Source organism: Suillus fuscotomentosus (genome assembly GCF_016647785.1).
Source record: "Suillus fuscotomentosus strain FC203 chromosome Unknown F5891scaffold_7, whole genome shotgun sequence".
Classification (NCBI taxonomy): domain Eukaryota; kingdom Fungi; phylum Basidiomycota; class Agaricomycetes; order Boletales; family Suillaceae; genus Suillus; species Suillus fuscotomentosus.
In genome coordinates this window covers 1-1029713 of record NW_024539519.1, presented here as the reverse complement: position 1 = coordinate 1029713, position 1029713 = coordinate 1, and the positions used below count along the sequence as shown (strand labels likewise).

General features: G+C 47.6%; 331 protein-coding genes and 2 non-coding genes across 333 annotated transcripts in view; 176 read left to right on the top strand and 157 right to left on the bottom strand.

Moving 5' to 3' along the window:
* Positions 1–345, bottom strand: part of F5891DRAFT_1126233 (Cullin) — a gene marked incomplete at both ends in the record, with an annotated part of 3100 nt that extends 2755 nt beyond the window's left edge. Inside the window, 2 exons of the mRNA XM_041364066.1 lie at positions 1–64; positions 332–345. The exon at positions 1–64 is cut by the window's left edge and continues 336 nt beyond it. Of these exons, the coding sequence (XP_041231078.1) occupies positions 1–64; positions 332–345 (78 nt within the window). The remainder of the gene's footprint in view (positions 65–331) is intronic.
* A 59-nt stretch (positions 346–404) lies between these two features.
* Positions 405–4563, bottom strand: F5891DRAFT_1009630 (armadillo-type protein). The gene is made up of 13 exons (XM_041360603.1): positions 4150–4563; positions 3935–4038; positions 3453–3881; positions 3078–3403; positions 2884–3024; positions 2665–2829; positions 2442–2616; positions 2130–2385; positions 1521–2076; positions 1320–1472; positions 1087–1270; positions 781–1040; positions 405–727 (listed from the first exon to the last, which is right to left on the bottom strand). Exons 1-13 carry the CDS (start codon positions 4380–4382, stop codon positions 512–514), a joined length of 3198 nt encoding a protein of 1065 aa, XP_041231077.1. The 5' UTR covers positions 4383–4563; the 3' UTR covers positions 405–511.
* A 1503-nt stretch (positions 4564–6066) lies between these two features.
* Positions 6067–8643, top strand: F5891DRAFT_1009625 (uncharacterized protein). Its single transcript, XM_041360602.1, has 4 exons — positions 6067–7066; positions 7117–7475; positions 7526–8346; positions 8367–8643. The coding sequence occupies exons 1-4, from the start codon at positions 6149–6151 to the stop codon at positions 8543–8545; spliced, it is 2277 nt and encodes a 758-aa protein (XP_041231076.1). The 5' UTR covers positions 6067–6148; the 3' UTR covers positions 8546–8643.
* Positions 8644–8914: 271 nt separating this feature from the next.
* Positions 8915–12743, top strand: F5891DRAFT_1139595 (uncharacterized protein). Its single transcript, XM_041364874.1, has 14 exons — positions 8915–9465; positions 9519–9565; positions 9616–10058; positions 10107–10489; positions 10536–10659; positions 10712–10773; positions 10826–11086; positions 11137–11248; positions 11307–11381; positions 11433–11669; positions 11720–11850; positions 11900–11997; positions 12048–12199; positions 12253–12743. Exons 1-14 carry the CDS (start codon positions 9037–9039, stop codon positions 12633–12635), a joined length of 2937 nt encoding a protein of 978 aa, XP_041231075.1. The 5' UTR covers positions 8915–9036; the 3' UTR covers positions 12636–12743.
* Positions 12744–12818: 75 nt separating this feature from the next.
* Positions 12819–13455, bottom strand: F5891DRAFT_1170499 (uncharacterized protein; the record flags this gene model as incomplete). Its single annotated transcript, XM_041365509.1, has 4 exons — positions 12819–12890; positions 12985–13204; positions 13267–13283; positions 13339–13455. The coding sequence occupies 4 exons, from the start codon at positions 13453–13455 to the stop codon at positions 12819–12821; spliced, it is 426 nt and encodes a 141-aa protein (XP_041231074.1).
* Positions 13456–15083: 1628 nt separating this feature from the next.
* On the top strand, positions 15084–15674 carry F5891DRAFT_1126230 (uncharacterized protein; the record flags this gene model as incomplete). The annotated part of the gene is made up of 4 exons (XM_041364065.1): positions 15084–15214; positions 15263–15359; positions 15406–15544; positions 15604–15674. 4 exons carry the CDS (start codon positions 15084–15086, stop codon positions 15672–15674), a joined length of 438 nt encoding a protein of 145 aa, XP_041231073.1.
* A 337-nt stretch (positions 15675–16011) lies between these two features.
* F5891DRAFT_944237 (uncharacterized protein) lies at positions 16012–17474 on the top strand (the record flags this gene model as incomplete). The annotated part of the gene is made up of 9 exons (XM_041374531.1): positions 16012–16315; positions 16371–16419; positions 16470–16522; positions 16575–16591; positions 16641–16962; positions 17017–17034; positions 17088–17163; positions 17215–17370; positions 17429–17474. The coding sequence occupies 9 exons, from the start codon at positions 16012–16014 to the stop codon at positions 17472–17474; spliced, it is 1041 nt and encodes a 346-aa protein (XP_041231072.1).
* Positions 17475–17827: 353 nt separating this feature from the next.
* Positions 17828–19930, bottom strand: F5891DRAFT_1009612 (aquaporin-like protein). The gene is made up of 10 exons (XM_041360601.1): positions 19392–19930; positions 19309–19336; positions 19191–19250; positions 18996–19140; positions 18872–18947; positions 18681–18818; positions 18535–18629; positions 18455–18489; positions 18233–18400; positions 17828–18178 (listed from the first exon to the last, which is right to left on the bottom strand). Exons 1-10 carry the CDS (start codon positions 19620–19622, stop codon positions 17988–17990), a joined length of 1167 nt encoding a protein of 388 aa, XP_041231071.1. The 5' UTR covers positions 19623–19930; the 3' UTR covers positions 17828–17987.
* A 2449-nt stretch (positions 19931–22379) lies between these two features.
* On the top strand, positions 22380–26159 carry F5891DRAFT_1009596 (uncharacterized protein). Its single transcript, XM_041360600.1, has 15 exons — positions 22380–22718; positions 22771–22951; positions 23011–23233; positions 23329–23663; positions 23717–23793; positions 23845–24064; positions 24185–24325; positions 24383–24862; positions 24937–25005; positions 25062–25179; positions 25233–25408; positions 25459–25561; positions 25613–25648; positions 25700–25828; positions 25890–26159. The coding sequence occupies exons 1-15, from the start codon at positions 22660–22662 to the stop codon at positions 26000–26002; spliced, it is 2460 nt and encodes an 819-aa protein (XP_041231070.1). The 5' UTR covers positions 22380–22659; the 3' UTR covers positions 26003–26159.
* F5891DRAFT_1253798 (uncharacterized protein) lies at positions 25957–30027 on the bottom strand. The gene is made up of 4 exons (XM_041369925.1): positions 29477–30027; positions 28663–29411; positions 28546–28610; positions 25957–28493 (listed from the first exon to the last, which is right to left on the bottom strand). Exons 1-4 carry the CDS (start codon positions 29842–29844, stop codon positions 26259–26261), a joined length of 3417 nt encoding a protein of 1138 aa, XP_041231069.1. The 5' UTR covers positions 29845–30027; the 3' UTR covers positions 25957–26258.
* A 372-nt stretch (positions 30028–30399) lies between these two features.
* On the bottom strand, positions 30400–31841 carry F5891DRAFT_943915 (uncharacterized protein; the record flags this gene model as incomplete). The annotated part of the gene is made up of 2 exons (XM_041374511.1): positions 30400–31286; positions 31340–31841. Coding segments are annotated over 2 exons (1389 nt in total), but the record flags the coding sequence as incomplete, so codon positions are not given.
* Positions 31842–32138: 297 nt separating this feature from the next.
* Positions 32139–32767, bottom strand: F5891DRAFT_943552 (uncharacterized protein; the record flags this gene model as incomplete). Its single annotated transcript, XM_041374489.1, has 3 exons — positions 32139–32350; positions 32409–32553; positions 32606–32767. 3 exons carry the CDS (start codon positions 32765–32767, stop codon positions 32139–32141), a joined length of 519 nt encoding a protein of 172 aa, XP_041231067.1.
* A 2770-nt stretch (positions 32768–35537) lies between these two features.
* F5891DRAFT_1009575 (uncharacterized protein) lies at positions 35538–37091 on the bottom strand. Its single transcript, XM_041360599.1, has 4 exons — positions 36977–37091; positions 36829–36914; positions 35806–36778; positions 35538–35755 (listed from the first exon to the last, which is right to left on the bottom strand). Exons 3-4 carry the CDS (start codon positions 36769–36771, stop codon positions 35678–35680), a joined length of 1044 nt encoding a protein of 347 aa, XP_041231066.1. The 5' UTR covers positions 36772–36778; positions 36829–36914; positions 36977–37091; the 3' UTR covers positions 35538–35677.
* Positions 37092–37777: 686 nt separating this feature from the next.
* On the top strand, positions 37778–39549 carry F5891DRAFT_1126219 (uncharacterized protein; the record flags this gene model as incomplete). The annotated part of the gene is made up of 10 exons (XM_041364062.1): positions 37778–37933; positions 37986–38154; positions 38202–38238; positions 38291–38487; positions 38540–38682; positions 38733–38773; positions 38837–38979; positions 39030–39184; positions 39238–39289; positions 39347–39549. The coding sequence occupies 10 exons, from the start codon at positions 37778–37780 to the stop codon at positions 39547–39549; spliced, it is 1296 nt and encodes a 431-aa protein (XP_041231065.1).
* A 1590-nt stretch (positions 39550–41139) lies between these two features.
* On the bottom strand, positions 41140–42329 carry F5891DRAFT_1183437 (uncharacterized protein; the record flags this gene model as incomplete). The annotated part of the gene is made up of 4 exons (XM_041366280.1): positions 41140–41300; positions 41357–41384; positions 41436–41997; positions 42055–42329. 4 exons carry the CDS (start codon positions 42327–42329, stop codon positions 41140–41142), a joined length of 1026 nt encoding a protein of 341 aa, XP_041231064.1.
* A 3532-nt stretch (positions 42330–45861) lies between these two features.
* Positions 45862–47895, bottom strand: F5891DRAFT_1183434 (uncharacterized protein; the record flags this gene model as incomplete). The annotated part of the gene is made up of 6 exons (XM_041366279.1): positions 45862–45933; positions 45994–46230; positions 46286–46506; positions 46561–46897; positions 46950–47795; positions 47842–47895. 6 exons carry the CDS (start codon positions 47893–47895, stop codon positions 45862–45864), a joined length of 1767 nt encoding a protein of 588 aa, XP_041231063.1.
* A 1125-nt stretch (positions 47896–49020) lies between these two features.
* F5891DRAFT_1126217 (uncharacterized protein) lies at positions 49021–53211 on the top strand (the record flags this gene model as incomplete). The annotated part of the gene is made up of 9 exons (XM_041364061.1): positions 49021–49165; positions 49628–49845; positions 49898–50113; positions 50232–51087; positions 51237–51622; positions 52445–52635; positions 52687–52778; positions 52859–52975; positions 53009–53211. 9 exons carry the CDS (start codon positions 49021–49023, stop codon positions 53209–53211), a joined length of 2424 nt encoding a protein of 807 aa, XP_041231062.1.
* A 989-nt stretch (positions 53212–54200) lies between these two features.
* On the bottom strand, positions 54201–55862 carry F5891DRAFT_692512 (ribosome biogenesis protein Sqt1). Its single transcript, XM_041372820.1, has 5 exons — positions 55263–55862; positions 55139–55211; positions 55017–55091; positions 54584–54963; positions 54201–54535 (listed from the first exon to the last, which is right to left on the bottom strand). Exons 1-5 carry the CDS (start codon positions 55746–55748, stop codon positions 54296–54298), a joined length of 1254 nt encoding a protein of 417 aa, XP_041231061.1. The 5' UTR covers positions 55749–55862; the 3' UTR covers positions 54201–54295.
* Positions 55863–55893: 31 nt separating this feature from the next.
* Positions 55894–57816, top strand: F5891DRAFT_1009559 (protein disulfide isomerase). Its single transcript, XM_041360598.1, has 11 exons — positions 55894–56114; positions 56169–56183; positions 56240–56252; positions 56303–56435; positions 56489–56564; positions 56615–56793; positions 56846–56874; positions 56931–57143; positions 57193–57383; positions 57444–57658; positions 57708–57816. The coding sequence occupies exons 1-10, from the start codon at positions 55987–55989 to the stop codon at positions 57598–57600; spliced, it is 1134 nt and encodes a 377-aa protein (XP_041231060.1). The 5' UTR covers positions 55894–55986; the 3' UTR covers positions 57601–57658; positions 57708–57816.
* A 74-nt stretch (positions 57817–57890) lies between these two features.
* Positions 57891–59211, top strand: F5891DRAFT_1009554 (Endonuclease/exonuclease/phosphatase). The gene has a single exon (XM_041360597.1). The coding sequence runs from the start codon at positions 58079–58081 to the stop codon at positions 59108–59110; it is 1032 nt and encodes a 343-aa protein (XP_041231059.1). The 5' UTR covers positions 57891–58078; the 3' UTR covers positions 59111–59211.
* Positions 59212–59530: 319 nt separating this feature from the next.
* Positions 59531–61006, top strand: F5891DRAFT_1009550 (uncharacterized protein). The gene is made up of 7 exons (XM_041360596.1): positions 59531–59666; positions 59726–59778; positions 59825–59838; positions 59964–60138; positions 60195–60224; positions 60276–60363; positions 60421–61006. Exons 1-7 carry the CDS (start codon positions 59596–59598, stop codon positions 60542–60544), a joined length of 555 nt encoding a protein of 184 aa, XP_041231058.1. The 5' UTR covers positions 59531–59595; the 3' UTR covers positions 60545–61006.
* Positions 61007–63952: 2946 nt separating this feature from the next.
* On the top strand, positions 63953–66982 carry F5891DRAFT_1253720 (uncharacterized protein; the record flags this gene model as incomplete). Its single annotated transcript, XM_041369924.1, has 18 exons — positions 63953–64016; positions 64076–64156; positions 64205–64264; positions 64311–64348; positions 64400–64541; positions 64592–64662; positions 64713–64767; positions 64816–64927; positions 64987–65029; positions 65102–65316; positions 65366–65413; positions 65463–65511; positions 65565–65661; positions 65714–65761; positions 65824–65954; positions 66005–66082; positions 66131–66200; positions 66253–66982. The coding sequence occupies 18 exons, from the start codon at positions 63953–63955 to the stop codon at positions 66570–66572; spliced, it is 1722 nt and encodes a 573-aa protein (XP_041231057.1). The 3' UTR covers positions 66573–66982.
* A 226-nt stretch (positions 66983–67208) lies between these two features.
* Positions 67209–69267, top strand: F5891DRAFT_1126212 (major facilitator superfamily domain-containing protein; the record flags this gene model as incomplete). Its single annotated transcript, XM_041364060.1, has 12 exons — positions 67209–67329; positions 67403–67478; positions 67528–67598; positions 67656–67864; positions 67926–67982; positions 68035–68238; positions 68359–68412; positions 68464–68536; positions 68586–68809; positions 68869–68951; positions 69010–69126; positions 69186–69267. 12 exons carry the CDS (start codon positions 67209–67211, stop codon positions 69265–69267), a joined length of 1371 nt encoding a protein of 456 aa, XP_041231056.1.
* Positions 69268–69725: 458 nt separating this feature from the next.
* On the bottom strand, positions 69726–72428 carry F5891DRAFT_1170484 (glycoside hydrolase family 13 protein; the record flags this gene model as incomplete). Its single annotated transcript, XM_041365508.1, has 20 exons — positions 69726–69984; positions 70042–70084; positions 70138–70228; positions 70273–70343; positions 70394–70455; positions 70506–70532; positions 70583–70586; positions 70642–70784; positions 70829–70889; positions 70921–70988; positions 71050–71118; positions 71169–71231; positions 71289–71413; positions 71464–71500; positions 71552–71590; positions 71640–71756; positions 71801–71929; positions 71981–72010; positions 72070–72204; positions 72258–72428. The coding sequence occupies 20 exons, from the start codon at positions 72426–72428 to the stop codon at positions 69856–69858; spliced, it is 1614 nt and encodes a 537-aa protein (XP_041231055.1). The 3' UTR covers positions 69726–69855.
* Positions 72429–74844: 2416 nt separating this feature from the next.
* On the bottom strand, positions 74845–77205 carry F5891DRAFT_691895 (uncharacterized protein). Its single transcript, XM_041372819.1, has 6 exons — positions 77053–77205; positions 76385–76999; positions 75979–76335; positions 75781–75924; positions 75264–75728; positions 74845–75202 (listed from the first exon to the last, which is right to left on the bottom strand). Exons 2-6 carry the CDS (start codon positions 76994–76996, stop codon positions 75095–75097), a joined length of 1686 nt encoding a protein of 561 aa, XP_041231054.1. The 5' UTR covers positions 76997–76999; positions 77053–77205; the 3' UTR covers positions 74845–75094.
* A 1599-nt stretch (positions 77206–78804) lies between these two features.
* F5891DRAFT_943750 (acyl-CoA N-acyltransferase) lies at positions 78805–79590 on the top strand (the record flags this gene model as incomplete). The annotated part of the gene is made up of 1 exon (XM_041374500.1): positions 78805–79590. One exon carries the CDS (start codon positions 78805–78807, stop codon positions 79588–79590), a length of 786 nt encoding a protein of 261 aa, XP_041231053.1.
* A 123-nt stretch (positions 79591–79713) lies between these two features.
* Positions 79714–80490, bottom strand: F5891DRAFT_943893 (uncharacterized protein; the record flags this gene model as incomplete). Its single annotated transcript, XM_041374509.1, has 3 exons — positions 79714–80131; positions 80181–80260; positions 80320–80490. 3 exons carry the CDS (start codon positions 80488–80490, stop codon positions 79714–79716), a joined length of 669 nt encoding a protein of 222 aa, XP_041231052.1.
* A 428-nt stretch (positions 80491–80918) lies between these two features.
* F5891DRAFT_943943 (Alpha/Beta hydrolase protein) lies at positions 80919–83007 on the top strand (the record flags this gene model as incomplete). The annotated part of the gene is made up of 9 exons (XM_041374513.1): positions 80919–81213; positions 81266–81349; positions 81410–81439; positions 81496–81863; positions 81916–82046; positions 82102–82212; positions 82272–82452; positions 82512–82651; positions 82716–83007. 9 exons carry the CDS (start codon positions 80919–80921, stop codon positions 83005–83007), a joined length of 1632 nt encoding a protein of 543 aa, XP_041231051.1.
* An 891-nt stretch (positions 83008–83898) lies between these two features.
* On the top strand, positions 83899–84804 carry F5891DRAFT_1009506 (uncharacterized protein). The gene is made up of 5 exons (XM_041360595.1): positions 83899–84098; positions 84149–84211; positions 84263–84336; positions 84388–84473; positions 84527–84804. Exons 1-5 carry the CDS (start codon positions 84054–84056, stop codon positions 84571–84573), a joined length of 315 nt encoding a protein of 104 aa, XP_041231050.1. The 5' UTR covers positions 83899–84053; the 3' UTR covers positions 84574–84804.
* A 126-nt stretch (positions 84805–84930) lies between these two features.
* Positions 84931–86348, top strand: F5891DRAFT_691771 (ribonuclease H-like domain-containing protein). The gene is made up of 6 exons (XM_041372817.1): positions 84931–85223; positions 85283–85376; positions 85427–85547; positions 85600–85861; positions 85914–86037; positions 86094–86348. The coding sequence occupies exons 1-6, from the start codon at positions 85004–85006 to the stop codon at positions 86206–86208; spliced, it is 936 nt and encodes a 311-aa protein (XP_041231049.1). The 5' UTR covers positions 84931–85003; the 3' UTR covers positions 86209–86348.
* F5891DRAFT_691764 (uncharacterized protein) lies at positions 86093–87920 on the top strand. Its single transcript, XM_041372816.1, has one exon. It carries the CDS (start codon positions 86543–86545, stop codon positions 87806–87808), a length of 1266 nt encoding a protein of 421 aa, XP_041231048.1. The 5' UTR covers positions 86093–86542; the 3' UTR covers positions 87809–87920.
* F5891DRAFT_1009500 (cytochrome P450) lies at positions 87830–90391 on the bottom strand. The gene is made up of 13 exons (XM_041360594.1): positions 90018–90391; positions 89821–89956; positions 89578–89766; positions 89374–89525; positions 89208–89323; positions 89036–89153; positions 88962–88975; positions 88723–88912; positions 88610–88666; positions 88538–88562; positions 88361–88488; positions 88159–88297; positions 87830–88112 (listed from the first exon to the last, which is right to left on the bottom strand). The coding sequence occupies exons 1-13, from the start codon at positions 90226–90228 to the stop codon at positions 88034–88036; spliced, it is 1554 nt and encodes a 517-aa protein (XP_041231047.1). The 5' UTR covers positions 90229–90391; the 3' UTR covers positions 87830–88033.
* A 383-nt stretch (positions 90392–90774) lies between these two features.
* Positions 90775–93795, top strand: F5891DRAFT_1009496 (SART-1 family-domain-containing protein). The gene is made up of 10 exons (XM_041360593.1): positions 90775–91022; positions 91084–91107; positions 91178–91365; positions 91418–91519; positions 91576–91757; positions 91815–91920; positions 91977–92035; positions 92090–92303; positions 92352–93249; positions 93305–93795. Exons 1-10 carry the CDS (start codon positions 90862–90864, stop codon positions 93693–93695), a joined length of 2325 nt encoding a protein of 774 aa, XP_041231046.1. The 5' UTR covers positions 90775–90861; the 3' UTR covers positions 93696–93795.
* A 1059-nt stretch (positions 93796–94854) lies between these two features.
* Positions 94855–96565, bottom strand: F5891DRAFT_1009492 (uncharacterized protein). The gene is made up of 6 exons (XM_041360592.1): positions 95956–96565; positions 95528–95898; positions 95397–95479; positions 95315–95347; positions 95204–95263; positions 94855–95148 (listed from the first exon to the last, which is right to left on the bottom strand). Exons 1-6 carry the CDS (start codon positions 96486–96488, stop codon positions 95062–95064), a joined length of 1167 nt encoding a protein of 388 aa, XP_041231045.1. The 5' UTR covers positions 96489–96565; the 3' UTR covers positions 94855–95061.
* A 659-nt stretch (positions 96566–97224) lies between these two features.
* F5891DRAFT_943717 (cytochrome c oxidase assembly protein CtaG/Cox11-domain-containing protein) lies at positions 97225–98128 on the bottom strand (the record flags this gene model as incomplete). The annotated part of the gene is made up of 4 exons (XM_041374495.1): positions 97225–97360; positions 97415–97581; positions 97638–97955; positions 98006–98128. 4 exons carry the CDS (start codon positions 98126–98128, stop codon positions 97225–97227), a joined length of 744 nt encoding a protein of 247 aa, XP_041231044.1.
* Positions 98129–98445: 317 nt separating this feature from the next.
* On the top strand, positions 98446–100040 carry F5891DRAFT_1009479 (DnaJ-domain-containing protein). Its single transcript, XM_041360591.1, has 7 exons — positions 98446–98640; positions 98691–98767; positions 98932–98993; positions 99178–99386; positions 99448–99551; positions 99617–99780; positions 99845–100040. Exons 1-6 carry the CDS (start codon positions 98495–98497, stop codon positions 99703–99705), a joined length of 687 nt encoding a protein of 228 aa, XP_041231043.1. The 5' UTR covers positions 98446–98494; the 3' UTR covers positions 99706–99780; positions 99845–100040.
* A 647-nt stretch (positions 100041–100687) lies between these two features.
* Positions 100688–101836, bottom strand: F5891DRAFT_1183412 (uncharacterized protein; the record flags this gene model as incomplete). Its single annotated transcript, XM_041366278.1, has 5 exons — positions 100688–101199; positions 101258–101332; positions 101387–101478; positions 101537–101577; positions 101636–101836. The coding sequence occupies 5 exons, from the start codon at positions 101834–101836 to the stop codon at positions 100688–100690; spliced, it is 921 nt and encodes a 306-aa protein (XP_041231042.1).
* Positions 101837–103244: 1408 nt separating this feature from the next.
* Positions 103245–104342, top strand: F5891DRAFT_1126221 (uncharacterized protein; the record flags this gene model as incomplete). The annotated part of the gene is made up of 5 exons (XM_041364064.1): positions 103245–103412; positions 103469–103509; positions 103558–103649; positions 103700–103774; positions 103828–104342. The coding sequence occupies 5 exons, from the start codon at positions 103245–103247 to the stop codon at positions 104340–104342; spliced, it is 891 nt and encodes a 296-aa protein (XP_041231041.1).
* A 149-nt stretch (positions 104343–104491) lies between these two features.
* On the bottom strand, positions 104492–106500 carry F5891DRAFT_1009452 (uncharacterized protein). Its single transcript, XM_041360590.1, has 4 exons — positions 106412–106500; positions 105907–106362; positions 105716–105855; positions 104492–105666 (listed from the first exon to the last, which is right to left on the bottom strand). The coding sequence occupies exons 1-4, from the start codon at positions 106484–106486 to the stop codon at positions 104553–104555; spliced, it is 1785 nt and encodes a 594-aa protein (XP_041231040.1). The 5' UTR covers positions 106487–106500; the 3' UTR covers positions 104492–104552.
* Positions 106501–106568: 68 nt separating this feature from the next.
* Positions 106569–109644, top strand: F5891DRAFT_1009450 (acyltransferase ChoActase/COT/CPT). Its single transcript, XM_041360589.1, has 7 exons — positions 106569–106880; positions 106934–107508; positions 107570–108155; positions 108287–108516; positions 108586–108925; positions 109142–109361; positions 109419–109644. The coding sequence occupies exons 1-6, from the start codon at positions 106589–106591 to the stop codon at positions 109339–109341; spliced, it is 2223 nt and encodes a 740-aa protein (XP_041231039.1). The 5' UTR covers positions 106569–106588; the 3' UTR covers positions 109342–109361; positions 109419–109644.
* Positions 109645–109731: 87 nt separating this feature from the next.
* F5891DRAFT_691004 (AAA domain-containing protein) lies at positions 109732–110734 on the bottom strand. Its single transcript, XM_041372814.1, has 5 exons — positions 110640–110734; positions 110502–110594; positions 110294–110444; positions 110073–110244; positions 109732–110017 (listed from the first exon to the last, which is right to left on the bottom strand). Coding segments are annotated over exons 2-5 (558 nt in total). The 5' UTR covers positions 110504–110594; positions 110640–110734; the 3' UTR covers positions 109732–109784.
* Positions 110735–112813, bottom strand: F5891DRAFT_691003 (uncharacterized protein). Its single transcript, XM_041372813.1, has 3 exons — positions 111865–112813; positions 111652–111816; positions 110735–111598 (listed from the first exon to the last, which is right to left on the bottom strand). The coding sequence occupies exons 1-3, from the start codon at positions 112648–112650 to the stop codon at positions 110921–110923; spliced, it is 1629 nt and encodes a 542-aa protein (XP_041231037.1). The 5' UTR covers positions 112651–112813; the 3' UTR covers positions 110735–110920.
* Positions 112814–113597: 784 nt separating this feature from the next.
* On the bottom strand, positions 113598–116350 carry F5891DRAFT_1126194 (P-loop containing nucleoside triphosphate hydrolase protein; the record flags this gene model as incomplete). Its single annotated transcript, XM_041364059.1, has 7 exons — positions 113598–113861; positions 113906–114061; positions 114111–114259; positions 114457–114758; positions 114810–115402; positions 115457–115621; positions 115673–116350. The coding sequence occupies 7 exons, from the start codon at positions 116348–116350 to the stop codon at positions 113598–113600; spliced, it is 2307 nt and encodes a 768-aa protein (XP_041231036.1).
* Positions 116351–116546: 196 nt separating this feature from the next.
* F5891DRAFT_691073 (uncharacterized protein) lies at positions 116547–117390 on the top strand. The gene is made up of 3 exons (XM_041372815.1): positions 116547–116713; positions 116768–116962; positions 117020–117390. The coding sequence occupies exons 2-3, from the start codon at positions 116796–116798 to the stop codon at positions 117168–117170; spliced, it is 318 nt and encodes a 105-aa protein (XP_041231035.1). The 5' UTR covers positions 116547–116713; positions 116768–116795; the 3' UTR covers positions 117171–117390.
* Positions 117391–117500: 110 nt separating this feature from the next.
* Positions 117501–118424, top strand: F5891DRAFT_943751 (S-adenosyl-L-methionine-dependent methyltransferase; the record flags this gene model as incomplete). The annotated part of the gene is made up of 5 exons (XM_041374501.1): positions 117501–117547; positions 117603–117668; positions 117716–118167; positions 118222–118288; positions 118340–118424. 5 exons carry the CDS (start codon positions 117501–117503, stop codon positions 118422–118424), a joined length of 717 nt encoding a protein of 238 aa, XP_041231034.1.
* Positions 118425–118434: 10 nt separating this feature from the next.
* On the bottom strand, positions 118435–121536 carry F5891DRAFT_1183404 (uncharacterized protein; the record flags this gene model as incomplete). Its single annotated transcript, XM_041366277.1, has 13 exons — positions 118435–118743; positions 118796–119065; positions 119121–119216; positions 119268–119518; positions 119570–119712; positions 119762–119858; positions 119906–120154; positions 120213–120341; positions 120393–120463; positions 120513–120615; positions 120669–120891; positions 120941–120981; positions 121035–121536. The coding sequence occupies 13 exons, from the start codon at positions 121534–121536 to the stop codon at positions 118435–118437; spliced, it is 2484 nt and encodes an 827-aa protein (XP_041231033.1).
* Positions 121537–121682: 146 nt separating this feature from the next.
* On the bottom strand, positions 121683–123949 carry F5891DRAFT_1009397 (uncharacterized protein). Its single transcript, XM_041360588.1, has 4 exons — positions 123926–123949; positions 123665–123854; positions 122460–123608; positions 121683–122409 (listed from the first exon to the last, which is right to left on the bottom strand). Exons 3-4 carry the CDS (start codon positions 123523–123525, stop codon positions 121895–121897), a joined length of 1581 nt encoding a protein of 526 aa, XP_041231032.1. The 5' UTR covers positions 123526–123608; positions 123665–123854; positions 123926–123949; the 3' UTR covers positions 121683–121894.
* A 148-nt stretch (positions 123950–124097) lies between these two features.
* Positions 124098–126488, top strand: F5891DRAFT_1126220 (uncharacterized protein; the record flags this gene model as incomplete). The annotated part of the gene is made up of 12 exons (XM_041364063.1): positions 124098–124243; positions 124309–124461; positions 124515–124887; positions 124952–125069; positions 125130–125183; positions 125233–125413; positions 125465–125555; positions 125608–125714; positions 125771–125975; positions 126036–126180; positions 126248–126414; positions 126474–126488. The coding sequence occupies 12 exons, from the start codon at positions 124098–124100 to the stop codon at positions 126486–126488; spliced, it is 1755 nt and encodes a 584-aa protein (XP_041231031.1).
* A 2482-nt stretch (positions 126489–128970) lies between these two features.
* On the bottom strand, positions 128971–131997 carry F5891DRAFT_1139499 (uncharacterized protein). Its single transcript, XM_041364873.1, has 6 exons — positions 131702–131997; positions 131510–131640; positions 131393–131453; positions 131221–131332; positions 130159–131167; positions 128971–130100 (listed from the first exon to the last, which is right to left on the bottom strand). The coding sequence occupies exons 1-6, from the start codon at positions 131892–131894 to the stop codon at positions 129291–129293; spliced, it is 2316 nt and encodes a 771-aa protein (XP_041231030.1). The 5' UTR covers positions 131895–131997; the 3' UTR covers positions 128971–129290.
* Positions 131998–132379: 382 nt separating this feature from the next.
* Positions 132380–133692, bottom strand: F5891DRAFT_690761 (uncharacterized protein). Its single transcript, XM_041372812.1, has 3 exons — positions 132629–133692; positions 132501–132575; positions 132380–132448 (listed from the first exon to the last, which is right to left on the bottom strand). The coding sequence occupies exon 1, from the start codon at positions 133570–133572 to the stop codon at positions 132709–132711; it is 864 nt and encodes a 287-aa protein (XP_041231029.1). The 5' UTR covers positions 133573–133692; the 3' UTR covers positions 132380–132448; positions 132501–132575; positions 132629–132708.
* A 481-nt stretch (positions 133693–134173) lies between these two features.
* Positions 134174–135492, bottom strand: F5891DRAFT_1253588 (uncharacterized protein; the record flags this gene model as incomplete). Its single annotated transcript, XM_041369923.1, has 7 exons — positions 135283–135492; positions 135064–135230; positions 134656–135010; positions 134471–134602; positions 134398–134415; positions 134329–134373; positions 134174–134281 (listed from the first exon to the last, which is right to left on the bottom strand). The coding sequence occupies exons 1-7, from the start codon at positions 135421–135423 to the stop codon at positions 134174–134176; spliced, it is 966 nt and encodes a 321-aa protein (XP_041231028.1). The 5' UTR covers positions 135424–135492.
* A 1470-nt stretch (positions 135493–136962) lies between these two features.
* On the top strand, positions 136963–142688 carry F5891DRAFT_1009382 (uncharacterized protein). The gene is made up of 6 exons (XM_041360587.1): positions 136963–137839; positions 137892–138126; positions 138176–138667; positions 138720–138826; positions 138879–140985; positions 141033–142688. Exons 1-6 carry the CDS (start codon positions 137075–137077, stop codon positions 142292–142294), a joined length of 4968 nt encoding a protein of 1655 aa, XP_041231027.1. The 5' UTR covers positions 136963–137074; the 3' UTR covers positions 142295–142688.
* A 12-nt stretch (positions 142689–142700) lies between these two features.
* F5891DRAFT_1126185 (uncharacterized protein) lies at positions 142701–146696 on the top strand (the record flags this gene model as incomplete). The annotated part of the gene is made up of 12 exons (XM_041364058.1): positions 142701–142753; positions 142811–143021; positions 143072–143184; positions 143241–143966; positions 144021–144277; positions 144326–145239; positions 145297–145722; positions 145782–145835; positions 145891–145973; positions 146026–146113; positions 146169–146403; positions 146437–146696. The coding sequence occupies 12 exons, from the start codon at positions 142701–142703 to the stop codon at positions 146694–146696; spliced, it is 3420 nt and encodes a 1139-aa protein (XP_041231026.1).
* A 212-nt stretch (positions 146697–146908) lies between these two features.
* Positions 146909–147484, bottom strand: F5891DRAFT_1183396 (Ndufb8, NADH dehydrogenase 19kDa subunit; the record flags this gene model as incomplete). The annotated part of the gene is made up of 3 exons (XM_041366276.1): positions 146909–146941; positions 146994–147209; positions 147269–147484. The coding sequence occupies 3 exons, from the start codon at positions 147482–147484 to the stop codon at positions 146909–146911; spliced, it is 465 nt and encodes a 154-aa protein (XP_041231025.1).
* A 49-nt stretch (positions 147485–147533) lies between these two features.
* Positions 147534–149933, top strand: F5891DRAFT_1009359 (uncharacterized protein). The gene is made up of 9 exons (XM_041360586.1): positions 147534–147718; positions 147776–147978; positions 148035–148173; positions 148224–148324; positions 148381–148462; positions 148513–148530; positions 148595–148633; positions 148690–149486; positions 149551–149933. The coding sequence occupies exons 2-9, from the start codon at positions 147818–147820 to the stop codon at positions 149738–149740; spliced, it is 1527 nt and encodes a 508-aa protein (XP_041231024.1). The 5' UTR covers positions 147534–147718; positions 147776–147817; the 3' UTR covers positions 149741–149933.
* Positions 149934–151679: 1746 nt separating this feature from the next.
* Positions 151680–152694, top strand: F5891DRAFT_1009336 (phosphoribosyltransferase-like protein). Its single transcript, XM_041360585.1, has 2 exons — positions 151680–151828; positions 151880–152694. The coding sequence occupies exons 1-2, from the start codon at positions 151734–151736 to the stop codon at positions 152532–152534; spliced, it is 750 nt and encodes a 249-aa protein (XP_041231023.1). The 5' UTR covers positions 151680–151733; the 3' UTR covers positions 152535–152694.
* Positions 152695–153809: 1115 nt separating this feature from the next.
* Positions 153810–155699, top strand: F5891DRAFT_690130 (peptidase M24, structural domain-containing protein). The gene is made up of 7 exons (XM_041372810.1): positions 153810–153980; positions 154050–154209; positions 154265–154325; positions 154384–154661; positions 154719–154879; positions 154934–155148; positions 155200–155699. The coding sequence occupies exons 1-7, from the start codon at positions 153900–153902 to the stop codon at positions 155429–155431; spliced, it is 1188 nt and encodes a 395-aa protein (XP_041231022.1). The 5' UTR covers positions 153810–153899; the 3' UTR covers positions 155432–155699.
* F5891DRAFT_690149 (transcription factor Pcc1-domain-containing protein) lies at positions 155378–156222 on the bottom strand. Its single transcript, XM_041372811.1, has 3 exons — positions 155944–156222; positions 155751–155870; positions 155378–155694 (listed from the first exon to the last, which is right to left on the bottom strand). The coding sequence occupies exons 1-3, from the start codon at positions 155967–155969 to the stop codon at positions 155565–155567; spliced, it is 276 nt and encodes a 91-aa protein (XP_041231021.1). The 5' UTR covers positions 155970–156222; the 3' UTR covers positions 155378–155564.
* F5891DRAFT_1139479 (cytochrome P450) lies at positions 156101–159142 on the top strand. The gene is made up of 16 exons (XM_041364872.1): positions 156101–156455; positions 156512–156594; positions 156656–156743; positions 156800–156838; positions 156901–157060; positions 157111–157200; positions 157253–157367; positions 157415–157584; positions 157642–157822; positions 157873–157909; positions 157960–158078; positions 158134–158200; positions 158247–158350; positions 158409–158433; positions 158485–158601; positions 158659–159142. Exons 1-16 carry the CDS (start codon positions 156452–156454, stop codon positions 158877–158879), a joined length of 1620 nt encoding a protein of 539 aa, XP_041231020.1. The 5' UTR covers positions 156101–156451; the 3' UTR covers positions 158880–159142.
* A 1158-nt stretch (positions 159143–160300) lies between these two features.
* On the top strand, positions 160301–160729 carry F5891DRAFT_943802 (uncharacterized protein; the record flags this gene model as incomplete). Its single annotated transcript, XM_041374504.1, has 1 exon — positions 160301–160729. A coding segment is annotated over one exon (429 nt), but the record flags the coding sequence as incomplete, so codon positions are not given.
* Positions 160730–161604: 875 nt separating this feature from the next.
* F5891DRAFT_943832 (uncharacterized protein) lies at positions 161605–162003 on the top strand (the record flags this gene model as incomplete). Its single annotated transcript, XM_041374506.1, has 1 exon — positions 161605–162003. A coding segment is annotated over one exon (399 nt), but the record flags the coding sequence as incomplete, so codon positions are not given.
* A 240-nt stretch (positions 162004–162243) lies between these two features.
* On the top strand, positions 162244–163017 carry F5891DRAFT_1183389 (uncharacterized protein; the record flags this gene model as incomplete). The annotated part of the gene is made up of 1 exon (XM_041366275.1): positions 162244–163017. One exon carries the CDS (start codon positions 162244–162246, stop codon positions 163015–163017), a length of 774 nt encoding a protein of 257 aa, XP_041231017.1.
* A 218-nt stretch (positions 163018–163235) lies between these two features.
* Positions 163236–165959, bottom strand: F5891DRAFT_976372 (uncharacterized protein; the record flags this gene model as incomplete). Its single annotated transcript, XM_041376601.1, has 8 exons — positions 163236–163285; positions 163447–163549; positions 163742–163767; positions 163811–164209; positions 164402–164882; positions 164969–165592; positions 165654–165826; positions 165935–165959. 8 exons carry the CDS (start codon positions 165957–165959, stop codon positions 163236–163238), a joined length of 1881 nt encoding a protein of 626 aa, XP_041231016.1.
* A 517-nt stretch (positions 165960–166476) lies between these two features.
* F5891DRAFT_931245 (uncharacterized protein) lies at positions 166477–167251 on the top strand (the record flags this gene model as incomplete). Its single annotated transcript, XM_041373961.1, has 4 exons — positions 166477–166506; positions 166558–166737; positions 166792–166988; positions 167044–167251. Coding segments are annotated over 4 exons (615 nt in total), but the record flags the coding sequence as incomplete, so codon positions are not given.
* Positions 167252–175310: 8059 nt separating this feature from the next.
* On the top strand, positions 175311–175577 carry F5891DRAFT_943546 (uncharacterized protein; the record flags this gene model as incomplete). Its single annotated transcript, XM_041374487.1, has 1 exon — positions 175311–175577. One exon carries the CDS (start codon positions 175311–175313, stop codon positions 175575–175577), a length of 267 nt encoding a protein of 88 aa, XP_041231014.1.
* Positions 175578–177135: 1558 nt separating this feature from the next.
* On the top strand, positions 177136–179701 carry F5891DRAFT_1183385 (uncharacterized protein; the record flags this gene model as incomplete). Its single annotated transcript, XM_041366274.1, has 5 exons — positions 177136–177589; positions 177643–177667; positions 177720–177933; positions 177983–178744; positions 178802–179701. The coding sequence occupies 5 exons, from the start codon at positions 177136–177138 to the stop codon at positions 179699–179701; spliced, it is 2355 nt and encodes a 784-aa protein (XP_041231013.1).
* A 1768-nt stretch (positions 179702–181469) lies between these two features.
* On the top strand, positions 181470–182225 carry F5891DRAFT_1183384 (uncharacterized protein; the record flags this gene model as incomplete). Its single annotated transcript, XM_041366273.1, has 1 exon — positions 181470–182225. One exon carries the CDS (start codon positions 181470–181472, stop codon positions 182223–182225), a length of 756 nt encoding a protein of 251 aa, XP_041231012.1.
* A 168-nt stretch (positions 182226–182393) lies between these two features.
* F5891DRAFT_1183383 (uncharacterized protein) lies at positions 182394–184018 on the top strand (the record flags this gene model as incomplete). The annotated part of the gene is made up of 4 exons (XM_041366272.1): positions 182394–182424; positions 182500–182949; positions 183000–183148; positions 183200–184018. 4 exons carry the CDS (start codon positions 182394–182396, stop codon positions 184016–184018), a joined length of 1449 nt encoding a protein of 482 aa, XP_041231011.1.
* Positions 184019–184696: 678 nt separating this feature from the next.
* Positions 184697–187149, top strand: F5891DRAFT_976368 (uncharacterized protein; the record flags this gene model as incomplete). The annotated part of the gene is made up of 9 exons (XM_041376600.1): positions 184697–184786; positions 184807–185179; positions 185230–185377; positions 185512–185591; positions 186084–186314; positions 186386–186409; positions 186491–186648; positions 186703–186846; positions 186901–187149. 9 exons carry the CDS (start codon positions 184697–184699, stop codon positions 187147–187149), a joined length of 1497 nt encoding a protein of 498 aa, XP_041231010.1.
* A 4340-nt stretch (positions 187150–191489) lies between these two features.
* On the top strand, positions 191490–192050 carry F5891DRAFT_976366 (uncharacterized protein; the record flags this gene model as incomplete). The annotated part of the gene is made up of 1 exon (XM_041376599.1): positions 191490–192050. One exon carries the CDS (start codon positions 191490–191492, stop codon positions 192048–192050), a length of 561 nt encoding a protein of 186 aa, XP_041231009.1.
* Positions 192051–192124: 74 nt separating this feature from the next.
* Positions 192125–192671, top strand: F5891DRAFT_943457 (uncharacterized protein; the record flags this gene model as incomplete). The annotated part of the gene is made up of 2 exons (XM_041374482.1): positions 192125–192373; positions 192426–192671. Coding segments are annotated over 2 exons (495 nt in total), but the record flags the coding sequence as incomplete, so codon positions are not given.
* A 4805-nt stretch (positions 192672–197476) lies between these two features.
* F5891DRAFT_1183378 (uncharacterized protein) lies at positions 197477–200510 on the top strand (the record flags this gene model as incomplete). The annotated part of the gene is made up of 3 exons (XM_041366271.1): positions 197477–197556; positions 197607–198538; positions 198586–200510. 3 exons carry the CDS (start codon positions 197477–197479, stop codon positions 200508–200510), a joined length of 2937 nt encoding a protein of 978 aa, XP_041231007.1.
* A 2057-nt stretch (positions 200511–202567) lies between these two features.
* F5891DRAFT_1009314 (acyl-CoA-binding protein) lies at positions 202568–203663 on the bottom strand. The gene is made up of 6 exons (XM_041360584.1): positions 203481–203663; positions 203396–203417; positions 203273–203339; positions 203154–203226; positions 202751–203104; positions 202568–202702 (listed from the first exon to the last, which is right to left on the bottom strand). The coding sequence occupies exons 1-5, from the start codon at positions 203565–203567 to the stop codon at positions 203051–203053; spliced, it is 303 nt and encodes a 100-aa protein (XP_041231006.1). The 5' UTR covers positions 203568–203663; the 3' UTR covers positions 202568–202702; positions 202751–203050.
* F5891DRAFT_1009308 (uncharacterized protein) lies at positions 203664–205978 on the top strand. Its single transcript, XM_041360583.1, has 4 exons — positions 203664–204099; positions 204167–204475; positions 204532–205134; positions 205206–205978. The coding sequence occupies exons 1-4, from the start codon at positions 204004–204006 to the stop codon at positions 205653–205655; spliced, it is 1458 nt and encodes a 485-aa protein (XP_041231005.1). The 5' UTR covers positions 203664–204003; the 3' UTR covers positions 205656–205978.
* Positions 205979–206774: 796 nt separating this feature from the next.
* Positions 206775–208890, top strand: F5891DRAFT_976361 (fungal-specific transcription factor domain-containing protein; the record flags this gene model as incomplete). Its single annotated transcript, XM_041376598.1, has 5 exons — positions 206775–206885; positions 206973–207074; positions 207128–207371; positions 207423–207536; positions 207602–208890. 5 exons carry the CDS (start codon positions 206775–206777, stop codon positions 208888–208890), a joined length of 1860 nt encoding a protein of 619 aa, XP_041231004.1.
* Positions 208891–210236: 1346 nt separating this feature from the next.
* F5891DRAFT_689769 (fungal-specific transcription factor domain-containing protein) lies at positions 210237–212045 on the top strand. Its single transcript, XM_041372808.1, has one exon. It carries the CDS (start codon positions 210656–210658, stop codon positions 211940–211942), a length of 1287 nt encoding a protein of 428 aa, XP_041231003.1. The 5' UTR covers positions 210237–210655; the 3' UTR covers positions 211943–212045.
* Positions 212046–214683: 2638 nt separating this feature from the next.
* On the top strand, positions 214684–216991 carry F5891DRAFT_689707 (fungal-specific transcription factor domain-containing protein). The gene is made up of 5 exons (XM_041372807.1): positions 214684–214778; positions 214823–215048; positions 215097–215481; positions 215533–215646; positions 215703–216991. Exons 1-5 carry the CDS (start codon positions 214762–214764, stop codon positions 216914–216916), a joined length of 1956 nt encoding a protein of 651 aa, XP_041231002.1. The 5' UTR covers positions 214684–214761; the 3' UTR covers positions 216917–216991.
* A 1551-nt stretch (positions 216992–218542) lies between these two features.
* F5891DRAFT_689685 (uncharacterized protein) lies at positions 218543–219876 on the top strand. The gene is made up of 4 exons (XM_041372806.1): positions 218543–218856; positions 218914–219012; positions 219062–219686; positions 219738–219876. The coding sequence occupies exons 1-3, from the start codon at positions 218764–218766 to the stop codon at positions 219524–219526; spliced, it is 657 nt and encodes a 218-aa protein (XP_041231001.1). The 5' UTR covers positions 218543–218763; the 3' UTR covers positions 219527–219686; positions 219738–219876.
* A 6-nt stretch (positions 219877–219882) lies between these two features.
* On the top strand, positions 219883–220537 carry F5891DRAFT_689620 (uncharacterized protein). Its single transcript, XM_041372805.1, has 2 exons — positions 219883–220119; positions 220170–220537. The coding sequence occupies exons 1-2, from the start codon at positions 219934–219936 to the stop codon at positions 220308–220310; spliced, it is 327 nt and encodes a 108-aa protein (XP_041231000.1). The 5' UTR covers positions 219883–219933; the 3' UTR covers positions 220311–220537.
* A 1170-nt stretch (positions 220538–221707) lies between these two features.
* Positions 221708–224118, top strand: F5891DRAFT_1102966 (armadillo-type protein). The gene is made up of 6 exons (XM_041363609.1): positions 221708–222036; positions 222093–222598; positions 222657–222737; positions 222787–223393; positions 223450–223581; positions 223638–224118. The coding sequence occupies exons 1-6, from the start codon at positions 221785–221787 to the stop codon at positions 223908–223910; spliced, it is 1851 nt and encodes a 616-aa protein (XP_041230999.1). The 5' UTR covers positions 221708–221784; the 3' UTR covers positions 223911–224118.
* On the bottom strand, positions 224003–225503 carry F5891DRAFT_689594 (uncharacterized protein). The gene is made up of 6 exons (XM_041372804.1): positions 225302–225503; positions 225115–225242; positions 224911–225068; positions 224823–224860; positions 224575–224765; positions 224003–224524 (listed from the first exon to the last, which is right to left on the bottom strand). Exons 1-6 carry the CDS (start codon positions 225359–225361, stop codon positions 224233–224235), a joined length of 867 nt encoding a protein of 288 aa, XP_041230998.1. The 5' UTR covers positions 225362–225503; the 3' UTR covers positions 224003–224232.
* Positions 225504–226241: 738 nt separating this feature from the next.
* On the bottom strand, positions 226242–227113 carry F5891DRAFT_1009278 (uncharacterized protein). Its single transcript, XM_041360582.1, has 3 exons — positions 226802–227113; positions 226420–226736; positions 226242–226370 (listed from the first exon to the last, which is right to left on the bottom strand). The coding sequence occupies exons 1-3, from the start codon at positions 227076–227078 to the stop codon at positions 226305–226307; spliced, it is 660 nt and encodes a 219-aa protein (XP_041230997.1). The 5' UTR covers positions 227079–227113; the 3' UTR covers positions 226242–226304.
* A 475-nt stretch (positions 227114–227588) lies between these two features.
* F5891DRAFT_1183367 (DnaJ domain-containing protein) lies at positions 227589–229391 on the bottom strand (the record flags this gene model as incomplete). The annotated part of the gene is made up of 5 exons (XM_041366270.1): positions 227589–227658; positions 227708–228307; positions 228357–229123; positions 229180–229245; positions 229296–229391. 5 exons carry the CDS (start codon positions 229389–229391, stop codon positions 227589–227591), a joined length of 1599 nt encoding a protein of 532 aa, XP_041230996.1.
* Positions 229392–230993: 1602 nt separating this feature from the next.
* F5891DRAFT_1009261 (uncharacterized protein) lies at positions 230994–232762 on the bottom strand. The gene is made up of 4 exons (XM_041360581.1): positions 232460–232762; positions 232342–232404; positions 232075–232295; positions 230994–232015 (listed from the first exon to the last, which is right to left on the bottom strand). Exons 1-4 carry the CDS (start codon positions 232538–232540, stop codon positions 231175–231177), a joined length of 1206 nt encoding a protein of 401 aa, XP_041230995.1. The 5' UTR covers positions 232541–232762; the 3' UTR covers positions 230994–231174.
* Positions 232758–234751, bottom strand: F5891DRAFT_1139452 (uncharacterized protein). The gene is made up of 2 exons (XM_041364871.1): positions 234470–234751; positions 232758–234415 (listed from the first exon to the last, which is right to left on the bottom strand). The coding sequence occupies exons 1-2, from the start codon at positions 234668–234670 to the stop codon at positions 233102–233104; spliced, it is 1515 nt and encodes a 504-aa protein (XP_041230994.1). The 5' UTR covers positions 234671–234751; the 3' UTR covers positions 232758–233101.
* Positions 234752–235123: 372 nt separating this feature from the next.
* F5891DRAFT_1009254 (uncharacterized protein) lies at positions 235124–236079 on the top strand. The gene is made up of 4 exons (XM_041360580.1): positions 235124–235334; positions 235382–235478; positions 235536–235560; positions 235615–236079. The coding sequence occupies exons 1-4, from the start codon at positions 235271–235273 to the stop codon at positions 235672–235674; spliced, it is 246 nt and encodes an 81-aa protein (XP_041230993.1). The 5' UTR covers positions 235124–235270; the 3' UTR covers positions 235675–236079.
* F5891DRAFT_1009253 (uncharacterized protein) lies at positions 236080–237303 on the top strand. The gene is made up of 6 exons (XM_041360579.1): positions 236080–236454; positions 236507–236634; positions 236692–236758; positions 236808–236879; positions 236933–236942; positions 236991–237303. The coding sequence occupies exons 1-6, from the start codon at positions 236151–236153 to the stop codon at positions 237073–237075; spliced, it is 666 nt and encodes a 221-aa protein (XP_041230992.1). The 5' UTR covers positions 236080–236150; the 3' UTR covers positions 237076–237303.
* F5891DRAFT_1009246 (P-loop containing nucleoside triphosphate hydrolase protein) lies at positions 237304–239421 on the bottom strand. The gene is made up of 11 exons (XM_041360578.1): positions 239331–239421; positions 239203–239283; positions 239112–239149; positions 238985–239058; positions 238842–238934; positions 238685–238787; positions 238350–238636; positions 238052–238292; positions 237709–237991; positions 237514–237659; positions 237304–237460 (listed from the first exon to the last, which is right to left on the bottom strand). Exons 1-11 carry the CDS (start codon positions 239371–239373, stop codon positions 237437–237439), a joined length of 1413 nt encoding a protein of 470 aa, XP_041230991.1. The 5' UTR covers positions 239374–239421; the 3' UTR covers positions 237304–237436.
* An 82-nt stretch (positions 239422–239503) lies between these two features.
* On the top strand, positions 239504–240583 carry F5891DRAFT_1009245 (uncharacterized protein). Its single transcript, XM_041360577.1, has one exon. The coding sequence runs from the start codon at positions 239587–239589 to the stop codon at positions 240574–240576; it is 990 nt and encodes a 329-aa protein (XP_041230990.1). The 5' UTR covers positions 239504–239586; the 3' UTR covers positions 240577–240583.
* On the bottom strand, positions 240584–253601 carry F5891DRAFT_1162188 (uncharacterized protein). Its single transcript, XM_041365285.1, has 22 exons — positions 253423–253601; positions 252014–253370; positions 251658–251961; positions 250203–251604; positions 250057–250145; positions 249227–250025; positions 248329–249167; positions 247415–248279; positions 247264–247359; positions 247010–247211; positions 245332–246960; positions 244224–245277; positions 243466–244172; positions 242905–243415; positions 242770–242850; positions 242503–242713; positions 242340–242446; positions 242146–242289; positions 241686–242093; positions 241548–241635; positions 240811–241497; positions 240584–240755 (listed from the first exon to the last, which is right to left on the bottom strand). Exons 1-22 carry the CDS (start codon positions 253501–253503, stop codon positions 240720–240722), a joined length of 11697 nt encoding a protein of 3898 aa, XP_041230989.1. The 5' UTR covers positions 253504–253601; the 3' UTR covers positions 240584–240719.
* A 981-nt stretch (positions 253602–254582) lies between these two features.
* F5891DRAFT_t33 lies at positions 254583–254662 on the bottom strand. Its single transcript has one exon. It is a non-coding gene; the product is annotated as a tRNA-Ala (tRNA).
* A 558-nt stretch (positions 254663–255220) lies between these two features.
* Positions 255221–257664, bottom strand: F5891DRAFT_1009228 (glycoside hydrolase family 17 protein). The gene is made up of 15 exons (XM_041360576.1): positions 257365–257664; positions 257001–257195; positions 256714–256948; positions 256642–256664; positions 256571–256591; positions 256473–256517; positions 256245–256420; positions 256143–256195; positions 255951–256087; positions 255753–255902; positions 255546–255703; positions 255454–255488; positions 255376–255396; positions 255301–255324; positions 255221–255246 (listed from the first exon to the last, which is right to left on the bottom strand). Exons 1-11 carry the CDS (start codon positions 257458–257460, stop codon positions 255605–255607), a joined length of 1230 nt encoding a protein of 409 aa, XP_041230988.1. The 5' UTR covers positions 257461–257664; the 3' UTR covers positions 255221–255246; positions 255301–255324; positions 255376–255396; positions 255454–255488; positions 255546–255604.
* Positions 257665–257704: 40 nt separating this feature from the next.
* On the bottom strand, positions 257705–260040 carry F5891DRAFT_1162186 (Rho GTPase activation protein). Its single transcript, XM_041365284.1, has 11 exons — positions 259587–260040; positions 259505–259522; positions 259389–259482; positions 259311–259333; positions 259170–259255; positions 259019–259105; positions 258937–258969; positions 258872–258887; positions 258669–258821; positions 258279–258620; positions 257705–258189 (listed from the first exon to the last, which is right to left on the bottom strand). The coding sequence occupies exons 1-11, from the start codon at positions 259675–259677 to the stop codon at positions 257963–257965; spliced, it is 1170 nt and encodes a 389-aa protein (XP_041230987.1). The 5' UTR covers positions 259678–260040; the 3' UTR covers positions 257705–257962.
* A 302-nt stretch (positions 260041–260342) lies between these two features.
* On the top strand, positions 260343–263509 carry F5891DRAFT_688831 (uncharacterized protein). The gene is made up of 13 exons (XM_041372802.1): positions 260343–260818; positions 260881–260959; positions 261013–261140; positions 261200–261217; positions 261270–261291; positions 261345–261428; positions 261480–261691; positions 261821–262055; positions 262104–262371; positions 262424–262626; positions 262681–262749; positions 262806–263127; positions 263176–263509. Exons 1-13 carry the CDS (start codon positions 260578–260580, stop codon positions 263236–263238), a joined length of 1944 nt encoding a protein of 647 aa, XP_041230986.1. The 5' UTR covers positions 260343–260577; the 3' UTR covers positions 263239–263509.
* Positions 263258–265131, bottom strand: F5891DRAFT_688842 (S-adenosyl-L-methionine-dependent methyltransferase). The gene is made up of 7 exons (XM_041372803.1): positions 264872–265131; positions 264674–264820; positions 264504–264614; positions 264222–264452; positions 263820–264170; positions 263665–263770; positions 263258–263611 (listed from the first exon to the last, which is right to left on the bottom strand). Exons 1-7 carry the CDS (start codon positions 265040–265042, stop codon positions 263364–263366), a joined length of 1365 nt encoding a protein of 454 aa, XP_041230985.1. The 5' UTR covers positions 265043–265131; the 3' UTR covers positions 263258–263363.
* A 33-nt stretch (positions 265132–265164) lies between these two features.
* Positions 265165–266477, top strand: F5891DRAFT_1009187 (eukaryotic translation initiation factor 6). The gene is made up of 6 exons (XM_041360575.1): positions 265165–265263; positions 265318–265358; positions 265416–265598; positions 265656–266008; positions 266072–266192; positions 266250–266477. Exons 2-6 carry the CDS (start codon positions 265349–265351, stop codon positions 266318–266320), a joined length of 738 nt encoding a protein of 245 aa, XP_041230984.1. The 5' UTR covers positions 265165–265263; positions 265318–265348; the 3' UTR covers positions 266321–266477.
* A 115-nt stretch (positions 266478–266592) lies between these two features.
* On the top strand, positions 266593–268834 carry F5891DRAFT_1009183 (uncharacterized protein). The gene is made up of 4 exons (XM_041360574.1): positions 266593–266667; positions 266732–267235; positions 267277–268104; positions 268168–268834. Exons 1-4 carry the CDS (start codon positions 266605–266607, stop codon positions 268819–268821), a joined length of 2049 nt encoding a protein of 682 aa, XP_041230983.1. The 5' UTR covers positions 266593–266604; the 3' UTR covers positions 268822–268834.
* Positions 268835–269961: 1127 nt separating this feature from the next.
* Positions 269962–272983, bottom strand: F5891DRAFT_1009179 (P-loop containing nucleoside triphosphate hydrolase protein). Its single transcript, XM_041360573.1, has 10 exons — positions 272475–272983; positions 271727–272427; positions 271604–271659; positions 271501–271550; positions 271467–271472; positions 271210–271412; positions 270989–271158; positions 270741–270930; positions 270497–270689; positions 269962–270440 (listed from the first exon to the last, which is right to left on the bottom strand). Exons 1-10 carry the CDS (start codon positions 272958–272960, stop codon positions 270177–270179), a joined length of 2319 nt encoding a protein of 772 aa, XP_041230982.1. The 5' UTR covers positions 272961–272983; the 3' UTR covers positions 269962–270176.
* A 1219-nt stretch (positions 272984–274202) lies between these two features.
* F5891DRAFT_1126161 (Indoleamine 2,3-dioxygenase) lies at positions 274203–275635 on the top strand (the record flags this gene model as incomplete). Its single annotated transcript, XM_041364057.1, has 2 exons — positions 274203–274490; positions 274544–275635. 2 exons carry the CDS (start codon positions 274203–274205, stop codon positions 275633–275635), a joined length of 1380 nt encoding a protein of 459 aa, XP_041230981.1.
* A 1559-nt stretch (positions 275636–277194) lies between these two features.
* Positions 277195–278793, top strand: F5891DRAFT_1009168 (uncharacterized protein). The gene is made up of 4 exons (XM_041360572.1): positions 277195–277684; positions 277747–277764; positions 277816–278090; positions 278153–278793. Exons 1-4 carry the CDS (start codon positions 277550–277552, stop codon positions 278442–278444), a joined length of 720 nt encoding a protein of 239 aa, XP_041230980.1. The 5' UTR covers positions 277195–277549; the 3' UTR covers positions 278445–278793.
* F5891DRAFT_688643 (phosphatase inhibitor-domain-containing protein) lies at positions 278784–279534 on the top strand. The gene is made up of 2 exons (XM_041372801.1): positions 278784–279089; positions 279140–279534. The coding sequence occupies exons 1-2, from the start codon at positions 278870–278872 to the stop codon at positions 279391–279393; spliced, it is 474 nt and encodes a 157-aa protein (XP_041230979.1). The 5' UTR covers positions 278784–278869; the 3' UTR covers positions 279394–279534.
* A 26-nt stretch (positions 279535–279560) lies between these two features.
* On the top strand, positions 279561–281563 carry F5891DRAFT_688503 (uncharacterized protein). Its single transcript, XM_041372800.1, has 2 exons — positions 279561–281327; positions 281379–281563. Exons 1-2 carry the CDS (start codon positions 279676–279678, stop codon positions 281479–281481), a joined length of 1755 nt encoding a protein of 584 aa, XP_041230978.1. The 5' UTR covers positions 279561–279675; the 3' UTR covers positions 281482–281563.
* An 81-nt stretch (positions 281564–281644) lies between these two features.
* On the bottom strand, positions 281645–282198 carry F5891DRAFT_944238 (Plectin/S10 domain-containing protein; the record flags this gene model as incomplete). The annotated part of the gene is made up of 3 exons (XM_041374532.1): positions 281645–281852; positions 281901–282084; positions 282147–282198. The coding sequence occupies 3 exons, from the start codon at positions 282196–282198 to the stop codon at positions 281645–281647; spliced, it is 444 nt and encodes a 147-aa protein (XP_041230977.1).
* A 333-nt stretch (positions 282199–282531) lies between these two features.
* On the bottom strand, positions 282532–286185 carry F5891DRAFT_1009154 (uncharacterized protein). The gene is made up of 2 exons (XM_041360571.1): positions 283097–286185; positions 282532–283028 (listed from the first exon to the last, which is right to left on the bottom strand). The coding sequence occupies exons 1-2, from the start codon at positions 285764–285766 to the stop codon at positions 282822–282824; spliced, it is 2877 nt and encodes a 958-aa protein (XP_041230976.1). The 5' UTR covers positions 285767–286185; the 3' UTR covers positions 282532–282821.
* A 1313-nt stretch (positions 286186–287498) lies between these two features.
* Positions 287499–290145, bottom strand: F5891DRAFT_976338 (uncharacterized protein; the record flags this gene model as incomplete). Its single annotated transcript, XM_041376596.1, has 7 exons — positions 287499–287777; positions 287821–288171; positions 288231–288569; positions 288619–289095; positions 289133–289427; positions 289531–289693; positions 289821–290145. The coding sequence occupies 7 exons, from the start codon at positions 290143–290145 to the stop codon at positions 287499–287501; spliced, it is 2229 nt and encodes a 742-aa protein (XP_041230975.1).
* A 385-nt stretch (positions 290146–290530) lies between these two features.
* F5891DRAFT_1126157 (uncharacterized protein) lies at positions 290531–293905 on the top strand (the record flags this gene model as incomplete). The annotated part of the gene is made up of 10 exons (XM_041364056.1): positions 290531–290848; positions 291174–291366; positions 291431–291732; positions 291819–291962; positions 292101–292178; positions 292229–292404; positions 292452–292522; positions 292599–292978; positions 293234–293459; positions 293493–293905. 10 exons carry the CDS (start codon positions 290531–290533, stop codon positions 293903–293905), a joined length of 2301 nt encoding a protein of 766 aa, XP_041230974.1.
* Positions 293906–295854: 1949 nt separating this feature from the next.
* Positions 295855–297930, top strand: F5891DRAFT_1183345 (uncharacterized protein; the record flags this gene model as incomplete). The annotated part of the gene is made up of 7 exons (XM_041366269.1): positions 295855–296174; positions 296230–296358; positions 296408–296520; positions 296568–296725; positions 296942–297122; positions 297175–297265; positions 297318–297930. 7 exons carry the CDS (start codon positions 295855–295857, stop codon positions 297928–297930), a joined length of 1605 nt encoding a protein of 534 aa, XP_041230973.1.
* Positions 297931–299852: 1922 nt separating this feature from the next.
* Positions 299853–300856, bottom strand: F5891DRAFT_976335 (uncharacterized protein; the record flags this gene model as incomplete). The annotated part of the gene is made up of 5 exons (XM_041376595.1): positions 299853–299985; positions 300099–300315; positions 300358–300555; positions 300582–300715; positions 300777–300856. 5 exons carry the CDS (start codon positions 300854–300856, stop codon positions 299853–299855), a joined length of 762 nt encoding a protein of 253 aa, XP_041230972.1.
* Positions 300857–302716: 1860 nt separating this feature from the next.
* F5891DRAFT_1183341 (uncharacterized protein) lies at positions 302717–303050 on the top strand (the record flags this gene model as incomplete). Its single annotated transcript, XM_041366268.1, has 2 exons — positions 302717–302845; positions 302898–303050. 2 exons carry the CDS (start codon positions 302717–302719, stop codon positions 303048–303050), a joined length of 282 nt encoding a protein of 93 aa, XP_041230971.1.
* A 9-nt stretch (positions 303051–303059) lies between these two features.
* F5891DRAFT_943997 (uncharacterized protein) lies at positions 303060–304110 on the top strand (the record flags this gene model as incomplete). The annotated part of the gene is made up of 4 exons (XM_041374517.1): positions 303060–303107; positions 303144–303604; positions 303663–303815; positions 303870–304110. Coding segments are annotated over 4 exons (903 nt in total), but the record flags the coding sequence as incomplete, so codon positions are not given.
* Positions 304111–310725: 6615 nt separating this feature from the next.
* F5891DRAFT_943881 (uncharacterized protein) lies at positions 310726–310875 on the top strand (the record flags this gene model as incomplete). The annotated part of the gene is made up of 1 exon (XM_041374508.1): positions 310726–310875. A coding segment is annotated over one exon (150 nt), but the record flags the coding sequence as incomplete, so codon positions are not given.
* Positions 310876–310908: 33 nt separating this feature from the next.
* F5891DRAFT_943969 (uncharacterized protein) lies at positions 310909–311376 on the top strand (the record flags this gene model as incomplete). The annotated part of the gene is made up of 1 exon (XM_041374515.1): positions 310909–311376. A coding segment is annotated over one exon (468 nt), but the record flags the coding sequence as incomplete, so codon positions are not given.
* Positions 311377–317450: 6074 nt separating this feature from the next.
* Positions 317451–318992, top strand: F5891DRAFT_688469 (ketol-acid reductoisomerase). The gene is made up of 4 exons (XM_041372799.1): positions 317451–317688; positions 317742–318177; positions 318225–318345; positions 318394–318992. The coding sequence occupies exons 1-4, from the start codon at positions 317464–317466 to the stop codon at positions 318662–318664; spliced, it is 1053 nt and encodes a 350-aa protein (XP_041230967.1). The 5' UTR covers positions 317451–317463; the 3' UTR covers positions 318665–318992.
* Positions 318993–319171: 179 nt separating this feature from the next.
* On the top strand, positions 319172–322393 carry F5891DRAFT_1126154 (putative atypical/PIKK/PI3K protein kinase; the record flags this gene model as incomplete). Its single annotated transcript, XM_041364055.1, has 15 exons — positions 319172–319245; positions 319296–319382; positions 319432–319533; positions 319582–319725; positions 319783–319903; positions 319959–320045; positions 320097–320198; positions 320229–320465; positions 320522–320803; positions 320854–321120; positions 321172–321521; positions 321556–321660; positions 321693–321742; positions 321830–321904; positions 322020–322393. The coding sequence occupies 15 exons, from the start codon at positions 319172–319174 to the stop codon at positions 322391–322393; spliced, it is 2457 nt and encodes an 818-aa protein (XP_041230966.1).
* Positions 322394–322515: 122 nt separating this feature from the next.
* On the bottom strand, positions 322516–325251 carry F5891DRAFT_1253461 (ribosomal protein S5 domain 2-type protein; the record flags this gene model as incomplete). Its single annotated transcript, XM_041369922.1, has 11 exons — positions 322516–322881; positions 322941–323099; positions 323192–323332; positions 323436–323534; positions 323622–323810; positions 323848–324002; positions 324063–324176; positions 324251–324495; positions 324601–324899; positions 324978–325108; positions 325160–325251. The coding sequence occupies 11 exons, from the start codon at positions 325249–325251 to the stop codon at positions 322862–322864; spliced, it is 1644 nt and encodes a 547-aa protein (XP_041230965.1). The 3' UTR covers positions 322516–322861.
* Positions 325252–326287: 1036 nt separating this feature from the next.
* On the top strand, positions 326288–327475 carry F5891DRAFT_688280 (uncharacterized protein). Its single transcript, XM_041372798.1, has 5 exons — positions 326288–326472; positions 326565–326676; positions 326732–327148; positions 327204–327221; positions 327277–327475. The coding sequence occupies exons 1-5, from the start codon at positions 326444–326446 to the stop codon at positions 327388–327390; spliced, it is 690 nt and encodes a 229-aa protein (XP_041230964.1). The 5' UTR covers positions 326288–326443; the 3' UTR covers positions 327391–327475.
* Positions 327476–328060: 585 nt separating this feature from the next.
* Positions 328061–330983, top strand: F5891DRAFT_1170427 (uncharacterized protein; the record flags this gene model as incomplete). The annotated part of the gene is made up of 4 exons (XM_041365507.1): positions 328061–328451; positions 328501–328704; positions 328775–329910; positions 330012–330983. The coding sequence occupies exons 1-4, from the start codon at positions 328358–328360 to the stop codon at positions 330981–330983; spliced, it is 2406 nt and encodes an 801-aa protein (XP_041230963.1). The 5' UTR covers positions 328061–328357.
* A 1045-nt stretch (positions 330984–332028) lies between these two features.
* On the top strand, positions 332029–335484 carry F5891DRAFT_1126147 (fungal-specific transcription factor domain-containing protein; the record flags this gene model as incomplete). The annotated part of the gene is made up of 20 exons (XM_041364053.1): positions 332029–332137; positions 332310–332409; positions 332537–332591; positions 332643–332920; positions 332958–332997; positions 333045–333395; positions 333445–333602; positions 333656–333724; positions 333777–333936; positions 333984–334101; positions 334158–334390; positions 334443–334579; positions 334628–334651; positions 334708–334844; positions 334936–334987; positions 335015–335048; positions 335070–335084; positions 335112–335247; positions 335291–335345; positions 335397–335484. 20 exons carry the CDS (start codon positions 332029–332031, stop codon positions 335482–335484), a joined length of 2349 nt encoding a protein of 782 aa, XP_041230962.1.
* Positions 335485–335849: 365 nt separating this feature from the next.
* Positions 335850–337314, top strand: F5891DRAFT_1253426 (NADP-dependent oxidoreductase domain-containing protein; the record flags this gene model as incomplete). Its single annotated transcript, XM_041369921.1, has 10 exons — positions 335850–335876; positions 335930–336076; positions 336145–336188; positions 336244–336342; positions 336368–336424; positions 336478–336495; positions 336550–336630; positions 336678–336770; positions 336824–336977; positions 337026–337314. The coding sequence occupies 10 exons, from the start codon at positions 335850–335852 to the stop codon at positions 337251–337253; spliced, it is 948 nt and encodes a 315-aa protein (XP_041230961.1). The 3' UTR covers positions 337254–337314.
* A 226-nt stretch (positions 337315–337540) lies between these two features.
* F5891DRAFT_943581 (uncharacterized protein) lies at positions 337541–339163 on the bottom strand (the record flags this gene model as incomplete). The annotated part of the gene is made up of 3 exons (XM_041374492.1): positions 337541–338150; positions 338202–338443; positions 338492–339163. 3 exons carry the CDS (start codon positions 339161–339163, stop codon positions 337541–337543), a joined length of 1524 nt encoding a protein of 507 aa, XP_041230960.1.
* Positions 339164–339407: 244 nt separating this feature from the next.
* On the bottom strand, positions 339408–341417 carry F5891DRAFT_1009106 (uncharacterized protein). Its single transcript, XM_041360570.1, has 15 exons — positions 341222–341417; positions 341082–341174; positions 341004–341028; positions 340871–340952; positions 340784–340816; positions 340714–340725; positions 340638–340651; positions 340480–340588; positions 340287–340429; positions 340178–340235; positions 340056–340123; positions 339992–340002; positions 339812–339941; positions 339705–339737; positions 339408–339651 (listed from the first exon to the last, which is right to left on the bottom strand). The coding sequence occupies exons 1-15, from the start codon at positions 341245–341247 to the stop codon at positions 339559–339561; spliced, it is 930 nt and encodes a 309-aa protein (XP_041230959.1). The 5' UTR covers positions 341248–341417; the 3' UTR covers positions 339408–339558.
* A 1604-nt stretch (positions 341418–343021) lies between these two features.
* On the bottom strand, positions 343022–343733 carry F5891DRAFT_943739 (uncharacterized protein; the record flags this gene model as incomplete). The annotated part of the gene is made up of 3 exons (XM_041374499.1): positions 343022–343260; positions 343342–343549; positions 343656–343733. 3 exons carry the CDS (start codon positions 343731–343733, stop codon positions 343022–343024), a joined length of 525 nt encoding a protein of 174 aa, XP_041230958.1.
* Positions 343734–344922: 1189 nt separating this feature from the next.
* On the top strand, positions 344923–345781 carry F5891DRAFT_1126144 (regulator of volume decrease after cellular swelling-domain-containing protein; the record flags this gene model as incomplete). The annotated part of the gene is made up of 4 exons (XM_041364052.1): positions 344923–345131; positions 345190–345401; positions 345458–345612; positions 345671–345781. The coding sequence occupies 4 exons, from the start codon at positions 344923–344925 to the stop codon at positions 345779–345781; spliced, it is 687 nt and encodes a 228-aa protein (XP_041230957.1).
* Positions 345782–345912: 131 nt separating this feature from the next.
* Positions 345913–352060, bottom strand: F5891DRAFT_1183323 (uncharacterized protein; the record flags this gene model as incomplete). Its single annotated transcript, XM_041366267.1, has 8 exons — positions 345913–346609; positions 346661–346752; positions 346801–346934; positions 346986–347220; positions 347270–351231; positions 351280–351711; positions 351765–351921; positions 351977–352060. 8 exons carry the CDS (start codon positions 352058–352060, stop codon positions 345913–345915), a joined length of 5793 nt encoding a protein of 1930 aa, XP_041230956.1.
* A 352-nt stretch (positions 352061–352412) lies between these two features.
* Positions 352413–353742, top strand: F5891DRAFT_1275219 (SH3-domain-containing protein). The gene is made up of 4 exons (XM_041370197.1): positions 352413–352845; positions 352897–353214; positions 353271–353310; positions 353359–353742. Exons 1-4 carry the CDS (start codon positions 352495–352497, stop codon positions 353397–353399), a joined length of 750 nt encoding a protein of 249 aa, XP_041230955.1. The 5' UTR covers positions 352413–352494; the 3' UTR covers positions 353400–353742.
* Positions 353743–354126: 384 nt separating this feature from the next.
* Positions 354127–355590, bottom strand: F5891DRAFT_1009080 (transcription initiation factor IIF, beta subunit-domain-containing protein). Its single transcript, XM_041360569.1, has 4 exons — positions 355447–355590; positions 354781–355332; positions 354484–354729; positions 354127–354432 (listed from the first exon to the last, which is right to left on the bottom strand). The coding sequence occupies exons 1-4, from the start codon at positions 355573–355575 to the stop codon at positions 354313–354315; spliced, it is 1047 nt and encodes a 348-aa protein (XP_041230954.1). The 5' UTR covers positions 355576–355590; the 3' UTR covers positions 354127–354312.
* A 2356-nt stretch (positions 355591–357946) lies between these two features.
* F5891DRAFT_1009071 (glutathione S-transferase) lies at positions 357947–359221 on the bottom strand. Its single transcript, XM_041360568.1, has 5 exons — positions 358759–359221; positions 358506–358702; positions 358341–358455; positions 358187–358284; positions 357947–358124 (listed from the first exon to the last, which is right to left on the bottom strand). Exons 1-5 carry the CDS (start codon positions 358927–358929, stop codon positions 358067–358069), a joined length of 639 nt encoding a protein of 212 aa, XP_041230953.1. The 5' UTR covers positions 358930–359221; the 3' UTR covers positions 357947–358066.
* A 151-nt stretch (positions 359222–359372) lies between these two features.
* F5891DRAFT_1009069 (uncharacterized protein) lies at positions 359373–360654 on the bottom strand. The gene is made up of 2 exons (XM_041360567.1): positions 360350–360654; positions 359373–360296 (listed from the first exon to the last, which is right to left on the bottom strand). The coding sequence occupies exons 1-2, from the start codon at positions 360470–360472 to the stop codon at positions 359649–359651; spliced, it is 771 nt and encodes a 256-aa protein (XP_041230952.1). The 5' UTR covers positions 360473–360654; the 3' UTR covers positions 359373–359648.
* Positions 360655–360672: 18 nt separating this feature from the next.
* F5891DRAFT_1162167 (uncharacterized protein) lies at positions 360673–362191 on the top strand. The gene is made up of 2 exons (XM_041365283.1): positions 360673–360832; positions 360900–362191. The coding sequence occupies exons 1-2, from the start codon at positions 360685–360687 to the stop codon at positions 362042–362044; spliced, it is 1293 nt and encodes a 430-aa protein (XP_041230951.1). The 5' UTR covers positions 360673–360684; the 3' UTR covers positions 362045–362191.
* A 1458-nt stretch (positions 362192–363649) lies between these two features.
* On the bottom strand, positions 363650–365116 carry F5891DRAFT_943771 (DHHC palmitoyltransferase-domain-containing protein; the record flags this gene model as incomplete). The annotated part of the gene is made up of 9 exons (XM_041374502.1): positions 363650–363797; positions 363847–363894; positions 363950–363975; positions 364023–364205; positions 364256–364337; positions 364383–364444; positions 364537–364602; positions 364656–364924; positions 364984–365116. 9 exons carry the CDS (start codon positions 365114–365116, stop codon positions 363650–363652), a joined length of 1017 nt encoding a protein of 338 aa, XP_041230950.1.
* A 927-nt stretch (positions 365117–366043) lies between these two features.
* F5891DRAFT_1126137 (Mis12-Mtw1 protein family-domain-containing protein) lies at positions 366044–368108 on the bottom strand (the record flags this gene model as incomplete). The annotated part of the gene is made up of 4 exons (XM_041364051.1): positions 366044–366764; positions 366826–367222; positions 367301–367891; positions 368018–368108. 4 exons carry the CDS (start codon positions 368106–368108, stop codon positions 366044–366046), a joined length of 1800 nt encoding a protein of 599 aa, XP_041230949.1.
* Positions 368109–368390: 282 nt separating this feature from the next.
* F5891DRAFT_943530 (uncharacterized protein) lies at positions 368391–369334 on the bottom strand (the record flags this gene model as incomplete). The annotated part of the gene is made up of 3 exons (XM_041374486.1): positions 368391–368890; positions 368947–369039; positions 369097–369334. The coding sequence occupies 3 exons, from the start codon at positions 369332–369334 to the stop codon at positions 368391–368393; spliced, it is 831 nt and encodes a 276-aa protein (XP_041230948.1).
* A 107-nt stretch (positions 369335–369441) lies between these two features.
* On the top strand, positions 369442–370724 carry F5891DRAFT_687548 (uncharacterized protein). The gene is made up of 5 exons (XM_041372797.1): positions 369442–369669; positions 369728–369923; positions 369975–370137; positions 370204–370301; positions 370353–370724. Exons 1-5 carry the CDS (start codon positions 369544–369546, stop codon positions 370583–370585), a joined length of 816 nt encoding a protein of 271 aa, XP_041230947.1. The 5' UTR covers positions 369442–369543; the 3' UTR covers positions 370586–370724.
* A 2011-nt stretch (positions 370725–372735) lies between these two features.
* Positions 372736–373095, top strand: F5891DRAFT_1126135 (uncharacterized protein; the record flags this gene model as incomplete). Its single annotated transcript, XM_041364050.1, has 2 exons — positions 372736–372877; positions 372935–373095. 2 exons carry the CDS (start codon positions 372736–372738, stop codon positions 373093–373095), a joined length of 303 nt encoding a protein of 100 aa, XP_041230946.1.
* Positions 373096–374512: 1417 nt separating this feature from the next.
* On the top strand, positions 374513–375980 carry F5891DRAFT_687454 (uncharacterized protein). The gene is made up of 8 exons (XM_041372796.1): positions 374513–374619; positions 374832–374901; positions 374973–375042; positions 375114–375183; positions 375255–375324; positions 375396–375465; positions 375537–375606; positions 375678–375980. The coding sequence occupies exons 1-8, from the start codon at positions 374586–374588 to the stop codon at positions 375749–375751; spliced, it is 528 nt and encodes a 175-aa protein (XP_041230945.1). The 5' UTR covers positions 374513–374585; the 3' UTR covers positions 375752–375980.
* Positions 375981–376123: 143 nt separating this feature from the next.
* Positions 376124–377630, bottom strand: F5891DRAFT_943549 (uncharacterized protein; the record flags this gene model as incomplete). Its single annotated transcript, XM_041374488.1, has 8 exons — positions 376124–376244; positions 376298–376452; positions 376567–376710; positions 376750–376882; positions 376935–377125; positions 377178–377286; positions 377343–377471; positions 377530–377630. The coding sequence occupies 8 exons, from the start codon at positions 377628–377630 to the stop codon at positions 376124–376126; spliced, it is 1083 nt and encodes a 360-aa protein (XP_041230944.1).
* Positions 377631–379235: 1605 nt separating this feature from the next.
* Positions 379236–380850, bottom strand: F5891DRAFT_1183312 (uncharacterized protein; the record flags this gene model as incomplete). Its single annotated transcript, XM_041366266.1, has 5 exons — positions 379236–379856; positions 379918–380124; positions 380181–380473; positions 380534–380756; positions 380812–380850. 5 exons carry the CDS (start codon positions 380848–380850, stop codon positions 379236–379238), a joined length of 1383 nt encoding a protein of 460 aa, XP_041230943.1.
* Positions 380851–381713: 863 nt separating this feature from the next.
* F5891DRAFT_687431 (DNA-directed RNA polymerase N-terminal-domain-containing protein) lies at positions 381714–383975 on the bottom strand. The gene is made up of 4 exons (XM_041372795.1): positions 383112–383975; positions 382377–383062; positions 381888–382329; positions 381714–381837 (listed from the first exon to the last, which is right to left on the bottom strand). The coding sequence occupies exons 1-4, from the start codon at positions 383510–383512 to the stop codon at positions 381825–381827; spliced, it is 1542 nt and encodes a 513-aa protein (XP_041230942.1). The 5' UTR covers positions 383513–383975; the 3' UTR covers positions 381714–381824.
* Positions 383976–384266: 291 nt separating this feature from the next.
* Positions 384267–386105, top strand: F5891DRAFT_1183310 (uncharacterized protein; the record flags this gene model as incomplete). The annotated part of the gene is made up of 8 exons (XM_041366265.1): positions 384267–384323; positions 384375–384408; positions 384460–384486; positions 384553–384878; positions 384933–384986; positions 385070–385172; positions 385231–385715; positions 385770–386105. The coding sequence occupies 8 exons, from the start codon at positions 384267–384269 to the stop codon at positions 386103–386105; spliced, it is 1422 nt and encodes a 473-aa protein (XP_041230941.1).
* Positions 386106–389708: 3603 nt separating this feature from the next.
* F5891DRAFT_1008997 (P-loop containing nucleoside triphosphate hydrolase protein) lies at positions 389709–392662 on the top strand (the record flags this gene model as incomplete). Its single annotated transcript, XM_041360566.1, has 9 exons — positions 389709–390030; positions 390153–390304; positions 390326–390893; positions 391080–391124; positions 391161–391783; positions 391839–392119; positions 392165–392257; positions 392311–392465; positions 392515–392662. Coding segments are annotated over 8 exons (2065 nt in total), but the record flags the coding sequence as incomplete, so codon positions are not given.
* A 771-nt stretch (positions 392663–393433) lies between these two features.
* Positions 393434–394592, bottom strand: F5891DRAFT_1183308 (uncharacterized protein; the record flags this gene model as incomplete). The annotated part of the gene is made up of 4 exons (XM_041366264.1): positions 393434–393636; positions 393859–394183; positions 394287–394517; positions 394581–394592. The coding sequence occupies 4 exons, from the start codon at positions 394590–394592 to the stop codon at positions 393434–393436; spliced, it is 771 nt and encodes a 256-aa protein (XP_041230939.1).
* Positions 394593–394803: 211 nt separating this feature from the next.
* On the top strand, positions 394804–399005 carry F5891DRAFT_1008982 (uncharacterized protein). Its single transcript, XM_041360565.1, has 18 exons — positions 394804–394973; positions 395035–395059; positions 395118–395246; positions 395298–395390; positions 395441–395584; positions 395631–395876; positions 395928–396115; positions 396165–396756; positions 396807–396905; positions 396954–397196; positions 397247–397798; positions 397850–397912; positions 397960–398053; positions 398106–398148; positions 398202–398425; positions 398480–398621; positions 398670–398732; positions 398790–399005. Exons 1-18 carry the CDS (start codon positions 394833–394835, stop codon positions 398889–398891), a joined length of 3183 nt encoding a protein of 1060 aa, XP_041230938.1. The 5' UTR covers positions 394804–394832; the 3' UTR covers positions 398892–399005.
* A 2332-nt stretch (positions 399006–401337) lies between these two features.
* Positions 401338–404481, top strand: F5891DRAFT_1008974 (kinase-like domain-containing protein). Its single transcript, XM_041360564.1, has 6 exons — positions 401338–401730; positions 401792–402014; positions 402202–402318; positions 402386–403032; positions 403090–404182; positions 404244–404481. Exons 1-5 carry the CDS (start codon positions 401503–401505, stop codon positions 404173–404175), a joined length of 2301 nt encoding a protein of 766 aa, XP_041230937.1. The 5' UTR covers positions 401338–401502; the 3' UTR covers positions 404176–404182; positions 404244–404481.
* Positions 404482–404800: 319 nt separating this feature from the next.
* On the top strand, positions 404801–406810 carry F5891DRAFT_1008968 (PLP-dependent transferase). Its single transcript, XM_041360563.1, has 9 exons — positions 404801–405018; positions 405075–405382; positions 405429–405487; positions 405551–405594; positions 405642–405745; positions 405793–405886; positions 405943–406130; positions 406180–406388; positions 406447–406810. Exons 1-9 carry the CDS (start codon positions 404859–404861, stop codon positions 406685–406687), a joined length of 1407 nt encoding a protein of 468 aa, XP_041230936.1. The 5' UTR covers positions 404801–404858; the 3' UTR covers positions 406688–406810.
* Positions 406811–406966: 156 nt separating this feature from the next.
* On the top strand, positions 406967–409970 carry F5891DRAFT_943983 (uncharacterized protein; the record flags this gene model as incomplete). Its single annotated transcript, XM_041374516.1, has 5 exons — positions 406967–407635; positions 407687–408274; positions 408324–408441; positions 408489–408976; positions 409023–409970. 5 exons carry the CDS (start codon positions 406967–406969, stop codon positions 409968–409970), a joined length of 2811 nt encoding a protein of 936 aa, XP_041230935.1.
* Positions 409971–410575: 605 nt separating this feature from the next.
* F5891DRAFT_943774 (P-loop containing nucleoside triphosphate hydrolase protein) lies at positions 410576–411497 on the top strand (the record flags this gene model as incomplete). The annotated part of the gene is made up of 7 exons (XM_041374503.1): positions 410576–410606; positions 410655–410735; positions 410799–410842; positions 410915–410977; positions 411034–411062; positions 411118–411193; positions 411243–411497. 7 exons carry the CDS (start codon positions 410576–410578, stop codon positions 411495–411497), a joined length of 579 nt encoding a protein of 192 aa, XP_041230934.1.
* A 247-nt stretch (positions 411498–411744) lies between these two features.
* On the top strand, positions 411745–414576 carry F5891DRAFT_1008946 (P-loop containing nucleoside triphosphate hydrolase protein). Its single transcript, XM_041360562.1, has 10 exons — positions 411745–412138; positions 412188–412411; positions 412458–412556; positions 412602–412902; positions 412952–413205; positions 413254–413339; positions 413997–414022; positions 414075–414131; positions 414181–414334; positions 414385–414576. The coding sequence occupies exons 1-10, from the start codon at positions 411836–411838 to the stop codon at positions 414495–414497; spliced, it is 1617 nt and encodes a 538-aa protein (XP_041230933.1). The 5' UTR covers positions 411745–411835; the 3' UTR covers positions 414498–414576.
* Positions 414577–414944: 368 nt separating this feature from the next.
* F5891DRAFT_1126150 (tRNA synthetases class I-domain-containing protein) lies at positions 414945–419027 on the top strand (the record flags this gene model as incomplete). The annotated part of the gene is made up of 20 exons (XM_041364054.1): positions 414945–415011; positions 415069–415233; positions 415279–415501; positions 415553–415717; positions 415764–415845; positions 415896–416015; positions 416067–416181; positions 416232–416320; positions 416373–416591; positions 416645–416748; positions 416807–416888; positions 416937–417095; positions 417148–417318; positions 417371–417749; positions 417801–417928; positions 417976–418131; positions 418182–418385; positions 418435–418546; positions 418593–418771; positions 418827–419027. 20 exons carry the CDS (start codon positions 414945–414947, stop codon positions 419025–419027), a joined length of 3120 nt encoding a protein of 1039 aa, XP_041230932.1.
* Positions 419028–419520: 493 nt separating this feature from the next.
* F5891DRAFT_943912 (anaphase-promoting complex subunit 10) lies at positions 419521–420453 on the bottom strand (the record flags this gene model as incomplete). The annotated part of the gene is made up of 6 exons (XM_041374510.1): positions 419521–419593; positions 419644–419745; positions 419794–419972; positions 420024–420084; positions 420139–420262; positions 420333–420453. 6 exons carry the CDS (start codon positions 420451–420453, stop codon positions 419521–419523), a joined length of 660 nt encoding a protein of 219 aa, XP_041230931.1.
* Positions 420454–420771: 318 nt separating this feature from the next.
* F5891DRAFT_1183300 (uncharacterized protein) lies at positions 420772–422749 on the top strand (the record flags this gene model as incomplete). The annotated part of the gene is made up of 5 exons (XM_041366263.1): positions 420772–421223; positions 421273–421354; positions 421440–422233; positions 422289–422426; positions 422464–422749. 5 exons carry the CDS (start codon positions 420772–420774, stop codon positions 422747–422749), a joined length of 1752 nt encoding a protein of 583 aa, XP_041230930.1.
* A 25204-nt stretch (positions 422750–447953) lies between these two features.
* Positions 447954–448768, bottom strand: F5891DRAFT_1183292 (uncharacterized protein; the record flags this gene model as incomplete). Its single annotated transcript, XM_041366262.1, has 3 exons — positions 447954–448154; positions 448202–448498; positions 448553–448768. The coding sequence occupies 3 exons, from the start codon at positions 448766–448768 to the stop codon at positions 447954–447956; spliced, it is 714 nt and encodes a 237-aa protein (XP_041230929.1).
* A 171-nt stretch (positions 448769–448939) lies between these two features.
* On the bottom strand, positions 448940–452353 carry F5891DRAFT_1253325 (uncharacterized protein; the record flags this gene model as incomplete). The annotated part of the gene is made up of 8 exons (XM_041369920.1): positions 448940–449214; positions 449271–449652; positions 449701–450071; positions 450160–450746; positions 450800–451117; positions 451186–451340; positions 451397–452059; positions 452246–452353. 8 exons carry the CDS (start codon positions 452351–452353, stop codon positions 448940–448942), a joined length of 2859 nt encoding a protein of 952 aa, XP_041230928.1.
* Positions 452354–466342: 13989 nt separating this feature from the next.
* On the top strand, positions 466343–466729 carry F5891DRAFT_944127 (uncharacterized protein; the record flags this gene model as incomplete). The annotated part of the gene is made up of 1 exon (XM_041374527.1): positions 466343–466729. A coding segment is annotated over one exon (387 nt), but the record flags the coding sequence as incomplete, so codon positions are not given.
* A 4520-nt stretch (positions 466730–471249) lies between these two features.
* On the bottom strand, positions 471250–474496 carry F5891DRAFT_1008934 (uncharacterized protein). The gene is made up of 15 exons (XM_041360561.1): positions 474050–474496; positions 473886–473994; positions 473633–473834; positions 473499–473583; positions 473208–473432; positions 473071–473148; positions 472900–473019; positions 472807–472848; positions 472684–472753; positions 472566–472660; positions 472360–472507; positions 472256–472305; positions 472022–472202; positions 471872–471969; positions 471250–471762 (listed from the first exon to the last, which is right to left on the bottom strand). The coding sequence occupies exons 1-15, from the start codon at positions 474365–474367 to the stop codon at positions 471496–471498; spliced, it is 2088 nt and encodes a 695-aa protein (XP_041230926.1). The 5' UTR covers positions 474368–474496; the 3' UTR covers positions 471250–471495.
* Positions 474497–476187: 1691 nt separating this feature from the next.
* F5891DRAFT_685947 (uncharacterized protein) lies at positions 476188–477291 on the top strand. Its single transcript, XM_041372793.1, has 2 exons — positions 476188–476535; positions 476590–477291. The coding sequence occupies exons 1-2, from the start codon at positions 476330–476332 to the stop codon at positions 477083–477085; spliced, it is 702 nt and encodes a 233-aa protein (XP_041230925.1). The 5' UTR covers positions 476188–476329; the 3' UTR covers positions 477086–477291.
* Positions 477292–478024: 733 nt separating this feature from the next.
* Positions 478025–479441, top strand: F5891DRAFT_1126123 (uncharacterized protein; the record flags this gene model as incomplete). The annotated part of the gene is made up of 5 exons (XM_041364049.1): positions 478025–478115; positions 478168–478260; positions 478322–478810; positions 478862–479182; positions 479230–479441. The coding sequence occupies 5 exons, from the start codon at positions 478025–478027 to the stop codon at positions 479439–479441; spliced, it is 1206 nt and encodes a 401-aa protein (XP_041230924.1).
* F5891DRAFT_685923 (uncharacterized protein) lies at positions 479225–480921 on the bottom strand. The gene is made up of 6 exons (XM_041372792.1): positions 480413–480921; positions 480198–480358; positions 480012–480147; positions 479836–479961; positions 479609–479785; positions 479225–479559 (listed from the first exon to the last, which is right to left on the bottom strand). The coding sequence occupies exons 1-6, from the start codon at positions 480549–480551 to the stop codon at positions 479552–479554; spliced, it is 747 nt and encodes a 248-aa protein (XP_041230923.1). The 5' UTR covers positions 480552–480921; the 3' UTR covers positions 479225–479551.
* Positions 480922–481051: 130 nt separating this feature from the next.
* F5891DRAFT_1253312 (galactose-binding domain-like protein) lies at positions 481052–482096 on the top strand (the record flags this gene model as incomplete). Its single annotated transcript, XM_041369919.1, has 6 exons — positions 481052–481252; positions 481317–481345; positions 481405–481498; positions 481550–481653; positions 481706–481814; positions 481870–482096. The coding sequence occupies 6 exons, from the start codon at positions 481052–481054 to the stop codon at positions 481972–481974; spliced, it is 642 nt and encodes a 213-aa protein (XP_041230922.1). The 3' UTR covers positions 481975–482096.
* A 36-nt stretch (positions 482097–482132) lies between these two features.
* On the bottom strand, positions 482133–484069 carry F5891DRAFT_685848 (uncharacterized protein). The gene is made up of 4 exons (XM_041372790.1): positions 483194–484069; positions 482941–483145; positions 482414–482881; positions 482133–482356 (listed from the first exon to the last, which is right to left on the bottom strand). The coding sequence occupies exons 1-4, from the start codon at positions 483937–483939 to the stop codon at positions 482219–482221; spliced, it is 1557 nt and encodes a 518-aa protein (XP_041230921.1). The 5' UTR covers positions 483940–484069; the 3' UTR covers positions 482133–482218.
* F5891DRAFT_685858 (uncharacterized protein) lies at positions 484070–485484 on the bottom strand. The gene is made up of 6 exons (XM_041372791.1): positions 485104–485484; positions 484843–485031; positions 484612–484791; positions 484497–484562; positions 484335–484443; positions 484070–484286 (listed from the first exon to the last, which is right to left on the bottom strand). The coding sequence occupies exons 1-6, from the start codon at positions 485299–485301 to the stop codon at positions 484201–484203; spliced, it is 828 nt and encodes a 275-aa protein (XP_041230920.1). The 5' UTR covers positions 485302–485484; the 3' UTR covers positions 484070–484200.
* Positions 485485–485544: 60 nt separating this feature from the next.
* F5891DRAFT_1008903 (uncharacterized protein) lies at positions 485545–486523 on the bottom strand. Its single transcript, XM_041360560.1, has 3 exons — positions 486409–486523; positions 486291–486359; positions 485545–486233 (listed from the first exon to the last, which is right to left on the bottom strand). Exons 1-3 carry the CDS (start codon positions 486483–486485, stop codon positions 485810–485812), a joined length of 570 nt encoding a protein of 189 aa, XP_041230919.1. The 5' UTR covers positions 486486–486523; the 3' UTR covers positions 485545–485809.
* A 160-nt stretch (positions 486524–486683) lies between these two features.
* On the top strand, positions 486684–489258 carry F5891DRAFT_1008900 (P-loop containing nucleoside triphosphate hydrolase protein). Its single transcript, XM_041360559.1, has 10 exons — positions 486684–486908; positions 486962–487012; positions 487063–487223; positions 487273–487542; positions 487599–487676; positions 488374–488471; positions 488524–488707; positions 488763–488854; positions 488902–489026; positions 489079–489258. The coding sequence occupies exons 1-10, from the start codon at positions 486707–486709 to the stop codon at positions 489114–489116; spliced, it is 1299 nt and encodes a 432-aa protein (XP_041230918.1). The 5' UTR covers positions 486684–486706; the 3' UTR covers positions 489117–489258.
* A 457-nt stretch (positions 489259–489715) lies between these two features.
* Positions 489716–490617, bottom strand: F5891DRAFT_1008894 (isoprenoid synthase domain-containing protein). Its single transcript, XM_041360558.1, has 3 exons — positions 490428–490617; positions 490221–490372; positions 489716–490166 (listed from the first exon to the last, which is right to left on the bottom strand). The coding sequence occupies exons 1-3, from the start codon at positions 490557–490559 to the stop codon at positions 489893–489895; spliced, it is 558 nt and encodes a 185-aa protein (XP_041230917.1). The 5' UTR covers positions 490560–490617; the 3' UTR covers positions 489716–489892.
* Positions 490618–492299: 1682 nt separating this feature from the next.
* On the bottom strand, positions 492300–493901 carry F5891DRAFT_1008888 (heterokaryon incompatibility protein-domain-containing protein). The gene is made up of 5 exons (XM_041360557.1): positions 493631–493901; positions 492753–493608; positions 492606–492731; positions 492452–492566; positions 492300–492424 (listed from the first exon to the last, which is right to left on the bottom strand). The coding sequence occupies exons 1-5, from the start codon at positions 493699–493701 to the stop codon at positions 492405–492407; spliced, it is 1188 nt and encodes a 395-aa protein (XP_041230916.1). The 5' UTR covers positions 493702–493901; the 3' UTR covers positions 492300–492404.
* A 120-nt stretch (positions 493902–494021) lies between these two features.
* Positions 494022–495224, bottom strand: F5891DRAFT_1139330 (kinase-like domain-containing protein; the record flags this gene model as incomplete). The annotated part of the gene is made up of 6 exons (XM_041364870.1): positions 495112–495224; positions 494944–495055; positions 494638–494892; positions 494551–494581; positions 494457–494494; positions 494022–494390 (listed from the first exon to the last, which is right to left on the bottom strand). The coding sequence occupies exons 1-6, from the start codon at positions 495135–495137 to the stop codon at positions 494022–494024; spliced, it is 831 nt and encodes a 276-aa protein (XP_041230915.1). The 5' UTR covers positions 495138–495224.
* Positions 495225–496390: 1166 nt separating this feature from the next.
* On the bottom strand, positions 496391–497109 carry F5891DRAFT_1183277 (uncharacterized protein; the record flags this gene model as incomplete). Its single annotated transcript, XM_041366261.1, has 3 exons — positions 496391–496824; positions 496876–496997; positions 497066–497109. The coding sequence occupies 3 exons, from the start codon at positions 497107–497109 to the stop codon at positions 496391–496393; spliced, it is 600 nt and encodes a 199-aa protein (XP_041230914.1).
* A 723-nt stretch (positions 497110–497832) lies between these two features.
* Positions 497833–499637, top strand: F5891DRAFT_685537 (NUDIX hydrolase domain-like protein). The gene is made up of 5 exons (XM_041372789.1): positions 497833–498257; positions 498310–498484; positions 498556–498939; positions 499058–499162; positions 499240–499637. The coding sequence occupies exons 1-5, from the start codon at positions 498094–498096 to the stop codon at positions 499426–499428; spliced, it is 1017 nt and encodes a 338-aa protein (XP_041230913.1). The 5' UTR covers positions 497833–498093; the 3' UTR covers positions 499429–499637.
* A 235-nt stretch (positions 499638–499872) lies between these two features.
* Positions 499873–501270, bottom strand: F5891DRAFT_1126119 (uncharacterized protein; the record flags this gene model as incomplete). Its single annotated transcript, XM_041364048.1, is given in 6 exon segments — positions 499873–500388; positions 500408–500535; positions 500591–500742; positions 500796–500979; positions 501027–501144; positions 501205–501270. The coding sequence occupies 6 exon segments, from the start codon at positions 501268–501270 to the stop codon at positions 499873–499875; spliced, it is 1164 nt and encodes a 387-aa protein (XP_041230912.1).
* Positions 501271–501753: 483 nt separating this feature from the next.
* F5891DRAFT_1275187 (uncharacterized protein) lies at positions 501754–503702 on the top strand. The gene is made up of 2 exons (XM_041370196.1): positions 501754–501827; positions 501892–503702. Exon 2 carries the CDS (start codon positions 502018–502020, stop codon positions 503440–503442), a length of 1425 nt encoding a protein of 474 aa, XP_041230911.1. The 5' UTR covers positions 501754–501827; positions 501892–502017; the 3' UTR covers positions 503443–503702.
* A 400-nt stretch (positions 503703–504102) lies between these two features.
* Positions 504103–505189, bottom strand: F5891DRAFT_976287 (isoprenoid synthase domain-containing protein; the record flags this gene model as incomplete). Its single annotated transcript, XM_041376594.1, has 4 exons — positions 504103–504358; positions 504414–504565; positions 504661–505092; positions 505148–505189. The coding sequence occupies 4 exons, from the start codon at positions 505187–505189 to the stop codon at positions 504103–504105; spliced, it is 882 nt and encodes a 293-aa protein (XP_041230910.1).
* Positions 505190–506524: 1335 nt separating this feature from the next.
* F5891DRAFT_1275185 (uncharacterized protein) lies at positions 506525–508831 on the top strand (the record flags this gene model as incomplete). Its single annotated transcript, XM_041370195.1, has 4 exons — positions 506525–506624; positions 506676–508088; positions 508140–508284; positions 508335–508831. The coding sequence occupies exons 1-4, from the start codon at positions 506541–506543 to the stop codon at positions 508829–508831; spliced, it is 2139 nt and encodes a 712-aa protein (XP_041230909.1). The 5' UTR covers positions 506525–506540.
* A 3848-nt stretch (positions 508832–512679) lies between these two features.
* On the bottom strand, positions 512680–513636 carry F5891DRAFT_1183270 (uncharacterized protein; the record flags this gene model as incomplete). Its single annotated transcript, XM_041366260.1, has 1 exon — positions 512680–513636. One exon carries the CDS (start codon positions 513634–513636, stop codon positions 512680–512682), a length of 957 nt encoding a protein of 318 aa, XP_041230908.1.
* A 2166-nt stretch (positions 513637–515802) lies between these two features.
* F5891DRAFT_685334 (putative aminoadipate reductase) lies at positions 515803–520427 on the bottom strand. Its single transcript, XM_041372788.1, has 14 exons — positions 520408–520427; positions 519669–520352; positions 519256–519616; positions 518893–519200; positions 518618–518836; positions 518462–518568; positions 518197–518412; positions 517981–518142; positions 517764–517928; positions 517179–517713; positions 516854–517132; positions 516649–516798; positions 516342–516599; positions 515803–516286 (listed from the first exon to the last, which is right to left on the bottom strand). Exons 2-14 carry the CDS (start codon positions 519957–519959, stop codon positions 516068–516070), a joined length of 3270 nt encoding a protein of 1089 aa, XP_041230907.1. The 5' UTR covers positions 519960–520352; positions 520408–520427; the 3' UTR covers positions 515803–516067.
* Positions 520428–521189: 762 nt separating this feature from the next.
* Positions 521190–522489, bottom strand: F5891DRAFT_1170387 (isoprenoid synthase domain-containing protein; the record flags this gene model as incomplete). Its single annotated transcript, XM_041365506.1, has 4 exons — positions 521190–521664; positions 521720–521871; positions 521967–522398; positions 522454–522489. 4 exons carry the CDS (start codon positions 522487–522489, stop codon positions 521409–521411), a joined length of 876 nt encoding a protein of 291 aa, XP_041230906.1. The 3' UTR covers positions 521190–521408.
* A 515-nt stretch (positions 522490–523004) lies between these two features.
* Positions 523005–525845, top strand: F5891DRAFT_685266 (pyridoxal phosphate-dependent transferase). The gene is made up of 5 exons (XM_041372786.1): positions 523005–523294; positions 523351–523477; positions 523538–523646; positions 523699–525474; positions 525534–525845. The coding sequence occupies exons 1-5, from the start codon at positions 523125–523127 to the stop codon at positions 525752–525754; spliced, it is 2403 nt and encodes an 800-aa protein (XP_041230905.1). The 5' UTR covers positions 523005–523124; the 3' UTR covers positions 525755–525845.
* Positions 525845–527519, top strand: F5891DRAFT_685286 (uncharacterized protein). The gene is made up of 5 exons (XM_041372787.1): positions 525845–526176; positions 526231–526467; positions 526529–526964; positions 527012–527132; positions 527181–527519. Exons 1-5 carry the CDS (start codon positions 526015–526017, stop codon positions 527449–527451), a joined length of 1227 nt encoding a protein of 408 aa, XP_041230904.1. The 5' UTR covers positions 525845–526014; the 3' UTR covers positions 527452–527519.
* An 822-nt stretch (positions 527520–528341) lies between these two features.
* F5891DRAFT_976280 (uncharacterized protein) lies at positions 528342–530639 on the bottom strand (the record flags this gene model as incomplete). Its single annotated transcript, XM_041376593.1, has 7 exons — positions 528342–528521; positions 528580–528723; positions 528793–528871; positions 528996–529102; positions 529160–529363; positions 529418–529711; positions 529764–530639. The coding sequence occupies 7 exons, from the start codon at positions 530637–530639 to the stop codon at positions 528342–528344; spliced, it is 1884 nt and encodes a 627-aa protein (XP_041230903.1).
* A 3203-nt stretch (positions 530640–533842) lies between these two features.
* F5891DRAFT_943560 (uncharacterized protein) lies at positions 533843–536774 on the bottom strand (the record flags this gene model as incomplete). Its single annotated transcript, XM_041374490.1, has 5 exons — positions 533843–534222; positions 534272–535532; positions 535641–536027; positions 536076–536363; positions 536409–536774. 5 exons carry the CDS (start codon positions 536772–536774, stop codon positions 533843–533845), a joined length of 2682 nt encoding a protein of 893 aa, XP_041230902.1.
* Positions 536775–537518: 744 nt separating this feature from the next.
* F5891DRAFT_976278 (uncharacterized protein) lies at positions 537519–540265 on the top strand (the record flags this gene model as incomplete). Its single annotated transcript, XM_041376592.1, has 7 exons — positions 537519–538072; positions 538362–538565; positions 538617–538978; positions 539035–539153; positions 539202–539559; positions 539606–539829; positions 539876–540265. The coding sequence occupies 7 exons, from the start codon at positions 537519–537521 to the stop codon at positions 540263–540265; spliced, it is 2211 nt and encodes a 736-aa protein (XP_041230901.1).
* A 1583-nt stretch (positions 540266–541848) lies between these two features.
* On the bottom strand, positions 541849–543281 carry F5891DRAFT_1008794 (uncharacterized protein). Its single transcript, XM_041360556.1, has 6 exons — positions 543024–543281; positions 542757–542971; positions 542539–542683; positions 542327–542479; positions 542112–542274; positions 541849–542060 (listed from the first exon to the last, which is right to left on the bottom strand). Exons 1-6 carry the CDS (start codon positions 543064–543066, stop codon positions 542027–542029), a joined length of 753 nt encoding a protein of 250 aa, XP_041230900.1. The 5' UTR covers positions 543067–543281; the 3' UTR covers positions 541849–542026.
* On the bottom strand, positions 543282–544784 carry F5891DRAFT_1162140 (uncharacterized protein). Its single transcript, XM_041365282.1, has 6 exons — positions 544422–544784; positions 544355–544371; positions 544266–544304; positions 544131–544213; positions 543765–544078; positions 543282–543708 (listed from the first exon to the last, which is right to left on the bottom strand). The coding sequence occupies exons 1-6, from the start codon at positions 544710–544712 to the stop codon at positions 543385–543387; spliced, it is 1068 nt and encodes a 355-aa protein (XP_041230899.1). The 5' UTR covers positions 544713–544784; the 3' UTR covers positions 543282–543384.
* Positions 544785–544887: 103 nt separating this feature from the next.
* F5891DRAFT_1102806 (telomere stability and silencing-domain-containing protein) lies at positions 544888–545851 on the top strand. The gene is made up of 3 exons (XM_041363608.1): positions 544888–545275; positions 545328–545536; positions 545590–545851. Exons 1-3 carry the CDS (start codon positions 544899–544901, stop codon positions 545748–545750), a joined length of 747 nt encoding a protein of 248 aa, XP_041230898.1. The 5' UTR covers positions 544888–544898; the 3' UTR covers positions 545751–545851.
* Positions 545852–545868: 17 nt separating this feature from the next.
* Positions 545869–548302, top strand: F5891DRAFT_1162138 (uncharacterized protein). Its single transcript, XM_041365281.1, has 2 exons — positions 545869–546191; positions 546244–548302. Exons 1-2 carry the CDS (start codon positions 545968–545970, stop codon positions 548171–548173), a joined length of 2154 nt encoding a protein of 717 aa, XP_041230897.1. The 5' UTR covers positions 545869–545967; the 3' UTR covers positions 548174–548302.
* Positions 548303–548962: 660 nt separating this feature from the next.
* On the bottom strand, positions 548963–551186 carry F5891DRAFT_1008785 (Trimethyllysine dioxygenase). The gene is made up of 11 exons (XM_041360555.1): positions 550970–551186; positions 550711–550910; positions 550571–550655; positions 550454–550514; positions 550309–550405; positions 550160–550259; positions 550018–550114; positions 549875–549969; positions 549505–549821; positions 549366–549451; positions 548963–549314 (listed from the first exon to the last, which is right to left on the bottom strand). The coding sequence occupies exons 1-11, from the start codon at positions 551084–551086 to the stop codon at positions 549115–549117; spliced, it is 1455 nt and encodes a 484-aa protein (XP_041230896.1). The 5' UTR covers positions 551087–551186; the 3' UTR covers positions 548963–549114.
* A 130-nt stretch (positions 551187–551316) lies between these two features.
* On the bottom strand, positions 551317–553726 carry F5891DRAFT_1008780 (putative 1-pyrroline-5-carboxylate dehydrogenase). The gene is made up of 12 exons (XM_041360554.1): positions 553390–553726; positions 553325–553338; positions 553075–553275; positions 552917–553020; positions 552808–552858; positions 552725–552752; positions 552306–552675; positions 552091–552259; positions 551850–552039; positions 551687–551799; positions 551541–551635; positions 551317–551492 (listed from the first exon to the last, which is right to left on the bottom strand). Exons 1-12 carry the CDS (start codon positions 553503–553505, stop codon positions 551444–551446), a joined length of 1500 nt encoding a protein of 499 aa, XP_041230895.1. The 5' UTR covers positions 553506–553726; the 3' UTR covers positions 551317–551443.
* Positions 553727–555342: 1616 nt separating this feature from the next.
* On the top strand, positions 555343–556678 carry F5891DRAFT_1162135 (uncharacterized protein; the record flags this gene model as incomplete). Its single annotated transcript, XM_041365280.1, has 5 exons — positions 555343–555469; positions 555503–555741; positions 555791–555910; positions 555964–556414; positions 556465–556678. 5 exons carry the CDS (start codon positions 555343–555345, stop codon positions 556548–556550), a joined length of 1023 nt encoding a protein of 340 aa, XP_041230894.1. The 3' UTR covers positions 556551–556678.
* On the bottom strand, positions 556655–557769 carry F5891DRAFT_1008771 (uncharacterized protein). The gene is made up of 4 exons (XM_041360553.1): positions 557506–557769; positions 557354–557456; positions 557178–557300; positions 556655–557146 (listed from the first exon to the last, which is right to left on the bottom strand). The coding sequence occupies exons 1-4, from the start codon at positions 557659–557661 to the stop codon at positions 556998–557000; spliced, it is 531 nt and encodes a 176-aa protein (XP_041230893.1). The 5' UTR covers positions 557662–557769; the 3' UTR covers positions 556655–556997.
* Positions 557770–558658: 889 nt separating this feature from the next.
* Positions 558659–560905, top strand: F5891DRAFT_1008767 (uncharacterized protein). The gene is made up of 7 exons (XM_041360552.1): positions 558659–559062; positions 559113–559166; positions 559222–559241; positions 559293–559581; positions 559636–560000; positions 560055–560320; positions 560379–560905. The coding sequence occupies exons 1-7, from the start codon at positions 558804–558806 to the stop codon at positions 560539–560541; spliced, it is 1416 nt and encodes a 471-aa protein (XP_041230892.1). The 5' UTR covers positions 558659–558803; the 3' UTR covers positions 560542–560905.
* Positions 560906–561385: 480 nt separating this feature from the next.
* F5891DRAFT_684655 (uncharacterized protein) lies at positions 561386–562711 on the bottom strand. Its single transcript, XM_041372785.1, has 2 exons — positions 561575–562711; positions 561386–561517 (listed from the first exon to the last, which is right to left on the bottom strand). The coding sequence occupies exons 1-2, from the start codon at positions 562625–562627 to the stop codon at positions 561443–561445; spliced, it is 1128 nt and encodes a 375-aa protein (XP_041230891.1). The 5' UTR covers positions 562628–562711; the 3' UTR covers positions 561386–561442.
* A 797-nt stretch (positions 562712–563508) lies between these two features.
* On the bottom strand, positions 563509–565257 carry F5891DRAFT_1008759 (WD40-repeat-containing domain protein). Its single transcript, XM_041360551.1, has 6 exons — positions 564910–565257; positions 564637–564856; positions 564275–564584; positions 564135–564217; positions 563959–564083; positions 563509–563906 (listed from the first exon to the last, which is right to left on the bottom strand). Exons 1-6 carry the CDS (start codon positions 565125–565127, stop codon positions 563645–563647), a joined length of 1218 nt encoding a protein of 405 aa, XP_041230890.1. The 5' UTR covers positions 565128–565257; the 3' UTR covers positions 563509–563644.
* F5891DRAFT_1008756 (uncharacterized protein) lies at positions 565258–568028 on the top strand. The gene is made up of 7 exons (XM_041360550.1): positions 565258–565521; positions 565568–565849; positions 565908–566259; positions 566309–566323; positions 566373–566494; positions 566552–567333; positions 567386–568028. The coding sequence occupies exons 2-7, from the start codon at positions 565579–565581 to the stop codon at positions 567626–567628; spliced, it is 1785 nt and encodes a 594-aa protein (XP_041230889.1). The 5' UTR covers positions 565258–565521; positions 565568–565578; the 3' UTR covers positions 567629–568028.
* Positions 568029–568398: 370 nt separating this feature from the next.
* Positions 568399–569622, bottom strand: F5891DRAFT_1183251 (uncharacterized protein; the record flags this gene model as incomplete). The annotated part of the gene is made up of 11 exons (XM_041366259.1): positions 568399–568486; positions 568553–568578; positions 568635–568675; positions 568738–568814; positions 568907–568995; positions 569069–569146; positions 569178–569254; positions 569305–569337; positions 569394–569424; positions 569483–569511; positions 569568–569622. The coding sequence occupies 11 exons, from the start codon at positions 569620–569622 to the stop codon at positions 568399–568401; spliced, it is 624 nt and encodes a 207-aa protein (XP_041230888.1).
* Positions 569623–572051: 2429 nt separating this feature from the next.
* F5891DRAFT_1183250 (uncharacterized protein) lies at positions 572052–574120 on the top strand (the record flags this gene model as incomplete). The annotated part of the gene is made up of 7 exons (XM_041366258.1): positions 572052–572328; positions 572387–572735; positions 572786–572800; positions 572850–572980; positions 573038–573562; positions 573585–573817; positions 573875–574120. The coding sequence occupies 7 exons, from the start codon at positions 572052–572054 to the stop codon at positions 574118–574120; spliced, it is 1776 nt and encodes a 591-aa protein (XP_041230887.1).
* F5891DRAFT_684572 (uncharacterized protein) lies at positions 574073–575522 on the bottom strand. The gene is made up of 2 exons (XM_041372784.1): positions 575146–575522; positions 574073–575091 (listed from the first exon to the last, which is right to left on the bottom strand). The coding sequence occupies exons 1-2, from the start codon at positions 575388–575390 to the stop codon at positions 574449–574451; spliced, it is 888 nt and encodes a 295-aa protein (XP_041230886.1). The 5' UTR covers positions 575391–575522; the 3' UTR covers positions 574073–574448.
* A 1924-nt stretch (positions 575523–577446) lies between these two features.
* Positions 577447–579531, top strand: F5891DRAFT_684345 (actin actin-like protein). Its single transcript, XM_041372782.1, has 9 exons — positions 577447–577565; positions 577616–577642; positions 577701–577986; positions 578042–578506; positions 578566–578721; positions 578777–578902; positions 578951–578994; positions 579047–579086; positions 579137–579531. The coding sequence occupies exons 1-9, from the start codon at positions 577510–577512 to the stop codon at positions 579230–579232; spliced, it is 1296 nt and encodes a 431-aa protein (XP_041230885.1). The 5' UTR covers positions 577447–577509; the 3' UTR covers positions 579233–579531.
* Positions 579452–580882, bottom strand: F5891DRAFT_684448 (uncharacterized protein). The gene is made up of 4 exons (XM_041372783.1): positions 580672–580882; positions 580510–580619; positions 580390–580457; positions 579452–580323 (listed from the first exon to the last, which is right to left on the bottom strand). The coding sequence occupies exons 1-4, from the start codon at positions 580735–580737 to the stop codon at positions 579617–579619; spliced, it is 951 nt and encodes a 316-aa protein (XP_041230884.1). The 5' UTR covers positions 580738–580882; the 3' UTR covers positions 579452–579616.
* A 1620-nt stretch (positions 580883–582502) lies between these two features.
* On the top strand, positions 582503–585449 carry F5891DRAFT_944020 (uncharacterized protein; the record flags this gene model as incomplete). The annotated part of the gene is made up of 11 exons (XM_041374519.1): positions 582503–582562; positions 582616–582716; positions 582766–583391; positions 583443–583554; positions 583604–583701; positions 583752–583962; positions 584014–584338; positions 584392–584616; positions 584669–584735; positions 584789–584856; positions 584907–585449. The coding sequence occupies 11 exons, from the start codon at positions 582503–582505 to the stop codon at positions 585447–585449; spliced, it is 2436 nt and encodes an 811-aa protein (XP_041230883.1).
* Positions 585450–585715: 266 nt separating this feature from the next.
* F5891DRAFT_1102778 (acyl-CoA dehydrogenase/oxidase) lies at positions 585716–588361 on the bottom strand. Its single transcript, XM_041363607.1, has 17 exons — positions 588275–588361; positions 588195–588215; positions 588052–588142; positions 587791–587993; positions 587675–587740; positions 587568–587620; positions 587434–587521; positions 587303–587372; positions 587025–587256; positions 586963–586974; positions 586719–586913; positions 586583–586660; positions 586397–586535; positions 586310–586341; positions 586133–586253; positions 586043–586082; positions 585716–585990 (listed from the first exon to the last, which is right to left on the bottom strand). Exons 1-17 carry the CDS (start codon positions 588320–588322, stop codon positions 585920–585922), a joined length of 1560 nt encoding a protein of 519 aa, XP_041230882.1. The 5' UTR covers positions 588323–588361; the 3' UTR covers positions 585716–585919.
* A 119-nt stretch (positions 588362–588480) lies between these two features.
* On the top strand, positions 588481–590573 carry F5891DRAFT_1008696 (uncharacterized protein). The gene is made up of 2 exons (XM_041360549.1): positions 588481–588674; positions 588738–590573. The coding sequence occupies exon 2, from the start codon at positions 588743–588745 to the stop codon at positions 590438–590440; it is 1698 nt and encodes a 565-aa protein (XP_041230881.1). The 5' UTR covers positions 588481–588674; positions 588738–588742; the 3' UTR covers positions 590441–590573.
* A 10-nt stretch (positions 590574–590583) lies between these two features.
* F5891DRAFT_683982 (uncharacterized protein) lies at positions 590584–592830 on the top strand. The gene is made up of 3 exons (XM_041372780.1): positions 590584–590790; positions 590849–590908; positions 590963–592830. Exon 3 carries the CDS (start codon positions 590974–590976, stop codon positions 592633–592635), a length of 1662 nt encoding a protein of 553 aa, XP_041230880.1. The 5' UTR covers positions 590584–590790; positions 590849–590908; positions 590963–590973; the 3' UTR covers positions 592636–592830.
* F5891DRAFT_1139270 (CoA-transferase family III domain-containing protein) lies at positions 592739–594383 on the bottom strand (the record flags this gene model as incomplete). Its single annotated transcript, XM_041364869.1, is given in 8 exon segments — positions 592739–593036; positions 593054–593400; positions 593450–593599; positions 593656–593696; positions 593745–593765; positions 593813–593826; positions 593879–594189; positions 594246–594383. 8 exon segments carry the CDS (start codon positions 594273–594275, stop codon positions 592739–592741), a joined length of 1212 nt encoding a protein of 403 aa, XP_041230879.1. The 5' UTR covers positions 594276–594383.
* Positions 594384–595424: 1041 nt separating this feature from the next.
* F5891DRAFT_976257 (uncharacterized protein) lies at positions 595425–596681 on the top strand (the record flags this gene model as incomplete). The annotated part of the gene is made up of 8 exons (XM_041376591.1): positions 595425–595437; positions 595486–595553; positions 595602–595612; positions 595692–595779; positions 596022–596068; positions 596192–596250; positions 596385–596456; positions 596503–596681. The coding sequence occupies 8 exons, from the start codon at positions 595425–595427 to the stop codon at positions 596679–596681; spliced, it is 537 nt and encodes a 178-aa protein (XP_041230878.1).
* Positions 596682–600064: 3383 nt separating this feature from the next.
* F5891DRAFT_976256 (uncharacterized protein) lies at positions 600065–601057 on the top strand (the record flags this gene model as incomplete). The annotated part of the gene is made up of 5 exons (XM_041376590.1): positions 600065–600298; positions 600348–600388; positions 600441–600482; positions 600535–600614; positions 600654–601057. The coding sequence occupies 5 exons, from the start codon at positions 600065–600067 to the stop codon at positions 601055–601057; spliced, it is 801 nt and encodes a 266-aa protein (XP_041230877.1).
* Positions 601058–602438: 1381 nt separating this feature from the next.
* F5891DRAFT_1008683 (uncharacterized protein) lies at positions 602439–605152 on the top strand. The gene is made up of 7 exons (XM_041360548.1): positions 602439–603273; positions 603324–603461; positions 603512–603896; positions 603949–604060; positions 604114–604130; positions 604184–604850; positions 604909–605152. The coding sequence occupies exons 1-7, from the start codon at positions 602562–602564 to the stop codon at positions 605053–605055; spliced, it is 2178 nt and encodes a 725-aa protein (XP_041230876.1). The 5' UTR covers positions 602439–602561; the 3' UTR covers positions 605056–605152.
* Positions 605153–605356: 204 nt separating this feature from the next.
* Positions 605357–607407, bottom strand: F5891DRAFT_1102766 (uncharacterized protein). The gene is made up of 2 exons (XM_041363606.1): positions 607286–607407; positions 605357–607234 (listed from the first exon to the last, which is right to left on the bottom strand). Exon 2 carries the CDS (start codon positions 607102–607104, stop codon positions 605818–605820), a length of 1287 nt encoding a protein of 428 aa, XP_041230875.1. The 5' UTR covers positions 607105–607234; positions 607286–607407; the 3' UTR covers positions 605357–605817.
* Positions 607408–607637: 230 nt separating this feature from the next.
* Positions 607638–608706, bottom strand: F5891DRAFT_683784 (uncharacterized protein). The gene is made up of 2 exons (XM_041372779.1): positions 608532–608706; positions 607638–608470 (listed from the first exon to the last, which is right to left on the bottom strand). Exon 2 carries the CDS (start codon positions 608465–608467, stop codon positions 607673–607675), a length of 795 nt encoding a protein of 264 aa, XP_041230874.1. The 5' UTR covers positions 608468–608470; positions 608532–608706; the 3' UTR covers positions 607638–607672.
* Positions 608707–610720: 2014 nt separating this feature from the next.
* F5891DRAFT_1126095 (peroxisomal hydratase-dehydrogenase-epimerase) lies at positions 610721–613291 on the bottom strand (the record flags this gene model as incomplete). The annotated part of the gene is made up of 15 exons (XM_041364047.1): positions 610721–610863; positions 610916–611111; positions 611162–611314; positions 611350–611390; positions 611447–611525; positions 611578–611771; positions 611823–612024; positions 612079–612109; positions 612166–612212; positions 612261–612422; positions 612475–612647; positions 612696–612844; positions 612891–613020; positions 613079–613173; positions 613227–613291. 15 exons carry the CDS (start codon positions 613289–613291, stop codon positions 610721–610723), a joined length of 1860 nt encoding a protein of 619 aa, XP_041230873.1.
* A 917-nt stretch (positions 613292–614208) lies between these two features.
* F5891DRAFT_1126094 (cyclin) lies at positions 614209–615970 on the bottom strand (the record flags this gene model as incomplete). The annotated part of the gene is made up of 5 exons (XM_041364046.1): positions 614209–614400; positions 614513–615052; positions 615106–615642; positions 615701–615883; positions 615953–615970. 5 exons carry the CDS (start codon positions 615968–615970, stop codon positions 614209–614211), a joined length of 1470 nt encoding a protein of 489 aa, XP_041230872.1.
* Positions 615971–616249: 279 nt separating this feature from the next.
* On the bottom strand, positions 616250–617874 carry F5891DRAFT_1139252 (uncharacterized protein). Its single transcript, XM_041364868.1, has 2 exons — positions 616613–617874; positions 616250–616551 (listed from the first exon to the last, which is right to left on the bottom strand). The coding sequence occupies exon 1, from the start codon at positions 617760–617762 to the stop codon at positions 616632–616634; it is 1131 nt and encodes a 376-aa protein (XP_041230871.1). The 5' UTR covers positions 617763–617874; the 3' UTR covers positions 616250–616551; positions 616613–616631.
* A 19-nt stretch (positions 617875–617893) lies between these two features.
* Positions 617894–619987, top strand: F5891DRAFT_683420 (uncharacterized protein). Its single transcript, XM_041372778.1, has 8 exons — positions 617894–618059; positions 618112–618186; positions 618256–618328; positions 618472–618653; positions 618708–618890; positions 618946–619075; positions 619130–619233; positions 619290–619987. The coding sequence occupies exons 1-8, from the start codon at positions 618042–618044 to the stop codon at positions 619692–619694; spliced, it is 1170 nt and encodes a 389-aa protein (XP_041230870.1). The 5' UTR covers positions 617894–618041; the 3' UTR covers positions 619695–619987.
* A 249-nt stretch (positions 619988–620236) lies between these two features.
* Positions 620237–620636, bottom strand: F5891DRAFT_943693 (uncharacterized protein; the record flags this gene model as incomplete). The annotated part of the gene is made up of 3 exons (XM_041374494.1): positions 620237–620353; positions 620418–620528; positions 620592–620636. 3 exons carry the CDS (start codon positions 620634–620636, stop codon positions 620237–620239), a joined length of 273 nt encoding a protein of 90 aa, XP_041230869.1.
* Positions 620637–624781: 4145 nt separating this feature from the next.
* Positions 624782–627316, top strand: F5891DRAFT_1126091 (acyl-CoA dehydrogenase/oxidase; the record flags this gene model as incomplete). Its single annotated transcript, XM_041364045.1, has 18 exons — positions 624782–624829; positions 624887–624907; positions 624960–625050; positions 625103–625305; positions 625360–625425; positions 625476–625532; positions 625624–625671; positions 625726–625743; positions 625793–625844; positions 625903–626134; positions 626254–626278; positions 626333–626502; positions 626554–626631; positions 626683–626821; positions 626880–626911; positions 626968–627088; positions 627150–627189; positions 627246–627316. 18 exons carry the CDS (start codon positions 624782–624784, stop codon positions 627314–627316), a joined length of 1512 nt encoding a protein of 503 aa, XP_041230868.1.
* Positions 627317–627924: 608 nt separating this feature from the next.
* Positions 627925–629289, bottom strand: F5891DRAFT_1253162 (uncharacterized protein; the record flags this gene model as incomplete). Its single annotated transcript, XM_041369918.1, has 5 exons — positions 627925–628690; positions 628747–628821; positions 628876–628961; positions 629022–629062; positions 629116–629289. 5 exons carry the CDS (start codon positions 629287–629289, stop codon positions 628185–628187), a joined length of 882 nt encoding a protein of 293 aa, XP_041230867.1. The 3' UTR covers positions 627925–628184.
* A 1351-nt stretch (positions 629290–630640) lies between these two features.
* On the bottom strand, positions 630641–632012 carry F5891DRAFT_683139 (uncharacterized protein). The gene is made up of 3 exons (XM_041372777.1): positions 631436–632012; positions 630754–631377; positions 630641–630687 (listed from the first exon to the last, which is right to left on the bottom strand). Exons 1-2 carry the CDS (start codon positions 631916–631918, stop codon positions 630943–630945), a joined length of 918 nt encoding a protein of 305 aa, XP_041230866.1. The 5' UTR covers positions 631919–632012; the 3' UTR covers positions 630641–630687; positions 630754–630942.
* An 11-nt stretch (positions 632013–632023) lies between these two features.
* F5891DRAFT_1008590 (autophagy-related protein 17) lies at positions 632024–634169 on the top strand. Its single transcript, XM_041360547.1, has 9 exons — positions 632024–632304; positions 632360–632422; positions 632482–632805; positions 632857–633097; positions 633149–633227; positions 633281–633407; positions 633458–633650; positions 633717–633880; positions 633931–634169. The coding sequence occupies exons 1-9, from the start codon at positions 632098–632100 to the stop codon at positions 633985–633987; spliced, it is 1455 nt and encodes a 484-aa protein (XP_041230865.1). The 5' UTR covers positions 632024–632097; the 3' UTR covers positions 633988–634169.
* A 410-nt stretch (positions 634170–634579) lies between these two features.
* Positions 634580–635974, bottom strand: F5891DRAFT_1170355 (uncharacterized protein; the record flags this gene model as incomplete). Its single annotated transcript, XM_041365505.1, has 5 exons — positions 635591–635974; positions 635433–635556; positions 635290–635376; positions 634954–635143; positions 634580–634875 (listed from the first exon to the last, which is right to left on the bottom strand). Exons 1-5 carry the CDS (start codon positions 635680–635682, stop codon positions 634580–634582), a joined length of 789 nt encoding a protein of 262 aa, XP_041230864.1. The 5' UTR covers positions 635683–635974.
* Positions 635975–636063: 89 nt separating this feature from the next.
* Positions 636064–637406, top strand: F5891DRAFT_944096 (hydroxysteroid dehydrogenase; the record flags this gene model as incomplete). Its single annotated transcript, XM_041374524.1, has 9 exons — positions 636064–636330; positions 636385–636464; positions 636516–636667; positions 636725–636821; positions 636876–636903; positions 636967–637018; positions 637069–637141; positions 637191–637264; positions 637321–637406. The coding sequence occupies 9 exons, from the start codon at positions 636064–636066 to the stop codon at positions 637404–637406; spliced, it is 909 nt and encodes a 302-aa protein (XP_041230863.1).
* A 725-nt stretch (positions 637407–638131) lies between these two features.
* On the bottom strand, positions 638132–640576 carry F5891DRAFT_944011 (calcium proton exchanger; the record flags this gene model as incomplete). Its single annotated transcript, XM_041374518.1, has 18 exons — positions 638132–638220; positions 638270–638335; positions 638392–638477; positions 638533–638555; positions 638606–638800; positions 638855–639150; positions 639200–639221; positions 639281–639423; positions 639480–639545; positions 639594–639620; positions 639669–639714; positions 639770–639788; positions 639847–639854; positions 639909–639983; positions 640034–640065; positions 640120–640168; positions 640222–640256; positions 640312–640576. 18 exons carry the CDS (start codon positions 640574–640576, stop codon positions 638132–638134), a joined length of 1542 nt encoding a protein of 513 aa, XP_041230862.1.
* Positions 640577–641901: 1325 nt separating this feature from the next.
* On the bottom strand, positions 641902–644235 carry F5891DRAFT_1126082 (uncharacterized protein; the record flags this gene model as incomplete). The annotated part of the gene is made up of 4 exons (XM_041364044.1): positions 641902–641976; positions 642029–643336; positions 643392–643537; positions 643599–644235. 4 exons carry the CDS (start codon positions 644233–644235, stop codon positions 641902–641904), a joined length of 2166 nt encoding a protein of 721 aa, XP_041230861.1.
* A 1839-nt stretch (positions 644236–646074) lies between these two features.
* On the bottom strand, positions 646075–646882 carry F5891DRAFT_1008532 (Erg28 like protein-domain-containing protein). Its single transcript, XM_041360546.1, has 5 exons — positions 646814–646882; positions 646627–646761; positions 646479–646569; positions 646306–646424; positions 646075–646250 (listed from the first exon to the last, which is right to left on the bottom strand). Exons 1-5 carry the CDS (start codon positions 646842–646844, stop codon positions 646198–646200), a joined length of 429 nt encoding a protein of 142 aa, XP_041230860.1. The 5' UTR covers positions 646845–646882; the 3' UTR covers positions 646075–646197.
* Positions 646883–646902: 20 nt separating this feature from the next.
* On the top strand, positions 646903–650307 carry F5891DRAFT_1102727 (uncharacterized protein). Its single transcript, XM_041363605.1, has 2 exons — positions 646903–647496; positions 647548–650307. Exons 1-2 carry the CDS (start codon positions 646960–646962, stop codon positions 650092–650094), a joined length of 3084 nt encoding a protein of 1027 aa, XP_041230859.1. The 5' UTR covers positions 646903–646959; the 3' UTR covers positions 650095–650307.
* Positions 650308–650316: 9 nt separating this feature from the next.
* Positions 650317–652401, top strand: F5891DRAFT_1008528 (uncharacterized protein). Its single transcript, XM_041360545.1, has 7 exons — positions 650317–650441; positions 650494–650505; positions 650563–650613; positions 650663–650722; positions 650775–651209; positions 651263–651426; positions 651490–652401. Exons 1-7 carry the CDS (start codon positions 650394–650396, stop codon positions 652184–652186), a joined length of 1467 nt encoding a protein of 488 aa, XP_041230858.1. The 5' UTR covers positions 650317–650393; the 3' UTR covers positions 652187–652401.
* On the top strand, positions 652307–653354 carry F5891DRAFT_682592 (uncharacterized protein). Its single transcript, XM_041372776.1, has 2 exons — positions 652307–652651; positions 652705–653354. The coding sequence occupies exons 1-2, from the start codon at positions 652426–652428 to the stop codon at positions 653238–653240; spliced, it is 762 nt and encodes a 253-aa protein (XP_041230857.1). The 5' UTR covers positions 652307–652425; the 3' UTR covers positions 653241–653354.
* A 114-nt stretch (positions 653355–653468) lies between these two features.
* On the bottom strand, positions 653469–655555 carry F5891DRAFT_1183223 (uncharacterized protein; the record flags this gene model as incomplete). Its single annotated transcript, XM_041366257.1, has 8 exons — positions 653469–653846; positions 653897–654023; positions 654080–654144; positions 654194–654568; positions 654628–655010; positions 655072–655134; positions 655195–655438; positions 655496–655555. 8 exons carry the CDS (start codon positions 655553–655555, stop codon positions 653469–653471), a joined length of 1695 nt encoding a protein of 564 aa, XP_041230856.1.
* A 4673-nt stretch (positions 655556–660228) lies between these two features.
* On the bottom strand, positions 660229–661530 carry F5891DRAFT_976237 (uncharacterized protein; the record flags this gene model as incomplete). Its single annotated transcript, XM_041376589.1, has 4 exons — positions 660229–660296; positions 660347–660401; positions 660459–661019; positions 661255–661530. The coding sequence occupies 4 exons, from the start codon at positions 661528–661530 to the stop codon at positions 660229–660231; spliced, it is 960 nt and encodes a 319-aa protein (XP_041230855.1).
* Positions 661531–662631: 1101 nt separating this feature from the next.
* On the bottom strand, positions 662632–662716 carry F5891DRAFT_t32. The gene has a single exon. It is a non-coding gene; the product is annotated as a tRNA-Tyr (tRNA).
* A 3600-nt stretch (positions 662717–666316) lies between these two features.
* F5891DRAFT_1183219 (uncharacterized protein) lies at positions 666317–668354 on the bottom strand (the record flags this gene model as incomplete). The annotated part of the gene is made up of 5 exons (XM_041366256.1): positions 666317–666494; positions 666548–666708; positions 666778–666975; positions 667227–667643; positions 667695–668354. 5 exons carry the CDS (start codon positions 668352–668354, stop codon positions 666317–666319), a joined length of 1614 nt encoding a protein of 537 aa, XP_041230854.1.
* Positions 668355–669862: 1508 nt separating this feature from the next.
* Positions 669863–671310, bottom strand: F5891DRAFT_1008518 (uncharacterized protein). Its single transcript, XM_041360544.1, has 7 exons — positions 670982–671310; positions 670904–670923; positions 670791–670850; positions 670717–670739; positions 670589–670659; positions 670380–670538; positions 669863–670323 (listed from the first exon to the last, which is right to left on the bottom strand). Exons 1-7 carry the CDS (start codon positions 671053–671055, stop codon positions 670155–670157), a joined length of 576 nt encoding a protein of 191 aa, XP_041230853.1. The 5' UTR covers positions 671056–671310; the 3' UTR covers positions 669863–670154.
* A 247-nt stretch (positions 671311–671557) lies between these two features.
* On the bottom strand, positions 671558–674543 carry F5891DRAFT_944228 (PRMT5-domain-containing protein; the record flags this gene model as incomplete). Its single annotated transcript, XM_041374530.1, has 12 exons — positions 671558–671914; positions 671976–672175; positions 672234–672479; positions 672527–672702; positions 672751–672873; positions 672923–672966; positions 673021–673098; positions 673150–673335; positions 673392–673558; positions 673610–673997; positions 674096–674181; positions 674234–674543. The coding sequence occupies 12 exons, from the start codon at positions 674541–674543 to the stop codon at positions 671558–671560; spliced, it is 2361 nt and encodes a 786-aa protein (XP_041230852.1).
* A 686-nt stretch (positions 674544–675229) lies between these two features.
* On the bottom strand, positions 675230–676370 carry F5891DRAFT_1253005 (ankyrin repeat-containing domain protein; the record flags this gene model as incomplete). Its single annotated transcript, XM_041369917.1, has 4 exons — positions 675230–675824; positions 675881–676008; positions 676066–676198; positions 676269–676370. The coding sequence occupies 4 exons, from the start codon at positions 676368–676370 to the stop codon at positions 675471–675473; spliced, it is 717 nt and encodes a 238-aa protein (XP_041230851.1). The 3' UTR covers positions 675230–675470.
* Positions 676371–676804: 434 nt separating this feature from the next.
* F5891DRAFT_1008489 (uncharacterized protein) lies at positions 676805–679955 on the top strand. The gene is made up of 5 exons (XM_041360543.1): positions 676805–677286; positions 677432–677624; positions 677675–678234; positions 678288–678966; positions 679036–679955. Exons 1-5 carry the CDS (start codon positions 677061–677063, stop codon positions 679637–679639), a joined length of 2262 nt encoding a protein of 753 aa, XP_041230850.1. The 5' UTR covers positions 676805–677060; the 3' UTR covers positions 679640–679955.
* A 326-nt stretch (positions 679956–680281) lies between these two features.
* F5891DRAFT_1008479 (uncharacterized protein) lies at positions 680282–682124 on the top strand. Its single transcript, XM_041360542.1, has 8 exons — positions 680282–680557; positions 680615–680829; positions 680883–681051; positions 681108–681182; positions 681238–681384; positions 681433–681519; positions 681569–681738; positions 681793–682124. The coding sequence occupies exons 1-8, from the start codon at positions 680423–680425 to the stop codon at positions 681809–681811; spliced, it is 1017 nt and encodes a 338-aa protein (XP_041230849.1). The 5' UTR covers positions 680282–680422; the 3' UTR covers positions 681812–682124.
* A 793-nt stretch (positions 682125–682917) lies between these two features.
* Positions 682918–683547, top strand: F5891DRAFT_1126074 (60S ribosomal protein L17/L23; the record flags this gene model as incomplete). The annotated part of the gene is made up of 5 exons (XM_041364043.1): positions 682918–682933; positions 682984–683190; positions 683249–683319; positions 683369–683446; positions 683500–683547. The coding sequence occupies 5 exons, from the start codon at positions 682918–682920 to the stop codon at positions 683545–683547; spliced, it is 420 nt and encodes a 139-aa protein (XP_041230848.1).
* A 1510-nt stretch (positions 683548–685057) lies between these two features.
* F5891DRAFT_1008473 (uncharacterized protein) lies at positions 685058–686838 on the top strand. The gene is made up of 6 exons (XM_041360541.1): positions 685058–685268; positions 685322–685519; positions 685572–685661; positions 685711–685832; positions 685883–686523; positions 686572–686838. Exons 1-5 carry the CDS (start codon positions 685110–685112, stop codon positions 686508–686510), a joined length of 1197 nt encoding a protein of 398 aa, XP_041230847.1. The 5' UTR covers positions 685058–685109; the 3' UTR covers positions 686511–686523; positions 686572–686838.
* Positions 686839–686901: 63 nt separating this feature from the next.
* On the bottom strand, positions 686902–687898 carry F5891DRAFT_943732 (Metallo-hydrolase oxidoreductase; the record flags this gene model as incomplete). The annotated part of the gene is made up of 2 exons (XM_041374496.1): positions 686902–687512; positions 687571–687898. The coding sequence occupies 2 exons, from the start codon at positions 687896–687898 to the stop codon at positions 686902–686904; spliced, it is 939 nt and encodes a 312-aa protein (XP_041230846.1).
* Positions 687899–688076: 178 nt separating this feature from the next.
* F5891DRAFT_681801 (uncharacterized protein) lies at positions 688077–688502 on the bottom strand. Its single transcript, XM_041372774.1, has one exon. It carries the CDS (start codon positions 688390–688392, stop codon positions 688123–688125), a length of 270 nt encoding a protein of 89 aa, XP_041230845.1. The 5' UTR covers positions 688393–688502; the 3' UTR covers positions 688077–688122.
* Position 688503: 1 nt separating this feature from the next.
* F5891DRAFT_681858 (thiamine pyrophosphokinase) lies at positions 688504–689898 on the bottom strand. The gene is made up of 6 exons (XM_041372775.1): positions 689733–689898; positions 689387–689662; positions 689254–689341; positions 689114–689209; positions 688923–689063; positions 688504–688879 (listed from the first exon to the last, which is right to left on the bottom strand). The coding sequence occupies exons 2-6, from the start codon at positions 689596–689598 to the stop codon at positions 688646–688648; spliced, it is 771 nt and encodes a 256-aa protein (XP_041230844.1). The 5' UTR covers positions 689599–689662; positions 689733–689898; the 3' UTR covers positions 688504–688645.
* F5891DRAFT_1183210 (uncharacterized protein) lies at positions 689780–690759 on the top strand (the record flags this gene model as incomplete). The annotated part of the gene is made up of 2 exons (XM_041366255.1): positions 689780–689827; positions 689887–690759. The coding sequence occupies 2 exons, from the start codon at positions 689780–689782 to the stop codon at positions 690757–690759; spliced, it is 921 nt and encodes a 306-aa protein (XP_041230843.1).
* A 1008-nt stretch (positions 690760–691767) lies between these two features.
* F5891DRAFT_1126069 (Sodium/calcium exchanger protein-domain-containing protein) lies at positions 691768–694438 on the top strand (the record flags this gene model as incomplete). Its single annotated transcript, XM_041364042.1, has 5 exons — positions 691768–692614; positions 692680–693657; positions 693740–693930; positions 693988–694089; positions 694142–694438. The coding sequence occupies 5 exons, from the start codon at positions 691768–691770 to the stop codon at positions 694436–694438; spliced, it is 2415 nt and encodes an 804-aa protein (XP_041230842.1).
* A 2173-nt stretch (positions 694439–696611) lies between these two features.
* Positions 696612–697659, top strand: F5891DRAFT_1008454 (uncharacterized protein). The gene is made up of 2 exons (XM_041360540.1): positions 696612–697215; positions 697269–697659. The coding sequence occupies exons 1-2, from the start codon at positions 696937–696939 to the stop codon at positions 697398–697400; spliced, it is 411 nt and encodes a 136-aa protein (XP_041230841.1). The 5' UTR covers positions 696612–696936; the 3' UTR covers positions 697401–697659.
* A 94-nt stretch (positions 697660–697753) lies between these two features.
* Positions 697754–700215, bottom strand: F5891DRAFT_681742 (uncharacterized protein). The gene is made up of 5 exons (XM_041372773.1): positions 699574–700215; positions 699361–699525; positions 699163–699306; positions 699068–699112; positions 697754–699018 (listed from the first exon to the last, which is right to left on the bottom strand). Exons 1-5 carry the CDS (start codon positions 699975–699977, stop codon positions 697854–697856), a joined length of 1923 nt encoding a protein of 640 aa, XP_041230840.1. The 5' UTR covers positions 699978–700215; the 3' UTR covers positions 697754–697853.
* A 1502-nt stretch (positions 700216–701717) lies between these two features.
* On the top strand, positions 701718–704990 carry F5891DRAFT_1008451 (phosphofructokinase domain-containing protein). Its single transcript, XM_041360539.1, has 9 exons — positions 701718–702025; positions 702085–702355; positions 702410–702837; positions 702883–702976; positions 703028–703216; positions 703269–703539; positions 703607–704240; positions 704315–704386; positions 704440–704990. The coding sequence occupies exons 1-9, from the start codon at positions 701919–701921 to the stop codon at positions 704840–704842; spliced, it is 2469 nt and encodes an 822-aa protein (XP_041230839.1). The 5' UTR covers positions 701718–701918; the 3' UTR covers positions 704843–704990.
* A 369-nt stretch (positions 704991–705359) lies between these two features.
* F5891DRAFT_1162098 (uncharacterized protein) lies at positions 705360–707147 on the top strand. The gene is made up of 5 exons (XM_041365279.1): positions 705360–705540; positions 705588–705652; positions 705702–705725; positions 705779–706770; positions 706822–707147. Exons 1-5 carry the CDS (start codon positions 705471–705473, stop codon positions 706844–706846), a joined length of 1176 nt encoding a protein of 391 aa, XP_041230838.1. The 5' UTR covers positions 705360–705470; the 3' UTR covers positions 706847–707147.
* A 1441-nt stretch (positions 707148–708588) lies between these two features.
* On the bottom strand, positions 708589–709521 carry F5891DRAFT_681614 (uncharacterized protein). The gene is made up of 4 exons (XM_041372772.1): positions 709305–709521; positions 709140–709251; positions 708977–709086; positions 708589–708918 (listed from the first exon to the last, which is right to left on the bottom strand). The coding sequence occupies exons 1-4, from the start codon at positions 709424–709426 to the stop codon at positions 708828–708830; spliced, it is 435 nt and encodes a 144-aa protein (XP_041230837.1). The 5' UTR covers positions 709427–709521; the 3' UTR covers positions 708589–708827.
* Positions 709522–710211: 690 nt separating this feature from the next.
* F5891DRAFT_1008424 (uncharacterized protein) lies at positions 710212–712556 on the bottom strand. Its single transcript, XM_041360538.1, has 16 exons — positions 712424–712556; positions 712081–712371; positions 712018–712027; positions 711928–711947; positions 711830–711862; positions 711680–711776; positions 711584–711612; positions 711494–711524; positions 711403–711435; positions 711271–711347; positions 711163–711217; positions 711008–711103; positions 710824–710937; positions 710735–710775; positions 710476–710686; positions 710212–710419 (listed from the first exon to the last, which is right to left on the bottom strand). The coding sequence occupies exons 2-15, from the start codon at positions 712204–712206 to the stop codon at positions 710636–710638; spliced, it is 813 nt and encodes a 270-aa protein (XP_041230836.1). The 5' UTR covers positions 712207–712371; positions 712424–712556; the 3' UTR covers positions 710212–710419; positions 710476–710635.
* A 1377-nt stretch (positions 712557–713933) lies between these two features.
* On the top strand, positions 713934–715573 carry F5891DRAFT_1102687 (uncharacterized protein). Its single transcript, XM_041363604.1, has 3 exons — positions 713934–714179; positions 714226–714412; positions 714435–715573. The coding sequence occupies exons 1-3, from the start codon at positions 714132–714134 to the stop codon at positions 715463–715465; spliced, it is 1266 nt and encodes a 421-aa protein (XP_041230835.1). The 5' UTR covers positions 713934–714131; the 3' UTR covers positions 715466–715573.
* Positions 715574–716079: 506 nt separating this feature from the next.
* Positions 716080–716386, bottom strand: F5891DRAFT_1008390 (uncharacterized protein). The gene is made up of 2 exons (XM_041360537.1): positions 716241–716386; positions 716080–716183 (listed from the first exon to the last, which is right to left on the bottom strand). The coding sequence occupies exons 1-2, from the start codon at positions 716376–716378 to the stop codon at positions 716106–716108; spliced, it is 216 nt and encodes a 71-aa protein (XP_041230834.1). The 5' UTR covers positions 716379–716386; the 3' UTR covers positions 716080–716105.
* A 1019-nt stretch (positions 716387–717405) lies between these two features.
* Positions 717406–718373, top strand: F5891DRAFT_1126064 (Mss4-like protein; the record flags this gene model as incomplete). Its single annotated transcript, XM_041364041.1, has 3 exons — positions 717406–717409; positions 717532–718279; positions 718331–718373. 3 exons carry the CDS (start codon positions 717406–717408, stop codon positions 718371–718373), a joined length of 795 nt encoding a protein of 264 aa, XP_041230833.1.
* A 1115-nt stretch (positions 718374–719488) lies between these two features.
* Positions 719489–721722, top strand: F5891DRAFT_1008379 (uncharacterized protein). Its single transcript, XM_041360536.1, has 5 exons — positions 719489–719772; positions 719862–720186; positions 720235–720342; positions 720395–720891; positions 720950–721722. The coding sequence occupies exons 1-5, from the start codon at positions 719615–719617 to the stop codon at positions 721461–721463; spliced, it is 1602 nt and encodes a 533-aa protein (XP_041230832.1). The 5' UTR covers positions 719489–719614; the 3' UTR covers positions 721464–721722.
* Positions 721723–722297: 575 nt separating this feature from the next.
* F5891DRAFT_681149 (uncharacterized protein) lies at positions 722298–723069 on the bottom strand. Its single transcript, XM_041372771.1, has 3 exons — positions 722990–723069; positions 722868–722928; positions 722298–722806 (listed from the first exon to the last, which is right to left on the bottom strand). Exons 2-3 carry the CDS (start codon positions 722919–722921, stop codon positions 722474–722476), a joined length of 387 nt encoding a protein of 128 aa, XP_041230831.1. The 5' UTR covers positions 722922–722928; positions 722990–723069; the 3' UTR covers positions 722298–722473.
* On the bottom strand, positions 722944–723941 carry F5891DRAFT_681136 (uncharacterized protein). The gene is made up of 3 exons (XM_041372770.1): positions 723743–723941; positions 723477–723675; positions 722944–723427 (listed from the first exon to the last, which is right to left on the bottom strand). Coding segments are annotated over exons 1-3 (471 nt in total). The 5' UTR covers positions 723745–723941; the 3' UTR covers positions 722944–723157.
* Positions 723942–724294: 353 nt separating this feature from the next.
* Positions 724295–727324, top strand: F5891DRAFT_1008363 (uncharacterized protein). The gene is made up of 10 exons (XM_041360535.1): positions 724295–724654; positions 724885–725094; positions 725148–725264; positions 725320–725561; positions 725609–725803; positions 725855–726249; positions 726406–726472; positions 726536–726749; positions 726820–726951; positions 727014–727324. Exons 1-10 carry the CDS (start codon positions 724454–724456, stop codon positions 727041–727043), a joined length of 1803 nt encoding a protein of 600 aa, XP_041230829.1. The 5' UTR covers positions 724295–724453; the 3' UTR covers positions 727044–727324.
* A 345-nt stretch (positions 727325–727669) lies between these two features.
* Positions 727670–731320, top strand: F5891DRAFT_681082 (uncharacterized protein). The gene is made up of 7 exons (XM_041372769.1): positions 727670–728049; positions 728105–728358; positions 728418–728458; positions 728512–728643; positions 728698–729320; positions 729376–730528; positions 730581–731320. The coding sequence occupies exons 1-7, from the start codon at positions 727886–727888 to the stop codon at positions 731004–731006; spliced, it is 2793 nt and encodes a 930-aa protein (XP_041230828.1). The 5' UTR covers positions 727670–727885; the 3' UTR covers positions 731007–731320.
* Positions 731315–732156, top strand: F5891DRAFT_1008360 (uncharacterized protein). The gene is made up of 2 exons (XM_041360534.1): positions 731315–731949; positions 732023–732156. Exon 1 carries the CDS (start codon positions 731518–731520, stop codon positions 731791–731793), a length of 276 nt encoding a protein of 91 aa, XP_041230827.1. The 5' UTR covers positions 731315–731517; the 3' UTR covers positions 731794–731949; positions 732023–732156.
* Positions 732157–738884: 6728 nt separating this feature from the next.
* Positions 738885–745283, bottom strand: F5891DRAFT_1126061 (ABC protein; the record flags this gene model as incomplete). Its single annotated transcript, XM_041364040.1, has 38 exons — positions 738885–738998; positions 739048–739109; positions 739165–739250; positions 739300–739576; positions 739629–739644; positions 739700–739763; positions 739814–739894; positions 739947–740148; positions 740197–740221; positions 740275–740327; positions 740383–740455; positions 740614–740777; positions 740829–740912; positions 740961–741026; positions 741138–741158; positions 741213–741255; positions 741309–741411; positions 741468–741548; positions 741600–741723; positions 741775–742182; positions 742233–742299; positions 742351–742395; positions 742442–742555; positions 742612–742725; positions 742775–743152; positions 743210–743327; positions 743379–743445; positions 743497–743547; positions 743598–743742; positions 743797–743849; positions 743901–743907; positions 743975–744148; positions 744197–744331; positions 744392–744436; positions 744495–744851; positions 744905–744970; positions 745031–745082; positions 745138–745283. The coding sequence occupies 38 exons, from the start codon at positions 745281–745283 to the stop codon at positions 738885–738887; spliced, it is 4281 nt and encodes a 1426-aa protein (XP_041230826.1).
* A 1727-nt stretch (positions 745284–747010) lies between these two features.
* On the bottom strand, positions 747011–747423 carry F5891DRAFT_1183198 (uncharacterized protein; the record flags this gene model as incomplete). Its single annotated transcript, XM_041366254.1, has 2 exons — positions 747011–747048; positions 747108–747423. 2 exons carry the CDS (start codon positions 747421–747423, stop codon positions 747011–747013), a joined length of 354 nt encoding a protein of 117 aa, XP_041230825.1.
* Positions 747424–748374: 951 nt separating this feature from the next.
* F5891DRAFT_1139171 (S-adenosyl-L-methionine-dependent methyltransferase) lies at positions 748375–750544 on the top strand. The gene is made up of 11 exons (XM_041364867.1): positions 748375–748625; positions 748677–748857; positions 748913–749136; positions 749187–749201; positions 749253–749313; positions 749359–749498; positions 749556–749660; positions 749715–749811; positions 749867–749928; positions 749978–750093; positions 750151–750544. The coding sequence occupies exons 1-11, from the start codon at positions 748383–748385 to the stop codon at positions 750230–750232; spliced, it is 1326 nt and encodes a 441-aa protein (XP_041230824.1). The 5' UTR covers positions 748375–748382; the 3' UTR covers positions 750233–750544.
* F5891DRAFT_1126059 (terpenoid synthase) lies at positions 750537–751941 on the bottom strand (the record flags this gene model as incomplete). The annotated part of the gene is made up of 7 exons (XM_041364039.1): positions 750537–750738; positions 750793–750895; positions 750965–751058; positions 751116–751397; positions 751528–751612; positions 751685–751688; positions 751797–751941. The coding sequence occupies 7 exons, from the start codon at positions 751939–751941 to the stop codon at positions 750537–750539; spliced, it is 915 nt and encodes a 304-aa protein (XP_041230823.1).
* A 5013-nt stretch (positions 751942–756954) lies between these two features.
* F5891DRAFT_976216 (uncharacterized protein) lies at positions 756955–757494 on the top strand (the record flags this gene model as incomplete). Its single annotated transcript, XM_041376588.1, has 4 exons — positions 756955–756976; positions 757005–757112; positions 757169–757370; positions 757440–757494. The coding sequence occupies 4 exons, from the start codon at positions 756955–756957 to the stop codon at positions 757492–757494; spliced, it is 387 nt and encodes a 128-aa protein (XP_041230822.1).
* Positions 757495–761270: 3776 nt separating this feature from the next.
* On the top strand, positions 761271–762698 carry F5891DRAFT_976215 (uncharacterized protein; the record flags this gene model as incomplete). The annotated part of the gene is made up of 8 exons (XM_041376587.1): positions 761271–761411; positions 761458–761561; positions 761703–761771; positions 761823–761838; positions 762088–762199; positions 762286–762487; positions 762545–762582; positions 762637–762698. The coding sequence occupies 8 exons, from the start codon at positions 761271–761273 to the stop codon at positions 762696–762698; spliced, it is 744 nt and encodes a 247-aa protein (XP_041230821.1).
* A 12613-nt stretch (positions 762699–775311) lies between these two features.
* Positions 775312–776369, top strand: F5891DRAFT_1183191 (uncharacterized protein; the record flags this gene model as incomplete). The annotated part of the gene is made up of 4 exons (XM_041366253.1): positions 775312–775422; positions 775484–775612; positions 775682–775827; positions 775877–776369. 4 exons carry the CDS (start codon positions 775312–775314, stop codon positions 776367–776369), a joined length of 879 nt encoding a protein of 292 aa, XP_041230820.1.
* A 17104-nt stretch (positions 776370–793473) lies between these two features.
* F5891DRAFT_976213 (uncharacterized protein) lies at positions 793474–794627 on the bottom strand (the record flags this gene model as incomplete). Its single annotated transcript, XM_041376586.1, has 4 exons — positions 793474–793841; positions 793878–794279; positions 794485–794539; positions 794583–794627. The coding sequence occupies 4 exons, from the start codon at positions 794625–794627 to the stop codon at positions 793474–793476; spliced, it is 870 nt and encodes a 289-aa protein (XP_041230819.1).
* A 1305-nt stretch (positions 794628–795932) lies between these two features.
* F5891DRAFT_943511 (putative aminoadipate reductase) lies at positions 795933–799866 on the top strand (the record flags this gene model as incomplete). Its single annotated transcript, XM_041374485.1, has 13 exons — positions 795933–796241; positions 796295–796655; positions 796710–797017; positions 797073–797291; positions 797348–797454; positions 797504–797719; positions 797774–797935; positions 797988–798152; positions 798204–798747; positions 798799–799077; positions 799135–799284; positions 799334–799591; positions 799648–799866. The coding sequence occupies 13 exons, from the start codon at positions 795933–795935 to the stop codon at positions 799864–799866; spliced, it is 3297 nt and encodes a 1098-aa protein (XP_041230818.1).
* On the bottom strand, positions 799698–804109 carry F5891DRAFT_1008263 (uncharacterized protein). Its single transcript, XM_041360532.1, has 17 exons — positions 803997–804109; positions 803875–803940; positions 803721–803822; positions 803412–803659; positions 803108–803366; positions 802975–803055; positions 802485–802921; positions 802009–802429; positions 801625–801956; positions 801502–801572; positions 801305–801446; positions 801050–801245; positions 800906–800998; positions 800752–800854; positions 800354–800698; positions 800246–800302; positions 799698–800193 (listed from the first exon to the last, which is right to left on the bottom strand). The coding sequence occupies exons 1-17, from the start codon at positions 804067–804069 to the stop codon at positions 800124–800126; spliced, it is 3096 nt and encodes a 1031-aa protein (XP_041230817.1). The 5' UTR covers positions 804070–804109; the 3' UTR covers positions 799698–800123.
* A 359-nt stretch (positions 804110–804468) lies between these two features.
* F5891DRAFT_1008257 (uncharacterized protein) lies at positions 804469–805720 on the bottom strand. Its single transcript, XM_041360531.1, has 4 exons — positions 805554–805720; positions 805148–805494; positions 804857–805095; positions 804469–804811 (listed from the first exon to the last, which is right to left on the bottom strand). Exons 1-4 carry the CDS (start codon positions 805708–805710, stop codon positions 804622–804624), a joined length of 933 nt encoding a protein of 310 aa, XP_041230816.1. The 5' UTR covers positions 805711–805720; the 3' UTR covers positions 804469–804621.
* Positions 805721–808159, bottom strand: F5891DRAFT_1008251 (uncharacterized protein). The gene is made up of 6 exons (XM_041360530.1): positions 808040–808159; positions 807914–807984; positions 807544–807863; positions 807309–807484; positions 806959–807256; positions 805721–806886 (listed from the first exon to the last, which is right to left on the bottom strand). The coding sequence occupies exons 2-6, from the start codon at positions 807943–807945 to the stop codon at positions 805838–805840; spliced, it is 1875 nt and encodes a 624-aa protein (XP_041230815.1). The 5' UTR covers positions 807946–807984; positions 808040–808159; the 3' UTR covers positions 805721–805837.
* Positions 808160–808856: 697 nt separating this feature from the next.
* Positions 808857–813125, bottom strand: F5891DRAFT_679999 (Piwi-domain-containing protein). The gene is made up of 25 exons (XM_041372767.1): positions 812781–813125; positions 812506–812666; positions 812380–812456; positions 812226–812327; positions 812089–812178; positions 811980–812039; positions 811678–811930; positions 811373–811618; positions 811201–811326; positions 810997–811150; positions 810942–810947; positions 810837–810892; positions 810634–810783; positions 810563–810580; positions 810440–810507; positions 810295–810380; positions 810081–810238; positions 809910–810033; positions 809781–809859; positions 809700–809729; positions 809535–809650; positions 809416–809476; positions 809282–809361; positions 809222–809229; positions 808857–809160 (listed from the first exon to the last, which is right to left on the bottom strand). Exons 1-25 carry the CDS (start codon positions 812908–812910, stop codon positions 808984–808986), a joined length of 2616 nt encoding a protein of 871 aa, XP_041230814.1. The 5' UTR covers positions 812911–813125; the 3' UTR covers positions 808857–808983.
* Positions 813126–813685: 560 nt separating this feature from the next.
* On the top strand, positions 813686–815512 carry F5891DRAFT_1162089 (uncharacterized protein; the record flags this gene model as incomplete). The annotated part of the gene is made up of 9 exons (XM_041365278.1): positions 813686–813716; positions 813774–813855; positions 813910–814114; positions 814161–814291; positions 814355–814493; positions 814548–814724; positions 814780–814952; positions 815006–815139; positions 815190–815512. 9 exons carry the CDS (start codon positions 813686–813688, stop codon positions 815510–815512), a joined length of 1395 nt encoding a protein of 464 aa, XP_041230813.1.
* Positions 815513–815712: 200 nt separating this feature from the next.
* Positions 815713–817766, top strand: F5891DRAFT_1008224 (uncharacterized protein). The gene is made up of 7 exons (XM_041360529.1): positions 815713–816131; positions 816198–816515; positions 816589–816695; positions 816742–816807; positions 816860–816936; positions 816996–817358; positions 817426–817766. The coding sequence occupies exons 1-7, from the start codon at positions 816066–816068 to the stop codon at positions 817557–817559; spliced, it is 1131 nt and encodes a 376-aa protein (XP_041230812.1). The 5' UTR covers positions 815713–816065; the 3' UTR covers positions 817560–817766.
* F5891DRAFT_1008222 (uncharacterized protein) lies at positions 817767–819636 on the bottom strand. The gene is given in 3 exon segments (XM_041360528.1): positions 817767–818133; positions 818186–818632; positions 818652–819636. 3 exon segments carry the CDS (start codon positions 819497–819499, stop codon positions 818022–818024), a joined length of 1407 nt encoding a protein of 468 aa, XP_041230811.1. The 5' UTR covers positions 819500–819636; the 3' UTR covers positions 817767–818021.
* Positions 819637–819768: 132 nt separating this feature from the next.
* Positions 819769–822079, bottom strand: F5891DRAFT_1008220 (major facilitator superfamily domain-containing protein). Its single transcript, XM_041360527.1, has 8 exons — positions 821860–822079; positions 821585–821804; positions 821453–821518; positions 821238–821398; positions 821051–821185; positions 820836–820995; positions 820224–820776; positions 819769–820171 (listed from the first exon to the last, which is right to left on the bottom strand). Exons 2-8 carry the CDS (start codon positions 821741–821743, stop codon positions 819921–819923), a joined length of 1485 nt encoding a protein of 494 aa, XP_041230810.1. The 5' UTR covers positions 821744–821804; positions 821860–822079; the 3' UTR covers positions 819769–819920.
* Positions 822080–822297: 218 nt separating this feature from the next.
* F5891DRAFT_679882 (uncharacterized protein) lies at positions 822298–823702 on the top strand. The gene is made up of 3 exons (XM_041372766.1): positions 822298–822748; positions 822804–822949; positions 823004–823702. The coding sequence occupies exons 1-3, from the start codon at positions 822554–822556 to the stop codon at positions 823398–823400; spliced, it is 738 nt and encodes a 245-aa protein (XP_041230809.1). The 5' UTR covers positions 822298–822553; the 3' UTR covers positions 823401–823702.
* Positions 823703–826033: 2331 nt separating this feature from the next.
* On the top strand, positions 826034–827758 carry F5891DRAFT_1008208 (uncharacterized protein). The gene is made up of 3 exons (XM_041360526.1): positions 826034–826056; positions 826104–827194; positions 827263–827758. Exons 2-3 carry the CDS (start codon positions 826530–826532, stop codon positions 827615–827617), a joined length of 1020 nt encoding a protein of 339 aa, XP_041230808.1. The 5' UTR covers positions 826034–826056; positions 826104–826529; the 3' UTR covers positions 827618–827758.
* A 29-nt stretch (positions 827759–827787) lies between these two features.
* On the top strand, positions 827788–829500 carry F5891DRAFT_1008206 (uncharacterized protein). Its single transcript, XM_041360525.1, has 4 exons — positions 827788–828423; positions 828483–828519; positions 828580–828693; positions 828745–829500. The coding sequence occupies exons 1-4, from the start codon at positions 828245–828247 to the stop codon at positions 829216–829218; spliced, it is 804 nt and encodes a 267-aa protein (XP_041230807.1). The 5' UTR covers positions 827788–828244; the 3' UTR covers positions 829219–829500.
* Positions 829501–830137: 637 nt separating this feature from the next.
* Positions 830138–831210, top strand: F5891DRAFT_679874 (uncharacterized protein). Its single transcript, XM_041372765.1, has one exon. It carries the CDS (start codon positions 830512–830514, stop codon positions 831163–831165), a length of 654 nt encoding a protein of 217 aa, XP_041230806.1. The 5' UTR covers positions 830138–830511; the 3' UTR covers positions 831166–831210.
* A 491-nt stretch (positions 831211–831701) lies between these two features.
* F5891DRAFT_679505 (plant expansin) lies at positions 831702–833131 on the top strand. The gene is made up of 5 exons (XM_041372762.1): positions 831702–832008; positions 832068–832104; positions 832164–832277; positions 832329–832731; positions 832792–833131. Exons 1-5 carry the CDS (start codon positions 831830–831832, stop codon positions 832929–832931), a joined length of 873 nt encoding a protein of 290 aa, XP_041230805.1. The 5' UTR covers positions 831702–831829; the 3' UTR covers positions 832932–833131.
* Positions 833104–836471, bottom strand: F5891DRAFT_1008193 (urease). Its single transcript, XM_041360524.1, has 12 exons — positions 836239–836471; positions 835952–836175; positions 835661–835901; positions 835210–835608; positions 835123–835156; positions 834961–835073; positions 834385–834913; positions 834282–834338; positions 834112–834224; positions 833765–834060; positions 833578–833716; positions 833104–833521 (listed from the first exon to the last, which is right to left on the bottom strand). The coding sequence occupies exons 1-12, from the start codon at positions 836281–836283 to the stop codon at positions 833189–833191; spliced, it is 2523 nt and encodes an 840-aa protein (XP_041230804.1). The 5' UTR covers positions 836284–836471; the 3' UTR covers positions 833104–833188.
* A 417-nt stretch (positions 836472–836888) lies between these two features.
* On the top strand, positions 836889–838111 carry F5891DRAFT_679510 (uncharacterized protein). Its single transcript, XM_041372763.1, has 3 exons — positions 836889–836931; positions 837008–837706; positions 837791–838111. The coding sequence occupies exons 2-3, from the start codon at positions 837124–837126 to the stop codon at positions 837850–837852; spliced, it is 645 nt and encodes a 214-aa protein (XP_041230803.1). The 5' UTR covers positions 836889–836931; positions 837008–837123; the 3' UTR covers positions 837853–838111.
* Positions 838112–838218: 107 nt separating this feature from the next.
* Positions 838219–839972, bottom strand: F5891DRAFT_1008177 (mitochondrial carrier domain-containing protein). The gene is made up of 7 exons (XM_041360523.1): positions 839952–839972; positions 839691–839891; positions 839617–839637; positions 839410–839567; positions 838887–839356; positions 838645–838830; positions 838219–838592 (listed from the first exon to the last, which is right to left on the bottom strand). Exons 2-7 carry the CDS (start codon positions 839783–839785, stop codon positions 838467–838469), a joined length of 1056 nt encoding a protein of 351 aa, XP_041230802.1. The 5' UTR covers positions 839786–839891; positions 839952–839972; the 3' UTR covers positions 838219–838466.
* A 5397-nt stretch (positions 839973–845369) lies between these two features.
* On the top strand, positions 845370–846468 carry F5891DRAFT_944108 (putative methyltransferase-domain-containing protein; the record flags this gene model as incomplete). Its single annotated transcript, XM_041374526.1, has 3 exons — positions 845370–845539; positions 845598–845994; positions 846049–846468. The coding sequence occupies 3 exons, from the start codon at positions 845370–845372 to the stop codon at positions 846466–846468; spliced, it is 987 nt and encodes a 328-aa protein (XP_041230801.1).
* Positions 846469–846526: 58 nt separating this feature from the next.
* Positions 846527–848392, bottom strand: F5891DRAFT_679622 (uncharacterized protein). Its single transcript, XM_041372764.1, has 7 exons — positions 847975–848392; positions 847629–847924; positions 847473–847576; positions 847337–847422; positions 847261–847278; positions 846900–847211; positions 846527–846821 (listed from the first exon to the last, which is right to left on the bottom strand). The coding sequence occupies exons 1-7, from the start codon at positions 848242–848244 to the stop codon at positions 846585–846587; spliced, it is 1323 nt and encodes a 440-aa protein (XP_041230800.1). The 5' UTR covers positions 848245–848392; the 3' UTR covers positions 846527–846584.
* A 3612-nt stretch (positions 848393–852004) lies between these two features.
* F5891DRAFT_1126045 (mitochondrial inner membrane protein Mitofilin) lies at positions 852005–854111 on the top strand (the record flags this gene model as incomplete). The annotated part of the gene is made up of 5 exons (XM_041364038.1): positions 852005–852079; positions 852148–852725; positions 852794–853252; positions 853378–853929; positions 853961–854111. The coding sequence occupies 5 exons, from the start codon at positions 852005–852007 to the stop codon at positions 854109–854111; spliced, it is 1815 nt and encodes a 604-aa protein (XP_041230799.1).
* Positions 854112–854254: 143 nt separating this feature from the next.
* On the bottom strand, positions 854255–855559 carry F5891DRAFT_1139126 (uncharacterized protein; the record flags this gene model as incomplete). Its single annotated transcript, XM_041364866.1, has 4 exons — positions 855359–855559; positions 855127–855294; positions 854789–855068; positions 854255–854730 (listed from the first exon to the last, which is right to left on the bottom strand). Exons 1-4 carry the CDS (start codon positions 855425–855427, stop codon positions 854255–854257), a joined length of 993 nt encoding a protein of 330 aa, XP_041230798.1. The 5' UTR covers positions 855428–855559.
* A 143-nt stretch (positions 855560–855702) lies between these two features.
* F5891DRAFT_1162079 (uncharacterized protein) lies at positions 855703–857708 on the bottom strand (the record flags this gene model as incomplete). The annotated part of the gene is made up of 9 exons (XM_041365277.1): positions 857542–857708; positions 856972–857495; positions 856770–856806; positions 856572–856664; positions 856421–856523; positions 856186–856361; positions 856066–856129; positions 855958–856012; positions 855703–855908 (listed from the first exon to the last, which is right to left on the bottom strand). Exons 1-9 carry the CDS (start codon positions 857556–857558, stop codon positions 855703–855705), a joined length of 1275 nt encoding a protein of 424 aa, XP_041230797.1. The 5' UTR covers positions 857559–857708.
* Positions 857709–857718: 10 nt separating this feature from the next.
* On the top strand, positions 857719–859795 carry F5891DRAFT_1008133 (uncharacterized protein). Its single transcript, XM_041360522.1, has 7 exons — positions 857719–858261; positions 858312–858622; positions 858675–858917; positions 858967–859020; positions 859073–859336; positions 859401–859486; positions 859541–859795. Exons 1-7 carry the CDS (start codon positions 857891–857893, stop codon positions 859586–859588), a joined length of 1377 nt encoding a protein of 458 aa, XP_041230796.1. The 5' UTR covers positions 857719–857890; the 3' UTR covers positions 859589–859795.
* A 2573-nt stretch (positions 859796–862368) lies between these two features.
* On the top strand, positions 862369–865484 carry F5891DRAFT_1008111 (glycoside hydrolase family 37 protein). The gene is made up of 9 exons (XM_041360521.1): positions 862369–862612; positions 862667–862927; positions 862981–863451; positions 863507–864429; positions 864476–864583; positions 864635–864733; positions 864786–864831; positions 864885–864984; positions 865033–865484. Exons 1-9 carry the CDS (start codon positions 862484–862486, stop codon positions 865221–865223), a joined length of 2328 nt encoding a protein of 775 aa, XP_041230795.1. The 5' UTR covers positions 862369–862483; the 3' UTR covers positions 865224–865484.
* F5891DRAFT_1008109 (alpha/beta-hydrolase) lies at positions 865466–867324 on the top strand. Its single transcript, XM_041360520.1, has 8 exons — positions 865466–865533; positions 865583–865948; positions 866005–866304; positions 866350–866416; positions 866469–866575; positions 866627–866739; positions 866787–866961; positions 867019–867324. Exons 1-8 carry the CDS (start codon positions 865504–865506, stop codon positions 867055–867057), a joined length of 1197 nt encoding a protein of 398 aa, XP_041230794.1. The 5' UTR covers positions 865466–865503; the 3' UTR covers positions 867058–867324.
* Positions 867325–869362: 2038 nt separating this feature from the next.
* Positions 869363–871731, bottom strand: F5891DRAFT_1183159 (uncharacterized protein; the record flags this gene model as incomplete). Its single annotated transcript, XM_041366252.1, has 12 exons — positions 869363–869397; positions 869456–869484; positions 869540–869553; positions 869608–869640; positions 869699–869737; positions 869784–869798; positions 869854–869873; positions 869929–870018; positions 870872–871043; positions 871097–871148; positions 871200–871623; positions 871680–871731. The coding sequence occupies 12 exons, from the start codon at positions 871729–871731 to the stop codon at positions 869363–869365; spliced, it is 975 nt and encodes a 324-aa protein (XP_041230793.1).
* A 1685-nt stretch (positions 871732–873416) lies between these two features.
* On the top strand, positions 873417–874450 carry F5891DRAFT_1008096 (Ctf8-domain-containing protein). The gene is made up of 2 exons (XM_041360519.1): positions 873417–873692; positions 873747–874450. Exons 1-2 carry the CDS (start codon positions 873507–873509, stop codon positions 874002–874004), a joined length of 444 nt encoding a protein of 147 aa, XP_041230792.1. The 5' UTR covers positions 873417–873506; the 3' UTR covers positions 874005–874450.
* Positions 874443–875920, bottom strand: F5891DRAFT_678317 (uncharacterized protein). The gene is made up of 11 exons (XM_041372761.1): positions 875835–875920; positions 875685–875781; positions 875605–875633; positions 875522–875552; positions 875434–875466; positions 875304–875380; positions 875194–875248; positions 875047–875142; positions 874875–874991; positions 874768–874808; positions 874443–874711 (listed from the first exon to the last, which is right to left on the bottom strand). Exons 2-11 carry the CDS (start codon positions 875689–875691, stop codon positions 874547–874549), a joined length of 651 nt encoding a protein of 216 aa, XP_041230791.1. The 5' UTR covers positions 875692–875781; positions 875835–875920; the 3' UTR covers positions 874443–874546.
* A 1982-nt stretch (positions 875921–877902) lies between these two features.
* Positions 877903–879320, bottom strand: F5891DRAFT_1183157 (uncharacterized protein; the record flags this gene model as incomplete). The annotated part of the gene is made up of 13 exons (XM_041366251.1): positions 877903–878006; positions 878060–878176; positions 878227–878322; positions 878385–878439; positions 878487–878563; positions 878617–878649; positions 878705–878735; positions 878787–878821; positions 878878–878974; positions 879033–879065; positions 879119–879138; positions 879192–879201; positions 879252–879320. The coding sequence occupies 13 exons, from the start codon at positions 879318–879320 to the stop codon at positions 877903–877905; spliced, it is 777 nt and encodes a 258-aa protein (XP_041230790.1).
* Positions 879321–880487: 1167 nt separating this feature from the next.
* F5891DRAFT_1275096 (uncharacterized protein) lies at positions 880488–881572 on the top strand. The gene is made up of 3 exons (XM_041370194.1): positions 880488–880863; positions 880913–881020; positions 881088–881572. Exons 1-3 carry the CDS (start codon positions 880523–880525, stop codon positions 881362–881364), a joined length of 726 nt encoding a protein of 241 aa, XP_041230789.1. The 5' UTR covers positions 880488–880522; the 3' UTR covers positions 881365–881572.
* Positions 881573–882078: 506 nt separating this feature from the next.
* Positions 882079–883083, bottom strand: F5891DRAFT_678253 (uncharacterized protein). The gene is made up of 3 exons (XM_041372760.1): positions 882716–883083; positions 882507–882658; positions 882079–882453 (listed from the first exon to the last, which is right to left on the bottom strand). The coding sequence occupies exons 1-3, from the start codon at positions 882999–883001 to the stop codon at positions 882238–882240; spliced, it is 654 nt and encodes a 217-aa protein (XP_041230788.1). The 5' UTR covers positions 883002–883083; the 3' UTR covers positions 882079–882237.
* A 1578-nt stretch (positions 883084–884661) lies between these two features.
* On the top strand, positions 884662–886503 carry F5891DRAFT_1126038 (pyridoxal phosphate-dependent transferase; the record flags this gene model as incomplete). Its single annotated transcript, XM_041364037.1, is given in 8 exon segments — positions 884662–884827; positions 884882–885232; positions 885289–885439; positions 885490–885587; positions 885639–885783; positions 885836–886107; positions 886127–886356; positions 886402–886503. The coding sequence occupies 8 exon segments, from the start codon at positions 884662–884664 to the stop codon at positions 886501–886503; spliced, it is 1515 nt and encodes a 504-aa protein (XP_041230787.1).
* Positions 886504–886591: 88 nt separating this feature from the next.
* F5891DRAFT_1162073 (uncharacterized protein) lies at positions 886592–888781 on the bottom strand (the record flags this gene model as incomplete). Its single annotated transcript, XM_041365276.1, has 12 exons — positions 886592–886830; positions 886878–887014; positions 887072–887244; positions 887296–887497; positions 887550–887596; positions 887626–887678; positions 887729–887966; positions 888024–888050; positions 888106–888363; positions 888412–888471; positions 888524–888554; positions 888618–888781. The coding sequence occupies 12 exons, from the start codon at positions 888779–888781 to the stop codon at positions 886592–886594; spliced, it is 1629 nt and encodes a 542-aa protein (XP_041230786.1).
* A 376-nt stretch (positions 888782–889157) lies between these two features.
* On the bottom strand, positions 889158–891709 carry F5891DRAFT_1008072 (uncharacterized protein). Its single transcript, XM_041360518.1, has 4 exons — positions 891535–891709; positions 891442–891480; positions 890973–891322; positions 889158–890814 (listed from the first exon to the last, which is right to left on the bottom strand). The coding sequence occupies exons 3-4, from the start codon at positions 891296–891298 to the stop codon at positions 889635–889637; spliced, it is 1506 nt and encodes a 501-aa protein (XP_041230785.1). The 5' UTR covers positions 891299–891322; positions 891442–891480; positions 891535–891709; the 3' UTR covers positions 889158–889634.
* Positions 891710–892994: 1285 nt separating this feature from the next.
* Positions 892995–895316, top strand: F5891DRAFT_1008054 (uncharacterized protein). The gene is made up of 16 exons (XM_041360517.1): positions 892995–893320; positions 893388–893397; positions 893458–893477; positions 893532–893564; positions 893616–893712; positions 893773–893801; positions 893858–893888; positions 893949–893981; positions 894036–894112; positions 894168–894222; positions 894276–894374; positions 894421–894534; positions 894594–894634; positions 894692–894717; positions 894767–894923; positions 894977–895316. The coding sequence occupies exons 1-16, from the start codon at positions 893216–893218 to the stop codon at positions 895001–895003; spliced, it is 954 nt and encodes a 317-aa protein (XP_041230784.1). The 5' UTR covers positions 892995–893215; the 3' UTR covers positions 895004–895316.
* A 254-nt stretch (positions 895317–895570) lies between these two features.
* F5891DRAFT_1008042 (N19M, NADH-ubiquinone oxidoreductase 9.5 kDa subunit) lies at positions 895571–896376 on the bottom strand. The gene is made up of 5 exons (XM_041360516.1): positions 896336–896376; positions 896138–896276; positions 895942–896086; positions 895797–895876; positions 895571–895749 (listed from the first exon to the last, which is right to left on the bottom strand). The coding sequence occupies exons 2-4, from the start codon at positions 896180–896182 to the stop codon at positions 895830–895832; spliced, it is 237 nt and encodes a 78-aa protein (XP_041230783.1). The 5' UTR covers positions 896183–896276; positions 896336–896376; the 3' UTR covers positions 895571–895749; positions 895797–895829.
* A 1946-nt stretch (positions 896377–898322) lies between these two features.
* Positions 898323–900061, top strand: F5891DRAFT_1102610 (uncharacterized protein). Its single transcript, XM_041363603.1, has 4 exons — positions 898323–898733; positions 898792–899066; positions 899129–899585; positions 899695–900061. The coding sequence occupies exons 1-4, from the start codon at positions 898467–898469 to the stop codon at positions 899863–899865; spliced, it is 1170 nt and encodes a 389-aa protein (XP_041230782.1). The 5' UTR covers positions 898323–898466; the 3' UTR covers positions 899866–900061.
* Positions 900062–901433: 1372 nt separating this feature from the next.
* F5891DRAFT_1126034 (pyridoxal phosphate-dependent transferase) lies at positions 901434–903223 on the bottom strand (the record flags this gene model as incomplete). The annotated part of the gene is made up of 7 exons (XM_041364036.1): positions 901434–901535; positions 901581–902100; positions 902153–902297; positions 902349–902446; positions 902497–902647; positions 902701–903051; positions 903106–903223. 7 exons carry the CDS (start codon positions 903221–903223, stop codon positions 901434–901436), a joined length of 1485 nt encoding a protein of 494 aa, XP_041230781.1.
* A 1852-nt stretch (positions 903224–905075) lies between these two features.
* On the bottom strand, positions 905076–907554 carry F5891DRAFT_677915 (uncharacterized protein). The gene is made up of 13 exons (XM_041372759.1): positions 907436–907554; positions 907130–907382; positions 906982–907080; positions 906824–906924; positions 906705–906773; positions 906501–906652; positions 906376–906451; positions 906204–906328; positions 905817–906148; positions 905487–905764; positions 905424–905432; positions 905277–905372; positions 905076–905220 (listed from the first exon to the last, which is right to left on the bottom strand). The coding sequence occupies exons 1-13, from the start codon at positions 907452–907454 to the stop codon at positions 905138–905140; spliced, it is 1692 nt and encodes a 563-aa protein (XP_041230780.1). The 5' UTR covers positions 907455–907554; the 3' UTR covers positions 905076–905137.
* A 546-nt stretch (positions 907555–908100) lies between these two features.
* F5891DRAFT_677681 (uncharacterized protein) lies at positions 908101–910326 on the bottom strand. The gene is made up of 3 exons (XM_041372758.1): positions 910274–910326; positions 909116–910217; positions 908101–909059 (listed from the first exon to the last, which is right to left on the bottom strand). The coding sequence occupies exons 2-3, from the start codon at positions 909959–909961 to the stop codon at positions 908148–908150; spliced, it is 1758 nt and encodes a 585-aa protein (XP_041230779.1). The 5' UTR covers positions 909962–910217; positions 910274–910326; the 3' UTR covers positions 908101–908147.
* Positions 910327–910692: 366 nt separating this feature from the next.
* F5891DRAFT_1126031 (aryl-alcohol dehydrogenase) lies at positions 910693–912473 on the top strand (the record flags this gene model as incomplete). The annotated part of the gene is made up of 15 exons (XM_041364035.1): positions 910693–910720; positions 910779–910902; positions 910957–910993; positions 911046–911144; positions 911190–911291; positions 911345–911415; positions 911475–911505; positions 911552–911627; positions 911682–911696; positions 911752–911852; positions 911905–912005; positions 912050–912076; positions 912150–912223; positions 912278–912334; positions 912388–912473. The coding sequence occupies 15 exons, from the start codon at positions 910693–910695 to the stop codon at positions 912471–912473; spliced, it is 1029 nt and encodes a 342-aa protein (XP_041230778.1).
* Positions 912474–913388: 915 nt separating this feature from the next.
* On the top strand, positions 913389–915059 carry F5891DRAFT_1162066 (uncharacterized protein; the record flags this gene model as incomplete). Its single annotated transcript, XM_041365275.1, has 4 exons — positions 913389–913546; positions 913605–914383; positions 914434–914923; positions 914961–915059. Exons 1-4 carry the CDS (start codon positions 913508–913510, stop codon positions 915057–915059), a joined length of 1407 nt encoding a protein of 468 aa, XP_041230777.1. The 5' UTR covers positions 913389–913507.
* Positions 915060–916092: 1033 nt separating this feature from the next.
* On the top strand, positions 916093–918589 carry F5891DRAFT_677545 (uncharacterized protein). Its single transcript, XM_041372756.1, has 6 exons — positions 916093–916220; positions 916278–916319; positions 916370–916442; positions 916489–917580; positions 917635–917979; positions 918034–918589. Exons 1-6 carry the CDS (start codon positions 916206–916208, stop codon positions 918507–918509), a joined length of 2043 nt encoding a protein of 680 aa, XP_041230776.1. The 5' UTR covers positions 916093–916205; the 3' UTR covers positions 918510–918589.
* Positions 918590–918916: 327 nt separating this feature from the next.
* On the bottom strand, positions 918917–921026 carry F5891DRAFT_677552 (actin family). The gene is made up of 6 exons (XM_041372757.1): positions 920605–921026; positions 920447–920555; positions 920289–920396; positions 919575–920240; positions 919212–919522; positions 918917–919155 (listed from the first exon to the last, which is right to left on the bottom strand). Exons 1-6 carry the CDS (start codon positions 920952–920954, stop codon positions 918936–918938), a joined length of 1764 nt encoding a protein of 587 aa, XP_041230775.1. The 5' UTR covers positions 920955–921026; the 3' UTR covers positions 918917–918935.
* A 2120-nt stretch (positions 921027–923146) lies between these two features.
* Positions 923147–924860, top strand: F5891DRAFT_1007992 (uncharacterized protein). The gene is made up of 14 exons (XM_041360515.1): positions 923147–923230; positions 923282–923291; positions 923348–923367; positions 923418–923450; positions 923507–923603; positions 923663–923691; positions 923744–923774; positions 923830–923862; positions 923916–923992; positions 924046–924100; positions 924153–924248; positions 924297–924413; positions 924483–924523; positions 924581–924860. The coding sequence occupies exons 1-14, from the start codon at positions 923177–923179 to the stop codon at positions 924761–924763; spliced, it is 876 nt and encodes a 291-aa protein (XP_041230774.1). The 5' UTR covers positions 923147–923176; the 3' UTR covers positions 924764–924860.
* A 245-nt stretch (positions 924861–925105) lies between these two features.
* F5891DRAFT_1252800 (uncharacterized protein) lies at positions 925106–926329 on the bottom strand (the record flags this gene model as incomplete). Its single annotated transcript, XM_041369916.1, has 2 exons — positions 925106–925689; positions 925753–926329. The coding sequence occupies 2 exons, from the start codon at positions 926327–926329 to the stop codon at positions 925532–925534; spliced, it is 735 nt and encodes a 244-aa protein (XP_041230773.1). The 3' UTR covers positions 925106–925531.
* Positions 926330–927465: 1136 nt separating this feature from the next.
* Positions 927466–929208, top strand: F5891DRAFT_943737 (major facilitator superfamily domain-containing protein; the record flags this gene model as incomplete). The annotated part of the gene is made up of 5 exons (XM_041374498.1): positions 927466–927708; positions 927763–928058; positions 928112–928271; positions 928327–928903; positions 928955–929208. The coding sequence occupies 5 exons, from the start codon at positions 927466–927468 to the stop codon at positions 929206–929208; spliced, it is 1530 nt and encodes a 509-aa protein (XP_041230772.1).
* Positions 929209–929647: 439 nt separating this feature from the next.
* On the bottom strand, positions 929648–931325 carry F5891DRAFT_1007959 (uncharacterized protein). The gene is made up of 4 exons (XM_041360513.1): positions 930405–931325; positions 930263–930357; positions 930122–930210; positions 929648–930068 (listed from the first exon to the last, which is right to left on the bottom strand). The coding sequence occupies exons 1-4, from the start codon at positions 931076–931078 to the stop codon at positions 929652–929654; spliced, it is 1275 nt and encodes a 424-aa protein (XP_041230771.1). The 5' UTR covers positions 931079–931325; the 3' UTR covers positions 929648–929651.
* A 20987-nt stretch (positions 931326–952312) lies between these two features.
* Positions 952313–955172, bottom strand: F5891DRAFT_1183133 (uncharacterized protein; the record flags this gene model as incomplete). The annotated part of the gene is made up of 8 exons (XM_041366250.1): positions 952313–952632; positions 952682–953004; positions 953055–953260; positions 953306–953734; positions 953784–953864; positions 953920–954527; positions 954698–954875; positions 954927–955172. The coding sequence occupies 8 exons, from the start codon at positions 955170–955172 to the stop codon at positions 952313–952315; spliced, it is 2391 nt and encodes a 796-aa protein (XP_041230770.1).
* A 3233-nt stretch (positions 955173–958405) lies between these two features.
* Positions 958406–959537, bottom strand: F5891DRAFT_943835 (uncharacterized protein; the record flags this gene model as incomplete). The annotated part of the gene is made up of 2 exons (XM_041374507.1): positions 958406–959057; positions 959158–959537. Coding segments are annotated over 2 exons (1032 nt in total), but the record flags the coding sequence as incomplete, so codon positions are not given.
* Positions 959538–959819: 282 nt separating this feature from the next.
* On the top strand, positions 959820–960688 carry F5891DRAFT_1183130 (uncharacterized protein; the record flags this gene model as incomplete). Its single annotated transcript, XM_041366249.1, has 3 exons — positions 959820–960377; positions 960424–960516; positions 960563–960688. 3 exons carry the CDS (start codon positions 959820–959822, stop codon positions 960686–960688), a joined length of 777 nt encoding a protein of 258 aa, XP_041230768.1.
* Positions 960689–960901: 213 nt separating this feature from the next.
* Positions 960902–967448, top strand: F5891DRAFT_1183129 (uncharacterized protein; the record flags this gene model as incomplete). The annotated part of the gene is made up of 13 exons (XM_041366248.1): positions 960902–961030; positions 961085–961174; positions 961230–961340; positions 961388–961528; positions 961576–961764; positions 962552–962599; positions 962649–962801; positions 963316–964179; positions 964228–964380; positions 965251–965357; positions 965411–965603; positions 965763–966041; positions 967068–967448. 13 exons carry the CDS (start codon positions 960902–960904, stop codon positions 967446–967448), a joined length of 2838 nt encoding a protein of 945 aa, XP_041230767.1.
* Positions 967449–968114: 666 nt separating this feature from the next.
* On the top strand, positions 968115–968576 carry F5891DRAFT_903824 (uncharacterized protein; the record flags this gene model as incomplete). Its single annotated transcript, XM_041373513.1, has 2 exons — positions 968115–968229; positions 968305–968576. Coding segments are annotated over 2 exons (387 nt in total), but the record flags the coding sequence as incomplete, so codon positions are not given.
* A 1251-nt stretch (positions 968577–969827) lies between these two features.
* On the top strand, positions 969828–971117 carry F5891DRAFT_943966 (uncharacterized protein; the record flags this gene model as incomplete). The annotated part of the gene is made up of 1 exon (XM_041374514.1): positions 969828–971117. One exon carries the CDS (start codon positions 969828–969830, stop codon positions 971115–971117), a length of 1290 nt encoding a protein of 429 aa, XP_041230765.1.
* A 993-nt stretch (positions 971118–972110) lies between these two features.
* On the top strand, positions 972111–972272 carry F5891DRAFT_943917 (uncharacterized protein; the record flags this gene model as incomplete). The annotated part of the gene is made up of 1 exon (XM_041374512.1): positions 972111–972272. A coding segment is annotated over one exon (162 nt), but the record flags the coding sequence as incomplete, so codon positions are not given.
* Positions 972273–973506: 1234 nt separating this feature from the next.
* Positions 973507–974029, bottom strand: F5891DRAFT_944034 (uncharacterized protein; the record flags this gene model as incomplete). The annotated part of the gene is made up of 2 exons (XM_041374521.1): positions 973507–973674; positions 973760–974029. Coding segments are annotated over 2 exons (438 nt in total), but the record flags the coding sequence as incomplete, so codon positions are not given.
* An 11573-nt stretch (positions 974030–985602) lies between these two features.
* On the bottom strand, positions 985603–987552 carry F5891DRAFT_1007953 (uncharacterized protein). Its single transcript, XM_041360512.1, has 4 exons — positions 986799–987552; positions 986649–986743; positions 986507–986595; positions 985603–986453 (listed from the first exon to the last, which is right to left on the bottom strand). The coding sequence occupies exons 1-4, from the start codon at positions 987470–987472 to the stop codon at positions 986037–986039; spliced, it is 1275 nt and encodes a 424-aa protein (XP_041230762.1). The 5' UTR covers positions 987473–987552; the 3' UTR covers positions 985603–986036.
* A 627-nt stretch (positions 987553–988179) lies between these two features.
* Positions 988180–989696, bottom strand: F5891DRAFT_1007941 (uncharacterized protein). Its single transcript, XM_041360511.1, has one exon. The coding sequence runs from the start codon at positions 989247–989249 to the stop codon at positions 988512–988514; it is 738 nt and encodes a 245-aa protein (XP_041230761.1). The 5' UTR covers positions 989250–989696; the 3' UTR covers positions 988180–988511.
* Positions 989697–989737: 41 nt separating this feature from the next.
* F5891DRAFT_1007939 (uncharacterized protein) lies at positions 989738–992075 on the top strand. The gene has a single exon (XM_041360510.1). The coding sequence runs from the start codon at positions 990192–990194 to the stop codon at positions 991824–991826; it is 1635 nt and encodes a 544-aa protein (XP_041230760.1). The 5' UTR covers positions 989738–990191; the 3' UTR covers positions 991827–992075.
* A 204-nt stretch (positions 992076–992279) lies between these two features.
* F5891DRAFT_1183120 (oxidative stress survival, Svf1-like protein) lies at positions 992280–993696 on the top strand (the record flags this gene model as incomplete). The annotated part of the gene is made up of 4 exons (XM_041366247.1): positions 992280–992299; positions 992347–992541; positions 992592–993528; positions 993583–993696. The coding sequence occupies 4 exons, from the start codon at positions 992280–992282 to the stop codon at positions 993694–993696; spliced, it is 1266 nt and encodes a 421-aa protein (XP_041230759.1).
* Positions 993697–993699: 3 nt separating this feature from the next.
* On the bottom strand, positions 993700–996461 carry F5891DRAFT_677167 (cytochrome P450). The gene is made up of 14 exons (XM_041372755.1): positions 996140–996461; positions 995806–996057; positions 995626–995755; positions 995383–995574; positions 995184–995335; positions 995023–995138; positions 994853–994970; positions 994771–994784; positions 994525–994717; positions 994418–994474; positions 994342–994366; positions 994152–994288; positions 993954–994092; positions 993700–993899 (listed from the first exon to the last, which is right to left on the bottom strand). The coding sequence occupies exons 2-14, from the start codon at positions 995999–996001 to the stop codon at positions 993836–993838; spliced, it is 1533 nt and encodes a 510-aa protein (XP_041230758.1). The 5' UTR covers positions 996002–996057; positions 996140–996461; the 3' UTR covers positions 993700–993835.
* A 1904-nt stretch (positions 996462–998365) lies between these two features.
* Positions 998366–1000394, top strand: F5891DRAFT_1007922 (peptidase family M48-domain-containing protein). The gene is made up of 3 exons (XM_041360509.1): positions 998366–998731; positions 998780–999051; positions 999104–1000394. Exons 1-3 carry the CDS (start codon positions 998453–998455, stop codon positions 1000305–1000307), a joined length of 1755 nt encoding a protein of 584 aa, XP_041230757.1. The 5' UTR covers positions 998366–998452; the 3' UTR covers positions 1000308–1000394.
* Positions 1000395–1000670: 276 nt separating this feature from the next.
* On the bottom strand, positions 1000671–1001357 carry F5891DRAFT_976158 (uncharacterized protein; the record flags this gene model as incomplete). Its single annotated transcript, XM_041376585.1, has 4 exons — positions 1000671–1001062; positions 1001104–1001148; positions 1001202–1001263; positions 1001329–1001357. The coding sequence occupies 4 exons, from the start codon at positions 1001355–1001357 to the stop codon at positions 1000671–1000673; spliced, it is 528 nt and encodes a 175-aa protein (XP_041230756.1).
* Positions 1001358–1001812: 455 nt separating this feature from the next.
* F5891DRAFT_1102582 (uncharacterized protein) lies at positions 1001813–1003543 on the top strand. Its single transcript, XM_041363602.1, has 7 exons — positions 1001813–1001833; positions 1001890–1002221; positions 1002277–1002532; positions 1002584–1002620; positions 1002672–1002750; positions 1002802–1003121; positions 1003186–1003543. Exons 2-7 carry the CDS (start codon positions 1002140–1002142, stop codon positions 1003390–1003392), a joined length of 981 nt encoding a protein of 326 aa, XP_041230755.1. The 5' UTR covers positions 1001813–1001833; positions 1001890–1002139; the 3' UTR covers positions 1003393–1003543.
* A 2634-nt stretch (positions 1003544–1006177) lies between these two features.
* Positions 1006178–1009391, top strand: F5891DRAFT_1126021 (uncharacterized protein; the record flags this gene model as incomplete). The annotated part of the gene is made up of 14 exons (XM_041364034.1): positions 1006178–1006298; positions 1006320–1006615; positions 1006679–1006795; positions 1006859–1006891; positions 1006965–1007147; positions 1007201–1007397; positions 1007454–1007658; positions 1007713–1007873; positions 1007922–1008018; positions 1008072–1008251; positions 1008310–1008507; positions 1008665–1008889; positions 1008948–1009223; positions 1009254–1009391. The coding sequence occupies 14 exons, from the start codon at positions 1006178–1006180 to the stop codon at positions 1009389–1009391; spliced, it is 2427 nt and encodes an 808-aa protein (XP_041230754.1).
* A 706-nt stretch (positions 1009392–1010097) lies between these two features.
* On the top strand, positions 1010098–1010375 carry F5891DRAFT_944146 (uncharacterized protein; the record flags this gene model as incomplete). Its single annotated transcript, XM_041374529.1, has 2 exons — positions 1010098–1010239; positions 1010299–1010375. Coding segments are annotated over 2 exons (219 nt in total), but the record flags the coding sequence as incomplete, so codon positions are not given.
* A 50-nt stretch (positions 1010376–1010425) lies between these two features.
* On the top strand, positions 1010426–1010797 carry F5891DRAFT_933725 (uncharacterized protein; the record flags this gene model as incomplete). Its single annotated transcript, XM_041374005.1, has 2 exons — positions 1010426–1010502; positions 1010710–1010797. Coding segments are annotated over 2 exons (165 nt in total), but the record flags the coding sequence as incomplete, so codon positions are not given.
* Positions 1010798–1012214: 1417 nt separating this feature from the next.
* Positions 1012215–1012807, top strand: F5891DRAFT_930909 (uncharacterized protein; the record flags this gene model as incomplete). Its single annotated transcript, XM_041373954.1, has 3 exons — positions 1012215–1012283; positions 1012336–1012464; positions 1012526–1012807. Coding segments are annotated over 3 exons (480 nt in total), but the record flags the coding sequence as incomplete, so codon positions are not given.
* Positions 1012808–1017236: 4429 nt separating this feature from the next.
* F5891DRAFT_976154 (uncharacterized protein) lies at positions 1017237–1017878 on the bottom strand (the record flags this gene model as incomplete). Its single annotated transcript, XM_041376584.1, has 4 exons — positions 1017237–1017374; positions 1017417–1017471; positions 1017497–1017678; positions 1017741–1017878. The coding sequence occupies 4 exons, from the start codon at positions 1017876–1017878 to the stop codon at positions 1017237–1017239; spliced, it is 513 nt and encodes a 170-aa protein (XP_041230750.1).
* Positions 1017879–1017975: 97 nt separating this feature from the next.
* Positions 1017976–1019943, top strand: F5891DRAFT_1183113 (uncharacterized protein; the record flags this gene model as incomplete). Its single annotated transcript, XM_041366246.1, has 7 exons — positions 1017976–1018264; positions 1018289–1018476; positions 1018526–1018816; positions 1018866–1019071; positions 1019189–1019406; positions 1019470–1019819; positions 1019869–1019943. 7 exons carry the CDS (start codon positions 1017976–1017978, stop codon positions 1019941–1019943), a joined length of 1617 nt encoding a protein of 538 aa, XP_041230749.1.
* Positions 1019944–1023016: 3073 nt separating this feature from the next.
* Positions 1023017–1025580, top strand: F5891DRAFT_1183111 (uncharacterized protein; the record flags this gene model as incomplete). The annotated part of the gene is made up of 4 exons (XM_041366245.1): positions 1023017–1024628; positions 1024681–1024841; positions 1024903–1024981; positions 1025306–1025580. 4 exons carry the CDS (start codon positions 1023017–1023019, stop codon positions 1025578–1025580), a joined length of 2127 nt encoding a protein of 708 aa, XP_041230748.1.
* Between the last annotated feature and the right edge of the window lie 4133 nt (positions 1025581–1029713).

Genomic DNA, 1029713 nt, shown 5'->3' with positions numbered 1-1029713 from the left:
TACTTCTGATTCGTGCTGAGATGGCTTATCAATTACGAGCAGCTTTTGTTTCACAGATCGCTTACTTTTCGGGGCGGTTTCTATCCAAAAGATTCACCGTCAGGAATGAATGGCTGGCGGAATGTAACACGCACGATTTTTGTCTTTACTGTGCGGCGTGCTGACAATCAACCAGCTCAGTAAATTCCCTGCAGTCAAAGGTACGTGACCCACTAGAAGCCATCGTTAACGCAGTAGTTCAGCAGTAATTGTAGGCTCCCCTTGAGGCAGACCATAGAAGGAGGATCAACTACTTGTTCCTTCTTGGATGGTACCGTGACTTCGGTATAACTCTCCGACTGCCATTTCGGGAATAGTTGCCTCTATTGAAATCAGAAGCTGTTGCCAAACATCTCACAAACAACTTCGAACACAAACGGGTAATATTCTTGGGCCACATAAAATATTTATTCATTCTTGCGATAAATGTGGATGCAATTACTGAAACAAATGAACGAGAAACCCTGACATGCTACGAGGAAGCCTGCGATCGAGATGAACGAACGAAATCAGCAAAGTACTTCCGAAATGCCTTGTTATCAAGGTCTCGAAGTTTGCTCGTGAACTCCATGGCGGTATCTGATGGCCAGCCTTGTGAAGGAAGGAAAGCAGACAAAAAGAAATCCTGTGCTTCTTGTCCTCTAGTTTTGCAGACTATCTGGAGGAAGTTGCCAATTTCCAATAGAACCTAATCCGGACGTTAGATATGAAGTGGGCGGCAGATGCTACATCTGTACATACAACCATCATCTGTCCATCCTTAATATTAAACTGGGGTGATGAAAGCACCACGAAGGCTGTGGGAACGAGACGCTCGTAAACGAATCGCTCAAAGCCGGGTACACCCTGGGCTTGGCCGTCAGCTGCTGTAGCTGGTCGGCACCAGACCTGAACACAGCGACTAAGGAATGCGAAAGCAGATTTCTGGCTACTCGAGTCCGAAATATCTTCTGCCAATCGACTCATGCTGATCAACAGGGGTTCGAAAGTGGCCTTGTTTCCTGCACAAATTTGAGACCAACCCACAACAGTCACTCGAAAACTCACGGTCAGAGATAAAAATGTCATGAAGATCGGAGGACATGACGTTGGTCAACAACGTCAGATAGGCACGCTTAGTTTCTGCATGCTCGACACTGTCATCAGTACCTGTAACGGGCTGATTGAGAAGCTGGGTGATGTGGGCGCTTAGAGGTCCAATGAGCTCGTCCAGAACATTGAAAAGCTCGTTCTGTTGGCATAAAGTCAGGTATGAACGCACAAGTGAGTGCAATCCTCACCTGAAGCTTGTGAATCAGCAATCCAATGAAGTTCATGAAGTCGACGAGCTCAGAGGGTTCAAACTGTGCAAGAAGGTTGGCCATCAAAGGTGGGATCAAGTGGGTAACACTGGATCCTGTCGTGGCAATGATTCGCGCAAACGCGTGTCGTGTCTACAGATGATCAGCTTGGGATGTATCAAGAACAAAATATCAACTTACTGCGTCGCGGACGTCTTTGAAAACGTTCATGGCCTCCAGACATGATAAAATAGCCTGGGCAACCCGCTGAAACACGTCTAACGATGGAAGACGATATCCCTCCGGCACCGGAGAAGGATAATCTGGAAATCCTTTCGCAACATTACCGAGCGCCATGATACTGTGATGAATGCGAAGGATTGGGATAGGATCCTTCCCCCCTTTTGCCACTGTCAAATTTGAAGAAAGCTCATCTAGTAGCGGTGTCACGACCGAGAGTAACATGCCCGCTTGCTGATCAGGAGATTTTGACACCAAGGATATGAGTGTGCCCAAAGTCTCAAACAGATAGAGCTGCGAGTCGAACAATCCAGGGTTTTTTATCGCCTCCGCTAAGAGATCGTCATCGGGACTATCAAGCGTTGGTAGGTCTACTTGGATAGTCAGCAGATCCCTGATGCCCTGCACGAGGTTGACTGCAAGTTCCTCGGAAATGTCGTTTCTGCTTTCTTTAATGAACCGGTGGAAAAGATAATATGTCCGCGATCGAACTGTGCTGTCTGGATTGTGGAGTCCTCTAAACCATGTATATCAGTAATGTAACACTGTCGCATGTCGCTTCGTGCCTACCGAGTATCAACAATGGCCTCGAGTGTCGGCATAATGCACTCTTTGCGGATCTTGAAGAAATCTCCATAACGGGCCACGGTTTCAAAGAACTGCATGGCAACTAAGCGGTGAGGGAATGCAGATATACCACTCTGTACCAGAGCCAGTAACATCTCCCCATGAGGGGTCAACGGATATTCAGAATAATCGACTTCGCGGCGTTTCTCTTTTGGCACGAGAGGAGCGACGCAAAAGGCCGCACGGCCCTTCCCTCCAGCTGTAAAATTGAGTTGTGAGATAAGACTTGAGTAATCACAGTAAATTGTCCCGTACTTTTCACGATCTCGCCGAAGATGTACACGAGATAAACTGCCAGTTCAGCGTCATTCCAATTAAGCGACATCCCGCTGCGGTAGGCGGACAAGGTCTGCAAGGACAATGTTCTGACCGCATTAGTGACAAGATCTTGGTCAATTGTGAACACGGCATCCATCGACAATTTGAGATCCTGGAAGAAAGTCAATGGGCTAGAAGCGGCAAGTGACATCAAAGCAACCTTGCGTAGGGTTTCAAATGCACTAAAATCATCATCATCCAAGTCGCTAGGATCTTCTTCGTCGTCCCACTTCATCTTCTGCATAATGACTTGGAGCAAAGACACGAGGAATGATCGTTTCGATTCTTCAAGCGGATCCGTGGATACCTTTCGGGAACGCTTGTACTGAAATAATGATAAGTCTTGCAGCAGGGTTCGTTATAGTAAACATGGACTCACACTTGCAAGGATGGTCTGCAGCAAGGGAAATACTGTCGAGCACGTGTCATCATATTTATCTGACATAAATCGCAACATGACGGGTAGAATCTGCTCCAACAGACGCGTAGCATCTGCCGCAACCTCAGGTTTTTCGCTTTCCTATCCAAAATCATTAGCCGTCCGAAGTGCCAAAAGCTCCGGATCAAACCCACCACCTCGGTCAGCTTTGATAGCTCAAGGCCCAAGACATTCAGCAGGCGACCGAGGGCCTCCCGGTAAGACTCTTCCCCTTCATCTTCGTTGGATCCCCGCGCAACTTGTTCTGCACTTGTTTTTGATTCGAGCGCGTCGATCACTTGACCGAGGGCCAATACCTTGACGAGCTGCAGCTTGTCTTCTGGTTCCTTGAGACCCTTTGTTATAATGCGCAGCAAGGCCGTTGATGTTGCAAGGCGAATAGCCAGATTAGGGTCAGGGAGCAGTGAAAACAAGAGAGGTATAGTTATGGGTGTGATAGTCAAATTGATATCAATCCACCCTTTGACTATCGTGAGCACAAAGTCTGATGGTCACAACTGATCACATACCCGCGTACGAACCAAACGTCCTAATGCCCCAATCGACTATCTCTAGAGCCTCTGAAAGCTCAGGCGAAGATGTTGTCGTTTTTCTGAGTAACGCCAACCGTTCCGTCCCATCAACAATAATCGTCAATACCGCTTCATTGATCAACGGCGCATCTCGCTCTCGGACAGCATCTCTGACGCGAGAGTCTCGCGTATGCCGAATAGGGTTGAATGTCCTCGCAGACTTGATTGTTTGATCTGCAACTTCACCAGAGATCTCCGATATGAGGTGGAAAAGGAGAAGCGAAACGTGGCGATTGAATTGTGGCTGGGAGGGAGACTCGGGGAGACGAATAAGAGAGAAAAGATCGGTGAAGAATGTTGGCCACTGTTCGACGTATGTGCATAGGAAGAATAATGTGAGTGTATGCGAGAACTTGTTGCGAAGATCTGTAAGTCATTGTGAATGTTTCTGAAAGGATCGATGTATGACGAGCTCATACATGATGCATTAGATTCAGCCGAGCCATAAACATATTCAGATTGTACATAAGATATCAGGGATTGTTGCAGAGTACGAAATGAGTCTTCATCAAGAGGTTCGAACCTGTAAGATAAGCAATAAATCAGAGTCATTCCAACTTCATTATATATGAAAATAAAGGCGGGTTGTCATGTTTAATATCCTCAACCTGCAAATAAAACCAAAAGCACTTACCGATTGTCAAAGAACTCATCTAGCAAGCGTAAAGAATAGAACCTGACTGATTCGGGGTATTTATTACCCTCCGAGGTCATGCCCGTGAACGCCGTTAAGGCCAGTCGCCACGTTTCGTTCGCATTTTGGCGGAGGTTGGAGAGGTATTCAAAGGCCTGCTGGTGGAGATGACTTTGCAAGGGTTCAGACGCAATGCAAATTGCCTCCACATAATGGGGAATTTCTTCTTCCATTGCTGTAGCTGAATCGTCTACCAAACACGGCACGTCCCCGGATGCTCGCGGTCAGTTGGTTTGGAGCACGAGGAGATTTGATAAAAGCCGAAGATTTTAGAAATGAGTAGGGTTCGTGAAAATTTGTCAAAAGCAAACGTCGTGAGCCGTGTCAATGCTGGTCACTGGTGTGGTGACTCTACTAGTAGCTGATCACGATTGCAGTGGCGGTGTAAATTTATGCTTTCAACGCATCACGTGGCTTACGTTAGACGAGCTTCTCGTCATCTGTACAGGGGTTTGAATCAGTTCACCATTCGACTCGAGGAGGAGGATGACACTAAAAATGTGTAGTGGAAGGAAGATTACTAGTTGAACATGCAAGTAGGATCCAAAAGTCCTAAAAAGCAATGGCAAGTGGAGAAATTGATGCTGAAAGCTGGTATGGATGCAAGAAAAATTATTGAAAAATAGGCCAGACACTGAGTCTACATACATCCTCCAGGCAATCAATAAGTAATCTATACTCAAATTTTGTACTTCAGTACCAGTAGATTCAAGGTAGGGAAATACAAGTGTATGTACAAGTGTTTAAACTTTTAGTACAAAGAGAGTGCAGTGTATCCAAGCATTTTTCACTTGTCAAATTCATTTTTCTAATTGAGTGCTAAAACTACTATTTATTCAATATTCATCCCTCACAAGTTGGTAAACAATAAGAAACAGAATACGAGTGGCCTTTTGCCCAGTTCTCTGATTTAGCTTGAATAAGTGGGAATGCTAAGACCTGATGTTTTCCAATGAGTGTGGCACTGGGATGTACAGATCTCAAAATATTGTAGTTTACTGATTGGCAACCATGGACCACTGGTTTTGCCAATAACAGTACCGTATACATCACATGAACTCAAAACGAAGTAGATGACAATACCCAAACCAAACACTGATCAGACTTTGAAAATTCGTGCGACTTAGCGGCAAAGTCAAAGTGTAAAACCGCCACCATAGCTCACTCCTACACTGCTTTAACCCTTGATGTTTATAAGGTGGCATAGGGGGTGAGCACGAAACTTACTCGTAACCATCAATGCTCGAGCCGAGAGTAATTGTGATTCTATCCCTAAAAGTAGGATAGAATTCGATGGAACGACGGAATTTTTATTGAAATGTGATCGCAGCATGACTAAAATGATGGCTCACGCTCGCCGGCCGCGAGCTTAGGTCGCCTTGAAAAATTAGCAGCCATTTTAGCCTGGGAGTATTTCCAAAATCGAGGGCATCCACTTTATGAGAAAGGTCTCCCTTCGTCTGTGACTGGGGGAGACTAGGGCGCCCACGATTGAACGACGGCAATCCCCTAGTTCAACAGCAAGTCTACGGATCCTATAGTATGCTGCAGACCACGACACGTCTACGTGTTTGGCCATGCATGTTCAACGTGGGGCTACTGGAACATTGCGTATGACTCACCGTGAGCCAAAGACAGGATATTGATGTTCTCTACGTCTAGTCAGACATGAAAAAATCGCAATCAGTACATCTGTGACAGCTATCAGCAGGATTGTGATGGCATGCTCGAAGCTTTCTGCCTTCAAGTAATATCAAAGAGAGGATTTTCGGATTTTCGACGCTGCATAGCCCCATGGATATGTATGTAAGACCACTTGGTAATTCAAAGACCGCAGCACGCTGCGTGAGAGTGGCATGCCTACTTCACCCTAATTGAGTCAATCAAGCGTGCAAGCGGCAATAAAAAGCCCTCCACCCCTTTCAATTGAACGATCACCATGGATCCTTTACAACCCAAGCACTCACTTGCCCATATACATGAACCCACTGACAATTCAACACTTTCTGAAGTAGAAAGCCTATCTGACTCTGAGTGGCTCGATGTTGCCAGTGGCCGTGAGTCTGATAGTGACTCGATCTATTCGTCCAGGGGGACAGATCAAGGACGCACATCTTCACGTTCGCGGTCAAGACGTTCATCATTTAGCTATGGAAGTTCCAGAGACGGAGACGTCGATGCCTGGGAAGGCTTAATTGATGACAGCGCCGACGAGGGGCTAGTACCCGATACCGTCCGCCTATCCGGCTCTCCACTCGCCTTCTTTACTACTCCGACTGATGATGATGTCGGTGATGTTACAGAAGAGCAGCGTGTTAAAGAGGGTCTAGATCAGAGTATGATCAGTACTCTGAGCTCCTCTCGCTCAAGCTCGGTTCACGCATCCACTGTGATTACGTCGTCGCGCGATCTGCGCCTATCCTTCCCGGATCCCATTTTCAGTTCCCATGAAGAGCTCTCCAGCACCTCATCCGAGAACATATCATCGCCTTCCTCTGGTGCCATGTTCTCTGGCCCGGACCCCGATGTCACCGTGCATATCACGGACCCGGGAGGACCGGACCTGTCTCACGCGCCCGGGAGCTCTTCAGTCCCCATAACCATTGATGCAGTATCCGCCTTACTCGACTCTGACCTGAATATCACACTTTATGGGTTTCATTATCCGCATAAATGGTCGTTTGTGTCCACACTTCTCGAGAAGGCTGTTCGTGGTGCTCGTCTCACCATTACCACACCTCTCGAGGAGATGGACGGCCCTATTCGACAACTCCGCATCGATGGTAGAACAGACAGGAGCTTGTTTTACCCTCGCATCATTACAGTGATCGACCGGACTCAAGGTGGCAGGGAAGATGTAGGTTTGATTCACTTCTTCACCGGAAGATTAATTGCAACGCCCTGCAGCCATTAGCCGATTTTTCCACAGGTCACCCAAGTTTGGCTATCGTTTTCCTTCCATTTTCATCTCTGCAGCTTCCAGAGCATGCAGCGTATCTTCCTGTCCTTGTCCCTGCTCCTTGCGCCATAGACAGTCTCCAGTCTGAGGATGCAACTCGCAATTCCGCGCAGGAGGCGTGGGACCTCTTTAATGTCCCCAGTGACAGGGTCCTTCAACTTAGCGATACTGCTTCATGCGTTGTGAATGCTGATGTGATTGAAAGTCTTCCTCCATATCGAGCACATCGTGCTTTTGATCGCATCTTTCTTCGTGGTAAGAAGAAATCGGTCAAGCTCTCAACCAATTCGCCGCATACTTTCACAATGTAAGTCTTGCTGTTATTGATCACTGATGTAACTCAACATTGAATCCAAGACTTACCATGGTGTCGCTTGTGCTTGGCGTTATGGTAGGATCCACATTCCGCGGTACTGCACCTGCAGTTACCCCCACCCCTGTCACCACTGCCGTGGCATCTGCCGCTTCAACGCCATTCCTTTGGGCACTCCTCTACCCTGTCATTAATCGCTCGCACGAATCGATTCCAGCAAAGACCGAGTCGACAGCAATATCACTCCATTCTTCTCTGAAAGACTTCGCCTTGTCAGTATTCAACCCAGACCCCACATCGGTTTCTATCTTTCAGGAGACCTCTACATCTGGGTTCCGCAGCACATCTTCCTTTTCGGAGAAGCTAAAGCTTTCCAAGGATGTCATCCTTCGTCCGACTTCTTCCCTCATGTCTCTTGAAGGAAGCACCAATTCACTATCTGTCGTTCCTAGTATGACATCCTCAAAGGCCCATGTGGCAGAGGCAGTGCCAACTCCGTCTTCGTCCGCACTCACGTCATCTACTCTTGGCCTGAGTTTCTTGCAGGACTATCTTCCCAAATTTGTGGACACGCATGCACCTGCTGTCCTAGCTGCTGTCAATGCTGACATGCAAGATATCATCGACGCTCTCGATTCGCTCGTCCAAGCCATTTCCCGACAAGCTCACGTCATGATTGCCCAAACTAATGCACTTATCCAGTATTCGACAGTGCAGTTTGAGCAAAGAGCTCCGGAATTTGAGGCAATCGTGGATGCTTTTAACGCCCGTAATGAGCATGCACAGCGTCGTGCAAAGGAGCTCAAGGATAATGGGGCGAAATGGCTTCATGAAGCTGGGGAAGCTCTAATGCACCGTGCTTCACGTGCGAGAGGAAAAGCCAAGAGATCACTCAGGACATGGAGCAGATCTGGGCTGAGTCGAGAGAGAAATGGGAGGTGTCTAAGATGCGTGGCGCACAGAGGCGCGGGCCGAGGAGGGGTTGTAATAAGGCGAAGAATTGTAGGGGTGGTCGTTCAAAGAAGTGCACTGGCGGGTGGTTGACACATGCTCACTACTATTGAAAGCATGTTATGTCGCTGATTTCATTCACTCTATGGTATGTTGTATGACGTGTACATTATGTATGAAGATTGAATATTGATCTATGATTGAATAACGACTGGTCGTATTGGTTCATTCATCAGCTGTAGGCCGGAAGATGAACTATTTTATGATGATGGCGACCAAGAATGAGATTACCGGCAGAAGGTTTCTTTTCAGAGCAGCTCTGGTCACTCCTATCACGGAACCCGCAGTCATGCAGTGTTGCTTATGGTACTAACGGAAAAGCTGCCCAGCCGGCCCCGGGGTACAATGACTAAATTATTATCACGTGACGTGATTTCATTCACATATGTAACCCTTGCTTGGCGGCCCTGTGCGGTACTAGGGTAAGACTTACTGTTATTATCTTCGAATTTGACCTTTTGATTTGTCTATAGCCAGTCATTAATCTCTTGTAGCTTGTTGCAACTCAATCAACCACTTAACTTGTTTGGTGATTACATTTATTATGCATAATCAGCGACACTATCCATATGTTACGATCCCCCCTGGAGCGACTCCTCTACCCAACCTTAGCCCACTGCAGGCATATCAAGACGAATTTGAACATAATGCGCCATCCGGAGACCTCTTGAATCCATGGGACCAAACACCTACAACTCGACATCCGAATGGCAGACCAGGTGAACTTCGATCACGCCCTCGTACTCGGAGTGCATACGAGCCCTTACCACCCACCATCTCCTTTCCTGAACCGGAGATACATCGATTTGCTTCTCAACGAACGACCCTTCACCCGTATTCACCACGCCACCGTCCCAGCAAGTCCGATGACGGCCATGGTTCTCTACCACCGAGCGGAGACCATAGTACGCGGCCCTTCACTCCAGTAACACCCGACTCTGCTTCATCCATGCATTACCCTCCTGAGGACGATGTACGTGTATAAAATGTAAAGTCGACGATGACGTATTCTAATGACCTCTTCAGTGGGAAGCACCAGTAAACCAACTGACTCGAGAACTGTCCAATGTTTCGTGAGTATCATGGTGGTTTGTTTAATGCGATAGATATTGAAAAGAGACAGCCTATATTCTGAGGAAGGATTAAGACTATTCCAAGCCGGTCATCAATTAGCAGAGAAGGATGAAGAATGGCACCGGCTAGTTCCTCCTGAAGCCCAGGAAGCACTTGGCAAAAAAGAAGTTGAACGACAATCAGTGCTGTTCGAGCTGTTCAAGTCGGAAAGGGACTATGTGGAAGATCTTAGACTTGTCACAGAGGTGGCATCCACCGCTATCATGATACAAACATATCCAGCTAATTCTCTCCCGCAGGTTTTTATCGAGCCTTTACAGTTCGCCAAACCTCCTGTCATTGCTTCCGACAGGTTACGTCCCTTTGTCCAGGAAGTGTTTTGGAATTTGGGTCAGATCTCTGTGCACCATGAGCGTATGCTGGCTGCACTCTTTGAACGCCAATTGGATCAGCATCCGCTGGTACAGAGCGTGACTGACATTGTACTTGAAAGTGAGTTCACAAAAAAATACTGAATAGCTCACGTTCAACACCTTTTAGCCTGCTTTCAGTTCCAAGCAGATTATGAGTCCTATATCAAACACTACCCAATCGCAGAAGAGCGGCATCGCACTGAACTCAGTCGCAATAAAAACTATCAAGTGTTCATACAAAAATGTTCTCAAGATCCTCGGATGCGCAAGCGCGACATGATCACCTTCCTTTCCAGACCAGTGACTCGCCTCCCACGCCTGCATTTGATCCTTGAGCACATTCAGAAGATCACAGAACCAGGCCATCCGGATCTTGAAGATCTGCCACTTCTCCTAAACATTTTGAGCGACTTCCTGAAGAGCACACAACCTGGTATTGCAGCCGCAGAGAACAGAGTAAAATATTGGAATGTCTGTGAAAGTTTGACGATGCCCAAGGGACAAATAATGGTGCGTTCTGTGGACGTCATTTCGTTCTTCGGCTGATCGAGTGCAGGATTTGGATTGGTATGACGACAGTCGGTCACTGGTGTACTCTGGCCCTGTAGCTCGAAGGTCCAAGTCCGAGATGGATTGGCACCCGTGGACTGATCTGTTCGCCGTCTTACTCGACAACTATCGTAAGTTATGTATTTGTCTCTTGCTCAACTTGGGGTCACTGATTTATCGCAGTGTTGCTCACTAAAGAGGAGAGAAGAACGGGAGGAATCCTCAAGCGCTACGTTTCGTCTAGAGTAAAGCCATTTGGGTTCTTTTCACTGATTTCATTGAAACTTATGTTTACAGCCTATACCCTTAGAATATCTCAAACTAGGAAGCTTCGAAGGACAGCCAGAAAGTAGGAGGGAGCGGTCTGAAGAAGGAGGGATCTTGGACAGCTTGCGCGCACAATACAAACCCATCTATCCGTTCACGATTTATCACTCCGCAGATAAATTGGAGCGGCGGTATACTTTATACGCGCCGACCGAATCTGCGAGAGAAAAGTGGCGGAACGCTCTTGTTGAGACTAAGGGAATAGACGACGTGCGTCGAGATGCAAACAAGGTGTGTACATCCGTATCTGCATGTTGGTGCGCTTTTATTCAACTGATTAGTGGTTTGCACCGCAACTCGTTGACGATGGCTCCTTTCGATCACCAGGAGCTTACACTCCCCGCGGCTTTGGATCTAAAGCGTCAGGGAGGGTTGTCAACGCTGTGTCCTTTAGTACGCATCATATTACTGCTTCCTCATCTAGTTCGCTTATGATTGATGGTCTATCTAGCTGCTGCCGGCGGCAAGAGGCTCATGGCGGTTGGCTGCGCCACTGGAATCTATGTTGGTTTAAGAGGCGATATCAGTATGAAATATTCAGACACTAACTTGTTCCATCACTGATGTTCACCTTCAGGCTTCCGCAAGATATTGTCATATGGCAATCCTTCCTCTATCATAGTTTTACAGGAATTCAATAAGTTCATCGTACATCATGAGAGCTATTTGCTCTCCTATTCCTTGGACATTCTCGCTAGAGTCGCAATGTACCAGGCCCCTGCAAGTAGCTTAGATGCTTCAATGGAGAAGATTGCAGGGGAAGATGGGACCGTCTTATTTTGTACTGTAGGACGAATAAAACAACGAATGATAGGTAAGCTTTGACCTAACTCGTACAACTATTTGACTCACACCTCTCACCAGTTATTTATGCTCTTAAATCATTCTTTCAAATCACAGTGCATGCTTTGGAAGCCTGCAACCTTTCTGAGCTTCGACGAACACCATCACGAGGATCTCAGGGTACCATATCATCGTTTAGACCGTTTGGCGAAGTGAGTGGATGTGACCATTTCCTTTTGATATGCTCATACTGTGAACCAGCCATTGTATGTACCAAAGGATGCCTACTCCGTTATGGCACTAGCCAAGATGATCGCTATAAGTACAGAGAAGGGCATCGTCATCGCCGATCCGACTGAGTATGTTGCTTATCCTCCGCCTTCTGTACTTTACTAATGTAGTATTCCAGCGCAAGCAGGCAGATGATCCAGGTTGTCCCGGACTTCAGCGGAGCAACCTGCGATAGTACAGACATGGCCGACCTGAAGACTCGCTGTGAGGATGCTAAGCCCCTCGGCTTAATTCGGACTGAAACCCGCGAAATATTGGTCATTTATGACAGTAAGTCTTCTCGATTCAAATTACGTCCATAATTCATCGTACCTCCACTATAGCTCTTGGATGCTACATAACGAAGCAGGGCGTCCCCCACCGGAAATGCGGATTCATCCTCTGGGAGACGAAAGCTACGTCATTTGCCCATCGCGGGTCTCATGTGATGCTGTTCTCCCCTGAGTTTATTGAAATTCGGAGCATTTCTACCGGTAGACTTGATCAAGTCATTGAAGGGAGCGACATACGTTTATTGATGCACACGAACCTGAGATCTCACTCGGTCGATGATCCATTATTCGTAGCGATGCGTGGGACCAAGGACGACAAAGATGGCGTCAGCGACAAGATAATAGAACTAGTTCGAACTGGGGATTTCAACTCCACACAGACACCGATGACACCCACGCCAGTGGACGGTCTGTGGGATGAGTGGGACATGTAAGCAATCGGTGTACCAGAGGAAGCTAATGCATAAGTTATGCTACGTAAACGTGTTTCGTTAGGTGTACTATTTACATGGCCATGTATTATAAATCACTATTGCTTCGCTATGATTCTTCCAGTAAGGAAGGGATAATTGAGAACAGGCAGTGGGAAAGGACTATCAATCACGCCAGCTCTAATGCTATAGATCCTCGGGGACGGTCATCGGGAGCTGATCTATCATTGCCTTCATGTAGTACCGCATACGGAGATACTGGGAAATCACAATCATCGTGGGGAAGAAACAAAATATGATGATAGAAACAGCCACTGCTGGTGATTTTACCGCAAACGCCAACTCCACTGACGTTACGACGAGAATTCCAACCGCTGGGATTGCGTGCAAACTTCCAAAAATTACTGCTCCAAGCTGCCGTGGTTTTAGGTGCTTGTGCGTGAACGAATGACTTGAAATGCCTTACGTGAGAGACACCCGGCACGCTAGCAGTGATGTGCAGGCTGATAGTATATAGGATCAGCGTGAGGGTAGCCACCAAAAGATTTTCAGATCCTGATATCGACTGAAGGCTACAAAAATAGCAGAATGTTGATTGGAATGTCAGGGATAATCCAATTAGGATTGCACTAACGCTAGAAATGCCATGAGCTTTGAAAAAGAGGTCGAGTAAGCGACTGGGGCTTTCAGCAATGTGAACACTCACTATATTCAGATAAGTCTTCCTGCAGTCTTGTAAGTCTCTAGCAAGCGCGGGAGATACAAGTTGGGGAGTAGAATGCATCGTGGTCTGAGATGATGCAATAGTTTTGTCCTGGAACATCGTCGTGCAGAGGATAAAGAAATATATGAGTGAATCATAAATCTGCAGCACTTTTATACAGACGGAATAAGCTTTCACGTCCAGACAGTGATCCGCAGTGTCCCCATAGCTCGCAGAAGCGCGGGGCCAATCACTCCTGCGGACGTTTTGCAACCCCCATAGTAAACCCACAGGTAGTTATGTCCTCATCGATATACATTCGCAGTGTCTTGGATTTGTGACCCCGCTAACAGAAAATTAGATAGAATTCAATGGATAAATACATCACGTTCATGACAAGGGCTAGACCATTCGCACCCTGGATCTAGAACTAGACCGTGATTAATATAAAGTGCTACAGGAGCAAAAGGAGAAATATAGTAAACAAGTTCTGTTACTACCCATTGCACCCCTGAAGAAGCTGCGTTTGCCGATTGAACATAGACGCTCAATGAGTCTAGACCTCGGGGCAGGATGCATGATGATCCAGGCCAGGGACAGATATCAAGACGAATGTGCTTTCGTTTATATCCGTCCCTAGTACACACGCTTGCTGTACCAATACTGTACAGAAGGTGAGCATAAGATATGACTTTAGCGGGCTAAATCAGTACCTGTACAGTACAATGCGCTATTTCGGAATAGGTCAGCCTGGGCAACGCTAAAATAGTACCTCAAGAACTGACAGGCCGCAAAGCCTACAGTGAAAGGTATGAGCACAGGAGCCAATGACCACCCGCGATTACACCAGGCGGGTGGGTTACCGTATCAGTAAACCGGTGAGCCACCAATATTCCCAGTACGGTCCTCAGGCTTCCTGCATGTTCTCAGATGAAGCATGAATGTATCGGCATTCGAACAAAAGTGGCGGAGATTGGTGCAGATTTGTACAGCGATAAGGAATGATCCTATTCGTTTGTGGTAAGTGCATGGGATAGGCTACGCCAGAAGCAGAAAAACAAGTAACTTGCTGTGGCCGGTGTCTCAAAGTCCCTCGCGACCGCTCACCGGTGGTCTCGGCCACGGATAAAAGAGTCCGACAGTACTTACAGGCAGCTGGAGGCAGAGTCCAGACCCATTACAACTACTTCTCGGTAGATCAAATGTCAGGTCCAACTTGGGAGTTGAATGCTGATATAAGTGTAAGCCGGGACGGCTTACAATAAGGCCCTGATCAACAATTCTGTCATCTTTCAAGTTCTTGGATCCAGAGACGAGAAGGAGAATCACGGCTGTGCCTCTCTGAGCACATCGTTTGAAGTCTTTACCATACCTCTCTTTGGTACCACGGCCGCATAGCTAAGCCTAGTAGATGGTCACTGCCAGTCACCTTCATGATGATGTCGCGTTTAGACAAAGCACCCGACTTCGGTGACAATATACAGTACCGTCCTAAGTGGTCATCATGATCTTTCTCAGGGACTATCAGCATCGATCAAAGCCAAACGTTCACTAGCTAGTTGCTGGTGTAACGAACAAGTCAGTGTTTGGAAAGCTGCGGTGGCATACTCACTTACTAGTAATAAGTCGACAGCTTCCGAAACCCGCTGAATCCGAAAACGCACTGTCACCAGTGCTAGGTATCGTGTCATTGCTCTGGTCGCACATCATCATACTCTTTCAAAATGACCATAAAATCTATCGGGAGAATGATTTCCAAGCATACCGTTCGTCAGCTCAAATTTATCATCCCTGGAGCTGCAATCACGTATGCATTCAACACCCATCGCGTCTTTCTGGAGGTGTTAACCAGACAAGGTGTAAAAGGGCAGTGGGGAAGGTGGGCCACAATCGACAAATTTCTCAATAAATATTTACGGTTGATCAGACTGTTTGCATTTACTTCCATAGGCTTTGAAGGACTTGTGATCATACTGTTCCTCTACGTCCTTCTGGTACCGTGGATACATGGCCTTGAACCAGATGTCAGTTCTTTTCAATATCGTAGTGGCATAGCTGACAATATCTCAGTACCAGTCTTGGCGAGACTCTGGAATACTCTCTTCTGTCATTCCAATCTTGACCACCGCGATCTTGGTCGGCTGGTCGCTTCTGTCCTTTACCCTTGGGAGGTGGTCTAATTTGGGATACCTAGAAGGAGTAGTAGGGGGTAAGTTCATGAACAATAATCTGTCCGGTGATATACGTGATCTCGGTTTTGTATTTCAGCGTCAGGCTTGTATGCACTCACGTTTGGACTATTAGGCCTTCTTCCTGCCCCAAAGGTTCACCGCTCATGACACTATAAGTAAGGATAAGGACTGCAATTACCGAGCTGTCTGACAGTTCAAACGTTCAGGCACTACGTACGCTACAGCAGGTTACCGCGACAGCGTTCTCTCGCGATGAATCGATCATTCACATGGACATAATGTGTTACTAATTTATGTGGTATGCAACATTACGTCGTACTTGGAAATTGTATATATGGGAGATGACACATATATGATGTCGGAATTTTGTAGAATATCGTGATTCTTGAGCGAGCCGGCACCCGGACATGATTCGCATGTGCTGATTTATAAGGACGAGTTGATACATAACTTCCAATGACACGATTAATCTTAACAGTTCACCATGTCTCCCAATACCTTCAAGCAGGTCGTCCTTCGCGAACGCCCCGTCGCAGACATTCTCCCAGATACGTTCGAGTCCAAGACGAAGGCGTTCGATGAACTCCATGTCGGCAAGAGTCAAGCTCTAGTCCAAGTCACGTACATATCACTGGACCCTGCCATGCGTGGGTGGCTCAGAGACGTGCGAAGTTACGTCCCTCCAGTGAAAATTGGGGAGGTGATGCGTTCGGGCGGGCTCGGTGTAGTAGTGAGCGTGGGCGAGGGGAGCAAGTTTCAGAAGGGAGACCTGGTCCAAGGAAGGTTTGGTGCGTCTACGCGAACAGTTCTTTTCTCCCAGCCTTGTCCTTATGTTACGCGTAGGATGGACAGAGTATGCAGTCGCGGATGACGAGTCAATGGAGAAGATCTCGTAAGACTTCCTTCTGCATCGGTATTATGTCCTTATACCACGAATCACAGGCCACCTCCGGGAACGACGTCCTTGGACTTTTTGAACACTCTGGGCATGACAGGTCTGACTTTTCACCTTACATATATGCTAGCAAATCTCACGTCCACCAACAGGCATGACTGCATACTTTGTCCGTTCCGCTCCTGCCGCCGCGTCACAGCGTACTGATGAAGTTACAGGGCCTTCACGACGTCGGCCAGCTGAAAGCCGGTGAAACACTAGTCGTATCGGGTGCCGCTGGTGCAGTCGGTGCCCTCGTCTGCCAGCTCGGAAAGCAGGCCGGCGCGCGCGTGATTGGCATCGCAGGTACATCAGACAAATGTGCCTGGCTTGAGAGCGACTTGGGCGTAGATAAAGCGCTCAACTACAAGAGCCCTACTTTCCGTGAGGATTTTGCGAAGGCTGTTGGGTATTTGGACGTGTACTTTGACAACGTTGGAGGCGACATACTTGAATTGGCACTCTCGAGGCTGAATCAAAATGCGAGGATTGTTTTGTGTGGTCCGTGACATCATTTCTACAGCTGCAAGGACTCGTATTGATGTGCAAATGCAGGGGGTATATCCGCTTACAGTGAGTGTTTTCATGAAACCCATAGGCTTGAAAGCTCATCACTTGTGTGCTAGACGATCCACAACCCAAAGGTCTTAAGGGGTATCTGACGCTCATAGCACAACGTGCCAAGATGCAAGGTTTCATCGTGTATGTGCGAGTGAGGACCGTATTTTACCACATTACTGACTTTCTTCATAGTTTCGATTATGTCGACCAGTATCCGGTGGCTGTCAAGAAGATAGCAGCTGGACTTGCTGATGGATCGATCAAAAGCAAGTTCCACATCGTCGAAGGTCTCCAGAATGCTCCGAGTGCGCTGCCTATGCTCTTCTCTGGGGCGAATGTAGGAAAATTGTGCGTGTCTTCGGTCTTTTTCTCATTGTATGCTTAGAAGGCTGATATGGCGATACAGAGTTGTTAAAGTTTCAGATGAGCCCTCTATGAGTTCGAAGCTGTAAATTCTTCAGGATTCCTTCACATCTTGCACTCAGCCACACTGGTACACAGAGGTGGACTGAGCCGTTTAGAATCGCTAACTTTATTAGTATTTGTTATGGTATCTAGTATACTGGTACTTTCAATTGCAGTTCTCTTGCCGCCGTTCACCGGCACTACGGTGCATCGTCGATAACTTAAAGAACACCCACTGTCACGTGGCTCAATAAATTTGGTAGGCGTAACAACAGAGCAACTTGATGAGTACGCATGGGCACGAACTTGCTGATAGGCGCAGGTTTCGGCAGTTTCATTGAATACTTGATCGTGCACTGCGTGTTGAGGCTGTATCTGAACCCCTCAGACCCCCAAGACCTTGTATGGCGAATATCATGGATTGGGCAATGTATGTCAAACACACTAACTTTACAAGACTTCGAAACTGATTATTGGTCATACAAAAGTATCATCATGCACGTCTTATAATTTAGTACGTACAAGCGGTGTTCCCTTGAGAGCCTCGTTGTTCATCGATTCTAAACACGGTCTTCAGATATATTGTCGATCTGGATCTCTCGCGCTTTCCCCCCCATGTCTAATTCGAATGATTCCGCTCGGTCGCCGCGTCGTGGGTTAAGGCCTTCGAGGTACCCGTATGGTGCGAGTTTGTTGTCCTCGTAGTACTGTTTGTGAGCGCGGAGGAAATGAATGTGGTGCGGTGTAAGCGCTGCAAGAGGACAGGCCATCAGCACTGCATCTTATGTGAAGAGAAGATACCTACTCCGCGTTGCAGATCCCAAGAACAGCTCATACACCAGAGCGGCGAGAATCGTGGCTGGGATATTCGTCAGCGCGGCGACAGCTGCATATGTCCCTCCTGAGGCTTGGCTTCCCCAGATGGTTACGGCCATGAGGCGTCCACCGACATCACGGGCAGTGTTGGCGGCAACTGAACCGGAAAGTCAGATCAAGAAAAAATAAGAACGTGTGGTGCGTGACTTACTTGCGGTAGGCGAGTACCCCCAGACTGCAACGGCACTGAGGAGTGTTAATATTGACAGAGGACATAATCATGATACGCACTATGCCATCCCGACGAGCCAAGGTGCGGCTGCTGGCGGGATCATCTGGTTAGTGGGGTCCAGGGTGGCCCAAATGACAAGGCCGATGAGGAAGTCCTATGAAATGATGGTGAGATAAGATACGTACTCGGCGCAAAGTATATTCACAGTGACAAATTCATTCATAAACACGCGGGCCAGGTTCGTCCCAGGGGCGACATATAGACCGAACACGCCGGCTGGCCCAGCGCTGGAGAACATCATGCTGTGGTACAAGCCTTTTTCAACCAGGATCTTCTCTGCAACCTTTGGAGAAGTAAGACCGCGAAATATTGAGCATATTTCGGTATTCTACGTACCAGGAGCAAATCTTTCCATTGAACATAGACGATTAAGCAGGTGATGTAACCTGCCAGAATCTGTGCTATGATATATCTAAGGAATACATCAGCGATGTTGAAGGGCACGGTGATTATCACGAACCTGGTTGCCTTGTGTATGGGAAAGTCTCGGAAGATAACCGATGCAATTGTGACAGCTGGATTGAAGTGACCTCCTGAGGTCGCGGCACAAAGTGAGATGGCAAATACGACGCCCATGGAGTAGGCGAAACCGATCGTATATAATGCTGTGGGGTCGCCAGTGAACAAATTCTGGGATAAAAAGGTAGAGACTTACATCCTAATCCACTATTCCCTGCGAGAGATCCTACAATAAACGCAGCAGTGGCTCCCAGACCTGCATACCAAACGGGGATTGTGAGTGGGGGAGCCGAGCGCTAGTCAAACGAACAGACCCGCATAGACGTAAAGAAACACCCCCATCTACACGAAGCATGTTAGCCAGAGGATGCCATGAAAGACAGAAGGCAGGAGATACCATTTCTGCGACGATTTCCACGAGCCAGTGTGCCTCCTTGTGTTTGAGCCTCTCCCAAGAGGTCATCCAGCGAGGCCTTGGTGCAATGTCACTCAGGTAAACTTTGGAGTGTGACATGGCTGTAGCTGTAAAAGAGCGAACGGAGCCTGAGGTTAGAAAAAGGGAGGAACAAGTCGAAGCGCCTTTTATTGCCAGGGTCCCAGTGAGAACCCATGAGGCGGATACTACCATTCCAGGTGGAGACTAACCAGACTCAGAAATGAGAGAAGATGCATTTACTAGGAATCAAGCGCCGGATGCAACGCAATCATGATGTAGCAGGCTGTCAATCGATCGACGATCTGACCGAGTTTGACGCGTGAGTTCGGCTATGAATTGGACGATCGGCGTCATATGTAGTAGGCTCACAGATTCCCCGCAAGTTTGAATGACTTCTTCCGAGGAGAGCTTCTTGCGAGTTTGCAATGAATTGGCTGAGATTCACTTGAATTCAAGTTAGTGTTCAGTGCAAGGTCCATATGGGGTTTGCGAATAGTACGCAACAAGAATAGAGCTGATCTCGTTCAAATTTACTTGGCCGAGAACAAAAAGAATAAATGGATATGTTTGATAATCATCGCCCCTGGAGACCCTCATCCGGACGAAAACCCAAAATCTTTCATCGTCACTCATGGCTCCAGCCTCCAGCCTCCACTGCAAGGATACAAATTATTGTCTGACGTGTGACGTTGACTTGTGCAGCAGTATACGTGGCAGATACAGATGCTTGCATGCTGCCACCCTCCATCACCATGGCACTGTAAGATTACTTGACCCCAGAATATCACCTATGACTGACCTCTGACACGGTCAGGAAAACCACGGGCATACCTGGCCGTTCGTGACGCGTCAATGATGGATCATGATCATACCATGACTTCCCAAAACGTTTGGTCTTTACCTGGACAAAATATGACCCACCGGAGCAGCCAAAGCCCGTGTAGGCCAATTGCAATCATCATTAGAGGGCGTCCCAAGCAAAAAGTCACTTCTACGGTCCACACACTCCGCACTTATGAACATTCGGTAGTTGATGACGAACCGGAATATGTCATTCATCCACGTCCGAGGACTCAGCGACCGGTACATTCTCCTCCACAGCCCAGGCGGAAATTGTACATAGAAAGTCTATTGCCTTCAGCTTGACCTGCCGATCAGTAACTGGTGAGCAACGAACATCCATGAATTAGGTATCTTTCAAACGTGACCAACGCAACAGAGCAGTGGCAACCGCTATTCGAACTTTCCGCTCGTCATGGCGTATGCATAACGGTGACAGGAATCTGTTCTACCCATTCTGTTCAAGGGCCAAGCGTGTTTATCTCTTATCTCATCGGACCGCTCTTCCTCCTGCGATATGTTCTTCGGCGACAAATATCTTCGGGTACGACGCGGAAACGGAATGACAAGTGACATATCCCATTCCTGTTGGTTTTATGCGCCGTGTCATGTTTGACGTGAGCGTAAACGCTGTTAGAAGATCGCGTTCTTGCACATGTGCGCGTTCCGTGCTACTGACAGGCTGGCACGCTAAAACATACAAGTTTGGAGATAATAGTATCCTCGGTCGGACTCGTTCTTTTCAAAGTTAAGAAGCACACAAATACATGATGGAAGATTTCCTTGCAAAAGTCCTATCTCCTAGGCAAGAGGTCTCATCGTCCATCGCCTTCCTTCACGTGATCCTTAGAAGCCACATTCTATGCGCTCCTGATGATCTATTTCTGATTGCAATTTGGGTTTATACGCGAAATGGCATAGCGGCGGTGTACTCCGCTGGCGCCTCTTTCTTGTGCCGTAGAAATGTGTGTTGACTCTCCCCCCAGCCGCATCTCTCGCTTCAGAACCAACGATTGGCTACGCGTTCATTTGGAAACCCAGCCATCAGTTTCTTGTCTCGTTGACAATTCAATACAGGCAACGTGCATACCACTTTAGCGGGATCCATGAATTGAACGTCCGTAACCAGCTTCGCGTCTTCTGGGGCATCCTCAGGCCATGAGGCCATTTCGAAGGGTCATATAAGCAATATAAGTTCTATATATGCTTGTGCTATTACGGCATGTCTCTTTATCTTGGGCTGTCTCCAAGCGGTCGCTTATGGCGCAACTTTGGTACTCACTCATCCCTTCTGTCAGGTCATTGCATGTTTGGCTCACTGATATCCTTGGACGTTTTAACATAAGTTTTATGTCGGGGCAGCTATCTCTCCGGGATTTTGGGTACGATGACTAGCAGCTTCAATATTGAATCAATACACTGGCGGCCTTTTGATAGATTGCCTCTACCTGCGGTTCCGTCCCACGCTATTCGGTCAGGGATAACAGTCAGGGAGTCACATACACCCTAGAGCCCAAGCTGCGGACCCTCTCCCTTTTCAATTCCCCTCGGGACACCTCCAAGTATCACACAAAATAACCCACTGGGTGAGCTGGGACAAGTTCGGTTGATTTTATTATTCTCAACCGGTGCGATTTCTCCTCTCCATGGATGTTTCTGAGCTCGCTGACTATTATTATGAATAAATGTTTGACATGTCATGTCGAAGAAGCGATCGCGTCGCGATGCATCAAAATGGCCCCGCTTGGCGAGCCGGAGCGGACTCTGTCCGTCTGTTATTATCTGTTGGTGAATCTGGTGCAGGGCGTTGTGTGCATGATTATTGTTCTAGAGCTTTGAAGAGAGCTAACTCCTCGTGGTAAGGACCCCGAGAGCGATATTCAAACTCCGGGTATGCTGTGTTTGAGCCGGGAGAGATTATCATCGAGGAGCGATGAGTGTGTTTCGAGACGGAAATGGACGGTTGATTGAAGAAATAGAGAAAGCTATGGTGTAGGCAGGGTCCATTGAAATGATTTTAGATTTGGTAGAATTTTACAAGATCAGGGTATCCGGGGAACATGATTTAGATATTTCCCGCGGGTGTATTGGGTTTCAAGGATATTGACTCTTGAACTGACTGACGACTCACCGTCGACGCCGTCTTCGACGTTGAAGCTTCTGGGTTAGCTTGCTTTTTCTCCTACAGCGCCAGCTTCAAGACAGCTGCTGGTACCTTTCTTCTTCTTTCGCTTTTCTTTTTCTGAACAAAACAAGCAGAGCTTAAGCTTAGGTTTTAACACACAGTGGGCAAGCGGCTTTTAGTCGCGTCCTCGTCGTAGCCTATCTGTCTGCTGCATTTCATTACTTGTGTTCACTTTATTTCATTACTTTTTCAACGGATTCACAGATGGCAACTACCGCTCGCCAGCCTAAACCAAGAGGGAAGGGAATGGCAGATCCTCCTCGGTAAGTCCTATCACACTACACCTACCTAATACATCTATTGACCTCCATTCAGTCGTCCTGCTTGGCAGACTGGTACGAGGCCAAATTCCACGTTATCACCTACGAACAATCCGGCTCGTCTCCCTCCTTCGGCTAATCAGGGGGGCTTCCCTCCACTAGGTGCTCAGACTAATGGCTCTCGCATTCACGACCCCACCCAGGACCGTCCTCTTCATATTCTTTCTGGTCTTACTGTGTGTTTCCATTCTTCTCGTCCCCGCGCAAATTCGTTCACTGACGGTTATATTTTTAGGGCACAACTATTACCCTGACCACCAAAACTGCTCAGCGATATGAGGGCGTCATTTCATCTACTGCTAGTGAGGGTGATACCAGTGGTATCATCCTCAAGGACGTCAAGGAGATTTCAAAGCCTGGCGCACCACTCAAGGAGTCATTCTTCATCCCCTCCGCTAACATCGACACTTGGCAGTCCGGTCCCGCTGACGCTAAGATGCCAGTTCCAAATGGTGACTGTGAGTACATTGCATTAGCTTCCTGCTCTTCTACAGGAAGCTGATCCCACAACCCTGAATCCTTGATGTTGATCTCCATACTTGCTGTGGAATAGCTTTCAGAACAGATACAGATATCAGCAAGAACAAGTCAGTCCGTGAACGGGAACTCCAAGCATGGCAACCAATTGCACCTGCTGCATCTGCTGCTGTTGCTGCTAGCTCTCCACCTCCAGCGGGTATGCATCATGAGGGTCTCGGCGATGAAGTCACCTTTGGCCTCGGCTCGGGCGCTAACACATCTTGGGATCAATTCGCGGCTAATGAACAAATGTTCGGCGTCACGACTACTTTTGACGAGGAGGTTTACACCACTAAGTTGGATCGGACGGCTGCTGATTATAAAGAGAAGGAGCGCAAGGCTCAGCGCATTGCTAGCGAAATATTGAACGTATGTCTGAGGTGTTTTAGGTTTATCTTAATATGGGCTAATTCTTCTGATAGGGCGCCGTAAACAATCCTCACGTAGCAGAGGAAAGGAATTTGAATGTTGACGATAGCGGTGTGAATGAGGAAGACAAGTACGTCCATCCGGTGTCAGGTCTGCATTTGTCTGATGGCATTGCTTCTAGATTTGGTGCTGTTGTCCGAGGGCAGAACGCTTACGTTCCACCAGGTGCTCGCAAACTACAGGCCACTGGACCAGCCTCGGGAACGAGCCCTCCTCCAAAAGATGTTCCTAAAGTATCTGTCAATGGCCCCGACGGTACCCCTGTTGCTGCAAAGGACGCTGCGCCTCTTGCTGTCAAGTCTCCTTCTCCTGCACCATCAACATCATCGGCTTCTAATAAGGTATGCAACCCCTTCCGATCTTGATCTGTTTGTTTCGATTCGGATCGTTGTGCTACGGCATTTGATTGGTTGAGATTGATGGGTTGCTGACGATCACTCCTTTGCTGTGGTTGATGATAGCCCCCGGCGGATCCATTGCCGGCGTTCCGTGACTTTGTCACGAATGAGAGACAGCGCTTGACGCAAAAGAAGCAGGCGCTTGTTAAGAGTGAGATGGACAAACGGAAGGCTGAGCTGCTGAAATTTAGTCAGACGTTCAAGGTCAGTGTTGTGGTGTTTTCTTTCTATTACTAGTTTCAATTATTGAGCTCCATCTAGTTGAACAAGCCCATCCCGGATGATTTGGTCCCTATTCTTGCCAAGGATGAAGAGAAACAGCGACAGATTCGGGAGAAGGCCTCAGTGGATGCTGCCTCGACCACCGCTCGTGCCATCGGCGTCACCGCTACTCTTAATACGTCCCCTAGCGTGTCTCGTATGCCGACTTCCACCTCTAACAAGATCGTTCCGGCTACCGCGAAGCCTACTCCTGCTCCGCCCGCCATCCCAAAGGCGCCCGTCGCTGGTACCTCCGCCTCTGTCGTCAAACCCATTGCTACGAAGCCCAGTGAACTCGGCAAGAAGAACGCGGTCAATATGTACATACAGCCCATCCCCCCATTCAAAGGCGCGAGGCGCTCAACTACGCCATTACCTGGCCCGGCGGCTCAAACGAACGGCGCTGCCGTGCCTACGTCGCCCACCACCACCGCAAACAGGCTCAATGCGAACGCCTCGTCGTTCAGGCCCAATCTAAAGGCAACTACCTTCTCTTCTGTAATATTGACTGTTGGATTTCGGATCCCATGTTACTAACTGGTCTGCGCGATTAGGGTCCTACGTCTCCGATTCCCAGTTCTACGTCAGCCTCCGCGTCACCAAAGGCTAAGCCTGCTGAATCGGTGAATCAAGCATCTGAATTGTGAATGTTGATTGTGAATTAACTCAGCTCCCTTAGTCACCTCCTACACCCAATCCATTCTTTGGCGCCAAGATCATGAAGAAAGGAGCGGTTCATATCAAGGACGATTTCAACCCATTCAAGCATAACAAAGTCGTGGAGGCGAACCAAATCAGTGCGTGCTGCACCCTCTTGCTGAGGATACAATCTGATGGCTCTCCGCTGCAGCTGCTATCTGGCCTTACAGTGGCAAGCGTTACATGCATATGTTCCCTCCCCTGCAACACCAATCGCCTCAACAACCCGTCCACATCGCGCCACCCGGTCCGCCGCCCGTCTCACACCCTGTATACGAAGATGGCGGCGAACAACGTGTTTACTACTACCCATACTACCCTGGACAGGTGTGCATGTTCCTATTTCCCGTGTGGAATCTTTCTTAAATTTTGCTCAGCCCATGATGCCTGGCATGGCTCCACCACCACCTGGTGCATATGTATCAACGCCATTCATGCAACCGATGGTGTACCCACCAGGGATTCCGCCGAACGGCCAACGTGAGTCTAGGTTTCAAATTTGCATAGACCGCAGCTCATGATATCCCACAGCCATGTATGCCTCATCGCCTATGCCTCAGATGCCTCGTGGGTACCCATCTTGATTTCTCTGACTTTCGGCTGACCTTTCTGTCGTAGCACCACAATACATGCAACCACCACCTGGCACGTACCCTCCCCCACCCAACGGTGCTGGTCCACGCCCATCCATGCCACCTACTCCCATCCCCTCTCACGCGCACGCATACTACCACCAAAGCCCACAACGTGGGTGTTGATCCAATTTTAAATTTGCTGTGATTGACGAATGTTCCTTTCATTCTTGCAGTACAACACGCTGTCCCTTACCCTATGATGATGCCGCCCGCAGGGCCGAATGGTCCTCACCCATATGAAGCTGGCCCGGCTCCTCCACAGATGGGTGGTGTGGGCCATGCATGACTGAGCGACAGGTAGCATGGTATTCGCATCTTTTCTCCTCGTTATCTGTTGTCCGCTGTCTTCACACAGTTATGTCATTGTTGTTGTGTTTCATAGTCCAGATGTCTTCTGGGCGCATGTTGTAGCTATCAATCTCTGGCATTAATTGATGGCGTGGACCGAAAGCTGAGTACCCGAGGGAGATATTTGCTAGGTATGTATGTGAGAAAACAGCTAAACTATGAACATATCAATCATGGGTGAAGTGAGGTGTTGTTTATTTAGTGTACACTGAAAGCTCGATCTTTTTTAGTAGTCCTTTGAGCGTGTTACTACTCCGGTTGCAGTGGTGCTGCAGCCAACCCTCCATTTCATGTCTTATATCAATAAGCTCTTCGCACAGGGGCAACTTGCCGTCAGAACGCACGAGGCAAGGATTGAGTAAGAGATCGAATAACCTCATCCATAAGTCATTCTGCCAGTAGCGTTTGAACGGTGTCGTGACCTTGTAAGGGGAGTGGGGGGTGATGGATGATGTTTCGATGTATTTGCCGAACAGCATGCAGTAGATGATGCCAGCGAGACCAAAGTAGTCGGTTTGATATGTCCAGGGTCGGTGTTCCCTTAGCTCAAAACAGTCTCGTGCGTCTGCTGCCCAGTCACCAACGAACTGCTGGTTGTGAGGAAAGAGGGACGTGTCGAGCGTCCGCCCGAAATCAATGACCCTGACGCCCTTACATTTCCAACCGCCTTCGCCCGAGGGCTGGTATGTACTGGAGAGGGAAGCGCCACCTGGAACGTCTTCGAGGCGTAGGAGGCAGTTATCAATCTTGAGATCACCATGGATGAACCCTGCGTTGTGCATTCCTTCGAGGAAGCGCATGATCTCAATCGTGAAAAACATGACAAGCAGTTCATCAAGACACGCCCCTTGCTGCGAGATGCCAGTGGTGCCAGCACGGTTGACGATATCGAGCAGGGTGCCTTGTGGGCATAGCTGCATAAGGAGGTGACTTTCATCGCGATACGCGTAGAGAGCATAGGGTAGGACGAGGGAATGGCGGAGTGGTTCAGGGAGCGTGCGGTGGATTCTGCGCAGGACGTGGAATTCCCATAGGTTTCGAGGCTTCACGACCTTCAGAGCAAGCATCGAAGATCCGTCCTCCTCATCGTCTTCATCCAAGTCTTCGTCTTCGTCTTCATCATCTTCATTCTTGGATGAAACATCTCGAGCTGTAAATACTGCTCCAAAGCCGCCTTCGCCTAGTTTATCCACCACCTTCAGTCTCTTTCCTTCCAGGGTGACCATGAAGGCATCGTCATCGAACCCCTTGGAACTCGAACCACTCCCTCGCCTGCTCTTCTTGGCTGCGAACTTTTGTAAACCCTCGAGCATACCCGAGTCCTGCCCTCGCAGGTCGTGAAAATCTTCGTCTCCAGGTAAGAGGGAAAGTAGTGTGGACATAATTGAAGGGTCGAAAGGATTGCAGGGGTTCGATGGTCTGAAGGCAGACACTACTGCCAGAGCATCTGAGAGACTAAGAGTCCCTGTGCGCTCTTCGATCACTTCCAGTTCTGCCGGCTGGTATTGCGGGACCAATCCTGGTCGGTCATAAGAAGCGAATGATGAGTCCGACTCCTCCCCATCGTGCACATATCCTCGTTCACGTTCGTCTTCTTCTCTCAGCTCCGCAGCAAGTTGTTCTGCAGTCTCGACTGCACCATTCTCATGCGGCGTGGGGAATCCGCGAGTGCTAAACTCAAAGGTACGTTCTGTGATGGGCGTCATCACGTTTATCCTGCCGAAGCGACCCCCAAGAGGCTGCGGTTGCTCCTCGTATTCTTCTTCGAACTGATCGCTGATGCTTGAAGATGAGGAGAAGGGTACATCAGGTTCTCCCTCGATATAGCCATCCTCGAAAGGTTCGTCACTCGAGGAAAAGTTCTGCTGAGGGTCGTCTGCGGGATCACTGGATTCATCGGTATAGGTCTCGGACGCCGGCGTCCGTGGTGCTCGAGGAGCTTCATGTTCCACCTGGTTCTCAGACATGGCAATGGTACTGGTATCCACAAACGCCTTGAACGTGCTCGGCTTCGGGGTAAAAACGTGCCCTGCGTTCTCACTACCATCGTGCGATGATGGTGGACGACTGAAGACCTTGAAAGGCGTTTTGGAGTCGACGAATGCAACGAATGGTGCTGCCTCCTGTTTAGAACCAGGAACCTGAAAGACACTCGGGTTCTCATTTAGAGGGCTAGCCTTTGCCCCTTGTGAGTTAGGTCGGGTGAGAGGTTCTTTCTGAGATACGGGAGTGAAGACGCGCGAGAATACGCTGGCTTTGACGTTGACATTCTCATTTTCTCGCCCAAAATTTTCTTCGGAGATGGCTTTGAGGGTGGCGGGAGGTTTAAAAGATGTAGCAGGAGTGCTATCCTTCGTTGTGAGAGCTCGCCGACCGATATCAGGAGTAGCAAATGATTGTTTTGGGGGTTCGTCCACGAAGGGTTTGAACTACCGGCTGATTTAGCATTGAATGAAGGAAAGCAGTGTTTATTTTTAGCACCTTTACCGCAGGGGTGCTATTCTCCTTGCGGTTCGCGTTCTCATCGACGAAGGGTTTGAATGCACCTTTCAGACATAATATAAATGAGCCCCAAAGACAAAGTGAATTTCTGCTTACCCGGTGTCTTAGCATTCTCATCCTCCACTTGGACGACAGACGGTGGCTGTCTTGTTGCAGCTGTCATGGGTTCAATCCTCTTCACAGGCGCATGCTTACTCCCAGGCATCATCCGTTTTACAGTCTTATCCGGGGAGTTATACATTCCAAATACATCTGCCAGCGCCTCTTTCGTATTGATCGTGACAGTTGGCTCTCCTAAAGTCACGATACTCTTGCGCTTCCCGTACCCCATATTCTGTGTGCTCCGTGTGCCGTCATCGTTAAAGTTCACTCGAACGGTCTCGCGTGCCTCTGAAGGTGGGGGCGAACCCCATTTCTTGTTGAGAAGTCCCATGGAGCGGGCGCGCACCTCAGCGGCGCTGTATTCAACACCGTCTCCAGTGAAAAGCAGTGAGAGATTAAAGCGCAGCTTCTCTGGGCGCCTCCCTGGGACAGGAGGAGCAAGCATCGGAGCATAGCGGCCATGGGCTCTAGGGCTCGACGCGGAGGCTTGTGGAGTACTACATTTAGAGGATGATGATTTGTTCGAAGTACCTGAGGACGAAGCAGGTGGTGGATTGTGGTTCTTGAGGGGATTACGACGGAGGGTATCGATTTCTTGGGACCCACTCGGTCGGAAGGTGATGGGTGTGGGTTTAGACGATGAAGGGCTGCCTTGGAAATCGCGATAACGTTTCTTCAGCCTCTCGATTGGACGAGCATTACGCGTGATCCCGATACGGAAAACCTTGTCGGCCTCGGTGTGTCTGGATCATGCAGATAAATGGTTCACCTAACCCGCGCTTAGCCTTCAGGTATACAAGGCACTCACCTTCCCTCCCTTTCCAGTGCTCCCGCATATTCCTCATAAAGTAGTGCATATACACACCCGATGTCATGCTTTACGAGATATGAGTAAATAATGGTCGGTCTCTCGACTTGCTTCGCGTATGCCGACCAGAGTTTCAGATATCTGAGATCGCCCTTGTACCTCAGATCATCTTTGAAGCGTCTGGTAATCTCTTCAAGTAGCTCGACGAGACCAGATGTCATGTCATCTGCAGGATACTGTTGTGCGGTCCATTTGGCAAAGTCGTCGTAGGCAGCAAGCGGATCTTCGTCTTCCTGGAGGGCCTCGGCGATGCTAGCACGATATTCTTCTCTTTCTTGATCAAGCTGGGCATTGCGAGCGGGCGTCATTGCGATTTTATGGTGGCGGTAGTTGTGTGCACCCCAGACAGCGCGTCCTGCAGAACCTTTGTTGAGGTATGTTTACGTCCCCGAAGTTCGAACGCGACGCGTCGGGATCACGTGGCACAAAAGCTGTCTGTCACTTCGGCAGCTTCGCCATGGCAAGGGGTAAAACGCCATGACCAATTTTCCCAGACTTCTTGTATGATTTTCAGTCATCTATGAATGCACTGAAGATTGGATGAAGTAGCGTTGTCACGCACTCAGTGTTGTGTCGTGCAATTTATTAAAAGTGGTATCTGGAGTGTCACATAAGATAGCTTTATGAAAACAAAACAAACTGGTATTGTACAACGAATTATGAGCGAATCAAATTGTGGAAAGTAAAACCTAAGAGACATGTCTAGAGACGAAACAATGCAAGTGAGAGACAGCGTGCAAAGTAAATGTGAACTGTACCTCAGCGTTGTGGAAAGAATCGCTTAGGTGCAAACAGTACAGAGTCCGTGATGACGAATGAAAGAAAGGAATACCGGTCAATGTTGTACATCCAACACAAATGGATCAAATTGACGACCCTTCACCAGTAGAAAGACGAGGGCGCTTCCTAACCGGCTCCCGACCATCTTGCTCAGGAAACAGATACTTCAGCATTTCCAAGTCATGCTTCGCCACAATCTGCTTCCCATCACACGCGCCTTCAGGACGTCGAATATCCGTCCGATTAACATGCATAGGATAACGGGCCTTCTCGATCGGTCCAGCCCAATCGAAATCGAACAGCATGAATTGATTGTCGTCTCCCACAACGAAATTGGTATCCCGAAGGTCGCCATGAACGTAGCCGCCGTTGTATCTGTGTAACTCCTCGATAAGACACGTGATGGCCTCCTTCAGTGGCAGGCGTTCCGAAACAGCCATCGCGCTCAGCGGTCGATATGAGCCAGGCCGTTGCGCGAGGAGACCCTCATCAATATCAAGCGCATCCATAATCACCATTTTCCAGCCGCCGGCTAAAGGTTCGTAGGCGATAAGATCCGGAGCGTGCCCCTTGCTGGCACAGAATCTGTGGGTCTCAGGGGAATAGTGTCTAACGAACTTGATACATATCTTGCGCTCAGCTGCGTCATTGACGGTTTTCCCAAAGAAGATACGTCGATCCCTGAACATCTGAGTCTTGTCATACGAGAATTCCTGAATGTGACCGCTTGAAGAGGTATATGTCTGAGGATAGGGATGTCGTAGAGAATCTTCAGCTTTGAGATAGCTAATTGGACTCGAGTACAGCTCTTTGAGTTTCTCGATGGCAATTTTGAGAGCTCCGAAAGTTCGAGCTGCCATCTCTTGCATACGGAGGTCCGTTGAATGCCAAAACAGAGGAATGATAGGGGCCAGGACATCACATTGGACTTTTTCGATGAAAACAGAGCCAGCAAAGCCAATGCATGCCCCTAGTTGTGGTCAATAAAGGGCTTTAGCAACGAATCTGATGAAATGAACTAACCGAAGACAATGATATGGATGCATGGAAGTACAGACCGAAACTTCTCTATTCCAGCGTTCGACTCTTTTAAAATCTTGTGGTAGTACAATATTGACTCCGCGAATGGTTCGGCACCGCCGCTTCCGATCTCATTTTCCCCCTCCAATATCACCTGCACAAAATTTCCGTCGTCGGACAAAAGATGTCCGTCAGTCGTATATTTTGTCGAGCCGATCGCAGAGGAATGGAGTATGATACCGTAGCCGCGGAGCAGATGCCTGAATACATTCATCCGCGTGAGCTCATCGGGATGGAAGGAGGACATATTTTCCGAAAGTTTCCAAACAAAGTCGTTATCGTGGTCAGTTGGTTGATAATTTTGACAATCATCCACAAATTCGCCAAAGATAGGCTCGAGAAGAGTAACTGGAAGGGAGTCCGCGGCCCTGCGAGGACGATTGCAAAGGTACTCTTCCTTATCCTGTGTTGCAGCGAATGAGGCCGGTTTTGCACCAGCTGACGGAGCACCTGAGGCCTTCTTGAGATAAGCCAACCGTGTATCAACAAGTGGAATGCGTGGCACTACAGGAACTAATAACCAGACGCGATGCAGATCAGTTTTCAAGGAATGGGTGGCAAACTGACAAACAACTTACCGGTATGCTGCGGTTGGACAACGATATGCAGGTGTTCTTCGTTGGGTTGTTCAGAGAAAAATTTGGACAATTTAGCCACAGCTGACAGGCTTTGCTTTGAATCAAGTGAATGGTTTTTGGGCGCCTCGTCGGCAGGCAGGTCGACCTTTCAAAGTATCAGATCATCAGCATCCAATCGTAGGCATCAGATCACTCACCCTCCATAGCTCAAGATCGTCAGCAGCAACATGGTCAAAATGTGGCTTCTTCGCGTCCTTGATAGCCTTTCGGAGGGCGCTGACACTCTCTGTTGGTGCAATCTTGATCTCAAATGCATGGCTAGGATCATCACCCAAGACAATGCAGTTGAGTCGGAGGTGGAGCGGTCCAGAAGACACTAAGTCAGACCGCGGTCAGTAGGGAGGAAAGGATGGCAATATCGAAAGACAACTCACCGGCAGGTGGGCCTTGGACAACGATATGCAGGTGTTCTTCGTTGGGTTGTTCAGAGAAAAATTTGGACAATTTAGCCACAGCTGACAGGCTTTGCTTTGAATCAAGTGTATGGTTTTTGGGCGCCTCGTCGGCAGGCAGGTCGACCTTTCAAAGTATCAGATCATCAGCATCCAATCGTAGGCATCAGATCACTCACCCTCCATAGCGCAAGATCGTCAGCAGCAACATGGTCAAAATGTGGCTTCTTCGCGTCCTTGATAGCCTTTCGGAGGGCGCTGACACTCTCTGTTGGTTCAATCTTGATCTCAAATGCATGACTAGGATCATCGCCCAAGACAATGCAGTTGAGTTTGTACATCTGACGTTGAGAACAAGAGTAATAGTATCTTGAGCGGTGACCGCAGTGAGCAATAAAGCCAAGCAGCCACACCACGTGACCGCGGCGCCACATCAGGGCAGCTTCGCCATGGCAAGGGGTAAAACGGTCCTCCTTGCCATGACCAATTTTCCCTGTCTTCAATTCAATGCAAATTCAGGAGCGGCTAGTGTCGTGGGCAGAAGTAAATTGGCCTCTCGGCAGTTGGCAGAACGGCAGAACGGCAGTTGGCAGAATGGCAGAAGTCGGCAAAATGTATTGTGAGCGTTTTTAGCTCTTTTCAACTATGTTTATACTACGGCAAAAATAGTTTCAACTACTACATTGAGGCTATGCCTTCTGACGTCAAAAGTGCATCAACATTCCACCCTGATACATCGTTTGAGCTTCGATTGAGTACCTCAATCTCTTCAACGAAGCCAGTTGGTGTGATACCTTTGTTAACCCTTTCTAGCTCACTCCAGTCAACGAGGCTGCCATCCAGAACATCCGGCACATCACCTGCAAACAAACTACCGCTTGCCTCATTATTTTCTCGTGCTTGGCCAGCCTCCCGCGTCTCGCGCTCGAATCTTTCAAATTCATCCACCAACTCCTCATCTGTAATTGATTCCGGACCCGCGAGATAATCCTGGTCATCAGAGTCTGTTGCGAGGGGAGGGATCCATGCAAATGATCTTTGTAGCTCGTCAGCGAGAGCAATGTCGAGTCCGTGTTCAGGACGGGTATGCATATGTGCGTGTTTTCGACGAACAGGTTTCCCAGCTTTATCAGCTCGTCATTCAAAACAAATATCACTAGTAAATACCTATGATCTCGAACACTCATTGACTGAAGAATAAGTGCATACCAACGAGATTCACAGTTCTTCTTCAATCCGCGCTTGACATTATCAATCTTTGCTTGCTCTTTCAGCTGACCACCCCAGTAGTGTGATCCATTGAAAAATGTAACGACACGTGTGGCCTTTGTGACATTTTGCTTCATAAACGGGTGGGCACATATTTCACCTATGATGGTGTTAAGGCCATGAAGAAAACAGGGTAACGTCTAGCAATCAAATGAGCTCATACATAGTATGATAAGACAAGAGCATCAAACTGACAATGACCCAGTAGAACTTTGCTTGAAATTTCCGTCGGAAGGATTGCATCACAGTTGGATCGTCCGTCGTCACAGCAATTATGTTATGTCCATCACCAATCTCCATTCGTTCTAAGGCTTTCACAGAGACTTCGAGTAACTTGTCTGCAGAACCTCGGTGTCCTGTCATGTCTTCGAGACTGAGCACAACAGGATGCTGGTTGACTTCTGCAGCCATGGAGCCATACAAGCTCCGTCGAATCTTATCCTCCCAACCATCAAGCAGATAGGTGAGACGTTTACGACCTTTAAGACGAGCAATATCTTCCATTTGGACACGAGCTATCTCACTGTCCATGATCGAGTGCGAGAGTACATAACGTGATGGTGCCTGATAGGAGGGACGTATTTCATCAAGGAAGTGCCGGAAGAACCAGTTTTCAGTAATTGAGAATGGTATGTTGGAGTGAACAATGAACCTGTGCCCATGAATGAGTAATTACATCACAATACAAAGTAATTACTGACCGAAGCAGCTTGAAATGTGCTCGATTGGTTTGCTCAGGTGTGACAGGGAGGTCTACATATCCAAGAAGATTGCTCCGTTTTCGTGATTCCACGCTAGTCTGACCCTGAGAATGGCTATTTGACTCCGAAGTTGTGGAGGTGATAGGTGGGGATAGAAGGTCTTGATTGCCTTTTTTTGTAGCAAGGTAGCCACGAACTTCTGCGCGAGTACGATCAGGGGCATTGGGACATGTTTTCTGGTCGATTAAATGTTTGAGATGGTTATCGTCACGGCCCTCAATGGATGCCGAGCAGTAGTTGCATGTGAAGAAGTAGCGGTTTGAGTTGTTTTTGACTTTCTCCCCAATAACAAAGTGGTCAGACACAAGTTTTCGGACGGGACGGCCCTTGCCGCCCTTGGACTTTGAGGCCATGGTAACAACCACCAAGATACATTCTAACATATGTCAAATTTTTACTGTTTGTTAGTCGGAACAAATACTAGGTCATAATATTTCTGCCGACTTCTGCCAACCACCTTCGACCTACTGCCGGCAATTGCCGCTTGGCAATTGCCACCGGCAGAATGGCAGCATTCTGCCAACAACACTAGGAGCGGCGTGTAGCGGTAGTTATATAGTATGAATGCATGGCTCGAGGAACGGGTTGAGCTACTACTGCATGCGATACACACTGAATCTCGTAAGTAAACCGTATTAAGACAGCGTTGGATCCTTCATCAGATGCCCCAACACCCCTCCCTCAATACTCGTCTCCCACAACTCCACTTTTGCCCGCTCTATCTCTCCAATAATCTGTCGGCGACGTTCCCTTGCGCGCTGGAGGATGTCTTCTTTATGAACCGCCTTGAAGCTGGCGCCCCGAGGAACGACAGGAGTCGATTTATGCGTGGATTGGACCGACAGCGCGCGGGATGTTTGAGGGGAGACTGGCTGCGTCAATGACGAGAAATGAGATGGAGCAGTTTGAGGGTATGGCGTAAGTACCGCCGGTGAAAGGTCTATGTGTGAAGGAGTAGGCGGAGGTACAGTAGGTTTTGCAGCGAACTGCAACAACATTTTGGCAGCAGTCACTGAATCTACGTCATTCGCGTGAAATAGGTGAGCATATTTAGCCATCCAACTACCTTGAGACAATGCACCTTGGTCATTATATGCAGGTGGGGTGAGAGCCCCATCAGACGAATCAGTGGATGTGATTGGAGAATGAACGAGTGCTGGAACCGGAGAAGATGCATTGTATGTGACTGATGGTGGAACGGAAATAGCAAGAAGTGCAGGATCAATGGTGCTGTCGGGAATTATATGCTGAAAGGTATTGGTAATTGTAGGTGATACAAGAGATGGTGACAATGTGCGCCTGGAGGGTTCAGAGGCAAGCAAGGATGACTGCGAAGAAGACGGTGGTACCTGATCGACATCAAGCGGAGATGGCTCAGAAGCAGCCTTGATCGACTCCACAAGTTGTGAAATTAAATGCCTCACACGCTCCCGCTCCCATGTAGCGTGATATGCCTCAGGGCCCTCACCTTCAGGAAATGGGTAGGGCACGTCCCACTCCACTGCACCAGCAGGGACGCTTGTGAGTTTGCGACGCTTCAGTGGGGGTGGAGCAGTCGTTGCTGGCTCACTGCATGGGCGCGAAGATGCACGATCATAAGTAGATGGTGGTTGTGTGGATGCAGCTGGAGAGTTGCCCAGGAGTTTCACGATGCTCGATAATACGGGATATATATTTTTCTGTCTGATGAGGGAGGTGATAGCATCTTCTCCATTGACTGAAGTGAACTGATTAGGATCGACATGAGGCAGGCGTGTTGGATCAGATTCCTCAATAATGATAGGGTTAGAAGGCGTAGACCCGCGGACTGTTTGTTGTGGAAGGCTGATGGGTTTCACGTTTCCGACGAGGCCAGCTATGCCTAATAACGCTTCCTGGTTTCGCAAGAAATTAGAAGGTAGTGGTTCATTTGGGCCAGGTAACGGTATAGGCGGGGGTGCAGGACGGGGCGTTGCTGCTTGCGATTTTGTCGTTTTCCGTTTTCCCATGGCCCTAGAAGAGGGGCGAGATGTCGAAAAAGGTACCGATGAGGCAACACGAGGCGATTGCGTCAGGTGCGCTTGTAAGGTGTTTTGCACTAGCACCGCATGCGATGGAGGCTCGCGAGTGCTAAAGCCGCCGAACGGCAAGGCTAGTAGGTCGGCTGGTAGTTCAGAACATGACATATGGGAACCAGGAAGTGCAATGGCCCCCACATTTTGTGTTATGCCTGTGCCCCTTTCTTGGGCTGCTTGAGCAGGAAATGCCGGTGACCTACCTCTAACTGGAGATGGGGGCGGCGAGCCAAAGAGAGAGTCTTCGTCATCTTCATCCATGCTGCAACTTGCAGGCCGTGTGAGTTATTGGGTTATGGGATTTATGGAGAGTGACACCTTAACAAATATCTGTTTTGTGGGTTTATCGATGAATGTTGGATTACTCCAGATGACAGCAATCGAACACGATTTCAAAGTTATGACTAGATCGGAAACGCGATCCGGGTCAATGAAACAGAATTTCGAGTCAAAAGAGTTCGCTCACAAGCATGAGATCAGTTTTAAAGTAAAATAAACAAACAGTTAAGAAATGTCGAGCTCGCTGTCGAGACCGATGGTGACAACGTTAAAGTAGAATTGATCAGAGGTGCACTGGAAAGAATTTGGCGAGCATTGAGTCAAACATAACCAAACACAATAGGTGTATTTCGATCACGTGGGGCTTATAAGTCAGAGTTCGGCTTTCAGAAATTTCAAGCTTCTTGAAGTTCTATCGGGTTCTAGCCTAAGTATATACTACTTAGTAGTGGTCTTCTATTATCTTTCTCTCTGCAGCATCTGCCTACGTCCTCGACAAGTGAACAGTAAGGTTGACTTGAAGATTACCAGATCTTTATTAAACAAATGTTTTATAGACTTGAGACAAAAGTTCACCTGCCAGTGATTTGAATGTGCGGCCTTCTCCGTCACATGGCGGGCGCCTTGAGCTGCGGTTCTACTCGTCTCATGTTGTACAAATGATGCATACACTGCGCCCCATGATTTGTGAAATGCAACGCTTGTTGTCGGATCAACATACAGTCCACCGGGCCGTCTTGTTCTTACCCCGATAGCGTCTTGTGAGTCATCCCGTGCCTCTTACTACTCATCGATGCATCCTCCAAGTCCGACGCGCGTAATTATAGTACGTAATCATCACCGAGGAAACTCCTTATATCTCCTTTGTTTTGTAAACGGTCCACCTGATCATTCTATAAGCACGAACATCCTATATCACGAGAAGTATATAAGCCCGAGTCACTTCGAGTTGTTCATTATTGCAGGTTTCTACATTCCCCGCAGCAACATGCAGAACACTACATGGCCAGAGCGATTCGTTGACTTGAAGCGCCAGATAGTCGAGGCTACGCCCGACTATGAGAAGCGTCTCACAGAATCTTGGAAGGATATCCTCGAAGAGCTCGACAAGCGTACCGCCGACATTGCGCAAGCTGGCCCGGATGTGAGCGCCCATGTTGTCTCCTTGATTTTATACAACCTGACCACGTGCATAGTATATCCCCCAAGTCCGGTATGAGGACCTTGATAAGCTCTCTGCCGAGGAAGTCGATATCATTCGGCGCAAAGGCACCGTCGTTATCAAGGATGTTGTCGATGATAGTGAAGCCCGAGCTTGGAAGACTGCTCTTGATGACTTCGTCAAAGCTAATCCCCATGTTCAAGGTATTGAGTAAATATTCCGAACAATACGTTATTGATGCGACAAACAGGATTCCCTGAGCAAGACAAGCAATTCTTCATGCTGTAGTAAGCATGTTTTTTCTAATCATCTTGAAAGATGTTCCGATCACTCTATTAGTTGGACGCGTCCACAAGTGCAAGCCCGCGCACACCCAAATGTCCTCAAAGCTTCCGCGTGGCTAAACAAGCTGTATCATGTTAAGTCAGGCAAGCCACTCGAGGGCGTTGACCTCAATGTTCCCCTTGTGTATGCCGACCGATTCCGTATTCGCCATCCTGGCCCAGGATGGAATAACTTCCCCCCTCATGTCGATGGTGCGTTCCGCCACACAAAATTGAATCATCGAAATAGCTGAGCGTACGCAAGGTGGTGCAATTGAGCGCTGGGAGGACGAAAGCTTCCGTAAATGCTTTGCTGATATTCTTAGTGGTAACTGGCGCGCACACGACCCATATGAACTCGAGGGTCGTCTGGATGCCCGGAGCTCATTGTATGGTAGACCGGGACAAGTAGGTATTCCCTCTGTCCTCTTAGCTACCTAATCTTTGTTACTTTATAGGCGACTATATTCAGGTCTTACCAAGGTTGGTTGGCAATGAGGTTTGTATTCCACAAAATTTTGGTCCCATTCACACAGCAGACCTGACATGGTCGTAATTCCAGTGAGGCTGCTCCAACACAGGGAACGCTCCGGGTATTCCCTGATCTTGTCCTCTCAAACGCATACACTATTCTCCGCCCATTCTTCCGCCCCACTGTCCCGCCCGACTCGGAGGATATCCTCAAGCCAGAGAATTGGGTATTTGGTATGTCTACTTATTTGAATAGCACTAGCTCAAGCTGACTTCATCGGAAGACATCTCCACCCCTGATTTCCCTGGTATCTTAATCCATCCAACCGGATACTCTGGTCCGCGTCCGACGCCGGAAGTGCACCCGCACCTTAGGCTTGAGAAGACAATGACGTCCGTGCCGAAGGTCAACCCGGGAGATATGGTGTTCTGGCACTGCGTATGTTTCCATTCCTTTATATTCCATTATTTCTCATGCGAGCGCAATCACAGGATGTTGTACACTCCGTCGAGGAAGAGCACACCGGTCAAGAAGATTCGGCAGGCATGTTCTGCATTTCTTGGTTCAAGGATCACACTAATGCAAATCGTTGTTGTTCAGTTATGTACATCGGCGCGGTGCCACAGACACCCATGAACACCGAGTACGTGAAGAAACAAGCAGAGACGTTCCTCGCGGGCATCAATCCCCCCGACTTTGTCAAGGACAAGCCGAACACCACATATGTTGGCTTAGGCGCCGACACGGATGTGAAGGAGCATATTGCGCGAGTTGCGATGGGATTACCGATTCAAGTTGCGTGAACATGACTGAAATAGATATTTTTTGTAAGATTGTTACTGAGACAAGTTCAATACATCTAATTAAGAGCCCCGGTCCCGACTGTACGAGGTATTACAGACATAACACATCATAATTTGGCTAAACTTAAGCGAGTCGAGGGCTGGCGCTGACGCTGTTACGATACAGACATACTTAAAATACATGAAAACGCCAGTCTATTCAAAGCAATCAGGGCAGCATCTCTCTCGAACTGCGCCTAGCATTAAGAGTCAATTCACCACAATCGACGTTCACAACCACCTCCCTAAAGAGCTGCTGATCGACCGTGAAACTACTGCATAGCATGAGCCGGAGGTCTTGTATGCGAAGTTTATGATCATGTGTGATCCGCATTGCCAAGATGTCTCGAATATCTTTAAGTTCGTCATCGTGGAGCACCATATCTTGAAGCTTTAGAACACGGAGCGAGGGATATGTTACATCTGACGACCTTTGAATCCGGAGCGCAGCCCTGCAAGCGCGTTCGCTGTCATATTTAGAGAGCGAAGCCCACCAAACATACACGATGACCAGCTGCGATCACGATAGTCGACCATGACATCCCGAAGTAGGGGTGCTTGTCCTTGGAAGATGGGGGTTGATATGGGTCCCATTGGAAGGCCATCTCTAGCCCGGAATTTGAACGTTTTAAGCATCGGTGCAGGCTGAGATGATAATACTATTCGATCCGAGGTAGATGTAACAAGACTTTCTCCAAGCAATCATCTAGTGGCATCGGAATGGTGTATGTGGAGTTTCCTTTGACCTCTCAAGCATGAGGTCTAGCCAAAAAGCAGAAGGAGTGCTGATGTATCTCCAAAGAGTCGAGCACTCGAGAGCCACATTGCCCCAGTGTCTACAGACGTGTGTAAGTGTTAGGCAAGCAAGGAATTTAAATACTCGCTATCATATCCATCGAGACGATTATCTTCTTCGAAGTATTCAAATATAATCGTCTTGGAAGGCCAGAGATAGGAGCTAAACAGTTCCTGCGAAAGCAAAGCCTGCGCATAGACTCAGTTAACGTACGTAGCAAGGTCTTCATCGATCTTAGCGCGAAGCTGCGCAACCTCAGCGGTCGCACTTCTAGACATAACATTGGTCAGAGGAGATGACAGTGTCGGCATGGAGGACTGCGGAACGGAGTCGTCAGTCGAGTGCAGACGAAACAGTCAGGTGCAAGTATTACCTCTCGTGGCTCAAAAGGAAGGTTAGTGTATTGAATAGATACTCAGTCATCGCATGCGATAACGCAGACGTCTGGGATGTTTACCTATCTTGAGTATCACCGTGACCACCAGCTGGGTCAATGTCTGCGACGATCATATACCGATTTAATATCCATAGAAATACAAGAACTCCCATTTGGTTAGTTGCAAGAAAGAAAGGAATGTAAGTATGAGGTGACAGAGAAATCGCCCCAATGCGTAGCAATACAGCATCACGCCGGCGCCAGTAGAGAGATGCACAACAGGACAGACCAAAAGCAAGAAATACAATGACATGTTGCGTAAAGAATCGTAACGTAAATCCCTTTGCTGATCGATGATCCATAGCAAGGTGAAGAAATTCTACCAAGACTGATTGGCATTTAATGGTGCAGGCCAGTCGGGCAAGTTCGACAGCGCAGCGTTGCAAGATTCACGCACGCGTCGCTTGCTCACAGCATCTCCTGACTGTCTATATGAGGAGTGAACCTCTTTCAGCTGAAATGCAGAGGCCGCGACGGTATCTGTAGAAAGTGCGTGATGAATATTGGCAAAACTCGCAGTAGAGTACAGAGATCACCATGATACGAATTAGCTTCTTTCACAATCTGGAGGAATGGGTAAGTCAAATGCAAATCAGTCGATGAGGAAGCAATTACCTGTTGCCATCTCTGAAGTTCGCTGCCATATGCCTGATAACCAGATGGTGGACCGAACAAACCCGGTGCACCGTTCCCGCCCAGCTGCTGCACTACCCTTTCCGTCTCTTGCTTTCGTGTAAGCCAGGCTGCGCTGAGCGCATCACAAGCGTTAAACATCTGCTTCCACGTGTACGGATCCCAAGCCTCCAGTTCAGCTTTATGTTGGCGAATATAATCCCGAGGGTGCATCGCACCACCAGGATTGTGGCTTGCAAGGCTAGTTGGCTGGGAACTGGACCTGTTATGTGAAGGAGTGGGGTGGGATGTGTATGGATCAAACTCAGAGAGGTAACTCGGGGTTTGTTGCTGAGGCTGGTAGCCACCTTGGTAGCCTCCGTATTGCTGTTGTTGTTGCTGTTGTTGTTGTTGTTGTTGCTGCTGCTGCTGCTGAGCATACTGGTTCTGGTACCCGTTTGGATATTGTTGATAAGGCTGTTGGAAGTCTCCTTGGGACACTAGCTGTTGTCCAAAATGACCAGACGGCTGAAAAGGCAGGCCAGTCGATTGTGGGCCAAGTTGTCTGGTGAAACGTGAAGGTAAGCCTGCAGTTAATGTAGGCTATGTACGATTGACATACCCCGAACTATAAGACGTAGACGCATACTGATTCCGTTGGTATTGCTGTGGCTGGTTATAGGGTGTCTGTCCTTGAAACTGCGGATATTGCTGTTGTTGTTGTTGTTGAAAATAGGGCTGTTGCTGATAACCGGTGTCGTAAGACTGGTAGCGCATCTGCGGCGGCGACTGTGGAAGGGTTGATGCAGAAATATCGGGGAAACGGGCATGTGCAGGGGCAGCCTGGGCATCACTCAAGAACGGGTTGTTGCTTTCAGCTTGGAATCCGTTATACATGTCCGTCGATCAAAATAAACACCAAGACTCCCAGACACGTTAAATGGCGTATATAGTGGTACGAGTAAGAGGATCGAGAACAAGATAATATATATCGATGTTTCGATTGTTTATATCGTGGGTACCGCTGCGTGTGTGTGGTCACCGGCTGCGGCGGATGACTACGTATATATTGGTTGCACGTTGTTCCCCGACTCCCACGAAGTGGGAGAAGGGTTTTGTCAGACGCAAACATGCTCATTTTTCTGTCAATGGACGTGTCGTGGGAATTGATTACGTACATAACTGAGACATTACGATTCAGTTATCTGAAAGTTGAAAAACCGAAAACGGACCTTTAAGGTCCAGTTTGGACAATGACTCCGGGTTCAAAATTTCTGGCTCAAACCGCACGTGATGACCTGACTGCGTTAATAAGCATCTATTATCTAATAAAACAAAAGATACTCTAGTATCATCACAATGTCTGATAAATCAAGCGGCGGCTCTTCGCATTCCTTACGTTCCCGGGGTACTATAGATGTGACATCAGCTGCTGCATCTTGCGGAACGACCAGGAAGGCTCCTGCGGTGTGGACGAAGGCAGAAGAAACCACCTTTCTTGAGTTCCTTCTGCAGGCCCTTCCTGCATCAGGCGATGGGGGCTTCAAGGCGCCCACCTTCAATCAAGCATATGCGCACCTCAAGATAAAACACCCGCATCAAAGGGGCGCAGAAAAGGTTGGCACAGTTTGCAAAAATAAGTGGACATCGGTATGTTTCCAGTGAACTTTCAGCCGCCAGCAAATCAATGACATATATTTTTATAGTTAAAGAAAGCATACCAAAGTGTTGTTGAAATTAAGTGTACTTCTGGTTTTACTTGGAGTGATGATCATGGAGCGGGTATCACGGACAAAAAGGACGACGTATGGGCACGCTTTATAAAGGTACGTCATCGCAAATAGACTGCATGCATACCCCTCTACTGATATTGTTTTCAGTCGCATCCTCACGCGAGGCCCTTCATGATGAAGGGCTTCGACCACTTCGATATCATGCAGCAGTTGATGCCAAGCAAGTCGAAAGGCTCTCACATCTTCCGACCTACCACCGCCACCAATGCCACCACACCATCCTCCATCCCCACAGCCACAGACAACACACTTCCAGGGCCGCCACCATCCTCAGTGGGCCTGCCACCATCCTCAGTGGACCCGCCACCATCCTCAGTGTACCCGCCATCATCCTCAGTGTACCCGCCACCATCCTCAGTGTACCCGCCACCATCCTCAGTGGACCCTCCATCTACCTTTCTCGCTCCTTCCACGGAAGGGTCTACCTCTGCCGGTGGCTCGGCATGGACAAGTATAAGCCGGGGAAAGCGAAAACGCAGCGCGCTTTCGCCTGCGTCAGCTGCAGGCTCTCAGAAATGAGGCCGGCCACCATCTGCCACGCTATTGGCACAGCAGGAGGGCACCAAAACGATGAAAAGCCTCGTAGAAGTAGTACGTGAGATGCAGAAGACTCTTGTATTAGCGCCGGCGCTGCCGCCAGTGCAGCCACAGCCTCAGCCTTCCACGCATGTTGGAAGCGCCATTTCCCTCCTCAATAAATATACAGACCTCACGAGCAAAGAGCGCTTGGGCATTGCCAACTTTCTAGCTGAACACGAGAACCAGGCGATCATTTTCTACTCGTTGGATGAGGTGACGAGGCTTGAGTGGTTGGAAGAGAAGTGAGTCCTTTGCGGTGGTGCACCACGGCGATCAATTGACTCACAAGAATATATGATTGTATCGTAGCGGCGTACAGATCATTTCGTAGTACAAAATTCATGTATTACCTACAACTATGGCAATGGGAGTCCCCTTCGTGCATGTTCTGCGAGATAGTCAGTCCACATTGCTTGCGCGATTCCGTCCCTACGAGCATCTGCGCGTCTGCGCTCAGCAGCATCCGCCGGTCCCTCTGAATGTGCGCCAGATCCAACACCATCATCCTCTGCTAGATCGTGCCCGTACTCGAGGGCAAGATCAAATATATCACCGTTGTTTCTTCGCATGAAGTTGTGAATGGCGCAAAGCGCCGCTGGGATCCGGGACTGGATGTCCATGGAGTATTCAGGTGCGCATATTAAGATGCGCCATTGTTGTTTCATGATGCCGAATATCCGCTCGATGATGTTGCGAAGTGCAGCGTGTCGCAAGTTGAACAACTCTTTCGGGTCTTTAGGCCTAGAAAAAAATTAATAGACAGACTGACAAAAGAAAAAAGGAACTCACGCGAGATTAGCTTGACGCCATTCCTTCAGGTGGTAGCGGACACCTCGATAAGGCACGAGAAGTGCGTCGCATGTACCAAAGCCAGCATCGGCTAGAAGATACTTGTCTTTGGGCACACGCAAATCATGAGAGCATGCGTCGTTCCAAAGGGAAGCATCGGCAACTGAGCCGTCCCACCCTGTGAGTGAGTAAATGAAAAAGAAGTCGAGGTCGCAGATAAACAAGCAGTTCTGCGATAAAAAGCCTTTCCTGTTGCGCAGGACAACATGGTCTTCAAGCGGCGCAAAAATGCGGATGTGGGTGCCGTCAACAGCACCGATACAGTGGTCGAAGAATCAGAATTGAGGGTCAGCGTGAATTGCCGCAGAAAGTGGGGTGTTTTGGTCCGGGAAGCGGACGTTCAAGGTGTAGAAGGGAGCCGATGAAAAGAACATGAGTAGGCGTTTAAAATATCTGCAGAAATCAGCACAACTTGAACAATAGTTATATCAAAAGTTAGGCACTTACCTTGTAATCGTATCGGGAGAGCGCTGGAACCTTTCTCTGACGTGGCGAGACGAAAGTCCAGTAACACACGTGTAGAGAAAAATGCTGAGTTGCTCTGACACACTTACCCCATTCCGGGACTGGACAAAGCCGTGTCAGTTAAGAACTGCTAACAGCTCATCGAAAATTTGAAGGTCGACGCCGAAATTGTGTCTGATCCTGTCTGGATGACCACTGATCAGTTCATATACCCATGCTTGCCCAGTAAGTATGGATGTGTGGTAAGGAATTCTTTCAGCGCGGGATAAGAATAAAAGATGGTATAGATGTGTGACCTGGGCGACCACAATGGTGATGATAATGACCACAATTTTGTGTTGTCAATCGTGTTGCATTTGCGCTTCAATATCCATGGCAGTGATGGATATGACACGCATATATATGCCGATTATCTATCTATATACTTACACGCCATCTGGACCTATCACGTGCAATCATCACGTGCAGTTTGAATCAGAAATTTCGAACCCGGAGTCGTTGTCCAAACTGGACCTAAGTTTCCTTCGAGGCTCCCAGCTCGAGTTGTTTTTGGTTAGTGCGCGATTTTAGTCTGTTTTCGTCGCTTGTAGTTCGTAATACGTGTTATTGCGCCCAAAAGAGTTGAATTGATATGTTTGTAACGAAAATTGTAAAGATTATCGAGCGGTACATAGCGATAGTGAAGATTATCTAGTAGTACATAGTGATAGCGAAGATAATCTACATATTACCGAAAATGTTATCTAATCGTCGTCGTCGTTCGAATCAGTGAGATCAAGACCCATGCGCTCACGGCCCCACGTCACGATGAGTTCCTGAAGCCTTTCGTACCTTAGTTTCAGAGCAGGGTCTGCTCAAATGCTGTCAATCAGCACCAGGATCGCATGGTATGTGTCGTAGAATTGTTCTGCCGACGCGTCGACGGACTCAAACCTGCCCGTCCGGTAAGCTTTCAGTGCATTCTGCAATGCAGCCCCAGCGAGGGCGATCGCGCTGTCGAGTCGGAGCGGGTCAATATACTCATGAAGACCTTTTTGCCAGATGACGTCGACAATCATCTCGACAAAATAATCAGCCTCCAGCAGCAGCAGCCGTTCGACGCCGTCCTCACCCTAGTCAGTTTGTGAGTCAAAAATCAGCGCGCGAACATTAGAAAAAAAAACATACCAGCTCCGACTTGTGCAAGAAGTTCAGGTTCTTCAAGAGCTCCGGGACTAGTGCTGCCTTATGGGCGACCTCCTTGCCAGGTTCCAAGGATATAGGTAGTCGTAGATTGAGTGCCGTTTGAATGATGTTGGCGGCGTAGTCTCTAAATATCCGGTGTACGTTCGACATGCATGTCATGAGCTCTTCGCGAACGGCCTTTTTTTCGAATGGTTTATAGCAAACTTTAAAAAAACAAAGTGTTAGTGATGTCGTGAATGAACTCAACGAAAAATTACCTTGACCAATTATTGAAATGCGTGCCTTCTTGAGGGCTCTGTCTAAGACAGCGCCTCGTTTCTTTCGTGTCGGCAACACGGCGTCCCTCCCTTGCATCATCATGCGACGTAGTTCTTCTTTCGTAGAGAGTTTGATGGAATTGATGGTGGGTTTGTCGAGTTCTATGGCGAAAACAGAATCGGGAACCTCGTTGTTAGAGGTGGTTTCGGGTGGTGCGGGTGCGGGTGCGGGTGTGGGTGCAGGTGCAGGTGCAGGTGCGGGTACTGGCATTGGAGGTAGGTGCCGGTTGACCGGACGCGTTCCGTGCCGGCCAACACTTTGCGATGTACGTAGTTCCTATAGTAATGTTATATATTATCATATATTAGAAAATAAAGAGACTACTTACATGAATGACCCCTTGAGTGAACTCCCCGCATTCAGATTCCCTCTCGCGAGGAAGTGCGACACCGATGACTTGAGGACGTGGCTGCGCGCGTGGGACACCAGCGTCCCCGAGGTTCCAGCGCATATGTCGTCGCACGCCATGGCCGTGAAGGTCGAGTTCTTGATGCATGGGTCGAGCATCGTCGCCTTCGTGTGGTTGATGTTGAGGCGGCGGCTGGAATCCATGCTGCCCCGACCCTCCCTGCTCCAACCCTCCCTGCTCCAACCCTCCCTGGTCGAACCCCTCCTGCCGGAAGTCGTCCTGTGGCTGATTGTGGTCCTGCGGCTGGTTGTGATCTTGCGGCTGGTAGTGCGGCTGGTTGTGGTCTTGCGGATGGTAGTGGTCTTGGGGCGGCTGGTAGTGGTCTTGGGGCAGCTGGTAGTGCTCTTGAGGTTGGTAGTGGTCTTGGGGCGGCTGGTAGAGGTCTTGGGGTGGCTGGTAAAGGTCTTGGGGTGGCTGGTAGTGGTCTTGAGGCTGGTAGTGGTCTTGGGGCGGCTGGTAGTGGTCTTGAGGCTGGTAGTGGTCTTGGGGCGGCTGGTGGTGGTCTTGAGGCGGCTGGTAGTGGTCTTGAGGTTGGTAGTGGTCTTGGGGCGGCTCATAGCCACCCCCCATTAGATAATCCTGCGGGTCGAATGAGGGCGGGAAATGGGGTTGGGGCTGGAAGGGAGGGAGTTGATTTGCATCCATGCTGGGGGGGCGATGTACAGATTCGGGTGTTTGAGGGCGATCTTGAGGCAAACCGAGTTGGGTTGTGATGTCGCGCCCTGAGGCGTTGAGCGACGAGTTCTTTTTTGGTCGTGGCGGCGCCTAAATCGTGTCAGAAATGTTCGAGTGTTCGATGGAGGGGACTCACCTTTTGTTTAGCGGATATCCTTCGGGGTTGAGAGACTGTTCGTCGAGGGGCCATGGGATCTTATTGGTTTCCAGCCATTTACTTACCCAATGTAGCATATATTCAAACATAAAGAACCGTACACGTTGAGTATAAATCGGAAAGATCATACATAATCTACAACGCGTTTGACATAAGTGGAAAATGCGGATAAGTCGTGGTGATGGGCTGAGGTAAAGATATAGAATACCGCAAAACGATCGTATTGGAAGGCATCAGGATTGGATAGGAGGCGATATAGGCGATACAGAATGAAATTGGGGCGATAGGAGGCGATAGGGATTCAATTGTTCAGTGTCAGATTGACTGAACATGTGTCGTTAATAGAACGAAGAAGAATGGGGAACTAGCAGTAATGTACCAAAGTTCCTATTCATTTGCTCCATAAACGAGGTCATCCGACCCCCCATCACTGTGGGAGTCTGAGGAATCATGATCTGCCACGAGTTCGTCAGGGGAAAGTTCCGTGTCGCTGCTATTCGCAAATGGAACAACATGCTTCCTCGCATGAGTCATGAACTGTCTGTACTGCTCATTGGAGACATCGAGATCGTCCAATTTTTCAGCAAAAATTGCCTCCAAATATTGTTGGTCGTCTTGCAAAGCAGGGAGTCCTCGATCACAGACCAGCTGCCTGAAGAACTCCATTTCAGTCTCTGCCATCTTAAGCTCCTCTTCCTGCTCTTTCCGGAGTGACTGCATAAATGCCCTCTGCCTCTCAATCAACTCGAGTTTCCAGGTCGTGTGTATGACCGCGTGTCTCTTGTCCTGAGCTGACGCCTGTTTGACTAGAGCGGCCTTGTGGAAAGTACTATTGGATAGATGAGATAAGCTCCTTTGGAGTAGCTCTTTGCCCTAAATCTTTGTTTAAGTAAAATCACGGGAGTGAGAAGTGAGATAATTACCTCATGCAAGTCTTGCTGGGAGAAATGTTTGTGTGAAGACTGAGTAATGTGCCTCTTCGCAAAGGCAATCTCATATGGGGGAGAATGATAAACGAGGCGCGGCTTGTACTGAGAGCGGATCTTTTCCCGGAAACGCTGAAGACGGTCTTGCCTTACCAAAGGGCCTGAACGATTGGGGATGTGGGCAGAGGAGGGATGGCCTATGCGTTGAGATTTCTTCCGAGGGAGCGAAATTATGTCGGACTCGGCTGATCCGAAGGATGTAAGAGGGGACATAGGGGACGCCAACTTGGAACTAGAGAATGCTGATGCTATGTCGACTCGAGTTGAGGTTGAGGTCTCGCAGTCAGACAAAGGAGGGGGGGTTATACGAGTGTTAGGTGCGTCCATATGCGGCTAGAGATCAGTGTTAGAGACTTGCCAAAGCTCAAGGACGGGGAGTATACTACTACAGTTGAGGGATATCGCTATGAACAACAGGGTGCCAAGCGGAGTTTGAAGGACTTTGCAACTTTTTCTCTGTGTTGGCAGTGTAGCACCCTAGGCTCATTGGCTCAAGCAGGTGAAAGTCCGCATTCTTCCAGTGACTATGAACACTGGCAACCATCATTCTGGGCCATTCATTGTAGATGGCAATTTGTAAGTTTCTATTCCATTCTAGAATTGATACCTCAGTAACCACATCAGATCATCTATTGCAAAATGCCCCCAGTGTCAAATCGATTTGCCTTCTGCTGAGGCAGTGTTAGAACACCTCCAGGCAACAAATGGTTGCTGGCCTCCGGTGCAAGATTGCTGTATTCCTGTCCCACCCGCGTTCCTTCGATCTACTTCTGAAGCAGGAAAAGACCGCGTCTTTGGGCAGTACCACCCATCTTCTGGCTATATATTTGGAAAGGCGCCAAACACCCTCGAGGCAATGGAAAATGACCAGTATGCTTACCGCCGACGTCATGCTCCATTCTATCCCTTTCAAGACCAGGCAGAGTTTGACCTTGCAAAATTCCTTTGTGAATGCTTAACGCAAAGTGATATGGAGCGATTTCTCAAGCTGGAATGGGTTTGTCTGGAGCTGTGGAGTATGGGCTAGTGTACTGACATTGAGTTTACAGGTACGCCGAGCTGGTCCGTCGTTCAGCTCCAAAGATCAGCTACTTGCATGGGTGGCTTCACTTCCAACCGGACCAAAATGGTGTTCAACGACCCTTGAAATGACTGGGTACCCAACGATCCAACCGATAAACCTCATATGGCGTGATGGCTTAGAGGTAGTGCAAGATCTCTTTGCAAATCCAATTTTTGCGAACCACATGACATATGACCCGCACGTCGTGGTCGATGGTAATGAGCGCGAATACAGTGAATATTTTACGGCCCAACAAGCATTTGAAATTCAGGTAAGTTTGATGTATCATTCACAGTAGTCTACTGATGGCTTCGGTACAGGATCAACTTCCCGAAGGCGCTACCATTGTTCCGATGATCATTGCATCGGATAAGACACCTGTGACCCGGCATACGGGAGGACTTGAAATGCACCCTATTTTTGTCACTATCGCCAACATTCAATCTGACGTGCGGATGAGAGCAACATGTCATGCTTGGCAATGTGTGGCATATATGCCGATTCCCAAATTCGTTGACGTTCATCCTGACTACCAAACCATTCTCAGCCAACGTCTATTCCATAAGTGCATGGACATCGTCTTCGCAGACGCTAAGGTCGCAGCCATGGTGGGCAAGTTCATGCCTGATCCAGCCGGACATCTACGACACTGCTTCACACCTTTGGTCGCGTACACTGTGGATCTGCCGGAACAGCAAGCTATAGCATGTGTCTCGAAGGTCGCTTCTCCTATCACATTGGCCACATCTCAATCTTTTGGTGACACTTATCGCCATCCACCACACACGAAAGAACATACACTTACGGCGATATACAACATCTGTCAATGGATCGATCCATGGAGGTTGCGAGAATTCCAGGAGGAAGCTAAGGCTCATTCATTAAGTGGCATTCACCAGCCTTTTTGGCGGAATTGGCGGCACTCAGATCCTTCTCGCTTTCTGGTAGGAGAAATTCTCCATACCTGTCACAAGTTTTTCTTTGACCACCCATTCAAGTGGTGCAAAGAATCGGTGGGGAAGGACGAACTCGATCTCCGTTTCCGAAGTCACCACAAGAGAGTAGGAACACGCCATTTTTCATCCGGAGTATGTCAGATGAAACAAATGACCGGTCGGGAACATCGGGACTTGCAATGCACCTTGGTTCCTTCTATTACTGGGGTCGTGCCCCCCCGTTTGTCCATGTGATTCATGCTTTGATTGACTTCATCTATCAGGCCCAAAGCCCTGTTTATTCTGACACCTCTGTTGATTCCATGGTCGCCTCGCTCAAAGAGTTTCATGACCAGAAACATGCAATATTGGATGCAGGCGCGAGATGAGGCACCAAAGGAACACTCAACAACTTTATCATCCCGAAGCTCGAGCTTTTGCAGAGTTTTGCTTCGTTCACCAAGGACACTGGCGCCCTCATCCAATGGACTGCTGACGTCACTGAGCGTCTTCTCATTACTCACTGTAAACTCCCTTTTGAGAGGACATCGTGCCAGTCACGTACCTTCACAGAACAAATCGTTGACATTCTCAACTGCGAGGAGTCGATGCGGCGATTCCAATTGTACCTCTTCCTACGGATGCACGATTCCCCCCTCGTCAATGCCATAGTTACAGAAGAGCAAGAGGTCACTGAAACTGACCCTGCTCTCGCATGGATCGCCCGCGTCGCACCTAATGATCCAAATCAACGGTGTTTTGTCGGGCCGCGCCCAGTTTGAAACCACTTTTTGAAGGGCATCCTGTCTTCCACTGCTACAGCTGTTACAAGTAACATCGGCTACATGGCCCCCCTATCATTTTTCCCCTTCGTCCTCGCCCTCGTATGCCTCCGGCTCGTACTTCTCTACCGACTATCCATTGACCGGATCCTCGGGACCGTTCCCGTCCCTCGTCCTCCTCTTATCGCACCAACGTGCGCACGTGCCTTCGGGCTATGACTCGTTCTGACTCGTGCCATCAATGTGGCTTTCCTTATCTTGTCTTATCTTTCCTTTGACTCGTGCATGCTGCACATTGTATCATTTACCGTTGGCTCGTTCCAACGTTTCTCGGTCTCATTCCGCATTCGACCTTACATCACTAATCAGGCTTTGCTACCAGCGTACCTATACCCTTTCCGTTTCCCCTTTGCCCTTACCTACAGTACGGTAGCCTTGCCCTTAACCCTTTCCACTTAGTATAAGTAGTCGGTCACTCTGTACTAGATTCCCTAACTTGAATCTACTCAATCTTCCCTCGAACATACTTCCCTCTGAAGCCCCCTCAGCTTCAGTCTCTAGTATCTTTTCTTAGGTGCTCATCGCGCCTAAGTCTACCTCGATCGACAACTCATCGTTCAGACAAGACTGTCCTTACTTTGAGAACGTCAGTGACTTTGAAGACATCCGTCTTAGAAGTCACGTGACACGCGCGTCTCTGATATCTGCCGACTCGTTGTCGCCAGTCTCAGTCGCTACACCGGACCCTTCCGGTTACGTCACGAACGTTAGCGGACGACACCCCTCTTAGGGCTCCGCATAACAGATCTATTTGAGTGCGTAACAACGGCTGCCTTTCATGTCACCGTTACTCCTGATCAGGCCAAGATGTCTCTCAACGAAATCCAGCAGCTTTACGCACTGCCGGATTTTGGACGAGCGCTTTCTGATTATATTACGAAGGCTTCCGGCAGTCAATTCACGACAGCGTGGAGAAATGATCGTGGTCGCCTCAAGACGTGGAATAAGTTTTGATTACAGCTGCATTCCGTTTTTCGCTCATGGATGATCATGCCTAGTCAAGTCGTGCAGGCTGCCCCACCATCAGAACAGTTTCCTCTAGGAAATTGTGATGCTGTGATTACGCAGTCGATACACGGTGACCAGACAGGTAAATAATATTTATCTTATCTTGGCTGCATATTACTGATTATTGTTACACAGTAAATCGTATTGCTCAAGTGCGGGTAGTCTTCCAGCCCATTGCACCTCGCCACGTCACGCTTCCCCACTACCTTGCGGACGTACCGCTCCTCTATGTCCAGTACTATGAGATTGTCGGGGATCCAGGCAGTCAGCCTGCCATCAGTATGTATACGGTGGCCCGAAAATATTGGGAAGGGCCCACAGGCCAGCGGATAAGATTGGGTGCAGTCATTCCTCTCACAGATGTCACGCATGCGGTAGAGCTTATCCCTATGTACGGCCAAGGCGCTGACCGTACGGTGGGTGCAGCGACGAGTATGGAGGTATATGAGCGTTTTTATCTGAACAATTTCTCGGACAAGGAGGTGTATCACTCATTGCGCTCAGATTTGCATTAGTTACATTTAGTTACATTCTTCGTTATGTTCTGATCATGCAATTTAACTGCGTCGTGTTGTCTGTTTTTTTATCTATTTGATCTGAGATCAAATCAAGCCCATCTTTTATCTTCAGTGAGATGCGACAGATTATCATTGATCAAAACGTTCGGTTCTCCATCTCTCGTAAGTTCAACCGGCGAAATAAAATAATGACAGTAAAATAGATCTCCACCAATCGCATGAGTTCGCTAGTGAAGTCGTAAGCATTCGTAAGTGTCCGTAACGCGCGTAAGTTAAGCGTTCATTTCAGTGGTTTTGCAGATGCACTGTCTTTGTTCATTTATTTTCACCGCCTTCAGCCTTCTCCGTACTCTCGACCCAATATTGCCTATCGTCTTTTTTTACCTCCGGTGCCCTGTGGTGGGACTCGTACTTTGTGATGTTAGCTTAGGCCTGACTGACTGTTATATCCATGAATGGGAGGACTTAGACGAGCCCATGAGAATTCGCATGGAAGTACAAAAAACGATCAAGGTATTATCGGAGTATCGGAGTCGGGGACTGGCGCTCGCCGCCGCTACGATGTATCTACTTTTCGGTTACTTTGTGCCGCTGTAGCAAATAATTACTATTACTATCTGGAAAATCACTAGTAGTTGTAGGTAAGTGTAAGTGGTGCTGAAACGTGTAGCGCTTCGGATCACATTATAATGGAACGATTTGAGGGACGAGTCCTTCTTCAATGATAAGATTCCATGATCGATCCCATTTGGACCATCAAAAGTGTACTATCGAGCGAACTCTCAGTGACGTACGATCTTGTGAATGCACACACCTGTATATCAGTGGCCATCCAACTTAATTTCTTGTTACTCCTTCTGTCTGTTTCCTCGATCGGAAGTAGGGCAATCATTGGAGGATACTAATCAACTGCAGGAGAGTCGTCTGTTTGCAGTACTGCAGGGTATGACTCGAGCCATATGCTCTCGAACAATCTATAATTCCAACTGGACAGTACAAGGGTATTGTTCTTGTGGCATGCCAGGAATGATAAATGGCATAGCGACCTAACACAGTGGCAGGTGCTTCAAAATGTGAGCCTCTATCCCGACTCGTCGACTTCCGTAGTGAAGACTAGGCAAGCCGAATCATCCCCACCGCTAACAACCACGGAACCTTGGAGTCCCAGAGACGCGCTGAGTATAGGGCCATGGTGTCCGGTGTGCTCCTTGACTAATGCGCCAGTGCGAGCATCCCACGTGCGGAGCGTGTTGTCTGCGGACGCTGACACTATCAAGTGACTTTTTGGTGCCGGGTGAGTTAACAGTGACGTTACTGCGTCCTTGTAGAACGTCAGCGCAGTAACCTTCCAATACAAACATTAATTTACCTGATGCTCGAGAGTTGCACGGAGTCTCATTGTGGTGAGGTCCCATACACACGCTTTCCCATCCGTCCCCCCAGTGACTACAACACCAGGGCTGCTTCCCGTTCCAGTGAGATCGACAAATTGCACAGCTTCAACGCTCTCCCCCTCAGCGTGTCCTCCAATGGCACCGACGACCTCACCCTTACTGAGACTTACTACACGCACACTCCCGGACGTTCCACCGACAACTGCGAGCGTAGAAGAAGCATTTATTGCAAGAGATGTAATGTTCTCAAGATCAAAGCGGGCGTCTTGCGGTGAGAGTTTGAACAATGGAGTTGGTGATCGCGGATCCCAATACATGAGAGTTCCGTCCTCAGAGGCGGTTACTATACGCTTGCCTGATGAACAAAAAGTTAATGATATTTTTTGGGCTCCAGTACTTCGGACTTACCGTCAGGCGTAAATTCTCCACATTGAACTGGACCACTGTGTCCGGCGAATACCTGCATGGTATTCCCCGATGGTACTGTTAACGTGAGTATGTCAGGGAGGGCTAGTATACCATTGACATACATTGCCACAGCCAAACCGTAGAATCATTGGAGCCTGCGAGTAAAATTGTTCCGCGGGGATGCCAGCGTAGCCACTGAATTTGAATTATCGAAATATAGTCCAAGGAGTTCACTGATACACTTACAATCACCTCATCCGGACCCTGAAGCTCAGTCAAGAACTCCCAATTTCTGAAGTCGGTTGTACCAACTCTTCTCCATATCCTCACCTTCCCGTCCATTCCACCAGTGGCAACCATCTGACCGTCGCTGCTGAAAGACGCGCTGCATACGCTATCTGTGTGTCCAGTAAGTTTTACGATAACTTCTCCGTCCGTTATATCCCATATGTATCCAAGATCATCTTCACCCCCGGAGACTGCAAGCGGTTCCGTAGGATGACATGATATAGCAAACACAGAGCCATTGTGAGTGGTAAAGTGCTGCAGCGAGTTATCCTTTATATCAGAATCGCCGGATGGAAGATCGCCAACCCCATCTTCTGCTTCATCATCTTCGTCCATAGGATGATCACCATCATCGGGAACCTCTGCAAGGACATCGCCCGAGTCGATGAACGCGTCCCCTTCTTCATCTGAACCGTATTCCACTATTTCCTGGGCTGTATTCATCGATAGTATCAGAGTGATTGATTTGGTCGGTGTTGTTTTGGAGAAGCCCTGTTATATGGTTGCAACTGCTGAGAAATCTCGCTGAGTCAAGCTATACCGAAAAGTGATAACGAGAAGATAATAGACTATTCTTCTAAGCCGCTGACTAATAATAAGGCACTGCATCTATTGATGCTTACTTGGACTTAAGCTCCACGTCGTCTCTCAGTATTCTTCCATTAATAATCCAACCACCATCATGAAGCTGTCACTGTCGCTTCTTTTTGCGGGACTGTTGGCTAGCGTCAGTGCCTCCAATGTTGTCGAGCTCACCCCGGACAATTTTGACAGCGCAATTGGTAAGGGGAAGCCTGGTTTAGTTGAATTGTGAGCTCGCCGCGGTATTTGCTAAAAACTCTTCTCCTGAACTTCTACTTTCAGCTTTGCCCCTTGGTGGTACGTTGTGTTCTGCACTCTCATGTGAACCCTAGTTGACGAACACCTCGCGGTAGTGGTCACTGCAAGGTACGTGTCCCTGTAATAACACGAGAGCAAAACACTTACGCTTACTCTAGAACCTCGCTCCTATATACGAGCAACTTGGCGATGCCTTTGCGCACGCAAAGAGCAAAGTTATCGTTGCCAAAGTCGATGCTGATGGCGCGGGTAAACCTTTGGGACAGAAATACGGTGTCACTGGATACCCTAGTGAGTTACAATATGAAATTTCTACGAATACTATACTCAATATTTGAATGCAGCTTTGAAGTGGTTTGACGAGCAAGGGAACATCGAGCCTTACGAAGGCGGCCGAGACCTTGACGCACTTGCTTCTTTGTGAGCCCACGGCATTTGTATGCCCTCCCCGTGTTAACGTATTCCTTCAGCATCACTGCGAAGTCTGGTGTGAAATCGAGTATCAAGCCCCCACCGCCCCCTGAAACCTTGATTCTTGATGTCCACAGCTTTGATGATGTTGCCTTGGATGAGACAAAAGACGTTCTTGTCACGTTTACCGCGCCATGGTGCGGGCATTGCAAGAACCTCAAGCCAATCTATGAACAAGGTAAGCGTCGGTTTCTATTTCTCTGATAATTTCCCTAATACCTACACACAAGTTGCGATTGACTTCAAACCAGAGGGCAATGTGCGTAGTACTCGGTGATCTATTTGCTGTTTCAGCTAATCAGCATACTTTTGCAGTGTGTTGTTGCCAACTTTGACGCGGATGCACAACCGAACAAGGAGATTGCTGGTCGCTACGGAGTGTCATCTTACCCTACCATCAAGTTCTTCCCTCGTGGCGGAAATGAAGTCGAGGCTTATGAAGGCCCTCGCACTGAACAAGCATTCGTTGCTTTCCTCAACGAGCGCTGCGGAACTCATCGCGCCGTTGGTGGTGGTCTCAATGACGAGGTGGGTCACGTGCAAACCGGTAATCCAACCCTCTCCTGACATAGTGCAGGCTGGCCGTATCGCGGAACTCGATGCCCTTGCCCAGAAGTTCTTGGCCGCTGCCGGTGACGCTCGTGATTATATTCACAAGGAGGCTTTGACGCTTTCCGAGTCACTCGGCGAGACGGCAAAATACTATATCCGTGTGATGGAGAAAGTTGTAAACGACCAGGAATCCTATATCGAGAAGGAGTCTAAGCGGTAAGCAATCAGGCATTGTAGGCGTTTAACTGATCATGGACCGATATATCTCTTTATCAGCCTTGCGTCTATCCTGACCAAGCGCACGATGTCACCTGCCAAGCTGGATGAGATCAAAACGAAGGCCAACATTCTGAGCGCATTCGTGGCCAAAAAGTTAGAAGAGGCACAGGAGAAGGTTGAGAGTGTCATCGGCAGAGCGACAGCTGAGCTTTGATGTCGCACGATTATCTGCTTTGTGCACGGATCCACACACTTGTTAATCTGGATGTTATGTCGGTGCTATCTATCATCCGAGCTTCACGCTTATCGATCGGCCTCTAGAAAGCTAGGTTTCGGTATTTTCCACCACCACGCAATCAATGATATTAAAGATAATTTTCACTTTTGGACCTATCGTAATTTGTAGACGCTGGCAAACAACTAAAACAGGACTTCGGATTAATTTCTTGAGGGCACGTTGCACTTGACGTCGGAAGAAAAGAAGGCCTCGAGGAGCCTCGAGGACCGATATGCAACCGATCACAATGGACTGCGTGACTACTTATTTCTTCAATTCGAAACTGGATAGGCCCCATCTGCTGACCACCTTAACCTGAGTGGAACATCATCACGACATTCCTTGCACACTGTAGCGCATCGTCACCTTGACCAGACTCAATCAGCCATCCATCCGTCTCATAACTCCATCGACGATGTCTGATATCGATGAATCGTTCATACCTTCCCCGCCCTCCGATTTCTATGAAACGGAGCCAGATGAAGCTCCTCCCCTGCAAGTAAGAGTGCGCGTGCGGCATGAGGCAGATGCCCAAATACCGCTCCGCGCAGTGCGTTATTCATCTCGCAAAAAGCGTTGGGCTCAGACTTCCAACTGCGCCAGAGGCGTCAGGGAGCCCTTACCATCTACTGTCCGCCTCGTGACATGGAACCTCGACTTCGCAGCTCCCGATAGGATGAAACGGCTCCTTGCTGCTCTTTCCTACATCCAGCAACACGTTCTTGACTGCAGGACCACTCATGAACGGCCTGAACCATGCTGCATCCTATTACAGGAAATACATGAGTCAGTTTTCACACAGATCCTCAATGCCGAATGGGTGCGACGCTGTTTCATAGTTGTGCCCGCTAGCGCGGACAAGTGGCCAGACCAAGCAAAGTATGGAAATGTCACACTGGTCTCCCGCACAATTCCCGTGGTCAATGTCTTCACCATCGCATTCAGCAACTCTAAGATGAAACGCAATGCCATATTTGTTGATATTAAACTGAGCATCCCAGCTCACGAAGACGAACCTCGCCTATCAGGGGGCATCATTACCCTGCGCGTTGCAAACACGCATCTTGAATCGATGCTAGAAGGGGCCGCGGCACGGCCTAGGCAATTGCAACTCATCGCAGCTGCATTGCGTGGGAGGGGAATATCCGGGGGCATTGTCGCAGGGGATATGAATGCTATCAGCCCTACTGATGAGACGATCGTGGATGAAGCCGAGCTGTATGACGCCTGGGAAGGTGATGAGGAGGAGGAAGGCTTTACTTGGGGATACCAGACTCGTGAACAATTACCGCCTGGAAGGTTAGACAAGGTGCTCACTACCAGTCAGGATGGTTTCGTTGTGGACCAGCCAGAGAGGATAGGGATTGGTGAGGTGATTGGGAGAGGCAAATGGGTGAGCGACCACTATGGACTGGTAACACGCGTGCACATTGTGCGGGAAGATTGAAGAGATAACGAAAGAACCACCTGGTGAGACTTGGCGGGGTGCAATGTCATGACCAAAACACTGACGCGCTATACTTAAGGAACTGCGGAAGTAGCATCAATCGGGCTCGGCCCTACTATCTGATGTATTTTTACGCTATCAACGACATCCCGAATAACGATTCCACGAGCGTCCAGTGTTGAACGAAAATTCAAAACTGATTCTACTAGTAGCCATGAGTGACTTGCGACAGAAATTAGGTTGAAGCTATGCATGGGATGAACTTGAAGGAGCACTTACTTTGTACATAGTACTTTATCTGATGTTGGTTTGATCAAATTACCTGTAAGGTGGAGTTGGCGTGGCGTGTTTGGAAGCTATAGTGATGATGTAAATAAGAAGTCGGGCAAATAAATAAAAAATCTACGACCTTTTTTTCCACGCAGTTGTTCAACCTTCTTCCCCCGTTGTTGTACCTCATTCAACTCAACGACAATAAGTTCACGATGAAGTTCTCTGTCGCCTACCTCGCGCTCTTCGTAGCTGGTACTCTCGCCCAGTTTACCATTAATACACCGTAAGCAATTTTACACGTGTACCTTGAGTTGTCGAGGTCTTATTCCATCCTCGGAACAGTGCCAACGTTGTTGAGTGCCAGCCCACCCTCCTGCAGTGGTCGGGCGGAACTGGTGAGTTATCCGAGCTCGCTGTCTCCTGCGTCTGACTGTATTTTAGCTCCCTACTTCTTGGTCGGTGATGTCCTATTAACATGGTTGTCAGGCATTAACCCGCAGCGAATTCTATTTTGTTATCTTTTACACAGAGGTAATAACTTCGTTTCGTATATGCATGTCATTTTACTCAATGCCATTTCAGCATCCTACCCGGTGCGACTCCCAATGGTGCTGCTGTTGAAAATTTGGGACAGCAAAATAGCACCTCAGTGACCTGGGTCTGCAACATCCAGTCCGGGACATCTCTTGGTCTCACCCTTCGCGACAGCACTGGCTTGACTGCACAGTCAGCGCCGTTCACTGTCAACCCCGGATGTGCGTGTTTCAGTCGATCTTGTTGATCGGTTGCTTAGGGTTTAATTTTGGCACAGCTTCGACTACGTGCACTAACACCACGTCGCGTACGTCTGTTGCTGTATGTACTATCACCCCACTGATGTTTCGTTTTCTAGTTTCCTCTGGTCCAACTGTCGCATCTAGTGCTGCCGCACCGACTGGTACCACTCCTGCTACCTCTGGCACTGGCACTACTGCTCATACGTAAATTGAATTTGTTGTCAAGTTATCACGTGATCTGACGTCACATTCGTTCTGTAGCACCTCTGCAACCACTGCTGCCGGTTCAGCTTCGACAAGCTCTTCCGCTGCCTCTGCCAATGTCGTCCGCGTTGGCGCTGCCGGCATTGCTGGTGCTGCTGCTGTTGCTGCCTTGCTTTTCTAGATTTGCTCTGGCATCAAACGAGCGATACCAGTCGACGGACTTCCAGAGACATTTACAGGGTTTTCTTTTGCTAATCATTTACCTGCGACATCTACAACGTACATTAGGCTGTCTGCTTTCAGGAGTATTGGAGTTTCACCCGACTGACGTTTACATTCCCTCGTGCGACAGTGGGCTTACGTGCTCATTGCTCTCACAATTTCGATTGGATTGTGTCTTCCCCTTCAATCGTTCTTTTGTTACATAGACATTCCGGCTGACGCTTTACCTTCGGATACTTGGGAGCTGCTGTTGTGCAGTGCAATGATCCGAATGATTTATATTCTAGCGTGCATGTGAATAGTTAAAAATGTCCTTTGTGTTTACTGAGCTCAGTTGTGAGGAATGTTGCGATACCGCGCGTCAAGCGCAAAATACTTCACAGCCTGTTCAGTTGAATTAAGACTGATGAAAGCAAATCAGAGTCCAGCAAATGTACGCTGTCCTTCAGCAAGCTAGTATTGCCGATGCTGAAGGCGTTCACATCGAAATGGATCATGGGCGCCGGAAGCCTTCAAGTTAGATCGCGAGAAACGTTTCCGTAGACAGTGGGAAGGTGGCACGGCACCACAACTCAACAGACTGTGTTTTAAGGGGATACAGACGCAAGATAGATTTTTGTGCCGTGGGGCAACCGTGAGGTGGTAACAACTCAAATGAGTTTTAACTTAACTAAACTCAACCTACAAAACTGCGCACTTTGGCCGACTAACAATCAGATGAGTCGTAGCGATTTGAACTCAACCGGCGAAACCACACAGCTTAAAAATATACATCAAGCTTGAAAAAAATTCTCAACCCCGGCCTTTCACGAAAGGTGGAAACGATTGCACCCGAATTGGCGTTGGTATCCATGTGGTGATACAAGATAGCATGTGGTCACTGCGAAGATCTAGGTCTAGTATGTAGGTTAGCAGGAGAAATTGACGATTTGCCTCGTATCCGGTTGATCGCAGTACGGCCTTAAGCATATCACAGGTTCATCATCCTGCGCGGGGCACATTTCAGCCGCCCAGCTAAGAACCATCGGATAAATATTTCGAAGGTGCCCCGCGAACTCCTACAAATGATTGCACCCATGAGTGGTTATAGTACGCACTGTAAGGGATGAATCGAAATGTGAACAAGGATAGCATGATACGTTATTTAGGCAGACACAATACGAACGACATCATGACACTTGATCGTCGGGAGAAGACATAAATGACTCTCGATCGCGAGGCTGCCGGGGTCGAGATAGACCCACAAGGGAAAGGATACGTGTAATGCCAGCTCAGAGATTATGGTGCCTGATGTTGCCCAGGAATGAACAGTCTAGTGTGGGCAGTGGTCGCCTGAGCTGCCGGTGGCGATTCATTAAGACTCCTGCGCAGATAGTCAGCTTGCACCGCGCAGAAGTGGCATCGGTCTTGTAATGTTCTTTGTCCAGCCAAGTGTACACAAACCTCGGATCGCATTTGAGACATGCATACACTTTTACTGATTCTGTGTGATGCTCAGGCGTCAAATTATAAGGGCCAGGTAGAAACACACACTACAAATTCCACAATATTGTTGAGCTTGTTGGCACGCGACGATCGAAACACTGAGGTCGATGCTCTCAATAATATCGCCAAATTCAAACATAATACCACCGATCCGGAGAACCGAGGGAAGCCGAGGGGTTGACCTGAAGCAGCCTGAAGCATATGAGAAGCGGCTTGAAAGGATGACCACACAATCAAAGCGTACCTTATTTGCGAGATGGCCGCAACTTGGCTCCCGGCGGTCGAGCTACCCAGGGTTGCTTCCAGCCGGAAGGAAACACCTTTGAACCGCTGCACAGCAGCCATTGTACCTTGTGCCCTCCGAGCAGATTGCGAAATCGGTCAATGGGACTATTCTGGGACTGCACGAGATGAGGCGTGCAAGAACTTGGCACGAACTGGCGGGAACCAATAGTAAACAATAGCAAGATGCGAAGAACGATTCCTGTTATGATGTTCAGTTCCCTTAATGACTCCGGGTCAGGTGGTGAGCGGTTCCAGCGCGCGCCAGGAATTCGAAGGAAGAGAGCACAACACGGTGAATACTGTGAAGCAAGTATTATCACCGGGCTAGCGCCTACATCGGGCGTTGCCGAGAGTGGTACTAAGCGTCCGAGTCGAAGACGATATACAATCTTTCTACACTTGGCGTGTGATGTAGAGCCTGCAACAGCGAAGTCAACAAATCGTCTGAAGCACGACAAGGCAGGCACAGAGGGAGAGAAACCGAAGGCTCCGGCCTGGAGGCCGGCAACAAATTAATATTTCCATGTAGCTAATTTTTAAATTCTAGTCAGGGACCAGTCTGAGGGTACGGTTCTAATGCAAATTTTCACAGCCGCTATATGATCATCCATCCAACTTTTTCACAGCAGTTGAAAAACATATTGACCCAAATAATCCACCGCAATTTACATAGGCGAGTCCTAACCATTTGATAGATGCATATACTACTTATATGTATAATGGTTTTATAGTGAAAATTTGGGAAGTAGTATAGAAAATCCATCGCGACTCAATCGAGGATAGGCTCGCTATCCAGGCACCAGCTCGTAGGGCGAGAACATTTTAGCCTTTTGGGTTCATCGACCACCATCGCGACAGGAAAGGGGAGTTGGGACATCTCCATATCCATGACCATAGCCAACAGAAAATCAGCACGAACCTTGTCGCGGGACTTGGCTCCGGATATGGTTCCGCGGCGCCGCTTCCGTGGGCCTGACCTACGTCTTATTGCACTGCAGACCAGTTTAACGAATCTAGGTCAAAACATTTGCGATCAGAGTCTAATACCATCCATTTGACAAATGTGGACTGACGAGGCTGTCGAGGCTGAGCTTAGAGTTACATAACGAATACTGTAAATTTGTGAGTCCACGAAAAGAGTATGAATAAGCACAGCAGTACTAATGGGATAAACATTTACAGCAAGAACATGGGGCAGCAGGGTAATCCTATGTACTACTGCTAGCAACCGCGCCAAATACAGATTCGTCAGGCGTTAGGACCTATCGCGGGTTACTGCGGGTTGTCATGGCCTTACTTCTAAGGTTTGAATGTATAGGGTGCGTCAATAGTTGAGCCGCCGCCTACTCGCCGCCCTCGTTCTCACCACGTCTTTACTTTGGGAAGAAATGTACCGAACTGCGAGATTTCATCTCTGTATTACCCAAGTATGTCTGACGCGGTTAAAGTCAAGGCTTCGGACGCGACCCTTGCGTTCGATTGTTTGAAAGTGATGGCAAGCATATATCACAATATATCATGATACCCCAAGAATTCATCACCTTCAACTTCTCGTTCCTTTCCCCCAATTGCCTGTCAACTTAACATCTTCGTCTTGATGGCAGTCCTGGAATACACAATTGCAGACTTCATTAATCGAGAGTCGTGGTGGAGGAATCGTGGTATGAGCTTGGCTAAGCGTACCGGAACAAATAATTTACTTGACAACGTCGACGCGCAGGTCTCCTGGTTTTAAACATCTATTTGATATTACCACTGCTGTCATCAGTACTGAATGGCCTTGATTCGTCCATACTAAACGGTCGGTCGTGAGCATTCACTATCATACGGTCGACTCAAGTTACCTTAGGTCTGCAGATTTTGCCCGGATGGCAAGAATACTTCCATCATCCGCAGGGAAAAACCTTAGGTAGGTAGTCCTGGAATTGCTGTAATCCTCTATTCACGACTGTTAGGCCTCATAAATTCTGCCCAAGGCATTGGTGCCCTCAGCGTAAGCTGTAACAGCTCGTTGAAAATTATTCTCGGCTCACTTTGGCTTTAGGGGATTCCATTTTCCCCTTATGTGTCTGACTTGCTAGGACGACGAGCAAGTATGTTCATCGGGGCAATCATCGTGCTGGCTGGTGTCTTCACGCAAGCCTTATGCACCACCGTGCAGGTATTCATCGGCGCTCGTGTGCTCAGTAAGACTGCCATTCACGGAATGTTTCGGATGCTTATCCTTGTCTGGCAGTTGGCTTAGGCATAGCTTTTTCCATCAATGCTGCTCCCCTGCTCATCAGCGAACTTAGTTATCCAACGCATGTATGTCCAATCACCTCGTCTGTTATTAGTCGTCTCTAATATCATTCAAGCGTGGAAAATTGACTGCTCTATACAATTCGATGTGGTACTTTGGCAGCATTATCTGTGTGTAACATTCAGTGCCATGGAATTGATTTCTCACATGTATTGCAGCGGCCTGGATCTGCCTGGTCGCTTATGATGAAACAGGGGCGTCGCAATGGTCGTGGAGAGTCCCTGTATTCATTCAAGCTACTATTCCTGTCCTTCAAATGATGTTGATTTGGTCGGCATTTTTGACTCTCAAATTCCCCAACGTGACTCAGCACTTCTGATCGTGTTTAGGTTCATCCCGGAAAGTCCTCGATTTCTAGCAGCTAAAGGTCTGGTGAGCATTCGCGAAAAAATCTCCCGGTCAATTAGAATTCACAGGTCGAGCTTTCTGTCATTGTTCTCACAGGAATCGCAAGCTGCGCGTGTCCTTGCTCAGTACCATGCAAATGGGCCAAAGCAATGCGACCATTTAGTAGCATTCGAGATGGCTCAAATCCGACACGCTCTGAATGTTGAACGAGAGATTGCATCTAGTCCATCCTACCTGACGTGTTTCGCAACTCCTGGTAACAGACGGCGCATGTTTATCGTTATATCGATTGCAGTATTCTCGCAGTGGAGGTTTGGCTAATCTTGTTCTAGTTTGTACGGAAATTGATGCTCCTTTTAGTGGTAACGGTCTGGTCTCGGTTTACATCAACATTGTTTTGGACGGGATGTATGCTCTCTGGATTATTACGGCGGTACATTGGTTAAAAGTTCAACAGCGGCATAACCACGACCCGGACAAAAGCCATAATTAACGGCTGTCTACAGGTTCATCCATGCTTTCTCAGGAGCCTGAGTCAATGCTTATACTGACTGTATAGGTTTTTAATCTCGCTAGTGCTCTATTAGGCACAACACTGGTGGACAAGTTGGGCAGAAGGAAGGTGTTCCTGACTTCAAATATCGGAATGTTGATCGGTCAGTACTATTCTGTGATTCGAGAATATCGCTCATTCTATCGTATGAGTAGTCTTCTCTATGTGGACAATTACTACCGCTCTTTTCGAAGAGACCAGGAGTACTGTAGCTGTGAAAGGCAAGTGCGAAATCTTGTTGTACTTGGTGCGGTTGTTAATTAAGCACGAACAGCTACTGTACCGCTCATTTTTATGTTCTTCTTCTTCTATGACTTTGCATATACGCCGATGATTTTTTCGTACACACTCGAGATTCTGCCTTACAATATTCGCGCCAAGGGACTTGCAATTATGGTTGGACCTTTCGTGACTCCTCTTTGAACACCGTCTAACAATTTGCACAGAACTTTTCTGCCTATCTTTTCAATACTTTCAACGCGTTCGTCAATCCTTGGGCACTCGATGCCATAGGTTGGAAATACGTAAGTCATATCTCGTTCAAGTTTCCGATTGACAAACATCTTGCAAAGTACCTTGTTTACTGTGGATGGCTCTGTCTGGAGCTAGTATTTGTGATGCTGTTCATTATCGAGACGAAAGGTGACTTTCATTGTTTCTGTGGCTTGTGGAGCGGCTTTGATTTTTTCTTTAGGTCGTACTCTGGAGGAAACCGCTGCTTTATTCGACGGCGTGAGACCTCGGAATACCACAGAACGGAGGGAGAGCGCAACTTTTTCCAGAACACCTCAATATGGACCTAGAACGCCCCGCCTAGAGAAGGATAACACAGACAACTATTTCGAGCTTCATGACAGCAGTAGTGCCCGGAGCAGTGCCTTTGGATCACCTTCGCATATCGAGCTTCAGGAATACAGTAGAGTGCAGAGCAATGTCTTCGGATCGCATCTCGAAACACAGTCTGAAGAGTCTGCCATTACGGCTGTTAACCACCATCACGATATTGTATTTTAGACCCTATTTACACACGAGCATGACCCGTGCAGATCCCTATCTGTGATACGGAATGAAATGCAGGTGCAGACTGCGAAGTGAGGAGGCCTAAGCACTCACCGCTCAACACACAGACTCAAGCGCACCTCAGTCTCTCAGAGAACACGCAGAGAAATCTCGAGATCGCTGAGGCAGAATTGCATAGTCACGGATTACCGATGGCTGACCTAGATTCCCACGAAACCAAAACCATTCTCTCACCCTCATAACCAATTACTCTGATTCAAATCAGAAGACGACCTCGGCTGGTCAGGAATGGGAGGTGAGATTGAAGGTGGAAGAGAAGTCTAAGGAGAGGCAAGGTGCGAAGGAGAGGGTGTTGGAGTTGGAGAGTCAGATAATTTTTTTTCCCCTCCCCACTTGTCTCTCTCTTTTCGCATATCGAGGTCTTGTGCTGATGTTTTACGGTAAGAATCTAGAATGCCAGCAGCCAGAATGATGTACTCGCTCAAACACGTGTACATTAGTAACTTGCAACAGGTACTTATTACATATATCGGCAATATATCGGTTACAGTCTTGACTCGTCACGATGTCTGGCCGGCAGGTAGGCAACTGATCCTTCTTAGCCTTCAGGGAGTCAGCTCACGACTCACGATGGCTTCAGAAGAAAGCCCTATGCTGGTGCGCATCCCGCACGAAGCTGTTTATGACCGATTCGCGCCACACCAAAAGAGGTGGATCCTATCTCACGTGTCCTTTGTGGGTTTGTTGGCTAGTGAGTACTGCCAATGGGAGTTTAAGCCGCGTACTGTTGATCCAGAGGCATGATACTGATGAACATTGGTCAGTGTTCGTCCAAGTGACGTTCGTGCCCTCGATCCCTCGGATAGCTAAAGATCTCGACTTAACGGATGCTGTCGTCAGGTATGTGTTGTATGCTCATCCGATGTGTAGTGATCGAGCTATTTCCCAGCTTGGCTTTTAGCATATCGATCTTTGCTAGTGCCATCGGATCGTTGATTTGGGCTCCTTATTCGTCTTTCTGTGTGTGCATTGTACTCGTGGTAGCTGTTGAGTTCTAACCCCAGTGTCCTAGTACAGACGGACGCCGAAAAATATACCTGTGGGGAATGCCGTTTCTCTGCATTGGGAGCTGTGGCGTTGCCCTGTCCGCTTCATTGCAGAGTCTGTTATTCTGGCGATTCGTGCAGATGTTTGGATGCTCTGGGGCGTTGTCGTTGGGGATTGGCGCAATCGGTGACCTCTATAAATTGGAGGAGAGGGGGACTGCTATCGGGGCATTCTTTAGTGTGAGGAATCATGGTGTTTGAATGTTTTTTTTGCGGTTTGATACTGACATTGCTATCTCAGATCACACTTATCGGGTACACTGTTGCCCCGTTTGTTGGAGGTAAATGCATTCTGGATGTTTTTGGCCGCTGACTCTAGCGACGCGTTTGAACAGGTACAGCGACACTAGTATTGGTCCTGGCGCAATCTGCATTATTCCATTGGTGCATGGGGATTACTCGAGATGCTTTTCATATACCTTTCGTTGCCTGAGACGAGTCATCCCGGCACATTGGGCATCGATAAACTGTCGTCCAGGAGATCGATTCATATCGTATGGATTAATCCTCTAAGCACTCTTTGGTTGCTTCGCAGTCCAAACCTATTTGCGGTTGTGAGTGCATTTATCATGCACTAGTGCAAACTCTCAATTTGTGTGAGATGTAGATGCTCGCGTCGGCTCTAATGGTCAACACTATCTATGGTGTGTCGTTACTTGTTACTGATTGTGCAGTGCATTCTCAGTCAAAACAATGCAGTTCTCGTCGTACCGATGGCGTATACTATTGTAAGCTGACGATTGTCTTCCATCTCGCATCCTGTCCTGATCGCGGTGTAGGGCGTCCAGTATGGAATCACGAACGAAGCCATCATCGGGGCGCTTGTCCTCCCAAATGGACTGGGAAGTCTCAGTATGTGCAGAGCATTGTACTCCTGGTGCACTAACACAATCTTTAACAGCCGGAGCTCTGATTGCTGGCCGCCTATCTGACACTGTAATCAGAAGATGGCGGGAGAAGCGCAGAGGAGCGTGGTGTCCCGAAGACCGTTTGAGAGCAACATGGATCGGAGGGCTGATCATTGTCCCGTTGTCTATTGGGGCGTCAGGACTGATCACAACGTATATTGGGGGCCCGATTGGCCTCACGCTGAATGTATTATGCCTCTATGCGAATGGAGTGGGGGTAAGTCCTGCCAGCTGGTCTCCGCACCCCGTACATAATGCAATTCACCGATTTTATAGGTCGATTCAGTAACGAGTCCTGTCAACTCTTATAATGTGGACGTGGTACATTCTCGAAGTGCTGAGGCCACAGCTGCTTGCATGTCAGTCTCTATGATATTGTGTGACTATCAAACCTGAACGCGTCCGTGTGCCTGTTAGAGCGAGCTGGTCGCTCATTCTGTCTGCTACTTCTGCTCTTATCGTTGCATCGATCGAGCGTATAGGTGTTGCGTGGACGAACATCATCGCGGCTGTCTTTGCGGTCATTGGACAAGGGTGAGGGTCTTTTTGGGCCACAAGACCGGTGATACTGACATTCAACATTTCTTTCGTAGGATCATCTTCTTGACAATTCGTTATGGCAATCGCATGAGGGCGAGCATAGATGTTGGTTTCTCGACAATAGAGAATAACTGATAGATTGACCTTTGTTTATCTGGAGGGAGGCAACATGTATTATAATCAATACTAGATTGTCCCACCAGTCCGTGTGTCCCAAGAGTCCGCGCATTGACTCTAGCATACGCAATTCTGCACGAAATCCTTATGTATGTTGCATTTAGGTTCCCCCCAACATAATACATAGTACCATGTTTTTTTTGAAGAAAATCGAAGTAGATCTCATCCCATGGCCAACTTATCGGTGCTGGAAGCTAGTTTTGTGCATAGAAGGCTCGCTCCAAATATTATCTGCAATAAAAGAGATATGCCCCAGATGTGACAATCTATCCAAAGCGTTATATCGAGACTGTAGACCAAAACTCCGCAATTAGGTACACAGCGCACGACTTCACAACACACTGTACAAACGGGTGCATGGAGTGTGAAAAGGCATTGCGGGCCGCGGCAGACGTGTGACATGGTGTGACAAAGTGCGCGAACTCTGGTGGACATCATGGATCAAGCTCGCGCACATGGCGTCGACACCAATTGGAAATCGCTCCGTTCTTACAATATGTAGATAAGCAGTACTAGTATACTAGTGTCTGTTGGAAATATTGACTATTAATGTTCTCCAGTTTTGATCCAGACCTCAACACAATCCTCCGAAGAAGGAAATGCTCCCCAACCGTCATGGTCAATTGCAACAGTTCGGGTGTCGTCAAACAAGCTGTGGAACGTTGCTCCTTGGTGCTAGAAAATACAAGAGATAAGCAGATATTATAGCTACAATTTATAATGGACACATACTATGCCAACGTTCATTCGAACTTTGGACGTAGTTGGGTCCAGCCTCGAGGAAGCGATCAACAGATGAGCATGTGTAAAAGACACGAAGAAACTCACATAGGATCATTATTAAGCACAACTACACACCCAGCATGATCGGAATCGCCCATGCGCACGAACCCAATACAGTTTCTGTGTTCGAAGTAATCTACCATAGGTCCATATGCGAACGATTTCCGTGCAAGGAGTAACTTTTCAGAATGCGAGAGGTGCCCTCGTCAAAGCACTCATCATTGGGATACAGGTCACCATAGAAAACACATCTGCCATGACATTCGTGTTAGGGCCGGTGTTTCAGCAAGATAGCACATACGGATATCCGTGACATCGCAGTAGGATGAGGGCGTACGCTTGAGCTTTGAAGTTGGTGTCCACCTGATTGAAATTGATCGAAAGCTACTAAAACAGAAGTGCGAACGGCTTACCCAGCTCTCCAGAGACTGGCCAATTTGCTGTAACAATCATTGGCTAAATCGTTTGCAGTCATCAAACGCTTGCTTACCGTGCTATTACAAGAAACGGTCACTCATAGAACAGTAGATATCTGGTGCCAACACTCACTCGTGATTATCAACGAAAGTGACAGCATCTTCTGGCCTCAATTTTACCAGGGAACCTTCAAAAATGGTCCTCAGGTCGTATGAAGCACCTGCTTCGCTTGCCCTATGAAAGTTCTCGTGCAGTGGAACGTCGAAAAAGGAGGTCTGTTGCCATTAACTCCGAGTCAGTGATGTCATTGGATGCACACCTGGCCATGGAACGCCCGAATATATGGGGTTATAGATTGCAAACTGCTCTCGTTCAGGGGCCTGTATATCACGGAATCCAGGATGGACCTACTTCGCTGACCAATACTCTGATACCGCAAACAATCGCTTCCTGCCTGGGTGGTTCCGAGTTCTTTTGATCTTCAATAGTAAAGTGGCTCCGTCACAAGATGAAACAAATAAAGACGAAACACCCCCTTACAAACTCAAGAAGGAACCTGCGGTCCATGTGTTTGATGGCATCCAGTCTGAACCCGGAGGCGCCTGTGGTCTAGAACGATTTCAGAAAATCATGTAAGACATTATGGAGACAAGACGTACGTCAAGGATCCACGAGCCCCACGAAAATAGATCATCTCGTACTTCAGGGTGACGGTGGTCAATCTATAGTTCCCGGATAGTTGATTAGAATGAGCACTTTAACGAAAAGCCACGACGAACATCGACGCCCAGGAGATAATCATAGTTCCCATTCTCAGTGTCCACCCACCTTGACCAACCTTTGTGTATTTCTGAAGAAATGCGAAATATACCCTTGGTTTGCGCGAGCTCATCCCAGTCCAACCCTTCGATAATTTCAGTCATAAAAAGCAAAGGAGGTCCAACACGGACTGACCCGTAAAATGATTAAAACTCCACCGCATGCTACTATACTGGGTTGTATGTTTATCTCTAGTCAATGAAATTATAATGTATTGTATTACCTTCCCAAGGCGTCCAGGAAAATCAAATGCAGTCCAGCCCTGCGGATGATATTAAAAGGGTCTTCAAAGCAAGGGAGGGGAGTCATACCTTGACTGGTCTCTCGTTCTCGATATCCCGCAACCGATTTAATGGATCGACGCGTACAGCACGAAAGGCCTCTGTTCTGTCTGCACCGAGTTTGTGCTTATGTACCGTGGTGCACGACTGAGTGTGAGCACAGACTCATGAAATATAGCTGATATCCTTACATTGAGAACTGCATCGATGATAACGTTCATATTGCATTGCCTTGCAGCACCACAAGCTCTCAAAAGGTCTTCCTTTGTTCCCCACCTCGTAGCAACAGAGCCTTTCTGATCGAATTCGCCAAGATCCCACTACACGAACGTCTGAATGAGTGTTGAAACAGGTGTTACGGGACATCGTACCAAGTCATAAGCATCATATCCGCGACCCGTCTACAGTAATCATAGTACAGTGGGATTGTGAACATATCATCAGAACTGCTGACTCTCACCTGTTCCATTGCTTTGTTCGGCGGAGGGAGCCAGATCTGCGTGAACCCCAATACGGCCAAGTGCGGGGCTTCTTTCGCAAGATGTTCCCACCAGCTCATGTCTGGGTGCCGGGCATCCCAGGTGAAAAATTGTACCTTGAAGGATCCATTTTGAATAGGCATTTCGGAAATTGCAACTGACAACTCACCATAGTAGGATTTTGAGAGCTTCCATGAAGCCCAAGTTGCATTGCTGGGAGAGATGGAGGCACCCATTTAAGTAGCAGACAATCCAACCAATACCTGAGCTGGTAGTAGATGTGGCCCATCGAAAAGCGCGCAGAGTTCATGACATCAATTAGCTGTCCTGCTATCTGCATCTTGAACAGGCGCTAACTTTGGCAACAGTAACCTCAGTACGTCAAGAAATTTACGCCTCGTCTAACCAGTCTTCAGTACTAGTACTACGTCTGAGATGAAACCAGGCTGGTCACGAGCCTCCCTACTTGCGACCGGCATCTTCCGAGGCCTATAAATCTCCTCGAAGCTCTGCTTAAAATTTTTCACCGTTTACATGACCACCTCTCACCACTTATTCCAGGTAGCGTTCCGCTCACCGATGGAATAAGGGCACCGTGTGTATCTATCACAGGATGGTCTATAGAGGAAAGCCTCTTTAATCACTCTAATCACGAATATCTACGTTGAGAGGAGTTTCATGATGTGGCGACAAGTTTCCCTTCCCTTTCAAGTTGGTCTCATTCCTACTTTACTATTACCATTACTGCGTTATAAATGTATGTGCCTCTTCTCTGGGCCAGAGCGGAACAAATCTATGCGTGGTTACTTCAATGCTTGAATTTAAAGCACATCAAGTATTGAATTATTGATGTCGTGGGCGAAGTTCAAGGGTGTTTTCACGATTCAAAGTCTCAAACATCACATTACCGCGACGGGGTGGGACGCACTGGCGGCCTGAAACCAGGGCGGTGATCGTGAGACGTACATCGATATCTATTGCTGCTCATCTTTCTGGCACTAGTTTGTTGCTTCTGCATTGTTAGACAGGCGTGTTCGTCTTCGGCGACTCAAGCTCTCAGATCGATGCACTATCAGTCCATCGCCATCTATTGGCACGTCAATTCAGCACAAACCCAATGTATGACCTTCTCCGTGGATGGCAAGCATATCCTCACTGGCAGCGGCCTTCCGTGCCGCACGACCCGCCCCCCCCAAGTGTGTACGGTTGAATAATTGCTGTGTAAAAGTTGCTGACGCTGTTTATTCTTCTGACAAGGCTTCAACGTACAATCGAGGTCATCTTATGAAGGCGTACTTGCCCATCTTTTGAAACAACCTTTGTTATTCAGTACAGAATCGGTAGGCCGAATTCACATAGAAGCTCCTGGGCTCAGAGCTTGAGCCGCAGGCGCGACCAGCTGAGGATTTCACAATGGAGGTCTTGAAGAGACATTGCCGTCACGATAGTTCAGTAATGATCTGGTGTATGGATGCCTCAGATCATGAGTTCTAGTGTTATCGGCAGATCGCTAATGTTCTAGTTCCCTTCGCCATGAAAGACAACAGTGCTTCCTGCAGCACTCGACTAACGCATAATTCTCCATATAAAAATCAGGACGTCCTGGTTCCAAATTCCTACAACCATAACTAATTTCGCTACTCCAGCACAAGAAAAAGCCTAACGTCACACTAATAGCCAGCGTAGCCGAGGGTATTGGACGCGATATTGCCCCAGTGCGGCTTGTAGAGGACGGACTTGACATGGCCATCACAGAGTTGAATCACAGTGCACGAAGCTCGACGTTGCGGACGAGGTGGAGGCACAAGGGAGGCGGTGTGTTGTCTTGGAATGTGATGTGTCACCAGAGGGGGTCCAGTACATGGTGCAGACTACGGAGAAAGAGTTCAACAGTTTGAACGTGGTGGGTGCCTCGTTAGCTGCAAACCTGCTATTAACGGTGTTCTAGATGGTGGCGAATACCGGTCAGATCATTGTGAAGTCTGTGGTTGACTGTAAATCAGCCCCGTCTTTGATACGCTTTTATGGTGACCGTCATACCCCTAAACTTCGATTGGATCTTCAACGTCCATGTGCGCGGGATGTTCCTGTGTTTGCAACCAAGGTTATGATCGAGCGGGGGCATTGCGGGAGGCACGACCCTTGGTTCTTTTGTATTTGGATGATGGTATCCTTTCTTGTCGTAGGTGCTTTGTTAGCATGAAGGAAGAAAAGAATGCCGTTGACCAGCGTTTTCTGTGCATCGAAACCTACCATCCAATCATTTACCCAGGTGCTCGGTGTGTAGTCAAGAGGTTTTATTACTTCATCTCTCATTTTTCCGTTCTTATTTCTCAGCGAGTGAAATCGGATCACAAGGCATCACCGTAAACACCTATGCCGCACCTGAGCAGTCGATATGTGTCTCCGTAAGTCATACTGCATCATGTTATTTTCTCTGTTACCATAGTCTCCCTACCTTCCATCCACCTCCCATCTCTTTGTTAGTTTATGCATCCCGATACTGATACGGTCTCCAGTGCAAGACTTCGCCGAGGCATTCGCGAGACAGTTGGGGTTTCCTGATGACAGGACATTTATTTATCCAGGATGTATGTGTCAGCATTCCTCTCGTGAGGTGAGCTTTCCCACTCCTTTCAACCGCTTTCCAGTACCAAACAAACGCAATGGTGTCGTTCCTTGCCACAAAAAACTCCGTTTATATCACTAGCCAGACGATCATAATTGATGGCAGAATATTAATCATGTACTTCTGGTTGTGAGAACTGCAGCAATGTAACTTGTTTGCAAAACACTTTTGAATCCAAAAGTGAAACTGTTCCAATGATCATATCTTCACTTGCCTTCCTACAGCGCGCCGTTTGCGGGTTCATAAGCACATTTTGGGCCCTTACAGCTGTGACCAACGACTCGCCAGTCACCAGGATTCAAGATCAAACATGACGTTCATCGATCACATCAAAGACTCGAGTCAGCTGCCGTGCATCCATCCACATGGGGCAAACTTCATCCGCGAGTTTTGGCGAAACTTGGTCCTGTGCTTGATGGGTGTAATCGTCGCGGCGCATCTTTCACAGGCGACAACTCGGTAGGGATTCCTAGGCCGAGTTCACCCTGCGGGTGATTGAACCCCAAAGTTTCAGCGGATCATCAACTAGAGAAACGTGTAACGCACCTGGTCCCAGTGAAACACTGGAGGCTGTTGTTGCGTAGAAGGGAAGATGCCTACATTGAGCTTCCGTTTCTTCTTCTTAGGTGCCGGATCTTGGTCGTCTTCTGCAGCACTATCTGCAACAGCAGCAGATTTTGATGTCTTTGTTCGTAACGACTCCGCAGCTTTCTTCTGGTTCTTGGCTTCGGATTCAAGAGTACGTTTCTTTGGTGCCTTATCATTTGACGCGGAGGGGGCCTTTTTTGCTCGTGCATGCTTTGCTTTCTCTGCTGCAGGTTTTTCATCGGCACTGTCTTCCTGATGTGCCTTTCGTTTACCTTTCGCTTTGGCGGAAGGCTCAATTACTTCAATGTCACTGTCAGCTGGCTTCGAGCGCTTGACTGGTTTAGGTCTGGGTCTGGGTTTCGGGCGAGGTTGATCAGCCTCCTCCTCTGATGCCACAAGGATAGGAGGAGACGTCGTTTTGCTCTGGATTATCGTGCGTTGAGATATGGTATAGGCACATGAAATTTTCCCCCACCTTTGGAGCAGCGGATGTTTTGAGTGCAGTCAGCTGAGCCTTCAAGTCTGATATCTCTTGCTCAAGTTTTTCTGCTGCCTTTTTCGCATCTGTAGCCTCATCATCAGCCTGTTTCAGGAGCGTGCTCTGCTCTCCGGCTTCGGTCTATAAACAATCAATCGCTTGAACATACAGCGTGACAGCTAGAGGAAATCTGACCTTCCACTCATGGAGGACTTCCTTGAGTTTAGTGGTGCGACCTTTCTCCTTCTCGAGCGCTTTATCACGTTCTTGGATCACTGCATTCGCTTCCCTTAATTGAGCCTCTAACTCGACGTTCTTCTTCCGCGATATCTCCAGATCTGCATCATCACCTTTCTTCAAGCCTTGCCAATTGTCAAGTTGACGTTGCAACTTAGCATTATTATCCTTGTGATCCTCAAGCTCTCGCTCGAGTTGAGTCACCCTTGCTTGTAGACCATCACGTTGCACAGTTATCCGGGAAAGTTTGGACACATTTGTAACACTCGTCGCGTCTGCGTCTGCTTGGGCTTCTCGTAGTCGACGCAGTTCATCCTACTAGTAAGTTAGACCATCGGTCAAGATTGGTACTGAAGGAGCAGACCTCGACATCTTCGCGTTGCTTGTGAGCTGCTACAATTTCGTCCGACTTCAGCTTCAGCTCGGATGAAAGCGTCGCGTCTCTTGTTTGTAAGTCGAGGATAGTCTTCTGGTACTGTTGATCACGAGATTTAAGCAAAGACTCTGTTTCAGCCACTCGAGAGTCGAGATCTGCCTGAAGGTCCTCCAATTGACTTTCCAATTCTGCCTCCCTAGCCTGGAACATGGTGATCTTGTAATCCCTTTGTATACGTGCAAGCCTCTCGCGCCGTGCAATTGCGCGCTCCTTGAGCACTGCGATTCGTTCGTCGTCCAGAGCGTATGCCGTTTTGAGATGAGCAATCCTATGGCACGCCTGTAAAGCATCGCAACCAACGTGCCACTCCTTCTGCTCTGCTTGCCATTGTTGTTTAATGGCATTGACAGTGTCCTTGGCGCGAGTTTGTTCAAGACTGAATTCATCGTTTAGCTTCTTGATGGTGTGTTCCAAATTCCGAGTCTTCTGCACTAGGTTCTCTATGTGACCTTTCTGTGATGCGACCATCGCGTCGTGTGGAGCGAAGGGAGCCGCTGTTCGCACCGGAGTTGGTGCCCTCTTCAAAGTGGGTTGCGGCATCAACTGTGTGCGCTACATTAGATCGAAATGAGGCGTTTAAGGAGAAACGTTCCAACCAATACTCGTGAAGGAGTGCCAGATGATGATTGTTATTTAAGAAGTTCGTGGTCACTGGTGAAGTAAAGGAATTGTCAATGATTTTGCTCGCCTGAAACTTTACATAAAGTCAGTAGCTTAGTTGTGATTGTACTTATAGCCAACACGTGATATTCTTCATCGGTTCATCGCCGCCATGGCCAACTCGACGCTTTGTCTTTGCTCCGGCTTACGAGTGCCGTGACTTCAAAGCTTCAAGCTTCGAGGCCTAGTGCAACGCAATCACACGTACCAATCTCTCAATGTCATCCAAACTAGTTCTAGCGCAAAATGGTCATCCTGCGGACAGTTTTTCTGATGGTACTAAACCTTACGAAGACTGGCTCTGAATGCGTCAGTGGTTGCTGTGCGTAGTGCCATAGACTTCCGGTAGGCATTGGGTCGTCTGGAAAGTTTGCGGGAGTATCAAGGGAGTATACTTTTTATCATGTTGGAACGGGACTCCGCTTCTCTGTGTCGTCAGTGCTTCAAATGCATGTCCTAGGATGACGATGGGGCCATGCTTTTTGCGAGGATAGCCGCATTCTTGACAGCTAGGTTTACCCTTTGGAACGGTTATTGAACTACTATCGCACAATCAAGTTGGAGCAGATTGCAGCTGTATTAGGCTCTGCCCTGCATTATAACTTGCCATAATTCAGTGATATATTGTCATACTATAGACAAAGAAGAAATCGAAGGTGAATCAGCAAACTCCCTGTCGCTCGTAGCAGCCTCTCGTGCTCTTACCAAACAGGATGCTCTCAGTGAACTCCGAGTCATTGAGAAAACTGTGCAAGCACATTACAATGCCCTTGAATTCCTGAAATCGCGTCCTGAGGCATATAACGCCTATGTCGCGTTTTTCGATGGGTATATCAAATTCCATACTTCCTTTGGAAGGTACAAGCTGGAGGAGATCATGTCTGAGAGGTCGTCTTCTTTATGAATACATCTTGAGTGCTAGCTATCATGTTTACCACTTGCAGTAATCCATCTCTATATCTGCCAGGCGCCATTAGACTACCTGTCCCTCGAGCTTTTGTTGCTCCCTCTAGTTTTGAGGGGTTTCATGAGAAGGTGTGCATTTTTCCAATGTACTTACCTCCGGGTTAATTCAATGATTTACTAGTCAATGTCGTGCGAACTAGTTTATTGACCTGACAAGGAATAAGAAGGTGATACCATACTTATGGCACTTAGGATTCGATCCGAGATTCAATTGTTACTTTTCCTATGCGATTGAACAGTATGCGAGCCAACTTCCGCGAGCAGCGAAGTCCCCGACTCCACGAAGTGGGATTGGTGCGGCTGAAATGATTCCCCTTTTTTAAGAACTTGGGTTTGGGCGTTCTCTCATCACGCCAGGTTGGTTGCATAACATCCATATCCCCCGTCTCTATTGTAAGTCATCTCCTGTAGTTGTCACATTTTTGCTTATTGTTTTCTTAGATCTCTCGTAATTGTGTCGGTGATTTTGCGAAGCGCATTTGATGACGGCTTACCTGGGTTCCCATAATCAGTACATATACTATCGCTGATGTAGTGACTCATCTCCAATTGGCGCCTTCGCTTCAACAGATTTCAACAGTATGACAGACTGCCCACGAATCTAGTAGTCGACGATCCGGCCTGATCAAGGAAGTCGGGAATTGGCGGCTCACCGCTATGATATAAGAATAATGTTGAATGCATATGACTTGGCCTCACAGTGCTTGCCCAATCATCTTCACATGGCATATGTTAATGCTTATCAACCTCCCCCTCCCGTGAAACCTGCTTACGGACCTCATGGTCCCGTCCCCTATGACATCAACGTTGCCATTCCCCTCGACTTCACTCAGCTGGAGTCCCCGCGTCTGAAGCTAACGCCTTTCGTACCATCCATTCACGCTGCGAAATATCATGCAGCAATTTCAGACCCTGTGCACTTCTACCGTTACTATCCCTTTCCCGGCATAGAAGATCCAGAGTCGTATCTGCTGTTCATGGACTCCTTCGTGCGCCAGAACACGTATAGTGTCCTCTTCGCGATCATCGACAAAACATCCTCAGACCCAGACTATCCGGAGTGGGGAGGGAAGCTCGCAGGAACAATTGCACTCCTCAATCATTCACCGACAAACTTATCGGTGGAGATTGGGGTTCTGTGTATCCTGCCCGAATTTCAGCGTACACATGTCGCAACGCATGCAGTAGGAATACTCCTCAAGTACTGTTTTGCCATGCCCTCTACATCCCAGTCTGAATCTGGCTTGGGGTTGAGAAGAGTACACTGGTATGCGCATCCGGATAATGAGCCATCCCTGAGACTTGCTGCTCGCATGGGGCTCAAACGCGAAGGAACTTTGAGATGGGCTTGGGTGTTGCCTGCCGGGAAGGTACTCGGGAAGACACCTAGGAAAAACGATATGCTGGCAGGACCAGGGAGAGACACGGCAATTATGGCTGTGTCATGGGAAGACTGGGAGGACGGAGCAAGCGAAATTGTGACGACGCAAATGGCCCGGATGGAATAATACACGGGTAGTCAATTCACGCCAAGGAATGTAATAGACAAATTCTCCTAAAATATATAGTAGAAACAATGATGGTATACATAGCACTGGATAACATACGCGGGAATTAATGGTCATCTGCGATCATGGTCCATGTAGTTGAATGAATCCATCCTCTGCCATGCCTCTTGCTGACCTTCTCCTCACATCTGGAGACATGCTGGCACCCATACTGTCTCTCATACCCATCCTTGCAGGAGAGGCCCCATCCGCTCCAGGACCGTAGAAGTGATTGGGTGGAATGCCATTGAATGGGACATTCGAGTAACCTCCAAGATTGGGATGACGTGGAGCCACTTGAGACATGCCCGGCGATGCATATGGGTAGTTATGATTTGATGAGGTCGAGTGATTTCGAGTAATACGAGAAGGATCGTGTGCACGAAAGTCGGGAGGCTGCATTGAAGTTCGAGCAGCATTCTCCTCCTCACGTTGCTGTTTCTGGTACTCCATCAGTGGGGACGAGTTATAATATAGGTCAGACCCTTGGTCTACATGAAATCTGAACAATTTTCAATTCCCTTTGAATACGACATGGCTGTACGACGCACTGTTGAGTTCCAACGTCCCATTGTGGTCCACGTTCAGCACGGGCTGTAATAAGCAACGAGTTCCACTCCGATGCAGACTCCTAAATAGAACGCTCCCAATGTTAAAGTGGTTGTGCAGGCAGTGCAGCATGGTACTCACGATAGCCTGGGCTATATTATTTGAGTCATAGTTTGGCTGGTGAGTAGCCACACGAATTTTCTCTTTCCTAGCCAGCGCTTCAACATGCGCAGAAAATTTTGCGCCTATCCTTTGGGCACCGTGACGCGGAACTTTGATTCTGATGGCTTTTGCTGGCTTCCCAGGTGACATGGCGAGTACGGCAAGGGATAAGGAACTCGAGTCTCGGGCTATTATCCGGCGGAAGATGCCGACAATGTCCTCCCGGCTTAGTTCAGCTGATACTATCATCATGATAGCCCTACCTACGCGAAGAGTTCTGTGACTGCACCTTACTTCTTGTGATCCATTTGCCATCGAAGCACTCCTTCGTGCATTATGCAGCACGTGTTGTATGCAGCCTATATGTCAGTCGACTTCTACTCGTGACTTTACTTATGCGGAATGGCCATTCCGCGGAGGGGCTGCCGATCAGTGGACCGGTAAGTTCTTGCTGAACGATTATGCTGAATCATTGCGTGCGCTTTTACTTGGTCACGAAATTCTTTCCCACATATTACAACAATATTTTCTTTTCTGATCAGTGTGAGGCCAGCGCTCAGCGCTCAAGAATGCGCAGCATGGTGTTTACATCGATCCCTACCTTATTCAACAGTATACAGCCTGCACAGAATTCCGAGTCCATTTGCCCTACAGTCGATGTCGGGTATGCGACATATCTCGGCAACCGGACATACTCAAATACGGTGGCGTACCTCGGGATACCGTATGCTGAACCTCCTGTAGGTAATCTGCGCTTCCGTGCAACTGTTCCTCTGAACACTACGCGTGTGAGTGAAGAGGCCAACTTGAACGGGGATGCAGTGATCAACGCGACCTACTACCCTGACTTTTGCATCCAAGGAACAACGGGTGGTATTTGTGGTTGCTTTCCTAAACTATAGGTTTCTCTGACATTGTGGCCCAGCTGGGGATGCAGGAGGAGCAGGATCAGAGGACTGCCTAAACGTCAACATCTACTCACCCTACGGTGCCCAAGAAGGCGACAACCGTACGTTTTACTATAGACATCCTGTTGTACGTTTCTCACCACTCTAATGGATCTATGTAGTGCCTGTGCTGTTCTACATCCATGGCGGAGGTAAATTTTCAAGGATTACATTTACCGGACCGAATTGCTTAATCTCATTGCGACAGGTTATATCTTTGGGAACCCACGCAACTGGCCATTTGATAACTGGGTCTATCAAAGTCCGAATGTCATTATCGTGTCTGTTTATTACCGTCTTGATTCTTTTGGCTTCCTAGCCACCCCCGAATTCGCCAACAGTACGTACGGCGACTTTAACGCGGGGTTCAAGGACCAGGTCCAGGCACTCAAATGGGTCAAATCATACATCAGTAAATTCGGCGGTGATCCGACCAAAGTGACCATCAACGGTCAGAGCGCCGGTGGTAGCTCCGTGGAGCTACACATGATTGCCAACGAGGGCGAACAGCTTTTTTCTGGCGCTATTGCGCAGAGCGTCTTTAGGTCGCCTCTTCCCACTCCTGAGCAACAGCGGGTATGTGAATCGCCCTACCGAGATGAGCGCCACATCTGATGCCCATGGACAGCCCCTCTTTCAATTCTACGCATCATATGCAGGGTGTGGAACGGGCTCTGTGGCAGAGCAAATGACATGCCTCCGCGGTGCAAGCGTTAGCGCGCTTGCACGGTCACAAGATGCCGCAGCTCAAGGAAAATTGTGAGTTTTGCCCACTCTACCTGAGGCACTCGTTTTCGCAGCTGATAGGTGGTAGTTCCGGGTTGTACAATGTATTCCGCCCTGTCTTGGACGGCGTGCTGATTACTGGATACCCTACGTTAAAGTTTCAACGCGATGAGTTTGCTCATGTTCCACTTATAGTTGGGTATGTTGGCATCTGAGTTATTTTGGTGCCTTACTACCGCTAACAACACCATTCTATAGCGCAACCTCCAACGAGACTCTTTCTGGCGGGATGAACATCTCTCTGGCACTTCAGGAATTTTTTCCGTCACTGACAAACGCTAACATTCAGGAATTCCTGCTTCTATATCCAGTAGATGAATTTGATTCTTTGAGTCAGCAACTCCAGGTGGCCACTGGTGAACCTGAATTGAGATGCGGTGTGAGTTTGAGCCTCACTCCGCCGAGCCACTCTTGAGTCGTGCTAACAGTACGCATCAGCGCCAGGCCATGGGCGGCCCATCTTCGCTATATTCCAATACTTGGACTTATCGGTACAACACACCTAACCCGACGAGTGGTAGCGATCTTGTCTCGCATGCTGCGGAGAACTGGATGATGTTTGATGGCACTAACACCGGGTGAGTTTCCGACACCCAGTCCATCTAACTAAAAGCACAGGCTCATTGAGAAATGGCATTCTAGTTTCAATGGCTCCACGACATTTACACCACAGACGCCCACCGAACTCGCGTTTGCTTCCGAACTCATTGCTTACTGGCTTTCCTTCGTGCGTGCTGGCAATCCGAATACTTACAAGCTGGACAAGTCTCCGGTGTGGGAGCAGTACACCGAGTCCAACCCAATGCGGATGGTTCTGATGCAGGACCCACAAAATCTGACGAATGTGAGTGGTAGCTACATGGAGGGACAGCCTGTTGCAGAGGCTGCCAGGTGTGCATTTGCAATTAGCAAGGTGAAAGCTTTTGAAAATTAGGCAGGATCATAGTGACCTGTCCAACTCATTTACCTTATACCTAAAAAAATGTCAATTAGAGTGGTGGATCACCCTCACCCTTGATGATATTAGTGCCGAACTCACGAGAACAACCGAACGGGTGCTAGGCTAAACCCGATAGATTGCAAAATCCTCTCCAGACTCAGACTCACACTACGTATGTGGGAGTCGGTTCATTAATGTTTCCGACTCATACGTAGCGTCACGTATGTCGATGACGCATTGCACGGACTCCACTGGAGATGCCCGCAGTTTTGTTGGCGTCCATAGTAGCTATGTTTATCCTTCTACGAAATAGTATTGACCGACTCCATCGGATCTATTAATAAGCTACAGCATTATGAGCATGAACTAGATGGTCAAGAAACTGCTAAGAGCATACAAAAAATAAACTTCTGGGGCCACCCAGACATTACAAGTGCTGTTGATGTCATTGATGTTCCAGAAGATGTGAGAATACGATCTCCTGCAGCTTGGGGGATACAATATCTTGTTCCCGGTGTGGTACTCGTCCACACAACAAAGGAAAGGCAACAAACATGTTTATTTCACGAAGTGGGACAGTGTATTCCAATACTGGTAAAGCTGGACGTCATCATGATGGAGCCCAGAACCATGAGTTTCCTAGAAACTCGACAGTGTCGCTAGTGATTAATTCTGGAATGTGCTAAAAATTGTCGTATTTGAAGGTAACGGAGAAAACACTCCAAAGACAGCGAAGCTGGATATCAAGAAGGGGCTAGAACCATTAGGGTACAGTAGGTTGCTGTAAGGGTGTTGGAGAGCTCGGAGAATTGGATTGGAGAGTGGATAGGTACAAGTGGTGGGGCCCGGTGTACTTGGTGCTGGAGCAGCTGTGGGAAATAATGAGGGACAGCGGGTGACCCGTTAAAGGGGCACCCCTGCGCAGCGTGCACCTACCCCACACTGACATCATTGCACCGCTCCCTGCAGTTATAAAAGACACCAGGTCCATATTACATTGTATTCAGTTTTCCCCATTACACAAACATTACACAAACATTATGTGGTTCACGCACGATTCTGAAGAGTCTAAAGCACACTCGGAGGTAAGCTGCAATAATGTGTTACGTCGACTAGTCATCTTGACGATCTGTAGGTGACTGGCGGACACAGCGCCAAACTGAGCCATGAGCTCATTGCCGCCGCTGCGTCATACGAGGTTTGTCTTTCATGCACGTCGAGCATGATGTCGTTATCGATCACATCCTAGGCTGCAAAAGCGTACGAGAAACATATCCAGAAGAACGGAAAACCCGCAAACCACGCGAAGGCCGTGGAACTGCTGTGAGTATCCGCAGAATGGTCTGGAGATAATCTGACAAAAACTCTTCGTAGCGCGGGGCTGACGGGTGCCTTTGTTGACCGCATTGCAGAGACCAAGGGAATGGACGCACTCGAAAAGGAAAAAGCCAAGCATGCAGGTGCGATCTCCAAGCCTTGAAGTATACAACGCCCTGGATCATTATTTTTGTAGCACATGAACGAGCTAAAAGCTCCCTCGAGAAACACGGAGAATTTTGAATCAGCCATAGTGGCAGGTTGAATGTATACGACGGACTGGGTAGCACGATGTACAATATAACCTAAATGTATCGCTTAGTGGATCAAATTCCAGAATGTGTAACTTATGGCTTGCAGTATCCTACAATACCTGAGTTAAAACCACGTTGGAACATATTACACTCACCAATTTAGCACTACCGGGTTTGAAACCATTGTCCATCCACGATAGCGGAGGACTTTCAAGTTAACGTTGAACACAGCGACAACTTCAGTGAACTATGAAAGCGGTGTCGCCTATTTTGGCCATTCCAAAATAAGGATCAACAAGTACAAAGAACGCGTAAACACGGTCTTCCTCCATTGATCCTTCGACTTGTCATCGTGGAAGTAGCACCATATTGGTCTAGATACGTTCAAGTCGAGTTACATACAAGGCACCGTGCAAATTATGCCCCGAACTTCTGCTTCTCTTATTCCCTCAGCACCTGGACCGTCGACTCCACTCACAAACTCGTATACTTATCATTCTTCAACACCTACAGCACCGGGACCATATATCCTTGGTGTTGATGAAGCCGGTCGTGGGCCTGTACTTGGCCCGCTTGTTTACGGTGTTGCGTACTGCCCTGTATCTTGGAAGACCGACTTAGAGCAGCTGGGCTTTGCTGGTAAACATCATCTCTCAAGTGCTCAACTACATTCTGACATGAGCCGTATCTTCTACTAGACTCAAAAACACTCACTCCGGAAAAGCGAGCCCAATTGTTAGGTGTACTTAACTCTGAACCCCAGAATCTCGGATGGTCTGTCCGAGTCATCAGGTACACACATCCGAAGTCCTATCTTTTGTGAGACTTCTCATGGTGGCTAGCCCACAAGCTGTATCAGCTGGGATGTTGAGGATCCCGCCAACAAATCTTAACAAGCAATCCCAAGATGCAACCGTATTGCTCATACGCGACGCTCTTCAGCGTGGACTCCAGTTGTCTGAGGTTAACATGCGTGCTGTGTTTTCGAATGAATACTAAACCATCCTCTGCTTAGGTATACGTGGACGCACTTGGAAACACAACTACTTATGAAGCGTATCTTTCCTCACAATTCCCGGGCATCAATTTCACCGTGACAACGAAAGCAGACTCAAAATTCAAGATTGTAGGAGCAGCCAGTGTGGCGGCAAAGGTGACAAGGGATGCATGCGTCGATGGGTGGACCTTCGAAGAACTAATTGAAGAAGACGAAAATGCAGCAAGGAACGCTCGGAATGAAAACTGGAACAGAGAATTCGGAAGTGGCTATCCATCAGGTTTGTCATTGAGTTGCAGGAAATTCTGCGTTCTTGCTTGACACAGTTACAGATCCAAAGACTCAAATTTGGGTAAAGAACTCACTCGACCCTACTTTCGGTTTTCCGTCGATAGTCCGGTTTTCGTGGACGACTGTAAAAGTCATACTGGAGAAATCTGCTCACCCTGTAAAATGGTAATGATGTTGTCTTTCACTGTCCAATACCCAACTTCATCTGTCCCTTTTCACAGGATTGACGAGGGACAAGAGTCATTAATGAAGGCATTCGAGGGCGGGAAGGGGAGAGAGAAAGACCGGTGCATTGTCACCAAGGACCTTGGAATTCAGAGTATCGGAATGCTATAAAAGCGCTTTGTATAGCATGACACCACATTACTACATCCCTTCTTCCCAACCTCCCGCGGCCAGTTTTGTTGTTTTTCCGACGACAATAACTGATTCGAATTCTGGAAGCAATGTTCGCTCGGTCACCAGCCAACCTCGCCCGCCCACGAAATGGGGAGGCTGACCATTCCATAAATAATTTAGGTGATGATAAAGCTATGTCAGCCGCTATGCTGCACAAGTGCTTATATGCCAGCAGCAGTAGGTAGTACTGCTCTTATACCCTTTGCAACCCGACCGCCGAGTCGTTCGCGAACAAGTCCGCCACTGTCCTTACTCGTCAGCGCTCGCGAAAATGTCTTCCATTCTGCACACCTTTGCCCTCTTTCTTCGCAAATTCTCGTCATTCGTTATAGGACTGTTCCACTTGTTCTTCGGTCTCTTTACCCGTGGAAGGCAAGCGACTCAGGAATCCAATACACCAGGAACTGAGGGCCGGAGCTTCTTCACTATCGTTCAACTTGTTTCATCCCAGAAGCCGAAAGGGTTGAAGCCTTTCGTGCTGCCAAAGAATGTCGTCTTGCGGCAGCTTGAAGAAGCCAGATGTAAGACTACCCAAGGCCGAGAGATGGCATCGTCGACAAATTTCAGTGACCCGGAGCTTGGTCGTTGTAATGTCGTCAATCTTCGGGGATCTCCACAACTATCTCATCCCCTGTTCGATCGCCCGGAATTACCTATGCCTTCGTTTTCTCCTCTCTCATCCTATGCATTCCCGAAGCATTATTCCGATGAATATGTGTTCCGCAGCTCTTGGCCACCTATCTTGGGCACGCAGCTACAGCCCGGCAAGAACTCGCTTCCCTGCGATGCAGACCTATCAACATCCCTGTCATCTGCTTCCCTCAAAGTATGGACCAGTTCTCCTCAAGGCAAACAATTGCGCTCGCCTACTCATCCGAACTGCTCCTACTCGCCGAGTGCAGGAGAGAATCGGTTCGCTTCTCCATTCGGTGACAGAGGCAGCACATACTTCGCTCCATACTTCAAAGGTGTCCCTTCTGTCGCATCTGCATCTGATCTACTCGACTTCTCGGTCTACACTAGCTCCCCGCGTGTCAACGTGGATTACTCCTCCGCCATTGATGCTTCCGGTGACATCCAGCCGCCGGAGAAACTGAGGTTCAAGAGCTCTACTATGATCTACGACCCCGCTATCCGAGAGGTGTTCACGCTACGTCCTAGCTACGGCACACGTACTCCGGGGAGTGGAGGACGCAACTTCCGGAAACTCGTTTCATCCACACCCTCTTTGTCATCGATCTCATCCGTTTCCGACTGGTCGCCGTCCGGTCTCTTTACAAGTGTGGGTGAACGAACATCTTCCTCTCCTTGCACGACGCACACAAGATCCGTCTCGGCTCTGTGTATCTCCGGTTCTTGCGACCTGCCCGATGCTGAAATTGGCGGGAATCACCCTAGCTCCGTTCCACGGGTCTCTGTCCGCCATGTAGGATTTTCTGCGAAGAAGAGCATCGTTCCAAACACCGTGTCTTGCCCTGACATACCTTATTCTATCGTTCGTGCCACCACTGGTGAGGGTGAAGTTATCATTTCTTAGTACTGTATAGTTGTAGTTGATTGTGACGTGAAGTTTGTATGATCATTTCCCAGACATATCAAGAGTAGCTATATAACATGAGCGGATGTTCGTGAGTACAGTTTGAGTGGACATCAGATATCGTTAGCATAAAAACATCGAGGGTAGGAAAGCTGGTATACAAGAAAGAAAGAGCAGTTTACAACACTAGAACCAGCTTTAACCAGGTGTAGAGATAACTGAACCTTAGAACATTGCATCGAGCTTTTCCGTGTCAAATCCTTTCTGTCGAGGCACGAAGAGACAAGGGAAAGGCAATGGATAGCTGAGGAGGTATTAGGATCAGAAATGCACACAAAGAAGAATCTTACGAAGTAATGCCCGCAGTAAACTTTGGATTTACATTGATTTCGTTGCCTTGCTCGTCTTTGCATTTCTTGATATCAAAAATAGCAAGGATCGAGACCATAGCAGACCAGATGGATGCATCCGCGATATATCGCCCAACGCCTTTATGATGTCACGATCAGAATCATTACCACGATGAGGCAAATAGAGCTCAGCGAGACTGACAAATTCTGCGACCCGCACCAAATGCAACGTTTATGGTGTCATCATTCAGCTTGCCATCAGCGCCAAAGAAACGCTCGGGTTTGAATTCTTCTGGGTTGGGATACTTGGCTTCGTTGTGTGTGATCGCCCTTTGATAATGATCAGCGGGAAAAAACTTCATCAATGGCAAATGCTCACCATGTGTTCGTTATAATTGTAGCCCCTGATGTGTGTCAATCGACAAGCTACAAATTCTCAAATATGTCGCACCTTGCGGAATGAAGTATCCGTTATAGACATCATCATTTGTGGCAGCGTGGGGGATGCCTGTGTCATTCATATTTAGTCCGTTACTCACAACATATAGTCCGTACGATACATACTTAATGGTACAGCGGGATGCCACCGGAGAACTTCGCGGAGAACAGCCTCGACATAGGGCAGTGATGCTCTGTCCTCGAAATTCGGCAGCCTGACCGAACCGACCACAGAGTCGATTTCGGCTTGTGCGCGCGCTTGTACTTCCGGGTTTTGTAGCATCGTCAAGATGAAAATAAACATAGTTGATGAAGTCTGAGAGAAAAACTGTTAGCAATATTTTTGTAAGCGCGATATGGCTTACTGTCTCCGAGGCAGCTGAGAGGGAAACAATGGTGTGAGGAATCAGCTTGAGATTATAAAATCGCATCAACATACCCGCGAAGGCAGTCACGGCGCTCTCTTTGATTGCCTTGACATACGTCTCAGACGCATTTTGATCTTCGGCTTTTCTCAGAGAGTCAGCTACCATAGATGGAGATGCCGAGCCTGACGCCTAGTTCACCTCGGATGAGATGGATGACTGGTGGTAAGAGATGCTAGAACCTACCAAATTCTCTTGGACGTACTGAAACGGCGCCTCAATCATCTCCTTGGCATACTTCGTGGATAAGACAGCTGTCCGCTTGAACGAAGCTCCAGGGAACCAGGATGGCACGTGCTGCACTGCATGTCTGTGAGACATCAAGTAGGCACAAAAGAGTAAAGAAGCTCACAAAATGGGAATGCGCCAAGGAAAGCAGCAACCTCAGGTTTGATAGAAGACACCGCTAAGTCGACAGCCCTCTCGACAATGGTAATGATGGGGTCGTCCCTTCGGCCAGGTTCGTAACCGTAAACGACGGACATAATAATAGAGACTGAGTGCCTGATCTGCGAAATCAGTATCAAAATAGTACACAGTGTATCAATCCACCTACGTCTGCACATGCGCCCTCCAGTTGACTGGGTCTTCAAGCAAGTTGCTCAACAACTCTCGTCCCTTGCGAAGCTGCATTGGTTGATATGTAAAAGCTGCTTCTGGACGAAATGCTTGGTGAAACAGCCGTCGGTGGAGCCTCCAACGATCATTATACTTGATCATGACAGAATTAAATGACCAGCCAACACTGCCGTGACTCGGTAAATCTGACAATTGCATGCGAGGTTGAAATTGCACGTACAAGTCATTCGTCAGGCACAGGATGCCAGGTCTGTCGGAGTAGTTGTTGGAGCGCCTCTCCAATAGGTCCCTGGCGACTTTCTCAGTATTGATCAAAATGATTTCCTGGTTGAGCAGACGAGAGTACACCAATTCGCCTTGAAATCAATCGCGAGGATTAGTTTTGTGTGTACTGCAGAACCACGTCCAATGTCTCACCGTACGTAGCACCCCAGTGTGTGTATGTGACCCAAGGCTCATCAATCTTGAGACCAAGCACGTTACCCACTATTGGGAGTGGCTTGGGACCTGGAGGAAGGGGAAGGCCTCCCGGGTTTCTCTTTTTACGTGACCACCAGCTAAGTAAGCCATATGCTATCGCAGACATGGCAGCAAGAGCTGGGATACGATAGTCCGATGATGTAGACATGAAGATGGGGACCTGAAAAAAGGTGAGGGCCAGAGAAGAAAGAAAAAGAACTCGCGCTTCATGTGCGCCTTGGTAGTCCGGCTAAGTAGGAAAAGATGTGCATGTTGACACCCCGACTTCGAAACCATACAGTTGGTACATGATTGTGTGTGCAAGATCTGAGTACTTAGTGTGTATTGACGCCATTTCAAATTGCCTCGAGGCCTTCATAGTAATCATATACCCGCATATGGGCCGATATGGATCAATTTTTACATAATCGGTAAGTAAAATATCTCGCACAATAATTCAAGCAGGTAAGTAAATGCAGTGTACTTGTCGACTCAGAGGATACATACGCCTACTGTAATGGAACTAACAATATTTACTGGTACTCGTTATGCAGTATTAGTAGTGCTAGAACTTATTCGGTCCAAAACGCAATCAAGGCATGTAATTGATATCTCCTTATAAATACTAACGAGCATCCCTTTAAGGACTAAAAAATAACAAGATATGCTAACCAAATTGGGAACCACCCACAGATGACTAATGAGGCAGCGCACTCGTAAGTCGCCAACATACAGCCTGAGTTCTCTGTGCTCTGCTCCTCCAGTACTCTCTTATTATTCATCATTCTAATCCACAACGTCAATGGAAGAAAGTATCAGTCTTGAGGAGACGAACAAGATTCGTATCTCTCTCGGTCTCAAGCCTCTCACAGATGATTCTGCACCAGTCGACGACAAAGAGAAGCAAGCAGAAGATAATTATGCAAAACAGCGCGAGCGACAGGCGAAAGAGAAGGAAACAAAGTATTTACATGGTTCGTTTCTGAGTATACGACTTGTTCTGATTGACGTCTCTCTTTTCCAGGCAAATATTTGACCGGATAGCGAAGTGAGTTTCGATTCATTTATACTGGCTCTTCGGCCTCGGCCAACAATTTTTGCTCATCTTTCAATCACAGGGTGAGGAACAGACGAGAACTCCATGCTTCCCTCAAGGGTACAACACTTGGTGATCCCGACGGCGATACAGAAGATACCCTGAAGTGGATCAAAAAAGCCAAGAAGCGCGACAAGGAGCTGGCGCAGAAAAGGCAGCAAGAGCTTGAGAACTTGGACAGAGCCTTTCAGGGTGATGAATATACGGAAAGTGCGTGCAGGCCCTAACATAAAGAATGACTTGCCTGATGGTCTATCCGCAGAGGATTTGGTTGGTCTCAAGGTCAGCCACGACTTTGAAGACCTCGGAGATGGCGATGCCCGTATTCTCACATTGAAAGATAGCCGCATCCTTGACAATGAAGGTGCGTCTGCTGCGAGCCTTACTCTAACGCTGCTGTTCCTAATTCCACCCATCTAGAGGATGAACTTCAGAATGTTGAGATGGCCGAAGAAGAACGCACTCGCAAAAATAATGAACTGAAGATTAAAAGACGGGATTACACCGGTTACGATGATGATGAATTCGGAGATGGCAAGGCTGGAATGAAAAGATCAATTTTGGCGAAATATGACGAGGATATTGAAGGTCCTAGGGAAACTGTACGTATGTCTAACCCACAACGCTCCACCACAATTGATTATTTGCCTATCTTTCAGGATTTCCGTTTGGGCAATTCTGTTACGTCTACTACGATTAGTGGCGTTCAGGCGAAACAAGAACTAGCAGGCGTAAACAAGTCTTTACTGTCGATAGATTACGCCAGTCAGTTTTTATCTTTGCTTTGTCCCTTGCCTTTTGTTGATATATCCGGTTTCTAGAAAATTTGGAAACTCGTGATTACCTGCAAGAAGGAGATATAGGTTTCAAGAAGCCGAAAGTAAGCGATATTCAGGTCTTTTGATTGATAAAACTTGACATTCATGTTTATTAGACCAAAAAGAAACGTTCATCACGTCGCGCCCCCATTGATGGCGATGAGAATATTATGGAGATTGATGTTGATGAGAAACCGATTGTGCCTAGGCCACGTGAGTTAGACGCCAACTTTGTCGATGACGATGAGCTACAAGCTGCACTTGCTCGGTCCCGAAGAGCGAAGATTCACAAACCCAAGAAGTTATCTCCGGAAGAGATTGCTCGTAAAGGTAAGCTAGGCTGATTCCTTCTGAGCGCTTGAGAGTGACTGTTTTTAGTCGCAGAAGAACGTAACCGAGAGCAATCGAGCCAAGCAGATGATACTTTACAGATGGACGACGCAGAGGATGGCGATGCCAATGGTTTGACATTCGACGATACCTCGGAATTCGTTCGGGCTATCTCGTACAACACGACTGTAGTGAAGTCAGAGCCTGCAGAGGAATCAGTAGAGCCCACCCTTGCCAAACAGATATCACCCTCTGACCTTCCAGTGGCTGCAGGCGACGAGGCACTCGACGAAATTGAAGCTGGTGAGGTTGTTAAGGAAGAAGAGTACGAAGATATGATGGAAGTCATCGCTGAAGCGGAGGCGAAAACTGCCGCAGTAAACGACGACGTCGAGGTTGGGACATCAGGGGAAAAGATGTTTGGCTCTGGTATGGCGGCCACTCTTTCACTTCTTCGGCAGCAGGGTGTACTGGCGATGCCATCGGTAGATCAGACCTCGCGAGAGTCTGTTCAGTTACATAGGGATCGATTCCTCGCTGAATATCGTCATCGACAAACCCAACGGGAAACGGATCGCTTACAGTCTCGGAGTGGTAACAAAGACCAAGCGACTCGAGAATATGAGAATCGACTCCGAGAACAGCAAGAGGCTCGCGCACAGCTGGAGCTATTCAAGGACTACAAGCCTGACGTGGAAATTGTCTATTACGACGAGTATGGCCGTGTGCTAACCCCAAAAGAGTCATGGAAAGCATTGTCCCACAAATTCCATGGCAAGGGATCCGGGAAGATGAAGACGGAGAAGAGGCTGAAGAAAATTGCGGAGGAGAAGAAGCAAGCTGCTATGGCAAGTGGTGATACCCCCCTTAGCATGAACCGTGCCTTCCAGATCCGTCAGGAGAAAACTGGCCAAGCTCACTTCGTACTGTCTGTGGGTAACAGAGGGTACGTTCATTCTGCGTCTGTCCCCTTATTGCCTCTATAATTGCAATACGTATAGTGCTGTCCCTCAAGCGTCCGAGTTCTTGGACCCTCAGCCGCTGTCAAAGGGCAAGACCGAAAAGACGAAGAGCAAAAAGAAGGACTCAGGGAAGGCCGGTGCTCCATTGCTTGAATCCACTGGTTTCATGACGCTGCCGGCGCCGCATTTGCAGTCCCACCTCAATTCTCAAAGCCCTGCCCCATCTGGATTTTCATCTGTTATGCCTCCTAGTGGATCGAACTCGCCCCCAGTTATGAAGCCAGGCTTTTCTCGTATATCGTCAGCTGCAGATACGCCGACACAAACAGGTACTCCTGTGCCGTCAGACCGGACGAAGGTGGCCTTTGGCTTTGGAGCGAAGAGGAAAGCAGAGGACTTTATGGATCTACCTCCCTCCAAGAGACGATGAGTTTAATTAATATTTTGGTGTAATTATTTCCTGCTCTCGTTTATCACTTTCGGAATATATGACATAGGGTGCCCATAATCTCGTGAACTCCTTCGCTCATGATCGTTGAAATTTGTCCTTGTTTGAGTACACGAGGAGCTTGTCTGTGAGCAGCGGAAACATGTGTTCGACCCATTAAACAATTCTTTCAGGACACCTCACGGAACGAATTGATGTTGAGGACATAAGAAGTAGACAAAATGACAATCTAGAATCACTGGGTGCGTGGCATCATTCATGTTCAAGTCCAAGCACTTATTTTTGTTACAGCAGCGGTTGCAAATGTGCTCCATCACACCTATGAGAAAGGTGCTACATTGATGGAGCCAGGACAAGCCAAAGCCAAGTTTCTCTAGCATCTCGTCAGACCATCGTGCGTCTCGTTACTACGTTTGTACCGCTCCGCGCAAGTGCTACAAGTCTGGGTCGTACAACTTACAAAAGAAGCTAGCATTATGGAGCGCCAACAAAAGTATATACAAGTGAATTGTTGAAATTATGGGGTACAAAGGAGCTCGAGTGGAGCACGCACATGGTGTCAACACGAATTGGTTCTGCGGGATCAAATCACTGCGTTCTTATGATATGTAGATGAAAGTAATGCAGTGTACATATCTTGAGACTCCATGATGCAGCCACCAACTTGAATAGGTGAATCGAGATAAAAACAAATTGTGCTCCCAACAGCTCATGCAGTGCCCATTCTGCATGCTATGATGAGTATAAACAATGCCTACAACAGGTATCACATTCAAAAGCTGTGGTCTGGCTTGAAGGACCACATGTAAGCACGCTGGCCATGATTCATTGATTCCCGGACCCAATGAGTTTTAAGCCAGAGCAGCGTCTGTCAACTGCAGAACTTCTGGAAGGTGTTACATCATCCTACTTGAATTTTGGACGGTGAGTTGCGCTCAGTTTTTTTTGCCAATACTGGGATGTTCAAGGTGTCAAACAGATGAAAGTGTCCCAGTCTGTATATAGCAGATTAAAGCATTTGGACCACTGACGTTCCGCATTGGAAAAGGGAAGGACGACCGGATATGAAATCGATATGTTTGAATGCTCGATTGAACTTCGAAGGCGGCCCCACCACGACGTCAAACCCACGCGAAGAACGGAAACGACACAACAATGTAGATTGAGTGGAGATTGACCACGATAAATATGTGCAAGCTTGCGAGTGTTGAATAGTGTAAATACATAATGCAATGTACTAAGGTGGAGCTCTGGGTCAATCCGATCAACACGAATGACGTCTGAATTCAGAACAGCACCCACAAATCGTAAAGATTCCTGCCCAATGAGGACCAGGGATCTTGATCACCTATGAATGAGGTGCTGGTATCTTATCTTCAACATGAGATGATCCAAAAACCATTTGCCAGAGTTCGGGGCCATCCCGTATCAGAGCCTGAAACAGGAGTGCATAAGATAGGCAAAATTAAAATGACCGTTGGAGTACATACGATGACAACTTCCACAGCAATAAGGGCGATGATCACAAGTTCCATCCGATGAGTAGATGACTAACAGAAAAGTGAGTATGCGCCCACAATCTTTGACGTGAGATAACGTACCTCCGTAAGTAGCTGACGGAGAGTTGATTGCACCTGAGTTGGATAATTAGTTACATGTATCGTTTTACCTTGAGCGTCTCACCTCTGTGGCATAGGTGATTTTCTCATTGACCGCGTTGGTTCTTGCCTTCACTTCGAGAGCCGTCGTCATCGATTTGAAGAAACCTTTCAGATTAAGTTAGATCGACGTGGACTGATGGCCATTACGCCAACCTTCTAATTCAGGCTCAGTCCAGTACAAGTCTGGGGTATCAGAGAAGTTCTCCCTGTTGAGATTAAGGCCCTGGCGAAACTTCATAAGCGCTCCGAGCTTCTTGATAAGGGCTTCCCTGCTCAGACCAGGCTTTCCCGTCTTCTCGAGGGAGTGCGGGAGAAGTGCTACGGAGGAGAGATAGTCCTCAAGCGATTCTTCAAGACCTGAAAGAGCTGTAGAACGCGATAGTGCTTGGGAGAATGTATATCGTGCCAGAAGGGTATCTGCGGGGAGTGCAGGGGAAACTGGCGGTACGGTAGGGGCATTTTCAGGGTATTCGAGTGGTGCTACACGTCCAAGTATGATTAAATCTCCTTGTATCCGAGTTTTTCTGACAAAGGATTTTTCGTGAGTAAATTTGGCTGGAGCAGTTGAACTGAGTACCCACTCTGTTGGATCTGTTACAAATTCCAGTTCCTCTGTCTCTGGATCCTTTAACCGGCCAACCTCACTAGGGGCAAGGATTTCTCGTGCAAATCGTCGCGCTTCTCCCTCTCCAAGACCCCAGCACACAAAACTTCCATTTGAGAACACAAAAATCTCGCCCCCGTCACCCCATTGTGGAACCCACCAGGAGTCATGAAGTGTCTGAGCATCCGGAAGACGAGAACGTAGTCTTGACAATAGGTATCGTTCTGCTGTCGCAAGAGTGATCACAGGCTTGATAGAACTTCTAGTAGGTGTCGGGTTGGAGCGAATGGGTATCGATGCAGACGCACTACGACGAAGTGGTGTGCTTGCTTTTGGCTTGTGTTTTGGTGTATCCGAAGGCTCTACATCTACAGAAGCAGAGAAAGCACGGGTATAGAGGAACCAGCGGTTACGATGTGCTGCTGCAGACGCAAGACTAGTATGATTAGAGTATGAGCGCAAGTTTGTTCGAAAACTAGCAGTCCTGAGTTCTCTGCAGAAACCGTTCATGGAGGATGGACGAGTGCAGACCCAAAACTGAAGCTTTAAGCTATAGATGATTTACTGTTGAAGAAAGCCGATCGGACGCGTCAACTATAGCCGAGCTATTTGACAAGCCATTATGTAATATTCTCGCTCGACTTCAAGCATGTTCAACTCGGCGGGAGATCATTTGTTCGTTGCAATAGTCTCAAAGAGGATTGCGGCTTTGCTTTAACAGAGAACAATGTGAGTGAGTTCTTGGCGACAAGGTCTGTCCCCAACGCTATAAGAAAAGCTAAGAAGCGGCAACAGCGGTATATCAGCAGTGTTAGGATATACAACCAATACTATATAACATCGAGTTCCGACGGCTATACTTTATCGATGCATCAACAGTTATGCCAGATTATGCATAGGGTTCGTGTGGCTTTAAGTTAAATTACATCCATACAGGATTTAACATTGCCAAACGTACTTACTTCAGCTAAACAGTACATGAAAACATTGAGTTGAAGGCTTGTCAATCAGGCCGTATGATCACTCAAGACGGTAAGTGTGACCATTACCCTTGCATTATCGAAGGGAAGAGATAAAAGGTATGTGCCGGATTTGCGGTTGACGAGGTTGCTTGAAGTTATTCGGAAGGTGTATTCCGTTGCGTCCGAACGAGTACTGGTATGTAAGTATGCTATAGAATAGATATACAAAAGAGTACGGCGAACACTTGCTATGCTCTGTGAAAATTGATCAAAGCGGACATAAATCACGAGCTCTTTCCTGGTTGCGCATTGCGAATTTCTGCACGCGGTGCCATCTCGTAATCTCCGAACCCAAGAGAATTCTGAACGTCTTTGTCACTTGCATCTGGCTCAAGATGACCTTGAGCGTTACGACGGGCTCTATATAATCAGTATTTGAGGTTGGTAGATTTGACGGGTAACAGAGACACGCACTTGAAGAACGTATACGACAAAACAACGTCATCAATGCCCCTGCATGCAGGATCATCGAGAATATCTTTATCTATGAAAAAAAGGAGCGGCATATCGACTTCCTCTCCTGCAAGTAATTTCTGCTCCTCAAAGCAGAAGCATTCTACTTTCGAAAAGTACGGAGCAATCTACAACCACCAAACATCAATAGCTGCTGACATCCGACATCCAGTGCGGTACCCACTCGGTCAGGCGTGACATTGTACGTTGCAATTCCAATTATGTCATTTTTACTCTCATTCTTGGCCTTATAAAAAGCAAGACTGGTTTCTCCGGGAAGGACTGTCACGAACTTCTGTTGCGGAGTAAAAGCCCACGGTAGCGCTTCAGCACGATCAGCATTGAAATGAACCTTGATGCGACGTGCTCCGTCAACAGGAACCAGGCGCCCAGGTTCGAATCGGCCTGTACCAACATTTGGAGTGCCAGCGAAGCCGGTGGCTGCGCAGAACATCCGGTAGAGCGGAACTGCAGCATAAGTTACCCCTACTGCGAAGACAATCTGTCAAGATAGAATGAAAACATATGGGAAATAAGACAGCGAAATCATACGACGGCAGAGGAGTACATCAGCAGATTGCGATTCCGGGCGGCGTACAATGACTGTCGGGATGCATATGGTGGAAGACGTGATTTAGCATTCAAAGGCGTCCTGGGATGGGAATTGGTGGCCATTTTCCGCCAAAGTATGGAGCGTGATGTCGACCATGAGCATGGACTTTTACCAAGATGGGTCAAGAAATGAGTGCTGTTGACGGTATGCAATGAACGACTCAATGAACGACATTGAAAGAACGCGTCCAGGTAGTGATGAGTCGTCTATGAAAAAGTTAGCTTAACAAAGATGGTTGATCTGAAAATGCACTCACAGACTGAGACGCACGGCCTGCCTTCAAGAGAGGCACACACAGCTTGAAGGACATCGCCGTCAATGACGAACAAGACATTCCTGCTTCCGACTTCAAGTGGCAAGCACGTGACTTTTCTGTGAGACCTACCACTGCCTTCAACTTGATCGCCCACGACGACGACGACAACGACATGTCGACAGGAACATCAACACCTTCTAGTTCAAAGACACCCGTTTCGACAAGCGATACGGATATAGAGCAGCTTCTCTCTCGGGAAGCATCTGCCTTCCAGCGTGAGCTTGAGGTCGAGCGGATTCTCAAGGCGTTCAAGCTCAAGTACGTAGTTACATGTTGCGTTTGATCAGTCATTTAGCATCATGACCTAGCCCATATGATATTCTCGACATAGACGAGTCTTCGAAGCCCGAAGGAATAAAGCGCAGATACCGGCAGTTGTCTCTCTGTGAGCGATCTCGCTTCACCCATCCTCTAATTCATAGAATAATAGCTGACGGTTTTACGCCTCCATAATCATGGTTGTTCCTTTGGTGATTCTGCTCCACCTTGAACTCGGCTTCACTTCATGTCTGGTCGATTTTGTGCATGCGTACGTTGTTCCGTAACAAGTCATCCATCCTGACAAGACCCCCCACGCTCGTGCTCCAGATGCATTCGACCTTCTCAAGAAGGTGCGTTTTTCTCCCTCTAATGTGTCCCTCCCCATGCTTCTAATTCTTCCATTGAGTTCATCTCTGTGTCATCTTCCGTTACTCACAACACCCTTACTTCAACGGAAGTTTCAATATTCACTTTCCTCGCATATCATTTGGTTTGCCGTATACACATGAATCCAAATTCTCACTCTTGACTCAGGCTGAATCTGAGCTATCCGACACTGCCAAACGCGAAGCTCTCGACGCCACAATTGCAGAGGCGCGCCTACAGCTCCTCCGCAGTCACGGTTTCTCTACGAGCACGCAGGACGATGATCCGAAACTTCGAGGACTAGTCCCACCCTTCAAGGTGCAGTTGCGAGCAAAGGTGAAGGACTTGTTAATTGAGGAAGAGGTTAGACGCAGGAAGTGAGACACTCGTCTTTGTTGTTGAGCTTATTGCAGTCCTAATGGTTCGGTTTTCTTGTAGAGCGATTAAGATGAACCTTGCGAATGAGGGACTGGAAGCTCGGAAAAAGGAGGAAGAAGTCGCTACAAGAAAACGTAAAGCGGAGGACGATAAAACATGGGAAGGTGCGTTCTGCGATTTCTTTGGTCACTACCACTTTCATTAACCATCGTCTATCACCTGCTCGTAGAGTCCCGCGAAACCCGTGTTGATTCATGGCGGTCATTCAACAATACCACAAAGAAGAAGAAAAAGACGAAGGTTCAGATCCTCGGATGATTCTCCGAACCACCTACATACTGGACACTCCCCAGGGAAACCTCGACGCCTTGCCATCGAACCTCATTCATTTGCGTGCGTTTGAACGTTAATATGAACACCGTCTTTTCTTGTAACCCATAGTTCTTGCCCATGTAAGAGATCTGCTATACCACAAGGACATGCTTCCTGTGCCTGACCATTCTTATGCACGCGTGCGTTCAAAAACGACACTTCCAATTCATCGCACATAATCACAAAAGGAAGCACAGGTAGACTTGCACATATCCACTTGGTAATAAGGCTACAGACAACTAAACTCTTCCATCTATTCAATAAGGAGAAGCAATTGCATCTTGCTAGGGCCCTCGCGGATCTTTTATCTGCGCAGCGAGGCTCTGATTTGTGGTGATCAGCTCGAAACTCTCGAAACAGGCATCATAACTGCCAATATTTACCACGAGCTGCAAGCCATCACTCATTTCCTCCAGACTTGGTCATCTTTATGGGATAAAGCAGTATAGAGGTAGAAACGGAATCAGTGAAAGATCCACTTTACAAGGAGCAGTTTCCCATGACAGGGTGGTCAATGGAATTGTGGATACAAGTATCGCGGTTAATTTGAGTGAGTACACGTACATCGATGCCAAAGGGCATAGTCGATAATTTAATCATCTAGGAATCGACACAACTTTAAACCTGGCATGTACTTCCATTTCACTGTCTCGCGTCTTGACTAGACCTCCACGAACCTGAAACATAGCTGTAAAAATGCATGATTAGCCACCAGCTAGGATTCTTCGAATATATGATCATATTCAAGGGATGGGTATAAGTGAGAGAGGGAAACTTGGTCGGTATATTAGTGAGATCGGCATGGTGGAAATGAACATTGGGGTCCTACATACAGTATGAGGATTTACTGGTTCCCTTGTCCTTGACAGTCAGACGAGCTATCACTACATTAATCTCCATTTCCTTAAATCGACTGCGATGTTCGTATCTACAATCTCACCACTGACCACCTCATCATGAAGAATTGCACCTCGTGAATCATGACTTCCAATAATTCCGTTTCTACCTCGACGCTGCCTTTCTCGAATACCTCTCCATCCCATAAAGACGACCAAGTTTTGGGAGAATGAGCGTACAGCTGATGCACACTGCCCGATATGTTGGCACTAACCATGCCTTTTTCGAGACTTCCAATCTGAGAACCGCAGATAACGGAACCTGGCTGCGCAGATAATAGGCCCGCAAGAGCCCTGGCAAGATGCAATTGTTTGTCCTCAGTGAAGAGATGGAAAAGCCTTGTAGCACTGATTGCGCTAATGCGACCATGAAGGGGGTTGAGGGATTTCAACGAGGATAAATCGATAGCCGGGACCGAAGAGACATTGTTCTGACGCGCAGCTATGGAAAGAAATTCTGGATCGAACACATCTCCGGGAAGGAGGCATCCCGGGTAAGAAGTTGGTGTCGTTCTGAAAAGTTCATGACCAAGCTCGAGGAATTCTGTATATGCATGCATCCGAGTCGTTAGCAGTAATGTTTCACGGACAAAATGAATTACCATTGATGATATCCGAAGCAATGATGTTTTTCGCAGGAAAACCATCCGCCGCAGCCTTTCTGCCATCAACACCGACTAAAATAGAGTCAAGCTTTAGTACCCAACAAAGTAAATCGTAATTTGACGTACAACAACAGCCAAGGTCAAGTAACACGGCATCGGGGCGCTCACGACCAAGCTTTAGGATGTGTTCATACACGGGGTAACTCGATATGTTGAGGCTGAACACGGTTGTCTTATCATGAATCGACTTGAATACATAGATTATAGCTCACGTACCGAAGAAAGACAAATCCGTGAATACAAGGATACGGTGCAATCTTTCAACAGCAAAAGGTTATTCAACTTATGGTGAGGTCGAGTCTACAAGTAACTCACCTTGTATGCTTTCGCCTGCACCTCCAGGATATGCCTCTTCAAGCCTTCGTCATCGTCGATGCCGATTTCCGCCTTAAAGAACGCAGCTTCTTCGGAAGACAAATCGTACAGGCTGGTGTCTATTGTTGGCAGTGATGCGAACTGGAATGTTACGTCGCCCAACAACGTCGTACAGTTATCGTGTATAGTAGTACCCTCCATCGTGATGGGATGTAACTTGTGCTACCATAGCATCGTTTCAAGGTGAAGCGCTGACTCTGAGCGTCTCCCTGGGCCAGCGGCATTTGGCAGGACCACTTAGGGAGGTGTGGCTAACAATTAACGATTTTTGATTGGCTGATTACACCACTACAGCTCCTTGACGAAATCAAACTAAATATGGACCTAAGCTAAAGAAACTTTCATTACCACATGCATATAACGTTCCCTCGTTTCATATGGCTATGTAGTCAATTATTCATCGTTCAGTCTTGTCCATCGAAGCTCAGCGCTCAGTACTGTCGGCAATCACCTCGTTCCCGGACCCGTCACGTCTGAGTTGTCTACTAGTCTAATTCTCATTCGACGTCAATGATCGCAACTTTTTATCGGGTTCATTTCTCGTCCGTTAGTACCCAAGATGCGTTTCTTTCGGTCATCAGTGCTTCACCATCCATCATACAATACCTGCCCGTAGAACCCTTATTGTTCATGACCGCCACTCTCGAATAACATGAAGAAGAAAACCTAGACTCTTGAATGATGTTCTGAAACATAGTTGTTGTAGGGATCCGGGTCTCCGTGGGCCCATCCAAGATGCAGGTGGATCAATTAGTAGGGAAACCTCACTGCCTTGCCATCGAACCTCATCCGTATATGTTCGGGCACCCCATTCTCTTTTGTTACTCATAGCCTCTGACAAATTTAAATGTGAGAGATCCACTACGCCATAAACAGATGCTTCCAGTCGCCGACGCAGGCGGGTCTTAATCCCTTATGCGCACTGACTTGCGCTTATCCACCTGACAAACAATGCTGTAGATGCTACCTCCGATTTTTAGCGGGCAATATCCAGTGCATTGTCAAGGACGAGTGTGACCCTGGCACAACCTGACCTGATCCGATGTCCATTGATACGGTGAGCAAACCAACTACTGATAGCACTAGTGCTTAAACATTTTAGTCAGGGCAACCTCACCATGAAGCTACTAGTAGTTCTCTGTTCTGGCGTGCGCTTACCATCAAGGGCAGTGCTCGGCTGATGGTAGACTTTACTTACGTGCTGTAGCAGCGTGTAACATTGCCTCCGGTGACTCATTTCTTGATATTGCGTCAGCGTATCCTGGTGTTTCGGAGCCCTAACGTGGGAGTCGGGAATGCTGCGTCAATTACCATTATGAAGATTGTACCACTCGTACTGCAAGTCACTGATTATCTGCTCAGTTGTCTAGCTTCACATAGCCTCACTAGATGACGTGATGAGCATCTAACAACATTGATGTCTGTAGACGCCTCAGCGGAGAGTCGTTCTGTTAAATATAAAGGGGTTGCAATACTGTCTCAGGACAAATTGTACCTCTTCAGAAGAAGCTTCAAGATGGAAGGCGCTACTATTCACGGGGACTCCACGATGACGTTGGGCGACATAACATTTCAGACCGCATCAGTCCCAACAGTAGACACCAGTTTCTACAAGATGTCTCCCTCACAAGCTGCATTCTTCAAGACACAAACCGGTATTGATGATGATGAAGACTTGAAGAGGCATATCCTGGAAGTTCAGGCGAAAGCATACAAGGCGAGTCATTCCCAGAAGACTTCGTAATAAGTCTAATAATCATCTACCACTGATAGGCTGCACCATATCCTTGTATTCATAGATTTGGCTTCCTTCGGTATGTTTTCGGTAGATCTGCATATCACGGAAATTGAACACTCCTCAGCTTAAACTTGTCAAATTTTTCTGTGTATGAACACATCCTCAAGCTTGGTCGCGAGCGCCCCGATGCTGTATTACTCGACATTGGTTGTTGCTGTACGTCAAATCATTATGTACTGTCCTTAATAATATTGACTTTTTTTTAGTCGGCGTTGACGCTAGAAAGGCTGCGGCAGATGGGTTCCCTGCCAAAAATATCATTGCGTCGGATGTCGTCGAAGGTAATACAGTTTTCCTGTGAACTATCATTCCTGCTGACGATGTGTACGTGCAGAGTTTCTTCAACTGAGTCACGAACTTTTCAAAACGACACCAGCTTCCTACCCCGGATCTCTACTTCCTGGAGATATCTTCGATTCAGAATTCCTTTCCATAGTTACGCCATCGGTCGACGTCTTTCCAGCGCCAGCTATCGATCTGTCCTCGTTGAAATCCCTCAGCCCCCTTCATGGTCGCGTTAGCGCAATAAACGCTATTGCATTCTTCCACCTCTTCAACGAAGAGAACCAATTGTACATTGCCAGGGCTCTTGCGGGTCTTCTGTCTGCTCAGCCAGGCTCCGTAATTTGCGGCTTCGACAACGGAGCTGTTGAAAAGGGCAACATAACTAACAATTTATCAGGTGTCGAGTATCGGGGGTTTGCTCATTCTCCCGAGTCTTGGTCATCTTTGTGGGATGGTGAGGTTTTCGAGAAGGGGACTGTCAAGGTGGAAACGGAGTTGACAGAATTTCCAGTTGATGATAAGGGACACTTGGTGATGATGAGGTGGTCAGTGACGAGACTGTAGATGTGTATAACAGCGGGAAGCATCCGAGGTGCAAGAGACAATCTCCACCTCTACTTGTAACCCTTCCGTCTTCCGGTGAACCTGATCGTATAATAAGCTGACATTGAGTGTGTCTAAGAAATTGAAATAGTTATTCTAAATCAAGTGGTGACATAATTGACCAAGGAACAGCACATGCACACAACTAAGAAGTTGCTTGATCAAAAAAATCTAATCAGAAATCACAATTATATCCTCATCGACTACCACCCGCGTCCGTGTTGGAACATTCTCCTTTCCATCGTCCGAGTCGTCCACATACATGCTATCATCTGATTCGACGTCAATGACATCTTGCTGCAACGTGGACGCAGTATATTGACGTCGCGCGGAAGCAGGGCCCGGTGCCCTACGCCGGGTGGAGTTTGTGGGCTGGCGTTGGACCGATGCTGGACCGATTCGAGGACGTGATGTCATTGTGCTGACGGCTGGAACTGCGGACGGTCGAGATGAGCCAGATACCGTCGTCATTCCTTGGACACCTTGATGGCGTGGACCCGTCGCCCGCAAAGCATTCATTTGACGCATGTCTCGTATATCAGAACCTAAGCCTTTCGTGCCTGGTGACTTAGAAACTGTCGCTAATGCTTCTGCCTCTATTTTCTCCGCTTGGGCAATCAGTTCATCATCGATGTCTAGGTCCATCAAATCTAAATCGTAATCTGAGGGTGGTGACGGGGCACGGGGTGGTGACGCAGGTTTTGCGGATGGAACATTTCGCTTTGAAGGCAGCTTGGATATGGGCTTTGGAGGTGAGATAGGCGCTGATCCAACCTCAGTTATGAAAGCCTCGAATTCCTCGTCATCCAAGCTCCACGTGGCATCCCGTGGTGCGGGGGAAAGGATCCGAGCCCGTGCCAGTGGGGCAGAGGGATTATCTCGTGGATTAGTCCTGTCCGAGGTTGATGACGAAGGGACTGAGGTGTACAGTGTAGAAGATGTAGAAAAGTATGGCGAGGTGGTCGACGCAAGATTACCTGGAGCAGAGGGAGGCTTGAGCGAAGAGGTTGGTTTAGAGGATGAGACAAGGGTAGACGAGGTGGAAGGAGGGATAGAGTTCGACTTCGGGGCTGCTCGTGCTAAGCTCGTTTTCTGCGCTGCAGTAGATAAGGGTTTCAATCGAACTGCTGGGGTTGCGGTATTGGTGGATGTTGAACCTTCGGGTGGATTACCAACAGGCCGTCTGTTAGCAACAGGAGGAGATGGAACACTAGAAAGTGGGAGTGCCTGCGGCGGAGCCTCGGCTTCACCAGGAGGTTGTGGATTGGGTTCTGGGTCGGGTTGTCTAAGGGGTCTCAATTAATTTGATGATCATTTGAACGCAGGGAACTCACCCAAGCCTCCGTCTTAGGCTGCGCAGGAAGATTTCATCCTGCATTACCTCATGGTCCTCTGTTTGATGTCCTTTCAGCTCAATCGTCTGGGGTTCAAGGAAGATAATTCCTCTACGAATCTGTACGTCCTTCAAGAGGATCTAATAGCCGGATTCTATTAAAACGACACAAAGTGACTGACCAACACGCACCTTGTACCCCAGCGGAGTGACGCCAAGTTCAAGCTGTGGTATAGCACGATATTCCACAGCCTCGACGGTTGTGAAACCATCGCTTAATTCGAGACGCAGCATGCCTCTCGGATACTTTGGGACTGGGCCCTCGTCCTCTTCTGCGTCCTCTTCATCCTCCCTGACAAGGCCAGCCAAGTCCGCTCGATCCATGCGATTTTGCCTCACGTTCATCAAGCTAAACGCACTAATGCCAATGTCGCTGATGGCACGGATCTCTACAAGACACGGATGACCTGTAAGACGAGCCCTTTTGATAGTACGGATATTTTGTGGGAGGCCAGTGTTCGGTAGGGTGGAATCTGCGAGGCTGGACTGTAAAAATTGAGAAGTTACATGGGAACTAAACTGTGGAAAGTCAGCTGGAGAAAGGGAGTATGAAGACGCGATCCATGAGCAACAGTCGCGAAGCCAAACCTGTGGGTGAGTAAATATCATAAATGCAAACCATCAATTAAAATTTTACTGGATCTAAAGCTGGACGTGGATACTGTTCGTTGACCCATTTAAGTATGTTTGCAGGTGCAGCAGGTTCAGTCATCGAAGAAAGCTAAATGATACAAAGGCGCGTCACGACGTCGCGTGTGTCACACCATTTTATGATTTAAGTCACGTGTATCATTTGCTCACCACTGCAACTGGCATGATCTCAGGCGGTCGTATAATACTCCCATACTGCCTGAGGGTACCCCGGAGTTCCCTGTTCATCCTCTCGTCGAGGTGTGCTGGGTTGAGCACCATGGCAAAGTTGCCGCGTTTGCCCGTGCCCGACCTTCGCAAGACGTTAGACCGTTACTTGCAGTCTATTCAGCCCTTCTTACGCGAAGACGAGGCACGCGGTCACTCTCTCTTTGAAGCCAGCTACAAGAAACGTGTTCAATGGGTAGATGACTTTGAGAAAGGTATCGGCCGCCTTTGCCAGCATAAACTCCACGGTATATCCTTCCGTTAATCCAACAAAATTCAATTCAACCAACTGTGTCCGCAGAATTGGACGCTCGTTCGCCACATAACTGGCTAGACGATAATATTTGGACGAACTATGCCTACCTCTCATGGCGTGTCCCGCTTCTCATTAATTCTAACTGGTGGCTTACACTCATCAATGATCCCTCCATACCCGAGTCTATCTTGCGCGGTGACACCAAATCAGGTATAGAGCCCTGGCAGGTGCGCCGGGCCGCGTGTATATTGCATCGTGTTCTCGACTGGCGCGCTCGCATGGTCAATCAGCATCCAGACCCTGATACAACCCGTACTGGTGTCTGGCTCCTAACTAATACGGAGAAGATGTTCAACACATGTCGTCTACCAAGAGCTGGAGCAGATGTTCTTGCAACCAGGAATCCGGCATCTGAGTATGCCCAGGATATTATGCTCATGTTATATGATTTTGTGTATACCGTAAGGGTCTGTGACGATGATCGGACACCGTTGCCTGTACAGACCATTGAGGATCGAATACGTGCGGTAGCACTAGATGTAATCCATAGACTAGAGTCTGGGGAAAGTGCCGTGCCAGTCGGTGTCTTGACCTCGGATGAGAGAGACCGTTGGGCAGAGGTCAGTATGTTTTTCGACTCTTATTTTCTTGCTCGTCTCGTTACTAACACCACTTCCGTAGAACTATCAACATTTGGTCTCCCTTTCGCCCACAAATGCCTCGACCTTCCGTGCTATCAACGAATCTATAATGGCTCTTTCCCTCGACCATTACACTGCCATGCCATGGCATTACTCAACCCCTACCTTGCCAAGTTCTTCCCAAGCATCTCACGCAAGCATCCCGGCATTAGACTCCGACGCAGAAATCCACGCACACCTCCACAATACCCGCTCCCCTCCCCGAGCTCGGAACAGATTCTTCGACAAATGCCTGACCCTATCATTAGAGCGCAATACCCGCGCTGGCGTGATGGGTGAGCACACACCTGTTGATGCCTTAGTACCCAGCATCGTCTTTGATTACAGTGTCGTTGCTGGTATCGACTTTTCTGCATTCTCGGAGCCTGTTCCGCGTCCTCTTGTTTTAGAAGAGGCTCGTGTGAGTGATAGTGGAAAAGGATGGTCCCGTTTAGACTGGGTGACCGACGAGCGGATCGAAGCTCAGATAAAAGAAGCGGAAGGACGGGCTCAGGCTTTGATTAATAACTCAGAGGCAGGGGTTTGGGAATTCGGAGAATATGGAGCAGACTGGATAAGGAGTGTTGGTGAGTTTGGTGACTCCTTGTCGATTTTTTGGCGTGTTGCCTCTTTTATTTATTTTCCGGGTCAATATTTTCCCCCTCTCCCATCCCCCTCTTTCTTTTGTTGCAAAGGTCATTAATCACCTCACTATTAGCACGCCTTCCACCAGACGCCTACACTCAACTTGCACTCCAACTCGCCTGGTACCGCTCCCGTGGAGTCCTCACAGCGACCTACGAAACGGCCCTTACGCGAATGTTTAATGCTGGCCGTACAGAATGCGTGAGGAGTGCAAGTGTGGAGGGATTAGAATTTGTTCTGGCTGCTAAGGGATGGGGACGTGGAGCTGAGTGTGTGGCAGAGGGGGGCCAGCACGAAGTGGAGGTGAATTTGTTTTTATACCCTCATAGTGACGACGGCAACTTATGCTTTTTGATACACTAATCTGATCAGCCCCGTGCACTTCTTTCCCTCCTCCAACAGGCTATCCAGACGCATGCAAGGCGCACGAGGGAAGCCGCTATAGGTCGTGGAATCGACAGGCACTTATTAGGCCTGAAGTTGATGCTAGAAGAACTCCCTGTAGATGCGATCACATCTACTTCCTCCTCGGACTCTCCCTCGAAATCAGGCCCCACTGACTCCCCGCAAAAACGTACGCACCCTCTCTTCGCTGACCCTCTTTTCTCTCGCTCTCAGGAGTGGAAACTTAGCACTAGTGGCTTGAGCGCCGGTGACCAATTCCGGGGCACTGGCTTTGGAGCTGGTTGGGAGGATGGTTATGGGATTAATTGTAAGTTTGATTCGTTTATTTCACATTTGTTTTGCAGGATTGTCGAACCTCAGTGAGGGATTCTTCGTCTGTAATAATTTCCCATCTGCATTTGTTATTGTCGCCGATATCACCATCGGTTGACTAGGTCGACTGAAGGTGTTTCGTTTCCGAATATAATTGGCAATTCCGCTCACGCTTGCCACAAAACCAAGCTCATATTCTGTTGTCTCACAGATCTCATAGCACCCAATCGCATCAAATTCTGTGTCGAGTCCAAATTCTCATCCCCGCTCACCTCCACGAATAAGTTCAAGCAACATATCGCAGATGCGCTCCAGGATATGCGGGCGATTTGTGAGGCTGGAGAGCTCGAGTTGAAAGACCAAAAGAAGAAATTGGATGGGGCGGACACGCGAGTACAGGCGCGGTTATAGGCCTGGTGGTGTCGACCAAGGTTTGTGCCTTAGCTTGTTGAACACGAGGATCCGACTGATGGAGATATCATCGCAAGCGATCGGACACCATACAGATTGAGTAGAAGCTTGGATACTCGATCAAGAATTCTACATGGTTACCAACGATCGACCTCGCTCGTCTGCCCAACTTGTGTTGGCGATCGCGAGGTCCAAACTTCACCAAATTAGCCTACTCTTGCTTGCACAAAACTATACCTATGTATCGCTCACCATACAATACACCACTCAGACGCAATTGAAACTCATTCTTTATTCCAAGAAAAAGAAAAAAAAAGTCCCTTATAAGGAGTATTGACCGCGCGAGCTATCGTACAAACCGACTATGTATCATACAACTAACCATCATTGCGAAAGTAAATTCTGGTTGAGGCCGTCAACAACTAGCACCTTCGCGGGCCCACCTACAACACAATCTTCTCCAAGTCGTTCTTTTCGATCCACTCGTGTTCATAATACTCCAACAAGCTGCCCACGAGTGACTCACACCCTGCCCGCTTCATGAATTTCTGGCTGGTGCAGATGATCATGCCTTTCTTGCATCGAGTAAGCATGACATTAGTCCGGCGCAAGTCGGCGAGGAATCCGAGCACCGTGGACCGCACGAGCGAGATTACGATATAGTCTTCCTCGTTACCTGCCACGAACGAACCATAAATATGATGTTACAAATACATGTTGCGAGAACGAACCTTGAAACGAATCAACGTTGAAACATTTATCTTCCCATTCAAGCTCATTGAGCTTCAAACGCTCCTCGATCAAACTCCGCTGAGCGTCGTAGGGGGTGATGATCCTAAATTGCTTATTCTTTGCTTGCAGCATAGCAGAAATGTGGAGAATGGTTTGGCACTCCTCAAGGTTCTGCGCACGACATTAGCCAACTGCGAGTGACCGAATTCAAGTGACTTACCTTCCAACTAGTTCCATGTGACTGTTCCTGGCTGGGAATGTTGATGAAATGACAAGCCATCCTCTCGTTCGTGACAGTATGTTGCGGATTCGAGTCGAGCAGGCCATCGTAGACAGCTTCAGATATGAACTGTCCAATTTGAGGCGGCATCCTGTCTACAATAAAATGATAAAATTTGGGATACAGGAACATTAGGTAAAGGACTTACATTGGATATCCAGGAAAATGGCACGGTCCTTGAGATGCTTGACCTCGAAGATGCTCTTGAGGGCCTGGATATCATCCTGACCATAGGGTGGCACTGAAGATATCAGAACATGTGATAGTACACAGAAGAAAGACTCACATTGTTTGTCATCACCAATGAAGCAAACCTTTCTGATGGTGGTGTGAGAGGTGAAGAGAGGTATGTAGTCACCGATCTCAATTTGGGATGCTTCGTCAATGACGAGGGTCCTGAGTGGCGCGGCTTCGAAACCTCCATGCATGCGAAGAGCAAAAGATGAAAGCATTGAGAGAGTACAGAGAATGACCGGGCTGTTTCGCAGCTCCTGAAAGAAATTTGGAGCCTTGAAGTCCTCCGATATGATGATATTGGCCCGAATGTTTGCATAGAGGTGCTCGTGCCTAGATTGTGTCAGTCTGCCTAAAGGGGAAAAAATCCGCTAGTGAAAGAACTGACCAGTACTCGAAAAATTCCTTTGAGACGAGAAGCTTCCATTTGGTCAGGCCAATGTCAGCGAGTTTCTCGGCAATGTTTTTGACGGCAACATTGGATTGTGCAATGAGCCAGATGCCAGAGAGTCCACCGGCAAGGGCGGTCTGAACAAATGAAGCAATGACAGTGGTCTTACCGGTTCCAGGGGGCCCCTGGATGACAGTGAGACGCTTGTCATTTGACTGCTGAAGCATTTGCTTCACAGCTTTCGTCTGAGATGGATTGAGGGGGCGACTGACACGGTCGGCACGGTATCTGACAATATCCGCATCGTTCGCCTCCTCCGTCCAGGCGGAGGGCCATTGGAAGTCATCTTTTGGAGAGGAAAATAATATGAGCTGAACCCATGGGTTGTCGTGCTCAAGGTTGATGAGACCTTGGAGGATCTCTAGAACCTTTTGAGCACGCTGGCTCTCAGCCTGAGTAGGGTCTTCACGGCCGACAATCTTGATCGAGCCTATGATCTTGCCGACTAAACTGAGACTGTTGGTGGTAGCAAGGTTGGCGGTGCGACCCTGAGACCTGCCGATCTGCCCGTCGATAGTGAAGCCCAGCCCGTCGCGCCCACCGATAGCAATGAATGCATGCTGAGAAAATCGGTTGTCAAGTAAGGCATAGTGTGGACACGCGGACTACATGCCTGATGCTGGTTCTTGCGGATTTTGTTCTGATATCTGTCGACTTGGGCATGGATGCGGTTGTTCCTATGGTCGACAGAAGTAACAAACTGGCGCGTGACCTCGGCCGGCTTCTTCTGCTCGAGCTGGAACGAATCCTTCGAGCTCTTCCCGAGAAACTCTAATGCCTGTGATTACGATCAGCGCCATCGTTCGTCCAGAAAGCAGTGACCTACTTCGTCAGAGAGCCGGAAGGTATCCACCGGGGGCACTTGCGCGAGACGATCTTCCATGCTTGAGAGTTGTGATAGATAGTGTGCGATCCATGCACGTAGTGCAAGTGGAGTAATGCCATCTTTCTTAGCGGCAGAGGCCACAGGCAGATGATTGATAGTATCATCGCAGAAAACTCCGTTGATGTTCACATCGTGTACACGATGAAGATCACCAACGGCTTGTTTAACAATGGTGAGTGGGACACGTGTTTTCGATACGCTCTGTATATCGATCGCATTTGCGATTCGAAGATCAAGTGTTTGAAATAGAGCCAGAACGATCGAAGCGACATCGAAAGCGTATAAGAATCCGGTTGTGCGACGAAGGAGGTTCTGTGTCAAAAACTCCCGAGCGGTGTTGCCTCTCTCACTGGTGGGTGTGACAGGGCGTTCATCGTGTTCGTTGCCCTTGTTCTTCTTCAACTCGAACTCGATAATGATAATAGTGGATGCGTCGGCGATAGCAAGCATCGCGAGCTCTCCAGTGAGCGCAAATCCGCCAGCAAGGCCAAGGGCACGTCCCTCGTTCCTTTCTAACAGACTGCTCAACTGATGTTGCTCTTCGACGAAGTTGGATTCAGGTATAATATGGGCCGACAGCTGTCCACTGTCGACTTCCATGAGGTGTTGATAGAGCAGTCTTGTTGCTGTGGGCATAGTTAATGATGGTGGTGAGTGGCAATGTCTACCGATGGAGTGCAACTCTATTTCAAGGTCTGCAACGAGGATCCGGGCCCGAAGCCTCATGACTAGTGGGCGCTTGTTGAGTCCTGACTCCAGCTAGAATTTCCGAGCAGTCCCCGTGGTTCCCAGCCCTTCAAGTTTAAGCGGCCTTCCGAGTCTTTCCATTTTCTATAGGTATCGCAATCTCTCCGCAGTCTTTGCCGCTTTGTTCAAAGTGTCGTCCTGCCAAGCTCTTTTTCTGGCTCCAGAACTCCATGGAAGGATCTAAATGTATCTGTGATTATTCTCACAGACTCGCCGGTTGGCTCAGTATTGCTGATCACGACCGCGACTCGCCGAGTCCAAATTTACTCTGCTAGGCGCGCTATTTGGGGTCACCATCGATCAGAATGCTGATTGCTACCATTGTCCCTGCAACAAAGGGCGAATGGAAGGAAGATAGCCGTCTTTTGTATGGAGTAACGGTATCCACTTGTTCATTATGGCAGGTTAATTGCTTTGTGCTTTGTGGTAGTCTATTGATCACCTGTTTACTATGCAACGTGAAGAACGCCCGGCTATGTTATCCCCAGGTCCAACACTTGTCTAATAGTGCCCAGATTAGTGGCAGCGCTAGTCGTTTAAGCCATCGGCTAGCTCCGTCCACCTTCTGAGCGTTGCTGCGTGGGTTCTACCATAGAGGGTTCATGCAGTAGTACACCACCCGCTGACGCTTCATACTACAGGACTCTCGCCGTCAGGATATTTTGATGTGGAGTAGTAACAAATTTCGGGCAGTCAGCACTCAGCGTCCGACCTTGACACTAGGGTGGCCTGCTGGAGGTTTCGACGTACACCAAATACAAGTTTACATATGCATGTGGTTCAATACAACAGATCTCTATCCTACATAGACCTTGATCTACAGTATGTACATACACCAATTGCCATATAATACAAAATGCAGTGCGATATGCGACAAGAAAATCCCAAAACTTAATCAAGAAGTGCGACAGGGTAAATAGTCCAAATCACCTTACGATGCCATTGACTATATCACGACCGTCCAACCAGGAGTCAGGGCCCATAGTAAGAGCAAGCTGCCCGACCAGCGTGCTTGCTGCTTTACCCTTCGTCACAAAATCACGGTTCGTGCAAATGATCATGCTTTTCTTGCATCGTGTCAGCATGACGTTCGTCCTGCGCGAGTTCTTCAAGAACCCTACACCCTGGGTACGGACTAGAGAGACGATTATGTGGTCTTCCTCGTTTCCTGCGGGAGTGTCAGCCAGATCCTTCCAGCACGTCAAGGAAACTACTGGCCTTGGAAGGAGTCCACATTGAAGCACTTGTCTTCCCACGGAAGCTTCGCTAATTCGAGTTGGTGTTCGATCGTAGACCTCTGGCCATCGTATGGGGTGAGGATCCTGTACTGCTTGCCCTGGGTGTTGTATATACGAGCAAGGTGGATAATCACGGATATCTCTTGTTGGTTCTAATGCAAACGTAAGGCAGGCATATCACAACGATGAGGAGCAGCTCACTATCCAGCTCTTTCCCGATTTCTGCTCCTGGCCCCTTTTGACATCTAGGAAACGACACGCATTCTTGCTAGTGATATCGTGCACGGTCAACAATTTGTGACTGTAGACATGACGGGAAATAAAGCTGCCAATGACGAGTGGCATGCGGTCTGAATGATAAAGTTCAAATGGTGAGGGGATGAAGTCGAGTTACGAGCTTACATTGGGTATTCAAAAAGTGTGCCCGCTTTCGAAGGTGCGGGAATTCAAAAACACTTCGTAGCTGCCCGATGTCATCTTGACCAAAAGGCGCCACTGATATCCAAGTCAGCACAGGTCAGCCATGTTATAACTACCTGGATCTCACGTTGCTTGTCATCACCGATGAACACCATTTTTTGAAGGCTGTGCTGGAAACGCTGAAGCAGCGGCAGGTAGTCTCCCACTTCGATTTGACTTGCCTCGTCGAATATCACGGTCTGAACCGGGACTTGACGAGTAAATTCTTCGATACGAGGATTGGACAGCATACTCAATGTGCAAAGTATGACTCTTGTAGGTTCGTTTGTGTGTTGGTTGAGCAAAAGCCGACTAATGGACACAGTCCCACCACCAAACAAGTCGGATCGTATAAAACAATGTTCCAGTCTCTCGTAAAGGTGTTCATGCCTGAGACACAAAAATTCAGTATGACGAGGAGGTGAGGAAGGCGCAACATACCAGTCGTAATGGAAATCTCTGGATACAAGAAGCTTAAAATTACGAAAGCCAACCTTATCAAGCTTTTCTGCGATATTCTTGACGGCAACGTTAGACTGCGCCACAAGCCAGACCGTACGTTCCATAGGGCCACTATTGATCATACTGTTGACACTGGCCGCTATGACTGTTGTTTTTCCAGTGCCAGGAGGACCTTGAATAAGCAATACACGATCACTGTTCGCTTGCGAAATAATTCGCACCACCGCAGAATACTGCGAGTCGTTCAATTGGCTGTTAGGATAGTATACGAATGATGCGGTGGAAGCATTCAAGGGCGGCCATAAGATGCTTAATGATGGCGCCCAGATGCTACAGAAGAATGGATGATCGGTCAATGTGATGGTGCCTTGAAGCGCCTTTAGCACTACATCTTCTCTGTTTGATTCAGCAGCCGTCAAGTCTTCTTTCCCAAAAGTGGTCACGGAGAGGACCTTGCCCGAAGGATTTGCAACACCTTGGACGTTAATATGAGCCTGTTTTCCATTTATTCGCCCTGCGCGACCAGTGATCGTTGATCGCTTATCTCCATTCAGCGTTTCAATGTGGATGACCTGTAAATGCGAACGTTTAAAGTTGGTAGCATGGCATCTCATGAATTTGCATACTTGAGTTTTAGACCTCATGATACGGGTGCTGAAGCGAGTGCACTCGAGGTTGACATCGCCCTTCTTGGCGCTGAAATCTGCTTTGACATTGTTGACGACTTTCGTTGGCTTCAAAGACTCCAAAATTTCAGCGTCACGAGAAATTTTGGCCAGGGCGCTCAGATGCTACGTCATGGATTAGAAGGAGATGTCTATGACATGACGAAGATTACATACCATCTCCAGCATCGTGTCTGTGTCGATTCGATGTATGGCGGCAAATCTAAGCGCCATGTCATCAAGTGTGGCAGCGCGATGTGCTGCCCAAGCCTGGAGCGCCACATCCTTGGCTGCTCCTTCTCCTTCTCTGTGGGCAAACAGGGTTTTCACGTGGTCCTTCTGAAGTAAAACCTCGCCACCCAAGGCATTCATAATTGCCTGGAGGGAGCGCCGATCACTGGTAGACACCGACAGGATGTCAACTGCACCATTGATACGAAGCGAGAAGTCTCGGAAGAGAGCAAGTGCAATTCTGTCTATCCTGTACCCATATAATTTAATGCCAATGTTACACAGAATTCGGTCTTGTATGAGGATGCGTCCTCGAGAAACGGGAGGCTGTGGTTCCTGGGCTTTCTTCTTCTTCTTCTGCTGCTGCTGCTGCTGCGGATTTTGTTTATTCGCAGCAAAGAAGTGGATGACGAGCACCCTGGTGAGCGTTGCAAATGCTAAAGAGGAAAGAGAACAGTCTGGGCGATATGCAGCTGCCACACCAACGGAGGCGCCTGGAGCTGAGTTGATAATGCGCTGCAAGGCCAGAGAAGAAACACTGTTCTCATCGACGTCTTCAACGGTTATGGGCTCATGATCGGCCTTATAAACGTTCTGTTGCAGAGTGAAGAATGTGTGAGTCATGGATGTCCTGAGAGGGAGAAAGCGCACGATGTCAATGCGCTGAAAGTGAGGATGTAGGAACGTGATAAAAGGCCACAGCTATTTATTGCTGGACGAGCGTCTACTGTGAATGAATGGTAACGGCGTTTTACAGCAAGTTAGCAGTGAAAGGGGGACGAGGAACCACGCATAGGCTGTGCAGGTGCTTGAAGAACAAAGCATAAATAGTGGGTACTTTGTGTGTCCAGTATCCCAGGCTCCAAAGTGACTAGGTCCAAACCCATTCACTGAGCGTCTTTCAATTGTATCCAACTTGTAGGTGCAAAGTTCAAACAACAACATTGAGCGGAATTTGCGCGTAAGCAATTGAAGCCTGGAGGCAGTGTGAGAGTCAAATTCAACAAAACCGTGAGGCGACAGTGACCAAATTTAGCACAGCCACGCCTTGCTCTCTTCTTTTCATCTCATGGCAACTCCTGTAATTGTCGGTGTTGGAGCTATCACAGCTGCTCTCGTTGGTCGACATCTTGTACGCAATGGCATTATTGGAAAGCGGGCAGCAGACCAGTGGGTTAAGGGTGGTTTTAAAGCGAAAATGGACCGCAAGGAGGCTATTGCAATTCTTGGGCTAAAGTTTGCACTTTTCAGCACGCTCTATCACCTGGTGTCTGATGGCAATATCTTTCACAGGGACGGCGTAACACTACGAAACAAGTTGAAAGATGCCCACCGTCACATTATGCTCGCAAATCACCCTGACCGTGGAGGCTCTCCATACTTGGCGAGTAAAATCAACGAAGCCAAAGACCTGTTAGACAAGACAGATGGAAAGTCGAGATAACTTTTAATTCTCTTACGTTGGTTACTCACTATACCGGTAAGTCATTGCCAAGCTCTTGAACCGGGAGAATTGCTCAGATATTTCAAGTCTACTCTGTATTTCTATCTCTATATATCCATCATAATGAATATCATCACTCACTCCTTTAAATGATCCTGGCCCGCTATACTACCTGCCGTCGGATTCTGCTTTTTAGAATTCCTTCACATATTTATCAAGCATCGAGACAACCACCTGACCGGCTTACTAAGCAGCGCCTTTCATTCTGTAACGATTGTCAACGATTGGTTAACAACTTACTTCAGTTCCAAGATCACTCCTAAAAACGTCATGGACACATCAGAGCTCGAGCCTTCAAAGCTCGGTACGAAAGAACAGTAGGCGTGTTCAACCTCTGCAAACTCGTGGGTCCCATCGCTCATCGATAATCAGTTGGGATAACGTTTACGAAGAAGAATTGGAAAACTTCGGTGAAAATGGTGATGAGGGTGAAATATGGTGCGTATTCACATAACTTCCATTGCATCTATACTTCTGCCGCCTAGGTTCGGCAAAAAGGCGATGAATGAAATGGTCAAATGGGTTAATCAACATGTCCCTTCACGCTCTGATATATCAGTCCTGGAAGTTGGAAGTGGGAACGGTGCACTATTATTCGCGCTTGCGGAGGGACGTGGAAAAGCTTGCTATCCAGCGCATCGACTCCTGGGAATTGATTATAGTGAAGGAGCCGTCCAGCTCGCTCAATCGGTGGCGCACTCTCGAAATCTTACGGCAGTTACGTTTAGAGTGTGCGATTTCCTGCACGAGGACCCACCACTGCTCGCAGACGATCAGAAAGCTGACCAGAATGAAGCTTGGGATCTTATCCTTGATAAAGGCACATACGATGCCATCGCCCTGATGGAGAAGGACAAGAATGGAAGGACCCCAGTAGAAGGTTATCCGATACGTATCGCGAAGCTCTTAAATCCAGGCGGGCATTTTCTAATTACCTGTGCGTATGCATCGTGCCACTTGACTGTAAAACTGAGCCCTTCAATCGCCCCAGCTTGTAATTTTACCGATTTCGAGTTAAAATCGAAGTTCATTACCGAAGAAACCGGCCTGCAGTATCAGTATGTGGCGCTCATTTCATAACGAAACTAGATGTTGATATTTCCCAAAAGTTCTAGTATAGAACATCCAACTATTTCATTCGGCGGGAGCACCGGGAGTGCATGTTCTAGTGTGGCATTCACCAAATCTGCGTAGTTAAGCATTGTTAGATTTTGGGGATATGGTCCATCCCAGTCTGTAACGTCTCTTTTGCCACTGAACTAGCCCAAGTTAAGAACCCATCCTCTCCTTTGAATGTATTAGACATGAAGAATACCAATCCAAGGCCCAGGTTTTCGATCCTGGATGCCTTCAAGAAGATCTCTTCGAGTGATCCACGGTTCCTCATGGAAGGATAGTCTTTGGAGTCGTTGCTGAGCATCGGTGATGAGACCTGGCTAGCGATAAACAGTTGTATGAACAACTCTTTCAAAAAATTGCGTGTCTGTGGCTTGAGCATCGTGAAGTCTACAGGCTGTAAGATCCTCGTTTCAGCAACTCCTTGCGTCAACTGTGCTCAGGCTCACCTTGAAGATCGTCAACGTACAACAATCTTTGGCTATCCACCATGCGTATGCTTTGGAGACGTTCTTCATTCGCGAAGGCGACATGGATTTAACATCAAACCCTACATCGTTATCTTTCAGGCTCTTGATTACCTCTGCCCCACCAACGCCACTTTCGCCCAAGTCCCGAAGAAAGTCCCATAGACAGAACTGCAATGTAATCTTGTACGAATGCGAACGCTGAGACAGGTGCTGACAGACAAGTGTGTAATACGGGTTATAAGATTCTTCCTGCAAAATTGGGTCAGCGAATGATGGCGATGCAAAATCCTATAGAATCCCGTACATTTCCACAGCAATGCAGGTTTACTCTGATGATCTCGCGTTGCTGCACTTCTGTGAGGCCGAGTTGCGCGAGTCGTTCGCAAGCGTCCAGATAGTCCTGCAAACAGGAAATGAGATTTGATAGCAGGGATACGGCGTCAATACCTACATCACTGCTCATGAGCACCACAAAAATACTTCGACGAATATCTGTATTCATGCCCTGCTTCCTCGCAAGCTTTAGAAGCGCGGCAGTGCTGACGTCACCTGTCTCCGTTTCCCCACCATGCTGGGGAACTTCGCGTGACTGATCGGCCAGAGGATCTCCGGCCCAAGCAGCGCCAATGAGCCACCACTTTCCTTTGCTTTCTGCCGAATGGAGATCCTCCAATGTTACGCGTAACGGCTCGTGAGCGAGAACTGCATCCGCCTCAGCGTCATCCTAAATCACCCAACGGAGGAACGACCTACTGTGCTTCTTTTTTCCCAAGCCTGAGAGGAACTTCTTCATCCGCTCGACAGCATCGCCCCCCTGATGCTGTGTTGCAGCTGTCTTCTTGGTTTTATTGTTCTTCAGGTTATTTAGGGTCTCGATCATGAACCGCGTGCGTGAACTGTGTTTCGCAGTGAGAAGACGGTAATGAAGATAATGAGATGTGGTACCTCATGGCATCGGCTTGTCCGGTGACTCGAGACTGTGCTAAATTTATGATGTCCTTCAATGCCATAGGATCATCCTGTCGTAGCTGTTGGCCGGAACCTAGCACAGGGTTAAGATGCAATGAGGATAGATACTATCGGATTTACTTCGAAGAAGTTTCAGCAGGAGTTCTACCCGGAACTCAGATAGGTCTTTATCCAAAAGGCCGCGAATGAGATCATAGACGAGAATGCACGAAATGACTTGAAAATTGTACAGCTCTGACAAAAGCACGATGAGGTTGGAGCACTCTTTTCCTAGGTCTTCAGAGATTTCCGTTGACTCGGCTAACTTTTCCTCCACCGAAGTGAGGTGTTGTTCATACGAGGACACTGTATTCTGAACAAAATATGCCGCTGAGTGTATGACGTGCATCAGCTAAGGTGGTCGAAGGTCATTTCACAAGACACATACCAAACGCAGTGCCGATCAATTTATGTAGGCTAGATATAAACGCGGCGTGGAGAACCACATACGAGTCCAGAAGAGTAGAGTGGGATGATATGCCATCAATGATGAGGTTCGTGAGGGTTGAGGTGACATCTGAGGGGAAAAATATGTGCCACGTTCAGTGCAGATAAAATAAGCACAAACCATGCCGGCGGTGATTGCGATACACGTCTTCTATGCTATCTAGGATGGTTGCAATGTTTTGTTCAGACATTCTAAGGCGAGATAAATCAGGATGACCACGACAATACAATAAGAAGTTACCTGTTTATCAGACCTTTCAGCTGGCGAGTGAGTTTGAGTTGTTCCTCTGTTTCATTTAGATCGCTATTAGCCTGTTTCCTCAATCCCGGCGGGATATAGCGTCCTGTGAGGCAGGGTGGAATCCAGCCCAAAAATTACACATGTAGGAAAACTGACCAGTAACCTTAGGTTGAATGTCGGAAGGCTCGCCTTCTTTCGTCTCTGTCACCTCATGGTCATCATCGTCCACTGAATCGTCGGTTTCCCCAGCTTCAGTTCCGTCGTTCTTGCTGAGCTCGTCAAGGCCACCCCACTCCTCATCTTCCCAAGATCCGTCACTTTGGTCTTCCGCAGATGTTGATTGATCCTCATCCTCCACTTCGTCATCCAGATCTGAGTCCTGCGTGGACTCAAACACCACACAACACATAGCTGCAAAGTAGACTTACTGGCATCTCAGTCATGATTTTCTCCGTAAAGTCAAATAGATCTACAGAAAATTTGTGAGACACATTCACTGGTAAAAGATGCAATGAAACATACCTCCTAGTCCATCCATGTCATCATCCTTACGACGTGAATCACCTCCAGCATACCCCAGTTTTGATTCAAGGTACGCGATATACGCATCTTCTTCCTCTTCTTCGCGACTTCGAGGACCCGTAGATGCAACTTTGTGGGATTTAGCAACCGATTTATTTACGAGTCTCTCTAGCGCAGTGGTTTTGAATTTTTGCTTCGGCACAGACTCGGTGGTGGTATGCGGTTCCTCAGGCCTAGGACGCAGTAGTACCTTGGTGGCAGCCGCATTATGAGACGTTGAGGCAGGTGGTCGAGAAACTGGCTCTTGTGACGTCTTCATGCGCTTTCTCTGCGGTGAATTGACGTGTTCTTCTTCCGTCTTCCGTTTGGCTGAGTAAGGGCTATGTATGAAGTGATCCGCCTTTCTCTTTTTACGATCCGTTCGCTCTTGCTTTCGCGCATCCTTGCGTGATGCATGGGAACGACCACTTTTGTGTCGATGAGAGCTCTGCTCTGCATACATCGTCACGACTGGCTCAGAGACGAATTCTGTATGAGCTCACCTGTGGTATTGATCTGTTCGAGTAAGGACTTGGGCAGGCTGATGCCATGCCGTCTCTGACCCCCTGGCCGATGCATTAGATTTGAAGTAATTTTCGAGGTGTCACAGTTTGCACTTGTTGAGTAACACCTTTAGGATCAAATACGGATAAACAATATCCAAGTGATCTACTAATACGACATAAGTACCATAGTAACGTCCATGAAAGTAAGTACATATAAGTACAACGAAGGTACAACAGCAATGGGTGGTATGAATGGATGAGGGGATTATGTAAAGTACATAGATGCAGCAGAAATTGTTAACAAGAAAAGAGACATCATCGCGGGTCGATAACTTCTACAACAGATTCAAGAACCACCTTGGGTCGCAACAGTATACGCCGATCTATGCTTTCTTCCGAAGCTGGCGCGTCGCTCATAGCTTTTCTTGTCGAGCAACGTAAGCCTAGCTCCGTTGTACACAGAACAACGCCATCCGACGATCCATAGTCTTCAAACGCATCCATCATCTCCTGCCCGTCAAACAGCTGGCCACTATCCGCAGCGATAACCTCGAAGTTCGCCGACATAATCTCCTCCCTCGTCACTTGCGCTAGCCTGCAAGCGGCCTTCGAGATCCGTTTGACTTGGGCCCCGAAGCATGCACGGAAGTTCTCGCGCGAAGCCGGATTGGGCTGGGGATTGGTACTACCAGAGATGAGAAAAATGTCTAGCGACCAACGGAAGATCGTTTCCGTCATCTCATTGATTGCGTATTCATTAAGTTCGGGGTGGAGCTCATGGATGTGTTTATGAGTCAGCGCTCTCCATCGTGACGAGGTTGGCTGAGGTTCTGAGATGATATGAACAAATCGCGGGCAAAGAAATGTTTTAGGAACCCACCTGAGTGGAACATGTGGGTATAGATCTGGGTCAGGGTGATGTTGGCCTTGGACTGGTAACCGATGCAAAATGACGATAGTGCTCTAGATATGCAGTACGAGATGCAACCCTGAAGAGCTAGTTGAACAAGCATAGGATCTTGGGAGTGATCCCGAGTTGCCAATAAGCGACTCAGGGCAGCACCCAACCTCGTGGCAACTTCGGAGGAAGCTTGCGTAACCTTTGCAGAGTTAGGGCGCTGCTTCGAGAACGTGCAAAGTTCTGTGGCAGATGCTGCAAACTGAAGGATTTCAGAGTTGAGATCTTGTACAGCTTGTATGACCTGTGCCCCAGACCACAAATCAATCTTGTTCAAGAAGGTTTCTAAGCTGCGAGACTGGGCTCGCTCTTCCTCGGACACGGTAGACATGTTGTCTGGGTAAGGGTCGCTACCATTGCGGCGATGATTGCCGTTGGCCTGCGATAAGGTATCGTCATGGATCTCTGACCAGTCAGCGCTCAGTCGGATCTGCCGAGACTGAGATGAGTCTGACCGCTGATGTGCGGGATCACAGCTTCGTCGACGATCGAAGTGAGTGGAACGGAAATGATGCTCGGGTGAGTGCCTTTCGCGCTCCTTAAGCACCTGGATCTCCTTGTCTCTGACCTTCAAAAGGTCTCTCGTTTCTTTGAGGGTCTTCTCGAGGGTTTTATACCTCTCCTCCCAACGAGCGACTTCTGCTTTTGTTTTGGATAGTTCGTTTTTTATAGCATCGTTTTCGCGGCGCATTGAATAAAGAGTAGAGGCTGCAACAGAGGCGCCAACCGAGGGATTACAAAAGGACGAATTGTGAGAGTCAGTACGTTCGGCAGCATCCAGTCTGTCACGTAATGAAGTGGACTCTTCGTCTGCAGACAGGTTTCTCGGTCTCGGTGTCGGGTCTGTCGGCGTCAACGGAAAGGATAAGTCGGAGACAGAGTTTTCAGCGCTGAGAGCACTGAAAGAAAAGGAAGGACTAAGCGAGGTAAAGAATTCGAAGGTTGATTGGTACAGGTCTTTGAGATTCAAGTTAGCGATAGGGAGCATGGCGGCTGAACGTCGGACAACCAAACACCGTTTCAGCGTGTTGCTTTAGGCCTAAGGCCTAATCACTGGCTCAGTTATATGATCTATGCGTTAGCGAAATTTTATGGGAAATCATATGAGGTTAGATATAATCACTGACAAGTGCCAGGCTCTGCTGCAAGTGCCAGCTGGTTCCAACCAGATCCCTGACAAGGATTCCCTCCTCGGGCAATCTCTGGGCGGCCAGTACAAGCAAGGTTCCCAAGCCCTATTTCCAGCGCAACACGAGGTTCTTCTTAAGCCTCGAGGCAGTTGCGTTTTTGTTCGTGGAAAGCCAATGGCAGAAGGATGTACGTGATCATCCTCGTGGTAAACTCCAATTATCTTCTTGCTGATTCACTTCATTTGATTCTCATTCTAGCCCTTGTCAGTACAGCATGCACTGCTGACACGCTGCGATCATTTTCATCGTAGCCTCGTGTGGACTGCCTTTATTCGAGTCACCCGCCCCGACTTAGCACATAGTACATATATGGCCTCATAAGCTCATATCTATCAACAATCCGACTTTCTCGACATTATCTACACCCGGCATGAAGCCAACTTCTGACACGCGAAAGCCCTATGGCGGCTCCTCGCGTGCACTAATCATCGCTCTTGACGTCGGAACCACTTTCAGTGGTGTATCATATGCCCTACTCGAACCAGGCGAAGTCCCAAAAATCCACGGCGTCACTCGGTGAGCATCTCGTTCCAATGACGCGTACCCTCTGACGGAAACGCGTCCGCCCTTGTCCTGTTCAGTTTCCCTGGTCAAGAACATGTGGCTGGCAATTCCAAGATTCCCTCTGTCATGTATTACGATAAGCATGGCAGAGTCATGGCTGCTGGCGCTGAGGCAGACAATGCTTCCATAATAAGCCAGGCTGAGGATGAGGAATGGATCAAAACGGAACTGTATGTGTATATTCCTTCCCGTACGATCAAATTTTGACACTGCTGCTCACCAGCTTCAAGCTTCGCCTCCGGCCGAAGAGTATGAAATTGAAAATGAATGGGATGCGTCTGAGTCCGCTGCCACGACATAAAACTTCCGTTGACGTTTTTGGAGACTTCCTTGCCTATCTCTTTCGTTGCACGAAGAGTTTTATCATAGACACACATGCTAACGGCCAGACCCTGTGGCACCATGTCGAATCTAGCATCGAGTTCGTGCTGAGCCATCCCAACGGCTGGGAAGGTGCTCAGCAGACGAAGATGCGACGCGCTGCTGTGTATGGGGGTTTGATTCCTGATATGGATGAAGGCCGAGCGCGAATACGTTTCGTCACGGAAGGAGAAGCTAGTCTTCATGCGTGTGTCCAGAGCGGTCTTGCTGCCGATGTCCTTTCTGTGTGTATTCCAAACATATCCCACACATGGACTTCTCGTCTGACGTGTCCCCTAGAATCCGTCTAGGCACGGATTCCTTGTAGCTGATGCGGGCGGCGGCACGCTTGATATCAGTTCCTATGCAGTCCGAGGGACCAATCCCCTGGTAATCGAAGAGGTGGCTCCTCCCGATTGTGAGAATACGCTGACGCGTCCTCTTGTCTATTTTCGTATCTGATCATTTGCTTCCGAAGGTATATTTGCTGGATCTGTCTTCGTCAGCCGAAGGGCAAGGGAGTTTTTGGAAGGTGAGCTATCTTTAGTTGCATCATATACAAGGTCTCATCCTGCGTGCAGAGAAGCTCAAAGGTTCGAAGTACGGCACTTCCGATTCGATCGACCACATCACCAAACGCTTCGATGAGACCACTAAACGGCTATTCCGAGACAAAAAGGATTTACAATTCGTTCCATTCGGATCTCCACTTGACAAAGATCTTTCAGTTGGCATCCGCGGAGGCCAGTTGAAACTTGATGGGTAAGTAGGGGAACAAACATTCATTATACTTCCAAAAATGACGTTTGATAGTGCGCAGGTGGCAGAGTTCTTCGAGCCTTCTGTCCAGGCGGCGATCACGTCGATCAAAGCCCAGGTTGACGCATCGCAAGGGATGATCAAAGTATGTTACTCTTCACACTCAACATGAGGTCTTAATGATCGCCTTTTCATAGTCCGTCTGGTTGGTGGGAGGATTTGCGGCCAGCCCGTGGCTCTTTAGTCAATTACAGGAACGCCTCGCTCCACTGAAGATCACTGTGAGCAGACCGGACAGCCAGACGTAAGAGGCTAAATGATCATTCCAGTATTTCATCTCTCTAATATTGTACGATTTAGTTCAAAAGCTGTGGCTGATGGTGCACTTGGCTTCTACTGCGATCATCATGTTTCGGCCCGGATGTCGAAATTCATGTATGGGGTGGAGTACCTGCGTGAGTACGATCCCAACGATCCGGAGCACCAGTCTCGGAAAGATCGACTTTGCGAACTTCCATCTGGTCCTCGGCTTCTGCCCGATGCGTTTGACTGTATTCTTGCTCGAGTATGTTTGCAGTGATTTCACTGGAACGTGGGTTGACTTAACTCATGTGCACATTTGCAGTGCGTGAAGGTTAAGGAATCTACGGTGTTCTCGCGGAAATATTGCACGGAACTTACCAATCTGTCTACCCTTTCTGTGTTCGAGGTAGAGATATGGTGCTATAGAGGTGGTGACACGATTCCGCAGTGGATTCTACGCCATGCAGGTGAGTATCCCTGAACATGAGTCCGAATGCCGCGCTGATCCATGATCTTCCATCCTTTCATTGACAGAGGACTATTCGACATTGTGTGTAGTCCGCGCAGACCTGTCGCTCCTCAGCGGAAGTGCAGAGCCTAAACAAGGCAAGAATGGCAAGACATACTGGACGATCGTGTTTAGCGTCGAGATTCACTTTGGTCTCACCGAGTTCAAAGCGCGCATAAAGTGGAATGACAACGTGAGTGATTTCCATGTATTTTTTCCTTACGTGTGCTAAGTTGGTTGTAAAAATCTTAGGGAACGATCAAGTAGTATGTGAAAATCTGCATGAAACCAGTGACATCTCTAATTTTGTTTATAGTGGACCTGCGTCTATCGTGTATAGCGAGAGCGGCCACCGTGCTGACGAAGACGAACCGGACATCTCAGAGGATGACTACACCCCATCGCGTGCTGGATCCGTTGCGCCGTCACGCTCTCATTCCGTTGCGCCATCACGCTCTCATTCTGTCGCTGCCTCTCGCGAACCACTCGCTTCAGGTACCAGGACTCCTCTAGGAGCCTCGCGAGTGGATGCCACATTCATAGAAGTCCAAGAGCGTAGCCGGACGAGTGTAGTCTCAACTCAGTCATCCGCTTCCAAGGTGTCCACTCCCTCGCCTCCGACCCCAACGGCCACTGAGCGTGGGGTGAGAAGCAACACGACGTCAACATCTCAAGTCACGGCTGAACAAAGCACCCGGGAGGTCGAGCGACAACGGACAGTGTCTACCGCATCCAGAGTCTCCACAGTAGTTGGGAGCGCTGTTGAGCGAGACCGCAGGATTTCGACTGCTTCGAAAGTTTCTGTCTCGGCTGTTTCTCAGCATGTCCATACAGCTTCTTCCCAGCAAACACTCATAGCCACTTCCCAGCTTTCCCCTCCAGCTGTCGCCCAGCCTGCACCTCCAGTCACTGTCGAAACCCGCGGACGGGGGGCTCAACCTCCTGCTAAAGACAAAGGCAAGGGGAAAAACAAGACCCCCAAGACCACCGTACCTCCTTCCCCGATTGATCCAGCTGACACCACCGTGGGCAAGAGTCCAGGCCAGCTAGCAGAAGCCCTTACAGCTGTCTGGGGCTCTGCTTCCAAGGCGAACACGCCTGGAGCCTCGCCGCTGGTTCAGACCTCCAAATCTCTCGAGCCAACAACGCCGAAGATTGAAGCTCCCCCTCCACTGTCTCACAAAGCGACGCCAAAGACTGCAGAGGTCAAGCTTTCAGAGCCATCTACACCTGCACTCGGAGAAGCCCACCACTCGATGTCTACCACTATCGTCTCTGAAGTGCATCAGGAGGCAACGAGAGAGCTCTCGGTTGAGATTACGCAAGAGACACGGATGGAAGGTCCGCCGTCGTCTACCACGCCGGCAGATACAGTTCCTACTGAGCTTATCTCTACGGAAGCTTCCCGGGATCTCGCCGCGATTGCGGAAGTTTCAGAAGTCGTGGTTGCCGAGCAGCACACGGAGATTTCAGAAGTCGTGGTTGCCGAGCAGCACACAGAGTTTTCAGAAGTCGTGGTTACCGAGCAGCACACGGAGGCGGCTCTCAGTGTCACAGAGACACAATCCAACGTTCTGGGTATTGACATTTCTGTGCCCACACTCGAGCTCAATATCACGTCGGAAGCACCATCTGCATCAGCGAATGACACCAATGGCGATGGTGGTTGGAGCCTTGATGAGGCGTGGGGTCAGCAGCCCGCTGAAAAGACAGAGCCAGTTAGTTCCCCTGCTTGGGGTTCTTCTGGTAGCACCGGATGGGGCTCGAGTTTAAAGGCCACCACCGGATTGGGGGTGAGATCAAGCTGGTCTATGCAAGCTGGATCCACTTTTGGAGGCATCGGTTCTACTCTCGCAGGATTTGGTAATCTCCTCAGCGCTGATGGCAGGAAAAGTTCCAAGTCCTCGCCGAAACCTGGTTCACCCTTACTCCCAGCTGAACACATTTCTTCTCTTGGAAACCTCAGCTCTCTTTCAGGATCAATCAGTAACCTCATCGGTGATGACAAGAAGAGTCCGATACCCTCACTGAATCCTGATGCGTCCCCGCTTCCACTCCCTCGCGCTCTTTTCAATGCGGGCGACGCTGATCCGCCCGCTGCTCCAGTACAGGCGACGGAAGAGCCCCCTGCACCAACCGAGGCGCCGACCAATGTGGCGGACGCTGTAGTACCAACCACAGACGAGACAGTACCACCCCCTACTGATACAGCGACGACTGAAGAGAAAGCGGAAGAAAAACCCCCTGTAGAACCCATCCCTGCTCCTGAAGAGCCGTCCGTTCCAACAGGGGATGGAGAGGGTAATGATCCCGAAGAGGACAAGGAGGAGGTTGATGGCAAGAAAGCGAAGATAAATGCCCCGCCGATGAAAGCAGCTAACAGCAAGGGAGGGAAGAAGAAGAAGAAGAAGTGAAGTGCAGGCACTCGTACACAGATCCCCCCCACTTCGTGATATTGTTCATCATTTACTTTACGTCTGACAAACTTGTGATACTGCTATCCTTGTAGCTAATAATTCTGATACCTCATGTAGCTTTTGAGTCAATAACCCCCTGGAGGCCTCGGTTCTAGTCTTGCAGGATGAAATAGGAACGGCAATATGATACAAAGTATTCATCCACTCGTCATGTTCTTTGGTGAGTAGTGGTATAGAAAGCGTACTGCAAGCCTCTTTCAAGTTGGGCACTAGGAGAGTAGCTATGCACGGCAGTCATTTAACGAGCAGGTTCACGAGTATCAGCCAGGCTTGAACGCACAAAAAAGTGGATTGACAGATCGTGCCCAAATCAATACAAGTACTAGCTAGCTTCGAGCGATTCACGAACAGTAAACGATTTGACTACGCGAACTTCCGTATAAGGTAAGAGGTCAATATCAAGTAATAGGAACTTCAGAATTATTTAATTATTCAATAATGGAGTTCGCAAGCTCGACGTTTCACAGTATTAATAAGATCATGTATGCATGGGTCGTAAGTAAGCTGCGATAGAGGATCCATCAACCGCAGAGTAAGACAAAACCTGTATCCAGAAGCAAAAAAAAGAAACAATCCAGGCACACTGATCACACTACCTCCGTACCATTCCAACGCTACGGTTACTGATCCCCTGATCAAAACTACGCTTCCTCCGTCTCCCATTATCGACCGCAGACGACAAGCCAGACTTCAGGCTCGTAGCACTTGCGTTCTTCGCATCCAACGAGAGTGCTGCACCGACAGCAGGCATGCTCAGTCTCCGTATCCAGCCCCTGGGCTTCTCAGGGCATAAAATGATAGGTGGCTCCGGAGGACGTAGGTCGCGAGGTGAGGGTGAAACATCTGGTGTTTTGTATTTAATGACGGAACACGCATCACAACCGCAAAATGGCGCGTGGTCTTTCGCAGGTAGAGGAGAAGACGGCTGTGAGCGTGACGGAGATTGAGATTTCCGCTGCGGTGAAGTCGAGTTCGGTGGAAGGACGAGGTGTGAAGTGCTCTGTGAGCCGCGTTTGTACTGGAATGGTATCGGGTGAGGCACTCTGGGCGTGTCACTAGCACTGATAAGGTCGCCCCGTGCATCAAGAAAATGCATTCGATCGCGCTCGAAATCGCGCGTTTTCTGGTTGAGTTCTCGTTCGCGCTGTCGAAGCTCGCATTCTTTCTCCTTGAGCTCTAGTTCTACGAGCTGTTCGATACGTTGTCTCCGCTTTCGAATATCTTCTTCGCCTTGAGGGCCGTCACGGGTGGCTTGGGAAGCAGGAGGGTTCTCATCGACCACTTGTCTATCGGTTGGCGAACGTCGAGGGGTCTCATCTATAGGCTCATATCTAGAGGCGAGATCTGAAACGCTCATCGGCAAGCGCGGTACATCTTTCGGCGCCAGAGACAAAGGCTCGATCTCAATGCAAACAAAGATCAGCCCGGCACATGAAAGAATTAAATACACATCTACTCACCGTACGACTGTAACGATTGAGCAAAGCAGCAACAATACTCACATTGCTTGTAGAACTATTAGTGCGCTCAGGCGTCTTCTTAGCAGCATCGATACTCCGGCCCCTTTTGAATGCGCTGCGGCTTTCCACTGAAGCACTGAACTCGCGCTCTGAAGGAGTATGCTCTAGTTGCTTGCTGTTGAGTGTTTTCTCGCTTGAAGTCGCTCGTGCAATCAGAGATAGTCGATCAAGTTCCACTTCCTCACAGGACTGGGACTGCGTCTGTTGGACCTTCTTCTCACTACCAGTCAACATCCCCGGTCCAATTATTCCCTGTGCCACTCTGTCTTCGAGGTGATTATCAGAGTACCTATGCTGTAAGGAGGAAGGCGCAGTCTGTCCGTGTGACGCAGAATACAATTTGAAATCAACGAGGATATGCTTATCAGAAAGTGTACTCTCGATCGGCTGTGGAGATTCCGATAATAGGACACACTGTTGAGCTGGTTTATTTGGTCGGGGAACTTGTAAACTCTGCATTTGCGTTCTCTGGTGCTGCAGCTCTGCTTCGTTAGCAGCTAGAGGGATGGGGAAATGTGTCGGAGGGAAGGGGAACGCGCTGAGAGTCGTTATCGAGTTGATGGAGCCCTGATTCTGGTTCTGCTCGTTGGAGCTGAATGGCGGGTGGGGACGCTCGAGGTCGGCGGGATTGGCTTGTGAAGGAAGGGGAAACGAAGTTTGGTATTCGTGTTTTCCAGGCGGGATGTTTTGACCCCATTCCGTTACACCCCGGGTTGGAAGTGGAGCTCGAGCAGACGCAGGTAATATGTCTGGTAGGTCATCGGGTAAGGGACCTGTCCATGCGCCCTCGCAGAGAGCTCGCCATTCACCAAGTGGACCAATCGACGGGGAGAATCGACGGATGCTTTCACATGACCGCGCCCATTCTGCATCTGCGACCCTCGAGAGGCAGGCTGCTATGCTATACGTGGTCGATGTGTGCTGTTGCGTCACGAGTAGTGCGTGATTACTGTCGAATACAGTCAGAACAAAAGTACTGCAATAGGCATACGTAAAACTTACTATTTCTCCTGAGACATCTCAGGACCAAGCGTACTGAGCAGATTAACATAACGTGCGTGTTCTTCCCCAACATCGCGTGCACTCTTCTTAGCCTTCTTCTCGTATGCCTGACCTTACAGGAACCGTTGAGACAACGCAACCTCGAGCGAAACGACAACATGATGTGACGTACCAGCTTGCTTTATACGAGCGTTTGAATCATCCATACGTTCGTCATGGGTTTTCTCTTCTTTCTTCAGTCGTCAGTGAGTGAGCGAGGGGAGGGTGGAGTGAGGAACGTAATATGTACCGCGAGCTTTTTGAACCATTTTTTCACCTCTAAACTGATACTGCGACATTCCATATCAGCTATCTTTGCAAACTTAGCATCGACATCGGAAAGAACGTCGAATATGCTTGCGCTAACGTTCAAGGCGTTGCCTGTGCACCGCGCCGTTTCGTGAGACTTGTATTTGGGTTGAACTTTGGAAGGTAAACTTACCTGCGATCTCATTAGTGGTTTTGAGGGCAGCAGCTTCTTTGAGGGTTTTTGAGAGCTTCCTCTGTAGTGCGACGATAGCCCCTGCAGCTTCGCAGTAGTCAGTAAGCATGTTCACGAGTGTCTCCAATGTTCCGCATGATTTGTGGATGTCTTGCCGTTCTGCGGGTCGTAAGGAGGTGGTGAAGCTTGACATGGAGATACGCTAGAGGTAGGGAAGTAGTATTATGATTAAATGGAGACTTTACTCCTTGCTCGCTCGAGCTTGTGGTCCCGCATCGGTTATGCTGGTGAGAGATGATCATCGGACTTTGAATCAAGCGGCAAAAAACATGTTAAGACAAATCCAAGACAGCGTGCTAGCATACAAGATATTCTACAGTAAATTTGTTAGTCGTGTGAGGTCCAGCTAGAAAGCAGTGCATATATGTGATGTAAGTGACCCTGTGCGGGTCTGGAGATTCATAGCAATTGAGTATGGATGAATGCAGGAGGGGGGCACGAACTAGTACTTAAAAGTGGGTGCCTGCTCCTTCCTTTCAATGGGTCCTGGTCCCGTCAGAATGTTGTTCTACACTCGGACTACATCTGTCAATGATCGCGAATTCCGCAAAGTAAGTGTATACCTTACCTTGATGACTTCATGCGTAGCAACTTTTTCCAAGGCTTCCGTCTGGACCGAGAATTGGTACCAGGATGGAGTGGAATGATGTATTTACTACGTGGTGGTGAATGAGACACGAGTGGGTCCTGGTTACGGAACAGTCAGAAGCAAGCTAGGGTAAGAGAAGTATGAACTTACGTCAAGCGAGCATGTTTCGATATTCCTTTGCTCTCTCAGTCCCTGTTGGACGTGCCCGTGGTCCGATGGATCACACTGAACGTCTCATGAGAACTAGGACATGCCAGCGCCGAGAATACTGGACTTACATCTGAAGCATCGGATGCGAAATATACGCATTGCACCTTGGTCAGCAGAGCATAATGGTCGCTGATCCACCTCCTCCGCGTCAGCTGCCCGTATTTCTTCCAACAGCTATCTTCTTTGGTGTATCTACAAAGAAGCCTGGACGAGGCGTATAGACCAACTTGTCTAGTCTTCCTGGTGTAAGCGGAGAAGGAGGTTGATACCCCCAAGTGAACCCTCCTTCATCGTCGCCGCTCCATGCATCCCACAAGCCAACAGATTCAACCAGTTCGGAGTCGTTGAGCGAAACAGCGTTAAAGTCTCCTCCAACGACTCCTCCAAACAGCCCATCCTGTATCAAAGCATCAGCGACGAGCTTGAATTGTCTCTCCCTGATAGGGGCGCCGTCGGGTAATGGGTCAAGGTGGGTGTTAGCAATTCGCAAGGTGACGACAGACTCGGATGATGCGGGAGCTTGTGCTGTGTCCAGGAGACCGCTGAGCTTGACGTCTACGAAAATAGCGTGGTGCTGCGATTCAGAGCAGCTGAAATGAATAGTTGTTGACTTTGTGATGCGGAGGGAACGAGAGAGGAGGGTGACTGTGCCATACTTTGCGAGCTTAGGCCAGGCGTCTGTGGTTGAAGGAATGACGACGAAGAAATTCTGGACCCACTTGTTATTGAGAATGGTATCGAATGCAGTGGTTAGGACGCCTTGGAGGAGGATCGAGCATGGTTCAGGACGTCTGCGGTTTGTCCTGCACTTGAAGACCTGGTGCTGGATATAGGAGAGAGCAGCATCTAGGCGAAGGTCTGGTTCTGGCCTCATACAATCAACGTTCCATGATACAACACGGATGAAGCTGGGCATGTGTTCTCCGGCTCTATCTTGACTCGGACCTGGAAGCCATTGTTTCGATTCAGCGGTGTAATGCACTGGTTGAATGTCTCGGTGAGCGTCAGCCATGACCCTCCTTCGACGCCTGGCATATGCAGATGAATATGTAGGCTATACTTGTCGGTCAAGCGTCGATGGCACAGCCATTCATAATACCCGATCAACAACCGTAGACTAAGCACAACAAATATAGATGGTCAAGCAAGTTCATTAAAAGACTTGGCGCTTATTCTCACGAGGCTTGCAACAACGCTTATTTCCGTTCATTACGTCAAGTATATCGTCGCGACCTTGACCAGAAAGGAATCGCATTCAAGTCTTTGTTTGGGAGTCCAGAAAGATGAGACATTATACAGCAAGGGGAACACATGCAAAAACAGCATCACGAACAGTACCTCCACAAGCCCAGCGTTAACCGATACGCCAAAGCTTTCTCCTTTTCACCACAAGTTGGCATTGAGCTCTTCCTTGAGAGCGAGAAATTCATTCGTCATGAAATGGAACACTCGACTCAAGATCGAGTGGCTACATCCAGCATAAATATCAACCCCAGCCAAATGATGAATGATACTGACATAAACCAATATGCCCACAGGTTTTTTGTTAAAACGTGGAAGGCAATCATACGACCGTATAGTAGTGACATATTCAGCTTGAGAATCGATCGAGCTTAAAGGTCCTTGACTTGGTCCTCAAGCCAATTCCACAGCTCTGAAGCCTGCTGCGGGTCCTGCGCGTCTGCGTGTGTGTTCCCAATGCGCGCCCATGGAACAAGATACTGTCCAGGATATAAGTTCGAGTTCATTCATGAGAGAAAAGGCTAACCTTTCCGTTAAGATTCGCTCCTTCTGCAGTGGTTCCAGCATATAACTACGTGAGCGCGCCAAGTGATACATCATGGAAGATCATACTCTGCAAATATCGAACAATTAGCATCTGGAAGGTTGAATGATACGTGATAACACACGGATATCATTTTGGAAAAGGAGCCATGATAACGGCCAAGCTCCGTCTTGATACCACCGGGGTTGAGTGCTGTTGAGACTATACCTCGGTTGCCATATCGTTTAGCTACCTCAGCTGCAAATAAAATGTTGCCCTTTGCACACAGGAGTTTAGCAAAGGAGTTGATACAATGGAGACAAAACTTACCATTTTGCTTTGGCCATAAAGATTCTTGACGCTCTTCTGTTTCCTGGCGGGAGAGTCCTTGAACGTGTTATAGTCTAGACTACCGAACCAGTGGGCGTTAGAAGCTGTGTTCACGATGCGTGCAGTTCCATCAGGTGACTGCGTGGTACCCGCTAGAAGTGCAGGCATAACAATTTTCGTGAAGTAGAAGTGACTAAGGACATTTGTACCAAATTGCAGGTCATAACCGTCGTCCGTCAACATCTCTATAGGAGGAGCCATTACCCCAGTGAGCGACATGTGAGTGGACGATGAGACGACAAGCCAGGGCAACACTCGCGCGTTGTTGAATAGGACATGCAGTACGGGTTCTCTCCTAAAGTGAAGTGTCAGTTGTCTCGCTGCTCAACAAATGCAATGTAAGTGTACTGCAGAAACTCTTCTCCAGAAGCCTTGATGGACTTCAAGTTTGCCAAGTTGAGTTGCAAGAAACACGCTTCTTGTCCGGTGCTCTCTTTTAGGTCGCGAATAGCGTTTTCACCCTTGGCCTTGTCGCGACATGCAACGTAAACCTTGGCATTTTTTGTGAGGAGGACCTAGCCACGAAAAGCGTCAGCATGAGGACAAATACGGTGATGGGAGGCAGACTCTGGCGGTCTCTTTGCCTATCCCTGAATTAGCACCGGTGACGAGAACAACCTTTCCGGACATGTCTGGGACATCAGATGCGTGAAACTTTGTTGACGGGGGATAAGTCTCGCGAATGTACGCTGACCAGATGTGACCCATAATGTGCACGTGGTGGTTTTGGGGGTGAAGTTTATCGTTCGATGGATACCCGCCCCATGGCTTGCCAGAGCGCTCATAAAGGATTCATAGTTTATATATAGATACGCTCCGCAGTGAATTTACTCTCACGATCATATGCGAACTTGATCTCTCATTCTAGGTATGCATCTAGTACTATGTTGCTTCTTCCGCGCGGGCATGCTGCATTTGACTTCTGCACTTGGAAAGATCAATTCCGTCGCATACTATATCAATCTCACAATCCAGACAATATCGTACTCCAGCCGTTGATCGGACTCACAATCTGCAGAACCACAGTCATTTGCAGGCTTAGCATCGGAGACAAGGGTAGCAAGAGAAAATAACCTCCATGCAAGCTGGCCCGTGCGGGAACTGTATAGCAGGAAGTCATGGACGCTGATACCCAAGCACCCCTTCCTCGCACGGCATGTGTGTTCCTCAGTGCCATCGCAGAACCAAATTCTACTCCAGCATTTTGCAATTCCCTTCTCCAAGTCATGTGCGAACCGTCGTTCAGCTCACACAAAATATAAAGAGAGGATAATGGTCTGGCAGCGGATGGCTGCCAGTGTGCCGGAAGCGTGATGTATCCCACTTTAACGACAGAAAGCTCTTGTCTATTTCCCTCCACCCCTGGCCAATCATCTATCTGCTGTATGCTGCATGGCCGGACCATGGGGTTCCGAGGATGAAGACCGCTAGTCAGCTCACAGGCGGTGACAGCCTGTTGCACGGACTGGGCAGCTGAGCCGCAGCTCACAGGCGAACAGGAGCGATAAGCGAACTTCTATGAGACTACGACCGTCTGCCATGCCTATGCATAACATAGAACATCGATGATACTGCTGGTTCGTTGCACCGCGTCTTTTCTAGACCTTCGAGTCGCACCATTCTCTTAAATTCCAATACGTTCGCAGTCTTCAACTATGGGTAAACGTCGTGCCATCGTTCTTTAATCAACCTAAATGAAACGGAACTGAGCCATTCGACGATTTACGAGCCCCATCATCATTGATAACTCTTTGCAGGTCGCCGTCGAAGCGCCATATCGGCCATATCGGTTATCATCATGTGCTCATGACGAACGTACGTCTGCTCTCGTCATCGAGATAATGAATGTGACATTCATTTATACTTTAGCCCCTCACGGACATGTCTTCGGGAGAAGCAAGCTCTTGCACTATTGGAGTAAGTCAGTCAGTTCTTGGACGTTGTTCGGTTACAGGCAGTCACATGTGATGGGACCCTAGATGATGGAGACCAAATGGTTGGTTACAAAGTCTGTGTCTTTCTGGAAATTAGAGGTCCTTTTCACTGTGGTATGGAAGATAGGCTTGCCAACTTGATATTGACGATTTGATCGAGTTCATGTGCCTGGTGCGGACGATTATCACCCTGTGTCGTCGTCACGATTAGGTCGGTCACGTATGTTTTGAGAAACGTTGTGGTTTTCGAGGCTATGCTCAGAGCACGTGCACTTAGTATGAAGCGATGCGCCTTCCCAACCAAAGCAAACCGGTTTCCCCATGTATTTTTGTTCGAATCAGAGAAGGTTTATAATAATTCGTGGGTTGGCGTCTATTGTAACTTTTTGAGATCCTGCATTCCAGGGAGTGTACTTTGTCGGTTTATGGCACTATCTATGAGCTCAGGCTCAAGTAGTCCTCAATGGGATAACCGTCATCGTGGCTTTATTTCTCCCGCCGAACTACAACAGCTCAGACAAGCTAGTCCAGGCAGAGGAACCGATCTACACGAGTTTCACGCACGACAACCTGCAACAACTCCTTCAGGCGACAACAACCCTAGCGCTGGAGCAGTAACATTAACAACTCAACAGGAGGACCAGTCGGTCTCGAGACCTGCTCAACAACAATCAGTCGCTAATACAATGTCACACCTTCGCACTTCGTCTTTCTTTTCTTTTCGCAAACAGTTGCAGCATTCAAGTGACGCGAATACAGATCACCAGCAGCAATCTAACCGACGCCCAAGCACCGGTGCGCAAGACCGCGACTTCGCACCACAAAACATCCAACAGCGCGCTCAAACAATGGGTCCAATGCGCTCCTCGCCAGAGAAGCAGGATGACCAAGAGTCTGACACGGCTTTAGCAACCCGCAGAGATTCTTCAGCTGTTCCCCCTCTTCATCCTGAAATACGCTCCATTGTTCAGCTCACGGTCGCGCATGCCCGAAAAGTCTACTTCAGCGGCCCACTAGTAAAACGCGTACAGCGCCAGCCGGATGGCCAACGTCCCAAAGATGATGGATGGTTCGACATCTGGGCACAACTTAGCGGCACAACGTTGAGCATATGGGACATGAAGGAGATTGAAGAAGCAAGCAAGAAAGGCCTTGAGGTGCCTCCTACGTATGTAAATATCACAGACGCCGTGAGTCCATTCCAATGTCCTTCTATGCTAGTGGTGATGACGCTGGCTGTAGTTTGTTCACGTACTAGGTTCAGTGACTGGTCCCGCCGAGGGTCCAGATCAACCGCGGAAGACATATATGAACGTCTTCACTCTCAACACGGCAGGCTCTAATTTGCTTTTATTCAGCTGTCCGTCAGCATCGGCATTGGAGTCATGGGCAACAGCTCTACGATTATCTGCTTGGGAAAAGTCTCGTCTTGAAGAAATGTATACTGCTCATTTGATACGCATAACATTGCTTGAAGGTCAGTTGTCTCACTAAAGTATGTTCGACACTGACGTCATATTTCTCAGGCAAAGACACCCGTACAACACTCGTCCGTGGCCGCATGGAAGGGTGGGTGCTCATACGTGTTGCTGGGCAAACAGACTGGAAACGCATGTGGATGGTCATATCCGGGTCGCAAACTTTGTACACCGAACCTGGAGCCCCGTCTACTACCGCTGGCACCACACCTACTCCCAAGAAACGCATGTCGAATCTCTTCTCGCGCGATCACTCCCCCGAACCTCTACCAATGAAGCCTTTGCTTGCACTTTATGCATCTCCTAGGCCAAGGGACAAGAAGCACCCCCTTCTTACGCTCAGGGAGGTTTCACAGGCGTTTGCAGTGTACCCAGAGCGCCCGGAATTGATCAACCGCAGCACGCTCATGAAACTTGAGGGTCTAATTGGTGACGAGGAAACGGCGGGCACGATGAAACGAAGGGAGGGGTGGTTGCTTATTATGCCTGAGCTTGAGGCAGGGAATACACAAGCATCCGAGATGCTCAAGTGGCTTGTTGGTGAGTAGACTGTTTCAGTCGCGCAGACCATGATGACTCACCATTTATTCAGCGCTTCATGACGCCTTTGAGCTATACGGACGTCCGAAAGTGTACACTTGGGACCCTCGTGATCCAGTTTCGTTGATGTTTGCTTATCCAGTTAATCCTGGGAGAGACGTAAGTGCAAGTTATTTCTCAACACAAGGTCTACTAATTTATTGGATGATAGCTCTTGTTCCTTGATCGTGAAGTTGCAGAGTCTATGGACCCACGTGACGACCGTACCTCTGCTATTCGCAATCGTCTTTTAAATATCCTCCACTCACGTATGCCTGGACTTCGTGCCGTATCTGCGCCGCCCCCCCTGCCACCCATTGGTCTAGGTGTTGATCCTAATCGCCCACAACAGCAACAGCCGTCACAAGATATTACTCAGCCCCCATCACAAACTCAGAATGGTCAACCTGTTGACGCCCCCCAGCTCCCCACGATCAATTTCGACTTGCGCTCGCCACCAGACCTCACTGTTGGCCACGCTCTCTCCCCCATCACGGAACGGAGCGCAACGCGTGAAACGCTTCCGGATTTCCCTCGTACGCAAAGCCGTTCGATGTCGAATGAGCACAACGAGCCTGAGTCGATGATGATAAGCAGCTCGTCGATGTCGAGTGGGAACCCAGATTCGGTGGGACGGTCGATGAGCAACGGGCATCAGGACTTTATGTCGCGTTCCATGTCCGAGCACAACCAGTCGCAGATGCTTACTTCGTTTAACCCTGTCCTAGAGAACATACCTGGGTCAATCACAGGTCTCCCACCGACTGGAAGCCCTCCTCCTACCTTGCGTTCCGACTCAAAGCCTACCTCAAGCTTGGAGACTGCACAAATGAGGAGTACAGAGCCATCCACAGTTGCGAGTGTAGATGTTGGCGGGTTCAAACTTCCTCTTACGCCTGAGTCTCCTAGGTCACCTACATTTTCTACGAGCTCGACAAGTCCTAGTTCAGGAAATGGTAAGCCTACTTCGCCAGGAATGTTGTTGTCCTCCCTTGTTGCACCTGTGCCCATCAGATCACCAACTTCGAGAACTCCCCCTCCTGGCTCGCCCCTTTCATGTCTCACATCGCCTTACTCTCCCAAAGGGAAGGATAAAGAGTTACCTTCTATTCAAGATGTACAGGATGTTCTACAGCTACCGCCTCGAGCACTGTCTCCGCCTCACCCATTTATAACGCAGCATAATACAGGCTCACCGCCCTTGCCTCCCAAAGCCAAGTTATCGAACTCAACACCCCGGGCGCCTGTTTCTGTAGCAACAGTTCCTGTTGCCCCCGCACAGCCCCTAGTACAAGACAGTCAGAGTATCTTTTCAGACGCTCTCTTCTTCATGCAACAACTCGACGAAAAGCCCCAAAACCCGCCGCGACGCGTCCCAACCACCATTTCTGAAGCCTCAAATTCCGAAGAGAGCTCAGTGTCTGACAACCCATTGCACCCATCATCAGCGCGTCGGGAAATACCGATGTCATTTTCGGAGCTGGGAAGGACGGAAGCTAATATTAGCGAACACAGCATGATTGGCTCGCGCCCTTCTCTCGGCCGTAAGCCGTCCGGTGCACGTGTACAACCTATTTCTAGCCGAGGCCCAAATGTGGAAGCCATCACCTCAGTTTCCTCACCTTCTTTAGAGTACGTTCACGTCCAGGCCATGACGGATTCGCAACAGAAGATCATCCAAAAGCAGAACAGCGGCGACGAAGTTAATGTAGATGCACTTGCTGCGTTGTCTTTCCTTGATGGTACATCTGATGTCGCACCCCCGCCTGCAACTACATCCCAGCCGCCGCTGATAGAACAAGACGTGTCGTCAGAGCCTACTGTCGAAGGTAGTGCTGCATCTGAGAGCTCGGAGGGCGTCACGCAGTACAGGTCGTCATTTGCTCCGTCAAAGCAGGCTGCACAACGAAAGGCGCGTGCACAGGCGCAGCATCAGGCAGTGCTTCACAAGCCTGGGAGAGCGAACGGGAAGCGTGTCAAACCTGGGAACAGGGTCTCTGGGTGGAATGAGAGCAGTGAGGAGGAGGAGGAAGAGGAGGAAGAGGAAGAAGACGACGACGACGACGAAGATGCTGATTCTGATGAGGAATCCCCTTCGACTTTGGAGAGCAAGAAGCCGGCTCCTGTCCCGCCAGTACCGGTTCCGGCTGTTAGACCTCTGCGTCCCGGTAGTGCAGGGCGTGCTGTGACACCTGGAGAACAAGCAACGGACGCGAATCCCTACGCGCAGTTACGACATCCTCGTAATCTGCCGCCTGTTCCGAGGCCGCTGACACAAGGTTAGTATACCTTTATTTGTTGAATTTTCTGAGCTGATGATCTTCAGGCGGTGTGTCAGATGACTATATGAACGCCATGCCACCACCTCGGCGACTCGCTTCCGATCAGCACATGCGAACACCAGATGATGCCCCTCACCTGCGCCCACAGTCTGAATATACTTCCCAAGTCCTTCGTCCACAAGCGGACTTCAATCAACACGGTGCCGCTCGTCAAAACATTTGGACACAGGTTCTTGATCCTGGTCGCACGCCCGGTTCTCATCCTCAACCTGAAACTCCTTCACACCAACGAGACCCTTTCATCCAGTTGGAACCTGCTTCTCAATCCATGACGAAAGCTTTCACTCCTCACGGTCTGCTATCTGCTGGGATGCAGGACAAGCAGGACCGATCTGCCAAGAGACAAGAAGAGCTTGCGCGGGAAACCGGTGCTTCACTTATCAACGTTCCTAATAAACCACCACCACCTCAGACGGGTCTCTTGGGTGCGATCACTGCTCATGAACGCGAGCGTAAACGCGAAGGTGGCGTTGGTGCTGCTTTGACGGAGCGTGAGCGCGAAAAAAGGATGGCTGAAGAGCGGCAACGCAAGATTGACGACTTCCAACGCAACCAACTGGAGATGCAGGGCATGTATGGAGGTGGCCAGCAGTACCCGAACATGATGGCCAACCCAATGATGGCCAATCCTATGATGATGGGCCTGAACCCAATGATGACTGGTGGGAACCCGATGATGGTTGGTGCCAACCCGATGATGAACGGCACCAACCCCATGATGACCGGTGGATATATGGGTTATCCGGGTATGATGCCAGGATTTAGCAATCCGCAGTTCTTTGCACAGCAGGCAGCGCAAGCTGCTTACCAGCAAGCTATGATGGCATATTCCTCTGCCGGGTCACATGTCGGCGATGGCATGCACCCCACGCCCATGAATCCCATGAACCCCATGATGACCGGCGGTGGGATGGGCTACGATCCTCGGATGTCGATGATGGGCATGCCGATGATGGGCAACCCCTTGGGCATGAATCATATGGGCGGAGGCATGGGGATGGGGATGGGAGGCGGTGGTATGGGAGGTGGTGGTATGGGAGGCATAGGAAGTATGGGCATGCAGATGACAGGTGGTTCGGCGTTCGACGCACGGTATTCTCCAGCTAATATGGAAGACCTTCGTCCTCCCGGCTCGCTCGCGCAGGGTCAGCGTACTGGCCACAGTTCGTCCCGGAACAGCTCGGCTGGTCAAGGATCGCCCGCCGGACCGCGCCCTGTCGATGCCCGCGACAACCCGAAAAATTGATCTGCGGTCTTACTTCTACACTTCTCATTTAGGCATCTCTCCTTCTCGGTCAGGCGTGCAATGACAGTTAATTCAATCGCGCCTTTTTTACGAAGTTTACGACCATAAAATGCCTTTTGCCTAGTTTATCACTTTTCATACCTACATTTTTCATGGACTTGGTCATATCAAATTATCTTCTGCATCGTTATATCTGGGACCCTGAAGAGATTGTTACGGTAGTTTCAGGTGTTTCTTAAATTGCTTTTTACTGGTAAACATCGTGCAAAGGAATTCGAGTCAGCGGATGCAATATTCGGCCCACGGGACTTGGTGCTCGCATTAGGAGTCTTGTCCGAATCCGATCAAAGTTTCTGCGCAACTACACCCGTACTCACCCGTACTCACGTTCTTAGAAGACTGACAAATGGGTGTGAAGTCACTATGGGACCTCTTGTCTCCAGTGGGTCGCCCAGTGCCGTATGTACTCCATGATTTCTGGGGTTCTGACATACTTAAACGCTGGGTTCATTCTAGGCTCGAGACCATCGAAGGGAAAGCTCTTGCCATTGATTCTAGTATTTGGATCTACCAGTTTCAAGCTACTATGCGCGACAAGGATGGACGTGCATTGGTTAACGCACATGTGCTTGGTTTCTTCCGACGTATCTGCAAGCTACTATTCTATGGGATTCGCCCAGTCTTCGTGTTTGATGGAGGAGCTCCTGCGCTTAAGAGAAACACGATTGTAAGGCACTTTTTCTTTCTGCTCACTGCAATGGTGACAGAATGGTATAGATCGAGCGTAAGAAGAAGAAGAGTGGTGCAGCTGCAACTCACGCCAAGATTGCGGAGAGGCTGCTGGCAGCCCACATGAGACGGGAGGCTTTAGTACATGCTCAAGCGTTACAGTATGCGACCTATCGTATCCTGAATGAGTGTGCAAATACTTATATATGTAAGCCAGCCCTTCATCGTCAAAAGGAAAGCAGAAAGTGCCCTCAGGACCCGTGATCCTGGATGAGAATGCGGTTTACCTTGAGGACATTGATAATTCTGCACCGAAGACACCGGCAAAGAAGAAAGCAGAAGAAACACCTCTTTCGTCAAAAAAGAAAGCTCGCTTTTATGACCATGATCCTTACAGACTTCCAGAAGTGGATCTTGAAGAGCGCGTAGCGAAGGCCACTAGTTCGCAGGCTCCAGACCCGCGCCTCGCTACAGAGGAAGAGCTCCGGACATTCATAGAGGAGATGCGTCCAGAGGACTTCGATGTATCCTCTCCAGCATTCCGAGAGCTGCCTACAGAAGTTCAGTACGAAATTGTTGGTGACCTTCGGTTGAAATCACGTCAGACATCGTACAAGCGTTTGCAGAACATGCTACAGAAGGCAGAAACTCCTTTGGACTTCTCCCGAGAACAAATCAAGAATCTCAAGCAAAGAAATGCTCTAACTCAACAACTCCTGATGACTACTGACAGTATCGGTAAAGCACACATCACCATTCCTGTTCGAATTGCCAGTGAGCGAAATAGAGAGTATGTTCTTGTCAAGAACGACGGGGCGGACGGTGGTTGGGTCTTAGGCATCCGAGACGACGGCACGCAGTCAAAACCAATTGAAATTGATCAAGACAAGCCCACACTTCAAAGCGACAGCGATGATGACATGCAGATGGAGGAAGTCAGTATGTATGCTGCCGGAATCCTTCGTTATCATTGATCATCCGTTCATTGTTTTGTCAGACCAGGGAATGCAACACCTGATTCCGATCTTCGAGAGTTCCAGGCAAGTATGGCACTGCACGCCATAGGCAAACGCTTGCAGCCATCCATGCCAAAACCTGTCCAAAGGCGAATCAAATCAAAGCCTTTATTTGACCTGGATGATGACGAGGATATATCCAGACCCTTGGATGACGAATTTGATCACATCGAGGATCCTGAGCTTGCCCTTGCCATCCAGGCTTCACTAGAAGACCATACTGCGAATTATAAGCCTAGTAAGTTTTTCTAGGGCAGGGATACTGCGAAATTTGACATTCGTTTAGTCACTTCAGAACCTTCTTCTAAATTTAGCCCTCCTGCAACTCCTCAGTCAAAACCTACTCTTCGACTCCATGATTCTGACGATGATCTATACACGTCCCCTTCTCGGCTGGAGACCGCACTTTCGATCGCAGGGGCTGGTCCGGTGCGAAGGCTGGCTGGAACCTTGTATGATCTTCCATCGCAATCTGCGTTTGGGAAGGCGGCTTTGTTAGTTTCACCGAAGACAGCATCGCGTCCCATGCCAATCGTTCAATCATCCTTGTCAGAATCAGAAGAAAGCATGGATGAAATATTGCCTGTACAGGTAGTCGAGGCATCACACAGAAAGCCGTCGCCGGTTGCTACTAGCGCCCATGTCAAGCCGCCACAATCCCCCAAACATTCGCAGGAGGCTGCACAAGATTCGGACGATGACATGGAAGAAGTCCCAGTCACTGATGGCAATCACGTCCGTGATGTATCCGAGGGTTTTGTACCTGCAGCAGTCTCAGTGCCGGAGGATGCGGCCGAAGAACGACGATCAATGTCTCCTGCATCTTTTCAGCTACCAAAGTCATTAGAACGTCCTCAGCCTTCGACCTCTAATGTGGTCACGCCCGAAGCTCGGATATCTGAGAGCGACAATGAATTTGATATCGAATGGTCGCGGTCTCCGTCACCTGTGCTTGGTACTGCTCCGGGGAGTACCGATCAAGGAGCGTCTGCTGCTGTGGAAACCTGGGATGCTGCTGAGGAAATGGATCCACATGCTGAAGAAGGCGAATTTGCCCGATTCATCTCGCAAGTCAAGGGCAAAGATTTGGATGCCGTCAGACATGAGATTGACGAAGAGATTCGGACGTTGAATCAACAGAAGAAAGCAACGATCCGTGATTCAGAGGATATCACTCAACAAATGATCTCTCAAATTATGGTATGTGTACCGTGCTGAAGGTAGTACTATTTATTTGAGCTCACCATCGGGTCCAAGCTCTTACTGCGTCTCTTCGGGATTCCATACATAACCGCACCGATGGAAGCCGAAGCACAGTGCGCAGAATTAGTCTTGCTAGGTTTAGTTGAGGGCATCATAACGGACGATTCGGATGTTTTCCTTTTCGGAGGCATGCGCGTTTTCAAGAATATGTTTAATCAATCCAAGACTGTGGAGTGTTTTCACTCCTCCGATCTGTCCCGGGAGCTTGGCCTGGAACGCGATACGCTCATCCGTCTGGCGTACCTGCTCGGAAGCGACTACGTGGAGGGGCTCCCTGGTGTTGGTCCTGTAATAGCCATGGAACTACTAAAAGAGTTTCCGGGCGAGGACGGCCTTCATCAGTTCAAGGACTGGTGGACCAAAGTCCAAAGTGGGCGAGATCGAGCAGAGGATAATACTACCAAATTTCGCGAGCGTTTCGTATGTGCCTTGAAGAAAATTTTTGATGTCAGTTTATATGTGCTTATCTTTTGATCTAGAAAAAGAAGTTCAAAAACTTATACCTGCCCCTGGAATGGCCTAATGCGTTGGTGGTGAGTGGCTGCTGTTTTGTTGGGCTGCAATGGAGGGGTAATCTCCATGCCGTAGAGGGATGCTTATTATCATCCGACGGTGGATTCATCAGATGAACCGTTTAAATGGGGTATGCCCGACCTCGACGCCCTCAGACAGTGCGTAATGACCACCTCCGGCACTTAAAAAAAAATGCTCACAACTCCGCAGCTTTTTCCACGAAGAACTACACTGGAACCAAACCAAAGTTGACGAATCACTTCTACCGATCATTCAAAAAATGAATAAGCGGAACCAGGTACGGACCAAGCCACGTGGCAAATCAATGATTATTGATTCAATGTATTTGCTAGGCTGCAGCTATGAATCGGCAAGGCAACCTAAACAGCTTTTTTGATGTTGTACCCGGTAGCGGATTACATGCCCCAAGGAAACGACAAGCGTATGGAAGTAAGCGTCTTCAGCAAGTGGTTACGGATTTCCGAAATCAGCAGGCAAAACAGAATACAAGCACACCAGTATCTGATGAGGCAGATGTCCTTGTACTCGAAGACGGGAAGGAGCCTGTTGCCAAAAAGAGGAAAACAGGTGCTAAGAGCCGAACGAAACTTAGTTCCGCAGTAGGACAACAAGAACAGGGGACAGGGACTAGCCGCAGAGGGAAGGGCCGTGGCGCCAGAGCGCGGGGCTTGTCCTCCAAGACAGTTCAGGAATCCCATTCCGACACTGGGGATGAGTATGTCGGCAATGTGATTGATGACAGTGCTTCCACCACAGAAACATCAAAACCCCGTCTTCGCCCAAGGGCGAGACCAGTGGCGAAAGGGTCCCGAGTATCTGACACATACACCATGCTTGCGGCAGAGTCCGAGGGTTCTTAGCTTAAGCAACGTGTACATAACTACCATCATAGCATATGTACTTCCTAAGATCCGAAGTTCTGAACTTGCGTTATTTCCAGGAAAGACAATGCATTTGGCGTAGTCCAGTTACTCAACGGTGGCGAATTGGCAGGCTCGTGCAAAGATAGCAAAATGCGTGAGAGTGAAAGCCTCCCGGATAAGAAACGCGAAGTCTAGGTTACAACGCATTATTACTCGTCGATCTCTTCAGTCTCTTCTCTAGCCTAGAATAAGGGTCAAATTGACCCATTGAGTGCACACGTGGAGCAGGCCCACCTTGTTTTCTTCAAGTCCGCCAAGTTCACGTACAAGACCGGAGTACGGGTATTCCCGGGGTACAGTTGGCCTCTCTGGAACGAGCGCGTACTTGCATAGGAAACCAAAGCCAACGAATGCCGAGAAGGCGAGAGAAAGCTGAAACAAAGCCTTATGCGGAGGAATCGGGGGAGCATCAGGTCCCCACATGGACAGAACTTCGTCGTATTCTTGTATCTGAAAAAAGGTAAAGTCTGAGACGCGATTACGCGCCGGGAACTGGGTAATGTGCTGACCGGGTCACCGAAGTTCCGTCGCATCTGTTGATCCCACCAGCCTCTAGCAGGAAGTTCCTGGTCGGAAACCCATGGAAGGTCAGGGTAATCGCCTAGTTGAGGGTCTTTTTCTTGGGGTTTGAAAGTTGCAGGCGTTGCATAGGCGCGCCATGATAGGGGGGACAAACTTAAATGTCGCTTGGACACAACGCTGCTAATAAGACGTAGTGAGCTCATCGGAGTCGAGGTGAAGGTTCAGTGTTATAGTGATCACCCAATAAGACTACTGTCAAGACCCCAGAAATAACTATCAGGACACCGGACACTACTGCGGACCCACGACGTCTGAAGCGAACCCAAGCGACGGCATCTTTCCTATCTTCGCGGCCCTGCAAGTCTATGAATGGTACAACCTTCATGACATGCTTGGAGAAGATGCGGCTTTCCTCGGCCATTCCCCAAATTTTTAAGGTAGATCAATTTATCGTGTTGATTTAAGCTACACTGCTGACTTTCGAAACCTGGCAGGCCTCATAAACTGGCCTATCCGTAGCGTCCACTATCATTTACATGGCCATTGGCATCTCACATACCCATGCACCTTCTTCCTTCACCATGAACGATAGCCCACATACGAACATCGACGTCGACCTGCTTTCATTGCCAAAATGTAAGCGGCTTCGCGGCGAGGTCATTTCGCCTTTGACATATACAAATGACATCGTGGACTTGTGAGCTCTTTCTTAACAAGCTTCAACTTTCGTCGTTCTCACCAATGATGTCTCAGTGATCACTGGGATCATATGTTCATAACAAACTGCTGCAGGAGCTTGACTCTTCATGATTTCGACGGACCTCCATCTACAATTCTTGATCTCGGATGTGGGCGCGGTCTTTGGGCCATCGAAGCCGCCAAGCAATGGCAGGTTGGTGAGAATACATACAGCACAACCGTATTTTTCACGGAAGTGTGCAGGGCAGCATAGTTGTTGGTTTCGACATCGAGCGCATGCAGCCAGGCTTTAATGTCCTCGAAAAGTCTGTTTCTCGTCGGTTAAGATGGGTTCAAGGCAATCTGTAACGTGTTCTCTGCGCGTTTTATGTTCTGCGTTATATCTGATGCACTTCTTCAGACTAGAACAGCTACCATTTACGACCAACCAATTTGACTTCGTGAGGATGGTCCGAATGGGGTTGCACATCCCGGAAGATGAGGTTAGTGTCACTGACATCGACTTATTGACTTGCTAATGGCCCTTTCACAGTGGCCATCAATTCTGGCGGTAAGCGAGTCATCTGTCGCGTGTCGTAAAACCTTTTGAATTGCTTTTGCCCAACTCACATCAGGAGATCGCCCGCATCCTCAAACCTCACGGTGTACTCGAGGTGTGGAGCTGTTCTTCGGCCGTATTACGTATGGAGCTACCCTGACGGACTTCTAGATTATTGAAGAAGATCTATTATTTCCCTGCCAATCTACGCGATCACACGATGTGACACCCAGTAGCGGACAGTGTTCTGGTAGCTCTACCCAGAGCTCGAATACAGTTGTAACTGCAACCTCTTACCACGAATCTGTTTCGTCCTTGAAAGCCAAAGATGACACAAATACCAGCCTAGATACGCTTTCTGGAACTTCGTCAACCTCACTACCCTCCACGCTGGATGCCAAACTTAAGCATCCAAAACCTCCAGATCCTCAAGATCACACACGACTTCAGCGCGCGTGGGAGGAAATGCTATACAACTACTTCTTGTCACCGCAACTACTTTCCGTCTTGCCGTTGTATCTCTCGTTATCATTCCCCAGTATTCGGTCGCATCCCCCCCTACAAATTCCCTTGCCACTCGACTCCTCGGCCAGACAACAGCTGATAACCCAACATTCGGTATCGACTATACAGATTGATCCTGCAACTCTTTTTGAGCTTCGAGCCTTGTCAGCCCAACCGTCATTCGAAGCCGATCCCAGTGCCCGTGCTTCTGTGATGACGGCAGGGGATTCTGAGCAAACCATGTCGTCGTGGGCATGCATGCACCTAGCTCGGACCGTGCGGACAATCGTAGGTTGTAAAGAGTCGATCTGGAGTGCCTACGAAAGACTGTATAGCGAAGACCCCACACCCCGAGTTGTCCGAACAACACAACAGAAGCCTACCTCAGTTCGGTCCGACCTCCGCCCGTCGCCTACCAATCCACTTCGTGATTACTTTGAACGCGATTGGATCAACTGGGAAAAGTAATTCGTTCGCTTTTTGAACGAACGAACCTACTCAACTGATTTTTTGTTTGTATTCCTACAGCGACATGGCAGATCGCACTAGCTTACGAGGGCGCATGCGAGCGGAATTGACGTGGAACGAGCCCGTCGGTAAACCTCCAGATTGGCGCCTCTGGCGTAACTCTCTGCCGCAGGAAAATGCAAGTTCTTCTCAAGATGAATCAGCGGAATATTGCCGGAGCCTTCGTGGCTTTGTATGTTTTAAATCATGAATCATGACACACAACTTCATAAATATACCCCTTCATCATACACCATCTCGCACATGCTTCAATGAATGGACTGATTATATTAGGCATTTTCCGCACATCTGTGGCTCCTGTATATTATATAGGGCCTTCTGCATCTAAACCATTATTGATATGAGTGATCGGATTCGATCATCGCAGCCGCGACGTTGTGAAATCGACTTTAGAGTTGTAAGGGTTGTCAAGAAGCAGCTGTGAACTATACGTTATTATGTATCTATGCAGAGAGGAGCTTGTAAGGAGTGGATCAAAAGTGTAACAAGATTTGGACAAGATCGATACAGTACTAGCGTGCATCGATAGTTTAGGTATAGGGCCAGGATTGAAACATGTGGAGGTTAAAATGACAATTGCTCTTTCCGACGGAATCATTTATAGTATGCCACGCTTCCGATCGTGGCTGGCAAGAAGTTCAAGACGGTCGAGAACGTGTGAGGATTATGAAATAATATTTTCCGTGCCGAGTTGCGATGCAAATGAGGCCTCATACGTTAGTAGGCATGATGAAAGACCTGCATTTTGATAGGGTGAGGAACTGCCCAATCACCAACCCTCCGTATCCTTATTGGTGTCACCTTCAAACCAAGTGAGCGACAGTTCGAGGTTCTGAGCAACTTTCACAAAGAAAAAGTCATCGAGCTGTGGAGGGAGCGAGGTAGACTCGGGGTCAGTACGAATGAAAGTGCGATCGACAAACAAAATCAGACAGGGAACAATCCCAACGGGAGATTCACACGGGCTCACAGCGAGGCGGATTACAACGAAAATCATAACCACAGCCCTTCGTGATCATCTGCCAGACCAAAAGAATATTGACCGCCATGTCAGGAGCATGCAGACAGGTGACTAGACGGATACGATGGTGATTTCCGTTGATAGCGAGTCAGGCTACACAATCATTACATCCACAGATGGCCAGGTGGCCGCCATTGCCAGACGGGTGCACGGTGACAAGACGATGGTGGAATACTACCAAAAGAACCCACAACCTCTTGAGCGATGTGGTGCAGTCCATGATGATAGAGATGTGAGCCGCGATGTCGGGTGGCAAAAGGGAAATAAGCGGCGAGAAGGTAGACTCTGTGGAAGTATGGAGAAGTCAAAGTGATGGACACAGGATTCGCTGGTGCGGCAAATGAGGGAATCGTGGTCGATACTGACGTGGCCAATACGGTACTTGCATCAGTGGCAGTCAACTTCTTTTTGCGCTGCCAACTTGAAGGAGCTTGACCTTCCATGCCACCCCCTTCTGCATAACAATGATCATGACCATGATCTCCCCTCCCGCATGCAGGTGTCGTGTAAAGCATACCACCTAGATTATGCTTATACTAGGGTAGCCGGGTGATAGGGTCTAGGTTATACCCTGCTCTTGCAGCTCTTTCCGCGCGTGCGTACTCGAATTCTGGGCAGGAAGAGGATGTGATGGTTTGCATGTTGAGAAGACGTGATGCCCCGGAAATAATACGTGCCGCACAGTTTACAAAGGTGTGTCAAGATGTATTGTTGCCATAATGCACACAGGCGTCGCCAGCAGTCCCAAGAATAAACAGGAAACGGTTTCGTTGTCGGCGCAAAAATCCATGTCCAAGAGTCTTTCCCGAAAAATATGTGCTGTCCGATAAAATGGAGGCGTCCGCCGAGTCTTGAGTCATCTTCGAGGTATGAATAATCCAGCTGGCGAATATGATACCAAGTGCTGATATCGTTGCGATGGAAAAGGTTATACGCTATCTTCGGTCGATTGTACCGATATTTTGATTATCGCTGTGGGTTATCGAGGATCAATGGCTTCCAACGGTTCCGCATGCTTGTTCTCGAACAAGTACTTTTCAAGATCAGCGCAAGATCAACAAGTGGGATATGAATTGTTCACGTGACGCATTTTTACATTTAAAATTAACGCTCACTCTGGACCAGACGAGACTATCTTATCTGCGGCCAGACCTCTGCCATAATGCCTTCGCTTGATTCTTACAAAACACAGCTCCTCGAGCAAGCTGCACGAGTCGGTGCTCTCAAATTCGGCAATTTCACGCTCAAATCTGGCCGGTGAGTGACATACATAATTGTTTCCATCGACTTATCCTGGACTTACGCCAGTAAATCTCCTTACTTCTTCAATGCGGGTCTCATGTCCGATGGGACCATTTTATACACAGTCGCACAAGCTTATGCTGCCACCCTCTGCGCTGCGGCCTCTGGTGACGATGATGATCCCATGGTCAACCCCTTTTCCGACTTCGATATTCTCTTTGGACCTGCCTACAAAGGCATTTCCCTCGCAGCTTGTACCTCACTCGTACTTGCATCCACGTATGACCGCGATGTCAAGTTCGCATACGATCGGAAGGAAGTAAAGGATCACGGTGAAGGCGGCAATGTCGTGGGATGGCCGTCAGGTCGCAATCAGAAATGGCGCGTAGTGATTGTGGACGACGTGATGACCACTGGCCTTGCAGTAAGCTCTACGATAAAACTTGTGGCTCGGCAGGGTGGAGAAGTGGTTGGAGTTGTACAACTTCTCGATCGGGAGGAGTTTTCCGAGATAGACGAGCGGGGATGCAAGGTCAGCTCGGTGATGAAGCTGGAGACTTTACTGGGAGGCAAGGGGAAGGTGCGAAGTGTCTTGAAGATGCGAGATCTAGTACAGTGGTTAGAGGAAAAGGAAGCACAAGGGCAGACAACAGAGGAAGAGAAGAGGAGTTTGCGGGCGATGAGGGAGTATAGAGATATATATGGTGTGTCTTCGTCTTGAGACTATATACTCCTTTGAACTTGAATGTATTGGCGAGTATAACTATAGAAATTATAGCATCGATTCATGATAATCAGAAAAACCCTCGCGACTAATTTCTTGGTACTCAATGATGGCGTTCCTCCTTATATCCTACCGGAAGAAGTGTGCACCAAAATAGTCTCCTGGCCAAAGGTACCTTAGGCTTAAAGAACAGGCGAACAAGAATTAAGATCTCCATGGGTTAAGAATTAACGCTCCGCGTAGGTACGTTTGTACCAGATATGGTATCTCAGACAATGATATGAGGTGTCCTATCTTCCCGAAACGCAGCAGTCTAATTACTCCTGAGTATGGCGGCATGCGTGGGCGGCTAAAGCTTTATCGTGAGTGCTAGCAGAGAGAAACCAGAAATAGTCCAATACCTTAGGCATCTCCTCCTGCCGGTGCCCATCGCATCGACCTGGCCCCAAACGTTACACTATTCGATCATGACGCTCTGAAACATAACTTCAAGTTAGTGTGTATGTTGCACGCTCAACTTACTATCTTGTATTGCCTCAGTTGGTTCAACTCCTTCCGCCAACTAGATATATGAATATCGACTTGGACTTATGAACTTGTTCTTGTTGGGTACCTTCATTCTTGTTCGTCCGGCTCTGCTGAGGGAAGGCTATGAACGTATCAGTAGCGCAGTACTCGTCGGCCGCTTGCTTCTACCAACTGCCAGAGGGCGATTGGCTATGACGGTCCCAATCCTTCCTGGATGAATTCATGTGATCCCATACCAGACAGAAGAAACTATCATATCTCCCTAGGCGCACCTCTGGCATAAGCAAAACATAGTAGGATTAAGCATTCTGGATGGAGCGTATGGCTAAAATTTGATTTTATGTCTTCCCATCACAAAGCACCGGACTGAAGACTCTGCCTGGGCATTAGCAGTTGTACTGATATGCATGGCCACATACACCTCAACACGTCAAATTATCCCACTGCAGACCCGTGCGGGTAGAAACGACTCGTCAGGTACAGTATTCGGTATCGTTCGAACTGTTACGCAAACACGTCCGTGGACCATCGGCAAGCTTCATTTCGAGGGCGACATTATGGAAAATTGAACGAATGGACTCGTCTGGCATACGGGATGGATACTTGTCTTTGGGCAGTTATCATAATCAGGAATATATCGGAAGATTTTCCATACTTCCTGTACCTAGCATGCATAGAGGCAACGTAGACTCAGGAGTTTTGACCGTGATTACGGAAAGAGATATATTACCATATCGGGAATACCAAGTTTGAGGTGCCTGCAAGTCAATCTATCCAATCCTCGTGTGCATTCTCTTCTTTTGATTTTTCCTATTCTTGCATTTATTCTACACTATGGCCGAGGCTACTACAGACGCACCAAAGCCTGCAGAAAAACCACGGCTGATCAGCGAAGCCGATGTAACAAAGTACAAGGTATGAAGGCCGTAGTAATCATCGTGCTTGGTTCGTGAAGTCTGATCGAACGACTGCGATGTCGTATAGACTGCTGGTGACATCGTACACGATGTTATGAAGAAACTGATCGAACTCTGCGTCGAGGGCGCAAAGATCATCGATCTTTGTATCGAGGGTGACAAGTTCATTGAGGAGGGGACTGGTGGAGTTTACAACAAAGCCGTGAAGGGTGTTAAAATGGGCAAGGGTGCGTCAGATCATTTTTATGTTTTTGAAACGATGTTCATGACTTTTGACAAAAGGCCTTGCATTCCCCACATCGATTTCTGTGAATAACACTGTCTCCCATTTCTCCCCTCTGGCGTGCGTGGATTTTCATATTTCATCGCGTAGACCCTTTTAGAACTTTACTCTATTATAGTTCAGATCCCCTATCATCCCAGGCCCTTGCTAAAGGCGATGTAGTAAAGGTACACATCGGCGCACACATCGACGGTTTCGCTGCCATCAGTGCGGAGACCATTGTCGTCGGCGCATCCGAGCAAGAACCCGTAACTGGCAGAAAAGCAGACGTAATTAAGGCAGCTTGGAATGCAGCTGAGATCGCCATGAGGCTCGTGAAGGTTGGCAACAAAAACTTTACGGTCACCGATGCCGTCGCGAAAACTGCGGCGGCGTGGGATTGCAAGCCCGTTGAAGGTGAGTTTTGTGATGAACTCAAGTGCAAGCAATTCGCATCTGATGCTACGGATTCAGGCATGCTCTCTTGCCAGCAGTCGCAAAATGTCATTGATGGCAAGAAGCGCATCATTCTGAATCCGAACGAGGCGCAGAGACGCGATATTGAGTCGATCACGTTCGCGGAAGACGAGGTTTATGGAATTGATATTCTCATTTCCTCAGGAGAGGATGGCAAGGTCTGATGCTAAATGCAAACGAAAAATGAATCTTGATCGTTGAACATTTCACAGGCACGTATTGAGGATTCTCGGACGACTATCTACCAAAAAGATAGCTCAGTAACTTATCAGCTGAAGATGAAGAACTCGCGTGCTGTGTTCTCTGAAGTGCAGAAAAAGGCTGGCGCCTTTCCATTCAATGTTCGTGCACTGGAGGATGAGAAGAGAGCAAGACTTGGTCTTCAAGAGGCCGTGCAACATGGCTTGATCAAGCCGTATGAAGTCGTGTACGTGGATCACGTCCCTAATTCCTGACGCATTTAATGACATCGCCGTAGGTACACTCCTGCAAACACATTTGTGGCAGCATTCCACTTTACGATCGCATTAGTTCCTGCCGGCCCGCTGCTGCTGACTCACCCTCCGGTGTGGTACAAGCCAGAGCTGGTGAAGGCTGAGAAGGAGTTGGAAGATGATGAGCTCAAAAGCCTGTTGACCAAATCCCTCCGTGAGAGCAGAAAGAGTAAGAAGAAGGCAAAGGAAGCTGAAGGTAACGCGGATGACGTATAAGAAGCCAAATAAAATTTACGTGTAAAGTAGACGATCGCAGTTCGGCGATCGGTGAACTCTTTCTGTACCATGAAGGCTGTCGAAGGGAACTATGTCTTCCTTACAAACCATTGTTGTCCACATGACTCATCACCTAGAAGGTCCCTTGTTTTCGTTCCGAGTTCTCTCCAAACTCGCCAATAGTCCGGGCTACCAGATCTACGTTCTCCAGAAAGCCATTTGTCGTCAGTCTCGCCAGTCGAACAGTTGAAGTCGCGAATGACCTGCGTTTCGTTAATATCATGTATGCGATAGTAGGCGATCTCTCGTGAATACATACGCGACGAGATCATTGCCGTCCACCGTCAAAGTGCGTTTGACGGCTTCTCTCTGAAGCTCTGGATCCACGTCAATCACTTGCATTGCTATCGTTGCATGTTTCGGGTTTGCAAAGGGGACTCTTATGGTACTATCATGGTGGTAAGTTTTGGACGAGGTTGGAAGATTCAAGACAGGAATATGCTCAGGCTTACACCGTATGCCATGGAGTATCGGTCATGATGATGATGGCAACTAGTAAGTTCCCTCCTTGGCTGCTTTGTAGCTGCTAGCAGTACTTGTTGTTTGACGTTGAGGTAGCGTGGTACTACCAGCTGAAGAATCGGAAGATGATTAATAACCGGTGCGAGCGCTCCGAGCTCCGAGTCCGCAAATGTTTAAACATGCATTGAACACAACCACCCAACATTCGCCACAGAAGTAGCCTCGTTCGCCATCGGCATCTGATGATCGTCGATAACTAGGAGACTGCGATGCGTTCAACTCAAGGAACGAATCTGAGGGTACTCTCATGCTTCTGGATGTCTCAGCGTTTCCGAGTCAACGTTCAGATTGTGAGACATGGTGCCACGGTCGAAGCTGCGGACGGCAACAGCTCCGAGTTGTCGCGATGATTTTCCAGGCAACACCATTTCTACCGTACTAGCTCAATTCGAAGCTTCCTCTGCGGCGTACTGTATTCCGAATTCCATATAATCAGGAATGAGTTCGTGGATTCCTCAATAACCTAGTGGATATGAGCTGAATTAATATGTTGTATAGATCTATCTTGGACGACTGCGACGACTGCGTTGGTCGCAGCAGTGACGATCTCAAAGGTCTTCAAGTTCGTTTCGGGTCTAAAGGTGCGAAGCTTATGACTTCAATTTTTTTACGATCATAATCGACATTAATCTCTTCGCTTAGGCAGTGGATTACCTTCCGGGCTTATGGGTGCCATTTCAGCCCCTCAGTTTTCTAGGCGTGCTCGTGCCAGAAAGGTCATGGAACCCGGGTATGATGGATTTTCTCTCTCAAAGTACGATACTATCGCCTAATGTAATCCGCTAGGTGTAATCTTCGTCTGGACGTGGAGACATACCAGAAATAGTAAGTGTTGACATCCCCACTACACATCTGGCGCATTCACCGTCATCCCTGTCCACCACTAGTTTATCGTCGCTTTGACAGTGACACAGTCTCGGTGGTACCTTTTTTCTCTGGCGCACCGTCAATATATACACGATCTTTGGATGTCACCAAGCAGGTTGTGACTGTTGGTCACAAGACAGGTGCATTTGGGAAGGCTGATGATATGGGTCGCTTGTTTTTGTGAGTTGACCTCCTCCGTCGAACCATCGCATCATTTCAATGAATGTTAGATTTTGGGGTCCGAATGTTGTTGCGGTGACGTCTCAGGATCAATGGAGAAAGCACAGGAGGATCACTGGACCTGCGTTCAATAAGGATACGTGCGTTTTGTGCTTAGTTTCGGGATAAGCCTACCATCACCTATTATCACAGCTATCAACTTGTCTGGAATGCTACACATAAGGCATATTATGAAATGATTGACTGTGAGGGGTGGGGAGAGAAAGGGACAATAGACGTTCGACGTATCCAATCACTGACAATCAAGGTAAGTGTCTTCGTGCAACGTTCATACCTGAGATTAATCATTTGCAGTTCACCCTCATCATCATGGCTACTGCTGGCTTCGGTCTCCCATTTTCCTGGGGAGAGCCACCCTCTCATGATGGACGAATGTCGATTCAGCAATGTTTGGAAATTATAACGCTTAGAAATACCTTTGCGATTGCAGCTCCAAGATGGGCTTGGAAATTGCCGTTGCCATGGTAGGTCTTCCTTCCCCAATTCTTCGAGTTGAGTGTCATTGACATTCCGATTCATAGGGTTCGGCAGACCCGTGAAGTGTTCGATACCATGAGGGCATTTATGAATTCTCATATCCAGGCGAGGCGTGAAGCCATAGATTCTTCAGCTGATGATGATACATCGAAAGATATTCTTTCGTTGTTTGTTCGAGCGAGCGAACATGATGAAGGAAAGTTACATCTGGACAACAAGGAATTGGTACTCTTTTCCAAAATCTCGGAGAATATTTTGCTGAATGGTCGTTGTAGATCGGGAATGTCTTTGCGTTGCTATTTGCTGGCCATGGTGCGTTTTACCACATTGATCATACTAGAGTTTCAAGTAATTCTTCACAGAGACCACATCACACAGTCTGGCAGCTACTCTTGGTTTTTTATCATTACACCCATTTATTCAGGATGAGATAGTCGAGCAAGTTCACGAAGTCACTAAAGGGCGTGAAAATGGCGAGATTGTGAGCCTGTTCGAAATCAGACGTCTCCAATACATATACATAATCGCATTTTTAGACATTCGACGACTATAGCAAACTGGACAAGGCTCTCGCAGCATTTTATGAAGGAGTCAGAATGTTCCGTATGTGACTTTTCTTCTGACCAGTTCCAAACTGAGCTCCTCCTAGCTTCTGGTGTCTATCTCATAAGGGAGGCGAAGCAAGACACAGTACTCAATCTTTCGGGCATTGGCGAGGAACCGAAGATGTTGCCAGTCAAGAAAGGTACACATGTAAGTTACAATTGGTTTCCCAGAAGATGGTTAGTCATCTCATGCTGTGGATAAATAGGTCATAGTCGACATGATCGGTGTCCGTACGTGATTATATTGTTCTTGGATACTCTTTCACCCTACAGGATGACTAGATTACAACCCAGAATATTTCCCTGACCCCGAAGAGTTCAAACCTGCACGTTGGTATGCGAACAGCACGAGCAATGCATATATTGCAGGCGGCGAAGATCACACTGGTTTTAGTGTCGGTATGTACCATGCTGCCGGTTTCGTCTATGTCAATGGTCATTCAATGCTGCTTCCAGGCCCACGCTCCTGCCTTGGCAAGAAATTCGCGACAACTGAGGCCGTTTGTTTCCTAGTACTGCTTCTACGTGACTGGCGCGTTGAGCCTCTCCTGTCTGTCAATGTCTCTACGGGAGAAAAGGAAACCAAAGAGGAATGGCGCAAAAGAGTCATGCAGGCCAAAATGACTATTACATTAGGTGTCAGGGATGTTCCGCTGACATTTACAAAGCGGGTTTAAGGATTTGTTTTTTGTTTTTTTATAAAGGATCATGGATCATCTACGCTACCATCTGTTATAGCAGTGCAGCATAATATATTTCTTATCTTCGTTGCCTACTGGTTGCTGCAGCTTGACATCCGAGGCTAACGGTATATTATACTTGGCAACTGTGATACATGTAGCTAGAGATTGACATTCCCTTGACCTACATGGCATTTAGTCACCACTACTGAGTGACATTCACTCGGATACTGGCAACATGGATGATTTTTTCATGGTGGAAATGTTGATAAAATTCCAAAAGAGATTAAAATAAAATCCACAGTTTTGTGGCGTACGAAATGTTCCAGTTTTTTCTATTTCTTCATGATGAAAAATATTGATCTTAGTTAAAAAACCACATGCATCAGTAAAACACCTGGCTCCTTACCTTAATTATTTTTCACTTTCCTCGTGCAATAAGTAGAAATAAGCAAGGGTAAAAATAAGTAGATAGCCAGTCAGACCCTTCAGTCATTTTGTACACAGAATCAAGGCCCCAGATGTGAAAAAAGGCTGTAGAATTGATGCTAGCCAGTGTGCAGCCATTCTATGTAGATCTAAGGCTGGCCATTCCTCCTGGATAGCTGTACCAGTTTGTGGTTTGTCCATGTAGAGCTAAGGCTATGTCAGAAATTTCCTGGCAGCATCAAAATGCTCACATGTTTTAATCTACTGACTGGCCGTTAAAATCACATCGTAATAGCTATCATAATCATCATTAGAATCCGATTATAGATATCTAAGCTGAGTTTCAATACAATCACGATCCATTTCGTTGTCACTGATTGACCAGGTTGACCATTGCACATATCCTGCCTCTTTTAATCTACTTCTAACTGTTCTACTACTGTTTGTACCATAGATTTGTGGTATATTTTCTCATGCCCCAGGCTTCAGAAGATGTCTTGTGCCAAATATGTGGTGCGACAATGCCAGTGCATGGGATAATGTCCCATACAAGGATGTGTGAAAAGAAGGAAAGGCAAAGGCAAGAAGAGGAAGAGCTCACAGAGGCCCTTCGAGAGACTCAGAAAAAGTGTAAGTAATATTCAATACTAAATTCATGCACATAATAAGATTCATCTCGAATGATCGTTGTTTGCCAATGATTTAACAATATCCAGGTTGACGTTAGAAGTTTCAGATCGAGAGTCACGACGATGGGAAGGCACCTGGACCGTCTTGTGCTGTGGAGAACTTGGGTGAGCTCGCAGCTTCTTCTGTCACTTGATCTTTCTGCTAACTCTGAATCCAATGGCTAGTCAACCCAATCACAATCTGGGCAGTGCAAGATGGAGTTGCTATTCAGGAAAACCAGGACAATGGTGAGTTGTTTCAAACATTCAATTGAAATGGCCCATCTGTGCAAGAAGCTAACTACCTATATTTGAGACATTGACATGCATGGATCGTCACCCCAGAGCCACCCATCATCTGTAGATTTCATCCCAGTGTTCTCTGACCACCAACACCATGACAATGCCAATGATGGTGTCAATGATGATGCACCCCCGGCGCCTCAGCTGGATGACATCAAAATCAAATATCATCCACATAGCAGGATACCTTCAACCTTTCATCCATTGTCCAATTTTTCTCACCATTGTCCTACAGAGGATACAATGCCTCGTCATGCCTCTCTGTGGGAACCATTCCGCACACAGCTCGACTTCAAGGTTGCAGAGATTGTGCTTGCTGCAGCAATGACGAAAGACCAGACCAACAGGCTTTTTGAGCTCATGCGCCATGCTGCAAGCACTAAAGAAGATTTCACTTTGCAGAGTCATGATGAAGTTTGTACATTGTGGAAAATGGCATCCGAATGATTTACGCCTGTGAGTCATGTTGGTGCATGTAGATTATGGTGTTAATCAGGTTCCTTCCCAGCTGTGGTGTCGAGAGAAGAGGGAGTCATCCGAGTACAAAAGAAAATAGAAAATAATATTATAAAATCACGTGCACATTGAGATTTCCAAATGCAGCCCAAACCTTATCCCTCGTTCTCTCTCCACAGCGGCTGGCAGAAAACATTTGTAAATATTGTTCAGCCACCGAAGCAAACCCTTCAGAACTTGAAAATCAAATGGCAACTTTGAAAACTGAATTTAGGGTTTAAATATTTAATCTATACTCCATATGGAAACATACTGCAGTGTCCTCGATATGTTTGATGGAGACAGAAGTCTTTCACAATTCCTTGTCATGATCCTCACAGTACCTCAATTTGCCAACCACCCTGCAGTTGTTGACCTTCTGGCCAACATAGGTAACATTATCTGCACCTTATTGCGACACCAGAATCTATATAACCCTTTAATTGGGTGGGCCAAGGATGCCATTAGCGCAGAATGTGCAAGGGAGGTTCGAGAGCTCACAAAAGTGGAGAATGGGTCGCATTTTAGCACTGTGCATGCGAAAGCTGAGCAAATAGAGGGCTTCAAATTGATGATATGGCTCTACAGATTGCAGGAGAGGCACCAATGCTATGGGTCCTGCTTGATTCCCTCTTGTCCGCGAGAGCTCTTCAAGTCACAAAAATTGAAAGCAAAGGGCACACAGAGATCGGAGTGTTGGTATCGGATGCGCAAGAAGCTGAGGATTCAGAATACTGAACGCCTTGCATCTCAATGTAGTGTGACAATGATGCTGGTATGAAAAATATAGATAAAATTCGTGCTTGATCTAAACAGACCTCATCCAGCAGAAAGTAGTAATTGTTTCGCTTCTAAAGAAAAGCACAAATCAGAAAGCCAACTCGCTGTCAAGCATACTTGGAATATTTTTGCATTCAACACATGCACCGGAGAAAGTCATCAAAACAATGGTGAAGATGGGTCTCTCGATATCTGTCGATGCAATTCATGATACAGTCCGTTCGCTGTCTGCAGAATCAAGTCATGCACTACAATATCTTGGACAAACACTTCTAGCAGCATATGCATATGATAATTTCGACATCAACCTGAAGTCCACCGTTCCGACTGCAGAAAAATCTACCAACAGTCTGAAACATCTGACATCAGGCTTACTGTTTCCTCTACAACATGGAGTCACTCGTGATGACCTAAAATGTTCCTATGAACTGTGGCAAAAATCATGAATCAACCCTCTAAGCGATTGTTCCATTGGACGAGCCTGGAAAGACTTATTGTCGCTACACTAAGATGTCTCGCATTCTTCAGGTCTCTCTCGACACGACCAATTTAACTCCTGGAAGTTTTTGCATGACCTTTGCCATCACGGACCGCCATATTTTGCACAGTTTCAGTCTCAAATATCAGCCCCCCAAGTGTTAGAACAAATACCAGTTGCAAAAACTCCAATCATACCAGCCTCAGCAATGGATGTCAACAACTCAACGGTCACAGGAAACATTCAGGCAATTGAGAGATTGATGGTGCAAGGTGGTGTCTTTGATCCAGCGGAAGTGGAGGATGGCGAGTCGCCTGATGTTACAGAGTATGTGGTGCTTGTCCATGGAGATCTGGGCATGGGCGAATGCATCGCGTCTATGCAGCAGCATTGGTCCATCGAAACAACTCCATGGTGGCGATTCCAACACATAGTCTTTGTGCCTGGCTTGTTCCACTTGAAAATGGCAGCTGCAGATGCAATATGGAGGGCATTAATCCAGCCAATGTCAGCGCATCAGGACCAGACGAGTCTGATGCATGATATTGCACAGCTACGGCCACGTGAAACAGGGATTTTCAGATCCAAGCCTGGGTTCTGGATGATGCACCAGCTCATTGGCCATGATGGGATCTGTCGGCATTTGGATTGTTGGCGGATAGAAGTTGAAAAAATGAACAATGCTCACAAAACGCTCGACGACTTTGCCATTTTAAAACCGAGCCTAGAGGAACTAAAGGAGATTGCCAACAGACTCACTCGAGAATATATTGCTACTTACAGGCTAACACGAGTTCGTCGGCAGCCTGATCAACGACGAGATAAACAGTACGAGAACAACTTGTTGATTAACAAGTATTTTCTACTGTATGAGGAGCTATCCTATGTGATGAACATCGGAGACATTGCGCATGTTGAAACCTGCATCATTGCATGGACATTAATATTCAAGGCAACAGGCAAACATAAATATGCCACATGAATAACAGAGTTTTTGATAAACTTGCACTTCAATTATCCCACGGGTTTGCAGTAAGAAGCACGCCTTTTCATTGACTTGAGTACTAACATTTTGACAGGAAAGCAATACAGTACCATTGGCTAGTCAATCCAACTGGAAAACCTGAACGCTTCCGTGCCGTCGACTGGTGTGTAGAGCTCAACAATCTATTCATCAAAGTGAAAAATGGAGGGACTGGCTCAAACCGTAGTGTCGCGAGGGTCATTCTCGAGTTGCCTCTGGTTGAAGTCTATCGAAATGCCCATTCCGTCATTGAAACTAACTTCATGCATACTGGGAGAATGAGTTTGCAGGCTGCACCTGATATGAAAAAAAATGTTTGAAGGACTGCCAATGAAGATGCGATCATCATCTCCACACATTCATACACCTGGACGACAAAGCACTTACTTAGTCCTGGATCTTCTTGACAAGGGGCACGAGCTATTTGAGAAAGGATGGAAGGGAATAGGTACAGAAGACGATGGTACAATAGTAGATGAGGTAGAGCATCCTACAACTGAAGATGTTGTAGGAGAGTTATAATCCTGTATGTGGCGGTGGCGGCATAATAATCCAGGTTGTGCCAGCATTTTCCTTGGTGGCAGATGATCGGTTTGCAGGATGCTCTCAACAGTGGTGATTATGAGCTTGATAGATAGTGGTGGTAAGTATATATCAAGGGAGCTACTAGTAAAGCACGCACCATTATGGCCCTCCTCCCCACAAGCACTACATCACATCTTTCATTTCGCATTATGAGGGACTGATGTACTTGCGTTAGTATTCGACGAGATTGTACAAGGCTGTAGCGGGGCTGATGTTAAGGGCGTAGGAAGCGGGTGGACTTGGTGAATCAACGTGATAATCTCATCTCCATGTTTGTTGGCTCCTGACCAATGAGTTTCTTTGGCCAAGTCAGCTGTGGATTTGATCTTGAAGAAATGCGTGCATTCAACAATGCGATCTAGAATACTATTAGGCATTATGAGCCTGGGTCCAAGATCATGCAAATGAGCATGGCCATAGAGCTTGATAGTCGCTTCCTCCCACCAGTCATCAAGTGCATCAGTCAACTTCGAATCAAGGAGGGCCATGTAAAACTTGGCAAGCTGCGAGCGTGAAGGTCCTTTTTGTTGTTTTGGGATTGTAGAGATGAATGGGACAAAATATGCTGGAGTGTGAATATCGCAACAGATGTTGGACTGTGTGATGAGACACCGAAGACAACCCGGGGTCTCAAGAGCATCGCATTTGTGATGATCAGATTCTTAAACAATGAATCAGCCGGGGGAATTCGAAGTAAGCCAGATAATGTAAGTCGCACCCGCTTCCTCATTCTTGAAAAACACATTCAGTACCTTACAATGACAACCAATCCCAGGACACATATCAGTGTTAATGAAGTAGTCCATAGCTGGCTCAAGTCTGGTTTGTTGGGAGGTCTTCCGTCGAGGCTGGCTAATATTTGTTTCTCTAGGCACCTCCATCTTCACCCGTAATTGCCAGGTATCCATTGTATCACCGGCGTGAGTTTGTTGAACATGAGTGCTGCTTATTTCTATCTCATTGTCAGATCCATCAGATCCATCAGATCCATCAGATCTTTCTTCTCCTGTTGGAATGTTCACGGCGGCAACAGGACTATTTTTGCCAATGCGCTGTTTCTTTGAAGATGTAGCTTTTCTTTTTGCTCGCTCCACTCTCCATCTCTCTTTCTCTGCTTTATATACATCAAAGTACTCCTTCTCAGCAAATAGTATTGCAGTCCCCTCCAACAACATATTTCGAACTGCATGACCAAAGCACTGCCATAAAGTAGACAGCGAACACCACGTTGCCTGCCACTGAATCATGATGCAAATATCACTGATATCAATGCCCTGTGCTGCGGTAAGCTCGTTGATCAATAATATATCTACATTCAACTTACCATTCCAAAGGATTCTGTCATACAAAACCCCCATGTGTTTCCTTCAGTAAAATTCTTCACCTCATCTTGTTTAAAGTGCATCGTCATGTCAGCATTGAACCACTTGACCTTATCTTGACATTCTTGTGGCAAACGCGCCTGCAGGAACTTCACGGCCTTGATAGCATTGTTTATGTTGTCAAAGAAGATGAGAAACTTAGGAGGGGGCGGGTCTCCAAGTTTCCACTGGTCAGGAATGAGGAATGTGAGGTCTGCGAAGCTTTGGTATGTTCCCTGGATGGGCTTTACTCCAATATTGATATTTGGCTGATCTATACTTTGACGAATAGTGACGAGTTTATCCCCGCTCTGTAGATGGAGAAGTCTGGTGACATCTTGCAGCATGGATGAGGAGAGAGTTGCAGACATCACAAGAAATGGTATGTCCAGGGGGAGGATGAATCTTAGTCTACCAAGCTCCTTGTATTCTGGGCGAAATTCTCCCCATGAGCTGACACAATGAGCTTTGTCTATAACCACACCCATCAGGTGTGACACAAACAAAGGATTTTTGAGTAGCCTCTCGAATCCTTCGCCGTCCTTCATAACCTGTTCAGGACTGATCAACTCGATACTCAAGGTTCTCTATTGCCTAGTACATAGATGATCATTAATTACTAGGTACTATTGATACCATCCTGCTGACCTGAAAGTTATGTGCTGTGGCAGTGTCTGTGTGTATAGATATAGCTGAAATTCCCGCTTTTTTGAGGTCCATGACATTTTGTTCGCCAAGTAAATTCAAAGGAGTAATCACGACTTGTACACTGGTGGAATCAAATAGTAGAGGCATCCAGAATGTGAGAGTTTTGCCCTTCCCTGTCCCAGAAATGCAAATGATATCATGATCTCAGAGCAGAAAAGCTTCAGCAACTTTGAGCTGCCAAAGGCAAGCCCTGCGTCCAAATACCTCCTCTGTCCACACACAAATCAAAGCAAGAGAAGGCACCATGGATCAATTATCGATGTCACCGAGTTTGGAATAAGGTAATGTTACATAATCTAAAATATTTAAACCCTAAGTTCAGTTTTCAAAGTTGCCATTTGATTTCCAAGTTCTGAAGGGTTTGCTTCGGTGGCTGAACAATGTTTACAAATGTTTTCTGCCAGCCACTGTGGAGAGAGAATGAGGGATAAGGTTTGGGCTGCATTTGGAAATCTCAATATGCACATGATTTTATAATATTATTTTCTATTTTCTTTTGTACTCAGATGACTCCCTCTTCTCTTGACACCGCGGCTGGGAAGGAACCTGGGTGTTAATAGGCCATTGAGTGTAGTTTGAGACCAGTACAATATCTGTGCCACATCACGGTGAGGCTCATGAATACATGATGTACTCCCACTGTCTTTGGAACTGGGCACTTGACCTAATGCGAGATATTTGGTTCACACCACATTTCATGTTTGATGCTCAGCGCCTCTATAAATTTAATGGAGCACAGTTTGTGCGATTCATAGACAAGCCCTGGACTGCTAATGCATTCTGGGACGCACAAGTATGTTTCCAAGATTAATCTGTCCATGGTACAATATAGATACAGCTACAGTTGCACCTTCCACCCGATGCTAAGCCGCTTGTGTTCATCCTGTATGCCGACAAGGCCAAACTATCTTCTTTTGGAACCAAGAAGGGCTACCCAATTGTTGTGCAGATTGCAAATTTGCCTGTTGAGATTCACAATGGTATGGGTGTAGGTGGCGGACGAGTTGTTGGTTGGTTGCCGATTGTGAGTGTCAGACTTCGACATGAATGTAATCATTCAATCACATCTTCGGAACAGGTTAAAGAAGATCCAAAACATAGCAAAAAAAAGAGTTTTGTGAACTTCAAGAACACGGTCTGGCACAAGTCATTCCTCAAGCTACTCGAGGCAGTCATAGTACACTCGAAGAGTGGATATTGGTTTGAATGTTGGGACTACATACAACACCTTCTTTGGCCTTTAATATTGATTCTAAGCACCAATTACGAGGAACAGTAAGTCTTAGACTTACGAGGTGGTTTATTGACTCTAATGATACATATGTAACAGGTGTGTTATGTCCTTAGTTCGGGGACTTAAAGGCAAATTTCCGTGTCCGGTTTGCTTGGTTCCTCAAGAACAGCAATCAGTATTGTTGTATGCACATCCATTACGCACAAGTACTCAGTCTCTTGACATTCTCAATGCAGCAAGATCAACATCAACAGAAAAGGAAAAGGAGAAACAACTCAAGGCATACTCACTGTGTGACGTCGAGGTATGGTGTCTTTACCAGTTGAGACTTAGCACAAATTTACTTCTAGCTTCACAGAATTGTTTTTGGAAGGTTTCTCACTGTGACATTCACTGAGCACTTTTGTTTGACTGCCTGCATTCCAATAATGCTGAGATGTGGGGCGAAAATCTGTGGTCAGAGCTCCAGTTTTGGCTTAAAGATTTGGGATGAGAAGCCATTGTTAAGATTGATGCTAAGTTCATCTTCCTACCATAGATGGTTTCAGAGGTGTCATTGACTTCATCTTAGTTTTGATGCTCTCCCAAGGTGGCACGACCTCAAACACTTCTTGCAGGTGGTGGGGGTTGATTTTAACGATGGCTCAGCTCATGAAGACATATCAAAGGTGTTTTTCAATTTGAAACATGTTTTATGATACTGATGCTGTCCTGCCAGATGATCATCTTTACAGCACAGAATGTCCTTAGCCGAACTAATAGTGAACTCGGTGTGGTGACAACAGTCCTGCTGAGTGGCAAGGACAAAGTTGGGTCTAGCTAATGCCTAGCTGCTATGTCTATACAGACATGTTTGACCCTAAAGGGATTTGCTACTAGAGAGATGATGGATATGTGTGAACCTGAGAGCGCGCTAAGCGTGGGAAAATAGCGGACAAGGTATGCGCAAGGTATAGGAATGTGTCCGAGGTTATCTGAGGCATGGGAACATGTGGCTGAAGGTGCGGGAAGTGCGGGAAAGTGCAGACAAGGTATAGGGAGGTTAAGGAACGAGGTTTCAAGGGAGCGAGGGCAAAGGTATATTGTGAGGTAAGGAATCCTAGGTATAGAGAGGTATAAGGAACCTAATAGGGGCTAAAAAGTGCGCACTACTAGGGACTACTTCGAAGGTAAACCTATAGGACGAGGTATACAGTATGAGGGAAGTGTACAGTCCGAGAGAAGTGTAGTAAAGTAGTCCTAAGTAATAGTCAACTTATAGTGTCTAAAATCCCACTCAGAGTAGGAAGGGATAGGAAATATAGTAAATGTGTAAGGACATGTAATAAGGCTGCAACACTTTTTACAAGCCTCGAGGTAAGGAAATTCACATACCAATGGGGTTTGGATGGACTATGGATGGACAAGGAACCTTCCTAATGCATTTCTGAGGTATCCGAAGCATGGGAATGCGCATCTGATGCGGCCGATGTGTGGGAAAGTGCGGATAAGCGGGTGCACTAAGCACGGGAAAAGCGGGTTCGGTTTCAGACAAGGGTTACTTGCAGGATAAAAGGTGGACAATGATAATGAAACTGGTAGTGTCCTATACTCCTTGACACATATATGAAAATACCCTGTTTCCTGCCCAGTGCAGGTTCGAGTGTCACATCAGTTATCTACTTCTATGCTGCATATGTTGCTATGTCGACCTCGACATGTATGCAGCACTAGAGGTTCACACTGAGGATACCATTGCAGCTGGAAGAGATGCCTTGTCTCAATTCTCAATGCATCAGAAAACCTAGATTTTTCCTGATTTAACTGAGACATCTGATGAATCTAATATCAGATCAAAATCTGATTTCAGACAACTGCTCTGATATCAGACACTAAAAAGATAAATCAGCACCATCAGCACCATCAGCACCATCAGCATACAGTCAGATAGACCTATCAGTCTAATCAGATACTTTAGACATTAGGTAAACAGGTAGATCAGTAATTTCAGACACAACAGAGGTCAGAGTCACAGACCATATGGGCTATCAGCATGGTCAGACAAATCAGACATCAGATTCACAGACATATCAGCTTCATCAGACATCAGACAGTCAGATTATTAATGTAACAGTCTGTCAGATCTACCAAGATCATTAGAATTAGGTTTGCCTGCCACTTTTCAACTACAGTTTTATATTTATTGCTTAATGAAAGTTATTTAGAATCAACTGCCCTGTGTTCTCCTGAAATGACCCAGAATCAAAAATAACATGGTGATGTAGTTGAAAGTGGTATTTTCAATATTTTGCCTCTATTGTGAGCAGGTTCTGAACTGTAATGTCACATTGCACATGACTAGAAAATATAGTATTATAATTGTTATAGAGATACAAATGAGTAATTTAATACAATACTTTTTGAGTGACTGTGTCAGACATCTAAGATTACTAGGTCATTTTTATGTAGCATAGTATACTATATTTTACTACTTAAATGTTAACAAATGGACAGAACAAAACTAGTGATAGACTTGTCTCAAATAATCTCACAAAGTTTGTTAGATAGCTAAGGATTATAAAGTAATTGTTGAGGAAGTGAATCAACCTGCACCGGAGAAGGCACTCGTGTGAAGAGTTTAGGGCAAGCGGGGTCCTCCAGCTCAATGCTCGGAGGACCTGCAATCAATTTTTAGTACTAGGAGTGACAGCTCGTTGGAAAATGGAAGGTACGTATAGTAACTAGGACAAAATAGTAATGTACAAGCCACCAAACAATCGGTGACTGAGCTCCCCACCGAATGACCGGAGACTGAAGGCCAAAACGACCGGTGACTGAAAGCGAGTCAAATTTGACTCGAAAAGAGTCGAGTTTTGACTCGAAGAGAGTCGATTTTGAGACTCGACCAAACGGCTAAAGGGCTATTTTTTTTTTTTTTTTTCAATAGTGCAAAGGCACTGATCACGATAGAGCCGCAAAACGACAACACCGAGAGACTTGATATCCAAAACCGAAAGATAGAGCCGCCAAACGAGAATAAGAAGCCGCGAAACAAGGAAATGAAACAGACATTTGAAGTTGGACAAATAGCAACTATGCGCCATTTTACGATAGGATTGATGTTTCTTTGCATTCGGCCAGCAGAGCTCCACTAACCGCTGCAAGGTTTTGAAACCTGTCACCAGCAAGGCGACGAATAAGATGTCGTTGAAGTCCGTCGACGAAGCGAACGTGTCCACCACAACAGCAAGATCATCCAGAGTCAGTGGTTCTTTACGTCGAACAGGCTTAGATAAGCGACATTTACAACCTTTAAGAGTGCGAGTAACGAGCAAGGACGTGCGCACATCACGAACTTGCGGAAAGTGTGTTTGAAGTCGATTCACGATACCCGAAAGATACGAGTCCACGGATCGTGGCTCAATATGATGTGATAACCACACCACGAAGAAGGACAGAGTGTCCGCGGTAGGTTCAACGTCCCTGTTATGAAGTCGACAAAAGTTCAGATATGAGTTTAGGTGTGAGTCGTAAGCTGAAGCTGTAGTGGTCTCAATAGCGCAACCAAGGGCCAAGGAACGCTCTAATTGTAGGTGTTCGAGAGTCCAAGCTTCCTGCACGGGTTGCTTGGACCGAGTGGTACTTGGGATCATTTTTCTTTCACCCCCAGCGCATTCCGAGGGGGTTCGAAGTCAAATATCTGTGCTGATGGCACCAGATCTTTCACGAGTTCATTGTGAAACCATGACAATGCGTCAGCGATGACGTTCTGTTGGCCTGGAATATGTTCTACTCGAAGGTCAACGTTATAGGTGATTAAGATATCCACAGCCGAAAGTAACAGTGAGTTATAGATAGGTCTTGCTCGAAGTGAGTCGAACATTGACACAGTGTTGGTGTTGTCAGTGTAAATGAGTAATTTTGCGGGAGTGTCGTCCATATTTGTGACCATGTGAATAGCGGAACAAACGGCCAAAGCCTCGAAGAAGAAAATGGTGTCATGAGGAGCATCTCCAGGTAAGGGTGATTGGCATGCGAAGTTTTCGTCTGGAAACCAGAGTCCTAATCCTGCGGCTGACGCGTCAGTGTAGACAACTACAACGTCATCTCTTGACGCGTCGAAGTCTAAACACCGGAATAGGTGTAGGCTGTCCAAACATTCAACGTGGTCTGCGAGCCAATGTAACTCGTGTAGCAGTGCATTGTTGACATGAATTTGAGCGAGGGCGTTAGTCTTTCCTCGAATTTTGTCGTAGAGCACCGACAAACCGGGCTTCAACAAAGGGAAGACATTGAAGCTCCATTCACACCAGCCAGCCAGACGCTGGAATTCGCGAAGCGACCAATGGTGATTCTTTCGTGCGAAACGACGTAGCTCTGTAACCAACTCAGCCTTCTTATGAACGGGTAAAGTAACTTGCATAGCATTTGGGTCGACTTCAAATCCGATCACTGTCAACGGTGCACCAAATACTTGTTTGGGTCGTTCATGCGGTAGTTGAAGGTCATCCCAGAGTTGTAAAAGCTGAGTCTGTTTTGCGGGAAAGTAGCAGTCATATGGGGGATAATAGAGAACATGTCCTGCGACCTCGAAAGAGAAGGAGTCGTCCATGTAGGTCTTTAGAGCATCAATTAGAGCCCGGTGAATAGCAATCCACGCGACAAGTGACATAAAGGATATCCAGATCTTAGGAGAACCGCGACCACCGAAGTTATTGTTACGGTCAACATGACGTTGACCATGCACAGTCAAAATTTGTTTGACTTGCCATAGAGGGTGCATTGATAACCGACGGAAGGCTTGTGAAACGTCAGATTTGAACATGATTAACTCAATGTTTGGATGCAGCTCTCGAAATCGGAGCAATGAGGCCCCCAGTGAATGTAGACCATCGAGCTTAGTACCCTTGATAGTGTCTCGATCAATCATAGAGTTCAAGGAGTACTCGCCCGCAGTGTGGTCCACAACTAACCGAAGTTTGTCGGTATTGGGTTTGGGAACAGTGTGCATTGGGACACTATACATTCCTGGATAAAGCTCTGTTCCAAAACTTTCAGACACCCGGCCCAAGTGGATTTCTTCCCGCATCTGGTCCTCAATGAATTGAAGTTGTATGTCGGTCTTGGAACACGTATGTGAAGAGTTGTCGTTAATGGAGGGGTACGAATTATCAGAAGTGTCAGCCCAAGGCCAGAAGCCTTCGCGCAATGCGTAACAGACAGATTTAACAAAAGGCTGATTCGGATGATCTGTAAGGAGTTCCTCGAAACGGTTAACATTGATGGGTGTGACGATGCGAAACAGGTCCGGCCTTCGAGCAATGGTCTGAGCTGCATCACTGTTTTGGAGTTCATGTGAAGGTGGTTTTGGAACAGGTTCTGAATATTCAGTAGAACACGCTGTGGGACTAAACGAAAGGTCCATTGGAGACCAAATAAGGCCCCGTCTATGTCGCGGGCGCTTAATTGGACGTTCAGGTAGGTTTGGACTTAGACTCCTCGAAATGTCTCGCTTTCCGTGTGATGTCGTGCACACAATCTCCCGTCCTGCTCGTGTGAACAGATGTGCGCGTAACGGCAGGTTTGAGCGCTGCGAGAGCATTCTCCTGAGTTCCATTTACGACAGGGCTCTCGCCGATTAAAGGAGGTCTTGTCTTGTGCCGAAGCACCGAGTTTTGACTGCTTGTCCTCGTCGTGATGCCTGCCGTCTGATAAGAAGTGGGACTCATATATGTCTGCAAAGGCCGAGAAGTCAGAGAGTTCAACTCTTCGAGAGTTTGTGGCCCTGTTCCTAACGGCTTTATCGAATCTAATGATTCTCTCATGCGCTCGCTCGACACTGCAGTCAAATTTGTCGTTAATGTATTCTCCATAGGCGGCGAGCTCATCCTCTCGATGAGGGAACGCGAACTTAATGGCCCTTGAGGCTCTATTCCACGCTGCAGACCATTGTGCAGAGGTAGTGATCTTCTTCGAAACTGCCTCTGTAGCGGTGGAGAACTTGATCTCAATGTCCCCAATGGTTTCGGTACATTTGTCAATGGTGCGCGAGGAGGAGATAATAGAGTGTACGGCGTCAAGATTAATGCATTTTCCTGCGACAATTTCTGCCCATCCAGCTTCATGGAATTCCAGGCAGCAGCAATGGTACATGAGTCTTCGCCGAACCTCTTTAGGGTCTTGCGACCAGTTGAGTAGGATTTCGTTGGTGCGTGTGAGATTGGCTGAAAGCTGCCCTCCTTTGAATGATTGCTCAGCTCGTCCGAGACAAGAGAGGTCAAGTTTGGACCATTTTTTAATGGGTTCACCTTCATCAGCACTGGACTCTCTCTCATGCCCATCCTCTCTAGGAGGGACAAAGTCCCTTTCTTCGGAATGTCGTGCAGGGTCATGTTCCCGAAACGCTCTGGTCCTTTCAAGGTCATTGGACCATTGTTCAAGCATGTCGAAGTACGGACCCGCGATAAAAGATTCGGCTTGGTCCGTAACTTCGTTAGAGGTGGCTGCGACAACCTTTGAAATAGTGATAAACACTTCTTGCTTTGAGATAAGTGATTGTTTGAAGTCTTCAATGATGTTGAGGCACTTCTCAACCAAGTCTTGTTGCGGAACAGTCGCCCTTCCAGAGTTGGTTTGAGACGAAGTCCCTGCTTGTCCAGGTCCTGTAAGTGATGCTTGGGTGTTGGATGAAACATTTTGAGTGTTAGACATGGAGGTACGACCAAATTCGAAGTTTAGAACAAGAATTCAAGTAAATAGCTTAAAATTGTGGCGCAGAACGTGCTCAACGCTGATGACGGTTGAGACGAAAGGACTGAAGTCCGAAGTCTGCGTCACCAGCGTTTAGGAGACTCAGTCACAACCATATGTCACAATCAGTGACAGGTATGTGCGCAGAGCTGAGACTCGGCCAGAGCCGAGTGCGAGCGTTGATTCAATTCGTTTAAACCTATTAAAACCCAATGAAACAAAAAATATTTCTAAGTCAGTGCAGTGTGGTATATATATAAATTATAGTTACACATATGAAAGGTTTTATGGCCAAGTGGTTAATGCTGGTCGAAGTTGCATGTAATAGTCACATGATCTAACTCACACTTCAAAAGTCATGAGTTCAAATCCTACCAGATGCAATCATTATTTTCTTCAGTTTTTACCAAACTGTCTGAAATATCTGACTGCAGACCTGACATGTCTGACATCAGATATATAACTGGCCTCAGGCCAGTCAGACTTTGTGTCTGAAATCAGAACTACATGTCTGATAGCAGAAGTGGACCTCTCTGATATCAGACAATGTCTGATGTCTGATGGTGCTGAATGTCCTGCTATCAGGCCCTGCAGATAAATCAGGAAAAATCTAGGTTTTCTGATGTAAACCCACACCCGACACCCGCTAACCCGCTAAACCCAAAAACATCGGCTGACACTTTGGCATCGGACTTGTAATAATACCTTCGGATTCCATTTCTCATGCTTGGACTTTTGACAGTTTATTGATTGACTAAATACAGACTTATTCAAATAGCAAACCCCTCAGGTCGAACACACTTGTCTAGTAAGTATAGCAGACTAGGCTGTGCAAGACCACTACAACATTTTTATATCGCTGGATACTTACTTCATATAGTACCAAGCATTGTTGTATATTTACAACACTTCATAGCTCACACAACAACACATCTTAAGTCCTCTACTCTTGGATCTAGGACCCTCCAACACAGATTCATAGCATTGTATTTTTTTTATAAAAAAATAAGTATGAGGAACATGTATGGCTTCAAATCTATCACTCAAAGTCACCTGTTTCACATAGAATAGTCAGGGGAAGACAAAGTTTCCAACCAAAAAAATTCATTTTTTTTCACATACACTTTATACCTACCCTTACCTTCTGAGCATTGTTCTGATGAGAATAGAGCAGAGTTGTGGTTGTTATTGACGATGCAATCACTGGTGTCGAAGAATGCTCAAGCATGACAGGTTGGAGCAGAGAATCAATTCTGATTGCGGACTCTCTTGCGCTGCATTCCCAATATTAATGTTGTTACTTTCTCGTCTCATGTGTACCGGTTGCCAGGTCAGGGTTCAGATTTATAAAATCGATGTTGTGACAGAGTGTGACATCTACGCCAACCTGCTCATGGGAAATTTTGCAACTCTCTACTATTTCTACATCTTGTGTCGGCATCCCTCTGGCAGCATCTTTTAAATACCTTTCATTCTTCTGTCAACTAGAGCTTTCCTATGACACATGTAGCTATAATTCCATGTAATTATTTTGTCTTAATGTGTGGTAGTTATTGACATAATTCACTACAGAGTGCTACAGAGCGCTCTGTAGCATTCTGTAGCACAATACAACCTGCTGATGCATCACTCACATGCTGTGCGAATGTGTATTTTCATCCAGCAAAGAAACATGCACACTCCGTCGAAGCAGACTCTCACCACGAGCAATGGAAGCCCTCCAGATTCTCAAGTTTTCTTACAGACAGGAGAGACTATGTTTCACTAGGGATTTGATTGCAAAAGAGGATGACTATCGGATTGCGGGGCCTGTGACACGAAGGGCTGCAGAGGAATTGATAGTTATGGGGAAGGAGCTTGCTGATCTATTACAAAATGTTGACGAAGATAACGTAGAATGAAACATAGCCACTACTTCACTTTACAAAAACTTCTCATTGGCTGGAGCTTCGGGCCGAATTCATTACACGCAGTAGGGACGGATGGCATTGTAAATTTCAAATACCAGAAGGTCCAGGTGAGACTTGCCAGTGCGTCATCATGATGTGGCTGTGCATGCCAACGGCTTTCGTTTCTGCACTCTTGAGTCTTTACAACTCTACATCCAACAATGAACCAGTTATTCACAACTTACTTTGTATTCGCTTACATTGGCGAGCTACTTGCTGCAGGCATGGTCAGCTTTTTTGCCCCTGTTGGATTCCTGTCTCCATTCATGCATGCTTAGCATAACTCTCTTATCCTTCCTACTTGCACTGCTTCATGTTCGCCTAGTGCACACAAAACCGATCCCGTCCACAATTGCCTCTTGTCTCATATAGCAATGGGTTCAGGATTTGTGGTGATCTCAATCGAAGTTCGCTCTTACGACAGTGAGTACTAATCAAGTGTCCTAGTATCTGGAATTTGGATGACACTCATTGCTGTTTGCTGTAGTAACACACACCCTGCCACTCAAAGGATACATCAGCAAACTACTAATTTGGTGACAGGTTTCACACAAACAACAAATCTACACAAACTATACAAGGTATTACAGACATACAAGCAATTCAAAATTTCGAGTTGCTAAGCACAAGCAAACAAGCAGACAAACACCACAAGGACTACAGGTTTGTACAAGCAATACAGATTATACAGATTATGCAAGTACATATCAATGTAGGATACAACTAGTGTACCTAACTTGTACTACCAGCCCTGTACCCAATAAACATTGGAATGCCATTTCTCCTCTGCTCTATATGCATGCGTCCCACGTCAAGGTCAGCTGTCAATAATCGCATGTTTGCAGCTTCTACACGACGGCGATGGAGGTTAGTGAGCACTATGTGATGCTCCAAGATGCGGTCTGTGAGATCTTTTTGGGCTTGACAAATCCTACATTTTGCTTGAGCTGCCTCAAGTGCAAGGTCGGAGTGGTCTTCCTCATCTGATTGGTTAAATAATGGGTAGTCGAGATCCTTATGCGCAATGAATAAGAACAATCAAAGATGGAACATCAGATGCACAAACTCACAAACCACAGGCCTGGAGATAAGCTGTGCTCATCTTTGGTAATGCGTGATCCCATCTGAGAAGATAAAGTTTTGTTTGGAGAGCAGGACATGCGGTGTCCAACTGATGTCGCATCATAAGGTCTTTGAAGGCGATACTTGAAGTGAGTACTATAGGAGCGCAAGGACTGAGTTCTTGGAGAAGAATTGCGAGACAAAGATGAGACTACAGAAGAGCTTGGAGACGAAGTTACAGAATCATCCATCATATGTAAATATATACTCGTATAATGGGTGTACAAGCAAAGATAAGAAGTGTGCTTGAAGTGTGTGAACAAATCTTTCCTTCCAAATAACCATGTCAATATCATGTCCAAAATGCGGGAAAATATTCAGCAAGGAGTTCAGCATCACTCATCACCTCAGTCAGCCTTGATCGTCGTGTCATAGTTCTATTCATGACATGGTGGACATTTCTCAGTTTGCAGAGTCAGCTCTACAATTACGGCGGTCCCCCAATCCAATTCCTCACCATGGTATAAATTCAGATGGATATCCTTCACATTTTGATGTCGACTTCTTCGAGACAGAGGGAGAGGAATACATGAGTGCGGAGGAACGGTATGAAGGCACAGGGACTTGTTACTCTTTAGATGGCCTGACGTTCTTAGATCTTTTTGACGTGGATGAGTATGCAGAATGCAGAAAGGATAATCTATTCTATCCTTTTGCATCAAAAGAGGAATGGGAAATCACTGATTTTCTCCTTCGTTCTCCCCTTAGTATGGCTGCAATCAATGAATTTCTAGCACTCCCAATGGTGAGTGCTCTTCACAAATGCTGGCACTTTGAGATCTTATGGACTCGTAACTTTGCATCTTCTCCTTCTCGCAATTCTCAAGTCTCTTATCCTTCTCGTATTTCTTAATATCCTTCTTGCACTTTTACTGATCATGTCCTTACTTTACAGATCCACAAATTGAAGCTGTCATTCAGTACTGCTAAAGAATTGCGAAGCTGAGCCAAGATGCTACTCAAGGGACCAAGCTGGAAGTGTCAAATTATCCCATCCCTCCATCGCACCAAAACTCCAATCCGACTTTTTTGGAGGGATCCGGTTGAATGCTTAGAAGCCCTCTTCAGCAACCCCCTATTCCATGACAAGCTTGATTTTGTTCCTCATCACATGTACACAACCGCAGCACAGCTTACCCGCGTTTATTCAGAGTGGCTAATGGGCGATTCTGCTTGGGAGTTCCAGGTACGTGCATCTGAGCCATAATGTGTGCTGTCTTACACAGGGCCTACAGAGTCAAGTGCCCAGAGGTGCTCCAATTCTTGGCACAATCATTTCTTCCAACAAAATGAATATCACCACTATGACTGGTGCTAGGGTTGCTCATCCACTCCTTCTTGGTCTCGCTAATATTTGCATGCAAACTCGCATGAAACTCTCATCCAGGGCTTTCCTACTCACAGCACTCCTCCCTATCCCGCAGTACTTACACCCTAATCAACGGATGCGAGGTGTTCTCGAAGACTGCCTCATACATCAATGTCTTTCTATCATCTTAAAGCCATTGATGATCACAGCCAAAATCGGGATAATGATGTCTGATCCTGTCAGAAATGTTCACCATTGCTACACGCCCCTTGCAGCATACATTGTTGATACCCCGGAGGCATGCATATGCGGGAAAACCTCCCCATTTACGATGGCATCATATCTGGAGTTTGGGGACAATTTTTGTCACCCCAAATGTACATGCTATATCACTCTCGGTCAGCTCGCCAAGATACACGTTGATCCCAATGACCTTGAAGGTTATTTTGATGCATGTGCGGTATATCGTCTAAATGGTGTCCACGCGCCCTTCTGGCAAGATTGGCCGTTTGCCTGCCCCTCTGTTTTTCTAACTCCAGAGGCCCTGCATCACTGGCATAAGCAATTTTTCGATCATGACCTTCAGTGGTGCATTGCGGTTCTTGGAGCCCAGGAACTCAATTTTCGATTTTTGATTGTTACAGGCAGAGTCCATCGTGATCTACAGTGTTACATTGTCGGTCTCATTGTCGGTGCAGCCCCTTGTTGATTCGTGATCGTGATCCATGCCCTTATGGATGTCCAGTATATGTCACAATCCCCTTCTCTGGATGATAATTTATTGGCATCTATCGACCAATCTCTTTCGACCTTTCATCAAAACAAAGATGTTATCATGATGTTGGGTGCAGAGACCGGTACAAAGAAGACAATTGATAATTGGTATATACCTAAGCTAGAGCTAATGCAGAGCATCACTGCCAGCACATGTAAAGTCGGAGCCCTCATCCAATGGTCTGCGGACGCCACTGAACATGCACATGTGTCCGAAATCAAGGACCCTGTGCGACAAACCAATAATAATGATTATGATCCTCAGATTTGCCATCATTTAGATCAACAGGACAAGCTGCGGCAATTTGTGATTGCTATGACATTGAAGAGTGGTGTCCTTGATCCAGACCCCGAAGAATTACCTGTGGATGAAGGAGATGATGAAGACATTGCTGAGTTCAATGAACCATGTACTGATCAACAAACTGCACTCCTGGAGGGACTTAATTGCACACGTGTCACTACCAACTACTTCATCAAAGCTAAGGAGGCGGCTACTGTACCTTGTGGACCTAGCCCTCATCCTCCTCGAACATTTACCGCTGATAATACTGCTATCCATCTAAATTATAGTCCAACTCGCACTGGAATGAAGATTGATGATGTCGCAGATGAGTTCAACATACTGGATCTTCATGATGCTATTTCAAACTTCTTGCAACTTGATGCGAGGAACAGAGATGTGATTCATGAGGTTGGAGTCTCAAGAAGATCGTTAATTGATCGTCCTTCTACTCTGCCTTTTGATCGTGTTCAAGTTTGGCACACAGTTCACTTGCAGGAAGTTTCCTTCCATGATCCACGTGTCATCTTACCAGCACAAACCTTACATGCCTCTCCACCATGTCCTGGGTGGCCGAAAGGCCAATGAGATGCCATCCTTATCAATGTCGATAGAGAGTATGAGTGGCCCCAGTCAGGGTTAAGGGGTGAGTCCTTTTCTATTCTTATCAATCTGGCTGAAGTGTGACTCCTTGGAAGGGCATGCTGTAGGACTGGAAGTCCTTGTAGCCTTGTAGAGGCTATTTTGCAGTATCTCTTAGCATCCTATTACTTTATTACACCAAGCACAGCTTTTCCGCAACCCGCATGCATCGGCCGCTACTTTCCCACGACAGCCGCAGTGTTCCCCCACGCACGCACAGCCGCGCTTTCTCACGCTTCATCGGCCGACATTTCACACCATCTGTCCATGTCCAACCAACCCAACGGTACATTATTCTATGATTATATTTACATATCAGACCATTTCCGCATCGCACCACCTTTATTTCATCATAGACCCTTATTTACATATAGCTTTACATATCCTATTCGGTAGCACATCAGCTCGGTTCTGCATAACAGCGCTTAGCGCAATACTTAAACACTAGTAGTACATATCCTTCAGTAGCTTGGTTTTCTGGATGTTCCAGTAGCAACTCCCTTTAGCCTACAGTTAGTAGCTATTGGCAATCTGTATCTGTTTACCGTCCACACCGTGTCCGTTACCGTTCCGCTTTATGTCTAATTCTATTGTTTATCATCTCTATTACCATCTGAACCATCTGCACTGCAGCTGCTTTGCACCCGCCGCTTTCCCGCGCTTTGCATCGGCCGCTAAGCAGCACCTTCGGTGCTCATTTCTTGACCTTTGCTGCACTAGCTTCCCCTTTAGGGTCAAATGCACTTGTTCCGCAAGTATAGCAGACTAGGTGTTGGATGACCTACAACATAAAGATATTGGTTTGGAGCCTATAGCACCACACTGAGTTGTAAACCTACAATGCTATCTGTGAAGTGCAGCTTATCATCTGTCCAATGGCCCAACGAGGCTCTCATATCACCTGGCGAGATCAGTATCTATGCTATGTGCATAACCTGAAGGTTGGCACAGTCCATCCTGCCGCTGGGATGCATGTATTGAAGCATGCTAAGCATGCAGATGGCACTCCAGTAGGTAACATAGTTCCCCTCAAGCAAATGTGTGCTTTTATCAGTATAATACCTGAGCTGGGAGCTGCAGCGGACGCACGGTTGACAAAGGAGACTTCTGCACATTATTTCTCATCATTTTTCTTGAACAAGTACTTCAACAAGCAGCTTTATTATGCACTTTACCATGCTTCACAACAGATAGATACATAGATTGTTATATTATATAGTGCTCAGATGTTTTTTGATGCCTTTGATCCATAATGACAGGTAAGGAACATGCCTGGACACTGCCCAGTGCCTAATTGGTAGTAGCATGCCTGAACGACAAGTTGGTCGTTAACCACCTGACTTGGACAATGCAGTCATCCATGTCATCCCGGTGAAGGTACAACAATTCAGATGGTGAGTCTGAACAATATGTTGGGTCTTGCAGAACCTAGCTGCTATTCGACCCTAAAGGGTTTCTGGACTAGGCTTAAGGCTCAGAGGAGAGGAAATATCATAGAAAACTGCTGAGCACTCAGACTCATACTGGTAACTGGTGAAAAGATTGCTTGCTTATGTAAGCTACAAAAGTGCCAACATAAGGTAAGGTAAAAACAGTCTCTACAAGCCCAGCCAGAAATGAATCCCTACACCGGCAATCCAACATTGACAAATTCTTGCTCTATGCAATGATAAGCTCTATTGGTGTCCCTTCTGGCCCATGCACCTTAGATACTATGCAAGCTCTCCTCAGGCAAGAGCTGAAAAACCGCCTGATTCATGAAGGTATTGGAAGGGGTGCTGGAATACCATTGGAGAACTCCATTTTTCATCATCTTGTGATGAAAACTACTCTCCAATTAAGCGACATCAAGACAATTCAGTACGACAGAACAGGACCATCTGCATACTCCGGAGACAAATGGAAATTCCACCGCAGGAGAAAAGGAATCAAATGTACTTGTGGCACAAAACAAGATGACGGTACAGAGGACAGTGGCACAGAGCGCAAGGATGCAGAGGATGATGATACAGATGACAAGGATGCAGAGGATGATGTTACAGAGGATGATGATACAGATATCGATGATGGAGAGATCAAGGGTGCAGCGCTTGGCATAGAGCCCTCTTTTGACTCGGTGATCCATGGCCAATCTGAAACAGAAACATGGAGTTCCCAAGAGCACCAGCCTTCTAGATCGAAGAAAAGGCACAGACAGGTGCCTGTGAGAACCAAAAAAGAGTTTCAACGTCTCTTTTACACCATCCAGTATCACCTGCATCACAAACTGAAACCCCACCTCCCTTTCAACATCTCGGCTGGATCCCGGTACTGGTCTGCAGAGTTCTCCACCTCTCCTATACCAGACGAATACAACTGCCAGAAGCCCGACATAGCCCTGTTTGACTTCACCATCAAAAACATGGGGAAGACATGGACAGATGTCCTGTCCTTTGTTGAGCATACCTCCAGTGATCTTGCTAAAAAGTGAGATATACCAGTGTTCTGGGGATCTACAACCAAAGCCTACCTAATGCTGAGAGAACAACCGTGGCGTCAATTCGTCATTGGGTTTTCAATTTGTGCCAATCAGCTTCGCACACATTACTTTGACCGCTCTGGTCTCATTATATGCCATCCTTTCCACATCTATCAAAAAATGGGCCCTGTGCGACTCACAGAGATGTTGGGTACGCTCACTCTATTGAATATTCATCATTTAGGTTTTGATCCGACAATCCACATGTGTAACGCTGCATGCACAGGAACTCATCCCAACTTAGCACACAAGGTGAAGGGCTGGGTGAAGGACAACCACAACAAAACATATTCTATTATGGAGGTTCTGTGGAAGAGCCGTGGGCTTTTCTGTTGTGGAACAGTTTGTTATCGTATCATTGATGAGGCAGGGAACCAGTATGCTTTAAAAGATTGTTGGGTGACAGAGGAGAAGGGAATGCACAAAACGACCATCCTGGAGATGGTCAAGGGTATCCCTAATGTTGTCAAACTCATAGACCATTGGGATGTGTATTACGAAGGGGAGCCTGACTGTACAGCGTGCATTTGCAGCCAATATGACATGGACCATCAGGATGACTTGATGTTCCGCGACAGATTCCACTGCTGCATTCTCTTGTCCCCCTGTGGGGAGCCATTATCTAAATTCAGCTCTAGACGAGAACTGCTCACTGCCTTTCATGCCTTTGTAGTTGGTGAGTCTTATTGAGCATGTAAAATACTTGTATGAACTTTTTATTTTCAGCTCATCACATGATGATTGAGAAGCAAGTCTTGCATGGGGACCTCAGTCCCAATAATTTTGTTGTTCATGATGGTATTGGTTACTTCATTGATTTCGATCACGCCTTGATTCTAGCGGAAGGCATGACTAGCACCTATTTGCATGGTACAGTAAGTTTCGGTACACATTTTAGCTGTTCATTGTTCATTTCATTTTTGCAGGGGACCATGCCCTACATTTCTATCCGTATTCTTCAGGCTATGCTGGATCTAGCCCCACTTGAGGTTGGCGCCAGCATCTCAGACCAGGATGCTGATCCGAACAATGTGGACAATCTCAATGTGGACAACATCATCGACCAGGCTGCCAATGCTCTGCAGGATGTCGAATTTGATACAAATCTAATCGAACACTGGCCCAGCGATGACCTAGAGTCCTTATTTTACATTTTCTTCGAATTTATTGCTAAGTATGGGGGGCCACATGGCCAATTGGCACCCACCTTGTCCCGGCAAAGTTTGCTGTGGGCAAGCACTTATGAGGCTTTGGGCAATGCGGACACCCATTTGGCTCTGAGTATGATCTGTTTTGTGAAGATGGGGGTTTTAATGCAAGGCATATTCTTGGTCACTAAGACATCCGAATACTTTGCGGAATTCCGACCTCTCATGCAGAAATGGGGCACCATGGTTTACAATGCGAACATGCCCCAAAATCAGGTAGAGATGACCCATGCTGGAGTCCTCAACCTACTCAATGTATTCATGAGATCTATTGGTGAAGAACCACCTCCTTCAGGACAATCCCAGAGTCTTCATCCCTGCACAGCAGCATCCCAGAGTCTTCATTCCTGCACACCAGCATCACATGCTCTTCACACACACCCAGCAGGGCCATCCAAGCATTTACCACGTTGTTCCACTCATCTTAGCAGATCATCAGCAAATCCTCTGATATCCTCTACAGCACTTTCTGAGCCTTCATCATCTCATTCCCCACAACAACAAAAGAACAAACGGACAACTCAGAGGATGCAATGAGAAAGTGTCTGAACTTTTTTTTTGCATATGTCATCCCACAGTCCTCTTTCAGAGCACTGGCACTCTGTATTATGGACTCTAGAGCTTCCTTGCCTTCTCGCAATTCTCAAGTCTCTTATCCTTCTTGTATTTCCTAATTTCCTTCTCCTCAAAACTCAACTTGTTGTACCCTCTAATTATTACTATGTTGTTCGGAGTCATACTGTATCTGTACATGTACTCTGTTGTGCTAGTTTAGTATGTCAAACCATCAGCTTATGTTATACAACTCTGGGTATTAATTGGTAGCAACAGGTTTTAGAACTGAGTCTCAACACTTCCCACCTTATCGCTCGATGCCTCCAAAGAAGAGAGCCAGGCGCTCATATGAAGTCTCCAAGGGTACCCGACAAAGTGAGAGATCTATATGAGGCCAAGGTGGACATGCAGACCAGTTGAAAAAAGCTGGAGAAACCTTAGTGGCCCCAGCAAGGAAAGGTTGGAAGGTGACCACTCTTGACATTAGTGATGCAGAAGAAAACCCTATGGCTCCTTCCCAGCTCTGGAAACCAAAGAAAAATGTGTATAGTTGATGTTCCAATATGAACTCCCAAAAGCTAACATTCTTACAGGCTACTACTAAAAGGTCTCTGACCAGGAGCACCAATCCTACTCAGTGTTCCATTGGTATCAACAAGAATGTCTATTCAGGACATCAGCAACCTACTTCACAATGCCAACATTCTGGCGCATCTCTCCGAACAGCCCCAAGTGCAGCTCAGTCTTCAGGTAGGTTTGGGTTTCGGCAGCCCACTTCAACTAGCAGTCAGAACATCCGGAAGGCACCATGGTCCAATGAGCATACCCGTGAGGAGGAGGCTGTAAATCAGGCTCCAGAGCATGATATAAGTGATGATGACCAGGACCAGGACCAAACTGATGGGGAAAATGAGGAAAGGTATGTCTTCCACTACTATCTCATCCTTCTACATATTATCACATGTACCCGATGCATGGATGGGGTTCAGGACCAGGAGAAAACGCTCGAAACAGGCGATACCACAGACTTCGGACAACACGAAGATGATTTGGATGGTGAGTATGAAGGTGAAGCTCAGGAAGATTTAAATCGTTGCGATTTCGATCATGAGCCTGATGCTGTGGACGATTTTCTGGATCAAGGTATGATGGGATGTCAACAATTAGCATAATGCTTAGGGATTTCAATCAAGGTATTGATGGGGATTTTGACGATGAGCTTGACACTCAGAGGGACAAGCCTGACGCTCAGGACAATGCTATTGATGATGATTTCAATGATGAGCTCGACAACACAGCCAGAGACAAAACAGAGGAAAGTGTTTTAATTTTTGTCTTGAGGTTAATCTTATCACATGTTCTTAGGAAGCTTTTGATGTTCTCGAGTGTCATCAAATGAAGAATGGACGGTGCAAGGCTCCTTCCTTAACTTATCTATCGAAGGTGAAACATACTGAACACAGACATGCTTCTAGCCACTCGAAGTCTCCTCGTCGACCGTCACCTCAACATGTGGTATCTACTGGGTCTTCTGCTCTAGCGCTACCTCTTAAATGTGAGTGCTCACCCAACAGTACTTCTACCCACTCAAAGTATCCAGATCGGCATTCAGTGTCACCTCATAGACACACATCCCAGCGTGTCCCGTCTATGTGCCCTTCTTCCTCCTGCATGCACTCTCGCTATTCTACATGCTCAAGGTCTCCATATCGGCATTCAGTGTCACCTCATAGACACACATCTCAACGTGCCCCATCTATGCGCCCTACTTCCTCTCGCGTGCACTCTCACCATTCTACACACTCAAGGTCTCCATATCAGCGTTCAGTGTTGCCTCGTAGACACACATCTCAGCGTGCCCTGTCTACACGCCCTTCTTCCTCCTGCATGCACTCTCACCATTCTACACGCTCAAGGTCTCCATATCAACATTCAGCGTCACCTCATACACACGTATCCCAGCATCCCCCCCGCATGCAGTCTCCTCATTGGTGTTCTCCATCTAGACGAAGCACTTCCCCCAGTCGTGCTATACATGATGAGCCAGATTCATGCAGAAATAAGCGCAAGGCCAAGACAGCTCAAGAGGACCCCGTGAAGCTTGGCTTTTACCCACCTGCCTGGCAAGCATTTTTGCAGGCAGAGAAGTTAGAAATGCACCTACAGGCTGTTCTAATGCATCCCATTCCAGATCATCAAGATGCACTACAACTTGCACAAGAAGTTCTTGATGCTGAATTGTGGATGTATCATGAAAAAAAGATCAAGTTGGACAATGGTAAATAGGTTCCTCGCATTGCCTGACCCCCTTTGCAAATCTCATCTTGCTTCTTAGGCTATTTCCCGCAGTACACGACACAAATGTCGTGACTGGTAAGTGTCTCATTAATGGATGTACAATAAACTTATATCTTTATTGTCAGCTCTGCGATGATCTATTTACGTTTTGCACAGAGCTGAAGAAAATTGTTATATCCATCGCAAAAGCATCATACAATATCTTCCCGAAGGGCACCATAGCGCGCAAGGATGAGGTACAGAGATGTGTCATAGCGAAGGCCACCAAGTTACTCAAGACCAGTGATTATCTTTGTATTCCTGATTCATCTAATGTATGGTTACTTGTTTACGCCTCCCAAGGCAGCCACTCACTATTACTTTTATAGGGCAAATGGAAGAATTTTGTCTCACAAGCTCTCAGGGATGGCTGCCTTGAGTTCTACTATGGCAATAGCAAGAAGGCCCTCAAGAACACAGATGAATTTCGACATACAATACCTATCAATGGGCTACTTCTTGTGGGTGCTGTGGTGCGCCCTGTTATTTATTTTATTTGTGTTATTTAATCATTGACGAATCAACAGGTGAAGGGCGTCCTCACTGGGTTTCGCAAGACTGGCACCGACAAAGTCCCTGACCTCTCAGCAGATAAATGTAGGGCTGACTTCAACTCATTGCAGAGGTCTGTAGATGCACTTCTAGAAAATCCTGACCATTGTGTGGAGCTTGAGGAGATGTTGGAGCAGTGGGCTATGATTGGGGCAGGTGACCTTGATTTTGATGAGGGCAGTATGGGAGGCCGTGATATGGATGATGTCAACATCATCTTATAATCTAGCATACTCTCTCATTCAGCATTTTGTAATTCGTGACAATCAGCACAGTTTTTGCATCCTTTACAAGCCTGTATAATGTCCAGCAATTGCATAAACTCATACAACAAGTCTGACCTACAGTCTATAACAGGCACTTGAGCCAACAAAATTTCGTCAGCCTCCCATTGTGCAACAAATAAGTATTATATAGATCTGTCTGGTACAAAATTTTAGAGTATGTTCATAGATATATGAAATCAAATTTTGAGTCTATCGATCAATGTTTGAATATGCTGTGAATGCATCAGCGTTTTCGGCCTTTATCACTGTTCCATTTCCACTTGAGCCAGCACCAAAACAGTAAGTCCGATGTTATCTTTGCAATTGGTAACATTAATGACCAAACTATTCACTCCCACCATCAGACTCGTCACCATCATTCTCGTCAGCATCTTCCTCATCACTGCTGTCTTGTTGGCCCTCCTCAGCTGCCTCTGGATCACTCAATGTTGGCCTTGCTAGCGGTGCTTCCAGTTTTCCAAGTTTTGGCTTGTTCCATGCTGGTCTCCGTCTTTCCAACTTGGCCTGGTCTCTTTCTGCCTCCCATAGCTTCACTTGATCTCTGTACGCTGTTCTGCGTGCTTCATTTCTCACCAATCGTGCAGCTTCTGCTTCTTTCCATGATTTCAATAATTCTGTCCTCCCTTCTCTCTCTCAATTTGGCGAGCTTCACGTGCCGCTTCCTCTTCCTCAGCAACTCTTTAATGTTCAACCACACGGTGGTGAAATTCGTCACTCGTAAGTAATCTTGGAAGCCCATCCCCAACGAGCTGACCACCTTTTTTAGTCTTCTTTTTCTTCTTGTCCTGTGCTGCAAGCTGGCTAGATAGCTGATCACAGAACATGGATTGCAGGACGATAGTAGACTGCATGCCAACCAGTGTGCTCTTGTAGTGAGTTTCACAATCATAGGCACTGTGAAGGGCATCCTGGTACAATTGCTCTGTGGCTGATTCAGGTTCTGTTTCTAGCAAGTCGTGTTTTTGTTTGTGAGTTGGTGTAATAGGTGTTGAGATGAATGTGAGGAGACTGTGAGTGGATTGCACTGGGGAACTTGAAACGAGAAATGCTGCAGACATTGATGCCAATCCCTTGACAGCCTGCTCTGCCGCATCCATAATCCAGCCAGGTGAGCATAATGAACTTTCTGTCGCAGGGCCTGAATTTTTTTCATTGTGCTCCTTCAGGTATTGTTGAATGGTAATTGTGAGGGCTTTTACAGGACTAATCTGCGGCAAAGGCAAGTGACCCTTGGATGATGTCTCCAAACTGGGAGCCATCATTTCATTCGTAACTACATCAGGGTTAAATGGCCATGCACCTGTTTTGCGAAATGCCACTTTGATATTCTCTGGTGTCAGCACCTTTTTGTGAGCTCTTGAATATATTGAGATAAAGTTTGCTTTTGTAATCCTTTGCCTCTTTGAACTTTTGAACTGATCTCTCTTGTGCGTCCAGTAATGCTTCAGTGGGCCAAAGATAACCACGTCGAGGCCTTGATAGACATGAGTTGAATGTGATGGATAACAAAGTATGTGAATGTTATGTGTGCGAGCATAATCAAGGAAGTCCTTTGTGTAGTGGGAGTTATGCCCATCAATGAGCAACAAGCGCGCACGACCATTGGCTTTCTGGCTCGTCTTCTTGTCAAAATCTTTGATCCAAAGATGGCCAATGATGCCATCAGTCCAGCCCTTTGGTGAATGAGCAACACTGAATTTCTGTTGAGTCGAATTTTGTCTCCAAAAGATTGTTATGACTCACAATGCACCCAGGGTATTCTCATCGTGCCAACTTGTTGAAAATGATTTCCCTTTGTAGATCACGGTTGGAGGAATATCAGTGCCATCAGCGCATATGGTCACCATGACGGTAATGTTTTCTTGATTGCCATCTTGTTGCAGGTGCTGAGTCTTTTGCTTTGCAGGTCCAATGACCCTTTCTTTGAACCCCATTCCTGGTTGGAAACCACTTTCGTCAGATGCCCACATACAGTCCTCCTCAATATTTAGCTCCTTGATTGTCTTTCCAAGTAGCTTGTACCACTCTCGATTGTTTGTTTCATTGACAGCACCTCGAGCATTTTCGAGAGAGCTGCTCCAGTACCGACTGAGACGAGAAGATGTAACATGGTCAGACCGCCGCCATGCATAACCGTTACACCAAAAGGTGAAATACTGAAAGCTTAGCTTTCAGTATCAGCGACGGTATATGTACTGATTATGAGAACTCAGGTAAGCCAGCGTGCTTACACCCTCCCACGTTATCAGATCTTTTTCCTCCCCCACCAGTCCTGCTCCCAATCGCTTAGGCACTGTGGTTTGTGTGGGAGTTTCTATCCGAAACGGGAGGGTACATATGTCCACCCCAAGGGCGAACCTTGGAATTTGACCCAGAGCGGGTTGGAACGCCCGACCTCCTGCAAACCCTAAGCTTTCAGTATATGTAACATGGTCAGACCGCCGCCATGCATAACCGTTACACCAAAAGGTGAAATACTGAAAGCTTAGCTTTCAGTATCAGCGACGGTATATGTACTGATTATGAGAACTCAGGTAAGCCAGCGTGCTTACAGAAGAATGCCTTTCAACAAAGCGGTTTGTCCAATTAATCCCTACTCCATCCTCAGGGAAATCATCCCCAAGCCGAGCTTGTAAGATTGCATCAACGTGAATCTTGAGTGTCCTATGATTCAGTGGGAATGCTCTGCTTGCAAGATCGAGGCAGTACAAAACAACTGTGTCCTCTTCTTCGGGCTTCAGCCATGCATTCATCTGCATATTGAACTGAGAACAGCTTTGACCCCCTTTGAGTCGTCGGGAGACAGTATTGTGGTTAATAACAACATGCTTTTTGTGTTTTATGAACCAGTCTTCTTTGACATCCTTGCAGATCCTCCATAGGCTTCTCTGCTCTTCTTTTGGCTTGTCCTGCTCAATTTTATATGTTTTGATGGCAGCATTAATTGCATTCTCTTTTTCCTGGCTGGCAAGCTGCTTTTTCTTGGTCTGAGAATATGGGCGACACATCTTCTGGGGGACAGTGGGTGAGCAGCACGTCGGACACCTTTTTCAGTCTTAGCAGCAAATCAAAGGGTCCAAACCATATGTGGCTTATCGTGTGTCATAGATGAAACCTTAAGATATGATAGTGCACATTTCACAACCTTCCACCGGCATCGCACTGGCAGATGATGATATGCAGTATTCACACTTTCTATTTGATGAAGTTGTTGGCAGAGGTTGTGTCCATTAATTTCATGAATTTGGTTGACAAGAATAATTTAATATGGTCTCATAGCATCAAAATAGTGAGATTTCTGGCACATTGCAACACACAGCATGAGATCATGAAATATATTTATGTTAGGCAAGATCATATATTGAAGATGACTATGAGACAATAAAATGTCAGCCTACACTTTGGCCAAATATTGTGCGAGTGTTGTGCTATGGGTGTTTGGTTCAAGTGACAGTGGTGGCTCAAGTGCCTGTTATAGACTGTATATAACATGTCCCACCTACACAACATGTATTGTCTGTACAAAGGCACAGACTGTAACATTTGTATATATTGTGAGACCTTGTGACAGGACTGTAAAGGGGAGACTTTCTTGTGTGATTGTAAGGCTTGTACAGTCTTGTACAGTCTTGTACAACATTGTACAGGTACCAGCTGGTTTGCTGATGTATTTGAGAAATCTGATAATACCAGTGTATGCCTGCATATTACTTTGCATGATCATCTTCTATTGTTGGCCACTAGGCTACTGCGCTGACAGGCAAGATTTGGGGTCACTGGGGGATTTTTATGACTGCTTGCTCTTAGTGATGTTCCAGCTTGGCTTCAAGCCCCGGGCCAGGCCAAGCCGGGCCTGATTGAGCCAGGCCCAGCCCAGGCCTAGGACATGGCCTGACCAGGGCTTTGGCCTAGGCTTCAATTTTGCGAAGCCTAAGCTGCTGGCCCAAGCCATGGCTTAGCAGTGCACTATCTATTTTGGTATGTGAGTTTCTGTTTATGTTTATGTTGCCATCTGGCGATCGGTATCAGCTTCTCAGTCAATCATATCATGAGGTATGTCAGAATGAGATCACAGTGAGTTGCTGTTGTCATGTTATTAAAGCTTGCTGATATTTACCCTGGTCTTGAAAAGCAAACATTCAGCAATCCATGTGCCTCTACAGTCTTGCCTGGCGCTTCAACTTCACTGCCTTCACAAACTTAATCTGTTTTCAAATCACGTTCGATTTTTTATATGTGGTACGTGTATATGTGTTGTATCTACCTAGCAGCCTGCAATGACCAGCACAGTCCACACAGATAGTGAAGATGAACCTATCGTGCATTCTCGTCCCATATGCAGGATCAAACCCACTGCTGCTCTCCTCCAACACTCGGAGAAGGCCACCCTTCCATCTCAAACCAAAGCCATCAATGAATTCCGTGCCACGGAGGCAGCCAAGCGTGCTTTGGAGGTTTCTGCCCAACCCAAGCCCATGCCACCCCCACCCACAGCTATTCCCTCGTCCAATGTGCCTCCCCCACCCTCACCTATTCCCTCATCCAACAAACACTTGCATCCTGATGATGCCTTCGTCAACATCAAAGACGAATCTGTTGATGAAGACCATGACTCGGTCTGCGAGAATGCTCGTATTAACCCTAAGCCTCATAGAAAGAAACAGAAGGCCCCAGAGAAGTCCCCCGAGTTGGTTGATGGAGATGAGGTTCTCATCGACATTGATGTCTCTATTGTGGACCCAGGATCATCTCAGGAAGGCAAAACTGCTGATATCGATGCATTCTTTGGAGCAACATTTGAGCAAACTGGGGCCAATGGCAAAGTGAAGAAACACTGAAAGTGCAGTGTTTGCCTGTAAGTCTACCTTTGTACTCTCATACTACTCACTCACTTGTTTGTAGGAAAAAATGTGTCCTCGTCAATGAAATCACCACCCTTTGTCGCCATGCTGAGGCCCATTTTTCCGGCAAGTATCACAAATGGGCAAACCAACATTCGTTTGAATCAATGTTACCTGGTGATGTGAAGGCTTGCAAGGAGAATGCTGCACAGCAGATGATCAATGCCCATCTCACTGAACTTAAGTCCGAACGAGTCGTACCGTATTCTGACAAGTTGTTCAGACAAGCTGCCATTGAATGGCTTGTGGCGACTGATCAGGTACGTCTGCCTTCCTCGATTCAAAACCACGACTGACGGCTTATTTTTCTAGCCTATACAAGCACTTGACCACCCCAAATTTCAAGAGCTGATTCATGTTGCTTCTCATGCAACCAACGGAGTCAGGATTCCAGGTAGGAAGGGCACTCGTGCCGAAATTATGAGAATGTTTAAAAACCACCTTACGAGGCTAAGGACCACGCTGAATGTGAGTGATGTATGTGTCTGTTTGTGGTATTTTGTCTCATTGGGCTTCATAGAGTGCTGCTGTCAAGTGAAACGTCAATACCACCTGTGACGCATGGCAAGCAGAGAACATCGACGGTTATTTTGCTGTCACAGGGCATTGGATTGAAGAGAAGGTACCTATGCACTGGGAAATTGAAAGCTCACTCCTCGGGTTCATGAAAGTCAACAATGCACATAGCGACAAGTGGCTGGGCGGGGCCTTATTCAAAATTCTCGATCGTGTTGGGATTGCACAGAAGGTAAATCAGTTTATTTGACTATGATGTCCTACAGCGCTCATATAATTTACTAGCTTGGGCATGTAACCTGTGACAATGCTGCAAACAACAGGACGACACTACAAGAATTTGCACGCCTATACGAGGCTAAATATAACAAAGTGTTTCCCTGGTGCCAGCGCAAAATCAAGTAAGTCCTGTCATTGTCCGAACTCACTATGACACTCATTATTTGTGCAGCTGCTTGGCTCACATCATTAATCTTGCAACACAGAGTCTGATCAGCACGTACATCAAATCGCTGTATTACAACCCGCATGAACCAAAAAGTCATGAACCAACCACTCAAGATGAAATAGCCCTTGTTCGAAGTATTTGCGTCAAGGTACGTTCGTTTTCATTAGAGTCATATGACACTACTAAGATATATTGATGTCCTGCAGGAACAGTCATCCACGAAGCGAAAGGAAATGTACTGGAGTGTGCAGATCAAAGCAGGAGTGTCTCAACCAACCCAACTGTTGATTGACATGAGAGTTCGTTGGTCCTCAACATATATTATGCTTAATCGTGCCAAGACAAACAAGGAGGTACGTATTTCATATTGTCATACTCTTCTACTCATTGATGCTTATTATTGGCTCTAGCACATTGATACTTTTGTATACGAGATAGGTTGTCAAGAGCGTGACTTGGCAAAATGTGCCAAGATCGACTTTCTTCAACTCTCAGCTGGTGAATGGACACGTGTCAGCCAATTCGCTGATCTTCTTTCAGTACAAGAGTTTCTGATATATGTGTACTAATTTCTTATGTTAATTTGTTTAGTATTCTGATGTCGCACAGCAAGCATTCTCATCTGAACGTGGCTCGACTCTGCATCTTGCAATCCCAGTGCTCGAAACCCTCTACAGAGCTTGGTCTTTGTGTGCTGAAAGGTCAAAGTATGCATTGTTTGCCACGTCCCTTCAAGCAGCTGCTGCCAAGGTAGACGAGTACTACGAGAAGACAACGCAGTCCCCTGCATATATAATGGCAATTTGTAAGTTGTTATTCATAATTCAATAATCACTCTAATGCTTGCAAATGTAGTGCTTGATCCAGTAGGAAAGATGACTTATTTCAAGCGCCACTGGCCAGAAAATTTGCATGATGACATGGTAAGCACTGCGGAGGAAGTTGTGAGTCGAGCTTTTTTTGGCTTTGCACTATAGTCTGATTTTGCCACCAGTTCAAAGCTTGTTATTGTGAGCTGAATGAAGACGCTACATTTTTGTCATCATCCCAGCCCATGTCCAAGAAAAGCAAGGCAGGTGGTCTCAAGTCACTCATCCGTAAAGTCATCAGCGATTCGGAGGATGATGTACTTATGAACCCCACCCCTACTTCCATTGGTGATCCATCACGGCCATGGAGGGCCGAATTTATGAGCTATTTGGAGACTGTTGAGGCAGCTCTACCAGCAGGTGTATCTGCCATTCATTGGTGGGGGGTACATTCTATGGCTTGCGCTACTTGGAAAATTCGCACTGATGTCAATTTTGCTCAAGATGAATGCACCAAGATATCCAGTATGGGCCTCGCTCGCACGAGATTACCTATCCATCATGTCATCATCAGTCTCAAGCAAGCATGCATTTTCCCAAGGTGGCATAACCATCAGTAAACAACAGAACCAGCTTAAAGGAGACATTATTGAAGCTCTCCAATGTCTCAAATGTGTGATACAACACAACCTTCTCTTTCATGAGCCTGGACCATCCTCTCTTGTGGAGTCAGAGGAATTTGACAACTCTGAATTGGAAGCTGACAGTGAGGAGAGGACCGGAGATGTTGCTGCAGACGAGGAGGATGCTTGGGATGCTTTGATTTCAGATGATGACGAGGTTTCTGAGTAGTGTTACTTCATGTATTTTCTTGTGCTACTATACTATGAATCTACAACTTTGCATACCACCAAGCCGTGGCCTAGTATGGCTCAAGCCACGGCTTTGGGCTGGCTTGGGCTCATGGCCTAGGCTTGAAATATGGCAAGCCTAAGCCGGGCCGGAACATCACTACTTGCTCTCATGGTTTTCATCACATATTGTGTCCCATACCAACACTCCGGAAACACTCCCCCAAACACTCTCAGAGCCATTGACCAACCACTTCGACACTCCCATGTCACCTGTAAGTCACACAGCGGGTACCTCGGACGTACTTCCCCAACCTTATTACCAGGTATGTTGCTGTTCTTCTTGCTGATTTGAGACTGAATTCATTCTCCTAGCTTTCAGACCAAGACTGCAGAAAGAGGCAATCAGATGAAGAATCTTATATTGGTTTCCATGTGTAGGACTTGCGCAACTACTTTTGCTTCTCACTGTCTTTTGAAAAACGGAGACGCAAAAAGATAGGAGTCGAGAGAAATTTTTGGTGTATCGATAGGTTTTCACTCTGTTTAGTTTAATATATGCGCTTGAAAATCAAGCTATTTGACCCAGAAAATAGTATCGCTACAGATCTAATAGACCGAAGTTATCGATGGGTATCGCTGTGAAATGTTGATATTAGATGATATAGTAGGGTATCCGCTAGTCCTCGCCCTGCCCGCCACATCACCTCTCACACTAGGGCTACGCTTGGGTCCTGCTCTTAGTCAGTAACGTTGGCACTATCACTGGCTTGCACCATCAAAGACAAGAACATGTGGTGGGCAGAGGAAGTTGACAGTGTTGTTGAAGTTTGTGGGAAGGCAGGAGTGCTGGTGACAGCCTGGGTGTAGTTCAGGCCCCAGCAGTATATAAGCATACAAGTGGTCCATTCACCTTTGGACGTTTTGAATTCTACAATTAGAATAAGAGATCATCAGGCCTGTACGCTACGTTCTCTGTTGCAAACAGCGCTTCGAGTGTCTCAGCGACATCACGCTCTGGTCGAGATTCAGATTCCTCAGAGGACTCATGACGGGTGAGGTGGGGGCTCAAGTGGAGCACGCACATGGTGTCGACACCATATTGGAAATCGCTCCATCCTTATAATATGTAGATAGATGTTTTCGGCATTAGCTCAGACTTGAAGCCCAGTGTAAATCGGTCCTAGCGATATCTATGGCAAACGACAATGAATATAAAATATATGCCAGGAATATTGTAATAACTACGCAAATCGATAAATGTAAACAATATGTCAACAACGCTCAATCAATTATCAAATGGGTTTTCAAATACACATTTGACAATGCGCTCAGTAAATGTTGAACATGTTGAAATTCTTTCAACTTTGACTTGACTTTGCTCAATATTTCAATGTTTGAACATTCTTGCGCATCAGCTGCGCACGCACCATCACTTCACGCAATGACATCAATATGCAGCGGACCAATATTGGGACATTCCATCCCTACTCGCTTCATCTCAGCTTTCTTCTTCCCCTCCATCATCTCGTCTTCCTCTCAGCAAAACCTTGCCGTTGACCTCAACCATCCTGGCATCATCTGACACATAACTTTCTCATGGCCACTAACAAGATAAGTATTAGGCTTTTTCATGGCTCAATCCATTTGCTGATCCCACCCACTCGACCGTCGGCCGTTCTTGTGACAAGTAAGCGCTATTCACGGTGCATATATGCACATATTTTGAACATTGTGAGTTATTTGGCATTGTCAGGTTCATTCACTGACTGTTTTACGTCATCGCTAGCTCAATACCATTGTCCCGATGATCGACACATCCAGCGGCTTCAACAGATACACCATTACAAGACAGTCAATTGGTGAGTTCCATTAAAAGCTACCTAATGTACTTTAACTGATATCTATTGCTGTAGAACGAGGCAGCTGCCATCATTGTAAGTACTGTCTACTTGCCTGGCAAGTATATTCTGACAATGATTTGTTTCGGTCAAGGACTCCCATGTGCCAGAAGCTAGTGGACTATGTCATCCTGATGCGCGGGTGGGGGTGCTATGGTATATAGAGTATTGTATTTGTAATTTTTCATAATACAATTATTTTTGGTCGATTTGCGTTGATGAGCAAATATGCACAAGTCAATTGGGAGCTATGGGAATATACTAGAATCTATGGTACACAAACACAATCGATGATACAATATCTCGCTCAATGCGAGTCGCTAAAAATCGACTATAAGTCTCATTTTTCTCCGGAAATCGACGTGAATATTGTCACAATATTTCCGTCGTTTTCCGGAGATATGGCTAGGACCGTTTCTCACTGGGCTTGAAGCTTAAGCTTGAGCGCCTGTTTATGGCGTGCCGACCGTCTGCCAAGGCAGTCGTAAGCGATTGCACAGTAAGACACTTCGAATTCGCGAACCACTGCCAAATGACGTTTATTCTATATAAGTTCTCACCCGAGTCACGGTGGGCTGTTGCAACTTGCAGTGGCTACTCGGCCAAAGCTTCATGCATGCATGTTCAAAAGCAATTTGTCTGATGTTCACGTGGGCCTCGGCCCACTGCGGTTCAAGTTATGGCTATATGTGACCGAACATTCATTCTGCTCTCCACTTGTGCACTCTCCTCTATTGACGACATTTCACGAAAAACGACTTATATCACGCTCTTACTACTAACTTATACATTCCTCGAACCTTTCTGTCAAGTCTTTGTACAAGCCTGTATATGTGTCATGGCTAGTAGTTGGCGCGCCGCGGTTGTGCTGCCCTACTTGATACCGCTTGCCCTATGTCAATATACTCCACTACCTAGGTACGTTAATTATGTTTGTTAACGGGCACTTATCAGTGACGGTACAATAGATGGGCACAGGCGGTGGCTTTATTGGAAAATCTTCTATACGTTCACGGAGGTCTGACAGATCAGTATGATCAATACTCGTACACATCTGCACCGCCCACATCAGAACTATTGCTACTTGACCTTTCCATATCCTTCAGCGCCACTTCCCCGCCGTGGCAACTGCTCTCAAATACAACAACCACGAGCTCTTCTCCCACTTTAGGATGGCACACCCTCTCCGCATTCAACACTACTTCATTCCTGCTTTTTGGAGGTCAACCAGGACCGAATTCACAAACAGTCCTTACTTCCCTCAATGATTCTGCCACGCTTGTTTCCGCTTACGACCGCACGGACCCGTCATTTTTCATTGAGCCTCAGAACTGGGCTGGTGAACCAATGAGGAGGATCCGTCATTCAGCATCGTCAACTGGCGGCAAGATCTGGATTGTTGGCGGTGAGAAGGCCGATGGATCCGGAAATGCTTTCTCTGATCACTACCTCTTCAACCCTATTTTACAAGAGTTCGTGGAGCTTCCATCTGGTGGTAATGCCCCGCCTGACATTTATGGACATGCATCGCTCATTCTCCCTGACGGACGACTCCTTGTCTTAGGTGGATATTGTGCATCATGCGGGGGGCTTATACCCCTGAATACCATCTGGTCTCTTGACACAACACAGGCAACCCTCGCATGGGATACGATATCCCTCTCGAATTCCACCATGCCAAATCCACGCCGCGACTTCGCAGCTGTTGTCCTCGCCACGGGAGAAATCCTAATTCATGGGGGAGGCGATGGCGAATTACAGACAACCTATAGCGATGGATGGATACTGAATACCACCCAAAATCCCATGGTCTGGGAAGAAGTGCAGTCTCTTCAGCAACTTGGCGCTCGCAAGGACCATCTAGCAGTACAGTGTAATGGTCAAGTGCTCTTTGCCTTTGGTGAGTCCCTCCCTGTTAGCTCTTTGTTACTGTCTGATCCAACTCAGGTTACGGAACTTCTGCACCTGCGTCTGCCACTATGGAAATATACAATCCTTCTAGCTCGTCCATGGTCTCCTCTTACAGCCCGCCACCTGCGGGCTCGACTCCAGCCATCATTTCTCTCCCTGCACCTTCTCAAACTGGCCACTCTGGGTTAAGTGGGGGGAGTACAGGTGCATCTTCAGCGGTGTATCCAACGAGTACTGCCAGTGCTGGTTCCAGCTCTAGTAAAAATAACATAACCGCTGTCGCTCTAGGTACCACCTTCGGCATCATTGGGCTCATTGCTGGTGGACTCGCAACTGTTTGGTATATCAAACGCTCGCGGGGACGTGGGAGGTTCCTCATTCTTGGTGGTGACCATGAGTACGACAGTACCGAAGGTGGTCCTGCTGATTTCTTGTCCATGGGTTCCGAGCGAAGGAGTTACGGATTCCTAGGTGCACGCATCATCCCGCTGGCTGCAGCTGTCGCTCGTTTTAGGTTAAGCAAACATTGTTCCCCAATGCCACATCACCCGCGCCGCGACATGTTTGCCGACGAAGATACGCGACAATTCGGGTGGGGCAGTCCTCCGGATATGTTACGCAGGGAAGGCAGTGGCGGAACTGGCTCATGGTCCATGCGCTCGATGGGTGCAATGGTGCGCGGCATGATTTCCAGGGAGTCCAGTGCAGGCAATAGCGGCCGAGGCTGGGATGATTGGGAAAAAATTGAAGGTGATCACGAGGGCCTGATGAATGAGGGAAATAACTCGTACAACGGGATACCCAACAGTGGACATTCCCATGACCGAGGTGGTAGCTCAGGGTCGTACATAGATCCATTCTCAGATCCTGTGCCACATGACGGAAAGTACGACTCGCATCAGCCAGACCATGGAGCACTCAAGCCTGATGGCGAGTATGACAACATTAATGTTGATGCTGCAAGCCGAGACTCGCCTCCCCTTCGCCCACTGAGGACCCATCTACCTTTCTCCGCACCCATTTCCACCCTCAGTCCTTTACATGAGGTCGCGTCCGACTCAACCAATACCATAGCATCATTCCCCAGCCCGTCACAAGATAATTCGTCCTCCAACGGCAACTCTTCCAGCAACGCTTATGCCTCCCAACCAAGCTTTTCCTCGCAGCCGCCTTGTAGTCCTGTGACCGCCTCCACATTGCATTCCTCTGCTCCTACCATTGCACCCTCACGACGCCACTCATCTATCCTCGACTCGTATTCACCTCCTTCGACCCCCATTCGTCGATCAGACAGCTGGTGGGGGCGATTTATGAAGACATCTCTACTTGATCGACAAAATTCTACCGGTCAGAAGCCATTAGATTTACGGGACCCTAACCCAGCTCCGCGACTCATGTCGATCAACGAATCGAATGCTTCCCGGGACTCTCTAGAGTCCGAACATGAGCAATCAATCAAACATATTCGCCTGATCTCTCCATCTGTCTATAGTGGCCGGACAGCGAATACTGAGGTTGCAGAGCGGCTAGGTGGAAGCTATGATGTCGTACAGCGAATTGCTTCGGACGGATCTACGTCACATCGAACAGCTTCGATTGGTTCTATTAGTGCAAATGAGCACGGACTATTGGGTGGCTTATCATCCGATCAAACCAGGCTTACCTCTTCCCGACCTATATCTCCGGCATCATGTCCCTCTTCTTCCTCAAAAGAGCCTTCGAGGACTGGACCCACTACACATGATTCTCGGTTCACCAGGGCCGCAGGTCATGCTGTGACGTCCAGGGTTCAGGAAATGGAACGGCAGATGACGAACAATCTGGTGGCGGAAGGTTCTACACCTCCGCGGAATACTCGCAAGCGAGAAGAAGTGCCTTCCCGTACCCGTCCAAGCATTCAGTATGGTCTAGCTCCACGAGCATCGTTGTATGTTGCCAACCCTGACAAGCAGTGTGCCTAACTTCTGCCCCTCTGTTAATCTCTGGAAGGAACTGTATTGCTTATCCTCCTGTCTTTACTGCGGTTGTTTGAGTGGATGTAACACGATATACTATCTGACCGGCAATTATTCCACACGGTCGCCCAATGTGTATTTTATTTTATTTCAAATGCATATACTATGGTCCGGAAGGCATCACGATGGTTGGAGAAGTGGCGATTGTATGTTTATCATACAGACCAGAAAGGGAGTTGCTGTGCACCCTGAACACATTTTGGGAACGTACTTGACTATGACCTCAACTATCGTGGTAGTGTCCAACACTGTGCGTGTTGTCTTCTTGGCAGGTAGATCATTTGGGCATGCCACGATCAAAGATGATGGCAGGGAAACATCAGATGATTGATTACGATGTTCGTAATTTGTGATCGGTCCATATAGTCAAAGCCGATGGCGACGAGTACGCGAGTACTTTGGACAGCCAACTTGAAGTTCGGTAGTTGAACACGAGCCTGCCCCCACTTTCTAGCACGCGGTCAGCGTCATGAGACCACAGGGACCGTTCCAGAACGATATACTGAATCCGAGTGCTTCTAAGCAACTATGAGAGAATTAATAGAGGTGATCTGCCCACGTCCTGTCATCTGTAAGCCATCGAACCCCATGTTCCTGTGCTGAACGATGCCAACGTACAATCAATCATTAGACAACACGTCCTCACCGCTATTTTGACGGTCGACTCGGTTATTGTTTTATTGTGGGGCAGGGCACGTCCGCCACGATGGTCGTTTTTGTCGCTGACAGTGACGGATCACGACGACCATGCCCTGATAGAGTGACGGGATACAGAACGAACCTGTTATGGGTGCCCCTGTCCCTGTAAAGCTTAGTGCACCTGTCAATGTGCTTGTCATGCGCCCCGACAGCACAAGACAAAGTGCTACGGCCGTTATAGTAAGTCGACAAACACGAGGCGAAATTTGAATTAATGTTCGTCAGTGCTAGCATGTTATGGCTGGGGTTCAAAGAATCCGGTGACCGGGGCAGAAGGTTCAGGGTTGGTGCCAGATTGAGAGCCTATAGATGGAATTTCCCAAAGATAAGAGGAAAGCATGGCTTTTTAGCTGCCCATCCTAAAAGGGGCGCTTAAGTTCCGAGGAAGTTGATAAGCCAAGTCACAACCTTACTCACTAGAGTTCAACGGCGCCGGATGGGGACAGTGGTAGGTAGAGACCGGCGGGCACTTATGGGACCGCATAGCACTTCCCAAATAGCGATGGTGCCGTTATTTTAACTGGATCATATGTACATATATATGTGACATCAATATCAGTGCTCTGATTTGTTGGTGTGAGCTTGATTGTGACTGGTGTGGGTATAAGTTGGCCCATGGTGACCAAAGTGCGAAGTTAGATCTAGGGTCACCGCCGTCGGGAGAGTGCTTCACACAGGGTAGTTCCGGCTCTTGAGGCATTATTGAGACATCTATATCAGGGGCACGATTCCTTGATCGGATTCTACGAAAAACATTTGAATGAATTGAATTGAATTGAACCGCTTACATCAACGAAGAAGCGATTAGAGTGTAGGGACGAACAAATTCACAATTTTTGGGTTAATCTTGGCGGTGCAATCAGATTGAGAACGACCGCTACTGTGCCCCAACGCTACAGGGTTTACTGGTCGCTGTTCGGCTTAGTGAGAGTTCTGTTGAAGACATCTTTGATAGATGGTGGCAACTGTACTTACTAAAAATGAATACACTGCGCCAAGGCAAATGCAGTCTGAGTGGAAGGACAACGTGTCAACCGCTGTAGTACCGTGCGTCTCGCTGAGCCTTAAAAATGATTTTCTGAGTTCAACTTTGCAACTTCAAAATTCGGGAAGCTTTGATCGCCAGGGCATAACGATGATCGCAGAGTTATTCAATTGTGTTAGGCTTACCTACGTCGTGTCTTCGCATCTACTACTTGCGAAGAATTCGAAGCTCATTAATTCGATGCTGTTTGAACCTTGTTTCAATTCTGCGCTGTACTTCCAGTGAGTTTATCTCCGCAGCCAAGTGTGCCGGCAATCGGTTGTCACTGGACGGACGAGTGACTTTGCTCCACTTGATCTAGGCCATCTGCCAATGTGATGCGATGATAGGTATCCGGGTTTTCGTCATATCCGTTCGATCATATCTTGAATGAATTGCAAGGTTCTGCATTTAACTTCTCTGACTTCTGTGGCAGGTATGAAAAACGGGCGCCGAAACTTACCACAACAGACGCACAGCAAACCACCCAGGTCCTCGAACACCCCTTCATCATCATTTTATGTCATCTTTAATCGGAGATCCCATGTGGTAGCCTGTGGTAGCCACTCAAGGCACCTATCAGAAAGCGCTTCGCTTAGAACGTGCTGCTGACTTGGGCGTTCCAATCTCGTTTGGGGATGGCTTGTTGATACCATCATGCTCCTATACGTTCGGGTCAAGTTCCAGTCCGATTGCTTCTTAGCTGTATTACAATACACGAGTATGCTGCCACTATCCACGTGTCCCACAGCGAGCAGATAGTTTATCCCTCCAGCTCTTTCAGGATGGGCTCATTGGGGTGCTTCTCCTTGAGGTACTGATTCCATCTTCAGACACAACATCACCGCGCAAAAAGTATCACGAACTTTGATAAGCTGTTTCACATAGTTCTCCTCCGCATCCGTCTTCGACATTCCCTTGATGCTGTCCCAAGCCTTCCTGCGAGACAGGTCAGGTCAACTTATCTAGCGTTGTTTCCACTCACCATTTAGCACGCTCGACAAAAGAGAACACACTGGGTTCCTTGGTCGGATCTGCATCTCCCACAGTAGCTTTGATCGCCGAGAAAAGTCAGTTTTACATTCTTCTACAGAGGAAGCACAGGAACCTTGCTTGTAGAATTTGTAAAACTGTGGATGATCCGTATCGATCAGTATGGTTCGTCTACGATCTTCAACGAAGTCATGACTCGCCTCCAACTTGACAGTAGCATCCGGGCCCGATGCCGTCTTGTCCAAACCTTGAACGTACGCCACAGCTTTTTCGAATTGAGAGGACATCGTCGTCGAAGGTCAGAAATGAAGATGCTGGGTGAAGACAAAACGCAGCTCTCTAGCAACAATTGCCAGATCTGGAACCGGCTGCATTTATTTCTTCGAGATCTTATCAGCTGACCACCGCGATATAATAAATCGCATTGTTTCAGAGCTCGCTTTGAACAAAAAATGAGGCCAATGCACTTGCTGCTATTGTAACAGACATGAAATCTGAATCACTCTAGTCCTCAACAAAGTCATGTCTAGCCTACAAAATACTGCACATTTATGCAACAAGTACTCACTGCATTCACCTGTTAATCCCTTTTTCCTTAAGTCTCATTGGTCGACTGCGAGCACAGTCCGAGCCACGTCGTCGTTAGCATTGTGACTCTGTGTCACGAAAGCCTTGTTGTGACCTATTCGTCACGAAAACCCACACGCCGTCTCACTCCCACCCATGACGACTAGTAGTACTTCGCGTTCAGCTCCACCGCCGTCACTACAAGAAGTACAAAGAAAATTATCCGTCCACTCAACAGCTAGACCTAAGAAGGTTCGTGTACATGTACTCCAATTCTCCTGATTTTGTCACATAATCCGGATCGATCTGAACCCTGCAGGCCCTTCCAGTGTCACAACCACACGTTTCTGGTACCGAGTCTGACTCAGACTCGGCTTTGTCACCCGATCTTGTCTCTCCAACATCACAGTCATATGGTTCTAACGCGGTCTCTGGCAGCACATCTCAGCCTCCACTATCCTCCATTGCAGAGGGAAAATCAGGGAGCGGTGAGGAATCTGACGAAGACGAAGAGGAGGAGGAGGAAGGTGGTTGGAGAACCGCAACCAAGGCTGAAAACCCGCAAAGTTCTTTCGACGAGAAGATGATCAAGTCGGGCTATCTATGGAAGAAAGGCGAGCGACGCAAGGTTCGTACATCGGAGACCGTCTTCTTCCTATTTGGTGTAGATAGCAATTATCACAGACTTGGAAAAAACGATGGTTCGTTCTTCGACCTGCACATATCGCGTATTACAAGACCAACGCGGAATACCAACTGTTACGCCTGCTGGATCTCTCCGACGTACATTCCTGCACCCCAGTCACGCTCAAGAAGCACTCCAATACGTTTGGTGTCGTCTCTACTGTTAGAACGTTCTATCTCCAGGCTGAAAGCCCAGTGGAAGTCCAGCGGTGGGTCCAGGCAATACAGGACGCGAGGGAGGCTCTCATGACCATTTCAACTCAAACATCGCTACTAACACCCCCTATACCGATACCCGGGGCTCAATCAGCACCTTGTCGCATTATGGTCTCGAACTCGCCTCCGAAAACATCCCACGCTCAAAATATAACCTCCTCGGACTCAGATGATGCTTCGCCAAGCGCACAGCGAACCTACTCGACGTCCTCGCAGAATCGCCTTGCGATTTCTTCCTCACCCACGCGAATGCAAGCTATACCAAAAGAAGCCGCGAAGATAGTCTTATCTGGATATTTGATGAAATGCGGTTCGAAACGACATAATTGGCGCAAACGGTGGTTCATGTTGAACGGTGAAAAATTAGTCTACTCGGGAAGTCACATGGTAATGGGTATTCTTGTACTTGCCATGTCTGATTTCTTGCTGACACGGGATCAATTGAATATGGCTATCAGGACACAAAACCCCATCGGCAGTTTTCATTTTCTGAGATTCTCGATGCCCTGGAGTTCGATATGCGGAGTCACAAGCACAGCGCACCTATTCCTCCTCCTTCCACTTCGCCATTATCATCAACATTACCCGATGACTCGCACGGCCACTTTACGTTCAAGATAGTCACTACGAAAAGGACGCTACTGTTATGTGCTCCAAGCGAGGAAGAAGAAATTAAATGGCTTAGTGCCATTCGTGCTCTTATAGCTCGCCGATCAGGCGCTGGTGTCGTGCCAGGAGACCTGGGTGGAAATGTCGGCAGCGCCTCGAAGCAGCCGGCTTCTGGTACAGACGCCAATCAGGGCTCTGGGGGAGGATCTGCATCGAGTAGCGGGTTGAGACACAAGGTCAGGAACTTGAGTATAAGCGGACCGAGTGGCATTGCCGCAGCGCCCATTTCGGAGGACTAGAACAAAGTACAAACAACGCAAGATAACGGCATCCTTCCAAGTCACCTCAGTTGTCCTTCAGTAACACTCTCACGTCATTATTTTTCCAATCATGCTTCCCCGGGTGTATTTGAACTCGACTGTCATCATTCATTGCCTCACGGGCATCAGTTCTATTCCTCTTCTAGTGATATCTATGTCTCAGTCTGGTGTTCTGCACTTTATGTAGACCACCTCTGTTCGCTTGTGTTACAATGGTTGGACGTATAGACCCTGACACTATGATTATTCGGCAGATTCGATTGTGATTTCATATATAATATACAATACTAGTTTGATAATCATTGGCAGGGCGAAAGCGACAAGCGCGGAGGATTTGACAAGCGAATCCATTTTGAGTGTTATTGTTGGTCCATGGGGTCTCCCGACGGTATTCAAAGCGAGAACCGGAGAGGGTCGGTCTGGGTTCAGTCTTCTCCGGCTCTCTGATGGAAATCACTACGATTGTTGCGAGGGATCATGAGGCAGGTCAGCACATGTTTTCCCGAGTAGGTATGGCTGGGTTTACACTGCCCTTTGGTTCTGCTGTGTATTTGGAGGAAGAGGGAATAACGAAATGACCATGAGTTATGTGGCAGGAGGGAATGAACCCCACCCTACATGCTGTACTTGTGACAAAGAGTTGAAAGGTTCGAAGCGAATTGACATCTGGGGGGGGATACACAAGCGTACATTGTCGTACACAAGCCGTACACTGATCATGGAATGATGATCAGCTAGCGCCCTGATTTGGAAGGCCGCGATGCAAGAGTGCCGTTTAACGCGCGGAAGCAAAAGCGCCCCTTGCCAAGTTCTCATGGTATGGGGGTGGATGTTTGGTAAGGAAAGACCCCGAAACTACCTTCTGTCGAACTTATATTAATAGATTTACTATTTCCCTTTTTTGGTTATTTTATTCTTTGAACAGGTGTTGTCGTTCCCCGTTCTCGTCGAACGTTATGCTGCTACTTATACTCTCGTACATAGAATGCGTCCTGTGTCGCTTCCTCTTGTTTCTTTCTATCTCATTGTACATCATTTCTCTCCCTGTATCTTTGTTACCCCACACTCTCCCCTTATACCTTCATCTTCGTAATCACCATGCCCCCTACACCAAAGTCTCCTACTCAGGCTAGACGGACCGGAGCGCCCAAGGCTAAAGGCGCTGTGCGCGCCAAGTCGGGTTGTTACACGTGCAGAATCCGTCGGAAGGTAGGTCTTTGCACGTCACTCCTTCGATCTTCGATCGTCGCTTCTTTGTCATCAGGCGCTCATTCGCCCCCCCCCCCCCCTTCCTAGAAATGCGACGAGCAGCCCAACAACGACGGCAGCTGCCAAACATGCGTTCGACTTCGTCTACAATGTCTTGGTTTTGGCGCAAAGCGTCCAGAATGGTTGCGGGTATGTTATTTTATTTAAATCATTCCCTTATCATTTTGATTCTTTTCCTCAAGGCAAGCGACAAAGTCGTCGACCTACGAGAAAAAATTAAAAACTTTCTTGCCGCACAAGGAATGATTAAAGGGCATTCTGGTGCTGGGCCTCGTCCCAACGACCAGGAGCCTTCTATTCTATCACTTTCGGCGGACTATGCTTCTCCAAGCACGAGTCCGCAGACACCCACATTGTCGATCTCCAGCGACGAGCGACACCCGGGTATAGCCCGTAATGATTATCTTCGGGGGGACACTGATGCTCGTAAGACTCCTATCGTGGAATACCCTTGCTCGTTTTCTCATATCGTCGTAGGACTTCCCGTGATGCAGGACATTGATTCACCATTGGACGCTCGGGAAAATTATCCCGGGGTTATGCTGCCTGCGTATCCTTCCACTACTTATACGACTAGCTTAGATCCATCATGTAAGACCCCGTATCGTTACTAAGTATATGTATGTATCATAGTACTCAAGCCCTCCTTTTGGCAGGGACGCAATCAATCCTGCCTCGACCGCACACCAGCGACTTCTCTGCAATGTACCAAGCAACCTTCCCGGACGAAGACGAGAATAACGTCGTCATACCCTCTGGATATCTCTTGCCCCAGCCCATTAACACCGTCCAATATAACTGGTTTAACCTGAACATGCAGCAAAACGCATCATTGCAACACTATATGCACCATGTTCTCCGTATCCAATATTTGCATGCCGATGGGTCGATTGATAAACTCATATGGAATCTCATACATTCCAGTGATTCTGCCCGAGAGGCTGCATGTTTGCTTGCAGATTTGCACCGCAAGAGCACCCAAGGTGCAATTGGTTTCACTACGCCAACAGACCATTCTGTGTACGCACGCATCCAAAGTGCACCAGTGACGGAAGGAGACGCTCTTGCAAGTCTTTGCATGGTCTCCTATTTCCTCTTCTCTGGGGGGCAAGGGCAGTGGCAAGCGTTCCTCGACAGCGCTTGCGAATTTTCCATCAAAGTTCTCCAGCGGAAACATCATGCGCCGGACTGGGCGCTGAGCTTATGCACTGACAGCATGCGATTTATCATCAAGACGTCCATGTGGTTCGATGTCCTCGCCTCTGCAACGCTGATCCGTCGTCCCAAGTTCCTTGATGTGCTCCGTTCGCTCTATGACCCCGCCACTGCCGTCGATGATGGCAGACCGGAGCTTTCCATGATGGGCGTCATGGGATGCGAGAATCGCATCGTCCTCGCTCTCGCTGAAATCGCTGATCTCGCATGCTGGAAGGATGAATGCAGGCGTGCTGGAAGACTCAGCGTTCCCGAACTCGTCAGACGCGGGCAAAATATCGAAGCCATTTTGAAGACCACCAATGACCCTGACTACCTCCAGGGCTTTGAATCGGAGAAGTTACGCCGACGACGCCTCACATCTGACGTATTCCGCGCGTCCGCGCTTGTTTATCTCCACTCCGTTATCTCTGGGGACCATCCACAATGCCCAGAGATCATGAGCAACATCGCAGAAACAGTCAAGTGTCTCAGGCGTGCTGAAGACGTCAGCACAGCACGCCATGTTGTGCGCAGCGTCGTGTTCAGCATATGTATATGTGGCTGCCTGACGGATGTTGTTCAATACCGCGAATACTTCCTGCGGCGCCTGCAGGAGCAGCAGACAGAGACAGTGGGGAACTGTGCTCGGGTCGCTGAACTTATGAGAGAAGTGTGGAGGAGCCGAGAGCGAGGAGAGCCCGTGGACTGGCGTGTCGTCATGCAACAATCCCAGATGCTTCTTGTCTGAGGGGCTATCCTACGACACATGAACTTTTTCCCTTCGTTGCTCTATGCATAATCTGTTAAAAGTATTTGGGCGCCCCCCTGGTGTGCAGCGCGCCGAATTATTTCCTCAAGATCTTCATTTTCATACCACACAAGCTGTATATCACACTACATGCCTCGACGAACTTGCATCATCTGTGACCCATACTACACACGACATACAAATGCTATGTATTGTTTTTCTAGACATAATATCTCCACAGCCTCGAGGGGCACCGCATGTCTCCTATCATACCGCATGGGGGTGTATCAGCACTGCCGCTGGTTCCGGGTGAGCCGAATTAATTTTCTTATCATTGTGTAATACTTTCCTCATCTGCATATATATGCATGTAGTTTCAAATTGCCCTTTAACTGAAATTCGGTCATTCGGTCATAACGTTCTCGAGCTGACTTAGCGCTGACAGTCTTCTGCGAACTATCCGGAACATATTCAGGATGCTGTATTAGAGATCCCCTGGCTGCGGTATGAACCTAATCAAAGAGCGCAGTGGCGGGTCTCCTTTAAGCCGTCAGAATCAAAGCCTTCAATTACAGCTTTCGCAAGTCGACTTGTAAGAAAAAAATTCATTCAGAAGTGGTGCCCTGAATATTAATCAATCTAGGACCGTAGCCGCTTATAGGCTCTCGGCCCGTTACATAAATCATGTTTTACACTGGCAGCGACACCAAAACGTCGCAGCAACCCCGACCCTCCTTGATATGTAACAGTATCCAGGACCCTGGCAGTATCTATCCATAAATTGATTCGGCGACGTCCTATAGTAAAATCTGGCCCTACCCGCATGCACGGACCAATCACGAGTTGGCATTTGTCGTGATCGCCTTCCACGGTCATGCTCCAAATAGGTTTGCCCTGAGAGTATCATTGCCATTGTTTGCAGATAGAATATCATATCAAACTCGAGCTTCCCCTTCCTTGATAAATGTCCAAGATTGCACGGTCTGTGGTCACCGTGACGCGATAGGTGCCGACAATTTGGGCCGAGTACTTCTCCCAAAATGAATCACATTTTCTTGTAAGTTATCATTTCAACGTCGGCGGTTTCGAAGGTTAAATGTTAATTAGAGAATGTTCCATCGTGATGGTGCGTTTTTCACATCGGTTGAGTTTATTATTGATATTGACATTGTCATCATTCAACTGTAGAGTTCTTGATCCTAGTCAGGCCTGAGAATACAGTCCAAGTTCATTCTAGGTGGGTCAGTCACAGCTCCCGACAGCGTACAACGAAACAAGCTGTCGCGCGAGTTGGCATCTGGCATCAAAATCATTATGCCCGTTCGGCCCTAAGGCCTTACGGTTAAACTGACGTTTGTTTACATTTAAAATTCAGCCATGCAACATAACTCAATTTCTAGTTATCCAATTATGTCAAAGCACCCCAGCCTCGTTTCCTCCGGTCTGCAACCAGACGATAGCCTACTTGTCCCCTGCCTGCAATCCGTTCAGGCTACAGCCCTCGCTTGACTTACACAGGCCTCAAAACAGCTAGGTCACAGCTTGGAGATTCTTCGAAAATTCTATTCAAGTTTTCCTTATACAAAGCACGGCGTCAGGCCGCGAACCGAGCCGGGACCGGCCTGCTTCGACTGAGTGCAACAGGGCACCCATGGCAGGGTTCAGCGCTCAGGAAGTATAAGCCGGTTATCGTGTAAGGCCGCATCATTACCGGGTATATATAGCACCCTAGTCCTCCTTTGGCAGAGCTCCAATCAAACGCACTATGCTGCCCCGACCCCACACCAGCGAATTATCTTCAATGTACAATGCACACTGGTCAGACGACGACGACGAAAACTACACCGTCATACCCGCAGGTTATCGCTTGCCCGCCTCCGTTAGCCCCATTCATCAGAACTGGATCGACCTAAACAGCTACCAAAACTTATTGCATTATTATATGACACATGTTCTTCCTATTCAGTTCTCTCATGCGGACGGGTCTGTTGACGCCATCATCTGGAATCTCATACATTCCAGCCATGCAGCCCGAGAGGCTGTTTGCTTATTTGCGGATTTGCACCGCAGGAGTACCCAAGGCGGTCCGATTGGTTACAGTGCGCCAGAAGACCGTGATGTGCACAGACGCATCCAAGGGGCCATAGAACCAGTCACGGAAGGAGACGCTTTTGCAAGTCTTTGCATGATCTCTTACTGCCTCTTCTCCGGCGGCCAAGGGCAATGGCAGGCATTCCTCGACAGTGCTTGCCAATTTTCCCTTGCCTCCCTCAAGCAAAACCCCTCTTCGCCAGCCAGTGCGCTGATATCCTGCACCGACAGTATGCGGTTTATTATCAAGACGTCCATGTGGTATGATGTCCTCGCCTCCGTAACTTTGATCCGTCGTCCCATGTTTGAAGTACTCCGAATTCTCTCTGATCCGTCTGGCACTGCCCTCACTGATGGCAGACCGGAGCTTTCAATGATAAATATTATGGGATGCGAAACCCGCAACATCGTCGCCCTTGCTGAAATTGCTGATCTTGCATGCTGGAAGGAAGAAGTCAGGTGCACTGGTAGCCTCAGCGTTCCTGAACTCGTCAGACGCGGGCAACTCATCGAAACCGTGCTGAAGACTACCAACGACGATGATCATCCCCACCCTACTGAAACAGAAAAATCTCGCCTACGACGCCTCACCTCCGCTGTATTCCGCATGTCTGCCCTTGTTTATCTCCATTCCGTTTTATCCGGGGACTACCCGCTATGTCCAGAGATCATGGACAGCGTCACGGAAACAGCCATGTGTCTCAGGCATGCTGAAGATGTCAGCGCTGGCATAGCGCCCCATGTCCTGCACAGTATGGTATTCAACATATGCGTCTGCGGCTGCCTGACGGATGACCCTCAATTCCGCGATTATTTCCTGCAGCTTCTGCAGGGGCAGCAGATGCAGACAGCGGGGAACTGCGCTCTTATCTGTGATCTCGTGAGACGAGTTTGGGCGAGCCGAGAAGGAGGGATGCCTGTGGACTGGCGCGTTGTCATGCGAGACATGCTTCTTGTCTAAAATGCCATCTTACGACACATGGTCTTTTCGCTACCTCTCTTCGTTATTTGCTAATTATAAAGGTGTTCGGCACGCCCCTAGCCCCGTGCTGCATGTAGCGCGTCAAATTTTTTTCGGACGTTTTTTATTTTCATACCCTACATGTTGTAATTCATACATACCCCACGAATAATTTACTGATCTATCTAATGATATTTATGTGTAGCTAGGATGGTGTTTCATTGGAGGAGGTGGAAGTTAATTCCAAACAAGTATTACTAATACAAGTCCTTGAACTCAGAGACGACTCTCTGAGAGAGCTACCCTGAGCCATCAGGCTGGCTCAGCAATACCAAACACTTTGTCATACTATCGTTGGGCCAGAGTTGCAAAATTTAAGGACCTCATTTTCACATCTCAATAACTACCACACATTAAGACAAAATAATTACATGGAATTATAGCTACGTGTGTCATAGGAAAGCTCTAATTGACAGAAGAACGAAATGTATTTAGAAGATGCTGCCAGAGGGATGCCGACGCAAGATGTTAGAAATAGTAGAGTTGCAAAATTTCCCATTCATGGAGCGGGTTGGCGTAGATGTCACACTATGTCACAACATCGATTCTATGAATCTGAACCCCGACCCGGCAACCGGTATGCATGAGACGCGAGAGAGTAAAACATTGGCAAGCGCAAGAGAGTCCGCAATCAGAATTGATTCTCCGCTCCAACCTGTCACGCTTGAGCATTCTTTGACACCAGTGATTGCATCGTCAATAACAACCACAACTCTGCTCTATTCTCATCGGAAAAATTCTCAGAAGGTAAGGGTAGGTATGAGGTGTATGTGAAAAAAAATGAAATTTTTTGGTTCGAAACTTCGTCCTCCCCTGACTATTCTATGTGAAACAGGTGACTTCGAGTGATAGATTTGGAGCCGTACATGTTCCTCATAGGTATTTTTTTATAAAAAAAATACAATGCTATGAATCTGTGTTGGAAGATCCTAGATCCAAGAGTAGAGGACTTAAGATGTGTTGTTGCGTGAGCTATGAAGCGTTTTGCAACTCTGGCCCAACGATAGTAGACAATGACAATCTTCGTTCTTTGCGGAACACTAGCTGAAGCCAAATGTCCCAAAAAAGAAAATGGCAACTTCCGGGAACTGTTTCGTTTTTGACGATTGGCAATTTGACTCAGCATTTTCAGTGAATGGCTGTAATAGACCACCTGAGATCTTTCTTGCTATATTCTGGTGCCTACGGAACGGCGTTCACAAAAAAAAGAGTGTTTCCTTTTCGACAATTGTCGGACTGAGTTGACCATGATTGGATCATGTGCAGCGGGACACTCGGTGCGCCTTTCCCTGCCACCTGCTTCGTTCTGTATTGCACAGTGCAACGTTTCAATATGTCCCTTCGGTCATGACGTATGCCAGTGATGGGCCGAAAGTACCAATCTGGCCTAGTTCATTTCTCGTGTAATCCTGTATTAATCAAAAACCTCGAGGCCTCAACGCCCCAGCCCTCATGCATATGCACCACCCTTCCCATTGATAACAGTGACACGACCACCACTCGAAACTACAACGGCCGTTTTAGTCATGCAACAGGAGATGGACACACAACCAGACTCTGGTCGTGCTTCCCCCTCAGATACGGTTTCTTCTTCCAGTACAACCAACTTTGGTATACCCTAAATATAAAGGACTCAGGCGTTCACTGATGATGCCGAAAGTACCAATCTGGCCTAGTTCGTTTCTCGTTGTGTAATCCTGTCTTAATCAAAAACCTCGAGGCCTCATGTACCACCCTTCCCATCGACAACACAACCACACCAGTGTAGACTACAACGGCCATTTTAGCCATGCAACAAGAGATGGGTATACAACCAGACCCTGGTCCTACTTTCCCTTCGGACACGGTTTCTTCTTCCAGCATGACCAACTTTGGTGCACAGCATCGTCCCCGTTCTCCCCGTTCGACGGCGCAACATCGACAACACCCATACATCATACCGGGAGGGAGATCATCAACCCAAAGGCTTCGCACAATCCATGAAGATCCAAGTTTTAGAACGGATGCTGGAGTTGACGGTCCTTCGACAGCAGATCAGCGAGGATTTACCAGTACTCTCGAACAATCTCCACTTACTACTCCCAATATCGCTCCCTCCACTCAGCTGATCACTTCAACCCTCGTCCCAGACTTGACCAGTTTTATCATCCGACACAGCGCGCACCCGATTTCCTGCGGCGCATATGGAGATGTTTACCGGTGTACATACCGCGGACCAGAGGGCAATGCAGAGGTTCGTGCGGATGTTGCAGTTCTTCCACACCCACTAATTTTACACTCGCCCGCAGGTCGCCATCAAAGCCATGCGACCAGGATACGTTGATGCTGAGGTAATATTCTATCTGAGGGAATAGTCATATTCTCATTAAGCTTTCTTAGATGTTTCGGAGGGAGCTTGGAATTTGGAAGAGGTTGCGGCATTCTAATATTTTGAAATTCATGGGCACAACTTCGGGCTTTGGTCATTCAGCGGCTTTGGTTGCTCCGTGGATGACCAATGGCACTCTGACGACATTTCTCCAGCAGAACAAAGAGACCCTTGGGCTGCACGATCGTCTACTTTTGGTGAGCACTTCAAATACGTTCCCAGTTTGCACAGTTGAATTCATTGTTTTGTGCCCAAGCTTCGTGACATTGCTGCTGGCCTCAACTATCGTGGGTAAAACGTGCATATCCATAGGAAAATGTATAATTTTTTATGTCAGTTCATACGTTTAGTTTGACAGAAGACGGACATACGGACTTAAACCCTATCGTTCATGGAGACCTCACTGGTGTAAGATCCATCATTTATTCTATCCCTCACATACTAACGATCAGTTGCAAGAACAACGTCCTCATTGATAGTGAAAGAAAGGCGTATCTTGCCGATTTTGGCCTTTCTGGAACTTTTAAAAAGTTGGCTGGCATGACATACCTCGCGAGGATGAGCTGTCATCCAGGAGCAGTGAGATGGACAGCTCCTGAAATTCTCTCTGGAGAAGAATCAGCTTCTGCAGCCACCACTCAAAGTGATATGTACTCCTTTGGTAGTATCATGCTCCAAGTCAGTGATGGTCCTCTTGCTAATGTAATTTCCTGACTCGTCCTGCAGGTTTTAACGGGAGACATTCCTTGGCGTCACTTGGCCAACAACATTGCAGTCTCGCTGAAAGTGGTTGAAGGGAGAATACATCCTCGTCCGGATGACTGTTTTGTCACTGGCCAGCAATGGGATTTTATGACATGTTGCTGGTCTACTACGCCCATTGATCGTCCTCCTACTGAGGAAGCAGTTCAATTTGTGGATAGCGCTTTGTGCGCGAGCACGAGTCCCCAGACCCCGAGTTTGTCAATCTCTATCACCGCTTCTCCATTAATTCTGACGGATTATACTTCCCCGAGCACGAGTCCGCAGACCCCCAGCTCGTCGATCTCTAGCGACGAGCAATCCCCGGGTATGGCCCGTAATCAGTATCTTCGTGGGGACACTGACACTCGTAAGACTCCTATCGTAGAATACCCTTGCTCGTTTTCTCATATCGTCGTAGGACTTCCCGTGATGCAGGACATTGATTCATCATTGGACGCTCGGGAAAATTATCCTGGGGTTATGCTGCCTACGTATCCTTCCACTACTTATACGACTAGCTTAGATCCATCACGTAAGGCCCTGTATCGTTATCATGCGTATCATAGTCCTCAAACCTTCTTCTTCCAGGGACGCAATCAATCCTGCCTCGACCTCACACCAGCGACTTCTCTGCAATGTACCATGCATACTTCCCGGATGAAGACGATAATAACGCATTATTGCAACACTACATGCACCATGTTCTCCGTACCCAGTATTTGCATGCCGACTGGTCCATTGATACACTCATATGGAATCTCATACACTCCAGTGATTCAGCCCGAGAGGCTGCATGTTTGCTTGCGGATTTGCACCGCAAGAGCACCCAAGGTGCAATTGGTTTCACTGCGCCAACAGACCATGATGTGTACGCACGCATACGAAGTGTACCAGTAATACCAGTGACGGAAGGAGACGCTTTTGCAAGCCTTTGCATGGTTTCCTATTTCATCTTCTCTAGGGGACAAGGGCAGTGGCAAGCGTTCCTCGACAGCGCTTGCAAATTTTCCATCAAAGTTCTCCAGCGGAGACATCATGCGCCGGACTGGGCGCTGAGCTTATGCAGTGACAGTATGCAATTTATCATCAAGACGTCCATGTGGTTCGATGTCCTTGCTTCTGCAACGCTGAGCCGTCGTCCCAAGTTCCTTGACGTGCTCCGTTCGCTCTATGACCCCGCCACTGCCGTCGATGATGGCAGACCGGAGCTTTCCATGATGTGCGTCATGGGATGCGAGAACCACATCGTCCTCGCCCTCGCTGAAATCGCTAATCTCGCATGCTGGAAGGATGAATGCAGGCGTGTTGGGAGACTCATCGTTCCCGAACTCGTCAGACGCGGGCAAAATATCGAAGCCATCCTGCAAACTACCAATGATTCTGACCACCTCCAGGGCTTTGAATCGGAGAAGTCACGCCGACGACGCCTCACATCTGACGTATTCCGCGCGTCCGCGCTTGTTTATCTCCACTTCATCATCTCTGGGGATCACCCACAATGTCCAGAGATTATAAGCAACATCGCAGAAACAGTCAAGTGTCTCAGGCGTGCTGAAGACGTCAGCACAGCACGCCATATTGTGCGCAGCGTCGTGTTCAGCATATGCATATGTGGCTGCTTAACGGATGTCCCTCAATATCGCGAGTACTTCCTGCGATGCCTGCTGGAGCAGCAGACGGAGACAGTGGGGAACTGTACTCGGGTTGCTGAACTTATGAGAGAAGTGTGGAGGAGCCGAGAGCGAGGGGAGCCCGTGGACTGGCGTGTCGTCATGCAGCAGTCCCAGATGCTTCTTGTGTGAAGGCTATTCTACGACACATGGACTTTTACTTCCTGGCGCCTCATTATTTGCTAAAGTGTTCGGCATGCCCCCAGTATGTAGGTCGGTTGTTTATTTCCCGAGGCTCTCCGTTCTTATACCCTACAAGCAGTAATTTATTTACGCCCGGTGAACAAATCGCGTCTGCGCTTGCACGACTTCCGAATGCTATGCGTTATTTTCTAGACACCCACCTCCTCGGCCTTATCAATATTCAATGCACCGTCGGTATGTTTCTGATGGACCATTTCAGCACTGCCGCTAGCATCTTACTTATTACGACACCATTCTCAGATCTGCACATGCACGTGCAGTCTGAAACTTGTTCTCGATTCAGTCACTAGCTTCGGGACCATCCTGGCTTTTAGTACCACCGTACCACGCACATGTTGCGTCAGACTGGTCAGTCATAGCGTTTCAAAGCTGATCCCACACTAGTTATTCACGATGAGCGAACTCCACGGAAGATGATGTATGATATCTTTGCTGTAGAGATCACCAGGCGTGTTGTGCAAGACATGGTGATACAACCTTGGCACTGCCACTGAAATGTGATTGAGCAACTTTAATTAACGAACGACGTCAAGACTCGAGAGATGCCAATCGATCGAGGAGTGCACAGGAGAAGCGACTAGTGGTTGCAGCGACCGAGGTGTACTCAAACGTCGCAACGACGGGCACTGCGATGTTCCGTGATGGGGGTATCCAAGAGGTGTCTTGCCATGCGGAAACATCCTTCGGGCACGTCCCGGTGACTATCAAGTACCGACATGGGGGATCGTCGGAGATTCAGCGGGAGTTTCCTTTTGTAAGAATGTGTAAATCTGTTGAGTGTGCCTTGACAGGCCTGGGCCATGCTCTCGAATGAACGTTCTACTCGCGGAACGTTGAGAAGGCTTGATTCAAGGAGTGATCGTGTTTAATTTGATGATGATTACAAAAACCCCATAATTCGCGATATAATCGGATCAAATATACCTCGAGGGCGACCTGCAGGGACAGATATACCGATGTATCGCATTATATAATAAACCTGACACATTGTAGACAATACAATTTCAAGGCACATTGATATCCAGCTTATTCTCAGGTACCCCGGAGTTCTCTCGGGACTCGGTAAAGATAGAATCGTTGGCTGCGGTTACACGTACACTTTTTGAGTTCATCCATCGAAATCGGAAATTATATAAGCAAAATGCTTGGTCTTTATTTCACCCTTGATAGAAGAAACTTCAAAAATGTTTTCTTCATGTTTTGTGAGCTAATGAGACGGAGGATGCGTGGTGACCCCTCCCTCATCGCTTCGTGTTGTGCACCGATGTCCCAACCGACACTGGATCCCATAGCCCTTGCGGAGTTAATTACTTGGAGACCAATTCATGAATGAATCCAAATTAGTTTTGGATTACACTTCTGCATACTTCTTTAGGCCATAAACATCGCCGTCTTTTCGTTTGCGACAGAACCAAACATCACGCCGTCTTTTCTTTTGCGACTGAACCAAAGTGTCCGTCACCCCATCGGTATTTCCTGTAGGTGGCTGTAATCTCCTCTTAAAACATCTTCTTCAGTCAAAAATATATTGCTTCATCATTACAACCCCCAATCGTGGCGTGAATGTCAAACCCATACCGTAGTTCGTCAGCCAGCGGTAGTTCATCGCCCCCGTCTGAGACGCCTTCCAACAATACTTCTCCTGCCAACGTCTCCGCCCCCCTCTGGCAATCCAAATCTTCGGATGAAGCAGATTCCCATAGTACACATTCACGAGAAACTCCAAACAGAATGCCAGTAGATTTACCTCGTGCAAGCTTGACAGGCAGGGGGGGATGCTGGTGCGCACCACTTCTTCCCAGACCGTTCCATTTGCTAACGCATCCATTCCAATTTCCAATCGTAGGACATGTCGCCTCCGAAGAAAGGTACGTCTCGACTCAAATAAACCCCTTCATGCCTCTTGACCATGCATGTTATAATAGAAATGTGACGAACAACGAGAGGCCAACTCCTGTCATACCTGTAAACGCTTGAGAATAGATTGTCTCGGATGGGGATCAAGACGCCCAGAATGGATGCGCGTGAGTACAGGACCTGTCCCTCTTGCTACCGTCCCTTATCGTCCTACAGGACAAGAAAGCCGTCGAAGATTACAAGGCTGGCATCAAAGCTCAGCTAACACGGGCTGGCCTCATTCGTGGTCAGCCAAAATCATCGATATTGCAAGCCAGTTCAGCGGGTCCATCATCTACGCCAGCTTCTTCATCCTCCGTGTTCCCTTCACGACAGTTTCAACCATCTGCAACTTCTTCGGCGTCTTCTCGAGTCAACGATTTGGGAATGCCAGCGTATGTCGATTCATTGAGCGACCCAACCGGAATGTCCGTTTTTGGTGCGTTTTTTGTCATAAGAGAAATCAACCTTATAGCGACTGACACCCCATCCTCAGGTTCAACATTGAACTCACCTCAGATCATTTCTGTTCCCTCTGTACACGAGAGATGGGAGCTTTCAGCGTTCAAACCACAATTCCCCCTTCAGCCCTTCCGGCTCTCTTCCCTCAGACACATCGCCCGTGTCAGAATTGCACTTTAATCCTGACTTCGACACCGCCACCCAAGACCTGTATAACTCTCCAATGTTATCGATACCAGACGATGGCTTGCAAATGGAGCACATTTTCTATTACTTCGAGCATGTTCGGCAGTTGCAGTATGCGTTTGCTGGCAATTCTGTAGCAAATACAACATATTCAGTAAGATTTTCTCTAAAGCAATTGATTACTTCGTTGCTAACCATTATTTAGCTTGTATTGAAACATCCACAGGGCTCCGTGGCAAATGCTATTTCCGCATTGGCATCATTGCACTTCAGTTTAATTCGTATCGCCCACGGCTTTCGAGGCGCCAAACCCCACCCTGGAGCACTCACCGGCAATCCGATTTACTAATAGTGCCCACCAACAACTCTATAGAACAAGCAAACAACGCTAAGCGAGTCCGATGCGAATGCAGCCATCCACATTGTCGAGCTTCTCGCTCATGTCAGGTGGAGTAACAGATTGGCGCCCGATGTTGGATATTGCGAGCGAATGGCTTGCAAGGACGGGGATTACAACGAGCGACAACCCCAAGTTGATGATGATAAACATGAATGAGGCATCACGACTGGCACTGAAAGCCACGATGGTGAGTTTTACAGCGACTATGCGCAGACTAAGCTCACCTGAAGCTCGCAGTGGTGTGATATTATGTCAACCCTAACCCTGAAAACGACGCCAAAGCATCCTATCCTTCTACCGGCGACTGTTCCGCGGAGGATCGGGTTACTGGGGTTTAACGCAGCAGGGCATCGACGAGTCAGCCCTTCGTATGGATAGCTTAACTGGTTGTCCAGACGAAGTACTTCTTGGTATCGCGGAGATAGCAACTTTATCATGCTGGAAGATGCAAGAACTTCGTAAAGGTTCTTTGAGTATGAGAGAGCTCATTCGGCGAGGGGACGTTATCGAGCGACATCTTCGTACCCAAACAGAGACAATGCTATCGACAGAAGCGGACCAAACGTCCATTACATCCTGATCTATCGTCAATGAGCTGTTGAGCATGGCAATGCACAAAATTCACCTACTGGACACGCAAGTACATCCCTTCCTGCGGATGACACTCGGAGGATAGTAGCTGATATCTTCCGAGAAGCAACCATCCTCTACCTACACACAGTGCTCAGTGAACCTAATCCAGGTGCGTCGAATTGATACGTGATTTTGCAATGTTCGTGACTTTGCCACAGGAGTGCCCGAGATCGTGAATTCGATAGATGTCATTGTACAATTATTGAACCGGCTGCCCGTGTCAAATATCGACCGCTGCCTAGTGTTCCCCTATATGTCTGGCTGGGTGCCTCGTGGACGATCCCATGAAGCGCGAGTTTCTGAAAACACGGTTGCAAGGCCAACACAGTGGCTTTGGCAACATCAATCAGGCTCTGCGAGTCATGCAAACTGCATGGCAAAAACGGGATAGTCAAGGAGGAACAGTCCAATGGCAAGACCTGCTCCATATCCAAGGGCGCCAGTTGGTCCTACTAGTTTAAGTTCTGACGGGTTTTCACTCTGTATATCATACACACCTAGTTATTTTAAGGCCATTGCATCGGTCGTACGATACCATCCTACAGTACTTGGATTAACAAAATGTAGAGCTTTGAATTTGAGGAATATTAATTTGACTCACATTTCAACGTCCTGTCTCTAAGGAGAGCGATGTTCCTGATGACTAGCAGGATGAGTTTGAAAGAAAAGGAGAACTCGCTGGGCCGCTAGGACGAGATATGTGCGATGCAAGCAGGGGAATGGGTCTGTGCACAAAGGGAGAGTTAGTTCACGTCAAGAACAAAGAGTGAAAGCTATATACCGAACGACCGGAAATTAGCATTTCCTATGTGAGGCATGGGCGCGCACCTACAAGGACCAATAATATGGTAAAAACTTGCCGCATCAGTCTGCTTAAAGAATCTATGCAGTGAAAATTGATGGCATGACACATGTGGGAGCAACGTGAGGAGGCTCGAGCGTCAGGCGGTCATGAAGGGCGCTGAAGGCCTGATGCCATCACTGCCTGACATTCCTAACGGTACCGTCCAGAAAACTTCATAGCGACGACTTCATGGGCGTCGGCGCTTAAAGTCAAAAGTTAAGCCAAATAGCATAAAATAAATGCACGTGACAGTCGCGTCCAAAAAGACGAACCGTGTGCTTGTCACGACACAGCCACAACAAACCTTTTACTTTTGATTTCTGCATTGACGACCACGATTACGACACACACACACACACCAAAGCATCTACGGCCATGTTCAAGGCAATTCTACCTTCGTCGAAAAGAATATCTTCTTCAGAGTTCACTATGGTCACGAGCCCTGGAGATCCACTCAGCGGAAAGGAGAATCTACCTGACAATCATGTTGTCACTCCTGCGCAGACGAAATCAGGCAAGGGAACTCACAAGGGTAATTCGAAGCAAGAAAAGATGAAGACAGTAAAGGTCTCGCAGGATCTTGTGGTCGAGCCGGTGGTAATGAACCAAGCCTTTGACAAACTACTGGTAGGAGTGTGCAGTGATGACATTAATCGACGATATCTAATAGCGCATGCGCACAGGACGAGCTACAAATTCCCTCCACCGTTCGGGTAAAGCTAGCTGGCATGGATGCGACCGTTAAAGCGGCCATGCTAAAATCATCACACGTTATAACATCAAACCCCACGTCTGGGCCACCGAGCACCCCAATGACGTTGAGAAAAGCCCGCAGTAGCGAATCTATGGGCTCGCCTATTCCGCCTTCCATGAGCTATGACCAGATGCCCACGAAAGGCAGTTGGATATCTGGTCTCTCTGGAAAGAGTACGACGGATCTGCACGCTCTCGATGACAGGCAAAGACATGACCGTGGGTTATCGGTTGATGGTACACGGACATTCTCTCAGGGTCAGAATTCCTCGGTTATCTCAGGCGACCTTATTACGAGCAAATCCAAAGAGAAGGGCTTCGTGAAGAACATAACTCCCGTCAAATTCTGTAGTATATTGGCATCAACTTCCAGCACTCAGCTAGAAGTAGAAATCGTCAAGAAACTCCGACTACTCCTACGGAATGAGTCCGCAATGTGAGTGCTGAGCGATTTGGAGTTCTTGTGCCATGTTAGCTGATTGAACTTTGATCAGTTGGTCGGAAGACTTCCTGAAATTGGGTGGTTACAATGCTATGCTTACACGATTGAACGAGATACTCGAAGTTGAATGGCGGTGAGTCGATACCTCCAATTTTCAAATCACATTCTCATCTTTTGTTCAGAGAAGAGCAACATGATGACCAGATGTTATATGAATTACTTCGATGCTTTAAGGCCCTATCGACCTCTGCAATTGGTTGCTTTGCCTTGCGTAGCTCGTGCCCGACCCCGTTCGTGCAACTAGTCTCCTTGCTTTACTCCGACAAAAAGCCCGGAGATGTGGCAACGAGACAGCTTATTGTCGAATTGTTGCTCATATTGTTCGAGTTGTATCCTTCTTCGTCGCTCCCATCTACTGGTAACCGTCCACGTCGCGAAGCTTGGGAACCCGAGGGCCGCTCATCCTCGACTCTCATCACCTTCCCAGCACCACACAAGAATTTCTACTCGCTGATTCGTGCTCTCCTTCTGACACCCGCGCCTCCTGCAACTGAATCACCTGCTTCGCCTGTGTCACCTCATGCTTTTATTGAATCACTACATCGCCCAAGAATTTACAAAACTTACCTTCAGGAGCTTTCGGACGTTTGCAGAGATTACTTCTGGGTATTCTGTCACCCGAATAACACAGTCTGGAACTTGGAAGAGGTAGATGAGGGCAAGGTGGAGAAACCCAAAGCACCTGGAGGCATGACGGGAGGTGTCGAATTTGAAGCTATGGGATACTTTGTAAGTGGATGAAGTACACGACAACTGAAGCTGACTTACAATTCCTTTCCGAGCAGACGATGCACCTCAAACTTCTCAATGCAATTGCCAAGTCCGTTCATGAGCTTAATCTGCCCAAGGAACACGACATGTCTGCGCACCGCTTCCACTCTGACCTATTTGCTTCTGGATTTGAGCGGATCATTTTGGTGAGGTTAACCTGGCCTGATAGCTGAACGGACATTCATTATATTTGGTTCTATAGATATCGCGCAAGACATCTGTGACGTATTATCCAACATTGCATCTCGAACTTTCCCGGTATATTGCCTGGGCAGGGGCTGCAAAATTCGAGCTGCCATGGACTGTATCACGGCTGATCGGTGCTCCTCCATTGGCATTAGCCAAGCCGATTGCCAGTCAACAACAAAGACCAACGCGACAAGGCCAAGTCTCACAGGGTACGCCGACCAGGAGGCCTCCGGGTTTTGTTGGGCTGCCGTCTCCCAAGAAGGTTGAACCTATCAAGTTTGAATAAATGCAAGTACTGTGCAGGGAAGTTGGAAGCTTCATGACAGCGGTGTATTTCAATCTTTATCTTAAGGCTTTCATTTTGCTGTTGTACTTTTTAGCCATGCTTTTTTTTGCTCATCCTGGAATAGGTGCACGAAACACAATAAATTAACATCGATAAAATGTCGATAGGGACTGTCCGCTATTAAAAACACAAACATATATTTGAGCCCATATGATGTACAAAGATAGGGTTGAAAGAGAAAGAACTACACGTGTTCCTCGCCACAGGGCACCAACTCGCGCAACGCCCCAACCTCATTCCACTTGCGATGCTATTCCTCCACTTAATGTCCTCCCAAAAGCCGAGAGCCCTCGTTGTCATTGCCGCTGAATCCAAACCTAACATTGTTGGCGTTTCTGTTCCTAATCTTGAGCTCCAAACCGATTGCACTCCGCATGAGCCAGCACAATGACAGGATAGCAGCTCCAAGCGCACACCAGTGCACAAATGGCGACTTTTCCGGCGTCTGGTTTACAAAGACAGCCCATATGAACCAGGAGACCGCGAGACAAGCAGGAAGGTCGCCTTCTGCGGACGCGTACGCATAGGCGGATGCAATGGTCTGGAGGGTGAACCTGGGAATACGGGATCAGATATTACCCAGATCAAGTGAAGTATGACGTACAGGCTAAGGAAGACGAAAACTTTGGTCCAGATCCTCACTGGCTCGATTTCAGCATCCACACCGAAAGCCGCAAAGGCGGTGGTGAAGATCAAGCATGTCGTCCAGCCGTGGTAAAGGGAGAATGGAAGATGCAGGAAGAGTTCGTCGCAGATATTGCGTACAGTGCTCAACTTCACAAGCCGGTAAATTTTCTGTACAGACAATCAAGTTGCTGTCGTTCGACTAGGAGGTAGCAAATAACGACCTACCGATACGACTGAACAAGTAAAGACGATGAAAACCAAAGCTATGACGCACGTCAGTAAACTGTACGACTGAAAAATCAAGATGACCGACCATATTTGTACTCCTGGTTGGTCCAGGAATAGATGTACATAGCATTCAGGAAGTCGAGAAGCGGGAGATTCCAGCCGATGATGTCGATAATGAGTTCCTTACCCCGTCCTGAGAACTGGTAGGTGCATGTTCCAAGAACCAGCAAGTGAATGACAGGCCTGTTGGCGGTAAGCGGCTGACACGTGAAGCGTGCATGTTTCTCACCAAAGGAAGTATGCCCAGGGAGCAGGGGTAAAGTATGTCTCTTTCCCTGAGTAGTAGACATCCAAAGGAGAAATAACTGTGTAGCCATTTGCTCCCATGACGAAAAGCGCTCCAACAATATTGGCCATCTGGAAGTGAGCATCATAACGTCAAAAATGGTCAGATTTTATCAATATATTGGCTTTACTTTTAAAAGTAGGTGGTCGGTCCACGAATTGTTGGGAGGACGACGAAAGAACGATGCCATTATTGAATTTCTGGTGTTAGGGAGGGGAACTGAAAGAAAGGGCTTGCAATCAATGAGGCGTCAGATCTGCTGACTTTATGTAGGTCCACTAGTAAGCTGGGCAAACACGCGTCAGAAACGCGTTGGATGGGCGTGGTTTGTCACGTGGCTGCTGGCAAGATCTTGTCTCTGCACGTCACTGAGGAATGGAAGCACTTGTCAGTACTAGTCGATTCACCTGACTCCTTCTGATAGCCCTTCCCTGCAGTGCATTACACAGGTGATGCTGCATTTTCCGACTTGATTCAGACGGCACGCCGACCGGGGGCTCTGAAGCAGTGGAACTGCCTTTGCGCTTCCTGCGAAGAGTACGCCTGCAGTGGACACAATATTCGTCTAACACAGCTCGTCGATCGATCGCGACCTTGGTAGGTGCCAGGTGGTGTTCGAAGAGATTTGATGGAAGGCATTGGTGTCACGTGTGGCGCTTATATACGTAACAAATGTGTCGATGAACGACTCGAATGCGCTTGCACCTTTATGTAATTCAATATCTCATGTTTCTTTCACCGCGTATCTGATCTAGGCAGAACTTGCTGTTCCGTTCTAAGCCCACCCAGCTCTCGAGCGAGTTGGCAGAAGTCCTACTTTTCTCCCAGCATCTGCCAATCTAACAGCCCTGATAGCAGGATCAAAGTTGGATCTTGACATGCGCGTGACTCAAAGAGTGCGTGGAGTGGCTACTTACCGAGACAGGTGTACGCATTACGAGGTGGAGACTTGAAAAGACGTTACTCTCGCTTTCTGTTGTGGTGTGGTCATCACCATAAAAGAGACGACTTGAAAGTGAACAATACAACTATCAAGCACTTGGCGCATTCGCCGCATGGATGGATACAAATGGCAATAGCATTGAATTGCTGCCTAATGACACTTTCATGCGTAGCTGGCTGCTGTACAAGGTCTACACCTGGAGACCAATGCAAGATTCTTCATCTGACTTATTCTCTCTATGGTCTAGGTCTGAAAGCTATAATAATAAATTGAGTCTCGAATCAGCAAGAAGAACAGCAACATACCTGGTAATAAGGTTGGGGAAGTACGTCCGAGGTACCCACTGTGTGACTTACAGGTGACATGGGAGTGTCGAAGTGGTTGGTGAATGGCTCGGAGAGTGTTTGGGGGAGTGTTTCCGGAGTGTTGGTATGGGACGCAATACGTGATGAAAACCATGAGAGCAAGCAGTCATAAAAATCCCCCAGCGACCTCAAATCTTGCCTGTCAGCGCAGTAGCCTAGCGACCAACGATAGAAGATGATCATGCAAAGTAATATGCAGGCATACACTGGTATTATCAGATTTCTCAAATATCCTTTGAGCGGCAGGGTGTGTGTTACTACAGCAACATGGCAATGAGTGTCATCCAAATTCCAGATACTAGGACGCTTGATTAGTACTCACTGTCGTAAGAGCGAACCTCGATTGAGACCACCACAAATCCTGAACCCATTGCTGCATGAGACAAGAGGCAATTGTGGACGGGGGGATCGGTTTTGTGTGCTGACAACACTGTGTGCACCAGGCGAACATGAAGCAGTGCAAGTAGGAAGGATAAGAGAGTTATGCTAAGCATGAATGGAGACAGGAATCCAACAGGGGCAAAAAAGCCGACCATGCCTGCAGCAAGTAGCTCGCCGATGTAAGCGAATACAAAGTAAATTGTGAATAACTGGTTCATTGTTGGATGTAGAGTTGTAAAGAGTGCAGACAGGCGTTGAGCTCAGGGGCGTGCACAGCCACATTGTGATCACTTGCATTGAACCCCTAGGATGGTCAAACAGCAAGCTGAGCGCTGAACATGGCACGCCACATCGTTATGGAATTTCGTTGTGAACCTTAGCTGGGCCGTTGACCCTGAATATTGTTAAGATTGATGAGTCGAGGGGACGCTGAGAGATTAAAGGCGTCTAGGTCAAGTTGCAATTTTGACAAAGTCGTTCTTACGTATACGCCTAACTTCCGCTGTTGGACCGAAATGTGCTGTGCTTCCTGTGCGTGAATTGAAGTGATACAATGAGTGTTTTATTCCGTAATGATAATGTCCATGGCATATACTTGATGAATACTATACATTGCTAGTTGCGTATTCCGATGCCTCCTGACATATAACGCCGTCATGCGTTCAATGCAATATGTATACATATTCCCATAAGATGTCCATCACAACCATAATGTACTTCCCAATTGATTAAACCTTGATACGCAGAGCTTTCTTAAAGTTCTCCCATTTGCTAGGGTGCGAGAACACCACCTGCCATCTAAGAACTGTCAACGACAACGGCACGATATCCGCAGCTGCAATCTTACCTGACAATCAAATCACCGCGTCCCATCGTCTTTCGACCTTCCCGAATCGGCATGCCCGCTCCTTTAACCAATAATTGCCCTTCGGTGGACTTGTCGTAGATTGGATAGGGCAGTGCGAAGACAATTTCTTCCCCATCCATGCCGTCTATACAAATATCGGCCCCTAGCTCGGCGAGGCTCTCCATCCATGGCACACAAATATACACAAACAGGTCATCTTTTACCCTAGTGAAACCACCATGAGGTACCTCTTCAACCACGAAGATTACGTCCTGAAGAGTCCCGTCCTTCCGCTGGTGACCTGTACGGGGACAGACAATCCTAGTTCCGCTTCGAATACCCGGAGGTACATCGATATAGATCTCGACTTGCTCTGTTTTGCGGGATAACAACTCCCGTGTGATGAGAAATTGGAAAGCCGTTCCATGATACATCTCGTGAAGGGTCAGCGGAAGTGGAAACAGCCACTCCTTGGATGTGCCTCGAGGCGCACCAAGGGGTCTTAACGGGGAACCATACGTGGGAGCGTCGTCTGAGTAAGTTGAACCCTCTTCTTTTTTGTACTTCGATGACCCCTTGGAAAGCTTTTGAAGTAGTTCCCTATGGAACAATAAATTAATTGTGATAGTGTTGAAAACAGATCACTTACTCTCCCAGTCCGCGCCGAGACAGTTTGTGTAATTTAGATGATGTCGGTGGAATTACAGGCCGCGAGAAATTGCCTGTTTGACTTCGCAGTGATTTCGCACCGTTCGGAACGCGTGTGCGACCTTTGGAATATATGGAGGTAGATCCAGCCCCTTGGTTGTTTTTAGACCGGCTCAAAGTCTCCGACTTCGGGTCGCGTGAGACCGGAGCAAGCGCTTGTCCTGATCGTGGCTCGTGCGAATTGAGTGAAGGGTCACGCAAATTGTCATGTGACTTTGAGTGGGGAATGCTCGTGCGACTACTATGAGAACGGCTAGCGCTCGTGGCGTACGACGGCGCTTGATCATGTGCAGATGGTAAATCACGTAAGTTATCGTATGATTTTGTTCGGGAGCGGGAACGAGAGCCATTGCTGCCATTGCTGCCTGTGCTAGAAGGCTTATGGGAGTGGTGTTTTAGATTGGAGTGATGGTCGTGTGAGGCATAATGAGTGGTTTTGTCGTCTGACGAACTAGGCTGGGAAAGTTTTTCGGCGTCAGAGCCAGGAACGAAAGTGGAGGAGAACTGATTGAGTGTCTGCTCACTCTTCTGTGAGCTTGACGACTTTGTATGACGGGATAACTGTGCATTGGCTTGTGGTCGTGGCTCCGCGGAAGAGCTTTTGGCTGTGCCACTTTCCGTGGGCGTAGATAACGGTGAGACACTGTCTCCACAGGAAGGAACCATGCCTTCTGTGCCATCCATCAAGGAATGGTAGGCAGTGTTGACCTGGCAATGATGATGTTGAATGTTAGACTGGAGGACACGATGATTACACCGCTTACTTCAACAAACATCTGCGCTGCGTGTTCTTTCCCGAACTGATGACGGTCGGGGTGCCATTGAAGGGCCTGTTGAGAGGATGAGTACTGTTTATGCACAATGAAAGCCGGAAACATACCAGTTTCTTGTATGCAGTTTTGATATCTTCGTCTGTAGCGTCGAAAGTGAGACCAAGAGCATTATAATATTCTGGTCGGCGAGCAGCTACGGGCATCATCGGAGAGTAATGAGAGTGGGTTTACAAGGCTCGCAAGCTGCACAGGGAGGTAAGCAGGAAGGGCTCCAAGAGTGGGGGAGGGATTGTCCTCCTTTTGTAACGCAGGGTAGCATTTATATGTGAGAGAGAAGGCTCGTTAAAAACGACCCGAAACGTACTTTCCAACTTGTAGATAGCTTCTAAAGCGATCATGAAACGCAGATTGCCTGCAGGTCACATACTGAAAACAACTCTGCCTCATGTTCAGCACGGAAATTCCGCGTGTTGTTATGAGTAATTACTCGCCCGAAGCATGATCAATGTGTGTCGGACGCTAGCGCTGCTGTGCAACATGATAATTGGACTGCACTACAGCTTGCATTTTTTTGTTCGCCTGGTGGCTTATCGCGTTTCTTCATTATGCGGCGCAGCTAGCGGCACTAGATAGTAGTCAGAAGAGCACTAACGGCTAATTCTACTTACTTGAACTCGTTCCTTTTTCGGTGCGCGTAAGCTTTAAGAAGGTTTTTCACGGTGTTAGTAGAATACTCCATCCGACATCGTGCCTTGATCAGGATCTCGCCCCACTAGAGGCCGACAATCGATCATTGGAAAACATCAAGTTGGTCGACAGCTGACCAGAATCGTCATCAATGCATCATCACTCCATCAATCCGTGGTTATATCAATTGAACAACAGATTTCCCAGAGAGCCTGGCCAGTGAATTCCTGGAACGTCATCTGTCCTCGAGGTGTGTGACAAGGTTTTGTTCGGTTCTCCGCTGCTTTCATAAGCTTCAAGTTAACGTCCTTGGTTCAGCTGAGTCTTAACGCAGCAGCTTCTCTCTACACAATCTCCTCCGAGGACCTTTCGTTCATCACCGTCTCTAGTTTCAGGTTACCCCACACCATATTGAAGGCCGTAAGTCTAAGACTTTTATGAATCATACCCCGTCGGTCACCCATGAATGCTCCGGGTTGCTCGCAGCAGTGCCGCCTCGTGTCTCTTATATTCATAGCTTTACCCCAATGCTATCGGGACTCCGCGTCTCATCAATCCTGGGCGCGTATTAAGACGGACGGTGTTTTGAATCGCTGCGAGGCAGTTCGCTATTTGTCACCTACGCACTTTAGTGGAGTGTATTGGCGCAAAGGCCCGTGATGTCAACCCTTGACAATGTACCGTTCCAAAGGATCACAGAATCCGGTACACTCGTAGGCATCGCACACGTCCAGCGTTTCTTTCATTCTCTTGAGACTCATGCCCCAGGTACTAGCTTGTTACTGGTCTCGCTCATAACTATTCTAGGTCAGTCTGTCAAACGGGCATCCTCATCGGTGTTTGGATTTCCGCTCCACGCGGGCTCCACAGTCAAAGTGAGTGCTATACAATTCATTCGCGGGAGAATCACCCTCACTATTCGCGGGAATGTTGATCGAGTTGTCTATTTGTCAAACATGCTTGTTCTATGTTTGTATTGATCTCTATGATCCGGGCCATCCTATTGTCCTATCGACCGCGGAGTGGAACTCTACAATGTCACCGGCTTCCGGCACTGCAATTCGATGATCATCACTCCCTGTGATGTTGTCGTTGTACCTCAATAAATGTAAGTCATTTAGTCTCCTGATTCGTGGTCTGCTCCTGAACACCTTTGAATGTCACTATCTAGACGCTTATTGTATGACACGTTGGGTGTAACAGTAATCATATCTCATGAGACTAATCGTGAAATGAATTAAAAAGTACAGTTGATATGCTAATCTAACGAGTGGAGGTAGATGATGCCCTGATAAATGATTACCCCAACAACTTCTTCAGCCCCTCTTTCTGTGAGGGCGTAAGACGGTCTGGGAATACGACATCACACCGTACTATGAGGTCTCCTTTCTTCTTCATGCTGCCCTGCTTTCTAATCGGCATCCCTTCGTTGGGAATTCTTATCTCCTGATTGGGCTTCACCACGCCACCAGGCAACGAGATTTGCAATTTTCGGCCGTCCAGAGCCACGATGGTCTTCTTTCCGTCTACGCCTGTGAGTGCCTCCACCAAGGGTATCCTGAGACGGCAAATCAGATCATCTCCTTCCCGTGTGAAAACATCATGGGGTTTCTCCTCCACCACGAATACTAGATCTTGTGCCTCCCCGTTCGGCTGCTCATTGCCGGCTCGAGGGAAACGTATCTTTGTGCCGCTCTTCCAGCCCGGGAGAACCTGGATTTCAAGCACCTTTTCCTCCGTAGAGCCCCCCAATAATCGTCTGCCGACCTTCAGGTGTTTGGTCGTACCTGTAAATAGTTCTTCAAGTGAGAGCTTCAGTGGGCGAGTAGTTTCTGAAGGGGCTGGGGCTGGGGCTGGGGCTGAGGTTGACGTCGACGTCGATGATTGATGTCTAGGAGATGGTCGCTCCGATGGCATGCTCCCCGGCATTCCAAAGAAAGACCCGCCACCACCTATATCGTCGTCATCAAAAATGTTTGGACTTCTGCCCATGCCACTCGTACCACTCCTGCCACCGCTCGTGCCACCAAAACCTGAAGGACCGCCCATGCCACCGAACATTGGAGAGCCACCCATACCACCCATACCTCCAGAGCCACCCATGCCTCCGAAGCCTCCGCCAAATTGGCTGAATATTTGTCTACAAAAACGTTTAGTTACTAAATGTTGAATGCTGGACAATGCATGCATGTTACTTACTCGAATATTTTTTGCGGGTCACTTGGCGCAAACCCATTACCCCCGGGGCTAGATGTGAATCTAAATGTGGCCCCCCCTGGGAAGCCTCCTGAACTACCCGCAAAGCCAGGGAATCCAGCGCCAGGGGCAGACCCTCCTCCACCTTTGAGACCCTCTTCACCAACTTGGTCATATATGGTTCGCTTGTTCTTGTCACTGAGGACTTCAAATGCTTCTGAAATCTAATAACCCGTCAGCTAGGAGCATAAAGCGAGATATCCCACTTACCTCCTTGAACTTCTTTGAGGATTCTTCAGACCCTCCATTGCGGTCTGGATGCCATTTCAGAGCCTGCAAACAAGACGTCAACTTGAACAGGTGCGAGCATGTGAAAAGTATCACATACCATTTTCTTGTATGCCTTCTTGATTTCATCCTCCCCGGCATCTCGAGAAATACCCAAGGTCTTGTAGTAGTCGGCACCCATACTTGGGAATGTACTTGGTCGTTGTACTAGATGTGACTTACTTGAGTTGGAAGTTCAACACTATATAGCCCTGCGGCTGTGAATTATTCCTCAAATTCAGGAAAGTTCAAGATCTCTGTTTTGATTTCCCCAGAACACCCCAGAACCGTCCGAGTCACTGACGTCAACTCCGACTCATGGTAGGGCATACGTGGGAAGATAAGTCCATGGACCTGACGGCATGTGACACAACGGCATATTTAAGTTATCGACTCACCCAGAACAAAAACTACTCATATAATGACTTGAAAACGACACAAAAACATTGGGCATAAATAAAAGTGGAGGCGATCATTCAAGAACTGTCACATATTGGAACTGAGAGACGGACACGCTGAAGGTACTATTGTAAGACTCGGCGTGATAGCTAGAGACGAAGAAAACATACCTCAGTGTTGTGGAACAACGACTGAGGGACAAAGCGATGCGGGACTGTATGCTATGAGACACGTGATGATGAAGGAAGGAATTCTATACTAATGCTGACGAAGTTGAATCCAACATCACAGTCAGACGACAACGTCATACTTTGGTGCATCGCTTCCGTACAATGCCAAAGCCATCAAGAAAACTGTTGACTAACGCCCATTGTTTTATATTTGTCCATTTTGTCTGCATTGCATCTGCACAATCAAGGTTCACCTGCTCCAAGTTGGGAAAGATGCCGCTGAGGATGAGAGCCACCTTTAGTGGTGTCTCGACCGGTGAATTTCCGAAGACGAGGTGTTTGAGATACTTGTTGCAGATTCCACCGCCGGGAGTTTTGAGATCTATTCCGTCCAGCTTGGTGGCATCAATAACAAGAGCGAGAGAAGTCAGAATGGGGCAGAGCCGAAGTAATTCGATTAACCCATGTAACGTGGGCATTGTGGTGTTACCGACGGGATTATAGCAGCTGATTTTGAGTACGTCGAGCTTTGGCCAGTCTCTCACCAGCTGGCAGAGTTCCTCATCAGATATGGAAATGTCACAGCCCCTCTCGACGGACAGTTGAGTTAGGTTGCGGCATGCTCGCAATGGCATGAAGACACCCGGTTCTGCGCGTATCTTTCCAGAGTTTCCAAGAAGAGTAAAATCTTCAAGTCTGTCGGTGTCGCATCTCTCTCGGAGAATGGTGAAGAACTGGGATAACGTCGTGGATCCACTTGAGGAAGAATGAGCAACGCCATAGTCAATCTTAATCTCTTTGCTTTCTATGACCCGAAGTGAACTCAAGAAGTTCAAGGCACGCTCGAACGTATCGGTAGAAAGGCCCAAAATTTTTAAATCGTGAAAGCCGGGCAATTCTAAACGCGACTTTCTCTCGGAAGCCGAAAATGTCCTCAAGTCCAAGCAAAGTGACCGCAGAGCTCGTAGCTGCATAATATGTTCGATGCCTTGGTTGCCTGGATCCCATACCGATAACGAGTGAAGATGGTGGAGCTGGGAAATAGGTGGTGTGACGAAGGGTGAGATCTTACGAAAGAACTCGTCGGTTGCAGGTCGAATTCTCAAAGCCATATCCCGGAGATGAGGACACAAGGCCCCAACAGACGAAAGGACCGAGAGAAAGACAGAAGAAGTTGAAGAGATTTGCACGTCCAAGACCAATAGGGAGGGTACCAAAGCCATGCGCAAAAACTCTGTAGCGCCGCGAGTTCCATTGGCAGACCATGATAATTTGCGAAGGTTCGGAAACAAGGACGCAGGTGTTGAAGGAAAGGATAACATTAGAGAACCGAGAGGCTCGACGATGGCCTCAAAGCGGCGCGATTGTGTTGCAATGATTGAGTGTACGCGAGACGTGTATTTGCAAAGAGTATCCCACATCATGCCGTCAAGAGGTTTTTGTAATACCTGGAAATGAACTCAGCCTGAAGCCCACAAATCACACCAAACCTGGGCACCTACCATACGTCCTCGATCAGTGCCAAACAAGTCACTTGGTAAACATTTGATAAGAGGCTCCGGGGACTGCAGATCCCTCCAAAGAATATCAAGTGCTAGACGCTCAAACGCGCGGCATGTGGATGCAAACGCAGGAAGTGACCCAAGTTGGATGTATGAACAGATTGTGTGGATTACTTCAAGGTTTCCCAAGGCTGCGTGCATGGTAGATGATCGATCATGAAGGAGAAGTTCCAATTTTCACAGCCACTTCACACCCTGATTATGATGTCAGTCTCATTTTGCAGTCAACCGTTAAACGTTAAACGTTAAATCTGGTAACCTTCAGTAAAACACACGATGCACACCCATCCGGCAAATATTGGTTATTTGCTGGCGCTAGCTTTCACTCTCCTTCAAAGGGTTCTCTAGCACTGGAGTTTTGCTCGAGTTACTACAGCCTCGCATGTATAATGACTCATCCCGAAATTAATTGATATAACCTTCCTGCTTGTGACCCGTCCGTGTGCGGTACAGACTCTGTATTGCGCACCTGCGACCAGTGTCCAGCTGTCATTATCAACATGACAGCAAGCCAGAAGCCCGCCAGCGAGCTTGACGTACCCGCCTCCTCGATACTTCGCGTGTTGAGCTCTGGTCCTTTTATCTCTGCTATATTGTAAGTGAAATAGCATTGGTACAAGTTTTGTGAACAAGAACCAGTGACTGAATGGGACTAGCTCATTTCTTACTAGGGAACAATGCTTTTCCTGGTTTTAACTTCGGACCGTCTCAGAGCTCGCTCTTCCTGGCAGGCTACGATCCATGCCAGCCCTTGCGGGTAGCAACACAGATTGTGTGCTGCCCTATCTCGGCAAGATGAGAAACAGTTAGTGGACTCAACTCGAGATCTTTCATGGTGACCCATCTACATAGTCAATTCAATTGTGCTCTTGACCAACGGCATCAGCTTTGCAATCCAGGCGGTACTTCTGCTTATGATTGAGGCCTGGGCAGACTACGGCACACAGAGGTGTGGAGTCATACCATTGAATTTTGTATGTATCGAGGTTGACATTGAAGACTGTAGACCAAACATAACCGTCGTAGTCATGCCTGTTGCGGTTGGTGTCATTTGCCTGGCTTGGAGTGTTCTACGCAGTAACGTACTTAACCTTGCAGTTGCGGTCGTACACATTCAAGTCGTCAACGACGTGCAGACCCTTTAATTCAAGTCGGAGGCTCTCTTCTGAGGACACGGTCCAAGAGCCCATAAAACGACCTTGGCCTTCCTTAAGAATTCCAATTGCCTCGGACGAGTTCCAGACTCGTCACGAGTTTACGGCGAGAGTTCAGGCCTGAGGCCTCATATCTTGCATTCTAAGAATAGTAGAGTCCAAAATGATATCAAGGCCTCGCCTCTGATTTTTTGGAGTGTGGCGCCGTAGAGTTGGCCTTCTGAAAGAAAATGTGTGACGTACTGATGGTACCGCATGTCATACTCTTCAAGTCCTCTGTGACCTGTTGACGAGAAAAACAAGACATTGTAATTTGCCCCGCTGTGAACAATATAAGTGAAAAAAAAAATTGCGACTCGAGAGCAAAGATCTCGACGGAAGTCAAGTACAAGTACAGGATTATTAGTAATCAACCTCCTCCTTGGCCCGGGAGTCCCAACTTCCAAGTTAACAGCACTGTGTAAACCATGGCCTCTAATAAACCGCCCGAAGACGAAGATAACGCGCACGTTGGCCTGTTTAGGCGATCATGGACTGCAGTTTTTCCGTTCTCTTCATCCGCGTTAGCCACTCTTCCCGAAAACACCCAACGGCCCGTGCGTTACACAAGAGAAGATGATATCCCAGACGTGGAGCACGACATTGATGGGCAAAGACCTACCATCAGAGATTACAATGCCATCAACTCTGTTCCGCCTCAGATACGTGTTCCGAAGAAGGTGGCGACGTCTCTGAAGATCGAGGGAAAGGTATGGTTCGCCAATGAAAGGAGTTAGCATTCATCCTCTTCCTCTCTCGTGTCATTTTCTAACGCCAATCAAAGCATGGATATCCTGGCTGAATCTTGCTGTGCTACTGGGAACTTTGGCGCTTGCCCTCTTCAATGCGTCGAAAGACATTGTAGCCCAAAGATTTGCATATACTTATGCCTTGATTAGCATCGGTGTTTTGGTAAACACCCCCAAGTCTGCTATTTGCAATAAACCGATGCTCATGCTGCGAGTTTAGGTCTACGGTTTTGTAATCTATCAGAATAGGATCACTATGATTCGCAAACGCGACCCTGGGCATTACGGTTAATCTGACAGCTTCATAGTAGATCCAAGCTCACTGTTAATTCCTAGACCACATCGTTGGACCTGTCCTTATCAGCGCACTTCTGTTCTTCGCAGTCTTGGCCAATTTTGTAATTCGAGGTGAGCATAAACCAATCACGCGTTCACTATTCTTAACGATTTCCTTATTGTAGTGCGCGAGCTGTAAGTTTGCTCCGATAATTCTGTGTTGCCGCTCACAACATTTTGCAGACAATCAAAAGAGGTCCCTATTCCTGGTCTAGGATCTCTATACCACGTTACTAGCGCACTCGTTACGTCTGGCAGTCACCCATAGCTTCAATATGTCAATGAAATTTCGGACTCTTCTGGGCTGCTCACTCGATCCCATATCGAGATCAACTTGCTGGTACCCAAAAGAAAGGTCAACACCCAATCCTTCCAATGGTTTACCATTGTTACATGAAGCATGTTACTAGGCCTCGCGTAGATATATATGCCGTTTTTGCCGAGTGCCACATGCACCCGCTTTCTACTATTTCCTCAGTCCGTGGTCCACACTCAGATCCAGAGATCACAGTACAAAACTGCACACAATTGAAACTTCCATCCAGCCATGAACATTTGGCCGATTAAGGGCGACATAACATGATTAGAGAATACAACAGAGAATCCACATCCAAGTACAAAAGCACAGATTACTTCAACGCCTTCTTCATTTTCTGCAGAGCAATGAAATCAGTAGCGATAGGCGAATCAAAGATTATCCACGCACCTCTTCCATCTCCTCCAGATCGTTGGTCTCTATTCGGATAATCTTCTTACCCAGTGTTTTTTCAATCTCCTCCATCTGTGACCAGGTTTGGCGGTCATGTACAAAGTTTATTGAGATACCCTTGCGTCCGAAACGACCAGTGCGGCCTTACAGAGTTGTTAGTAAGGCACGGAACAAATCTTGGAAACTCCTTACCAATACGGTGGATGTACGTCTCAACGTCGGGTCTTGCGTCATGGGAGTGTTGATTTCCACGCTCATTCATCAATGGCAAGTCGTAATTCACTACCATGTTGACCTGCATGATGTCGATGCCACGTGCGATGACATTTGTCGTGATAAGAACTTTGTCCCGTCCTTCACGGAAGTTGTCAATAATAGCGTCACGTTCTCCGGCGTCCTTGGCACCATGCAGTGATGCCACTTTGTGACCCTCGGCTGACATGCGTTGTGATATTCTATCTGCTGTATGGCGATGCTAGGAAGAGCAAAGGGAGTGGTCAGTAAGGTACGACGAGGCGGGCGCCATCGTGCTAACCTGGCAGAAGATGATACTCTGACCGATCGTCAAAAGCTGGTACAGGGACACGAGGATATCGTATTTGTGTTCTTCATTTCTACAATCCATGTAAAATTGCCGGATGCCTTCCACAGAGAGTTCCTCCCTCTGAAGCTCGATCTTGTTCGCACTGGGAGCGAATTTACTAGCGAAATTGCGGACGTGATCGGGGAATGTTGCCGAAAACAGGATAATTTGAACGCCTGTTCGGGGAATGAGGCTTACATCGATTTGTTTTTTGTGAATTGCAGCCCAAACGAGAGAAAAACATACTCACTTCTTTACCCGCAGTGTTTGGTCACCGAGTCCATCCTGATCAAGCATGTTATCTGCTTCATCGAGAACGAAGACCTTGACTTCAGATGTATCGATGACCTTTCGTCTTAAAAGATCTGTCATTGTTCCGGGAGTCCCGACGACAATGTGTGCAGTTATCCGTGATGTGCCCTTGGGAAGATTATCCTTTATTGCGTATTCCGTTTGAACTGGAGTAAATTTGCCCATAGCAACGACAACACTCATAATCTGACGTGCAAGTTCTCGTGAAGGAGCTAGACATAGTGCCTGTAACCAGTCTTAACGGAGAGCTGTAAAGATGCACATAGAACTGACCTGTGTCTTGTTCTTGGAGAAATCTACACGACTCAGCATGGTAAGCACAAATGCAGCCGTTTTGCCTGTGCCAGATTGCGATTGTCCGATCATGTTCTGAGGACTTGAGGTAGTGATCAGTAACATAGTTCCATGTTACACGAACTGATCTACCCACGGATTCGCGAGCAGTAACGGCAGTGCACGCTCTTGGATCTTCGATGGCTTCGAGAAACCAAGATCATAGAGACCCTTCAATAAATCTTGATGGCTACGATGAATCGTTAGAGATGCATAAAATGGTAGGATACGACAACGCACAGTCCAAGCTCCTCAAATGTCTTGGCGCTAAATAGAGGAGAATTCGGGTCGGCCTGCTGGTCTGCAAGTGTGACCTGAAAATATAGTGAGTTATTTAACAATTTAGTATTACGGCTCCTAAACGTACCGTGACCTCGAATGTCGACGCAATCAAGTCAGTTCTAGCTAAGAGTATAGCATCAGTTTCGCTGCGGGACAACGACGTGACCTGCACGCACAACTTGAAGATGGAATAGGCTCAGGCTGCTCCTCCTCCTCCTTCGTATCCTTGCTTTCAGCCTGTGCAAGTGGCGCAGAAGCTGCAAAATGTCAAGTTTATGGTACCTAGTAGCGATATGTCACAAACCTTCCAGTTTCGGGGTATAAAAACCGTCTGCGTCCTTCTCCATGAGTGATGGTTAGAGCGAAAGATGTGAATGAAGGTTTGAGTTCGTCCGATTATGGAAGGTAAACTAAAACCGAGACGAATCAGATCTAACTTTACATAAGAGTCCATCTTATCTTAGGTCATCATTTCCTCTTGGATCATGAAACACTCGTCGACTTGTGAAATAATACAGGGTCAGTCAGATACCAGGTTGTCACTCCGGCAAAGATAACCCATGAACGCAAAACCGTTGTGGCCTCCAGGTCACACACTCAGACTCCTTCAGAAAGTACAGAGGCATGAGTCTCTTGTGGAACTCGTGTACACGTCCCATGAACGTTGGCCTTTCCCTCGACTTCCCACTCACCCACAACGTAGACTCGACACCATTCGTATATCTATCTTGGACTCTTCTTTCAATCCGCCGACATGCGCCCATCTTGCTCTGGCAAACTCCCGACCTCCACGGTATACCGTGAAGTCCGGCTTCACAGGCTTGCCTTTGGCATCAGCAGCTGAGCTCGATTATGATGCAAAGTTGCTGCTGCTATCCGTGCGGAACGCCGACAAAGCACTGAAATCCGGTGATGCAACATATGAGCAGCGCCTGGAGATGATGTACCTCTTATCAAAGGACATGTCAGCATCTGTCTCGAAATCTGAGTCTGCGCATGCCAACGTCGCAATAGCCATCGTCGATGAACCAACTTTTGTCGGAAAAGCCGTACTTCTTCGGCAGTTCCTGCACGCGCGGATCTTGAGCATGTATCCTCCGGCAACTGCTCTGGACAGGATGGCAATATCACCCGCTTCTGACGAAATATCAATACCCAATCCACGCCTAGTATTCCTGCTAGGCTTTGACACTCTCATCCGCCTGCTGTCTCCGAGATATTATGCATCTGAAGTTGCAATGATGGATGCTCTTCGTTTGTTTTTCTCGCCTGCGGGAGATGATTGTTATGTGGTGTGTGCTCGGCGAAAATTGGTAGAAATGGAACACATGGTACAAGAGGAAGTAGAAGCGAAGACTTTATCCGTGGCAAAGGAATTCGTGGAGAGCGAGCGAGTGGCGTTGATCAGTCTAGGCACTGACAGTGTTGACGAGCAAACCAGCTCAAGCCAGGTGAGAACAAAGGTCGCACTCAAGGACGAGACATGGAGGAGACTCGTTACCCCATCTATCGCCGACTATATCATTCAGAATAGCTTGTACGCTTCTTGATGCTACCACTAGCCTTGAAAGCAAAGAAATATATTATGTTCCAGTCTATTCTATGTTACAACAACGGATATCAATTTCATTCATGCGTAAAGTATTGAATTTTCGAAAACATGCCAATCATGAAGTCCAAGGTGAACGATTTTCTATGATGAAGCTTGAGCGAAAGCGATAGCAACAGTCTGTTGAAAGCACGTGTCAGGTTATGGTTTGGTGATGTGGCCTCACGACACATACCTCAGAATGACTCAAGGACACCAACACATTAGTGATCCCTTTACCTTGTGCAGCAGCTTTCGCGTTGCCGTGAAGGGTTACAGTTGGAACGCCAGACTCGTTAGGCAGGATCTCGATATCCTTCATCGCAGCAGCAGCACCCTTTGATGGCACACCTAGCGACTTGAACACAGCTTCTTTTCCTACCCATCGAGCTGCGAAGGAGGACGGAGGTGACGGTTGGGCGCGGCAGTAGGCAATCTCAGCCTCGGTGAAGTTGCGTTCGACAAAACAAGGATTAGATGATGGCACAGAGGAGATCAACTCTTGATCAACTCCGACTCCTGCTACAGATCCCTTTGACGCAAGAGCATCTGCAACAACCTTGGCGTTGGCAGTATCAAACGGAATGCTCTTATCAAGGCTGGCAGCATACGAGTAGCTGCGAGTCTTCGGGTTGAAGGTAGCACGAGCCATGGGATTCATGAGAACCGCCTGCTCCAGCTCGGGACTGTACGGCGGGCCTTCCTTGATCTTGACAAGGGTGTTGGAGGTCATCATTTCAGTCATAACCTTGTATGCCTCTTGCGCACGGGACTGGTTGCGTATCTTGTATGACTCATAATCGGAGGTTTCAAGAGCACCGAAGAGATAGCGGGGATGAATAACAACTGCGGTGCCCCCGACTTGACCAAAACCAAAGGATGACTAATAGTCACAGTATTAGCCCGTGATGAAGACAGATCAATTGAACTCACCATGACACCGGCGCGGATACCATCGGTATGAATAGACCTCGATGGGAACATGAGGAAGTGATGAGCTTCGAACCGGGCATCAATGTTGCTAATGGGTGCCATGAGCAGGGGAAGTCAGTCTGGAGACGGAGTACTTACTCGCTATTGCGGTTACCTGGGATAATACCAGTAATGACAGTCTGCAACAAACCAGCCATCTGCCATGCCGCTGAACCACCCTTCGAGTGGCCAAGCAAGCTCTTCTGGGCAATAACAGGAACGGCATTGCCGTGGGTGCGTGACATGGACTCGAAAATGTTGTGCCAGATCTGCGTTTCGTTCTTCTCATTCGCGCCAGTACTCGTTCCATGAATCGAGAGAACACCAATGTCATCTGCTGTCAAGCCCCACACCGCGAGTGCACGGCGCATAGGAGCCACACGAGCATCAGTACCCTCTAGCATGCCATACGTAGCCAAGGTCTCCTTCTCTTGGCCGCGAGCTTCCTTCTCAATATCAGCAACACGGGATGAGAAGTATTCCTTGTCGACATCCCTGTCCATCGGCCTGCAGAGCATCCATCTCCTCCTGTAGCTGAGCAAGCTCGTGATCGAGCCACTGGGAGATCTGCTTGCGTCTGAAGGCGATCTGGCGAGATCGGTAATCAAGACTGAGACTAGGAAGGGGGTACTTCGATGGGAGTTCTCTTGCAACGGAAAGAGCACCGCGACCAGGAGCTGGGATAGATCGTCCAGCCTTGTCACTGTAGAACGATGATTAATGGTGCGTCGTTCAGGTTTGACGTAAACTTACGTGGAAGTCGACGTGAATGCCAGAATACCACGGATAGGAGCACCAATTTCCAGGGCTGTCTTTGCAGTCATAATGATGTGTATACCAGTCCCTTGGGATTCCATGAACTATTAAGCAAAGTCGGTGAGTTCAATATATCTAGGGCATGGATCAGACAACTCACGCCTGAGCGAGTGGTTGTAGCGGGACGGGACATCTCAGTAGGCTCACGTCCCATGGCGAGCTCAGTCTCGGCGTTGCTCGTGGCCTTCATGTTAGCGAACTCGTAAGAGCCTTCCTCGCTGATGTCGTCGAATCCACCGGCAATCATGACTTTCGCCTTCCCAGATAACAGCGTATCGGAGGCGATCTCAAGAGATTGAAGTGCGGTCGCACTGACATTTGAGACAACGTGAGGAACAGCAAACCATGAATCCTTATAAACACTCACCAAGCGCCAACAGGAATTTTCACTGGGCCGCTGGAAGACATCAAAAGAAGGTTAATCCATCCAGCAGTAGTGTTGATAAAACTGTGAAGATAGGTCAATCATGTATGCTCGTCAAGGAAAGTCAGATGGACTGACGTCTCCTGCAAGATATCATTCTGAACATCTTTCTCTTCGCGGCGGTCCTTGAACATTTGCGCAAGACTCTCCGTACCACCCATGCCGCTGCCGACACACGTGCCAACTTCAGAGGGGTGGAAGTACTTGTATAGTTCGTAGGGATCTGTGATTCCAGACATGTTCAAAGCCTCAGCAGTGCAAACAAGGGCCCAGAGAGTGGCACGATCTGTTTGAGCGATGATATCTGGCGGAATACCGTAGCGGCCAGCATCCCATCCGGTAGGAATTTGACCAGCAACGAGGCGACTGAACTTAAACGCCTTGGGGACAAATACGCGCGCACCCTTCTTGAATTTGACGAACCACTGGTCACCTTCTCCAGTCCAGATATCGCATTTGTCGCCATGCTCGTACTTGAATTTCTCGGCCTCAGATTGCGCAACTTCGATTGCTTCCAAGTCATGAATAAGCTCGATCTCTTGGTTGAAAACCTTCTTCTTGGGATCATAGCCGCGGAACAGCTCAGGCTCTGCTGAGGGGGATTCATAACTGACCAATAAAAGTCGAGAAGCGACTCACCAATCAACCGTACACCAGCGTGACTCAAAATCTCCTTCTCGTAACGACTTCTGACGTCCTTGTCGTCGACAGGCTCGCCAGTCTTAGAATCAACCCAGCCAACGTACAGTGAACCGTCCTTGAGGCGTCCATCGAAGTGTTTGATGTAACCCATGAGCCAGGCCATCTCAATACAGCCCTCAATCGTAAACTCTCCTCGTGCCTCCATTTCCCAACGAGTACGGGAACTACCCCAAGGACCGACCTCAGCGAATCCAGTGATGACGACAACCTTCTCCAGATCGATGATACCGCGGAGTTTCTCGAGATCATGCAGGGATGAAGTAGGTTCCAGGGCAGGGAATTCGAATGTGAAGTTTGCTCGCGGGACCACATTGGCGGTTTGCAGGACACGCTCACCCTCCGCTCCATTGATAACCTTGAAATCAAGAGCATTGTCGCGCGCAATAGCACGACGAAGTTCGCTCTTCTTGTTCAAGTTCATGCGAATGCGACTTGTGATATCAGCGAGGTCAGGGAGACGATCCATACCACCATTGAGGTCAGCCCAGATAGGCTCAACCTGGGTGATGCTGAAGAGCAACGGGTGCATCAAACCTAGGATATTGAACGCCATCTCCTTCGCTGAGAAGGTACGGACACCGTGACTCTCAACTTCGTCTGCGACAATGTTGGTGGCATCCATGAGACCTGTACCACGGGTCCATCTATGTGGTATAAGCCACCGAACAGTAGGAGAACATTGTGACGATACTCACCCGATAACAGCACCAGCCAAGCACAAATACTCGCCCCAGCTCTCCGAGTTCCAGCGATTGAACAATGTCTCTAGAGATATCTTGGACTCCGAATAGAGACCGTCGTTGCCGAAAAGGCCGTGATTAGGAGATAGGGGAAGAATGACTTGCGTTGGTCTGGTGACGAAGTGACGAGAGGCCTTCTTGTTCTTGACTGCACCGAGGATGCGCAGCAAGTTCACCAACATAATGCGGTGGGCAAGCTCAGACTTGTCGTCCAGGCCGTCAATTTCACGGCCATTCTCGGGCACTGCAGCGAAGGGCAGTATGTAGTCGAGATCAAGACCGAGCGTGGCATAGATATAGTCAACGAGTGCTTCAACATCCTGCTTCGAACCTTGGTTGAAGGGAACAACAGTAAGGGCCGACCCTCGAGCGCCAAAGCTCTGGTAGATGGATTGGTAGTACTCCACGGTCGCTCGGTTGTAACGTGAGGTAGTGATAACGACATGCGCACCGCCCGATAGAAGACCCTTCAAGATCTCTACACCAATGGAGCCCTTGCCGACGCCAGTGAGAAGAGCGTTCTTGTCCTTGAAGGTAGTGCCCGAAGTTGCAATCTCGTGAAGAATATCGAGGTACACGCCAGTCAAGTTGCTGGAGTACTCCCAGTTGCTGCCTACCTTGCGTTTGAGATGGAGGAGGGGAACCTTGTCTGCGGACACGCTGGTGGCGGCGGAGATCTGCGGACGAAGAAATTGGGAAGAAGAGCGACGACTGCGAGTGCGCGTGCGGATTTGTTCGGGACCCTTCCGGAGGGAACGAACAACACCCTCATACAATGCTTTGATGCGGTTCTTCTGGTCCTGACTGATACCGGGTTGCGATCTGACTACAGTCCACAGCTTCAAGACGTCATCTTGCACCTTCTGGATGTTTACAGTGGAGATGGTGTCTCCACTGGCCATCTCCTCGACATAAGCTTCCAACTTGCGAACATTCTCCCGGACGACTTCGGAGTAGACAATATCACCTTTCTCCGTGACTTCGGTATGAGGAGCAGTGGGGAATGTCACTGGTTTGAAAACGTGATTAACAATGATGAATACAAATCAGTCCGTGTGCTTACCATCTTTGTACACTGGAGGATGTCCGATCACTTCCTTCGTGTTGTCGATGAGCTGCTGGCCAAACTGTTTGGCAAGAACATAGGTATCGCCCTTACTGGCGTCGCAACGGTCGATGTTGTACTGCATATAAGTGAGAAGTTCGGGGTCGGCGCGGTTGAGTAGAGCGATGCAGCGGGCAGTAAGCTCGCGGTCAACGGTGGTGAGACGACCATGGATAATGTCGTAGTACATCAGGAGAGCGTCTTGTCGCACCCAGTTCCATGAAGAGTCGAAGTGGCGAGCCTTGAGCGGGTCGAAAGCAGGTTGAATACCATCAATGTAAGCATCGCCATGCTCCTTCGTAATGGCATCCAAGCGAGCTTGCAATTGAACAGAATTGGCTTTTTCCTTGTCAAACGCAATCTCCCCAGCACGAGAATCCTTGTTCAGATAACGCATATAAAGCTCAACGTGCTGAGCGGCAAACTGCTCTTGCTCAGCACGGAACTTCAAGAACTCCTCGCTGTTGATGGTCGCACCACCTCCGGAATTACCACCGGCACCTCCAGCACCTCCGCTGGAGAGAGAGATCCCAGAACGCTGAGCGTAGATGGCAACAACAGTATCAAGCCATGCCTTGCCCTCAGCCTCCGAAGAGAGACGTTTGGCAGGCTCCATCGTGGTTCCGAGTAGAAGGACGCCGTCAGCGCGTAACGATCCCAGTCCCCAAGTCTTTGCTAAGTGCGTCTTGATGGCAGACGAGTTGAAGCCACCAGGCATCTTGCCACCGATCATGCGGGACACCAAGCCCGAAGTGTACTTGCCGAGAGCACCGGAGTGGCCAACGCTGAGAGCAGAACCGAGCTCTTCCAAAGGCAGCTCTTCACCCTTCTCAGGGGCAGATGAGAATTCAAGTTGCAAGTCGCCGAGAATCTCGTTCTGAAGAGTCGACTTGCCGCCGACGAGATCTTTGATGGTCTTGCTTGCAGGAACTTCCTCAATCTTCTTCTTGAGCTTCTGTGCAATGATGGACATGAGAATATCGTTGGCCTTGATGGGGGCATCCTCAATGGAGGCAGCGGGACCAGCCGAAGGTGAAGCTACGACAGGTGTGGGTGCAGCAATAGGAGTTGCGGGGACAGACGTTGACTCTGGAAGAGTTTCAGCAGCAGGAGTTGCGGCAGCTTCATCTTCGAACTGGTAGTAGATCTCGCGGACATTCTTGGCGTGGCAAAGGATAATTCTCTTGCGGCTCACGGCGTCATCTTGTGCCTCATACTTGGCCTTGAGAGTGCGAGTGGCCATGCCAGTCAGCGTGGGTGAAGGACCAAGCTCGATGAAACGTTCGAAGTGATACTCAGTGAACAACAAGTCCTGGGTTTCAATCCATCGGACAGGAGATGCGAACTGGTATGAGAGGAGTTCAACAAGGATGGTGTATGCGAGCTTCTGACGCTGCTCAGGGGATGTCCAGTCATCCTGATCCCATTTCTTAAGAACTTTGTCGAGACGGGGTGAAGACGTCTGGTCATAGATGAGCTGCGCGTACTCGCGCGTGATATCAAATGGCTTGGCGACCAAGTTAGGAATGTATTTTCCGATGAGCATGTCAGGGTTAAGAAGCGACGGGTTGATCTTCTTTGAAAGGTCTAGAGAAAGTGATTAGCTGGGTTGGCACGATATACATTCATGACTTACAGGCACGGAAAGGCATGACACCAGCCCAGAGGTAACGAGAGTGGAAGGGCACATCAATACCAGGAAGAGGAATAGTTGCAAAGCCACGCTCAAGCTTGATGTAGCCCTCTGCTCGCTGCTGCTCCTTGGCGCGCTCGAAGCACTCCATGACGATGTCACCAAGCATCTCCTTGACCTTCTCGACAGTGAATTGCTCGGTCAGCTATAGATGCTAACGGTAAGCTGCGATCATTTCGATAGGATGGAGTACAAACCTTCTGAATGTCGATCTTCTGGACCTTCAAGTAGTTCAAGACGTTCGTCATCGTCTGAAGAGCAAGGAGCTCTCCAGCGCAAACATATTGTTGACCCTGTACAAAATACATGTTAGCGATGAGAAAGAGCTCAAAGTGAGACAGCACTGACCTCGACGTTGTAGTTGACGATTTCGAGCAGCGTGCTCGTACGAGTGGAAATGGTGTCGACAACCTCGCGAAGTGCAGCATCGGTAAAAGTCTTCGAGATACGGCTGGGGTTGACAGCACACATGGCATAGTTTGAGCGGTTGTGAGCATCACGCTCGACTGCCCGCTGCATCGTGATCCCACGGTAGAAAACAACATCGACAAGAGCGGATATGTGGAGGACATCAGCCATGGAGGCAAGAGCAGAGTATTCACCAAGCGAGTGTCCAGCAAACGCACAGTCCTTCTGGACAAAGCCCTTGGCACGCATATCTTCGAATGCAGCTTTCTCGGTCACGACAAGCGCAATTTGTGCGAATTGAGTAGCAAAAAGGAGACCATTGGGGTGGCTGAAGGTGTATTTCGGGGTACGAATGTCAATGTCGGCGAAGAGGGGATGAGTTTTGACAACGCCGTCCTTGTCCATAGTGTCGTAGGTCATGTCCATGTACCTCTGGCGGATTGCCTGACCCTTGATACCACCAAAGTGAACGATCTTCTCCTTCGGGTTGTCCTTGACGATTTCAACAATGGAGAAACCATACACGGCAAGTAAGTGCGCATCGGCTCCTTCCCAGACCGCGCGAGCAGCAGAAGAACTGTTGTACAAATCCATTCCCATGCCGGGTTCCTGTGAGCCCTGGCCGGTGAATACGTAGACGGTGGTGGCCTGCGCAACCTCTGCAGTTCCCTCGAGGACCTTCTCTTCACGCTGGTTCGACGTTTCGACTTTGACGACCATGTTGCCATCGCGCATGCCAATGTGGCGGATGTTGACTTTCAGCTCATCGCCAGGCAAGATCATACCGACAAAGGAGACATCATATCTAGACAAAGTTTAGTGCGCTGATCACGCATCCTGGAGACTTCACTTACGCAACGACACGGTCAGGATTGCCTTCCGCGACAATGTTTTCGACGTAGCGGCGTGTAGCAGCGCTGGACCACATGCCATGAGTGATGGTACCAGGGAGTGATGCGTAATCTGCGAAATAAGGATTGACATGGATGGGATTGAAATCGCCTGAGGCTTTCGAGTATGGTTCGTTTGCAAGTGGAGCATTGAACGTGGTAGAGACATTGCTGGACATTGTGTATCCCTCATTGGTGAGTTGCGTGAGACGACCTTCCTGTGTGCCTCGACGCTCGAGGTGCGCAACGACAGGGTTTCCGTGGCAGCCTTCCTGCTCGAACTCCACTGACGCGACTTTCTTCAAGCGCTTGAGCTGATCGCGCATGAACACGTCACCAGTGACCGTGACATCCCGGTAAGTGGTCTTGTCCTTGAACGTGACCTGCGATTGCACTCGGAAAACGAGGGTCATGCCAGCCTTGAGAGGTGTCGACTGGTCTTCCCAGCTCAACCACTCCTTAGACTGCATGACACCGACATCAGCATCATTGGCGATCTCCACGACATAGTCAGGCTCGTTGATGGTCTCAAAAGTATCCTCGAAGTCGATGAAACGGCCGCGGTAAAGGAACGACGAAACGACCTCGATGACGGGCTTCCCATCACGGAAAACATGTCCCTTGACCTTCACGACCTTGCCAGCATCTGTGTTCTTGACCGACGAAATGTGTGCGTCAGCAATACAGACATCGCCAGCAAGCAAGGGCTTTGCGCCGGCAATCAGGCGGAAGCCATTCGAGAGGTGGACCAACTTCAGCAAATCCCCATCAATGGACACAGGGAAGATAGCTTTCATAATCGCCTATGTCATCGTCCCAGTCAGCTTAAGACCCCAAAGCATACGGACTTCCAACGACATACCTGCCATCCAGTCACAATAGCAAAGTCCATCGGAGCCTTGACAATCTCCGTGCGCGCTGCCTTGAACGCCTCGTTCTGGTTACCAACGACACCGCAGAATATCCCCACATCTTCGGCAGAGATTGTGACCTCAGGGCCTATGAATGTTTCATGAATATCAATCTCGGGCATTTCTTCGTCGTCACCAAACCACAACTTCCAGTAGAACTCTTTGATACGACGATTGCGACCGACTGCGACCTCGTGGATTGGGATCGCGCCTGTGGATGGTACGTATTTGAATTGCAAAGCAAGGGGTACGGATACGTCGCGTCTGTCCTCGTAGAAAGTGACGTCGATAAGATTGGAAGATGCAGTGTATTGGATCTCAACAGCCTTGAAATCGGGCTTGTGCGTGCCATGCGAGCGACCAGCACCGTAAAAGGTCAGAGATGTTGGCGAGCCTGTCTCCATGCCAATGATCACCTTCTGCCCACGTCTCGGTGCAAGGGCACGTTGGAGCGGGTTGTCAATGTATGCAGTGCCTTGAACAATAGTGTTAGATGTCAACAACGCCTTCAGCCAGCCAAGCTCTGAGCCGGACAGCGCCTGCAACCACTCCTTCGTGTCCGGGATTATATCACCGACAGTATACGTCACGCCCGTTGCGGTTTCTTCATAGGCAACGCTATCAGGAGTCTCGGTCTCCTCTGGGACAGGAGCGAGGTAGTCAACAGTTGGCACCTTAGAAACGTCGCCGCCGTAGGAATGCTCGAGGAGCTTCGCGACGAGGCTGGAAGTGATGTTACCAAGGAAGGTCCTTGATCGGTTCGTCTTTGACTGTGGAGTACTTGACAGCAACGGGTCCTTGAAGAATGCACACACGCTGCGGGTCCTGGTCAAACACCGCTTCGATATCTTCTGCGGCCCAAAGCGAATCCTGTGCCCATCCATCATTATGAGTAATCTCAGCAATAGAGGGTTAATTGAGACAAACCTTCTTGAACCACACCTCGAAGTTACTGTCCAAAATTGGAATGAAGGGCGCTGGCTTCTGGCCTGCGCGCTGGGAGATTGTAAGGAAGTACGCGCGGTCCTCAGCAGCGAGTAACTGAGTCTTCGAAGCAGGATACTTGTCAAAGAACGACTCCACGAACTTGCTGGGATCATCCAGCTCTGTGAAGCTCTGCAGAACACTGGCCTTCAACCCTCCATTGACACCTGCAAACCTCTCCTCTACGCGCCTCAACCAATCGCCCGTCAAGTTCCTCAAGCTCAAATCGATCCACCGACTCTGATGCGAGACGTACATCAGACGAACCATGCGTAGAGCGACTTCCTCGTACGTCATGTCACCCAGATCGAGGGCAACACTCCCATCCTTCTTCCAACCGAACCATGGCTTCGCGAAGTCTGCATTCAATTTGCCGATAATCTCTGCTTTGCGCTCAGCGAGCCAAGGGCTGCGCTTCTCCTTCGGGAGCTTGAAGACGGTGTCATCAAACTCCTTCCAGAGCTTCACAGCACGCGTAGCGACCTTATGGATAGGCTCGCCCAGCTCTGAGCGCACCGTCAAGATTCCGCCAGTAGGCTTTACGTACGTGTTTTCCCATTGCTTGTCATCGACACCACGCGCTCCAACGATGAGATCTTTCACACTAGAGCTCGTGTGCGCCTCCTTCGCCACCATGACGCGCGACGCGAATAGGAAACCGTCGAATGGCATGAGCTGCTGGCCGTAGAGGTCCTTTGACCAATCACCAGTGAGATATGGCCATACGTCATCAGCACCTCCGAACCCGGAACCGCCAACAAGAATCAAGTTCTCCTGCGCACGCATGGCGCTGTATGTTTTCAGCACGGGCATATGGAAGTCTTCGTAAGAGTGGTGACCACCGGCACGACCTCCCGTCCATTGAAGAATGATAGGGAAATCAGGATTAGACTTCGCAATGTTGACGACCTGCCTGATACCATCCACCGAGCCCGGCTTGAACGACACATGCCGGATACCAGCCTTCCTTAATCCATCAATGATCTCTGCTGCTTTCTCAGTGCTGGGAATACCAGCAGCAACACAGAAACCTTCGATAGGTAAGCCCTCGCGGCGCATTTCCTGCCATAAGGGGAACTGGAAGCCGAATTGGCGTGGGTTGATGTAGAGGGCGTTGAGCGTAAGGCCGACGCCTGTAGGAATTTGTGCTTGAATCTCGGCAACTTTCGCACGCAGCGCTGCAGGGTTATAGTGACCTCCACCTGCCAGCTCGATATGGTACCCTGCGGAGAGAACCGCAGAGACGAAGCCCGCTTTCACGGTTGTGGGTGTCATACCAGCGACCATGATCGGAGGCTTCCCGAGCAGGCGCGAAAAAGGCGTGTCAAGGTGAATAGTACCATCGCTATCATGCCATATCAGAATCTGAAATGAAGTCACGGTCCTTGAGTGACGCACCTTGTTTTCACAAGTTTTGGCGCGTATTTCTTGCTCCACCACTCATCGTACTGGACTTCTTCAGTATCAAAGAGTTCCGCTTCGCCGCGGCCCTTGTCGCCTAGCGTGACAACACGCACGCCACGGCCTTCAAGATTACGAGCTGTGAGAGGCCCAATGCCATTCAGGCCACCGGGACCAAAGTCAATGACGTGTGTCGCGGTCTCGGGGAATCCAGTTGCAAGCGTCCAGTGAATAGGAGACGTGAAGATCTGGTCGCATAACGAACGCGTGATAGATGTCTCCGAATCGCGCATATCAGAACCTATAGCCATTAAATCAGCCAGAAACATGTTTTGAAGTGACTATATGCGCACCATCTTCGGTGTTGAATACCGGAATCCCCAATTCTTCTTTGGTCCAAAGCTCCTCGCCTTCAAGATCTTCATCACACAACTTCTCGGCAGCGCCCTTCAAATGCGCGCTGTGGTATGGGGCATTGACCACCAAAAATCGGACACCGAACGCAGGTTTGCGCTGCGAAAACGGCACCTTGCTCTGGTCAAGCCCAGATGATGCACGTACCTTCCTCAAGTTTGTGACAAGCCCACACAGGGAACGTGAAGGACCAGTCACAACAAAGTTTCTAGGACCGTTGAACAGGGAGACAGCGATCTGCGCGTTTGCAGGTAGATGATCGTTTGTAGCGTCGAGATGGGGCTGCAGTACATCGAGCGACAGATTCGTGATCGAAAGCATGGGCGTGGGTTCACCCTCGCCTCCATCGATGCAGTCTTGAACGATGCTTGGTTCTAGGGCAAGCACGGGGAATGCTTCCTGCCCGCGCATACCACAAAAGAAGAGCCATCGGAGGGCCTTCTTAGCGTTGATATCAAATGATTCTATGGATGTGGATGCAGAAATGGCGATGGCGGAGACTACGCCCTGCGAATGGCCAGTTGCACCAGCGAAATGATCGCGGAGCTCGCCGGGAGTGAATCCAGAGACGTGACAGATGACAAGGTACTGCACCAGCTGGGTGAGACCGATCAAAGGAAGCGAGACTGGGATGGAGGCAAGATATTCAACAGGGGGACGAGGAGATGTGCCTGCGAGCCATGCCGCGACATTCATGCCATAATTGTAGAAGCTACAACCCTGGCGGGATGAGACGAGGGGAAGGAGAATGTCATTTGTGATGGATGTAATTATAGGAGAAACGTAAGGCTTGTAGGTATCATACAAGGACTGAAGCTCGTCAAAGTAGACCTCGTTGGTCCCTTGACCACCAAAAAGCGCATATATTGATGCCTCGGAGTCATCAGCGGCTGTGAGAAGGGCAGAAGCAGGGGGAGCCGCAATATCTGCAACATTATGGTTCTCTAGGGTAGCACGTGCAGCAAAGTAAGCTGCAAGGATTCCAGTCCGGACCTCGGCGTCGAACGGGTTTACAAAAGAATAGAGGTCGGTATCGATAAGATATGAGGAGACGAAATGCGTGAACACGCGAGTGAGCAGAGAGACGCGTGCCTTTACGCAGTCTGATGTATCGGAAGTCCTCTGTGCAATGAAAGCGAGGAAACGTGCAAAGATATCTACGTTGGCTTGTAATGGGTGTTCTGAGTCAGCGACGGTGCCAGCGACATCGACGCGTTCCTGCGACAAGATGAAGTCATCTCTAAGGACTTCAGCAGCGATCCACTCGTCTATTTGGGTAGAGACGGGAATGGAGACCTGAAAAGCTAATTTAAACAAGAGATAGATGCCATGAAAAAATGACGCGTACTCTAACATTTGCAGTGGATATTACTAGTGGACGGGTAGCAAATTGGTTTTCGTGAACGGCATCACCGTTCTGGACTGACATTTTGGAGGGATACGATGGACGTCGGAAACGACGTGAGGAAGGGAGTGAAAGAAACAGGACGGGGTTCAGAGGTTTGCTTTATAGGCTTGGTACTCCCCAGCGTATTTAATTTTTTTGGTTTCAGGCGTCAACTTCCCCAAAAACTGTATACAAGTCACGTGATTACGTAATACTCTAGACCGATAAAAACGCGTTATACCAGGGTATTAATTTCACGAATTCTATCTACTGCAGCGTGTTCATCGATATGGACCTTCCGTGATAATCAGTCTTGGTCAGGCCATGTTCTCTTCCATGACAAGTTATTCGCTTTCCTGGCGATGACTGGCGATGACATAAATTTATTCATCGCTAGTTCCCGTGGCAAGACACGTACTCTGACCCCTGTCTCTTGTCAGTACCCTCGTACCCACACAACGGAAAATGAGACATGCATCGAGGCAAATGCAAAGCACACGCGTTTTGTTTAATTCAACTCTGTATCAACATGTGTTGTTTTACCTACACGATGTTCCTTTCCATCAGCACACTCATCAATCGATTAGCTCTGAAGATCTGATAGGTCGCACTCACTGGCAAACTTTAAACCCCGGCCCATATCGATACTCAGCGCTGGTATAAAGTATTTATCATTCCAACAGTATGTCCAAGTGATTATTACATTCATACCCCACGGTGGTCAGTTGTTTGATTTTGAAGGGGTCAGTTCTCGTTCACCCAATATCGTAACTCAGTGCTCTGCAGTGTCTTCCCCCATTAATCAGTCTTCCTCTTCGTCAATACCCCACGATCACAGACGGGCACCTCCGTCCTTTTCTCGTATCAGCTATTTAATTTATATAGGTTGCTCTCGTTTACTGGTGAACAACCCGTTTGAAATAAGATTCAAATGCATTGTAATGTTTCATGCGGAGGTTTTTTTATCCCCGCGGCACCGCCATACTTGGTCGTGCCATCTTGTAGGACTCACTTGTCTTGTCAAGTACTTTTTCGATCTTCATATCTCCTTGCTTGATCACACACAAGAGTCTCAAACACCAAGAACAAAGTCAAGTTCCACATGAGTTCACGGCAAAAAATGGACATTCAGAGGATTGAACTCTGGACCTTATACATGCTAGTATGCAAAGCATACGCGCTACCACTGCGCTAAATGCCCTTGAATAAGCGCTCAGGGCCGTGAGGGCATGCGGGATCAAGCTTGCAAGACAGGACACCGTGTACTTACAATATAGTCACCTTGTTCACAAGGTCCCTACCGACAAAGTTCGGCCTTTTGCCAGGAAATCACAGTTCAATCACACAAGGGTCGAGGCTGGCATGGCAATTCATATGAACCACCACCGACCATGCGCATGAGCTAAATGCTCAGCAGTTGCTACGGGTATTAAATACATCGTCAAAAACGTCAGTCAATCAAAGCTAGATGACAAAATCGCAGATAAAGATGCAACATAACATAGTCCTCTGAAAGTAAACGTTCGATAAAGATCACCAGCCCATCCACCGCCGCATGTAGAAAGAAAGAAAAACGGGATGGATAAAGGGCTAAGTGGTGAAAAGAGTGTCATGGCTAAGGTCTAAATATGTTGTCCGCATAGAGAATGTGTCCGAGCGAGAAAGAACAGGCTAGCATGTGGGAATCGTGATGTTTTTCAGGTTTTTGCTATCAATAGACATTAGCGCCGCAGACAGGTAACGTGGAGTGAAAATTTACTTGGCGTCGAACAAGCCCCAGTATCCCTAGCGAGTAAGGGTGAGATCGCCATGACGAAACCAAAAATATCTGAACTTTACCTCTACACCACCATACGTTACGTTCTGCAAGGCAAAGTCAGACCCTGCTCCTGGATATCGCGAGTGCAAGCTTACCTTCCAAGGCTCGTCACTATACTATTGTTGTACATGGCAGTCAGCACAATTAAAAACGTTGGGAGACCGAATACGCACCTCAAAGAAAAAGTATCCAGTTCCGTTTTTGGTAGCTATTGAGTAACATTGAGCTATTATTGTCCTTGCTCCCTGTGAGAAGAAATGCATACCTTGACATGCGAAGGTATCTATAAATATCTGCAAGTATGAAATTAGCAATCATTGTAAGTCATAACGTTAACGAAGCGTTAATGAATCCCACCTGCAAGTTTTGCACCGAAGCGAGCGAAGGTCCATCATTCGGGTTGGCATTGAAAGAAGAGCTACCCTATAGGACAAGTTAAACCAGTCAGGGATGAAGGAGAAAGCAAACAGACAGTTGGCCAGCCAGTCTCAGCAATGAACATCTTCGGTTTGTTCGAAAGAGATTGAGCAAGAGCGACGTCCGTGCTGGCGAAGAAGTCGGCCGTCCAGCCAGCAGCGTCATTAATCGATTGATTGGCAAACCATGGATGGACGTTCGCCATCTGCATAACATAAGCAGACATTAAACATATACACAGAGGAATACCAACCCCATAGTCAACGGCAGATAGCACTTCGTTGTTGAAATAACTTCCAGCGTCTGCATTGCCGACTAAGATATTGCTCATACCCATCGAGGACAACATTGAACGAGTATCGCTGATCCAGGGTACCAACATCGCTGCGGCTGTGACAAAATAATTAGAAATTCGTTTCAGCAGGAAAGAAAACCACGAGCTAACCTGCCTGTCCTGCGGAGCCGTTGGGATCCGTCTGCCCTGCGTTTGTGATGTAACTGAGAGGCGGTTTAGCCAACAATTTGAAATTCAGAAATCAATGCTAACTCAAGGATAAATTCATTGCCGACTGTAACACCGAGCACGTTTGCTGCACCGTATTGTTGAAGAGCAGTCTGTATTTCGCCTTTCTGGCGCTCGTACGCAGTCCCGTTATCGGTGGCATCGGGGTAGTTGCCGAGATAGACAGACATGTTGACCTTGGTAGCCTGGATGGCGGCAAGCTGCATACAAGTATAGATAAATACATCAAAAATAGTCCCCACGATAACTTACGACGAGAGAGGATTGATTGCAGTCAGCGCCATAAAGACGGATGGTCTACCGATTAGAGAATGAGTGCATGGCATATAAGACGCCATCGAAACACCCACCGTTGTGATCTGAGATAACAACTATAGATTGTGTAAGAGAAGCGCTCAGAAAGATCCCTCGAAAGACCTACCTGGATATCTTCAATGACCTCCGCTGCGGTACATTAGACACATTCCAACCAAGATAACGCAATTTCACACACTTAGATTATTGCCACAGTCGGGGAGCTGCGAGCCTAGTGGCGTATACGCAATGCCATAGAACGAATTGACCAAAGCGGAGTTTTTCGGGAAGTTGCTCGGATCGTTAGGGTTCGTCCCAGCTGGGGCGCTACTGCTCGAACTCGAGTTGTTGCTCGAGCTCTTTTTCGAGAGCGTGACGCCCAGTGCGACACCGGCAGCAATCAGAAGGACGAGGGCAATTACCGAACCAATGACCTTTCCAGCAGGACGTTGTTGAGTGGTCAAGCACTACATAGGTGAAACTCACGATCCGTCTTGACCGCTTGCTCGCCCTCTGCGACTGCTCCAGCCAGTCGCTGTTGCGGGACTCGATGTTTTGGTAACCTGGTTGTGGGACGGGCATGTAGGGCACGGGCTGTGGTTGATTTGTTGGAGGATTCCTGAGCGTTGGCTCCGATGAAAGATCGTGCGACGAGTCGAAGGGCGAATGAGCGTGTGTGGCCTGCGCAGCAGAAATTTAGTTCAGAGAAAGATGAGAGGTGCAAGCGAGAAAGAGACTGAAACGGAAACAATTAAACGAACAGAAATCCAAGCGAACTCGGGTTTCAGACCAGACACATATATGTATATGAATTCCAACAATATCATAATGAATGGTAACGGGTTCTTACTAGGCCTGATGGGTCGTTTGGAGTGCCAGTAGAGGTCGTCGGGGTGTCCCTGTAGGGCGCTACCTGTTGCATCGAGCTCGAGTACCCACTTTGCATTTTTGCAAGTCAAGGATAACAGAAGGGATCTAAGGGAGCGTTGAAACTGGAACTGACAGGCTGGTTTCCCTGACTTCTTTAATTTCCTGCGCCCCACCCGAAACGCGCCCTAACATGCCCTATCAAAAGGCCATAAGGATTGCCTTTTCTTGTTCGACCTACCCAGGCTTGTGGCAACGGGTGGTCCCGTTTATTGTGGTGCAGATCTTTCCTTAGGTACATAAATTTAGATGCTGCGGAATTTATGTTAACATCTGCCCTGACCGGACCTGGTCGGCGGCATGAAAATAACTGTCCTTGTTATCTCCCCAAGTAAGTAGCCCTAAAGTATACATAGAAAACTGAGATGGCAACTGTCCAAACCGGTAAAAAGGAAAAGAAAAAAACAATAATAACAAATGGGCGATCGGGAGCTCGGCACAACAACGCCGTGCCCGCCTCGAAGTATATCAATATCACAAACTTCCAGATGTAACTCCATCTCACCCACATCTCACTCATCCTACCCTCCTGCATGGCCCCCAGGTCGCGGCTGAGCTGATGCTCGCTTCTGTTTTCTTAGCACCCTAGCACGGTGTTTCTCGTCGTCCGTGCTTCCTCGATTGGAGGGAAGCGTCCGACTTCGGCTCACTGCAGGACCTGAAGCTTGGCTTACAGGGCGTGGTGCTGGGGTCTCCAGGACAGGCGACAATTGCCCACCATCAACATCTTCTGTTCTGTCGAGCGGACCTGAGGGAAAAATGTGGCACAATCACAAAAGGGTGCCCTCCGACTTCAGCGGCGGTCCAATTGAGACGCGGCCCCCAGGAATGACCCACCAGTGTGTTCTAGCGTTGTGCGGCGCCTGTAAATGCGCCGTCTGTCACGGCCGACAAGCTTCCAGCCCCCAGTAATTGACGTGGGCTCGTCATCTGAACTAGGTACAACAACAAGATCCGAGTCTTCCTCACTTGGTACCTGTGTGTGTGCGTGGTGGGGTCGTGGTGGAGGCTTCCACGAAGAGCCCTGCTCCGATCGTGGTGGCGGTGGTATGTCGAGTAAGAACCAATCCTGTTGCGCAATGAGAAACTCGAGAACACGTTGGCTTAGCGCATGTTCCCCAGGACACATTTCATGGGTAGGATGGGATATAAGGCCAGGCCGAAAAATTACCGCGAGATCTGCGCGGGAGATGAGGATAAAGTTAATCGCAGAGGGGCGTGGCGTACTTGTGGCTGTCATAAGATTTTTATCTGATTTTCGTGCAAATACTGATAATAGATCCAATACATAGAGAAGAAGGTATTGGTTTGCGCGGGGCATACGTTGGATTAGACGCTTGTACGTTGCAATAACTTCATCATGGTTGAATGGTTTCTTTCCTGCACAGGCGCCAGTTCAGGTTGTGCATCAAGTTGTCAGGACTTCTTACCCAAAACATCCCGGAACTGATTGAGACGTCAGCCCCGATCAACAAAGGAAGTAGCATACACTCACGTCGTGATACATATCGTGTGGTATTACGGGTTCCTGAGTGAGGCATGAGTAGGCACGGCACGAAACGTGGAGCGCCACTGACAGGCATTTGAGTTAAATATCTACGAAAGACGCTTGCGACATCATGTGTTGTAAAGTGTTCATTTTTCCAGTCCAACGATTTTCCGTACTGATGGCGAAAATAGTACGCCAATTGAACCTCATAGCGCTCTATAGGAGCTTTATGTACGCACCCGTGGCGGTGTCTCGAAAGCGGCTTGTAGATCTCGCATGCGCTTAGTAGAACCGTTGACACGAAACGTCCCCTCCACCTCTGTAGCTGATAGATGTAGAACGTTTGAATTGATGTTCGTACCATACACACCAGTACCCACCATTTTCTTTGAGATAAAGGCCACTAGAGGAGCCAGGGTACACAGCTAGTCAAGATGGTGCAAGGCAGCTCCACTCACCATTTCGCCACAACGACAGGTATGTACCCCCAAATATAGAGCTCGCCATTTGCATTTGCAGTCGAAATCTGCACGCTTGCATATCTCAGACTCTCTTTGAGTGGTTTTTGAAACACCTGGATGTTCCTCCTGATCTACAGCTGAATAATTGATTGGCATTAGTCAACGTCATGAACCGGAAGTCAGAATAGTACAAACCTGAATCTTTTTTGCGATTCTGAGCATGGGTGAATTGAGTCCACCACTTGAGAAGACCGGCTTTGGTTGGCGGGGGGCTGTCCGAAGGCATGTTTGAAGTTTGAGGGGGGCTATGCCTAGACTGAGGGATAGGGAGGGTATTACTCCTGCGGGATTGTTGTGTTCTTGAGAAGAAGGCGAAAGGAAATAAGCGTTGAAAGGTGGCCAGCACGGGCCACGATGAGTAGTCGAACGGAAAGCTTGCAGAGGGCGGTGAAATATGGTCGTGACCCGCAAATGGTGGTTCTTCGGAGCACAGCCACCCACACAGCACTGCAGTCACGAGCCTGATACTACGGGCCTGATAGGGTTCGGGATCTTGGCTAGACTAAGTATGTTTGAAAAAAAAGCATGCTATGCATCAAGGTGGAAGGAGACTACTTATAATGTACAGTTGGTGCAGCAATTTTAAACTATGCAATGAGGCTTTCTCGAATTCTGATCCAAAGAGTCTAGATAAGAATGAAGTTCCTGGTCTAGTCTTGCTGCATGGGCGGTGATCTCATGACCATCTTGGCTGAAAGGGGGTTTGCAACTGACCATGGACCACATGAACAGAGCCTCTCGGATGCCATTCTTTTGCCTTTTGCTCATGCAGCACTAGTCACAATACTCATTCAACGAGTGTTTAGACCTGAGCGCAGATACCACTGCCGTTAAGATTAATACCAAGTTGATGTCAGGCACGAGTTGGTTCCGTTGATTCACGTTGTCACGTTTTTTTTTTGATTGTCAATGTAAAACGTTGCCTCGGCTACGAATCGGCTATCGTGGAACGAGTCGGTAATAGCTCGGATGAATGTCACTACTAGTGTCCGTGAAATGTTCACATGCCATGATGCCAGTGTGGTCTATCAAGTATCCAGATCCGGAACCGTGAGCTGGCTTGCCGAAGGACTACAAGTATTTTCCGTTCCTCTGGCTTCTTCCAACTTTCTACCCTGTATAAATCATGATCCATACAGACGTGTTTGCGAAGCTGCTCGGCGTTCTGGAAGCTATTCAGGCCCGCTCTGCCACCCCAACTAGGCTCTCTCTTGGTGCAGCAGCGAGCGTAGTGGCGTTAACAATCGTCTTGAGGTACCTCACCGCGAAACAACCAAAACTCATAACGGACTACGCGAAAGTAGCGAGGAAAGTCAATGACAATGGAGCCGAGGTTGATGAGTGGGACTTCATCATTGTTGGAGGAGGTATGATGCATTCAACATTCCACACTAGTAGCCAACATTTCCTATCCTCCGAACGTGTCCAGGCACAGCAGGATGTGTTCTCGCTTCACGTCTCTCTGAAGACCCAAACCTGCGCGTTTTACTCATCGAGGCTGGTGGAAGGTCAACATCTTTGAGGCTATTATCTACTTCTGACATGCTCAAGTTCTTCATAGCTCTAAAGATATCGGGATAAGCAAGATACCTGTTGCGTTCGCCAAATTAATGCGCACTCAATGGGACTACAACTTTTATACCGAGCCTCAGCAACACGCAGGCAATAAGAAAAAATATTGGCCTCGCGGTACGTCATCGCGTTATTCCTCGACTTCCCAGTTGTTATACTGATCCCCGTATGTGCAGCCAAACTTCTCGGAGGATGTGAGTAGTCGTAGTCGTTCTCCTGGTAAGGAAATCCTTTGATGTTCCTCAGGCTCTGCTATGAATGCCATGATGTGAGTCATAATGCATCTTCCCGCAGGTTCATTTATCCCTATTACGTCCTAAGGGCACAATACGGCGCACCGTCCGATTTTGACGAGTGGGCGCTAATTTCCGGTGACCAATCCTGGTCGTGGAACAATTTTAGCAAGCACGTAGTTCGTTTCTCGTTTCACCCACTTCCGATAACTTTGTTGCTCAGGTATATTCGTAAATTCGAGAAATACACCCCAGACTCGCGCTTCCCACACGTTGATCCGCTCCTCCGCGGTGCCAATGGGCCTGTTGAGATTAAGTACAGCCCCCACATATGGCCAGGTGCCCAAGCTTTTGTTGAGGCAAGCATCAACGTCGGTATCCCTTTCTCACCCGATTTCTGTACGACCAAGGGAACGAAAGGGACAAATAAGGCAAGTCTTTACAGATTCTGCCGATTTGTTCAAGGTTCACTAACATTGGTCATTCATTGTGAATATGGCACAGATCAGTGAGTCATTAGCACTGACCGTCAGGATCAACAAGTGCTGAATAACTGATATGTAGTGATGTACATCGACAGCAAGAGCACTCGTGTAACCACTGAGTCTGCATACCTCACTGACGACGTCCTTGCTCGTCCGAATTTGAAAGTCGTCACCCACGCGCGTGTTTCCAAAGTTCTCTTTGACATATCCGATGGCACTCCACGTGCCACAGGTGTCGAGTTTGCCAGCAAATCCCATATGGATAAAGTCGGGCCCGAGTTCCGTGCACGAGCGACCAAGGAAGTCATTGTCTGGTGCGGGATCGCTTGATATGCCCAAAACGGCTATTTACCTTTTCATAGCGGCGGTACCATACATTCTCCGCAAATCTTGATGCTTTCTGGCATTGGTCCAGCTGCGCAGCTTTCACGTCACAACATTCCGATCGTGCTCGATGCCCCCAGCGTCGGGGCTAACCTCATGGATCACCCATCAGTCAATCTCCGATTCAGGGAAAAAACAGGAACTACGTTTCACCATTTAACGCCTCACAGTTTGAACAGCACGCGCTTACTTATACGTGACTTGCTGCGATATAAACTGTGGGGCACCGGCCCACTCGCTTCTAATGTTTGTCAGATCTTCCTTGCGCTCACATCACCAGTACTGAATAGTATCATAGGTCGGCGAGTCTGTAGCATTCTTCCGATCAGACGACCAAGCGCTTTTCCCGCCCGCCGAGTACAACAACAACCTCGAAGACGCCAATTCAGGCCCAGATGCACCCGATATCGAGATCATCATGTGTGCCGGCGCAGTACGTGCCCACACCATACCACTCGGCCCAAAGTTCCAGGCATATCAGATGATCGTTATCTTATTACGGTAAGCCATCAATGTTTCTACTTCAAACTTGACCGAGACGTTCTGTATTATTAGTCCCACAAGTAAAGGTTCGCTCTTTCTCAAGTCTGCCGACCCTTGGGATGATCCGCTCATGGATCCCAGGTAGGCTGACCCGTTTACTTCAAACTCACTCTGTACTTATCACTATCACGGGCCAGCTACCTCGAAACAAAACACGATGTTGACGTACTCGTTCGAGGTATCCGCGCTGCTATTAAAATCGCACATACAGCGCCCATGACCTCTGTCACCGACGTGGACGCCATACACCACCCTGAACTTGACCATCACATCTCCAGTCTAAGCGACGCAGAGCTGGCGGATATTGTTAGAGACCGCGTGGAGACGCTGTATCACCCGGTAGGGACGTGTTCGATGGGAGCTGGCGGTGTCGTGGACTCGGAGTTGCGTGTCAAGGGCACTCAGGGGCTCCGGGTGTGCGATGCAAGTGTTTTCCCTAAATTGGTCTCAGGACATCCGGTATGTGGAAGCTTTGAAAGATGACCGCGGAAGCTGACAAAGATTTAGACTGGTGCAGTTATTGCGACAGCGGAGAAGTTGGCAGATATCATCAAGGCTCACTACGCATAAATCGTAGGCTCCTCGGTGGTGTATTTTTTTGCATTTTCGTGGTAGGCTGTTGATTCTCAAGCCCTTACCATGGTTTGTATTTATTATGTATGTACTCGTGTGGTATATATAAACCTATCTGTCAATTAAATAGGTTGTTGTGCACTATCTTGGGTGACAGCGAATGGCCAGATCTCATCCCTACCTTTCGCAACAGCTCCCAACACCTTGTACTGCTCACCCATCCCACAGGGATCAATGAGCCTATTTGCGCCATCTTCGATCGCCTTTTTACTCTCTAGAGAGGAAGCTGAGCGCATAAGAGCAGCGGCCCTGATTTCTATACCCATGCACGTGAGGAAGTTGCGTTGGGAGATGGGGCCATGTGTCGAGACTGTACATCTTGAATGACCATAATCATGTAGCAGAGCACTATCATGGACGTACCAAGGTCAGCCATAGACTCTTTCAGCAACGCAAAATCGACATTCGTCGTAACATCGCACTCTCCGGGACTGCAGAAGATATCGACAATTTTATGCTTTTTGAAGGCCTGCGAATAATTATTGGCTAGAATTCGGTGCATGCATTTGAGTTCCTACCCGCAAGGAATCGCCAAAGGCTCTGTCTGCACCATAGTCGACGACAAGTGCGCATCCTCCGCCCTTGGTATTAATAAGTTTCCCAATACCCCGTGCCTGATTCATGGACGCTCTGGATACTTCTATGCGAGTTCCCACAGGGAGCGAAAAAAACCGAGGAGATGCAAGTCCGAGGAGGGTCGATGATGCCGTCGGAGTTGGCGAAAGAACACGGGTCCAGCGTGAAGGCGTATCATGCAATTTCGGGGGAGAGTCTAAATTCTGGCTCGAGTCCGAAGAGGGCATGGTGTATCTGATGCTCGGATCATTCGAGGGGGCGATTAGCACCTCGTTCCAGCCTTGTTGAGTTCTCTATAATTACCATTAGTAAAGTAAATTTTCGTGTCTCGGGACGGAACTCACCTCGATGACGTTCACGGGAAGGGCATCGAAAAACTCATGAGCGACCAACATAGTAAAGACATCTTCCTCGAGCTCAATCTCTTCGATTGCGTCGTGCCACATTATCTGGAAATTGCCCTCCTGAGAAGCCTTACGAAGCTTGCCTTCCTGCAAAGCACGCATAGTCGCACTGCTCTCGACAAGGTGAATACTTTTCAGTTTTCCGCGTGCTGCAGGAAGCTGTTTCAAAACCTGGAAGAAACATGGTGAGACGCAACCAACCACTTGTTCAACATCACTCACCCGAAGTACGTCGTCCATTAACGTCCCTCTACCAGGTCCAAGTTCTACTACTCGGAAGGACGCTATAACATTGGTATCCATCCACTGCTTTATCATCCATAACGCGACAAGCTACTTGTAGCGCATTTCGCGTTGTTAATATGTGATATAAACGGTAGCGTGAATCTCACCTCGCCAAACATCTGGCTAATCTCAGGACTGGTGATAAAGTCGCCTTGAGTGCCAAAGACAGCATGTTGCGGCTTCATGTAGTACCCATGCGTGGGGTGCCCAAGACTAAGTTGCATGAACGTCGAGAATGATATAGGACCTGTTGCCTTGATTCTATGAGATCCATATTTGAGAAGTTGCACGGTCGAAGTGCTCACCTTGACACTGTCCAGCATTATTTTCTCGACATCCGTCGGAGAACCGAAAGAATCTCCAGACATCATGCGGGCACACATGATAGTCCTTGCATTGAGTCCATGACGGCAGTTTGACTGCCTGAGCCACAAAGACAGTCCATTTGAACCATACCTTGTAGCAAATCGGAACATCTCAATTTGCAGTGGAATTCGGTCAAGCAATTTGAGTCATCGGGAAGGCGAGTAAAAATAGCATCCGGGAGGGAAGCGGAACCGCCGTGGCCCGTGGGCCGTGGGCAGCCTGATTACGATTGACTCGTTAATATTTTGTAGATTAGCCTTATATAAAATTTCAAAGATCACGCACTCCGAGTCAGCTGATACTCACAACCTTCACAACCTTCGGATCTCAAGTACTAGCTTTTCAGTTTATATTCTATCTTCTTCTTCTAACTTCTGTAAATTAGTATACTCCAACCCCTCAACAACCAACCAATCATGGCAACTCGTGAGTGTTTTTATTGATGTGTAATCTATGCGTTCCATGAACATACATGTAATACAGGTATTCAATTTGAAAACAGTAGTGAAATCGGCGTGTTCTCAAAACTCACCAACAGCTACTGCCTAGCTGCAATCCAAGGCAGTGCAAATTTCTACTCGGCCTTTGAGGCTGAACTCGGCGATGTCATTCCCATCGTGCATTCTACGATAGGCGGCACCCGCATCGTCGGGAGATTGACTGCAGGTTTGTGATATGGTTTTACTCATCATTACCCACAAGGCCGATGCGCATCGTTTCTAGGAAATAGACATGGTCTCCTCGTCCCTTCAACGACGACTGATCAAGAACTGCAGCATCTACGCAACTCCCTTCCTGACGCTGTGTCGATCCAGCGAATCGAAGAACGTCTATCTGCGCTGGGAAACGTTATCGCTTGCAATGACTACGTTGCCCTCGTCCACCCTGACGTTGATCGCGAGACAGAGGAAATAATCGCCGATGTGCTCAAGGTCGAGGTTTTTAGGCAGACCGTCGCAGATAACGTCCTTGTGGGAAGCTATTGTGCGATCTCAAATCAGGGTGGACTTGTTCATCCAAAGACGAGTGTTCAGGACCAGGATGAACTAAGTAGCCTTCTGCAAATTCCCCTCGTGGTGCGTATTTATAGGAAACCCAGCGCAGCCATATTATAACTCAATTTATTCTCGTGTTTCTAGGCTGGTACTGTCAACCGAGGTTCAGACGTTATCGGTGGAGGTCTTGTCGTGAACGACTGGTGCGCGTTTACTGGGCTTGACACTACCGCCACAGAGATCAGTGTCATCGAAGCTGCATTCAGTGGGTCTACATTCTTACCTCCTTTTTTCACCTTTTCAACGTCTTTTGCTATCACAGAGCTTCAAGGACAAAGTTCTTCAGCTGTCATTGGAGAGATGCGGGATTCTCTTATCGATAACTGGGCATGATTTCACCGTCACACATCCTGTTACTGTTACATATACCTTCACGTCTACCTTCACTTACACTTGAAGCGCAACCTTAGTCTCCATCATGAACTTTGTATATTTACGCTCATATGTCGTTGACAATGGAAAAACAGGGAGAGGAATTTATACTGGAGAATATGTTTTTCTGTTCAAGTGTATTGTCAGTTTCGCTGTTGTATGACACAGCGTTACGTGACAGTCGCGTGACGAACGTGTGCATCAATGAGCGCTTCAGCGTACCAGTGCCCTCTGTGAACATCCCCATGTCGTCCGCCCCTCCTCAAACGCAGCCTGAAGATGGCCATACATTTGCCCGAGTGATACAGGTGTGTGCGAGAATATGCCCACGATTCTGCATTTACTCGGGTTAATTGTCTCCTGTCTTGATAGTTCATGATCAACAAAGCTGCCAGCGGGTCAATCAAGGAGCTCGACGGACTATGCAACATCGCGCAACATTGGAAACCAGAGCAACTTCTGATACTGCTCCCAGTCTTCTATCACCACCTTGATCCAGCTCGTATCCCCGATGTGGTTACTTCGAGGGATGTGAGGAGTGTCATGCTCGCAAGGTACTCCCTTAAAGGAGTACTGGTCACACTGAATCGTGTCAATCATCCAAGGGAATTAACGCAGTCGGTACAGGCCATCGCTGACAACCTAATATCCAATTGGAATCGCTGTCATCTCTGGGTCAATTTCTTCTATCGTCACTTCTTCGCCTCCAGCAACCCTGCTCGCCTTCCGGGTCTTCTTATAACTAGATCAGAAGCTCTGAAGCTAGTTGTCAACATGTTGATGCGGATGAGCCTGATCGGTGATTCACAAACACCACAGTCACTCATCAACACACCATCTCTACACCCCATTATCTCGCAGCTGTGGTGCATGGCCGTCACCTCAAAGGATAATGACTTCTCACTGAAGCTGACAAGGTAATGGGCAGCAAGGAACAAGGGGCATTCCAGGAGCACATGTCATACGTGGTACAGGCATGTCTGGATGTTGATCGTCCTGCTTTTGCGTCCACCCTTATTCATGTCGCTGGAGGCATTAGAGCCATGGCTTCTATTACCTCCAAATATCTCAGAAATATCCGTTGTTTGTACAGGAAGAAAGTCGTTTCTGGACAAAGCATCGATGATACAACTTCATGCGATTCTGTCTTTGGGGTGCCTCGTTGGCAAATAATGCTCATTAATTGCTTTGGGAATTGTGCAAACCTACTATTCGTTACTAGTCAACAGAACTGTGCCTTGCGAGAGGCCTACATCGATAGAAACCTCGTGGCCATCGTTATCTACACCCTTCGTGATCTATGTCAACTCTCTCAAACCCTGAAGCACGATGACTTCGCCAAACACGTCAAGAAGGCGTTTGAGGATGCTTTAGGCTATATTGCATTACTCATGGGAGGTCCTGTGGATGACCTTATAGCCGTTATATGTCAAGCCCTTCGGGCGCGATTCCTCCCCACCATCCTTCAAGCTCATACCTGTATTCCCGGTGCGGATACGGCGGAATGCCTTAATGCATTGTTGATTACTGCCCTTCGTTCATACCTCACGTTCGACAAAGTCTTGCGGATCGCCGGGAGCGAGCTAGAGGCTGACGAGAAATCGCTAGATGCGATTGCTCAGCGTGATACAGACCTACTACAGGCCTGGAATCTGTTCAAAAAAGATGTTCGACGTTTCTTGGACCTTAGAAGCCAGATACCCGCAGCATCTATATTCTTCGATCGTCAATGCGCTGCTGTGCATGTGAGTGAACCATATACTTTTCCCCTCTAGACTGCTGTTGCTAATCAGCCCCTGATTCTGCAGAACAGCGACGAATGGCATCCGCAATGGGATCTATTCCAGTGTGCCAGGTGCACAGTTGCGAGGTATTGTTCTAAACAATGCCAGAACATAGATTGGGACCAGGGCCATCGTATGGCGTGCAAGTACCTCAAAGCTGCCATCGGCGCGTCTTCCTACGTGATCTCACGCATTTTGCATACTGAGACATTCACAGGCCCGAATACTTCACGATATATCAGGAGGAGCCTCTTCCTTCTAGCCAAGATCGAAGATGCTGAAATTCAGTCCCATCGAGAGTTTATCTCTCAATTGTCGGTGACCGCTCAGGCAGAATACCCGGAATTCCAGGATCGTCTTGTTCTTGAGATCGATCCTGTTGCAGAGGCACCCACAGACAAATTCAAATTCAAGCCGGTATCCAACTATCTTCATATCTTTCCGGAGGCATCGGAACGTCCTTGGCAAGTGGCTAGCAAGTGGCGCCAGTCTACGGGACTGCATAGCCTTTCCTTGCCGCCTGTGATACGTATTCACGAGGGATACGAGATAACGAATCGACCGAATTTGCTCTTCAGCCCATCAACAGCGCTCAGGATGGCGTTCAAAGAGCACGGATTAGATGCCATCGTCAATGACAACGCCTCAAGCGTTTATTATACTGGGAGTTCCCAGTGATTGTACGTGCTGCTGTTCTGTTGTAATAGTATGATTTTACTTTCAAAGTTCGTGTGTTGTAGTTACTCGCTATCTGGAGATTTCAACTGTACCATTGGATCGATTTTATACCAAATTGCACTGTAGTTAGAAGATACGTTAGCGTATGATATGGAACGACGCATCTATTCTCATCGAGATTAATGAATATTGATGATGCAAACGTGACAACTACTTACTACCAACAAATCAGCAAGGCTTCTTTCAACGAAATGACTGACTGTCGTTTTCCATCTGATAAACATAAAGTGCCAGCCATTGAAAGAGAGCTCATGCCTAGATGTGCCTCCTTATGACACGGAGGCGTCGGCGTCCTTCAAATTGAAATAAGATCATTATTAAGTGAACACGAGGAGTAAAGGAATGGTAACTGTGAGGCGATAGAAGGAACAAGAATTTACGAACCACGAAAAAAAAACCGGGAGTAACCCCCCCGCACTTGAATGAAGCCACATTCAATATATGATAGGTCTTCGACCCCAAAGGACAATAAATCCGATTTTTAAAAAAGAATCTACGAGTTGAATAACTTCGCTACCATGGCCTGTGTCATCGCACCAGTGCAAGCCTCACAACGAACGAACTTTGCACATACGAAGCACCTGCCGATGGAACGAGGGACAGAGGTAAACCCCCGGCTTGTAGAAGCATAATTTGTAGATTCTGAGGTTATCCCTGCACGGGGCAGACTGGAACAAGAGAAATTAGAAATAAATTATTTTTGTGTGCACTTGATTACCAAAAACTTTGCACCGATGAATAGAGAGTGCGTTTCAGAAGTCGTTTACAAATACGTCTGCCCGGCCTCCTACAACCTGCGATAGTGTGAGATGACGGATAGTCCTTGATAGTCCTAATTTGCTTCAGTCGGCGCAGCGCTGATCGTTCGATGGGGTTGGGATTTAAATGAGATAATCATGAATGCGATGTCTGCGTCAACGATAGCACTTAAGATTTGATCGGTGACGTGCTGACTAGGACTCCCGGCCTAGGACTGCCGTCATTTTTTTGTAGATGATTTACTTCCGAAACCCATTGGCAGGAGGCTACTTGCATGCTTGAGATACCGGTGCTGCTTCCTCGGAGCTTTCCGCTGATCAAATACAGGTCCCGAATTGAACTGTAGATTAGAAAGACACCAGTACTTAGCTTAGGGCAGCAGAGAATATGAAATACATCTACATGACATCTAAGTGATGGTATCAGTACAATATTAATGAGATAGGTGAGATAGGGTGGCCTTAAGAACGTTCCCAGCCAGTGACGCTGACAGATCGAATCCTGTCAATCGGATCCAAAAACATCTTCGGTATTGATCATGCACCAACACCAAGCGCTGTCGCCCACAACCGTCCGCCTACCTCACTCAGCACTCTCTCTACCTCTGTCTGCTCCAAGTTGAGAATAACCCTGCGTTCCCGGGGGGGCTTGCGGAAGGCGTTCACACCATCCTCGATTATCATAGCGCGGGAGGCAACCAAGGAGTCCAGAACAAGTCCCAGTTCCACCGGCGTGGGTCTCCGCGACGGATCTCCTTCCGAAGTCAGGGCTTCAACATATACGACATGCTGGTTTTCAATCTTACGTACTGTTAGTCCAGCACTCCGCGGAATAAACATAAAAATAAAACACATACCTCGCCCCATTTGATCTCCTCAATACCCTCCCGCTTGATGCATCTTAGCAGGGATGCGAGCATGATCCGCTCATGTAAGCTGCAGTCTCGGAGGTATGCTGCGGTTGGACTATTTTGCAGCACTTTGATAACCTCCTTCACATCCTCCGTACGGGCGGCACGCCGTTTGGGATGCACAAGTTCCACCGCTCGTCTACATTTGAGTTCAGTTGTATTTTAGTTATAAAACATGCCCGATACGTACCGGCAAATATCAAGTACCCTTCGTGCGTCACCGCTGATCGATGAGACCTTCATTGCGGCAAACTTTACGCCGTCGGTATTGATCACGTCCGGTGGCTCTTCGAGGCCTTCTTTGGCTTCTTTGAGACGTGCATGCACGATTTTCTCGAGCTGTTGTGTCGTGTATGGCTGGAAGTTAGTTCGAATCATTCCTTTGCAGGACATAAATGAACAAGAAATGGATGAGGTGTTTAATTTAACGGCACATACCAAGTCGACTGCGCACGCGTCCAGTCATCACTCGCTCCGGAAGGTCCATGGTGTTTGCGACAGCAATCACAACAAGCTTTGAGCCTGCGATTGTGGGCCAGTTGAAGAAATTGTATACTACATCCTGCTTTGCTGTGACGAGTTGATCAAGCTCGTCCATAAGAACGATGCTAGGCACGCAACTTAGCGATGACCGACTGGTTGAGATAACTACTGCTTACCACGCGTGCCCTGCGGGACCCGCCCGCGCACCTGCGGAGAAGTGTTTGGTAAGCTGCTTGAGCGCCTCCTTGGCGCTGGTTTTGAGGTGACCATCGCTAGCTACATCATGCCCCGAGACTGTCTCCCAAAGCAGGTTATATGCAGCAGATGGCTCGGGAATCCTGAGTCCGTTGATTTCAACATAAGTGAAAGGGTTCGTTTCCTACCAAGTAAGAATCATTGAGTGAAGAGAAGAACTAATTGGAAAAGAACAGACATTGTTCTCAGCCATTCGTTTGAGCTCAGCGAACAATGGCGTGAACTGTTGCAGTCTTGCCTGTTCCTGGTACTCCAGAAATATCTAAAAATCGATATTAGAAGAGTGAAAAAGAATGGATGATACTCTCTACACACAAACGCAACCTCCACTTCCTTCCTCCAGGAGTTCTTCTACAGTCCTCAGAATGCGGCTGTATTCCTCCTCACGGCACGGAAGAACATCAGGACGCGCTGCAACATGAAGGACGTGCATTGCACTGAAGCCACGGATCAGGAGGAAGGTTTTGCAGTTGATTGTAGTGCTCCTGTGTGAGATTCGAAGGCGGAACACGGATGGCTGGTGCTTTTCGACTTCGCTTTCGTAGTGCCGCTTTGGAGTGCGGAGTGGGTGCTGCGAGCTTCGGTGCACGTTTCTTGCTCGGTGTGGACTTGGGTGTGGATAAGGCGCGTTTGCGCTTGCGAGATGGTGTCTTTGGAACGTCATCGATAAGCCCACCAAGAGCTGTCTCATTATCGGAGGCGTCATCAACGACAGAGGGGATGAGGTGGTCATCAGGCTCTGATGGTGGCTCGTCGTTCTCGTAGTCACGATCACGAACGGCATCGTCACCGCTTTCTTCCGCAATGTCGTGAAGCTTTTTTGTCTTCTTCATACGCCATCTTAACGGTGTGGTCTCTACGGCAACGTGCCAGCAAGTCCCATTGGCAAGGTCTTCGTTAGAACTGCCGAGAGCCTGTTGTTTGTGAGCTTCCCAGTGGAAATCATAGTAAATGTTGCTGCGAGACTCAATAGCAAGGCGACAGTAGAATATTTCATTCTCCTCCGCAGTGGCACCGACCCAGTTACTTCGTTTGCGTGCTGTGGGTGTGGTCTGAGGAACCTCGGAGATAGTGCAATGCGATAGTATACATGAAGGCGGGAGAATAGCTTGTGAAGCGAGAGTGAAATAGACTTCGTTCTGGTGGTAGGGATAAGCAGATGACAATTACTAGATGTGCCACTGACCTCGAAATGTTCCCTCTTTGCCCTTATGCGAGGCAGTTCCGATGGATGTTGAAACCAGTGAATCCTGATCATCATCTGTGAATTTCCGCCCTCCTTGTCCTCCTTGCCTTGAAATTCCCACATCGAAGCGATGACACCAACACTGGGATGTTTTGTGGACTGAGTTTTGACGAGTACAGTGTCTCCGACCTCAAATGTCTCAGTCTCCACAGCTGATCTACGTGCACTCAACCCTTTCCGTGAAGCTGGCGCGATATTCTTCGTCCGCTTAAACGATTTGCGAAAAGCAGTCTGGATCCCTGGCCCTGGTTGCCATCCCTCATCCTCTTGGAGAACCTGGTAATCTTCGTATACAGTGGGTCGGATGTAACACGGGGGGTCTGTCCAGATTAAAGTTTTGTCTACAAAGGCGTCAATCTTTACTGGAGTTACAAGCGGTTGAAAGCGTTTTGAACGTCGAGAAGGCGTCACCGGAGTCGACTCCATCGCTGGAGAGAAAGTGGTGTCACAAACGCGTGACAAGCGCGTCAGTCACTGAAGTGTATTATGCTCTGCATTATCACGTAACAATCATTTCAAGACTACCGGCGACAACTAAAAATGCAGTGACTTGGCTGATGGCCCATTCTGCTTATCGTGACGCACCGGCCGGCCACTCGTTCAAATTATTATCTACATTTACACAAACAAAAGAAAAATCTGTGACCTGGCATGTTCATGCTTGTGGCACAGTGAGCAATAATGGACCGATGACTCGGATTATGATTTACCGCCAAATGATCAGTGTCGTTGGGAGAATACCGCCATTTGCTGGCAATCATTTGCAATTGCCAAGTCGCCAGAAGGAGATCAAGCAGAAGTTGACAAAAGTTACTTTTTTAAAAAGTGAAAATTCTAGTCACCTAAACTCACCTAAATCTTATAACAGTAAACACAATTTAGTATACTTCCTATGATTCTTCCATACACTCCCTTGACTTCCCTAACCATCGCTCACATCATGCCCGCACAATGACCAGTTGGCCGCATATTAAATGGGTCAAAGTTAATTTTTAGGTTTACGAGGGTGTTGACTTGTTCGTTCACCAGTCTGACAGCACTCAGAATTGATCCCACTGGTTAAACCTTGCAAGAGCGCGGATTTAATCAGCAAACAGATGGGGCTCGGAGCCGTGATGTACTTTTGACATCAGATTAGTGTACCCTTGATGGTAGTAGTAGAAATGTAGTGAACTTGAAAAAGAGTCGAAACCATTCACAATACTTTTGGGGCTGACCATCATGGTCACATTGTAGGCATGGAGGCTGCGGGCACTGTCTGAGGACAATGTAGCACGCCAGTAGTTTTGATAAAAAATTTGCCGTTATCTTGAGCTACTCTACACAAAAGCACTCAAAACAATTTTTTCAATTGCCGTCCTATCATTTTTTGGCAGAACTCGTACACAGTGCTACTGGTACCCTAGTATTACTGCCCTGTCATGGCCAGTGCATTATGATCTAGCCAGAACTTCCGGGTCACGTGATGCATTTGGTCAATTTTTAGAAATTAGAATGAATTTTTACGTGAACCACCGGATCATACCACATAGAGCCTGAGCCTGAGCAATCGCTGGCAGCGGTTGATCAACAGCTTATGAGAACCATATAGTCTCGTTTTCATATCCATATCCTCGCTATTAAATCACTTCCCCCCATCACGAAATGTCCTGTCAGCAGTCAGCCGATATGCTACCCCCTGATCACTTCCTCCTCCAGCCTCGTCAGGACTTCCTGATCGGCGTTCAGGAGGGTCACATAGATACCTCCACTCTTGCTGCGCACGATTTCGATGTTGATACTCGCACGGGTTTCATGCCCCCAGATCCTCCTTTAAGTAGACTCCCAGCACAATGGGAACTCTGGGAAACAGCACTAGATGCTGCAATGCAAGCAAAGCTGCAGCTCTCTGTCAAACGATGTCTGACAGTTGAGGAGAAAAACTCATCTGAGTCATGGCGAGAACACGTTCGAAAGGTCAGTACCGGCCTCTGTATTTTTTATTACGCGCTTCACACACACACCATCAGCTGCCTGTCCTTCCTATGTCCGAGCTCACACACTCCGAGCTCCTGCTTCGGCGCGCGCACCATGTTCTCACCTTCATTATGCATTTTTACATTTACACACTCCCCCTGTCTTCTTCCGTGCTTATTCCGGAACCAATTTCTGTCCCCCTCGTCGCCATATCCAATCACTTGCAGTTACCACCAGTCGTCACGTACTCTGATAATGTCCTCTATAATTGGGACATTATCCACCCCAGGGCCCAAACGGAGCTTGGATTCGAGGCTCCCGCTCTGGACAACCTTCGCAGCCAGGACATGTTTTCCGGTACCATAGATGAGCAAGAATTCTACCTCGCTTCGGCCCGCATAGAGCTTCGCGGCGTCGAGGCTCTCGAGCTTATGCGTGCGACTATGGACGAGTTGTTCGTCGGCGACAAGATAGCCATCAGGCGCATTACCGCATACCTCTACAAGCTTGCTTCGGTTGTGGGCGACCTCACGACCATCCTGCTCGACGTACGTAAGGGCTGCGACCCTAACACGTTCTATCACTCCATTCGCCCATGGTTCCGTGGCGCAGACTCCGATCCTGCCCACAGGAAATGGGTGTTCGAAGGTGTTGAAGAGCAGCCTACCGACCTCTCAGGGCCAAGCGCAGGACAGAGCGCCCTGATTCATGCTTTAGACGTATTTCTTGGTCTAGACAACTGCAATGTGGTCGAAGGTGGCGTTGCACCGGACCAACGGACGCTGTTGAGAAGGATGCAGATCTACATGCCACGTTACCACCGCAATTTCTTACGACACCTCAGCACAAGTCCACGTCCTGTACGGACGTTCGTGATGCAAACAAGGTCTGATATGAACCTTTTGGACGCATACAATTCTGCGGTGCAGTCGGTGAAGGAGTTTAGGGATGCGCATATCAAGATCGTGGCAATCTATATTATTGCACCTGCTGCTCGTGAAAGGACGGAGCTCGAGCACGCAGATCCAGAAGCTAAGGAGGTTGGGAAGCAAGTGCTGATGGGCACAGGCGGGACGGATCTAGTACGCTTCCTCAAAGGCGTAAGGGACAAAACTGCCGAGGCAGTCGTGGAGCCTACGTTGTAGACCGTGTTGGATCTGGGATCCTGGAATAACATGAGCATCGGCATTTATGCATTTGGTCAACTTATTGGACATTATTCTGATTCGCTGATTCTTTCTCCTGGATGGCAACATGCCCGCTTTAATTGCTTTGTATATTCAATTAGCCTCCCTTAGACAAACAACACAATGGCAATCAGTGTCTCTTCCTAAATTATATGGGCTTACTTAGAATGTCGGACTTGTGGTTGAGTGTCTTCCATCAATACTTATCACCGAGGTCGAGCATTGTGGGACATTGGGCACTTACAGTAACAAAGCAAGATTCTTGCTTTCTCATTGTGTCCTACGTCATAGTATCAGCGAGTGAATGTACCACGTTGGGAAGCGCCTTTAAAGCTCTTGGCGCAATTTCCGTACCAGAGCATATCAGTTAGCCGGCCATAGTTACAGATAGAGAGTATATTGTCAAGGATCTTTGGCACTGGCACTCCATAAAGATGACGACGCGACAACAACACCACAAACCTGGGCTCGGCACTATTTTGACTGGAGCGAAAGGTGTGACGTAGTCGCCTATACTCGACTTTTCCGTGGAGCAGGAGCCAGGTTGGTCACAAGCCTACTGTAAGCCCTTCTAAAGCCGCTGACTGTGACGGGATCTTTCCGTCAAAGAGATCGCGCCTAGAGCGTCGACGTCGAACGATTCTAGGTCAGGAAATCGTAACTGAACTCGCACATTGAAGATTTCGGAATAACAATGGTTGGCATACCGTTAGTCGGGGCAAATCGGTCGGTCCCGCTTCTCATAGCAAGCATGACCATTCATATACCAGGACGGGTAGCTAAGAGGACAGCACCTAGATATAGAACATCGATACAAAGGTGTGGCTCTGGTAAGCTGCTTGCACTGCATCGAAGACTGACAACCTTTTGATAGAGGTAGACTCTGATCCAGATCACAGAACCCATTCGGAGGATACAAAAGGTGCCATGCCGACGTCAATTGATGTCATTCTTGAGTGCTCTCGAGTAGATGCCGTTTAATGATATGGGTGGTGACGAGAAGAGACGCCCGTGAACAGAGCATGATTGTCCGATTGCTCAGAGCCGGAGTTTCTCGCAAGAACCTTGAACAGGGTTTCATTTCCGAGTCGGTCGCCTAATAGATGATTACGAAGAGATGGAAAAAACGAAAAGATGGCGCTCAAGAGAGCACAGGACAAAGGAATAAGGTTCAAAGAGTAGCCGAAGGCTAATTGCGATATGGTTCACGGAGTGCTGTGAAATCCTTACGAGTTTTTGGCAAGAGCTAACCAGTTCAAACACTGGACAGGATCCATCCGTGCCTCGTGTCCGAGATTGCGGCTAAAAGGTCTCCTTTGAAGTTGCTAGATTAGTTGGGCGCAAGTGTTCGATATGATATTTTGGTCGGAGGGTCGATCGGATCTGCTGTCAAAGTTGTGAGAAGACGTTCCATGTAATATTTTACAACGAATCATGCCCCCACCCGTGAACCAACAATTAGCACTAACGGCATATCCAAAAATGTATTATAACAAATAAATACAAACACTTTTCCTCTCGCTTCATTTCCTTTCTGAGCTAATTGTCTTGCTCACTAGATTATCAGTCACTGATTTCAGTTTCTCATTGCTTTATTGTTATTGGGCATTTAGGAAGCACTGTTTTCGCATATCCGCATCTATTCCTTGACTACAGACACAAAAGGCCTTGCCGGGTCTTACTTTCAGATACATTGAAGACAAAAAGCAACAGACCTACTTTTTGTTCTCCACCAAGATCGCAATAACTTCTTGACACGCTCGCCCAAGATGGACATACACATCAACTCTTTCAGCTATAAAACACGCCAGACAATCATGGTGGAGGTTAACCAACTAGTATCCGAGCTATTCATATTACATTCATACTACAATGGCACCAGCAGCAGCCAACTACTATTCCGCTCCTCCCCATGCACACCAGAAGCAACGTGGCTATCGCATCTGCGATACTTGCGGTGCAGTTGAAAACCCAGTTGCCCAGAAGTTTAGACTCTGCGGTGGTTGTGTATGTCCCTTCCCTTCCCTTCAATCATCATCCCCCCTAACCACATCGTTATCTTTCCATAGATGACCACCCAGTATTGTGTAAGCTACTCAGTCTCCACTAGCATGACATTTTCTAACCCTATATCGTAGTCCACCGAGTGCCAAAAATCGCATTGGCCTTCTCACAAGACCATCTGTCAGCACACCGCTGCTCAGATGTCAGGTGCAAAACAGCAGGCCATCGGGCCTGCATATCCTGATGAAAATTTGGCGAAGTACCTTCGCAAGTTCACCTCAACACACTCTTCACTTCTCGGATGGGCCGGCTTCCAAGCCCTTCAATTAAAGCGCCTGCCTGCCAATATCCGGCAAAGTGCGTTGCTTATCGAGCTGAGCTACAACGCTCACGCCGAATCATTATATCGGTAAGTTCTAGTATCGCCGGACTTAGTGGGGGTAATTTTTACTGATTCCGCCGGACACGCAGTTTCTCAGTGGCAAATACGCATATAGTCTCTCGGACATTCGTAACCAGCCATGATCCACTCGTAGCCGCTGATATCAGCCGACGAGAAGAACGCTGTCGACGCAGTGGGGGAATTGGAACCCTTGTTATACTCGTGCAGTGTGGTGGCATTTCTCAAGTTATGCCTGTGGAAGTCGACCCACCTAGTAAAATCTCGTGGGATCCACGAGACGATTGGGCAGAAGTCCTCCGCCATTTCGTTGAATCTGGCCGAACAGATTTCAAACCTATATCCACGACCGCCAGGGGGTAAGTAGTCAAAGTTTGATGGATCGGACCGTGAAACTAACCGGATCGTATCTTAGGGTCGTTTATGGCTAATCTAAGATCATCGCCTTCATGACTTATGATTATCTTTTGGCAACGTGGATCGTTGCATGACCAGCATATTTTCGTTCCGCTGCATCGTGTTCGGACAATTTGTACTATTTACGTCGCATCCATTACAACCCATCATACCTCACCATTTCATGTTATGTTGTAATTGTACTGCATGTCGATTTAATGATTATCACCCAATACATTTGAAACTTGAATATTGAAAGCCGCTCTCAGAGGCCATGATGTCACTGGAAGTTTATGGAGCAGTACCGCCTGCTTATGTAAATCCATAGATGAATAACACTTTGATCCTTCCCATTTCTTCCAACTTACTGAAAGTAACATTGTCCCTAATCAATGATGACTGCTCAGGGAAGGACATACACATCTGCGCCCGCTGATGGATCCAGGACGATTACGCTACACGATTCGCAGCCACGTCCAGAAGATGACGCTAGTCAGCCTGGGGTTGCGGGAACTCTTAGATTACGGGGTGAACCACGCAAAACTCGCCAGCGAGTTGCATGGGATGAAGACGTGATTGACAATGAGGGATGCGGAAAGAAAAAGTCAAAGAGTGAGTGTGTCGAGTCTTGAATCCTTGTGGCGGTGTTGACTCGACCGTAGTCTGCTGTATATACCACAAACCTCGACGGTTTGACGAATCATCTGAGGAGGAATCATCTGAGTCAGACTCTGATTCAGACTGCCAGCATAGTAATTGCCCGCGTCAGAGAAGGATGCATCATCCAGAAGGAAACGGGCACAGCGATGGACTTGCTACGCGTGACGCCCCTAACAGGGGAGTGATTCATGAAGTAGAAGAAGAGGGCTCGAGTGGTAATGCATATGAGCGCAACCCCAAGAATAAAAGGAATTAGGTGTGTGGGTTGAAGTAGTATGGAGCGTTGTTCTGACGATGAGCATGTCAAGGTTGTCCGCCGGGCTATATATCCTTGGTACCTTACCTATAGATTTGTAGAATATATAATACCCTTATTCGCATACTTTCAGGAGCTGAGCCTACCGCATACATTCGGTTTATTGACATATTTTTAAGATGTTTCGCTCCTGTTCAAGTTGCGGAAGTTTTTGACGCCTACTACTAGTGGAGCCTCCAATTCCTACAACTTGAACTGTGACCTTGCTTTGGTACTTCAACCATGTATCATCCTTTCAAAAGGTCAAAACGCTCGCGAGAAACGACAAATTCTCCATCGTATCGAACGCGTTCGCTGTCTCCAAGGCTCAGACAGCGGTATCGTAGTCCAACTCATCCGAGTCTGCCGTCCAACTTTCTACAGTCTGTTGGTCTCATTGTTGCAATTATCATATTTGGCAGTCTTTATATCTCGCTGTCGAAATCGGTGTCGCAACGTACAGGGACGTCGCTTACTCCACCAAACACCACAGATTTCGGAATAGGTCCAACTCGAGTACGTTCACCGTCACCAAAAATTATTGATCGAACCGTCCTTCATCATGTCCTTCATGATATTCACGAACCCAATGATTACCACGATCTATCTCCCTCAACAGTCACACGACCCCATCTCAAATGGCCCCCGATTGTCACCAGAATTCCTGAGCCTAAAGATATTTCAGAATTTGAACATACAATCGTCCACGTTTCTAGTATACTGTCAGCTTCAGCTGCTGACGCAGTCCAATTTGACGAATCAGTTTGTGGTTCATTCCCCTGTCGCTTTCTTCTTCCTCTCCGTATCGCTGAGCAAGAACCGAAAGCCCACCTGCACCTGCACCAACTAGCTATTCTCGCAAGTAGCTTGAATCGCACTCTTGTTCTTCCGAATGTAGGCAACAATCGCATGGGGGCTTGTTTCAAATGGCCGTTTGATTTATATTACGACGTGGACCTGCTCAGAAGCGCTCTCCCCGCTATCAACACTTTGCCTTTCACTGTATTTGACAATTGGAGCGAAACGCGTTCCATCTTACCTACGAGCAGAACCATATCTTTCAGCGTCAGCAAAAGTGGCGAACGAGATTTACTCCCTGACGACCATTTCACCATCGATCATGGCCGTGCAGATCACAAAGCTGCTTCCTGCCTAAACTCCAAATCTTCTAGACTTTACCAAAGCTCCTCTATAATTTCCTTCAAGTTCTACCGCAACAATCCGATCAAGCCATCGACAAGCCAGCGTCTTATCCAGATTCTCTCAGAGGCTGTGGATTCCATGGAATACTTCTCAGACGAACTTGCCGCGCTTCCGCGATCTGACGTGTTAGCCATCGAATGGGATCTACGCCACCCAATCTTCCCTGAGCCCAACATAGACCTGCAATACTCTCATGCACTTGTTGAGCTTGCAGAAAGATTAGCAAGCTTCACAGGATCCTATATTGCGGTGCATTGGCAACTAGAACGTGTTCCGGTAGAAAACCTTGCGTGGTGTGCGGCATCGCTCGTCTCTACTCTTCGTTCAGTGCTCGGCGACGATGACTCGGGGCCTCAGCTAGTCTGGTTCGCTACCGACTACCACACCTTTTCAGAACAGCCAAGTGGTGCGAAGACTAAGAGCGCAAGATCTGGGACTTTTCGAGTTGTCACGCCCGAGCATGAGGAAGCCATGAACATCCTTCAGGACGCATTCCAAACAGGTGGTGATCTGGAGGGATATGCCATGACTGAGTTACCATCGCAGATAAAAAGGCTGAGAATGTTCGAGGGGAACGTTCAGTTTGAAGAAGAGATTCTAGAAGACTCAGGAGTTTCAGGTATCCTAGACAAGTTGGTGGCGATGCAGTCTCAGGTGTTTGTCAGCGGATCTAAGGCTTGCAGCAAGACGAGGTGCGTCTTCATGACAGCAGGTGGTAATATTTGATCAACGGCAGACCACAGTTCCTCTTCGAAGCAAATAGTCGAATTTCGAGAGAGCGTAATGAGGGATAAGGAAATTGCTCTGGACATCCGCAACGTCGTGGAGTTATTTGGAGAGTGGTAGCGAGTTTAGTTCCTGAAGTTGAAGTGGACAAATGAGAAGGAACGCGAAGGAAAGCATAGTATAGTCATGCATGGAACATGCTCATACAAAATTTTGCGATCACCGAGGGATGCAAGTTCTAGCACTCTGACCGAACTTATAGCGGCTCGCACCAGCCAACACCCTAATCTCTAGGTGCACCCCGACCAACACCTGCGAATGATGGTCTGTAATCGCCGGGCGCACCACCCTCCTTCTTCCGGTAATCATCGCGGTCGCCGCGAGGTGCGCGGTAAGCACCGTCGCCACCACCAGGGCGTACAGTTGCTGGGCGCGGAGGGCGAGCGGCCCGCTTGTGAGTCGAAGGGACGATCTCGTTGGGGAGGTGTAGCCTATTGATACATGAGTCCGGATAGATAAGACATAACAAGACTACGCACCACTCCCTGAGATAATCGACACCTTCAGGAGTCAAAACGTAGTAATACCACTGCCACGAAAATTGGGTCTTAACGAAGCCCTTGGAGGTCAGGCTCTGCATGGCCTTTATGACCTGAAGGTTAGGGACATCAAGCTCTTCATGCTTCGGCGCGTTGTAATCTTTCTTGGCGACCAGAACACCCTCTGAGATCAACCGATAATGAGCTCTGGAAAACCATCGCAAGGCCTGTATGCTAATAACCCACCCTTGAAGAGGTTCTCGTAGATGGTGCGCCTGTTTTGTTTGGTGATAATCATGCTGGGCTAATTGAATGGAAATGGGGAAGCTGAGGAAGAGTTGAAATGGGTTGAACAGTGCTCGTAGGAATCAAACGTACTGCGATGATGATCTCGCACTTGTCCGGCTGAGGAAGACTGGAGTCAGTCATGTCATCCAACTGGGAGGTAGCCCATCCAGCCATAGAGAGTTTCTGACACTCTTCTTTGCATCCTAATACACCACAGACGACTTGAACGGTACTCACAAGGATTTGACGGGCAGGAAGGGCCTTGAAATGAGTCTTGACGTCGAGCTGGACAGCGTACGCGTGCCTCTCGGACAAGGTTTCGACGAGCAACGGCGGAGTATGAAGTTTTCCTAAAAAGGAACTTCGAACTCTACTTATCGCGAACTCAAGGTTAACCGCACTTTACGAGAAGTAACGACTTCCTTAGATCTATCTAAGGTCTGAGGGATTACGGACGATGATACAATTTGTTTTCAAGGTACGGTTACATTGATACAAAACAAGAGGTGGCAAAAACACGCAGAATCGCACTGACACTAGTATTGTTCACAGGCTCGTTGCATGAGACTCTTCCAACAATCATGACGGCTGAATGACGAGACCTCCAACCATGGTCCATCGGAAGTTTACATTTCAGGCCCCCCTTTCGAGTATACGGATCATCCTCTCGATGTCGTCTCCGGAGATTGGATCCCTTGCCCGACTAAACCACTCGTTCAGGCTGAGGTCGCTCAGTGTAGTAGGAGATTGTCGGGTCGAAGCCGACCTCCCCATATCCGCGTTGATCCGTCTCGCCTCTAATATAATATCTTCCATGTTCCTCGCACAAAGGGATTCGTAGTAAGAGTTGTACTGCCCCTGGACAGTCCTAAAATTCTCATAAATACTTTGTCGAACATTTTCAATAGGAAATCCTCGTACTTTGTTTGCTCTTTATCGCGCGTTTCAACGGCCCGTTTTACAAATTCGGAAGACACTTTTTCTTGACCATGATAAGCAGCTCCAGACGTGCTTGGGAAAACAGCTGGCGTATCGTCCCGCGATAACGTTGCGTTTGTTTTACGGTTCAGAAGAAGCGGCCTCTGTTCCTGACGACAACCCTTGACCTGCGCATCGAGACTAGAACCCTCGAAAATTTGACTCGTTGCAGGCTCTCGCACGCGGTTTACTTCGGCAGCCCATCTGGCCACTTTGGATGCGACACGTTGGGGAGCTGGACTGAGAATATCTTCTGGAATGGGCATACGTAGTGGCGTTGTACCTGAAGGCTGGTGCAACGAGGACGCGTGGGCTGCTGGCGTTCCCAGATACACTTTCGGGGCGGAGATATGCATATCTACAGACCTTCGCTCCGCAGCAGCCTCAGCAGCCCAATCAGGGACGGGCCCGCGAGTTGAAGGACCTCTATGGGTCGTTATGCAATTGGAATCAGAAACAGTCATCCGAGGGGGGACATTTCGACGAGTCACGTAGGCTCCGGCAGAGTGCAAGGGCTGCGGTCTGTATGCCTTCGCAATGTGATCAGGTAGATCAGCCACGTACTTCCCTGAATGGGTAGGGTTGGAGAGGTTCACATTCAAAGCGTAGTCGGCTTGTTCCAGGCCTGGTCCAACGAGTCGGAGAGGCGGGTCATATCTCGTCAATGTGCTTTTCAGAACCAAGCCTTGCGGTGTGAAAGACACTGCCTGATTGTTCAAGGAAGTCTTACTGAGAACCACGTGTTGCTGTCTTCCGGACTGGGGCATTGCGGGGCTGGACTTGATGGCTCCCCCAATACAATGATTCTGTTCTGATGACTGTCCCGAAGGAGCGTGCATGGATGCCGACAAGAACCGATGGAATGGTGCGTTTGTTCCCGATTTTGAACAGTCCCATATCTCACTGGTTGGCTCCTGACCTTCGAGATTGGAATTAAATGTGGAATAAAGTTTGTCGTCTGACGCTATTTTAGTAGGGCCTTCCTTTATACTCGAAGGGCATTCCTTGGTGTTCTGAGATATCGACAGTTGATCGTTGTGTGTGGCAGACAGCTGTACAGAGGGAAATTCGCTAGGCATCGAAGCCTCCGGTATCGTCATAAACAAGCTACCCTCCTTCATGTTCGTCTTCCGTGGAGCCGAAGAGGGGGGAGCAAAGGCTGACACTTTTGTCTCCATAATCGCCTCGGGCATGAACGTTTCAATACCTGGCGCCAAGCATATTTTGTTGGGACTGTTGTCTTCGCGTTGATTGCTGTTCTTTTGACGCAGAATAGTTGGAGTGTCAAACCGCCTTTCATTCTCGCCCTGGACGATTGATGACGACTCAGAGGCCGTGCTGTGGCTAGGCGCCAAGGAATACGCCGGTAGTGGGGACTGGACGGCCCTACAAGGGTTTATGCTTTCCACGGCTGGATCGCTACGGGATTCATCGGTTGATGACCTAGTCCCTGGACAATGATTAGAACCTTTCGGTTCAGGGACATCAATCATGATACACGAGTTGAGAACGTGCTGATTATTATAGATACCATCTCGTTTCATAGCTCCAAGCTCGGCGCTGCCAGGAATAGTTTTTCGGTAGACACCTCCTTCCGAGTACGTCGGCTGCTCACCAGGAGCTTTTCCCTTTGGCGTCAGTCGGATAATAGGATACCCTGCTTTGCAAGGAATTGAGGCTGTCACCGTTGCTTCATCATCCCCGGAAGGCACTAGTGGCAAATAGGCTTTTGGACCCTCGATTTTAACTACTGGCACTAGGCCAGCAGAATCCCGTGAACAGATGACGTGAACCTCAGGTTTTCCGGTGATCACGCCAGGCACGGTATCGTCAGGAGCGTCTAGCCTGATCTCGTGGTCTGGACGATTGGTATGCACTTTCTGTCCGCCAAATGAAGTGTGCTGTTCGACAACCAATGGCTCCTCTTCACCACCGACATGGACGCAAGATGCATGGAGGAGGGGATCATCTACCTGCGACTCGTCGACGATGCCATCATCGGGACAATCTTCGAAACTTGGGTTCGCATCCCCCAGAAGTGGTTCAAGTCTAGTAGTTCCATCACCGATTTCCTCCAGCAGCGCGGCAATATCGACGCTCTCGCATGTGCTCTTCTCGTTCTCAGCAGGCGTTATGGTAATGATCGGAATTTGTGCTTTCGTGGCTGGTTTCTTCTGCACGACATAGCAGATCAACTTGATACCCATTGGGATCCAGCAAAGGCAGGCAGTGAGCAAGGCGTAAAACCGGTGAATTATGAGGAGTGGCCACCCCCGTGCAGTCACCATGAACATAGCGATGTAACGAGCAGCGCTAGACGACATGTGCGCAACTTTGCTGAAGCACGCTACTAGAATTTGGGTGAGGCGTGCTGTACCAGTGCGGAGAAAATGACAGAGCTTGGATATCACTTCCTTTATGATAGGCCATGACCAACGGAGGGTAGCCATGGGAAATGCCGCGATATACCGAGCGATTGCAGCACCTGGTTTCATTATCTTAAATATCCTTTCCATAAGGATCGCCACACCAGGGTTGACAAGCAGTGCATCACAAACTACAACCTCCGAAGACCGTTCGAATGGTGCAGCAACGAGCATCGTGAGGACCTATGCAGGAAATATCACCGAGGTGTATCAGTTTGAGGCGAGCGGTTTCAGGGGTATAGGACTCACAGATAGTATGAGGTATGCTGCACTCAAGGTGAGCACATAACGGATGAAGAGCAGCATAGGACAGAAGGTGATTATGCGCGGGGAGAAAGGGGCGAGTGCTTTGTGCTGCTTCTCGCTGGGCGCGGGTACCTGCTGGCGCACCCAGGAAGGGAATATTGCGTTGCGCGTGCGCTTCTGCGATGGGTGCAGCGCACCTGGAGGTGGATTGTGAAACCAGAAAGCGTGATTAGGTTCCGCCAGCGGATCGAGAACCCAAGGTGTCATGGTTGGAGATAGTGGTGTTGATGTTGTAGTAGGTGTATCGTGTGAATAGACAGGAGAAGATGTGGCTATTGACATTGAAAGTGATGGCTGAGAGTGAGCTAAATCCTCTGGAAGCATGACATTTTTCGAGTGCGAATAAGCAGAACTAGGCCCGAGAAATAGATGGGGCGAGAGATACGGAAGGGCGTACAAAGTCTGTGTGACATGCACGCTGAAAATGCGAAGCAGCGTGTCTAGAAGAAATGCCCAGGCAGCGGCTTGGATCTCTGGAGGGATCATTTTGGGTGCCAATAGGGATCTATTTGAATGTCGCGTCAAATATGTAAATCGAGAGGTGAAATGGAGTCACGAAAAGATAATGAAATGGAGAGGGAGGATATAAGCAGATGACAACGATGTTCAACTAGTTGAACTATCGACGCGACGACAGCACGTGACTAAAAATCAATGTCAAGTAATTACTAGTATTTTCTCAATTTATGACATATTTTCGTTCATCTTTTGACTTTTAAATTTGAACTGGGGAAGCCTCATGAGGTAAAGGTAGACTTAGACTGGTGACCTAGATACCAGCTGACCGTACAGTGTTTCGCGTCAATATCAAACATTAATTTCAACGAAACTTTTAATTTTCTGGTTACAGGTCTCATGACTACTCCGCCCTGCAGGCCTGATGGCCAAATAAACAATTTATTTATTCGCTATAAATTCAAACCCAGATTTACCAGTTCAATATCTATCGACGGCTTGCCTTGTTGTCGGGCTGGACTGTCATCAGTCTAACTGAAACATCAGTAAATTCGCACATTCCTTGCCTTCCTTTTTCGTCACTTATTTTCTCACATAAGAGCGCACAAGAACCATATCATCTCCTTGTCACAAGCTTCAACAAGTTCAAAAGCAGATCCCTTCCTCTTGTATTTAGCTTTTGTTCGCTTTTTTTGCACTTTTTGTGCACTTATTTGAGAATGTATTGCATTGCAATCATGATAGGTTTAATTTATATCCCCTTTTTTGCTCTTATTTTCAACTTATTTGTGCTTGATCACTCTTGTTATGAGGAAAAAACATTTGCATTTCAACTGAACAAGACAATTATTATAAGTAGGTAGCGAGAGAAATAAGTAGTAAGTAGAATAAGTGTGAAACTAAAAATGGAACAAAACATTGAAATGGACAAAAAAATGGTAGTATGATGACATTAGTACTAGTAGTAGTAGAGGCACCACCGACGAGACAGCGACAACAAGATGGTGACAGCAACGAGATGGCGACAGCATGGCAACTTGAATGAGAAAACAACCAAGGTACCAGCTACTAGTAGTAGTAGTAGTAGTAGTAGTAGTAGTAGTAGTCAGATTCAAGACAATAACAAGAGCGAAGAACATTACCTTTAGAGAATGAGGGCTCGCTCATCCTCAGTTTGGTCATCCACCTCCATCCATGTGCCACGCCTCTTCATGGCAAGGTTGTGTGTGAGCTCTGCGTTGTGGTAAACAACCGAGTCTGGCAAGCGGCTGATAGACATGATGTAAGCCCTGGTCTGCACGCCCCAATTGATATCTGAAAATGCCAATGGAACACTACTCTCTTTACCCATCGACAGATTAATGTGCAGCGGGGTCTTGTTGTTTTGGCCATTGCCAACGGTGTCGATGTCGCTCAGAAGCATCTGCCCATTGGCAAAAAGTTTGATGGCACATTCCATCTAAAACACAGGGTGTCAGCTGTATGAGGAGGGAAAAAATACATGCCGCTGCTGTAATGAGAGTGAGAGTGCCCTTCGAGTGTCCCAGCAATGTGTTGTTTATTCCTGGCATGTTGACAGCACCAGACATGGCGCACTTGTGCTGCACGAGGACCTGCACAAGGAGGTCAGACTGGAATGGTCTGGATGTCTCTCCATCCTCTAAGATGTCCCCGAACAAAAAGCAGAGATTTTCGAGCAAGCCTAATGCAAAATCTTGACGGTCCTGATCAGTGTCAAGGTCCTCCTGTGAGATCATGAAGTTTGCAAGTACAATGAGAGCCACATTGCTAATGCTATTGTGCCACTCCGACAACCGCTAGAGGGTCTACAAATAAAATGATCAGATTTACATCATGTGCAAAAAAAAAAACATACAAGGGCAATGGCAGGCCCGTTTGCTGTAACTGTGTGTGGAATCTTGTCTTTGTAGACTGCGTCCCAGGCTGACTGCAAGATAGGACAGAGAATGTCATCTGATAGAGTCCATACTTCATATAAATCGCCAACACAGCGAATGGCAGTAGGAATGAGCTCCATTGCCCACTTGTTTGCCATCTGACAACCCTTTGGAAGATGCTTCTTCCTGAATGCAGAACATGCAATTGCCTTGGAGGGAGTGGCGATAGCACGATGGGAACCAGTTATAGTGGTAGTGGACGATTTGGATTTCAGCCGTTTCACTGGAGGGGCTTTGAGAGTGGTAGCAATGTTGGTCTGACAACTCGCAATCAGTTAAACATAGAATCAAGCAAACAAAACAAACCATAGATGTCAACCGGTGCATGGACACTGGTTCAGAAGCAGGTTCAGCCTTAATTGTGATCATACAGTCATTAGTGACCTCCATGATTTCATCATCAGATGACAGCGACAATAAGTCGTCATCACTCAGAAGAGGTGGCTGTTTCCACTTCTGGCTTGCAGCCAGCAACTCATAATCCACTGGGAAGACGGAGCGAGATGTGGGTTTTTGGGCGAGGGGTGGAGGTACAAGGTCGGAGTCATAATCCGCGGCCTGTAGCTCATGACTGGCATCGGAATCAGACTTATAGTCCCCCAGGAAGGCAAGCTGTGGAGGGGTGATGTCGCCAATACCCGAATTCATGAAGATAATTTGGTCGCAGATATCACTGGGGACTTCTGCGTGCTTGGCATCCTCAATTGGATCAGGTTCTGAGGTTGCACCATGAGGGAAAACATTGTCAAGAGCTTTGGACGCGATCTGCAGTTTTGGTTGGAACTACATCAAATTTGAATATCAATATGATCAGACTCACAGTTAAAGCCTTTTTGCCTGTGAAACCAGAAAGAGGTTTATTGAACAGCTCCTCATCCTCATCAATGTTAGATGCATACAGGTTCGAGAAAGTAGACCCAGCATTGGGAATACTGATGGGTGTGGGGGGTGGAACATTGCTGCTGATAGTGCTCCCTCTTGTGAGCTTAGAGAAAGTAGTAGTACTGCGTGGGTGTGTAGTAGCAACCTTGGACATGGAGGATGGCTTTGAGGTGTTTGCAGGAACAGTCGATACCCACCCCGGGATACGTCCAGAATATGAAATTTTTTTGGGACTTGCAGTATCGATATCAGATTTATTTATTGCGACATTGAAGAAAAAAAAGGGCAGTTTCAGTGAAAAGGAGACTCATAGTTACTGTTAAGACAAACACTTACATATCCAATTGAAGCTTCTGAACGTTTGCATCACGTGCCTTTGTTGATCTGTCAAATGACTCAATAATGACGCCAGCGTTTAACACTTCAATCACATCTCTCACCAGCGGTTTGGTGGCCTTTTTTCTCTGGGATTTTGCTGCTACTGGCTCCTCCTCCAAGTCTTTTTCACTCACAGGATGTTAAACATTAGCACCAGCTGCTAACTGTCTGGCTCTACCATTTTGACCCTTGCCTTTGGTGACAACAGGCTTATCGGCGGCGAACAATTTCTGCTCCTGCTTGCCCACCATCCATAGTTGAGTCGGGGGTCTTCGAGGTTTTTGCAGCCTTCCCCACTGGGCATGCACGAGGATGCTTAGGCTTAGGTGTGTCAACATGGGCATTATCTTGATCAGCCTGCATCTGTGCTTGCATAGTTGCAATACACTGATAACTTTCCTGCACAGCTTTATTACTTGCCTCCTTTGCCTCCTTTTCATGCTGGTCATCAGCAGCCTTCTGAGCAGCGGTATGTCTCTTTCCCTGACTTTCAATCAAGATACATCCAGGATGTTGAGTTGCATTCTTAGGTCGAGTTGCCATGCGCTGCATAACTGCATTGGGCTGAGACATTGTGTCTATGGAGGGATTTGGAGGCTGAAGAAAGTTGGAGGCAGGCGGGTTACCGGGAGTTCAAGGCGAGTTTCATTACATTTTAAAATTTATGGTTGATAGCTGACTCTGAATAATTAATGGACCCTACTTAATAGTCTGACGTACTTGTCTAACTAATGTGAGTCTACTGCGACTGACATAAACCTCCGGAGCATATTTGCCAGCACTTTTTCAGCAGAATAAAAGGACCCACACCAAATTGAAATACCTTTAGTCTGGTGAGTATTAACGTTTACTAAAACCTGTCTGTTGGTATATTGACGTGCACTGGGGATATTTCAGTTCTGGTGGTGGGGTGACAATACTCACCAAAACCTTTCCGATGGTGGGGTGCCATTCACAGATGTTCACCAAAACCTTTGCGGTGGCCCAGCAATGTAAAGTTCACCAAAACCTTTCCAATGGTGGGGTGCCATTTGCAGATGTTCACCAAAATCTTTCCGATGGTGGGGTGCCATTTGCAGATGTTCACCAAAACCTTTCCGGTGGCCTGGCAACACCTCCTCCTGATTTTCTACCAACTCCACCTCAGTTGCCACCTCCTCCTGATTTCTCGCCACCTCCTCCTGATTTCTCGCCACCTCCTCCTGATTTCTCACCACCCCCACCTGATGTTGTACCATTGGATGATGATGAGGATCCAGAGTCAGAATTCATGGAAGTGAGCGGGCGTTACTATCGTATGTATCATTCACTCATCAATGGTAAGTTTTTTTCAATCAGTACCCTTTCATGAATCGTGACTCAGACACACTCTTAGGACTGCCATGCACAGCTGACGGTGTATTTCTACCTGCCCGGTACACCACCAACTCCTGCTCCACTGAAGTCTCCTCATGACTGGAGTCCGTATCGCAGTGATGTTGAGTTTTCAATGGCAGAGTTTACCTTCAAGCAATGCCATATGTCTAACAAAGCTTCGGACATACTATTCGACTTGATGGCTGCGCAGCTATTAAAACACAATAACTCCCCTCCATTTGCAGGACCACAAGGATTTGCACAAGGTCATTGACACTACACAGCTTGGCAATGTCCCTTGGCAATGTCTCTTGGTTCAATACATGGGGGAACACCCTGAGCACGATACTCCTCTGTGGATGGGCAAAGACTATGAAGTTTGGTACAGAGACCCCCGTGTGATGGCACACAACATGTTGGCCAATACCACCTACAAGGGTGAGATTGACTATGCGCCATTTCGAGAGTATGATTCAGTCGGACGATACATGCTGATGGAAAGACTTTATGTCTGGAGACTGGGCATGGCAACAAGCCATACATATTCGATGCATTTCTTATAACTCGGGGCATACTAACATTTATCAGGACGAGTTATCGAAGGATCTGAACACACATGGATCAATGTTCATCCCAATAATCCTTGGGAGTGACAAGACCACTGTATCTGTGGGCACAGGTAATAACAAATATTACCCCTTGTATGCCTCAATCGGCAATGTGCACAACAATGTGCAACACGCTCATCGTGATGCTCTCGTTATCATTGGTTTCCTCTCTATACCGAAAAGTACGTGTATTAATGTTTAAAATCGTGTTCTTCATCTGATCTATAGCGCAGCTATGAGGAAATATGCTCACAACAATTCGTTTCGTTATTTTGCCACCAGCTTTTTCACTGCTCGCTATCTGCAATTCTTTCCACCCTGAAGCCTGCGATGACCAAGTACAAGGTCCTGCGTTGTGCAGACGGTCATTTTCGACACATTATATTTGGCCTAGGACCTTATATAGCTGACTATGAGGAGCAACTGGTGCTATCTTGTACCATCAAAAACTGATGCCCGAAGTGAGCTCTTTCTTAATTCTACCTAACTTTTACTGACAATGTTTGTAGATGTCTTGCACATCGGGGTGACCTGGATGGTGGTGGTATCCCATGCACTCGAGAGCATACAGATCTCCTCGTACTCGAAAACATAGACTCAGATACATTGTGGCATGAATTTGGTATCATTAGCATTCTCGTCGTGAGTGATACTACCCACTCTCGAATTATGTACTTATTTATTTTGTACAGCCATTCACAAATGATTTCCCCCAAGCCGACATTCATCAGTTGATATCCTTTGATCTCCTCCACCAGCTAGTCAAAGGCGCTTTCAAGGATCATCTTGTGGATTGGGTACTAAAGTATCTCAAACTTACGCATGGGACCAAACAAGGAGAAGAGATCATGAGTGACATAGATCGCAGGTACATGACCTCACTCATTCATTTGGTATTCTCTAACAATAAGTCAGAATTGCTGCTGTGGCGTCATTCACTGGTCTATGGCGATTTCCTGACGGCTGTGGCTTCAAACAGTGGATGGGTAACTGATTCCAAGGCCCTCATGAAGGTTTTCATTCTGGCTATTGAAGGCCATGTACCTCAAGATATGGTGTGAGCATTTCACGTGCTTTTAGAATTTTGTTATATTGCACGATGCGATGTAATTACCAAAGCCTCTCTGGTTCAACTCAGTGATGTGCTCACTATGGTCCACCACTACTGCCAGATTTTCGAAACCACAGGCACAGTCCCTCACTTCTCATTACCTCATCAACACTCAATGACCCACTATGTGGACATGATCCGGTTGTTTGGTGCGCCAAATGGATTATGTTTGTCGATCACAGAATCCAAACACATCAAGGTGGTGAAGGAACCTTGGCGGTGGTCTAACAAGCACAATGCCCTTGGTCAAATGCTATTGACTAACCAATGGCTTGATAAACTCGCAGCAAGTCGCCGGGACTTTGCTGCTCGCAGGATGCTCATCAGCTCTGTGTTATCAAGAGCCATGGCTGCTCTCAGTAAGTTTTCATACTTAATCAGATTGTTTTACTTACTCAATATGCAGCTGTTGGCCCTGAAGATGAGCCAAACGCCCTGGTGATCGCACCAGAAGTGGAGGGTGAGGTTGACAAGGGTGAAGCTGTTGATGGCCATTTAAGCTCGCTTTTGTGCAGCTGGAAAAGACACCTCATAAGGCAAGGACACCTCATAAGTGATGCTCTAGTTAATTTTGATACTCATTAAGGTTTTAATAGAACAAAAATGCATGCGGACTGTAGCAGAACTAGCAGATGAGGTCAATGTACCTCACCTGCGACGCCTTATCCAGTACTTTCTGTTCTCTCAACTCTTCCCGAATGATCCCCACAACCCAGAGGATGTCCCTGCTGCTAGCTGTCCTTGGCACGAAGGTGGACTTTATGTCTTCAATTCTGCAGCCGCGACATTCTATGCCCCAAGTGATCCCAGTGGTGTCAGCGGCATGCGACGTGAACAGATCTGAGCTTGTCCACTCTGGCGGAATGTCTCTCCCTGTAATGATTGTGTGTTTGTCAACATCAATTCAGACCTTGAAGGGATGAAAGGGCTCGAAGTCGCAAGAGTCAAATGTTTTTTTTCTTTCAAGTTTGATTGGGTCACATATCCATGTGCCCTTGTTCAGTGGTTCGACAAGGTCAGTGACTGTGCGGATGAGGATACTGGCATGTGGATAGTCCATCCAAGTGTTCATGATGACAGCACCCCAAACTTTGCCATCATCCATATCGACACAGTTTACCGTGCAGCACACTTAATCCCTGTCTATGGTCCCAACTTCATTGCTGACGACATCAAGTACTTTCATTCTTATGATGCATTTCGCTCATTCTATGTTAATAAATTTGCTGATCACCATGCCTTCAAGATCGCATTGTGATTGCCGAACTTCGAGGAGATTGAGATGAAGACAAAGACTACTAACAGCCGACGCCCCCACTGCACAACCAGACGATACAACGGGTGACGTCATCATGTGATATGACGAATATATGTAACAATGGTGAGAATGAAGAAATGGACAATGGGTGATGTCATCATGCAGTATGACAAATATAACAATGGCAAAAATGAAGAAATGGCTAACACTCCCATTGTGCAACCAGACGATACGGAAGGTGATGTCGCCATGCGCTACGATGAATACAACAAGAGATACTAACTAGTGACTCTCATCAGCAGCAGCAACAACAACTACAGCCATCCACTCCTGATCTGTTCCCAGCCTCACAACTTCCATCCATCCGTTCTCGTTTGAATGATTCTAATACCAATGTGAGTTAGTTATTCGTTTATCAAAATATATTGACTCACCTCCAGTCTGCCGGCACGCAGCTTCATGCCAAGTCATGAATGCGCTTCGTTGCACCTTCCTCATGTGTAGTAGACATTAGTGTCTACTACAACACATCTCTGATCTTCTCCAAACCGGACTAAGTGCTACGAGCGATCACATTCATTCACACACAAGACGCAGCACTCACCATTTGTGTGAGGTTCATTGTTTGATGATCAGAGTAAGTGTTTGCTACTAGTGAATGATATCAGTGGGCTGAAGATAGACATTTTTTCAGCCGCTGAACTTTTCTGATGCTTCTCGTTGTCGAGCACAGCGAGGAACTTAGTATTACTACTCATTTGTAACTACTTAATTCAATTGTATACAATGTTTTCACTTTTTCTCGCTTTCACTACTTAACTGCTTGACTGCACTTGTAAGCGCTTGGAAAAAAATAGTGACAAGTGACTAAGCACAACTAAACAGCAGCATGTCAAACATTTTCGTGACAAGTGACGAAAAATCACATTAAAGCACGTTAACCATTGTGCGAATTTACTGATGAACTGACTCTAGTGTCTATGGTCAGCCTTAGTTGTAGTATTTGGCCAAACTAATGTGGTTGTTGCCACGGATCCATTGACATTTTTCATGGTTGTTGCCACCACCCCAATTTGGCACCTCTGGGCAAATTAGGGTTACCTGCAGCATTAGGGTTACACTTCGACGACACATATTTACATAGCTCAGTCGGACTTCAAACTTTCATCACCTCAACGGGTCAAATTAGGGTTACCTGCAACATTAGGGTTACACTTCGATGACACATATTTAGCTCAGTCAGACTTTGAACTTTCATCACCTCAACTACCCATAGAATAGGGTTTTCCGTCTGAACAGTACTATTAATAATTCCATTCCAATAATATAATATACATAATCCTGCTTGCGCCACCCACATCATCACTGTACATTTTCATCTCACTATACTGTCCAGTGCATGCCTCTGTGGAAACAATACAGCATTAATGAGGTAAGCGGTATGGGCTCACACATTGCCAGTATTAATGTGAGTTTATGTCTATCAGCAATACTAATAACATGGTCCCAATGGTCAGAAGTGACTTTGATCCCCTCCAATATGTTGAAAAGCTGCAGCAAAAATGGGCAAAAGGAACTCGCCTAGAGTTTTTCACCAGTAAGTTAGAGAAGTATAAGGTTGAACTTTTGGAAAGCAGGCACCACACCAACGACTATATCGACTTAGTGATTAATGAGTATTTCTGTCATTATCATTGGAAGCTCAAAGTTAACGAAGAACCAACAACACCGTATGACTCATTGCAACAGATCATCCTGGAGATACTCAATGATGAGGAGTCTGAGCAAAAAAAAACAGAAGGTTACTGCAATGACCAAGGTATGTACCATCTACTCCAATTTTAACTCGCTTGTCACTCAATGTGTCGTTAGGCTATTTGCAACTGGTTTGAGTACCGCTCTCGAAAGTTAAACCCTCTTGGTTGTCGTCTCAAAACTGAAACTGATCCATGGACCTGCTTACTCAAGCAACTCTCCAGGGTAGCGAAAAACAAACCAAGGGCATTGCAAGCCCACCAGCACTGGTCGAAAGACCATTTTACACTGATCTCAAAGAAGAATTTGAGGAGAAATGGAAATGTGCCCAGAAGCCAGCCAAGGAAAGGGCTACGTTCTATGATCAACTGACGCGACAACATTTCCTCAGTCTAGACGAAGACATTCGCAAGACATATGAAAAGTTGGCAGAATTGGAAGGGATTGCTAATGTCGAGGCTTGGAAAGCTGCGCTTGCTGCTCCTACTTCCAAACTACCTGCTGATTGTCAACGGTGATTTTTATTTTCATATTTACAAAATGCTGCGCTCAATTTTAAGCATCTGAAGTGCCCTTGATCAACTCCCAGAATTTTCTGGCCCCATACTCGCTGGCATATCCGACATCACAGGAATGCACTGTACTTTGTTCATTGGTGGTCCTGAGCCTCGCAGGAAAGGCCAATTAAGTGTTATCATGTCAGTCTTCCCTTAACTTTTCTTCTCATGCATTGATTGTGCTATCCAGGATGCATGAGGGTGTTGATCTCAGTGATCACCCCAAAAACTGGCAAATGGCTGACAAGACCAGGTTCAAAATCATGACAAGTCTTTTTCAAGAGTTCTTGGCTACATGCTACAGTAAGTACAATATACTCTACTTGCCCATCAACTAATACTGTGCATAGCTGAAGCGGATAGGGAAGGAGCAAGTCTAGATGATGACAGCGACACATCGACAGCCCCCATTTTACCTGCCATTGAAACTGATTCCAATGCCATCGTGGAGCCTGATGCCACTCCCATAGCACAACCGTCAGCAGTGGATGGTTCCTCGCAGACCAAGGTGGCTAAGAAGAGCCAGAAGCAGAGGGCCCATGCCAAGAATTGACACCGCACTACCCCCACCGGAGAAACAGATGGTTCCTCTGATTCATCCAGTGCTAGCTCCAGCGACGATGACGGCCACCACTCTGTTACCAAAGTCAAACACGCCCTTCCTTACGCTGCCATCAAAAGACCAGTCATTATCCCTCCATAACCTCGCATGATCAGATTGCAGCATCCAGCTGTTACAGCACACCCTGATATTCCTGCACCCAATCCAAGTGCTGCTGCTGATCCTATCATTGCTTCTCCGGCTGATGAGCCTATCATTGTTTCTCTGGCTGACAAGCCTATCATTTCTTCTCTGGCTGATGAGCCTATCATTGCTTCTCCGGCTGGCATGCATGATAAGCCAGGTAAGGTGTTTTTTCTCCTTGACTGTAATGACTCACTCCTGCTTGTGAACAGCTTCCGATCTTGAGACCCAGGGAGTCATTGCAGAGGAGTCTCTTAGGTCCGACAACATATGTGATGAACGTGACATACAGGATGGTGCCCAGTATGTAACACTTTCAATTGAATGACTTGCGTTTGACATGTTCTACTCCCAGTTTTTCCGAACATATGTCTTTACCACCTGTCTCCTCTCCTTTGCAGGTGTCGTCACCTGAGCTGAGGCCCCATGAGGCTCGATCGTTAGACAATGAACCCCATGGATCTGCACTGGAACTCAAAGCATCAATTTCCCTCCCTTCCAATTCCCCCTCCTGGGTCAATACCGCCCTTGAGTATCTCACAGCTGACACTTCCCTGCTCCCCCCTCTGTACGACATGCTGGTCGTGAAATTCATTGAACTCGAGCAGACCAGTGACTTCGAGAGTCCATCTGGACCTATGTTTAATCTCAGCAGCGAGAATCGGCCCAAGGAAATCCATTGGTGGGTCTCACGTGGACGCAAGGGACGCCCTGTCATCCCTGATATAGAGAAGTATGTGACTCAATGGTGGCATTGGTGGGCTGCAGTCCAGCCTTCCTGGAGGAATATTGGCGCCCCAGACTTCTCAAATCCCGACGAACTTGACCATCAAGATGGTGACTGGGATGCTCTGTCTAAGCCCGGCAAGAACGGTGTAGAAACAACAATACAACGAGGAACAAAAGAGGCTCCTAGCTGTATCTATAAATGTTGTGAGGTCACGCGTTGCCTAGTCTGCTATTCTTGAGACGACAAGTGCGTTCGACCCTAGGGGAAGCAAGTGCAGCAAGGATCTAGAAGTGTGCGCTGAAGCAAAGCGCGAGAAAGTGCAGGTGTGCGCAAGGCGCGGGAACACGCGCGCGTATTAGCGCGAAGCGCGGGAAAGCGCGTGCACGTATGCAGAAATAATAGAGAAGTTAGACTCAAGTGCTAATATGATGCAATATAAGAGAAGAGAGATGCGAAGTGTAGACAAATAGACTTCTACTATGTTCTGCTAAGTAAAATGGTGGGTGGTAACTAGTAAGTTGGGTGAAAAGTAAGTGGAAAACTTCTGTGCTGGCGCTTATATAGCACGCCTAAGTGCGGTCATGTGGAGCTGAAGCGCTACCGAGTAGGTATGTAAAGATATATATAAGTAAGGGTCCATTATAAAAATATAGGTGGAATGATATGCTAATAAAAGAAATGGACATATACGCACTAGAGGGTTTGGTGGACAGTGGATGGATGCTTCTGGATGGCTGGCGCTATAGGGCGCTCAAGCGCAGGAACATGTGCGCGTGCATACATTGCGAAGCGCGGTGTAGAGACTCGTGCATCTCATAGTGTGATATGGCGCTTTACACTAGGGAGTATACAGCACCAACTCGCAGCATCACTCTGTGTACCATCCACAGTGATTCCTATATGACGCGCAGCTTTCCCGCGCAATGCGCGCCATGCGCGCACCATTCCCGCGCTTCACGATGTATACGCGCGCGCGCGTTCCCGCGCTTGCGCGCCCTATAGCGCCAGCCATCCAGATGCATCCATCCACTGTCCACCAAGCTCCCTAGTGCGTATATTTCCATTTCCTTTATTAGCATAGTTCCACCTTTATTTTTATCATAGTTTCTCACTCATATATATTTTTACATACCTACTCGGTAGCGCTTCGGCTCCGCATGAGCGCGCTTAGGCGCGCTATATAAGCGCCAGCAGTACATACTATTATTTACCTTACTTTTTCCCTTTAACTTACTAGTTATCACCCACTATTTACTTAGCAGTACATAGTAGAACTCCATTTTGTCTACACTTTGCATCTCTCTTTTCTTATATTGCATCATATTATCACTTAAGCTTAGTCTCTCTTATTACCGCTTACGCGCGCGCGCTTTCCCGCGCCTTCGTACCTTGCGCGCACCTGCGCTTTCTCGCGCTTCGCGTTGCGCGCATACCTCTAGATCTTTGCTGTACTCACCTCCCCTTTAGGGTCGAACGCACTTGTCTCCTCAAGCAATGCAGACTAGGCAACGCGCGACCTATCAACATTTATAGATACTGCCAGGAGCATCATTTGTTCCTAGTAGTATTGTTGTTTTTACAGCGGGAATGGTGCGTGCATGGCGCGCGTTGCGCGGGAAAGTTGCGCCTCATATAGGGATAGCTGTGGGTAGCGCACGGAGTGACACTACAAGTTCGTGCTATGTACTCCTTGGTGGGAACTGCCATATCATGCCATGAGAGACATGATTCTCTACAACGGATTCCTCAGTATTCTCGCAACTATTGACTGGTGGGCATTGGCCAATGACAGCCAAGGTTGGAAACATGCAGTGTGAGCTATCGCCATTGCTGATGTTCACTGGGTGATGAGTCGTGTTATCGTGTTTCGTGCTTCTAATTCTCAGAAGAGGTGAGCAATTCAAGCCTTCATTGATCTTTTTGTTGGCTAACCCATCCATGTCACCTTCAGTATCCCTGGGAAGCGGGCACCGGCAGATGATAGTGGCCAGACCATGAAGAAGAGGTGAGCAATTCAAACCTCCGTTGATCTTTTCGTTAGCTGACCCATCCATGTCACCTTCAGTGTTCCCCGGAAGCGGGCACCAGCAGATAACAGTGGCCAGACCATGAAGAAGCTCTGCACTCGCCGGTGATTCGTTTTATGCTGTTTTTGACATCTCATTGTCTTGTTGTCGTGCTATCCAGCCTTCTTACCCATACTGCATCAAATCGTACCAAATACTGCCATGTTTGTTTCGTTGTCTTGTCATCACGCTGCTCGCCCTTCTGTCCATACCACATTACATTGCACCTAGTGTTACTTTGTCTTGATCACTTGTAATTCCAATATAAGTTCTTTGCTATGACTCGCTCGATTGCTCAATTCACCTCAGTGTGTAGCATGAATTGTTATGTTACACGTACATGTCAATGTGTCTATCCTTCTGATACTTTAACATTTGACCTACATGCGCGATTGCAAGATGAGTGCTACCCTGGCTGACATTCCATGAGACATCCTCCAGGTATGCAATCACATGACGAATTGCCTGGCAGACTTCATCTGCAACCCTCCACTCATCACATACTCCACACATATCCAAAATTGAATCTTGACCAAGGAACACCTTCTCATAAATACCTTAAACCTTCAGGATGGCGTCATTGATTATGGAAGGATCACCTGGGTTGCTGTGGTCAACAGTTTCGATATCGAAGCATTCATGAGGTATTGTTGCGACATACTTTGCAAGAATATGCTCGACATATGCATAAGGGCCAGGTAACATGGCGAGACCGATTAGCTCATCCTTGGCATCTTGGACAATCTCCAAGCATCTAGCTAAAGTGGTGCTATTATTACACTCAGCTGCTGCCAAATCTTCATTGAAAGGTATCAAAACTTACGGTGCAGGAGACAGATCACGAGCTGAGGATGAGGATGAGGTTGAACAATGGTCCATCTCTGGCTTGGAGGTGGAAGATATTTTGGGTGTCGTTGGCATACAAGATTGAAGGCACCATTTAGTGTTGATAATATCCTTATGGCTGTATCATGATGGGTACTCAGCTAATGATTTTATGATCAGATAATAAACTCACCTGTGATAGTACTTTAGTTGTTTTGTGCGTGCAGCGTGCAGCTTTGCTTCTGGGGTGGTGTGTATGGCTGGACGAGCCATGAGTAACCTAAGCAGTATAAGAAGTAAAATTTTCTACCTGTGCGAATTGGGGGGGAGAGTTCTGTTGGCCAATAAAAACAATACAATGTCTATTGTTGTGATTATGGTCATTGAACAGTGAGAACCCATAGTACAGAGCAGTGAATTCTAAGTGTCAAATCAGTGCTAGTTAGTCTATACAAACCAACCTAATCCTTTGAATACTGAGAGGCAGCTGGGATAGAAAGGGGCAGAGGGATAGTGCTATTTGGAGTTTGCGGCAATCCAGGACCAGCATGACCAGGCCCAGTGCCAGTTGTAGATGGACGCCAATGATGTTTGTCTCCTGCTGTGGCTGTTAGTGCTTCCAGGGCCAGGCAAAGACATTGGGCCAGACACAAGTACCAGGAAAGTATTCGAGACTGCAGAGGTCTGGAATGTCAGTTCACTTGGTGATTAGAAATTTGTTACCAGTGGCATGTATCAATGACATTATTGATTATGGTCCAGCAGCCTAATGGATTGTACACACTGATTTTATGTGCATATATCATTAGGTCCAACTATGCACATCAAATCAGTGAGATTCCGATATATTATTAGGCTTGTACTGGTTAGTTATATGTTGAAAGGTCAGTATAACTGTTAGCTGAGTGATTGAACATCTGTTATCAATAGGTCTCATGACTATTGATTATGGTCCAGCAGCCAATAGATTCCGGCATATTGCAGAGCAGTTGGACCTAAATGCACCCATATAAAACTGATATTGATCCTTGTCTAGGTGCAATTCAGTCACATATTCAATGCACTAGATTGGCTAAGACATGAACTTCAGAGAGTCATATGTAAGTTACAGTTCGGTATTCACTCCATTCTTTTCTGCGTCGTGGAGCTCAAAAACTACATCACAGATAACACAATGAAGGTGTTCCAGGTCCTCAGGATGATAAAGAAATCCAACAACTTTATTAGCTATGAGGTCAACTGTTCGGTGACTGTTCAGAGGGAGTCACAATGATACAGTGAATGAACTTACTGCAATATGTTGGCATACAACTGGAATCCAAGGGTGAGGGTGGGGGTGAGGGCAAGGGCAAGGAATTCGGGGGGCGTACAACCTCGCCATCTTGTCCAGCCTCGTCTTGCTGCGCTGCATGCTCTCTGTCGGCCTCTTCTCCATTCTTGATGACATCTGCAAGATAGATGTCACGCATGACATCTCGAACAACACTATGAAAATCCTTTGTGTGCTCAGGACGACAAAACAGGGTGACAGTTGCACCGGCAATAAGATCAACTATGTATTGCTAACCGTTCAGTGAAGAGTTGTAACATTTTGAGATTACACTACTTACCGCAGCACGCCGGCATTAAAACATGGCCAATACAAGCACCACAAGGATAAAATTTGTCCATGGCAGCCTTGGTGTGACCGCAGGTGTACTCGACAACTGGTGCAGAGGAAGTGGTGCAGTTGTTCATTGTGGTAGGGTAAGGGGCAAACAGAATAGAGGGGGAGTATCTTATAAGGTATCAGTTATGAATGGATAGACCCGAATCAAAGATGAGACATACTGGAGAAAGCTACTTGATTGCCAAAGTAACTTGATATTTGCCAAGTGGAGGATCTCACTTGGCAGGAAACCTTCTTGCAAAAGAATGGCATTGCCCTCCTGGTATGTTGATTTTTTTCAGCCTCAATTAATATTCATAATGGTAAAAAAGTGAAAGTATATTGCTTACCACAACAACTCTGATAGCGAAGTCGACATTGGGATGTCACAATCACGTATGGTTTCATTAACTTCCGACCATCGAAGACTAACCATTACAACGTGTTCGCCGAAGAAGATTGGGAAAATGACCACAGGACAGCCGATGAATCAATGGGAGACGAACCTTGATCTTAGTTTAGGTGATATTGGGGACAAGTATTATGTCAACGATGACAGTGTTGTCCATTCAGATTCCATAGTACAGACTCCTGCCAAGCATTACCCATCATCGGTAAGCTATATTATGTATAGTGGAGTATACAGGAATTCACCTTTCAATGCAGGATGCGCCATTACGCAAATGGATGGGTTATGAGTCCAGAAGTGGCTATCGCAAGGAGTACCTCCTTGAGGACTTGTGTCTAGAAGGTCGCGGTAGTGCCACAAATGAATTATGCTCCTGTGGCGAATCAGATGCAAATGGTCTGAAAGAGTGACTTTACTGGTGTGAGGACTGCTTCGGCTTGGAAATGACATGTGCAGCATGTTGTGTGGTGTCACATCGATGATTGCCTTTGCATGTTATCAAGGTTGGTGAATGCGTGCAGCTAAATGTCACGTTGTTCTTACTTACTATGTTTCAGAAATGGAATGGGTCATTGTTTGAACAAAGCAGCTTAAAAGAGATAGGATTGAGAGTGCAACTGGGGCACAGTGATTTGAAATGTGTGTGTCCTGAGCGTGGACATGTGGATTTCATAGTTATACATGTGAACAGAATCCATCGCATCAACATTGATTTCTGTGACTGTGAACAACATGTTTCCCATCGTCAACAGCTGCTTCGTTGTGACTGGTACCCTGTGACAATCCATTTCCCACAAACTGCATGCACAAGGTGTGTACTCAAATATTTTCTTGTTATGATGTGGTCAAGCAAGGTCTCAGGGCATGAATTTTATATGACACTTGAGCATTTGACAGACAATGTGGGATTGAATATTCCCAATGTGAGTCCCTTATGTACTCTGTTGTTCAACTCTCAACTAAAGTACTAACATACCTTAGAGTCGATACAGGGCCTTCATGAGGACAATCTGACAGTTCAGGCATATTAGAATGATGAAGCAAGCGGGTCGAGGAAATGTTGGAGGAGGAATCACTTCAACAGAACCAGGCGTGCTTGCAGTACAGTGTCCTGCCTGTCTGCACCCTGGAATCAATTTACCAGGAGACTGGGAGCAGATAGACGTCTCTCTAAAGTTAGTTCAAGTTGTTCACATGTCTCTTTCCATCTACTGACATTGGCAAACAAGGTTCCTGTATGCTATATTCCTAGCTCTAGATGCCAATTTTCGCCTCAAGAACCATTTGTGGTCATCCAAAGCTGGCGATCCTGGGTTGCATACTGGTCTCACATACTTTGTGCCCAATGAGCCTTACAGGGCACATATTTTAAATAATGCTAGCATCGCTTCTTGGACCGACACCAAGTGGCACCCCCAAGTAGGACCCCAAAAGAAATTTTTTCAACATAGCGCTCGACAGCGCCAATGACGCCAAAAGGCGTCAAACCTCTCCCAGACCAGTCTAATCCCGATAGCTTGTTAATATACATCTCTCCTCCTCCTCCTCCTCCTCCTCCTCCTCCTCCTCCTCTATCTCTCTCTCTTTCTCTATCAATTAGAAACATACTAGACCCAGAAAACACAATGACGCAAAAACAAAACATATAATGATGCTAAACACAAAAACAACCCAAAAAGCAACTAACCTGGCCACCAAAGCAGTAAGATCATCATCTAGATTAGCAGTACATGAAATCATGGGCATCAATAGCGAAGTTAATGATGTAGTAAGTGCCAAAGCTCATCTCACACAAACAGCAATGGCCATCAGCGGCAAACCATTTTCTACTGACAATCTATCAGACATCCTATTCCACATAACTCAACTCCCTGTAATGACAATACCAGCGCAAAACTCAATTAGAGCAGTTGCCTTCCTGCTAGAAGAAGTGGCAGAAATAGACTCAGCGGACAAAATCACTAAACTGGTACTAGCAGCTGTAGCCCCACAAATAGCCAAAATTCAGGACATCTCAGAAACCATCTCTGCCACAGCCAAACAAATGAAAGCTACCCAAACCAAGATCACGGACATCTCCACCAACATCAACGATAACAACAACTCCGACAAAACCATAGATACAACAGCTATTGATTCACGTCTCGAAAAGATGCAAGACACTGTTATGACCCTCACAATGCAAGTCAAAGAAGCCAATCAACAAGACAGATACAAGAAAGCACTACTATCAGGAATCCATATCAACAACAACCCAGCAATAACCCAGAGAGCAGCAAGAGAAGCAATCAAGGCACACCAAATACTCATCGACATAAAAATGGACAGCCATCTAGCCCCAGGAAAAGTATCCCATGCCCAACTTCTCGACAACATCAAGAAAGTGATAAGTACCATTACTAAACCTGACTCCCCAGAACTCGAAATCCGAGCGGTAAACCAATTCCATAACAGAGGAACCGTAATAGAGATGCTCACAATCGAAGGCGCTAACTACTTAAAAACAGATAAAATCAAAAAAGAATTCATTCAAGCGCTCGACCCAATGGCCTCTATCAAAGAACGATCATACCAAGTAATTATTCAATTTGTCCCACTAACATTCAAACCTAGCGATCACACTCAACTAAGAGACCTTGAAAAAGAAAATAACTGGACAAATGGCACCGTAACTTCAGCAAGATGGGTCAAACCCCCAGAAAAATGTAACAACAACCAAAGAGTAGCACACATCATAGTCTCTTTCTCTAATCTAATAATGGCTAACCTAGGTATACACGATGGAATAATGCTCAATAGCACTCACCTCCAAATGAGAAAGAACAAGTGAGAACCCATACGATGTGCCAAATGTCAAAACTATGCACACATCGCAAAGGAATGCATCGCTCATAATGATGTCTGCACTAACTGCTCTGAATCCCACAGAACGAGCAACTGCAATAACAAAACTCGCCACACTGTGTATCCTGCAGCTCCGATGATCATGCAAGTTGGGACTGCGCATGCCCCAAATTCATCAGCAAATGCGCCGACCTAGACACTAGACAACCGGAGAATACGGTGCCCTACTTCCCCACAGATGAAGTGTGGACCCAAGTACAAGTGCCAGAAAAAGCAAAACCATATATCAAACAAAGAAATGAAAACAACTACTGGGACCCACCACCGCCTCCATCCCAGCCCACCCAAAACACCATGGACAAGTACCTAGCTCCACCAAGAAGAACTCAACCAACGAGAGGCTCATATGTACCATCAAACAGAGGATTCACACATCAACAAACAAACCAACGCCAACGATCTATAATGCCAGCCATATCCACCATTGACTCGCTATATGCATAATACACCCAACAATCAACCAACCAGACTGAAGATATGGCAGGAAAACCTCAACAAATCAGATACAGCCTAACATTGTGTCCTTAGCGGTCCCTTCACAGCAAAAGACCAAGACATACTGATTATTCAAGAACCATGTATCAATTTCCTAGGCAACATGAGAGCAACCCAGGACTGGAACATCATATACCCTTTGAACCGACACTCTGATGGCAACAGATCCTGCGCAGTCACCCTCATCAACAAACACATCAACACCAACAATTGGCGCCAGCTACCATTCCCATCCTCTGATGTAGTACTAATACAGCTTAATGGTCCTTTCGGAAAAATCACTATATTCAACATATACGACGACAGCAAGAAATGCGAAACAATCCCGGCCATATCTAAATATCTAGAACGAGAAATCTGCACCATCTGTCCCTCAGCCAATGACCATATTCTCCTGATGGGCGACTTCAATGCCCATCATCCTTTATGGGAAGAAGAACAAAACACTCACCTTTGCTCACCACCAGACGCTCAACACAATGCCCAACTAATCATAGACCTTCTAGCAGACTATGACCTACACATGGCACTCCCGAAAAACATACTGACACTACAATCCTCAAGCACTGTAAACTGGACAAGACCCGATAATATCTTCTGTACTAACCACATTCTAGATGCCTTCACCATATGTAACACTGCTCCCAGACGACGCCCCCCACGCACAGACCATGTACCTATAATCAGCATCCTGGACCTAGAAATTCCACGCACCTCAATGTTGATCACCGCCAACTTCTGTGAAGTCGACTGGAAAGTATTCAACGGCTACCTCCAGACATACCTCAGCGAATACCTGGAACCTACACCCATCACCTCTATAGAACAATTCCAAGCTGCAGCCAGCAACCTCAGCACCACCCTCAAAAAGACTATTGATAGCAAAGTCCCCAAAACAAAACCCAGCCCCCACGCAAAACACTGGTGGACAAAAGAGCTAACGATGATGCTAAAGAAGAAAGATGAACTAAGTGGACAGTCCTACAAAATGCGCGGACTACCTGATCACCCTATACACAAGGAACACCACAAGTACCATAACCAAGTCACCGAAACCATCTGCAAAATGAAACAAGAACACTGGATAGAATTTCTCGAAGAATTGGACACTGATAGTATCTACACCGCTAACAAGTTCATCACCAGACCATACAGGGATGGAGGCAGGATCAGCATCCCAGTACTCAAGACCAAAGACGCCAATGGTAATCACTTGGAAGCTATCACAAACAAAGACAAAAGCAAAGCCCTCGCGGAAGCCTTTTTCCCTCCCCCGCTGAACTCAAGCGCTGTACCAACTAACTTTGAATATCCAGACCTGATCACACCCTTCACCGTCATCACAGAAGAACAACTCACCCGCATGATCAACAACACCAGCTCATACAAAGCACCAGGACCCGATGGAATATGCAACATTGTATTTAAACACGTGCAACACATACTAATCCCATACCTCCTCCATCTCTTCAACGCAGTCTTCAACCTCAAAACATACTTCGATCCATGGAAAGAATTCACTACGGTGGTTCTATGCAAGCCAGGTAAAGCAGACTATTCAGTACCAAAAGCCTACCGCCCGATTGCCCTCATCAACACAACATGTAAACTACTAACAGCCCTTGTAGCGGAATAAGTCACACAAACGATAGAACACCATAACCTTCTCCCCAATATGCACTTTGGAGGACGACCAGGACGCACCACCACTGACTCGTTGCATCTACTCGAAACAACAATCAAGAACACATGGAGGAACAACAAGGTCACCTCCATCCTATTTCTCGACATTGAAGGTGCTTTTCCCAACACTGTCACCAATCAACTAGCCTACAACATGCAGAAATGTCGCCTACCTCCAGAAATAGTAGACTTTACAGTAAGAATGCTAACAGGATGGAAAACACAGCTAAAGTTCAACGACTCCCTTTCCAACTGGATAGAAGTACACAATGGCATAGGTCAAGGAGACCCCCTCTCAATGATTGCTTACCTCATATACAACGCTGACCTAGTAGACATTGCTAACCCCCGCAACAATGAAACAGCTCTAGCCTTCGTGGATGATACAGCGTACATAGCGATCGGACCGACCTTCAAAGATACCCACCACACCCTCAAGAGCATGATGGAAAGACAAAATGGAGCGCTGAAGGTACAACAATTCAGAGGGTGAGTCTGAACAATGTGTTGGGTCTTGCAGAACCTAGCTGCTATTCGACCCTAAAGGGTTTCTGGACCAGGCTCAAGGCTCAGAGGAGAGGAAATATCATAGAAAACTACTGAGCACTCAGACTCATACTGGTAACTGGTGAAAAGATTGCTTCATTATGTAAGCTACAAAAGTGCCAACATAAGGTAAGGTAAAAACAGTCTCTACAAGCCCAACCAGAAATGAATCCCTACAGCGCTCCAATGGTCACGCGAACATAACTCAAAATTCAAAGTCAACAAGTTCACACTAATCAATTTTACCTGCAGCAAAACTCGCCACCGCCCTCCTCTAATCATACAAGATACCATCATCCCCCCCATCGAGCACCATCACTTCCTAGGCCTACTCGTCGACCAAGAACTAACATGGAAGCACCACGTAGGTTATGCAATCGCCAAAGGTACAGAATACACCCTCCAACTCCGCCAACTATCAAAACCCTCCAATGGAATATCCACAAAACTTATGCACAAACTATACCTTACAGTAGCCATCCCAAAGTTCACATACGGCGCTGATGTATGGTTCCGCCCGACACTCAACACAGAGACAGGAATGGAAAGAAGAGGATCAAAAGGAACCGCTCAGAAACTAGCTAAAGTCCAACGTATTGCAATACTGAGTATTACAGGAGCTATGAGATCAACTGCTACTGACATTCTAGATACTCACTCCAATCTACTCCCAATATCACTGCTCCTTCAACACACATGTCACCGCGCAGCTATCCAACTAGCCACTCTACCAACATGCCACCCCCTACACCCCCACCTCCAGCATATCATCAAGCATCGCAACACCCGCCAGCACTGTTCATCACTCCACAACCTCATCTCCACATTTCGAATATACCCAGACAACATGGAGACTCTAGACCCCATTCAACGATCCAACACCAGACAGAACAACGCCTTCAAGATACACATAACGCCGAAAGAAAAGGACGCCATCAAAGAACAAAAAGAACTGACGGACAAGATACAGATCTTCACAGATGGCTCCAGTCACAATGGAGGTATAGGAGCAGCCACAATACTAATATGGGAAGGCCAAGCACCCCGCATCCTCAAATACCACCTAGGACCAGACAAGACACACACCATATATGAAGCAGAAGTGGTAGGCCTAATGCTAGCAGCCAAGTTACTAGCTACAGAATGAAACAGAACATACCCAGCCTCAATATTCGTAGATAACCATGCAGCTATCCAATCCGGTGAGAGCCATAATATGAAACCAGGCGGATACTTAGTAGAACACTTTTGCAGATTAACACAAGAACTCGCCCTATGCCAAACAAACCCAGAAGAGAAGTTCAATCTAATGATATGCTGGATACCAGGCCACAAGGGAGTATTAGGCAATGAGTTAGCAGATGAAGCAGTGAAGGACGCTGTGAAAGGCCCCAATGAAACAAGTCTTAATCACCGCCTCCCAAAATTCCTCCAAGACAAACCTTTACCAGACAGCATACCGGCCCTGAAACAATGGCATAAAAGTGCACTGAAAAAGCGCTGGACAGCACAATGGAAAGCATCGCCAAGATTTACGAAAGCCAACCTCATCAACCCCACCATGCCGTCCAAAGGATTCCTCAAACATGTAGCCTACCTACCCTACAACCAAACCAGCATATACACACAGCTCCGCACCCACCACATCCCCCTCAACCTCCACTTTCACTGTATCAACAAAAGCAAAACCCCACACTGCCCAATTTGCCCCAGAATAGACGAAACAATATACCACTACCTCTTTGATTGTCCCCAATACACCCGCGAACATCACATATTATCCAATAAGCTCCATTGTCAAGCCACATCCATATTCTACCTCCTTACAGCTGAAGAAGCTACAAAACTGCTAATGCAATTCATCAATAGTTCAGGATGCCTTAAACCTACATTTGGTGAGATTAAGATTCGCTAAAAGTACTTAAGTTCATGCACGCACAGCAAATAACACCCAGAATGCACTATTAACATCAAAATAATACTAAACTACAACACCACCCACCTAATACCTCATCTCTGTATGAGAAGGGAAGGCCACTTGCAGGACGAGCAGTGCTCGAGGAACAGAAGATGGAAGAGGAAGCAGAACGAGAGACTGGGCACCAAAAAACAACAATGAAGAAAAACCAACTAACATAATACACCCCAAGTCTGCATACCTCACACGTACATCCCCCCAACAGCTACTCCCTTTGTATGAAGCTGGTAGTCAGCCTTTGCCTGACACATTATCAGCGGAGTACATGTTTAGAACTACATCACCCCAAAAATACACATACCATACGATAGAAAGCTGGGAGCAAGCCCCCCGCACTTGAATAGGGCTATGTCCGACATAGGGTTTCAGACCCCAAAGGACAATAAAAATGGATTTAAAATAAAAAATAAAAAAATAATGCTAGCCAGAACGATGTAAGATGATCTTCCTTAGTAGTCATCAGTGTCTGACATCTTAAACAGATAAGTTCATGTAGCGGTTTCAAGACACTGGTGCACACTGAGACCAAGTTTTCCAGTGGTCTTTGGGCCACTGGTGTTGGGCTTTGCCTGTGTGCACATCACAAATTTGTTCGACCTGTTGGTGTTGGAGACTTGCAGAAGGGCTAATGGCAGGCGATTAATTCATTCCACACATTGGTTGAACTCATGTCATCAAATAGATATGCAAATATAGATTATATTTTTTTCTCAACAATTACACTGCTGTTGCTTCTTTCAGTGGTCATATCTTACGATATTGCATGCCAATGGAAGTTGAATCTCTTGAAATGTATGTTGGCACTTCCGGAGGACATTCAAATACCCGTGGTTACTGCCGTTGCTATGTTCCTATTTGCTGTCCCAAAGTTCCATGCACCAGCACATGAGGAGAAATGTTCAACCCCTCATTCACTCAATCTAATGCCAGGAGTGGGCCGCATGGACGGTGAAGGAATTGAACGAAATTGGGCTGAGATGAATTGTGTGGCAAATAGTACAAAAGAGATGGGACCGGGTTCATGGCACAATACACTCGACGATCACTTTGGGCATCACAATTGGTGTAAACTTACTGGTCTTGGTAAGTCCTCAGTCGCCCTAGCTGGCATTCAACTAACTTCATATTAGGTCTTTCTCTTCATAAGAAGCTGCTGCTTGCCCTCAAAGAGAACAGATGGCAGAAAGAAATGTTTGCTGAGTTCGATGCCGCAATCGATGCTCCCCAACGTGACAAGTGGCTTGCCATGATATTAGCATGGGAGTCTGATAAGGCACAAAGTAATCCTTATCTCGTTCCAAACACCAGTAAGACCGATTTTGTAATCTGCCTATCAAGTATCACTGAATGTATTACAGATCTAACAGAGGCTCAAATGCGCGCTGCAATGGCAGAAGAGGAGAAAGATGCTATTGTGTCTGGCAGAGTCCTCCCACACGAGACATCACCAAGCACTTTCATACATCTTGGGTTTTCAATTGAGGACACACAGTTAGTACATATTTACCATGTTTTCCCAATGTCTCACCAAATTATCTAGATGGCGCATGAAAAATGATGCAGAATGGACTTCATCCTTGAGCTCTGACCAAGAGAGTGATTTACACCACCATTGTGCAGGCTTGCACAGGCAAATCTGCTGCTTCCGCAAGATCCAAAATGTTTACATGCTGGGGATCAATGAGTGGGTCAAGCAGCATAGTGTCAATCAATCCCCCCATCCAGAGGATGCTGAGCTGTGGTTGCCATTTGCATTGAACGCTCAGTCTGGATCTTCAATGTGCAGGTATGACATCGAAATCATCGAGTCAGAGCTTCACAAAGGACAATGCAAAGATGCCCTTGACAAGATGCGAAACCTCCTACGCACCAAAACTCACTTTGTCAAACGACAGAATTTAGACATCTGCGGTCAACAGGCTAATACTCGAGCACATGCGCTTATCAACTGTTGTAGAAACAACAATACTGTGAGGCGCGAATGAAGCTCCAGACTGTATCTGTAAATGTTGAAAGGTCGCTGCCTTGCCTAGTCTGCTATACTTGAGAAGACAAGTGCATTCGACCCTAAAGGGGAAGCGAGTGCAGCAAGGATCTAGTGATATGCGCTGAAGGCGCTACTGGTTGGCCAATGCAAAGCGTGAGAAAGCAGCGCAGGTGCACTGCAAGGCACAAAGGCCATGGAATGCACGGGAAAGTGCGCACAGTGTATGCAGAAATGAGAGAGTGTAAGAATAAGTGATGATTAGATACTAGACAAGAGATGAGAGGTGCGAAGTGTAGACAAATAGATTTCTACTATGTTCTGCTAAGTAGTAAGTGGGTAGTAACTAGTAAGTGAGTGCAAAAGTGAAGTTTCCTCATAGTATGTACTGCTGGCAGCTTATATAACACGCCTAAGCGCTGTCATGCAGAGCCGAAGGGCTACCGAGTAAGGTATGTAAAGATATATGTATATGAGTGAGAGTCCATGATAAAAATATAGGTGGAACTGATATGCTAATAAGAGAAATGGAAATATACGCACTAGAGGGCTTGGTGGACAGTGGATGGATGCTTCTGGATGGCTGGTGCTATAGGATGCTCAAGCACTGGGAAAGCAGCGCGTGCATATACATCGCAAAGCGTGGGAATGGTGCGCGCATGGCGCGCATTGTGCGAGAAAGCTGCGCCTCATATAGGGATAGCTGCGGGTAGCACACAGAGTGATGCTACAAGTTCATGCTGTATACTCCTTAGTGAAAACTGCCATATCACACCATGAGAGGCATGATTCTCTACACTGTATTGACAACAAAAGTCCGACTGGCAGGAATCAAGTATATGAAGTCGCGAAAGGTGCTGCTCACTCTCATTGGTGAGGGAGACTGGGTAACCAAGCTCCAACTGCTCTTACCTAGACATATTGTAGGCCCTCACGATCCACTGGAGGAAGAACCATCGTCACATACAATTAGGCGAGAGCAAGATATGCAAAATGGCCTGGGCGAAGGATTTCGTGTGACCTCATGGATTTGGACCACCAGAGGTGTGCTTGGTGATAATTCTGATGCATTGCTGAACTGATGGTATGTGTAATATCCTTCCATGTGGTTTATTTAATTTTTTTTAGCCATGCGTGTTGAGTGGGCAAAAGCATGTGCTCGCTCCTTGAGGTGGTCAGAAGAGGTTCTGTTACTCAAGGAAGAAATGTGATGAGTTCACCAGTATTTAGGACTGGCGAGCACAATGGTGGGAAGCACTGTGCAGAGCTAGACCATCATGACAAAGGTATTGATGAGGGTGCACGTGCATATGCATACCGTCAGTCCGCAATTCAGCATGCACTGCTCTCCCGCTTCACTGCTCTATGGGAGGCTCAATCTGCATTTAACCAAAGTCGCAAATTTTCATGCATGCTTGGTGGTGGTGTACAATATTTGTATGCTGACAATGAGCCATTTTCAATACAGGCGGATGGAGCAGAGGAGGAGGATGAGGACGAGGTAGATGATATAGACTGATTTGTGCTCTTCATTGCCTTTTTTGATATCAAATATATTTTGTATTGTAGTGATTTAATATTCATGAATTAATGGGTTCAAAAATGGTATACATATTTAATGGGTTTGTAAGCAATCTGTGGGTAGGAGAACTAATATTCATGAATAAACAGGTTCGCAAATGGTATACATCTATTTAATGGGTTTGTAAGCAAGCTGCAGGTAGGAGAACTGGCAGGAGCCAGACGGGAGGTCAAATGAGGTCAAATGGGCCGAGTGGCAATAGCCATGAAAAGTGTCAATGGATCCATGGCAGCAACCACGTTATTAGGTCAAACCTTATGACCAGGGGTGCTATGATACGGTACAACATATGGTGTATGTGGTATAGCTATTCTTTCTGTTATCTGACTTTTTAACTTTGGTCTCGAGTTTGCTGTAGGTTTCACATTCTTCTTAACATCATGGACTTGGCAGACATCGCAGGGCAGCGGCTTTGAATTCTGCAATTCGAGAACGTTCTTATCACTTATCTCAGCTTCTGCACTATGCGCCTCTGGGGTTGAACATAAACAGTGTACATAACCAATTGCAATTGTCCATTCCAGGTATAGCATGCCATGATCTCCATTTGTCTTTGGTTCTAGGGGAGACTACTAAGCATTCTGAAGAATTATAGGACCCACTACCCATCTTTATCTCTATCAAAAAATGGTGGCATCATATCTACCTGGATTTGATCTCTAGCTACTGACAGCATGGTCAACCCTTGCAGTATCAGGCAAGTGCAAGAAACTTCACCAGAACTTGACTGGAAGAGCTTAGTCAAGTCTCTGCATGTTCACCTTGTGTTTAAGATCATCTCACGGCAACATCACATAATATACCCAGTTCTGGCAAGATTGGAGCTTGATCATCAGTTTGGAAAAGCATTTGTCTTATCCCCATAGACAATACCAATGTCCAAATGTGGTTCTTCACCTCACTCCAAGCTTGCACTCGCAGGGTCGTGTAATCAAGAGTCAAGACTGTTATCGCCATCAAATCAGGGAATAGAATTAACAGGCTTGAGAGCTGATTTCTGGGGGAAGAAAGAGCTGGTGTTTGTTCCGCATTCTTGGAACAGTACTTGGTTAATCATGTTTGAGGCCTCAGACTGATCTTGTTATACTTTGACACTAGTTTGCAATGGTGAATGTGTTTGAATCTATAATACTCACTGGGTAAGTTTATTATACATTGATCTCACTACTTGCTTTTGACACTGATTATGTACCTGGGATTATGATGATGCAATGTGGCCTCCATTTTTGGTTAATTTCTACCATGTTAGGTGGTGGACTAACAGGTATGTCTTTCAACCGAGATGCATGCTTCTCAACATCAACACCTCAGTGGCTTGGTCATGGACTAGCACATGTAGGTTTGTAAACAATGTACTATAAAAGACTTGGGTTTCACTCACCAAACTGAGCACCTCGCCCATATGTACCTGTGGGTAGCCTCTTCACTTCTATAGTTGTTCCTGCAGTCAGTTCTTCAAGTTGTGATGGCTTCATCAAATCAAACAGCACATCTTCAGTAGTGGATTGCTTGACTGCTCAGTTAACTAGGTTACTACTCCATTTCACAATCTACCTTCAGGCCTAAATTCAGATGCAACCGCTCCCTCAATGCTTAAGAAGCCATTAGACATATCCACCCCCATTGGAAATGAGCAAGCATCTGACTCCAAGTAGGTACTCAGAGACCTCATGAAATGGCAAGTGTTTTGTGGTAGTCAATCTTCCTCGTCCTCGTGCTCAGCATTTCCCTCGTCCATCAGATCGTGGCCATCTACATTGAGATTTGTACAGTGTATGAAACTCATGAACATTCTAGTAGAATGTATCACTGGACAATTCTCATCGTGTTGCAGCTTTCTGCTGAGCTTCCTTGGAATATGACAAGTCTGACAGTGTTCTTTTTCTGCTGTTACTGGACTGTCGAATTCCCCACAGGTTGGGCAGGCTACATGTTCCTCATGCTCTCTATCACTGTCCCGTTGTACTATACCACACTTGGACATGATATCGCATCCACAGCACCAACTACTTCAATTGGATCCCTGTACTTCACAACTCTCATTGTCTTTGTCTTGATCTTGTGAGATGCATGCTTTGAACCGTGTTACATTGTAATAACAGCCCATCAGTGATGGCACAATCCAGCCATTCATGGAGCTTAATTGGTGTAAATGAATGTACAAGGTCTCTCCTTTCACATATATTATCAAGGGTCTCCTCGGTCAAGGTCTGTGAATGATATCTTGCTGAATGACCATACATATTTTAGTCCTTGTAGCTATTGGGGGAGAAGCTATTCACCTCTCTTACACAGAACTAGTCTCTGTCAACCCACCGAAGGGTTTGACACGTGCAACAACTACATGGGTCCTTTCATGTGATTCTTGGCAACTACCTCATGGACCCCGAAGCTGCCAAAGGCTGCCAGTACTGTCCCTATACGACTATAGACCAGTACATGTTCTTGAGGTTCAACATTGCATATAATAATCATCGGGATAACCTTGGCATCAGTTTTCGGATTCATCATGTTTAATGTGTGTCACTACTGGATGTTGCTTGGATCTCATGCTCGCATGCAGCATAACATCTTAGCTATTTTCTGGTTCACAATCTCATGCCCATTCGCACCGTTGGTGTTTGCTTCTCTCAGGCAGAAGTTAATTTGTGGCAGCCTGGCAGGTAGATTGCGATACCTTACAAAGGATCAGACCCCCAGGATACAATGGGTGTTCGAGACAATAGAACAGGCTAAGAAGAATGAGAGCACACCAGTTGTATGTTAGATAAGGAAAGAAATTTTCTGATGGAGACATGGGTATGTTTCTAGCCGACAAAATTCTCAGGGAATACTCTACAATATCCTATCAACCCTCATGAATGCAGTCACTGGCCACAAAAATATCTGCATGGACAAAATTGTTGTAGATAATCTTGTTGGACCACTTTCATGTTTATGATGTCAAGCAGCATCTTGAATCCCCTCTTGCAAAACACTACAGACGACACCTACATAAACACATGTGTAGCTTCCGGGAAGATGACACCCAATCACTCACAGCTCCAGTCATTCTCACTGGCAGGTACCGTGCATTGCCTTGGTCAGTAACGCTCACATCCGACCATATCTTTTCTGTGTTCACGAGCAAGAGCAAAGTTGAATGTTGTTACATGGATATAGTCATATGGCATATGCTGTTAGATGGCAGGTTGTGAATGCAACACTTTTGATTTGGTTGGTAGTTTAGTAGAAAATGATGGGAGCAATTGGTAAAATGGATGCCTGAAGGGGCTTTAGCAATGAGAGCATGGAGTTCATGGATCCAGAGTTCATCACTTCGATATCCCTCCTGGATATTTTTGATAAAGCAATAGTGTTGGGAAACATGTTTGCTATCAAATTCAATGACAATGATGAGGGTAGTGTTGATCCTATCATATTTGATTTTTTGGATTGCTTATATGGCTTGGGAGGTTATGCATTGCATTCCACTCAGACTCTGCTCCAGAGCTTGTGATTACAACTGAATGATGGATTTATGTCCACGCCCCCTGGTGGTATGCCTCTTGGGGTGTATTACAGAATGCTAGGTAGCTGTTGTAATGATGTTTGGCTGGAGCAGATTAGATCCTTCTGTAGTTCCCACGGCTAGCAACCATCTGTTCACTGATGAAGACGCTCAATTTTGCTGGCACTCAGGAGGCTGTGTATGAGCGGAGCGACTGGCCTCTCTCGAAGCTCCAGGACTACTTCAAGGATGATACCCTCGCTCTTATCGGCTATGGTTCTCAAGGCCACGGTCAAGGCTTGAACGCTCGCGACAACGGCCTCAACGTTATCATTGGTGTCCGTAAAGATGGCGAGAGTTGGCAGCAGGCTATGGAAGATGGCTGGGTATGTTCATGTCGACTTGTCAGGCATCTCATGTAACATCGATATATCATCAGATTCCAGGAGAAACACTTTTCCCCATCGAAGAAGCCATCAACCGCGGCACGATCATTATGAACCTTCTCTCTGATGCTGCACAATCACAAACGTGGCCTACCATTGCACCTCTGATCACCAAGGGCAAGACCCTCTACTTCTCGCACGGTTTCTCTGTTGTATACAAGGAAGACACAAAAGTTATACCCCCCAAGGATGTTGATGTTATCCTAGTCGCACCCAAAGGATCTGGCCGTACCGTACGCACCCTCTTCAAGGAGGGTCGTGGGATCAACTCCAGTGTAGCCGTCTTCCAGGACGTCACTGGTAAAGCCATGGAAAAGGCTGTTGCCATTGGTGTCGCCATCGGATCAGGGTACATGTACGAGACCACCTTCGAGAAAGAGGTTTACTCCGATCTCTATGGTGAACGTGGTGTGCTCTTGGGTGCCATCCGTAAGTGTTCTTACACCGCGAGTTATTCCCAGCTGATTATTTATCAGAGGGTCTATTCTGCGCACAGTACAAGGTACTCCGTGCCAATGGTCACTCGCCTTCGGAAGCCTTCAATGAGACCGTCGAGGAGGCCACCCAATCCCTGTACCCTTTGATTGGAGAGAAGGGGTGAGTGTATATTTTATTGTCGCTTATCCTTTCCCTCATGGTCTGTAGCATGGACTACATGTACAATGCCTGCTCCACAACCGCTCGCCGCGGTGCGCTTGATTGGGCACCTATCTTTGAGAAGACCAACACGCCTATCTTTGAGCAGTTGTACGAGAGTGTGCGGAATGGCACGGAGACCCGCAAGGCTCTCGAATTTAACGGCCGCTCGACGTACCGCCAAGATCTTGCCAAAGAGCTGAAGGAGATCGACGACCAGGAAATTTGGCGGGCAGGCAAGGTTGTGCGGTCGCTGCGCCCCGATTACAAGCCTGAATAGATAAGATTGTGGTTGAATTGGAGCTGCTTTAACTCAGCTTACTTATTTATTTTGTTACCAGAAGCGCCCCTAAAACACGCCATGTCGGAGAGCACAATGTACAGATGTGCTCCTTGAATAAATGTTACGACTTGCCATGGAATACTCTGGGTTGAGACTGATGTTGAAAAAATTCAGAGGTTAAGAGCCAGGTGAAAATGATTGGGGAGTTTCAAAGTGGTATATTATTCGAGGTAATATTGAAGGAATATCATAGCAGACAGGGTAAACAGTTATATCATGAGGAACAAGTTCAGGAGGGCATGAGTGCTCGCGGAGCGCGGCAGGGAAGCTTCACAATAAAGGACAACAACGAGGAGGCATGGGAAATCGACAAATCAAGAACTCTCGGGGGATAATTCAATTAGTCAGGACAATGCAAATGCGTTATAACCACTTACTTTAGCATCTCAATACCAAAGCCAGAATAATACCTCCCACTGAGTCCAAAAGCTCGCCGTTTTCTTCATGGACAAGGACAACCGAGATGACTTCACTTTTGCAAAGCTATCTGATCTCAAGCTCCCTGTCACTTTCCGCATGTACGCACCATTACTCATCTTGCGGGCCACTTGCCCACACTCAGCACTAGTTCTCAGTTAGAGGGATCAATACCACAACCATCTGTTTCAGAGCTACTCGAGAACCCAGAACTGAGGTTTCACGGTGCACAATCTTCGTGCGTTTTTCTCTGATGTGTAACTTCTCTATGTTGACCCAAATGTCAGGGCTTTTTCAGACCTCTATGTCTCCTGCCAGCTTCTGGCGGATAACAAGCCGCTGACCATACCCTTCCGCACCTCCTTCAAAGCTTTCAAGAACAACTACGTGTACGCCTTGTTTTGCCCTTATCTCGATTGATCTGACTATTTATACAGGTGGAACGAATGGATAACGTTACCCGTTCGGTATTGCGACCTCCCATTGAGTTCACAGATAACATTTACTGTATGGGATATCGGGGCCCCACGCACAGCGGTGCCCGTCGGTGGCACAACGTTTAGGATGTTTGGCAAGAAATGGTTCGCCAGGTATATCTAAATTGCATCGCAATGCTTATCATGCGGTCATTGGGTCAGGACTTTGCGCCGGGGAAAACACCGTTTGTTGCTTTGGGCAGGTCAAGAAGCAGACGGCTCCATGCAGACTAAAACTCCCAGTAAACTTGGCAACAGGGATGAAATGGGTCGTTTAGAGAAGGTAGGCAGCACGACAGCTATGTGGTACGCTGCTTCATTCCTGGCTTTTCCCTCAGCTCGTGAAGAAATACGAACGTGGCGACTTGCCAAAGTCAGATTGGTTAGACAATATGGCTTTCAGAAAAATGGAGGAGATACACGCTGTAAGTCTTTTACGATCAAATGCAAATGCAAATACTCAAAGAGGACTGAAGGTGGAGACAGAGAAGTCAGAAAACATGTATCTTTATGTCGACCTTCCACGATTCGACTTTCCCGTGATATTCAGCGAAGCTGTCAGTCGCTCTTTATTGAATGTAGTCTCCTTGACGTTTTTTTCTCTATAGGAGGCCCAGAATCAGGCAACGATACCATTTGCACCTCCAGTAGTAGCCCAAGCACCTCTTACACCTGTACTTCCCAGTTATTTTGCTACAGATCCACATCTCTGGGCCATCCTTGACCCCGAGATTGCACGTGAAAACCCCGTGGAGGACAAGCATCGTCGACTCGTGCGGAGTCACCGAAGTAGTCCATACGACAGAGAGCTCAAACCAAATGCCAAGATCAGAGATGAACTTAATGTGCGCAAAACCCCAAATCGTTATGCATTGATGAATTCCTCACACGCCATTTGTAGGAAATACTTAATTATGCGCCCTCTCAGCCTCTCAACTCCGAGGAGAAAGACCTCATCTGGAAGTTTCGTTTTTACCTCGCACGAGACAAGCGCGGGCTAACCAAATTCCTCAAGTCTGTCACTTGGCGCGATCCTTCGGAAGTCAAACAAGCAGTGGAGGAACTACTGCCAATGTGGACAGAGGTCGACACGGATGATGCTTTGGAGCTCCTCGGACCTGGAACTGTGGACTCGAGAGTAAGAGCGTTTGCAGTACGGCAGCTTAACCGCGCGGATGACGAAGTCAAATATTTCTTCTCCCTTCTTAATCGCGGCACTGATGATCTTGGCAGGAACTTCTGTTATATCTCTTGCAACTCGTACAGGCGCTCAAATTTGAAAGTGCCGCTAGCGAGCAGCGCTCGAGTCGATCGACAACAAGTGCAATATCTCATGACGATAGCGGGCTGACAGACTTTTTGATCGCACGTGGAGTACAAAACCATACACTAGGTAACCGGCTGTACTGGTATCTGATAGTAGAAGTGGAATTGGAGGATAGGGTCGTGGCGAAAATGTACGGGCGGGTGGTGTTCAAGTTTCTGAGCAAGATTTTAGAGGTAATCGACCTCCTACTCATGTTTATCTTCGCTGATGAAACTGCTCCTTAGTCCGAGAATGGCAGTGAACGCCGCGAGCTCATGCGACGCCAAGGTGTCCTCGTCGAGACCCTCGCCAAACGAGCCAAGGAGCTGCGCACTTCTAAAGACCCACGACCTAAAAAAATTGAGAAACTTCGCTCCTTCATCAACGATTCCAAGAACGGGCTCGTCAACATCCCTCCTCTACCTCTGCCACTCAACGCACGCATAGAGATTACGGGTATCATTGCTGAAAAGTCTTCGGTCTTCAAGTCGAATCTTTACCCCTTCCTGTTATATTTTCAGTGTTCTGACGGCACGGAGTATCCTGTGATTTTCAAAGATGGCGATGACATGCGCCAGGACCAGCTTGTCCTCCAGTTATTCACGCTCATGGATCAGTTGCTCAGGAAGGAGAATTTGGACCTTGAAGCTCATCCCCTACGATGTGCTGGCGACTGGGCTGTTGCAGGGTATGGTGCAGTTTATCCCCAGCAAGACTATCGCAGGCGATTATCAGTGAGAATGGGACGCTCTTGAACTATTCTGAGAGCGAACAATCCGGATGAGGGCAGCGTTGGAACGTATGGAGTCGAGCCGAGTGTTATTGATACATTTGTGCGCAGCTGCTGGTGAGTCTCGGTTCTGCAATCCTGACTGGAGGATATGCGCTAAGCCTTGGCGATAGCTGGATACTGCGTTGTGACATACCTGCTAGGCGTGGGTGATCGGCATTTGGACAACCTTTTACTGACACCGGATGGTAAGTGGAATTATGACTAGAAGGGTCCAGTTCTTAATATTGGCTTCACAGGTCACTTTTTCCATGGTCAGTGTGACCTTGTCCGTATATTTCGTGCTACTGACATTTGATGAAGTCGATTTTGGGTATATTCTCGGTCGGGACCCAAAGCCGTTTCCTCCTCCTGTCAAAGTCTGCAAAGAGATGGTCGATGGCATGGGCGGAGCCCAATCAACCCACTACGCGCGATTCAAAAATTACTGCTTCACCGCATTTACGATCCTCCGGAAAAGCGCCAACCTCATTCTCAACTTGGTAGCGCTCATGGTGGACGCGAACATTCCAGACATCAAGCACCGCGACGTGCATGAGCAGATCCAGGAGAAGTTTCGGTTGGACTTGACGGAGGAAGAGGCGATCAAGCATTTTGAGGCGTTGTTGAATGAGACGTCGTATTTCACGGTTGTGCTAGATCGGATTCATGATTTGGCCCAGTATTGGAGGAGTTGAGCGGGCGAGTGGTGTGCATGCTATTTTTGCTGGGATTGTGCTTGTGCTTTCGGCCGCTTCAATGATGAGCACTTGTTGCAGCCTTTACCGTACGTGGTCCTATGGGTACTGGATTTCGGAAGTGTTACTATACTTGTCAGCTATTTGTGTAGTTTCGGATATCGATTCGTGCAAGGACTAATCACTACCAGGCACAGACTGAGAGGAGAAACCGGTCTGCAATGTGCATTGATCGACGCCTCGAATGTTTCGATTCCGAGAAAGACTGCAAGGTCAAGTCATACACCATCACTCCGACATAAGGCAAAGTTCCTGTAGTTCCAAAACTAGTAAGTACAATCCATGTATCCTTCCCCGAGCCTCTCAGCAACACCCGAGTGGTGCCTTCGTGTGTTCTTCTTAAATCGACATCAATCAAAAGACTACCAGCATAGCGATCGAACCCTGACCGGCTTTCCAGTCTGGTGGTCAATCTGTTAACTTGAACACTGTCCAAGGAACATCATCAGCACACCCAAGAATTCTCAAAACCAAAATCAAAAATCACCACACGCGCCCATCCCCGGCTCCGTCGCAAATACACAGCTTGCAAGGTCGTCCTCGCTCATACCCTCATATGACGCATATTTCTTTTTCGCGTGCATGATAAACGCTTCAACATCGTCTCGATGTACGAGAGAAACGGTGCAACCACCCCAGCCAGCGCCTTCAAGCGTATCAAAATCAGAGGCCAATGGGATGTATGCAACAGAACGCACCGGTCATACGACTCCCATATATTCTCCCTTTCCCCCGTACCTGTCTCCACTTCTCCAAAGCTCCGCGCGACACGGACGAGGTCGTTCACTTTCGGATGGGAGCAGTCGAATTGCCTGTGGCAGCTGTCGTGCGACTCGTTCATCAGTTTACCGAGGGTCTGGAGTTTGGATTCTTCGTTGCCTGATGATTGAAGAGTTGATGAGCGATATGTCGATCAGCGGCATCGGCGAGTGTAGATAGTGTTATTTGATTGTCACAAAGCGGACCCAAGGAAACACTGCACCTCCTCCAGCTAAGCAGACCTCCCTAAATGTGAGCACTCTGAGCGCCTCTTCAAAAACGTGCCGAGCACGGAGATACAGCTCAAAGTTAGTTGTCTCCACTGATGAATTTTCAAACAGCAAAAAATGTCAGGGCGAGCATCAAGTCAGAGTGATGTATAAAATGGGCACCACAAAAAAAAGCTCACCGTCCACCCCCGAAAGATACAACTCCCTAAATTCTGCCTCACCCATCCCACTTTTGCCAATCACCTCATCTAGGGAGATATCTGTTCTATCACCAAACTCTGGCAACAAATACTCCATAGCAATTTCCAATATGTCCACCAACCCTTTCTGGAGCAGCACAAGATCTTCAAACTGTGCATCTTGCTCATCTCGATAGAAGCCGGCTCTTCCGAGCGAGGACTTCACGTAGGGTGACGAGGTGCCGCTTCGTGTTTTCGCCGTCTATAGAGTCGACTTGGAGATTAAGACGATGAGAGAGGAGGCGGGCAGCTGCGAGGGTCTCCGCAACACGGAGGTTGTATTGGTGTTTAGCGCTTTCTGCTTTGTTGGAGACGACTAGGCTGTCGCCGAGATTAGGAAGTTTTGGACGACTATGAACTGGCTATAGTACCTATTAGCACAGACAAACACGGCAGTCGCGCGGAAGTACGATTGGCTCCGCATGAAGGGAAGGCACGAAGGAAACATATAGTGCGCTGCCAGGAAGAGCGATCACGGAAGCCGATTGGTCCATCCTGCAAAGAAAGTGAGCGGTTAGTTGCGTGAATATGGAGTAAACACAAAGCCGTCAGAAAATAGCGACGCTCACCCTCCACTGTTCACCCCAACTCGTCTCTCGTTTTCCATTGCAATATTTACTAGCTCACCCTTGGTTGGGGCCTTTTCCCCGTCAAAAATACCATTGACTGCTAAAAATGCCAGCGTACTCGAGACGACCATGGCCGCACTGCTTGAAAGACCAGAACCAGGAGGAACATTTCCAGTTACGAGAATATCAACAGGGACAGGAACGGGGGATATGGACGATGGAAAGAAGAAGTGATTCAGAACACCCTATACCCGACAATTAGCATATAAAAACTCATGAAGAATTGAAGAAGTGAAGGTGAGGAACGTCAAAAGCTGGAGAAGGAACACGAATGGGGCAGAGACACATACATAATATCCCGCCTTGACATAACTTTCCCATCGTAGCTCGCTTTTATCGATGTCCAAGTGCCAGGGGGCGACGCGCACAGCGTCAAGGGGAACATCGTCGCCAAGCGTGTGACGGCGAGTCGGCCAGAAGACCTGGCGTGTGTAACGAGTGTGAAGGTTCTCAGCTACGACAGAGCCTGGCGCGTAACCCTCAGGATGCGCAGCAGCGGTAGGCGCTGGCCGCGGAGCACAAGCAATGAGAATATCATGCTCTATAGCGGCTGGAAAAACACCAAAGTCCGCATAATCTATGTGTTCACCTGCATCCCATAAATTAGCATCGCATTGTACTGTGGATATTAATTAGATTATATCATACCAATGAGGCTATGTTACACGGAGAATAATGAACATCAGTGGGAAAAGGAGAGCGTAAACGTACTTGACTCGGCCTGGGGCTCGGGCGACATAGGTAGGTTTGTGACCGAACTTGGTCTCAAACTCTCTGACAAGCTCGTCCCAGCGTTCTCTACCTAGAAGAATTAAAAAATAGTACACAATACCTAGAACCCAGACTCACGCGTGTTTGGCTGCTGTCGCGAGACTGCCATACACTTCTTTCAGGGTGGTGAAGATGGGGATTGGTGCATCAGCTGCTGGAAGAACTGTCATCCTCGCAAATAAGAAACGAAGTGCAAGGGCCACTCCACCCCTGCCGAGCCTCGGTGCAGAGCAAGGGCGGCCCGGGGCACCCGGATTTATTGATGAGTACTTGCGTTTGTTTGTCCTTGTTGTAGGCTGGCAGGGAGTCTAGCCGCTATACGTTACCGCGACGTTACTATCCAAGCTGTCTGAAATCAATTTTTGGTGTACATAAGTAGTGCACGGAGAGCAATGCGAACGTTGGTGCTCACTCACACAGCTGGTGTTCCGCCGAAATCCATTTTGATGCAGAGCGATGTTGATTAAGCTCGTGTATAGCGATGGTCGCGAACAATCCCAGACTGCGAGACGTCTCGCTGTGTATTATGTTCAGTCGAGATCCTCCCCGCTGCTCTCTTCATTCACGATATCACTTTCCCCTCATCTTTATGAATAATATGCTGTCGCCATGACTCTTTCTGCCCTGATACTTGGCAGCTCACCATTTCATTCCCTGGTTCAAGTCACAGATCTGCAAGGGACCGCTAGGCCAGAACCACATTTGGGGAATCGCAGAGGTGATGCAGGGATGTTCCAGGTGATGGGATATCATTGGTAGGCATGCTCCGGTCCGATCGATCTTAGACTCATCCGAATGCTAAGGACTGGCAAATCCCATTGAAGCAACCACCCTCGTATTGGTGCCTGCACCACTGATCATCGATCATGTACACGCGCATGCGACATCAGGAAAAGAAGTTAATTTCACCATGGCCCAGATGGATAACGAAGCCAAGAATCATCCATTCATTCCTCTTGATTTCATCCTCGTTGGTGACTTTCTACTATTTTGTCTTCATTATAATTAATTGCCTGCTCCCAACCTTCTTAGCTACCGTGCCCCTGTAACCTGAATTTATCAGCTTCTTGTCTCATGTACGGCCTCTTTTACGCCGATTTACAGTCTTCCTTGTTATCACCATCGATCAAGCCTTCGAGGTCGACCAGAGCATTTTGCTCATCTGTTCTCTTGTAGACCACTCGACGTTGTGTAAACTAATTAGCTGGATCCCGCGGGCTACTATTACACCTGATCCGCGGCTCTTCAGTGTGGTGATTATATAGTTACCCAGATCAACACCAGCTCGCGTCAATCTCGCCTGCTCACCCATCATAACTGCTCTCATCTTCTCTGCCTTCCCCATATTTCAAGTCTGCCGGCATGAACAGTTACGAACATCTAGAGATCCAGTAAGTCTAGAACGTTCAGTGCCCATACTCGTTCCCTTGACTTGGATCCGAGATGCTAACAAATCACGTTTTTTTCACTCATTACACCTCAGATACCCATGGTCTCAGTATGCCCCGCCCATATCCGCACATGCCGGATCATTGCCACGTTCCTTGTCGCCATGGTCCGACGACACTCCATTCGTTGAGCGTGAACAAACTATTGTAGGCTCATTCTCTATTTTTGATTGTGGGGACTGATGCGACCCGTGTATCGCAGTGCTCCGATTTCACATGTTGCGGTTTGTCTCTTAGAGACCTTCACTCATTGGTGGATCACTTTGAGGAAGCACATGTTGTGGTGTTCGACAGTGCTGGAAATGCTGTGTACCCGAACCCTAGCCCGATACTGCGCTTTTTAGATCACGAGAACGAGGGACCTTACATGAGTTTTGTGTTGGGTTATCCTGCACCAAAGACTCCAGTGGCGTTTCTTGACCCGGCATTTTGTTTCGATTCGGTATCAGATTGGTCTTCGCCCTCTATCAGTTCAGAGCCGATCAGTCCCATAGAGACGAGTTCAGAAGAATTTCTACCACACAACTCGTTCACCAAGGTGAAGAGCAAGCCAGTTCGCACTGGAAAACGGGTCCATCGACCTCGTCAACGAAAAAAAGACAAGACGTATAACTGTCCCGTAAGCATTATTTGATTACGCCCACATGGTCGCCCCATTAATTTCCGCTGATTAGCGTCCTGATTGCACCAAAGTAAGTCTAGGCTCGGCGTATTGAAGATGCAGAAGGGAAACCTGATGGAAAACAGACGTACTTGAACGCAAACGGGTTGAAATATCACCTCGAAAAAGGGACTTGTAAAAATGAGATGCCGATGCCGGAGTTCCTACCGCTAGTCCGAGGTGAGCCAAAGTCCACCTGATCGTTGATTGTCCCCGCATCTACGTGTATGTCAAGGGTTCCTCCGCACCGAAGCAGACCGAGTTATTACCCGCGTAGTATGTACCCCACACTTGGAATCCGCGGGAATCCAGGGTCAAAAGTATTACTACAAACGCCGGTGCTACCGACCAACACCAGAAGCAGCTCGTGTCAGCGTAGTGTACATACACATACTAATTCTGCCAATTCGTTCGCAAGCCGGATATATCGATTGGACGTCAGCCACATTTCGCATTGACGTTTGAACTTCGCAGGCCCCGTCCCTTTCGCTTTCATTTCGTGTGGTTGCATATTAGGTTCATATTGCCCCATATCAAGTGATATAGAGATGTCCTCATAATTGCGACTCCTGTCTCTCATCACGTCTTGTTCTAATATTCCATAAAATAAAAATTACTCCAAAATAATTTGTTCAAGCAGTTTTGCTAAAAAAAAAAAAAAGTTTGTTAAAGGGTGAATATAAAGCCCGCAGTGCGTCGTCACGAACGATCTGGCAAAGGTGAACTGGTGACCATGCACATGATTCAGATTTGAGTCCGAGTTGTTGTAGGGATGGAAATAAATAAAAATTAGGATAATCGGGGGTGTCAGGGCATGAGGCCGGTGTCGTTGTGCTGGCGGTCGGACCGGGAACCCACAGGGCCACAAGGTGCAAATCGGGACAAGTGGTTTCAATGAAACTCACTCTCCAAGTAGCTCTCTCTCACATCCTTCTCTTCCTACATTCAAGACCATACGCGGCCTTGCAAGGGCGTGTTAAGACCAGCGCTTGATATCTGTCAGGTCCGATATCTGGTCCGGTAAACTGAATTCCAGAAATCCCTGAATTCCTCATTCTAGAACAACTGGGATTTTTAGCAGCCAGGGTCTTCTCGCGATTTCAAACGTTGATTACAGTCCACAACGGCGCTCGTATCCTCCAACGTCCTTGACTTTGCCCCATCTCCATGATCACATCCTTCCCTGCACCTGTCCTCTCTGTCACGCCTGATGCAGTGAAAGATCTTCAAGGGCAAGATGCCCTCTCAGCTCTCTGGACTAGTACGTTTTAGCTGTATGGCATCACTCAGCTTTCTAACTCTCTTTCTAGTTTTCACGAAGTGCAAGGAGTCACTTCAGGATGGTCGGAGACTTGAGAATATCTCTTGGAGGCTATGGCACCGTGAGCTCATTCTGTCTCAGCAGTCATACCTACCTCCTACACCGGATTCCATCTCGAACCTCACAGTATCGTCCGATACCCGCAATTCGTTCTTCCCCCTTACCGACCCTGTCGAGGTAGTCCAGCCTTTAGGTATGTCCGAGGATCATTTCCTTTTTCGTCTTGGCTCATCTCGCATTCTCCTTGTGTTCCGCACATGTAGGCACACCCCCTTGCCCGCATTCGACATCTACATATCAACATCCTCCATCCCCTGCATCCACAACGAGCCCTGTTGTTCCTGAGCGCCTGTGCATACCCCAAATCTCATCAGGCACCCCCGTAGCACCGCCTCTCAGCACTTCCTTCCGCCCCAAATCTTCTTCGTTCGTTGGCCGAATAATAATAGACATGTTGCCAAATAATGTTCTTATACCCGACAAGACGCCATCGCCGTGCTCGCTTCAACAACCTCCCGTCCCCTCCGTTCAGCTTCCCTCAACGCCTACCTCTACAGAAGCTTACTTTCCGCGTGTTGTCGTCGTCAACCCCACACCCCAACCTACTCCACCGATGACGCCCTCCCTCAGTGAAGAACGGACTAGTGCCTCACAGCCACCATCAACGTTCCTTCTACCGCCGCTTCCCCCACCTACACTAATCATGAAACGTCAAGCTCAGGCGGAACAGCCGCTCCCGCAGTCAACCCCACCAGATGGACTTTTACCATCCCTGGCCCCGGTCCGAGGCGCCGAGTCCTCGAAGGTCTCTGGAAGGTTTTTCTTACAACAGAGCCCTGAAGATGCATCCCCGGAACGCGACGGCTCAACGGAGAGCGGAAAGAGCCGCGTTGACTTGTTCGATGCGTCGAGCGTGGCCTCCAGTCAGATGCACAGCACTGATATTGAGAAAGAAGTCACGAAAGAGCTGAAAGAGAAAGATCGTGCCAGTACTAGGCCAAAGAAGGGCAAGGAATTAGGGAGATCGTCTGCCCGGCCGGCTTTGGCAAAACGGACCTACTCCGCAAGGCACATCGGGCCTTCGATTCAGCGCAAGCATTCGAATCAGGATAGTAAACCGCGTGCGATGTTTAATATTGGTTCGAACTCGTCGAATGGGTCCAAGTCTGCTCAAGGGAGCTCGGTTAAGCTCACTCCTCCTCCCCCGCCTCCACCTGCCCCTGTGGTTAATGGATTGGGCGCTGCGATTAACGGTATGGCGGCTATAAATGTAAAGCCTGCGCGGCCGGTCGTGGCTCCTCCTTCTACTGCGAGTGGTAACACTGTAGTCAACGGAAATGCCAACGGCGTTGGCAATACTGCTTGCAACGGCACGGGTCCCCAACAGCGGAAGACCATCGTTGTCGCCAGCACTTCTGAGGAAGATTATGAGACCACTGATGCGGATGATTCTGGATGGGCCTCTGAGGACATGGACGCTGAGGACAAAGCCTGTGAAAGCTGAGGAAAACTGGACTACGCGGGGCTGCACTGGAGGCGCAGCGCCAACGTGACCTCTTTGCAAAGGTTCCCAAACGTTCGTACTCCAATCTCGATCGCACACAGTCGGGATTACTTTCTCAACTCATGAACCCCAACCCTACGATATTTCCGTCGAATCATCCGTATCGCTTGAGTCAATCAACCGCGGATCTTGTGCGGATGCAACGGCAAGCACAGCGTCAAGCTGAGCAGGCGCATGCTCCACAAAGGAGTGTTAGTGGGTTTGCGGGGCCTGCAAGGCTGCAGACAAGTAAAAGTTCGGCGGCGTTACCTCTGGCTGCACAAATCACTGCCGTGTCGAGCTCGAAGCCCCCATCGTCTGGAATGAAGGGGACAGAGAACGAGAAAGGGGGGTATAGGCCAAAGGGACGCCCGAAGGAGGAAGAGATGGAAGATGAGAGTGGTGAAGACGAGGACGACGATGACGAGGACGATAAGATCCAGGTATCGCGGAGTGTAGCACAGCAGAGGCTTCAAGCGCTAATGTCGCGGCGCCCACCGGAAAACGGGAATGCATCGCAAGTGACTCCACATACACATATATGTGTGGTGGAGAATCATATCGCTCCTGCTGCACAATCCACGGCACCTATACCCCTCGGTCATCCATATAACCTTCCCGCTCCCGCGCTACCCATGACGCCGCGCACAACCCGGCGAATAATGCTTCGCACTGAGCTGTCAGAGAGCATGCGGAGGCAACTATTGTGGGAGCGGCAGGTAAGCAGTACTACCAACCCAGCTGCAAACGCGAGACGTACGAACAATGGCGTACTCGGTGGGTTGCGACCGCTTGCTTCGACGACTTCGGTCGGGGAGAATCCTAGCGCTACTAAGAGTGCCGAGGCTCAGGATAGGGATGAGCGCAGGCAACGCGCAATGGCTCGAAATCGAAGTTGGGCGGATGACTACCACTACTCAGGGTGGTAATTTTCTTGCTGGACTTTGCCAACATGTGGATCTTCTATAATCTGGTGTCTCTCGCATATGTTAAGGGTCTGTTTTTCCTCATCGTCTTGTCCTCTAATCACGCGGCACGGTTGCGTTTATCTCTCTCTTTTCCATCATACTTTAGTACTCGCATGCTCCACTGGTGAACATGTCACTGATACTGCAGGGCGCGGTTTCCCTCCCTCCTCTGCCGCGCGTTTTACTCACACTCATGCTGCGCTTCCCCCCAACCTTCCTCGTATCGTTGCATCTCCCACACATAATTTGCACTTGCATGTCACACTCCGTCCGCGTCATCCTCCGTCATCCTCGCTGTCCATTTACGTTGTAATAGTAGTCACCTTAATTACCAGGTATTATTCCTATGGATTAGGGTGTTGTGTTCAATTTGTTTTCGAACCCTTGCCTCATGTACTCATAATGTGTAGGGTAGGTATACTTGGGGCGTCTCGCCAAGTTGTACATATATTAATGACAAGGGGTTCTTCCATTTAGGGACGGGTTGTATGTACGTGTTGTAGGATGTCACCGGGTGGCCAGCTGACCAGGCACCACCCAGCCATGTATGGTTTCCTGTGTTGCTCAAACCGCTAGGATCTGAGATCTGAATCATCTATCAGCGGAGTAGCCTGGAGTAGCTTACCCTATGGAGTGTCCAACCGCGGACTCGTCTACGTTCCATCAGGTGAACGCTACCTAACCCCGCCTGGTTCCATTAGTAATATTAAATTCAATAAATAACTAACCAAGTTTGGATATGTTTGTTCCTGGCGGTATCCAGCGGAATATCAAACATCAATTGCAGATAAGTTAATGATCAGCCCGACTTTAAAACCAACGATTTGAATATTTAAGTAGTAAGTATGTGTATGATCGCGGTACTCCCATGCCGTCTGGGTTACGAATACTGTCGGCTTAAGTGTGTTTCCATTAATATCATTATTTCTCTCGCGCATTCAGTACCACGTGAACCCTGATACAGCACAAGCAGTATCCGCTTGCAAGGGCTCAAACCGATTCCACCATGTCATCCGCAGAAGACGAGTACAATGAACACGACAATGCCCTAACCTTGCCCGGCTCTAAAAAACGACGAGTACAAAGGGCGTGTGATATATGTAGACGCAAGAAGAGTAAGCACTACTTGTCTTGAATTCCTCAAGGCCGCCGTTAATTTTAAACGTCTGATCCAGTTCGATGTGAGTCAGCCTCAGTACCTTTCGCCCCCCGGTGGTTACTCAGTAGTAAAATTGACCATGTCCTCTCTCGCTATACTTTTTTGGGGGCGCTTGCTTTAACTTGAAGGTGATGGAAGCCAGATGCCAGGGAACCGATGTTCCAATTGCATTGCGTATAATTTTGAATGTACGTACATAGAGGCTGCAAAGGTGCGCTCTCCCCCTCGGTCATCTCCTCGAGTAGCGCCTGATGCACCATGCCCTAGAAACGAGGTCCCCCAAAGGGGTACGTGCTGAAGCAATGGCTTTCCCGCATCCACCCGCGGTACTCACCGTCGACGATACTTTACACAGATATGTCGAGAGCCTGGAGAATCGTTTAGAGAAGATGGAGAAGCTTCTGCAAAAGGTCGGTCTGTTGTGCAGATACTCTTCATGATCGTCGCTCACTCCAATCCAGGTCTGCCCTGACGCCGACTTCTCTCAGGAGCTCGGAGGCGGTCCCTTGGACAGGGAAGCCTGGCAAAAAGGCAACATGAATGGCTCAACCAGCCATGTCATGAGTCCCTATGCTACCACTCCTCTCGAAGATCTCGTATCCAGCGATGACGACGAGATAGTTTCCGTCCGCCTCGCTGATCACATGCAGAACATGTCTATCAATCCGAACTTATCCCGTTTCTTTGGAAAATCCAGCGGTGTGATGCTAGTGCAAAAAGCTATCGACCTTAAAAAGGAGTACATTGGCGATGAAGATATTCCAACCTGATCTCAGGCAACACAAAGGCCGCCCTGAGTTTCGTGGAACCTTCCCTGTGCGTATGGTCATAACTTTCGTTTCTAAATTTGACATCTCATCAAGTGGGAGCTGGCCGCGAAGGATGATGCTGAGCCAACCTATAGCTTCCCTGAGGAAGATCTTGCTGCCTCCCTTGTCGATCTCTATTTTGCTCACTATAATGTTCTAACTCCACTGTTGCACCGACCAACCTTTGAGTGCAAGGTGGCGCAGGGGCTCCACCGCCGAAACGCGTCATTTGGGGCGGTATATTTATTGGTCCTAGCCGTAGCCTCGCGCTTCTCTGAAGATCGCCGCGTCTGTTTGGAAGGTCAGAGCGAACATTCGTCGGGATGGAAGTTTTTCGAACAGGTACAGATGGTTATGAAGACCTTGCTTGGGCCACCACGTCTGGAGGACCTTCAAGTGCATTGTGTAGGTGTCAATCCAGCGCTTCTCCATTGAATCACTAACTCGCACCCAGCTATCTGTGATTTACTTGATGGGGACTTCGGCCCCACAGGCATGCTGGACCATCGTTGGAGTCGGTATCCGTCTTGCGCAGGATGTTGGTGCACATCGCCGCAAGGCTTACAGCCATAAGCCCAGTGTCGAAGAAGAGCTTTGGAAACGTGCATTCTGGTATGGTTCGAATTACTCACTATAGCACATTAGGTCTCAATGTTTTATCTCAGGGTTCTCGTCAGCTTAGACCGATTGGTGAGCTCATCGTTGGGAAGACCATGTGCGATACAGGATGAAGAGTGGGTCTATCTACGCTACCCTGTGAAGATATGAAGCTGACCGAGATTATAGCTTCGATCTCGAAATGCCTCTCGAGTGTGATGACGAATACTGGGAGCACCCGGACCCGGACCAAATGTTCAAGCAACCTCCTGGCAAACCTTCTCTAATATCGCACTTTATCAATTTCCTGAAGCTTAACCACATACTCGCATTTGCCCTTCGCACTATTGTATGTGACTTCTCGCATAAGAACCGCCGATTAATGACGTGCTGCAGTATTCGATCAACAAGCTGAAAGTACTGCTTGGCTTCGTTGGGCAACAATGGGAGCAACAAACAGTTGCAGAGCTTGATTCTGCGCTTAATAAATGGATCGACGCTCTGCCTGACCACCGTATGTATCTTAGCTTGGACTTCGTTATTGCCGCTGCTAAATTCTACAACCTAAAGTCAGATGGGATCCAAATATGGAGATTAATGACTTTTTCCTGCAGTCATATTCCCTCTATTCAAGTTACTATCATGTCCAGATTCTCATCCACCGCCCATTCATTCCGTCACCTCGAAAACCATCTCCCTTATCTTTCCCTTCCTTGGCGATCTGTACAAATGCTGCTCGATCTTGCAGTCACGTCATGGATGTATATCGATGTCGGTCTGGCAAGCCGGTGCCTTATTCCCAGGTACGTCAGGGAATTTCGATCTTTTGATACTCAGATCGTAATGTTACTTTAGATGGCTGCGTTCACGGCAGGCATTGTCTTGCTTTTGAATATCTGGGGTGGAAAACGCTCTGGACTGTACACTGATCCTACGAAAGAGATGGCAGATGTGCATAAGTGCATGTCTATACTGAAGTCATGCGAAAAACGGTCTGTCGACTTTTTTACTGCGGAAGAATGTCTCTCATTAATTCATAGCTGGCACACTGCTGGTCGTCTGTGGTATGTACATTTCAGTCTTGATCTTTTTTCGGTGGAGGGCTCAAACTATATGGAAGGGATATCCTGTATGAACTGGCATCCGTCGGTGACCTTCCGCTGCCCCAGCCTAGTCCCTCTGGTGGAACAAAGCGTGAACGTGATTCAGGTAGTCCAATGTCTGCTCCGTCTACGACTTCACCATCAGAGGTACCCCGTGTCATCGCAGGATCGCGCCGCGTCGGGCGCGACGCAGCTGCTCACGCTCGCTCGAAGCCTTTGAGCTCATTTGATCTTCCACTCTACAGCAACTGATCTTGGGCGCCTACCGCTCCACGGACAACTGAACTTCCCTAACACGTCCGCATCGCTTGGTTCATCTAACAGTGATATGTGGTATTCTCACGGGGGTGGGAATCCGGTGCAACCACACGCTACACAGACTTCTATGCAAAACGTGACCCTGCCTCAAGATTATTCGCAGGCCGCTGTTCCTGCAGCGTACAGCGTGGATGATATGTTCTATGAGCAGATGACCCAGTATCCGGCGCAATATCAATCAGGGACCTCCACTTCTTCGCCTTATGGTGACGACCCTCAGGGGTTGCAGAGTCTGATGGGTGGCATGCATCAGCACAATGTACTTCAGCATCCTGGGGCAAGGCTGTTTTGACACGGACACGATTGCCATGTGGTCCAACGCTCCCACTGGTTTTGAGTGAGTCGCACTCATTCGGGCTAATTCAAATCCCCGCTGATGAGTGCACAGGCTTAATGACTGGGGAACATACCTCACAAATGTATCTGGGATGGTAAATCCCGACGGTTCAGCCTCACACTCGAGGCATGGACACTAAACTTCACAATGATGCCCTTTCACTTTCTTATTCTTGGCTCGCATCCATTATACATGTTGACAATGCCCTAATGTAGTGAGAAGTGCATGCAGCGCTCGTCTGTATAGCATTTATAGCTTTTGATCGACATGAGGCAGCACTTTATTATCTCATCTATAGATGCTATCATGAGGTCAATTCGCCTTATTTCTGTAGCCTTTCCATAGACTTGTACACATGACAAGAAGCCATCAGGAAAAGCGGGAGTCCATATCCCTATGCCCGATGTATGAAACTAGCAAAGTCTGGCACAAGGCTAGCACTTTGTTGAAACCATCATCGTCAACACACATTTCTCAGTTAGTTCTAACGTTTCTATTTCCAATATGTCGACTCGTATACCTCTTCTGTTTGTAAGTAATTCGAATGTTTCCTTTGAATATCGCGCTGATATGTATGAGGAAAGGGGACGATGACCATGGGGTTCGAGGGCACGAACGGAGTGCGGACGTCCAGCGAGAAGGACTGTCAGGAAATCCTAGACATCTTCTTCAGTCACGGCCACACTGAATTAGACACGGCACGCGTATATGCCGAGGGCACCACTGAACAGGTGGGCACGCTGACGCGTCGAACGTCAGGACCCTGGCGCTAACCGAATGGTTTTAACTTTCACGCCAGGTCTTGGCCAAGCTCGATTTGAACAATGCAACGATCGACACCAAGTGCGTCGTATGATTTCGTGCTGTGGTCGCGGGCATGTGCTGATTTCTGGCGTAGAGTGTACCCTGTCACTCCGGGAGATCACAGCCCGCCTGCGCTGCGGTCTATTTTCCTCAGGTCCCTCCAATCTCTGAAGCGCGACAAAGTCCGGGTCTTGTATTTGCACTGCTCCTGATCGCAGTGTTCCATTTGAGGACACTGTACGAGAGATCAACAAGCTCTATACAGAGGGTCGTTTGTGAGTGTCCACGTCCTTTCAAACGAAGAGATAGAATCTTACTGGTCCATCAGCGAGATATTTGGTTTGAGGTGAGCGTGTTCGTGGAATGCTCTCCCAAGTTCCAGGACTAAGCCATATAACAGCAACTTTGCAGCTTGGGAGGTTGCAGAAGTTGTCGGAATCTGCAAAGCGAATGGTTATGTGTTGCCAAAGATCTACCAGGTGTTCGTATAATTCCAGTTATAATAGGAGATACTCATGATGCACGTAGGATGTACAATGCGATCACCCGGGAGATGGAGCCTGAGCTCCTTCCTTGCTGCCGGAAGTATGGCTTGCGGCTGGTCAGTTACAACCCATTAGCGTGAGTGGGGTCCAAGAATGTTATTTAGATGGAAGCCTCATCACAAGATGTAGCGGCGGTCTTTTTGCAGGCAAGGTGCTTTCCACTGAAGAGGTAGCTCCCGAGGGTGGTCGCTTTGACCCGAAGTCGAAGATGGGCCAGATGTACCGAGCACGGTACCTTAGGGAAGGGTACTTCAAGGCTCTTGAACTCGTGAAAGCCGCTGCCGTATGTCCCTCTGCAACTGATAGTCTATATGACTAATGACTTGGACAGGACGGACATGGTCTTCGCCTTACAGAGGTTGCCCTGCGTTGGTGTCAACACCATTCTCTACTGACGCCGGAAGACGGTATTATCCTGGGCGCTAGCAGTGCAGCGCAACTAGAGCAAAATTGTGTTGACTCGGAGAAAGGGCCCCTCCCACAGGATGTTGTTGATGCGCTTGACGAGGCTTGCAGGCTTGTGAAGGCACACGGAAGCACCCCGTTATACTGGCGTTGAGGGCTCTTTCCGTTGAGGCATAGTCAAGAGTGTGGTAAACCTAGTGACAATTGAATATAATGAATTTCAACGAACGCTGCCACAGCGTCAACTAGTATGACAATCGAGTACTGTGTACTTTATCGACACATAATATCCTAGAACACAAAAGAAATTAGGTCGAGCGTTTACGGTTAGAGCAAGGCTGGATAGATGCGAGCTGGAAGCTCCACAGTCTCTTGGGAAGACAATATGTCGTCTCTAAACGCCGATCAATAAAATCCAGTAAACGAGAACAAAAACCCATACTACTTGGAGAAGGTGTGCCCAAATACCTTCATGAAATCCTTCGACAGAGACCCTATCGCCGTGCCAGTGCTGACTCCACGTTCTCGACTTTTCCGCTCCCACTCGACTACCTTTCTGGTGGTGTTATTCCCATATTCCGCACAGAGCTGCTTGAAGATGATGTCCCGACTCAAACCAGGAAATCCGCTCATGTGTTTGAGCATGTACTCTGCCATTGGCTCGAGACCAGAATCAGCGGTCTGCGTCATGATCGTGCGCCGGTTGATCCGGAAGACCATCTTCGCTCCCGGATCATCGATCACAAAGCGAACTGGTACATCGCTTGCAGTGAAGAGGAAATAATCGGCTTCTTTGTCGGCTTCAAGCATCCCAGCTTGACGCTCCGCAGCAGGGGAACGTTGGCCCTTACAGGGACCTACGCCAACGTTTGCAATATCCACAGTCCCATCCTGATTCGTTGGAATATTACGCATCATATCGGCAATTGGACCCATTTGACCACCACTAAATTGCCAAAGGTCGTCATCCTTCGTTCCGCTGAGACCTTTCGAAACCTCCTTCTTGCCACAAGCCTTTTTGTGAACGGGCCAGTCTTCCTTCTGACAGGATCTGGTGGATGGAACATGAGGCGTAATGAAGAAAGATTATAGTACTACGCACTGAGAACAATAATGTACTTGGAACTTGAGTTTTGTTTTGCAAGTACTACACACCATGAAGCGAACGCCTTCTCCGATGTCTTCTGATGTTTTCGTACAGTTCTCGCAGCGTACAAGGGGTTTGTCCCTGAGAGTAGTCTTTGCCTGTGCTAAAGAATGGGCAAAATGCGCTCCCGTATTGTCCACGATGTTCAGGACGTCTTTCATCCCTCCGCTGCGATGGATGATGTCGCGTAAAATCGACTCCAACGAGGCCAGCAGGAAGAAACCTAGTAATATATTTTCAGAGACGCACGATGTTTGATGAGCGAGAGAAAACCCACCGATGAACTTATTCCTGTAGATAGTTGCAACTTCAAACACCATCTTTGTACCTTCAGGTCTCTGTCTGCTAGCATCATTCGATGTTTGTTTCCACCATGAGTTTGGCAGATCCGACGCCTGTTCCCACCACGAGTTTGGCAGGAACGCTGGATCAGACGAGTCGAAGACCTCCAAGAAACGAGTAAGGAACCCGATAAAACCCTTCCCACCCTCCGATAGGAAGTTCGAAACTGTGACATCTGGACAAAGAGCACGATTGTCTTGGCCCAAGAGCGTACTAGGTGCCTCAGATGCCTTCTCAAGACCCTGAAGGATATGTCTCCTCTGTTCAGACGCACCCAACAACAACCAGATGGTGTTGAATCGTCCTCCACGAAGAATCTTGCGCAGGCTTCGAGCTGCGCCTTCTTGGATGATGCGGAGATCCAAGTGGAGGGACTTCAGGTCATCGGGAGTGAGGAAAGAATCATCCAGTAAATAGGAAATCTCCTTGTGGACGTCTGCTGCTGTCAATGATGCAATCGCCGCCTCCCAATCCTTATCCCACTTGAGGATGTCTTGTTTGATATTAGTGATGTTGAATTTCTTGGAGAAGAGAGGAGGGAATTTCACAGCTTGGTCCTCATTTGTTGATGCCATTTCTCTAGATGATAGCTGACAGGTCTGTCTGATGGGCAAGTAGCATGCGAGGATTAGACGCGTTTAAATTTTAAAACCAACACCCTCGCATCGTAATAATCGGATGCCATTACACTAAATGTTGGTGTGGATGATTGATGTGATGGTCTATAAAGAGAAGGCAATCGCCTTCAAGACGTAAAGCCTCCGGCCTCAGGCCTCATGACGTAAAGGACTTATATATCGCCAAGTAAGTATATGATCCACGAGGCCGCCTGTATATGTAACAGTAAGTCTGAGCGCATGAACGTCGATGTACTGTCGTGGACATAGAACAGATGCAGTGCTCTATCTGCGTGCTTGTGGTTGTCATAATAATACAGTGCATATGGTACATGGCGGATTCTAACTCTAAGTCACTGCTGAGTGTCCGTGGCAACATGTACCGAGTTGAATTTCTTTAGGCTGACCGCGTCAAAAACCAACTCGGAATTCCTTCTCCGATCAGTCTACGTCAAGATTAAGCGCGAGATCTTGTACGAGACGAGATGAAATCCCTTACATTTCTGCTACATTCAAGGGGAATTTGGGCAATCTGATATCCTGGTTAGCTGTTGATCATTGAAAAAAGCTCCGGCACCATGAGCCAAGTGAGGAAAAATGACGGACCCTCCTCTCAGTCTGGTCTCCGTTCACAACGGTGAAGTCGGTGTAAGCGTGGTCTCGTGGACGGGCTATCAACGTCGACATGACGGAAATCGTGTAAAATTGTGCGAGAGATTCATTGAAGACCAGATGCCTGTAGAGTATTAATTATTGTTTTAGAAAGCATACCAGAGATGTACTTACATGCCGTCGGTCTGGCAAAACCAAACCTGTAAGTTGGTCTTTAATGCAAAGCAAACGGACTCACAAGCGCTACATATACGGCCAGGTCAATGAGGGTCCATATTGCTGTCAGCAGACCGGTCTGCAGAGTGACTAAAATGCCAATTTCTCGCTCACTAACACAGGAACCGACTGAAAATCAAGTACCTCGTATTATCTTTTTTATGATATGATCAGTGTCCATGAATCCCGTTTTGTGCTCACTCTGTAGCATGTTAAAGCATGTATGCCCTTATCAAAATGAAGAATGACGGACCAGGGAGCGGACAAGTAACCCGGTAATCAGGAGGTTATCCAAAGCAGAAGAGGCAAGGCCGACGACAAATACGATTTCGAACCTATGAAACTGGGCAAACATGGGCACCATATTGATCGCAACTGTGGTTCCAATGCCACAAACTAGTAGCCATGAGACAACAACGGTGAGTTTGAACAGTCAAACTACCTACGGAATGCAGCACTCGCGAGAATAACCATGATTCCAACTGGCCAGACACTAGACGTCAAAATACGGATTCTCCAGGCGAAGAAAAACTGGACGAGGGAGGATACAACACCCTTGTGCATGGTCAGCTGGCAAGAGGCTTACGATCAGAGAACAAAATACCGCGATGCCTGGTACTAAAATGATGTGTGCGATTACTGATATGCTAACAGATGACTACTTGAAGAGAAGTACGCACGCAAGGAGAAAACTGGAAATGTTGAATGAGAACACGGTGGCACACGAATTATGAAAAATAAACAACACACCCCAGTTGGCTCTGGTCAAACTATATTGGTCACCTTTGTAACAACAAGTTTAGACTCTGCATCCAGTGTAAATAAGAATGAACACACCAAAGTGAATGATGAGAGTGTCATTCAAGAAGACAAACTGCAGGATGACATTGGCGGTGCACAACAACAGAAGGGTTGACACCTGAAAAGTAAAATCAACCTGCTGTCCACTCATTTGAAAAATGAGTCATACAAGAAGTCGTATCCATGGACCGTCACTGGGAGAGAATTGATTATAAAGTGAGTATTCATATTGGATCGCATTGCTCACTTTTTGAAGGAAGAAAAATATACGAGTCCTGATGTGACCAGCGCGCCGTACAAAATTGTGTTGACGGCAAAGCCTACGAGTAAGGGGCCAAACCTGATTGCCAGTGAGTGGGCTGGTAAGACCAGAACTTGAAGACCTACGAGATTCCAGCAGCAGTAAGCGGCATGCTGGACACAACCACTGATATGTGGTTATTGAGCTCCTTCAAGCGATGAGGGGGCTAAAAGACTGGGAAAATGGCGCAGGGTTCTCATATAAGTAGTAGTAGATAGCCCATCCGCATCTTATTCTCGTCCGATTAAAGCGTACGTTTTCAGGGTTTCAGTCAGGGTGTCGTTGATAATTCTGAGAATCTACACAGATCACGAGATTTTTTTTGTTCTGTTTTGGAAGGTCACCGCGGTCATATTAATATTAGACCCCGAGCACATTTATACCTAGACTTGGACCAGACTCCACATCGAGAGTAAAGGCCGCATCGACGGCTCTAATCAGCCAGAATCACGTTCCCGTGCTCACTCAGTCCTTCCAAATTTTGGAAGTTGCCACTATCCAGCCAGTCTATGTAGAAATCTATTTACTTGGTGGAAAGCATCGTGTGAAAAAAATAATTATGTATGTCATGCTTGTTCGGTCTCGAACATCATTTAGTCTCTTACATAATTGTGATACTGTTTTGCTACTAGCCGTTTATCGTTTACTAGAGTTTTAGATCGGCTCCTAACAGGTGGGAAACACGGGTCCCTGAACACAGTAACTGACCTCAAGGCCTTGAGGTAAGGATATTTCTTCATCCAAGTTCACCGCCCTTGCGCGTATATCTATCCTGCGCTGTTCAGCACATTCGTGTCGCTCCCTTAAGCGACCATTGTCGAGCTAGCCGCTGCGAATTATACACCCAACCCCTCCGTGCTATATAGCCTACGCACTCTTCCAACGGACACGTGCTCTCGATTGAACTCAAGTTACTCAACGCATGACGCTTAAGGTCAAGCAGTCCTTGGGCGCTTCCCCAACTTCTTGGATTCTTCATCCTCGTGTCTGCCACCCCCTCCTATACGGAACTTCTTGGGTATGAAGTGTAACATCTTCTTCACAATCTTTTACATATGAAATTTTGATCATCAACCAACCCAAATTCTCATGTCATTAATTTTCTGGGTGAGAGGAGAATGTAATATACATTTATGGCTACTGATGCGGCAGGAATACGTGTGTAGGCGTTGATATTTAGGACGGTATGTATACTACGAGGTGGAGTGGTAAGCTAGGAGAAGAAGAAATTCAGGATGCGGTGAAAACCACTGAAGAAAGAATATGAAAGCTGCGGCAATAGCGAGGATTGATGGGAAGAAGCAACGAGGGAGTGTTGACTGCGAGCATGATGGGGATCTGGCGTGCCGCCTAGTATTGATGCGCTGTCACGGTTCCAAAAAAGAAATCAACCAGCGACGACGGCACAGCTAGGCTGCAGGAGCGGGATTGGTGTCAAAGGTCACTTGGGCAGGGTGCAAAGAGATGCGGCAGCGTTCACAGGCACTAGGCTTGGGGAAAAAAGGTAGAGGATACTGTAGGACAACGAGAGCATCATGTAATTGGGACAATGAACATAGAAAAGGATCCATACCTTTCTCCGACACATCATGGTTTGCGGGGTCCAACCTTTACTAAATAACGTCAGTTCAATTGAATGGTTACAGAGCCGAAACGCTAACAGTCGCCAATCAGAATCTCAATCGCTCCTTCTTAATAAACAGAAAGATTTTTATGATGAAGATGATCAAATAACTTTTGTAACGGTAACCTCAGTAAGTGTCATACCATGAGTCGAATTACGAATACCGGACCAATTGCCAATTGGTAAGAGTACTTACACTACTTACTGCGCGCGCAACATCTCCTCGAGTCCAGCCTTCCATATCGTCAAATCGCCGTCCCACTCATTGAGGACGCCTCATTTTTCCACCTTTTGCAATCGAGGTACGAGCGAGCATTTCGCCGTACCTTTGTTTGCGATATCCATGTTGGGAAATGCAGAACCAGATGATACCATTCGTGGATAGGACGTCTCCCCAAGTTTCTTCGCACCCTTCCGCGCAGCTTGGGATTATGTTCAATAGGCGAAGAAGTGTACGCCAAAGGATTCGTGGCAAGTAGAGCCACAAAGGGGGGTCGAGCCCTAAATCAACCGGGAGGGCGCATCAGATATCATGATACGCTAAGTATCAAGGGAGATAAGTCGTCAAGTCAAAAGACGTACAAATGACATCTGTTGCATGTTCCGAGATGAACGTGTCGCGGTGGTTGCCGTCGATCACCCATCCTCTGGGATCCTGTGCCATCGCAGCAATAATTCTTTCCTTGTACTCGTCATTTGAATAGGTAGTCCACTCGGGTCCCCAGAAAAGTGCATCCAGGGAAATATTTGGCACATTGAGTTTAGTGGCAATGTACGTGCTGACGGTTGACTTGAAAGAGATGTTTTCAAGAGTTTCAATTTTTTTTATCCAAGCCTACCTTGCCAGTGCCTAACAAATACCCGTGAGTCGATGAGCAATGAGGCCATGAGCAAACGACGGACGCACCACTGTTGCCTACAACATGAACTCTATAGTTGCCCTTACCGTCACCAAGCAGCGACGGGATATTCATCATGATAATCACGGTGTGAGTCAAGAGTTAGAAGGCTCTCCATCGAGCTCCATCCTCGGAGCTGTTTTCACACGGGTGAACTGGTTCATGAGCGCGCGTTAATGGAAGGCAGCTATATACGAGGAGTAGAAAGAGGCAGTGAGACCTATCTGTGATGCAAACCTATCAACTTTAAACTTCCTTCATGTCGTCATCGTCATCTTCGTCTTCGTCTTCGCCATATTCATCCACCCCCATATCACCGGAGACTCCTTCTGGAAGAGAACTTGATGCAGATTTCATCCCTCAGTTCTGAAAAATAAATCATGACTAAAATGAGACTTCCACATACATTCTGTCGTACTCTCCGCTCCGATTCAAGCTAGCAATAGCAAGAAGTACCTCTTTGAGACATGCAGCGGGCTGGGTGTACTCGCACAGTGGCTTGATGCTCCACCGGTTGCTCGCGAAAGAGTGTGAAGAGAATATCCCAAGAGTTGGTTGATGGCATATGTGCCATACGCTCAAATGTGCCCTTGGTAAGTTTGGGTCGAAATTTCTACGAGGTTCAGTCAGTTGTCAGCGACGATCTACATAAGCAATCATGCATGATGAATTATGACTTATGAGCGCTCACATCGTTTCCCTCGATATATCTCTAGATCTGGTGCAAACATGTCCTCTCGGTCTTCAACACACCGTCGTCCGCTACCAATCAGGGCGAGCAACAGTAACAAGAAATGACAACTCCGTAGGATGTATTTTTTTGGGCGTGTTCAACAAGTTGAATGCACGTGGAACGAGACAAACCTCCTCAGAGATATGATGAAATACCCTTCTATCGACGGGAAGGAATGTCCATGGCCAATTAGGTCGGAAGTCGAGGAGAATGGGGTTACTGTCGGGCTTGTCGAATTTACCTTATCCCATGATGGCAAATTGCCTTCACTTGTGGTAGCGAACATGTGAGACGGTGATGGCAGCAATCTCTCAATCTGGCTCGTCAAACACAGACGCTTTGAGGGCCGCCAATATAATGATACCTGAGCTCGCAATCTGACTGATAGTGTGAACTGTCATATTCAATGGTCTAATAGCGACCAAAACGGACCTCAGAGGGAGAAATAAAATCATAAGCGGCAGTCCCCGACTTTTCACAAGCCTATCAAGATTCAAGTGAATCAGATCTCCTGGAAGGCTGGAACACACGATGGTCTCCACGACGTTGATCTCATCTGTCCCACAATATGTCTCCGCTGAGGAGCACAGAAATATCGTAGGATCGACTCCTACATCGTTCAACGACATCCCTCCCGTGCTGCGCCACAAGGAGGACAATGTGCGCGTTATGCTCGATCCTCCCCTCCATACATTCACCGAACAAGATTGCGCGAATGGAACGTTATTCGTGATCGAGAAGTAGTTATATTGATAAATCTCTAATCATCGCTGCATTCTGATATTTCGTCCCTCACAGCGCCCTCGTCTTCATGTCATCGACTGGGGTCGGATTTCAGGTCCCGTACCCTGCCATCACCCTGCACGCAATTGCGCGTCCAGAATCTGGACCATCAATATATTGTCAGCTAGACGAACTCACTGGAGAACCTGGAGCAGCTGAGTCACCTGAAAATGATGAAGCCTCCGACATGCGAGAGCTAAGCATCATTCCGTCAAATCCTGCGTCTCGTAGGTTTTCTGATATCGAATCGTGTCACACATACTGATAGCAGTTATCTGATCAGTGGAGCTGATATTTGAGGCAATGTCTCTCTGTGCTTCCCTTCACCCAGATCCAAACGTTTCAGATGATGACGACTTGGACGAAGCATTTATGGATGAGAGCGCCTTTGAGACTTTTACGGGCGAAGAGGGTGATGAGCTCAGTGAGGTTGGCCGGGTGCGCAGTGATTTCGTCAACAACAGTCGTTATGCACCCTACTAGACACCTCACGCAGGCGGCTCTCGACCATCTCGAGTCAATCATCGATGATCCATATCATCCAGGCGAGAATGGCCTCAACGGCGCTGGCGAAGATGATGAAAGCGAAGGCGATGGATGGCATTGATCTGGACGTCGATTTTCGATCTTAAACACACGGCACAAACAAAAGTATATATTTCACCAACGAAGGATCGACGCATAATCCAGACATCCAGTACATGACCATTCGAATCAATAAATCATATCAGTCTTTATCTACGACTTGAAACCTTTGGGCCGAACATCAGCAGACAGTGTTGTTTTTGGTGCGACAATTGGTAATGGTCCCCAGTCAAATACAGCAGCGGGGGCTTTTGGTGCGGGCGTTGGAGAAGCTTCGAGAATCTCCGACTTTAGCATAGCCGCCGATTTAGCTGAAGACCCATGTCTCGGTGTTCGCTGTGGGCGACGCGAACATGATGCTGTGTAAGACGTAGAATCGTCATAATTGATGGACGTTTCTGGCGACCACCCGCCCTGCGTGAATATAGGGGTGTTGAACGCAGGCAAGGCGCTGCTAGGAAGGGAAATGAAACTAATAGGAGTAGGTGTAGTGGGCTCTTGCTTCACCGCTGCTCTGCTTGGCGTTAGGAATGACGTAGGCGCGGGTTTGGATGCTGCCTTGTTGTTAAGTAAGGGCTCCTTCCTCACCGCCAGCAGAGCCCGCTTTAACTTCTGTGCAGAGCGTTCGGCATTCAATGCAGCAGCTGTGGTAACTGCTACATGGGGAATTACGGCCGACGGCTTCTTAACGCTTGACTCCGAGAGCTGTTTGTCTCGTGGACCGGAGACATTAGAGGATATGTCCAGCTTGCTCATTCGCTGCTGAAGTTTTGCGACATCCCCGCTTTGTTGCGTGATTGAGATATCAATGTTGCGGAAAGCGCGGTTCACGGTATCCAAAGACGGTGCCCTGGAACCAAATTATGAGATATTGACGGCGTTTTAGAATCGGACAACCAACTTTAGGCTCGGCTTGCCTGCCTTTAGCTCCGCAAGCCTCTTTTTAGAGGATTGCAGATGGTCCTCGAGCTTTTGTACTCGGTCCCCCATCGTCTGTCCACGAAATCAGCATACTATCCTGTGAATCAGAGACGACTGTACCCTTATATCCCTCCGTAGTTGCGACTGAGTCTCCAGATATTCTGGTCCAAGAGTTCTGATCTTGAGCATCTTCGCAAACTCACTGTCCGTCTGAGCTCGAGTAAATCGGATGATTTCCTCCTTTCTTGTTCCCGCTGTGTACCGTGCATTAGTTGATAATCTTGGTCTCAGCACGCATGACAGACCCTTCAACATACTACTTTCAAGTTCCTTCAGCGATTGTTTAAGAAGTTTCCGTTGCTCCTTTATCTCCTTGATGTCACCCTGGACTTCAGTCATTACACGACCATACTCCTTGATGTCTCCAGGCGCCCATTTTGTTGCATCTGGAAGATCTGCTTTCACATGAGATTGTCCTGGTGTTTTCTTTGACCCGAGTTCGGCGGCTTGCTGTGTTGCACGCGCTGCCATAGTTTTCAGCTGACCAAAGGGTAAGCGTTCAGTTTGAATATGCGTATCAAAGACTTACATTATCGAGTTCCCACGTTAGACGTGAGACCATGAACGAGCACTCAGACTGCATGCCTTGTTCGATGGGCGGAGCTGGTGGAGATATAGAAGGAAGGGGAACTGCAGATGGCAGCGGGCCTGGAGACAGAGACATGGGACCAGCAGATACAGCCCCAGGTGTCTTGAAGCTACTGAAAACGCCAGGAGGCGGAGGAGTGAGAGTAGGAGGCGCTTCCGGTGTTTTGGCTGGCGTGCCGAAGATGCTGGGAGACGCGGGGCTGGGACTCTCGCTCGGCTTCGAAAAACCAAAGAAACCTGCTGGAGGGGGCGAAAAGACTGGTGGGGTTGGAGTCTGAGACTGAGTTGGAGCTGGAGCACCGAAGATGCTAGACGCTGCGGGCGGTGTGGTAGTCAGCAGGGGCTTTGGAGGTAGTGTAAACGCTGGTGGCATAGGCAGCGCCGTGATGGCCGGCGCGCTTGCACTCTTGCCGAACAGAACTGGGGGCGTTCTGGGCCGGGAAGAATCAGATTCTGCGTCTTGCTTCACTGGGGGTACCCATGCGCCGAATTGCGGCCTCGGTGAGGCGGGATGTGGTACCATAGTCGGAGGTGCTGATTTCGCTTGGGGTAGGAAACTAGGAGCTTCCATGTCTCCGGTGAGGGGGGCATTTGCAAGAGGTGAACTTTTAACCGGTCGAGTACCGGTCGTCCTGGGAGTTATAGCGAATGGGGAGGAGGCAGGAGGCTTTGGAAGAGGCGAAACCACAGGAGGTGTGGCACATTGAGCCTCTGGTACGGGAGATCCGGGTGGTGTTGTACTCTGGTCCCTAACTGGAGATATCTTTCGAGGCGGAGAAGGCGAAGTTGACAATGTAATGGTCGGTAACTCCGCTTTTGGAGTGGTCGATCGAGACCTGGGAGCAGGCGATTGGATGGAAGAAGGAACCACTGTTGACTCAGGCTCTCCTTCTTGCGTCTGCACTTCCCGCACTTCTTGATGTGTATCCCCTTCCTTTTTCTCTTCCTTATGCTCTTCCTGTAGTTTCTCCTGTTCCTCCAGCTCCTCCAGTTCTTCTTCCAGTTCTTCTTCCCGCTCGTCCTGCCCGTCTGGCAATTCAGACTCTTCAGACTCTTCCGACTCTTCCGATTCATCATCATCATCATCATCATCATCAGAGATAAATGACTTCGTGTCGTCTTCGAGTTCCCCATCCTCATCAGATTCATCAGCAGTCGAGTCCGCATCACCCTCGGTCGCATCTTCAGCAGAAACATCAACGAAGGATGAGGCTGTTGAAGAAGAAATGGACTCCAAGGAAGGTTCGTGAGGCAAAGCCTTGTTGTCTATAACTTTCACTTCCTGCACTTTCTCCTCGACCACAGGAAGCGGTGGAGTGGTTGTTCTAGTTGGTGTTTCCTCTTGCTTAACAGCCTCCGCCTTTGCAACCGGCATAGTAGGCGTGAGCGGCTCTTCTACCTTGACATTCGTAGCCTCTTTAGCGGGTGTCTCAGGCTCGACAATGCGTACGGAAAATACATTGACAGATTCTGTCTTCAGGGGTTCCTTGGCCTTGTCACCAGTGCTCTTCAGCAACTCTCCAAACGACTTTGGTGCACCCGCAAACGCGCTGAAACCGCCACCTCCACCTGACGCAAAAGCACTAAAACCACCCGTTGAAGGTGTCGAGAAAGCTGACTGGGGTGGGCTGGGTGGGCTCTTGAACGCCCCTCCTGGCATGGATGACGCACCAAATGTAGGAGCTGGGGAACTAGGCGTCATGGTCCCAAAGACACTTTTCGTTACGGCACCAGGCATCGACGACTGGCCGAAGGCAGGAGCCCCGGTAGTAGGTTTTGTTGGTGTTGAAGGGGAACTTGATGCTAGGGCAAATGCAGAGACAGGTGGCTGTGCTGGCGCCGGCCTGTAAAACGGAGAGTCTTTCGGTGTTTCTCCCAATCCGAATCCAGAGGAGGGTTTCATCGAGAATGAAGACGAAGATGGCTTCAAATTACTGAAGGCACCTGTCGTTGGAGCTGGCGCAGAGCTCTTGAATCCAGACTCGGTCTCTTCACCCCTCTGCGCGACAGGGGAAGGAGACCGGCTTTCGTCCCGCGGCACAGACGTCTCGCGTGGAACGTTAATTGCCTGGACAGGCGTTGGTGCATCGGGTTTCACAGCATTGGTTGCACTACCCCATGCAGGCTTCTGAGAACCTGTATTGGAAGTAATAGCTCCGAAAGCATTTGGGGCACCTGTCGCAAATGCAGCGAAGCCTCCGGAAGTAGGTGCTGGTGTTTGTGCAGTAATGGTGGTTGATCCGAAGGGCGATTTTCCAAAAGCCGACGTTCCAAAGCTGGATTGTCCGAACCCAGACTGCCCAAATGAACTCTTCCCAAAGCTAGGGTCAGGTGTGACTCCAAATCCGTTCTTCCCGAATGCAGAAGTAGGTGGGATAGCAGATCCAAACGCCGAGGTAGTTGCTGGGGCACCACCTCCAAATGTCGATGTGGTCGACGCACCACCGAACGCATTGAACGGACTCTTTTGCTGGCCTCCGTTACCAAGAGCTCCAAAGCCGGTTGCAGGTTTGATGAATCCACCTCCCGCTGAATCACTTGTAGGAGAAGATTGAGATGTAGCTGTGTTCCCAAAAATGGAGGGCCTTGAATCAGCACCCTGAGGGGCAGGGTTACCGCCGCCGAGTGACAGCTGACCAAAGCCGGGTGTATCATCTGCAGCCATACTATCTTCTGCAGAAGCTGATGTTATTGCACTTTGTGTAGGCGCGATAGATTGTGCTGCTCCAAACCCAAACTCTGTTTGTCCGAACTTCGAGGGTCCAACAGTGCCAAATGCCCCAAACCCTCCCGAAGTAGGCGTGGTGTCAAAAGCAGACTTCCCAGCTTGAGCAAACGGCGAGGCTGATGGAGCGGCGGACCCAAACATGGGTGTGGGCTGTCCGAATGATGACTGGCCAAATGATGACTGACCGAAAGAGGGTTGAGCAAATGCTGAAGTTGGTGACGACTGTCCGAATGCAGATGTACTTTGCTGGCCGAAAGCATTCGTTGTTGGTGTCTGGCTAAATGGAGATCCCAGTTGCTGACCAAACGATGATTGTCCAAATGAAGGCTGTTTCCCGAACGCAGACGACTGGCCAAAATCAGGGGCTGTCTGGGCAAAAGTTGACGCACTGGCAGAGGATGAAGTGGGTTCAATAGGAGACGCATGCATGTCATTGGACGGCTCCCGCATTATCGCGGTGGGCACAGCTGACAGTGTCTGAGCGTTCTCCCTCGTCGTTCCCGAGGACTGGGTTACCATGCCCGGGTAAGGTGTTCCCTTGATGTTGAGGATATGCCAACCTGCTAATGTCCCATCTGATGCATATGCATACATGATAGGTGAAGGTGGCAACTGAACACCTTCCCCGGACGCACTCGTGTGGTGGAACGGCTCAGTGCTAGTTAGATCAAGTTCTAGGCCAACGAGGACGGTGTCGTTCATGTCCCTGTCCAACGGGAGGCTCGGCGTCGACGTTTCCTCAAGCGACAAATTCGACCAATTCTCTTCTACACATCCGACCACCCCAATGTCAGATGAAGTACTGTCTCCCATAAATAACAATATCTTTGCGGGATCCCACCCTCGCAAACACACGATAAATGCACCAGGTGGCCGCAGCCCGGGCGAAGGGTAATACGGTGAGGAGAATTTCAAGTCTTGTGCAGAATTAGTTTTGCCATCAAGGGAGACGTGGAAGTGAGTTTGTTCGACTTCTGGGTTAAGAGGCAGCTGGGCGTAGATCGCATGGAAAGACGAAGCAGATAGCCAAGTCGATGATATGACGCAGGCATTAGATGCTGAGGGTGGGCTTGGAATGCTGGACTTTGGGGTGGAGGTAGAAGTAGGTGCATATGTGACGATGGAACCGCTTCTCATACCCAGCGCAAGCTGCTTGCCCTTGGGAGACCAGGATACTGTACAACGGTCAAAATATCAACATGGCATTGAAAGAAGATACGTACTTGACGCGGGAATGGTATTTTGTAAACTCCCTGCTACCCAACCTCCCACAGATGTTAGTTTTTGGACGTCGAGAAGCTCCACTGCTAATGCGTTTGAGACACTTTGGGAGTCCCGTAAGATAGCTACAAGTTCCGGAAGATCTCCCGTATTCGGAGATATCGAAACAACGAAAGCTGAAGGCACAGCAGGAAGTGAGTAAATGGGATTGATGGGACTGTCTCCAGAGGAGAATAGGTGTTCTGTGGCGTAAACCATAATCGACCCCTCAGCAAACCCAACGACGAGTCTGGAGTCATTGAATGAAAATACAACAATATTTGGAGTGGCAGCACCCAAGGAAACCTTCCTTTGAGGTTGATATGGTCGGTCATCCGTATCGTTGGCGGTAGCGAATGCGGAGCGAAGATCGCTGAGGGGCGACAGCACAAGAACTACAAAGACGCACTTCAGCAATGATTGCGAGGCATATGATATTGATACATACTTGTCCCAGAATTGGAATCTCGGCCCACTGCTGCAAACCATCCTCGAGAGTTTGCGACCGCGAATAAGGAGGCCCTGCCTGGGATGGGCGAAAGGTTTATGGAATCTTGGGAAAGGCGAACACGAGCGCGCTTATTCAGTTGTCGAAGAACAAGAAACTAAATGATGAACAGTTGAAGAATACGATATGCCAACTTTGAAAGATGAACGCACGTCGGCATCCTTCTCCCCCGGTTCAGATGATGCTGTTTGAACGGGAGGAGGGACTGTAGGCTGAATTTGTGAGATATTTGACATAGAAATCCTTCTGCTCGCTCAGATACGTTCACCTTAAGATTCTCTTGGCCTGGATAAATGGAAACACAGAAAAGAGGAGTGCTTTGACTCTGGGCAATCCAAGAATTTGAATATATTTGACTGAGTCACGTGGCCTTATAATAACTTTTGTGACAAGTCTTTCGTCGCGTCAAACGACTAAGTGAGTAGCTGAGGCTGTGAGCTAGGTTATCATCGACGCTGCTTTACGCAAGTGATGATCCGCCAGAAGTCTAAGTAAAAATCTCTGCGATTGAATTGACCGCTGGCATGCTTTCTACTGAACTCGTGCACGTACTAGTACTAGTAGTGCCTGCATCACATGTGCACCGCTTGCACGGTGTCAAATGTACAACTAGTCACACACTCACCCTCTCGCATCAAAATTACCACTATCTCTCTTACAACGAAACATAATGGCGGTCCCACACGATGCTCAGTCCGCCGCACTGCTTGCCCACGTCGCGACACAATTGCAGCTCAATATCTCCTTCCTGGAGTCTCAGAACTATATGTCTGCTGAAGACGCCCGCAGCATGCGTGAAATCATATCACACCTGCCCGGCGGTGCAGGCCAGTCCGTTGTGACCACCGGTTTTAATTTTATCGATCCAGCAGTCATGACTAGAGCAATCCCGCCTCCAGCAGACATGCCTAAAGGGAGAGCGATTCCGCCCCCACCTGTACAAGCGCCCCCGATATCGCCTATTTCCTCCCAGAAGCCTAGACTCGTGAAAGCTATCTGGGCATACAACGAAGATGGGGGAGTAAGTTTGCCGCCCACCCAGTATCTTTACAGTATTTACTTTTGCCACCAGGAACCAAATGATCTCTCGTTCGCTACTGGTGAAGTCATCGAAGTCGTCTTGGAGAAGAACGAAGATTGGTGGCTTGGTCGCGCACGTGGTCGGGAGGCTCTATTCCCGTCTAATCACGTCGAGAGCGTAGACGCTTCTACCATCCCCCAAGCCGATGCAGTTGCAACGACTGCAAAGAAACCATATAAGCCATTTGGCGCTGCTCTGCATGGGACTGATAGACCTCCTGCCGCGGGTGTAGGTGCCAACTCTGTTGGTCTGCAGGAAGCATCTGGTCAGGCAGAAAAGAAGAATAAATACGGAAAGTATGGTAACACGGTTTGTTTTTTCGCTTTAAAATCCAGGATGTAGGCTGATACGGTTTGGTTACTCAGATGGCCCACTCAGCTGCAGGGGGCGTTGGGTTTGGTGCTGGTAAGGAGTCTATCATACAGGTCGAATGTCATTAACATACCCTTGTAGGTGCTGCCATTGGCGGTGGTTTGATCAGAGCGATTTTCTGATATGGTCGTGGCACATGGTTCGGAACTTTGGCTATCAAATGGACCTGGTATGGGCAGTATCTATTTATAATCATTCGCTCTGTGTCTTCAAGTATATTGGCAAGCAAGTTGAAATACTGATCGTCCAGTTGCGCTGTGGCGCGTCCTTCTCAATGAGGTTAAGGTCTCAAGTGGAAGGGACGTCACAGTAGACGTGCTGATCCTTAATTTATACAAACTCACTCACATACGTAGGCTTCAGGGCCTTTGACTTTGTGGCGGTTCACTATCTGGTTCTTGCCCTTACACCAGCCCGCCCGCCCTGCCCTTTCCAATACTCAAGCCATCCCGAATTTCTTTGGAGACTCAACCGTTCACCTGGGTCGATTTTCCCTCGCCTGATGTATACACCTCACTATGTCCGAACACTCGCATCTCCGCTGACAACGGGTGATCTCGATGAAATTTCACGTCATGTTTGAAACATCCTGGTGAGCTCAGCGTTCAAGCTTCAGGTTTAATAAGCAAGTGTGATCGTGGACGTACTACCACTTGTTTCGGCTAGCCTCGATATGTTTTGGGTAACGCCAGTGCGGGATTGACGTCTACCTTACTAGCGCCTAACAAGTACCCGTTAGTCGATGAGCAATAAGACCATGAGCGAACGACGAGCACACCACTATTTCCCACAACATGGACTCTATAGTTGTCCTTACCGTTAACAAGTAACGACGGGACATTCATAGTGTGAGTCAAGAGTTATAAATAAAAAACAGCCTTTGAAGTTAGAAACTCTGCCTTCAATCTTGCATTATGTATCAAGTTCTGCTGTTTTTACACAGATGAATTGGTACCTGATCAATAACTGCGCGCGTTTATGGAAGGCAGCTATATATACACGGAAGAAGCGATAAGACCTGTCTGTGATGCAAACCTATGAAACTTCCTCCATGTCGTCGTCGTCGTCTTCGTCCTCGTCATATTCATCCGCCCCCATATCACCGGAGACTCCTTCTGGAAGAGAACTTGGCCCAGGGACGTTTTCGGCTTTCATCTGTTCTCTAGACTTCAGTTCTGAAAAATAACCATAACTAAAATGGAATACCCCATCTTTGGCGAACACATCGTTCAGCTCCCACATTCCATTGTATTCTCCACTCCGATTCAAGGTAGCAATAGAAAGAAGGACCTCTTTGAGATATGCCTCGGGCTGCTGGGTGCGCTCGCGCAATGGCTTGATGCTCCACCGGGGTTGCTCGCGAAAAAGTGTGAAGAGAAGATCCAGCAGTTGGTTGCGTGGCATACGCGCCATACGCTCAAATGTGCCCTTGGCAGGTTTGGGTCGAAATTTCTATGAGGTTCAGTTAGTTGTCAGCGACGATCTAAATAAGCAGACACGGACAATCATATTGGCAAACGATCCCGAATTGACTCCACTGCTCAACCTGTTGATGCCTCCGCGGCTAACACCAGCATCTTCTATCATAAGGATCTGCCTTCGTGGGGTATTGTATTTTCGAGTTCGTTCGCGCATTTGTTGCCTGTATGACTCGTTGAAAAGAGGACGCAAATTACATTCATGTTTAATGCGACCCGTTAGAATGGTTGTTCTAGCTCGAGGGTTATACGAGGCGGAGTTTGGTCCAGAAGGTCCAGGGTCTTTGGGACGTTCTGCGACTACCAGCTGATTCTCAACGTCCTCGTTGACCATTTCAAGTTCATATCTGTCTACCTGCATGCCCCCCTCAACAGAAGGTATGAAAGCTGCATCTGGAGAGAAGACCGGCAGACTAAGATCCCGTGAAGTTGTGTCATTCGGGTCAGGCGGCAAGAACAAGAAGATGCGAGGGGATCGACCAGATGGGCTGACGGCATTTTTATATACCCGGATTGTGGCAAGATGAACATCCTCTGCGTCAATGGCCGCCCAGCGGGCCATGAGATGTTTAGGTATCTTCAATTGCAGACGATCATTAGAAAGCCCGGAAAGTAAAAGGAATGAAGAGACTCCGGCAGGGTGGAAGTAGCACTCTCTACCCTTCTTTCAACAGCCATGGGGCAGGCTCACCTTGACAAGCCATACTCTCCCGTTTCCCTTGTCCAACATTAGCTCCTCATCAGGGTCTGGTTGAGCATCTTCATCGTTGTGTTCGGCCTCGAAAGGCTTCTTCTCATCTTCGACGGTCAGATCATCCATGTGAAGTTGTCCGAGACTTCATGACAAATGACCTTCAAGTTGGTGAACTAACAAGTGCTTACTAAGCGAGCCAAAATTAGCGATACACGCATGTCATTTCTTTCCTTCACCTCTTCGCACACTTGATGTGAGAATTCGACAGTCAATTTAAACTGCTGATACGTTGAATACTGGCGCTTTGTGCATTTGAAGATGCGCTTCTATCGGGTTGATTGTTATTTTAGTCGTAGACTCCAGCAGCGAGGACTATCAAAGATATGTCTTTAACCTTACCATTTGATCACGCACCGAACCTTCGAAGAGTTGGGCGATCTAAGTTTTTCTGCGGTGTCATGCTCCGTATGGTCGTTGAGACACGTACGTACACCCTTACACCTGATGTTTTGTCCTTGCGATGTGACGACGTGGTGCTGAACTAGGTGTATTTGTTCCGAAATCATATTTTGTTGAGACTGGGCACATATACGCTCATTCACGCGACGCTGTTCCGCCGCGTCGTTGATCACCTCTCAGTACTCGCAGACCTGTGAGTGTGTATGCGACAGCGGGATACCTCATTTTTCTGAGTATGCGTTATTTTGACGATAGGGCATTGCCTGGCTTTTGTGGAGAGTGCGGTTGTAATGGTATGTGCCAAGGTGGGCCTCTTTTGCTGGGTTCTGCCTGTGTGTTACTGGCCGACGTTTTTCTTTGTGCTTCTTTTGTGTCTTTCTTAGCACCTCCTCTGCACCTTTTGACCCTTCTCTTACGTCTTTTCTCAACGTCTCTTTTTGTGCATTTCCATTTCGATACCTAATTTGCGTACAGGTTCGACGTACTTGATGCAATCGAGCTACCTGAGTTTGTCTTGACGTCAGTTGTAGATCTGGCTGATCATTCTAGTGCCATCTGGTCCACTTCCATGGGCTCACGTTCCTCCTGTTGTCGCACGTGAGGACTTGACTGGATTTATTTTGGTGAGGTAGACGGTAGTTTTGACCTGCGCGAGACATTCAGGGACAATCTTCCTCTCCAGTATTGAATGCGCTCTTGTGTTTCATTTATCACAGCATTTGGCATCCGCGGTAGAAATGGTAACGCCAGGCTGTACAATACCCACAATAAGTCTAGCAAACTCAACTTTCTGTTTCACAACATCTTAAACATGCCTCCTAATGCAGATCATGAAACCCAGTCACCCAAGCTTTTGGATACTTATGATGTGAAAATGGAAAGGACAAGATCTGACACGACACGTTGTAGATTCAATGATTCTAAATCTACTGGTCGTTTTCTCCGACAATCAGACTCATCAGCGGGTTGGATTGTGCTACAGAATGCTACAGAGCGCTCTGTAGCACTCTGTAATGAATTACGTTTCCCTGATGGATACCTCCCTTCGCTGTTATCCAGGATGCCCTGGATGAAATATCTTTCCACCATCTATCCCAAGATTATTAGTATAAAATCCGCCGGAAAAAAGAACAACCAACCTGGCGACATTAGGGCGGCTGCTGAATTGGAGTTTTGAATTGTGCGAGGGAACGAAAGTTTCCGATTCCTCACTATGAACAACTTCATCCTCTTACTTATCCAAATCCCGTGAGAGATAATTGACGTGGAGAGATGTTGTAAAAGTGAAGCATATTAATCATCAGTCAGGAGAGATTACGTCGTCCGAGGGTTACAGTGCGGGGGGAGAATGGTAATCGTCGAGACTTTCGCACATCTACAAGACAACTTGGCGTAGAGACACGTCATCAATGTCAGAGATTGCGATGTCCAACTGCTGCAGGCGGGGTGAAAATGGAAATCACAGAAACATCCGCACCTCCACACTACAGGTGAGAATATGTATCTCCCGTTATCATGAAAACGTGATATGCGGCACCCGGTAGAAATCTAGGCGCTAAATTTATGGGCAAAATACACGACCAGGACGGTACACATGTCCAGAGAAAAAGACCGCCAAGAACAGGATATATGTATATGTACCTGCTGTTTTAGCCTTTTTCATAAGGCAGCGACCTTATTCTGTGAACGGTGCGCTCGATCATCGCAATCGAGTAAAGTGACTCGGAGGTGTGAACCCGGCTCAGAAACTCGACAGTTGCTTAGCAGAAATACTGGAAAGTACGACAGCTATTGGGAACATTGCCCAATTGAACTGCAAGTGAGTCCACAAGTACATGATAACTCAATGATGCGCCCAGATAGCATTGGGCGTTGAAGTGGGCTCCAAAACTCGCCAGAAGTGTGCTTTTGTGATGATCAGTCGATGTCGTGCTGGGGGTGTGCCCCGTGTCACAGCTCGAGTCGGCATCGAATGTTCTGTTAGATTTGGTTGTCGTCTTGACGGTTAGTCAACTTAGATAAGCATGGCAAATGCCGGTCCCGCGTTCAGCCCCGCCGCGTTAGAACGGACAGTTCAATTCAGATCGCTTGTACAGTCTTATATACATCTTACACAAATGACTTTTGATACTAAGTGCCGATTCCTTTTTACAGCTGATTAAGCTTTGGCTTTGACTGCGAGCCACGAAGGCCTCGCAGTGATATCCTTCCACCACCTGTGAGGTAGGTTGGTGAGTTATCTGGCCGCAGCAATATCTGTTTAGGGACGGGCGCTCACCTTGCCACATTCGGTCTATCTTCCAACAGATCGTACCCCAATTCTTCGAATACGATCGTTCCATATGGAAGGTGGAATAAGTCGGCCAAGGTAATGCTCTAATGAAAGCTCTTGGTGAGCAAGCCATACGGTCGCACCAATCGTCGTTACTTACACCTCCTGCAAGATACTCCTGTTTTCCGAGTATAACATCGTATACATCCAGCTTTGCCTTCAGGTTGTTCACCAGGTCAGATAGCCTAGCTTCATTTGGTTCGAAGCCACGATGCCTGTTGAAAACGCTTCAGCCACGAACTCTGCAGAGCGTTAAGTCATCTACTTCTTGATGATCTTCTCCGTGGTAATACCCAACGCAAACGGGTAGAAGTTCGACGTCTCGATTGACACTGCTTGTTCAAAAATGGCCTCCGCTTTAGGGTCACGGGGCACGAGATCTGGGGTGCCTTGCGATGCATACTTATTTGCAATGTATCTGCAAATGGCTCTGGATTCATAGAGAATGAAGCCGTCGTCATCCTGATCGCTGCTATATCGGTATTTGTCGCCGTAAGTGGTACAAATGAATCACTGACTATGTAGGGGACCTGTCCGAAAGGTTGGAACTCTCTGAAGGCAGGTGTTTTGTGCTCCCCTTTGTAGACTTCCACGTTCACAAGCTCGTACGGCACTTCCTTCTCTCGGCAGACTTCTGCGACGAGTCTGACGAGGGGAGCGACAGCGTGGCCATGTATTTTAAGAACCATCGTAGTTGTGACTGTAGGTGGAGGAATGACTAGTATCGTTGGTGATCTTGTGCTGCCCCCTATATACGCCCAGCGCACTTAGCCTCTTCGATCGAGACTAAAGCTTGTATGAAGCTAGAGTCGTCATGACGCGCGATGAGGTGACAACACTAGTGAAATCTGTATGTCATGTTGTCCTCACTAATCCACTTTGGTTGGACAAGTCCAACCTATTCTTGATTGATCCAGCCTCTCAGTGATAGCCGATACTTGGGTCTACTAGTAGGTGATAGCGGAGGTACTTACGTCATACTGGCGAGGTATTCTCACGAAGTACTGCTCCAACCGTGACCAACCAATAACAAATGGGGTGGAATAGCTCAAAGCAATGCATAAACTGCGGAACTGATTAGGCAACGGCCAGGCAAAGCTGATGCTGTGAATGTAGAGACGAGAGATATTGATTAAGAGCAGAGCAGTGCACGTTGTACAGCATGACTATCATGTTGTCCACGCGCGAGAAGTATCGCTTGCAGTGACTCGTACGTACATACAGGCTTCCAGTGATATGATTGATCTATTTAGACCACATACAAACTAAACACTACATATGGCTAAAGTACATGAAACGTATGGATATATAACTAGAGATAACTCCGTGTATAGAATGGGTCCAGAAAAAAGTTCGTGTATACCACATCGATCATCAGAACGTAGATCTGTCAAGCTCCAATCAAACGTCATCTTTTTGGCGGAGCAATGGTATTGTTCTCCGCCTCTCCACTGAGTGCTGCAGGACCTAACTCCACATCCTCAACGAACCTTCCCATTTCACCGGGGCTGGGGGCGCGTTCCTTTCCTTTGCGGCTCGAACGGCTCCAAGACAAAAATTTCGGCTTCTGTTGTGGTGCAGTCACCGCTGCATCGTCCGACATGCCCGCGCCAGGCTTAACCTGTTGTGAATCCTTCTTAGACATACTCTGACCTGTTCCCTGCGCCTTCTCCGCCTGCAACTTCAAAAATTCTTCCCCTCTTATCCTCAAAAACTCTTCCAGAAGCGCGGCATTCCTTGAATTCGCCTTGAACACGGCCATGACAACGTCACCCGCTACGGGCACTAGGCCGCTCAAAGCTGCGATTGCATTGTTGAGGAGCATGCGGCGCACGAGCCAAGCTGGTAGATCAGCCTGCCTGGCTTTGCGGACGACCAGGAAATAATTGAGTGTGACATCAGCGACATCGCCGGCGCCAGGGATAATACCAATGATGAAAGTCCAGCCAAATCGGAGACCACAAATGGAGAAACCTTTGTCTAGGTAGTGGGCACGGCGCTGCACCGACTTGAGAATCTTTGCATCACGCTCTGAAAGGCCGGGAGGTACTGCGCGCTTAAAAATAGTAAGACTGAAGGTAGCAGGTTTCGAAGGAAGGGCTAGAGCACCTTTCTGCGACGCTGTTTGCCGCGCTTGTCGGTATAAAACTCATACAACGGGTCTTCGGGTCGGTATTGCTCGAGGTTCTTTTCAAAGAGCTTTGTACCTGCTTTTTGAAGGTAGGAGGTCATGACAGGGAGAAAGAAGAAGGGAATGAGCGACCGTGACGCATTTTTTGCATATATAACAAGAGCTCCATCAATACACCTGACCCGGCTAAGTACAACCTTGCTTTGTCTATTTTTGTTACAGAACTTATCCATATTTGGTAGTCATGTAATCTTGAGAATATATAATAAAATTTGTACATGAATTAGTCAGTGATATTACATTTGACGTCAAGATGTCTCCATCCACGGGCAAGCTCGACGAAGAATATATTCAAAATAGCTTTCACACTTATCTCAAGTCATCTCTCACACAAGCGAAAGTGGAGAAACTGATAGAGGACCAAGTTCTAGCATCCGCACAAGCGGATCTTATGATTACTGGTGCGCAGTAGCTGCAACAAGCAGCTCTAATGTCTTCGTCTGATCATGTCTGACGTCAATGTGACAGGTCCAGCATTGTGCTTGTACTTTGCGGCCCTTAGATGCACAACAAACCCGCCATCTGTACCACTTCCTCGTGCCACAAAGTCCGCACCGCCTCTCGAGCTCTCGCCAGACAATTGCCCACCGGCATTTCTCGGCTTTCTAGCCGTCTGGGCAGCTACGGTGCCGCGAATCCAGGGCCTCATCCCTCAAGACCAGCATGATCTTGCTCGCATCATCTGTGGTCTTGAACCTGTTGCTATCCTTCCAAACTCCGAGTGCGCCGGCATCGCTGCCGATCTACGTGCTGTGGCAATTGAAATCAGTCAGAGACGTACCTTTCAGGATAGATATGCAAGCGATCTGCAGGCTGCGTTGGATGCAGGCGCATCAAGCAGTGGTTTGAAGGTTAAGACGAGTTTTGTACCACCACCTCTATATTCAGATCAGCTTTCCCCTGAATCGTCCGGATATGAGTCCAAGAAATTCGCTTCTCCTTCGTCTTCATCCGTTCTGTCCGCATTTCCCTTGCGCACGCCTCCCCCTACGATACTCACCCAAGACACCCCTGAAATTGACTTCATCCGCGAGACACTCTACTCCGCGCTCGCAGTCGTGCTAGAGCATATCACAGCCTCCCGGGATCACAACCCGCACCCTCTTGCGCGTCTATTCAAATATGATCCCCCACGTGCCCATTTTGCTGCGGTCAGCCTTGCCATTCTCGAGGTGGCCACGATGCAGGGAATCATTCTCCCTGATCAAAACGCCATCATGTGCGTCAGTGCACGAGAGCTTGGAGGGCACAAGCTCACGCCAGATACATGTCCAGAGCCACTTCGGCCGTTCATGATGGAGCTCATTGCCATCGGGCGGGACGCGCAGGTGATGCAGGACGAAGACAACGAAGTGACGATCAAGGCTATTGAGAGAGGTAATGAGGATATCCCGGAACCTAGGTTCGAGCGCGTGCAGGCCGTCATCATCAATGGTGTACGAGTCAGTGGGGTAATTGCGGATGATAGGTGCAGGACGCGTAAAAGGAGCGTGGAGGGACGGGCTGTGGCATTTGCCAACAGGGTGAATGCCCTTGGGCTGTCGATCAGTAGAATCAAGGCATTTAGAGACAGAGAGAAGGAAGTATTCGATGTGTTAGGGCCACGCCCGTAAGGCTTTGGATGATACCTAGTTCGGTGGAAGGTAGTGCATGGATGCGAAGGTGATCACGAACTTACTTTACTAATGCCAGTGCTCTGCTGTATTTGATACCATATTGATAGAAAACTTATGCTGTTCATCTCCACACCAGCACGATCGTACCGGCCTCTTGCCCATTTGACCTCTGAGCTAAATCGAGGACACACAGCAAACATTCGTCCAACGATCGCCATCAACACGAGGCCTCACTAGCACTCTACGTATTTCGACGCAGTACTCCACCTAGTAACACCAACATTGCCTTTGAGACCACATCTGCCTCATCGATTCATTACGCACACGGACCGGAGCGAATGGACTGTGGTGATCCATTGTTCGCCGATCAAGATGGTACATCTACCAAACAAACGATGACAAGAGCGCATCAGTACCGGGCAATGCGTTGGGCAGCGAAATAGGCGATTTGGCTACGTACCCTCAGTCATTTCAAATCTTGAGATATTAATGTGGGGAAGGCATGGCAAGGGTATGGGGCACTTGTCTGCAGGGAGAAGAACTCCTATGAATTGTACGCGGTGGAGTACGAGGCACATGAAGGTGCGGATATTCGGAAAGATGCCATGCACCAGGATTCGAAGTGAGCTTGGACTCCATATTCTCCGAGTTCCGCGGCGCTTCATAAAGAAGTGCGCGGCGCGGTCTGCGGCCCACAGGTAGAAGTGCTCTTAGACTCACTCCGGTGCTGACTGCGAGGCCAGAAGTCAAACACAAAGCGCGCACTTGAGCTAGTAGCGTGCTTGACAGGAAACTCAAGGTTCACGATGCGATCTTGCCGAGGCAGAAATATCTCACTAGCAATGTAAGTGTTGGCTTGTTAACTCAGGCAGATGCTCACCTGTTGCTTCCTGTCACGTTCCTTTAACGGACTTAATCCATCTGCCCTGTGGACTTGCATTGATCGAGGCAGATAAACCGAGAAGCAGTGAATGTGAGATGTGGGAAGGTATATTTCATCTTCTGAGTCATGGCTAGCGGTGCCGGTGAAGGACGGCGTTGTGTTAGTGTTTGTGGCAGGAAGAAGCGGACATCACTGGGCTAATGTAATACACTTGATGATACAAGCTGTCACCGACGGTCGATCGACGAACAATATTATTATTGCGTGTGTCCAAGAGTCGAAGCCCTGAAATTTCCCTCGCCTGACAAATGGCCAAACGCCGTAAGGCTGAGCGGTCCATGTGAAAACCGGTTTTTTTTGGGACTAGGGTCACAAGGGATATAAGTCATCGGTGCTCATAGCTACTAGTGTCTGAAGGGATAGAAGCGTCTCAAACCACCAGGTATACATATGTCACATTGATAAAATCTTCATGATGCACTAATGTATCCTTGTAACGCCATTCGTCAGTAATGAGATACTCAAAAGGCGATAGTAGTCAGAACATATCAGATAAAATAATGAGTCTGAAGGCAAACTCAGCCGGACGTAAATCAAACAACTTTCGAAAGGTGATAAACACGCATTCAAAGAGTCATATGGCCCCGGCAAACCTCATCATCGATTACAAGATAAATTTGGACTCACCGATGAATATATCGCGACTACAAACCACAAGCCTATGTGTTATCGTCGTCGTCGTCATCATCTGTCAATTCCTCTCCCTCTTGAATTCCTTGGTGTCTCTGAAATCCTTCACGCCGGGCCCACGAATGGCCATCGGTGTAGGGCATTATTCGTAGGGGTAAAATGAGGGTATACCACGGGCTGTGAAGAGGAGGTTAGAAGAGTAAATTAAGTGAAAGCCACAATTTACTATCCGTCCGGACCAATGTTAAAGAAAAGGCGCAGGTTAGCGCTCCTTCTAAAACAAAATCAGAATATTACGCCTATGCCCGACGTTCTAGCATCCTGCTTACCCAAGGTCAAAAGAATTCACAAAATTCTGCACAGCGTATCAGCATGTAAAGGATCGTGCCTATAACCACATACATCGCCTCTGTCCTTTGCAATGCGCTTGTAGATTTCATGATCTTGGGCCTCGACGGTAGTCTCTCCACGAGCAATACCCCACAAATGCCAACAGAGCATTATGAACACTGCAATGCAAATGACAACAGAGAGCATATAGGTGAGGACATAAGCTAGCTCTGGCACCATATAGGGCCAGTCGTTCTGTCATATGTAATGAGCATTGGCTGAATGTTATTGATGGAGCGACGCACAGAATACGTGAGGCCGACTGCCTCTAGCGCTTGAGAGTAACCCAGAATACTCAAGAAAAAGGTCGATAATACTAGGTAAGCCCTGGTGGAACGCATGAGCTGGGAATTGGGAGGAGGCGGAACTTACATAAAAAGGACGAAATGCCTCTCATTGTTTAGTCCGACGCATTGGTTTATCCCTGCAGGGAGCTAAAAGGGACGAGCACGCTAAAGTGATAAAGACTTACACTAGAATAATCAACCAACGAGTAAGCAATATCCCACGAACATAGTGCTCAAACATTTACAGGACAATGATGATCATATTTCATCACACACCGGCCACATATCCGACAATGGTGGGCCCTCTCCGTGAAGTATAGGTCAGTCTCCTGTGCTGCGTCAGAGTAGGCGTACTCACTTCGGGGCGCATCAATCCACACCTCCTACACATAGTGGTACTCGCTGCCAATAGCGGGATACCATGGTTGGACCATCGAGCTCCCGTGCTCGGCCGTTGAGAAGGTGAGGCCCAGAGTCGACCACTCCCTGGTTGCAAGACTTCACCTTGGACGAATCCAGGTGGCACTGTACACACATAGTAGTAGTGCGTGAAGAGGTTGAGTGCAATGAGTACACAAGGGGGTGTAGTAAGCCAACGAAGGGGAAGGCTGGGTTGAATCACGGTGACTAGGATTGAAAGTTGGGTGAGTGTTACAGTGTATACAATTAGACAGCAAACCACACACAAAAGCTGGCCGCTCCAATTGCCTGCAATATTACTGCAAGCCCAACGAAATATGGGCCTGCTGCGCCTGTGACGCGGTCTCCAGCCCGCTCAAGCCATTTGAAGCACCGGAAAACGTGACGAGCACAAAACATGAAGAAGAAGTATAAATGAGAAACCCTGGCCAAGCGAGTCTATGATGGCCTTGTATTCGAAGTTTTATTGATGAGCGTCTGGACAGAATTAGTGCGAGAATCTGGAGACCCACATCCGAAGCGGAAACAATTTCTGACGTATCACTGGCAGTGTCGGGGACAGAAAGGAATTGGCCTCTTGGCAGATGGCAGAATGGCAGAAGTCGGCAAAATGTATTGTGAGCGTTTTTAGCTCTTTTTAACTGTTTCTACTATGGCAGAAATGGTTCTGACTACTACTAGTACACCTTCTGATGAGGCTCAAAAGTGCATCAATATTCCGCTCTGACCCTCGATTGAGTACATCAATCTCTTCGACGAAGCCAATTGGCATGATACCTTTGCCAGCCCTCTCTCTAGCTCACTCCAGTCGATGATGCCACCGTCCAGAACATCCGGTACATCACCTGCCCACTCATTTTCTCGCAGTTGGTCAGCCCCCGTGTCTCGTGCTCGACCCAGACTACACTTGGCCGCAGACTGGCCAAATCTCTGCCATTCACAATTCCGGACCCGCGAGACAACCCTGGACCCTAGTCATTCTGCCAAATTCTGCCAACAACACTAGGACTCCCAGTATGCAGGAGCAGGGAGACCAAGTTAATGCAGAGACAAACTAATTGTACTACACTTCGAAATGATAGCCAGTCAGCTGCTGGTAACTTACAAACCAAGTGGTAGGTACGAAGGACTGGACGATCGAATACAACACCTCAGCACTGCATGCAAGCCCCACCGAATACTTTGAATAAGATACGCGCAGATAAGTAATGTTGCATCTGATACACCTTCCTGAGAATCACAATATTCGCATCCTGCAGATACAAGGAATAGATAATCCAAACACCAACACGCATATATGCCGCAGGGGAAGGTAAAACGTGATCGTCATCGCTCCTTCCGCCGAGGCGTCCCTGGAACCTTGCGTGGTGTTGCACCAATTCCGGATGGTAGCCCTGTCAGCCGCCGCTCGCCCGCAAAACCGCCGCCTTCCTGTACCCGCTGCACTTCTCGGACAGCACGCCGGGCAGCGTCCCCAACTTTGGCTGGCGGGCGGTCCATATCTACTCGTGATAGCGCACGGAAAAGATCTTGTTGGTCTTCAGGTGGATGTTGGCTCGAGCCTCTCTGGATCGGTAAATGTGACGAAAGGGAAGAAATTTGTGATGAGGGAGGAAGAGAACGCGATCGCGTCGAGAGCGCCAGTGACAGCAGAGAGAACCGATAGTCGAGTTCTGACTCAGCTACGTTTGTTGCCTGAACTGCAGAGTGAACAAATGAGAACAGACTGTCCACCTTAAAGTGGACACCCGCTATTCGTTCGTCGAGGGTATTCCTCGACCCTGATCTCACATCAGACATTATGTGTTTGATGAGATCCGGATTAATTTTCTCTCGAAAAGCGTCCGAAAGTTCATCCTCTCGAGGTAGCAGCCACCCCCAGTCATCAGGTGGCTCTTGTGAAGCGGCCCGTTGTTTGCCTTTCGCCTTAACAGACGAAGGGGGCTGCAGAGCTTGGCGTCGTCTCTCCAGATCCGCCTTGGAGTTGGTGATATAAGAGTTGTAAAAGTAGTCGACTTGAGTCCACGCATCAGCCTCTGCTGATGCACTGTGCAGCGGACAAATTGTTAGTTGCTCATGCTCATGATGGATGTAGTCTAACAACGAACCGCTCGATATGCTCGCGAAACTTGATTTCTCGCTCTCTATTTTTCACATTCTGTTCATTTGGCTTCAGATTTTGTTCGCCACCAACCTGCCCATCCAGACCATGGCCATATACGGGCGTATCGATCTTCTTCTCCGCAAGCATGCGAATGAAGTCATCCTGTACAGTCTTCAGAATTTGCTTTCTGTGCTCATCAAGCGGAGGTGGGTCTTTGCCACTTCCGCTACTTGATGCTTTGGATTTTGACTGGGACTTCGAACTTGAAGATGCTTCAGATATTCTCGTCATAGCTCGGGCAGCCGACCAGACGAGTAGTTGACGTGCTCGTTGCGGATCAGGGAGGTCGCAGTCAATGTGTTTATAGAAGCTCGAATCAGACACAGTAGCATGTGGTTGAGCTAAGAAAAATGATGAGAACCCGCGCATGAACATGTAGGAGAAAAACAAAGATAATTTATTATAGGGGAGAGACGTACTGATCACACCGGTGTTTTCAAAACTTGTGCTTATGCGCTTGCCACGCGCGCTCATCGACGTTCGTCGAGAGTGTTGAGGTGTCCTTTGGGGGGTACGCGGGGGAAGGGACACCCCTTCACGGAGTAACTTATTGCGCTCTATTTGTGGAGTTTCGCTGTCGGGCAGTGGATGAAGCGCGTCAGAGGGGTATCGCTGAGAAGTGTGTTTAGGTGTAGAGGGAGGGAATTTGAATGAAGAATCGATTGCATCTTTGGCGCGCGACCGCTGACGAAGGTGAACAGTCTCTGATTCCATCTGTCTAATATCCTCATCCAACTCTGGTTCCTCACGTGTCGAAGACGGTACATCGCGTGGCTTGGCACTAGTAGGTGCGCGTGACGAGTCAGCTTTGAATCTCTTAGCTGGCGGCTTGGAAGGCCCGGCTATGGAGCTGGAGGGAATGGGTTGCGAAAGAGATGAGGGAAGATGGGATGGTGCTTGGGTAGTTGTGGTGGATGGCTGGGATGATGAATGATTGTTCTGCGGAGTTGTAGGACGCGATATCGGCGCGCGTACAATGACAAGCCCACCTGGCTGTTCCTCGCCAATGTCTAGATGCGATTTATGAGTATTTCACGCGACTTGCCTTCAAACTCTTACTTACACTTTCGTTTGAACGCACCGTTCGGCTGTGATGCAGTATTAAATAAGCAAATTGCGTGCACGGATTGAGGGACATACCTTTGGCCTCTTTGCTGCCTGTACAAGAGGATTAGTATCATCAACTGCTTTCCGCTTTCCTGGTGGTTTTGGATCTGCGGGTGTCATTGGGTTTTCGAGTCCTCCAACAGCATGTGTGAGGGTCCTGTTCATGAATGTTCGTCAAAACACAGGAGTTCAAGGTCGTAGGACGTATATTTGTTTGTCGTTGCCGTTGATCCCGGCGTCGGCGTCGGCGACGATGATCAACGGAGGAGGGAAGCTACGGTGAGCGGAGTTTGAATGAAGAATTCCCACGTGAGACTTTTGATCAACAAACGAAGTACTAGTGTTACGTGTATAATGTCACGTCACACCAGGTATAATACAAAGACTAGTAATTATGGCTTCTCACTTCATGCGTCTGGCTCCGAATATACCAGTTCCTACTCTGACAATGTGACTACCAGCTCGTAAGCCTGCCTCAAAATCACCCGTCATACCCATACTGAGAAGCAGTTTTCCATTGTCTCCCCATCTCCCATCGAACGTTGGATTGCTTCGAAGCATCCCTTCTAATACATCTCTGGTCTTCTTGAGCGTTTCGAAGTCTTGATTTGGACGCTCCGATGACGCCAGAGATTCCGTTTGTGAGCCAATAGTCATCAACCCCTGGAAATGTAGCTTGGGACAATGTTCAATGATATGGCAAGCAAGCTTGAATAGCGGGGAGTCGGCGGCTTCCGTTTCGGTGTCCACATATTGCAGTCCCGACTTTTGGACTTCCCCAGAAGTGTTGACTTGCAAGAGCATGTTGAGAGGCGCCTTGCGGTCAGCAGGTATAGCATTGTTATAGATATCAGCATCTTCGGTGCTAGTCAAACTCTGGATGGCATGAAGATTCGACACCGCTGGTTTTCAGAATAACCGTCACAGTACGAATCGGGACAACCTCAAATGCACATACTTGTGAGTTCTCTCATCCTTGCTTGCCTCCGAAGGTCGTCTCCTTCTGTCTTCTTCATCACACCTATGAAGTGCCATCGAAGGCTGTCAAGGTCTGCCAGCTATCAATTGCGAGTCGGTCCCTTCTCGTTAACCACGTAAAGGCAAGTACTAACCTTTTTCGCCTTGTTCACTAGATCGATATCAGAATTCTCTCCGAAATCCCTTTGGCCCTCCTCATAGCAAGCACGAGTCATCCATGCCGGCTTGGTCTTTGATACAGCTACCAGTGTCGGAGCGTGAGATAAAGATTTCGAAGCTTCCGCAAAACAAATTTTGGTTTCAGCGAGATTCTGCAAAAGCTCAGCCTGTCGCTGTGGAGTTGCTTTATCTGACGTTGTCGAAGCCATCCTAGACTTATAAAGAATTGACGGTGCTCGGAAGATGACCCTAGGGTGGGGCATGTCGGACTCGGAAGTAACGTCACGGTGCAAAAGGCAACTCACGTAATCATCGGTGGTAATACCGCACCGGGCCCAGGCTGGGCAAGTACTGCAGTGCCTCATGATCCAAGCTTCATCTTATTCCAGTACAAAATTTACAAGTAGTACCCCCAACCATGCTAAAACTTCAGGAGTACACCGCATGGATTTCGGTTGATGGTCAACCATTGGATACTTACACTGTGGAGACATCTCTGGCGACCAACGAAGTGACATGCTGGATCCCATCTGAAGCTGGCAAGGTGAACGCCACCTTCGCGTTGTTAACTCATTTTGTTGTCTGACAATATACGTGCTCAGGAGTTTTCTGTGCATTGTCAAAACACTTCTGCCCCTGGCCTCGATACCATCGGTGCATTCGTCTACATTGATGGACAGGGGTGCCACGGTAGCTTGTTCGAGCGCTGGAATGTGAATCACGCTATCAAGTTCAGTCACGCTTTTGTTTCGGATAGGATCACCAAATCTTTCGTATTTTCAAATGTTCGGCTGACAGGTATTTCGGCACATTGATTGTTCATTGATTCAATGCTTCACTATTGTTCAGATGAAGATGAATTCGTGGATGCGTCATCAGCCGATTTGGGACAAATCCAAGTCAGAGTTTGCAAAGTAGCACTCGGCGAATACTACAATCCTGCCCAAAACCAACTTCAGACTGAACACAAGGTACACGAGCGGTCGAAGAAAGCAGTGACACACTGTGTTGGGTAAGCTGTGTGGGTTGCGCAGGTCGTCCAACTGAACACTGACCACTTGACACATACCTCGTTTAGGCTTGGTGAAGAAACCATGATTCCACAAACAATGTTGCGCAAGTCACAGTGCATTGGTCAGCCTCTCGCAAAATTCACATTCAAATACAGAGACCGAAGTTTGTGTTATGTGTTTTACTCCTTATCGTGTTCACAGAGTCTTCTGGTAGATCTTTTGAAGGCGAATGGAATCATACCAGTTCCAGCACCCTTGAAGCGCAAGGCATCGCAGGAAATCATTGACCTCACTGTTAATGACGTTCAGGCGGAGGGCAGCAGATTCAATGATCCAGTACGAGGAGAACAAAACCCGCAGGGAACAAAAGAGACAGAACGCAGGAGCAAGAAGGTGAAGCAAGAACCGAAGCCCGGTGTGTTCGTAGAAGTCATTGATTTGACGTAGCTCGTGTGTTACACGAGTAAAACCAATGACGATTGACGGCTATCTGGATAGTAAGTGTGCCATCACTGTGAATCACGTCGTTGCTTCTCTAGCCGTTTTTTCCGTGCTCTTTCTGCACAGCGCTTTTGATCATGTATACGTGATTCTCGCAGTTATCAAGGGTCACCGCTCATTTGATCGAGACTTGTCATGCACGTTCCATATTATTAAAGATCCGGCTGGGGAATGCTCAGCACAGAAACTTTTACAGTTTGTGAGGTGAAGCTGAACATCTTTTGTCAGCATTGGTCTGGTGCATGATGACGTAGGAGGTGTCTATCCCATTTCATCGTCATGTAGCGAGGCATTTGTGATGCACAAAATCCCTGGAACAATGAATTCAGTCCCACTCTCAGGGGGATTCGACGTGTCCTTCGCCGAGGAGATCCGATGAGGTAAGAGGCTTTTGTTGATTCGTTTTTTTTGTGTGCCCCAGATCCCATTACTGCATAGTCTATATCCCGCACAAGCAGTCAAGTATGACCGAATCACATGCAGTTCGAAGTTGCTTCTTGTCATCCACAGCATTGTAGCAATGCTATTGTGAGTTTTTGTTTCAGTTCTAGAACTCAAGTGCTGGCCATTAATTCTGCTCTCTGCGTAAATCGCGCAACCTGACACCAGATCAAATATCAACTACCTTCCACATGCACATGCGGTGTGGGTTCCTGGGTAAAGGTCGCTTAACTGCGAAAACCTTGTCTGAGTGCGCCAACACTCCGCCTCGCCGAACGATGAAACTGTACAATGCGAGCTAAATCGTGAAGAAGTATGAATATGAGTTGGTTAGGTAGGCTTCTGGCAGTGCGAATGATGTACTTATACCTTCTCATACAATTGGCTGACTGATACAGTGACTGATCAGACAAAATCTCGATTTACCAGGAGGGCTTCTCGTGCGATCAGATCTTGTCATGTCTAACATGTGTACGGTGACTTCGAAGTTGCGTCATTCGTTTTGTCAGGGTTTGCCTGCTCCACTGCCTCCGCTTGATAGATGATTTTCTATTAAATAACAACCACAAACACGAGGTAAAAATACCGGACACCCCCCTGACTGTGGTTGATGCGATTGATTTAGAATCGAACTAGTAGTATTTCCCGAGCGAATGACTGACATGGTCAGATGGTTTCACATACCACTACTTCAATAGGCTGGGAGGTTGCTATCACCCTCCTACTATTCTCTTCTATCTTGATCTTAACCCTAACTCCGCTTCATCTTCATGTCGTTGTACGCTAATACAAATATGAACACCAGCTTCCTCCGTAGAATCAGCCTTTCTTTGGCAGATAGTAAGCCTTCTTCCGTTGGACGAAAACCATCAGCCGTACCCCTTCGCAAACAGGCACCTCATGGCTCCAGCGAGGCCGAAAAGTTTACATCACTTACTAACATCGGGATTGCTTCTCCTCTCCGACACGCTCACGGGCTATCGGATCATGTTGTCCCTGGTTAGTATCATGCGCTACTTGATCGTGTATGAGCTAAAGATTCATTCTCGCTTCTGCTCCCGGCTGCGGTTTCTTTACTTTTGGTCGTGTCTGCAATTTGTCCAGATATCTACCGCGGTCGCAGCATCAGCCTGTTCGTGTCCCGTGGCGCAGCAAGAAGTTTTCCCACTGGCAACGAATCTACCCTACCCTACAATGCGGACAATCTGGCCGCCCTGACATGTAGCTTGTCTTTTCGGGGAACACACGACATCTCCTCTATGACTGCCATGCCCGAGATCACTAGCCCGACTTCATCCCTGTCCTACAGCGCACTTGACACGCTACTTAAGGGGAAAGCCCCCACTCCAGACACAGGCGCTCCATTCGTCCCTTATTCTAAAGACGCTAGAGACGAAACTTCAAGAGCAGCCGAAATTTCCCATTCTTATCCCCTCGTTATGACAAACACCAGCACAAATAGGCACTCTTTGAAATCCCTCACGAACCCTGTGGGATCAAAAGGGGCTGACCAAACAACAATTGAAAAGCCACGCTTCCCATCTATCTCACCATGCCCATCCATCGAGGCGAGCAGCTCGTCCTCTAGCGACTCGAGCTCATCGTCACCGACAGCGCGGTGGCGGCGTTCCCCATCTCCAGAATCCCGACCAACAATGGTCATCCAGAGCACTCTTTCAACGCACTCTCTGTCCGTTGTGCTTCCACGTGCCATACAATCAGAAATGGTGACTGTCTCTGTCAAAAAGGGAGATAAGTTGAATATCGTGGCTGATGCATGGCACATGGAGAATGATTGTAAGTATACACTATGCATTAAATGGTGGAGTCTCAACTTATTCTCGTGGATGTTAGGTCACTACGAGTGGCAAGTACACTTCGCACCTGGTGACGCAGATATGCCTAGTGTCCGTGCACGGTTCGCTCCTGACGGGAAACTTACTATCACTGTTCAACGACGTATCCCAGGGCAAACCTCAGGCTATAGTCGGGGACCACTGGGAACCAGGTTCTGAGATATGCAGTCCTAATACAGTATTAGCCATACGTTATTTACTTTTTTCCAAAGCAATTCCAGTGTAGCATGACCACGCCTACTACTATACGTTCTCTTAGTACTAAGTCATCCTGTATTCAAGATCCATAGGGGTATTTCCCCATTTACGAATCAAAGACATGTTCCCATAAAAGGTTCTTCTAATTCGTTTCGCGACAAGCCCGACTTGCTCCGAGTCCCCAGGTTGATGATTCAAGAGCTCCACTAGTGTAGTACAGTTCAGGACCTCCTTTAGACGTGGGCGATGTTCACCAGGACCTCTTCAAGCGCGGTGGTATTCGGATACTAGCCAGCATCTGATTCGGATGCGTCACTGACTCGGAGATGCCAGCCAAGGTGACTCGGGACTTCGAAAGTGACTGTCACCGCGAAAAGATGAAAGGGAAAACTCGAGAGTTACTAGCACCCATGAACATGGTTATGTTATGCCAGGTGAGCAAGAGGCAGTAATAGTTATCCTATATCCGAGTCAAGTCACCATGCAGGTACTACGCATCAGAGAACCTGTGAACAAATGAGAATGATATTTAAAGTAATATATTGTTAAGCATCGCAACAATCAGCGTAAATTTGCCAACCGCTTTCACATGGGAATGTTTGGCATTGTCGAGGAAAGACTAATTTGCAAGTACACGGGCCTGGTAGCCCTATTTGCCTCGAGGACTTTGTCACTGGCACGGGTCTAGGAGACAATGTGCTCGCACAGGTTCATGCATTGGAATATGAGCCTGGTTTGAGAAGGACAAGGAAGGAGGTTGCAGCATGCAGAACTACGAGACACTCGGGCGATGCTCATCAGTGAAGAGAACGGTGTCATTTGGTCTTTGCACAATATATTTTTGCTCGCTGCGGATGACTACCGAATGGGCGAGTAACTTGCTCTGGTAAAAAGTGTGAGTAATAGTAGACATTAATTCTCAACGAATAGTTTGTCCGTATTGACCGAATGTTCGACGAGTGTCGCTTTGAGTGGTATATTGCATAGAATAGTGACAATGTTCTGAGTTGTGTTAAAGTAGGTATCACTGCTCGATGGACGCCGAGTTGCAATGACATAGAAGAACCGGAGTCGCGCACGCAAAATGTTTGTTGGTAAACTGTTGCACAGAACCATGCATTATACGGAGCACAAATACAGTTCCGAGGTATGTGAGAGTACACACGATTTCTCAATGCATAGATTTCCCAGTCTGTCGCTGAAAAGCAATATTATTGTGCAATGGAAACTTACTGGAACACAAGTCCCACAGGGAAAGCAACGTTCAAGGTGTTGGATTCTTGTCTGCTAGATATAGATTGGGAATCCGTGCGAAAAAGCGTTACCTTTGCGGAGCAGCGGATGCTTGAGAGATAAATCAAACTTTTGTCCCGTTTGACTTCACGACATCTGTTTGGAATCTTCAATGTTCGTCACTAATTGGATAATTTTCAAAGTGTAATTGTGCCTCTATGACTCAGTACCTGGGCTCGCGCATCGATAACAGTGAGTCATGTTTCGCATCTGTACTTCCTTTATCTTTCAACAAGCATCTCATGTATTTCGTCCTGTACCAGATCCATTGCTTCACTTGCGACGGACGTTGTGCCTTCATGGCTCAGTACCTGGGCTCGCGCATCGATAACAGTGAGTCATGTTTCGCATCTGTACTTCCCTTATCTTTCAACGAGCATCTCATGTATTTCGTCCTGTACCAGATCCATTGCTTCACTTGCGACGGACGTTGTGCCTCCAAGGCTCAGTACCTGGGCTCGCGCATCGACAACAGTGAGTCATGCTTCGCATCTGTACTTCCCTTATCTTTCAACGAGCATCTCATGTATTTCACCCCGTACCAGATCCATTGCTTCACTTGCGACGGACGTTGTGCCTTCATGGCTCAGTACCTGGGCTCGCGCATCGACAACAGTGAGTCATGCTTCGCATCTGTACTTCCCTTATCTTTCAACGAGCATCTCATGTATTTCACCCCGTACCAGATCCATTGCTTCACTTGCGACGGACGTTGTGCCTCTATGGCTCAGTACCTGGGCTCGCGCATCGACAACAGTGAGTCATGCTTCGCATCTGTACTTCCCTTATCTTTCAACGAGCATCTCATGTATTTCACCCCGTACCAGATCCATTGCTTCACTTGCGACGGACGTTGTGCCTCTATGGCTCAGTACCTGGGCTCGCGCATCGACAACAGTGAGTCATGCTTCGCATCTGTACTTCCCTTATCTTTCAACGAGCATCTCATGTATTTCACCCCGTACCAGATCCATTGCTTCACTTGCGACGGACGTTGTGCCTTCATGGCTCAGTACCTGGGCTCGCGCATCGACAACAGTGAGTCATGCTTCGCATCTGTACTTCCCTTATCTTTCAACGAGCATCTCATGTATTTCACCCCGTACCAGATCCATTGCTTCACTTGCGACGGACGTTGTGCCTCCAAGGCTCAGTACCTGGGCTCGCGCATCGACAACAGTGAGTCATGCTTCGCATCTGTACTTCCCTTATCTTTCAACGAGCATCTCATGTATTTCGCCCCGTACCAGATCCATTGCTTCACTTGCAACATACGTTGTGCCTCTATGATTCAGTACCTGGGCTCGCGAGTCGACAACAGTGAGTCATGCTTCGCATCTATATTTCCCTTATCTTTCAACGAGCATTATGTCCTGCTGGAAATTTTCGAGCTTTAACAGTGCTATGGAGATCGGCGGAACCATTTTGCTCCATTGCCACTTGACTGTTCATTCGCAATTCTTACCATACATATACAAAATTATCGAAAAGGCCGTTGTAATAATTTAATCGTCCGCAGCATAAATAGAATTTATAAATTTGCTTTCATCGAGAGATCGCACATTCGCAATATAGAGAATCGTATTTGTCATTCATGATAACATTAGCGACAGGGGAATGATATAGGGCCGGGCTGAATGCGCCGAGTAACGTCATAGTAAGGAGAGGGCAAGAAGCAAGCAAAAGTATAAAATAACTAGTCAGAGTCTAATTCGGCGTCCTCCATCTGCTGTCTCTGAGTAGCTAGCGTACTGACAGACATGTGGGATACAATGTCCGCCGTCAGGTCCTGCCGATGGTTTCGTCCAAAAACTTTTCTGCATAGGGAGTTACTAGCTATCAGGCCGAGTCGTTGACATGGATGACTTACCGTGTCCACCACTCAAGAAGTTTGTTCACTCTGGCTCGCGCAGCTGGACCTGGGGCATCCTCGAAGAAGTCCACTACATTGTTCCAGAAAATATGGTAATCGAAATCTCCATCTACTGTGCGCCAGGACGTGAGGTTCGAAAGTGCAAATCGAATCTATGGATTTCATTCAGCTTCACACTTAGTAGAGACATAGATGAATCTTACCTGGCAAGCTGCATATGCTATTGCGCGAGGAGTCACTTTCCTCATACCTATTATAGAGGCAACGCATGTCTTTACTTTAGCTTGATCGGATCGTTTTCGGGCGTGCCGATTGTTCTCGATAATGTCGGCGCCATCACCTTCACCATCCACTTCATGAGCAGAGGAAGGAGAAGTAAAGATTGCCTTTAACCCCTGCAATGTGATGAGCTATGTTTCAGTTAGAGAACCCATGTCACTCACCATAACTAACAGCTTCGACTTGAAAAGCCCGCGCTCCAGGTTCTTGGTGTCAGCTTCATAGTTCTCATACATAAATGACGGCCATGAATTCTCAGAAACGATGAATGCTGTCGTACGGTCACGAATGCCAGCCTTGACGCTGGATTCAAAATATTAACAACATGCAAGTGACAGCTCGGATCATGACATACACTGGGTCCTCCCAGCGCCATTCCGCTGGGCAGAGGAGTTTACCACACGCATCGCTCACGAATCCTCGATGGTGCTTGTCATCGGTCCTGATGAGAGGAGTCGGACAACATTCGATGTTCACCCACGAAGCCACGAGTTCTTTCAGAGTCCCCGTGTCGTCGCCCCGAGCCGAGTCCGCGCCTTGCTTAAGCTAGATTGAAATGACCGAATGAGTGAGATGTGTGACAATATTCTTTGAAAACCTTTTTCAGCATGTCGTCGGACTCTTCGTGATCGAGACCTGCCAGTTTATCGTGAAGCCACGACAGTGCCTTGGCGAGTTCGATGTAGCCACGTTGAAGTCGGTCTTGCCTGTTCACTTCGGTAAGCAAGTACATCAATTTGCATGAACATCGTTAGATGCTTACTCCGGAGTGGCATCCTTGTCACTTTCTTCACAACGCCGGTCATTTTCAGCAATAAGGTCCTCTATTGGAGCATAAAGGTCAACCATACGACGGATTGCCCGTCCCTGGGAAACATAGAAAGTCGTCTTTCTATTAAGGAGGCATCGAATCTGCTTCAGTTACAAGCTAAGATTGAAAACACGCATACCTTTTCTTCGTCGCCTTGTCCTGCTTCAACACTTCTACCTCCTCCATGAGGGTGGCAATTTGTCGCTTCGCCCTAGCACTAGGAGAGGTCGGGACACGCATAGAGACATGCCGAGACTGGGGGCTGCCCAAGGCGTGCACAGATTCCGACATACCAGATAAGCCTTGGAGAAGAGCAAAGATTTTTGGAAGTTGGGAAGTGCAGAAAGGATATGAAAAAGTGAAGGAGGGTGAAGGCAAGAGCCTATGAGAACCTGAACGTCTTAAATGATGGCCTGCGTCATTGACTGATCCGAAAGCAGCCTAGCATCTACATCGATGACTCGTCTGAAAGTGGCCTAGCGTCTACATCGATTACTTGTCTGAAAGTGGCCTAGCGTCTACATCGATTACTCGTCTGAAAGCGGCCTAGCATCTAGATCAATGACTCATCTGAAAGCGGCCTAGGAATAACCTTGGTGGCCAGCCATAAGCATGTTTCTTTTCTGGCAGTCCAGGAACCTGCCGTTTGAGATGCCTCTAACGAACGAGCTTCGGCAATGATCAATAATCGGGTGCGACTCAGAGGCTCAGTCACGCACAGACTCAGACACGGCGAAACAATAAGCTGGAGCGTTCCAAGTTAGATGATGCCCCAGGATACCAAGCAAAATTGACGACCGCTGAGGACTGCGAGGATGTACGCTCATGCTGAGTGGAGAACTGTGTGAGGGCTTCAGAACTTTGCTTGGGGCACGGTTGCTGCAGCAGGTTCGAGGACCTGAAAAACGGGGTGAGTTGTCATCACCCGGCGAGTGAACAATGGGGAGGACATGCCTCCCATAAGTCGTTGATGCCCATCACGACGAGCACGCTAGAAATGTAATTATAGATCAGTAAGGGCTGACGAGCACAGCTGCTAGATAGGTGGAGGCGATGGGGAGCCGAACGAGAACAGGGGACTCACTTACCTATAGCGAAATGCGTACATAAGCGCCGGTGGCAGTACCAGCCAAGTCCTAGACGGTAAATCCGAGAACCGTCAATCTGCAGTATAGCAGCATGCAGCGCGGTTTTTTGGCGGGAGGAGAGGTCGGGGTACCACCCAAACCGAAGGTGGGTGCAAACGGAAGATTGACGGTCCTATTAATGTGCGAAATTCGCAGTCCCTCGGTTAGCGTGTCGGCATTTTCCCTTAGGCATGTTACATTGTGCTCACCCAGGCACCCCTCTGACCGGTCCAGCAGCTTTTGGAGCTAGCTCAAAACCGTCGATTTTCGCCGCCCACGGCGTCCGCTGATCCGTCCCGCACCTATTCCGTGCCAATTTCAAACTCTGATGGGCTGGACTTAGAACTTTAATCGGTGAACGTTGAACGCGTGAGCCAAATAGCTCAAACCTTTGTATTAACGCGTGACTCGGGTGAAGATGAGAGAACTAACATTGAAAGAGTCGATGCGTGATAGTAAGGCGAGAACAAGAGACTCGCGAATAAATATTAACAGTGAGAGAATTAATATTGAGGAGAAGGAAGAGTAGAGGATAGCAAGACTACTAGTACAGGAGAGATGTGAAGGTTCTTGTAAAACGAATCAGACGAGACTCCGGCAACACTACAGCGCGAGGAGTCGCGGAATGCAAAGCAGGCTACATTAGACGAATTCTGGAATACCAAGTAAACAACAGCACAAAGTCAAATGGAAACGCGAGGCGAGGCACACCGTTCGATCAAATGCTACTTTGACTACCATTAGAAACGGGAGTATTTTCTTCATTCTCATCGCCATCATGGGCTCGTGCTTTCTTCTTTCCTTTAGCCTTCCTTCTCTCCTTTGCAAGTTCGGCCTTCATGTGAAATTTGGAAACACAGCTCTGGAAGGTATATGCGGAGCCCTCCGACATCCCGACTTTATCTTCATAGAATCCAACACTGAAATGAGCCGCTGTAGGCAAATAAAATATGCCGTGATCCATCAGTTTCTCGACATATTGGGGAAAATTCATGGCAGGATAATGAGAATGGACGGTCCCAAGGACGTCCTCAATATGTTGCGGCGGTTCGTCGTCGTCGGACTCCTCATCGCTCTCCATATAGAGCGCAAAAGTCCTCTTGAGCGGTTGGAGAGCCATACGAGCTTCTCCTCGTTCTCTCGCAAGCATTCCCGAGTTACCAGAGGTCATCTCATCGGTGGTGGGCGAAAGGTGAATATGATTATGTATGACGGGTGATATGATTTCAGTGGACACCCTCTGGAGCGACAACGGAGTTCGCTCCTTACGTGTCTTTCGAACTTCATTAAAATGGGGTGTCCTGGGTAGAGTGACGAAGTCTGGAACTCCAGTTTCATACTAAAATCCACAAGAACATAAATTATGCCGTATCCTCGCAGGCAAATAAACGTGCACGCACCAAATATTTAGCCCACTCCTGCAGGTCCCGTGTGCACAACGGATAGTGTGGAGCGTCGGGATGAGATGCATCGACCCAGCAGAATGTGTCCTCTCCAAGCTGATGGTCGGAGCAGCGTAACTTACTTGTGACTGTTGCCAACTCTTTTTTGTACTCGCCCGCAGGAGATGTACCTGCCTGCTGTCGTATTTGCTTCTCTTTTCGAGCCTGCAAGTTAATGTCACGTTGTGCCACAGACTGCTTGAAACCATCCAAACACGTACAGTATTGAGAATTTCGATAAAAACTTGCTTTGTTTTCCTGCCAGATCCCTGTTCCGTCCTCGCAGCCTTGAAAGCGCTATCAAGATCATGTGATGTTAAAAGTCGATGAGGTGGGTCTAAGCGGCGGGCGGTAGACAAACGCCACCCCAAGTGTTGATATGTCTTTGAGACATCCATCGTGGCCTTAATTGAGTCGAGTATGTCTATGCGGCAATCTGATTCGGAGTGAGAGCGGTCCACATAAGTAGTTGATTGGTTTCTATCCAGAGTGTGTAAAGGAATTCTAAACTCGACTAATGCAACACGACATGATCAGCATCTCATCAGACCTGAAATACACACGCTTAACGTACTTTTGTTGAGTTGAACCTGGCAAGGCTGTTGTACGGTGAGTTCTTCTAATGATGGGGTTTGAGTCATCCGCTCATAAAAGTGCCGGACCGCGCGCATGCGAGTGATCTCACTGGCCCCGACACTGGGCAGGTCCGGACGAGTTCCAAGGAGGAAAGCTGCGGTTTGTGCACGAGTACGCTGACGAGCGGAAGTAATTGATTTGACCATAGAGTTAATAGAAGACTGCAACCTGAGAGCGTCACTGGATATAGCGAGAAAACAAAATATTTGAACTCACCGCAGCTTTATAAACGCGACGAAGGATGTCATCATACATTCAAATCATCTCGACTAGTATGCCGTCAATCTCAGAGAGAAAGGCTGGGCAAATAATGATCGTAAGCATCTTTCCCGGGGCTAACTACTTACGACTCGATACAGAACTGATCTGAGCCATCGACCGTGGCCTAAAATGGATCCTGCCAGGTTTAGCTTCGGGACCAATGAATTTGAAGTCGGAAGTTTAAAATGATGAAACTCACACTACAATTTAACCATAAGTAGTGCCTCCGAGTTACGCTGAAAACGTCATGGAATGTTTGCTATAACAGCGGATTGCAGCAGATAAGTGGTGAAGTCCTGCGGCGGATGCTGGGAAGGCGAACGTAGGGTGCTTGTACCCTCCCGTGGATGCGGAGGCTTATGTGGAATGTTGGTGCTGTGGGTAGGCTTGTTCCTTGAAAAAGCGGCTGAGATACGACTTGTTAAAAAAGTCAGGCTGTAATATCGACTATAATAGATCGTCCTCTGATCGGATACATTGCTGTATCTTCTACTCCGATCAAAGACCGTGAACCTTCGGATCCGGACCGTCAATAACCATCGGTAGCTGGCATAGCTATCATGTGCTCACCGAGAGACGTGGCGTTGACCAACAACCCGGTTTTCCCCACAAGAGGCTGGACTTCGTCCAAGCTCCTTATGTATTGCCGATGGAACACGACGCCACGAGACTCGAGCTCCGATCGAAGCCATAATAAATATTCAAAAGGGTTGACACAGACCGTGGTGAAAGCAGCGCCCACTTTGCACGGTGCACGGATTTCGGACTCTGAGAGTAATTTGAACTATCACTCTTGTACTTAGAATCTGAGGACAACAGGATACCGGAATCGAGCTTACTACATCACGCACGAGGTCTTGCCACCAGATAGTAGAAAGAAGGCCATCCGTCTCCCCGAGGACCTTGGCGGGTGCTCTCTGGAATGTTTATCAGTCATGCCCATTGACGAGCGTTCGAAAAAACGCTGGTTAATTCTCTTTACTGCAGAGAGTTTTCAACTGATGCAACATACAAGAGACAAGCAAACTTACATCTCCTCGTTGGTGCGCTTATCAACAGCAGTCCGCTCGATCGTCGCGGAATCCATCAGACAATCTACGAGGATACTCCCAACGCGCACCCTAAGTACCTGCGTCCACTCTGATGTCCACTCCTCGCTGTCCTCCATGTACTTTGCAGCCATCATCCGGCGCGCATGCAAGTCCTTGTACCCGAGGCCCGTGAAATAACCAGTGAACTCGCCTGGGCGTGCATGGGAAGGGATGGCGATATGGTTGTGCTTGCACATCTCAGCTTTGTACTCATTCTCGACAGCGCGCCCGACGGTGAGGAGCGCCCAGGCAGTTTTCATCCCATCTGAGACACCGCCGCTGCCTTGGAGGCGCATGATCTCAAGGATAGTGATAAGGGGAAGTTTCTCGGGCTTAACAAGGGAGAGGAAGGGGCCCATTCGTTGGACTTGATTGCTTGTAGCTAGCTGGCGGTTAATACAAATGTCTGACAAGCGCGTATATGCTTACATATTTTTGCCTCCGCAACGATGATCTCTTTTATTTCTGCCTCGAGACGCGTTTTGAGCTTTTGATGCCAGTCCCACATCCACTTTTGTAAATCTGCATGATGAAGTTCGCGGTTGCCTAAACCTAGCTCGTCAAAAAGTTTGGCTTCGTGACGGAGGCGCTCTACTGCAACGTCGTAAACTGATTCTTCTAGCAGTTTCTGTCGGGAAGCGAGGTCTTCTGGGAGGACGCGTCGTGCAAGGGTAACCTGAGCCAAGTGTTTGCGGAGGTTATCGAGGTTGAAGGGAACTTCTTCCTCAGACTGCGCAGGTATTACATTCCCGTTTTCATCCAAGGTTTCTTCGAAGGTGTCTAAGGAGATGTGAGCGAGATGAAAACGAAAGCACGCAATACATACAGCGAGTCGTAGGACAGGCTTGACCTCCGGGACGCCCTCCAATGGGTCTGGGACATGACTCCCAAGGAATTCTGCCTGACCAAGTTCAGCCAATATACGAGGATGATTGAGATCTACTGCAGAATTGGAGAGGAGTTTTATGATCTCTGAGGCTTCTTCTGACGATGCCAAAACGCGATCGGCGACGACAGCAGTGGGTGAAATGTCTCGCTCTATGAGGTTGCTAAGGAGGGTTGTCGGGTTGGGCAGGTCGGAGAGGTGGACGGGCGTGTCAGACTCGGGATTAAATCTAGAAAAAGTGGTTAGAGTAATAAGGCAAGGAGACTAATGAAGCGTACCGTCTCCATGCTAACAACATTATAGCATATGTAGACGCGGTCGGGTGGACTCTATCTGTACCCTTTTCCATGAGGTCGTAAAGGTGACACGCATCCTCGACCCACAAAGTTCTATCTTCGGGCTCCTTGACAAATGCCATGTGGATATAGGCCTCCAAGAAAGAATTGTATATGCGAGACTCGAGCAAGGGTTCGTGGGACTTGGTGGTTCTAAGCTGCTCGAAGATCTGCTTTGCACGGGGAACGTCATACAGGTTATGCAAACATGCATCCATGACAGCAAGCTGGTCCTGAGTTGGAGAATCAGTGAAGTAGAAGCTGTTCAAAGCTGAAGCACGGTCATCTGGAAGGGGGGTTGGCAGGATTGTGTACAGGGTCCTGCGCTTCAGAAAGCCGTTCATAGCTACAAGGTGGTTTGCTGGAATTTCCTTCTGAGCTAACAGGGAAGTATAATCTGGATGGGGGAGAGGGACTTGGGCGAATGTGGTAGCAGGCGCATTTGCTGTCTTTGTGGGAGTTGAATAAAGACGAGCAGGACAAGAAAGACGTTGCCTAGAATACGACAACTGACGAGCAAAAGATGACGAACAGATGGACTTGGATGACGACCGAATTGGTGAGTCCGAGTCCGAAGACGAATGTGATGAAATAGGGGAGGAGGAACTTGGAGATGACGAAGATCCTGACGGCTTTGAGTTTGACGGGGAAATTGAGGAAATGTTTGATGACCTCTCGTTTTGATATCCAAGTCATTTCACTATAGCTGCTAGGTATCCGGCGCTGGGACAACGATTGGCTGACGGACCAGACGTGTAGCCGCATCGGTGAATGCATGACTTTCTTCAGTATATCTTAGAATTCATCAATCACATTTGGTTTTCAAACGAGAGAATGCTGTAAACGTCCAGGCACCTGTGTGCGTGAATTATTTACCTTTTTTGTCAAAGACCAGGCCTAGATTCAGCCCACAGCCCGGGCTCAGCGCTCAGGCTCATTTCGTCCCACCTCACGTGTGTACTGTCATCTCTCTTTGTTCTTCTGCCGTCCTTGGTCGCTGTATTCAATTTCAGGTGCGATCTCGCATTAGAGATGTCACGGTAGACTCGAGCAGCAAGTCCTTAGTTTGCTGGAGAAGCACTATACGGTGAGATCACTATGCTTCTCCCCAGATGGCAAGAGACTCACAAGCGGGTCATTGGCTGGCAGTCTTCGGTGTTTTCAAGTTATGTCAACGGTTGTCTTCAGCCCAACTAACATTTGCAGAACGTGAGGCTTGGAGCCATATGGCTACGTCAAGGTGCGTTGTAACAAGTTCGTCGGAGCTTCTCGTGCTGAGGTGAAACATTAGGTTGGGATCGATCTTCCGACATCTTTCGTGTTGAGGTGAGCATATGAAGTACCACGTTTCCATACTTGTTTACACTATTCCTGCCTACATCAGCAAAACCGCCACCACCTGCCAAGAAGGCCGCTGTAGCGCCTACTACTTCCGCGTCAAAGCCAACAGCCATGAAGAAAGAGACGAAACCCGTTCTCGCCATCAAAGATGTTCGTTCCGATTCCTCATTCTTTTCTGCGCCGAAACCGAAAGCCAAATTACCAAGCTTCAAGAAAGCCCTGGCGCCTGTCAAGAAGGAGCCTGATCTCAATGTTGCGCAACCGTCATCGATCGTTCCGTTCCAGGAGGCACTGAAGTCAATGGGTAAAGGGCGTAGGGACTCTCCAGTAACGGCCACACCGCCACCAGCTTCAATTATGCCGCCCCTGGTGACTTCTGGAAGAACAAAGAGAAAATCCGTGACTTAGGCTCCTGATGGTCAGCTAGAATTGATCCGGCTGATAGAACGAGCTGTGTACGTTGATGACCCTGTTGATGTCAGCATTCTACTCGTTTTTTATGTTGGTGTACAGTACTTATATTGATGTCACGAATACCTTTGTGTATTTTGTTCACATAGGGTGTCCATACTGCTCACAGTTTGCGCGATCTGGATCGGGGAGATGGTGCTGCTCTACATGCTCCCCTATTCGAAGAAGTTATCGATTGGACGGATCCAATAAGTGAGCAAATTATCATTGTTATCACGAGTCGCTACCAATTAATAAACGCAATCTATAGATCTTGAATTCGATCTCGAAGCGTCCCAACGCGGACAGAATAATACAGAAAAGACGACTCAGGAGGAGCGTGAGCAAACAGCTTTGGGTGCACTATACATATCGTCAGCGCAGATACCTGACAGTCCTGGCGAGCCCACGACGATAATCAGTGATGACGAGATAGATGTGGACGTGAAGACCATGACGGTGGGGTCAGAGTGCGATAATTTCTTCTGGAGAGAAGCCAATCTACCTCAGCCCAACGCCGCATCTGTCGCCGATCTCGTAGGTCAATTATCGGGAGGTTTTGATTCGATGAGTGCGCCCAGTAGTGCGGGTATCCAATCATTTGGCTTTGATCCCGCAATGCTTTCAGGTCTATGTCAGACAGCATTGATACGCCCGGAATTCAAAAATCAAAAGAAGCCAAACACGCCGTTTTGTGATGTCGGATGCTTTTCCAATTCATGCTATTCTGGTACACGTGGGAGGTCAGGTTACATGGTATGTGGCGCACAAACGTTCCTCTGTTTCTAACCATCAAACGCGAACGGACAGGTCCGATTTTGGTACCTTTCTTTTGACGAGGCCACCCCGCGGAATTGGCAAGGTTTGGACAGGATGGATGCGGTAGTACGTCCCAATGTCCACTGCGTGGAGGACTTGAATGCATTCTCGGTGAATTATGGTGAACCGTCAAAACGCGCCATTAGGAATATACTTCACGTCGAATCGAACGACGGCCCAGTTCTTGACTCGGATGACGTTGAGGTCGAGTACCTTGTTGGACATACGCATCGCCACGAGGAGGGTATCCCTCTTCTCGTGGAGAAGTTCAACGGGCGCATCTACGCACATTTCAATGAGGCCAACCAACGAGCCCAAATGGAGTAGTAATATCAATGATATCCGTTTCACTCAAAGAATGAGGAAAATTGGAAGAAGCGCCCCTCGATTGATTCGTGCTTTGAAGTTGGTTTCACTGGACCTCTTAGTTTGATGAGGACATATATGGCCTCGATATTAGCACACATTGTCCGAAGAGCTGTCCAAAGACCATTTGAACAAGTTCGGCGAATTGATTCCAGTTGTTAACTTACTAATTCGGGTGTCTGCATAGCACAGGGTGCCCGCTGCGCCTCAAGACACCTACAGTTTGAGAAAGATTAACAATATTAATTAATGGTAGTGAGCTTTCATCCCTTACTGACTACAATGGCGGTTGTCGCAACTCTGCCATGAATCGCCAGGCTAAACTATATTTTTTGACTGGTGCTAAAGCCATTATCCCTCAGAAAGTCACGGATAACATTTAAATCGAGGTAATATTTGATGGGAACTGAGAACGACTAACAGCATCAACGCTAGTGAGCTTTCATCCCTCGGTGGCCGCACCGGTGGTATGTCGCAACTCTGCCATGAACCACCAGGCCAAACTATATTTGCTGTCAAAGGTTAAAGCCATTGTCCTGCGGAAAGTCTTGGATAACATTAGAATCAAGGTAATATTTGGTGGGAACTGAGAACGACTAACAGCATCAACGCTAGTGAGCTTTCATCCCTCGGTGGCCGCACCGGTGGTATGTCGCAACTCTGCCATGAACCACCAGGCCAAACTATATTTGCTGTCAAAGGTTAAAGCCATTGTCCTGCGGAAAGTCTTGGATAACATTAGAATCAAGGTAATATTTGGTGGGAACTGAGAACGACTAACAGCATCAACGCTAGTGAGCTTTCATCCCTCGGTGGCCGCACCGGTGGTATGTCGCAACTCTGCCATGAACCACCAGGCCAAACTATATTTGCTGTCAAAGGTTAAAGCCATTGTCCTGCGGAAAGTCTTGGATAACATTAGAATCAAGGTAATATTTGGTGGGAACTGAGAACGACTAACAGCATCAACGCTAGTGAGCTTTCATCCCTCGGTGGCCGCACCGGTGGTATGTCGCAACTCTGCCATGAACCACCAGGCCAAACTATATTTGCTGTCAAAGGTTAGAGCCATTGTCCTGCGGAAAGCCTTGGATAACATTAGAATCAAGGTAACATTTGATAGGAACTGAGAATGATCAACGTCACCAACGCTAGTGAGCTTCCGTCCGTTGCTGGCTGCGAAGGTAGCTTGTTATGATTTTGTTAAGGTCTCATCTAGCGAGTCTATGTCGGTGACCATCCATGGCTAAGTATGATCAAGTCAAATTTCTCGTGGTATACATAGTCATATTCGGTAGGAGCAGAATTACATCATCCTACAGCTGCGACGGCTACAATTTCAAGGACTCATGAATTCACTGATGCACCGTCCTCGATGTTACTCACGTGAACTATAGTAGCTATAGTGCTTATTCCTGGGTCCAATGGACCTTCTGAATCTCTCACGCATCACCAAGGCCTGTCGAAGTTCACTCGTGCAAAGGTCCTCTGCATTCATCTGGTGGGAAGCTCGTCGAAGTGACCGATTGCAAACTTCCTTGATATTGCCCAACTGATTCGAGCAAACCTCAATACGCAAATCTGGCGTTTCACCCTCATTGCCATGTATGTGCTTCGTGAATAGCACTCCATACACTTGGGCTAACCGACTTTTGAGGGGTGCGGAAAGGAGTCTGTCTGTTATCTAGCCGCTTAGGGTTAGGTACATGCCATTTTCTCTGGTATGCGTCTAGAGACCCCCATTCTCAATCAATCAGTTATTATGCTCACATTAGATGGACTCTCAGGACGATGACTTTGTCAGAAATTCACAATTCAGGTATAAAAATGATTGCAAGTGGTTCGCCATACCAGCAGCAGATGTCAAAATGGGCACTCGTGCGGCGCGCCAAGTTTGATTCGTATATGTTGCTGTGGATTAATTGGGTTTCAGGTAAACTGGTGCTACTATGCTTGAGATCATAGTTTGGGGCGCCCAAACACGATCTTTCCGGCAAGAACAAAAAGGATCGACAGCTTACACCCTTCAGCAAGCTAAAGCGGCAAGTCAAGCGATTGAAGAGGTGCATATCTTGTTATCGTTGTATGAGGCCGTAATTCAGCTGATATCTAACGCATGCGAAATTGTGTGTCATATGGGAGATAGAAGCTGCGCATGACCGCAAGGAAAGACTTGAGGATATCAAGTTTACACGTGAACGGGGGTCAGTTCTATTCTCCCTGCTTTCATTTCGGCATTCATCACCCCTTCAGACAGGATCATGATCATATCATAGGTGAATTCCAATTTCATCAGGTGTATAACGATCTCGGAAAAAAGTTTGTTGAGCATCCTGGTGTAAAAGAAACCAAACTGCTGACGCCAAAGTGTAAGTTGCTCATTGTGTATGTTAGCCTTGCTGATAGCCAGTCTGGCAGCATGGATTCGTGTCTAGGGATTACTCACGTTACATCCATGAGATGAGAAGGAATAAAATGGCTTCCTTCGTCTATCTAACGCATTGCGATATATTGGAAACTGCTTACCGGCAATCTTTGGACGACAGAACTTGGCAACGCGACCCGGATGAGCCAATGCTGGACTGGCACTGTCTCACTGCATCAAGAGGATTCGATGACATCATCGAGGTTCCTCCGTAGGTTCTTTTTAGGTATGATGGTGTGTTCTTCGCTCTCGCCAAGCTTTGAAATCCTGGCTCCGTTACAAAAGAAAGCGGAGCTGAAGCTCTCCGCATTACTACGTCTATTTCCCACATCCTCAAAGATCAGCGGGCCCGGGGGTGACCACGACTGTACTTTCCTTAGACTCGGGTTGGCCAGCTCATTCTTCCTTTACAGACGAGGATTGGTCGCGTATCCAAAGGTTTTCGCCATGTGTTTTTTAACCTGGAAGCGCTGTCAGTGCTGGATGACGCCTATGTTCTCGAAATGGAATTTTGGCACATTGCATGGGGATATTTCTCAATGCCAGAGCGCTACTACTAGCCATCTTTTGTATGGAGTGACGGTATCCACTTGTTCATTATGGCAGGTTAATTCCTTTGTGCTTTGAGTCTATTGATTCCATGCGCTCTGCCTCATCAGCATGCAACGTGAAGAACGTCCAGTTATACTCTGGTCCAACACTTGTCTAATGGTGCCCAGATTAGTGGCAGCGCTAGTCGTTAAAGCCATTGGCTGCTCTGTCCACCTTCTAAGCGTTGCTGCGTGGGATTCTACCATAGAGGGTTCATGCAGTAGTACACCACCCGCTGACGCTTCATACTACAGGACTCTCGCTGTCAGAACATTTATCTGTGGAGCAGTAACAGATTTCGGGCAGTCGGCACTCAGTGCGATGAGGTGTCGCCGTGGCTAGGATGCGCATGCATCATTAGTCTACTACATTTCATTTAAAAAATGTGACGAAAACCAGAAAGAAGTCAATAATGATGTTATACAGCTGTTCGCCATGGATGGTGTCAGAATACGTTGAATGGCATCGAGAGTAGCGAATGAGGACATTTTAGGCTTCCACAACATCAGGGATAGCAATGGTAGGGTCTAATCCGCAGAGGTTAACTATATCTTCCTTCCATTCGCCCTTTGTTGCGGGGACAATGGTAACAATCAGCATTCTGATCGATGGTGACCCCAAATAGCGCCTAGCAGAGTAAATTTGGACTCGGCGAGTCGCGGTCGCGGTCAGCAACACTTAGCCAACCGGCGAGTCTGAGAATAATCACAGATACATTTAGATCCTTCCATGGAGTTCTGGAGCCAGAAAGAGCTTGGCCGGGTAAGAGTCATGATGACACTTTGGACAAAGCGGCAAAGGCTGCGGAGAGATTATTGTGATGCCTATAGACAATGGAAAGACTCGGAAGGCCGCTTAAACTTGAAGGGCTGGGAACCCTTGGGAACCACAGGGACTGCTCGGAAATTCTAGCTGGAGTCAGGACTCAACAAGCGCCCACCTAGTCACAGTAAGGCTTCGGGCCCGGATCCTCATTCAGACCTTGAAATAGAGTTGCACTCATCGTTAGACATTGCCACTCACCACCATCATCCACCATGCCCACAGCAACAAGACTGCTCTATCAACATCTTATGGAAGTCGACAGTGGACAGCTGTCGGCCCATATTATATCTGAATCCAACTTAATCGAAGAGCAACATCAGTTGCGCAGTCTGTTAGAAAGGAACGAGGGACGTGCCCTTGGCCTTGCTGGCGGATTTGCGCCCACTGGAGAGCTCGCGATGCTTGCAATCGCCGACACGTCCACTATTATCATTATCGAGTTCGAGTTGAAGAAGAAAAAGAGGAACGCACGCGATAAACGCCCTGTCACACTCGCCAGTGAGAGCGGCAACACTGCCGCTCGGGAGTTTTTGACACAGAACCTCCTTCGTCGCACAACCGGATTCTTATACGCTTTCGATGTCGCTTCGATCGCTCTGGCTCTATTTCAAACGCTTGATCTTCGAATCGCAAATGCGATTGATATACAGAGCGTATCAAAAACACGTGTCCCGCTCACCATTGTTAAACAGGCCGTTGGTGATCTTCATTGTGTACACGATGTAAACATCAACAAGATATTCTGCGATGATACTATCAATCATCTGCCTGTGGCCCCTGCCGCTAATAATGGCATTACTCCACTAGCACTACGTGCATGGATCGCGCACTGTCTATCGCAACTTTCAAGCATGGAAGATCGCCTCGCGCAAGTGCCCCCGGTAGACACCTTCCGGCTCTCTGACGAGGTAGATCATTGCTTTCTGGACGATCGATGGCGCTGATCGTAATCACAGGCCTTGAAGTTTCTCGCGAAGAGCTCGAAGGATTCGTTCCAGCTCGAGCAGAAGAAACCGATCGAGGTCACGCGCCAGTTTGCTACGTCTGTCGATCATAAGAACAACCACATACATGCCCAAGTTGACAGATACAAGAACAGAATTCGCAACAACCACCATCAGGCATGTACTAGTCCGCATGTCCACACTGCCTTGCTTGACAAGTGATTACCTCAGCATGCATTCATTGATATTGGCGGGCGCGATGGGCGGGGCTTCACTGTCAACGGGAAGGTTGGTATTCCTCAGGGTCGCACCGCCAAACTTGCTACCACCAACAGTCTCAGTTTAGCTAGCAAGAGCATCGGCTCGATCAAGATTGTCGGTCGTGAAGACCCTACTCAGGCTGAGAGCCAGCGTGCTCAAAAGGTTCTAGAGATCCTCCAAGGTCTCATCAACCTCGAGCACGACAACCCATGGGTTCAGCTCATATTCTTTTCCTCTCCCAGGGACGACTTCCAATGGCCCCCTGCCTGGACGGAGGAGGCGAATGATGCGGATATTGTCAGATACCGTGCCAACCGTGTCAGTCGCCCCCTCAATCCATCTCAGACGAAAGCTGTGGAGCAAATGCTCCAGCAGTCAAATGACAAGCGTCTTACTGTCATCCAGGGGCCCCCTGGAACCGGTAAGACCACTGTCATCGCTTCGTTTGTTCAGACTGCCCTTGCCGGTGGACTCTCTGGTATCTGGCTCATTGCTCAGTCCAATGTTGCTGTCAAGAACATTGCCGAGAAACTTGCTGACTTTGGCCTGACCAATTGGAAGCTTCTCGTCTCAAAGGACTTTTTTGAATACTGGTCAGTCCCTTCACTAGCGGACTTTTCTCCCTTTAGGCAGACTGACATAATCTAGGCACGAGCACCTCTATGCCAACATTCGGGCCAATATCATCATATCGGAGGACTTCAAGGCGCCAAATTTTGGCCAGGAGCTCCGGAACAGCCCGGTTATTCTCTGTACCCTCTCTATGCTTTCGTCTTTTGCTCTTCGCATGCATGGAGGTTTTAAAGCCGCACCACTTAGGACCCTCGTCATCGACGAAGCATCCCAAATTGAGATCGGTGACTACATACCTCTCTTCACCTCTCACACCTCCATCCGAAAGGTTTGCTTCATTGGTGATGACAAACAATGTAAGTATTTCTTCTGCATACTATCACATGTTCTGATATCTTCAGTGCCACCCTATGGTCAGGATGATATCCAGGACCTCAAGAGCATCTTCGAGGTCAAGCATATCAAGGACCGTGCCATTTTCCTAGATACCCAATGTAAGTCCTTTACCTAATGTTCCCGTGTCCCAAATTTTATCATTTTATTGTAGACAGGATGCCGCCTCGAATTGGACAGTTCATATCTACATTTGTGTATGATGGCCTACTCGAGTCAAATCCGCAACATTCCGTCACGAACGAGAGGATGGCTTGTCATTTTATTAACATTCCCAGCCAGGAACAGTCACATAGGACTAGTTGGAAGGTAAGCCACTTGAATTCAGTCACTCGCAGTTGGCTAATGTCATGCGCAGAACGTTGAAGAGTGCCAAACCATTCTCCACATCGCTACCATGCTGCAAGCAAAGAACAAGCAATTCCGCATCATTACCCCCTACGACGCTCAGCGAAGTTTGATCGAGGAGTGTTTAAAGCTCAATGAGCTTGATTGGGAGGACAAATGTTTCAATGTTGACTCGTTTCAAGGTTCGTTCTCGCAACATATATTTGTAACATCATATTTATATGGTTCGTTCGTGTCAGGTAACGAGGAAGATTACATTGTGATCTCACTTGTGCGATCGACGGCGCTCGGGTTCCTCGCCGACCGACGCCGGACTAATGTCATGCTTACTCGATGCAAGAAAGGCATGATCATCTGCACGAGTCAGAAATTTATGAAGCGGGCAGGGTGTAAGTCACTCGTGGGCGGGTTGTTAGAACATTATGAACACACGTGGATCGACAAGGACGACTTGGAGAAAATTGCGCTGTAGGTGGGCCTGCGAAGATGCTAGTTGTTGACGACCTCGACCACGGTTTACTTTCGTAATGATGGTTAGTTGTATGATACGTAGTTGGTTTGCACGACAGCTCGCGCGGTCATGAGACTCCTTATAAGGGGCATAATTTTCTTTTTCTTGGAATAAAGAATGAGTTTCTCATTTCAATTGCATCTGAGTGATGTATTGCATGGTGAGCGATAAGCAGGTATAGTTTCGTTTTGTGCAAACAAGAGTAGGCTATTTTGGTGGAGTTTGGACCTCAACACAAACTGGGCAGGTATTGTGCAGCGACAAGCGAGGACGGTCGTTGGTGGCCGTTTCATGCATGCAGAAATCTTAATCCAGCAAGCTTCTACTGAATCTGTATGGTGTCCGATGATCTCTCCATCAGTGTCGGATCCTCGTGTTCAACGAGTCAAGGCACAAACCTTGGTCGACGCCACCAGGCCTATAACCGCGCCTGTACTCGCGCGTCTGCCCTATCCACTGATTTCTTCTTTTTGTCTTTTAACTCGAGCTCTCCAGCCTCGCAAATCGCGCACATATCCCGGAGCGCATCTGCGATATGTTGCTTAGACTTGTTCGTGGAGGTGAGCGGGGAAGAGAATTTGGACTCGACACAGAATTTGATGCGATTGAGTGCTATGAGATCTGTGAGAGAACAGAGTGTGAGCTTGGTTTTGTGGCAAGGGTGAGCGTGAGCGGAATTGCCAATTAAATTCGGAAACGAAACACCTTCAGTCGACCTGGTCAACCGATGGTGATGTCGGCGACAATAACAAATGCAGATGAGAAATTATTACAGACGAAGAATCACTCGCTGAGGTTCGACGATCTAGAAAAACAATTGTAAAATCAACGAATCAAACTTACAATTAATTCCATAACCATCCTCCCAACCAACTCCAAAGCCAGTGCCTCTGAATTGGTCATCGGTGCTCAAGCCACTAGTACTGAGTTTCCACTCCTGAGAGTCGGCGAAGAGAGGGTGCGTACGCTTTTGCGGGGGGTCAGTGGGGCCTGATTTCGAGGGAGAGTCCGAGGAGGAAGTGGATGTAGTCGCATCTACAGGGAGTTCTTCTAGCATCAACTTCAGGCCTAATAAGTGCCTGTCGATTCCACGACCTACAGCGGCTTCCCTCGTGCGCCCTGCATGCGTCTGGATAGCCTGTTGGAGGAGGGAAATGAGTGCACGGGGCTGATCAGATTAGTGTATCAAAAACCACAAGTTCCCGTTGTCATCACTATGAGGGTATAAAACAAATTCACCTCCACTTCGTGTTGGCCCTCCTTTGCCACACACTCAGTTCCACGTCCCCGTCCCTTTCCGTGTGCTGTATCTTGTAGCCAACCAGGTTCAGGGTAGAGTTGATCTTGACCAGGAGCTGCCCGGTATTGGGGCTAGGGATGCTGCGAGAGCCGACTTTGAAGTTGCTCCGCTTTTTGGGAATATAAGAGCTTTCTGTTGCGGAGACACGGAATGTGGGGATACAGTGACTTGAGGTCTTCTGACTCTTCACCGCACTTGCTACCTATATGATAATCTGAAAAGTCTGGATGAGCAAGGAATGATCATATGGATAATGGAAGTAAACGACATCCGTCATCATTTGAAGAGATGATAACAGGCGTTGTCTCGTTATTGATCACAAGCACCACGACCTGTACATTACATAGATGCGGCTGGAGCAAGGCTAGTCTCCCCGACAGTCGGACCAAAGACGAAAGCCCCTTCTAGGCTGGGACTCGCCAGAAATGGAAAGAGTTTCGCGTAGTAGGTGTTCCGCAGTGTGTTGGCTGGCAACAGCACTGCGTGCACCGCTGCTACCTACTGCAAGGAGAGTAGGATGCGGACAACATTAACGCGAACGATCATGCATAAACGATTTCCAATATCTGTACTTGGCTTCGTGTTGATACCTTTGGTCTCTGGACGGATAGACAACTCGTCGTGGCCAACAAGCGGAATGTCCCACTACGAGATATCCGTACGTACCAGTCATTCATAACGTCGTGTCTTGAGGTGCTCAGATATCACTTCTTTCTTAGTCGCTCGCGTCTTCTCCCTCAATAAGTATGTCTTTTGCATCTATTTGGATCGCTCGTTGACCACTTCGTGCTCTCTAACCTAGACAAGTGTCCACCTTGTTTCAATTGTCTTCTTCCAGCGTTCACCTGCGGACAATTTGGTCACTGCGACGAATACGATGGACAATGTAAATGTCCTCCAGGCTGGGGTGGGATAGATTGTTTGCTTCCCCGTAAGTCACCAGCTCAGCGCCGTTTGGATGCTTACATATATTCCTTTCTAGAGTGCGGTTCCCTAGCAGATGGCGTAGAGAGGCCACTCCGAGAAAATGATCCATGTCAATGCAAGGATGGCTGGGGAGGTATAAATTGCAATGGTACGAACCATTCTATGTCATTGCCATTCGACCTAATCAACTCCCGTCAGTTTGCAAGACCAACGATGCCTGCGTTGGTTTCCCATTAGCTGGCGGCATCCATACCGATATGGTAGATGAAAATGTCGCAAACATGACTTGTTACACTGGCGGCGAGACTGTTTTTAGCAATCACCAAATGTGTGACATTACTAGTACGCCCTCGGAATCCATCGACATGCCTTATACTAATCTTGGTAGACCGCAAGATCTTGGACATGCTCCCCGACCGCCCCCCGCAAGTCACATTCAGTTGCGATAACTCCACTGCGACATGCAGCTTTCAGTTCTGGACCGCACAAGAAGAATCCTTTTATTGTGCGCTGGACACGTGCTCTTCTGAGGCCCAACCGGGATACGACACGAACACTACAATCTATGCATGTGAACATATCAGATGCAAATGCATTCCTGACAAGTTCCTTTGTGGAGAGGACGGAAGTGTTGGTAAGGTTGCGCCATAACTCACTTTGAACTTTTTATGATATTCCGCCATAGATATTAGCGACTTCCTGACAGAAGAAATTCGTGGACCAGCGACTTTCAGCTGTAAGACTTCTGCTGGATGTAGGTTTGAGGAGCCCGCTATGAATAATCTAATCAACGATATCTTCGGCGATGCATACATCACCCTCCAGTGTGCAAGTGGAGAATGCTTGCATTACTCTCAAGTTCCAGGATTCCATGTACGTAGAGTGATTGAATTGACGCGTTCGTGTCCTCACAATCTCATAGCCCATACCAAAACCCGACAACACCAAATGGATTGCCCTGAGCTCTGCCGGTGCAGGTTTGATTGTTGTCCTGACTGTTGCAATTCTTTGGTACGTCGGTCGATCGCGCAACGGTGGTGACTTCGGAAAAATCAGGCTGCCGGAAAACGAAGCTTCGAAGCTCATGACAGACCATGTCCCTGCATCCCTCCATTTTTCGAATATATCTTACTCTCTTGGCAACCGCATAATCCTCGACAAGATTTCTGGGGCCATCAAGCCGGGTCAAGTCATGGCAATCATGGGTGCATCCGGCGCGGGTAAATCTACCTTCCTTGATATCCTCGCTCGCAAGCGCAAGATGGGCCAAGTCAGCGGCACGACACTCGTCAATGGGCGAGAGGTCGCGGATGCGGAGTTCAAAAAGGTGGTGGGTTTTGTGGATCAGGAGGATACATTAATGAGCACATTGACGGTGTATGAGACCGTGCTGTATTCTGCGCTATTGCGACTCCCGCGAGAGATGAGCTTAGAGGCGAAGAAGTACAGGACACTTGAGACGATGAACGAACTTGGTATCCTGGGTATCAAGGACTCGAGAATCGGTGACTCTGGTACGCTTGATGTCTGCTTGGGTTATGGGCGCATACTAATTGTTGCGTAGGACGCCGGTCAATATCTGGAGGGGAAAAAAGACGCGTCTCGATAGCCTGTGAATTGGTCACTAGCCCTTCGATATTGTTTTTAGATGAGCCTACAAGTGGTCAGATTGTGCTTTGACGAATGCCAATAACACGCTGACATTGTACAGGATTGGACTCTTATAATGCCTTCAATGTTGTCGAGAGCCTGGTGACCCTTGCACGCGATTACAATCGGACCGTTATCTTCACCATTCACCAGCCTCGCAGTAACATTGTCGCCTTGTTTGATCATCTTGTCCTCCTCGCTCATGGGAAAATGGTGTATGCTGGAGAATTCGCCAAATGCCAAGAATACTTCGCTAGCATCGACCAGCCATGTCCACCAGGCTTTAATATCGCGGATTATCTCAGTGAGTAGTGTTTTGATTCTACGTCACTGCGCGACTGACCTTTGTCATAGTCGACCTAACAGTGCATGCTGGACTTGAACCACGAAGCCCGGATTCCCCTTCTAATGATGCGGTATCATCGACATCTGGTGACAACCTTTTAGATGAGGAGCGTGCCTTTGGTGCGTCGTCTGTACGATCACAAGGTCGCTCTTCCACTGCGGTGGAGGAAGAAACTGAGCTCCGAACCCGTGGCATCTCTTTCACATCCTCAATCAAACGCAAGACCTCGCAGCTTCTGGAAGCTGTCCGAAGCTCACCATCTGGTAACAGCACGCTTGCTCCCAAACTTGCGCAACTTATCGAGGCGTACTCTACGAGTGAAGTTGCACAGTCGATCAAGGCCGAGACAGAGGAGGTTGCTACTGCACAGCGTGGAGCTGATGCATCACATGCGGATGGTGAACTGCGAGACGTTGTGGTTGAAAACTCTTTACTGCGGGGTCGGAGAAGAGCCAGTTGGGGAACTCAGTTTAAGATTTTGAGTGGTCGGGCGTTCAAGAACCTCTACCGTGATCCGGCATTACTAGCAGCTCACTATCTATCCTCCGTCGTGCTGGCTTGTGAGCCTCGCCTTTTCTTGTGATTTCATATATTCATATGCCTTTTCTCAGTGATCTGTGGCCTCTTTTTCCATAACGTCAGCAATGACATTGGAGGCTTCCAGAACCGGCTTGGTGAGCAGTATTGTGATAGTTTATTCTATTTGACTGATAGAATTCAGGCATTTTCTTCTTCACATTGTCGCTCTTCGGCTTCTCGTGCTTATCTAGCCTTGGATTATTCGCGAACGAGCGAGTCCTTTTCATGCGTGAAAGGTAGGGAGATTCTTACAAAACATGTTTCCCGCACTCATTCTATTTATATCAGAGCAAACGGCTACTATTCGACCTTCACTTACTTCTCTTCAAAGGTAACATAAATTTAATCATACTATATTTGTTTTCTAATTTGGCCCTTGGTCAGGTTTTGTTTGATATCCTGCCACTCCGCTTGGTGCCTCCAATTGTCTTTGGTGGCATTGTTTACGGCCTAGTTGGTCTCGTGCCCACAGTTCCGGCTTTTTGGAAATTTATATTGACGCTCGTCCTATTCAATTTGACAACAGCAAGCGTGATCCTTCTATTGTCGATAGCATTTGCCAGTACCAGCGTGGCGAGCTTAGTTGGCACCTTGGTCATGCTTTTCAAGTGAGCCATCCTACATATCTAAATGCCGGCAGTGTTGATTGATAATCACCACAGCCTCCTCTTCACAGGCCTCCTGATCAACAGGGACACTGTCACACCCGCTTTGCAGTGGTTGCATACCGTCTCATTCTTCCACGCTGCTTTCGAGGCGCTTGCCGTGAATGAACTGAGATATCTACAATTGAAGGAGATTAAGGTAATGTCGGTGACCATTTTTTTTTGTCGTCTAACGTGTTCGCTTCAGTATGGTGTTGAATTGGACGTTCCCGCGGCCACCATTCTTTCGATATTTGGTCTTAGAGCTCAGGTGGGTGGCAGATGCTTACACTGTCGCAAATTGTGTGCTGATGTTCTGATCCGGTAGTCATTTTGGTGGCCGAATATATCCCTGCTTGGTATCTTCTTCGTGGTATTTACGACTACGAGCTTCCTCATGCTGCATTTCTTCGTAAAGGAAAGACGGTAAACGTCCTTTCTTGTATGCACGTTCGTGAAAGACGATATAATAAGATATCTCTACTCATATCGTATTGTATGAATACTACAATAACAATACATTTTTTCAGCGTCCCAGGACAAAGAGGCTTGTGTGACGTGTTTGGTGTGTCACCTGCCTTGGTATCCGTGTTCATAAATGATTTTGACTAGTCCACCCAAGCTCCATGTAGGTGGTTCCTCGAGGAGGAATTAAATTTTTTGACCTGTAGACGCAACTAGGCCATTGTTGCCGACGTTCCTTGAGCGAACTGTATGACGGTGAGTCACGATTCACACTAGATGGTCCTGTGGTCGGGAGATCAGTACGTATCTCGATTCTTTTTTTTTGTAACAATAGCTCATTATCCCCCGTGCACATAAATAGCGCTATCCAGGCCTTGTGCTCCTGAGGACATCGATCACGATTGATCCGGACATATCACGGAAAAACCACTCTTGCCTACCTGGGCCAGCTGCATGCAGTCAGGTCCATAGCGCAATTGAAACCTTCAAACCACGGCGTGTGTATTTTAAACGAACGCCGTCAAGCACTGGGAACGGATGCATATGCCGCTGAGATTGAGCACCTCACACTTGGGTGTACTAATCGGCGGCGGAAAACGTTCATACTAGTTGCTGAATGGTAGCGAACTAGGACCTATTATGACCGCTCCAGACGTCGTTCCTTGTGTCCCCGGTACAGCCCCCCTTCTGATCGATTTGGCTAGGGTCCAGGAAGTCCTACTACGACCCTGGCAATACCAGAGTGGTGATCGGAATTCCGAGCTGATTGATAAGAGAATGGAGTGCTAGCAAGTTGACCAACCTGACTCGGACGGTAACTAAGTTAGTTATAAGCGCGTGCTAAGACACACCAGCGCAAAAGATCCGGCTGTGTATTGTTACTTAATAACACTAGTACAATGCTGCTGCTAGCAGGCGGGTACGTACGAGCAAAGCGATCGCTTAGATGATTCGTGTGCAGTTCATATCTGCGGTTCCAGGCCCAGCCGATAAGTACGACCCTGAGTGGGATTAATATATTGACCTATATGGGGCACCTAACACTGGGCAGTAATCTGCAGTAATGCGGAAATCAAGAGCTGCCAGTGTCAATAACAAACCCCCGCGAAAGCGACGCGTTTAATTTTACGTCCCGCGTTATGTTGTTTTCCCTTGAGTTTACTAGATCATTGCAGTTTAGTGAAGGAGGATGTCAATTTGGCATGGGGAGCACGCCTAATGGCTGAACTGTGCTCAGACAGGTATCTTTGCCTATCTTTGCTCATGTGAGCGTAGATTTGGCCCAGATGGCCAAATATGTCAGGATCCGAGCTCAGCTTCAACAAGTATAAAGATGAAGACCGATAAGAGTCGCAAGACGCTCCCGCGAATCACTCTCACACTTCTGCCACTGCTTCGCCGCACCGCGTGTGGTATCTTCTGCTGTCAAATCAAAGGTAAGAAGGGATTGACCGACATCATGATGTAACTCACGCCAATGTCACTTGTCTATCACACGTCTAGCAGTGACTTTATTACCTTAACTTACCTCTTCAGTATAACAATGGGTCACGAAGAAGCATCCGCCCTCGTCGATATGTGTTATGCAGTCAAATGTGACAAATGCGGAAAAACTACCTGGAATGTAAGTAATTGTCTCCTTGACGATGTTGTGTAATCCATTGTATCCCGGTTGGAGGCGGCAGCGCATGCACGCACGATGTACCGATGTGCATGGTGATTGGCTGACAGAGAGAGGGTTTACGGTACTTCCGCGGACGCTGAGGGCGGAAGTATCATGGGATTAAGAGAACGCTGGCCCGACCCGCGAACTTTGCCTATTTACACATACCCTCTCTTTCAATGATAGGCTGAAATCTAACTGACGTGTCTCTTCAAACAGGGGTGCGGACGTCATGTCGAACAGGTGAGAGGCTGTTCTTAATTATATAGACTGCCTCGGTATAGAGTTCGGGCGTTGGATATTGATATGACAAGGGATAATATCATGATCTGTAGAAGAGGGTCATTTCCACGTTATCGTTTGATGTGGTCCCTTTTCGAAGACACCTCATCACGGCCTCCTCGCATCTCTGCTTGAACTTTGAGGGTTCGTTTGGGAGTGCAGGGAGAGTCGAATTTGAAACTTCTGCTACCCGTGGCACCCTGTACTGACATATTTTTATGGTACAGGTTATGAAAGACGTCAAAGAGGAAAATAAATGTGTTTGTCCTCGTTGAAGACACGATAAGCGGTCGGCAAAAAGACGCCAGCATCGAGGGCTGTACCTTGATGGCAGGGCTGTGGAGTTCTGCATTAATGTAATTGAAACGTTCACCATCCAAATTTGTGATAGACGTATTCGTGAAATCTGTAATCTGTGAAGGCTGTTGCATTACGGAGTGTCCGGGGTCAGCCGCATCTCAAATTGGTCGTTATACGCTGCTTTAGATTGCAGTTTCTTTGAAGCGTCGCTGTTTGATCTCCTTTCCCTTTCCTCCTCTTCCAGGGTCTTCCAGTATATTCAACAACCATTTCCCTTCCATTGATTCGCAGTTTATTTCCTTGCAAAGGACTTCATGAGTCCTCAAACAACATGTCTTCCGACATAGACTCAGCAAGCAGTGCGCATGCTGCAGGAGACCCCTCAGGACTCCCATTCGATCCGCCTGGCAGCGTTCGGATGACAGCTGAACTACACTACAGATATAGTGATGACCGCAGACCTATAGTGAACCAGTATCTGCGCGGTCACCGAGTCGGAAAGGGTCAGCATGGCGAAGTATGGGTGTGTTGGGACTTGTCGGATGATCGTCGTGAGCTGGTCAGTTGTCAATTCTTTGCCCATATATTTGAAACGATCTTGTTAACATCGCGTCTATCAGGCCATAAAGGCTGTCAAACGTAATAACCCACGCGCTGAGAAGATGAACATGCTCCGCAGGCGAAACATCCCTGCGTCCTCTCACACACCACTCACAGAAAAACTCGGAAGCCTTGAGCATAAAATACGGAAAGAAATAGCGATAATGAAAAAATGTCGTCATGGGCATGTAGTTCGCTTGTTGGAAGTTATCGACGACAAGCTGAATGATCGGATATACATGGGTAAGCATTTAGTCTCGCTATTTTCCGTGGAGTCGGAGAATTTTGCTGCCTATCTATTTCCTGACTACAGGCCATGAGTGAGTGTCTCAGCTGAGAAATTATGACCTTGTGGCTGCAGTCTAGGAAACAGTATGATAGGAAGGTTTGTTTGTGTTAGGAAGCCATGTGCTCACAGCCTCACTTCTAGTCATGGAGTATCTAAGCGGTGGAGAAATTAAATGGCGCAACGAGCAGAATGAGCCTGTGCTGCAGGTGGACCAATGTCGACGAATTTGCCGTGATGTTATCCTTGGCCTCGAATATCGTAAGTTTAATAACATCCTCATTACCACAGGCTAATCTGGATACTCCCTTGCCTTCTCAACACGCAGTTCATTACCAGGGAATTATTCACCGTGACATAAAGCCCGCTAACCTTCTCTGGACTGCGGATCGCCAAATGGTCAAGATCAGTGATTTTGGGGTCTCGCATTTCTCATATGCGCAACGCCTTGCGGCTGCAGGGCGTGGAAATGCTCTAGATGACGCTAACGACCCAATTTTGCTGGATGATTCGGACCTTTCCAAGCGCGCTGGAACCCCACCGTTTCTTGCCCCTGAAGTCATCGCTGAGTATAATGGCGATCCTTCACCATCCATATCAGCTTCTGCTACCTCAACCACGCTGCCGTCCTTGAGGTCCGCGCCACATATAGGTTCCTCTTCTACTGTCCGCCCGAATACATCCCAGCGACTGCAGATCACGAAGGCCATTGATGTGTGGGCTCTTGGTGTCACACTATACTGCCTTCTTTTCGGTAGAATTCCATTCAGACCCCCAGATTCGAGCGAATACATGCTCTACAATATCATATGCAAAAATGACTGGGAGCCAGAAGACACCATGGGTTATGATCGTCTTCCAACTTGCGGGCGGAAACCCAAGGATAAAAAGTCTGAGGGATTTGTTGTCATGAATCTTCTCGACAAGCTGCTCGAAAAAGATCCCAACAAACGCATGACTCTTGATCAAGCCAAGGTTCGTCAATTTTCATTCTGCGCGTATTTGCCCCCATATCTCCCATTTTACGTGTAGCGGTACGTGTGGTTCCTGCGGGATATTCCACATCACCAAGAATGGCTTCGCCAAACATCACCCTCCAGGATTGACATGGTGGAGGTTTCGGAGTCTGACACCCGCACTGCGATGACCACTGTCCGCTTCAGCTGGGGCTGGCCAAAGCGCCTCACACGTCGCCTATCCTCATTATTCAAGGGCGTCCGTCCTTCGCGTGCCACGTCATCACGTCCTGATGAAGACGACTTCGGTGTGTGTTCTTCGCCTACCATTGCGGTAGAGCGGCACAAAAGCGTTAGTGGGCGAATGTCAAGTTCAGAATTCGACGAGGAGGGGAAGCGCCGTGGTATCGCGCGCTCTGTCATTGTGCGTAACGACTCAACGCCAAACATGGGAAGGAGAGAAGAATCAATCGAGAGGTGGGCGCGGAATGCATCCATGAGCAGGGCGCGTGACTCCAGTCGCCCTCCTTCACGACAGAGAGAATCCAAGACCCTTCTTCCACTTGATCAGAGCCAACCCGGTGCATCATACTCTCAAGGCTCTACCAGTCGTGGTAGAGACAATGCCAATACTCCCCTTCGAGATGATGCGATGTTCTTGGGCGCCGGTGGCGTGTGCAATGACCCGAGCAGCCTCATTTCGTCAAACTTGCCTTTAGGCCTCAATCAATCAATCTGTCACTCTCCCGCTGTGTTACGACACCCACAACCTGAACGCATCCACATCGCTCCCCCGACTTCAGTTGTTCCTGAACCGTCCTTACACGACTCTGGGCACAGCCGGCATCTCACTGTCCGGTCTGCTACTCAAAGCCCCAGTCCCTTACAGCAAGTCGCATACGAATCGGAATCCAGCACGACGAGCGAGGACGACTACGACGACCTCGACGACGACTCTAGCTTCTTTCGTGATACTCACAGAGATCGCCAAGCGGAATCGGAGGCTTTACAGGCTAGCACCAGCCTCATGTACGGGGGGTTAGATGAGGATGAGAGTGACGAGGAGACGGTTCCTATTGAAGTAAAGCGGCGGCGTCCATCTGTTTCCGTCTCGGCTGCTTCCCCCGTACCTGTTTCTGACTTCTCAGATGACGCCCACTGAAGTCGAGGCAAGCAATTTTCTGTACAGCACTTTCAACACATTATGATATCTCTCGGACTGTCACCTAGACGATTCCTCATCCTCCCTCTGCACCATACCGGCGGATGGCCGCTTGCAGTTTCCACTCATTCCTGACTTAAACTCACATCCAATTTTTCTCCTAGACCTATGTATTTCCACTGCATCTGTGATTTTATACTCTTTTTTGCTTCCCTTCCAAGAGGCAACATAGATTTAGGTAGCTTGCTCAATGTTACTGGCGGCAAGGAAACCACAAAATCTACCCGGTGTTCTTACACATAGTAATAAGCCATGCCCCACGACTCATTTAAAAATATCTGACTAAGTATGTACGTATTGGCGCTCGTAATTATCGCCCTACTCGTTCCCATCATCTCTTCTGAAGCCCCAATATTAATAAGGATCAAACTATAGCTTCCCGCGCCGTGACAGCCCTTGTTAGACATTTATGTAACTTACAATGGATCAGCAGGTGCGAGTAAGTAATATCCGGGATGTGACTCGATCGGTGCCTTTCTGGCATTGAACGTTGCTGTACATCAAAATCCGGTGCTCATCAAGGTTTCACTGTTATCTTGATTATAAAAAGGTTGGCTTTGTGTACCGTTATGTCTACCCTCACTGTGACGTGAGCTTTATCTCTGCAGGACAAGTCTATCAAGATGGTCACATACTCCGATGGAATTATTGTCTCAGCTTCTGGTGTCACCACTCCTGTTGAAACCAACAGGCACGCCGTCGAGAAGGTCGTCAAATCTCTTCCAGTAGACTTCTACACAGAGTTTTTATCTGACGCCGCCAAAATACGGAAGCCCAGTCCTAGTTCGTTTCTAATCTTGTGAGTCATCGACAGTAGTATTTTAATGGTACCACTTCAGTTCGCGGGCTGTTCCCATTGGAAAACAAGCCAGGTGTGATATCACTTCTAGCGGGAAAACCCAACGATGCCACGTTCCCCTTTAAATCATTATCTTTCAATATTACCTCCCCTACGGATCCATCGCAGGAACAGTCGATCTCGCTATCCGGAAAGGATCTTTCGGCTGGCTTGCAATACGGCCCCACTGGCGGTCTTTCTCGTCTCCTGAAGTGGTTCATAGGATTGCAAACGCTCTCTCATGGCCGCAAATCAGGCGAGGGATGGAGTTTATCCATGGGCAGTGGTTCGCAGGACTTGATTTATAAGGTTAAGAGCTTTTTAAAAATAATTGATGGTTCTCATGTTTCCGCAGGCAGTCAGCGCTTTAGTGAACCCTGGAGATGCTGTTCTTGTGGAGTCTCCGGTGTATGCGTGAGTTAAAAATAGTCTAAAGGGAGCCGGCAGTTTGCTGAGTCCTGACTACCATCTATTCAGCGGTGTCATCCCAATGTTCAAAAGTCTGTACTGCGAGCAGATCGGTCGGTCATGTTTTGGTTTTAATCTTCTCATGCTCAGTAATTTTCAGAGATAGAAACAGATGCGAATGGGGTGTGCTCTCATTCGCTGCGCGATATTTTGGAGAATTGGCCTATCGGAAAGCCGAGGCCGAAGGTATTTTATACGGTGCCCGTAAGTTATATTTGTTCAATCTGTGGATGGAAATAACCATATTGCAGTACGGCTGCAACCCCACCGGTATGACCGCAACTGTTGAGCGCCGCAAAGAAGTATTGCAACTTGCACGCGAACACAACTTCTTGATTCTCGAAGGTGTGCCACATTTCTTTTTTTTGGTGCAGTAGATTGAATCGTCCCTTTATCCACAGATGATCCCTACTTCTACCTGTACTTTGGAAAAGCCGCTCGGCCGCCGTCATACTTCCAGCTGGAACTTGACGAGCCTGAGGTCGGCCGAGTCATCCGGTTCGACAGCTTCTCCAAGATTCTTTCCGCAGGCATACGCATGGGCTTTGCGTCAGGCCCGAAGCCTATTATTGACGCTATAGACTTGCATGTACGTACAAGATATGCTTGCATGTGCTGTGTACCTTACATTCAATCAGACTGCATCGGCCAATCTGCAATCCTCATCACTCATTCAGGCGATCACCCTCGCACTGGTTGAGGAATGGGGTTACGCCAATTTCTTCGCCCATACGCAGGCCGTTGCCGAGTTCTACCGCAAGAAACGCGACGTGTTCGAGTCTGCTCTTAATGTGCACCTCAGTGGACTTGCAGAATGGTGCACCCCTGAAGCGGGCATGTTTTTCTGGTCTGTGCCTCTGTTCGACGCTGATCGAGGTGATATGTTAAAAATGACATTACAATAGGTTCAAGCTGCTTCTCTCGCCAAATCATACACCTGGCGTAGATGAGGGTGACTCGGAAGACCTTATACGAACCAAGGCATATGAGAACGGTGTGCTCGCACTCCCTGGCACGGTCTTCCTTCCCAACGGACGTAAGACATCATTTGTGAGGGCCTCGTTCTCTTTGTGTACGGAAGAACAAGTGAATGAAGCGCTGAAACGCCTCAGAGATGTATTATTGAAGGAGAGAGGACAAGCGTAGAGAGGTTAGATGTGATACCAGAAACGTAGATGCTTGCATTTTGTCAAAGCTATTTAGTAGAGCCACTGGTCAACGTTGTCAACTTGAGGTCTTTGTGCTTTGTCAGTCACGTGGTATTGTTCATTTGTTGGACGACCGAATTTGGCAAGTGTTGTGGACGATCAAAGTCATGTTTGGTTACTGTGGCAGCCAAAGCATGCTTGAGCAATTTCATTGAAGTAGTGGAAAGTAAGTGCATTGTACAAACCCATATTTCCCTTTTCTCATCATCTACTCATCATGGTACGTGTTTTCTGCGCGAAGAAGTTCATTTCTGACCCCGAAACCTGCTTACAGTCGAACTTCGAACGTAGCAGGCAATCAGTATCAGACATCGAACAAGAACTCTACGACATATTTAACAGACACCCAGATTCGCGTACAGTCCAATCAGGAGAACCAGCGATACCATCAGACGCACTCCCAGATGTACTCAGTGCATTTTCAGACTCGTATAATGGCGTCGACCTGCTCAACGATCGCGAGATGGACGGGCTCAAGGAAATCCTCGCGAGCAGTCCCGGAATTGAAGTTACACCTCAGATTCTGCTCCAACTCGTCGCAGAGAGGGCCAGGCACAGTCCACGAGACAGCCCAAATGATTCGCCATTGGAAGAGGATGTAACGTTGCCTGATGATCGGGGGCGCAATCCTTTTTCTCCCAATACCAACCACTCGCGATCACGTAGCGGAGGCTCAGTAGGAACTTCACGCGTCACAAGTCGGCCACCGTCTGTGCCGCCCAAGACGCCCAATACGGCGACTAGCTCTGCCTTTGATACGTCGCGACGACAGCGAACAACCCCGTTGGACGTACAGCCCCCTTCAAGCTGGTCAAAGCGTCCTGTGCCTGCCAGCAGACGCAAAAGCATTGATGGCGGATCTCAGCCTGCTCTTAGTGACTCAGAAGTGCGCAACTCCTTCTACGTATATTCACCTGTTGAACTTAACTGTAATTAGTCGTCTTTCTCCTCCAGTCCCAGTGTGTTTGGTCGAACGCGCACGCCGTCAAATCCAACGAGTCCTTCGAGCATTTCCATAGGACTATTCTCCCCTAACTCGACGGGCTCTTCGCCTTTCGCGCGGCCGCACTCCCGTACACAGTCGCAGCCCTTCACTAGCATTGGGATCCACTACTTGTCTCCAGACAGGGATCACCTCTCTTCGGGAGAGCATTCACCTGACATGGACTCGTCCTTTGATTACCCACAGAAAGGCGACAGCTTTGCGCGCCAACTTTCCTCGTTGCCCATGCCACGCTCAGCATCTGACTCGGACTCTGATGGCGAGCACGGGTCGTCCTTAGGCTTAGTTACGGACCGGTCAGCAACGTCGTCAACTGTGTCTCTTGAACACACAGAGCGGCTGGAAGCATTGCAGAAGGCCAACGCAGAGCTTGGGCGGAAGCTGATTGAGGCTGAGAGGACACTTGAGAACAGGCTGAATGAGCACGACATGGACTTGGATGAGATGCAGGGGCGCTTGGAAGAACTCAAGAGTGAACTCACCTCCACCAAGCGGGAGGAGAAGGAGCTCCGAACAAAGGAGGTACGTAATACATGAAGTGGGTGGACGATGTCTGATGGATGTCATTCAGCGAACCAACTCAACCCAGATTGCAGCACTGGAGTCTGAAATCGCAAAGCTGGAGAAAAGTTTGGAGAACGCGCGTTCGTCTTACCAAAGCTTACAGAAACAATACCAAGAGCAATGCGGTAGGTTCACTCCATGATCTCAAAAAGTGTGGCTCACATCATCGTAGCGGAATCTGAACGCTATCGCAACCAGCTCCGCCGTCGAGACCAAGAAATCAAAGATTACCGAGATGCTGCCGCGCTCCAGTCACTCGAAGCTGTGAAGTGGACCAAAGAAGCGTCATCCTATGAAGATCGCCTCGCACATCTTGAAGAGGAGCTAGCCATTGCGCAACAAGCCCATGCCCAGCTCGATGAACAGAAGCAAGAAAACCTCATGCTCAAGGAAACGATCGACCGTATGCGATTCGATATGGACGAGATGCGCAGTGCTGCAACAAACGCTGCTGCAGGAAGCGGACACTCTAGTGTGGCGAACACTATGAGCAAGAGTCTGGGTGCTGAACTCATGGGAAAGTTGGGCGAAAGTTGGGGCGGCGAGGATGATGGACTTGAGGATGAGGGAGATAGTGATGAATTAGAGCTGGATATAAATGAAGATACAGAGGGTGAGGAGGAGGACGTTATTCAAACCATCATAACTCGGAAGAAGAGGGTAAGTAATCTTCACAATTGCGCCTCACAGCTGACACCCGAAACAGAAAGTTGGCCGTATTAACAAAGCCGAGATCGTCACTTTCTCAGAAACCAAGGAGTACATTGATACATTCACGCAACATGACGCTGCGGAGCATACAACAACGTGTGCAGTGCAGACGCATCCAGAGCCAAAGGTTCTAACTTCCTCGTCCTCCATTCAAACGGAAGAAGTCCCCCGTGGTATAATTGCAGTCCAAACCGATCCAGAATTGCCACGGATCACATCAAGCATCGAAATCCAAACAGATGAGCCAGAGTCGGAAATTTCTCGGTCGGTCTCACCGCAGGTCACCCCAGAAGACGACGAGGCACTCGCTTCCTCATCGTCGACTGTCCTCCCTCCCACGCCCAAGGGGCACCTGGACGCTCCTCACCTGAACGATGCACCTCCTTCCTACAACTTCGTGACCGAGCTCGAGCAAGTCAACAATGCATTAATAGAACGGCACAAAGGTATTACCATACCAATACGTGGTATTCCTGGAGGAATCTCAGCAGACGCCGTCGAGGAGTGGAAAGCGCTGAAGGAGGAACTTGGCGTGGAATGCGAGATGATAGATGAGCTAATCGCCTGCTCGACGACTAAGCGTCAGCCACGCCGCCAGAACCGTTTCTACAAAATCTACAATACCTATGTTATCGGCAAGGGCGGAAACGAAGGTGGTGAGGAGGGCGACGCTTGGCTTGCTGGAGCTGCTCGGCAGGCACTCATCAGTGCTGGGGCTATGGCACTGGTATTTCTCTGCATGACTTCGCGTCTGCCAGCTATCGGGGCGCAATATTCAGCTGTTGGTGGCCCAACAATATACGACCGCGCTGCCTGGTCGAGTTTTAACAGCATGCAAGGACCCGGGGAAGGCTTCGGTTATGATGGCACTTCTGCTGTATGGAATATTCTGGGGCGTGTTGGTTTTGGTGCTGCTAGGATCGCAGGTGGCTGGCCGACATAATTTTATGATGGGCAAACCCCATCCAGTCCAAAATTATGTATATCTCCATAATTCTTATCGCATCATCTATTTTCTTGCCACGTTGAACTGCACTCTCTTACCCCTCATTCCTCTTGCACAAGCGCTCTTGCCTCGTATATGTCACTCCTTCGTTTCGAAATAATTATCATTGTATTGTATTATACGATATAACAACTTTGGAAGAACACATATGCCTAGTTTATAGACTAGGTTGTCGTGTTATTCAATTAATGGTAAGCCAATTGAAATAGATCAACCGGTTGTCACTCTGCTTCCGTTGCACATGCTTCACATGTTGAAATTTTTAGGGCACGACTGCTGATGGACTTTTACTCCGAAGAGCCTACCGAAGTACATCGATATTAACATTGATCTCATTAATTTTTATGGTTCCTAACTACACTCGGCTGCCGCGTTCTCGCTTCTCTCACTCTCCCGATTCTCGTATCTCAGTCCCTGCAGCCGCTGAGAAACTATTTTAGTGTGCATGCTTTCCATTACTTCCCACACACTGGCACAGGTTGCATCACTTGCGCAATGCGCTTGCATCCCTTAGCTCCTTATCTCATCCCACCTCTCAAAACATGAGGCACTTCAACGTCGTCGTCCTAGGAGGTATGTTATTCGTTCATTTGTGACTACTACTTATTTCATGTGTCGTAGCCGGAGGAGTAGGGAAGTCTGCGTTGACGGTGCGATTTGTTCAAGATGTCTTCCTGGAGAACTATGACCCCACGATCGAAGGTGCATCTTCAGTGATAATCCGTTTCAATGTGACGTGAGGGGCTTACTACATCGTTTTTGCAGAAGCTTATCGGCGCATCCTCGATATTGATGGTGTAAAGACTTCGGTAAGATCCCGTGTGTTCCTACTTCCCCCACCCTTTTGTTAAAGTCGTTTCTGACTATATGTCTCCTTGCAGCTAGATGTGTTGGATACTGCTGGTGCTGAGCAATTCACTTCTCTGAAAGAACTTTATATCAAAGTAAATCTTGATGATTTTGGGATGTATGGTATCAAACTCACAGCAGGTCTCTACAGTCTGGCCAAGGATTCGTGTTAGTCTTCAGGTAAGCATCACAAGAAATGGCTATATTCATTTCTGACCTACTGATGTCACTGTAGCCTCACACAAGAAGCAAGTCTTAGGGAGCTGGACAATCTTCGACAGCAGATACACCGAGTGAAGGGAATGGACAGCGTAAGTTCCATTGATTATTACCGAATACAGCGACTACCATTATACGCAGGATGTTCCTATCGTTGTTGTTGGGACAAAACTCGACCTCGTCACGGAACGAGAAGTGGCAAGAAGCACGATACAATGCCTGGTTGCGCTTTGGAAGATACCATTTTACGAAACATCAGCCAAACGCGATTGGCACATCAACGATGTCTTCCAAGAACTTGTCAAGCAGATGCTTATGCACTACCCAGATGAACCACCCCTCAAGAAGGCTTCACGTCGGTTACATCGCAAGCCTCGGGCCTGCATCGTGATGTGATGGATGCAGAATATGTGACGCTACTCACAACTTCTTGATTTATTATGCCCATCGAAGTTACTACAGGTCTGAACTTCGACTATGATTATTTTCATGCTGTTTATGCACGTCATTTCACATATATACCCAGCACAGACTTATGTATTGCCCCGGTATCTTGTGTACTTAGTTATGTTAGAATTTTGAGAAGAATATCACGTAAGCATATTGTTGTTTATTTACTCCAGATCAAACGCATTTTTTCCAGCTCTTTGTTCCTTGCTCTTTAACCACCACGCTTTCGGATCCCTGCAACATCCCTGTTTTCTAATTCTCTGGTTCTTGCTATAGACAACATTATGGTAGAACTTCTCACTGGAGAAAGTATGCATTTCGCTGATGTCTTTGTCCAGAGTCACGGTAATTATGGCGGTTATGGTGGAGGCGGCGGCGGCGGCTACGGTGGTGGCGGCGGCGGCGGATGGGGCGGTGGTGGCGGTTATGAAGACAAAATGGGCGGCTTGGGCGGTGGTCTGAGAACGATTGATTGGGGGTCGCAAAAACTCGAGCGTTTTGAGAAGAATTTCTACGTCGAGGACAAGCGTGTTTCAGCTATGACTGACAGAGAGGTGGAAGACTTCCGGAAAACCAAAGAAATAAAGGTATGTGAGAATTTGTGGCACGCCAACAGTCGCTGATGGTTTCCTGAAGGTTCAAGGACGAGGTGTTCCCAGACCTGTCACATCTTTTGACGAGGCAGGGTTTCCTGAATATATTTTGGCATCAATTCGTGCACAAGGCTTTGCCGCGCCAACTCCCATTCAATGTCAAGCATGGCCTATGGCACTGAGTGGCAGAGATGTGGTTGCGATTGCTCAAACAGGGAGTGGGAAAACGATTTCCTTTGCTCTGCCTGCCATGCTTCACATCAATGCGTATGTGTCCATCTCACTTTCTAATCCTTTACTCACCGGGAATTAGTCAGCCTTTACTTGCGCCAGGCGATGGTCCGATCGCACTTGTCCTTGCGCCCACCCGTGAGCTTGCTGTACAAATTCAGCAGGAGTGTACGAAGTTTGGGTATGTTTGTCACCTCACTGTGTTGGCTGTTGCTGATGTATATAGGTCGAGCTCTCGCATCCGGAACACTGCCATTTACGGTGGCGCTCCCAAAGGTCCTCAAATTCGTGACCTGCAACGTGGCGTTGAGGTTGTGATCGCGACTCCTGGACGGCTCATCGATATGCTGGAGACATCAAAGACCAATCTTCGTCGCGTCACATATTTAGTCATGGATGAGGCCGATCGCATGTTGGACATGGGTTTCGAGCCCCAGATACGCAAGATTGTATCTCAGATTCGCCCTGATCGTCAGACACTGATGTTTAGTGCTACGTGGCCGAAGGATGTGCAGAAACTCGCAAATGTAAACATTCAATGTTTTGTGGTTGCATGATTAATCTCACTATTCACAGGACTTTTTAAAAGACATGATTCAGGTCAACATTGGGTCTATGGAACTCACTGCCAACCACAACATTCAGCAGATTGTCGAAGTCTGCAGCGACTTCGAGAAGCGTGCTAAGCTGATCAGACATCTTGATCAGATCAGCTCTGAGAACGCTAAGGTACTTATATTTGTCGGGACGAAACGCGTTGCGGACGACATCACCAAATACCTTCGCCAAGACGGCTGGCCAGCTCTCGCCATCCATGGCGACAAAGAACAGTATGTTTTATCTGTCACTCCCTCGATGTCTATTCAATATTCCCACAGGCGGGAACGTGATTGGGTTCTCGGGGAATTCAAGGCGGGTCGCTCACCCATATTGATTGCCACGGACGTTGCGTCCCGTGGTTTAGGTACGTGTGCCATTTCTTGCAAGCGCTCCATCAGGGACTCCTACAAATGGGAGGGCTTTCCGAGCACTCAGGTTAAAGTAGCAATGACCCGTTTTTGTATCTGGGTAGTGTTTGCTCGTGACTCTGGTGTTCACTAACGCGTGTAGCAAGACGGGATGAGTCATGTTTACACTGCTCTTCCTCCGTGCTTACAGCCAGGCTTGGGGGATAAATTTCTTCTCGAGCGAGACGTGCTATAGCAGAACCGCGTGATCACGAGAGGATTCCAAGTCGTCAAGGTTCCATCCGCCAAAGCATCCTGTGTCCTCCCGTCAGTGAGGGCCAAAGGGATTCAAAGTGCTATGGTCCCGGATGTGGAGCCCTCGTCACGGACTTCCTGGCTATATCTCTCGATATGTCCGCTGCTTCGCGCTTGGTACCTGTCTTCCTGGACCGCGATGCCCTTTGTTCATGCTACACGTCCCCCGATCTTGTGACGTGCCATGAATGATGTTTGTATGAAGTCGTCCAATCTTTGTTTCTTGTTGTGTTGGACGCGCTTGTATCTCTTTATTGTTGTCATGTTATTGATTGTGCAATGTGCTATATGTTGTCTGTTCCTATGTTATTCTCTTGTTCTGTACGTGACGCGGTTGCATTGCATTACTGGCATCACAGATGTCAAGGATGTCGGATATGTAATTGTGAGTGTTGTAGTGGTCCATTGCTGCTGATCAGCTGTTAACTTCCCTTTAGAACTACGACTTCCCAAACAACTGTGAAGATTATATCCATCGTATTGGCCGTACGGGAGTAAGTTGCTCTCACTCAGCCCACCAATTCTTGGTCTAACTTTTCTCAGCGTGCCGGCATGAAAGGTACCTCATACACGTACTTCACTACCGATAACTCGAAGTCTGCTCGCGAGTTGATATCCATCTTGCGTGAGGCGAAGGCCGATGTACCACAGCAACTAGAGGAAATGGCCATGTACAGTGGAGGAGGAGGAGGTCGCAGTAAGTCTTTATCACGTCCATATGTTTCGTATGCTCATTTGGCCATCCAGGTCGTTATGGCGGCGGAGGCCGCGGTCGTGGTGGAGGCGGCAGATATGGTGGCGGCGGTGGAGGCGGTGGTGGTGGTCACGGCGAATATGGCGGTGGCAGAGATCGGTGGTAGGCTTGACGACTTCTTGATCTGGATACATAGATGTCTCCCATATCCCTCTTAATCATGATTTTGCCATTTCTTCATCAAACACATTGAAAACAACGTGTTCGCTTTTGGTTACGTCTCATCTAAGAACTCAAACTCAACGGGGCGCCGCTTGTCGATCAGTTCATATAAGTTGGGAGGGAATGCGAATTCACTCATCAACACTTCAGCTCCCTCATGCTATAAACATGTGCATGAGGATCTGAGCGATTCAGAATCACGATTGCAGCAGGCGAATATTATGCTTTACAGCGTTTTGTTACGTAATATGTTCATCAAGAATTAGCTTGTTTGAGTCATTCTGATTATAGGTGGATGTTTATAGCAAGGCATCGGTACCTAGTCCCTCAGAAAGTCAGAGACCTTTCTTTTCGTTCAATACACCGATCACATTCTATTCGACCTTTAGCAATGGCAACAACTCCGAATGATCCTGGCTTGGTCACCCCCGAGTCTGATGGTCCTTCGAAAAGTGCAGGTGAGCAGACCTTTGTTACTCTGATAGTTTGACAATCTGATCGGCTGTCGTGTCTAGCGAAAAAGGAGGCCAAGAGGCTAGAGAAAGAGGCGAAGCTTGCTGCTAAACATCTCAAGCAAGCCACTAACACTCCTGCTGGCGAAAAGAAGGCAAAGGCGGACAAAGAGAAGAAAGAGCAGGAGCCTGCATTTGTAAACACCACTCCCAAGGGCGAGAAAAAAGGTGCGTTTCTCTTCACACTTTTTTTTATTTCTTGACACTGTATAGATATGTCTCAACCGATGGCAAGTGGGTATAATCCTATCGCAGTCGAGTCTGCTTGGTACGATTGGTGGGAGGCCCAAGGCTTCTTCAAACCTCAGACCACGGAAAATGGAGATACTAAACCAGAGGGTGTCTTCGTGGTTCCGATGCCTCCACCAAACGTCACCGGGAGCCTGCATATCGGTCACGCACTGACTATCGCCATTCAGGATTGCTTGATACGCTGGTAAATATGAATCCGTATCTGATATGATCGTTATACTCACAGTGACGATAGGAATCGAATGCTCGGAAAGACTACCCTCTTTGTCCCAGGTTTTGATCATGCTGGAATTTCGACACAATCCGTTGTTGAAAAACGGCTATACAAAGCGGAAGGCAAGACCCGACACGATCTCGGTCGAGAGGTGTTTTTGGGCAAGGTGATGGAGTGGAAAAATGAGTACGTGGTTACTTTTCAATGGGAACATTCTCTTACCTGGTGTTAGCTACCAAGCACGCATCACCGATCAATTAAGGAGACTTGGAGGAAGTTGTGACTGGGACCGTGTTGCCTTCACCATGAGTCCTGTGGGTGTAATTTCGAGTATCTCTTACATATCTAATCGACTGTTATCCAGTCGTTATCAAAAGCTGTTACTGAGACGTTTTGTCGGCTCCACGAGGATGGCATCATCTACCGCGCCAATCGACTTGTTAATTGGTGCGTTCAGTTGAATACTACCCTCTCAAACCTTGAGGTGAGTCAAAGAATCCATTCGTTGGCAACTGACACAAGTTGTGTTGCACAGGTGGACCAAAAACAACTCCTTGGCCGTACCTTACTTAACGTCCCAGGCTACGACCCGAAGGAAAAATTCGAATTTGGTGTCATTACCTCATTTGCATATCACATCGAAGGATCAGGTATGTTCTAATTGAAATTTATGCCGTCGTTTTCTTATTTTCATCAATAGATGAGCGGATTATCGTCGCTACGACCCGCCCGGAAACAATGCTTGGTGATACAGCTATTGCAGTACATCAAGATGATGATCGATACAAGGTAACATTCATGATCGATAAAAATCACAATCAATATTGAAATATGTTTGTAGCACCTTCATGGCAAGTTCGCCATTCATCCCTTCCTGAACAGGCGTCTTCCCATTATCTTTGATGAACATGTAGACAAAGAGTTTGGAACTGGTGCAGTGAAGATTACGCCGGCTCATGATCCGAATGATTATGAGGTTGGTGTCCGCCATGGACTTGATTTTATCAATATTTTGAATGATGATGGAACGTTCAATGACAATGCTGGAGAGCAATTCAAGGTGCGTCTGTGTGCGAAAACTACACCTTAATCTAAGCAATATGTATCATTCAGGGGATGAAACGCTTCCACGCTCGGCGTGAGGTCATAAAGAAGCTCACAGAATTGGGCCTGTTTGTCGAGACTAAGGACAATTCCATGCAGATCCCTATTTGCAGGTACGCGCCTGTGTCGATTCTAAGTCGATTGATGACTGAAATCGAGGTATTCTTACAGTAAATCAGGCGACATCATTGAGCCTGTCTTGAAGCCTCAATGGTGGGTAAATTGCCAACCTCTTGCTGCAGAAGCAATCAAGGTCGGTCACACTATATCTCGTTAGACTTTCTTTCAATGATCATTGCAGCGTACGAGGGCAGGCGAACTTTCGATTGGTCCCAAGCAGAGTGAAGCAGACTGGTATCGCTGGCTTGAAAACATACAGGACTGGTGTATCTCACGGCAATTATGGTGGGGTCACCGATGCCCAGCCTATTTCGTTCAAATTGAGGGAGAAGATATCGACGTGCGTATCTCAACGATCAGTTAAATGCTTGCGCACTTACTCTTGAATGTAGAGAACCGATGGAAAGAACTGGGTTGTAGGTCGGTCTGTGGAAGAAGCAACTGAGCGAGCGAAAATACTTGCAAATGGGAAGAATTTCACACTTGAGCAAGATGATGATGTCCTCGATACTTGGTTCTCTTCTGGGCTGTGGCCCTTCTCAATCCTGGGATGGCCAGAAAAGGCACGGTGTTTCATATGTAGTAAACTGACTGGTTTTAACCGTCTACCAACAGACTGTCGACTTCTCTCAGTATTACCCTGCTAGTATCCTAGAAACAGGCTGGGATATCCTTTTCTTCTGGGTGGCGCGTATGGTTCTCATGGGCATCTATCTTACCGGTCAGATGCCATTTTCTGAAGTACTTTGCCACGCGATGATTCGCGATGCTCATGGACGCAAAATGAGCAAGTCGCTCGGTAACGTCATTGACCCGATCGACGTCATCCATGGGCTGCCGCTTGAGCAACTCCACCAGAAATTGTATGAAGGTAATCTCGACGAGAAGGAGATTCTCAAGGCGATCGCTGGTCAGAAGAAGGATTTCCCGAAAGGCATTCCGGAATGTGGTACGGATGGGTTACGGTTCGCTCTCTGTGCATACTCAGGCGGCGGTAAAGTGATCATCACGGTGCGAACTACACATAACTGAGTTTGCGTTTTAGGCAGGGATATCAACCTGGAAATCTTGCGAGTGGAGGGATACCGCAAGTTCTGCAACAAAATTTTCAATGCCACGAAGTTTGCAATGCTCAAACTCGATGACGGTTTTTCGCCAGAGACATCCGCAAAGGTATGCCGCTTGTATGATGAGTTCTTTGGTTTACATTGCTTCTGAAGCCAACCGGAAATGAAAGTCTTGTGGAACGCTGGATCCTACACAAGCTCAACATAGCTGCGACACAGATCAACGCGCAGCTTCAAGAACGCAATTTTATGGCTGCGACCACGTCAGCTCATAATTTCTGGTTATACGAGCTTTGCGATGTCTATATTGTGCGACTGCTTTGCATCTGAATTTGTATCGATCTCATTTTTGTTCACAGGAGGCGATGAAACCTTTGACCGACGCATCGGTCCCCCTCCAGACTCGTAGGTCAGCCCAACAGACATTGTATACTTGCCTGGATCACGGTTTGCGCCTACTCCATCCGTTTATGCCCTTTGTTACCGAGGAGCTATGGCAACGACTGCCAAGGCGTCCGACAGACCCCACCCCCTCCATCATGATCGCGTCTTACCCCATAAATGTGGGTGATGCATCTGCCGTCCAAACTTACTTTTACTGAATCGATGCAGGACCCTGACTTTGTCAGTTCCGAAGAGGAAAAAGATTTTGATACAGTTCTAGCTGCCGTGCGCGCAGCTAGGTCGCTTGCTGCATCTTACAACCTCCAGTCCAACATCCAACGTGAGTTATTATACTTTGACTGCAGTTAGTACTGACATGTTGCCAGTATTTGTTCATTCCCAGACGGGCAAGGAGATTGATTTGTTCCGCTTGCAGACGCAAGCTATGATCACCTTAATCAAGGGATGCAGCGCTGTGAACGTCATCGAGGACGTGAAAGCCCTTCCCCCGGGGTGTGGGTCAGCCGTCATAAGTTCCACCATAACAGTCCACGTGTTAGTCAAGGTATGTGTGTAATAGCCTTGTGTTGTGAACATACTCTAACTCGTTCTATTATAAGGGACTTGTTGACCTTGATGCCGAGATAGCCAAGTGTGACAAGAAACTCACGCTTGCGCTCCTCAATCTGGAAAAGATCATGAAGATCATCTCACAGCCAGATTACGCTGAGACCGTGCCGTCTGTCGTGCAAATAACAAATGACGAGAAGGTGACGTTGCTTTCTTTTGACCGCCAAATCCAGAACGTTGCTAAACTTTGATTCTTAACCACAACAGAGGAAAACATTGGAGACGGAATGTACAACTCTCGAGCAATCCCGAGAGATGTTCGCGAAGTTGGCTAACTCTTAGAGTACATGTTAGCGAGTAGCAATCTAGGTACAACAGCGGCATAAAGAACTAAAATACGATATTGAGCACCTATTGTAGGACAAATGAGTTGGTTCTGAAAACTTCTCAGTAAATGGGCACTCCCAGAGATTGGCCAATTTAATATTTGACATTCATCGTCATTGATTATTTGGAGCCCACCATGCATCATTTCATTTACCAGCATCACATCTTTATTCTGTTGTATTCCCATAGAATTGAACATATGTCAGTCATCGACCACACATTTCCACGTGGAGAGTTAGCCAATGGTTGCGCGGAAGTCAAAGAAGGCACAGACCTTAGCAATAAAGGACGGTGATCTAGTCTAACCCACTTTCCATGGAAAGAATGTTCAGTGATACAATTTCGTATATATGCTGTTCACCGCAGTCTTTCGTACATCTTGAAGTCCTGTGACTTCCAGGGGAAAGGATCGCCATCAGTGGCATCATCTCTAAATCTTGTGTCAGCGCCACACTCAGCACATAGGTCCGAGGTGCATACTCCTGAGGACCAAGGACACGCAGCCCTCGTATGTGGGTATCCTTTCCGCTCATGTGGTTCTGCACCACGATAACTTGCAGCACGTACGCATGTACAGGTTTACTAGAGAAGGGTTAACGAAGATCGAGCAGTGTTGCAAAAAGAATTCACAATGAGTTTCCATCTTCGTCAGGTTCTGAGGAAACATCAAACGTTATCCAGCCGTCCGGTTTCTCCAGAGTAGCGACTCGTACATCTTGAAGGTCGCTGGGACCAGTTCCTGCGCGGATAGCAAGAGTTGATGGGGTGTATGAGTCATCCTGTGGCCAACTAAGGTAGATACTGATTTTCTGAGTTGACTTCAGTCAACGCTGGTGGTACATGCGAAATCGTCACTGTACCTGAATTGCCACTTTGCGAGGGAACTCCACAGTGATAAAATGAGGCTGGGGGCCATCAGAACTGAACAAGACCTCCTCAGTCAGGCCGAGCACATCAGAATGAGATCACGCTCACTGCCAGAACGTATCGGGATCCCCATCTCTAAGGCACTCTGCACCAAACCCAAATTTGTATGAGGAAACTGACCACTTGGCAAGGTGTCCAATATCTGGCCATGGTAGTACGGGGGGCGTGCGAGCTGCAGGAAGCTGGATGAGCATTACTCACTCACAGGCTGGTTTGAGCACGATCAAAGAACTCGAGCGAACCTGAATGCATGAGAGGGAGACCATCCTTTGGGATTTGTAGACCATTTTGTATAACCGCTGTTGCTGCGGACGGGGGTTCTGCAGTTGCGGTTGTGGTAATGTTCGAGTTAGTAGTGGCCATTGTTGATGTCCAGCATTGAGGTATATGGAGTGATTTGTCCTCTTCAGATGATATCAGTGATACTTGTCTATGTAGTCGCCCTGATACACAGTATTTGATTCGGGTGCGGCAGTTTCGTCTGGCTGGGGAATTAGATACAGTAAAGCAGCCAATAATTAATAGTAGTTCAGATCAAGTTCAGATCGCCCAGATATTAATGGCGTTCAAAGTAAATTTCACAGAGCTCGCTAAGCTCTGTAAAACTCGGTAAACTCGGTCAAAAATAAGATTTGTCAAACACTACGGCTTGGGCCGGCATCGATCGGAGTCCCAAAAGACATGCCTGCCCTACGACCACGACTTCGTCGCTCTGCGCGACTACAGATACAGTCTCAAATCATCTCCCCGCGACGTTGCAAGACCGGGCTGAAATTTATGGAGCCACCACCAGCTCCTCCTGCACGGGGAAAGGGAAAACGCGGCAGAGGAGGTAAAGATAGAGCTACTACTTCTCCTACTATCTCTATCAGCTGGCAAGCGGTTCCCCAGTGGACCAATAGGCTGGTTGACTACCTCGTTGGACACCCACCAGATTGCCGCATTCTGTTCGCCAGTGAAAAGAAGAATCCAGCCAACTGTGAAGCTGAGGGCTGCCCCTCAGGCAAAGACAAAAATGAAATCCATGCTGTCATTGCAAGGGTTATTTCTCTGATGATCCTCAATATGTGGTGCTCTACGCCTCGAATCCCAACAAATTTCGGGACTCTGTATATAATCGCATCGTGGCATAAGTGATCCCCCCCTATTTTTATAATCATCAATGCTGATCGCTGATCACAGCCTCCGCACTAAATTTCGTGACATTCGTGCTGAATTTGAGTCCATGGGTGCAGGCATCGTGCCCATCGATTCAGAGACAAGCGTGAATTTGCATTGTGAGTCTTCTCCTCCCTACATGAATTCTTCTAATTAAATTTGTAGGTAAATATGAGAAGGACTTTCCCTAGTACGATCAGCTCTACTCCATCTGGGGCTCCCATCCATCATTCTCCGCCAAAACGTCATCGTCAAAGCCGGGCGTTGATCACACAAGTGATCTCTTTTCTCTCACCCGTCCTTTGGGTGGCTCTCTTCGTCCCCCCGCTTCCTCCAGCACTGATCCCGGCTCTCCCATGCAACTTGGCAACACGCCTCTCCCCAATGCTCCAGCTGGCGGCGTTGCTGGGTTGTCAACTGGACCCACTTATGACTACCTTCCTCCAAATGCTCATGCAGGTGGTGCCACAGCCGCGGCACCACCTACCTCCCCCCAATTTTATCACACTCCCCCTGCTCCAAACGCTCATGCAGGTGGTGCTGCAGCCGCGGCACCACCTACCTCCCCCTTTTGTCACACTCCCCCTGCTCCTGGAGGCAGTGGTGGTAGCCCTTCGCAATGGAACTATGTGCCACCGCCCCCAAGCACTCACACCAACAGTTCTGCTGGGTCCCCTGTTTTTCGTTACCCACCGCTTCCCTCTGGTGCTACATCTCACGACGGTACTTACTCTCCCGTCGCTCATTCCCCTACTGATGATTATAATTTTGACGGTATCTACGATGACAACCCTCTTGCGGGTGAGATGGAGGATCTTAATATGGATTCCCTGGATGAAATTACTCACGACGACAGCAACACTATCAGCCTGGACAGCCTGCCAAGACGCAGGGCTGGGAAGAAGCGCCAGGAGCCCCCTTCCCCCCCTCCCCTACTACTACCTCTCATACGCAACAGGTGCCCCCCCACACTTCCGTCCAGCATGTTAGCCAGGTGATGATGCGTGAAAAGAGTAAATCGGGCTCTATGGCATCATCAGGGTCGCGCTCGTTGTCGCACTCTCGAAAGCCATCATCATCTCACGAGCTGTCATCGCAACAGTCCTCCCCAACAGCGCAAACATCTGTCTCGACGATGCCAGCAAGTTCAGTCTCCAAACGTCTCCGGACGGAGATTCGTGAGCAAATGGATGCACTCAACGACGACCTGGAAAGTATTCACTCTGACAAGCTAACCTTATATCAGCTGAAGAACAAGCGCCTTATGGTGAAGCTCAACGCTAGTCGCCAGGACAAGGAGCATCATCTGATGCGTGAGGAGCATATGGATGAGCGCGCAGATGCTGCCATAGTCCATCAGCGCATGAAGGAGGCTAAAGAGGTAGATATTCGCCTACGTGAAGCGGATGCCGCCGCTTTTGCCTTGGAAGCAGATGTTCTACGCCTCTGGATTCAGTGGGCCCAGCTCAATGCCCAGGGTGGCAAACCTGCTGGTACCTGACTTCTCGTGTCATCATCATCATCACGTTCTTGCGCCACCATCATCATCATGTTCTCGCATCGTCGTTGTCATCATCACCTTCTCGCATCGTCGTTGTCATCATCATCACCTTCTCGCGTCGTCATCGTCATCATCACATTCTCGTGTCGTTGTTGTTGTGTTCTCGTGTCGTTGTTGTTATGTTCTCGCATCGTTATGCTCTTACATGTCTTGGATGTTATATGTCTTGTTATGTTTGCATGTAGTGTTCTCACATATGGCCACAAGTTGATCACTAGTTGTAAAATTTAGTAGTACATTTGTTTAGCTATACACAATGCTACTCTGCTTGTTTGCTCAATCTGCCTGATGGTGTGCTTGTGAATGAGGGCTATCAAACAACAAATCCATCAGCCTTGCCCTGTGAGCTTGACCTGGAGTGCCTCCATAAGACCTATCACCCACTACTTCATCACCATCTGGTCCTTCATCCTCATGGCATATAGTATTGTTCCCCTCTTGAACAGCCCATACAAGTGTGGATTTCTTGCGAATCTCCTCGAAGTGGATGATCATATTATGAAGGATTAGGCAACACCTAACCCAATGCAGAGTGACCTGAAGATCCTTCTGGTTCTGAAGTGGGTGCCTAAGTTCCTTGAGAGACTGGAATCGTCCTTTCAAAGCTGCAAATGCATGTTCAACACGAACACGGACCTATATGAATAAAAAATCAGTGAAAATTGCAAAAATCAGCAAAAAAAATTAGAAATACCCGAGAGAGGTTAATATTGAAGGATTTCTGGTCCCTGGTCAACCTCCCATTACGTGGCTTCTTGAAAGGGGCAATGCACCACTTCTCAAGTGGGTAGGCACTATCTGCCCAAATCCAATGGTCCTCTGGAAGAAGAGTGTCATGCTCCTGATAAACACGAGTGGATTTGAAGGCATAAGCATCATGTGTACTGCCAGGGTTACCCAGTGAATAATCAACTATGAGGAGGTTATGGGGCATAATGATTGCCTGAATTTTTTATTAATTTCTGACCGTTAGAATAAGAGAAAAAAAATACCTGACAGTTGAGGGAATAGTTAGACTTCCTGTCATAAAATGCCTCACCATAAAGACCAGGTTTTTCATACAAATTAATGGCAGAACCATCAATTGCAAAAATACCATTTCTCCACTCAGGGCAGGACCTAGCCTCAACAAATTGCTGAGCACGCTCAGCATCTTCGGAGTCAGGAGTAGGAAATTGGATGAATGTGTCATGCAGATCAAGGAGGGCAATCATGACACGGTTGCTGCAATTGATTACTGACCCCACACTAACACCTACCCATTGACCCACATCTTCTGGGGAAATGGCATTGCCATAGTGCCCAGCGTGGTTGAGAAAAATGGCTAGTTGAATAGCAACTGGAAGCTGGGGGTTATTGGACTGATTAGTGAAGATGGGGTGACCTGAGATGTGATCAAGGATATCGTCAAAGATCTCTGGATTGACACGTAGTTTCTTCCGGAAGAGATGAGTGCGAGATGTCCCAAAATCATGAAGGAGGTGAATTTGAGGGGCCCGCATAGGAGGTGCATCTGGCTTTTGAAGGACACGTGCCCTTGAGACCTCATCACGAAGGGAAGTGATAGTGTCATGAAGGCGGTCGTAATGTGCAGCAACATGGGTGCTTTCATCATCTGAGTCTGAGTCCGAGTCCGAGTCTGAATAGTCAGATAATTGTGGGGTAAGAGGAGATGGAGGAGTGAGGACCATATCCAAGTCAGAATCAGAATCAGAGTCGGAAAAGTTGGATAGAGTCATAGTATGAAGTGCATGCTTGTACTTGGAAATGGTTAAGGCTAATTCTGCCTCATCCAGTTCATCAAGCAGCTGGTTGCATAGGGAAAGACGGGGCATGATGAGGTTCAGGAGACACCAATATGAATATGCTTATCGATCCTTATCGATCCTTATCGATCAGCTTACCACTCTGTGTGAATGAAATCCAAATATGGGGTCAGAGTTTAAATTTTCCTTTTGTGGTAACAAGCACTCTGGTGCAGCACCGGCACCATCAACGACGACAACACTCTAGTGCCCGTTTGGCATCTCTCACACCACCCTCATCATGTTCCTTTGCCGTCCACCAGGGGAGTCGAGGACGGATCTCATAGTGCTGCCCATCGTCAACGTCCTCAAACTAACATGCCGCTCTCGAATCCAGTTGTGTCCAACTGCAGCTCTCACGTCTATTCCTCTCCATGCAGCTCACCCGTTTCAAACAAAGGCAGATTGTTTGAGGTTCCTGTCCGCATCCCGCCAAAACTCACAAAAGACCCACAGCGACCCGCTTTCATTCACTACCTTCGCAAACTTCTCCCTTCCTCCTCCCGCACGAATGCACTCCGTCCTATTCGGAACCATGAACCTCGCGATCCGCTGGACGTATGTTTCTTCTTTCTGTTGCCTTCGCAGTCAATTTGACCCTCACCTTGTAGTTCCCTGCTACGTTGCCCTTACCTCCAAATTACTCTCCCTCGGGGCAGGCCACAACTCAGGTGCATTCATATATGGATCCCGGCGATACAAGTGTTCACCATTGTCATCACATTTTCAGCTTACATTTTCAGTCTCGATCCGCACGACTAGTACCACCTGCCCCTCAGTCCAGTCTTACAATTTGCATTTCGTCATGAGAGACGAACGTTCGCAGGCTTACAATCCTCTCTGAAACGGTCACTATGATAGTTCATATGTAGCTTATTTTGTACTTAGTACAGTAATCCATCTGCGCATCTGCGCCTCTTCACCTTCCCAAACACTAAGTCTCTCTTCAAAGTCCGACCATGATGCCGAACGGAGCCGTACTTGTGTTAACGTTTTTCAGACCGATTTAACTGACGTTTACCGAGCTTTACCAAGCTTTACCGAGCTTAGCGAGCTCTGTGAAATTTACTTTGAACACCATTATTATGTCACATTTATGAACGACCAATGTCACGTTTATGAACGACCAATGTCACACACTGGACGCACGATGTCACACGTGCCCTCTCGTCTCATATCCCATGGCTTTGAGTTTGAGGATGCCCGTGCAAATTCTAAAATCCAATGCACTTAACTAGCAACTACTACACCTCCAAATGACAAGGTGACTCCTGAGATTCTCAACTTATTATCTCCACAGATGGCGAACTAACTTTGCTTTTTTCACAAGGATAACTCCTCACAGATATATATAAGCTCGTTTCCTCAGGCTGTTTTTTGTGTTTTGACCTGATCGCTGCAGAAGATCGAGGGCTTCGACTCATTGGCATAACATATTTGTGAGTTGATTCCCCATGCTTTCAATTCTCGAGTTTTCATCGCAGACTCCATTTTCACTACCCCATGGATATTTCAACCTATATCGGTTGTGGAAACAATTACAAGATCCAGAAACAACTTTCTCAGCATGCTTTGGCATGTGAGCAGAACCGTGCGTTTATCCTGAACTGAGTTCATGACTGACGAGGGAGGAAAAAGGAAACTGCAAGCAAGAGTCAAGCTATGTGATACTCAAATGGGGAGTCATATTTCAGTGGAGACATTGTGGGACAGATAAGATCAACCTTGTGGAGACTAGGGGTTCGCTGTGTGAACTTATAACCTTGCTCTGGAGAATTTTTCATTTGTGGGAACACCTTATGCAAATTTTCATCCCAGGACGATAAATGCCTTCATGGGAAGCAAGATCTTAATTTGAATATGTTTCTTCAAATTTCTTTCCAGACCGTTTCATCATTTACAATAAGTAGGCACTGATAATGCTGTTTTGTGTCAGTCCATGTTCTGGATACATTGATACGTTCAGCTCACCTTAAGGTTACTGCAAGTATCCCAGGTAAACATCATTTGTCCGAATCTAGGGAGGACGAAGGGACTGAAGAAGGGCCGCCACATAAGAGACCTAAGATGGCTGCCAAGGCAAGTGGTTCAAAAGTCTGATATGATGTTCTGTTACCTTGCGGAGCAAGGTCTATCGGAGTTGAGCAAAATGTGTAATGGCAAGCGAGACCAAACAACAATGTCATTTTTCTCCATACACCCTCAACCATAGAGATACATCGCTTCCCTGAAATATCAATACAGAGGCAGACTATAGAAACTGGATAAATGAGATAGGGAGACTACCTCACACTATTTTACCGAAATATAAATACAAGGCCTCAGAAACCAGAAAGACAGGATAATGAGACTACATCACAATAACTGCTGAGCATCCAGTCTATCCAACATCATAATATCACTTACCTTTTTTCAGATCTTGGACAACGACACTTCTGCATTGTGATGCGTTTTTTTAACCTTTGGTTCATCATCACGTGTAGTCTTGGGATGTGGCCATTTATAAGCTGATGTATGATGCCTTGGCGCAGGCCTTAAAATAACGATCCTCTCGACATTGGCTTGAAAGCTGTCGAATTGCTGAATATGCCACTGGTGAATGCAGAAATGCACTTCCACAATCGCTCCATTCATAACCTTGTTGGCCATAGATGGTTCGACGAGATGTCCATCATGAAACAGAGGTAAGGGAATTGCTTGATAATTATACTTTAACCCATTGAACTCAGTGCTAAACTGGTCAGAAATGGGCCAGTTATGAGTTTCTTCGTCCATCTGAGGAGCATTTGGTGCACCTTGTCCATGAGGGGAATCAGGCATAGCATCATCCTCGTATCAAAGTAAGCTGATATCAAAGTATTTCACAAATCTCACTTACCTGCATAGAGAAAATGTTCTTGATACATCGCACCCCAATGTTCCAGTCACATCTTCAAACAACATATTCTTGCAGTGTCCACTTTTCCCAACTTGATTTTGCATTGCATTCAATGTAGCCACAGAAGTATCAAAATCCATTCTGAGTTCGTGGTCAGCAGGATGACAAAGGTGAAATTGATACTTGGCTTTAACAAGGGGACTGATGTTGCTATTCATATGATTTCCCGCAGGTCTGCACTTGAGACGATATGGAGACACACGGCCAACAATAATGCCTGTGAATGGTGTGTGGTCCTCCTGTTTGGCTAACTCAAGTCCACTTTCTGTATGTTGCCACATAGTAGTGCTCATAATACCAGGAGAACCGATGTAGATGAGGAATCTTGACTATACGTGAAAACACTTAAAACAAAAGGGGTGCTCAACAGCAAGACCGGGATACGAGACAACGACTCGACCCAAAGGACAACCACTGAGAGAAGTTCCTCGAAATAAAGTGGAGGGAAACTCTGTGAGCTAGGCGGGCGCTAATAGGCGCGAGAAGATAACGCGCGCGAAGGCGCGCGTGCGCGAGGCGAAGGCGCGCGAGATGCGCGCGTGAGCGGGAGGTCCGAGAATGCGCGCGCGCGAAGCGAAGGCGCGCCTAAAGCGTTAGAGGCAAGATCTTACTGAGGAGTGAGTGCAAAGGTGGAGGATTGACAGGAGGATATGATCAGATAACAAGTGGGGAGGTGATCTATTCACTTTCCAGTACACAAAGATAAGGGAAAAGTAAGTACCAGAACTAAAGGAAACCCTTCTGTATTTAAGAATGGAGAAGGCGCGCTTCCGAGCGCGCTCCCGAACCGAGTAACCATATCAACTCTAATTATAACTAAGTTTAAATAAACTTTCCATAAGTAGCGCGGATGTCGGACCGAAGATTTTATTAGTTCAATGGATAAGATAGAAATAACGCACCAGCGAATCAGTAAGGACATGGGACGGATGGACGGACGATAGCGCGAAGACCTATGAGGAGGCGCGCGAAGCGCGCATAGCGCGTGCGTAGGTAAGGCGCGCGTAAGTGCGCGCGAGTTCGGATAAGGCGTGCGCGAGTGCGCGCGAGACTGGTCCTTAGGAGTAGAGCTGTAATGTATAGGAATGTATGGTTAAAGGCCGGATATTCGTCATTGAGACGCGCGAGTCTCTACATCTCCTGGGGACTTACATTCTGAGTGTCCCCACTCAGTGCTATAACGCAGGATCTTGGACTTAGAGAGGTGGTGATAGACAGGGATCAGGTGATCGCGAGAGTAGGGCCGTCCTTTGATGATCGCGAGCATCGATGATGTAATCGGAGGAGATGTTGATAAGAAGATGGACGCGTTCTCGCGATCTCTTGACTTCTTTGTTATCAGTTTTTCATCATGCCTACTTTCAACGTTGCTATGCTGCACTCTACTCCTTCCCCTGAGCCTGTTCCAGTGGCGCAAGGGCTTCCTGAGGACGCGCCTATGCACGACGCTAGCGCGGAATCCGATACCGACCGCCTCTTGACCGCTTGGGCCTCCATCCTCATTTCCCTGGAAGGATGCGTGATGTCCGCGCCTGAACTCAAGGCGGAACTCCTCGAGGATCAGGAGATGTGGTTGCGCGAGTGGTATTCTGTGCTGGTGAGTGCGCTTACATGTCTAGATCTATTGTAGCCTAAGATTTCTAGGCAACCTTGAACGGCTGTTCCACGCGCGCGGGTGTGTTAGCGGTGGTGCTGGAGATGGATGATAAGAGCGCGGAGTTGTTGAAGCAGGGGCGGAAGAGTTGCAAGGAGATTGAGGCGGTTGTGAAAGATTGGAAGGCGAAGGCGATTGCGTCAGTTCCTCAGGCGCCTCCCATGCAAGCTGCGCGCGCCACTGGCGCGTCCGAAGTCGATGTGCGCGCCACTGACACGTCTGGTACTGATGCCAGCAAAAAGGTGCGCCTCTCTATTTCCTGTTGGCGCGCCTCTCTATTAACGCGTTTGGTTGCGCTAGCCGCGCGTTGGGCGCATGTCTGTGACCAAGGCGCGGCGCTGTGGCGCCTGCATTGCCAAGGACATTGACTGTGGAGGCGCGCCTGGTCGACGGTGCCCTCCTTGTGATGTTTCCAAGCGCGCTTGCACTTTCTGTAAGTCGCGCCTATTGTCTTTCATTGGCGCGCGCCACTGACTGCTGTGGATTAGCTAAGCGCAACCTTACTGATGCGCCTAAGGCGCGCCCGCGCAAACCAATGCCCAAGCGCCCTATCGCAGAGTCTGCAAAGGAAACCGCTTCCTCTATTGCGGTTGAGGATGAAGAAGAATCCGAGGAGTCGGAGATGGATGTGGAGATTGTTGGGGAGCGCTCTGTGGAGGAGAAGGTCGTGCGCGCCTCGCGCGATATTCCAGTGCGCGCCGTTGGTCCTTTGGCGTCTGGTTCTGCGCCTAAGGGAAAGGACAAGTTCAAGGATCCAGCGGTGGAGTTGAAGGAGGCGCGCGCCGAAGCCGCGCGTTTGAAGGAGGAAAATGCGCACTTGCGCACTTCCACTCTCCAGATGCGCCAGTATGCGCGCGCCCAACAGGCGGACCTCCTCAACTATTCCAACAAGTTTTTCGCTATGTCTAACGCTTGGGCTGAACTGGAGAGGCAGATCAACGACTCCCTTAAGTAGATGCACTTCTCTTTTGTTTTTCTTGTCTCCTAAGCGCCAATGCGCCTGTGTACTCCTTTTTGAGCGCCAATGCGCCTGTACAATGTATCCTGTGTTGCCATGTCCATGTCCATGTCCTTATCTGATTCACTGGGCTTAAGAAATTAAAATGATAAGTATGTAAGTAAATGACAAGCGCGCAACGAGATCAAGGTAATGCAATGGACTTTACTGAATTTTCTGCGGGGTGCGCGCCCGTCTTGTCTTCTTCGCGCGCCTTCCATCATCTATTCCTGCCGTGTTGCGCCACGCGCGTCGAAACGATGACGCGCGCGCGCTTGAATGAAAGTTAGAGAAAAAAAAGGTGCGCGGCGCCGCGCGCGTGTTAGAAAGTGAAAGTCTAATGAGGTGATTATGCGCGCGCTATACAATTAAGGTAGTGATCAGTATGTACTTGCGGGGTATTAGCGTGTTTCTTAGTGCGTTGGTTATATTCTAGAGTCTGTGGGGTTTATGTGCAGGCAATGCGCGTTATATGAACAAATGATATGAGAGATATCACCGGACGAAACCCGGGGTAAAACTGAGAGTATGTACTTAATGGAATATTTTTGTGTTCTTCGTATTATCTGGTGTTTTTGTTTTTATGTTTTTGAGGGGCGCGCGTTCGCACGAATATGATTCAGTGATGCGCGGGCGCGCGGAATATGGTCGCGCGCGCTAACCATCTTGCGCGCGCTCGGGCTCGTCTTCATCGGGTTCTACGGTTTCATACGCTTCTAGTTCGTCGATGCTCTCGTCGTCTACTCCAGTCATTTGGGTTACCGATACGCGCTCCTCGCTACGCGGGTAGTAAGGAATGACGCGAAATGCGGCGAAGCGAAGTTTTGAGATTGCGCCGTCCAACTCGGCCAACATATATGAGCCTCCCTTCGTGCGACGCACTACGATCATAGGTCCCAAATAGCGTGGCTTCGTCTTCTTGCTCAGCTCGTATTCGACTTTCGAGTTGCGTACCAACACTAAAGCGCCGGGTTCGAAGTCGTGCGATTTGATAGACGCGCGGAAGCGTCTCTCAAAATCGCGTATGGACTTGTAGCGCGCCGCGACTACTTTATCCCTAATCGCGTTAATATCTTCTACGCGCTTCTGCAATTGGCGCGCGCGCCATGCTATAAGATCAGTAGTGGTGAACGCGCCTCGGCTTGGTAAAGGCGCGAGGAACGTCGCTTCTGCAAGATCAAAGGGAAATATTGGCTCGACGCCATGCATCATGAAATAGGGCGATAAACCCGTCGCTTTATGAATGGTGACGCGCTCGGCCCAGAAAACTGAATGAACTACCTGATACCAGCGAGAATCATCTCCGTCGCAGCTTTTAATGATGGCCTCCCGGACATCACGGTGTCGTCTTTCGACTATACCGTTTGCCTGAGAATTATATGGCGAGATGCGGATCGGGTGAATCCCGTATTTGCGCGCGAGTTCGTCTACTGCGAGCCTATATGCGGGCGCATTGTCCGTCACTATTTCTGTGATCGGGCCCCACCTACACAAGAGCTCCTCGAAAATAAAAGCGGTTAGCGCGTTAGTATTTTCTTTGCGCAGCATGCGCCATTCCGGATACGACGTTAGCGCGCATCGCGCTTGCACGAGGTATTCATATCCGCCCGCCCTGGGCATCTTCATCGTGTCGATGTGCGCTTTGCGAAATAGACCTCCTGGTATGGGGACGATTGGAGGAATATGCAGCCTCCTCGTTTGGCGAACTTGGCATTCGTGACACGTTTGTCCATACCATTTGATGTCTTCGATGATGCGCGGCCACCAAAAGCGTAGCCGTAGGCGCGCGCTGACGGTATAGATACCCTTGTGCCCTAGGTCGTCATGCGCCTCCTTGAGAACGCGATAGCGCTTGTTTGGAGGTAACACTAGTTGGTGTTTGCCGTGCGATGCTCTGCGCCATAGGTTGCCTTCCAGAACGAAATAACGTGCCGCGTTGTTCACGAACTTCTCGAATTCTTCATCTGAAACGTCAGTGGGTCTTTCGCGCGTGGTAAGAAACTGTTCTATAGTGGTCATCAGCGCGTCTTGCGCGCGCGCCGCGTCCGAGCGCGGAATATCTGGTTCTGGTTCTTCAGTCTGTGCGACATCAAAATATACGCGCAACGCTGGTACGCGCGCGCTCTGCGAGATGAAACATGTGCGATGCGCTTCGTGGCGTATGTCACCCGAACCACCAGCTATACGATGCGTGCGATCGTTTAGAAGCGCGATAGCGAACGAGTATGCGCGATCAATCCAATCCTCATGATTATCGTCCTCTATGGGATCGTCCTCGGCGACTGGTCTCCTTGAGAGACCATCGACCCCTTTATGCTTTTGCGCGGATACATGAACGAGTTTGAATGAAAATAAAAGGATACCCGCGATCCATCGGTTGATGGTCGCGTTAGGCTGCAAGTCCGGATTATTGATCATACCTTTGATATACTTCGCGTCTACCTCCACCGTCAGATTCTTTACCCCGAAGATGTATACGCGCACCGCGCGCAACGCGCGGAAGAGTCCAAAGAGTTCTAGTTTCGCTTGAGAGTAGCGCCTTTCCACGTCGTTTAGCGCGATTGAGCCAAATCGATTTGGATAGCGTTTTCCGTCTTCGCCTATCTGCAGCAAGATAAATCCTACAGCGATATTGGAAGTATCGACTGCTAGGATGACTTCGCGCTCGCTATCATAGTCGATGCGCCTTAGCGCGGGCGATTCTAGAATTGAGTCCTTGAGGGTCTGCATGGCTTCGCGCTGTTCAGGGCCAAATATAAATGGCGCGTCTTTCCTGGTGAGGTTAACTAGCGGGCGCGCGATGCGCGAGAAATCGCGAATGAATATGCGCAGGACACCGCAAGTTCCTAAAAATCCGCGCACTTGCGACTGATTGGTCGGTTCTGGCCAGTCGCGAATCTTCTGTACCTTGGATTCTTCTGGTACGCGCCCTTCAAACGTGCATTTGTGTCCGACGATGATTGCCGTAGGCGCGGCTAGAACAAACTTTGATGCGGATACGGTTGCGCCTACGTTCTCTAGGCGCTGTAGAATGCGATTGACAACAATGCAATGCTCCCAGATGAAGCGCCGGATTCCTGCATTTTCGGGTATCGTCTCGTAAGAACCGTCTTCGCGCTGATAGCGCGTTCGCACTGATTTGATCGGAACATCATCCACGAATGGCGACGTGAATTCTGGAATTTCGTGTTGCAAGATAAACGCGGTATCGCCTTGGTAAACCTGTACAGCATTAGCATGTCCTTGAGGAAGAGTGGTTAGCCGATGAGGACCCAAAGGCGTTCCAAAGGTCGTCAAGTCGCGCGAATCTACGTGAAGCGCGCGCTGGTCATAACCTGAATATAAGTCCAATACAGCGTACACCGCGTATCCGGCGAACGCTTCCGCGAGAAGTTCAACAAAAGGCGGAAGCGACGCGTCGCGAATTGTTACCGCATTAAGCGGCTGCAAGTCGTGAACTAGGCGCAAGGATTTTCCATCTTTCTTTACTACGCAGAACCAGCGCGAGCGATACGCGGCCGTTGATGGTTCATATACTCCCGACGAGATCTTCTCCTTGATGATGCGCACTACTTCATCTAAGGTGGCTGGCGGGATCGGAATATTGCGCTGAGACCAAGGCGTGTGCGGAACCGTAGGAATCTTGTATGGCGGGAAGTAGGTCTCATTGAGGCGCCCGCGCTCTGAGGCGTCCCATGCGAATGCGAGTTCGTGTACGCGCACGAGCCAGCGCACCAACTTGAGTTCTTCTGGCCATAGCCAATTTGCTGGGTCAAGGTCTAGTTTATCTGCGCGCGCCTGCGTAAAGCGCGCGCCTGGCGTGAATTCTGGAGGATGGGTGGGTAAGTTGGGTAATCCTGCTAACGGGTCATCTGGTAATTGGCGCACTACCCTATACTCTGCGGGCATAGTGGTAGGTACCGTGCGCACTTTCTTCGCGACTGGTTTATAAACCAGCGCGTGAAGTACGGGATCATAATAATAAAAGGAATTAAAGGCGTCGATAGTCGCCTTATCTATAACGGTCTGCGTGGATGTTAGATGCGCGTAACGCGCTGAATACTGCGGGATAGAAGATGAAGAAAATTGATGCGTAGAGACTAAAGGCGATGCGTTGCTGCTCCTTAAGAGCGAAAAATGGGACGCGCTATCCGCGCGCGCTATGCGCGGCGCGTTAGGCGTGATGCGAGAATGCGAAACTTGATGCGATAAGGAAAATACTTGGGAAGACGAATGCGTATGGGCTTCTCCCTGCGAATGCTGCAGATCATCGATACTTAAAAACCCTGTTCCTCCTCCTTGAGCGCGTGCGAGTGCGCGTGACTCGCGCACTTCGCGTCTCTTGCGAGCTGTCGCTTGACCCAAGGTAGGGTTGGAATGCGCAGTTCTTTGCGCGCGTTAGGATCAGTCAGTATGAGATCCTGCTCTCCGTCGGGCAGATCAAATGTGCGGCACGAGGTAAGCTTAAAGAATGGGCGCCCTAGTAAAACTTCAAAGGTCGCGCGCTCGATGACCTGGACTTGGAAGTATAAGGGTCCTGCGCCAAAATCAAGCGGGACGTTCTCTATGACTCCTAGCGTCGCGTCACGTGACGTGTTTACCGATTCCATATTGAGGCTATGGTCCGACCTGAGCGGTACGCCGAGCTCTTTCCATACTTCCCTTGGCATGACTACTACTTCCGCGCCTTGATCTAAGACGCAGGTGAGAGTGCGCCCTTCCAATGTCTTAGCGCGAATACAGCGCAGGGGCGCGAAGTGATCCGCGACGATTTTACCGTCGTCGCTTCGCATGCGCACATCCTCGTATTGCTTGAGCCATTGGTCGGTTGCGGGGTGCCCTGATAATTCGTGCACAGATACTGCGCCTACTGTGACGCGCTTCTTGGTCGTAAGTTCGCGGAAATGTTGGCGAACGTCGGGAGATACAGCTAATAATTCCCTTACTGGGATATTGAGATTGGAATCGAGAAGGCGCTCGACAACGCGTTTGTCGGCCTCCTTGTCTTCAAGCGCGAATGCATAACGATATGATGATGACTGTGCTGGTGCTTGGGTTGGTGTTGATGACGACGATGGTGGCAATACTGAAGATTGAGATGGGGATGACGACGATGACGATACTGGCGCGGACGATGATGGTGTTGACGATGCGGGCGAGGCGCCCTTAGGAGGCGCCTTGGCGCTTGTTGGCGCGCTTATTGGCGCGCTTATTGGCGCGCTTAACGGCGCTACTTTCGCTACCTCTTTTCCTTTACCTTTGTCAGACGAAGCCTGTATTTCGGGAGAGATTATCTCCTCCTCTACCGTGGCTTGCTTAGATGCAGGTCTCGGACGCGCGCGCGTTTCGCTGGGTATTTCTACACCATCGAAGCGCACACTTTTACCTTTGGCATTGCGCTTCTGGTCGCGCCTTGCAGCTACATAGGCTATCGCTTCTGTCATGAGATCCACCGTCTCGTCGTCCTCTTCGAGTTCCGTTTGCGCGACTGTGTGCACAAACGCAGATGAGCCTACATCAATTACCGCGTCGATCTTGTCGGACGCGCGATAGAATAGTCCCGCTGTCGCGCCTGTACTAGCGGTCGTATCCGGTGTCGCGCGACTTGCGTGATGTCGATCTAGACGATCCTTGAGTAATCCTCGGCCTGGAATCCAATCGCCATTTGGCAAAACAAGCTTGCGCGTCTCTTCGCTAACCTTACATTTACCCGCGTCAATATACCTTTGTTTCTCTGCGCAACGAGGGTAGTAATGTTCGAGACTGCCGCAAAAGGCGCAGTCATTGAATGTAGGCGCGTCGCGCTTATATTCGCGCTTGGTTACTGTGCCTTGCGCGGGCGATTGCGCTGACGTGGTAGCTGTGACTAGGTTAGTGAATGGCGCTGCCGTAGGCGCGCTAGGCGTCGCGCTTGCTGCAGGCGCATTCGCGGGCAGAACGAAATGTCCAGCTGTAAAGACGTCCATGAACGGGTATGGATCCTGCGGGTAGTGATCAGGAAATTTAATCATTAGGCGCGTGCGTATTAGCGCCTGAGTATCCTTGGGAATCCCTTCCATGAATATGCGATCGCGCTCGGCTTTACCAATGCGATCTTCTGCCAATAGCGGTTGCATGACTTTCTTGAACGCGCGAAGGTAGTTGCTTAACTCCTGGTACGAGGGCATCGTCTTGTTCGCGTATTCGTGCGCGATGGCTTGTAGGTCCGAAAGCGCGTAGCGCCTTTTGCCATCCCATCCGGGATACATTACCTTGACTTCTTTCATGAACGCGTTGTAATCGCTTACTTGCGCCTCCGGCATTCCGCCCCATAATTCTCGGTCATCGCGCTCAAGGTAGCGGATGATACCCTTAATGCGATCGAGACCTTGTAGACCTACGTCGTCAGCGAGCTGCTCGTATAGGTCAATAAAGTTGGCGAGGCTGTCGGTTGTGCCATCAAATTTAGGCGCGTCCGTTGTTCCACGGACAGGCATTCTGGTTCTTACTGTGGACATGACGGGCGGTTGGGAAATTGCAGGCGCGGGGATCTTGTGACTGACAAGTGCTTGGCGCGTGTTCGCGAAAGGAAGGTTTGATATAACGGTACCGCCTGGGATTGAAAATGGCGCGTGCGGGGTTTCTAAAGCTTCTTGCTTGATCTTAGGTATTCCCGTTGTAGGAAGCGCGTTCTCGCGCGCAGGAACTACTGGCGCGTTAAGTGGAGTGTCGCTAGAGTCGTCAAGCTCGGTTAGCGCGCTTAGCGCTGACAGGTTAGAAGTATTAAAAGGAGGTTGATTGGGCGTGTGGAGGAATGCTCCGGGAAGTTGGCTCCTTGGGTTATCTATTGCTTCGAAGCCGTCGGATGACTCTTCCTTGATGGATTCTTCAGGCGAGGGCGTGACTGGCGATATCAGTTGTCTAGGCGCGTGCGCGAAGAGCGCTGGATCTGGTCGTGGAGGTTCTGATATATTGCGCGAACGACCGCGCGTGTGTTGAATGAATAAGGGTCCTGGTATAATGGATTCTACCGCTCTGTCGAATGCGGCGATGGCTTCTTCTCTGGCTATGCGGCGACTGTTGGGTCTGAGGCGCCGACCTTCTATCTCAGAAGTGTCCCTCGCGGTGGGCTCCAGTTGTAGATGAGGAATCTTGACTATACGTGAAAACACTTAAAACAAAAGGGGTGCTCAACAGCAAGACCGGGATACGAGACAACGACTCGACCCAAAGGACAACCACTGAGAGAAGTTCCTCGAAATAAAGTGGAGGGAAACTCTGTGAGCTAGGCGGGCGCTAATAGGCGCGAGAAGATAACGCGCGCGAAGGCGCGCGTGCGCGAGGCGAAGGCGCGCGAGATGCGCGCGTGAGCGGGAGGTCCGAGAATGCGCGCGCGCGAAGCGAAGGCGCGCCTAAAGCGTTAGAGGCAAGATCTTACTGAGGAGTGAGTGCAAAGGTGGAGGATTGACAGGAGGATATGATCAGATAACAAGTGGGGAGGTGATCTATTCACTTTCCAGTACACAAAGATAAGGGAAAAGTAAGTACCAGAACTAAAGGAAACCCTTCTGTATTTAAGAATGGAGAAGGCGCGCTTCCGAGCGCGCTCCCGAACCGAGTAACCATATCAACTCTAATTATAACTAAGTTTAAATAAACTTTCCATAAGTAGCGCGGATGTCGGACCGAAGATTTTATTAGTTCAATGGATAAGATAGAAATAACGCACCAGCGAATCAGTAAGGACATGGGACGGATGGACGGACGATAGCGCGAAGACCTATGAGGAGGCGCGCGAAGCGCGCATAGCGCGTGCGTAGGTAAGGCGCGCGTAAGTGCGCGCGAGTTCGGATAAGGCGCGCGCGAGTGCGCGCGAGACTGGTCCTTAGGAGTAGAGCTGTAATGTATAGGAATGTATGGTTAAAGGCCGGATATTCGTCATTGAGACGCGCGAGTCTCTACACCGAAATAATTTGGCATTGATGCTTTTTCAACATGATAAGCATGAGCGTCGAAGGACATGATGGATGACTGCCAAAAGGATTGTCATCAATGACGTCACATACACAGGTTCTTTTTGTGCCGAAAGGTAATTACCTTGCAGAGTTTTAATTGAAGCCTTGACAGAAACTGACAAAATGACTTTGACAACTCACAATATTGAAGAAATGATGCACATGGCAGAATATCTGACCATGAAAAATATCATTACAGAAGGTGGATCAAAAATGTTCACAACTACAGCAAAACATTGGCAAGCAGACCTTCTCAATGCAATCCGAGCATCTCCTGCACTGCAGGAAGTTGTTCAAGAGGCTTTCATTTATAAATGCCAGCAACAATTGGATGAGAGAGATACCAGGCTTAAGCATGCTCGATTTGAGACTAGTATATCAGATGAAACTGCTGAAGAACATTGCTTTCTCGAAAATCCAGATGAAATCATTAAACAACAAGCTCTGGCTAGGTTCATCGATCAAACAAATAATCAAAGCATTCATCAAGCAAGTTGCCTTTCATGTGCACAAGAAAACTTCATGGATGAAATGAACCATGTCTTTCTTGATGAGCTTCCCAACTCATATTTGCTCACTCCCATTTTTCAACACCCTGCACAAAAACTTGTATCAGGCATGCTACTATATGAGCCAGCAATCACTTGTTCTGAAGGTAGATTGGATGGTGGAATTTGCACTGACTGCCTGGCAGATCTTCGAGACAACACCATCCCATTATTTTCACTCATCAATGGTCTTTGGATCAGACCTGTGCCAGATGAACTTGCCATTCTCAATCTTCCCGAATGTCTCTTGATTGGTCTCTATTTTCCCACTGTATATGTCATCAAGCTTTATCCTTGACAAAAGGGCACAAATCATTGGGACACATCGGCACTAAACAGTGGAGTACGCGGGAATGTATCAACTTATCAGTTGAATACTCCTGATATCACAGCCATGATTGAAGGCAACTTATTGCCTCACTGTCCGGCTCTTTTAATGACAACCATTGGTATTACTATCATTGGACCCAAAATTCTGCTGGTCAAATCACTGCCTCCTTTTCTGTCAGTTAACCGGAATTGAGTATGAGATGCTTTACTTTTTCTTCAAAAGCATAATCATCTATATCGCGACATCGTCATCTCAGAGGCCAACCTACAACTTCTACCAGAAAATGGCCTTCCTTCCAAATTGCTCGCTATCATTAGGCACTCGAGGGAGCAACACCTTCTAGAAGAAGAGCATGAAGGTTATATTATAGATGATGTTGACACTGATGAAAGTAGTATGTTTAAATTTGATGATTTGAACAAATCGTAGCTCACATCATGACAGATATTGATGCTACATTTGAGACCTTTGACTCTCCCGCTGATGCTACAGATGTATCAGAAGACATACCATCTAGTAAGTTTAGATAGTTATTAATAGTGCATGGCTTACGCTTACAACAACAGATCCCTCTGTTATTCTGCTGCAAGCCCATGGCGTCATTGATGCAGAAGGATCAGAGTTATCTAATCAAGACATCCTTGCAAATGCCTTCGCAAATACCTCCTGCATACACAATGAGAATTATGCTGTACAACATGGGGGAAAATTTATCAATGAATACCCTTGGATTAATGCCAGTGGAGAATGATATGCTGGAAGTACGGAAGATCCTAATCATCTTCTAGGAGCATTTCCGTGTCTCTTTCTGTATGGTTTGGGAGGTTTTGAAGTTCAGCGTCCTCGTACAATCTCTTATGAAGCTCAAGTGAGATGGTCAATGAAATATGCCAACAGATGATTTCGGAAAGACTTTCATTTCATGTTCCAAGTTTTCAGTGTCATTCAGAAATGCCAAGTATGCCGATCCGCTGTCCTACAAGTCCAAAAAAAGACCTTTCATGCCAATGAATCATCTTTTGCTCAGCTAACTCCAGAAGACCTCGCCACTGCTAGTCAAGAGGAAGCCAAAAGACAACATCTGTCTAATCCCATTATCTGTTCTCTTAAAAAATACATCTCTGCAGTACGTGTGAATGTTATCAGTACCGATGAATCAAGAATCAATATCTGCGCATATATCTGGGGAATGACCATGATGAAAAATCCACCTTCATTGTAGATCACCATTAATCCTACTGATATGCACAACCCAATAGCACAAGTACTGGCAGGACAAGAAATTGATCTAGATGCATTTGACAAGACCGCTGGACCGGTGTCTTCTTAGATAGATGATCTATAGATAAATACCTATAAAACAAATATCTCCACGGTCAGCAATTCAGACAAATACCAATGACTGATAACGTGGTCGTTTGTGGGTGGCTAGTTGTATACTACCCAAAGTATGTTCAGCTAAGGATACTTCTGCAAGATCAGTAATACGATGGTCAATCCAATCTATGGACTTTGACAGGAAAACAAACAAACAATGGTCAGCCCGACAGTATGGCAATGACCAAAAGAATATACGGGATTCTTCCTCAAGTTCCCTTTCAACAACAGTGCTTCGTACCAACTATACTCCAAAAGAAATGGTGTAGAATTACAATGATAAACCCCCTCAGCACAAAACAGGTAGAATCAAAGGTCAAGACTAGTCAAATGCTTTATTGTAGAACTCTTAGCTCAATATTGAACCTGCTGTCAAGGAACTCTTCTTTGAGTATTCAAACAGACTCAGGAACGGACGTCCTTGGGTTTACTACCAAGTCCCCTCTTCAACGGCTAAAGCCTAGCAGGCACAGAATATCTTGGCTCAGTATCGCTACTCAGATGAGTGAGGTCAAGCTTCACTATCAATTCCTAAAGTCTCCCCACTATGCTACTTCTGAGTCTTAGGTGGATGTAGAGACAACACGAATATTTTGGAAATATATTTCTGGACAAAGACCACCAAAGGTTGGTGAAAGTAAAAGAAAAGAAAAAGAATAATAGAAATCAGAATATAACTGTGGCTGTCCCTTGCTTGCTGGTTGTTGCACACAGTGAGCTCACAGCTGGTCGTTCAGTATGATGAGCTTGCAGTATTACTGTCTCTTGAGAATGTTCCTCTCAGTCTTGAAACAGTTCTTGACACTGGTACTGACACTTATCACACCTTACTCACAACTTAGTGTTGGATGGGCTGAAAAACACCCTACTATCTGCTGCTGTTCGCTTGTTATTATTTCAAAAACTGAGGTCATTATATACACAATAAATGTGGCTGTGCTACTAGTGTATTCAAGAGTCATCAAGAGTCATAATGAGTCATATGTGCAAGGTGAGTCATAGTGAGTCATATATTCAGAGGGAGTCATAGTGAGTCATTGGGTATTCTGCTAAGTCATGTGACCTGTCCAACCCCTGATGACAAATCCAGAAGGAGAGTAAGAAGTGTCACATGATATGAATCCTGTGTGTGGCTGTCTTTGCTTTGCTTTGTTTGAAGGGTGAGAATGACGTGAGCCTAGTATTTAGGGGTTTACTAATGTTTTTCCAGGACAACATATGTGGGAAATATTTTTCACAGTCACCTGACATGTGTGGGATTTTGTCTGAGTCATCACCATGGCTGACTAAGCAAAACTCATCGCAGAATTAAATGTACTAAAATATTCAGGCTGCTGGTATACAGACTTGGAAAATAAAAAGAAAAGCAAAAAATATTCCTTTAGCCTCAGTCCAACTTCAGATAAAAGGGAAAAGGGTTTCATAGTGGTATTTCAGGGTATATGACTCATGAGAGAGTATTGGTCGTCCATGCACCGAACCAGTTTGGTGCAGGTCACCGGACACATCTCATCGCGCTCTTATCATTGCAAATGACCCTTATGCTGCAGCCAACTTCTTTCACACAACGATACGAGCCATTCTCAAAGAGTTGATGGGAATAACTGTTCATAAGCCAAAATGAGGTCACATCATGCGGAGAGAAGGAATATTTGGGACTGTTGAAGCTTATGTGGGTACTGTCGAGGCACAAGGACGAGGAACACTCCATCTCCATATGCTCGTGTGGCTATGTGGAGCTCCAACAGCATCAGCCATGAAACAAAGTCTCCAGTCATCGGAATTCTGGACTCGAATTGCAGCTTTCATTGACTCTAATATACATGGACACCACAATCACTTAAATGAACAATCACTCACAATCATTCCTCGAGAAAAAGTGGTATCCTATTCCCATCCTTTAGATCCTCGCATGACTATTTTCAACACCCAATGCTCGACCTTGGAAGCCCAACTAGTTCGTGCAGTTCAAATCCACAAATGTGGACCCGGGTTTTTGAAATTATACAAAGGCCGACTCTTATGCAAACGCAGAGCACCATTTGCATTGGCACCAGAGGCTTGGATTGATTCTGAAGATAACTGGGGTCCACGAAGAACCTATGCGTTCATGAATAACTGGAATCCTTGGTTGTTGTTGGCAACTCGCTTGAATCACAATTGCAAACTCATAACCAATGGTGAAGGAATCAAACATATCTCTTGGTATATCTCGTCATACGCTGCAAAACAACAACAGCATTCATCCAATGTGTCAGCTTTACTCGCTAAAACAATTGCTTATCACCAAAAAGATCAAAGTCACAATGCTGATCTATATTCAGTCAACAAGCGACTGATTCAGCAATGCGCCAACGCACTCAGCCGTGAACAAGAATTCAGTGCACCTGAAGTAGTATCATATCTAAGTGGTTTTGGAGACTGATATATCTCCCATCACTTCCAAACAATTCATTGGTACTCGGTGATGAATTTACTCAAGCATGCTTTTCCCTCACTTCAACAAAAGCAGTATGTAACACTAATTACGAACCTGTCTCAAATATTAATAATGTTGATATTATGCAGTGCACACCGGACACCTTTAAGTCCAATAGAAAAGCCTGATGATCTAAGTGCCCAGGTATGAAACCTGTTGTTTACTAGTTTCATTAATTAAGTGACTTGATAGATAAACTATGTTGCTCTGGAAATATGCAAAGGATCCTTACGAGTCCATGATCAAATTTGAGAGTACATCGACCAAGGGGATGAATTGCAGAGTTTCAATTATTTGGAATTCTTTCTCAATACCTACGATGTATGCGATGAATCCAACCCATTGACTATGCATAAAAGAGAAGGAACTTGTGTGCGCATCGCATACAAAGAACACACTCTACATGCTGGTCATGTTTGTGTCCTGCGAGCTGAAGGTCACAACACCATGCCTCATATTCCCAGACAGTGGTTTCCTTGAGCTGATGAAGGAGAGCTATTCTATGCATCTATGCTTGCGCTATTACGACCTTGGAGAAGTATCATTGATATCAAGCACAAAAATGAAATGTTCGCAACAGCCTACCATCAGTTCATCGCAGATGTTCCTGAAAGTATTATCCACATCATTTCGAACATCCAATACTTTCATGAATGCACTGACAAGGCCAAAACAGAACACGAGAAGACATGTGCATTACATAGTTGCGCATTTGCATCAATTAATACAGGAGATCACCTAGACGATGAATCGGAAGAGATGGAAATTGTCAAAGATGAAGACAAAGCAGATGAGGAATGCCTCACTAACAATGATATATTGGACATCATGGAACAGTCAATGACTACGTGGGAAATGGTATACGCAGATGTCGTGATGAATATTGCACAAGAATTTGACTTCTTTATGGACGACAACTATCATTCTGTCATCAAAAAGACACATACTACAGTGACCTATCTCCGTATAATACGAGGGAACGGACGTGCATAATATCCCGTATGATACGGGCCAGCGGACCATGGGCCCATGATAAAAATATTCTCGACTATGACGGATGGGCCGGGAGGCAAATTATTCCCGATGGAGGCGGGTGGGCCCATGCAGGGAATATATAGAGTAGATGAGTGGGCCGATGTAAATGAATATTAGGTAGACGGGTGGGCCGAGGTAGCTGGATATTATGCAGATGGGTGTATTAAGGTAGATGTGTATGAGATAGATGGGTAGGTACTTGTTATCACATTCACGGGTGGGCCCAGACACATATTAAATTAGACGGGTGGGCCGAGGGTATTATAAAATATTGTATTATACGGGTGGGCCCAGACGCATATTAATTAGACCGGTGGGCCGAGGGTGTTGTATGGGATGTTGTATTAGACCGGTGGGCCGAGGGTGGTATACAATATAGATGGGTGGGCCCATGTGTATCATAATTGTAGACATGATGGAGCTGAGGTAGTTGTACATCAACCAAATCAGAGGAGGTAATAAATCAAAGTTACCAAGTTCCCGGAGCATCAGGTGATCTCCTGACATGGCAGTGCGAAGCTTGTGTTGCCCAACGAGACGCCAAGTTCCGGCCACCAGAATTTGAGTCAACTGTACCGAGTTCCGAGTTCCGGGACCCGGAACTCACCACATAAGTTGGTTAATACTTTTTGATGGTGCACAGGTTGTCTTGCAGAATGTGGAATCCGGGGTGCGAAGCTTGTGTTGCCCTACGAGAAGCCAAGTTCCGACCACCAGAATTGGAGTCAACTGTACCGAGTTCCGGGACCCGGAACTCAACACATAATTTAGTTAATACTTTCCGTGTTAAATGGCCAACCGAAGTTCAGATGTTTCTGAAGAGAGCAGCAGGTGCTCTCTTGACATGGCCTCTGATGGTGCTTAGGTTGTCTTGCAGAATATGGAATCCGCGGTGCGAAGCTTGTGTTGCCCTACGAGAAGCCAAGTTCCGACCGCCAAAATGTGAGTCAACCATACTCAGAGGAGGTAATAAATCAAAGTTACTGAGTTCCCGGAGCAGCAGGTGATCTCCTGACATGGCTGTGCGAAGCTTGTGTTGCCCTACGAGACTCCAAATTCCGACCACCCAAATATGGGTCAACTGTACCGACCTCCGAGTTCCGGGACCCGGGAGTCGACAAATGAATATCTGATGACCAGCGAGTCAACCTTACTCAGAGGAGGTAATAAATCACAGTTACCGAGTTCCCGGAGCAGCAGGTGATCTCCTGATATGGCAGTACGAAGCTTGTGTTGCCCTATGAGACGCCAAATTCCGACCACTCAAATATGGGTCAACCGTACCGACTTCCGAGTACCGGGACCCGGGAGTCGACAAATGAATATCTGATGACCAGCACACTTCCAATCAGGTAGTATTTCATTGAGCAATGGATAATAATACATCTTTGACAGCGGCCAAAATTATCCATCGCTCCCTTATCTGATCCTCTCTATCTCCACCCCCTATAACACCAAAGTCCGGACATCCAGCATTCAGCATCTGATTTCCCAAGATTAACATCCAGCATGAACGGTTCTTCCCCTTCCCCTCCTGATAGCATAAACATCTGGCGCACTTGGGCCCTGACTGTGACTTATGAAGCAGGGGAATATACCGAACAGAAATTCAAGGCAGAGAAGACTGGAGGAGGCCCAGTCATACCTTCCCCCAACCTAGACACTGATCTGGTGATGGCGTGCGATCGCTTGGCTGATGTACTCATAAAGGCATCTAAAAATCCCAGTGGGTCTTCCTGCAGATTCGGAAAATTCTATTTATCATCCAAATTCCTGCATGACAGTTCAGATGCAGATGGATATTGCAAGATATAGCAAATTGATCTCCCCGAAGGACACCGGGCATAATGAACATAAAGAGGCGAGGTTGCTTGAGAGGTGTCCTCCTGGCCATGAAGGCAAAAGGTTGGTCGATGAACCTGCAATAATTCTTGATGCATCCGGTGCCATCATTGCATGGTATCTCCCAGATGCCCTGACAGACACCACCCAGGTGTGTAATATACATTGTTACTCGATGGATATCGAATATTAATGGAACCTACAGAAGGAAATCAGGGAGGCCACCTATTTGCTCTCTCCAAGCCTCGAAAAAAGTGTAAGGGCTGATGGCAATTGGCGAACTAATCAAAGGTTGTTCAACCGGGGCTCGGAAGATGTTGGAGCAACTCCCGGATGCATCAATCTATCTCCGGCATGGTTTCAACAGGGACATGAGGTAGGATCTGATGAGATGGTGATTCCGGCAGTCATACTTACCAATCCCAAAGAATGTGTCCGATCCGGAGGTATCTGCATCATTGAAGGGACCTTCCTGCGAGAATATCCTCAAAGCCATTGCAAGGCCAACAGCCATCGCGTCCGCGGCACTCAGAGTCATGCATCCTGAGCAGTACTGGGCAGGGTTGAGAACCTTGTCAAACCTTGGAAATATAGCAGTAAGCAAGGATCTGCCACAGATGCCGGAGGCCCTGCAGTACTGGGCATCCGTGTTTAACACCCTCTCCATTATTTCCAATCGGGAAACCCCCCATCATCGAGACCACATGTCCATTGCTGAATGCTTCGACATTCTCACCACTGTGGGGGACTATTCTAATGCTCGGATGACAATGCCAAACCTTCAGCTGGAGTTCAAGTACAATTCCGGCTGTATGATTGCATTTTCCGGAAAGATTGTGAGACATGGAGTGTATGATGTGGAAGGGGATCGGATTGCTTGGGCATGGTATATGAGGGATGCTGTTCATATTTATGCTGGTGTTCCATCATGTGGATGGGCTAGTGTGGATGGTCCATACAGTGTGTGAAAGATCAAACAAAGAGCAAGCATTGTGACCTATATACATTCCAACAAATGAATACCATGTACCAATTGTGATCCGGACCTCAATACTCAATTTTGAGCATTTCCCAAGTGATATGTGGGACTAAATAATTTGGATGCAAGCCTCGGTATTCGATAATTGGAACTCGGGACTTGACATATGGGAGTCCTGAGTGCCAGGGTACTTAGTCCCGACACCCGGACCTCAGCAAGTGATATTTGAGACTGGGGGAAGATGTATAAATACGCTCGAATTAACATTTGTTATTGCCATACACATTTAACAAAACCCTGAACCCCGACATTGTGGACTCCGGACTCGACACTGTTCTGAATACCGAGTTCCAGACGCCCAGGTCCCGAGTCCCGAATTTTGGAGGTCGGGGCTCGGAGACCCGGAGCTCGGCAACTGTGTTGGGTGTCAGGGTATCCAGACCATTGGAGATAGCATGTGTGAGTATTTTGCGTTTCATGGTTTATGTTGGGTGAATATGGAATTGGGGATCAGGGACTCGGTATTCAGAACAGTGTCAAGTCCCAGGTCACAAGCTCCGAGTCCCGAGTGCCGAACCCCGAGTCCCGAGTCCCGAATTTCGGAGGTCGGGGTTCGGCGACCCAGAGCTCGGCAACTGCTGGGTGTGGGTTTCGGGACTCGGGACTCAGAGCTCATGACCTGGGACTCAACACTGTTCTGAATACCGAGTCCCTGATCCCCAATTCCATATTCACCCAACATAAACCATGAAATGCAAAATACTCACACATGCTATCTCCAATGGTCTGGATACCCTGACACCCAACACAGTTGCCGAGCTCCGGGTCTCCGAGCCCCGACCTCCGAAATTCGGGACTCGGGACTCGGGGTTCGGTACTCGGGACTCGGAGCTCGTGACCTGGGACTTGACACTGTTCTGAATACCGAGTCCCTGATCCCCAATTCCATATTCACCCAACATAAACCATGAAACGCAAAATACTCACACATGCTATCTCCAATGGTCTGGATACCCTGACACCCAACACAGTTGCCGAGCTCCGGGTCTCCGACCTCCGACCTCCGAAATTCGGGACTCGGGACCTGGGCGTCCAGGACTCAAATGTGAGATTTTTGAATGCATAGAATATGTTACATCTTGTATACAATGAAGAGTGAATGGGACTACACTCCTTTGCCTTTCCTCAATTTCTCTAACATGTCAGTGTACATCTTCACCTCTCCCATCTTAGCTTCGATGCCCTGATCTTGCTCCTCCAGCAATGCTTCCATGCGTTCTTTGATGAATCTCAGTCCCATGAGTGGTGGAGTCGAAGTGTTTTTCAACTTCTCTGGAAGTACCAAAGCATCATCCTCAACATTAAGCTGAAACAGATAAGTCATCAATCAAGGTAATTCAGCTGACATCTTACCGCCCAATACTGGTAGTGAGAGACGCAGGAAGCCATTATTTCATCCCACTGCCATGGTTGATCAGGGATTGTGGTGTTTCCCATCCACCATGGACATGTATATGCGAACACAATCCGGGACGGATGTCCTGCAATTGGCTCATCATGAAATGAAAGGAGGTGGAATGAAAAGACGTCGTCCGGAACAGTGTTCCAGGTCAGCATGGGATACAACTTAAGGATATAAGCAACAGGGACCGGAAGAACCGACACGATATTCTGTGAAGCGGAGTACTGCAGGAGTGGTGTGACAAATGTCTGCTCAAATTCTTAGCATTGACCAACAAAGTCATCAGGGCAGTGGTGACATACATTCATCTCCCATTGCAGCCCGGCTTTAAAATACTTGATCCGGTCAGCAGATAGACCATTGTTGGCAGCTTCCGTCCGATATTGAGAGATGATTGCACGGACGCGCGATCCAGCCATTGCCAATGTGCAGGAAATAGTTGCAAGGCTCAGCTTCAGAGGTCGGTAATGGCTTCCGGGATTCAGAGTGCCAGAAGTGGATGCATGAGATGCAGACATGGCTAATACAGGACTATGGCGCTGGCAATACAAGTGAAAGATGGTCAAGATGTGAAGATAAGAATCACTGATGGATGGATACGAAATTCAAACTCCGACATGGGCTGACCCAGACAATTCCCAGGCGTCAATTATGTATGTGGAAAAAGGGACTTCATGAGAAAACAATGTTCATTCATCTCCAGCCTCTATCAACACGTTTTGTAGGTCTTGAAAAGCTGCCTGCGCATCCTGTGCCAGCAATGAATACATGTGGGATTGCCTTCCAGCGTAGCATCCGTGACCCGGAAGTCGTTTCTCCAATGATTCCTGCATGTGCTCGCCCCATATGGTTGTTTTCCACAAAAAGAACTTACATGTCCAATCCATCTCGAATGTGACCAATAGCATTTCTTCCCTCCATTGATCCCATAGTGCCTTTGCCCTCAGCCAATGGACTCGGTAAACTTGGCATGGGTCCAGTCAGGTAACCGCGGGATATGACATGCAAGCGGGAACTCACATTCTTCATTCCACGATTGATCAGGACCCCCGAGGTTGACTTCAACAGACCAAAACCAAGCCAAAGATTCATTTCGTTGACCTCGGGCATTTGGGTCGCCCACTGCAGTGCTGATTTTGAGTTGCTCGCGAAGCAGGGGTTTGTATTTCTGAAGCTGGTCTTGCCCCGGCTCAAGTTTCATCATTTGCTTCCTTGTCTTTGTATATATGCTGGCATGGAGGGAGACTGCCTGCTGCACCGACGTTACCTGGGACCAAGCTCGAGTTTTCAGGGCCTGGGAATTGGCCTGCCTAACGGTTGTTCGGAATAGGATGGCCTTGTTGCAAAGGTAAATGCGGAGATTGTGAAGGGCATCATTGGCCTGCCCTTCACGAAGCGACATCTCCAGGGGAATCAGATCCTCTGCCATGCATCGTCTGCATCTGTCAACCCCCAGGTTTGATGGCAATGGGATTACAGTTAGCTCGGGAGAGTTTGTCCATGTGTGAGATGTCTCTGTGAAATCCGCCGGGTCATCATCGAGATCATCTAGAATGTCTACATCCAAGTCTTCAGGTTCATCATCTGCATCAAATCCCTCCCCGAGATGTGTTAGAGCAGACCGAGCAAATCCATCTATCTGGCCTTGGAGCCGATCTCTTTGACGGGCAATGTCTAATCTCTGTGTCTCGGTGGATCTTCTTCCGATCCTTCGGACCTCGATGAGCAATGCAATCTGAGCCTCTTCAATTGCTAACCCTGTTGATATCCATGTCGCCACAGATCTGCGAGAGGGTGCTGCATTGCGGGCGTTACCCTCCTCTAACAATCTAAGCTCGATCTCCTTTTTGCGAGGTGCTGAGTGCAATATTAATTCAGTCCTCGATGGAGACAATGGAACTCAACGTACCCTTTTTGATATTGATCTCATATTCATCCATGGCTGAAGGATCATTCAATCTGCTTGACTGAGCTATCCTCTCCCTGGCTAACCATTCTGTCTTCAAATGTGAGGGTGCTGCTTCATCGAGTCTGTCGAATGCCTTTCCACTTTCTAAGATACCATTCCTAGCCAGTTTGTATTTCCGGCATAGAGTCCTTTTCATGCGAATCATCTTGCAGAAATTGGAGTCATTCATCTGATAATCAAGGCATTCCTTTCGGTGGGGAGATGACATTCCCCGAGCAGCAGGAGAGATCAAATTGAGCCATGCCCATAGCGTCTCCATGATCTCTCCATCGATCCGACCAATGCCTTCAATAAAGTTAGAAGCATATCGGACATAGCAGCTGTCCTGATGGCCATGAACGTGCCACAACCCAATTCCGGGAATGATGGTTAGTTGTGGTGCCATTTCTAGAAATCGACTTCGATCCACCCGAACCCGAAAGTGTTTGTTGTATTGACAATTAATATCATAGAAGGTGACAGCCCTGGTGATGCCTTCCATGTTGTGCCGGGAAGCCTCGCAAAGGGCGTAGTCCATGTTCATTTGTCTGCAAGTGACCCATGGTTAACTCGTGAATGGGGAATGGTGGATGTGGCTTGCCTTTCGCCTTTCTGAAAATCCACCATGGAGTGAGGGACAAAGCAACCGTGTCTGGCACAGGCAACTCCCCCGATACCGGTGGACTCCAGCTTGTGCCGAGCAGCATTAGCTTGATTTACTGCCCGGTGATTGTTGCAGCTTGATTTTTCCACTGTGTCAGCAGCCTCTGCCAGGTGCATTTTATACCTGTCCTTTCCTACCATGAATCCAAGCCCATCGGACAGCCAAACTTCATTGAATGGCTTAATGGGATGCAGATGTTCGGCTTTGAAATTTCTGTCCATCACAAATGACCGGGTGTATTTCCAGCTTGGATCCCTAGTATTATTATGGAGGCCACATAGGTTGAGAATAGGACTCACTCATCAAGAGATTCATCCTCTGACAACAGCACATTAATCCCAGGCTGAGGACATGCCGGGCAAAATAATGCAAGTTCTCCTGTGCTCGGGTTATCAGAACGATGGCCGAAGCCATGCCATTTCATTGTCTTCAACTGCCTCCACTGTCGAGCGACCCTCATGAGCTCTCTGTATCGGTCCTTGCAATGTGCTTTGTCAATATGATGTCCAGTATATCATGAGGGTAAGGCATTACCGGAACAAGGTGTGGAAACATGCTGGAGGTCATTCGCCGGAGCTTGCTGTAATAGTTCATCGCGGAGGTGCCGCATTCAAGGCTGTCCAGTAGAAAATCATTGAGCACTCTGAAGGTGAACACAGTCTTTGGCCTGTTAAAAGATGCAGGGAAAAATCCGTGTCGAAACATTTGAATGTCCGGACTCATGGCATTCGGACATTCACAGCATTGAACCTCCAGGCGATGAACTCCAGACTTGTCCACGATGACCATGGTGTTTTCCTTTGGCTGGAACTCGGGTCCGGACACAAATGGCAGATCTTCAGGCTCGAGCAGGTCTTCGGGTTCATCTTCTTCAAACAAATCCCACCGATCGGTGACCGCCGGACATTGTTTGCCATCATGGCCAAGGTATATAATGAGTCCCACATGAGCTAGACAACTCCGCTCAAAGAATCGCCCATTCCATTGACTGATCCAGTGGAAAGGATTGCTACGATGTTGACTCCTGCAACAGCCCGTGCAATAAAGTGGCTCGCCAAGACAATCTTGACATTTGTACACCCCATCCTGTTGGCAGATGATGCATCTCCTGTCTTCGGGTGGAGCTTCTCGATCGAGGAGGTGATGTAGATATGATTCCTGCCTTGGCAGCCATTGCCTGAGGTAGTCATTTTGACTCTGTATTTTGAATGCTTAGCCATAGTTTGAATGACACTCCAACATTGTACATGAACTTGCCATGGTTTTTGGGAGTTGCAAAGGCTCAAATGAGCCTTGGTCCTGCTCGTAAGTATTGTCAGGAAAGTCTTCCCAAGGAGGCGGTGTAGAGACTCGTGCATCTCATAGTGTGATATGGCGCTTTACACTAGGGAGTATACAGCACCAACTCGCAGCATCACTCTGTGTACCATCCACAGTGATTCCTATATGACGCGCAGCTTTCCCGCGCAATGCGCGCCATGCGCGCACCATTCCCGCGCTTCACGATGTATACGCGCGCGCGCGTTCCCGCGCTTGCGCGCCCTATAGCGCCAGCCATCCAGATGCATCCATCCACTGTCCACCAAGCTCCCTAGTGCGTATATTTCCATTTCCTTTATTAGCATAGTTCCACCTTTATTTTTATCATAGTTTCTCACTCATATATATTTTTACATACCTACTCGGTAGCGCTTCGGCTCCGCATGAGCGCGCTTAGGCGCGCTATATAAGCGCCAGCAGTACATACTATTATTTACCTACTTTTTCCTACTTTTCACTTACTAGTTACTACCCACTTACTACTTAGCAGAATATAGTAGAAAGCTATTCCTTTACATTTTGCACTCTTATATCTCTTATCTTGCTTTATATCACTACTTAAGCTTAGTTTCTCATTTCCGCATACGCGCGCGCACTTTCCCGCGCTTCGCGCTAATACGCGCGCGCGTTCCCGCGCCTTTGTACCTTGCGCGCTCCTGCGCTTTCTCGCGCTTCGCTGAAGCGCACACTTCTAGATCCTTGCTGCACTCACTTCCCCTATAGGGTCGAACGCACTTGCTTCTCAAGTAACGCAGACTAGGCAGCGCGCGACCTTACAACTTTTACAGATACAGTCAGGAGCTTCTTTTATTCCTCATTGTATTGTTGTTTCTACAACTGGAGCCCACCGCGAGGGGAGCAGTCAGCAAGATCTAGTTTTGCGCATCTTCGCACTTCACGCTATTTAACACATAAAGGTCAATCTCTTTACATATTCAAAAGCTAACCATTTTCTAGTCACGCATTCTCGCGCCTTGCGTGCGCGCAATAGTTCCCACGCCTCTGCGCCTCACGCGCGCACCTGTTATACGCCTCGCGCGCGCCTGCGCTTTTTCACGCTGCAATGCCTTATAGAATGCCCATCCGCGGCACTGCAAATGCGCCCAAGTTCGATGGCACTACAGACAACCTGGCCGAGTTTATTGACACCTATGAGCAGCTTGCTGATGAAGCAGGACTCCAAGGACTTGACCGCATCAAAGGTATCATCCGCTACCTTGCGCGCGATGATCGAGAACTATGGGGAGGCATGCCAGAAGCGGCAGTAGATAATTACAGCGCCTTTTTAGATGAGGTGAAGGTAATGTATCCTGGATGGGATGGTAAAAGACGCTACGCGCTTGCGGACTTGCGCGCCATCGTGCGCGAATACGCTAACAAACCAATGCCTTCTTGCACAGAACTCAGCAATTACCTGCGCGCATTCAGGAAGGTTATGCAGCCACTCATGGATGAAGACTGTATTGGAAAGGCCGAACGCGACCGCTTATTCATGGAAGGAATCCCTAGCGATGCTCAGGCGCAAATCCGCTTGCGCCTTATGATCAAGTTCCCTGACCACCACCCATACGACCCATATCCATTTATGGACGTCTTTGCAGCTGCGCAGTTCCTATTATCTGGGCGCGCTTTTCCCGCGCCAAGCGCACCAGTAAGCGCACCAATTAGTGCGCCCACTATAGCGCCAAACACGCCAGTTAGCGCACCAGTGGCTAAGTGCCAAGATCGCTATCAAGCGAGTCGCGCAACACAGGATACGACCATTAGCACTAATGCGACAGCTGGACTCTTCTATCGCGCACCCTCGGAAGTTGCACTTAACAAAAGGCCACCAGTTCCAATTCTCGTGCCTCGCACGTGCGCCTTTCCCGCGCCTTCGCGCGATTCACGCGCACCTCAGCTATCAACTGCGCCAGCATACAAAGGTATACCAGAATGCATCGCTTTAGATCACGAACTCGAGCGCGCGCTCGCAAAGCGCGCTGCAGGCGCCTCTTCACCTTCATCATCAGCACCATCTCCTTCACAATATCCATCATTATCCGCATCATCATCACCAATCACAGCATCAGTAGTCAGGGATGACTCTAAACATCTATTGCACACTAACGCGCCAGTTGAAACACGCGCGCCTATTGCTATCGCATCGCGCGTGTCTATCGCTATCGCATCGCGCGCGCCTATTGCTATCACCTCGCCAGCAGTCAGGGATGACTCTAAACATCTATTGCACACTAATGCACCGCTAGAAACACGCTCGCCCCTCGCTATCGCATCGCTTAAGGAAGAAACCTCGCCAATCGCACCATCACCATCACTGCTCGCATCATTAGAGGTCAGGGATGACCCTAAACATCTATTGCACCTTAGCGCGCCTATAGAGGAGCCTCCTACCGCATCAGAGGCTCAAGTTGCACCTTGCATCAACCAGAGTTTGCCTCTGGTAACTCCAATTGTCACTAACGATTGCACGCATGTCGCGCTTTTTGCTTCCAGTGACTATCGCGCACCGGTAAAACATCCGTGCATCACGCTGCACAACCACCAAGCAGAGCATGTCTCAGGCGACCCTGGCGCAACTCAGGCGCACCATATTGCACCTGAGGACGCGCAATGCGCGCGCCTAGAGGCATTGTATATTTTTTCTCATCTTGTTTCGCGTTTTCTGTCTCTTTCATGTTTAAAGCTCTTAAGGAGCTATATGATGCTTCCAATCACTGTAACTTCATCTTTGCACCACCCCTTATTCACGCGCCATGATCACGCGCATCGCGCAATATGCGCGCGCGTTCCCGCGCCTCGCGCACTCATAATTTTAGCAGAGTTTTCACGCTACCGCATTTCTATCGCTTCTCCCCTTCTAAACCGCATTTCTATCATTCAACACAAAGTATATTTCAATCAGCCATCCAGGCGCGACTTAGGCGCGCGCCTGACACATACATATGCGCCTAACTCCCCTATCATCATCTTTAACTTTGCACTTCCCACATTTATTCACATTCTGCGCGCTTTTGCTTACCATGTCAATTTCATTCCTGCGCACCTTGATGCGCACTATTCTCCTTCACCTATGCGCCTATTGCGCCTTGATATACCACCCTTACAGCCCATTGGCGCAACATTTGCGCCTAATTCTTCACTATACATGTCTCTCGCTAATGCATTTGCAGAGAAATGGCCGTTCCTCGCGTGTTCGGCCAATATAATTAAATTCGCGCGAAATCGCACCAAGGCGCGCACATCGCGCGCATCCTATCAGCTTGTAGGGCGCCCCTACACCCCTTGCAGCGCCTCCCATTGGCGCGCCTTCAACCTGCAGCGCGTTGTGCAGGAATTCATTCTGCCAGTTACAAGCCCCCCCCAAGCGCGCCAGCCTCGCTCATTCCAACCCTACCTTGGGTAAAGCGTCAGCTCGCAAGAGACGCGAAGCGCGCTAGTCACGCGCACTCGCACGCGCTCAAGGAGGAGGATCAAGCGCCTCAGCCGCGCATGAAAGAACAACATATAGCATCGCTGTTTCATAGGATACCATTCGTTTTACCCTGGGTTTCATCCAGCGCTCTTTCATTTTATTTTCTCTCATTATAACGCCATCCAAAGAACTAATAACTCGCTGATATATATGCATATAGGAATCACTTAGAAGAACATAGAAGAAAAACAATCATAGAACGTGCCCGCCTAGCTCAATAGTATATTTTCTCTTCGCATGCATGACGCGGCACCATGCTCCTTTTTACCTTAGAACGCGCACATATGCGCGCAGTCTTCCCACGCTCACGCGCACATACGCGCGCAATATTCACGCGCCCATACGCCTCACGCACGCACACATGCGCGCTTCCTGCGCCTCGCTCATAGGAAGGTGTAGATGTCGACAGCCGCACGAAGAAGACAAGTCGGATAGGACATCCGCAAAGTTTACCATTTTTTCCTTCGCATTTTCACATATAGTTTTACTCACACTGTTCAAACCTTACCACCTAATATTTAGCGTGCCTAGCAGGACTTGGTTTGGACTTGGATTGGATCGCTCTTGGACTGCACCACTTCGCATCATACGCACAATACAACACATGCGACACTCATGCGCTTTCTCGCGCCTTGCGCGCGCGCACTTTCTCGCGCTTTATGCCATATGCGCGCCACATCCATATCACTCTCACATCATCGCCTCACACCCAGGGAACACTATTCACACCAGAGTCACCCTTGCAATTCGCCATGCTACGCTTCATTCCCGCGCCTTCACGCATAGCGCGCGCACATTCTCGTGCCTTGCGCGTACCATGCGCGCAACTTCCCACGCTTCACGCACATCCACGCAATAATTCCTGCACTTGCGCATTCATCGCCCAACGACCCAAGCATCATACAGGCATCGCACTCGCATACTATCACGCAAAATCCTCACCATGCGCGCGCTGAGTGGGGACACTCAGAATTTAAGTCCCTGGGAGATGTAGAGACTCGTGCATCTCATAGTGTGATATGGCGCTTTACACTAGGGAGTATACAGCACCAACTCGCAGCATCACTCTGTGTACCATCCACAGTGATTCCTATATGACGCGCAGCTTTCCCGCGCAATGCGCGCCATGCGCGCACCATTCCCGCGCTTCACGATGTATACGCGCGCGCGCGTTCCCGCGCTTGCGCGCCCTATAGCGCCAGCCATCCAGATGCATCCATCCACTGTCCACCAAGCTCCCTAGTGCGTATATTTCCATTTCCTTTATTAGCATAGTTCCACCTTTATTTTTATCATAGTTTCTCACTCATATATATTTTTACATACCTACTCGGTAGCGCTTCGGCTCCGCATGAGCGCGCTTAGGCGCGCTATATAAGCGCCAGCAGTACATACTATTATTTACCTACTTTTTCCTACTTTTCACTTACTAGTTACTACCCACTTACTACTTAGCAGAATATAGTAGAAAGCTATTCCTTTACATTTTGCACTCTTATATCTCTTATCTTGCTTTATATCACTACTTAAGCTTAGTTTCTCATTTCCGCATACGCGCGCGCACTTTCCCGCGCTTCGCGCTAATACGCGCGCGCGTTCCCGCGCCTTTGTACCTTGCGCGCTCCTGCGCTTTCTCGCGCTTCGCTGAAGCGCACACTTCTAGATCCTTGCTGCACTCACTTCCCCTATAGGGTCGAACGCACTTGCTTCTCAAGTAACGCAGACTAGGCAGCGCGCGACCTTACAACTTTTACAGATACAGTCAGGAGCTTCTTTTATTCCTCATTGTATTGTTGTTTCTACAGCGGTGCCTCAACAGGCTGAATTGTTGGTGATTCCGGGGGAGAGTTAGGCATGGACCTGTAGGCATGTCGCCTCGTGCTTGCAAGTGGGACCTTGACCCAAGTCTTCCTACCTTTGCTGCCCCTTGCTTCCACCCTGTGAGATTTTTGCACTGGGGTGCATCTACCTATCTTCATCTTGTTTATTAATGTTGCAAGCAAGGCATCAGCTCAGGTGTAATGAATTGTTATTGCAATATGATGCGGTGCAGTCCTGTTGGCTTATTACAAATTCATTTCCATTAATGGCTCAGGGTCCAATATGGGCCGATTAACCTATCATTAGGCTTTGCTCAAAGTTCAACTTCGCACAATTCATTAATACTTTCACCTTGAAAATCCTTAGCCATTTCTGCATTTTGATTCACTATGGCAAGAACAGGTCATTCCACCAACACGACTTCCGGAAGACACAGGATGCGTCAACCACAGTCTCAGAAGCTCACGGACAAGGAGATTTTGGAGTTGAAGAACTACCTTCCTGAGTGGACTGCTGCCAAAAGGAGTGAGAAGCGAGCGATTTTCACTGCCATAGCAAGGGCGGCCAGGTTGTTTGCTCCGAAGTTGGACCAAAAACAATGGAAAAAGAGGAAGCAGGTGAGGCTTCTTTGTTGTGTTGAAAAACTAAATTTTTAATGTCACATTCTTTCATCAACTCTTAGGTGTACAAGACTTGGTTGTTCAACAACAAGAAAAAGAAGGAAAGGAAGGACATGATCAAGTATGGGAGGAAATGGACTCCCAGGATGGTGGTCTACCAGCAAAAACGCGAAGAGGTGCTGAAGAGGATTGAGGACGAGTCCGGGGTAAAGCCAGGAGATCCTGGTATGTTCAAACATTATCAGGCGGCGGTGAAGAGAGTCATGGCTGAATTGGACGACGACGAGTTGGAGAAGGCTAAAGAAACAGCCGAAGAGTGGTCCAACAACTGTCCGCCTCCGGAGATACAAGCACAAGTGGCTCGTAAGAAGGGTCCGGCATATATGGAGCACTTTTCGAACGAGATGTGGAGGCAATGTGGGATGAGAGTGTTTGTGATGTCAGCTTGGAAGAATGAAAAGGGCGAGGTGCTGTTCGGGATGTGAGTACATTTATCCATAGATGGAGATTTTTCGTCTCAAAATATTCATGCAGGCATGATGATAATGAGGCCTTAGGAGATGGGGACAGCTTCATGAAGACGAAGGACTGGGAGGACATTGAGCCAGTGTGGCAGGAGTACATGCAGGAACAGTTCGGTGAGTGTGTGAACCATGTATACCAGATTGAACATATTGAGCATCACAATGATAGGCGCCGGGGCACGGGATGGAGGACGTCAGGTCAAGGGAGGTCGAAAACGAATTCGAAAACCAGCCTTCGAACTCGAAATGGACGGGGAGGGTGTGCCACTCCTTCCGGACATCACCGACACCAAACTTGAGGAGAAGAAGGCCATAGTAAGGGCCTTTCTTACATCGCACTATCGTGAGTTTGTCGTCGCATCACCTGACAAATTGTTCAATGCATGGACAAAGGGATATGCTCCGGGAAGGACAAGGCGGTTGTGCCATGGAGTGCCATTGTACAAAGTCAGGATGACTTCGTGGCCCGGACGTATCTTCCGGCGGATGTTGACTTGAAGGAACCTTCGAAGCTGCAAATTTGGGACACCACTACCTTGCTCCAGTTTTGGCTCGCTCGGCAAGAAGCAGGCGAAGGGCCCACATTTCTGTTCAAAGCATGGAAGAACAAAGATGGGGACATGGTACCATCTGTCATATCTGGCAACTCGCCCTCTCCTCAGACTCGTATAGTGAGAAGGCAACAGAGGGTTACCATCCGAAGGCCTCAGGAGTCATCGACAGAAGCCGAGAGTGATAAGGAGAGTGCCACTCATCATATGGAGCATAATGTGGATGATGACCTGGCTGACGGGAGACCTCCGCTGAAGAAGCCCAGGACGGGAGGTCCTACACCCAGAGGGCCGGCAGTCCCACGTCCAATTCCAAAGCCTCGCCCGGCCAAGCCGGCCAAAAAAGGTGCATTACTGACATCACGATTGGGAGACCTCCTCGCTGGGTTAACTGACAACGCGACGGGCGAGGTTAGAGATGATGTCGAAATGGAAGAGAGTATCACACCGCCAGCACAGAAAAGGAGGAGGGGCACTCGAGTCACTGTTGAACCATCCACGAGGACGACCCGGAGTAAGTTGCAAATGCCAGTAGACAGTACACCTAGAGTAACCAGAGCACGGGGACGCACTTAATGTACATATATCTTCCTGCCCTCATGTGTAATGTCATAAGTGCTATTATGTATATGTCAAAGTACTAACAAACAAATTATAATTGCCAAATGCCAAATCTCGAGTACCAAGGCCCGAGTACCGAACCCTGAATACTGAAGCCCGAACGCCGGTCACCGAGTACCAAGGCCCAAGTACCGAACACCGAGTACCGAGCCCCGAGCCCCGAGTTCCTAGGCCCAAGTTCCGAGGCCCGAATTCCGAGCCCCGAGTACCAAGCACCGACTACCGAGCCCCGACTGCCGAGCCCCAACTACCGAGCCCCGAGTACCGAGCCCCAAGTACCGAGCACAGAAAACCTGGCAGCGAGTACTGGGTAGGTAGAATATACAAGTACCAAGGACTACCTACTGAGTAGTACTGCAATGTGTCTACTATCAGACATTGATCAATATTTACATGTTACTTGAGTCCTCAAAGGCCTCAATGAGGGTATCCAATACCTTCAGCATTTCGGAGGTTGACTCCCTTACCCTTTGCATCCTCCGGAGGTCAGCATCTGCTTTGCGCAGCTTGTCGCATGTTTCAGCCCATGCCATCCTGAATGGTCTGTCAGCCTCAAGAATTTGGGCTACTGTAGGGGCAGGAAGATTTCCATGACGCTGTTCGTAATCTCCCAGGCGATCTACAATTGATTGAACTTGCAGGATATTAGCAGAGATAAATAATCAAATGTTGTATACTTACTTTCAGCTTGATCATAAGATCCGATTGGCATGAACTCCCGAACCATGGCACGCAGGGCTTCATTGTTGAGTTCCGGCTCGGGCGATTGATGTTCGGGAGCTTCTGACATAGCTTAGAAGATAGCATGAGTAAAGCACATGAAATGATATGAATATACCTACAAGGTATGGGTGCACCTGGTACACCCGGAGTGGCCGGATCGGGCTCCGCAGTTGATTCATTCACTGGGGAAATGCCATGAAAGGTGACCATGGGATTGAAAGGGTAATCTCACCAGCCATAGGAAAATCGGGTATAACCGGAGCATCATCAGACGAAATCAAGGTATCCTCCGGACCAAGATACAAGTCCGGGTCATCGTACAGGGCCAGTCCATCCGCCAGAGCCGGAGATGATGGATCTGGAGATATGTGATGAATTTGCACATGTAAAATATGTAAATTTGAATTGGAAAACATACCGGGAATTACATTCAACACATCTAAACCACCGGACGATCCAGAATCAGAGTCTAACTCATCATCCGGCCCAAGGTATATATCATCTAATGGATCTGAACCATGTCAGATCAATTGACTGAAATCAGAAAAAACAAAACATACCAAGGGACATCCGGGACTGGGAGGACTCATCCACATCCATTGAAGTGAATTCAGTGACCGGAGGGTCATGAAATCTGACCCCAGGTTGAGAGCTCATGATATCTGATGAGCTGATGCACTGATGAACTGATTGATAACTGATAACGTCGAAGTTCAACACATGGCCAGCGATTGCCGAAAGTTAAATGATGACCAAACAAACACAAACAATCAACGAATTTTCAACATCGTCCTTCAATTGTATTGTTTCTTTGAAACTTCATTCTATTGATAACAGATTTCACCCTGCTTTCAACATTTTCACATCTGTCAACTCCATCCAAATGTCTACTCAAGTTCAATCTTCATTGGCCAACCTCAAGGCATCCACTGCTCAACTTGTGGGCATCATTGCTGGCGCCCGGCACATCCCGGCCGGCTCTGTGGACGTCCACCTTGTTCTAACAAAGCAGGTCACCACTCTTTTGGTATGTTGAACTTATTAAATTAGTGTAACATTAATGTTTGTAATGTCCGGGTAGGCTGACATCATCCGGGCCCATGAGAAAGGGGAGTACATCCCTGGAATTGTGGTGTCCTGCTCTAAGGAGCTGATGAGGGTGCGTTCCATGACTCCCCGGGCTTTGCCCAACTGGCACAGCATTGGCCACGATGACCCCCGGGTGGCTAGACACACCTGGCGCAAGCAAGTCCGTGCCTGGGAGGCGTTGGGTGATAATTCCTGTGATCTCCCTGTTGTCCCTAACGTTTCCACTGGCCCACTCACTCTCAACCTTCCGTCTCCACCTGTCCCTTCACCTGCACTTGTCCCTTCCCCCACCCCCGTCATTCCCTCACCTCCGGTCGTCGCCGGACCTTCCGGCAAGACGACCCCCGAGGTCCGGCACAAAGGAAAAGGTAAGGCCACCTCCGTCGACCTGTCGCCGGAAGTTGGGGGGAGCAACAAGAGGAAGTCTCCAATGATTTCGGGACACTCCTCCCAACCTCCAAAGTCGGCGCTGAAGGCTTGCAAGCGTGTCAAGTCAACTCAACTCCCCAAGTCGAAGCCGTTTGTGGAGTCGGAAGATGATGAGGACCCAATTGTTCAGGTATGTGTTCTGGCTGATTTCTGACATGCTCTCAATTTGTTGCAGCCGATTTCGCGTGGAGTGCCGGAGGTCGTCCTTCCCCAGTGCACCATTGTGGTAAGGAAGCCCCAGTCGCCTCGGTCACCCGGTTCCCCCAAGAAGCAATCATTTGGGCCTGCTTCGGTAAGTTTGCATTTTTCGTTTGGACTTTAAATATATGCTCATGCGTCCACAGCTGACTGCCGGCAGTCGTCCGGAGGTTATGGTGAGTCGTTTGGACATGTCCGGACCTCCCATGTATAATTCCCACTCATTCCCATTACATTAGAAATCTCCCATCAGTCGTCCGGAGGCTCGGGTAAGTCCTAGAAGTTTTCCAGAAACTCATGTGTATTAACAATCTGTCAGGCAACCTCCGGCAGGCGTCCGGAAGTTGAGGAGGAGTCCAATGATACTTCCAGTGCTTCGGATGGTGACCCGCCGGCCACTACCACATTTGATATCACCATTCCCGGCCCAGTGAGTACTCAAATATATTCCCTCTAGTCCATCTACTAACGGATACTACAGAACAACCCCTGCCATTATTGTGTCAAGGAAAATTGGCCCTGTGCGACTCGATTGGACAAGAGGTCCAGCCTCCCCTGCTTGTCTTGCATCCGCTGCTCCACCAAGAAGATCAAATGCAACCCTGCATCTCTGGGATCCCCGCCCAAACGGACCCGAGGGAAGTCTACCACCGGCCGGACGCGTTCCAAGACACCTGCCCCTGCTCCATCCAATGCTCCATCTCCCTCCCGGTCAAGGGCCCGAACTCGTAGTCAATCTCGTGGCCCTTCCCGAACTCCGGCCATCCCTGCTGCAACCACACCCCAGGTGCAGTCACGTGGTCGCAGCAAGACCATCACTACCAAGAAGACACCTGCACCTGCACCTGCACCTGCACCTGTTCCTGCACCTGTCCCTGCACCTGTCCCTGCACCTGCACCAGCTGGTAAGTCACCCATACTTTTGATGACCGGCTGACCTAATTTTTTACTTAGCAGTCAGGTCTTCCAGCGTCGCAGTGCCTCGTGCAGCACTCGATGTTCCCATGCCGGATCTCCATTCCATGGCAATTGCGATTCGGGATGGTGCAGCTCGCATCGCTATTCTTGAGGCTCGGGTGCAGGAGCAGGACGCTAAGATTGATACCCTGCAACGCCTCCATGAGAGCCTCCGGCGCACAGTGGTCGACCGGCACCCTTCATTTTCACTTCCGGACACACCGGCCGATGGAATAATGTTGCTTGGTCAAGGAGGTCCCCCCCCGTCCATGTCACCCCTCCCCTCCGCACTTTCCAACCTCATTGATTTGGACTTTTCAGTCATGCAACCTACACCCTTGACGCCTGAGCATGAATCTGCTGTGGTAGGTCCCATGGTTGAGCCCACCCAAGTTCAGCCTGAGGGTCCACAATCCTCCGGCGAAATTGATCTCCCTGATGAACCAGGCAACCTCCTGCCAGAATCGCCCGGCGATATTGTGGTCCCTAATGAACCAGGTAACCTCCTGCCAGAATATGATTCTTCTGATGAGGAGATGGATGTTGAGGGAAAGGTTGATCTTCCTGGTGAGGAGGTTGACATGGCTACATAATTGCTCAGTGATAGATGTACATAAACGTTTTTCCATGCATGTTACCTATGCCACAATTGAATCATTCAATGATCACTCCCGATATCCAGAACTCGAAACTGCAGATTGAGGTAGATATCACCCAAAACCCGAACACCCGAATGTCAAATTATTAGTGCCGAACCCCGAGTCCCGGGTGCCGGGTACCGAGTCCCGACACCTGGAACTCAGGATTTGACATTTTAGACGAACGACATCTTCCAGACATGTTTAAATCAATCTATGTATATCTGTAAACATTTTACTAACCCCCAAACCCCAAACCGAGATGTACCAACCCCCGAACCCCGAAACCCGAGAGTGCCGGGTCTCGGGTCTCGGGTGTCCGGAACTCGGAACTTGGGAGAATTTGGGGAGATCAATACAATTTAATTTACAATCGAGTTGATTGACAACACATTGACTTACCCATGTTTTGCAATATATTTTTGTTTAGACATACCGAGTTCCGAGTTCCGGACACCGGAGACCTGAGACCCGAGACTGCCGGGTCTCGGGTGTCCGGAACTCGGAACTGGGGAAAATTTGGGGAGATCAATACAATTTGATTCACAATCAAGTTGATTGACAACACATTGAATTAACTATGTTTGCAATATATTTTTGTTTAGACATACCGAGTTCCGAGTTCCGGACACCGGAGACCCGAGACCCGAGACTGCCGGGTCTCGGGTGTCCGGAACTCGGAACTGGGGAAAATTTGGGGAGATCAATACAATTTGATTCACAATCAAGTTGATTGACAACACATTGAATTAACTATGTTTGCAATATATATTTTTTTAGACATACCGAATTCCGAGTTCCGGACACCCGAGACCCGGCAGTCTCGGGTCTCGGGTCTCCGGTGTCCGGAACTCGGAACTCGGTATGTCTAAACAAAAATATATTGCAAACATAGTTAATTCAATGTGTTGTCAATCAACTTGATTGTGAATCAAATTGTATTGATCTCCCCAAATTTTCCCCAGTTCCGAGTTCCGGACACCCGAGACCCGGCAGTCTCGGGTCTCAGGTCTCCGGTGTCCGGAACTCGGAACTCGGTATGTCTAAACAAAAATATATTGCAAAACATGGGTAAGTCAATGTGTTGTCAATCAACTCGATTGTAAATTAAATTGTATTGATCTCCCCAAATTCTCCCAAGTTCCGAGTTCCGGACACCCGAGACCCGAGACCCGGCACTCTCGGGTTTCGGGGTTCGGGGGTTGGTACATCTCGGTTTGGGGTTTGGCACTGAAAATTTGACATATATATTTTTGTGAGTGTTGTGCTTCTGGTGTCCATGCTTAGAAATAGGATTTGTTGCACACCAGGGTTCAGGTGTGGGGTTTTTCCACTTCAGTCCTGGATTATTGGTCAATGCCACACATGATAGATTCATGTTTTTGTGCTTAGGGGTTTAGATTTGGTGGTTGATGGTAGGTATATGCACTGATAGTGTACATGTATCCTATGTGTTTGATTCGCTGGTGGCTACATCAGCTGTATGTCTTGATGGAACATATCTAGGCTCACCCATATATGTAATACACCCCCGTCGGCCCGCCCGTCTATGTATTATCCCCCACGTCGGCCGACCCGTCTATGTGATACATCCTATGTTGGCCCACCGGTCTATATAATACATCCTACATCGGCCCACCGGTCTATATAATTATACCCCACCTCGGCCCACCTGTCTATGTAATAAATATTTTATAGCACCCTCGGCCCACCGGTCTATTTGATATCTCTTTCGTCGGCCCACCCGTATATGTAATACATTCCACGTCGGCCCACCTGTATATGTAATACACCCTACGTCAGCCCACCCATCTATGTAATATTCCCCTACCTCGGCCCACCCATATATATAATACACCCACGTCGGCCCGCCCATCTATATAACAATATTTGCCTTACATCTCTCTTCAGCCCAGCTGTCTATAATATCCTACTCTACATATTACCCAGATGGGCCCACCCATCTCCATGAATGATCATATTCCCCCGGCCCATCCGTCAACATTAAGGATATATATATCATTGGCATACATGGGCCCACCCGTCTCCATCGGAAATAATATGAGTCCCGGCCCATCCGTCATCATCGAGAATATACACAACATGGGCCCATGATCAGCTGGCCCGTCTCATACGGGATATTATGGAGGTCGGGTGGCCCGTATAATACGGAATTTGTCACTGAAGGGGCTCAAAAAGACCGCAGATTCAGCATCAGAAGAAGACTTGCAAAATACTGTTACTTGGGAACATTGTATCACAGAATCTACCAGTGATCATATGGAGTCCATGAACTGCCTGTCAAAATCCAGCGACTCAATAGGTTCTGTCGAAATCAACAATGCACTTCTCAATTCACACACAGAATCATCTCCTTCAGTCGCACTTTCAATCACAGACCAACACTTTCTGCCAGTTCAATCTGTCATCTTACCACCCACCCATTTGAACAAGGAACAAGCCTTAGCATTTATGATTGTGTCATGCCATGTGGTTGATCTCCTGTGAGGCCAAAATCCTCCTCAACTGTTCATGGTGATACATGGACAAGGTGGGACAGGAAAAACTTGTCTATTACATGCTATCACTGCCTTGTTCCAAAATTTGGGATGTTCCCAGCAGCTGGCAAAGATAGCTTTGACTGGCATTGCAGCGTTGCAAATCAGAGGAAAAACACTGCATTCCTGGGCGACCATTCCAGCCAAAAAAGGTCTTCCCTGTTCAGACAACTGGATCTTTCACCCAATGAAAGAAACTGCAAAACATTGCAGCGCTAATATGCAAGGAAAATGGCTCCTGACTGCAGATGAAATGAGTTTGTTAACGACAGAAGTCTTATGGCTTCTATCCCAAGTATTAACCGCTTTTCGTGCAGGAGAAGGTATAACATTTATTGCTTAACTTTGGTTGATGCTTATCAAGATTGATTAATGAAGGGATACCACAACAAGTGATTGACAGTCCCCTCGCTGGACTAAGTGCGATTTTACTGGGCGATTTTCACCAGTTTCCACCTATAGGAGGTCGCAATAGCGCATTATACTCACAACATCCTCACTCTTCAAAATCACAACTCGGAAGAAATCTCTTCCTCCAGTTCAATACCATTGTTGAGTTACAACAACAAATTCGGGTGACAGACACTGTCTGGGATGGCATTCTTCAGCATGCAAGAATTGGTGCTTGCACAAATGAAGACTTGCACGAAATTCAACGACTGGTTTTGACAAATGATGACTGTAACATTCCCAACTTCTCTGTAGCACCTTGGAATGATGCAGTTCTGATCACACCTCGAAACAGTGTACGATCTTGATGGAACGCACATGCAACAGAAAAACATAGCTTGTTGTCTGGAGAGATGATGTATATTTGTCCAGTGGAGGACTTGGCACACGAAGCTCCTCTATCACCGTCACAATGGTTGCTTGTGGCAAATTTATCACTAAAAGAGACAGAAGACTTGCCCACCGTGATCCGCTGTAGAAACAACTATTCAGATGGTGATATTCTGAACTATGTGTTGGGTCTGCTTGCCTAAGCTGCTATGCTTGTAGTGACAAGTGTGTTCGACCCTAAAGGGGAAGCAAGTGCAGCAGAGATCTAGGGGTTGGTGCAAAGGGTGCCGTTCGTTGGCCGATGTGAAGCATGGGAAAGCACATGAGGCGCGAGCGCGAGAATGAAGCGCTTAGGGGCAGCCAATGTGCGGGAAGGTAGTGCTTGAGTGGCGCAAAGCACAGGAAAAGCGCGAGGTGGGTTTACAAGAAGAGGTTCATAATAGATGTTAAGGATATTCTTATTGCCAATAGATACTGACTATGGCATGTGACAGATGAGCTTTACACTGATAGTGAGGTGCAGGGAGCTTCTATATGATTTGATCATGTAAAATATGAACTACAGGCGCTTATATATGTCTAAAAATGCACCCCTGAAGCAGAGCCAAAGCAAGTAGGTAAGGTATGTAATAAGGATCCATGACATGAGAATTGAGCAATCATTAAAATATAATATGGTCTGATATGGAGAAAATGATATGAACACATACCAGTGAGGTTGGTTTGGACAATGGATGGATGTGCAACATAGGGTGCTTCAAGCATGGGAAAGCGCGCGAGAATGCAGCGCTTGGGGCGGCTGATGCGCAGGAAGGTAGCACACAATTGGCGCTTGGCACGGGAGAGTTTCGCTTCACATAGGGAATGATTGGAAAGATATTGGCACAAGTTTGTGCATCAAACTGTACTTTGAGACAGGTCGCATATATAGCCTCTGCAAGGCCACAGAGATATCAGTCTCTACACTGCATTGTAAAGGGAATGTGTGTCATGGTAACACGCAACATCGCAACCACAGCCAACCTATCCAACGGATCAAGAGGACAAATTGCCGACATAGTTTTAGATCTAAGAGAACCTGTGATAGCAGCAGAAGCAGTCAAAGAAAAGAAAGCCTACTTACTCTATCCACCAGCAATCATCATTCTCGAACTCAACTTCTGTGAATTGCCCCAGTTTCCCAGTCTGCCACCGCATCATATTCCACTATTGCCTATGGATTGCAAGTTCACCATTGGTACCACACCGTCAACGAGAATCACATGGCGACAATTATCTCTAACTGCTGCTTATGCATTCACAGACTATAAAGCTCAAGGTCAAACTATAGATCACATACTCATAGACATCAGCAAAACAACTTGTTTTGCACTGTCTCCTTTCAATGCATACATTGCACTTTCAAGAGGGCATGGTCACAATTCGATCAGGTTACTGAGAGATTTTGATGATGACTTATTCATCTGTCATCCATCAGAAGATCTGCGAATAGAAGATGAGAGAATGGGTCTACTTGTCAAAGAGACTGAGAAGAAATTCAAAGATTGTGATTGAGTAAAAAGGCACAATATCCAGCGGCACACTGGGGAGAGTTGAACAACGTTCACATGTACTGAAAAGAAGTTTAAGGAAGGTTATTATGATATTGAATTGTAAAAATGTGGCCAATATGGTGGCCAAAGTCCCACATCGTAAAATGACTTCTCGCACACAATCAGGACACAAGGCCAAAGGTATGAGCAGTGGTCCAAATGAGGGAGGGTGCGGGTGTTGGTACAGCAGCTCTACCGACATCAGAAGGCAAATTTCATAATGTGATGCCCCTAAACATTGTATCTATCAAACCACCATGCAGCCCAGCATATTTGAACTGTTAAACACTTCAGACAATCAGTGTGCTTTCATTTTCAGTGAGTCTGACAGAGATGGACTTGCTGATAACAGAACTGACATATGGAGGGATAGTAGAACATCAATTACATGGGGGTAATCATGTGTACATCGAATCTAATGACAGGATGCACACTATCTTCGTGGCCAGCGGCGATAGCATGGTATACACAGAGTTGCCTTCCATCATAGCAACCAAAGCTTTGTATGACAATCCCACTGAGTTCAACTGTACGAGCTAAAATCTGCAACGATAATGTTAATCACTTAAACATTGACAGGTATTGTGAACCTGATTGCGAATGATCCTGCAATATCCATTGTATATGCTGAGACGCTTGATTTGGCACGAGACTTAGTAAACCGGGCATTTAATTGGGAAGATGAAGGCACTTGAAACGATTATTGGCTTGGGAATTTGTATCTGGAAGTACTGCATTTGAAGGTAGTTGGGGACAAGAAAACTCGACAGAAGCTTTGGGTTCATGTTTCTCAAAAATAATGGAAGCTCAACATCTAAGGAACCACAAGTCGCCAAGGCCATCATCTGCAGGCGGGACGCTCAAGTAGCACACAAAGACATCAAGAAATGAGGAAAAAGACAAGGAAATGTGAGAATCGTAATAGCAACTTATGTAAGATTTTCAAAAAAACTGGCTCCACAAGGTATCCGGTGGCAATGCCAACCCCTAGTATTTGTATTTGTATCGTGCTTCATTGGTGCCTTAGTCTTCATTCGCACCCTGTATTGTATCTGTACTTGTGTCGACCAATTTTATGCATTGTGGTGTGCTCATATTGACAAAGTTCTATCATTTTCGATGATTGCACTGCATGATGTTCACGTCAGGTGACTGACAGATTATGTGCCATCACGTCTCAGAGGTCCCTTCTGGCTGCTAGACAATTGAATATACCAACTCACACCATCAGTCAAATTTCAAGCTCAGGCACCGACAATAAAAAGCTAGCAACACGGTGCATTTGTACCATGGATCAAAGCATATGGAAAGTCAACAAAAGGACAATCAAAGGGCAATATGCAAGTGATTAATCGCAATTTGTATCATTCACTAAATCGTAGCAGACCACTGACAGCTCGCTCCCTACAAATTGAAGTGCTTCTTCAGCAGAAGAGTGATTGATGACAGTCGTTCACTAATAGCAGGAGGACATGAAATGCCAGTGCTGGTCAGGGTGATAAACACTGGGAGCTAGAGGGAAGAGCAGACGGGAGCCTCAGCCAACAGTGGTTCCCTCTTCCATCCTGCCGCCTGCTACCATGTCTCGACTAACCACTTCCAATGGTTGATCGAGGCATAGTAGTAGCAGGTCATCAGCAAGTTATCAGCAGGACCGGGAGCACAAATAGGACAACAACCTTGGGTATCAGATCGCAATGCCCGCAGGCCACTAATTTCACTTCCATTATTTCTGCAGTTGTGTTCCCCTTGGTCGACGGACTCCAAGTCGGAGGGCGCATAGTCTTTTGATCTCTGATAGCACTACGACACAGCAATCCCTAAAAAATCACGCTCTCCCCAAGTGAGATTGGAGATAGAGACGCCACTACTTGCATACTTTCCTAGGTTTTAAGCTCCCAATGTTGCTGCTTCAAAAGGACCACATCCGCTTGTTTCATTGACAGTCTATATAATATTCTAATATATATAAGCATGGAGTGTTTGATCCCGCGGAACCAATTCGCGTCTACCCCACGTACATGCTCCAGCTGAGCGCCACCTGCTTTCCAATTGTTCGATCTCTGTGTCTCCTATGGTCTCCTTTTGAATCCCAGCCTGCACTGATCTCTCTCCTAACAGATCTTGCTGTCTCTGTTTTCATTTTTGGTGGGACAAGCGCACCACCTGAAGATATTTCATCAATGCTCGCGTGATCACCACTGCGGCAGATAGAACTCTGCACAACTATACACCACACTGTCGAGAGTGCGATGCCGCCATGGCATTCGGGCGCTGTTTCCAACAGAGACTGAGGTGGAAAGGATGACGGTGAGCGTAGTTGTAGTACAAGCATCTATTACTGTAATTGACGATAGGAAACGTCCGAAGGTGATCGGAGTGCTTGTAGAGTATAAGTACTGCATGGTACATGCAATCCATTGAAACCATTCTCTCTCCAATCTTCAATCTCTCTGCAAGTTTTCGCAATGACGTTAACGAACAATCTGTCCACATCCCATTGCAGATCGCTCGCCCGGTGGCCTGTATCCTGGAGACAATGAGCAGTTGGCTTGTAATCTACGTGACGATTGACCATTCATCTCGGATAGCCATTCAGAGCATTTCTGGTCGTGCAATGTTATGATACGGTCTACATGAGATGCATCCGATTGCAATGTCATTGCGCAACTTGATTCTCTTGAGAAAAAGGTGGACATCATGACACTGTATCACCGGAATGAGATAAACGACGCTATCAAACCGCCGAGTTACAGTTCCCTCCCCACCACCTCTTAATCCTCTCCGGTCCCCACTCCTGATACTCTTCTGCTGTCACACCCACTTGATGGAACTCATCCGTGTTGGCAAAGGATGCCATACCCTTCCAAGCATCAAGCGATGGATCTGCTGCACGCACGATATCACCCAAATGCATCTCAGGCGGCAAAATCGGACGAAGCGTCCCATAAAGTCTTTCTTGAAGACCAGGAAACTGCGATGGACCGCCGGTAATGAATACATTCTGTGTTTTGCATGAGTTGGAGCTGGAAGGTCTGAGAAACACAAAATAGACCTTCACAAGCCTGGCTTTCTCAGCTTTCTGTGAATCTTGCCAGGATGCTTTGAAGAACTTCACCGAGGCCAGCGGAGTCAACGCCAGCCATTCCCGGTGAAAAGTATGTTTCGCACACGCGCCATCGTTCCGTGTTCAGATGTATCCGTGCGCTTCCTATTATTGGTTCCTGTAAGCATTCATTCGTTGAAAAGAGAGTCGATACAACCCTCGATGTCTCCCTCTTCATACAGTGGTCTGAAGGCAGATATAAGTGCCGATCGCTGAGATGTTATGGATGCATGCGTATGTTGGGCCGTGAATGTCGGGTCATACATGAGGAGCTTGCTCTCGATGATCCGAAGTTGGTTAAATTCCTCCTCCTCATCTGATGATACAGCCGCAGCATTCTGTTGTATGATGTCAGATTGAATGATTCGCTTAGGAGGCAAGTACGACGAACGAGTTTGCGATAAATCTGCCAGTCCTCGTCATCCGCTCCGAACATGTCCTCTGAATCGCAAGTGTTGAGAACATAAAATTAATTAGAAGGATTACGAAACTTGCCTGCACCTGCTTTCCTTTTCTTCTTCGAAACGCGTTCATCAGCTGCCAAAGAAGCAATATTCTTCATCCTAGCTTGCGCGGCTGCACTTTTCCGATCAGACAATGCAGCCTTCCGACGTCCCCGCTCTTTGATCTTGCTCATGATAGTCTATTGCTCCGAAAGGTCAGCAAGAGCATCCTAAGCGAGCAGATGGCAAGTACCACACCTCTTGCTCGCGGCGCAGTCGACCTGCCCAATCATCAAAGTTATTCTCCCGCTCTCCCTCCTCTCGTCTCTCTTCAGCTTCCTTCTCCTCTCGTTCTTTCTCTTCTCTCGTCTCGCACGCGCTCTTGCATCAAAACCGGCTTTCATAAGTTTCTGCTTCTTCTTTTCTTTTATCCCTTCTTCATCGAGCTGTGGAACGGGAAACTCAACCATGCATCACTTTGGATTAACATGAGACTTACGTCCGCATCCGGAACATCGATGAGAGGGAACGAAGGTTCCTCCTACAGCCACGAGTCAAAAGGGAGTAAGTAGCAATAATGCACGATGCTCACAATGACATCGTCTTGCCCATCAAGGTCCTTCTTGCGCGAGCGTTTAACGTCGACCTCGAGTTTCCTGATGGTTTCATCGAGGGCAGCATCATCATCAAAACCCTCGACTTGAAGAACATGCTGTAGGGAAATTAAGCAACATGCCTGGCGAGGTACTACGTTCGTCAGTACCATCCACTCGCGCTTGTTTTCGCTCTTGCCTTCCTTCAAACTCGTGAGGTACTGTAGATCAGTCTCCTTCTTCGCCAACTGAAAAATTATTAGCTTGATCAAACCCTTATTTTTTGTCGCGAGAACAGGGGACACACCTTCTCCATCCGGCTCTTTGCAGCCAACTCTTGGAGTTTCTTTCCTTGTTCTTTTCGTTTCTCTGCTATCCTCGTGAGTTCCTCTTCGGTCTTTTCTTCAACGACAGGGATTGTAAATGGGAACTGGATGATGCGCTCTGCGGCGCGCATGTTTGCGGGGATTTTGAGAGAACGGAGGACAGCAGGGTAATCAGTAGCGAAGGAGCAGAAATTGTGCAACATCCACTGCAGGATGTCAATAACCAAGGAGTTATTTAGCTAGCGTATGAACGTACGCTTGCTTGTACAGACGTCACACGCAGTCGGGAAGCTAGAGTATTTCAGCTGGATGAGCTTCAGGAGATACTCCGTTGATTGCTGTGTACCCCACGGTATTCTGCCAAGTACGATCAACACACGGTTCCCTCAGCTCAAGGAATACGGACCGTTTTGCATGACTGAGCACGCCTTTCCCATTGAGAATGGGGATAATAGATGTGGATGCCGTGTTGAATGAAACGACAAGGCCGTCAGCACTGAATATGCTGCCGGATATGGGCTTGTTATTATGATAAAACGACATCACAGAGTCGACGCAGTAAGTGAGTGAAGGGACCGAATATTGCTCAAACATGAGCTCGGAGGTCACTATGCATTTGGTTCGGTGAGGTGGTCAACACGAGGAGCTTAAGGACGTACATGCTCTTGAATGCAGGGGCGAGCAGAGTCTTTCTGTCATGAGCACCGGGTGGTCGATGCCCTCAGCGTCGATTCCCAACCTCACAAATGCGTAGTCCAACGCGTGTTCCTAACTCACCTACCCTCAGCGCCACCCACACAGATCAGCAATGTAGGAAACCCACCATTGCATCGAAATTCAACAACACATCACCTTCCCAAGGTGTCTTGCCCTGGCTTTTGGCACCACTCTCCGTATCAATTGCGTCACCAAACAGTAACAACGATTGGTTGAACTTGCGCTCCTTGTACTTGGCGATGACATTGGGAGAAGATTGGGGAGAGGCAGACGTGCTGAAGCCAAAACGGAGGTTTGAGGAGCCGTTGTCTATGATGAGAGGGACAGACTGAGACCGAAAACGATCATATGAGTTGGGAGGTGTAATGCTTGGGAGACTGGGTGTCGGGACATAGAATATGTTACTCGTTTCAGCTTCATCCATCGAAGGTAAGGTGCGATTCACGGTTGATACCAATTACACAGCAGATGAGGCTCAAAAGCGTAAATTGAGTAGTTACTAAACAACCAAGTTACAAAGTACCGCGCCAAGTTGGCGCTGGCGCGTTCAGGGCTTGGTCAGGACCATCATCACTGGAATTGCAAATTCGCTTACAACGTTCGCCTCTGCGCTCAACGAGGTTCAAGTCGAAGTCATCAGGCAAGAGTCCACCCATCCTTGAGCTTGAGCCATTTTCATAACTGGTTTGGCCTCAAGTCACAGTCTAAACTATGGTCCTTTAATTTCATGTTCGTACGTCGTCTCTGGAGATAATCATCGCTCAACGGTAATGAGCCAACTAGAGTTGTCTCGTTCCACCCTACGGTCTGGGTGGCAATTTAGGATCTATCATTTGTCAACGAGTCCCTGGGGTTTCCCAGATGTAATTTTTTGACGTGGCTCTTCGCAATACACTCCGTGTCGATTTCTTCACCAAATGACAAAAGCAACTGGTTTGACAAGCACTCATTATACTTTGCGATGACATTGGGAGAAGAGCAGGGGGACAGAGGTGCTGCCAGCCCGCAGGTTTGAGGAGCCATGGTGAGGGACCCTCTGTGACCGAAATGGACTGTAGTAGTCGGCGGGTGTGATGCGCGGTGATAGAGTCACTCGTTTTAGCTTCAGCATGAATGTTATCATCACCATTCCAAGCTGTATTCCGAAGATGATTGATCAAGATGCTCGAAAACGTAGTAAGACTGAACAACCACTTGGTACGGTTGGCACCAGTCTTGGACCAAGCGGCGCAAATTGTTCAGTTTAGAACCCAACTGTCTGATTCATAGTCGAGCTCCACTGTGACTGCGTGTAAGAACCCTGTTTGGTCAATATTTGAATAATAATCACAAGACTGATGTACTAAGAATCAACTACTAGTGATTTGGCTGTTGGCAGCAGGTGTCTGACCTAGTGTGATATCCATTGCAGCTGAAAGAATACCCTTGATGAATACATATCAGATCTTATAGTATTGGACTCTTGCCACCCTCTATGAAACGTAAGAAGGTCAAGGTGAGCACAGGTATGTCCTTCCTTGCACGTAATTGACAGGAAGAACACCCCAAAACCATATATGTTTTAGATGATCTTCATGTCACTTACGTGGGAGGAAGGACAATTTGGGTGTCTGAGTCAGTGTCAACTACGTGCAAGGAAGGCCAGAGAAAGCATGGTGGGAAGGATGCCAGAATTCTGGGAGTTCTTTTTACGTGTCAGCCCCAATTATAGCTTGTCGTATTTGTCAATTACGTGCAAGCAAGGACATGAGGCTCATGAAGTGAAATTTACATGATGTGGCCCTTGTATCTTGCTTCTTTTTTGTCTGAGTCCTAATTCTTGGAATCCGATATTACAAAAAATAGGAGTGTGTGGGCGCAAAGAGTCTATTCGGTTTATACCAACACTTTATTTGTACTCTCCGCTACTCCGCCAGTCACTACAAGTGCGTGTCCTCTTAATGAGAGAAGTTCTTGGTTGCGACAAGCCTCGTTACCACTGCTTATCAATCCAACTAGATCCGATGGAAAACAATTTACAAGATTTCCCCGAGATCGACGACTGGGAGATCTCGCCTCCACCCTCGCTCCCCATCGCAAAATTGCTTATTGCACTTACCTAAATTGTGTTCGCCTTCGAGCCATGTGGCAGCCATTATTACAGAAGCTGCATAGCCTATCTCATCATGCTGCCGATCTGTTTTTTTTGGGATTCAACGATGTAAGTACTCGCAGTGGTGTGGCATCATTGGTTCTGCTTGCCAAGCTTCATGTCCACACTGCCTGCGGTCCTGGTGAGCATATAAAACTGTGGGTCTATCTTAATCAATTCTCGCAACAGCTAGCGTCTCAGGTGTAGGCCCTACTGTATACCCTGTGCTTGCGCTCGTCCTTTGACCGTGAAACCATGCTAGACCGACGGCTCCTGACAATCAATCGAGATGTCCTTGACGTCCATGTCTGTTGCGCCCCTGCCAATCCATCCACTAACTTTCCGCCAACTACCACCAATACGCTTACACGTGTTTCGAATTATGACTCCTGGCAAAGTCACCCAGTGACCCTTCACAGCGTCCGGCACCACGACCCTGCGTCATGCAGCACATTACTGAGGTGTGTCCTTCGCGCCCTATGATTTAATTTTCTCATAATTACCATTATACGCAGGTGGCCCGACGTCCGAGTCCACCATTTGAATTCCACCGATTCCACCGTATTTAACGAGTCGTCGTATCAGTGGCAGGGTTTCGCCATCCCTCCTTCGAGCGGACTACTCTCACCTACTATACCTCCGCATCTGGCTGCAGAATACCGCTTTTCAACGCAGCCTCGCGGTGAAAATATACATCACCTCTCAGAACATTCACCCACCAACCATTCATATTTCCTCCCACCTCATAGCCATTGCTCGTCTCCCCTCTTGCCTTGCAAATGGCTACACGACGACGCATCCCAAATCTGCGGATTCTGGGGATCATTAGAAGCGCTAAAAGCGCACTGTAAAACTCACTTCAATGCCGGTCCCCCACAAGCGCAGATAGAGTGCCGCTGGAACCATTGTGATTATAAAAAGCGTTCGAACTCGGCAGTACGTTCTATGCGGCGCGACTGTATGTGGCGCCACATGTGCGAAGTCCACTTGGGAATGAAGAGGATCACCTAGGCGAGCTCACCCCCTCATGTATCTTTGCTGTACGGTTGCTAGCTGTGTTGCTATAATAGATCCTTATTGATCGTTTGTCATCGACTCTTGTGTTATAATTTTCTATATTGACACCAAAAATACAGTGATCATTCTGGCCTCTTGGATATCATGAGGTGATTACCGCTCGGTAAGGTATTTTCTGCTCACTTATAAGGTCAAGCACCTTGCCATCACGCGTCTACTGCCCACCACACCCGACCTGTAGTCTCTCGGCTCCCTACGAGGCTACCACACCTACCCTCCAACCTGCGCAGTGAAACGCACCAAAACTAGCTAACCCTAAGTTAAGTTGAATAGGGTTAGGGTCCGTCCCAGGACGGATTTCCATATCTAGAAAAAGAGTGACGGGCTTTGAATGTGGAGGGATAATTACCACTGCATTTGAGAAATGGTTGGTCGTCGATGTGATTCGGAAGTTCCGAAAATATGAAGATGCCTATAGGCCACACAGCAGGAACGAATAAGATCATATATTGCATGTAGAGCCATCAAACTAACACAAGGATGACGTCTGCCACAAACGGAATGACAATAAGACCAAAAGACAGCAGCAAGCAAGAACGATTGTAGACCACGAAGAGCGAGGACGATTGTGAACTGAAGGATGAAAACACAAAGAGCTATAAGGAGATGAGACAAAACATGATGAGAGACGGAGAACAAGTCATCCACAGCAACATCGAGTGATGAAGACAATGTGAAAGGGGAGAGAAGGAAGGTGGGTAGCGGTAGGCGTGGTTGAGGTGTTGGCGATGCCATCAACCGTTCCTTGAAGCGGAGTGTCCTGGGAACTTTTATTATGTAATCTATCCTGAGATCACTATCAGCCAATTTAACATCGTTTTATCGTTTATAATAGTGCCACTTGCTCTGAGTCTTTAAAAGCACCATATGGAAATGGTCGACAACGATCTTTCACGACTGTCGCATCCAGATGATTACCAAAGGTATGGAAGACAGATGATACTTGAGGGTTTCGGCTTGGAAGGTGGGCCAAAATCTGGATCCATCTGCAACCGCTCACGCAAATCACCCAACAGGTCAGCTAAAACTACAGAATTCATCTGTAGTGGTTGTCGGAGCAGGGGGACTTGGTTGCCCCGCATTACAATATCTCGCTGCAGCCGGTGTAGGTACGTAGGCCCGTTTCTCAAACGACCATGCAACCCGGAGGAACTCACGTTTGCTAGATAGGTCGCCTAGGCATAATCGACCATGACACGGTCGAACTGTCCAATCTCCAACGCCAGATACTTCATACGGATAATACGATTGGCAGCCCGAAAGCTGTGTCTGCAGCCCAAGCCATCGCTGCTCTGAACCCACGCGTCAATATTGACGTATGTCCCACTGCTCTCGATTCATCCAACGCGCTTTCTATTCTCGCCCCGTACGATGTGATCCTCGATTGCACAGACAATGCTCCCACACGCTACCTCCTTTCTGATAGCGCCGTAAGGCTCAAAAAGCCTCTCGTCAGTGGAGCCGCCCAGAAATTCGATGGCCAGCTTTGCATATACAATCTAGGCGATGATGGCCCCTGCTATCGCTGCATATTTCCAAAGCCACCTGCGCCAGAAATGGCAGGATCGTGCGAGGAGACAGGTATACTAGGCGCTGTGACAGGGATCATCGGAAATCTACAGGCACTTGAAGCGATAAAGCTTATCACTGGTCTCCACGGTGAGTTGTACTAGCTGTTGCAGGGCTTATAGTTTCTGAAAGATTGCCAAGATGGTAAAGCGTCTCTACTTCTTTTCAGCGCTCTATCTGTCCCTCCGTTTCGCACCGTGAAGCTCAGATCAAGGAAGCCTACCTGTGCTGCATGTGGGATCGAGGGCCAGAAAGTTGGCACCATCGAAGAAACCGATTATGTGGCATTTTGTGGTGGCGCACGGCCAAATTGGTTAGAGCGTGGTCTCAAAGCTGGCGAGCCTGAATCGCGGATATACGTCAAAGAACTGAAATCCGTCTTCGAATCAAACATAAATCATACCATCATCGATGTGCGGCCAAGAACTGAGTTTGGTATATGTCGTCTTCCGAGGTCTACAAGTAAGTGATTTTCGGGCTAGAGGCGCAGTCGTCTTATTGGTGTTCAGGTGTCCCGCTCAATATCCTATTGGCTAACCCAGTGCCTCATCTTCCCTCAGACAAGTCGTGTCGGGTGTTTGTTCTATGCAGATTAGGCAACGATTCTCAAATCGCTGCGGACGCCATCAGGGCAATCGACTCCAATCTGATTGTAAAAGATGTTATCGGAGGCTTACGTGCATGGTCGAATGAGATAGATCCAACATTTCCTGTGTATTGAGGTAAATTACACTTGTTTCTCTTTCATGCGATGATCTATGGTAGAAGCTGGCAACTATACAGGTGGACCTCGAATTGGGACCTGAGATAATACATATGTTGATCTTCCTTTCACTTTTCTGGGAATGAACTATGAGAAACGGAAAGCCAACAAAGCAAGCCGCGTACTTAGACCTGCCTTCAGCCACTTGGGTATCTTTTTCCCGGTGCTTGTGCTCGACGTTGTTGTGGGAGGTGTAGCAGACTTCTCTACCTTGCGAGCTTCAGCTTCAGCATTGGGGGGTTTCGGTAGTTCAATGGCGCTTGCTGCAATGGATGGCAATAGGGGTGCGGGGACATTCGTGCCTGTGAGCCTCGTGAGGAGCGATTCATGACTTCACGGCGAATGGACCTACCATTCAAAGATTCGTCTTCGAAACGCAGAAGGAGAACTGATGATGGGGCGAGCTGTAGTTGTGCCAAGCTTAAATCACGGACATTTGGGTCTGATACCTTCAGGTCGCGCTTGGGAGGAGATTGATCTACGAATGATGTCAAAGCCCGACCCATTGAAAGCTGCTAGCACACGAACATAGGATGAACTTGATAGGCTTTACATCATCTCGGAGGGACGAGCGCACAAATGCGTACACGGAGCGAATTTTGTCCGTAGAGGGAAAAATCTTCTCCAGCTGTGTTCGATCAGAGAACCTGACACGTATCGTTGTCTGCATGTATTCAGCCCTAACTCAACTGACTCGGGACTAAAGAGACACACATTTGGCCATCGATCTCTCTTTGACTTCTCTGCTGCCTCTCGCTGAGCTCGTACTTGTAGGGGTGCATCAACTAGTGATCGTGTCCGGGCGCTTAATGTTGCTTGAGCAGCCTTCAGGTCGGCAGGAGATGGGGTGAAGTAGGAGTCTGGCAGTTCTTCTACTATAGAACTTACGATTAGTTACGAGGTAACATTTTCAAAACGTGTTAACCTACGAGGAGCGCTGGTGGTTGGTGAGTTTGGAGGCTTATACACCTTGAACTCAGTCGCGAGAGCATCTCCCGCACTACTGGAGCCTGGTGTAGATGTGTCACTATCCTGCGTAGGCGTAGATGATTGTGAATTCTCAGTCATGGACGTCAGGTTCAAAGTAGCAGATGATCGATGATCGATGATCGATGACTGATCAAAGGGAAGATGTGTATCGGTACGTTGTACAACAATAAATAAACGTTTCGCAGTCTTACAATCTACAGATACGCCAGAAAGTTTTACAAAAAAACCTGTGAATAGAAGAAAAGTCAGTATCCACAAATTTCTTCTCAATGAATGAGGATAAAAAATCAGAGGCTGCAGAAGGTTGTCTCAGCTCACTCGCCTCAGGGCTGGCGGGCGAGCTAACCTTTTGGTGTAAGACGAGTGAATCGAACGCAAATTACTAGTAACATCATGAAAAAAGGGATGAACTAGAAAACTTACCAGGTGCTATACCTGATGATGAGAAAGAAAATAGACAAAAGAAAGCGACGCTGATCGAGTCTAGCAGCATTGTTTGGGTCTATTTGATTGGCTTACGTAGCCAATTTGGAGTAGGATATGATCGATGACCGCTATGTCTGAGATATTGTTTCCTCATGCCACACAATCATCACGACGGACACTGTAGTCACGAGAGTAACGACAACGACCATGATCATGATCATGGGACCAGCGACCTTGGCCCAAATGATAACCTGTTCCCGCACATCGACCGCGCCAACGTTGTCGCACTCAACGCTACAAGGGAAGGCTCAGTCGCTGTTAAACCCTGGGATCAGAGGAACAACGAGGAAGCTGTATGTAATACCTCTCATACATGTGCTTGTGTTCGGGGATTGATCATGTTGAAATCATTTCTAGTTTTTGGAGTCGGATGCCGACGATCAGCTGTAAGGTCTCGCTGAATCGAGATCTTGACATTATGCAGCTCAAATAACATTCTATTGAGACTTCTACGTATCCCCTTTACCGGATCCATCAAGCTTCGGTCTCTATTGTTGAAGACGGGCCCGGGCGACCAGACCCCAACAAAAGTTGCTCTGGTTGGTCTTAAATCCCTAATTAACGACATATTATTCACGTCCCACATGTAGTTTTCCAATCAGCCCAGCATGGATTTCAACGACATCTCTGACAAGGTGCCTGTTCAAGAATTCGACATCCCTCAGGACAGAAATGTCGCGGAGTACGCTGTCAAGTACGTTTGATTCCGTCTCTCCGGGAGAGTCATATCAACATTCACCCTCCAGGACGGCAAAGTTCAACAACGTTTCCTCTCTGACGTTATTTTTCCCTGCCTCGCAGGGTGCGGACATGACAAGAATTTATTATGTTGGTCTTCTTGGTCATTGGACTGAGGTATGCCAGTTCTCAAACTACTGTTTTCGATTCTAAGACTCGTTCATTCTTTCAGCGCAAGAGCGATCCAGTCATTACTGTCTATGAAACTCAGGCTAATCTTGCCGATCACGAAAAGATTCAGGGAACAGACGGTAAATTCAATACAACGCAATCCTAATAAAATGCAGAATTCTTATACCATAATTACAATGCGACAAAACAGTGAAGTTCTTGAAGTGTGTACAAGATAGCATGCAAGTGCTTGTGATGATGTATAGTAGAACATAACAATCAATGTAAAAGTCTGAAACCATGCTTGACATCGCTTACATCACAATATATCCATCATTTTGTTCTCCAGGGACAAGCAACGGCTTGAAGAACCAGGCTCCAAAGCCAATGAAGAAATTAGGACGGCCTCATCAATCACGAGGGTTCATCCCTTGTCCATTCGCACTCCGTTGCATAAACGACTGCATCATCTCACTATTCACTGTGGACCCCACGCCGCCAAGCTGCATGCCCCCATTGATTTGCCTCTGTGGTACCCCACCACCGCCCTGTTCATGTCGAATCATCAATATATCCTCACGTAAGTGTACCATATAACAACTTACAAACATATTCATTGGCATATTCGATCCATTCGAAAACGGACTCATATTCTGCATTCCCACACCAGGTGCTGGTGCCTGTACCTCCTGCTGCATTGCCCCTGCCTGTAGTTGTTGGTGCTGCTGGATTTCTCGTTGCCGCTGCCGAATTTTCTGCTGGAGTGCGAGTTGTTGCATGAAGCGCCTTTGCTGCTGCGGGTCAAGGCCCTGAAGTCGCGTCAGCATCTCAGGGGTGAAGACGCCTGGGGGTTGTTGTTGTTGTTGTTGTTGTAGTTGTTGCAGTGGCAGTTGTGGTTGTGAATGTTGTTGCAGTTGCGGTTGCGGTTTTGGGCCGTCAACTTTGCCAGAGCCCGGCAGATCCGGAAGTCCAGTGACAGGGAACACTGCGCCTACTAGCTTGTTACTCATCGGGAACACGATCATATTCTGTGATATAGTCCCCGAAGGAAGTTGCCACGCCACTATGCCAAACTGAATATCAAAGACTGTCAGTAGGAATGACAGAAAGCGAGAATGAATGGAACACTCGCTGTTCGTGCTTCCATCATGATCCTCATCAACGCATTATAAGCCGCGTCATTTTTTTTCTGTTCAATGCTTCGCGCTTGGGGCCTGAACTGAGCTATCACAGCAGATTGGTGGTGTTTTTGAAGCCACGACTTTAAATCTGATGGATCCTTCAGTCCTCCTTGTGGTATATCGATGAACATTCTCTCGGGCCATGTTTCCGTGTGGCTGCACAAGGAATTAGTACTAGACCACAGAAACTGTCCGATGACGTACGGTTGACCTTTAGAACTCATAACAGCGGCCACCTGCACTTCAAACCCCTTTGGTTGTCCAGCATGCTGTATAGTGAAAGAGCCTTCCCATTGATTTGGCCCTCCTGGAATTGCCGAGGTTGAGGCCTGGGGCTGAGACTGGGGCTGAGACTGATGCTGAGAGGTAGATCCAGAGGCAGGCGGATGGGCTGGTCGGGGTTGAGGTGAACCGGAAAAGGTTGGTCCCGGGATACCAGTCTTGTTGAGCAACTTGTGCATTTGCGCTGCGAGCTCTGGATTCGCGTATGGTGTTGTTCCCGAACGCGCCTGCATGAGGTGTATTAGTGCCTGCTGATCTGTCAGCGGTGGCTTCTGATCCGTGACTGGCTTCTGCTCCTCCATGGGTGCAGATACGGGCGCAGACACCGTTAGCGGTGCTACATGTTCCGACTTTATGTTGCTCGCCGCCAGTTGGGGCTGAGGCTGAGGCTGAGACTGAGACTGAGACTGAGACTGAGACTGAGATTGAGATTGAGATTGAGGCGTTTCTCCCGACCCCCCTGCACCTGAATTCGGACCACCCATTGCAGGCCTATTCGCTATTTGATACAAAATAGTCTTGATCTTCCTCGCCTGCTGATATTTCGTGACGCGCTCCATCTGAAGCGACTCGATATTTGCAGCGTTCCCGGCAGATTGTGCTTCCTGGAGTTTGGCTTCGATGACTTTAATCTCGACTTCGAGAGCTTTTCCGCGCTCGACTACCATGTTGACATTGGGGGGAATGTGTGTTGCGTAGGGGGAGCATTAGGGTTTGGAGCATTGGAAGGTGGGTGTGCGACAGGTTTTGCAGGGGGTTTTGCAGGGCTAGGTGCAGATGTCGTGGTTGCGTGCGGAGGTATGGGAGAAGGTTGGAGCAATTGCGGACGTGGTGGAGGTAGGGTGGACGGTGGGACAGAAGGTGTGAGAACCTGCCGAGAAGGTGGTCTCTGGCCTACTGGACCGGCACCTCCTCCAGGAGGACGCGGGCTAAGTGCTGGTGAGCTTTTCTCGCTGACCCTTCTGTCGTTTTGTATCTGGTGTTTGAGGAGATTCGTTTGAACGCTTTGCAACGTCTAGGATCTGTGAGCGGGGGAATAGGAGGGAGGTTCGTGAAAGCTCACTGAGTTTTGGGGTCTGCACATGCGACAGTGGGGGAAATCCGGAAAGCATGAGTATATGTGGTGGGTAGACAGTGAACCAGGGATTTGTTTGTAGAGCTGGTGCTGAGGTCTGAGGAAGAAGAGTTTTGAATGACAATGCGCCAGACATAAATGTGAACTGACGGCAGACTGGACATCCTGGAACTGTTGTATTTGTTGTAGTGTGACAAGACTCAGATTGATTTTTCTCTATGAGGCAGGTCAAATTAATGTGAAAAGTTGATTCGAGGGTACTAACCTTCTTGAGTTCTACTGGTAGCGTGTCCCATGATACTGAGTCGAGATACGGAAGGGTATTCCGTAAGGGCCTTTGCGCAGAATCGGGTGGACTTCCAGCGATATGTATTATATGCGAAACGTGCATTCGACCATCCTTCTGACCAGTCAAGGCAAGCGAGTCATGCAAGATGTCAAAGAGCTTCCATCATAGCTTAGAGTGAGAAGCGGGTCAAGATACGGTGGTACGCACCTCGATAGCAGCAACCATTCCCTCCAGGGCGGATAGCCCCCTTGCACCAACTACTGAACCAATTCCTAATTTCCTGGGATCCTCACGCAATTCCTTCATCACAAAATTTGGGGAGAGAAAGAAACGTTGTGATAACAGCGGACTGGGATATGTATCCGCAGCGCCATACGTCACTAAAGCTAGTCGGAACTAAACATATCATCCATACAGGCCCATACTCAGCATGTTGTTTGTCAGAAGAATGATCCGGGTAAGACTTACATTATGCCCGTGGTATGCTTCGTTCAGACGCTTGAGAATTGGCAGGATGTACGCTGTGAGTACACGAGTCCATTCTGTAGCGAGTGCTAGGGAGGCATCGATGACACAGGCGACAGCGAGTACTTCCTGACTTGCATTGGACTGAGCTTGAACTTCAAGTTGTGATACTTGTTGCTGCGATTGCAACTGATTGAACATGGGAGAAAGTTAGGAAAAAGTGACGATCACAGCCTCACAGGACCTGCTTCAAGGTCCACAACGAGCCCGCAACGAGCCCACAAATGATGTTAAGCAGAATATCGCGGAGTCAAATTATGATGGAACGTGGTCAATGCTGGTTTCACGGGGGTTTCGATGTTAGGTCGATCCGACGGATGCGCGTTCCTCGATAATAATATGCAGGATCTTTGTCACTCCATCACTGCTTGATCACCGCTTCGGTTACTAGTAACTACTACACAGGGATTTCATTTAATGAAATGACATTGCAAGGGTCCAAACAGTGGTATCAAGCTGAATAAGTACTGTTGTCGATAGACCAAGGGGACAACAGGCTCCAGAGTAACTAAAGTAACCCGAGATAACATGTAACGAGTGTCTATGTAGTGACTAGGCGACACAGCAGCCATGAAGTTGATGTGATCATCGCACATCAAAAGTCCATTTACGACTGTCCTTTGCCTCACATCGGTATAAAACGTACGCCTTATAACATTATGAAGTATGCACCACCACCGATGCCAAGCATCGTGCTTGCTACCAGTCCATACCAACCGCTGGAGAGTGAAAATGCCCGGCGGGTTGCACCAGACGTTGCTGCTGTGCCTGTCCCGACTGAAGCCACATACGATGAGTAGTTGAGGACTGTGCCGGTAGTTGTTGGAGTTGGTAATACAGTGGCAGGCCCTGTAGGTGTGAAGGTTGCTAACACGGCGACTGTGGAGCCAGCTGCGTTTGTTGTGGTATAAGTGTATGGGGTAGGTCCCCCTGGTGTTAAGACTGTTGTTCCGGGTTGTTCTACAGGGCCTTGATTCTGTGTAGTCGAAGTAGTTGCTATAGTTTGGAGTGGCCCAGTGGTAGTAGGAGTTGAGAGGGTATTTGTGGTAAGAGAGTTCGTAGTCAAGGTTTGCCTGTTACATTATGAGCATGTCCTTCAAGGCTAAATCATGAACAACGAATTCACTCACAGTGTTTGTGTTGTAGCAAGACCATTAACAGGGTTTGTCGTAACGACTTCCACGACTGTAGCGCCGGCGCTGGTCCAGTAAGACAAAAACTCAGTGTATAAAGGGCTGATAATCATACATATTTGTGACAGTCAATGTCTGAGCATGTGCCCACGACGCCCACAGCGCGATTACAGCTAGTACAACGCTCTTCATCGCGTTCTTGACAAGAAAGATGCGCTTGTCGTTGTCTGGGTAGCCGCGAGCGTGGCATGCCGCAGTGCTTAGGTATCAACCCATCGGCAGGATACCTTCCATATTGGGATATATTCTGCCGAAAGTTACCCCGTATTACGGTCGTGAGAGTGCCATAAAGGGACAACTTCCCCGAATTTTTCTCTTTCTTGCAGAGCTCGTGACTAGTTTTTTTTTGGGAGATGATAGATCGATGGCGGCAATTCTGCCTGCATCGCCTTCCCCGTACATCTACTGCGTCTTGTTTTATTTTTCTGCGGCCGTTTTCTGCGTCGTACACACTTCAAGCTAAGAAGAAGAACATGCCTCCCAAGAAGGCTCCTGCTGCAGAGAAAAAGGTATTGCTTGGTCGTCCAAGCAATAACTTGAAGATCGGCATCGTTGGTATGCGCTTATCATCCTGGAATCGAATTCAGACTCAATCACAATCCGTACAGGTCTTCCGAATGTTGGAAAGTCATCTTTCTTCAATGTTCTATCCGACACCGGTGCGGATATAGCCCTTTGTGGGCACGCGTCCGAGTCTAAAATATTTTAGATTTGGGAAAGGCTGCCAACTTTCCATACGCAACAATCAACCCAGAAGAAGCGCGCATCCCCGTGCCGGATGTGCGTTTTGATTGGCTTTGCGATCTGTACAAGCCCGCCTCGCGCGTGCCTGCTTTCCTCACTTGCATTGATATTGCAGGTCTTACTGCAGTACGTTCATGACCCATGTACCCTGATTTGTCCACCGACATATTGCCAGGGTGCATCAACAGGTGCAGGGCTTGGAAATGCGTTCTTGTCTCACGTTCGCGCTGTCGATGGTATCTTCCAGGTCGTCCGTGCCTTTGATGACGCCGAAGTCATCCATGTAGAGGGCGATGTTGACCCTCTTCGTGACATGGAGATCATTCAGACCGAGCTTCGCCTCAAGGATATTGAATGGGTCGAGAAGCACCTTGACGGCCTCAAGCGCTCTGGTCGATCGCTTGGCAACAACAGTTTGGCGGATAAGGCTAGGAAAGAAGAAATCGTGCGTCTCGCTGGAAATGTTGTTTGGTGTGTAGCTGGTGCGGACTCACGCTGTAGGCAACAGTTGAGAAAATCTACAAGGCCCTTACCGTCGATGGCAAGGATGTCAGGAAGTGCGAGTGGAACAATAAAGAGGCAAGTCTTCATTATCCTCGCCATTATTTTTTTTGCCAGCACTTTGGTTTGTACCCTGATGAAAAAGAGCCTTTGCTCGATAACCCAGCTCGTTGAGGAGGGAGTAACGCCCCACTATTCCTTTGAGATAATTGTTTTTTCTGATTCCTTCTTTGCTGTCGTAATCTTCATCTACCACACTAACCGCCATCTTACAGGTAAATATCATATTCTCGTTACCGCTTTTAGGCGATGAAAAAGAGCTTGGCTCGATAACCCAGCTCGTTGAGGAGGGAGTAACGCCCCAACATTCCTTTGAGATAACTATTTTTCTGATTTATCCCTTGTCTTCCGCAATCTTTGTCCACCGTGCTGACCGTCGTCCTACAGGTAAATATGATATTCTCATCATCGCTTTTGAACGATGAAAAAGAGCTTTGCTCGATAACCCAGCTCGTTGAGGAGGGAGTAACGCCCCAATATTCCTTTGAGATAACTATTTTTCTGATTCCTTCTTTGTCATCTGCGGTCTTCATCTACTATACTGACCACGATCCTACAGGTAAACACCATATCTCGATATCATTTTTGAGCTACGAAAAGAGCATAAACTCGCTTAATTCAGCGGGAGTAACGCCCCAACATTCAATAATGTTCTTTCTACCCTCTAACCTTCACAAACTTGCTACTTTCTTGGCACACGCTAATCCCACCGTAGATCGAGGTCGTGAACGGCCTTACCCTACTGACCGCCAAGCCTATCACTTACCTCGTCAATCTCAGCGAGAAGGACTACATCCGCAAGAAGAACAAGTGGTACAGCTTTTATCCAACTCTCTTTGTCACCACAGCCCACACCCGCATACAGGTTAGCCAAGATCAAGGGCTGGATTGATGCACACAACCCCGGGGACCCTCTCATCCCCTTCTCTGTATCACTGGAGGAACGTCTTGCGCAACTTCCAGACGATGAGCGTGCTGAGGCTCAAAAGGAACCGGGAACACAGAGTGCCCTCGGAAAGATAACACAGGCGGGGTACTCCAGTCTTGACGTGGGTCTCATCCGTTGGTCGCTGATCGGTCATTGATCCGAATTTTTAATCACAGTTAATCCGTTACTTCACCTGTGGACCTGATGAAGTGCGTGCATGGACGATTCGCAAGGGGACAAAGGCGCCTCAGGCGGCCGGTGTTATTCAGTATGCTGATTTTTATTTTTATTCTACCTCTTCTCACACTTATACAGCTCGGACTTTGAGAACAAGTTCGTTTGTGGTGAAATCATGACGTACGAGGACCTCAAGGAGAATGGAAGCGAAGCTGCTGTGAAGGCTGCAGGTAAACTGAGACAGCAAGGCAAGCCTTATGAGAGTGGGTTCTTGCCGTCGTTTCCTTGAGACTATCACTAATGGACGGACGACAGTGGTGGACGGAGATATTGCTTACTGGAAATCTGGTTAATTCGACGGATGGTCAAGAAGTTGGCGCTGTTGTACGTTGCATACATACTTGTGCTAGATGAGGCAAGTAAGATAATCGCTTTGTTTGATGATCGATGTTTTGTGAAGAATCCTGATGTCACATTGGGGTCACGTCGCTTCTCCTTGTCATTGACGCAGATATTGCGCTGCATTGAGGCGACACTGCCTCATTCAAGTTCGTGGCAACAAAGTTTACAAATGTTGAGCTTGACTATACCAGACGCTAACAGCAGTCCGAATCCATCATATGTCATCATAAAATGGCCGGGAAAAATCAGGCCATTCGGGACGGCTTGGCAAATGAAAGTCAGGTAAAATAAATAAGACATGCATATGTATATGTAGGACATCACTGCACTGACTAGCAAAGGAGATTTACTACCATACGATGATCAATCCTGCTGTTATTCATTACGATGGCACCTATCATAGTCATGCCGAGCCGATGACAGACTAAAGGGCAGGAACTACCAATAATTGTATTATTCAGTGGAATCAACTTATAAAAATGCAGTCCGAAGTGTATTAATATTTACAGCAACGACTTTACATTCACTGAATTAGCCCAGAGGTAAGTACGTTGGGAAAAATGCACACATTCTCATCAAACCGCTCGGAACTGGAGGGAGCAAGAGCTTAAGGGACAGGCAATCTAATGGCGCCTGGCAGATATTGTAAACGTGATAGCTAGCGCTCTACTTGAATAGGTGATCAACATACAGAAAATGTCGAGAAGTACCATAAGAACGGTATCCATTAAGAAGATGACCTTTCCGACATGACCTCCTCCAGCTTGTACCTTTTTACGGTAGTATGGGCTTTGATAAACCCATCGAAAAATGCGACATAGGCGTCATATGCCTCAGGACATGGTTTCAGAAATTCGAGGATATTTTGATGTGCTTGCACAGTTTTCTCGATGAGTTCCTGGAGAGCGTTCTGCTTGGTAAGACCACGAGAGGCTGCCATGAGCGTCAGGTAGTTTGCGGTGTCGCCTTGGATCTCCTCTTTGTAGTGTGACAATATATCACTGAATCATGGCAGGTCAGAAAGGTTAACAGAAAATCATTGATGTAGTAGTCACTTTACGTGGTTTAAGACTATGGCTAGATCCGGCATGCATTGAACGTATTCACGAAGCGGGAGTGTGCAAGGAAAAACACAGTATGCGTACGCATACGGTATGCCTGATAGCATCCTAGAATACTCAGGGTATGAGGGAGTCCGCGGCGAGATCTTTTCAAATGAATGGTTAAAGATCAACGCTTCCTTTATATGAGAGATACCATACCGTCATATCTTTGGTCTCATTGTCAAGTAAAATGGAAGACACAAAGTCGAGCGCAGACGTCACGATAAAATTCGACACCGGTGCAGAATAATAACAAGCGACCTCCCGCAAGAGCCCGTCATACGCACTCATAACTGGATGCCCCTGCGGCTGGCAATTCGCGAAGCGCTCGTTGAAATGGTACACATGCACTATATATTCTGCCCTGATCATCATGTCGTTCGATGCAGGCGCCTACGGCGGTGAAGAGGCAGATCCACATCTTGGTTGCATTGTCCGGGAGGTGGTCGTAAGCGTTGGACATTACGGCCGCGCCAATGGCCATATATGGGAGGATGGCGTCCATCGGATAGCCGCGCGTGATGGCTTCCTGAGAGCATTTGGAGTGCCACGCCTCATCAAGTGTGGTATTCTTATATTGCAAACCGCAACGCTGAAGAAATTCGGCGATGGACTGGCGGATGCTTGCTAGAACCTATATTCCACATGAAAATCAGAACATGGAAAGGTATCAAAACGCAAGCACGTACTTCGCCATCGAGGGTGGATGTGGACAGGCTGTTCATTGTTATTGTGAAAGCTTGCAGAAAGAAGATTGGCAAGAGAATGGCTTCGATGGGTTGCATGTACCCTGCAGTACTTATACTCCATGACGTATGCCGATTTATTGGGGAACAAGAGTCTTGTAAGCTATGCACGGCCGTCCAAGCATGCTATGACCGGAGCGATCGTTCACGTTGATCTTGTGCAGATCACGTTGCAATTATGACCGGAAACATCGTGCCGGATGTAATATCTTTAGAGGGAATAATCGGATCAGATGTAATCCTTTCCGAGTTGGGAGCTTGAAACATAGGTAAGTATGCAAATAATTATCTCCAATATTACTCACTTGGTGAGAGCATAAGGGTTGCTGCGCTGTGGTGCTATCAGACGGATAAAAGACTGTGTGCGCTCCGAGGACTCGGAGTCCGTCGACTACTAAGGAGAGCGTGACTGCAGAAAGAATGAAAGTGAAATCAGAGGTCCGCGGGTGTCGCGATCTGACTCGGATATCCAACGTTATTGTCCTCCGGTTCTGGACACATGTATGACAGCGGACCAGTCTACTACATGCAAGGACAAGCTAGCTATAAATGCAGGTCCTTGTGACATGTAATGGGAAAAATTCGGTGGCCCGGAGACGGGGTCAGTTTTGCCAGTTGCAACTACATGTGCATTGTGTACGGCATAGACATCTTATATAATGTTGCCTCGTCCCACCTCAACCTTGGCCTGTGGCCCGGGTATTATTCCTTGTTCGACCCGATCCAACTCGTCCAAATCAAAAGCATTTCCCTCCAGCATTTAGTTCGGCATGGTCGCAGGCGCTAGGGTGGAAGAAAGAACCACTACTGGCTCAGGCCGGCGCCAGGCTCCCGTCTGCTCTTCCCTCTAGCTGCCGCTGTTCAAGTTTATCACCCTGACCAGCACTGGAATTTCATGTCTTCCTGCTAGTCAACGATAGTCATCAATCACTCTTCTACCAAAGAAGCACTTCGATTTGTCAAAGGCAAGCTGCCAGTGGTCTGCTACGATTTAGTGAATGATACAAATTGCGATTTCATGCACTTGCATATTGCCCTTTGATCGTCCTTTGTCGACTTTCCATACGCCTTGATACACGGTACAAATGCGCCATGTCGCTAGCTTTTATTGTCGGCACATAATGGCGCCTGGGCCGCAATTTGACCGACAGTCACGGTGTTAGTTGACATGTTCAATTGTCTAGCAATTGGCAAGCAATATTAGCAGCGACGTTACATAAACCAGCGCTATCACGGCTCGTCATGCATCAACACAGATACTGCAATCGGGCTGGGGGCACACCACCACGGATCGATTTCATTGAGTACACCGTGAGCCATTTGTAACATGATCATCGAGGATTCCACTGTATGTGTTACACGTTTTTTCTACCACATTCTATTCTAGAATTTATAACCAAACGATCTCCACTTCTTTTTCAAAGTCATGTTTGCAACAAACCGTCAGAATCTTGTCTGTAACCTCCCTTCTCCAGTGGTTGCGCACGGTATCCAGGCCAGGGCGACAAAACCGCCTCAAGAGGAAACATATATAAATTTGTCCCGCTTTCAACTTTCCTTTCATAGCGTCATCATGGTCATGCTAGTTAACAACCCCGATCGCCCATTCCGTCGTAGATGCAGGTGGAAAGAAAGGAGATTGCACGACCAGCTCGTCGAGCGGTGATGTCATGAGGCCACCGGCCGGACAGGAAAGGAATACTGACTGCCAGAGGCTCTGGTCAATGGAGGCAGGGACCATGAATAGCTTGACCTGCACGCCACGCTTTGTAATTGAGAAGTCGTCATCGCCACAACCCTCTCCCCACCATGAGATCTCGTGGTTCTTGAGCATCTCGAGTGCTGCCTCGTCTGTTGTGCGATAACAGCAAGGCCCTGTTGGACATCCAGGGAGTCCGCCGGCCCACACAAGAATTTGCCATTCCTTGCACTTCTCGATAAGCTCTGCCATGAATCTTTTAAAAGCTCGATCTCCTTCTCCATATGCGACCGTCATGGTGATGTCGAAGATGCCGGTCAGAGAGTAGGCAACATCTTCAACACGGGTTGTCTTCCAACTCGCTGCCCAGCTCATCTTCTCCCAGGCACGATTCGGCCCGGAGCGAAAGTTGCGCAGGTCGTTTTCAGGGATCTTGGTAGCGCGGTAAAGAGCACGAACAACCTTCGCGTCATCTTTGTCGTTAGGATTTTGTGTAAGGGGCGTCCAAGTAGGACCATAATAAAACCTCATCCTAAGGGGTGCAAGAAGTTCTTGCAAGGTCCAGCCACGAAAGAACCACTCGTCGTTTTCCAGCGTATCCCATGAATTTGTCTGAGCTAGGTGCACTATGCATATATAGGCCTCGCGGTACCACATGTACATCGACCGAATTGCTTCATCAAGCTCTGAACTGCTTTCTTTGTTGATGCAGCAGGTATCAGACCATGCGAAATCACAGCCATACTCCTTTGCTTTTGCGCAAAACTTATCCAGTTTCTTGTAACCCGCTCCTTCGCGTTTTAGGTCTTGGAATGTCGGCTCCGATTCTCCCCATCGGTGTGATAGAATGGCGTATTTGAGGAGGTTGACGACAGCTGACTCTATGGAAGACTCCCTTGACCATCCCCCACACTGACGGATGTCCTTCCTCAGTGATCGTCTCCGGTTTCAGTATTGTAATGAGTTTGTCCCGCGAGATCAATTCCATAGTTGGGATATGGATCAAATGTGATGGAACTAGATCAAAAGCACGTCGTTTGAACTCGGCCACAACAGCAGGAATGCCATTGTCGTGATCATGCTGATCAACAGGAGGAATGCCTTGGTCGTGATCATGCTGATATGGCGATCAGCTTGCATATAGGCACTTGTTCAGCAAACGTACCGCCACAACTTCCGCAGTCCGCGGCATTCCCATCCTTAGTGTTTCACGTACAAAGACCAGTGTCTGATCAGCGGAAGGGCGGTCTGCTGGTGGAAAAGAGAAGCATTTTCGGAGGAAGGATGAATCTTGGGCCTGATCCTCGATTACTGGTGGCAGTGGTGGTACCTTTCTTGCAAGTAATTGGAGGGGAATGTGGTTTGATCGAATTGACCACCAGGGCAACTGCCCAGAGAGCACCTGAGATGATTGTTAGATACATAATGTAGGTTTGAATGACGATGGACGAGTTGATGTACATGAATCATATTGCAATCAAAAGACCATACATCACTTTTGGAAGTGGGAAAGGTCTCTCCATCATCATAAACCAACTCGGGGGCTATCCAGCGAATGGTGGCTGAACGGGTGTCGTTCGAACCAGACTCTGATTTGGAGGCGATCTCGTTAAGCCTCTTGGAAAGCCCGACGCCCGTTACAAAAGCACGCCCATGCGAGTCAATCAAAATGTTGTCCTGACGCACCAGCACATCAGAGATAATCAGTGCTCATCTGCCCTGTTAGTTTTGGTAATGACTCACACCTGTTAGATCTCCGTGAACCACTGCGATAGCATGCACTAGAATAAAAAATCCACTCAAGAGTCCATACTTTTCTAAACGAGTGCAGACATACAATATTGCAGTGCCGAGGCGATATCCTGCAGCTGAACATACATAAATTCGTTTGTACATGAATCCCATCATATTCAAAGGAACTTACCAAGCGAAATCGTTCACCACGCTCTAAGGACTCGTATTCACGCAAGAAGTTGGTCAAGCTCCCATTCTCCATCCACGGAAACACAAGGCTAGGTAAATGGCCATGTCCGTATACGTATCCGAGCACAGGCAAAATATGTTCGTTCTGAAGTCTGCCCCATACTTTGATTTCTTGTAGTAATTCGTTGTATCTCTCGGTAAGATCCAAGATGTTCTTAGGTTGTAGTACCCTGATAACCTTGACTGCCACCGTGACCTGAAGATATGAGAATTATCAATTCACGCTGATTGTTTGACTGACACATACTGGAGAATGATTCGGCCGGTCCCAGGTGCACTTGCAGATATGATACTTATGACTATTGGTAGCCTCTGGATATTCACACTTGACTATGTGATCAGTAAGATCAGGAATGCAACTGCCGGAGACACGGGGATTCAGTGAGTGGTTCCATAAGACGGAGCAAGCGCGCACGTAGAAATTTCGAACACTTTAAACATAGATTCAGCCGAGAAATCCGATGCGATAGTTTGCAGGAGTTCACCTGAGTCGACTCAAGAATTGGGTTGGCTACAGTTCGAATGTTCAACGTTCACCGCCACCACTGATGCGGTACTTTCTCTGTCGGACCCTGTCGGACCGAGGGTTGCAAGTTGGTTATGTAATTTCGAAATCTGCTACCGTGGTCTCCACGACGTCGATCTGCATCTGTCCCACAATATTAATATTTATGCCTCCGCTGAAATGTTGTAGGATCGACTCCTACATCGTTCAATGACATCCCTCGAGCTATTCTACGCCACAAAGAGGACAAGATTGCGCGAGCATTACTCGTGATCGGGAAGTAGTCATATTCAAGTTGACGAATTGCAGACGGACGATCCAAGACCATTTACCACTCAGAGTGACATTTACTCGTTTGGTAGCATCATGCTTCAAGTAGGTCGTTCCCTCTTATCAATGCAGTTCGATAAGCTGTCCTGCAGGTTTTGACAGGAAATCTGCCCTGGTGTCACTTGACCTGCGAATACCAGATGTATCAAGTGATTTTTGAGTGGAAACAGCATCCTCGTCCAGCTCACTGCGACCGCATCACCGACCAGTACTGGAATTTTATGACCTCCTGCTGGTCAGAGAATCCCTTCGAACGCCCTTCTGCTATAGAAGCACTTCAATTTATTGATCACGAGCTCGTTTTATACGATCAGGGCAGCGTTGACGGCGGACAGCACCCTGTCTTGGTTTCCATTCGTGGATACACACCTCCACTCATTGGTCTAGTAGGGCAGAATGCACCTTCTGCCCTGCCTTCCACACGACTCTCTCAAACGTATTTACAACCGCTCCAGCCTGTCCGCTTATTGGTCCAATTTCTACTCTACATCTCAAAGATATTCACATTCAACAGTACCGGACGATCCAAGACCACAGTCAGTGAGATCGCGACAAACTAAACATTCATTTATGCACGTACACGATACTTTATGCAGAACATAGCTACCGAACCAAGAACACCCCACATAGTTATGCCACTAATACTACACCCACCGCTCCAATATCGAGGGGAAATACATTCGCTGGCCGAAAGTTCACAGAATGCACCAAGAATGTAGCGCAGCGCGAAAACCAGACGCACACCTCACATACGTACCATCTCTCATACTATAAGCACTCCCTTCGCACAATGTGAGCGTCGGGAGTAAGCCCCCCGCAATATAACAGGGCTACCTTTGTGTATGCTCGTACAGCGGTCTTAGAAGTGGTAGGAAGAACAAGAATAAATGTTTGGTGGAAGCCCCGGAGGGGCAGGGGCAACCCGGCCCCGACCTGTGCAAAAGAGAGCTGCGATTCCCATGGCAGTAGGAGCGAGAGCGACGCGGCGAAGTGAGTTCAGATCCCAAATTGTAGGAGCCGCAAAGCGACGGTGAGGAAAGCGGATTTGGAAAGAAGAGGTAGGCATCAGTGTAAGCAAGAGTGCGGGCATCAGCGTGAGCAAAGATGCGGACAAGAGCAACGAGAGAGAAATCCGACGAAAGTGTGTGACGGCAAACTTCCTGCATGAGTAAAATTGAGAGGGCGGCGCGGAAGCATTCTCGGATGCCACCCATGGCAGGCAGGCTTGAGCCTGCTGAAGCGTGGCGCGAGGACTGTGGTAGTGTGTGGTGCGGTGATAAGAGAGGCCACGTGCTGCACTGCCGAGGTCACAGTCATAGTTCTACACGCTACATTCGTAAGCACCTGCTTTGGGGTATAAAGCTGTAGTTTTTGAATCGCGCGTAGTGGGTTGATTGGGCGCCGCCCATGCCGTCGACCATCTCTTTGCAGACTTTGAGGGAGGAGGAAACGGCTTTTGGTTCCGCCTGAGGATATATCCAAAATTGATTGCACGAGTCAGCAGCGCGAAGCATACAGATAAAGTTACACTGACCATTGAACAATGACCCGTGGAGCCGATATTAAGAATTGGACCATTCTGGTCATAATTTCGCTTACCGTCCGGTGTTGGCAGTAGAAGGTTGTGCGATGCAATATAAACATACCTGACAAACCATTTCTTTACAAACATCCTACACATTCAGCATAGACAGGCACCGCTGTGCGTGAAGGAAGGCGTACGTATGGTTATTCTTGAAGATTCGAATGAGGTATAGTCAATAGGAGCAATACTTGTATAGTTCCCACGACTATAATTTCTTGTACAGACACAGACTGCCCAAATCCCAGACTTTCTGTTTGTTTCAAGTGCGACCTGTGATCACGATGGGCAATCCGAATCCTGATTGCAGGAGGCTCGGGAGAAACACCTCAGCTTCACCCTCAACAAGCGAACAGCACACCGGAAGGCTCCTGGCCCATATTATCTACCTACGGAGCAGAAGCCACCGGCTCACAGATCAACAGGCATTAATGCACGTCGTGGAGGCGCATTCGTGAAAAACAGGGTTCGAAGTCCAGAGCTCGGCCGCCGCTCAAATGCGAAGTTGATCAACAAGACCGTGACTTCATAACGTGTTAGTGAGTACGATGGCGAAAAACGAACCGCGAATATTCGGGTCCTTTCTCCATAAAATTCCTTGACCCTTCTGGACTGAGCCTGTGAGGGAGGGGCAGCGTCTTGTCTTTTTGAACATTCTCCTGTCTACAACTATAAAAAGTACCTGGTCTTGTGTCGCCTTCGCCGCGGAGGGAGTTATAAGTTAGGAGGACTTACACGACGAAAACATCATGGCTTGTCAAAAGCCTTTCTGCTAGTGGTGCACCTGAATAGGAGTAATGGTCCGCCTACGTCGTGGAGAGTGCTCGGTTCCCATGTCCGGTTCCTTATAATTCTCCATGTCCCACCCAATTTTTGTACCATTATGTACTCTTTGTTATTCGAAGTCAATACGCTATCGCTTTCACTTAGTCTAACGGCAGTGCTAGCCGTGGTGCTGTGTTTCAAGACGACCCCGGCATATGCTATGGCTCTCTCCTCTGACTATCCCAACGCTTACTAGTACACAACCTAACTCTGAGAAACGCTTAGGGGACATCCGAACGCATGTGCTCAAGCGCCTCACTTCGAAGTCTAGAGCATGCGTCGAGCGTCTGAGGACATGCCAATTGGATAGGCCTGACCTGTAAGTCACCTCGCACCTCTCCTTGCTTCACCCACCAATGCGCATGCGGCAGCTCTCGACAACCAACCTCCAAACTCGCAGCTGTGCTTGTTTTACTGTACGAGCAAGCTGGAGAGCTTAGGGTCTTATTGACGACCCGGTCCAAGTCACTGCGTGCACATCCAGGACAGACAGCATTACCTGGCGGCAAAGCAGATGAGGGAGATGAGAGTTTAGTCTGGACTGCTGTAAGTACTGCGGTTAATCCGCTCATTCATTCATTCATGCTTATATATGCGCATGCTTTCATACAACTCAGCTTCGCGAAGCAAATGAAGAAGTTGGTCTTCCTCTTCCGCCCACATCGTCGAATATACATTTTATAACAACGCTCCCGCCCTTTCTCTCTGCATCGCAGTTGTTGGTGACCCCCGTCGTCGTGCTTTTATCTTCGCCGCTTCCACTCGTCACTTCGTCACCGTCATTCTCGACTTTGGACAGCTCCTCGAATGCAAGCTCCAACACACCGCCCAAGTCTTCTTCTCACCCAATCCTCACTTCCCTCACTCCCTCTCTCACAGAAGTCGACAGGATATTCGATCATCCACTCGAAGCGATGCTGGACCCTCGTCTCTTGTTGAACAAAGGGGAGTCGCTCGTGGATGTGGGAGAGGACTGGCCATATAGTGCTGGGGATGTGTATGTGAGTTATCGGCTTTTTACCATATGCTTTTTCAATCCGAGTTGCATTTCTGTGACGGACACCTTGCTGCTGTCTTGTCACTTCTCACCCTTCCATGCTAATACCTTTTGCCACGCAGAACCCATCCGACGTCCGCCTCGACGCATTCGACGGACTCATATATAGGATGCACCGGTTCAGAACATGTGCATCTCCTATCAAGGGGCTTACTGCTGATATTCTAGTACGTCTCTCTCTTTCCCTCATGTCGCATACTCTTTTCTCCCGACCAGTCACATCCGACGCTAATACCATATGCAGATCACAGTCGCTGAACTCGCATACGGGCGCAAACCCGTCTACGGACGATACCCATCTGGTCCAAGTTCAGGGTCATCATCCAAAGACACGAACTTGGAAGGGGAGACATATCAGGCACTTGTGAGGAGGCGTATGGAAGAGAACGAGAGGGCTTTTGCAGTTGCTGTTGAGGAAGGCGGGCAGACGTGATTGACCGGAAAGGCGGGTGGGGCTAGTGGGAGCGCATTTCTGGCAGATGCATGATCTCATTCTTTCCGTTTTAGACTGACCGTTGGAGATATGCGACTCACCATAGACATAGAATCAGTATCGTAGTATATGCTGTAGCATAATCACTAGTTCTATACGTGCTCTATGCACACATATTATGAATGGTAGTCTAACTCAGAACGTATCACTCCCACCAAAAGATGACCGATTACATATCCCCCAAGCTTCAAGTTTCAGTACAAGTTTATATAAAAGAGATGCCATGCAAATGGTCCATGGGTAATACACAATCCAATGACATCAAGCCTATTATAAGCGCTAACGAGAGGAGCAATTGTAAGCATGTTGCGGGTATATATCCGCGCGTAAACATCATCTACATAAATATAGCCAATCCGGTCCACCATCATGATAAAGGGTACACTATCGGTACCCAGTGTACGGTTCGTAGCTAGGTTTCGTCGGAGCCGGCGCGCCCGTAGCCGTGCTCGTCGCCAGCGATGCCCGTACAGCAGCATATGGATCCGCATATTGCATCGTCCTACTCACTTTCGGCGCTCCAGATCCAGAATCTGAGGCAGTGGGCGCATATGACGCCGACACGCCCCCGAACCCACTCGGTGCAGGGTCTGAAAACGCGCCATACGCGTCCATACTAGGTCTAGAAGTAGCGTAACCCGTGTTGGTGCTTGTAGTAGGAGCGGTGGTAGTAGTGGGTGCGGTTGAATATGCAGATGTGCGATTAGCACTTGAGTCTGCTGTTGAGAAACGATTTGTGTTGATTGAGGGTAGGTAGGTTGTATTGGTATTGGTGGGAGCGGCTGAGAGGCGGTTGGAGTCTGCGAATGGAGATGCGGAGGCGTTAGAGTTGTCGTACTGTTGATTGGCGGGGGTATGTGGGTGCTGTGTTGGTGGCGACGGGTTGGTATGAGTGTCCGCCTTCTTCTTCTTCTTCTACTGCTTCTACTTCTTCGCCTTCTTCGATGTCAGAGTGGGGACGCGTGAATGGGAGATCGCGGGGTGGGGATGTGAGGTTTCCGGAGCGCCAGTCGATGATAAGCAAGATAAAGGATGCGAGCCAGAAGCCTGGAGTGACAGCGTGAGATAAATGAATAGAGTGGAACGTGACACAGAAACGTACCAAACGCTAACCAAAAGAATATAGCACCTGCTTTCTTCGTACTGCACCAGCCAGGGAGAGCGCTCGTAAACGCGTCGCCAAGGCTCGCATGAGGATCGTTATCCGCGTTTTTGCAACCAGGCTCTGTCCACGCTGAGATTGTGGTGATGAATCTGTACAGCCTGAAGTGAGGACTAGGATTAGGGGTGGTAAGATGAATACGCACGCGATGAGGAGGCTGAAAATGCAGCCGCTGCCAACGAGGATGAAGCCGACGCGTACTTCTTTGAGGGTACGGGCTAGGCGAATGAGTTTGTCGTATTTCTCGTATACGACAGGTACGAAGAGGAGAAATAGGGATAGGAATATTCCTGTGACGCTCACGAAGATCGCGAATCCTGAGAGACCAGCTGTGGAGAGTCAGTATGGTTTACAATTGTGGCAGTAATGAACTTACAAGGCCCTATTCCCCACTTTGCTTGAAAACTGGCTACGCTTGCAAAGCAAGCCATTGCGAGAAAGTTGAAGAATGTCTGAGAAATGTGAAATATGATGGCAGGCTTGCTTATAATCATCTAAAAGGCGGAAAAGGTGTCAGCATGATTGATAGAGTGTTGTAAGTAAATATCAATGACCGCGAGCCAAACGATCCATAAAAGGGGCAAGAAAAGGAGGAAGACCAGTGTTCCAGACTGATCCATGAAGAGGCATAGAGGGAAGTTGTGTATATTACGTAAATGGTTCAAGTCGAAGCGCAGAGCAGGTACAAGGACAAAGTTGGCTGGCGTTTGCTGGCAGCTACGGGGTACAAAATAATGATAAGAGACTCACGTCGTCCTCGTAGTTGACCATACCAAGCCCATTTCCTATCCCGACTGCTGCTGGTACTGTGCTGGTCTTTGACTTCCTTGGTAACATGCGGTCAAGGGCATTTTGAAGTGTATCTATGAATGACATCTTGGATGTGTGGTATAGCAAGCGAATTTAGATGATATGGGGATGAATATAATGGTATGTCAGTGGTATGTCAATGCTTTTCTTGTTCACCACAGTCCGCAGTGATCGCAGTAGATGCTGGAGTTCGCTGTGGTCCCTTGACCTGATCATCGCCTACCCACGTGCTAATTGCTTACGTTAACACTAACACATGATGTACCTAAGTTAATCACTGACCATTGACTATTGGCTATACCAACCAACCACTAACTACTACGAGTACTGACGAGCATTTAGGATTATGCGCAAGCCAGTTCGAATCGTCTGTTGACTTTTGTTTCTCTACAGCATCTAAATCTAACATTAGTAAATAACCCGCCTGGCAGTGAACGCGAGGCAAGACACGTGTTGGACAGCATATCAACCTGGCCTGGCGCCACAATGAATCTCCCCACATCTCAGATACCCTTCTTCATCGCCTGGTGCGCATCTTATTATCAAACACACCAATCATGTTTTCCTTGTCATCTCACGACGAGCCATACCGCGCTTCTCTTAGAGACAATCGCGGTGTTCCCACTCTCCTCTCCCCTTGGGAGTACCTTGACGACTATGGGATTGTTCACCCTTCAGGATGCGACGTCTGCTCTTCATACATGAAGCATGTCGCTGATGCAAGTTATTCCTCACATCAGCCAGCTTTTCAAATCGCCTTCCAAGACAGGAAGCGCACGCGCGAAGACCTCTTTAACAAGGGCATATCAGAGGGTATTCGCCGTCAAAAAGAGGAAAATAGAGTCCTCGTCGATGACATTGATCGTTATCGCCTTGAGCGTAACCAAGCTCGTGAAGAGCTATCTACTCTTCGTTCTCAGCTAGACGCAACACGTACAGAATCAGAGCAACTACAGGACAAGCTCAGACAACAAACTGCCCATGCAGTCGATATCTCTAGTCCTATCGAATCAGTCTCCTTTCATTCTTCTGTAAAGTCTCTTCAGTTAGACCCCCCTGCAGATCCACCGTCTGATCCTCGCCTTATCGAACCTCCCATCGATCACCAACTCTCCCTCGACTTTTTAACTCCCATGTATCCTCAACAGTTGTCTCCCCCGATGACGACCCCTGCTTCTCCTCAAGCGCAGTTGCCCGACTGCGTCGCAGCTCGCTCATTTGCTGCCGTATTGGCAACAGGTCAGCCAGATGACGACTCAGCTTTTCAAGCTACATCATCAGACGACGCCCCTCCCATTCTCAATTGGACAGTTGTAGCCTCACCCACTCATAAACCCACAAAGCCTGCCAAGAGCATCAAACAAGTCCAATCCCTCATCAAAGCCGCACACCAGCCCGGCAACTACAGTGCCCTTACAAAAGTTAAAGCCCTGTGCTCAGAAGCGCACAAAACACCCAGAGACCAAAAGACCGAAGTCCAACGCTACTTGTTATCCAACTGGCGGACTCCTGATTGGGAGCACCCCTCGTCACTCCCAAAGTTACCTGCCCCCTTAAACAACCCTCGTCTCGAGGACCCTGTCGAGTGTTGGGTATCATACTACACCGCCAACCCCAGTTCCTGCCCAAAGGGCATTCGCCGCGAACCGGACGGTCGTCCCGTCCTCTCCGACATGAAAGCCAGCCGAACCGTAGCTCGGCTCCGCCCCATAGTCAACCCGAGCGATCCCGAATCCCGCGAAGCCCGTCAAAAATACATGACAGTCGTCACAGAGCTCTTCTCCGAGCGTGGCGAATACTCCAGCATCCTGCGGAGAGCTGCATTCAGCGTCTCTCCCCACGTCTGCTATGCGCCGTTTGTGGGCGTGGCGGATGATATCGACAGATTGTCTGTTGCGCGTCATTTTGCGGCTTGTGGGGTGACTATTCCTATCGCTGAGGATGAGCTTGGACCGTGGGCGATAGAGTATATTCGTGAGTAGTGGGGAAGGGGATCACATCTGAGTTGTTCCGCATCGTTATGATCATACTTTACACGTACCAGACACCTGGTTAGGTTTCTGCATACATATATCCCATCCTCGAGGTCGTACGATTCACACTTAATTGCGGAGGCGTATAGTATGAAATTTCGAGGGTCTTCCGAGTCGTACATAGTGTATTTCCGCTTATTAGTCGCAACCCTTGTTGTGCACCTCTTGTAGAATTGTACAGTGCTTTATCTAATCAACGTGACTTGTTTTGCAATGTGTGAGTACTTGAGTACTAGTGATAAACATGGAATTCTGGTCCTCGGTTTTAGGAGACAGCAATTCCTGCGCCGAAGTTATTGCAACGTCAAATGCATGCAGCCTAAGCTATACCATTCCTCACAAAGGCTTCTGAAGGTCTGGTAGAGCCCATGTCGCTTGGCAGAACTTCCTAGTCCACGCATCGCGCTCAGCGCAAACAAAGCATCATGTTTGTCGTGCTCTACTGCTTGATTGAACTGGAAGGAGTAAGCAAAGCAATCGAATGGCGCCTGACAGACATCGAATAGGGTACAAACGTGATAGCTATCACTCCACTTTGAGATGTAATCAACATAGAGGAAAAGTTGAGAGGTACCATAAGAAAGGTATCCATCAAGAAGACGACCTCTTCTACACGATCTCCTCCAGCTTATACCTTCCAAAGGTAGCGTGGAATTTGAAATACCCATTGAAAAATGCGACATAGGCGTCGTATGCCTCAGGACGCGGTCTCAAGAATTCGAGGATACCGTGATGTAGTTGTACAGTTTTCTCGACGAGTTTCCGGAGAGCGTCTTGTTTGCTAAGACCACGAGAGGCTGCCATGAGCGACAAGTAGTTTGCGGTATCGCCTTGGATCTCCTCTTTGTAGTATGACAATATATCACTGAATGATGGCAGGTTAGAAAGGTTGACAGAAAATCATCGATGCAAGTAGTTACTTTGTGTAGTTTATCACCATGGCTACATCCATTATACATTGAACGTATTCCCGAGGCGGGAGTGTGGCAGGGAAAACGCAGTATGCGTACGCATAGTCCACGCCTGATAGCATCCTAGCATACTCAGGGTATGAGGGAGCCTGCGGCGAGATCTGTTCACACAAAGGGTTAAAGATTGAAACTCTTTATTAAAGAGATACCATACCGTCATATCTTTGGTTTAATTGTCAAGTAACATGGAAGACACGAAGTCGAGCGCGGACGTGACGATCAAATTCGACGCCGGTGCAGAATAGTGGCAAGCGACCTCCCGCAAGAGCCCGTCAAACGCATTCAAAACCGGATGCCCCTGCGGCTGGCAGTTCGCGAACAGCTCGTTGAAACGGTACAGGTGCACTAGATTTTCTCCGCTGATCATCATGTCGTCTATGCAGGCGCATATGATAGTGAAGAAGCACATCCACATCTTTGTTGCACGGTTCGGGAGATGGTCATAAGCGTTGGATACCATGGCCACGCCGACAGGCATGTATGGGAGGATGGCGTCCATCGGATAGCCTCGTTTGATGGCTTCCTGAGAGCATTCGGAGTACCACGCCTCGTCAAGCGGGACATTCTTATATTGCAACCCGCAACGCTGAAGAAATTCGGCGATGGACTGGCGGATGTTTGCTAAAACCTATATTTGACATCAACATCGGAACATGGAAGGTTATCAAAACACAAGCACGTACTTCGCCATCGAGGGTGGATGTGAACAAGTTGTTCATCGTCATTGTGAAAACGTGCAGAAAGATTGAAGCTTGGCGAGAGAATGGCTCCAATATTTGGGTTGCATGTACCCTGTACTTATACGTATGTCGGTTCATTGACGAACGAGAGTCTTGTATACTATACAGGGCCTGCACCCACATAGTAACATCCAATGATATGGTGCGATAATTATAACGCCGACCTTGTGAAAGTCACACTGCAATAATGACCGGAGACTTCGCGCCTGATGTAATATCTTCGGAGAGACTGACTGTATCAGATGTTATCAGATAGGCTGCCAATGAATCGAGCGGATGTGATCCTTTCGAAGCGGTAAAGTTGGAGACTTGAAACATGGGTGAGTATGCAAACAATTGTGTCTCTATCTCCGACGAGAGCGTAATCTTTTCAAGGACGGCTAGGCCGCAGTGCTATCAGAGATAATTAAACTGCCCGCTCCGAGTCAAGAGGGATGTGACTGCCGAAATAGGGGAAGTGAAATCAGTGGCAGGTGGCAGCTGCGATACCATCTGAAGCTTGATGGTCCCTGCTCTAGACACCAGGTCTACATGATGCATGCAGTATGTGGTAAAGATACTATAATTGCGGGTCCTTGGGACACGCAGGGGGAAAATTCAGCAGTCATGCGACTTTAACATAAACGTGCACATAAAAATACCATTTTTCATCCAATAATAAAACCCAACATTGATTCATGCACAGCTCTCCAAGGAGTAGCCGAATATAAAGTATATGATAGCTTTTGGGAGAACACTCGATAAAATTAAAGCGCTAGGAGCGGGATAAAGCTTTTTGAAGACTCACAAGAATACATTCAATGAAAATGTTCTCCGGTCATGGTGGAGCCTTTCGTGATAGAACTTCTTCAATTCTAAGCGCGGAGACTCACCTGATAACCGTGTCGTCCGGCGGGAACGGCGGACTGGTCGGGGTACGCCCTCATCATGGCATTCACGAATTCGGTACATAAGGACATCTGAGGTCAGTAGATTAGAAAGTATTGTCCTACATAGGGGTATCACCCTCAATGTTAAAATTTAAGCTGGAGTAGAAAAAACCATAGCACCTACCCTTGAAAAAGAAGGAGCGACTGCATTCTTTTATTTATATAAGGTTTGGCTACGAGAGACAATTAGTGAATTGCTCACAGGTGCTCACCCCGGGTGCCAGGGTGATATAATTCACGCTGGTTAATTTGACCTGGCGAATTCGAATGGACCTTGCAAATTAGCAGCGTTAATTTCGACCTGATAACGGTCCCGGCAAAGCCCGACTCACCAAATATTGACCAATAACCTGAGGGCTGTCTCCTGCTGAAGCCTATCACGCTATACAGTACTGCTACCGCCCCTCATGCCATTTGCCGCAGTGGGATCAAGCTTGCAGCTCACTGCAGATGAAACAAAAGCACTGAAGTCTCTGCCAGCGGCAACACAAGTTGGATATCTTATCATACAAAATTCATTTTATCACTAACATGCACTCAAGATCACTGCAAAAAAAGCTCTACAGGGATCTATCACAGATCTCGCAAGGCTGGTTGAATTTATGACTCTTTCGATCTCCAGATCTTCCCCTTCCCGTTTTTGTTGCCTGGTGCCCATCTTTCACGCGACGCTTAATTCAGTTCAAGTACCAAAATACATCAATCCCAAGACTATTCCTGCCATCATACGCGCGAAGTGGGCTCTCTTGGGATTGGTGACTATCAGCACGCTTGCCACCTCTTTACCTTCTTATGGCAGCGACGACGCCGTGACAAAGTATATTGTGAGGAGGTGGGACGAAACATACCCGTGGATGTGGTTCTTCGCTCAAAATTGCCTCCCTCCTCCTTATGATGTCTCGGTTACTCCTCCACGCCCCGATCTTTGCAGTGTGTCCGATGCTGTAAAATTGACCATCAGTCCGCTCTCATTGATCTGCACCAAATCGGAAGAAGGGCGTCACTTACTCCGTTCTTCCGTTTCTGTTCAGCAGTTCGCCGCGCGGTTGTGGATATTAGTAGGGAACCTTAAAGGAGAAGTACTCCAAGGCGACTCTGGAACTACCACAGATGGCCTCGTTTCTAAGCTCCGGGCGTCTTTTGCGCTAACAAACTATGTGTGCGTATCTGAATCTGAACATCCAGACAAAATCACCCTTCCTTTATCGAACTTCATACATGCTGCCGGAGGGGTGAAGCCCGTTGTCTTCACCCTTCTCAGATACATCCGTCGGATTACCAGAGATGTTGCTGCCGTAGAAGAACCTCGATCGTGGACGGTTTCCGATCCGAGCGTCAAGCAACTTCATCTCTACACTGTTGGTCTCAATTATTCATTCCAGTTTCTCCAGACTATCAGTAGCCAAGACCCTTCATGCCGCGAACAGCTTATCCGCCAAGGTTCAATTCGTACAGTGGTAGATGCGATCACTCAGATCTTGCCGAGGATCTTGGTGCAAGCAAATGAGGAATTGGATCTTCATCCACAGCTGGGACTCGCAGGTAGACAGAAAGTTCTGTGGTCGGGGTACTCGTACATCGCATCCGCTATTCGTGATGCAGATGACGGAGTAACATGTGTATGCCAGGCAATCGATGCTGGCCTTATCCAAACGTTGGAGAAGGGTGTTATTTGCCCGCCTCACGCCCACCGTCGTGATCGCCCCGTCCGTGGCCGCATGGGTGACATAGAGTTACTCTTCCTTCTCGCCACATTTTTTATATACCACAGGGTCGTTGCATCTATTTTTCGACACTGGTTTCGCATGCACAATGTTCCTACGGAAAAACGAGAGATACGCGACGAAGGGTTGGGGGCTGCTCTCGAAATCGTCCTGACATCTACTATCAATGCTATGGACTATCGCAGTGTAGAACCTATAAACTTCTTTGAATACAGGTGCAGCGGTCCAGGAGTACGCTAATCATCACTAGTTCCATCATGTGGATGCTGATATATGTGTCAGTGTCCGATGTGCACACCCAAGTTTGTCAGCAAAAAGCGTCGGTGCTCAGGCTGCTTGGTATCAATCTATTGCTCGGAGAAATGCCAAAGGACTGCTTGGCGCAATGGACACAGGAAGTGGTGTCAAGTTCTGAGGTGCACCGTTGGTGAGTCCCTTCAGTCCTTGTCTCATGCTTCTCAATCGAATCGCAGACAGGGCCGTGGGGCTCCCCCGACATCCGTAACAGTCTCCAAGTCATTGCAGGCTTCGAAACTACTCAGATCTCTGGAATGGCCAAAGACGTGGAAACGCGCGTTCGTGAAGCACAGCAGAAGTTCCCTGCATTCAGCGATAAACTCGTGCTCATGGTGGATCTGACTGTGTATTCGCCAGAGATGCGCGTGCTCCCTGTGCACATGCTTGAGCAGTTTCCTGGGAGGGATCCCATATGGCCAGAGATTGCTGACGAGATTCGCGCACGAAGCGACTCGCCACCGAAAGGATATATGTTTTCGGTGGTCAAGGTCCACCTGGGGAAATCGAAGTTTACGTTGTTCAGCCCGAGCACGGCGTTGCGTATGGCATTTGAAGGCCAGTATTTTTCGGATGATGAAGCGTATGATCCTGTAGATGAAGATGAAATTGATGATTCGAAATCGCTAGGCGACCAGGACTTGGATTGTGATTCAGACCCATTGGATAATAAGTGCTAGTACGATGTTTGACGGTCCTTGTGGTATATGTTGGTGGTCTTCGTTGACTATGCATACCCTTGCTTTACTCTGTACAGGATACATGTAATACCACTCTTGTGGTTTAATGGTGTAACCGATCGATCTGTGATTCACTTGATTCCAGGCATTGTGTCCAGTTAGACTGGTGATAGACGGACTGGTCATGAGTCTAGTGTCCAGTTGTAGCGGCTGTGAGCTCACCTAGCTCGTCCCCCGTCACATGACCACATGTGACGTACTATCAACTTTTCAGGGGTAGAGTCAACGCTCGGCGGCCGCAGCGAGCTCGAGTATTATAACATTTTTTGTAGTTGATTCACTTCATGAATGAACAGTGCATAAAATGAGATTGATTGTATTAATTTAATTGATGATAACGTGCATATATAGTTAACATCCTGAGAGCTAGTACTAGTAATAGGAAGAGTACTACATGGCTCTAAGCATAGGAGGGTAGCATAATTCTGTATGAACCATATGATGTTGGACGTTAGCGGGCAAGAAAATGATGAGCAGTAGCCTGAGAGACAAGCTTGTGGAAAGCATTAAAAATTAGGGAAAAACTTACTAGAGAAGACAACGCATGTGGGTTAAATAATGCAAAACATAGGTAACCATGAAAGGCAGGTGGAAGTGCGTGGATGAAGATGAAAAGCAGTAGTATGGCCCAGTTGTAACTTGTAAGAGGTTAGTGAAGTACAGCACGCTGCGAGTGTTCATTCAACGAAGTCACATGATGTCATGTCGGAGGGGGGTCGAGCTGGGAGAGCGAGTCGGGGATTTTGGTGATGACAGTGACTGCCATCATCTCCGGTGCATTGCAACAACTCTCCAAGCGTTTAGTAGACTCATGTGCGACTAGGAACAACCGTATCAACGGAATGCTGATAATCCAATCAATACAGAGTTTATATCACATCAACAAGTGTACTTACTGGTGCCGGAAGCACGCGGAGATCGGAAGTTCACGGTAGGGCTACCCACTACACTGCCAGGAGCGAAATACGTGACACGCTCACGCTTCCTGGAGGGAGTTATCTGGGAGGAATAGACCACTGGAGATGGTGGTTGCTGTGGCCAGGGCCTGTCCTCGGGAGTCTTGTATGCTAGAGGACTGATCAGCATACGACAGTAACGAGGCCAGAAATGTGTCACCCACTTGCTCCGGTTGCATTGTTTGAGTCGAAATTGATTGTAGGTGACCAAACACACGAATTGGAATCGAAATAAACGCATTCTTTGTCTTCGTCCAGTGGTTCATGCGGACTATCCTGAGCCGGGGGTCGTGCTGTGTCACGGTGGTGTCAGTGTTGAACTGGGGGTGAGAACGTCGTGTCCTCAATGACAGCGACGATGAATAGCATTTACCCGGAGCTTCTGGTGATACCGGGCTGCCCTGTTCTGAAGCTGGCGAAGTGACGGAAAAAAACATGAAGTAATTCCAGAAGAAAGACATGAAGCGACGGTATGAGGCTGGCGATCTGATGAGTTATTGAGAGTGTATTGATGGGGACTATCTATTTCTAGCCAGATACTTATACTTTTGCAAGACTGGAATTTAAAGAAAAGAAAAATCGCCACAACCGCGCCTGGACCAGCTCCGCGAATTAAATCTGCAACACCATCTGCGATGTATCTTCGGATTATTAATTCCCTTATTCTCTCAGATTGTGTACTGACAACGTTTTTGCAATTAATAGCTGTTCAGGGGAACATTGTGAGTCATATCACAGCTTATCACTCGCCAGCTCGGGCACAATTGTGTCCACCACGTCATGCTGTATCGCTGCACGTTGATCCTGTGTTTCCTATTTGCTCTTCTTTCATTCACTACTATGGCGACGTCCGCTTCATTTCATGGAGTTGTTGCAAAATGCAGGTCAGTATCAGATGACTTTTGCCGATACGACGGATTCATTGCTACTCCAGAACTTGGAGACATTCATGTCGATGTGTTCACATTACGACTGACGAGAATCCGCAGAGTCTTATTCTAGAAAGGACAGCTCAAAAGAAGCAGAGCAGAGAACACGCCTGATTATCTCGCGATGTTGACTCACCCTGGAGTACCTCCTCCGAATCGCCTAGATCTGAAACCAGATTGCATTTGCGCCGTTCAACAGATCATATCAGACTTCTTTATACACGCGACAGCCGCTACATCCCACGCATCAACTTTTCACACTGTTCTTTGTGGACAGTAAGCCGAAGGCAATTTCCGGTGCGTATGCAATCACATTCAATGGTTGCCAAGCTGGCGCGCACAGCACTTGACCTGCGGACCGATATGTTTGCTCACAGCCAATTATATATGGCGTTGTCCAGGGTGAGGACGCGAAGGGATACGCTGTGTTTGTTTGCAGAGACAAAAGAAGAGCAGGACTGCGCGAATATCGTGTTTCCTCACTTGCTACTGTAAATACAATTTGTCGTCGAAGAGAAGACCGAAGGCGTGTCCTTGTCTTCTGTTATAGTCCACTGCCCATGGAGGATGGATCCTCGTTCTCTGGGATGTATCCTACCATTTCCGGGATCACAAATCTTCGTGCTGAGGGGTTGACAAATGGACAATATCCGCCTCGTTTCCGGTGGGTCCTAGATCTGTGCTTCTTGCACAGCAAAAGATGGCTTCTTTTTGATGCTGCGGCAGATTATTCCACGGTCCAGTTCAGCAAATGTATGTTCAGCAAGAATCAAGAACCGAACTGGGTCTGGTTCTACCAAAGTCGACGAACCCTAGATATCTAGTGGTGAGTATCGAGATAAATCTTTGTGAACATATTGGTAGATACACACCAAATACACGTATAGCAACAGTTGGAAGACAACGTGAAGGTACAAGATAACGGGAGGGCACGAGGGTGCAGATGGCGGGAGGGTGCAGACAATGGAAGGGTGCGTGGGACTCCCAGCTCAAACATCTGCACGACCGATAAAATTTGAAGAGCACCTTCGAGTATTGAGGTTCAATAGAAGATGACTTCTATACAAATGATTAGCAGTGATTACACGCAGATGTTGGCGATAGGTCAGCGCACCGCGATTTCTGGAAAGGACAACCAGCTGGAGACAAGAGACACCAACAAAGCTAACACATGCGGAACTTGAGCAGAAAAATATAAGCGCGTTCATATTACAAGCTCACGTTGCAAAATAAAGAACGTGGGATTGTATAAGCACTCTGAAATAGTCCCCGATGGTCGATCCTGTCGATGGACCGAGTTTTCGCAGCTCACGGAAGTGTTTCACAGCAACCCAGACTGAAAGGCACAGTGCGAGGACCTCACAAACAGTGTTGAGGATCCAAACCCTGGAATTAAAAAGGTGCTCACCATATACATAATAGCACATATACGTGCCAGAGAGTATGAACTCCTCTGGTGTTTGTTCAATGAGCCGTTTTCTTCAAGTCGACAGCTAGTATCAAAGACGGTGATCAGCCGAGGACATCCAGGAAATGGCCAGTCTGGGGCCAAAGTCTGGTGATCAGGCATATAATTGTACGACGGCAGAGAAAGAGCTAGAGCTCGAGTGTATGGGAAGTCCGGCAGGCGATGACTGTCATACAGTGCAAGAGTCCACGCTCGCGCTGGACGAAAGGAGTTGCTCAACGCATAAGAATCTTCCAGTCTAGAAATGAGGAAAGAGGATAAGTAGTTTTCAACAAAACCATAACCGGATGCAAACATAGCGTAGTCATCCATTGAGAAAGTTGCCAGGGGCGCAGAGGGAATAATACCACGCCGTTCTTGCGCAAATGAGGCTATCCGATCAACATAATCGTTGGCGAGACATTCTGGCGTCAGGCAGTTAGTATGAGCAGCGGTTCAGACGAGTGAGGGCGCGGGTGTTGGAGAGTGTAGAATTGAAAACAACCAGCGGTACAAGGAACGCGTTAGCTGATTGTTCCAGACGTGGGGTAGAGCACCAGGAAGTACTTCTTGTATCATGTGGACTGCATTTTCGTGATCTGTCAAAACGGAGTAGGGTCCTTGCGGGTTAGCGTGAATAGACAGTAAAACAGCGGCTATGATGCCCAGTAGCTCGCCATGCAGGATCCCTGCTGATGTTCCATAGCTCGCCAGTGAGAATACCACCTGGCTATTAGGTGTCGCAGCTGCGGACGTAACTGAGCGAGTCTGGAAAAGTGATGTTGGTGATGGGAGCATTGATGCGTCCGAGGCAGCAAATTGACACCCTTGAAGCTTGAGCTCGCTAGCACGCACGTTGTAAGTACACACAGCACATGCTCCTCTACGCTGTAAATCCAGACTCATGTGATGTTGCCATTCCTTGATGATTTCTCGCTTCTCTTCAAACGTTCGAATGGTCGGAAGATCCGGATCTTGCGCGACAACAGCATCAGGAGAGCGCGACCGATAATTTACAAAATGACGTTGAGAATTGTGTGTCCGAGCCTGCAAACGAGTCTCGTCATCCAATTGAGACCGTGTGGACCGACCAGCAGCGGCACGCTGAGCATGATGATCAATGGCGAAAGGAACAGGTAAGATAAGTCGAGACACATCACGTCTAGGAATTCTCAAATGCCGAAAAACGATCGAATTAGGTGCACAGACATGAGTGCAAGTATGCACACGCAACAAATCCCGTACATAGTCTTTATGATCGACCGAAGCGGTTCGAACGGCATGCGCACGCACAATGTCAAGGTATTGTTCGTGAGTAAACATGGGGAAATGCTCAATGATGTGAGCAAGACTAGGAGCTATCACGGGCAAGAGACTGCCTGACGGAAAGTGGTCCACAAACTGCAAGCGCATCCCGAAATACTGAAGTAAAACACGGGCCGACACAACGGAGCTTCCATTGTCAGGCACCCACAGGATGAAAAAAAGGAACTTGCATAATGAAAGGTTTGGGATGATCGATCGATCAGTGTGACGCCATCCAGAAACCAGTCCCTATTCTAGGTCCTGGGGTAATGGAACCCATGTTCCAGGAACAACGAACCGTGAACGCCCGTAGTACATATAGAGGTCGAGCGCCAATTAGAAGCGGCCGTATTACAAACTTGTCGTGATCGTGTGGAAGCTGGACTCCTGTGCATTCCCAACCATCCAGCATGACAGGCCTAGGGTCTGAATCACCTGGAACCAGAGAAGAGAAGGGACTGCGGGAGTGCTGCGCTTCCATCCTCATCCAACGCTGTCCAGCATGTTTTGGGGGTGTCAGACTTGGACAAAGGCGTGTTGCTACTGACGGCGGGAACTTCCACCGCCGACACCGGCGTTCAACGTTCAGCTTCACCCCATTTTTGCGACCCTTTTTATTTCATTTCAAAGGTAGAGGTCGACGCTATTAGTCATCGGACCAGTCGAAACATACCTTTCCCTACGGAATGTTAGCATCAAGTGCATGAACCAGTATAAACGCTCACCATCCCCCATCTTCCATGTCTCCCATTTTCACACCTGCAACCTGCTGAGGGTTCCAGACAATAACGTCCTTTAGCTCCCGAACCGTAATCTCGCAAGTCCGCACCTAAGCTACACAAATGAGGCGGATCGATCGATCTGTGTGTGAGATAGACACAGGCAAGCCTATCTTCCCACCCCAAACCTTGTCAATGGGATCACCCGGTATCCCCGTAGAGCAACCGCAGAAAGAGGGTTGTATCAGATGAAAAAGTCCAGGCTAGACTCGTGACCAGTCTGACGTACGTCACTGCATGAGAGTGGGGAATTTTGAAGTAGTCAGACTGATTGATCTCGGAGAGATTTGACAGGCGAAGCACGGAGTTCGAATTTTAGCAGGTGCCGGTTGTGCCGGGTGTCGTCGTACATCTAGACATTGTACAGACACTATACATCTCTATGTTATGACCACGAGTTTCAACATTGGTTCTGTATTGCCTATGTCCATATCAGCTTTGAATGCTCTCGAAAACCTTCCAACGGACTTCACAAACACACATTCAACGATACAGATCCAGCAAGTACTCGAAGCTTTCGCGCACCTTGATTTTGTCTTGAAAGGCACCAAAATTCCGAACTCAAGGCTCTCGTATCTTTGCTTGCAGGAAGACATGTGGTTCTTAGATGTAGCACTTACTTCGACCGGCATCTGCTAAATTGAAACTGCGTGCTTCGCCTGCCAAATCTCTCCGAGATCGACCAACCTGGCTAGCGTCGCCACTCGACTCGTCCGTGGTTATATAAACCAGGCTGGTCTTGAGCCTACCCGTGTAGGGTTAGGACTTTGTGTAGCTCCTGTGCAGCACGTCGTGGCTTCTCTTCTCCGCCTACCAGGCTACACTCCAGCCAGCTCCAGCGCCGCTGTCTGCCGCAACCTGCCGCCTTTCAGATGTCTTTTTCTGCTACAGACTCCGGTGAGCTCTAGTGGCTTAGGTCCTTAGATGCATACGCCTGCAATGAAGACAAGTCCGGCGGGAAAGCCGGTCATGAGTAGAGGGGAATAAACATCACCCAGTCGTCATGACACCTTCTGCCAATGGCGAGCAAGAGTACCGCATCTCCAACACCTGCTGCCATGCACATATAGATTCCCGCACTTTCGTGGACGTGGATGCCCGCACTGACGCGGATGCCCGCAGCGACACAGATGCTTGCACTTATACTCACGCGAATGCCTTCTTACTACTTAGACAACTGCACAAGACCGCCCACAAAGTCAAGTACAAAGGCAACATTAACTATGACTGAATTCTAGCCCATTTTTCTACAAATTCCAGTATGTCTTCATCAGTTACTCCGCGCCTGACGAGAATGAGTACTTGAGTGACCTAGTTTGGTGACCTCGAAGCTCGCATTTTACTAACACATCGGGGTTGTCGATATTTATGAGACATATATCTACAATATACAAGTACGAAACGGTTGATCCCGCGGAAGCAATTCGTGTGACTCTCCTGTCTGTGCTCCTGTGCTCGTGCTGAGCTCCACCTGTCATCTAAATTGGTCTAGCGCCATGTGCGCTTGACGTCTATCGATCGTTGTCTTCAAAGCTCGCATTGTACTAACACATCGGAGTTATCGATATTTAGGGGACATATATATTGTACAAAATACAAAGAATTTAAACAGCTAGCTGAGCAAACAGGTAGAACCAGAAAAGTTGCATTCCATCGGCATTTCTCCAAAAAAAATTCAAAAACGAGTACAATCTCCCGAGTTCTGGTCGTCTATGTTGTCAGAGACAAGAGATAACTGCTGCTTAATCTTACTCATATGTTCATTCAAACATCCCCATTGCCATCCAATAATCCAACCACTGTGCCGCGTCTGCCGAAGACAGTGGCTTTAGTTCCTTCATCGTTGGACTGACGCGTTCGGCTACGGCGGTGGCGAATAAATTCAAGCCACCCGCTTCGGAGTCCATCTTTCCAGACGCCCTGATCGCGCTGTCTGAATGAGCCATGGCACGGAAGAAGCTGAGAAGCTTGATAGCAGGCTGTAATTGAAGACTAGATGAGAAACGTTCTGGCCAGCTATCGAGATACACGTACGATGCGTTTCATGGTCTCTTCGTTCAAGTCTTTGGCACTCGATTCAAGCCTTTCGAACCACTCTGAGAATGGCACAAGAGGTAGCGGGTGACTTGTTACTTTACGCTCAACCAGGGCGTCCGCAATGGGCTGTATCAACGCTTTCCATGCAGTAGGTTTCGGATGCACCAGATTCACCACGATGGAAGGTTCTTCTTCCGCGAAAGCTACATCAAGAATAGCATTTGATATGGCGTGAGGAGGGATCCAAGACACAAACTAAAACGCGCATGTCACGAATGGATACCCTCAATAGTAATGCACTTACTCCTTGAGCTTCCGGAAGTGCGCCTAGACTTATACTTGATTTGATGAAGATCGGTACCCAGTTTGTCGTGGACCAAGCTCCTCGCGGGGGTCCTCCTGATACTTGTCCAATTCTGAACGATGTTGCCGGTAGCTCGCTATTGACGAGAATCTTAATGGAGATGGTATTCATAGAATTCATGCCCCCGAAGTAGCCTGTGACTTACCCTTTCCGAAACGTATTTGCTCGCGCCATAGCCAAGGCCCACTGCGACCCCTGCGTCGTATTCCACCTCTTCGGGGAATGGTCCTTTTGCTTGATCCCAACTTTGAGCAGATGAGATGGAGGATGCGAACAGGAGGCGTGGCTTTGGATGATGGGGAGAAGATAGTGCCAAGTCTATAAGATTCCTCATTCCCCGCACATAAGAGTCGAATGAAGAGAGCGCCAGATTGAAGTCAAGTCGCCAAGCGTTGTGAATGATGACAGTAACAGACGTGCGGATCTATGCTATCTTTAGTTAATTCGATGACACTGGAAATGATGCTAACCTTCTCATATAACTCTTTATCCAGACCTAGGTTATCGTGGGATGTATCAGTTTCCACATACACTAGTTTGTCTGACTGAAGCACGGAAATATCTAAACCGCGATCTTCGAACGCATCTTTCTGTCGCTTTTGTATGGATGTCCCCTTCGACGGGCGATTGAAGGCATATACCACAGACACGTTCTCGCGCTGGAGTAGATCTCCAAGCAGGTATGAGCCAAGACCACCCGTAGACCCGGTCAGGACAATCCCATGATTGCTTTGGCTACGCCCATTGACTAGAGTCTCTGTGACAGAGTTCCCTAACCCGACTGAATACTTCGCGATCATGTTCTCGATATCAGTCTTGGCGTCGACGGTAGTTGCACCACCCTGCTGCAATACTGCATTAATGACGCTTCTCGCGAGCTGGCGAATCGAAGGACTTGAAAATATGATGTTCTGGTCAATCCGCGATGCTGATGCCTGAAGGTCGCGATCTGAAGACGAACTGAGAGAGCCGATAATGCGGTTTTTGAGAAATGTCGCAGATAGACTAAATATACAAAGTAAGCAGAGCACTAGCCTTTGTTAGTTTCGACTCACCTGTCAAAGCCCTGAGTGAAAAGATCCGCATCAGGATCAACTTCCTTGTCGGCGTTCACAGCAGCAGCGTGGACCTTGAGCCATCCCTCGACGTCTTCCGCAGTCCAGCTTGTAGGTAGAGGTACATCAATACCTGCTCTAGCGCTGCCCTCTACCTTTTCATATCTGTCACCCATGAAGTCTAGTTGACAAAGTGACGGATAGATACTATGCTCACAGGGCATTAATCTCCTCCTCATACAACTTGACGCTTAGTTTCTTGTTGACGGTCCCTTTTGCAGCTCGAGGCATGGGCTTCTTACTGTGTGTCACAAGAATCATTTCTTTGAAGATCCTGCTGAAGGCAGGAGCCTCTTTATTCGCTTCCTCTATGTCCGGCCTTCAATAACATCTTTAGACTCAACAGTAGCTTGCGATCTTTTGGGGGGCTTACCACACTCGGTTCCTAAACTCAGCAAGTTGATTTTCGTCATCAACATCAATTTCAGACCCTGCTCGTGGCTCTACGAGGATCCCAACTTGATTGCGTCCACGGCCAAAGATGACGGCGCCGGCTACGTAGGGGTTAGCAGAGACAATGCTTTCCATGGGACCCGGTACTGTCTTCTCCCCGGACGAGAGTACCAAAACGTCGTCGATCCTTCCTACACTGTAAGGAAGATGTCAGAGAACATAAATAACGCAAATTTCAGTCGTACATCTTCCACAAACCCTCTATGGTCGGGTGCTTGATGAATAGATCTGAAGTAGCATAACCCTTGACGTCCGGAAGATTCTCTACTGATACTTGATGCGTCGGGGTTGTCTGCGAAAAAGCATTCAACGCGCGTTCAAAGATCAACTCGGAGACGCACCAAGATTTGACATTCATATGTGCCATCGTCCTGTGGAGCCCATCTGATCTTGGAATTTGGTCCAAATCGTAGCCAGTCCCAAAGCTTTTGATCGACCGAATGTCGGATGGAATAAGTGATGACACCAAATTCTGTAGCGCCGTAGCCAGAAGAAAGCTTGACCCCTGCATCCGCCAGACCATTTCCCGTCTTAGGCGCGAGAGGACCGCCACCATAGGCCTGCATTTTGTATCAGCACGAGTCATTCCTTGTTACAGCCTCAAAAACAAACTTACAACATATTCGAGGTTCTTCAGAACATCGACAGCACTCGGCGAAGACGCCCATTGTTCTAGAAAGGCAGGCACGACTATCAAAGCATTTGATTTCGTCTCGACTATAGTGTCCAGGATATTTTGCGAGTTGGGTAGTACAGGTGCCGCCAATGGATCGAGGAATGATGTAGGCGGGTAAATAGACACACTGCTCAGGGAGGCGATAGGGGTGACCAGCTGAAAATATACACCAAGGGTATGGAATGATGGTAAGGACGCAGCACAGATGCGAATAGGAGTGGGAAAGTTGATGAGGTCGAAAATAGATGCTAACGGCACTCTATCTTAGCGTTGTTCGCTATGCAGACTATTTTGCTGACTCACGCGTTATGCACCAGTGGGTGGCAGTCAAGTTAGTCACTGGAATGGGTTTTGGGAAGCCAGTGCTGCCAGAGGAGTGCAGAAAGAATAATACATCGTTCCAAGACGACGGCGAAGCTAGGGGAGAGTACGGGACAATAGCCTCGTTGGGAGTACCACTAACGAATGAGGGGTACAGGTGTTCCAGCGTCGGAATCTCGTCAATCTGTAGCGGACTCGTTTGAGTGGCAGACACAAGATCCGCTTCGACCCCGTCGATAAGGGAAGCGAGAGAGTGCCGCGTCGTGATTAAGCGACGGCACCTTGTCTTCTGCATCATACTCGTGACTGCTGGCACCGAATTCCGAGGGGACATGGGGAATGGCTTGAAATAACAGTAATCAGAAAGCGATTATTCAGAAAAACTATGTACACACAACTAGCCCAGCGAAGATGATACCCATGAACACTGTCTGGTAAAGAAGGGTGTCGGAGTTCGCGATGAGGGCGACGACTTGTTGATGTGCGCCTGCGGAGGCTGTCCTAATTGCCTGGGCAGCCCGATGACAAGCTCGATAGAAGTCTGAGTGAGAGATAGAGACCAGGTCATTGCTGTCAGGTTTGTGGTAGACAAAGAAAGGGACGTCCGGGTTATGTTGCGCATTGAACTCAAGCAATTGAGAGAAGGACAAAGATCTATCGAGGGGAGGGTGTTTGAGAGCGACCATGATTTGTATGATTGTAGATGATACGAGATATCGCGCACGAATAAGTAGTCATTTTCAAGCGGCATCTCGATCGAAGAAAGTTCCGCGAAATCGGATTTATTTGAACTTACTGGGAAAGCAAACGTGCCGCCTATTTCTAATATCTGGATCTACAGACGCGGGACCGCATCTAAATGCGGCAGCGTAGTTGATGTCGGAGAGGGCTTTCCTAATTGGTGTCTATGACTAAGACGTTAGGACCTTCAGGATGCGGGGCAGTGAGAAATTGTGCCATAATGGCCCATCACATGAGATGACGGTCTTGTTGGATTAGAGAGCACCGGCAACTCGGAGCTCGAGACTGACAAAGCGCGCTGCACGCTTTGTAATATTTCGGCTATGTAGAAACCCGACCTAACCGTGATAATAAACTGGATTACAGGTTTAATAGACAAAAAGTGAGGCTGACCGTCGATATTCAAGTTCTCGTCTAACGAGCATGATAGGCTGCAATGCTTACTAAGATTCACTTGGCTTTGGAATGAGCGTTGTTTTTGGAACTCCGCTCACGCAAATGAATTTGATTTCGTACTTGTTTAGATCAGGCCCATAAGGAGGGTGTAAACACGCAAGCGTCTTACCGCAATCCAGACTGCGAGACACAGTGCAGAGTATTCACGTAGCAGTGTATTTTGCGCATGCAGTGACAAGTGTCGGAAAGAATGAGTTCCTTTGAGCCCCGTTTTCATCCACCCCCCTAAAGCATTTCACGGTATCATGGTCCACTCCGTCGATAGCCAGGAATAAAACATCAGGATCTTTCCGGTTTGTTGACAGATGGCATGTGTACATCATCGCTTCACCCGAATAAAGACGGAGTTTGGAAGAGATTGGGTTGACCTTTTACGCAGTAGACGCTACACTACCGAGTCATCTCCGCGCAGAAGCTCAGAAGCTGCACGTACGTACGAGCGCGTTTATCAACCTTATAGTGCCTTTTACGATCTTCCCCATCCTGGCCCGCACTTATAGTTCTTGTTGGCGACAAGAATATTTACATGGTACGAGTCCCGGAGGATTAACCCCGGGACACTTTACGAGTCCCTTTTTCCTTTCTTGATCCTTATCGACTCCGACATCTTATATCATCGCGTGTACCAAGTCGCTTCTCGACCTTTTGTACTCAATCTCTTCCTCGTACGCAGTCTAGCTCCCTATATAGTCCTCAGAGCCTCAAGCTTTACGTACACTGAAAAGTTAATCTAAAAGTAAGTACAAAATCTCATAAAACTGCTCGATTGAATTGGAAGGAGTAAGAAAAGTCGGGTCAGACAGGCAACCTAATGGCGCCTGGTAGACATAGAAACAAGGTACAAACGTGATAGCTAGTACTCCACTTCAAGATGTAATCAACAGAGGAAAAGTTGAGAAATACCATAAGAAAGGTATCCATCAAGAAGACAACCTCTTCTACATGATCTCCTCCAGCTTATACCTTCCAAAGGTAGCGTGGAATTTGAAATACCCATTGAAAAATCCGACATAGGCGTCGTATGCCTCAGGATGCGGTCTCAAGAATTCGAGAATGCCGTGATGTAGTTGTACAGTTTTCTCGATGAGTTTCTGGAGAGCGTCCTGTTTGCTAAGACCACGAGAGGCTGCCATGAGCGACAAGTAGTTTGCGGTATCGCCTTGGATCTCCTCTTTGTAGTATGACAATATATCACTGAATCATGGCAGGTTAGAAAGGTTGACAGAAAATCATCGATGCAAGTAGTTACTTTGCGTAGTTTACTATCATGGCTACATCCATTATACATTGAACGTATTCCCGAGGCGGGAGTGTGGAAGGGAAAACGAAGTATGCGTACGCATAGTCCACGCCTGATAGCATCCTAGCATACTCAGGGTATGAGGGAGCCTGCGACGAGATCTGTTCACACAAAGGGTTAAAGATTGAAGCTCTTTATTAAAGAAATACCATACCGGCATATCTTTGGTTTAATTGTCAAGTAACATGGAAGACACGAAGTCGAGCGCGGACGTGACGATCAAATTTGACGCCGGTGCAGAATAGTGGCAAGCGACCTCCCGCAAGAGCTCGTCAAGCGCATTCAAAACCGGATGCCCCTGCGGCTGGCAGTTCGCGAACAGCTCGTTGAAACGGTACAGGTGCACTAGATTTTCTCCGCTGATCATTATGTCGTCCATACAGGTGCATACGGCGGTGAAGAGGCAGATCCACATCTTGGTTGGACGGTCCGGGAGGTGGCCGTAAGCGTTAGACGTTATAGCCACGCCAACAGACATGTATGGGAGGATGGTGTCCATCGGATAGCCTCGTTTGGTGGCCTCCTGGCAGCATTCGGAGTACCACGTCTCGTCAAGCGGGACATTCTTATATTGCAACCCGCAACGCTGAAGAAATTCAGCGATGGACTGGCGGATGTTTGCTAGAACCTATATTCGACATCAACATCGGAACATGGAAGGTTATCAAAACACAAGCACGTACTTCGCCATCGAGGGTGGATGTGGACAGGCTGTTCATCGTGATTGTGAAAACTTGTAGAGAGATTGAATATTGGAGAGAGAATGGGTTGCATGTACCCTGTACTTATACTAGTAGTCTATGGTCCATGACGTATGTCGATTCATCAACGAAGGAGAGTCTTGTATGCTATACAGGACCATCCCCGAGCTGGCACCCACATGACTGTAGAGCAATCGCCACACAACGTTGATCTTGTGCAGATCACGTTGCAACTACATGACCAGAGACTTCGCGCTCGATATAATCCCTTCGGAGGCAATATCATATAACCAGATCAGATGCCATCAGATAGGCTGCTAATGAAGCGGCAAATGTGGTCCTCTCGAAGCGGCAACGCAATGGGTCTGAGTCTCTGAGAGGCTAGAGTGTGTCCGGGTACCAGAGCACCTCTTCCCTGGTATGTAGCAGTGTACGATCTTCACATCATGATGAACGTCGCGGAATGTTTGTGGTCTTGTCGGGGGTTCCGGTTATTCCTGATTCGTTTACGTTCAACCACAGCGATCTCAACTAAAACTCCGACACTTGAGCTTGATCACTGTAAGGTAATCATTGCAACCGAAAAAGCCCTTGGCAAACCGAGATTGTGTCCGACCTACCTCCACTAACGTTGGGATCGCAATTGCCATGAAATGAGCCATCTCTACAAGCACCTTCGAATCCACCAAGTATTCGGAGCAAACACAGACGTTGGAAAGACTATCATCACTACTGCTCTTATTCGGGCTTCGGCGCTCAACAGCAACCGCGTTTTTTATCTTAAGCCGGTGAGTACTGGTGCACCGCAAGATGCGGATGATGAGTGCGTGTTTTTCATCGCGTAGAACGCGTCGCTGAATATTGTTCTTTATATGCTAGACATATAAAACGCCATGCGGGGCCCCAAAAGCATCTAGTGGACGCTCATTGCTTGTTCCGCTATGGAGACCCCGTTAGTCCGCATCTTGCTGTTAAGATGGCTTCTGAGACTCAAGGTGGACTCAAAGTGCGTGGTTGTTGATGTGTCTTGTGATGAGCTGATGTTGGAGCTTGGGACAACTTGAAGGTTTCTGTACCCTCGGATGAAACGTTTGTTGGGTCTGTTGCGGAGCATATCAGAAAGCGGGCTAGGGTTGCGAGTGGGCCGGGTCATATGTATGTAGAGACTGCTGGCGGTGAGCACTACTTCAATACATTTTGATACTTCCTGCTAACTGATTTGCTCAGGCGTCCACAGCCCAACGCTCTCCGGAACAACCCAACTAGACACCTACCGCCCCCTTTTCCTCCCCACCATACTAATCGGAGACTCCAGACTCGGCGGCATATCATCAACTATCTCATCATTCGAGTCCCTCCTCCTCCGTGGATACATCATAGATGCGATCCTCTTATTCCGGGACGAATACTACAGGAATTATGAATACCTAACGCAGTATTTTGCAGAACGAGGGACGCATGTCACTGCTCTTGACCCTCCTCCCCCACGTCTCGACTATATAGAGAATGTTGCGAATACAGAGAAATACTACTCGGATCTTGTCCCAGACACCCTTAAAGGCGATATTTTCACTGCACTGGAACATCTAGACCAGTGTCACGCCAGACGCATCGAAGAACTAGACTCAATGCCCCGTCGTACGCTCGACGCGATCTGGTGGCCATTCGTACAGCACGGGTTGGTCAAGACCGAGAAGGACGTTTCGGTCATCGACAGCGCGTGGTCAGATTTCTTTAGCATTTATGATGCTTCTTCCGGGAAAACTTCACCTTCGCAACCAAAATCGCTATTGCAACCTCAACTGGACGGGTCCGCTTCATGGTGGACGCAAGCTGTCGGACATGCTCATCCGACGCTGGCACTTGCTGCTGCAAACGCGGCAGGACGTTATGGCCATATCATGTTCCCGCAGGCGACTCATACTCCTGCTCTAAAGCTTGCTGAACGCCTCCTTCAAGGACCAGGCAAAGGCTGGGCTTCTCGTGTATTTTTCTCAGATAACGGATCTACCGGGATGGAGGTTGCGCTTAAAATGGCTTTACGATCGTTCATCGTCAGCTCTGGACTCGAGTTGAGTTCACCGGAGAAGAAGAATTTGAGGGTTGTTGGACTAAAGGGGAGTTATCATGGAGATACGATCGGGGCTATGGATGCTTGCGAGGAGGGGGTCTATACTTGTGAATGGCATGAAGCGAAGGGTTATTGGTTTGAGCCACCGACTGTGTCCATTCGGCAAGGCCGAGTCACTATTTCCCTTCCACCTGCTCTGTCGTCTCTCACCAGTGATCAGCGGACAATCGAAAGATTTGAAACACTCTCTCATGTTTATGACGTCGAGCAACGTCTCGAATCTCCGCTAGCAAAACACTACAGGCAATACCTAAATAAACGCATGCGTAACCTCCAGGCAGACGACACCCGAAAACTCGCAGCTCTAATCATCGAACCCATCGTGATGGGCGCAGGAGGGATGATATTCGTGGATCCATTGTTCCAACGAATCATGGTCGACGTCGTCCGCGACCCCGCCATATTTCCTACACTTCTCCCAGTCATATTCGACGAAGTCTTTATGGGGCTATACCGCCTAGGATTCGAAAGCGCAGGGCCTCTACTCGGTGTCAACCCTGACATCTCAGTAAATGCCAAGATTCTCACCGGCGGTGTGTTGCCTTTGGCAGTGACGCTCGCGTCCGACCGTATCTTTTCGGCGTTCAAGAGTGAGAGCAAAGTGGACGCGTTGCTGCATGGACATAGTTATACGGCACATGCTGTTGGATGTCAGGTTGCGAATGCCACACTTGATTTGGTTGGTAGGTTGGTGGAGAGTGATCTGTGGGTGGGGGCAATCAGCAAATGGACGCCTGAAGGAGCGTTGGCGACAAAAGTGTGGAGTTTCTGGGATCCGGAGTTCATCACCTCGATATCTTGTCTGGATATTGTTGATGAAGCAATGGCATTGGGAACCGTGCTTGCTATCAAGTTCAAGGATGATGATGCAGGTAATGTCGATCCTATTACATTTTATTGTTTAGATTGCTTATGTGACTTGGTGGCGCAGGTTATGCATCGCATTCCGCTCAGACTCTCCTACAGAGCTTGCGATTGCCATTGGATGATGGATCTACGTCCGCAGCTCCTGGGGGTGCGCCTTTTGGGGTGCATTATAGGACGCTGGGTAACGTGGCGTATTTCATGAGTAGTTTGAATACTCCACGTGCGACTATCGAGGCATTGGAGGATCGGTTGTGGAGGCTTGTGTCCAGTGTGCAGCGTTCGTAGCTTCAAGTTGATACATACTCTCCCTATATAGCTAGCCAGATCTACCGTATAGTCTTGATTATGGTGATGTATATGTGGCATTCCACAATAGTGAATTATGTACAGGCTTGAAGCAGTTATGATGGCCCATACTTACGATACACCGTACACGACTGGCAGCGTGTACGTGATAGCTGGCTGATATGACTCGGTAAGTTCTTAGAACTATAAATTTTGATCATAAAAAGTTATTGTACCTTTCCATCTTCTCTCCAATCAAAATGGCCTCCATCGCATCTCGTTCAGCCTCAGCCCTCCGTGCTGCTGCTCGCCGTGCACCTCGTGCCGGCACAAAAAATGCAGCGAAGCCTGCACAGACTGCGTCCTACTCGTTGCTTGCTCACCAGGGCTTGACAAGCAGCTCGCGCAGACCCACTCCGCAGGTGAATTTTTATTCACATTATGACTGAATAAGCTCTGACACCCAAGTATTGTAGGCTGCTCGAGGCGTGAAGACGCTCAACTTTGCTGGTACCGAGGAGGTTGTGTACGAGCGGGGTGACTGGCCTCTGGCGAAGCTCCAGGACTACTTCAAGAATGATACCCTCGCTCTTATCGGCTATGGTTCTCAAGGTCATGGTCAAGGCTTGAACGCTCGCGACAACGGCCTCAATGTTATCGTTGGTGTCCGTAAAGACGGCGAAAGCTGGCGGCAGGCTATAGAGGATGGCTGGGTATGTTCATGTCGACGTGTCAGGCCTGCAGGCATCTCATAACACATCGATGTATCATTAGGTTCCCGGAGAAACGCTTTTCCCCATCGAGGAAGCTATCAACCAGGGCACGATTATCATGAACCTTCTCTCTGATGCTGCACAATCACAGACGTGGCCTACCATTGCACCTCTGATCACCAAGGGCAAGACCCTCTACTTCTCGCACGGTTTCTCTATCGTATACAAGGAAGACACAAAGGTTATACCCCCTAAGGATGTTGATGTTATATTAGTCGCACCCAAAGGATCTGGCCGTACCGTACGCACCCTCTTCAAAGAGGGTCGTGGAATCAACTCTAGTGTGGCCGTCTTCCAGGACGTCACTGGTAAGGCCATGGAGAAGGCCGTTGCCATTGGTGTCGCTGTCGGGTCAGGGTACATGTACGAAACCTCCTTCGAGAAGGAGGTTTACTCCGATCTCTATGGTGAACGTGGTGTGCTCATGGGTGCTATCCGTAAGTGTTCACACATTACAAATTATTATCAGCTGATCATCTATCAGAGGGTCTGTTCTGCGCGCAGTACAAGGTGCTCCGTGCCAATGGCCACTCCCCTTCGGAAGCCTTCAATGAGACCGTCGAGGAGGCCACTCAATCCCTGTACCCTCTGATTGGACAGAAGGGGTAAGCGTATGTTTTGTCGTCGCGTGTCGTTTCCCTCATGGTTTGTAGCATGGACTACATGTACAACGCCTGCTCCACAACCGCTCGTCGCGGTGCGCTCGATTGGGCGCCCATCTTTGAGAAGACCAACACGCCTATCTTTGAGCAGTTGTACGAGAGCGTGCGGAACGGCACAGAGACCCGCAAGTCTCTCGAATTTAACGGCCGCTCGACCTACCGCCAAGATCTTGCCAAAGAGCTGAAGGAGATCGACGACCAGGAGATTTGGCGTGCAGGCAAGGTTGTGCGGTCACTGCGTCCCGATTACAAGCCTGAATAGATGAGCTTATGATTGGATCGGAGGTGCTTTGACTCGACTTGCTTGTCTATTTTGTTACCAAAAGCGCCAAAGCGGTGCACACCATGTAGGATAGCACAATGTACGGCAATGTACGGACATAACTCTTGAACAAATGTTATGACCGACCCTCGAGATATTTCAGGCTTCGTGCGGCGTTAAGTATATCGATTTTCGCGCTCCTGAATATGATATATCGTAGACACATTCTGTCAAAGAGTCGTGCTATTCTGGTTCGGGGGGCGACAAGTCACGACAGTCGGTGGGTGTCTATTCCGTTCGGCTGCTAATACTTACCACCGATATCGTTATCCAGAAATTGGTGGGTCTCTGAAAGGTGGACGCAAGTGAAGGTTAAATCGCGAGAGTACCTGGCGTAAATAACTACCCAGCGAGGAATCCAAGAGATGATGGTGTATCGTGTATTCCGGAGAGTAACGTCGGATGGAGAGGACGAGACAACGGTGGACATACAACTCATTCCTCACGTGATAGACCTTTGAACAACCAGCAAGTCTAAAAGAATTGTTCAGTCGAGAATAGTGATTCTCGATTGAAGTGTTCAGAGATTGAAATAGATTGAAGAAGGGTACACGTCGAATGCACGGATTGTCGTAGGACTCATAACGAGTAGTCACATTGTCGGTGGCATAAAGGGAAAAAGCATTGCATAATCATTGGTCTGCATTCTATAGGAAATTAGCTTAGCGGTAAAAGTAACAGGCATGTATAATCACAAGAGTAGAACTGTAGAAGTGGCCCGTGTTTTGGTATATAAATATGTAACAGCCCACATGGAAGACATACTACGCCATTTATTACAACGAGAGAGCTGAGTGAAAAAAAGGTTGAGCACTGTAGCATGGGTAGCATCATTGAAAAGACTCACTCAAGGCCCAAGAACGTAAATGGGTCTTCGTAATATCAGCACTCGCGTCCATCGCGAAACGGTACGATTCGAAAGCTTCTCCAAGCCTGCCAGCCCCAAGGAGCGCACGTATCAGTCTCTCGTTGGAAGTTGGCCACAACGCCGCGATGTCCCATCCAAAGAGCTGCAAAAACGCGCAGTTGAGGATCGGTGAGTTTTCGGTGACGTCATATTCAACGTACCACAGTGAAGGCCTCCAAGGCAGTAGGAACGAGAGATTTAGCCAAGACAGCGCTAGCGTCCACAGCGGCACTGAAGTGCTCAACCGCCTCATTATGACGCGCGCCATGGAAGGCAATAATTCCTAGTTGGAGTCGCAGACTCGCCTGATGCACGAAGCGCAGACCCACCAGTCAGCGGACGAGCACAAGCGTGATTGCGAACAGGAGACTCACCACTACTATACCACAAGCGATGGGATCGGCAGAAGGATCAGCAGCCAGCTGGTTCACACGCAGCATTGCCTCTTCGTGTCTATTAGCATTGAAGAGCGCAATAGCCTGAAACACGGTGAGGCGCGGAGTATGCAAGATAAACAAATCAACGTGCCTTGATCAAGTAAAGGAAAATAGTGATATCTGTATTTCCCTGTGTAAACGTGAATGCCAAGTCAAAGGCTGTCCTCGCGTCATCGAGGCGCTGCTTTCCGCAGAGAGCGATACCCTTGGCGATATAGCCAGCGATCGATGCCCTTATGACAAGGGACTACAAGAACATCGAAGTCAGCAGGTTTTGAGTTAGGGCATGATGGGTCGTTGTTACCTTGGTCGCATCATGAAGCGCATTGTCCCAGTCGAGTTTGCGTGCCAGAATGAAAGAGCGATTGGCATAGGAGGCGAAGTTCTTGGCGTCGGTGGCAATCTCTAGAGTAAGAATCCTTTCAGCGGTAGACAAATCCCCTCTGATTGATGCAGAACGGGTGGTGTTGGTGATAGCAAGGAGCTCAGCCATGGCGATCCCTAGTGTCTGCCGCGTAAAAAAGTTTGAGTGACGCCGTACAAGTAAAAAATGAAATCATACCTTTGAAACAACCCGCTTGACCTTTGACTGAGACTTGTTAGCATATTGTTCTGCCTCGGACAGGTATTGCTCAGCCTTGAAGGCAGGCTGCTCGAACTTGGTGATAGGTTGCTCGGCCTCCAGAACAGACTGCGAGTGGACAGTCGTCAAAGACGATTGCTGAGACCTGGAATCCAAGCTTGCGGTCGTCGAAACCGACTGCTGAATCCTGGAATCGGAGCTTCCAGCCGTCAAAACAGGCTGCAGAGACTTGGAATAGAGACTTCCGGTGACCGGATTAGATACTACGAGCGTCTGCGTGAAAAAGCTTTGAATAGCGCCATACAAGTAAAGGACGGAATCATACCTGCCCGGCATTTAAAACAGATTGATCAAACTTTGTAACAGATGTTGCTGCCCCGGACAGAGATTGCTGGGAGTTGAAAAGAGACTGTTCGGCATGGGAAATTTGAGATTGTTCGGTGCAGACAGATTCAGATGACCGCTCATTCGCAACAGACTGTTGGACCTTGGTAATCGTAGGCTGTTCTGCCTTCAAAACAGACTGCGAGTGGACAGTGGTCAAAGACGATTGCTGAGAATTGGAATTGGAGCTTTGAGAAATTTGAGATTGTTCGGTGTGGACAGATTCAGATGACCGCCCATTCGCAACAGACTGTTGAACCTTGGTAATCGTAGGCTGTTCTGCCTTCAAAACAGACTGCGAGTGGTCAGTGGTCAAAGACGATTGCTGAGAATTGGAATTGGAGCTTTGAGAAATTTGAGATTGTTCGGTGTGGACAGATTCAGATGACCGCCCATTCGCAACAGACTGTTGAACCTTGGTAATCGTAGGCTGTCCTGCCTTCAAAACAGACTGCGAGTGGTCAGTGGTCAAAGACGATTGCTGGGGATTGAAATTGGAGCTTGCGTTCGTCGAACCCGACTGCTGAAACTTGGAATCGGAGTTTCCAACTGTAACGGTCAAAACAGGCTGCAGAGACTTGGAATCGGAACTTGCGGTGGTCAAAACTGACCGCTGAAGCTTGGAATCGGAGCTTCCAGATGTCAAAACTGACTGCAGAGACTTAGAATCGGCGCTTGAGGTCCTCAAAACTGACTGCTGTAACTTGGAATCGGAGCTTGTAGCCGTCAAAACAGGCTGCAGAGTGGAATGGGGACTTGTAGTCACTGACTCGGTGACTACGAGTGTCTGCGTGAAAAAAGATTTGAATGACGCCATACAAGTAAAGGATGAAATCGTACCTGCCCGGCATTTAAAACAGACTGATCCGACTTGGTGACAGATGCTGCTGCCCTGGACAGAGACTGTTCGGCATGGGAAATCTGAGATTGTTCAGTGCGGACGGATGTTGCTGCCCTGGACAGAGATTGCTGGGAGTTGAAAAGAGACTGCTCAGCATGGGAAATTTGAGATTGTTCGGTGTGGACAGATTTAGATGACCGTCCATTCGCAACAGACTGTTGAACCTTGGTAATCGTCTGCTCGACTGTGGTGATAGGCTGTGCAGCATTCGAAACTGACTGCAGCTGGACAGTCGTCAAAGACGATTGCTGCAGGTGAGAGTTGGAAACGGGGGTTCCTACAGTAATAGTAGACTCTTGAACCTTGTATTCAGTGGCTGGAACCTTTTTGATCAAAAGACGCGAATTAGATGGCGAATGTTCACTAATGAGCAAGAAATTACCGTTGTCACGACTTCCTTCAAGTAAAAGTCGGGAGTGTCTAGTACTGGCAAAGTGCCCGCGGGTGCCGTCCATACCGAGACTTTCTTATCATAACCTCCACTAAGGATGTGTGCGCCATACGCGGAGAAGGCTGCGCAAATGACAGAAGAACTGTGCTGGAAAATGGCAATGGTTTGTTTATCGGAGAGCTGCCAGAGACGAACAGAGTTGTCGCTAGAGGCGGAAACTGCGTGCGTGCCAGCAGAATGAACGGCGATGGAATTGATTTTGTACGTATGGCCCGTCCATGGTTCACCAACCTGCGTCCAGCTCGATGTCTCCCACTCCCTAATGCTGGGATCATGATCATCTCCTCCTGAAAGAAGGCGCTTGGCATCAGGAGACCAGGCGAGTGACAAAGTACCGCGACTGTGACCCTTCAACGTTGTTTGGAGTTTGCCGTCGGCGTAAATTTGGATGTCTTGATCTGTTGCCACTGCAAGTGCATGTACGCCGGACCGCGCATACCTAACACAACGGACAGTATCACCGCATGCATAATATCCAGCTTGCTCCCAAGTTTTGGTGTTCCAAAACTTGATCGTTTGATCGTTGCGTGCCGCCGACGCGGTAACGACGAATGCATTGTCGGGCGAAAAGTCCAAGGAGCGGACTCCACCGCCGTGGGCCTTGGAAACTCTGGTGAGAGACTCCCCGGTTTTTGCCTGCCAGGCGATGAGCTCGCCGTTCTCGTCACCAGTCGCTATCAATTTCCCGTCTCTCGATACCGCCAATCCCATCACATCACCGGTGTGCCCCCCCAACCGCTTCAACACTTTACCTGTCTTCAAGTCCCAGAGACGGACCATCCTGTCCTCGGAGGAGGTTACCATCAGTTCGCTATTGGGAATATCTGCGGCTGCATAGATCGTCTGTGTGCGATCTTCGAACACCCAAGTGGGGTTGACGATAGGAGTGAGATGTGCCATCTTACTAGAGGTTGTTGGTGTTGAAAACTGGTGAGTGAACTTGGTGGAATGATTCTGGATGTAGCTGAAGTGATGTGTACACTGCACGTTTCACTGTAGGTTTTATACTGCTTCACCAGACGCTAGACATACATGAAGCTCGTATTCTTACGGGTACCTTGCTTGCCACATCCCAGGTACATAGGAACATAATACCGCATGCCTCCCCGAATAACGCGTGCCTCCCCGAATAACGCATGCCTCCCCGAATAACGCTCTAGACAATCATCCGCCCGGTGACATGTGAACTTCGGCTCCCTGCAATTTTTTTTCGGGAGATTCGAGATCTGCGCTGCAGGTGTGTATCTTATGTGCAGATTTCTATGTGATTAACTGTTCTAACTCTGCTATCATTGGTGGGCCATTTCGAGGTCGGTCACGGGTAAACTGCGATTCCATCATGACGGCAGGATCGAACGTTTTTCGAGCGGTGCCGCATCTGGCTTGTTGCTAGAGCTCCAGTGATCATGCTGAGAGAAAAATAATTTGATACGACTCGGAGCACTTCTCGATCCGAGTTCCCTGACCGCTAACTACAACCAGGCTGGCGTCGAACAAGTGCGAGTACCTCGCCTTAACACAAAATTTACGGTCACTCTTGATTGTATCATCTTCGTACATCATTCCTCCTGATTCAGACTTGTAGTATGCGCGTGTGTTTCAAGTAAGCACGACAATGGCAACGGGCTCACTATGCAATATAACAAACATTCCCTCAAGCAAAGACTCGGAACACATTAAAATATAAAAATGCCTTCCCCTGAACCTGCAAGGCCTTCACGGTGCCCTTTCCGCACCTTTCCCACAAATCGAGGCAACTGCAGAACGTCCGCTTTCCCGCACCGATCGCAGACGCCCCTTCATCAATGCAGTGCTCGTTGTCTCCTCACTGGCTCCGCTGAACGTTTGATTGAGTAAGTGTTTGACAACTTAAAGTCAGCAGTGCGATGACAAATGAATTGTCGAGTTCACGCCAGAATCCAGTCTTTTGGCTTTACATAATTCAAATCGGCCCAGACCAGTAAAATAAGACGCACTAATCCCATTTTTACGTTTCATGTTCGTTGGGAATGCAGTTGCGCCTTCTACCAGGGCAAGATGAAGAACGGTGTTACCCTGAAATGTTTCCGCGCGGTCATAGCAGACATACCATTACTCGGGGAACCCTAAATTATCAGATTTTCTCGGAGCTCTGTATTGGTTTTCTCATGGAGGTTGGATAGTTGCGAGGCTTCTCAAATCTCGTATGTACGCTTGCAAATTTGCAAGTGTTCTACTAACTCTGCTATCATCATGATGGGCCTTTTCGAAGTCAGTCATGGGTAAACTGTAAACTGCAATTCCGAGTTGGGATCCGGGCTGACTGCCGCTTGCAGCCATCCAGACTCCACGACATTCTGGAAGATGATCGTAATACGCTTATTGAACTTCCATTACCCAGAGGTACATTCATCAGCAAAAGGCCTTGAAATTTCGCTTGTCAAAAAGAAGTTTGATGCTTACGGTGAGCTTACGACCTGGTGATCGGAGCAACGTGATTGGTGGAACAGATTTTTCTGTAGTTACACTGTAAATATCTCGATGCTGAACTACTAGTCTAGGGTTTGTGCTATTCACAAACCCTAGACTTGGGCCACTCATAATTAGCTGCTAGTGACGCTCATAAAGCTTCGCAGAGATTAATGCACGAATTCAAAACTATATGTGCTGCTATTGTGAGCTACTGATACTATGCGAACTCCGTACTCAATGTGTGATAACTGTCCTTATCCGCAAAATTGTTCAGAAAAAAGCGGTCATAACTTTCCAAACAAATGGCTGAAGAAATCTTTTCGTCCACCTTTTGGCCATATTCTGGGATCAACTCGACAGTGTGTGTTACACTTGTCAATGGAACCACACCACCACATCTGTGTTTGCCGTGTTGGTCTTCCACATACGAGCGTTCTACTGTCCACATCGCGAGTTCAGGCCGGTCATTGGGACTGGCGACAAAGTCGTAGTACTGAATATAGAGCAGCGGATGGGATAGATATGATGGCAAAACTAGGTCAGAAGCACGTGGAAGAGTCGGTTGAAAAATAAGTCGAACTTGTGCGATACGACTTACTGAACATAATCTCGTTAGTGCTGGAACATAAAAACAAAAATGACATACTGGTTTGGCCATCGTCGCCTGTGACGTCGACGAGGACATTATCACAGTTTCCGAGGGGAAATCCGCTATCTGGTGGATACGCCTGGATCACTCTGCTGGGCATGATCAGCTGTGGCCGGAAGGCCGAATGAAGCTGTAATCGAAATTTTTTCCATGCATGAAAGCGTCCATATTTGTGGTCCCAGCGGGTATGCTCGCCGGTGGAAAGAGAAAAACATTTGATGAACTGAGAGAGTGCATGATCAAAATCAATGAGCGAATATATGGTATGAATGTCGGTGGGCGACAAAGATTTGAAATCTGGTGTCGACGTCAGATGGAAGGCAGTGAGTGCATCTCCGGAAAGAATGCCCTTGAGGAAATGGTTACGAACTGGCCGAGGTCCGTGAACAGAGTGCGATTCATCAGGGAGAACACGAGAAACCCAGGAGAGCGCTGGATTGACGGTTGTCACCGCCTCATCCTCAGTGCATATCACATTGACAAGTGATGCATGATGAGAACGGAACAGTGCGTACAAATTAAACAGCTCTATTGACTCCTGGCGGTTGAGAATCCGTACAGACTGTTCCACGAAGTCGTTGACTCGTCGATTTGTTCGTACAAAGAGATCCTTGCAGTGAGTAATGAGCAAGCGCTCCGTCATATCCGCCGAAAACTGCATCAAAGTGCCCAGTCTCTCGACTGTGCCTCTGAAGCTTTGGAGCAACTCGAGTTTAGGAATAAAGAAATCTTCCTTAACACCTTTCTTCCCCCTCCGAGCCTGGGCCTCGATGACAGCGTGCTTGAATGTATGAAAGTCTGAAAGGGACTGCATCATTGACGACAAGGTTTCTGCAGAATGAATCGGATTTTGGGCAAGATAAATGAAGTCAACGAGGGCACGGATTGCGCGAATGAAGTTAGGTGGAGCAACACCTGCAATCGAAGCAACAATGGTGCGTTGAATATCTCGATGCTCACGACCTGTCATCTGGTTGACGTGCGTGATACCTTTGGTGAAGTGGCGTGTTCCCACCCGCTTATGCTGATTCATGTAGCGAGCATCGAGTTCGGATTTTCCTACTACCTCCTTGATCCAGGTGAGCGGATGGTCAGCAAAAAATTTGATGCAGGTGTGCAAGATCTCGCCAGCGAGAAAGACAGACGGACATGCGTAGATCCAGTCACGCCAATATGGCATGTGGACTCCAGATAGATGGACAGCTTTGGCTGCCTTCTGGAATTTGTCGAGATCCCAAACATCAATTGTTTGGGAGATCTCACAGATAAGTTGTAGCGTGTGTTGCCCAGTACGAGGAGGGTAGAGAACCCCATCACCAAAATTTTCTTGTGACGCCATTGTTAAAGGAGATGCACTTTTACTAACCGCAGCGATCATGCAAGCCTCTGGCAGGTCACATACGTGAGCGACGAGTGGCGTATAGACATAACGAATAAATCTGGAAGGATCAGGCATAAAGCAGCCTGTCTTGGCTGCCTGTTTAAGGTTGGCGCAGACAAGGTCAACGCACTTATGCCACAGCCGCGCCTGAAGAATGGTTTGATAATCGGGATGCACGCGAAACTTAGCGACGGGCATGTAAGCGATACAGCGCCAAGCTCGGAGTGTGGCCTTGGAGCGAACTTCTGAATCAAGGTTACCGATGGTGATGAAGATGGGGTGCATCTCGAGTCCCCCAGTGGTCCTCGTCACGGGAGTTTTGTCGGACCCTAAAATGATCGGTACTTGTGTAGCACCTAATGGGAGACAGTCCTACACGGAATCAATCTTTGAGTAGTCGACTAAGCAGGGCAAACTTACCTGAATTTTCCATGCTAAATCAGCGCTCATATAATCTCCATACTCGCGCTGATTCCCAACATGAACTACGTGGGGCTGAAAGGTAATATTATTGGTGAAAACTGGGTCACTGAAAAGTTGTTTGACGACTTCCAGAGCATCGCGCCAAATGAGCTGAATGGGATGGACAGTCTTGTAGCCTGTAAACTCTAGTTTTGAAACTTTCCACTCTGCAAGACAGGGTAGTGCGTCCATCCAATCTAGAAGTTGATCTTTTGAGGTGAAAGATGGTTTTGGGCGAGTGCTAAACTGTGAAAGAGTCAGACTTGTCGAATAGTGCTTAGAGTCTCCTACCCATTTCAACTTCAAGAACTTGTCAATTTGAGTCTGATTCAGGTTTTGAATCAAGAAACTAGCTAATTCCCACTCCCCCTCGTCATGGAAAGGATAATAAGTGTTTATCTCCCGCCGATAATTATATTGATCGTCCTGCAACCTGTCATATAGGTTTTTACCGATACCAAAGACGTATCCAGAGCGAGGATGACAATGGCCAGTGGTATTAGATGGCGGACCTCGCAACCCAGGGGGAACGGCTGATTGTTGTGAACGTGCTTTGTGCGGCCAGCAGGTAGACTGTGAATTGAGATGCAGAACGACTGCTTCGATCGAAGGGAACTCCCTATTGCAATTGGGACACAGCCTGGTAAAGGTATGCATACTAAAGCTAAAGTCAAAGCAACTTAATGGATAATACGCACATTTACTTGGGCAATGGGTCAGCGTTGGAGTCTAGTCTTTCAAACTCCGCTGTGTTGCTTGCTGACATTGCCAGTGTATTCACAGGGTATTGGTGTATTCACTGTACTATTATCAGCCTGCATTGAAGGCTAGAGAGACACTGTCTTGCCGACATTGATATTTGTTCATGTCACCCTCACTTCCACCTTCATCTCCGACTCGACCCAGCAGTCCCGGCAACTGCCTCCCTCCATCAAGCAGTCCCCCATCCTCTCCTCTATCGGGATCTTCTTCAGCTCCTGGGTCGCCTCTTTTTGATTCTTTCCATCTCTCAGAGAGTTCTCCTGATACCAGACATTCTGACCTATGTGCTTCCCTCAAAGGTATCTCCTCAGCGGAGAAGACACCTCCGCCCGTGACTCCGGCTTCTGCTACTGAGGGATCAAACAGCTTATTTTATAATCCACCCGCATCTCCAGATCTTTCTCGCAGTGCTCGACGTCAGTTTATACGTGACAGAATGAGCAGGAAGTTTGTACCATACCCCCCGGACCCAGCTCCACTCGAGGTTCGTTTTGCAGCGCGTCTTATGGGGCGGGAACGCAGACCTTATGTATCCAGCGAATCTCTTCTCAAGGTATTATTATTCTATCCAGTTCCATCCAAACAACTCATTTATATTTTATAAAGCATGCTGGATACTTAGAGAATGGCCTTGCGCAAATGCATCCTTCAACTCTGTACAAAGGATACCAGGCACAGCTTGCAGCTCGTGAGACTGCGCGTCAGCGCATGCTGGCGACTGCGTGGGAAATCGAGGAAACTGAACGCTTCATCATATTCCTCAATGCCATACATGCCGACAATGAAGACCGGCTCAAACTCACAGACGACCAGTTACACGCCTTTAGGAACCTCTTTTCTGAGCGTGACTGCGTAGATGCCGATGATGACCGAGACTATCTTCAAGCGGTCTATGAAGATGAATGCGAAATTCTTAAGATTGTCGCATCCCAAGCTGAGCATGTGGCAAAGGTCTTAGGCTCACGTGTCAGCAAGGCTTTCCAACATGGGGTTGGAGCATCCAGATCGTCTTCGTTGCAACCTGGGTTTGTTGGTGATGACAGTGTCGATAAGGCATCTGTAGAATCCGGGGCCGATGGTTCCGGATCCCCCACTGCCGGCGGGGTTCCTGATGACGACGACAACCCTATATATCTGGGAACCCCTGATAACCTTGGAATTCATCCCAAAGCGTCTTGCGTGGCCACCGCAATGTGACTTCTTATCGTGGTAAGTCGATTCATGTGTCTGATTATTACTCCACACTGATTGATTGATAAGGAATGTTGTAATACACGCGACACCCTTTCATCATAGCCTTCTTCCAGACCGTGTTAGTTTGTCATATGCACACCGTTTTTTACCTCCTCGCCCCTTCTTTCCCCGCTTCTTTGACCTCACGGTCACAAGTACATCAAGTCACAAGCTGTATAGTTTGTTTGCATTCGCGTATCTCCGTTTGTATTAGAATTGTAATTGATATGCCCTTTGCCCTCCCCCAAGTGATTCTACCTTGATGAGTACCCAACGTCGTGCGCCGCGCAAAGGTAAAACCACAATTCCAAAACCTCCTCGAGGATCTGGTCTCAACCCTTCCCATGCGCCTGCGGACACGCAGATCAATATTCCCGACGAACAACCGCGGCCTCCGGAAATGTCTAACTTCGATCCACATCAGCGACAGCACGCCTTTGGTACATATAATCAGTGAGTCTTCCCATCTCTTTTGTCGCGGACTCAGACTCAAAATAACAATAGGCCGAGTCCCGGCTACTCAAATCCTGGAGATAGTAGCTCAGGTGCCGGGTACACCAACTCGCTCTTAGGCGCCGGGTACACCAACTCGCTCTCTAATGCCGGGTACACCAACTCGCTCTCTAACGCTGGGTACACCAACTCTCTCTCTAGCGCCGGGTACACCAACTCTCTCTCTAGCGCCGGCTACACCAACTCTCTCTCTAGTGCCGGCTACACTAACTCTCTCTCTAGCGCCGGCTACACCAACTCTCTCTCTGCTGCCGGCTATAGCGCCCAGTCCTCCTCCCAGTCCTTGTCTGGCGCTCAATCCCCAAGGGCTGGTCCCTCAAACATCAACTACAATGTTCCATCACTCGCGTCACGTACGTATTGTTTCTTTTCATTGTAAATCATTTTCTAACAAACACACCATGTTCAGCACCGAGCTCCCACCTTATCGGGCCCATACCTCATTGGTTGGGCGGTGATGCCGACGCCGCACGCGCACTGACACACAATCCCATACTGGACGAAATACCGGTATCCAACGTGATACATGTGAGTACTTAATGTTATATATCTTACTACACGTTTTAATGATAACAGACTTTGGGTCCGGTGCGCTCTATCGAAAGACGCCGACGCTCCCGACGTATGCCCTCAACGCCGTCGTTGGCGCCTTATTCGGCGCCCCCATGCCCGACGCGTACCCCAAATCCCAGCCCGCCTCCATCCCCAACGCGCACTCCAAATCCTGGCCCGTCCTCGGCTACAACGTCGAGTGACGTTGTCATCCAGGTCAAGGTCAGTGCGGCGGACCGCGAGCAAGTCTACAGCCGCTCGCGAGACCTTATCAAGGGCACCATCTTCACGCCTGATGCAATCGCATCAAAATCTGAGGACCAGAGTCGCCTCGTCAGGGATATGATCAAAGCATCAGCGCCTTCCATTCCGAGCCTTCGCGGTAAGTTCAATGAAGACTCTTTTAGCTTATACTGAATGAATAGTAGGGCTAAATCGATGGCCATCGACGCCGAAAGATGTGCCGACGATTTGGCGGGGAGTGGTCCTAGTGCGTTCGACGATGATGACGATTGCGCGACAAAACGTGGTGATGGCATACGACCTGCTCCCCGAACACGATTCCAACATCCCGCCAGATCAATTTCGTGTCGATCGAGTAGCTAGTCTTGTGCGAGACAAGGCCTATATGCACAAACATTCATTTTCTCAAGTATGTTTATTTTTTGTTTCGAAATCAAGATCTAACTAAGGCTTAGGACGGGACGGTGATCATTCACAACAAATGCCAGAATAAATTCATATTCACCCTGCTCATCAAACTCATCTGGCTCTCGAATCACGGACTTCACGCGCTACTCGGCAACCACCAATCACCTCGTGAGGCACTGCATCATGCGTACTGCCTTGCATGTTCAATAACGGAGCATGCATTATTGGAACAAGGCCAACTAATATTCACGAAGCAGAAGTTCTCGCCGACTGAGAACAAGACGATATTCGATAGCGTTAATTTTTTTCTAAATTCTCTCAGTGAGGAGGAGAAGGCAAGTCTTGATAGATGGAAAGACCATCTGATTGTTTGTGGGAGGTCGCAACAGGGGTCTACTGCCATTCTTTCCGATTTCGACTTGACTATTGAAACGTAGAATTTGGACTATAGTTCGCAGTTTTAGCATAGTTCATAGTTTTTGTGTTAGATTCCCACAAATTTCGTGATTCTACCTACAATAAATTATTAAAATGCATACCGGAGTGCTTCAAACAGTCAGATATTAGTATTACGAACGCCAAACGTATACCGGAGTACTTAAAACAGTCATTACGGATGCCTGACCTGACTATACCATATCCGAGAAGTTTCAGACATGTTTTAAACTCGGTTCGAACACGGACCCTCTCTTAGATGTTCCTCGCTTGCTTTTGCTGCGTCTTTCACCCTTTTCGCATCAGCGAGGTCCGGATCCGTTGTACTCCCGGTGCGACAACCCTGCAGTTGCAAGGAGTATGTCACTCAAAATTACCTGTGTCATACAGAACCTCCCTTAAGCAGACTACACATTCGTGGTTGAACCGCACGCTCCGAATAGCACCCACGTAATTATACCGAGACGACATCTCATCGTGCTCACTGCGGACGTGACATTCAAGACTCTGCTCGTGTGAGCACAATGTGCATGAACTTATGCAGACTATTTTAGAGAAATTGAGATTCTGACAGCCTTTGCCTATATGCGCAAAGAGGGACGTGCGACTCGCATCACATTTGACTGAGCTTACGGTACGCTGGGCCGCATCAGGGAAACGTAACTCATTACACATGATTACAGAGTGCTACGAAGCGCTCCTGTAGCACGATCTAACCCGCTGATGCCCTGGATACCAATCTCCCGGCAATCTTCGCATCATCACGGGGGATTCGTATGCCCGACTATGGTGTAACTGGTTGATGCTATGTAGGTTTAGTTATACAAACGGAACTTGTGCACAGATTTATTGCATTTATTGATGTAGGTTCTATGCGCATCAGCGGGTTAGATCGTGCTACAGAGTGCTACGGAGCGCTTCGTAGCACTCTGTAATCATGTGTAATGAGTTACGTTTCCCTGATGCATCCTACAAGGAATATGACTTTAGCATGAATCATTGTACTGTTGTCTTTAATCCAAGCCTTCGTCGCGCTATCGATGTCACAGAAGCGCGAGTACTTACGCCTCGATTCAGCGCCCAGGATTGTGACGCCCACATTTTTGATCACATCACCACTTCAAAATAAAACCGCGCGGACACCGCAGCGAGCCCTGTGGCGGAGGGAAAATAACTCTGGTCTTCAGCATCAGGGAAACGTAACTCATTACACATGATTACAGAGTGCTACGAAGCGCTCCGTAGCACTCTGTAGCACGATCTAACCCGCTGATGCAGGCCCACTGGGGGCGAACACGAGTTTGGAAGAGTATGGCACAGGTCTTCCCCGAAGGCAAAATCTCCAGAGATTTACGAGCGAGAGAAGCCAAATCATCCCTTTACTGTGGTAAGGGCCTAGACCGATGATCATGAGACAGACGGCTTATCCGTTTGTGAACGAAAGACAGGCATCCCAGCGATTTCTTCCGCGGTCATAGCACTGTTATCACTTACAACTTGCTGGCAAATTGATACTCATGTTAACATAGCATTCTCTCCCGTCCGAGGTTCTTCAGTTCCCTGGGTCCTAACCAATCAAACTCAAGATGTTGACCACCGCGCTGTCTCAACTTACATATGATATCTATATCACTTCCATAGTACTCTACATGCATTCCCAGGCGGCGTGGGACGTGGTACATGTGAAATCTGCAACGATGCCATTATGCTCAGACAACTGTTCTGCATCCTGCTGTCCTCGCCGACACTTCAAGTATCGACGGTCATCCTCTTCCGACATAAGGAACACCAGTCGCCCTACGTAACAAGTTAATATCCAGAACCCAAGAAAAACGGTTGCACACTTACATGATAGTCATCTCCAGTACCGTGACAGACGTAGGGAGACTTGCAATGTGCGCAACCGCATCCGCAACGTGTATCGGATCGAAAGTCGGTTCAACGACTCTGCGACCATCAGGCTGCAATGCTCCTAAAGTGTGCCCTGCAGCCATCGACGTGTGCGCATTTCCTGGTAAAACCATCGTCGCATCAACCTCCTCCAATATTATCAAAGTACGCACCGATGTCAATCTGCGTCACAGAGATGTTGTACTTTCGCCCCTCGATGGCGATGGTCTTAGTTAAACCGTGCACGGCGTGTTTGGAGGCTGCGTATGCAACAGAATGAGGCCTTGGCACATGGGCAGCCAATGAGCCATTGTTGATGATTCTCCCTGCATAGGGACAATGTAGATCAATACACTGCGGTTTCTCATCATCCAGCTTCACGAACCTCCAGTGGGTTCTTGTTGCTTGTAAATCTTGAAAGCTTCGCGAACGCAAAGGAATGAAGCAATAAGGTTGACATTAACGACCGATGTGAACGTCTCGAGCGGCATCTCCTCGATGGGGCTCGCCTTGTCAGACAATCCCGCATTCTGTTACATCGTCAATGCACGACCAAAATGTACCATGTACCGAAAACCGCAGAAGAAGGGGCACACCACTCACGTTAAACAACAGATCAAGTCTGCCGAATTTCTTCATGGTCTCCTCGAACAAGCTTTTTACAAAAGCTTCGTCTGTGATGTCGCCAGCAACGAGAATACATGCATCGGGATTTGCACAGAGGGATCTTGTCTCTTCGAGTTGAGCTAGCCTTCGAGCAGTCAGCGCCAGGCTCCAACCCTCAGAAGAGAGCTTGATAGCCGAATGGCGTCCGATACCTGAAACCGGAAGTGGGTTTACGCACAAGTGCAAAGCGCAATCAATACGTACCAGAGGATGCCCCTGTAATCACTGCGACCTTTAACGATGTCATTGGAAGGGTTGGTGTATGAAGTTGGGGATGAAGGTGGCTGTTCTGTCTGTAGCTTGCAGCGCGGTGCGGATTTCCGTCCTGGCCGATATCCGGAGCCCGTATGCATACATGACTTTGTCAGTGAGAAGAACAACCAGGCTCGAGCTAATAATACTGGCCCGTGCGCAGTCTGATGACATTCATGCAGTCACGCGGCTTGGCGTTAGCTCAACGTGATAATATCTCAGAGGCCAATGCGATCAGTGTTTAATTAAGTTCGCTATATACGGAAATGCAACGGAAATGGAGAAAAACTTTCGAACACGTGCAAAGATCATCTCATTCGGCCTTCCCCTTGCCCTTGGAGTTCAGTCCGGTGCCGTAGACCAGCGAATCGACACTCCCTTTTCTCCCCTGAATTTCCAGAAGCGCACCCCATACGGGAGTCAGCAAAGGCAAAAACATTGCCACACGCTCTTGGTAAGCTGAATATGCAACAGGGTACTTTGCCTTCGATATCGACTCAGTGAAAATCGTGGAAGAGAAGAACAGACTGCAGAGAACTAAACATGGAAGGAAGGGTGTGAGTGATGCGAACGAAGTCGGCGGAAAGTCGAGCTTCGGTGAATCAGGTGAGAGGAGAGGGATGAGTGTGATTATGATCTGGTATGGGCGTTAGTGATATGCTTAACGGAATTGCGAAATGGAAGTATGCATACCCAGAAACTCTGTTCGCACAGGAAATTTGGGTGCCGTGACCAAGCCCATAAACCGCGGGTCACAAATCCGCGTTCAGCATCATGCTTGGTCCATTGAATTCTCGCGCCAGGCCATTCATTTGGGCTCAGCTTCCCGGAATGTTTAAAGGTTTGGAAAGAGTATTGCTGGTTATCTGAGATGAACTCGGCGAGGATGATGAGAAACCCCAGCGTTCCTAAAATATAATCCGAAGTCGAAAGGGGTGTGTGTGGTTGAGCCACTGCACGGGCGGTTGGAAGGCCCAAGAGAAATAAGATTATATTCTGCGCGATTGCTTATGCTGAGTTAGTAGATGTTTAGAGACCGATAGATAGTTGTAGCCGTACCGATAAACAAGAGGTTGAAAACTTGGAAGAGGAAAGGGGAGATCTTCTGTCGCAGAACTTCCCAGCGATAATCTTCATCCTTGCTATCAACATTTCTTAATTTATAATTGTATCATCAATGATGAATGAGCTTACAGGCTAAATAGACCACGTCGCCAAGTGTTGTAACTTAACCTACGGAGGGTGAGATTCACAAGTGAATATGACGAGGACATGTTACCAACCTGAACATCCACGTCACCTGAAGATAGTTAAGCAGGTTGTAAGAAATTGAGCAGATGAGATACTCACCACCAAACTTGCCATGACCAAGGCTCGTGGACTGAAGGTCTCCCTCAGAGATGCGGGGATTGTGTCAGGGGTGGAGGGAAAGAGGTAGGTAGGTGGAATGGATGGCCAAACCGGCAGCAAAGCATAGTATATAGTATATATGGTTGGGAGAAACGTCCAGACTCTATCCACCTGCGACACGTTGTTGGTGAGGATGGAGAGCACGTATGTGGTAGCAGTCATGGCCACACAGAATTTGACGGGCCAGACAAACATAGGCGCTTCATGCATAAGCACGCGCCAAAAATCCATGTCGATTGGGGAGTATCAGGCTGCGCAATTAATTCAAGTTGTCGTGCTTGTGGGTGTTGCGGCGAAAGAGAGAATTTATGTTGACAGGGGTGATACGCCGACTCGGACGGGCTAACCCACAGGGTTACATAATCATACAGGTTTGGACCTGACCCGCAGGATTACATAATTACATTACTGTCTACCATGACCACTACAGTTCTTTTCTCAACGTTTGCTCCATTCCCGACTCTTTCGCTCTCTGTTTCTCCAGAAACCCGATTCGATGAACTGTATCCTCTTTTGTGCACGCGCTATTCCGATCTCCCTGCTTCAGAGGACTTAAGAATTTCATCTCATGCTGGATCTGTCCCCACACCGGACACCCTCATCTCTGAGATTCATGGACAAGATGCGACTCTCATTACGTTGAAACTTATTCCCCGGCTCCGAGGTGGTAAGGGAGGTTTTGGTTCGCAGTTGCGTGCTGCCGGTGGTCGCATGAGTAGTCAGAAGACCAGTAACAATGACTCATGCAGAGATCTTAGTGGACGCAGACTTAGTACCATCAAAACTGCGAAAAGGTATGTATATTTAGTTGGTGCGGGATGTGATGTATTAAGCTCATAGCTCTAGGCTTGCAGACTACATGGGAAATGAAGATGAACGGAAGAAGGCCCAGGCTGAGGCCAAAAAAGCCAAGCTAGAGACACTCGAGAAGAAGATTGCAGCTGCATCAGGGGATACGGAGGCCGTTGCTGGCAAGAAGCATCGGTTCGATGATACAGAATACCTCGAGGAAAGTAGGGAAATAGTCGACAATGTCAAATCTGCAGTGTCTGCAGGTTAGTATACCGCATCCACTACGTAGTATTTGTGCTGACGTTTCAATTTACAGGTCTCATGAAGAAAAAGAAAAAGATGAAGACTAACCACGTTTCTAAGTCACCTGAGTCATCCACTCCTCCAAAGGACGCGATTACGGAGAAAGTGCTGAAATTACCGGCCGCACCTATTGCGATGCCTACAGCTGTTACTGTTGGAGTCGCCAGCGCGTAGTCCTTGCCTGTTGATATATCTTTTTGTAAATTACGCAGTGTATGGATAATGTATCCTCCGAGTTGTTGTGACCATGTGAATGGAATCATATTATTAGGCTTATCAGTCGGTTCGGTTCCCTGACACAACTCTAACAAAGTGGTCTCAGCTGTTTCTCTTACGCTTACATCTTGAGTCTCGACTACTTGCTGCAGGTTTCTTACGCCAAATACCTGTGATGCGCCTTTCACCGCGCATACCCGGTCGGGGGTGCCTGCAAGCAGCGCGGTTCTTCGCTACCAGCGTAGCCACTCCCCGAATTCCCCAGACTATCATTGAAAAAGTTGTCCAAAAGTACTCGGTTAGTCTCCCCGATGGCAAAATTGTCAAAGCAGGCGACTATGTCATGATTCGCCCGGAGCATGTCATGACCCATGACAACACGGGCCCTGTCATATCCAAGTGTGTTTCTTTTCTCCCCTCTCAAATCATTATTCATATGGCGCGCATGTAGATTCAAGTCCATAGGTGCAAAGAAAATTTTTGATCCCCGGCAGGCGGTGTTCACCCTTGATCACGACGTCCAGAATAAATCTGACAAAAACCTTGCCAAGTATGCCAACATTGAAGCATTTGCACGCGCACACGGGATTGACTTCTATCCTGCTGGCCGCGGCATAGGGCACCAAGTCCTCGTAGAAGAAGGCTACGCATTCCCGCATACCCTCACTGTTGCCTCTGATTCGCACTCAAATATGTATGGAGGCGTTGCTTGCGTGGGTACAGCCATCGTGCGCACAGATGCAGCAGCCTTGTGGGCTACAGGAAAGACTTGGTGGCAAGTCCCTCGTATGGTCAAGGTGGAATTTCGGGGAAAGCTAGCCCCAGGTGTCACCGGCAAGGATGTGATTGTCGCGCTTTGCGGGTCATTCAACAACGACGAGGTCCTCAACGCTGCAATCGAGTTTACTGGGGAGGGTGTCTCTGCGCTTTCGATTGACGACAGACTTACGATTTCAAATATGACAACGGAGTGGGGCGCACTTGTAGGCGTTTTCCCTGTCGACGACACACTTTTGAGTTGGTACGAGAGTGCATTGACGAAATTAGAGCAAAGGACTTTCGCCTCTAAATCAGTACCGCCCCCGCCAGAACACCCACGTATCAATCGCCGCAGTCTTGATGCTCTTCGTGCAACTAACCTTACGTCCGATCTCGGTGCCCAATACTCCTCGCATCTGATCTTCGACCTCTCTACTCTCGTCCCACATGTTTCCGGTCCTAACAGCGTCAAAGTCTCTACCCCACTTCCCAAGTTAGAATCCCAGCAAATTGCAATCCAGAAAGCATACCTGGTTTCATGTACCAATTCTCGTGTCTCTGATATTGCTGCAGCTGCGTCTGTTGTTGAGGGCAAGAAAGTTGCAGAAGGCGTCGAGTTCTATGTCGCAGCTGCGAGCTCTGTGGTGCAGGCGGAGGCGGAGAAGTTGGGGCACTGGAACAAGTTGATTGCTGCAGGTGCCAAAGTCCTCCCAGCAGGTTGTGGGCCTTGTATCGGGCTCGGCACGGGGTTGTTGGAAGAAGGTGAGACGGGCATCAGCGCCACGAACAGGAACTACAAGGGACGAATGGGCCATCCTAAGGCTCAGGCATACCTTGCCAGTCCTGCAGTAGTTGCTGCGAGTGCTGTCAAGGGATTTATCTGCTCCCCCAACTCTCTTGACGCAACCTCGCTTCCTCCTGCAGGCGCACCCGTCTTCTCCATCGCTTCTGGTTCTTCAGACGCGGCAGAGGTACCACAAGCAGAAGAACCCCTCTTCCCCGGCTTCCCCGCAGCCTTTTCTGGTCGCCTGCTCTTCGCACCACAGGACAACCTGAGCACGGACGCACTATACCCTGGAAAATACACCTACCAAGACGATATTACCCTCGAACGCCAAGCACAAGTAGTCATGGAGAACTACGACCCGTCTTTCGCAGGCAATGTCGCTACCATTCTCCCTTCACTCTCCGCATCAGATGAAAGCACCAAGTCTGGTGTGGTCTTGGTATCGGGGTACAATTTCGGTACCGGGTCCTCTCGCGAACAGGCTGCTACCGCGCTTAAGGCAGCTGGTGTGCCGCTTGTCATTGCAGGCTCATTCGGTGACATATTCAAGCGTAATGCCATCAATAACGGTCTTGTCTGCCTTGAATGTCCTGAGCTCGTCGCTGACCTCACTGCGACGTATGCCAAAGGAGGCGCACGCGGTGCGGGTGGACGTGAAGGCGAACTCACAGTGGATCAAGGGCATGAAATACGTGTTTCGATGACGGACGGGAATGTGACTCTGCGTGGTCCTGATGGAGAAAAGACCTACAAAGTCCGCACGGTGGGCGCAAGCGTGCAGGAGTTGTGGGTGTGTGGTGGGCTCGAGGGGTTCATTCTCAAGTCTATACGGTAATGTTGGTAGAGTATTTAGGTGAATGTATTATCTGTTTGTGTGTACGTCTTGTGCTTGTCTGCTGTCGGAGACATGCTATGTAACATTGAAAGACAGCATAGCCGGCGAGCTGCTCCCCGGTTGTTCAATGGTCCTGTAACGCCATGGAGAGCCTTGGATGCGAACCGTTCGATACATGCCAGTTCTGTTCGTTCCATCATCCAGTTAGTGCACTATTACAATGCCCTTCGCATTGTTGCAGCCACTTATTTTCCCTGCTCGCGTGTGCTGGTGACACAGCTGCTCTTCGATGCACAAGGTCTTCTCGAGTTCGAGAGCTCCTGGTAACTTGACCGGTCACCAGCAAATACAACTGGGAATCTCGTTTTTAACACCTTGGTGTTCGCCAATAGTCACAGATTGCCTCCGGCTATCCCAGACGATCTTCAGAGCTGTACATGGATGGAAAATGTACATACATCCTTCCCACTGACAGTTGTCGTTCAGTTCTACGCGCTTTCGACATAAAACATGCTGGTTCGTGGCACGATCGTCATCCTGGCGGACATATTAACGCAACGAACGCTTGGGAAGGCCCAGTCTTTCGGTGCGCGTCGTCCTTGATTGCCACGCACAGAGCGGTGATAACTCCCTCAGAACGCTTACTTCTTTACACATGAGATATGTCGAACTACGATGTGTTCTTTCCTTTGCCACGTGAAGAGGACATTCTCGAATTTTCACCCGAAGGCACTGTGGGCAGCCAAAGCGACAAATAGAGGCGACCACAATCGAGATGCTTTTGGCACTTTAAGATGATTAGAAAGCATTTGAATCTATTCCGATGCCACGTTCTGAAATTAATTGATTTGCATACATACCTCACTCGTACTGTCATTACTAGTCATAATCAATATCGAAACCTTCGTGAAGGACCAGAGTCTCAACAAGTGGCCCTCGAATCATAGATTGGAGTTCCAAATACTTCTGCTATCCTCAGGTCTCCATACCATGTTCTCGCCGTTGTTGTCGGTGCCATCAAACTTCTCCTTAAGGACAGCGAGCTTCGAACGGTATTCGTCTATGCCAATGTAGGCACCACACACGCGGCGCTTACCGTCAAAAGCGGATCGGCCATGAAGCACGCGGTGGTTGTCAATTGCTAAAAAAACGAGATTAAGCGATATGTCAGGCAGCCACAGACAAAACTCACTTAATACAGTGCCGGGACTGAGTTGGACCCAATACTCTGAATCAGGTTTCGTCAAGAGTTCGTTCCAAATCTTGATCGCTTGATACCTGGGGTTTTAGATTAAGTAAAGTAAAGTTCTCTAACCATGCAGCTCACTTACCATTCCTCCACTTCGTCTGGTAGCAAGTGGCTCATCACGCTTCTATCATCGTTATTCCACCGTATCTGCACAAGTTCTTTGGTGCGCGGGTGATATCGCAACGGGGGGTACATTGCAGGTGGACTCGGAGTGTACAGTGCTGACGGTTCTCCTGCTGCATGAGCTGGGATGGACACACGGGAAAGAAGATCGTGGAACTTTGGATGTAGCTCTTTCATGAGGGCGGCGACATAGTAACCATCTACGAGAAGTGTTGCTCCTCCAGAGCCTTCGGTATGTGATAGGAGATGGAAAAGTTGAAGGCCGCAGGGGTCTGTCTGTGCTGGCAATCAATCAGTGGCGCGACGAGAACTATGAGTATATTCCATACGAAATAGGTGTTATCGGTGTGTGCTCCTAGTGCCATTGTGGTGTACGCAGTGTCTCCCTTTGAAAGATCAGCAGTAAATTCCCAAAACTTCCCATCTAAGCGCATTCAGATCAGGAGTGAATGGATAAGGAGGGAGGACGCACACTGGGTTTCTCTGATAAAACCGATGCGTTCACATAGTTCCTCTGTGGCCTCAGGTGTTGCGGGGACCCCTGAGACAAAGCAGAAGCCAAAAGTTTCCTGCATGCATATGAGACAAGCACCTCAAGCTATCGATTTACACACAACATTCGTTAGCCACTTGTGCAGTCCCTTGTCGTCCATAACCTCGGTATAAGTCACGGAGGGTGGAGACTTCTCAATCTTTGATCCCCAAAGGACTTTCCTAGTGCGCGATAAGTACAAGGTACCGATTATAAAAGAAAATATCGCACCGAGTTGGCGTTGTTTGAAGAGCTGGATCGTATGTGTTGGCTTGTAGCCATGTCCATGGATATACCGACGAGTGAGATTCGGTGCTAGTTCCAGGCCCTAAGTAACGGATCAAGTCGTGTTGAAACCTCAGTTAAGCCAACATACAGATAACCTCGAGGCCATCTGTGGAGCCTTGTACATGCAGAGGTTTGATATCAGCTGGAATCTGCGGAAACGTCTCTTCTCAGTAAAGACACCATTACCGCCCTGCTGCAAGACTACCTCAAATGTGTTGAGAAGTCGCTGCTTTGTTATCGGGTGAAAACAGTCTGGGCATCTGCAGTGGTCGCGCAACCAGATGTGGTGACTGACAGTTTGCTTGTTCAGATCTCGGGAATTACTACGAGGCAGAAGGTCCATACAATCTAGACCAACGCTGTGGGCCCCACAGAATGGACACTTTGCGCTCATCAGCATTAGCAATAGGGATATCACTGTGAACCTTAGGTTCTGTGACGCCCAGCTGCTCTGAAGAAACCACTTCTCTAGTCGCCGCGGAGGAGATGGAACGACTTCTAGTCAGCGAGCCATGTGTCCAGCGCGATTCGAGTGTACTAGAGGTCTGATCGTCATGACCATGGAATGAGCTATGGATGACGGCCTAGAGATAATACGACATACTAGAATCCGAGTGAAAAATGATGGCCTCCCCGGTGCGGATCGAGAGAGATACTTCACAGTGCCACGGGGCCAACTCCGAAACGGAACGTGCAAATTTGTGAAGCCTACTCTAAGCATTGCCAGCAACGATAAATACCACAGCACGGGACAAATCGAAGACAAGGTATGATAATTCACAACCGAGTCGTTTAGGTCCGACCCGACTGGAACACTGTCACATTCCCCAAAGTGGAACGAACGCTCCTGTCAAGGCTGCAAGCTGCTCAAGCGCCTTGACTGTTTGGAGCTGTTAAATAAAGACAGAAGTGTAGAATGGCACTGTGGTTAATACTGCCATATTCCACAGATTTAAGAGAAATAATGTTGTACATTAGAAATGGTAGCATAGATACAAATTGGGTCATTTTAAGTTCGCTTTCTGGTACTTCGTTTTCTTATCAGACATCACTTGGATGATATTTCAATGTCTGCCTTTCAAAGACGGTGTCCAATGTTAACATGAACAGCCTTCAGGTTTGTATAGCTGGAACAAAAGGTCAGTAGAAGTCGCCGTACCATCATGTTGGCTCACTGTTCCAAGGCATATTCGCCAAGCTCGCGCCCAATGCCTGACTGTTTGTAACCACCGAACGGAAGGCTCAACTCAGAGGAGTTGTGACAATTTATCTATGACCATCGAATCATCAGCAGTCCTAATGCTAGCATGCTCGTGCTCACCCATGCGGTACCAGCTTCGATACTATGCGCGACTCGAATCGCTCTGTCTATGTCTCTGGTGAAGACAGAGCAAGCAAGGCCATACACAGTATTATTCGCTTGCTCGATGGCCTCTATGATACTCTGTTAACACTCGGATACATCCGTAGTGGGATGTGCCCACCCTCTTCCGTGGCGAACTTGATGATCGCAGCCACGGGACCGAATATCTCTTCCTGCACGATCTTCATATTCGACTTGCACTCCGTGAAAATGGTTGGTTGAATGAAGTAGCCCTCGTTCCCATGACGTTCTCCACCGATATGAACGGTTGCACCTTCCTCTTTACCAGACTTGATGTATCCCATGATCCGCTAATAAAAAGTAAGTAAAACCGCTCACTACATTATTAGGTAGGCACTCACGTCAAATTGCGTCTGCGAAACTTGTGGACCTTGGTAAGTGTCTCGCGCAAACGGATCGCCGACTTTCAAAGACGAGGCATGTTCAGTGAACGCCTTCAAAAATCTATCGTATATCCCTGCTTGAACGAATATGCGGGAACCCGCAGTGCACGCTTGTCCATGATTCATGCTGTGAGGAGTGAGCAAGAGGCTCGGCTACGATGCAGGTGACATACAATATTCCGTGTGAGACCCACTTTACGGTCTGCTCCAGGTCTACATCGTCGAATATGACACTGGGACTCTTACCGCCAAGCTCGAGAGTAATCTTTTTTAAATTAGTCTTGGAAGCCGTTTCCATGATCTTGCGCCCAGTCAGTGTGCTCCCTGTGAAAGTTATTTTGTCGACGTCCATGTGTTCACTGAGGGCTTGACCAGCAGTACTACCGTAGCCGCTGACAACATTGATGACACCATCAGGGAATCCCGCTTCAACAAACAACGGACAGAGACGAAGCGCAGTCAATGGTGTCAGTTCAGAGGGTTTCACGATGACAGCGTTTCCTGCTGCTAGAGCTGGGCCGAGCTTGAACGACAACATCGTGACTATTCACCGTCGTTATTCGCCCGCTGAATACGGATTAAATGAACATACGAGGGAAGTTCCAAGGAACTATGGCGCCCTGCAAGATGCTGAGTTCGCATACCTTCACCGCACGACAAAATGAGAGCACGAACCACCACTCCAACGGGCTCGTGACGCGTGTAAGCCAGCTTCTTTTCGTTCGTCTATTAGGTAGGTATATATTAGAATTGTCCTGACGGAGACATGTCAAGCCTTTCTAACCTCGATAGTTTTCCCTTGAATCTTGTCCGCCCATCCCGCATAGTACCTCAGGGCAGCGATAGAAGCAGACACATCACCATTCCGGGCCGCCCTAAAGGCTTTACCTGCACATGCGGTCACGTCACAAGCAAGTATATATGGCTGAAGTATCACCTTACCTACGTCCAAAGCCTCCAAGGCAGCGAATTCGTCAGCATTCGCTTCGAGGAGGTCTGCAAGTTTGCTGAGCATTCTACCCCTTTGTACACCAGGGACTTTCAAGCCCCAGCGCTCTTTGTAAGCCTTCCTTGCAGCCCGAGCGGCATTGTCGATATCTGCAGCAGTGCCAGCTGCGACCGAGGTTATGATCTTTCCATTGACTGCATCCACTGTCAAAGTTGATCAGGTATGAGAGGCTAATTGACCCACCCGGATTCACGACTCTAGATCAAATGATAAGGTAGACGCCGAGTGCGGTAAAGATAAGAACATACTCAATCGTGCCCTTCTCTACAGGTTCAATAAACTTTCCATTGATAAATAGGCCAGTGGAGACCGTTGAGGTGCCCTTGTAGCTCGGTGTGTCAAACTGATAAGTGAAAGAAGACATAGTAGTTGGTTGGTGTGACGATAGCAGATCACGAATCGAGCTCCCACTTGTTTATTTTACTGGGGAGTAACCTGGTATGAACCTAGTGACTGAATGAACGTGGGCCCGAGCTCAGAAGCTTGCATGAACACAACTCTATTTGTACGGCATGCCGCATGCAGGCTGATGTGGCATTATGTGGCCAGCTGTTATTGAACCATTTGATTGTCATGACGAACTATCTAGCCCTTTATCAAAATAGTTTGTCATCATTTGCCTCGATCTGTAAGCTCGTTGCTTACCTGAGTTCCCATAATCAGCATCCCGCGATAAACAAAGCGTGGGTTCTTCGCAACTCAGTTTATTTCATTTTATTTTGTGCTTTGTTTATCACTGCCTTTTGGCGTAACGGTTCAGGGACGACAGTCTTGACTACTTACACGATCTTGGCTCTCCACGGCTCTTGGTACATATTGAAGGATGTACCAGCAGCCATGGAGAGCCAACATCAGTATTACCTTTGCAGGCTCATTCGTTTTTGCTGGTGGTGGTATCTAGATCTACCAGTGATCACCTCTGGTGTCGTCCCGTGTTTTAGGCAAGTTGCGTCATATCGTTGAATATTTTCCGTGCATGACGCGAACATTTTGTTATCATACACGGGTTTAGTTAGCTGATTGTTGTGCGTCCATTCCTTACTGTGTAATAATCTAATTGTGTTCGTTCATTTAAGGTCGCCTCGGCATAATTTATCTAATCACATCATGCCCGAATCTTAGCCACTGACGACTTCAAACTCCACCACGCGTGCTGAGTGTGCACCCAGACCTGGTAGCAGATACAGACCTTCACTCAGACCGGCCATTTTAGACTCGTCCTCGACCAGTGACATTTTCATGAGTCCCGACTTCTGTGGGGTTATCGGCTACCAACAAGGTGTGCAGTGAATTCCTGAACGCATCAATTAGCATCAGTGGCAAAGACCTCAACCACCGCTCGGTAAACATATTCACTCCTAATCGATATTCTCAAGTCGAAGTTCGCCGTCCTCACGCTTGCCTATTCTGTGCTGTTCTGCCACGTTCACATCAATCCCTTCACCGTCTATCACCGAGCTAGCTGCTCCGAATTCTGCCTCCACCTATCCGCACGCTTTCGCTCCCTACAGCCCACGGACATCAGCACCGACAGACGTGGTAACCTTGACATGTCGACACTTACGGTCGAGCGCATTCCTTGGGACAGCGCTTCCCGAATCCCCATACATCACATTTGGTTTCTTCATTCGCATGTCCCTTGTGTCAGCTACCCTCTCTCCCACACAGAAGTTGGGCGTGTAGTGTAGCATCTCCTTGACAATGTTTTGTCCTTCACATTTGATGAAATTTTCATCATGAACCAACCAAAATTCTCGTGTCTTTAGTTTGCTGGATGAGATCAAGATGCAACGTAAAATTACGATTACCAATGACGTAGACATTGTAGGGTAGTATGTACAAGGCCGCACCACTAGCGGTAGTTGACAAGGAGGATTGATGGAGGGGGTGTCAACTGCGAGCGGGAGTCTGGCGCTGAAGCAGGCTGAAAGGTGTTGAATGTGAGCTACGATACAGAGGTCATACAGCATGGACACTGGACAGAGATCACCACACTTGTGTCATGATGGTACAATATTTGAGATATTACGTTCCCTGTTGATTTGGTCGCAACAACAACAAGGAGGCTATGCCAGGGCGGTAATGCCGGCTATATTGAAATTGAAGAACATACAGTCTCGTGAGAACTTGGTGTGGACGCCGCAGCCGCTTACATAGTAGCACCTCTGCAGGCCTGCCATATCCTTCGTATGCGATCTGCCATGTCTGCACATTACGCACCGCTGCCAACGCAGCAGTCATCACGAGACGTTGATCGTGAACTCAACGACGCCTTTGAGTCCGACGGCGATGATGATGAGGATTACATTGAACTCTCTCCATCTAATCGTGCGCGTGCTGCGACCCTTCCCTACATCCCAGATCCCCTCAAAAGTACGCCAGGTAGTACGACAGTTCCTGGAATTTATGACTTTGAGCGGAATTACGATTACGACCGTCCGCCCCCTGGTTCTCCCCCACAGCTTCTAGCGATTGCTTTACCCAACGATATTGGCAATTCGAACGGCGAATTACCAACCTCTCCTTTGGGAACGACATTACCACGACCATCATTCTTGCGCAGGGCAGTTGGGGCTATCTTACCTACTCATTATGTCCGCGTACCGACCGACGAACTCACCTGCTGGGGTGAGAGGTGGAGGGATACAGAATGATGGAGTGTTCTCAAATGTTGTCGTCAAACCCGCCTCCTCAGCCTCAGTGCCAATACAAGCTGATGATGGCAGCATCTACATGGTCCCTGAGGACACGCAGAACAATGCTCCACCCGTATGCCTATGCTTACTCATTTTTTAACTCACCTCACCTTATTATCTTTCAAGTCTTATGCGGCAGCCCAAGCAGATGCTGTACCCCCGTATTGGGATACTATCATACACGCTCCTTCCGGAATGGATAGCGATGCTGGGATGATTGTCGGCGATCTTCCCTCGGGCTCCATCCTCGCATTCATTTCGAACCTCTTCGTCTCATTTTTCTTCCAGTTCATCGGCTTCCTCCTCACATACCTCCTCCACACTACACACGCCGCAAAGTATGGCTCGAGAGCAGGCCTTGGGTTAACATTGATCCAATATGGCTTTTACTCTCGTTCTGCAGCAGATGCGATGCATCCCACGGCTGATGGCAATGGCATTCCTGATGTTCTCATGCTATCCGCCCCGCCTTCATCTTCATCCTTGGCTCCTATGCCTCAGGACAATACCAATACCAATACCATTGTTCTCAACATGTCTTCACGAGAGTGGCTATCATTTCTTTTGATGACTCTCGGTACGTGTTACCTGTTCATTTTTTTTCTGTTTACTTACTCCGTCTCGCAGGTTGGTTTTTGCTCCTTTCCTCTTTGGTCGGTTTCTGGCGTGTGAAGAACTGGGAATCTGCCATCCGTGCCTTCAAGTGCACATGAACCCCAATCACCTGAGGATATTGCTCGTGACATCGCAGCTGAGGAGAAATATCGAGCAGGCGTTCGATATCGCACCGCTTGAAGAGAGTGAGCACACGTCTCTCGGTTCGCCCTTCGCAGCCACGCCACAACAGGAGCATGCGGAGGCAGATTTGCGAGCTGCACATCTATTGTGATGACACCGTCACTGGTGTTGTATAGTATACTTTTGGATCTGACCTTTTTATTCGGAGATGCGAGAGGTCAGAGCATGATGTGTCTCATCTTCCTGCTCTCCTTACGATACCATCACCGGTTGCTTTGCCTAATTAATTATCCGAAGTACATTGTAATTATGTAAAGTATGGATATTTCTACCAAATTTTCAAGCTGTAGTTCATAGGGAACTGGGGAACGCGACATATGCAGAACGATAAGATGATAAGGACGAATCACCTGATGGCAAAACTAAGTGGTATCCATCGCATCGTCTCTCCCCTCCTCCTGAGGGGACGTCTCCTTCCCCTTCCCCTTGTCACGTCGTTTCTTGCGTTTTCGAGATCGGGGCTCTGTAACACTCCCAATCATACGTCCGAGTGAATGACCAGCGGCTTCCGCTTGTACCCCATTATGAGAATGAGTTCCCACCGACAGCAGGAACCTCTTCCAATTGTTCACGAGTCTTCTGTCGTAGCTGCACCTCCTTGAATCGGATACGTCGTTCAGTGACGCCGACGTGCGTCAAAGCTCGCGTATTTCTTTCGGAATCATCTTTGATCGACATAAAACGTGAATTTAACTTGACAGACAAAACATTTACGCACTTTTTCCTTCAGTGAACAAAAGCTCCGAACCAAGGAGCGTATCATGCCTACCCCTGAAGAAGGAACCAGAAAGCTGCAGGAATGGCGTAGGCGTATCCAAGCCCTTTTTTGCCTTGTAGTGATGGCTATGATATATGAGGTCTTATGCTTACTACAAGCCTGTAGGTTGAGCTGCTGGGAAGTAGGGTTGGCTCGACAGTACCGAGATCAAGCGTGACATAGAATTCTTCGGTGTCTGATGAATACTCTTCATCTGGACCAAATGAATCTACTTGGCGATACCCGGAGAAGGGGCATGTGGTAGCCATAATGATGATGGCGCCCTAGGCCTGTGGCTGTCGTCGCTGGTACTTGACAGATATGGGAGGTAAAAATCTATATGTTGTTTGGATCCAAAGGTTTTGCCAAACAAATCACTAGTCACGTGCTATTTGAAAATCACATTCCATCAGACTGCCACTGGAACTTCTGAAGGAGATATTCTTGTTCATCGTCAACAACGTACCAGATTGATCTGTGGAGGAACCTTTGTCTATTCCAGCTCTCCTATAGTTCTTTAACCGGAACCCAGTATTGAGCTAAATCTGCGATGGACAGGAAGGCGTGGGTGACAGGCAGAAGTACTGTCAGATACGGTTAAAACTGGAGCACAGGTGGACGAGAATGGTCAAAGCATTGCTGAGGAAGATGCGCGACAAATGGTCAAACAAGCCGGGTTAAACGCCAAGAGATTTTATGAACCAATTCTCCGTCATCTACGCGATGGACAGCTGGTCGGTTTCACCTGATACCTCCTTCGCGGTTCACTTTAGGAAGTTACTCTTTTCTGGAGCCATTGTTGTAGATGAATTCATCGGATTCTAGTTCTGCCATGCTTGAGTCGACGATTCTCTCCATTGCTATTATCCTCCGTGGATGTGGTCCATCTTTCCTCACAATACCGGAAGTTTATGGCAGCGCTTCCAACCTCAAAGTGGTACACTTTTTATGGAGTGCCGTGTCCTATTTCCAACATTCCAAGACTCGGGATTTGTAAGTGCTTATTTTGTACTCTGACCGTTGGAAATATACATCCTTGTATGTGAGAGAGACAGATAATCCCTGATACCAGACATTCTAGGAACACCGGAACAAGTCGAACAAACGCAGCTGCAATAAAGCCCCAACTTGATTTTTGTCCGGACATCACATGGGTCCTGTACAGTTCCTTGAAATTGAGGTGCTTGCGCCGATGTTTTTCCGCTTCTTAAAATGATTTGAGCCTAAATGGTTCCTAATCCGTACATGGTGCCTTCTGATGCCATCGGGCGGGTGCCGACTCCCTGACACCAAATAGGTGGCGTCACCGTGGGCGACCCGGATCTTTCATGGGAGGCTGATGAGGCGTTGCCCTGAGTTTTACATAGCGTAAATACTCACCATCATCCGCATACATTGAGCCTCCCATCTCATGGACACACACGATCCATACGACGACCCAGAGACTCCGTTTATTCCTACGTTGGGTGCCAAACCACCACCAACTACTAGAGGAAGAAAACTATCTCGCAGAACGATATGCACTGCTCTAGCAGGTATATCCTTGCTCGGCTTTGGATTTCTCCTACTCAAGCCCTCAAGCCATCTCGACACGCAAGATGTGCCCTCATATTCTGCCGCCTCCAACTCGCCGTCGTATCTTCAAGGTCCACCTACCCAGCGCTTTCGAGGTCAGTTAATCGGCCAAAACGTCATATCTATCTCACAATAATCATCTCAGACAACCTTCGTAACGACACAAAATACATTACATCGTTTACTTCAGCGGGATGGAGTACGTCAATTCTAGCCAACTGCCACTTGCACCACTGATCACAGTGACTTGTCAGCGAATGACGTGATGACCTATGTAAGTCAACGATCCACTTCCAACATTGTCCCAGTTCCTCACAAATACTAGGGCAATTTAATCTACCTCGCACTCCTAACAGAGCGTATTCCCATAATTGCGAAATTCCTCTCTTCTCATATCGACTCAAGTGAACCTCCATTTGCTTTTGGGGAAATTTTTGACGTCCCTCGGCTTAGCCAAGCTATAGGCATTCCCGTACTTGAATGGCACGAAGTAAAGGACTCGGAAAGTCAGGTTCTCGATGACCTTGGTGGTTGGAGCGTCTGGGAAAGCGTTGAAAGATACACGGAGGATCCCCGTCCTCGTGCAAGTCCCATCATAGATCGCCTCAAACTCGGTAAGACAATTTCGAATATTTCTAACCAGTAAATCAACTACGTGGCCATCACAGATATTTCGTGGACGCGAACCCCAGATTGGGTCAAACTCACACCTCCTGACATAATAGACGACCACGCGTCGTTTTGGTCCCTTGCAACGCTTGCGTTTCCGCAGGCTCGCTCGGAAAATCTAGGATTACCGAATCGTCCTTCTCCTCAGCATCACGTTTCACTTCTCCCAGACGACCAGCTACTATGCTTCGATTTTCTTTACTTCATAGCCGCCCAACGTCCATGGGAATGGGAGATGGATTATTCTCCTGCATGGAGATTTGTAGGCCAACACATGCGATGGAATGCAACAATGGAAAAGCTTGCCGATGCGCATGCCCGGCGCGCCATGAATGTGCCAGGCCGACTGAAGCCAGTACCTCCCGTGAGTGGAATTTTCGGGTATAGGCTGATCCGCAGATTTACCAACTTTCCATAGTATATATCCGTTCACATACGGCACGGTGACTTCCGCGATCAGTGTCATGGCCTTCCTGTGGATCAGTGCTTTGCCTCCCTGTCTATCATTGCGCGCAGGGTATCCGAGGTGCAAGAGGAACTTCGCACGCGAAAAGGGATCGAGGTCACACACGTTATCATGACGAGTGATGAGTCTGACCCGGAATGGTGGTCAGAGGTCCGGGCGTTGGGCTGGACGTGGGTAGATTATGCGACAGATCGGACGGAGGAAATCTATGGAAAGTGGTGAGCCAATTGAATTATTTTTTTTCATTCTCATGCTAGAAACTGTCCCTGTTGCCAGGTATCCGGTGTTCATCGATGCTATCATTCAATCGAATGGAGCGGGCTTTGTTGGCACTCGTGGGTCCACAATGTCCAATCTAGCACTTCGCAGAGTGCAGACGTGGCACAATGGACCAACTCGGATCGTCCAATGGGGGTGGCCGGGCGCTGATGACCATTGATGTGATCGGAAATTCGGAATGGTGGAATCAAGACGACTTTGCGCCGCAAAAACTGTTGGCCGAAATGATTTTTCAATGGGCATAATCTCCGCCTGGGCTCGAGGCAACGACACCTCGATGTATTTATTCGTTAATAGTACTGGGACTGCGATTCAGCACCCCATCACGCATTCCGTTTATCTGCTGCACATTTGTCGAGGACACTCTTCCTCACTCACCAGAGCACAAGATTATATTAAGACTACCTAGTCAAACCGAGATATACTACGAGTATACCATACGCACTCTCGTTGGGGTAACCTTACAGTGACGATAAACGAGTTTATGTATCTTAATTTTTTGAAATAAACCGTCTTTTGCTCTAGTTGTTAAGTTAGTGAAATTTTAAGAGGCGTACTTTTGTACAGACTGCATTCTCCTATGAAGTCAGGAGCAGCCTAGGTTATATTCAGCTTGCAAAGACCAGCATCAAATCTCTCAGTATGACGAAGGCTTTTCTGTCAACTGTGGGTGGGTAGCAAATGTTGGAAGGTAACTAAGACATCTTGCCCAAGACGCTATGGTGGTATAGGGGTTTGTCTCGTGACATGCGCATCCGAAACAACGAGTATGGCATTCAGTCACCAGTAATGTATGTTCACCTGGCGGACTGGAATCCTTGTATACAAAGGCACGTCTGAACTCAGGATCGGAAGATATTCGAGGGCCATACGACTGAGCTTGAGATCGCTGAAAAGGATAACGCGGTAGTATACCACCCAAGAGCAACTCTTGAACTCAGCAACGATGCGTATTGGGAAAAGAAACGACGCCACAACGAAAATTGAATGCAGAGTGAATGTCCTTGATCATTACAATCCATAATTAATATACAAACAAATATCATGCATGTAAGCTGGAGTCACATCCGTAGCGAATGAGATCTCATCCATCCAACTAATCTTTCAAGCTCAAGAACTTTTTGATCATAAGACATCTGCACAGCAGCAATCAGTACTTTGATCATTGATACGAGATAAGAGAAGAGACGTACGCGTACAAATTGGAACAACTTGTGATCTCTCGAATGCTGTCTTTCGAGAGAAATTGCCTGTGTTCCATGAGTGGTAGGATGGGGATCATTGACACATGGAGGAGGAATACGCCTGCCAGTAGAAGGTATAGAGGCAGCAAGAACAGAGAGGTAGGATGAGGGAGATGCGCTGCCAGAGTCATAGATGACGGTCGACTCGGCGTGCGTGTGGTACGCCGTGGAATAGATGGTGGAACTCTCCATAAAAGGAGTTTGTACTGGTTCAGGTGTGACGGGTGGATGACCCAGCCAGGTTATGCTGTTCCACGCACGAATCGGCTTCGGTGCGACGATCTGGAAATGGGTGCCCATGTTGCGCAGTGGATATATTGGTGGCTGGCCAATCGCTCCATAGTCATGACGATCGCCTGTTGGGATATAGACTTCATCTTCCCGACGCCATTCGTCCCACTCAATCCAGTCGTCTAGGTAAGATTTCTCTCCATCGTCCCAGGGACAGGTGACTGCAAATAGAGCATTTTCGTATTGGATGTTCGAGGACTCCTCGTTGCATTGCACGAAAGTAGGCTGAGTCGAGCGGGTGGTTGAGGTAGCCGGTAAATCCTCATGGACGACTGCCATGACAGCAGTAAAATGATCCATCAAAATGTCCTGCTCCTTTGCTAATGCATGTCGCCAGTAATTCACGAAGTAGTCCGTGTAGGTAGGAGTGCGGTCTGGGAGGGACAGGTTGAGCCAGTTTGAGGAAAGGCTAGCAATAGCATCCAGAGGCAAGGGGTCGCATGCGCTAGCATCTTCAAGTAGACTCATAGCCGCCTTGCGTTTGGAGAAGCGCCCGCGCTTGGCATGCCTGCGCTTAAGTTTCCGGGTAGAGGAATCATTGGAGTATGCAGAAGATTGGGAGGTGTTGGGTGAAATGTCCTGAGTGACGATAGAGAAGGAAGACATGACTTCGGCGCCGGAGGTGCTGGACTCATAGGCAGAATGTAAGGTAGTAAAGTCGGAATTCTGGAGCCTGCCAGAAGTAAGGAGTTGCTGCATTTCGAAAGCCATAGATGAAGATGAGTTGAATGGATATGCAAGATGGAGTTGTAAGTCAAGTTATAGAATGATGCGAAAACCAGAATGCGAGATTATATACTGTGACCAATATGCACGGCATTAAACTGAGACATATGAGCGACGTCATGATTAGAATTGAATGGTGTGCCCCCTAGTCTGAATCATAATCACTCACCTGAGACATCCGCACTTACGACACCCGGATGCATAGTCTACACCCAACAGCTTACCTAGTGAGCGAAAAGGAACGACTGCCTCCATAGTCTGACAATGATAGGCGACAAAGTGAAACTTTTGTGAGCGTAGGTGCCAAGCTCGACCAGGGAAATTCGCGAGTTTGGCGGTTGCCGGCATGCTTCGCAAACCCCACCCAACTCGCACTCAGGCTTGCCATCAACTTTACTTCTCTCCCATCGATGAATCTGGTCCACATGATTTGAACGTCGCATGCGCTAGGCCACTTAACATGTATGCCAGTGCCTAGGCGGCGTTGTTGTATGAGAATCCTTTTTTCGACATCATCGCTGAGGACCCGACGGCGCCCTCGACTTTTTCGTGTGCTGCAACGATCGCGCGATGTCCACGATTCACAGCGCCTCGCAGACTTCCATCATTGCTCTAGGACTTATAGTGTCACTGAACTGTTGACCTCCAGGCGAGTGATCAAGAGGTGGCGTTAGTTTGTCAGTCATCGGGCGAAGACTCCGGGTGACCACTGACGACGATCATGTATGTTATCAGGAGGCGTCCTGGTTGGCACCCTTCCAACGATGCTGCGAAACATCTTTCTCGACAAGTGCAAGATCTGAGGGATTCTGATGTTCCAACAGATTTGGCCTGCTGACCATCTCTCGGGTGTTCTCGGACAGGCTGGAGGTTGCTTTGGCTTATTTGAATTGGCTGAGCCACGCCTTATTTCAGACGACTAGTTGGGACACACAAACATACAATTAATTAACAAGCAAGGGATATGCCACATCCTCATTTTACCATGGGCATCGGTTCAACTTATGTGCTTGTCTTCTCGAAGTCCATCAACGCCCAGATCGACACCTTCGCGTCTGTACTACCAGCAATCAACCACCGACCACGTGCATGCTTTTCCTCGACGGTAATTTCATCCTCGTCACTAGAGGAGTCATCCTCCTTCAAGTCTCCACAAAGAGGTACACGGTCAATGTGAGAGGCGAACGTAACCGTCTGACATCCTTGCTTGTGGTGTACAAGGGTTCCCAGCAACTTTAATGTCTTTGTTGAATATAACCGCACTCTGCTTGACAAGTCAGCTCGATTCAAATGACACGTTCTTCCGGTCAACTGACTTGCCGTCCCATCCCCCAATCGCGCATACTCTCCCGTCGCTCCGTATGGCAACAGCGCCATTTCCTGGATGCTTTGTCTTGAATGCAGTTCCTGCGGGAGTGGATTCTGCCGCCTCCTGGGTCTTCTGTTCAGAATCTCAGAGAGCAAACTCATGCAGGGCTACCCGGACACGAACCAAAAGATCATATCGTCCCACTAAATGGTCCGCCGACACTGTCAAAGCAAGAGTGCAGTCTGAAGAAACTGCCATAGCCATCACTTGAAACGACAACTTACGTCAGAATCCCCATGAGAATGATGCATATTTCGACGAACCTGATTCTACGTGAAGTTTGGATTTCCACACGACTTCCCATCCACGGCCCTCGACAGTCTGTTTGGTCTCATGTGCAGTCCGCTTTCGCAGGACAACGCTTCCATCTTCGTATGCGCATAACAGGCGCAACTCTCTTGCTGACATAGAGGACGAAGGTGCAGACAACGCAGAGTAAAAAAGATGCATTGACATGATGATCCCGGATTTGCTGCCTGACCTGCCATCCGAAAAGGCTGTTACGGAAGTGTCTAGTGGATCACCTATAGCAGCGTGGAGCCTTTTACACAATGGAAGTGACCAGATATCTGCCTGGTCAGTTCATACTGAGATCACGCCGTACCACAACAGAAGGATTACCTACAAGAGCTGATTCCACGAGGTTCGGAACGGCGAGTAGACCTTCCTGGGCGCTCGCCCCTGCTAGGTCAAGGAGAGAGAACCTGCAGTAGTTAAGAGCGTTGACATCCATAGAATAACATGTTGTTGGTGTTGATAGATCTGACAAAGTCGCAGGTCCTTGTCTAATGGAAGCGGACTCTTCGGGTCGTGCCCAGACGTGAAGTCTATTATCCCTCCCGTGTCTAGTTCACAACATTAGAAAAAAAATGCCGGGACAAAACAGATAGCTACTCACGTTACGATTTGAGAACCCCATTCTTCGATGCCCAGTAGGGAGTCGGTGTGAGCTTTCCATGATGCGAGTGGTCGCAATGAGCGCGTGGAAGTGACAATGACTTGTCCGACAGTATCTCCGGAGTAGATTCTCTCGTTGTCCGTCGAAATGGAGAGAGTGCTCACTGCGCTGGAATGTGAGCGTAGCAGATGAATAGGTGAAGGTGCTGGCAGAGCCATACATACACGGCGCGGAAGTTGCCGTGCTTCCGTTCGATATTACCAGCCTGGGACAACTGGGCCAAAGTGCGGGGAGACGACGGCAGCAGAGTTTAAACTCCGCTTGATATCAATGCCAATCAATCCACCAAGTTGGCACCAACGCACCCGCCACTGCCCGCCATCACCACCATAACATCCCGTTGGAATGGTGCATGTTCAGAACGTTCAACTCTGTGTGCCTGCAGATGTCTCAGACCGGAGAGATCATCTGAGAGTCTACCCTTGATATTATAATTCCGGAGAGTCTGGCGAGCATCCGGAATCCGGATCTTCACTCCTGATGAGTCATTCATAGACGCTACTGAGATATATGTGCCGCCGCAGTAGCTATAGCCTGCTATAGCAAGTATTGGTTTGTCACACGTTCAGTGCATTGATAAAGATGCGATAACACCCAGAGGTTATCGCAATGCGCTCTCATTCTCTCGTGGTAGTTCTGAGCCTAGGGTCAGCAGCTCTAGCACTACTTGGTCAATTCCCTGTTAGTACTACTGATGAAAGCGCTCGACCCTTGGACATTGCCAACTTGGACGATGACAAATCACATTCATATAGTTTCGATTCAAAGACTGCGCAATGGAGGTTTGACGAAGGTCCTGCCGAGAACGCGACAGGGAACTTGATCTTCGACACTGTCCATTCATTCCTGCAACACTGGCCAAACACTCGGTACCGTAATGGTACGTATCACTTTTCGCTGCTTTGCTGATGCTGGACAAATGTTTCATCTTTTTATAGGACATAACATAGTACCAGGAGTGGTTCCAACCGGTACTTTGTTGTATCACGGCACCAGCCGCAAAACGATACCCAGTGGGCCCGAATGGACTGCTACAGACCCAGAGCATTCTCTTCTTTTCGCTGCCCGTGGAACAGATAGTGGCTGGCACCTCACGCTGGCAACAACGCGACCTCTCAAAATCTTGTACTTTGATGGAAGTAGTGCTGCTAAGGTAGCCGAGGGTACAATGGATACGCAGGATATAATAGCCTGGGAAGAAGTGCAACCCGAGCGATTCTTCGATGAAAGATCGCGGATTGAAGATCTCTGTAAGTGGGGAAAGGAGTTCGGAATCGATGGTTTCGCGAGGTTAGCGAAGTTAATCTCGTTATGGTATATAACTGACTCAGACTTTCAGGATGGAAATGGACTTGTGCGCATGCTCTTATTCTGTGTCGCACTTTCAACTGATAGACTTCTAGTGAAGTTATGCTGTGCGATTTTACGGCTGGTGTTGAGCTGGTATCTTTCTTGTATGTCCGGCTTTCACCGAAGGACAAAGACCATTCCCCTCCCTCCCCTCCTCCATTGGATCCCAACAACCGTCAGTATCATCTTCTCATATACCAACACGACTGACGTTTTATGTTTCTTGGTGCAGAGGTTCGCAGATTCGAAGTCATGCACTCTGGCTCATGGCACAATCGCTACCCAGGAGATTCTCGCATTGTGCTCGACCTGACTGGTCTTGTCTCGCTGTATGATATCGCACTGGCACCTTCCCTCGTCCCGGTTCGCGCGGGGCTTGAACGGTGGGACCACCGGGTGTTCGGAATATCATCAAACGACATATCGAAGGTGATGAGAAAGCTCACCGAAGTCATTAGTCGGCCACACCCGACAAACAGCGGCCTTGACTGGAAGACCCTCATCCACGTCATCGTCGATCGATATGCGAATCGACTTGAGTTGATGCAATATCTCCTGAATTTCACCTCATCAGACCCGCAAGAAGTCCTTGAACGAGCGAAACTCGCGCAAATCCAGCTCCGTGTTATGGTTATGCCGTATCTATTAGATTCCACTGTCGTCCCTAGCGCAGGTGCTTCAGGTGTCGACACTCTGCAGTGGGCGTCCCCAATTTTCAGGCTATGTGCCACGACACATACCTCCGTGATGATAAGCCAAATACCCTTCATGACGCCTTCGGAACACTTGCTGCTGAAAGCTGTCGAGGAGACAACGAGAGAGATCTGCCGCGTCACTACGAAAATGTGGGCCGTAGGTGTCATGAACGGGCTCGACACTCTTTTCCCTGTTGAACTGAGTGGAGATCCTGATGTCCTCCAAATAATGGATGATCGGAGACAAGACATCGAGAAGCTGATGTCTTGGTTAGACTGGAGTATATGGATTAAATGCCGACCTGCCTGCGGCCCAGAGGTGGGATCTGAATAACCTCTTTCCTAACGCACCAGGCATGAACTTTTTGCAGGAAATGTGTTATCTTCCTACTTGGCCTAACAATGCCCCCGGGCGAAGGCATCCACGTCAACCTCCACGGGACCCGCAGAATAGCACGGGTGCACCAGCAGAAGTACAGGATCTTGCTGATCGAGTCGGGTATCCACCCGAGGGTTCAGTAATTGCAGATGAATTTTCCTTCATTGGGACACCAGAGGAATGGAGGAAGCCTCAACCGAAGTGCATTAGGCGCCTCCCGCCGTACGGTTTCTGATTCACGGGCCTTCACATCGTTCTTGCAAGCATGAGTCATCTAATAGACGTACATCTTTCCACCTCGTCATACTGTGCTGCTCATTTGCAATCTATTTGCTTGCCCTCCGAGTTTTCCCCTCCAAGTTGCTCTTCTATTTTGTTTTACGATATTATCAGTTGTATATGGCTACCATCTGCACCTTCCAGCACGCTGTCCAGCACTGATGCAGGCTCTCATCGTGTTACCAGTTCTCGTTGCTTTTTTTCGTTCTTTCGTTCCAGTACTATATGGCGACCACCTGTACTTTTTATGGATATCAATACATCAATGACAATACGACAATAAAAACTACTAAAAATGCAACAGCTACATCGTTGTACCTGACGGTGACTTCGCAGTAGTATTTGGAGCGAACATAGCTTCCGTCGCGGACAGAATCTATTTAATGCATGTGTGCGTTTCACAGTGATCATGTGTAGCAGGAGCATAATTAGATCATCGGTGATTTTGGCTCTAGCACACTCAAATTCTGGATCCTTCTGCCGCCGCTTACAATGCAAGATATAGGCGTTAAATAGACCAAGGACATTCAAATGCTCTTACCACCCCGCGACAAACTCGTCCTATAAATTAAAGCACGTAACAAACGCTACCATACCCACCCCCACCAATTATCTTGTACGGTCCAAGCTTCGCTCCATGAACGGCACCGAATAAATCACAGAATTAGATATCACACCGAGTGATGTGCAAATGACATGTCGGACATTGGAACATGCACAAGGGCACTAGTAGAGTCGTGTGGGATGTCGGTTCGTCTTCCAGAGATAAAGGTGCATGCGCGTGGCGAGGATTGCAAGGATCATGAACTCAAAACTATATGTGGATGTACGTTTCGGGTATTGTTAGTAGGAATACACAGCAAAATGTGGAGGTGCTTACTCATAGAACACGCTGTGGTAAGAGTACTGGTGCGCAGAACATCAACAGCTCGGTCAAAAATATATTTAATAGATTCACGCACCTCGAGGAGCAGCGATGTGAAGATGTTCGCTGCCGAGAATACTTTAGGAAAGAGAATGATCATGGATGAGTGCGGAAAAAGGCGTGTACAAGTGTTGACTCACGAAGACCGCATGCATAATAGGATATGTTATGATTCACCAGGACAGCAGTACAGACCATTTGAATTTGTCCGCCAGCTCTGTATGGCAGGTATGAGCGTGAGGATCATGAGTCCTGGGAAGAACGCCTGTCAGGGTGTGTTTGTACATATATATGCTCTTGGTTACACACCCAGTTCGAATACAGAAAGGAGAAGAAATGGTATAAAGAGCCAGTAATTGGTCGAACTCCGGTAGCACCCTGTAATTCCCGGGATTGGGCTAGTCGCATCTGTGAAGTAAACACAATATTTTAGTGGTCGTGGAACACCAGAGGGAAGGAGAGAACACAAACGTGCTGCAGAGATGGTAGTGGAGAAAGTAATGCCAGTGGAAGCTCCGAGAACAGCCTGGCTGATACATCTACCACTAGCTGGGGTATGGTGAGTAGATTAGGGACTCACAAACAAGGTCAACAACATGGCTACGAGCAAGAATCTATTTCTGTTCCAAAGCGCATATGTTCTGAGAATAAAAAAGCCTGGACGAATCAGATCAGAAGCATACATAGTACGAGGGAACGAGAGATACATTCGGAGAAAATAACCAAGACTAGGTCGAGACCTGTGAGAGGAAAGTAGTTAGCCTTCGACAAGGATGTATACGTATTATGCACGTACCTGGATTAATATTTTGCAACACCCGGCATTTCTGGTGAAGGCATGCAATAAGTCGTTCGTTCTCATTAATCCTGCACTGCAACACATACAGCTGGATTCTCATTTGGGGCAAAGCTCACTGAAAAACAAGTGTTAATTCATCATCGGGGTGATGTGCGCTGGAGCGGAACGCACTATATAGATCAATGGCGAGAATGATAAAGGGGAGGTATCGCGTAACGATATACATGATTTTCATCTTGCCCCAGTGCGATCGAAGCAAAAATGTCCACTTTGCATAACATATAAAAATCGAGGTGTATCATGGAACAAGCGTGTTACCTCTTCATGAAATGAACATGCATAATCATAGGTCTGGATAAGCGAGTTTGACAGTGGACGTGGATAGATCCGAATAAGCCTACCCATATTGTAGCCATGGACGCTGAACTGTGTTAGGATAAAGACTATGGGGTTCAGGCAGTACGCACTGAATATGTACTGATGGTACATGGCTTGTCAGTCATGATTCGTCCTTATGTCAACAAGGAGACACACCGTAGCGAACTGCAAGCTCCTCGCTGCTGCAATATCGTCAGTCGAATACTCCATCTAGAGGTCAAAGATATGTTTCACACACATAATGCGCCTTCTTAGCTCTTATGATGAATGAGCTGTGAACCCATCAAAGTGGCCGTGTAAAACTAAATCGTATGATTCGAGTTTAAACTTGGCTTGCTGTAATCATGATGGGGCGTTTTGTCCTCATGATTTCAAAGACACTGGATGTACCGGCTGGGGAGCGACTTGATAGAAGATACAGTTGCACCTGATGTAGTAGTTTCAGCCTGAGCAAAATCATACTCTATTCCGAGGCACATACAATCTTCGATCTTTGGTCAAACTGCATACTAGTAATAAATACAGAACGCACCCGTTGAACAACTATATATAACTTACATACGCATAGGTTTGATCAAATGAGGCACAGATATTGATTCGGAAACTCGCCAAGTAGCACACTCATCGTATTGGCTGTGAAGTTTCTGAAGCAGTTTAATACGTTATCGTCACTTGAAACGCGAAGACCGCACCAGTCTAGGTAGTGTAGCAGACAGCTCAGCGACGTACGAAGTCAACTAGTTATATTGGTATACCTGTAGCAGATAGCTACAGATTATGTTAGTTACACAGGTGCTAGATACGAAGATGGTACTAACCTCGGCGACGTAAAAGTCATCAGGAAAATGTCAGCTTACTTAATCTTACTTATTTACTCCACATCGCACAAACAAACAAAATTAATTCTTTGACAGTGATAGCATGACATCGAAAGTACAAGGTCTTTTTCGAAAATTGACGTGTTGAGTCCAGCGGAGAGTTACTGCGCATTTTCCCTAGAGTTCGCACACTTCGTCACACTATGTCACATGTCTGCCGCAATGCCTTTTCACGCTCCGCAGAGTCCGCACCATTTGAGTGTGTGCATGGTGTAAAGCATTTCGGCATTGTGGAGTTTTGATTACACAGTCTCTATGTAATGCTTTGGGCAGATTATCACGTCTGGGGCTTATTTCTTTCATCGCAGATAATCCTGACAAGCATGTGCCCCAGATAAATTTGTTTAGTATTCTCTAATCATGTATAACCATCTTACAATATTCCAGAATTATATGTGAAGATATGACCTTTAGAGCGAGCCTTCTATGCCTCTCACACTGATAAGTTGCCCATGGGACAAGATCTACTTCGATTTTCTTCAAAAAAAAATGGCAGTGTGTATTATGTTTGTGCAAATCCAGATCTATCATGGATAAGGATTCCGTGCAGAATTGCGTGCGCTAGAGTCAATGCGCGGACTCTTGGGACACACGACTCGTGGGACCATCTAGTAAGCGGTCTGGCAAACAACACGAATTTTTCAAACTCCGTGCTGTACCTAGTCACTAGCTACGCCGTGGAGCGACTTAATAGATGGTTTGTATTTTCCTGCTGACAGAACATAATACATTAACATCATTGATATGTAGGCTTCGCCGAGGGCCCGGACACCGTCTATTGCACTTCCAGAAAATCGAGTGGTAACCAGCAAGTACTATATCTAAGCACGAATGACTGGCAGCTCGGCGACAATTTCTACATGCTACTGCTCACTTTTCGTTGTTCAATGTTGCAACGGTACGTACACATCCTGTAACATATGCCACGTATCTCTCTGCATATATGCATGAGTAACGTATCGGACAAATTGACATGATCCAGCATCGAACATCAATTACACCACGTTCAAACTCGGGAGGTGGGCCGGCGCGTTGGCAGGTCCTCCATACATGATTGATATCTGAGGCTGCAGCGCTGTTTCTGCCATTTCTATCTTTTCACGAAGTCGATCGCCCTGGCGAACAACTTGCGATATTCGAATTACCGAACGCTCGGAATCAACCGGGCGAACATGGTAATTGGTGCATGCAGACTGTTATCAGATCAAAATTACATCTCCGCAAGTCTTGGTCCTTGGGTGAGATTCTGCCACCCTCCCTCCGCACGAATTCTGTTGTGGACCACCAACCAGTTCCAGTTGGCATAACTCCTGAGTTCTGCCAAGAACACTAGTGACCGCGCATTACTTGGCTCCGATAAAGACACGATAACATCAATATTTCTCTGACAGTTCTCGCAATGCGTTATCAGTCCCTTGCGGCAGCTATGAACCTCGGGTCAGCAGTTCTAGCTCTCCATACCCAACAATTTCCCGTCAGCACTACTGGAGAAGCTGGCGGTCGACCCTTGAATATCGCCAACCCGAACAATGATAAACTACATTCATTTGGTTTCGGTTCGAAAATCGAGCAATGGAGTCTTGACGAAGGCCCTGCCGAGAACGCGACAGGGAATTTGATCTTCGACACGGTCCACTCACTCTTACAACACTGGCCAAACACTCGATATCGTAATGGTACGTATCCCTGTCCGCTGCTTTGCTAATGCGGGACAAGTGTTTCATCTTTTTATAGGACATAACATAATACCAGGAACAATTCCAATAGGTACTTTACTGTATCACGGCACCACCCGCAATGCGATACCCAGTGAGCCCGAGTGGACCGCTACAGACCCAGAACATTCTCTTGCTTTTGCTCGTGGAGATAATACTGGCTGGCACCTTACGCTGGCAGCAACGCGACCTCTGAAAGTTTTGTACTTTGATGGAAGTAGTGCTGCTAAGGTATCCGAGGGTACAATGGATATACAGGATATAATAGCCTGGGGAGAAGTGCAACCTGAGCGCGTCTTGGATGAAAATTCACGGATTACAGATCTCTGTAGGTGGGGAAAGAAGTTCGGAATCGACGGTTTCGCAAGGTTAGTGAGTCATCTCGCTATGGTATTATAACTGATTCTCAGATTTCTAGGATGGAAATGGACTTGTGCGTGTGCTCTTACTCTGTGTCGCACTTTCGACTGATGAACTTCTAGTGAAGTTATGTTGTGTGATTTTACGGCCGGTGTCGAAGTAGTATCTTTCCTGCATGTCCGGGTCTTATGGAAGGACAACAACAGGGACCCTCCGAAAAATCGCCGTCCTCTCCCACCCAGTCCTGAACTCTGTTAGTGTTTTGTTCTTGTGTTCCAATACGACTAACGTCATTCGTTTCTGAGCGCAGGGAGTCGCATGGTTGAAGCCATGCACTCCGGCTCATGGCACAATCGCTACCCGGGAGAATCTCGCATTGTGCTCGACCTGGCCGGTCTTGTCTCACTGTACGATATCGCATTAGCACCTTCCCTCGTCCCGGTTCGCGCGGGGCTTGAACGGCGGGACCACCGGGTGTTCGGAATATCACCAGAAGACATATCGCAGTTGATGAGAAAGCTCACCGAAGTCATCAGTCGACCAGACCCGGGCAGCGGAATAGACTGGAAGGCCCTCACCCACGTCATCGTTGATCGATATGCGGATCGGCTCGAGCTCGTGCGGCATCTTCTCAATTTCACCCCATCAGACCCGCAAGAACTCCTTCAGCGAGCAAAGCTCGTGCAGACCCAGCTTCGCGTTATGCTCGCGCCATATCTATTAGATGCCACCGTTGTCCCTAGCGCAGATACTCCGGGCCTACATCCATTGCAGTGGGCATCCCCAGTGTTCAGGCTATGTGCCACAACACATACTACCAGCGATGACATATCAAGTACCCTTAATGACGCCTTCAGAACGCCTGTTGCTCAAGTCCATCGAGGACACAATGAGAGAAATCTGTCGTGTCACTACGAACATATGGGCTGTTGGTGTCATGAGCGGGTTCGACACTCTTTTCCCCATTGAACTTGATGGGGAGCCTGATGTCGCTCAAATAATGAATGACTGGAGACAAGACACCCAAAAGCTGATGTCTTGGTTAGACTGGAGTATATGGATTAAATGCCGACCTGCCTGCGGCCCAGAGGTGGGATCCAAATAATTTCCTGCCTAGCCCAGCGGATTAAGCATAATCTACTTGCAGGAAATATGTTATCTTCCTACCTGGCCCCTTAATGCCCCCACACCATCGCCTTCGCGTGAACCTCCGCAGGACCCGCAGAACACTACCGATGCACTAGCAGAAGTAAATCATCTTGCTGATCAAGTCGGGCATCCACCAGAAGGTTCAGCGATTGCAGATACGTTTTCCTCCATTGGGACGCCGATGGAGGAATGGAAGAGACCTCAACCGAAGTGCGTCAGGCGCCTCCCGCCGTTACAATTTTGATCACGATGGGCCCTCCCGCGTATGAATTACGTCGTTCATGGAGTTGAGTCATCTGTATATACCTTTTTTCCTGATAGTCCCAGGCCTCCCGAGGTTCACAGACGTGTTTTCCTGCTGAATGCAAATATTGGTATATGTATTGGATACAACACCTAATGAGGGTATACAATGCAGTTGTATCGTGAAGAATAAACTATAAGTGAAGCATACTTGCACCGCAGGTTTCATGCGACATGGTTTCAAACGGCCGGCGCGGCTACCAAATATGGGTGAATAAGGGAAAACGATAGACATCGATGTATGCACCATCGGGGCTTTCAACTTTGGTTCAAGCAAAGTTGGACCAAGAAATCACAGTCTCTCTCGATTCGGGAGCGTCCGAGCCAGCCTGGAGCATCCCTGCACTGGAGCTGCGAATAGGTCTTTCTACGCTCAGTCCCTTCGTGGGCTTGACGAAGACCCATGCTGGGACAAACCCAAGCTGTACATTGTCCCCGCTACTCTCCACCCTGGCAGAGAGTCGTGAAGGATTGAATATGGATAATGAAGAACGAGAGCGAATAGAGTTGTTTTGCGCAACGAGGCACCAGCCGTCATCAAACGACTGCAGAATGTGGAGTTGCTCTCCTACACGCGAAAGAGGGAGTTCATCAGGAAGCACTGGTTGGAAGAATTGCCGAACGGATCGGGCTTGATGGGAAGCCGATGATCGTGAAGATTCCCGGGAATGTGAGGAACGCAAGCCAGAAGGAAATCGAGTGGATGAACGGAAATTACCCAAAGAAACTGACGAACTACGACTTTGACGCGAATGCGAGGGATTGAGACTAGAGAGTGCGCGGGGACGTGGCAAGGGAGCAGCACATGCTGCAGGAACTTCAGAAGAAGGAACATGGTCGTGTCTTGAAGGTCTTGCTATTTGAGCAGGGACAACGGCCTTTTGTGGGAAAACGACAGTCGTCGACTGACTACTGTTTGACAAAGTCAGGAGACTTATATTTACGAAGTAAAATATTGATTCTTACAGGAACTGGCTGACAGGCTCGTTCATTTCTCGAACAACGCCTTGTACATTGAGGAAAGCTGCACCCCGTTCTTCTGCACGCTTTGCCTGCAATTTGCGGCGGAAGAACCTCAATGCAAGCCACAATATAGAAGTAGCAGCAAGTAAGCCAGCGAGGGTGAATCCGACTATATAAATGGTTCTGCTGATAGGAAGGACGCCTGGCGCATCGTTGGGGTCGGATCTTGAAAGGAGATATGGAGCCATTGCAAGCAATATCAAAAAGCAATTGAAGCTGAAAGGAATTCCGGAGATTTTTCCAGTACAACAGAGTAGATTGGAAGGGTGTCGATAACGAGTGCTCGAAGAAAGATCGTGATAAAGAACGAATGTGAGCAGGCTACAGCTACAAGATATGGAAGAGCCCAAGTTGAACGTGTGATTCGACGTCGACACCCCCTACTCAACTATAAAATAAGGACGTGAGTAGTTGACTCGAAGAGACCTGGATCAGAGAGAACAAACGCACCGAGCCAGCGTAAGCCTATAAGAATCGCGGGCAGATTCAGAAGGCAAAAGTAGAAAGAAAATCACCTAAGATATTTGAGAACACTCATATGAGACGATGATCTTGTTCCCTGGAAATGATGCGATGAGCGCTGAGCTGCCATACCAATTAATAAATAAAGTTCGTTTCCAGGGAGGCTGAGTTGAAGAAATAAGAATATTTTCAAGAAATTATCTTTAAATTATTAGAATTAAAACTCTCCACAAGCTTCAATTTCAATTTGCCATTCTATTGTTCCTTCCAAGGACCCAAATCCTCTTTCCCGTTGTTCTTGACGTGCCTGAGCTCCGGGGGACTCACAATTTGGTGCTCCAGAGGATACGTGCGCCTGATCAGGAAGTATGTATCGAATTTTCGAGACACTTGATTTATTAATGAAAGAAGGCATACAAAATCCCAACGGCCAGATTCTGTGTTTCAATCCCTGGACCACAGCATACAGTGGCCATAGTTGTTGACTGTCACCTACCGTCATTGATCAAATCTACGACAATAGCTGGTCCAACGAGCTCTATCTACAACTAGGCCACCACTTGCTGATGCCAAATGTTATGAACTAGTCACCGTGGCGACTTATAGCGAAATGAATGTTGGACAAATGGACATGCACATTCTGCCCCCGTAAAGACGAACCTTCGGCTTCTGGTCGGCTTCCGTGGAAAATGAAGGCTACCGGCATCAGTACCGGTGGCAGGGATCACGCGTTATTGCCACCTATCACTCCGACCAGTTTAGATTGCACTAGTACAGTAAGTGCCGATTGCTCAAAAACTTTGGCGGCTGGCTACGAATTTCCCGTTGTATCTGCACTAACGCTGAAATCATGCAGTGCTCTCAGTGCTGCTATCAGGTAAGATGTTTCGTTTGCCTTTGCCATGCAAACTTGTCATTTCGGTATAGATTTATTCCAAAAAATGATTCTGGCACTTTCGCAATTCAAAGGATCACTCCGAGTCCTAGACAAGTCACAAGAGCAACACTAGAGAAATTGTCTGCACTGCAGGGTCGAATATCAGAACTACCGGACGTCACGCGCATAATTGGTGCCTTCATCCGCGCAATGCCAAGAACACCACTCGCGGGCGTCCCAAAGAGTCCTTAAGAATTGAGAACTCAAAAGGTCAGTTGAGAACGATAAGAGCGCGGGAGTCAATGTGAAGGCTTGATGATGCCAAGTCGAGGCCCGGGTCCAGGAATGGAATGTTCTATGAACACTGCATACGAGGTCGGCAGGTCACCAATAGGTTGCCAGAAGGAAATGGCGGTTCAAGCTGGCGGCAGTGATATTTCCATACTTACGTTTTGTACATACATACCGCGAACCGAATAGTGATTGACCGAGCTTGCTCAACAACAAATTACCGAGCTTTTTTTTGTGCTCAAACGGTCAAGCTTGACAAGACCTCAGACGACTGGCCGGCCGCATCAGCGGGTTGGATTGTGCTACAGAATGCTACAGAGCGCTCTGTAGCACTCTGTGATGAGTACGTTTCCCTGATTCCATTTACCACTATCTTTGGCAAAATGATCCAGAGTTGTACTGCACAGCACTTTTGCATGTTCACATCGACATGCATCTGGCATCATCAATTTTCACAGTTTGTACCCAGGAGCCTGCAGCATGTCACCCCATCTACCCTAGTATTTGAATTATTTTGATGTAGCATCGTCAAATCATAATCCAAGCATTGAAAGTTTTGCAGCTCAGTGGGTTATTTGGACACGTTAGGAACGAAAGGCTTTGCCACACAAAGACAAATAGGAATCGCAGCAACCTCAGTGACTTGACAGGGACTCGATAAAGACTTATTCCTAAGGATGTCAGTCCTCGCACCTATCATCTGCGACAATGGAACAGGATACTCGAAGATAGGGTAAGCACGAAACGATCAACTCTGATGCACTTACTCAAGGTCGATCGCAGCTTCGCAGGAAATTCTGATCCATCATAGTGAGTCTCACCATCCCATACAAGATCGCACCTGTCAGACGCGGTTGTATGACTCCAGCGTTTTCCCCACTGCAATTGCTACACGCGGGCCTGCTTCTCAACCTACTCGTGGTGGTCCCCCAATTCCTTCAAAACCTGGAAATGTCGCATCGAAACGCGGTGTTGAAGACCTCGACTTCTTTATTGGAGACGAAGCCCTTGCCAATGCGAAGACCCCTGGTTATGGAGTTCACTATCCCATTCGCCATGGCATGATCGACAACTGGGATCACATGGAACGATACTGGGAACAAACGATATTCAAGTATCTACGGGCTGAACCAGAAGATCATTACTTCCTTTTGGTATGACATCATTTCATATCACATGTTCCAAAATCTTGATTGTCGCCTCTTGTAGACTGAACCTCCTCTTAACCCTCCAGAAAACAGAGAGCAGACAGCCGAAATCTTCTTCGAGTCGTTCAATATCAAGGGTCTCTACATCGCTGTACAGGCTGTGCTCGCCCTTGCCGCATCCTGGACATCCAACCGTGCCACAGACAGGACACTCACTGGCACCGTCATTGATTCGGGAGATGGTGTCACGCACGTCATCCCTTGCGCGGAAGGGTACGTCATTGGAAGTGCCATTAAACACATCCCCATCGCTGGTCGTGATATATCACAATTCGTGCTCAACTTATTGCGTGAGCGTGGTGAAATGGCTGCCGTTCCACCAGAAGACCAGCTGCGGGTTGCCAGCAGAGTGAAGGAAAACTACAGCTACACGTGCCAGGACATAGTCAAAGAGTTTCGGAAATACGACGCGGAACCCTACAAATACTTTGAGAGATATGAGGGTGAGCATAGTGTCACCGGCAGAGTTGGTTTCCACTTTCGAACGTGCATCACCAGTTATTGAATGCACGTCGTTTTCACTAGAAATATTCCATTGATGTGGGCTATGAACGCTTTCTGGCCCCGGAGATCTTCTTCAACCCGGAGATCTACTCTTCCGATTTCCTTACACCTCTCCCGAACATTGTTGATGATGTGATTCAAGCCTCTCCGATTGATGTTCGTCGCGGCTTATACAAGGTGACCGATCTCCTCGGCTTCTCATTCGGTCTGCATATTAATTATGACTATGTAGAATATAGTTCTCTCTGGAGGTTCCACCATGTTCCAGCACTTTGGTCAGCGTCTCAAGAGAGACCTAAAGCAGCTGGTTGATCGCAGACTTGAGGCTAGCGTCGTTTCAAGTGGCAGTACTACCAAGGTCGGCGTCCAACAATTTTGCTTTCTCCATTTTCTAACGAAACAATAGTCATCTGGTGTGGATGTGGATGTAATTTCGCACAAGCGCCAGCGGTGAGAATCATGTTCTTCGTATATTCCACACCATAACTAACTTCCTCTCAAGATATGCCGTGTGGTTTGGTGGCTCCTTGCTTGCATCATTGGTAAGGATTGTTTCAAACCAAGTTTCATCAAATCTTAACTATCATTTCAGCCAGAGTTCTATACGTCTTGCCACACAAAGGCGCAGTACGATGAAATCGGCCCGAGCATTTGCAGACGGTACCAAATATTCGGTAGTGCTACGTAAGCTGCAGACCAGCGGATTGTTGTTCACTGTTCAGACGTATACCGACCCGGGTTGAAAATCGATAGTCGTATTGAATGCTGAAACATGCGCTGATGTTCTTCACCAAACACGCCAGAATGACACTAGAAGTTTATTTTGTATACAAGGTACAGTTCTAGTTCCGCAAGGCACGAGTAGCTCGGTCACCAAAGAATACCGCAAACTGTGGTCGCACTCTGTGATGAATGCCGGATGAGGGCATCCGCATGGTTGATACTATCTATTGATAACGAATCGTTGCTAACGGAATCTGTCAAACAAATATTGGTCGTGGCGCATGTCATCGATGGCTTGTCATGAAAATATCTACATTTTTTTACGTCGCTAATGCTGGGCGATGGACAATCAAGGCAGCTTCCAACGGATAACGCTAGGTTGACGTTGGGGATTCGCAAAGTATGATGGGTACGCACTGGGGAATCGTACTGCAGGGATTGGGGGTGTTTGGCTGTTATCGGGTGGGGAAGTTGCAGGTTGCAGATCACCATGAGCCGAGGTGTCAGATATCCGAGTCGTACGCAAAGGACGAGTAATCCAGTAAGACCGTCGTCCCTCTTGTATGGACGTGAGAGGAAACTTATTTGCAGTTTCTCGTCGTTTGACAGATACATGAGAGACAGACTTCGGGGAGGTGTTTCCTACTTTGGAGTTGCACGGATCTTCATCGATTTTTTGGTCCTGGGCATGTCTATCAGAACGCACATCGGAAGGTGCCAAAGCATGAGTGAGCCACGCGAGCAATACATCGTCTTGTCGCGGACGGCCCAGACCTGTAAGCTGACGCCGTTTCCTGGCTATCTTTGGAGAATCTTCCTGTTCCAGGGAGCTATACTGTCGTTTTGTCTTTGTTTTCCGTCCAAGTTGCGGTGGACAGTGTTTGGCCAACGCTGCGAGTGCCGCGGTCACAGGAGACTGCGAGCGCTGGAATGCTGTCTCTCCTTCGGAGGCATCAATATCAGAATCCTGCCGGGAGCGGATGCCGGACGGAGTTTCGCCTTCAGAAGCATTAACGTTAGAATCCTGCTTGGAGCGGATGTCAGACAGAGTTTCTCCTACGGGCGTATCCGACAAGCCTGATCAGCGAAGGTGTTCAGATTTAGATCTACGCAGCAGCTCACCTGAACCTTGAGGGACTGAAATAATTTCCAGTGTTTCGCCTCCGACGGAGCAATTGTTATTGTATTTTCTTTTTAGGTGACAATCGTCAGTAAAAGACGCCGTGTGTGACAGCAACGTACCTTTCGTCACCTGCAGCAGTAATATCGTTATTCATTTCGTCCTCATGCGTGGTAGCAGAGCCTGACCAAAGCATGTGGAGATAACGACCGGAGAGAAGTCGCAGAGTTTTCTATTCGGGACGGTTAGTCGGCGCAAGAATGCAACTTGAAGGTTAGGCGTACGAAAATTGGTGGAGAAGCTTCAACACTGCCACCAGCGTTATTTTGGGAGAGTGAAGATTGCATCATTGGGTGTGCATGTGAGGTATCATGCCTTCTCGTTAACGGGCTATTTTATAACCGACAGGTGTGGAGAGTGGCGTCGTTGAGAGCAAGCAATTGACAATGGGCGGTATAGTAGTAGCAGTCCACAAGTGTAAAATTTCAACTATGAACATACCTGGTGGATTATTGTCGAAAGTACTGTATCATGATGAGCTAAAATTATTACAAGTGCCACACACGAAACGGGCAAGCGTGTTCCTGTCATGCAAAGCAACTGACTTTACTTGGACCTTCGAGAGTAACCGTTGTGCTTTGACTCAGGCTTGGTACCGCGCCAAAGTGAACTGTGGAAAGCAAGTAAATGCTATGACTCAAAGTATGCATGTTTGTTTTTCAAAAAAGAACCATATCAAGTGCGACACCACGGGGCCTGAGCGCTTCAAGTTTGATGGCACGGCCAACGAAATACAACGGATACATTGAATCATGGGGTACTTGTGTTTCAAATTTCTTGAATCGCGATGCTCGAGCCTCACGGGCTGAAGGAGTCGGCGGGTACGGAGAACGCTGCACCGGAAGACGGGGGCTGATCGGGGAAGAGTACCTGCAACTTGAAGCTATACGACTTCGATCGCCCAATGGGTTATCCGTGGCAGTGCAGAGGCCAAATGTGTGGTCAACTAGCAACCGAAAAGCAGTGAATCAACTCAATTTGAACTTCAGGCAAAGTGACCTAGCACAGCCACGGAGCACTGCTTCGCAAGGGTCGACCGTAAGGCTCATTGAATGATCTTGAATATAAACAAACGTCTGCCAACGTCGATGGTCGCTTGTCTTCACTGGCATTGATTCAAGGGCTAACTCACTACTAGTTGTAGACCATACAACAACGGTCCGCCTACTGCCGACTTGCCATTTAGCCGTGAGTTCACTCTCCCATAACGGTGGTTTCAATTCTCATGTACTTTTTACTTATTAGTATAATCCTTTAAAAGTACCCCGTGTTCTTTACAAGGGTTCATCTCTTCGATCCGTGCATTACGTCCGGTTGAGCTCGTCGGCCTGAGCACAGTCATTCCGTGACTATTTGACAGTTGTCGTCTACGATGTCTAGTTCTGTTCACGATATGAGCCTTAACGCCTCTGTTTGGCATCGGAACCGACTCGCTACGGGCCAACAGCATCTGTTTCTTGAAGATGAGGACCCGTATCTCCTCGCAGCTCAAGATACCCCCCAAACATTTCTACAGCCACAGAGACATTCTGGCGCTCAGCGCCCTCTCAACGGTTCTTTATCTCAATACAATTCAAATGCGTCAAATCAATATGATTCAGCTTCTGCCTACCAACAGCCTTCTCCTTCCTTTGCAACATCACCTAATATGACTTCGAACCCAAATCAATCATTGAATCCCGTCTCGACCACATTCACATTCGCTCCACCAGATTATAATGCTAATTCTGCTCGTTCCGGATATCAGACCGCATTCCAATCAGGAATGAACGCTTCAAGCGCTCCGGGCGCGCACAACCAACTTTCCGCAACATCCGTCGCCTCTTCGGGTCCTGGGTTTCCTATGCAGTTCCCTTACACTCACCAACTACCTATTCGCCAATCTGAGATCCAGTCGCAGATCATAGATAGTATGCACGCAACTATGGCCCAGCAATCAAAACGCCATAGAAGCGACGACGATGACCACCATACTCGAACTGTGGTACCTGACCCACATGAACTGCTAGAGCCTGCGGACAAACGGAAACCGTGCGCTTTCCAGTTAATTCCGCTATGATATCCAAACTAACACGTCACAGAACAGGTGCTTGTGGTCGATGCAAAAGCCTGAAGGTACGTGGGTATGATTCAACATTATTTTAGATGACAAGACACGTCCACCATAGGTCCGATGTGAATTCAGGGGCGATAATGACACCTGCAAAAGGTGCACAAGTGCCGGTCAGGAATGTGTCATTCCAGGACGCAAACCACGCCGAACCCCACCGTACGTGCTCACTTGGTTTTCACCTGAGCAAGTTAAGACATTGTATTAGGAAACGAGAGCATCTTTTGAACCAGATTCGTGAACAAGCTGCTCAAATTCAGGAGCTTATGGCTCAGCTCGATGTTACCAACCGACAAGTTGCACCAGCCTCAGTTAGCAGTTCTTCGACCACTACGGTACCAATGTCCCCATCGTCCTCCATCGATCTTCATTCTCCTACCCTCGATCCTAACACCCCGGCAGATTCCGCTCCACCCAAACCGGAAGTGCAGGATTGGCTTGCAAAAGCCCGTGCTTCAATTGACACCTTTGGTGGCTTAATTGCCCTTGGCGGTACAACGAATTCCATGCTCCTTGATGAGGACTCTGGGAAGTCTGATAGTGACGAGGAAGTGCACGGCTTTGATTTCGAAGACGACGACACAGATGACGAAGGTAATGGATATGCCACTGCAGAGGAAGGCGGACGCAGCCGTCGCTCACAGTCAAGGGAAAGGCACTCGCCGACTGCGTTAGCCAAAAAGGAGCTTGCTGATATGAAGTTGGGCATGCTCCCCCACGCAGATAGTCCATTTGGTTTGATGGCCCACATGGCCAACCGTGCTAGAGGAAAGAGCGCAGAACCAGAACCTCAGGACGCTGTTGGTGTAGCGAACGCTGACTTTTTCAGACCATGTAAGTACATGCTTTTCTTCAGTATATGCCTCAAGTCCTTATATTTTCTAGCTCCTGCTCCCGACCCTGTCCAGTCCAATCCTTCAATTAGTAGCCAGCATCTTCCTCACATTCTCACTCGTGAGATTGTTACTCTACAAGACGTCGAGAATCTGTTCAAACTGTGAGGTTCAATATTTCCATGTGTACGATTCCTTGTTAAAAATGCTCAGATACTTTGATAAAATGAACCCGTCAACATCATTGATGGACCCCGTTCTTCATACTCCACAGTACGTGGTTATGAGAAGCCCTTTCCTCTTCACAGTCGGTGAGCCGATTTGAGTTGCATTCCCTTCTTGTGTTGACTTTTGTGCTCAGTGTGTGCTGTCGCTTCCCGGTTCTACACTCAACGTCCAGGTCTATACGCGGAAGTAATGCGCTACGCACAGCTCGCGGCGGGCACTGCGCTTATCACCGGACCCAAGAATGAGGAAATGTGTCTTGCTTACCTACTACTACAGCTTTATCCTGTTCCCTCACGACGCTGGGAAGAGGATCGCAGCTGGGTGTACCTTGGTGTCGCAATTCGGTAGGGATCTCTTTCCGCTATGTCTCACGGAATATTTTTACGTTGTTCTAGACTGGCCCAGGACCTCAACCTGAATAGGCCTACAGCCACAACGCCCCTGAATGAGCACCACGCTCGTGTACTCCTCAATCGCACGCGTGTCTGGATCAACTGCTTCAACTTGGATCGGTCAACAGGGTCTCAGTACGGCAAAGCGCCCATTATTCCTAATACTGACTATATTGCAAATCATTTGCACGATTGGTGGGGCTCCTCCAAGTATAATGTCGAGGACTTCGACATTCACATTTGTATATACTCCATGGAGCTCAATATTGGCGCAAAATTCATGGAGAAGATTCGCAGCGATCCAAACCACCCTACCGGACTCAACAAGGTACGTGTTCATTTGTTCCCACGATCCCTTCGCCAAAACTGACAGATTCGAAGTCTACCAATTTCACTCAGATTGCTACTGAAACCGATGACGAACTGGCTAGCGTCGGCGCACATTGGTTTCATCAACTAGATAGCATCGAACCGAAGAGCGCCATGTTTATTTTCCGCACTGGTCTTTTGAAAATGGTTTTCAGCTATGCCCGTTTAGTCGTCCTTTCTTCTGGCTTGCAGCATGCCAAAGAAGACCACTTGGATGAAAATTCATTTTTGATGAGGGTCAGTCTTTGCTCATGATTTCTTCTCATTTTCGTTGTCTCATTCCTTCCAGTGTTTTACGAGGGCATCCGACGTCATCCATGCTTTTGTTCACAGATTGTACACTACCAAAGAAGATAGTAAGTCGTGTATTTCATGGATCCTATCATCTCATCTCACTGGCCGACAGGAGATCTTCTACGCCACGCACCCGAATCCCAATATGTATTTGTAACTTTTGCTGGCGCCTTCCTCGTTAAAGTATGTTCCTTGCTATGCTCACTTTTCAGTACGTAACATTTTCCGCACAGCTTTTGCAACTCAAGTACGCGCAGTACTTTACGTATGAGAAACGGGTCGAAATTCGGGACCTCGTGCAAAAAACAATTGATCTTCTCGGGGCGGCGGACGTGGCTCTTGATGAGAAGCACGGACCTTCCATATACTCTCGTTTCCTGGCCGGCCTACTTGCTAGTCCTGCGGTCAGGGTCGACCTGACACCAACCTTGACTAGCCCCGGTAGCCACAAACGAGCGCGCAAGTCGAAGATCACACCTACCAAGACTCATGGCGGTCTAGTCGCAGATATCTCTACATCTGCTGACTATTCATCTCCATCCTCTGCCAACTCTGGTTCTCCTTCTCCTTCATACACGTACACAGGTGCGGAAAGCTTTTCGGGAGCCCAGCTGCAAAACAACACGACATCATCTGAAATGTTCCATGACCCGTTACCGATCACTTTGGACGCCGATCTTTTAGAGTCGGCACAGATCATGACTGATCCTTTGTGGCATAATACCCTAGTCCCTGGTACGCCTGACACTATCACTATCGAAGTTCGTTTTTGCTAACCACACCCAATGCAGGTTTCCAGTGGATGAATCAAATGTCATACACTTCTGTAAGCCAAGATTATTCAATGTACGAGCCACACTTTGGTTCGATGACATGAGCATCTTCGCCGTACTTTCTGTATCGTTTCAGTGCTATATTGTTATAGTATGTGGTACTGTTGTTTGCTTTTGCGTTTTGCTCTCGTGTATTATGCTGTAGGCTTCGAGGCATGACATGCAGTTCTGTATTAGAATTAAAATTGTATTCTTGGAATCCCCCGCGTCCGCTGGTGTCTCAGTTGCACACCTATGCAATCTACGCTGGTACGGGTCATCATATCAATGTTGATAAGAAAAAGGACACCACATTGGAATCCTAGTCAACCACTCCTCCGGTGATAGTAGATCAGTCCTCAGTGATTCGACGAGTTATACAGTATCCATGCCAGTTTTGTTATAAATATTAAGTGAAGTGCAATACAACGTTATCAAAGCCGGGCATTCTTTGGCATGGCCCTCATGGCTTGTCGAACACCAAGATCAGAAAGGACGTCCTCCGCTAGGGAACATAAGCAAGTGAATTCATGTATAAACCCATGAAAGGAACTTACCACCTCCCAACAATGCATCGAAAGTCACAGTGCGATGATACTGCAGAGGCGCCAGTAAGATAATGATAGTTGCTGGAAAGTTTGACTTACGTGTTCGATGAACCTCCCCATACCTGTCCGTGTAATACCACGGCCACCAAATATCTGAACAGCATCTTTTGCGGTCTCCTGTGCGCACCGCGTGCTATAGCTCTTCAAAAAGGCGATTTGACTAAGGAGAAACAAATCATCAATGGCAGTTACACAGAGCACATATCCACCACCTACCCAGCGAGCTTCTGGGATTGTTGTTTGTATGTCTAAACATCTCGTAAGTATGCGGCAGGAGAATGAGAGTGGCGAACTTGTTCTTACCATATGACACATTTGGTAAGTGATGTTTTCCAGCCAACTCTGTACACTCTCCGTCCGTGCTATCATTGCGGCAAGCTTGGAGCGAATTACAGCTTGTGATATCAAGGGCTTCCCAAAAGCCTTCCGTTGAGTCGCCCATCTAGATTCACTGTAAGAAGGGAATACAAGATGACGGATTCGACATACTTCAGACACTCCTCAACAATACTACGCTGGCTGCGAGCGGAACTACAACACATGACCCATCGTTCGTGGTTGAAGTTGCTACGACGGAAATGAGTATTCAAGCTCAAATCTCACGTCACACACCATTGTTACATACCTCAAAATGACAAAAATTCCTCTACCTTCCTCACCAAGGGTGTTCTCAACAGGAACTCGAACGTTGTCGAAGGTAATGTAGGCTGTGCCTGCCGTTGTTGAATAGCTTGTTTTGATTTGCCGCGTTTCTACGCCAGGTCCGCGCTCGATAAGAATGACAGTGAGACCATCCTCAGTCTTGCAACCTACAGTGAAGCTAAAAAGGACGTTTAAATTTGCCGCTGAGAGTTGATAATCATACCCACTAGTCTGCAAAACTATGCAAAATGCGTTGATTAGTAATTCAGGACGACCTTTGGTTACTCACGTAGCATTGGTGATCCATTTCTTGGTTCCATTTACAATCCATTCCTTGCCATCCTCGCTTTTGACTGCAGTCGTTTGTAAACCCATAACATCGCTTCCAGCCTGGGCCTCAGAAATGGCGAGGCAAATGAACTTCTTGCCGGCGAAGACTTCAGGCACAACGCGAGCCTTCAGTGCTTCCGAGCCAAAATTGAGGACCGGTGGCAGTCCAATCACCTTCCCTCCCATTAAACCTATGCATATTGAGTAGGCGCCGCCGCCTACGCGAGTAACACTTACCATCTCCATATCCTCGTGCACCACATCGTGCAATTTCTTGAGTAATAATGAGTTCGTGGAAATAGTTAAACTATGAAAACAGCCAGGTTAGGACGAGACGAAGAATTCAGGGTAGGTATGGTTGCACTTACCTCCTCAGGTTTCACGAGACCATTCATCAAGGATAACCCTTGAAGGTGCTTTCCTGGACCCATACGCATTGCGTGCAAGTTCACCGCTCTATACAGAAATAAGAACATGAACGCTGAAAAGTAGATTAACATACGCCATCTGGTCGATTACGCTTTGGCTGGGTCGCTTGCCGTCCTCTTCGCGAGCCTACCACGAAATTTGAGTCAGGCACGGGTGATGAAAACAATCATGTTATCTCACTTGTGCATCCTCATAAATGAACTCGTCAGCAAAGCGACGTATGGCCTGTTGGAATTTCCTATGGTTCTGTGTAAAAATTCAGAGAAGAGTCTCAGAAAACGACTGTGGCAACTCACGTCGGTGTAGTAAGGGCTGTGGTACCCTTGTGACAGCCAGGTAGGCTCTGCGTACGGGACATCACTGAGTTCTCCGACAATTCGGCTGTATATGACAGGTTGTTCGCCTTGAATAGTACCAATCTGAAGGCGTTGGTATTGAGGTCGCTCCAAAACTTCATGACGATGCAAGCCGTAGAACGCCTCCGTAGCATCCTGGCCAGCTGAAGAACAAATTCCGTTTGAAACTGTCATGCATGGCTATCACGGAAGGCATCATACCAATTTCCCCATCCGTCAAGACAGAGATCCCTCCAGGATGCAAGTCTTTGAATCGGGACAGATTATAAACCTTTGCGTCGATGACCACCCACTAAAATGATGACTGTTCGGATCAGTAACAGTTCAAGATACTTAATACATACCAAGTCATCTGGCTTGTTATGCTACATGTCCGCAACGGTCTCAGCAAGTGGTCTCTCAGGGCCTTGAACTTTCGACGCACCTCAGCAACCTCCTCCAGAGTGAATTGTTTCAGTTCTTTGGCGACCATGGGAGCAGATAAGTCTTGAGTACTAGAAGACCCTGTCAGAGCTGTCACCATCTTATACGGCATAGTTAATTTCACGTGTTTGTCCATTTCGGCAAAGCGAGCCGGCTCGGAGCACATGACAGATTTGTGGATGCGATGAACCAAACTGATTACCCATTCTCGCTTCTCATCTGCCATCAGCTGCCATCGTGGACATAGCCTCTCGCGACGTTGTGCTACCGGCCAAGGTACTGCATACTCTAATGTCTGTTATTTTCTGATCTGTCTGACAACAATCACACGACACAAAGTTGACCCCGGCAATCACTGCAAGTCAGCAGCAAGCTGTTTATTGTTTTTGCGTAAAACATCCGTCAGTAGCCTTCTGGCCTGCTGGTATCCCGTAAAGCAACTGATGGATGATGGGGCTTCTCAGAAATCATGAGTTCAACGAGCTCAGTCTCTTTTCTTGACGATGATTCCCAGAGAGAGCTGGACGACCTTAATAAACGAATTAACGCCCTACAAGAGAGGAAGCATGCCCTAACGTTTGAAGCCTTTCAAGTCCACACCACCATACGCACTCTTCAAAGTCGTGCTGCTCATATTACGAACAAGACTGCTCCTGTATCTCGTCTTCCATCAGACGTACTTGCCATCATCTTCGAGGAGAGCCGGCGACCACTCATACCTTGGAGTAATATAGTAAAGCGCCCACTCTCTCCCGAGGTGCAGCTGTCCCACGTTTCATCTAGATGGCGGGAAGTGGCACTTTCAACCCCTGCTTTGTGGACAACCATCAGGTTTCCGATTTTGCACAAAGAGGCTGCTGCTATGGCATATCTCCAGCGGTGCAATCAAGCGCCCCTCCATATTCACATAGGCCCGAGAATTTCTGACCCAGATTCTCTGCGCTTTATTGCCGCGCAATTTGTATCCCGACTGAATCAGATTCGCGAGCTCACTTTCGACACCGACGAGCGCCAGGAACTTTGTGCATTGTTTCCCTTGTTTGCAGACGCACCTGCTTCGACCCTAAGAAGACTGAAGATCTGTTGCAATGATACCCGGGGCGCTTCTGGTGTTGTTCCCCGCCTCGATATTTTCAAAGCAGGAGCACCGCTCTTGTCTGATATACGCCTTAGCGCTCTTACAGTCGGACTGCCCCAGTGTTCTGCAACCACCCTGCATCTTGAACCGCAACCTGGACCCGGAAATCCTTTGTCCAGACTTGCTTTCCTCGACATTCTTGCTCCCCTATCAGCCACCCTTACCATCCTACATTTGAAAGGGTTCATTAGCGGATTTCACCAGGAGCCTGGTAGCGCACCTGTTGAACTGCCTGCGCTGAAGGAGTTATTAGTATACGGCAATACCCTGAACCACGGATTCAACGTTTTCCGCAACATCTCCACTCCTGCCATTACAACTTTGTCCCTTGTCAATGTTAGACGACAAGGCTTGTCTTCAATCCACAAATTCATTACCAGGACATCTCCAGAGCACTTCCAACATCTCCGCACATTACGATACATAAACTGCGATATTGACGATGATCTCGACGTTTACCTGCCCCACGCAACATCTGCTCTCACTGAGCTTGCTGTGTCTGTCAAGCATCACACTCATATCCTGCGACTTCTGCTGAACAGCGATAGACAAGCTGCCCTTCATGGGGTCCCTCCATTGTGGCGCAATCTCCATACTTTGACTCTTCACGTTTCCAAGCCTTTGGACCGAGAAAGAGAGGATGTGGACTCCGACGAAGAAGATGACCCGCCCCCAACGATGGGACTACTATTGGAGGTAGTGCAGGAGAGGAGAGCGGTGGGCAGGCCTCTTGACCTTCTTCGGATCGAGGGCCCACACGCTCGTTCATTCTATGAGGAGTTCACAACTCTCCTCGTGAAAACGCACGAAGAACTTCACACCGAACTCTTTTCGGCATCTTTGCCTTCTTCAATCGACGTTCAGGATTCAGAAATGGATTGGGCGTTTGTTGCTTACTACATTGGAAACCAATATCGTCTTTTCATGTTCAAGAAGCATCAACAGTTTGCCCCCCACGGTACTCCAGCTATCCATCCCCGGGGGCTTCCAGTCATGGCATACCCTTCAACACATGCACAGGTTCCATAGAAAGATGTTCTCTCATTCTAAACGGGACTTGATTCTCAGCTTTGTTGCTCGTTATCTGTAATTTACTGTATTTCGACATGATTTCACATACCTAGGGCAACCGTCATATGAAAGCACAGCCACCGGAACAGATGAACTTGAAACGATACGCCCACTTCCGTTAGATCATATGGCACCACTGTGATGGGGCCAGACCGTAGCCGCCGCACTGAGGCATCATGACAAGATTTCGGATCCGCACCAGCACCGATTGATTGCGAGAATTCGCTTGACCACAGTCTTGTTTTCATCTCTGACGGAGTCTGACCTTTTACTACTGCTGGCTCACCCCCGCACCTTGTCCGATTCAGGTAGTTCCCTCCGACATTAACCTCCTCAAGAAAACGTGTTCTCAACGTGTTTTTATAGCTGCCCTTTAACCCTGGGAGGTTTACGAGAAAATATCACTGAACTTCTTTGTTCTTCGATGTAAGCCTCATCAGACAACATGGGATCTTTTGCAGCAGCTGACTTATTTCATAGACGTGCCGTCGATGAACCACAACCAGGCTAGCGTCAACAGCAATACTCAGGAAGATTTTGATGAGATAACACAACAGATTCGGGTACTCCAGTCTTCACAGGACGAGCTGTCTCGCTCGATCCGCAATCTACAGGTCCGTGCAGCTCGCATACAGAATCAGAAGGCAGCGGTGTCACGTATCCCCTCTGATGTCCTTTCGATGATATTCGAGGAGTGCCGTCAGCTCAATCCACAATGGTCTGGCATTCTCTTCCTTCTCCACCAGTCTCCCGTTGAGGTACGACTGTCGCATGTATCAAGTCATTGGCGTGAGGTAGCCCTCACCTCACCTTCCCTTTGGTCCTCTATTCACTACCCGTTCTCGCATAAAGAGGATTCACTCATGGAATATTTGAAGAGGTCAGATGGGTCACTTCTCGACGTATACATCGGGCCATGGAGACAGCACCCTCAGATTGAGCACGTGTTGACCAATATTATCTTACCACACCTTCCCCGTTTCAGACAATTGGTTCTTGACGCAGTTTCACGAGAGGCTTTGGCGTCGCTTCTTGCAACATTTCGTAACGTGTCCGCGCCTGCTTTGACACGGCTGCGAGTGATGTGCAGAGGACCAATGTCGACTGCAGGTCCCATCGCTTCTGCAAAACTCTTCACCAAAGGTGCTCCTTTGTTATCCGATGTTAGGCTCGACAGCGTTGCAGTCATCCTGCCCAAAACAGAAGCAAAGACACTCCATTTTTGCCCACCACCAGGGCCACCCTTCCCGCTCACACGCGAGAAACTCTTCCGAGCAATGTCAGCATTCCCGTTTCTCCGCAGGCTCCATGTGAAATCGGCTATAGAGCTGAATAATGTAGCCCCTATTCCGCCTATCCTCTTGCCTTCATTGAGGGAATTAGTGGTGCATGGCCTCGCCGTGTCAACGGGCATACGTATATTTGACGTGATATCCACGCCTAATATCGAGAGCCTCTACCTCGTGGATATGAATTGCTCCGCAATATCTGCAATTCACAGATTCATGACACAGTCTTATCCGGATGCGTTCCAGTCCTTGCAGGTGTTACGGTATATCAAGTGCGAGTTTAGCGAGGACATGGACATTCATTTTCTTCGCGCAACCCCTGGTGTCTCCCAACTGCTTGTACCTGTCGACAAAACAAATTACCTGATACGCATGCTCGTGAACAGTGATAAACAAGCGGCCATTCACGGCTGCCCACCACTGTGGCCAGAATTGCGCACTGTTACCCTGCACACACATGAGTACTGCGCGCAGGTGGTCGGCGCAGGTGGTGTCCCTGACGACGAGCCTTCGCCTACGATGAACCTCCTTCAGGAATTGGTCACAGGGCGCAAAGTGTTGGGCAGACCGCTCAGCAAGCTCAGCTTTAAAGGACCAAATGCAGGTCCCTTTTCGAACGAGTTCCACTGGGGGCTTAATCGAGCCAAAGAGTTCATATCTACCGAGGTTGTTTCCTGTCAAATTACTGCACTGCTATACGATGGAGGGCAGGAATACGACTGGGCTGTTGTCGCTGAGGCATATGGCATGCAGTTGCGGCAGTTTCTCCAACAGGTTCAAGGCATACGGCAGCAGTTAGCTACTATTCTTCCACCCAATTTTTCGTTTCAGCAGCTACGAAGACGGGTAGACGCACCAGCGTGATAGATATTCTACAAGTCTGGTTCATACTCTCTGCGTACCTGTTCATCAGTTTCAGCATTAATTAGGGTTTAGTTATGGTCTTTAAGACGTTATATCTCGTTTTTCATAATTTCGATTTGGAACGTTCTACTAGTTCCCGTGCTTCTTTACCCAATGCTCCCTCAGCGACGAGTTGCCTCATGTCCTCCTCAGATAACCCGAGTTCTCTGAGAATGTCTACACTATGTTTCCCTGGATCAAGTATTTTGATTTCATCTTGTAGAGGTGATGGCGATGTTCTGCTGAGCTCCGGATGAGGAACAGGGTAGGGAGATCCGTGGAGCTGAGCTGCTTCCGTAGGAGACAGGACTGGAACTGCACAAGCGTCAGTGCCTAATGATGGCAAATTAATCAGCAGAACCCTTCTGTGATGTAATACTTGCCGTGAAAAACCTCTGTCCAAAAGTCTCTTGGTTGGGTTCTGAACCCGTCTTCGAGATACTTGCGAAGTTTGGGCCAATCTTCCTTTATGTATTGTGTCGACCGTAGCGGTGACCAGCTCCCTTGATTTCCACTGGATTTCATGACCTCGTTGAATTTGTCAACGAATTGCGCAAAGAACTGGGGCTCAAGACACCCTATGCTCATCCACTTTCCATCTGAGCAGATGTAAACATCGTAGAACGGCGCGCCACCGTCAAGGACATTGGTGCCTCGTGGTCCTGCCCAGGCACTGCTCCCAGCACTTAGAAGTGGAAAAGACGATATATAACGCGAACCAGAAACCTGACACCTATATTTATAAATCATTGAGACTAAATGCCCCGGCACGTACCATGTCCACATTGACGACTTGTCCACGGCCACTCCTACCTCGCTCGATAATAGCCAGTAAAATACCATTTGCACAAAGTAGGCCGCCTCCAGCAAAGTCAGCAATTAGATTCAAAGGAAAGGTGGGCTTGTGCATTGTTCCCGGAAGCATCTGCAAGAAGAGTTCAGACATGCTTCATCAAAGAACAAGCGCTTAGCGAGCCGCACGGAGAGAATGCCGCTAAGGGCGATATAATTGATATCATGGCCTGTGACGGGAATCTTAGACTAAACCACGCGTATATGATGATACTTACCAGCCATAGTAGAGTGCTTGCCTTGAAATCATTGAGAAGAAGCAAGAATATAAACCTGACATGCATACCATTTCTTGGGAACCTCGAGGGAGTATCAGCTGGATGGTATTTCAGACGCTGGTGTGTACCCTCACCCTACAAGCCTTGCATATACAAGTTTGTCATTCAGACCTTCCCGCTTGTCACTTGTATGAAACACCTCAGGACCGAGCTCAAGCTTCTCAAGCACTCCGGGTCTGAATGGATCAATAAGAACGTCTGCTTTAGCGATGAGATCCTTCGCAACTCGCAGTCCGCTCGCAGTCTTCATGTCCAACGCAATCGACCGCTTTCCCGCGCATAGTAGATCTCTGGTAGTTGAGGAAGGGCGATCAATGCGGATAACGGATGCCCCATTGTGAGCGAGTACCAGACCCGCGAATGGACCCGGTGCCAGGCCCGCAAACTGTGGACGTTCGTCGTTTGTTTGTTTGTTTCACCACAAGGCCAACTGCAACGTACTTCTACTACTTTGATGCCATTGAGCGACATTGATTAGAATCTCGACGTCGTATGTAGTCAGTGAGCAGGTAAATGCTAGTCTCCCCTAGACGTCAGTGAACATGGGTCGGTAGCCAATGAGAATCTCCGGTTAGCCCTTTGGTTGTTTCTTAGAGGGCATAGCCAAGCAAGACCAAACATCTTGATTCTTCCTCCGTTCGTCCGACCAACAGTTTCTCCGTACGTGACGTTGCTACTCCCATATGCATGTGGGAACCTTGGGCAACTTTGTTTTGCCATGACTTTTGTCAAAGAAAGGAAGTGACCTCCAGGCCCCAAGGTGACTACCTCCGAAGTTTATCCATTGGAAAGTTTCGCCGAACTGCAGGCTTGGGGGATACCTAGGCTTTTCCATGACCAATTTTTCGCGTTCTGTGACCTGTCATTTCTCTGGACATACGGATAGTTCTGGAATTTGTATTCACGGACCGCTCATGCTCTCTTCTCATCCGTATAAAATACTGCCACGGTGAGGTGTGATTAAGATGGTATCCTTGACCTCACTTGTTTCTTCCTGCGTGATGTGGTTCTTGGCTACAGTTCTGCCTTGTGTCGCACTGGTATCTGCGAGACATGCTCTTTTGTCTCGCAGTCTGTCAAAATTGACGCTGTCCGGTCCGGCTTCGCTCCCAACGGATGCAACACCACCCTTAAACCCCGCCCTCGCAAGCTTCAGTGTTGAAACTGCCTACTTCGAAGGTTTGATAGGAAACCAATCCTATCCGAACAAATTTTCTCAAAATCTCTTTGAGAATCTAAAAGAGAGGACTGGGGTACCGTTGCCCAGACGTATCAGGTTGTTTTTGGAATTTTCAATTTTAGTGTGAGATACTTTTACGCCGTTTGACCGTCACGTGACGTCCGGATTCGGCCGGATTTCTGGAACCCTTCTGCTTTTGGGCAGGCAAGTCTTTGCGTGCTGCTTTGCATTCTTTCTAACCAAACATTAGTTTATTATTCTATATCTACTATTAAGTCATCTGTCGTTCCAAGGATGCAGGTCAATAATAGTGAAGACAAGAACTTCAAGGACAGATATTATACACGCCATAAAGGCATTTATAACAAGCAAGAGGGTCACAAGGAGTCTGATAGGTAAGAATCTCAGTCTCTGGAAACAGAACTCTTTATTAACAAAACATGTACCTGATAGGTAAGACTACATTGTGTCAGCATATGTTTACGATAAGGTATGGTATAGGTACTCACATCTCAGTCTCTGGAAACAGAACTGAGATGCTCATCTGCATGGGTGCTAGACTTTATACTGTGAGTGTTTTTCTCGCTATATTAGAATGAAACTTGATACATGTGCAGCTTCGGGCCTGGTGTCAGCTCTCCCTCGTGCCTGCCCCTTCTCCCCTTGTGCTTGCACTCTCTATTTGACATCTCATGCCTTGCCATCAGCTCTCTTGGTCTTCTTCAACTCGAACGATTCAGACAACAACAAGCCATTCAACAAATCCTAGCGGGTGAAACCAAGATAAAGACTGTTGTAAGTCTTTCCTGCTGTACTGTACTGCAAACAGACCTTCGACAGCATGTTTTTCAGCTCCCAAGGATGATCATAAAGTGAGACAGACAGCATGAGAGTAGTGTTGAGAGGCGCGTCGGACACGTTGGATTAGGTGCAAGCACATCATTTCTTGGACATTTGCTCATCATCAGCTGAATGTCATATCAAAAGGTCTCAGATTAATTTTCATTCATTCCTGCTCTACCTGCACATAAAAACAGTCTCTCGTAGAATTAGGCATCTCAGTCTTCCTCCCAGATACTGAGATGTAAGTGCTATTACCTTCGTATAATGTACCAGCTACTAACAAAGACTTAGTACATATTTGTTCTAGGTACTTATAGCACCTGGAGTCTTCCTCCCAGATACTGAGATTACATATTTGTTCTAGCTCTCATCTCAGCCATGTGACCCTGTCTAAGAAACCTACAAGTAGAGATAGATGTTTAAGTGTGTCAGCTCTTGGGCCAGGTGAAATTGATGCATGCATGGTTGTGACAGGCCTGTGACACTGTAACAAATTCTAAACAACTTTGGATTTTAGTTAATGATCAACATATGAGTGTCTGTCTACGTGCGTACAGGCTCTATAGTGCTGTATTTACTTCTCACCAAATTTGCAGTGCTTGTCAAGTTGTCCTCTGTCCATACTACTAGTATGCATCTTTCCTGTAGCATCTGCCTCATGCTGACAATCACTAGTGCTACTGTGGTCCAGTCCTGAACCATGGTTCAAACTGACGAATCAGACCACACATCTTATTGTGCAACTCCTCCTGCAAGCCCATCATCCCACTCTCACGAAACCACCGCCTCCACCCCTAAAATCAATGCACCAACAAAGACAAAGGCAACCAAAACCACTGAGTTTGAGGTGTTAGGTGAGTGACTTCTTCATCTTCAATTATCTTGCACCCATTTTCTCATGCTTGCTCTCTCGTACCTGTCCTCTTGTGCCCATTCTCATGCTAACTCTCTCCCACCTGTTCTCTCATGCCACGCCCCATCTTTCATGCCCTCCTACTTCTTGATATTGAGACCATCGACTGCAGCACCACAACAAGTCCTACCTATGTTTTTTTTTTGCTCATTATAAATAAATTTGGTTTGGTTCACATTCAAACCTGAAAATAACCAGACCTGACCATTCTGAACCATTTGCCAAGGTCCAGTTTGAGGTTCGTCGAGTCTGGTAGAACCAGACCTAGGTCCAGTTCTTGGTTCTCGCTCGACCCTCTGTGAACCAGACCAAACCGGACCACAGCAGCACTAACAATCACAACCTGCATTCAGTCTTCCCAAGTTGATAGAGGAAGCCTCGTCCATCCACGCACACACACACTGATCCATGGCACAACCATTCAAGACTCACAGACATTTCACCACCCCCACACACACATGCACACAAACTAGCTTCAAAGTTCTGTCTCTTAGGACTAGCACTGTCCTCCTCATAGATTTGTTTGTTTGTCATGGATTCACACACAGTTGGTGGGACTCGACAAGATAATTTGATTTGTTTGGCAAATCGTTCATCGAAAGGAACTCGAAACATAGATTGCATTGGCCAGCAATGAGAAAGAATGCAAAAGCAGCACACAAAGACTTGCCCACCCCCAAAAGCAGAAGGGTTCCAGAAATCCGGCCGAATCCGGACATCACGTGACGGTCAAACGGCGTAAAAGTATCTCACACTAAAATTGAAAATTCCAAAAACAACCTGATACGTCTGGGCAACGGTACTGGGGTTTCAGCCGAAGTGCGCATTGGTGGCATTACTGCTGACTCGACATTCTGGGATCCGAATCAGGAGGCTGCCCTATACAATTTCATCGACGACAAGGGTGCACTAAGAAACACTACGCTTGGACCCCAGTTCTGGAATTGTGTGAAGCTGTTGCCTGAAGGGACGAAGATCGTCATGACACTCGTGGGTCATTTACTTATCAGATCATTGGATGTCGGCACCTAGTTAGTCCGTGTAGAATCTAGGGAGTTCGAATTATACCGGAACTCTTGATATGGCTGAAGCAGCATGGATGGGTCTTGGTTCACCCCAAATTTCTCGCTTCGAACGTGAGTCATTCGTTTCTCCTACTGACCCTCCCCGGTCTAACCTTTACTCGTCTTCAGTAGGGAATGAACCAGACCATTATAACCCCAAACTTGACCCTCAGACGTATACCGCTATATGGGAGGTATTTCTATTCCTATCTGTCTCCTTGATGAGGTCTTACATGTTCTGTATTTACATCAGTGAATTGATGAGTCCTCGATATTGTAGCCGTGGGAAGTATAGCACGATGTAATTCTGCTGCCGCCAAATATTAGCTTATATACTGCGAGCAATTTGAGTTGCACATATATACTCATGTATGCTTGTAAATCCAGCTTAACATGAATGATTTATAACAATCCTGGGACATTCCGCCTTTGCAGCCAATGAGTAGTGGTAGTATACCTGAGCCAATTGTTTTGAGCTTCGACATCTTACCTGATCTTGTTTTTTAATTACAATGTTATTTAAGGCCTTTTGATGGAAAGAGCCTCGGGCATTTGTCGACAAATATAAAATACCATTAGATTTAGTCACAAAGCTATGACATTCCTCCTTTTCAGATAATGAGGGGTGGTAGTAGACTTATCCCAATTATTTCGTGCATTGTCGTTTGGCCCTATTTATTTATCCCATTACAATGCTATTCAAGCCCTTCTCGTGAGAAGATACCTTTAGCGGACAACTTTTGAAACTGGCTGTACCGCTTCCAGCGGCCTCCGCTTTCAATAAGACTACATTAAGTATTTTAAAAACAATGCTTTACATGTTTCTGATTGCTGCTTATTGCAAATGTGAAAGTACAGCGGCGCTCTACAAGGCATCAGCGGGATCAATTGTGCTACAGCGCTGGAAATATCCTAAGTCCAACATTTGTATATGTTTGTTCATGTGACGGTGCGCTCACAAAAGTTCAACTTGAACTTTTCTTCCCGCTCTCACTCGCTCTCACTCATCGCTACTCTCACTTGCCACTTTGGCCGACGATGATGGTGCGATGACAACGACGATGACCCGACAGCAACAACCCAACAACATCAACACGACGACGACGATACAACGACAATGACGACGACACGACGACGACGATATGACGACGACAATGACGACGACACGACGACGACGATACGACGACGACGACGACGACGATACGACGACGACGACGACAATGACGATATGACGACGACGACGCGACGCAATGCGACGACAACGACACGATGCGACGACAATGCGATGCGACGACAACGACGACGCGATGCGACGAGATGATGATGACACGACGACGACGCGACGACATGATGCGAGACGACGATGACGATGACACAACGACACAACAACGACGACACAACGATGATGACGACGGATACAACGACGACACAACAACATATCTCTCACTCGCTCTCATCTATAATAGATAGATAGATGTTCGCTGTTTATGTCAGATTTAAAATTTAATGGAATTTGCTTGATATCATTTAATTGAATTGGAAAAGCTGCCTGAAAATAATGTGCTAGTATTGTCGTGAATTGAGATCCTATTTACGAAAATTTGAAAGGGATTAAAATAATTGGACAGATTGCCAAATCGTCAAATTCTTGCAGATTTGTGCAAGTTGGATCGCATTTCATCCAATTTGAGAAGGAGGTTTTTCCTGAGTAGCTTTGACATCGGAAGCAGATATAAGAAAATGAAAAACGCTTCTTTCCTCTACAAGGTCAAACATGATAATGTAATGACCGATGGCAGAATTATGCTGATGTGTGCGATTGTGTACTATATATTGTGATATATGGCTTTCTACTTTCTTCACCGGTTCACTGATGCTAGCCATGGACTATCAATATCTCGAAGGCGTTGAGCATTGATTATCCCGAGTTTCAAATTGGGGCTACTGTTGAAAACCCTCCGCAGCCGCATAACACCCCACAAACAGATGCACAACTTGACTGTGTTAGCGCTCTGGCTGCCGGGGCCAACGACGGACACACTGTCGCCACGTGTAGCGAACACACATACCAGTACAGCGTGAGGAAGCTCCCGATTGACCCACACCGAACCTGAAATAGCCTTTATCAATAGGTTTGCAATCCAAGTAGCGCTGCCGGCGCTACGTTGGCCAACCTGGTACGCAAGCTGTCGATTATCCATTGCAATTATTAATTGCAATAAGGATCTAGGTAAATCACACACGCTTGGCTGAGTAAGTCATGGCTATTGCTATGATCACAGTACACCAATCTCCAGTAGATATTTGGATCTGTGGCAGCCCCGTATCCACAGCGTTCGTGCCCAACTCGGACCTGATGCTTTTGTTATTGGTGAGGCAAATTATAAGATTAAATGTTGAATATATGTTGATCCACGACGAAGGTGAATTCAATTCTGTTTCCTGCGGTGGACGAGCCAACGTTAGCGACACATTCGGCCAGGCTATATGGTTGGTACGCTGACAAAAGGATTATATTTTGTGACATCTGAGCATTTCTGTAGTTAGACACGATTCTCTACGCGGCTTCCATCAATGTCTCACGGTACGTGATCCAGGGTGCCTCGGATGAACTTGTAGCCTAATCTGATCTCCAGTATGTATGTGCATCAAGGTGCTCATGCACACTACAACCTCTGGTATGTCGATATGTGACTTTACGACATCTCTGGACTGATGTTGATTCCACAGGTCCACTGTCGATAACCCGAATGGCCCCATTGAAGTGTTTCCGTCATATTCGGCTTACCTCTTCGTGACTGAGGCCATTGGTTACTCAAATTCACTACGCCTTTCAAATATCTTTCCAGGGCGACAGGCCGATGGATCGTCAGTTACGACCGCAGGTGGTGATCTTTCTGCTGGTCAGATCTCGGTGTACGGTTTCTGGGACGAAAAATCCGCTAACAGTTACGATTACCCAACTAAGCTCGCGCTCTTAAACCTTGAGTTATACAGCCAGACGGATACGTACCCTCGTCCTGATACCACGGTCGACATATCTGCGTATTTGCCGAAGAACACCCAAGAAGTAACAGTCAAGTGGTTGACAGCCCCAGGATCTGATGTCGTGTCAGCCAGTTTAACGACTTGGGCAGGGCAAACTTTTGCTTCTGGTGTCGCAGAAGGCAACATTGTAGAGGAAAAAGTGTCAAATGGACAAGTGGTCGTCAAGGCTTCCTCGGCTGCTTTGGTATATTGGAGTGTAGCATGAAAAAAGTTCATCCTAGGTATTGCTATAGAAGTGAGTCGGTCATTATATTATTATCTCCTGCCAGTCTCAAGCATAAACACTGCGAGGCGAAAGATCATTGTTGGTGTTTGTAGCGAATAAGTATCAACTTGTCGCAAATAGGCTCGCTAGAGCTGAGCTCGGGCAGGGCCTGCATGCACGAAGTTTGGGCACAGCGCAGTTTCGGGACTCGGTGTTGCTAACGAGTACAAAGCCTACATTGTCAATGACTCAATGTGCACCAGGAGGGTAACCCATAAAAGACGGTGAGCACAAATATTAGCTGCAAGCATCAATCGCCAATGTGTGCACAGGCCGTGTCCGAGTCTGAGCCAGCTATGCCCAGAATTCTTCCCGGAAGAGTGTATCGTGGTAGCCTTAGTAGGGCAGCGTCAAAATTCAACACTCACTTGACTGAACTCCCAGACACATAACTCATCAACAAGTCCTTTCAGTAACATCGCACACATACTGGCTTCTAAGCCAACAGCCTTATCAGTGGCGAAGCATCATTTTTGATGGTCCAAGGCCTGAGCACCCTATGCCTCTCTCGCGAGAATCACATGCATGGGATTGGCTGTTTTTTTGCCAACTTTGCAGAATGAGGTACAAAGACTAGTGCGACAATTCCAGCTTCGTACAGGTGTAGGTGGGACCAGCGTTGCATCTTGCTGAAACGATATCTCATTGATCAGCGGCCACCAAATGGGATATCTGAGATGAAGGGCATATTGGATGGGTGCGATTGAGTAACGAACTGGGTAAACATATATCTGAACGCTCTACACGTTAAAGCTGTTCGTGATGTCGGGAACTTGCTTCCAAATTCTTGAATGCTGTTCTCGTGATGCATTGATGATCTTTCCAAACTTGTATTGGTTTAGGAATTCCATCACTTACTAGATCATCATAGTGTAGTCTAGAAGACACGCAATAATCGAAAAAGTGCGTGTCCTAATTTCTCAATGAGCATGGGCACTGTCGACGTGATAAGTCAGAATTGAATCGATTGAATGCTCACCTTCCTGCATCTAGCAACTCTGCCATCACTCCTGCAGCGCCTCCAAACACGCTTCAGATACCTAATTCAGTGCGCCCCCAATTGCTCTCGGATATCCGGCTACATGATCATAATGACGACAAGACGATGCACGCACTTCGTTAGATCTAGTTAATAGTCCACCGAATCTGACCGATCGATCTTGTATGCTGGCCGGGCACGCTGATCCTGATTTATTGGTCTGGTGTATATATAACGAAAAACGACTCAGACACGCCTGAATCACCCCACAGGAAGCCAGTCTTCAGTCTTCTGAGACGTTGCGTTCATCACACATAGTAGGTCCTGCCACCACGGAAGTGGTTTTTTTTAGAGTGGCTGGCCCACATTGAATTACCGTGACTCCGATCAGCTTAATTATAAACACTTGTCAACACACGGCCCCTCCCAGTGCTTGAATTCGACGTCATTCTCCATCAGCTGTGCATGAACACTCTGCGTGCTCGTTCCATAATGGCAAACTTTCGTAAAGTACCCATCTCCTCATTGCCCCTGCCGCCGTCAAGCCACATCGTGACGCATAACCTTACCCCAGATCCAGTTACCCTGAGTCCAGCAGAGTTCTTTTCTGATGTCTTGCCAAACAAACCAAGTCTACAGAGGCGTGCAAGGCTACTCTCCAAAGAATCACACTTCTCGTATGTGAATCCAATGCCACTAGAGTTTCCCTACGAAATCACACCGCCTGACCCACCTGCCGTCATCGAGGACAAGGCTGCTTACATCGAGCAGTGGCTCAGCGAGCGCGAAGCTCGTCATTCGTCTACAGTTAGCAGTCAAATTCAGCCTTCATTGAACAAATATACCTCCAAGCTCAGAGATAGGAAGAGGGAGCTCATCGGGCTGTCTGAGACGTGCCTCAGAGACTGCCTACCACATCTAGACGTTGGCGATGCGTTTGAAGTGCTGGGAAACCCGGCCTTGGCCCCTCTGATAGAAGAAGAGGTTATCTCGACCTCTTCCCCAAAGGCTGAGGCTGCCCGGCAGGAATTGGTGGATGTTTTGAGTGGTCATGCCGTTTTGATGGCACCCGAGTCCAGCTTTGGCCCTAGCTTTGCACCCTGGTCCGCCAGGTACAGCGGCCACCAGTTTGGCTCCTGGGCTGGTCAGCTTGGTGACGGCCGCGCCATTTCAATTCGTCAGTCATCTATTCCACGCCTGCTCCAGGATGTCTTAACAGGTTGCTAGATGTAACACCGCACCCCGAAGACGCTGAAACCACGTATGAAATACAGCTGAAGGGTGCTGGACGGACCCCCTTCTCCCGCACTGCGGATGGTTTAGCTGTACTTCGCTCATCCATCCGAGAATACCTCTGCTCAGAAGGTGAAGATGTTCTTGCTGGTAGTGCCGGGCTTGCACTGACGAAATTGTAGCCATGCATGCACTCTCGATCCCGACTACCAGGTCATTAAGTCTAATCTCCCTCCCTGACTTACCAGTCACACGAGAGCGTACAGAAACCGCTTGTATCGCCACACGCGTTGCAGAAACATTTATACGTATTGGTAACTTTGAAGCCCTCAGTCCTCCATCCAATTCTTTCTTCCTCGGTGGCGGTCAGCAAGACGCAGATTATGAGGCTTTGCGACAGTTGGGTGAGTGGACTGCGAGGAGAGTGTTAAAACTGAAAGGTATCGACTGGGAGGCTGGTGATGCTTGGGGTAAAGAACTCTTGTTTGATGTTGCAAGACGAAATGCACGGATGGTGGCTGCTTGGCAGGCCTATGGATTCATGCATGGTGTTATGAACACGGACAAGTGAAACCTCTCTTCCCACTTCTAATTTAGGCGACTGAATATTTGGTTTCAGTATATCGATCCTTGGGCTGACGATAGATTACGGCCCATATGCATTCATGGACGTCTTCGACTCTTACCATATCTGTAATCATAGTGACGGAGAAGGTCGCTATGCATACAAGGTGGGTCAAACACTATTCATGTCCGCTCGTAAGCTAACTAACGCTCAACCCAGTATCAGCCAAACATGATGTTGGTCTTTTAAGTCACAACTGTCTTCCGACATTCTAACAGCACACTTACAGCATCTACGCCTGTCGTGCTCTCCTCGATGCACTCTCCCCACTTATCGGTGCAGAAGTTGCACAAGGCAACAAAGCAGTCCAACCCGGCTGGGCATCTTCAGCCACGCCTGAGACACTCGTCTCATGGCGCACAGAAGGCAAACAACTTCCTAAAGTAGAAATGGAACAGATTATCGAAGAAACTTGCGCTATCGAATACGGAAACTTGATGCGCAAACGCCTGGGGCTTCGCCGTCAGGAGAAAACGGACCAGCGGGAGATCATGCAGCCTCTTTTGGACATGATGGAGGCGCAACAGCTAGACTTCCATGGCACTTTTAGACGGCTTGCGTTTTTCCACACTGGGATGATGAAGGAAGATGATAGTGAGAGAATGGAGGCATTCATCAAGGGGATTTTGAGCGGGACGCCTGATCCGGACCGCATGGATCATGGGAAAGTTACTGAAGAATGGATTGCTTGGTTGGACAAGTACAGTGCACGTATTGAAACCGAGCGTCATGGGGAAGAGTGGGCTGGTGAGGCTGACTTTGACAGCGCCAGACAAGACGCTGCAAAAAGTGTGAACCCACGTTTTGTGCTCAGACAGTGGGTACTTGAGGAGCTTATCAAAAAAGTTGAGGCGGACCATGACAGTGGGAAACGTATCATGGCGAAAGTGATGCAGGTGAGGCACCCACCCGTCATCGATTTGCGGTTGACAGCAGCTCACTGTGACGTTTTAGATGGCATGCACGCCTTTCGAACCGTGGGGAGCAGAAGGCGATGACATACCAAGCGATGATCTCCCAGCAGAGATAAGAGAGGAAAGGCGTCTTTGTGGGCTTGGAGACAAGAGATTTTTGGGCTTCCAATGCAGTTGCTCAAGTTAAAGTTGGTCACAAGATATTATTATCAATCATTGATCAACGACTACACGGGCTACCAACATCATGGGGCCCAACAATTATGCACGGATGTTGTTTAGCGTGAAAACAAGAACCAACCGAAGGAAAGTTCTTGTTTCTATCAGTCACGGTACGTCTTAAGTAGGTTGTCAATCGTGGTCCACCTGGCTTCCGCCCGCAAGATTACACATTACTCATTTAGATTCAGAGTTCGCCTGTGCATGTGGCGAGTTTATGATATGAACTCCTATAGATACGAAAACAAATATCATAATTCAGTTCAAACCAGTATGCTCTGAATACGATTGTCGTTGCACCAGTTACAGACTTTGACATCCTGAAGGCCTCGCACAAGTGACAGCGCTCACATTTTACAAGTCTACCCTATTCATTTTTCATTGAAGGTTCCTATGAGAAGGCGTAGATGGTGAAGCTAGTAACAATAAATATAACAAATATAACAAATCTACCTCAGAACAATTTGGATAGCAAGTAGTAAGGACAAGATGCAACGTAACAGGGAAAGCGCAAAACAAGCTGCTCCCATGCAAAAGATCAAGGAGTGACAAAGTGGGAGGGGTACACGTCGATACCGGACCGTAAAGCGCCCCCATGAAAAAAAAAGTATGAAGGTGGGATGCGCGAGATACAAATATGAAATAATGTATCAAGATGGCAGTATGTATTGATGCGAAATGAAGTTTGCACATATTAATGGAAAGCGAAGCGTGTTGTTTTGGAAGTGGATCATCTGAGTGGAACTTGCGTTGGGGGATATGGGAAGGCTGTCACACTCACAGCATCAACTTCATCACAAGACATGATTGTTGAGCTATGGGAGTAATTCGATGATCGCATAGATGACACGGGTAGACGTGGCCCAGCTGACATGTCCAGTGCAGCGATGAGACTTTGCATAGCGTGGGAATTGTTGGAGCTGGTATCACTATTTGAGCGAGTTTCAACTTCAAGGAAAGGTTTCGAAGTGGGAATATTTGAGTCGGCAAAGGGATTGGATTCGAGTGTGGTGTTGGCAAAGAGTGTGCGCTTTTGGGGTTTCTCCTGCGCATTGAAGAATGGGTTAGTGACGCGTCGGCTGATGCCACTCTTGACGGAAGCCGCATCCGCGAAAGGATTGCGTGAATCGCCCGCTTCTGACATCTCTGAACCATGTACATCGATATGGCCAACCTCTGCACTCTCCCAGCGATGTGACCCAGACACAGTTGCAGGTGGCGTGAACTTGACCGCAGTCATCGTAGGTGACATGGTACCAGATAGACGCGACTTCACGGAGAAGAGCGAGCCCCCACCGACAGTATCGCTGTCCCATGAAATGGTTGGCACACCATCAGCTTGAGTGCGGCTCATAAACCGCTGTACAGGTGGAGGTTTAGTGACAACCTGGTGACCTAAACCTGCAGATTTTGATGCCATTTCCTCAGCCAAGCCAGGATGATACTTGGCAAAGTGCTGCATCGTGCCTATGGACTCGCGGTTTCCATGGGTATCAGAGGACTTTTCTCCAGAGATTGTGCTGGGTGTACGATGGAACATTGCGCCCAACTTCTCCATCGGCCCAGATTGAGGCCTTTGCGACCCATGCTGTTGGCCCTCCTTGTCGTCATTTAGGCGATCCCAATGTTGTAAATGGAAACGCCGGCGGTACGGATTATCAGCATTGCGGGGCTGCGGCTTTTTTCGTCTTGAGCAGTGGATGGCTAAAGAGATTACCAGTACGAGGACGATGAATGCGCCGACGCAGGCGCCGATGACAGTACTTAATGGTATGTTATTTCCGGAAGAGGAAGTGGGTGAGGAGGAGGTCACAGCAGGTGCAACTGACGACGAAGTCGGTGATGCGGAAGGTGTCGAGGAGGCAAGTTGAATGCCCGTCTGGGAACCCGAACCAGGTATCGGTGTGGTGTTTTGAACGAGAGCAGTTGCGGTGGGCGAAGTGTCAGTGACTATCACGGATCCGGAAAGACCACCCAGCGTCTGTCGTTTTCGCAGGACATCGGGGCGATGGGACATGGTTGAATGGTACGATGATGGTTAAAATGAAAATGACTGGAACGACTGAAATCAAGAAAAGAGTGTTGCCTTAGCGGAAGGGAGTGAGAGCCACAGATACTATGAATGAAATAATGGCACGATAAGCTTGCTGCCGAATATGTTAATGACACCTAGCACTCAGTCAAACGATAATACCTACATTCAGTCGAGCGAGCAAATAATTTGCACGACGCTGCTCGTTGAACGTTGAGGCGCAGCCTTGGTCGCTGTCGCCGGCAGTGTTGAACCTCGCAGGCAACAGCTAAGCGCTGAGATGTGGCAAGATTGGTAAGTTCGTTTAGTTACGGTACTACGGAACGTAATGAATAATATTTGCTGTAACCGATCCGCGGCAGTCGGCTCTTTTAAATTATACTGCGGCAAGATCATGACAACAAGTTTTGGACTTGAAGTGTACACTAATGTCATGGTGATAATCAGTTACAAACGGGAGAAAGGATGGTCTACTCCAGCATAACGACAAAACCATACGAAACATGCAGGCGGACCAACAATAGAAGGAAATTTGTTCCTTTTATAAACCCAATCACCCACTGTGTTCCACTGCTTCGATGCGATGTAAAAGGAGCTTGTATTCGGGGAAGAGCAAGGTTGTCATCCTTTTTGTGAATGCCAGGAGGGTAGGACTCCTTAGCACCATATCCGCCCAGTACGGGTTCCCACTCGTTGCCAGTGTGTTGGCGAGGAAACCATAGATGATAAGATCAATGCCCGTTGGTTGTTCGCCGTCGTGGAAATACAAGTGGCCCGACATCCTTGCTTCGAGAGCCTCAAAAGCCTCTTTCTGTAAAGACTGAGCTTCTTCCTGGGAGTGACGTCCCATCCCAACGTTCCAAATTGACTTCATCACCCTCCACCTAAAAAACCAAGATATCATCGGCCGCATGGGCCAGGCCATGCTCCCAAATATCTCCTCGGCAGTCACTGCATAGTTTTCGTCTATGTACCACCGATCTCGAACGATTGCAGAATATAGCAGTTCTTCAATATACGCCTGCCATGCTCTCGACTCGCCCTTCTGAACGGTAGTCAAGCCGGCTACAGTGTCCGGATCTTTGATGAGCCCGTTCTCGATGAGATAGCGGATGATAAAATGAGAATCCGGGATGGTGACAGTTTTCCCGTCATGTTTAATATCGGCAAAGGGAACTTTGCCCTTGGGAGCCTTCATTGGGACAGTCTCGCCTACTTCGTATGATATGCCACTAAATCTGAGGAATACTTCCAGTTTTTGGCAAAAGCCAGATGAGCTAGGTGCATTGGGTGGCTTGGCGACACCCCAGAGTACCACATGGGGGCGTGACTCGGGTTCGGTAGACATGATCTGTACAGAAATATTGGTTTTTGAGTCGGGGCTATCATATTTCATCGGCGGAGAGACAAACCTATAGTAGAAGCGGCGTTCAGACTTGTAAGTTGAGATGCTAACTTATCTCCTGACAGTGCAGTTTTATATTAGCGTTACACAACAACTTGAATGCGCAGAAGTACCAAGTTAAACTGCGGATTTGTTCACAATGACGTGGACGGCTTGGTTTGTCTTTGTCATTACCTGCCGTGAATGTCAAGATTCCGGCTGCCATCCCAACATTAACACGGCAGCAGGGAACGATGAAGACAAGCCAGTTTAACCGACGGTCATCCCTCAGCACGCTCGGCAAATTTAAGCGGAGTCGAATCAGCCACTCGCACGCGCGTCATTCCGCTACCATGCCCGCCACCAACCGGAGGTGGTGTCAATGGAATCCTCCATTTACACGCAGCTCGAACCATGGCTTAGCTGTAAAGATGGTAATATTGAGAAGTGGAATTGTGGCAAGCTGATCATGGCAGAAAAGAGGGACGTGATGTCCATGGCCCGTGTGTTGGTATGCAGCCCCCTGACTGGTGGTGATGCTCGGGGGTGCCGGCATCTTCAAACTCCGTCAGAGCATCGTCACTTCTGTACCAGACAGACTTATTATACCAAGACCGGCCATTTCAGGAACGCCCTCCTGCCGCCGCAGCACCGTGACTTTGAAGTCGGTAAGGAACTAGCCGCCAAGTCAACGTCAACTTGAAACCTTACCTTAGCAGTCGAGTTTGCATCGAGTTCCACGTCAGTGTGACATTTGTCACGTGTCGGCGAGTGCATGATGGAAAGCGAAGCAGAACATACAAGCTAGCAATAATCAGAACAACGAGTTTGGGTATTTCTCAACTACGGCTACCTTAACAGTACCAATATTGATACTAGCTATAGATCTAGAGAGCCGCGAGGCGTGCACTGGCACTACATTCAAGTGACATCATCGTAGGTCCCGGATCTCACTATCTACGGTGACCGACGTCATCCTGAGGAACAGGCACGGGCCATGTAGCGACGTGCATGATGAAACTCGTGTTTTCAGGTGATTATCATTTTCAAACACTAGTTCGTATCGAGCTCCGAAAACTATTACTACCTGATCAATGATGAATCGATGATACGCCGAAGTTCCAGGCGATGTAAAGCTATGAAGCATCGGGATCAAATTCTACCTCAGGATCACAGGCTGAACAACTCATCAAGTATTCTGTATCGCATCCTATCATGCATTCACTCCGCAAGGGGTTTTCATTCACAACAACTGGACCATCAAACCACAGGGTTCCATTAGTGATTCATCCTGAATCGTTCGATCCTCTGATATGTTGCTGTTGGTTAGATATTGACCATCAATGGCGACCACGTTATTGATCTTCGGCTTTGCAGCCTGTTCTCTGTACCGCAACCCTGGTGATACACTGATCCACCGTATCAACGTTGAAGAGGACAGCAAAGCACGGCGAATATTTTAAATACCTCCTCCAACTTTTGTGATTTGCCCCTCGGTAAGCAGCCTTTCACCAACTGGACGAAATACATAAGCTTAGGGGCAGTCCTTAAGAATGGCCGTCAAGCATTCACGAGGGAATCAGCCCAGGACGAAATATATCGATTTGGGTCGTATGACGAGAATCAGGCAGATCGTTTCCGCTCTGGTCCGGTCTTCATCATCATCATCATCACACGCGTGCACTGCTGCAAATATGTCATCTTCGTTCGAGATACGTGGACCGTTGTCCTCGGCTTCCTGAACCCGTCTCAACCGTACGTGGTTACAAGGAACTTCATCCGCGCACCGCTTACCGGGCTTGATATCGTTTGATATCCAAAGGGGAATTTCTGCGGCTGGTGAGTCGTCGTATTGTCATGATACGAGGTTAGGAAGCATCAGCTGGTTGTATTGTGCTGCAGAATGCTACAGAACGCTACAGAGCGCTCTGTATTGAATTACGTTTCCCTGATGAGTCTTCGCAGTTTGATGCAAGTTTCGATGCTGATTCGATGGTCAGCATCTGGGTTTGTGATCTGGCACAGAAGCCAACATTCTACCATTTCCAGAAACTGAACCATACTGTGAATGAATGAATATTTTATTTGGCCGTCTACGTTAGAGTGCACAAGCACGTACTCTCCCTAAATGTGTTCGCAAACCAAATGCATTGACCTAACATGCATGGCATATGCACAACGGATAGGTAGATACAGTTCCTAAAGTATATGATACTCCTACAACTTGGCTTTCAATGCCTTTCCAGCATCTCTCACAGCATCCTTCACAGTCTCCACAACCGACGCCTTGTTCTCAAAGTTGCCCATTATTTGTTGCATAGCTTCAGCTGAGGTAGTAGGGTTTGTAGCATGACCATCATCTACAAGGCGTACATCAGCCTCCTGTTCCAGAATTGATTTCGCGGAACGTACCAAAGTTGGTGAAAATGTCCCATTTGGAGATGATATCTTCCGGTGTGAGCACTCTGTTAGTAGGGAACCCGTAGCCGCCAGCACGCTGCCACCGAGTCTGCGCTGCCCATCCACCAGAAATCTCAAACAGTTGTCCCGTCGTCTCGGTGTTGGCTTCGCTTGTAAGGTAGCCGACGATTGGTGCAATGTAATCGGGCTGCAGGGAAGGCAGGATAAATGGAATATCTAACAAGTAAAAGGTCAGACCTTGTATGCATCGACCATTTCTTGTGGCCAAACGGTCATTGTCATGGCAGTACCCGCAGAGGGAGCGATGACATTGCTCAAGATGTTGTATTTACGACCTTCAAAGCCAAGCGTTTTGGTGAAACCAATGATACCAGCCTTGGCTGATGAATACTGTATTGATGATGATCAGCACTCGCATTGAAAACTGGAAAAAAATGCCTTGCATTCGTCTGGCCAAAGTTACCATCTGCGAACCAACGAGTTATGAGAGACGTAGATATACTGAAAACAAACTAAACGCACAAATACCGACTTGTGAGCAGGTCGTAACAATACGACCGTAATTCTGCTTCTGGAAAATGGGCCAAACAGCTTTTGCGCACTTGACCGATATCAGAGACTATCAAATAGCTACTTGAAAGCGTAAGCGATACCTTATATGTACTGCGCAAATGCACCGCCACGACAAGATCCCACTCCTGCTCGGACATGGCGGTGAATGAACGGTCTCTCAGGACACCAGCATTCGCTACAAGGACATGTACACCTCCAAATGTGTCCAAAGCTATCTTGACAATGGCCTCGCCATCTTCTGCCGAGCAAACTGCAGGAACTGCTTTGCCCCCAGCTGTGAAAGCTCGCATCAAATTGGGAACATCGAACGAAAGTGGAAACCTACCCGACTTGATTTCGGAGCACACAGCATGTGCTCCTTTCTCACTGACGTCGTTGACAACCACATTTGCGCCAAGGCGTGCATACATGAGTGCATATGCGCGTCCAAGACCGGCACCAGCACCCGTGATAATGACAGTCTTGCCGTCGAATCGAACAGGCGGTGCTGACTGGGGATTCGGAGGCATTGTAGAAGCGAGTTCGAGCTAGGGAACAAAACAATCAGAAGACATCCAAGACAGTTTGTTTTTGTCGCGTACAGTGCTATCGACATCGGATATGGACTCTGGGCTGTAAGAAAGAAGATCAATTGAACCAAATTTTCTCCCATAACGAGACGTCCTTACTATCTCGGGTTCGAGAAGTCGGTCACTTCTGACCACTTGAGCTTGACCTACAACTAGAGTCAGCTACTGCAGGGCGCATGTATCCACAGACTGACAGCTGAAGGAGTAAACGTATCGTCTGTCTTCCAGATGGTGCCTTTGCTGCGTTCCCATCGAAGCTCTCCAATAAATCCAGCGCCAATCTCAAACACTCTGCCAGAAGGGTTCGGTCCATCGGGATGGCACACAGCAGCGACAAAAGGCGCCACAAATTCCGGCTGTCAAATGAGATTAATGCGTGAAGGAATGACGCTCTCGACATTCACAAACCTTCAGATTCGCAAGCATCTCCGGAGACATGACTGTTGCAGTCATAGCTGATGCAGCAATAGGTGCAATAGCGACGACGCTGATATTATATTTTGCACCTTCTCGGGCCAATGACTTCGTGAATCCAATTAGACCCATTTTAGCAGCGCTATAGTTCGCCTGGCCAAAGTTTCCTGTGCAAAATTCTAAGATAATGCGCATCCAGTCACCCAGGAACTCACCGTAAATGCCAGCTGCACTAGCGGTGTTGATGATGCGCCCGAACTTCTGATTCCTAAAGTGGGGCCAAGCAGCTTTGGTACACGAGAATGCACCCTTGACATGCACAGAAATGACCTGGTCAAACTCAGCATCTGTCATGTTCTTGAGCCTACGAATCTCATCAGCACTTCCAAACCACTTCATCAAAACATAACCAACCCTCTATCCTCAGAATACCCGCATTGTTGATGAGGATCGATACACCTCCAAAAGCACTTAGAGCGCTTTGAATCACCGCGGCACCATCAGTCACAGAAGAGGCGTTTGCAATGGCGCTACCACCAGCTACAGTCCAACGCGACGTCACATCTCCGGGCCGGAACAAGTGAATGAGCAAGTGCACCTTTCTTTATTTCATCCACAACCTTCTGTGCAGCCTCTGCATTGAAGTCATTTACAACAACGTTTGCACCACGCGATGCAAATAGCAACGAGTACCTGCCCCACTCATTTCAGTCACAGCCTGAGCAGGAGATGAAGAGATTACTTACACTCTCCCGAGTCCACCACCTGCACCGGTGACTACGACAGTTTGGCCTTTAAATGATAGAGACATTTTTGTTGCAGTGTATTGCAAGAGGAAATCTTGAAGCGTAACAGATAGGCAATGGAACGTGTGTGCACATGAACCTAGGAGTTGACATACAATCACGTGAATTTGAAACGGTCCTCGGACCATCACCCATGATAGTATTTGTAATGGCAACGTGACAAATCTCAACCTCATATAATGGACAAGAGCGATGTATAAATAATGATGTATATTGAGGGATGAGATTGATGAGACGCGCCCCGCGCAGCATACACGAGCAAGTATATACTGTCCACGCAGGCTAACCAAGACCAACTGAAAATTAAGAAGCCTGTTGACAAATCGAGATCGCAGGAAATATATAAATCGATAGATGAACAATGCCTGCAGAAGAGCGGCGTGGAATAAATGCCGACAAACGCCAGCGGGGATAATTTTGAAGATATAGAATGCAGCTGTGCGAATAACTGGTGTGAGGTGAATTGAAAAATAAGGACAATGGCAAATAAAGTGCAAAGCAAGAGAGAAAAACTAGCGTGCAGCGGCATGGGATGAATGATGGCTGCTAGAGTGTGCGGGATGGTTCATAGGCAAAACGGACATGTAGACTTAATTATGAATACGATGCGTTTCGATGACGGGCACAGTAGTGGAGTGCGAAAATATGAGATGAAAAATAATGAAACGAGATGGAGATGCTGAAAAAATGGGATGCATGGGAGAGCAGAGCAGAGCGAGAAAGACATAATAAGAGACATGGCTGGGTGGAATGCGTAATCAGACAGTTGAGATTGCAATGATGCCAGAGTGAAACAGTATGTCAAGCACAGAATGAGATGAGATGCAGGCAGATCGGGAACCCATGAACTTTTGGACGAGAGGGATATTCAGGCCGTAACCTGGCAGTTATCTCTAGTCGCAGGGCCTTAACTACGCCAGTCCTAGGCTTCGTCCACGTTCGATTTCGCCCACTCGATTGCAAAGAGTGACGCCTTCAGGAACTTCTTGTTGGCATATTTCTGGCAAACGTACTGGCTCGCGAAGTTGTCTTCGAGTAGCTTCTCGCATATCCACTGGTGTCCGGGCTCGAGGTGCTCCGCGACGAAGCTAGAGTGAAACACAAACGACTCATTCTAAAAAAGGAAATCACAAACAAAAAGTCAGTCACATGATTCACAGCCGTCATGGGCACGCGTTTGCATCGTGCCCATATACAAAAAAGCTAAAAGAGGAGGCGGTACTCACCCAATCACCACCCAACATCCTCCTAGCACTGTACATCCCCACCGCAGCAATGAGACTCGGTTTACACCGCAAGAATCTGTGATCTAGGAGTGTCACCTCCGTCAAGAATTTGCCCAGCGTCCTCGTCTGAATGTCATAGTTATCGGCCTTGCTGATACGGCGCATCCAGCTATAGGGTGAGCAGTATTGCGAAATCTTGAAGTCAAGCGTTTGCAGCACGATACGCTCGCCCTTGAGGATCTCCTCCTTCGTATAGCCGTTCTCGGTAATAAAGACGAATTCGTCGACACTGGGAGCGAGGATTTCTTCGTACTTGGCGGCGATGAACATGGCAGTAACACCAACAAGCTGAAGCTTGACTAGGGACACGACGCGTCTCGTGAGGAAACGGTCGACGATATTTATCGCGATCCAAAGCGTTTCCGGTAACATGTGCCAGCGCAGGTGCACTTGGAGGAGCCAGTCGACCAATGTTTGGCGCATTGCCCAGGTGATTTCATTCTGACCATCCATATAATCAGGATTTGGCATCACGTCATCCTAGAAATCATGGTCAGCACACCCGAAACACAAGGTAGATAAAGAAGACGTACTTCGAGGTCGTTCATGTATTTAAAAATTTCCTCCGAGTACTCTGAGACCATCGTTGTGTCGAGATAGTCAACCTCATCTTCAAACGTCTCTTGGATCTCTGCGATCTCTCGATAATGTCTCATGGCACGCTCGGTATCCACGTCAGGCCATATACGGGGCGACTTCGCAACCGCAACAGTGGACTTCTCCTCTTGTTCTGGAGTACCTTGTTCCTGTACACCCACCATCTCGTCGACCTCTTTCTCATTTATGATGCTGAGCTCAGGGTCCTCTTCGATATCTTCCACGTCCATATCGTTCTCCTTCTGTTCTTGTTCAGCTGGAATGACTACTGGTACAGCGGGCTCCTGCCGCGATGCGCGTTTGAAGACAGATGGCCGTGCGACACGTGAAGTAGGGCGTTGTGCGACGCTCTCCGTGCGACCTGGCCCGAGAGGGACGCGTTGTGGTCCGGTGGCGGCTGCGAGCGACGACGACCGTGTACGCTTGGGGCCCGCGTCATCTTTCACAGCGTCCTTGCCTTTACCAGCAACGTCCTGAAGTCGCATAACCTCAGAACGTTGGGAAAGGTTGAAATTGAAGGGAATGACAAACCTTGCGGTTGACCGCGGTAGTGGTGACCTCACCAAGCGCTGGGCGTTGTGAGCCATTCTTCAAACCATGTAGCACGACGGAGGCGCGAGTTGCAACTCCCTGGGTAGACGCCTGACGAGAATGCTTGCTGGTGGCATTTTCATCTGCATTCTTGCGTGTGACGCCGATGCGACGATTCTGAAGCTGCGTGATGGATCTCCATGATTAGCCATCAAAGTTGAAAAAAAAAGACTGAGACAGTAGACTACATACGCGAGTGTTGTTGGCCATGATGTGAATTGAAATACAAGGCGACTTGATTGCGACCGGCTAAAGCAGTGGGCAGTGGAAAGATACAGAAGAGATTGTGAAGAGAAGAGAGAGAATTGCCCTGCTGCAAACTTAACCTAGGTTTTAATCGTGGCGTAGTTGAAGAAGAAAGAAGTGGATCAAATGCAAATTGAAAGGACAAGTCAGCCACCAGCGAAGCGACTTGGTTGTGTTCAAAACAACCTCCGAATTGTTCAAAGTTCAAATTCAGTCCATCGCGTAGGACGCGAACCACACACGTGACTTCAAAAACAATTCAAAACAGTCGCGTCGCGCTCGTGTCGTGACGCGTGCTTTTCACACCTTTGTACGTACTAATAATACAAACGTACACGACGCCTTTCCATCAGACAAAGAAGACACAATTTTGATCTAGCCTGGCTTCCATGATATGTCAACGTGAGCGAAGCTGTGCTAGCGTGGCTGTTATCATGTGGGGGAGTCACAACCGTACTTATGAGCGTCTGTTGTTGGCAGCCTTCCAAACACGTGGAATTCGTGTTTCGTATGTGAGATCAAGATACAAACAGTTGAGGCTAAACCTACAACATAACTCTTACGTTAGTATTGGCTCTCTAGACTACAATGGAAGTAAAAACCTACCAAACTGTGCTTCCAATGTTCACTTCTTATCTATCATGTCGGCCCACCGCTTTTGCTTCCCACTCTCCCTCCAGTCACCGCTGGAAGAAGTAGGCGCCTTCTCCGGCATACCTAGTCCTGACCTGTTTGAAGTTACGCTGACTTCTAATGGTTCGACCAACCCTGATGCGTTTTCCTGTGAGCCTAGAGCCGTTCCTGGTTGCCAACCCTGCTTCATTAGCAGCTGACGCCCAATGTTCGATTCCGGCAGTGGCTGGGGCGGTGCAGGGGTTTCGGGCATGGGGACGGAGCCGGAAGAAGTAACACATGGCGAATCGCTTCTAGGACTGAGTAAACCTGGAGTGTCTAGTGGTGAACTAGGGAATAGTGCTCGTCTCTTTGCGGAACGGTCCACGTAGCTGGAGGGCTGGCTGGATGCCGATGACCTCGCTGTATCGTGGCGAGATAACAACGTCCGTTTCAACATGGTCAGCGCTTTCTTGGCATCCCTCTCCTCCGAAGGTATTGAACCCACTTCCTCTCTTGCCCGTTTAACGCCTTTCGAAACAGGGAAAAGCGGAATGATATTATCGCCACTCCCGCTGGACGAGCATCCTTCACATGATATGCGGTCAGAATGGATATGCACGACAAACGTGGTGCTTCCGATTGTCAACGCATCTTTGTGCTTTAATGCGCGTGGAAAGCTGGCTACTCGTGAGGGGGAAAGCCTTATCCCCAAATCTTCACCCACGCTCACAGTTGGACCAGAATATCCACCAGGACGTAAAAATGACCCATGCTTGGATCCCATATCCACAACTGCCCACTCTCGCCTGCCAGCATCCCAAAACATCGTCGCATGTAATTTGGAAACTGCCATCTCCTTCAACCTCACACGAGGAGTTCCGCTTCCGGCCGGAACAACATCTCTCCCAAACTGCACTTCTTTGTGCTCATCCAGTACTGCGAGACGTTGGGTCCTTGGAAGGACAGAGCTAGTTTGCACAAGCAAGCGAAGCAGAGACCATGGCTTGAAATTTGATGAAAGAGATTCGTTCAGGACCGTAGTAGGTTGTGGGACCTCTGTATAGCCAGGCCATTCGTATGCAGGATCGTAGCCTGTCTCTGCATGAGTGTGATTTGTACCGCTCACCTCCCCATCCTCCATCTCCACGGATCCTTGGCGTCTAGTGGTGCAGTCCTCTCACTATCACTATCTTCAATCAGTTCGCATTCGTGAACGTGAATTTTGGTGCTTGGGAGTTGGAAGTGAATGCGAGAAATAATAAATTCGAACTCCGATGTTAATGGTTCTTACTGCCATGCTCTAGGGTCATTACGCTTGTAACTTTAGGAGACCACGCCACGTCTTGTGCGTCATTGTTTCATCCTGGACCGGCACCGTGCATTAGCCTACTTCGCTTATTTCTTGTAGCATTGCGAACGCATGGAATCATTTACAGAAGTACGTGTAATTCCCTTCGTGGTCAAAACCCCCATGTCTTAATCGCATGTAGGACCATTCCAAGGCGCTCCTCGCCAAAGAATGGTTGGTCAAAGTTGACTCGCAGACTTCTACGCCTTATCTTTTCGTGTGTGCCTGCTCAGAGTCTTGAGTTGCATGTGAAATAACTGTTCCGACGTGTACGGTGGTCTCACAGAAATTTTTTTGCTCTTCAGTCGATCTGATGGCTTGCGTACTCGTCACTGACACCAAAGCTGCATGGGCCGAGGGTGAGTTTCTTTGTGGTCACCGAGATGAATGAAGAACTCACAAACCACGTCCACCAAATCCACCATTAATCCGATCATGCCGAAATGCACCCATGGTACTGATCGATTCAATTTACGCCACTCATCAATCTAAATATCAATAGTCCTCACGAGCAATCAATTTGCTCGGCGGTGGCGCGCGTGTAAGAAGCTCTCCATTTCTCCTCTCCCGGATACGGATGAAGAAGAATCTTGGCGTGACCATCACCTAGCGCTCATAGGCCGCGCGCACTCACTCGGTGGTTTTCTGGGGCTCACGTTGGAGCTGGAAAAACCTACCTCGGGGGTAACCTTATCAGCTGGCCGTTGAGGTGTGATACGCCCTGACACGTTCCTATAGGATTTGGCACTCCAGCTGGAATGCAACAACTGGAAGTGGCGATGGGAGCCCACCTTTCTCGGGCCCAGATTATCCGCAGAAATCATATCAAAACACCTTATCATGCCCCTGATAAGTGTTAATCACCTCGCGTTCTCATCCTCCGATGTTTTGGGTGATCTTGCGCCGGGAGACCTCGAGAAGGTCTGTCTATGCTTTCGTCACTCGCCTTTCCATTCGCAACAGTTTACGTTGTTAGGCAACAGATAAAGTTGGACGTACTGCGAGGAGGACGCTCGACACACATATTAAGAACGCGCTATCGAGGCCACGCGTGGCGACGACCCTTCAGCGCATGACGGCCATGTTCAACTTCTTACCTGAGCTTCGTAAGTGTTAATTCGATGCTTAACACTAGTTTGACACGAACTTTTTTTCGAAAGCTGCGATAATCACTGACGCGGGAACTCCGGACCTTCGCGCGCTCACGGCAGATCAAATTTCGTCGCCCAAAATAACAGTCCGAGATACAGAGCACAAACCACATGTAGGTTTCTTAGATCGAAGATCTACTCACCCTGAGCTAAGCAAGGTCTGATCCAGGATTACGATATGACGCCTCTGCAAGAGCCCACGCCGCCTAAACTGCCACAGCAGGAAGATTCTGCCACTGAGTCCGAGTCTGAAGGGGCTGCGCCAAAGCAACGGACCTTACTCACCTCTCCCACCCCCAGCCATCAGCTCCGTGTCTCAGAGCGGCCTCCTTCGGCTAGCCTATCTAAGGACAGCTCCCCGGCCCTGCCCGGCCGCAGCCGCAGTCGGACAGAAGCCCCCGCATCAGAGTCCGATCCCTCGCTCGTGCGTCCAAATAAGAAGCTCAAGCCTCAGGGTTCAGATGACGACGATAGCGAGGAAGAGCGCAAACGACACGCAGCAGCAATCAAGAGCGGAGCTGCCGCTAAGCGAGGGACGAGACAACCGCTGAAACGAGGGGGCAAGCGTTTCTAGTCCCTGTCCTCGTTTCTATTCCGGTCTCGGAGAAGGGCCGGACATGCCAATGGGCAGATAGTTTCCCTCGTCGGTGGCAGGCTGACCGTAGGACTGATTATTGGTATTTCGGATACCCTGGACATGTCATCGTCGCTGTGTTCTTATTCCGTAGTGAGTACGATTCTAATGACAAATTCCTAATATGTTTCTCCAGGCCCCTAAGGCGTGCTACTTTCTTGGGGTATATTCAATACCATGACTTCCCTTTGATGGATCGACATCATTAACCCCTTTTCTGTATAAAAGATGTGGAGCTATCTCTATAAATGAAAGGACACCCAAAGATGTTAACTGTGCCGTAAGAATACAACGGTTACTGTGAGTGAATAGCAGCTTTCGACAGATGCCCATGAAAACACAGCTAATAGCACAGCAACTAGCAGCCAAGTGTCCGAGGGGGGATATCATAATTAGTGGCGAATGCAGTACGATGGCGGGTAGCAAGATAAGTAGAGGCGATGACAACTACCTCAGGAGTATGGTAGTTGTATGCTGACGAATTACCAATGGGGTCCCGTTCGATGGCCGTATACATCCGAACCCCCACCCTCGTACTCCAGGCAAGCTTCGCATTTTGTTTGGAATAGGTTGCGAACTCTGCGGTGATCAGAAAATTCCTGGAAGCGAGTAATATCCATAAGAAGACTGGCCAAAATCAGGAGCAAGCGCGTGTTTTCGCACCATGTTGCACCCGCAGTTCTTGGCAGTTTTGTGCATATGTGCTGCACTTAGTTTGCAATTCGGCCGAGCACAATCGTATGTAATTCCAGTCTGATATATCCGGACGTAATGCTAAATGGTGCCATTGTGGTTGTTAAGAAGGTCGATGCTCGCTGAAAGCTCGGAATAACGCACCCCACATCCTCTGTACTGATCACCGAAACTGCGACGAACGGACATTGGTCATTGACAAGCAAAACTTTCGGTGTGAGTGGAACGCACCATTCCATGCTGCACATGTTGAAGTATGTGGTGGGACTATGGATAGAAGACGAACGCGGAGTGGTAGTGAGGACTGGGTTTGACTCGGATTGACGTGGTATGCTTTTATACGCACACCGGCCGATTGACCAATACGATTGGATGCATATGGTAAGGCATCTTCGGTGTAGCGGAAACCCATTTACGAAGTAATCGTGGGAGCGCATATCGAACCATGGTGTAATGTAAAAGAGCAGCCGGAGCTTTGTGACGGGCGCACCTGCATTGAGAGTAGCTGCGTGATCTCATCTATCCGTGGGGTGCCACTACCGTTTAGACTCGCAGTCCTTGATAAGGGTAGTACGGAAATGGTCAGGAAGGACCGTTCAGCATGAGGCTAAACTGATCGTAGATTTGGCACAACCTTCGTGGTCATGAGCGTTTTACTTCAAGTTGCCAAGGGTCCTAAGAACACGACGTAGCCACCAGCCGTTTCACCGCTTCCGCACTTCGGAAAGCGCTCCTTCTTGGCCGGCTCTATTCCACTCTGACACGAATCAGGCCAACATCACGACATCTGTACAAGTTGACTGGCCACTGCCTGCCGTAAACCCGCAGATCCAGAGAAGAAAATAATACCCATGATCGATCGAATCTGTGCAACATGCTCTCAACATGCATGTTATGCAGAACGTCGTCTTTAGAGCTGCTGTAGTACCTTTCAGATGATCAATCACCAACGACACAGAAGTTGAATTGGTAGTACGGCAGTATCTATGGACGAATCCCGTCACTCGACTGCACTCGATAAGGTTAACAGATCATTTCACCTCAAGCGCGCTGATAACGGTTTTCCTACAGTCTTGTTCTTGTGTGTCACAGGGCGGCATCTGTCCAGGGGAAATGTGGCAACGCGTTCTGTGGCGGGTACACTCGTCAGGGATTAAATAAGATTCGCTGGATCGATTTGAAGTGCCTTGATGTGTCGACTAAAGAGCACTTTGAATAGATTCACACTCAGACGGTCAGGCCCAGGGACTATGAGATTAGGATTCATGATAAAAAAACCTTTCCAAAATTCAATCATGTTACTTGGAGGCAAAGTCCTTGGAGCAATAATCAGCTGCACCCGACACGTATGGTCCGAATCGAACGAAACGTGGCGTAGTGCTACCGCGTTCAATGGGGCAACATCTAGATAGTCAAGAGGAACAGGAACGAGAATACAAACCCTTCATATAATACATTCAGTTTCTCCAGAAGCGTCCACAGAATTTCAGTACGCATGCAGTCATCGAGGAACAGCTTAGGGCAAATTTGGATGCTAGACGGAAATGATGTACAAATTATCCCCAGACTTAATAGCCTCGCTTTAGTTATAGACTGGAGAAGACACATGGGATATGTCACGCACGAGGGTAGTGATTGGGCTCCAAGCAGTGTCCTTGGAGCATACGGGGAGCCGCGAGGCGAGGCGGGGATAATCCCACTCTATAAGGCGAAGCTGGGGTAAAAAGATCAGCGCGACGAATACGACCGTCATGCATTTTGCATCTTCTCACGGGTGCCAAAGGACTCGGAGATGCGAAAGGACCCTGGGGGTCCTGTCTGTAAAGTCCTACGTAGAGTTATTTCTCAATAGGGCAATAACTTCTATGTTTGAAAAGGACACCGGGATGTTCTACACATCAGAGGATGATGTTCACCTGCCTGTATAATCGGACAGATTGCAGTCTCGTGCCATCCATATCATGGTAGCGTCAAGATTTTGGACTCGGACAGGCTCAAACTGTCATAAACACTGCAAAATATCGGGTGCTTCGAGAAAGGTGAATCTTCCATATTTGTGAAGAAGCTTCTGACCACGCAACAAAACCTTCTGTATTTGCAGGTGAGATTCCACTCCAAATTTCATGGACATAATAAGCGAGCGCACCAGATCTAAAGCTCCTATGTGGCAGATGAACCAGAATATTACTTCGGATGTCGTAAGATACGAGAGCGTAATGGTGCGATGCGATAGTCATCATATGAAAAGAAGTTCCCAATACATATTAGAGAAGCCCAGTCGCGTAGGAACGAGCGTAATCATGACCCATACAAACTCACCATGAGGTGAGAGAAGATGGCCGAGGGTGTGGATGAGGTATCGACAACTTCTCTTCGCTGGAGAGAGAAAGGTAAACCTTTCGCGGGAACCGATTCTCTAGTAATATAACGCATGGAAGCCTGCATCACTTTGAAAAGAGGGCACCGGAGGAGCGTGATCGTCTATCGTACGAGACTGCTAAAGTGGCATCATTTAATAGTAGAATAAATGAACGCTAGATCTAACGTCTGGGGCAACTTGAAGGGCGACCCTGCAGACTCGGTATTCGTCATCTCTATAGAAGCGTAGTGAAACAGACTCGCAGATACTGAGAATCCGTTTACTCACGATTGCAATGGAAGACAGTTAGTGCTACGCCGATCTGCAGAACGGTATAGCACACGTGTTGGTGCAGCTGGCACCTCAACATCGAAAATGGATCTAAAGATGGCGACACTCACGAGGGTCTTGCCGACTTCAGCGGGGTACCGACAAGTGATTACCACACGACAATGGTCTTCTGCACAATCCAGGTAGGCTGAAAGCATACACAAACGGAACCCGAGAATGTGGGACCGCCACCAAGGTGAATGGATTAAGAAGTGATGGTCAGCATCAATATAATTGAAAATCCTCAAACAAACACTTTGTCGTTGTCGAGCAGTAAAGCTTCCACCCGCGATAAGCAGATTTTGAAATGCTTCGGCTACGGGCAGCCAGTGCCCGAGGTTCGAAATTCTTTGAAGACACACACGCCTTAGTCATGTATGCAAGAGCTGTAAGGCTCCCAGATCTGTTTTCAGACAGCTCTAGACTAGCTCTAGACGGATGTCGCGACGCTGGTCGTAATAAACTACTGGAGTTACAGATGCGAGGGGAATCCCCGCTACCCCTTTCAGTCTTATTACATCCTCGAGGGGAATAGAACTCACGCACTATTATGCACGAAAATTTCATTATTTGGCGGTAGCTTTGACACCTTCGATCCGGAGTACTGACGCCCGTCGTGAAATTTGTATTGCACTTGATCATCAGAAAAGAAGGGCACTTGGGAAATAGTCATGACAAAGTCCTGCCTTCTGGCGACACCGATGAATAGATCATATCATCAAGCAGCATGGATACTCTATGGGTTGAAATCGGGGACACGGCGATGGGCGGCCGCCAACCTTCAACTGTGTGGTAATTTGACTAATGCATGACTAGCCATGTACTTAAGTATTAGGTCAAGCAGTTTGAAGCTCGAAGCATGAAGGCCACAGCATGTAGAACGTCCAGCCGGTTGCATCCTGGTGAAGGATACTATCGATCGTTAAGCAGGAGCAAAGAACTCGTGGAATGATTGACCCTGTGAGTTCGATTAAAATGGGTGCTCTGGAAAGTGTGTTTAACGTTTAACATACTGGTTGCATTATAATCGGTGCGGTTAACAAGCCCATTAATCCCTGCCACTCCCAAGTCGACATGGCTGCAGCCCAGCGGGGAGTATTGCAATGCGGCCTGATGGGCTTGCTGGCAGTGAATATTTCGACAGCTAACGCTGGCCAGAGTTTTAATCCATCGCGAGCGTCTTGTCTGCCAGTGTAGTTTGACCGATAGAACCACTGGACTCAGATCAAGCAAGTTTTAGTGAAAGTCGAGGTTTGAAAATGTCAGGGAACGGGAGCGAACAGGGGTACTGCTAGTGTGCGAACATTGTGGTATTAATTTAATTTCAAATGGAGGTTCGCTTATGATTTTTGAGGTTCGTTTATTATATGATCTCTGACTGAGTCCAACACATTAATGAAAACCATCGAATGACCACCGGCGACAGTGATCAAAGTTGCAACCTTTAAAAACACTTGCTTGCTCCCGTCATTGATGCTTTTGTTGACTCGCGGCAGTATCCCAGTTCCCACTTTGTTACGTTAAATGATTCGGACTCAGATGCCACAAGTCACGACCATGTGATTTCATCAAAGTTCCAACGGTTCCAACCAAGTTCCAACCACACTTACACACAGACGGTCGTCCTTGAAGCTTGAAGCATAACATGGAATCAAAGGTCTTGAAGGTCTTCACCTGTGAAGAGGTGGCAAAGGTGTGTCATAGAACATGTCATATGCGTGGAGCTTGATCTAACCTATATATTACACAGCACAATAAGCCCGATGACCTGGTGAGAGTTTCACTGCGTGTTATTTTTCTGGCTGAGTTTGATACTTGTAAAGTGGATTATTATTGATAGCAAGGTGTACAATATCACTCGTTTCAAAGATTTACATCCAGGGGGTGCTTCAGTATTCGCAGAAGAAGATATAGGTACATTTTGTTTTCGTGATTTGATGTTCGAAAAACTGAATAAGCTCTTCAGCTGGTCAGGATGCGACCGAGGCGTTTTATGGCCTCCACCGTCATGAAGTGCTTCTGCGACCACAATATGCTCGTTTACAAATAGGTCACATTGAAGGAGAGAGGAGCGTTATATATTCTCGAGAGTTTGGGAAGCTCAGTGATGTGCCATATGCAGAGCCTACCTGGCTCAGCACTGGGTACTACAGCCCTTACTTCAAGGAGGTGAAATTCACGGCAAACCCGTTTGGATCTCAATGCTCATCATCATCCAAACAGAGTCATCGACGCCTACAAGCAGCGATGCGAGAGTTTGTGGATGAGGTCATCACTCCAGATGCACTGGTGAGTTCTACCGATTGCTGTCAAGGTAGATTCTCACGTATATTCTCCAGCTCCATGAGGAAGATGGCAAACGTCCAAGTGCCCATGTAATCAAAGCTATGGCGTCTGTTCATTTCATTTGTACATAAGCATCTCATTCTTACGTGGATATTCGTAGAGACATAAATATGCATGCCATGCGCCTTGGCCCGGGGAAAGCACTTGAAAGGCCTCACCCTTATGGGTGGTGTCGTATCTCCTGAGGAGGTAACGGGCTCTAGTTCAATGTGTATTCAATTTTGACACCTGTAACACTCTTAGTTTGATTACTTCCACGAGGTGAGAGTGGTATTCGACTTTATTGTTAAGATTCTAACTTTAAGTTTAGCTTGTCTGCATACAGGAGATATCTCGCTGTGGTCAGCGTGGATATGGCGATGGTAACATATCTCCAATTTTAAATTCCGGCCATTCGGATACTAATTAGGGGATGTAAAGGTCTACAAAGCGGAGCTGTCATAGGATTACCACCTATCATGAACTTCGGGTCGCAAGAACTCAAATCGAAGATCATTCCTGAAGTGCTTTCTGGCAAGAAGTTCATTTGCCTGGCGATATCTGAGGCGTTTGCTGGAAGCGATGTTGCTGGCCTGCAGACTCGTGCGACGAAGAGTTCAGATGGGAAGTATTGGACTATCAATGGCACGAAGAAGTGGATAACCAACGGGACGTGAGTGAAGTAGCTGCGGAATCTTCATGTCCATATCACTGACGTGACTTGGGCCGCAGGTTTTCCGACTAGTAAGTCCAAAAGTCCAAACGTGCTGTGTGAACTTACATTGCGACTAGCTTCACTGTGGGGTGCAAAACTGATGTAAGTCATGATTGACGCTATTAAAATGGAATGATTGAGTGATTATATTCGCAGACTGGATTTACCGTCATTTTGGTGGAACGCTCGGAAGGTGTTGAGACAAAACCCATCAAAACGAGCTATTCGTCAACAGCTGGTACTGCATATGTCACATTTGAAAATGTCAAGGTCCCTGTGGAAAACACCCTCGGACCCGAGGGTGGGGGAATCTTCGTCATTCTCTCGTGTGTATCATTTTGAACGAAATGAATTGAAAGACTTATATAGCTATACAGCAATTTCAATCACGAGCGGTGGGTGATGTGCGCTTCTTCCGCTAGAGGTCAGCGGTTGATCGTTGAGGAATGCCTCAAGTATGTTCATCGATTCTTTTTTAAACATCAGCTAACTACCTCACCTGCTAGATGGGTCACTCAGCGCAAGGCATTTGGAAAACCCTTGTCTTCACTGGCAGTAATCAGATCCAAGATTGCAGCCATGATCTCACGTACGGAAAGTGTTCAGAATTGGCTTGAAAATTTAACTATGCAAATGTGCAATATGGTACATTCATTCCATCCTCTTCAAGTATAAGGGACTCATCAGGCGACGTGTGTCGCAGACTTATAAGGAACAGGCACAGAAGCTTGCGGGGTATTGTCTTAACTATGCGCCATGGTGGCATTTTGCTCACACGTTATTTTCCGTAGACCGATCGGTCTGCTCAAGATGTATACAACAAGGTGTGCCCAAGAAACGGCTACCGATGCCGTTCAGATTTTCGGCGGACGGGGCATCACGAAGACTGGTATGGGGCAGTATATTGAGCTTGTGAGAATTTCACTTCGTCTTATCGTGCAAGGAGATTAACTGATCATGATGCCCGCGATAGTACCATCGCACGATTCCCTTCGATGCGGTTCTCGGCGGAGGTCAGTGTCACAGTGTTGTCATGGCCCAAGGTGGTATTTGAACTGAATCATCATAGCGGAAGATGTACTCGGCGACCTCGGAGTGAGACAGGCAATTCGACAGATGCCTAAGAATGTTCGCTTGTAATCATGACTTCATGACAATGTACGCAGCTCAGCTGTGCCTCGGAGGTCCTTGACTTTCTATTGTATTTTTATTACATTGACGCTCGACCGTCTTGCATCATCGTTGTTCCTTGGCTTGACAATCGACTTGTCTATCCATCTATCCGTGTCCAAAGACCTGATGGTTCTGCTTAATCTCCGTCATGTTTCATCTCCGTGTAATCTCGACCTTTCACCTTGACTGCCAATTCGAATCTTGCAAGTTGCTCCAGATCAGGTGGTATATCATCCTGAGATAGTAAGGGTTTGAGGTCGGCTATTCTGTAATATTAGTATGAACAATAGGTGGATACAAGGACTCGGAGATGCTTGTCTTTTTAGCGAGGTAGCGATCGTTTAAACTTCCGCCGATGTCGCCCTATCAGTGGTCTCCTGCGCCAAGCAGTGTCTGACTTAAGGTCCGAGAGACTTGATGGGAAGCCTCATCCTCATGGCCTACCTCGTGAGATGGGCACGGATGCGTGTCGCTTGATCGACCTCATTAGACTACAGAGGAAGAATAGTAACAACCATTGCTCGCACTGGCAGGAACTCCCGCCGAACTCGAAGGAGCCGACGGTGTCGGCCAGAAAGGATCTGAGTGCTCCTGCGGATTATGGGAAGAAACTCATTCATTATTGGCCGGTTTTCAAGTCGATTCAGAGAACGTGCAAACGCTCATGAGTTGGCGATGCATAAGACTGCGTGTTATTGTTGCAAGGGCGAGTGTGTTGTTTCTAGCAATTGTTGGGTAAATACTACTTAGTAAGTAGAGTAAGTGGAAGGTCTGGACTGGTCCGAGTCATGTACTTCTGTAAATAGACATGCTCTTCCGTGAATGGACAAAATCCTCACAGTCTCGTAACAGACCAATGTAAAAGGCGAAAAGTAACGCCGCCCACATCAACGGTGGATGTTGTTGTCTCAACCTTTACCTCGCCCTTTTTAAACACGATGCCATCCCACAAACTCATCCAAGTTTCTCGGGAGTGGTAAAAGCAGGAAATATCAATGCCTAGCACTGTGTGATGAACGATGCCTTTCTCCAATGCAATTGACTGAGTACCGCAGATTGTGGAGCCAGATTCGCAGGATAGCAAGCCTCCCAAAGCGCGAGCAAGTTCAAGTTGCTTCTGCTCGTCGAATAGATGAAATAGCTTGGAAGCGTGGATGATACCGACGCGACCGTGAAGGTCGTTTAGTGACCGCAGCGTTTGAATGTCCGGTATCGCACTCTCCGGGACAAACCTAGCTGGCTGCGAAATCGATAGAAATGCGGGGTCAAATATGTCGCCAGGTATAAATAAAATCGGCTCCAAGCTCGATTTAAAGAGTTTGCGTCCCAACTCGGAGAATGCTATTATCCAAAGTACTTTGTTAGCGACAGGGAGAAGATATTTTGAAGGAACCAACCTTCTTTAATGTCAGAAGCAATGATGTTATGGGCCGGAAATCCATCTTCAACTGCCTTCCTAACATCGGCACCAACTGCGAGAGTAAATCAGGAGTGACATGCAAGATCTAAGGGGGTCATCTACTTACGACAAGAACCGACATCGAGTAATATTGCTCCTTCAGAACCACGCTTCAAAATGTGGTCGTAAATATGTAGTTTAGACATGGTTTGGCTACGACGACGTCACCAATGTGAGTAACTATCCTTTTCGCGAGTCTAGGTGACAACTCACTGCAAGAAATCAAATCCTCGGATACAAGCATAGGGAGCTACCTATAATTTGCGATAAGTATATTCAACCAATCTTCGGATAAACCGCAGAGCACCTTGTATGCTTCCCTTTGCACATCAATGATGTGTGTTTTCAGGTCCACTTCATCTTGAATGCCAGTATGTCTCCTGAAGAAGGCAATCTCCTCAGGGTCTAGACAATATAATGAATCATCCAAGGGGAAAGATGGAATTATTGGTTTTACGAGAGGTTCAATGTCGCGAAACATCATGAGAAAGAGACAGAGGGAAAGGAAGTAAAAGATGCAATGTGTTTACTTGCAGGCCTTCTTTTACATCTTTGTTTCGTCTCGAAGCACAATTGGATCCGATGAAACGTCCCTTCTAGTACTTACTAGGGCAAGTTACAGCAGTGAGGGCTACCTATCTGGGTAAAGCAAGCTATCCTAGAATTCACTATTAGTGGGATCTCATCTGTAGATGAGGGAAACGCACCTTTAAGACCTGTCAAGCATGCCGTTTAAATTGAGCTGTATCGTTGTTGCAGGCGTGAAAAGTGACTTGTGTGTTAGTAATTTCTGCGAAACCTGTGTTCAACAAGATGGCCATGATCGTTCAGACTGATCAATAAGTACGTACAATTAATCGGTGGGTACATATGTGAGATTAATTTGTTTCCAAACGGCGTGACACACGTCGACGCGCCAAGCCTACACAACGAAGCAATAAATTTCGGAAGAGGAAAGGAACTTTAAAAGGTATAGCTATTTGTATTCGCGGCGTGAAACCGGATGTGCTGTGAAGCATAGATAGTGTGACCGCGACTTGTCATTTGTGGAAGCGCAGCGTGCGTAGCCTGAGGAGGGAGTCGAGAGTTCTGGAACGATTCAGATAGATGGGTTTGAAGTGAAGGAGCTTGAGGTCCCCGCCATAGCAGGCGGTAGATTGTGATGGCCACCCGGCGATACGATTATTTACCAACAAATTGACCAGATGGGTTTAAGACTCGAAGGGAAAGGCGGGACCAAAGAGGCGGGAAGAGATCCTTCAAGTTGCAGCAGCGAATGACCTGACGTAATCTATCTGTACCAGCCTTCAAAAAAATTTAAAGACTCACTATGGATCAGCGCTCAGCCAGCTATGGATCTCCGGCTGGCTTGAGCGTTAAATTGCCGGCCTTTTCCTATTTTGCTCAGGGTTGCCAGTGGCGGCCTAAGTATATACGTACACATGGATTTCGAATTCGGTATACTGAGCTCGTCAAAATTTCCCTACAAGAGCTTTCTAGAATTCTGCCCCCCGTGCGTCTTAAATTTTGACAGCTCCTGATAAGCTTTTGCGACATCTGAAGTTTCTCTGCAGATACTTTTTATGAGTGACCGGAGCAGCAACAGAATCCGAGTTCGAGTCGGTTGCGGTCACACACGGTGTGGGTCAATGTTTCACGTCATACTGTAATCTGAAGTCGTGGTTAGTCTCGTGTATGTCACTTATAGCCACGATAGCATCTTCTAATTCACCGAACCTTGGATAAATGAGTAGGTGAATGCGCCATGCACATTAAGCCAATAGCCCCTATATGGACGGTTGAAACTTGACCAGTACCATGTTTTCCTGGAGGTTGGTTCAGGATGCCAACCAGGTCGTTATGTCTTCTTATTGGCAACCTGCAGTGAAGGTCTCAATATATATGTATAGTACGACATACAGGAAGTATAATTTGAATAAATCACCTTGCCTACGAAAATGTACTGGTGTCCTCAGCAGTCGACAAGGGATTGACAACTTTGCGCATAAATCTGTAAGATTGATATTACTGGCAACGAGGACAGCATCCGGACAAGTTGGGGCCTCCGCTGACCTGGCTTCCACAAGGATTCGCATGGGTCATGCACAAAATGCCATGAACGATAGAGGCGCTCTCATGTGTATGCGACAACTTTGTCTCGAAGGAGTGATAGCGATTTCAACGAGATGCGTTTGCCAGCTCTTCTCTGTTCCTCTTCCCATTCCTGATCTTCTAGGTACTGATCAGCTGCACGTGCTTCCAAGGTGCTGGCACCAATGGCGCCACTTTCTTTGCACTTGAAGCCATACGTGGCTTCTTCGTCAGGATCATCTGCCAGAGCCACGTATGCTTTCGCCACACGCCAGTCTACCTCTTTCGTCAGCATTTGCAAACGCTTCTCGGCTTTCTCGCGGACGCGCCTCGCTTCTGCATCCAGATCCGCATCACGCGTAACAGAGTGAGAGTTGGCGGAGGGTGGGAGGACGATAAAAGTGCGAGTATGGAGTAGATGAGGGGTAGTAGAAAGGGTGCTTGGGGGTAGGTTATTCAAATGGCACAATTCCCGACCCTTTACGATGGCATGCCATATGTAAGTGTTGGCTATTAGTGCGCACAGCGTATCTTACATTAGCACCATAGCGGAGAGCAATCCCCTGTAGTGTGTCCCTAGAATTGATGTAATATCTAGAGGGGATACAATCTTCCGCATGTCCCGCGGATGTATCGCTAGTCTGCGTGGTGAGCATCGATTCATTGTTTAGGCTGGATAATGACGACGAATATGCAGGCGGAGGGGGTCCGGAGATCGGTGACACTGAAGCAAGCTCGTGAGCTTCGTCTTCATCGTCTTCATCATCCCCAAGAATGAAGATATCTTCATCCTGCACTGTGTCATTATTTGCGGCGCGGATGTTCTGTAGGAGAGCCGAGCTAACCACGCCCACGCCGCCCAAACAGGACAAGCAGGGATTATAGCTCCTTAGGCGAGGGTTTGAGCTGAGACAGGTTGGACAGATGGGGCGAGCGCAGCATTTGGTCATAAATAAGTCTGGGGCAGCTTTGGGTGGAAGACACGATGAGCAAGTCGAGCAGAGCGCGGTTGAACGCATGATTGAGTATAAGAGATAAAGATACCAAAGCGAAATTGAGCTTCTACTAGTAACTAGGGTGGCGGTTAACTGGTACTTGATGATCTGGCTAGTGACTGTGAGTCATACATAATACTAGCACAGCCACACCGCTGGAAGCCTTTGGTGACGACCTCAACAGCCTGGGCCCACGTCCTGACATGGCCTCCCCAACACCGGGACAGCAAACAGAGCAGCCTCATCTCGTTTCTCTAGTTCTACAATCTAAGAAAGCACTTCAACACGGCCAACAACTTTGTTCCAAGGCTAATAGTCTTTCAAACGCGTCCGCGCAATGTTCGCTAGACGTGCTTACACTGGACGCGAAAGTTAAGTGGATCACAGAGGCCGTCCTTGAGCAGCTCAAGGTGCGTTATTGTTGCCCCCAAATTCAACTTGATACTAGGGATTTAGCGATTCTAGCTTGCGGCGAATGTTGCTAAGAGTATTGAGTATAAGCGTGCTCAGCTGGATAAGCAAGTTAAGGTGTGTGGCGCTTCCCCGTGTATCGAACTTGTGACATTTCTACACAGTAATCTATATAGGCATGGGATGTTGTGCGCTCGAAACGTACTGAGGCCCTCGACAATATCCTCGAGTCCCTAGGGGCACAGCTAGTACCACCTGGTTTCCACCAGTCTTCCTCTGGTTCTTCCCTGTTCGGAAGTCAACACTCCATTGATGGCAAGAATGGCAATGCACTTTTTAATGCACAGCAGAGCCCTTCCGCCACTGTGCGGGATAACCCATTCGACCGTCACGGCAAGAACGCAGACCGGACCAAGTGGAAGACACTGCGCGACTTCGTGGATGAGAGTGCTATTGAAAACGTACTGGACACACTAGAGAGTGACAGAACAAGGCTAGACGTGAGTTTTGTCTGCATGTTCAGGAGAACACCCCACTCAATCTGCGAAAAGGATATTATGGCTTCAACGTATGATTACCCAGAAACACTCTCGGCTGCTATATCGTCCATCCGCGAGTCTCTTCCATCGTCTAATAACGTACCTTCAATAGAGGACATATTGAATGCACAGCAGCAGCCTTCGGAGCTCATGGCACGCCACCTCAGTAGTCTTACTTCCCACTATGAGCAAATGGCAGACGCATTGAAAGAAAGCGAAGCTGGAGAGATATTTGGCGAGGAGGATTTACAAGGTATTGAATTGCGCAGTGTCTGGTCTTCAGCTTTTGACTTACGTGTTGAAGACATGAACCGTGATACGGAAGAGCTACCTTCTATCATGGCTGAGCTAGAAGAACAAGTACTCTCGATTGAAGATACTCAGTAAGCTAGTATTTTGCTATGCGCATGATGTGGCATTCTTATGTTCTGCCTAGCCAACAACTGGTGACAGCACAGACAACTGCTCAAGAACGACTCACCACGCAATCTTCAACTCTCGATAACCTTGACGAGCTAAGTGAGATCATGTCTGACATGTTGCAGAAGCAACAAGATGTCGAGGTAACATTTGATATTATATATACTGAAGTCAGTATTTGATCTTTTGACAGAATGATTGCCAAGAGCTTCTCGACGGGCTCCAGGAGCGACTTCTCATCGTGGAAGACCTTCATCACCGTTTTATCCAGTACCAAACTTCGTTCAAGAAACTCCTTGTTGAGATTGGAAGGAGAAGACAGTACAAAGAAGCAGTAGAAAAGGTTGTCGAAGGGATGATCCTGGAATTAAGGGCAATGACTGAAGGTCAGCCTTGATCGCCTCTTTCTGGTCGCCTCTTGGGGTAGCTGAAGGAGTGATAATATTATTCAGAAGAACGTCAGGTAAGAGAAGATTTCAATGCGGAGCATGGACGACATATCCCAGAGGACATCTGCTTGTGTATCGAGAATCCACCAACGAGATGGGATGTTGTGCCTCGAGAAGGGGATGTGCGGGAGAGCCTGCCTGAGGTAGAAAGCGATCTCCTGGCGCAGGTTAGTAATGCCGATACTCATGCTTACGATCATTAGTGAACCCTTTACAGGCAAAGGAGAAGTTGGTCGTGGTAGATGTGTCATCAGCCGGTACTGAGAGTGTGTAGAACGTTCCACATATTGTATACTTACACGGATAAATCAGCCTAACGTTGCCCTCGCCCAGTTTAGCTACATAACACAACTGATTTGAACCTTCCTCCTAGCTCACACCCATATGGTATTTGGCATCAGGATGATCTAAACCGTGTGTGCATCTTAAAGAAGAGTAAAAGCTAATTGATACCGGATTCACTGTAGCGTCAAGAGTGAAGTCTTCATGACGTCCATTGTAACATGCCCTACACATAAGGACTCGTTGAAGCCATCTTTCGACACATCCAGTGATACTTACCCTCCTATCCTGGATTTGAAAGTACACGCTCGATTAGGACCACCGAACCATCCATTCGAGTCACAATCACTACGGCATCTCTGTGGGTCCTGACGCCGCGGCCAGATAACGGAGACCCGACTTGCGCATAACATCCTCGGACCACCGGAGCTGCTTACTACCTTTGGGCAGTGGCACTGACTGTTGGTGGTACGTTTTTTTGCTGGAACGTGCCAAGTCACGGCACGCACGGCATTTAAGATCTATGTACGCCCTTCAAACCATTATGGTTGTCGTCCTGAAATCCACTGCAGTCCGGTGTTTGCTCAGTCAGCTACCGCATGTTCCCTTTTCTTATACGACACCTCATAAACAATGCGGTTACGGATATATTGAAGCATGATAATGGTATGGATCGCCCATTTTTGGTGCTCGCATCCTGTCTGAAAGTCTACGCGATTATCGCATAAGTTTATGGTTGGTGAACTGCGAGCAGCACTGTCTCTTCGTGTTAGCTGCACGACAGTTGTAGAAAATCTATCCCACACAAGACCCGGGGTAGCAAATCGATCTGCACAGGTAAATTCTGGGTACTGGGAGCCATCCTGGCAAAAACCCGTACCTGCAGGTAATACATACAAATGGTATTGAATTAGCTATTCTACAAACATGAAATATAGATACTGAAAACAATACCCACCCAAGTACCAACATGCGCAGGCAAGTGCAGACGCGAGCGCGAACAAATGTGAACACGTGCACACGAGTGTCAGAAGCGTGCAAACAGTCACGAGCCTCCGTCGTTGAAGACGTAGCGGTGAAGTAGAGGACGTTGGATCGATATTACGAAGCTGTTGATATTGAATGCTCCAGCGCACCGCCGTGACATTCTGTAGACATAGAAATAAAGTCAGTGGGTCGAAGCCCACGCTGGCAAATGAATCAGATGAGCGTGGTATCCGACATTCGAAAAAAGAGCCCCACAAACACAACAGAAAGCAAAGACTCGGAACTCAAAAAATTTGAGAGCACTCACATCTACCAATTCCTTCGACACAACGTCCATTGCCAACTGACAGCACAACCGTGTCGATGGCGCAGTCGAGCGCAGCTTCACATGTGGCTGGATGGTGATGGGAAGGCAGAAATATATGAGAGAGTGGCTGGAAAAATACTTACCGTGACGAGGTGTGGGCCCGGTGATTGGTAGTGAGCCTCCTTATGCAGGTGCGCGGGCTCTGGGTTCGGAATTAGATGGAAGGAAAGAGGCAGGAAAGCTAAGTGAAAAGGTGCGTCAGTGAACCTGGCATTAGAGCAGCGAGGGAAACTCTACTCACCGGCAAGGTAAGCTTGCTCTATATTGCGCTGGTGGAGAGAAGAGGTTGGTTAAGCTGCAAGCTGACGAAATGTTGGTGCCATCGGAGATCATGATGGTCGGTCGTCTAATGGCGCGTTGGCGTTTGCAGTTGACTGTATCTTGCACAGTGCAAATACGTACTCGAGCTCGTACTAAACTGCGCACGGGTCACTGAATTATTAGCCACCGTAACAAAAGGTACAGATAATCCAAGCTAGGGGACTCGATTCTGACGAGTACATTCAATCCTCCGAGCTCAAGCTTGAGGCGTCAACGTAAACGGGAGTGATATATCGAGCAGATTTTTTGAAGGTCAAGTATACCGAAGGCCATATTTATGATGGTCGATCCAGGCGAAAGTAATTGAACAATGTTAGTAAGCACCGTTAACAACGTGTAGTAATTATATAGCATGTGATTCTGATTGCAGTTCGTCTTTAGTACTCTTCCCACATGTCCACACTACCAGACGTCTTCGCCGACCCAGAGGACTCCCAACTCGTTGCCGACGCTAAGAAAGACAAGCCCGAAGACCATGAGTTCAGCTACACCGAACGCGATGTCATTCTCTACAACCTTGGCGTCGGCGCGACAGCTAAAGACCTGCAATGGACTTATGAAAGCCACGAGGAGTTTGGGGCACTTCCAACGTTTGGAGTGATCCCGCAATTTGCAGCCAGTTCTGGTGTTTCACTAGGCTGGCTGCCGAACTTCAATCCTGTGAGGCACCCTGATAGAATTCAATGTACTCCCGGGAACTTAATAACGAGTCAGGCTAAGCTTCTTCATGGCGAACAGTATCTGGCTATCAAAGGCCCTATACCCACAGAGGGAAACTTTGTAAATGAAACCAGGTTTGTGTATATTCGCGTCATCCTCGCGCCAATCCCAATTTCGCTGCACAGGCTCTTGGAAGTCCTGGACAAGGGCAAGGCTGCTTCGGTCACCACCATAGTGTACACGAAGGATGTAACCACAGGTAACGTGATCTTCGAAAACCAAATAACGGTCTTCATTCGAGGGGCCGGCGGCTTCGGTGGCAAACGTTCTGGCAGAGGTATTGAAGTTTCTATTCGAACACCAGCGTATTCAGGCTTATCTGAGTTTGCTGCAGATCGAGGCGCTGCAACCGCCGTAAATACACCCCCAAATCGTCAACCTGATGCTGTGATCGAAGAGAAGACGAGCGCCTCGCAAGCTGCACTTTACAGGTCAGAGTTCAATATATGGCTGTATCTTCTCGCTTTTCTGATCCTAGTATGTAGACTAAGTGGTGACTATAATCCTTTACACGTAAGTCGTACAGATATGATGCAATTACTCGAGGTTCAAGTAGTCTTTATCTCCAACACACAGATTGATCCTAGCTTCGCGGCAATCGGCGGGTTCGATCAACCCATTCTTCATGGTAATATCCGAATTCTATGCCTGGGCTATGGCATACTAAACTCATTTTAGGTCTATGCTTCATGGGGATTGCAGCAAAGCATGTTCTACAATCTTTTGGTGCCTACGAAGATATTAAAGTTCGGTGAGCGCTGTTCCTATTATGCTCAGATGCTGTGCTCACATAACCGCAGTTTCTCCGGTGTAGTATTCCCTGGTGAGACGCTTGTGACGGAGATGTGGAAGACAGGCAACAAAGTAATATTCTGTATGTCCGATATACACTTTCTCTTTCAGGTGTCGACGTCGAGCCTTCTTTCACAGCTGCTAAGACAAAGGAGCGAGGAACCACAGTGCTGGCCGCAGCCGCAGTGACACTTATCGATACCGATATGATGGCGAAGCTTTGATGCGGTACGTAACGCAGATTAGTATGGTGATCCAGTGTCAGACGTCAAGGTTTGACGCTAGCACGAAGCGTGCTTACGGTCAGTTGTACACAGGGTCTGTCGAGGGTGAGAACGCGAAGAGATTTGATCATTATGTATGATGTGTCAATTCACAAAGGAAGACGAAGGACAAGATTGTGCTAATATTGTATTTCCAGAGTTGCTACTATAAACACAGTAGAAGGACCGATCGAAGGGTTATTCTTATAAATATATTGTGCTAGCCAAAAACTGCTAAGTCTTCAATAATTTACGTACACCGGCAAATTAGACGTAGTACTTTGGACCAAACTCCTGTTCAGACTAGACCGGAGCAAGTCTTTGCAGCAGGGCACCCATAAGTACACATCCAGCACAGCGAAAAGAACACATGACATGGATAGGAACAATGACACAATGTCTAGTGGTCAGGAAGTCAGTCAATATAATATCGTTCGTTCAATAGGTATCAAGATCGTGGGCAGGGATGGGTGGGGACCATTAACGTTTGTTGGTCTTAGACTTATGTCTTGTATTAGGCCCGAGGAATGTACTGAAAGGAGTGGTACGGTTGTGTTGGTCATTAGTTTTCTGAAGATCCGGTATGTATTCATGGTCGTAAGCCACATGCGGGAGAATAGCCAATGCAGTGTCAGCCCCATTATCCTTTCTAACACGCAAAGATGCCTGAGGTGCCTAAAAGAGAACTACTTAGCACCTCGGCAATTTACAGACATTTTAGTCGGCGACGTACCAGGGTAAAACCAGAAGGTGACGGCCACGATCAAGTATAAACCTGCACAGTGGTGAGCACAAACGCGGGCCAAGATGCAACTGGGACTTACACATGAGAATCATGCCCTCCAACCAATTTGACTTGCCGTCCTGTACAACGTAGTTCACGGTGATGACTGATAAACGGATTCGTTTGAACATTGTGCCATCGTGTTGAAACATTTGTACGCACCAGACAAGAATAGCACGATCGATTCCAACGGATCGAAGAGGAGCGTCAATTGTTTACCCATAATCCAAGCGAGCGTCACAATGAACCTGCAAAACACGAATGGTGAAAACTAGCGGCAGCAGACACGACAAGGAGACGTACGGTATAACGAAGAGTGCAATTTGCTAGAGATCGATCAGCTATCTCATAAAGACATGTGGGCAAACAAACGCACGATACTTGATCCAACAGCAACACCCAAGCTCAGAGTTAGTTTGTCCTTCACGGACACTGTGACAGCAGTAACATGTTCCGCTGCATTACCGACTATGGGAAGCAAGATCACGGCAACAAACTCTTTACCGATGGCCCCAGATGCAGTCAAACCGTTGATCGAATCGACAAGGAACTCCGCGGTAACAGCTACCAACTAGAGCGAGAACAACTTTAAATGATTGTTGTCAGTACAGGCAGTGGCACGTACCACAGTTACAACGACCAGGAGCCCAAGGGACACAGGGACACTCATATCTGGTTCTACCTCAGTGTCCTCCATAGACGCAGATGCATGCTCTAAGTCGCTATCTTCAGCAGGCGCAACTTCGTCGTTACACGCCAGTGGAGGGGATTGTGCAAGTTTAGCATTTTTACGACGGTAAAGTCTCAACCTTAGCCATGGATTCTCGCCCTCATAGCCTTTTGACTGTTGTATGTCCGGGCCACTTGAGTGATAGAGGGCTTTATGTGAAAACAGTTGGAACACCAGATATGAACCGTAAACTAGACGAGGATGATTAGGTTATTGCCAGCTGTGCTTTGGTTGACCTACTGAAAAGGAGAATGATGGCAACCTGGATGAGAGCGGGGGTGTGAGAATAATTTTACGCATTTCGAGACATCAGACACGTACACCGTGGCTGGTCTTTAGTATGTTGTAATCTGTCGAGAGTTCACTATATGCAGGCTGGCCCTGCAATGCCATGTGGAAAGCGCCAGGCAGCAAAACAGCAATGACGCTAATGGTAAGTAGTGACGAATTTAGTTGCACAGCACCTGTCCACAAAAGTAAGAATCAACATTCAACATTTCGGAACCAGCTACAAACATACTTTGCCCAAAACCCTGTTCTGAAAAGCGCATTCCTCCGGCAAAGAAGCACATTCCCAGCACCAAGACTGGTGTGTGGTCAATTAATTTCAAATACGGAAGGCAAGAATACATACGAAGATTGCTCAAAATAGATCCCACCACTGAAAGTAACTGTGAGTCTAGGGTCGCAAGGAGATAAGAAAACATACAGGAGGACTGGACGATCGTGAGTTCGCATTTTGTGAGGGCGATAATCTAGAGTGTGAACTTCAGCATCTCGCCGTGAGAGTTTGCTAACATGAGAACGTACAGAAACGATAAGTTCGACGCTGTGGAAGAAAGCACAAATAGTTAGATAATGGCCGACAGAAACAACTTTTAACTGACGCATTTCCCTAGAATTTGCAGTCGTTAGATTGGAATCGTGAAATAGTCGGTGATGTACGAACCAGTGTAGCATTAAGAAGACCTGCCAAAGTTTGGCCAACCCTTATGGAGAGTTCGTCTGTAGCGAACGCCAGGAGCTGCTAGTGGCTCAGTGTGATACAACTACAAAAGGCGAGCTTGTAGTCACCTTGGCCAATGGTATGATGGCAAGAAACGTCACTACGGCAGCACGTTGTAGTATCCGGAAATTTCAAAGGCGACTTGTCAACTCACAGACAAAGATTAAGCTCTGTTGATCAGGGAGAGCAAAGTTGATTGCCCACTTCAAACAATGACTGGTCAGGGATGATTGAAACTGACACGAACATGACATACAGATATGGGAATAAACACCAGCAGAATGTTGAACCCTACGCAAGTAAATATCAACACAATCCTATGTGCTGCGGAAGAGTCTCCCCTTACATGATGAAACGATGATGGCTTGAATGCTTCTCCAGGTATTGGGGGGTTTGGCGATTGTTTTCTCCGGGGTGAACATCAACGTTGCAGCTCTTCGTAAAGTGGGTAAAAAGGCCATTTTTTCACGACCGATATCACTCGTGCTTTTTCTACGCCCCAGGTTGGCATGGGATAGCTCTTGCGGCAGTCGGATGTGGTTATCCGTGGCAGTGTGCCTGCGGATAATTCTTTCTGTTGAGAACCTGCCATCATCTGAAGACCTGTCCATTTGGACAGGAAGGTCGGATGCTGAGGAATGTAATAGATCGGGTCAGTTGTGTTTAATAAGCAACACGAATCGTACGTACACATCATTGTACAGCAAGTCGCAGTTGAGTTGAGTTGAGTTGAGTTGAAGTGTATCGAAGAATGTCCAAATGCTGTGAACTTGTCGAGTGGGGATTGCTGTCGACTAGTACTACTAGTAGTAGTACTTGCTGTTTCAGAAGGCTGTAGCAATTGTTTTTGTTGCTCTTAAACAAGCCAGCGAAGGTGTGGTGGTAGCACAGCCCACTATGTCTGAATCGTTTATAAAGGCTTCTATATAGATTTCTATATGACGGTGGGCCGGGACAATCCTGATACGTAATCAATGGGAGTCTAGCCGGTGGCGTGGAGCCACAACATACTTATACCCGTCTCATCAAGCACCAGCACTTCACATTAATAGGATTGCTACTTGGAATGTTCACAGTGGACAACTATTGGAGCACATAGAACAATACCAGTACTTCAAGCTTCAAGGGACATTCAACGCAAAAATTGTAGTCGCCGTCACTGGCAGTGTCAGCCGACGGCAACCTGCGATCGGAAATTCGGAGTCAGTCTCTACTAACTTAGTCACAATCACAAACAGGACCAGGACATCGGCCCTCGTAGGTGAGCGCATGCAGGTGTGGTGCAACTCTAACTCTTAGTGTGAATTTTCAGGCGTTCGCAAAGACCGCTGGCTCCTTCAAGCATAGCAGCGTCGGCATGTTCAAGTGGGCGACATAACAGGACTCCCTAGTCCAGCATATTCACCAGCAATATTCGAATATTCACCGCCCGTCTTTGGTCGTGGCAGGAACGGTGCGGTGCAGCCAATTGCCATTCAGTGTCGCTCCGCAGTCCGCTTCAAACATTAAGTCCATGCGCCATGAACAACAATTCGATTCAATGACACAAGGATGACATATAATATGATTGAACTCGACGTCATTGACCCCACAACCTTCACGCACTTCTCATTCACAACTTATGCGCATGTTCGTTTGAACAATCGTGACGATTCCCTCAGTAACTATGCATGTCGAGACCGTTCCACTATTTTGGAGTACGTTGCATTAACTGCATCACTGTAACGATCCCTGTTAAACAAACAACCATATTAACATTCAGCCCTCCCAAGGGCACTAATTAATCCAGTACATGAAATGACTAGTGGGGTAAATTCGCTGGTGTATGAAGAAAATAACACAGACATTGCTCCTAGAGTACACACAACCCAATGCTTATGAAGCCGTCAACGGCTGGTAATGGAAAACGTCGACAGGATATCCAAAGGATTCCCAACTATCCCTGATAAGCAAACGACACAGCACCGTACAAGCCGTCCTCACGTCCCAACATGCCACAACCATGTAAAACCTATAAAAAGTCAGCGTGCCGTTCCCAGCGGACATGAGAAGTAAGTACTCACTTCCATCTTTCTCGCGTGCCATCCAATGCCGCTATTTACGTTTCCATTAGCATCTGCTAGGCGACACATTTGAACACGAAATGGATGCGCTTTGGGAAGGTTTCGTTGCAGCCCCGCGCCAACCCAGCCACTGGCCGTGTCGACATACCAGCCTCGACCACCTTTACTTCTTATTATTCTCCAGGATGCGGCGCCAGCGCCGAGGGCAGCAAGGGCAGGTGCGGAAAGCTCAATCACCCGAAGTCGCGTAGGATAAGGAGGTATTACAACCGCCTGCGAACGTAGAGTGGACATGTAGGGGGGCGTGCACAGCGGCCCGATAATTTGAGTGTGTAAAGCCATCATCGCCTGTTGTGCTGAGCCTCGAGGTGCGCCAGGCCCAACCCTGCCCCAATCTAGATCAGGACTAGTCTGGACAAGCGTGAGTACCTCAACATTCACAGCTTTGCTCTTTAAAAATTGAGCGATGACGTTTAATTCTAGATCAGGAATATATGATAGACCAAGCGAACGCAGCTTTGGCTGCGGCTTGCAGACGTCAACGAGAAGCTCTTTAGTCACAGGTGCGCTTGAGAGATCAAGGTAGGTAAGTTCACCAGAGGTGAAACACGGGGCAGAAGATATTATTTCCATAAGATCATCCGTGGTGAGGGGAGATGGGAATGTTTGGTCACCATATAGCGTGAGTTCCCGGATTCGCGCTGCTGCCGGTGCATGAACGAGGAAATCTCTGATACAGGACCCAGTTAGGTGAACACACCGAGCCAGCGCAAGCGAATGCAGGCGAACGGTTGAGCCCCTGAGAGCAGTAAGTAATTCCGGTGCGACTCGGGTAGCGGAGAGATCAAGGTGAGTAAGGGAAGGGAATGCGAGGACAAAAGGCATCAGGATTCGAGATTGAATCGATTTCACGCCACGAAGTCCAAGGCGCTGAAGCCCTGGAAATGTGAGTGGCTCTTCTTGCATAAACCGAGCACGAGCACGTCTAATCTGACGTCGACTTTCATCGTCACTTCCACTAGACTGTTCATCCTCTTGAAGAAGATGCGTGTTGACGAACTCTGTCAGGGCGCTTACAAAAACTGCGCTGACGCAGCCAGTAAGGTCCATGGCCTGAAGGTCCTTGCACTCTCTCCTTCTTTCGCGGTCCTCTTCTTCTGGATCTTCTGTCACGATTCCTCGTCCACGAGTGGGGCGACCCCCTCCTCTCGAAGCAGAACCACGAAGCAAAAGTTCGTTTAGAACGGGCAACGACAGAGCACCATCCATGTACTCCGTGGCGCCGAAAGCAGTTAGGTTTGGAAGTTCCTGCATCAAATGGTCAGTCAATGGAAGAATGGTGGGCAATGGAAGAATGTCAAACCTTCAGAAATGCTTCAACACGTTCGCCGGTCACGAAACGACTAGTCGCAGTGTCTTCTACGGAACGACGCATTCCGATGGTACGAAAGTGATTGAAGTCTAGATGACGGACAAACCGACCAGGACGAGGATCATGAAGCCTCGGGACTGCAGACGCAACACATGTCAATTATGCTAGAATGTAGAGTAAGACAGGTGAGAAACTCACCATAAACCCCGGGTTCAGTAAGATCCATAACATTTTGAACGGCGTCACTGATTGTCCTCATGATCTTCCACCGAGCCGGGCTTTTACTCTTTGGCCTAATACGTCTGGGACTTGAGTCGCGAGATGCTGGAGGCGTCAACAGCTCTGGAGGAATGGAACCATCTGGGCCACTCAAAGACTCCATGATGCTTTCCTTCCACTTCCTAACTGCATCCTCGTCAGAAGATGCGCCAGTACGCACAGCGCTACTAGCTAGAGCAGCGTGAGTGGCTGCTTGAATAGATTCTTTGACGGCCAAGGCAGCCTTTTCATCGTCTTCGGTGTCTGTTGTGATCTCGTCTAGGAGAGCGAGCCAACTCCTGGGCAGACGAACCTCGATTTTGTGCCACAGCCATGGCTTAGCAGCTTCATACCACGCATGGTTTACCAAACAGAGATGAGAAAGGGTTTTTCGTGCTTCTGGCTCGCTCCAATTTGGGGGTGGCATAGAAGAAGGTAGGGCAGTTGGCGCTCCAAACTCGCCAATTGCGAGTGGATCGAGAGAACTGGCATACTCGGAAGGTGGTAAGCCGGCTGCATAAATATATTCGCATATAGTGAATAGCAGTTCAGGGGGGTATTGCAGTATAGCACACATAGAAATTATACAAAGCAAGGAAGGAGTAGCACGAAAGCCGGGATGAGAAAACTCGTTGAATTGTCGAATGAGTCACAATTGAAGAATGTGGAACACTACTTATATACTGCTCGGCAATCCTTATTGCACTGACCCCAATTATGTAATGCGGGGGAAACCATCATTTACGTTTGCGGTATCTTTAGAGCACGCCAGCGTTCGAATTGATGAGCTACCGACACGTTGGCCAAGTTAACGTTCGTTCGACCACTCCACGACTCACGGATGCCATACTAATTTTCAAATAGTGACGAAACTTACTAGACTACTTTTTGCATCGGCCTCCTCGTACCACCGAAGGTCCACGGATCTTCTGGTATGGAGCTTGTTTTGCATATCGGCCCTGATCGGGGCAACGAATGTTATTTAGGCGCGACGTCACACCATCTCGTCGCAATACCTCAACGGACTGGACCACGCAATGATCCCACGAGCCAATATAAAGGGACTTGACTACTGCCACGCATAATTTGATACGATCATTTTGTTTGCTGGTGCGAGGTCTCGTTTTGAGCCATCATTTGTCATTGAATGCACAGAATGATCGCTGGCACCATAAATCGACATGTCTAGCTGTCACCCGTCGACATGTTCGGCTTTCACAGGACCCTTCCTTACACTACTATAGTAAGGGCCGCCCTTGGTCCATCTCCGGCGGGGTCAAAGGGCCTAAGAGCTCTAAAATTCGTTGCTGGACTGACCACTTCCGATAAGCCGGGGGTCTATTAGGAGTCCACCCCTCCGACATACGACCTTTTTCATGTATCGGCCGAGTGTAATCTAGGAGACACAATTATCGTAAGTCATCAAAATATGTCAACTTTGTATCAAAAGTTATTGCCGTTGAATTCTAGTGTGCCTCGACTATCACCACACTCTCAGATACATCAAACTCAAACTTTTCGAGCGTCAATGACATCACCCCCATGGTCATCTGGCAGTAACCTTGCATTAGCAGCAGCTTGCTCGTGGCACTGCATGTGAAGTGTTTCGTGCTTATCCTCTACAATAATATATCTATGGTCACTCTAGTCGTCTCCAAAATCGTTACGCTACAATCGAGTGCTTGACACGGGACAAGATGACTTCAAGAATCAAGAAGCTTGTGCCCTGAACTCTCAAAATTATTGGGCGCAATCAAAACCATAGATGTTCGCCCAGGACAAAGTAGAGCAACGGAGATGATAGAATTTTATGAAGACGAGTAGTTAAAGTACTAGTGTACATTATCAGCATCACGATTCACAAAGCAAGGCTGGAGCAAAATTTCATGTAAAAGTACGAATTTTTTTTTCGAGGCCCCGCCACCATCCACCTCCAAAAAGAGAGAGAGGCAGAGAGGGGGGGGGGGGGGGGGTCACAGTTATGCCTCCTTAGCATCCACCTCCGGTCCACCCCAAAACTGACTACTCCTGAATCAGGTCTGGTGGGGTAGCCCTCGGTAGAGATCATCAGGGTCCTGCTGTCACACCATAGTCCACGTATTGTCGTGACTTCGAACTTAATTTGTATGCAATCGGACCACTCAGGGATCCAGGATGACGTGCAACCTGACGAGTTTTCCACAACGAGTGCAAGGATGACGCTCGATCGGCTAGTTGTTGTGCTGGCATCTGAGTGCAACAGACACTCTTAATGCACACTTGGTTACAGGGTTGGTGTGACCATAGGTTCCCCTTCGAGCTTTAAGCTTGACGAGCAGGTGGGGGCAGGTAGAGATCGATTAAATGCCACGTCTCAGAGATGCTCTTAGACTAATGGGGTCACAGGACGGCCACGAGCTTGGAAACGCTCGGAGCGGTGGCGAAATATTGACATTGATTGCCACATAATTCACTGGCTTGCATAACAATTGAATTTGCAATGTGCACAACAGACACATGGAAGTGATATGGACCTCGGTATTCATCATATATAGTCAGGTTAAGGTGCGACATAGAAATCGTACTGTCTCAACATCCAAATCAGTGATGCAGCTGTCATGCGCAGGTGAGTATGCGTAATGGAAAAATACTAACAAAGGACACGTACTAGAGACAATCACAGGACTCAGGACGGGTAGATTGATTTTAGCTGTGCGGAAGAAGCAAATCTCAGAGGTGAAGTGCCCAAATGCGATAAGGTACGTGAGGAGAGCCATGTCATAAATCCTAAGTTAGGTCCGAGGTTCACCATTGTAGCTTCGCACGAGAAAAATAACCCACGTTTTGTTGTTGATGTTATACGCAGCATATCCTCGTATGACCGCTGATATCAATGTCCAAACTGCAAACGTGCGAGCCTGTAGTGCTGTTACTGGAAGGACAAAGATAAGCGTGAGTCAAATTCTGGCCTCAATGAAAGATCATATACTTGAGGTAGACGGAACGCCAGCATAGAGCCTGCGGGTCAGCTTTAGTGTCGTAAAGTTCTGAATAGTGTTGAACACAGCAATTGTGGCGACTACAAGCTGCCATTTAGGCAAAAGGCCTTCGGACTTGGGGAGGTCTAATGCCAAGTTTTTGAGATTGCCATAGAGCAAAAACATGTTTTCACTCACATTCCAGCAGCACCTGACTCTGAGTAGCCATCTTATCAGTTTATAAAGGATAGTAGTGAAGTTGCACGGTTGAAACTGAGAGTGACATTAAACACGGTGCACGTGCAGCATGTATAGGCTTATGTAAGTTTCCTTTTACTTTTTGGATGTTTTGCAGATCTGGTTTGTGTTGTCCCCGTAACGGCTCTGGTACTTTGTCCTGGACGAATGAGCCAGCGACGAAACCCATGCAAGAACCCTCCTCCTCTAAATTTCCTGGGACATCACGCTCGAATTCACTCGCGAGCACCATTAGCAGTAGTGGTGCTAGTTTAAGTCGCCGTTCGCGGACGACAAGGAAACGAACACGGACGATAATTACAGAGTCTAGGCCAGATGATACCCATGCAGAAGAAGATCAGGTGCTGGACATCTCAGCTGCGAATAGCGCAGAACCATTTCCCAGTCCGGTCAAGACTGATTCTTCCGAACGTGTACTGTCTCCGGTTACTACGCGATTCGAAACAACCATAAGTCCGGTCTCGAGTCCCGCGAACTGGCAACCGCATTTAGAACGGAGTAGAGGAACGTTCGGTGGTGTAGGGAGTGATTTGCGCGTGGTCATGAAGCATGATGGGCCTTCAGCCCCCGCTGACAGTCAACCGGGTTCCAAATCGCTAGCAGGATTCACTTCAACTATTCCTGTGAGTTTAACAGTCCATTTTCTTTGACGAATGGAGCTCACGAGGTTCTAGATAAAGGGAAAAGGTCGCGGAAATAAAGCAATGTTGACGTCTCCCCCGTCTGCCTTCCGTCCAAATCCCACTGACAGCGACCATGTGCGAAGTAGCGTTCGTGACTCCCTGCTAACGCAACAATCATCTACATCTTCTTCACTTTATCCTCTTACTACCTCAATCGGGACCGAGTCACCTCCTTCTCCCCTCTCACCGACAACACATGACCATGGCGTTGTTATTCCAGTTCTCGACATTGACGAACCAATGAGGGTGCAGGAATTCAATGCAGACGATGTCTCATATCGTCTTCAGTTGCTCGTGAAGAACAACTACTTCCTTCCTCCCGCACACTCCAAACCACGTCCGGCCGATTTTGCACCGTATACAAACACATCCAAAAAAGCAACCACTCCTGCATTTCTGGATTATTTCCGAGTTGGAAAATCCAAATCTAAACCCGCTAGCCCAGACTCCTTCGATGGATCTCCGATGTTGAGAGTGACATCAGATTCTACGACCGTGTCCGGTTACATCCCACGTGGAGCACCTCAAACGTTCCGATCCCCGAAGAATGTCCAGCACCTTGCACGTGTGGTTGTTGTCCGTGAGCAAATGGATGATCTTGTCGCTGCTGCAAAGCAAGCAGAGATAGACTTGAAGGGTCGAGACGTTCCTCCGGACCGCGATAGGGGTATGCGAAAACCCAAGGTTGATGTGTTTGATGGGATCATTGATCCTACGGAAGCAGTTGACGTGCCTCCCCCGTCAGCCAACTACACTTTAGCCTTGCAAGCTTCGGCACTTCATGGACTAGGAATTGAAGACTCTGTGGGCGCAGCCGTGTTAGCCGAACGCTTACCTCCCGCAGGTAGTCCTGGACATTCCATTAGTCTTGATCCACGAGAGGATGCGTGGAGAAAGGCTTTGCTGCACCAAGCTGTTGGACACTCACTCAACAATTCAACAGTAACGTCTGTTGTGTCATTGTCCACGGCTCCGTCCACCCCGACGAGGTCACCACACCATCTGCGCTCGTCAGAGTCACTATATCAGCGCGCTCTCATAAACCCGCGGAAAATGCTAGACAAGAAAATTCTCGAGAATCCGATAGTTGATCACCTTGAAGAGCCTGAGCCACCAACACACACCGTAGGCGCACCTTCTGATAGAGATCTTGTTGCGCGTCTTCCAGCTCGGGAAAATGTGCGATTATCCAGCTATACTCCTCTCCGAGCAGAGACCCCGGTCCCTCAAACCCCTCTTGCGCCGCCTCCTCGCCGACAACTTGGAGATACTCAGTACTCTCATTCACAAACCCATCTTCCAGCAGGTTCTACAGAGCTGCGCCGAACACTTCGCAAATCCTGTTCTTCGCCCATGCTCTCCGATTTCTATGAATCAAGGAGAACATCATCCATGATGAGTCCGCCACTGCTGCCATCATTAAGTGTATCCCCTCCCCCCTCGCATCGGATGAGCAGGATGACTGCACTGACTGGTTTCTCTCGGTTTACGGATGATTCGACCGCCTTCGATGACATTCGGTCTCGTCCTTCCTTGGCAATCTCAGTGCCAGCAACCGACGGTGGGCGTCGGCCATCGTTTTCAGAGTACTCTCAACCGTCTCCAACTGCGTCCGCCTTTAGGGATAGATGGTCAAATGGCTATTATTCCCAAAACTTCCAGTCACTTCCCATCGACCCTTTGTCACACTCACGAGACTCCTCAATGTCGCCGCCTGCCTCAATTCCTCGTTTCTCTACCATGTCCCCACCACCTAGACCTTCTTCATCGATAGTAGGCATTGCTCTATCACCTCCGCCGCATCGTTCGGGGAACAATACCAACCAGCCCAGACCTTCACGACTCCATGAAGCATTGTCGCTTAATAATTCGTCCTCTAGCCAAGGCACTTTTCACTCCTTTAAATCATTTTCTCCCATGCCCAGCAACAGTGGTACCCAAAGTCATTTACCTCTGCCGCTTGAAATCAATGTTTCTATTGACAGCTTTGCGTCTGGCATTCACTCTGCGCCACCTCCCTCATCGCCAGCTACCTTCTTTGACCACATCCAGAACCATCCGAATGCTATGGACGACTTGGACGATTCTGAGGATAGTAGAAGTGACATGGACCAAGATATGACTGTGTACCGAGATCCTGAAACCTCTCCCCATCCATCACTTGTGCATTCAAGCAATCGCTCTAGTCCCAACATTGCCAGGAATGAGCTGCATTCTCAAGGAAGCCCAACCGAGCGGCACAAGCCTGTCAGCAACATCCTGCAAAAAACTCCATACTTTACAGATGTCAAGGCGTCGCCAAACTCTCTCACCCATCTCACGCTTACGCAGCACTCACAAGAACATCTCACAGTCGACGCCTCGGCACCGCAGCAGCCGGACACATCCGGATCCGAGAATGTGCGTCGCTGGCAGAAGGAGCAACAAGCACTGGCCGAGTCATCGAAGAGATTAGATGGAATGCTGATACAACATATGGAGGCTGAGAAGGATACGTTGAGGAGAATTGCGCAGACTGCGAAAGTACCCAAATCTTGAATTATTCTAGGAATTTTTTTTGCTATCCTATTTACCTACACCCCTTGTTTTCTTGCTGCTTTTTCGTTGTTTGTATTGTACATGAGTACTTCCGATACCTGTCGTCTATTTTCCTACCCAGAAGGATCTGATGGAATGCATATGAGCACAACGGATCAATTTAGTCATTGCCACGAAGTTAAGCTCGGTGTCAATAAGTCACACAGCACATGCGCAGAGGGTCAGCGTTCTGACTCCGCTCCTTTCAATAGAGCTCGCTTACGACTGCAACGTTGTTCACGACTGGCAGCATTAACGATATGGAGAAGACGAGCGAACACCAGAAACTCTCATACTCGTGGCACCAGGTGAGCCATGAAACTCTGATAATTGACACTTCATTTGACTCAACGGGCCTAGTCGCATGATCAGGTGAAGCCAATAGGGTAAGGGTTTGTTTCATAGTCCTAACGCTTGGGCGAATTGCAGGCTACAGTTTTGCTTCTCGTCCCGTATGAAACCTCAAGAGAAGACGTTATTGCCAGTAATGTTACTTTATCCGCCACGTATAATCTCATGTTCGTGGTAGGTTGTTATTGAACGCAACTATCTACTCGCTGGGGTTAAAGGCCAACAGCCCATCGTAAAAGTAAGCCTCGCATCAAAAAGACATATTTGCAATCCTCAATCTTTAATCCTAGGGTTGTCTTTATAGCCATGTCGACGTGGCGAACTCGGCGTGGCAACTCGAACCCCGCAACTCGCGTCTTTCCGCTCGGGAGCGTACCACGTCGACCCTATCGACAACGTCCACCCAATCTTCTTTCGCCTTCGTGTCCGACCCAGAAATTTCCAGCAGTTTCGCAGCTTCTCTGGAAAGTGGTCAAGTGTCTGATGCAGAGGAGATTGTGTCTCCTTCGCCCGCGTTATCATCGCCTATCTCCTCGTCTGACGAGCACACCAGCAGTGCAAGTCAACGTCACTCTATCCCTGTTACTTCTAGTCCCGCATCGCCTTCGTTACCCGTACATGCCCTATCTTCATTCTCCTCCTTGGAGTCACTACACTCCAATTCAGGAAGACTTGTCACGCTTCACCTTGAGAAGGAGCAGTCGATTATTTGGCCGTCGTTGATCGTGAGCTTCTGCTATCAGGGTCTTATCCACGCTTGAGCTTACCTGTTACACAGCAAGGACCAATTCCCCAGGAGATTTCGCCATGCGCTCCTGTCCCTATGCTATGTGATTCCAGTTTGGAGTACAAATATAACATGGACCCCACAAGTCTTGTCCTGTATGCCATAGAGCTTTACGACATTAGGAAAGATAAAGAAGAAGCATTTGAGTGCTTTGTGTATGTGACGCCAGTGCTGAAAACTTGTTTCATTTGTGACTAACTTCCTGTCTGACTATCCAGACGGGCGTGGCACCATGGCCACCTTCCCTCTGCTACAATGAAATTGGTGACTCACTATCTACCTATTCAAACATCATTGGACCACCTTGATGCATCTGAAGAAGGCCAACGTGGAACCGTCTCATATTATGTTCAGTCCATCGGCGGCCCGGCGGGCCTGGCCAAGCTCTTCTTGGAGGCTGGACTTCTTCATCTCGAAGGAGCAGCTTCTGTTTTCCTGTCAGCATCTTATTCCACACTGTCGTCCATTAGGATGCCGCCACAGCCACAGCCTGGAGAAGGCGGCACAGAAGCTTGGAAGCGTGACAGGGAAGCTGCAGGTCGATACTTTGAGCGTGCTCGCACTCTGCAGCCCGATCTTGACATTCCTGTCCTTCCTGATGAAGGCATTGACCGGCATGACCATGGAAGTACCCATGAACTTGAGATGCCATCTATAGAGATTCATCCTTCTGCCTCGGAGAGTGTCTATTCTGGAGAGGATTCGCTTTACTCAGAACAAGAGATCATCCCGCGTCGAAGAAGACAGAAGAAAGAAGAGCTGATCTTCATGGACGAGGTCAAGGGCAAGGATGACATCGATAGCGCGTGGTACCTGTATGTTCCCAGCCTGGTGGGTGCGGGCACAGCATTGCTGGTCGTGGGCGTTATAGGCGCACTTAGCCTTTCGTCATGGAGAAGAAACCAAGGATCTTGACGTGTCTCTTCTTTCGACTCGCCGTTCTCAGTGCTCAGAACTCTATCTGTTTTGATATATGTGTAGACTTTAGCCATCGTTCTAGTTTTCCTATTGCTCGAGTTATTGCTTCTTGTATTAATGCTATATTTCCCTGGCTATTGTCGATGTGTCTTTTGTGGAAATGACTCGATGCGGCTCTGGGAGTCCGTGAATGTAATTGTTTAAAGTCATTGCCCTCGATCAGGACCATTATCGTCATGCAACCTACTCCTTGGTCCAAAGCTGCAGGCTCTCTGCCTTCTGACCGTCTACCACGTCCTGCGCAACGCCCACAACATGTCCTTCAAAAACAAAGCAAAGGTAAAGGTAAAAACCAAGAACCTTCCAAAAGCAAGGCGATCCGTAAGCTCGAATCTCTTGCCGAGGGCGTTCGCAAGTCGTCCGGCAGAGAGAAGGATCCGAAGGGCGGATGTTTCTGCCAAGGCAAGGGCTCTTCAACTGATCTGAGTTTATAACGCTGAAACTAATAAGTCCAGCAAGAGAGCATGACCTTTCCCCATACACCGCCATATGCCGCGGTTGCGGATTAATCCTATGTGCCATCAACTTGCCTTACTACGCATGCCCGCACTGTTCTGCGGTGCTCCTCTCAGACATTGTGCGTTCCTCGCTGTCTGCCCGATTTGATGAGGGGATATCCAAGCAAGTAGCAAAAGAGGAAGAGGGGAGGTTGCGAGTCGTCCAGCAAGCACGCGATGCGGAGGGCGCGTTCCCTGTTCTCCCTGGTTCTGCGGCTGCCACACCACCGGTTCGGTCGAGCACGCCTTCTCGTCCCACAGCACAGACGCACAAAGTATTATCTCTGAACTCCAAGACGAAGAAATACACTGTTTCATCATACACGAACACCCCTGTCTCGTCCCGTCCGGCATCTCGTGCTGAGTCTGAGGTTGAAGAGGTTCACAGAGTCGGGGCACCTCCCCCGGAGGTTGACTTTGTGAAGAGGACACCTGATCGAAATCATCCGTGGAGCAATATGCGTATGGAATTGCTTTATGTTCCCGTGAAATAACAAGCTGGCCGTACTAAGGAGGTTGCAAGGCCCCTTGTTAACTCACATATAGCAGAGGGTCAATGATAGGTTGAGGTAGCGTAAAATACAGTATACCAATGCTACTCGGTCATACAGATACAAGATACATACAGCAGAAATATCAATAGATAAGCATGGGGCCCCATTAAATACCAACATATGTGCAATATCAAAGGCAAAATCGAAAAGAGTACATGGTAATACATTTTATCCTCGAGATCCGGGCGGCTCTTCTGATAGTAAGTGTTGGAGTTCCTCCATATCGATTTTGAGCTGATCGAGGGCCAGCTGCTTCGCAGCCAGTTGAGCCCTGGCTACCTCCATTCCCTCTTCAAGTCGTTTTAGTTTTACAGGATGGGGGCTGGAAGGGCGTAGTAGTGGACGAGAGGATGAGATAATAGGGGATGAATTTCTTTCAGGTGAGAAAGGGAGCGGAATTAAGAGCGGGTCCTTAGGAAATGATGTTAAACCAGGATCGTTCCATGACAGAATAGCAGTAGGCTGTAAAGGTGTCCCCAGTTCCATGGTTTGTTCTATATCTATACCATCATCCAAATGCTGAACGTCGTGTGCATGATAAAGATTCTGGTAGTTCGGTGAGCTCCAACGTCTCTTGTGCGGACGATGACACCTACTGGTGACTGCTGATGCAATAACAGCTTGAGAGCGTCAATTTCCTTTAGCAACTCGTGTTCGCGGGACTTGGCAGAACTTCGACTATGCTGAAGTTCTTGTTCCAGATGCGAGACATGAGAGGTAAGCCTACACCATAGGTAAGGATGAGAGCACAGATGATACAATGATGCTAAGGAACCAACCTCACGCATTCCTCCTCGATGGCCAGGATTTGTGGGAATTCGGGAGGTTCCCCTCCATCAGATATCTGCAAAGATTATTCAGTGATGTGACGCAATGATTGACGTGTTACGAACTCTGCGTTTCCTGACGGCCACCTCAACCAGTGTCTTCCTCTCCGCTTTGAAGGCATCAAGCTGGGTGGCGTATAAGTTAATCTGATCATCCAGCTGTGCAATAGAGCGTTGTGATGCGGAATCAGATGAGATTATGGGGCTATTGTGAGATGATGGTCGTGTGACAACATGTGAGTCAGCCGGTAGGTTGGATACTGCATGCACTGTCGGTGTGACATGGGTTTCGTTATCAGTCGTTAGAGGTTTCCTCGGGATGGCTGGTTGGTATGGGTGATCGAGAGAAACAATTCTCGGCGGTGACGAGGGGCTAACAACGGGGGTTGCATCTGCTGAAATGCATGCAGGTGAAGCCGCGGAGCCCCGCGCGCGCTCAAGCTACAGCAAGCGCAAAATCAATGAAACTGTATCAATGGTGGAAAAAATGCAACCCCCACTTTTTGTGCCAAACTCCGTATTTCAATCTCAAGAGATTTATTTCTAGTGTTGCTATCCGCCAATACACGCAGACAGTCTTCATCGGTCATTGGTTTTGAAGGAGGTATTGGGCTTTCGGGAGTTCGAGAACGGTCCGGCGGTGACTTATCTCTCTCTTGATGGTGCCGAATTGATGCTTCTAATACGACCTCGCGTGCGGCAACTTTAGCCTCCAGTTCACAGATACGGAGGTTGGCTTCTTCCACAACCTTGCAGTGTGCTTTGCGCTCGTGGTCAAGCTCGACACGCAGCCTGTTTATAAGAGAAACACCGTACTCCAACAGAACCTCAGAATCCCTGCAGCTTGTATCACTGGGTTTAGAATAGTTCTCAGTGAGTTGATCTAGGCGTCATTTTTTGGCATTTAGTCTCGACGCTTGCAAAGCTATAATGAATGGACAAACATGGATGTTTTGTTATATCCATGCGACTGCAAGGCCACATGCTCCAGTCACTGGACATCTGGACTGAGAAATACAACAATACATGAGCGGGAGACATTCGTCCGTTTGTAGATTGCTATGCACCTTTCTGAATCAAGTCCTCGACGACATTTTTGAGATCATCTCGCTCAACTTCGAGGCACTTCGCAAAGGTTCTCCAACGTTCAATTTCATGGGATAAGTTTATCCTCTCGCGTTCTTTCGCCTCCAAGTCGGTTACATGTTGAGCCTTCAGAGAATCGACAGTGTCAATAGTTTTGAGAAGGCGAGCCTGCGTCTCTGATGTTCGAGCAATATAGGCGTCTACCCGAGCCTCCAAGCAGGTGATCTACATTAATGTATCTATCAATGATATTTCCCTGATGACTGTGCTATAATCACTGACCTGTTCATCCCTCTTCCGGAGAGCTTCTTTCAAGTCATCTCGCTGATCTTTGTGGCCCATATATACTATACAACAATCGATACATCCAGCCTGCAGCTGTCCGAGTGGTAGATCAAATTTTAATGATAGTTCGAGAAAGCTCAGAGCATCAGGCGTGAGAAATAATTCCCGAGTTTTCACTTTACATGGAGTAACGAAGTCAACTCAGATGGTCCTGGATGTCATCAGATTGTCCGGTGCGGCTGAGAATAGGTGGCCCCAGGGTTATACTGAAGGAGATGGAAAATAACAGGCATGGCCCTCAGCATTTTGTCAGTGTAGGCTAGTACGTGATAGGACATTAATAATAACATTCGACTCCTTGGTTTGTCATTTTCGCATCTTGCTCGGTTCGTTCCAGCTTCTTTCATCCCGAGATCCTTGTTGGTGTACTTTGTGGAGGACAACTTCGCACCATGCTGGTAGTTGTCTGGCAAATTCTCCAAAAGAACACTGACAGCATCGACGTGCTCTTGCGCAGCGGCGATGAGGTTTTCACTGGCAGTGGTGTTCCTGTTGTGCGCCTTACCTTTGTACACATAGGTGCTCATCGTGAAGAATACGAGGACCGGTGCTCCGTTTTCGATTGTCAGCCAAAGGACAAACTGCAAATCATATTCTGAACTGACAAGAATCTTGTTATCAACATAGATGGCGCGAATCGCTGACATGCCACAAAGTGTACACATTTGCGACCACAAATGCCATGAAAACAAATGTGACGATGAGTAGAGAAGACATTGGTCAAGAAGAAAGACAATGAATGCACTGACAAATCCTTTAGCCAAATATTGTTCCGATTCAAAAACAAGAATGAATCTTAGATCAACTCAAGAAATGGAACATCCTCATGGGGCATACGAGAAAAAACCAATCATCAAAAGAAAGCCCTCCTAATGGCACTAGGAGTTGGGGATCGGAGTCGGGCTACCCACGTTAGAAACATCTTCACGAGAGCACTGGCATGCATTCCCGGTCCTATCTTAATCACTCATTCTGGTAAGTCATCATCCTGTTGCGAAAGTCAGATAAGACATGTACTAGTGGCACCACTAATAGTGCACAGTGACTAGTCTAAATGGGTTTCGAGTAGTGCTGCCGCGGTCTGGTTTGGTCTGGTTCAGAGGCAGTTTGACGAGAACCGAGAACCGGACCTTGGTCCGGTTCTACCTTTCTCAATGAACCTTGGACTGAACCTTTGTGAATGGTCCGCAGCGGTCAGGTTCGGTTTTTTTTCGGTTCAAACGTGAACTGGACCCAATGTTTTTTATAGCAAAAAAAATAATCAAAGTACTTGTACTGATAGCTACATACCCAACGAAGCTCCTCAGCCTCTGCTGCAGCAGAAAGGTGCCCGTTCCTATACATTCCTGTGTGATGCATGCAAAAAAGGTGACGGAGTGTCGACGTGCAGAGGCCATGTATGACAAGATCATGATCTCGACTTTAGAGACGAGGTGAAGGTTATTGGTGATGGAGAGGCTAGCAGCGAGGGCGAAAATGATGGCAATGATGATGGGGTACCGCAGTCGAAAGCCACTCCAGAGACTGTTTTGAAGCTTGAAGCTTGCATATATCTGTGGTCTGGAGCTGTTTGCTGGAGATGCTAATACATTGAAAGCATGCAGTAAGCTCAAGCGAGATAGTAATTGAGCTAGGACAACTGGTGTGGACCACGAACATGTGGAATATAATGTTCGAAGATGACGAGTGGAGGGATGGCACCTTGCAAGATTTTGTGGGTATTGGCAGGTTGAGAAGGGCGGGAGGAAGAGGAGAATATGTGGAGGTGTTGCTCGTTCCAATGGAGTATAAAAATCTGGTTATCGTATCCTGTGTATATAACACAATGAAGAAATCATGTTAGGCATTCAAACTTTCAATGTACCCTATCAGTCTGGGCCTAGATTGCACCAAATGGATGCAAATGAGTGTGGGATGACCACACATTGGAATCTGTACATACACAGTGTGTACTATCTCTGAGATTAGACTCCACCGCAACTGATGAAAGCCATGCTGACAGCCAATGACAGCCGAGAAAAGATCAGACTAATCAAACATCAGTCTCAAAATGTGCCGAAGGTAAGAACACTAAACTTACGAAGATCAAGACAATGTCCATGTCAGTAGTGTATTGCTCAAGGAACTTGCCGTCATGTTCCTCTGCGACTCATTTGTACAATACTCGGTCAATTAACATATGAGAAAAATGTACCAAGCTCTCAGACATGGTCTCCCATGCATAAGTATCGATGGGAGGTTCGGGTTTCCATACCCTCAATCTAAGGAACTGGAGGGACTCAGAGAAAAGGTGCCATCAAGTAATGTGAATGTTTGAATTTATCTGAAAATGATTGACTGTATCAGTCCCCCCGAGTCGCACCTTGACCTTGACACAAATTTTTTGCATTACTATTACATAGCATGAGGACCAGGGACTCTCCACCATGGACTTGTCATTGGTGATGATCATTACTGCTTTGTTTCCTCTTGCTCTACTTATACGAGAACAGGATTGCAAACTTCGGTTCTCTGCACTGGCTCAGAGATTACTGTGTAATTTCCTGTCTTCTGAGTTGCAAATTGCCATCAACTCTTAGGCTAGTCAGTTGTGTCTTCCTGGGGATGTATGGAGATTTAGGTAAGTATCTGATGAGTCTTCATGGGATGATATGATGCACGCGTGATTTGCAACCTGAACGGCCCGGGGTTCTCAGTAGAACTTCTCTGACTCGGAGCACAGGATAACCAACCAATGGCAACATGCTGTATAGTACTGACCAGCGCTACATGTTCAATATCTTATAAGTAGTGACCTGAAATGAGGTCGACTCATTCAATAAATCAGTATGAATACTTTTCAAGAGACTCCGAGTCAAGCTGATGCCTTCTTGAGGTTGGGTGTAAGTGCGATTCCTACTTAGTATGGCGTGTCCTGTATCACTGATGTTGTCGTCCCAGTACCCTTATGGTACGGTTGTCGTCTATGATCGCTTTTCTTTGATTCAGTTTGCTTACCTTCACGGTAGTTGCACTAACAGCGCTGTGGGTGAGTGTAAAAATTACCATAATCTTTCAACAATGGCTGAGACTCATGTTTTCACTTGAACATTCAGCTATATGACTACGTACTGTGCATACCCGACGCGGCAAGTACAAATTTCCTGAGTGCCCTAGGGTATACTGATCTGTAGTCGATACAGATTGAGTGTATTGTCGAGTCTCAATGGGGGCTCCCCATGTTTTTCTATCTAACTTGCAGTCACTTGCTCTTTGTATACGTGTTACTGAATATGCTCGGTGAGTGTCTGGCACACATCCCAATTTCCCTCCCTCATCATGCGACTTTCAGCACTTTTTTGGCCTGATGCCCCATATTCTGTACATGCAAATTGGAGATTTGCAGGTGTTCAAAATTAACTCATCCCAATCAAAGGTTTGCCAGTCTTATGAAATTGCCAATATCTGTGAGTCTGGTAAAGCTTCCCAAGGCATGTACTGACTCTGCACCATAACTCATAAGATTTAGGGGTACTGCTGATGTTATTTGCTGAGTGTGGGAGCAATTGGATTACCTAGCAATGATTCTGCACTCTGACATTATTGCACTGGTTCAGGTATATTCATACTCAGGGAATTTGCGATATGGGAACGGGTGAGGTGGTTTACCATATTCCTATTTGTTAGCATCATTGTGAGTCGAATATTTGGAGGCTACAACTAACTCTAGATAATAATGTCTAAATTATCTTGTGCAGGCCTATTTAGTACTGATTATCATTTACATCAAGGAAGTTTGGTTAGCCTTTGGTGCATACAACTTCAAGTTAGACCTTGTGTTTGTTTAATTCCTGACCTCTTAAATACAGGGGAATGCTGGATTCCTGGCACTTTTGGACATGTGCATATGAAAAAGAATGTGTATATAATTTACAGCTTACTGGCTGTTGCTGAGCTAGGTTTGTATTGGGAGCTGCTGCTAATACAAACTTGAACTCACCGCATGCACACAATTTAAGAAGTATTCCTTCTTCTGTTCTATTGCGCTGTCAAGGGTCATGGTGGTTGGAAAACCGACAACCGTTTCATGTGTGGTCTCTTGCAACAAAATTTAATGTATTTCAGCTACAGCTTTGGTTGGTTCTTGCATATCACCTAACACCTTTTGCATATTTATCTACTAAATGCTACAGCTTTGACTCTCGGTGTCATTCTCACAACATTCTTGTTTCTGGTAAGTCAATGTGTACATGTGAAGCCACTCCATTGACGCAAGGCGTAGTTTCCATTTGCACACGTAGTAATAGAGTTTGTCTACTCTCAATTTTGAGGCAATGGTTCAATACTTAATCACTGACAGATACCAAGTTGTTCTGCAATCCATCATAGTCACGTGAATGCACAGGGACTTCTGGAGGTCAGATTGTGCTTCTTGCAGCACCCAGGCAGATCTTTCTTTAACAACGTGGATGGCAAGAGTTCCAGATACCATATAATGGTGCGCTTCCTCTGCTAAATCACCACAATCATACAGCTGGCACTTGTTGATCAAGCCACAGTGCTACTTGGAACATGCTGACCCTTCAATTATGCCGCTTCTATCTACTTGTGGAGTTTATCAATAACAAGCAGCGAGTTTCGGTCGTTATTTATTACAAGAAAACAGGATTTGAAGACTGTTATAATGATATCTATGTATTCTTCTTCTGGAGGGATGTGACTGTCGTCTGCTTAACTGTTATGCCGAAAGGCAGTGATACTGAAAGAGCATCGCAGTGTATTTATATAGATTATGGGAAATCTAGTAACTTCCAGTGTACTTTAGTATGTCATATGGTGGAGCAACTACATAGATAACTCTATCCTAAACATCAATGACTTCAAGCTCATTGTATTCTATTGTGTAATGTGCTGAACCTACCACTTCGTGATCAAACTTTGTGTTGAGCAAATAAATTCTATCCTTATCGACCCACACATCTGCTAACTCTGATTCAGCAGAACCGAACCTTCTGTCCAATATGACCTCGACATAAGGCAGGGATGTTATCAAGCTCTTCGCAGGTCTACCAGTCCATTTGTTGAATTCTGGTATTGTGGATGGTTCTTTCACCACTCGTCCCAGACCCCGCCTGTTTGTCACAGCTAGTGGGCTGAAGTCCAAAACATGTAATGTATACTCCACGTCACCTGAGGCTGATGTGCTGACCAATGCTTGCAAGACTCGATTCCCGCTAACGTGAACTTTGAGTTCACATGAGAACTCGAAAATACGAGTATTTAAAGGGCCCCAGTGTTCCCATGGTACTGGTGCTGCTGCTGCTATTCCTTCAAGGTTGAAGAAAATCCTTGTGGAAATAATGAAGGTCCGACACCCTCCTGTGGTAATGCATAGCAGCTGGTTTTTGAGATCTGAAATGTACATCGCTTGTTGGGCTTGTAGCTGTGGGGAGCTATCAATATGATCCATCGGAAGGAAGCACTGTATATTCAGATATAGGACGGGCATCAGGAAGCACACCAGCAATTATGGTGTCTGGGACATATCCTCGATCGAATAGAGCTTCAAATGCCCAGCAACAATGAGCAACCTATTGTTTCTGAGAAAGCAAAAGTCAATCGAGTTGGGCTTGAAATTCGTGCTGCTGAGGATGCTCTAGACAGCGAATCAGCGCTCAGCTGTCAAGTCTTTCAAATATTTTCTGGCCATGACTTACATTAGATGTCGCTGAGTGTTGCCAGTCCCAAATATCCAGCTGCCACATCTCCTCGAATGGATATGCAAAGGAGTGCCACAAAGCAATATGCCTCCCAAATCCCTTGAGCTTGGCACTTTCTGTAACAAAGCATTTGTCCTTGGATGCAGGCAGCACTGACAAAAACAATGTCCGTCCAGCAGCTTGGGGGTGAATGCCATCCTTATCCAGGGCCCCAAGGTCAATGTAGAGTGTCTTGTCATTCGACTCGAGTGTAGCATCAGTGACAGAATACATGATGGCAATCAGGTTTTGTGCTGGATCCATGAACACATTGAGGTTGTCTGAGTCAGGAACTGACAATGATGTTCCTGCAGACCAGTTGCACTTGACTGTCTTTTGTAAGGGCCTTGGCAGTATTGGAATGATTGCGGCCTGGTCCTCTTCTTAATCCCACAAGTAGATATGCCCATCTGCGATGAACTTCTCGTCAGAGTGCATGTTCTTTGGTAGAGAGACTGTTTCGAAAGAGTGGGAGTCGACTTTGAACTATGCATGAGCTTTGTCCCTCAAAAGTTGTAGGCACCTGGAAACAGGGATGCCAACATTGTCAATATTGGGAACATGGAGCAACCATTGGCCACTGAGTTCGACGATGTACTGAAGCTCGGAAGAGGACATGTACATCTGGTGAAGGGCCTTAGATACCTGCAAGACGATCATTGTAAGTATAAAAGTCCATATAGGACAACAACAGCATCACCACAATCATAAATTGGGCTCACAGATGTACAACGAAGGATATCTCGGCCTGAAAGAAAGCTCAAAATGTTGAGCTGTAGTTCTCTAGGAAGAGAAAAAAACCCTGCACTAGGTTTCATCTCATGGCTCATTAACATTCTCTTAACAAGGCAAGATAGGCAATTAGTCTTGACTAGATACAATTGAAAGATTCAAGCACCTGCTTATACCAACCATACAAGAGGTCTTTCAAACACACAGTTGGAGGATTACTAAGCAGAAGGTCCTACACTATGTAATACTGTTTCTTGACGGAGTTGCTACTACGTATGCAAAAAAGTCCTCTCTGGTTAGGTTTTTTGGCCATAACTAGTATGCAGTACATTTTACTGCAAGTGGGGGATTTTCGGCCCAGGACCACCCTGCCCTTTCTGTTGAGGTACCATGAATCGAAGGAGCAGTCCCATTGATTTAATCATGATATGGCAGATAAATGAACAACTACCCCATAGATGAAAGATACATACATGTCAGTAATACTGGTTCCAATTCTGTACAACCAAATCATGTTTCCTTGACGTCAACCTAACACTGAGTGCGCCATGTTCTTTTAACAACAATGTCACTCGATTTAAAATGGACCTTACTCAAAAAGAATCCGACCTGCCTAGCTCGAACAGGCAACCTCAAGATGAATTTATTCCATTACAGTCTCGCGCTCTTCCAACTGAGCTAAGGTTGGTTACATTTAGGTGACATTTGCCAATCCAAGAGGTTTCAAGTGCAAACAATGCATTGATAAGGGTGAAGATTAGCTGAAATACAAGAGATCAATATCAGAATCTGCTTGAAAGTAAATATCAATATGCAGTTATCATTTGTCATTAAGGGTCATGCATAGTAGAAGGTAAAGTAGAGAATGAGAATGAAAGTGATAAAAATGATGATAAGTTTCAAGAATTCAGATGCATAAGATGGCGGACTCTGCCTTTCACATGATTGTGCATCAACGAGACTTCTTTTCCTTGTCTTCTTCAACAGCGGAGGGAAGGGCACTGGTTGGAGCAGTGGTTGGAGTATTTTTGGCTAAGGACTTATGGACGAATTCTCCAGCTGCAATGTCGAGCGATGTGCAACCCTCTTCAGAGCTAGTTCGGTAACCCAAGGTAAAGTAAATTTGCCAACTTCAAGGATGATGTAAGGCCAGCACAGTAGGTGCCGATAGCTGAGTTTCAACCTTATGATATCAATATTAGTAGGACTTGTTATCCATCGTGCTCATTGCTTTAGGGATAGATATCGATAGATTATGGATACCATTGACCCCTTGCTCCAACAACTCGCTCAAGCCCAGGCTGTTCAGCCGCCAGCTGCAGGCCGTCAGCAGAATCATATGCGAATCCTACATCACATTGCACTACTCGTCAGTGTCCTTCTGACTGCTACACACTCATTGCTTCAGGACTCTGTACCTGAGGCATACCACACATCGGCCCTCTCAGGTGAAGAATGGGTCATGGAACTCATCATTGGTCACCCAGATTGTATGTGATGCGAACTTGGCATGCATGCAGATGTCTTTCACATGCTCATAGCCGAACTTTGTGTTTTGGGTTATGCTAGCTCATGCCACATTTCGCTCGAAGAGCAACTTGCCATCTTTCTATATACGTGTGTTACAGGGCTAACAATCTGTCATGTCGGGGACCGTTTTCAATGGTCAAACGACACCATCTCAAAGTAAGTTTGTTTTTAATGTTATTTATGATGAGCTCACAAATAATTCCAGGTATTTCTGGAAGATCTTGTTTATCTTTGCGTCCCCCCCGTTCTACACAACCTACATACGTTCTCCCAATGACACCAATGACGTCTCCAGCAACATCCATAACAACCCAAAATTCTGGCCTTACTTCAAGGACGCTATCGGTGTGATCAACAGCAGCCACATCCATGCTCGCCCCTCATCATCTGACCGCCCCTCATATCGTAATCACAAAGGTTTTGTTTCTCAAAACTGTCTATTCACCTGCACCTTCAACCTCAAGTTCTCATATGCTCTCACTGGCTGGGAGGGATCCGCCACAGATGTATGCCTCTATGACGAGGCTCGTTCAGGCAGTTTGTATGTCCCTCCCAGAAAATATTTCTTAGCAGATGCGGGATTCCCTTTGTGTGATGAGCTCTTAGTCCCCTACTGCAGTGTCCATTATCATTTGGCTGAATGGGGACACACTAATCTTAGGTATGTTTTATTTATTTTATATTTTAGGTTTTTTAATAACTATTCTATGTTTGCAGACCAACAACCAAAGAAGAGCTCTTCAATCTGCAACACTCATCCGCTCGAAATGTGATTGAGCAGATCTTTGGCGTGTTAAAACACCATTTTCATATTCTTTTGCTCTCACCTGAATATCCTATGACCATCCAGGCATGTATACCTGCCGCGCTATGCGCGATTCACAATTTCATATTGACTCACAACCCTGATGACAACATGCTCCCAGACGACAATGATGAACACTTCAATTATGACAACCCAGAGCACCAAGGGATCCCCGATGACGAGGAGGTGTTTGACAGAGCAGGAGGCATGAAGGAAGTGCGCAATCGTATTGCGTGCTGCATGTGGGAAGATTATCAGACCATTTTGCAGCAGTGGGGCCCGCTAGATGACTCCTTTGAAGATTCTGACAATGATATGTAGCACTATAGCACGACTCTCATGTATCCGCTGCCATCAAAGCACAAGATGTTTGCATTACCATGCTTCAACTACTGCATTATCATCATATGTTGTGTCAATAGCGCATTTTACATGAGTATACTAACTATCAGGCACAGGAAGTTGAAGTCCCAACCGCTGGGCTGTGGAAAGAATAAAAGCACGGCGCATCTCCTTGTCAGCGGTCTGTGTGTATATGTCAGTAGCTGCAGGGTCCATAGAAAAAACCTGTTGTATTATAAGCCGCTCTGCGAACGGCAACTCTGCATCCTCAACCTGCAACATCTGCATGGCCCTCGAGCGCTGGTCCATTACCCGATCCTCAGGATAGACCATACGCTCAGCAATTACATCTGTCAAGTGATTGACAGAGCTCTGGAATCCCATCATGGCTACAGCTGTGGTGGCCTTCGATATCTTGGTGTCCAACATGTTAGCGTTCTTTGTAGAACCACTCTGAGTCTGTGCATGGCCTCCTGATCCACGGCCTGATGCGCAGCCTGATACTGTCTTCGCTCTTTTGATAGAGCTCGACTCGGAGGGAGGCGGCATTTGCATTTGAGAAACTGAGGTAGATGCAGATGAGGCGGTCAGCTCCATGTCAGTGTGAGAATGTTTGCCAGGAGGAGGCATGAAGGACGGAGAAGTAGGAGGAGGCATGAAGGATGGAGAAGCAGGTGTAGAAGTGAGGGCTGCTGCTGCAGGGGCGGTGCTAGGACCAGCAACACCAGCACTAGATGTGGCAATAACGGGACCAATCATGGTATTGTGTTCACCTCTGGGTACGCTAGGACTGGAGCTTGAGCTTAAGGGAGGGGGGAGAGCTATATTGGGTTGGTACCCTGTGCGCCCTTGGGCGCCACTGCCTTGTGGTATTATGCTGTCCATTTGCTTGTAGTGTCTCCATCCCGATGCACAAAAAGGGTGCATGACTGAATTTCCCTATTATCAAACAGTGAGATGCATGAAATAGCATTAGCGAACTTGATGTACCTTCTTGGAAACATATTCATTCCATACTGAGGTTGAAGCCTCGCCCTCGACATTTGCCCCTCTAATATTGTCCCAGTAAACACCAGACTGCTGGCGATACTTCTGAATAGCATTGAAAGTCTGCTTTAACTACACGATCTCTTATCAAGTCTATAAATAAATGATATACTGATATGACTTACTGACGCCCATTTTGTCTTACACATTGCCCCACTCTTCACTGGACCATGCTCCAGGTACTCAGCAATAGCCTCTGCAGCACCATTGTAAGTCACATCTTTGAAGTTGCCAGCATCACCGATCTTGTCCTGATTGTTGGATAGGTAGAGGAGAAACTGATCAACCTCTGTGTCGGTCCAAACAGCCCTCTCTGTAGTAGTATGAGATGACTCCTGAGCCATGGAGAGGATGTGGACTTAATCTGATAACACTATTGATATGACACTAGCCCAGATGTTGTTCCAATTGCATAGATCTTGAGTCGTATGCTGGGGTGTGTGATAGCTAGACATGGGATCAAAGGAAGTTCAAGCTCCAATGTCGGTCTCCAACCGGAAGCTACTGTGCTGACCTTACATCATCCTTGAAGTTGGCAAATTTACTTTACCTTGGGTTACCGAACTAGCTCTCAGGAACCTTGGGTGAAGAGAAGAACCATCCACCAGGGAAGAAATGAGAAGAGGTCATGGACTCCAGTCTGTTGCGGTTGGCTCTGTTGTTGGTGGGAATATCAATGCGAAGGGTGCTGGATTCAGTGACCTCAGCAGCATTAAGCTCATCAACAGCAAACAAGCTTGGCCTGAATGCACAAAGTCAGAAGTAAGGAAGGAAGCGGGGTAAACATGGACTGACTTCTTGTTGGTGAACTTCTGTGGCTCTTCGAGAGCAGGGAATGTCTGAGGGGTCTCTCGGGCAAATGGAGTTCCACTGGCCTCAACGTCGTCATATGTCTCAGAGAGGTCTGAAACAGTCACATTACCCTCTGAGCACAAGGGAGTCTCTGTCATGACAGGCTCATCTACAGATGCTCATGTCTCGGTGATGAGGACAGGTGGGATGGGCTCTTCATCAGCCACAAGTACAGGAATGCTAGAGAGTGGACCAGTTAGATATTCTATTTCATTAAGCTCCTCTACTTCTTCAACAGCATCATTTGGCCCCTGCTTGGTGACAGAATATGAAGGGGTCCATAGGGACTTTGGTCTTTCTCCAACAGGGTCATTGACGGGTGTCAGAAGCCCTGAGTCTGATTTGACCTCAGGAACATCCTCTACACCAACCTACAGATTTTTTAGCAAATGCAAAGCTCAATACCAATACAATCTTATGGGTAGTTGGGTCTCAATGATAAATGAACCATAGTCAACAAACTCATCATCCTTAGCAACTGCTTGATCCTCAAGTGCAGATGCTAGTTCAAGCCCAGTAACTGAGTAGGACAGCATCCAGGGAGAACTACTATGCTCTCTGTCAGGGTCAGTAGTACTCAATTGCTGTTGAAAACACTTAGCATAAATAAGTAGTAACCTACTGTACTCTCGTCATCAACAATGAACGATCCCTGTTCAATTTCCTCCTTAGGTACTTCCTCCACAGTAGGTGACTCGGGTGGAGCCTGTACCGAAGGTTCTGCTTGAGCGATGACACCTTGCTCTGAAGCAACATCCTGAGGAATATCTGACTCATCTAGCATTGCCGAAAGCGTAGCATGTATGTCTGCAATGACTGTGGTAGAACTGATTACTTCGCCAGAAATGAATGCTTCTGTAAAAGAAACAGGTTGCTCTTCAAATGCCTCTGCTGCAACAAACTGGGTAGCACTTGGGGGAAGTTGCTCCAAGTCATCAAGTCCCTCATTAGTGTGAGCCATATTGCCTTGTACAGTCACTGAGCAAGAAGGCGTCCAAGGTGATTTGAGGTGAGGCTCTTCCAGTTCGCCAAGCACAACCTATTCTCAAGTTAAGTCAAAGGCAGACAGGCAATAGGGGTCAAATTGTACCTGTTCCTCTGCCAAAGGTAAAACCTCAATTTGGGATTGTCCATACACTTCCATATCAGCTGCAATCTCTGGAACAACTGCGGCTACTTCATCAATAACAATCTCGGGTGCAGGCACTTCCGACTCGACAGTGGCAGGTTCATGTCCTGCTGCTGCTACAGGATCCATCTCAGCAGTAGCAATGGGTTCGGGGCCAGGGATTGTGACTGGTCCTGAGTCAACAGTAATGGAGTCGTGTGTATCAACAGACTCTGCTTCTGTAGCAATAACAAATTTGACAGGAACCTCAGACACTGTAGTTGGGGCGATGGAAGCTTCCTCTGATTCAGTTGACAGGACATCTGGCCCTGTCGCAGCCTCAGCTGGAGCCGAGATGACCTCAGGAACAAACACTTCCACTTCTGGTTCAGTGGGAGCAGCTGGCTCGTCCTCAGCATCAAAGGCACCCTGTGGCGACTCGTTATCACCCTCCTTTTCTGCTGCAATACATACATCAACCTCTGTAGCAAATTCCTCTGCCTCTGTACCCGCACCTGATATCTCAGCTGGCACAATAGTGTCTACTGCTTCCAACGCTAGCACGGTTTCTTCAGTCAGATCTAATTCGCCAACTTCTGTGACAGGCTCCGCAGTTGCTACAGTATCTTCAACCAGTTCCATTTCAGTGGCTTTTGGGGTCAGCTCCAAAATTACCGCAGGCTCCAAGCCAGGCTCACAGGCCAAACTCTCCTCTACAATGACCTCACGCAATATTGGTTAAATTGGTGCAGCTTGGAGCATCACTGGCATGATGCCTGACTTGGCTGTGGAAGATTGTGTTTCAACCACAGATGCTTGTTCGTCCAATATGATTTCACTTTCAGGAGTGGCCTCTGCTACTGAACCAATGGACGCTATAACCACGGTCTCGATGACTGCAGATTCTTCTCCGACAGACGGAGCCTCCACTTGCATTATGCTTGCTTCCACATCAATCAGGTCACATGCATCTGCTACGATAGCTGGTTCTGGTTCTGCAGTTATAGTAGATATTTCCTGCAATGTCGTCAAGATGAGGGAGAAATGTTGCATTGAAAGCACCACAACTCACCTCTGCTTCAACAGCAGGGGGGACAACAACCTCTTCCAACATATCAGCAGTTGGGCTGAATTCGGTGCTTGAATGGGAAATGGGCATCTCGTCCTGACAGGAAGGCTCTGCAGTAGTAGTGCTCCCAACACCGTTTATGGAAGTTGTAATAAAGTCTGATAGGGACATGTCAGGCCTGGTACTAGCAGCGATAGGAGGCTCTCCATAATCTAAAGAGGCCTTAGAAGCTTCCACAACGATTGTGGCAACATCGATAAAGGGTATTTCTGTGCCTACACTGTCAGTGATTGGTAATTCGTCCTGCAGGCTGATTGTTAGAGAGTGGACACGTCAAAAACATGTCTGCGCATGTGCACACCTTGGGTATCTCTAAATAACTGTACCAGAAATCTCAGTCGTGTCCTCTTGGACGAGCTCTGCAAGACTTTCAGGCTTGTCACATGGGATGATTGTGAGAGTTGTAAGCTGCTCGAACTCTTCTACAAAAAGAGACTTGTGGTGGCCATTGGTGAGAGGCTCGGAGTCATGGATAAGGATGGTGTTCTCCTTATCAAAGTCACTGGCATGCAGGGCAGGTGCCTCTGGCCCCATATCATCAACCAACTTGCCCTGGATACAATTCAGTCACACAGGAGCTACAACACAGCAAAGGGTGGCACACACGACATTGAGAACCTCCACAGATGTTTCCGCCACGAGGGTGTTATCAGAGGAGGCAGTCACCAAGCTATTGTCGGTCTTCTCACTGGCTCTGGAAACATCTTTGGCACCTAGTGTAGGCTCTTGCACACAATAGAAAGCAACCTTGACGACCTCCCCATCAGTCACTAATTGGCTAGGCTCGAAAGAATTTGCACCGTCGTGTAGCTGGTGGCCATGAGATATCAGGTCATCAGTGACTGAAAGCCACAGTAGACATCTTCTCAAATAATGATAGTAGGGAATGTGCTATGAGAAGTGAGAGAGGTAGAGAGATTGCAAAGTTCATTCTTCTGAGCGAACCCGACCAGTCGCAGCTGCAAAAAAATGCAAGCAACATGCACAAAGAAGCTCAACAGAAATTCGCTTCAAAGTCTACTGCAACTGGTCACGTGTTACTATTCAAACCTACACAATCAATCTGGTCACTGTCAAACACTGCGCTCAGTGGTTTCGCAATGGTCATTAATCATTTCCCACCAGGGGATGAGGTTAATAGTGACAAATGAATGATGCTCTTTTATAATGCACAAAGGAGCACAAAGTGGGGCACATTGGAACAAAAACAAGTGACTAAAGTATGAATAATATGAAACGAGGAAAGACAGGTGATATGTATCAAATAAAACAGTCCGTCGCGCGTCATGATCGTGTCCGTACTATCAACATGCTTAGAAGAGAGCAGCACCAATGAGACCCATCACACCAGCAACACCCATTGCCGAAGAGACAGATAGGGTACTGGCAGCGCCGGTCTTCTGGGTCGTACCAGAGGATGCAGTGGTAGTGGCAGAAGTTTTAGCACCAGAAGAGCTTGTACCAGACGCGGACGCGGAAGATCTAAGCGAGTAGATGACTTAGTAGCCGCCAAAGCCCATGCAATAATTGCAACTTACCCAGAGGTCGGAGTAGAGGTGCCACTGGCAACGGCGCTACCACTCGACGAACCACCCTCATCTACTGCTGTGTTCAGGCAGGAGGTGTCGCTGCCAGGCATGATAGTGACGATGTCAGAGTATGCCGTATTACCGGTACTGTCCTTCAGAGCGATGTTACTGGATTCCAGTGTCAGCTAGACATCTCCAAGAATGTCAGAGTAACTCACAAGATAGTGTTAGCTTGAAGATCAACGTTCCACGTATAGGATGTGCCCGTTTGTGTAGCGAAGGATTTGATCTGTTAGAAAATGTCTCAGGACGGCCAGCCAGCTTCAGTATAAAGATAATCGCTAACAGGTGACGCCATTGATTGCCCGCCTGCGATGCGAGTTAATAAAACGACACATAATCAATCGAACGACGACATACCAGGCACGAGGGTCAAGTAGTAGGGAGACTGTCCACCAGACCAACTAAACAAAATGGGCTCTAGAGGACAAGCAATATTAGAGCGTGACACTAATTCACAGCAAAGTACATGCGGCATTCAACAACATTGGCCCTGCACCACACGATGAGCACTCTCACGCGTACTAGGAAATCTAAGAGAGAACACGTACGGTGTGTTGATGGTAAGACCGAAGACAACCGGAACGGCGGAAACGAGAGCCACGAAAACGGTGGTGAGCTTCATGGTCGATATAGGTATGCTGAACGAACGCGTCGCGAATAGCGGGTCGGGTATTTTTTTTATTCGAGAAAATAAGAGAACGAGAGATGAAATAGAACGTTAGTGTTACCACGGCACTCTTAAGGCTTGGCGGAGTTTGAAGTCTGGTACGCTGCCGATACCACGGCAGAATCATTTTTCACGTCCGCGAACTATCGATTTGAACTGATAGTCAGCCTCAAACTGATACTGACACTGAAAATTTTGGCTGACGCTAAAGTGCGTTCACATGCAACGAAACTTGTTGAGGCTAACAAGGCATTTATGCGAGACTTTGTGGAGTTGAAACGCTCTTGTTCTGCAACGATCGTCACGATGAGTGAGACCATATGAAGCGTAATTACACGTCAATGCTTCCGTTACAAATAGTTATTTTTGGGGCACAGACAATCTTGTTATGTAACATCGCATGTTCCACAATCACCCGGGAGCCTGCGTGTATGCGTGCACGACGGTAAAATTTACCTCATAATCCAATCCAACTACTTCGGCCTCCAGGATTGTGTAGCGACGTCTGTCCAATTTTAATGACCCCCGCAGTAGACCTTAGTGATTCTTCTCCACTCTTGCGCAATTCAGAACGCTCTAAAGATGGAAATACATCAACAGCGTCGATCACAGGACTCGGGACCGCAACATGAGTCGAGGTACATGCGAAGAAAGACCCATCCCCTGACGTATCCTCAGAGTGTTCAGGTGACGATGAAGAGTTGAACACGGGCAAAAACGACTCGGCGTACCACTCGTACCATACCTGCCGCTCATCTGTAAGTCGCCAGATTGATACGTGCAGTTCTGAGTTGCTAGGTAGGTACAGAGGTTCCTAGGCGAATGAATCTCAATAAGAACCAGAGCCACTACAGAATGTTGATGATAACACCTACTTTGAATGGGAAGAATAACGGGAACCAGCTCAGCATGTCCTTCGATACCCGATCTTTACTATGCGGATGAATGCTAAGACCAACATGCCCATACAGGACAGCCTCGAAATAACCGGCAAGCCCGTGCATAACCCCAGCATGAGGAATATGGAACGACAGCTTAGCAGAGCGGACATTGTGACTATTTGTCAGGGGTAAGCCTAGACACTCGGCATAATTAGCGTCCATCTGGCCCGAGGGTCCGCTATTCAGGTTCACCTCGTTCATCGACCGTCGCATCTTTTCGCGGATGCTCAAATTCCCAGCATTGTTGAATCATAGACCCGCAGCGGCCTGATACTCCTCCGCCATCCCCACTCAAGATGTTGACATTTTGGAACATCACCACATATGGTGTTTCCATGCCTTTGATTTCTCTACTGATTCGCGCGCTATTGTATAACTTCGATGAAGATAGCGGAGCGAGATGGGCGCTGTACGACGATGGGATGGAGATGCCATCAGCTGGAGAACGGTTAGCGAAATGGGTGATGAGCGTAAACAATCCATACGTTTCAAAAACCTCATTGCGCCGTCGAGACACTCCGGACTTAGCTCGTTATCGCCGAACGAACCGAGTAATTCAGTGATGAGGATGTCCACTTGCTCAGGGAGCTCTACATGCCGCATGTCGCCAAAGAACAGCTGCACAGAGTTACCCCATTCATTCTGTTTTCGGCCCTGAAGCCTGCTTACAGTCAGACGTCAATGTGAAGATAATGAGAGCCAAACAGACGTCACAAAGGCATTTGGGTTCTTCTCAACTGCGTACACGAAGGCACTTCTTCCCGATCTCTTGATGGCCGTCAAACTTCGTTCAACAAGGGGGCCACGGCCTGCCCCAGCAACGCAAATCACACTGCGAAGAAGGGTTAAGCCTTGTAATACATGCCAAATGTGATTCGCACATGTGGTCACTATCAGGCCAGTCCATCAACGCGTGATACACGGCCTACAGATTTCACGTGTCGCTGTACAACTTCGGTTCATAATAGATGAAACGCACTTCTTCATAATTGCGGTATTTCACAGGGTCCTGTTCGAATGTCTGATACGTAATGCTTTGGAGGTTGTCCATCAGCGGCTAGGCAGACATCAGTACGATAGCATGCGGAAATGAGGTGTATATATCAACTTGTAGGGGGTTCTGGAGGTAGTCTTGATAACCCTGAGCGAAGTGCTCAACTGTCCCTGCCGTCATCGCTGCCTGAACAGCCGAGCTTGTCTTCTCGACATGTCGCACATATTGTGCATATGCTGATTCGCCACCTTTGGTGTGTAACCCCGAACTAACCCCTGACATGATGACGATAGGGTGATGCTAGCCGATTCTTGTTTCATCATCTGCCCAATAGCAAAAATACATGGCGAACTCACTGCCATGCTATTGCGTAGAAAGGATTGTGTACCCTTGGGAAGAACAGGGTAGCCCTTCACATTCGCGATAAACGTGGACGCGGGGAGGAATATATGGTGAACGGGTTCAGCCATCCATCTGTTGAGGATGCCGGCATTAGAAGGTAATGGCGGGGTGAGATCGAGCGCTGGAATTCAGTTCGTCAAGTACTGTTCCAAGACGTAAAGTGAATGCATACTGAGCGTCAAGCGTGTATTATAGTCACACAGTGTGCGTATTATGTCCCACATTTCCCAAGTCGCATTTATTTCTCCTTCGGGAGCCCGTGCAGCCTTCAAGGATTTTGACGCGGAAGCTCGCGGTGTCACAATTTTCGGTGTTGATGGTGCAGATGGGGTCGACGATGTGCTCGTTATCGAAGGAGGAATAATTGACGATTCTTTCGGTTGAAAGACAGCAGGATCGTAGATAGGAAGGCGAATCGAGAAGTTCATAAAGGTCGTACTTTTGAGACATTCATTTACGGCGCGCGCATATGATGCGACTTGTGATCGATGCCTAGGTGGAGGTAAAATGACCGTCTGAACATTGAGGTATGACGCGTAAGCCACTTCCTGGCGCAATGCCTGAAAAATCAGATTCGGGTTAGTGCCGAAAAATAAGCTCCGAGAAGATAGCTCCACAACGCCCGTAAACATGATTTTTTTTCACAAAATGGACTCACGATCTCCGAATCATGCCTAACCCAGTCATCTGTCGAGTCAAGCTGAAGCCAGTCCGACACCATCACAAGTACAGGTACCGCCTCATCTATCGCATTGCCACTTAGGATGCACGATTGGTGGTGGTTGATCTCACTTACCCAGTGTTGAGATGGTCACCTCCTCGTGCAGGAAAGACGGTGCTTTCCTCCATGCCTCTGCCTGCTGTTCTGCAGTTGCATTTTCATCAGTGTCATTTGCACTTGCTGATGGCACGATGCACATATTTCTCCATCGCTCTCTCCATTTTGGGGTAGTCAAAGGAAGACAGACAAAGTCATAACCCTTGGTTTGACTTTCCCTGATTAATTTCAGAACTGGAGTCTTATCGGATCCATCAGTGCGTGCAGATGCTTGTGAAATGTCTTCGAAACTGAAACAAGAAGCTAAGCCTGCAACTTGGTCTGCCATGGGGGAAGAGAAGTAATGGTGAGTATCCTAAAAAGGTAATCTGAAGGAGCGCGTGTTTATAAACGCGTCGTGTCGCGTTTTTATATCTGAACTTGTTTTCGTTGGACGCTGAAATCACAAATTTAAGGTCTCCAAACCCTTGCAAGCCCTAGCGACCCTCTTCATTCTTGTTCATTCTTCTACTCATTTCGCGACTTTCCGAATCTCTACGCCCGCAAACGTGTTCGTGTAGAAGGCCTATGTTTTGCTTCTCAGACAAGTCACGATTGATGTCGGGTGAAATAATTGCTATCCAAAGGACTCGTGCCAGCTCATGCCCATACCCGTGGGATCTCCATGGACATATCTGCATGACACAGGTTTTCTGCTGTGCCAATAGATAATCGTACAGAATCACCCCAAAACTGATGCACATAGACAAAAAGACACCACAAAAGCATAGCTTCAATGCCCTAGTCGCCATCGAACACTGCGTCGTCGTAATCAACGAACTTCCTCGGACACTTCACGTTCCCATCTATTCTCGCTCCACGAACGTGAACAGTTTCGATCGGATAAATTCGAAAGGAATTAACGGAGTTGGTGCAGGTTGGCGCTGGGCTGTGCCAAGTCTGGGCACACACCCTTCACTCCGGCTGCGGACATCCGAGTCCCAAGTATTTTAGATACCACTTCCAAATCCCGTTCTCATAACATACGAGGCATGTCTTAAACAAGTAACTGTTGTCTCCAAGGATGGTAACTTTTTACGGATAACGTCCCTCGAGTGACGGCTGATTTGATCGACTGTGATCATGATCAGTGTTTAATCGTTTGCGACGATCATCCGATCGGGTTGTTCGTTTTGAGGAGTGAAACAGCCAGGAGCTATGTACGTAGTACGCACTACCATGGATCCACATTGATGCCATGGTGGCGAGTAGAGAATTAATTACTACCATCCGTTCGAGATCTCTTGACTCCATTAGCTTCGGAATGATGCGCAGCGTCACTGCTATCCGTTGTCATGTCATACCCTGCTACTACTCCTTCAAACACTATTCTGCCAACAACTTGTCTCAGCTCCTCATCAGGATCCCTGCCGTCTGCTTCAGACCGCTGCATGATATCACGAACAGACTGCATAAGCGATGACGTGAGGGACTCTGTTGCGATGTCTTGCTGATATTGAGAAGGTCGCGAGGGCGACACCGCCCCAGGGATCACACATGAGGAAGGATTTAGGCGCGACTGCAGGTATGCAGCAATTTCGGGAAAGTTCTCTTGTAAATGTTCAATAGGCTGATGTATATTTTATATCAGCAAAAAGGTGATAGATGATTCCTAAGCTCACGCACGGAGACACCATCATTATTCTGATGGTCTAAAGTGGATCCGTGGTCCAATAGCCATTGTGCCGTCTCGGTATTTTCAACAGCATATAGCGGTGTATCCCCGTCTTCGTCGGTGACATTAACGTCTCCTCCTGTGCTTGGAAGGTAAGTTTTTTTTACATTTTATAGTCAATGATCTTATCACTGACCTTGAGAGAACAGGTACGCCAGGGTCTCAAGCTGCCCGTATGAGGCCGCAGCGTGCATGGGAGTATACGTGAATTCATCAGGCGCATTGGGCGACGTGGCTGGGAGGGACCGGATCAGACCTGACCATGTGAACTAGTATGAGATGACACCTGCATTGCTGTTCAACAAGTTCCTGAAGGAACGAGATAAGCTTGGCACGTACCGTAAGCGAAGACGAGTTACGTACCCGAACCCTAACTAAATCGCCATCACCTGCAGCTACCCAAATGTTCTTTCCTGGTTGAACTCGTGCTGGGACGGGCATCGATGGGATGGGGCTCAATCAGCGACTGGATATGACTGGTTTGGTAAAAGGACGTCGATAAAGAAGACGTCCCAAAATGGGAATTCAGGCTTAAATACGGGACCAACTTTTTGCCACAATCGGCACACCAAGTGCACAAGCCCTTCATTTCCGGTCACTGAAGATGGAGTCAATCTGCGCCGAGGAGCCCGCAGGCTACGGAAAATTTTGAATGCTTCTAACGGTAGGAAATTTGTGGGAGTTGGTTCGTTTAAAATCTCGGATCTATGCTGATCGGAACTTCCCCTGGGTGAGCTCGGCACCGTCACGAGGATTCGTTAGAATTCAGCATAGCACGCTGTGGTACTGCCTCTCAAATTTACGAATTTTGTGCCTTCTGAGGTATGGAACGGCAGGCGAATTAAACGGAGTCTGAGTTCTGATATAAAATCAGCGGAGATATTTAGTTTAAAAACAAGTTGCACTAAAGTCGAACCTGAAAGTCAATTTTGAGACTATACGGACCCTCCTTCCGTCCTAGACGAATGTGCCCGCTCCTACTAGTACTCGATCGATTGTTGTAACTCTCAAGGCCCGTCGATCCCGAGTTCAACCTCCGTTTGTCCACCAGCTCGGACCCACTGATTGTAACATACTGTAAACTATTATTGGCGGTCTCTTTACGGGACTTCGTTTTTCAAGCTTCTAGCCATGAGCTTCCTCGTGCCAACGCAACGAGGCCTTGAACATGTAACCCAGCCCATGGGCGACTTCTCTTCCATACATAACCAACCAAACAGATCCCATCTACCCCTTTCCTCCTTGGAAGGGTATCCTCATCAGGGCATGTCCGCCCTCTCAACTTCAACACCCTTTCCACCTTTTCCCGACATTGTCATGTCTCAATCTTTGCCAAAAGTTGGCGAGACTAGATGCTGTAAGTTCACAAAAGTCTATTATTCCCTAAAGGGTCTCCAGTCCGATTGTTTCGGAACTTTCACAAACCGATCACAATCCTGTAATTTTCTCTTGATCGTCAATGATTTCGCTAACCACGATTTTGCACTTTGTGGCACCTTTAGACTGGTCTCTATTATCGTCCGAATTGGATTTCGTTTATCTGGATCCTGTTCTTGCCAGTCATCTCGAAACCCAGGCCGACTTGCTCATTGGCAAGTCCCTCCTATCCTTTGTTCACCCCGAAGAGCAGGCTACTGCGCGAGCAGATCTAGCAGAAGCTCTTGAACAAAGGACGATGCATGGTAGTGTTACCAGGTAAGCGATTCTAAGTGTAAGTGGATTTATCCTGACCTCATCTTTTCCAGGGTCAGGTATTGTCGTCTCGCTCGCATCCGTCGCATCCTCGGTCACCAAGGGCCTACTCAACCGTGGCCTGACGGTGACAAGGTTTCCGTGGATGCCCACTACATGGTCGTCGACATCGTCATTAACTGGGCTGCAGAGGGCCTCGTGTTATGCTTTATCCACGCAGTCGTCGATCTTGAACCTGGTGACAATGATGAACATCACAGAACTCCATGGACAAATTGGTGTGGCACGCCATGCATGCATCCAGAACAGATAACGCTATTGCAACAGCGGCTTCTATATTACTTTCCTCAATCAACCGCCACAACTAGGGTATTCCAGATCTTGTTCAACTCTAATTACAACCAGCAGGACTGTCGTCTTCTGTTGAGCTGGCCATCGGACAGCAGCCAGGAATATCCTGGTATGCCAGGAGCGAAAGACTTTGCAAGGCGAGCGGTGGGCATTCAGACGTCCACTCGGGATAACAGTGCGAAGACGAGTTGCACGAGACGTTGGAGAATCCAAGATACAATGCCTGGAATAGGCGAAGTAGAAAGCGTGTTCATCCCTCATGGTAAGCGCTTCCTTGATGAAGTCCATGTGCTTCTATTAAGCAAGCGGATATAGGTTCAATAACGTTTGCATGCCACACCATTCAACAGCCTGCTTCGCGGAGCTTGTCTGTCTCTTATTCTCAGTCTCAGCCGTTCACGAGGTCGACAGACGCCTACATGCCTGCACACAGCCAACATCACCCCTATGACCTGTCGGCAAGCCCGTACACACTCCCGCCTGTGTCTACCTCAATGCCACAACCTTACGGGCACTACACGCAGTCCTTGACGTCCCAATACTCTCACTCGCCCTGGGGGAGTTACTCAGAGCCTTCTTCCTCGCTTTCTCAGTTTAACAGGTGGCCTGCCCAAAGCCCTGCACATTCGATGGCATCCCTTCCATCGTCTTCATGCACCTTGCGCGAGTCACCTTACTCGAGACCATCACCATCTCCAATTTATGGCGAGAACAGAGCGTCTTTAAGCAATTATCAAGCCACATCTAGTCCTGAAGACTACAGTACCAAGGCCACCTTTGAGACCTTCGAGGCTAGTGTACCGCCGGCACCACCCTGTGGTATCGACACTGTACCACCTCCAAGACACCGAGTGAGCCCCGGAACACATAAGGACACCCTGCCACGTAGCACCAACAATCGCCCTCTGGGTGTTCTCAAATGCAGTAGTTGCAAGGCAACGTCTAGTCCTGAATGGAGGAAGGGCCCCAGTGGCAGGAAGGAGCTCTGTAACGCGTGGGTGATGCCACAACATGCGATGGGACTACTTACTAATATTTACTTGTTTTCTGTTTCATTGACCAGATGTGGCTTGCGCTACGCCCGTTCTCGTGCCAAGAAGGAAGGGCACGTGGTGTCAACACAGCGTCGGAAGAAAGACAAGACCGGTGTCATTACGGCTAATGAGGAGTCTGCGGTGCCGTCCACTCCTCCGATACCTATTGCTGGCGCGGCTACGACGACCCGTCGCGGTCCTGTTGAAGGGAACACATATGCTTCCCCATCATCTGTTGGCTCTGGATCTGGAAGTGAACCTTATTCTCAACCAAGCCCTGTAGCACCAGAAGATAATCGACCTTCACCATCGCCTCCGTTGCCTGGTCTCAATTTTGTTCATTACCTCCCTTCCTCTGGACCGTCGCATCATCAACCACGAGTTGATGGTCGTACATTCCCTTATCACGCGTCCAGCCCTTTTCAACCTTCCCCATCTCCGCTATCTTCGGGTCAACTGACTCTCCGTCCACCACGAGGACAAGATGATGTGCCTGGCTCATCGTCTCGCAGCGGGTCATATCACCCTTATCCCTCGCCCTCGTCAAACTCGACCACTTTTGAACGGGCAAAAACACAGGATCGCCACCTGACTTCACTGCCTCCCTCACCAGAGCGTAGCAGATTCCGGTGACCGCGCCCATCAAATCAAACGACTTGAAGCTCATACAAGCGTTATGCGACACCTTGGCCCTGTTTCTGTGAAATGCAACGTTTCGATATTTTTATGTTCCCGGTTCATTTCTTTCGGCCAATGGTGCAAGCACACCTTCCTTGCCAAAATATTTATTGATGCAATTCGCCTGGTTGTTCCTTTTGGACTTACATAGCGCAACCAACACATGGATACATGCCTTGTGTAGTTTTATCGTAGTGGACACGCTAATTTGAAATCATGAGATTGGAAGTTTGGTTGCGGTCGGACCATCGATTGTACTCGCGCTCGCCCACGTTTCTGGTCTTGAAATCGCGATCCTCAAAAACTTGCTACGCCGATCAACTCGCAGATGGCTAAGGATCGCCCTGAATAATTTTCTTTTATGGAGTGTCAGCGTCTAGTCAGCTAAATGATGAGGGAGTCCTGCCTTGACTGATTCTGGGCGCAGCTAAGATTCTATCGTTTAGAGCCATCTATTGGTCTCATTGAACCCATATGACCAGAATTTCAACAAGACTGGTCAAAGGTTTGGCAAACAAGCTCATCATTCCTTCTACACAGCCACAAGAAGCCACGCTTTATGTAAGTAGCATATTAAAGGCCGCTACGGATCTATATCGTTCCTTCCTTGGCTTGCTGACACTTGTATATCTCATCATGCACCGCCGGATGAACAATCAGTGGAATGCGCGAGTCATAAAAAAACCGTAGTCGTTGAGCGGTGAGCTCCGATGCCAAGCTCCGGATCACGTATCTTCAATGACCCGTAGCCCCACAGCTCGTGTTGCATTACCACCTCCTGCGGTAGATGGTGACTCCGATGGGGAAGCCGAGGCGGATGGATCGCAAGCAAATGATGGTGATCTGTTGGAAGACTTTCCAGACGAAACTGACGTGAGTACTTACGCGGTCTTTCGTTGTCTACCTAATTGAGGCATACGGCATGACTAGGAATTAGAACTCGTACACTCGCGATTGAGCTCTTTGGCTAATCTTCGACTTGATCGGTTCGCAAGGCATCTGAAAAAGTTATGCCTCAGACAAAACGCTATATCGTATCTAGATCCAGACATCTTCAAGCTGCTCACGCAGCTTGAAGAGCTTGACCTGTACGATAATAAACTCAAGACTTTGGGAGATGCATTAGACAATATGTCTGCTCTAACGTGAGTAACGGTTCTCCAGCTTCAAGTATCCTGTGTATTCCTATGTTGCCTAGCGTTCTGGACCTTTCATTCAACCTTCTACGACAAGTGCCGGAGGCACTGTCGCATCTACGTTCCTTGAAGACCGTGTATTTCGTTCAAAACAAGATCTCCAAAATCACTGGCTTGGAATCTGTGGGAGCGACATTAAGAAGTCTTGAACTTGGGGGAAATAGAATACGGGTAATTTGCGCCGATCAACCGATCATTCCAAGGGGTAGCTCACGCTGGTACTCCAGCATATCGAAGGGTTGGATGCGTTGGTCAATCTGGAGGAATTATGGCTTGGAAAAAACAAGCTCACTAAACTAGAGGTGCAGTGCTTTCGCACTATCGTTGTTTAATACTCACGGTCACACGATACAACAGAATCTGAGTACACTAGGCAGACTGAAAATATTGTCTCTTCAGTCTAACAGGATCACAAAGATCGAGGGTCTAGATCAATTGGTTGATTTAGAAGAGCTCTACTTGAGCCACAATGGAGTCGAGCGTTTGGAAGGTCTCGAGAATAATGTAGGTATCCAGTCAATTGTTCGCCGTCATGCTTAAGCTTTTGCGCAGACAAAGCTGAGAACACTCGACATTGGTGCCAACTTTGTTCCAGCGATCGAAAATATTTCGCATCTAGCATCCATTGAGGAGCTCTGGGTAGGTGTTTCTTGACTACGACGGAACCCAAATCTCATTTCATGGTCAGCTCAACAACAACAAGATTGCCGATCTGCGAGCTCTCGAACTGCAGCTCAAGAATATGGCATCCCTTGAAACGATTTACCTGGAGGGCAATCCTTGTCAGCAGGCCGAAGGTACAAGTTACAGACGGAAGATAATGCTTGCGCTTCCTCAGGTCAAGCAAATTGATGCCACGTTAGTATTCGCTTTCGATTCATTTCTAGAGCATATGGTTGACCTAGTCTGTAGCTTTGCGAAACCGTTATGACTCATTTCCAACAATTTTCTTGCAACGGAACGGTACTGATTTCAATTAGCATACATTATACTCAGCAATGGGCAGGCTTGTCTGCCGAAGTGCCCAAGACCTTCTAAATTAAACAAACTCATACGCCAATTTGTACTCCCAGGCCCGGTGGGAAGGATATTATTCCGTCTTAGAATTCTACGTCCCTCAAGCTGATTCACATTTCGTAGTTGTTTCCATAATATGAAATAGCTAGGTCGTACTGTGCAAATTGACACACAAATATGCTTGAAATCGACGTAATGATATACTATCGACCATATGTATGATCAAACCCTCAGGCCTCAGGTCTGCATCATGTACAATTCTTCATAATGCAGATACGCCAGTGAAGGGGCCTGGAGGCAGGGAGGTGGGGTGAAGCGAGGCCGGCTACTGCACCCCCGCGGCATTCGATGTTGCCGAGACGTTGTTTGTCTTGGAGTAGTTAACATATAATCACCGTAAAATGTAGATAATCATGCGATCGTTCTGCACCGGCGTAACCTTGATCGATACCATTTACGATCTCCTCGTGGTCTGCACACTGCCCGTAATTTCGGCCTGCATCGATTATTATTGGATACGCTCAAGTGACATTATTCATTGTTACATATCTGGGAACGCATACAGCGTGGTCCTGCAACACTGGCCTCTGTATCTCGATTCTCGGCCGCCTGTGGAGAATAGCTCCAACTCAAAACATGACGCTTACAATACTCGGGTTTGTACGTCGGTGAATGAAATCATCGAGCTAAAGAGCCACAAGGTAATGATATATATGGTTGTATCATCGAGTCAAGATTTAAGGAAACCTTTCTATCTGAAAAACTTTGCTGGGGTTGGAACTCGTCTTTTGTGACTTCGTTTTGTCTCTACGGCCCACGTACGTTACCACCAGCGTAGCTTGCGAGGCTAGACGCAGGCGTGAGGAGCGCACACTCCAGGAGTGCGGCATGCCATATGAACGTATAGACATCCGGGAGTTTCCGGTATAACTGTACAGTTTGAAACTTTGGCGAGTGAGCCATACCCAGGTAGTCGGGGGTCACGCAAGATCCAGCAAGCATCCAGCAACATACTATACGATGGGGAAAGATCGCGGTAGCTCTCCCGTGTACATGTATGGCTCATATCTCATTCCCTACTTTCAGTTGGCGCCTCTGGAAAGAAATTCCGTATGACACTTGGTCTCCCTGTTGGTGCCGTCCTCAACTGTGCCGACAACAGCGGTGCCAAGTCACTATTCATAATCGAGCCTTATGGTTTCGGTGCACGACTGAACAGATTGCCTGATGCTGGTGTTGGTGACATGGTCGTTGCATCAGTAAAGAAGGGGAAACCTGAACTGAGGAAAAAAAGTGTGTATTGATCCTGCACCTTGTATCGATTAATTGTACTGATGAGATCAACTTGCAGCTATGCCCGCTGTTGTTGTCCGCCAACGCAAGGCATGGCGTCGGAGAGATGGTGTTTTCTTGTACTTCGAGGTACGAGACAACCTTGTTCCCCTTATTACATATGTAACCAATTCTACAGGACAACGCCGGTGTTATCGTTAACCCCAAGGGTGATATGAAGGGCTCCGTCATCGTTGGCCCTGTCGCAAAAGAATGTGTAGGTTTACATTTCAAGATGTGGAAGATTAGGTCTCTAACGCTAATTCTAAGGTTGATCTGTGGCCTCGTATTGCAGCTAAGGCTGGCTCTGTTGTATGATTTAGATATGGTACAATCGCATTTTTTTCATCGTCTCACTTCATCAGTAACTATTGGGCAAGTTATAGTAGGCTAAGCAGTCTACTAGTCAGTCTCGACCTATGGTAGGACAGCGTTACTTCAATGGCCCATCTATTGCATCAATAGGCCCAGTAATGCAATTCGCTATCTGTGAATGCATTCAACTGTGGAATTCGAAAACAGTGACCATGCGTGCATGATAGTATGACCGTCGTCAGTTGCATTTTAACTCACCATTTCTGTCTGCGTTTACTTCCGGACTGCAGCTACCATATGCCGCGATTAACCTTTTTTGGCTTTCTGTGTGCCCTTGATCTAAAATGAAATGCTAACCGAATGTCATCCTCTTCCCCTTAGCGTCTATTAGGTACTGAACAATCATAAGATACCTTTGATTGGTGCAGTGCAGCTCACGTCGTCCGCACACAACTTCTCGCGTTGTCGCCCTCGCTTATCCGGTTCGTACAACACAGGCGGTTGCTAGAATCGCTAGGCGCTCTTCATGTCAAAGTCTTTCGGAGATGGCTGATGGCTCTGCCTTCCTTCGGTTGGTGGCATGCATCGTATCTCAGTTCCATATTGCCCTCGACTTCCCTTCTGTGGGCACATCAGTCATGGCCAGTCCTGTCTCCTCGTGTATCATGCATCAGACCTATCTGGAGCTCCCCCTCTTTCTGCGCATCTCTTGCGCCACATTTTCCTAGATAACTGATTTAAATTAATTCTAGGGACCCTGTGGATGAAGCATATATCCATTCTCGCTTTACACGCTGCTCGTCTAGTTAAAGGTTTCCACACTAATACTCTCTTCCGAGTCCCAAGTATTAAATGGCAACACGCTAGAACGGTCTCGTCCTTGGTTCGATAACGGAAATGTTATATTGTTGCACAAGCAACCGCCTTCCGTGTGATTCAAGGAAGTGACCGAATTCAGCTGTCCGGCTGTGAAATAGTTCGCTTACCAGGTCATGCGGATGATGTCCTGCTAGCTCTTTGTGATAGAAGGTACTGTGCCTTGGTCATATAATAATGGGCCGCCTCACTCATCACACACTGTCTAGCTATTTTTCCGGGTCTGAAGAAGTCCCTATCAGCATGTTCTGATTAAATGTTAATTCATTACAGCCATGGGATGCTGATTAGGGGAAGGGGTCTTTTCACGATTTTTATGTAGCGAGCAAAACTTTCCCGCGAGGAAAGCTGCCTGGAGAGATATATTGGACCACCTACATAAGAAGAGCTTGCTACTATGAGCCAAGTTGCCAGACTATGACTTAAAATGTTGCCTTGTCTATTTCGCAAGTTTGTCCGGCTATACGTGTTTCTCTTGCTGATGCTTGCTTTCTAAGACGTAACGTTATATGTGATATCGAGGCGCAGGCAGCGAGAGAGATGCGCAAGAAATATATCGATAAAGAGCAGAACCGAGAACTTGATAGTTTGCAAGTCATGTGACACCTACTATAGTATGCTAGTAATATCATACAGCTGTAGAAGTTCTACCAAGACTCCATAATTCAACAGTAATTCACCTTCCTCGGATGACGGCGCCAACTAACAAAGCCAGAGCAGCAGGTGTCAGCGCGAGTTCATTCTTTGACCTCAAAGCAGAAATCGCCAAGAAAGAAGATGAATTTGCTCGGACCAAAGCTGCAGGAGGCAGTAAATACACGGTGGGAGGTGTCAAAAGACCTGACAAGGTGAGCGAATCCCGTGATTGACACGGGAGGGCTTGAATACAAGCATAACGCAGAAACCGACCGTATGGAGTCGCTCTAATAAAGGCGTCCACAATCGCGCTGCGCGCGACATAGAACTGGAAGAAGTCAGCAAGGTGACTATCGAGTCTGGGCGGGCCGTCTTGGAGAGGAAGGCGAAAATCTACGAGAAATTACGCAAGGGAAAATCTGGTGGCCTTACTGACAAGCAGTACGAGGCTTTGCTCGTCGATGTATGTATGCTACTTGTGTTCGCTGAGTGGCTTGCTGATGTCCAGAGTCTAGTTCGACTCTCGAGGACCTAGTGATCATTTTGAGTCGGACAGTGATGATATGGATGAATCATTGACGGTCCCTGAACAGCCTCAAGATGACGTAGGTACTTTTAATGGAACCTCTCGGATTATACTCATGGAATGTTTAGGATGACCCAATCATTGAATACGAAGATGAATTTGGACGACAACGGACAGGACGCAGGTCCGAAGTTCCTCGGCACTTACTTCCGCGTTCTGAAGATACAGAACCAATACCGGATGAAGACAAGTAAGCTAAACAGCGAGTCCTCATCATCCTAGTCTTATTTTTTTCTCGAGGGACGTCATTTACAATCCCGTCAATTACTTCCCGGTATTTGAACCTTCCGCGGAGCGCATCCAAGCAGTTCAAGATGCTTACTCGGAAGACAATAATCCATTGTCTTCTCACTACGATGCTTCAAAGGAGGTTCGTGCTAAAGGCGCTGGGTACTATCAATTTTCTGGAGACGAAGAGACGAGGAGACAACAAATGGAAGAACTGCAGTCAGCGAGGATAGAAACTGAGAAGATAAGACAAGATGCTGGTGCAGTGGATCTTAAACCAGGAGAGGTGGAGGGCATGCGTGACGATAGTATCACCGCAGGCGCATCGAGGAGCAGGGCGATGGAGAAGCGGAAGAGGGACATCGAGGAGAGACGAAAGATACTAGATGCGAAACGCAGGAAGGTCAAAGGCGACGAAACCCTTGCAGGCCGAGGTTTGGAGCCCGATAATTCAGAGGCTGTGACGTTGGAGGCGCAAGACACGTCTGGACCGTTAGTGGCGCTGGAAAGGCAGACAACTGATGCTTCCGACCGTCACAAGAGGAAAGGCAAGCAGAAAGGGACTGATGACTCGGTACCAAAGACAGAGGCAGATGACTTCTTGGCCCAGTTAGAACGGGAAATATTAGGAGGTCGTTAACCACCCCTTATCGGTGAGTTAATTCTTGCTGGATAGTCATCTGTGCTTATCAAATATCTAGCTTTGACTTTCGCGACAACACAAGGTTGTCATAGACCTCCAGATTATGCCAAGGCGTGACCAGTGTATGCCACCTACTTGTGTCTGATGGAGGAAGGTACTGCTACAAAGTAGAACTTTAAATCACCCACTACACAGTCCGTCGTGAACAGGACGTTCGCGCTCATTGCCTCCAGTCGATGTACTTATGTGTAGTGCCGCTGATATACAGCCAGCAAACAATCCCCCCGCTTGTGTAGCTGATATCGATAGACACTGGAACCACGAGTGTGGTATTTCGAACACCATGAATTCTAAGCTGGAGTCCAACAGCCTTACAAATTTGAACCTATCATGCTACTACTTCACCCTTTGCTTCGAGCACCAGCCTCTCAGGACAAATCAAAGAGAATCTACCCTTGTCCTCTTTAAATTCCACACACCAAGTCCCTCGACGCAAATAACGTCTCTTCAGCGGCTCTTTGCCAGAAACAACATTTTCCATAAATTTCCTACACGTCCTGAGCACCTCAAGGGCAGGACGGAGAGCAGTAGCGTGCCCGCAGTTGATCATCACATTTTCAGAGTCGGGTTGCGTTTCCACGAGCTCGATGAGTTGATCAATGGTAGAGAACCACACGGGTAAAGATCCCCTGGTTGGAAAGATGATGGGATCATCTTCATATAGAGTGTCCCCGGTATATAGCATTTTCTCGTCTGCATCCCATAAGGCAAGCTCGTCAGGAGTGTGCCCGGGGGTATGCAAGACTGTGAGGCCCATAGATAAACCTGACGATGAGGTGATCTCATGTAGGTGTGGTACCAAAGTAAGCTCATAAATCGGGGCTCGTAAGCCCAGAGCATTGCATTCCGAGTTTGCAGGGAAGTTCTCTGGAGAGACGAAGGAAGGCGAGTGACTTGAGCCGAGAATGGGGCTGTCGGTGGCGAACGGTTCCACTCCAACTTTAAGTTTCAGGGAGTGATCAGCAAATTGATGAGCTGAATCAGGAAGAATACCCACGGATATGATCATAATGGCAGTGGCTTTCCACCACGATATACTTCATCTTCCCTCCTTCATTGAGAGGCTTTCCATTGTTATCAGGAACATTGACGGTCTCGATGAACTCTCTTAAGCTCTTCAGACCGATCTCCGGATTATGTGTAGCCCCACCGCATCCTGTATCGAGGATGAGGATGGTCTTAGCGGATGGGACTACCTTGGCATAGATGAATGGGTGTTCATTGAAGACGTCATCCCATTCGACGATCAAGAAAGTAGTCTGCGTCAGGCGTCGAGCAGTGAATGCTGGCAATCGTTTGTTGTCTAAGCTGGTTCCTTTCTCCATATCGTCCATCATCAAATGAGATTTGGAATACAGACTTCGATGTGCCACCGAGTAGAAAGATACAAAGAGAACACCAGCTAAAAAGACCAGTACTGATTCCAGGCCTGAGCTCATCCTGGGGAAACGTTGAAAGTCAAAGCACGATGAGAAGACTGTAGTCTTATCTTTGAAGCATGCTCACCTGCAATGTACCACGAGACTTCTGAGAGATATTTCTGGCGATCTTATCCACCTGACACAGGGCAGATGATAGCGACTTCTTCTCCTCCCATCAATGTCACCTCTTCAACGTTGTCCACCATCTCTGCATTTACGCTCCATTGGCTAGACTGAAGGATCTTGTCTAGGCCGACGTCCGGATGCAATGACGCCAAGAAACTGCTCAATGAGGAGAGTGGGTATTGCAAGGCAGGGAGGGTGACCGATTGTTCCGTCAAGCCAGTCGCTGTTGAGGCAGCAGCAAAGTAGAGAACGGTGATTTCTGGTTGGCTCATGATGGTTGGCTTTGGCCTAGTCTTCCCCAGGCAGACCCTAGTAGGCGAATCATCCTAAGATCTCTATTAATAGTACACGGACACGATGCTTGAGGTGGATCCAAGGTAAAACACGCTGAATCACGGCTGCCTTCTCGACCCCGTCAATTTCACATCGCATGTCCAAGAGAGTACTACAAGAAACTACACACTATACTCTATAGTATATCTAAGATACAAGTCTAATTATGCAATAATGTAGGAGCGTATGTTCTCAGTGTTCCCGTAACTCCGCACACCACCAGATTGGCTTGGAGGTCTTGATCGTTACGTCTTGTCCTGGTACGAGATGATTTGATGTGGACACAAGTCCATCAAATGATGACTCTGTGTTGTCCAGGTTCCACCGCAGCCCAGTCGTCGTCAGGATGGTCGAGTCGATGCCGACAGGGAGGAGCCCACACGTTTGTCCTAATACGTCGTGGTTGATGTGGATGAGATGTTCACCCTGAAATGGTGAGATACAGCACTGAAAAAGTAACTTGACTTACCTCATCAAGAACCCATCCTACGTTATCGTCGGTGACTGTAAAGACGCGTTTGCGAGTCTTACGAAGCTTGTGGAGGTATGATAGTGTATGTACAGTCTGATCCAACCTTCCGGAGAGACCTCCCAGGATCACAATCTCAAACTGTTCGAAGGATGAATTATTCAGGTAGTGAACAAAAATTCTGGTTTTACCTCCCGTCCAGTTAAGCGTTCTTTCTCTTCAAGTGCTTGCACGCATTTCATGAGGTCCGTAGAATCTTGGTTGGAATCGTAAATTACTGGTACATTCTGGGGGACTGTTAAGACAGTGTCGATCAAAACACAGGCCTTACCAGTGAAGCGTAGTACAATCTAACATCGTCCCGTAAAGAGTCGAGATCACCCTTCACCATATCAGGGAGAAATCTAGACTTGATGTCACTAGCCATACACTGCAGCGCAAGCTAGACTCGGAGCTAGACTTACGAGTTTCGAAGGTCTGGATGACCGCTTGTGCCCAAGACATCATATAAACGATTAGCGCCGCCGTCGGCGCAAGAATGCCATTCGGAGGTGGCCCAGAGGGTCTTTAACAGGCTAACACTAAAAGGTTGATTCAGAATGATGAGTGCGCGCGGGATATCAAGGTCTTTGGAAGCTCGCGGGTCCAAGAATTGGGTGCACCATTCTACGATCATGGCGGTAGAGGAGGTTGGCTAGATCCAAGGCTGTTCAAGTCCATGGCAGTTGATTCCCCATAACCTACACCGGGAAATTTACAACGAGCCGAACCGTGAGAAGCTTGCCATCTGACCAGACGTAAATAACTTACACAGACTGAGCCTTATAGAGACTCAATCGACTCGGAGCATCGCGGCGATGTCAGACACAAGTCCCCCCGAGCAAAGTAACGAGCACATGCTCCAGGTATCTCTTTAGTGCTGGTAATCTAGTGCGTGGTTAATGATTTTTTTTTTGATTTTTAGTCAGCACTGGCGACTGCCTTCCAGTCCACAGACATCGCGCCTAAATCTGCTGCTGCTGCCGCCCCGGCCGCTCCTGCATCACTCTCAGATGCACCTACAGTAACTTTGGAGGCACAAGAAGATACTGAAACGGCCGAAGAGGACGCATGGAAGGGAGAATATGAGGCTCAGGTAGAGGAATGGCGTGCTCAGTCAGCCGAAGCTCGTGCTAAAGCGGAGCGCGAGCGCGCACGGTGGGAGCAGATTAGGAAACGCGAAGCAGAAGAACGGCAAGCGCTCGGCCAGGAGCCAGAAAACTGGGATGCATTGGGCTCCCATATCACGTCCTCATTCGCCGCTGCAAGCGAAGTACTGGCTTCCTCGTCTGCCTCCCTAGCCTCGACCTCCCTTACGGATTCTGGGCATCTTGTTAATGAACAAAAGGGCCAGTCGAGTCATTTACACGCCCCTCAACATCTTAAGATGGATAGTGGGTCTCCGTCGCAGAAATGGGAACATATAGATTCGTCTCCCACTTCTTCCTATCCATCTATGTCGTTTCCCGAAACATCTATTCCCTCATCACCGTCTCCGCCGCATGTTTCACTTCAACAAACGACAGGACGTCATCAACCTCAGGAGCAACATTCTGCAGAACGCAAGCCTTCCAACGTGCCACCCTCCACCATCCCATCCTTGCTTGACAGCTCAATCGCGCCACGGACACGAATTAATTTGCTGCTTTCTTCTCTTGCGATCAATCTATTCCTTCCTTTTGTGAATGGGGTGATGCTAGGCTTTGGAGAAATATTTGCCAAGAACGTCCTAGTGGGGTGGATGGGGTGGAAGTCGCAGAGCGGTCGCACTGCTACGAATGTTGGTATTCGGAGATGATCTCCGTCTTGGTAGTGTGCATACCCACCATGTACTGATCATTGGAAGCGTCACAATGTTCTTGAATATATACACTTGATGGATTTTCACACAAGCAGTCCTAAAAACGGCGTTTCTTGTATTTCATCGCGCCCACCATATTACTCTGGCTTGTGTGGATGTGCTTTGATCTGGTGCGCTCACTCATTTATGTCTCTGGTATTTGAGTTCAATCTTACCTTACAGGTACATTTGGAAGTATCGTTGCGGCCTAGTTGCTTCTTCGCAAGACGTGTTCTGGAAGCACTTGATCTTTGTGACTCGGGCGTGGAATGGTGCACCTCAAGCCTACAATCCAACCTCACGTCTTTCGCGTTTGTATCATTCACACTAACCTTTTAGTGCCAGATTCTTAAAGACTCTCCGGGTCGCCTGAAAATGGTGCCCGATGATTTCTATAAGCGGCCCGCCACAATGTACCAGTGATCCATGCTTCCCCGCAAACGCGTCTCTATATGGCGAAATCATAGAGCTCCTGGACGAAGTGAGTCGCTTTTCGTAACTCATGTTTCAATTTGGCGTTTCATATCCGGATTGATGACCCTGCCTTCGTATTAACATGTGTAGGTCAGTCCCAGGCAAGCATGCTACTAGTCAGCGCGGTACTGCCCGCCTTGCATTCTATCACACAAAGAATGTAGTAGATCGATGTCTTTGATAGTAGTGAAGAATGGGGCACTTATTACGATACAGCAATCCAAGGGGTACCAGTGCCTGACGACTTGTAGGTGTGACTATATGTGCTCAAGATGGTCCAAGATGATCAAAGGTCTGGATTCCAGAACCACAAATTTTGCGCCCAAGAAGTTGGAACATATAAGCACTGAGAAGACCAACTTTGTAGGAAAGTAGGACAATTTTGATCATCGAAGTAGTGGGTAAATATAAATTAAGGGCACGAGGTTTAAGTGCGTCAGTGTATAAGCTCGTGGAAACCCCGACATAAGGTCCTACTTTGTCTTCCCTACCATGTCTAGCGCAGGGGCAAAGGCTGTCTTTGTTACATGCCTCATCGTCAACGCAGTTTTGTGGTCACAGAGTCGATATGGCCAATCCTACGAACAGTCTCTGCCGCAGTCCCTTTGGAAGCGGAATGGGCCCGGGCCAGCGCTGATGACGACTGCAGAGAAGAGCTGCTCTCCTCTATCCTACTCGGACCTTTCGTTACAATGTGCACATGTTATGGAGTCATGTCCATCGCCTGAGACATTTCTGAGCATTCCGTACTTGTCCTACTACTTCTGCGCTTCCCCACCCTTCCGGCCTCTGATTTTCGCTGGATTAGTGCTCTGGCTCCTGTTTCTATTCAGCACACTCGGAATATCTGCATCTGATTTCTTCACTCCGAACTTGGCAACAATTGCGACCTTCCTAGGTCTTGATGAAAACGTCGCTGGTGTCACCTTTCTCGCATTCGGAAATGCCTCCCCGGATGTGTTCAGCACTTTCTCCGCTATGCGTGCAGACTCAGGAAGTCTTGCCATCGGAGAGCTGCTCGGAGCTGCCTCATTTATAGTAAGCGTCGTGGCAGGCAGCATGTGCATCATCAAGCCATTCAAGGTCGAGCGAACCCCATTTCTGAGGGACGTCGGCTTCTTTACCTTTTCCGTCATTATATTGCTCGTGATACTCCACGATGGCCGCATCAGAGCAGGAGAGTGCGCATTCTTGGTAGTCATGTACGTGTGTTATGCCGCAGTCGTTGTCGTGGGGAGCTGGTGGGAGCGGCGGCGCGATCGAAGGGAGAAGCTTGAAGCTCTTATCCGAGCAGAATATGGCGAGGATGAAACTGTAGTGGAGCCCTATCATGACGTAGGTGCGTGTCTGTTATATCATTTCACTCCTACCATTCTATTTTTGTTCATCCATGAATATATACAGTTACCCCTCCCGCTGACACGCTTACCGTGCCTCTCTCGCCACCAACGCGGCACCGGGCATCATCGTGTCCCCAACCTCCACGACTTGCACTCCCAAATTCACACCCTCGTGCACTGTCATCCTCTTTCCATGCACAGTCCCCTGGTGGGGACCATACTCCCTCACCCCTGAGTTCACCCCACCTCTCGCAGATGCCGTCCTTCTCGCTGGTCGGGGCGCTCGAGTTCAGACAGGTGGTGGCAAGCCTACAGGCACACGCCACTTCTAGCAGCTTGTCCATCTTTGACAGCCCCATCACCCCCTACGCGGGTGGCCACTACCACCGACATGGCGGGAGCCATGCAAGCCGCACTCCATTGAACGAGGAGGACCTCTGGGACTCAACGTTAGGAGGACTGCCTCTTGATGAGCGGAGTCCCAGGCTACTTGTGAATGACATCATTTCAGAGGGTCAAGAACCATCATCGTTAGCGATCGACGTGCAAGCACCCACCTCTGCTTCAATGTCACCCTTTCCATCTATTTCTCACACTCCTGCATCACCAACGGACACCGCGTCTACCACGACGACAGAAGTGGAGCCGTATGTTCCTCCGTCGAAACTCAAGCGTGCATGGCGGGTCGTGAAAAAGACGTATTACATCCTCTTCCCTGCGCTACATCACTTCAGAGAAAAGAACACACTAGGGAAAATAGCGAGTCTTCTTGCCGCGCCTGCGGTGATGGCACTCACGCTGACTCTACCTGTGGTCGTGGTCCCATATGACTCTAATGGATCCGCATCGGAGAAAATGCACAAGCGCCATCATAACGCCGGTGAGGATGGCCGGTTGACGGACTTTGAGGAAGACGGTATTGAGCGTGCGTTGATTGCGGAGGAAGTGATGCAGCCGGATCTCCACGAAATCGAGTTTAATAAATGGCTGATGGCTGCACAATGCGTCCTAGGCCCTTTGTTTTGTTTAGGGGTGTTATTCCGTGCGTGTGTTCTCTCTTTGCCCACTTCCCTTTCCTGCCGTTTTGGACTTTGAAATGTGAGCTGACTGTTAATTTGATTCAGACGATGCGAATCACTTCATGTTCCTCGTGTTAGGAACAATTGTGGGCGGACTTGCAGTTGCTGTGCTTGTGCTCGTGTTTGCGGATGGTAGAAGCCACCCTACTGCACGTATGGCCCGGTGTAGCATGGGTTTCTTGGTTTCGATTGCATGGATTATGGCAATCGCTGATGAGGCTGTTAATGTGCTGCAGGTTCGTTCTATATTCTTATCCTATACACACCTCCCATCGTATTGATGACCTACACAGACATTTGGTTTCATCTTTGGACTTTCGGATGCTATAATCGGCCTCACGATCTTCGCAGTAGGTAACTCCCTCGCGGATCTCGTAGCAAACATGAGCGTAGCTGTAAGTCTCCTTCCCTTTCTCCCACCCTTCCACCACCTGACCCACCCTTGAGGTCTTCGCCCCAATCATGGGCTTCTCTGCGTGTTTCGGTGGACCCATGGTCAACATTCTTCTCGGTGTCGGCATCTCCGGCTCCTACGTGATTTCGCAAGCTGGTGGCGAGCCATACACACTACACTTTTCAAATACGCTCATGAGCAGTACACTCGGACTACTGACATTGCTCATCGCAACGCTGGTCGTCGTCCCGCTGAACGGGTACGTACTGAGTCGTATGTGGGGATTTTGTTTAGTAGGTGCATATTTCGTGGTCATGGGAGTGAATTTATGGGTGGAACTAAGGTGGTAGAGGGCTCATAGATGGTGAGAGGAACCATGTACACGTTTAGAGTTTGATTCTGACAACCGGTATCTAGGGTTTACTATCGAACGTGTTAACTTAAATATCCGGCATCTAGTGCCACAGTGCTTTGATAGACGCTAACTCTGCATGGTGTATACATACGCTCAAAATTTCCAGGAAATTTTCATGAATGGTTTCACTTATCGCGCTCACGACCTACTCTGCTTCATTGTAGTATTCATGGGGCGTGGACAGACAGGTCGTCTTGTACGAATGCCTCGTAGCTTGAAGACTTAAACTCATCTTGGTTGTTACGTTGAATACTCCTATAGCTATCATGAACACTTCCACACGATCTTTATCGAAATGAATAGCGCAAGGAACGTTCATGCATCATATCTTTGCAGCATGGCAACCATGCAAGGAACTAGCAGGTAAGCGATTCGGTTATATTTCGAGCTAGCGTTGCCTCATTGCTAGTAGCAGTTTTCTATCAGCGTGGACGCGTGGCCGATTCAGATTGTACACAACTTGATCTAGTCCTCATGGTCTCCAATCCTACCGTGGCGCTTTATTCAGTTGCTCCATTTCTGCAACACAATGTGCCCTATTACATAGGACAGATCTTGCCCCTACTCTCCCTGGAGTTTGGGGATTCAACCTCGACCGGCAGTGGTGGACTACATCTGGCAGTTAGATGTTCAGCTACACGCGAGCTTGAACTCTTCGCAAGCTGACTTTAAAACGAGAAGCGAGGTTCTCGATCGGACTGGAGGACTGCGTTGGTGAGCTATACAGTTCCTTTTGTGATTTTCTATGTGATAGACAGACTTCACTTAAAGGACAACGACGGTCACCTGCTAAACCATGCCCACCATACTTTTTGTATTCGCAATTCTAGCTATCCCAATAATCCTATATCACTGCATGTTTCTGACCAAGAATATGTCTCAGTGCTTACCACGACTCCAACAGACTTCAGAACTTATAGTATCTTCCACCATAAATTTTTACTCTAATTAGCGTGTTAAGCGCTGCATCTTTCCTCGATCGTTCGATCAACTAAACTTGCTAGCACCGCAGTGTGCCATCAGGGAAACATAACCTTCCTTTCTTGTAAAAAACAAAATACTTGTAAACAGGAGTCTTGAAACTCAACGCCAAGTTCCGGCACCGATGCTACCAATCTAGAACATTACAGAATGTTGTCGTCCGCGACTCCAAACAGAGAGAACGGCATGAAAATCTCAACAGCAAGTAGTAGGAACAGGTTACACTCAGCTAAACAACAATAATGCGTCATCGCTTGCGTCATGTGCTGCGTCAGCGTGCTGTAAGCATCCAGCGTTGTTGACAAGTAATGTTACCCAAAGCGGCATACTGGCATCTGCCAGATTTCGCTTCGCCTGCCAAATCACTCCGAGATCGACCATATGTCAATATATTCTCACCGTCTCAAATTGACGCATAGTCAGACTGGTTACGAGTCTAGGGCCCTGCCCCGACGGACAGAATCAAAGAAAATTATAGTTGCCGACACTAGTAAGACTACCACTTGGAAGCCGAACGGAGCTCGGACCGTTGTCCGGAGTAAGCTGGAGACACACACTGCGGGTGGTCCTACTAAGGTGAAGTCCTTTCGAATCTATCTTGACCTTCCCCAGAATGTTCTGTTGAACAGACTGGCTGCCTAGTACTGAAACTTAGCGCAGCGCTAACGAACGATCTGATCCCGGACTGCAGTAATGATATTGCTTGCAAGCAGCTCATTGATGACCGTACTGAGGCGATACTACCTTATTCTGATAGGCTGACACCGACCTTGTGATTTACCGTGTCCGACCAGCAGGGGCCGCAACACCAATGATAACATTGGTCTCTTGTGCCGTGCTGCCTCTCCCTAATTATATAAGTACTTGGCCTACTGCAAGTCTGCCCCAAAGACTGTTGTCGAAGTGTAAGGATTGAATATCCGGCACTCGAAGCTGTCCACGTGACTCACCACATTACTGGTTATGTTGTGAGCGTAGATGGCCTTTGAAACATAAAAATTCAAAATTCAAAAATTGGTATCCGAGCGGACCGAGCCATGCCGCTTTCCATTTTCTTTCATTAAACTTACCTTGTGCTCTCATTCTACGATACTCGTTTCACGACCAATATCTTCGACCGCACCACATCTCGTTCTGGCCTAGCCTCCCGCTCGAAAACGTGTATAAATCGCTCATGTACATTGATACCGATAGTGAATTATACTTTCCCGCTCTCAAAGCACCTCAGAAGCCTTCTAGAACGTATTCAACGTCTCATTACTCGTCTAACACTATCATTGCTCTCGTCTCGTATCTAACCGTTCTGTTCACAGTCCCCATCGAACTCGTATAGCCGCCTTACAAAGTCACTTACCTCTCCATCTCGTTATTCCAGCCATTGGATTGGTGTCCGAGCTTGTGATCATCAACTCCTTTATAAGCCACCCTGTTGGACGTATAGCGTGGTGTAGCATGAGCCTCTTAATTGCGATCGCATGGATTATGGCAATCACGGAAGTGGTTATCAATGTTGTTGCAGGTATGTTCCCTTCAATCAGCATCTTGCTACTGTCGTTCATACACCCTGGATATATCGCACATATCATCATACTAACAGATTATTCTACACAGATATTTTGTTCCGCATTTGGACTCTTGGATGTCACGGTAGTACTAGTAACTGGTCTCACAATCCTCGCAATGTGCAACTCCCTTGCGGATCTCAGCAAAACAGACATGAGCATGGCTGGCGCAAGTCTATTTCCTTTCCTCCCACCCTCGCATCGCCTGACCACAACCTTCAGGTCTTTCCCCAAATCATGGGCTTCTCCACATGCTTCAGTATGCATATGGTCGAATTTTTCCTCGGCATCGGTATCGCCGGCTCCTACGCGATCTTGCAAGCTGGGGGCGAGCTGTGTATACTATATGGTTGACGCGTATTTATTAAATTTGCGGGCGGAGCTGACGTGGCAGTCTAAGATGGTGAGAGGGATGCACATGTCCGACTTTTTTGAATGAACAACACTTGTACTTATTATTATTGTTATTGAATACCTTAAAGGTTATGCGCGTACCGCCTACATAATAGCCACCTACTTATGTACACTTCCATCTCCCTGGATCATCTTATGTATACTACTTATCGCCATTTATACGTTGACTTATCTAATTGCACAAGGTCGCACCTGTTTATTCTCTCAGGCTCGCATTATCTCAGAGGGCACATTGGTTTGATATCGTGCAAGTAACGGTAATCATTGTCACGATATTGGCAGGAGCTGCAGTAATTTTTCTGGCAGTGTAGTCATCACAACAATGAGTGTCATATTTTATTTATACCAACTCCTCGAGGCATCAGGGACTCGGAAATATTCTCACAAGACCTATCATGCTATGCAACATCTTCCAGATCGCACAGATAACTTGTCACTGTCAGGCTCATTGGTAACGGAAGTACTAGACTTATCGTCCTCGAAATCATGATACTCATCTGGGTCGATATAGCTCTCTGGGGTTTTCATCTTGGCTATACAATTTGGTTCCAGGCGACCAAGCATCGCCTGCACATATGCGGTTTCCTGTCCTTCCCAATCTAGCTCGGACGAAGGCCCCCAGCGTTCTTCCACCTTCTTTGCCAAGTCCCGCCGTCCGAACCTCAGTAACGAGAGTATGACAGCTCGTTGCGCCGACTCAAGCGCACCCACAACCCATGCATGATGCGCACTCGAGGCCTCCCCCGCAAAGTGCAATTTACCGTCAGCAGCAGGACGCGCGAGGTACGGGTACATGTGCCTGAACTGTCCCGGCGCAAATATCGCAAATGCCCCACCGGAGAATGGGTTATCTCTCCAATTATATGCGTGATGCGTGATGTATTGTGCTGCCAAAAAGTCGTAGGTAATCCCAGATCTGGCGTGTAAACGTGCAAGGTCCCGCAATACAACTTCCTTGAGCCGCGACTCCCCAAAAGGTGAGTCCCGGTTAATCAGGGTCCCCATGCGTTGAGCATCCTGACCAATTGTATATGAGGCGATGAGCACGGCTGGCTTCTTCGGGTCATCGTGAATACTATGGGACGGATAGCAACATGTGCGGATTGGAATATCACCGAACGATATACCACCCTCTGTTATGCCGCACCGTGTAATCCACCATGGGGTCTTGAACTTTATTGCGACCTTGCAGGATGTATCGTATCGCAAACAACGCAAAGCATCTCTTTGTGTAGGGTGCAACTCGGCGTCAACAAGGTCCATGCTTTGTGAGCAACTTAAGGGAGTGGTGTTAAAAACCGAGTCATACTGACGGATGGATGATTGACCCGATGGAGTGACGAATTTGACTTCCACTTTCGCATGAGTTCGATTCAAAGCGATGCGAGTGGCCGAAGTGCAATATTCAGGTTTATGGGGAGCAATCCTGTTCAGCATAGCAGAAATTGCAACTGACGAGCCGCCGTCTATGCACTTCCATCCATAGTCCTCCCGATCGTGGAAGTCTGAGCTCATAATGACAAACTCGGTAAAAGATTGGTCGAAGAAGTCGCTGGGGCTTATATGAACGTTAGTGGGAATCGCGGTGGAGTCAAAGCACCTCGTACGCAATATATGTCTCTAGCCATTGACTGGTATGATAATCAAGCTGCCTAATGGGCATTTAACATAAACGATGGAGAATTATGGAGCACCAACTCACATGTACACGCGCAAGTATTCTCTAATGGAGTAGTCGTCTACCTCCATGAGTCTTTGGAAACCTTGTTCGAAGTCTTCCCTCAAAAGTTGCAGGTAGGGTGCTGACGCCTGCTCGAGGATTTTCTGAACTCCAGTAGCCACGAACCTAACCTCAAATATCAGCGCCCCACTCGTGTAAGAGAACAGAACGGCCTCATACTCGTCTGGGACCATGCCACCATTCGTGACACTAAACTTGTATGGGTCGAATTCCGAAGAGTCCATAGGTGGGCCCAAGATGCTATTGAACATCATCGAAGTGTTCTTACCATTCACGTAATAGGGAACCAAGGGAACATCCAAATCTTCGAATAGAGCAAGCGCTCTGGTGTCCATGTTAGAATTGTGTTCAGAACCAAAATGCCCTGCTTACTTTTTCATCATCGGAATTTCTGACCAACGCATAGCCCCTACGTCATAGTAGTCATGGGGAGTCTCACTGAATCTATGGGTATAGAAACGTCCCCCAGCATGGTCCGAGGCCTCCACGAGATCGAACTGTATACCAAGTTCTTTCAGAATCATGGCGATATATAACCCAGCTACTCCAGCACCAACAATACAGAATTTGACATTCAGAGGAATGCTGGCATCCAGATGAGCTCCAGAAGGACGATTGGCGCCGGACAACGTATCGTTCGTACCACCTAGACCTGAGAGATGAATAGGTAGTTCTGTATTGTGAGACTCGCGGAGAGTGCAGAGTTGGCGAGAAATGCTCTCGTGAATGAGCTGACGAGCGTACCGCGCTGTAAAGGAGAGTTTGCCCACTACCATGATCAACAAAAAGTGAAAAGGGATACTGGACAGTAGAGATGCCGAGAAGGAAGGCCCGTTACTCGGATCCGAGTTGAAATTTCAGAAGCGAGGTCATGCACATAAATATTGCACAATCAAATTGCGCGTTGACGTATTCGCGGAATACTTAACGCTCGACCCACGATATCGTGCAGGCGGGCCTCGCATTGTACGGGGTCGCGTCCACGGAGTGTTAGTGCTTTCACAGACACGAACTTGAATTAGATTGATCAACGCTTTCGTACTCCGCGTGTTTAATTTCTAGCCTCAATTGCTTTTCGTCTTGATCTGACCGCGAAGATGTCTGCAGTCATGGATGGATCCCAATGTCGTTGCGCACTGAATATTGAATCGTAGCATCATGCCCCCTCCTATCAATTCTACTGGAATTACCGAACAATCCCTCACTATTCAACACCCAGACGGTCAGACCCCATCAATCATAACATCCAATTAAAGCATCTTTGGCGCCTTAGCTACGACCTTCTGAGTCCAGAGGCATCGCACCCTGATTTGGACTTCCCAAACCGACCACCGAAGTCCTGTGCTCAGGCATCAAGTGAAACTCGATCGCAAACTATCATCTGCTGCTGGACTTGGGCTAGGTTGAACACCATTCAGATAAAGCCATGCACGCTGACCATCCGCGTAACATTCGATCTATGACATTGTGCAGCTGGCAGCATCTTGGCTCGAAAGGCATGTTGCAATGCTCCCAGCCGCGTGAACCAACGCATCCGTATGAAGAGATGGAGATGACGCTGATAGTATATGATAGTGGTGCCGCACGCAGTGGCGGCGCCTACATACAACCAGAAAGTGCGGGATTTAGTCAGTCTGTATGAGGTCTATGCAAACTGGATGAAAGTTTGTGTCCTGTCAGTAGTTTTCTTGGATTCAGGAAGTGCCAGGAAGTCTGTCAAGGCTGCCGCACGATGTCGCTATCATCCCATTCAATTTTCATACCGCCTGCCTATTATCAGGGTCTTTACCTCGATGATGCCTACGAGTCTCTCATACTTACCGGTATGTCTGCTATTTCCTCTACGTCTTTTTATTTCCTACCCGCCTGCCAACTCCATGCCGTTTGTGCAGATCCCAGTCCACGGCTGCCATGTCCTCTCTCCAGGTGACTAGAACCGTGACGGAAAGCTGACAAGGATGACAAGATTGGTATGACAGTTGACATAGATGGCGGAATGCGTGATGGTGGCTGAACGTAGACGGCAGGGTGGTTGCAATGACGAAGACAGACCTTTGACCGCGCGGAACTCCGATCATAGACATCTCCCCAGACGTGCTAGAGTTTGGCGGGGAGTCTGCGCAGACTTCATACAGACTGGCGATTTCCTACATGTCCTCATGCAGCTACGACTACTGCACGCTGCGACACGCTCTGAGCCCTGTACAGCTGCAACTTTAGACAGTCCTTATGATATGGCAACGCCGCAGCGGAAGACTCCTCGTAGTCACCTAAGAAGCTAGCAGTTTAGTTCTTCACTTACTTTACCAAACTAGCTCTGAGGGGAGCAGGCGGTGCGCGCGAGGGTTGCAGTACCCTGACCCAACCCTGACCAATTCAACAAGATCTAGGATGCTGCCGTCGCAAGCCCTGCAAGAAAATCGTTTGTGGTACTGTAGTACAACAAGCTTGAAATGTCCACGATGAACGTTCGATGGATAAATCGGGAAAATAAATTACATAAATAGGCCGATACGGATGGTAGCCGAAAATGTATCGGTTCAGCGTGTATATCATACGATACATACTACTAGCTATAGTTGGCCTGGATCGGCTTGCCATAACCCAGACTGTGAATTGATACAGCCATACGACACTGGATCAGGCCATTGTAACTAATATCTCACAATCGCCGTCAAGCACCTTAAATACCATCTTCATCCGCTAGTACGCCCGCGATGTCCCAATCCACAGGCAAAATGAAGCTTGCAGTCCTTACTTCGGGAGGCGACAGCGCTGGTATGAATGCTGTCGTCCGTGCCATTGTCAAGATCGGCATCTTGAGGTGTGTTCCGATCATCACGTCTGCATTGTGTTAAACTTCCACCAACATTTATGTGACAGAGGCTGCGAAACATGGATTGTACGGGAAGGATACGAGGGGCTTGTGAGGGGCAACACCCAGGCGCATTCATTGCATACAGACCTTCCAGCTGATGCGTCTGCACTAAAATACGCTCATCGAGGAGTACCCACTAATCTTATGGAAAATCTCCGTTTTGGAGATGGTGACCTTCTGCGAGATGGAACAGGTGATCATCACCATGGCCGCACATTGAAAGGTCGATATATCGTTCGTGTGGGGTGGGATGATGTCAGAGGTTGGTTTGCTGAGGTGCGTATGTGGATGTTCCCCAATGACATGTGTATGCTGATTATTACGCGGCAGGGTGGTACTCTCATTGGAACAGCTCGATCGGCAGCCTTTCGTACTCCAGAAGGTCGTCTCTCTGCTGCACGCAACCTAATCAAAGAGGGAATTGATGCTCTTGCCGTCTGTGGAGGTGACGGTTCCCTAACTGGCGCGGACCTATTTCGCTCCGAATGGCCTTCTCTCGTGTCACAGCTGCTCACTCAGGGTGTGATCACAGAAGAGCAGGCAGAGAAGCACGGACATCTCAAGATTGTTGGCCTTGTTGGCTCGATTGACAATGATATGAGCATGACAGATCTGACCATCGGTGCACCGACAGCATTACACCGTATTTGCGAAGCCATCGATAACATTAATTCGACTGCTGCAAGTCATTCGCGTGCATTTGTGTTAGAGGTGATGGGGAGACACTGCGGCTGGCTCGCCTTGCTTGCTGGCGTCAGGTACGTTGTGACTACTGCCGATATACAATGCTTATGGTAGTTCAGTTCTGGTGCAGACTTTATCTTTATCCCTGAACGCCCGCCTCAAACTATCCCTGGGGGGACCTGGGAGGATGACATGTGTGAAGCCATTCGTGGCGTAAGTTTAGTTCCTCTCAATCTCTGTTATTGTCTTAAGCCTTCCTTACAGCACAGAGAAGCTGGCAAGCGTAAAACAATCGTCATCGTCGCCGAGGGTGCGCTTGATGAGAATCTTCAGCCTATTCGTGCAGAATACGTCAAAGAAGTCCTTACTGAACGTCTTGGGCTTGATACGCGTGTCACAACTCTTGGACACACCCAACGTGGTGGCAGGCCTTGCGCTTTTGATCGGATTCTGGTAGGTCTTCGTGACTCATTCATCCATTATCATTCATTGCAGCTCGATTCAGCCGACACTACAAGGCGAGGAAGCCGTTAAGGCACTCCTAGAGGCCACGCCTGACACTCCTTCGTACATGATCGGTGTAAGGGAGAATAAAATAATCCGTGTGCCACTCATGGAGGCGGTGGCGATGACCCGTGCGGTAGCTGATGCAATCGGCGCAAAGGACTTCGCAAAAGCAATGTCCATGCGTGACCCCGAGTTTTACCAGAGCTTGGAGGGTTTCTTTGCCACCTCGACGCTATTCAAAGAGAAGCAACTGCCTCACTACAGAGTAAGTTTATCATATTCAATCAAGCTTAATCTAATATCTTGTTGCAGAGAATGCGTGTTGCAATCATGCAGTACGTCCTTGTACACTATACCTCACAAAATGTGGTCTCATTCTACGTAGCATGGGCGCCCCAGCTGGTGGTATGAATGCGGCCACCCGAGCTGCAGTACGTTACTGTATCAAGCAAGGTCATCACCCGCTTGCAGTGCACAATGGCTTCCGCGGTCTGCTTGACGACAACATTCACGAGCTTTCTTGGCTGGGTGTCGATGCCTGGACCTCTCGTGGCGGTTCTGAGCTTGGCACAAACCGTACCCTCCCAGATGTTGACCTCGGTGCAGTGGCTGCACGTTTCCAAGAACACAACTTTCACGCACTCTTGATGATCGGCGGTTTTGAGGCATTTAACGCGCTCCTAATCCTTGAGACTGGGCGGAAGCACTACCCTGCATTCCACATCCCAATGGCCCATCTCCCGGCTACGATATCAAATAACGTGCCGATGACGGAGTTCAGCTTGGGTAGCGACACAAGTTTGAACGCGCTTGTTGATGCATGCGACTCGATCAAGCAGAGTGCAAGTGCGAGTAGGAATCGGGTGTTTGTGGTTGAGACGCAAGGTGGCAAGTGTGGGTACCTTGCCACCATGGGCGCGTTGGCCGTGAGTAATCTGTTACTGATGTCCGGAGAGTCTGAATTTGATGAGTGGGCTTATTCAGACTGGTGCCAGCATTGTCTACACTCCGGAGCAGGGCATGAACCTTGACACCCTTCGCCAGGACGTTAAATTTCCTGAAGATCCGCTATGGGCTAGATGCCAAGGGCAAGAGTGAAGGTCGTATGGTCATTCGGTTGGTTTGACTTTTTAAATCCAAATGGTGAACTTGCTGAGATGGTCTCCCAGCAATGAGTGCGCGTCGACGGTCTACACCACTGATGTCGTGACGAAGATGTTCAAGGAAGAAGGCGGTAACCTTTTCGATGCTCGTTCCGCCTCCCTTGGACACACCTTACAGGGTGGGGTCCCATCACCTATGGATCGCGCACGTGCCGCGCGTCTATCTTTGCGATGCATGGCATTCCTTGAAGAGCATCACGATGCCCTACAGAAACAAGTTGGCAAAGTGAAGCAGGCGCCGCCTGAAAGTGCTGCAGTTATCACAATACAAGGGTCTGCTCTTGAATGGGTACCGGTCCAGGAGATGGTGCAACACGCAGATATGAAGAACCGCAGAGGAAAGACAGCTTGGTGGGCGGAGATCAAGGACCTTGTGGAAGCACTGGTCGGACGGCCTGAAATTTTGTGAGTTACCCAGAGGAACAGGGAAATCAGTGTCGTATGTGTTATCTTTGTATACGTATATAGGTGTTTATATTCGCTTTCCGGTTTATTGATAGATGGTTGGTAGTTACAGATACGAGCAGAATGATATCATTTATCCACTCAATCGTCGTCGTCTGGCGCGTACGACCCAACCTCGACGTTGTCCAACTTCTGGCACACAATGTACAGGTAAGTCAACTTTACCATGGGTCTGTACTTACTACTTGGTAACGATTTGAGACCGTGTAATGAACACAAGTGGTTACAGGCAGCCCAAGCCTGTAACCAGGTGTGGCCATTTGTCTTGTGGATGAAAATCATAACATTCTGTAACCACGATTGTGAACAGGCTGATAACAAGAGTGTGAGCACCATTATGTCCCAGCATGATGGTCACGACCACAACCACTGTATGGTCCATGTACAAGAGCATAGAACAAAAGCGGAGTGCGAAACTAGAGGTTTACACAGCCACATGGTAAGTGTTGATTTTCGCACGGCGCGTTTTAAACGTGACACCGTTTTATATTTGCAGCTACGGTTCTGTTTTCCCAAGTCTTTACTTTGTATCTCTTCTAGCTTGTCAATACTCGACATTGTCACCATCTACGATGCCTCCAACGATATTACCACCACGACCTGATCTTCCATTCAAACACCAGAATCCTCATATCGCTTCTCGTAAGTCCTTTTTCAAAATGCTTGTCTACATCCTGACCCTCGCCTAGTCGACCTCTCTAAATTGCCTCCTGTTAAATATCAGTCGCTGGATCGCGATGGCCATGAGGTTTTGGTACGTTTGCCGATTATCTCATCCTTATCACAAGCTGACCCCTCCCAAGGTGGGCCGCATGAAGATTCCTACAGTACGTTCGGTTAAGTTCAATTTGATAATAGTTGATAGATCCATCTTTTCTAGCCTGGCGGCCATGCTTTCATATTGAGACGTTTTGATACGGGTGCTATCAGTCTGACTACTATGTTCCGGGCCGCCTTCCCCACTGCTTCTGAAGCTGATGAACGTCGCGAAACTGTCTGGGTAAAGGATACCTACGATCTCACTGGGAACAATGGTTCCGCTAAGGAACCTACCATAGTGCGTCTTGCAGGAACATGGGTCAGCGCCGAGGTCGCTCTCCTTCCTGAATTTGCACACACATATGGCTTGGGGGGCGTCATTCCCCATGTCGCCAAAGCCACCCCCGACCCTTCTGCAGCCTACCGTCGTTCTTCGACAAAAACGACACCCAAAGCGGTGCCAAGATCGTCTCCTGCTGCAAGTAGTACACTCCCCACTCCTGCTCCGTCAATCACACTTCCGACCCCCAAACGCAGGCGGGAATCTTCTCCTGTACCGGTCGCAGATCCTGCGCCTTCCACCTTACCTCCTCCACGCCGGTCGGCGCGGACAAAGAGTCCAGCACCTGTCTCTGCCTCCCTACCTGCCAGATCGCCCGTCAAGCCCAAATCGCCAGCGCCTCGCTCGCCGGTACGTCGGTCACCGGCACCTATCTCGCCGGCGAGTAAGTCTCCCAAGCCCAAGTCATCTGCGCGAGCCGTGCGAATTATCGAGGTTACTACTCCGGGGGGGTCTGACGAGACTGTTGTGGAAGACGAGGCGGAGACAATTCAAATTGCGCATCCGAATATGTCTCAGGACATAGCCGAGCAGAAGGAGTTGATTGAGCGGTTGAAGGCGGAGAGAGATACACCGTTGATGGAGACCGACACATTGAAGCGCGCAAGGGATGATGAAGATGAGAGTACAGAATTTAGGTTCCAGTTTAAGGAACCAGAAGTGCAAGAAAGGCAAATTGCAACAAACAAGCGGGTTGGAAGGTTCCATCTCGAGCCAAGGCAAAAATCATTTGCATGGGGCGTCGCGGCATTCGCGATTGGAATGAGTGCAGTGTAAGTGTTTACCCATCTAGCTCTTGTCCTTATTTACTGACGAGAATACAGATCATTCATCCCAAATATATTCTGAACGTACATCTGCTTGTCTTATCTGTTTTTCTTATTATCAGTTCTCGTTTCTGGTGTCATCCTAACACCTGTACGTCTGCTCTCCTGCGACACATTTTCTCCCATCATGGACCATCATAATGTCCATTTATTTACCTTTCCGTAGCCAATTCCGGATCTTCGGTTGACTTATGTAGACCGTTTCTATTGTTAAACGTCGATTAGGTAGTACTGTATGCTGGTGATATTGGAATACATACGCAGATAACCGAAGGGGTATGCGCTTTCGTGAAACGTCTCGGTTATAATTTGCCTGTGGAAGTACAACTCACGTTTGCCGGTTACCATGTGTGTTTGGGGTATTTAGCAAAGGCTGCACACATCTTTGCAAGATCCTGTACAAATTGAAGCCAGTACTACTAGTACATCGGATGATAAAATTTCTCCGAGTCCTTCAAAATCCGTACTCCCTGGACTGCAGCCGTCCTTTGAATCATGTGCGCGGCGGGCCGCTTCGTTTACATATGACATGCTGTTGTTCGCTTCCGGTGATTCACAAACATTAACCTTAGCCTCCATCATTTGCACCCCGACATGCACGACTTCATATGGTGATGAAGCGCAGGTGTAGAATCTCTTGCCTGTGAATTTACACCATTATTGATCCTAAAGCTGCCGTGTAGCAATGTGAACAATCTCGGTTCGATATCTACCGAGCGCGAGAAGGCCTGAGTGTTCGGCCTTTCCGACTTCTGATTGAGATTCGAGATCTATCGAAAACGTCCATCGGCTCCTATCCTTTGCCGCAGTCGTCTCACATTCTTAGTTCTTCTTGGCTGTTTTTCTGACAATAACGCCGGTGCGTAGCCATTGATATTGGTCGACATGGGTATTAATTCAAGGATTAGTACCCTGTGCTTTTTTGCAGTCACGGTTGGTGCTGCGGATGCCCAAGTGCCTCTTATGTTACATTTCGACTTAGATAACCTAGTTCAATTGGCCTGACCCCTGAAATTTTCGGGTGAGTCCGTAAATACCCTTGATATCTTTTCCCCCCGCTGTCTCGGGGCAATTTTTCTCAGCAAAGCGCCTCGCGTAACATAGCAGAAATGTTTCAGATCGTGTCTGTGCTGCTCGGATGGAAGTTGCCAAGGTGTCTGTCGTGTGGTTTTTAAATGTCATGGCAGAATCTTTTTGAATTCCGAGTCCCCAAAGCCGTTGGTGATGATAAAGATGACAAACAGCTGATTGATTTGCTTTATCTGACCTGAGTCATGTATCTCTGTCCGTCATTCATTTTGGTCCTCAGAGCACATGCAACTGTCAGCAGTATGAGAAATCAACCGCTAAAAGCAACTGATATTAATAACGGATAACAACTGCAACATAAACGCACTGGGACGAGCGCATTAAGTAGTACTGGACTTGATAACGTGCACATCTTGCGAGCTGTAGTGTGTCATCGTCATCATCCATATTTTTGGAACGTTGCTCAGCCGGCAACTGCCCCGGTCATGAAACAATGATAGGGTTCATGCATATGATCTAATCAATATGGTCCTTCAATTATGTGTATGCCTTTGATTGTCCAAACCCATTCGACCCTGGCGCTAGAAAGTGGAGCATAAGCTCAACATCACAGATCCGAAGAGATACATGTGCTCATTAGTTGACTGCAAACAATTCCGGGCACCTAGGTGCCATACTAATCAACTATATTTATGTAAAACGCAGTCCAAAGCAATGATACCCTAAACCATGTTGAGGGTCATGATCTGAAGACTCACCAGCGACTCGAGACACCCGCCAACAATGCCAAGTGGTCAACCGCCGATCTGAGTAATATCGAGCCCGAAAGCTGAATGGATGGTATCTCGCAGTGGGTATCGCATATGTATACAAACACCATGTATCAGATATTATTTTGCGGAAAATCTTGTTAACCCAGAAAACCAACCAATTTCCCGTCGACGAAGCACGCCATTGCCCACGCCATGAGGCGGCTACCCTGAGCCATGCCGCTGTGGGGATGAGGCACAGTTGTGGCAAACATACGAAGGTGAGCCACCCTTAATCTTGCGTGTTTTGCCATGTCTACGAATACAAAATACATCAAAGTTTCTATACATAACAGAGAAATTTGGCCACTGACGTTTGTTTACAAGTGATCCAACAGGCGTGCCAAGTAACAGGGTGTTCACTGCTGAAGACACACCGCCGCGAATAGCAGTCCTGGGGAGGTGCCATGTATGTTAGCTTTCGCTGTTGGGAACGCAATGAGCCACATGACTTGCAAGAATAGATGATTGTTTTACCTCATTCTTTTCAGTGATATGCGACAGTCGCCTTTCCTTCTCGTCGAAAAGCGGTTCGTTTTGGTGGCACTTTGAGCATGTACGAATGGGTACTACAAATTTACACATGATGCTATGAAGGTCATAGGTTAGATTGGCACCAGTCTTAAGAGTGAAAGTGCGCACCAATGCAAGTCTATGATGCGAGCAAAAATAGGGAGTTCAGTGATTTGGAGAAAGTAAAGCTCTGACAGACAAAAATGAGCGCGGGTGAGCTGAATATATAGGAAACGAAACTGTGGAACCATTGTTGAGCCTTTTGATCCGCAAAGGTCTCTATTGAGAGATGTGGGTGGTGCAGCGTACAATCGAAACACTGCATAGCCGCAGTGGACTGACCGAAGTGGACCATTTAGGGATTTGACCTATGACGTGACTACTAGAGAATAGTGATCCCTGTCTAGATCCTACGCGGGTATGGTACGCCCATCCATACACAATGTTAATGTGCCACTCAAGTTGCCTGAGTCAAAGCGTGATGGTACTGCGCAAAGGGAGTCAGGACTCAGCATCGAGAAGCTTCTGGCTCGGAAACGGTCGATTTAGAATCATCGCAAGTCATTTTTCTCACGCCCTTATTGGTGGAACAACTCTAGGGGACCCAGACCATCTCCCAAAACTATCGACATTCTCGTTTGTCTGAAGGCTCAACACATAATCCACTTAGGCCGTGGTGAAGGATAACGAAAATTTGTCTCATGAAATAGATGTGGTGCGTAATATTCTGCAAATGGGTGCATGTCTGGCGCTCGTGTATTATTGCATTCTTCATAGTGAAGATGGTCAATGTCTGATGGAGGGGAAACTTGAGGCCAAACCTCTCAAGGTGGGAGGTGGTAGTTGGTACTAGTTGTATCTCTCGAGGACGGACTACGACCAGCGGACTACATACCTGTGAGTCAGGACGTCTCTGGCCACTGCACCATGACCGCACCAGACCTGGTATGAGGCATTGGGACAGCAACACTCATCAAACATGGAGATTCCCCTCCGTTTGCCACCCACCGCGACTTATACGATACCATCGACTCAACTCCACTTGGTGACATTACTTGGGAGAGTTTTTCGATGTCATATAAGCAGTCTCATGAATATAACAAGAACATCTATGCCACATGTCACAGTACGACTCGACTTCTTCATAGATATTGTCCATCCATTTTTGGCCTTCGCCCGTATAAGAGCCTGCGCAATGGTCACATCTAAAATTTGTACAGGCACGCTTCAAAGCAAATTTGTCTCTTCATCGCTTTGGTGTCAGCTGCACAATCATGATGATTTGACGGATGGAACACACCTCACGCAAAATTTAAAGCTCCTATCATCCATGTCGTGAGGGAGATATCTGTGGGAATACTGCCAAAAGCACGGTCCGATCTCCAAAAGTTCCTGTGCATTCGCGTGGCCAAGAGAGCTTGAACAACAACCTCAGACCTGTGTCGAATGTATCAATAATTTTATCCAAAGTGAGCATGGACAAACTCTAAAAGCATGTGTCCAACTGTAAACTACGTCTCTTGTTAATGAGGTGACTTTGAATGTATGCGTTAACTCACTGGAAAGAAAACTGTGCTGACAATGACGCTGACAGCAAAAGCTGGAAGATTTAGCAAGTAAATATATCAAATCGTTTGTAAGCACCAACCAAAGCCGCAGCTACAGTACAGCAGATTATCTTTCATGAGACCACGCATAAGGCGGTTGTCCATGCCCCAGCCACCAAGACCTTTGACGCGATACCACAGAAGTAATAATGTTTCTGAAATTATGTGCATGCAAAGGCACGCAGTCAGTTCCAGCTCATGTTAGCAGCAGCTCTCAATACGAACGCAGCTCAGCCATAGCCAGCAAGCCAAACGCTACATATATTCTGGTGCTTGTCTCCGTATCCAGATATCCGGTAACGCCAGGGATCCAGCATGGCTCTGTATGTTAGAGGTAAGGAACCAAGCAGGCGAAGAGTCCAACCCGAATATCTACATACCTGAGACTCTCGAGTTAAACTGTTGCATGCTGACAGTAATTGGCACTAAATAGGCCTGAAAAAGACGAATCAGATCTCGTTACCTGGAGTTGGTTATAGTGGTCTCACAACAACTGCAAAAGTCTCCAACGCCGCGAACCATCTCTCCCGTTCCCATACTGCATATGCCCTGACCACGAAGATGCCTGAATTCGGTGTAAACGCAGAATGTCTGCTGAATAGCACGATTGGTGGACCTACACTCAGCACAAGTCATCGTCATTATCCCTATATCTGATGAAGCATTGAATATGGTGTCAGTACATGTCTGGCGAAGTAGTACCAAACTGACAGGTATTAGCGATATTATAAGAGCGGCAAAGCTATGATTGAGATGGGTTGAATTCTAATATCTGCGACTCTTCGACTTGGTTGCACATACATGAAGCGGGGCATCAGGCTGAAAAACCACTGAAAGTGATCGTGAAACATCACAATATGAGAGAGGTAAAAATGAAATTCTGTACCGAACACTTACCAAGCATATTCAATAACATGAAGACAAGTGGCAAGTGGCTGCAAGTTAGATACAGAAATGTGCTGAGTCCCCATCGAGAATTGGCGAGAAAGTTGACCTGCATCGACTACAAATCAGAACACTCTTGGAAGCTCGAAAATTTGTACTTGCCGTATCGGGCAGGCACAGTATGTAGTCATACACCTTGGTATTCAAATCAAACATAAGTTTCTGCCGATGACCCGGTAACTTCTACTAGCATAGCTCACCCAAAGCGTCATGAGTGCAACTATCGGGAAAGATAACATGAAGGGATCAACCATTCAAGTCGAAAGACTGATCATGGAAAACGACTGCACCATATATGTACTGAGATGAGGGCCCGTCAGTGATTTGAACTCGATAGCAGGACTTGCACTCACGTTGAAGCCTGGGAGCGTGTCAACTTGAGTCTCTTGCCATGAAGAACTCATGCCGACGCATAACATCGCTATAGCTGATCGATATAAGAGATGATATACGGAAATCTGCGAGGCCATTACACCCATGTTCTCACACGAACTAATGATGGGCGATCCGTAAATATTAATTTTCCGGTGATAACTCCCCGACCCCGGGCACTAACCATTCCTTGATAAGTTTCATCATTTGCATTTGCACGTACAAGACGATCGATTCCTTCTTCAATTGGCCAGATCCTTCAATCCCGCCATCTGGTAGTAGAAAATAAGCTCGCATCAAACATTCCAAGATGCCGCGGCGCACCTAGGTCCCACATTTACCGCGCTCTTAAGAAGGATGTTTCTCCCGATAAACAGGAGTCGGACATAAAAAAAAAGGGGTGCCTGTCAATGCAGCAAGGGTCGCCTTGTCTTGACGATATTGATCGAGTGATTCTGGAGATGAGTCTAGGATAATCAGAAGAAGCAGCGTTATGTGATGGACTTGGTATTTCGTACCTAAGATATGCATATGGAAACGTCATGTGCCAGATCAAATTGTTTGTAAGAAATATACTAAACAGTGACCTAGCAAACCTACTAGTTTCGCGTCCGCGGGGTATACTTACGACCTAGACCTAGTAAGCGTGTGGTGGCTGCAATGACTCGGAGTACAAATGTGAGCCACCGTAAATCCTGCGTATCTGGCCATGTCTGCAGAGCACGAAACACGTCAGACCGTCATCTACATTGGATAACAGATTATCTTGCCACCGACACTTGTTTGCACGTGTGACGTGGGCAAACAGAAGATGCAGACATGCCACAACGTTAGGCTGTATGCTCGCTGTCAAAATTCATAGTGAGAATAGTGGGGATTCCATATGCTGTGGGAAGCAATGCGGTGAGCTCTCAGCGTAGATTTTAATTATTACGGTACTTGGAAGTTTCATTTCTTGACATTCTTTCTCGACACCTGGTCGAAAAACGATGCGTTTGACCGGCACTTCGAGCAAGTGCAAATGGGGATCATAAATCACACACCTACAAACGGACACTAGTAAGTTCCGACAGAACGCGCACCAATACGGACTGGGACTTACAATATATGATACAAATAAAACAGTCAGCCAAAGGATGCGAAAAAGCAGGTGAGATAAAGACATGACAGACGGAACCAGCTGTGAACCAGCCATCGAATCCCTTGACTTTCCATTTTTGCGGATGGCCTGCAGTTCAATTGAAGCGCCCACTACAAGCCTACAATGGGCCAAAGTTACCTCCCAAAGTGATTAGATCACGGCACAGTCACAGTAAGTTAACTTCTGACTGCGCAATACCCATTACTAAAATTTCACATTGGGCTCGGACTACGGCCGGCTGCTGAGCGAACAGGAGCGTCCCTACGGAGCCCGAGTCGGATGCGAGATTTTACGGTAAGATGAAGTTCATCGCATGCTGTCAAGGTCATGGTCAGCGGAAGGCTTGTAAACGAAATCTGAACTGGAGTTCTGGATGAGAAAGCGAATAACTTGAGAATGTATAGACGAGGGGGAATCCTCTAGAATATGCCTTCCCAGGATGCAGCATGAATCGACGCAAGATAACTCAGGCATAATTTGAATCTGTGTTTGTGAGCGACAATACTGTAGCGGCCGATCCTGTGTTGTGATTTGTGGATGAGCGCTGCATCGACGCCGCGTCATTTCTACCTGGGTTGACCTGGCCGAGACTCGGAAGGAGATGACCTCAGTGGAAAAAAAAACATGATCCAACACAAACACGTGTATACGTATACAACATCATATGATGCCATTCAGTGGGAGTTTCTGGCGTTGTCCCTACTAGGCTGGAACTTTGGTTAAACTCTCTTGCTTACCAGTCCGACGTCGCCTGCTGCCGCAGCACTACTTTGTTCTCTTCTCCATCACTCCGTATCTCGTTGGTGCTCTATTTGCATATAGGTAAGTAAGTCTGTTAAGCTAGTTCGGGTGAGCATGCAGATGAAGCATGTTAAGTTCGGTTTAGTATAAATGCCAGTCATGCTCTCCCGAGTATTGACAGTCCTTGCTGTATTATTAGTATGTGTTTAGTCCAAGCAATGAGATTGTGTCTCATTTTTTACAGGCAACATTTATCTATCGGAGTGGTCGTCTTGTTAAACATGGCATCTTCACTCTTCCTGCACTACCATCATCATACTATGTCAATGGCGATGTCCATACGCACTGCACAATTCTTCAAGAGCCAGCTCATACCCTTGATTACTGCGAAGACATGACTTTCTGGGACCACCTGGATGCAGATGGGCACTGTAACTGCCCGTTTCATTATAGCGGGATGCGACCCTAACCGCAAGGCATGGAACACAGTCATGGGTCCCCTGCGCAATCCCGAACCAAGGGCCTACCTTTGGCTGGTTGATACAGTAGACAATAGCCTACAGCGTATCGAGTTGGATGGATACCCGGAAGAACATAACTTCCACCCACTTGGGATGGAGGTCACACCCTCTCAGGATGGGGCCCCATCTGTTCTTTATGTAGTCAATCACGCACGTGAAAAGACAACAATTGAGCACTTTATCATTTCCCCAGATATCCCAACACAGGCACTCTGGAAACGCACACTTTCATCGCCTTGGTTTGTGTCTCCTAATGCCTTGGCCCTAACGAGCGAGACGTCGTTCTACGTCAGCAATGACCATCTCATGACTCGTCGACTTCCTTTCCCCCTTGCACCCGCCCTGCCGCTGGTTGAGAGTATTGCTGGACTGCCCCTAGGCTGGCTTTCACATGTCACAGTTAACCCTGATGGCACAATCACGCACGAAATAGCCGCTCTCGGTGTGGCCTTCGCCAATGGCGTCGCCATCTCCCCAGACGGCACGACTCTCGCACTATCTTCTACTTCTCTTGGTCAAGTTTACTTCTACGACCGCAACATGACCACAAATGCACTCAAATACAGGGAGACCGTTAGCCTCCCCTTCTTCAATGACAACATCATGTTTGACGAGGAGGGCGCACTCATCGCCACAGGGCATCCACATTTCCCATCTCTCATTGCCGTTGCTGCTAACAAAACAGATGCGCGCGCGCCAAGTTGGGCCGTCTCGCTCACTCCCCTTTCAAACAAAACGCATTTTGCAAAGAGCGCACATGCAGCAGATAGGAAATACGATTTACGTGCGCCGTTGTCGGTATCAGAAGTTGTCCCCGCTAGTGAAGAATGGGAAGTGGAAACACTGTTCCAGAGCGACGGAAGTGTATTTGGAACATCCTGCACGACACTCAGGGATTCGAGGACCGGCTCATTGTATATGGTGGGCCTGTACGAGGAAGGGTTAATGGTTTGTAGGCCATAGTTTGCGGCTATTTTTGGAACGTGTACGCAATTTCAACACTGGTCTCTAACCTGATGTACTAGTACCTACTTATGCCACACATGCTAAATGATCTATTTCCAAGAAAAGCCATCAACGTTCAACGCCGGTACCGAGATACCAGGAGAAACTTCATGAGTATGTCCAAGAAATCCTATAAGCGCAACGAGGAACTAGAAATCGGTGCAGCTCATTGTTGCCAAGATAAGAAACGTGCGTGAGTCGCGAACGACATCATGATCCCGAAAACCTTCATCTCACACTACTCACACCCTCTCTAGGAGAAAGTACTGGCAAGGTTCTGATAAAACAAAGATCTCGTCAGTACTAGTTGGGAGTGAATGAGACGATTGGAGATCTTGGATGAAAGTCACGTGCGCAGAACAGATCATGGGGCTTGAAACAAGTATGGTGCGATGATCGTTTGCATATCACAATTCATAGAAGAGCGGTATATCCGACGGAGGCGACTGGAATCAGAACCGTCGCTTGTGAAGCACCGACGGCGAAGAAAGAGCTATACCCAACGGACGCGGAGCACAAAGATGAGGATCTGAACTCTATGGGCGCTTGGTAATCAACGCCCTCTTGGAACCGATAGACCATCTGGCGGATGAGCAACTTATTCAAATTCTCGCAAGTGCCAGCAAGACTTGTAATCAAGAGCACAATGACTTCTTGGTTTGTGTGCAAGGCTAAGGTGGCATGCTAGTTGCTAATTCGGCCACTTGCCTAACTGACACCACGACTTCGGAAGACCAGAAAGTGCTTCGACACACCAACGGGACCGGATTCTCGGAACCGGCAGTCTGCCAGCCACAGATCCCAATGCCAACGGGAGCGAAAAAAACGGGACCGGCAGCCGCATGTTCAATGCCAACGGGAGAGAATACATCGAGAAACAGCAAGAAACCCTATAATGAACCAGGCTTCTCAATGCCAACGGATATCAGTACATACCCCCGACGCCAACGGTATGCGCCCCGTCGCCAATGGACCATCCGCAGGCAAGGCTTTCCGCCGCAATATAAAAGACAAAGGTCTATACTCGGAAACTCACCTCTTATACCCCTGCTATTCTTATTGTTACCAAACTGTTTTCTGCGGCGTGCTCGAGAGGAGGAATGCCTAAAACCTGAAAAACAATTTTAAATTCATTATGCTGGTCAGACAATTTCATTTCAACTCGTGTGTCGAAGTAGAAAATAAGTTAAAAGAGGGTTTGCAGCGGCCGTAACTTCTGCAGAAACAGGTAATGCGCCAGATAATACAGCGAGACCGAACATCCCAGTCCAGACGCCGAGTTCGCCCACATAGCTATACACGATGTATGAGCCTAAATCGTAACAGGAAGATATCAAATGACGACTCCAGCTCCATACTCCCTTGGAAATCAAAGAATCTTCGTATTTTTTTCGCTGTGCCACGTATATTTCTGCATGTCCCCTATAGCTTTGAGTGCGAGAGAGCCTGCAATCAAGCGAGGGGGAAAAATCGTTGCAGGGTGAGCTGATGCAGGAACCATGTCTGACTGTTGTGAGTGCATCAAATGGCATGACCTGAAGGAAGAAACACGTTTACGATATAAATGGACAATCCAATGTCAAACATACAGCTGGCTTACCAATGCGCCATCCATGCGCCGGTAAACTCATGTCCGTTTATAATCTAGTTTTCTTCAGCTGCCACGCTTGGCTCCAAGGTAAATCCTCCTGAGGGATACCCTCGTCATGTTGTCATTGAGGCCTGGCAGCTTCCTGCCCAAGAAAGCAATTAAAACCGGTGGTGATTCGCATTTCGAGAGGACAAGGTCAAGAGTGGTTGAAAAGAAGCCCGCAGCACCAGAAATCGAAAGCCTGTCTTCAGCTTTAGGAACGAAGATGCAGGCCAAGCCTACTTGCTGCACATAAGCACTCACTGCGATGGGTATGCTTGTGCATTTTGAGGGTCTGATGTTTTCTTGAATTTTATATTTCATCTGCGCTCACATAAGCTCGTGTAAACGGAAGCGAAATCAGGTGACATCACCTCGGAGCTTTTAAAATGAGCAGGATGCGCTCACGGTCAACGTTCATCGATGCATCCAGAATCACAAACAAAGACTAGGCCTTATTCTTGCTTCCATCATCATCCTGACCGCTCGGATGACAAGAAACCCATTTCCGATACTGGCTGGCGCGGCTCTCCTCCTATCCCCTCATCCGACGGCGGTGATTCTGAGAAAGATTGGATGTCAAAGCCACCATACAACTGGTTGCCAGCGCGTAGTGTAAGCGGCGAGGAGCTCTTCAAGACAAAATATGAGTCATCCTGCTGGTGCGGTGCAGTGCGTTTTGCCTTTGCGGGCGACCCATTCGATGCGAAGTATTGCCACTGCAGACAATGCCAACAGCTGCACGGCGCCCCCTTTCAGTGGGCGGTCATCTTTCCAAAGACAAGTGTTCGCATTCTGCAGAATACTAGTGATGCTCTCCACTTCTTTTCTACCACGACGAAAGATACTTGTCATCATGTCCCGTGCAAAGTCTCCTGCGAGATCTGTCGGGCCCCACTTTTCGACGAGGGGAAGCGCACGGTGCTTGCATACCCAAGTGGCTTCAAATTTCCCCCTATCGAAGCACGCTTGAACACTACTGACGTAAAAGATGGCGAGGCGGTAGAAACAGGCAAAGGGCTCCACGATCCGCAACACGAAGATATCCATCCTCCAGGCCATTACAGTGGAGTCCCTCTTGAGTTTCAACCCAGTTGCCATATTTTCTACGGTCAGCGCATCATGGAAGTGTGCGACGGAATGTAAGGGTACATCTGCATGGTCACCCCTTGTTCTGACGTATCAGTTGTCAGTCCAAAGTGGAGTGGTCATAAGGATGACAGCGAGCTCATGTAGGAGATGAGTAATTGTCTTGCGCGTTATGTCCAGATACAAGGGGTGTGATGAGGAGCTACGCGTATGAGATGGTATTGGTAGATTTGTAACCAGTCCGCATACATCTTGGAAAGAGAAGAGTGCCGACGTAGTCAAACTCGACTTGTCCATGGTACCACAAGTCAGGCTGGCCAGAAGCTTAATTTGATGCCATGAAGCGCAGACCGCAAATGAAACAGTTTAATGCATATCTGTGATGGTCATGCGTTGCGATATTGCCTTTCGTAAAATAGCAAGAAACGGGTTCATTGGATTGGCGAAATTCGAGTACAGAAGCCGTGATGACATTAAGCTCGGTAGAGGCTTGTACGCCGCCCAAGAGGTGAGGTGGGTCTAAGGTTGTGATAGGCGGTCAATTGTTCCTCGCATTCACCATGCGAAATGTGTGAAAAAATAATGGTTCCTGCGTTGATTGCCGCCAGGGTTATCTCCGCGCTTTTACGTACCTTTGGCGCTCTTGTTCAAGTACAACGCAGTTGGAATTGACTCCATGGTATCGAATTATGTGCTATTGCTGCAGGAATGAAATTCACAATTTGATACTATCAGATGAACACACTCACAGTCTTGTTGTAATATTTGGTATGTCCATATCAGTAAGTACTGCAGTCTGCCAGGGAACCGATCAGTCCTGAGACGTCTTTTAGCGCTGGCTCGTTCACAGGGTGACGTTTCAAATATTTTTAAGAGCCCTCCAGCGCTCCGGTTATCTTGAGCGATTGTTTGATGTCCGCACTTTGTGCGGAGGATATGTAGTGAGTCGAGAATTGATATTTCGAGTTTCCGAATATATGTACTACTCCAAAATAAGATGACAACGGTTTTCCTGACGCTGGCGCTGGAGGATTGGCACCTAGACCTGAAACGTGCGCGTGGAGCTTGGAGCTAGACCCCAGTGTCAGGGCCTTAGCGATTCGATTACGAGTCATGAAACATGATGAAGCGCTGACGACGGAGAGCCAAAGACCCTTTACTTTCACTAGGTTGATGGTGTGTGCCGTCGCGGCAGAAAGAGATAAACCTGTGCCAAATAGATGTATACATGGGAATAATCTGATGATTTATTATTCACACGGCGACGACATAACCCCAACGCCAGACAGGATTACAACCACCCCGAGATATTCAAAAAAAATAAACAGGCGAAACTTTGCTATTCTTTATTCCTATCTATCCCTGTATCACATACCCGGAGCGTGTGCATGGACAATCCACAGCACTACCAACCGCTTTCCCATGCACTTCATCCTCCTGTAGTGCCTACGTACGAGGAGGAGGAAGAAGAGGAAGAGAATGAAGACGAGGGTGTCGTCGAAGAGCAACTTGATCGTGAAGACGACGATCACGAGGTTGGCGTTGGGTGCGTAATTACTGTAAATTGTTATGATGACGCGCGTCTGATTGCAAGTATTCGTAAATACTCATATTGTATGTGCTCGTCATATCTAGATCTACACAACATCAATCAAGTACAACTGCAGCTGGAAAGCGTGCAGGTACAGCACAACCCGACCCGCCACAAGACTCAGAACGCAAAAGGCGTCCTGGTCGGCCCCGTGGATCAAAAAACAGACGGTCACGGGCGTCAGCTACTGACTTGAAGGAGCCAGCTAATTCTGCCACAAAGGCATCCCCGCCACAACACGGGTTCTACCAGTATACTGCCTCTCCTACTCCAGGAGAGATACAACCACACAATCAGCAGTATTATGAGTTTCAGTGGCGTGTGCTAAACTTATGTGCAGAGTTCTATGGAGCGGCTGAAGAGCTTGTTGTAAGCGTCCGCTGCGTGATTTTGAGGTGTTGAAATAACTTCGCCCAGAAAGCTACACCCTCCCTTGTTATTGCGCAATGTTACCAGATGGGCCCTGGCGTGAAGGTAGATCCCTTGGCCATGCTTGGTGAAGCGAAAAGAATATGCGATACCCTTGTGAGTCACATGATTTTGGTTGTCAAGTCTGTCTTGTCCTTATTTCTCAAAGTTGGCATCTCCCTCTCGATTAACTACCCACCCGCCACCTGCACCGTACTTCGTACCTGGTTACCCAGCTCCCATCCCGCCACCGCCGCCACCACCTCCACCCCAACCCCAACCTGGGCCATCCACATCCTCTACAAACGGCAAATCCCCCATCACTACAGCGCCAGTAATTTCGGATCCGCAATCATTTGTTGTTTCACTGGGTCATCAGCAAGCATACCCATACGGCGCTCCAGCATACCCCACTGCACCATACTATGGCTATGGCGGATACGGGGGTTACTATCCTCCTGTACCTCCACCTGGGCCAAGCCCAACACCTGCGACAGGTTCTGCGAGTGGAAGCACAGGAGGTGCTGCGGGAAGTGGTGGAAACCAGGGTGCCTGGTCCGAAGAAGAAACGGAAAGGCTAAAGAAGCTTGCTGAGGAGCACCGCAACGCTAGCGGGGAAATCATATGGGATGCCCTATGCGAAAAATGGGGCAACTCTCGCACAAGGTAAATATTTTTCCATGCCGCATTGATTCTTTCAGGGGCTTATCACTCAGCCTGATAGACACCAAATATTGATAAAAGCAACCTCGCTAGGGTTGAAAGAGTCCTCGTCACGAGGAACGAAACGAAAACGGGAGACGGATGGCCAACTTGAGCGCCCTCCACCTACAGCTCCCACACCAACAAGTACAGATGCTCCCCATCAGACTCCAGTTCCGAATACCGTTCCCACGTCTGCTTCTCAATCCGCACAGGGAGCATCTGCTTCTCCAACACCTTCAACACCAGCACCAGGGTCCACTCAACCTTCTCCAGCAATTCGACACGCACAAACGCAGCAGCAACAGCAACAGCCACTACTACACCAACAGCCGCCAACACGTACTCTCCCATATCCAATGCCGACAGTTGCTGCTACAACCTCACCTGTTATATCCACCTCGACGAACCCGATAGATCGCCCGGGAAGCGGAAATTACTATCGCACACGACCAGCACCTGTGATGAAACCTGCATCTTCAGGATCGACACATCAGTTCATGTATCAGCCGAACGGAGGGCGCCGAGATGGTTAATTGACATGTTTTTACTAGGCCGGGAGTCGTTTGCTCAATAATTTTGCTATCTTACTTTTTGATACCGATGCAGCTTAGTGCAGACACTAGTTTTCTACGTGTAGATATCGCGTATATGGTCGGTCGACGTGTTGTGCTTTTTGCAGACCCTGTATTCACCTGTCTAGAATTATCGTAAAATCATTTTGTTGCGACCGCGCAGGGCTCGCGGACTTTGTATTGGGAATAAGTTCTATATTTCGAGCGAATAAAATATGCAACTGTAAGCAGGGGGCTTACCACTAAGGTTGATTTGTTTTGAAAAAAGTAATATGCTAAACCTCGAACACGCACACTAGTACTCTGTTTCATATGCTTCAAACACTTCCATGGTGTCCAAGCATAGGGTCAAGGCCCCGCTGCTGGCAGGACCTTGGAGGCTTTCATATGTATATATGGCCTGCCCTAAACTGTTAAAGCCTCGGGACTCCGATAAATTCGAGACATTCGGAATAATACTAAGTACCGATCTCCGTAGTCATCCTGGATTAATATTAATATTGAGCATGTATTTCTTTGTTATGAGAAGTCTGTTTTAACTCGTTCACTGGTTGGACGATTCTGAATAGCCTCGAGGCTATGCTCCTCATTTGTTTTTTCACTGTGTGGTGTAAGATTATGGTGTCGATCCTCTGCTTGAAGGAGAATCCAAATCGGTTTCAACGGCCGGCGGCATGGTACTGAACGCACACACACCTGCAGAGAGGTTTCACCTACAGCCTCTCCGATATTTTACTAGGACGACCGGCCGCCGGTTCGGGACCATTTAGCGCTTGATGACATTTCGGATTAGCAGGCACATCAAACATTATGAAGATAGGATGCAAGTAGATGGGTACGATTCTACAAATCTAAATAGAATATATTACGGATTAATAGGAATGGTAGAATATCCAGAGCAAGGATGTTACAACAACTAAGGTATAGAAGATATTTACAGAAATGAATGTGCAACGAACCAGGCAAATGTACTAGGATATGTGCGAATGAGCCTTGAAGATATGGGATCTAAGCGTATGTTTGCGAGAGAAAGAAGCCCAACACTGGCTGCACCGGTATTTGACCTGTACATGCACTTCCTCGATGTGCCGAACGATGCTTTCCCGTTTCATGGGGGATCTTGCGCAGCCATCCCATGTACACTGTATCTCCAAATCCCCAGGCCCTTTCACTCCATGCATGCGTACGTGTTTTGAAAGATCCAAGACGCTGATGCACGCGCCGCATGGTATGCCCCCGCCAACGTCCCACAGACAGATGGTGTGGTCAGGGCTTGCGTGCACAGTGGGATCATTGTGAAAGTCCTGTGGAACAACACATTAACGTCAGCAATAGGTAGTATGACGATCAGGAAAGAAGACTGACAGTGGGAATATCAAACAGGTGGCCTTGCACTGGTAGAGAATGATCTAGCGACATGATTGCGCTGAATGAGAAGAGAATCAATCACTAGTTAATGAGAGGACTCTATTCTTGGGGTTATATACTTTATGCCAGAAGGCCGAGCCGCAATTGGCAAACGCAGAAACCCAGATGATCACAAGGCCATGCCATGCCAGTCCGTTCAAAGCGGTAAACATACCTGGCCTATCAGACCGATCTGCTATAGCATGAAAGCACATTTATGCAACGAATTCCGGTGGTATTGTGCGATGTCATTTCCGCTGTTTGACGTGGGCTGTGGATATTAATATGAAAACCATATGGACCACTATGGAATAAGAGTCAGATAGAGGCAGAAGCTTTCTGGGGTAGCGTATGAAGGTATCTGTCATGGCGCCTATAAACACTACCCTGTATCCTGTTCCGTGGTTACCCCGTGACGATGACGACGGGTAGTAGCTAGGAAGGAGAAGCCAGAAATGTCGCAGAACTAGACGCCAGCATGCATTAATTGGGAGCGAAGTATTCGTCGAGCATCGGGCCTGTGGACGATTAGCTGATCGTGTCCCTACGCAGTCCAAATGGAAGGACCTCATGACGACAGATGGAAAAGTGCACCCCAATTGGCTGCATAGTCGCCGAAGCACCTGAGTTGGACCACCCTGAGCGGCGATTGAACAGGAACAAGCGAAATAACACGACAGCCTTGATTTGCAAGAAGGTATGGCACCCGTTGACGCGTTTCATGGATTCCTGTATTGATGTGTTGAAATTCCTTGTAGAACAATGCCTGTTCCGCAACAATAGATAGAAGTTGGTCAACGGGTGTATTATTGGACGGTGGCCAGTTCACTGACATCGGCACATACAGCAAACATCGTGGCCTTTGTGGCCATGCCAGTCAAGATACCACCGGCAATTTCCATATCAATCCCAGCCTTCACCCTGTTTGTGTACGTTGATCATACAGAAACCAGTCCAGCTGCCGCGACACCATTTGAAATAAGGGCAGGGATATGTTGATTCAACGTGACTTGCACGATACAATTTAAACTCGAACTATGAGCAGAACGCGCATAAGAATTGAAAGAACCCTTCACCATAGACTGTTTCCCGTGCACTACGCAGTCCCATTGGTCCAGGAGAAAATGGTTCGCCGGTAACCTGTGCTATGATAGCAAGAACCCATCAGCCGGGGCCCTCAGGTTGGAGATACACGGAAATGATCAGAGGTGAAGTTTAACGCGTAAGGTTTAAGAACCTTCAAGTTGTTCAATGACCCTGGATGGTTCACGATCGATGTTAAATACCAGTATGGTTTTGTCGGGAGCTAGGCACCGTGACCTAGTGGAGTCATCGACTAAATAAAGCGCACTCACGGTGCTGAGTCAGCCTTGTCACCTCTTGGTCGGAAGCGCTCGCCTACCTCCGTTTTTGATTCAACTGGCCACAGCAGAGTCCAGCCGCCGCCTCTTACTCCTGAACCATCACTACAATCCCCAGTACCAGCGCTTGCATAGACAACTTTATACAAACAATAATTCTTTGCGTTGTCAACGAACGTGATCATGTTCTCAAGCCCGACATCGAGCCGTACGCTCGCAACTACCACGCTGAAGGGCGCTGGCCTCATCGACAGCGACACGCGCATGCGAGATGCCACAGTGGACAAACCTGGTGGTCGCAAGGGCGCCTCGAAGATCCGCACGCACCGCACACGTCCGATTGATGCCTACAAGGAGCCTCACGGCCCTGGTCGAGCTAGCATGGTAAATATGAGACCTTTCCCCGTTCGCATTTCTTAGCTTAGTTGATCTCCCTTTGAATGTTTTCATGTCTATGACTTGGGAATTTTGTACGTCGCTGTATCTATCGCCGTCGTATATCACCCCTTGCCTTTCCCATTGTCTTGTCTATCTACATCCGTTCTTCGTCTCCTTTTTGTGTAAAACACTCGCTTACAAATGTCTGGCACCCACCGCCGCTCGCACATGGACAGCTCGCCGCACGGACACAACCAGGCGGCGCGTCGGATGTTCTCACGATCCGCGGCGCTTCGACGGTGGGGCGGCTTCGCAGGAACGCCGTTACGGCGGCAGTTGCAGGTGTAGCGCCTAGCAAGGCGCACACACCAGTGAAAGCAGTAGAAGTGTGGAAAGATTTTGTGAACAGACGGTGGAATCCCGAATTGAGGTTCTTGAACCTAGAGGTGAGTAGACACATACGTAGTCCTCGAATCTTAGTGGTTGATATCATGGGCAGAATATGATGGACGATCCAGAGATTCAGAAACACAACTTGTTGCCACCAGGCGTCCCTGCTTCCTCAGTAAGAGAGGCCTCGGTTTTGTTCAAGTTAGCCTCGCACCTGAGACCAGCTGTAAGTCGAACCTCTATTTCCAGACTCGGGTGGAATTTTATGCTTTGACCGATAGGTCCAAACGCTGTCTCTCGCAAATAACAACATCAGCTCCGGTCAGCTCCTTTCAACGCTAGCGCACTATCTTCCTAAGCTCGCCAATCTATCACTGCAAAACAATAACCTCAAGGTTTGGCGAGATATTGATTTTATCTCCGGGCGGAAAGGGAAGCTCGAGCATTTGCGAGAACTCATACTCCTCGGAAATCCATTAAGAGAACTGGAGATTCAGAATGGAAGGGGAGATAAGTACAAGAGGTACGTTGACAGGAGGTCATCAGGGTCATTTAATTAACGACATTCAGTGACATGGCACGACGTTTCACGTCATTGATAATGCTGGATCAGGAGGCCATTGCTACTATAGCATTCGACGCTCCCGGACCTTCGTCTACTGTCGTAACGGAAAAACGGGCTACTGCAACCACATTTCCATATGAAATGCGGCCATCATTTATCACGGGTGTTGAAGACTCGATTGTCAGCAATTTCCTCGTTCGGTGCGTCATCTTATCTTATATCTCGTATCTTTGCTGATAAAAAATTATTAGGTTCTTCCCGTTGTTTGATGATCAACGAGCTACCCTTCTCGATGCATACCACCCTTCAGCAACTTTCTCGTTCTCATGTAATACAGCTATTCCATCTCGCGCACGTATACAGGGCCTTCACGTATCTAAAGAGATGCCCAATCAGCGCAAGCTTGATTGGGGTCCCTGGCTCAACAATGGCTCCCGAAATCTTAATCGCATGGGAGGTGGCGGTGACAAAGTCATTAACAGCCTCCACCTAGGTAGCGAAGAGGCTATTCGAGCCATGTCGACACTACCAAAAACAAAACATGACGTATCTGGTTCACCTGAGAAGTTCTGCATCGATGCATGGCCTGTGGGTCAGGGCGAGAACTTAAAACTGTTCATTTCCCTACATGGGCAATTCATAGAAGGTATGTACCCGCGATTCACGCGGAAGTTTTTGGCTGGCCTGGACATCCCTATGCTCTATTGCCTTGGTTGCGATGCAGTGACCTTCGCGTCTTCGAATTCTCTCTTCCTCGATCCCACGTCATTGTGTTCACAGCTGACTTTTTCCTTTCTCGCAGAACCTTCGCAGGGTATTCGGTCATTCGACAGGGCGTTTGTCCTAGCTCCCGCACCCCCAAGTTCTCGGTAAGCCGCCTTTTCATCGTGTGCGCTCGGCATTTGCCATTGACACAATGACTAATCTGACAGGGCTAAATTAAATGGCTGGGACGTTATGGTTCTGTCAGACCAGTGGTCTGTACGAGCATACTCGACCCACGATGCATGGCATCCAGGACCGATGCGTGTGCAAGCTGGGGATGTTATTCCGATGCAACAGAAACCAACGGGGTCCATCGCATCATCATCTTCATTGATCCCAGCCGGCGCGCGTGTGCAGCTAGAACACACCATATCAACATTTGTAAGTGTTCGCTTCCGTTGTCCATGCACTTTCACTTACGTCTTCATCTCCGCACCATTGACTTGGTTAGTCTGAACCACAGCGTAATCTGATCATGCAGATCTGCGAGCGGACGGGTCTTAATGCCAAGTACGCCGTAGATTGCCTCGAGAATAACGCGTGGGTTTTCGACCGTGCCATCGCAAACTTTGAGCAAGTCAAGGTGAGTGGGGTGTCTGTTTAGAGTGTTTCCAGTGAAGCCTTTACTTACCATTGTTTGTCCAGGGGTCGTTGCCACGGGATGCATTTCTGTAATGCATGAATTTTAATACGGCGAACTCCCTTCTTACAATCGGTTCACACTTATTATTAGAAGGTTCGATTCGATTACGAGGAATTCGCGGATGTCGGTCATGGACTTTAGGTCAGGGATATTGATCGCTACCCCATGACTACTCTATATACATTTGGCAAGCTGAAAGTACTTCATGCATCATCGTATCAGTTTCAATGTAACGTTTTCATTATCATATTACTATCATATCACGAAGTATTTCGGTTTGTTGCACGCAATGAAGTCATAATGTGTTTGCTTCTGGAGGTAGTTTTATCATGAGTTACTATATGATTTCCCAGCAGATTCGCCACCGCCCTGCATACTTATGACGGGTTGGGTGATTTTAAGTTTTTGTCGTCGAGACTACTACCCTGAAGGTTAGAGTGAATGACAGATTGACTCAAACGGTTGAATGCTACCTGGATTGCTACTGGATTTATACTATATAGATGAACCCGGGACAATGGGAAGCGCACAAAAGAGCGATGGGAGGTGCATTGTTTGTTTTTACCATTATGTTTTATTTTATTTTACGTGATCGCCTCGAGGCCGGTCGGACAAGCCGGCTCGAGGGCGCCTGCAACTATGAGCCTCATCAGAACATCAATGAGAAGAAGACTGAGAAGACCGACTTTTTGCCTCGTTGTGCCCCATTTGAAGTCATTATCTGTACGTATACAAAACTCAAATCCATCCTTCAACTGCACAAAATCAACTCTTCTTCTTCTATTCACCGACTCATCCGCCCTACGACCAACGCCCATAACTCATTCCCTCTCACACTCGCTGCGCGCTATTTACGACTGACGACTATAACACCATGATAAGTCGTGTACAACGCTCTTTTGAAAACTTTGCTTTGCTACAGGCTGCCTCAGAGGGCTCTGCTGCCGCAGTGCGCGATGCACTCCAGTCTGGAGCTGACATTAACGCGTCTGATAACTCTGGTAGAACTATTCTGACATGTGCTCTCACAGCCGACAGGTGAGTCATTCTTTAACGCGTTGAAAACTTGCTGAATCTCTCCGTGCGTGCTCAGGTGGGAGACTATCGACGCGTCTGACGCGTCGTTTTTGTCCGAGGACCGTCTTCAAGTCCTCCGCATGGCTGTGTCGCATCCAGAAATCTCATTATTCACGCTGAATGCGCCTCAAGACTCGATAAACGATGTAACTCCTCTTGGCATGGCAGCTTGGCTTGACATGCCCCAAGCAGTCCAAATTCTTCTAGACTACAGCTCAGGCGCTATCTCCGTCGACGCCGAGGACACGGATGGTGCGACACCTCTCATGTGTGAGTTTCGTCCGACAGTTAGCATTTATTTTGAATTTCAATTGACGGCGCTATGATAGACGCAACACGCGACGGCAGGTTGGCTGTCGTCCAGCACCTGGTACGTTATGTTTAGCTCGCGCGGACTTCAGATACCTAATCACTATTCGCTAGCTTGCTCACAATGCTAGGCCCGATCTCAGAGACAGGAATCATCGATCTTCGCTTCAATTCGCTTTACCCCATCCGCGCGTCTTGTGGACATGTGAACAGGCGCTACGCAATTACCGTCTTCGTGAATATCAGGTAACCGATTTGTAGCGCATGAGTCTGGGCACAGGTACTGATACGTCGTAATAGAACGGAAACAAAAGAGGTCTTTGCAGGCCCAGCATCGCTATTAACCACCTATCACCGCAAACCTCCACTCAGCTCAACCTCGCGCCAAGCATTCCACCCGCCACGACTTTCTCATCTGATTCTATATACCTCGCGACCGACTCTGTTGTACAAGCTGTACTTTCTGCCGATCTTTCTGTGTTGTATCCCCTGTTGTTTTCACAATCTCTTGAACCTTCCCCATTGGACCCCGGACCGATTCTCATAAATGTGCCCGATCTGGAAGGATGGAGCGCCATCCACTATTGCGTATCTGTACCAAATCCCTCTATCGAGATCCTCGATGCCCTGTATCGCGCTGGCGCCGACATCAGCTTGTTCACTACCGGCGAGCACTACACGCCTCTCCACTGTTTTGCACGCCTCGCACGTGTCTGTGACGACATTCCAGAATCACCCCAGTTATTGTATCAATTCGCTATCCATCTTATCCGTGATCTTCGTGCACCGCTCGCGGCACCTGACAAGCATGACGAAACTTGTATCCATGTAGCCGCTGAGCACGGCGAATGTATTGATGTACTCCTCGCTCTTCTTGATTGTGACACCACAGGCACCATTCGCAATCTGCGCAATTCCCGAGGGTGAGTTCATTTGTGTTTCATGTTTCTCCATCCAGGCCATAACAAATTCGCACAGCCTTACAGCCTTCGAAGTCGCACGCCCAATTTTCCGCTCCGCATTTAGTCCTGACGGACAGTTCATCCGTCCGGAGTCGTCTCTCTCTGTTCGCACCATAAGGCCAGGAACGTCGACTTCTATCACATCTGTCACCTCTTTCACGGACCGCACAACCCCACTTTCCCCACCCACGATCCGCATTTCTAATGGCCCGGCCTCCCATCTTCCTCTTGATTTTGATGTGACTGCATCCGCGGACCGCTTGCTTGAAAACTTCACCCTACTCTCGACCGAAGCACAGTTTGTCCGTGACCATGAGGGGCTGGATCGCCTGGCGAGCGTGGTGAATGAGACCTCGCAGCTCGGGTACGATGTGCTTGCCCACTTCAGAGGGCAAGTAGACGATGCCGCAAGTGACTTACGCGATATGCGGGCAGCTCTCAACGCTATCGATCATTTGTGGAATACAACTTCGAATGACGTGGAGGAACACCTTCGTGCACTTCCTGACGGTCGAAGTCTCGAGTGCTTCTCAGAACGCAGACGTTCACCTAGGGACTCTGAAGACTCACAAACCACTGCAGTGGAAGTTCAACCAGTTTACGTCAAGTCTATCCTCAAGGAGACAGAACCCATGGTGTACGCTGATGCTTCTGTTCTTACCGATCCTTCGGCACCTCTACCTCTTGAGACAACATCTGCATCCGGCGCACGCACTGTTCCTTGGCCCGAGTGGTTGGATAGCTTCATTCTTAGTGCAGACTCCACGACATACAAAGCGCACCTCGCGAATCTCATTGAAATCGAGCGCGAATTATTCTCGCGCGAGACGATGAGCTCTCTCGAAGAAAAAGTTCCCAACAAGGAGACCAAGCTGAAGAGCCTCCTGCGCAGTCGCAAGCGCTACGAGAAAGTTGAGAAGAGCGGAGCTTCGAAGCTCAAAGCCTGGCTGAAGAAGAAAATCGTGGCGGAGAAACCTTTAAAGTTGCAGATTGCATACGACCTAGACGGCGAATGTGCAGTCGGGACGGAGGTTAAGGTGGACTTCAGGCAGCCCTCAAGAGTTCCATCGTTGTGCCCGTCTCCTTCAAGCGATAAGGTTCACCCTTCCCAGATGGTCCTCTCTGGTGCAAGTCGTGACTTGTCAAGTATTGACGAGTGCCTTCATGGAGTATGTTCAGTTTCCGTCATCACAATTCATGTGACTAATGAACTTGTTCTAGGTTGACCATCTGATTTCTACTGCCTGTCATTCAATTTCCCGCGCCGAGCGCATCATCAAGCGCTCCATTAAAACGCGTGAAGCAATGATACAAAATCTCCATTCGCGGTACCCTCCTGCCTACAACCCCATCTTTGCATTCTCCCTTGCCCCCTCTGTATATCCTGAGAACTCCTCGCGCTCCTTCTACCTCTCTCCCGGCAGCGCTACTTCCTCGCGATGCTCTTCCGCTCAGTCCTCAAATATATCTCTAACCGCTACCCTACATGATGACGAAGACGAAGACTCACGAGCATTGCGCAGGCTCCTCCTGCGAAAAATTAGCGCACACATCGATGGCGCTTTTGACGAGATAGACCGCGCAAACGTATGGTTACGTATCGTCAAGAGTGTACTGCGCGACCTCAAAACGCGGACGACAGCATAGGAAAAGGACCCAGAAATCAATTGGACGCATGTTGTATGTTATTTGTGTAATGTATCTGTAAATATTATTGCTTCATCTATAGACTCGGTAGCTCATCGTCCCATCTGCATCTCCCATTGCATCTGTACACTGTATATACGTACGCATCTCGTAGACACTGACATATGTTGCGATACTTTTTCGATATTCCATTGCTTTGCCTTCGTTTTAGAATTTTTGTGTTGGTGATAATAACTTGCACATGAGCAATATACACATGCTGAAATTGTGCAGGATCCAACTACACATCATCAATGTAATTACATGCAAACAGCTATACTGCAATTGAAACGATAGATAGATTTGACAGACAAGCAAAAAGGTTTGCAAGTCAAGATTGGCGCAAGTCTTATCTAGGTAGGAATTCGATCGAGTGTGTTCCTTCGATTGAATCAAGCTCTACAGACTTCTCATCTTCGTTGCGGATTTACCACACCTATACCAGTTCTAGGGTCTACCAGTGTTTTCGTCGATGAGACACATGTACAGACCTCGGAGGGGTAGTAGCATGACGAAGGTGTTTCATCTGTTAGTTGCGTTTCGACCTATTCTATCCACATCTGAAACTTTGGTATCATGCCAACAGAATGCGGTCCATCATCTTATTGAGCACGTTCTGCGGGCTCAGGACAGCGTGGCGGAGATAGGCAGAGGTAGGCGCATTGATGTGGCGGTTTTTGTTGAAGCAAATCGTGCCCGGCCTAAGCGGCAGGGATTGCGCATGTCCTTATCACCACTGCTCAGGTAGAAGCATGCTTGAACACTGTATTGAAGTAATAGGATTGTACCATGAGAACATAGCTCTGCGCATGCACTGCGAGTCGGTCGTTAATGTCGACAAATAGATCATCCGCCCTGATTCAGGATCGAGGACCATAAGCCCTGGGTTAGTTACGAGATGCTGCTATTGAGTTAGAAGTGAGTTTATAGTACAATTCCGCAGTGACACAACACGGCGTTGGTCTGCCAAGACCTACTTTTTATATTAAATCTACTTAAATACGGTATATCAGCACCATGATGGAAACCCTAAATGAAATTCTCGTGCTTCCCGCAGATGACAACCCGACAAGTGTTACTCACTTGTCGCGTGTCTCTTACTACACATCACTGCTAATCGACACAAGGTCGTGCTCCTGGAAGATGATGGTGGTGAAGGACGGTCCAGCATCGGTGTTGACTGCGAGTTGAGTGTCATATTCTCGGACACCAAGGATGAGACGTGGGCCTAGCACGAACATCTGTACAAGTAACAAAATTTGAAGAACACCATCATAAACCTCAGCGCCCACGGAGGATGAGTTCTACAGAAATGATTAACAATGTGACAAACACGGATTCGATAACATATAAACTTACATATAACTTTGGAGAGAAACCAGCGAGGCCAATAGAAAAGACAGCAACAGAACTAGAGCATAAGCAACTTCAGCGGAAAAAATGACCACATTAAAATCAGGAGCTCACAATACGAAATAAATCATGTGAATTTTTGTTAACACCATGAAACAGTTTGTAATGGTCCCTCCTGTCGATAGTTGTTGCACTTCACGGAAGTATTTTACAACGATCCAGACTGCAAGACACAGTACAAGGACCCCCCATACAGTGCAGAGGATCCATGTCATGGAAATCAGAAGCTCGACAACTCCATTGGAGTCATATCGACATAGATAGGTGCCGGACAGGATAAACTCCTCTGATATTCAACCGATGAGCCCTGCACGCATCAGTCTTTCATTATAAACGAAGCTTACCTCCAGAAACATGGATGTTTACTATTGCGGCGAGCACTACGCAGGTGATTGTGACAGGTAGGAAGATCGCAATGAGAAAGATGAGCATCTTCCTGGATTGCCGATACATGGCATATAACCGACTGCTCACGATGACTTGCATGATGTTTCATTCGGGTCAATATCACTGGGGCAGTGGAGTTGGGCAGCTTACCACACAATATGGCAATTATCACCACGGTCATCCAATTTTGTGCGAGGTACATGACATTGCCTGAAAGATCCAATCAGTTAGCGGTGAGCGTAGGAGGACCAAGAGACTCACAGCTGTTGAAGTCAGTATGTTTACTTAACAAGCCAATCTAGGTACTCACCCCTACAAGAGAGTACAAGTGATCAGATGGGAATGGCAGGTACTAGCACCGGACTTACTCCATCTGATACCGACACCGACGGAAGACCCGCTGATGCCATTGGTGAGAAGAGACAAAAACAGTGGATGTGAGGAGACATACACAACACGACAGCGCTATTTAAATAATGACCGATTAGCACAGCGCCAACTGGTAAGGCTTGCAAACATACACGGCGTATGGTAGTCCAGCGTAGCGCACCTAGAATGTATTGAGGTCAACACAACTGGCCGGCCGCTTGCAACACAAGCCACGTACGCTGATATATAGGATAGTCATGCAGGACCAGCGTTGTCTCTGCCTCGTGTTAATTGTATACACCCATTGTTGATGTGACGATCTGCTCACCCAGATCAGCTCAACCTATAAAACCATTGTTAGTGAAACGGGTGCTTGCTCTGGTAATCGCATCAACCTACCTCTTGTCCAAATGTCAGTGCTGGAAATATCGTGAGCACATCAGTGGTTCCACAATGCTATCTTGCTCACCCCAATCATATACGACCGCAGTAAAGGAAGCGACTGCAAAACCGTGGTCGAGGTTAGATCAAGGTATCAGCAAAACCCTCTACGAACCTAAAAAATAGCTGCACAGACGATATGAATTAATTAGCGGCCACCACTTGGGTTCATCTGATACTAAAGTCATATTGGAGGGAAGGGTCTGAGTGAGTGTAGTGGACTTAATGGAGCATATGGAGATGACGTTTGCGCTAGATAATATACCACCGTCCGGCGCTAAGTTTGTCGCCGAATAGGCCATATGAGGATGAATGGTACTTTCCTGCCACATCGGTTGACCAAATGCAGAGGCGGGATCTTGAATCAAATCAAATTGAATATGCAAAACGCAGTGTTAAACACGAGGAATACAACACCTCGAAATTTTGAAAAGCTGTTCGTTGGTTCCGGAACTTGATTAACTTGATTCTCAAGAGCCTGCCGCATTTGCATCAGCTTAAAAGCTCCATAGTACCACATGATGGCATCAGCCTGATACAGGCTATGGGGTGATGCAGCATCTGTCGCCTCGTGCACACGTCTCACCGTCTATAGGCTTATAAGGGCCAAAAATTTGGTAGATATAGTATGACATTGGTGCAAAAAGCGGTGCATGACGCATGAGTAATCCATCAACCACATGGCGGATCAACAAATTACACAGCCTGGTTGGCAACCCACGACTGCTCTAGCCTTCAATATATATAACGCCATCTGGCTCAAACGAGAGCCACGAGGAAGCCAACTTACTCGTTCTAAGAATGTTACAAGACCCTTTCTCGATGTCATGGAACGTTGCACTCTGATTGTTTAATTCCTGTAGAACGTGATGTCAGCTAAATAACTCACCATGTGAGAATGTCATTACGGGCAGGGCCTGAGTGGAATCCGCGAGGTAGTCTGATGGTTGCACCCTTGTGGCACGTCTAAGGACGTTGGATACCGGGATCATATATGATCCCATCACATGTTTGCAACATTTTGCCGCGGTATATTAAGACAATCACTTTTTGCCACGTCGTGGTTCGCAATTGGAGAGTTTGTTTGGCGAGGCCCTACAGGAGCGCTCATGAAAATACAAACACAGCCACGGTACTAACCGTTAATACACCCGACCTGGCGCAGCAATAGCTACCGTCTAGTGCTCTGCCCGTGTTGTACCATACTAGTAGTCTAAACTGGTATGTAAATGTACTAGACCTCGGGCTGGACGGTGCGCTATTCACCAATTATACACAATCCCTCTAGCTTTGTTTGCTACTGGCGAACACTAATGCGTAGCAAGCCTCTTCAGTATTTTTGTACGGTTTACATTCGTCTGTGATGACATTTTCTCCGGTTGTTGTATTGCTTTCCTATCACATATCTGCCATCTCATTGCCCCGCTGACAGCATTAATATTCCACGCGCTCATATGACGAAACCTGTATATAAATGCATTATTATTAGCTCTCCTTGATTTTGATTGTTCACGTTAACGTTTCATCCGGCGGTCATCCCTGTCGGAGCATAGTGGCCATTCGGTCAGGGACTTCGAGCAACGAGTTTTACCATTACCGAGTGCACACATTATCCGTTCCACCAGCCGCGCTACTTCAATTTCCTCCATATGGTTTTCATTACCAGTGCAGCCTGGGATCTGCCCCATGACTTTGACAGACTGCGGCATCCGTGAAACGCCTGCTTGAAAACGTTACTCTACCCTGAACATGTGCATCTGTTTGTAGGTAGGTATCATCATAGGCATCTGAAAGGACGCTTGCCTAGGAACTCTGAAAACTCGTAAACCACTACAACATAAGCTCAATCAACCAACTTACGTCGAGTTTGTTCTCAAAGGAACCAGATACAAGGGGTACGTCAATGCGTCGGTTCATGTGTTACTGCCAGAGATAAAATCAGCGTCCACCACACATACTCCCCCTTCGTCCAAGTGGTTGAATAAACTTCGTCCTCAGCGCAGACTACACGACATACAGAACGCACTTCGCAAATGTCATTGAAATCGAGCGCAAATTGTTCTCTCGCGAGATGATGGGCTCACTCGAAAAAGAGTCCGTCAATGAGACCACAATTAGGAGCCTTGTGCGCAGTTTCGAGCGCTACGAAAGAGTTGGGAAGAGCAGAGTATCAACCCTCAAGGTATGGATGAAGAAAAGCACTTGGCAACTGCGAATTGCGCATGGTCTGGACAGTAGTCAAGGTGGGGGCTCCTCTCCCTTGCAAGTTGTCTGACAGATACCTAGCTTCAAGGCTGGGGCCCAGGGAAAGAAAACGACTCGGACACACGCCCATAATAGGTTTTGGCCACAAAAGGAGCCTTTCTTCGAACGATACAGGCCAATTGCTATCGCAGGCCAGTGTTGTTCTTTCGCTTGATCCGGTGCATAGACTTATGCTGGAACATGATGAGTGTATGAGAAACATAAGACAAATCACTCACTATAGACAGCGATTGGATATCACAAGGCAGCGTGTAAATTCGCGCAGTAGTAGTCTGATGGTTCCATGGCAACCTTGTGCACGGAGGATCAAATTTCAAAGTCCTTGAATTGCATTGCACATTCTTCTAAAGTTGGAACCTATTTTGTGTTGTTATCCACTGCGCCATATGTTAGCATCGTTGTTCGGCTTCAGGACTTTTCAGGCCGCAACTAGTCTCTCGACATCCCTTTGCGTCTTCTGGAAGCAGTAGTATCACTTCTCATAGGAGACCAAAGTACTTTACATGTTCTCCGAGGCATTTTGGAGCCATCAAAATCGTCAGCCACTGTTGACAACAGAACTACGATGTAAACTTGACAGTTTCACTGGTAGAATTGGGTAGAAGCAACGCGTGCGCATGCTTCCATGTCATCAGCTGGTATCTCCGTACGAGATCGATATCACAAGTCTCTCATGAGATGCTCTTGATCATTCCACCCACGTGTGAGCTACTTTAAGTAGTGATCTTCGCAGCATGATATTCCAGTCCTATGAAGAAAAGATTGATTTATTATAAGTATTTCATCCATGCTCCCTGGATATAATTACTCAAGACAATGACTCACCGAGTGATCATCACTTGGAGCGTCTCCAGTACTACGTATCATTGTCAATTGACCGGCATAACGTGTGGACACGCTCCTGGAAAGCAATCGCAGATATGCCTGTTTCTGGATTGGAGTCGGCTATGAGCTTGGCATGATGTGATATCCTAGCACAGCGCACCTACGATATTTTCGTATCAACGCAAATTTCCAACCACACTTATAAAGCTGCATACCCAAAGATATAGAAGGGTCACGAGGGACCAGCGTGGCCTCTGCCCATATAGCTGTACCGTGGTAGTGCTCGTCTGATCGTATGGGACATTACTCACCCAGACTAGTTCAATCTGGTATTAAACCACGCTTCTGAGTGTGATGGCCGCTCTGGTAATGACATCAACCTACCTCTTGCCCGAATGTCAGTGCTGGGCGTATCATAAAGATATCACTGATTCTTTAAGACTACCTTGGTCACCCCAGTCATATACCATCGCAGTAGAGGCAACTGCGAAATCGCAGTCAAGGTTAAGCACGACTGACTCTCCACGAACCTACAAAATAGCTTGAATTACGAGACGGAATGATTAGCGGCCACTGGGATCATTTGAGATTAGCGTCATGATAAGTTCGAGGGACGGTGTATATGAGTGGTGGCGAACTTTATGGACGTTGAGTTCAGCCCTTTTGTCGCCAAAATAGACTTTATATTTGCTCCTGGTATTGGATGACCTAGGCAAAATAGTGCGGACTACAACGTGTTGTAGCGTAAAGTATTTTTGATACATCTTGGCAAGCATCGGGTCCACATCACATTTGCAGTGTCATCCCACGTGTTTAGCCTATAACATTATAGGTGCATGGCGAGAAGGTGTGGATGAGGAGGAAACGGGCGCACTGGATTGGCTATGGGCGGATGACTTCAAGTCGGAGGCGTTGCAGAGGAGCGGGAAAGGCTAATGGTGTAAGTTCAAGCTATTCTGTTTCATTTTTTCCTGTTATGCTAGCAGAATGCAACCTTATTCCGGATCCTGTGCAGCTATTAGCTAGCTAAGCTTACAGCACAGTGTCTTGAGTTTTCAAAAAAATTATAGTGTGTTGCGAATGAAACTGCAGGAGGCGAAGAAGACGTTTAGACCGCATTTGGCTATCACACAAACACCGAAGAAAATTCTCGTGCACCGCTTCGACAATTGGCATTGTGCCGGCATGACAGAATAGCACAGATCTGACCTGTCCCACTCCCCTGCAACGCCTCCGACTCAGGGTCATCCGCCAATAGCTAATCCAATGCACTCATTTCCTCCGTCATCCACACCTCCTCGTTGGCATGTAGGCGAAACACATGTGGTGGGTCCATAATGTAGACCCAATGCTTGCCAAGATGCGCCAAAGATACTTTACGCTAAATTCATCATGTAGTTGATGGATTGGCGTTGCATCAATTTGCAGAGCCATCATGATGTATGGTATCATCCTGCGACTGATCCGGGTGGAAGTACTGTTAACGGATTGATACTGTGACATGCATGTGATTATATTTTTCTTAAGTTCCGCTTGCCTTCAGTTTGTTAATGGCGCTCCAGAGCTTGCGGTGCGCCGACCTACATCTTCTTTCAACCACTGCTCATTGTTTCTGTAGGATTCATATTCTATGGAAGCTCTGATACTCGTTGGTGCTCTTCAAATTTCCTTGGGCGTGCAGATGTTCGTGCTGGGATTACGCCTCATCCTTAGTGTTCGAAAATATCACGCAAAACTCGTGGCTGACTCCGACGGCGAAACTAGCATGGCTTCCCTGTCTTCCGGGAGCGTGTATATGTACCAACTAGCAATACTGTGTAGGGAGATACTTGCCAAGTGGTCTGCAGAGAGGACACATCTGGTAGAGGATCTGTTGGGATGATTATTCAAGAGAGCGATCTGTTCACCTTCAGAATTACAAGAGATCTCTGCACATTGCAATGCTGTACTGCATAATGTCGAAATCGGAAGCACGATTGTTCACAGTTCCGAAAGGCCTTTGGAAATGTAGGCGGCTGTTTTGATATCAGTGGCTTGTATGCTAGATGAAAACATGGTTCAAGATCGCTACAAGAAATAGAGACCATATGATAGGTACAGTCCTTACCAATTTGAAAAGAAATCAACAGACTTGGCCATCTAAAGCTGTTTACTCGACTCTAGTATATCTTTCAACGAGATATTGCTCCTCTCACACATTCCGCGGAAAAGGCCACCCTCCATTTTGAAAAGATTGGATGGAGTATCGAATTCCTTTGATAATGTGTGAATATTGACCACCGAGGCATTCAAATCAACCTACAGCAACAAGGCCAGCGTCAAGAACCAAAATCCGGTCATATGAAATGATAGTACGAAGTCGGTCTGAAGTATCATCGCATTATATCATTGCACCGAGAACACAGAAGATAAAACGTACGGGCAATACAAAGTAGCGTGCGATCCTGGAACTCCGTCTGGATAGTGTGCTGGATCTGGCTATCAGTATCGAGATCGACAGAGGCTCTGAAAAGAATTCAACATCAGGCATCCAGGAGAGGAACACATGACTAACGTAGCCTCATCAAGCACAACGACCTTGCAGTCTTTCACCAACGCACGAGCCAGACTGAGCAGAGATCTCTCCCCTACGCTGAGATTCGCTCCCTCACTCTCAATAGTACTGTCAAGGTCGTAGCGGTTGGTGGGAGCTTGCTCGCTCCCGACGCCATCACTAGAAGATGACTGTTTCGAGGTGATACTAGAATCAAGCAGACAAGACCGATGCAGCGCATCCCATAGCACCGCGTCACTGTGTTGGGAGAATGGATCCAGGTTGGAGCGCATGGTCCCTGGGGATCATTTAGCACTTTGCACAAGAGCACGTAGATATACGATACTAACCGCTAAATAGAAGGGGCTATCAAGTTCGTACGTTAGTCCTGTGTTAGATCGTACAGGGAAATTTTACAGACGTCTTGTGGGATAATCGAAATCTTGGAGCGGAGATCTTTAAGACCAAGCGTAGATATATCGACACTAGAAAGGATAAACCAATCAATATTCGTCACGAGTAATGATCCACGCACCCATCAATAGTGATTGAACCACCAGACACCTCAACAATTCGAAACAGTGCAAGCATCAATGAAGATTTACCAGCACCAGTCCTGAGGGGACATCGCATTAGCATACATAGGTAGATCCAACAAACCAGCTAACCTTCCAACGACACCTATCTTTTCGCCTCCCCTGATCTTGATGGAGATGCCCTTCAATACGTTGGGAAGGCCCGGCCTGTAAGCCATCTTAACGTCGTTGAATTCGACGGCACCATGTTCAGGCCATTGCGCCGGGGGCTTTCGTTCTTCGATCTCATATGGAGCCTCTTGAGGTACCATATCGCCTGCGACGTACTGTACCACTGCGAGATGTCAGTAAGAATTGAGGTATGATGGAATTGGGGACTCACGTCGCTCCACTGAATTCATGTAATTCTGAGGCGAATAACAATTTAATAGCCTATGGGAGATAGTAAGGAAAGCCTTACCTCAACATCTGCTGTCTGTCTGGTTACCAGACTACACATTTGCGACAGCGAGGCTGTGACAAGGTTAATCGATCGTATAGACTGTAGTGGCGACATTGGGAGACCCACTGGTATACGTCAACACCAACCCTATCTGAGCGGCGTTTATCCCGGAGACGTCGATCACCGCGAGAAGAGCAACCTATTGAGATCATATTGAGTAACCACGAGGTATCTGTCATTGGGTAGACGCCTACAAGGAAGACTAATATGGCTCCCATGAAGTCCAACCTTATTGCAAGCCATCTGAGGGAAGGTGATGAACAAAGACCGCCAAGATATGCATAATTTGAAGGTTACTTGCCTCTGGTTCGTGACCACGAGTAATAGAGCTCTGTCCTCCAGATCAATGTAGTATCTATTGGCAGCAATAAACCGCTTCATTTCTCCGTAGCTGCGGATTGTGGGCAGTCCTGTTAAGGTCTCCGAAAAGTGGGCATACAGAAGAGAGCGAAGCATAGAATCTGATGACCAACTTCAACGGAGGCTTTCACGTCAAAAGTACAATAACAAACCCAGACGCTTGACTTCGCGAGCACCAGCTCGATAAAAGGCAGCAAAGTAGCCGTAACCGATAGCAATGAAGAACACAGCGATAACTAGTCAAGCATGAGCCATATCCTCGCGGATGATATCAATATGCTGACCAAAGTACGGTTCAAGGACAGAAACGATGACGATAGAGCCAACCACGCTGGACAGCATGATGACGACTGGATCTCCAGTCAGTTTCTATAAATGAAGCGTGCAACTAACGTACGCAATCTCGTCGATTCTGGACCATGGATAAGTGACATCTCAGCATGCAGTGATATATGACTCACGTGGTAGTTGATTGTCAATACCTGGATGAAAAGTTTCCGCAAGTACAACATAGCAAAAATAAATGAGATACTGACCGTCGATATCTTTGCCAAAAATGCTCAGGATTCGGCCCATAGGCTACAGGAACACAATAAGCATTGGTTTTAGCGCTTCCATATGCAATCACTCACTGTGGTGTCAAAAAAGGACATAGACGCATGAAAGACGTTGCGCACGGACTTGTGGTGCAGGCTTTGAGATGCATAATATGAAATGAAATCCATTCCAGCACCACTACAGCAAGTTGTGTTGAGTGAGCGTGCCGCCATCAGCGATAGGAACCGACTTACAGCAAGCATACGAAGATCGCTTGAGCGACCCCTAGACAGCCGTACAGCGTTTGATAGAACGAATTTGGTCTGTCGAATTTGCTGCACTGGAATTTAGAAAAGGAATCAAGAAGTCAATAAAAAGACACTGACTTGGCCTCCCACCAAACTAGCGTGTACGAGTTCAAGATCTGGCTTCCCTGCATTGCAAGCATAAAGAGAACAAGCAGGGGAACTGTTATTGAACCGCGTCCCGCAGCCAAGTATGTCCAGTACACTATGGGACTGTTTCAGTCCAGGGAAACATCTCAGATAAACTTGATCGCACCTGCCCAGGACACAGAGCCCGTCGACCGCTTCTCTTTGACGATCAAGCGACCTTCGAGTTTCCCACTGCCAGAAGCCCGTTCTCTGGCTCTTTCTGACTTCAGCTTCACATCCTCGATCGTAATGCCTGTCTGCGGAGTGACTTCCTCTTCCTCTTCCTGGTCTTCATCTTCCCCCTCCGATGCATGGCCACCGAACTCTAGGTCCAAACGCGCAAAATCACCACCTTGAGAGACCAGATCCTCATAGGTTCCACTCTCCGTGATGACGCCGTTGTTCAGGGTATAGATATAATCTACCTGGGAGAGGAAGTGGATCGCATGCGTGACCAGAATGACGGTAATGCCGCGATTTCGCAGGGCACCCACGATGGCATCTTGGAATAACGACTTTCCGACATGAGCATCCACTGAAAACATTCATCAGTATGTCAGATATCATATAAACCACATAGCTCGCCTGCCGAGAGCGGGTCATCAAATATGACGATTTCAGGTTCAAAGTAAAGGGCACGAGCAATGTTGACCTAGGTGGAAGATAAAGATAAATTCTGAACGGATCCAAGCCACGAACTCACCCTCTGCTTTTGGCCACCGCTGAGATTGATTCCCTTTTCTCCGATCTGAAATAACATGAGCAGGGATATCAAGTTGAATTCATCCACATACCTCAGTCAAATCCCCATCTGGGAGCAGTTGGAGATCTGGAAGTAGGCAAGCGGTTTCAATAACGCGCCAATATCTGTCCTCCTCGAATGGTTGACCAAAAGTAATATTATCGCGCTAGAGTAAGATGTTTAGAGGTATATTTGTCTTTGTTGGGGTGACATCATGCTGACCAATGTAGCATTCTGGATCCATGCGGTCTGCGGACAATATCCAACGCGACCGCCGAACGAGACATGCCCGGAGACCTTCCTCATCTCACCTATCAGTCCTTGCAATAAACTGGACTGTTCATAGGTCAGCAGTCGCGTCAAGAATTCCATTCGACGAAGGTACCTTGCCGCTCCCAACAGGCCCAACTACAGCAACAAGTTGACCTCGTGGAATTGTCATGGTCACATTCTTTACCTGGAAAGGAGGTGTATCTTTTCCGGGAGTGGACTTTTCCTTCGCCGTGTCCTCTTTCACACTCCTGTCCTTACCCCTCGGTGGACCCTTCGAGCTAAAGGCCTCACCAGAATCTTTTTCATAGGACTCCCACTCAAATGTTGCGCCCTTCGTCAAAAGCGCGGGTTCTTGGTCCTTATCAATCAAGAGTGTATCTCCGGAAATAAGCTCCGCGCGGAACACTCGTGTGAGCCGCTGAAGCGCGCTGGATGCATCGGGGATAGCCGATAGAGCCCGAGGCATGAACATCATTGGTTGCCGGAGAAGCTATTTGTCTCTCGATTAGGTGCGTGTTCATATATCCGCCGCAAAAGACAATTTCACCTGGAACAAACTCAGCGAACTGAATATAACGGCAACGTTGAAGTCGTGGGCTGTGAGGGTGTACGTGACGAAAGCTAGTGTGGCAGCGAGGACTGGCAGCGAAGTCGCGAGCGCCAAGCTGTGTAGATTCAATCAGGAGGCGTCACCATGCTTACACATCTGGACTTACTTCGCCGAAGTTAGATGAAGAATCCATCGAATACCATGCAGTTCCTTCTTTCGAAGGTCGAAAATTCCTAAGCAATGTTGGTGAGTATATTGTTGACATTCCTTGACGTCATGTTTACTTTGAAGGAAAGGAACCTCGTATGAAAAGTACTTGACGACCCGCATAGCCCCTATGCACTTCAGTGTCCTTGCACGTCCCAGTTGCCCCAAGGTTACGTACCAAGTACTTCTAGCAGAACTTTAGCTCGTTGATCAGTCCACTTCATTGACACTAAGCGGATACGATGTTGCAGTGTCATTAACCACTGTTGAATCGGAATCATGAGTATGAACAGCGAGAATCCAGCGAGTGCAGACGGCCCGAGCTAGTTTTTAAGTGTGGTTAGAATAAACTAAACTTTTCACAGCGTACAACAAACCTCAGTCAAGAGAATGATTAAACAAACTGTGACCTGAATAGGCGCGGTCCAGGCTTGAGGACAGTAAGTCATCTCTAAATCTGAATACCAGATTATATACTGACCTGCATGCTAGTGACGAGGGACAGGCCACAAGTCAGTCGACAGCAGGAGTGTAGTGCTTAAGTTTGCAACTCACGAACCACTGCGCACACGCGTCAACCCTGCTCACATCAGTAGAAATATGATTCACGAGCGTGGCGTTGTTGATTTTAACGCGCGCTTTGCCCGTCAGGTTCACTCCACGCTCGTAAATACATGTTATCAGTGCGGCTCTGGCCAGGACCCCTGTTGCCATCGAACGCCAAAAGAACTTGGGAACATTAGGTGAGCCGAGTGTAATTCATAAAGTTTAACAAACTTGGTGGGTGCAGATGCTGGCCATCACAGTGAGCCCAAAGAGCCCAAAGGCCATGGCAATCCCGCGACCGATATTAGGGCCAGGTGTTCCTGCAATGATTGCAACGGAACGCTCCTCGGCAAAGAGAATGATTTGCTGCCGGGGGAGGACAGGCGTCAGAGGCTACCACAACCAAACACAGAGGTTGCTATTTACCCGAAGGACGATTGGACCCATGAGCTGCGCAGTATCACCAAAGACCTGACAAGTGGTGTTGTACATTGATTCTAACAGCAATAAATAACAGGAAAACCCGTACCTTGAATATACCTCCAATCCAGAACATCCCACGAAAGACATCATTCAAAGCCCAAGCGAGGCTGGCCTCTTTCCGCCCTTCGGATTCTCGCCAATGGTTCTGAAATGTTGCATATCGCTCAGACCGAGTCGCACCTTGTTTCTGATCATTGCTTGAAAGTGCACGCATGGCCCAGCCGGTACGTTTGAAGAGAGACGGTCTGAGTTCTCCACTCTCAAGTCGTGCGTTCCATTCGGCTGCTGCTTTGACACGCCGCTGCCATGCAGCTTCAAGTTTAGCGGCAAGGACGGTCGACTCCCGTGATGGGTCCATTTTGTGTAGATCAGATGCTTGTAATGTGCGCTGATATCCGAGAATCTGGATGTATACATTATAGCAGTATACGTCGGTATCAGGATTCAATGACTGACCGTTATATCTGTGACCCAGGAGTACGTGAGCTGAGAGAAAATGGAAGCATTGGCCAAAGGCGTCAGCTGTAAAATGACATGTTATTAGAAGGGTCCCTCACAAAATCAGCGTAGGGGATTGCATACCGCTGCATCCTCCAGAGACGGGGGAGCTGGAGGTGGTGGGTCCTTAGGCAACCTGCCCGCAGCTCGATGAACTTCGGAGGTCATTTTTTGAAAAGTAGTTCACTTACCACAACTGCCACCATTTTTGACGAAAGTTAGTATACTCGTCACCAGTGTCAAGCTGAAGGTTTAAAGGTTGAGGGTTGGTTCCGTTGACCTCCTCAACCTTTTCCTTGTCCCCCTTCGTAGATTCTTCTGACAGTTGGGAGTTCATGCGGAACGAGATGGGAACAGCGAATACTGGGCTAGGCTTGCTGAGGAAGATTCGGAGCACCATCGGCCTTCAAGTTATATTATAAATACGCATTGTCATTACATGAAGATAAGCAGCATGAGGCGTACCGTGTAAGCTTGCTTGAAGAAACCTCACGGTCAATTAGGTCACCTGTCACTCCATCAAACATTCCGTGGCCAGTGAGACACGAGGGCTGAAGAATGGGGACCTCCGAGTCGAACTCTAGTACTACAATAGACCATTAGAGCTACCAGTGATAAAGTTATACACTAGCTGAAAGCGTGTCGTCGATGGAAGTCACTGTATTTCGGCACCGAGGCTTGCAGCTGGCTATATTCTATATGAAGAGGTAGTGTCGTGTCCTCCCTCATACCGAATTCATGAACGTCATACTACATTCAAGTTGAAAGTTAATTAATTAATTCCTTTACGTACCCGGGTCTGAGTCATCACCACGGTAATTTCCGACAACCTCATTCGGGCTCAGCCTACAACCATGCTCGTTCTCCTGGTTCTTCGTTAGTCGTCATAATTCAACCAGTGCCCTATGTTAGCTTGAAATTCTTCAGTATCACTTGAGTAGTCTCAACTTTTTATGCCTGCTGACATCCCAGTCGAAGACAGTGCAATGTGCATTGATGATCATGTTTCACGAATTGTTTTCATACCGTTGTCTAGTAGACAGGCCAGGGCACTGATTGTATCGTCGCTAGGTAGAATGGCAGAAACGAGCATGCTGTCGATGAGGCTCTTCGATCGTCCTGGTACAGAATTTTCTGCTCTGACCATTATGAACATATGCGCATCTCGTGTGTGAGTCTTCTATTGCTTTGTCCCACTGAACTCATTCAATGCTGCCGCTTACTATCCCAGCTAATCGCAATTTCACACCGGACGTCTTGGTCCGAAATTCTCGCAGTGCTTTCTATCGATAACTCTTTTTGGCTGTCGCAAGTAGTTGAGAGGGATCGAAGCCAATAAGAAGCAATGTGGCATAAGGCCGCCTTCGTGTTGTATGCTATTCCTAGTAGAAATTTCTGTGTTGCAGTTCATTGCTAATGCTCTATTTCGCATTGTGTACCGCCATCTCAGATCAATCATACGTATTCTCATCGGCAGCGCCAACATCACTGAGTCGTGCGATATCCGCAGTACCGCACCGCACCTCGGACACCTGTGGCACGTATATATACTTGAACGGTAGGCACCCCGATGGGATGAAGAGACTCGTCGACCATTGTGACTCATAGATTCATCATTATAGTATCTTCAGGTTCATCACCGTCTGTCATTGATACTGCTGGCGAGCAAGCCAGTCAAATCAATACTGCCAAACTCATCCTGGGAGGCCCCTCCTCAGATATAATCCTTCGGACCGTCTGAGAGAAACACTGCGTCATCGTTCCCCATATTTTCGTGAGTGAATCACAAAGCTTGACAAACTTCGGATGGTTTCTGGAATTAGTGTTGCCGCGAAGCGAACTGAAGTGGAAATGTGAGATTCGGTAGACTTTTTATACACCCCAGGCCTGCCATGTCTCACTTTGAGTGAAACCGCTGGGTCAGCAAGCCAGTCAGACCACTAATCTCAAATCGACCTTCTCCCACTATTATATCGTGGGAATCGGGTATGGGAGAAAAGACAAGTCGGTCATGCTCAGTCTACATCACACTCAGCAATATCACGAGCAGGTCTTGGTAGAGGCTCAGGGACCGGATAACTCGGAGTGAAAGAGCCCTTTGACTGATAGGAAATAAATAAAATCAGTACGCCCAGCGCAATCCAACTTGCACGGTACTCACAGAACCTTCGCCCATTTAAATCCGCCAAGTCCCTGCAATAGCTATGATTGCCACTGGTAGTGCGGCCTGTGAGTGTTTGAGCGGTTGACATTGGATGCGATGCCGCAGTGACAAAGGCTAATTTCTCCGCCTTTGCACGCGCTTTTGCTGCCAGACGCTTTTCGTGAAAGTGTACGCACTTCTCGTAGGCACGGCGGGCTTTGGTGCGCATTGCTTTGCACTGGTTTCGATGCCTCGTCAAACGAATAGCATCAACATTATGAGCTCCACATGCATCACAATCATATTCAATGGGTGCGCGGCGCTGAGGAGGCATGACGGCCGAAATCAATGGCTTGGGTAAGTTGATAGTGCTGGTCACCTGCTGGAAGTAAATACAGAACGGTAGTCACGGTTGGCCCAGGAAGGCTTGATGAGATAACTTTGACTGCGGCAAGCAAATTTTCAAGTTGGTGTCCAGTGTCCACGGCCCGAGCCGGCGCTGCTGGTGCCTAAGTATCATGAAGTATTGCAAGATGATCGCAAACGTCACAAGCGGCTCACAATCTTCAGACAATATGATTGCGCGGGGCCAACATAATGCGAAAATGTTGCAATGTCACTGCGTGGTAGTGACAGGAAGGTAAGACATAATAACTAGTGGTAATAGAACTACAACGTGTACCTGACTATCTAAAGATAAGTATTAGCAACTTCCGCTGGAAATTGCCCGGGGCTTTTCCTGATGGTCTTGTCGGTGTATCATTCCTTCTTCCACCCGATCCAACTTATTGAAATCAAAAGCATTTCCCTCTAGCACTTCGTTCACATTTAGAACTTCTTGGATTCTTCGAGAGCCGCAAATTCGGCATCAGGCAAGATACTTTCTCAGGACTAGCAAGGCATCACGAGGTTCGGCTGAGAGCCCGGGAAGTGCCTACGCAAAGGATGTTTCAACTGCGGCTTTTATAGCATTTTGGTATCGAAAAGTTTTTCCGAGTGTCTCAAATGTCTCATCTGAGAGATTCCACCATCGAACGGATTGTGTTGTGCTGAGATCAGAGGATGTGCGCTCTACTTTGCCTGTATGTTTTGTTGACCAGATTTAAGTTACATCTAGAGACTGCGCAAATTTTGCCGATGACCGGGCATAAACAATTTGGCAACCAGTCTGACAAAACTGGGCATTCTTGCCAACGGCACTAGTTGGCCACTATGGGAAAGCAGCTGGATAATGTATTTTGTCAAGAAATATAAAATTTGAACGATTGGTGGGAAATCACGCACACTCCCAAAATGACGGAGCCAAATGAAATCAAGGTTGAAGCTCTCTTGAGCATCATCAACTCCTCCGCACGCGAAGCAATGGCGGAATACAAGAACACTGGACATGGAGTCCCCGGTATCGACGCAAATACCCTCCACCCCCTCGACTTCGCAACGGATACACTTGCCCTCAGAAAGGCTATCAGGCTACTCGAGGGCGCGTGCGAGCAATTGAACACAATACTGGCTCCCCCCCAACACACAGCATATAATGTAAGTGTCGATTATAGACGGCCTTGTATGTTTTATTGCTGATATTTATAGTTTATCCATAATTATAATTGGGCGTGCACAAACGTCGCTACGCAATCATGTATTGCAGACGTCTTGGAAAAACACCCAGAAGGTCTTAGTGTGGATGCATTGGCTGACGCAGTCAACTTTGATAAGACCAAACTCGCACGTGTCTTGCGATTGCTGACCCTCAGGGGTTGCTTCAAAGAAGGTGATATGCATACTTTCGGTTGATAATTCTCTCTGAAGCATTTGGTGTTACACAGTCAAGCGAGACGTATTCGCAAACACGCGACTCTCCCTCGTGCTCCAGTCAACAAACGATGTTGGGTTTAATCTACAACACCAGCGAGGCTGCCACAAATTTGCTGCGGTTCTCTATGAGACCATGACCAATCAAGAGTTTGCAAGATCAGACGAGGTTGAGAAGTCCCCCCGAGCATTTGCTCTCAAAAATGAAGGCAAACACGGCAGCTTCTGGGAAATGGACGTAAGTTTTAGTTATCATATTGGCCTTTCATGCCTTACCATATTGTATAGGAAGAAGCTAGCGAAGTGCGTGCGGATTCGTCTGCTCATGACTGACTGACGGCTCACAATACACAGATATTTCACAAATGCATGATAGGCCATTCTGTGATCCATGGCTCATATACGGCATTGCATTGTGAGAATTTTTGTAATCGTCAGCATGACTGAAGCGAGCCATAAGATTACCCTTGGGACAATGTATCATCCGTGGTGGATGTTGGATCTGGAACCGGAACAATATCTATTCCTCTGGCGAAAATGTTCCCTCATCTCAGGGTAACCAATCAGGATCTCCCGGAAATCTTAAAGCTGTCAAGAAATGTGAGTCCAGACTCATCAGGTCTACACCCAGCGGGCAAGTTATATTTATATGATCAGACATGGGAGCAGAAGGCTCCTGAGGCGCTCCTCGACGGGCGCGTAGAGTTCGTCCCATTGAATTTCTTGGAGGAGTCACCTGTTGTTGGAAAGGATGTTTACTACGTAAGTGCAAAGTTTATTCCAATTCAATGCGGACTGCTCGATAATCTGATGTAGTTAAGGAGCATCATTCACGACTGGCCGGACAATGAAGCACGTGTGATTCTCCGCAATATCCGCAAAGTAATTGGACCAAACAGCCGAGTGTTGATTCGTGAGTCAGCCGTGTTTCAAAGCGGTGTTGATCCAGAATCAACGTCCTGTGATAGATGAGTGTGTGCTCTTGCGCAAGTTTGAAGAGGCAGACGTAGGGGCTAATGGGTCTACTGAGGTGAGTTTCGAGTTTGGTTTGACGGTGATCATGCATTCAAAATCATAAGGCGCTCGAACCTACATTGTTGAACTTCGGTAGTAACACACCATACCAACATGACATGGCTATGTGGCTTCTTTTCAATGGCAAAGAGCGAACCTTGAACGAATTCAAGAACATTGGGCAAGTTCCTTCCATGCCTGGATACGTTAACGATGTTTGATTTGTTATAATTCGCAGGGCCAGTGCTGGTTTAGTACTCACCCAAACCTATGATCTTGTAGGGATGATGCTCATGGAGTTCAGAATAGCTCAGGACTGATGTAGGACACAATTTGTGATATTTTGTTATTATATTTTTGCCCTCGATTGATCATATCATGATTTGACGAAGACGGCAACGACAAAGGAAACTTCGTCCTCTACCGATCAAGATTGATCAAGATAACCGAGAGCTTCCCTAGTGGCTCCGTGGACCGTCGGAAGCCTCTGCCCCTGCTGTGATATCCCCAGTACCGCGTCTCGGACAAGCGGGAATTTGAAGTAACCGTGACTGGGGTTAGAAAAAGTCATGTATAAAAAGTAGTCGACTGAAAGCTAGGGAAATAGGAGGAAAAGAGTAGCATCTATGAGGGACAGACGGAGAAACGTGGTAGTAAGTTAATATACACAATGAAATATGTAAGGTACAAGAATAGCTGGCGCCAGATTCTATAGAAAGAGCTTCGTATCTGAATAGACCTACTTGATAGATTCACACAGTCTGGCCTTGGCAACAACGGGACAATTCTAGTTTGCTGTATTTTGGGACCACTGGTGGCAAAGTACCTGTAACCCCAATCGGACTAAGTGATGCAGGTACCAATGGGAAATTCATATTACCTGTGAATTTTGTAACTCCAAGAATGGTTTGCTTGGGGCCACATTGCTATCCCATAAAGATACTCTTTGACTAGGATGTCAACAGAAGGTCCCCACGAAGGAACTTTCATAAGACCGTTGATGAATCATTTCTGAACTTCGGCATGATAATGCGCTGCCCAAGCCATTGCACCGCTTATGTCGAGACCAACTTCCAACATGATAATACTTATCATGTTGTGGTCTTTGTTCCCAGCTGCTTGTTCTTTGGTGTATGAGATCATGTCCTGTGAAGATCGTAAGCATACCCAAGCTGCAAATCAACGTACCCAAAACTGATTTACATTATCAATCAGAACTAAGTCTGTGATGCATTCAGCAAGATCCATGATGACATGATGGTGGAACACTTCATCAGGAAGGTCCATCTCCATTTCATATATGAATAAACATGGTTTTAAACAAACCGTATACTGCCAGAGCTTCATGTAGTCATTGATACTGCGCCTATGACCTTGTTCATGGTCAAGAGCCTTGGCAACAAATCCATGAAGAGATGCAGTAAAGGTTTCAAGGAAGTGATGTCGAGAAGACAGACTCGTGGATTGGATTGTGGAACCCAAAATCTATGCAAAAACATCTTGGGCTCCAGATGATCACCAAACAATTCAGAAGCACTTACTGTCATAGGATTTCACCAAGGATGCATTCGCCTTCCGGTCATATCTTATGAGGATTGTGTAGGGCATTGATCACAATATCCACAATTTCCTTGGTGACTACCCCGTTTTCGGTATCGGTGTACTCGTCCAAAAACAAGAAAGCATTGATCAAATCACAGCTGATCCAGAGGTGTTCTATTTTTCAAGAATGGCATCAGTTTCATGACACATTAATCACTAGGGGTCAATACAAACCTCTTGGTGCATTTGGATTAGCTAGCGCCATTAGGTAGGCTGTGAGCAGAGCACGTGTCAACCATTATCATAGTTGAGAGCTAGTGACATAAGTTGAACCAGAATCACATTTACTGAATGCTGCCCGTGATTCAGGACTCACAGCCTTGAAACCATGGATCAAAGCATTGACTTCAGCTTTCATATCTTCAAAATGAGAATTGATGGTACGAGGCCAGGGCCAGTTAGTCATAGTGTCTGGGAGGTATATCATCTTTGGGCGAGCATCCATAGCCTCCAAAATATAGTTTCTGATGAGGAGTGTGAAAGTTGAAAGGAAGGCAAATTATTTGATCCAGCCTAGAACTTCCAGCAGAACTTACTACATATATACCTGCATAGCCTGCCTCCCATACACATCCGCAATGAATGAATGCGGTAGATATTTTGGCATATGTGCCTATCTGAATACTGGCTTTGTGAAAGATCAGAAAATTTGGTCAGCTAGAGGCTAGCTATCATGATCTATCTTCCTTACATCATGTGGCTTCTTTTGAGAAATGGGTCATGGTAACTCGAGTGCACTTCCGCATTTGACGCTTCAGCTACTAGGACTACTTCCAGGTGAAGAAAGATGGAAATTTGGCTATTTGAGTATGCCTTTGAAACTGTGAAACACCACATCAGCTAACGACTAGTACTGATCAGTTAAACTTAGCTTGAAATATCATGAATGCATGACAGCTCTGCAAACCCAGTGGTTTACTTGGTCATATTTAGCAGAAGCTGAATTGCATCATTCTATAATTCGCATGGCTACAAAATCAAGAACTCATCAATTCACTGATGTGACGACTTGCTGCTTTCCTCCTTGGGCTTGATTTTCCTAGACTGTGCAGGATGTTTAGGACAATTAGTACCTCCATGACTGCTCCGACATTTTCCTGATGACTTTTCTCCAATGTCCTCATCAACATGGAATGATTAACCAGATCAATGAAATTTCAAAAGAGCTGTTCTACTATGTTCAATTTGATCTCTTTTGATGTGCTGACACTTGCGTGTGGTATTACTGGTGCCAACTACTCAGGTAAGCGATCCCTGATGAACTTAAGAGCACCACTATCATAATACACATGGTCATCATTCCTACCAATGTAAAATACTGATAGTTCCAAGTCATCAATGCGCTGCAACTTGTCTCGGCATCTCAAATCAGACTTCATTCCCATCTTTAGAATGTCCGCCTTCTTCACCAGACAGCGCGGACATGGGCATTGACCCAGAAATTTGATACTCGCAAGTAGAATTCTAGAGAATAATGTCAGGGTAAATAACAAGGTTAAAAAATGATACCTACTTTTCTGGATAGTTGGCTGAATAAGTAAAAAACCGAGGGAAAACTCGACAAGTGATGCCATCTGAACATTTGATGACAATACCGTGTTCATAAGCATCCATGACTTGTCATCCAGGAGGAGTGTCCAGATAGCGTGCATCAGCTCCCGCTTGCAGAAGGTATATGTCTGGTCTGTCGAGGGTTCCCCAAATATGCCAATATAGATTTCTTGAAAATCACTGGGGAGCTATCTCAAAATATTCAGCCCTAATGTTCAGCAGTAGCAGATGAGACGACATACAGTTAGTATATAGGCAACATGGTGACATGCACCAGATGCTGGCTTCCCTCTAGTATATTTAGACTGATTCCCAAAAAATAAATTAAATGGCCACATTGAAGTGTCCCTGAAATTAGTTAGATGAGTCGCATCGGACCAAAATATGAGGGAGGCAACCATGCGTTCAAGACCATCATCAGGTTCACGCGGCAACTTATTGATCTCCTCATACACTTTGAGCATGGCAGGGGAGCTGTGAGCTTCTGAGAAGACCTGGATGGTCTTTTCCTCTGAGATCTTCCAGTACTGAGTGAAAGGCGTCATATTGAAGGTCTGCAAGTTATTGTCCTTGAAAACGGCTGTGATAATATCAATGAGTGAGCGGTGGTATACTCCAGGTATCTCCAACTCAGGAGCATCCTCCTCTGATGTCCATTTCTGCTTCTCCTTTGGTAGACAAATCCTGACTGTGGATTCACGCCAACCATATTCCTCCTGGAAAGGATTGGACTTGTCGTCCAAATATCTATTGAGCAGCTTCGATTCACGGGTATGCATGATTCCAACTGCATCTTTCTGGCAGAAGAGAGGATCATTGAGAAATGTACCAAGGCGATCAAAGTGCGCGGCCGAGTTCAGACCTGTCCCAGGATACTGCCATGCCATCAAAAGTCCGCACATTGGATTGGTGAATGCATCGAACAATTCATCCATCCCTACATCTGTGGACAGAAGTCCAGCAAGAATCTTTGTGCACTTTGAGCCTGGTTGATCACAGTCAAGAGTAGGGGCATCCGTCACAGTGTTAAGAGTGGTGCCGTCTGTGGGAACCAGTGTGGGATGGGTGGGATAGATATGATATAGGCCCATGTTGTCGGGCTTGGTCTCGAAAGGCACAAGGGTGGGTTCTAGGCTAGGGGTGGGGCTGGGTAACTGAGGGTGATTGACAGCACTGTTGACATCTGTATGCGAGGCCGACACTGCAGTCTGAGGCTGCTCACCATGCTGCTGGCGACTGGTGCCTGGCATATGAGCAAGATGTGTTGCTGAACCAGGAAGGTAATCAACATAGCGGCGTGGCATTCGGATTGTGCGCCCAGAGCATTGTGAGACAACTGGACTGGGTGGCAGGACTGTAACCTGAAATTGTGTCAAGATCAATGAGACATTACAATGTAATTCACTAAAAGAAAACACTCATATTATCTTCAGGGAGTGGAACATTGTCGCCAGCTATGTGTGACGGTCCAGCAACATCATTATCCTGCTGCTACAATGTTTTATGAATATTATGAGAGGCTATAAATGAAATACTCACAGGCACATCATCATCAGGCGGGTCAACCCAGCCATCATTGCAGATATGCTGGATTCCGTCCTGAACAATCTTGTCTGAGTCTTCAATACGAGGCCTCTTCTTGCTGTGCTTATCCGACCTGCACTTTTTTGGCTTTTCATAGATAGAGTCGGTCAGCTTAACAGACATATTATGCCCACACTGCACAGCATGCGATGACAGCTGCCTTGTCGATTTGAACTGCCTCCCACAACCGAGGCACGTTGGACGGTGTAGAAACAACAATACTGCTAGGAACAAATGATGCTCCTGACAGTATCTATAAATGTTGAAAGGTCGTGCGTTGCCTAGTCTGCGTTACTTGAGGAGACAAGCGCGTTCGACCCTAAAGGGAAGCGAGTGCAGCAAAGATCTAGAGGTACGCGCTGAAGCGAGGCGCGAGAAAGCGCAGGTGCGCGCAAGGTACGAAGGCACGGGAACGCGCGCGCGTATTAGCGCGAAGCGCAGGAAAGCGCGCACGCATGTGTGGAAATGAGAAAGAGTAAGCTTAAGTGAGGATAAGATGTAAGACAAGTGAAGAGAGGTGCAAAGTGCAGACAAATAGATTTCTACTATGTTCAGCTAGGTAAATAGTGGGTGGTACTCAAGTCAAAAGTAAAGTTGGGTGAAAAGTAAGTTTAGTTTATACTGCTGGCTTATATAGCGCGCCTAAGCGCAGTCATGCGGAGCCGAAGCGCTACCGAGTAGGTATGTAAAAATATATATATATGTGAGAGTCCATGATAAAATAAAGATGGAATAATATGCAATGAGAGAAATAGAAATATACGCACTAGAGAACATGGTGGACAGTGGATGGATGCATCTGGATGGCTGGCGCTAAAGGGCGCGCAAGCGCGGGAAAGCGCGCGCGCGCGTATACATCGCGAAGCGTGGGAATGGTGCGCGCATAGCGTGCGTTGCGCGGGAAAGCTGCGCATCATATAGGAATCACTGTGGATAGTACACAGAGTGATGCTATAAGTTCGTGCTATGTACTTCTTAGTGAAAACTACCATATCACACCATGAGAGGCATGATTCTCTACAACGGCCTGACATAGTTAACAAGATACAACACAGTGAGGAAAGTGATAAGTTACCTGGTCACGACACATCTGAAGTCTTTATAGTCACCAAGACTTGGTGTCAACTGCTGCCAATTCTAATCCTTGAGCAAGATAAGCTCAAGAGTCGTGGGCTGATCCACTGTTCATGCGACCAGCGTGCCAAGCTCACCAAGCCAAAAGTCACACTGCGACACCAAACATTTAGAAATTGATATTGAATATTGTAAAGCATACAGTACAAATAACATAATGGGTGCACTGGAAGTGGCATCTGTTAGACACTGTTGTATCTTTCACATGGAGATTCTCATCAATCACCATGCTGATCAGGAGGGGAAGCACCTGGTTGACGAGAGGGGTAAGAAGAGACCTACCAGGCTGGCTCACCTACAAAATGCCAGTCAACTTGAGTTGTGGAATGGAGAAGGGAGATCCAAAAACCAAAACTCACCTCTGACACTTAGACAGGGAGGGGACTGGGACCATCCAGAATAGAACCAAATGTGGGAATGATGCAAGTGGAGTGGGGGATCCGGGAATAGCAAGTGCAATGTCAAAGTGGGCATATATAGTCAATATCTCTGGTAGGTTAGGAGCACCAAAATCAGAGTTGACCTAGAACAAAATAAGTGTCAAACTACTCACTTGAGTGTGTCAATGATGCTCAGCCAAGATTGAGGTACCAGGAAGGAGGTCCTGTCAAAGGTCCTGAAAGTTGCTGTGTTGGTGCGAACGGCAGAGGTAAATGGTCTATGTATAAGAATAGTGATGCACAGGGCCGGGCCTCAGGCCCTTGAGCCCTGAGGCCAGGCCTTATGTAGGCCAGGCCAGGCCAAGCCCACAAGTTGGGCTTACTAGGGCCTAGGGCCTGGCCTGTAGTTTGACTGGGCCAAAGCCCTGGGCCTGAGCCCCAGCTTTTCCCGTCCGCGGCCGATGTTGAACATTTAAACTATATAGTTTTAAGTTTTCTCGAAAAGGCAGGTATGTACTGTTAGTCATATTAGATAATCATTCATCTCTTTCATAATGCCCATCGTCGTATCTGACAATGAGTCCACATCAGGACATGTCGTGTCTCGACCACGGCGAACTGTGACACTTTCATCACAGCTTACCGATGCCAACAATGATGCGACTCCGGAGCTCTCAGCCCATAGGAACAAACCTCCCGTGCCTGCCATCAGCACCCCAAAACCAGTACCAATCAGCAGCAAATGAGGAGCAGAGGATGCGGTAGACAAATGTGCGTCTGATGAGGGTGCTATGGAAAATGGACCTCATACAAGTAAGTTCTTATGTACATCTCATCTCAGGACCACTGAGTTCGAACATTGTAGGCAAACACTTGCGCCACATTGCAAACGCTGATGGTGAGGCGTCGTTCACAGATGGTTCTAGCCCATCTGTATTTGATAATGCAGGTATGTATCTACATTGTCCGGTTCTATAGCTACTTGTCAATGCTTCTGATCAACAGATGAGGCTCCGAGCACACGCAATGCAACACCTATGGACACCAAAGGTTTTTTATCCGACATCAATGTACAAGATATATCCACAACCCCGACTGTTCGACATGAGGAAAAGAGCTGCGATGTTAGCGCATTTTTTGGCAAGCCATACGCACACAAGGCCAAGGATGGGAAGACTCGTACAGTCCAAGACTGCGAGCCATGCAAGTAAGTAATGTCTTCGATGTGCTACCTCCCAACTGACAAATTCATAGAAAAAAACATTACCCATGCCAGATTGTTAGCGACACTTCGACATGTCGACGCCATATTGCCTTTCGGCATCCAGTAAGTTTAGTACTTGAATATTGATGCTTCATCTGTGTATTAACGTTTAAAGGATGCCTATCGGCAATGGTGCAAGACTAACAACTTCGAGTCAATGCTACCTCAAGATGTCAAGGAACACAAAATGGCAGCTATGGTGGTGAACACACAGCAATCAAGTCTCGATGGACACCTCCGAGAGATTCTGCCCAACAAGGTAGTTGTACCTTATACTGATACACTCTTCCGCGAGGCCGCCATTGAATGGCTGATATCTACTAGCCAGGTAAGTATTCATTACTTGTATTCAATATGATTTCTAACGTGATTTTACAGCCAATCCAAGCTGTAGATCATCCAAGCTTCAAGAACATGATTAACATAGCAGCCCGTGCTACAAATGGTGTGGTCCTACCAAACCATAATGCTACATGCCGCGACATCATGGACTTGTTCAAGACACAGATGTCGAAGTTAAAGGACCAGCTCAATTTAAAATTTTTTAGTCTGATTATCATCAACTGATATTGCAAACAGAGCAAGCTTGTATCTGGTGCTGTCAACCTGACGTGTGATGCATGGCAGGCCAGTAATGCTGATGGCTATTTCACCGCTACTGGCCACTGGATCGAGGAAACATCACCTGGTATCTGGCAGCTCAAATGTGCTGTCCTTGGATTCACGCAACTGAATAACTCCCACAATGGACAATGTCTTGGGCAGGCTTTGTTCAAGATAGTGGATCGAGTGGGCATTGCTCATAAGGTAAGGTGTTAGAATCTTGGTGCGCTGTGCTCACAGGGTATTAGATTGGCCACATTACATGTGACAATGCCTCGAATAACGACACAATGCTTGATGAATTGGCACGTCGGATAAAGCAAGGGACCGGGACAATATGGATCCCCAAAAAGCAGCGCATCAGGTATAGTTATGTTGTGATTTATTTCATACTTTTACTGACATGGAACTTGAAGGTGCTTAGCTCATGTTATTCACCTTGCGACACGAGCTATCATTGCTTCGTATAGCAGTGCCCTGTACTATAACCCTGAGCTTCCAGATTTGTCTATTCCTCAAGCACATGGCCGCTGCGATGAAGTTGGCCTTGTGCGAGCAATCACAGTCCAGGTATGTTAATCTCAAAACATTCCAATGTCATTTGACTAATGATACAAGGCACGGTCCTCTGCCTAACGAAAACAACTTTGGAAGGATATCCAGACCCGTCAGCCTGACCCAAGCCCTATTGTCTCACAACTACTACTTGACATGCCCATCCGCTGGTCCTCGACTTATGTTATGCTTGACCGTGCTGAGAAGAAGAGAGCTGTGAGTATTATAAGATAACTAACAAGTCGGAACTAACTGTTCTTTAGTATGTTGATACTTTTGTCTACAAGCTCGGCCTTTGTGAGACTAACCTTACAAAATGTGCCAAGATTGATCAGTTGAAGTTATGTGAAGATGAATGGGCTCGCATTACATTATTCACGTCTCTTCTTGCAGTGAGCATTAGGTTGTTTTGTTGTCATTATCAAAACTGATTATCACTTTAGCATGCTGACAAGGCTCAGCAAAGCTTTTCGTCTGACAAAGGAGCATCCCTTCACCTTGCTTTGCCGGCTCTTGAGGCCCTACACAAGGCATGGTCAACATGTTGTAGAGAATCATGCCTCTCATGGTGTGATATGGCGCTTTACACTAGGAGTACATAGCACAAACTTGCAGCATCACTCTGTGTGCTATCCACAGGTATTCCACTATGAGGCGCAGCTTTCCCGCGCAACACGCGCTATGCGCGCACCATTCCCGTGCTTCACGATGTATACGCGCGCGTGCGTTCCCGCGCTTGAGCGCCCTATAGCGCCAGCCATCCAGAAGCACCTATCCACTGTCCACCAAGCCCTCTAGTGCGTATATTTCTATTTCTCTCATTTGCATATTGTTCCGTCTTTATTTTTATCATGGATTCTCACTCATGTATATCTTTACATACCTACTCGGTAGCGCTTCGGCTCCGCATTACAGTGCTTAGGTGCGCTATATAAGCGCCAGCAGTACATACTATTACTGACTTTTCGATTTTTAACACACTTTTCCTACAACTTTACCTCCCAATTACCTGTTACTACTTACTTACTACTTAGCAGAACATAGTAGAGCTCTATTCCTTTACATCTCGCACTCTCACATCTCTTGCATCATATTATCACTTAAGTCTAGTCTATCTATCATTTCCACATGCATGCGCGCGCTTTCCCACACTTCGCGCTAATACGCGCGCACCTGCGCTTTCTCGCACCTCGCTTCAGCGCGTACCTCTAGATCTTCGCTGCACTCGCTTCCCCTATAGGGTCGAATGTACTTGTCTTTTCAAGTATAGCAGACTAGGCAACGCGCGACCTTACAACTTTTACAGATACAGTCAGGAGCATCATTTGTTCCTCTCAGTATTGTTGTTTCTACAACGTTCTGAGAATCCCAAGTATGAGTCATTTCAGGAAGCCTTACAACAAGGTGTTGCGAAAATCCATGAGTATTATGACCGAAGTTCGGAGTGTGATGCATACATCATTGCAATGTGTAGGTGATGTGTCTTGTAGTAATATGAATATTAACTTCCAGGCTTGTTGTATCTAGTGCTCAACCCATCACAGAAGGACTCCCACATCAAACACTTTTGGGGTAAGGTCATGCATGCCAAGGCTCTCAAGGAAGCAGAACAAATTGTGAGTCTTCTTTTTTCAAGAGAAAGTATAAGCTTACATCTAGACAAGTTTAAGGACGAGCATATCAAGTTGTATGGTGAGCATGGTGTTCCGTCATCACTGAAGAAGAAGTCGGGTAAGGTATATGGACTTCTCCAAGAGCTTTCCAGTGATGATGAGAGTGGTGATGATGAGCTGGAAGAGTTGGAGGTGGACCCCCAGTTGCCGTGGTTGAGGGAGTTCCACCTTTATCTTAACTCACCCACTTCAGTTCCCAATAACATGTCTATCATCCAATGGTGGGGGGTAAGTATCATTTCATGTGAACTGGATTATTACTGATGTAGCTTAATATTGTAGGTGAATGGTCAGCAGTATCCTGTTTGGGCCTCTCTCGCTTTTGATCACTTGTCCATCATGGCCACTTCTGTTTCAAGTGAGCGAGCTTTTTCTGCCGCTGCTCTGACTGTTAGGAAGCATTGCAACTGCTTGAAGGGTGATATAGTTGAAGCAATTCAAGTACTTCGTATGATGTATTAACATGATCTGATCTTTCGAGAGGCCCCTCCTTCAGCTTTAGAATTAGCATTGGAGGAACTGGATGATGGAGAGGAGGGTGGCTGTGATGACATCATCATGTTGTCTGGTGAATCAGATGTCGAGGATTAAGTCTCTAATTGATTAGGGTAGTGAAATAAAGCTTTTGTCACCTTTTTACCTTGTAAGCCCTGGCCCAGGCCCTCCCAAAGGGCCTGGCCTGAGTTTCTTCCAGGCCCAAGCCCTGGCTTTCAGGCCAGGCCAGGCCTGATGCATCACTATATAAGAAATGACATTGTGCACTTGATCCTCAGATAACCTACAAAAGGCTTGTCCAAAGGTGCACAATCTACCATGCTGGCTCACCTACAAAAGGCTGGCCAACTTGGGTTGTGAAGTGAAGGAGAAAGAAAAAGTTTGAAATCTTGGTTTCGAAAGTCACGTGACTTTTGAAAGTCAGCTGGAAAATGCCAGAAATGCAAAGAGATGTGACTACGTGTTTCTCATAATTGTTTCTATCAAATACTAATCATTTTTATAATCATCTACTACTATGTCAGCCCAGTCTATTCTCGTTGATGGTATTGACCAGGTCATTATCTGTGACAATGTCATTGTCATGGATATCGAGAACCTCCTGACTGGCTGGCCGACTTATGAGATTAATTTTACGCCCGAGAACCCAGGCCCATTGGTATGTAATCTCGATCTTTTCATATTACTTACTGACTTTGATTTAGAAGCTTATCATCTGCCTCAAAGATCCCGTCAAGATGGTCCACATCGAGGATTCAAGTGATAGCAAGGCAGATTTGTTGATTTCAGGCAATCACAAAAGGAAAAAGTGAGTACCATTTGGTTCTCCTCTCACAATGAGATCGCTAACTTAATCTACAGGACCTCATCGACCAATCGTGAGAACAAGAGGACCAAAACATGATAACTTTGGTGTTCTAGTGAGTTGTACTCACGTCAAAATTTACAGGTTCATGACCGATACCATCAAGCTCACTGAAGATCTTGCAGGCCTCAAAATCACGTCCCAGAGTTCTGGGTAAGGTTTTCTTATATTTACTTGATCACGCTGACAAATTTTGATTTACAGAAATAACACTGTCAAAGTGAGACCAGTGCGCTTAGTGGGAGCCCACAAAAATCCTCTGCCACGAAAATGCATATTTGACAGTAGCACTCATTGGCTGCCCCGCCATCCTCTCCGTTACAGGGACATGGAAGATAAGGATTGCATTGCCAGTTTAGATATTTTGCGAGCTGTGCCTGCTCCTGTTACCGTGGACTTTACTTAGTTTAGATTTTGCTGTATCGTTCTTTTTGCTCTCGCACTGCTTTCATGTTATTTTATTTTGCAGTCTGTACACAAGAATCATGTAATTGTAGAATTAATCATTGTACTTGACACCAACATAGATTTTGAGATATCGCATAGACGTGTCGAGGTTTCCCAGCATGTTCTCAAAACATGTCAATAGAGCCAAACAAAAGCTTGTAATCAATAATGCCACGGACACATCTTATTTCCATTTTATCTACTACTATCATCATGCCAGCACGTAGGCACCGCTCACTGTCAACCTCCAGTAGCTCGTCATCAGACAGCAATGACTCAATGAAGAATCAGTCATGCTCCACTTCACCACCCACGACTTCGCCAATGCACGAAGAACCGAAACAGAAGAAATCCCTGCAAAAACACACGAGGGAATCATCGGATAGCGACAATGACACGAAGAAACCCAAAAAACGAACAAAGTAAGTTAGTTTCGCATTATCAGGTGCATATATGCATATCTAATCCCTCCATCTCAGGAAACATAAAGACTCAGATCGGGCAACAAACCCAAACAGTAAGTACATGCCAGCACATCTGAGTCATGTTTATCTCTCAATGTCCAATACAGGAAAGGAATGTCACTGCAAGAGCAATGCTTACATGTTGCACGTTGGATACCCCGAGGGGTAGACATGTTTTGCAAACTTACTGATGTCTTTCAGGTCACACCTCTTGTCGAGCAGCGAGAAGCAGCTGAAAAAGCGGACCATATCAAGGACAAACAAGTTAAGAGTGACCATGAAGCAATATTGAAGAACATGTAAGTACAGCTTGCAATCACATTTCATTTTTGCTGATGACACTACTCTAGCTCCAAGGATGAAGAGGCACGAATGATGTGAACCTACAAGAAGATAACCATGGCTGCCCCATACCTACTAATGCTGGTCAATGGTAACAAGAAGTGGCGAGAACTTGAGGGACTTCTCACTGAGGTAAGGCATGCATATATACACTGGTTTGTGCGCTAATGCCACTTACAGATGCAAATGATTATCGGACAAGTTCATTCGGAGGATGCTAGCCATCTGAAACCTGTCATTGGACAGTATGCAGCATATGACCCTGATGACAAAGATCCACATATTACAGTAACCTATCTCCATATAATACAAGGGAACAAACGTGCATAATATCCCATATGATATGGGCCAGCAGACCATGGGCCCATGATAAAAATATCCTCGACTATGACGGATGGGCTGGGAGGCAAATTATTCCCAATGGAGGTGGGTGGGCCCATGCAGGGAATATATAGAGTATATGAATGGGCCGATGTACATTAATATTAGGTAGATGGGTGGGCCGAGGTAGTTGAATACTATGCAGATGGGTGTATTAAGGTAGATGTGTATGAGATAGATGGGTAGGTACTTGTTATCACATTCACGGGTGGGCCCAGACACATATTAAATTAGACAGGTGGGCCGAGGGTATTATAAAATATTGTATTAGATGGGTGGGCTGAGGGTGTTGTATGGGATGTTGTATTAGATGGGTGGGCCAAGGGTGGTATAAAATATAGATGGGTGGGCCCATGTGTATCATAATTGTAGACATGATGGAGCTGAGGTAGTTGTACATCAACCAAATCAGAGGAGGTAATAAATCAAAGTTACCAAGTTCCTGGAGCAGCAGGTGATCTCCTGACATGGCCTTTGATGGTGCACAGATTGTCTTGCAAATTTTGGAATCCAGGGTGCGAAGCTTGTGTTGCCCTATGAGAAGCCAAGTTCCGATTACCAACCTTTGGGTCAACCGTACTCAGAGGCAGTAATAAATTAAAGTTACTGAGTTTCTGGAGCAGCAGGTGATCTCCTGACATGGCCTTTGATGGTGCACAGATTGTCTTGCAGAATTTGGAATCTGAGGTGTGAAGCTTGTGTTGCCCTATGAGACGCCAAGTTCCATCCACCCAAATTTGGGTCAACCATACTGACTTCTGAGTTCTGGGACCCGGGAGTCAACAAATGAATATCTGATAACCAGCACACTTCCAATCAGGTAGTATTTCATTGAGCAATGGATCATCCAAGTCCCTTATCAGACTTGGTAGTCAATATAGGCAAATGATAATGAAAACATGAAAGTTTTTATTATGCTATTTTTCAAACCCGAGACCTGAAAATATGTATGCAACATGTCCATTTTTCACTTGTTGCACAAATCACTGAGTTTTGAGTGCTGAAACCTGAAACTTGAAACCCGGCATGCAACATGTCCATTTTTCATTTATATTACACAAATCATCAAGTTCCGAGTGCCGAGGGCCGAAACCCGAACCCCGAGACCCGAGACCCGAAAATATGTATGCAACATTTCCATTTTTCACTTGTTGCACAAATCACCGAGTTTCAAGTGCTGAAACCTGAAACTCAAAACTGGGTGTGCAACATGTCCATTGTTCAATTATATTACACAAATCATTGAGTTCCGAGTTTCAAGTTCCGAGTGCCAAGGGCCGAAACCCAAACCCTGAGACCCGAAAATATGTACACAACATGTCCATTTTTCACTCATTGCACAAATCACCGAGTTTTGAGTGCCGAAACCTGAAACTCAAAACCCGGCATGCAACATGTTGATTTTTCATTTACATTGCACAAATCATCGAGTTCCGAGTGCTGAGGGCCGAAACCCGAACCCCGAGACCCGAAAATATGTGCACAACATGTCTATTTTTCACTTGTTGCACAAATCACTGAGTTTTGAGTGCTGAAACCTGAAATTCGAAACCCGGCATGCAACATGTTGATTTTTCATTTATATTACACAAATCATCAAGTTCTGAGTGCCGAGGGCCGAACCCCGAACCCCGAACCCTGAGACCCGAAAATATGTATGCAACATTTCCATTTTTCACTTGTTGCACAAATCACAGAGTTTTGAGTGCTGAAACCCGAAACTCGAAACCCGGTATGCAACATGTTGATTTTTCATTTACATTACACAAATCATCGAGTTCCGAGTGCTTTGGGTCATGTCCATTTTTCACTCATTGCACAAATCACCAAGTGTCGAGTGTCAAAACCTGAAACCCAGTACCTCAAATGGACACGAATTGTATTTGTATGTATTATCCATTGGTGTAGGGCTCAAATAACTTGGGAATTGTATTTGTCAGTACTCAGTACTTGGTACTTGGTACTCAGTGATTGGTGATTGGTGGTCAGTGGTCAGTACTCGAGACTCAGGTAGTCAATATAGGCAAATGATAATGAAAAATGACAGTAGTAGTCCACATCAAGGTGAGTGTCTTGGTAGTCTTTCCTTGTCATTCGGCAAAACATCAGCAATAATGAAAAAATGAAAGTTGTTATTATGCTTAACTTCCTTACCGAAGGTTGTAGTACAAGTCCAGGTGAGTGTAGTGGTAGTCTTTTCTTGTCAATTGGTTATCTTGTTACTCATTACGCAGTACTCAGTACATGGTAATTGGTACTCAGTATTTGGTTGTGATACTTGGTATCCAGGAATCAGTAGTCAGCTTAATGAAGGTTGTAGTCCGAGTCTAGGTGAGTTTATTTGTAGTCTTTTCTCGTCCATTGGTTACCATGTGACCAAGATATAAGCTAAAGAAATCCAAAACATCAATAATGACAAATGAAATACATGTGTGCAGTAAGTGAGTCTAAAGATAAAAGAATGAATATTAATAGCGAGACTTGCACATTATGTCGAGATATACAACATAACAAGCCTGTGATGTGATCAGAGACCTAGAATAACACCCATATACATCCATTATAATAGCTTAAAAGCTTAGAAAGATTCATGAAGGATTGATGTAATGATAGGCAAAATGACATATGTGTGGAGAGTGACAATAGACATCTTTTATACAAAGTCACATTTATATATGATTCAGGCCGAAAATATCATTACAAATAACTTTCATTTTTCATTATCGCCGATGTTTCAGATTTCTTTAGCTTATATCTCAGTCAAATGATAACTGATGGACAAGAAAAGACTACCAATACACTCCCCTAGACTCGGACTACAACCTTTGGTAAGGAAGTTAAGCGTAATAACAACTTTCATTTTTCATTATCATTTGCCTATATTGACTACCAACCACCAACCACCAACTACCAACTACCAACTACTGAGTACCGAGTACCGAGCACTGACAAATACAATTCCCAAGTTATTTGAACCCTACACCAATGGGTAATACATACAAATATAGAATTCATGTCCATTTGAAGTACCGGGTTTCGGCACTCGGCACTTGGTAATTTGTGCAATGAGTAGATGGGCATGTGGCATACATGTTTTTGGGCTTCAGGTTTCAGGATTCGGCCCTCAGCACTCAATGATCTGTGTAATGTAAATGAACAATGAACATGTTGCACACCTGGTTTTGAGTTTCAGGTTTCAGCCCTTGAAACTCAGTGATCAGTGCAACAAGTGAAAAATGGAAATGTTGCATACATATTTTCAGGTCTTGGGCTTTCCGGTGAAATTGTGGTCCTGGATGAACCAGGCAACCTCCTGCCAGAATATGATTCTTCTGATGAGGAGATGGATGTTGAGGTGAAGGTTGATTGTCCTGGTGAGAAGGTTGAAATGGCTACATAATTGCTCAGTGATAGATGTACATAAATCTTTTTCAATGCATGTTACCTATGCCACAATTGAATGATTCAATCATTGAGTTCCAATATCCAGAACTCGAAACTGTAGATTGAGGTAGATATCACCTGAAACACGAACACCCTAACACCCGAATGTCAAATTTTCACAGTGCCAAACCCCAAGTGCCGGGTGCTGGGTGCTGAGTCCCAAAACCCAGAACTCAGGACTTGACATTTGAAATGAAACACATTTTTCAGACATGTTTGAATCAGCCTACATATATCCATAAACATTTTACTAACCCCCAAACCCCCAAACCCAGCAGTCCACAATTTCAGGGTTCAGGGGTTGGTAAAATGTGTATGGATATATGGAAGGTTGATTTAAACATTTTTGAAAGATGTTGCATATGAAATGTCAAGTCCCGAGTTTCGATTTCCGGGTTTCGGGAGTGCCAAGTCCCAAAGCATGGAGTCCCAAAACCCAGAGTTATGTCAAATTTTCAGTGCCAAACCCCAAGTGCTGGGTGCCAGGTGCCGAGTCCCGAAACCCGAAACCTGGAACTCAGGATTTGACATTTGAGACGAACATCATTTTTCAGACATGTTTATATGAACCTACGTATATCTATAAACATTTTACTAACCCCCAAGCCCCGAAATATATTTTTGTTGTCTCACATCCCGAGTTCCAAGTTCCAGGACCCCTGAACCCTGAAACCCGGCAGTCCACAATTTCAGGGTTCAGGGGTTGGTAAAATGTGTATGGATATATGGAAGGTTGATTTAAACATTTTTGAAAGATGTTGCATATGAAATGTCAAGTCCCGAGTTTCGGGAGTGCCGAGTCCCAAAGCCCAGAGTCCCGAAACCTGGAGTGCCAAAACCCGGAATTGAAAACTCAGGACTTGACATTTGATGAGACATCTTTCAAAAATGTTTAAATCAACCTTTCATATATCCACACACATTTTACCAACCCCCAAACCCCTAAATTGTGGACTGCCGGTGTAGAGACTCATGCCTCTCATGGCGTGATATGGTAGTTTTCACCAAGGAGTATATAGCACCAACTTGCAGCACCACTCTGTGTGCAGTCCCTATATGAGGCGCAGCTTTCCCACGCAACGCGCACTTCGCGATGTATATGCGTGCGCGCTTTCCTGCGCTTGAGCGCCCTATAGCGCCAGCCATCCAGATGCATCCATCCACTGTCCTCCAAGTTCTCTAGTGCGTATATTTCTGTTTCTCTCATTTGTATATTGTTCCACTTTATTTTTATCATGGACTCTTACTTATATATATCTCTACATACCTACTCGGTAGCGCTTCAGCTCTGCATGACAGCGCTTAGGCGCGCTATATAAGTGCCAGCAGTACATACTACTCCATTAACCTTTTTACCACAGAACTTCACCTCTCACTTTACCTACTACTTACTAACCTAGAAAGTTGCAGTAGAAATCTATTCCTCTACACTTCACATCTCTCTTCTCTTATCTTGCTTTATATCATCACTTAAGCTTAGTCTCTCATTTCCGCATACACACGCGCACTTTCCCGCGCTTCGCGCAATATGCGCGCACCTGTGCTTTCTCACGCCTCGCTTCAGCACATACCTCTAGATCTTCGCTTCCCCTTTAGGGTCAAACACACTTGTCTCTTCAAGTAACGCAGACTAGGCAATGCATGACCTTACAACATTTTTTAGATACAGCCAGGAGCATCATTTGTTCCTCACAGTATTGTTGTTTCTACAACTGGAGCCCACCGCGAGGGGAGCAGTCAGCAAGATCTAGTTTTGCACAATTTGCACATATAGGTAAATCTCTTTGCATTATCACAAGTTAACCATTTTCTAGTCACACATTCTCGCGCCTTGCGCGCGCGCAATATTCCCACGCCTGTGCGCCTCGTGCGCGCACCTTTCACGCACTTCAATGCCTTATAGAATGCCCATCTGCGGCACAGCAAACACGCCCAAGTTTGACGGCACTACAGACAACCTCGCTGAATTCATTGACACATATGAGCAGCTCGCTGATGAAGCAGGACTCCAAGGACTCGACCGCATCAAAGGTATTATCCGCTACCTTGAGCGCGACGATCGAGAACTATGGGGAGGCATGCCTGAAGCGGCAGTAAGTGATTACAACGCCTTTTTAGACGAGGTGAAGGTAATGTATCCTGGATGGGATGGTAAAAGACGCTATGCGCTCGCAGACTTGCGCGCCATCACGTGCGAATACACTAACAAACCAATGCCCTCTTGCACAGAGCTAAGCAATTACTTGCACGCATTCAGGAAGGTTATGCAGCCACTCATAGATGAAGATCGCATTGGAAAGGCTGAACGCGACCGCTTATTGATGGAAGGAATCCCTAGCGATGCTCAGGCACAAATTCGCTTGCGCCTTATGATCAAGTTCCCTGACCACCATCCATATGACCCATACCCATTTATGGACGTCTTCGCAGCTGCTCAGTTCCTATTACCTGCGCACACTTTTTCCGCACCAGTTAGTGCGCCCATGGTAGCGCCAGTGCAAGCTAAAGTGGTTAAGTGCAAAGATCGCTACTACACGAGCCACGCAACCCAGAATATGACCATTAGTGCTAGTGCAACAGCTGGACTCTTCTATCGCGCACCCTCAGATGTTGTACTTGACAAAAGGCCACCAGTTCCAATTCTCGCGCCTCGCGCGTGCGCTGTTCCCGCGCCTTCGTGTGATTCACGTGCACCTGAACCATCAACTGTGCCAGCACACAAAGCTATACCAGACAGCACCACTGTAGATTACAAACTCGAGTGCGCGCTCACGAAGTGCAACCAGAAGTGCACCGCAGGCGCCTCTTCGCTTTCATCATCAGCACCACCTCCTTCACAATCCGCATCATCATCACCATCAATCGCATCACCACAAGTCAGGGATGACTCTAAAAATCTATTGCACACTAACGCGCCATCACTCGAAATGTGCGCACCTACCGCTATCGAATCGCCAGAAGTCAGGGATGACTCTAAACATCTATTGCACACCAACACATCGCTTGAAACACGCTCGCCTATCGCATCACTTAAGGAAGAAGTCATGCCAATCACATCATCATCATCACCGCATTCGCCATTCACATCAGAGGTCAGGGATGACCCTAAAGATCTATTGTGCCTTAGCGCGCCTATAGAGGAGCCTCCTATCGCATCAGAGGCTCAAGTCACACCTTGCATCAACCAGAGTTTGCCCCTGGTAATTCCAATTGTCACTAACGATCACGTGCACATCGCACTTTTTGCTTCTAGTGACTATTGCATGCTGGTAAAGCATCCATGCATCACGCCACCTAACCACCAAGCAGAGCATGTCTCAGGCGACCCTGGGGCAATTCAGGCGCACCATATTGCACCTGAGGACGCGCAATGCGTGCACCTAGAGGCAGTGTATATTTACCCTCATCTCATTTCGCACTTTTTGTCCTTTTCATGTTTGAAGCTCTTAAGGAGCTATATGATGCTTCCAAACACTTTAATTTCATCTTTGCATCACCCCTTGTTCACGCGCCATGATCGCGTGCATCGCGCAATATGTGCGCACATTCATAATTTTAGCAGAGTTTTCACATTATCGCATTTCTATCGCTTCTCCCCTTTTAAATTTCATTTCTGTCATTCAACACAAGGTATACTACAATCAGTCATCCAGGCGCGACTTAGGCGTGCGCCCACCAGCGTTTTTACTGCCTAACTCCCCTATCATCACCTTTAACTTCGCACTTCCCACATTTATTTGCATTCTTTGCGCTTTTGCTTACCATGTCAATTTTGTTCCTGCGTGCCCTGATGTGCACTATTCTCCTTGACCTATGCGCCTATTGCGCCTTGATATACCACCCTTACAGCCCATTTGCGCAACATTTGCACCTAATTCAACACTATATACATCTCTCGCTAACATGTTTGCAGGAAAATGGCCGTTCCTCACGTGTTCGGCCAATATAATCAAATTCGCACGAAATCACCCCAAGGCACGCACATCGTGCGCATCCTATCAGCTTGTAGAGCGCCTCTACACACCTTGCAGCGCCTCGCATTGGCGCGCCTTCAACCTGCAGCACATTGTGCAGGAATTCATTCTGCCAGTTACAAGCCCCCCCAAGCGCGCCAGCCTTGCGCATTCCAACCATACCTTGGGTAAAGTGTCAGCTCACAAGAGATGCAAAGTGTGCTAGTCACGCGCACTCGCACATGCTCAAGGAGGAGGATTGCGCACTTCAGCCGCGCATCAAGAAAAACACAGCAACACTGTTTCATAGGATACCATTTGTTTTACCCTGGGTTTTGTCCAGCACTCTTTCATTCTCATTTTTTCTCATTATAACACTGTCCAAAAGACTAATAACACACTGATATATATGCATATAGGAAGCACCTAGAAGAACATAGAAGAAAAACAACAAAACAACCTTAGATTGTGCCCGCCTAGCTCAATAGTATTATTTTTCTCTTCGCATGCATGACGCGGCACCATGCCCTTTTTACCTTAGAACACGCGCATATGCGCACAATATTCCCACGCCCATGCGCGCTTCCCGCACCTTGCTCATAGGAAGGTGTAGATGTTGACAGCTGCATGAAGAAGACAAGTTGGATAGGACATCTGCAAAGTTTACCATTTTTTCCTTCGCATTTTCACATATAGTTTTACTCATGCTGTTCAAACCTTTAGCACCTAATATTTAGCGAGCCTAGCAGGACTTGGTCTGGACATGGATTGGATCGCTCTTGGACCACACCACTTCGCATCATATGTACATGACAACACATGCGACACTCATGCGCTTTCTCATGCCTAGTGCACGTGCGCTTTCCCGCGCTTCACACCATACATGCACGTCTCACTAACGCTTCGCGCGCCACATCCATATTGCCCTTGCATCATCACCCCACACCCATGGTGCACTATTCACATCAGAGTCACCCTCGCAATTCACCATGCTATGCGCATTCTCGCGCCTTGTGCATGTGCGCGCATTCCCACGCCTTCGCACCTCGCGTGCGCCTGCGCCTTCCCATGCTTCGCACATCACGCAATAATTCCTGCACTCGCACATTCATCACCCAACAACCCAAGCATTGTACATGCATCGCACGCGCATACTATCACTCAAGATCCTCACTACACATGCGCTGAGTGGACACTCAGAATTTAAAGTCCCTGGGAGATGTAGAGACTCATGCCTCTCATGGCATGATATGGCAGTTTCCACCAAGGAGTACATAGCATGAACTTGTAGTGTCACTCCGTGTGCTATCCGCAGCTATCCCTATACGAGGCGCAGCTTTCCCGCGCAATGCGTGCCATGCGTGCACCATTCGCGATGTATATGTGCGTGCGCTTTCCTGCGCTTGAGCGCCCTATAGCGCCAGCCATCCAGATGCATCCATCCACTGTCCTCCAAGTTCTCTAGTGCGTATATTTCTGTTTCTCTCATTTGTATATTGTTCCACTTTATTTTTATCATGGACCCTTACTTATATATATCTCTACATACCTACTCGGTAGTGCTTCGGCTCTGCATGACAGCGCTTAGGTACAGTATATAAGCGCCAGCATTACCTTACCACTCCTCACTTTCCATTTTACTTACCTTTTAACCCAACTTTACTTACATACTTAATACCTAGAAAGTCACAGTAGAAATCTATTCATTAGCACATCACATCTCACATCTCTTATCTTGCTTTATATCATCACTTAAGCTTAGTCTCTCATTTCCGCATACATGTGCGCACTTTCCTGCACTTCGCGCAATACGCGCGCGTGTTCCCGCGCCTTCGTGCCTTGCGCACACCTGTGCTTTCTCGCGCTTCGCTTCAGCGCGTACCTCTAGATCTTTGCTCCACTCGCTTCCCCTTTAGGGTCGAACGCACTTGTCTCCTCAAGTAACGCAGACTAGGCAACGCGCGACCTTACAACTATTTACAGATACAGTCAGGAGCATCATTTTTTCCTCTCAGTATTGTTGTTTCTACACCGGGTTTCAGGGTTCAGGGGTCCTGGAACTCGGAACTTGGTATGTGAGACAACAAAAATATATTTCAAACATGGGTAAGTCAATGTGTTTGTCAATCAACTTGATTGTAAATCAAATTTTATTGATCTCCCCAAATTTCCCAAGTTCCGAGTTCCGGGACCCCCCAACCCCGAACCCCGGCAGTCCACAATTTAGGGGTTCGGGGGTTGGTAAAATGTGTATGGATATATGAAAGGTTGATTTAAACATTTTTGAAAGATGTCTCATCAAATGTCAAGTCCTGAGTTTTGAATTCCTGGTTTCAGGACTCTGGGTTTCGGGACTCTGGGCTTCGGGTTTCGGAACTCCGGTGTAGAGACTCGTGCATCTCATAGTGTGATATGGCGCTTTACACTAGGGAGTATACAGCACCAACTCGCAGCATCACTCTGTGTACCATCCACAGTGATTCCTATATGACGCGTAGCTTTCCCGCGCAACGCGCGCCATGCGCGCACCATTCCCGCGCTTCACGATGTATACGCGCGCGCGCGTTCCCGCGCTTGCGCGCCCTATAGCGCCAGCCATCCAGATGCATCCATCCACTGTCCACCAAGCTCCCTAGTGCGTATATTTCCATTTCCTTTATTAGCATAGTTCCACCTTTATTTTTATCATAGTTTCTCACTCATATATATTTTTACATACCTACTCGGTAGCGCTTCGGCTCCGCATGAGCGCGCTTAGGCGCGCTATATAAGCGCCAGCAGTACATACTATTATGGACCTTACTTTTCACCCAACTTTACCTAGTACTTACTACTTAGAAAGTCGCAGTAGAAATCTATTCATTAGCACAACACATCTCACATCCTTTATCTTGCTTATATCTTCACATAAGTTTAGTCTCTCTTATTTCCGCTTACACGTGCGCGCTTTCCCGCGCTTCGCGCTAATACGCGCGCGTGTTCCCGCGCCCTCGTACCTTGCGCGCACCTGCGCTTTCTCGCGCTTCGCTGAAGCGCGTACCTCTAGATCTCCGCTGCACCTGCTTCCCCTTTAGGGTCGAATGCACTTGCCATCTCAAGTATCGCAGACTAGGCAACGCACGACCTACAACTTTTTAGATACAGTCAGGAGCATTTCTTTGTTCCTCTCAGTATTGTTGTTTCTACACCGGGTTTCAGGACTCCGGGTTTCGGGACTCGGCACTTCCGAAACCCAGAAATCGAAACTCGGGACTTGACATTTCATATGCAACATCTTTCAAAAATGTTTAAATCAACCTTCCATATATCCATACACATTTTACCAACCCCTGAACCCTGAAATTGTGGACTGCCGGGTTTCAGGGTTCAGGGGTCCCGGAACTTGGAACTCGGGATGTGAGACAACAAAAATATATTTCAAACATGGGTAAGTCAATGTGTTTGTCAATCAACTTGATTGTAAATCAAACTTCATTGATCTCCCCAAATTTCCCAAGTTCCGAGTTCCAGGACCCCTGAACCCCGAAACCCAGCAGTCCACAATTTAGGGGTTCGGGGGTTGGTAAAATGTGTATGGATATATGAAAGGTTGATTTAAACATTTTTGAAAGATGTCTCATCAAATGTCAAGTCCTGAGTTTCGATTTCCGGGTTTCAGAACTCCGGGTTTTGGGACTTGGCACTCCCGAAACCCGGAGGGCTTTAGATTCAGTGGTCGATGGTAGGTATATGCACTCATAGTGTACATGTATCCTATGTCTTTGATTTGCTGGTGGCTACATCGGCTGTATGTCTTGATGAAATGTATCTAGGCTCACCCATATATGTACCCATCTATGTACAATTCCCCCATGTCAGCCCACCCATCTATGTAATACATCCTATGTTGGCCCACCCATCTATATAATACATCCGACATCAGCCCACCCGTCTATATAATTATACCCCACCTTGGCCCACCTGTCTATGTAATAAATATTTTATTGCATCCTCGGCCCACCCGTCTATTTGATATCCCTTTTGTCGGCCCACTCATATATGTAATACTTTCCATGTCGGCCCACCTGTATATGTAATACACCCCACATCAGCACACCCATCTATGTAATATTCCCCTACCTCGGCCCACCCATATATGTAGTACACCCCTGTTAGCCCGCCCGTCTATATAACAATATTTGCCTTACATCTCTCTTCAGCCCAGCTGTCTATAATATCCTACTCTACATATCACCCAGATGGGCCCACCCATCTCCATGAATGATCACATTCCCCCGGCCCATCCCTCAACATCAAGGATATATATATGTATCATTGGCATACATGGGCCCACCCATCTCCATCGGAAATAATATGTGTCCTGGCCCATCCGTCATCATCGAGAATATACACAACATGGGCCCATAATCCGCTGGCCCGTATAATACAGAATTTGTCACTGAAGGGGCTCAAAGATCTGAATCCTCCCATTCGTGCTAATAATCAGTGGTCATGCGCAAAGATGGGTATTAATCACCTGCAGCTCGCCAGGATGCTCTGCCCTGTGAAGCACTTGGGTGAATATTTGAAAGATCCTATAGCATAAGTACTCTCCACCATTGGTTGAAGCTACTGATGGTTGTGATCAGAACACGCCAAAAGTTGGAAAACGGTGATATCAAGATGCGCGCATTGGTCTGGCTGGCCCTGGTATACTCTGGTAAGATCGCTGGGGAACATTTCAACCCTCAGCTGGTGCAGAACAGGCTATTTGAAGGATACCTTCTCGAGCAAGTGAGTGATTTTTTATTAGACCGGTTGATCTTCAAGTATGCATCAAACCTGTCTCTCTCAGGTGATGAGGCATATCTTCACAGGACCATCCTCTGATCTTTGCGCAGACAGTGAATCTGTTGGGACGTGTCCATGTAATGCACGTCTCCATAATATGATGGAGGTAGAAGCTGAGAATATTGCATATGGTGTGATTCAGATACGTCTTTCAATACACTTACTTTTTACATTTTAACTACTACTCAATGTCCTTATACAGAGCCGTTTCGCCATCGGTTTGTGCAACAAGTGGAAGGAAGAAGACAGCACTTACAATTACCGAGATGTGTACTATCAGATCATTTTGACAATCTGTGACGCCACAGACCCTAGTTGGGCAAAGGCACTGCATGAACATTGGAACCTGTATGTATTAACTTCTTTAATGAGCAGTATCTAACATTGAGCTTCATAGCAAATTGTTCAAAAACAAACTTGGGCTTCGCGCCTCATCTTCCATGAACACCACCGATGACAATGACAATGACAACTTCACTCTAATGCGAAAGCAGTATGAGCAGAGGCTTGCAGATGAAGCCACTTTGCAGATGGTTTCTTTGGATTCTGGTCCTGGAGAGGAGCTACCTACTCCACTGAAGAGTCCATCTGTTCCTGTCACTGCATCTGATGGCGCTAAATCTAGCACGAGTCTGCCACCTGAGATTCTGCCTCCCAGCCCAGATCCAAAGCCTCAGGAATCTGCAACATCTGAGAAGCCCAAGGAGCAGGTAGTATCTGCTAAGGAACCAGCCATTAATGATTTCAGTGATCTTAGTGAGCCTGATGAACTCGATGAAGAACCCCAGCCACCAAAGTCCAAAGCCAAGAGGGGCCATATTCGTAAGGCTGTTGTACAATCGCCATTACCAGCACCAAAGAAGGCCAAGACAAGCCACAAGAAGAAATGAACAGTCATGATCGCTTACTTTTGTAGGTCACCACATGCTTTGCTTACTGTCATTGTGCTGACCAGCACAATATTCACATTTCAGGCTCACACACCATTCCATCTCGTTGTATCATGTCTCTTCGCATCAAGGTCTTCACAGTGCTGTCCATGTCTTCGTTGTTTTCGCTGTGTCTTCGCATCGACACTTTCACACTGACTTCTGTCCATTTCATCATTTGTTGTACTACTACCAGGATCCAGGATTACTCATGTTTCTGACTGCAACTTTCCTCTGTTGTAACTCACCACACGTTTTACAGTACAATCAGGACCTTACTCATAGCTAATGCCATGTAATATGATAGCAAATTGACATCCATTTAGCATGACATATCAGTGTGATAACCAGATAGAACAATGAAAATGGCTTAGCAGGACATATCAGCATGATACATGGCTAGCAGCTGAGGAATGATCAGCAGTTGAGCAGCACATTAGCGAAACAAAATGAACCTAGGTATGACCAGATAAGCGAACCCTGGGACCTGATACGCCTGCTGTCCCTTAGAGGCCTTCTAAGGGCTGATGCAACCTTAGATTAACATCTCTGGAATGGGAGATTTTGGTGATGTCAGGCATGGTTAGACATGATGGTATCTCACAATGGTTTGGGCATTACAAGTTGGCAGCTAATATGTCATTTCACAATTAGCATTTTCACATCAAGTGTGTCCCATACGCCCTCTGACAAAAAGCATGCAGTAAATCATCTTTCACTGTCGGTAACAGTATTTTGCATTGATGCTCATCATTCTGGTCCAGTCTTCTGCATTCTTATGTAGGAGTAAGCCTGTGGTATTCTCAACTGGCTTGTTAGTGGAGGATGATGCAAGACATTCTGATTCATTCTGAATCGCAGAGATGTGGTAGGTATGGGCTAACACAGCAAAATTTTAGTGTGTCCATACTTATCTCTCTTTCTGATCTACTTCGGGATACCATATCAATCCCACAATACTCCTTGCAGAGCATCACCTGACAATTATTGATTACTTCCATTATTGAAAGTGCTATACATTACTACTAGTCGACTCTTGGGCACATTTATGGAAGATAATTGTAGCCATGGCGATCCCTGCATTGGAGTTAGCTACAAGCTTAGCATGATATTTTCAAACACTGAGGATGAGGTGTGGTCCCAATATAAACATCTGTACAAGTGAGAAAATTTAGAGAACACCGCCATAAGTCTGAGTACCCACATTAGTTGGGTCCTATGAAAATGATGAATGGTGGTCGCATGCAGATCGGTAACAGATCAGCTTACCGAAATTGCTGGAGACAAATAGCCAAGTTGGAGGCAAGACACAGTAGCAAAGCTAGCACATGCATGACTTCAGCGCTGAAGGACAACCCCAATCAAAATATAAGCTAACCTTGCAAAGTAAAGCACATGTGTTTTTACTAACACTGCAAAGCAGTCTCCGATTGTCCATCTCGTCCATGGTTGGTGCAGTTCATGGAAGTGTTTTACAGCACTCCAAAGTACAAAGTACAGCATGAGGACCTCCCATGCAGTGCTGAGTAACCAATACTCAGCCACCAGATGTATATTTCCCCCAATGAGACACTGATGGGTGCCAGGGAGGATAAGGTCCTCTGGTATTTGTCACATGAGTTTGATTCACTTCAATCTTTCGTGAATAACCTTACCACCTAAGATTTGGTAGGTTTCTATCACAACAATCACTCCACAGGCAATTGTGATAGCGAGAAAGATCACAATAAGAAAGATGAGCACCTTTCTCAATTGCTGATGCATGGCAAATAGCCGAGTGATCATGATGACTTGCATCATGTCTCAGTTAAGTTAATATCACTGAGGTATTGTAGATGAGTCGCTCACCACCTAGCATGTCATTGACGACAAAACCTGTACACCATAATGCAGAGTTGATAATTTCACCTGAGAAAAATCATGAGCCCAAAGAACTACAAAATGCATATCAACTCACAGCTATGACACTCGTTATATTGAATCAACAACTTAGTCAAGAATCTTACTCACCCCTACATCAGAAAGCAGTTGGTGTGTGAGAATGACAGGCATTGGCACAAAATACTTACCTTATTAGTCACCAAGTCTGACGGAAGAATTTCTGGATGGCAGTGGATGCCCAAAGTTAGAAGAAAGACATGCGATGGGCATTAGACATACAGAACACAAAACACTGATTGTGAAAGATCGATCAGAAGTACGGCACCAACTTATTAGTAGACAAACATACACAGCATACAACACTCCAATGTAGTGCAGCTAGAAGACTTTGAAGTAAGCACAGTGCTTATAACAAGGCCAAGCTACATATACAGAGAAAAAGAGCAGTCATGAATGACCAGTGTTGCCTCTGCCCAGAATTAATTGTATTGCTCTGTTGCTGTTGTGATTGGGAGCTTGCTTACCCAAACCAGGTCAACCTAGTATAAGACCTTTCCTAGTGAGATAGCTGCTCAGTAATTGCGGCAACCTACCGCTTGTCCAAATGTCAGTGCTGGAAACATCTTTCAGTGGTCCTGTCTAGTTCTTCAGCATTATATTCCTCACCCCAGTCGTATGCAGCTACAACAGAAGAGGCAGCTATGAAACAGACAGATTAGATTAGGTATCACTGACACTGTCCAATCATCTGTCCACACACCTATATAATCAGTATAATCACGATTCAAACTGACCAGCATCCACTAACTGGGATCTGATGACATATTGGAGAAAATTAGATGATGTGTCAGAGTGAATGGTGAACTTGGTGAATATATACTGTCATCTAGTGCCTGTATTATTTATGATTTATATGTGTGACACATCATGCACTAACCTCGAATTGGATATTTGTTCCTTGGCTTCAACCAAAGCCAGAATACTACTGAGTCTGAGTCAAGTTAGACCCGGAAAGAGGAAGTTACTCCAGGATTGCCCAATTGACCTCCCAGAGATCTGCAAAGCTGTGTTTCATGCATGGAGTATTTGACCACCCTTGTTTGTAATCATGTCCAGAACTCTTACTCATGCGGGAAGCACAAGTTCTCATCCAAGAACCTTGAGGTCTTTTAGATAAGACATTATCTTGGCATGATGCCAGAATGAAAGGACTTTTCCAAATGCAGCAGTTCAACAGATGAGTCACCTCTCCCATTAAACTCTACATCATGTATACCTCATGCCCGCTTCTTGCCCTCACCTTCTGCCTCCATTGTCAAGCTATAATTAAGGCCGTTATAAAATGCAAAGTACAATAAAGGGTGTAACTGATGGGAAATGCACTGTACTTGAAACTTCAAGTTGAGGCCGAGACTACCCCTACCTTTAAATGAAAGAAGTCATATCACACAGGCCCACCAGGTTTCTGTGACACTGAATTGTACCAGTGACATGATGTCGCACGATAATAATGAAAGAACCAACTAGTACTTGCTGGTTCATCAGTCCATATAAGTACTAGCTACTTTGCAGTAACCTTGTAGAATATGTATCAAACAATGACTTGGTGCTTCAGCTGCACAGTCACGAAGATGACGCATAACTGTACTCAGCCCTGGATTGACCTAGTAAGCAACATATCATATAATGATTAGTTTTGACACTTGTTAGATAAAAGCTGAGCGCTGAAATGCTGATGCACTTGGTAACTCAAGAGGCTCATCAATGATAACAATAAAACTCCTCCAGGACACACCGAAACATTTTGGTCCATTATGTCATATGGCATCTATCAGCGGATGCTCACTTGTTTAAATCCTGGCTCAAGGCTACAGGTATAGAACTTGAAGTGGTAGGAAACATGTAGGAGAGATGACTGGACTCTGGAGGGACAGTGAGTGAAACTGAAATGTGGGGCATAGTGTTGTCTCTGGATGGGAAGAAAATGGTTGGTGGTTGTTTGGAGGGTGCATGCAGTGGGACATACATATGCAAAGTCATTGCAAAATGGACATGACCCAAAACAGTCTGGCCTGTCTGCTAGATGACTAGCACTAGTAGCAAGCAGACTTCACGATGAGACTACAAGATAGGGAGACATTGATTCAAAAAGAAAGGTTACAGTCGTATACTTGCCTGACACAATCATGTTTGTGATCACTGGATACCACCCTTCATCTCCCTATAATTATAACAAGTCCCAAGTCAAATCCAGGTCTGGGATCATGATGTGAAGATTGGTGTTTTGCCCTGCTTGGACCCAGACCCTTATAGACTCCGGGTCAGTTGATTACTAGTACTAAAATTTTAGGACTTTGAACACTACAACCTTTGAAAGCAGATCACCATGCGACTGGAAGGGACACACCACTATTAGTGTCTACTCCTTTGCAATATCGTGGCTACATCCTTGCAAGCACATCAGAAGACAAGTGTGGAACATCGACAGTGGCCAGCCCACCATGACCAAGTTTGCTCCTCCACAATGTAAGAATAGTGGTATACGTGTCTTTTTCGGCAGATGGAAAGCTAGCCATTATCTGCTGGGAGTCTAGGACCATAACACATGCATGCCAGTAGGATGTGTCTGCAACAGTAAACCTTGATGACCTTCTGTTGGATATCAATGTGAGTTGACAGACAGATCTCATTGTACTTCATTCTCACCATGATACCTCAACAGTGAACACTGTGCTCTTCCAGGACAACAATGTCAGAATTTTGTGAACGAATCTCATTGCATTTAAATAATCTTAGGCTAACACTATATGGCCTCTTGTCCAGCTACTCAGTGTTTTATATCCAGTATCTCGAGGTTTTTTGACACCCCATCATCCTCAGATATTCCATGAATGTCTCATGCTATATTTCCTCACCTCATGTTCTCAGTTTTTGGTATGATCCAAGGCTCATGATTAGTGATGTCACAGCTTGGCTAGGGCTGGCTAGGGCTCAGCTCTTACCAATTTCCCAGCAGTTTAGCTGTTCCTATGAACCAAGTCACTCATGTGCGGCTTAGTCTGGCTCACAAGTTTGGCCTGTGAGCCAGCTGAGTCAGCACAAACCAAGTATGTGGGAACAATGACTTGAGGCAGCTGGAAGCTGCCTCAAGCCAGCTAGAGACATGTGGCAGAACTCAATTTTAAGCTTTCCTGTTCTAACTTTCAAGCTCCCACTGGTGAAAACTTCAAGACTCAGTTGCACTGTCTACTTATCAAGTTGATTGCCATGAATAAAGTCCCAGTTCGAGTCAATGGGACATTTAGGCTCAGAGATGTGTTAGGTTCAGGCTCATACGGTATGTACTATGTAGTATTCAATTTTATTGCTCTTATAATATACTTAGCTGTTATATATTCAGCACAGAAAATTATCACTGATGATTCCATTGCCCTCAAACTTGAAACTGTTGTCAATGATTCATCTTCTGTTGAGCATGAATACCACATTTTGAAACAACTTGAAGGTGGACTTGGCATTCCCTGCACCCTCTGGTTCGGTAGAGAGTCAGTATATTATGCTCTGGTTCTTGAATGCCTTGGGCCATCACTCCACCAACTCTTCCTCGCAAACAATCAAAAATTTGGCCTTCTTGATGTCATGAATATAGGAGACCAGTTGGTCAGTCAGTTGTTTGGTCTGAAATCTTTGTAGATAGGTTAACTTACTTTCCTAGCTCTCACATCTTGAGTATATACTGTACACTCATGCAATTATGTTCACAGCAACATCAAACTGCAGAACATCTTGGTGGGTCTCGGAAATTTGAGGCACACCACCTTCATCATTGATTTTGGTATCATGAAGACATACTGGAACACCACAACCAGTGACCATGTACCATTTCACCATGGTTGACATCTATCTAGCACCTCTGCATTTGCCTCAATAAACACTCACTTAGGAGTTGAGCCAGGTCATTGCGATGATCTTGAGTTGCTCACTTATATGTTAATCTATCTCTTATGTGGCTCTCTTCTGTGGTTAACCAGTGATGATGAGAAGTTGCCCACCTTTACCATACTCGAGCACAAAGCACATGCTACCATTGCAAATATTTGTCATGGAATCCCCGTTGAGTTTGTGACATTTCTTATTTACACATGCTCTCTAGCATTTGCAGAGGACCCCAACTACAATCACCTATGTTCATTACTTCATAGTCTTTGTGCCACATTGCCTACACCAATCACATGCAGGTTGGATTTCAATCAACCTGATGATGCTGTCATGCATCCTCCTCCATTATCTGATCAACATTGTGTGGCTGAAGCAACATCACCACATCCACCAAAGGCAATGTGTAGATCAACTCGTATGTAAGTAGTTTGTTTGTGTTATCTTCAAACTGAGCTTAGTTTATGTGAAAGGTCACACCCACACAATGACTTCCTACCACATACTGCATCAACTCCACAGTGGAAACAGTTCTAGTCACAGAATGATGTATAACCTGTAGACTATAGTACTATAATGTATGCATCTCCTGTTGTGATTGCTTCTCTCACCTGCAGACTTCATTTATGTTGTAACAGATCATCAGAATGCTGAGGAGAGGAGTGTGGGATGGCGGGAGGTCAGACAGTTGTTAGAAGTGAAGTATATTGTTGGTGGATGGGACTTTCAGATTGCAGTTGTTTGCTGACATCAATAGAGGATTAAGTGTACTGTTTACACCAGAACTCGCATGTATTCTATATTCTAACATATTGTAGAGTAATGAGCAGAAGTAGAACACATATACATACATAGCCAAGCATGTGGCAAATAGTGTGTATTTTTTTGGCAGCAATATTCCCATTATCTTCCCTTACTGGTTCTTTCTAGTTTCTTTCCTCGTTCTCCGGTCCAGTTTAATCTCCCTTCCAGATGCTCTTCCCTGCATATTGGTGAAGGTGCCTCGTCAGTTCTGAATATCGAGGTTGATCCCATTTCAGCTTCTGCCCTCTGTATAACTCCTGCTCAGATCTTTTATCGTGGCTGAAGTTTGCTGATCAGTTGGATAGCATTAGCATCACTGTTTTATGGTCAAACTTGTGCATCATGTTTTACTAGTATTATATATGAAAACTCACCTTTCCTGTATCATATAATTCATATTGCTACCATATAGGCTCGCTATGCATGTCAGGGATCTTTCACCAATGCGCTACTCCATTTTTGCTGGTCTTCTGCATGCACTCAACACACATTTTTTATATGACTGTATGTTGGATAAGATCTATTATATCAAACACAGTACTCACGACTTCTGAAGGTATTCTATGTATCACAGTATCGCCATCAAATGAATTATGCTACTATATCGTGCATTGCCTTGGGATTTACCATTTGGTGCATACATTAACATGTTCTGGGGTTTCCCAGAATGAATGTTTATATATACTGATGATTCTGTCATTGGATTATTACCATTACTACCACAGATGCGAAGTTGCTGATGTGGGCAGAACAAGGCACAGGCAGTGGCCTCCCCCACTGCTGCTGCTATCCCTGTCACTACTGCTGCTATCCCCATCGCCATTGCTGCTATCTCCATCACCACTGCTGCTATCCCTGCTGTGAATGCTAATACTCTTCAAAATGTCCATCGGCGACAACTTCCTGCTAGATACAGGATCTCCGATGCAGCTCCCCCTAGTCCAGATGAGGGTGAAATCTTTCACCTCGAGAATATCTCAGGGGATGAAGAGGAACCAAGTGATTTGCCAATGCATGTCACTATGACGCCTATAGGCTCTCATCCAAGCCCACTCCAGACCATTACCAGCACCATTCGGACTGACCCTTTGGCCACTGGCAACCTCAAGCAAGCCAAAGGGCCAACAGATATAGCTCACTTTTACCGGGTTGATACTGATACTAAGGGCAAAACTTGCATCCCTTGCAAGTAAGTATTGTATCTGCAATCTTTTGTTGTTTCTCATACCTTTCATCAGAACACTACATGAGATCGACGAAATGCACAAGATCATGGTATATGCAGGTTCAACATCCACTTTAGCTCCCCAAGTGCATGCCTTCACTTATCACACCGACCTTTATTTGGAAGCAGCAGAACATTTAGGCTAGTGCATCCTGATAAAGGATCTAAGTGAATGCCTAGCTAAAGGATGGACACTTGCAACAATTTGCGCACAGCTCAAGAAATTGCCTTGTACAATACAATCGCTTGGTCCTCCTCCTAATCAGGGATCTGGTGCCTTGCTCATGGGAGCCAGCTCTCCAGAGGATGTGATTCCAGACTTCACACTTGATGAAATGCATTGTCAAATTATGAAGTTTATCATTGCCGATGATCAAGTGAGTCACAGTTCACCCCCTACAGGCACTATTAATAATTTCCCCCAGGCAATAAACATGATTGAGTGTCCTGAATTTAGACACCTCATCCATTTCCTGCGGCCAGAAATTGGTGAGACTGGCCTATTTTACCGCATGAAGGCTCGTGAAATGATCATTGAGCAATGGCAAGAATATTTCCTGGCCTTGAAGACTGACCTTGCTGTAAGTGCATGGTTGTCAAGTGTCTCGTGACATATCTTATTCCTTTTAGAACACACAGGGTAAAGTTTGCTTTACATCTGACCTGTGGTCAGATTATAAGCTCTGGCCATTCATGGCTATCATGGCTCATTGGATTGCTAAGGCTGATAAAGATTCAATGCTCATGCTAAAGGTGGTGCTCATTGCTTTCCATTATGTTCCTGGTAGTCATGATGGGTCATCTCTTGGTTCTGTGATATTATATCTCCTTGATCGTGCAGAAACTATGACCAAGGTCAGTACTAATTCATATTGTATCGCATGTTCTGATGTCATTTAGATGGGGCACTTTACTCTTGACAATACAGGTAACAATCATACCACAATGCAGGAGCTTTCGACCTTACTTGGGCAATGTGGCATTGATTTTAATCCAACTGAACACAGGATACCATGTTTTCCACACATTGTAAACATATGTGTGAAGCATATTATTGATGAATACACTACTGCCGGCTTCTCCATTGTGGCCAATACATGGTCAGTCAAAGGTCAGATCATTGACAAACTGGATTACATCCAGGCTGTGCAAAACAAGCCTCTCGAGTGAGCCAGACATGTCATGCAGCTGATCCATTGTAGAAACAACAATACTGAGAGGAACAAATGATGCTCCTGACTGTATCTAAAAAATGTTGTAAGGTCGTGCATTGCCTAGTCTGCGTTACTTGAGGAGACAAGTGCATTCGACCCTAAAGGGGAAGTGAGTGCAGCGAAGATCTAGAGGTACGCGCTGAAGTGAGGCACGAGAAAGCGCAGGTGCGCGCGAGGCACGGGAACACGCACGCGTATTGGCACGAAGCATGGGAAAGTGTGCACGCGCGTGCGGAAATGATAGAGAGACTAGACTTTAAGTGATAATATGATGCAAGAGATGTCAGAGTGCGAGATGTAAAGGAATAGAGCTCTACTATGTTCTGCTAAGTAGTAAGTAAGTAGTAACAGGTAATTTGGAGGTAAAGTTGTAGGAAAAGTAAGTGGTAAAAATGGAAAGTAAGTAGTACTATGTACTGCTGGTGCTTATATAACACGCCTAAGCGCTGTAATGCGGAGCCGAAGCGCTACCAAGTAGGTATGTAAAGATATATATGAGTGAGAATCCACGATAAAAATAAAGACGGAACAATATGCAAATGAGAGAAATAGAAATATATGCACTAGAGGGCTTGGTGGACAGTGGATGGGTGCTTCTGGATGGCTGGCGCTATAGGGCGCTCAAGCGTGGGAACGCGTGCACGTGTATACATCGTGAAGCACGGGAATGGTGCGCGGGAAAGCTGTGCCTCATAGTGGAATACCTGTGGATAGCACACAGAGTGATGCTGCAAGTTTGTGCTATGTACTCCTAGTGTAAAGTGTCATATCAGACCATGAGACACATGAGTCTCTACACCATGCATCAAACCAGCGGTATGACAGGTTTCGTGACACTATCCTTAGGGGTAATGAGGAGGGATGGTTTCGAGATGACACAGGTGAGCATATGCAGCTCCCAGTCGTAGAGGTCCTCCTAGACAAGCCTACTAGATGGGATTCAGTATATGTCATGATCAACCACTTGCGGACACTCTGTCAGGTAAGATGCCCACCACTAAATATATCACATAGACTAATACTGACCCATGCAATAAGTGCCTTTTTCAACACTTGGCCTCAATGCAACATATCTGAGAGAAAATTGAGCGAAATAGATTGGCAGTTCCTTGAGGATCTGGAAGTAATATTGGAGGTGTGCTCGAACTTCAAAACCCATTATGCATCTTATGATTTCATACCAGGCTCCTCACATCACCCAGCAAAAACTCTCTAGTGAAAGCACTCCCTTGCTGAGTCATGTGGTTTCGGTGTTTGAAGAGATGATCGAGGGATGGTAGTCTATTTGCCTGCATGCGCCTCATTGTAAACCTTTTGTCAACATAGGCTTAACCTGGGCAAGAAAATACACCACCTAGATGAGTGCGACACATGCTTATGCTGTTGCTATGTGTCAGTCCCATATATTTTTTTTCAAAATAGATGTCGATCTCATGATTACTTTTGTAGTTGTCGACCCTATGATGTGAATGTCATAGATCAACACTCAATGGGAGGTGGACCAAATTGCTGCTACCAAGGATTTTATTGTGAAGTTGGTATGTCTCTGTAATAAGTCATGGTAAAGGTGTGACTTTGGACTGATTTGTTCCACAGATGCATAGCAAGAGAGCAGAATGCTCTGATCCTGTGCAATGTTGACCTGTAGTAGCTATACAACAACAACCACATACACTAGGTGCACATTGCTACAGACTTCCCGAGGCACATGTGTCGCATCCCCATGACAATGGTCAAACTGTAGATCAAGAGTTCACGGCATACACTACGGCTGCTCTTAGTCCTCAGGCAACAGATATACTTATATTTTGGAATGTGAGTCCATTCACCTTCAAGTCCTACCTTTTGTCATTAACCACAAGTTGTCAACCAGGCTTCACAGTCCATGTTCCCAACCATCTACTCAATCGCCATGGACTATACTCCAATACAAGCCTCTGCTGTGCCATGCAAGCGGGTATTTTCCTTGAGTAGCGAAACTCATGAAAAAAGGAATCTTCTCAGCCCTGTTTTGATGGAAGCGTTACAGATGGTCAAATTTTTCCTGAAGAAGGAACACCTTGACTTCACTAAAGGTTGGGCAGCCTCTCAATGGGATATGGAACAGTGCATGGTATATGACAGAAGCTCCTATGAGTACTTGACACCTTCCGCCAATGCAAATGATACTCTTCTCAGAGCTATAGCAGAAGATGAGTGTGATAACATCGAGGACACTGCTACTATCTACATATGACAAGTGACACTTCTTACTTTTCTTGTCTGACTTTACCATTTCTTGTTTCTTGCAGGTTATTTACCATGTGCTACAGAGATTGTGTCAATATACTGATTGTTCTGATAACAAATTGGCAGATTTAGCATTGCTGACCCGAGTCGTTGCTCACCATAAGTCTGGCCCATCGTTCGCAGGAAGTTGGTCTGTCCATCCTTGTTCAATCTCAGGCCATGCTGACCCGAGTCATTGCTCACCATAAGTCTATCAATCCTTGTTCATTCTCAGGCCATGCTGACCCAAGTCGTTGCCCATCATTCACAGGAAGTTGGTCTGTCAATCCTTGTTTGATCTCAGGCCATGCTGACCTGAGTCATTGCTCACCATAAGTCTGTCAATCCTTTTTCATTCTCGGGCCATGCTGACCCAAGTTGTTGCCCATCATATGCAGGAAGTTGGTCTGTCGATCCTTGTTCGATCTCAGGCCATGCTGACCTAAGTTGTTGCTCACCATAAGTCTGTCAATCCTTTTTCATTCTCAGGCCATGCTGACCCAAGTTGCTGCCCATCATATGCAGGAAGTTTGTCTGTTGATCCTCATTCGATCTCGGGCCATGCTGACCCAAGTCGTTGCTCACCATTCCTAGGAAGTGAGTCTGTTGATCCTCGTTCATTTTCGGGCCACACTGACCCAAGTCTTTGCCCACCATAAGTCTGTTGATCCTCGTTCATTTTCGGGCCACACTGACCCAAGTCTTTTCCCACTGTAAGTCTGTCGAACCTTGTTCGATTTCGGGCCACACTGACCCAAGTCTTTGCCCACCATAAGTCTGTCGATCCTCATTTGATTTTGGGCCACGCTGACCCAAGTCTTTGCCCATTGTAAGTCTGTCGATGTTCTTTGTGCATATGTTTAATATTTGGTGACAGTGGTTCCAGAACTTTGAGTTCATATCTCTATCAAGGTACAAACATCTACTGTATTCCTTCCCAGCCCGAATGTGCAGCTTCTTTGACTTTGACCTTGACATGACAAGACAAATCCTAATTCCCGCCACCACGACCCATCAATCTCTGCAAGTAACATCTCCAGTTGGACCTCCAAGTTGTATTGCTCCCTTCCTCTCCTCTCTGAATTTCTCCATCTCTCAAAACTCCCTGCCATGTTTCAACAGGTCTTTCGATGTGTTGCGCTGATGTGTGCTGCTCTCACATTCTGCACGCGCAAGCCGGACTACCATACAACTAGATATATATGTTAGTTTTTGATCCAATGTTATCATAGTCACTCACTTTGTCCTGTGGCCTCATTAATATTAGTAACATGATTGTGAACATAGAGTGCATGTTGTGATTTGGTGTGATCGACAATCGGCATCTGAGTTCTCCTTTCAGTTCTCAAGACTGAAGTTCTCAATTGTAGATCTATTTTTGGCTTATAATTTAAAAATATATATTTGATTTGGCTTTAAGCCCTTAAATTGACTTAGCTATAACTCTTGAGCTGAGCCGAGCTGAGCCGAACCGTAATTACAAAAGCTGTAACTCTTTGAGATTCACATAGAAGCTTAGTTATTTGGCCAGAAATTTCAGATAAATTTCGACTATGAAGGACAAAGTTCTAAGCTACGAGAGCACAATGGAGCTATTTGGGCGAAAGCATGTAGCGCTTCCCAGTCCCGATCTGCATGCCTGTAAGAGATGAGTGAGCTGCGAATCCCATATAAGTAGGAGTCCAGCGATGCATAGAGCGAAACTCGAATTCCCAAGGTAGTAGGAGCGGATGAACTGGGTGCTTACATTTTGGAGGGTACCTTTAGCGGATGCGTGGCATTGCGTATCGTAGATACTTGTCATGGAGAGCAGGTGTAGCTTGGAGGTAGGGCACGAGGATTTGTGTGTGCTTGCGAAGGTACAATTGGAAGGCATCACTGGCCCATCGTCCCATGGTCTTGACAATGTCGAAAGGGATGTTATGGAGAAGGTATTCCAAGGTGGCGCCTATTCTGATTCCATGACCCTGTAAAGGGATGAGGCTTGCATCTGTTGCGGCTTGTGCAAGACATGCAATGAATTTTGACTTTGTAAGAACTCAGTGACCTTTCCCATGCTTGTAGGAGAAAAGGGCTATGTTGTTGGGAGGATCGTTGATGCGGTAATGATTTTCTAGGGCTGCTTCAGGGTCAGAGACACCATGCTGGTGTGCGCATGAAACATCTTCTCCTGTGGGAGAAGACTTCGTGTGAGGAAGGTGGAAAACAGTTGTTTGTAAGCCATTCCGGTCAGTTTCACGGCAGACATCTGAGCAGGTGATGTGTGTGGACGGGTTGAATCTGTTGATGCTGGGCACCATGAATTCCCCTGCTCGTGCCATGATGTAGAAGGTGACGGTGAGACAGGCGCATACTGCAGCAATAAGAGGGTTGTTAGCATCAAGTTTTCCTAGTAGTGCTTCAATGAAGTCTACTGTGTAGGGCTGTCGTTTCTTCTTCTTGGAAGTGGCAGGGGTGAGGTTGGTTGCCACTTTGAGGAGGGTGACAATCTGGTTGTCGTCAATGGTCCAGGGTTGACTGTGTAGGATGTGCCATGCGCGGATGCCGTACACATAGTTAGATATTGTTTTCCTGGAATATAGACCCGCCATAGTGGCAATGAATGATGTGATGAGGTCGGAGGACACTGGGGACCAGAGTGCTTCTGTGATTGACTTTGTGTCGCAGAATATGTGGAAGGCGAGGATTCCGCTGCCATACAGTTCCTGAGTGCTGCAGGCCCAGGCATGTATCATGATGTCTTATATGCGCTGGACTTCGTGGTTGGGGTGGGATAACAGCAAGTTTGTGCTTGTTAGGGACCAGAGCCACAGGTGGTCTCTGGCTGCAGTGTGGCCATAGTAGGGATGGGTGAAGAGCCTGGTTAGCAGGATAGGCTATGGGGTGAGTGGACCCTTAGTGTTTGTTTGAGAGAGTGTGGGTGGGTGCAGCACTTACTATGCTTGGGGCGCTTCGAAGAGAGCCTCTCCCTCACATCTGAGGACGTTGTTGAGGTTGTGCGAGTGACAGTTAGTGCTGTAGCTAGGCTGAGTGGGTGCAGGAGTCTTGTGGCACGATGTTTCAGCGAAGCATTGAGCAGGAAGAGTGGGAGCATCAAAGTTGGCGAGGAACTCTTGGATTTCTGCCAGAATGAATACTGGGGGGAGTAGGAGGTTGGCTGGTGGATACTTGCCTCTTGAGGGGTCATCTGCAGGGTTATGTGTGCTGGGAACATAGCGGGTGAGGAAGGTGCACTTGGTCGCAGCTGAGAGTTCATGGATGCGCTTGAAAACCTTGTTGGTGACACGGTTGTGGCTGTGGCCCTTCCACCACCCTTCAACAACACCCCTGTTGTCCTGTAAACTTTGAGGCATGAATTTTCTGGGCAGTTAGCAGTGAGCGTGCAAGTGAGGAGTTCCATTCCAACTGCTTCAGCCCAGCCAATGTTGTGGTTGTCTTGGTTCCACCCTGGTAAAAGGTGCCAAGCTTGCCACCAATCATTGATCCAGATCACAATGCCAATGCCCGAGCTAGTGTCTGAGTAAGCTGCAGGGTCGATGACATCAATGGGTCCTGGGATGGTGTGGGAGATGTTGGGTTGAGCGAGGTTCCCTTTCCACCAACAGAGGTCGTCTGCAGTGTCTTTCGGGGGGGTGTGAGGCATGTGAGGATGGTTATTGCAGATGGATAGCATGGCTTCAAGGGAAACCAGGTATGCTCTCCTGGCAGGGAGAATGAAAGATGCATGAAGGAGTTTGCCATGGAGTTGCTGCATTTTGAGCAGAGTGTGTATAGGTTGTTTCTCCCATTCGCAAATGGTCTCCGGGTATTTCTCTTTCTTCTGTTCTGGGATGGAGACTCGCAGGGTCTCCAAATCCCACAGAAAGCCAATGAATGGGGTGCATGTGAGGAAGAGTACATCCTTGGCGAGTTCCCAAGGAATACCCAGCATGAGGGAGAGTCTGTTGATGTCGTTGAAGCAGTAAGTGAAATGCACGTCCTCTGGGGAGATCAATGATGGGAAAGGTGAAGTCTTCATCAAATTCTTCGACTTGGTCATCAGGCATCGAGGATCCCTGATACCAACGACATCCTCCCTCCATGAGGCAGCTGCCATTCTTGGCAATGATGGGAGCTCTTGCTGCATGTAGTCAGTTGTATACTTTGAGGTACTTACGTAGGATTCAGATGAAGAAGTAATCATCGACCCATTTGGATACTGGACCGATGCCTTGCAAGCGCATGATGTCTGCGCCTGCATCAGCCATTTCTCCATATGATCCTGTGGTCAACAAGCAGCCAAAACAAAAGCTTGTGTTGATAGCGAAGCTGTTGGTGTCTGTGTGGATGACCAGTCCAGGCCACTGGGATGGGTGTAATGGTATGGTACGATAGGCTTCGGCTATGTCACAGACAGCTGCTTGGGATCCTGGTGGGAGATGCCAGATGAGGGTGCAAATGGTGGTGGTGGTTCCCCACATGCATGGATAGAGATTGGAGTCAATGGAAGAGTTGATGGATGAGATGGGGGGGGGATGAGGGAAAGGATAAGTTTTGGACAATGCAGAACCTCCTTGGTTTACCCAGTTTGGGTATGATGGACAGAGGAGCCATTTGGAAAGGACCAATGGGGGCTTCTGTTTCAGTCTTGGAATGCGGGCCCAGATATCTGCTGGTGGCATACTCACATTCGATGATTGTATTAAAAGTGTCATGATGTTCAAGAATTGAGGGATTATTAGTTGGTGTGTAAGTGAAGGTGATCAGACGAATACTTCTGGTAAAGCCCATGCGTAAACTATTTGGAATATGTTTGTATTTATGTATAAGATTAGAGATAGTAAGAAAATGATGCCAGGCTTCTGGGTGATACAGGGTGAGCGCCCTAGAGTGTCTCACTGAGAGGACATCCTTGAGCACCGTGCTCTTTGCTTCTGCAGCCCGAGCGGGAGGTGTTGATGCAGCCGTTTGGCCTTTGCCAATCGTAGCATAGGTCTTGACCTTCGGGGTTGACCAAATGACCCACTGAGTTTCAACTGCAGTAGGTTTTGGTGTGTCCATCCTACAAGAGCTCGGCTGCGCACTTGTGGATGTTGTGACAGAAGCGGCCTAGGCAAAGGGCACAAGCAGAGGAACCAGTTCTGCCTGTGCCCACTGGAAAAGACTGGTTGGCATTGGTCTGTTTCCCTTGCTGATTTCCAGAAGGTCACCGGTAGGGGTGGAAACATTCCTCAGACTGGGCACCTCCTACCGGTTCTTGTTTCCCATGAAAGGGAACATTCTCTTGGGGTCAACCTTTTGGCTGTAATGGCGAGAAAGCGACTGAGTTCTGGAGCTAGGTGGTGGCAGTGAAGGGAGGTAGCATTAGTGTGGTAGAGTGGGTGCAGCAGACAGTTGGATTGAGTGGGAAGAAGTGGATGGTAGCAAGAAGGGGAAGCAGATGGTGGAGAGCATGTGGTGGGGAGCATGGGTACAGCAACATTGTAAGTTGGTTGGTGGTAAGTGGGAAGTGGGAGGTAGCAAGGTTTATTTTGGAAGAGTGGAGAGCAAGTAGGAAGCAGGAGAAGGTAGCGGGTAACATGCAGCGGAGCAGGAGCAGGTTGGGTTGGGATAGTTTTGGGTGTGCATGGTGCGAGGAGGTAGTGGGCATGTGTGAGAGGTGGAATGAGACGAAGTATGGATTAGAGTCAATAACTATGTACATATATGATGGTGGAAGAATGTGTACTATTTTCATTCCCTCATCTCGCTCTTCTTCTCAGACGTCGTCCAAAAGGCTGTTGTAGAGAGTGTTATTGAAAAGGCCAATGTCAAATCCCAGATTCAGGGTGAGGCGATCATGCCAGTCTTTTTGGACCATGCTTGCATAGCGGAGGAGAGTTTTCTCTCTCCGTGGGCGTAGCCTGTGCTCATGGTTAGTGATGAGTGTGAAGAATAGCACTAGTGCCATCTGGTGCTTGTTGGGCCAACTGGCTTTCTCAATGTGGACAAGAAAGCTGGTTTTGGCCATGTCAAACTGCCTCCAGGAGAGATCGTGATCCTGTAAGGCTTTGTTAGAGGCTTTGAAGGAAGAAAATGACTTCAGGGCGACAATGCTGTCGATCTTTTTGAGACCTAGAGCATCATCTGCGGAGGATTTGTTCCAGTCTCAAGCTTCATGACAGCCATCTGGGCTGAAGTACCAGAGTTCAATGAATTCCATGTTCTTGACTTTTTGAAGCACGAATTGAGAAGGATATGGGATGATGACATCTGAAACAGGTAGGTCAGCGTTGAAATCGTTGATCTTCAGTTTCTTTTTCTCAGTTTCACGGTGCTCTTCGGCTTCTGTGATTTCTCTTTCTTCTCGCTCACAGTCTGCAGCTTCTTGGAGCACATGTGCATCTTCATCAATCTGCTGTTGCCAGAGGACAACACATTCCTGGTGTTCTTGAGTCCAGCCATCAACGAGCTGGGTGAGGGCTGCCTCTGCTGTTAACCCAGAGGCTACAAGGGCGGCAGTGCATGCTGCAAAGGTGGGTGACTCGAAATTCAGTTGAATTTCAAGCACCGGGTCAGAGTTTACTGTAGAGTTATGCACTTAAGTTTGACCTGATATGGGTGTGACCAAATGAACATTAGGTTCGAAAGTTTGAAGGGGTGTGTGACGTGTGACATGCTGCGCATAGGTTCATTGTGTGAGACGACCTATTAGGCAGACATATTCCTTTCTTTGTACAAGCGTAGAGATGCCTGTGCTCAACCTGGAGACTCCATCGCTAGCACTCACCCCTTGGAGCTTTGTTTGCAAGTTCAATTCTGTTCAGCAACATCACACCTTCTTCCTATGTTGCTGCAGAGTCCTGTCAATGTGGATCAACCACTGACGGTTTGAAGGAGGTTGATGTTGAGGGTTGCAGCAAGTGCAGACATGTTGCAAATACTCAGTATAAGGACTTTTGGCAGCACTAGGACTTTTTCGTGTTTTTACTGCATGTCACAACTTAAGTTCAATGACCTCAATTTGAGTGTGACTGTCACATGAAATAGGCTCGGTTCGCTCACCCTGTGATGGTGTGACGAACTTAAGTGCATAGCTATACAGTATACGAGGTATTATGATTTCTACCATAGTTGAGATGTGGTATCCAATATATTCAGTTGGAAGGATGAAGGAATTGTGGGTGATTGGTTTACTAGTAGGTGTTTGTGTAAAAGAAAAGCAAAGGAGAATGGAGAGAACGTCGAGAACGACTATTAGGGAATGATAGTCGTGGTACGAGAAGAAGAGTTCATGCCACTTCTGTTGTTCTCACAAAGACTAAACTCTGTTCCTTCGCTCGTGCCTCGTTACGTAACAGAGCCGCAACACGTGTCGGCTCAGCTATTTATAGCTCGGGCCGCGGCTGGAACCGGCAACAAGCCGAAGGCAACACTACTCACGATACACTATCTTAGCCCTCTTTTTCAATGGGCTAGCAACCTTCTGGCAGACCAAGTATGCAGAGCTCGACCTGCAAGAGTGTCACATCAATAGTCGACTTTCTGTACACGAAGGGCAAACGTGTTTGTCATTTTCTTCCTCCGTCTTGAATCACTTGGAGGTGTGCTTCAGCAAGAGAAAAACAGATCCTAAAAAATGCTACTGCATGTAGCTCATGTCTTTACAATAGCACGATCAAGCAGCCATCCTGTTGTTTGGCTCAAGCCCAGTCATCTTCGCAACCGTATGCTGCCTCTACCCGCACCTTCGGTCATCCTTAGTGTTCTCATGCAACAATCAAACACGCTGGACGCCAGACTCGCTTCTGGCTCTTTACGTGGCATACCTCTCATGAGTATACCGACGGCCATCATTTATCTACCCGTCCATGACAACGATATCTCCTGTCACCTGACACCTCATGATGTTGTCTTAAGTACGATGGAAGCATACCGCCGTTTATTGCGTACTTTCCAACCCACGCACTATACTTACCATTTTCCACTGATTTTTCTGTCATACCGTCGGAAGCTCAGGCAGAATTCCCTTACCTATGGTAGCCACGATTTGCCATCGAGCATCGGTAAGCAAACATCTTTCCTCAGCTCGGAGGTGTCCTCATCAGACTTGATCGAAGGATGAAACGTAATGTCGCGGGGTTCCTGCTTTCGGTTCCCGCTTGAAAATGACTACTTATTCGTGCATGATATGTATCTCGTCTCAATATTCAGCCTAGGCGCGCATAATCATCCATCATGGTCGCTTTATATCGTGAAAGTCATGTCAATTACCCTCCACTTGATGGATCTCTGTCTCTCCCTGAATTGGTGGAATTCAATGCGCAAAATAACTCAGACGTCATTTTCTTTGTCTACGAAAAACCTGACAGCAATGATTTGGTCTCCATCTCAAACTCAGACTTCCATCGAGCTTGTCATCGGGCCGCCCAGGCGATTAGGCCAGACTGTGCAGGTGTAGATAAAGAAGTGGTTGCCCTCATCGGGATCTCCGACACCCTTCTTTACCAGACAATATTCATGGGTATCATCTTCGCTGGGCTAATTGTATGTACATACATTTTTTGAATGAGCGGATTTCTGATCACTGCTATTTCAAGCCATTCCCCATGTCCCCTCGTAATTCGGCAGCGGCAGTCACGAACATGATGCAGAAAACAAGATGCTGTCGTTTAATCACGACTCAACACTCTCTTGCTTCCTTGATCGATGGAGTCAAAGCGGGTTTTGTGTCTCACGACACTCAAACGAGCCCGCTGCAGATCGACGAGATCCCGGCGTTGAAACACCTGTACCCCGCGCTCGCTGGTGGTACTCCAGACGAGAACATTATCCCGCATTCCCTAGGTTTGCCGTGGTCTAAATATGAGGTATTATTCTACCTGCACTCCTCTGGCAGCACTGGCTTCCCCAAACCCATTCCAATAAGTAACTTGACTGCCATCCATTGGTGCATAACGCGTGAGTCAGTACATAATCTGCACAGTGAACAATACTAAGATGGGGCGGCGTTAGCGTGTGTTCTCGACCACATCGATGTTCCCGCGCCTATCCGCGTCGGTAGTGCGTCCTTGCCATCATTTCATACCCTTGGTATATATATTCAGCTGCTCGTCCCCATCGCCACCTTGAGCAGTGTGTCTATTTACCCACCTACATCCCTCCTCGATCCCTTGGCGGCCCCTGTAGTACCCAACTCGCAAAACATCTTGAGTTCTGTACTCAAGACGAAATCGAACGCTTTGGTAGTCGTGCCTGCCTTTCTGGCACAATGGGCATTTTCCCCGAGTGCTGTCGATGTTCTGAAGACCCTCGAATATGTTGTAAGTTTGTTGTTGATGTTGTGAGAGGAAGTGACTCGTGCTGATACCAATGCAGGCCTATGCTGGCGGTCCTCTCGCACCTAAGATGGGAAATGCCCTGGTGCACGCAGGGGTCAAGCTTTCCTGCGTTTACGGCGCTACAGAATTTGGTATCAACACTTATTTCTTCCGAAATTCGGTCGAGCAAAAGCTTTGGGAGTGGGTGCGATTTGGACCAAATTCCAAGATCAGGTGGGCTCTACAGGACGATGATACTTATGAATGTCAAGTTTTGGTGCGTCTCTGAGTTGATCTTTGAACACCCCTTCGGCGTTGAACGCTTTCTCACAGACCGTCCCGACGCATCAAGTGTCAGTAGAGAATCTTCCAGACGTCAAGGGTTATACTACTTCGGATGTATTCATCAAGCACCCGACCATAGAGAGCTTGTGGAAAATGTACGACTGAAATTCACGCCATTGATGTACTCTAACATTTTTCCTACAGCGTAGGAAGGCTCGATGACGTTTTGGTACTCTCTTCTGGGGAGAAGACTGTACCAGCTCCTATGGAAAGCATCATCTCCGCCAACCCCCACGTAAATGGCACCGTTATATTCGGCCGTGGACGCAATCAAGTTGGGATCCTCATAGAGCCACGAGCAGGGTGTGAGATTGACGTTGACGACGAAAAAGATCTTGCTGAGTTTAGGAACCGAGTGTGGTAAGTCCCCTACAAGATCAAATGTTGTTGTTGAGTCTGAAGATGTTCTTGAAGGCCTCACATAGAAGAAGCAAATAACGAGGCTCCTGCATTCAGCAGGATCTTCAAAGAGATGATTCTTGTGACACGCAGTGAGAAGCCCATGCTTCGAGCTGGAAAAGGGACCGTTACCAAGAAAGCAACCATCAAGCTGTATGAGGAGGAGATTAATGCCATGTGAGCATAGTATACATCCGTCACTTTGTCAACTAGACTTCACGGGCAACAGATATGAGACGGTGGAGGGCAGCGCCAGAGCAGGTATCGATGTACCTTTACCCACAAGCTGGACTGTGGAAGACGTCGAGGCATGGCTCAAGGTCCACGCTACTGCTGTGAACGCTGAAAAGGCAGTCGATCCTGATGTAGACCTTTTTGCTCAGGGCTTTGATAGGTGGGTTGAAAAAGAGTCAAGGCTAACGTTCTGCTTACTTCGTAAATCCAGTCTCTCCGCGACATTCCTCAAAAACCGCATTATCGGCTCTCTCAGCTCGTCTTCAGATCGCAACGTTCAGGTATCAGCATCGCGGATTGACCAGAACATCATATTTTCAAATCCTTCGATTCACCAGCTCGCGAGAAGCGTCATCAATGCAGTATTGCAACAGAATGGTACAGGTGCCGTCGACGCCAAGGCTGATATCGAGAACATGATCGAGAGGTATTCAGTCGGATTAGGTAACTCTGTCGCAGAGACCAACACCGCTCTAGTTAATGGGTGTAACCAACGCAATCATGCGGTTGCCCTGACCGGGTCTACGGGTGGTCTTGGCTCATACCTGCTTGCAGATCTCCTCCAGCGTGAGGACGTGTCTGCGATATATGCATTCAATCGCCCGTCAAAGGGGGCATCTATACAACAACGACAGGAGAATTCGTTCAAAGATCGCGGTTTAGATTTCACCCTGCTTCAGTCAGGCAAACTAATGTATGTAGAAACTGATACATCCGATGATCACCTAGGTTTGGATAAGGAGTTATATCAGAAGGTTTGCTTCATTCAAATTCCAGTATTACCGAATTAACTTAAAACAACGTAGATCTGCACGTCTGTCACTATCATTATTCACAACGCTTGGCGACTCGACTTTAACCTGGCACTCTCGTCATTCGATTCTCATATACGTGGAACGCGGAATCTTATAGACTTGGCACTGTCTTCTCCACATCATCCAAAGCCGCGTTTCATGTTCACATCGTCTATCTCATCTGCTCAAAGTTGGGATAGAGCAAAAGGACCATTTCCTGAAGAAGTACAATACGACGCAGGGGTTGCAACAGGTCCTGGCTATGGTGCGAGCAAGTATGTTTCGGAAAGGGTAAGTCACTAGCTACATCGAGGGAGCATGGACTCTACCAATACTGTTCCCAACAAGGTTCTCGTCAACAGCAAGTTACCAGCATCATCATTCAGAATTGGACAAATATCAGGAGGACCCCCGCGAGGAGCTTGGTCCACGACAAACTGGCTACCGATCATCGTCGAATCAAGTGTAAGTTTAGGCACGCTTCCGGAAGCCAAAGGAGTAAGTCCATCACTGTCGAAAAAATTTATCCATGACATGCGCGGTTTAGTTTGTGTCTTGGATCCCTCCACACGCCGTATCAAATGCTATCCTTGATGTGGCTTTCGCGGCAGAAGAACCTCCCATCGCGGTGAATCTGGTGCATCCGAGACCGGTCGCGTGGAGAACGTTGATACAACCCGTTGCGGACGCCTTGGTTGAGCGTAAAGTAACAAATTACCCGCTACCACTTGTGCCATTCTCGGAGTGGCACGATAAGCTCGAATCGAGTGCCAAGGATTTGAGCAAAGAGACCATGAAGCGCATCGTACGTTTATCTCGATAGCTGCCCAGAACATTTTCCTATCTACTCTTCAATTGCAGCCTGCTATCAAGCTTCTCGACTTCATGCGTTTCATGGCTCGATCAGACATCGCGACCAGGGCGTCTGGAGAGATGAGCTCCGAAGCAGGTGGCGTGGCTTCTTTCGCTACCGCCGTAGCCGAACGCGTCAGTCCAACAATGAAGGAGCTGAAGTCGCTGTCTTCAGCGGACGCAGCACAATGGGTGGATTATTGGGTGGCGATGGAGATGTTTCAATGAGCGGTCGGAACATGCTTGTGGTTGGAGCTGTTGAGTTATTTTTTCAGAAATGTTGATGAGATGCGACTTCTGACTTCCCAGGTTTGGCCTGTTTGTTCAACCAGCTGATCGTATCGAAAACTCGAGGATAATAAAAGAGGCAATCACAGGAACACACAAGGAAATAGATATACACAGCAGTTGACTATGTACGGGTGGGGACTAAGCCATCAGTGCAGTCGTACCAACATGCTGCGTAGCACAACAAATTATAACCATCATCTCCTTACGGGATCAACAAGCCTCCGAGCAAAAGCATCGCGGCACTGATAATGAGTTACCTCTCCCCTGAAAAATGTGGACGTCAGAAGATATCGTTAGAGACCGATATTAGATTCACCTAGGAACATGAACTGCGATGACGCTGCTACCCAGACGCTTATGGCATTGGGGACAGCTTTGCGCAAATAATCAGACAACATCCACACGGAAAGAAAATTGGAAATACATTCTACTATCTGTGACTCTGACGCGCCTAGACTCCAGCAGCATCAGCTTCCTGGCAACTTGTTCATTCCGCGCTTTGTGAATATTGCGGATGACGTGACTGTCAAAAATCGGTGCTCGTAAAGCTTCTTGAAGGAATGGGCGCACGTCGCGAGCGGTGACGAGGGGAGGAAGAAGTTGAAGAGTTTCAACAGAGTCTAAGCGAGGACTATGTCGACTGATTAAGTCTAAGGCGGGCTGTAACAAATTTGGCGCTGCTTTATCAGTGGGACGGAGGTATAGCCTGAGAAGAGTCAAGAAGATGCTTCTGGTGGCTCCGTTTGGATTATATATTCGCTTGCAGTATCTATAACAGGGTCAACAAGAGATCAAGATTATAGCTGAGAAAAAAAGACATACTCTTCAGCCTTGGCATAATTCTTGAGCTTGTAAACATAGAGCTCCAAAGCATGTTCGTGTCTTCCCATGCGGCCCAGCAACACAGCTCGCGCTTCGTAAAGATCTACAAGATGTAAGAATCAATATCCACGGTGAGTGTTATTCCGTAACTGACTCTCCGGCAGTGAACCATACAAGCGATCGGGGCGGTAGTGATCAGTGGTGTCAATAAAACGAAGGAGTTTAGAGTAAACCTCCAACTCATTTGCTAGCGGAATTTGGTCAGAAAAGTTATCTGCCGGTAAAAATAGCCACTAACCCTCATCCCCTCGTTTGCGAGCACTCAAAGTCATATTCAGATAGAGCTCTGCAAGCCGATCATGGAATACAGCACTCTCTTCGCCTTTCTCATCGATCAGATACTCGATGTAACGAGTAGATATGGAAGGGTCGATGTTCTCGAGGTAATCTGTTACTTGAGTTCGAGGGAGTTCAACATCATCAGATGTAAATATCTTGAATGAGACAGGTAATTGTCAGCAACGAACCGGACAGAAATATATACAAGTATCACCTCGAAAGCCATATGACGATCCTCTTCAAAGATCCAGCGGGAGGACTCAAATACTTGATTGATGTACTCAGGACCAAGTTTTCGCAGGTAGGATATGGACGGATCAAGCTTGTCTCTCATATCCGTTTCCTTCTCACTTAACCTGGGCAAGGTCATTGGTCCGCAAGCGCAAATGAGTGAATCACATAGATACTCACTGGTGGAGGAGATTGAGAGCCTTAGCATGCATCTTCTTTCCATTATAAAGGTATATAAGTTCTGCAAATTTCTGGTAACGTTGGTAAATGCTACGTTTGAGTACATGCGCGCATTCAACGTACCTCTCGTGCCCGGAGCTCCTCCTCGACCTCTGATACTTCACACCAATTGGCCAATCGACACAGTGCACCGAGGAGGGCCGGCTGAGTCACGAGATAAGACTTGAAGAGCGCTGTGTCCACAATCTGCGCAAACCGCACAAGCTGCTCTGGAGTCAACAGAGGCAAAGGGATGTTCGGCAGTGAAAACAATTCTTCAATCGACGTCTCGGAGAGGAAAGGCCACTGGTGAGACTGAGCTGGTGCAATGTGTAGTACTGCGAGTGCGCCTGCAACTTTCGGACGACGATCGGTAAGATATCGCCATAAAGCATCCACCGACCGGCTGAAGTCATCTGGAAAATTTGTCAACGCGATGAGTCAACAAAGATAAAACGTCTGACTGACCTACTTGCTTTACCTTCTTCTTCCCGCTGATAGATAGGGTATCATCGTCTTTGTCTTTCGAGGAGGATAAAAGTGCCACAAATGCAGTTCCCCGGCGAACGGCAGCCTTGACTGGCATCGCAGGGGACGCTGACTGCTCCACAAGTTTTTCTTTGCTTTCATTACTATCATTTTGAGACTTTGTTGATATAGTGTCATCGTTCTTTGGCGTGAATGACTGCTGGTTTGTAGGTCCCCCGAACAGTGATATCCAGTCATCTGGAGGAACAGAAAGACGTCCGGCGATGCGCTCAGGATAGAGAGCAACGACCTTGGCGGGGTTGAGATCAAGCTCGATGAAAGAATTTATTGCATCGTCAAACTTTCCTAGTCGAAACTGGGACACGGCGTGAAGGGCGCGAATGTGGGTTCGTCGTTGGTCCTTCAAAAGATAGATAGCGTTATGTCTGTTACTCGATGTATAATTGAAAACAAACCTTGTCTGGTAAAAGAGTTTTGTCTAAAGTATCAAGCAATGATAGTGCGTCGGAATAGAGGCAATGCTGGACAAGTTCATCGATCTGGTCTCCCCACGACCTCATCCGAATTTGCCATATCGAGCTGCCCTCGGAAGTAGCTACTGTGCGGTCGCTCGGAGTAGCTACAAGGAAGAGAGGTGCCTTGGCGGCAGGAGAAGACGTCAAGAGTCTAATTGTGCAAGTGGCGGCAGAGGACGCTGATGATGTGGATGGGAAGGGAAGGGTTTGGACGGATTGCGCTGTCAGTGACGATATGACTTGCACAACTGGTGAAGGGGTGAGGGCTGACTGAGGGGCAACTGGAGCACCCCCAGATGGAAGAGAAATACCACCGTTCTCTGGTACCGGGACGGTACCAGGAGGAAGTATTGAGAAGATGTATGGGTTGACAAAAGCTAGATAAGACCGTCAGAAAACTTGGAAGGACTTGGCATATTGAGATGCTGACCAACTTCATCGGGTGGACTTGGCCAATCAATCGTCGTCGGCTTGGTCTGCCTCCCATCAGTGCCGATGATAAACCCCTGATCTGCCGGAAGCTTCAGCTGTCCATTGTATCGAATATAAAACTCGTATCATACTGTCTTTGACAATGAGTGCCTCGGTATCGCTCAACCGCACCAACCCAGGTTTGGCTCTGACTCCCAGACCAAGGGTCATGTACCCAGTAAGCCCAGAAAACGTGCCCATGGAGATATTCGCGGGTATAGGTGTGACAACGTCAAGTGTCGTGAGCTTGCTGATAGAGAACAGAGCATACTCGGTAGGTGAGTACGCAAAGCAAACATTATCGCTATCAAGAAACACTGCAACACGCGGCGAGTGAGGGAGAATAGTTTCCTGCGTAGTGACTTAGATGGGTCTACAAGTGCGGAAACGTCGTACCTTGATTTCCTGTCCTTCACCGTCTTTCCACGTGTATATCACTACTTTCCTTCGGCACCCGACTAAAAGCTGCGTCACCATCGTAGGAATCGGACCTGTCCTGCCGACAGTATGAGCTCCACTTTGGGCATCACTTTGAGCAAGGTTGTGCACGGAAGAGTGAACAGCGAATGTCAATGCACCCTTAGCTCTTGTAAGAGGTTTCGGAGGAGCAAAGCTTGGGAGAGGATACAGAGTTGGTATAGTTTCTGAGGAAGGACATGCTAAATTTACGATATTTGACAGAGATGGCTACGTCATTGATCGTACCGGAGAGGGAAACCAGAGAATTGATATCCTTGATATAGCCCAGCTGGTCAATAGGTCTACGAGACAGACCCTTCTTAGTGTCCACCAAAGTTGATGCATTCTCTTGGTATTGAGATAAGTATATCGGCGTTAACGGCATCCAACAGTGGCATACCGGAGAATTCGTTGTACTCGTAGATGAAGAGACTGCCTGTTGCTGTTCCAATATACAACTTGTCACCTAAATATACGGCAATTGAGCATGCTACGCCTGTAAACATACCCGAGAGAACTTGCCCTGGACAAGTAAAGCCTCTGGTCTTTCTTTGAATCCGCTGAGAACTGTGTTCGGCGGGTTGAACGGCGCCATGAGTCGGAATGATCACTGGCACTGCGGTCGTGAATAGAGGGGAGGGATATTATTGAATCACACTAATTTCCTTAAACGTTGTTTTCGCTAAAGTGTGAGTTTATGTAAAGTGGCGTATCAATGTTACTTGAGAAATCTTGTTCAAGTTAAAGCAGACTTCAAATATTCAAAGAGCTCGTTTGCAATCCGCTTTCACAACGATGTTGCCGTTTACTTAGACACATCTTACTGCCAGTGGGGTGCGCCAGGACCAGCCTGTCACCTGTCTGTTGTCTACATAACGAAATCAACTTGTGACTTGCTCTCCGTATTAAGGGTTACATATAGTATCAGCATGATCCAAAACTCACGAGATTGGAACGGACTGCATGGGAAACCCAAGGTCAGATCTCTATCTATCAAGGATCGACCACTACATTGAACACAGCGCAGGACTACCGACTACGAGCCTGAATTTTGAACTCCTGCCACTGCGCCAGGACCCTTGGCATTCCAGAGGACCTGCGCCAGACCATCCCACTACGACCTTCCACCAGCAGAGTATGATGCTGTTCAGACCGCCCGCTTTAATCTCTCCAGGACCATGTCTGAAGGAAAATAATCCTCCATCCTGCGAATCATTTTCTCCACGGTGTTCAAGTAGTAATCCAAATCTGAAATTAGTTCTTCCTGAGAACATGGCGGAGGAAATTTCTCTCGAAAAGCCTGCTCAAATGCGGCGTCGGCCTGTTCTGCAGTCAAGCTAAAGACTGTTAGCCCCTGTCACGGAGACCATGGAAAGACTTACGTCACAAGAAACTGTTTCTGTTCTTCTTCACGTTCCTCTTCCCATTGGGTGACGTCCAGTATGAACTCCTTGCATGCTTGATATGCCTCTTCCATAATCTGTTTCTCACTGTCAGAAAGTCCGTGTTGAAACAATAGCTTAGACGGTATATCATGGCCTGGAAAGCATCCTGGAAAATAGTCGTTTAGGCGTTCTGCGAGCATGCACGACTCTGGTGCCGTCACAAGATAGTGAACATGCTATCTGGAATGAAGCTAAAACGAGGTCGACCTTGAATCCTGAGAAACGCACCAATAGACACAGATTCTTAGTGGTCAAGATATAATACAGCCTGTCATGTTCATCGTTCGTAACATAATCTTGGAGTTTCTTTAGCTCTCTTTCCGTGAGTAGTGTCTTGTCTGAATCAGAACTAGGTTCCTTCACATAGTACTCCTGCCACGATAACGCAACAGAAGACGCATCGACCGCATATTTGCGGAAAGTGTCGACCATGGCTAGGCAGTCAAGTAAATCTGGGATCTGCCCCAGGATAAAATAAGGGCGCAGCATGTTCCGTGTCGCGTAGAAGGTAAGTGTAGGTGGTGACTGTGCGTCTGTAAGTGCGGGTTCTTTCCCGAGAATCGACGAGATATGGTCTGTATCAGCGAGTGAAGTTTGAACTTTGCGCACCAGAAATAATGAACGCGAAGCACACCATATATCGCTCGGTGGCCTTCGGCATTATATTCACTGCAAATTCCCATCGCGGTGACCATTTGATAAAAATCTTGCATGAGTCGACAGTATATGGTCCATTTACAGGGGCCAGTGATGGGGACTTTAGGTTTAGCTGCACTAAACGTGCCGTGCATTGAGACAGGAATGATTTTAAAGTACTAGAGTATAAACTGGGAAGACGCGTCAAATCAGGTGACTCGTGATTATACCTGTTCGGTCATTGCCGGTGGTTTAGGCTAGTGCAAAATCTTCCGTCGAAAACTATTCATTTTCCTCGTCTGAATCCCCGAACAAACAAGGCCCCCCATACAAATCATCGTCATCTATTCCACTGCATTGTACATCCTGGGGTGAGACTCGATGTGCGAGTGCGGTAGGGACGCAAAATGGCTCGATTTGCATCTCCGACTCTGCCACTGTCAACCTACAACGTGGCTCGTTTGCGAATTTCATGTTTGTGGCAAGGTTGGAGTGATCAGGCGAAGGTTTTTCTTCCGGTTTGGAACCTTCAGAATGTTGAGAATGGTGGCGACAATGGTCGGTAGTTTCCCCCGAGTGCTCTTCTTCCTCATCGTTTACCCTAGCCTTGGGTTGATCTTCACTTTCTGACTTGACAGATCGCAGACTTATCGTCGAATTACGTGGTGTGTTCCATATATATGCTGATCCATCCAAACGATGCCTGACATAGCCGACACCCTCCCGACCGCGAGTAAAAGTGATGTCATCATTGTCGTGCTGCTCTACGGTCTCGAGATTTAGAATCTTCCCGATAGTCGACCATGGGTCCGGATCGTTTAGGATGTCCAAAGGTAATCCAGGGTCATGTATATCCGAGCCGCCAAAAGAAGAAAATCCCTGCGACGAATTGAAAGAGTGTGATTCCACATGTTTTGTTCGAGTGGCAGGATATGAGTTCTGAACAGATCGACGATGTCCCGTGTTGAATATCTCAGTGAAGGATTTCGCAATCGCTTCCGAAATTTGGGTAGCGTGGAACATCTTCCGAGCTTTCTGAGGAGTTGTAGGGGCGTATTGTGTTTCGAAGGATGATGCTGAAAATTGCTTAACATCACTTGTGTGGCAAAGAGACTGTGATATAGGACTGCTGCACTTGATGGAGCTATCCCATCCGAACGACTCAGGAGAATCGTGCGTAACGATGGGTGCAGGGAAACCAATCGGAGAAGTGGAGGAGGATGGCGATCGTTGCAAGAAATATCCGTGGTTAGAACTCCATCCACCATGCAACTGTGAAAGGGAATTCTGCGATGAGGGTGGTGACGTGTCCATGTTGAGAATGTATTCCTCTGTTCCTTGAGAATTAGAAGGGGAAGAAAACGGAAAGCTGTTTGACAGAGGTAAGGGAAATCGTTGCTGACCTTGGAGATCATGAGTAGGCACGGATCCGCGAAGCTTTCCAGTCTCAGCAATATTCGTGTCAGCATAACCTGAATCGTTGACCCAGCTTCCGTGGAAACTATCTGTCTCGACACTCCGTAGTGGACTCTCATAAGTAATGACCATACGATGGTCCGGTGAAGGAGGCCGCAATATTCGTCCGCTCAAATGATTGTCATAAATTCCCCCATCATTATCGTTATCTATTGGGAACAAATGGCTAGCGCTTCCTGAAGACCGACCAGTGCGAGAGAAGGTGTCACTGAACGTTCCTTGAAACTAGGATATGGTCAGTGTACAATTGGATGCTCACCGTTCTCTCTGATGTTACCTGAACGTCCGACTCGCTGTCAGCATCGATAGGCAGGAGAAGATGTTCCTCGGGATCAATGCAAGGGCCTCCGTCTTCCGAGTCGGAGTGGGACGACTTTCCTTGCAGGGGCAGTCCAATCATTTCTGACAGAGGGATTGATAATATGCGGTCAATTGCATCACGATAGGCCACCGCTGACACGATCAGTGCATGATGTAAGACAGATCGACACATCAGGGTATGTATCACATACGATCAGAAAAATCAAGCATTCGAAGTATCTTCGAAGGTTGTTTGTGGCGCTTTGGGGTGCCAAATGAGATTCCGTCGGCGAATGGTGTGTCGCACGATGTGCTTATACCATGCGTCGTGGAGGGGTAATTGCCTTTGATTTTTGCGTCTCGTTGTGCATGAGCAAGATTGATTTGATGTAAAACAGACTTCAAGGACATCTTTTCAGGCTTTTCCCTTCCTTCCTTCGTGTAGCATAATGCAGCTGCCAACCTCTGTTGACCAAAATGTCGCTTCTGAACCCGACCTGTACTGTCTTTGGTGCGTGCTCGAGCAGCATTCCTACATATACGAAATATAAGTAACCATGATACAATTTAGTGTTTACTAACCTTTTCCCTCCCATGTAGTTAGCGCCTGTCATCTTCAACGTTTGAATATGTGATAAGTCGAGTACAAGAGCCTTTTGGAACAGATTAGTCCTATCGCGTAATGGGCACGTGATTTTTAGTAAGTACCTGAGCTTACAGTACGATGCGCGGTTGTACTATTTGTATTCCGAATCCATGGGACCTCCCCGTCCTCGCGGTCACGGTGGGGTCCCATTTTGCTGGCTAACTTATCCTTGTCATCTGCGTTGCCGCGGAATTAAGCAAGGACAATTAGTTCATTCACAATGGCAACTACAACTCGAGTCCGCCTAGGCCTAGTAAAGGCTGCGGCCAGTGGCACGTACTCGGGAGTCTTGATCTTCAGAAGCTTCAATTTCCACGCCTTCTCGAATACAAGAGATTAGTCGGTAAGTCGGTCACTGTAGCGATCGCTGCAGATAGGCTAACTTATTTTCACTGCTCCACATCTCGAGTCTTGAACTTCACAGTGATCGATCAAGGTGATATAAAATAAACTGCAGGATGGATTGCATTTATCATCGATGTTCGTATCTCAAAGGGGTACCGGAACCCTGCGACCAGAGTTTAATGTGCCCCTTCGTAGAGTGGCACTTCCAATGAGCACTGACCACTTGGGAGTTGACTCAGTTGAGCTGGATCGTCATTACAAGTCGTTACAATACTGGATCACTTGTGTGCACGTCGATACATTTCTTCTCTGGCTTCCTTCCATAGTCATCTGGTGACACGCGAAGCTATTTAGCTATCCTATACTCGAGCGCGGTGCGCGAACATGTGGAGATACTCATGTTGTGAACTTTCTCCTGGCTCCGCAGCTATATTCATATATGCGCGCTTCTCCCGTCACCAGAGGGACCAGACGATCATCGGCCTCTTCGTACCACAGGGCGTTCACCAGTTAGGTGCTTACTGGATGCCAACAGACCTTTAGACCATGGTATGATACTGCGCTGACTATCAAAATGAAACATCCCGAAAGAACACGGGTAAGTATATACAATGAGATAACGCTAGTCCTGACAAAACGCTAAAGATTTAAAGCTACAATTTCATGCGAAAAACATCCTGGCCAGCATGGACGAATGGGTTTGTGCGTAGCCCGATCGCCACTGGCTAAGGTTAAATGACTGCTTCTCACAACTACTCGAACTCGCTACAGTTGCACCATCGCTGTCGATGTACCGTAAACTCGCATCAAAGTGATACTCGGCGCGAGCGCAGACCTTCTGTAAAATGTGAGAGATGGAATCAGTTACAGCTTTAAAGCATCAACAATAATAGTCGTACGTCCGCATCTTTAAGAGAATTGTCAACAATTTACTTGGTAAAAGGTGGAGAATCACGTACAATACACAGGGGCAGGTATGGAGACGGATCGAGTTGCGCTAATATACGCGTGGCAAAGAGTATATGCCACCTCTTGTATGCTAAGAATACACGAACCTTAGTCGGTACTTATGCATTCTTTGACTGAAACTTACGGCCTGATATCAAAATTGAAAATCTCGTCCTTCAATACTATGTAGTGGGCAGGTCGGCTTGCTAGAAATGACCAACCATGATCAGTTAGTCTGAATCGCTCCACATACTGTGCACCAACTTCCAAGTATCCCACCGTGGGACAAAAGGTAAAAATCCTTGGCAATTGGATTGGCAATACCTTCACTGGCGACAAACCCAGCTTGTACATTGCCGCTCTTTCGATCTCCATCTTGACTACGAGGACTATTCAATAAGGGACAGAAGCAAAGGAAGACGTACGCACGGATTTGTGGGGAAGAAGCGAACGTGATGCCTGCGAGGAAAGTCAGTGGTCATTGCTTGCCCGCCTGAAGTAGAAGATTACCTCTTGCCCACGATAAGGTAGGTGATTAGAGGTGGAGGATCATTCAATTTGACTTCAGCCCAAACCCTTCTCACAGCCTCTAAATGAATAGATTATTAGCATTCTACAAGATCTTTGTCTCCAACGAACCTTTGATGTCTTGGAACTCTAGTTCACCAACACCTGCGTATTCACCTTCAGAGAGACCGTCTCTAAAGAACATAAGTCTCCTCGGGGCTTTCCCGTTGACCTTGCCATATCGTGTAATGGCGTCCTATAAATGATAAATTGATTGTTCCGACAACAGAAGGCAATGCGTACATAAACCATAGGACCAAGCTCGCCTATTCTCTCCTGTCGCGGCTGCTGTACCCTCGATGTTGCACTGTACTTGACGCCGTGCCGGTCATATGAAAAAACGACGCTGGCAACTGAGGGCTTGTTCTGGACACCAGGTCCAGGATGGCCAACATCGGCCCCTGAAAATGAACGTCGATGTCAGTGCAAATGTCGCATTATTGATGGCATTACAGACCAAAAAACATGAAATCTTCTTTGGTCAACCAATCATATGCAGGCGATGATGGGATGGAGTTCACTCCCGTTAACCGAGCGTTGATTCTGAAGGTAAACCAATCTACATTAGCTTCATAAAAATTATGTTTTGAAATATCATGCACTTGATTGCGATGTTATTACAGTATTGGTCAAGTTGTCTCCCTGAAAACTTTGCAATGTTGTCTTCCCGCTGTGAAATATACGTTGGAAAATAACTAACGGTCAAGACATCAAGCTGAACCCACCACACACTGAGTGGACACCTAGTCGTGAGGTCAAGTCAGCCCAGAAAGTTGTGATCAATGACGATACTTACGCCAAGGGTGACATCCCCCGCTCTCTTGACATCTTGGCGGATATCAGCGGCAGATTGAGGTAAGATAACTAGCACGATCTCAGGTGGCTTATTATAACCACGAGGGGCTCCAGCTGAAACCAATGCCAGCGCACATGCCTCCTTGATATCCTTCAAAATTGTATCCTTTAGTACAGACGAAAACTTCAAAAAAGTGCGCGTACCCGGTCTACCGAGCCGACACCATTACCTCGTTTGTATGACGGCTTAGCTTTCACACCTACAATAAATTATGAACGACACTCTCACAAACCTAAACGGAATCGTACTCATTCCTGGAATATCATGAGAAATACCAGATTTTCAACAGCGCGATCAACATACCCCGTGCAGTGCAACACTGTTCAAGTGTGTCCATAAACGCTTTAATGACGTTTTGATCTAGCCTTAGACTGTAATCCACAACTGCCCACGCCCTGATGATCTCGGGGGAATGTAGATGTTGCCTCGTTATGTTCCATGCCCCGTTGTTTACATCCTATGGCGAAATATCACTAAATTGAGCAACATGCGGGAAAAGCTACTTGCCGCAGACTGTTTTTTGCCATAGAAAATGGTAGGTGCCTTGAGAAGTTGACCTTGTATTGTAATTGGTTTCTCCGAGATTTCCATTCCCGCGTCTTGGATATAAGGTGACGTGGCATACTCAAGCGTCTGGACGAAAATGACCAATAAATTCCAACTTTAACTAAGGACTTACGGGAGGTTGGACTCGGTCGCCTTTCTGGCCAATGATCATTTCCAACCGTTTCTCTGGCCTAAATTTGGAAAAATCAACCATCATGCTCGTCATGTTCTGCGGTAGTTTACGGTTATACCGCTGGCCTGCAGCCACAGTGCAGAGTTCGGCCGGGATGACAGTGTTTTTTCCAGATCCACGGCTCAATTCAATGCCGATAATGTCAGGAAATGCTAGGCGTATGTTGTATGTTTTGCGGTAGTATTCCTGCTTAAACGTCAATCATCTGCAGGATGGAACAATGAAAGCAATTATGCAGAGCGTACTTCCACAGTTGTCGGAAGGGATGAGCCGTCTTCTGATTCTTGAGTAAACGGAAAACGTCCAGCGGCTTCAACGAGACCAACAATTTTCTTCGTCACAGTTTTTTTGGGTAACTTTATTTCCACAAGGACATTCCGGAAAAATTGGCTGAGAATATTCCATTCTTTGCTATGCTTTTTGAAGCTGAGAGCGCGTGCATTCGCTCGAATGTTTAATACTTCTAAAGCAACGTCCACAAACGGTCCCGGTTTATACCTAATGGGGAACGCGATGAGAAGTAATAGAAGCGATTTGCATGACGTACATTGCGGCTGCACTGATATCGACATTCACGAGAACTCTACCGATTGCTGGTCTGACACTCCTACGCACCAATGTGAGGAACGATCAAGAGGTTCCGTGACATGACGTACTGAAAGAATCCACGAAACAGCTGAAGACCTCCGCGAAGATCTTTTGAGCCGCCGCTGGTAAAATACGCTCGTCCATTATTCGGGTACTTTCTGAAGGACGTTCAGTGATACTATTGATTGCGTAATGTATGGCGTACAGATTCGGGGCTTGGCGAATAATGAATTGAAGGAGATTGAGTGCAACGGAGACCTTTGGTGTCTGATCGCTGATTTTTCCGGTGAGAAATTTTTTGAGGTCACTACAGTATACGTGTCATGAGATATGCTTGAACTGGATTTGGAAATGCGTACTCGAATGTCACTGTCTCGCCTGCGACGCGAGCTACCTTAACCGTAACCCGACCTTTGCCGGGAACAACAAGGGTATACTGTAACCGATATCAGGCTGAGAATACCAGATCACAACCGAGATCATACGTTTCCCGAAGTGCCATCGGGAAGATCCAGCGGCGCCGCAGAGTATAAAATGCTCTTTCCGTCAAACAAACATAGACGAAAGACCCTGGGTGCTTCGTGGTTTTGGAGTCTTTCGACTATTCGATGTCTCCATCGAACACTTTCTACATCAGGCGTCATCACTGGAGAAGGTTTAGTGGAACAGAATAGTTGCTACTGGCACGAAGGCGCACGCACCGACTGCATGAATTTATTCAGAACAATGATGCCCCCCGATCAAGCAGATATGTGCTCACCATCATATTGCTCGTACGCTTTGACTGGGATTTGTGTTACGTCGAAAGCATTTGCGTAGACAGCCATAGGTCTACGTTGACCCAACGGCACAGTAGGCGCCGAAGCCATTTGGAAAGATATGTCTATCATATGGTTGCTAAAGTTAAAGGGTATAGTCCAAGAAACGAAGATGACAGGGTTTATAAAGATACGACCGTATTGTTTGAAGACAGATGACGCGAGTGGGCGATGGCGAGATGACAATCATGCACTATGATTCTCCTGGCTACCAGAATCGTACAATATCCGACCGACTCGGATTAAGTCCTCGTGAACAATAGAATTGGAATTTCTCCCAAGCTCGTGTTCAAGAAGACGAAGGTCACGGTTCGGCGGCCTCGAGGCAGTTGGAAGAGAAACAATGAGCAGATATCAAAGCAAAAGGAGGTATTTTCCCAAAATCCTACTTTGAACTCGAACCACGTGTAAATCGTCGTGTTTGGACTCGACACGTTGCTGTTAGCTACAACGATCTCGACATCGACGCGTGCATCGTCCAGCATCTTTGACGCTTTGGACCATGATGGAGGCAACAACAGAGATGGATGAGCAAGATATTGGTTTGCTTTATCCTTCTCGATCAGGGTCCTGCACAGGATCAACTGAAACCATCGCCTCAAGGCTACCTTCTCCAACCGAATCACATGTTCCAATCCATGGTATCGGATCGTTTCAAGATCATCCGAGTCCACTCAAATCGCCCTCACTGTCCAACGTTCAGGATACGCATTTTGGACTTCGCCTGGTTGGGCAAAAGACCGTCACACGCTCTAGGACTCTTCCTCATCTGGCAAAGTCTGATACAGCGTTACATCGAAGTTCAGAGCTCGCTGGCTTTGAGTTCGAGCGAGATAGGGCGTTGCGAATGTCCCAATGGGTCTTGGCTTTCGCCGTAGGTCAGTGCCACGTAACATACTTGAACCGTATCTTACACGTCATACCATGCACCACAGTCAATTTTGATTTGGATGTTGGTCCTGTTGTTTGCGGAGTACATCCACCATTGTATTTGGCCCCCGCAGAGAAAGAGAACATGTAATAATTTATCGTCTCCATCTGTCTGATTGGGTGTTGAAATCCATTTTCAAGTGCTTTCTCATCCTTCCCGGATTCCCTACAATTCGAACAAGGCTCAGAAGTACATTCTTTTCGCATACAAGATCTCGGCACATCCCAAAAACGCGTCGTTCTAGATCACGGTAACAACAGACCAGATAACATCGATGGATACCTTTATGGATATTCGCACTTTTCCCAGAGAAGAGACAACACCTCGAAGCGAGGATACCAACAGGTAAATCAATATTCACGCATCGAACCACTTTGCTAACATTGTCCAGACTTCTCTCGTTCTTCTCTCACACCTACAGTACCCTGCTCTCTTTACCACCCTAATTATGAAACTTGGGCCCTTGTTCCTAACCCATGGTGTACCTATGCTGGAAACGGCATGTCATAACATTGCCCACTGGTACGTGTGCTGCTCGGGCTTATTTCCCATTTCAATCAATCAAATCTTATCTGCCGAAGAAAGGTGCAGCCCATCGCCGGGTTTGACTATTGAGCTAGGATTCCTAGGCTCAGTTCTCCATGTCGAGTTGCCCATGAATGCAGACATTCAGCAATTGACAGAGACTGCATCTTTTCATGAGAAATTTGACCCCACTTTGCATGTAAATAAGCTCTCCCTTGCTCTGGATCTCTGGTGGCTTAATAGACCGTATTAGCTATTGTCTTCTATAGCTCCACTTGACCCGCCTCCAATATCCATATTCGAGGCCTCCTTGCCACATTTATGGTCAATATGGGAGTGCCTGATGCTTTGCGAGCCCATCTTGGTATTCGGATCTTCTCCTGCAGCCACGAGTCAAGCAGTTTGGTGGCTCAGGGATCTGTTACGTCCTGTGCGCCGTTTATTTTCCATCTGTTAAATCGATGGCTAACCCATTCCATTCTTAGATACCTCTTGCGAACGATTTTCGTCCTTACTTTACCATCCATGACAAGGATCACGCACTTCTGGTCAATAAACTCCCACCTAAATCTGGCCTTATCTTGGGTGTGACCAATCCATTCTTCCAGAAGTCATGTGCCCATTGGCCTCACGTCTTGAGCGTAGGGCTGAAAGCAAGGTGTGTCTGAAGTTGCTTGGGTTCTCAAATTTCATCGCTCAAAATTCCTGCAGTCCGCGCCGCCAGGCGACTATTATGGCAGGACCGCCACCTGGATGGTGTACAAGAACTCATCGCCGATACATTTCCAAAGACCGCCAAGTATTGAAAGCTATCGAGAAAGCTTGTCATGCAAGCGTCCAAGACAGTCCGTGTCCCAAATCATGATTAGTACTGTAACTTACCCATCATTTGCAGGGATACAAGCATCTCTGGACCTAAGAAGACACTTAAGTTCGCGCACCAACACCATGCTAGTTCCTCTGAACAGATACCTCAATACTCTGATACCCTCTCCGACGGAACGTACCACTGTTTCGGGCTGTCGACGTCTAAAACCCTTCAGCACTGTTGACTTTTTCTCTTCGCTTAAGGCAAATGGCTCCCCTCTGCCGTTTAAGTCCGCGACTAAGCGGAGGGAGTTTTACGAAAGGTGGCTGAAAACGCCGGCATTTGGGTTGTGGTTGGCGCAACAAGAGGAAGTAGTGCATAGGACGCTGCAGGATAAATGGACTGGCTGATGCTGGCTATTGTAGTTCCTACCGAGCCAGCATCAGTAAGATTATAGACTAGTTACCTTAAATCCACATGTTCCGCGAAATAATCTGTTCAGCCAGCGGTGACGAGAAGGTTAGGCGCCAACTGCGCCACGGGTTGCAAACAAAACCAAATAAATGTTACCGCTATAGAACATGACGGATTTGGTGAAGTTCTCCAAACATTCTCTTGCTTTTACTCTTCCACGTCGCTGTCGCGCAACTCTCCTTGCGTTCTCCTTACGTTCCACTAGTTTTTTCTCTGTTCTTATTGTGCTTTGCTCTACGTCCTGTATTTCGCTTAGCTGTTGGACGCGTAATCCTTGTCACTGTATCCATACCTATCATGTAAGAGCTCCTTCACTTGTTTGTATAGCTGACGTGGGTAGCGCGCGCAGGCGGCTTCATGATGTGCCTTGTGGAAGTTTTGCCTCGTTATCATTTGTGTTACTCTCATGTCCGTTGGTACTCAAATCCTGTCATTTTACTTTTTCTAGTGCAAAAGACTTTCTATTCTTCTGCTTGAGTCAGCGAAAAAATGCCTGAGGAAGATTATGATATCTACGGCGAATACGAAGCTTATGCTGTCGGCAGAGCCAACCAGGTGGGCATATGATATGCATCTACTTGGTTGAGCAGCTAGTTGGACTGACTGTATGGGCGCTTAAAGGGTATTGACGGTCAGGAATTCGACGCAAAGGAAGAACCGGTGGAGGCTATAATAACCGTAGTCGAACCCTCAACAGGTGAGAAACGGCCTCGAAGCGACGAGGAAGAGGAAGAGGAAGTGAAACCGTCACCCGCCCAACACTCGCCTCCAGCTCCTTACACTCAGCCAATCCAGCAAGGGCAGGTTAGGACCGAGGGTGTCTCGCATGGCATGAACGGTAACTACAACGCCGTTGTGCAAAACGGTAGTCATATGGGAGGCGGGACAGATCCTTCGATGATGGGCTATGATGCACTGTATATTGGTGATTTGCAATGGGTCCGTTTGTCCTGTCGTTTAGAATCCTGTGTATATCTTTCTAAGCCTGTCTTCGTGTTTCTCTCTCCTACAGTGGACAACAGATGAGGACCTGCGTCAAGTCGCTCTAAATCTTGGCGTGTCAATCGACCATCGTGACATTACCTTTTCTGAGCACAAGGTAAACGGCAAGAGTAAAGGGTAAGCAACTTCCTGGTCAAATTGAGGTGTTACTCAGTCACATCAGTATCGCCTACGTGGAGTTCAGTAGTTTCGAAGACGCCAACGCGCTCAAAGCATGGTTCGATAATAAGTATGTGAGGCTTGAGGCTTCGATGCGAATGCAAGGCTGACCTTACATTCAGTGACTTTCAAAATAGACGTGCTACAGCAACTCTGACAAGTTCGTCACAAGGCAATCCATTCCGCACACTCCCAAAAGGTTTGTTCATCACCTAGTGCTTTGACTGCAGCGGCTTTGTCTAATCTATCCGGCTTCAGAACCACCGCCCCGAGACACCCGAAACACCCACCAAGGAACCCCCATATCCACATTAGGGACAAGCATGGGCCGCGGCTCGACAGGGAATTTCCGCGGTAATGCTTCCAACCAGAACCAGATGGGGGGAGGCATGATGGGTGCACAAAGTCGCGGGGGTGGTAGTATGGCGAACAACATGATGCGCGGCGGCATGCCCACAATGATGGGTAACATGGGCATGGGCATGGGTGGCATGAACATGATGGGAATGGGGAACATGGGCATGGGCATGGGCGGCTTCGGCGGACGCGGCAGCATGGTTCCCCAGGGACCCAGAGGAGGTGTTATGATGGTGGGCGGGCGTGGTGGCATGGGAGGAATGGGTATGGGCTTCTAACGGTCTCATGCATATGGATTGTTGTTCTTACTTGCACTTGATGTACTCTATAGGTATGGGAATGATGGGAGGACGCGGCGGCTTCGGCATGCAAGGTCACTTCAACCCAGCATTCATACAAGGCCAGCAAGGCGGCCAGTTTGGTGGCGGCTCAGACAGGAAGCGATTCCGAGCGGACGACCATTGATAGTGCATTAAGACACCTGCAATTCAAAACACCCGTGGATCGACGTATCTAATTATTTGTTTATTTCTATTCTCCAGTCCTTCGCATCATGCGCTCAGCGCCTTAACTTGTTGATATTTACTTTTCCGTTGTCACTGTTGACATTGCTGATGAACAATAACCTACCCTTGTAATCTTGATACGTACATCGTCCATTGTCTCCGTCACGCATCGTTTGGTGGTGAGCAATGGAATATTGCATTACACGAAAAAGCATGAGCATGACTCAGAGTGACTGCGAATACATGGTGTAACATATAAACAAAATTGCGCTGGCTGATAGAACATGAATGGTGGCGATGTGTATGGTATGAATGTATGCCATCTAAAGCATCAAGAAAAACAAGGGATAGGTCCCACTATCCATGAGGGTATGAAATGTCCAGGAAATATAGCATGCCGATGTCAGAAAAACTCCTTGCCTTATCCCCGCCTCTCCTTCATTTCCCTTTCCCTCTTCTTGCGGCGCTTTTCTTCCTCGTGGCGCTTCTCCTGCTCAAGAGCTGCTTCATCTTCTTTTCTAGCGAGACGCGCACTAAAGGAATCTTTGTCAATAGTGTACTCTTGATAAATGAGTAATCACTGACCTTCTGAGCTCTTCCCTCTCAAGAACGCCGGCATCGACTTCCATGTCCTCTTCGTCACTATACACATCCTGTTCAACATATTTAGACCGGTCCTTGCCAAACAGTTTCCAAATTTCGTTGCTGTAAGATTCCACTTCAGTTGAGGCAGGGCGCCTCTTTGGAGGAGGGGGGGATAGTGACGACGGGGACCGGGGCCGTTTTTTGGTGGGACCGGCGGAGCGTGCTGCAGACGAAGGCTTAGAAGCCTGCGACTTCATCGAAGGAGTGAAAATTGAAGTCGATTTGAACTTCACTTCAGTCTTTAATGACTGAGAGCTATCTGCGCCTTTGGACTGCGAGGTCTTTGAAAATGACAAGACAGCAGATTTCGAGGCGGTTGATGTCTTTGACGTGCCAGAGTTGACTGATCCTACGAGATGGAAGATGAAATGATGATGAGAAGGAATTCTGTCATCAAAACACTCACTGGGACGCTGAGGGGACTGGGGAGCTGGAGCCGGAAGACGCCCTGGATGGTGCAGCCGTAGATATCTGGGCACTGGTCTTTCCAGTGTCCTTCTTCCCCTTCCCAAACCAGTCGTTAAATTCTTTGGCATCGTCACCGTCCAATGTGGCTGTTTTCGCCTTGGCTCTGTCCTGCAATATCTCGTCTATGGTCCGTGTGTCTCGTTTGTGGACATTGAGCTTGGTCAAAGTATTGGGGAGTGCAGAAAGGCGAGCCTTGACAGACTGTGAGCCGTTACCGCTGTCTGAAGTTGGTGCTGACGTGGCGTCAATAGCCCCTCCTGGAAGTCGCCTGCCAGCCTTGTGATAGCCGGAGGATGAGGCGGGCCGCCTGCCTGGATAACCCTTGCGCAATTCGACTTCGACCCTGCGCCGCCGTTTCTCCTCCCGAGTGAGAGCCATTGCTGGAGATCCGGAACGAGAGCCATCCTCCTCATCTGACGGTAGTCTGCGCCTGGGGATGGATTCCTTCGAGATTCCGCTAGACGATGGCCATTTAGAGCCCGACTTGGCCCTCTTGGGACCGTAGAGCAATGCATTGCGTTGCTCCTCCTCTCGCCTTGCCTGCTCCTCCTCCATGCGTCTCATTTCTGATTCTCTCTTGAGCTGCAACTCTCGCTGCTTCTTCTCGTCCTCAAATCTCTTCTGTCGAAGCTTCGCTGCTTCTTCTCGCTCCTTTCTATCGAATTCCTCCCGCTTTTTCCGTTGGAGCTCCTCGTTGCGCTGGCGCTGTAGTAGTGCGGTTTGGACGGCGCTTTGAGACTCCTTAGTTTGCGAGGCGCTAAGCGCCATCAAGGCAGCGAACGACATGATGACAGTCAGGCCTCGTCCTAAGGATAACACAAGCAGAAACCAGGATGAGGGGAAGACGTGCGCTCAGTAAATGATGGGGGGTCCGAATGGTGTGCCGTTGGCTTAAGTATGTGCCACTGTGTGGCGCGTGGCAGTGTGCCTTGGTGGACAGGATGTCACACTTTCCACAGGAATCCGTGACACTTTGTAACAAATCATCACGTTTGGTGGACCGCCAAATTGACAATGACCGGTTGATAGACACGACTGAAATAACAAAAGCATGTACAACTTTGTTTCAAATATGTGATAGATCAAGACTATTGAAACATGAAACTTGATGACAATGTCTATGGAGACGTCTGATTCATGCAGATATAATTTCCCCCTAACCTCTAGCAGCGACCCCGGAGAAACCATAGGCGGGGCGTGAGATTGGTTAATGGGTATTCTTCCACAACTGTCGAGGAAGTAAGAGGGACGTGCAGATGCCCATACAAACAAGGGCAATCAGATAATAGTAGACTATCCAGGCGTGGTGGGGGTTTCGAATAGAGAGCGAGAACGTGGACGTGGCCGATGCGGGGCCGATCGTTCTCACGATCGAAACACCCAACTGAGCAATCCCATTTGTTGCACCAAGCGATGCCTGGTTTGGAGAGGCCGCGGCAATATAAATAAATACGCAAGCTGAAGGAACCATGGTCAACACAAAGAATCGTGATATGATGCAGAAACTGACAATACGCCAAATTTAATATCATCGACAGGACAAGTTGCAGGCCAACAATCGCCCACACTGCGAGGCTTAAACCCTGCACTCTGGCTACAGCATTGAGGATGGGAAGAGTGATGACCATCGGAATTGCAACAGCCATTGAGACAGAATAGATTGTCTTCGAACCGAAACGATCATGGAGGTCGGCGAAGAAAAATATTTGGAATAAGCCGTTGATCACACCATAGATAGCTAGAATGTTGCCGATGCGCGGGGGATCTAAACCCAGCCCACCAAGCTCTACCGGTGTGGCGAAAAACACAGGCTGCACGGCACGAAATGCGATGTCAAAGAATGACAAAGCGGCATAATTTCCAGCAGCTATGATCACTCTGGGTATCAAGAGCGAACGAAGGGGTAGCGGCTTGGAGCCACCAGCTTTCGCACGCTGAGAAGTATCTTCTGTGCTGAGGGAATCAGTTGACCCTGTGGAAGTTACGGGGCCCTTGAGAGAAGCGGAATGTTCGCGATTTTTCCCCTTTAGTAACTGCCAGAGGGTCACCCTAGTAGGTACAGTCTGACAATCACGTCATCAACCTTTTTTCACTTGTCGCATGCTAGCTTAAAATAACACACCTCCTGCAAGAAAAGAAAAGTAACAATCCAAGCCAGTACAGAAAAGGTAGCAGGTACAGCGCATGCGAGGAAATAGGGATAGGTCTTCATGAATTGTGAATGTCCGAAGATGTTCGGAAATCGATCCGCCGGTCTTGATAATGAACCACCTATTAAAGGTCTGTAAAGGGTATCTAAACTCCAAAGCGATGTGAAAAGATTACACAGGGACGTACCCAATGGCCCCACCGCTTGACCAAGCTATCGGCATATACGCATATGCTTGGGCCAAATTAGTGGAGTCGGTGAGCTCCACCATCATACTTTTAATCACGCCGATATTGCCGTTCAAAGCACCATTTAGAGCACGGCTGATTGATAGGTGTTAGAAATCAGAACTCGCAAAAAATAGAACGATCAAACCTTAGTACGAGCCCATAAAAGGTTCTAGATAGGCCGAAACAGTACATTGAGATGGACAATCCGAACAGGCCTGTCAAAATGACGGGTTTCCGTCCGATGTGGTCCGATATACGACTCCAATGGAGAACGGTCAAGGCTTGTGTGGCAAAAAATAGAGAGAGCTGCGTGTGTTCGAAGATGAGGATATACCCATTAATTGATAAAGTAAAACTCACCATCAATCCGACATAGTACCCTACACGAGTTTCATCGCCATCCGTGATGCCAATGTCTCTTATCAGCTGCAAGAGAGTGGCGACGAGCCCATCAGAAGCTGTCAAATGATTGGGCTGCATGAAAAGCCATACCTGAGGTGCAAAGGGAGCGATGACTTGTGAAGTGAGCGGTTCTGCGAGCTGAAGAAACAGTATGATAGAGAATTGACGCCAAGGTAATGGTGTTCTAGCCTTCTTCTGCTTCACGGGCTGTAATAATGGCGTCTCCTCGTCCATCTGTTGTTGGGACATGATGGTTCGCAAGAAAGAGCTGAAGATAGATCGGCCGAGGAACTTGTACCCATAGCCTGTTCTGTGTAATACATAAGCAAAACAATGACTGGTATTCTCTCTTTGTCATGACTCACACATGTTACTTCCGAGTCTGAGCTGCAAGGTACGGGTGTCCATGTCAGCTCTCCGATAGCACAGACCATACAGATTGCTGAGCCAAGCTTGAAGCTGCAGCACTTGCTGTCTGCTGGTCGTATGCATGAGTACCAAGCCACAAGCGTGTTGACTCTTGAGGTGAATATTGTCCGATATTCGCAGATATGTTTGCTCATCAAATTCAAATTTGCAGTGACAAGCGGAGTTATGATTGCCTCCGGCTGCCTCGGCCCCATGTGATTTTGTTTGACAGGTTCGAGTCAGGTGTCACCGCTGCTTTTCTTGCACGTGACAGTGGCGCGCTCGTTGACTGCGAGCGCGCGACTCGACTCGACCATACGAAGGTGAATTCCAAAAGTTGGTACAGCTTAATCATATATTCTGCATTCATAGCATGGATAGCCACAACACGCTCTCCAGTCCAGTTTGCCACTGGCAGGCAGGCTCAGACCTTGGTCAAAGTGAGCCTGCCATCTCGGACACTGTGCACATGCCGCTCCATCCACAAAGTCCTTCTTTGTCTCCTGTATTCTGTCTACAACGCCACAAAGGGCACCTTACGGCCTAGTGTCCACACTACGGCTTCAAATGTTTTGTGGAATCGCCTTGGTATTTCTACAATCTCAGTCTTGCTCTCGATAATTCAGATCTTCACCACCTGTGTTTGCTGTCATGTCTCTCAACGCAAACAAGGAACTTCGTTTGTTGTCCAAAGAATTAAGCACACCCACTGGCGCGCCCTTGACACCTTCGTCCACTGGTGGCCGGGTTAATATGGAGCCCCCTCACCCAACACTCGTGCTCGAAAAATTTCCATCATTCGCAGAGCTTGCACTTATTAGTTCCTGGCATGATGCCACCACAGCGGTGTGTGATACATGTATTATCATATGGACAATGTCGGCTTACTCTTCTCTTCCAGCGGCAAGTTCGCTTCCAGCGCAAGCCAGCACCCGATGATTGCCGCCGTTCTTTCCCCCCGCCAATGTCTGAAGTAGAAAATCTTGTTTCATGCGCCTCGCATGCATACGATAACGTTACCCCCCGGACACAGGGATTATCTATCAAGTATGTACAACCTCAACCAAATATCTAATGTCAATCGATTCACGTTGTGCACAGGACACCGCTAGTAGATGCTCAGAATCTGCAAGAGAAAGAACCGAAAACATCAAGGCCCACCCCCTTCCATAAATTTTTCGACATAGGCAAAGCAGCAAGAACAACGCCCAATCTAAACGCGACGGCCAATGCTGGTACACGAAAGATCTCTCGTTCCGTGCGATTCGCTCCATGCGAGACCACTGCTTCTCCTTCCACGCCCACAAATTCCACCAATGCTCCTGTTGATGCGCTCGATGGGGCTTTACATGTACTAGGGATTGACGTGAATGATGGAAACGTTTATTTCACTTTCGATCCCAACTGTGTATCCTCCCGCGGAGAGGCTGTCCTTACTTTCTTGTCGTCAATTCCTGACGAGCCATCAAACTCACCCGACTCTCCCCCTGCTCCCTGAACGAGGTCCAGTTTGGGCACAGGTCAGCAATACCTCGGGACACGACCACCAGGGCCAGGATGCAACCTGTAAATGAGCTGCAGTCCTTCCTCGGCGTTGAAAATTGAGCTGTTTTAGCCAGTCTGCAGGGCTCAAGTTCGCTGTCTCTCCTTCACTCTATATTACTGTTAACTTTGCTCGACCCAACATAAGATTCTCTTATGACCATTCTACGCTAGATTCACGACATAACGATGACCCCTTCATTTTATATTCTTAGCATTATGTTCAACTCATCTAACGAATATAATTAGTTTTTCGTTCCCATTGATCATTTTATGTATCAATTCACTTGTATCGTTAATCATGCTTATTCTCGCGCTAAACAGTTATTCCTGACACCTTATCATTCACTGATCCAGGCGGTCACTTGATCATGGTATCCGAAGCTACGTATTGCCGCAGGTCCGCTTATCGCTTCCTGCAGATAAGCACCCAGGTCATCAATGTCTCAAGAACGTCCAAGCTGAGGTCAGTACCGAGTATTCCAAGAGTATTCTACCCTAACTTTCGCAAGCAAGGCGATGATAGCACTTATTTCGGCGGACCAAGTGACTATGTAGACGTCACAGAGTTAGTGACGGGTGATGTGTATGAGTATGTACTATATTTATCTAACATGAGCTGACATATCCATCAAGTCCGCCATGCCTGTCAACAGCTGATGGGTGTACAACAGACACTAGTTGGGGCTTGTCAAATAATTTACTCAAATTGTTTGATTGTGATACTGACTTGGTGTCACGCAACCAAGGCCCTCGGTGCTTCACGCTGGATGCAGGTTGCAGATTCATCAATATTCATTTTTCACTGTTCGGCATTCATATCCATTGGCGACGAACTCACCGCGCATCCGAAGTCTCTTGCACGCATGCGAACAGTGGCAATTTGGTGATACGGCTGTCACCGAATTGTTGATCGTGGTACCATGTATGCGGGGCCCGATCAACCTGGATAAGTGAACGCGGGATACCAGTGCAGGTCGATGCTGGTTCTTCTGCCGAGATAAGTGTGCTGAATTGACATCATCGAGGCTGCACAGTTAGAGTTGTTACGGCCTTGGATAATGAGCGAAGGCCGGCACACGCATGTGATGATGTAGCATCGGTGCGATCACAGCAGATCAACATAAAGATAGACGTAGCTGTTGCAGGTCATATCCGTGTAGTTATCAATAGACTGTGTAGATGGAAGTTTGAAATTACCAACCAGGAAGCTAATCCCAGATTCATCAACACCACTCATCGTTCGCCGAACCACGATGACGTCCGAGCACGTTAAGATTAGGAAATGTGTAACTTCCTGTCGTTAGTTAATGAGTACCACGGCCCTCGACGTACAGATGGCAAACAGGTATGATTCGAGATCGCCCGTGGACCCTGTCAAGACAAACTGCATAATTGCTTCGATTGCGCCCATATTAATATCCGCCATGATACCGGTAGTGCATGACCAATTCCGTTGCATTCCTGAATTCACGACGATTCTCGCAAGCCGAAGGACCTGGTATGATGATATTCTGCCAGCGGTCAAACCGCAATGCTAACGTCTGGACGTCTCAATGTGAAGACGAACCAGGAAAAGTAATGAGGAATGTCACCAAGAGATCAGATGTATGAATTGATCAGCTTGTTTTGTAACATGGTGAAGGAAACCTACATCTTACGAAAGATACCATCTTTGCCAGTTCCTTTCCTGATCGGCCTCCTCTTTGAGTTCATTTGCAGGAGGGCCTTTGAATTTGCTCTGCCACAGTTCGTGGAGCGCACGCCATTTCGAAAGGTCGGTCCCGATACAACGTAAAAGATGTTGACCGTCACGGTCGTCGGTATTCGCGAAGCCTTGACGTATGAGAGTGATTCTTTCCTTATGATAAGGAATATGGAAGGGAAGAACCTCACCTGGGTTCGTCACGGTGAACTGTCGCATTATTCTGGTAAGAATACTTTGGCTCCACTACAGTAATGACTGATCATAATCCGGGAATGAAGAGGTTGAACATCGCTGACAAGTAATCCAGTGAAAGCACTGCTTGACTGTTGTCTATGCAGTTACCGATGGCGATCACTTATATGTCGCATTATGTCCGCAGCCAATGGCAATAGTCCAGTTTTCTTCGCAACTTCGAGACTTCAAACTTCAGCTTCGCATTCAAGCACTGCCAGAATGATAGTGGACCTGATCCAGATCCCCATGAAAAACTTCCACAATGATCTTAGACTTGAAGACAATGCCGCAAAGAAGAATCGTGAGTGGTCTTGTGGTCACATGTGGATGTTCGATTGTAAGCGGTGTCAGGCTCCGAGCTTTTATAAGTACTTCCGCTGGACTGACAACGTCACAGTACTGGCACCTCCAATCGATACGACATATCATCCCAGCTGATCAGCCTTTTCTCTGACCAATTCTATAATAAATGACCTCTTCACCGCATCCTCCTCCACCTCAAAAAGTTGTTCGCAATGAGCCAGAAAATGATAACCCATCTTCGCCACCCCCGTCACCTACTAAACGATCTTTTTCTTTCACCGACGAGGCAGATCATGCACTAAGCCCTCTTGGTTATTTCAAACGTCGCCACGTCCAAAATAATGGCGAAGCCGCAAAACGAGCACCACTTGGTAAGTTTAGCGCCTGCCACAGCCCTGATGCTATTGTGCTCACACTGTGAACGCGGAACCCTTTTCATCTTCAGAGAATGGTAACAGGCTTTCCAGATATCCAAGATGGTCGGAAACATCATTGCATTCCCTAGCCACTTCCCCTGAACCGCAATCGTGCGATGCGAATCATAGCATCTTACAAGACGGAACCGAGGATGAAGCTATCTATTTGCGGCCGATTGTTGTTCAGAGTGGCAATGTCGATAGCGCAGCTGGAAGTAGTCGCAGAGAGCGTCCGCCACTCACCCGTGGCGCAAGGTATGGCTCTGATGTACGGGAATTAGTTCGTGCCTCAGCACCTGGATCCGCGGCAGGGTGGCCATCACCATCAAGGAGCCTGTCTGACCTCACCTCACCAGAGCGCAGGATATCGTCTCAGCGGAATGTGGACAAGGTGACGCAACCCATAACATCGCGTACCCCCTCCATGCCATATGTCCGGCGTCCTCCTCAGGATCTCTGGAAGGCCAAATGCTCGTCTGGCAAACCTGTGCGGACAGTTTATGGCCTCGTGGACAACCGTGATTCAATGTTTGATACTTCTGCGCCACCTGGACTTACAAGACGCAGGGGATCCGTGCCTGATATAAATGGAAACCGCTCTTGGTCACCAATGTCAGGCAGTCTGCCACTGCGTACTGACGAACCCTCCGAATACGAGCGACCAATAAGTGCCGAGCAGAGCAGAGTAGTGTCGATGACACGGCGAAGATCCAGATCGTTGCCTTCTGCAAATTTACAGCCATCTTCATCAAGCGATGCAGGTAATAGTACACGAACACATTTCCATCTAGATTCCATTGGTACATGGCATGGTACCTACCTCCCGGGAGATCCACTTACTTGTGACGTATTGGATGCATACCCGTCTGATCTACCGATCACTAGTGATGAATTCCGTCGACTTTTACGACAAGCCCATTACAATAAACATACTTCAAATATCTTCTCTCCTCTCAACCCCCTCCGAAACCCACGACCCAGCTCCTCCCTGACTACCAATGCAACCTATCGGTACTTCTTTCCATCCATTCAAGATATACCCAACAAACTATGGAAATTTAAAAGAGGGCCAGAGCAGCGACTCAGAACGTGAGGGCACTTTCGCATACGCATGTACTACACAATTCTCATGTAAACTTGGTTTCTTTGTCACATAGCATCTGCGAATTCTACCAGCCACTCGCAGTGGCATCGGAGTGCGCGCACTGCCAGGAGTGTCGACGCGACACATTATGTAAACGACTGTTGGCTAGTGGTTATCGATGCATGCGCCATACTGCTAGCATGTCGAGGACCCCCATCGTGCACAACCCGTCAGGTTCGCCCCACTACAAAATCGATGAAGACGAGAAAAGTCTTTGGGAAGAGGTGACAGCTGCCACTTCTGGCGAGCCCTTCCCGGGCAGTCCTCGCTGGCGCGACTTGGATGACTTTGGTGATGACGACGACGATGACTACCCGGAGATACCGGATGAGAATTTGCTTTCGGACGAAGAGGATGCGAAGCTTTGACCAGAAGAACTTCTCTGCTGATGCTCGGATAGCATGCATTGTATCATCAAGATTTCATGAATACTACTAACCTGATGCTACTTATACGAGTGCTTGTATCATTACTCCTTGTACACGAATTTTCTATTTGTACATCAATATATCATGGGCGGGAGAAGTCACACAAAGGCTGAAGCGCTAACTCTATCATGTACCAAGAACTCGAATTCCTGAATATCATCTGGCGCAAAACCCAGCGCCTCAGTGAGATCTACCGCTAATAGCATTTGGACAAGCCCCTATCGATTCCTCTCACTCCACCGTTTTCTAGGCCAGGCCATCCGATGTTCGCGTCCAAGCTTTCAGTCGTGTTCGGTCCTCTCATTTGTAAGAAGCGCTATGTAAAGTATAATACGTACGTATACACAATGACCAAAGCCATTTCAACTGTTTTGGTTATTCGAAGCTTGGTTCACTTTCCTCTTGACTTGCTTCCACCCTTCCTTGTCTTCTACTCGTCGTTGTGTAACTTTCATCACTCTATACCCTATACCGCCAGTCACTCCTTTGTTCATACGCTCCTTAGCTATATCCACAATTCTAGCCACCCGAAAGCCTCTGACTTTCGGAGTCAGCCTATAGTTTCCAATGCTAGTGTCCTCAGTCATCCTCCTCGTTTCTGCGATTCTTCCTTTCACCGTTGGCGCCACCCATGTCCATCACCAACGCGGACGCCATCAAGAATTAACTCAGCGGGCGCGAGGCGACGTGGGCAACCACAAACGCTCTTTCGACAACGCACGCTTCACCTTTTATGACGTTGGTTTGTGAGTGGACTTGAACCGAAGAATCACTTGTTGAGCTATCTAGCTGATCTGGATCCAAGGGGTGCTTGTGGGCAGTACAGCTCTCCCAACGATTTCGTACGTCTCAGCCATGGCGATTACTTGGTATAGGGTTTCCGAAGCTCATTATATGACAAGATCGTTGCCCTCAACGTCGCCCAATATGGTGGAGGTTACCCGGGTCCGCAGTGCTTCAAGTCCATTACAATTTGGTATGGGGACAAAACTGCCCAGGCCACCATCATGGACAAAGTGAGCCCGAGGACGTGCTATTCTCTCTTTTATTGACGCATTCTTGTCCAGTGTATGGGGTGCCCGTACGGCGGGCTTGACTTCTCTGAAAGTCTTTTCAGTTACTTCGCTTCTGAAAGTGGTGGTGTTCTTTACGGGTCGTGGCGTTTCAATGATGGCGTCAGCAGACGTGCAGTACCCGCGAGCTCCAAGTGGACGCCTACGCCGGTTCCTCGTGCTGATTTGCCCATGCCTATTTACACACAGTCAGGCCTGCACCACTATGCTGCTGACACAAACGCCACCACCTCCACCATATCTGCATCCGACACGAGCACTACCTCTACAAGCGAAACCCCTACCACTTCTCTGACCGACACTAGTACTACATCTACAAGCGAAACCCCCACTACCTCTCTGACCGACACTAGTACCACATCTACAAGCGAAACCCCCACCACTTCTTTGACCGACACTAGCACTACATCTACCAACTCTTTCCCAACGACTTCACGGTTGACTGCTCATATGACGGCACGGGTTTAGCGATCGTTCTTCAAGTATACGGAAGCTCCTATGGAAATTCCTACTTTAAGCTCTCGCGAGCAGGCGTAATTTATTTCATTTTTACATCATGATGTCATTGATGTCTTCTTACATCCCAACTTTGGCGGAACTTCTTTCCTCAAGACAGTGGCTGATGAGGAGAATCCTTGCATCAAAGTTCTTGTTGTTAATGCTGTATTCGAGAGGCCACGACTCATCTCAAGGTACTTTAGACCTGAATGATGGCTCAGATGATTAGTGTACCGTGACCTCCGACGCACGGAGAGTCGGAGAGTCGGAGTCGTGTCGTGATCTCCGACTTTTTGCCGACTCCGATTGCAAAATTGCGTGCATATTGCAACTCAAATCCTTCCAAACTCATCGTCCGTCGACTTATGCACCGGGCTCTGCACATTTGTGAGATCCTTCTGGAGATATTTGCGCATGTGAATTCACTGGCAGTCTGTGACCGGTGGTCGTATCACCAGCCTAAATCTGTACGGAAATCCCTTGCAGCACTTGCAGTGACATGCAAAACATTTTACGAACCTGCAATGAATGAACTTGGGCTGTCATGTTTGGGTTGACGCCACTGCTAGGCTGTGTAACGAGGCTACATCCAATCATATATTGTAGCGACCGAGAGGTCAGTGCGCTCTATTCGTTTCCTTTCGTTCATCAGCTCACCGAACATCTGAACACAGTTCTCCTTGTTTACTCATCCAAGCTTTCAAGACATTAAACCATTATCGGAGAATGAAGGTTGTCAGTTTCTGCGTCACGCAGCCCGTGTGCGCTCCATACATGTATTGGCAAGAGACGACTGCTATCACCTTCTTTCAGTCCTCAAGTGCAGGGTGCCATGCATGTTTCCGAGACTTCTGTCGTTAAGGAATCGATGTTCGGAAACCCGCTCTGACATCTTCCTTTCCCCCACGCTGCGTCGTTGTGACCTGTGGGTCGCTTACGGGGATTTGAAAGTTATCGCGACCCATTGCGCTGCTTTGGAGCACATATCCCTCGCGAACGATTGGAATATAGAAAATGAGCCGTCCCTGCTGTCCGACTGCGTTCGTTTGTGCAAGCGGCTTGTAACTCTATCTTGTTCACCACTCGACTTGGCTGCGTGGAAACATCTTTCCAATCTCCCCTACCCTTGTCGAAGTCGAGATTGATAAAAGGAAGATAGACCCTTCCTCATTGGACCTCGAAAATAATTTCGATTTCGGTCCTTTCCTCAACCTCACAGCTCTTTCTTTCAACGTAAATACGGCTGCATACATCACAGGACTCATGCAATACTCAGACTTTCCTTCCCTGAAACATTTCAAGATCGAGGTCAATAGGTTGTCTTGGGCAGAGGCTGAACGGCTCGCTCATGTGTTGTCCAAGTGCAAAGCACGTCACACCCTTGAACAAATTGAGATGAAGGGCCGCGCTTCAGACGTCCAGGATCCCCCTCGCAGCTCTATCGCACACTTCTGTTGTTTTACACAGCTCCGAATCCTCTGGCTCGATTTTCCCCGTTGCTGCATCCACCTTGGCAACGACCTTCTTTTGGAATGCATGTCCAGTTGGCCACATCTCCAAGTTCTGAATTTACAAGATTCTAATCAGGCTCTAAGTACCATTACATTCCGCGGATTATTTGCAGCGCTCCATCACTGCCCTCACTTGCACACGCTTAATTTATTGATAGACGCTGTGAATATCGATATCGACCCTACAGGGGAGTCGTTTCGACATCTGTCCCTACAACGATGGGACGTGTTAGCTGGTCAGTTAATGAATCCAAAAGCTGTCGCTCGAATCATATTCTCTATGCTCCCTTGCGTCGAGATCTTTTACAAAACTCACCACTTCGGGTCAATGAGCAGTAGCCCTCCGTATGCGTGGCCCGATGTCCAATGTCGTCTGCGGTCACTACATGACGCTGCGGGGACCTGAGCTCAGGATACACACGTGTGCGTGATATCTGGAATATGGGAAGTGGGATGGGTTAAGGGAGATCTGTGGTGAATGTCCTTACCCGCTTGTTATTGTTTTATAAAGTGTATAGAGTCTTTACTACTACTATAGCCGCTTGATACCAGCGGGTTCGTACGTAACTTGTGTCTCGCGTGTTCCACGGAATGTGACAAGCATACACAAACAGAAAGTGATGAAGTCATTACGAATTGCTTCCGGCGCAGATACCACGGTCTTAGTGGTCCGGACAAGCCCCTATCAATACGATCTTCCTAAATCACCGTTTTCTAGTGCCCCAGGTCATCATCATGATGGCTGGCGGCCCTATGTTCGCGTCCAAGGAAGATGGGTTAAGTGTGTATATTAAGTCTTCTCATGATTTGTAGAAGGCGCGATGTAAAGTAATACGTACGCGATGACCAAAGTCACATCAACTTTTTTGGTTATTCGCTTGGTTGACTTTTCCTTTTAACTTGCTTCGCCCTTCTCTGTGTTTTGCTCGTCGTTGTATCACTTCCACGACTTTATACCCTGTAGCGGCAGTCACTCCTTTGTCCAAACGCTCCTTCGCTATACCTATACCCTCAAAAACAACAATTTCAACCATCCTAAACCTCACCCGACTTTCGGTCTATAGTTCTCAATGCTAATGTTTTCTATCTTCCTCCTCGTTGCTGCGGTCCTTCCTTTCACAGTTGGTGGTACGCTTGGGCATATCCAGCGTGGACACCATCAAGAATTAGCCCAGCGGGCGCGAGGCGATGTGGGCATACATAAACGCTCTTTCGACAACGCACGCTTCACATTCTATGACGTTGGCTTGTGAGTAGACTTGAACCAAAGAATCACTCGTTGAGCCACGTAGCTGATTTAAATCCAAGGGGTGCTTGTGGGCAGTACAGCTCTCCTAGTGATTTCGTACGTCTCAGCCAAATAATTACTTGGTGTAGCGTTTCCGATACTCATTTTACGACAAGATGGTCGCCATCAACGTCATCCAGTTTGGTCCTGGTTACCCAGGTCCGCTGTGTTTCAAGTCCATTACTATCTCCTATGGGGGAAAAACTGCACAGGCCACTATCATGGACAAAGTGAGCCCAACGGCGCGATATTTTCTCTCTTATTGACGTGTTTGTCTCTAGTGTATGGGATGCCCGAACGCCGGGCTTGACTTCTCTAAGGGTCTCTTCGATTACTTCGCTTCTGAAGACGAAGGTGTTTTGTACGGAACGTGGTGGTTCAATGATGACATCAGCGAACTTCCTACACCATCCGTGAGCCCCGAATGGACGCCCGCGCCGATCCCTGCTTTATCCACCCCTACGCCCACCCCTACGCCTACGCCTACGTTCACATATGTGTCATACCAACATCATCAAGTCGCTGACACCACATCTACGCCCGAGACCAGTACTACTTCTGAGACCATCGCCAGCACTCCTTCTCCAACCGAAACTAGCACTACTTCTGAGACTCCCACCAGCACTCCTTCTACAACCGAAACTAGCACTACTTCTGAGACACCCACCAGCACCCCTTCTACAAGTGAAACCAGCCCCACTGCTACTGCTACATACTCTTCAATCTCGTTGACCTACGGCACAGATATACCAATTCCTACTGGCGTTGTAGCCGTACCAATAGCCGTACCCGCACCCAACGGTGCAAATCCACAAAACCTTGAGGTTCTCGGTGAAGCCCTCGTCGGCATTGGCATGTTGGTTGCAGGTCAGCGGGGCAATTAGGCCACTTTTGGCAAAGGCTGCTCTTTCTCGTCAGTGTCGTCTATTGGTTGGGAGTTCTACTGATCTTGGCATCGGGTGTGTAGCATCTATTCTTAATACGTAACCAAGACTGCCGTGATGGTTCTGAATTAGTGGGCGATGATGTGATGTACATTCATGCGGAACTTCGCTCAGTCCATTTTTCCATAAACTCAATTTGCATTCATACAACACATAATATACACGATCTTCATTTGTCCTTATCTTGTTTTCCGCCATCAGAAAAAGTTGTACTCCTTCCCAAGTGGTAAACTGCTCGCAGGCTCAATATCAGCCAATACGCCATCCGCCCTCACCTCATAGCTTTCTGGATCAACAGACATCTTCGGCATCGCATCGTTCCACTTCATATCTCTCTTGGTCACATTCCTACAGTTGATAACAGCCTCTGGTTGCTTCGAAAGTCCGTATGAAGCGATAGTACCAGTCGCGATGGAGATTCGGGAGACGAACGCGACCGAGTTGAGCGCCGCTGCAGAGGAGAAGGAACCCCACATTGGTCTGCCATAGGTTGGCTGTACGGTCGGAATTGAAGCGTTTGCCTCGCCCATCTAACAAAGGACATCAGCACTATTATCGAAAAGAAAGGCTCCTCTGTAAATTCTACCTGAGCCCAAACAATCACTCCTGATTTCAACACCATTTCAGGTTTGGCGCCAAAGTTTTCGGGCTTCCAAAGGACAAGGTCAGCGAGCTTTCCTACTTCTACCGAGCCGACGACATGGCTGATACCGTGCGTGATCGCGCTAAGGAGCCGTCAGTGCGCGACCACTTGAGATGACAACAAAACTGACGGGTTGATTGTATACTTCGCTATATATCTCTTGACACGTCCATTATCTTTTTCCCTTGTATCATTTAGCTCAGTCAGTGGACCTTTGAAGTCCTTGAGCTTGCTCGCAGTACGCCATGTCCTGGAGGCAACTTCTCCGACACGCCCCATAGCCTGAGAATCAGAGCTGATCATGGATATCGCACCGATATCGTGCAGAACGTCTTCTGCTGCTACCGTCTCTGCTCGGATGCGAGACTCTGCGAATGCCACGTCCTCGGGAATTGATTTGTCAAGGTGGTGACAAACCATCAGCATCTATTATATGTTGAGAAAGGCAGAAATAATCAACGTGCATGGATGAGTCACGTCAAGGTGTTCGTCTAGGGTGTTCCTAGCATAAGGTCGCGTAGGGTTGGTGGACGAGGGAAGGACATTTTCCAAACCGCAAACGACGATGATATCTGGAGCGTGACCGCCACCTACATAGTTTCACGATGAGACCATATAACAGGGAGCTAAAAAAACGGTTGTCATACCGGCGCCTTCCGTGTGATACGTATGTATAGTGCGACCGCCAAATGCCTTGATCGTACCTGCGTTCCATCAGCATCCGAAAGACCGATGAATGACACTTCTTACTCTCCACAAATCCGCTCTCATTGAGAGTATCCGTATGGATGTTGACCTGAACATCAAACTCATCACCAACATCCAAGGCGTTCGCGATCACAGCTGGAGTAGAACCCCAGTCCTCATGTATTTTCAGGCCCCCTGCACCTGCGCGAACGATATCCTCCAATGCATGTCTTCCCGTGTCATTCCCCTTCCCCGTAAACAAGAAGTTCATCGGGAGCCCATCTGTGGCCGCAAGCATCATCTTTAAGTAGAATGGACTCGGTGTGCATGTCGTAGCATTCGTCCCTGCGCTCGGACCTGTCCCGCCCCCAATCATCGTCGTCGTACCAGATGCGAGCGCTTCGGTGACTTGTTGCGGACAAATGTAATGCACATGTGCATCGATAGTGCCCGCAGTCACGACGAGCTTCTCGCCGGCAATGACCTCCGTTGAGGAGCCGATGCGCATGTTGTCGGTGACACTGGTCATGACGTCGGGGTTTCCGGCTTTACCTATGCCGACGATCTTGCCCGCCTTTACTCCGATGTCTGCCTGCAAGGGCGTGCAGCAGGTGAAGATCGGTGGAGATAATCAATTACCTTGTATATCCCGGTCCAGTCAATTATGACTGCATTGGTAATGACGAGGTCTAGGTTACCCTCGAGGTACCCGCGACTGGTTATCTGGCCCATGCCCTCTCGGATACACTTGCCTGCACCTAGTGATGAACATCAGGGGAGGCACCAGGAATCATCACTGACCTCCGCCGAATTTGACTTCATCACCATAATAGGCCTGTGCTAGATATGAGCCCGCACAAAAAACATAATCATATTGATATAACAAACCGCATCGCTCTCAATTTCGACCCATAGACTAGTGTCACCAAGCCTAATACGGTCACCGACCGTGGGGCCATACATAGAAATGTACTCCTCGCGGCCAATAGTGGTGTCCTCGCGTACCTCGAGCGCACCAGGGTCTGGACAGTGTCTGAAAGTCCCTAGTAGTAAACACTTATCAATATGGCTATCCTTCTTTAGGATATCCTTCAGGCGAGTGACAATCAAGTTGCCACCGGTTATGGCTTTTTTGCCCGCAATAGCACATAGTGAGACGGTCTTGGAATCGCCAGGCTCGAAGCGAACAGCAGTCCCAGCGGGGATATCAAGAAACATTCCGTTAGCTTTGACGCGATCGAATTCCAACGCGCCATTAGTTTCGGTAAAATGATAATGGGATCCGACCTTTCGAGGATATGAGAGTTCGCATGTCAAATCAGTAGGGACGCCCACGAACCTGAATAGGGCGATCGCCATGGTTGGTCACCTTCAACTTGATGCGTTCACGTCCTTGATTGATAACAATCCTCTCTTTTTTGGCGATGATAGCTCCTGGAAGGTTTTCACGGGAGATAATTGTAGTCTCCGCGGCTGGGAATTTGTCCTGTGAAGGTACAGGGAGGAACGATCCATAGAGCGCTGCATCTAGGTTGCCATGATCCGTGCAGATGGGATCATGCACAGTTACTAGGAATACACTTCAACCGGGTTGTCAGTTGAGATGATCTCGCACGGGTATACAACTCACCCATCTGGGAACGTTCCTTCTACCTGTATCTCGTGTAGGCGGGGTGGAACGCTAGGTAAGACATGGGTCCTCCCCAATAAGGTTTTCCCGTGCTGCATCAACTCAGCCACAGAATGCTGTCCATCACGTATACGTTCCTGCAGTTGGGAGGCAATCAAGGCGATGGCTTCGTTGATATTGAGCTGTAGGCCTCTAGCTAGGCGCTTTTGGGCTAGAAAGCCGGCCTGAGAAGAGAAATGAACGAAGACTCATATCATTCCATTGCATGAATTAAGACTAGGGGGTACCTGGTGCAAGAGCAGCTTCTCATATTCTCTCGGCAGTATATGCATCCTGAACTCTACCCCACAGGTTAAGCTTAGAGGTATGGCTTCGTTGTACGAAAGGTGTACGGAATGTTTGTTCGAAGAGGTGCGCGCGCTTACGGCAATGGGAGTCTCCGCCGGCTGTCGCTTCTGAAAATTAATTCATTGCATCTCGAATTCTGCAATTTCTCGTTTTTGTTTCTCGCGCATACGTCACTTCAAAGTTCAAAGTTGACTCAGTGGCAGTCAAGCGAATTCAAGTTCTCGGTTCTCTTGGGTGACAGCCCCGAATATACCTCTTCGGCTCACCGACGCTCTGACAACCCTGCTCTAGCCCTCTCGACCGACCGGACGATTGAAATTTAGCTTGGTTGGTATCGAGGACAATGTTCGTCTTGACGAGGGCGACAGTCTGCATGCAACTATCACCATCTTAGGACTTACAAGACCTTTGTTCTAGATCTTAGCATAACGAAATACAAGGGTTGACTATCGGTGTTTCTAGATTTCGAGCGTCCTAGCATTGCGTGCGCAATGAATATGGGAGAATGCTGACTTTGTAGGAGGACCTAGTAGGTTTGCGACATTATTGTTTCGGGTTAATGGAGCCACAAATCTGAAATGGAGAAGATTCGAAGAAGACTGGCAAGTGGACTGTCAGTGGTTAATTTTTGGGTAAGTTCAAATTTGGAAATGTGGCACGTTGGTCTAAATTTGGTTCCGTCATCATTCAAATCATATCTGAACCTAGTCATCGCTGTATTCTTACACTAAGCTCGGCACTGCTTTTGTTTAGGCCACAATCCACAACTGATATGAATCCCTTTGTCCTGTGCCACAGGGTCTCACTTCTTCCTTCCCCTACTTATGCCTGCTCTCAAAGTCACCATCGCGCCTTCCCCCACAGCCGGCCAGCGCACTCCATCTTTCTCTCAGCCTTATCCATTGCAGTCTTCACGCATGTCTCTTCGTCGCACTGCTTCTTTTCTCTCTTTGTCAGACTATGAAGGTGACGAGGATACCTCGTTACAGTCTGGCCCCTCTTCATTTTACGCAAAGGCCCAACTTCCACTCGTTCCCTACAATCGTACTCTGCATCACTACAAGGAGCAGCGCGAACGACGTAAAGCTGCCCTCAGCCGCAGTCGTCCCGAATTTACCATCGCTCCACCCTCTACCAAGCAACCCGGTAAAGCAGCCCCTCACCCGCCACACAAACAAATGACAGGGCTGCGGACCTCTTCCCCGTTATCGCCCACTCAGAAACTCCTTCCACCCCGCGCTTCTTTTCCTCGTTCGAAGCCGGAGCCGGACTTGTACCGTATCGCAATTAAAGCCCGTATGCGGTGCTCCCCTGAAGGCGCGAAGATTCTTCGCATGGGTCCTCGCATGGCTGTGTCTATATTAGCCGCTACTCGGGACCTTGAGATGCTTGTGTCAACACATGAGGGTGAGTAGTCTGGGCGCTTGATGCCACCTCGTCTGACATCTCCTCAGTGAACTTTAATGACGACTGGGAAATGGTTGATTGCAGTGCGTGATGCAACCCTGATGCTACTATGCGACATCCGCATCATGCTCTCACAAATGATCTGACGATCCGGGATGACCTGAAACGATTCAGATCTGTACGGGAGCAATCACATTGAATTTACCGGATTTTCAGAAGGGAATGTCTTCATTCATTTATTACATCTTCCTTCTTCCTCCACTTCGTCTGTCTATTATGCCGGAAGATTATTGGCCATTTAGGATTATTTGTTGTACCAATACTTAGTTATTTTCACGTGCTTCCTTCGATCAACATACCCCACACGACCATGCATTTGTACCGTATCACTCATCAATTATTTACTTCTCATGATCATACGCACTCCTTAGCACGAACTTTCGTTTCCAGAAACAGAGATGTACATCACTTTTTGAAGCTATGTTTGATTTCCCCGTTTCACGATCGCGACCCGACATGTTTTGACCCGATCATACATCAATGCATCACCAATGACTCGTTACTTCGACACCTGACAACTACATAAAGAGTAGATAAGCTGGGGCCCTGCAGCCAGACACGCCTCATCTGGATGGGTACATGATCCGTCTATTTGTCTACTAGCTAAGGTTCTGGGATGATACACGATACAAAAGGTATGCACCTCCCGAGAGAGCAAACTACTGACTGATCTTGATTCCCCAAGAACAAACGTGCGTCGTCATGGCCGCGAGGTGAACTTTGTAAACAGGACCATGATGGCCAGGGCCCAATGCTCGAACTGTTCCTTGGATACAAACAACAACGCCTGAGAAAGTACGGCTTTGATTATCTGCGCGGACATCCCCTGTTCAATTTGGTTAGCGTGAAATAGCGAGTATCAGATTGGTAATATCGACCTGATACCACCCGACAAATCCTTCTTTCCTCAAGACTCTCAAGAGGAGGCCGAGGGCACCGGCTTGTTTTGCTTTGGAGTCGGTATTTCCATTTCGACCACCAGGCAGACCCTCGTTCTCTAATGTATCCGTATCAGAAGAACGGGCCTGAATTCTAACCTTGGCCATAATATATGGATATGTTACCTAGGGAGCGATGTCAGGAGATGTCACTCAGCCACCCAACCACGTATCAAGCTCACGATAGTGGCGAGCGTCTTGCTAAACGCCCCAAGCAAAAACGACGTCCCTGGCGTCAATTTACCATTCGCAGCACTTGCGAGCAACAAGAGGCTCTTGAGGCGCTCATAAACGCCGTACGTTATAGCAGGGTTCACAGTCAGGACCATGCCGGGTTTAATGCCCAGCCACAGCCCTGTGACACCATCCTCGCGAACTATCTCACGAGCGACAGCTAATAAAGATTCGTCTACCGGTCTCTCATCTTCGGAGGACTGCGACGAGTTTCGGACAGAGCGCCCAACTTGCTGTCGAGTTGCGATCACGGATACGGGAATCGTAAAAATCTGGGATAGCGCTCCAGCGGCTGCCCCGAGGGAGAGTTCAGCAGCTGTGGATAGTGCAGGAGGTTTTGAACCAGGAGGCAGCTTCAAAGTTATGCGCTTGATGTATGATGAGCGTATGAATGAGTAGAAGAAGAAGTACGCGTATTCTTAGGGTGTTCAGCTCGATGGGGGAACGTAAAGGAGGTAATTGGAGACACACGCATCGAGAAGGTGTTGAGCATTGTTGCAGCAAAGCCTCTGTACCACCCATTAATTCCCTCTTGTTTGAATATCTGGAGTAGCATCGACAGCATGCTCAGGTCGTCCTTGCGCTTTCCTCGCGCAGCTGATGAGGTCACCTGTATCCTGGTCTTAGCACTACGATGACATTAGAAATATATCTCATGAATTGCGACCGCCGACGCACACATCAAGAGGATACACTACACTGTTGATGTGTCAGCCTGAGGACAGTCGGTGCGTGGGTACTCGAGTACTCACGCGTTACTAAAACAAGCTCCAAGGGCACCAGCCAACGCAGATGCAAAAGGCGTTAGTTGCTGCGCCTGCTTCACCGGTTTGGACAGTGTGGACATAATGGAAATAAGCAACTGAGATATGTCAACCTCGTGTTGAAACTAGCACACGGAATTGCCGGCCCCAGGACCGGTTAAGTCGATTGCACATGAATTCCCATATAGGTACGACTCTTTCTGAAGCTTCCAAAGCTAACACAGACAAATAATGATAGAGGTCTGCAGGATCTCAGCTTGCCATTTGGCGCAAGTACTATATATCGTGGTGGGCAGTATTCGTGATGATACAGTGTGACATCTATTGACATTATAGTTCTCTTTCTGCACACCTTACTATTATCAGTACGACGAAATTACCGAACACATTCTCGAATTCTCTCAGCTCTGCAGAGTCATCTGGAGCATTTCCACCGCTACACACTACTGTCAGTTGACAAATGTACGTGCTCCTGGAAAGCAATCGTAGTTATGTTTGTTCTGGCATCGGAATCGGCCATGAGTTTGGCGTTATATTCTCGAAGGCCAAGGACTAGGCGTGGACCCAGCACAAACATCTGCAAAATAATAGCAATTTGTACAGAATCACTATAAAACAGGGCGCCCTCGGAAGCTGAGGACTATTGAAAGGATGATGAACGTTCAAACGTTCACACATAGATATCAGATCACGATACTTACTAAGATATTTGGAGATAAAGAGCCGAGGACAAAGCAAGAAACAGCAGCATAGCTAGCACACCGCAAACATCAGAAGCGAAGACAACCATATTCAAACTACGAACTCACATTGCATGAGGTTGCACCAACACTGCAAGCCAGCCTCCGATGATCCATCCTGTCGAAGATCGTCGCAGTTCACGGAAGTGTTTGACAGCAATCCAGACTGTGAGAAACAGTGCGAAGACCTGCCATGCAAGGTACAGTGCCAGTACCATGGTATGTGGAATCTGAGTATCTCCCGGTTCATATACATCAACGCAGCTATAGACGCCGGAAAGTATTGACTCCTCTGACGTTTGTCTAATGAGCCTATTGCTTTGTTTTTCGTTCATCAAAGCTTACCCCCAAAAGTCTGGCTAGTCTCTCTCTCGGCAAACACTCCGCAGGTGATGGAGATAGCCAGCAAGATTATAATGAGAAATACAAGAATCTTTCTCGATCGCTGATACATGGCATATAACCGAACGATCATGATAACTTGTATGATGTTTCAGTCACTCAGTCAATATCACTCGAGATATTCCAGCTTAGTGACTCACCACCCGTCATGGAATTTACGACTACAAACATCCAATTCGTTGCCAAGTACGCAATATGGCCTGAACAACACAGTTAGTAGTGAGCCTCGGAGGATCAACATATCCAACAAACTCACAGCTGTTGCAGTCATGATATTGCATCAACAAGCTCGAGCAGTTTACTCACCCCTTCATAGTAGTACAGTCAATTGGATGAGAATGACAGGCATTAGTGCAATATACGTACTTCATCTGTCATCGAGACTGACGAAATAACTATATGCCGCCGGTTAGCAGAAACAAATGCACTGAATGTGTGACATACACAGTATCCCGAAGCTGAACGTGGAAGATCGCTTATTAGCACAGTGCCAGTGTGGTTATCCTCACAAACATACACAATATATGGCATTGCAGCATATCGCACCTATAATACGGAGTCAGAATTTTTTTTCCAACGGAACTTTCAGACGCAAGCTACGTACACTGAAATACATAAGAGTCACAAAGGACCAGCGTTTCCTCTGTCCCAAAATAATTATATGATTATATCCTTATGGGACACTGCTCACCCAGACCAGTTCGACCTATGAGACCATTCTTAGCCTTGAGTGCGTTACTCCGGTAATGGCATCAACATACCTCTTGTTCAAACATCAGCGCTGCAGATAATATCATAAGGATATCAGTAGCGGTTGATTACTATCCGCTCACCCCAATCATATAAAACTGCGACAAAGGCAGCAACTGCGAAACCATAGTTAGGTTGGCTCGAGGCATCACTGGCATTATGCAGTTGGCTCTCCACAAACCTTCAACATAGCTGTAAGAACGAGAGAAAGCAATGAAAGGCCACCAAATGGGATCAGTCGAGACTATGGTCATTTGAGGGATGGGTGCGAGTGAGTAGCCAACTTGGTGGACATATAACGATGGTGTTCATGATACACCACTCGCCCAGCTTTTATCATTGACATGGGCACTGTGGGAATCAAATCTTTGAACACAGCAAAAGTTCGAAACCTTGATCAAATTATAATTTTAGAACTTCAACCTCCCAATGTGACACAAGAAACGATGACAGATTTGGACGATTGACAATCACCGAAGACTTACCCGCATGAAGGGATACAAGGCCACGACCAATGTCTGAGTAGAGACTTGCAGGCAAGATCAGTGAACGGCATCTTCTCCCTGGCAGGTTCGTGCTGCCTTGCGGTCACATCGGGTTATATAAAAGAACTCTGATGTCACCGGAACAGATTTCAAAATTTCGTCATCATGCATGTGGTGCCGCATCGGAGTTACATCAATTTGAATAGCCGCCATGAACTGCATCTGCTATAGCCTTCTGCCCCAGTCCATATATGCTACAGTGAGTGCATCATGTGCATGAGACAGGTACGGCATTTCCACCGCTACACACTGCTGTCAGTTGACAAATGTACGTGCTCCTGGAAAGCAATCGTAGTTATGTTTGTTCCTGCATCGGAATCGGCCACCAGTTTGGCGTGATATTCTCGAACACCTAGGACTAGGCGTGGACCCAGCACAAACATCTGCAAAATAGTAGCAATTTCCACAAGACCGTTATAAAAAAAGGCGCCCCCGGAAGTTGAGGACTATCGAAAGGATGATGAACGTTCACATGTAGATGTCAGATCACGATACTTACTGAAATCTTTGGAGATAAAGAGCCGAGGGCAAAGCAAGAAACAGCAGCATAGCTAGCACATCACGAACTTCAGAGAAAAGACAATCATATTTAAATTATGAGCTCACATTGCATGAGGTTGCACCAAGACCGCAAACCAACCTCCAATGATCCGTCCTGTCGAAGGTCGTCGCAGTTCACGGAAGTGTTTTACAGCAATCCAGACTGTGAGAAACAATGCAAAGACCTGCCAAGCAGGGTACAGTGCCAACATCACAGTATCTCGAATCAGAGTATCTCCCTCGTTGATTTCAAGGCAGGTACTGTAGTAGTTGGGGAGTGTTGTTCTCTCTGGCGTTTGTCCGATGAGCCTATTGCATTGTTCTTTCGTTCATCAAAACTTACCCCATACAATCTGGCTAGTCCTTTCGACATCCACCACACAGGTGATGGAGATAGCCAGAAATATTACAATGAGGAAGACAAGCATCTTTCTCGATCGCTGATACATGGCATATAACCGAATGATCATGATAACTTGCATGATGTTTCAGTCACTGGGTCAATATCACTAAGGTATTTCAGCTTAGTGACTCACCACCCGTCATGGAATTTACGACTACAAACATCCAATGTGTCGCCAAGTACACAATATGGCCTGAACAACACAGTGAGCGGTGAGTCTCGGAGGATCAACATGCCCAACAAACTCACAGCTGTTGCAGTCATGATATTGCACCAACAAGCTCCAGAAGTTCACTCACCCCTTCATAGTAGTACAGTCAATTGGACGAGAATGGCAAGCCTATCAGTGCAACATACGTACATTATTTGTCATCGAGAGCGGCGGAAAAGTGGCTGTATGTCGCCAGTCAGCAGAAACAAACACACTGAATGCGAGGAGGCATACACAGCATCCCGAAGCTAAATGTGGAAGATCCCTGATTAGCACAACACCACTGTGGTTATCCTCACAAACATACACAATATGTGGCATCGCAGCATATCGCACCTATAATATTTCGGAGTCAGAAAAGGTTTCCAATGGTACTTCCAAACTCCAAACACAAGCTACGTACGCTGAGATAAATAAGAGTCATGAAAGACCAGCGTTTCCTCTGCTCCGAATCAATTATACGATTCTATTATTATGGGACACTGCTCACCCAAATGAGTTCGACCTATAAGACCATTCTTAGTGACTATGTTACTCCGGTAATGGCATCAACATACCTCTTGTTCGAATGTCAGCGCTGCAAATATCATAAGTATATCAGTAGTGGTTGATTACTATACACTCACCCCAATCATATAAAACCGCAGTAGAGAAAGTAACTGCGAAACCGTAGTAAGGTTAGTTTGAGGCATCACTGGCATTATGCAGTTGGCTCTCCACGGGCACGAACCTGCAACATAGCCGTAAAACTGAGCCGAAACAAGGAAAGACCACCAATTGGGAACATTAAAAACTGTGGTCATTTGAGGGATGGATGCGAGTGAGTAGCCAACTTGGTAGACGTATAGCAAAGGCGTTCGTGATACACATTCGTCCAGCTTTTATCGTTGACACTTGAGCTTGATTGGCCGAAGTAGGGTGTTTGGATCAGCGAAGGGCATTTTCTCCCCGGCAGGCTCGCGCTGCCCCTCGGTCATCGGGTTATATAAAAAGAACTCTGATGTCGAAAACAGATTTCATCGATTTCGTCCATCATGCACATGGTGCCGCATCGCAGCTGAGTGATACGCCTTGATTAGTAATATTTATTCTGGGCCATGCTATAGCAATGAGACAGGTACAGCAAAGAATTTAACATCATACTACTGATTTGTGACGAAGAATCTCCTCTGTTCGTCACTACGCAATAGTTTGATGGTTCCACCACCATACACTATTTACAGTGTTTCTCTTCTAAAATGGATTGTCAGCACATCCCAAGTTCGTCTACACACTTCGCGAGCAGCTGGTTTGAAATTGGGGCGAGAATTCAAAGTCCTTGAACCTGATATACCGTTTCCTTCTGCTTGATAATGCGCTATCCCGACGAGATGCCTCGCTGAAAACAGTTTATTTGAGGGGTAACCCGCACTCTCCCTTCGAGCACTCACCCATCTAACGAGAATCCTGCACCCAAAAAGGCAGTCACGGAACCCACTCCCGTGTCCATTTCCACTTATTATCCTGGGCGTTGTCTGGATGTGCCGTACTGGGCTCTCAGGCTAGCCTGTATCCACAGTTGGTAACCTCGCTTCTTCATTTCCTCCAAATCTGCTTCTTCCGAAGATGTCAAGAGCCGCGGTCCTTGGAGTCAAAGGTAACCTGGCCTCACGGCCCGTATTGAGAAGATTCAGGAAGACGAAGTTGACAGCTGGAGACCACGTTCAACAAACAGACATTGGAGTATACCACAAACCTTCTTGAGCTCGATATTGAGGTACAGGATAGCCTGATTCGCACATTCTACAACGAAGAGCATGACAGGTTGGTGCACGTGGACTGCAAACAGCCGTGGCGGGAATCAAGCACGTAAACTGAGCTTAGAAGACCAATGAGACATTCGAAACCGCAGTCGGGTAGGCGTAAGTACTTTGGCGGGAGCTTCCGGGTGCTTGCGCCGACCCGCATCCTCTATGAAACAAGAAAGTACCTCAAACCTGAAAGGACTTGTAAGTTGCAGGACGGGTCCAAAATTAGAAGGCTGAAGCTTCCGAAGCTAACACGAACAAATAAGGATGCTGTTCCACACCTGCGATTATGACCGGGGTGCACAACCATGTCAATTTTCCAGAAGAACTCGCGATCCGTCCTTTACTTCCACGTGATGCTCACCCTACACACGATTTTGGGGATAAACAGCAACTTGCTTTTGGTGCCGAGGCACAACGAGAAGGGATCGAGACTTACGGGATCGCAGGTCGCGTTTGGTGACTAGATATTACTTTGATGCTTCCGTTCCCTCGCTCTAAGCGTGACACCATGTAGGGAAGCAGCATATCTAGTGAACAGCTACATCGACCATCCTTCTACTTGGGAGTTTGATCCGCCCTTGATCGATCAGCATCTATCTGGGCACAAACGAGTTTTTCTCGAACTTGGTTCTGGCACGGGCATTGTTGCGGCAAAAATAGCTCAAGCGGCTGCTTTGTCCGGACGAGATCTAGTCATCGCAACTGATCTGCCCGAAGTCTGCCCGCTTCTGGAGAAAAATCTTTTCGTCATGCCAAAGGGCGATTCAGCAAACACACAGGTTACTTTAGTACGACCTCTTTCTTGGGGTAATTATGATCATGCCATCAACATCGTACGAGAACTTAAGCTCGTTGACGATCCAAGTGGACATGAGCATGGCTGTATCACGCACATAATCTGCAGTGACCTTGTAAATACTATAGTGCTCTCCATGCTCTAAGACTAATCACTGACAGAAATGCAGGTATATTTTCCGGAGCTTCTAGCGCCTCTTCTACGCACCCTTCTCCATCTGACCTCTCCTCCCTCTATCTCCATCTTCGAATCACAGCCACGAGTCATCATATCATACAAAATCCGGAGTCTTTCTAAAGAGACTCCATTCTGGTTGGCATTCGGCCTGTGGTTCTCGTTTGAACCTGTCATTGTACGAAAGACTGATGCAAACAACTTGCTCTCCGAGTGGCAACGATTCGGATCTGATATAGAGGGTGATGGCGATCTGGCATTCATCTTTGTGGCACGTAGACGTCCAGAATCACTAAACTGGACGATTCCGTCGGAGGATATTGATCTACTTGGAGGCGTTGGCGCAAGGGGGACGTGTGACAAGAAGAGCGATGAGACATTTGAGACCTTGCTCCTCATGGGCCTTGGAGTGTGATATGCATTCACTTTACATTTTATGTACATACAATACCCATTCAAATACCAGGAGATACATAGTACATACATACCCAACACAGGATTCAAAAACAACTTCCACTTCCCCATGACGTCTCAGGACACTCCGAGTCCTCCGTGATGGTAGAAGCGCTGATTTCCATTCTCTAGTAAACCTACGGAGTTGTCGAAATTCTTAAGTTCCTCTGCATACTCGGGCGGTGCAAAAGAGCGCATTACAATGCCAGTTGCGTGAAAAGATGTCACATTAACTGGTTGCGTCAGCAGTGGGCCAGAGACATGCGGTGCATGTACGAAGCCAACTGCTTCGAAAGGCTGGACTTCTAGATGGTACTGTGACCCAATAACAAATTGCAAACAGCAGACTGGTGAACGGGTTTCTCCAGAAAGACAAGAAAAAAAGTCACTCACCCTCACAGAAAATCGGGGAAATATGACACTCTGTTTGAATGTCTTTTTTAAGTTCACTTCACCTCGGAGAACCCGCTTGCCCGGGGTACTAGCGTCTGTTGCTGGCCAGAAAATAGCACGTGCCATTGCGCTAACGAAGAAGTTATCTGTGTGCTTCCCAGCATGATCACTTGTTGCGTCCGAGCCTGTAGCCAACGATCGCTTCAGGAAGATATGGATGGCTTGATGATTGGCGAGTAGATCGAGAGCTTGCTCGTCTGTGCCTGTGAAAGTTAGCCATAGTGGTATCGCAGAACCGCGAGCATAATTGAGCTATAGGTACAGTGAGAGGCCTGAGATTCGAAGTCAGGAACAGACCTACTGGTTTGGCTAGTGCTAGCTACAGATGTTTTATCGTTTTAGGGCCTTGCGAATCACAAAACGGGAGACCGACGTACATTGAAATCGACATCCCCTCTCTTGGCACCAAAGAGAGTGCCTGTGACAGTGACTGGTGGAAGGATGTGCCAGCCCTCCGGATCACCTGCCAGTATTGAACACAGGTATCGAAGACTACATCGCTCGACCACCCACCTTCAGGACCAACGTATGGAATGTTTTCTTTACATGCCTTCTGTAACATAAGAGATGGCAGTTCCGGTTTCGTAATTGGGAGATATCCAAAATCCGTGGTTAAACTGCGGACTATTGAGTGGTTCCGGAAAACGTCCAAGAGAACGGAGAACATACGTTGAATTGACTCTAAGTGCGCCCCGCTTAATGATGGCAGCAATCTTGTAGTTGATGTAAGCTGGACTGGCTCGCTCTGTGAATGAAGGCGGAAGGGGAAATATCTTCTTCTCTTTACGGTCTAGAACTTCCGTCTCGTTTGGAAGTGCTATCTCGAAAGGCCATGTATAATGGCCTTTGTCGAGTTTGGTAACTATGGATCCATCGGGAAGGGCCATCGCTGGAGTCCACAACACTTTCTCAATGACAAGAAAATCTTGTCCTTCCTGTCCAATGAGGGTAGTCATGGCTGTCACCTGTATTGCCCATAAGCATCGTAAAGTTGCGCAAACAAATGGTGACTTGCTGTTACTAGGATAGCCTTGGGTGACTCCGACTTCAAAATGTCCAGAGTCACGCTGCCTGAAATGAGATCACCAGCATAGATTGCTGGCCAAAACTCCGACGTAGGAGCCCGACCTTTTGGCACTGAAAGGAGAAACCATTTGTGTCCCTTGCTGTCTTCAAGTGATACAGTGCGCTCAGAGCCGGGGGTTAAGGCATTCGGTGGAGCCACGCTGCTGCCAGCTCGTGGCGTGTATCCGGGAAGTTCATTGTCACCCTCTACGTGATTCATTGCGACACAAACAATCGATTGTCGGTTTGCGAGCTGCGAGGTTGTCTGTGGTAAGATAACTAAGATAGGGAACAAACATATTCCACGACCAGCGTGTTGTGCTAGTGCGCCTGGTAACCAAAGGTTGATGAGAATACCCAAAAATAAGCAGAGTCCATGCGGATACCTAGTCCTATTAAGACTAGTTTTGGACCTAGCCGGACAAGCATCAGCTCATCTCGGATGCATCCCGATTATCTTGAGTTTACAAAGTGTGCTGCTGAGTCGAGACCGGGAAAGTTAAGAACATCAATCATTCAGAATGTTGAGGCCTTCCCGGCTTCTTCAAAACATGTGATAATAAGTGCAGACCGCCGAAATCGCAAATCGTTTAGCGAAGAATGATGAAGATAATAGATTGTGTCGAGAGAAGTCAGAGCATCAAATTCAAATTTTATTGTTGTGAGCAGCTGAGATTTCTAAAGCAACACGATGTAGCGGGCTTTCGAAATTTCAATATTCGCTGATTGCGGCTAGCTGGTTCACTACTATCACAATTCAATTGCAACTTCCTTCAGCTTCAAGATCAGGAAACCCACTGCCAAGCGAAGTGACTTGTAGCACCGTCAGTACTGTAGAGTGTAGAGATTCGACACCAACTTCGACACGGGTCACAGCCGTCGATGAATCCCAAAAAGTGGAATGAAACCATAAGGGATAGTATACTAGTGGCTGTTTGATCAGATGCAAGTGCGGGTGGCCAGCCAGTCCTGTTGGTGGTACAACATGATATTGGCTTATTCTATATCTACTACGAAATACCCAATTACCACAAACGACGAAACAAACTTTTCTTGCTTCTTGCTCCCTGAAGAGTGCCCGACACTGTTTAGTGTGTTGATGACTAGTCGACTCGGCCTAGAGGTCTTCGTGTTACACCGCGACAGCACTACTAGCATGTGTGTGCTGATAAAAAACAAGCGAAGCCATGTAGGTTCCTGCATCAGAATCGGCTACAAGCTTAGCGTCATATTCTCGAACGCTAAGGATGAGGCGTGGTCCTAGCACAAACAGCTGCATGACTGACACAACATCAAGAATACTATGATAAGTCATAGTCCCCATGGAATTTGAGTCCTATAGAAATGTATTAATAACGGTGATACGAAGATGTCAGTGACAGATCGATCGGCATACCACGAGCGTTGGGGACAAAAACCCGAGGGCAAAGCAAGAAGCAACAGTGAAGCTAGCAGATGCAGTTCAGTAAAGTACGATATCTACATTCAAACAGCTCACCTTCCAAAGTAAACCACGTGAGTTTTTATTACCACCATCAAACAGTCATCGAAGGTCCTTGCCCTGAGTGGTCGTGGCAGTTCGCGAAAGTATTTTACAGCAATCCAGACTGCAAGACATAGTAAGAGGACCTCCCATAGAGTGCAGAGTATCCAAGTCATGGAATTGAGAAGTCGGGCGTCTCCCTCATAGTTATAATTGCATTGGTAGGCACCGGAAAGAATGAACTCCTCTGGTATTCGTCGAATAAGCCCAATACACTGATGTCTTCAATCCATAATTCAAGCTTACCTCCTATGGTATGCCTCATCCCCGCTGCAGTAATCCCCACGCATGGGATCGTGATACCCAGGAAGGTTGCAACGAGAAAGATAAGCATATTTCTGGATCGCCGATACATGGCATGTAACCGAACGATCATGATGACTTGTGTGACCAGTCAGCCAATGCGGGATTACTGAGGTTTCTGAATAGCTTACTTCCCAACAAGGCGGTGACGACTACATTAAGCCAGTTTAGTGCTAGGAACAGATTATTGCCTAAAAACACAAGTTAGTGATGAGTCTCAGGCAAAAACGCTCCAAACGAACTCACAGCTGTTGCAGTCATTATGCTGAACGAATTAATCAAAAATATCACTTACCCCTACGTATATTGCAGTTGATCAGACAGGAACGGCAGGCATCGGTACAGAACACTCACTGCATCTGCTACCGAGATTGTCGGAAGAGTTACTATGCACTGCTGGTCAGAAAAGAAAATGCAGTGTATGTCAAGAAACACACTAAGCATGAAGATCCTGATTGTCAGAGAAAGCCTATTAGCACAGCGCCAACTTGCTAGTCGTGCAAACCTACACAACGTATGGCAGTGCAGTATAGCGCACCTATAATATTTCAAGTTAGCATAACAGGCCAATTTATAACATAAAACACGTACACTGAGATATAAAAAGGTCATGAGAGACCAGCGTCGCTTCTGCCCAAAATGGATTTATTATCGCGTTGTTTTGTTGATATAGTACTTCGCTCACCCAGATCAGTTCAACCTATTGCATCATGCTTGGTGAGATGGCTATTCCGCTAGTTGCGTCAGCCTACCTCTTGTCCGAAAGCGAGTGCTTGGAATATCGTTAGGATATTGATGATTCTTGACTACTATCTTGCTCACCCCAATCATAAATGATCGCAGCGGAGGCTGCAACTATGAAACCACAACCAAGGTTAGCTCAAGACATTTTCGACGTCAACTCTCCACGAACCTATAAAATAGCTGTGGAAATCATACAAATTGATCAGCGGCCACTGACTGGGATCATCTGAAATTATGGTCATAATGGAGGGATGGGTGTGTGAGTGGCAATTTTAGTGGATGTACTAATGATCTGGGCCACCAAAAGCCAGCATTCATGCGGAATATCTACTACCATCGAGCACTTTTATATCGGCCTTTACCACAGCCCAGCGCTCATGTCGTAAAAGCCTTGTCTCGGTTTGATCCGGCGGAAACCTGGCATGATAGGATCAAGAAAGGATTTATACACCGCTATAAACCAAGAAACTGGTAAGACGCGGTGCCCTAAGGGCTGAGCTGGGGGATGTCGTGACGAGATAAGGTATAGTATGAAAGGTAGTCGAGGGGACTGCGTTTGGGATGGAGATGGGATCAAGAGCTCACTACGACATCTTCAGTCCACTGTAACATTGACATGTCACTATCGACTCAGCCGCGATAACGAAAGCCACAGTGGTTTGATGGTTCTGTCCTCGACGTAGGAAAAATATAGTCCGGGATTCCATCAGTGTATATCATCAGTGGTTGCTATTTGCAGAAGCTTTATCTAGAATGGGGTCGGTGAATCAGAAATGAAGCATGCGCCGGACGTTCAGTCACACATCTAGTACGAAATGTCATCCACAGAGTAACCTACCACAAAATTGTCTTCATGACGAGCTCACGGGAACCGAAGGCGACCTTGTAGAAAGGCCCCATCGTTGACGCGCGTATTAGTATCCCCTGATCAGACCTGGAGGGAAGGAAGACAGTTGTTTTTTTCTGCGCGTATATACTTGCGTGCTTGTAGCTACGCCCTCCTGACTAGATGCTTCTTCAAAACAGCTCCAAAATGTTAATTCAACTGATTGGAGTTGATTACGTCCTATTCGCCAGTAGCGCCGATGTCATTTGCAGACAACGATGAGGTTGCGAAGCTGTGATGAGTCGGGAATCGTGATGGCCGGCGAGTGGCTGCAACCCTTGGGGCACTAAGCTTGACGCATCACGGGTTTCCGAAGTGCGGTGCTTGCTAAGGGACCGTCGCATTAGTGACCTTGGGCAATGGGCGCTACTGGGGCATGCGTTTATGGTTATTGGTGTAGGACGGAAGTACAACGGCAGCACGGGAATTTCCGGACCAATTTCTGCCTTGCAATTCGCCAGCCTGGTCTTTGGTTTGAGCTCATCGAGCACCACAACGGCGGCAATGCATCGCGCCATAGCTGTCCCTAGAATGTTTCGGCGACGGTTGGACGAGGCCCTTATACGGACATCTCGCAGGGTGAGCAAACAAATTATAGTATTTCTGTCTGGGACGTTGGCTTATGAGGGAGTTACTTGTCCTGGCAGCGACTAGCCTCCACCGCCTCCACCTCCAATGCCCCATCTTCCAAACCGGCAAAAGTCGTTCGCAGGATCTTATTCTATACTGTAGCAGCGACGGGCACGTTCTACATCGGCAGTGCATTCGTTTCCTTCGAAAACCAGCAGTACCGTGAATTGTTCACCGCAAACGTTCCTTTGGGGAAGGAACTCGTCGACTATGGCGAGGTGCACAAGTGGGATGAGATCACCATCGAACAAACTGTGGTAGCTGCTGTAGACGCCTACAAGACCGTCTACAACTTCGTACAACGGCAGCTGGGTAACGCGCCGACCGAAGAAACAATTGAAAAGGCGGCCAAGTCAGCACTCAAGGAGTCCAAAGAGCGCGTAAAGTCTGCCGCTGCATCCCTCAAGACTGTCGTAAAGAAAGTGGAGGAAGAAACGGTCCCGGAAGCAACCGCGAAAGCAATTTTCATTGCACGACAACACGGTGCACAGTTTGCTGATGAATTAGACGACCTGATCCGCAAAGCAGAGGCAGCCCTTACTGGGAAGTCTGTTGACTCTCTTTATGAGGCGACGACTACACCGGCTCAGCCCGGGTCCTCTCCAGATACTATCCCGCCACGCGATGACACTGACCTTATAATTGTATCGACAAGAATCCTAGTAATGCCGTTATTTATGCTGCACCGCTTCCTATCGGCTTCGAGCCCCCACCCGGATATGAGCGCCCCGCACCTCCAAAGCCTGCCTCGAAGGCAGTTGCGGAACCCACTCCCGTGCCCCTGCCTCTTGTCGCTCCAGCCGTGTCTGAAGTCGCCGTATCTGAGCCTGTGATCACCCAGCTCGCATCCACGATCGACAACCTCGCTTCTTTCCTTGCCTCCAACCCTGCTGCCTCTGAAAAAGCCAAAGATGTTCTTGAGGTGGCCAAGGCTGACCTCACTGGTCTCGCGGCACGTATTGAGAAGATCAAGGAGGATGAGAAGCTGCAGCTAGAGATAAAGCTTGACGAACAAGCGCGGGAGTATACCACAAAGCTTCTCGAGCTCGAGCTTGAGGCACAGGATAAACTAGATTCGCAACAAGATGGCTTCAGGAAATTCTACGATGAGGAGCGTGGCAGGTTCGCTCAGGTTACCGTGAGAAGCTGGAACAGGAATTACGCACCCAGACAGAAATTATCAATGAGCGGTAGGTGACCACCACTGGCTCGGGCACGGTACCCGTCACCTTACTCACTCTTTACAGGTTGAAGGAGGAAGTGATCGCGCAGGGTATAGAGATGCAGAGGCGGTGGATCCGCGAGGTCAAGGTCCGCGTCGAGCAAGAACGCGGGGGTCGTCTCGCCAAGCTTGATGAGCTCGCCACAAGTCTCAAGCGCCTCGAACGTCTCGCACTCGACAATTCTTCATATCTCGATGAGAATATTCGCGTGCACAGCATGTGGACCGCCATACGTGCTATGCAGAGCGCTGTCGACGCGTCGATACGCAAGCCATTCCGTGAAGAGCTCCGTGTGCTCCGACACATCGCAGTCGCCAAGGAAGACGCAATCATTGCTGCAGCATTGGACTCCCTTGAACAAAGCGACATGCCCGACATTGGCATTGAGCCGTTTGCAGACCTTGCATCATGGTTTAGCACCTCTGTTAGGCCACGCGTCTCGAGCGTTGCTTTGGTCCCCGATCAGGATGCAGGTGTACTCACGCACCTGGCTTCGCACTTTCTTTCTTTGTTTAGGTTCCAGCGGCATGGACTCATTCCCGGGTCGGACGTGCTGAGTATACTGTCCAGAGCGGAGTATTACATGAACTGAGAAGGATCTTGATAGTGCTGCACGAGAGTTAAATCAAGTGAAAGGAACTGCAAGGGAGCTGCTCCGAGATTGGTTAGAAGCTGCACGGAGACGGCTGGAGGTTCTGCAAGCTCTTGAGGTATTGATGTCTAAAGTCATTGCATGTGTCACACTAACGCCATCATAGGTGATACAATCACAAGCAACAATCGCATCGCTGCTTGTCGTATAGATTTGAATGCTAGCAATATATAGATATATCCCACCCGCGTAGTATCATCCTTTCCATCTTATCCAAGTCGAAGCTGGCATAGATCCAGGGGATTCACACTACCCCTGCATTGGTACATTCCCCGATAATGCGAGTGCGCATTCGCAGATCACCTGCGCGCGCCGCACGACCGTATGTACTGTCTCCTGATTCTGCTCGGTGGCTGCCACGTTGCCCTTTGTGACCTTCACAAGCCCAGGGAAGATTGTCGCGCCTACACGATCCTGCTCGCCTCGCTCGCTCTTGAGACAGCGGCGTACGAGCTCTATCTGACGCGGATAGAGGATGCTTCCAAGCTCGGGAACGAAGCTGCGGTAAAACGCGTCGGTGGATGATGATGGGGCACCGTGCAGCATGCGCGAGAACGTGTATGCGCTGGCCAGAATCGGAGCTGTGTTGATTGCTGATCCCCCAAGCACTTTGGTGAGCCCTGGGAGAGTCTCTGCAAGAATAGCGGCTGTCATTTCTGGGTCGCAAGTTTCCACTGCCGCTGAGAATGTTTGTCGGCGCCAAACGCATGCTACGACAGGGTTGCCTAATGCATGGCACGATCGTCAGCATGGGATTGAGAGAACATAAGAATTGACACGTACGGGCGAACAAGTGCTCGTGGATCCTTGTGAGTTGAACGTTTGCCTCAGGGGAGTTTGTCACAACGAGATTATTGACGATCTCACTGCTGATGACTTCTGACATTGCATGGCGAAGGATGTTCTGTACCTGCATTGCTGAGACATTATAGGGCATAGGATCATAAGAGCCTGTGATGTCGCCCAAGGCAGCTCTATGGATATCAGACAGTGCGGAGGGTGGTGCGCGGACAATATCTGCTGCCCAGCGATTGATCGAGCGCTCCAACAAGGACGCAGTATTCTATATGTATAGCAGACTAGAGGGTGGTCCCAGCACTCAATGAGACACTGAAACATACTTTGATAGAGAAGTCATCGACTGAACTACCCCCAAGATGTCTGCTTTCCTGTTGCTCCTCATTCGCAGTCCCTTCTAGCAAGGCGATTCGCGCGCGGAGTAATGCGACCTGTTTCTCTTGTTCTTCGAGTTGCCGACGTTGTTCTTCGACTTTCTCGTGCGCAATTCGCTAAAGATGAGATACATGATACTATAAGTCAATATCGAGATCACTGATGATGATAGTTACGCACGAAGTTAGTCAACGCATAACGGTACTGATCGCCGCTGACCGCATCGATCTGCTGGGGTATGTAGGCCATTGGAAAAATGGGTATCTGATAGACACAGGATGTGCAGGCTGAGTAGACCTCCAATGGTGGTCAGGACATTATTGAATCGGGGCGGTCACGTCTCGGAGGCAGTGTAACGCCTCAGAGCGCTCGTGTGCCAAGCTAGGCCAAGCTTCGTGTCACAGGATAAGCCCCACGGGGATATTCATAGTCTACAGAGGTAATTAATCGGATGTGCGACGTTCATGCAAGAATATATTTTCCGCAGTTGGTATCACGCTAATCAAGGGATGTACAGAACTACCTCACTTGACCTGTAGCGACTCCATCCCAAACTCTCCTCCACTACCGCGGTCAAGTTCATTAAAAGGGTCACGCATGCTCCCCGTTTTCGCGCGCCACAGTTGTGTGTACAACGCCTTTACCTTTTGAACTTCGGCGTCAACAGCCGCAGTCCTAGCCGCAAGCGAAACGAATATGGCATGTTGCGTCTGGAGGGTGGATGAAATTGCTGGGGAAATGTAAGCTGAGGATGAGGGTGGAGCAAAGGAAAGTCTAACCTTGGGGTGTATTTTGAGATTGGGATGCCGATGCGGATAGTTTCCGCTCGATTTGCTATTCGATGTATTAGAACACTTCAGGGTGTTACCAAAAATACGGCACCATACCTCGATAGTGTTTTTGAACCACTGCAGACGCTCCTGCATCTCTTGCGTGACACGGGTGAAGAATCTGGCCAGCAACATGTCAACACTTCAAGATACTTCACATCAATGATCTACACGTACTCCAGAGGGAACGAAGCATGATTCTTGAGATATGCTGCGCTTTGGTGCGGGTTTTTAAAGCCCTCGATTATGTTGGTTGCGACAATCGTATCTTGAACTGCTTGTTCAGTCTTCACTTTCAGGTCCTTGGCGAAGAGAGAGTCCGACTGAATAACGGAGGATACACCAAGCAGCTCCTGAATCGATAAAGTCGGTAACCGAACATACTGGATATATGCAATAAAATGAGGCGCACCTTGTGCAATTCGCGAATTAACTCCTGGCCCTTGATCGCCTCTTCCCCCATTTTTCGCTGTTTAAGCTCGTTGCTTATTTGTATACGTCCCTGAATGTGCGAGCTATGCGAAGTAAGTCCTGGGACATGTTAGCACTTATGATTAGCGTACTCGATAGTTTCAAACGTCCTCTTGATATCATCCGGAAGATCATTAAACTTCGTAGATTTTGAAAAAGGTGCAGGTCCGGTTATGGGTGTGGTACTACTCGAATGTCATTGAAGCCACCCTGAATATAAGTACCTTTGACTAACCTCATCATCCTGCGATATGTCAACACCAATTTGAATTAGAACGAAAGGAACTCACGATGATTGTCTTTGTTGCCCAAATATCGATGTCCCCGCTGTGCTCACCCCCAGCCCGCCGGCAGGCTGCTGAGTATTCGTGCTCCCGAACAGTCCACTCGGCTGCTGTTGGGTGTTTCCGAACAAATTACTTGTCTGTTGCTGTGGTTGCACGGTTCCAAAGAGACTATTCGACTGTTGCGGCTGCGTAGCTCCAAATAGACTGGTTGATTGTTGCGGTTGCGTGCTCCCAAAGAGACTAGTAGATTGTTGCGGCTGAGTGCTCCCAAAGAGACTAGTAGACTGTTGCGGCTGAGTGCTTCCAAATGCGCCGCCAGTCTGCTGCCCAGTCGTATTTATTGTTGAAGGGTTTGCAAACAAAGATGTACCCGATGGCTGCTGTTGAGGCTGCCCAAATAGAGACGTAGGTTGTTGTTGTTGTTGTTGTTGTTGCTGCTGCTGCTGCTGCTGCTGTTGCTGTTGTGCGGGCTGCCCAAACATCGAAGTCGGTCCGGACGGCTGTTGTTGCTGTGTCTGTCCGAAAGCACCTCCTCCAAACACAGAACTTCCTTGAGCAGGTTGCTGTGTCTGGGTTTGGGGTTGCACCCCGAAACCACCGAAGCCCGTCGTTGTGGTTCCCGCTCCGGAGGAGGGCTGCGTATTTCCAAAGAGCGAAGTGGTGGGCTTTGGCGCGTTAGATTGCCCGAAGATGGACACGCCGGTATTACTAGTGCCAAAGACATTGGTACTAGATGACTTGAGCCGTAGGTTTGAAAACATGAATTAGAGCCTACCCTGCCCCGAACGACATGTTTGAAGATTAATCTGAATAGTTCGTTGAGGCTGAAGCTCAAGACCTAGTGCGTTGACACCACTCGCTGTTCTGAACAGTGAGCAAGACTACCAGGTTGGCCCTGTCCCGGGGTCCTAGTTTGTGGTGCCTTGTACGGCAAGTTCCGAGGAAAAGTACTCCGAGACCTTTCGGACTCACTACTCGACGAGTCACATTATTTGTTCACTGGACACCATAAAACGCTCTACAATTGTCTTGACCATCGTCTACCATAGACTTGATCTGTGCCCCAAACGAACTGAGGGAGGACCCACTAGTTTCCGATACCTCGTAACCCCCTGAATCACCAGATGGGAAACACAGTTCACCCAATGCATAGTTCCTTCGTGAATGCTGACCTTGTAGAGTGTTTTCTGAGGTTTCTGCCTGACTTTCAATGCCTTGCCTCAATAATCTTGACCTCAAAGGCCATCTACAACGTCTTTCAACAACATCCTCGCTCGGTTGTTCGCTCTGTAGCTTACAACTTGATTGGACCAGCCTTGCCACAAGCACTACGTTTCGTCCGATGCAAGAATGCGCAACTATATTACAAGCCAGTTGGTGAACTCTTGGGTGAGGACGATATTCAGAAAAACCCAGTACTTTCCAGCGAGGACATTACAAGCCTTGTGGGCATTTTCACCTCCATTCAAGAGCTCGAAAGCCTGTTTAGTTGGAGGTATTTTCTGTCATCTTTTACAATCCCATTTGTCTCAAATGTTTTGTTAGAATGAAAGACCGACGATTCAAGACAAGCCAGCTCTCCTTGGCGGAGTCGACACGATTCCAGAAAGCCATGTACAGAATGTCCTTGTTCTCGGCTGTCTATGGCTGCAATGCTCACGAGTCAGCTATTGGATCCGACTCAGATCAAGAAGAAATCGATTCGGCACTCGAAGAAGCCAAGACACTACGAAAAGGCTTCTTCGGAAGTCTTTCCACTCCTGAGCTGAGGGATATTCAATCACTTGAAACGTTTTTACGAGGAGTAATCACTCGTGATTATGGTGTTTGCTTTGCCACGATCCCACCTGAAACCTGTGAGCGCGAGCATCGCCCTTCAGGCTCCACCCACTCATGAAGCTCGTATAGACAGCCTTGAGTCATCATTTGTGCTCTACTGTGCTCCCTGGCACCACGTGATTGATGTATATAAGAGGGGGTTGGACTGCATCACCGAATGGGATTCCGACATCACTGAAGAAATTCTTTTCTATGACGACTTTATCATTGAGCCTTTAACCTCTGTCCTAGTAGACAGGACAGAACAGCCTCTCCTTCCTGTCACACAAAAACAGCCTATAATTGACGAAATCGTTGGAGAGCATGATCGGTGTTCGTGTCCTCCATGATTTTCGGTTGATGATTGCTCATTTGGTGACAGGCTCGCAGTGTCAATCCGATACTGTCAAGTGCCTGGATCTATGGGGGCCAAGTAGTAAGTCAAACATAATAGTCTACAGCATAGACTCAATCCATGATCACTGAAGACTGGGGCTACCTCTGGGGCACACCACCCCTCCACTCAATCGTACAATTACTGAAAGGTCATGTCGGAGCAAATCTTGCAGACAGAGCGCATTTTTTGGCTTTGTTGTGCGAGACACCAGCTGAGGAGCTTGTCGGAGGATTGTTCGACTACAAGACGCCGGCTTATAGCACATGGAACAAAGCAGACTGGTTATGCCCACAATGCTTGGAGAAGTTCGTACGTGACCATCTGCATATCTGGTACTTGGGCCAGAAGGTTAAACGTAAGCCTTTGCCCTTGATCACTTTCACGGATGTCCACTCACTTGATCTGCTTGATCTCCACAGGAGGAGACGTGATTCCAAACAACTGCTGGTACGGATATAACTGTCGTACACAAACACACAGATTAGCACACGCGCAGAAATTGAATGTGAGTTCTTGCAAACTGCCCTAGTGTCGAGGATCGAATTTATTTTGGTTATAGCACTGGTGCGAACCCACCAGGGGAGATGCCCCTCCGACCAATGTCTAAGGGTTACAGATTCTTTTATGGACCATGGTGTGTATTTTTAGGTTCAGTGCTTTCTATCCTATTTGCGTAGGCCGCGTATCAAAATTTAGCCGCGATTACCCACACTACCAGCCAGTATGTCTTGTCTAGCTTAGTGGCTGGGACTAGCTCTGTTTGTATTCGAGGTTACCATTCAGAATGACATGCACTAGAGTGATTTGACAACAACAGCGTTTGGCGAGGCCCATTACAAAAGGCTTCCTGAACATAATGGACCAGTGATACTGAGCACCTGTCCGTCACAGGAGGTTTTTTTGAATCTGAAAACTTGAACGCTGATTACTCCATTTCGCTTTTGACTTTCATTTCATTTTCATTCAATTCATGGAGCCAGGTGCGTTCTTCGAATTTGCCCAAGTTATATTCTCCATGGATTATACATTCTGAGACTACTTGCAAAGTGGGAAGTTTTTTGCTCAATGCAAACTCAGTAGGCTCATAGATTGCAGGAAAGGAATAGAAGATACGAATTCCCTATCTAGAAATTATTGGTCTAGACTATAATTCTGTATGGTAATTAGCCAACTGACGTGGAAAGCGAAGCCCTCATCAGTAGCGTCCAGCAGAGCGCCATCGAGTCTGACCACCTCCTTAGTACCTGCCGCAGGCATCCGTCTCCTAAGATAAGGATCTGTTGACTGGACTAGAGGGAGGCTAGTCGAGCGGGGGGAAATGTATCGGTTTCGAGCCTGCGAAAGCTCTCGTCGGGAGGCTGTCGCTACCGCTACCGCTCGTACTTCTCGTTCCGTTTAGGACTACTACTACTAAGCCTGTATGAACAGTGGGAGTAAATGGCCTGCACGATACTGCAATTGCAACCCCTTTAGGGCCAGCCAGGACGTGTCAGTGTTCATGACCCACCATTGAGTTGGTGCATGGTTGGGGAGCAGAGGGTTGTGGGTGGAACGGAGCTTCGTTACAAGGTTGGGCCTTTATCCAACTACGAGGCCCACACACCATGGGAACCCTAATGCAACCTTTCGGAAAATGTGCGGGTCCGTACGAGTAGGCGATGCTGGAAGAAAAGAAGGGCCCCTACCATTGGGTTGCGTCTCCAACGCAGCTGGTTCAAAAACAAGAAGAAGGGACATATTCTCCGTGAAAGTCTCTTCAGTGTGGTGGGCTGTGTTGCACAGCTCGTGGTACATGTGCGTCGCTGGTATTCCGTGTATCACGAACTGTAAACTACGAAACAATCGGTCAATATGTTCAGTGCAAGAAATAGCCCCTTACTCTGATGTCGTGCCTCCATACGATGCCTGCGATCACATCTTGAGTTAGATATTGAACTCGATGTGATGGACACGCACAGGAAGAGCAACCACGAGGACCACAACTGTGGTGGAAAATGTTTTACTCACAAAGCCCACAGGTCAAGTAATTATAAAATAGGTCGTGTCTGACCAGCTGGACTTGGAACGCAATGCTGTGTCCACATAGCGCCTTATCAGGGCGGAGTCTGGCGGCCCCGGGCATGTTAGTAATCTGTCAAACGCCAGACCATTATTAGCACGCCACATCCTTCAGGTCCGGGATGGATCAAGTTATCGAAATCTTCATTGGTTGCCTGCGAATGTTCTGTCAGCCCGTCAACTGGAACCCTGACAACGTCATACTAGTAGTGCCCGCTGATGGACTCATCCCGAAATCTTACACGACTTCTGTGTGCCCATACCTATTACTTCCACGAAGCAGGGAAGCCTAGACCATTTATCATGGAATTGGCACAATATTTTCACACCTCATACGAGATTTATGGTAATTGCAAGGGGAGGTTGTGAATAACAATTGCCTCAAGCATGGCAAATTCCCAATAAGGCACAAGTCTTTCAAGTGAAAAGGTCAGGTACACAAGAAGTGCTCTGACGACAATGATATGATATCTTACCTCATAAGCTATAGCAAGGGCGCTACGGGTTCAGGCACCTTCCTATGTATTGCGATGCACGATGGCTTCTTCCGTTTCTAGTGAGAATGAGTTGCATGGGATGAACGTTCTCAAGAGTCGCGGAGGTACCATGCAGGAGGTTGCCTTGACACCAAAATACGCGATTCCATTGCTTGAGTCTTGAGATCAGTGTGCCAAAACCCTCGACTACAAGTTCAAGTATCCTACATGTTGGAACCGGTGATACGGAGTTTGCCCACGTTGAAAATCTGGGAAAGACGGACTTCAGCCAAACGGCTCCCTCATCCGTGGGTGTCATCGCAAACAATTCGAATCTCGGGAGGGAGGAGGATCGAATACTAGAAGGTCGCCCCCGATGGCATACAACGTCGGTTCATGAATCAAGGTGAATGATCATGAATGGACTACGTCACAAAGGTGCGGAAGCAGGAAACATTGAAGCAGAAAGGGCGAACTCAGGAAGACAGATCTATAAGGCTTATCTAGGATCCGGCTTACCACTCAGCCGGGATGAAGGTGAGACAAAAGGTAAGCCAAGTCCCTGACTTCTCGCATACCGAGTATAAAGGAGAACCGAGGAAAGCGGGCCGCACTGTAGATTGATATGCAGTTGAGATCGTCAGGTTCGAGGTGCGGCAGACCGTGGAGAAAGAAGAGAGCCTGATAGTAACTTGCACAATTGCACAGCGCTCAGTCGCAGACTGTTATCAGCTCCAAACAAGGATTGCTCTGTGGTTGTTCTCATCAGCGTCTAGACATAATTTCCACGATTATTTTCCGCAACACGTGGTGTAATTAATTCCAGGCAATAAATTCGGTTAAACCCCCTCAGACCACAATCCTGTCTTTCGCTTCGAGCTTAGCCTGTACCCCACAAGTAGTATAGCAAGTTTGCTGTTGCTCACTTCTTCTCTGCTCGGTTCGTTCCTTTCTTTCTAATCATCACCATGGCTCCCACTCTCAATCACCCAACCGGCGTTACCTTCGTCGATGATGGCCATAACCCAGTCCACGTAGATGCTGCTACATACTATGGCGGCGGCGAAGCATTCACTCGTTCGAGAACCTACAGTCATGTAAGGCATCCTTTTCGGCGAGCACATTGTCAGTTTCTCATGCCACGTCTATAGTCACACATTCATGGGTATAACCCGAAGCGTACTCCACTCTTCGAAGAGGATACGCACATGAGGGCTCGGCGCATGTCGCACGACGAGAAGAGCGTCACCAGCCCTCGTCGCTTCCTCATCGATGTCGAAGAGACCATTCGTGTTGTCCTTGAGCAGGAAGATACAGACGGTGATTTTCAGATCAGTATCACTGATGCGGGCCCGAAGATGATGGCCCTCGGTACGGCTACGAGCAATGGCTTCAAGACTTTTGATGTTCGAGTCAGTGTCCATGTTCATGATATCGTACCACTCTCAGTCTAACTATGATCCAGGGAACCTACATGCTATCCAACCTGTTGCAGGAGCTTGCCTTAGCCCGGGATCATGGACGCAAACGTATCGTCCTCGATGAGGCTCGTCTCTCGGAGAATCCAGTCGATCGTCTCTCTCGCATGATCAAAAACTCATTCTGGCACTCGCTGACTCGCCGCATTGATGGCGATGGCCTCGAGATCATCACTGCCGACCCTAAGAACCGTACGGGCCGTGTCCAACCTCGGATCTACGTCCCTTACGGCGAACCCGCAATGGCTGAATACTACAGAAAAGTGGCGCGTGAGAAACCACACATGAACCTTGATGTACAGGTCCTACCTCCAAAGCCTGATGATGCTGTGTTTGTCAAAAGCTTGAACTCCAAGCCGGGTCTTTTAGCGCTCGCTATGAATGAGGTTGATGACGGCAAGGGTGGCCGGACCCTGAAAGGTATTCCTTTCATCGTCCCTGGCGCTCGCTTTAATGAGGTGCCTTGCTCAATTCACTAGATTTTTCTTACCAACTAACATCATTCGATGTCAGCTCTACAACTGGGATTCCTACTTTATCTCCCTAGGCCTCCTTGTGGATGGCCAAGTGACCATGGCAAAGGGCATGGTTGATCACTTCATATTTGAAATCAAGCATTACGGCAAGATTTTGAATGGAAGCCGGAGTTACTATTTGTGTAGGACGCAGCCTCCGTTCTTGACGGACATGGCGCTGCAAATCTACAATCAGCTAGATCGCTCAGATGTGGAGTCTAATCGACAATGGCTGAAACGCGCAATTCAAGCCGCCATCAAAGAGTACCATACCATCTGGGTCGCGGAGCCCCGCATCGATCCTAAGACGGGGTTGTCTAGGTACCGCCCCGACGGTCTTGGAATTCCTCCTGAAACTGAGGCGACGCACTTTACGCATATCCTTGAGCCTTATGCTGAGAAGCACGGCATCTCGGTACTCGAGTTCGGCGAGAAGTACAACAACGGAGTTTTGAAAGAGCCTGCGTTGGACGAGTACTTCTTGCATGATAGAGCTGTGCGCGAATCGGGTCATGATACGACGTACAGGTTTGAGAAGCGGTGTGCGAACCTTGGGACGATCGATCTACAGGCACTACTGTACAAGTATGAAGTCGACATCGGCACGGCCATCCGGGAGGTGTTTGATGATGAACTCGAGCTCGAGGAGGAATTCGACTTGGCACCCTTCCCACCTTCTGTTGAAGCATATCGCAACCCCTACCGCGAGTGCTCAACCAGTCGGTTACAAAATAGCGAAGAGTGGTTTGAGAGAGCCGATCACAGGCGGGAGATGATCGACAAGTACCTATGGAACGAGAACAAGAAGCTGTACTTCGACTACGATACAGTTTTAGAGAAGCAGAGCCTGTATGAAAGTGTTACTGCGTTCTGGGCGCTCTGGGCTGGTTGCGCGAGTGAGGAGCAGTGCTGGAAACTTGTGTAAGTCCAGTTGGCTTCCTTCGTAAACATATCTAACTTGGCGCAGTTCGCAGTCGCTGAAGAGGTTTGAAGTACTCGGGGGTCTTGTTTCTGGGACCGAAGAGTCTAGGGGTAAAATTTCCTTGGACAGGCCAAACCGGCAGTGGGATTATCCGTGTGTTGATATCTCCTTGATTGTGTATACAGTAAATCTAATAATTTCCAGCTATGCATGGCCTCCTCATCAAATCATGACTTGGGTCGGGCTAGAACGCTACGGTTACCTAGAAGATGCTCAGCGATTATCGTACAGGTTCCTTTACATGTGCGTGACCTTACTTCTTCTGATTCGTACTGGGTTAACTTGATTACTGTAGGATGACTACAGCGTTCGTTGACTTTAATGGTGTTGTACCTGAGAAGGTATGTGATACCAGCAGTGACTTCTGTATGCTACTAACGAGAATGTTCGTCAGTTTGATGCAGTGAAACTTTCGCACTTGGTGGATGCTGAGTACGGCAATCAAGGTTTAGATTTTAAGATGGTTCCTCGTGAAGGCTTTGGTTGGATGAACTGTGCGTTTTGGTCCATCCCCATGTTTGCCAGCTAATCGATGATCACAGCCGCTTACCAGGTGGGACTGTCTTTCTTAACGATCCACATGCGTCGCGCAGTCGCAACGTGCACCAGCCCAGAAGTCGTCTTTGGTTCATCAGCAAACCTTGAAAATGCCGTCGCTCAAGCGGCACATGCTGCCACTGATCCTCTTGGCCTTGCAATGGAGTCGTTGGACATCGACAGTCTACGTGCTTAAGCATTCAGCACGATGTCTGTTTTGTTTTGCCTTGGTATTATAATGTGATGTCTAATGTAATGTGCCCTGTGCTCTGCAACAGTACTCATCTAATGCATCTTGGATCAGAGTTAGAGTTCCCATTTCTTTTTTTTTTGCATTTTCACCTGTATCTTCTTACTCATACATAGTCACAGCCTCTTATATCACGAATAAAGCTTAAATAAAAGGCCCCGAGAATATCTTGATGAGTCAGCAACACATGCTTTTCTGCAACGTTTATGGCTCGCTGTGATGTCCGATGCTCCCAACAACTTTGACGGCCCTCCTCGTCCTCCTTGATATTTTTCTTGACCATGGCCAGCGGCCGCAAAGCTCAGGGACATTTTGAGAAATCCCTGCAATTTCAGTTGCGGCACGAACATGCTGTCTCACCCGATGCACGTGTGATGTTCTCCGACGTGCCATCGACTGTGAGCCTTGTCCATGGCAATGAATCATCCTATTCGATAGACACACAGTATATGACCTCATATCATCCATCAAGTTTCAGCGCCTACAACGATGCGAGGATCCGTTCCATGCGGCACGCACAAAGTGCGATTCTGCCCTGGTATGAAACCGAAATATTGGGACCGAATATCGAGAAACGGGAAACACTGTTAGAACTCGCAAAAATGACAAATAATGCCTATGTAACCCCTGACGATAGCCAATGGTACGAACTTGGCAAGAACTGGTCCAATGTTCGTAGCTTTCCTTAAATTCTGCATGCACATTATCGCTGAAGAACTTTTCAAAGCCTTATCCATTTGGATGGGAACCAGATGCTGATGGGTTCCGGGGTCATGTGTTTGCGACGCCCGATAATTCTACCATCATTCTATCCATCAAAGGCACTTCTGCGGCTGTATGGGGAGGCGCAGGTCCGACTGCCAAGAAGGATAAATTGAACGATAACCTACTGTTTAGTTGCTGTTGTGCGAGAATTGACTGGAGTTGGACGACCGTATGTGAGTGCTATCGTGGAGGGTGGAAATGCCACCAGGATTGCCTAGAGCAGGCTCTTGTGGAAGATAGTCTATTTTATCCCCTTGGAACGGTAGGCCTATCATTGACGTGTGATTCCTTTACTCATTTAAATCAGAACTTGTATAATAATCTAACATATATGTACCCGACGTCGGATATCTGGATCATAGGGCACTCGCTAGGTGAGTATCTTTTGTTGTAGTTGGCGATGAGTTCGTTTACCTGGGAGAGAAGGTGGTGCGGTGGCTTCCCTTCTTGGTGTCACATTTGGTGTCCCTGCTGTTGCCTTTGAGTCACCAGGGGAGCGACTAGCTGCTAGGCGGCTGCATTTGCCATCTCCGGTGTGTAACCCCAATGTGCCTATCATCCTGGTAGTAATTGATCAGTCTTAGCCATCGACTCATCATGTCACGCACGTATATCACACTGCAGATCCCATTGCGATGGGAACCTGCAATGGAATCTTATCTTCTTGCGCCTTAGGCGGGTTCGCAATGGAAACCAAGTACGTCTTCTGGCATTTGTGTTACCCGCGTATCTGATATGGCCAAGGTGTCATCTAGGCAAATCCATTGTCTACGACACTGTGTCAAACCTTTCTTGGTCGGTAGACATACGCAAACATGGGATCGTCAGTGTTATAGAAGAAATACTGCAGAAGACCTGGCAACCCAGCGAAAATGTCGGTCGGGAGGTTCCACTCGCTGCAGCTGAAGAAGATTGTGTGGTCAGTAGTCATAAATGTAGTCCCTATGGCACTCAGCTGACATTGTGGAACTTGCAGGAATGTTATAGCTGGGAGTTTGGCGATTTCCCCCCGTAGATAATGCGGCAGTCGTGAGCCAGAACATACCCATACCCTACCTTATCACGCATACCAGCACTTATCACAAAGCTTGACAAACTTTGGTCGGGTACTGTAATCTGTAAGCAGCAAGCACTTTGGAGGAAAGCGGCGCACTTGGAATATGCTTAGAGGTGAACTGTTCCAGGAATAGGTGATTCACCTGTTTGCTGCAGATCAACCTTTTTCCATTCTTTCTGACTTTTTTAATCTCTTGTTGGCTGATTGTCACCTCGTGGAATCTAATTTTGCCTTCTATGCTGCAGTGACATACGAGTAAGGTGAACAAGTGTATTAGAGATATGCTGGCATGCAACGCATGACGGTGCTCAGTCTGAGCTAACTGATGACTAGCCTCCACTATTACTACGCAGCGACACCTAGTCCCACGCATCTGGCCTGAATGTTATGCACGTCGAGGTATAGAGCTGTGATGGGACCTGGAGCTGGAAGGACCAGCGTTGACCCTGCCTTGAATGACCATCTGTTCTTATATATAATCTCCCTTCCTTGATCTCCCTCGTTCGCTGATCTATTGTCCCTATAGTATGTATCCCCGGAACTCAAAGGGGGCGTCAGAGCGGCATGTCCTCTTTGTGCTGATTTGAAACGCGCGGTTTCTATTTGACCAATTGTGCACAAGCAGGCCCGACTTTCCCAGTCAGACAATAGAAGGGCTGTTTCTTCTAGCTCTTCCCCATGCAGACGTAATCTTCCTTTCAGCGTAAACTTTTGTTCGCTGTTCAACTCAATACCCACTGCGCAACCCTGTTCCGCACGTCATTCTCACGCTTGCACAACGCGCACCTTCGTTTGCACACACGCTCATTGTCCTTCACGGAGTTACCCTCAGCCAACCTGATCTCACTTCCCATGCCAATGCGTGAGTAACTCCTCTTGGTTCAATATTGAAGTCACCATATACTGACTCCAACTTGCACCCCATCATCTCCAGAGGCCAGAACTTTGGGCCAATGCAGCAGAGTCCAGTGTGATCATTATCTCATTATTCGGCTGAATTTGTGACGCTAGGTCCTTAATCTCAGGGACTAGTCAGCGAAGGCGCGCAGGTCATCAGTAGGGGAATCCTTCAATCCTTCAAGAAGACACAAGGTCTGTGCATAGTACTGCATGAGTTTGCCACACTCGCTTTCGAACTCTCTCATCTTCATACTAATAGCCACAGCCACCTGCACACGAGTTCGATGCATGACTGCAATTTATGTGACACAAAGCACTAGTTATTTCCTACTACATACGTGCACTGAGCTGAAGTGATACGTAATCCTATGCTGGTCTACACGGTACTACTAGTGGGCACGTATGTACGTTCCTGGAAGGCAATCGAAGCCATGTGCGTGCTTGTGTCGGATTCGTTCACGAGCTTAGCGTTATATTCTCGGACGCTAATAATGATTCGTGGTCCCAGTACAAACATCTGCACGTTCAAGAACATTTGAAGAAAGCCTTCATATATCAGAGTTTCCGTGGTAGTCGAGTGCTACAGAAATGATGAGCAGGGTCACATGCAATGTCAGTGATAGATTGGCGAACCGAGATTTGTGAAGAGTTACGGCCAAGCTCGAGGCAAGCAACAGTAAGAAAGCTAGCACGTGCTCAGCACAGCAGCAGCAGATAGGCGCATTGATTATGGGCTCACCCTGCAAAGTAAAGCAAGTAGGATTTGATCAACATTGTGAGACAGTCTCCGATGGTTGATCCTATCGATGTTCCAAGTCGTCGCAAGTCACGGAATCGTTTTGCAGTAATCCAGAGTGCAAGACACAGTGCAAGGACCTCCCATGCAGCTGTGATGGCCCAAGTTATTATTGAGAGAAGTTGGTAATTTCCCTCGAAGTCATAACTGCATATATGGGTGCCAGAAAGTATCGCCTCCTCTGGTATTTGTCCAATGAGCCCCATCTTCCGGTCCAATAGGTAAATCTCACCCCCGACAACATGCTTTAATATCATCGCCACCATCACTCCGCAGGAAATATTCACAGCCAGGAAGATTACGACGAGAAAAGTAAGCATCTTTCTAGATCCATGATACATGGCATATAAACGAGCAATCATGATGGCTAGCATAGTGTTTCAATCAAGTCAATATCACTGAGGATCGCAGTCGCGGACTCACCGTCCAGCATAGCAGCTACGATCACAGTTATCCAGCTTCTTGCGGACAACATGATATTGCCTGAAACACCCATTATTAATCCCCTCATATGATCAAACATCGCAAAAAAATCACATCTGTTGTGGTCATTATGTTGAGCCAAGATCAACCAACATGCTCATAGAGGATCTCACTCACGCCTACACAGGATTGCAGTTAATCAGATGGGAATACGAGGCATGGATACAGAATACTCACCACATCTGAGACCGAGACTGATGATGTGCCTGTATGCGTCGACGGTCAGAACTTGAAGAAAGCAACAGTGTATATGAGACATACTCAGGATAAATATCCTGATTGCGAAAAATGGGTTATTAACACAGCACCACTTTGTCAGCCTTGCACACGTACACGGCATTCAGTAGTCCAACATAACGTATCTAGGGTATTTCGAGTCAGCACAACTTTTCAACTGCGCTCATGACATGAGCCACGTACACTAAGGTATAAGATAGTCATCAAGGACCAACGTTGCTTCTGTTCTGAATTATCTGCTGTTCTTTGGATATGGGACTCTGCTCACCCAAATCAATTCGATCTATAACATCACTCTTAGCAAAATGTTTGCTCCAGTAATGCCAATATCCACTTACCTCTTTTCCAAGCGTCAGGACTGGAAATATATTAAGGATTTTAGCGATTTCTCGAATCCTCACCATATCGCTCACCATAATCGTATACCACCGCAGCAAAGGTAGAAACTGCGAAACATAGTTCGATTTGGATCGTGGCACCACCGACGACGAGATAAGCACGAACTTAGAAAATAACTGAGAATACGAATGAAATTGATTGTCGGCCACCAGCTAGGATCATTGGAAACTATGGTCATATTTGAGGAATGTGTATCAGTGGGCTGGGAGCTTTGCGGTCATATAACTATGGCGTTCACGTTAGATATACCATCTCCGCTTGTATCGTCAAAGTCAGTATGACAGGACTGGGTATCGTTGCTGGCTGATGGAAAGGCTGTATTCCGACCTCAAGTAGAAGTCCTTGATGGAATCAAGGGTTGTTGATACTATGCCCAGCCTGAGTGTCACCCACACCTAATAATATTCATTCTCGAGATATAATCTTGCTGCGCTTGTATTAATAGACTTTTACGAGTGAAATCTTGTAATTACCACTGGCATTGATCTGACACAGGTCTGGACAAAGTCTGGACATAATTAATATGAAGTCCATCAATCATAATTCTCGACAAGACTCTAGTGCAGAATGATGATCGATGGGCACTGCTGTTCATTATTTTCTTCTCATATAAAAACAATGAAACAAAGAACTCACTCAGGCTGGCAGGTGGCGTGAAGCGCAGCGTGCATGCTGGGCAGCTTATCTCTCGATCGACGCGAGAGTCATCGGTGGTACTCTATCGCGCACTTGATGCTGTATCACAATTTATCGAAGTTCGCTTTGGAGCGTCATAACGAACATGATGGCCATTAATATTGGCCAATGATTTTCTGCAATAGTGGGCCACTGTTATCAGCTGTAGTGGCATGATATTATAGCCTGTCAAGTATCATACGAGTATGTGATATTTTCGAGGCGCATGCGTAATACTATGCTGGTTGGTCTACACGGTACTACTAGTTGACACGTATGTACGTTCCTGAAAGGCAACCGAAGTCATGTGCGTGCTTGTGTCGGAGTCGTTCACGAGCTTAGCGTTATATTCTCGGACGCTAAGAATGAGGCGTGGTCCCAACACAAACATCTGCACGTTCAAGAAAAATTGAAGAAAGCCTTCATATATCTGGGTTTCCATGGTAGTCAAGTCCTACAGAAATGATGAGCAGGATCACATGCAATGTCAGTGACAGATTGGCGAACCGAGATTTGTGAAGAGTTACGGCCAAGCTCGAGGCAAGCAACAGCAAGAAAGCTAGCACGTGCTCAGCAGCAGCAGATAGGCGCTTTGAACTTATGAGCTCACCCTGCAAAGTAAAGCAAGTGGGATTTGATCAGCATTGTGAGACAGTCTCCGATGGTTGATCCTATCGATGTTTCAAGTCGTCGCAAGTCACGGAGTTGTTTTGCAGTAATCCAGAGTGCGAGACACAGTGCAAGGACCTCCCATGCAGCTGTGATGATCCAAGTTACTACTGAGAGAAGTTGGTAATTTCCCTCGACGTCATAACTGCATGCATAGGTGCCAGAAAGTATCGCCTCCTCTGGTATTTGTCCAATGAGCCCCATCTTCCAGTCCAATAAGTAAATCTTACCCCCAAAAGTATGCTTCAATATTATCGCCGCCATCACTCCACAGGAAATATTCACAGCCAGGAAGATTACGACAAGAAAGATAAGCATCTTTCTAGATCCATGATACATGGCATATAAACGAGCAACCATGATGGCTAGCATAGTGTTTCAATCAAGTCAATATCGCTGAGGATCGCAGTCGCGGACTCACCGTCCAACATGGCAGCTGCGATCACAATCATCCAGTTTGTTGCGGACAACATGATATTGCCTGAAACACCCCATTACTAATCTCCTCAAATGATCAAACAAAAAAATTACATCTTTTGGGTCATTATATTGAGCCAAGGTCAACCAACATGCTCGTAGAGGATCTCACTCACCCCTACACAGGAAGTGCAGTTAATCAGAGGAGAATACGAGGCATGGATACAGAATACTCACCACATCTGAGACCGAGACTGACGGTGCGCCTGAGTGCGTCGACGGTCAGAACTTGAAGAAAGCAACCCAGTGTATATGAGACATACTCAGGATAAATACCCTGATTGCGAGAAATGGGTCATCAGCACGGCACCACTTTGTCAGCCTTGCACACGTACACAGCATTCAGTAGTCCAACATAACGTATCTAGGGTATTTTTCGAGTCAGCACAACTTCTCAACTGCGCTCATAACACAAGTTACGTGCACTAAGGTATAAGACAGTCATCAAGGACCAACGTTGCTTCTGTTCTGAATTATCTGCTGTTCTTTGGATATGGGACTCTGCTCACCCAAATCAATTCGATCTATAACATCCCTCTGAGCAAGATGTTTGCTTCAGTAATGATATCCACTTACCTCTTTTCCAAGCGTCAAGACTGGAAATACATTAGGATTTCAGCGATTTCTCGAATACTTACCATATCGCTCACCATAATCGTATACCACCGCAGCAAAGGCAGAAACTGCGAAACATTAGATCGTGACATCACCGACAATGAGATAAGCGCGAACTTAAAAAATAACTGAGAATACGAATGAGATAGATTGTGGGCCACAAGCTAGGATCATTGGAAACTATGGTCATATTTGAGGAACGTGTATCAGTGAGCTGGGAATCTTGCGGTCATATAACTATGGCGTTCACGTTAGATATACCATCTCCACTGTCCAGCGCTTGTATCGCCAAAGTCAGCATGACAGGACTGGGTATCGTTGCTGGCTGATGGAAAGGCTGTATTCCGACCTCAAGTAGAAGTCCTTGATGGAATGGAGGATTTGGGGTTGTGGATACTATACACAGCTTGAGTGTCACCCACACCTGATGTATTCGTTCTCGAGATAATCTTGCCGCGTTTGTATTGATATAGAATTTTACGAGTGAAATTTTGTAACCACTGACATTGATCTGACACAGGCCTGGACCAATTCTCATATAGAACGATGAAATAAAGAACTCACTGGCGGGTGGCGTGAAGTGCAGTGTGCATTCTGTGCAGCTTTTCTCTCGATTGACGCGAGTCATCGGGAGTACTATCGCGCACTGATGTTGTATCGCAATTTATTGAAGTTCGCTTTGGAGCGTCATAACGAACATGATGGCCATTAATATTGGCCAATGATTTTCTGCAATAGCGGGCCACCGTTATCAGCTGGAGCGACATGATACTATAGCCTGTCAAGTATCATATTAGTAGGTGATATTTTCGAGGCGCAATACCCGGAGTGATCATGATACGCCGGCGCGTGGTCGCAATTCCCGACTATGATAACACGAAAGAACAATCATCGGTCCATCTTCCTTCTAAGCTCGATAGAGTGAGCTCGTGTCGCTGTCGAGTCTGCCCAGCGAATCACTGGAATCGAGCTGGAGATGTTTGCGTGTACCTAAGAAAGAACTCGTGAGAACCGTTCATGATGACACAGCACCAGTCCGTGACGAAAATACCCCATCAGAATCCAGATCAACTCAGCCACACAGTTTCTAGGGTCCTGGACGCGTTGACTGGTATTGTCAGTTGGTTCGACTGCATACTCGCATTGTATATCAACCATGCCAGTGATTGATGTATCTGTTTCGCTGTCCAACGTCTTTAATCCGAAACTTCCGTCATGCGTCGCCAAGCTCGGTCACGACGAACTTATTCTCATAGAACTACAAGGCACGCTCGATATCGAGTGCGATGAAGACACCACTAGAGACGGGCAGTTCATTGGCAAATTGAACCTCAACGACGCTGTGAGTAAAGTTATCTATAGTCACTGATCTGGCAGTATCTAACAGACTTGTAAGAGTAAACCCACGCTGACAATCGGGCATCATCTACTTGAGGGCAAGGTCGTAACCTTACCTAAGCCGTTGGGCGTGATGCATCGCAAGGAAAGCTCCAAGAGACATGGCTATCCTAGCGACGGAGATGGCTCTAGATCGGTGGAAAACACTTGGAACCCTGGCGTTAGCTGGGGCATTGTCGCCGTGGTGAAAAAAAAGATTGTATTCTCCAAACGACCCATGCCGATCCTGAACTTGGACGGTAGAAGCAGGGTTTGAATTGGATGTACAATTTCTGATACGATTTTCGTCGTGCGACCGCGATGAAGTGTGGTTGGCATAGGGTTGGCATACTCCAATCAATGTACAGGAATCATCACTCAGCGAAGCTACCCGGGCCAGAGCAGCTTCCACGATCACCAGTCTATCGCCAACAGAGCGAACAAACCTGCGACTGAGGTCACGACCTATTTTCTATACACGATGTTTGACTTGACCCTCGGGGGGAATAGCATTATATCCGGTGGCAACGACAGGGTGACATATACGATGGGATAATGAACCAAGAATGTCTTACTATAAAGCATTGTGCCGTGACAGGCTCAGCTTCAAGAAACTACCCTGGTGCATCCTCTTTGAATGACGTTCATACTCTTAGATACTTATAGGTCAGGCACAGCCAATATGCAATTCGGGTCTCTTAAGGAGCAGCCGCTGTTTCGACGGATACCACGACATGCCTCCAACATGTCGTGACGGGTGAGAAACATACCAGTTCATTGCTCGAAAAGGATGAAGAGAAAGGAGTGAAAGACAGAATTTCACACCTGAGTTACTGCTTCAGGTGAAAATGTATGTAAGGATTCTAATGAAGCACGCTGCTGGTCTACTTTCCAGAGTCCGCGAGACATCCTTGTCACAAGAAAGGCATGAATAGTAACTTGCCAGATGCGTACAAACTTCACAATCATGAAACCATAATATTCCTGTGAAGTTTTACTTGTCAATACACACGGCTCTATCCATCTTTCGCACCACTGACCTTGAAAAGTGCTGTCGTTAATATGACTGCGAGTGAGGAGACTTTATATCATGATTCAGAAAATTTGCACATATACTTGAAAATCTGTCAATGTGAAGGCAACTCACTGAGTCCGCAGGTCATGTAAATCGTATTGTGGAGAACCAGTTGTCCCAACAGGCGATTGTGGGTCCCCTCTCGCCAGTAGCTTGCTATGGCCTTGTATAGCATAAATATCCATATTTCTGGAGGATCCCCAATTACTATAGGAAATGAATGAGATTGTGAAGCTGTACTCACGTATCTCCATCGTAGCCAATATAACGTAGACGATTATGAGGGTGCTGCCATCACCAGTCTCAAAGCAACTCGTGACAGGGATGGGAGACTTAGTAACTGCAACAACGTTTCAGCGCAAGTCACCTTTGAAATTCCAAACAAACACACTCTTAGGTGCAGATCGGCTGATTGAGAGCACCACGTGAGTAGCAAGAAGGTATAGCTGACGGCTGCAATTCAACCGACATGGAGTGAACCCAGTAAAGCTTGCGACTGACCAATCCGCTGATCACGAGCATAGCCGTTACGCGCTTCCTAAGTTCCCAAATTGCACAAGCGCGAGTCAAGAAGATACCTTGCAGGTCTTTGTCAGTGAATCTGCAGATATGAGGATATGAAAGAACAAACCCTCGGCACACGCCATGATCGTACATCCTGTATCTATGAAAAATCCCTATCAGAGACGACTTCACTTGAACGATATGTAAGATCGCACATGTGTTTATATAGTACAACCTGTGACACGTCTATCGTGATACCTGAGTTGAGGTGTGACTTGAGGACCTTTAAAATACTCACCTCAATCGACATCCTGGGTTGCAATGCCACTGCAAGTATCATAAGCAAAGATAATCAATGTCATCGAGGACTGTGCTTGCCAAGCATCACCGATGACAAGTAACCGCAGGTAAGGTATCGGCAGCCAATGTAAAGCAGCTTCGCCCGTTTCCATCGTGACTGAGTCAAAAATGCAACCTGTAATCGATTATGTCTCTCAGTATTGATTTGGACAGGTAGAACGAAAGTACCTCGTCGGCCAAGGTGAGGAAGTAGTCATATGCCTGCAGTGACAAAGATCACTAATATCTGTAAGTAAGAGTGATTCATGTGAATTTACCCAGAGCGAAGTTACAGCCACTAGATTAAGGATGTCGGAGACGAGATTATATCAGTCGTAGGCCACACAACTTGAACTAGGGTGCAGACCATTGGCATACTTGAGACATCATAAGCAGCTGGAGCTGAACAAAGAATTACTCACATTGAGGCTCCAAAGCACCCGTCCGAGCTGAAGCACGTCTGAGTCGTCAGGGGGATTCATTGCCGTGCACGGCTGTTTACAGTGCGGAAGTGGGGATTCAGAGTCTTCTCATGACTCTGGCACTTATGTATGAACCTCGGGTGCAGCCACGGTCTTTAAGCTTAAAGTAAATTAGAGTGCATAGTACCCCTGTTACCATTCGGAAGTAGATCGCCTTGGGAAACACAAATCCCTGAACGTATCACTGAATTACATGTGCCAAAGACCTCAACCACCGTTCGGTAAGCATATTTCTTGGTCATTTTTAAGTTGAAGTTTCACCACCCTCGCACGTACCTATTCTACGCTGCTCTGCCACGTTTGCGTCACTCCTTTAAACGTCCCGGGCCATCACGGAGCTAGCTGCTCTAAATTCTGTCCTCAACCCCTCCATGCGCTTTCGCTTCCTACACCCAACGGACATCAGCACCGACGGCTACAGTGACATCGATTGAAGTCGCCGCATCGACGCTTACGGTCGAGCGCGTCCCTTGTTTTCGCTTGAGCTTTCAGGACAAATGGGCTTCCCCACATATCACTTTTTAGGTTCATCCTCGTGTCCCTATCTCCCTCCTCGACAGTGTTTTGTCCTTTACATATTTGAACGAAGTTAAATTCTCGTGTCCTTGATTTGTTATGAGATGAGGGTGGAAGATAAAATTATGACTTCCAAGGACAATAACATGTACGCACGAGGTAGAGCTGCAAGCTGGGAGAAGAAGAGATTTAGGATGCAGTAGAAATTACTGAGGAAAGAACGTGGAGGACGTGTCAAATAGTGGTAACTGACACGGAGGGTTGATGAGAAGAGGAGAGGCGACGAGCGCGATGGGGATCTGATGCGGACGTGCTGCCCGGTCTTGATGCGCCAGAAATCAACCGACAGTGACGACATGCTAGGCTGCAGCAGGTCGGACCCCGGCGCCAACGTGTCCGAGCCGGAAGAAACTTGAAGGTATTTTGTCCCATGTCTTCGTTGTCCTACTCGTCATGTTCGCATTCTTTGCGCATGTCATTTTCTGTGCAACCCTAGTGGTGCCTGTGAACATCGTCATCTCTTTGCATCAAGACACCAATCCCGCTCCTTCTTGGGACCTTTACTCAATAACGAAAGATATAGAGTCAATCTTTTTCGGAGTGGTAACAGGTCACACATCACTCAAAATTATGGGACCCTGTCGGCTCATACTGCAGCCTGGGTTCAAATGATGGCATACTAGCAAAACACCTGAGTCGCTTTACATAAAACATACCGACGAGACTCTTGGCGCTGTCCCATCCTTTTACTTGGTGTCTCAGGGGTATATCACTCGATACGACTGGGGGCAACACCGAGACTACATACTTGCACGCAAGCAGTGTAGGCCTTCCGTTCTCTAACTTGATTCCTTAGACATTCTGTTTAGAAGGGAGCGTAAGAGCCGGTCTATGAGTCTCGACCCATTTACAGTGTAGTCGGCCAATCGGAATCGCTCTATTGCCTATCTTTCCCTATGCCGTATCGTGTAGTAGAGGTTCGACATGCCATGTACCATGACAGTCATAGAATGACATGCCAGGGCCAGAGTGACGTCTTGACGATGAACAGACACGCGCGCAGGGGTATGCTATTATTTGTTCATCGCACTAATCCAGATTCTACAGCGAACATCATGGAAGGTCAGAATGTCGGTCTGATTCCCATAGTTTGAGATTCATCTTTGTTACTAGAAGCGCGTGGAACACGACTTGAGCACTAGAGAATGCCTGAGCTCGGTTAGCTAAAGCTGATGGACAAAACGTACCTAGCCATCCAATTACCATACGATGCCTTGGGATGTCACGTCAACACAGATTTCCAGTAAAGAGGAAGCTCTCACCTGCATTAGGGCCGTCGTTAAGATGACAAGAGCAGAAGAACCTAAAAGATTTCTCAGTAACCAATCTTCATGTTCTAAACAAATCATTCCTCACACAATCCACAAGCAAAGTAGAATATGTTGTGCTCGATGAGAATCTCGAGCAATCGGTTCTCGCCACCCCACTTTTTCAAACTTTTGGTGGCTTTGTATAGGGAAAATAACACGATTTCTGTACGGCGTCAAAATATGCTTTTCAAGATTGACAGGATGAAAGCTCACGCAATTCTGCAAGAATAAGGAGACTATATGCCGCGACGATGACGTCATTCCCCCCGAAATCAAAGCAGCTTACAGAGGGTATCGGTAACATCATCACTAGATGTATATAATCAATGATCAGTTGAACGTCAACGAGAGCAGGTGGATGGGGTACTTACTTATCGTTGACGACGTATGCATGTTCATGATCACGATACCCAATATGATATAGAGCTAAGAGAATTGAGTTGAATACAAAAGCACAAGATTTAGCCACATACTGCTGTACTGATCGTAAAAAATAGGACAATCGATCGTTTGTTTCCCCAAAGTACACATGTACGTGCTACGAATATACCTGGAAAAGAGCGTGAATGAGATTTGCAAACATGGAACGTGTTCAAACCATACATTCCGCGCAGACCAATATTACACCACCGATGTCTAGGAGCGCGTAGGTGTTAATGTCTCAAATGAACGATCTGCCACAAATACTGACAAGTGTTCAGAGTATAAAATATCTGGCACAGCTGACCCCAGAAAATCAGTCTCGGAAGTAGCAAGAAGTATGCTGAACTCACAGATACGGTCTGTGATGAAGCGGGTTGTACCCACACTAGGAAACCCAAAGTTTACTAATTAGACAGCGAAGAGATTGCATATTCGACGTACTGATCATCCCCAAAGTCACGAAGACAAACGGGAGATAACGACAGATCAAGTAGAGGAATTTAATCATGCACCATCGTCCATGGAACAGATAAGTGACCTGGGGTTGAAACGAATGCTCAGACAGTCGATTGACATACGAACTCCTAGTAACGTACCTCGCTCGAGATCGTGATCAAGTAGTCGTACACCTATATCAAAGAAGTTGTTTAATACCCAACAAAAATAGAGCGCTAGTATTCACCAAGACACATGCTATGGCCACTAATTTGGACGATCAGTTGCGGTCCATATCAAGTGTGCATAGAGACGGTTACCATTAGCGTACTGGCCGAGTCGATGAGCCACCATCACTAACTCGTACTGGAAGTACTTACATTCAGGCGTAATAACATAATTCTCAACTCGGTTAATTCGAGTGAGGAGTAGTCTGAGAGTGAGCTCATCGCAATTATCACTAGTAGTCGTAGATAGGAGAGTTAAGAATTAATGAATGGAATATTACTCGCGCTGAAGCAACTGAATATAGGAGAGTTAAGAATTAAGGGATGCAATATTACTCGCGTTGAAGCAACTGAATATAACTCAAGCAAGTCGGTGCGCTTCCGGTGCATACCAGTGTCTCAAGAGCGCCTATGCAATGCATAAATGGCACGTCATGCGGGGAACGTTGGACCTGGACACGTTCCACTATATGATCAGCCTATCAAAATTCGACGTTCAATTGGCAAATACTTTGATAGATTCCGGGCCCTGGTTTTCACAACGGAAAGCCTGCTTCTGTGAGGTACCAAGCACCTGTCCGAAAGGGTCATCCCTCCGGCTAAGACCAGTCCGGAGCAGCGTACGGCGCTACGGCGGATATATCTGCAGTCCGCCGACCATCCATTTTATTGATGCGCATTGGATGAAACCAATGATCGTAGGCGAGGCATAGCATAACTTTAGACATTTGAGCTGATAAAGGCGCATATTTCTGTAGCTGGTCCTAGTTTCGCATACTGGGGCAGAAGTCGATTGCATTTTTGTGACATGGTCGACCAGATCCGGTATGGTTGAAGACTCACGAAAGTTGCTCGCACATCAATGATCATTCCACATTCTCCTCGCTTGATAGTCATACTACGAGCATCGTGAAAGTGGCTGAAGGTGATCATCTTGGTCTGAGAGACCTTTACCATGGTCCATCGGGCAACCGGTTCAAAGTTCGCCTGTATCTGTCAAAGAAAAAGGAGAGGTAAGGTATCCCGACCCGCAGTCATGCAGTCCTGTGTTGAACATGGGCGTCAGCTTAAAGTCATGAACCAAAGAATCACTGCAACGCCTGCTTGTGACAGTGATACAGCCACATAGTACCTGACAAGAACTTCGGGAATGGCATCCAATGACAAGCTTCGTATAAATCTCACAAAGCGCGCAATGGATAACTCGGCAAATGTATCGTCGCGGTAGAGCGCTAAGCGCTTCAGCGAATTGGGTTGATTAGTAATAGCAGTTGAGAATTTTCGTAAAACAGCCATGACGTAATCAGCAATAATATGTGATTAAGTAAGCTAAGCGAAAGCATCGCATTTGCCAACGACGTCTCTTCCCTTCTTCTTCATCTTACACCTCATCACTCTCCTCAAATTAATTATTGTCTTTAATCATGTCCACCTTCCCCATCTTTCACACCTTGAACAGTGGAGCTGGCTTCCCTGGACTATCCTCCTACTCTGCCGAGCAGATATCATTAGCCCCTATGGAGCAACCCCTATATGATCAGAAAGCCGCCGACCTTGCTGCGCTGGATTTAATACCTGAAGATGACTGGCTCACAATTCTGGGGCTCCAATCCTCATCTGCGCCTGGTGCATATTGGATGCATGTCGACTCTCCTCCCATTGCGGAGTCAGACGTCCAAAACGATTTCACCGCTGCCATTCGCACAAAAGTTTCCCATCCTCGGGTAGCTCATGCCTGCGATTACTGCAGGCGCAGAAAAACAAAGTGAGCGTTTCTTTTCATTCATTCTGCTTTGTCTGACGTTTTGGGATAGTGTTCGGGGGATCAGCCGGTGTGTACGGGCTGTAAGAAAAGAGGCAAGGTGTGCCAGTGGACTCCTATCAAAACCACTAAAGAGCGGCGAAGCCGGAAACCTTACGACGTTGGTTCTGAATACCGCCCTCGACCAAGTGCATCTGCCAGTCTGCCCCGTCTATTGTGGCGCCTAGGGCGACTTATCCGAGCGTTATGCTCCCGAATCCGATGACCATTTGGTCTATCGAGGATGCTATGTCTGCAGCGCAGGCTAGTACGATTTCGAATGCGTCTTCTAGTCGGAGCGCGCCTTCTCCCACTGGTTGGAGTCCTCAGTATGACTCGGACTGCGATGTTGAATGGATCCCGTCCCCTCTTTCCTCTTGTCCTTCGTTGGGGAGTGCTAGTGATGACTCATCTCGCGAATCGTCGCCTTTGGACACGCCCACCGCGCGCCAATTCAACACCTGATCCGATATATTTTTCTGGGGAGGAGCCGGCGCAGAGTTTCGACGATATAGATGATTTCTTCAAAGATCTATATCAAGCTCTATCTCCCGAGTGGTCTTCTGTCTGGCCGGAGATGCCTTTTGCTCAGTAAGCGTTATTGCCACGTCATCTTTCGTGGGTTCGCAGTATGGACGCTTTTGCGATACCTGTAGGCACATATAGAGATGCGTTCTTATTGCAGTGACAATAAAACACCTTTATTTCATAACTCGAGTTATTTTTACTTGAGGCGCATTTCGTGAGAGCCTCTTGGCTAGAAAGTTCCACTACTTTCTTCAATGAAATTCAAAGCAGTGCAGCGTTGATCCTCATGATGCCAAGCTACCGCGGAGCGAAAACATTGAGCCAGTGCTCAAATATAGCCCAGTGTGGGCCTATGAATTTTGATCGTTGTGGTAGTACATGTACAGTAGAAAACGAAGCTGCACTAAGCAAATATAGAGGCGATACGAATTACAAGTGGTGCAGTAAAGAACAGAGTCGAGACGCAAAAGTGTTGGTGTATATGGTGATCTAACCGTGTGAATCAACTGCTGAGCTCGCTACCTAGAACTGCGGTGCTCACCAAATGGGACGCCTTAATGCAATGCAAATGTGGCAAGCGACAGTGGCGATACAAGTTGGGAGTGAGTTTGAACAGAGTGATATGAGCCAACCGATAGATATAAGAAGAGCGCATTAGGGTTGGTGAAGCGGCAGCTAGTTGTTGACATAACCGAGGACTTGTTGAAACTCCGATCAAGGCCATTATTGGTGGTACAGTTTGAGAAAAGCGTTCGCACGAGAGCCCAAGGGGTATGTGAAAAGATGAAGAGACGGTGGGCATGATGCCTGCTAATTGAAGCCGTCGAAATGACCCTTGAGGATCCTCTCGCCCATGGGAGAAGGGGCGCGATGCCGGCGTCCAGGGTCAATGCTCACCGTTGCCGAGCGCCTTGCCTTGCGAACAGGAAATGAGGGTAAAGTTGTTGTTGCAGGGGAGACTGCGGAGTTAGGTGGAGTAGCAGGCATAGTGGGACTTCGATTGCTCGTATTATCCAAGTTCGGAGGCTGAAGAAAGAAGAAGATGAATGGCGCATCACATCTACTTTTTAAATATATACCTTTGCAAGTGCGCTTCCGAGTGATAGACGCCTTAACAACCCAGCTCCACGGTCGGTCTGGGCTTCAGGGGCAGGTGGAGCGGGCGCAAACCGCCCAGATGTACCAGCCCAACGGGGATGAACAGAAGCTGGAAGTTCGTCGAGGGCGTCTTCTGTGGGGATGGGTATGAGTTAGTGAGGGGGAGAGGGCAAACGACTAAGGAACGGACCATCAAACGAAGGTTGACCACCAAAGCTGCGGTAAGGAACCGAAGATGGGGATTTTGAGGTTGGAGACTGAGACAGAAACGAAAGGATGGGAGAACTGGATGGGGAGGCAACCGGAACATGGGGAGAATTTAGACTCAATGGAGTCTGTAGCTGGGGAGGTGAACCAGGTAAAGTTGATGATTCCGAGGAAACGGACATGGAGCGGTGCCTCCAGTGGTGAGTAGCCATCGGAATTGGTTGAGAGTGCTTCACGGAGTCGTCCTTTGCATGATTATCTCGATTCATGTTGATTTTTGTGGTATAAGGGACGGAGTGAGTAGAAGAAAGGAGAGCAAGAGTTTTACATTTCTCAGATCAGTCAGACGACCTTTATAATTGGCGATGGCAAACCCCGAGTGTGTCATCCCACGTGGTCACCGCTTTACAATTTTGCTAGTTCATCGATCGAACCGATCATTTCTCCTTTTCGCTGCGAACTCCTTTCTTGAATGAGTGTTATAGTGGTGAATGCAAGTGCAAGGGTAGGGAGATGGTAATGAATCACGGCAATGAGGTGAATAAATGTGGGGTAAGTAGATAATGCGGGGATATGATCGAAAACGGAGCTGCAGACTCAGAATGAGACATGTACTTGTCAGGACTCGATTCGGACAGCGATCAATACGCACCGGTGAGCTCAGCTTGAATCAACTGTTTTATAGAAATTGTAATTGCGGTCTGTGCAATGCAAATTGAATGATAGCTTGAACCGATAATCCGGAGCTAAATTGCAGAATTGGGAATGTTGTAGATGGCGCAAAGTCTTTCCATACTGGTATCACGTCCTTGGAAATAGAATTGCGGTTCAACCAATGGTTCACACATGTATTGTCAGCATCTGTCACTTGTGTGGGGAGATTTTCTGTGTTTCACCCCAAGAATCGACTCTGCTAACTCGAAGCGCTGAGCAAGCAACGTTTGTTGAGAAGTGTACGTATTGCTTATCTTATCTTTGCCTCATTGTTATTCACTTGGAGCGTCATTCTAACTGTGTAAGGGGTTTTCATAACGCCCAGATATTTCAAATCAGCTCATTATGATTCATTTAGAATCTTCTAAATTTGGAACTTGCTTCTCAATCACTTAGCTTATCCCTGTAAACTGCGACCCTGTACATGTCCGCTGCAGGATCCGCAGTAGACATGACACACGACCCCTCGCAGGGACGAGTATTTGAAGTCGAATGCCGTCAGTTGCTGCCGGATCTAGAACTAGGTTATCCCAACCTGTGCCGCGGAACAGGTGCAGATGAACCACGTGCAGGTAACCTCGAAACCGGCCCTTCACATAGCCAGCTGCCCGCCTGGTGCCGCAACTTGGACTATCCGTCGCTCTAGTCCTAGCAGCTCAGGTGACCGCGTAGACAAGTCGGACGAGCCTCAAGACCTGCAGGCAGACGGCGAATCGAGTACGTGTTTGCTAGAAGCGTGGTTGGGGAAGATGAGGGTAGCTCTTATCCAACAAGACGTGACTGCGTGGATTGTAGGGGATTGCAAATTGCCATCAATTTCAAACCGTTATTCTTATCTCCGCTCTACTGAACTTCGTCAGCTCAAGCTCCACCAGCAAATACTGCACACAAGGCTCGCAGTATTCGCTACCGGACCGTCTTCGTCCATACCGACACAGCACAGCGGCATTAGAATTTCACTCTTCGACAGCAGAACCGTCTCATCGTACTCGGGGCCGCGGTGGTTTCGAGTTTGATGGTAACAAACAGTTTCAACTGGGCGGCACCTATATTTGGCCTTCAAGCAATGCAAGCATAGACCAATTCAGCAAAGAAGACGTGGGCCAACCAACCTAGCAGTCTTAGCACTACAACTATCTTTACTTCGGCCTCGGTCCCTACATCATCGGCTCCGGAATTAATATCCTTCTCTCTCCCTTCTCTCAATTCCGTTCGATGGAGACACCACAGATCGACAACAATGCTACCAGTAACAACCGTGTCATCGACCTTTCACATCACCTATCGGATGAGGCTAGGATTCGAGTTGCCAACCCACTAAAAGATATCATGCGAGTGATCAGCGAGTGCCCAGTCACTGATCTCATCACTATGGCAAACGGTAATCTCACTGTCATGCACAGTGGCGAATTGTAGTCAAACAGATGCCTTCTAGGCGATCCTCATCATTCCCTCTATCCTTTCCAGCAAATCATGTACGAAGTACCATCTATACAGGACCCATCTGATCCAGTCACCTCATGGAACAACTCTGGGCGAACGCAGATCTTCCATTCTTACAGAGATCAAGAGTGCGCACTACCCATTCGTAATGCCTTCCAGTATTCCCGCGCTGCTGGTCTGGTACCGTGCAAAGATGCACTCACCAATTTCACAAACTTGATATTCGCTCCGCCGAACCATCATGTCATGTTGACATTCGGGAACTCTGATGGTCTCACAAAGGTCTTTCGTATCTTCGGCCAGAAGGGAGATCATTTCTTGACCGACGAGTTTTCTTATCCCGGTCAGTGAGAGTATACTATTCCATATTTGTTCTGAACTAATCCCGTTGTCCTGTAGGTATCACAAACTGTCCTCTCCCATACGGCGTCAAGTGGGTTGGTATCAAGATGGATTCTGGTGGTATCATTCCTGAGGAGCTAGAAAAAGTTCTCATCAGATGGGATGAGGCAAAATTAGGACGACGACCTCGCCTTCTCTATCTCGTTCCGTAAGCTTCTAGACTTCAGTCTGAATGCACACCACATAATGTATCATCAGGGTTGGCCAGAATCCGACTGGATCAACATTGAGCGTGGATCGTCGCAAGAAGATCTATGCCATCGCGCAAATATGGGACTTAATTATCGTAGAAGACGGTATGTCGACTCAGCGGTGTCATCGCACCTCGTCTGACATTCTTCTCGCAGATCCATACTATTTCCTGCGATACAATGTCCCTCAAACGAACTGCGCGTCAGCAGATCCTGATGAATTTATCGAGAATTTCAGAAGCACTTTGATACCTACGTTCCTGTCAATGGATGTCGACGGCCGTGTGCTTCGTCTCGACACGTCAGCACGCCTAGTAACTGAGCTTAATCACTTTTTTGATCATTGTCTGCAGGTTCAGCAAAGTGCTTGCCCCCGGAATGCGATTGGGTTGGATAACAAGCAACAAGCTTTTCCACCTGAAACTGGGAGAATATACCGATTCATCGACCCAGCCGCCGCACGCCTTCGGACAGATGTTCGTCACCGAGATGCTTAGCGAACACGGCTGGAAAATCGATGGCTTCTGTCGGTGGCTGAGAAGCCTATGCCTGGACTACCAGAACCGCCTTGATTTCCTCCTAGACGTTTTCCAGCGCGAAGTAGAACCCACCGGTTATGCGAAGCGTAAACCGACCTGAAGCAGGGATGTTCGTGTGGATAGAAGTATTTTTCGAGAAACATCCTCGGTTCGTTCGCGAGCGGTGTTCTGGTGGCTCGCCTGTTGTTGCGCGGACTAATACGGAATGCCTCCTAAAGGAGCTTATTGAGAGGTTGATGAGTATTCATGGCGTCGTGTTCATGCCAGCTTCTACGTTCGCTATCCCAGAAAATGCTCTGTGGGTGGAAAGCGATGGGCATGTGCCGTTGAGCGATGTGAGTGTCCTGGATTCAGCAGTACTTTGATTGACTCCGCGACAGCGCACCAGGTTTCTACGCGCAACGTTCGCTGGTACGGAGGATATCATCGAAAAGGGCATGATACGCCTTGGCAAGGGTTTACGAGAATTCTTTCAAGAATAGCAGGAAGAGCATCCGCAGTGATTACAAGTACACGCAACATTAAAAGTACATGCGTCCATGAAATCCGTGATGAAAGAATGAATCGCGATCACAAAGGCACAGGATCTTCGAGCGTCAACGTCTTGTCAGCGACGCGCCTCATGAGTTCATCCGCCCTATCCAGATTCGCTTGTATCTTCTGGTCTCTGCCACCCATCGCCAGCTCAGAGACCGCCCATATTTTTTGCATCTTGGGTACTGAATCCCGTAAGCCGGTCGCTATCATGAGGAAGTTTTCAATCGGGACGCCGGCATTTCGCATGCAATCCATCGTGCAATTTAAGTACCCTGGAAAATGGTCATGAAACGCGTGCAGTCTGCGCTGGATCACCCACATGCGCACAATTCGTCATCCTCGGGGTATTTGCTGGATGCGTGCGTGTACTCTCCTGCACCTTTCACATAGCTAAACATTTTTTCCACAGGATTAGTAGCGTATCGGGCCATTTGCACGTGATAGAATCCGATCATCCTGCGAAGCGAGGCGATGGTTAGCACAGGACCGGAGGCGCGCAGAGGGAGAGCATACGCATGAGCAAGTCCGTTGGGGTACACGATGAAAGATGATATGAAGCCGGGGTCAACCGGCTCATCACCACGCGTCTGTACAGCTATCTCGCTCTCTTTGACAAGGTACTCAGCTTCTTCCTTTAGCTGTTCAAGAGGGAACTTGGAGTCCAAGCCAGGGTCGTCGGTGTAAGCCTGCCATGGGGTTTAATTTGCGTCCAAAAAATATAGCGATGCGCGACCTACGTTCATGAACATCTTGAGGTACATACTCCGGATGCCTATCAAGAACGAATGCTCGAAAATCGCTCCTCTGCTGGACTTGGGAACATCCTTCCAGATGGTTCTGCCCCATTCGACCAAGTCGAGAGCTCGTCTGTAATACTGGACACCAGCCTGAGGTTGATCTCTTAAACCGCCTTCGAATGCAGCTCTCATTAACCATGCGCTAAAGCGACTGATCAGCAAAGTTTTTGAAGATAGAACCCGACCTTGCGCACCGAACGGTCACGGCCAATGCGGGGCGGACATCATCCCAGCCATTCTCCTTCAAGCGTTTCTGTGCCAGTTCTTGACGGTCTCGAGTCCTTCAGAGTCCCACGCCTTGCGAGCCGTGACTTCGAAATAGACTGTACTTTGATTAGTACAATTTCGACAAGCGATGATAGCATAAGATCACCTTGTTGATTGTACATCTCAATCCAATTAGGTTGATTGATATGGAACACGCGATCGTCACGCATAAAACCATTGCTCAAGTCCGTCAGCCCCTGCGCCGTGTAAACACCAAAATACAACAAGGACATAGAACAATCTGAACTCGCCTCTAGGTTTCCGCGGTGCACAAAAGTGCCTGGTTTTTCAGACTGAGGAATTATTTTCATTCCCTTCATCGATTCTACCCCTTTGCTGAATTCCTAGTAAAGACTTCTCTGTCAGCATACCGCCATTTATGGAAAATTCCCAAATATCACCTCATACGCAAGTGCGATAACCCAAGCCTGCACCCACCGACAACACTCAGTGAAAGCATACAAGACTACGACTCAAGCTCACGCTGCTAGACACTTTTGCAGGACCCGCTCTCCGGAGCTCAGGAAGCATATCCGTCGCGATCTGCCAAGGGAACTTGCCCAATTTCTCATTCATCGAGAGAGGGACGATAGGCGGCCCATTTAAACGCGCATTCGCTGCTTTCAGATTAGCACTATACTGCTCTTTTTGTTGTCGCTCCACGGGGCTGAGATTAGTGTTTGGCAGCGCATCCAACGCCTTTTGCCAAGCATGAGCGCTTTCCCTCCAATCCGCAAGCGCCTACGCACAGCAAGTAAGCCCAGCCTAATCGGGACTCAAAGAACATACGTCTCTGGACGCCGCCAATCGCGACCACGCTTTCGCATAGCCCGGATCGATCTCTGTAGCCTAACACACGTATTAACAGTCCATGCAGCATCCACGACCGTAGAAGGGGTACCATATGCGCATCGTCCACAGCATCTAGATATCTATTTAAAAATCGAAATCAACACAGCTTAAAATACATAACATAATAATAACACCATACTCACTTGTTCAAGGCATGGTGGCAAGCGGCGCGGTTTGCATATAGAACAGCATTCTTATCATCCAAAGCGATGGCTTCGGTGTATTTGATGATCGCCCCGATGTAGTCGTGCTTCTTGAATGACTCGTTGCCTTCGTCCTTGAGCTGTGCGGCTGTTGGTTCGGGCATGTTCGAAAACCAGGAAGGAAGCTTCGAGCACTAGTTGATGTGTGGCGTCTCTGCCGTTGATGTAGATGAGATGATTGGCCCGGAAGACGCTAAGGCGAAGAAAGTCAGATTTTTGGGAATGTGGTGGTGGAAGCTGACGTTAACTGACGAGCCCAAGACTTTGAGGCGGGGGCAATTGGTCTACACGAGGCCAGACCATCGATGGGCTGGTGCGTTTGTTACTGTAATTGTTACGTGTCGGCGAGGTCGACTCGTCTAGGCGTGGCCGGCATATTACACTCTAGTGCGGGCAAGTGGCGTACTCACGATACAAGTTATGCGTCGACTAACCATGATGCACGATGGTGCCGTACTCGTGATGTGTTTCTAGCGCTCGTTCAGACTATGATCAAGATATCTCAAATTGGACTGGTAGGTATCTCATCCATTAGGTATGCTGAAACGTAATCGATTACTAGTATACAGTGAATTAATCTGTATCAAAGGAGAGAACGGGTTGTGCTTATTACTAACCCAAGGAATTAACGTGACCGACGAATGTAGTGAGCGGGGATATCAGATCGCAAAAGTGATTCGACCGATAACGGGTTTAAAAGTACATGCAAAAAGTATGCAACGAGGTTTTCATATTGGATGGATGAATAGGCGCTATGTATGCCTTTAAAAGCCTTGGGAATGAATGTGGACGGCGACGTGTGTGAGTGTCCGAAAAGGAAGTGCCAAGGATTATGCGTGACCCGTAAAAGAATGGAGGGCGTGTTTCAAATTGTAACGATGCGCGAGAACAGCTAATTTGTTTAACAGTAGTCACGAGGCAAGGAGCATCAACCCTTGAATCCGAAGATCCGCGTGATCAATCCAAGAATGCAAGTTCACTCAGTCGGCGACTCTCTGCGTCTTGGATACCCTTGGTCTCAGATAATATGCTTCCACGGTTATGCATCGTCGGCCTGATAGATACCCGTGGAGAGGAATGTTGACTGGAAGTACTGGATAGATCCGCATTGGACCTTAAACTCCCAGTCACCGAGCGCCGCAAATTGGTGAGCGAGTTAGTGCCGAATCTGGACAGATGTGTTGAGACCGATGAGCGCCTGCGAACATTTGACTCTGATGTACGCCGCCGGGATGGAGGGACCGGGAGTGGAGAACACAAGTTCTCCTTGTCTAGTATAACCGGAGGGGATGTGTCCGGCTGAGATGGTGATCCTAGAGAGCTAGAGAACGTGCAAGAAATAGGACTTTCGACAAGAATGGCGTGATCTGGGGGAAAAGAATTCTCCACTGGGGTGGACGTAATTATGGGCGGCTGAACATGGTGCGGTGGCGGCCGCGGTGTTGGAAGCGCATGCTCTGCAGGCTCCTCTTCGAGTACTTCTAGGTGTGAAGATGGGGATAGTGGTGGGACGCTACTGGAAATTGAGGATCTTGCTCTGAATGGCATCTCGGCACCAAGGTCCGCGCGAGCGCAATCGGAATCACATGCTGAGGACTGGGGTAGTGAAGAAGATGCCGAATATGACACCCCTGATGCCAGCGCACTAAAGCTGGGCAGCTGTCTTGGGTAGACAGAATCCGAGGCACGTGTTTCAGACGAACGATTTGCGGACATCCATTCTTCCTTGATCCTTGATGCCGCACTGAAGCCACTCTGGGCTTTGTCAGGGGCGGGAACGGGAGCTAAGCGCTCGTCGGCCTCACGCTCTTGTTGGCTAAGATCTTTCATAGGCGGGAGCAAACCACGCTCGCGCAGCGCAGCCTGACGATTCTCACGAGAGACAAAAGAGTTAGGAAGTGTGGGAGAATGAACAGGAGTGACGCGTGGTGATCGAGGAGGTCGGGAAGAGCCCGAGTGCCCCACACCAGCTGGGGCACGTGTTGGACGCGGGGGTGACGACCCAAGCTGCGAAGATGAGGAAGTTGCCGGAACTGTGATGTGTAACCTAGATGTTACGCGACGAATCAACGACGGTTTCATGGTAGGTGATGGTTTCGTTGTGGGCGGTAATGATTTATGGATATCAGTATTTGACCTGTAAAAAGAAATGTCAACTAATTGGTAGATAAAACCCTCGGAACAGAGTCCGAGATGAAAAGCGAATAAGAGAGAAGAGAAGTTGGAGTTCCAAGAACATGTATTACTGCAACAACCTCCGCACAAGTGCCATGGTAAGAGATGACCGAAACTTACCTTAGGAGACCGACGAGCTTCTCGGTTGCCTCAACTGGTTGCTCGAGGAAATGATCACTAGACTTTTCGTTCACCACTTCATCATGAAAAACTTTGCTTGTGCTCGTTGTAGGTATTCCGGGTAGTGCCTTTTGAACATCCCGGGGTCGGTGCGGGGGTTGGCGGACGTTCTTTGGAGTGCTGATGTGGAAACTCGTACGACGCTCGACCTTTTCAGGTGAACATGAGCGGTCGCTGTCGTCCTCGCTAGGAGGTGGAAGTGGTTTGGCAGAAGACTTTGACCACCAGCGAAGGCGAAAAGTATCAAAGCCGATAATAGATGGCATAATTATGGTCTGGCCAGCGATGAACTAGAACCGGGAGTAAGGAAGGGGAGGACAAGTTGGGTGTCTGCCCTTTTAAGTGAAACGGGAATAAGTTAACACACGGTATGGGGAGGAGCAAGCGTGACGGACCTTGTTCGACTTACAGTAACCGAGGTCTAACGGAACGTCACAGGCTAAACCACAAGGGGTGGATAAACATATTCGGAATTGGTACCTAGCTATAGTGAGGGCACACCTAGTAGGCTAATAGACAAATATTCGAAACTTTGAAGCATGTTTCCCTGCAGTTGTTAATATTTTCTTACACGGTTCCGCAACAAAAAGACTTCTACGCGGGTATGAATGGCGATAAATTTTTTTGATGGCTTGGAGGTCGAGAAAGAGTTCGTCAAACGTCAGTGTAAGCGCTCGTAAGGCTTCTCTTTAAAAAAAACTATAACAAAGCGCCGTTAGGGCGGTAGTGCCTATGGCCGACCAATACTCCGCGTCGTATGTATTTCTCCTCCAAAATGTTTCAATGCAATGAATGAAATTTTGACATAAATTTTGGATGACATCTAATTTATATCTAAATCCTTTATATATACAAAAGCAGGTCAGGTCAGGTCAGTATCACACCATTCGGCGAGAAGCAGTCATATCGTTTTATGGACCGCTGCAAGGCCGCTGAGAACTTTAACGAAAAAGCTCAATGGATCAAAGGAGTCGAAAACTCGTAGCTTCCATCATTGATCATCATCCAATGATCAGTGCTTCGCTAGCCACGTTTGGGCATTCTTCAAAGTTCACCGTTGAACGAGGTAGTGCACGAGGCTTCGCAGTGGCTATGGATCCCTTTTACCATGTGTCCGACGTTCAGCAATGGCCGGTCATTACTACTTCTTCGCTAAGGTCGCTTAATCGTCAACTGACGGCGTGGAGCACCGTGGAACTAGAATTCCCCGTATTCTCTGTATTCTCCGTCTGCTAACTATTAGGCAGACTTACTAGGCAGACCATTTTTCCCCTAGCGACTTCTCAGTGCTCCACCGCAATGTTTTAACTCCTTTTGAATGTAGAATAAGTTTGAAGGTGCGATGGCATAGTGACTGGCGAAATGAAAATTAATGACTTGACAGGCCACTTCGGCGTTTTGCGTCCTGCCCTGCTTCATTGACTTGTTGCTCAGTTACTCAGGCGTTGTGAACTCGTTGTACAGAAGTACGTACTTGGACGATCAATTGTCGATATCAAGTTGTGGCGCCGGAAACAGGAAAGAGTTTTGATATCCTCCGCAAGTAAGTATAACATGAAGAACACTAACTTCGATGGTGCATGATTCGCAGATCTCGGGCAGCCCTGTAGAGTTCAGGTGACGGATGTCCTGTTGCCTGGTGCCTCCTGGCGCTCGTGGTTTCGAATAAGATATAGATTGATCGGGGAACTACATTCACGCAGATAGGTCAGTTTATCCCGGTAGTCTAATTCAAAAGAATTGGACTGGACTAGATCGCACAGATTGATTGCCTGTGGTATCACGACCGCGCATTTGGTAGTTGGAATCGCGGCTCCGTTTGACGATGTACTCGATAGTGATACCGGCAATAGCTGATACGAACAACGTTAAGAGCATCGTTGTACAAGAGATTCAGAAGTCAGCGCCATTTGAATATCCAACCTCCGTTCAAGGTCCTCACTTTTCCATGTTTGCTTGTAGGCACTTCATATCCGCGCAGTCATGAGAAATTCGAGTGCGAAGGAATGAACGAATGATGAAGCTCTTGTGGTGATACGAGCACTTGCTGTGGCGCATCCCTCAATTAGGCAAATGGAGAACTCGGACCGTTGTCTTCGCGATGACTTTCCCTTTTATCCGCCTGGCAAATAGGCGAAAAGCATTTTCGAAGCGCGAGGATCGGAAATGTCCCGGATGGAAAAATGCTTTGGGGCTTCACCCTCTCTTTCGCTCAGCGCTTCATGCTTACTTCCATAGCGCAACTGAGTGTAAACGTGGCAAACCCCGATGTTCTCGTCAAAACCAAGGTGGGTTTACCCATCGGCGATCTCGTAAGATATTGAATCGTTCTGATGAGGCTCTTCGACGACGTAGTATGCTTACGGTATGTCTTATCATGCTACGCCATGTCACACCGCATACTGACCCAAAACCGTCTTGGCAGTGGCTTTATGTACCCTGTGGGTAGGTAATGCGGCCATATTACTCCTTCTCCAACTAAAATTTCGGTCAATTGAGGCTTATGACTACGTCATTACATTGGATGAAGAGGTGCGAGCTCCACTATGAAGGCAATTCTATCAGCGATGACACCATTGTCAGCTGTCATTTGTTACGGGATCGACCTGGAGAATCGTCAAATATCTCTATCTCGTGTGTCGATATGTACCTTTCCTTTATCTAACTGTAATCTCAAGCCGTGAGTCTGTTTGAGTTGCCTTCTCTGTCTTGACATGCCCCATTTATCAATCTTATCAAGGGACACTGGAAAAAAATCCATCGCTCAGCGTAAGTCCGCGTCGACTCTCACCGGACTTGGTGCCCTTTAAACGACCCTTGTGTAGATGTGTCAAACGTTGTATTCCATGAATTCGTGTAAGCAGTGGCCAATTTGGTTGTCAACGCCAGTCATCTGACCCAAGTCATGTTCCGCAGATCTCGGTATCGTGATAATTGTCTCAGCAGAGAGTATGCCTTATCTGCGTCATGTGCCACAGACAAGACTGATCATGTGGTATCAAGGCATATTTTTTGCACGCACATATGTCATTTGGGACCGCTCAAAACGGGTGTTATGGACGTTCATCGTCAGTGTTACTGTAAGATTTGTCATGTCCCTGTCCTCGTGCTTTTCGCATCGCTTAATCGCCTTAGTTTCTCCTGACGCCCATAGTTGGTATTCTTGTGAAATACAATGCCTCGACGACCAGTAGGCGCCCCTCCTGATATTCCGTAAACCATCTGATGAATATTGACTTTTAGTCACCAATTGGGTTGCCACCGGGTTACCGGGCTGTTCCAAGACGGGTGAAACCTCTGCTGTACTTTATGTGTATGTCCTTATGATCATCGCCGAGTTAGGTGAGAGCCATGCGACATTGTTCGAATACCATCTAACCGATTCCAGAAATATTGTGTTTGACGTTGTATCAAGCCATTGCTAGATACCGACGTGAACGGAGTGCCAACGTGCTTAGGGTCCTTGTGCAGCATAATATATTCTACTTTTTGTGCGGAGTTGGTAAGTTTTGTCATTCTTTTCCCTCAGGCACAAAGTGTAATACCGCGTTTGACTCGTAGGATCTTCCGGCGTGCTCATAGTTGCGATTGCAATATTTCCTGTCAGTACCTGATTTTTTAAAGTTGACTTGAATATTACTGATTTGATCGGCGTACAGCCATCATACTCTGATTTGGTGTCCAGGTCGGTGTCAGATTTTGTCGACAATTTACCACGCTGACCGCCTAAGAAGTATACAAATTACCGTCCATGCCGCGCTGGTCACAAGGATGCACCGAGCGCTATGGAAATACAATGCAGACTATGCCCATCCAGATGAATTTTCCCTGACCACATTCAGTACTCCTTCACCATTACAGTCCCGGACTGTCCAAAGTGCGGTTAGTTATGTAAGTAATGCTGCTATTTCATGGTTCATCCAACTTGACAAGCAGCAATTAAGTATCTGGACGAACCTTTTGGGAAATAAAGATCGGGATCATACTCCTCTGGACAACGACCATTCCGGTGACAACACCCTCTTATGCGAATGGACATACTATGTCGCCACAAGACTCCCTCGCTGACACATAGGAGCGAGCACGGCGATAACCCTCGAGCAGCATGAGATTTGCTGTTTTAGTTAAAACTCCATAGCAAGCCATCGGACGTAGACTCAATTAATGCCAGATGATTTGATCTGCACAACCATTTCATTATGTTCATCTTTAGGGTGGATTTATCTCGGTGAGCTCGGATTTATGGAGAGGGTGAAATGCAATCAAAGTTCCGACCGCGGAAACGGCTGCGCGTATGAGAATCTTAAAGGGAGAATTTACTGACCTGATAAGGTTCTTGTTGGTATGATTGCGGTGTCTATACATGCTCCGCTGACGCACCATACGCTTCGGAGAGCTCATCAAGGGCTGATGTGATGGAAATGCCATTCCTAACATTTGAGGTGAAATCGCAAAAAAGGGCCCCGAACGCCATCAGATTTCTAGTCCGGGGAGAACCCATGACTTGGGGCTGCGCTACTCAAGCACGACAACACACATTCGGCGTAATTGGTGGTCCGTCCGGGTGACAATGCAAGAGTGACACCGGTTGACACACACCATTAGTATATTCTCGCAAGGAAATCCATGGTATTTGGTCAAGGCGATGAAAGGAGACTCCGATAGCTTGCCTAATACACACGTATAGCAGTCGGTATAATGAAACGACTTTTATGAACTGATTGTTTGTCAATGAAATGCATAGCAGCAATGGAGTAAACATACCTATCTATGATTCTATCCCAGCCATCAATTACTCTACTCGTCCTCATAGCCTTGTACAGGCTTTCTCGGCCGTTTCGGCACTGAGGTGAAGAGTCGCATTTAGATCAACACGATGCGAACCAAAACCGTATGGCTAACGACGTACAAGGATATGAGGTAGGTATGGGCTCCGCGGGAGTGTATCCGAGCCAATTCCTTCTGACTGCGGGTACAGTCAGAGCAAGCACTGGTCCTGCGAGCCCGATGACGCAAGAGTAAAAGATGACTGGCTGTTCATGTGCGAGGTATTGCTAGGGAGTGTTGGCCAAGGATATTAACACTTCAGGTCAAATAGTACGTACCAGATGCCTGTAGCCTCTTCGGAAAGGAGAAAAAATGGACGCCATGAGATGAGAACAATGCAGACACCAGGATTTGGGGGCCTGCTGCAACTTCGAGGTTCGGAAGAGGTCGTATTTGTTTGCACTTGTTGTGTAAAGGCTTTACAATTAAACATGAATAAACAACCATTCAAGCATGGCACTTGTCTATCAGCTTACTTATGTGGATGAATTGTTTAATCGTTCCACTAATCGATTTTGCTTCCTGGATAGAGCTTAGGTGGAATATAATGGAATTGAGGATATCACAGGTTCAAAAGGCGATTCCGGCGGATAGGTTATTGCCATAAAGAACACACAAAAGCAAGATGTCTTCGTACTGTCCCGGCCGTCAGATTGATTTGATCACATATAAATCCTCATAAATAATGTGTTTCTACTTTGTCCTAGGCGTTGACTTGTTGCTGCTTTGACAGCATCAACACCTGCTGGTGAAATTCGTCCTCTCTTTTGCGTATGTGAATCAAATTGCAAACACTGCCCCCTGGTCCACAAGTCTTGTTAAAAGCTTTGGCAGTGTAAATGCATATCTTATATGCGAATGTATGTTGGTCATACTGGACTCGGACGCATTTTCCCTACCTTGTGTAGTGCGTTTTACAGCGTCAAATTTCCTGCGAGCGGTGGGAACGCGCTGGAAAGGGACCAGTGTCAGAGAAGTTAGAACAAAGTGTGGCGGAGGACATAGGCGATGAAGTGAGGTATCTTAGATCTGCCAGCGGTGAGAAATCGCTCCTGTGAGTACTGAAAGACGAGGAACCCAGTCAATTGTTTGAGTTACTAAATCGGCGATTTGGTTAATCCCGAACAAGCAGGACCCACGAATATAAGTGGAGATACAAAATTTGAGGTATATAGGTGTTTGATGTCTAGATTGTCGGCCGCATATTTTGCGGAGCCGAAGGGATCTTGTCAGGCCTGCACGAGAAGTGCAGGAAAGAGAGGACATGTTGCGTGAAAATGCCAACCATGGAAGTTTCAACCTTCTAAGAGATCAGTTTCTGTGGCTTTGTAGACGATGATGCGGCGGAAAGTGATTGTGGACCATTGGGATCTCCGCCAGAGATCCAGTTGGAGCAGTTTTCTGATGTCGAGCGTTTTGGGCTCCTCCGTGATGACGGATGGTATAGCGGAAAGCGACGTCAAATATCTCTTTTCAGCTACCTTGGGGTCGTCCCTTTCGCAGGTGTTGCCAATATAGACAATAAGCTGTATATTCACTGGGTTTCTGCTTATCAGCGACTCGGACTTCATGCTGCGCATCGCAGATCTTGACTGCAGGGTCGTTATTCTCATTCGGAAAGCTTTACTCCTTCAGCATAGCTTGGTCGAATTTGGTGTGAAGGCCCTGAATCGTGCGATCGTACGCTATCACTTATTCTTATCCAAACCCGCTGGGCTGGAGTCGAGAATCTTCTGTCGGTGATCGCGAGAATTGCTTTTTGTTCGTCCTCCTAACTCCACATTTGATGATCCTTCTACCACGGAGTAAGCCATTCAGGTGCTGAAAACACAAGAACGGTGACCTACCAGCAAGGAAGCCTATCGATACAGACCTATTAACGCAACTGGGACACGATTGTAGTGGATCAAAGAGAAGACAAAAGTTACTGGAAAGTGCCTGGTACAGGGCGAATATAATTCATGGACCGACTGGCGACTCTATAAGCTTGTCATGAGCCCAGCGCAATCGAGGAACAAGGCACTGCGTGACCATATGGATATTGCAGCTGAACTCCAAGCGGGATGCAGTATCTTGAGAGTGAGTACAGCCGCCACACCCACAAGGAATCCAAAACGGTATGTGCTTGAATTTGGGATTTTGTTCTGCTGGCCAATCGTTCGAAGAATTAGAAGTGTTGCAGAATCAGCAGCTCACAAGTTCAGAGATATTGTGCGCTCAATGCGAGACGGGAGATATCTTCCTTCGGTTCCCTATGGTCGAGCCTGACACTGATTTTCAAACATTCACGTTAAACCAGGCAGGTAACATGATCTCTCTCCAGGTATGGTTGACCGTCGCGGCACATCGAGCATGATGCTAAACATGTGCATGAGCCAAGTTGGAAAAACATGCATAGACGTGACACTACAGAATGCGATATTAATATTATTTGAGGGTGCCTCTAGCGACGGCAGGAATTTGGGTGAACCTCGGGCTGCCATTGGGCTGCCAAGGATTTCCTTAGAGCTGACTGTGGTTTCTGGGGTCCTACCACTTATACTCGATCAATCAAATGTTGACTCTCGATTCTCGAATCTCGCATATCCTTTGATTGCGACTCTCAAAATGGGCCGAACACGCACGAAAGCCAAGAAGTCTGTATCCGCTGTGATGAACTCTTCACAATCCTCGTCGAGCTCAGCAGCTCCAGCCATTTCTGCTCTCCTTGACAAGGCTCAAGAGCTCATCGTACAGTGCGACTTTCCTCTGGCACGCAAATTCATCGATCGTGCTCTTGTCAGGGATGATGGGTCAGTGAGCGAAAAAAATCAAGCGAAGGAGATGATGGGCGTAGTGCTCCTCGAAACCGGGGAAGTGGACGAAGCGAGAGAGGTAAGTAGATGTTATCTCTTGACTTGGGTTATACACCTGATCATTTACTTGCCTTTAGTTGTTTTTATCATTACTCCCGCCACATCCAACAGCTCCTACGCCTCCGCCACCTTCAGCGCATCTTTATCTTGCACAACTCTCTGCGGATCCGCACACTGCTTTGAAACACTATCAGGCAGCCATCGACATCCTTCAGACACAACTCAAAGGCAAAGCACCTCTACCCGCCCAGGAGGATGAACATGACGAAGGAGAGGATGAGGTGAGAAGCAATATCGTGAGGGCTTACGTTGGAATGGTCGAGGTATGGATGGATCCTGAGTATGATCTATGGTGCGTCCTCAATTTGCCAATCGGAAAGCTTTGTGAAAGATTTGACATGTTCTGAACAAAAGCTTCGATCCTGCTGCATCGTCAACATGCGATTCCCTTCTGGCCAATGCTCTACAGATCGATCCACATGATCTTGAGGCTTTGCAATGTCTTGCTAGCGTCCGCCTCAGTCAAGAAAAAACGGAGGAGGCCCTAGCTGCACTTCTTACTTTCCCACCCTCCTCTCCAAACGCCCCTCCTGCGCGCAATCAAGCATTGGTTGCGGCACTTCCTCTTTCCGTGCGGCTTGCGCGCGCCAAGCTACTCCTGGAGTGCGGCGCTTACCATGATGCTCTTGATGTTTTGGAAAATGTTCTTGCGTCCGACGATTCCTCAGTAGAAGGCTGGTACCTTATGGGATGGGGGTGGTGGCTGGTGGCCGAACGCCAGAAAGAAGGAGGTGAAGTAGAAGGAAGTGAAGGGCTGACCTGGGAGGATATAGCTAGAGACTCAAGGGACTGCTTAGAAACTTGCCAAATGGTCAGTCAGTCTCATTTATACGCATCTTGCAAGTCCTGCTGTAATGACCGCGCAGCCTCCTTTCATTCATTGCGAGTCAATATCTGAGTACTGACTTTTTCGGATCCAGTTGCACAAGTCGCAGTCAGATCCAGACACGCCTATATTAGAACATGTCCAAGAACTTCTTGGAACCCTCGATGCACTAGGCATCACGCCGTCCCCGATCCAAGATGATGAAGAGGGCGACGGGGATGGTTGGGAGGATGCCAGCGATGATGAGGACGTTGAAATGTCATAACACGATGTCACAAATTGTGGCTCGTGTTCTACCTCACAGCTGTTTCATATCAGTTTACCTGGCGCAATTATTCCAGTGTCTTTGTTGTGAGGGATATGTCTTATCGACCATTTGCCTTTACTGGATTGAGCGGATGGCCTTAACAATCACTCAGGTAGTCATCACGATCTGTTCAATCTCACTAATGTGCGCCTTGTGAATTCGTTTGACATTCTCTGAACAGCTAGCAGTGCCAGTGATTTACGAAGCGTAAGAAATCGAATGCACCACTAACATAAAGCGTGCCAACCAATGCTACAGATAAATTATCCCTGCTAATGATCCTCTTTGCGGGCCAGGCTAGTTGTTGGTAAGTCACAACTATTATCATAATCAGAAACCATGCCTTATTCATCCTGCGAAAAGCGTTTTATGTGAAGACCCTACAACCGTCGCTGTGCTGACATGTCTGATAATGACACAAGGAATGATATCCAATGTGTTAAAGTCTATGGGCTTAAGGCGCATGCGCCAGAGAATTGCAAGACCACACGAGTCGGAAATTGTCATTATGACTTGGGTTCGTGATGGCCTACGTTCATCCGTGCAGCCCCAACATGCTAGCACCAAAGGAGTCTCAAATATCAATCGTACGATCAATCGATGGTTCCAAGTACTGCGCCTTGAAGACCTAGGGCACATACGCTAGTGCTTGCCCGAATTACAAGTTATTAAACAAACGCTTAAAAGCAGCTAATTTTCGAGCCTCATATTAGTGGCATCACGATCCATCACTCCAGGTTCATCACTCACTTATACACATCCCTCAAATATGACTCTGGTCTCAAATGATCCCAATTGATGGCCAGCAGTCAGTTCGTTTCGTTTCTTCAGCTATTTGCTAGGTTTGTACAAATCGGTTGGATGATGTCGGTGACGTCCTGATCTAATTCGGACTGTGGGTTCATAGTTGCCTCCTCTGCTGTGGTGATATATGATTATGGCGAGTAATGAAGTGAGTATTCGAGAAAACGCTGATGAACCAGATATTTCTAGTACTTACGCTCGGACGAGAGGTAAATTAATTGCCATCACTGGAGCAGCCATCACTGGAGCAACCATCTCGCTAAGAGTAACTCGATGTTATAGACCGAATTGATCTGGGTGAGCAGAGTCCCCCCATTTGAAGAACAGCCGGTAATTCAGGACAGAGGCAACACTGGTCACCAATGACCTCAAGTGTATGTAGCTTGTGTTGTAAGCATGGGTGAGAAGTTGCACTGACGTTCAAATGGCCTACTAGATGCGTCACACTAGGATGCTGTATGTGGTGTACGTATGCAATGCTGGCTGGGTGGTGCTGTGCTAATAAGCTGTCTATTGCAATCAGCGTGAATATTCCTCACATGCACTGTACTGGTGTCTTCTCACTGGCGGCATACAGTTCATGAGGCGTGTCGCTGACAAGACGTTGACGCTCGAAGATCCCGTACATTTGTGATCGCGATTCATTCTTTCATCACGAGCTTCGTGAACACATGTACGTTTAATGTTGCGTGTACTTGTAATCACTGCGAATGCTCTTCCTGCTATTCTTGAAAGAATTCTCGTAAACCCTTGCCAAGGCGTATCATGCCCTTTTCGATGATATCCTCCGTACCAGCGAACGTTGCGCGTAGAAACCTGGTGCGCTGTCGCGGAGTCAATCAAAGTACTGCTGAATCCAGGACACTCACATCGCTCAACGGCACATGCCCATCGCTTTCCACCCACAGAGCATTTTCTGGGATAGCGAACGTAGAAGCTGGCATGAACACGACGCCATGAATATTCATCAACCTCTCAAAAAGCTCCTTTAGGAGGCATTCCGTATTAGTCCGCGCAACAACAGGCGAGCCACCAGAACACCGCTCGCGAACGAACCGAGGATGTTTCTCGAAAAATACTTCTATCCACACGAACATCCCTGCTTCAGGTCGGTTTACGCTCGCATAACCGGTGGGTTCTACTTCGCGCTGGAAAACGTCTAGGAGGAAATCAAGGCGGTTCTGGTAGTCCAGGCGTAAGCTTCTCAGCCACCGACAGAAGCCCTCGATTTTCCAGCCGTGTTCGCTAAGCATCTCGGTGACGAACATCTGTCCGAAGGCGTGCGGCGGCTGGGTCGATGAATCCGTATATTCTCCCAATTTCAGGTGGAAAAGCTTGTTGCTTGTTATCCAACCCAATCGCATTCCGGGAGCAAGCACTTTGCTGAACCTGCAGACAACGATCAAAAAAGTGATTAAGCTCAGTTACTAGGCGTGCTGACGTGTCGAGACGAAGCACACGGCCGTCGACATCCATTGACAGGAACGTAGGTATCAAAGTGCTTATAAAATTCTTGATAAATTCATCAGGATCTGCTGACGCGCAGTTCGTTTGAGGGACATCGTATCGCAGGAAATAGTATGGATCTGCGAGAAGAATGTCAGACGAGGCGCGATGACACCGCTGGGTCGACATACCGTCTTCTACGATAATTAAGTCCCATATTTGCGCGACGGCATAGATCTTCTTGCGACGATCCACGCTCAATGTTGATCCAGTCGGATTCTGGCCAACCCTGATGATACATTATGTGGTGTGCATTCAGACTGAAGTTTAGAAGCTTACGGAACGATATAGAGAAGGCGAGGTCGTCGTCCTAATTTTGCCTCATCCCATCTGATGAGGACTTTTTCTAGCTCCTCAGGAATGATACCACCAGAATCCATCTTAACACCAACCCACTTGACGCCATATGCGAGAGGACAGTTTGTCATACCTACAGGACAACGAGATTAGCTCAGAACAATATCAAATAGTCTACTCACTGACCAGGAAAAGAAAACTCGTCAGTCAAGAAATGATCTCCCTTCTGGCCGAAGAGACGAAAAATCTTTGTGAGACCATCAGAGTTCCCGAATGTCAACATGACATGATGATTCGGCGGAGCGAATATCAAGTTTGTGAAATCGGTGAGTGCATCTTTGCACTGTACAAGTCCAGCAGCGCGGGAATACAGGAAGGCATTACAAATGGGTAGTGCGCACTCTTGATCTCTGTAAGAACGGATGATCTGCGTTCGCCCAGAGTTGTTCCATGAGGTGACTGAATCAGATGGGTCCTGTACAGATGGTACTTCGTACATGATTTGCTGGAAAGGATAGAGCGAATGATGAGGATCGCCTGGAAGGTATTAGTTTGAATACATTTCACCACTGTGCATGATAGTGATATTACCATTTGCCATAGTGATTAGATCAGTGACTGAGCACTCGCTGGTCACCCGCATGATATCTTTTAGTGGGTTGGCAAGTCGATTCCTAGCCTCATCCGATAGGTGATGTGAAAGGTCCATGACACCGTTATTACTGGTAACATTGTCGTCGGTCTGTCGTTCCTGCATGGAATGGAATTGAGATAAGGGAGAGAGAAGGATAGTCATTCTGGAGTCGATGGCTTAATACCAGAGGCCAGATTTGAAGAAGTAAAGATACTTCTGGTACTAAGGGGGCTAGGTGCGGTCGTGACGCGCCTGTGAGGCGGCACTGAGGCGGCTTCGCGAGTTGCTCCTTCTCTTGTGCAGGTATTGGTCGCTGGTGCATATCAATCTTCTTCGCAACACATGTTTCACGGCATATATAGGCTGTGCTGAGGAAACCTATCTCCTTTTTTGCGACGCGTCTTTTCCGGTTCTTCATCGGGCCATCAGGGATTTTCTCGGAAGCACTGCTTGAACTCGAGGCAGATTTGGCAGCCAGCACACGATCAATTGACTTCTTTGATGTCTGAGTCATTCGTCCGAGTGCATCTTGCCGTTTCTGGTAGCCACTGCCTGAGTGTTTCGTACCACTAGCCACTCTTGATACATTTTTTGGAGGTGCTGTACCACTGGCTAAACTGAATAGCATTTGTAGGGTTCATAGGCCGTGTGAACTGAGATCTATTGATCCAAGGTGATGGTGAGCTCGGTGCTGTGAGTCTCGAGTCTGTAGTTGCATGTGAAGGAGTGTGCACCCAAACAATATGCATCCTTGAGTCAGCAATCTGTATTAAGCGCACATTGGTCTTCATCGATGCATCGACAGCCCTCACATGTCACTGCACACTCTGTCTCAAATGCGTCACCCCTCGCTCGATACATGAGATACCACTCACAGGAGTTATTTAATCTCTGCACAGACACAAAGTGTATACCACGCCGGCGTACCCGAAGTGTTAGTCCTTCTGCAGCCCGAGTAAATTAACGCTGTGGTCTGGATAGATCATCCAACTCACTACGTCCCAAATCTGGCGGTGGGAAAATAAAATAGTCATTGGCTTATGTACCTAGTTGTAGATGTCTAGCAAATAAAATAACAAAGGAATGGCTGTGAACTCATCCAACTTGATCTGGAAGTCGAATGTTAAGCATATAGGAATGGCGCGTCAATATCAATGGCCGCGTTAGTGCCACGTCACACGCGCGTCACGGCTGCGTCACGACCGCGTCAAAATAGCTACGCCCGTACTAGTAAGCCTGCTAGGTTGGTTGGCCCACGGTTTCTTTGCTTGATTCGTCTATCCTTGCTATAGCACCGTTGTTTGAGCTTTCGGGGAGTGAAGGCTACCTGTAGGTGCCGCCCGAGTCTCAACACTCTGAGTCGCAGTGGAGATCACCTTATCATGGGGAGATGTGCGAGGAGGAAGAATCAAGAAGGCTGGGCCTTGGGAAGTAACTTGATGGAAATGACTCGCAGTGTGTGACGCTGACTGTTTAGCGTGTTAGGCTCGAAGACAACGGCACACTAGAGAAGAGTGCGTTCGAACAAAGTGACAGGATCAAAGTCTGAATTCTGGGGGTTCAAACGACACTAGTGTAACTCTACGACTATGGACAGTATTCAATAGCCCAAAGATACGTCCGATATCGGGTGGCTTCGGAAGAGTGAAAGCAACGGGGGGCTGAAGGCTCGGCCGAAGGGACTACGAACGACTGTATGAGTAAATGAGCGTAGTCAGGAAATTGACAGAAACAAATGAAAGAGAAACAAGGCAATTATTGGACGAGGGCCGTTTAGACGGCCCAACCGTTACACGGTGTCACGGTGTCACGGCATGTGGAACATTCCTTTGCATTTTAGTTACTTGCAAAGTTCCTGCTGACTAGCGCTGACTTGGCTGGTGGAATGCGTGCTGGGTATCTGTACTACTACAAATAATTGCTCACAGCAAAACAAAGAGGCGTGCTAAGACTCGCGACACCAACAACGGCAAAATAAAACAATGTTGTTCACAGTAAATCACTTTCGTCCATATTCAAGATGAACTTGGTGTAGAAACGAACGCCTTCATTCAAGCTGTCTGTACGGAAAGCTGGTATGGAGAATTGCATGAGCGAGGAAAGTAACGTAACACTATGTAGCACTCGCCTTCATTGATAGTGTGTGCTCCATTGAAACTATCAGTGTCGAAGGACGGCGAGAAGCGGAAAATGTGCTTGGTTAAATTCCAGTAGAATCGCGTGTCTGAGACTACATGAAGGGATAATTCGTTATGAGTAGATTGCAGTTGCTTACCAGTGTTGCCTGGTTGACACCATTCGTTAGAATCGTGCAGTACAAACTAGATAAACAACGTACCAATAGATAGGGAGGGTGTAACTACGACCTTGCTGCTGTTGCGAGTAGGGGAGCTCTCAAAAGTAGCTTTAATGCTTCCTTGCAAGAGTGCCCAAGGGCCATACTCGGTAGGTGTCACAGGCGAAGGCTCCAAGGCTGTCCCGAGGAAGTCGGACAGAACGACTCGACCAGCACTACCATAAGTCACGTTGCTGCCGAACGCGACGAGTGCGAGGTCGTACTTGGCTGCCAATGGGGTCAAAAGGTCGATCATATGCTGTTGCAGTTCGCCAACAGAACTAAAAGTAAGAAGTGAACAAAGTCCTGAAAATCCTACAACAGAGGCAAAACCTATGCTCTGCGATGCGGTGATTGATCACTGCACTAGCACGCTCTGGAAGAGCATTGACTTTCACGCCACCTTGGACGAGGTCTACTGCTTGTGTAGTCCCGAGCATTGCTTTGTACAGGGGATCCGAAGCCAGAAGTCGCTCTTGAAGCACCTTCAGAGCCGCATCATTTGTGACCGCTTGTCTTGCGAGCCTTCGCAAGTCGTCAGGGTACAGTGGACTGTAGGCCGCAAGGCATTGCGTCGTCGCAAACGGGGTTCCTGTTCGAGAAAGGCTGGCTTGGTGCGGGTTATCTTCTACCGCTGCTATGAAACGGGAGAGGAGACCGATACTCTGTACAGTACAGCTAATCAATTATCAGTCAGAAAGTGTAGCGATCAACACGCACTGTATGAGAAGGTGGTACGCTCGAATGACCACCCAGAGTTGAAAGCGTGATCTCGACATCAAGATATCCCTTCTCAGATGTTGAGGGAGCCGCGAAAACAATGCCACCCATATCTGTGTAGTGACCTAACGCAGATTCAAGTCGTGCCATTTGCAACAGTTAGTCCACGCACCTCCTTCATCAAGAAGCAAGGCAAAAGAATCGCGCCCATACGTTTCTTCCAAGTATCGAGCAAGATGACCAGCACCCTGAAGCGACCTATCAATAATGGAGCTTGGATGTAGCGGTTTTATTGACCTCTGTGCCTTTGGACTCTTCGTCGAATCCGTACGAGAGTATAAGGGTGCGTGCAGGAGAGAAATCTTGCTTTAGCAAAGAATCGATGGCGAGCAATTGTTGTATCAAGTCGCTTTTGTCATCGCAAGTACCACGACCCCATATCCACGTGCCTGTGATAAAACAGGTATAAGTAGCACCTCGAGGGGTTGAAAGTGTGCCTACCGTCATAGTACCCTGAATACGGATCGTGTTTCCAGTCTTTGACTGTCTGACCTTCAACTGGTACAACATCTGAGACGATAGTCAACTGAGATTCCGTAGAATGTTCAAACGAGAATAACCTTGGTGAGCGGCCAAGATGTAAGGTTTTGCCGTGCTTGATCCTTGCCAGTGAAAAACCAGACCATATGTGTTGACTTTGGTGACATTGAGGGACTCGTAACTAGAAACAAAACATGAGCCATGGAACGACAGCTCAGACGCGAAGACCCCAACGTACACGCGAGGAAATGAGGCCTCAAGAACTCGGTGGAGTTCTGCGAATGTATCCCATCGACTGTCTTCACCGACTGGTCCATTATCGTCGTACGATTCGGTCCTAAGAGCGCGTCCATATTTCCACAGTGATATGCGACATTAGGACTTACGGTACACGGACTGCCTCTCCAAGGACCTGAATGGCTCTTTGCTTAAAGTCTCCTGAGCTGTATGCCACATCCAAGTCTTCGCTCAACCCACGATGCTTGGTTGGATGTAAAGCCGGCCACTGAGGGCATGTGGTAGAATTAACGCCTGGGGACAGGGACCCGGCAAGCCCGTTACAAGGACCTGCAGGCCACAAACGAGAAAGATGACAGATTGGCCGCGGCAAGAAAGCGAAGTCGCAGAACTTATAGAGCACTAGTGAAATGATTACCAGGCTGCACAACAGCACTCGAAATGCAAACAGTAACCTAGACCAGCCGCTTTCATGCTGCTTACTCGATGTTCTGCCAGTAGGACGACATAAATCCGATTGTGCGGGAGCCATATGAGAAATATGAATGACTCTTCCGAAGGAAAGTCGTTGAAGGGGTGAGAAACGACTTTGGTTTGCTCCATTTCGACATATTGAGGCTCTATTTTTTGTACCTGACTGTTCGCCCTCACACACTTTATATGTAAGAGTTGCTATCACAGACCACGGTTATGCCCCCGGGTCCCGTCGTGGCCAAGAGGCCGAAGGATATATACTGGCATGTTGGTATTTTTTGATCAGTAGTACTTTGTACCCCGGGCCATTGCTTCCCATTCCCATTCCCATGATCATATCATGAGTATTCGTGGATCTCATTGAATCCACATTTGATATGTTTTACTTGTATTCTTGGTGATCATGACGACATTCGATATGTGGGCGCGGAAGGGCTCCTGAAGGATATTCTGTAGGGTCGTTATCAATCAATATCTTACGGCAGGTGTATCATACTGCCCAGTTGCCCCACAATCTGTCTGCTCAAGAAATATATACATTCAGTAAACAAGAAAGTTGGTATATCACCTCTGAAAATGGGGGTATAGGTACCGTGTAAAACTAGATGTGCGTGAGGGTATATGAGTAAAAGGTATCACAATCTGTCAAACACAGAAGTAGTGGTGGAATACTTTTTGTCAGAAAGTTCGTCATCAATCAAACCACCCCACGTCTCCCATCTCCACAGCCAAGTTTCCCCACTCGCATCCGCCAGCCTTGCGCCCCGCACACTCCGTTGCAAATCGCAGGCACTCGTCAAGCCTCCACCGCGCAGTGACGTCTGATTCCTTCTCCTCCGCTTGCACGGGGGTATATGGCGCCCCTGGAAGGGTGCGCCTGCTGAGGGACCAGATCATTCCCGCGATGAACGCGGAATGCGCGCCCTCTTCATCTTGTAGGTCCTCCGAAGGCGGCGGTGGAGGCTGCACGGGTATAGAGCTCTGTACGTGCTGGGGAGGACGTGCATGTGCGTGGTCGTGGCCATGACCGTTAGTGCGAAGATGAGGATTAGGAAGTGAGTGGGGCAAGGATGTCCCGCGGGTGGTATGCGTAGACCTTGCGTCATCTTCGTCGTCGTCATCATCAAGTGGGTGGAAGGATTCTCCCGCCGACGACGTGCGCCTTCTTGGCTCGTCGTCGTGGTCTTCTGAGTATCCGCTGTCACGATTTCGGGCAGGTGAGGGGTTATCACCCATGGTGAACCCGCTTGAATCGGGGCTGCGGCGGCCAGCCCAAAATTCTGAGCCGCTGCGCACGCTCTCGACACCCTCAGCGGTGGACATGATGGAGTGTAAGTTGGAGTTGGTGTGTGCATGGGATCTGCCCATCGGGAGTGGAGACCAGGAAGAGGATTGGAGGTATTCACGAGTGGGAAGGGAGAGGAGGGCTGAACCAAGGGCACCTCCGTATAATATAAGGAGCGCGTGTGGAGATGCATGTCGTGCGAGCGCAAGGAGGATAGCGCGCGGAGAAGGTGGGCCAGGGTTGACAGCATTAAGTTGGGGATTAGAGAGCGAGGGAAATGTTTGCGCTGAAAGGAAGATGACGTCTGCATGGGGGATGAGCTGGTTGCATAAAAATGATCAAATAAAATACGTTTCAAAAAAGCACAAGGACATACAGCTTCGACACCTTCTCGTGCCCTTCGGCCGAGATCCACGCTGAGAACACAATGTGCTCGCCACTTTCGCTCACGTGCAAGACCGTCTACTCCGAGAATGTTGGAGAGCGTGGTTTTGATACTCCGTCCTTCAAAATGCATCCAGTCAAAAGGCGCTGGCGAAAGTGAACTTTGAGTGGGTACGATCGCCATATGTGGAGCGGTGCTCCCTGCAGGGGCTGTGGCAGGTCTGGAAGACAAACTATTTCTCGGTGGTGGAGTAGAAACAAATGCATTTGGAAAGACGGCAGCGGGCGAAGGTGGTTGAGGTAGTTGTGGGTGGGAAATGCCAACGTAGTTCTCCGGTGCAAGAACAGGGCCCAGCAAGGCAATAAAATCTTCATGGGACACCTCTGGAAGTGGATTGTGATTTATAACAGTTCTTTCACCAGTATCACGGGCATGCATTACCCATGCAGATGGAACACCGAGACCAGGCCAGGGTTTACAGTATTTTGTGCGCACTCCACCTGTCTCTAGCTCATCTCGCAGTCGAATTCCGTCGGGCGACGCGCCCAAACTCGCGATGAGCATGGGTTCCACAGCAGCAGGAAGCGCTGCCAAAAAACCAAGTATATGTCCAGCGCTACCGCCACGTGCGATGGTGACTGCTTGTGCCCGAGACGCAGTACCCGGAACTGGATGCGAGCAAAGGTCCAGCGAATACGTCAAGAATATCGTCCCTGTCGAAAAAATTCGAAATGGTTTGGAGATCGATGGACTTGGCATAGGCGGGTTGACGTAGGTGGACGTTGGAGAGTGGGTTGTACTGGATGTCGAAAGCGTGTCACGTCGCAGGCGAGCCATCCTGTTTGTTAATTACTACGCGGCGTTTAGTGTTGAGTCTAACTGAAAGTGGGAGGACGTACGTCGCCCACGTCGGGGTCGACTGAAAAGAAGCCATTAAAGTTCACCTTGTCGTAACTCACGTTCTGATGGACTCGAGAGACCATGGTCAGGTCCATGGTGGTCTACTGCTCGTCAACGTGAGTCGTGATGCTGGCATGCTCTTTCTCAGAAATAAATAAATCTCAATCTCAACTCCACGAGAATATGGCCCATACTATTCCTGGCTATTACCCATCGATTTATCAACGCCAGTAGTTCCTGGAAGCGCACCATTAAACATCTGTTAATCCTGGTGCAAGGAGCAGGCTCCCGACTCGGAGTTCTGGTAGTGGGATACATATGTAAATGGTACAGCGCATGTTTGCGAGGTCGCTACGCCATGAAGGTCAGTCAGTTCCAGCTGAAGCAGTGACAGACTTCGGACAGTATTCAAGGTAATTTTTTGATTCTTTAATACCGAACAGTGACTCGGTACAACTTAAGTCAATGAGTACAGACGGATAATCGGGGTGCCGTCCTAGAGGAGCAGTGACCAGTCACATGCACAGCGCTTAAGCATGCGCAATGATAAGTACTTAAGAATAGTATCAAGATGCTACGCCCTTCCTACCATTCCGCCATTCTTATCAAGTGTTTGAGCTCATTCGCATCCCACTGTTCGTCGACAAATCAAAGTGACTTCTCTTAACATGTCTATGCCAAGGAAGGTGCCTTACAGTGAGTCTGCCAGTTACAATTGTAGGCTTGAAGGTACTCACTCTGTCCATATGCTCAGCGAGGCTGGGGAATTCTGGCCTGAAAGTGTCCAAAATCATACTTGGGACCATGCAGTACGGCAACAAAGGATGGCAAGATTGGGTCCTCGGAGAGGATGAAGCACTCGAACACATCAAGGTTGCGTAAGTTCTCAGTTTCGGTACCACGTACACAGTTCCCCTAATCACTAGGCCCAGTTACGAAGCAGGAATTCAAACTTTTGATACCGCCGATGTGAGTTGTTACTATCAGAACTCGTCAGATCACAATATGCCACATTTCTCAGACATATTCGAACGGTTACTCAGAAGTGATCCTTGGACGGGTGATCAAGAAATTGAATTTACCCCGCGACGAAATCGTCGTCATGACCAAAGTAGTACATGTCTTTAGTATTCTGCAGCTCTCTCATCACATTGGCCTTGGACAGGTATTCAATGTGGTCGGACGTGAATACAATACCCACCAGCTTGGCGGGCGCAAAGACCCAGATCAAAATGGTTATGTAAATCAGCATGGCCTCAGCCGGAAGGCATGTTTTCAATTGATTATGAGGTCAATTGACTTTCTGAACTTACGAAACAGCACATCTTCGCAAGCGTGAAAAAGAGTTTGGAGCGGCTTCAAATGGATTATATCGACGTTCTACAATGCATGTCTAATCATCAATATGCTCAACTCTTTCCTAGAATGCTTATTCACTTATAGGCCACAGATTCGACAATGAAACACCGATGGAGGAAACGGTAATGCATATTCTATACTGGCTTTCGCGCGCTAATGTCTGAGAAGATGCAAGCATTGCACGATGTAGTCCAAGCTGGCTATGTCCGCTACATCGGAATGAGTTCTTGCTGGGCGTACCAGTGTGAGTGCACCTCATCCATTTGCAGAGTCAGCCTAATGTTCGTTTGCTGTTTAGTCCAAGCTATGCAGAGTGAGATCTCAATTGGGGGTACATACTACCGTCACCTGACTTCAAATTAACGCAGACTATGCGATCACAAACAAGCTCACTCCCTTCATCTCCATGCAGAATCACTATAGCCTACTCTATCGCGAGGAGGAGCGCGAGATGTTCCCTACTCTCAAGGTTCTTTCATAGTGTTGACGGTATCAGCGTTGTGACTCACAATGATCTTGAGATGTTTGGTGTTGGCTCAATTCCATGGTCTCCACTGGCTCGTGGTGCCCTCACACGCCCTCTTGGGCAGCAGACAAGCAGAGGTCAAGCTGATTGGCAAGTGTTTCAATGTCTTCATGTGGTGACCATCTCATGGCTTTTTACAGGTTCATTGGGAATTATGCCCAAGCATCGTCATACTGAAACTATTATTAACCGGTATGCTGGTTTTCTACTAAGAAAAACAGTTATTCACAGGTTGATCAGGGTCGAGGAACTTGCTAGAAAGAAAGGTGTAACCATGGCTCAAATAGCCATAGCATGGATCTTGACAAAGGAAGGTGAGTTATTTTGATGCCCATGTGGGTACTCGATCAATGAAATCGATTCCCTAGGGATATCGGCTCCTATTGTCGGAACCACGAGTATCGCAAATCTTAAAGATATCATTGGTAAGTGGCGATGCCTGCATGAACTTCCTGCACCATTAACTTGGAACCCATAGCTGGAATAGACGTGCAACTTACGGTGGAGGAAATAAAGTTCCTCGAGGAAGAGTACAAACCGACTGCTGTGATTGGTCACTTCTGAGTGGTTCAACGATGTACGGCTCTCAGATACATATTAATTCCGATTCGCTGCTTTCTCGACGGACACACTTGAATGATACTCACAGCCAGTGAATGACAACCTGAAGCACTTGAAGACAAAGAACATGTAATGCTTCTGATCCTGCTATACTCCAAAGTTGTATCATCGCTCAGCGCTCAACACTTAGCTGCTGAAACTAAGCGCCAAGCTCAGATCCAGATTAGCTATCTGTCACCCACATACCCTGTACCCTACCCACAAGGATAATATTAAATTTTTTATTCCTCAATCTGCCGATTGGCACATCTGTGCATCGGCACCAGAGACATACATAAATGAATCCGAATCTTCCCATCTCGTGACCCCCGAGCTGATTTCGTCTGACATGGACTGCACAACTTCAATTTCATCAAGCATGCAAACGACGGTCGACTGTCGGTAAGTGCCGGTCAAATGATGGAAGCCGTGGCAACCCTACATAGGGCGACGATTGTGCTCCCAACCTCCTTGCAGACCCGCTTTTGAACGATTCAGATGCCCTACAGGAACAATCAGAACTCCAAGCCAACGGCAGCCCGCCACTGCGAGTCGTCGTGCCAGCCTGTAAAGAGCCATGGAAGAGACATCCTTCGTGTGTTGGCATGATATCCTGAGCGTGTAGTACGCCGGAGTTCCGTCACTACTGACGATTTCATTTCAGAGGTGAGAACGAGTCTTTGTTAGCACGTCCTGATGTCTCCGTATTTGTAGCCACTGAATTACATTTGAGGAGAACACTTCGAACAAAGACTGCAGCTGTTACTGATGCATCGATGAACGTTCAAAACGGATACTGCTTACATCAATTAGTCTCTCTTGAAGGCGATCACCACAGTCATGTTGAAGAGAAGAATACAGGTAACAATTGGGTAACAAAGTTATGTAATGATCGAAAATTTCTGGTCACGTGTGCAAGAGCCAACTGAACTGAGTGAACACGTGTATGCTTCTGGACAGGCGCTACGAAAATCCAATCGCCAATAGCTGGCTCGACAATGCGTACGAAAAGAGAGTTTGAAGGTGACGATGCAGGGGTAAGTACCTGATCCGCCCAAATACAATATATAGTCTCATATACCAGAAATTACCTAGGACTCACTCCCAGTTGAAGGAGGAGATTGGGAAGATATTCCGGACAAGGACGTTAGCCCAAAGCGGTTCGACAATTTTGACTCTTCCAGTACAGCAAACACTTCTACAGATGCCTCGAAGCCGAGGCGTCGCGCGGGCTCGAAACCCGTCTTTGCCGCTGAAACCCCTCGGCGTAATCGCGCAGCACCTACACGGTCAAAGCGCAAGAGAAGCCCCAGCGTGGACAAAGAATACATCGCGGACAAAGAGAACCTCGTTGATAAAGAGCTTATCAAGGAAGCGTTGTCTACTAGTGCCCACCACTCAAGCATTTATATTCTTGACGTTGTCCTTCGAGCAGTGCGACTTATGCGCATGCCATTATCAATCATGCTCTTCCTTTGGATGCTGGCATTCGCGATGATACGCCTTTCGGGTGCGCTGCGCACAGCGTTTGCCCCGATGTGTTACCTTCCCATGGTATCGAGGTCGGCGCTGTGTGCTCCGCTGGACCCCAATGCGTCGCAAATTCCAAAATGGGCGGATTTTCCACAACTTATGGAAGCCCAGGGCTCTACTTTCGAGCAGCTTTTAGCGGGGTCGGTCGGAGGTTCTGGACTTTCGATTGAAATTCGGAAGGCTGAATTCGCCACCGCGGATCTTACAACGCTTGTACGACATAGCGACCTCAAGTCTAGCGACGTCCTAGCTGATCAGTTGGCAATATTCGTGAAAGATGCTAAGAAGACCGCTAAGAGTCTCACAAAGCTTAGTTCGAAAATTGGTGGCGCCGTAGACAAGTAAGTGGTCGTTCGTTTAGCGTGAAAATATTGTATGCTCATTTTAAAAGCGTCATGGCAGTGAACGGGTATGCAATGCGTACCATACAAGAGGCAGAGAAGAACGCACCGCCACCGTATTCTCTTACGGCTTTGATTCCATTCCATTTTGGACCCACAACACAGGAGGTGATAGTCGATGCATTCACGAGTGCGATGGACACCTTCTCTATAGCAATCCAGCGACTTATTTTGGAAGCGGAGATATCCCTGCACAACTTGGATGTACTCGAAGAAGATCTTTCCGTTGTACGCGAAGTTGTGATGCGTGAAGACATTGACGTCACAACTGAGCAATCCGAGCTTTTGGGAGCGCTGTGGACGAAGCTGGGTGGGAACAGACGCGCACTACGGGATAACGACAGACGTCTTGGTTTACTTAAAGACCTTGGTGACTATCGGAGACAAGCACAGGCACATGTTGTTGCCGCACTGCAGACACTCAACTCGATGAGCGAGGACATGGAGGATTTACGAGAGAGGGTAGCGGCCCCTGAATTGGTTGGTGGGACGTATCCCACTCCACGTGCATATCGAGAGCATCCAGAACGGACTTGAAAGGCTGCAGGAGGGCCGCGTGAGAGCCAAAGAGAGGGAAGAAGAGGTGATGAGAAAATTGGAATTCGGCACCGATTGAGTTGAAGAATGTACCATATATATAGTGGAGCTTGCTTGAATTATGTATGCTTAGGTTGATATATTCCCGGTGATTTACACGGGCGGGACATGACTTTACCAACCTGACACTAAAAATGTGAGACTTGGCAGGTCATCTTGATCAGACTCGAGGCACACGTGGAGCTTGTTATCATGTGTTTCTGCGAGATAACATATAGATAGCGTGTCTGGAGTGCATGTCGTGGGCAAAGGCACGGTGAAAATCCAAATGACGGTGAATCCCGACTCATGGGATTTGAACATGACCCCGCTATAGGAGGAGGAGCATTGCGGTTCTCAGTGAACTCACGAACACCCACGCACATGAAGGATAACGTTATCAGCCTGAAGTGGCGAAACAGGCACTTGGCAAGAGTTGCACGCCGAGACCCGTTCCGGCAATGATGTATGTGGCTTACCTTTGTGCTGGTCCAACCGGGCCCAGCATCGTTTGGACAGGGTCAGGCCTGCGCAAAGTGAAAATATAGTTGTGGATGAAAGCCAGTGGGCCAGCAGCATGACGGTCCAGTGTGGACGGATTCAAGCATTTGTGGCTCCGAATCTTGATGTGGTAATTGAGATCTTATTGTGGTTATGTAAATTATCCTGGATATAACGGGTAAGTCGGATAAACACAATTGTTAGTCCACTACAGTATAGCATGGCCCGGACGGCCATTGAAAGTATTATTATTATGACAACGAGAAGCTTGGCGTCCCACTTCCCTTCCTCCACTACCTCATCCTTTAAAAGCTATACTTGTGTAGCTTTCTTCCGAAAGGCGCTCACAATAAGTCACTGACAGCAGACACTCATACCACACGGTGTATAGCCACACGTCAAGGTGCATATCCTCATCCAAGCAACTAGGCACATGTAGCTGACATATATTTCTGACAGAGCACCCCAGATATTTTCACAAACGATTGAGCCCGAGAACCTACACTTCGAGCTTGCTTTCAAGCCAACCTACTACATCATTCAGTGACAGTACCTACTACTGTACGTGCAGTCATCAACAACCCTATAATCCCTGCAGTAGTACGAATTGCTTATCACGTTTTGATCATTCTCTAGACACCTTGCCTCGAGGCTACCCTTTATTTTTTTTTACCACGAGGTTTTCATGGCTTTTGTCACGGTGCGTACACCCCATTCATCACTCACTTGCCGTCTCTGAATTAACATAAACCTGCAGGGTGGTGCTTCAGCCTACGATCAAGGACCTGTATCTCCCGAAGTAAGTCCGAAGCTCCCAGTTTGCGAACCTCCATACTCACGTAGTTACAGTCGTGGAAGCGTGCCGTGTACCGCAGTGCTCCTCAGTATTTCTACGTCGCAGTCCTCACTCCAGAAAAGCAAGGTAAGCTTCTTCAATTCTTGTTGGATCGTATTCATGTTGGTTTTAGGCGGTAGTTATAGCTATGGCCTCCGGATTTGTCCCATTAAGAACGACAACGCATCCATTTCCGCTCATTCAACTTCCTCGAAGGGCTCACATTTGGAGTATGACATCTGGCGAAAATGGGAGGACTGTCTCTGGTTTCAAGACAGCCTTGAGGCCGAATACGCTCTCATGGCAAGACAGAAGATAACACGTCTGGCTGCAGGCAAAGGAGTGAAAAAGGGCGGGATGTATATCCAGAGCGACCAGGCAGCTTCTTTTGATTCACTTCCCCCGGGTCCCGATCCTCACTCCGTCGCCCGTGATATCCACCAGTACATCCCGAAGCTGACGAAGAAGGGAACACTATTCCGCGCGAGCCAAGCTACCGTTGACCAACGGTTTGTTGAGTTTCGTGCCATGATAGATGCGTTTTTCAAAGAAGACCTCCCGATGCTCTTGAAAGAGTTGATGGCCACGCGAACCTTCACTGATTTCTTCGGCTATTGGAGACGTGATCACGACCTCGCTATCAAAACACAGAAAAATCAGACCTCTCCCGCTAAACCTCGCCGCTCTATGTCTAGTAGCATGCTTTCTGCTTATTTTTCTCCTTCAAATCCAGCAACATCAGACGACGTACCCTCTTCCACGTCTGTGACTGAGTCGCCCAAGAAGTTGCCCAGACGAGGTTCAGGCACTTCAGACTCATTGTCATCAGGAATTTCCCTCAAAGACCAACCAACTACCCGCTCACGCACGAATGCTCACTCTGCCGGCTTGACAATATCCCTGCCGTCACATGGTTCGAAATCCACCCTATCTTCTTCCTCGAGTTCTCCATCTCCCGTCACGCCGCGTCGATCTTCTAATCGTTTGCCAATGGTTGTTACACATGAAGCTCCAATCACATTTGGACATAACCCACATACACCTGCCGGATACGCGTCGGAGCGTCGAGCATCGGTACTCCAAGTCCTCCCAGAGGACCAGGAGGTTGAGATTGACAAGGCTGTATCTGTGGATTACGCGCAGACGCGAAGGACAAATAGGACCGCCAGGGTCCTTGGCCCCCCTGCTTCCGAATTATATGATGATACTGAACTTTCTTCAGATGGTGCGCCCCAAAATCTTACATATTTAATCTGCATTATTGATCTAAAAGTAGCAGAGTCCTATGCTAGGTGCTCCTGGCGGTCGACCAACTCTGTTTCTTCCTCTCGTGCTGCAGCCTACCTTGCTGAGCTCGATGTTGACTTCACGCTTCCACACCCTCACCCGGAACGTGCGCACCGCCCCCGTGCCTCGATGTGTAGTGTGGCCTCATACAGGACTGATGCCTCTGCCGATGCGATCATTTCTCGATCTGCTTATACTCAGTCTTCGCCTTCTACTGGGACTCGACCATACCGTCATTCTGCGCCTTTCCCAGATGAAGAAGAGTGGGCGGAACGCGAACCATGGGCTGATGAATCGGCTTACGCAGAGGATGACCTCCTTGACGCTTATTTCTACGGTACGTCTGATATACATACATGTTCGACCGGTGTGCTAACTATCCCTGTTACAGACGCGATACCACCCACATCACCTAGCGAAGATAGCCACTTCTCTTCACAGCAGCGTGACTCGTACCCAACATCACCGTACCCTGCGCGACGTACATCCGTAACCACATCTATATCCAGCGGATCGACGGGATGTAGTGACGGTTCAGCCATTGCCATCAAAGCATTGTATGAGAACCACATCATCATGCTTCGCGTTTCGCAGTCGCTGTCGTTCACTGAGGTTCGTCAACGACTTTACGACAAATTTGTACGACAGGAAGGCGTGCCACTTTCAGAGAGCTTTGTCGTGGCCATCCTCGTTCCACCTCCAGTCAAAGAGAAATCTGGAGGCCGTCCTTACGCTGCTTCGTTCTCCTCTATTGCAGACAAGGATAATGTTGTTCTGCACTTCGTAAAGTCCAACGATGACTGGGACCAGGCGATATACAAGTATGGAAACAAAGTCCTTCTGCGTGTTATCGGCAGCCGCGCCTAGGCTGCTCCACGTGTGTAATGTATTGCCACGCGGGCTTTAATGTTGTTATATTGGCATTTTCGATCTTCGCATTTTTGTAGAAATCATTGGTTTTGAGTTCGTTCTTGCATTCAACATTTTTTTTGTTCCCAACATTCAACACTTTTTTTCTTTCCGACACATGAATTATTTCCATTCAACTGCGATACCTTTTGTCTCAATATTCCATCTTCGTTCTACATTGCATTCACTGGATTTCCTTGTTACTCTTCGTTTCTGGGTTTGGCCGCGTTTGTACTCTCATAGGATTGTACTCGCGAGCTCATGTACGGATCAAAGTTGTAGAATGTATCCTTTTATCGCATATCACAATTATCTACTTCATATCACAAGCTGCTGCATATTATGACAAGCTTTACCGCAATGAGCAATTATACAATATTACAATCAAGCACCGACAGCTTGCGGGGAAGGCAGAGGCTTCAGTGCTACGGCAGGAGGTGCGCCTGCGGGCAGCAGTCCTCTAGTCCAATCTGGTATGACATTTCTTGGAATGCGTTCGGATGCAGGAACAACCATAATGACATCGTCATCCTGATCGGTTTGCGATGGATCTGATTCGTCCCATTTCTCCCGTGCGACTTCGACGCCACCAGTCTTTAGTGCTCTAGAACATCATCGACATACAATAAGACGACATGAGGGAATGTTGGTAGAACTTACCCCGCTAAGGAGCCACCCACCCACGCCATCGTAGCAGGTGTGAAAGCTGGTGCCTTCCCTGCGTTCACATTGGCACGTGCACTCGATGAGGGTACCGGAGTAGGGTTGTTGAGAATAGCAAAGTGCGGTACCAGCGGGCGCAATGAAGCATATCGATCATATGTAGGTCTAGACCGTGTGGATAAGATATTTAGCGGAGCAGTAGCGCGCAGCAGTTCCGTGTGTAAACGAGGGATGAAGCCTGGAAGCATGGCTGTGCCCCCTGTGATTAGAATAGAGGATGCCATAGTTTTACGAAGATCAAGTGGGACCTTCAAACATGGTCAATGGTATAATCATAGCAAGGGGAATTAGATAACACACCTTGAGTAAAGCATCCAAGATTACTTCCGCGACACTGCTTTCGTCGACATCACCTCCTTCAAATAGCACCTCGGCAGCGCGTTCGCGGACCCAGCCAGGGATGATGAGGGTTCCACGCCCGGTACCCGTTTGCTGAGATACAGGGGGAACGACACGCATGTGAAGATTTGTGGCAGTGGAGTGACGCATGTACATATTCGCAAGGACCTGTATATGCTTTTCACTGCTTGCTTCCCCACTGGAGGTAGAGTGTGTCAGATGGGAGATTATCGAGAACTCGGACTCTGCTGCGCTCTCTTGACCAAGGGAACCCCGTGAAAACTCTGACTCAGACATGGCAGGGTCGCTTGAGGGTGGAGGCTCATGGTCTGAGGGATCGTCACCTGCTGGGGAGGATGCGCGGACATCGCTGAAAGAAGATTCTAAAGCATCTGATACGAAGCAACAGCGTGTCTTGATGTCCTCGATGACAGCATCTGTTAGTATCTCTTGTGGCACACGAGTGGTGCGATTGGCTGCGGGCACGTTGACAGCCGCACTGAGTGTAGTTGGTGGAGGGAGGTAAGAGCCAAATAAGAGAAGGAGTGCACGGATATGTGACGAAAAGCGAGAGCCTGCGAGTGGTGTTGTTCGGAGTTGAGGAAAGAGAGGACGTGCTGCGAATATCTACGAGAGCGTGTTAACAGCAAAAAGCAACAGGCGCATCCATCTTACAGGTAATGCGGTAGATTCTAAATGGCCACAATCCAGGACGAGACCTGTTATTCGGCCAACAGATAATAGAGACAACAGATGACTTGATGCAAACGATATTGAGGGAACCTGTTATCTTCTGTCTACAGATTGTCATCCCGCGAAAGCTGGGCACATACCTGGAGGTTACTAAAGAGGATATGAGCCAACATATCCTTGATGTACAGCGGCATTAACGGGTGCTCAACCAATATTACCTTTCTGGCCTTGGGTTCTGCAAGAAGTGACCTTCACGATCTATTGGATGCAAGTGTCTGTGATAGTTGAGCCTACTTACTCGTGAAAAACAGAACGCATACATCTCTCCAAGTTGATTTCTAACATGTTGTCCTGCTCTGCCTTTTCTGTTGGGTCTGTGGCTCGATTCCAACTCCATAACGAGCCATAATTTTTGGCGTCGGCGTAGAACACGTCTCTTGGCTTGCCTTCGCCACTGAATCCAACTTTCCAGATGCGTGAACCTGGATCGATTACGACACGGTCCTCTGTGCCATAGAGAGAGTGACGTCTGGTTGTCGTGTAATGAGGAGATGCTTGAAGAACATGGGATCCTGTTACTCGAGTTGTCGTTGGTGTTGCAGGGATGATGCCCGTCTTTGTTCTTGGTGTACTTGAGACTGTCGACATTAATATTCAGCCCAGTGTACGGTAGCCAGCTGCATACAAAGCGAAATTCGAAGTAATTAAACAAGCACTTGCTAGGACTTTTCGTGCACGTGATCAATTGTGTCGCGTCTACGCGATTTGTTATGTAATGTGAACTCGGTTTCAACGGTTCAAACGTTCCACGTTCAACGACGGTAAGAAGTCAGTCACTCGATACCAAGTAGCCTTTCTTTCGATTTTACGAGACAACATTTCACTGAGTTAAGCATAAATCATCGGGTGAGCGCTTCAGAAGACTTTCAAAAAAGCCAGCATACAGGCCGAGCATCAAGGAAAGTACTATGGAGTCTCTGAGAATAAACATTCTTACGGAGCTAACAAAACAATCACTGGCAAGGGTATCCCACAAACTGTTTTTGGCGTATTTTTGTATTCTTGAACATTCCTTCAGGAACATGATCTAGTCTCGCCCAAGGGTCATGCCACTCATGACAACAGTCGGAGTCACAGTCCCACGTACTAAATATTGCTCCTGGGTATCCGTTCTCTGGGTCCACGGGATCAAATCCTTGGCCACCCCAGTCAGGGAAATAGCCCTCTGGTTTATCTTTTGAGACCGTTTTTTATTAGACGATTATGACGGCGAGACCAATTTTACTAACCTGTATTGAGTGATGATCACGATCGTCTTCATGAGTGGCCGCCATCTTCATCCGACACGTCGAATTCCTATCCGGATCATACTGCCAACCGTCCCGGACTAGTCTTCCTCTTTTTCTCGTTGATCACCATGTCCCCCCTCGCCAGTGAACTTCTGAATGCCGGTACTAGCATTGGCCAGTCTTTTTAGTAAAGTTTTTACTGCAGGCTTGTGAAGGTGTGCTTTGGTCATGCCGGCGACCACCTTTTGAAGAGGCTCTTCGGGGGACGCTACGTCCCCTTCGTTAGAATTTGAGGTGGGTGAGTGGGACGGTCGACTTCCATGGCCATGAGCCTCTTGAGCGTTTGAAGTAGCTTTTGAGCGGTTGAGTTAGGTTGTGCCCTTGAACTAATGCGTCACAGGTCGTCACCCGGAGTGGTCATCCGATGTCACACTGTCATTACAATTGAGCCGACTCTACATTGCAATTTGGTTTTCCTCGCAGTCTGACTCTACTACTAGAGTTGTGATAATTACTACTCAGCCTCTTACTCGATGTCTTTTCTTGAACTTTCCTCCAGCAATGTACTGTTTCCTTTCACATCCTTCAGACAGCGCGTTCTCATTACAACAGTCCCAGATAAGTGCCTGCTCTGTTTTCCTCTGCATCCATGGGACCATGGTAATCTTCATCATGGTCTGGGTAACACTCATCATCACGTTCGCTCTTTACGTCGTATTCCTCCTTGCAACTGGCACACACATACCATCCAGGAACAGCCTTCCTCTTCTTGCCGCTAATCACCATGACTTCCTTCACCAATGCGCTTCCACACGCCGGTATCCTGTCGGCCAGCCTGATCACTATTTTCCGAAGGCTTCAGTCATGCCATTCACAGCATTTTCGCGGGACACTGCGACTCCTTCATCATCTAAGAGACTTCCATGAATGTCCAGGCAAAATAGTGCAGTTCAACTTCTAAGTACTTACGTATTATCGAACGCGGCTTACCCTGTCACAGATAGACATCAAGTCATGCTTTTGTTACGTCTCTTTATCATTTAAGTGTATCTCAAGAAATGGAGTTATGGGTGGACAGGAACGTTTAGAGCTGGTCCGCCTTTGTTCCACGATTGTACCGGTTTACATGTGGATATGGTTGTTAAACGCTGGCACGGAAGTGCAGTGACTGATGCACAGACTTGCTCCGAGTCACCAACGTGGTTCCTCGGGTCACGGTAGCTTGCTATCTTCCGGGAGCCCACGCTTCTGGTGGCAAGCGCCCAGATCATTAAACAGTAGGGATTTCACGTAGCGTTTGGTACGTTCCGACCTTTATCGGCGGAGTCAAATCAATCAACACAGAACGTAGCCTTCTCCCCGGAGCTCCAACGTTCGCGTGGCCGCCCATTTCACAAGCTGCGCCATCTAGACATTGTGATTTTAGTTGATGGTATTTTGGTTATCACAGGTGTCACCAAGGCTGGTATACGGTTTTTGAAATCTTACCAAAAGCTATACCAGGTTCTCAATATAAAATGTACGAGTCAATTGCTCAATTGAGAACACCCACTTCCACGAAGCGAAGACGTGTGTTTCGCGATGAGCTCCACTACGAATATTCTTGAACTTGGATGGGTACTCTGGGGTCTTAACGTGAGTAGCAGTAATACTTTACTTTTTTCCAGCTATTCATGATCTTCCAAGTACGCCAATAGTCTGCGTCTTCTTGCAACTTGTGTTGACTAAGATATACTGACAACTGTGTTACAGTGGCTGTAACTACGTCCTGGGTAATTTTGCATGAATATCGTAATTTAATTGTCAATCTATATCACCGCAGGCATATGACTCTTTCCTTACCTTGACCGATGAGGTGCTTTTAGCTATATCGGTTCAAACGCTATACAGCTCTGATGCTAACAACCCCAGGTGGCATTTTTGACCCAGTCACAGTGGAAACTGGCAAAGCTTCTCTACGTTGCCTGCCGATATCTTACCTGCGGGTACTTGACGTTGGAGATGCTCGGTAAGCATCCTTAATATTAATGATATTTTTTGGTATTTTTTGGTATTGATCACTTGCAGTGGCATTCCAACCCATGATGTCAATTCACGTGAGTCTCGCAACGACCGTAAAACTGTACCTCAACTAAAGCGTTATGATAGATGTGTCAAGTGATATACTCCACAAATAGCTGTGTGTTTCGTTCGTTCGTTCAAGCAAAATCATTCATGGTAGACATTTGACGCAGATTTGGGAACTCTCATTGTAGTGTGCGCGGAAGGTTTGCTGTCCTAACATACGACATCGTCGAATTCATTGACTGAAACCTGCAAGGTGTCTTCTTGATCCGTGTTTGTGCAATATGGGGATTTAGGAGGAGCGTGGTGATTCTGTTCTCGATCAGTGCGCTGGTCAGTGGCAGCCTTCAAGTTTACTAGAATCCATCCATAATATGAGGATTTAGATGTATGTTACTGCTGCCACTGTGGTGGTCTGGATCATCCGATCTCCCCCTGCAAGTAAGTCTCTAGACATTTCGAGAGGACTTCATGTACCAAAACACTGTTACAGTCACTAAGTCACCCATCCCTGTCACGAGTTGTCTTGAAACTGGCAATGACAAAACCATCATAATCCTCTACGTAATTCTGGTCGCGGCGGAGATCCGTGAGTATATCGTCATTGTGTTTTCTATGATAATCGACGGTGCACCAGAAATATGGGTATTCGCACTGTACAAGGTGGCTGCGAGCTACTGGCGCGGGGGTGGTCGCAATCGCTTGTTGGAACAGCTGATACATCACAATATGATTTACCTGACCTGCGGGCTTGGTGAGTCGCCTTCGCATTGTCCAGTTGTAGGGAAGCGGGCAGGGAATTTTTCTGATTTGTGGCTCACAGTCTTCTCTTTCGGTGTCATATTGACGACAGCCCGTCTCAACGTCAGTACACGAAGTTCGGTTTAAACCACGTGTACTGATAACAAGTAAATTTGACAGGTGTCTTACGGTTTCATGATTGAGAGGTTTTTACGCAACTGGCAAGCCACTGTTCATGCCTTTCTTGTTACAAAGATGTATCGCGGACTCTGGAAAGCGGACCAGCGACATGCTTTGCTAGAACCTGTTTCCTTCTCGCTTGCGACTTTCCAAGCTGCTCCTGGAGTGTCAACTCAAGCCTGAATTTCTGGCTTTCACCCCTTTTTTGTCTAGCTATAGGTTGTTGAGCGAACGAAATTGTTATCCTTTATTCGCCACCGACTATGTATGGAACGTTTTGGTGTCAATTATTTTACGGTATGTACAAGTCACGACAGTTCCGGAAACGGTTCATATCTGAGCCCGGCGACCTCAAGAGCTACATGAGCATCTGGGGATAAAGTATCTTGATTCTCGAATGACAGACAAACAGAAAAGGAAAGTTCAGGAACTGCGATACCCGCCTTCATTCAGCCTTACATGAATCATAGGTCACCGTTCTGTTTTCCGTAATGGAACTGCGAGATGATAAATAGCTACTACTAAGAGGGGGAAATAAAACGTAAAATAGATAAGAGCACATTCAAGCGCTGTCCATTATCAACGTCTTACATACTCCGTACGCAATCATTTGGAGGGTCCTTACTGCAAGGGGATTCCCCTCCACGAGTATCTTCCCACAATGGTGGTCTCCTTTGTATAATGCCACGGCACGCCTCACCCAATTGGGGCAGACCTAAAAAATTACATAGGAAATGTAAGGGCCAGCGCCCCGCTTTACGGATAGGAGGCATAGGGTCATCCCCAACGGACAACGATGGATTGGAAGAGTCTACGCAAGATGCTATAAAGGTTTGAACCTTGCGCACGCACTTAGCTAGGACTGATATCGTCCCGCTTGGCAAAGACTTGTTCAGTTCCACTAGACAGCGTGCGAGCATGAAGCAGTATGGTTCAAAGCGAATAGTCCCTTCAAGACAACCGCGGCAGTCCAATGTTTCCGGCAGGTATATGGTAACCAGTCTCGCATCCCTCTGGGTCGCTTTCGTTACAGCACCTCCAGATAAAGTCCTCTGGGTACGACCGGGGATCGCACCGTTTGTGCCGTTCAACATCTTTTCGAAGGAACCCTATCGACGAAGAAAACCATAATTAAGACAAAAAAAAATCCTTCAGTAAAATCTCAGACTTACCTGGATGATAGCAGCATTCGAACGGCCCACGCACCGCGTTCATGTCGAATTTTTGCCCGCAATTTACGCAAATATCCCAGCGTGGACGCGATCTGACATCCACGCTCACCTCTGATTGGATCTCAGGGACATCCTCGATATCATTGACGTCCCAATTAATCACCGAACAGGCGGACTTCCAGCTGGGGCAACTCCCAGAGTCTGTTGACACACTCTCCAGGTTGAAGGAAGCTTCGGTTGAGTCCGCATCAGACCTCATGTCAATGTGTGAGACTTCCGAAATCTCCTTTGACGATGCCTTCAAGGAGTCAAGCGATTGGACAAGAGACCATCGTAGTTCAGGTATCTCGTCGGCGAGCTGAAGGACGAGCGTGCGTAATTGTTCGGGAGATGCTGCTTCAACTGAAGAGAGCAGGTGCTCACGGAATTCTGGGTCTTCGATCGTCAACAGACTGTGCTCCACCTCTGTCACGTCAAAGTCCGGTAAGCTGTCAATAACAGATTCCGGGAAGTCCAAGGAGCAAGGGTGAGACCCAGAGGGAGTGAAGAAGCGTGACAGGCTCACAAAAGCCGACATCGAGATATGGTTCTAGCTGAAAGGTGATAAGTATAGAGAACAGTCGTAAAACAACCTTAAGCTTCAAGCTTCCAACTGCAAGTTGCCAAAAGGCTAAAGCTGTGCTGGAAAATTTCGCTTGCGCCATTTATTACGTCTCGGACTCCAAAGCGGTGTCACCTTCAACTGCGAGGAAAACATCATTTCGTGTTTCTGGAGTGGTTTCGAATCAACAAAAATCTTCCATGAAAATCACGGGGAGGCAACTTGGAGAATCAGAAGGACCGTGACGAATCTAAGTTATGATATCATAGTAAGTGACTAGTACCGGGTACTCCCGATGCCGCAGATGCTGACCTGGCGTCTACCAGCTGATCTAGATTAAAGACAGGTGATCATGCGTCTAGCCCCAGCTAAGTATATTAGGATACTGTCAGTTCTAAGCAAGTCTACAGTACTTCCATCTGCGACTCTCGTGATGAGGCTCAGGTTCAACGTGACGCCACTGCGCCAGATGCGGCTAGCCAACAGCCTTCGATGCAAACTCACCCTGCCCATGCGGCAGTCACGGTCTCCCCTGCGATCACTTGACAAAGGGTTTTACCGTCTCTCTCTTTGCTACATGAATACTTGAAATGCAATTCCGACTATAGAAGCGTGGCTCATCTGGGTTGATGGCAAGTCTATTTGGCTACTCAGTTTCGAATTCATCTCACCAACACCATCATCACTAACATCGCCAAGCAGGTGAAAGGACCGTCCTTCGGCCCCCTACTATCAATAGTCACAATACTGGGCTCATCATGGGACGTACTTGCTCAGCGTTTACGTATGCCTGTGACCCCTGTGTGGTATTTGTATGATTTTATGTCAATGTGGCTAGTCTCTTAATCAGTTCTGACAGCCTTTATTTTCCGATTCCAGTATTACTTCGCGACTGCTGGTAAGTAATGTCTTTAAACACTGACGTCCGTTATTAAAATGTGCCGTAGTTTGATCATGGGCTGCTTTGTCCCATATGGCAGGGTCTCCGTTCCAGTTCGTGTCATCTGTAGGGCCCGAAGCACTCACATGACTGTTTCTGTACGTATCTGCACAAGTACATAAATTGCACAACTGATAGCTTGCGATAAGCTCACCCCCTTAGTCGCCTTCAAATGGCTCAAATCCGTCGAGCCTCACAAACTTTCGAAGAAAAACAATCAAGCGAGGGGGAGCTCATTGAAGCAGCACCCCTACCGACACCTCTTCCAAAAACACAGCTGGCGATCCTTCTCCTTGTTCAGATGCCAGAGCAGCTCACAGCCTCAGTGATATATCCATTTGTGAACCAGCTAGTCAGGTCAACAGGAATCACAGGTGGAGATGAGCGTAAGACAGGCTACTACGCAGGCTTAATTGTTTGTTGTTTCTCAGCGGACACTAACCCATTACTGACGAAATTATGTTACTAGGAATCTTTGTATTATGCAGTCGAGGCTATCACGATTCTGCAATGGGGTCGCGTGTCTGACAGAATTGGAAGGAAACCAGTGATTCTCGTTGGCCTTTTCGGGGTTACCTTGTCTATCGTCTCTTTCGGATTTTCGAATCAATTCTGGATGATCATCCTCAGCCGTTGCGCACAAGGTGCTCTCAACGGTAATATCGGCGTGGTTAAATCTACCATGACCGAGATCACTGACGCCTCCAATGTGGCGCAAGCATTCGCATGGCTACCTTTGGCGTGGGGCACTGGTTACACGCTAGGGTTTGTTTAGTCGTTGACCATCATGTACGCCGTAAATTGATCGAGTTCTCAAGATTCCTCATTGGAGGGGTTCTGTCAGATCCAGCGGACAAATGGCCAAACTCTGTCGGACACTACCCCTTATTCCATCGGTATCCTTATTTTTTGCCATGCATCGTTGCCGCCAGCGTATCGACATTCTCCTGGCTCATCACCTTAGTATTTTTCAAAGAGGTGCAGTGATTCAGCTATCGTATCGCGTGCAGTGCTCACAAAAGGATTATTTCAGTCGATGCGAAGCACTGCCTCCAAAAATAGGTCCGTGAGCCATAGTGACAACACCAAAAAGTCGCCCATGCGGGCCGCCACGATCCACTACCAGCCTGGAGACACTCAGATAGACACACTACCTCACGTGCTGGATGAAGCGGAGATTGCCAGCCCAGTTTCTTGTTCTCTTGAGTCTACAAGGACCGACTTTCGCGCCATCCTCATCCCAGGCGTCATGATACCAGTCTTGCACTATGGTTTGCTGTCTTTCGTTGACCAGTGCATGCTGGTACTAGTGCCGCTCATGTATTCGACATCACGTTCACTTGGAGGGCTTGGTTTTAGTAGCAACACCATCGGGTTGGTGATGTCGGTTTGGAGTATGTTGAACGGCATGACACAGGTTTATATGTTTCCGCGATTGTTACGAAAATTTGGACCAAAGAGGTTGTATATTATAAGTTTCGCCTTTTTCCTCATAACATTTTCCACCTTCCCGTTAATGGGTTATATGGCGAAGCGCAAGATGGAAGCAGGAATGTGGTTGATTCTTTGCCTTCAACTCGTTGCATATATTGCTGCGTACATCACCTATAGTGAGTTGCCTTCCCCCTCATGCCTGCGTTCCCGAAAATAATTATTGTTAGGCTGTATTATCTTATACGTCAACAATGGGGCGCCGAACAAGGACTTGCTGGGTGCAACAAATGGCCTAGCGCAGATGTTGGGTTCCCTGATGCGTGCTGTTGGACCAACAGTGGTATCTTCACTGTTCGCTCTATCACTGGAGAAGGACCTCTTAGGCGGAACGGCCGTATACTGGATAATGTGCACGATCGTCATGGTGATACTCGGTTGTTCGACATATCTGCCGAAAACCCTCACCTGGACATCGTTATGACACCGTGGTCCGTGGAGTGGGAATGAATCATTAGAAGTTACTTCAGCAGTCTGTAAATCTTATGTTCAAAATAGTTTCAGGGGCGACCTTACAAGGTGTAATTGGACTGATACAGTTAAATTTAAATGTCAACACCCGTGGTATAGCAGCGAGTATTGCATAACGTGAATGATATTGATATTGTTTGTTCCTGTTGAATCGAAAGGCTGCTGACTAGTGTAAATTATCATTGCACCCTTGGCACACGTTCATACCACGCAGCGAAGTTAGGAACCCTTTCACTCACCCCACATCTTTTTTGTTCCATACCATTTGTTATGGCGTTGAAAAAGGGTTGTTACTGCCCGGGTCTATAATGATGACTCATTTTGATCACACCACGCAACGACCACAAGGACTCAAATACAATAAATATCCTTGATGATTTATCTCGCATCTACTCACTATATAGCTTGAACAAAAAGCTGGTAAGGCTCCGAACGTTCCATACGAGCCTTACCACTGCGACGTTCTGCCTTACGAGCGCGTTTCTCCTGGCGTCTCGCAGTCTTGGCCTCCCTTCTCGCAGTCTTAGCCTCCCTTCTCGCAATCTTAGCCTCCCTTCTCGCAGCACGGCGTTGTATTTTATCAAATTTGCGGGATGCAGACGACCCGCTTCCATGCTTATTGCGACTTCTGTCGTCCTCAGAATCTGATGAGGAAGACGAGGAAGAAGACGAGGAACTCGAGGCTCGGCGACGGAGGCCATTTGCCGCCCGGAGTTGGCTATAATCACCAAGCGAGGCCGCTCGCTCACGGCCGCTCAAGCGCTCTGACCCTTGCCAGAGAATGGCCTCCATTCTGCGAGGTCCGAAGAAGTACTGAAGAAACGATGGTGAATAGTCTGATGTAATTTCGCAGGACTTATACTGACCTGGTTCCAGTTATCAACGACGTCTCCCGCCGCATTGCGATTATTCGCTTTCATTCGTTTCTCGATGTCTCCAGTCATGAGGAACCCGCCTAAGAGTGCAGACATGGAATCATTTCCTGAATGGCTTGTTGCACTACGTACCAACAAGACTGACGTCTGTTATAAGGGGTATGTCATTCGATTTGATGCGTTGTCCTGCAGGTAACGAACCTGCTTTCTTGATGTCTACCAGGAATCTAAAGACCTTATAGATATGGGACGGCCTGATGAAAAGTCTACGGACCGTTTCCAATCCTCCTTTGAGATATCATGCGTCGCAAATGGGTGAACACATAGTTTGCATGAGGGAGCTACCTCAGGGAAGCCTTTGCTCAGGTCCGTTTGGTTTGAGATGAGACACAGGGGAGGGAACTGATCGTAACGCAGATGCTGAGGCGGCTGACGTTGCCACATTGGCGGAAGGCCCATGCCACCAAAGAATGAAGCCAGGGACAACCCTCTACTCTCGCCATTTGGGGAAGATACGCGATCTTGTGGCACAGCGCCTGGAGTCTGGTTGTATGGGCTAACACTGTTGTTTGGTTGGTACAAAGGATGGTTTGATGATCCTGCCCTGTTATGGTCATATGGATCCCTAGCTCCTGGGGGAGCCCCCTGGTATGTTGGGTATTCCCCGCCTGTTCGGTCATAATGACCGGTTGCTGGTGGTGCCTGATCTCCTTGATCTCTCGGAGGAAGGTGTGATACTGATCCCGGAGGCGCTTGGTATGTTTGCGGCTGAGGGTGATACTCTTGATACGTGCTATCACGCGGAGCATAAGATGCCTCCTGGGTGTATGCAGGGGGTGGGCCTAAGGGTGCCTGGTATCGATTCTGTTGCTGCTCAGGAGCCGGGACAGGGGGCTCCAGATAGGTTGCGTACGGGTTGTTAGATTTGTCATCGGGATAGTGAATCATGGCAAAAATTATGTGGGGAAAATTGCCGCACAGACCACTCGTGGTGGTTTATTATGTACGATGGTATCTGACTGACTCACGATTTTATACAACTTGGAGTGTGCCAGCAGTACTAGCACTGCCATTTCCGCAGCTCGGAGGTACGAAGCTTACACCACCACTAGGAAATGCTGCGCCACTGCTGCGACTGCTGCGGTATCTGTCGCGACGTTCCAAATTTACGCTGAGCAGCAAATTGACTTATGACACTTGCTTGTTGCTTGCCACATACTCGGGACTCTGCATCACTGCCTTGAAGGACTTTACATGATTAATATAAAGTCAGTTGGTTATTGCTGACTCTCTTGCTGCTTTATCAACTTCTTCGTTATCCCTTGAAATCTTAATGCCCTGGTACATGTCTTGAACTGTGTTACTGAAGATAAATCTATAGTGTTCCAACTTCCGAGTCCCAGATTTCAGATGTGTGCATTCTGGTTTGTGATACGCAAATCCACCACTGAAGTATGTATTCCAATGCGCGAGTCTGCAATACCATGATGTGCAACATAACTGCTGAAGGACCATTTATTATACAGCTCAAGTTCATTTTCAGCAAGTAAGTACACTAGTGTCGCAGCACCACATCACAGGCTCACGGCAACCCCCCCCCCTCAAATATGGAAACTTGAAGAAGGCCTGTGACAGATGCCTGCGACAGATCAGTACTAGTGCCAGAATGTCAGTACTAGTAACTCACAGCATCGGGGTTGTCAATATTTAGGAAAGGTTTATATGTTATACAAAATGGAAAGAAAATATTCGAAATTTAAACCGACATAAAGATAGGTACAAGACTTCAAAATTTGGCAATGTTTTGTGCGTAATCCAAAATATCAAGTATCAGCAACCATATTCCCATGGACAATACTATCAGGAAGTCAGCAGTCACGAAAATGTCACTGTAGGTCATGACTCATGATATGTCATGTACGCCAATTTCAAAGTCAGTTCAGCAGTCAAGCAAGAGTGCAAGGTCAATTAATATTGGGCGTGAATGTTCAAATGAGCAAGTACAGTATTGACTAGTAGATATAACTAAGTACAAGGGTGACTGTTATTAGTGCCATAGTCGTAAAATTGAGGTGGATATGTAGGGAGACCATGTACATTGGATGGATGCTGAGCTTGAGGCTGTCTATGTAAGTTTGATGACGATGCAATGGGACCACCAGATGGATTATTATTCTGCATGGTAGGGTAAGATGGTGCCTGGGGAGCTACATTAGCATAGAATTGATGAAAATATGGCTGATTGGTAAGGTGCAGAGGATAATGTGAATTGAAAGCATGTGTGGGAGCAGTGAAAGGGTGATTGCTGAAAGCCACAGCATTTGATGAGGTGGCGCCATTGTCTTGCAACGTTGTGCTATTGACTTTCCTTGTCTACTGCTGCTAGACTTGCGAATGCAGACCAGCCCCATGGCCAGCAGCGCTGCACCAGCAGTCAGCACTTCATCAAAAAACCTAGATTTTTCCTGATTTATCTGCAGGGCCTGATAGCAGGACATTCAGCACCATCAGACATCAGACATTGTCTGATATCAGAGAGGTCCACTTCTGGTATCAGACATGTAGTTCTGATTTCAGACACAAAGTCTGACTGGCCTGAGGCCAGTTATATATCTGATGTCAGATCTGCAGTCAGACAGATGTCTGGGGTCAGACATTTCAGACAGTTTGGTGAAAACTAAAGAAAATCATTATTGCATCTGGTAGGAATTGAACTCATGACTTTTTGTAGTGTGGGTTAGATCATGTGACTATTACACACAACTTCGAGCCTCATTAACCACTTGGCCATAAGAGCTTTCATATATATAACTATAATTTATATATACCACACTCCACTGACTTAGAAATATTTTTTGTTTCACTTCCTCAACTATTACTTCATAATCCTTAGCTATCTAACAAACTTTGTGAGATGATTTGAGACAAGTCTATCACTAGTTTTGTCCTGTCCATTTGTTGACATTTAAAGTAAAATATAGTATACTATGCTACATACAAATGACCTAGTAATCTGAGATGTCTGACACAGTCACTCAAAAAAGTATTGGACCAAATTACTCATTTGTATCTCTGTAATAAATACAATACTATATTTTCTAGTCATGTGCAATGTGACATTACAGTTCAGAACCTGCTCACAATAGAGGCAAAATATTGAAATGCCACTTTCAACTATATCACCATGTTATTTTTGATTCTGGGTCATTTCAGGAGAACACAGGGCAGTTGATTCTAAATAACTTTCATTAAGCAATGAATACAAAACTGTAGTTGAAAAGTGGCAGGCAAACCTAATTCTAATGATCTTGGTAGATCTGACAAACTGTTACATCTGATATTACTTGTTCATGTTTACTCCATTTCTGTCATATCCCATATATTCACGCTTCTCTTCCGGACTTCGGACCCTGAGATCCGGTCCGGTCCGATGTATAGATCCGCTTCCGATCCGATTTACGATAAGCTTTCTAATTCATTTCCTGTTTCATATAACGTTAAACACAGCCTATTCGGTATTTCCTCTTCCCGGTGTTTCGGTTATGCTTATTACCGGTATGATTACTGATCCGTTAACCTATGTCTCATTTCCGACTCGCGTTTGATAACCTTTGCACATGCTTCGTACATAGCCTCGGACCCTTGCTTACTGATACTTCCGTTATCCTCATAGTATATAAACTCGTGTATATGTCCTGTAGTACCTCAGTTCGAATATCATCTTAGTTTGTCCTCTTTCTGTCCTCCGGACTTGAGTTCTCCTTACTCTTGTCACTCTCCGAGACTTCGGATAGATTCCGATAGTCTATATCCTCGGCTCTACCTTCGGGTAGTCTTTACTCTGTTAGTTTCTAGTTCGGATACGTCCGGATTAGCCTTATACGCGTTTCCGATATCCGGAAGACTTCCGGATATACTACGAGACCCGTCCGGACCTTCGGACGCGTTATCATTAGTACTTTGAAATAAGGGACAGTACTTGGGAAAGGGGCACAGCGTACGAGCTGAGGCCGAAGTCCTTCGGATCCGATCTTACGAGAGTACGACCTTAACAGTATATTCGAACTCACACCTTTCCAAGTACACTTACTCATATCATGGCTCCTACTAAAGTAAACCAAGCCGCTTTGCACGCTGTCGGACTTTCGTCCACCCGACGCGATCCGACATCCGTAGTTAACGCCTTCACCAGTTTCTCTCAGCGCCGTGTATCACGCGGTCCTGCTCAAAGTATTTCGCAACTCATGAATCGTCCGCATCCGGAAACCCCTACGCGCACTCCTGCTGGAGGTGATCCGGATGACGAAGGACCTCCGGACGATGAAGATACTCCTGGTGGAAACCCTCCGGATGACTTCGGAGGTGATCCGGATGATGAACCGGATGACAACGATGATGAATTTGACGGGTTAAACCCACAAGACCGTGTCATGCTTCGGCTTTCTCAAGCCATCGACAATCTCGCACGCAACAATCGTCGTCCGACCTCGTCCGAAGATTCTAAAGTCAAGATCCGTGAGCCCGATACTTTCGATGGCACTGAGCCTCGGAAGCTTCGTGCATTCTTCGTCCAATGCGAGCTCCACTTCCAAAGCAAACCCAAAGCCTTCCGTTCCGGACGGGCAAAAGTCAACTTCGCCCAATCCTACCTTAAGGGTATGGCACTCGAGTGGTTCGAACCGGATCTCCTAGCCGACGAGGACGATGATCGTCCGGATTGGATGGATGATTACTCCGCGTTCATGCTTGAACTCCAAACCAATTTCGGACCGCACGATCCGTCCGGAGATGCGGAAATGCAATTGGAGCAACTTCATATGCGTGACGGACAACGCATTAATAAATATGTTGTTGAATTTCAGCGTCTTGCTTCACAAGTCCGTGGCTGGGGTGACGGTGCCCTAAGACGCCAATTCTATAACGGACTTCCGGCTCGTATCAAAGACGAAATCAGTCGCATGGGTAAACCTTCCACCCTTTCCGAATACAAGATCCTTGCCCAGACTATCGACGCTCGATACTGGGAACGGAAGGGAGAAGTCGCCCGCGAAACTAAACCCACCACCTTCATTCCTCCTAAGCAAACCACGTCCGATCGGACGAATTCCAACTCGTCCGGACCTTCGAGGTACAAATCCGACAAACCCGCTACTTCCGCATCATCCTCCGTTTCTAAACCTCCGGACCTTACCTCCAAGTTAGGAAAGGACGGGAAGCTCACGTCCGAAGAACGTAAGAGACGGATGGATAACAAACTCTGTCTATTCTGCGGTGGACCCGGCCATTCGGCTCGGGAATGCACCAAGTCTACTTCGCGCGCTGCCAAAGGCCGCGCTGCAGTGGTAACTCCGGAAGACAAACCGGAGGCTTCGGATGAAGCAAAAAAATAGTCCGCAACCCTCCCGACTCCGCACGGGATGAGGGTTGCGTTGACTCTACCCGTGCAACGGAGCTACGTCTCAATGCTGTTTCTCTTTCCGATCCGAACTCTCTTTGTCCATACGTTTCTATTCCTACTTTTCCTGATATTTCTGATTTTCCTTCACTAATTGATTGTGGTTCCTCTCACTGTTTTATAGACTCTGATTTCGTCCGAAAAAATAAAATTCCTACATATCCGATATCTCCGCTTTCTCTCCGTTTGTTTGATGGTACTTGTAATAATATGATTTCCGAAGCTATAGATTTGCCTATCTGTTTTCCGTCCGGTGTAGTTACCTCCGATACGTTTTACGTTACTCCGTTGGATTCTTCTTGTTTTATCGTTCTTGGATATAGCTGGCTCACCCTACACAATCCGTTGATTGACTGGGTTTCGGGCAGCATCGATTTCCGAACGACTTCTCATGGAATGCCTTCGACACCTCCAACGTCGCTTCCGTCTCCGGATCCGCATCCTCCGATGGAAGATTTACCTCCTCCGACTACATCCGGAACCTCCGCTGATAAAACCATCCCCAACATTTCCTTGATCAATGCGGTTGCCTTTTGCCGGGCCTGCAAATTGGAAGGATCGGAACAGTTCAGCATCTACCTTCGTCCGACCGGTGTAGACCTCCGGTCCGCTTCCCTTTCATCCGATCCTCCGGACCTGTCCGGAATTCCTCCGGAATATCACGAATTCTCGGATGTGTTCGATAAGGGCAAAGCTAGCCAACTTCCTCCTCATCGTCCCTATGATCTCAAAATCGAGTTAGAGGAAGGAACTAGTCCGCCCCTCGGAACCATTTATTCTCTATCTGCAGTTGAGCTTGCAGCCCTCCGGAAGTTTCTTGATGAAAATATTTCCTCCGGACTCCTCCGTTCCTCATCCTCTTCTCACGGAGCTCCTGTCCTGTTTGTCAAGAAAAAGGATGGCTCCCTTCGCCTCTGTGTAGATTTCCGTGGACTTAACCAGATTACCAAGAAAGACCGATATCCGTTACCTCTCATTACCGACCTCCTAGACTCTCCGAGCCGCGCTAAAGTCTATACCAAAATCGACCTCCGATCCGCTTATCATCTCGTCCGGATAGCGGACGGAGACGAATGGAAGACCGCGTTCCGAACGCGTTATGGCTCATATGAATGGTTGGTAATGCCGGAAGGTCTCACTAACGCTCCGGCTGCATTCCAACGCTTTGTCAATAGCGTGTTTGCTGATATGCTGGATGTATGCGTTATCGTATATCTGGACGACATCCTCATCTATTCCCAAGACCTTGCATCCCATAAGGAACATGTCCGAGAAGTCCTTCTCCGTCTCCGAAAACATCGACTCTATGCTAAACCCGAAAAATGCGCGTTCCATACCACATCCGTTGAATACCTTGGTTACATCCTATCTCCGGACGGCTTGACCATGTCGTCCGAGAAGATCCAGTCCATCGTTGACTGGCCGGAACCTCGGAAAGTTAAGGATATTCAATCCTTCCTCGGATTCGCAAATTTCTATCGTCGATTCATTTTCAATTACTCGGACATCGTAGTTCCGCTCACCCGTCTTACCCGCAAGGGGGTTACTTGGGATTTTTCCGATGATTGTCGGAAGTCTTTTGAAACACTCAAGAAAGCTTTCACGTCCGCTCCGGTGCTTACGCACTGGATTCCGAATGTTCCGATAGTCGTAGAAACCGACGCCTCTGACTACGCTATAGCCGGAATACTTTCCATAGTATGTCCGGACTCAGAGCTTTGTCCGGTGGCATTTTATTCTCGGACGCTTACCGCTCCGGAACTCAACTACGACACTCACGATAAGGAACTTCTAGCCATCCATGAAGCTTTTCGGACGTGGCGACATTACCTTGAAGGCTCTGCCGAGCCGATAGACGTTGTCACGGACCATAAGAACCTTGAGTATTTCTCTACCACAAAACTCCTCTCTCGCCGTCAGGCCCGCTGGTCGGAATTCCTCCATCAGTTTAACCTAGTCATCCGTTTCCGTCCCGGAAAACTCGGAGCTAAACCGGATTCCCTTACTAGACGCTGGGACGTCTATCCCAAAGAGGGGGATAAGGACTACGCTCGAGTTAACCCTCACAATTTCCGTCCGGTATTCACTTCGGAACAGTTAGCTTCGTCCCTCCGAGCCTCAACTCTAGTAACTCCGGTTCTTAGGGCAGCCGTTCTGATTGATATCGACCAGCTCCGGAAAGACATCCTGACCGCACTTCCTAATGACCCTATCGCATCCGAACATCTTCCGGAACCTTCGGATCCGAGATGGACGGTGGACGATAGTGGTTTCCTCCGCTGCGACAACCGTATATATGTTCCGGAATCTAATAATCTCCGTCTTCGCGTCCTCCAGAATACTCATGATCATCCGTTGTCCGGACACTTCGGACAGAACCGGACGCTAGATATCATCCGACGCGAGTACACTTGGCCAGGAATCCGTACCTATGTCAAAGACTACGTCAAGTCTTGTACTTCCTGCGGCCGAGCTAAGGTTCCGAGACACAAACCTTACGGATTGCTCAAGCAGTTACCCATACCGGAAAAGCCTTGGAATTCTATATCCATGGATTTCATCGAGCACCTTCCGGACTCATCCGGCTTTACAGCCATCCTCGTCGTAATCGACCGTCTATCCAAACAAGCTATATTCATCCCTACCCACGACACCATTACCTCTCCGGATCTCGCTCGTCTATTCGTCCTCCACGTGTTTTCCAAGCACGGAGTTCCATCCCATGTCACTTCGGACCGAGGAACAGAATTCGTATCGCATTTCTTCCGGTCCTTAGGAAAAGCATTAGATATGGTCCTCCACTTCACGTCCGGATATCATCCGGAAGGAGACGGACAAACCGAACGAGCGAACCAAACCCTTGAACAATACCTCTGGATATACTGCAACTATCAGCAGGATAACTGGTCGGAACTACTTCCCTTGGCAGAATTCGCTTATAACAACGCTCCGAGTGCTACTACCGGAGTATCACCCTTCTTCGCCAATAAGGGATATCATCCGAACCTATCCGTTCATCCGGAACGTGACCTCTCATCCGCCCGCGCACGAGACTATGCAGTAGACCTTGACGAACTCCATCAGTTCCTCCGAGAAGAAATGGCCCACGCACAAGAAAGATATCAAGGACCTGCGGACGCCAAACGGAAACCTGCTCCGGATATGAAAATCGGAGATCCGGTCTTCGTCAAAGCAAAATACTTCCGATCCACCCGTCCGTCCAAGAAACTCTCGGAAAAGAACTTAGGTCCGTTCGAAATCATAGCTCGTCCGGGTACGCATTCTTTCACCATCCGACTTCCGGATTCCATGCGCTCCGTACACCCAGTTTTCCATGTCTCGCAATTAGAACCAGCCACACTCAATACCATTCCTAATCGTATCCAATCGCCTCCGCCTCCGGTCGAAGTCGACGGAGAACCCGAATATGAGATATCCGAAGTTTTGGACTCAAAATTAGACCGTCGGAGAAGACAATGTCAACTCCTATACCTCGTCCGATGGTCCGGATATGAAGGAACGGACGAGGAGACTTCATGGTTACTTGCTACGGAGCTCGGTAACGCATCCGAACTAGTTTCGGACTTCCACGCTGCATATCCGAACAAACCCGGTCCTATTCAACTTTGAAGTACATAGTGTGCATACGAAATACAAGTACATTTAGAGAAGAAGCATAAACGGACCAGAAATTCCTACATCTCCATAGACCCATCCGCCTCTCCGGATCCGCCTGCATCACTTCCGGACGCCCTTTCCATCACCTCATCTTCCTCCTCCGGACCCGGAGACGTCCGAAATCCCTTCCGAATATGTCCGAACAACATGGCTTGAAATTCCCTCTGTTGCTGAAGGAACAGCTCAATTCCGGAGCTCATCCGGTCCGCTGCAGCCCTGCTGCCTTCCGCCGCCTGAATACTTCTCTCCAAAAGGGTGTTAGTCCTAGCCAGCTCCGCCACTATACTGTTGGCTGCGGCCACCCAAGCCTGATCATCGTATTCCGTCTCCATCTCCTCCGGATCTTCAGGAGTCGGACTCTTCTGACGTTTCTTACCTTTACCTTTCGGAGATGGAGATCCGGCAGCATGCTTCCTCTTCTTGCCCTTGGGCACCTTGACAGTTCCGGGTCGTCCGGGGCACGTAGCCTTGTCCTTCCGGCAGATATCGCAAGACTTGACCTATCCGGACGTCAAAACACTCGGATCCGAAAAAAAAAAAACACGGATTAACTCACCAGAGCATTGCTCTCCGCATCCGTCCAAAGGCAAGTCCGGCCTCTGTCGCTGCAACGCTTGCAGGATCCGTCCTTGTCAGCGGAAATGGCACGAGACTTTTCATCTGTCAGGCAAAGCCATCATAACCATCCGAAACTCACCATTTCCTCTACTATCTCCCTGCGCCGTTTGTTTTCTGCCTCCACCCGAATTTCGGACTCTCGAATCCTCTTAAGATCCTCCTGAATCTTCCGTTCCTCTTCACGCTTCCGCTCCGCCTCCTGACGCTTCCGAATCTCCTCCTCCTCCTTCCGAGCCGCAGCTTCAGCGTCCGCTAGTTGCTGTTGAAGCTCCAGCAGTTTCTGCTTAGCAGTCTTCTGAGATCCGGAGGTGTTGCCAGACATTTTCGATAGAGCGTTATAGAGAGTAAAAAGTGGGAAAGGAAGAATCATCCTGGGACGTCCGCCCTTGAGTATACCTGTCCGATTCCGAACTCAGACGCTTCTCCATCATCTCGCGATAATCTCGTCCGGTCCGGACCGATGGTTCTTGTGCCTCTAGGGATCGGCCCTAAGGGGGGGATACTGTCATATCCCATATATTCACGCTTCTCTTCCGGACTTCGGACCCTGAGATCCGGTCCGGTCCGATGTATAGATCCGCTTCCGATCCGATTTACGATAAGCTTTCTAATTCATTTCCTGTTTCATATAACGTTAAACACAGCCTATTCGGTATTTCCTCTTCCCGGTGTTTCGGTTATGCTTATTACCGGTATGATTACTGATCCGTTAACCTATGTCTCATTTCCGACTCGCGTTTGATAACCTTTGCACATGCTTCGTACATAGCCTCGGACCCTTGCTTACTGATACTTCCGTTATCCTCATAGTATATAAACTCGTGTATATGTCCTGTAGTACCTCAGTTCGAATATCATCTTAGTTTGTCCTCTTTCTGTCCTCCGGACTTGAGTTCTCCTTACTCTTGTCACTCTCCGAGACTTCGGATAGATTCCGATAGTCTATATCCTCGGCTCTACCTTCGGGTAGTCTTTACTCTGTTAGTTTCTAGTTCGGATACGTCCGGATTAGCCTTATACGCGTTTCCGATATCCGGAAGACTTCCGGATATACTACGAGACCCGTCCGGACCTTCGGACGCGTTATCATTAGTACTTTGAAATAAGGGACAGTACTTGGGAAAGGGGCACAGCGTACGAGCTGAGGCCGAAGTCCTTCGGATCCGATCTTACGAGAGTACGACCTTAACAATTTCTCTTCTTGGCACCTTCTTCACCAAATACATACATACTATACAGTATTGTGACTCCCATCAGTGGGTGCTGATGGTTATGTAACATACAAGTACATATACGTGTCCCGCGTTTGTTTTCACCTCAGTGTTGCTTTAACACCTTCGCTGAGGTATGTCGTCTTGTAGCTTATGGCAACATCTCACACTGACTCATACCTAGACTCTAAACTATTCTAGATACATCACAATATAGTGTTGCTTTAACACCTTTGCTGAGACTCTAAACTATTCTAGTGAACTGGTTATGAGCCCTGAGCTCTGATGAAGCTCAACAATCTCGCTAGATTTAGATTTAATCTTCCAGTAACTCACGATCATCTAATGGCTGATTCGCTCAAGAATTTCAAAAACAATTATCCGCTCTGAACCCTCTCAAATGACTTCAATCATATCATGGGAAAATACGATCACATTATTGAGCTCACCAGATCTGATGATTACCCAAGCTGGCGCCAAACGGTAACCTTAGCATTGCAAGGTGATGGACTGTGGAACCATTGCAATTCCGGCACCAACCCCAACAACTTCGCTGACCTCGCATTGGTCATGCCCACACCTGCACTTCCTGCAGCCCCAACAACTGCAGAAAAAAAGGAGATGATCGACTGGATCAAAGAAGATGCCCAAGCCAAAGGAATAATATGCCGGAGGTTATCGCCGGTCGTTCAGACACTCCTAGATGAGTCATTGACAACGCGTCAGCAATGGGACATCCTTGCAAATAATTTTAGTCGCCTCAATATGACCTCACAGTTCGAACTTCGCGAGCAGCTTTTCAATGAAAAATTGAAAGACATCGATGACACATCCAGGTACATCGGCATCTTCGAAAACGGACGTTGATGATTCACAGAAATGGGAGTTCCTTTCACCAAACATGAGGCTGTCTTCCTCCTTCTACATGGACTACCTAAGTCTACAGACTGGCTCATGTACAAATGGCTCACCATTGGCCAATTCAACAAACAACCAGCTCCCATCACCTCATCTGCAAGCACAACCACCACAGCTCCACCAGCAACAGCGACTCTTACTTTCAGCGAAGTTGCTGCATCGCTGTCAGAAGAAGCCAATCATCTTTGTGGGGAATGTGACTTGGCACGTCCTGGATCAGAATACGCCAGTCCCGCTACTCATAACTCCTTCCCTACACAACCGTCCAAAGTCAACTCCGTCACTCAAGTTTGCATTCACAAACAGAATCCGTGGGGAGTGCCATGCGACAATGCTGCCTGCTCAGGACTTCTGTGTTTGCTCACGCACGATCATGAACACTGTCATCAGCAAGGGGGTGGCATGGAAGGAAAGGGACCATGGGCTCAAAAGGGAGGAGATGGAGGCAGGCAAGCAAAGAAAGAAGTGGCCACAGCCACTAATGAAGGCAAGCCTTCCCCCAGCACATCACCCTCCAATCCAGATCCAAAGTCAAACGAAGTTCAGCAGTTGGTGTGCGCCATGATCGAGGAACTCGATAGCATTGATCCTCTTACCTCACCTAGCTCTGAGGACATTGCATGCATAGCCAATCAAGCCCTCTCCACCATCCTGGACTCGGGTGCCATGTCGACCTTAATCATGTCAAAAGACTACTTCTGGTCCTTCTCCAGTAGCTCCGCTGTCACAGTCAAGACCGCGAATCATGGAAGCTTACAAACCTCGGGGCATGGTGAATGCATTGCGGAACTGACGCTCAACAAGAAAACCTACCAACTCCGCCTTACTAATTGCCTTCATGCTCCAGGCACGATGGTGAACTTGCTGTTGGTAGGCATATGTTGAAGCAAGGTTGGGCTTGCAACTTCCAACCTTCTCCTCCACATTGTGAGCTCAGTTACCTCGGAGAGTGCTTAGGTCAGATCCCCATGATCAGCAACCTGGTGTTCATCGACTTACGATTCATCCCTCCAGGTGCTCCACCATCTCCTCACCTTGAGCTTGCAGCTTTTTCCTGCACGCCTCTCTCGTGGGACCTATGGCATGCTCGTCTAGGACATCCAGGCGCGGATGCTGTCAAGTGTTTGCCCTTATTCGCCACAGGTGTCAAGGTCAATGTCTCTACTCCCTTGCAGGTTTGTGAGCCTTGCATCATGGCTAAGCACCCATGAAAGCCATTGTATAGATACAACAATGCTTGATACTATATGAAGTAAGTGTCAGCAATATCAAAATGTTGTATTGGTCTTGCACAGCCTAGTCTGCTATACTTGCTAGACAAGTGTGTTCGATCCCAGGGGTTTGCTATTGGAATAAGTCTATAGTTAGTCAATCAATAAAGCGTCAAAAGTCCGAGCGCGAGAAACAGAATCCGAAGGTATAATTATGAGTCTGATACCTAAGTGTTGGCCGATGTTTTCGGGTTTAGCGGGTTAGCGGGTTTTGAGTGCGGGTTTGGTGGGTTTGCGTCAGGTTTGCAAAATGACCGTCGGGTATAGCAAGTGATATGCGGAATATTAATAAGGACTGGTGTTTCAGATAGAAAGTGCGGTAATATTTGCAATGTCAACTAAGAACTACAAATATCAGGTTTGATCACAAAGTGTCAGGAAATGGCTCCCTACTACTTGGATGATGATCATGCTATGTGGAAACCAATATATATAAGTACATAGAAATCCGGAACCCTATAGGCGAAAGTAGCGGCCGAAGAATTTCGGGTCCAATGTACATGTAAATAAACACGAGGTGCTGCGGACGATGGGAAAACATGTAATAGCGCCAGCTACGACGTGAGTAATGTGCGAAATAATCAACTATGCACCTAGTGGGGCTAGCTGACAAGACAAGACACAGATAGGACAAGTGCACGGGAAAAACATTGGGTCTGATGCAGCCGATGCATTGGGTCCACTGGTCAAAGTGTCGGGTTGCATTGGGAAGTGAATATTGAGCGATGAACATTTGATGTAATGTGTGAAATGGCTGAATATGAGCCTAGCGCGAGCTCGAGTGCTACACCATACCCCCCATTGAAAACCCCTCGCACATCACACTTCCTCGACTTGATTCATTCTGACCTATGCGGCCCCTTCCCAGTCATGACTCCTCACAGAAAACTACATTTCGTGATTTTTCTTGACAATCACAGCAACTTACTGAACTTACAGTTGCTCGCCTCAAAGGATCAGGCTCTTGAGGCCTGGCAAACTATCAAGGTGCATTGGGAGAATTACAGTGGTCGCACTGTCAAGGTTTTTAGGTTGGACAATGGTGGGGAATTTATAAGCACAGCCTTCAGTGATGCATTGGCTGCAGCCGGCATTCAGCGCCAACTCTCTGCTCCTTACACCCATCAACAGAATGGCCGAGCAGAGCGTGCTATGCGAACTATCGAAGGGCGCCTCTTTGCCATGCTGGAGGGCACCAATCTCCCAGCCAACCTATGGGGCGAAGCCTCGCTAACAGTGTGCTACCTCTGGAACTGCAGTGAGTCCACCACCTTGCCTCCAGGCATCACTGCCTTCAAAGTCGTCAATGGTTGCAAGCCCTATCTGGGGCACTTGCACATTTTTGGTGTCCAGTGCTTTGCACAGATCCCATCTGAATTGCAGGGCAAGTTAGGCCCACACTCGCGCCATGCGCTATTCATGGGGTACCCAGAGGGCACCAAGGGTTACAGACTTCGCAACCAGGTCACTGGCGCATTCTTCACTGCGCGCGATGTCATCTTCGATGAATGCACCCTCTCTATCTCTCATGATTCAGACTCTGATACTGATGCTCCCACTGATCACCACCACCTCCCTCCTGCGCCCATTGCACCAGCACCTGTACTTGCCCAGATTGAAGCACCACATCGCTCATCTCGGGCACGCATGCCAACTGAGGCTGGTCGTCAGTTTGCTGAGGACATTGCAGCGTCCAAAGCCTGCCTGCAGTCCCTCAGGGATGTGCATACTGTCAAAACAGCAGAGTTAGCTCTATGTGAGGGGGTGGCCCTTCCAAGTGAGTCAGAAAGGGCTGAGGCACCGGCTGAGGTGGATGAGGAATTGGCTGAGATTGAGCTGAACGTGGACATACCTGAGGTTCTCGCTAATGTCGTCATTGAGGAACAGGCGCACATTACCATTTGCAGTGACTGCAAGTGCCACCCTTTAAGCCCAGACTATGACATGAAGCTACCTCCTGTGACCTATGACGAGGCAATGTTAAGGCCGGATCAGGACCACTGGCTTGCGGCCATGCACGCAGAGCTCACCGTCATGAAGGAGATGACTGTCTACAAGCTGGCAACCTTACCTGCCAGAAGGAAAGTGATAGGCAATCACTGGGTCCTGGAGTTCAAGGATGACAACAAGGGGGGTCTGGTCTTCAAAGCTCGCCTCATGGCCCAGGGCTTCTCGCAAATCCCTGGCGTCGACTATGGGGCTACTTTCGTGCCGGTACTCAAGACTGTGTCCGTGCGTCTCATTTCGGCCATCGCGTGCAAGAATGATTGGGAGCTGGATAGCTTCGATGCACTGTAGAGACTCGCGCCTCTCAATGCCGGATATACGGCCTTATTATCCACTAAAATTCCTACATATACCAGCTCTTGTCCAAAGGACCAGTCATTTGCGCTCTCTCTCGCGCGCCCCACATACGCGCCTCACTCGCGCGTCATACACGCACTCGCGCCTTCCGCGCGCGTCCCTTTAGGCCTCCGTGCTCCTATCGTCCGTCCATCTGTTCCACGTCCTTACTGATTTACTGGTGCATTATTCTTATCTCCTCCACTTAATTAACGAACCTTCAGTCCGATGTCCGTGCTTACATATTTAGAGTTGATATGGTTACTCGGATTGGGTCTGCGCTCAGAAGCACGCCGCATAGCGTAATCTCTCTTCTTAAATAGAGGGAGAGCTCTTTCGGTTCTGGTACTTACTTTTCCCTTATCTCAGTATACTGCAAAGTGTATAGTTCACCTCCTCACTTGAAATCAGATCATATTCTCCTACCAACTATCATCTGTGCATCCACTCTTCATTAAGGATCTTTTCCCTTAACACTCTGAACGTGCCTTCGCTTCGCGCGCGCACATACTTGAACCTCCCACTCATGTGCGCATCTTGTGCGCCTTCACCTCGCTTATGCGTGCCTTTGCGTGCGTTACCTTCTCGCGCCTGCAAGCGCCCGCCTAGCTCGTAGAGTTTCCCTCCATTTTATCCCCGAGGAACTTCTCTCAGTAGTTGTCCTTTGGATTGAGTCTTTGTCTTGTATCCTGGTCTTGCTGTAGAGCACCCATTAGTTTTTAGAGCTTTCACCTATAGTCAAGATTCCTCACCTTCAGTGCAGCGCGCGTTTCTGTTGGGAGTGTTGAAAGAGGAGATATACATGTGTCAGCCAAAGGGATTTGAGGAGGGGGATTGGAAAGTCTTGGTCCAGTGACCTGCACCAAACCAGTTCGGTGCATGGACGACCAATACTCTCTCATGAGTCATATACCCTGAAATACCACTATGAAACCCTTTTCCCTTTTATCTGAAGTTGGACTGAGGCTAAGGGAATATTTTTGCTTTTCTTTTTATTTTTCAAGTCTGTATACCAGCAGCCTGAATATTTTAGTACATTTAATTCCGCGATGAGTTTTGCTTAGCCAGCCATGGTGATGACTCAGACAAAATCCCACACATGTCAGGTGACTGTGAAAAATATTTCCCACATATGTTGTCCTGGAAAAACATTAGTAAACCCCTAAATACTAGGCTCACGTCATTCTCACCCTTCAAACAAAGCAAAGCAAAGACAGCCACACACAGGATTCATATCATGTGACACTTCTTACTCTCTTTCTGGATTTGTCATCAGGGGTTGGACAGGTCACATGACTTAGCAAAATACCCAATGACTCACTATGACTCACTCTAGATACTTACTATGACTCACTATGACTCACCTTGCACATATGACTCATTATGACTCTTGATGACTCTTGAATACACTAGTAGCACAGCCACATTTATTGTGTATATAATGACCCCAGTTTTTGAAATAATAACAAGCGAACAGCAGTAGATAGTAGGGTGTTTTTCAGCCCATCCAACACTAAGTTGTGAGTAAGGTGTGATAAGTGTCAGTACCAGTGTCAAGAACTGTCTTAAGACTAAGAGGAACATTCTCAAGAGACAGTAATACTGCAAGCTCATCATACTGAACGACCAGCTGTGAGCTCACTGTGTGCAACAACCAGCAAGCAAGGTACAACCACAGTTATATTCTGATTTCTATTATTCTTTTTCTTTTCTTTTACTTTTACCAACCTTTGGTGGTCTTTGTCCAGAAATATATTTCCAAAATATTCGTGTTGTCTCTACGTCCACCTAAGACTCAGAAGTAGCATAGTGGGGAGACTTTAGGAATTGATAGTGAAGCTTGACCTCACTCATCTGAGTAGCGATACTGAGCCAAGATATTCTGTGCCTGCTAGGCTTTAGCCGTTGAAGAGGGGACTTGGTAGTAAACCCAAGGACGTCTGTTCCTGAGTCTGTTTGAATACTCAAAAAAGAGTTCCTTGACAGCAGGTTCAATATTGAGCTAAGAGTTCTACAATAAAGCATTTGACTGGTCTTGACCTTTGATTCTACCTGTTTTGTGCTGAGGGGGTTTATCATTGTAATTCTGCACCATTTCTTTGGAGTATAGTTTGGTACGAAGCACTGTTGTTGAAAGGGAACTTGAGGAAGAATCCTGTATATTCTTTTGGTCATTGCCATACTGTCGGGCTGACCATTGTTTGTTTGTTTTCCTGTCAAAGTCCATAGATTGGATTGACCATCGTATTACTGATCTTGCAGAAGTATCTTTAGCTGAATATACTCTGGGTAGTATACAACTAGCCACCCACGAACGACCGCATTATCAGTCATTGGTATTTGTCTGAATCGCTGACTGTGGAGATATTTGTTTTTATAGGTGTTTATCTATAGATCATCTATCTAAGAAGACACTGGCTCATGCTACGCACAATATACAGCCTCAAGCAGTCGGCAATGGAGTGGTACGAGCAAGTACGGAGTGTTATGGAGGAATTGGGGTTTACATGGTGCGCTGTTGACCACACCGTGTTTCTTTATGACTGTACCATCAGCACCTTCACTGTTCGCGTCGTGTGCATCATTGGCTTCCATGTCGACAACGGCCTCGGTACATCCAACTCCCCAGCATTCCTCAAGTATGTGAAGGGCAAGATAGATGAGCGTTTCGGCATCAAGGATCTTGGTTCGGTGACCAAGTTCCTTGGCATCCAGTTTGAACGCTGTAGAGACTCATGCCTCTCAAGGTGTGATATGGCGCTTTACACTAGGGAGTACATAGCACGAACTTGTAGTGTCACTCTGTGCGCTACCCGCAGCTATCCCTATACAAGGCGCAACTTTCCCACGCAACACGCGCCATGCGCGCACACTTCCCACGCTTCACGATGTATATGCGTTCCCGCGCTTGAGCGCCCTATAGCGCCAGCCATCCAGAAGCATCCATCCACTGTCCACCAAGCTCCCTAGTGTGTATATTTCCATTTCTTTTATTAGCATATCATTCCACCTCTATTTTTATAATGGACCCTTACTTATATATATCTTTACATACCTACTCGGTAGCGCTTCAGCTCCGCATGACCGCGCTTAGGCGCGCTATATAAGTGCCAGCAGTACATACTATTACTTACTTTTTCAACTAACTTTCCATTTTTACAACTTACTTTTCCTACTACTCACTTACTACTTAGCAGAGTATAGTAGAAATCTATTTGTCTACACTTTGCATCTCTCTTCTCCTACCTTGCATCATATTATCACTTCGCGCTAATATGTGCGTGTGTTCCCGCGCCTTGCGCGCATCTGCGCTTTCTCGCGCTTCGCTTCAGCGCGTACCTGTAGATCTTCGCTGCACTTGCTTCCCTTTAGGGTCGAACGCGCTTGTCTCCTCAAGTAACGCAGACTAGGCAAATCCACGACCTACAACATTTTTTAGATACAGTCTGGAGCCTCATTTGTTCCTCTCTGTATTGTTGTTTCTACAATGCGACTGCTCTTCTCACCATCTCTGGCTGCACCAGAGCAAGTATATAACCTACCTACTTGAAGAATACAGTATGTTAGACTGCAACCCTGTCACCCTTCCTCTCAATGCCAACTACCCATTCAGCCGCCCTACCGACGTCCCCATTGTCATCACCAATCTTCCCACTCGCTATCGCAAGCTCATCAGTGAGCTCTTCTACCTGTCCATCTGCACACATCCCGACATCTCCTATGCTGTCAATGCTCTTGTGCAACACAGCACGAATCTCTCTTTGGCGCACTATGCTACTGGCAAAAGGCTGCTTCACTATCTCGCCGGCACCTTGAATCTGTGCATGAGCTATGGGGGTGAACATGTCCACAAGCCGCTGCACGCCTATTGTGATGCAGATTGGGTGAGCAGCCCAGAGGACCACTTGTCCATATCCGGGTACATGGGGGGCTCATCGCCCATGCATCTAAAAAGCAGTCAACTCACATGTTGTCCTCAACCGAGGCTGAATATATGGCAGTCACTCATGTTATCCAGGAGGGGCTCTGGCTCAGGTCCTTGTTCAACGAACTTCATCTCGCGCTTACTGTGCCCATTGTCATCTATATTGACAACACTGGCACCATCTCCCTCTCAAAAGAGGCCCAAAATCATATCCATTCCAAGCACATTGATGTGTGCTATCATTTTATCCGTGGCCACATTGAACGTGGCACTTTCTTGCCCGAGTGGCTTCCCACCCACTCCAACACCGCAGACATCTTCACAAAAGCTCTCCCGCGTCCTTTGTTTTTGAAACATACCACCAGTCTTCAGTCGGTGACTTGGTGAGGGGGTGTGTTCATGTTTACTCTGTTTCTCTTCTTGGCACCTTCTTCACCAAATACATACATACTATACAGTATTGCGACTCCCATCAGTGGGTGCTGATGGTTATGTAACATACAAGTACATATACGTGTCCCGCTGTAGAAGAGGAATGGGAAGTGAGTGAATATAGGGGGTATGAGATAACTCAAGTAGTCCTCGGTGAGCAAGATATACGTTGGCCCAAGGGGATTGCTACTGAGAAGGTTCCTCTAGGTGTATAAAATGGAGGGAAACACTAAACCGGACACTTGGTCAAGCCTGGTAAGGCGCGCGAAGATGAGCGAAGCACGAGCGAGCGAAGGCAATGTGAAGTGCTGATGAGCGATAGCGGCCAATGATAGATGTCGACGCGCGACTTATAACGGAAGCGCGCGCTTAAGCGGAAGCGGTGCGCGTGCGGGTGGTGGAGCGCAGCGACTCTTAATGAGTCAGAATACTAATGGACAGAGTTTCTAGTAATGTATGGCGGTGGGGCTCGTATTGTACTTAGATACTTTTGAGTTTTTAGAGGATAACTTAGACTTATAGTCCAACGATGTGTGGGCAGAAAAAGATAGTCATTACACAGTTTATGCGTGTCTATATATACTAAGTAATGTTAAGCGCTGTCAAGCGCTAAAGTGAACCGAGAAGCAAAGCGGACGCGAGATAATATGTAATAAGGGTCCATAACGGAAAACATACGAAATATGGCCATAAGCACCGGAGATATGTTAGAATCAATGAAAATAGAATCAGAATACGCACTGATGAACCGAATGGACATGGAATGGATGGACGGAGGACGTAAGACGGAAATGAGGATGCGTGACTAAGGAGCGACCGGAGTGCTGGCGCTTGAGCGCACTGTGTGAGATATGAGTCGCGCTATGTTGGGAAGTGATAGTAACAATGGGATTTTAGATCCCTGCAAGGCCACAGAGATATTAGTCTCTACACCGCGTTTGTTTTCACCTCAGTGTTGCTTTAACACCTTCGCTGAGGTATGTCGTCTTGTAGCTCATGGCAACATCTCACACTGACTCATACCTAGACTCTAAACTATTCTAGGTACATCACAATATAGTGTTGCTTTAACACCTTCGCTGAGACTCTAAACTATTCTAGCAAACTTTACTCAATGATCTGACTGTCTGATGTCTAATAAAGCTGATATGTCTGTGAATCTGATGTCTGATTTGTCTGACCATGCTGATAGCCCATATGGCCTGTGATTTTGACCTTTGTTGTATCTAAAATTACTGATCTGCCTGTTTACTTGATGTCTAAAGTATCTGATTAGACTGATAGGTCTGTCTGACTGTATGCTGATGGTGCTGATGGTGCTGATTTATCTTTTTAGTGTCTGATATCAGATTCATCAGACATCTCAGATAAATCAGGAAAAATCTAGGTTTTCTGATGTAACCATCAACTGAAGGTCTAAACAGCCAACGGTACAGGTACGGTGACCGTATTACGGCCCTGTAAAGTCCTGTCATATGGCATACAGTGAACAGCCCTAATCATTACGTGCCTTAACATGATTTGGACAGACATTATAAGTGCCTTGAAATTTTTTCATACACCATTAACATGCATTATAAGTGTACCATATGAAAGGGTCCCTTAAAATGTCTTACCTTGAATTCGAAGGCTCGCTGGAAATTTCTGACAATTTGTTTAATCTAGAGGCCTCACACACTGGCTATTTCTGAATTTTCCTACAAGCTAGACTGAAATCAAAATGGGATTGATAAATAAAGGATTTTCAGTTTAAATTTCGACATTGACACAACAACACATTTAGGTGCATGATGAATTGACAGAGAAAGTAACACATTTTGACAAAACTTTTAGGTCCTGTCCAAATAGATAAGAATATTGGAAGTTTTCCGCTTAGGAAAATGAAAATGCAGATTACAAAATGTTGTAATCCAATTATATCCATTGGTAAATGGAAAATTTGAGCGCAGAAAATATTCTGTAAAATATTATATAATGGCCAGCATTCTCATTCCGGCTAAAAATTTAAATTTTCCCGATGGTGAAATGTGATACAGAAAATGTGAAGTTTTCTGCATGGTAAAATAACATGGGCACTGGCTGCACATTCAGCAGGCATTCATTGGGCGTTCATGAGGGATTCGTCGGGCATTCGGTACACAGAAGAGTGCAACAGAGAATCAAGTGTTTATTGGTAAATGACATAGTATGGTATAGTACAGGTATGGTACAATAATGATCACATAGTTGTGCATACCTGTTCTACAAGACAGATTTGATCGAAACACAGATTAATAGAAGTCGAAGGAGCGATTACAATATCCACAGTGTTCTTCTTAAGGTTACACTTAGCTACATTACAAATGGAACTGCGATGACTCCCATCCAGAACAAGGCACTGTTGTTTTTTTTGCGGGGAGGGGCTGGGCTCAGATCTGTGACGGGTATATGATAGTGCTGAATCGCGGCACCTGCACTGTTCAATGAGCAAAACACTGCAACACAACCATTGGGAGCAGGTCCATTCAGACCGAGGAAGAGATCAGGACAGGCTGTCGACACAAACCAGTTGTGTAGCCTGCCTCCCATGAAGGAGGGTGAGACTTTTAACATCACGTGATGTGTGTTGAGCTTGGAAGAAAATTCCTTCTTCATCAGCCAAGCTAGCGGGCCTAGGATGAAATCAGGTGAATGTTATAATGCCTTCGTAGAGAGACTCACCCTCTTTGGCTTTCTCCATTTGAGCATCGATGCTATCTAGTGTATCTTCAGCATTGACAGTCCAGGGGTTAGATTCAGTAGTCAAAGAGTTGGGATTGACACCGGGCAAAGGATTACCGGTCTGATCATTGGGGCTGGAGGTCCAGGTGGTCCACATGGATGTCGACGTGCTGGTGCCTGTGATGGCAACCGATGAAGGAACCTTTTTGGGTAGGGGTGTGACGCTTCGAGGTTGTGCGGCCAAGTACGATCTTCTCTGCATTTCGCAGAAAGACAACATGTCTGTTCCTTCGAGTATCGATCCATTTAACCTCATTCTGTACCTAAATACATATAAGCAATTGATCCACCATGAAATGTGCGTGTCACTTACCTGGTTGCAACGTCCTTGAGTTCGATCTTGATGTGCTGCTGCCCATGCATGGCAATGGTGCAAGTCTCAGAGGCGACACTGTACAGTGTGGCTTGGTAGCCCTTACAGTCACCTCCAATGATAAATACCTCTTGACCGATTTCCTTTTTGAAAGAATCAAAGTTGGCGTTGCATACTTTTGCCACGAATGGAATGAGAACGTCAACCTAGAAAAAGTCAGATATGCGTAGGTTGAGGAAAATATTACTAACAAGCAAATGGTCAATGTCAGAGAGTAGGGTCAAGCAAGCTTTTGGAAAGTTGACACTTTGAACGACCCCTTTCATCAAATACTCTGACCCACGAACCACTCTTACAACATCTCCAGGTTTAACATTGTAACCCCTGTCTTTTGTGTACTGCAATGTCTGGAGGTGGGGGAGGTGGGTCCGCCGAATGAATGAAATGGGAACTGGAAAGTTCAATGTTCCGTCCTGGAACCACAGACTGTCTGCTCCTTTGGGCAGCCAACGCACGATGCCACACTTCCCTATGTGCTCCCCAAAAAGCACTTCTATATAATCCCCGATTTGGATGGATTCAACATCAGGGGGAGGCTTAAAAAGTTGCTGCATTGGTAGTCGTGCTTGCAATGTGTGGCTCAGAGGATGGCAGTCTAGATAGTACTTTGAAACTTCCACCTATAGGTTGTGTTAGATGATTTTGCAAAATGCTGAAGTGGAAAGAGACACTCGCCTCTTCCTTCAAGACATCTTGACAAAGACGAAATACATCATCTACCATCTGAATAATGTGGCCAGTTGAGGTGACCTTCCTGATTTCTGAACTGAGATCTCCTTGAATGATCTTGGCAGCAGTCGCCTACATGCAAGAACTGCATCGAAAACACAACCATGGTTCTCTTGAGGAATGACTGTTCCCACCTGGGTTGTAAATGGAGCTGAATGTCGTCAGCATGGGGGCAGACAACATGTTCTAAGCGATCGCGGTGGAAGCTGTGAAGTAGGAGGCCCATATAATACTTTTCTCCTTTGTATTTGTATCCTACATTTTTCCCGCCATGAGTGATGTTAGAAACTGTGTTCCTGTTCGGAAGATGGGATCGGTCAAGTAGGGATCGAGATCTTGGAGGCATGGAGTATGGGAAATCCCGTGGCGGAACCAAGACCGCAATGACATCGTTCGGTAGATTGGAATCAAAGACTTGGGCTATGTCGCCCTTATACTTGCCATGCTTGATCCTCACCCAGGCCAGGCTGGGAAGCTTGCAGTAAGAATGCTCGACCTCTTCACGTTCCTCATCCGATATACAAACATATTGCTTGACGGTGAGGTAGAGCAAGGAAGGAAGTGAGTCTGCGATTGTTTTAGGGCTGTCTGCAACCACGTAAAGCTGACCGGGTATCCAAGCTGACACCTTAACGATGAAACATTTCTTCCGAAGGTGTGTAGCAATATAATCCGTAACACTTCCTGTGATCAATGAGTGAAGAATGAGTGAAGAACATCATTAAATCAATAGAAAAACTTATGGTGGACATGAAGAAGATACATCCTCCCGCCCTGCAGCTCAGTTGAACTTCTCAAAGGGATCAAGTCAGATATCGAGGAGGGAATATTCTGGCAATTTTGCGATGAGCTACGCTGTGTCGTCTCGAATCTATGCGTGATGTTATCAATGGCAGTGGCAAACCTAGCAGCCAATGATGATCCTGGCAAGGATGTAACCTTCCATGACCCAGAGGGGCCATTATGGTTGTGGTCATCCTCCTCCTCATCATCATCCTCCTCTGCGGCCAGATCAAGGTAGGGATTTTTTAACTAGAGATTCATTAGCATAAGAGGGTATCAGAGTAATCCTATTTTGCTTACTTTGGCCGGTTTACGCGAACTTTGGACGCGCGCACTGGACGGTCCGTCGGCCACGGAAGAATCACTGGAAGCAGACGCTGAGGGTATGTGCTTTGCCTTCACAGCACAAAGATTTCTCAAAGCAAGGTTGTCATCACCGTCACCAGAAAATAGTGCATCTTGGGATTCCTTCCAATCGTCCGCAGAATATCGATTGCCGAGGTACAATGAAAGGGCTTCTTCCATCTGAGTGTACGTCATGTCCATCGTAAGGAACTGCTCCAAAATTGCCTATGCACGCTTATCCGCCAGTGGTGCTGTCTGATTCCCTGTGTTTGCTCATGAATAATGATATCAGGAACATCATATTGCTACTTACCGTCATTAATTTTGATGCGCTTTGGAGTGGGTGCATCGTCATTGGATGCAGCACGTTTGGACATGGTTTCTATAGTCTAGAGTTCAGCATAGTATCACAAGTAAACTTAGAACACTACACACTATATTCACTTATTTAGTAGTCTACACAAAGTCTGTCATATTGAGGTGATAGTAGTGGAAAGAAAACCATGAAGGCACGAGATCAGTATTTATAGTGAACAGCTAGAGCAGCAGGTGTGATTGAGATTGTGGATGGTAAATGGTGGACACCGCAAATTGTCTATTGTGTTGAAGGTATTGTGGACCATAGCACTGTTTTTTGTCTTTAATTGTCAAGTCCTAGCAGCCCACTACTACTAGTAAATAGTGTAATGAGTGGGTGGATGTATACAGTGACTCAGACTTCCGCACTACACTTCTACACTATGCTACGTATTCACATTACAGGAATCAGAAAAAAGACCATTTTGGAAACATGCAGCCATAAATACAGAATGACTTACATATTAAAACTCAGTTCGCAATGCTAATTCAGCAGAACTTTCCAGATTGTCGAGTGGGCGCAAAGTGGGCAATATTTCTGGCAGAGTTTGATTATGTAGTCATTCAGTATATAGGTAGTGCCTATTCAATAATTTGGTTTCCTTTCGGACTCTCACTATTCCAAGTGTTCATAACCTACTGTACCACATAGATTAGATTATGATGTAAGACTTGAGAATTTGATTTGGAATGCAACTTGGAGTGATTCACTCGATTCACTCAATGAAAGCTGCCTGTTCCATGTGGTGTGTGTGAGGAATGATAGCTAGATGAGATGGGGTGAAGGGGGAAGAAAAGGTGAAGTGGGGTGAAACTCAAATAGACCTCTGGACACGAGTATATGATTTGGCCCAAGGGGATTGCTACTGAGAATGATTCCTCTATATAAAGTGGAGGGAAATCACTGAAACTAGTAAGGGTGGTTGAGAATGGATGGGACGCAAATGCGAATGTGATGCGATGTGATGCGAGCGCGAGCAAGCCGCCGTTGACGTGGCGCGGAATGAGCGTGAGCAGCCGAAGATACATTGGCGTGCGACAAAGCACAGCCGTGCGGGAAGATATGCGGGTGCCGTGAAGTATTAGGAATAACGCGAAAGGCCAGTAGTTACGCGCGGCAGCTGATACGAAGTTGTGGATTCTTTGGTTCGGACGGTATTGCATGCAAGTGAGTGATGGATTCTCTCTGGGAGGTAAAAGATACATGAGATTCGTAAGTACAAGTATATATGAGGACGCGCCGAAGCGCTATTCAGAGCTGAGTAGGTAGTGGCTGTAGGTAATAAGGGTCCATGACAAAAGTAATAGTGATATAAATGAATTAGTGTCGGAACTATGGTCAGTCTATTCCAAAACAAGTGAAATACGCACCGATAGACCAGCGGAGGACATGGATAGGACAGGATAAGGACGCGTGACAGGGCCAATTAAAAGCTGATATGGTCCGATATACGCGCGTGAGCTGCGGCCGTCGGCCGATAGCGGAAAAGATGCGCACTGCGTTAACGTTAGCACACGCAACACGGGAACCTATGGGACAACGCAAAAATAGCCTTTACAAGGCCACAAGGACTCTAAGTCCTACAGCGGTGTGTCCCCAGGCGGGTCATGCTTTCGGAACACTCAATTCGGATGTGAGTGCGCACTCTGATCTACATGAAGTAATTCACGCCCTAAGTTCAAAATATCACTACAGAACAATACACCTCTTCGAATCCCCAGTACCCATGGTGAGTACTTAGATAAATTCAAGATCAATTTCTGAGGAGAATGACATCATGTAGCATATCTTGCAGCTTTACAAGCTTCGCTTGTCTATGTCTCCTATCTGTTCCCGAGCTTTGCGCTCTCTCAATGTCATATCCCGTATTCCGGACCTACATCCGATAATATTCCCACGCCTCATCCGGACCTTCGGATGTGCTATCCATGTCTCCAGTACCCATCCGGATCCCTGCACCTCTGCACATCCACATCCGCATGTCCACGTCCAGATCCCTTATCCTTCACAGCTAGCCTGCATCATTCATCCTTGTCCCATCGCCCTAATGCCACATCCTATATATCCACGCATCTCATCCGGACCATATCTGATCCGGTCCGATCTGATGTATAGATCCGCTTCCGATCCGATATAGATAAGCTTCCTGATTCATTTCCTGTTCTTATAACGTTATACACAGCCTATTCGGTATTTCCTCTATTCCGCTGTTTCAGTTATATCTATTACCGGTATGCTTACTGATCCATTAACCTATGTTCATTTCCGACTCGCATTTGTTAACCTTTGCATATGCTTCATACATAGCCTCAGACTCTGCTTATTGATCCTTCCGTTATTTCTCTTAGTATATAAACTTGTGTATATGTCTTGTAGTACCTCAGTCTGAATATCATATTAGTCCTCGCACTAGTCTTCACTCTAAGTCCTCATATCAGTTCTAGTCTTCCAACTTAGTTGTTATCCATCTCAGGCCTAAGGAGTTTCTCCCTAGGCCGGAGCTCCACTTATCCGATACTCCACTCATCCGCTCATCCGATCCTCCATAGTTTCCGGAAGTTCATCCGGATCTTTCCTACAGTCCTCCGGACCTATTCTGCTTTGGACTTTGTCCTTGCAGCCTGTCCTCTGTTTACTTCTACTCAGGACAAGTCCCGAGTAGCCATTATACATATCCATATCAGGACGAAACCTCATCGTAATTTCCGGAACTTTCCTGCACTCATCCGGAAGTTACTTGCACCCGTCCGGAAAGTCCTTCCGAAGTTTCCCGCGCCTTCGGATATCCTTTGGACGTCTTCAGACTTTCCTCGGACACCAATCTGAAATTAAGGGCACATACTCGGGTAAGGGGCACAGCGCACGAGCTGAAGCCAAGCCCCTCAGAATCAGTCCTACCCTTTGTGCATGGTCTTAACATTCAAGTTCTTCACCCCTCAGTGCCTCAATATATTGTTCTACCACAGAGCAGATGTTAGTATTTGTTAGGTCAGCCGTTTCAGCCCCCAATTTTGAATACTCTCGCCAGGCATTTCCCAGCAATGTAATCCCCGACAAATGTTCAATCAACTGCATTCTAATGAGTCAGTGTGTGTTTTGCATCACATATATCACGTACCATATTACTAACATATGCTATTATCGCCATTGCGATAGCTAGCTGGATTATTCCCCGTACAAAATTCTTGACCTCTGACCCCAGAGGACGGTCGCTTGGTGATATTGCACGTTTGCGACACCAGATGGAGATGGTCGGTTCTGCATCGTTGGTAGATGTTGCTCCAAAAATCAGGCTGTGTTGTGGACTGTCGTATGTCTTGTACTTGGTCAAATTCACGTTCATTTGATCAATGAAATAACTTACCATTACAGTTTGTACTCGTCCCCTGTCTGCATGTTGCAATACTTGCTTAAGGGCACCATCATTTTTGTCGAAAATCCGAATAGTTCCTGTGTCACTACCTCCAACAACAAGGGTAGCCCAGTCCCCAAAAACAACCTGTTTTGGGAATGTCTTCACTGGATTGGTATTGTAGGTACAGATGCAGGCTCCATCTTCCAAACGATGTAGGCTGAATCCGTTAACCACGTTGTCGATTAGGAATAGTGTTTGAGGGGCGTCCACAGCAGCATGCCTGCTTTGGTAAATTGGTGAGTATATTTTGACTTGTCTGATGCCAATGCTCACATCATAGGTCCAGCCTTGTTTGTACCGACGATAGTACCATCTGAGCCTTGAAGTGTATGTCTAAAAAACATCATTGAACTCGTTGATAATGTGTATGCATGTGCACCTACATTTCGCCGTCATACATCCTGAATACTCACAGGTTTCTACTTGCCATTTGTTTGAATTGGACAGTGTGCGGGACTGTAGTGGACAGCTCAACACTGAAGATCGGTATCAATGGTCCTTTAGAGTCAAATGCCCATACTTGAACCCGTCTGTCATGGGTTCCACTTGCAATACGAGTTTCGTCCCCGGTGTGGTCATATGTAAGACACATGATCTCTTTACCTGTCCCAATTCGTCTTGATACTTTTGCGTGGAAGTCCTTCAAGTCTTCCCCTTGCTGTTGCCAGATGCTTATGAAACCCAGCCCTGTGCCATAGCATAGTGTCTCGCGCATTGCTTCTTGCTGAGTTATCCAGCATGCACAGGTCACCGGGTCTGCTGGATTTTGTATGGCTGGGGTTTGACATGGAGCTGGGAGCTGCACTCATCGTTTGAGGTCCCAGATCCTCATGCCATCTGAGCCTGTACTCGGGTGAGTGTGTAAATGTCATTCTGAATATTCCACTTACCCCCGCTTGCCAACATGTTTCCATTGCTCAAAACCACTAGGCAATTGATGGGATTCTTGTGTCTGATGAGGTGCCCTTCAAGCCGATATTCTTTGCAGCTGTTGGTGGATAGGAAAAGCATTGGTAGTTATAAATGCCAAGACTGAGTTGAACACCTTTATAAGGTGGTTTACAATAAGACAACAATGCCATTACCAGGCAACCCTGGGCGGGCGCTGGGTTCTGATCTAGGCCCAGATTGCCATCATCCATTAAATATCTTCCTGGCTCTGTTCAGTTCCAAAGTCAGTCATGCCTCAATTTTCTACTCCCGTCACCCCTTTCATGAATCTGAAGGTCCTCCCCAGGCCCTTCCATTACTGACATATCATACGGAGATGTTTTGTCATATGTTATCGCTCGTCTTGTTATCTCCACAAGAAGAGATAGTGTTCTCTGCCCTTCCACTAAGGGGACGCAGTCCTACTCCTTCCCGCATCTTCACGACCATGTTCCATGGAATCACACCCATCCCTCCTCCCATGCCTACTCCCAAAGTCATCAAATTAGTCTCCTTCTCGCCAGAACAGTTCACACAGAACAGCGAGTCCGAGAAGGTGTCAACATATTCCTCCTTGTCCTCCATAGATTCCAAGGACTCCAAAATCCCCAAACCAGAGGGTGAGGCTGGCCATCCTGGCTGTGGTGGGTACAACTTGGAAAAGGCACTTAACTGGGATGCTGAGCGCTTCAAAAATCTCAAAGTGGGATTGCACTTATCAATTTTTTTTCATCCTTACATAACATTAGGAATATGTTCACTGGTCTATCGAGAAGCATTGTCATGTTGGCAAAAGCAAGAAACTTCAAGCTCCAGCTGCTTTGCTTCAGGTTTACAAAGAGGTATGTCTGCGGTTGCTATGGCTGCTTGATATTAACTTCTTAAAAGGCTCTAGGCCATTTTCCAGAACTGGCTGATTATCATGGGAGTTGGCCAGTTGGGGATATGATTCAGATGCAGCTAAAAAATACTCCTGCCAAGGCGCGACACAAAGGTTCTCGTAAATTTCAATAGACCCCATCATTTCGGAAGGAGTTGGGAAGCAGTAGTCAAATGTATCAGAAGCAGTCATGATAAGAACTTATTGTCTGTTTTGTTCAGTTGGTTTTGCTTGTATGTACTTGGGAATGAATTAAGGTGACAACCAATGTTTTTGCACTCAGTTAGACAACCAGGTAAGTCGTCCTCAGATAAGTTGTGAATTGCAGAATAATTTCTTGTATCAAGATGTCTCATCTAATGTCCTTCTTCTCTTCGGACGATCCGGTCCCTGAAGCTATTGAGTCACACCCTCTCAACGAGCTTCCTCCAACCACAGCCCATACGTACCCACCTGCAAGTGGTACATTGGCTAGTGTAGATCATGATGACTGTCATCCCTCAGCAATGACTCACACGTACCTACCACAGCCAGTTATTTCCTCCAACAAGGAGTGTCTGATGGAGTTAGACAATCCTTGGCAGTCTGTCCATAGGGTGAGAGATGACAATGAGCAGCGGGTGAGGAATGTCCAATTCAGCTCCTTGTGTCAACTAACAAATAACAAATATTTAGCTGAATAAAGTCTTGCTCAAGGAAGTCGATCAGTTGTTCAAGCTGCGTGAAGATGTGCGTGAGCTACATTTTAGCAACCATAATCTTCTACTCTGGAAACGCAACACGCAGGTGCAAATAGTCTCACATCCCTCACGTTCACACTTAACTCATTTCAGGTCACCTCAAATGTTCGTGAATCAGATATGCAGTTGACCATTGTACAGTATCAGCAACAGAACCAATCTCTTCAGTGTGACAATGCTAATGCCCTCGCCTCCTTGGACCAGAACCATCGTAAAGAAGTAGCAGAGCTTCAGGTAAGATTCTTTCACTCCCATATCAGCATTCTGACTTGCATTAACAGAGCAATATGGCACTTGGTCTTCATAAAGCCCAAAACGAGGGCCACGCTGAAATAGAAAACTTATTGGTGGAGAAGGAGGTTCAATTTGAACACGAAATGCATTTAGCAAGAGATAGGTTTTTGGCCGACAATGAAGCTGAATTAACCCGCTTGGATGCCAAGTATAGTTCCAAGATTAATTTGTTGGATGTATGTATCGACACATTGGTATGTTTGGCATTGAGACGTCTTGCCGACTTCCTGTTGTCCTGTTGAGTACAGGGGCTTCGTCAATCAACATAGCGGATCCCATCCACTCAAGCTGAGAATGTCCATTTCAGTCACTGCTGGCCACAGCCTTGACATATTTACTTACAGCAGTATTCAATGTCACTTCCTCGTCGAAATATAAGGCAAGTGTCCTTGTTAGAGGTGTCGGTGCAATACTTTCATTGCTCAAAGTGTAGGGCTGAGCGTATGGATTGAAGTGCACCTTACGGGGTGCAGTCTTTTTGTTGCACAATGTGCATGGCATGAGTGAGTTGTGATTTAGTTAAGTTCCGACTTGTAATCTTTAAATCAGTAATTTTTGAATCAAGTCACAAACCCTAGTGGCACTAAGACCACCGTAACTTCACAATAACAGTCGATATTGCGTCTAGACTTCATCTTAGGCTGCATTCGGTATATTGTCTCCCAGTACCCATACTTGCTTCCATGAGTGCTGCTGTATCCTCTAGGAATATGAAAAAAAACAATGATTTCTCCACATCCAGAACTAAACAATAAGTTCCCTGTCCCTGGCGCAACAACTTTGCGCGACTTAAAGCAAGTAGAAAAACATCGTCAAGGTCATCTTCAATCATATTTCTCCTGCCTTTGCGATGGGAAACTCAACAAGTTGCATCTCCAGTCCAAAAAGTGCTTGTCGTGATGTGTGCCCCATATATATATTATCTCTATTCTTCGTGACTTACATTCTTCAATACAATTGCAGGACTTCATGTCAAAGACTGACTTCCGTGGCAGTCTAGGACCTTCGAAGGTGAGATTCTCCGTATCAAAATTGTGTTCGACTTAACTTCTACACACAGGACATCAATGCTCTAACACTTGAAAGCGATGCACCATCCCTGAAGCACAAAATCGATTTTGGTGACTTGGTCACCCCTCGAAAGCGATGTGTTCTAGAATCCTATTCTACAGGCGACATGTGTCAAGTTGTTGTGGTATATTCTGATATCACGGTATGTCTAATTTCAAATATCTTTATCAGTGTTAACAAAGTTATAGCCAAAAATAAGTCACCACCACACTGACTTAATCAGTCCGATGGTGAAGCGGTTGTTCAGGGAAGCAGTATGGAGTCACTGCTATATATAATTATCTTTACTGATTCCAGATTGTAGTCTGACATTTTTATGAAGTGTCAAGCGGATGTTCAACTAGGTCCCTTTGGGATCAAACATGTGACACTTTATGAGCCGTGCAACACCAAGACCTTCATATGGTCTCTACCTGTGGAAATCCTCATCACTACCTGTCACACTTCTAGGAGCACAAGATCTGTGTTCTGTCACGCAAGTTTCTTCTCCGCTGTCCTTTGTCCAAAGAGACTTTCCAACTTCCCCGAAGAATCTATTTCACATTCGTGTGGACTCGCCAAATTTTGACGTCTTGTCAACTTGGAGACGAACGGATAATTTTTGTCCACTGTGCATGGTGCTGAGTTGGCTGGATTCTGATTTGCAATCCTCACAGATATCCACATTGTCGCACTTCCTCGAGTCCATCCCCCACAAGTTGATAAAATACATCACACTGTTTTGGAACTTCGACATTCTCACTTCTCCAGTTCTCTCTCAAATGATTGCATTACTAGAAAATATCTGTCCTTCTGGCGTCGAAGAACTGACATGCATGGGTTTCTGTGATGGCACAGTCTCGCCGTCTATCACTGGCCTTACCCGAATCCAGGCGTGCATAGGTGCAAACAACCTGAAAGCCTTTGAGGCTTCTTCACGGGCGTTTTTTTCCCCAAAGATCGTTCCTTTCACAATCCAGACCATCCGTCTTTCCCCCTGTTTGGAAAAACTTCGACTGAGTTCTGTCAAGCTCAGTGCTGCACACTGGGACAAACTCATGCACCACTTCACAATCCCAACACTTGTCGAACTCCGAGTCGATGCTGATTGTGCGCCACCCACGCTCATTCATTTTCTAGTCCGTCAGCCTGCTGTCAGTAACCTCAGTGTCATTCCGCGACCTGCTGGTGTTCCCTGGAGGGCTAATCGAGTTACCAAACCTTTCATTCTTTCTCTGTCTACCCTGGACGGACCCTTGTCACATCTCCTTCCAATCCTTCAGAGTCATCGTAAACAACAAAACCTCACCTGCCTTCACATTTCCTTACAAGCTCATGATGCATCGCCTGACTACATCACTTCCATTTTACAGTGTGTTGGCCATTGTGACAGCATCGGATATCTCCTCCTTTCCCTACCTAATAGTCATTCTAGTGCAGTGATGATGTGTTGGTCAGGCACCCGTTCGATGGTCCGCATCAAACACTTAGTGATTGACTGCTCAGATGGTTCAGCCAGATGTGCTACAAGTGATTTGTTGGTATGTATTCTTGTTACAGCACTTTTTCAATACTAATCGTGAGCATAGGCACTATCTGCAGCTTGGATTCAAGCCCTTCCTCAAGTCAAGTGTGTTACTTTGCAAGGTTACTCGGCTACTGCTGCCGGGATCTTGTCGACATTATGCGTAGCTTTGCTCCAGGCGATGTCGAACTGGCTGTGGATCTGCAGGTCTCACCAGGTGAGAACTCTTGTAATTTAATCATAATTTAATCATTTCCTCACACATGCAATGCAGTGGAACCACAGCACTGAAAAAAATAGCTTATATATTTGTATACATCACATAACACTTGATCTTTTAGGCACTAGAATTTGTAGTACACTGTAACAGCGTTGAGCGGCAAATGCTGGCAGAGTTTGATATGTAGTCATTCAGTATTTAGGTGTGTCCTCATTTGGCGATCAACTTTTCTTTCTGATTTCGATGTACTGTACTGTCGTAACTTAGTCGTAGTAATTTATATCATGAGCAAAAATTAGCAGAAAAAGTCGTTCTTGTATTGATCATGAACAAAATACAAGTGTTCGCTCAAAGCAAATCTAAGTGCCAAGTAAGCCTGCATCCTCAGGAATTGTAATTTATGCTGATTTGGCACCTATGTCTCAAATATGTAGCTCCTTGTAATTTGGCATCGCCCATAACAACCCGAGATCCAGGCCTTATATGTTCCCCGACACTTTATGCGTGTAACATTGCACTTTTTTGACCTTTGTTTTTTTATCTTTCTCCAAGGTCAGATTATCGACAGCAGCTAGTACATCATCTGAAATTTATTTAGATGCCTAGCCGCACATTTCTTTGTAGGTGTGCACGATGCTGCAACGTTGGAGAAGACGGCTTGCCTGGGAATCCTGGTGGCAAAGAAGTACCCACCGCTATGAAAACCGCACATTTGCTCCAAGCTGCTAACTTGGCTCTATTGTCCGAGTGTGAAGCATCCTTGCTTCATCTCGCTCGCCAGCAGCTAGAGTCTGATGCTTTACAGGTCGACAATCTTGCTGCCAAGTTATTTGCTATCACATTAACCGACAACTGACGTCAATCCAGACAGCCACAGCAAACTCTGGAATTCCCTGTGCAGAAGTTCAGCAGGAGAAGGGACAAGCCTATCATTCTCTGGACAGTGCAGCTACATTCACGGTAGATGACACGCAGTGAGCATCGTATTTCGTCTGACCTTATATTCCCTAACTTGGTCGATTCCCAGACACATTGCCCAAGCTCTTCAGGCTGCTGAGAAGCGACACTGCTCAAAGGCTCAAGAAGCTTTGGATGTTGTAGAGTCACAGATGGATAGGGCTTGCAGCCAAATTTTCTCTGCGACTTCCCATGATGTTATGCAGACCATCCAAGATGAACTGGCTGTGATCACGATGGCCCTAAGAAACGTCAAGTACAAGGTCTCGTGCATCGTTTCTTGTAGAAGTCAGCTAGAGGGGTCGTGTAATGACATGCACAAACTCCTCTGTGACAAGGAAGACACGCTTTCTGTGTCATCTGAGCCGATTTAATTTGATTTGTGTAAGTTCTGTTCATCCTGCTTGTGCCCTTCGACTAAGATACATGAAGCACACCATTTTGACTTGCCAATCGACCTCTGTGATGAAGTTGCCCAGATATCCCTCTTCCTAGGGGCTGTATCTGTCGTCATTTTTGGCATCAGTCGCAGACACGGAGAGTTCTTCATGGGAGTCCTTGCCCTCATTTTGGGCCTTGCTATGGAGGCTCAGAACCCTCACTCTGAGTCCCACCGTCAAAACACACTCTCTCAAATCCCACGCTCTATGGAAACCGCCCTATCGCACTTCAAGCTCGACGGCCAGACTACAGCTTATGCGGTCTGTCCAGCATGCAACTGTACTTATAGACCGACCACCAGCCTCAACTCAAGTCATGCCCAATATCCCATGAAGTGCTTCAACCGTCCGATACCAAAGGATGGTCCTTGTGATGAACTGCTGTTGCAGCCCTCTGCTGATGGAAAGTTAGAACCAATCAAAATATTCCTTTATCACCACTTTCACAACTACCTCGCTGGACTGCTGTCTTGTCCCGACCTTGAAGTGTTGATGGATAGGCCTTGCGATGATTTGCTGGTGTCTATTGGCAGCCCACCTCATATTATCAAGGATGTTTGGGATGCCAACTTCTTTCGCACTTTCAAAGGTCCTTCCAGGCAATCCCTATTTATCAATAGAGGCACTGAGGGTTGATACACTTTCATGCTCAACGTTTATTTTTTCAACATTGAAGGCAATCTCCAATGAAATGCCTCGACCTCTACCAGCATCATCTCATGTGCATGTCTGAACCTCCCCCTTGATATTCGGTATAAATCTGAGAGCATGTATTTAGCTGGCATCATTCCTGGACCTTCAGAACCTTAGGCAATGAGCTGAATCACTTCCTCGATCCCGTGGTTGACTGACATGGTAGAAAGTTGGGAGTGTGGCATACATTATTCCCGCACAGCTCTACATAGTCCCGGTCGAGTTATGTGCAGCAGTTATAGCATGTCTTGTGTGTGACCTCCCTGGTGGCGAGAAAGGCTGCCCAGCTGGTAGGTCCAACAAGTCACTTTTATTGCACGGCCTGCCATTGCTGACACAGGTCGACTTGTGGTAGAGCAGACATCCAGACTGAAGATTGGGTTCTTAGGGACAAGAACGAAGTTCGTCGCTATGCTGAGCTCTGGAAGAACGCCGAAACTTTGATTGAGTGCAACAAATTGTTTTCATTGCACAGTGTGCGATGGTCAACACTCTGGAGGTTATCGTACTGGGATCCCTCTCATCAAATTGTGGTCGACACTATGCATTGCCTCCTGGAGGGTCTCGCACATGCTCATTTCCATGAATTTCTAGGTCTCACAGCTGACTCCAGCCAATCACAAGTCTGATGTTGTCCCTGCTTTCGAACATCCTTTCCTCGACGTTAATTCACACAAACCTCCAGAGTTCAATGAGAAAGACATCAGAGCCGTCCAGTCAATCCATAGCCTTCTTACAGAAGCAGTTCCTGACCTCGAGGGAAGTGACCCTGAGCTCATCGAGGATCACATTGTTGACTTAGAGAGAAGACTGTTAACGAAGAAGGTCGCATGTCTTCAGTTCGTATCTGTAGGTTTGGGCATCAAGCCAGAGGTCATGCACCCTGGAAAAAAAGTCTACAAAATTCATTGGGTCAGATTGCTCCTTGCTTGGGTAGGCATTTCAATAGTGTTATTCTCATACCCTCTTAATTGAGTGATCCCTTTGTAGCGTCGAACATGACCTTTCTCTCCTGGGTTGTCAAAATCACGCATTGTTACTCCAGAAGTTATGCGGCGTATTTCTGATGTCATCAAGATGACAGATACACCATCTTTCTTGAGATCAGTCCCCTATAACTTTGGGGAAACAAAAGCTGGGACCATGAAGGCCGACAAATGGTGCATGTTAACGACTGTATACTTACCCATAGCATTAATCAGTTTATGGGGTGAGGGATCAGTACATCGCAACACAGACATTGCGGACAGCCATCGTGCCACCCTTGATCACACGATGGCCCTCATATCTGCTATTCATATCGCCTGTCTGCGCTCCATGACGACGGATTGCGCAGATGCATACCGTACATATATAGTCAAGTGGATAAGGGATTTGCAAGTAATCCACCCCCATACACACCATCGAACCAATGGTCATATGGCATTGCACGTTTGGGACTACCTGCAACTCTTCGGACCCGTGCGGTCATGGTGGTGCTTCCCATATGAGCACCTCATTGGGCAGCTACAGTGGTTGCCCAGCAATCACATTTTCGGTAATATTTGAACTTGTTTGCCGATGATAAACTTCTTATGGTGTGCTGGTATGCAGGACAGCAAGAATCAACACTCCTCCAGGTCATACATCAAGGCCGCAAAGCTCAAATACTGGCTGAACCGTCCCTCTTGTCCTCCTGTATTTAGAGAGGTCAAGTGGCTATTTGACAAATTTGTGTCTCCCTTGACCAATGCTAATCCAAGTGATGGATGTCAAGGTCACCTGATGGCCTCTACTATAAAAGAAGTTATTCCAGAAGACCTCTGCCAACTCATTCAACTTCGGCGGGCAGTCTTGCATGCTCGCACCTTCCACGAGGGATCTATCTATACTTGCGACTCCACTCATGTTGGTAACAGCCTCATTCTTTATTATCCTGACGGCCTTAGGAATGTGCAACCAATACCAGGGACCATTAAGTATATTTTTGAAACAGAGCGAGGAGTGTGTTTCGCCGTGCAGCATCACCTTCCATCAGATTCTCACTCTGATCCTTTTCTCCATTATCCTCACTTCCCAGCTCGTTTATTCTCGTCAGCGCTCACTCAACATCTCACAATTGTCATGCCTGAGTGGGTAGTGTTCGCATTTCACAAGATGGAACTTTTCTGCACAGCATATCATTGTTGTATCTCTGAGTCAGGGTGCATTCTCTCTATCTGACAATTGTGATGTCAACTCACGATTAATAGGATTGAATCATGCCAAAAAACAATATCCACTGCTATATAGCTTGACGCAAGGTGTCTGTCCACATACTACAGTGATAAAAAGAGCCATCAAGGCGACATACATGTCAGGAGAAGTGGGCGCTGAACTTTGTGGGCATTCACCTAGGTGTTTTGTTCTTGCTTTCTTTTTCTTGATTCAATACATACATAACACATAGTTTGCTCTGCATGGTATCTAACTTAAAAAGTTGTTTGTCACGTTTGAAGCGGGCGCTAAGCTTTTCTGATGCATACATTGTAGTTTCCATATCACTGCCTACCTGACTTGCTCTAACTTAATAGATCTACACATTTCAGATTTACGCCTTCGCACTACTGATATCTACCCGGACTGCCGCAGTGAGTAGCAGCTTGGTGAACAGTAAGTACTGTCAATTAATATGAAAAATCAATGTGCTAATTATACCACTTGCATCATTGTCTGGGAAAATCCGGACTGAGTTTCATTCCCTATATAAACTGTGTCATGTTGTTTCTTGTTCCTTTTTCTCTTTCTCATACAACACATACTGTAGGCGCACACAAACGCAGTCCGGTTTTTTGCCGTTCCCTATACCCATACCCATACCCACATATATACATAAGATAATGTTTTACTAGCATATACACTATACATACCTGTACATATTATTGTATCAAATATCATGAGTCTTGGTGACCTGCATCGCCCTACTACAGGTGATGGGATTGTCACCCCTGCTGCAGTAAATGCAGAAATAATTCCAGTGCAGTTTGCCATGCAGGGTTCGCAGCTTGCCTCCGCTACTGTCCAACAGGATAGTTCTGCAGCTGAAGGGAACATCACCCCTCCAACACTAGCACAGCCTGTCGTGCTGGATTCACTAGCTACTCCTATCGTCGATACTCCTATCAAACAAGATAGTTCGACAAGACTACCCTTCACGACCCTTGCTTGATGCCGAGTTGATACCCTCAACTCCATGGGCAAGGAGATGCAAAACTATGTCATTGGCCCGATCCAGTAGAGAACTTCCTCAATGAGTTCCTGCCGAACCCTGAAGATTATGACACTTCGGACTTTGCTTCACGCTTCGCTTCAGCCTCCAATGCTGAAGTGTTCGACATGCAATCTATTAAGAAAGAGGAGGATTCTTACAATCGATTTGTGAGTAATTCCGCACTTATGATATTCAGATCCTTGACAGTTTTACTGCAGATTAACGGCATACGACCCTTCGCTCCCCAGTTATCATTTGTGAACAGTTCCAAACATGCAGACACCAATAACTGCTCATCATTCACATTCAACGTCAAGCCGGATGTATATGTATACAGCGACGGAACATCACACGGCTGCAATATTTCCAAATTCGAAGTCAACATCGAATTCAAATGGAATAATATCCACGACGCATTCTGTAAAAATCCTGGAGTCAATCAGTCAGTTGTGTCACAAACCGATAAGGGCTTCGATACGTTGGGCCAAATAACCAGCTATGCTGTCGCTCAGCTTGGCACTCAATATCGTACCCATGCATTCTCTGTCCTCATTATCCACAATCGTGCTCGCATCATCAGATGGGATAGGGAGGGAGCTATTGTCACCAACACCTTCAACTACTACCATGAGTCACACCTGGCCTATTTCTTCTATCGTTTTGCACGAGCATCGCCTGCCCTGCATGGCATTGACACTTCTGTAACCCCTGCTAGCAATGAAGATGCTGCCCTCACAAGGACGGTGTTAAAGCTCGCTACTACCACATGCATGTTGAAAGTTGCAGTCCCTCAGGATCCTGCCATTGAGGACTCTGACTGGTTGACGTTGATCATCCCCCAACCTGTTGCAAAATGTTTTCTGCTCATTGGCCGCTGGACTTGCACATGTCCTGTGTTTGATATTCTCAACAACAGGGTTGTAATGTTCAAGGATTCTTGGCGCATGTCATTAAAGGATGTTCTACCGGAAGGTGAGACTCACAAATTATTGAAGTCGCACAATGTTCGTAATGTCACATCATGCATCGCATTTAATGATGTGATCCACACTACTCCTGAGCAAAACACCCAGACTGTCAAGTTTGGGAGCGCCAAATGGGCTTGCCCCAACAAGGCTGTCACTCCCCACATTCTTCACCGCCTGGTTCTCGATCTTGTAGGCAAGCAATTGACTGATTTTGAGAGTTCTCGTGAACTCGTCCAGTCTGTTCGTGACGCATTACTTGGTACATATTTACTTTGCACATATTACCTAATGTCCATACTCATTATCCACGCAGCCCACCAGGATGCATCTAAAAATGCAAAAATATTACATCAAGATCTCAGCATCAGAAATATCGTTATCTACCGAGGGAGGGGCTTTCTCATCTATTGGGACTTAGCAAAGTTACTTATCATTCAGGGTCCTTGACAAACCACCTGCACGGTATGTTCATTTTCTAAACTCATATATTGTATTGATTTTGCCATCACCAAGGGAACCTGGCAGTTCATGTCTGCTCACCTCATTAAAAATAATTTTGCTGTCCATGCTGTCGAGGATGACCTCGAATCCGGTCTGTACGTCGTTCTGTGGACAGCCTTGAAGTACAGGGAGAGCTACATGAGCGTCATTGACCGGATGCAATTCATTTTGCAGATCTTTGACGCTGATCTGCTGGTGGGGACCGGAGGATCCGTGAAATCAGATTGGCTTGTCGCTAGAACCTACTTTCCGCATGATATATTCGTCAGCTGCAAACCACTCGACAATCTCATCATTGAACTAGCCCAGTTCTTCTCACATTGGTACTCCTCAGTTTCCCCTGAGGCACAGGAGTCACTTGTGTGATTGTGGCTCTCATTGCAGGAAGTTTTGGACGAAGCTGGGTCTGTGCGCATGGCTGCACAGCAAAAGATGATAGATGTCATGCAACGCTGCCTGTTGGAGTCTTCTGCTTACCAGAAGGAGATAGGTATGCAGGTCCTGCACACACACAAGGTCATCATCAATATCTATGAGAAGCACCTTGGCTCATCCGGATGGCCTGACAAAGACGTGGCCGTACTGCAAAAAATGCATCCGACCAACAAGCAAAGCGGACATCGTTTATACACCAAGTCACTATGCACCTCACAAGATGTGATGTCCGCACGGGTGCAAGTCACACCACCTGGCAAGAAGCATAGGCTGGATCCTGAAGATGACGTTGAGATCCTCAGTTTGGTAGCTGGCCTAGATGACCTTGTGTCCTTCGATCAATGATATTTTCTAGTACTTTGTGAGCCTGTATTCATCTTATGCTTACACTTACAATACATATTATCAACTTGCAGCTTGTCTGGTAGAACACCTATATGCTGACAGGATGGGTGAGTCAAGCAACCAGTGGATATTCCAGAAAAGAAGGTTTATGAATTGCGAACTGCTGCATGCCAGGAACTGGCAGCTCATCTGGTAGAATGCCTGTATGCTGATGGGATGGGTCAGCCAAGCAAGTGGTGGATGGCATTCCAGAAAAGAAGGTTCATGAACTGCTGCCCACCAGGAACTGACAATTCATCTGGTAGAACACCTGTATGCTGATGAGATGGGCCAGCCAAGCAAGTGGTGGATGGCATTCCAGAAAAGAAGGTTTGTGAACTGCTACCCGCCAGGAACTGACAACTCATTTGGTAGAATACCTGTATGCTGATGGGACATCCAAGCCAAGCAAGTGATGGATGGCATTCCAGAAAAAAAAGTTCGTAAATCATAAGGGGTAGTTAATGGTATCTAATCATTGTATCACTTCCGTTCTCCCTTCTCCTTCTCTGGCTTTTCCTCCTACATCCCTAGATGTGCTTAGGCAACTGCACGGGTAAACCCCCAGGTGTCAGCACTCATACTCACACCCACACCCGGAGGAATACCCATACCCTCAAAGTGGGTCTGGGTTTTTGCGTGGGTGGACGGGTAAATGACCCGCACAGTAACCCGCAAAGGGTATACCTGCGGATTGCTGCAAATTCAAACAGTTCATGTACAAAATGTAGCTACTCTAATTTAATGGCATCCCACCCAATCTCGAGCTCCTGCTCCTCCTCACCTTCAACATCTGCAAGTGCTGCAACAGACATGACATCCTCTGTCTTCACTAGATTGAGCTTGCTCCAATATCCGAGGCACAGGAGTGCGCGGGTTGACTGAGCTGATAATTGAGAGCGAACATGTGAAAGGAGGAGACGCCCATGACTAAAAAGACGTTCAACATCCACGGAAGTAGCTACCATAGTCAAATAGTTAGCTCCTTAATACGAAATAAATGTAAAAACAAAACATACCAGGTATACTAAGATAATCTAACGCCATGCGAGAAAGGCATGGATAAACAATACAACATTCATACCACCAAGCAAGGGGGTCCTCAACATGCTCAATGTCAGTGCCCAGGTACCTGTCAAGTTCGTTTACAGAGTGACTTGTCGGGGGTGCAAGTGCAGGGATATTGTCGAAGATGTTGCCCTGTGGATGTAGATAGGTTGTGAGTCAGCGAGTGCATCAAGACAGACAATAAAACTCACTGAAGAAACTTCTGCTGCTATACCATCGTCTGCCTCAGAGTCTGCATGTGAGGCTGCCAACATCGAGTCGGAGTATGAGCGCTCAAATGTCTCCCATACAAGCAGTTTCAATCCAAGTGTCTTCCCACTTCGCACATCTGAAATATGTGAGTTTGTGACGTGGGTGTAGAACTAAAAGTAAGAGGTCAGACAAATGACATAGATTAAGAAAGAAACTCACCCATGGCAATACAGTACACTTCCGATGTATCTGTCAGTCAGTAATAGCGATTCAATGTCTTTTTGGCGAGTCCTACAGCTACATGAATCGATGGAAGGAATGAAGCATTCAAGGAGTAAGTGGTCAGTTTCTTGTCGATTAGGTCCATTGCTGGGATAACGGTCGCCAAGTTTGGGGTTGAACGCGAGAAGAACAGTGTTGCGTCCTTGAGGATCTAGAGCAAAGTGTCATGTAAGTGTTACTAATTAAGTAATATACAGTGTCACATATGGTTACATATGTGCACACACCTTCAAGACATCCCGTAATTGCTCTGCAATTACCCATTCGTGGTCTGTTAACTCAAGTTGTCGCAAGCCCAGGTCTCGTCGCTGGGTCACGGCATCAATCGCCTCTCGATGCCTCAGTGCATACTCGACCATGTTGAATGTCGAGTTCCAGTGTGTGGAAACATCCCGTGGGAGTGTCGTAACCCTCATCTTCAAAGCTTCAAGAATTTCATGCCAGGCCGGGAGGAGTTTAACTGTCAAATGTATGATCTTGAATCCGAGTTTGCGAAGCTAGGTACTATGTCAATTTTCAAGGTATGTTTCATGATCTGAACTCCCACCTTTGTGAGTACTAACTTGATGGGATGCACACTATTCCTAAGGTTTTCCTGCTCGATATCTGTCAACAAAGAAACTTCATTGACCAAGCCATCCATGTCATCTTCGTCATCAGCTATTGACTCTTCTGTGTCCTTGTCGTTTGTGGATGCCTTGAATTCATGGAGCAAGGACTTTGCTACAAGATTGATGGTGTGCAAAAAGCACTGTGTGCGCGATGCTTTTCCGCCAAAGTCGGGGAGTGCGGTACTGATTTCGTCGATCATTACTGTGTTATTCAATGTGTTGTCGCATGTAACAGCCAGGATCTTCATTGCAGTAAGTCTCATTGAATACATTGTGTTGATTGGACTAACTTTTTCTATGATTCCAAAATCATCTAGTATCTGTTCAAACGCTCCCGCTAATTCCTTGCTGGTATGCGACTAACATGCTCAATATCAATCAAGTCAGGCCAAAGTAGGTCATCCTTACTTTTGGTATCTCAACAATATCTAACGGCAGACTCAGCGGCACTCCTTTATGTTCGAGGTGCGCAGATACAGCGACCAAAGCCTGATGGTTTGTTGAAGTCCATCCATCTGTTGTGAAGTTGACTTTACCTTCATGTTCCTGCCAGTGGGTATATTAGATTCATGCTGCGCTATGTTTAAATGATGACCGTGCCTTTGTGATTTTAGCTATGCACTGTCTTGTCCTGGCAAAGACCAACCGAATGTCACGCGACACTGTAGCAGCCGAAGGTAAGTAATATTCAGGTCTTCCGGTCTTCATAAGAGACTGAAATCCCCTGTCCCTGACAATTTAGAATGGTCGTAGACTTTTGGCGACCCAACGAACGATTTCAGCCCTTATCGTGGCTATCTCAGCTCTCAATCCAGTTAGGAAAGATGGCAGCGTACTTTGTCTCAGTCTGTGTATGTTGGCGATGCGAGTATGTCACTTTCCCCTTGCCTTTTTGCTCGAATGACGTTGTGATTGACCCACTCCGTAGGATGCTACCAACTATCTTAGTCCAAACCTCCTGGGCATCTTTGGCTTGGTCTGCAGATTGCAGAACCTCATCACCCCAGCACAATTTGATGTGCTTTTGCATGTTACCAGTAGACCTCACATCCTTTTTGTCGAGGAATCGTTGAATTGTAGTTGTGCATCCTCGAGCACAGCACTTGAACTGATGTGTGTGACGTCCATTGTGCTCAATGATACGTGGTTTGGGCTCGAAGAATGCGTATACAGGTGAGCACCACTCCTTCATTAGTCGAGCTATCATCTGATTAACAAATTGTTTTAATTGAAGATCGTATTGCGTACTGAGCTCATCTTCAGCAGTTTCAATGTCCAGACTTGGATTGCGAGTCTCATTGGCATCATCGTCGCTCTCGTCATCATCGACCATGATCACATCATTATGCAGATCAACCTCTTCCTCTTCAGTACAAACCACTGCTCGATGTCCCTGTACTGGTGTAGCTGCGGGACTCGGAGTAGCCGTGACATTGTCTTCCATGTCATCCTTTGTGCGACCGTGGTTTGGGATACTTTTAGCCTTCTTGGACTGGCTCGGTGCCACATTTTCCCCATTCATGTCTTTCTTCCATTTCTTAGTCGAGGGGCCATCAAGCTTCTCTTCGAGGGCTGCCTTCACCTTGTCTGTGAGTTTGGTGACTCATTTTGCTGTTTTTGCAAATATGTTTGGCTGCATGATGTCTATGACTCACGGCTAGAGGATAGTGATACTGATATGCTCGCTATTGATTTTTTAACAACTGTACAGTACGAGTAGCCGATTTCCTGTTTAGGTAGAGAAATATAGTGATTTTGACGTGTCAACGCAAGCCGCAGGTATGGGTGAGGGTGCGGGTGCGGGTGCCTGAAACATGGACCCCCACCCACACCCTTGGAACACCCATACCCACCACCCACATGGGTTTCCAAAGCCTGTGCAGTTGCCTAGATGTGCTCTAAACCCAGAAGATGTTCCATCTCGTCCAACTCCCGCCATAACCTGAGCAGCGCTTCGCACCTATCCTCTACCATCAATGCTAGGAGGCATTTGTCGCAACGCGACATTTGGATGGGGGGGTGGACAGGACGTGGCGCGTGCGGATGGGCTTGCGTGTGTTCCATATCGTCTTGTACGATTTCCTGTGCGTAGTCCCATAGCACCTAGAAACATCGTAATTTACTAATGGGGATGGGCAGCAATGGACTTACTATCGCGGATGGCATTACTGTGAATGTTTCTTGACTGGGTTGGTCCCATATGTTTGCAGTGTGCTCGATGTTCCCATCATGATCCTCCAGATCTTGCTCCATGTTCCCAGTGTGCTCCTCTATACCTCCAGTGTGCTCCTCCATACCTCCTCCCTGATCCTGCATGTCATTTCCAGCTTGTTCCTCCCCATGAAAAGTCTATTGTAGAATTAGTGTATTCACTCAGGCGGTAGTCTATCTTACATGGTAGTTTTCATTAATATCAACTTCCTGCAGACAATGCATCAGTCCCCGCTATTGGACTAGACAAACGTCAGACCTCAGTTGTGGATAACGGACTGGATTACTAAGTACCTAGACAAATGTCAGACTATAGTAGTAGTGTTAGTGTCTAGGTAGTATACGAAGAAATAAGAGACATACCCTCAGTCGTGGATAACGGACTGAAGGAAAAGGAAACAAGTGAGACGAAACATATAAATAATGGTTCGAATTCCTATGAGATACTCCGCCAAGCCGCGTTGCGTTGTCATGTGCGTGTTTCACGCGCCAACACTCCTCCTTAACGCAATGCGTGCTCCTCCTCGAGTTCTTCACCATAGTCCCAAATAGTTCCGCAAACGACCGTGATCTTTCTTCGCCAACGCTTTCGTGAATATGTCGGCAACATTTTCGTGAGTCCGGACATAATGGACTTTGAGCTGACAATGGTTCACATGTTCTCGAATTGAGTGATATGCGATGTCGATATGCTTGACCTTCGCATGGTAAGACGCGTCCTTGGTGAGGACTATCGCGCCGTTGTTGTCGCACATCAAGGGAGAAGTGGAACTTTGAGGAAAACTGAGTTCGTTCAAGAGCATACAGATCCATGCAATCTCTTTTCCGGCCTCGGACGCAGCAATGTACTCGGCCTCGCATGTGGATAGTGCAACAGTCTTTTGTTGACATGCGCTCCAGGTAATGGTCCCGCTGCCCAGTGAGCATGAGTATCCACTGACAGAACGATGAGTGTCGATGCAGCTCACGAGATCACTATCCATGTAAGCCAGTAGCTGTATGACATGTTCCCCGCCGAGCACGAGACAAAGGGAGCGTGATCCTTTGAGATAATGCACCACCCATTTGGCAGCCTCCCAATGTACTGGACCGTATGAGTCCAGAAATTTACAGAGTTGTTGGACGGCGTAGGAGATGTCCGGCCATGTACCAATAGCAAGGTACATCAGCAAACCAACAAGTGATCGGTAGGGTGTGCGCGACATGAGTTCCCGTTCTGTATTGTTACGGGGGGAATGGTCGCGGCGGGACAAGCGTAAGCCTGGTTCCATAGGAATGGAGCAAGGTACAGCGTCCTGAAGCCCGAATTGTTTGACGATCCGGTCGATAAGAGCGGTCTGCGAGAGGGAAATGGTCCGAGCTGGGCGATCGCGAGTGATGGCTATGCCAAGGCAGAAGTGAGCGTCCCCAAGTTCAGCTACCTGCCACTTCGTGCGAAGCTGAGTTTTGAAGTCAGCGAGAGCAGCCTTAGAACTACTAACGGTGAAGAAGTCGTCAACGTGAACAGTGATGAGGAGAATACTGGCGGGAGAGCGCCGGTAATAAATGCAGTGTTCACTCTTGAGACGTCGGGATCCCCATGAAATCATTGCCTCGTTGAGGGTCTTGTTCCATACGAGGCCACCCTGTTTCATCCCATAGAGGCCTTTCTGAAGCTCCCATACGTGATCTTCGAAGCCGGGTGCGATGAAGCCTTCCGGCTGTTCCATATAACAAACTTCGTCCGAATCTAGCAGCCCATATAGGAAAGCGGTCTTTATATCTAATTGCTCGATTTCCCAATCGAGGGCCGCGCCGAGGTGAGCGAGAATACAGAAAGATTCGAGTCGTGCCATAGGAGCTGAAGTCTTGGTGTAGTCCTGACCCCAGACTGCTGAATAACCCCAGCATACGTAGCGTGCTTTGAAATGAGCCGCTATCAGCTCACCGTCTGCTCCATATGGTCCCACCCATATCCGCTCCCGTCTTGAACTAAAACAACAGCTCATCGACAACGACAAGGGAAAGGGTTCCGGGGATGTCGCCATGGTCACATCCAATAAAGGAAAACCAAACTGTGGTCACCCAACCAACCAGACAGCTTGCGCTGACTGTGGTCAGTCTTCCCACACCAATTGCTGCACTACCTGCGGGGGCTGGTGGCATTCAGCCAAAGACTGCTATGGTAAGGGGGGCACCATGGAAGGCAAGAAAGACAAGGTCATCGCACGCCATTGTGCTGCACATGCTGGCAGCAATTCTGGCAGGACACCCACAACCTCCTCATGTCCGACGAAAAGTGCCTCCACCGGAAGACGTATATGATGCGCTCCTCACCACAATTGACCTGCAAGCAAGCATTGACTGGTGCACTCATTCCCAACATGTCGACTTCGCTGGTCTAACTTATAAGGTGCCTAATCAGCGCACGCATACCCCTGTCGACCCCTCCATCGTTCCATTTTACTTGGACAGCGGCGCGTCCGTTCATATCAGTAATGTTGAATCAGACTTCTACACTCTGTGCCCTGTTCCTCCTCGCGTCGTCAGCGGCATCAGCAACTTGTCCATCCAAGCTGTTGGTGTTGGCACAATACATTTGATCATTGCGAAAGGTATTCACCTGACGCTCGACAATGTCTTGTTCATTCCTCATGTGACCGTTCGCCTTTTGTCCGTCTCGGCTATGTGCACTGCCCATAGATGTACCGCATCTTTCGATGCTACCTCGTGTTGGGTTCAGGCCCGTGGATGCTCACAGGCACTCTGACCTCACGGCGCCTCTACACGCTTTCCGGGGGACAATTATCCGCTGACCATGCGTATCTTGCGAGCCGCGCGCCAACGTTAGAAACCTGGCACAAACGCCTTGGCCACGCCAACTACTGTACCATTTATGACCTCGCCCGCTCTGGCCTTGCTACCGGTATGCCCATTAACCTGTCATTACTTCCTTCCGTTTGTGACACTTGTATTCTTGGCAAACAGACGAAAACGAGCATACCGAAGGTTAGGGAGGGGAAGCGTTCAGATCGTAAGCTTGGCATTGTACACGTCAACTTAATGGAGCATCCGGATTCTGTCTCCGTCACGGGACATAGATACATAATGGACATTATTGACGACTTCTCGTCGTATTCATGGTCTATCCCCCTCACCTCGAAAAGTGATGCCTTCCCGGCTCTACAAGCCTGGGAACGCGCGCGAGAAGTTGAGACAGGTTTGAGGGTTGGTATCTTCCGTTCTGACAATGGCAAACTCAAATCAGCCGGCATGTGTGAGTGGCTCCTCACGCGTGGCACCCAACATCAATTCACTGCGCCTTACACTTCGGCTCAAAACGGCCGTGTCGAACATTTACATCGCACTCTCATGGGTAAGGCGTGCTGTCTTCTTAGATAGATGATCTATAGATAAACACCTATAAAAACAAATATCTCCACGGTCAGCGATTCAGACAAATACCAATGACTGATAACGTGGTCGTTCGTGGGTGGCTAGTTGTATACTACCCAAGGTATGTTCAGCTAAGGATACTTCTGCAAGATCAGTAATACAATGGTCAATCCAATCTTTGGACTTGACAGGAAAACAAACAAACAATGGTCAGCCCGACAGTATGGCGATGACCAAAAGAATATATGGGTTTCTTCCTCAAGTTCCCTTTCAACAACAGTGCCTCGTGCCAACTATACTCCAAAAGAAATGGTGCGGAATTACAATGATAAACTCCCTCAGCACAAAACAGGTAGAATCAAAGGTCAAGACTAGTCAAATGCTTTATTGTAGAACTCTTAGCCCGATATTGAACCTGCTGTCAAGGAACTCTTCTTTGAGTATTCAAACAGACTCAGGAACGGACGTCCTTGGGTTTACTACCAAGTCCCCTCTTCAACGGCTAAAGCCTAGCAGGCACAGAATATCTTGGCTCAGTATCACTACTCAGATGAGTGAGGTCAAGCTTCACTATCAATTCCTAAAGTCTCCCCACTATGCTACTACTGAGTCTTAGGTGGACGTAGAGACAACACAAATATTTTGGATCAGTATTTTTGGACAAAGAACACCAAAGGTCAGTGAAAGTAAAAGAAAAGAAAAAGAAAAAATAGAAATCAGAATAAAAGTGTGGCTGTACCTTGCTTGCTGGTTGTTGCACACAGTGAGCTCACAGCGGGTCGTTCAGTATGATGGGCTTGCAGTATTACTGTCTCTTGAGAGTGTTCCTCTCAGTCTTGAAACAGTTCTTGACACTGGTACTGACACTTATCACACCTTACTTCACAACTTAGTGTTAGTTGGGCTGAGAAACACCCTACTACCTGCTGGTATCTGCTTCTTATTATTTCAAAAACTGGGGTCATTATATACACAATAAATGTGGCTGTGCTACTAGTGTATTCAAGAGTCATTAAGAGTCATAGTGAGTCATATATTCAGAGGGAGTCATAGTGAGTCATTGGGTATTTTGCTAAGTCATGTGACCTGTCCAACCCCTGATGACAAATCCAGAAAGAGAGTAAGAAGTGTCACATGATATGAATCCTGTGTGTGGCTGTCTTTGCTTTGCTTTGTTTGAAGGGTGAGAATGACGCGAGCCTAGTATTTAGGGGTTTACTAATGTTTTTCCAGGACAACATATGTGGGAAATATTTTTCACAGTCACCTGACATGTGTGGGATTTTGTCTGAGTCATCACCATGGCTGGCTAAGCAAAACTCATCGCGGAATTAAATGTACTAAAATATTCAGGCTGCTGGTATACAGACTTGAAAAATAAAAAGAAAAGCAAAAAATATTCCCTTAGCCTCAGTCCAACTTCAGATAAAAGGGAAAAGGGTTTCATAGTGGTATTTCAGGGTATATGACTCATGAGAGAGTATTGGTCGTCCATGCACCGAACCAGTTTGGTGCAGGTCAGCGCGCAATGTGTACCTCGTGCAATGTGCCTGCTAATCGTTGGGATGAATTTGTCTTGACTGTGGGCTACCTGACCAACCGTACGCCAGTCAAGTCTCAATCTGGTCATACACCCTATGAGGCCTGGTTCGGTGAGAAACCCAACCTCTCTCACCTGCGTGAAATTGGTTGTCGCGCGTTCGTGCTTATCCAGAATCGACACAATCCCAAAGTTTTCGACCGCTCTACTGAGTGCATCCTCATTGGCTATTCTCAGGATTCTAAGGCTTATAGGTGCTATCACCGCGCCTCCAACAAAGTTTTTATCTCTTTCCACATTTCGTTTATAGAATCTTTTAATGATCACAGCACACCCTTAGAACACACCCTTAGAACATGTTCCTGCCCCATCCCCCACCTGCACTCCCTATCGTCCCTCTGTCTCTGACGCTATTGATGCAGATGTCGACACCCCTCCACACCGTTCCTCACGCACGCCTGTCCCATCTGAAAAATGCTGTACTATTGAGGGCCTACCATACATCCCAGCAGCTCAACGGGCAGCCCTAGCTTCTCTCGCAGCCGCAGAACACCTTCGCGCTCTTGATACTGTGTCTGATCATGTTTTTAGCGCCGAGTCCACTGGCTCTGACATTGAGGAGCTAGAGGCCGAACTTTCCCACCTCACTGAAGTATTTGCTGCAGTGCCTGACGACTTCGACCATGAACACTCCGATGATCCAGCAACTTACGCCGATGCTATGGCGTCCCCACACGCTCGTGAATGGACTGTCGCCCTGCAGGAGGAGTTCAACTCCTTGCAGGACTTGGGTGTCTACAAACTCGTACCTCGCTCCTCCATACCTGCTGGTCGTAAGCTGATGAAAGGCCGACCTGTATTTAAGCTCAAATGCGACCAAACTGGTGCGGCGGCTCGTTTCAAAGCACGCTACGTATGCTGGGGTTATTCAGCAGTCTGGGGTCAGGACTACACCAAGACTTCAGCTCCTATGGCACAACTCGAATCTTTCTGTATTCTCGCTCACCTCGGCGCGGCCCTCGATTGGGAAATCGAGCAATTAGATATAAAGACCGCTTTCCTATATGGGCTGCTAGATTCGGACGAAGTTTGTTATATGGAACAGCCGGAAGGCTTCATCGCACCCGGCTTCGAAGATCACGTATGGGAGCTTCAGAAAGGCCTCTATGGGATGAAACAGGGTGGCCTCGTATGGAACAAGACCCTCAACGAGGCAATGATTTCATGGGGATCCCGACGTCTCAAGAGTGAACACTGCATTTATTACCGGCGCTCTCCCGCCAGTATTCTCCTCATCACTGTTCACGTTGACGACTTCTTCACCGTTAGTAGTTCTAAGGCTGCTCTCGCTGACTTCAAAACTCAGCTTCGCACGAAGTGGCAGGTAGCTGAACTTGGGGACGCTCACTTCTGCCTTGGCATAGCCATCACTCGCGATCGCCCAGCTCGGACCATTTCCCTCTCGCAGACCGCTCTTATCGACCGGATCGTCAAACAATTCGGGCTTCAGGACGCTGTACCTTGCTCCATTCCTATGGAACCAGGCTTACGCTTGTCCCGCCGCGACCATTCCCCCCGTAACAATACAGAACGGGAACTCATGTCGCGCACACCCTACCGATCACTTGTTGGTTTGCTGATGTACCTTGCTATTGGTACATGGCCGGACATCTCCTACGCCGTCCAACAACTCTGTAAATTTCTGGACTCATACGGTCCAGTACATTGGGAGGCTGCCAAATGGGTGGTGCATTATCTCAAAGGATCACGCTCCCTTTGTCTCGTGCTCGGCGGGGAACATGTCATACAGCTACTGGCTTACATGGATAGTGATCTCGTGAGCTGCATCGACACTCATCGTTCTGTCAGTGGATACTCATGCTCACTGGGCAGCGGGACCATTACCTGGAGCGCATGTCAACAAAAGACTGTTGCACTATCCACATGCGAGGCCGAGTACATTGCTGCGTCCGAGGCCGGAAAAGAGATTGCATGGATCTGTATGCTCTTGAACGAACTCAGTTTTCCTCAAAGTTCCACTTCTCCCTTGATGTGCGACAACAACGGCGCGATAGTCCTCACCAAGGACGCGTCTTACCATGCGAAGGTCAAGCATATCGACATCGCATATCACTCAATTCGAGAACATGTGAACCATTGTCAGCTCAAAGTCCATTATGTCCGGACTCACGAAAATGTTGCCGACATATTCACGAAAGCGTTGGCGAAGAAAGATCACGGTCGTTTGCGGAACTATTTGGGACTATGGTGAAGAACTCGAGGAGGAGCACGCATTGCGTTAAGGAGGAGTGTTGGCGCGTGAAACACGCACATGACAACGCAACGCGGCTTGGCGGAGTATCTCATAGGAATTCGAACCATTATTTATATGTTTCGTCTCACTTGTTTCCTTTTCCTTCAGTCCGTTATCCACGACTGAGGGTATGTCTCTTATTTCTTCGTATACTACCTAGACACTAACACTACTACTATAGTCTGACATTTGTCTAGGTACTTAGTAATCCAGTCCGTTATCCACAACTGAGGTCTGACGTTTGTCGACTGAGGAAGCCTGACCACAGTCAGCGCAAGCTGTCTGGTTGGTTGGGCAACCATGGTTTGGTTTTCCTTTATTGGACACGACCATGGCGACATCCCTGGAACCCTTTCCCTTGTCGTTGTCGATGAGCTGTTGTTCCAGTTCAAGATGGGAGCGGATATGGGTGGGACTATATGGAGCAGATGGCGAGCTGATAGTGATGGTGTCGGCTACGTGGTTTCGTACGTGAGGGAGGTCCTCGCCCATGGCATTGAGCATTAGGATAGTTAAGAAATCTTCCTCCTTAGGGATGCCAATGGCATATATGCGCCTGGCAAGGTCGGTGAGCTGAGTGCTAGTAAGCACGAAACACTCAGAGCGTCGGTAGCGCAATGCGAAAGCCTGTTGGATGAGTAGTATCTGCGCGATAGGTCCTACTTGCTCATGACAGGACTTGAGAGCCCCCCATGCGATGTGTGCATTGATGAAGGGGAGTAAGAAGTCCTGATCTTCCGAGCAGGAGCGAGTGCTCAACGCTGCGACAATGCAGAGGTTGTTGAGGTCCCAAGTGCTAGCACCCTCGGGGTCCAAGGTTTCGTCCGGACATGTCACAACACCAAGAAGGTAACCCCCCCCATGCTTAAGGAGCAGGTAGTTGCGCATTTTGGCGGACCATGTCCCCCAGTTATTCTGACCTCGGTCGAGAAGTTCGATCTTCTCTAGGTCCGTATGACTTAACGTGATGGCTGCTATCTTAGAGTTCGTAGCGGACATGGTGGAAGTGGTAGTCACAGCTTGGGGCAGTGAAAGCGGAGGAGGAGTCATTAACTTGGAAGTAGAGGGGGTGGATATGGCCGCTCTGGGGGTATTGCTATGGGTATTGGTACTGTTTGAATGCAGATGTTGCTTTACCATACTGGATGATGATAAGAAGGAAAGGAGCAAAGAGAAGAATGCGAGCAATCCCTGTTATTTAAGGGGTGCCCACGTCTATCAGCGAGGTACTTCTCGCTCGAAAGGGAAATATAACGATGTTTGATGACGTCGGTCAATGGATGATCGTTTCGATGACGTCAATCTCTAACTCTACACGCCGGCGGCGTGAATGTGGTGATAGATGCCCTATTGGGGCGACGTTGCCTAGAAGATATCTGCTCGCTCATTTTACGAGTGAGCAGGGCTCATAACCTATTGGACTAGACAAACGTCAGACTATAGTAGTAGTGTTAGTGTCTAGGTAGTATACGAAGAAATAAGAGACATACCCTCAGTCGTGGATAACGGACTGAGGGAAAAGGAAACAAGCGAGACGAAACATATAAATAATGGTTCAAATTCCTATGAGATACTCCGCCAAGCCGTGTCGCGTTGTCACGTGCGTGTTTCACGCGCCAACACCCGCATGTCATCAGGCTACCGACAACTTACATCATTTGCGTTAAGCTCAGCCATTGTTGTTGATTGAAGTAGAATTAACATCTGAAGATGAACGTGTTCGATAATTAATGCGTTCAGTTTCAATGAACAGGTCTTCGAAGTCACGTGTCACATATATTCAAACATAAACTATTTACGAATGCACGACTAATACCTGATGAATGCCCAGCGAGCGCCCAATGAATGCCCATTATATTCTCCCGCTGCTTAAACTTTGCATTTTCTCAATCTCATTTAAGCGTAGGGGAAATTCAAAATTCCCCGGAGTGGCCAAACGCCCGTTATTACATAATATTTTACGGAACATTTTTCTGCACCTCGAAATTTCGAATTTATCTTCCCACGAAATAGGATTGTAGAAGTTTATATTTTTCGGAAGGAAAAAATTTCGAGTATAAAATACACGTCAAATTGGTGTCGAAATAGGTTATTTGCTTTGTCATTTTTTCCGTCAGTCGAAATTTGCCATTATCCCAGTGATACAATTCAAAGTACGAATGCCTAACTTGACATTCTCATTTCAATTAAAATCTTACCCTAAGCAAAACTCAGAAACCGCCGGTGTGTCAGGCTGCTGACTCATGGTGCACCAAGGTCAAACACATAGGAAACCTTTCACCCACCCCACATTTTTCTTCATTTGTCACGAATGGCGTTGAAAAAGGGTTTGTTACTATCCGGGTCTGTAATAATGACTCGTTTTGATCACACCACGCAAAGATCACAAGGACTCAAATACAATAAATGTCCTTGACGATTTATCTCGCATCTACTCCGAGTCATCTATCTCACTAGATAGCTTGAATGAAAAGCTGGTAAGGCTCCGAACGTTCCATACGGGCCTTACCACTGCGACGTTCTGCCTTACGAGCGCGTTTCTCCTGGCGTCTCTCAGTCCTAGCCTCCCTCCTTGCGGCACGGCGTTGTCTTTTATCAAACTTGTGGGATGCAGACGACCCGAATCCATGCTTATTGCGACTCCTGTCATCCTCGGAATCTGATGAGGAAGACGAAGAAGAAGACGAGGAAGATGAAGAAGAAGACGAGGAAGACGAAGAAGAAGACGAGGAACTCGAGGCTCGGCGACGGAGGCCATTTGCCGTCCGGAGTTGGTTATAATCACCAAGCGGGGCCGCTCCCTCACGGCCGCTCAAGCGTTCTGACCCTTGGCAGAGAACGGCCTCCATTCTGCGAGGTCCGAAGAAGTACTGAAAAAAAGATGGTGAATAGTCTGATGGTGTTTCGCAGGACTTATACTGACTTGGTTCCAGTTATCAACGACGTCTCCTGCCGCATTGCGATTATTCGCTTTCATTCGTTTCTCGATGGCTCCAGTCATGAAGAACCCGCCTAGGAGTGCAGACATAGGATCATTTTCTACAATGGCTTGTTGCACTACGTACCAATAAGACTGGCACCTGTTATAAGGGGTATGGCATTCGATTTGATGCGTTGTCCCGCAGATAACGAACCTGCTTTCTTGATGTCTGCCAGGAATCTAAAAACCTTTTAGATCAATCCAAATGGGACGGCCTGATGAAAAGTCTACGGACCGTTTCCAACCCTCCTCCGAGATATCATGCGTCACAAATGGGTGAACACATAGTTGGCATGGGGGAGCTACCTCAGGGAAGCCTTTGCTCAGGTCCGTTTGGTTTGAGATGAGACACAGGGGAGGGAACTGGTCGTAACGCAGATGCTGAGGCGGCTGACGTTGCCACATTGGCGGAGGACCCGTGCTACCAAAGAATGAAGCCATGGACAACCCTCTACTCTCGCCATTTGAGGAAGGTACGCGATCTTGTGGCACAGCGCCTGGAGTCTGATTGTATGGGCTAAGACTGTTGTTTGGCTGGTATACAGGGTAATTTGATGATCCTGCCCTGTTATGGTCATATGGATCCCTAGCTCCTGAGGAAGCCCCCTGGTATGCTGGGTATTCCCCGCCTTTTCGGTCGTAATGACCAGTTGCTGGTGGTGCCTGATCTCCCTGATATCCTGGAGGAAGGTGGGATACTGATCCCGGAGACCCCTGGTATGTTTGCGGCTGAGGGTTGTACTCTTGATACGTGCTATCACGCGGAGCATAAGATGCCTCCTGGGTGTATGCAGGAGGTGGGCCTAAAGGTACCTGGTATTGGTTCTGTTGCTGCTGAGGAGCCGGGACAGGGGGCTCCAGATAGGTTGCGTACGGATTGTTAGATTTTTCATCGGGATAGTGACTCATGGCAGAAATGATGTGGGGATGATTGCCGCATAGACCACTCGTGGTGATTTTATATGCACGATGGCTACGTTACATCGCCTATCATAGTAATTACATGATGGCCTTTCGAGGGCTGTACAAAAATAGCCTCGACTGCGGAACGAAGCGCACTCGGCAGGCTGTAGCGCCGTCACAGCATATGATCAATAGCGAGATTAACGATCCTATACAGAGTGTGCCAGCAGTACTACCTAGCACTGCCATTTCCGCAGCTCGGAGTGACACATGTGCGAAGCTTACACCACCACTAGTGCACTCTTTTCATCTTGCGGACTCGGATTACAATCTATGCCATCGCGTCCCACGGAAGTACTCGCGCATCTCACGGCCAATCACATCTTGGTTCTCCCCTTGATCCGAACATAGTTACAATGTTTCAGACACGCACTAATAACCTGAAGTAGAAATCCAAGTTTGATTCGCTCCAAAACTAAAGCAAAGGCGTAAAATCGAATCTGGCATATCGATTTGGAACTAGCTGGAAAATATCACTGCAATCCGGTCAAACTTAGTAGTGATCCTCATCGTGAGGACAACATATTGCGATAAAGCAAGTAGGGCGTGGCGTGGCGTGGCGTGACAGGTATGGTCGGAAGCGAGGTGGCAAATTCTGCTCCTATGGACGTAATCGACGTGGTATTGACGAAACGACGTTAAGCATGAGGGGAATGATATGCATGAGAGTAAGTAGAAAAAAAGTAGGAATATCGCGCGTGTACAAGTCTTCTATCACGATGAGTGAATTCGTGAAATGTGGATGATTTAGTAGATGTGATATGCAACAATAGATGTTGATGATAGATTGTTACATCTAGGACTGGCTAAGCTTGAAGATCCAATGGAAATAATAAAACACGTACCAAAGTGCTGATAGCTATGTCCTCCGCCAGGACCTCAAGAACCCAAGAAAAAGCGTAAAACCCAATTCAAAACTGATGTCAAATCCGTCACAAAGTTCAGTGAAAAAAGAATCATCACCTACGTCGACCGGCGACTATTCTTAAAACCTCGCCGACAGACGAGTTTTGTACATTGCCCCGATTTGGCGCATTCCCTGGCCGCAGCTGATAGGACGATATTCAGTAAGCAAATGTGCCCCTGATGATGTATGCGAGTGAAGACCGACGTCAAGTTTGTTATGGCCACCATTGGGCCCATGACCAGAGACTGGTCCACCCGCAACCGGTACTTCTGGCGCACGACCGCCACATGTTATCAACTCATTTTGATTGCCTGTTCCCCCATTTGGATCCATCCTAGAGCCAGAAGCATACACGGCATATGCTGAAGGCTGACGACGGCGCACAGTGATTTCCGGTTCAGACGCGGAATAGGCGTCTGCCTCTGTAAACCCCACACCGCCAGGAGGAAGCCTCCGGCCGCGTGTTTGGGTGTCGCTAAAGTCGCTTTGTTGACTTTCTGCAGAGACCTGGCGTTGCAGGCTCAGGCTCCAGAAACTACGTTTATTCGCTAGGCTAGGCGGAACGGGTGGTTCTCGCGCAGCCACCGATCGCAACTTCGGATGGGTCCTGACTTTCCTGGGGGGAGGGGGAGTGAGAGGGAAAGATTTTGTGACTTGTGCAGGCCACAAAGGCCAGATGGAGTTGGATGGAGATGTGATTGTAATTGATGAAGAAAGTGGTAAATATGGATCGCTTGATGTACCTTGAGTGGGAGGGAAGGGGTATTCATAGCGCTGTGTCCCAAAATCAAAGGGAGTCCCAGTAACCTGAAGCATCCCAGACGAATGTCAGGATCGTGCAGTTCCTCGAGAACACATATATTAATCGAGAACAACGAGAACAGGGTTTAGGTGATTATGACCGCCACTCCACTACACGTGTCTTGGATCAATAGAAACTTACCTCCCCGGAGGAGCTAGATGATAAACTGAATCCAGAGTCCGAGTGAGACGCCTCAGATGGAGAAACCTGGGGAGGAGGAGCTGGGGCATGTTCCTCGTGGACGATCTGGTCTGGAGAAGGAGGCAGCGAGGACGCCTCTTCCGCATATTGGTTCACCTGGGACTGCACTGAAGCTATCCGTGTGTCACTTAAGTGTGACATTCAGTAGTCCCTTGCAAATTTGAATGTCGAGTCTCGACAGAGGAAGAAGAAGACGGAGAACCCGTCTCAAAGCAAGTCAGCGGACCATTTACATTTCCTGCAAACGCTGGCGGAACGTGTGCGGGGAATGTGACGCTGTGCGTGGGCCACGATCTTGCCTTCATCCGTCACGTCACTCTCTAGAAATTTCCGGGTCACTCACTTCTTTGTCCAGACCTTCGTTGGCTGCAGCAAAGTTTCATCGTAAACGGCGTTACTACGAGTCCGACGTGCCACGTACAAGGGGGTCTGAACCATTATTTCAGAAAAAGGATATCAACAATTGCAGAAAAATATGTTGAATAGCCAAGTGAATGATAATTTGATACACGACAACCTGAACAGTATCTACTTTGGAGGTTTCGGGTGATTAACTACTTGTGACTCGGTGATGTCTTGAATTTCGTTACGTTTACAGAACGTGTATTCGGTTGCTAATACGTGGCTGACTAGGAGCATGATGTAAAAGCCAGCCTCTCCTGGAACCGCGGCTCAAAGCGATCAAGCTTGGATCGAGGGTGGCATTTATATCATTTCACAACAAACTATTACTGTCCTTACCTTGAAAACAAATCATGCCTGTACGTCGGGTCGACCCACCTCCGCAGCCTCCAGGTCTCTTCTTACGTTTCTGGCTTTTCTTCGTCAAACTCGCCCACTCATTCACAGGCATGTTCAAGTCAAAGGGACCTTCTACAACGCTGCCAACGCCAGTGACAGCGGGAAGTCAGCCTGCCCGTCTCAAACCGCCTGTTCCCAGACGACTCGAGCTAGTAGATCTCAAGCTATCTAACAGGCACACTCCTCAGCGAAGCTCCCAGAAAAAAGGGCTCTCAAGTCAGTCTCCGGCAATGCACACTATGGCAGAAGAAATCCATCAAGGCACCCTCTATCGTGATGGTATCGGTAATCAGAATGAAGACTTGCGAACCAAGAAACATGCAACCTCCTCGTTTCCCGGTTTCATCGGACGAACAGTTTCCCCTGGCTGTGTAGCTGAAGGTAGCACTCTTCGTACACCAACTTCGCTCCGCAGTTTTGCCCAGCCTTTAGATCGGGACTTGTGCAACAGCATCACGCCTGGCGTAGCTGAGATATGGAGTCCAACTTTGGTATCGAGCAGCCCTCTTCCACCCCGAAGGCTCTCATCGCGTATCGCTTCCATCACAAATGGATCGGTTCTAGGCTCAAGCCCAGTGGGACCTCATTTAGCCAATATACCTCGTTTAACTGGCCCTCGTCTTCGTATCTCTTCGTCGGCGAGACTCACTCAAGTGAACGCATCTGAGTCGGTTCATAGCGTCAGCGCATGCCCGTTCGCAATTCGACGTGGGTTCTCAGGAGCATCTGTGGGGATACCTGACCCCTCGATCCGTCTTGAATCCCCTTGGAGCCCCTCGGACAAGACGCTACCTCATGATGTATGGATGAATTCAGAAGGTGTCCTAGCCAACGTTCGAGGCACTGTTTCCGTCTCATTCAATGCTACGAAATTTTTCCAAGACGATGTTGTAGCCCTCCAACACGAGCCTTACACGACGCTTCCGTGTGCTCCTTCTTCTCGGTTCTCGGACGACGGAGACGACTTTATATCCGTGTATTCAAATATCTTCGACCTCCCGGAAGAAGAGAAATATGAAGAAGGATCCAGCAAAGGTACATCTCAAGGTGACTCCTTCGATGTTAATGGTGCAGACAAGGGCTCTCCTCCCGGCGGAGCAGCAGGCGTTTTGGTTGCGACAACTCCTGTCGATGACTCCGCTGTTATCAAGTATGATGCTGCCCGGAATTCTACTGAGGATGCTGAGGTCGAGGACTTGGACAAGTGTGACACATCATCAGAGCTTGAAGGAGGTTTCTTCTATGTCATCTCCCAGTCAAAGCTTGATCTGACCTCGGATGACCACACGTCTGGTCTCGCCTACATGCCTTCCTCGAAGCACCGAGAAGCACATTCAGCCAGCGTTGCGTCTGAGCCTATTGACCACCCCGATCGCGCCACCAAACGTTTCTCAGTTCCATGTCTCCATTCCATCCGGGAATTTGATCAGAGCTCACTTCGCGCATCAACATCAGATTCTTCCCCTTCGAAACATTTCACTGCCGCAGAAAGCAGGAGCTTGAGAGCACTCGCTGACATTATATCTCTACTGGATTTTACTGCGATGGAGGCTGCGGAGACTACTGGCGTTCCTGAGATCTGTGGGTAAATCTTACTTGGTACGGGCCGATTGATGACACCTGTTCTACTGTATGATTCCATTCTTTTTACTCTATTCGACTCGATTATTCTGAATTCTGAAACGTTGTGGGCGAGAGCTTTTTCATAAAACCTGGTCAAGTTAACATCTGACCAATCTAGAAGCTTTTAGCTGCGCCGGCGCCTCCTTTTCCTTCAGACATGCATCGAGTTCTGTGAAAAGGTGCTGCGTATAAAAACAATTTATAGCTCGCGACTGGACATTTAATGTGACAATCATCGTCTGGCTTGAATCAAGTCCGTAGTTGATGCAGGGACTTGCATACACTAAATGATAATCTTATAGCCGCAATGAGATAACACCCAAAAAGGAATTCTGAACTCCGACATACTAGTGGAGCATTACGTTTGATTTGGATTTCTGGAAGGCTGCGGCAGTCTTTCCTTCATCCCACCCCAAAACATGTTCTCCTCTTTATTTTCGTGAGTTGGATGTTTAGTCTGTGATTTTAGTCTAAGGGATTTCGTAGAACAGCACCCCCTGTCGATCCGAAGGCCCAGAACTTATTCCCTGTCTCGGAAAGTTCAGATCTCCTCGGGGGGCTGGAGGCGAAGGATCTTGAGTGGACATGTGCAGGAGGCTTTACAGCAGAGACTCAGATTTTTTATCAGTTCTTACAGGATGGAACGATGTTGATGTGTCAAGTGATTCACTCGTCAATCGGGTGAGCTTTTGTTCGTTTGCGCTTGTTCGATTTGACTGATTATTCGGCAGTTTGTGGTATCCTACTATTCAGTTCACATGCAAGATCTATAACCCCACGACGAAAGAAACGATTTGGCGTTCTGTCAATGTTACAAACTTTACAACCGCTCCACCTGGTCTCGACAAGAGATCTAGCAAGGCAGATCAATTCTCCATCACCCACAAGCCTTCCTCGGATGATTCACATGCTGAAATGTACACCATTCGCGCAAACCTCTCAGACAACTTGCAGATATCACTCGATGTCTCACGTCCCTCTGCTGTACCCGGGTTCAAGATTGGCAAGGGGCCAAAAGGGGGATACTCGTACTTTGGGTCAGATCAACAGAAACCAGATGGCTACGTCGTCCATCGCTTCTGGCCTCGTACTAAAGCCAGTGGTCACATCATCCACAATGGCCGTGCAATCGTTGCTGAGGGCCACGGCATGCTCGTTCATGCTATCCAAGGCATGCGTCCCGACTTACTTGCATCGCGATGGAATTTCGCGCACTTCCAAAGCGACGCCCATGACGGTGTATCTGCAATCCAAATGGAATTCAAAACTTTGGACACTCATGGTCGCCATGGACCTGGCTCTGGCGGAGTCGTAGTCAACGTTGGTTCATTAGTGCTTGGTGGGAAGCTAGCTGCGGTCACAGCAGAGACTAAATGGGCAGGCGAAGGACAGTCTATGAAAGCTGTGATGTCGCGTGCCCATCACCTCAACCCTGTCCATGATCCGGATACTGGCTACATGCAGCCTACTGCGGTTGAGTTCCGATGGGCAGGCCCATCCCTGCTGCCTGGTGTGGATGGTTCTGTCAATGCATCTGTGCATCTTGATGTCGGCAGTCCATCTTCACCTAAGGGTTTAATTGAGAAGGTGGACTTCCTTGCAGAGATCCCGTATGTGATCAAGACAATGGTCAGTTACGTTGCAGGCACAAAGCCATATATTTATCAGGTAATTGGGAGGTGTTGTATTCAACTTATCCGGTAGCTAACAGCGATCTGATAGTGGCAAGACAAGGCCAAGCTTGTTGTGCGTGGTCCAGATGCAATTATTCCCGGGCTTTCCGAAGGATTAGATGTAGAAGGGTTGCTATACACAGAAGCCTCGTTCATATCTTAGATGCCTATTCATCTTCACATCTACATTTTCCCCTGCGTGTAAGTATACTGTTGCTTTAATGTAATCTCGTGGAATGCTCGGCATTCTTTTTACTTCTGAGGGTGGGAGCCGTATGATTAGCTTCCTAGGCGAATGTAAATCACAGAGTAGATGCTCTTTCTTCTGAACGGCTGACAAAAGAGCAAGAGAAGTGTATGGGTTGGCTGAGAGGCGGTGATAGTCAGAAATAAACGAGGCAGTATAAGAATTTCACACACATGGCTATACCGGCGGTAAATTCTTTCTTCACATCGATTTCTTCACCCAAGATGTCCTTCGACTTCACAATGCGAAATGTCGCGAGAATATTCACAATGGCGATCCAGATCACCGCCTCCGCTGTGAATCTCCCTGGGCCTGTTGTCAATCTTATGAGCTACCTGATTGAAGCCTCGATCATGATGAGGATTGCATACATATACGACGACCGAGCCCAAAAATTGGGTCAGCGGAGATGGGCTGGAGGTTCGAGTTGTTTTCAGCTGTGAGGTGCCGTTCAGGCCTAAAGTCTTCAACATCGGCCCCGTGTGTTGATTCATCTCTGCTCATTGCCCTTCACAGATAATATCAGCCAGTATTACAAATATGCGAGTTCCGCGTACAAACCAAACGTTGTTTATCACCAATGCGCCTGCAATATTTATTTTAGTCAGTTCTGAGTACTTGATAAATTCGTCCTCACCCTTGGGAATGAAGCAATCATCATAAACATCGTCCTTTGAAGTAGCATGGGGTATGCCTGTCCCTACGTTAGCAACAAGAAACCCGAGTATGATAAAGGCGACTAACCCAGAGGAACCACAGGAATCCATCTCAGCAGCTCTCGAAGGATCGCATCGACGTACGGTAGCAGCGGTCGGTCGTCGAATTCTGGCAATCTGCTAGTTACCCCTATGACAGAATCAATCTCTGCCTGACCCTTCGCCTGCACCTCTGGATAGAGAATCATGGCGAGAATGAATGTATGCAGCATCGATGAGCTCTTTTATCTACTTGTCAATAATAGCACTCCCAGCAAGGGGAAAAAACATCTACCGACTCAAAGCCAGCTGCGATGATATTCACAGAATATTGAGTATACTTATGCCCAGGACACGGGTCATAGATGAAAAGTTACCTATAAAGGCAGTAGCTGCCGCCGCTTTTATAGCGGCTTCTTGTTTATGTTGGTCTTCCTTCTCGTCGATTTGAGCTAAGCAATCAGATACCATGGAATGAGTGGCCAACCCGGCATCCTAGTGTGTGCACTTTAATCATCGAGTAGCACTCGGATTGTTAAGGACATACAATATTCTTCTTGACCAGATTGAACGGCACATTGAGCACTTGTCCTGCTAATTCTCTCGCACGAGCAGCGTCACGTTGAGATCCTAGACCAGGGAGCCACGCAGGCAGGCGAGCGACTAACGTGAATGAGCGGCATTCTGGAACAGGCTTTTTTTGCTTACGTATTGGAAAAACGGACACGATGGCGCTACGCTCAGGGGAGAGTGCCTTTGCGAGTATATCGACAAGTTCTTTGACATTGGCAACTATTGGATCGTTGCGCGGAGCTACATCGTACCCGTAGGTAAACGCCATAACGTTCGAGGCAATGAATCTAGATTATTATATATTAAATTTCTTCGCGATTGCAATGTGATTTACCTCTGGATATGGATTTCGAAATGTGATGGATCATCAAGCAGATCCTTCAGCAATGCTCGAACTCTTTTCGTGTGGATGTGATGATAGCGTGATGCACTCTCCAAGCGAAGTGCATGGTGAAACATCTTGCGGTGAAGTCTCCAGTCAGTGCCGTGGTAAGGCAGCATGACGGTACTAAAATCGAGGCCAAAACTGGATTATGATGAACGTTAAATGGTGGTCAAAATATAGACCAAAGCATACAGCTCGTTTGTTGCGATAAAGGGGCGATCAGAATATATGGCGGAACGTTGATCCATGAGTGCTCTTGCAACCTTTTCCGAATTGACCACGATAAAGTCAAGTCCAAGGAGGCGAAAATAGATCAGATCGCCTGTATTGGGGTGAGCACGTCCCATTTACTAGAATGTACCCGCTGCACACCATATTTTTTCCTCCAGTGTGTATATGTTAGCCATGGTCGAGCAATATTCAATTGGAGGAAGTTGCCCATGATGGGAAGCGGTTTCGGACCTGGGGGGAGTGGTAGTCTAGCCATTCTCTCAAACCTTGGAATAACCAAGGCAATAAGAACGCAAGCTACTAACACCCAGACAACGATATTGATGAGACTGTTCATGTTTGTGGGGGAAGTGACGCGAGTGGCGTATGCAATTTATACGTATCTTGGAGACCCTTCGGTACCGTGGAGAATTATGGTCAGCAGCAAATCTTTCTTTTCAGTGTTGAGTAATTAACTCAAGGCATAAATATTCACTCGGTGTAATGGGACGGACTGCAAGGGGAACCAAGGCCAGACCTCTATAGCGGGAGGCTACGGCTCTATCTATCGAGGACACGCGCTTGCCGAGTACGAGCCGGGACACCTGCTACTGCGCTCGGACCTGCCTCTGATGGGACGCCCCGCTCCGTCGGATATGTTTAGTCCTGCAGCTGAAGTCGAGGAATAGATCAACGATTTGATGCGTGGTTCAAGGGGTCAACATCATTTTCGTGCCGATTGCCACGGTAGGCGGATTGAGCGACATGGATTGGTTTATAAAAGACTGGTGTATTGAGCAGAGAGATTTCCCCACAAGTACTCTGGGGGTGAATAGTAAACACATCAGTGCCTCTTGATATTATTAGAATAACACTACCCCGGAAATCATCACCTCTTGGAAAACCCACTCAATAGTCAACGCAACATATCGTTTGATTGAGGGATTGCATTAGATTCCATGTCATGTCAGCTGCCGCATCTGAAACCTGAGTCTAGTGTCCGTTTGATGGTTCGATCATTTGTTGATAGGTGACGGCACTGGCCGGTCAGTCGGTATCAAGGCCAATAAGAATGTCCAAACCCACCATTGCTGACCTCGTAAATGATCCGCGCTTCAAGACTTGGCCCAAGCAGATCGCACACAATCACCGCGGCCCGTTGTAGCCAGACGATTCCTCTGTTTTCCACAGCCACCCGAAGCCAGTAGCAGCACCTATGTATCCTCATCGAACCACAACGGCGGTACAGAATTCTATACAAGTGAGTCGAATGAGTCATGAGCTACCTGTGTTTTTGTGAAATGAAAAACAGGACGCACTCTTTCCCATATCGTCGCTAAAACCTCGCCAGAAATGCCCAATGTTTTATGCGAGATCACGCCAAGTCAATGGCACGAGAAATTCCTCGGACGGATGTTTAACTCGTTTCAAAAGTAAGCCAAGATATCTTACAGAGATTAGTCCTAGGTAACGCGTTTTCACGATTACCCCGCGGAATTCGGCAATTTCATCATACACCCCTGGTGAGTAATAAACAAAAAAGTCTGAATCGAAACGGGGAAATAAGCAGAAGCGGTCACATCGGGAGCAAGATCCTGAAGATTGTGAACCAAGTACTCACGGATCCGAAGAACTCCGATCCCTTCCCCTTGATATCCCGACAAGGGATTTGACTGCTTGAACCTGGATCGGTGATGTAGATGATCTGAAATAGATGATCGATAGTTTGCTCCGGCGTCGGATAGAGTGTCATAGCGGAGGAGAAAGACGGTGATGTAGGCGCGCTCCGAGAGGAACTCCAATCGATATCTCCACAACCTTCCACAGCTTCCACTCTTTGCTATAAGGAGCGCTGTCATGTGCACTTGTAATGGTGTCATAGCTATCACGTAAAATGGGACACGAGGAGCCTCGGGTATTACGGTTTGGGGGTTGGCGTAGGTTGGCGTTCATCGAAAGCTACTTTCAGGAACGTGACGCTGAAACGTCTTTGAGTTGTACGAAGTACAAAATATATTGCCCGTCACCGCGAGATGGTCAACACAAGCGGATTCGACAAAGACATAAAGAAGTTACATAGTCAGTATTCCCTGCCTCACTTTCCTGACTGGTCCGTAGAAGTATGCCAACATGCCACAGAAGGATATTCTGCAAGGAAATGGTACAAGATCCGGCAACCATCAAGAGATGCGTCAAAGTAACGACCACTCAGCGATAGTACACGCCAGTGCTTCCGAACAGCTGAAATTCGAATTCGTGCTGCAAAAGCGGAGGTGGGCCCCGAAAGTCAATTGGGTCACGAGGCTCCAGCTGGCAATTGGCACCCTTTGAGTCTTAACACCAGACTGGCAGAGACTTCAAATTTTAGATGCGAGTATATATATTGAACCTACTGCAGGGATATCCACAGCACGTATGATTTGATTGAATAAAGCTGGCAGACCCCAGTCACATCAATAGCAAAGGCCCTGGCCGATCGGTGATGATCAGCAGCGCGGTCACCAACATTAATATCGGTCACTGGCCATGGCAAACAACCCGCAAAGCTAATAATAGCCCAATATGATTAAAGTCGCGTGCGAGGGATGATTTATGAAGACCTCTTGCAAGGTGCTGGCTGACTTTTCGACTTGAGTGACAGGAGTCGGTGAAAGCGGCTGAAAGCGGGAACGATATGGCACAGCCAAGCCCAACCGATGGGCACAGCCACACATACCGTCATGACTTCGGTAGCGGCACCGCAGCTTCAAGGCTATCAAATCCTATAACTTGATCAAGGAAATACACTGGTTCGACAGAACCATGTACAATGTTTCGCCCAGTCACGCCCAGAGCTCCTTCAATTTCCTCGATATCCTGGCACTTCCCTTCAGCTGGCGCTCGAGCAGCAAGAGTACTAATCACAGCACGTTCAAGTTCATATCATGTATTCCATCCCACGCCAAAATTCAGCGGTCTTGTCCATGTTCAAGTTAACGATTGTATGAGGAGGCAAATATGGCATGCACAGAGAGGAATTGCACCATTTCATTCTTCCGGGCCAAACCAGGGACTTCCTCTCATACCGATGCTATTGGGAGCCTTCAAGGCATGTTCACCTGAATAACTCTTGCAAGTCCTATACTTAGTTTTTCAGGCATCTACTACCATAGAGGTAGCGCGTACCACTGCCCGTATTGCACTTACATTCCTGCCCCTCATCCTTTTCAAAAACCGCTGGTCAAAGAAATACCTCAAGCACCACGACAAATTTCATCCTGGTACACCGGTCGATGAAGAGAAAAAAGCCGCGCTTTTAAAACGTATACGTGCAAGGACGCTTGTTTTTAACGTACTTTTGTTTGTTCCTGTCACATTATTCTGGTTGGCAATTCTAGCAAGCGCCGAGCAGACACCTATCACAGGACGGTATGTCATGTATAGTATTCAATTTCTGCCTATCAGCTAAGTTGATTTACAGATGGCGGCTTATCGTTCTATCGCCCGAAGAGGAGGATGAGATAGCTGCGCAGCTCAAAGGCCCGAATTGGTATCACGCTGTCACTGAAATTCTCTCAACAGACGGTCAACTCAAGTTGATTCCAGCCACTGATTGGCGATATCAGTGGGTACGTGACACCTTACGGCGATTAGAGGTTGGCATTCCCGTATTGCAGCGCGAACAAGAGTTGGCTTCGCATTGGTTGGATACAACTCCTGATCAGCCGCCATTACCTCCACCTGCAGAGTATCCCCTACGACCTCGGCCCCGAGCCACGGACACCATGAGAAGGTGGTCGGAAGGTCTCTGTGGGCGAAGCTCACCTCATTCAGCTCATGTCATCGCTGGACCACCATATTCACTGCTTATCGTTGATAAACCCGATGCGGCTAATGCATTTTCTTACGGCTTTGGGCCAGATGGTGCTTGCGGCATTGTGGTTTACTCCGGATTCATTGACAACATCCTTTCGAAAGCTCCTTCTACAACTTTCTCCTCCGGCTACACGCCACAAGGTCTACCTGAAGAAAGCTCGTGGTGGGCACACCTTTTCGGTTCGCTCTTTATTTCGCCATTATCCACATTACCACCCCATCCAGTGCCCACAGAGCAACAAACAGCCGAACTCGCCATTCTCCTTGCCCATGAAGTTGCACACCTCGTTCTCTCGCATCACCTGGAGACGCTCTCATCCGTCACTATCATGGTCCCTGCTTTGATTTCCATGTTTGCTGACTTCACACGTACCCTCTTATTCCCCGTAACGATGCTCTTTGGGCCGTTTGTCAATGACGCAGTTGCCCAGCTGGGTAAAGTTGGTTCTGGGGAACTGACCAAAATAGGGGAATACTGCACGAGTGTGCACCAAGAGATAGAGGCGGATGTTGTATCCGCCAGGATCCTTGCGCATGCCGGTTTTGATGCGCGCCAGGCAGTAGCATTCTGGGAACACAAACAGAATGCGCCTCAAGCTGCTGAATGTTCTCTGACTGGTCGCCCGGAGACAAGCAATTCGAGTTGGGCGCTTACACGACAGATCATGGGTTCCTCACATCCTGTGAATGAGGTTCGCATAGAGAAGCTTAAGAGCGAACTCGTTCGATGGGAACTGGAAAAACGCGTCGCGGAGAAGAAGCGTATTATGGGAGAGCCGGAACGAAGCTCGATATTGGCATTCGTTTGAGAAATAGATCCTTTTGATATATTTTATCTCTCTCCAAGTCCACTGATGAATGAGGGAAAGATACAGCAAGTGTACTCAATTTATTCAAGTCATTACTACTGTAAATAAAGAATGATTGGGAATCTGAATAATACTTGTCCGTCCGCGAATTTCTTGTTTCTAACGTATGCAAGGACGACAGTTGTTCCCGTAGAAGTGACTCCCATGTGCACGCTCTACCTGCACTCCACCGCTCCTGCCAATGTGCTTGGCTGTCTGCGCACTAGTATGTGTCAATGCCGTTTTCGTATGTTATCCTGATGACAATTATTCGGGAGAGGTACAATAAAAACAGCCAGAAGCGAGTCCAGCGTCCAGCATTTTTTATCGTTGCATCAGGATTATCGTATTAACAATGGGAAGTGCGGCGGAGACGGAGACAGCAGCTTGTGCTTGCGGAGATTGGGCTTGAGCCGCACCATTAGAGTGTGCTGTGGCGTTGCTATCGGGAGGACATGCGGCAGGCTTTCCGTGTTTCAATGGAATGATTTTTATCTGTTTTCTCTTGCTGATGCATTCCTCTACGTAATATGAGATGGGTTGGATATTCGAGAAGGACAAAGGTGACACACACTTAGCATACGGAATATCGACAACTCCTGAGGAACGCTCGCGGAACTCGATATCTTCACCGCCTGGTCTGCCAGAGACGATTTCGAACCCAGTGGAAAAGGCGGGGTCGGGATGATGTATCATGGGCATCGGGGTGTATGAGACTGAATAGAGAAGACAACCGGCCACCAAGGGTGCTTAGTACATGCGATGTTCATGATCGAGGATGGAGGCGGTGTCATACAGAAACCTGAATATCGAGGTCAGGAAATAACAGCACTGGATGAGACATTAACGACATACCTGAGTGCGATCTGGTAGGTCGTCGGAAAAACTTTGGTACCCGGCGCTGATTGGCTGACGGACTGGAGGTCGTGTCATCGGCCTGGAAGATAGGTTTGAGTGCAATAGGCACGAGTGTGTCACGTACAGAGATGGAATGGCTGAACGGGACGTCATGTTGGCATCAGCCCTACATATGTTTAAATGATTGATGAGTTCCGCTTTATGAAAGTGTCACGTACAGCGAGTACCAACAAGTTGACATAGTCATCCAACACTGCGAGTTTAAAGTATGGCTTGATTAGGATATTACTCAAACACTGCCACCGATGGCAGCCTGGGTCACGACTCACGGCTCACGATCCACGAATATATCAAGTCCACTTCCTTTTCCAAATGACCGCCTCCTTGCGAGTACATCATGCATGTGGAGAACAGTACGTTCGTGCTAATGACGGGGGTTGTATTACAGTATTCTTTTGCTTGAATATCATTGTGATGTGCATGTTGCGAGTCTGAAAAAGGCGTGAGAAGGATCAAATGAACGGTTAAGTATATGCAGGTGTCACATCTGAGCATGACCAGCAGCTACACCAAAGTTATGGGAAGTTTGTAATTTATCCTTCAGGCCATCTGAGGCTACGAAGCTTGAGGTTAGTCCATTCTTTCGCTCGATCCCACGTCAAGATTTAACGGCACGTTGCAGCCTTGTGGATGATTGATATATCAACCCTAGGCTGTCGCGCTCGTCTTTATCACTTCACGTAAAAGGGTTTACACTGTCCCTGGTCGACACATTCTTTCTCCTGGGTGAAAATTGTATTCCGAGACCGTATATATGACTGCTGCTTTCTCCCGGGCCAGGGCTAAACCACCCTGCTGGTTGTTCTCACCGCTGCTGCTGCCAGATATTAAGATACACCTTCCCGACATCCCCTCATCTTCCCAAATTTTCGGTCATGTCATCCTATACCCCACAGACAGATTTGTCACTTGAACGGTCTCGTCTTATCGGAATAATTCTGGGAGGTGTATCCTACGGTGCGTTTTCGGCCCACTCACGAGGATTCGGTAGTTGACCTCTGTACCATGATAGGCGTATACCTTCTCCTTACTGTACAAGCGGTGACTGCTCTCATGCAACGTCCCCGACGTGGGCAGAAAATTGCAAACAATCGTCGCATGCTTCTTTGTTACACCCTCATCACGTTCGCACTTTCGACGATATGCTTTGCTTGCAGTACCAAATATACCGAGGTGATCTGGATAACCCTTCGCGATGCACCTGGTGGACCCGTTGCGCTGATTGAGAACTCAATGCACTACCGTATCAACTTTGTGGCGATACTCTGGCAAGCACCTTTATCTATCCACCTACACACAACGTTGACAATCCCATCTAGTGGTTACGTCGCGGAGTGGTTCATGCAAGCACTGCTCGTGAGCCGAATAGTTTGCCGTATGTGTAAGCCTGACCCCTGAAATACTTAGCTTTACCGATGTTTCGTGCTATGGGATTGGGCGAGACATGTGATGATCCCCATGTTCGTCGTCTATATCGGCATGATTGGTGCAGCTAGATTATTTACAAAACGGTCGTAGTTGCTGACATCTTGAGCAGCAGCAGCCATCGTCGTGTTGGTCCAGGCGGGCACCGGGGCTTCATTTTACACTATCAACGCCACGCTTGCATACCTCGCCTTCTTAGTGGCAAACACTGTGCTTTATACCATTCTCGTGGCGAAACGCCTGCTCTCCATACGAAGCGAGATGAAGACGGCGTTGGCTGAATATGACTCTAGCATCTATGATACCATCATCCTCATGGTCGTCGAGTCCGCCATGGCATACACTGTCTTCGTCATCATCTTCATAGTTGCATTTGCTGTGCATTCAGACACTGTTTCCACGCTATGCTTCCTATCCATTTACCAAGTTCAAGTAAGCATGTAAAGACCTGATTTATCTGTGTCTCTGACACTGGCTTCTTTTTCCAAAAAAATAGGGCATTACGCAGTTGTTCATCATCATACGCGTGGCACGAGGGAGGGCAGTTACCCATGCTTGGTCGACCCGAAATGCTCCAGCGGCACCTACGACTCTGGCGTTTGCAGGGACCACATCAGAAGGAACCAACGCAACTACGCCAGAGCAGGACAGTGCCAGTGAATCGTGTTCTGTTTCGGCAAAGTCGGCAGAGGCAAATGTATAGCGTACCACAAGCGTGCCGTACTTGATTTATTCCCTAACTTTACTTATAACCTCTTTGTAATTTTATAGTCAATTTCTAGTTTCAATTGATTACCACTTTACTTATGATATGCGGTAGGTAGATAAGTACTGTCCACAAATACATCCGTCGTGAAATATCTTCGACGAAGACCTGAGCACAGTGGTATAAAGTTGGTTAAAACTTCTGTGAAGTGTATGAACCGTGGGGTGAACCACGTAGTCGCGGGTACCTCCCTCTTGGCGAGGAAATAAAATGTTCGCGGATCCGGGAAAGTATCCTACCGATCGCTGGATGGCCTGGGCTTCTAGTCCGTCAAAAGTTCGATTAACGGTGATGGTTCGCATGAAAACTCATATCTTCCTTTGGCACCCTCTCGCTCTTGCGTCGAGTGAATCTGTGTCTGATTGGTCCAAGTGGGACTTTGCCGTGAGTGACACTCTGGTTGGGAGTAGGAAAAACTGAAGTGAGAAAAAGATATGTAAGTCTGCGGAAGAGTGTGAGTGCGAAGGGGTGTGGAGACCACTGACCCCTGGGGGATATAAGTGCGCTGATGAATCAAGTATTCGTCAGCGAGGGTTATACTATAGAGAATCTGAGATGATAGATGATAGATATAGCGATACTAATGATAACAAGTGCGAGACTGAGGCTTCGAGACTGGATGTGATTGCCTGGCAGTAGGGATTATGCTGTAAAATAGTAAGGGTCCTCGGTTGTCGCTGGGCCGAATGGAATGCGAAAAAAGGAGGCAGAAGGGAGTGGCGTCGTGTTTGACAGCGTAGGGTCTGAATGACGAGAACGAGAGTACGAGAATGAGTGAACGGTTGGACGAATTGGTATCTTGTAGACAGTATAAGAAGAGACATGTGTAATTATTGACAAGTGCCGAAGTTGTGGGCTGCGAATAGGATGCAAACACATCGGGGTGAACGATATTTAAAAGAGGTTTATATGTTGTACAAAATGTGAAAACAATATTTGATATTTAAACTAACATAAAGATGGGTGCACGACTTCAAATTTTGGTGGTGTTTTGTGTGTCATCCAAAATATCAAATATTCACAACCATATTCCCACAGACAATATGTCAACAAATATAATAAATATAATCAGATTTTCCATGTCTGCTTCAATTTAAAGTTTGATTCTTACATAAAACTTTGGAGAAAACTTGAAGTTTTGCCAAAGCTTGACATTTAAATCGAGTTTTAATGTCATGTCATCTGTAAAACTTCAAGTTTTCTCCAAAGTTTTACATGGAAATTGAACTTTAAGTTGAAGCAGACATGAAAAATCTGACTATATTTCTTATGTTTGTTGACGTATTGTCTGTGGGAATATGGTTGTGAATATTTGATATTTTGGATTACACACAAAACACCACCAAAATTTGAAGTCGTGCACCCATCTTTATGTTAGTTTAAATATTAAATATTGTCTTCACATTTTGTACAACATATAAACCTCTTTTAAATATCGTTCACCCCGATGTGAAATGATGAGAACGAGGTGCTAAGCATTATGCGGGTCGGTACCGACGAAAGATAGCTGTGAAATAGAGTTGGGGACTGTGCTGCTCGCTGACACTGGTAAGGTGAGGTCGTGGTTGTGGTAAGTGTTGACTCGGCAACTTCTGACGGGCCACCTCTTCAACACACATATGACGTCACTTGTGCAGCCTTTTCCGCTGACGGAAAGCTGCTATCCACAGCTCCATCAGTAAATTCACACATTGCTTGGCAGACCTTTTTTCAAAAATTAAAACTTATTTTTAACTTATTGACACTTATTCACCTTTATTCACTTGGCTGTTTGTTTTCACAAGTCAAAAAAGGAAGCGCATGACACACAAGTGCCGAAAAGTCAGAAAAGTTAGTTCAAGTATTCAAAACAAAAATAAGTACAGCAAGTAAAATAAGTAATTCAACTTGGTATCTAATCTGTGGCGGGTAGCTCATGACCCATATATTCCTGCACTAGATATATGGGTGTAGGTACAATGTATGTCAGTAGTAGCAACACAATAACGAGATTGATGTGTCAGAGATCTTTTACCTACATCATAATGGTCACGTGTTACAATGTGCCTCAAAATAATTTTGACCTGATTACGAGCTCATTAAATTGCCTTAAGCAGAATTTCAACATTGTCGTGATGCAGTTTGTGCATCAAAATCTTTTCGACTTGATTACAATGCCTAAGGCGGAGTTTAATGACATTCTGATGGCGATTCTGACGGATAAGCTTCGTATTACGATCAAAGGTATGTAATCAATCAGCTCGCTCATCGATCATCATTCGTCTGCTACTCCTCGTATCCCACTAACACATACCCATGCCTAAGTCGAAACAGCGGGCGTCTGACCTCGTGACGTGCAATCTATGCGGAGCAAACATTCGTGCACGTGGTTTAGGATCCCATTCTAAGTCTTGTTCCAAGCAGGAACGGGAACGGCTCGAAGACGAGGAGTTTGCTGACATAGTTCAGAGAGCCGAAAAGAAAGGTGAGTGCTCAATCAGTTGTTCAACGTGCTCGATAGATAGTCTAATTTTTCTTAAAAGAACTTCGAAAGCAGCGCCACAAGATTCGCGATAATTTACGACGTTTTGAAGATGCACAGTTGTCTGCTGGAGGTGCCGGTGAGTGCTTATATTTATGATGGTACTATGCTTTTCTCTGATTGCAATATAGTGAGCGCTACTACGATCTGGGCAGCAGACATTGGTATGTCCCCTTTACTTTAATTTACAATACACTAACGATGTCAGATATGCAAGGGTCACCACCTCGACAACACCCCCCAGCAGACCACAACGCAATTCCTGACTTCAACGATGCTGATGATTGTCGCAATGAGCCCGAACATATTCACAATGAGCCCCGTGAGCTCAATGATATTCGAGTCGAACACCATCCCCACAGCCAACTCCCATCTACTATACACCGCTTTGCTGAATTCTCCCGCAGCCGCCCAACAGAAGAGCACACACCTCGTAACAACTCCCCATGGGAGCCTTTCCGCATGCGGCTCGATTTTGAAGTAGCGGAGATTGCACTCGAAGCCGTGATGACGAAGGATCAAACAAATCGCCTTCTCGATCTTTTTCATCGGTCTGCTACAGGCAATGATTCATTCACCCTGCACAATCATGACGAAGTTTGCTCTCTCTGGGACTTTGCTTCGCAACGTTATACCAGAGTAAGTATTCCCTCATGCTACAACTAACATTATAATAAATTGATCATTAGTATCAAGTTCCAGCATGATACACTATCTGTTCCCTTCGAAAAGGAGGTGTACGAATTCGATATGCACTACCGCCCACTCTTCGACTGGGCGCTTGACTTATTGCGAGACGAACGTCTCGCGCCTCATTTTGTCTTCGATGCGCAACGTCTCTCAAAGTTCAACGGAGAACGGTTTGTACGTTTCATTGACAAGCCGTGGACCGCAGATGCATTTTGGAATGCACAAGTATGTTTCAATGTTTTTATTTGTTACCTGTCCTTGTAAATTAATACTACATAACCGAACTGTTGTATTGTAGTCACAGCTTCCCCCTGATGCCAAACCATTGGCGTTTATTCTCTACGCAGACAAGAGTAAACTGTTGTCATTTGGGACCCAAAAAGGCTACCCAATCATTGCCCGCATTGCCAACTTGCCAGTTCATATTCGTAATGGAAATACTGCGTTAGGAGGTGGTCGTGTTGTGGGGTGGCTGCTGATTGTTCGTGTATCAAGCTTGCTCATTGAGTAGTGTTGTTAATTGTATTAATTCAGGTTGTCGAGGATCAGAAGCACATGAAAAAGAAGAAGTACGTGGACTTTAAAAATGCTGTCTGGCATACGTCTTTCTACCAGCTTCTGGCCTCGGTCGAGAAGCACTCGAAAACGGGCTATTGGTTCGAGTGTGCGGGCGGAATCCAATGTTGTCTCTGGCCATTGATTTTAATTTTGAGTGCTGATTACGAGGAACAGTGAGTTGCAGTATCACTATAGTTTGCTACTCTACTGCGAGGCTCATGAATCACAGATGTATCATGGCGTTGATCCGGGGACTTAAGGGTAAGTTCCCATGTCCAGTTTGTTTAGTTCCACAGGACGAGCAGTCCATTCTCCATACCCACGAGTTGCACACATGCCACCAATCCAAAGATGTCCTTCGTCTCGCAAGATCCATGCCCTCCGAGAAGGAAAAGGAGGATCATCTGAAGGCTTTCTCACTCCGAGATGTTGATGTGAGCTGTTTCCGCCATGATAACTACTGCTTGCTGATGTAATTCAATTGTAAGAACGTCTTCTCGAAAATTCTTTATACTGATGTTCATCGTGCGCTATCGGTGGACCGCTTGCATACAAACAAGGAAGGATTATGGGGTGACCACCTGTGGAAGGAAGTTAAGTATTGGATTTCGGACCTTGGGCAGGAAGCATCGGTCAAACTCGATGAAAAGTATGTATTGACACTACAATACATGCTACTGCTGATTCACTGCCTTAGCTTCGATGCCCTTCCACGATGGCCTAATATGACACATTTTTTGTCTGTCATCGCAGTGGATTTCACTGATGGTACAGTTCTTGGGCATCTGTCAAAGGTTCAAGTTGATTTGCACATTCTCGATGATTTTAGGTACTAACACGAACTTAGATGATTATATTCGCGGCACAGGATATCCTCACTTCATCCCACTGTAAACTGGGACACTTACTTCTTTGCTGTGTTTGCTACTACGTTGAGCTCGATATATATACTTCATTGGAAGTCCATACAGAAGACACAATTGCAGCTGGAAAGTTGGCGCTGCAAAAGTTCTCAGAAATAATGGGTGTAAGTCATTGTTTTTTTCTCAAATGTCCTTGACAATGATTGCCCGACATTTCACTAGGAATACATTACCCAATCGCAACCCGAAACCTTCAAAAATTGGAACTTTCCCAAGAAGCACTTGATCTCACACGTATTCGACGATATTTTGGCCAAAGGCGTGACACGCAACTACAATACAAAGCCAAATGAAAAGATGCATGGTGCTTTGCGAAAAATCTACCTTCAGCGCACTAATTTTAAGAATGTTGCTTCTCAGGTTCACCACTTATAACTATCGCGCGAATTTGGGCTAATTAATAGTTTTATTGTTACAGATCCTGCACTACGACGAATGGCTTCTGACCTCAACAACTATGCACACTGAACTCGAAGAACTCGACGAGTACAATCAATGAGACGCTTGTGACCCCAAGATCAATGCAGAACTCGATGAAACCGTGACTATTACTGATGCGCATTCAAGTTTAGGATCGAAGCAAGGCAATCACTGTTTTTCAGATATCACGCGTATGTACAGAACTGATAGAGCCTTCACCGATTTTCGGATGAAGCTGAACAGCTTCCTGAACGTCTTCCTACCACAGAACCATATTCCGTTACCAGACGAAAGACGCATTCACCTGTGCGCAGAGGACATGGTATGTTACTAATGTACTTCACACCCAATTGATTCTATCACTTACACATTTCTATCAGATAACGGAATTTCGGTTCTTGCGGGTTAACTACGAATCGATAGTTGACTGGCGCGTGCACAGAGACTTACTTCAGTGTAATCCGAAGTTCTATGGATCACCTAGGTATGACTGCGTCATGGTTAAAACTGTGGACAAGCCGTTTTTCGCTCGCCTCGTATACATGTTCACCTGCTCGATTGGTGGCACCGATTTCCCCCTTGCCCTTATTCATCCTTATGATGTCAATATTGCCGGTACTCGTCGAAGGCGAGATGACGACATTGGACTATGGCGTGTGTGAGCCAAACCTCGCTCATCCTCTGAGATAATTTCTGTCCAGTCAATCATTCGGGGAGCTGCTCTCGCCAATGATCCTGAAACGGCTGGGGATTATTTTGTCATCCACACTGTGGACACTGACATATTCCTTAGAGTTAAGGCTCTTCAGGCGCAATCAGTCTGAGGCAAGCCATTCTCAATATACCTGGCATCCTATTTCCCATCTCATCCTCTTCTACATACTAAAGATTGCCTTCCTGCATCCTATAACTCCTTCACATGCTCTGTTCACCTCTCTCCATATCATTCGCCCAAGAATGCCTATATTCACACTGACAATCCCGACCTACTACCCACCTTCTCTTTTGGCCCACTCACGCACATGCTCGCAGTCTTCTCATCCCGCCTGCCAGTCGGTGCTTGGACTTGATGCACAGGATCTGGGTGCAGAACCCACATTCATTTGGCACCAGCAATACACCCTTGCATGGCGGTTGGTCGACTCAAGTACTTCATTACTCGCATGATGGTCGTCAAGGCCGCACCACTGATATAACCACAACCATCAGTCATGATCTTTTCAGCTGGGGGCTTTCCTTCACCACAACTCACGCACATGTTCGCAGTCTTCTCATCCTGCCAGTCGGTGCTTGGACTTGATGCACAGGATCTGGGTGCAGAACCCACATTCCTTTGGCACCAGCAATACGCCCTTGCACGGCGGTTGGTCGACTCAAGTACTTCATTACTCGCATGATGGTCATCAAGGCCGCACCACTGATATAACCACAACCATCAGTTGTGATCTTTTCAGCTGGGGGCTTTCCTTCGCCACATGATTGCTTTACAATGTCACATCACATCAACATGGTGCACTCCCGCCATGCATAATTCTCAGCAAAATTCCATCCCATTTCCGTCCTGTCGTCTTCTACACGCCGAAGGAGCTTTGTGGCCTTGGAATGCCTTCAATGGTTCATGTTCTCATCCCACAGATTGACTTGCGATGGTCCAAGCAAACTGATGTCGGAGGTTTGTCCATTCTCTTATTTGATGACCACTCTCTCGCTCACATTGTTTCATTCAAACAGTTACTCATTCCCACGCTGGTATGACCCACGAGGAGGACCAATTGATTCTGAACTTGTACAGATATCTTCAGCCATGAGAGGCAGCGCCGTCGAGAACACAACCGTCAGCGTGATTATCTTGAGGATCATCCAGGCTGTCTTGTCATTGTATGCTTCCGGTCATACCACCAGTATCGTCATGGACTCTGGTGATGGTGTTGACATGTGTCTCCGCGCGCTGGGAGAGATTGGCTGAATCTATGCCAATAGCAGGAGCGAGAGAAGACTGTTCACATGGTTTGGGAGGCACAGAACATCCGCGATGATGAGCGCCGTTGAGAACACAGCCGTTGAGAACACAACCGTCAGTGTGATTATCTTGAGGATCATCTAGGCTGTCTTGTCACTGTATGCTTCCGGTCGTACCACCAGTATCGTCATGGACTCTGGTGACGGTTTCACCCTTCCACATGCCATCCTCCATCTCGATCTTGCTGGTCGTGATCTTACCGACTATCTGTACACTCAGGCATGGATCTAGTATTAACTAGTTCCCCGGTATGAAGAATCTGATCCAGCAGGCCATGGCCAAGATCACGAAGGCCAAGATCATCAAACGTTCACCATTTCACAGATGTAAGTGATCATATTTTGTCATTAAATTACGAGACTTGATCCGTCCGCATGTTGATGTGTAGATTTCAAATGTGTACTATTACACATGGACTGCCTCATGCTGCACTGATGTTGTATGCCTTTACTGCGCCCAAACTACTGTGCCATTGAACTTACTTTTTTTGGTCACAGCCTCATGGCCTCAACAACTCTGAATGAGCTAATAAGCACTGGGTGTCAAACCATGTGTAGGGTAATATTGAGGTCACTCTGAGTCGCTTCTGCCTCAGTTACTAATGACATTGTTCAGATGGAAAGGCCGCTTTGTAATGATACCCGACCACACGACCGCATAAAACAGCATCGACTGTGAGACGGTTTTGACTTGACACCCTGTGACCCACCATCTCAGATTCCTTCCTGTCGCATCAATGCCTGGCTCTGACTCGAATTCAGCATCCTTGAGTTCTCCGGACGAAGGCTCGGACTCAGCAGATGAAGGCATTCAACGGCCTGTGGCTCCACCGAGCGTTGGTGCTTCCATCGAGCACTACCAAGCGGTACATTTTCACTTCTGTTCGTGACAATGTTCTAAATTCTAATGCACTCGATCTACTAGTACGTTAAATATCTCCAACTTCAGCATGAGCAGCTCGAGCGGCGGAATGTATCTCTGAATGAGAGCAACAATGTTCTTATTGTGCAACAGCTGAAACACTTTCGCAAACACCCTCACACATTGTCATCTAAGGTATCATCAGTGTCACAATCGGCATCTACAACACCATCCGCATCGGAATCCGCAGTAACCTCTGTCGCAGCTTCTGATTCATCGAAGACCAGTGATGTCGACAAGCTTATTTTAGGCTTGGCGAAGAAGTATGCAATAACTACTGAGATGTTTCTCCCCGACAAAGTCGTTTTTCAAACGGACTGTCCTGATCCTCCAGTTGATTTCTCGGACCCAAATCATTACGCAAAGAAGTCTGTGGAAAGGGACGCGCTTGTTGCAGAACTCTATGCATCCATCGACCACGTGTTGCACGCTCGGATGCGAACAAACGTGTTCTTCAACCAGGTGCGTAAATTTTCCTACCTCAAGTCATTGTAATGAATGTAACTAAAGCTTCAATTAGTTTGGGAGCGGAATGCAACAGGCTCGCTCGTCATTTCTAAATGGCCTTCGTACCGTCGCAGGTGGTATATTCAATATGCCCAATGAGTATTTCGTTTCAAAATACGATCGTACTTCCCTCCCTCAAGTCACAGACTTAATCGGATGGGAAGCAGGCAAGGGGAAAGTGTACGATATCTTCAAGGCGCCGATTCTCTACCCCGACCACGTCGTGAATGAGAAGAAATGTTTCAAAAACTGGATTGTCATTGCAAAGGTAAGGTCTACTCATCAACAACAGACATTGTCACTCATATTTGGTTTTGAAGGTTATCAAGGTCGCAATATGTGGAAAGATGTCACTGTATCCTAAAGCATGTGGCGGACCACCTCCTTATGCCAAGATATGGCAGCTTACGAGCTGCACTCCTGGCCTAATTGTGTTTGGTGTCACATCAGTAAGTTTTCTGAATCATTGCTCTAAATATAAACTGAGCTGATACTCATCATGTCCTGTAGACCATATTCATCCTATCACCAGACCAAGAATTCTCGGGTGATGGAGTTGGTGCTATTTCCTCGATTGCATATCACTCCATCTTTCGGACAGTCAAGAAATTCTTCGTTGTTAAGTGGACTCACCAGCGCATCAAATCTGTTGTCGAGCAAATCAATGGATACGTCTTTGATGGTGTTGTAAAGACACAGCCATCCAACGACACTCCGTGCGCTGTGGAGCATGTCACTGAATCTCTTGATCGTGTCATGGCTGTGCTGGATGCCAGTGATTCAGACTGGGACAACGAGTCGTTGGAATATGTTGATTTGCAAATGCCAGTTAATAACAAAGATCTACACTATTCCACTCTAGCTGCAACCACTGCAACCTCGGGACCCATCATTGTGGAAGCCATGCCCACTGTCAATGTTCTTCAAGTCAAAGTCGCGGCCCCCATTGACAAGCCTATCATTCAAAATGACCCTATCCCACAGCCTTCTGCTTCAACTCCGTGTCTCGCGACTCCCATAGCGACGCCACACGCAGAGACTTTGGTAGATGCCCAGGATCATATCGAAGGGAGCGAGGATGCATTACTAGTTAGTACTAAATCTTTGCCAGTGGCAAAGGCACCCAGAGGCAGGAAGAAGAAGTCGGCCATTGATTCCACAGCTATGCGCCGCTCCTCACGTCGCCCTGTGGTATGATATCTCTTACTTTATAGTTACCCATGTTTGTTTCTGAATCAGTCCGGTGTCCTTCGAATCAGAAATGCCAATGCAATCTGGTCGTAGTATTTTTAGAATGAGATGTTAATGGTATTACTAATCAATTGCAATGAGTCGAACTTGAACGTTTGAACTTGAACTTCATTCAACACCTTGGCATAATGATCTTGCCCAATTTTTTGCTACCATTCCCCATGATATCTTCGTGTCGCTCTCACTTGAAATGTCTGAGTCATGTAACAGGTCCAGTAAGTTGGTTATTAAGTACCATTTCTTATCATTTAAATTCATTGACATTCATGCATCCTAGATGTCAATGGGTCCAGGAGTCAGCGCAGTCTTCGTGTCTGCCCTAGCACTAGCCTGAACCGCGGCTCTAGTCTAAGGGCTACCCTCTGTACTATCGACGACGACGAACTTCCGACACAAAATTTGTTCTTGAAGTTGACTTTCGCCAATACAAAGTGAGTTTTGCTTTGGCATCATTATTCTCGCCTCTCTGTTCATTTTAACTTACGCACTCAACTGTACCTCTGGACAGAAACTGTGGTCCATGTTGCATGCCACGCACAAGGCCCCAGTCAGCATGCCAGTAAGTTCCAGGCCAGCACAACTTGCTCAGTATTCATCCATACGGTACGTTCAAATCTGATCAGCGCATTATCCATTGACAATCATGCTCTATGACATTCATTTTACCAGAATGTCCTTCCGGTCCCTCCAAATCCTCGCTCATAGCCTCGATTATTTCCATTTCTACAAGGACCTCAGTCAAGTTTACGCGTCCTTCTCGTCTGCAGTGTGAGTCGAGCCGGGCCAGGCTAAGGCTAGCACTCACATGTTTGCCCACTCTGGAGGACCCACCTGCAGATCAAGCACAGTATCTCGCTGCAACTATTCAGCCTATAGTGTCCTTCGTCGTCCTTGGTTCTATCATCTCGTTCGTAAGTAATATCATTATGGGTAGCATTGTACTTGTCGTGGCTGATTTCGAATGTCTGTAGATGGCTTGTCTATCCCGTTCTTCAACGTCAGTCGTAGCGCACACTCTCACACGACTTCGTTAACCAAGGGGTCGATCAACCATTCGCATGTTGTGGGCCCAGTGTGTTAGGTGGACTGGCTGCAGATGCTGTATCCTGTGTTCGTACACTTTCATGATATATCAATGTTTATTTTGATCTGTGAACCACCCTTAGATGTCAATGGGGGCGGGGGCGGGGGCGGGGTATTATGTCTCGTTTCCTTTCGCAACATATTAGTGTACATTAGTTTTTATATCAACTTCTGGGAATTGCAATTGATATGCGACGAATGCTCATTATCACCTTGTTAGAATGAACATTAAGACTCAACCAAATAAGATTAAAATGTGCATTAAGACTACAAGGGCCGCCATTGGGATGTGTATGAAAATTTGGTGGGTACCATTAAAATATCCATTAAGAATAGGTGGACACCATTAAAACGCGCATTACATCATCATTTTAATGCGCATTAAAATGGTGTGATACTCATTAAAATGCTGACTGTTTGATCGTAATGTATTATAATGGGTCCGTGTCGTTAGGCCATTTTAATGGATTAAAATGCTTTTAAAAAAGTTCCGACATGGACTCACGAATGGTGAATGGCAGGAAATGACTTGGATCAGCATGGCTCTTGCTCGAAGGAGGATCGACAGACTCATGAACTGTGAACAGCGGGCAACGACTTGGATCAGCATGGCTCTTGCTTGAAGGAGGATCAACACACCCATGAAGCATGAACAGCGGGCAACAACCTGGATCAGCGTGGCTCTTGCTTGAAGAATGACTGACACACCCACGAAGTGCGAACAGCAGGCAAAGACTTGGATCAGCATGGCTGTTGCTCGAACAAGGAATGACACACTCACTTCCTGTGAATGGTGGGCGACGACTTGGATCAGCATGGCTGTTGCTTGAACGAGGAATGACACACTCACTTCCTGCGAATGGTGGGCGATGACTTGGATCACCATGGCCATTGCTCGAACAAGGAACGACACACTCACTTCCTGCAAATGGTGGGCGACGACTTGGATCAGCATGGCCATTGCTCGAATGAGGAACGACACACTCACTTCCTGCAAATGGTGGGCGACAACTTGGATTAGCATGGCCATTGCTTGAACGAGGAACAACACACTCACTTCCTGCAAATGGTGGGCAACAACTTGGATCAGCATGGCCCAAGCTCAAACGAGGAACGACACACTCACCTCCCCCAAACGGTAGGCAACAACTTGAATCAGTGTGGCTCGAACTCGAACAAGGAATGACACACTCACATACTGTGGACAGTGGGCAACGACTTGGATCGGCCTGAGCTTGAACGAGTCCGAAACATCCAAGTCAAACATTTGTGTATGTTTGTTTATTCCCATGGTTCAACAAACGTTCTTGGACACATCAATGCTTTCTTCCACTGCTCTGCCCCTCCATCTTCTTCAACACAACTTGTCTTGGAATTGCGGTATCTTTCTCTGGTAAGCCACAGAGGTGAGTGTATTCTTTATGTTGCTAACCTACTTTGTTTTTTTACATGGCCTTTTACCTGCCTACTCCACACTGATGGTGTTGCGGCCGTATCCCACTCTTAGACCGTGCGTGATCTCATCTTTTAATCTGCCTACCCGATTCTGATAGTGCCGCAGCCATATCCTGCTCTCAGCCAGTGCATGATCTCGTCTCTTGGTGGACGGTTGACAGTGCCATGTCCTGCCTGTAGGTACTATGTGAGTAAGTCTTTGTTTTTCTTGTCTTTTTTATACTAATAACATCTCCATCAGTTAGCCTGTTATTCTCCTGCTCGCTACTCTCTCCTACTCGCTACTTACTCTCTCCTGCTCGCTACCTACTTTCGCTCGCTCGCTACTTACTCTCACCCGCTCACTAGTACTCATTATATTAGTTACTCCCTCTGAAATTCAGTGTTTTTTGCTTATGATCTTAACAAGAGTTAAATAAGTCTGGAAAGTGTACAATAAGTGAAATAAGTATAATAAGTATCTCTGAATTGTGCTACTGGCACAGCTCACAATGTAGCAATAAGTACGAAATAATTGCCAAAAAAACTAAAATAAGTTTGGAAAAAGTTGAAGTCAAGAGGAGGCATCTGCTTTTTTGACTTATAATTGTCTTGTGGCAAGTTCATGGCAAGTTGATGTTACTGTTCTTATGAATGGCTTTTCCGCTCCTTTTTGGGAATTATCCGGCAGCAAGTTGCAAAAAAGGAAGGTCAAGCAATGTGTGAATTTACTGATGTCATACAAAAAAGTGTACATCATAAACAGTATTGTATTTATTATACAGTAAATTTGCACTAATTCGAAGACCTCCACCGATCCCGACAGGCCATCCAATGAGAATCATTTGTGGCCCTCCAGTAGCCACTTCGGATGTGTGCATAAGTTTCCCTGTCACAGCATTACAAGTGACAATCTGTTCTCGCTGGGCAAAACAACTGTAGCAGTCAATCACAATCTTCCCTTCTTTCCAGACTGCTCTGTGAGAGCAAATATACCAATACTTAGGCTGACTCGATATGAGGTGTGGGTGCCAACTGGGAGAGAGAGATTAGATCTGAGGCATCACAATCACAATTGTGGTCCATCAGCAAACTACAACTTTCCCCACAGAAGGCACACGACTTATGTTCCCACAACAGCTGATCACAGATTTCACAGTTCCGCCGAGAGTCACAGCAAATAGTACCATAAGGTATACATTTATTACAATCACTCACAGTTCAACATGACTCACAGGACTTTGCATTTGAAAGTCGAAGGAGTCCGAGTTTGAATAGCTACTAGTAGTAAGTAGTATATACCAGTACTAGTAATACCATAGAAATGTGAGCTCAATCTTTTATTTCGGACTATGGATGGCTTCAGACAATGCAAAATTACATTCAAACACCGAGATAACAACATGAGCATAAACATTGTATGAACTGTAAGGAAAACACAGTATTAATAGTGCTAGTAGTACACGAGGCTAATATCATAATGTGACATATAGTAGTGCAAACAGTTCATGACAAACAGGTCAGTCAAGCTGGATAGTGAGAGCGTGGCCACTTGGACCTTCTGTCGTAGCAGATAATGAATTTTCTGCACCTGATAAGTACAATTGCTTTCTCTCACAGATCATAAACTTACCGGCACACTGATGATCACTTTTGCATTGTCTTGCAGATAAATGAGACCAGCCATGCTGTTTAAAGGCAAGTCTCATGCACCCCAGGCCCATGTCTGCATCGTCTAGTGTCTTCCCCGTGACATCTACTCGGAATCTGAGCAAGCTCAATAAAACTTCATTTTCCTGTAGTAAACACTCTGCAAGTGCCTTTTGTGCCCGAAATACTTCACGCTTGGCTCGTGCGAGGTCCATAACAAGTTTTGTTTCAGAATTAGTTGGATTCTGTATCAATTGATAAAAATTTAGGTGCCTTCAAGAAATGAGAAATGTAAAATTGACTTTACCAAGGAAGTAATAGCTTCAAGAAGCTCGTAAAAGTCCATCCCACATGTCCCTGGTCTCGCGTCATCATGGTGCTGATGAAGAATGTCGTCAGCTAGACCTGACGCTTTTGTTGATAATGCACGCAGATTGATGGTCATTGTGTATTGAGAAATAGTTTCGGGAAATGCCGGTATTAGTATCAGCCATATTACTGAAGTCTGTGTTTCTTACTAGGCTGAGTGTCTTACTACTAGTATGTCTCATCATGATTCCAGCTGCCCCTCATGCGGCAAAATCTTCAAAGACCACACTTCCATTGCTCGTCATATGAGCCAGCCTCGGTCCGGATGCAACACGTGGTTAGAGGATATGATCAACTCCATTTCACCTGGTGAAGATCATAACATGGGCTCTGCAGATGACGAGGCCTTCGCTGGACTTCCTTGTGATGTTTCTTATGATCTGGGACTTGGAGGCGAGGAAAATTTTCATTATTTCGGTGCAGGAGGAGAGGACATCCCTGATGGAAATAAAGTGCATGCTGGTGAAGTAATCGACTAATTTCCAGAGCCTACTCTGGCCTATGAGGACAGCTACACATTTCTGGGGCTGTTTGATGCGGATGAAAACAGCGTATATCAGAAAACGAACCTCTATTATCTGTTTAGCAGTCGACAAGATTGGCAACTTGCAGCATGGCTCTTACATTCAGGCCTAAGCATGGGGAAGATTGACTCTTTTCTATCACTCGAAATGGTCAGTTTGTCTACTTCACTTTCACTGCTAACGATTCACGTCTTTTTAGATCAAGGATTTACCCTTGTCATTCCGCTCCACCAGAGAACTATGCAGTCAAGCTGAGATGCTGCCCAGTGGTCCATGCTGGAAGTCTCAAGTCATTCATACATCGCATCCTACAAAGTCGCCAGTCATTCTGTACTGGCATGACCCTATTGAATGTATCGCCAGCATCTTCAATCACCCACTGTTTCACCGTCATATGGATCTCATGCCTCGCAAGATTTACTCTACTGCAGAGAAACTATGTCATGTATACACCAGATGGATGTCAGGAAACGACACATGGGATATGCAAGTGAGTAGATAGTCAAATATTGAGGTCTGGTACTCATGTATTCTTAAAGTCGGCAATACCCAAGGGTGCAACCCTCCTTGGCACCATTCTCTCCTCTGACAAGACAAACATCACTGCATTAACAGGGGATCATGTAGCTCATCCGCTCCTAATTAGCCTCTCCAACATCCATATGAATGTACACTTGAAATCGTCAACCAACTCTTTCGTTCTCACTGCCCTGTTACCAGTCCCCGAGTTCATTCACAAGAAAAAGTGAATGAAGGGTGTATTGGAGGATCGCCTTATACATCAATGCCTCAATATCGTTCTTGAGCCGCTCAAGCAATCCACTCAACATGGTGTCATGCTGTCTGATCCTATCAGATGCAGTCGGTATTGCTTCACTGCTCTCATGAGCTATATCACCGACACCCCCGAGGCCATGATGCTGGCAGTCATTGGTGGAAAAACATCGCCAGTGATGATGGCAATGTATAAGCAGTTCAGGGATGCATTCCATCATGAACCCCAGACAAAATCAATGATGATTGCACAGCTCGCTGTTGTGTGCTCATGTGCTGATCCTGATGATCTCGAGGCATATTTCCGTGAGGCACATAAATTCTGACTGAATGGTGTCGACAAACTGTTCTGGTGGGACTATGCACTAGCAGACCCCTCCCGGTTTCTTATACTGGAATCACTCCATCATCATAAAGAATTCTTTGACCATGACACCCAATGGCTCATTCGCGCTGTTGGAGATTCTGAAATAGACTTCTGGTTCTCAGTGTTACAGCCCATCACCAGTTATCGACACTTTTACGGTGGCATCTCCAAATTAAAACAAGTCACTGGTCGCTGTGAACAAGAAATTCAATGTTATATCATCGCTATCAGTGTGGATGCAGCACCTCCTTGTGTCATCACTGCTGTACGTGCACTCATGCAGTTCCGGTATCTCATACAGTCGCCACATACAGTGGCTCAAAAAAGTGTCTCAATGTTTGTTGGTTTTCATGTAATTGCTTTCTTATGAGTCAGGGTGTGGGAATCTGACTATGCTATAGGGAGGTGTCAGAAAGGTCCACCTCCCAGCTATATTTATGTTCCCTATAGTGTGGGAGGCCGACACTACCGTGTGAAGATATGGACATTTTGATTTGATGACTCATTGAGACACTTTTTTGACTTTAATTTTTTTTAGATAAATCAGATCACCTAGACAAAATATCATTACTAAATATTTCAAAAAATGGTGTCATATTAATTATATGGTCTGATTTTAATATCTGACATTTATATAAGTACAAGCTAAACCATGAAATCCTTCATAATCCTTATGAAGTTTATCTCTCCTGCTCAAAAGGATAATATCCTTGTTCTTACCTCCTCTGGTCTATCTACTAGACAGATTGCTTCCAAAACTGGTCTTAGCAGGGCTACTATTGCTAGAGTCATCAAGAAGTCTATTCCAAACAAAGAAAATATCAATATGGGATGTCCCTCTAAGCTCACCCCTCATGACAAAAGAGCTATTGCCCATTCTATTCTATCTGGAGAAGCTTCAAATGCTGTTCAAGCCACCAAACTCATTAATTCCATCATCCCCTCCACTGTCTCCACCCAAACAGTAAGAAATACTCTCAAGGCAGCTAACCTGAAAGCTGTAACCAAGAAGAAGAAACCACTTCTTTCACCAGCTCATAGGAAGAAGAGACTAGCCTTTGCTCTAAAGCACCAACACTGGACTATTGAGGACTGGAAGAGGGTTATTTGGTTAGATGAGACCAAAATCAATAGACTAGGGTCAGATGGTCAGGAATATGTATGGAAAAAGGCAGGAGAACCACTAGGAGAAAGAGAGGTGAAAGGCACACTAAATTTTGGAGGGGGAAACTTGATGGTATGGGGCTGGATGGGATGGAATGGAGTGGGGATTTTGTGTGAGGTGGAGGGGAGGATGAATGCAAAGCAGTATGTCTCCATTCTAGAGGAGTGTCTGCTCAGAAGCATGCAGGAGTCAGGTGTTGATGAAGAAGACATCATTTTCCAGCAGGACAATGATCCCAAGCATACCTCAAAACTGGCCACCAAATGGTTTGAAGACCATGATATCAATGTTCTATCATGGCCAGCACAGTCTCCAGACCTCAATCCTATTGAACATCTCTGGGAATTACTCAAAAGACTACTTGCTGCCTATCAAGATTCTCCAAAGGGGCTATTTGAACTATGGGAGAGAGTTGTGGTAGAGTGGAAAAGAATTACCAAAGAGGAATGTCAGAGATTGATAGAAAGTATGCCCAGAAGAATAGCAGCAGTGATTAAAGCCAAGGGAGGTAACACAAAGTACTAGAATTATAAAGATTGTATTGGTCAAACTTAAAGTCAAAAAGTGTCTCAATGAGTCATCAAATTAAAATGTCCATATCTTCACACGGTAGCGTCGGCCTCCCACGCTATAGGGAACATAAATATAGCTGGGAGGTGGACCTTTCTGACACCTTCCTATAGCATAGTCAGATTCCCACACCCTGACTCATAAGAAAGCAATTACATGAAAACCAACCAACATTGAGACACTTTTTTGAGCCACTGTATTGACAAGGAAGATCTTGGGCGCATCTCAGGTGCTCTAACTGAGTTTCACATGAACAAGGATGCAATCCTTGCTGCTGGGGCTCATCGGGGGAAGGATAATAGAAACATCGACAACTTTTATATTCCCAAGCTAGAGCTAATGCAGAGTATCATTCCCAGCATTCGCAACTCTGATGTCATAGGACAGTGGTCTGCCGACATCACTGAACATGCCCACATTACGGAGATCAAAGACCCTGCCAGATCAAGCAATAACAACAATTACAACACACAAATTTATCGACACCTCGACCGTACTGAAAAATGTCATCATTTTGAGCTCGCCACTAGCCTTCTGGATCACGGACAGAGGGGTGAGGAAGAGGGGTTTGACTTGGATGCTGAAGATAGCGATATTGAAGCTGATGTTGGCACAGAAGATGTTCCTATCAACCCAGCTCAACACCCACACCAAACTACAAATTACTTTGCAATTGTGAAGGCACTTCAGCATTGAGAAGTGGGTTCTGTGCCTGTACCACCTCGCTCCTTTGTTGACAAATGCACTGCCTTTCATCTTGGATATGACCCCTCCATTCGGAGCATCACCATTGATGAAGTCGCAATTAAATTTGGCTTACCAGATCTATGACCAGCCATAGCTGATTTCCTTCAATGTGAGGCAGCTTATGGACACCAGCATGTTTATTCAATAAGCGGCCCCAGAAGGGCTGGATCTACTGCCATCCTCCTGTTCAACAAAGTACAAGTCTGGTTCAAAATTTGCTTGCAGGAGATGGACTTCCACGACACTCACACAATCAAACCAGCTCAGACGCTAAATTGTGTACCACCAAACAACCCGTGGATTCTAGGCTGTTATGATACAGTCATTGTTGAGACCAGTGCAGGCTACCCATGGCCTAGTAGTCATCTTTCGGGTACTTTCTGTCTTGTGTTACAATAAATGTATGTTTACTCACTGTTACAGGTCATACAATCACGCAGATTAGACTCATTATGCGACCCATTGGCAAGAGTGGTACACAATGGTCCTGGAAGGATTGGTTCCTCATGTATGTCCAAGATTTTGATCTTTCAAATGATTATGATCCAGCCACATGGCTTTACACACTGAAGTGAGCGAAACACTTGAATGGAAACTGGATGGGCGACATTATTCTGGTATCTCAATTGAGGGCTCCTGTTCAACTGGTCCCTCGCTTTGGCGCCACTGCTGACAAGCATCTCTCAGCATATAACAGTTTAGAGCATGCTGCTGAGTTTTGGCTGAATGAATATTGGGATAAAAGCACCTTCTTTGTGCTATCAGCCTAAGATTTGATACAAGATAGGGTCATTTTTGTAGTAGACATGCCAAATGGATCAAAGATTGTTCTCGTACCTGTATCCATGCATTCATACTAGTGCTCCCTCATGCCACTCGGTAAACATTTCTGCTCAGTGGGCCTCGGGATGAAGCTGACATTTTTGATGTCAGCTCCTGAGGTTCACGATATAACAACAATGGATTGACTCACCAGCTTGGAACTTATTCACTTGATTTTGCAGGAATCTTCACCTGCCAACAGTGATGAGCTCGGCCATGTATTATTGCTAATTTTCAAGTCCTGTATGACTGAAGTTCCCAGAGTGAAGGATCTCAAAGTTCCATTGAAGAAAAACCACCCTGATACCAGGATCAAAGCATTTCAGCACATTGAAGATGAAGCAACCCTTGTACCACTCTATGACACGCATACATGTCGTTGGAACTGGCCACTCCCAGAGTCACATTTAGATAAACTCGCTGCCAGTGGGGAGAGAAGTAATCAGGCAAGAGAGAACAGTAGCATGGACCAGGGAGAGAGGGAAGGAGAAAATAGTGGTGCCACAGATCAGAGGTCGGGAGATTGGGATATCATCGATGACACTGGTGCACCTGCTGCCTCTGAGTCACAGATTGAGAGTCTTAGCCAGCCTGAGGACGACATAATGTCAACAAATGCCAGCTCTGCCAGTAGTGACAAAGCCCCAGTGCTCCATGCAATTGACCGCAATTCTACAAAACCATGGATGACCGAACAGGTTTTTGCATCCTTCAATAACCTTCTTACCTTTGCCCTCCTCCTGCAGAAGCCTGCACTTGCTCAGAAGCACAACTTATCTCATATCTGGAGTGCATCGAACTCCTTGTCCATAATATGTGGCGATGAAATCGCACGCAAACCAGACCTCACCCTGCTTGATGATATCGAGGCTAGATGGGATACAATCAAGGCCATATGTGAGCTGACTTCAAGTGCCTACTTACCTTCACATCCCCTTGCCAAAACTCTTGACACCAAGGCTTACCTGCTTCTCAAACACCAACTGTGGAGACATTTTGCACTGTTGGTCTCCATTTGCAATGGGTATCGCGAGCTTCGCATCCATCTATATGACCACTCGGGCGGAGTTGTCAGCCCTTGCACACATATCAATCGAGAGCTGGACAAGTACTTATGGATATTTTCATCCATTGTCTTCGGCAATCTCGAGTGTATCAGACTCAACCCCACAATTACTATCTTGAAACACATGCTTCATCGCATACTTCGATCCCCTGATTTCCGTGTTGCCAAACCCTCACCTTCTCCTCACCAGACTGCTGAAGTGATCCCAGATGCACTGATCATGGAGAGCGAGACCACCGAGATCGAAGAGATCGTGAGCGAGCCCTCACATACCATAGAGGATGCGGTGCCCAACCCCACAGCCAACATCCCTCCAAACCTGGTTCCCCTCATAGACAAAGTCCCTAGCGATTCTTTGAGTGGACCCCTCCCAGAGCCAATAGGAAAAATACGAGTAAATGAGAATACATACAATATCCTGGATCTAATATTCTCCACTCAAGGTCTTGTTGGTCGTGGCACAGTGTGCTATCTGGCGAGAAAGGATGAGGAAGAGTATATTGTCAAGGATCACTGGGTCCTCGGGAGTAAATCAGAGGTCCTGAATGAAATTTGTATGATGGAGAAAATGGATGGGATCTGTGGTGTTCCTCGCCTTGTCGAATATTGGCTTGTGGAGATGGAACCTGGCAAGGTTGACAAAACAGTGAAGTATTGTCAAAAGGTCCTGCGCAGCATAAAGGGCACCTCCCATACACATGTTCACCTGGTCTTGAAGCCCCACGTGCAACCCTTGTATAAATTCCATTTGCGCGCAGAGTTCTTGACCTTGATACTGGATATTATTAAGAGTAAGTGATTTTGATCGTATGTACCTAACCATTGCACTCACAAAATATTCAGTTCAGAAACAAGTGGTAGAGCAGAACTGGGTTCTTCATCGTGATTGTAGTTTGAATAATGGAATGATTGAAGATGATGGTGATGGCACCCATGGGATGTTGATAGATTGGGAGTTTGCTGTAGACATTGTACGAGGCAATCAGTACAGTGTTGGGGGCACAGTTAGTGTTTTGATTTGTTTCTAGGATATGAATTTAAATCAATATCATCTTACAACCTCAGGGCACAGTACCTTTCATGTCGTGGTCCCTTCTCTTCCAGCTTTACCTCCACACACTGGATCCATCCGATGAGCGCTTGGGTACATGAGCCTCATGATCAAAACCATACCCACCCCCCATGGTCACACATGTCTATCAGGATGATCTCGAATCAATGTTTTATGTTTTCATCTGGGTCTGCATCAAATTCAGGGGCCCTCTCAGCATGAAGTGTGTTCTCCCTACTATTCTCCCACAGTATTCATTACAGCACATCAAATGGATAATGCAAGAATGGTCCGCGTCCACATACCAAAAGTGCGGGGACAGCAAGACTTGATTTTTTCATCAATCTGAACATCACACTAAGGAACTCTCCTGACAATTTGATCCCTACTTTGAATCTCTTCTTCCACTCGCGTTAGAGTGGTATGACCTCATTAAAAAGCCTAATCAGTTGCATTTCGATAATGTAATTGATCTGCTGGGTAGACACATCGCTGCACTTCTGAAGGAGGACTCTCCTGGGCTCCTAGTCTCCAAATGGGTAATTCTCTCAGCGGCAGGTTCACTCATGCCACCCCAGAACAATGAGGAAAGTGTGTCACCACCTGTCGATGAGACACGACAGAAGCAAGTGGTTGATCACTGGTGGATGATGGAAGCCATACCCAAGCTGAAGAGGAACAAAACTGAGTAGAGTTTGATTGAATAGTAATACATACCTGACACATTTACATATGTTGATATCTGATACAAGTATGAGTCACATGATATTCCCATTATGTACTTAGTGTAAAATAAAGCATGTATCATTACTACTACCTTTGACATGCTCAGTCACACTCTCTACATGCAGGCAGCACTTGACTCATATTTCCGAAAGAAATTACATTCAGCTTTGCAAGATTCTCTCACATTACCTGCAAGCACCAGAGATATTCGACATGTATTTGTGATTGTCTGATTATGAGTCAAACTTTTCCGAGCCTTAAAAGTTGGTGTGTATCTCCCAGTGATTTACTCATACTGATTGTATCACTATTTGAGCCCCTTCAGTGACAAATTCCGTATTATACGGGCCACCCGACCTCCATAATATCCCGTATGAGACGGGCCAGCTGATCATGGGCCCATGTTGTGTATATTCTCGATGATGACGGATGGGCCGGGACTCATATTATTTCCGATGGAGACGGGTGGGCCCATGTATGCCAATGATATATATATCCTTAATGTTGACGGATGGGCCGGGGGAATATGATCATTCATGGAGATGGGTGGGCCCATCTGGGTAATATGTAGAGTAGGATATTATAGACAGCTGGGCTGAAGAGAGATGTAAGGCAAATATTGTTATATAGACGGGCGGGCCGACGTGGGTGTATTACATATATGGGTGGGCCGAGGTAGGGGAATATTACATAGACGGGTGGGCTGACGTAGGGTGTATTACATATACAGGTGGGCCGATGTGGAATGTATTACATATACGGGTGGGCTGACGAAAGAGATATCAAATAGACCGGTGGGCCGAGGGTGCTATAAAATATTTATTACATAGACAGGTGGGCCGAGGTGGGGTATAATTATATAGACGGGTGGGCCGATGTAGGATGTATTATATAGACGGGTGGGCCAACATAGGATGTATCACATAGACGGGTCGGCCGACGTGGGGGATAATACATAGACGGGCGGGCAGACGGGGGTGTATTACATATATGGGTGAGCCTAGATATGTTCCATCAAGACATACAGCTGATGTAGCCACCAGCGAATCAAACACATAGGATACATGTACACTATGAGTGCATATACCTACCATCAACCACCAAATCCAAACCCCTAAGCACAAAAACATGAATCTATCATGTGTGGCATTGACCAATAATCCAGGACTGAAGTGGAAAAACCCCACACCTGAACCCTGGTGTGCAACAAATCCTATTTCTAAGCATGGACACCAGAAGCACAACACTCACAAAAATATATATGTCAAATTTTCAGTGCCAAACCCCAAACCGAGATGTACAGTGGCTCAAAAAAGTGTCCCAATGTTTGTAGCTTTTCATGTAATTGCTATATCATGTGTCGAGACGTGGGAATATGACTAAGCTTTAGGGAGATGTCGGAAAGGTCTGCATCTCAGCTTCATTTCGGTTCCCTATACCGTGGGAAACTAATGACATTATGTGAAGATATGAGTATTTTAATTTGATGACTCATTGGGACACTTTTTTGACTTTGAGTTTTACTAATGTAATCTCTATAATTCTAGTACTGTGTGTGACCTCCTTCTGCTCCAATCACTTCTGCCACTCTTCTAAACATATTCTCTATCAATTTTGGGTATTTCTCTTTGGTGATTCCATCATACTCTGCTGTAACACTGTCTCATAGTTGGAATAGCCCCTATAGTGAATCTTGATATGCTACAAGTAATTTCTTGAGTGATTCTCAGGGGTATTCAATATGGTTGATGTCTTGGGTCTATGTTGAACATGATAGAATAGTAATATTATGGTCTTTAAGTTATTTGGTAGCCAATCTAGAAGGTTGCTCTATAAGACTTAAGATCTCTTAATCACTATATTCTAATTGGAAAGACTGCTGATGCTAATAAAGTGATTAAATTGATTATTTCCATCATTCCTATGACTATCTCTACTCAAATAGTCAGACAGACTCTCAAGACAGCCCATCTTAAAGCTATAATCAAGAAAAACAGATTCCTCTGTCTCCAACCTATAAAAATAAAAGACAAGATGCTACTTTCAAGTACAAATATCGGACTGCTAATAGCTGAAAGAGGTTTATCTAGTTAGATAAGGTTAAAATCAATAGGATGAAATCATATGGCAAGGAATTTATATTAAAATAGATAAGACAATCATTAAGATAAAGAAAAGTTAAATAAACACCTTAAGTTTCAAGACAAAACTTGATGGTATAGGACTATATGAGATAAAATGGAGTGGGAATCTTCTATGAAGCAAAGGGGAGGATGAATACAGAGTAGTAAATACTCATTTGACAGGAGTGTCTGCTAAGAAGCATGCAGAAGTTATGATTTAATGAAGAAGATACTGTTTTGTGATAAGACAATGACCCTAAGTATACCTCTAAATAAGCCACCAATAGCTTGCAAACCATGATATTACTATTCTATCATGTTCAACATAGACCCAAGACATCAACCATATTGAATACCCCTGAGAATCACTCAAGAAATTACTTGTAGCATATCAAGATTCACTGTAGGGGCTATTCCAACTATGAGACAGTGTTACAGCAGAGTATGATGGAATCACCAAAGAGAAATACCCAAAATTGATAGAGAATATGTTTAGAAGAGTGGCAGAAGTGATTGGAGCAGAAGGAGGTCACACACAGTACTAGAATTATAGAGATTACATTAGTAAAAACTCAAAGTCAAAAAAGTGTCCCAATGAGTCATCAAATTAAAATACTCATATCTTCACATAATGTCATTAGTTTCCCACGGTATAGGGAACCGAAATGAAGCTGAGATGCAGACCTTTCCGACATCTCCCTAAAGCTTAGTCATATTCCCACGTCTCGACACATGATATAGCAATTACATGAAAAGCTACAAACATTGGGACACTTTTTTGAGCCACTGTACCAACCCCCGAACCCCGAAACCCGAGAGTGCCGGGTCTCGGGTCTCGGGTGTCCGGAACTCGGAACTTGGGAGAATTTGGGGAGATCAATACAATTTAATTTACAATCGAGTTGATTGACAACACATTGACTTACCCATGTTTTGCAATATATTTTTGTTTAGACATACCGAGTTCCGAGTTCCGGACACCGGAGACCCGAGACTGCCGGGTCTCGGGTGTCCGAAACTCGGAACTGGGGAAAATTTGGGGAGATCAATACAATTTGATTCACAATCAAGTTGATTGACAACACATTGAATTAACTATGTTTGCAATATATTTTTGTTTAGACATACCGAGTTCCGAGTTCCGGACACCCGAGACCCGAGACCCGGCAGTCTCAGGTCTCGGAACTCGGTATGTCTAAACAAAAATATATTGCAAACATAGTTAATTCAATGTGTTGTCAATCAACTTGATTGTGAATCAAATTGTATTGATCTCCCCAAATTTTCCCCAGTTCCGAGTTCCGGACACCTGAGACCCGGCAGTCTCGGGTCTCGGGTCTCCGGTGTCCGGAACTCGGAACTCGGTATGTCTAAACAAAAATATATTGCAAAACATGGGTAAGTCAATGTGTTGTCAATCAACTCGATTGTAAATTAAATTGTATTGATCTCCCCAAATTCTCCCAAGTTCCGAGTTCCGGACACCCGAGACCCGAGACCCGGCACTCTCGTGTTTCGGGGTTTGGGGGTTGGTACATCTCGGTTTGGGGTTTGGGGGTTAGTAAAATGTTTACAGATATACATAGGTTGATTTAAACATGTCTGGAAGATGTCGTTCATCTAAAATGTCAAATCCTGAGTTCCGGGTGTCAGGACTCGGTACCCGGCACCCGGGACTCGGGGTTCGGCACTAATAATTTGACATTCGGGTGTTTGGGTTTTGGGTGATATCTACCTCAATCTGCAGTTTCGAGTTCTGGATATCGGGAGTGATCATTGAATGATTCAATTGTGGCATAGGTAACATGCATGGAAAAACATTTATGTACATCTATCACTGAGCAATTATGTAGCCATGTCAACCTCCTCACCAGGAAGATCAACCTTTCCCTCAACATCCATCTCCTCATCAGAAGAATCATATTCTGGCAGGAGGTTACCTGGTTCATTAGGGACCACAATATCGCTGGGGGATT

Coding starts and splice junctions, on each gene's coding strand:
- F5891DRAFT_1009630 (XM_041360603.1), bottom strand. CDS start 4,382: ATGGAAGAAGAAATTCCCCATTATGTGGAGGCAATTTGCATTGCGTCT. Junction 2,077..2,129: donor GAGGCCATTGTTGATACTCG/GTAGGCACGAAG, acceptor TACATGGTTTAG/AGGACTCCACAATCCAGACA. Junction 1,473..1,520: donor TCAAAGACGTCCGCGACGCA/GTAAGTTGATAT, acceptor GATCATCTGTAG/ACACGACACGCGTTTGCGCG.
- F5891DRAFT_1009625 (XM_041360602.1), top strand. CDS start 6,149: ATGGATCCTTTACAACCCAAGCACTCACTTGCCCATATACATGAACCC. Junction 7,067..7,116: donor CTCAAGGTGGCAGGGAAGAT/GTAGGTTTGATT, acceptor AACGCCCTGCAG/CCATTAGCCGATTTTTCCAC. Junction 7,476..7,525: donor TCGCCGCATACTTTCACAAT/GTAAGTCTTGCT, acceptor ATTGAATCCAAG/ACTTACCATGGTGTCGCTTG.
- F5891DRAFT_1139595 (XM_041364874.1), top strand. CDS start 9,037: ATGCATAATCAGCGACACTATCCATATGTTACGATCCCCCCTGGAGCG. Junction 11,670..11,719: donor AATAAAACAACGAATGATAG/GTAAGCTTTGAC, acceptor ACCTCTCACCAG/TTATTTATGCTCTTAAATCA. Junction 11,998..12,047: donor GTCATCGCCGATCCGACTGA/GTATGTTGCTTA, acceptor GTAGTATTCCAG/CGCAAGCAGGCAGATGATCC.
- F5891DRAFT_1009612 (XM_041360601.1), bottom strand. CDS start 19,622: ATGGTAGTATCCGCCTCATGGGTTCTCACTGGGACCCTGGCAATAAAA. Junction 18,490..18,534: donor TGGCTCGTCGGGATGGCATA/GTGCGTATCATG, acceptor AACACTCCTCAG/TGCCGTTGCAGTCTGGGGGT. Junction 18,401..18,454: donor GGGGTACTCGCCTACCGCAA/GTAAGTCACGCA, acceptor TTTCCGGTTCAG/TTGCCGCCAACACTGCCCGT.
- F5891DRAFT_1009596 (XM_041360600.1), top strand. CDS start 22,660: ATGGCAACTACCGCTCGCCAGCCTAAACCAAGAGGGAAGGGAATGGCA. Junction 23,794..23,844: donor GGTGTGAATGAGGAAGACAA/GTACGTCCATCC, acceptor CATTGCTTCTAG/ATTTGGTGCTGTTGTCCGAG. Junction 24,065..24,184: donor CATCATCGGCTTCTAATAAG/GTATGCAACCCC, acceptor GGTTGATGATAG/CCCCCGGCGGATCCATTGCC.
- F5891DRAFT_1253798 (XM_041369925.1), bottom strand. CDS start 29,844: ATGACGCCCGCTCGCAATGCCCAGCTTGATCAAGAAAGAGAAGAATAT. Junction 29,412..29,476: donor GCACTGGAAAGGGAGGGAAG/GTGAGTGCCTTG, acceptor TGCATGATCCAG/ACACACCGAGGCCGACAAGG. Junction 28,611..28,662: donor TGAGAATGCTAAGACACCGG/GTAAGCAGAAAT, acceptor TATGTCTGAAAG/GTGCATTCAAACCCTTCGTC.
- F5891DRAFT_1009575 (XM_041360599.1), bottom strand. CDS start 36,771: ATGGATGAAGATGACGAAGACTCTCTCTTTGGCTCGCCGCCCCCATCT. Junction 35,756..35,805: donor CTCCGCTTGATGTCGATCAG/GTACCACCGTCT, acceptor TGAACCCTCCAG/GCGCACATTGTCACCATCTC.
- F5891DRAFT_692512 (XM_041372820.1), bottom strand. CDS start 55,748: ATGAATACAGCCCAGGAAATAGTGGAATACGGTTCAGATGAAGAAGGG. Junction 55,092..55,138: donor TACGGTTTGGCTGTGGCAAT/GTATGTCAATGG, acceptor TCACGTTAACAG/TACCATCGGGGAATACCATG. Junction 54,964..55,016: donor TGGAGAATTTACGCCTGACG/GTAAGTCCGAAG, acceptor TTTGTTCATCAG/GCAAGCGTATAGTAACCGCC.
- F5891DRAFT_1009559 (XM_041360598.1), top strand. CDS start 55,987: ATGAAGCTGTCACTGTCGCTTCTTTTTGCGGGACTGTTGGCTAGCGTC. Junction 56,565..56,614: donor CTTGACGCACTTGCTTCTTT/GTGAGCCCACGG, acceptor GTATTCCTTCAG/CATCACTGCGAAGTCTGGTG. Junction 56,875..56,930: donor ACTTCAAACCAGAGGGCAAT/GTGCGTAGTACT, acceptor ATACTTTTGCAG/TGTGTTGTTGCCAACTTTGA.
- F5891DRAFT_1009554 (XM_041360597.1), top strand. CDS start 58,079: ATGTCTGATATCGATGAATCGTTCATACCTTCCCCGCCCTCCGATTTC.
- F5891DRAFT_1009550 (XM_041360596.1), top strand. CDS start 59,596: ATGAAGTTCTCTGTCGCCTACCTCGCGCTCTTCGTAGCTGGTACTCTC. Junction 59,667..59,725: donor CAGTTTACCATTAATACACC/GTAAGCAATTTT, acceptor TCCTCGGAACAG/TGCCAACGTTGTTGAGTGCC. Junction 60,364..60,420: donor ACTGGCACTACTGCTCATAC/GTAAATTGAATT, acceptor TTCGTTCTGTAG/CACCTCTGCAACCACTGCTG.
- F5891DRAFT_691895 (XM_041372819.1), bottom strand. CDS start 76,996: ATGCCGCAACCCACTTTGAAGAGGGCACCAACTCCGGTGCGAACAGCG. Junction 76,336..76,384: donor AGCAACGCGAAGATGTCGAG/GTCTGCTCCTTC, acceptor ACTTACTAGTAG/GATGAACTGCGTCGACTACG. Junction 75,729..75,780: donor AAACATCCGCTGCTCCAAAG/GTGGGGGAAAAT, acceptor ACGATAATCCAG/AGCAAAACGACGTCTCCTCC.
- F5891DRAFT_1009506 (XM_041360595.1), top strand. CDS start 84,054: ATGTGGTTCACGCACGATTCTGAAGAGTCTAAAGCACACTCGGAG. Junction 84,099..84,148: donor AGTCTAAAGCACACTCGGAG/GTAAGCTGCAAT, acceptor GACGATCTGTAG/GTGACTGGCGGACACAGCGC. Junction 84,337..84,387: donor GCGAAGGCCGTGGAACTGCT/GTGAGTATCCGC, acceptor AACTCTTCGTAG/CGCGGGGCTGACGGGTGCCT.
- F5891DRAFT_691771 (XM_041372817.1), top strand. CDS start 85,004: ATGCCCCGAACTTCTGCTTCTCTTATTCCCTCAGCACCTGGACCGTCG. Junction 85,224..85,282: donor AGAGCAGCTGGGCTTTGCTG/GTAAACATCATC, acceptor ATCTTCTACTAG/ACTCAAAAACACTCACTCCG. Junction 86,038..86,093: donor TCTGCTCACCCTGTAAAATG/GTAATGATGTTG, acceptor CCCTTTTCACAG/GATTGACGAGGGACAAGAGT.
- F5891DRAFT_691764 (XM_041372816.1), top strand. CDS start 86,543: ATGTCTTCCATTCTGCACACCTTTGCCCTCTTTCTTCGCAAATTCTCG.
- F5891DRAFT_1009500 (XM_041360594.1), bottom strand. CDS start 90,228: ATGTCTACATCATCGGACTATCGTATCCCAGCTCTTGCTGCCATGTCT. Junction 89,324..89,373: donor CCTTGGCGCATTCCCATTTT/GTGAGCTTCTTT, acceptor ACAGACATGCAG/TGCAGCACGTGCCATCCTGG. Junction 89,154..89,207: donor AGTACGTCCAAGAGAATTTG/GTAGGTTCTAGC, acceptor GAGGTGAACTAG/GCGTCAGGCTCGGCATCTCC.
- F5891DRAFT_1009496 (XM_041360593.1), top strand. CDS start 90,862: ATGGAAGAAAGTATCAGTCTTGAGGAGACGAACAAGATTCGTATCTCT. Junction 91,758..91,814: donor TTGAAGGTCCTAGGGAAACT/GTACGTATGTCT, acceptor CCTATCTTTCAG/GATTTCCGTTTGGGCAATTC. Junction 91,921..91,976: donor ACTGTCGATAGATTACGCCA/GTCAGTTTTTAT, acceptor TCCGGTTTCTAG/AAAATTTGGAAACTCGTGAT.
- F5891DRAFT_1009492 (XM_041360592.1), bottom strand. CDS start 96,488: ATGAACGGTTTCTGCAGAGAACTCAGGACTGCTAGTTTTCGAACAAAC. Junction 95,480..95,527: donor GACTGAGCCTGAATTAGAAG/GTTGGCGTAATG, acceptor TTAATCTGAAAG/GTTTCTTCAAATCGATGACG. Junction 95,149..95,203: donor TTGCTGTGGAAGTTGTCATC/GTATGTACTCCA, acceptor CTCCTGTTTCAG/GCTCTGATACGGGATGGCCC.
- F5891DRAFT_1009479 (XM_041360591.1), top strand. CDS start 98,495: ATGTCGACAGGAACATCAACACCTTCTAGTTCAAAGACACCCGTTTCG. Junction 98,994..99,177: donor CATTCGACCTTCTCAAGAAG/GTGCGTTTTTCT, acceptor CTCTTGACTCAG/GCTGAATCTGAGCTATCCGA. Junction 99,387..99,447: donor GAAGAGGTTAGACGCAGGAA/GTGAGACACTCG, acceptor GTTTTCTTGTAG/AGCGATTAAGATGAACCTTG.
- F5891DRAFT_1009452 (XM_041360590.1), bottom strand. CDS start 106,486: ATGACTGAACCTGCTGCACCTGCAAACATACTTAAATGGGTCAACGAA. Junction 105,856..105,906: donor TCACTCCGCTGGGGTACAAG/GTGCGTGTTGGT, acceptor TCCGGCTATTAG/ATCCTCTTGAAGGACGTACA. Junction 105,667..105,715: donor AGCCTAAGACGGAGGCTTGG/GTGAGTTCCCTG, acceptor GAGACCCCTTAG/ACAACCCGACCCAGAACCCA.
- F5891DRAFT_1009450 (XM_041360589.1), top strand. CDS start 106,589: ATGATCTCAGGCGGTCGTATAATACTCCCATACTGCCTGAGGGTACCC. Junction 108,517..108,585: donor GGGGCCAGCACGAAGTGGAG/GTGAATTTGTTT, acceptor TAATCTGATCAG/CCCCGTGCACTTCTTTCCCT. Junction 108,926..109,141: donor GGATGGTTATGGGATTAATT/GTAAGTTTGATT, acceptor GTTGTCTCACAG/ATCTCATAGCACCCAATCGC.
- F5891DRAFT_691004 (XM_041372814.1), bottom strand. Junction 110,245..110,293: donor CACATGGAACTAGTTGGAAG/GTAAGTCACTTG, acceptor TGTCGTGCGCAG/AACCTTGAGGAGTGCCAAAC. Junction 110,018..110,072: donor CAACGTTGATTCGTTTCAAG/GTTCGTTCTCGC, acceptor CGTTCGTGGCAG/GTAACGAGGAAGACTATATC.
- F5891DRAFT_691003 (XM_041372813.1), bottom strand. CDS start 112,650: ATGAGGCTTCGGGCCCGGATCCTCGTTGCAGACCTTGAAATAGAGTTG. Junction 111,817..111,864: donor CCTTCCGGCTCTCTGACGAA/GTAGGTCACTGC, acceptor TCGTAATCACAG/GCATTAGAGTTTCTCGGGAA. Junction 111,599..111,651: donor TCCGCAAGAACCAGCATCAG/GCATGTAGTCCG, acceptor CGATTTTCTCAG/CATGCATTCATTGCTATCGG.
- F5891DRAFT_691073 (XM_041372815.1), top strand. CDS start 116,796: ATGGCAACTCCTGTAATTGTCGGTGTTGGAGCTATCACAGCTGCTCTC. Junction 116,963..117,019: donor ATTGCAATTCTTGGGCTAAA/GTTTGCACTTTT, acceptor TATCTTTCACAG/GGACGGCGTAACACTACGAA.
- F5891DRAFT_1009397 (XM_041360588.1), bottom strand. CDS start 123,525: ATGCTCCCTATCGCTAACTTGAATCTCAAAGACCTGTACCAATCAACC. Junction 122,410..122,459: donor TACCCACATGTTCCACTCAG/GTGGGTTCCTAA, acceptor ATATCATCTCAG/AACCTCAGCCAACCTCGTCA.
- F5891DRAFT_1139499 (XM_041364873.1), bottom strand. CDS start 131,894: ATGTCAAGCTTCACCACCTCCTTACGACCCGCAGAACGGCAAGACATC. Junction 131,168..131,220: donor GAGATGTCTCAGGAGAAATA/GTAAGTTTTACG, acceptor TGTATTCGACAG/TAATCACGCACTACTCGTGA. Junction 130,101..130,158: donor TCAATCGTTACAGTCGTACG/GTGAGTAGATGT, acceptor GTTTGCATTGAG/ATCGAGCCTTTGTCTCTGGC.
- F5891DRAFT_690761 (XM_041372812.1), bottom strand. CDS start 133,572: ATGGCTGACGCTCACCGAGACATTCAACCAGTGCATTACACCGCTGAA.
- F5891DRAFT_1009382 (XM_041360587.1), top strand. CDS start 137,075: ATGGCACTATCTATGAGCTCAGGCTCAAGTAGTCCTCAATGGGATAAC. Junction 138,127..138,175: donor ACGCATAACATTGCTTGAAG/GTCAGTTGTCTC, acceptor CATATTTCTCAG/GCAAAGACACCCGTACAACA. Junction 140,986..141,032: donor TCCGAGGCCGCTGACACAAG/GTTAGTATACCT, acceptor GATGATCTTCAG/GCGGTGTGTCAGATGACTAT.
- F5891DRAFT_1009359 (XM_041360586.1), top strand. CDS start 147,818: ATGGCCATTGGCATCTCACATACCCATGCACCTTCTTCCTTCACCATG. Junction 148,174..148,223: donor AAGCCGCCAAGCAATGGCAG/GTTGGTGAGAAT, acceptor GGAAGTGTGCAG/GGCAGCATAGTTGTTGGTTT. Junction 148,325..148,380: donor AGATGGGTTCAAGGCAATCT/GTAACGTGTTCT, acceptor GCACTTCTTCAG/ACTAGAACAGCTACCATTTA.
- F5891DRAFT_1009336 (XM_041360585.1), top strand. CDS start 151,734: ATGCCTTCGCTTGATTCTTACAAAACACAGCTCCTCGAGCAAGCTGCA. Junction 151,829..151,879: donor TTCACGCTCAAATCTGGCCG/GTGAGTGACATA, acceptor GACTTACGCCAG/TAAATCTCCTTACTTCTTCA.
- F5891DRAFT_690130 (XM_041372810.1), top strand. CDS start 153,900: ATGGCCGAGGCTACTACAGACGCACCAAAGCCTGCAGAAAAACCACGG. Junction 153,981..154,049: donor CCGATGTAACAAAGTACAAG/GTATGAAGGCCG, acceptor GATGTCGTATAG/ACTGCTGGTGACATCGTACA. Junction 154,210..154,264: donor GGGTGTTAAAATGGGCAAGG/GTGCGTCAGATC, acceptor TTTTGACAAAAG/GCCTTGCATTCCCCACATCG.
- F5891DRAFT_690149 (XM_041372811.1), bottom strand. CDS start 155,969: ATGACCGATACTCCATGGCATACGGT. Junction 155,871..155,943: donor GATACTCCATGGCATACGGT/GTAAGCCTGAGC, acceptor TAGTACCATAAG/AGTCCCCTTTGCAAACCCGA. Junction 155,695..155,750: donor GACGGCAATGATCTCGTCGC/GTATGTATTCAC, acceptor AACGAAACGCAG/GTCATTCGCGACTTCAACTG.
- F5891DRAFT_1139479 (XM_041364872.1), top strand. Junction 156,839..156,900: donor GTGGAGACATACCAGAAATA/GTAAGTGTTGAC, acceptor GTCCACCACTAG/TTTATCGTCGCTTTGACAGT. Junction 158,602..158,658: donor TCACACTGGTTTTAGTGTCG/GTATGTACCATG, acceptor TGCTGCTTCCAG/GCCCACGCTCCTGCCTTGGC.
- F5891DRAFT_1009314 (XM_041360584.1), bottom strand. CDS start 203,567: ATGTCCTCTCAATTCGAAAAAGCTGTGGCGTACGTTCAAGGTTTGGAC. Junction 203,418..203,480: donor ATGCTACTGTCAAGTTGGAG/GCGAGTCATGAC, acceptor GATCATCCACAG/TTTTACAAATTCTACAAGCA. Junction 203,340..203,395: donor TTACAAATTCTACAAGCAAG/GTTCCTGTGCTT, acceptor CGGCGATCAAAG/CTACTGTGGGAGATGCAGAT.
- F5891DRAFT_1009308 (XM_041360583.1), top strand. CDS start 204,004: ATGACGACTAGTAGTACTTCGCGTTCAGCTCCACCGCCGTCACTACAA. Junction 204,100..204,166: donor CAACAGCTAGACCTAAGAAG/GTTCGTGTACAT, acceptor TGAACCCTGCAG/GCCCTTCCAGTGTCACAACC. Junction 205,135..205,205: donor TCTACTCGGGAAGTCACATG/GTAATGGGTATT, acceptor TATGGCTATCAG/GACACAAAACCCCATCGGCA.
- F5891DRAFT_689769 (XM_041372808.1), top strand. CDS start 210,656: ATGCTGCCCCGACCCCACACCAGCGAATTATCTTCAATGTACAATGCA.
- F5891DRAFT_689707 (XM_041372807.1), top strand. Junction 215,049..215,096: donor TTGGTAGTATCATGCTCCAA/GTCAGTGATGGT, acceptor CTCGTCCTGCAG/GTTTTAACGGGAGACATTCC. Junction 215,482..215,532: donor TCGTGGGGACACTGACACTC/GTAAGACTCCTA, acceptor ATATCGTCGTAG/GACTTCCCGTGATGCAGGAC.
- F5891DRAFT_689685 (XM_041372806.1), top strand. CDS start 218,764: ATGCTGGTGCGCACCACTTCTTCCCAGACCGTTCCATTTGCTAACGCA. Junction 218,857..218,913: donor CATGTCGCCTCCGAAGAAAG/GTACGTCTCGAC, acceptor ATGTTATAATAG/AAATGTGACGAACAACGAGA. Junction 219,013..219,061: donor GACGCCCAGAATGGATGCGC/GTGAGTACAGGA, acceptor ATCGTCCTACAG/GACAAGAAAGCCGTCGAAGA.
- F5891DRAFT_689620 (XM_041372805.1), top strand. CDS start 219,934: ATGCGAATGCAGCCATCCACATTGTCGAGCTTCTCGCTCATGTCAGGT. Junction 220,120..220,169: donor TGGCACTGAAAGCCACGATG/GTGAGTTTTACA, acceptor TGAAGCTCGCAG/TGGTGTGATATTATGTCAAC.
- F5891DRAFT_1102966 (XM_041363609.1), top strand. CDS start 221,785: ATGTTCAAGGCAATTCTACCTTCGTCGAAAAGAATATCTTCTTCAGAG. Junction 222,599..222,656: donor CTACGGAATGAGTCCGCAAT/GTGAGTGCTGAG, acceptor AACTTTGATCAG/TTGGTCGGAAGACTTCCTGA. Junction 223,582..223,637: donor GATTTGAGCGGATCATTTTG/GTGAGGTTAACC, acceptor TTGGTTCTATAG/ATATCGCGCAAGACATCTGT.
- F5891DRAFT_689594 (XM_041372804.1), bottom strand. CDS start 225,361: ATGGCATCGTTCTTTCGTCGTCCTCCCAACAATTCGTGGACCGACCAC. Junction 225,243..225,301: donor CCGACCACCTACTTTTAAAA/GTAAAGCCAATA, acceptor GCTCACTTCCAG/ATGGCCAATATTGTTGGAGC. Junction 224,861..224,910: donor CAACCAGGAGTACAAATATG/GTCGGTCATCTT, acceptor CGTGCGTCATAG/CTTTGGTTTTCATCGTCTTT.
- F5891DRAFT_1009278 (XM_041360582.1), bottom strand. CDS start 227,078: ATGAACCAGTTATTCACAATTTACTTTGTATTCGCTTACATCGGCGAG. Junction 226,737..226,801: donor CGAGGTTCGCTCTTACGACA/GTGAGTACTAAT, acceptor ATGTTGCTGTAG/TAACACACACCCTGCCGCTC. Junction 226,371..226,419: donor TTCCCCAACCTTATTACCAG/GTATGTTGCTGT, acceptor TTATTATTATAG/CTTTCAGACCTAGACCATAG.
- F5891DRAFT_1009261 (XM_041360581.1), bottom strand. CDS start 232,540: ATGGGTGCCGACTACTACAAGACCTTGGGTATTTCTCGAGATGCCGGG. Junction 232,405..232,459: donor AGAAGGCATACAAGAAAATG/GTATGTGATACT, acceptor TCTTGTTTGCAG/GCTCTGAAATGGCATCCAGA. Junction 232,016..232,074: donor GACCCGCAAAAAATATTCGA/GTAAGTAACATG, acceptor ACGTTTTTGTAG/ACAAATATTCAGCCAATTTG.
- F5891DRAFT_1139452 (XM_041364871.1), bottom strand. CDS start 234,670: ATGCACGCAGCCTTGGGAAACCTTGAAGTAATCCACACAATCTGTTCA. Junction 234,416..234,469: donor GCACTGATCGAGGACGTATG/GTAGGTGCCCAG, acceptor GTTCATTTCCAG/GTATTACAAAAACCTCTTGA.
- F5891DRAFT_1009254 (XM_041360580.1), top strand. CDS start 235,271: ATGCCAGCCCTTGCGGGTAGCAACACAGATTGTGTGCTGCCCTATCTC. Junction 235,335..235,381: donor TCTCGGCAAGATGAGAAACA/GTTAGTGGACTC, acceptor CCATCTACATAG/TCAATTCAATTGTGCTCTTG. Junction 235,561..235,614: donor ACATAACCGTCGTAGTCATG/CCTGTTGCGGTT, acceptor CGCAGTAACGTA/CTTAACCTTGCAGTTGCGGT.
- F5891DRAFT_1009253 (XM_041360579.1), top strand. CDS start 236,151: ATGGCCTCTAATAAACCGCCCGAAGACGAAGATAACGCGCACGTTGGC. Junction 236,635..236,691: donor TGATTAGCATCGGTGTTTTG/GTAAACACCCCC, acceptor CTGCGAGTTTAG/GTCTACGGTTTTGTAATCTA. Junction 236,759..236,807: donor ACGCGACCCTGGGCATTACG/GTTAATCTGACA, acceptor GTTAATTCCTAG/ACCACATCGTTGGACCTGTC.
- F5891DRAFT_1009246 (XM_041360578.1), bottom strand. CDS start 239,373: ATGGAGAAGGACGCAGACGGTTTTTATACCCCGAAACTGGAAG. Junction 238,788..238,841: donor CCGTTACTGCTCGCGAATCC/GTGGGTAGATCA, acceptor CACTACCTCAAG/TCCTCAGAACATGATCGGAC. Junction 238,637..238,684: donor TCTCCAAGAACAAGACACAG/GTCAGTTCTATG, acceptor GACTGGTTACAG/GCACTATGTCTAGCTCCTTC.
- F5891DRAFT_1009245 (XM_041360577.1), top strand. CDS start 239,587: ATGAACGCAAAACCGTTGTGGCCTCCAGGTCACACACTCAGACTCCTT.
- F5891DRAFT_1162188 (XM_041365285.1), bottom strand. CDS start 253,503: ATGTCAGTCCAGAACGGTGATGCCGTTCACGAAAACCAATTTGCTACC. Junction 249,168..249,226: donor CTATTGTGACTGGATGGCAG/GTATGTCGTTGG, acceptor ACGATGACATAG/GCGATTATGAAAGCTATCTT. Junction 243,416..243,465: donor CGCTGGTGTACGGTTGATTG/GTGAGTCGCTTC, acceptor CCCCCTCAGCAG/AGCCTGAGCTGTTCCGCGGC.
- F5891DRAFT_1009228 (XM_041360576.1), bottom strand. CDS start 257,460: ATGCAAAGTGGGTACTCGAGCTCGATGCAACAGGTAGCGCCCTACAGG. Junction 256,518..256,570: donor TGTTATCTCAGATCACAACG/GTGGGTGTTTCG, acceptor TCTAATCGGTAG/ACCATCCGTCTTTATGGCGC. Junction 255,704..255,752: donor CTGAGACTGGCTGGCCAACT/GTCTGTTTGCTT, acceptor CTTGTCCTATAG/GGTAGCTCTTCTTTCAATGC.
- F5891DRAFT_1162186 (XM_041365284.1), bottom strand. CDS start 259,677: ATGCCTTCGGACAGCCCCCCGCCAACCAAAGCCGGTCTTCTCAAGTGG. Junction 259,334..259,388: donor CCTGTCGTTGTGGCGAAATG/GTGAGTGGAGCT, acceptor TGGCTCCTCTAG/TGGCCTTTATCTCAAAGAAA. Junction 258,970..259,018: donor GATATTTAACTCAAATGCCT/GTCAGTGGCGCT, acceptor TGCCTCACTCAG/GAACCCGTAATACCACACGA.
- F5891DRAFT_688831 (XM_041372802.1), top strand. CDS start 260,578: ATGATCCATACAGACGTGTTTGCGAAGCTGCTCGGCGTTCTGGAAGCT. Junction 260,819..260,880: donor CTTCATCATTGTTGGAGGAG/GTATGATGCATT, acceptor GAACGTGTCCAG/GCACAGCAGGATGTGTTCTC. Junction 263,128..263,175: donor AATTGGTCTCAGGACATCCG/GTATGTGGAAGC, acceptor ACAAAGATTTAG/ACTGGTGCAGTTATTGCGAC.
- F5891DRAFT_688842 (XM_041372803.1), bottom strand. CDS start 265,042: ATGTTCCGATTTGCTACAAGGTATGGTTCAAATGGACTGTCTTTGTGG. Junction 264,171..264,221: donor TTCCCGTGAACGTCATCGAG/GTGAGTTCCGTC, acceptor TGGTAATTATAG/AGAACTCAACAAGGCTGGAA. Junction 263,771..263,819: donor CCTTTGGCGATTCCTTGCGG/GTAGGAACTCAA, acceptor AATTATTCGCAG/GCCTTCAAAAAGCATAAAAT.
- F5891DRAFT_1009187 (XM_041360575.1), top strand. Junction 266,009..266,071: donor TTCTGCAAATTCCCCTCGTG/GTGCGTATTTAT, acceptor TCGTGTTTCTAG/GCTGGTACTGTCAACCGAGG. Junction 266,193..266,249: donor TGTCATCGAAGCTGCATTCA/GTGGGTCTACAT, acceptor TTGCTATCACAG/AGCTTCAAGGACAAAGTTCT.
- F5891DRAFT_1009183 (XM_041360574.1), top strand. CDS start 266,605: ATGTCGTCCGCCCCTCCTCAAACGCAGCCTGAAGATGGCCATACATTT. Junction 267,236..267,276: donor CGCAGCTGTGGTGCATGGCC/GTCACCTCAAAG, acceptor GAAGCTGACAAG/GTAATGGGCAGCAAGGAACA. Junction 268,105..268,167: donor GTCAATGCGCTGCTGTGCAT/GTGAGTGAACCA, acceptor CTGATTCTGCAG/AACAGCGACGAATGGCATCC.
- F5891DRAFT_1009179 (XM_041360573.1), bottom strand. CDS start 272,960: ATGGAGTCGACTCCGGTGACGCCTTCTCGACGTTCAAAACGCTTTCAA. Junction 271,660..271,726: donor CCTCCTGATCCGTGGCTTCA/GTGCAATGCACG, acceptor GGAGGAATACAG/CCGCATTCTGAGGACTGTAG. Junction 270,931..270,988: donor ACGCGTGCGCAGTCGACTTG/GTATGTGCCGTT, acceptor TGTCCTGCAAAG/GAATGATTCGAACTAACTTC.
- F5891DRAFT_1009168 (XM_041360572.1), top strand. CDS start 277,550: ATGGCACCAGCAGCAGCCAACTACTATTCCGCTCCTCCCCATGCACAC. Junction 278,091..278,152: donor CACGCCGAATCATTATATCG/GTAAGTTCTAGT, acceptor CCGGACACGCAG/TTTCTCAGTGGCAAATACGC.
- F5891DRAFT_688643 (XM_041372801.1), top strand. CDS start 278,870: ATGATGACTGCTCAGGGAAGGACATACACATCTGCGCCCGCTGATGGA. Junction 279,090..279,139: donor CGGAAAGAAAAAGTCAAAGA/GTGAGTGTGTCG, acceptor ACTCGACCGTAG/TCTGCTGTATATACCACAAA.
- F5891DRAFT_688503 (XM_041372800.1), top strand. CDS start 279,676: ATGTATCATCCTTTCAAAAGGTCAAAACGCTCGCGAGAAACGACAAAT. Junction 281,328..281,378: donor AAGGCTTGCAGCAAGACGAG/GTGCGTCTTCAT, acceptor GGCAGACCACAG/TTCCTCTTCGAAGCAAATAG.
- F5891DRAFT_1009154 (XM_041360571.1), bottom strand. CDS start 285,766: ATGCTCGTTGCTGCACCATTCGAACGGTCTTCGGAGGTTGTAGTTTGT. Junction 283,029..283,096: donor AAACAAAGTACGAGGATTTC/CTATTGAAAATG, acceptor TACAACTCTTAC/TACGAATCCCTTTGTGCGAG.
- F5891DRAFT_688469 (XM_041372799.1), top strand. CDS start 317,464: ATGAAGACGCTCAATTTTGCTGGCACTCAGGAGGCTGTGTATGAGCGG. Junction 317,689..317,741: donor AGGCTATGGAAGATGGCTGG/GTATGTTCATGT, acceptor ATATATCATCAG/ATTCCAGGAGAAACACTTTT. Junction 318,346..318,393: donor CCTTTGATTGGAGAGAAGGG/GTGAGTGTATAT, acceptor CATGGTCTGTAG/CATGGACTACATGTACAATG.
- F5891DRAFT_688280 (XM_041372798.1), top strand. CDS start 326,444: ATGAACAGTTACGAACATCTAGAGATCCA. Junction 326,473..326,564: donor TACGAACATCTAGAGATCCA/GTAAGTCTAGAA, acceptor ATTACACCTCAG/ATACCCATGGTCTCAGTATG. Junction 326,677..326,731: donor TTGAGCGTGAACAAACTATT/GTAGGCTCATTC, acceptor CGTGTATCGCAG/TGCTCCGATTTCACATGTTG.
- F5891DRAFT_1009106 (XM_041360570.1), bottom strand. CDS start 341,247: ATGCCGCTTACTGCTGCTGGAATCTC. Junction 340,817..340,870: donor CACTCTCATCATTCACTTTG/GTGTGTTCATTC, acceptor GTTGTTACAAAG/GTGACCAATATAGTTTGACC. Junction 340,124..340,177: donor CATAAAAAAGATAATACGAG/GTACTTGATTTT, acceptor TTGGCATTTTAG/TCACTCTGCAGACCGGTCTG.
- F5891DRAFT_1275219 (XM_041370197.1), top strand. CDS start 352,495: ATGGCGGTCCCACACGATGCTCAGTCCGCCGCACTGCTTGCCCACGTC. Junction 352,846..352,896: donor CATACAACGAAGATGGGGGA/GTAAGTTTGCCG, acceptor TTTTGCCACCAG/GAACCAAATGATCTCTCGTT. Junction 353,215..353,270: donor ACGGAAAGTATGGTAACACG/GTTTGTTTTTTC, acceptor TTGGTTACTCAG/ATGGCCCACTCAGCTGCAGG.
- F5891DRAFT_1009080 (XM_041360569.1), bottom strand. CDS start 355,575: ATGGATGATCTGACCGTCGAAGATGAGAAGAAGCCTTTCGAGGCCGAA. Junction 354,730..354,780: donor GATCGTTTGCCAATATGATT/GTCCGTGTCTGC, acceptor TGAACCTCATAG/AAATTTCGACCCAAACCTGC. Junction 354,433..354,483: donor ATGTGTTCGCCAAAGATGGG/GTATTCCATTTT, acceptor TCTAGAGAACAG/ATGAAAGCCGAAAACGTCCC.
- F5891DRAFT_1009071 (XM_041360568.1), bottom strand. CDS start 358,929: ATGGTTCTTAAAATACATGGCCACGCTGTCGCTCCCCTCGTCAGACTC. Junction 358,285..358,340: donor AGGAGTATCTTGCAGGAGGT/GTAAGTAACGAC, acceptor AGCTTTCATTAG/AGCATTACCTTGGCCGACTT. Junction 358,125..358,186: donor GATAGACCGAATGTGGCAAG/GTGAGCGCCCGT, acceptor CCTACCTCACAG/GTGGTGGAAGGATATCACTG.
- F5891DRAFT_1009069 (XM_041360567.1), bottom strand. CDS start 360,472: ATGACCTCCTACCTTCAAAAAGCAGGTACAAAGCTCTTTGAAAAGAAC. Junction 360,297..360,349: donor GCAAACAGCGTCGCAGAAAG/GTGCTCTAGCCC, acceptor ACTATTTTTAAG/CGCGCAGTACCTCCCGGCCT.
- F5891DRAFT_1162167 (XM_041365283.1), top strand. CDS start 360,685: ATGTCTCCATCCACGGGCAAGCTCGACGAAGAATATATTCAAAATAGC. Junction 360,833..360,899: donor AGCGGATCTTATGATTACTG/GTGCGCAGTAGC, acceptor TCAATGTGACAG/GTCCAGCATTGTGCTTGTAC.
- F5891DRAFT_687548 (XM_041372797.1), top strand. CDS start 369,544: ATGCTAAAACTTCAGGAGTACACCGCATGGATTTCGGTTGATGGTCAA. Junction 369,670..369,727: donor TCCCATCTGAAGCTGGCAAG/GTGAACGCCACC, acceptor ATACGTGCTCAG/GAGTTTTCTGTGCATTGTCA. Junction 369,924..369,974: donor TTCAAATGTTCGGCTGACAG/GTATTTCGGCAC, acceptor ACTATTGTTCAG/ATGAAGATGAATTCGTGGAT.
- F5891DRAFT_687454 (XM_041372796.1), top strand. CDS start 374,586: ATGACTCAGTACCTGGGCTCGCGCATCGATAACA. Junction 375,043..375,113: donor GGGCTCGCGCATCGACAACA/GTGAGTCATGCT, acceptor ACCCCGTACCAG/ATCCATTGCTTCACTTGCGA. Junction 375,466..375,536: donor GGGCTCGCGCATCGACAACA/GTGAGTCATGCT, acceptor ACCCCGTACCAG/ATCCATTGCTTCACTTGCGA.
- F5891DRAFT_687431 (XM_041372795.1), bottom strand. CDS start 383,512: ATGAACGGCTTTCTGAAGCGCAGGACCCTGTACACAATCCTGCCAACC. Junction 383,063..383,111: donor ATGTTGTTAGCATGGAGACG/GTACGCTTCATT, acceptor CACTTTTTCTAG/ATTTAATCCCGAGTCTGACA. Junction 382,330..382,376: donor CGTTGCGGAGGCAAAAATAT/GTAAGCATATAC, acceptor ACCGCCAGCTAG/CTACAAGCAATCAAGTCCAA.
- F5891DRAFT_1008982 (XM_041360565.1), top strand. CDS start 394,833: ATGCGGACAACATTAACGCGAACGATCATGCATAAACGATTTCCAATA. Junction 397,197..397,246: donor TAATATCGCGGATTATCTCA/GTGAGTAGTGTT, acceptor CCTTTGTCATAG/TCGACCTAACAGTGCATGCT. Junction 398,622..398,669: donor TACAATTGAAGGAGATTAAG/GTAATGTCGGTG, acceptor TGTTCGCTTCAG/TATGGTGTTGAATTGGACGT.
- F5891DRAFT_1008974 (XM_041360564.1), top strand. CDS start 401,503: ATGTCTTCCGACATAGACTCAGCAAGCAGTGCGCATGCTGCAGGAGAC. Junction 402,015..402,201: donor GAATGATCGGATATACATGG/GTAAGCATTTAG, acceptor CCTCACTTCTAG/TCATGGAGTATCTAAGCGGT. Junction 403,033..403,089: donor TGACTCTTGATCAAGCCAAG/GTTCGTCAATTT, acceptor TTTTACGTGTAG/CGGTACGTGTGGTTCCTGCG.
- F5891DRAFT_1008968 (XM_041360563.1), top strand. CDS start 404,859: ATGGTCACATACTCCGATGGAATTATTGTCTCAGCTTCTGGTGTCACC. Junction 405,746..405,792: donor AGGTATTTTATACGGTGCCC/GTAAGTTATATT, acceptor ACCATATTGCAG/TACGGCTGCAACCCCACCGG. Junction 406,131..406,179: donor TTGACGCTATAGACTTGCAT/GTACGTACAAGA, acceptor ACATTCAATCAG/ACTGCATCGGCCAATCTGCA.
- F5891DRAFT_1008946 (XM_041360562.1), top strand. CDS start 411,836: ATGGTAGAACTTCTCACTGGAGAAAGTATGCATTTCGCTGATGTCTTT. Junction 412,557..412,601: donor CAGGAGTGTACGAAGTTTGG/GTATGTTTGTCA, acceptor TGATGTATATAG/GTCGAGCTCTCGCATCCGGA. Junction 413,206..413,253: donor ATCCATGGCGACAAAGAACA/GTATGTTTTATC, acceptor ATATTCCCACAG/GCGGGAACGTGATTGGGTTC.
- F5891DRAFT_1008934 (XM_041360561.1), bottom strand. CDS start 474,367: ATGGATGAAGCTGAAACGAGTAACATATTCTATGTCCCGACACCCAGT. Junction 473,835..473,885: donor GCCCCTGCATTCAAGAGCAT/GTACGTCCTTAA, acceptor CCAAATGCATAG/TGACCTCCGAGCTCATGTTT. Junction 472,754..472,806: donor TCGATGTTCCGGATGCGGAC/GTAAGTCTCATG, acceptor CCCGTTCCACAG/CTCGATGAAGAAGGGATAAA.
- F5891DRAFT_685947 (XM_041372793.1), top strand. CDS start 476,330: ATGCTAGACCGACGGCTCCTGACAATCAATCGAGATGTCCTTGACGTC. Junction 476,536..476,589: donor TCATGCAGCACATTACTGAG/GTGTGTCCTTCG, acceptor CATTATACGCAG/GTGGCCCGACGTCCGAGTCC.
- F5891DRAFT_685923 (XM_041372792.1), bottom strand. CDS start 480,551: ATGACTGAGAATTCACAATCATCTACGCCTACGCAGGATAGTGACACA. Junction 480,148..480,197: donor AGAGAGATCGATGGCCAAAT/GTGTGTCTCTTT, acceptor GAATACATGCAG/ACAACGATACGTGTCAGGTT. Junction 479,786..479,835: donor CGAAGACGAATCTTTGAATG/GTAGGTCCATTC, acceptor CGAGGCTCACAG/GCACGAATGTCCCCGCACCC.
- F5891DRAFT_685848 (XM_041372790.1), bottom strand. CDS start 483,939: ATGGTAGTCGAGCGCGGAAAAGCTCTCGAAGTCGAGATTAAAGTCATC. Junction 483,146..483,193: donor ATGAGTTCTAAAGGTCAACC/GTACGTCATCGG, acceptor TTCCTTGTGCAG/CCACACGGAAACATGGCCCG. Junction 482,357..482,413: donor ATATGCCAATGAATATGTTT/GTAAGTTGTTAT, acceptor CGACATGAACAG/GGCGGTGGTGGGGTACCACA.
- F5891DRAFT_685858 (XM_041372791.1), bottom strand. CDS start 485,301: ATGTTCAATCAGTTGCAATCGCAGCAACAAGTATCACAACTTGAAGTT. Junction 484,792..484,842: donor GAATGGTTGCTGCTATCGAG/GTGCGTACCACC, acceptor CTATGATGGAAG/CTCTTTGACATCTTGCATGA. Junction 484,287..484,334: donor TGTGCAGACCCCAAAACTCA/GTGAGCTTTCAC, acceptor CACAGATCCTAG/ACGTTGCAAAGCGTTCAAAC.
- F5891DRAFT_1008903 (XM_041360560.1), bottom strand. CDS start 486,485: ATGAAGAGCGTTGTACTAGCTGTAATCGCGCTGTGGGCGTCGTGGGCA. Junction 486,360..486,408: donor ACATTGACTGTCACAAATAT/GTATGATTATCA, acceptor TTACTGGACCAG/CGCCGGCGCTACAGTCGTGG. Junction 486,234..486,290: donor CTTGCTACAACACAAACACT/GTGAGTGAATTC, acceptor ATAATGTAACAG/GCAAACCTTGACTACGAACT.
- F5891DRAFT_1008900 (XM_041360559.1), top strand. CDS start 486,707: ATGATAGATCGATGGCGGCAATTCTGCCTGCATCGCCTTCCCCGTACA. Junction 487,224..487,272: donor ATATTGCAGGTCTTACTGCA/GTACGTTCATGA, acceptor ACATATTGCCAG/GGTGCATCAACAGGTGCAGG. Junction 487,543..487,598: donor AGGCTAGGAAAGAAGAAATC/GTGCGTCTCGCT, acceptor CTCACGCTGTAG/GCAACAGTTGAGAAAATCTA.
- F5891DRAFT_1008894 (XM_041360558.1), bottom strand. CDS start 490,559: ATGAGTGCGTATGACGGGCTCTTGCGGGAGGTCGCTTGTTATTATTCT. Junction 490,373..490,427: donor ATGAGACCAAAGATATGACG/GTATGGTATCTC, acceptor TCATTTGAAAAG/ATCTCGCCGCGGACTCCCTC. Junction 490,167..490,220: donor ATAGTCTTAAACCACGTAAA/GTGACTACTACA, acceptor GCCATGATTCAG/TGATATATTGTCACACTACA.
- F5891DRAFT_1008888 (XM_041360557.1), bottom strand. CDS start 493,701: ATGGAATTGATCTCGCGGGACAAACTCATTACAATACTGAAACCGGAG. Junction 492,567..492,605: donor CGGAATGGGCGATCGGGGTT/GTTAACTAGCAT, acceptor ATGAAAGGAAAG/TTGAAAGCGGGACAAATTTA. Junction 492,425..492,451: donor AGACAAGATTCTGACGGTTT/GTTGCAAACATG, acceptor TTGAAAAAGAAG/TGGAGATCGTTTGGTTATAA.
- F5891DRAFT_685537 (XM_041372789.1), top strand. CDS start 498,094: ATGCTATGGCTCTCTCCTCTGACTATCCCAACGCTTACTAGTACACAA. Junction 498,485..498,555: donor AGAGTTTAGTCTGGACTGCT/GTAAGTACTGCG, acceptor CATACAACTCAG/CTTCGCGAAGCAAATGAAGA. Junction 499,163..499,239: donor GGCTTACTGCTGATATTCTA/GTACGTCTCTCT, acceptor TACCATATGCAG/ATCACAGTCGCTGAACTCGC.
- F5891DRAFT_1275187 (XM_041370196.1), top strand. CDS start 502,018: ATGTTTTCCTTGTCATCTCACGACGAGCCATACCGCGCTTCTCTTAGA.
- F5891DRAFT_685334 (XM_041372788.1), bottom strand. CDS start 519,959: ATGGTCGCTCTCAAACACCCTCCCCTCGATAGATCTTTGTCCTTCTCT. Junction 518,569..518,617: donor CATATGAATGTCAAATCTTG/GTGCGTCTCCGA, acceptor GCTTTTTCGCAG/ACAACCCCGACGCATCAAGT. Junction 517,133..517,178: donor ATAAAGAGTTATATGAGAAG/GTTAGCATCATT, acceptor AAGATAGCATAG/ATCCGCACGTCTGTTACTGT.
- F5891DRAFT_685266 (XM_041372786.1), top strand. CDS start 523,125: ATGAGCCATCTCTACAAGCACCTTCGAATCCACCAAGTATTCGGAGCA. Junction 523,478..523,537: donor AGACTCAAGGTGGACTCAAA/GTGCGTGGTTGT, acceptor GACAACTTGAAG/GTTTCTGTACCCTCGGATGA. Junction 525,475..525,533: donor GTTCAAGGATGATGATGCAG/GTAATGTCGATC, acceptor TTGGTGGCGCAG/GTTATGCATCGCATTCCGCT.
- F5891DRAFT_685286 (XM_041372787.1), top strand. CDS start 526,015: ATGGCCTCCATCGCATCTCGTTCAGCCTCAGCCCTCCGTGCTGCTGCT. Junction 526,177..526,230: donor CGCGCAGACCCACTCCGCAG/GTGAATTTTTAT, acceptor CAAGTATTGTAG/GCTGCTCGAGGCGTGAAGAC. Junction 527,133..527,180: donor CCTCTGATTGGACAGAAGGG/GTAAGCGTATGT, acceptor CATGGTTTGTAG/CATGGACTACATGTACAACG.
- F5891DRAFT_1008794 (XM_041360556.1), bottom strand. CDS start 543,066: ATGACATCGTTAAAGGTCGCAGTGATTACAGGGGCATCCTCTG. Junction 542,972..543,023: donor GATTACAGGGGCATCCTCTG/GTACGTATTGAT, acceptor TTCCGGTTTCAG/GTATCGGACGCCATTCGGCT. Junction 542,480..542,538: donor GCAACAAGAACCCACTGGAG/GTTCGTGAAGCT, acceptor GTCCCTATGCAG/GGAGAATCATCAACAATGGC.
- F5891DRAFT_1162140 (XM_041365282.1), bottom strand. CDS start 544,712: ATGGATTTTTGGCGCGTGCTTATGCATGAAGCGCCTATGTTTGTCTGG. Junction 544,214..544,265: donor CGACGTGGTCTATTTAGCCT/GTAAGCTCATTC, acceptor AAATGTTGATAG/CAAGGATGAAGATTATCGCT. Junction 544,079..544,130: donor TTTCAACCTCTTGTTTATCG/GTACGGCTACAA, acceptor ACTCAGCATAAG/CAATCGCGCAGAATATAATC.
- F5891DRAFT_1102806 (XM_041363608.1), top strand. CDS start 544,899: ATGACCACTACAGTTCTTTTCTCAACGTTTGCTCCATTCCCGACTCTT. Junction 545,276..545,327: donor ACCATCAAAACTGCGAAAAG/GTATGTATATTT, acceptor TCATAGCTCTAG/GCTTGCAGACTACATGGGAA. Junction 545,537..545,589: donor CAAATCTGCAGTGTCTGCAG/GTTAGTATACCG, acceptor TTCAATTTACAG/GTCTCATGAAGAAAAAGAAA.
- F5891DRAFT_1162138 (XM_041365281.1), top strand. CDS start 545,968: ATGCGCCTTTCACCGCGCATACCCGGTCGGGGGTGCCTGCAAGCAGCG. Junction 546,192..546,243: donor ACGGGCCCTGTCATATCCAA/GTGTGTTTCTTT, acceptor GCGCGCATGTAG/ATTCAAGTCCATAGGTGCAA.
- F5891DRAFT_1008785 (XM_041360555.1), bottom strand. CDS start 551,086: ATGCTTAGAGTAGGCTTCACAAATTTGCACGTTCCGTTTCGGAGTTGG. Junction 550,656..550,710: donor CCACAGCGTTGGTCTAGATT/GTATGGACCTTC, acceptor GCAAACTGTCAG/TCACCACATCTGGTTGCGCG. Junction 549,970..550,017: donor TTTTATCAGAGAAACCCAGT/GTGCGTCCTCCC, acceptor GAATGCGCTTAG/ATGGGAAGTTTTGGGAATTT.
- F5891DRAFT_1008780 (XM_041360554.1), bottom strand. CDS start 553,505: ATGTCTTCTTTCACTTATCAGTTTGACACACCGAGCTACAAGGGCACC. Junction 552,753..552,807: donor ACGAGCCCGTTGGAGTGGTG/GTTCGTGCTCTC, acceptor AGCATCTTGCAG/GGCGCCATAGTTCCTTGGAA. Junction 552,260..552,305: donor TGGGTCTCACACGGAATATT/GTATGTCACCTG, acceptor CACTCCTCACAG/CATGAATCATGGACAAGCGT.
- F5891DRAFT_1008771 (XM_041360553.1), bottom strand. CDS start 557,661: ATGGCTACCACATGCCCCTTCTCCGGGTATCGCCAAGTAGATTCATTT. Junction 557,301..557,353: donor TTTGTTCACTGAAGGAAAAA/GTGCGTAAATGT, acceptor TGTCGATCAAAG/ATGATTCCGAAAGAAATACG. Junction 557,147..557,177: donor GGAAGAGGTTCCTGCTGTCG/GTGGGAACTCAT, acceptor ATGGGGTACAAG/CGGAAGCCGCTGGTCATTCA.
- F5891DRAFT_1008767 (XM_041360552.1), top strand. CDS start 558,804: ATGGACACACACGATCCATACGACGACCCAGAGACTCCGTTTATTCCT. Junction 559,582..559,635: donor CATAGATCGCCTCAAACTCG/GTAAGACAATTT, acceptor TGGCCATCACAG/ATATTTCGTGGACGCGAACC. Junction 560,001..560,054: donor GACTGAAGCCAGTACCTCCC/GTGAGTGGAATT, acceptor AACTTTCCATAG/TATATATCCGTTCACATACG.
- F5891DRAFT_684655 (XM_041372785.1), bottom strand. CDS start 562,627: ATGGCTTTCGAAATGCAGCAACTCCTTACTTCTGGCAGGCTCCAGAAT. Junction 561,518..561,574: donor AGTTGTTCCAATTTGTACGC/GTACGTCTCTTC, acceptor GCTGCTGTGCAG/ATGTCTTATGATCAAAAAGT.
- F5891DRAFT_1008759 (XM_041360551.1), bottom strand. CDS start 565,127: ATGGCTCTGCCAGCACCTTCACCTATTCATCTGCTACGCTCACATTCC. Junction 564,857..564,909: donor TGGGGTTCTCAAATCGTAAC/GTGAGTAGCTAT, acceptor GTTGTGAACTAG/ACACGGGAGGGATAATAGAC. Junction 564,084..564,134: donor TGGGACGATATGATCTTTTG/GTTCGTGTCCGG, acceptor GATTCTGAACAG/AAGACCCAGGAGGCGGCAGA.
- F5891DRAFT_1008756 (XM_041360550.1), top strand. CDS start 565,579: ATGCGCTCTCATTCTCTCGTGGTAGTTCTGAGCCTAGGGTCAGCAGCT. Junction 566,495..566,551: donor TCCATTGGATCCCAACAACC/GTCAGTATCATC, acceptor TTCTTGGTGCAG/AGGTTCGCAGATTCGAAGTC. Junction 567,334..567,385: donor GACCTGCCTGCGGCCCAGAG/GTGGGATCTGAA, acceptor AACTTTTTGCAG/GAAATGTGTTATCTTCCTAC.
- F5891DRAFT_684572 (XM_041372784.1), bottom strand. CDS start 575,390: ATGGCTCCATATCTCCTTTCAAGATCCGACCCCAACGATGCGCCAGGC. Junction 575,092..575,145: donor GAGCCTGTCAGCCAGTTCCT/GTAAGAATCAAT, acceptor TTTGTCAAACAG/TAGTCAGTCGACGACTGTCG.
- F5891DRAFT_684345 (XM_041372782.1), top strand. CDS start 577,510: ATGTCAGTCCTCGCACCTATCATCTGCGACAATGGAACAGGATACTCG. Junction 578,722..578,776: donor TTCGTCGCGGCTTATACAAG/GTGACCGATCTC, acceptor ATGACTATGTAG/AATATAGTTCTCTCTGGAGG. Junction 578,995..579,046: donor ATTTCGCACAAGCGCCAGCG/GTGAGAATCATG, acceptor CTTCCTCTCAAG/ATATGCCGTGTGGTTTGGTG.
- F5891DRAFT_684448 (XM_041372783.1), bottom strand. CDS start 580,737: ATGATGCAATCTTCACTCTCCCAAAATAACGCTGGTGGCAGTGTTGAA. Junction 580,620..580,671: donor AAGCTTCTCCACCAATTTTC/GTACGCCTAACC, acceptor CGTCCCGAATAG/AAAACTCTGCGACTTCTCTC. Junction 580,324..580,389: donor TTCAGTCCCTCAAGGTTCAG/GTGAGCTGCTGC, acceptor ATACGCCCGTAG/GAGAAACTCTGTCTGACATC.
- F5891DRAFT_1102778 (XM_041363607.1), bottom strand. CDS start 588,322: ATGGTCGCCAAAGAACTGAAACAATTCACTCTGGAGGAGGTTGCTGAG. Junction 588,216..588,274: donor CTCTGGAGGAGGTTGCTGAG/GTGCGTCGAAAG, acceptor GCGGACATGTAG/CATAACAAGCCAGATGACTT. Junction 585,991..586,042: donor CGATGCATTGTTGGGAGGTG/GTAAGTTCCTTT, acceptor TATGTTCCCTAG/CGGAGGACGTCCTTTCTGAT.
- F5891DRAFT_1008696 (XM_041360549.1), top strand. CDS start 588,743: ATGAGTTCAACGAGCTCAGTCTCTTTTCTTGACGATGATTCCCAGAGA.
- F5891DRAFT_683982 (XM_041372780.1), top strand. CDS start 590,974: ATGAACCACAACCAGGCTAGCGTCAACAGCAATACTCAGGAAGATTTT.
- F5891DRAFT_1008683 (XM_041360548.1), top strand. CDS start 602,562: ATGAACACTCTGCGTGCTCGTTCCATAATGGCAAACTTTCGTAAAGTA. Junction 603,274..603,323: donor CGGCCGCGCCATTTCAATTC/GTCAGTCATCTA, acceptor ACAGGTTGCTAG/ATGTAACACCGCACCCCGAA. Junction 603,462..603,511: donor AGAATACCTCTGCTCAGAAG/GTGAAGATGTTC, acceptor ACGAAATTGTAG/CCATGCATGCACTCTCGATC.
- F5891DRAFT_1102766 (XM_041363606.1), bottom strand. CDS start 607,104: ATGTCCCATCGCCCCGATGTCCTGCGAAAACGACAGACGCTGGGTGGT.
- F5891DRAFT_683784 (XM_041372779.1), bottom strand. CDS start 608,467: ATGTCTACCGAACCCGAGTCACGCCCCCATGTGGTACTCTGGGGTGTC.
- F5891DRAFT_1139252 (XM_041364868.1), bottom strand. CDS start 617,762: ATGGAGGATGGGGAGGTGAGCGGTACAAATCACACTCATGCAGAGACA.
- F5891DRAFT_683420 (XM_041372778.1), top strand. Junction 618,891..618,945: donor CGCCGGGAGACCTCGAGAAG/GTCTGTCTATGC, acceptor TTACGTTGTTAG/GCAACAGATAAAGTTGGACG. Junction 619,076..619,129: donor CAACTTCTTACCTGAGCTTC/GTAAGTGTTAAT, acceptor TTTTTTCGAAAG/CTGCGATAATCACTGACGCG.
- F5891DRAFT_683139 (XM_041372777.1), bottom strand. CDS start 631,918: ATGCGTTCAACCGCGCTCTGCTCGACTTGCTCATCGTGTCTTCCACCC. Junction 631,378..631,435: donor CTCTCCGCTATGGTGCTAAT/GTAAGATACGCT, acceptor GCCATCGTAAAG/GGTCGGGAATTGTGCCATTT.
- F5891DRAFT_1008590 (XM_041360547.1), top strand. CDS start 632,098: ATGGCCTCCCCAACACCGGGACAGCAAACAGAGCAGCCTCATCTCGTT. Junction 633,408..633,457: donor AGAAGCAACAAGATGTCGAG/GTAACATTTGAT, acceptor ATCTTTTGACAG/AATGATTGCCAAGAGCTTCT. Junction 633,651..633,716: donor ATTAAGGGCAATGACTGAAG/GTCAGCCTTGAT, acceptor AATATTATTCAG/AAGAACGTCAGGTAAGAGAA.
- F5891DRAFT_1008532 (XM_041360546.1), bottom strand. CDS start 646,844: ATGGCTACTCAGAGTCAGGTGCTGCTGGAAT. Junction 646,570..646,626: donor TGGCGTTCCGTCTACCTCAA/GTATATGATCTT, acceptor TTGTCCTTCCAG/TAACAGCACTACAGGCTCGC. Junction 646,425..646,478: donor TATAACATCAACAACAAAAC/GTGGGTTATTTT, acceptor GACCTAACTTAG/GATTTATGACATGGCTCTCC.
- F5891DRAFT_1102727 (XM_041363605.1), top strand. CDS start 646,960: ATGTTTTGCAGATCTGGTTTGTGTTGTCCCCGTAACGGCTCTGGTACT. Junction 647,497..647,547: donor GATTCACTTCAACTATTCCT/GTGAGTTTAACA, acceptor ACGAGGTTCTAG/ATAAAGGGAAAAGGTCGCGG.
- F5891DRAFT_1008528 (XM_041360545.1), top strand. CDS start 650,394: ATGGAGAAGACGAGCGAACACCAGAAACTCTCATACTCGTGGCACCAG. Junction 650,723..650,774: donor GCCAACAGCCCATCGTAAAA/GTAAGCCTCGCA, acceptor CTTTAATCCTAG/GGTTGTCTTTATAGCCATGT. Junction 651,210..651,262: donor TTATTTGGCCGTCGTTGATC/GTGAGCTTCTGC, acceptor CCTGTTACACAG/CAAGGACCAATTCCCCAGGA.
- F5891DRAFT_682592 (XM_041372776.1), top strand. CDS start 652,426: ATGCAACCTACTCCTTGGTCCAAAGCTGCAGGCTCTCTGCCTTCTGAC. Junction 652,652..652,704: donor GGGCGGATGTTTCTGCCAAG/GCAAGGGCTCTT, acceptor TAATAAGTCCAG/CAAGAGAGCATGACCTTTCC.
- F5891DRAFT_1008518 (XM_041360544.1), bottom strand. CDS start 671,055: ATGAAGCTCACCACCGTTTTCGTGGCTCTCGTTTCCGCCGTTCCGGTT. Junction 670,740..670,790: donor CTACTTGACCCTCGTGCCTG/GTATGTCGTCGT, acceptor CTCGCATCGCAG/GCGGGCAATCAATGGCGTCA. Junction 670,324..670,379: donor ACCTCTACTCCGACCTCTGG/GTAAGTTGCAAT, acceptor CTACTCGCTTAG/ATCTTCCGCGTCCGCGTCTG.
- F5891DRAFT_1008489 (XM_041360543.1), top strand. CDS start 677,061: ATGAGCTTCCTCGTGCCAACGCAACGAGGCCTTGAACATGTAACCCAG. Junction 677,287..677,431: donor AGTTGGCGAGACTAGATGCT/GTAAGTTCACAA, acceptor TGGCACCTTTAG/ACTGGTCTCTATTATCGTCC. Junction 678,235..678,287: donor AAGCGTGTTCATCCCTCATG/GTAAGCGCTTCC, acceptor AAGCGGATATAG/GTTCAATAACGTTTGCATGC.
- F5891DRAFT_1008479 (XM_041360542.1), top strand. CDS start 680,423: ATGACCCGTAGCCCCACAGCTCGTGTTGCATTACCACCTCCTGCGGTA. Junction 680,830..680,882: donor GACAATATGTCTGCTCTAAC/GTGAGTAACGGT, acceptor TATGTTGCCTAG/CGTTCTGGACCTTTCATTCA. Junction 681,183..681,237: donor ACAAGCTCACTAAACTAGAG/GTGCAGTGCTTT, acceptor ACGATACAACAG/AATCTGAGTACACTAGGCAG.
- F5891DRAFT_1008473 (XM_041360541.1), top strand. CDS start 685,110: ATGACGGCGCCAACTAACAAAGCCAGAGCAGCAGGTGTCAGCGCGAGT. Junction 685,269..685,321: donor GTGTCAAAAGACCTGACAAG/GTGAGCGAATCC, acceptor AGCATAACGCAG/AAACCGACCGTATGGAGTCG. Junction 685,833..685,882: donor CCAATACCGGATGAAGACAA/GTAAGCTAAACA, acceptor TTTTTTCTCGAG/GGACGTCATTTACAATCCCG.
- F5891DRAFT_681801 (XM_041372774.1), bottom strand. CDS start 688,392: ATGAGCCAACCAGAAATCACCGTTCTCTACTTTGCTGCTGCCTCAACA.
- F5891DRAFT_681858 (XM_041372775.1), bottom strand. CDS start 689,598: ATGATCGTAGAATGGTGCACCCAATTCTTGGACCCGCGAGCTTCCAAA. Junction 689,342..689,386: donor CATCCAGACCTTCGAAACTC/GTAAGTCTAGCT, acceptor GTGTATGGCTAG/TGACATCAAGTCTAGATTTC. Junction 689,064..689,113: donor AACGCTTAACTGGACGGGAG/GTAAAACCAGAA, acceptor TCCTTCGAACAG/TTTGAGATTGTGATCCTGGG.
- F5891DRAFT_1008454 (XM_041360540.1), top strand. CDS start 696,937: ATGAGCCTCTTAATTGCGATCGCATGGATTATGGCAATCACGGAAGTG. Junction 697,216..697,268: donor CAGACATGAGCATGGCTGGC/GCAAGTCTATTT, acceptor CACAACCTTCAG/GTCTTTCCCCAAATCATGGG.
- F5891DRAFT_681742 (XM_041372773.1), bottom strand. CDS start 699,977: ATGGTAGTGGGCAAACTCTCCTTTACAGCGCGGTACGCTCGTCAGCTC. Junction 699,307..699,360: donor GGTGGCATGGTCCCAGACGA/GTATGAGGCCGT, acceptor ATTTGAGGTTAG/GTTCGTGGCTACTGGAGTTC. Junction 699,113..699,162: donor GAATACTTGCGCGTGTACAT/GTGAGTTGGTGC, acceptor AATGCCCATTAG/GCAGCTTGATTATCATACCA.
- F5891DRAFT_1008451 (XM_041360539.1), top strand. CDS start 701,919: ATGTCCCAATCCACAGGCAAAATGAAGCTTGCAGTCCTTACTTCGGGA. Junction 703,540..703,606: donor ACTGCCTCACTACAGAGTAA/GTTTATCATATT, acceptor GCAATCATGCAG/TACGTCCTTGTACACTATAC. Junction 704,387..704,439: donor GAAGGTCGTATGGTCATTCG/GTTGGTTTGACT, acceptor ATGGTCTCCCAG/CAATGAGTGCGCGTCGACGG.
- F5891DRAFT_1162098 (XM_041365279.1), top strand. CDS start 705,471: ATGCCTCCAACGATATTACCACCACGACCTGATCTTCCATTCAAACAC. Junction 705,541..705,587: donor GAATCCTCATATCGCTTCTC/GTAAGTCCTTTT, acceptor ACCCTCGCCTAG/TCGACCTCTCTAAATTGCCT. Junction 706,771..706,821: donor GCGATTGGAATGAGTGCAGT/GTAAGTGTTTAC, acceptor ACGAGAATACAG/ATCATTCATCCCAAATATAT.
- F5891DRAFT_681614 (XM_041372772.1), bottom strand. CDS start 709,426: ATGGTTCCACAGTTTCGTTTCCTATATATTCAGCTCACCCGCGCTCAT. Junction 709,252..709,304: donor CGCATCATAGACTTGCATTG/GTGCGCACTTTC, acceptor TGACCTTCATAG/CATCATGTGTAAATTTGTAG. Junction 708,919..708,976: donor TGGATCACTTGTAAACAAAC/GTCAGTGGCCAA, acceptor TTGTATTCGTAG/ACATGGCAAAACACGCAAGA.
- F5891DRAFT_1008424 (XM_041360538.1), bottom strand. CDS start 712,206: ATGGGTGTAATGGCCTCGCAGATTTCCGTATATCATCTCTTATATCGA. Junction 711,613..711,679: donor CATGTTATTGAATATGCTTG/GTAAGTGTTCGG, acceptor GATCACTTTCAG/TGGTTTTTCAGCCTGATGCC. Junction 710,687..710,734: donor TCAGCACAGTTTTCTTTCCA/GTGAGTTAACGC, acceptor CAAGAGACGTAG/TTTACAGTTGGACACATGCT.
- F5891DRAFT_1102687 (XM_041363604.1), top strand. CDS start 714,132: ATGCCAGTCATGCTCTCCCGAGTATTGACAGTCCTTGCTGTATTATTA. Junction 714,180..714,225: donor CAGTCCTTGCTGTATTATTA/GTATGTGTTTAG, acceptor CATTTTTTACAG/GCAACATTTATCTATCGGAG.
- F5891DRAFT_1008390 (XM_041360537.1), bottom strand. CDS start 716,378: ATGTATTCTCTCCCGTTGGCATTGAACATGCGGCTGCCGGTCCCGTTT. Junction 716,184..716,240: donor GTGTCGAAGCACTTTCTGGT/CTTCCGAAGTCG, acceptor CTAGCATGCCAC/CTTAGCCTTGCACACAAACC.
- F5891DRAFT_1008379 (XM_041360536.1), top strand. CDS start 719,615: ATGGACAATCCACAGCACTACCAACCGCTTTCCCATGCACTTCATCCT. Junction 719,773..719,861: donor GATCACGAGGTTGGCGTTGG/GTGCGTAATTAC, acceptor CGTCATATCTAG/ATCTACACAACATCAATCAA. Junction 720,187..720,234: donor GAGCGGCTGAAGAGCTTGTT/GTAAGCGTCCGC, acceptor AACTTCGCCCAG/AAAGCTACACCCTCCCTTGT.
- F5891DRAFT_681149 (XM_041372771.1), bottom strand. CDS start 722,921: ATGTCGCTAGATCATTCTCTACCAGTGCAAGGCCACCTGTTTGATATT. Junction 722,807..722,867: donor ACCTGTTTGATATTCCCACT/GTCAGTCTTCTT, acceptor GTTGTTCCACAG/GACTTTCACAATGATCCCAC.
- F5891DRAFT_681136 (XM_041372770.1), bottom strand. Junction 723,428..723,476: donor TTTCCATCTGTCGTCATGAG/GTCCTTCCATTT, acceptor AATCGTCCACAG/GCCCGATGCTCGACGAATAC.
- F5891DRAFT_1008363 (XM_041360535.1), top strand. CDS start 724,454: ATGTTCTCAAGCCCGACATCGAGCCGTACGCTCGCAACTACCACGCTG. Junction 725,265..725,319: donor CCTCGCACCTGAGACCAGCT/GTAAGTCGAACC, acceptor TTTGACCGATAG/GTCCAAACGCTGTCTCTCGC. Junction 726,750..726,819: donor AACACACCATATCAACATTT/GTAAGTGTTCGC, acceptor TGACTTGGTTAG/TCTGAACCACAGCGTAATCT.
- F5891DRAFT_681082 (XM_041372769.1), top strand. CDS start 727,886: ATGATAAGTCGTGTACAACGCTCTTTTGAAAACTTTGCTTTGCTACAG. Junction 728,050..728,104: donor TGTGCTCTCACAGCCGACAG/GTGAGTCATTCT, acceptor GTGCGTGCTCAG/GTGGGAGACTATCGACGCGT. Junction 728,644..728,697: donor ACCGTCTTCGTGAATATCAG/GTAACCGATTTG, acceptor ACGTCGTAATAG/AACGGAAACAAAAGAGGTCT.
- F5891DRAFT_1008360 (XM_041360534.1), top strand. CDS start 731,518: ATGAGACACATGTACAGACCTCGGAGGGGTAGTAGCATGACGAAGGTG.
- F5891DRAFT_1139171 (XM_041364867.1), top strand. CDS start 748,383: ATGACGGAGCCAAATGAAATCAAGGTTGAAGCTCTCTTGAGCATCATC. Junction 748,626..748,676: donor CCCAACACACAGCATATAAT/GTAAGTGTCGAT, acceptor TGATATTTATAG/TTTATCCATAATTATAATTG. Junction 750,094..750,150: donor AACGAATTCAAGAACATTGG/GCAAGTTCCTTC, acceptor TATAATTCGCAG/GGCCAGTGCTGGTTTAGTAC.
- F5891DRAFT_1008263 (XM_041360532.1), bottom strand. CDS start 804,069: ATGGCGCCGTTCAACCCGCCGAACACAGTTCTCAGCGGATTCAAAGAA. Junction 803,823..803,874: donor CGAGTACAACGAATTCTCCG/GTATGCCACTGT, acceptor CTCAATACCAAG/AGAATGCATCAACTTTGGTG. Junction 800,999..801,049: donor TCGCAAACGAGGGGATGAGG/GTTAGTGGCTAT, acceptor AAATTCCGCTAG/CAAATGAGTTGGAGGTTTAC.
- F5891DRAFT_1008257 (XM_041360531.1), bottom strand. CDS start 805,710: ATGCACGGCACGTTTAGTGCAGCTAAACCTAAAGTCCCCATCACTGGC. Junction 805,495..805,553: donor AGGCCACCGAGCGATATATG/GTGTGCTTCGCG, acceptor TCGCTGATACAG/ACCATATCTCGTCGATTCTC. Junction 805,096..805,147: donor CTAAGAATCTGTGTCTATTG/GTGCGTTTCTCA, acceptor CATTCCAGATAG/CATGTTCACTATCTTGTGAC.
- F5891DRAFT_1008251 (XM_041360530.1), bottom strand. CDS start 807,945: ATGACAGGCGCTAACTACATGGGAGGGAAAAG. Junction 807,257..807,308: donor ACAGCGAGTCGGACGTTCAG/GTAACATCAGAG, acceptor ACCATATCCTAG/TTTCAAGGAACGTTCAGTGA. Junction 806,887..806,958: donor GCCTACTCATGATCTCCAAG/GTCAGCAACGAT, acceptor CTCAAGGAACAG/AGGAATACATTCTCAACATG.
- F5891DRAFT_679999 (XM_041372767.1), bottom strand. CDS start 812,910: ATGATAGACATATCTTTCCAAATGGCTTCGGCGCCTACTGTGCCGTTG. Junction 812,328..812,379: donor GGCGAGACAGTGACATTCGA/GTACGCATTTCC, acceptor CGTATACTGTAG/TGACCTCAAAAAATTTCTCA. Junction 809,362..809,415: donor TTCAATTTTGATATCAGGCC/GTAAGTTTCAGT, acceptor GTGTATTCTTAG/CATACAAGAGGTGGCATATA.
- F5891DRAFT_1008224 (XM_041360529.1), top strand. CDS start 816,066: ATGCCTGAGGAAGATTATGATATCTACGGCGAATACGAAGCTTATGCT. Junction 816,516..816,588: donor ATATTGGTGATTTGCAATGG/GTCCGTTTGTCC, acceptor TCTCTCCTACAG/TGGACAACAGATGAGGACCT. Junction 816,937..816,995: donor ATTCCGCACACTCCCAAAAG/GTTTGTTCATCA, acceptor ATCCGGCTTCAG/AACCACCGCCCCGAGACACC.
- F5891DRAFT_1008222 (XM_041360528.1), bottom strand. CDS start 819,499: ATGTCGTTCGCTGCCTTGATGGCGCTTAGCGCCTCGCAAACTAAGGAG. Junction 818,134..818,185: donor GAGAGGGAAGAGCTCAGAAG/GTCAGTGATTAC, acceptor AGATTCCTTTAG/TGCGCGTCTCGCTAGAAAAG.
- F5891DRAFT_1008220 (XM_041360527.1), bottom strand. CDS start 821,743: ATGTCCCAACAACAGATGGACGAGGAGACGCCATTATTACAGCCCGTG. Junction 821,186..821,237: donor TTTTATGGGCTCGTACTAAG/GTTTGATCGTTC, acceptor CCTATCAATCAG/CCGTGCTCTAAATGGTGCTT. Junction 820,777..820,835: donor CTTTTCTTTTCTTGCAGGAG/GTGTGTTATTTT, acceptor CGTGATTGTCAG/ACTGTACCTACTAGGGTGAC.
- F5891DRAFT_679882 (XM_041372766.1), top strand. CDS start 822,554: ATGTCTCTCAACGCAAACAAGGAACTTCGTTTGTTGTCCAAAGAATTA. Junction 822,749..822,803: donor GGCATGATGCCACCACAGCG/GTGTGTGATACA, acceptor CTTCTCTTCCAG/CGGCAAGTTCGCTTCCAGCG. Junction 822,950..823,003: donor ACACAGGGATTATCTATCAA/GTATGTACAACC, acceptor CGTTGTGCACAG/GACACCGCTAGTAGATGCTC.
- F5891DRAFT_1008208 (XM_041360526.1), top strand. CDS start 826,530: ATGCCATATGTCCGGCGTCCTCCTCAGGATCTCTGGAAGGCCAAATGC. Junction 827,195..827,262: donor CCAGAGCAGCGACTCAGAAC/GTGAGGGCACTT, acceptor TTTGTCACATAG/CATCTGCGAATTCTACCAGC.
- F5891DRAFT_1008206 (XM_041360525.1), top strand. CDS start 828,245: ATGCTAGTGTCCTCAGTCATCCTCCTCGTTTCTGCGATTCTTCCTTTC. Junction 828,424..828,482: donor ACCTTTTATGACGTTGGTTT/GTGAGTGGACTT, acceptor TCTGGATCCAAG/GGGTGCTTGTGGGCAGTACA. Junction 828,520..828,579: donor ACAGCTCTCCCAACGATTTC/GTACGTCTCAGC, acceptor TTATATGACAAG/ATCGTTGCCCTCAACGTCGC.
- F5891DRAFT_679874 (XM_041372765.1), top strand. CDS start 830,512: ATGCAATACTCAGACTTTCCTTCCCTGAAACATTTCAAGATCGAGGTC.
- F5891DRAFT_679505 (XM_041372762.1), top strand. CDS start 831,830: ATGCTAATGTTTTCTATCTTCCTCCTCGTTGCTGCGGTCCTTCCTTTC. Junction 832,105..832,163: donor ACAGCTCTCCTAGTGATTTC/GTACGTCTCAGC, acceptor TTTTACGACAAG/ATGGTCGCCATCAACGTCAT. Junction 832,278..832,328: donor AGGCCACTATCATGGACAAA/GTGAGCCCAACG, acceptor GTTTGTCTCTAG/TGTATGGGATGCCCGAACGC.
- F5891DRAFT_1008193 (XM_041360524.1), bottom strand. CDS start 836,283: ATGCATATACTGCCGAGAGAATATGAGAAGCTGCTCTTGCACCAG. Junction 835,157..835,209: donor TCGAAATTGAGAGCGATGCG/GTTTGTTATATC, acceptor TATCTAGCACAG/GCCTATTATGGTGATGAAGT. Junction 834,339..834,384: donor TGAGAGCGGATTTGTGGAGA/GTAAGAAGTGTC, acceptor GATGGAACGCAG/GTACGATCAAGGCATTTGGC.
- F5891DRAFT_679510 (XM_041372763.1), top strand. CDS start 837,124: ATGCCTGCTCTCAAAGTCACCATCGCGCCTTCCCCCACAGCCGGCCAG. Junction 837,707..837,790: donor GCTTGTGTCAACACATGAGG/GTGAGTAGTCTG, acceptor GGTTGATTGCAG/TGCGTGATGCAACCCTGATG.
- F5891DRAFT_1008177 (XM_041360523.1), bottom strand. CDS start 839,785: ATGTCCACACTGTCCAAACCGGTGAAGCAGGCGCAGCAACTAACGCCT. Junction 839,357..839,409: donor GCTCAACACCTTCTCGATGC/GTGTGTCTCCAA, acceptor GAACACCCTAAG/AATACGCGTACTTCTTCTTC. Junction 838,593..838,644: donor GATTTGTCGGGTGGTATCAG/GTCGATATTACC, acceptor CAAATTGAACAG/GGGATGTCCGCGCAGATAAT.
- F5891DRAFT_679622 (XM_041372764.1), bottom strand. CDS start 848,244: ATGAATCACGTAGAGGGTGACAATGAACTTCCCGGATACACGCCACGA. Junction 847,925..847,974: donor CCAAGGCTATCCTAGTAACA/GCAAGTCACCAT, acceptor TGGGCAATACAG/GTGACAGCCATGACTACCCT. Junction 846,822..846,899: donor TTCCCCGATTTTCTGTGAGG/GTGAGTGACTTT, acceptor ATTGGGTCACAG/TACCATCTAGAAGTCCAGCC.
- F5891DRAFT_1008133 (XM_041360522.1), top strand. CDS start 857,891: ATGGGAAACACAGTTCACCCAATGCATAGTTCCTTCGTGAATGCTGAC. Junction 859,337..859,400: donor CTTGGGCCAGAAGGTTAAAC/GTAAGCCTTTGC, acceptor TGATCTCCACAG/GAGGAGACGTGATTCCAAAC. Junction 859,487..859,540: donor CACACGCGCAGAAATTGAAT/GTGAGTTCTTGC, acceptor TTTTGGTTATAG/CACTGGTGCGAACCCACCAG.
- F5891DRAFT_1008111 (XM_041360521.1), top strand. CDS start 862,484: ATGGCTCCCACTCTCAATCACCCAACCGGCGTTACCTTCGTCGATGAT. Junction 864,832..864,884: donor ATGGTGTTGTACCTGAGAAG/GTATGTGATACC, acceptor AATGTTCGTCAG/TTTGATGCAGTGAAACTTTC. Junction 864,985..865,032: donor AGGCTTTGGTTGGATGAACT/GTGCGTTTTGGT, acceptor CGATGATCACAG/CCGCTTACCAGGTGGGACTG.
- F5891DRAFT_1008109 (XM_041360520.1), top strand. CDS start 865,504: ATGCTCCCAACAACTTTGACGGCCCTCCTC. Junction 865,949..866,004: donor TTGGCAAGAACTGGTCCAAT/GTTCGTAGCTTT, acceptor AACTTTTCAAAG/CCTTATCCATTTGGATGGGA. Junction 866,417..866,468: donor GATCATAGGGCACTCGCTAG/GTGAGTATCTTT, acceptor CTGGGAGAGAAG/GTGGTGCGGTGGCTTCCCTT.
- F5891DRAFT_1008096 (XM_041360519.1), top strand. CDS start 873,507: ATGCCAGTGATTGATGTATCTGTTTCGCTGTCCAACGTCTTTAATCCG. Junction 873,693..873,746: donor AATTGAACCTCAACGACGCT/GTGAGTAAAGTT, acceptor CAGACTTGTAAG/AGTAAACCCACGCTGACAAT.
- F5891DRAFT_678317 (XM_041372761.1), bottom strand. Junction 875,143..875,193: donor CAGCCGATCTGCACCTAAGA/GTGTGTTTGTTT, acceptor ACGTTGTTGCAG/TTACTAAGTCTCCCATCCCT. Junction 874,712..874,767: donor TAACGACAGCACTTTTCAAG/GTCAGTGGTGCG, acceptor AAAACTTCACAG/GAATATTATGGTTTCATGAT.
- F5891DRAFT_1275096 (XM_041370194.1), top strand. CDS start 880,523: ATGTCCACCTTCCCCATCTTTCACACCTTGAACAGTGGAGCTGGCTTC. Junction 880,864..880,912: donor TGCAGGCGCAGAAAAACAAA/GTGAGCGTTTCT, acceptor GTTTTGGGATAG/TGTTCGGGGGATCAGCCGGT. Junction 881,021..881,087: donor GAAGCCGGAAACCTTACGAC/GTTGGTTCTGAA, acceptor TGTGGCGCCTAG/GGCGACTTATCCGAGCGTTA.
- F5891DRAFT_678253 (XM_041372760.1), bottom strand. CDS start 883,001: ATGAATCGAGATAATCATGCAAAGGACGACTCCGTGAAGCACTCTCAA. Junction 882,659..882,715: donor TGGTCAACCTTCGTTTGATG/GTCCGTTCCTTA, acceptor CCATCCCCACAG/AAGACGCCCTCGACGAACTT. Junction 882,454..882,506: donor TCGGAAGCGCACTTGCAAAG/GTATATATTTAA, acceptor TTCTTTCTTCAG/CCTCCGAACTTGGATAATAC.
- F5891DRAFT_1008072 (XM_041360518.1), bottom strand. CDS start 891,298: ATGCCATCTATTATCGGCTTTGATACTTTTCGCCTTCGCTGGTGGTCA. Junction 890,815..890,972: donor AAGCTCGTCGGTCTCCTAAG/GTAAGTTTCGGT, acceptor TTCTTTTTACAG/GTCAAATACTGATATCCATA.
- F5891DRAFT_1008054 (XM_041360517.1), top strand. CDS start 893,216: ATGCTTTGGGGCTTCACCCTCTCTTTCGCTCAGCGCTTCATGCTTACT. Junction 893,889..893,948: donor GTTGTATTCCATGAATTCGT/GTAAGCAGTGGC, acceptor CATGTTCCGCAG/ATCTCGGTATCGTGATAATT. Junction 894,718..894,766: donor TACTCTGATTTGGTGTCCAG/GTCGGTGTCAGA, acceptor CCGCCTAAGAAG/TATACAAATTACCGTCCATG.
- F5891DRAFT_1008042 (XM_041360516.1), bottom strand. CDS start 896,182: ATGGCGTCCATTTTTTCTCCTTTCCGAAGAGGCTACAGGCATCTG. Junction 896,087..896,137: donor GAAGAGGCTACAGGCATCTG/GTACGTACTATT, acceptor AACACTCCCTAG/CAATACCTCGCACATGAACA. Junction 895,877..895,941: donor CATACCTACCTCATATCCTT/GTACGTCGTTAG, acceptor TCTTCACCTCAG/TGCCGAAACGGCCGAGAAAG.
- F5891DRAFT_1102610 (XM_041363603.1), top strand. CDS start 898,467: ATGGGCCGAACACGCACGAAAGCCAAGAAGTCTGTATCCGCTGTGATG. Junction 898,734..898,791: donor AAGTGGACGAAGCGAGAGAG/GTAAGTAGATGT, acceptor ACTTGCCTTTAG/TTGTTTTTATCATTACTCCC. Junction 899,586..899,694: donor GCTTAGAAACTTGCCAAATG/GTCAGTCAGTCT, acceptor TTTCGGATCCAG/TTGCACAAGTCGCAGTCAGA.
- F5891DRAFT_677915 (XM_041372759.1), bottom strand. Junction 906,925..906,981: donor GAGGCCTCATTTCCTCGCGT/GTACGTTGGGGT, acceptor TTTTGTTTCTAG/TTACGAGTCCCTCAATGTCA. Junction 906,149..906,203: donor GCGTACCACCTTCTCATACA/GTGCGTGTTGAT, acceptor TGTACTGTACAG/AGTATCGGTCTCCTCTCCCG.
- F5891DRAFT_677681 (XM_041372758.1), bottom strand. CDS start 909,961: ATGGCTCGCCTGCGACGTGACACGCTTTCGACATCCAGTACAACCCAC. Junction 909,060..909,115: donor CACGAGAAGGTGTCGAAGCT/GTATGTCCTTGT, acceptor TTATGCAACCAG/CTCATCCCCCATGCAGACGT.
- F5891DRAFT_677545 (XM_041372756.1), top strand. Junction 916,443..916,488: donor CCTCACTCCAGAAAAGCAAG/GTAAGCTTCTTC, acceptor TGTTGGTTTTAG/GCGGTAGTTATAGCTATGGC. Junction 917,581..917,634: donor TACTGAACTTTCTTCAGATG/GTGCGCCCCAAA, acceptor TAAAAGTAGCAG/AGTCCTATGCTAGGTGCTCC.
- F5891DRAFT_677552 (XM_041372757.1), bottom strand. CDS start 920,954: ATGTCGACAGTCTCAAGTACACCAAGAACAAAGACGGGCATCATCCCT. Junction 920,397..920,446: donor TCCTCTTTAGTAACCTCCAG/GTATGTGCCCAG, acceptor AGAAGATAACAG/GTTCCCTCAATATCGTTTGC. Junction 919,523..919,574: donor TCTTGGATGCTTTACTCAAG/GTGTGTTATCTA, acceptor CCATGTTTGAAG/GTCCCACTTGATCTTCGTAA.
- F5891DRAFT_1007992 (XM_041360515.1), top strand. CDS start 923,177: ATGAGCTCCACTACGAATATTCTTGAACTTGGATGGGTACTCTGGGGT. Junction 923,993..924,045: donor TGTTCTCGATCAGTGCGCTG/GTCAGTGGCAGC, acceptor ATGAGGATTTAG/ATGTATGTTACTGCTGCCAC. Junction 924,524..924,580: donor TGACGACAGCCCGTCTCAAC/GTCAGTACACGA, acceptor TAAATTTGACAG/GTGTCTTACGGTTTCATGAT.
- F5891DRAFT_1007959 (XM_041360513.1), bottom strand. CDS start 931,078: ATGATTCACTATCCCGATGACAAATCTAACAACCCGTACGCAACCTAT. Junction 930,358..930,404: donor TCAAAGGAGGATTGGAAACG/GTCCGTAGACTT, acceptor TAAGGTCTTTAG/ATTCCTGGTAGACATCAAGA. Junction 930,211..930,262: donor AACAGACGTCAGTCTTGTTG/GTACGTAGTGCA, acceptor CTGCACTCTTAG/GCGGGTTCCTCATGACTGGA.
- F5891DRAFT_1007953 (XM_041360512.1), bottom strand. CDS start 987,472: ATGAGTCACTATCCCGATGAAAAATCTAACAATCCGTACGCAACCTAT. Junction 986,596..986,648: donor AACAGGTGCCAGTCTTATTG/GTACGTAGTGCA, acceptor CTGCACTCCTAG/GCGGGTTCTTCATGACTGGA. Junction 986,454..986,506: donor TCGTTGATAACTGGAACCAA/GTCAGTATAAGT, acceptor TCTTTTTTTCAG/TACTTCTTCGGACCTCGCAG.
- F5891DRAFT_1007941 (XM_041360511.1), bottom strand. CDS start 989,249: ATGCTTCAGGTTACTGGGACTCCCTTTGATTTTGGGACACAGCGCTAT.
- F5891DRAFT_1007939 (XM_041360510.1), top strand. CDS start 990,192: ATGCCTGTACGTCGGGTCGACCCACCTCCGCAGCCTCCAGGTCTCTTC.
- F5891DRAFT_677167 (XM_041372755.1), bottom strand. CDS start 996,001: ATGAACAGTCTCATCAATATCGTTGTCTGGGTGTTAGTAGCTTGCGTT. Junction 995,756..995,805: donor ACACTGGAGGAAAAAATATG/GTGTGCAGCGGG, acceptor ACCCCAATACAG/GCGATCTGATCTATTTTCGC. Junction 994,475..994,524: donor GATTCCTGTGGTTCCTCTGG/GTTAGTCGCCTT, acceptor ACGTAGGGACAG/GCATACCCCATGCTACTTCA.
- F5891DRAFT_1007922 (XM_041360509.1), top strand. CDS start 998,453: ATGTTTCGCCCAGTCACGCCCAGAGCTCCTTCAATTTCCTCGATATCC. Junction 998,732..998,779: donor TGCTATTGGGAGCCTTCAAG/GCATGTTCACCT, acceptor TTAGTTTTTCAG/GCATCTACTACCATAGAGGT. Junction 999,052..999,103: donor CAGACACCTATCACAGGACG/GTATGTCATGTA, acceptor GTTGATTTACAG/ATGGCGGCTTATCGTTCTAT.
- F5891DRAFT_1102582 (XM_041363602.1), top strand. CDS start 1,002,140: ATGTCATCCTATACCCCACAGACAGATTTGTCACTTGAACGGTCTCGT. Junction 1,002,533..1,002,583: donor AACTTTGTGGCGATACTCTG/GCAAGCACCTTT, acceptor AATCCCATCTAG/TGGTTACGTCGCGGAGTGGT. Junction 1,002,621..1,002,671: donor GGTTCATGCAAGCACTGCTC/GTGAGCCGAATA, acceptor TGAAATACTTAG/CTTTACCGATGTTTCGTGCT.